Source organism: Typopeltis vanoorti, chromosome 9 (genome assembly GCF_054136105.1).
Source record: "Typopeltis vanoorti isolate ZY-2024b chromosome 9, IOZ_Tvanoo_1.0, whole genome shotgun sequence".
Taxonomy (NCBI): domain Eukaryota; kingdom Metazoa; phylum Arthropoda; class Arachnida; order Uropygi; family Thelyphonidae; genus Typopeltis; species Typopeltis vanoorti.
In genome coordinates, this window is record NC_143557.1 from 113,472,135 (window position 1) to 114,625,567 (window position 1,153,433).

At 35.9% G+C, this 1,153,433-nt stretch overlaps 4 protein-coding genes and 1 long non-coding RNA gene across 12 annotated transcripts; 2 read left to right on the top strand and 3 right to left on the bottom strand.

The window, feature by feature from the left end:
* The first annotated feature begins 91,337 nt into the window (after positions 1–91,337).
* On the top strand, positions 91,338–733,165 carry LOC150103434 (lon protease homolog 2, peroxisomal-like). Of its 3 annotated transcripts, none has more exons than XM_090397545.1 (19): positions 91,338–91,392; positions 173,211–173,304; positions 197,295–197,490; positions 206,944–207,056; positions 242,164–242,316; positions 265,235–265,386; positions 313,803–313,854; positions 353,967–354,013; positions 377,277–377,351; positions 429,902–430,087; positions 456,581–456,728; positions 555,039–555,118; positions 566,812–566,908; positions 591,776–591,911; positions 619,496–619,740; positions 645,221–645,433; positions 661,184–661,387; positions 722,424–722,534; positions 732,341–733,165. In XM_090397545.1, exons 1-19 carry the CDS (start codon positions 91,373–91,375, stop codon positions 732,452–732,454), a joined length of 2,436 nt encoding a protein of 811 aa, XP_090253671.1. In that variant the 5' UTR covers positions 91,338–91,372; the 3' UTR covers positions 732,455–733,165. The 3 variants fall into 3 exon arrangements, with proteins under 3 accessions (XP_090253671.1, XP_090253673.1, XP_090253670.1); XM_090397547.1 differs by lacking the exon at positions 91,338–91,392 and adding an exon at positions 93,590–93,798; XM_090397544.1 differs by lacking the exon at positions 91,338–91,392 and adding an exon at positions 136,167–136,345.
* Positions 733,166–750,832: 17,667 nt separating this feature from the next.
* Positions 750,833–786,050, bottom strand: LOC150103435 (uncharacterized). Of its 4 annotated transcripts, none has more exons than XM_090398275.1 (6): positions 785,910–786,042; positions 784,473–784,728; positions 783,696–783,733; positions 772,501–772,712; positions 767,100–767,290; positions 750,833–751,156 (listed from the first exon to the last, which is right to left on the bottom strand). In XM_090398275.1, exons 3-6 carry the CDS (start codon positions 783,724–783,726, stop codon positions 750,871–750,873), a joined length of 720 nt encoding a protein of 239 aa, XP_090254401.1. In that variant the 5' UTR covers positions 783,727–783,733; positions 784,473–784,728; positions 785,910–786,042; the 3' UTR covers positions 750,833–750,870. The 4 variants fall into 4 exon arrangements, with proteins under 4 accessions (XP_090254401.1, XP_090254402.1, XP_090254399.1 ...); XM_090398276.1 differs by having other exon boundaries at positions 785,917–785,981; XM_090398273.1 differs by lacking the exon at positions 784,473–784,728 and having other exon boundaries at positions 785,917–786,050.
* A 22,835-nt stretch (positions 786,051–808,885) lies between these two features.
* Positions 808,886–963,111, bottom strand: LOC150103436 (Na(+)/H(+) exchanger protein 2-like). Of its 2 annotated transcripts, none has more exons than XM_090397438.1 (12): positions 962,984–963,111; positions 835,664–836,124; positions 835,243–835,499; positions 832,892–833,109; positions 828,721–828,923; positions 824,115–824,204; positions 821,810–821,883; positions 821,385–821,597; positions 820,418–820,592; positions 819,914–820,133; positions 813,602–813,829; positions 808,886–810,796 (listed from the first exon to the last, which is right to left on the bottom strand). In XM_090397438.1, exons 2-12 carry the CDS (start codon positions 835,979–835,981, stop codon positions 810,330–810,332), a joined length of 2,463 nt encoding a protein of 820 aa, XP_090253564.1. In that variant the 5' UTR covers positions 835,982–836,124; positions 962,984–963,111; the 3' UTR covers positions 808,886–810,329. The 2 variants fall into 2 exon arrangements, with proteins under 2 accessions (XP_090253564.1, XP_090253565.1); XM_090397439.1 differs by lacking the exon at positions 962,984–963,111 and adding an exon at positions 900,307–900,331.
* Positions 963,112–1,029,991: 66,880 nt separating this feature from the next.
* Positions 1,029,992–1,097,690, top strand: LOC150103437 (uncharacterized). Its single transcript, XR_016548838.1, has 3 exons — positions 1,029,992–1,030,156; positions 1,074,441–1,074,502; positions 1,097,382–1,097,690. It is a non-coding gene; the product is annotated as an uncharacterized LOC150103437 (long non-coding RNA).
* Positions 1,065,018–1,139,017, bottom strand: LOC150103438 ((Lyso)-N-acylphosphatidylethanolamine lipase-like). Of its 2 annotated transcripts, XM_090398183.1 has the most exons (8): positions 1,138,836–1,139,017; positions 1,122,127–1,122,302; positions 1,102,706–1,102,990; positions 1,097,757–1,098,017; positions 1,086,204–1,086,318; positions 1,083,743–1,083,929; positions 1,075,309–1,075,650; positions 1,067,785–1,067,885 (listed from the first exon to the last, which is right to left on the bottom strand). In XM_090398183.1, the coding sequence occupies exons 1-7, from the start codon at positions 1,138,886–1,138,888 to the stop codon at positions 1,075,480–1,075,482; spliced, it is 1,248 nt and encodes a 415-aa protein (XP_090254309.1). In that variant the 5' UTR covers positions 1,138,889–1,139,017; the 3' UTR covers positions 1,067,785–1,067,885; positions 1,075,309–1,075,479. The 2 variants fall into 2 exon arrangements, with proteins under 2 accessions (XP_090254310.1, XP_090254309.1); XM_090398184.1 differs by lacking the exon at positions 1,075,309–1,075,650 and having other exon boundaries at positions 1,065,018–1,067,885.
* Between the last annotated feature and the right edge of the window lie 14,416 nt (positions 1,139,018–1,153,433).

Genomic DNA, 1,153,433 nt, shown 5'->3' on the forward strand with positions numbered 1-1,153,433 from the left:
CTTTGCATTCGGAACACTCCCATCCGATTTATGCAATCAGCGAGATAACGAAGTATAAATGGGCACACCAATCCTCTGTATGTAATCATTGAACGTTTCCAGTAATTGGAAAACGTGGCGACGTACTCCACGTATGGTTTTGATTGCGGGCAGATAGTTGGAGGCCTGTATTTCAGAAACAGCCACACTTGTTGGTTGCTCCAGTACCAGAATGGCTCACATTAATCAGCCACGCATGGTTGATCCTAGAGGTGAGCGTCGGGTGTCACGACTGGTATCTCAGCAACGACTTGCAACAGTCATACAGCTCATTCATCAGGGTACAAAGGTACCCATCAGGACAACTAAGCATCTCAAATAACGCCCCGCATGGCCAAGGAACACGTCGACAGATGGAAGAAGATCGTCTGGAGTGATGAGTCCTATTTCCTGCTGCACCATGCTGATGACCGGGTTCATACTTGGTGTTAACAGCATGAAGCCCTATACCCTGGTTGCACAGTTGGGATTCAACAGGCCGGTGGAAGTGGTGTTATAATCTGGGGAGCTATTTCATGGCACGCCCTACGCCAGTTGGTTATCACCCCACAAACACCGAATGGTGAACGTTACAGGGACATATTAACCAACTATCACCATCCATATCTCCAGGAGATCTACCCCGACCGCAGCACCATCTTTCAACAGGACAACGTACCTTGTCATCGGGCTTGTACAACTACTGAGTGGTTGGAGGAACAATAGCCAATTCGCCACAATGCCTTGGCTCGCAAACTTTCCTGATTATAATCCAATTGAACATATGTTGGATATGCCGGAACAGGGGTGAGAGAACTGATCGTCCCCACAGAATTAGCTTCAAATGACAGAGTTGCTGCAGCGGACATGGGTCGAGTTATGCATGGAGAGCAGTGGCGCACTCAGAATTTAATCTTGGAGGGGCCGAGCGCTCAAGATTTAACCTTGGGGGGGGGGTCCGAGTTGAGTAGACGTTTTGCGAATACACACTACACATCGCATACGACCTATAACTGAGCATCTGCAGTGATCGCTAATTCATAAGTAGCACACAACATAATAAAAAAAATGAATTTTAATTAGGAAAAGATTTTTGGAAATTTTTCTAGTGTTTTTTCCTTTTCTTTGGGGTGTGCCCGGACCCCTTGGCCTCCCTCTGGGTGCGCCACTGATGGAGAGTGTTTGACACCTTGTGGAATCTGTTCCTGTGCGTCTGCCAGCCGTCAAAGCTAACTCAATGACAGCCGTGAATTAGTCTCCTTTAAATATAAAATCACATCCTTAAGAATAATTTTCTTCTCAAAAACTCTTCAAGAATACCTGTTCAGCGTTTCTACAATCCTTCGAATAGTCGATGCCCTGCCACCATCTTCGAAATTATCTACATTTTAGTGACATGTTCAGCAAGGTGAGAAAAGCATGCAATCTCTTCCCTGTCAAATGTGTTTACAGAACCAGTTTTCAAACAGAAATGTGAGTTTTTTCACAACCTACCAACTTGTGTTCCTTAAATGAAACTGTGCAGGAATATGAATCGTAACGTAAACAAGAACATGAAGTGAAAAGCCTTACTGCTGAAAATCCTAAAAGCAAAACAATCACAGATGTACATATAAATAAAATAACCATCGTAAAAACTGCGTATATTATAATCCCTGGAACTTCTCAGGAACCAACACTCCTAATGTTTTTGAAATCTATTCTTTATCACTGCCGTCTGCTAACGTGTCAGTGCAGTAAGCCATATGTTCTCTGCATACGCTATCATGTCTTGATCCTCTTCTGAATATCTCCACATGCTACCCAACTTACGTGAAAACATATATATCCTACTCGAGTAATAGAGAGTCCAAATAGGACCAACCTAATGAAGGTTGTGAATTGGGGAAAAAAAGATCAATTTCAATAACACAGATATAATTTTGCCTATCTCATCATATTTCAAGTTTATCACTGAGTTTCAGATCTTTCTCCCTTCTCCAACATCCCAGAAATGTTTAAAAACCCGCATATCCGATATGAGTTGCACAGAGAAATTCAAGAAGATAAATATACTGGTGTCTATTCGATGTAGACCAAAAAAAAAAGTAACTTTCTCTTACAATTTGAGAGAAAGAAAGAAAAGATCAAGATACTGGTATCTATTCCAGGCAGACCAAAAAAAAAATTAACTTCGTCTTCATTTTACCATAAGTCTATATAAAATCTACAGATTTAAACTAAAAACTACATGATGAATTCTACCAGTCCCATCAGATTTATAAGCTGTAAATTTCTGATGCCTTGGTCCAGTACCTCTCAGAGATAGGCAGTGAAACTGAGATTGCGTGACGGAGTAATTCTAAAGTAAAGTCACTGTGATGCTCCTAAATCATGCATGGATGACCCGTTCTGTTGTTATATTGTCGGCGCAGTTATCCGAGTGGCTATGCGCTTCGCAACCATATGCCTGGGAAAGGAGTGTCCTGGGTTCAATTCTAGTCGCCGACGTGAGGAGCTTAAGGATCCTCCTCAGCCATAGCCAAGTTAGCCGGTCTTGGGCATGCACAACAGGGTTTTTCTCCCGCAAACAGGCAAACCATCCCCGTGAACACACACACACGGATTGCAGTCAGGAATACTTAAGTCCCAGTCATAGGCCTGATTCGTCAGTTATGCTGGTCCTAAGCCCGGATAAAATTTGGGGTGGGGGGTTTGAGATGGTTCTGTAATTTCCCGTATAAGGGGCCTCAGCCATTATATCATCATACGCAATAAATAAATAATTGTTATCTTGGAGGTTTCATGAAATAAATGGTCAACACTGGTTGTTTGCACCATTTATCCAAGCCTCTATTGGTATTGAGAAGCCTAACAATAATAGGAGAGCAGGTACTGACTGTTGCCTTCCAGTCTCTATTATCATGACTAATCCTATTTTGTAATGTTGTTATCATACACTTGTCCTTTCATTTACATGCAATAGCAAATCAGTATTCATCATTCCATGTAACATTTCTCAGGTTCCTTGATGTCCAACGGTAATGATCCTTTTGCCCACTTTAGCTCAGATGGTTATTTATTGTGGTACAATCTTAGTCATAACCCCCATTCGGCAAGTATCCGAATTATGATGCATTCCGGCAATCCAAAAGAACATAAAAATACTAGCTGGATAAAAGATGTTGAAAAATAATTGAACAACACTTGTATATCACAATACCTGGAACAATAATATCATACATATATATATATATTTTTATGTTGAACCCATACACGAGGAGGTTGGTAGATAACCTATAATACATTAGTACCGTGTATGGGTTGGGAAAGCAGGTTCACATTAGATTTGAATGACTGTAGATTGTATTCCGCATGGAACACATCAAGGGGAAGGCTGTTTCATAGTATAGCGGTTGCAGGGTTAAAGGAGGAGGAGAAGAAATTTGTTCTGTGGGTTTCAAGGTGCATTTTCTAGGGATGTTAAGCAGCAGCTGCACATGTTCCAATGAGCTTAGAACTAAATGGAGGAATTATTGATGCTATTTCGGATAAACATTTTCCATGGAAATATTTGTAGAGACACATAGTGCCGAGACCGATCGCCTGTGTGAAAGTGGGGGGGGGGATGAGTTGGTTCGGCTACGTGAGTTGGAGCGCTACTTCCTTGGCCCTAGCCGAAGTAGCGCTCGGTCCTCCCGAGCACTACTTCGTTCGCCTTGCGTTCACAGCGACCGTGATTCCCGAGAGCTATAGAAGACACGACACAACATAAATGAAAAAATTAATTTTAATTAGGAAAAGATTTTTGGAAATTTTTCTAGTGTTTTTTTTTCTTTTCCTTTTTGGGGGCCAGGGCCCTTGATTCCTCTCCCATGGGTGCGCCACTGATTCACAAAATTCACAAAGCTTGGACTGTAGAGTCGTGGTTTGAAGAGTATAAAGGTGAATGTCTTCCCTGGCCAACACAATCACCAGATTTGAACATTATTTAACCACTCTGGTCAGTTTTGGAAAGTTCAATAAGAAACAGATTCCCACCTCCAACGTTTTTAAAACCACTTTAAGATGTTCTTCAAGAAGAATCGTACAACATTCCACCAAAAACTATTCAAAACTTATTTTAGTCCATTCCAAGAAGAATTCAGGCTGTATTGAAGGCAAAAGGAGTCCAATACAATTAATAAAGAAATCATATTTGAACCCATTAAGAGACAAAGCACTCACAACTGACTCTGGCAACCCATTCCACTCATTCACAACTCTCCAAGCAAAAAAACATCTAGTCCTCACACCCCCCTATTAACCACACTTTTATTCCAACTTCCAGGGATGACCCTTGTTCTGGTCCCTTTAGCCAAGTGCTGAAACAATTTTCCTGCATCTATCCTATAAAACCCTTTAAGCAACTTAAACGTTTCTCTCATATCCCCTCTTTTTTTCCTATCAAGCAACTTTTGCAATTCATACACTTTGTCCAACCCCTGCACATAGGAACCCTGTACATAGTGCGAAGCAATATGTACGCTTCTAAAAATTGATTTACTTATGTTAGAAGGACATATTTATATTTATATTTAATATTTTTACCATTCGCGTAGTAGTAATTAGGAAATGACAGGAATTATATACGACTTTTCCTTATATGAATATTAGTTACTAATAGAAGATGACAAACAGGTTACGACAACTTGTAGAGTGTTTCAAGTAAGAGGAAATATTTTTCCCTATTTTACTCGCTTGACTTTCTCTAACAATTTTTTTCTTCCTTTCTCCTCGTTCCGAACTTGTTTTTAAAGCACCCTTTAGATTGATCTTTTTTTTTTCCCTGTTTTCTTTTTTAATTTATTTGTCCCCACTTGGAAACAGGAAGTTGTTCATAATTGAAGTCCTTTTAATACAGTTAAAACTCCCAGTTTGATAGACATTTAAGGAAAATAAATCTTACAACTTGTACCAATAAGGTGATACCTTTCGGGAGAAATGTGTATTGTTTCTTCTCAAGTTGTCCTCATTAATAGGGTTAGCAAGCGTCTGTTTTTTTAAAAATAAATAATGGGATAAAATGATGTTCGCTCGTAGAAGTGCACTCATGAGCATCAACTCGTGTCCATTCATTCTGTTAATAATAACATGCACTAAAAAAAAATCAAATAAATAAATAAATAAATAAATAAACCATACCATTAATTCATGCATATCTAATATAAATAGAATATTCACACAGATGGTATTTGAAAAAAAATTTCCTCATTTTTCTATTTTATTATTATCATATTTATTACTCTTTTTTGTTAAAAAATACGAAGCCTTTCATAAATCGATAATTACTTTCATAAAGCCCATGCCAGCAGTGGTGAGGTTTTTCCTAAATCTCCAATCAAGTGGTACATTGACTGTTGCCAAGGCAATGTTGATAGTTACTGAAAATAAATGCGCCGACATATTTTCTTAAGACCTGATACTTCTCCCACCCAGTGAACAAAGTGTCTCAGTGTTATTATCAAAATATCCTCCATTATGTTCCACTTTAGTTTCCGCTTTAATTTCTGCGGGAATTATTTCCTTCTTTCTCAGGTTACTGAACTAAGTAGAGTACTAACAAATTCTTTGTTGCTACCTCTCCACCTACAGATGCTTTTGAAAAGGCAGATTAGAAGAGTAGCTAAACAGGAACTGGACCTATTTTTCATCCTACTCATGTAAAGTTTCCGCCATAGGAAACTTATTTTATTTATTACAGTCCCTTCCTCCCAAAGCTATGCAGTCTTCTTGATAATATTCATGTTGTAAATACTAGGTCTCTGCTCTTCCATCCTATTTTGCCAATATTACCTGTTTCGTTCTTAAGGACATAATTACTCGTATTCAGTAACAACACTAAAAACTTGAAAATTATATTTATTGATGCGTTCGCTCATCACAGTGACAATATAAATTATTTTGGAAGCGCATTCGTCTTTATTTTAGTGTTAAGACTCTTAATCACTATACGCAATTTTATATTTAGTAGTATTTAGTCTTCTATTTATTATTTATATCATCACATAAAAACCAGATTGTCCTCTAAGCTAATGAGCACCAGTGTGTGACATATAGAATGCCATAATAAATCAGATGTCATCACATCTGTCATTTTATCAAAAGCAATCTGACTAGTAGGAAGGTTTGTAATAGTTTATGAACTTGTGTGTATATATATATATATATATATATATATATATATATAAGTGCCGTTTATATACTATATATATATATCTATACTATTGATGTTTTTCCTGATTCTCCAATCAAGTGGTACATGGACTGTTGCCGAGGCAATGTTTATACTTACTGTGACTAGTGACTAGAGGTGTGCTGTGACCATTGCTGTTTAATTTGTACATAAATCATATAGGAAACAACCCGAAAGGAAATATTCAGTTGTTTGCTAATGATCCGAAATTAGGTAGAGTAATAGTTAATCAAGGCGATGTGGACAGCTTGCAGGATGATTTAAATAGGCAGTCAGTATGGGCAAAAATAATGGATGTCAGATTAATGTGGAGAAATGTAAATTTATGCATTGTGGGATAAATAGATTACAAGCCGTGTATCGCATTGATGGCACTGTACTCCAGGAAATAGGTGAAGCTGGGGATTCAGCAGAGATTTAAAGTTGGTGGTAGACAGAAGATTAATGTTTAGAGGACATATTGCTGAGGTTACTAAGGTAGCCCATAAGATTACTTGGCTATTGAAGAACACACTAACAAGTAGATATAAGGAAGTCGTCATTCCTCTTTATAAGGCCTTGATATGTCCACATCTGGATTATTGTGCTGAAGTCTGCTCCCCTCGGTTTCTTACGGATAAAGAAGCGGTGGAGAGGATTCAGAGGCGAGTGACCAAGATGGTGAGTGGTCTGTGGAATGCTTCGTATGATGATAGATTGAGGGTGTGTGGATTGCAAAAGTTGATTGATAGGGAAAAAAGAGGGGATATGATAGAAACATTTAAGTTGCTTAAAGCGTTTTATAGGATTGTTGCAGGGGAAATGTTTCAGCACTTGGTTAGAAGAACCAGAACAAAAAGTCATCCCTGGAAGTTGAATAAGGTGTGGTTAGTAGGGGTGGTGTGAAGACTAGATTTTTTTTTTTTTTTTTTTTTTTTTTTTTGCTTGGAGAGTTGTGAGTGCTTTGTCTGTTAATTGGTTCAAGGAGCGGTATGGATAGATTGGCCCTCCCTCGATTAGTGTTCGGACTCCATAGAGGTGTCCGTATAATAATAATATAACTACACATTACATCATAAGCCACTTCAGGTCACAGATAATGAGGGCTGTGGTCTCACTGCTAACGAAATCGTCAACCACCTAAGATGCAATGGAATTCTTATCTATAGAGTTTGTTGGCTGGAGAGCGGGAACGCTATGCATTCATCCAACCGCTAGCATGCATTGTGTACCTATATTATGACGGCTTGCTAAGTAGTGTCCTTCCCTCTCCACCTCTAGGTATACAGGTGGAGAGGGAAGGACATGCAGTGGCTATTTATGATGACATTTCTAATTGCAAAGCTATTCAGTACCCCATTAGACCGTTTTGTAATTAGAAATTCAAAGACTATACTTTACGCATCGCTTACCCTAAAAGTCAATGCAAATACTGCGGCAAGGTCAACTTAATTCAATGCTTGCATAATAATTATTATTATTACGCGACACCTCCAAGGAGCCCAATAGCTCATCGCGGGACGCAATTCCGCTCCACATAACCACCCTACATACTTCATTATCCGTCTACAATCTACGCCACTACTACTACTACTACCTATACATTAAGTCATCTGCCATCACACCCATAGTACTTTTTTTGTCTGTCATTTGTGTGTGTTCTCTGGTCGATTTACTCCCCATTTGCATTGTGGGATATTGCTTACAGTTCGAAATTCTGTACTCAGACAGGTATTGTTATCCCGATATTTGTTTTTGAAAATATGATATCCGTAGCTATAACAATTCTAAATGTTTTTTTCCGGTCTAATTTTTTTTTAATTTCCAGTCTATTGCTTCATCTCCGTGTTAGATGGCTTTTGAATAGAAATATTGCTGGCAATGATTCCCGCATGTTTCTCTCCACATGCTATTAACTAGAGAATCACATAGTACTGGCTAGAATTCATGGGTTCTACTAGTCCGCGCGGTTAGCCTCGTGGCTGTGCGCTTCGCAACCATATGACTGGGGAAGGAGTGTCCCAGGTTCGATTCCCGTCGAAGACGTGAGGAATTTGAGGATCTTCCTCAGCGCTATAGCCAAGTTAGCCGATCTTGGGCGCGGGCAGTAGGGTTTTTTCCGTTCAGTTTATCTGGCGTTTTTCATCCCGCAAGCAGGCAAACCGGCCCCGTGAACACACACGGATCTACAGCCATAAATACCTAACCCCCCATGAGGGGGGGGGGCTCAACTCGCCCCAATAGGGACGGGGGAGAAAACGGGAGGAAACTCCATACGAAGAAATAAATAGGTTCTGCTGATTACTGGCAATCCTTCTAGCAGGCCAAGGAAAGAAAGTGACAAAGAAAACTTTATGATACTAGTTGGTACTTGTTTAAAAAAAAAATCATAAAATGGACTTCTTCAATCACATGCGTTTGCATCCTTTATCAACCTTGAAACTTTCGCCCTCCTATCTCCAGTGAAAATAATATTCGGCTGGCCATACATTTTCCAAATAGACCAGTTTCATTCAGTTAACACGCTTTCCTGGTTCATAATTTTGTTCATCAGTTACAGCCTTTAATATGCTTGTGAAGTTCAGCTTTTCTCCCCTCAGTTGTTCAATACTGAAAGCTATAAAGGTCTTTAAATTTCTGAAAAACATCCATTTTTGGGTTTCATAACTTATTACGAGGTGGGGTCGTCACCCCCACTCTCAACCATGTGTAATTGTCTGTGAAGCGTTGTGTTCTTAAGACTGGTTTGCCTACTTTGCGGGCAAACCGGGCTTAAAATCCCCAGATAAACTGGGGAGAAAAACCTTACAGTCCACACCCGAGACCGGCTAACTTGGCTATATAAAGAGATCCTAAGCTTCTCACGTCAACGACGAGAATTGAACGCAGGACACTCCTTTCCTAGGCATATGGTTGCGGAGCGCGTAACCACTCGGACTCATCCAGCATTAGGATAATCATTTAATGATATAAGTGTTTGATTTTTTTTGAATAGAAACAAGAATGCTTTCTTTATTGTGAGACGCTCGATCCATGAAACTAGAATTCTTTCAGTTTTTTTTTTTTTTTTCATAATCTCCGATCGAATAACAGAAAAACTCGAACTATGCATGGTACTTTTATATGATTATTATATTATTATTATTTGACACTTCCAGGGAGTCCAAAGACTCATCGAGGGAGGCCACCTACTCTACAAATCTCCGTCTCCACTATTCAACCTCACCCACCATCCGCATCATCTACACCAACACCATCTACTGTCCACCACCACCACTAGTATTTTCACAGTCCATCACAAACATCTATGCACCATAATTCTTTCTTTCATTTTTTTTTTTATTGCATTATGTTTGATGGTACGAAATCCGGTCACTAATTTTATATCCTTTGTTTTCTTCCCTATCGTTGTTCATAACAGCTAATTTTTCTTCTAAGGTAATAGCGTATTAGAATTCGTATTACAGGGTTCACTGAACTAGGAAAAAATCCACCAACTAGAGTGTATATATATATATATATATATATGATTAAGCATCTGCAATGATCGCTAATTCATAACTAGTATAGAAATATAAGACACGACACAACATAAATAAAAAATGAATTTTAATTAGGAAAAGATTTTTGGAAATTTTTCTAGTGTTTTGTTTTTCCCTTTTCCTTTTGGGGCCAGGGCCCATTCCCCCCCCCTCCTCTTGGATGCGCCACTGTATATATATGTCAAAAAATCAGTCATTCAAAATAACTATTTATTAATTCAAATTTCATCATTGTATTGAATTATTTGATAAGTTGATAGCATACTGGTAAATAAAAAAAATAATAATATTTAAAGTTGGATCAGCCTCTAAAACTATTAGAGCACGTTGACCTGCTTAGGAAAAACAGAACAGACCATAATTTTAAGAAAATCCTGTGTACTCAATAGAGAGAGAGAGAGAGAGAGAGAGAGAGAGAGAGAGAGAGAGAGAGAGAGAGAGAGAGAGAGAGAGAGAGGTTTTATATTTCTATCAGCAGCTATTGATATTTATTACTGGATCCATTTAAACTTTAGTTGAAAGAAATGGTTACATTTTTTTTTCCTTAAGTAAAATCTGCTGAATTAATTACTTCAGGTTATCAAGTATTTCGAAATTTGTGTGCCTGTTACTTGTTACCTAATGGAAATTCGTAATACTTCACAGCTTGACACCGCGATGATCTTTAGATGCTCACAAAAGCAAAGCAAGTCGTCCCTGGCCTCACTTTCCATGTCCTAGATCTGGAAATCAATTATAACTTTCTCTTTTTACAACACCTAAATACCAGCTGTTTTCGTAATAAGTACGTCCCGTCTTGTGGTGGAAAGAGAACGTTGTATGCTAAGGCAGTGGATTATAAATTGAGCAAATTACGAAATCACGCCATCTACTGGCCTATTTGCAGATGTTTTTTTTTTTTTTGTTTGTTTGTTTTTGTCTTTCTCTGAAGAACTTCGTTAAGGGGGAAAAATTCTCAGTTCTAATTATAGAAAATGGGCGTTTTCACAATAAGAACTCATAGTTTTCCACAGTTATGAAATATGTTTGATTAATATTATCACTGCGGATAAATAAAAAGAGCCCGAGAACGTCTTTTTCTTCTTTCATTACGTTCAGTGGTGTAGCTAGAGCTTTTGCCGCCTGGGGAGATCCCTGAATTTGCCCCCCCCCCTCTCAATACACACCAAAAATACTACAAAAAGTCAAAAAGACGTATAAGGGAAATAACTTAAAACACTATGTTTATTTTTGAAATAAAACTTTAATTTCAACATTCTAAAATGTTATTTTTCTTGCTTTTCTGTTAGCAAAATCGTCGATGACATTGGCGAAGTCTATTTCAGTAATATAGGTAATTCTTAATCAATTTTATTTAGAAAAACTCCTCTCACCACTAGCAATACTTACAGCAGTTGTGAGAAAAATTCGCAATAGTATTACAATACTTGGAACTGAGTTCTCGCGACTGTATTTTAGAATTAACTGCAAAAGTTCAAAAAGGTTCAAATTGCCGCCCGGGGAGGACCGCCTCCCTCCTAGCTACGCCTCTGATTGCATTGAGTCTGGGTAGATGTTTAGAATCTATTTATCTTCTTTGGTTAATAATTAAAAAAATATATGAAAATTCTATTAAGAAATCTTTTCTTTGGTCAAGAAAGGTCGAAAGAAATTTATGGAGGCATTTCTTTTATTTATTTATTTCATTTTTATATTTTTATTTATTTAATCGTTGCATTTATTTATTTTTGCACAAAAAAATTTAAATTAGTCTCTGAAAATATTGTCACTACTTTTTATCCATTACATGGTAATCAATTAAGCGAGGTCTACTTCCCTTTAGCGTCCGCTTTAAATGTACAATGGACTGGTTTCTTTACCTTCATCCTAATTTACCCTTTTCTTCTATTTAGCGTTAAAAAAAACAAAAAAAACTATCATACAGTAATAAAACTACCCAATACTCAGATTGGAATTCGAGAATATTAGGTATTAACCTTTTATTTATTTATTTTTTTATATAACTGGTTGGCTGTTTGGAATTACTGCTGGAGCAGCAAAGTCTATGAGGCTAATGCATTTATGTCAGTTCATAGCAGATGATTGTAATTACGACTGTATTTATGATTGTAATTACGTTTAGTCATCTTATCTGTTTGATGATAAGCCGAAGATTCTTCGAGTTTCAGACTGAATTCAAACTTCGTTCTTTCAAGCCAGTTTGTTATAAACTATGGATTATAGTACAATGTGTTGTAATCCATCATACAATATATTGTTTTTCTCTTTCAAGACAAATTAAGTTTATTCTGGTTATAGAATTTACATTCTTCACATATTTCTATGGCATGACAATAAAAATGGTCTCGTATACCCAGTAGCGCACCCAGGATCTAATCTTGGAGGGGGGGGGGGAGTTGAGTAGCGATTTGAGAATGCACACTACATTGCATACGACCTAACTGAGCACTGCAGTGATTGCCAATACATGATGCCCGTGATCTCCTCTGGCCCAGCTCGGGCAAACGAAGTAGCACCCGGTCCGCAAGAGCACTACTTCGTTCGCCTTGCATTCACAGCGGCTGGGATTCCCGAGAGCTATAGGGTATTCCCACCTTATGTGGACGCTAATTCATAAGTAGTATAGAAACAGAAGAAGACACAACATAAATTTAAAAAAATAAATTTTAATTAGGAAAAGATTTTTGAAAAATTTTCTAGTGTTTTTTCCTTTTTCTATTAGGGAGCAGGGCCCTTGGCCCCCTCCCTGGGTGCGCTGCTGCGCATACCGTAGGTTCGCCATTGCAACTAAGTAATTCCAGTGATTCCAATTACCGAGTTTGATTACTAATAATTGTGGGTGTGTTGTAGAATGACTTCTTATTCAAAATTACTTTACATATGAAGAACAAAACTTCAAAAACAAAAGAAAAGAGAAAAAAAAAGGCTGGAGCACACACACTTTAATCAGTACCAGGTTATTTCTCCTTGCTTTTTATTTCAAATTTTCTAAACAGCCGACGAAAGAGAAGATATTATTAGACAAGCTTTTACAGAAGTGATAAAACGGCTATAGTCTATATAGAATTTATATAGAATTAAAGTCAAAAAGTTAAAATTTCACTTTTACACAGGTAAAAGTGAGATTTATTATAAAAAGAATCCATGTAGAAATGTTCATATCATTCGATTTAAGAATGGTGATATTGTCTGCATAACAGACAATTATATCATGGCAAACCAGGTAAAAAATTAATTAAAAAATACAAAAAAATCACAAAAATTCAAAACAAATCTTTATTATAAAAAGTATAGTGAGTGGGACATGGATTGACTGAAAAATTAATTGAATATATTTCTAAGCTTCTGTTCATTGAAATATTGCCCCCTTCGTTTTTAAAAGAACAGTTAATAATGTCTGAAATTAATGGCAAACAACCAATCACTAAGCTATGCTTGTTGCCTATTACTTTCTTGACAACGTAAAGTATGCCGGGCTGGTTGCTGAGTGTTTAACGTACCACTCTTCAACCAGGCAGACTACAAGTGACTACAAGTTGGAATCCTGCCGTGGGCATAGATGTTCGTGATTGTCTTTAGGTGGGAGGCAGATTTCATCCCCCTTATTGGAGGATGAAGTGACGAAAAAATGTTCGTGGTTTAGTCTCTAGATCAGTTTTTTTCTGGAATATGTAAAAAGTACATAAAAGCTGCAAAAATAATGATAAACGATTCTTAGCCAGCTCATGGTACTAATGTACGAGAAAGGTCTGCAATCTTTCGTGGATGGGAGTCACGTGTTGCTGCCATGGAAACACAGAAGCATAATATGACTTCCGCCCAAGACAAGTAAAATTTTATTATGCAAGAAAAAAAAATAATACTGCGAAAAAATTTCAATATATATATACACAGTTTATACAGAAAAACGGTCTATATATATATATAGACTCTTTTTTCAACTTCCATCCCCTCCCCACCATTTTACATTATATAAGTTGAGTCGCGGGTCCAACTGGAAACCGAACCAGCAAAATAGATAATCTTTATAAAGATTAACAATATTATCAATAACAAGATTGCTTTAAAATCTATTCCCTATCCGAATCTTCTTCAAAAGAGTTTCTTCAAAAGAAATTGTCATCAAAAGAGTTTAAAGTAATCCAAATAAAATAATAAATAAAATTTATAAATAGACACATTTTTTATAAATTTTGTTATCTTAAATCGCTCTGATTGTTGTAAGAGAGTTTGAAATTACAGTAAATGACCCAAATATGTACCTAAAATTATAAGAAACCCAACGGCAGTTATTATAAATAAAACTGATAATGAAATGCACTTAATGAAGATCGAAATGTTTCAAAGATAATAAAATGAAATAAAACAATTTAAAAGAAAAAAGCTCGCAACCGGTTCACTCACTTTGTTTGGCCTAGGCAGGGTACATAAACTAAACCAGGCCCATTATGACCTGGTATCGTAGAAAAACACGTCAGTGAGATTCTTATTAAACAAGGTGCAGTATATAAGTGAACTCCAAAACTGGTAACAAATTTCGTATTCACAGTAAATATGAAAGATTACTAAAAAGTCAAAGACTGTTATATTCTTTCGATGTAGAATCACTATACCTTTATTCGGCAGTTAGCAACATCCGCCATTAGAATATGACAATATTAAGCCAAAACAAAATTAATTCTCTTCGATATCACATGTCTTGTCTTAAGCTTTTCACGAACCATTGAGGTTCTTTAGCTGTGGACTTCATAATTGCCTCGAGGATAAGGTGGTTGGCCCTATACCTCCGTGTGTGTCCTATGTTTGTAGATGTGCGTGTTCACGGGGCCGGTTTGCCCGTTCTGGGGGACGAAAAACCGTAGTTTCCTTGGAGAAAACCCTCCTACCTCCGTATGAGACCGGATCTATCGTCGAAAGAGACCAGATAAAAGTTCCTCACGTCATTGATGGGAATCGAACCCGGGTCTGGCTTCGTCTATACTGACTGAGCTAGGAAGGCTCCGTTGATATCACATACCTAACAGATCTAGTTGAAATCTAATTTCAAGAGATTTTTTTGAACTAAAATTTAACATCTAATGCATTATATAAGTGAACTCCAAACTGTTTTCTGGCCCCTGCGGAATCCCCTTTTCAGGGCTCTCTCGACCCTCAATATCACTTATATGATATATGCCAGGGGTGGCCAGAGTGCAGCCAGAGCCGTAGTTACCTACCAGAAATTGTTAAGAACCACAAATTTATCTTTTGTTAATTGTTAAGACCCACAAATTTACTTTTTGGAACATTTTTAAGGGCAACATCAAAAGCTTCTTTAATATCAACGCCACGAGTACTATCTTTTAATGCTATTAAGTCTAATTATTCTTCTCGCGTCACTCTCTCCTCAAGAACGAAACGAATAAAAATTGCTAATTGTGGTTGGTCTGTAATGTCAGTTGATTCTTTTGTATCTTTTAATGTACTATCTTTTTAAATTTTCTGGCAAGGCAATATAAATATAACTACATTGCCGAACAGCAATGTAGTTTAATTTAAAAATTAAATTAAAAACAATAGAAAATTAAGAAAAATTATAAATATTTTTTATTTGTTAGTTGAGCCGCAATAAAACAAGAGCCACATGCGGTTCGTGAGCCGCAGTTTCGTCTCCGTGGATATATGCGAAGTCCTGTGCACTGGAGACATCGATAGAATTTCTAATGGGGATGGAATTCATAACGTACCCATCTATCATTTATTAGGAAAAAAAACAGGACTTAGTTATGAACTTCCTGAACTTAATTTTAAGAAAATAAAATGGGGGTAAACGAACTAAGCCTATTTATGAAAGGTTTTTGCAAGCGAGCAAAACGACTTTGAAAATAGATATGTAATACATAATTGAAATATTCCAGTACCTTAGAAATGTTGAATGTTTACTTTTATAGAACAGTTATGTAAATCATAATTTGTTGCGAATAAATGATGCTTCATTTCATGACAATGAAAATAATAATACTCATGCATGAATTTATACTGCTGATTTTAAAGATTGGCAAGGAGATAAATAAAAATTATTGAAAATTCAGTATCTCATTGCAGATTGCTTTATGACCACATTAATATCGCTATAGACTTAGAATTCGAAACAGGGAAAAGGAATCTTTTGATATCTTTTTCAAAACTGATAGAAGTTATTGTCTTAAGAAGTTATGGCGAACTTATGGCACCCATGCCAAAAGAAGCATGTGATTACTTTGCATGCCACCGTGATAATAAGTATTGAAGAAAGTATGTTTATTCCGTATTTAGAATAAACACACGTTTTTGAGATAGATAGATAGATAGATAGATAGAGAGAGAGAGAGAGAGAGAGAGAGAGAGAGAGAGAGAGAAGAGTGTTTTACGGTGTAGTCTGTATTTTTTTTTTCACTTTTGTATATGAATCCTATTCACAAAACGTTAGTGACCTATTGCACATTTAGTATAGCTGGTGGGCTTACGTTAGATAGAGACAAAACGTAGTATTTTTTAAACCACTTGAAGCCTCCAATAAACAGGGTGGTGGTAATCTCATATCGGGCGAAGAAAATTTTCTACTACATAAAGATTTTCACAATCATCCATGCCTAGCAAGATTAGAACTATACTTTTCTAGATAATCTGTCTCTTCTATACTAAATAGAAGAAGAAAAAAGAAGAACTGATCAAGTTAAGGTATCTGCTTCACGTGACTTAGAAAGTGAAATAAATTTCGGAAAAAAAGAAAGTCCGATATGTTCAGTTAGGGTAAAAACTAATAGTGACACCACTTTTAATTCATGGCTTATCAAAAATAATATAATTTTATTTAAAATTTGTCAAATACAGTAAAACATCCAACATCATTCTACGTCTAATAAAATGCATTCTCAGATTTTGAATAGAATTTCATTTTTTTATAAACTGAATTAACAAAAAAAGTAAGTAAATAAATAAAAATAAAAATAAAATATACAAATATTGCATAAGAGTCATATTTTCACATTTACACTGAATCATTTTTTTCTTATTATCCACACTTGAAATTTACTATACCCTGCTTAAATTTCACGTATTTGATAAAATTGATTAAAAATATTTTTTAGAATAATATATGAGGCCAACTAAATTAGCATATGAGATAGCAAGAAACCTCTCTTTTTGATGTTCTTACCGGCTTTGTAAGAATGTTGATCAACTGTTTTCATTGATTTAGAGGAAAGTGCAGGAATGACAAAAACTAGTTTGGTTTTTAAAATTTATTGACAAATACGGCAAAACATTCAACATCATTCTACGTCTAATAAAATGCATTCTCAGATTCTGAATATTGGCAATCGCATGCCTATACGAAAACCGAGTATATACGAAACGTTTCTAATGCAGTGGCCGGTATGTGCATGTCTTGAGAGAACAAGGGCATCACATTTTTGAAAGAAGAGACTAATGTGATAAGTTTATGCCTGAATAGGCTAGACACGAATGCAAGTCTGAGAAATAAGAGACCTATTTTTTTCCGAGAATGTAGAAGAAAAAACAGCAGAGTATTTCTGAAGGAGGAGCTAAAGATAACAAGAGCGCATTTTGGACTCATTGAAGTTGGCAAAGTTGTTCTCACTCCCGGGAGAGACTGCTGGAGGTGAAGTTTTTTTTTTAAGGCGGTCAGAAGATCGAATATTGAAATATATGAGCAGTGCAAAATTTGTCAAATATGAAAAGAAATAGAATGTGCTGAAATTATAGGGGGCCGATTTCTCTCTTATATACGCAAAACTTTCTTTTGTTTTAAAAAGACGACTATTTTATTTTATTTTTTATTTTTTGCTTATAAGGCAGTGGATTAGTGTAATGCACAGTCGTTCTCTTGGCATGAGACTTTCCTGTGGTGCATTCCTTCAATTATTCAGTTGTTCAGTGACCGTGTAGACATGTTTACTCTGAACTTATGACTCACTATCGGGATGTATTGGGAGCATTAGCTGTTTATTTCGCTCGTTATGTTGATTGAACCACCTGAAGTTGTAAACAAGTCGCATTTTTCAGTGCCTGGTTGTTATGATTATTCTCATAAATGAATAAATAAAAATAAACTCGAGAATTCCACTAAATATTTTTAAAACAGTATTACAATGAGAACTAAGATTATATAAAGATTATATAAGATTATATTATAATAAAGAGGACTAAGATTATACATTGACTACTGTATAAAGTGCTTTCGCATGTATTCTCGAGATACTATCTATTTTGGGACAGGAATAATAACTAATCTTTAGTATATATCGCTTCCAATATTTATATCCGATGATAAGATATGAATCTTATTATTGGATAGTTTTTTTCTTTCTGTTTAAATGAACCAATAAAGATGATTCCGTTTGCGAAGTGTTACCTGTAGCGTACTCTGTAGCTTCAACACTCTTTGGTCGAAAAGTCCTAGATTAGAATATTAGGATGCAAATAGCCTTTATGAGCGCTTTTCAGTTGGGGATGCTATGGATCTGGTGAGAGAGTGTAGATTTTTTCCTCCCTCTGTGGAACTAGTCAGAGAACACATATCAAAAACACAATACGCTCCCTTGTAGCCTTAGTTGATTTTAGTGTAATCTCAACAAACAACTAACTTGTTGCTTGAGATTCGCTTTTACATTCTTCGTAAAGCAGTCTTTATGGTCCAACTTTTCGTCTCTTTTCTTTGCCTGTTGGCTGGATTCGGTTCTATTTTTATAGGGCGTAGTTAGATTTCTTAAGATGACCTACAATATCTAAAAATAATAATAATAAAAGTTTCGTAACCGTTTGCTTTTCTATCTTTCTTACCTTGAGTTTATGACACTATATCCTCTGTGTTATTGCCATTTCTGCTTTGTTCTATAACATTCCTACCAAGAAATAAATCACTTTTGTAGCCATAATGTCATGTACGCAAAGAGTTACAAATAGAAGGGTGTGTCTGGCTTTTCTTGGCTTACTTCATGCAAGTATTGATCCTCATATCCTCCCCTACTTTGTGCGCTTTTTTTAGCTAATTTTTTATAACGATAAACATGACGTTGTAAGATATAAAACTTCCGTCTGCTGTTTTTATGTTTCTTTATTGTTTACAATGTAAAATTTGATTTAAAAAAAGTAGCAGACATTGCAGTTAGTAAAATATACCTTTTTTTTACAACTTCGAAAGGCTACAAACCTATCGTATATTCGTACCACTAGTTATTTAAAGGATTAGCCCGGACGTTCTACTCTAGAGACCAAATATGGTGCTTTTCACGTTACTTCAGATTTCCACTAACTAATGTAACACTATACTTTTTCAGATGGGATGATGAAAATCATCTAATGCCTAAAGATATTTACAAACAATCATGCTACTGTGAGATTCGGTTGGCGAGCAAGCACGCTCTCAACCAGAGCGGTAACATACTTGAGAAATTCTGCAAGAAGAACTGATCTTTTGCAAAGGATTTAGACCTGGCTGTTAATATTTATGAAAACGATGACCACGCTAATTCGTGAATTCATTTCGCGAGTAGGAAATGGTCGTGTCAGATTCTTTCATTGACTAACTGTTCTACTCCGAAGGGCATCCATGATGCAGATCATTGCTGCTAAGGAATGCCGTTTCTTGGTTTTTCTGAAATTATATAAAAAACAGAGCATTGCATAATTTTATATAGAGTATCTAATAAAGCAGATTGACTCCAGTAGGCTAACATTTAAAAAACAATTTTTTTGGTCACTTTTTTACTGGAATGAGGATTGGAGCGGTGCAAGTAAAAAAAAAAAAAATTAGACAAATAAAATAGTGTTAATAATATAAAGATTATATCTTAATTTGTAAATGTCATATAAGTAATTATGATAAAGAAGTATTTAAGAATTTATAAGGAATTTAAATTTTTCATGGAAATCAATTTTCTAAACTAAATAATAGTCCAGACCTGCTCAAAACAAGAAGATAAATATATTATTGTTTCTTAGCCAAATAGCAAACCAAGTTTGCTATTTGGCTAAGAAATAAACACGGGTTTCTGTCTTCTCTCTAATGAAAACATTGTCTGGTAAGAATTCCTGTACAATAGGGCGAGATACCAATTCTAGTGAACAAAATATTTCATCACTCAATAAAAATGTATCCCAAGGTTTTGCTAATTTTGTGTACCTGTATTAGCGCACTTTTATTTTATGTTATCATTCTCCCTTATTTATTCCGTATTAAGTTAAATTGTATTGTTGTATTACATATAAATATAGTCAGAATTCGATATTATGTAGTTCCCAAAATTGTAAGACTTGAATATAAAATATTTTTCATTAACAAGTACTGTTTTTAACCGCTAGGTTAACAATTTTCTTATCTGAATTAATTTCCGTTCGATGACGTTTCTTGCCTCGTTCATCGTTTGGTTATAATTTTATGTTTAATTTTAATTTAAATATGACTTTAGAGTTTTACTTACGGCTGAAATCAGTTACTTAATTACGGTGTATTTAAAAAAAAGGTAAAATAAGTATAAATTTACTTCTCTATTATTTTTTTATTTACTGTATTTATATGCATTTTTACTTTAAATATGTTATCAGTTGACAGCATTTCACAGTTTTGTAGTATATCAATAATTTAATATATATTATTTAAAATTACATTCAGTATTGTTCCTGTATACTGTGCTCAAAATTATATCTTTCATTGATCAATAAGATTATTAATTTCTTGAGGAATTTTATGTCATAATTATATATATATATAGGGACTCATTTACAAACAAAACCAAGGCCTAGCAATGGGCAACAACCCTTTATCCCCGGTTCTAGCAAACATTTTCCTGGAATATTTTGAAAACGAAAGCCATATCATCCTTCTCACTTAAGCCGAAACTTTGGAGACGTTATGTTGACGACATTTTCATTATATGGAGTCACGGACACACATCTCTCATCGATTTTCTTCATCATCTTAACAACCAGCATTCTAGTATAAAAGTCACTGCCGAACTAGAACGAAATAACTGCCTTCCATTCCTGGATGTAATTCTTACACGATGCTCTGATAGATTTAAAATCTCTATGTACAGAAAACCCACTCATACTAACAGATATCTGCACTGTCAATCTCATCACTTTCCACCACAAAAGCTCGGAACTATTTCTACCTTAGGACACAGAGCACGCTCTCTTTTAAATGAACCAGATGAGCTCCAAAAAGAAATTAATCATTTTTCTCTTATCTTTAAACAAAATGGATATTCTAAAAAAAACAATTAAGAAATTTCTTCTGGATCCTCCTAGGCAGTAGGAAACTGTACTACGGAAACTACTGATTTTAAAGGTAGCATCTCAATACCATAGATTAGTTCAGTCTCCAATAAATTGGCTAAAGTCCTTAAAAAATACAACATCAGTACTTTTTTCACTACACTCCCTAAAGTCCGTTCTCTTATAAGCCATCCGAAGCCTATTCATCACAACCTGAAATATCCAGGTGTATACAAGTTATGGTGCAATTGTAATATTCCTTATTTTGGGCAGACTAACAAATCTATTAAACTACGTACAGAGGAGCATAAGAGAGACATCTCCTATAAAAGATCACATGCATCTGCGCTATCCAGTCATGTTCTTTTCTCAAACAATCCTCATGATGATTTACAGAGTCACTCAGTTTGCTGGGATAAATCTGAAAACATTTTTCGCTGCAGTGATGAGTTTGAAAGGAAAATCGTGGAGTTCGGGGAAATCCTCCTCAATCTTGAATATTTGTACAGCAATTTGAGTTACAACATTCCTAATAGCCATGCTGCAGTTGTTCAATACTGGCGTTCACGAGAACTTGCAAGCACGCATGCAACAAACAATAGCGAGTTAGATAGAACAACTTGAAAAATACAACGTTTTCTGTGTCAATTATGTATTGCATTTTTTGCCTGTAATTCTCAGTTTTTTGTAACTTCAATTTTTATTATTGTGTTCTACCTTTAGTGGATACCTGATGAAGACTGTAAAAGGCTGAAACTAGTTGTATCATTTTCATTAAAACTTAATATTTTATCTCGGTTTAAAGTCATTAAATATTTATTCTTTAACATATATATTTTTATTTATTTATTTATTTATTTTATTATTATTATTATTATTTTTTGATTATACGTTGTTGTTTTTGTTTTCTGCGTTACGCTTTTTTTTATTACCGATTATCTCCTTCGAGCCCATTATAAATATTTCATTATAGGCTATCGTCTCTAAGCAAGCTAGAAAAACACCTTACTATTTAAGGCGCTTATGTTAATTTTAATTTTCGACTCATCTAAAAAGATGGCTTTGTTCCAGATTTCTTTTGTTTACACTGTATGCACTGTGGTTCATTCAGGTCAAGACTTTGTCATTGCCTTTGTTATCGGATTTTTTTTTTTGGTATTTCAACATTGACAAATAATAAGCAGCCTTTTGCTTGGTTCTTTGACCTTTGTTGCTGTTTTTTATTGCTTGCTTTTTATTAACCATGTCGCAGTAGAATGCTGCAATTTTACTGCATAATAAAATTGCTTCTCTGGATTCTTTTTTTTTTTTTTTACATTAATTAATGCAATCAGTACTGCGTTCTTTTTAGGTACCATTTATTGTTATACACGAACAGGACTATTCAGACCCCGAGGTTCAAAAGGGGGTACTGAAGGTGAAAAGAGAGGACAAAAGAAGTAGTCAACTTTGTGTACTATAAATGGAGGACATGAGATGTTTATAAGATTCCTTTAGCAATAGTTTAATTAAAAAATATATTTCTTTATTCTTGTGTAAATAACTGTACAATGTCAAGACACTATATTAAAATTGATGTATAGAAATGAAAGAAAAGTACAGTAAAGATATTTTACTAAGATTATACTATTAAATTACAGATATTTCGTTTTGTGTGTCCATTCTTAATCTTCACTGTAGAAGAATAAACAATAGAAAATTCAAATATACTTAAAATTAGTTGCTATAAACGATGATTGTCTTCTCATGTGTAGTCGCCAGGATGCCCCAGTAGTAACTATTACACAGTTAGGATCCTTTTAAAAAAATAAATATGAAATACAGTTTTTAATAACAGTTAAAATTTTATGAAATACAGTTAACAATTTATGAATGCAATTACTATTAAGAGTAAAAACATTATGAAATACAGTTCCTATTAATAGTTGAAACAGTATGAAATACAGTTGCCGAATAACAGCGTCTCAAATTTTGGGCATTGATAGTCCATGACCAAATTCATTTGAAGTTAAAGTTGGGACGATGTTAAAAAAAAATAAATAATAATAATAAAAACCTAAACACTCTCTTTCAAAAGATGTCCGAATTTGTCGATGCTTCTATGTAGCAACTTTGTATCCTGTGGCCAGTGTTGTTTAAATTATGTTCTACAAGTCCAGACTTATGAACGTTTAATCAGTTGGATATGAGACTGGAGTTTTGAAATATATTTAAACACGGAATGGCCCGTTTGTCTAAAATAGGATAACTTGCAGTTATACGGACAGACGTCAGTAGTAATAGTAAAGGAATTTTTACCTTTAAGAGAAGGTAAAAGAAGGCTGATTTGGTTGAGTGATTTTTATATGACTGCAAGTTGAAATTTAATAAAGACACGAGATACATGTTCAGGAGTGTCCTTAATGTATGGGAAAGGAATCCTATGTCTCCCTTTCCCATATATTAAGTGGCTGATATATTTTTACCAATGATTTTTGGGTTGTAGGCATTGAGAGCAGAGGCTTGCTTCACAGTAGAAATTTTTGCCGAAGAGATGTTTATGAAGAACAGACGATGTGGGGCTCTCTCTTGACAGCAGCGATCTGATTATATCGTATTTTTGTAAAGGATGATGCGCTGATGTTTGACGAATATAACGAACAGAAAAAGTAGGAAGGTTTACTGCATACGGATGTGGTGTAAGAGCCGTCTTCTTCTTCTTTCCGCTTGATGTCTAGAAAGGATCATTTCCATTTAACTGTTTTCCTAGGGATTAATTTGATTGTTTTAGGATGCGTGTCATTGATATTTTTCAGGAACACGTGTAGTTTTCTTGCTGGGCGTGATTTCAAATGGCAAAGACATCATCCACATAATGGAACCAAAACCGAAGGTTTAGAAATTATGGAAATTTTTTTTCCCTTCTTCTCTAAATGACTAGTTTAAAGTTGGCTAAAGTCAAAGATAACAGTGTATCTATGGAAGTTCCTTCAACATTTTTATACAGGTTATCGTTGCAAGTAAAATAATTCATAACAAATGTGAAAAAGTTGATAATGTCAGCTGTACATTCAGAAGACAGACATTCGAGAGTGTCATTCCAAGGAACATCGCTACCGCTTATGCAATTATTTATGTAATGGTCAGCTTTGACATGAATTCACTCTTCACCATATATTGTTCTATGTTGTCCTAACTTTAACCTCAATGATGGATTATTCATGCCGAGATTTTAGAAATAATTAGCACTTTCTTTCTTTCTTTTTTCCCCATTTTATCCTAACAGTGTAATAACTTTCAGCGTGGAACCGTCGTGACCGTACATTAGAAGATAATCAACGTTCATAAGACGCAGTTTTAATTTGATGTATCTGAATTTTTTTTCCATTGTTTATTATTTTACAGAAGGTGATTTATAATATACACAAAGCGAAATATTTCTAATTTAACGGTATAATCTCAGTAAATCTTCATTGCGGTTAGTGTTCCGTTTTATTTCTATGGATTTCCCACAGTTATTTTTCCATTAAAAAAAAAAAAGTTATCTTTTTTAAGGGAAACATGTCCTCTTTTTGTCGAACGTCAGTCAACCATAAGCACGAATCACCGCTTCCGCTAGTGATCCAACATGTGTTGATCTTTCAGATTTTGATATACAGTCTGCAGTCCTGTATAATGAACATATGTTATAATGAACATAAGTAGTCATTTTGCAAACTAAATGTAAACGTAATTCATATACAGTCGCGCAAAGGTCGTAGACCTGAAATTCATCGTGGACTGGAACCTTTTCAAAACTTTCATTGCGAACAGGTAGCGTATTCATAAAAAATATTTTTTTATAAAAATATTTTTATAAACATTTTATTAAAAAAAATAAAGAATATGTTTAAAATTGCATAATATATAATATTTAGTTGCCATTAAATAATAATAATAATAATAATAATAATAATAATAACCCACAGTATAAGATATATAATGTACGTACTGTGTAAGGTCCTGATCAGATCAGATCACATATGGGCTGCTGTGATTATATACATATAAGATATAGATGGGATGAGAAACTTTGGCGAGAATACAGAGGAGGTATACTGAATATTATTTACTGGATGGTATGAGAGAGAGAGAAATAGAAAGAGAGAGAGAAAGAGAGAGAGAGATTTTTCAGGTAATAAAACAAAGGGAAGGAACAGATACCGGAACCATCCTTGGAAGAGAATGAAGAATAAGAAAGAGAAAAAAAACGTGGTTATAAATATTTCTTATGTGTAAAAGCGTATGTTCTTCTAGTAGGTTTGCCTAGTTATGGAACGAAAAAAAAAAAAAAAAACCCGTAACCCCGTATAAGGCTGGCTAACTCAATCTTCCCTTGAAAAGCCTGACAAACATGCTTTGGGTCCTAGACGGGATTCAAACCCAAGTCTTTCCATCCAAAGGTTTTTATCGTCCACACCGACTCATCAGATACGGATGTGCAATAATAATATTATTTTTTTTATTAACATTTTACATACATTTACATGCATTGCTTGGCGCTGGTGTAGATGATGACGGGGACGCAGAGATGTAGAGTATGTGCCCTCCCTCGATGAATCTCAGGACTTCCTGGAGGTGTCGTGTAATAATTAAAAATTTTTTTATTATTATGTCTTAGATAAATTACATACATAGATAAATAATAATTGTATATATATATATATATATATATTCAAAATTCATTTTTACTCGGTTGGAATATTATAAAAAAAGGTTTAATGACTATTACCGAGAGAAAAGATGACAAGATATATTTAAAAAAGATACTACTAGTTTACTAATTTCGTTACATGAACATCCTCAGTTCATGTAACGAAGTATATAAAAAATTACAGAGACTTAAAATTGTACTAACAGAACAAGTATAAAAAACAGATATTATATATATATATTATATTATATATATATATATATATATAATATATAATATTTATAATACATTACAATTGTGAATGACAGATACTTGCAAGTTAATATTTTTAAATAATAATTCTAATTATTATTATTATTATTATTATTATTGCAATTATGATTGTATATTCTGATTGCATATTTACAACACATAATATTACATATTTACAACAGGTTTTTTTTTTTTTTTTAAATATTAGAGGGCACTCCTAAACAGAAGCAGGCAAAATAGCAGTAAATATAATATTTTTATTTTTATTTTTTTCTGTATAATGTATTATATTCTTTCTTTGGAAGGCATTTCTGATTTCTTCCTCGAAGCTTAGCAGAGCTTATCTGAGGAAGATAATAGATGGCGGTGGTTTCATGGTTATGTTTCTATACTGGTCGCAAGCCAGGTGTTGATTTTACTGTTTGTTGGTACGTGCTTGGACGACTTCAACTGCTATTACAGTTTAACTTGTTTTTTTTTCAATAATAATAATAATAATAATAAATTCGTACAAATTAATTAGACCCTTTAAGGGTCCTTTGTTGTGTCCCGACTCTCTGGACTTGCCTATATAATAATAATAATAATACTTTTTTTCAATCAAACTTTATTATTTATATATAATATTTATAATACATTATATGAACACAACACAATTATCCATAACAGATACTTGCACGTACATAATATTTTTGAATAATAATAATTATTATTATTATTTACAAAATATATTATTACAATATTAACAATGATGATTATTACAGATTTTTTTTGCCATTTTATACTGTATATATACTATAGCAATATACACACACAATATAATATATGTACAATATACAATAACTATATATACACTCATGAGCAGTTGAAGTAGAGATACCTGCCTAGTAGCAGGTAGCACCCCCTTTCGCCTTGATGACGGCGGCGATACGGCGTGGACGCCACAAGGCACCAGAAGCGTTGGGGAGCCAAATTGATGACCGCTGCACAGCCTCCCACAATGCACGGAGATCGGTCGGAGCAGGGTCTAGGGCACATATATCTCTCTCGACAGCATCCCAGATGTGTTCAATAGGATTGAGGTCAGGGGACCTCGGGGGGACAGCCAAGCATCCTCATGTCCGTAGAGTGTTCATCCACCCACTCGGCCACAATTCGGGAGCGGTTGGCCGGTGTAGCTATTGTCTTGCTGTAGGTACAGGTCTCCTGTCATTGTTCCCCAGTGAGGGACAATGGTAGATATACCAGGGAACCCATTTCATTCCACGTAAACAGTCCCCATACCAGGATACCACCACCACCACCGGCCTGAACTGTACCCTGCTGGCACGAGGGATCCATCGCGTCATGTGCTTGGCGACGCACTCGTACCCTGCCATCGGCGTGTACCAATGTGTATCTCGACTCATCAGTCCAATGGCGGTGTTCCTGCGTTCATGCTAATCGTTGTACCCTGTGACTTGCGGTGAGCAGGAGTACCCTAGTCAGGCGATGGCTTCTCTACCCCATAGCGAGGAGATGGTGTGGCTGCTCACACATCGTTGTCCAGCATTGAATTGGCGAGTGATCTGCAGCACTGTGGCCCGTCTATCCGCTGTTACCATCCGAGCTAGGCGACGACGTCCCCTGTCATCGACACGTTGTTCACCACGGCAGTTTTCCCTGGCGGCTGTGGTTTTACCCGATTCCATGTACTCACGGTACACTCTTGACACAGTAGCCCGCGAAAAGCCCAGTGCTTGCACGACTTCGGAGATGGAGTGCCCCCATACGTTTGTCTCCGACTATCTAGCCGTGATCGAATTCGCTTACTCGGATGTTATGATCTTGGAACAGGACAACAATCTTGATGGACAGATTACCAACATATGGGATGGAAATCGAATCCATTTATTGAATATATAGGAGGATCTCTCTCTCTCTCTCTCTCTCGTATTTTGGCGAGGAGGATTATCCTAAGATGATATCTCTTGGACTGTATTTTTAGAGTATCTTTAAAAAACGAAGAATTTGAAGTTCTTCCTTAAGTCTGTCTTCATTATTTAAAATAGAGATCACCTTAGTTTTTAAGATTGTTTTAACGATTAATTTGTGTTTTTACATAAGTTTTTTTCCCTTCATATCTCCCAATAAAAGTCTCTGAAGAAGCCAACAGATTATTGGTGTTGCGAAATTAGTCGGTATTATTTTCTCTAGTGTAAAATTAACGACTAATAAAATTTTCCTAATATGTTTAGTCTATAAGCAACAATTTGAAAATAGTATTTGTCATTTTCAGTGCTTAAAATGGTCGATCATATATTAGAACAAATCGAATGCTCAGTTCATAATTTATATGTGATACCCTTAACAAAATCTTAACACTTATTTTATTTTTATTTATTGTACACGATGGACAGACAGACATGATCTCTCTCTCTCTCTCTCTCTCTCTCTCTCTCTCTAAGACGTTTTGCTACTGTTTTAACGATTAATTTAACATCGCTGATAAAGAATACCTAAAACACGTTCTTTCCACATTGTGCGGTTCCCTCCCAAATGATTTTCTTCCTGAAGTGGATAAGCAATGGCATTAATTTACTTAGTTATGCATAACGCCATGTGTATATTAGAATGCAGTGAAAATAGCTGATTTATTTTCTTCCAGATGCGATCTTTTCCCTCTCTCTCTCTCTCTCTCTCTCTCTCTCTCTCTCACTCACTCACTCATTGGTTTAACATAACTTAGCTTTTCTTTTCATCTCATTGGAGAGCAGACAGGAAGAAATCTCCTCCAAAGTCATAGAATGCAAATTAGCAGTCAGCCTTAGTTGATGAGCAATGTTTATACTTATTAAGGATTCGGATTGATAAAATCTTTATACTTACCGTGAAGTTTCTATCGATCAATATATTTTAATTTAACATAAAAAGGTCAGATATGTACGCATTAAAAGAAGTTCTAAATGATATGCTTAAACACCCAGAAATGAAATTTCAAAAGAGTTTAAATTAGTAAATATTTCGCTTAATTTTTTTAAAATTATTATTATCAATCTTCTTTGTTCTGTTGATTTCGTTTCCCAAGTTTTGAAAAACGTCTTTTTTTTTCTTTCCTGACACATAAACAGTTTTATAAATGCCAGGAGTGATGGTAATTGCAATTTTGCCAGCTAAGGTGCAGTTTAAACTTGTTCGGAACATGATGTGCGATGCTCTAATGACATTATTCTGACTGCTGAGTGTTCTTTCATGAACCTGAGATGAAAGGGTTGAATAACCTATTCTTTTATTTGACAGCCGCCGACAGCCCAGTGCAAATATCCTTCGAATCATTCCATCATTCCTGTTCAAACATAAACAGAACTTAAGCACTTCAAATGATTTTAAATAGAATTTGGCAAACCTTTCCAAGATTGTAAACAACTGAATTCTAGTATATTTTGCTTTATTTAGTGTTGTTTTTCTTTTGTTTTTTTCGTTTCCTTTTAGGGAAATTATCATTTAAAATTGCTTGAAAAGTAGGTAGCTTGTCTGTTGGGAATAGAACAGAAACCGATTTAGGAAATGAAATATCGTTTGGCAGAATGAGATTAAGGTAAAGAGTCATAACAATTCTTTTTATGAATAGCTCTCCAAATATGAGGAAAGTTGCATGTTGGAGGTATTTACACAAGTATTTAAGCAAGATTTTGTCATCAAAATCTTGAAAGTGAAGAACTAACTAATTACGTCTATCCTTCTTAGATCATTCACGATCTCACTAAAAAGTATTGCTTCATAATTATTCACTGTATTTCAGCACATCCATTCCATTTAGTTTTATCTCTCATTTATATTCTCTCTCTCTCTCTCTGGTACTGGCAACAAAATCACTGGTATATTTACAAAGTATCTGAACGAAATTTCTTTTAAAAAGCTAGACGTTGTTTGCTTCAGCTGTTACCTCATCATTATCTCCATCCAACCAACCGGTTTTCCTTTAATTGTTCTTTCTTTTACTCTTACGACAACGAATGATTCCCTTAAGTAAGAGTAAAAGAATTAATAGTTTGTAGGTTCGAATCCCAACAAGTAAAAGAAAGAAGAGTGTTGCAGGCTCGGATCCCATCAAGGGCATCGATGTTTACAAATGACATTAAGTAGTAGATTATTTTCATAATCCTGCTTGAGAGCACATACTTGCTTATTGGAGGACTGAAGCAGCCCTCTGCGAAGCTGGATGGTAGTCTCATAAAAAATAATTCTATGTTTGGTCTCTAGAGCAGGATTTCCAGATTATCTAATTCGTAACCAACCAACGTTACCATTGTATTGTAGGATTTCAGCATGGATGAGAATTGTCATTAAAATATCATTGAACCATTAATCCCAGTCATCTAACAATATTTTAGATATACTCAAATCATCTTGAAAACAAAATCATTTTATTTCTTTATTACTCCCCAGATTTGTACTCTCCACAAACAATTCAACATCGTCCCTTAAGATACCTTTCTTACAATGACTTTTATCTTGCTTTACAAGTTTCTTCTTTTACGATTACGGTCATATACAATACATGTTCACTTGTGCTTTTCAGTGCGCCCAGCTGTTGCTGATCTTTCTCTCTTAACCTCTACTTCATGAAATTTCAGCAATCTCCTGATTTAACAAAGTATTTTCATATGAGAACAATTTTATAGCATTGCTTTCCACAAGTATTTATTTGTTACACATCAATGTTTCCTCGCAATATTTTTTATATCTACAAAAACACGAGCATTAAATGGGGAGAAAAATTTTAGAATTGAAATTCACGTCTCTTTATCTCAATCTCTTAAATAACGAAATGCATGGAGCATTAACGTTTGAGAAACATTTCATCGATTTTCTTTAAAATTAATGAAACTCATTAACGTACTGGATATAAAAGAATGGCCCCCAATATAAAGAATAACTTTTATCTCACTGTACAGTAACACTTCAGTCGGTTCGACTCAGTTGTTTAGTTTTACTTAACGGATTTCCTGAACTTCTAAGGCAGTATTAACTTCTAAGGCGGAATCAGGAACTTGCTGTGAGTGAAAGATGTTACAGTTAGTCAAAAGCAAATACAGATTGCTATACCCACTAGCTTTTTATTAACTTATTCTGAAAATTCTTATATTATACTATAGAGTAATTTCTGTTTTAAATCTCAAGTCTTTTTGTAGTATTTATAGGACTTCTAAGAAAACTTGAATGCTACAAATAGTTTTTATAATAAATGTTTTAGTAAATTTATGATTTAACTGATAAAAATAAGATCGTAAGCGTAAGATCGTGGGACGAACAATTTAGTAATAAGAAGGTGGCAACTTACGGAATGAATGAAAAAGAAGTTACGAAGCAACCCCCCCCTCCGCCCTTCTCATTCTAAGAAAGAGTATAGAATGGACATTTTTAACTCCAGATGATCAAGGAGAAGGGTAGATAGAAGTAGATAATTCAAGTGGCATAGGAGACTAAGTCATAAAAAAAAAGAAGAAGAAGAAAGCTAGAAAAAATAAACTTGTGTTGTTTAAGTTAAGGGATATTACATCCCATATCGTTTCTTAGCCGAATAAGAAACTCAAAGAGTTTCATAAGTTCACATTATGGGTAAATATCAAGGATAGTGATCGGAGCTTGCTCCACCTGAGACATGAGTTGCCTCAGCTTGCACTACCTTTAGGGTCAGTTGCTGTGGTATCCAGGTATTTGCTTACGCTTGGAATCGCCGAACTTTATATAGTTTCTACTATATTCGGCATGAAACTCTTGGAGTTTCTTATTCGACTAAGAAACGATATGGGATGTAATATCCCTTAACTTAACAAGTGATATGTCGCCGAATTGAAGCCTTTGGTTCTTCATATATCTAATAAACTTGTGTTCATTTTTTTCTAGCTGATACCAAAGGACTAAGGACAAAGCGTGGCTCAATATGGTGTTTAACCTTCTGGGCTACATTAAAATGGAAATCTTCTATTTTACATTATTAAAATAAAATCAAAATAAACATAAAGAATTTTTTTTTTCACTTACAAAACTAAACAGGAAAGCGTATATTCATTATGTTTTAGCTTTGTTCTTCTCTTCGACTTAGCTTCTTTGCCACTCGCACTATCTTCTTCCACCTAACTACTTCTGTTATCATTTTCTGTAGTTCCCTTCCCTTTTTTTGAACACTTTCCTTAAAGGACTTCTATCACTTCTTTCTTGACCTTTCTCTGGGCGTTTTCCTGCTGCTTATCATATCAGATACTTTCCTAGTTGGCATTTCCTTATTCCTGTTCCATATATGTCTCTTGTCCCTCTAAGATGATATTTTTGCTTTCTCTGTTTTCTTTCTTACACTCATTCGAAGGCATATCCTCATTTCAGATACGATTTCTTTGTAATTCCTACTCTCTTTGTCCACTTATACATTTTCATCTCCAGCTCTTCAACTGCCGTTCTTCTTCTTGTAAGAAATGATGCCTTAGTTTTATATGACAAAGGTAAGTTTGTAGAGAGAGAGAGAGAGAGATCTCTTTATCCCATTGCATTGCTTTTCATTTTGCATTATCTGCCTTCACGCTTTCTCTTATATCATATCCTTATCTCTAATCCATTATCTTTATACCTTCATCACTTTCCCTTCCCTGCTACTTATCGTTGTCTTTGATTTTCCTACATTTTTTTCTACTCTCTCATTCGTAAATTTCTCTCAGCGCTTCTAGATGCTGAAATAGGCGCTGAGATGATTTGGATGTAATCTTACTTAATGTCAAAGTACTCTGCATTCCAGATGTCTTTATGGCTATTCTGGAATCCTCATATTATTCATTTAAATTATATTCGACTTTACTCGCCTTCATTCTCTTCTTTCTTTCTTTCTTTCTCGGTGCCCATAAAATGGCATCTCTCTCTCTTGGTATTGTGTTACCAACCTTGTATGGGTCTTCAAATGCGTGATATAACTGTATTTTTCTTCCGATAATAAATTCAGTTTGTATATTACTAATGTTTACATTCTGAAACTTTGATCCGTAATAATTCTGTCTTTAGTAAATTATTATTACCTGACATCTCTAAGGATTCATCGAGGGAGGGCCCTCTACTCTACAACTCTCCTTCTCCACCACTTCATCCACTAACTACACATAACGCCACTGCTATCATTATCTACACACAACGCCATCAACTGCTCACCACCATTACCACTAGTATTTTTTGCCTGTAAATCGCGGGTGTTGGCCGATTTGCTTGTATAAGGAATGAAAACCCGAGTTTCCGGGAAAAAACCCTAATACCTCCGCATGAGATCGGCTAACTCACCTTCAATTGAAAAAAAAAACATATAAAGATTCTTTTCGTCACGACAAGAATCGAACTTAGACCTTTTCCAATCAAAGGGCACAATGTACCGTCATTATTCCAGTTGCCTAAGGAAGTGCTTAACCGTTCCCTTAAATTTCTCCTTTTACAATAGTCACATTCTAGTATGCCTCCTTTTACTTATAAATTAATGCAACAGTGCTATTTTTTTCATATGACATTAAAAAGTGAATTTTATTATATTTAATATATTATAATATTAAATTTAATATATTTATTAGGAACATTTCATATATATTTATTAGGGGAGATAATCCTAATAAAGTGGTCACTCGGTGTATATTACTTCGATCTTTCTCAGCCAACTATTTTAGTGTAAATCCCACCTGCGAAAGGTTGTAAACTTCTCGTACATTTTAGTATTCTACTTGAGTTAAGTTTAGATAATTAGGTTTTCCCCTGTCCTAGGGACTAAATACGATGCTTTTACAAGCTACTTCAGGCCTCTAGCACTAGCAGGGTAGTGTTTTTACTCTGGGCAACTAAAATCGTCTGCTACCTAAAGACTTACCCATACATTCATGGCAAGTGAGATTCGAAAGGCTTCCACGCTATCTGTTGCATCATACTTATATATTATCTTTTCCTTTTCTTCTTGTTCAGATTATTATAAATCACTTTCTAACCTCTTCTTTTACTTTGTTAACTGCCCATTTTGATTTTTCCTTATACTTATCGTTACTTTCCTTGTCCTTCTTTTCTCCTCCAGTTCTTAACTATTTCCTTCTTCCTCTCTGCCACATCCTGTTACATTTTCCTTCCGTAGCCAAATTTCTCTGTCTATTCTCGGTCTTCCTTTCTTTGTTTCCCAAATGTAATCTTCATTTCTTTCGAGCAAGATCGCTTACATTTTATTCCGTATTTCGTTTTACTGTAAATACTAAATCTTTTAGTAAATCGCAAATTACTTTTCTGTAAACACTTCCTACTTCTCCTTTTTCAACTTTCAGATTTTTGCTATCTTCGTTTTTCCTGATTTTCCTCATTTCCGTATTTTTAATATTCAAGTCACTCACTACTAGTCTATTAAGTGGCGCTACTTAATAGACTGTTATAGACTTAATAGACTAGTTTCTTTCCCGAATATCACTTTTGGAATTTTGTACCATGTTCTTTTCCAATATTCTCATAGTATACAATTCGTCACGATTTTGTTATCACTTGCAAAACCGATCAGATGAGTTTTGCTCTTTTTAAATTGAGTATTTAATATCTACATGTTTTAGTGAGTGGTTGGCGAATCCGCTCTCCAACCAAGGCTACTGGTTCTTATCCCGCTGTCGTGTGTGTGTGTGTGTGTGTGTATGAAAGATTAAGTTGCGCAGACAGGTTGTGTGGAGTAGAAGTGCTTCCTCGTGGTTAGTCTTCGGACTGCTTGGAGGTGTCACCTAATAATACGGTTGTAAAGGTTGTTGTACATTTATTAGTATAATGGGTAGGCTAAGAATTAAACAATCCATTTTTCCTACTCTAAACGTCAAATATCGAACTCTTTCAAAGAATTTCACAAATATCACTGCTCATAGTGGGATTTGAACCCGGTTGGAAGCAGAGCGGTTACGCTGTCCATGTGGAAAGAGGCTTTCGAAATCATAACCTTAGCAGAAATGTCGCTTTAAATTAGTCCGAATCAAAATTCTTTCATTAAACGGTATTTTTCTTCAAATTTCATTTTTTTTTCAATTAGTCTCAAATCCAAACCATAGCACATATCCGAAATGATATTTATAATAAGCTTTTCTAACACTGTCTTACTTAGCTTAAATATTATTCGAACACTCCCTCTTTTTTTATCTCTACTAAGCTAATCCTTTAAAAGCCTTTCAATCCTATTCCGCTCCTCCATAAATTTGTATCATACAATTTCTTTCGCTTTACTACTATTTCCACCGAGTTTCCTCTAAGTAAGGAAAACAAGCCAGTGGCGCACCCAGAGGGGAGGGAAGGGCACCCCCACCCAAAGAAAAAGAAAAAAACACTAGAAAATTTTCCCAAAATCTTTTCCTCATGAATAAAATTCATTTTTTTTTTTTATTTATGTTGTGTCGTGTCTTCTATTTCTATACTGCTTATGAATTAGCGATCATTGTAGATGCTCAGTCATATGCGATGCGTAGCGTGTATTCTCAAATCGTCTACTCAACTCGCCCCCCCCCCCCAAGATTAAATCCTGAGTGCGCTACTGAAACAAGCTATGTACGAATGTAATGTACATTGCTATATAGAACGTACTTCTCATCCCTTCATTGCCTTCCCTAACTCCCTAATTTTTCAAGTCAAGTCAAAATTTTCAATATTCCACGTATCCTTTCTAATTTTTTTAGGTTTTCCCACGCCTTTCTTATTCCTAGTCATGAATACTCCTGAATTAACTCTCATATATTTCCTACAGTTGTTGGCAAGCCTGTTGCAAGCTCAACTTTAGTAGCCCGAATGTTTGATATTTGATAGAACATTTTACAACCGGATGTCCTTCCTGGCACTAATCACAATTTTATGTTACGAATACCTGTGATGTAATTTAATATCCTGTACTTGAACTACACTGCAATAAATAGCTACTGACTGTTGTATTAAATAGCCGAGGTTCTTGCCATTGTCACATCCCTCCATGTGAGGCACCTGTTCGTGGTGAAGGGGACCTCCCAGTGATGGTACTGGCCCTTTTCATTCTCCCTCTTTTTCTTTTTTTTAGGTTTTCACGAGCATGAATCCTTCATCCCGTATTCTTCGCTCTACTTCTCCCGAGTCTTTTTCACTATCCTTTTTTCCAGACCACCCATCACTGGTATCCAACGCCCTGCCGCAGTGTTTGTTACGACTACCAGGATCCCCCTTTCCGGATGACCCGTGGACATCCGGAAAGGGGGATCCTGGTAGTCGTGCACTAGTTAGCCCCTGCTTCAGCAAGACGGGCCGTCCTGGATGATCCAGCCAAGATCAATCGGCTAGTGGACTTGCCTGCAAGGGGAAATGGTGTTGCAGTAAGTCTCTCACCCCGGGGGTCGGGATCCTAGGCTTACTGTAGTGCAGGTATAGCGTCCGGGGTAGCTCTGGTGTTCCACTCCTGAGCGCAGTCATTTGCTTGCCAGGCAGTGGGCGTCCATGTGTGGCTCCATGGTGGGTGGGGAGCTCTGTGCAGAACCAAAACCTTCTTGAGCATGAATCCTTCATCCTCAAATGTTTCAGGGGCCCTAACAAAGTCCCAACCAAGTACTGATACCGTAGATACAACATATGGAAACAGAAGTAAGAAACAAAAGGCATATGATGCTAACATAAATGTACCAACATTTTTAATCATTCATGATACAGGTGAAAAACCAATAGAGAAAATGTCACTCTTTTCTTTATTCAAAAAGGTTTAGGACTGTCAGGACCTCCCAAAACTGTTAAGAAATTGTGTTCTGGTGATGTTCTTGTGGAAACATTGTGTCAGCAACATTCTGAGAAACTACCGAGAGCAACAATGGACGGAATAGAAATTACAGTAACACCTCATAAAACACTTAACTCCTGTTGAGGAGTGATATCAGAATGGGATCTCCTTGATGTTCCTGACGAGAAGATATGTTCAGAACTTAAACATCAAGTAGTAATAGGTGTGAGGCGCATCCTGATATGTAGGAATGATCGCCTAGTTCCAACCAAGAACATCATCCTTACTTTTCATGCACTTAAGCCTCCAATATCGATAAAAGCAGGGTATCTCAGCTGTCCTATTAGAATGTACATTCCTAACCCACTGAGATACTTTAAATGTTAGAGATATGGACATGCCCAAACTGCCTGTCGTGGTTCTACTATCTGTGCTCGATGTGGTAGTAAAGAGCATGATAACAAATCTTGCTGTACAAAAAAAGCTAAATGTGTCAATTGTCAGGGAGATCATCCAGCTTACTCTCGTGCATGTCAGAAATGGAAAGATGAAAAAGAAATACAAAGAATGAAACAAAGCAAAACATAACATACCAGGATGCAAAAAGAAAGCTAGCCACTATCACACCTGCTCTGAGATCCTCTTGTGCTGAGAAGGTAACAATTCAGAAAGTGCCAACAGCAACTCAATGTCTGTTCCACCATCTGATAATTTCACATACCTGCACCTTATGATCAAGTACTTCTCTGTTGAGCGCATCAATCATATGGCCTTACTCCAGAGACAACTCCAAAAATGATCCCACTCGATGAAAACCCATTGTCAAAAACATTATGGCAAAGATATCACTTAAATATAAACCACCAGATACTCCCACAGAAAAAAATGGATACTTCAGTACCCAGCGAAAGTAAACTAAACTTACCAACTAACTCTAACACATCAGACATATTCAATATTCTACAAGAGGAAGAGTTGAACACTGGCCGTCCATACTTCTCCAAAACAATTGATAAATATAAATATGACAAAGGTAAGCCCTCAACCTCCCGAAAATCAGACAAGTCTATAAAATCAAAACAATAGGAAAATTTGTACAATGGAACTGTCGTGGATTTCGCCAGAATATCGATGATATCAATATTTTGTTGCAGAAACACAAACCTTTCTGGAAGCAGTAGCGATTCGCTTCTCCATGGGATTTCTTATTACAGTATGTTCAATTTATTTATCACCAAGTGCTGAGTTAAATGAAATTGATCTTGATAACCTTATCTCGCAACTGCCTGAATCTGTACTTTTGATGGGTGACTTTAATGGTCACAATACTCTGTGGGATAGTGCCAACACTAATAGACAAGGTCGAATCATTGAAAGAATTCTTGATAATAATAACCTCTCCCTTTTAAATAATAAACTCAATACTTTTTTCCATATGGCTACCTGTTCATATTCTGCAATTGATCTTACAATCTGCTACCGCCTCCATTCTTCCACTGCTCACGTGAGACATTGAAGAGAACATATATTGAAGTGATCAGTTTCCTGTTCTCTGCACAATGTCTTCACAGGAACCATGTTCACCCATATGGATACCTATATGGAAAATGGACCAGGCTGACTGGAACACTTTCTCTCATCTTGCAAAATTTGATGCTGATGCCATCAGTCAAGCGCCTATCAATGAAGCGGTAAAATATATAACAGAGTGTATTGTCCAGGCAGCAACAGCCTTCATCCGAAAAACATCATCTCAGTTTCCACTTTATTCAAAGCCTTGGTGGAACCCAGAATGTCAGACAGCCAAAAAAGATCAACACAGAGTATGGGATATATTTCGTAGATATACCACCACATCAAACCTTATAGCTTTCAAGCATGCTCTAGCCAAAGCACGTTATGTGAGGCGTCAGAGTCAAAAAGAATCACGGGCCCAATTTACCACATCAATTAATCAAATGACCAGTCCAAAATTTGTATGGGATAAAATCCGGAAAATGAAAGGCAGATATAAAACAAATTGTTGCCTACCTTAGACCATAATGGAAGTTGATCCCAAAGCCATTGCAGACACTCTGGGAGAAACGTTTGCCAGAATCTCTGCAACAGCTTCATATCCACCTGAATTTTTAATTCTGAAAGAACACCAAGAGAAACAAAGCTAAATTTTTCTACCAATGTTCTTGAGTTCATACAATCAGCAATTTGTTAAGGAGGAACTAAAAAGAGCTCTTCTACTATCTCACCCTAGTGCAGTAGGCAGGGGGGTGTAGTCGGGCCAGGACCACGCCCTGGTACTTTCTTAAAACTATCAAAATTTTTAAATTCATTATCATAAATTATACGAATTATAATAATGAGACTTATAATGCATTTCCAGCTTTCGGTCACAAAATAGCAGCTTGCTGCTCTTGTCATTTTCGTTTCAGAAAACAAGGCAATGATCTGCGTCTATGTTCGGTTTCGAAGTATCAAACCCAAAGAAAACTGACAATATTGCACCCCCACCCAATGCTACATCGCAGATGGTCGTTTGTTATCATCCCTACAACCCTAACAAGTTCAGTGGACCTGAAAAGTTAAAACGCGTAGTGTGCTCTGTGAAACTGTGTCCTCGCTATAGTTTGCTATATGGTCGGAGTGGCAGTATGGTCAGAGCAACAGTGGCTTGAACGAAAGGACAAAAATAAGTGGCTCATTAAGTAGCAAAGAATGGATATTTAGGTTGTAGTGATTGTTCATCAGTAGGGTACTTCGCAAAACTCAGGGATCATCTCTCAGTAACGAATGGGTAAATTTCACAATTACATTTAACGGTACAGAAAAAAATCAGCAATTGAAATCCCTAAGAACTAAAATTTCTGCCCATCAGGCATCTATAACACACAAAAATGCGAGTCAATTTTAGCCGAGTCTAAAAAATCTCACTTAGAAAGTTTAACTTAAAAAGATTAAAAAATTATATTATATAATAATAATAATAATATATAATAATAAGTGAAGTTATATGGAAAATCGGCCCAGCAAATAGATTCTTTATTGAACACAGTTCGTATTTTCAGTCAGTACATCAAGATGGAATTTGGCTTAGATAAATACGCAATTTTATCTATTAAACGAGGAAAAATTAATGACACTAGCAGTTTTAATTTTGATCAAGAGAAATATATAAAAGCAATTTCAGCTGACGAACACTATAAATACTTAGGAATATTAGAAGTCAATGATATTCTCCACTCGAAAGTTAAACAATAGGCAGCATCAGAATACACCAAGAGAGTTACAAATATTCTGAAAACAAAACTAAGTGGATTTAACACAATTAGATCAATGAATTCTTGGGCTATACCAGTGATTCGATACACAGCTGGCATAATAGATTGGACAAAAGAAGACCTAAACAAACTGGACCGCAAAACTAGAAAACTGATGATGTAATGCATCATGCATTACATCTACGAAGTGATGTTGACCGGTTGTACCTACCGAGGAGAATAAGTGGATGGGTCTGCTGCAAGTGAGACAGACTGTGGAAGAAGAATAAAGTAGCTTAAAAAGTTACATCGACAATAGCTCTGAGCAAATGCTTCAAGCAATTAAAAAGAGGGCCTTCTAAAAGCAACAGAAAACAAATCCGATTACAAAAAGGAACAACAAAATAGCCGATATGTGCGCTGGAAAAATAAACCCTTGCGTGGCCAATTTCTTCGAGATACTGAGGACAAATTGACGTTAACAAGACGTGGTAATGGCTACAATATGGATACATTAAAAAAAGAAACAGAAGGATTTATTCTAGCAGCTCAAGAACAGGCATTACAAACTAATGCAATGAAAGCAAACATTTTGAACATCAATAATAACAGCAAAGACAGATTATGCGATCAGAAAGATGAGACTGTATAACATCTAATCAGTGCCTGCAGCAAGATAGCTCAAACTGACTATAAATACCGCCATGATCAAGTGGCCAAAATAATTCATTGGCATGTATGCAAAAAATATGCCTTTCCTACTTCTGATAACTGGTGGCAGCATAAAATAGAGACAGTATTGGAAAACGAAACAGCAAAAATTCTCTGAGACTTTAGAATACAAACTGATCGGCGTTTTTTGAACTCAATAGACCTGACATCACAATTATCGAACATCGGCAGGTTTGGATTATTGATATCGCAGTACCCAGTGATAACAACATTAACAACAAAGAACTGGAAAAAATTACTAAATATCGAGAACTGGCAATCGAAGTTGGCCGACTGTGGCTTAAACACACCAAAGTCATTCCAATAGTTATCGGTGCACTTGGTGCAACTTCAAAGAAACTATCCAACTATTTACAGCAATTAAAAATCAACGAAGTGACCCCATATGTCCTACAAATATACCCTAATGATGGATTCCATCCATCATTAGGGTATACGGATAGCTACTGGTGCCTTTCGCACATCACCCAATCAGAGTCTTTATGTTGAAGCAAATAAACCAGCTCTATCACTTCGACGGAAACAGTTGTCTCTTAATTATGCCCTAAAGATAGTCTCTCCATCATAAAGTCTCTCCCAGATCATCCTACATGGACTAGTCTTTTTTTTTCTGCACTGGGAAGCTCAATTCCACATACTTCAAACTGCCATATTAAAGAGACTATGCAAGCTCTTGGTATAAATGTTGACAACATTGCCTAAACTAAACATAACAGCATCCCTCCATGGCAGGTTTGCGCAGAATCCTGCAACCTCTCACTTTGTCAGCTACAGAAATCTCATACTCCATCAGCTGTCTACCTTCAATTGTTTAATGCACACAGAGCAGCACACTATGATTTCTTGCTCTATACTGATGGTTCAAGAACTAATACCTCTGTTGACTGTGCTGCTGTGTTTCCTGACATTATTATCTGAAATCAGATCCCCACCAGACTGTAGTAATTATACAGCAGAGTTACATGCCATTCAACTTGCACTTGTTAATATAAAAGAAAACTGCTACCGAAAGTGTATCATTTATACTTTGTATCATTAATTTTGATGTTCAGTTGTGCTGGATTCCCAGCCACATTGGAATTAAGGGAAATAAGGCTCAGATGCAACTGCTAAATTAGCTCAAACTTTCTCCACGTTCTGTTTGGCGGTACCATACACAGACTATAAACAAGTTTATACGATCAAAGCTAATTGCTCAATGGCAGTCATCATTAACAAACAAATTATATGACATTAAACCTGAAATCAAGCATTGGCATTCTAGTCAACGAATAAAGAGAAGAGAGGAAGCTGTTCTCACTAGGCTCCGCATAGGTCACAGTCATCTTAGACATTCTTATTTACTGAGAGCTAATGATCCTCCCATGTGTGAAAAGTGCAATACACATCTCGCTATTTATCATATACTGGTAGAGTGCCAGCATTTTGCACGAGAGGGGAATGAAAGTTTTGCCTAATCTGGCCAAACCATATACACTCAGTCAGATTGCATGATGGTTTTAATTTTTTTAGAAAGAATTAATTTATACAAACACATTTGACTGTAATTTTGTTTATATGTAAATACTGTATTGCTTCACTTAACCTCTGTACGTATATATTACAAAATATGTAATGTTTTGTGATGTATATGTGCAGGAGTTGAGTACTAATGTATATATTATTCATTAGGTTAATTTCTGACCAATCATCTATTTCTGTAGCCTTGTGTTACCTTGTTTTAATTTTGTTAATATGCAAATACCACACTGCTAAACTTGATTTTTATGCTTACATATTGTATAATAATTCCTCTTTAATTTTATGTATTACTAATAAGATTTGTTTTAATCTTATTGTAGTAATCTTAGATACTGCATTGCCCAGCTTAACTTTTGTGCATACATATTATTTATTATTATTTTTTGACTAATTATTTATTGCTGTAGGACACCTTGTATATTTGTGTAACCTTTTTGTAATTTTTTATATGTAGATACCACACTGCCAAATTTTATTTTTATGCATGCATGTTGTATAATACTTTCATTTTGCCTATTTATGTATGGCTGTAAAAACATCTGTTATAATTTTAACTATATGTAGATACTGCATTCCTTGGCTTGTACATGCATTTTGTTTATTTCACTTGTATTGTTGACAATTTTTGTACTACTATAACCTTTAGCCTTGTGTGTTGCTGTGCCCTCTGCTGCAATTCTATTTCTAAGATGTTGCTTTGTGGAACTTAATTTTTGTATAGGCATATCGTTTACAATTTTCTTTAACTGCTTATGTATAGTTATCACCTTAGTATGGCACAGTATGACCTTTTAAGTTTTTGTGCCGAATAAACTATAAACCAAACCAAACCAAACCAATCATTGTAACAAGCAGAGTCATTTTTGGCAATTATAGTTTTAACAGGAAACTTAGTATCACCTAATACTACTACATCGTACCATAATTGCTCTGCTATATCTTGTTAACGACTGTTTATTTTTGCTAGTTTCTAAACTTTATTCAACGCTAATCATTACATCTGGTCATAATTCACCCTATACACAACTGGAAATGCGCTTACTGGTATTTGCTCCACCTCTGAGAATATTATCAGCCAACTTCCGTTTTTTTTTTTACTTTAACTTTATAAAATTGGATTGTTTATATGAGTGTGGTATACTTAATTACTTGATTGATGCTCTATCCTTCAAAGAATAGTTCTATACATATCTGTATTTTTTTTTAAAAAAAAAGAGAGCAACCGACATCACTTATAAGGGTAAGGCTTTAAGCTAATGTTTAGTGTACCTAAACTATATCGTTGAATTAGCAATAAAATAAATAAATTAAAAATTAAAGTAGTATTTTGCCAACATTTTAGGAAAGTTAAAAATGTGTTCACCCCTCCCCGCACAATAAAACTACTATTTTTTTAATGGGAAAACGAACGGCAACAAGCGACATATGAAAATCAACCAATATTTCACGGTCACTACTATACAGCACTATTGGTTGGTTGTCGGTTGGTTCCTCTCGGTTTACTCTTATTTAGTAAGATCCCCCGCTGATATCTTAAGGTAATGTCAACTGTTCTGTTACTGTGAAAAGTTATGGGACTTTGTTTGCTTTTCTGTGAGAAGAGGAAACACTACAAAAAATAGAACTGAAATAGCCTTGGGAATCAGCAGGTAGTTCCGAATGAAAGATTAATGATGTATACAAGGCCATACTAGTTGAAACACATCTTCCATTTGTGTTGTGTTGTGTTGTGTGTGTGAGAGAGAGAGAGAGAGAGAGAGAGAGAAAGAGTGTGTGTCAATAGCAGTTATTTCTTTTGCTATGATTTTCATGAAATTTTGTAGACATATTCATACTATTGTTAGGAAGAACTGTATAATTTAGTCTAAACGCGGGAAACAGGATATAAACCAAAAATTGAATATTTTTTAATTTTTATTATTTTTATTGCCTTTAATTCAATACACTTCTTTATCAACTTCTCCAACAAAAACTATCAGATTAGAAGGATCAAAGCTCTTCATTTATTTTTATCTTCCCAAATTCTATCTTCATGAAGACTGTTCCAATTCAGGTTTTTTTTTTCCTAAAAGCTTCTCTTATCTAGTTTCTCTCTCTCTCTCTCTAACTTTTCTGTGGACTTCCTCTTGATCTCTTCTCCTCACATTTCATTTCATACATTTTCCTTGGTATTTGTTCTCAATTCATTCTCATTATATGCCCAAACCATTTCAAATGAGAGTTCACAACATATCATCAACACTTTCTACTCCCAAAACATTCCTAATATTCACATTTATTATTCTATCTTTTTTTTTATGTCAACATTGCCCTTAAAACTTTAATTTCCATTGTTTATATTCTGCTTATGTCTCTCTCTCTCTCTCTCTTTCTCTTTTTTTTTTTTTTGTTAGTTTCCCTGTGCCTGTTGCATAACACAAAATGGGTAATCACATGGGTAATCTTACACTTCTGTGGGACCTCACTGCCCCAAAGTAGACAGACTACTTACACTAATAAAATAGGTTTGGCCCAGTGAAATCCTCCTTAGTAAGAAGATAATGGCTTTACTTAGAAAATTAACGATATTAATGTTATTATATATCATTTTAATAATTAGCATATTTTTACGATTTCACTTAATGTATTCACATTAACTTGTAGCGAAGGTTATTGACCTGTTAGAAGAAAGTCGGTGAGCCAGTCATTTATTTATTTACCCGAAGTGGAGTTTAAGTCTTGATGATTGGATTTCTGAATCAAGAGTCACGGCAGTGACTCTTAGCGAATACTGTAGATTCACTGACTACTGTTATTACAGGAATCATTAGGACCAGTTGTTTCACTTTTATTCGACAGATGAATTCGCCAGCACAGCTTGCCACATGTGCAGCTTTAAATCCAATTAATAAATAAAAAAAAAAGAAAACATATTGTAAAAAAAAGTCATTTTTTTCTCTCTTTACTTTCTCCGCACACAGGTTGCATCATTCAGTTAATTTTCGACCAAGTTTGGAATATTGTGCCAGAACTTGCTTAACCCTGAGACCAAGCTAAATTAAAATAAAGGGACGGTCGCTTCATCTTCATACAGCTCTGGGCTTTCACCGAGAATTGTCCAATTAATTTCACAGATATTTGGAACACCACCTTTTCTTATGTTCGTTGGGAATTTTGGCACAATGGGATCGAAATGGAAGAGGACTGGGAGATCGAAAGTGCAATACCGCATACACCTCTACTGTCGCATCGCTGAACCGATTTCGACCAATTATTTTTGAAATAGTTTACGAAACTCTTCCAAAAATAAGTAATAGATCCACCTTCCTGTACATGGCTAAAACAAATTAGCCATGTACAGGTAGGCGACAATTTAGAAGCAGTGACTTGGCTGATGTTATTGTTTTCATTCGTAATCTACACAAGTATGATATACTAATTGCGAATTTATCATTCCTGACTTGCGTGAAAACATACAATTTATAGACAGCTTATTTTTAGTTAAAGAACAAGAAGATCCGCTTCTTGTTCTTTATCTAAAATTTCTAATTTTAATTATGTTTGAAAAAAGATTTATGAGTATGAAAACTGTCTTGTCTCCAGTCAAATAATAAAACGTTAGAAACATAGATCCTAGCTTAATTGATAATGATGATGATGATGCCCTTTCGTTGGAAAGATCTGGGCTCTAATTCTGTCTAGATGGACGAGAAGAAGAATCTTCATAAGGACTCCTTCAGATGAAGTCAGCTGTTCTCATATTGGGGGAGGGGGTTAGGATTTTTTTTAAAAAAGAATCAAAACAGAGAACACCATTAACAGTAAAAAAACATAAAATTAATGGTATCCTATTCCCTCAGCCATACGGCTGGTGTGGTGGTGGGGGGTAGCTATAAGCTACCATACTAGGGAAATGATTATGAGCAAGGTGGTTTCCCGTTGCCTTCCTTCCCGTACTATATCCTATGACTATAGCTTGTGTGTTCACGGGGCCAGTTTACCTGCTTGCGGGATGAAAGACCCAAGATAAACTGGCGGAAAGAACCCTGCTGACCACGCCCAAGACCGGCTAACTTGGCTATGGCTGAGGAAGATCCTTAAGTTCCTCACTTCGTCGACGGGAATCGAACCTAGAGCACTCCTTCCCCAGGCATATGGTTGCGAATCTCATAGCCACTGGGCTAATCGCGAGGACAATTAATGGTATATTAGATTGTAATGTAGAACAGCCGTACGAAATGGATTTGTGAAATGTGGAATAGCCTCCTGCGATGAATCCTTGGACTCTGTAGACATGTATGACGAAATAATAATAATAATAATAACGTCGAGCTGTAGAAAATTTTCAGTCCTCAATTTCCAAATTCCTCGCTTTTGGAAACCCCCCAAGATCCAAAATCTTCCATTTCGGAATCCTCGAAGAGGACCCTATGAAAGAGTCAGAATGAGAAGCTGAAGTACACATATATTTTAATATGAATCCCACTCACCACGAAAAATTACATATGTATTTTGCTGCTACTACTATTACTACTTACTGTAAGCATTGTTTGCAATTAACTAAGCAAATAACTAAACGTCAGAATAAGTTACATCTGTATTATCTTGTGTGCATTAGTAATAGCACCGTGTTTGGGTAAAGGGTTAGATTATCTGGAAATCCTCCTATAGAAACCAAACATGGAACTTATTTAAGCCACTTCAGAACCATCACTAAGCGGGATGGCAGTCTCACATCAAGCGATGAAATTGATCTATCGCTAAACATATCCATGCTAGCTACGGTGGGATTCGAGTCAGCAGCTTATTTATTGGAGAGCGGATGAGTTAACCACTCGTCCAACCAGGCCGGTATGCTTATACTCTCCTTATACATATACTGAAATTATCCCAATTCCTGTTCCAAACTTTGGCTAGCGACGGAGGAATTATTAAAATAAGCCGTGCTGCTTTTCTTACCAAGCCAAATAAAAGTGAATTCCTGCAGCCAATGAATGAAACTTCAGTACGGTTCTTGTTAAAAATATGATAAGACAAATTTAAACATGTATTTTTTCAAGACGTAAACTTTTATTCATTAAAATTCTAATGTTTTCTCTTTACACTTCCCAAGTACAAATGCACTTGGGAAGCGTAATATTTTCATGATATTTTCATGATTTTATATTTTTACTATCTAAATATTAAAACAGATTTCATTATTTTTTTTCTGAAATGAATGTATTGATACTGAATTATTAATATATTTATACCATACACCATACACTTTCGTATTTATGTGGCTTAGGGAAATTCAATCTTGAAAATCTTGAGTGCTCTATATTTTCAAATAGTGGTTTTGAAAATATACAAACGAATGCTTGTCCACCACTAAGATGCTATTAAATTCTCTGTTTGGTTTATTCCATTTATAAAAGTGGATTTATTGCCTGCTATTTTGATCGAACGTAAACCGTTGGTATCAATAACTCTCCCTAATAATAATAATAAAAGATAAATTCCGCCCCTCTCTCTTTTTTCTTCTTTTTCCCCCCTCCCTTTTTTTACTTACAATATAAGTAAATTAATATATAAATAAATTATGCATTAAACTTAGAAACGTATGAGTAGTTACATTATATTCGATCAGAAATCATGCTCAGTTTTCGAAGTTCCGGTTGTAAAATTTATATTGGTTTATATATATATATATATAATTTTCGTTTAATATGAAACCTTCCAAATTTAACAAATGGTTATCGTTACGACTTTGTACAACTAGAAGACCTATATAGTCATGCATGACTATGCAGGCCATTTGGTCATGTACTGTCATTGTGTTCCTGGTTATGCTAACCTTCCTTGATAATCTGTATAGTCAAGCATGACAAGTAAAGGTCATCCGGAATTAGCTAGCGAATGTTCACGAAATGTTTGCTATGACGTCATAAGCGATTATGCTGAATCACATGATATATTTGGCTTATTCTCGTTCATGATAACACTGCGCTTGATTATTTCTAACAGACAGTTTAGGGTTTGAGCGAACCTGCAGTTTTAGAATATATTAAAGATTGCACTTATCGAATTGAAATATAACCAGATATGGGGGTGGGGGGAAACCTACCTCGAGATTTGGAAAAAAAATGCTTTAATCATTGTTCTGTCAGAAATTTGGAAACCGCCTCAGTGGAACACACACACACACACACACACACACACACACACACACACACACACACACACACACAAAGCATGTAAACTTTGCCGGTTCTTCTTCTTTAGTGCATCAATCGGAAGATTGGTTAGTTATAGCAGCACATCATAACATCCTTTCTTGTGACCTCATTTTTATCCCTTCATAACTCTTAGCGCCGGTTAGCATCATTATGTTATTTATATATGAAATTCTTGGTCTGCCTCGTGGCCTCTTTCCTTCTACAGTCACCCCCTCCATAATTTCAGTAATAAGTCCCCCATGCCTCAGATGGTGTCCAATTAGGCTTTTTCTTCTCTTATCGATGTGGTTCATTAGTGACCGCTCTTCATGAACTATATTTAGAACCTCCATTACTTTTTGTTTCTGTCCAACTAATTTTCATCATCTTTCTCCAGCACCATAGTTCAAATGCCTCCAACTTTTTGATGTCTTATTTTGTTAGCGTCCAGGCCTCATAACAATATAATACAATGCTCCATATGTATGCTTTCGCTAGCCTCTTTATGAGCTGGATGCTCATAAAAATTTCTTTTTACCAGTAAAGTCCTTTACTGGTAAAAAGAAAGTCCTTTACTGGGTGCCGGTTCATGAATGTATAAATACGAGTTTGTAAGGCAGAAAACAGGAATAATATATCAACATTTCTTTTAATTAAAAACACAACGTTTCATCTTAATTCCATAGGATTTCTTCAGGTGTAAGAGCTAGTAGACAAAACATTAGAAATCAACAAAGGTGATGACACTCACTATGTAGTTATACGAGAATATGAAATTTTCAAAATACAGTGATACCTTGAGATACGAGTGCCCCACCATACGAGTGTTTTGAGATACGAGCCGTCACTAGGTCGATTTTTTGTCTTGAGTTACGAGCCAGAATTTGAGATACGAGTCTGCTTCGGTGACGTCACATCCACCACTCTGCTCAGATTCCCGAGTCTTGTGCGTCGTTCAGTTCACACGTTTACCTCACCGCAGAAGCATTTCTGTCGTGTTGAGTTTTAATTTTGTGTTTTTTTTTTTTTTTTTGGTATGTACAGTTATTTAGCTAATTTTGATAACCATGAGTCCAAAGAAGATGAGTGTAAAGAACAGTGGTGAGAAAAGGGAAAAGGTGATATCCATGGAATTAAAGCGTGAGATAATAGACAAACATGAGCAAGGCGTAAGAGTAATAGACTTGGCAACGCAGTACGATCGCACTACTTCTACTATATGCACTATTCTGAAGCAGAAGGACTCCATAAAGGCTATAACTCCAGCTAAGGGCGTGTCCATGAAAAGATGGAGAACCTGCTGGTTTTTTGGTTGACAGAGAAGCAGCTCGCAGGAGACACTGTGACAGAGACTATAATTTGCGAGAAATCACGAGCCATGTACGCAGATTTGCTGCAGCAAACCCCCAGATACTTCAGCACAGGAGGCTTCACAAGAGCAGTTCAAAGCCAGTCGTGGGTGGTTCGAAAATTTCTGAAAAAGGACCGGCATTCACTCCGTTGTCAAGCATGATGAGGCAGCAAGCTCTGATTCTAAGGCAGCTGAGGAATTTGTAAAAACCTTTGCTTAATTGATCGAAGCCAAAGGATACATCCCCCAACAAGTTTTCAACTGTGACGAGACAGGGCTCTTCTGGAAAAAGATGCCAAGCAAAACCTACATAACGGCAGAAGAAAATAAGATGCCAGGTCACAAGCCCATGAAGGATAGGTTGACCCTCGCACTGTGTGCAAATGCGAGTGGCGACTGCAAGATCAAGCCGCTGCTCGTATACCACTCAGAAAACCCCAGAGCCTTCAAGACACATAAGGTTTTAAAAGAAAAACTGCAGGTTATGTGGAGGACAAACCCAAAGGCGTGGGTGGGTCACTAGGTAGTTTTTTGCACAGTGGGTCAACTTGGTCTTTGGTCCTGCCGTTAAGGAATACCTCGAAGTCGATGACTTACTCCTGCAAGCTCTTCTCGTCCTTGACAATGCTTCTGCCCACCCATCAAACCTTGAGGACGACATCCTCGAGGAGTTCAGCTTTATAAAGGTTCTCTACTTTCCACCCAACACCACCACTATCCTACAGCCCATGGACCAACAGGTGATCTCCAATTTCAAGAAACGTTTTACCAAACACATGTTCCGACGCTGCTTTGAGGTTACGGAGAGCACAAACCTCACCCTTTCAGAGTTCTGGAAGGACCACTACAACATTGTCATATGCCTCAAAATTATTGATATGGCCTGGCAGGGTGTTACAAAAAGGACCCTGACCTCTGCATGGAAAAACCTGTGGCCTGAGGCTGTGGCTGAAAGGGACGTTGAAGGATTTAGACCTGAACAGGAAGTGCTGGAAGAGATTGTGTCCTCGGAAAGTTCATGGGCCTGGAGGTGGATGAGGGAGACATCGGACATCGAAGCCTTTGTCGCCGCACATTCCGAGGAACTGACGACGGAGGAGTTGACGGAACTACACACGCAGCAACATACGGCGGTTCTGCAGGAGATTGGTACAACAGCAGAGGCAGAGGAGGTTATCTCTTCAAATGAGATAAAGAAAGTGTTGGCAATGTGGGAAAAAGTTTCGGACTTTATTGAAAAGAAACACCCTGAAAAAGTTGCAACTGGTCGTGCAGCGGCGCTATTTAATGACACTTTCCTAACTCATTTCAGAAACATTCTAAAAAGGAGGAAGAAACAAAACTCCTTGGATAGGTTTCTATTAAAACGCCCTGCGGATGAAAGTGACAAAAGCGTGGCAAAAAAGAAAAAAGTAGTGAAGAAGAAAATTATGTTAAGCAAAAGTGAAGTGAAAGAAAAAATTAATACCATACGCTAATCGGATTCGCCAACATCTGTTTATTTTTTTAGATTCTCTTTTACATGCATGTATGTATTTGGTTTTATTTTGTTTGTATACAATATTTGTTCATTATAAATACATTATTATAAAAAATTGGAGTGGTTTTTTGGGGGCTGGTACGAATTAATCTCATTTTAATTAATTTCAGTGGGGAAAACTGATTTGAGATACGCGCATTTTGACTTGCGAGCTCGGTCATGGAATGAATTAAACTCGTATCTCAAGGTACTACTGTATTTCTAGTTGTGCGTCGCATTGTTGAGCACGTGTGCGTGTTACGCATTCATGTACACAAGTTTGGCTAACGATGACTAGGACGTATTCCGACAAGTTGATACATGGGTTTATATTTAGATGTTTTGGATCCATTTTTAAGAATTCCCAAATTCTTCTCTCGGTTATGCTACAACAACGGTGTAATAGTTCAGACTTATCCCATAACACGTGGTCTCATTGTTGAAGCACCTCGTGGGTCAGCTGAAGAGAGTATATGTGCAAACAAAACTGAGGCCTCACCTCTTTGGTATTCAACATCTCGGATGTGTTCTTCAATGCGTTGCTCAGTAGATTTTTCTGTTTATCCATATTAAGATGACCTGCATTCGCACCATAACTGGTAAAACCCAGGATATTTTAGTGGGCCATGTCGAGGTTTGTGTAGTGATCGTATCTTTTCTAAATATTCTTGCAAGTTTTATGGAATTAGAAGTAATATATGGGGGAGTGATAAAACCTCTGCTTTCCTTATTATTAGAAGTATCTCGAATCTCATGCCAGTTAAGTAGTCTTGATACAATGCGATCAGTGTAGCTATTTTGCAGATTTTTTTTTGTTTTGTTTAATATTGGAGCTAGTTCATGCTTGTCAGTAATGAATCGGTGGGCTCTTGCTCCTAGTATTGAAATAATGCCTAATTTTTGAGGTCTTTAATGACTGGAAGAAGCACATGTAGATATTTGTCAGTGTGTGCGCGTAGGCTTTCGAAATAAAAAAAAATGCATTTCTTCAAAATGACTAAAATGACTGCATTATCTCTAGACTACTTAACCGACACGAGATTAGAGATATTTCTAAGGACGAAGAAAACAGTGGCTTCGTCACTTTTTCATATATTAGCTCTATTTCCATAAAACTAGCAAAAATACTTAAGGAATATAAAATCAATGTAGTGTTTACCCCTTTATCAAGATGAGATCCCTACATCGAGCCACAAAATTTCGATATAGCGCACTAAAATATCCTGCTGTTTGCCAGCTATGGTGCAAGTGCAGGTCATCTTACTACACACACACACACACACACACACACACAAGAAAAATCCATTGAGCAATACATTGAAGAACACATCCAAACTATCTTTTCAAACCGAAGAGCACAATATCCCATTGTACTTTCAATTGCGCGAGACACTTAAGACTATTCCATGTTATCTGGAGTCTATTCAGTTCCATGTAATGGCAAGTTAATTTACTTCTGTCAAACAGGCCGATCCGTCACGAAACGCATTTCTGAATACAATCCTATATTGAATCTAAAAAACGCCACAAATTTGGATTTGCTAAACATGCAATTACTAATACTTGCCACAGGAGCCTCTGGGATGATGCTAAATTATTGCACGCACGCACACACACAGGTAATTACTCCCACAAGTTTGAACGTATGCGTAAAGAAAGTGCTGAGGTCCTTCACTGGTCCTACAAGCCACATCCTCAATGACGGATTGTCTATGACCAAAATTTGGGAAATTCTTATCGGTAATTGTAATTCTTAGTATTTTATCAACACACACACACAAATACATAAATAAGAAGACAATTATTTTTACTTTAAAAGTTTTAGGTTTCAGATAAATTTATTCCCATTTTTATAACTGTAGAAATGATACATAACCCTAGCAATACCCATATTAGCATATTTTGAAATAATATGCGAAACCACTGAGTGAAAATTCGAAAAGCTTTCTTGAATCATTTTAACGATTTTTAAAATTTTTTAATATGTTAAGGGGCTTAAAACTGTAACATTTAAATTTAAAGAAGTCGAAAATAATTTTGACTTCTTTCTTCGCTATGAAATCACTATTGATATACCTCCCCCCCCCGTCACAGGGTGTTGCATTTGCCTGACCTTCCTCAAAAGCGATATCAATTAAACATGATCCTAATACCACTGCAAAATGATTAAAAAGGATTAATAGGTTTATTAATTACCACAAAAATTAAATAATTTGTTTATTAATTTACTCAGAAATTAAATTTTTTATATTTTTCCTCTTCTAGTTTTATTTTAATGTACAATGAATAATAGCTTACTTGAAATTCATATGATAAATAAAGGTCTTCATAAAAGACCACGAGAAATGGAAATTCTCATAGGAAATAATAGGGAGTTTCTGTAGGCAGAAATCACATAAAAAATAATACTTCACAAGGAGAGCGTACATTTTATACTAAATGTAGCGAATTTCTAAATCCTGTAGAATTTCATAACTAAATAAGGCACTCACCTCATTGCGCGAGTTCGATCAAACTCCGTTGCGAAAACTGCTCCTTTCTGTGGGCTAGTTAACTATACCAGTTTACAACGAATTACGAAAATTAGCCTCGAACTTTATCGGGGCCATTTCTCCCCCCCCCCCCCTTTTCTTTTGCACGATTTTGAAGACTGAGAAAGGCAGTTGACTGCTGTTAATAATGTGTTCGGTTTAGTTCGTCAATGTTTACTTTCTGCGTTCCTGTTGTACAAATTTAACTTTGATTTCACTAACTAATGTGTCAATAATCAATTTAATTTCTCCATAACATTCTTCTTGTTTGCTTGATAGGACACGAACTACTGCTATTGCTTAATATCCAGAGACTAATAAAATCGCTCTCAGTGACGTTCTACTGTCAACCACGGGTTACCTTTTAATGAAGTTCGTGAGTACTTTTATTCAGTTAATTTTTTATTAACAATATATACAGTATAAAGATATAGATACAGATGTATAGATGGATAGATATTATTAATAAATTGTAAATAATTGTTAACAACTTCACGTTTTATTTGCAATTAAAATGGAATATGAATTAAAAGAGGTTTACTTTGTCAAATAAAAAACAAGAAAAGTTCGTTTGTATTTATAACAATCTTTTCGCATACTACTTCACTTTTGCTGAATTATTTAGTTTAGTGAGTTTATTTAGACTATTGAGTTTTCTGCTGAATCATTTTTTATGTTGGATGACAATATTGGATGACATCAATAAAAATGCCATTTCATTATATATTAACATGCAGGGCAGCCCCTAGGAATTTTGTCGCCCCGTGCAGTAGCCTATTTTGCCGCTCCTTCTTCCTTATTTTTCGTATAGTTTATGCCAATTTTGGCGCCCCGTGCAAATGCACGTCTTGCACTGTCGGTAGAGCCGACTCTGTTAACACGAACAGCTGAAATTATGAATACCTATGTATCGTTGTATCGTAGTATGAAGAGCGACGTCGATCCTCCCCTTCCCCACACCGTAATTAGTACCTGTTTATCACCTAATTTTTCGTGTGCTCGCACAGAATATGAAAAACTTATCTATATTACTTGATTATATATATATATATATATATATATAATGTACTGGATTTATTAAAGACTAAAGGAACAAGAGAGGCAATACTCTGTTTAAGAACAATAATAAATAGAGAGAATAGACCTTCGTAAAAATACTTCCATTTGTTTTCTTGATTTAGAGAAAGCGTTTGATAAAGTAAACCAACAAATACTCCTAAATTGCCTAACTAATATCGGCATAGACTTGAGGGATAGGAAAATAATTCATCAAATATATAAAAATCAAAACGGAAAGATTAAAATCAACGATAAGGAGGAAATAATAAATATAAGGAGTAGAGTAAGTAAGACAAGGATGTATAGTTTCACCACTTTTATTCAATTTATATATTGAAAATGCCATTCAGGAAACTAAAGATAAAATAAATAGCGGCATAAAGATTTATGCTGCTATAAACCTCGAAAAATATAAAATGAAAATCAACACAGATAAGACTAAAATCCTTGTTACAGGTAAAAGCCCCTTTCAATATAGATTATACAGACATCAGCAGGAAACAAATAAAACAAGTGAAAAGCTTTAAATACTTAGGAAGCCTAATAACAGATGATGGCAGAACAAGAGAAGACAAGATCGAGAATAAACAATGCAAAAGCCCAATTCTCTAAGATAAAAAGCATTTTAACAGGAAACCTCAATTGTAGGAATTGAAAAAAAAATTAATAAAGACATTGATATGGAGTATCGCACTGTATGGATGTGAAACATGGATTCTAGGCAGAGAAGACGTAAGAAGATTGGAGGCTTTTGAAATGTGGTGCTGGAGCCGCATGAACAAAATCAAATGGAAAAAAAAATCAAACGAACCAGTCCTGAGAGATAAGCGAAACAAGAAGTCTAATTAAATCAATCAAAATTAGATGAGATAAGTGGTATGGACATATACTCCGGCATGATGAACTTATGAAAAGAATAACTGAAAGCAAAATAGAGGGGAAAAGAAAAAGGGGCAGGCCAAGGGAAAGCTTTGTTGACCAAATCAAAGGAAGCACGGGTCTGAGGAGCTACCAGGAGATTAAGAAGAAAGCCAATGACAGAGCGGAATGGAGGAAATTGCTGCTGAGCTACCAGTCCCAGGAATGATGCAACTGATGATGATGATGATGATGATGATGATTAAAGTTATAGAAAGTTCTCATGATTTAGATATGTCGTCATTGGAAGTATGTTCACACTCATTCTTCCAATGACGACATATCAAACTTGGCATCATGACGTTCTAGCTTGTTTCCAAAAATTAGTCGTGTACTGTTTTCAACATTTGATGAAATAATAATCACTCTATCTTCCCCTTTCCCTACTAATCAGACCGAGCGGGCTGGTTGTTAATCATTTTAGCAGCGTACCGTTGTTTAGTTACACTGTGCAGCATTATATCATTAGGATATCTGATATTTTATGAATATCCTACACTAACAAAACACGCGAAACGCAAGTCAAACTATTTACGAATTACGTGAATGCCAATAAAATTTCCGCTCAGTGTTTTTTTTTCTTCTTAAATTGTTAATATCTCAAATATATCATACCTATCGTATTCATTAATACGTAACTGCATAAAAATGTGGCAATTCTTTAATTTTTATATATTACACAATTTAATATCAATATCTAGTATACTTTTTTATGTTCATGATATTTATATCATAGAATATTTTTGCATTTTAGAACATTGATAATTTTATTTCACTTATTCTGTGCATGTCGTACTTGTACCTGCTTTATTGTTAGAACAAATATAACTGGCATAGACGGGGATTTAGATTTCCATTTAAGGATGACAGAATCAGGTCGTATTCTGCGAGTAATTGTATCGACTCAGTATGACCTATTCATGTTTAAAGTAATGCTTCTTCTTCAAGAGATGTGTACTTGACCTTCACCATTTCTTATAGAGTAATTCAAAAAAAAAAAAAGTAGAAAAGGTTTTAATTAATTTTTTTCCCCATTCAGTTGAAAGAAATTGTTCGTGTTATGTTACTTCACGCTACATGTTAACAGGAATGCTGTATGGAATATTTGAATCAGCAACGGCTAATTTGTTATACGACGCCAGTTTTCAATGGAAAGAGATGGTCTTAAAAACAGTATCATAAATCGTAATAATAATAATAATAATAAATTAAAACACGATGTTTAAGTTAAGGGATATTACATCCCATATAGTTTCTTAGCCGAATAAGAAACTCAAAGAGTTTCATGCCGAATATAAAGTTCGGCGATTCCAAGCGTAAGCAAATACCTGGATACTGCAGCAACTGACCCTAAAGGTAGTGCAAGCTGAGGCAACTCGTGTCAAAGGTGGAGCAAGCTCCGATCACTATCCATGATATTTACCATAATGTGAACTTAGCTCCTAGGAGCTGTATTATTGTTCGACATTATGAGAGAAGGTCACTACCCAGACCGGTTTCAACCTTTATTGAGGTAGAATGGGAGTTCATATCTCATCATCATCATCATCATTGGCCTCTTTAGAGTCAAAAAGTTGTGCTGAGAGCCAGCTTTGATAGTAAGAGAAGAGTAGAAAAGATAGAGTTGATAGTAGTAGGTAGTTAAAAGAGGCCTCAGTCGATCTACTTGGCCACACTCAAGAGTCATCGCCAAGCAGATCTCTGACATTTCCTCCCTCCATCCGTTCTTTTCAGCTCTCGACAGCCAGTCATCTCTTCAGATGTCTGGCCGGCGAAAGGAGTGAAAAACAAATGAAAGAGGACACTTAAAAAGAAGAACTTAGAAAGGACACAAGAAGTTACATATCACTAATAGCAAAGACAGAACGAAAAAAAACAACAACAACAACAACTGGGTGACATGAAAGACCAATTTAAACTGAGGAGAGTGGAGGAAGAGCCTGGCCTGGGTGATGCAGCCCACAAGGAGCTGCACCGCCTCAGTGTAAGCCTTCGCAGCCAGGTTCTCAGGATACCCCCTCCTGTGTGGACAAAATTTAAACGAAACAAAACTTAAAGGAAAGGTTTTTTTGTTTTTTTTCCCTTCCCTGGCAGATCGATACTAGGAGTCGACTGACTTCTTGGGCGAGGTTTAAATCCTCCTTCTGTCTATTGTTGTGGGTTTTAATGATGAGATCTGCTAATTTGTCTCCACGGACGTGGTTTAGCATGTAGAGGCCCCACATCATCCTCTGCATCGATAAAATCATTGATCTCTTCAGGAGTGATTTCATCTATATTATAGACAAACACGTCGTTTCATTCTGCACTGACGACTCTTGGCCCGTTTTGTCCTGTGAGTATCAGTTGAATGTCTCCGAATGTTTCTATTGCTGTTAGTAGTATCGCCTCCTCCTCGGGGAAGTCCTTTAACACGTTCATTGCCAATCACGCGATATCGCGCGATGCGAGTTCTCACCAAACGGCCGATCACGCGTTATGGCGTAGACGTCGTTAACTAAATAAAAAAATAAAAATAATTTGGCCACCACACGAAATTCCAATTTTCAGCTTGGCAATGAAATTGTTAACAGATGCAATATAGGTGCATTGGCCTTTGCGTGAGGGAACTTTGTCGGTTCTGATATTGCCTTTGTTTCAGCTTTGCCTGGAATTCCTCTATGAGATTTTTTTCCAGGATTGTGGGATTCTCCTATGGGTCTTAGATCGTCTCTTTGTTCCTGTTCATCTGTTTCTAAATGGGTGTCTGTTTTATTTCCTTTTTTCTTCCTCCTCCTCTGAACTTGACATTTCTGCTGGGCTGTCGTAATTTGGTTTGGTTCTTTTATTTTCTTCTTCTTCTGGTGTGATAGGTCGTTTGGTGGCATTGGTGTTAGTCTCCGTTTCCATTTCATCCTCGGTTTCGATGATTTTTCTAGCATTTTATTTTTCTTTTTTCTCTGTTTTTCCTTCTGTCTTGTTGTCAGTAGGTGGTTGAATTTTGTCATTTGTTATCACCATAACTGGGATTGTAAGTGCTGGGAAAACGTCAGGATCTATAGTGGTAGTTTCTGTCACTGTCTTATCTGCAGTCAGGTAGTCATGACTTGTAGGCTCTGAACTCTTGGTTAAATATTTGCTGGAATTGGCGAAATGGCGCCTCCTATTCTCTCGGTGTGTGTCCTGCTAGGACAAACGTTGACTTTGTGGGTAGTATCCTTGCATTTCAGACAGGGTGCTTCACACTGGGCTAGCGCATGTCCTTCCCCCATGCAGTTCCTGCACTTGTTCTTGGGGCAGTCCGCGCCTAAGTGTTCCAGTGATCCGCACCGAAAGCACTGTCTTTTTACGCCCGGGTAACTGACCATTACCCTGGCTGACCCGATCATGACAAAGTTTGGGATTTCTGCCTTCATCATGATCGAGAACGAAACTTCTCCTGACTTCCACTGAGGAAAATCAGCGTCCGTGCCAATTTTTATATCCCGGACGGCTCCCCATTTCGAGAAGACTTTTACTATTACATCCCTGTCTTCTTCTAAATATTCGAGCGGGAATCGATCAATTTTAACTGTTTTGGACTTCCCACCACAAAAGGATGATAAAGTTTCCCTTTGCATCCTACTCCATTCAGCAGTTTCTCCCGTGTTGCAACGTCCGTGCAAACATCACAGTAGTTTTATGTTTTCAGTGCCGTTCTGGATAGCAGTATCCCTCTCCAATAGTGGGTTTTGAATCCCGCCACGAGCACGGACGTTTGTCATTGTCTTTAAGTAGGAGATGAATTTCAATACCTGGTGGGAAACTACTGCCTCTGCTTACTGGAGGCTTGAAAAAAGTTCCATATTTAGTTTCTAGAGCAGGGTTACCGGACTATCTAAAAAACATACAGAATATAAAATAAAATAAAAAAATGAAAATAAAATAAAAAAGCATTCAAGAAAGGTTGTAAACCTATACTACATCGGCATAATAGCTCATCCATGGTATTAATCTGCTATAGATTTGCAATCGTTCGTCGATGGGAGTCATAAAATATCATACTAAGAAATATGTAACAGTTTTATTAAGATTTAATATTTATTAATATATAAAATCAAGAAAATAAAAATACTACATACTGATGTTTAACTGTGAAATCTATATAAAATATAATTATATATTACACATAAATTGTATACCTAGAAAAAATATATCAACACCTCTTTGCAGTCTTATTAATTATATATAGTATTACTTTGCCAGAATGAGTATGTCGGTTGTTCAGTTAAATGCATACTAAAATTGGTGTATTTGTAGGACAGTTAGGTCGATTGGGATTTTTTTAAATGTTAGAGTTGGACAGATGAGGCCAGACATCGGTGTCTATAAATAGCATATATTCTTAAATTCGTTTTGTCTGTTGTCTCATTGCTGCAATCTCGAAGACGACGAAATGCGCTCTTCGGGTGGAAAGACCCGGGTTTGAATTCAGTCTACTTCACATGGATTCTTTATAAGTGGATGTCGAGGATATTGGGTTTCCTCTTTTGTTCAAGATGATGCTTTACGTCTGAACAATACAAATCACAGATACATACAACCATTGAATATTATTCTAATGTTCGGTGTGGTACCGCTAAGAGCACGGCCCTAGAATTTCTTGACTTGGTACAAAAGAGAAGACATTTAGGTTGATTAATGACCCATCACTTACAAATTTATTCCACTTTCATACAAAGTTAAGTTTCTGTTGCGTATATATTATTATTATTATTATTATTACCGGCGACTCCAAGGAGTCCTTAGACTCATCGAGGGAGGCCCTAAACATCATGTCCATCAGAACTATTCGACATTCACAGAGTATCTATCATACTTTGCCTTGAACTCATTCACTGTCATAGCACCCACAACAGACTCACGCAGCTTATTCCACTCAGTCACCACTCTAAAAGTAAAAAACCCAGCTCTAACACCCTTATTAACCACACTCTTGCCCAGCTTCCATCATGAATGTCTCCTAGTCCTCCCACCACCAGTCCTGTTTTCAAAAATATCCTCTGAATTAATCCTATAGAAACCCTTCAGCAATTTGAGTGTCTCAATCATATTTCCCCTTTTCCGCCTATCAACCAATTTCTGCAACCCACAAATCTTCAACCTGTTCTCATAGGATTCATTCCATAGACCTGCTATCATCTTGGTCACTCGCCTCTGGATCCTCTCAACCACCTCCCCATGAAGAAAAAGAAACCTAGGTGACCAGATTTGGGCAGAGTAATCAAGATGAGGGCTTATCAAGGCTCGGTACAGAGGAACAATAACTTGCTTATCTCTGCTCGTCAGTATTCTTCAGCATCCAAGTGATTTGATGAGCTGATTTAGCCACTTTTGCTATGTGCCCCGTAAACTTCAACTCTCTATCCACCAACATTCCCAAGTCCCTGGCCTCATCAATCTCCTGGAGTACAGTTCCACCAATGTGATATCCTGCTGCTAATCTTTTCACCCCAAAATGCATAATCTTACATTTTGCCACATTAAATTGACATCCGTTATCCTTAGCCCAGACCTCCAATCTATCCAAATCATCCTGCAAAATTTTGACATCTTCTTCATTCACTATTGCCCTACCCAACGTAGCATCATCAGTGAACAAATGAACCGTTCCTCTCAGATCCTTCCCTATATCGTTAATGAACAAATTAAACAGCAGTGGTCCAAGAACAGAACCCTGCGGCATACCACTAGTCACAGACCGTCTTTTGGGCTTTTCTCCTGAGTAAACTACTCTCTGGTATCTCTCCATCAACCACCCTCCTATCCATCTCACCAACCCTATATCCATTCCCATTACGGATTAGGCTTCATGTGATATCCTGTCAAAGGCCTTAGCCAGGTCCAGCAATATCACTGTAAACACATTACCGTTATCCAGTTCAGCCGTCACTGTGTTATAAAACCTGAGCAGGTTACTGTGGCATGATCTACCCTTCACAAAACCATGCTCTCCCCCATGCAATATCTCATTTTCATCAATTCATTCCTGTATTTTTCCCTTGACTACTTTCTCCAAGACCTTGACAACGACTCCTGATATGCTGATCGGTTGGTAATTTGCAACAATAGTCTTGGATCCTCCTTTATGCAATGGAACTATTTTCCCCTCTTTCCACCCCTTCCGGACTAAACCAAACCCGAAACTCAGATTAAACAATAAGGTCAAGGGCACTGACAATTCCTTAGCCGCTTCAGGTAAGACCCGTGCTGATATACCATCTAATCCCACAGATGTATTCACATTAAGGTTCTGTAATAGACTATTCACCTCCACTTCATTCACCACAATTCCCATATAAACTAATGGTTCCTTCAACGTCACCACCTGAATGATATACTCTTGCAAAGTGTTCACTCAGTAATTCCACTACATCGACTGATTCAGTGACCTCCCTACCATCGGCGTTCCTTAAAATAATTCTGCCATGTACAGTTTTTCTTTTACTAGCAGCATATTGATAGAACTGTTTGGGATTCTCTTTAGCTTGCATGGCTAATTTCCTTTCATAATCCGTTTTTGCTTTTACTCACCACACTCGTTACCCTCATATCCGATAGATATTTCCATAGTCACTCACTGTTCATCAGAATTAGCGTCCGTAATTCTCTTTCCCCCACTCTCCTCAAATTTTGTTGAAACCGTGAATCAGTTGTTCAACACCCATCCATAGTTCAACTCTGAGAGACAAATTTTTCTTCATTCATTCATTCCTTTTACTGCGGACTTTTGAAACAATCCGTCCTCTTACGTTTCCTAAAAAAAGTACAATGTGGGTGTCTTAAAATCCAATGTTAACAATTTGTTCTTTCTCCTCAATTTTATATCCATCTAGTACTAATCTGCTATAGGTTAACAACCTCTCGTGTATGGGATTAATATAAAAGTGTGTGGGGGGGTGGGGGGTGGGGGAGAGTCTTTCACAAACGTAGTTCAGAAGCTCGAAGCTCTTTATTGTTTCTGTACTTCCAACCAATCCCAATAGTCTATTTCCTCTTTCTCCGTCAAACAATTAAATTTATACAGAACGCAACATGTTTCATCGGATTGTCCGACTTCTTCAGGCGTGGAAACATAGAAAGCAAATAAACACTATAAGAAACATCGTATCTATTATAAAATTATTATAAACGACTATTATAAAATTCAATTAGTTTTGAACTGTCATATAATAGTATAATAGTCGTTTGTATAGTGATACGATGTTTCTTATAGTGTTTATTTATTTTTTATTTTTAAGCTAAACGCTAGCTCAGTCTTTTTCATTAGATTTTAGTCAACTATACCAGTGCTTTCCAAACTTATGGATGCCAAAACCCCCTTTGGAAAAATTAAAATATTTCACGGACCCCATCGAAAAAAAATCGTAATATAGACATATTTTATTATAATATTTATTGTATTTATATTCAATACAATTTATATTCAAGATTTTGCGTTTGTAATATTTTTTGTGTTTCTTATCAATCCTTTGAAATGAAACTTATATGAATAAGCATATATTTACTAATATTCATTAATCGCCGAAATACGCAGGAAGCAAAATTTGTGAACCAACATCAATGTGTGATTTTTTCCATTAAAATATGAAAAAGAACAAAAAAGATATAATAAATAATAAAATTAAATACGTTTCTTTTAAGATTAAAAAAGTCTACTTAGTCTTAAAACATTTTAAATTTGTTTTCATTATTTCACACCCCCGTCAACAAAACTTACGGCTCCCAAGGGGGCCGTGGCCCACAGTTTGGGAAGCGCTGAACTATACGACAAAACTTCATATGGAGGTGGCAGGGATTTCATCCCGGAAACTCTAGTTTTTCATCCCGCATCTAGTCAAACTAGGAATGAAAAGATGTTCATTTACGCACAAATATTTAGTCATAAGACTAATTACTTTATGCTAAAAGTATGGTTATGAAAGCCAGCTTAGGCAGGCGTGAGTTTTAAGAACAGGCGCATATTATTTATATTTATTTTATTTTATTAAACTTTAAAAAAATTATTGTTTTTAATGCTAAAAGATATTTACTTTCATCTGAAAATGTCTGAAGATAATTAGTCAAATTTTTTTTTTTTTCTTCATTCGGAACACTCCTATAGAAGCAATGTTTATTATGAAGCTAGGATGAGCAAAGAAAAAGCTTAATAAAGGATTTGATGTAAATTGCATCTGAATATGAAGAAGCAAGAATAATAATAGCAATGAAAATCAGTAGGAAATGTCATACTGCAATTGAATTAATAATCTTTCCCGTACCTGTTTATTTCCTCTTTTACTAAATTGTCTTTATCACGGAAAGAAATAGTTTGCAGTCATTGCGTATAATTGAAGTACAATGTGGTACATATGAATATCTAGTTATCCTTTAAATTGGCAATGAAAAATGCCTCTGGGAGACTACTGAATGCAAATGATATATTAATGATAGAAATTCAACTGCTTATATCTATTATGACTATGCCACGCCCATATAATAGACACGAAAAGGCCTAGGCTTACCTATTATACGCACTCACTTTGGTTAAAAAAAATTAAATAAAAAATAAGTAATTACTAAAACTACTACAGTAAAGGGAAGAAAATTATAAAATACTTACCTGGAAGTTGTAGTAGTCTAGAGACATCTCTTGAATGTGGTAGCTGACACACGTAAAGAATGGTGTGCTAAAGCGTTGTTGTAGCGCTAGTCTTTTTTTTTTTTTTTTTTAAGTATTCACATGACCTTAACCTTAATATCATCTCCAAGGCCTCTCAGGTCTTATTTGTTCTTTTTAAAATGTATTAGTATTCCATCAAATGATGTTGATATTATTTAACAGTTTTTCCTTAGCGTAGCTGGTGGCTAGGACGTCCTTTATTTGGAAAGATCTGAGTTCGATTCCGGATCGTGAAACTTTTCAATTAAATGTGAATTAGATGATCTGAAAGTGGCAGAGTTCCCTCCCCGACGTAATCTCGAAGTTTTTCCATCAAGCATAACATGCAAAAAACCGGCTGGAGAACATGCAACTTTACAGACATATTACACGTATCTGATAGCCATAGTTGGTTTGCCGTAATCTAAGCAAAAACGATAACAAGTAAATAACAAATTACCCAATCAATCCGCTAACATTAATATTTCCATTCTCACACAGTTCGATATATTTTCGAGTAAACTTTCTTTTTATTTTAACTTGCGAGCCGCCCCCCTTGGGGGGTATTGAAAAAACTATTAGCCTAACACTTTAAACCACATATATTTAAAATTTTTCTCTTCCTTTAGTTCTCTATTAGGTTGCCTGCCAAATAACGTATGTTTCCTTGGTACCCATTATAAAGTCCTATAATGGGTACCATCTGAGTTATTATAAATATTTTCATAAAATGCGAATCTCTCAAAGACTAAAAGGCTGTACATAGATGATGTTAGGTCATTAATCAAAATAGCAGCTTCTATAGACGCAGCTGTAGAGAGATAATCTTATCTGTCCAAATTTCCATAAATATCTTCCATGAAGAATCGAAAATAAAATAAAATAAAATAAATAAAGTAAAAATAAATAATAAATAAGTAGAGGAAATGAGTGATCTGGGAGTGATTGTAGACCTAACATGTACCCTAAAATTTCGGGTACATGTTGCTAAAATTGTGAGGAGAGCACAGCGAATAATGGGAATGATGCGGAGAGCACTGACTTGTAGAAGTATGTTATATTAATGTTATATAAGTATGATCCTCTGTACAAGGCTTTGATCAGGACACATATGGATTACTGTGCGCAGATTTGGTCACCTGGTTCTCAAAAAGATGTATTGGAAAAGGGTCAGAGACAACTGACTAAAGTGGTTTCTTGAATGTTGAGTATGAAAACAGATTGACAAAATGCAATTTGCAGAAATTGGTGGATAGAAGGAGGAGAGGGCATATGATTGAGACATATAAGCTGTTAAGAGGTTCTTACCAGATTAATGTCGAGAGGTTTTGCATAGAATGGGTGAAGATAGGATGAGAACAAGAGGTCATCCCCGGAAGCGTATAAGAAGAATGTGAGCAAGGGGAGTGAGAAGCAGGTTTTTGCATGGAGAATGGTGAGTGATTAGAATGCATTGCCCGAGAGTGTGGTGAGCGCAGAGACAATGAACATATTTAAGGCGCGGTATGGTAAACCGTGTGTGTGTCAAAGTGGACTTCCCGCGATGAGTCTTTGACGCCATGGAGGTTTTATAATAATAATAATAATAATAATAATAATAATAAATAAAATGAAATAATATTCATAATAAATAAAATACGATCCAACGTTTTTTTTTTATTTTTCTTAGTTTCGTGTTAAATGGCGTACGAACCTCATCAAACTATTATTGCTTCGATGAGGTTTGTAGTTGTATTATTACTCACCTTGTTTACTTTGCATTAGCAGCTTTAAACTTTATCGCTATCTCTCCAGAGGGCTAGAGTATCACACGATTTCCATTAGGCAGAAAGTCCTTCCTTATAAAATGGTCGCTTTGCGTCAAATAAGGAAGAGGAAGTAAGAAAGTTCGGGTGGAGAAAGGAAGAAAAGTATGAGCTTGTTCAGAAGACTGTTGTATCCACTAACCGCATTTGTATTCTACTACCTCGGTAGAGAGAGAGAGAGAGAGAGAGAGACTTCCTGGAACCGTATTGCATAACCTAAGGATAGGCGAAGAATTTATTTCTTCCTTCCGATGTTAGAGTCTCTAGAGTAATTCGTTGTTCTAAAAATAAAAACTTAAAGTAGACTTGACTTAGAAGCTTAGGCTTTAAAAGGTCTTAACATTTTTTTTAGTCGGGAAGTAGTTCCTTCATAAAGTTCAATATATTACCATTGCTTTTAAGTTCAGACTGTGCATATATTATGCACAAGGCTGTGTTATCACACACCCACACACATACATACATACATGTGTTTTCTTAATGATGAAATTCTAAAATAAACCAGTGAGTTTCTTACCGTCAGTTGACCTTGTTTGTTTCTGTATAGACAAGGAAAACCGAATAAAATAATTTTAAGAGGACAACAGGAAATAATATCTCTTCCTGAATGACTTGTTATCAAGATACTTGAATATATATGGATTTTATTTTTTATTGCATTTACAAATGCAAATTATGTATCTTATGGCCAGTGCGTGCTTTTTACTAGTGCGTGGATTTTGCTAGCCTGTTGAAAGCCAAAATATGCCGGAAGACAACTCTACCTATGCGGTATAATAATAGCTTATGTCGTGGTTAAATTGTATTTTATGTGAATCTCACTCAGGAGAGGTTAGTGATCAAAACATGGAACTGTTTTTCTAGCCGCTTCAAGCCTTCAGTTAACAATGTGGTGGGGGTAGTCGCACCTAATGAAAATCATCTACCACTAAAAGATATTCGCGAACATGAATGTCACAGCAGTATTCAAATCCCTATACATATATACTTACATAAAAATAATCCGCCAACCTCTTTTTGTGTATATATTTTTTTCTTTAAAATTTCTTTAAACTACAATATTGGATTTAGTCTTTTTTTAGTCTACTTTTGTCTAAACTGCATGAGTTCCACATTACCATTCATTTTGCTACCATAATTCTGAACTATTTAATTAAATAATTAGAAAAGCCTTTAACTGCCGCTTTTTTGATACTAACATTCATAACTAGATTTTCCACTTGTAAATATTTGATCTTATTAAGATTTATCGTTTTAAGTCCAGTTCCCTTGATTATAAACCTCCTTTAGTCTCCTCAATATATAGTTGATATAATCAATAATATAAATCATAAACTTATCAATGATTGATAATATCTATATTATCAATATCAACTATCAATATTCGAAATGATGACCTGATCATCAAAAATTAAAATATGAACGCACGATCCATTATATACCTGTGTTCTTCATTTAACGTTCCAATTTTTAAAACTTCTGTAATTTATATTTTAAATAATGTTGGCAATAAACAGCAGCCTTGTATTAATTCCTCTGATGTTTTAATGTATGAGCGAACTAACTTTTCAGCTTCGCACAACTTTTTAGTTATTCTACATGATTTTACAACTTCCTAATACTTATTACTCATACCTGGCAAAACACCAGAAGTTTCTTTAATTATATTGTATCATAGTTTTTTTTTTTTTTAAATCTACAAAGTGCTAGCCTAGTTGACCCAGTAGTAAATGCACCCGCTCTCCAACCAACAGGCTGTGGTTCCGAATCTCACTATGGCTGGTTGTGATCATAGGTGAGAGATGAATTTCATCGCCCATTGTTCTACTGCCCCATTTACTGGAGGCCTGAAGTGATTTTACAACTTCCTAATACTTATTACTCATATCTTTTTACTCATATATATATATATATATATATATATATATATATATATATATATATATATATATATTTACGGAAGTTATATTTCATATACACCAAATCTCAAAGTGAAATTCTTATCCTGGCATCGTCCTCAAGGTTTTCCTTGTCTCGTATATTTCCTTGTTTCCTATATTCAAATAGATTTGAACCATTTGAATACAGTTATAAAGGTGAGACGATGTCCTATATTTATCACAGTTTCGAAATTCGATTGATAACTAACTAAACATTATTCAAAACAAGCATAAAACATGCATTTCTTAATTGAAGTTATCAATTCGCTGTAGTTGAATCTAGAGATTTTTAGACGCCTTTCACAAAATGCATAAGACTGTATTAAATTCATCTTGTCCATACTCATGATATTCCTCTACTCTGGTTGGAATAATTTTACTTTAAATTCCTTATTTGAAATTATTATAAATATTTATCGAGACGTTTCGACTTTGCTTTCAATTAGACAATTTTAAAAAAGTTGGCTAGGTTGAATTGAACCTAAAGCCCCATTCAACATTTGGTTCAAAATGTGGCTTTAGGTTCAAATTAAGTTCAAAATAATCGTAGACAATTATAAAACAAAGTGAAAAGAGGTGTACTGTTGTCATAATTATGTTTTGCCTAATTTATCATTAAAATGGTCCGAGTGAAACCAAAATAGAAGTGATGCCAATTTTAACAGAGATGTGAAATCTCAAAATGAATTAAATTCCATCAATTTTAGGAAGAATTATTGTCAAAATTTCAAATAGGTAGTTTTGAAAAAAAAATGTCCAGTTATGACGAGAAAATAATCACAATCATTCATCAAACAACGATTAAAATAAACACAGCCTATGTTTGGATCATTCACTGATCCAAACATAGGCTATGTTCGAGTTCCAAAATTTTAACTTCTGAAAGTGTTCGATTTTTTATCCACAGCCGTTTAATGCGGCAGTATAGTTTTTCTTCAATCCACAAAGGGTAGCAAACTGAAAAAAAAGTTGCTTGCAAAATATTGTTTTTAAAAAAAAAGATTTACAAAAAAAATGTTTTGTAAGAAACTTTTGCAAGTTTTGCGAAAAGTTTCTTACAAAATATCGCAACTGATTGTTGCAATATTTGTGTTATTTTCAACGTCATTTTATTCTTATAAAAAATACGATATTTTCTGAAGTTTTCAAATTCATAGAAAATTATTTTATGCGCAGTAAATAAGATCAATTGCAATGTGCATTTGAAATAAGAGAAAAACTTAAGTAAATTGTGAGGAAAAAACATAATTTTACAACATCAGAAATGAAGAGATATACAAAAAATGTAATTCACGACTAGTAAATGAAATGCGGGGGGGGGGGTTGGATGAACATGTCAACAGAATGAAAATAATAATAATAAAAAAAACTTCAGACTGATTTCAAGAATAGAAAATGGAGACAGTAAAAATCGTTTAATTTTCTTGACCACAAAAGCTATGGAATGACTTCTAATGGGACTATATTGATCAAGTACAAATAAGAAACAACTATGTTATACCAACTAGTTTCACCAATTAAGGCTGTCGTCATCTTCAGGGTAGATAGCTGATGTAAGGCACTAAACAGTTAAAAACTGTTACAAAATGTAATCAACCGATTCCAATTGTATTAAACAAAGAACAGAGCGCGTACAATACATGCATAGAGCGTGCATGATCTCACTTGTTATTTAGGAACGTTCTATAGTTGGCACTGTAATTCAGTTCTGGTGAGTTATGAGATCTAATAAGGATCTTCCAGATCATGGGCAAGATTGGTCCTTGGTTCCTGTTAAGGTTTTGTATACAGCGAGATAGCCATCCTTTCTTCAAACATGCTGGAGTTTACAACTTACCCTGCTCGTGCGGCTTGAATTACTTCGGCCGGACTTCAAGGAGCATTGAAATTAGGCAAAAAGAACACGTTGGTGACGTCATTAATAACAGAGAAGAAAAATCGGGGTTAGCTTTTCATTTCTCAAGAACGAACCATGTCATAGAGTGGGATAGAAGCACAATTCTTTACATAGAGGAGGACTTCCGCTCCCGAATTATTAAAGAAGCCACAGCAGCTGCCCGCTGTATACAAAACCTTAACAGGAACCAAGGACCAATCTTGCCCGTGATCTGGAAGATCCTTATTAGATCTCTTAACTCACCAGAACTAAATTACAGTGCCAACTATAGAACGTTCCTAAACAACAAGTGAGATCATTCACGCTCTATGCATGTATTGTACGCGCTCTGTTCTTTGTTTAATATAATTGGAATCTGTTGATTACATTTTGTAACAGTTTTTACTCTTTAGTGCCTTATATCAGTTATGTACCCTGAAGATGCCAACAGCCTTAGTTGGTGAAACTAGTTGGTATAACATAGTTGTTTATTATATGCACTTGATCAATATAATCCCATTAAAAGTCATTCAATGGAGACAGTAATTCAAGACCAACGGGATAACAAGTCAAACGACGGTGAAACACATAGCAATGAACATGTCTGACGAGTCGATGACATAAGGCAAAAGAAAAGAAAAGAAGCAGCAGAAGAAGAAAAATTACTTGGATTTCCATTTGGATGGTTAGCTTTATATATAAAGGATTAAGAAATGCTTCTTATCTTGCATGCCGTGGAAATGCACGACATTTAAAGTTTTAAAATTCCAAGTTTTTAAATAAACCGACTTTAATTTTAAATGTATAAGAAACATGCCACGTCATAAGTGCAAAGTTGTGGAAATCTTTCACAGGCCTGCTGTACATTGTTTGGAAGTCATCACTAAGACTTACTGATCGCATAGATCGATTTACTTATAATAGACGTAATGGACAAGTTGTATAACTTGTAAGAGAGATCAATAATAACTCTTCTTAACTATGTTATTTTGGATACTGCTTGCGGTAATTAATCCCTCGGACTATTAAGACGACGTCCACTAAACAGATAAACAGCATTTGTTTGTTTGCTTAATTTGCTATTCTAACATGGTATTAAATGAATCTTTCCATTACATTTGCTGTGTTTAAGGTGACATTTGGATGAGGTGACTTTTTTCTTTTACAATCAAAACTAGATTATTCTTGTTGTTGTTGTTCTTTAGTCTCTTTCCATTTACTGGTGGATATAATCCTACCTCCTAACTTTACAGTTCTATCAATCTTTAGCCAATGTTCACCATCTCATATCAAACATTTATAGATCATCCCTCCATCTTGTTTTTGTGCGACTTTTCCTCTTTCCTTTTCTTGGTACTATTAGTGCTTAATTATTAACAGCTTCAGTTGTTTGTAATTAAACACTAGCAGATGTCAAGAAAAGGAAAACTAATTTCTTTCCTAGTAGTAGGAATTTCATAACACCTATGTACCGCCGCGTTTTCAATCTAAAAGTTATTTTTAAAATTTAATTCACGCCCTACTAAGTTAGGTCACCTACATCCTAGTGCTGATTTTAGATTATAAATTTCAAGTGGTGCGTCATATACGAAAAACCCACACACCCATCGAATCATTTCAAATTCGGATAATAAAAATACATTAACAAATATGGCAAATGAAATTAATAAAAGTAATTTGTTTTTAATGTAGTTTAAATACCTGTCCAACCGTATCACTGAGCATAAATACTCTCGGTCTCAGGTTACTGTCCATTAATTACATGTAAACATAAACAATGAGATACGTATATTCATTTCACGATTACCCTATTTACTCAATCCAAGGTACAGTGACCTTTTAGATACCCACAAAAAAGAATGAATCTCTTTTCTTTGGCATAACGATAAATATAGATTTACTAGGTTAATATAGTTAATTATCGTATAATCTAATCTAATACACACACACACATATATATATATATATTTCAATAGTGCCGAAAAAAATGTATTTTGAATATTATTTCCAACGGAAATAATATTCAAAAATACATTTTCTATAATTTACTATAATTATTAATTTTCTAATAATTATAATAATTATTTATTAACAAATAAGAAAAATTATTATTTATTTATGTAAATATTTATAATAATATTTATTTATTATAAACATTAATTATTTCTTATAATTAATACTTAGAAAATGTATAATTATAATTATTAGAAATAATTATAATTATACATTTTCTAATAATTTTATATAATTAAAAAATGAATCTACTGAAATGTTTTTGAACAACTACAGACCTGAGGAAAATGGTATGAGGAAGAGTGCACCATAGAAGTCTGTGAGCTAGACGCAATGAAGGAAGAGGATGAGAAGTTGATTCGGTAAATTTGAAGCCGACAGTGAACGGATGCGTCAGAGCTCTTTGTGTGTTTGCGGATTAAAGGGAAAGTGAAGGAAATTTCTTCTAAAAAATAAAAAAAGAGGAACCAGTTTATATGTTTTTTGAACAAATGTAAATTATAATACTCGAAGAAAACAATGTGAGGTGGACTGTTCCATAGAATGCAGATGGATGGAAGGAAGAAAAAGATGAGAAGTTGGTTCAATAGGTTTGAAACTACACAGCAAAGACGTTGACAAGCAATTACTCACGGGTTTATAGGTTTAAGGGAACATAGAGGAGTGGTGGTAGCCAGTTGAGGAATAACAACTTCCTTTCTGCCTTATGTCTCTTCCATAGAAAAGTTATAAGGAGGAAGAAAATACCTATGGAAGTGGAATAAGGCAATATGGAAGAATAATTAATTATTGCACTTATTATGGTAGAATAATCCTTTCTGGAAGATTTTTATTTGCTATTGCTTTACACGCACTTAAATTAATTTTAGACGTATTCACATATGACAATTTTTTATAGTTTACATCGGCAGATAATGGCATTGCAAATATCACATCCATAACCTTCCGTGCCTCCAAAAACTTGGTGTTCTTTTCCGTTCAAGACTCTACTTCTCCCCTATATAACTGCTAATACTATGTAAATGCTAAATCTATCCAACCATAGAATACTATTCTCACATTTGGAGTAGTCACCAAACACCATTCTAAACATGCTTATTGTTATTTAGAAGAGAGCAATTTAGTTTATAGATGACCTATCTCTCGCAAACAACTCCAATTTTCTCATACGCTTTTGTTTCTGCATTATGCCTTTTCTATAGGTATTTCTATAAGCATTTGCATGGGCGCTTTTGTAAAGATTTTTGTTGCTTTTTATGAATTTTTCGGTTGAATTATTAAGCATGTTATTATTTTTGGTATTTTTTGTAGTTTTTCTTATTTGTATAATTATGGGATTTATTTATGTTGGCTTTCGTCGATGGTAACGGGGAAAAAGTTAATAAAAGATATAGAAATGTGGAGTGTGGACCTCCTAGTCATCTCTGCATATCGGATCTCAAAAGTTCTTTCCTTTCATATCGCTGTGGACCTCCTAGTCATCTCTGCATATCGGATCTCAAAAGTTCTTCCCTTTCATATCGCTATACTCAAACTCCCTTCAGTCATGGTCTGGCAGGGTGTTAGCAAGATAATTCGCTATCTGGTCAGAAAGCTCCCGATGTTTTACGCGATCGGGTCAAATCCCGCATATAGCATCTATTGGCTTCCCCGCGAACCACTTTACAGCTGTGTACTTCAATGCGACTCTTCTGATTCCTTACTGTGTGTACTTGTTTTCGGCTTTCTCTTTAAATCTAAAGAGGATTTAGGATGGACAAGACTGAAGCCTGACAAACTTTTAGTATTGACTCATTAATAGAGAATTATTAAAAAACTGGAGGCAAAGTTCTTTCTACTAACTGGCATTAGGATTCCCGTTTTAGGTATATTTAAAAGGGGGGGGGGAATCAATTAATCAATTAATACAAAACACTCTAGACTTTTCGAGATAAATGGCTGCTGGAATATAATTACATTAGCTGTTCTCACTCCCATGGAGAGAATGTATTTTGTATTTAAATATATTTTACAATGAATGTTAAAAGAGTGAAAAGTGGCACACAAGTTATCGTGTTGAAGGAACTTAGATAAGGCACAGTTCAGGCAGAGTGAAGCCCAATTCTCACGATTGAGCGCAGAGTAAAGAACTCATAAGAGCGTGATGTCCTGAATATTAATATCAGTCGTATCGGTGTTTTTGACCTTAGGTACATTTTATGCCCATTTTGCCGATTAAATTAAGTACTCGTTTTAATTCTTGAACTTCATGGAAACGATAAACTCTTTTTGTAATTTTCAAATTCTTCAGTGAATAGAGAAACTATAAATATATTATGTTGGGTATTTGAGAGACTCGACTTGCCAGTAAACTTAAGGTTCCCTCCCCCGTGTGTGTGTGTGTGTGTGTGTGTGTGTGTGTGTGTGTGTGTGTGTGTGTGTGTGTGTGTGTGTGTGTGCGTGCGCGCGCGTGGTGCGTGTGTTTAGTCTGGTCAAGTTATCTTTGCTATCATCGTCAGCAATGTACCTCTCTCTATCTTTCTCTCAGCTCATAAGAGCACTCACTGATTTGTTCTTTTTATAAAAAATCACAGAAACATCCTGTCACAGCACGCTTGTGGTTTCACTAATTAAGGACCCTATCTGTCTACATTTAAATTATCGATACATATAGTTTGCTACCAGCACCGACCGATTGCATTACAGGTGACGAGCGAGAGACAGAGAACTGCTTTATTTTCCACAAAGAATTCTTTCATAAGTTACGTAATGCTACGTTTTGAATTTTCATCTCTCTTTCTTCCTTCCTCTCTCTCTCTCCTATTGCAAAGTTCGAGATCTATAGTAGTATAACTGGGTCCTGTTATTTTTTTATTATTTGTTTGCTTTGTTTTGTTTAATGATAATCACCAGTGGCGTCACATGCCCATTTCGGTTGGGCGTGCTGTTGTGGCTTATGCAACCTGCGCTACAAAATTCAAGTCTATTTGACCTTATGATTGCATTTTTATTGATGTATGAAAGTTTTAAGAGGTCATGGCACATCACTGCTCATTTTAATTGGTCCAATGCGGTTAATTGTAGGATAACTTTGAATACTTTATCAATTTAATTGTAACCAAATCTGCACAGGGTCGAGGACAACGTGTTTGTTTTAAGATACTGCATATTAGAAAATAATAATGAAGGAGAATGCTATATTTGGTTGGTATATTTGAATTACTCAAAAGTATAAAATTTGGAGAAGTACGAGACTTGCCCCCTTCGACTAAAATACTGTTTCCTATTGTAAAGATGGAATAAAAAAATGTTATAAATTTATCTAAAATTATATATTAAAAACTAGTCTATATTATATATAAAAACTTGTCTACCACGGCACTTCACACTTCACGTATCCAAAACAGATGAAACTCAGAAAATAAAAATATGCCAACGTTCAATTGGATTGGTTGACATAATAACCAAACACAATAACAAAACTCTGACGCAATAGCATCTAGGTGCTATTGTGTTAGAGCTCACCCTGCCTCCTTCTGAGCGGTTTAAAATTACTAGAACGCTAAGAATGTGACCCGCTGCGCCATCTGTACATCTTTTCAACACGGCTTTTTTACACGCTTTCGAAATAACACGGTTTAGAAAACAAAGCAATTCTATTTTTACACCGTATATTTTGATTTAACACGGTTCAAATGGTGCTTATTTTTAAAATTTCTGTTCTGTTAAAAATGGTATTTCCATTAATAAAAAATGCTGGAAATAATGCTGGATTTAATATCCACTTGATTTATATAATTTTGCGTCGCCGAACTGAAGCCTTTTGGCTCTTTATTTTTAATGAACACTTCACGCACCGACCGAGAGTTCGCTTACAAAAAATACACCTCTCCAACACTTCGAGTTCCTTAGTACTGAACGAGAGTTTTTGCTCTCTTATCGTTTCTACCTGGTCTCTGAGGAGAACCAGCCAGTTCGAAATAGCTGTCAGGCCAGTGAAACCTTATCAAAATGGCCCAACAGAAGGCGAATATATGGACGCTTGGGCAAGCGATCATATTTTCTATAAGGTCCGCGCTAATGCAACTCGTAAATGCCGGCGAGTGTATTCCTGTAAGCTCTCTGGTCAAATTTCGTACGAAACTTTCGTAGTTTCTACATTCGGCTTTGAAATAATGCTGGATTTAATACCCACTTGATTTATAGTATTTCCATTATAATTATCATTTCCTAGTACGGTACATATGTACTTGAATTTGGGGAATCCCCTCGATGTTTTAATTATCAAGGATTATTCTACGCTACAGAATGTAGACAAATGACAAGTAGAACTTATACAGCGAAATCACAAAAAAAGTGTTGGTGACTTTAAGCAACTAACTATTATTTTGAAGCAATGCTTCAGGAGATCGTATATTAAAACAATTCTCATTAATCGATCCCTAAGACCGCGGACAATGAAATGTGTGAATTTTAACACGTTACCAATGCAATGGAAGGCAAATAAAAAAAGGTTGGCTTACAAAAGAAATTTTTATGAATGGGTCCATCAATATTTTGTTCCAGAAGTTAAAAGCTATTTGATGGGGAAAAAAATCTGGACTTTATAAAGTTTTATTGATTATAGACAATGTGCTTGTCCATTCTGTTTTAGAACAATCGAATGTGGAACTTTGTTTTCTGCCACCTAATACAACATCCTTAATACAACCACTAAACCAGGGTGTGATCACCACCCTGGTGGCGATCAAAACCTACTACATAAGAAGAACATTCCAATACATTTTGGATAAACTAGATAAGAATAATTTACTGACAGTTATTGATGTGTGGAAGAAATTTTATATTTTGTATTGCATCAAACTTGATAAGTTGGCATTATCAGAATTGAAACCATCAACTTTAAATGCATGTTGGAAAGCTATGGCCAGAATGTGTGAAAAAGAAAAACCCTGTACCTCTGCATACAACTGAATATCCCAATATCATCAGATTAGCACATGCAGTTGGCGGAGAAGGATTTGATGATTTTTCGTCTGCAGATATTGATGGTTGACAAGGCCGTTAGTGATGACGAAATAATAGAAGCTGTTCTTGAGAATCTCGATGAAAAAGAAAAAGTGATGATGATGATGAAGATGATGAAGAGATTCTACTCAGTGCGGGATTAATTTAAGAAGGGCTTCAAATGGCTAGTAAAATTGCAAAGTCATTTTCTTACACATGATCCAAATACTGAACGAGCTGAACAGTTTAAACATGAACTGAAGTCATGTATGGTGCGATATGAAGAATTATACAAGAATCTAGTCAAAGATTTGAACGATTAATTACAGAGTTCTTGGTAAAAAAAAAAATCAACCTTCAGAATTATTGGTGTGTGTGTGTGTGTGTATGTTGTTTGAAAATAACTTATTGTTCGTTACGGGTTTTCACATCTGGAACCATTCTTCTATTTTTTTCATATGCATTGTATTCTTTTTACACTATTTTCATTTACACGATTTTTTCTGGAACCAATCTACCGTGTAAATCGAGAAGTATGTGTATTTTGAACCGCACATCAGGGCTATTTACTCTAATGTGATGTAATGTTTACGTATCGTAAAGTGTCCACTTCATGAAGTATTAGTATGTTGTGTTTTAGCAATAATTTTAGCAATCACTCAATGTCATGAAACAATTATGGGTGTCTTTACGGGAATAAATGCAAAAAAATAATATTGGTGATATAGCTAGTATTTTTGGGAAAATTCCCGTGTTACTCCTCTAAAATAAACTATTATTTTAATGGCTAATATAGCCTACTTTCGTTTAGGAGTGCCCCCTCTATTAAAATAGGGGGGGGACCCCCTAAACGAAAGTAGGCTATATTAGCCATTAAAATAATAATATTAGTGATATTGCTATTCCGTGGGGGTGCACCGCACACCCGGAATATTCGCCTCTGATTATCACATACATCAAAAATTTTTCATCACGTAGTATATTAATACAATTGAGGGACAGAAAGTTCAGGAAAAAGAAGAATTTCTTAACATTGGATCTGAAGAACTGTAGACTGCAGTCTTCACAAAACACATGAGTGGATTTTGTTCCAAAAGACAGCAGTAGAAGTAATGAATGAATGATTGGAGGGAAAGATTGTTTTCTATTGGTTTGATCCATGAACAGTGTCGAGCAGTTATTTCACGGATTTTAACATATTTAGAGCAAAGGGGAGAATTATCGATACCAATTATAATGAACAGTAACCATGGAAATATTTCTAGGAAGTATAAATAGGAAACTGAACGTATATCGGAAAGAAAGCAGGAGAAAAGTGGTGAGAAATGAGTCAGTAATCAACCGAGCTGCTTTCCTACCCACTGTGTCACCTCTAAAATAAATCATCTACGATTTGCTGATGGCATTGTTCTTTAAGGAAATTTTACATAACAATTTCAACAAATGATCAATGAATTGATCAAGTGAAGAAAAAATTATACGTAGACTTTCACTTGATTGGGTAGCCTTTGGAAGGTACCATGAATCGCTCAAAGGGAACATCCTAATCTGCTGAAAATAAAAATATTTGTCAGTCATGACATACGACTACAAAATCTACTACTCTGACTACAAAATTGACTAACAAGTTGAGGACTACCCAGAGAAAAATGGAAAGATCACTGTTCTGTATTACCATTCAAGATAGAAAGCGCAATATTCGGGTCAGAGCTCAGACTAAGGAGAGAGAGATATTATAACAGTCATTAAAGGATCCAAATAGCAATAGACAGACCATATTGCAAAAACTAAATCTCAAAAATGGACAAAATACATATCTGAATGGCATCCTAGATATATAAAGAGAGCTAGAGGAAGATCAAAGAGACAGTGGGAGGATGAAATTAAAGAGATGACTGGAACTCAGCTGCAGCGAAAAGCTCAAGATAGGCCTAAATGGAGGACTTTGGGAAAGGCCTTCGTTCAGCAGCGGACACAAAGTGGCTGATGATGATGATGTACTGAGTCAAGTATTTTTAGGGAGCTTTTAGAGTTTAATGGATGAATGAGTTTGTGATTTGCTAAGAATGAATAGTTGTTCCTATATAAAGCAACATCTTGGACAAAAGAGAAAGCCTGATTTCTTGGATACTAGGGAGGAAGTATTTGTAATATTTTTATACCAGAAAAGATTACTGGTTATAGTTATACCATAAAAAAAGAGAAAGCTCATCTGGTCCAGATATTTGGATATTGAATGAAACACTGAAAGAAAAGATTATTCAATGCAGATACATTCAGAATGTATCAGCATTGAAATTAAGAAAGGGATGAGTACACAGTTGAAGAATGGTGTGGAGATCAAAATTTAGGACTGTAAAAATTGATAATTTTGGTGATTTCTGTAGTGGAAGGTTTATTAAATCAAAACGATTTGAAAAAATGGATTTGCAGTCAACTAGAGAAGATCGTTGGTATACAAAAGGAAGAGAGTAGGTGAAAGAACAGTACCTTGAGTAACTCCATCGTTAGTTGCAAAGTATGAAGATAAAGATTCATATCCATATCCATCATCACACATAATGTGCTTCTTGGGGAAATCAGAAAGCAGTCCACATAATGGAATCTTACTTAATAAACCGTTGCACCAAATCCGGTCAAATACCAGATATATCAAGAGTAACTATTTGAGATTTCTCAAACTTTTCCGTTGCATTTATCCAGAGATGAATGCATCAATAAGAGGATCCTCTGTTGATTAACAGTGCCAGAATCCATGCTGGGAATAGTTTATTATTTGAGAGGATTTCCAAAATTGACTGTTAATAGCTTTCTTCACTGTATTCCAAAGAACTGAAGTGAGCTTAGTAATAACGAAGTTAATGTGGTTGTAAATATTTGTTGTTCTTCTTAGGAATGTGTTGAAAACTGGCTAATTTCCATGGTGCAGGACGGATACCAGTAGAATCGAATAGAATAAAAAAGATAACATAGGAGTTAACTCTGGATCACACACCTTTAGAACAATCATAAAATTGTTATCAGGACCATAAGACTTTTTGGTATTTATTTAAGGTCTCTAAAGCTGGTTGGGATTGAGAGAAAAGTTAACATGTTTATGTAAAATCATAAACTTAGTTTAAATTTTTCTGTATTAACATGAATTAACTTTACACTTTTATTTGACTTAGAGAAAATTAAAAAAAATATTACAATATGAAATTTAAATAATAATAATAATAATAATAATTACTTTTATGAGCAAAAATGACGCGCTCAGGTACTCAGATATAAACAACTAGGAACTATTATTTTTTCTTTCATTATTCAGATTTACGGTCTTATGAGAGCCTCCGTAGCTCAGTCGGTATAGACGAAGCCTTTGGTCGGAATGACCTGGGTTCGATTCCCATCCGTGACGTGAGGAATCTGGTCTCTTTTGACGAAAGGTGAGTTAGCCGGTCTCACGCGGAGTAGGGGGGGAAATCCCCCTACTCCTTACAGGAAAATCGGCCCCGTGAACACACGCATATACAGACATAAGTCACTCCATGAATAAGGATTAACCGACCAGTTCCGTGGGATCTCCGGTTTCGAATCGTAACAGGCCACTAGGCCTAATACGTAAAAGGAAACAGAGAAGACGTTCTTGTGATAAGTCCCTCCGGAAGGAATAATAGTTAATGTATCCGATGTTATTTATATTTTTGTAAGATTAAAATGTAGGTACAGCTAGAAATCTTGGCTTTCAGGAAAGTTGAAATGATAATGAGCGAAAGTCTATCGAATTTTAAGAAGTTTAATACCTAGACAGCTCCGATGCAATATTGTACTCATAAGCTCTGTCACGTTCGAATTTTATAGTTTCAGTTTGGGTGAAAAAAGAACAGTGGCGTCCCATACATTTTTATCACTTTTAATGATTTTTATCACTTATAATTTAATTATTTTGATCTGTAATTCATTAAAAGTCAAAATAAAATTCACACGTGAATTTATTATTAATTAATTAATTATTAATTTCGCAAGTAAATTTATTAAATATGACATTCTCTGAGAAAAATAAAGATGAACCTTATTTTTATAAAAGGAGTTTATTTCAGGAATTTATTATTGTCTTATCTTTGAATATACTTTTCTAATGTTCGTAAATCTGACTTTTGGTCTTGGTCTTACAGAAAAGGAAAACAAAAATTTCCCACTCCTGTCCTGGTAGATAGATCTCTCGTTTTTTCTTCTTGTTTCTTGAGAGGTCTGTAATCTATTTCCTTTGCCAACATTGTCTTACAATGTTGGACAAAGTGTTGTTCAGTTTTCTTCATTCTTTCCTATCTCTTGCTCAATTTGCCCACTTGTTTCCTTGCTGTCTTCTAGGTCATCGACTCATTACTTTCTCTGTCACCCCACTGCTTTCTGAAAGTGGGACAACAGAGAAAGCGTTCGTCCTTTTCTGTGTTCATCCCTCGACAATCAGCTGGCAATTTTATTTGGTCATCTGATAGCTACCAACTGTCATTTAAAACTAAACTTTCTAGCACTTCGATAATGCCAAGATTGCTTTCTGATTATCTTTTTCCTTGACTTATCTCCTTGATATTCTTATCATATTTCTCATTGCTTGCTGGAATACTTGAAAGTATTTTGTTCCTTCATATGTTAATATATAAAAATGGGCATTTTTGGAATTAATGCATCAATTATTGATAAAATCAATCACATCCATAAATTTTCGCTTAGCCATATAGGGATGTCTTATCTCATCCAATACTTCATACCTTATCAGCTTGTCTAAGTGCTGCCCACTGCTGTAAATACCTGCAGACACTGCATGACTGTTGAATTTACATACTATTTCTTAAATTTCTATATGCATTAATACAGTTAATATACTATTGCACAGTGCTCATAGGGTTGTAGTAGATTCTCTATTAATGAAGAAGAACTGTGTCGACACTCGACGGGTTTTTTTTGTCGATATTTCGAAAAGTGCGCGAAATATTTTAAGAGGAAGATCGTTTTAAATTTTAAAAGCTTAACTAATGAACAGATGTCAACAGAGATATAAATGCAAATAGTCCTACCATCCATTTTCAGACCCACATGAAAATAATAATAATAATAAAAACGCATGGAAAGGATAGTTTAACACAAAAAAATTGGCTATTCAAAATTAATCCGTATTGAAATAACAGCTCATTATTTGAGTATTTCAACTAAAATAACATCCGTACGATATAATATAATCCATAGAGGTTACTAAACCTGTAACACATGGGTGACGTGTGTGTGTAGGTTGACCAAATGGTCAAGAGGAAAGAAGAAACAACCCACTAGAATTTACAATCCTTAGGGAAAGTCGTGGGGGGGGGGATGTTTCAAAATACAGGTAGACAGAGTGAAAAATGAAAGAAGAGGACCAGAAATCAGTTCTTATGTTTGGATCTGGACAGTGAACAGATGTTGACAAGTAGCTACTCAGAGAGGGAAAATGAAGGAACAGTGTTCGGAGAATTTAGCGGAACGGTGCTATGAGAAAAGGTAAATAGTGAAGTAAGTCTATGAGAAAATGGTTGCCATTTAACAGGATAGCTTTCTTCTGGAGAGCATCGAGCATTTTGAGAGATTTTTTATGCACTACCCCATATAGGAGAAAAATATTCTAAGATGGGACTGATTAGGGATTTATACAGTGTTAGTAGTTTATACAGGTAAGAAATTGACTTCATTGGAAAATGATACTTAGTTTTTTAGATGCAGAGACAACTTTATGATGTGCATATGCTAGGAAAGACTAGAGGTGTAAGTCAGTCCAATGAGCTGTATCTTATCTGATGTGGAGATCGAACCATGATAAAAGGTGAAGAGAGAGATGAAGTGTGATCTTTCTTGCGTGAAAACCAGGATTGTGTTTTGGTGATATTGAAAGTTGACAAACTTTTTCACACCTTTACTGAAATATGGCAAGAAGATTAGTGTTTAAGGCATTGATTATGGAAGATCTTATGGCTTGGGATATACGAGCATTGCATGGATTGTCAAATGAAAATAGTATCTCGCATTCATGGGGAAATCTAAGAGAGGATGCATTCACTATGACACGCAGTGAACGACGAGAGCGGAAATTCACAATTCACTTGCAACGTGTAGATGGCAGATCATACGATGGTAATTTGGTAAGCAGGTCTTTGTTCCGAACCCAATTAAATGCCATGGAAATGTCTAAAGAGACCACCTGGGTTTCTCCACACCTTTCCATAGCTTGTGGACATAAATGAGTGATGGTAGCAAAGAGATCCTCTGTAGATCAAGAGACGGAATCCATATTGGTAATGTTGATTAACGGATGAGCTTCTAGGTGGCTAATTTGATTGTTGTATTTTTCTCCATTATTAATTATATGAAGAGCCAAAGGCTTCAATTCGGCGACGTGAAATTATTTAAGTTAAGAGATATTACATCCCATATCTTTATTTAAATTAAGGGGATATTAAATCCCACATTGTTTTAAAACAGAATAAGAAACTCAAAGATTGGAATCAGAGAGTTTCATGCCGAATATAGTAAATTATAAAAAGTATCGGCGATTACTAGCGTGAGCCAATGCAAGTAGTCCTAGTACGTAGTACAATACCGGACAACTCGTAGCAAAGGCGGTAAAGTTCTGATCGCTATTCTTAGATATTTTCCATAAAGTAAAAACACATTTCCTAGGAAATGTATGCTGTTATTACATTATGGTGGGAGGTCACTACCCAGACCGGTTTCAGCCTTTTATGAGGCTTCATCAGTGAGTAGCTAGACCAAATTAATACCTATTGTTTCATAGCCGAATAAGAAACTCAAAGAGTTTCATGCCGAATATAGAAACTATATAAAGTTCGGCGAGTCCAAGCGTAAGCAAATACCTGGATAATGCAACACATAACCCATTTGGTAGTGCAACACTGAGGCAACTCATAGCAAGGGTGGAGCAAGATCCGATCACTGTTCTTGGTATTTACTCATAATGTGAAACCCAGCTCGTAGGACCTGTATTACTGTTCTACATTATGAGAGAAGGTCACTACCCAGACCGGTTTTCAACCTTTATTGAGGTCTCATCAGTGAGTAGGTAGACCTAGTTAATACCAAGTTTGTAGCGAACAGAACTTACATACCCTACTATAAGAATTGCCAATAAGGTGTCCTAATAAATTACTAATTATATGAAGAGCCAAAGGCTTCAATTCGGCGACGTAAAATTATTTAAGTTAAGGGATATTAATAAAGATTGAATAAAAGTTGAAACCGGTCTGGATAGTGACCTTCTCTCATAATGTAGAACAGTAATACAGCTCCTACGAGCTAGGTTTCACATTATGAGTAAATACCAAGAACAGTGATCGGAGCTTGCTCCACCCTTGCTATGAGTTGCCTCAGTGTTTCTATATTCGGCATGAAACTCTTTGAGTTTCTTATTCGGCTATGAAACAATATGGGATATAATATCCCTTAACTTAAATAATTTCACGTCGCCGAATTGAAGCCTTTGGCTCGTCATATAATTAGTAATTTATTAGGATAACTTATTGGCAATTCTTATAGTAGGGTATGTAAGTTTTGTTCGCTACAAACTTGGTATTATTTACCCTCAGAAGAGTATCGCCATGCTCTTCACTAAAAACTCAATATCTCCCAAAGATGACATCTTCCTATTTAATATCAAGATTCCCTGGAAAGCAGAAGCCAAATATCTGGGTGTACTGCTGGACAGAAAACTAACCTTCAGTCCACATATAAAAGCCTCATGTACAAAAGCATCAGAAATCATTGCACAGCTTTACCCTCTTATCAATAGGAATAGCGAGCTGGATACCAAAATAAAACTGCTCCTTTATCAGTTGCTGATTCGACCCATCATTACTTATGCATCCCCAGCCTGGAGCCACACCTAAACTACAAATAACCTCAAACTACAGAGAGTGTGCAAAACAAATGTCTCCGCATAATCTTAAACACACCATGGTATATCAGAAATGTCCAACTCCACCGGGATACAAATATCCCGTACATCTACTGTTTGCCGCAGTCTTCAGCAGTAAAGTTCTTCTCAGCATCTTCTTCACATCCAAATGAATTAGTGCAACAAGCAGCAAATTATGATGAAACAGACTTCTCCAAATATGGGAGACCCAAGGCCATCCTACTTCCAAATGAAGATCTTTAAATCGCACCCACTCAGGCAGACCACTTAGCTCATAAACGTTTTCCTACACAGCAACCTTATCAGATAGCAGGGATTATAAAAGCATTTTGCTTCACCCTTATAGTCAGCAACCTTCTCTCATAATGTAGAATAGTAATACAGCTCCTACGAGCCGGGTTTCGCATTATGAGTAAATACCAAGAACAGTGATCGGAGCTTGCTCCACCCTTGCTATGAGTTGCCTCAGTGTTGCATTACCAAATGGGTTATGTGTTGCACTATCCAGGTATATTTGCTTACGCTTGGACTCACCGAACTTTATATAGTTTCTATATATTCGGCATGAAACTCTTTGAGTTTCTTATTCGGCTATGAAACAATATGGGATAACATAATTTCTTCATTATTTTTGAGAGAAATACAATAACAGGATTGTTAGATAGTTGGCTTGTATCTTCTTTCTTTAGAATGGGTTGGATGTAAACTACTTTCCATACTGTTGGATAGACCAGTGAGTATGAAAAATTGTAATATTGTAATATCGATATAGGATTGAAGTTAATTCAGGATCACCAGTTTTGAGCACAGTTGCGACCAGAATACTTGTTGGTATCCAAACAGTTTGTTTAATCTCTCTCTCTCTCTCTCTATTAATCACAACATACAACATTGATCCATAAAAAGCTTTAATGATATTTATTTTTCCAATATATAAATAAGAAGATGAACTTATTCCTAACAACTACATTCGACTGACTCTTTTTTTCTGTCTCTACGAAAATTTGCAATAGGAATCTGCAGTAAAATAGTCAGCTGCATAATATCACATAATTTGATGAACAAAAACTGGATAATTACATTGCCTATAATAACATCACATCAAGGTATCCTTATCTTGTCCCTTAAATAATATTATGTTTGCTGATAACTGTACTGATTAAATTTAACAAAGATTTTGGTACTGCTTCCAGCCTGATGCACATTGACCTGGCAAACTTTACTGTTCGACTGGGAACACCAAATGGAAAGTTAATCTGTCCTATTACTGTTACATGCTATTTAAGCATTGTTTTTATTTTGAATTACACCGAAGCAATTAATGATATACGTGTTCTTCGCGCAGGCTTGCTCTACTAAATGAATCATCTTGAGGTATTCAGGAACAAGAATATCTCAGGAGTCCTCAATAAAGTTTATATCAAGCTCTCCTAAATCTCGATCACTAGATGGAGAAAATAAAATAACTGGACATCAACTTTGATGTTGGGCTTACTTCGAAGTATCACAATTAATATGCAGCTATAAAAATATCTAAAATCCTGGGGGCTTCTGTCCTTGGCTGCATGCTACCAAGAACGGGAAACTTCTGTTACAGCCCATATACATTTTATTTTATGGTATATTTAAAAGACAATGATCATAATCTAATCTCGTGGATAAGTGCAATTTCAGATTCAAGCAATGAACTAAAACCTTAAAAGGTTTATAATATAAATAAACTAAAATATAGCCATAAATATAATATAAACTTTCTGAAAATGAACAAGTGAAGCCGAATAAACTATCAGAAAAAATGGTCAAGAATCAAGAAAAACAATACACCAAACAGTAGAGAAATATATGTTAAAATTAAGACGAGAAGCTTTAAAACCTTGGATAATAGATGCAGCGATCTAAAGTGATAAACAAGCGAAATAATAGGAAAAACAAGCATGATGAGAAGTAAAAAGAATATGTAAGATTAAGGAATCAAATTGTTTTAGAGTGTGAGAAGAGTGAAGGAAAAGTGGATGTGTGAAAAATTCGAGGAAATTGAAAATCTGATAATAGAAGAAAAAACAGATATCTCATACAAATTAATGAAGAAAATTCAATACTTTGGGAAAATAAGAAGTAACGTGATAAAAGCTCAAAATAATAAGATCCCATAGACCTCAGAGATGCAGAAAACAGATGAAGACAGGAACTATGCAATTTGGGAGAACTGTACAATTGACAGTAGTTACATATGAATATAACAGCTAAAATGGATGATTGAAGCGCAAAAGAAGGACCTGCTATTCTAAAAAATGAGTCTAAACGTGCATTTTGCTAGCTAAACAATGGTAAGTACCAGATCAAGATGGCAAATGACACGATAAAAGCTGAGTTCTTCGAACATATTAAACAACGTTAAAGAAAAAAGTAATAGTTCCAATATCAAAGAAAATATTATAATAAGAATGTCACATTTTCAGTGCCCTTAACGTGTTGTATCATTTGACTATGATTTATTATCGATCTTTAATGTTATACTACAGCACAATGATCACTGCTTAAAGTCAGATTAATAAGTTCAGAAGTGAAATGATCTTAGAATTTCTCATTCGCGTATTAGGGAATGACCAGTGCTCTCAAATTTATTCTTCGGTAATTCTTAATTTAAGTTTTTTTTATGTTTTAATTTAAAATTTCAAGGGTTATTTTAAAACATTATAATAAATTTGTCTCTCAAATCCATCATTTAAAGCAGAATTTATACCAGTCTCAGTTTAAAAGTATTATATTATCGTAAAAACCGAATGGTTATAACAGAATCCGCTGCTGACCTGTTTTCAATATCTTTGAAACTAGTACCGTTATAGTACGAGGGTGAATGAATAAATCTCTGCATACAACACTGCTGTGTTTGGAGGAAGTGTGTGTGTGTGTGTGTATGTATGTGTGTGTGTGTGTGTGTGTGTGTGTGTGTGTGTGTGTGTGTGTGTGTGTGTGTGTGTGTGTGTGTGTGTGTGTGTGTGTGTGTTAAGATCATTTAAGACACACCTCTCTTTCTACAGAGAGGTGTCTTAAATGATCTTAACCGTGCTCAATACACCTTTTAAGGAAAAGAAAGAAACACAAGCTAAATAACATAAACGCTTACAGTTAAAAGATTACCTGGTTATAAATTCACGGCTACAAATATTTCCTACAGTCAAAGACTCATAGTGTGAGGTAACTAAAAGAAGGAAGCTATAAAACAGGTACCACTCTGTCGTTCCTTACCTTAAACTAGTTCAGCGTCTGCACACCACCACCACCCTATCTGACAATTCATTCCACTTAATCACCATTCTCCATAAAAAAAAGCCTTATTTCCTTATTCACCAGTTCACCAGAACTTTGTACAAATTTTAGGGAGGTAGTCACGCCTCCCATTTCTCTCTTCATCTCTTAGAAAATGCGCATGGCCTCACCAGTTTATCTCTCAATCATATCACCTTCCCAGTTCTCTTATTTAGCAGTCTCTACAAATTACATTCCCTGAACTCGTAAGTCATCTTTATAGCCACGTGCCCACCCTCTCTCTCTCTCTCTCTCTCTCTCTCTCCACGATATTCAGATGACCAAGTCAGTGCACGATAAGTCTAATAATCCTTCACAGATTAATGTGTTTCGTGTAAAATATATCAAAGTTGATAAATGTGATAAATGGATATACGTGTTTTGGCCAAATTTTCCAGAAAAATTGTAATCATTTCTCGTATTTAAGTTCGATATGTTAATCTTCCCTTTCCTTGAATTTATGTTCTGTTTGCTCTCAAATATATTCTTTAAGGTTGAAATCTATACTCTGTGCATAATTTAACCCAGGGCTATCCAACTTTAAGATAAATCTAATACGAGGGCCGCATTAGAAAAAAAATTATCGGAGGGCTGCATCACAATGCGTATCTAGTAATTTGGTGAGCAGCAGCGACACAACCTCGAAAGCTGAACAAACGAACAACACTAATTGCGCACTAATCGCACGCTCACGTTCCCCGTGAGCGTCCGGAGCATGCGCGTTGGAGCAGAACAGCGTAAGAACGCTTCTTTGACACATCTAATATTTGAAAAACACGTGGGTATATAGTAATGTAAAAACACCAAATAAAATTACCAACATCAAGATTATCAATTAGTGATAGAATTAAAATATCTTATACGAATTTGATTCAAATTGTTATTTTATTTTTTCGCTCGTGAAAATCAAAACCCAGAGGCGGACCTCATGCAACCCGCGGGCAATGCTTTGAACAGCTCTGATTTAACCTATGCACACCTATTCACACAAACCAAACTATCACAACTCTAACCGTGTGATGCAAGCATTATCATGTTGATATTCAGACTGAGTCATTTCTGTAGCATCGTCATAGCGTGGGAAACAGAATTGTTCAGAAATCAACATAGCGATATGTATTCATCTTTTTAGATAATACGCGAAAGAGTCCTGGTCAAATCAGAACTCCTTTCCTCTCCATAGCATTACAGCACTTCGTTCAAATGATGGGTCGATACCGTTCGCCTAGTTACTGCCAAACTTAAACAAATTACTTTTATAGGATGAGTATGAACTGTGATTCATGACTTCATACGAATTTTCTAACAGGCTATTGTTGTGCAATTACAATAATTCTGAGCTATGTGAAAAACCCAGTTATTATTTCAGAGGGCGTTTGGCTATCCAAATATATGGAAGGATGACAAATTCATGACATAATACTATCTTGCACGAAATCCAAGACGGTTGAAAAACGAAAAATGCCTTTCCGTATATTTTTTCGTTATATTAGCTTCTCTTTATACGAAACTCCAAAATTATTTTTTGGAGGTTCAACTATTGTATGTCGTGTTCTTTTTACGAGGGAAAAAAACGAACTTCGATTTATCAGGATTTATAAATCATATATTGCAACATAATGGACAAAGTTCATTTCTTAGTTGAATGCATGCAGTCAAATGCATAGAAAGTTCCCTTCGCAATTTTAAGGAAAGTCAGGAGGAGTACCTGGGCAAAAATTAAGAGACCGAATTAGCTAATTAATCACATGTTTTAAACTCACCATGTTCCCGAGTTATTACGATATCGTCTAGATATTAACAGCTGAAAATTCTTTATTCTAAATCATTATCAAAACAGAAAGAAACAACCAAAAAAAAAAGAAAAGAAAAAGAAAAAAGAAACCGACATCCAGTTTCAGATAATTTATGGACTCACTCTTGTGATAAAGAACCTGCCAAAATATCTGTTCACAACCGAACTCGTTTTTAATATTCCCACCATGGCTGTCTCTTTGTTCCTGGTTCTTTATTTATCAGTCTTTTACTTCGTGATTTATTAGCATTTTTTAAAATAATTTTCTATTCTTGTTTTCGTATTTAAATTGGTTAGATTAACTGGTTATTTATAACAACCAATTGAAACACGAACTACAAACCGATCTCATTCCTATAAAACTCACTCAAGAAACATGCAGTGAGGTTTAAACTGTTTATTTATTTTTTAATGGTGCATTATCAAAATTCCTGTCGTTCCTCCTTCATGTCCGATTCTATAATGGCGAATTAAATTATAGCTCATTTTTGTGGGTGCCTCAAAGAAGAAAAAAAAAACAGCTGTACTATTTGTTTCTTTCTGTTATCAAAATCAGGCATTTTCAGTAGTGTACTAAATATCAATAACTAATATTTTAGTTCAAAAATTGCTTCAGAAAATAATAATCCCGGTTATTTTTAATGTATTGTTTTGAATATTTATCTGTAAGTAATTACCTTACTTACTCGATTTTTGCATCCTAGCAACAAGCTTTCCAAGGTATATCTTGAGGATCTTTTTTGTTTTTGTTTTGAAGAATTTTTGTTTGTTCCCTGAGAGCTTTCTTTGTGGCTCGTTACATCGTGGGTCTCCTAAATACAGAGAGGATTTTGCGGTGTAGTAGTAGTCGCACTTCTTGCGTGATTCATTTTTTGAAATGCAATTAAAGAAGCTTATTTTCCAACGATAATCGATTTTGTTGTTTGTTTTTCAACATAGTGATTGCAAATAATCCTGATTCGCAAATATTAAATAGCGAAGCATGCTAATATATTTGAAACGGCTGAAATCGATTTAAGATTGAACAGTTTCATCTCTCTCTCTCTCTCTCTCGCTCTCTCTCTCTTTGTTTTGTTTTTCCAGCCGAAGGATAAATGCTATATCCTCCGCGAACTGAATAAATGTTTTCATTGAAAAGCAGGGCTAGAGGGAAAAAAATATTAAGAAACGCTATTTTTCAGATTTAATTTTGAGATTATAAGAAATGTAATTAATTAGAAGCACCCATTGCATTCTTCAACGTTAAGAATCAGAGAAAAACTAAATGTAGTCAAGTTTCGAAAAAAAGCCTACTTTAATTATTCAAAAGATGAAAAAAAAACTGTTTAGGTAAGCAGAAACCGTCTTATTGAGAAATTTCTTACGATAGAACACCATAAGATGCAGAGAAACAATTTGATATTTTAATTATACAAGAACTGAGTTTGTACATTTTAAATTGGAATAGTGTTTATTTTTTATATAGTTGTCAACTTTCCTCTTTTGTGTGAGGCTTAGAGAGAGAGAGAGGAAACACATTGGCTATTACTTTGCAGTCGTGTTCTTTCAAGTATGTCAAGATGACTATTAGACCGGTTCCTTTGGATGGATTACAACACTGATTGTTAAAAGTAGGTTCCGGGCCTTCTCACCGTCTTAACAGTTACACCTGGTAAGATCTAAGACAACAATAACAACAAGAAAACAAAAATCTTTATGTGTGTGTGGGGGGGGGGGGGACAAGAACCGTAGCGGAAGAATGAAGTGTGTTTTATCTCTTAGGAGGGTGTCGAATTCCGTAAGTTATTCAGGCCTACTTTTGCTATCAAAACTATCCACAAAGAACAAAAGATATCTCTATAAAAATAGCCTGAAGAACAATAGATTTCTTACGTTATAGAGAAGTGGAACGTTTCCTCTATCGAACAGATCCCTTTCCTCTTCTATTTTCTTTCCGTCTTTGGAAGAACCAATTTTCCAAATTGAAAGGTGTTGTACGCAATTTGTGTTATTGTTTAGTTGCACGTGTTTCCGTGTGTAAGAAACCCTTGAAATTTCATGTTTTTTTTTATTATTTTAAATTAATAATATTCCTTAAACTTCAGTAGTTCAGCTTAATGCTAGAGATAAACCATAATACTAGCATTCGTAATTTGCATTTTATTTTACGCAAAAATAATTATGAATACATTATGAAAATATAATAAGTATCAGAACAATTAAAGAATAATGTAATCATGCGCTTCTCCAAAACATGAAACTCTGCAATTAATATTTTTTTTAATCCATTACCATAGACAATGTTCCGTAGTTCCGCTTTTACTTTAATTATTCATCTTTGGACCTTTTGAAAATATTCTCTTATCGCTTTAAAATCATGATGACTAAATCAGATCAGCTTATATCAGTAAGAATGCTGCCTGATCTAAGTGATGTAAATGGAAAACCGCATCTTTGTATCCACTTGTTAGTGCCCTTCTAACTGTATCAATCTTCTGCCTGTCTTAACAACCTTTACGATATAGGCGACTTTATTCATCTTCACTTACCCTTAAATCCGTGTTGTCTCCATAATTCAGTCGGTATCAGAGATATTCATTTGCAAAGACTCCAAATTCAAATCCCATCTAGGAGGCGAAGAATATTATTTATAAGGCGGTTAGTATCTTGGGGTTTTTGTATTTCAATGATTACAGTCTGTATTTTTATATTTCACAAGGAATATAAATGTGTGATTTTAAGTTTTACGGACACTTCTGCTGATAAACAATCGATACGACTGTTCATCAGCATCATATGTAAAAATAAATAAATAAATAAATAATAATAATAATAATAATAATAATAATAATAATAATAATAATAACTCTCAGAATTACGATGAATTAATATTCAGGGCCTCACATTCAGACAAATATGTTTTGTTAAGTGAAAAATAAGAGTCTAGATTTTAACGGGATGTAACATAAGCTAGTTCTTTTAAGTAATATTTTAAGAAAAATTGCCATTCATTCAGTGACAGCTGTTAGCATGTGTAGACTTCATTACTACAGTCAATAATCCTCAACATTAAATTCAAAGCTTCTGTTCATCGAATTTTAAATCATTACACTGAACTCCTTGTGTCGTTAAATGCTAGGAAAAGATCGTATCGTATTTAATCCTTGATTAAAACAGGTTACAAGTAAAGCTAAAACAGCAGGTGTCTAATTTTAGAAACTATGAGCAAATAAACAACCCTTCACTGTAATCATGCGAATCGTATGTTAGCAGCAGATATTTCCGATTGTGTGCGCATACTGAAATTTAGGTTAGTAAATACTGTATTTATGATATGAACAAACAAGCAGTCTGCTAGAACTCCGCCCTTGTAACTACGTGCACTTCACTTTAACATTTTGATTCATATTAAACTATTTGTTATTGTATTTGTTTCGGAAGCAGGCAATAAACAAAATTATATTATATAAAGCTGAAAATCCAGTTTTATTGGAATAAATTTTTATAGATGACATTTAACGAGGCATTTTGTCTTTCATAACACTTACTCGATCCTCGAAAGATCCTACACGAGAAATTCATAATCGCACAAACAACCTTTTGAGAACAACAGAATTCCCGAGGAACATACGTTTATCTCTTTCTCTCCATCAATTAAACCCTCGGTTATATGGATTGCCTAAAACCCATAAAGAAAACATCCCTCTATGACTGATCCAGCCTATAACCTTTCCAAATTTCTAAAATGTTTCTCCGGTAAGTCATCATCTTGTATTAATCTTTTATTAATTTTTTATTAGTTTCCTTATTTACCAATGTTCCTACAGAATAAGTTCTCTTGTTATTGAAAACTAACTTATCCAAGAAGATCATGGCCATATTAACTCACTGTGTTCATTCAGGATATTTCAAGTATGGAAGTACTATCTACAAACAAAATTCTGTTCTAGCTATGGGAAACCCATTGTCACCAGTACTTGCTAACATCTACCTCGAAGATTTTGAAGAGAAAGCTATCTCCTCCTTTCCTTTAAAACCTACAATTTGGAAAAGATACATAGATGACATTTTTTTTAGTTTGGAGCCAGGACCATGAATATCTTCAAAATTTCCTAGGCCATCTGAATAATCAACATCCAAACATCAAATTTACAGCTGAGTTAGAAGTTAATGGTTCTCTTCCTTTTTTTTTTGGATGTTAAACTGACCCATTCAGCAGAGAAATTGAAGATTTCGATTTACAGAAAACCTACCCACACAAAACCTACTCCACGCTCAGTCTCACCATTATCCCCCACAAAAGTTTGGAATCATTTCGACATTGGACTCGTTTCCTTCTTTATGACGAAGAAAAACTAAACAAAGAACTTAATTTCCTCCGGACTACTTTTCAACAGAATGGCTATTTCCAAAAAAAACTATTAACAAATTTCTGTTTAATCCACTCCCTCGCCATAATGAGGATACAACATGTTGAAGGCAACGTTTCTCTACCTTACATCAGCTCCGTCTCTCCCAAATTAGCCAAGGTTCTTCGGAAGTACAACATACGGTGCTCATCCACGAAATATCAGTATCACCGATATTATATTTTTGCATTTATTCCCGTTAAAGACTCCCCCAATTGTTTGCAGACTTCGCGCGATTACTAAAATTGAACACAATATACTAATGCCTCATTGTCCTCTTAGCGAGGTAATAAAGCGTTAGTGCTTCATGAATAGGACACTTTTCGACGCGTAAAGATTGCGTCACGTTCGCGTTGATAGCCCCGGGTGTGATTCAACATGCATACACCTTTGAGCCCTTCGAAAAGATGTAAAGAGGGCGCAGCGGGTCAATTTTTTTTTTTTTTTTTTTTTGGCTAGATGGTTGAAGCAAGAATGCTTTTCATATTCCCTGTTATCTGTAAAAGAAAATGTATGGATGGTGTAATATAGAGCTATAAGCTCTGATCATGGCAGGAGGGTAACAGCAATAGCCGAGCCTCAGTTAAAACTTCATTGGCTACAGCATTGCCATCCATTACCCTCCCTGGGTACCCATTTTAGTCGGTTCGTACGACATGCATGGGCTACAGTGGAACTATTCTTATACCGGCCACCACACAGGATGCAGGTTAAATTCTTAGCATTGTAGTATTTTTAAATCACTGAGAAGGCGAGGACAGCACCTAGCGGCTGTGATTGGTTATTGTGTCAACCAATCCAATTGAACGTTGTCACTTATCATGATTTGAGTGCTTTCTGTATCCGATGGCTGTATTACAAACAGCTGTTACACATGTTTTCTGGAACTGAAAATTTTAAAGTGGATGTTAGGAGGAAAAAGCAAATTGTTTTTTAGCATATTTTGAGGTTGCAAAGTTATTTAATGGTATATATACATTTTTATTCTAGTCTTCGGAAACAACAGACGGTAAAAAAATATCTATTCCTGAATAAAAATGAATATTCTGTGTATTATAAGACCTTGTTGATCTACAACAAAATACCAGCATATGTGAGATTGATAAGACAGAAGAACCGCTGATGCTAAAAAAAAAAAAAAAAAACCTAATGGATAATGGATGTAGTATTCCCGAAGGTGTGCATAATTCCGATAATGATCAGATGTTATGTATACTGAGTCCTAGTAAACAAAATTAAATTCTTGGAAAACAGAGCAAAATATATGCAAACTAGAGAAATACACATAACATATGCAACAAATGCAACAAATTTTACGAGATGATTTGCTCTCCATCAAACCATATTTATTCCTTCAATACTTTCTCTCTCTTCATAAGTTTTTTATTTAATTATGCCATCATAAATTCACTTATTCATGTTTAGACTTCATAGGATCGTGCTATTTGCTCTACCCAACAACTTATAGGATGCACACATATCACAAATGATAGTTATTAATAATTTGTTTACCATTAATGAAAGTGTTTCTACTCACACTTATTCTTTCCTATTCTTACATGTCCTATAAATGATGATTCACATATTTTCATCTTTGAGTGTTTCAAATATACCAACCAAATATAGCATTCTTCTTCACTATTGTTTTCTAATAAATCCTAAACCAGCAGATTGTTCCCCCACTCTATGCAGAAGTATTCAAAGTTATCCTGCAATTAATTGCATTGGACCAATTAAGATGAGTGCTGATGTGCTATGTACTCTCAAAACTTTCATACATCAATAAAAATGCAATCGCATGGTCATGGGCATCCTCAGAGGGGGGGGGGGACACTTCTCCCGGGATCGAGTAAAAACTATTCCACAAATTATAATCGTAAAAGTGATTGAGATTTGAAATCTTACACCCTCTACTCTGGGACGCTTTGTCTGTCTTAAAATTTTATTATGGGTTGGCCTATTTTGGCCCATGGTGGGATAGCCATAGAACACGTGTTTTATTGCAGCAATAAAACACGTGTTCCTGTTTTTGGTTCATCTCTTTCTGATTTGTGAAAAAAAACGTTGATTGCTGTAATGAACAGTGACAGTTCGTTTGCCCTCTGTGTCTAGTGAGTCACTGAGTGAAAGTGTGAAATGAAATTGTGAAACAAATATAGTGAAACAAATTTAAACTGAAAAATACATTCTTAAAAGGTAAGTGTATGCAATTTAATATTATTTTACTTGTTAGTTTTATGATTTTTTTGATTTTAAACTGAAATAATTTAATTTATATATATACAGGGTGTTCGGGATAAATTTGACATATTTATAATTAATTATATTTTTCCGTAAGTTACATGTATTAACACACACTTCTCTTCATTTAAAAGTTTGGACCCTTCTTCATTCATATACAAGATGTCAGAAAGGATGGATAGCTGGAACCCACCTGAATCATGGAAGAGAATAACTTGTATCATGATGATTCGTGCCCGCCATCAAAATAAGGATATTACGACTGCTGCCCAATGCTCCCTGAATACAGTAAAAACAATCAGGCATGAACTAGAGACTTGCAATGGTGACTACGAGGATGTAGCAAGAAGAAAGATCCCTGGCAGACGATCTGATTGCGTTCGTACAGCAGAATTCCTCGCAAATCTGCAGGAACAGGTGTTGAAGAACCCTGGCATTGGAATTCGGGCTTTGTTCGTGGAGTTGCTAACTGTAGTCAAGCCCTGGATAACAAGGGTAGCCAATGGTAGGCCGTATGTATGGCAGCAGGATTCGGCCCCTTGCCACACCTCTGGGAAAAGTCAAAAATGGTTGTCTGAAAATTTCTACGACTTCACCAGTCCAAATGTTTGGCCTCCAAACTCCCCAGACCTTAACCCCATGGATTATTTTGTATGGGGCGCAGTTGAAAAAGACACCAATCGCACTTCCAGTAATACAAAAGCCCAGTTAATGGATAAAATTAAAACAGTTTTTGCGGCCCTTCCCAGGGAGACTGTAGCATCAGCTTGTTCGAGGTTCCGAAGCAGAATTGAAGCTGTGATCGATGCTAATGGTGGTTATTTTGAGTAAATCTTATTGATAGTATTGTAATTAACTCTGCCTGTAATGTTTTTTTGTCAATTCATTAAATTTAATAGATACAAAGAAGATTTTCTTTTTCCTTACGAAACTGTCAAATTTATCCCGAACACCCTGTATATATGTATATGTATATATATATATGTATGTATATACATATATATATATATATATATATATATATATATACATATATATATACATATATATATATATATGTATGTATATATACATACATATATATATACATATATATATATATATATATATGTATGTATATATATACATATATATATATATATATATATATACATATATATACATATATATATATATATATATATATATATATGTGTATATATATACATATATATATATATGTATATATATGTGTATATACATACATATATATATATATATGTATATATATACATATATATATACATATATATATATATGTATATATATACATATATATATATATATATATATATATATATATATGTATATATATATATGTATATATGTATGTATATACATATGTATATATATGTATATATATATATATATATATGTTTATATATATACAGTATATGTATATACATATGTATATATGTATATATATGTATATACATACATATATATATATATATATATATACACACATATATATATACATATATATGTATATATATATATGTATGTATATATATATATATATATATATATATATATATATATATATATTTATATATATATATATATATATATATATATATATATAAATATATATATATATATATAAATATATATATATATATATATTTATATATATATATATATATATATATATATATATATATATATATATATATATATATATATATATGGGAATAAATTTTTAACTTGGGTATATTGTATATTAGGATAACCAAGCAATTTTATATGCTTGGTCATTTTAGCTCCTAATCCCAAGTATGCAAACAATTAAGTTTGCGCCTGAAACAAAGTTCAAGTCTAAAGATGGTACAACACCAGGGCAACTCATTGTAAAGGTGGTTAAAGCTTTGATCACTATTCTTAGTATTTTCCCATAATGTAAAGCACATCTCACTAGAAGATGTATACTGCAATGCATTATGGGTGGGGTCACTACCCATAATGCTACTCACTGAGGAGACCTCAAAAAAGGTCGAAACCGGTCTGGGTAGTGACCCCACCCATAATGCATTGCAGTATACATCTTCTAGTGAGATGTGCTTTACATTATGGGAAAATACTAAGAATAGTGATCAAAGCTTTAACCACCTTTACAATGAGTTGCCCTGGTGTTGTACCATCTTTAGACTTGAACTTTGTTTCAGGCGCAAACTTAATTGTTTGCATACTTGGGATTAGGAGCTAAAATGACCAAGCATATAAAATTGCTTGGTTATCCTAATATATATATATATATATATATATAAACCTATTCATGAAAACTACAGTTGCTCGCTAAATTAAGCCAGAAGAGTAAAGTGACTTTTCACCAACATATCATATGATGACTTTTCATCATTTCGTCACGTTTTGTTTTTTCTTTTGTTTTCACTTTTGTTTTCTGACTAAGCAGTTTAATATGAGTCTCAGAACAGGGAAGATTCCACAGGAATGTATGGTAATTCCATTGCACAAGGGTGATGCAATGACCGACGTATGCAACTATCGACCAGTTAGTATCTCAGGAGTGGTGGTGAAGATTTTGAAAAAATTGGTTAGGGCTTGCATTCAGAAATGGGTTGACAGTGAATCTCTACTTTGCAATGAACAGCATGGGTTTACTAATGGATGATCATGCTTTAGCTTTAGCAACTTGCTCGCAGTCTATAACAATGTCACCATTGAACTAGACAAGGGGGAATGGATACATCATGATACTTTTGGATTTTACTAAGGATTTTGACAGAATACATCATGGTAAGCTGTTGCATAAATTGGAGTATATGGGTTTGGGTTATAGAATATTAGCGTGGATAAGAGAATGACTGACTGACAGATATCAAAAAGTGGTATATGGGGGGGGGGAGTATATGACTGCAAGATTTAAGATAACCATTGGTGTATCAGAAGGATGAGCGCTTGGTCCACTGTTGTTCAATGATATTGGGAAGGAGTTGGCAGGCAACATACAGCTATTTTCTGATGGCGAAAAGATATGCAGGATAATGAAATGCTGCTGATATGCATTACTTGCAGAATGATTTGAATAGGCTGGAATTGTGAGTATGGGAAATGGATGTTAGTGTCCTTCTAACTGTATCAGTCTTCTGCTCTCAGTAAATGTAAAGTCATTCACTTTAGCCTGATTAAATATCATTGTCGTATTATATTGGTGGGATTATGCTAGAAGAAGCTGATGAGGCTAGGGATATTGGAGAGTGCTAGTAGATAGCAAGTTGAAGTTCAGGGCCATGTAGTAAAGATTGCAAATACAACTCAAAAGATAATTGCAATGCTGAAATGAACTTTAACATGTAAAGATAATGATGTCATTTTGCCTCTTTACAAGGCCTTGATAAGACCTCCCTTGCACTATTGTGCACAGGTCTGGTCGCCTGGTTTCCATTGTGATTCTGATATAGTGGAAACAATGCAAATGAGAGTGTTAAAAATGATATCAGGATTATGGAATACTGATTATGAAGACAGATTGAGAATTTGTAGACTGCAGACGCTAGCAAACAGGAAAAAGAGGGTGATATGATTGAGACTTACAAACTTCTAAAACGGTCATATAGCATTTCAATTGATGGAATTTTTCAATTTATGGAGGGTGGGGAAAGGACAAAAGGCATCCTTGGAAGATAAGAATGAATGCCGCTAAGAAGGGGGTGGGGGCAAGATTTTTCTCTTATACGGTGGTGCGTAATTGGAATGGATTTCTATTGGATGTTGTGAGTGCAAGCAGTGTGAATGAATTCAAGAATAAGTATGAGTAGTGCGTTTAGTATGTGGCCTCTCTCGATGAATTCCTTACTCCCTGGAGGTCTCTCTTATAATAATAATAATAATAATAATAATAATAATAATAATAATAATAATAATAATAATCTTGGATGTCTTGGATGAGATGAGATGTATTTTCTCAGCTTTCATCCTCGAAGCTTATTTGTGAGATTATCTGAGGATAACACCAGTTATTATTTATTGATTTATTTGCTGTATTGGGAAGCTATGAAATAGCTTCATAATAATAATAATAATAATAATAATAATAATAATAATAATAATAATAATAATAATAATAATATATAATTCCTTTGGGTAGAGGGGAAGATTATAGTCTTATAAGGTCAGGGAAACGAGGGCATCAAAATTATATTACGTAACAGAAATTTATTTCTCGTTTTTCAAATATAAAAGAAAACTTTTTCATGTTTGTTTTTCTAATGTATTTGGAGAAAATATAAATCGGTGTGAAAGTAATAACTATATAATATACGAAAGGATATATTTTCAATTCTGTTTCTTTAATTGTTCATTGACAACAACATTGATTAAAGGTTAATCTGTAATGGTTTTTAAGCCTACATTTCCAGTTCTTTATCCTGTTAACAGCTCTTGCATTAGATAATAGTCTGATGATCTTAGTCCAAAACAGTTCACTTTAATATTAAATAAACCGGAATATAAGATGAATAAATAAATAAATTTACAAATAAATAACAAAAAAAAAACACTTGTTGCATATGATATGCATTCTTGAAAATTGTTAAACATAGGGACATATTCACATTAGCGAAATAGTCACATGAAAGAATAAAATAGTGATATACTGTATTCCATATGAGATCCTATTTTATGGCTGCAAGCATCTTTGACCTTAAGACTATAGAGTAATATAATCATTTCAGTTGACTTTTTTCTTAATGTTTAATGCAGAACTTTAACTATAGGAACGTAAACTAGAAAGAGGAAGTAGTACATGAGACGGGAAGGGGAAAGAAATTTTCTTACAGCATGTAAGAGAGGGCACTTCCATATCAAGCTTTTTGAATCTGATAATAATCTTTACTTGGAGCGAGCAACCATAGAGATTCGTGACATAAGAGGTTGTCAGGCATATGAAAGTTTCGTCTAGGAAAGGATGCATATAGAAACACATACAGGAAATTATGATATGACAAGATGATAGCTTAAAGCGTTATTACATACATTTCAAGAGTAATTAAAAGAGTAAATCAAGAAGCTGGTATGGTGTATCTCGTACATGGGAAAGGATGGTGAATAGAGCAGCATTGTACAGAGCATACACTAGAAAAGACTATGGTAAGGAAAGCAAAATCAGATTATGAGGGAAACTAATTTCCTCTGAGTTTCCTGGAAGACAAATCCAAGTTTCTGGAAACCACTGCCAGGACTTGATGAAACCGAATCACTCACCTTCGGCTGAGGTCCTTATAAAGGTTCTTCGGTCCCATATGAGATTCGAGTAGCAGTGGTTGTGCGATGTCCTTTCTAAACAAAGGGTATCGCTTTTTTTTGTTTGTTTGTTTTGTTTTGTTTATCGATAAGATAGCTAGTTTTTATCTTTCGTCATCTCCTTCATCTTAAATAGTATTTATTGTATACAGTATAGATTTTATTGTATTGTTTAATGGAGAATTTGCTGAGTTGTAGGAGAAGTCAACAATCTGAGGAAAATCCGGAAGATAAAACTTCTGACGTGCACCCAAGTGCGCCTAACTCTAAAATCCGTGGGAAACAGACGCAGAAAAATTTACTAATAAGCGACGAATCGAACCCTAAGTTACGAGTATCTTTGGTTTTGGAAGTTATCACAATGCTACATAGAAACCAATATTATTACATTGTAATAGTACATGAATTTATCATTTTATTATTAAATAAAATATAATATAATCTTTATTTTATATTTATAGTCAGGATATCGAATTAACTTCAAGCGTTTTGGGGATATTTGTACTACATAAGAGAGAGATTATAAATGTAAACGCTAAAGTCTTTACGCATGGAATGACATTTATCAAGTGTAGCCCTTTGCGCTAAAGAATGTAATCTAAAATCCAGAAGCTAATTTATTTATGAATAACTCCTAAGTCTCACAGTGGTGTGATAAATGACTGGGAAAATAAATTGCATTTATTTATTTAAAAAAATAATCTTGTAATTTTCAATTTAAACTGATTTTGGGACTTGATTTAATCTCTTTTGAATTCATTTAATATGAAATGCCATAAATGTCAACCTGAACGACATTCTAAAATGCATGTATAAGCTTCCTGATCTCAATTTCAATTTATTTCCCTATTTTGTCAGTTCTTTTCAGGGTTAAAAGTAATGTTGTTGTTGTTGTTCATATCTGCGCAGAAGCAACTTTACGTTCTTTCTTCCTTTTACAGTTACAGGAAAGCAGCAAAAGGAAAAATACTTTTTTGGCCGATGGTACTTTGCTCGGTTTAATTAATGAAATGAAAAAAAGAAAAGTGTATTCTAAACCTGAAAGTATTCTAATGAAAAGGAAATAAATCATCTTAACATGCAATACTAATCTTTAACGCTTCAGCTGTGGAATAGATTTAAGAAAATGCGTTTACTATGTCGCGAGTGAGAGACTGGGCGTGAAAAAAAGTAAACGAGGAAGTACTAAAGCAAACTTACTTCTGGTCTGTGGTTTACAAGCTTGAGAAATGCGAAAAATGGGTCACTTAAAATTACTTTTGGAAGAACAGACATTAAAGAGGGAGTAAAAAAAAATAGTAATAATTTTTAATTTCGATTTTTTTCTCATTTCATTTTATTCTGGAATTTGCTTTCTTACAAACTAATTCCAGAAGTAACTTTTTGTTGATTTATAAATCAACAAAAGTTCTTATTGAATCAAAAGGTTTCATACAATAAGAAGGTCGTCAAAGAAAGTTTTCTTGTTCATCTATTATCTTCACATTACAAGTCCAAACAGAGATAAATATGATTATTAGAAATGAGTTTCAAATTCATATTTTAATTCGAAGTCTAATTGATTAGAGTTATATGCACAGATATGATTTTATTATATTTATAGATTTTATCTGTTTCTTAATTATAATATATCGTACTATTTTCCGATTGCATCAAGTTCATGTCAACATTTCACTGTATTCGAATCACTCAGTTTTCACTGTGTACATACTGTAGACTGGCAGGGATTTAAATTTCCATATCGAAACGCATCATGAAACACATCATAAATATAACGTTTATCTGTAGATAAAAGCGATAAAATTCAAGATAAAATATATAACCAGTATTAGTTCTTTTATGGTTTTAGCCAAAGAACAGCATTTCTTGTTCTGGTTGGCCAGATCACTCATTTAAATCAAAAACTATGACAGTCTCTCACGGGAAGGCTCTCTCTCTCTCTCTCTCTCTCACACACACACACACACACACACACACACACACACACACACACACACACACACACACACACACACACACACACACACACACACACACACACACACACACACACACACACACACACACACACACACACACACACACACACACACACACACACAAATTGAGAAATTAGTTTGACTGTCATTGTTATTCAGCAATCGTTTATTCAAAAATTATATACAAATTTTTATTATTATCCTTTATATATATTTATTTTGAATTTCGTATAAAGAATCCCTAGCATGAGAAGTTGCAGTTTTGGATCTGTAGTGATTAAGAAATTTCTTCAACTTAATTCCAAATAGCACTTAGTTTCAATTTTTCTTTAGATTTTAGGTTTCAGTATGCAATTATGTCTCATGACAGTCTTCATAATCATTTCACTAATTTTTATAATTATAACTGTTGGGTAATTTGTATATTTACACAGATGTTATCTGCAGTAAATGAACTATTTAATTTCCAAAGAAGGTTTATAACATTTTTGTGAGGAGACTATTTTCCTTTGTTTTAAAATTTTAGCAGAAGAAGGAAAAACACGCTCACCGCCGTACGAGACCAGCTAACTCACCTTTATTTGAAAAGGCCTATAAAAGTTCTTCCCGGGACTTGAGGCTTTCCAACCAAAGGATGCTGTTGTCATTACGATGGTACTATGGAAACTCAATTCTCTAAGTTAAGACGATTAGCATGGTTAGGACTTCCTGTAATGAGTTCTGGTTTTCCATGAAAAGTATTCACTTATAATACTAAAATATTCCGTACTGTTTTGTATGTTCAGTTCTGTATTTTCAAATCTAAATTATAAATTGTTATAAATTGGCGTAAAATATACTCGAATATTAATTATTATTATTATTATTATTATTATTATTATTAATATTAAAATTAATCTCCAAAATAGAAAGCATATCACACGTATCGGGCCAAACCGAAGTGGAAAGCTACCAGTAACCTGTGGAGTGCCACAGGGAGCTGTCTCTCCCCAACTCTATTCAACATTTACACGCACGATATTAATCAGCTACCTCTCAAAGGTAGTTCCCACACGCCTAAAAACACTAATATACAAAGCACTGTGTCAAAATATACTATGATACGCTATAACAACGATTGCTTTCGGTGCACCCTACAAACTAAATAGATTAATGTCGTTACAGTACAAAATGATAAAACTGATCTTTTGGGAACAAAGAGACAATAACGACATTATATACACTGCAATGTCAGAATACAAAATACTGACAGCAAAACATTTATGTCACTATGCAGCTTTGCTAAAACATTATTTCGATGCCAACTACAGGACAGTCAGAAACACATATCGCATAACAAGACCTCAGACAACTAACTATATCACATATAAATACAATAATCACTACGGAAAGGCCACGCGAAATTTCTACATCCCAGACATGATAAACAAATTACCTTTTGAATACAGAAACCGTACAAACTACAATAGCCTGAAAAGAGCTCTAAGGACATACTATGAACAAGAAACACGCACCCAAAATACCATACAAACTTAATGAAACACAATATAGTTCAGTGATGCATCAATACATTCCAAGTTATTGCATGTATGTGTGTGTGGGGGGGGGGGATGCGTGCGCGCGAATTTCTCAGTCATAGATTTCGTAGCTTCCCAACACAGCAAACAAACCAATAAATAATAACCAACTGGTGTCATCCTCAGATAAGCTTACATATAAGCTTCAAGGATGAAAACTGAGAAATTACTTCTCATCCAAGATAAAAAAAAAGAAAAAAGAAAAGAATGTATCATATGTAACCAAATGCATGTAATGCACTTATCACATGTAAAACCAATGTATCTAATGTAATCAAATGAATGTAATCAAATATATGTAATAACTGTAATAAATATAAGTAATGTAATAACAAATGTAAATAATGAGTTTATACTGTATGTTTGTGAGAATTAGGAAATATAATATTTTGATTGCATATGTGTAAATACTGTTAATCACACCCAACTTTGAAAAAAAAATAGTAAACTACAACATGTAATATTATACAACTTATGTAACTCTGAACAATATAATTGTAAATTATTACTGTTATTGTTATTAAAAGAAATTAGTAGTAGTAGTAGTAGTAAGAAGAGAATTCTGTAAATTAGAGTACAGTATTTAGAGTATTGTTTGGAATTTTAATGTTGAGAGACCCTGAAAACGTAAGATATTTGGAGTAATCAGAAATAATTAACAATTATATGTTATATTTCACAGAAACCTATAAAATTTTGACATGATATATGTATATATATACACTTTAAAATAATTTTATATTTTATTTATATATAATTAATTTCATTACTTTTAAAAATGCTTTCTTCATTCACTTGTTAGATGCGTTACGCAAAATATGTAAGCTTACGAATATACGCAAATTATTTCTGAAACACTCTGGATATACAGATTTTACTCCAGTTTGGTGTTTGTAATCCTTACGGTATACTTTCTCGAAGCATTCCAATTTTTGTTGCTATCAGGTCACTACAGGACACAAAAGGGATAACAGGTGTTGAAATGATTAGTGCAATAACTCCTCTTTGGCTAAAAGGAATATAATCAACTTTGGGATTTAGGATGCATACAACAAGCAGTCCATGTAATTCAGTTTTACTTTCAAACTGATGCGCATTTTATCCACAAAATAATTACAACAGATAATTCTATATTTTTTGAATGGAATTTAATGAAATGGTATTTAAGATTTATATTAAAATTTAGGGAATTTATTTCAGCTGAATCTGTATTGGCAAAATTAGGCCAAACAAAATTATATGCAAAAACGTATTATATTATTCAATACACTGCGTTATAATTTTTGATACTCTTCGGATTTTTACAAAAATACCACCAACTGATCTCGGCCTTATGAAGAAGATAAGTAATCTTGTCATAGATATCATGATGGTGATCGCAAAAAGAACGGAAATATTGATAAACCGAAATTTAAATCCGAACAGTATAATGCAGTTTTATACAAAGTTATGAGGTGTTAACTTTAACGTCAATGTGATGCAGTGGATATCCTACTCGGCAGTGGTTTCTATTGTTAAACTAGGCCTCTTGTCAAGACCACTAGGAGATTTTTTTCTTCCCCTATTATATTTCCAGACATAATAGTCTTTCTTCTTCTTTTGGTTACTATAACCAAAAAAAGAAGAAAAATTATTATTGTACCAGTTTAATTTTTTAAAAATCTGATAGAAACTCTAGATCCACTTCTAATAAATGATGTCTCCGTACAAAAATCTGAACTTCCCTTTTTTATGACTGTATATGTTTGTTTCCTTCTTGTTTTTTTTATAGTCATTAATCTTAATGGCTTGCTTTGATATTTCACCAGAAATACGTCTGTGCCAAGTGATGAACATAATTGTTCACCGTACAATTAGTAGACTGATGGAAGCCTGATGCGGCTTGAAAAAGCTCCTTTTTCAAGCCGCATGATTTCTGCATTATGTAAAAAATACAAAAATAAATAAATTCAGTAAATAAAATAAATCTCTTAGCCCATTCACCATAATAAGATTTCATATAAGGTTTACAACTTTTAGTGGTTGGTCTCGCGCCTCCCCCTCCCCTGGGAAGGAGAGTCCCTTTATAAGGCGCGCAAAATAATCGTCAATATTATTCATTTTCGAGCACAATTTTCGCATTTGATCGATATTCCATCCACTAATTTCAATATAATATAGCATTACAGACACTTGCAATGTTCGTATTATACATGCTAAGAAAACCATGGGTGAATATTGTTATATTGAAAAATGTAAGGGGCCAAGATTTTTTTTAACAAAAAAAAAAAAGGGGGCGTCTCTTTAAAAAATTTTAAAACCATCGCGCTACGTTCTCACTTTTATTTCTATTTCTAAATTTAATTTAAATAGCAAATTACTTAAATAAAATTGATTAAGGGTCGAAAGAATTTATAAATGATTTTAACTACGAAAACAAGATAAACATATTTCTGAGGATCCTTCAGCAAAAGTTTGGTTTTTCTTTGCACATAACCAACTAAATACTTCAAACTGAATTGCAAAATCTGTCAGTATCAAAACTGGCTTACATTTTGAAAGATTTAGAACTAAAATTAGTGGTCTGAAAAAAATGTATGCCTTATTACTTATATGTTATAATATACATGAATATATTATACTTGAGTATCTTTAGATCGGTAGACGAACTTTGAAGAAGTGCAACTTTTTTAAATGAATTCTTCAGAAAATTACATTCCGCTCAGAAGTTAAGCACATTCTTCTTTTCAATTATTACAAAGTGCAATTATGAAATGAAGTGGGTACATTTTTAAAGAATGTCTCTAAAAAGTATTTTTTTAAAACAATAAGGACGTTATTCTGAAAAATTAATGAATGACTAAAATGAATATATTCACGTCAAATATAAAAAAGTAATTATTTCAGTTTATTAATACTAAAAATAAAACAATAGATCCCTCTATAAATCTGATAGGAATAAATTTTGTTGTTTAAATATTTCGTGTTTGTCCACATTTTTTTTTTCTTTATGTCTACAATCGTTAAAACTAAAACCCTATTGTGATTTCTTGGTCTCTATGAAAATACCTCTCATCTATCACCTTATATTCTATTAATGTTGGCAATTAACCATTCTCAAGTTATAGCATTAGTTATAACAGACTTGTGCTCTACTTATGTACTTTAAATTACAATAAACTACACCTATCTAGCATCGACTGATCATTGTACAGTAACAAGATAAATGAAGGTCATAACGTGAGGAATGAATCTTTCCTCCCCTACCCCCACTAACTTGATGACAGCTGTTATTAAAGAGGTTATTCTTCATTCTCTCAAAGATGCATGACCGAAAGTTCTCAAAAGAGATCTTAACAATGCGAAAGTGATAGACAAGAAAAAAAAAACGAGTCTATCACAAAAGCTAAAACATATTCACACTGCCCTTCTTAACTCGCTGTGTGACAGCAGGGGAATCAGCAGGACACTAGCATTTGATTAACCTAGCTTTGTACAATAACAAGTTCAAGATCGTGCTAATTCAGAGAAAGTGTGAAGTACGCTTCACAGTCACTTAGACCTGTGACTTGGATAACTAAGGTACTGTGTATTTAGTAGTAATATTTATTTTAAAAAAAAAACAATATTGCAGATATTATACAAAATCTCTTCCTTGTCGCTGTTGCCTGAGATCGGACAATAAAAAACTAAAAGGAAAAATTATAATAAAATAAAACAAACCTAAATTGCTCATAATAATTTTAATGAACGTTTTCTGTTCACTTTACAATGTGGTTCCAGAAATATAGTAGGTTCTAAAATTAGTTAGATCATTTTAAATAATAGTCTGCTTGCTATGATTCGCACTATTATTTGTATTATGATTTCTAGGCCTCTATAAAAATACCTCTCATCTATCACCTTATATTCTATTAATGTTGGCAATTAACCAGTCTCAAACTGAGGTGTTAAGGTTTTATCTTCCGGAAACTCAATGTTTTCATCCTGCAAACAAACAGGTAAATGTACTAGAAGAACACTTGCAATTAACAGATGCAATGCACAGGCCTCTCAGACTTTAGTTACTTCGGCAATAATCCAACCAGTCCAACACTGCTTTTGATGGTGACGCAGTCGCTACCCAATACAAAGAACTACTCTCCCGACACCCTTTTTTAGTTTCCAGAGATAACCTATAATTCTTCCATCATGCTCTACGCAATATCTTCCCTATATTTATCTGATTTATTCTCTCCTCAGCTTAATCAAACCTCCGCCTCCTCTTTGCTAAATTTTGCTATTCCCCACCCTCAATATATCCTTTACTATCTTGATACAATCTTAGTTACTTGTCTCTGGGTAATTTTTGTCTTTCCTTATTGGCTAGACATTCAGGAGACCAGATATATGTGCAATAGTCTGTGTGAGGCCTAATTAATGCCTTATGCAATAGCACAATCATTTTCTTATCCCGATTTATAAACATCCTTCTTAATATGGACAGACTTTTATACTTGGCAACATCAAAACGATATTTCCACTCACTGCTTATTAAACCAGTTCAAATTATAACATCACCAGAATTCATTGTTATCCTCTGTAATTTTGCATCTACAAACAAACGCAATTAAAAGTCGACATTTATATATTGATTGTATCTTCAATATATATAAATTACACAACAGAACCCTTTGACACACCACTGGGTCACCTCACTGCTCATCGATAACGCCCCTTCATATGCAACGCACTATCTTTCAGTCAGCCATTCAATATCCAAGACGCCGATCTACTATCTATTCATGTTCCCGTCCGCTTCAGTACCAGTTTGTCATATATCACATGCCTTTGGAAAACCCAGAAAAAAAAAAAAAAAAACTTAATAAGTTGTTCAAATTGCACATGTGACGAGATTAACCGAAATAAGACTTCCCTCTAACACAATCGTACTCTCCTCAGTGGAGATTCCTATTATTATTTTATTATTTTTTTTTCACAAACTGGTCGATAGTTCAACATTATTTTTTTTTGTTTTGTTTTTTATGTTATTCTTTATGCAGCGACAATATCTTCCCTACTTAACTGCTGTAGCTTTTGCAAGACCCCATTAAACAGCCACGGCAAGAATAGTTCTAGTTCCTTCTCACATTTCGTTAATACATACAAAGATATTTAATGCACTTCAGCCCCTGTATTAACTCCGGCGTATTCAATATCTCAAACACTTCACGTTCATCAAACTGGTTATTCTATCTTCCCCCCATTGTTACCCCACTGTTCCTACTCAAATGCCACCTCATTTTCACTGCCAACATATTTATTAAACATTTCTCTATTGCCTCCACTAACGTCATTTTTCCATAATCACCGTATTTACTGACCATATATTGTACTCGTAACTAAGTCCTTCCGAGAATTGAGCTTGGCATGTTTGCTTACACCTTCTCTATTGAGCTTCTATAGTTCATTGGTGCACAGGTTAGAAAGGCGTGGGTTCGAATCTTGGCTAAGATGCGAAGAACTTTTATTAAAACTTTTCGAATGAATGTAAGTTAGAGGGTTTTATAAAGAGTTGGAAGGGTTTTCCTACTGGAAACTCGGGTTTTTCGTCCACAACTAAGCAAACCGGCCAGGAGAACACACGCAATTATTATTATTATTATTATTCACATACACATACACACACACACATACCACGACAACCCCCCCCTCTCAAAAAACTACTACTACAAGAACACAAAGAAACAAACACACCATGTCTAAATCCAACCCTATTTGCACAAAAAAAAAAAAAGTAAAACTGTAATAGCAGTCGAAGTCCTTCAAGCACGTACCAACAAACATCAACACCTGGCTTGTGACCACTATAGGAACACAACCATGAAACCACCACCCTCTGTCATCTATTATCTTCCTCAGATAAGCTCTGCTAAGCTTCGAGGAAGAAAATTACTAACTTGCAAGTATCTGTTATACACACTTGTAATGCGTTATAAATATTATATACATATAATTACTACAGCAACTATGTATGCAATTCATCTGAGACATAAAAAAAAAAAATCTGTATAATCCTTATTGTAAATACTGTAAATATTATTATTGTATGTAACTTATACTGAGACAATAAAATGTAAAAAAAAAAAAAAATTATTATTATTAAATTGTGTGTGTATGCTGCATTACTGCATTGTATCGTGAATTGTGTGCACATTGGTGCCAATCCATATTTAGCTAGTTTAAAAAAATGTATATTCATATTTATAAAATGTACTCTGCATTTTGTATATCGAAATTTCGTACTGTACAGAAAAGATAATATGTTTTTCATTGTGTGTGTGCAGATACTCTGTGTGATAGTAAACCTTATCATTTTCATTGTAAAAACAAATAAGTCGTTTATAAAAAAAAAAAAAAAAATTATTATTATTATTATTATTATTATTATTATTATTATTATTATTATATTCTAAATTCAAAAATTCTGTATAAACCTTATTGTAAATATTGTAAATATTATTATTGTATGTAATTTATACTGAGACATAATAAAATGTTTAAAAAAATTATTATTATTATTATTATTATTATTATTATTATTATTATTATTATTATTATTATTATTATTATAACTCTGTACATTAATGATATTGGGAAGGATTTGACAAGCGACATACAGCTATTTGCTGATGATGCAAAGATAGGTAAGGTAATCAGGAATGGTGCTGATATGCAGTCTTTGCAGAATGATTGGAATAGGCTGGAATTGTGGGCATGGGAAAATGGATGTCAGTTCAATGTGAGTAAAGGTAAAGTCATTCACTTCGGCATGATTAGATCATGCCGAAGTGAATGACTTATATTAGTGGGATTAGCCTAGAATAAAACAGATGAGATTAGGGATCTTGGAGTGTCAATAGATAGGAAGTTGAAGTTCAGGGGGCCATGTGGCAAAGATTGCAAATACAACTCAAAAGATAATTGCAATGCTGAAACGAAAGTTCACATGTTATTTTGCCTCTTTACAATTCCTTGATAAGACCTCACTTGGATTATTGTGCGCAGGTCTGGTCTCCTGGTTTCCGTTGTGATTCTGATATATTAGAGAGAGAGAGAGTACAAGCCTAAAAATGATATCAGGATTGCGGAATACTGAGTGTGAAGACAGATTGAGAATTTGCAGACTGCAGACACTACCAAACAGGAGAAAGAGGAGTGATATGATTGAGACGTGCAAACTTCTGAAAGGGTTATTATGGAATTTTTCAATTTATGGAGGGTGGAGTAAGGACGAGAGGGCATCCTTGGAAGCTGAGAATGAAGGCCGCCAAGAAGGGTGTCAGGGCTAGATTTTTCTCTCAGAGGGTCGTGCGTGATTGGAATGGATTGCCTTTGGATGTTGTGAGTGCAAACAGTGTGAATGAATTCAAGAATAAGCATGACAGCTGGTGTTTTTAGTACGTGGCCTCCCTCGAAGAGTCTCTGACTCCCTGGAGGTCTCTCTTAATAATAATAATAATAATAGTAATAACAACCATGTAATTTGATATGATGTTTTGGGAACCTTTGCAATATGTCCTTTAAAAACTTAAGTTCTCTATCCACAATAACTCTCAAGTCTCTTGCCTCATCAACAACGTCTTGCAGTTCAGTTCCATTAATATAATAAACAGAATGTGATCTCATCCTCCCGAAGTGCATCACCTTACATTTAGCCACGTTAAACTGACAGCCACACCGTCAGTCTATTTAAGTCATCCTGCAAGATACCTACATCATCTGAATTGACTATCGCTCTTCCTAATTTTGCATAATCAGCAAACAAGTGGATATTTCGTTTCAAATTATTTCCAATATCATTAATGTACAAATTAAACAATAGAGGACCAAGCCCTGAGCCCTGAGGTACACCACTAGTCACCTGCCTTCATCGGGACTCAGCTCCTCCATAAACCACTCTTTGATATCTATCCACCAGCCACCCTCTAATCCAAATCGTCAGCTTCGGATCCATACCCATTTGCTCCAATTTATGCAACAGAGTTCCATGTGGAATCTTGTCAGATGCCTCTGCAAAGTCCAGCAGTATCACTGAGTAAGGATTTTCTTTATTCAACTCCACTGTTACTTTATTATAGAAGGTAAGCAAGTTACTAAGGCAAGACCTACCCTTCAAAAAACCATGTTGCCCCTTATAAAGTATCATATTGCTGTCCACCCAGTCCTGAATTCTAATTTTTACCAATTTCTACAAAACCTTAACCACTACTCCAGATATACTGATTAGTCTATAATTTGCTACCTCTGTCTAGGAGCCTCCCTTATGCAGTGGAATTATTTTCTCCACTTTCTGCTCTATTGGAACTTTACCAGAACTGAGGCTTAAATTAAACAGCTTGGTTAGAGAGGTGCTAATTCTCTTACACGTTCTCGTAACATATGGGCCGATATACCATCTAACTCAATGGCAGTGTTAGCATGAAGGTTCTGTAATATACTAAGCACCTCTATTTCGTCTGTCTCTAGACTCTCATCAGCCAATGACTCATTCGGCACTGCAATATCACAACCAAGATGGTACTTTTGCAAAATGATCACTAAGTAACACAACTATTGGATTTTCTTCTGTAATGTCCCTACCATCAACACTTTTTAAAGTCATCCTTCCATGGTTATTCTTCCTTTCACTTGCCACATAGCGAAAGAACTCCTTAGGATTTCTTTTGGACTCATCAACTAGCTTTGGCTTTCCTTATCATACAGGTTTACTCTCTTTGTCTGCACCTTCTACTGCTCATGGAAACGCTCATCACCTTTTTCTTTATACTTTCACCACAGCCTTTTCTTTATCTGCAGCTCCTGCTTAATAATATTATTCATCCATCTTACTCCTACTTGATTTCTCCTTCTGACTCTGGGAATACAGTCTGATACAGCTTTCTTTAAATACTCCTTGACAAGCTCCACGACCATCAACATCTCTCCCCTTCAAATTCTCATTCCATAGTACTGCTGAAAGCTGACTTCTCCGCTTGTCATAATCACCAGCCTTGTAATTCCACATATACCCCTTCTTAACAGAATATTCAGCACATCTTGCAATCTCCCAGGTCAAGACCACATAATCGCTTTCCCCAAGTGGAGACAGTGTAACTAAATTACTTATTGATATGTTCTCCGATGCTATGACTAGATCTAACACTCTCGAATCTCTTTTCTCTTCCATTACATGCTGTCTCAGGTGGTTATCTCTTAACAACTGTATAAACTCCATTTACACACATATATATAGATTTCAGCATAAGACACAACAACCTTATCATAAAACGGTTACGAATGCCAATCTAGTAAGTCATAGTCCTTAAGCGCCTCTACTACTGCAGATTATTATTATTACAACTCCTCTATAACATTCTCATTTTCTGCAGTTCTTGTTTAATATTGTTATTCATCTGCTTCACCTAGTCTAACAAAACTACTTTCAAATAGTTTTGAACTAAATTCCCAGGGACCGGTGATCCCATAAATCCTTATTATTTTTAAATAATTTTCATATTTTCCTTATGTTTTATATTCCCAGTGATATTACAAATTTCCGCTTCATGGAACGCGAATTATCTGATTATTTGTTTTTCATTTTTTTACATAATGGTACATGATTACAATATTTATAAATCATCTTTGACATTTTCTTTAATCTCATAGAATTACTGGCGAATTTTATTTGCAACATAATGTGGTCAACAAAATATGGTCTCTATAGCAACATAATGTTTTATTTCCTATAAGCTTCACAGTTCTGCAGCTATAAGGCTTATTTTCATCTTGACGTGTTACGCTCTATGGCCTGTCACAGCCAAGTAATTTGATTCATATATATTAAGTTAATGCTAGAAGAGTCCTACCTACATTGTCTGCTCTGGCAATTGCATGTTTTGTAGTTAGGCTGTTTGTTTTAAGAGATTTTAAAAAAATAAAAAAAAAAGAAGTTTCATGGAGAAAAATCGTGCTATCCCGATATGGTAAATTCGCTTCTAGTTGGAAAGTCCTAATAAAGGTACATTGCGTCTTAGTTTCTAGACTGCGAACTCGGGTCTTTTCAGCCAAAGAACATTACCGCCGATTGAATTAAGAAAGCTGGATTGTGGCAGTGAAATGGTGGCATCAGGAAACGACGCCACAATGGTTGAGTTCTGAGTGTAAGAAAGCTCCACCGATTGTAATTTATAAGCGAATGAAAGTTCCTTATAGAGACACAAATGTCTACACATCAGTACCTCAAAACATCGGATTATTCACTGTTTGCTGCATTCAGAATTCATGCTTGAAGAATTTTTCCTGTCAGGCAGCACTTATTTTGTCTAATATAATAATGCGTGACTCTTCGGGAAAAGGATGAATGACTGAAGAAATTCACCTCCTTAATTTTACTCTCTCTTGGTCCACCTATCATATGAGAGTACAGCAAAGACCTATCTTGGTCTGTTCCCGAAACAGAAGGAACATTAGAGAGCACATCACTTCATATCAAATGATAAAGTCAAAACTGCATTACTGGAAGATGTAGTTTTCTGCACGAAGTTTTCTTATGAAGACGTTGGTAGCAAGTCCTTTATCGTGACGGAATTTTGAAACTATCTGTTGGGTGAAATTCCCTAATCTTGAACCTTAGCATGTTTATGCACTGCAGGATTTGTCAAATAAATAGGATGAACGGAGTGTACTATCATCGGCAATGTCATGGTGGGTAGGATTAGTGGTGATTGAGAGTGGATCATTTGTGTTTTGAAGAAAGAGTGTGTTGGTGATAGAGTAAGGCCCTAAGGCACTCCTGTTAAATATATTTAAATAAAATATAAAATTATTTTATATTTTATTTAAAAATATCACACTTGTTCCTAAAGAAGTGTTTTCAAATAACAGTTTTCGGCAGAGAAGTACACCCCCCCCCCCTCCGCCAGAAGCGACTCTGATTCCTTGAACCCTCACCGTGTGAGGCCAAATATATATACGCCTATAAATGTGGTTCTAGTAAAGCTAGAATTATTTGATCACCAAGTTGTTTTATTAACTGCTTTCAAACGCTCCCCTCATGGTAACTTGTTTACTGTCAACATTTTCATCCTATTCAAGGAAAATTTTTATCGTTTCTATTTTTATCTTCTTCGTGTGCTAACTACAGGAAGAAACTAAACCGAATTTTAAACCGGTTTTACTTTATTCCCGTTTTCTTCTTCTTGTTATCTCCCCTCCCCTATCGCTCTTCCGCTTAGAATCAAAATGTAATCGAGAGTGGTCAAGCAAGAACATCTATGAAGACAACAACCCATGTAGTCGTAGCTTGAGTTGTTGAACTTGAGAAATGACCCAAGGTTGATGACCTGTGTAGTGAGAGTGTTCGTTCAGATGAACTTGACTGACTGCGGAAGTACCTGTGGAGTCCTAAAACAAAGAAAAGCCGTTTCGCATGTCATAGGCGTGGTAAACATCATTCTGTCGATCTATGGTGTATCAGCATTTCTGAAATTAATCTTTCGACTTGTCTTTAGCATGTTTTCTACATTGCATATCACCAAAGTATATTTTCCCCATTATTTGTTCAAAAATGAAGAATATAAAAATAAAGTGTAATATTAAATCCCTATATAATGGACAAAAATCGCTGAAATCATGTTTATCAATGTATTCAATGTGATTGACTCATAAATGAACAAAATCTCTCTGAGGACAAATTAACGGAGAAATGTTTTAAGGAACATTTATTATGGAAAAGCAGTCATATAGTAAAGAGTACGTTCCGAAATAATCTTATTTAATGAAGAATAAACCCTTATCGTAAAAGAAAACCAGTCGTATACCCGTAATATAAAACTGCTATGAAAATTATAATAAAGATATTTTGCAGTAACATTATTTTACATTAATAGAAATTCGTTATCATAATAATTGAACTTACAGCCGTTTTTGGTTGTACATTCAATTGCTCAGAAGTAGTTCAATAAATTAGGCTTATGAAGTTAGGCTTAGTGATGCAGATGTTTATTTCTTGTCGTCTGCAACATGTAATTTTATTTCGTTTGGAATCAATTTGCCCAGTGCCACTAAAAAAAATCTCATTGATACTAAAACTGAGATGACACCACAAATTTTAGTACAAATCCAAAATACTATACTCTTTAAATTCTATCCTGCGATGTTCTTTGTATCCTTTCATTTACTGAATTTGTATCGTTTCGTTTACAAAGTTTTGCTTACTGCCAATAGCACAATTTAAACCCAAAAATGTCTTAGTTTGCAAGTATGATTCCAAACGCAAAAATTTTACTGACATTCGTTTGCTATGAAATTATTATACGAGTAAAGATGGACAGACAAAATAATCTAATTGATACTTTTGCGTTTTCTGAAACACACCTAAACAAAATCAACAATAGTCAATACCGTCTTCAAGCGTTTTGGAATCCTGAGCTCAACGTTATTTAGAGATCTCTGCTACACTGAAATGTGAAATGAAAATATTTGTTATAATAATATGATAATTTAGTAATGATGCATGTGACAAATATTCTCACTGTTTAAATTTTCGACTTAAGTCGTTGCGAAATGACAGCCAATTTAAACAGTTTAATTTAAATAAGTTACCCATTATTTTAAAGAAATTTACTTAAAAATTACGTGAATTTTAGTCCATTTCAAACTAGTATTTCTTTCCTTTAATTATTATTGCATTATTAATTATTTCTAATTCTATAATGATTTTCTTTCTGTTCTTTTCTGTTAAAATAAAAAATAATGATAAGATATTTTCTTTATAACTTTGAGTTTTCTGTTCGTATTACACAATATTAAAAAAATCATTTTTCTTACATAGCTTTAATTTTTTAAAGGATTCTCATGATATTACACAATTTTTTTATCTTCTGTATTTGCCAGAACCTTTATCATTGACTAGAATCCGGAACTTTAATAAATAATAACGAAACGAGAGTACAGAATTATACAAAGAACTATACATGCTCATTTAGAGGAGACTCTTAAATTCATCCATGCCAAAGGTGGGATTCGAATTCGCAACCTGTTAGTAGGACAATGAATATGTTGTCCACTCCACCAACCAGAACTTATGTTGTTACAAATTATGCATTGTGTGTGTAAGCAACAATAAAGTATTTTCATCGGAAATCAGTTATCGTAAAGATCTTATAACTATTAACTGAGAAATCTATATATATTGTCCAAATCATGCTGAGAATGTTCACAGTGACTTACTGATTTTGTTTATAAATTCCTCAGATTAACTTGTTCCTACAGAGTGGAACAGAATTCTGCAAAGAAAAAAAAAATCAACACTTTACAAACCTATTTACGATTCGAAACACGGAAATGGGAAGTCGTGTCATGCCTGGCTTGATTCTAATTTTACATGGGTAAAAAAGATTTGCCTGAAGCAATGATGAGGTCAAAAGAGATAGAACTAAGCTTGTTATAGAAGCCTTTTGAACTAGTTCGAAGATATATTTTTTCACTTCAATTTCCCCAATAAGAATAGAAAGAAATATTTTACTAGTGTAATATTTATAAATATTCTTTCATCTGATTTTTGAGATGAACATTAAGTGAGTTTTATCGTCCTCTGTGAGCCTATCGCCTGCTTATTCGAGGCTTGAAAAAGTTCCATGCGGGATCTTCAATCTAGATTATCCTATTCAATGGTTATCTCTTAGCCCACCCATAGGACTAATGTATACAAACATTAGTCCCATGGGACTATTGTATACAAACTTGTAACTTTTTGTGGATGTGATTCCCATTAAATTAAAAAGGTGTACTGTATGTAGACGAAACATGAAAAGGTATTAATTTAATAAATAAATTTTAAAACTGATAGAAAAAAATTTTAAACTAACTAGATTGCCAAACTTGGCTATGGACTCCAAGGATATTATGAAAATATGGAAAAACGGAGTAGTGAACAGCCCCTCAAAGCGAAAATCATTGAAAATTATTGTACTTGGAGTTAATTTAAGCTTTGCTTTTTGTACGTGTGGAGCAAAATAAAAATGAGCTGAAGGTAAACCAGTGGCTCTATCTCAACATGTATAATGTTCTGTTGAAGCGGAGTCTCTCTCTCTCTCTCTCTCTCTCTCTCTCTCTCTCTCAACAGAATATTCAAGAGAATCATTTCGAGTTAGTATAAACTCATCAGCAATCAGACTCATGCTTGTGTCTTGGTTAATGTAGGGTATAACATTCAATGTTAGTTCAAATGTTATATTTTTATGTAGTACATTTATCAACTAACAAAAACATTCTGAGATATTCGAAGGCTTTACTTTAACCAGCACCCATAATATATATTTTAAGGACTGGGTAATTTATATCATCCCTTTCTGCTTCTATGCATAGAGGGTTGCTTACATTATATATTATTATTCTGGCAGCATAACGACAAAAAGATCAATCAGTGAAATTCCTCAAGCGTTGATTCTTTTCCGGAGGATAAATTACAAATATGTTTATCAATGACCATATCGTTATTTCTTGAAAATCGTAGAGATTCTCGTACTTCTGATTCTACATTTCGTTATTTCTGAGATTAATACAATCCAGAGAGAAAACTGATTATTTAGGATAATATTCTCATTAAAGTTTTAACTAGTAGCAACCAGCTACGCTATCACTAGAACAAGAACTTTGTTCCTAAGGCAGTCGTTAGAACGCAGAGATAACATTTTCGAATCTGCGCCTACAACAATCAACCAAATTATTGTCATGAATCGGAAAAATATAATGAGAATTAGTATTTCAGTGACGTCACTATTTCATATTAAATGGGATAGAACGTTACATAATCAGCATGTTATCCAAACATCGGCAAATGCCAGTACGACCGCATATCTAACTTTTCGCAAAGGCGAAAAATTAGGCATGAAACCGGTATTTGCCAGTCTGGTTGACCGAGTGATTGTGCCATAGGCATGGATATTTGTGAGTGTCTGTAGATGGAAAATGAATTTCATCATCGCCGGCTACGTGACCACCGCCCCTCTTATTGGAGTCCTAAAAGTGGCTTGAAAAAGTTCCATATTTGGTCTCTAGAATATCTTTAGCATCCGGATTTTGCAAAATATTTTAAAAAATAAATAAAAGTAAAGAAAACTCAGCCCCTTCTTGGTGCTAATGTAATATAATGTACTATTGATTTACAATCTTTTGTAGACGGGAGTCACAGAAGAGAAAATATGTATATATATTTATATAAATATACATATATATATAATATATATATAATATGGAAATTAATTAGTGCAGTATAAATGACGATGTAAACGCAGTTGAACAACGTTAGTGTTCCACTAATTATAGCTTAGGTAGATAAACAATCTTTTATCATTTTATTAAAGGAAACGATATTAAGAAAATCCATACTTATTTAAAACCCCAATTATAATAAGAGACGAATGAATATACGGGTTCTTGGGCACAGTTTGTGTCTTTTAAGTAATACCATACTAATGCAAATCCAATGCCGACGGTTGTATTCTCGCAATCTCTCATTTCTATTTAGAAGCTATTAATTATCATCATCAAATTCCTGACATGTACCTTCAAGAGGCGTGTAAGGATACTATGATAGCACTACTTCAAAATATATATATAATGCAAAAAAATTAATCAAGAAAGAGGCAAATTTATAAATAAATAAAATCCATAAAAGACGTCGATTCGATAATAATAATAATAATAATAATAATAATAATAATAATAACTGACAATGAAGTGACCCCATATGACCTACAAAAAACAGCATTACTTGGAACAGTCCATATTTTACGACGCTACCTGACGGACTATTCTTAGATTCTTGGGTAGAATCTGAATTGTTCTGAATCACCAGTCAAATTTTTATTTATATGACATCTTGTTTTGACTGTGTATCAATTGTGTGAATACAATAATAATAATAATAACTGCTCTATTTTCTTTGGCTCTAATTACCAAAGGCATGTCAAATGGAATCCTGCATGTAAAATGAGCGCCATTGAGTTATATTTTATATGAATCCTACACAAAAAAGTAGTAAATTTATCGTTCATTCTTAGGTAGGATACAAAGAATCACTATAACTCAGTCGTATAGATGAAGCCTTTTGATCAGAAAGACCTGGGTTCTATTCCCATACAGACGTGAGGAATCTTTATCTCGTCTCTTTCGACTACAGGTGAGTTAGCTGGTCTCATACGGAGATTAAGATTTTTTTTCACCCGAAAACTGGATTTTTTCGTCCATCAGAACAGGTAAACCGCCTAGTGAATACACGCGAATCTACAGTCATAAAATACATACTTAATCCCTCATTAGGAGGGCTCAACAAGGGACAGTGGAGGAAAGGGGAAACCGTACGACTAAATAAAAAATCTTGGATACACAAGGTTTAGACACCCTGGGGACCTCGCTCTAGAGATCAAATATGAAACTTTTTCAAGCCATTTCAGAATTCCATTAAGTTCGTGATCTCGCATTATGCGTTGACATTTATTTGCCACCTAACTGCATGTGTTCCATGGCCGCTTTGACTGTTTTGTCGAGAAGCAGAGGAGGAAATCAGAGTTTCGGATTAAAAATCTTTTTGCCTTCTTATTATACCGACTAACCTGCATTCAACTGAAAATTCGATATAACGGGTTTCTCATGTTCTATTCTAAGGGATTCTAACTCAGATCTTCTGAAGGACGTCGTCGTTGTCTCTACTGACCACGCTGTGGACGCTTTCAGAAATACTGTATCTTAGACTTTATTAAACAATTCAAAGAAATGAATTCTTTGAATATATATTGATATTTATGACGGCATTGATTCCTGACCAAATAATAAATAAATAAAATAAAGAAGTGTTCTGTCATCGATTATGTCCTATAATCGTCTATTAATTCAAAATTGTCTCATTTCCATCTAGTAGATATAATTGCATGCCCTATGTACCTTTTGGAATGACATTTATAAGTCCGTTATAACGAGATTTCACAACGATTGAAAGACATCTCGTTATGATGTTAGCTCATTATAACCAACTCAACAACCAATAATTTTAATTTAATTAGCAGCGTATTCCTGTTACTCACGATTTACACTATTGTAAGAACTATCAAATATGCACTGCAAATTTTGAGGATTAACTCAGAGCAGACGTTAGTCTGTAGTGTGTGGATATATATATATATATATATATATATATATATATATATATATATATATATATATATATATATATATGATCTACGTGATCATATATATGATCTTAAAACATAAATAAATCGTTAGAAGAGAAACAATACAACACAAACTATTCGTAACCTTCTCAGATCTCCATAGGACAAAGTTCCCTTATACAGGCATCCAGGTGTACATGGAATGCCATGTTTCTGGTCAAGCCTGCATGGGTCAGACAAGCCAAAGTTTTGAAATGAACAACAACAATGAAAAACGCATATCGTGTAAGAAAACGTTTTCTCGACAGTGATTCATTCAGATGGATGCCTTATCAGAAACCAGGGGTTAATCCTAAATGATGTCTGGAAATTGCTAATCAGATCTCCACGCTCAGAATTTAATTTCTCCGACATTTACTTACAACTACAGAGTGAGAGGCGATAGGCGGCATTCGTTACTGTAATCATGTTTAATTTGTGTTGGATTGTATCTCTTCTAACGACATTTGTTTTAAGATCAACTGCTTTCTTGATTTCTCACATACCCCCCCCCCCTCTCACCGAAGAAGCTACCGGATTACAGATGTTTGCGAAACTAGTTGGCTTTATTGTTTTTTTCTGGCGTACTATTAATAGTATTTTTTTTTTCTAGTACCAATATGTTTTATTTATTTTATTTTATTTTATTTATTTATTTTTTTTTTTTAAGGATTATCATGTTTTGTTCTTTGGTAGCGTTTCGGAAACAGTTTCTCGAAATATTAAATTTTATATTTTTAATGAAACTTTATAATAAGCGTTGTAAATAAATGAAGAGGAATTAAACATCAGTCATTCTTTATCATGATCTATTTTCTCATTTAGTTGGGCCTCATCTAGAAGCAGATTTCTTGTTTCGTTTTTATTTTGCTTAATTTTTGGCTAAATGAAAGTTTAACAAACACTAGCTTAATTTTAACCGAAACATTCTGTTTTTCCAAGTCTTCTTCTGTCCAGTTTGTAGTTTCTTCATAGAAACCTCTATGAGGAGGTTTTCTAACTTTTTATCATCAGATAACGTTTCTCCAGCTATGGCATGTGTAGTCTACTATGAATAGCACCATTCTGTTCTGCCTATCTGCAGTCAGTTTAATCCAGAATGCTCTTCATTTATCCATTTTAATCTTTGTTTTACTGGAGGTCTTCATTTTTTGAGAATTTGTAGAGGTCTTTCATTGCTTAGTTTCAGTAGCCATTCTGTACATATGCACACCGGTAATTGTTTCTTGTAATTATTGGAATATATACATACCGGCCACTGAATTAAAAACATTAATTATTAAAAATAGTCACGTGCGTCACCAAGTGTCTAGACAACTATTTAGGGATGCTGTTGGTCAGTAATTGTAAATAGTATTGATCACAATGTGAAAAACAAAGGATTTTTCGGAGTTCGATAAAAGGCTTATTGTGGGTGCTCGTCTGGCTGGAGCCATGATTTTGAAACACAGCAGAGCCGACTGGTTTCTCAAAAAGTGAGATATCCCGGCTGTTTAATCAGTAGAAAAATAATCTGCATTGTTTGTCTAAGAGGCTTAACTGAGGTCCTAAGACAGTCTATTAGGAACGAGATCGCCCTCATCTGAGAAAGCTTCTGCGGACAAACACAATTTACTCTGTGCCCCAACTGACCGAAACATTTAATGAAAGCTGTTCCCGATCCATATCTCACCAAACTATATGCAGGGAAGAGAATCGGTACTGGCAGTCGCATACCTATGCGGAAACCACTGATTTCTGCAAGGTTTCTAATTCAATGGCCGGTACGTGTAATAGTTTAATTCTTTTCTGATTTCATCGTTGGTTTTCATTCCATTCCATACTGTTTTATTTCTCAAACATTTATTTTTCAAAGTTTGTTAATCCGTGTTCTTCGTTTTATTTGACAGTATCCAGGTCTCCACTATAAACAATTGGGAGAACTTTGATTGTAACATTTTAGGAGCGATGTATATTTTTGCAAAATATTTTTTTCCTATTAGATCAAGCTAGATGCTACGTAGACTCGAGTTGTCTGTGATTAATGTACCTAAATAATTAATTTTTTACCTAATATTTTTATTGCGTTCTGCTTCCAAATGAAGTGCTTTTCTGCCTCTTCCCGTTTTGTTTTAGTTTTACTAAAATTTATTTCTAATGTATAGTGTTTTTGCTGCATTTTTTTATGTAGGTTTTCTATCATAAACTTTTTAAGAGTTTTCTTTATTGTCCGTAAATAATGTTTTATCATTTTCATATTTCATAATGATATAAATTTTGCACAATTATTGGGTGGTATTATTTTTATTATTTTTATGATACTGGAGATGATTTATTTCATAATATAGTTTGACAACACTTAAACTAGTCTTCAGTTCAAGACTGCTTGATTGATATTAGGAGGCAAAGTATATGCAATCTATACTCTATTACAATTCTTAGAATTTTTATTAATTACCATATTTTACAGTTGTTGCAATTATTAACTGCATGTGTTCTTCTGGCTATTATGCTTGCTTTGCGATATGAAAAACCCCAGTGTTTGAGAGGAAGGTGACGTTGAGAGTAGGCCAGCGAAATGTTATTATTATTTTAGAAATTTCATTTTGTGTTATCTCAGTTGGAATATTTTAACCTGGTGACAAATTAACTATCAAACAACGACCATCAGACCCATTCACTGGATGAATTTATTACTCTACTTAATTAGAATTAAGGTCAACTACAGTGGTTCAGTCTTGATCATATTTATGAAATTTTATTCAGCTATACTAAATATCATTCTCTTCTCCCCAGTTCACAAGAAAAGCGAAGGGCGTCTTTTAAGTGTCGATATTTATGTGGTAACTTTCTCCCTTTCTGATGAATTTACTGATAAGTGAGTCATTTCACAGAGGGAGCCGTCATTATGCTGACTCATAACCATGACGAAGTAACAAAAATATCCCAGTTATGTTGTATATTTATTTACTTCTTTCGATTAAAATGTAGTTCAAAATGTGTTCCCATGATGAAGCAACCGTTAGAATTTTTTGTATGAAAGCTAATTTACAAATTCCAGTGATGTTAAAGTAAACTTGCGAGAAAGAAAAACAAGTTAGGAAATACAAAGAAACATTTTGTAGACGTGTTTGACATTATAGCAAAAACAACTGTTTCAGCAATTAGATCAATGCAATGTTACGTTCACTGAGCGCGATTAATATTTCAAGAGTACGATTAAAATCAGTAGTAACAAAGGGAAGTAATTTCAATGTGCCAAGTTACCTCTACAGTAAAGTTGTAGTGTAGCTTCCGCAGTGAAAATTGAATTTTGTCTTCATAAAAAAAGCCAGTTATTATTTATGTTTTTTTTTACAACTTTCCTAGAGAGATAGCATAAAGTCCCTAGTCTGCACCTATTTGCTTTTCGGAAATGATTTCATAATTCATGTTGGATCCTATGATAATCACGAGAAATATTACTTTTGGGCTACCTACTAGATTTGCAGTATTTTCTGTTTATATACTAACCCAAGCCTATATCAGCCAGTTATGATATGCTCACCGAACCTATATTTCAACAGTTTGTTAGTTAGTTATTAGCATTTGACGTCACTGGACGCCATATGGTCACTCCCGTACCTCAGAGGGTTTTGGGAGTGAAGTCTTCTGCTAAAACGAATTGGTAGGGTCTGATAGTTAGTAGAACAATCATAAACATCCATGTTCTATTCAAGTGTTTGAAATGATGAGTAATAAAAATGGACTTGAAATAATACTAACAAAGTAATATTGTAATTATAACCCACAACGACTGGTTAATTACTTACTCACATTAGCTAGATTTCATTATAAGGAGATACACGTAGTTTCTAGTTCAGTGTAAGTAGAAATGAAAGGGGGGGGGGACAAATACTCTTAAAGAATAGCTTGGGATTAAGGCAGCTCAGTATTTCTTCCTAACTAATGCACTTTTATTATTTAATATTTGAACAAGATCTTTTCTTAATTCTTTAACTTTTCTTGAAACCACTGTGAGTTTATTCATCCTCGACTGCAGCAATGATATGTATTTTTTTTTTAAATATTTTTAACAATTACAGTATTTAGTTACATTTTTCATTTCATTTCTGCAGTCTCAAATTTGATATTTTTCTATATACGCTTACACTTATTTATTGCAAATATGTAGCTGTATGTTTCCTCTAAAGAAATATTTTACACACTTGAAACACACATACACAAAATAAAAAAAATGACTTTTTTTAATTCGATAATCAATCATCTAGTCGCTATACGGTGCCTGTTTGTATCCATTTAGTTACTGAATAAACGAGAATGAACTGACAGTTTGGCATTTAAGAGGGCTGGGTTTTGCTGTTTGAAAACGCGGCTGTTAACTGCGTGTATTCTCCGACTAATGTGTCTGTTTTGCGGGACGAAAAACCTGAGTTCCCAGAATAAAGAACCCTGCTGTCTTCGTATGAGACCAGCTAACTCGCCTTCAGCTGAAAAGATAAAAGTTTTTTTCTCTTTCTCGATAGGATTTAAACATAGGTCTTTTTTCAAGCAGATAGAAATGCTCTGATACCTCTAGATCTATAATTTTGTCATTTTAATATAATTATATTGGGAGAGATCACGCATATGTAATAAGTAGAACAGCATTTGGTGCTAATATTATATTGATATTATTTATTATTGATAAATATCCTTCTCGATAATATTGATATTATTCATTATTTAACAAGATTATAAGTTGGCCAGCATATGATCAAACGGTACGAATCACCTGGGAAAATTATTTTTATTGTTTTTTATGTGGTTCCCACTCACAGATGGAGTCAAGATGTATTCCCCCTTTTTTATCACATAATCCTGATGTAGAGACCATCAAACTTTTTCAAGCTACTTCAGGTCTCAGACCAAGAGTGAAAGTCGATTATCGATCCCTTTCCTCCTTGTCATTTGATTTCGGTAATGAAATCCCATCCAGTAAGTCTTTGGGTGTCTTTTGTCTAAAGAGTTTATAAGATTTTTTTTTTGTTTGACTTACGAATTGAAAAATTTCGTAAGTCAAACAGAAGATATTCATAAAAGATATTCATTACGCAATTTTTCTTCCTATAAATGTTTAAATCAATCGTTAACAAAGAATGTTATTTTTTTTATTGGAAAAGTCACAATCGCATTCTCTGACGCTACACTCGAATCCAAAGTCCTTAATCCTCATGTACAATATATTGTTTCAAATAATTCTTTCCTCAAGTATCAAAAAAATAAAAATAAATAAATAAATAAAAATGCTGTTCCTTCCTGTTTTATCTTATGTTGATTGCTGTGTTCAATCTTGATCATGTTGAAATAAGTTGGGAGAGCACTCTATTTCACAGCAACCTAAATCGTGCATTCCTCAATAGCGAGCACTCTTTGACTGATCCTATTCCGCGCTAGTTTTTGACACTAGTCAGATATTAGTTTAATTCCTCCTTCAACATGACCACTAATCTATATCATTGTTTGATGCATTAATATGCGCCACACTTAACGTTTCATTTGTACTAAATATATTATACTTGGATTGAGATTGGAACCCTGTGCTTGTCAACCAAGTTTTTCCGCATCATTGTTCTCTAACTTTATTTAAGTAGCACCTGTAGCATGGTATAGTACACTGTAGTGTTGAGAGAAACATGGATTTATTCCGAAGAACCCATGATGTATTGTATTATTGACAGATGCTGCATATCCATTGACAATTAGCCTTCTAGATGCTATTGTAAAGGTCCATACCAGGAGAAGCAACTCCGGACCATTATATCTCAGTCGCTGAACTACACAGTCTGTATATCTGTAATAATCTTTGGACTTTTGTAAAATATGAGCAGATCAATTTTCATTTTAATGAAACGGTAGTGTTGATTTCTTAGCACGTTCCCTCAGAACTAAATCTCATTCAGTTTCCACATCCCTGTCGAGCATACTCGATATTCCATATATATATATTTCATTCACTTGCAGGCTTTCATACCATTCCTTCCCTATAAATAGAACCTATTTTTCATCGGAATGAAAATGTCATAATAAACTGATTAATAAACAGTCCTGTTATTATGTACTCTGTACCATCCGTCTTCTCCATCCAGCAAGGTCATTTTTCTCTCAACAGTCTTTCTCTTACTTATAAAATAATTCTCTTGGATTTTCCCTGGCTCGTAGTGCTTGTCTTTGCACTAAATCAATTGTGTTCATCCTTATTATACTTGTCAACTTTCGTACACCCCAAGTAGCTGCACTCAAATTTCTTTTTTAAGCTTCTGCCTTGTCGTCTTCCAGATTTGCACTTTCTGCTTTTCAATATCACTCCGATGTGTTTCTTTTCTTTCATTTTTTTTCCCTTCTTAATCTGACATCTGCTATACTCGAGATTGATGTGCTCTGTAGAGCTCGGAACAAATGCAGGATGTGTCCTAGTCATCCATTTTACTCCAAATCTGTTTATTCTTCTCACTCAGGTATGCATTTTTTCAAATATCTCTTTTCCACTAGGTTCTTTCATCGATAGTATAGCTTCTAGCTGACTCTCAAGCATATCATAATTATCTGTCTTCTAATACTACACAAGTCCATTTCTTTTTTAACCATTCCAGATTCCTCCCTTAGGTTTAGACTGTGATTTTTCCCTCCATCTGGGGATAGAAGTGATATCACAGTGACATCCTCTGATCAAATACAAATTTCTTAATTCCAATATTCTTTACACCACCTGCCAACTGAAATAATTATCTTTCAGCATTCCAAATTCTTTGATATTACCTTCCTAAAACTCATTGCAATTCTGGAAATGCATTTTCCTTGGGAGATGCCTGTTCCTCTTTCCAGTCTATGTATCTACAGGGCCGGTTTTATCATTAGGCGAACCTAGGCAATCGCCTAGGGGCGCTAAGACTTCGGGGCATCAGATTTTGCTACATAGTTCGGGAAAAATTAGAACCTTCGAAAAAAAATTAGTAAAACCTTGATTAATAATAAAAAAACTGAAATAAGTCAAGCCTTATTTCAGCGATCACCTTATTAAGGTGATCGCTGATGATCCTACATTATTTTCGCCTTTCTCTATTTCTTCCATTCCCCTGCTCTTTATATACTTATCCTCAAGAGTAAAAATTTTTCCTCCTTCTGGAAAATAAATAACATTAAAAAAAATAAATTTTTTAAATGTTCATAATGATATTATTTTTATAAATATCCACATGTGTAGGTATACGTGCGTGAGTATAACAAAATATATCAAAGTATATCAGGAATCATTGTCAAGGTCTTAGAGAAAATAGTCAAGAGGAAAATACAAGATTGGATAGAAGAAAATGGGATACTGTATCGGGGACAGCATGGTTTTGTGAAGGGTAGGTCATGCCTCAGTAACTTGCTCACGTATTATAACACAGTGACGGCTGAACTGGATAAGGTAATAGGTTTACGGTGATTCTACTGGACTTGCCAAGGCCTTTGACAGGATTCCACATGGAATTCTAATCAGTAAATTGCAGCATATGGGAATGGACATAGGGTTGGTGAGATGGATAGGAGGGTGGTTGACGGAGAGATATCAGAGAGTGGTTTACTCGGGAGTAGAGTCCACAAGACGGCCTGTGACTAGTGGTGTGCCACAAGGATCTGTTCTTGGACCACTGCTGTTTAATTTGTTCATAAATGATATAGGAAATGATCTGAGAGGAACAGTTCATTTGTTTGCGGATGACGCAATGTTGGGTAGGGCAATAGTGAATGCAGATGACGTCAAAATTTTGCAGGATGATTTGGATAGATTGGAGGTCTGGGCTAAGGAGAATGGATGTCAGTTTAATGTGGCAAAATGTAAGGTTATGCATTTTGGGGTGAAAAGATTGGCGGCAGTTTACTGCATTGGTGGAACCCTGCTCCAGGAAATTGATGAGGCACGAGATTTAGGAGTGTTGGTAGATAAGGAATTGAAATTTAGGGGACACATTGCAAAAGTGACCAAAACAGCTCATCAAATCACTTGGTTGCTGAAGAATACGTTGACAAGCAGAGACAAGCAGGTTATTGTTCCTCTGTATCGAGCCTTGATAAGACCCCATCTAGACTACTGTGCTCAGATTTGGTCACCTAGGTTTCTTCTTGATGGGGAGGAGGTGGAGAGGATCCAGAGGCGAGTGACCAAGATGATAGCAGGTCTGTGGAATGAACCGTATGAGAACAGGTTGAGGATTTGTGGGTTGCAAAAATTGGTTGATAGGCGGAGGAGGGGAGATATGATTGAGACATTCAAATTACTGAAGGGTTTCTATAAAATTAATTCAGAAGATATTTTTGAGAACAGGGCTGGTTGTGGGAGGACTAGGGGACATCCATGGAAACTGGGCAAAAGTGTGGTTAGTAAAGGTGTTAGAGCTGGGTTCTTTACTTTTAGAGTAGTGAATGAGTGGAATGCGCTCCCTGAGTCTGTGGTGGATGCTGTGACAGTGAATGAGTTTAAGGCGAGGTATGATAGATACTGTATGAATGTCAAATAGTTGTGATGAATATGATTTGGGGCCTCCCTCGATGAGTCTAATGACTCCCTGGAGTTGCCCGTAATAATAGTAATAATAGTAATATAGAGAGAGACAATGTATAGGGGCGCCTAAATTTTCTTTGCCTAGGGGCATCAGATACTCTAGGATCGGCCCTGTGTATCCACAATTCAAATCTCGCATAATAATTACTTGCATTGCACTGGCTCACCTATCATACTTTGTTTAAATATTTCATGCGATTCACCCTCCTACATTCTGTAGTCTATAGCGAATATTCTGTATTGTCAACCTCCATACATGTCATATACACTTGCAAAACCACTAGTAGAATTTCGCTATCGGCTCTCCAATCTGAGTGTACACAACTAGCTTGCTATCACAAGTAACAGAGGTATCCTCGTTGTTCCAAAATGTGCTCTATCATTCAGTTTCCTTTCCAGCCAGGACACCATTTTCTTCCAATCACGTTTCACTGTTACTAATAGCATCTGAGCAAGAATCTGTGAAGCCACACACACACACTCTTTCCTCTTATTCTTTATACTTGGCATTTGTACACATACTGACTACTGTATTAGAAACTTTTATGCAGATGTATGTAAACATCATTTATACAGCCTATATGCAAAATACTTGGTTACATGCGTCACCACGTGTTCTAGGCAATTGTTTAAGAATGCTGCTAGTAAGTAATCGCCAAAAGTGCTGATAATGGGAGAAACAAAGGATGGATTTTTCGGAGTTCGATGAAGGGCTTATTGTGGGTGCCCATCTGGCTGGAGCCTCGATTTTGAAAACAGCAGAACTGACTGGTTTTTCAAAAGATGAGATATCCTAGGTTTTTTTAATCAGTGGGAAAATAATCTATATTGCTTATCTAAGGAAGCATAACTGTGCTCCTAAGACAATTTTTCAGAAAGATTGCAGTCGTTTGGGAAGGCATCTATGGACAAACATTCTTGTGTGTAGTAATTGAATGAAACATTTAATGAAAGTTGTTCTCAATTCATATCTCACTGAACCATGCACAGGGATTTAAAGAGGATCGGTATTAGAGTCGCATGCCTATAGAAAAAACCCACTGATTTCAGTGAAGAACTGGAAACTCGTCTACAGTGGTATCAGGAACACATCGACTGGACACTGGAAAAGTCATGTTCGAAATCACGGTACACCTTGTAAACACAACTAAATGTTCTGGAGGTGGGATCATGGTATGGGACATTTCTGTTGGTACGGAACGGGTTCTCTGATTTTGTTGGAAGGTCGGATGACCACCAAGGAATATCTGAATATTGTTGCCGATCAGGTCAATCCTGTAATGCTGACTTTTTTTTATCTAGCAGGTGACGGTTGTTTCATGGACGACAACGCTGCTGTACATCGAGCAAGATATGTTCAGCAATGGTTCACGGAACATGTTAGAAAAACAGATCTGGGAGCAAAGTCCTCTTCAATCAAACCTAAGACAGATAAAGCACTGTCTGGTGAACCCCTACTATGCTGATCCAACACCTTCTGGAACCTATGCCAAACCACATATGTGCTGTAATTCGGGCTAAAGGAAGTCCAATACGATATTAATTTTAAAACAAAATTCTCATTCAGTGGCCGGTATGTTTATTAAAGAAAAACACTACATTGCCAGCATTCATATTTTGGAGCTGATTACTGTTTCGAATCCCGTATGTATTCTTTATGTCGTATCATATAAGTCCCAATTAACTAAGTCATTGTCAACAATATGAGGCAATTTTTGCTACTTCCTACACTGTACAACTGTAGTTTCTCTGGCTTCACAATTTCACTTGATCTCAGAAGAGCAATTTCTCCAAATACCAATGTCTTTCTCTCCCTGTTCAAATGCAACCCTTGCATATGACAACGCTTGTCTTTCAACTAACGGCATCGTCAATACGGATGAGCTAAGGACGTTTATGTATCGCAAGAACTACAGCATGTCTGTGCCATATGTGAACAAGAGAGTATGAAGAAAGGAGGACTCTACTGTTGATATTTTTTTTGAACACCTAAAGATAGAATTCTTTATGAAAGACAAAGTGAGGGAGGCTGGAAAAGGACGTAGATGGAAAGGAAGAGGAGGCAAAGAAGTTCGTCGATTTTCGAGCTGAACTGTGCAAGGGTATTGGTCAGTAGCAGCCCTGATCTTGTGGTTTGGAGGAAAGTAGAGGAATGACAGTGACCAATTGAGCAGAGTATTGTCCTTGAAAATATCTGTGGAACAGGCGTAAGGAGAAAACTAAACGTCTATGAGAGAGATATTGATGTGGATCTGTGAACGATGAATCATTGATTAATCGGATTGCGTTATTCTAGATAGCATCGAACAGTCTTATAGAGACTGTTCGATGCTATCCAAAATCGAACAATCTTATAGATAGTACCACCCAAAATGTACGAGCGATATTTCATCTTTGAGAGGATTTGTGTTGGTTACCAGCTGTAGAGGAACTACTATCTTGAGGGGAAAAGTACATTGAGTTTTTGGTGGCTGTAGAAGCTATGTAGAAGCTTGAAAGTGTTTGCGCCAGGAAAGGTTGGAAGTATAGGTCAGTCCAAGAAGGGAAATAATTTTCTTTTCTTGGACAATTTTGAATTAAAGTCAGTAAGGTTGCCCTTACCTCATTGAAACATAGCTGAGAGATCTGGGTTCAGAATGTTAGTCATGGTGGATCTTGTGGGTGCTAACAATTAAGCGCTACAAATTTGTCAAATTCATCAAGATATCTGCATATTATTAAACTCTTTCAGCATAATTTTATACAATGAGAGAGTTCCAGGAGAGGAGAAATTCCTCATTCAGAGAGCACGAAATTGTTGAATAAAGGATGCTATAATAAATTTATTTTCTTTGCTATATTTGTATATTTCACATCTTCATATTCCGATAAAAAAGTTGCAAATAAAGGAAATAAAAAAATATTAAAGAGCTATTATATTGTTTCAGTTTATGTCTCATTTTTAACTTTTCCAAACTTTAAAAGTTAATCAAAAGAATCAAACATTTTCCTTTCCATGTAAATCAAGTAAAATTGTTGGGTTTTTATACTTATATCTATGACTACAGTGTTTATTATTTTGTACATAATGTGAAAATGCGTTTATAAGTAGTATATAATAGCCAGTAAAGTAACGAGGGTATGATGCGCCTGTGGCAAGTGTCTGACTTGCTTCCAACTAACCCAAAAATGACAAAAATTTTGAAAAATTTAAATGTAACAAGTTAAATTTTACTAAATGCAATATGTTAAATACTTACTATTAACCCCATCAAAATGAGTTACAGTGTGTTACAGAATTTGTGTGTCTAAAGCGGCGTATTGCCGAAATTTAAAAATACAATATAAAATAGCGGACTTTTATATCTATTTGTTTATTTATATTTTTTATGTTTTTTTTTACCTTTTGCGCCCCAAACCTAGTTGCGCCCGTGGCGAGCGCCTCTTTCGCCACGCCTTCGTTACGGCACTGATAATAGCCTATATTATCATGACTATATTGTCGAATAATTGTCGGCATAATCATTTCCCAAATCTAAATAACAAGTTATTTCTTCAGCCACTACTGAAGGGGATCCAATAGACTACTTCTGGAAGGCTTCGATTTTTCTCGATTTTACATGCTCACTCTGATTCCATTCATTATTATTGTTCGGCTCTTTAATTCTCCAAATTTATATCGAATATCATACCAAATTTATACTCAGATATCTCCCATCACACACACAGGCACATTTTCTTCTATTACATAATATTTAATATTATTCTCGAATCCTTCGCTTCCCAATTTACATTTCCTCTCAGGCGACCATTACTGACATTCTGATCTATCTTCATCGGCATAGTCTCCCTTTCTCCATTCTCTCTACACACCTGTCAGTCGACTTTTTCTTCTGACATTGGTATTCCTCATTCTTTCTTCTTTCACATTCTCTCCTCTTGTTCTCTCTGTTTTCCTACCTTCCAATCTTCCTCTTATCCTACTCTTTCTCCTGTTCCTTCACGCTCTCATTTCCTTCACACTTTTATTTCCACTTCCTTGCTTCGCAACGCACACTTCCATCCTTATTTTCTCGTATTGCTTTCCCTGTTTTTTTCGCTCCCTACTTACCCATCTTCATTACTCTCTCTCTCTCAATTCTCACGAATGTTTTTTTCCACTCTCACATTACTCTGCACTCTCTGCTCAAAATCCCTAATTTTTTTAACATCCCTAATTAAGGGATGTTAAAGAAATCCCTAATTTCTTTAACATCTCTGTTATTCCACACTTCTCTTAATTGCTCACTTTTATTCTCACTAGCACTCACATTCCGCTTCGTGCTACAAATAATATAGTTTCCTCTTCATACGCAGATACATTTCTTCCTAACTTTCACACCATAAACTTCCAAAGCATTGCCGAACATGGAACAGATAGAACGTTCAGCATAATTTCCAAAATTATGTTTATATATAAAATTTGCATTTATAAAATAAAGTTCCTATGTTATGATTAAAGTATTTATGTTTAAATACCGGCATAATCATTTATGCCAATATTTAAAATAAATACTGGCTTAATGACTTGATGCCCTTTTAGTGGTATTCCTTCCTGCCTGCTACTTGATTACTCTTTACGTAGTTGACTTTCTACAGAATACTCTTCAAACTTGCAGTTGACTGCAGGCGACAGCATTCACAACGGCATGTCTGTGGACTTAGCGGAACCGGCTTAAACTACAAGGTACGCTGCTCATAGCGTAATTTCTACCTGTACGGTTATTGGTCGGGATTGTCGAAGCATTCTGTTGGATAGTGCCGGCTGGTTTCGAATATTCCCACATGTATTATCAGTTGCCTAGCAGGTTCGCGAACATGCACACCCTCGGCAAGGCCAGGGAATAATGAACAATCGCCTTACTGTAGAGGGCGTCGAAGCAGTGTTTTTAGTCGAAATGGCGACACCGAATATTAAGCTACCTCGTCGGTTGCCACTTTTGTTAATTGATGGTGTCCTTTTTCCTGGGGCGTCTATTAGGATACCTGTCACTTCATACAAAAAGTATGTATACATTCTATTTTCTTTCCCTTCTACCTTTTATCACAACACGATGGGTTTTAAAACCTCTGTACGTTATTGCCTAAAGTGAAAGCTCTGCGGTGCCCTTTGGTCACATCTTCGTTATTTCGTTTTAACAAATTGAGAATTATAGATGATGCTAACTGTCCAGTAAGCTCATCAATTGCAGAAAAAAAAAGTATAATGACATACGATGCTTTTAAACGTTTTTCTATTAATGCCGGCATGCTTGATCAAGTACAAACAGTTCATTAAGTACTGATAGTCACGTGTTTCTGTAGATTCGGAGTAGTAGAATATGATCCTGTCGTATGTGTGGAATATTACTTATATATGATGCATAGAAAACAAGCACAAAGTTGTTAATTTTAAAACATTAATTTTCTTAATGTGCAAACAATGCTTTTGATGTATAGTGACCAGTGCCGGTAATCCAGCCCATGTGTTGGGCCAAATGTAAACAACAATCATTGGTGCGGCTTTTTTATTTTAATTAGGTCGAGAATTTGATTATGGTTAAGATGTCATGGATGTAATTATAGAAATTTGAAAGTCACTTTTATGGTGATCATGATGATTTTATTTTATTCAAATCCATAATGTAGACAAATTAGGCCACATTAGATCGTTGTTTTGCTCGCGTTTTTCAGGCGTGAGTATTACTTACTCACGTCTTCAGGTATGTCATGCTATAAAATTAGTAACTTCGGTATTGCAGCTGACGCTCTGCCAAACTTACAAAATGTCCAAATGATTTCTCGCGCTCAATGTAATTAGATGATGCTAACTGTATAATATGAATAATATAAATCTGCAACATCCGAAGACCACAAATGAAGTCCAATTTTTTTGCGTAATTTTGTAACAAATATTTTCGAGATGTAGTAGTCTATATCAGTTTTCTTCTCACCATAGAAAACCAATAGTTCGAAACAGTTCTGGTGGCGAAACCTTAAAATTGTGCTAATAAAAGATTATAATGGACTCATCGGAATTTGTACCTTCTATTAGGTTGCACTTGCAATTACTTTGCATTTCTGTTATTGCAAGTACCCATTGCTGCAGTTTTGCAGAACTAATGCCATCATTTCGCTTTCACTATTGCGTTTACATAATACTTCAAATCTCCAGTAGTAATTTCACACTGGACAATAATTATTTTTAATCAAAATTTGCTTATTTGTTTTATGCTTGAATTTTTAAGCTAATGGTTTATAATTGTTACTTTCTGTGATATAGGACAATGCAGCCTTGTAACACAGTTTAAAATTTTAAATTGTTTCATTATTAAGAGGCTTATAAAGTTTGATGGATCTTAATATATGTAGAAGTATTAATAATTTCTTTTGTTTGCCATGTACCATGCCGAGTTAAATTACTCAGTTATCGGCACCTTTAGACTGTTTTTCAATTCTCCTACCTTATTTACAAGTATAATAACTGTACCTTATTTTTATTTATTTATTTTTTTGACTGAAAGGTTGTAAGCCTATAGTACATTCATATTGTGAGTGGGTTAAAGAGTTTTATAGTTATTTGAATTTTTTATAATTTTTTACTTAATTCAGAGACCTTGTTGTAGAGACCAAACATGGAGCTTTTTCAATCCAGTTCAGGTCCACTAAGTAGGGTGGTGGCTCACCCCATGCAGTGAAATTCATCTTCCACCTAAAAACAATCACAAACATCCATGTCCATAGCAGAATTTGAACATACAGCCTGTTAATTAAAGAATGCATACGTAATCACTCAGCCAACCAGGCTGGTTATTATTTATTATGTCACCTCCAAGGACTCATCATGGGAGGGCACACTACACACTCCCGTCTTCTTTATTTAATCCTCAACTAACAGTACTACTATCAACACACACACACACAGCAGCAGCATCTGCTGCCCACCACCACTATATATTGTCTGTAAATTGTGTGTTCCCATGGTCGATTTGCTTGCACACAGAATGAAAAACCTAAGTTTCCAGGAGAAAAAGCACTACTACCTCTGTATGAGATTGGCTAACTCACCTTCAGTTGAAAAAGCTCATATAAAGATTCCTCTCATCACAACAAGAATTGAACTGAGTTCTTTTCCAATCATAGGGCACAATGTACTTTCAATTGTGCTGCTGTGGAAGCACTATTACATGTAATATTTAGTAAAAAATATTATAGCACGTGCATGCACATACACACACACACACACAGTATATATAATAACAATACAAAATTAGCATGAACTTAAACTTCTTAACATAATATTAAAATTTTAAAATTCATTTTAAAATTAAAAAAAAAAATTGAACCTTCATAATTTTCTGCTGTTAGCAGCTGCTGTGTTCTGGTTGAGCAAGTGATAATGTGTCTATCTACTCAGGTTGTGGATTTTGAATCCAATTATAGTGTATTTGTGGATGTCTTTAATGTCTTTTTATGGTATGACATTCATCATGCCAAAAAGCAAAGTTACTAATATATATACAGTTATAAATTATATTATAAAGCACAGTTCTTAGGAAATGTATGTTGAATTTAGTCATTTTCCAGAATGGTTTTGATCTTCATTATGGTCTTTTTGGTGGGATTCTGGTTCTTAGAAATACTGCTGATACTCAGTGACAAAGTGTATATATATAAAAGGAAAAAAAAGAAGCAAAATGTTGTAAATATTGTTTAACTATTATATGAAATTTCTCTGAGAATTATCGTTCACAGTGTGTATTTAGAAAACTAACTACAGTAGTAATTAGTTCTCCGAAAACCATTGTTAAGTGAGCTGTCATAAATTGAATCCTGAATTCCCATAGGCCCGGTGTCACGAATTAAGGTTATGTTCTTGAGAATACACTTTAGACTATATAATATCACAATGAAGTGACACTTAAATAGCAAAATGATAATGAACATATTTAGTTAATCATGCAGAAAAGTGAAAATGTCAGGATTTACTGTTCACACTAGAAATCTTCAGAACTAAGTCTTTTTTTTTTTTTTTTTCAGTAATTTTGCTATAGTATTAAAAGACAACCAGACTGTGGTTAAGGTTTATGAGCTTTGTTTTTTTCAAAATTGGATCATCAGTTTCCAAATTTTTCTGATTTTTTAAAGCAAATACATATATTTTATGTCACAAACTATACAGTAGTTTGTGACATAAAACTTGCTTATTGGATAAAAAATAAAGCATGTTGATTCAGTTATTGGAAATCATTCATGCTAGTAAAATATTTCATTCTTGATTGTATGCTGTAGTCACAATCAATTGACAACTTGCTTAAAGGATATTCATCTCAATCGCCTCACTTTTGTGGCTCAGCATTTCATAATCATCACAGAAAATTTATCAGTCCCATACATGAAAAGTCCCAAGACCTGTGATACTATAGCGTCATGTGTGCAAGTGGCTAGAGAGAAGAAAAAAATTGATGTATTTCTTGAAGAGCTGAGAGTTGTAATCATTGGTGGAAAATAGTATGGGGAAGACTGTTCCAGAGAGCACAGGTATATGGTTGGTTTGTTGTTTATTAACACAAGAATAGCAAAGGTTAGAGATATACAGAATGAAGGAGGAGCACGAGAAGTTGATTTGATTAGTTTGGAGCCGAACTGCATATGGGTGTTGATCAGCAGCTAATGTTCGTATGCACAATTAGAGGAAAGCAATGGAATGGTAGTAGCCAGTTTATTGGAACGGTGTTCATGGAAATACTTATAGAGATGACATAATGTAGCAGCAGGGTGTCTAGGAGAAAGGCGACTGAAGGGAGTCTGTAAGAGGGGGGGGGGTCACTTTTTAAATGAATAGTTCTCTTCTGAATATGATCAAGCATTCTGAGGGAAGTTTTAGGTGCACCACTCTGTATGTGAGAGTGATATTCTAAGGTCAAGTAGATTTGAGATTTACAGTGTCAGGATTTGAGCAGAAGAGAAGTATTGGTTAGAATGAAAAAGAATAGCAAGCTGTTTTGGAGGCTGAAAAGATGGATGTGATATGGTTGCCAGGATAGGCTAAATGTGAGTGACAACCCAAGAAGAGAAACTGGTCTTGATTGGTGAGCAGAATCTTGTCAAAAGTGAGGGGTGAGTGATGCCTGAGTTTTCTTCCAGAAATTGAGACAGGATTAAGTTTTATTAGTATTAAAACTCACCAAGTTATTCTCACCCCATTTGAGAATAGCAAGGAGATTGGTCTAAGGCTGTGATTATAGAAGCTCTGGAAGGCTGAATCACCTGGGGACCAGGTGACTCAGTGACACTACAGTCCATTACAATAGTTGTAATGTATACTGATAGTTGTAATGGGCTGTTGTGTAGAGTAATCTCATCAACAAAGCTATGAAGAGGATTGGATGTGAGAGAAGATCATTGATATATATATATATATAGGGGAAGAGTGTAGGTAGGAGCACAGGCTTAGTGTACTCAGCATGATTGAAAAATCTGAAGAGACGAAACCATCCACCATGTGACCTACAATGAAGAAATTGTGAGGAAGCTGATGGCCCATTTTCATCATCTTATGGAAGGAGGAATACCATAAGATGATAGCTTGGTAATAACACCATGCCATGTCAGTCAGATGTCTTGAAAATATCAAGAGCAACTATTTGAATTTCTCCAGATATTTCCATGCTTGAGGTAGTTCAGTTTATCTAGGAGATCTGCTTTTAGATTATTTTAGAGTATTGAAGTGAGAGCAGTAGGGTGATAGTTTGATGGTTGACTTTTATCTCCCTGTTTGGGAACAGACTAGATCAAGGTTTGCTTTCAAGCTGTTAATAGATGCGAACTATGAAAACTTGTATGAAAACTTGTATGAAAACTTTCAGAACTAGCACCAAGATAGGTGCTAGTTCTGAAAGTACAAGCTTTTACTGCAACTGGAGGAATACCATCCGAGCCAGGAGACTTGTTAGTATCAAGACTATTGAGTATTTCTTCTGATGTCCTTCTGTTGAAAGATCTGAGGAGAGCATATTGTGGGTGGCTTGTGGAATAGTGGGAGGAGATTTACTTTGGTTGTCTAAACAAGAGTTGGAAGGAAAAATACTGGTGTCAAGATGTCTACCTTATCTTTAGATGTTACTATTGAATTGAACCATAAGGATGTAAGAGCAATGGGAACTTGAGGGACCAGGAAACTCAAACTGTCATTTGATTAAGAGGATAGTTTGGTGTATTTGGTCCTTTACAAAATATGTTTGGGCTGTAGTGAAAACTGAGTGAGACACTTGATTTTTTATCCTTTAGTCATTAGACCTATGCAGAATATTTGGCTTTAACACTTCTTTAGCACATTTGTTAGAGAATCAAGGCTTGTATAAGAATAGAGGATTTTGAGTGGAGTGGGGTATAAGCACACTCAGCCCATCCATCCATTTCTTCTGTCCAAGATGGAGGGGGAGGGGGTAAGTCATCTGATTAGGAGATTTAAGAAATTTAATGCAGCTAGCTTGCCATTCCTCTGCTGCATCCCTTGAAGGGTAAGTATATAGCATCTGTAGAATTGTGTGGGACTAGTTTGCCTGTTCTGAGGGAAGAAAAACCTAAGTTTCTGGGAGAAAAAACCCTCTACTCTGTATGAAACTGGTGAATTCACCATTTGATTGAAAAGACCTGCTAAAGGTTCTTCACATTGTAGATGGAATTCAAACCTGATCTTTTCAACCAGAGGACTTGTCTATACCAAGAGAACTATGGAGGCTCTCACTTGCCTAATGAGAATAATTTTTAATTTTGGTTATTAGATCAGAGCAAGTGCTAGGATTAGAACAGTGGAAGCAATAATCAGACTATGATGATGCATAAAAATCCCAAAGGTCATCCCAGTTGGCATCATTGTAGTGTCATGGGATATGAGGATGATATGTATAAAAGGAAATGGACAAAGTTGCAGTCAGATTTGTCAAGGGGAGAGCTAACATCATTGATGTATTTTGGTAGGAGAGCTAGATAAGAAAAAGTTCAAAATGTTGGAAGATGTGGATTATCTGGAATTCTGGTGAGTTAGTAAACAAGCTATGCTGAATCATTACTGACATCAAACAGTTGACCTCCTCTTTCAGCATGGTCTGCAAGAGAAAGTATATGTGGTCAACTTTCAGAGATAAATTGTCAAATAGGTCAGTAAAGTTAGGAGAGATGTAGAGGCACTGAATGCAAAAAAGTGAGGGAAGGAAATCCTGACCCAATGAATATTATATAAACATAATTCCAGGTCTGCTAACCTTTGGTCTGGGATATTAGATCTGACAAATGTATTAGTTTCATCATCCTTGTGAAATGTTTAGGTGAGATATAGTCACAGAGATTCCATTTGAGGTTCAGTGATGAAGAACATTATATTTAGATGACTGCAAGTGGTGTTGCACATAATTGATGTTAGAATTGAATTCCTGGATGTTGGTAATCAATAAAGGAGTTTTTTAAACATGGAATTTGGGTATTTGGTTGGATTTTTTGTTGTTTTATACAGTTGTTTTGCTACATTTTTGACTACAGTTGGCTTATGGAAATGGCTTTACTGCTATACCCTTAACTGTTAGAGGTGTGAACTCCCTAGTTAAATAATTATGATGTAGAGAATGCAAACAGGAAGCCATCCACCTGCACTTCATGTAAGAAGAGGAAGGCAACAGAAATACTACTCTAGAGATGAAACATTGTTACCTTAAAAGCATACAGGCAGAAGCAGATGTTTTTTGAACATTGTTTTCATCTTTTGCAACAGTGCAAACTCATACAGATCATAGATGACAAAACTGCCTATATTAAGCATAACTGCCAACATCCAACAAAACTGCCTATGAAATGTATAATCGAATTAGCCAAGCAAATAAAAAAAGGGTGATCATTATAGGCAATTTTAATTATGGAATATAGACTGGTATGGTGAGATAGCAACTGGAAGTAAAGAAAATGAGTTTCTTGAATTTTTAATGGACAGCTACCTCAGACAGAATGTAACAAAGGTCACATGAGATTGAGGATCTTGGATTTGATCATCTCGTCAGAGAGTGTAATTATAAATGAGCTGCCAAATTGCCTTCCATTTGGTGAGAGTGACCATGAAGTGATAACCTGGGTGGTTGCCAGCAGTGTGAGGACCTCTGTGAGGAAAATGTATATGTGGGACTACAAGACTGGTGGTTATGAGGAGCCCAGAGTCAGCTTGCAGGTGTAGCATGGAATGAGGAGTTAGCTGGAAAGTAGATCAATGCAGCTTGGGGAATATTCAAGAACTGTCTAGTAGAACCAATCTTTAAATGTATTCCAAGGGTCAGAAGGTTAAATAAGATGTAAAATAAATGAATAAAGAGATTAAACGTGATACAGAGGAACAAGGCATTATGGAGGCAGCATGAGAGGAGTGGTAATAATCAATTCCATGAGGATTACAAATAACAGGGAAGGAAGGTGACTTGGTAGGTATGATTAGCAAAAGTGAAGTATGAGCAGCAGTTAGCTAATGAAGCCAAAAAGAATCCTGGGGAGCTCTTTCGATATGTAGCCAGCAAAAAAAAAAAAATAAGATTATGGAAGGATGACATTAATTTGAGAAAATGGTATAAGAACAACTGCTGCATAAGATATAGTTAAGATACTTAATGAGCAGCTCATAAAGGTCTTTCATTCTTGTGAATGTAACATCATGGAGAGTTTGAAAGCAGTTGATGATGAGGAGAGACTGACACTGTAAGTGAGCGAAAGGTATATGGGGAATTGAGCGAACTTGATGTTAATAAGGCTGTGGGACTTGATAATATATCACCATGTATTTTGAAGGATTGAGATATTGGCCTTAAGATATTTTTTAATATGAGTCTTTCACTGGGTCGAGTTCCAAAGGAGATTGTCCTGCTTCATAAGGGAGGTGATAGAACTCAAACATTAAATTATATAGACCTATCTGTGTTTAACACTTCTACCACTTCTGTGTTTAACCAGTCTAACACTTAACCACAATATCTGTGTGTCAGATGTTGTGGTTAAGTGTTAGACCAGCTGGTGAGAAACCAGGATCCAGAATTGGGTTGACAACAATGGTATTATCTTTGGACAACATGGTTTTGCTAAAGGGCTGTCATGTTTTAGTAATCTACTTACAATAAGGTGATGGCTTCATTGGACAGAGTAGAGGAATACACAGTAGTATACTTAAGATTTTGCAAAGAATTTTGATAGATTACCACATGATAAGTTGATAGCCATTCTCCGATCCAATGCACTAATCTAATATCCAACCCTATCTGCTCTAGTTTGACACAATTTATCATGCAGTAATCTATCAAAAGTCTTTGCAAAATCTTAAGTATACTGTTGTTTGTGAACCTCCAAATCTTCACCAATATCATTAACATACAAGGTTAAGCAGCAATGGCCCTAAAACAGACCCCTGAGGCACACCACTAGTGACTTTCCTCTTCAGGTATCAGCAAGTTGTGTATGGGAGAGCACTATCCCAGAAGAGGAAATCACTAGTGGTGTGCCTCAGGGGTTTTTAGGGCCATTGCTGTTTAACCCTGTATATATTAATGAGATTGGCGAAGATTTGGAGGTTCAAACAATAATCTGAAAACAATATTCAATTGTTTGCAGATGATGTTGCCCCTAGAAAACAAAGTTCGGATGAACTGTGAAGTGTAGAGAAGATGTTATGGCCTTACAAGAATTAAATAGATTGAGTGAATGAGCATGGGAATATCAGTTCAATTTTTTTTTTTTTTTTTTTTTAAATAACGAAACCTGTGGTGCGTTCATAATTAGAAGAAATTATGGTTTATACGTGTGTTTCTTCTAATTATCAGTTCAATGTTGCAAAATCTAAGGTTTTAAAATTTGGGAAACAAAGATGGGATGTAGAATTTATGCTTGGTGGGGATATATTGTTGGAGGTAGTAGAGGAAATAAGAGATCTTGGGGTGATAGTGGATAAGGATCTAAATTTAGAGGACACATTGGCAACATTGTGAGGAGACAACACAATGAATTCTGGAAATGATGCAGAGGACACTGACTTGTAGAAGTAAGGAGATTCTTGTTCCATTGTATAAGGCTCTGATTAGGCCACACACATGGACTACTGTGCACAGATTTGGTCACCTGGTTTGACATTCGCAAGATCAGTAGTTTCTGATCTTGCGAATGTCAAATATGAGGAAAGGTTGAGAAGATGCAATTTACAGTCTAGTGAATAGGAGAAAGAGGGGTGATATGATAGACCTACAAGTTAGTAAGGGGGGTTGTTATAGGATCAATGTTGAAGAGGTTTTTACAGAAAACGGTGGGAGATCAGGTGAGAACCAGAGGTCATCCTTGGAAGCTGTGGTGTCTGTAGAGAATTTAACTGTGTTTAAGGTGTGATATGATGAGCTGTGTGTATGACAAAAGGACCTTTTAAACGAGTCTTTGATTCCATGAGGTCTTAGGATAATAAATATTAATAATAATTACAAAGAAAGCAATATTACTTTTCTATAATATTGCTCTGAAGAAGAAACTAAATGTTCTAGAAAGAAGTTCTGTTAAGCCTGAAGCTTTTACAGATTCTTTTGTTTCTGTAATTGAAAAGTTGAAATTTTGATGATGTATATAAGATTCTCTGTATTGTTGTTTTGGATATTTTCAGTCTGGAAGATGCATCCTAACTGATAATTTATGATATTTCTGACTGCTTGGCAAAGAGATTCAGTTCTTAGTGTTGTCCCCAGGTGTCTAGATCTCTCTCTCTCTTTGCCATACACAGATCCACTTCTTTTAAATTACAAATGTAAATTAAACACTGTTTTTTTTTTTTTTTGTATAAAATTATATATATGATGTTATATATATAAATGTCATTAAGACATTTGTTTGAAATTTATAATATTTCACTAAAACATTATTATTATCCAGGCCTCCATGGAGTCAAAAGACTCATCGTGGGAGGTCGTTTTTAGGAAACACAAAGTCTATCATACCACTCCTATCCATTGACTGTTCCTGCTCCAACCACTCTCTCAGGCAATGCATTCCAAGGTTCAACCACCCTCCATGCAAAAAAACCACTCCTCACCCTCTTGCGCACAGCCTCCTTTTGTAACTTTTAGGGATGGCCCCTTGTCATCGCTCCTTCCCGCCATTCCAAAGTGAAAGAACTCTCCAATGTCTACCCTGTAACTGCCTCTCAACAGCTTAAAAGTCTCGATCATATCACCTCCCCTTCTTCTATCCACCAAACTCTGCAGTCCACATTCCTTCAGTCGATCCTCATAACTCATATTGTACAGTCCTGAAACCATCATTGTTATCTGCCTCTGCACCCTTTCCACAGTTAATTTATCCCCTTCAAATCCTGGGGACCAAATCTGAGAACAATAGTCTAAGCGTGGTCTGATCAGGGTCTTATACAATGGAATGATAACTCTTTCATCTCTGCAGGTCAGCATCCTTTTCAGTATTGCAGCAATCCTCTTAGTTACCCTTACCACTTTTGCAATATGCTCCCTGAATTGCAAAGGTGGTGTATTCTATCAATCATCATCCCCAGATCTCGTCTCTCCTACCTCCTCCAGTACAGCTCCTCCAATCGAGTATGCATCCTCCCATCGATGGATCCCAAAACCTCAATACTTTACATTTTGCTGCATTGAACCGACAACCCCATTCATTTGCACATCTGTCTAGTTTATTCAAATCCTCTTGCAGGGCTGCCACATCTGCATTATTACTGATAACCTTTCCCAGCTTCACATCATCCACAAACAACTGAATGTCCCCTTGCAATCCATGACAATATTATTGATATAAAGGTTGAACAATACAGGTCCTAGTACTGATCCCTGTGGAACCCCACTTGTAACCTTCTGCTTCCTTGATATTGCTCCACCATATACAACTCTCTGATACCTATCAGTCAGCCAATCCTGAATCCATTTGACTAACCCGACATTTAAACTTATGTGCTGCAACTTAAATATCAGCTTATCGTGGGGCACCCTCTCAAACGGCTTTGCAAAATCTAAAAAAATGGCAGTATATGCCTTTCCCTCATCACTGCTCTTGTCACTTTATTATAAAAGGCAATCATATTACTAAAGCAAGAGAGACAACTTTCTCTTATATGCTGCACTCTACAGATTTTATTTACTCAGTCTTTTCTCAAAGCTAACATTCCATAGTCCGGATATCATTTTTGTTATCTGTATTACCAGATCTGTGAAGAATAGACTAAATGTGGCTTCTTAAGACTTGGTGCAGTGGGATCACCACATTGTTTAACTTTGCTGGTCACTGCTCTCCCCCCCCCTCTTTAAAAAACTTGCAGAAGTCTGCTGCCTTTGCAATGGTCTCTTAAACTTTAACTCCATACTGATCATCCCCAAGCTCTCTTGCCTTTTCATCTCTTCCAGTATAGTCCTGTCAGTTTTCTGTCCTTGAATCCTATTGTTTAAAACCTTACACTTAGTCACATGAAATATTCAAATCCTTCTGTTGAGCAATAACAGCACATTTCCAGTAACTTATCAACTTCATATCACTTGCGAACAATTGAATATTTCTCTTTCCTTTTGAAACCTTTAACATCGTAATCAATTTCCTGATATGTACCTTTAAGGGGAGTTCAGGCTACTATAACACCACTATATGATTAAGTTTACATTATTATTATTAATCGCCTGTCACCAGTTTTCTTCCAAATTAGTCTATTGCTTGTCAGCACTTCAATATTGTTGTATCTAGCATTTTGATCTTTCAAGGCACTTCTGACTGAATCAGTCCACCTAGACATTGGCAGGAAAAGACCAACTACCTGTTGATGTGTTTTCCAGCCATCTTGGCATCCAACACCTATTTTACTAACTTTTCTTCTCCCATTCTGTTTAAGTGACCATATTACTATTTGTCCTCGGATTAGCCTTGCTCACACGTTCTTGAATGCCAACAATGTCAAGTTCCTTCCTAATGTCTTAAATTTTTATTATGATTCTACTATTGATGCCATTTGTTCAGCCTCTAATCTTTCTCAGAACTCTCAATCTGTGGTCTTCATTTTTTGATCAAGTGCTTTATTTCTAATCCAACTCTCAGATCCATAATTTAAAACTGGTTTCAACACTGTCTTGTATGTTGCTAATTCAGTTTTTAGCTAATTTCTCTCTTATTCCATATAAATTTATTCACTTGGCTCCCCACCTCTTTTCAAGTATACTTGGTCAAATCTTATCTAGAATATTTACTATGGAAATTCCTCTGTAATTCTCACATCCAGCTTTATTCCCCCCTTTTTTTTTATTTACAGATGGGCACTATGAGAGCTCTACTCCAATCATCGGGAATCCAACTTTCTGACCAGGCTCTCTGAATTATGTAATATAGCCACTGCAAAACATTTACTTCCATAAATACACAATTCTGGTCGAATATCATCTGCTCCAGCTGCCTTTCCACATTTCAAGTTTTTGATGACTTGTTCTATCTGAAGTATTGATGTTTACTCCTGTTTGTATTCTTGAAAATTTTCTACTACTGTTCTGGCACTGCCTTTTCATTTAACAGTCTTTCAGAGTAATTACTCCAGACATCTAAGATATCTTTTTTTTTTTTTTTTTTTTGACACTTTATCATCTTTGATTTCTTTTACGTTGCTCTTTCCTCCATTTCTAAGCTTTTCAATAGCCTCTAGAATATTTTGCCACCTTCCTGATATTTACCTTTATTCTTACCGAAGTCTTCCCATGATTTAGCTGCTTTCACACATAGCTTAGCTCTCTTATATTTTACTCTATATTCTTTTAGTGCATCTGCTGACTTATTTGCTAGGAACTTTTGGTATGCTTTTCCAGAAATGCTTCAACTTCTCTTGTGCACCATGAACTTAGAAATTAAGTTATTTCTATCCTTACAGACAACTTCACCACATGCCTTTTCAGGTGAATCAATATTTTCTCAGAGTTGCCACTGAAACTCCACAGGTTTGTTCTTGTTTTCAAACTGTTTCATTCTTTCTTCGATAATGTTTGTATAGTCGAGTCGACAATTTATCTGTAAAAGCTGCTGAACTTTCCTTTTCAACTTTCTTATGTGTTTAAACTAAACTGGCAGAAACTTCAACAGAAATCAGGTGCAATCCTAAACAGTTCATGGAAAAACCTGATCCTCTCTCTAAATCCATCTGAACTACAGCTAGTCAGTAATCACATTACACGTTTACAACAAACACGCATCCATGATAATGAATAAGAACAATAAGTCCTTTCAGTCTCTGTCACATGAACATGTAACCTTAGCTACTAGTTTGTTTACAACGTTTTTATGTTCCTTTCAATTTGCATTTACTAGTTTTTTATGCCTTTCCGTAAACGCCTTGAAAAAGCTAGACAGTTAGCTGGCGAAACTGGTAGGCTATAATGTAAGATGTTTGTAAAATGGTCAGTATTAAATAAGTTTGTATTTTTTCTTACATCTTGTCCTTTTCAATGTGATATTTATTTAGACTAAGTGATGATCACTTCCAGTTTCAAATCATCTGTACACTTTTTTACACATCCTGAACCAGCATGAAGATATGCTGTTAGACGAGTGATATATGAGTGGTTAGTGTATCTGCTATCCAGCCAAATGGCTGCAAGTTAGTATCCTGCCCTGGGCATGGATGTTTGTGATTGTCTGGGAAAATACTAGTGGTGGTGGGCTGTTGGTGATTGATGATGATTGTAGTTGGGGTTCGTTGTAGTTGGTGGATTGAGTGGTTGAGACAGAGAGCTGTAGAGTAAATGCCCTCCCTTGATGAGTCTTTGGACTCCCTGGAGGTGTCACATAATAATAATAATATCATCACTATCAACAATAACATAGTTAATGAGGCTTTTTCTTATTTCTTGTCTTCTCACCAAGTGAACTTGTGCACATCTTTATGTTGGAACATGGTGTTAATAATGACTAGTCCTTCTCCTGAGCAGAAATCCAGCAGATACTTTTATTATTAGTTTTGTGTGTTTCTCCAAATTTTCCCCAAACATTTCTATATGCTCATTGGGATTCATTATCTACTCTTCTGTTTAGATCCTGAACAAGAACCACTTTTTCCATTTTCTTTGCCAGCTACCTGCTCTAGAGACATGAAAAATTCCTCCATATTTCTTCCTAAGGAGAACCTTCTGTGGCACCATAAACACAAATAAGTTTCATTGTCCATTTCCCCATTTTGAAGTTTGTCCACATAATTCTCCTTGAAACTGTCTTCCAATCAAGAAGTGTATCTTTGTTTGATGTTGAAAATGGTATCACTACCCCTTCTTTTTCTTGATTATTGCCTGAATATGACATACTATGTTATATTCAGATGCCATATATAATGGAAAACATTATGAATAGTGAAATTATTGAACTGGAATATGATGTTGAAAAAAAGGTTTGGGCCAGAGTTACAGGATGAATGTGAGGGATATGGTGTGTTCAGGAGTGACAGGGAGAATAAAATGGGGGGAAGGAATGTTATTGATGATAGCTGATGAGCTACCTCCAAGAAAAATAGAAGTGGAACTGCAGGATAGAGAAAAGAGCACATTTGAGACTATTTGGTGTGAGATTGAAACTAGCAAAACAAAATATACAGTTGGATGCTGCTATAGACCAAGTGATGGAATAGATGGTGGAGATAGTATGCATAAGCAAATAGAAGAAATGAGTGGAAGGAGGGTAATTATTATGGGAGATTTCAACTATGGTAACATTGATTGGAAGGAGGAGAGGACACATGGGAGGAAGGAATTGGATATTATGCGGTTATTAAGGGATAACTATATGCGACAGCATGTAATGGAAAATACTAGGGGTCAGAGAGTGCTTGACCTAGTAATTGCATCTGAGAATTTGGTGTAACGAATATGACCATGTTGCTACCAATTGGTGAGAGTGATCATAGGGTCTTGACTTGGGAGGTGGCTAAAGGAGTGGAATTTACAATCAAGACAGGGTACATGCGGAATTATCGGGCTGGTAAGTATAATAAGCTTAGGAGATTGATTGGTTCGGTGCCATGGCATGTACAACTGCAAGGGCTAGAAGTTGATAGTGCATGGGAGGCGGTTAAGAAGTGTTTGCATGAAGCAATGGCTGACTGTATACCTAGAGTCCGAATAATAAATCAAGTAGGGGTTAAATGGATGAAGAACACCATTAAGCTTGAGCTGCAAAAAAAGAAACAACTATGGAGGGAATTTAAGGAGAAAGGTGACCGGCAGGCACATGAACGGTATAAAGCGCAGGCCAGAAGGGTGACGAGTGTGGTAAGAAAAGCAAAAAAGGATTACAAAAGAACATTGGCCATGCAGGCTAAAGAGAATCCTAAACAGTTTTTTTGATATGTTGCAAGTAAAAGGAAAAATGTATATGGCAGAATGATTTTAAAGAATGCCGATGGTAGGGAGGTAAACGATTCAGTTGATATAGTTGAATTACTCAGCGAGCACTTTGCAAGAATATATCATCCAGGTGGTCACATTTCAGAAATGAATGAACCAATAGACTATACGGGAAATGTGATGAATGAAGTGGAGGTGAGTAGTCTATTGCAAAACCTCAATGTCAATACAACTGTGGGATTGGATGGTATACCAGCTTGTGTCGTAAGTGAAGCGGCTAAAGAATTGTCAGTACTCTTAACCATTTTGTTTAATTTGAGTCTCGGGTCTGGGTTAGTCCCGAGGGAGTGGAAAGAGGGGGAAAATAGTTCCACTGCATAAAGGAGGTTCCAAGACTGCTGTTTTAAATTACCAACCAATTAGCATATCAGGAATCACTGTCAAGGTCTTGGAGAAATTAGTCAAGAGAAGAATACAGGATTGGATAGATGAAAATATGATACTGTATGGGGGACAACATGGTTTTGTGAAGGATAGATCATGCCTCAGTAACTTGCTCACGTTTTATAACACAGTGATGGCTGAACTGGATAAGGGTAATGGGTTTACAGTGATTCTACTGGACCTTGCCAAGGCCTTTGACAGAATACCACATGGAACTCTAATCAGTAAACTGGAGCAGATGGGGATGGATATAGGGTTGGTGAGATGGATAGGAGGGTGGTTGATGGAGAGATACCAAGGAGTGGTTTATTCACGAGTGGTGTCCAAAAGACGGCTTGTGATGACTAGTGGTGTGCTGCAGGGTTCTGTTCTTGGACTACTACTTTTCAATTTGTTCATTAACAATATAGGAAAGGATCTGAGAGGAAGTGTTCACTTGTTTGCTGATGATGCAAAGTTGGGTAGAGCAATTGTGAGTGCACAGGATGTCAAAATTTTGCAGGATGATTTGGATAGTTTGGAGGACTGGGCTAGGGAAAATGGATGTCAATTTAATGTGGCAAAGTGTAAGGTTATGCATTTTGGAGTGAAAAGATTAGCAACAATATATCACATTGGTGGAACCGTACTCCAGGAGATTGATGAGGCCAGGGATTTGTGAGTGTTGGTGGATAGGGAGTTGAAGTTTAGGGGGCACATTGCAAAAGTGGCTAAATCAGCTCATCAAATCACTTGGTTGCTGAAAAATACTTTAACAAGCAGAGACAAACAAGTTATTGTTCCTCTATATCGAGCCTTGATAAGACCCCATCTAGACTACTATGCCCAGATTTGGGTGCCAAGGTTTCTTCTTGATGAAGATGAGGTGTAGAGAATCCAGAGATGAGTGACCAAGATGATAGCAGGTCTGTGGAATGAACCTTATGAGAACAGGTTGAAGATTTGTGGGTTGCAAAAATTGGTTGATAGGCAGAAAAGGGGGTGATAGATTGAGACATTCAAATTACTGAAGGTTTTCTATAAGATTAATCCAGAAGATATTTTTGAGAATAGGACTGGTGGTGGGAGGACTAGGGACCATACATGGAAGCTGGGCAAGAATGTGGTTAGCAGAGGTGTTAGAGCTAGGTTTTTTACTTGGAGAGTGGTTAATGAGTGGAATAAGCTTCTAGAGTCTGTTGTGGGTGCTATGACCGTGAATGAGTTCAAGGCGAGGTATGATAGATACTGTGTGAATGTCGAATAGTTGTTCTTGACATGATGTTTTTGCCTGCTTCGATGAATTTGTCGACTCCTTGGAGTTACCCGAAATAATTATAATAATGAAGAAATTAAAATAACAATTAATGAATTACCTAATTGGAAAACTATAGGAGCAGATAAGAATGAGATAACATCTGATTTTTTTTTTTAAATAGGAGATGCAACAATGGTAGCTGTATTGATTAAGTTAATTTTCAAGAGGGGAAAGAAGTACATGATTTTCCTCTTGATAAACCTCTTTGTCACAATGCCCAACAAAGGAAATATGCTGCAAAAGTTATATATGCTACACTAAGTTTGTCAGTCATGCTTAAAAAACTATACTGAATATGGGGAAACTTAGAATAAAATCAAAAATTCATTGTTATTTTTGTTGAAAGTTTTTTTCACTTGGTTGTACTATAAATTAAAGATGCCAAGAAATTATATTCTTGGTTTAATCCATTATTCAAGTGTAAGCAAACAAAATTTGCTTGTGAAGTAAATTCATGAGTGGGCTATTTGTATATAGAAGCTAATGACTTCACATCAATTGCTTTAGTATCCCTAAGGCAATGCACATATCCTTACGGAAATGTATAATGCTGTGCCTTGTGGGAAGGGCACCCAGACTGGTTTCGACCTTTCTTAAGGTTTCATTAGTGGGATCCTAACCCAGAAGTGATACCAAGATTGAAGTAATTCAGAAGTCACATATTTTCCTATACAGTAGTCAAAAGGTGTCACATGTTATTATTAAAATATTTTGGATTAGAGATAAATGATGGAAGTTTTTTTTTTTCACTTGGTTACATTATAAATTAAAGATGCTTAGAAATTATATTATTGGTTTCCTCCTTTATCCAAGTGTGAGCAAACAAAGCAAACCTTTATATATAAGTAGCCCGGTCATGTTACTTCACATGGAGACTTTGTTTGCTTACACCTAGGTAAAGAATCCCACTGATGAGACTTCGAACTGGTTTTGACCTCAAGGTCAAAACCAGTCTGGGTAGTGGTCCTTCCTATAATTCATAGCATTATATGTCTGTAAGGATATGTGCATTGCATTATGGGATACTAAGGTAATTGATGTGAAGTCATTAGCCTCTATATACAAGCAGCCCAGTTGTGAAGTTACTTCACACACCAACTTTGTTTGCTTACACTTGGATAAAGGATTAAACCAGGAATATAATTTCTTGGCATCTTTAATTCATTGTTATGTAGGTGATCAGTTTGGATTTCAGAATGAAAAGAGAGTTAGAGAAGCAGTATAAATGATACTTGCCCAAAGAACTGAAGTAAATAATCTACATGTTGCTTTTATAGATTTTGAAAAGACATTTAATAATGTGTTCAATGGAACAAGCGTTTAAATAAGGAAATAAATTGGAGTTAATCGAATGTATAGAAGATCAGAAATTGTATGCCAACAAAATATAGGTAAGAATTCATGAAAATGAAGCAGCTGCTGAAGTAAAAGAAAGACCTAAGACTTTACTTTTCACCTTATATGTATATATAGAGTGTGCAATGTAAGTAGTAAGGAAAGGAATGCAGGTTAACTGTAGGTAGCAGAGTACAGATACATATGATATGCTTTGCTCATGATATGACTGTATTAGTTTAGAGTGTCTTATCCTGGTTCTCTTTGAATGCTTTCTAATAATTAATTCTCTTTGTATTCTCTGTTATTAGATCCATTTTGATGTTGAATGAAATGAGATGGACTGATAATTTGAGACTTAGCCAACTAAATTGTATTCTCTATAGGCTTAAACTATGTCCAACATGAGCAAATGTTATGCCAGATAAATAATTAAACAAGAGCCTTTACTATTGAAAAGTGAAATAGGCAGCTGCTGTAAGAACTTCTGACTGAAAGGCATTGAAGCTACGTACCATTAACTCAAGCATGGAAAACAGTAGAGCGAACAGAAAAATTACAAAACTAACTACTTAACATAATTGGTTACTGAGACAATGAAGACAAAAACAGGTGATCTAAATAAGAACCAGCATCTTCTGGTTCTTATTTAGATCACCTGTCTTAATATTTGTTCTGTCTTAATATTTTGCCTCTACATCATAGAAAAACAGTAAATAATACATGCATTTTGAATGTTAAAATGTATATATGCATTTTAACATTCAATGCATGTTGTAGCATGCATGTACTACTAAGTTTTTGATGAAAGCTGAATGAGAACTATCAGAATTCAAAGGAAACATTGAACTGTTAATCAAAGGTTCATACACATCATTCAAAAAAATAAAAGAAAGAAAGAAAAAGAAAACCATAGGTTATAATTAATAGTGATTATTTTCCAGAACTTGGATATAAGCATTCAGTTTGGGAGATTAAAATTCAATAATGATGCAGATTTTTATGTATTTCCAGGAAGAGAGATGATTGAATTTAAATCAACAGTAACGAACCTTTGTAGTTTGATATCAGCATCATATCTTGGAAAGCAATGCCATCTTTATCAAATTTCAAGTATTTGATGTAATCTTGGTGTTCTTGGATTCTAATACAATATGTCCATTCAGAATGGCCAGTCTGTCATAAATAAGATAGTTGGCAAAAACAGGGTACTTACTTGATCAAACCAGTTAAGGATAGAGGATGTATTTGTCCTTGGTGGAGAAGAGAAGACAACTTCTAAGACTGAAGATAGTGCATAGATAGTGATTTATTGTCCCTGATAATGATATTAGAGGCAGTGAATCATATATTTATCATTATTCACTTTACAAATATGTCCCTCATACATCTTAAAAATGTTAATTATAAGATGTAATATTCAGACAAAATGATCAGGAACGGAAAGGAGTATTCAACACCAACCATGAAGATAAACTTCAATGCAAGTGGAATTGGCAAATGCAGGCAAGTTTCAAAGTGGAAAATTTAATAATAAAGCTTTTTGATTAGTCTCCCACAGAAGTTTTAGTATGGGAAAAGTAAAGTGTTTTAATCTTTAGAGAATGCAATTGACATTCATGTTGAATACAAAGAGCAATGTAAAAAAATCACTCTCAGACATATAGAAATGTTTTGGGAAAGTTTGGAGAATAGAGCAACGCCAGTAATAATTATTATTAGGCCAATAATTATGTCAAGTATTTGTTGTATTTCTGTTTAGGACATATGATCAGAAGCATTTGGGGCGTTCAGGCGGTCTAGGGAACGGTGGCTCTTTATAGAAGAAATTAATAATATATATTTAAAAATTAATTATTTTCGTGATTTTGCGATTAGATAATCATTTAAAATTTAAATATTGCATTTTAATTCATCTTATGCCCGTCTTACATGATCAATTTTTTTATCAATTTTCTATTTCAATTATTTAATCATTTGAAAATTTACCATATCAGATAGAAATAGATGTCAATTTTCTATGTCAATAAGAAAATAGAGCATGTATATATGTGTGTATAATAGTTTATGTTTACAGTAGCAAATATATTTGTTATATTTCATTTCAAAATATATATAAAATATATAAAACCACTTTTCTAATTGATGCAATACTATCTCTTAATTGTATTCCACATTTTCATATTTAAACCATTGTATGAAACTGTGCATAATGTTATTCGAGCATACATTTTACAATCTTTACATACGGGCTACATTTCACCAAAATCGGTATAGCAATAACTGTGTTCAAGATGAAGCACATATTGGCCACTTCTTTTTAAAAATTTAATGGCATAAGCAGTAATATATCATTAGTTGTTATTAATTTAAGTCAAAAATATCGGCTTGAACACGGAAAACTGTTATAATGGGGGGGCGTTACAAAATTTGTCTTGCAAAGTGAGCAGTGGCCCGAAAAAGTTTGTGAACCTATGGTTTAGGATTTGGACTACCATCATATTCCAACATAAAGATGTATATAGGGTTGCCACCTTTTGGTAAGTCTAAAGAGGGACACACTTATCGAATATGAAAGTCTTCCCCTCCCCCAAATGCATAAAATGAAAAAGCCAAAGTTGAATATGTAATTCTAACCTTATAAAAAATTAAAAGATTGAATACATTGGTACCAGTATTAGTGATTTAATAATATTTGTATTTTAAAGTTTAATTTGTTTGATTTTACCTTAAAAATGAACAAAATTCAATATAATATAACTTGAAACACTTTTAATGGGAAGAAAATACTGAGGAGCACAAGTCTACCTGTTCTTGAAATTCAAGATTTGAAACTGCTTCTTATTTGATTTGGCTGCTTCTAAAAGCTGTCTGTTTTGTTTCACTTTCACAAAATAGTCCTTGCATGTATCTGTAACATTTTTTTTTTGAAATTATGAGCTTATAGAGATTGGGAATGTTTTCTTAACCAATATTCTGAATAATCTCCTTCCATTTCATACCTAAGGTCTTGCCTTAGGTATGAAATGGAAGGAGACTTTAATGGTATTTATTTTGTCACAACTCAAGCAAAATTCCTCGTATAACTCATCCAGGCTAATGTCAGATTCTAGGTTAAGTGCCTTCACAGTCTCTTTGAGATGCTTGAAAGACAATTCATTTTGGAGGTTTAAGTTCTTCAGCAGACTAAAAATATTGTTTTCTGTGAAGTCAAATGATTTCTCCAAATGGCTTAAAGCTTTCTCATAGAACTTAAGAAAGTCTGACTTGCACTGATTGCTTTCTTGACAGGGATCATGGCTTCTAATTCCTCTTCAGTGGCATTTCCAAAGAACCTGTCCTCTTGTCTTTTAAGAAGTTTGTTTCGTAAAACACTGATTACTTCAAATGCCTCTGATGCTCTCAAATCTTCTTTTTCTAGGAGTTTAATACATTCTTCAAAAATGGTTGAAACATTTGAAAAAAAGAAAAAGTAGAGTTTGGCTTGCTGGATTGCCTTCTTGTCATTAAATATTTTTCTCAGAAAAGCAGGACATTCTTCAATGCTTTTAAAGTAGCTCTCTGTAGCATCCCAGTTAAGTAAAAGTCTGTCAGCTGCAGGTTTCAAGAAAAGCCATCTAGTATAAACATGCCTCAGAACCTCTTGCCATTCTAAATCAACAAACTCAAAATAACTCTGCAACTCTTCTCTTGTTTGCAGAACAAGAAAAGTGGTTGTAAACTTGGAGAACAACTGTTTCTGTATCTATATTTAGTGCATCACATGCTTGCTTACACGTTTTATGTATAATGTGGGCTGAACAATTGGCTTTTATTATTTTGTTATTTGCTTTAGATAATAACTGATACACTGAATGTTTCTTCCCAAAATTAACACTGGCATTGTCCGCGCTGTAGCTTGTGACATTGTCTAGGCTCGGGGAATGCTATTGAAGCCTACTTTTAATATTTAAAAAAAAAACTGAATCTTGAAGTCTCTTCTGGATCCTCATAAAAATCAAGGACCTTACATTTAATGCCTTTTTCAGCTGTGAAATATCTTACACACAGAGAGGCCACGGCTTTCTGTTTCTTATGTTACTTGCATCAGTAGCTACAGAAAAGTAACCTCCTTTTTTTAGATCTCTGGCAACTTCGGAGACTGATTCAGGGGTCAGACAAGTATTTCAGCCTTTGTCCTACCACATTGAACCTTTAAAGCAATTTCAGATTCATTAAATATAACAGGGCATTTTATTGGCACAATCTGTACTTGAATATGATAAATTATGCTTCATTGTGTGATAAACCAAATCTAATTCTGCGACTGTTACTGATTTTCTTTCCATTTCAGATGATACGAAAAACTTTCTAATTTCATTCCCTGTTTGCTACTGTTCTCTTTCTTTTTCATCCTTTTCTCCCCTAGGTGCAATACTGAATTCACAGAAGCAAATATTACAGAATGCTTTAAAAGAGTTTGTTCCACATGGCTTCAACCATGGATATTTTCCTTCCCAAACACTTCTGTACACACATAAATGCTTCATTTTTTTGCTTTCTTCTCTTTTTCACTATCACTTGAGGAAGTAGACGTCATGAAACTAATGTTGTGCAATACTCCAGTTCACTATCAGTGACTAATGTTGTGCAGAAAGCAATTCTGAAAAAAAAATGAAAAACAATAGTAGTATCTCACAAAACACGCTACCTCTCAATCATCAATCATAATAATAACTTACCTCTTCCTCTGAAAAAAAATGCCACAATGAAAATTTTTAACTTGAATTTACAATGAAAATACAAGTCAAACTAGACATAAAAAACAACCAACTCGTAGCATTCGTTTATTGACGTTGAGCAAAGTCATATGGCATATGTATCTAGATTCTAGAAGGCTATGATAATGTATAACATCACTGGCAGTGATTTCACTGCTGCCAACATAACATACAATAATTATGGTGATAAATCACATAAACACATTACATAGGCCATGAATGCGCTTATTTCATATTACAAGTAAAGATTATAAGTTAATCGAATCACAACAAGCATTACGATCTACAGGAATCAACGTCATCTGAGCAGAAATTGACCAATGAAACCCCAAAACACAGATTTTTTGCGTGGTACACATTATGGATACAAATTTACAAATGTTGCTAATGCTCACTAAGAATTTCTTTCGCATATTTTGTAAGTCTTTGGGATAATTTGGCGTCTCGCTATATAAGTTGTCCCCGCTTAGGTGTAATTTGTGATGCTGAAAATTTTCTTAAAACTCGGGATGTCCCTCCTAATTCGGGACAGGTGGAAACCCTAGATGTATAGTACATCATTTCAGATCTACTAACCCCACACTTATATGATTTCTAGGGGTGACCCTTTTTTTCTCCTACTTTTCTCGTGTATTGAAAAATTTAATTTGCATCATCAATCCTACAAAACTCCAGTTGTAACTTATATGTTTCTGTCCTATTCTCTGTTTTCTGCCTGTTAGCCAATTTTTCTAACCTGCATATTTTCAGTCAGTCTTCATAGAAAGCATTCCATAGACCTTTCACTATCTTATTCACTTGCTTCTATATTCTCTTCACCACTTCTTCATCCCCAAGAAATCCAGACAACAAAATATGTGCTTAGTAGTTTGGATATGGTTGTATAGTGCTTTATAAAAATTGAAAATAACCCACTATATCTATTTATCAGTATGTTCTCCAACATCCATGTAATTTTGAACTGTTTTGATCACTTTTGCAGTGCACCCACCAAACTTCAACTACCTGTTTGTCATCACCTTCCCCCCCCCCCTCTGCCACACACACACACACACACACCAATAACCTATCATTGTTGATTTTTTGCATTTGAGTTTCATCAATGCATGTGAGACATTCTGAAAGTGATAAAGTTTTTAGTGGAACCTCTGCTTTGATCTGTTTTGACATTCTCAAAACAGATATGATACTTTTGAAATGTTTCTTCAATTTAGAAAATAACTAGAAGTCCAGTGGTGCAAGTCTGAGCTATAGGGAGGATTATCTACTACTTGAAACCTGATCTCTTCGATAGCTATTGAAGGTCTTGTTTGGAATCTTTTTCTCACCTCTGCTTTAATCTGTTCATTACTTTCAAAATGGATACCTTTGAGATTTATCTTAAATTAAAGGAAACGATGAAAAAGCTGATATGCAAAGTCTGGTGTAGGGCAGATCTCTAAACCAGTTCAATAGGTGTTGAAGTATTTTTATCTCAAAGTGCATAATGCCACTCTTTGCCACTTTAAACTGATAGCCATTATCCTTTGCATGCATCCATCTGTTTAAGTCATCCTGCAGATTCTCTTCGTCTTTATTGTCCTCCCTAGTTTAATATCATTGATAAACATAAACTGTATAGTCTTACCCCTCACTCAATTTACCAAATATCATTAATGTACAAATTAAATACCAATATTTCATGTATCTGCCACTGATCATTTGTTCACTCCTTATTCCTTTGTACTTGTTCTCTGAGATCTCTTCATTATCTTTACAACCAACAACCATTATCCTGTGCTTGCACCATCATTCTATTTAAATCATCCTGCAGGATCTCTACATCACTTTTATTAATTGTTGACCTCCTCAGTTTAGCATGATCATTTTTTTTTTTTCTAAGTTGGTACATTTGTCATAAGCATCCATGTGAAATTGCAAATCATTCTATCAAGTAGTTTGTATTATATAGCTGTCTGAAGCAAAAGTGTTATCTGTATCCCCTGAAATTATAAAATTTCAGTATTGTGCAGTTATAAAATTCTTTGTAAAAGAAGGTTTAACAGCAAAAGAAATTAATTCGAAGTTCATAAAAGTTTATGGGCACTCTTCTCCTTCATTTTCGACAATTAAGAAATGAGCTGCCAAGCTTAAACATGCCCGTACCAGCCTCAAAGATGATCCATGTGAAGGACGTCCAACATCAGAAATCATTGATCAAGTGCACGATATGGTATTGGATGACTGGTGAGTCAAAGTGCATGAAATTGCTGAGACTATAGGCATTTCAAAAGAATATCTAGGCTATATTTTGCATGGAGAATTGCAAATGAAAAAGCTTCGCACAAGATGGGCCATGCTTCCTCACAGCAGATCAAAATGCACTTGCATGAAAATCTCTGAACAATGCTTGGAGCATTTTAACAAGAATAAAACTGATTTTGTGTGTTGATTTATTACCATGGATGAGACTTGGATTCACCATTACACACCAAAATCCAAACAGCAGTCAAAACTGGACAGAAGCCAGTTGTTCAGTGCCAAAGAAGACAAAGTCGATTCCATCAACAGGAAAGGTCATGGCATCAGTGTTTTGGGATGCTAAAGGCATTTTGTTTATTAATTATCTTGAAAAGGGTAAAGCAATAACCGGGGAATATTATTCCAATTTTTTAACCAGACTAGACGAAAAAATTCGTGAGAAAAGACCTGGTTTGCAGAAGAAAAAAATCATCTTTCATCAGGACAATGCACCTGTCCTCAGAGGTGTTTTGGGAATGGAAAAAATTAAATTAAAACAAGGATCTGCACTATGAATTGTTGGAACATCCACCATGTTCCCCAGATTTGGCTCCCTCTGACTTCTGTCTCTTCTCCAAACTAAAATTCTTCCTTGCTGGTCAGTGTTTTTCTTTGAATCAAGAGGTGATTCCAGCTGTAGAGGGGTATTTTGCAGATCTTACTGAGAATCACTACAGGGACGGGATAATGGCACTGGAGGATCGCTGGAATAAATGTATTAGTCTTAAGAGAGATTATGTTGAAAAATAAAAATAATTTTGAAATTATGAATTCATTTTTTCATTGCTAGGCCAAGACCATTTCAGACCTCCCTCATACAAATTAAACAGCTGCAGATTTGTGTGGCATATCACTGAACGGATTCCACTTGGTATCCTGTGAAATACGTTTGCAAAGTTAATCAATGTCATGGTATAGTGATTTTCTGTTGTCTAACTCAGCTGTCATTTTATATTAGAGGATGAGTAAAGTACTGAGGTATGGCCTGAAAGATGCAGATTTTCTAGTTTCTTGCTGATGTTTTATCAGGTGGAACTTGGAAGTTGATAGAAATTTGGCATTAGCAGGAATAGGATACAGTTTGTTAATGTGTAAAAACAGGATTGTCGAATTAAGGTTTAATGAGGAATGGAGAGTTAAATCACTCATATAGTTATGGTAGTAGATAGAGTAGCAATGAAACACATTTGAAGCTAAATATAATATGCTAAGTAGGATAGTGAGCACTGTGAAAATTGAAGAGATACAAGTATAAAATGGGTGAATGATTATTGTGAGGATCTGGAAGATACCATGAAAATGCAAAAGAAATGGTTTTAGGTGAAGCTGATATAAATGAGGAGAAGGAAGTTTGTATTATGAATAAAGAGTCAAAGGATACTCATATATCGTTGTATGCGGACTCTATCATTAGAGATGTGATGACTAATAAAGTACACCAAACATGATTTCCTGGTGGAATGATGAGAGAAATTATTATTATTATTACGTAACACCTCTAGGGAATCCAAAGACTCTACAACTCTCTGTCTCCACCACTCCACCAACCGCAACTACCTTCATCATCTACACCAGGGCTGTCCAAAGCACAGGCCGCTTGCGGCCTACTGTGCGATTTTGTACGACCTGCCTGTGGGTTTTGATTTTCACGAGCGAAAAAAAATAAAATAACAGTTTGAATTGAATGCGTATTAGATATTTTAATTCTATCACTAATCGATAATCACGATTTTGGTAATTTTATTTGGTGTTTTTGCATCACTATATACCCACGTGTTTTTCAAATATTAGATGTGTCAAAGAAGCATTCTTATGCTGTTTTGTTCCAACGTGCATTCTCTGGTCACTCATGGGGAATGTGAGTGCTCAATTAGTGTTGTTCGTTTGTTCAGCTATCGAGGTTGTGTCGCTGCTGTGCACCAAATTACTAGATACGCATTATGATGCAGCCTTCAGGTAGATCTTTTTTTTTTAAATGTGGTCCTTGGATTACCAAAGGTTGGACATCCCTGATCTACACCAATGGCGTCTGCCGCCAACCACCGCCACTAGTATTTTCACATACAATCACAAACATCCATGCCCATGGCAGGATTCAAACTCACAGCCTTTTGGCTGGAGAGTGGATATGCTAACCACTCGGCCAACCAAGCCAGCTAACCAAAGTAATCAGTATAAATATGTCTAAAGTAATTGGTATAAGTGAAATTTCTACTTTATTCCAGTCTCCTTTATTCCAATAATTTTGTGAATGAACTCAATCAATAGAGCCATTACATTTCCCTTGTTTTTGATACTTTCTAGCATTTGTGTACAAACATAATGATGCTTTGCAGAAAAGTTATGGATGGTCATCAGAATTAGTGGTAGTTGTGGGTTACAAATAGCTTGATGAAAATAAAGAAATGTTGATAGACACTATAAGTTATTGTGGGATAAAAAATAATAGTATTGTTAGAAAAGTCATTTGTGTGTTGTCCAGATATGACAATAGTGAGTTGAGGAGAGCAGAGATAATGAATAGCAAGATGACTGAGTCGTGTGAGGCAAAAAGGATTCAGTTTGTGAATTTGTGGAGTGAATTTGAATGAAAGTTGGAATGGTTTAAAGTTGATGGGTTGCATTTGAATAGGTTTGAAAGAAAGCTAGAAAGCGTTTAGAAAGGCTATTGTTTGCTGAGAAGACACAGAATCAAGAAATAAATTAACATAACTAACAATTAAAGAGTACTTGTGAAGCATGATAGCACAGCTAAGATGGTACGACAGGAGGATGATGGATACGAGTTGAAAATGTTGTTGCAGCAGGAAAAGGTGAGGAATAAGAAAGCTATGAATACCAATCTGGATCAGGGAAACAGTACTGGTCAAACTGAAGAGAGAGAGGTGCGGAATAGTGGCTAGAGTAGAGAATGTTAGTGCTAGTAGAATTGCCTCAAAGACACAGGATTATTATGTTTGTACACCAATGTAAGGAGTATTTGAAATAAGAGAGCTGAGTTTGTTGAATCGATTGAGTCAATATGACCAAAGTAATTAGTATAAGTGAAATTTCTACTTTATTCCAGTCTCCTTTATTCCAACAATTTGGTGAATGAACTCGTTCAATGCAACAATTTCTTTTCCCTTACATTTTGAAAAATTATGGAGACAACTAATAATGGTAGTTGTCAGTTTAATTTTTCAAAATGTATTCTGATCACCATGTAAGCATGAAAGAAAGGATTCTTTTCCCTTGTTTTTGATACTTCTGGCATTTGTATACAAACATAACAAGCTCATTCCTGGATCTATTGCAAGTTTTTCTGATACCACTTATTAGATGCGATTTCTCCTTACTTTTCTCAAGCTATTTCTTTTTCTCCTTACCTACCCTAAAACCTTCTTCAAATCCAAATGTTCTCCCTACATACCCTTCTTGCCCCCCCCTCCCCCCAATTTTTGAGTCGCACAAACTCAGATGCGAACATACATGCCTGAAATCACTCCTGCTTTTACCTTGATTTTGTGTGGTATCAAACAGAAAAACTGGATGTATGTATTATCTACTGATAGCTCATACAGTGCTTTATCTAACAGTGAATAATTTACTCTGAGGTTTCATAGTTCTAAGTACGGACATGCCTGAAATCGCTCCTGCTTTTACCTTGATTTTGTGTGGTATCAAACAGAAAAACTAGATGTATCTAGTATCGACTGATAGTTCATATAGTGCTCTATCTAACAGTGAGTAATTTACTCTGTAGTTTCATAGTTCTAAGTGCATATGACTGAAATTTTATTCCATCTTTTTGAACTTCAGTTCAAAAAGATGGAATAAAGGAGACTTTAGGGAATGGCACAGTTCCCTGAAGTCTCACACAAAGTTTGGTGAATCTCAGTTGTGGACTTTTCCTGCAGCACAAAAAAACTTGATAACTGCTTACACCTCTATTTCTTCAAAACTATTGACTTTTTATATATCCTGAAAGAAAAAGAACAAATTATTATAATTTGATGAAACTTGGAGGTTAAAGGGTTTTAGGATATGTTCTTTTTTGTGGTTATATCAGATGCTTTAATATTATTTTTGTTCTAGATGTTTATCAGAACTTTTCACCCCCCCCCTTCTTTTACAGCATTGATTTGCTATATGGACCTTGCGGCCTCAGGTTTGTGTGAGTGATATGATTTGGGAGGAAGAATTGCAGCAACAAATGTCTCCCTCAACTATCCTTTGCAGTACACCACAAGCAACGTTCCTCTTTTGGGATACTGCGCTTTCATACACCAACTAGGTGATGATAGCCAGTCAACTATCTACCTCACTCTTACTTGCATCCATTCCAATTTAGTTATTAACTTGTTATGCAGCAGTCTGTCAAAGGTCTTTACAAAAATCTTGCTAAGCTACTGTATATTCATATCCCTTGTCCAAGGCATTTGTCACCTTGTTGTAATACATAAGTTTTGCCACTTCACTTGATATCTCTTTAACAAACTTGTGCTGACTTCTCAGTTTTCTATTTTCAGTCCAGTTCTGTATCTTAGTTCTCAACAATCTCTTCAACACCTTCACACCACGATTCCAGATTCACAGATCAGTCTTGTCACCATCTTTGAGAAATGGAACATTTTTATACTATTTTACTTTGGGATTTGCTTGCTGCAAAACTTGTTAAACAGATATGCCAAGACTGCCCTTAACTTACTAACATTCTCTTAAGACATCAAGTTTAAGAGGATATACTAGTAACAGTTGAAAATAGACTAGTAACAGTTGCAGAGGATGATAGCGATGTATTCAGTGAGCAATGAGAAGACATCGCTATCATCCTCTGCAACTGTTACTAGTCTATTTTCATACATTGACATTATCTTTATTATAATAATTTTTTCTATTTGCCACTTATTACAAGAACTCTAGAATTTTTTTTTTGCTTGATTGGCTATTTCTGTTCCAATTGCACTCTCGTTTTCTTTACTAACCTAGTCACCTTCCTGGCCTGCACTTTGCACTTTTCATACAACTGATTATTACCAGTATTCAACTTGGGCTGTCTCTTCAGTGTCTTTTTCCAGAATGCAAATGCATGCTTCATCTCTTCATTCAGTTGGTGCTCAAGCAGCGTTTATCTCCTTTCTGTGTGACTCGTTATTCCATATCTTTATAAAATCCTAAACATTTTATAAAGATGGACCTTGTAGTGCTACACATATCCTTTTCAACCTGGCCACCACCCATTTCATCACCTCATGATTACTTGCACCAACTGGAGGTAGATGCTACATCCCATTCACAATCACGTCTGCTGATATGATTAGATCTAAGACACTCAATCCTTGTTTGCCCTCCATTATGCTATGTAAGAAAGTTGTTCTTGAAGAACTTGAGAAATTCATTATCTGTATTCCCAAATGCTGTCTCTTCGTTCTAGTCTATATTACCATAATTAAAATCATCCATAATGATCACATTTTTCTTGCTCATTAATACAGGCAGTTGCCTGTATGTTTCTTCATCACCATCCACCACATTTCCTGGCCTATAATTAACATGCAAGTAAATATCTCTTACTATGAACTTCTACCTCACACCATACTGCTTCACACTAACTGCCACTATATTCCTCCCATGCATTTCCACCTTGTGCAGTCACAGCTTCACCAACATACCATTCATGATTTTTGCTTGCTATCTCATTATTGTAATTCCACGATGCTATGTTTCGCTCTCCTCAGTAACCTCCTCATATCCATCCTCGTGTTTTTCTGTTCCAACCAAATCATTTCCCACAACTGCAACTAACTCTCCTTGTTTAGTTTTCTTTATTTACTCATTAGTTTCTCATTTACATTGCCATTCTCAATGTTTTCATTGTATTCTTTCTCACCCTTTCATTCATATTCACCAGATAATATCAAATCTTGTTATACCTCATCTCATTTCTCATCCTGATCAACTTGCTGTTCGAATTTTGCATTCCTTTCACTCCACACTTGCTGTCTTGTATTTTGGCAATCATCACTCCTGGTTTTGCATTCCCAGTCACCTACTTGACACTTATTTTCTCACTCTCCTTTATGGTGGTTTTGGTGGGGCACTTGACTTAGTGCACTTGCCCAAGGCGGCAGCTTCATGGAGTGGCAAAAACAAAACAAGCATCGGATGTGAACCAAACTAGAAATAAAATCATATGAGATGACTGTTAAATGTATTGTATTGTAAGAATATGATCTTTATGGCTATTCTTTCAGTTTAGTTGTGTGCTGTTGCCAATTATAAATTTAAATTTGGCTTCTATCATCCCAGTGTAATCTGAGTTGTTACCAAGTTTCTGCAGAGAAGCAAGACCACAAAATAAAATTTTGAAGCTACTTTTTTTTAAATATTTTTGCCAACTAGAAAATAAAATTTTATTATTTTTTACATGTGTAAGAAATATAATTTTTTTTTAAAGTTAAAATTTCAAAACTTTATTCTGTGGTGGCAAAAATTGGTTTTTGTCCTCCCTCCCCCCCTCCAGATTTTTTGCAACAACTATGCTCCTCCTGCCCTTTGGCTTTTCAATCCTCATTTCCTCCTTTCATTTACTGATGCTTCATAGTCTATCAAAAATATCAGTTTTGGCAAATCCATACTTTATCAGTTCTCTGTTTAAGGAAATAAAAAAAAAAAAAAAAAATATATATATATATATATATATATAGGTAACTCTTGTTATATGCAATTTCGTTATCCATGTTTTCATATATACACTGTTTCATTATTGCAGTACATAAGGACTGTTGCTGTATCCTATCTAAGAAAGCTTCCATGCTTCCACCCTATCTGCTCTGTTCAGTGGCTGAGTTACCATTTGTGTCCCTTATTGTTCTACATGTTGTCTGTAAATAACTTCTACACCCTTTGAGCAGGATGTCTGGCAAGAGAAAAACAAAGGAAACTAATAGCGAAAATAAGAATGTGAATATAGACCAAGTGAGGAAAAAACCCAGGAAATTCCATTCTTCAGAAGTGAAGTTGGAAGTTCTGAATTGGTTTGATAGAGGTGAATGTTAGCAGTGGCATCCAGAGGATTATTATACAGTGATTCTATGGTGATAATGGTTGATACAATTTGCAAGACCACTCAATCATCCATGAATCTCAGCATGACCAGAGGCACAAAATCTCAATGTCATGCAAGTGAGAAAATGGAAAGGATGCTGGCTACATGAAATGAGCATCAAAATCAACAGAACATATCTTTTGTCTGGGGCAGTCATATAAGAGAAAGCAAAAGATTCGTATGAAGATCTCACGAAAGGTGAAAAGCAACTGACATCTTTTATTGCAAGTCATGGGTGGTTTGACCACTATAAGAGTCATGTATTCCACAACTGGGGAGGCTGCAGATCATGTTGCCACTGAAGAATTTCATGAATTTTTCTCCAAAGCAGAGACAGCAGAAGTTGAAAAAATGCAAATCAGGTTTCAGTTAAGAGATTCTTGAAAATGTAGCTTTCAGCCTTCCATGAGTCTTCAGCATGCCACCTAAAGATGTGCTTAAGATGTCATTACAATATATTAATTGTAAAAATAAAGAACTACCTTAATAGTTCTTTGTTTGATATGTACTGAATATTTCATACATATCACCTACTCTTATGCCTTAATATGTAAGAAAAATAGGTGCATTTTTGATTAATTTAATCTTGAGGGATCGGAATCTTGCTTGCTTGGAAATGCAACCTGTATTTATCCCACATTATGAACCTTCCATTCAACTGTTTTTTGATATATGTGGCAATTCTCTAGAATGCAACCCCTATGTATAACAAGAGTTACCTGTGTGTGTGTGTATATATGCAAAATGTGTGTGTGTGTGTGTATGAAAAAATATATGTAGTAGGATATGAAGTTGATCTGGAAGAGGATGGCTGATGGACAGATATCAAAGAGTGGTTTATGGTGGAGTCCAAGAGAAGACAGGTGACTAGTGGTGTACTACGGGGTTACTGGGAAAAAAGTCTTTGGTATCAAATATATAAAATCCCTTTCAAAACTTATATCCTTCTATCATGTCATTAGTTGTCCTGTTGTTTAATTTGTACATCAGTGATAAAGAAAATGATTTCACAAGAAATACTCAATTTGCTAATTGATGCTAAACTGGAAAGAGCAATAGTAAATGAAGGTGAGAGATCCTGCAGGATGATTTAGACAAGCAGTATGGACAAAGTTAAATGACTGCCAGTTTAATGTGGGCAAGGTGTAAGATGATATACTTGGAAAGAAGATATTGCCAGCTGTGTACTATATTGGCAGAACTGAGGTCTTGAACTTGGGAGAGATGGTGGACAGGGAGTTAAAGTTTAGAAGGTATATTGCATAGGTAACCAAAATAGCACATCAGATTACATGGTTGCTGAAGAACATATGACAAACTAAGATAGGGAGGTTATTGTTCCTCTTTAAAAAAGTTGTATCTGGATTACTGCATGCAGTAATTCAGATATGACCTGGATTCTATGGGGATGAAGATGTGGTAGAGAGGATCTAGAGGGAAGTGACAAAAATTGTGGCAGGTTTATGGAAGGTTTATGAGAATGTATTTAAGGTCTGTAGGCTTCAAAAACTACCTGACAGATGAAAAAAAGAGGAGACATGATAGAAGGATATAAGTTTTGAAAGGGGTTTTATATGTTTGATACCAAATACTTTTTTTCCCAGTAAATGACAGGAAATGAGAGAACAAGAGATCACCCATAAAAATTGCGTGTGTGGTTTAACAAGGTTTTTAACAAGGATATTAGGACTAGATTTTTTGCTTGGAGGTGTAAAGGGATGGAGTGAGTTGCAAGAGTTGGTTGTGAGTGCTTCTTCAGTGAATGAAATGAGTTTAACTAGAGTTATGATAGCTATTGTGTGAATAATATCTAGTATGTGAATAATGGGTCTCCCACGGTGAGTCTTCTGACTTAATGAAGGTACTCATATTATAATAATAATAATAAACACATATTCATTTTGTTTTGTGTTTGCCAGCAACCTTCCATGCATAACATGGATATCTTCTTCCCTCAACCTAATGGTTGATTGGGGATAGTGGGCCAATAGATACATCAGTCTTTTCACCACCTTTGTGTGATGGGATTATTATGCTCTTTCCATTCCTGTGTGATCCTTCCTGAACTAAGACTCAAATTACACAAACTTGTCATGAGCCTAATTATATATTGGGTTTTATCCTTTATCCAAGTGTTACCAAACAAAGTTTGCGCCGGAAGTACTTTCAGGACTGGAGCAACACGTCATAAAGGTGGTATAAGTTCTCATCACTTGCCTTTGTATCTCCCATAATACAAAGCACATCACCTTGCATACATGTATAATGCTATGCATTAAGAGAAGGGCCACTACCCAGACTGGTTTTGACCTTTATTGAGGTCTCATCAATTGGAGCCAGACCCAGAGGTGGTGATACTAAGGTGGAAGTAATGGAGAAGGCATGTTTACCTATTGCCAAAGGGTGTCACACCCTATTATTAAAATTCTCTGGATTAGAGATAAGTTTAATCATCAATAAAGGTCGAAACCGGTCTGGGCCCTCCTCTTAATGCTTTATACATGTCTGCAAGGAGATGTGCTTTGCATTATGGGAGATACTAAGGCAAATGATGAGAACGTATACCACCTTTACCATGAGTTGCCCCAGTCCTGAAAGTACTTCAGGTGCAAACTTTGTTTGCTAACACTTGGATAAAGGATAATACCAATATATAATTACGAGCATAGCCAAGTGAAAAAACTTCCATAAACTTGTCATGAGCCTATCAATTTGGCTGAACATTCCTGTTGCACACTTGTCAATATCCTATTTGTCCCTATGGCCAAAAATTCTTATCCAAAACTCTTATCACACTTTGGGTTGTATGAAATGGACTCTCAGAGATAAATAATCATAGAGGTCAGCATAGTTATCTGAATTATTAGAGTGGTAATGGCACCAGATTAAAATTATAAAGTGGGACAAAGAAATCTTGAGCCAGTGCAGCTTGGATATAGTGGGAATTCCAGGTTTACTTTTAAAAATGTTAAAGTTGAATGGGCAATGAATATTTCTGTACCAGTAAAAATGGTTTGGGATGTAATCAGTGAAAATGTTTGGATATTGGAAACAGTTATTATTATTATTATTCGGGCCTCCATGGAGTCAAAAGACTCATCATGGGAGGTCCTTCCTAGGAAACACAAGTCCATCAAGGCTCATCGTGGGAGGTTCCTCCTAGGAAACACCAAGTCTATCATACCACTCCTTGAACTCATTGACTGTTCTCGCTCTCATCACTCTATCAGGCAATGCATTCCATGGTTCAACCACTCTCCATGCAAAGAAATCACTCTTCATCTTCTTGCTCACAGCTTCCTTTCATAACTTCCAGGGCTGGCCCCTTGCCATCCCTGGAAGTTATGTAAGTAAGTTAATAAGAACTCTGCCCCTGTAACCACCTCTCAACAGTTTAAAAGTCTCAAACACATCACCTCTCCTTCTATCTATCAAACTCTGTAGTCCACATTCCCTCAGCCGATCCTCATAACTAACATTGTACAGTCCTGAAACCATCTTTGTTATCTGCCTCTGTACCCTTTCCACAGTTAATTTATCCCCTTCAAATCCTGGGGACTAAATTTGAGAATAATAGTCTAAGTGTGGTCTGATCAGGATCTTATACAATGGAATGATAACTAATAAAACAACTGAGGAAATAAGATACAGAAATCATGAAGATTTTTCCACTTGGCATTCTTATAATTCCAGACATGGATGAAAATGGCTCTGTGAATATTGCTCCATGGGAGGGGGAAATCAACACTAGATTTAATTTGAATTTTTTAGTGGATAAATAACATTTACTCTTTACTTTAAAAAGTTATAGTGAGAGATAGATATCAATTCTGTTTGGAATATGGGTTAGGGTTGATCTAGTATTATGGTAAGCATGTGAACCCGAGAGATCTTTTGTGATAGCATTAGAAAATTTTGATCACACATTTTTATATCAAAGTTTAAAAAAATATAAAGGATAAAATATCTCTATTTTATCCTTTATATGATTTACTTAAATTGTGTAAAGCAGTTTAATAAAAGTCAGAAAAGAGCATTGACATTAAACATCAATAATTTAATTAGATCTAATTATTATTTGTCATTATTATGGTAGTACATATGGTGCTGAGACAATTATTCGTACAGATTTGTGATGTTTATTATAGACTAATTAATATTTAGACTAATAATATTTTCAGTCTGAGAAACCCTTTGGAATTTCATAACATTGGTTTTATATCACATTGATATTATTTTTTTACTTAATATTTCAGGTTTAATAATTTTTTTAATATATTTTAACATTTTATTTTTTTCAGCATGAACATGGTGAAAAATCATTTGTTAAGTCGAAGTACATTGAGCAGTGCTATAATAGGAGTAGTTCCAAGAGAACCTGGATATGCCGGAGAAGTAGGAAACTTTTTTTTTTTTGCTTTTTTAAATTTTCTTAATATAAGTAATTGTGAATTTTTTTCCACCCTTCTCTCTCAAAATATTGTAATAGATGTGAAATAAATATATAGGAGGTTTATGTCTAGTTCCATGATTTTTTAAATTAATATTCACATGCAGGGGTGGGAGGAACTTTTTTTTTTCTTTTTTTTAATCAGAATATTAATTTAGTTTATGATAGCATCCCATTCTGATTCTACAAAAAGCTTACTTTTCTGAAGAATAAGAAACTTGTCTGGAGAAAAATAACCTAAAAACATAACCAGATAGACTAAATAGCAAAATACAAAGAAGCATTGATGGACTTGGCCACAGAAGCATGAGAAGTTTTCTGTAAGGATAGAAAACAAGAATTCCTTTGTGGATCAAGAATTCCAGGAAAAGTAGAAATTGTATAGAACATTCTTGGCAAGTCAGTCTTCGTTCTATCCGTAGAGAACTTAGTGTGTATGTGAAAGCAGCTAAACAAAAGTCATGGGAAAAATATAAGATTTAAAATAGGCAGAAACATTGAAAATATCAAAACTGCATCTTGAATGGAGATCCTATAGAACAAATAAAACATTTCAGCTATTTAGGCATGAGTTTAGTGAGGACTGCAAATTAAATATGACAATAAACAATGAAAATAGCAAAGCTGGTATGGTACGAAATCAACTGAATAAATTTATATGGAAATAAAAGAGAAATTAGTCAAAATACTTACCTAGCTGTATACAAGACAGTGTTAAACCAATTTCAACTTATGTGTCTGAGAGCTGTGTAGGAAACAAAACACTTGTTCAAATGTAGTCTCTAATCTTAACCAAAAACTGGAGACCACATTTATGAGAGTTCTTAGAAAGTTTAGGGGAGTGAACAGATGACATCAGTGGCAAAATCATATTAAACAATGATATTAGGAAGAAACTTGACACTGTTAGCATTCAGGAGGGAATGCTAACAGTGTCACATTAGCAGAGGCAACAAACCTCAGGGTCACTTAAAAGAATTGAAGAGGAAAGGCTAGCAAAACAAATTTCTTTCTTTGATGGCAAGAAAGAGGCAGAGGATGTCCAATATCTAGGTGGATTGATATATTAAGAAGTACCTTTAGAAAACTTGGCAATATTGAAGTCCTAACAGACAACAGATTAATTTGGAGGAAAATTGTTCATAGGAAGTTAATAACAATATAAACTTTTCATGTACTGTCATAATATTCTGTGCATAACTGAGAATATATCAGGAACTTGATGATGATGATAAGATTGAAGAATTAAAGATAAGTATCATGAAGCTGCCAAAATGTTATGGAAGGTGCTGAAAAAAGCTTAGTAATGGAATAAAGAATACCACTAAAGAAATCAGAGTAAATGAAATAAACATTGAAGATAAGATTATTCTGGATGTATGAGTTAACTACTTGGAAAAATTATTACACAGGAGAACCAGAAATGAAATAGTGGCAGAAGGTTATGTCGACCTTGGCCAAGTGGTTTCATATCAGTTCTCCTGCAATGATAGTGCCGGTACGAATCAGGCGCCTGCCCTTGGGTGTTTATGGTCTTTTTTAGACTTTGGTTAACAAGAGAAAGAGGGGTGATATGATAGAGGTCTATAAACTTTTGAATAGGTGTTATAGGATATCAACTGATGACATTTTTTGTTATATGGAAGGTGGGGAGAGAATACGAGGGAATCCATGGAAGTTTGTTCGCAGTCAAGAAAGGGGTAAGAGCCAGGTTTTTCTCTCTGAGCAGTGAGTGAATGGAGTAGTTTGCTCTTAGGGGTAGTGAGTGCATCTAGTGTGAATGAATTTAAGGGAAGGTTTGATAGCTGTTTTGGGTGATATATAGCCTCCCTCGATGAGTACTTTACTCTATGGGGGTATCTCACATAATAATAATAATGTACACATGAAATGCATTCAATACTCTAGGTAGAGAAAGCCAGAAATGTGAAATATAGAAAGGCAGTTAGTTTATGTAAATGACATTTGACTTGAAATACTCAAATATGAGACATAAAAATTTACAATGATCACACTGCATAATAAGGCTTAGTTATTATTATTATTCAGGCCTCCATAGAGTCAAAATAATCATCGTGGGAGGTCCTTCCTAAGAAACACAGTCTATCAAGACTCATCGAGGGGAGGTCCCCCCCCCCTAAGAAACACAAAGTCTATCGCCCTCCATGCAAAGAAACCACTCCTCACCTTCTTGCTCACAGTTTCCTTTCGTAACTTCCAGGGATGGCCTCTTGTCATCACTCCTTCCTGCTGTTCAACCAAGCGGAAGAATTCACCAGTGTCAACCCTGTAACCACCTCTCAACAGTTTAAAAGTCTCAATCATATCACCTCTCCTTCTTCTATCCACCAAACTCTGCGGTCCACATTCCCTCAGCCGATTCTCATAGCTATCATTGTACAGTCCTGAAACCATCTTTGTTATCCGCCTTTGTTCCCTTTCCACAATTAATTTATCCCCTTCAAATCCTGTGGACCAAATCTGAGAACAATAGTCTAAGTGTGGTCTGATCACGGTCTTATACAAAGGAATGATAACTGTTTTATCTTTTTACAGGTTAGTGTCCTACTCATTATTGCAGCAATCCTCTGTGTTACCTTCACCACCTTTGCAATATGTCCCTTAAATTTCAGGTTTCTATCAATCATCAACCCCAGATCTCTCGTCTCCCCCTACTTCCTCCAGTATAACTCCTCCCATAGAGTGTGCAGTGTCCCATTGATGTTTCCCAAACCTCAAGACCTTACGTTATGCTGCATTTAACTGATACCCCCCATTCATTTGCCCATCTATCTAGCTTATTCAAATCCTCTTACAGGGCTGCCTTATCTGCACTATTACTAATAATCCTTCCCAGCTTTGTATCATCTGCAAACAACTGAACATCCCTCTGCAATCCACTGACAATGTCATTGATATAAAGGTTAAACAATATAGGTCCTACTACTGAGCCCTGTGGGACCCCACTTGTAACCCTCTGCGTCCTTGAAACTGCCCCACCATACACAACCAACTCTCTGATACCTATCGGACAGCCAATCCTGAATCCAGTTGACCAATCTGACATCCAGACCCATCTGATGCAACTTAAATATCAGCTTATGTGGCACCCTCACAAATGCCTTCGCTAAGTCTAAGAAAATGGCAGTATATGCCTTTCCCTCATCTAATGCTCTTGTAACTTTATCATAAAAGGCTAGCATATTGCTAAAACAAGAGTGCCCCTTCACAAATCCATGTTGACTCTCACAGATAACATTACCCTCATCTGTCCAATGCTGTATATGGTCCTTCACTACTTTCTCCAAGATCTTACTAACTACTGATGACATAAACTGGTCTATAATTAGACACTTCCAGTTTGCTGCTGCCCTTATGCAATGACACTATCTTACCTTCCTTCCATTCCATGGGCACATTTCTAGTAGCCAGACTTTCATTGAAAAGCCAGGTCAAAGGCACTGTCAGTTCCCTAGCACATTCTCTCAAAACTTGTGGTGAAATACCATCCATTCCCAGCTTTACTGACATCCAGGGTACTCAGTATTTGAAACACACTCTCCTTCCGTACCTCTAAACCTTGAACCTGCCCTATCCCTCTAGCATTAAAAGACTCCTCCAGGATGAAATACTCCAATAAAGTGGTCATTCAACAATTCTACTATGTCCTCTGCATCATTCACTCTATTCCCATTTTTATCCCACAATATCATTCTTCCACAGTCATTTCTCCTCCTATCTAAAAAATTCCCTAGGATTTTCTTTGGATCTTAGGGCTAATCTCCTCTCATATTCCTCCAGTTTCGTCTTCCTTACCATACTAGTCACTCTTCTGGCCTGTGTCTTATACTCTTCATGCATCTTCTCTTCTCCTATCTCCTTATATCTCTTCCACAGCCTCTTTTTCGCATGCAATTCCTGTTTAATAATGTTTGTCATCCACTTTACTCCAAATTATGTCCTCTTGTTCACTCGTGGTATACAACTGACCATTGCTGCTAACAAATATTCTTTCATAATTTCCCATGCACTAATGATATCTCGGCCTTCCAATTCCTCCCTCCATGAAACTTCCTCAAGTTGACGTCTTAGACTATTATAATCACCTACCTTATAATTCCACATACGTTCCCGTCTCTTTGAGACTCCTGCATGTCTATTCATTTTCCAAGTCAAAACCATATAGTCACTCTCTCCAACTGGTAGGAGAGATGTCATCTCAGTTATTATCAACTTTTCTGATGCTGTAACCAAATCCAAAACTCTTGAACCTCTTGTTCCCTCTATTACACGTTGTCTAAGACATTTGTCCCTCAAGAATTCTAGAAATTCCATTCCCTTATTGCTACATGCATCTTCCTCTTCCCAGTTTATTCTACTGTAGTTAAAATCTCCCATAACAATCATTCTTCTTGCACTTGCCAAACTTAACTGTCTAAACATTTCCTGGTCCCCACCCCTCTGTACTCCTGGGTCTGTAGCAACACCCCACTTAATATCCTGTCTTGCCCACCTTTACCTCACATAGTATGCTTTCAAAATTATTAGTGTCACTGCCTTCCAAAGTCTCCACTCTTAGAGGACATAGGTCGTCACTTATCATAAGCAGTACTCCACCATCACGCTTTCCCTTCCTATCCTGTCGAAAAATGCTGTACCCAGCGACTTCTATTCCTGTTATTATATCCTCTTCTGTCACCCACGTCTCAGTGATCCCAATAATTTTTGGCCAGGCTGATGCTATCTGCGCCACCAATTCCTCTCCCTTATTCCGGATACTCCTGGCATTAGTATATAGTATATAAATGCCGTTGTTTCTATACCCTGCATTTTCCCCTCTAGACTCCACTGGGTTCAGTGTTACCTGATGTCGTCTCCCTTCTCCCAAGTATCCATTCTCACAAGAGGCCACCCCTGCTATCATCCTCCCTGGGACACACTGACTCGTTCAGAACAGCAATCTCTCCAGATGCCTATATCCTTCCTCATTCAAATGTAAGTGGTCTCTCGCATACAATTCCTCTCTTTCCTCAAACGCACTCCAAGCATCCACATATACCAGTCCTCTCTTGTCACACATTCTAGCTATTATGTCATTCAATATTACCACTCTTCTGCTAAGTTCATCATTATCATACCTAGGCAACACACACACACACACACACACACACACACACACACACACACTATCTTTCCTCTCTGTGTCTTGTTTCGTACCACCTCAAGCAAGAATCTCATATCTCTTGCTGCCCTATTTACACCGCCACTCAAGTAATTTTTTCTCACCATCACAATCATCTCATCCACCCTTTCACCTTTCTTAACTGCCAAAGCCACTTTTTCTATCCTTCCTCCTGGTAAACACTCCTCGCGCATCCTATCTTGAACACCACAGATCATTGAGTTCCCATACATTATACTTCTTACTATTCCCTCTCTTCTAAGTTAGATCAAATCCCAGCTGTTTGGAGTAGAGGAATTTCCCTTATTGAATGTACTACACAATATTCTGTATTGTATTTGAGAAAGAAGATAAGAAGGTCTGTGAAGACACATTTTGAGAAAGAACAAGGCTGAATATTGTTAAATGGGAGTTTTCAGGGCCAGATTTTTGCTTTCAGTCATAAGTATGAAGACATATAAAGACTCAGTATGAATATGAATAAGTTGGAATACAGGTAAAAGCATACAAAACAGAAAAATTAAGCAATCTGAAGGTTAAATTGTTATTTAATATAAAGCAGCATGGTCATGTACTAAAGCGCTAACAGCAAATAATTGCAACAGGCAGTGTAGAGTACCATCTCCCACAAAAGGGATACCTATAAGCCATTAGATCTATTGAGATTGGGTTGATGTAGCAATGCTTCACAGAGTGGATATGTAAACTACTTAGCCAATCAGGCTGCCATGGTTGCAGATGATGCAAAAAGAATCCTCTCCTTTTTTCTTTGACCAGTCTCTTTTATTCCCTTCTACCCCCCCCCCCCCCCCCCCAATACTAAAATTCTTCCTCACTTGATCTTCTTAAGTCTGTCAAATACTTCTCCAAAAAACTCTATTCCTTCATTCCTATAATATACTCACAGCAATTTAGCACAAAAATCTAATGTTGCTATTGAAGTGAAATCTACATAGCCAACTGTTGTTACTATGTAAATTTCCCTTGTCATTTTTGGATAGGCTACCATGACACAAATAGTCTTACTAATGCAGAATTTCAGAATGAAATTACCAAGAGGTGTTTGACCTATTAGAAGGGGTCACAAAGTAAGCTATTTATTTTTTAAGAAATGTCTGCATGGCCAGCCTCGATGGATGGAGTGATTAGTGTAACCACTCGCCAATTAGCAGGCTATGGTTTTGAATCTTGTCATGGGCATGGAAGTTTGTGATTGTATTAGGTGGGTAGATAAATTATATTGTTTGGTGTGAAACTTCTGGCCCACTTATTGCAGGCCTAAAGTGGCTTGAAAGAGTTCCATATTTGATCATTTGAGTAGGGTTTCCAGACTAAGTAAATATGAAAAAAAAAAATACAAAAAAAATTGTGAAAATTAATAAAATAGTAAAAAAAAAGTCCTTAGCTCACCCACCCATGGTACTATAGGTGTACAGCAGGGTTTCTCAGTCTGGTTGTGGTCGTGGGCACATTTGAAATTGGGAAGAGAGTAGCAGGCACCAGTATTTTTTTCTATGAAAATTTATACTTGCTTATCACATCAAATGATAACAATTAACAAATTAACTATGAAAGTAGGATAAATACACATATAACATTTATTATACAGCTGAATTAAATCATTGCACATAAGCAAAAACATTTCTTTGGACTCTGGATAAAGCAATAGTCTTCTTCTTCCCAATTGTTGTTGAATTTATAGGTTCGTTGTTTTTTATTTGGATTACTCATTTTGTGGCAAAATTTTTAAATACGAGAGAACAATGTTTGGTCAAAGCGTGGTGACACATCCCTCACTTGAGTAGGGAAGAGAGCCTTGCTAATGCAAATGTAGTCTACTAGCAACCGTGTGCCATCTCAGCAGGCCCAGCACGAGGCAGGAGGCGGAATGGGCGAATGCCGCAGCGTAAAACTTGGAGTTTATGTTACAATTATACTGGAGGCAGAAAAAATTAAAAAAAAATATTAAATTTATATATGCATATTTATAAAGATAATTATATTTTATTCTAATTATATAAGCTTCAAATAATTATTTTTATTTTGATAATCCTTGGGACCAGTACCATCGACAGGGTGTAGTATAGAGGGAGCCTGCCTTATGGCGCTGCTTAACACTCGGGAGGTGCTCGCATCTGATCTGACGGATACATGCTAATTAGTAACATGAATATTCTTTAACCTATCTATTGTATAGGTTGGAGGTCATAAGTAGCTGCACATTGAGTATATTACGAGTGCTATTTTGCACTTTTGTTGCTGTCAGTTTGGTTTAACACATGCTATGCAAAGATTTGTGATATTTGACCCTGCGGAGGTCCCGGCAGATCTGAGATACTTGCTAATTGACATAGATATTTTATTGTATAGGTTGAAGGTCATGACTAGCTGCACGTGCGTATGTTACGAGTGATATTCCGCACTTTTTTTTTCTTTTTTTTTGCTATCAGTTTGGTTGAAGACGTTTTTTTGTAAAGGTTTGTGATATTTGATAGTAAATTACCGCGTGCTCCGATGTCAGTATACCTCATAAATATAAATACTCAGATTATTCATATGCTGAACAACAATGTGAAAATATGGCGCAGAATATTTATTAAAACTCTCCTAATGCAGTTAGTGTTAGAACAAATAAAAAGGCATTCAGAAATCTCTACAGGTGTGAATAGGCCTTTACACCTGAAACTTCATGAATTTCAGACACAATTTGAAGGAAATTCTAATGAAGACATAGATATGGTTCCCTCGACAAACAGAAAAAGAAAAAGATGTTTTATTGTGCTATGCAATAAACGAGTCGCTTATCAAAATATTTTTGCAAGCATTGTAAAAAGTATTATGCTTTCAGCATAGCAATATTGTTTGCGATGACTGTTATGACAGTTTTGTAAATCCAACTATTGAAGATTCTGATTAATTAATACTAAATGCATTTGTTTAGTTTTATTTTCTTTCATTATCGATGTTTGCATTATTTTGTAACAAAAATTTTTATTCTTTATATTTCTTTGTTCCAACGTTATTTTGTTTAAATAATTTCTAGATTGTAACTGAAAATAAATAAACCAGCATGAAATAGAGAGCCAAAGGCTTATTTATCATACATGTCTTCTAGAACAGCGCTTCCCAAACTGTGGGCCGCAGTCCCCTTGGGGGCCGCAAGTTTTGTTGAGGGAGCCGTGAAATAATGAAAACAAATTTAAAATGTTTTAAGACTAAGTAGTTCTTTTTTTTTAATCTTAAAAGAAACTCATTTAATTTTTATTATTTATTATTTCTTTTATGTTATTTTTTTATATTTTAATGTAAAAAATCACACATCGGTGTTCGTTCACAAATTTTGCTTCCTGCGTATTTCAGCACTTAATGAATATTAGTAAATATATGCTTATTCATATAAGTTTCATTTAAAAGGTATTGATAAGAACCACAAAAAAGCTTACAAATGCAAAATCTTGAATATAAACTGTATTAAATATAAATACAATAAATATTATAATAATATGTGTCTGTATTACAATTTTTTTTTTCGGTGGGGGGTCCGTAAAATATTTTAATTTTTCCAAAGGGGGCCTTTACATAAATAAGTTTGGGAAGCACTGCTCTAGAAGATGTGCTTTACATTTATGGAAAATACTAAGGAAAGTGGTCTGGGGCTTGCTCAACCTTTACTACGAGTTGCTAAGGCACTACTTATGCTAGCATCTGCTGAAACATTTAGTTTCTATATATTCGGCACTAAACTATTGTAGTTTCTATATTCGGCTATGAAATAATGTTGGATTCAATATTCACTTAATTTGTACCATCATGTATTATATTTGCAGTGTTTTTTCTTTATGGTTTTTGCATTTTAGCACATACTAGTAATGCGCTAAATCTCTCAGATATACTGTGTCGTACGCTGCAAAATTACCCCTGCAAGCTCCCAAGTGTTAATAAGGGCACTCTTTCAGCCGTATTATGGCAACAAGATATTTTACAAAAATACAGCATTTAGTTTACCAAATAAAAAAAAGGTGCTATTTCCCATTGACAGTTCAATATGTGCTTATTATATTTTATTAATAAAAAAATTATAGTCATACACAGGGCTGGCGGAAGCGGAAATGCAGAGCATGCGGGCGTGCTACGAAGGGTGGGGGGTGCCAGGGCACGGGTCATAAGTTCATTTTTAAGAAACAAAATTTTTATCATAAAAACAAAAAATTCTTAGAATGATCAATATTAAAATAAATAAGGCCGGATACACCAAATAAAAATTTTTAAAAAATTGTATATTGCTGGCTGTTTACAATTTTGCAGTGAGAGCAGGCTAAATGCTTGCCTTCAGAATCTAAAGTGAAATGGTGAACAGTTTTTATGAGCAGAAATGAATTTTCGTACAAAACATTTGTTGCTACGTAACCAGTCATATGGTACTGTAAAAACTCGATTGTAGCTTAAATATTCCAAAGCACATTACATTCGATTGTTTACTTAGGTTAAGTCCCATGTGAATATTGTAAAAATAAACTTTGTCTCTGTATAGTTTGTTTTAGATGTTATTGTAAATAACACTGGAAGTTAACTGTATATACTGCTTTAATAAGAACATGTTAGAGTGTTAAAAACAAAGGCAATGTTTATATTGCCGAAGCTGCATGTAATAGATCTACATGGCGGCATTAGAAAGATTGTTATTAAAATTTGTTTGTATGAGAAAGGCTTGCAGGCTCTAAGTGTAAACATCTGCTAAGTCAGTCAGAAAGGTTCAAACAACTTTCCGATGGCCGACAACTTACAATTAAAAGAAAGCGGAGGAGAACAAAAGGCATGCCGAACTTGAAACTTAAGATGAAAGTATCATACTGATTCTTTGGAGGTTGCCAAACTTCATGCAAGGTCTCAGAGGAGGTATAATAAAAAGGGACTGAAGCAAACAGAAGGGGCTGCACGGATCCAGAGATTGCTACAGAAGTAGAGGGGGCCCGGTTCCAGAGACGTCCACAGAGAGACAGGAGAGGCTGCCCAGTTCCAGACGCTGTCAAAGAGGAGGCAGCTCGGTTCCAGACATTGCCAAAGCTGCCCGGTCCCAGACGTTGACGAGGAGAGACAGAGCTGCCAGACATCGTCAGAGAGCATCCCAGATCCAGACGTTGGTTGAGAGAGGAGTTTTCCGCTTCCAGAAAGGAGCTTCTCGGTTCGAGACGTCGCTGGAGAGAAACGACTTCTAGGCCGCAGACAGGGCTTTCAAATTGCCGAAATGAGAAGTCCCAAATGCCATAGAAGAGAAAAGTTTCCAGTCCAGAGGTATCCTGATTGACAGTTGACAACAGTTTCATTTTTCTTGGAGGCGGCATTTTCAGTTTCTTAGAGGCGGCAATTCAACTTACTTGAGATGGCAGTCGTCCAGGCATTTTCGGCGAGCCCAAGTAGAGGAGAAAAGGCGAAGCAAATTTTCTGAAGTACCTTTGCTCGTACGTTTTTCTTTTCGCCGTGGGAGAATAACATTTTTCAAGAACTGTACGAGTCCCGCTGCATTCCCAATTGATATAGCCGAAGCCAAAATTCCAGATGAAGATCTGAGATGAAAGAATTGCCATAGAACTTTTAGTGAAAGACTTTTGACTAATTGTGAGATACAGAGCCTTTGTAAGTTCAAAACTTTTATATAATTCCTCTTATAGTTGTATTAGAAAGACTTTTAAGATATATGTTTAATGTTTAATAAGGTTAAGAAGTGTCCTTAAGAGAATCAATTGGCATGTTAGACGTTGATATCAAATTTGTAAAGATAATTTAACAGAGAGATTTAGGTAACCTCTTTGCGAATAAGCTTTGAGTTTAATAAGTATAATTTGTAAACTGAGAGTAGATAACGTTTTGTGTTAAAGAAAGTATTTTAAAGTTGAAGAAAAAAGGTTCTAAATTTTGCTAAAGAGTTTTTATGGAAGGATAGAAAAGGCAATCTCCCTAATGTTTAAATTCATGTACATTTCATAGTAACGTAAATAAATGTTATTTGACTCTTGTAAACATAGCACGTAATAATATAAACAAGAGAGATTCTAAGAGAGAGAAAGCACGCACAGCTACATTAGAATAATGGAGAATAAAGTATAAAGTAAAGAAAAAAAGACATCATAAGTAATTAATAGAAATTACAAGTATACAAAGTTAAAATAATAATAAAATTTTACAATGTTGCAGTAATGACAGGATAGCAACAGCAGATTTATAACAGTACGCATCTCAATAGGCTACTGACAGTAGCGCAGTGCGGACTATTGTTTCGTCTCTGTGTCGTATTGTGTAATAATTTCTTGTGGGTATAAAATAGAAATGGAATCAAAAATTAAAAAAAAGTTATCTGGTACACAAAATCGTAAGTGTCATGCTGCGAAAGAAGCAGATATTAAGAAGCAAACTGAGGCTCTTAATAAATTTGTTAAAATATTAAAATATTCCGATGCAGATTGTAACCAACTCGATACATCAGAAATCAGAGTTGACGAACCGTGCACATCATCCAGTTTGAATGAAAGTACTATTACAACTGTTGAACAAGATGCAGGATTTAAGTGAAAAAAAGTTAGAAGAAGATTTAGTTGTAGTTGACCACGAAACTAACACATTGTTAGTCTCTGTAAATTTAGAAGATCCAGGTGAATGGGGAAACAGTGATGTAAAATTACGAGTTGTTTTAATTGAAATGGGGCCTGTTCAAAAGAAAAATATAATATATCCCAGAGATACATATGGTCATAAATTTGGCAACACATATTATAATAGAAAAATGGAAAACAGGGAGCCCATGCCAAGAACATGGCTCATTTATTCCGAAACTTTAAATTCTGCTTAAATTCTGAAAAGTTTGCAACAAAAGCAAAAAATTTGCAGCTACTGAATCAAGTAGTCTTGTAGAAGGTTATAACGATTGGAGAAATGTAAGTACAACTTTGCATAGACATGAGACTAGTTTAGCTCACATGAAAAATTTCTTAAAACGGAAGGAACTTGATAAATATTTAAAAAACAAAACTACTATTGATTGCCAGACTCAAAGCATGTATGAATGGAAAAGAAACATTGGACAAGTGTTTTAGAACGCTTGATTGAAATTATAAAATTTCTTGGTAGCCAAAATTTAGTGTTTCGCAGATCATCTGATAAATTATATGAAAGGAATAACGGCAATTTTTTAAAATTAGTCGATCTGTTTGAGAAGTTTGATCCCGTTATGGAAAATCATGTTGAAAGGGCCCTACAAGGAAACAATAGAGTACACTATTTGAATAAAGACAGTCAAAATGAAATATTTGGAAACTTTAAGTAATGCAATCAGGGATACAATTTTATTATCAATTTGAAAATCTAAATATTATTCCATAATTTTAGACTGCACACCTGATGCAAGTAAAATGGAACAAATGACCGTTATTATTTGCTTTGTTTCCCGTGACAATGGAATTGTCAAGATCAGGGAAAATGTTTTAGGTTTTGCAGATATATCAGATTCCACAGGATGTGGTTTATGTGCAACAATAGTGGAACAACTGGAAAAATGGAATATTCCCATTGAAGACATGCGAAGTCAAGGATATGACAATGGGGCAGATATGAAAGGGAAAAAATATGGGCTGAAAAATTTGCTTTTGAACAAAAATCCTCGAGCTTTTTACGTGCCATATGCTGCTCATACTCTAAATTGAATCATTAACGATGCAGCCAAAGTGAATGCAGATACAATTAGTTTCTTTGCAATTATTCAAGAAATAGATAATTTCTTTTCATTCTCTTACAAACATTGGGCAATCCTTTTAAAGTTGTTGTAAAAAATTTAACATTGAAACAGCCATCATAAACGCATAAACGCGATGGGAAAGTAAAATTAATGCAATCCGCCCTCTACGATATCAGTTAGGAGAAATTTACGATGCACTTCTTGAAATTTTAAATAATGAAAATTTTAATAAAGAAACTCAGCATGAAGCACAAACATTATGTGCTAAAACGAAGGACTACAAATTTATTTGTTCTCTTATAATTTGGCATGATTTACTTAACAGAATAAAGCCTGTGAGTAAAATGCTTCAAGACAAAAATATGAACATTACGCTTGCTTTAGAATCTATCGAAAACTTAAAAATATTCTTACAACAGTATCGATCAGATACAAATTTTAAAGAAGTTCTAAAAACGGCAAAAGAACTGAGTGAAGAGGTGGATGGAGAACAAGAATTTAAATCTGGTACGGCAGTTCGACGATGAAAGAAGACATGACAATTTGACTACGAGCATCATGACGAAATGCCACAATCACCAGAAGATAAATTTAGAGTGAATGTGTTTTATACACTTCTAGACGTTGCAATGTGTTCGTTAATAGAACGTTTTGAACAACTAAAAACATATTATGATAATTTCAATTTCTTGTATAGATTTCTACAAATTAATAACGAAGATTTACGAAAAAATTGTGACGATTTAGAGATTCTCTTGATGGACTGCGACAATAAATACTTAAATGCAGTAGAACTATATGATGAGTTATGTGCTTTCCGGGATATTTTTCGAAAGGATAATTTAAATATTCAATACCCTTTCAATATTCTTAATTTTATTGTGTCCAATAATTTATCTTTCTCTAACTTTTCAATTGCTTTAAGAATACTATTAACCTTACCTGTTAGTGTAGCGAGCTGTGAACGTTCCTTTTCCAAGTTGAAATTGATTAAAACCTACTTAAGAACAAGTATGTCACAAAAAAGGCTTGTTAGTTTGGCGTTAATAGCTATTGAAAATGATGTATGTGCGGAATTAGACCTTAAGACCATTATTTCTAATTTGGTGAATATGAAATCAAGAACCCTAAAATTTTAATAAAAAAATTTCAAGTATATTTATGTAATTTAATTTATTTTCTGTTATTCTGTAAAAAATTTATTTTTTGAATACATCATCATCATCAAATTCCTGCCATGTACCTTCAAGGGGTGTACAGGATATGATAGTACTACATGAAAAAAATTACATCATTATTAATTTCCTATCTACAATTTTCCTCCAAATCAGCCTGTTACTTGTCAACACTCCAACATTATCAGATCTTATATTTCTATCGTCTAAAGCACTTTGTACCGTATCAATCCACCTATATCTTGGTCTTCCTCTGGGTCGTTTTGCTGCCAACCTGGCAGAGAACACTTGTTTTGCTAATCTAGACATTATTAATATAAGTATTTTTTGAATACTTATATTAATAATAATAAAATGTTCTAATTATTATTTCTGAATTCTTTTCTTATTTTCTCATCTATCTTGAGTTTCTTTTATTTTCCTAAAAGATAGTTTCACTTGTAAAAATGTTTTAATAATTTTTATAACTTCCTAAGAATTTAGTAAAATGCAAGAATTTTTTAAACTTTAGTTCAAATAAATTTTAACCTTAATTAAAATTCATTTTAATTTTGTTAGCAATTCGGGTCGGTGAGAAAGCTATAATCCCTGTATACTTATATTCAACGATTAAAGTGAAGTGGCTTTATCAAAATTTGCTTTAACTTTTGAGAATAACTTTTGAGAATTTTTTGAATATTTGGGTTTTTAATGATTATCCTGCCTAGTCAACACCCCCGGTTACATTTAGCAAACAAACGTGTGGCTGTTCTGTCAAAATTTATTTAAGAAATTTCAAATAATTGAAATTTTTATTATCATAAAAGAACCACACACGCCTGGATCATTACAGGGGCGCTTAGATAGACATTGCATGCGGGTGGCGAAGACCCTAGTGCCGGCTCTGGTCATACATACTAAAACTAAACATTTTAGAACCCACTTATTAGATACTGAAGTAAACAACCCATAAAGTATCATACGATGTGAATTCCATAAACTTTTATAGTCTATATATATATATATATATATTAAATTATATTACGCATGAATTCTCCTCGCTCCCTGCAGAACAAAATGCCCTCCACAACAGCAACTATACTGCAGAAACACGAAAAACCATTAGTTTCATCATATCGCTGAATAAGGTTCACAGACATCTGCAGACTGTGTAATATATTTCTCAACAAATAGTGTAATTACAGAAAGCTGCAAATATAAACACTAACTAATGATTTACATTTCTCCTCCAAAAGAAACTGCTATATTGACCCAAGCAAAACCACATGTTGCTGGTGCAACATAAGGTTTTGCTTGACACTACGTCATGAACGTGTTAAAACTAAGAAATATATAGTGAGTGTATTTCAGATATTATGGAAATCGGTTTAAGAGAATTAGTAATTAGTAACTTGTTTAAGTTAAGGGATATTACATCCCATATAGTTTCTTAGCCGAATAAGAAACTCAAAGAGTTTCATGCCGAATATAGTAGAAACTATATATAAAGTTCGGCGATTCCAAGTGTAAGCAAATACCTGGATACTGCAGCACTGATCCCAAAGGGTAGTGCAAGCTGGGGCAACTCGTGGTAGAAGTGGAGCGAGCTCCGATCACTATTCTTGATATTTGCCCATAATGTGAACTTAGCTCCTAGGAACTGTAATTTTTGTTCACATTATGAGAGAAGGTCACTACCCAGACCGGTTTCGACCTTTATTGAGGTCTCATCAGTGAGTAGCCAGACCAGTTAATATCAAGTTTGTAGCGAACAGAACTTGTACCCCTTCTACGAGTATTGCCGTGAGGTGCTCTAATAAATTATTAGATATGTGAAGAGCCAAAGGCTTCAATTCGGCGACATATAACTTGTTTAAGTTAAGGGATATTACATCCCATATAGTTTCTTAGCCGAATAAGAAACTCAAAGAGTTTCATGCCGAATATAGTAGAAACTATATAAAGTTCGGCGATTCCAAGCGTAAGCAAATACCTGGATACTGCAGCACTGATCCCAAAGGGTAGTGCAAGCTGGGGCAACTCGTGGTAGAAGTGGAGCGAGCTCCGATCACTATTCTTGATATTTGCCCATAATGTGAACTTAGCTCCTAGGAACTGTAATTTTTGTTCACATTATGAGAGAAGGTCACTACCCAGACCGGTTTCGACCTTTATTGAGGTAGAATGGGAGTTCATGCCTTTCATCACTGGCCTCTTTAGGTTTAAAAAAAAGTTGTGCTGAGAGTCAGCTTGATAGTGAGAGAGGAGGAGAAAAGATAGAGTGGATAGTAGTAGATAGTTAAGAGGCCTCAGTCGATCTACTTGGCCTGACTTAAATGTCAGCACCAAGCAGATCTCCGACATTATCTCCCTCCATCCGTTCTTTTCAGCTTTCCCCGGTCAGTCACCTCTTCAGGTGTCTGCCCGAGGAAAGTGGGGAAAAACAAATGAAAGAAGCACCACATGAAAAAGAGGAACTAGTAAATAACATTAAAAATTACATATAACAATTTGTAAGAAACTAGGTAAATTCTGAAATTTCAACCTGAATGACCAGTTTAATACTGAGAAGAGCGGGGGCAGAGCCTGGCCTGGGTGATGCAGCCCACAAGGAGCTGCACCGCCTCGGTGTAAGCCTTTGCAGCCCAGGTTCTCAGGATACCCCCTCCTGTGTGAAATAGACATAGACCTTTTTTACAACAAAAATTCTAATCTGAAAGAGGACAAAAAGAAGAAAAAAAAACAAACCAGAATTTTTTTTTTTTTTTTTTTTTTTTTTTTTCCCCCCGCTCTGGCAGATCCGTACTAGGAGTCGACTGACTTGTTAGGCGAGGTTTAAATCCTCCTGCTGTCTATTGTTGTGGGTTTTAATGATGAGATCTGCTAATTTGTCTCCACGGACGTGGTTTAGCATGTAGAGGCCTCTGTGCAGTGCTAGTCCCACGTCGTCCTCTGCATCGATAAGACCAATGATCTTTTCAGGAGTGATTTCATCTATATTATCGACAAACACGTCGTTCCATTCTGCACTGACGACTTTTGCCCCATTTTGTCCTGTGAGTATCAGTTGAATGTCTCCGAATGTTTCTATTGCTTTTCGTAGTCTCGCCGCCTCCTCGGGGAAATCTTTTAAGAGATGCAATATAGGTGCATTGGCCTTTGCATGAGGGAACTTTGTGGGTTCTGAAGTTGACTTTATATTTCCAACTTGTGCCGGACTTCCTTGTTTCGATTTTTTAATCTTTACTTCTTCAGGGCTGGCTGGCCTCTTTTGTGTGGTTTCTGCATTGTTGATTTCCATATCTACTGCCTCCGTGTCCTCGTCTATTGTGACTGCAGTGATAGTTCCGTTTTGTTGGTGCTGCTGGTTATTTTCGGTTGCTACGTCTGTAGTGGCGGTTTGATCGGTGGCCAGTTCCTCCTGCCCTTCATCTCTCCTGGTTGCAGGCTTCTCCACTGGTGTACTTGGCAGTGTTTCGGAGGTGGCGGCATGATTCTTTGTTGTTCCCTCATGCGCGGCCTTCAGGGTGGGGAAATCATTTGGTTCTGCGCCGATAACATTTTGGGCTGTTGTTTCCTTGTTGGACGTAATAGTGCCTCCCAATTTTTCGGCCAGATTTCTGTCCGGACAGGTGTCTATTTTATGGCTGTTAATGCCGCATTTTAGGCATGCCGATTGGCACTGTGCTAGTGTATGACCCGCTGTTATACAGTTCTTACACTTTAACTTCGGGCACTGGGCCCCGAGATGAGTAAGGGCTCCACATTTAAAACATTGCCTCTTTACTCCCGGGTAACTCACCATTACCCTGGCCGATCCGATCATTACAAAATTCGGAACTTCTGTTTTCATCGTTAACGAGAAAGTGACTTCCCCCGACATCCATTCAGGGTAGTCAACGTCTTTGCCTACTTGGATATCTCGTACGGTTCCCCATTTCGAAAAGACTTGATTAATTATGTCGTTCCCTCCTTCTAGGTATTCCAGAGGGAATCGCTCTATTCTCATCTTTTTAGAGATGCTACCAACGACAAAAGGATGGCAAAGTTTCCCTTGACACTCAACTCCTTTGAGTAGTTTCTCCCTTGTTGTTGTATTTTTACAAACTACTTGATATCTGCCACCCCCATAGGGGGTAAAGCCAGAAATATTATCTGCCCCTACGCAGTCAATTAGCGCTTTCGCAAACGTCCTCTTGTGTACACTTGCGTCGATTTCGAACCCGAGGGTTCTTACTCTCGGTAGAGCCGAAGACATACTTCAAAAAAAAAAGGGAAGAGTAGACCCTTGTACGATTCAAGTCCACAAAAGGACAGACCTGTAGAAAAGGCCAAGTTTTCCCTGTTTGCAGATAAGAAAAACCTGTTAAACTTAGGTACAGGGGGAACACAAAGAACCAAAGAAGAAAAAAAAGACAAAGGATTCTTACCAATGCAGCAGGACTGTAATAGGAGCTCTCTCTCGGGGTCTGGAAACTGGAATCCAAGGCTGGGATACTTTCACTGCAGAGCTGGAACATGGAGCTTTCTCTCGGGGTCTCGTCAGTTGAGGTCTCATCAGTGAGTAGCCAGACCAGTTAATATCAAGTTTGTAGCGAACAGAACTTGTACCCCTTCTACGAGTATTGCCGTGAGGTGCTCTAATAAATTATTAGATATGTGAAGAGCCAAAGGCTTCAATTCGGCGACATATAACTTGTTTAAGTTAAGGGATATTACATCCCATATAGTTTCTTAGCCGAATAAGAAACTCAAAGAGTTTCATGCCGAATATAGTAGAAACTATATAAAGTTCGGCGATTCCAAGCGTAAGCAAATACCTGGATACTGCAGCACTGATCCCAAAGGGTAGTGCAAGCTGGGGCAACTCGTGGTAGAAGTGGAGCGAGCTCCGATCACTATTCTTGATATTTGCCCATAATGTGAACTTAGCTCCTAGGAACTGTAATTTTTGTTCACATTATGATCGGAGCTCGCTCCACTTCTACCACGAGTTCTACCACTGGCCAAGGAAAAAAAATACCCCCTGGCACTTCTCTCCACCGACCTGGAAAAAGCGTTCGACAGTGTCAGCCACACGTACTTACAGGACATCCTAAAAAAAGTGGGCATAGGCCCGAGACTTCGACGTACAATTAAACATATGTACGCGGAGGCCTCGACACAACTGTCTATTAATGGGTTTCTGACAGAACCAATCCGTATAAAGAGAGGGGTTAGGCAAGGCTGCCCACTAAGCCCCCTTCTCTTTTCCTTAGCATTAGAACCCCTCATTAAAAGAATAGAGAACACCCCCTGCAATTAATGGTATTCCACTGCCCCAAGTTTCCAAACAGTGCAAAATAGTAGCATATGCAGATGATGTAGTGGCCACACTCAGAGACTCTGAGTCTATCTGCATCTATCTTGACATACTGCAAAACTTCAGCATAGTCAGTGGTCTCCGAGTTAATGCACAAAAAACCAAAATCAAAAATTTTGGAAATTTCCATAACACCGGACTTCCCTACGGTTTAGCGCTGCATACGCAGCCGCTAACAATACTAGGAGTTCCCTTTTCTGAGTCGCTAGCTTTACCAGTTAAAAAATTACAGGAAATAAGTACGGAAAAGATAAATCTATTCAAACCGACCTTTTTCTCCTTTTATGGCAGAGCCACAGTGATAAAAACAATCATTACCCCAATGCTGATGCACACAATCAATATCACAGGCATCACACTGCTACAAGAAAACCAATTATCCAAAAAACTGGTAGATTTCTTTTGGAATGAAAAAAAACATGAGGTTAAAAAACAATACTTGCAACTAAAACATGAAGAAGGGGGGTACGCTCTGCCTGATCTCAAAAGCTTGCTTTATGCAAATACATTCAAAACCGTACGGAAGGCCTTAAACTCAAACCATATTTCAGGCCTCCTAATTAGATATTTTATTAGACTTTTCCTCCCCCTCTTTGGAACCACGGACTACGCTGGACCCCGTGCAAGGGTTGTGCCCAAGTGGTACCGCACACTAGTAAAATCACTCACAGTACTTAGAGACAAAGGAACAGAAATCCTGACACACAAACCGAAAGCAGTATACTGGGATTTCTTCCAACTCTCCAGGCGTGATACACCAAACCTCGGACAAATAATGAAATTCTCTTTAAAAACATCAAGAATAGCTGGGGACAGCCTTTTCATTGGGATCTGGCCTGGCGAATAGCCTATGGGCGGCTCCCGGTGAAACAGGTTAAATCTAGGTACGTACCCAGTCCGTGCGATCCCTTTTGTGATGTCTGCCGGGGCGTGGAAACGGTGGAGCATTTCTTTTATTTTTGCCCACCAGCCCAACGCGTCTGGCAAAGACTGAGCACAGCACTGGGAATCCCGATGCTATCACTAGAAGAGGTCATATACCTGCAATTCCCGCCACCAGTCAACAAGACCCAAAAATTCGCCATTTTTTTAATTAACGTCTTAAAGTATCACATCTGGAAGGTACGGAAAAAATCCCAGGTACGGGACGCAAATTTAATGTACGCAGGAATAAGGAAAGGTTTCTTTTTTTACCTTCCTAAATTTCTTGCGCAAGAGAGACATCTACTAGGCGACTTTAAATTTGTGAACAAATACTGCAAACCACCGAAAATATGCTTTCTTATACAGGGACGCATCAAGCCCTGTATATTTCTTTAGTATCTCCAAAACTCCACCTAACTCTCCCTAGGAAAAGTAACAACCACTCTGTTCTTCCTCGCCACAAAGCTTTCGCTGGCACGGTTTCCTTTACTCCAAATAAGGGGGGTAGATCTGAGAACCCGGGCTGCGAAGGCTTACTGCGAGGCGGTGCTGCTCCTTGTGAGCGACAGCTCCCGGGCCAGTCTTCTACCCCATTCTAAGTCCCAGTGGTACCAGGTTTGCAAGTTCCTTATTTTGTTTCCTTTCAGTTCAACTGACCGGACCTTAAGTCCTTTGATTTTTATGTAATTTAAAAAAAAAAAATAATAAAAAATAAAAATAATAAAAAAAAAAAAATAAAATAAAAAATAAATAAAAAAAAAAAGTTCTAACTGAAATTATTGTTTACAAAACAGGTCAATGGATCTCCTTCATAGATAACTGATGAAATTATTAAGGATAAATTTATAAGTGAACTATTAGTCAAAATTTTTATGGTTAAATTTTCTTTTTTTTTAACAGATAAATTGAGAATAAGTGTCACAGACCAATTAGCCATATAAGGCTAAACAGGTTGACTGAGGCCTCTTTTACCTCCTACTGTCCTACTCTATCTTTCATTATTCTCCTCTCTCACTGTTCGCTGACCCTCAGCATGCTTTATTCTCCAAAGGCCGATGATGAGAGACATGAACTCCCATTCGACCTCAATAAAGGTCGAAACCGGTCTGGGTAGTGACCTTCTCTCATAATGTGAACAAAAATTACAGTTCCTAGGAGCTAAGTTCACATTATGGGCAAATATCAAGAATAGTGATCGGAGCTCGCTCCACTTCTACCACGAGTTGCCCCAGCTTGCACTACTCTTTGGGATCAGTGCTGCAGTATCCAGGTATTTGCTTACGCTTGGAATCGCCGAACTTTATATAGTTTCTACTATATTCGGCATGAAACTCTTTGAGTTTCTTATTCGGCTAAGAAACTATATGGGATGTAATATCTCTTAACTTAAACAAGTTATATGTCGCCGAATTGAAGCCTTTGGCTCTTCACATATCTAATAATTTATTAGAGCACCTCACGGCAATACTCGTAGAAGGGGTACAAGTTCTGTTCGCTACAAACTTGATATTAACTGGTCTGGCTACTCACTGATGAGACCTCAATAAAGGTCGAAACCGGTCTGGGTAGTGACCTTCTCTCATAATGTGAACAAAAATTACAGTTCCTAGGAGCTAAGTTCACATTATGGGCAAATATCAAGAATAGTGATCGGAGCTCGCTCCACTTCTACCACGAGTTGCCCCAGCTTGCACTACCCTTTGGGATCAGTGCTGCAGTATCCAGGTATTTGCTTACGCTTGGAATCGCCGAACTTTATATAGTTTCTACTATATTCGGCATGAAACTCTTTGAGTTTCTTATTCGGCTAAGAAACTATATAGGATGTAATATCCCTTAACTTAAACAAGTTATATGTCGCCGAATTGAAGCCTTTGGCTCTTCACATATCTAGTAATTAGTAATTTTTGCTTGATATAATGGGAAAGAAGATGTCTCTATTTGGGTATATGATGTTACACATTTGAGTAGATAATTTTGACGTTGCATACAAGGAAACCACTCTTAAGGACAGAAGAAGTGATGGAGAATAGAAGCTTCTTGGTAAGTCATACCCATTTTCAGTTTCTTTTTTCTGAAAACTTTAGTTTCTGAAAATCCCCGCGTATATATCTCGCTGGTGCGAGATATATACGCGGGGATTTATGTATGTAGTCTACTAGCAACCGGCGCTGCATCTCAGGCACACGGTTGCTAGTGGACTACATACATAAAACATATGCACAAAATTGGCAGTGGTAACACTTGCACTCAATGACAGAGGAATTACAAAATGTTCATAATATAACATAAATGTTAACATTTTTTATGATTTCAATAAATATTATTACTGGAAGAAGATTTATATATGCCAGTTTTAATTTTATTTTTTCCTTATTTAATAATTGACAGCAGGCACATGCAAAAACCTCATAGGGTTGAGAACTTCTGGTTTACAGTCTTATAAGGTTGGGAGCCAAAAAAAATTAATCCCACACTAATATATTGTTTAAATGTTTTTCACTTGGTTATGCTATAAATTAAAGATGGCAAGAAATTATATTCTTGGTTTAATCCTTTATCCAAGTGTAAGCAAACAACATGCATGAAGTATCTTCACAGCTGGGCTAGGTACTCAATTGTCTTAGTATCCCATAATGCAAAGCACACACACCATTTTGTATATGTATAATGCTATGCATTGTGGGAGAGGTCACTACTCAGACCAATAGTCACCCTTAGTAGTTGAAGTTAATGCAGAAATCATATATTTCCCATATACAAGTAGTCAAAAAGGTGTCGCACATTATTATTAAAATACTCTGGATTAGAGATAGATATTGAAAGTTTTTTCACTTGGTTATACTATAAATTCAAGATGTTGTCAAGAAATTATATTCTTGGTTTAATCCTTTATCCAAGTGTAAGCAAACAATGTTTATGAATGAAGTGTTGTCGTGACTGGGCTCCTTTTGAATTTAGAGGCTGATGACTTCATATCAATTGCCTTAATATCCCATAATGCAAAGCACATACCGTTTTGGATGTGTATAATGCTATGTATTATGAGAAGGGCCACTACCCAAACCAGTTTCTGCTTTTATTAAGGTCTCATCAGTGGGAGCCAGACTCAGAAGGATACCAAGGTTGAAGTAATGCAGAAGTCATATATTTCTCACATACAAGTGGTCAAAAGGTGTCGCACTTTATTAAAATACTCTTGATTAGAGATGTCTAAAGTTTTTTCACTTGCTTATATACTATAAATTAAAGGTGCCAAGAAATTATATTCTTGGTTTAATCCTTTATCCATATGTAAGCAAACAATGTTTACACATCAATTATCTTAGTATCCTATAATGCAATGTAAAATACTTAGGCAATTGATGTGAAGTCATTAGCCCTCTGTATAGAATTAGCCCAGTCTTCTTGATACGTCTTAATAAAGATGTATCTTCTTAAAGATACTTCTTGGCATCTTGAATTTATGCTAATATATTTGCTGCAAATTTGATCATTTTTATTTAAAAATTTTAGCTTTATTTTGTTTAAATGAAAACAATGCATTTTTTTGTATTTTACTCTGATAACTTCATTTGATATTTCAGGAAGATATAAGTAAAATGCATTCAGTAGGTACAGCAGGTATAGTAGTTCAAGTCACTGGAACCAATTGGCCCCGTCCAGCCTATACTCTTTTAGTTACTGGATTGTGTAGGTTTAAATTAGAAGGATTGGTGGAAGAAACATCTTACCTTGTTGGTAGTGTAAGACAGCTAGACAGGTTGCCTGGAGAAGATATAGGTTGGTCACTTTCTCTCTTTTTAAGTTTGTATAATATACTTAAATGGTTCATTTTTTTATTATCATTATTTATAGTCAGAAATTAATCTAAATATGTAAATTTTTTATCTGATTCATTAATTTTTTTACTTATCAGCCACTTGCATTTCTGAAGTTTTTTAAGTAGTGTTAGAATTTTTTGGTTTCTGTAACATTGCCATACTTTTACATGTAGAACATACATTCAATATTTTAGTAACTCAACTAGAAACATTACTGTGTTTTGGAATTATGGGATACACACATTTGACCTTGTTATGCCTGACCATTCCAAATCTCGGCAACAATTATCTCATGGTTAATTTTCAGTTATATCTGCTATTTTCAACATCAAGTCCTTGCCTAACATTGGAAACATGAAAATTGATCTTTCTGATCTCTGTTATATGCAGTTTTATGTATTATTCAAACAGTTCAACTTCACAGTTCTGATTATTCCCTCATCTCTGTTGAGAGGATAGTGCCAGTAGCACACACTATCCTTAGTATGTACCTTTGCATGTAAATCACTGTCCCATGAGGATAAGATTGTTCTCTTTTTTTAAATTTTGTTTGTGAAGATATTGATTAAGATATTGCAAGATTAGTGATATCAATGCAAATGAGACAAAAATTATTGTAATTCAGAATTGTGTTAATTGAAAACAAATAAGGAAGAAACTGCCCATTTTTGGACAGTATTAAGAAATTTTAGGCAGGTTTTGGTACAATCTCAAATATGAGAACAGTTTTCTAAATGGGTGAAAAGTAATATCCGAGTAGAAAAATTATGCAAGTTTTTGTAGGCTGTGGAAGCTATAGATGTAATGCATTTATGCCAGGAAAGGTCAGAGATAAATGTCAGCTCAAGAAGAGAGATCTGGTTATGTCTAATGAGTCAGCTGTTATTAGAAGGCAAATTGAGCTTTTTTGTGAAGAATGATAGGTTGTCATCATCCCATTTAAGGATGATATGGGGATCATTGTTCAGAGCACTGGTTGTAGATTTGAAGCATGTCATACTGCAAATTTTGTCAAATGAATTGGAGGAATGTCCCATTCTTTCAATAATAATGCAACACCCATTATCTTTGTTTGCTTCCTTATTCAATATTATTTTTATCTAACCATGTTATTCCCAAAATGGCTCTTTATATGTTTTCTTTTGCTGTTTTCAGTTTCTCTAGGTGTCAGGCTCCAAATTTGTTTAGCATAGATCATTGTTGGGAGTTCACAGTGGTTGTAGAATCTTTCTTTTTTAGACAGTTTTGTAAATTGCTTTAAATATATCTCTAATGGTTAAAAACTTTCCATCCTGTTATTCTAGCTGAAATTTCATATCAAGTTGATTGTTTGTAATGATTTCTCCTAAATATTCGTATGAACTCACTATTTCAATCTGTCTTTGATTTATATCAATTTATTTTCACTTCGGAGTATTTTCACTATATATCATTTTTGATTTATCCATATTTATTTGTAGGCCTATCTCCAAACTTATTTCATTTAATTCAGTAATCATGTGTTTTAGTTCTTTGTGATGTTGCTATTGGTATATCACCTCTTTTCTCTCAGTTCAGATTTTCTCTTATCATATTGGGCTATAGCAAATAATTCTTGTGAGATCGTCTCCCTGACTGATTCTTCTTTTTATTTCTATTTCTCTTTCTTTTCCATGTAAATTTATTACTACTGAACCTTATATTAGCTCGTGTGTATAAGCTAATATGTTAATATAAATATCATTTATTCCATATGTGACAATATGCAATAAAAATATAAAAGTTAAATGCAATAAGAATTAAAAAGTGCTGCGTACCTCCTAAAGACTAGATTTGTGGAAGATTACCTGGTATCCTGGTTGGCAGATGGATATGTTGCATTAGGTCGTTACTTGCAACAAATACCTTGGCTTTCCTTTTAGCTTGGTTAGTGGAATTGAAAAAAAAAAAAACAAAGATTTGAATCCAGATATTTTTTCATGAAAAGTGTTGTTGCTGAAAATTGCACTATAGGTTCTTATTACCAGAGTTTAATTATATTTGTTCTTATGTGAATGTCAGCCAGAATGGTTAGTTTGTTAATAATATTTCCTGCACTACCTGCTGAAATATTAATACAGTTTCTACTTTTTTGTCAAGTAGGGAGAGAATTAAATCAAATTCAGCCATAAGTTTTTCATATTCTTCTTTGGTAAATCTTATTTTAATATTCTTATAAACTACACTGTAGTGTTTGACCCAAGTATAAACTTGTAAACTACACTGTAGTGTTTGACCCTTAATAAGAAACACAAGGTGTTTCTTATTAAGTTCATGAGTTCCTCTGTCATCCATTTTGATTTATGTCTTGAGCATAAATAACGTTTGATTGGGATGGAGCTGTTAGTTGCTGAAAGCTTAGAAGCTTTCAGCATCTAATAGTATAACTTTCTTAACTTAAGCAGTTAAGGAAGCTAATAACTTCCTTAACCGCATTCTCTTTCTAATTAACACTTACGCCACACACACTCTCTCTCTCTCTCTCTCTCTCTTATACGGGTTAAGTAGCCATATATTTAATTCCCCGTTACATTTATATTAAGACCCTTGTAAGTTCCATTGAAGAAATCAACTCTTAATATATTTTTCATTTTGCAGTTTTCTTTATTCACATTCTAGATTGACACGTTATAACACTACCTTGGAATGGCTTCTTGATTTTAGGCATACAATGATTCACTAGTAAGTAATAGGTGTGAAATAATTGTTCTCCTTATGACATGACTTACATGTTGATGCAAAATACATAGTTCCAAAAAGTCTGTTGTGAATGATATATCAAAATCCATAATATCTACTCAGTATCAAGTTGAAATTGTTCATAATAAGGTATTTAGCTTACTTTTTTAAAGTCATCTCTTCTTGCTTATCTGTTTTCTAGCAAATATCTACCTGTATATATTTGATTTGTTAAATTTAATCTCTCTCTCTCTCTCTCCAGAAGGATTCATTAATGGATTTGAAATTAACTACTGAAAATTTCAGTATGGAATATATATGGTTACCAATCTGATGCATAATTTCACTTTGAAAGCTCAGTCAGTGGAGGGTATGTGACTGCCCTTCATATGAACTACAAAAGTGCCATAGTGAAATTTGGTATCTGGGCAAAACTGACTATCATGATCTGTTGTATAGTTTCTTACTGTTTCTGCTATTAGTAGGAACTGTAAACACTTTCTATAAATATTATACAACTTTAAACATTAGGAAAATATTGCCATTAATATTAATTTAAGGGCTCTTCCTTGAGTTCTTCATCCAAGAATTGCTAATTTTTTTTTTTATAACTTCATTTTGCACTCTTCTCCTCCTCCTCTTCAAGCTTAGTTTTCATTCTATTAATAGAGGCATTAGTAAAACTTGCTAATGTAATCTTGGTTCTTTCTTATTGAAATATAATCTGGTTGTTACAAGTCTTCCAAAAAAAAAAGTTCTCTGCTAGAAGCAGTTCCTTTCAATGTTTTATGCTGAGTTTCTTCAGCCTTACGTTGTTTAATACAATCCCACACATATTTTATAAGGTTGATATTAAGCATTCATTGGGAAAGTGAAATGGAAAAGGCTTCTGTTTCATCTACTTCTGTTCCAAAGAACAGAGTTAGATGGAATGAAAGTGGATAAAGGAAAATGGAGGAACTGGGAACCGTTTGGTGGAGCACCCATGAAATACTTATAAAAACCCAGTACAGAAGCAACATCACAAAGCAGATGGAGTTTGTAAACTATTAAGTGGAAGTGTATTGCTCTCATTTGCATGGTATTTTTAGGGTGGTTTTTAGTGCACCACACCAGAAAGTATTCTATGGTTAGGCATATTTGTGATTTTATAGTGTTAGGAATGGTGAAACAGTACTTCTCACCTGAGAAGTACTGTTTTGAATGAGAGGACACCTGAATACTGTTTTGAATGAGAGGAAGTTTTAATGGAGGCTGAGGAAGTTATGGATGAGATACAGTTGTGCTACAATATACTAATGTGAAAGTCAACCAAGAAGAGAAAAATAATCCTGATTGGAGATTGGAATGTTATCTGAAAGGGAAATGTGAATTAAGATCTTTCTTCCAAGAAATGTGATGGTAGGATCACATATTGTGATAGTAGGAACGAATGACTTGAGTGGTAATGTAAGTCGGGCAGCGAGAGATATGAGATTTTTGCTTGAGACTGTACGGAAGAAGACAGAGAGAGGAAAAATAGTGTGCGTGTTGCCTAGGTATGATAATGATGAGCTGAGCAGAAGAGCGGTGATATTGAATGGCATAATAGTGAGAATGTGTGACAAGAGAGGACTGGTATATGTGGCTGCTTGGAGTGTGTTTGAGGAAAGAGAGGAATTGTATGCGAGAGACCATTTACATTTGAATGAGGAAGGACGTAGGCATCTGGAGAGATTGCTGTTCTGAACGAGTCAGTGTGTCCCAGGGAGGATGATAGCAGGGGTGGCCTCTTGTGGGAATGGATACTTGGAAGAAGGGAGACAATGTCAGGTAACACTGAGCCCAGTGGAGTCTAGAAGGGATAATGCTGGGTATAGAAACAATGGCATTTATATGCTTTATACTAATGCCAGGAGTATCCGGAATAAGGGAGAGGAATTGGTGGCGCAGATAGCATCAGCCTGGCCAAAAATTATTGCGATCACTGAGACGTGGTTGACAGAAGGGGATATAACAACAGGAATAGAAGTCGCTGGGTATAGCATTTTTCGTCAGGATAGGAGGGGAAAACGTGGTGGTGGGGTACTGCTTATGATAAGTGATGACCTATGTCCTCTAAGAGTGGAGAATTTGGAAGGAAGTGAGACAAATGATTTTGAGAGCGTATGGTGTGAGGTAGAGGTAGGCAAGACAGGATATTTAGTGGGGTGTTGCTACAGACCTAGGAGCACAGAGGATGGGGACCAGGAGATGTTTAGACAGCTAAGTTTGGCAAGTGCAAGAAGAATGATTGTTATGGGAGATTTTAACTTCAGTAGTATAAATTGGAGAGAGGAAGATGCATGTAGCAATAGGGGAATGGAATTTCTAGAATTCTTGAGGGACAAATGTCTTAGGCAACATGTAACAGAGGGAACAAGAGGTTCAAAAGTTTTGGATTTGGTTATAGCATCAGAAGAGTTGATAATAACTGAGTTGACGTCTCTCCTACCAGTTGGAGAGAGTGACCATATGGTGTTGACTTGGAAAATGAATAGACATGCAGGAGTATCAAAGAGATGGGAACTTATGTGGAATTATAAGGCAGGTGATTATAATAGTCTTAGACGTCAACTTCGGGAAGTTTCATGGAGTGAGGAATTGGAAGGCTGGGATATCACTAGTGCGTGGGAAATTGTGAAAGAATATTTGTTATCAGCAATGGTAAGTTGTATACCACGAGTGAAGAAGAGGACGCAATTTGGAGTAAAGTGAATGACAAACAATATTAAACAGGAATTGCATGCGAAAAAGAGGCTATGGAATAGATATAAGGAGACAGGTGAAGAGATGCATGAGGAATATAAGACACAAGCCAGAAGAATGACTAGTGTGGTAAGGAAAGCAAAACTGGAATATGAGAGGAGATTGGCCCTAAGATCCAAAGAAAATCCTAGGGAATTTTTTAGCTATGGGGCCTCCTACTGGCCACATAGCTAAAAAATTCCCTAGGATTTTCTAGGAGGTTCATTGAAGAATGATGTTGTGGGATAAAAATGGGAATAGAGTGACTGATGCAGAGGACATAGTGGAATTGTTCAATGAACACTTTATTGGAGTTTTTCATCCTAGAGGAGTAAGTTTTAATGCTAGAGGGATAGGACTGGTTCGAGGTCTGGAGGTACAGGAGGAGAGTGTGTTTCAGATACTGAGTACTCTGGATGTCAGTAAAGCTGTTGGACTGGATGGTATTTCACCACGAGTTTTGAGAGAATGTGCTAGGGAATTGACAGTGCCTTTAACGTGGCTTTTCAATGAAAGTCTGGCTTTGGCAAAGGTGCCCAGGGAATGGAAGGAAGGTAAGATAGTGCCATTGCCTAAGGGTGGTAACAGACTGGAAGTGTCTAATTATAGGCCAGTCTGTGTGTCATCAGTAGTTGTTAAGATCTTGAAGAAAGTAGTGAGGGACCATATACAGCATTGGGCAGATGAGGGTAATGTTATCTGTGAGAATCAACATGGATTTGTGAAAGGGCGCTCTTGTTTTAGCAGTAGGCTAGCCTTTTATAATAAAGTTACAAGAACATTAGATGAGGGAAAGGCATATACTGCAATTTTCTTAGACTTGGCGAAGGCATTTGACAAGGTGCCACATGATAAGCTGATATTTAAGTTGCAGCACATGGGTCTGGATGTCAGATTGGTCAACTGGATTCAGGATTGGCTGTCTGATAGGTATCAGAGAGTTGTGTATGGTGGAGCAGTTTCCAGGAGGCAGAGGGTTACAAGTGGGGTCCCACAGGGCTCAGTACTAGAACCTATATTGTTTAACCTTTATATCAATTACATAGCCAATGGATTGCAGGGGGATATTCAGTTGTTTGCGGATGATGCGAAGCTGGGAAGGATTATTAGTAATAGTGCCGATGTGGTAGCCCTGCAAGAGGATCTAAATAGCTAGATAGATGGGCAAATGAATGGGGGTGTCAGTTTAATGCAGCAAAATGTAAGGTCTTGAGGTTTGGGAAACATCGATGGGATGCTGCATACTCTATGGGAGGAGTTATACTGGAGGAAGTAGGGGAGACAAGAGATCTGGGGTTGATGATTGATAGAAACCTGTAGTTTAGGGGACATATTGCAAAGGTGGTGAAGGTAACACAGAGGATTGCTACTATTATGAGAAGGACACTGACCTGCAGAGATAAGAGGGTTATCATTCTGTTGTATAAGTCTCTAATCAGACCACACTTGGACTATTGTTCTCAGATTTGGTCCCCAGGATTTGAAGGGGATAAATTAACTGTGGAAAGGATACAAAGATGGTTTCAGGACTGTACAAGGATAGTTATGAGGATCGGCTGAGAGAATGTGGACTGCAGAGTTTGGTGGATAGAAGAAGGAGAGGTGATATGATTGAGACTTTTAAACTGTTGAGAGGTGGTTACAGGGTTGACACTGGGGAGTTCTTTCGCTTGGTTGAACAGCGGGAAGGAGTGATGACAAGAGGCCATCCCTGGAAGTTACGAAAGGAAACTGTGAGCAAGAGGGTAAGGAGTGGTTTCTTTGTGTGGAGGGTGGTTGAGCCGTGAAATGCATTGCCTGATGGAGTGGTGGGAGCAAGAACGGTCAGTGAGTTTAAAGAGTGGTATGATAGACTTTGTGTTTCTCGGGGGGGGGGGACCTCCCCTCGATGAGTCTTGACAGACCTTGTGTCTTAGGAAGGACCTCCCTCGAAGAGTCTTTTGACTCCTTGGAGGCCTGAATAATAATAATAAATAAGAAAGGATGGTGCTTTGATAGCATTGAAAATCTTTATCCCACTTGAAAATGGTAAGCAGGTGAATATTTAAGACTTTCATCAAAACTTGAATTATTTCAGCACTGCAAGTACTGCCTGAATAGATTGTCCCTATAAGCATTTAGTAGATAGTCTCTAATGTGATTATTGCATTATATTTTATTTTGCATATAAAATGCTACTGATAGACTTAGTAGCATTTTATGCCACCAACTTGGCTTATAATTTTTAGTAATGAAAGGAATGTTTTTTCTGCAATCTATCAGTTATTTTTCTAGTTTTTGTCCATTTTGTTTACTTGCAGAGGGAGGGGCTCAATTTTCTGGAATTCTTGTCGAGTATAATATCCTGGGAAAGGAAATCCTGGCATCTTTGTAAGACATAAGCTAATACCTTCAGTTGATGGATAGGATTTCAAGTTGTAACTAAAGGATGTTGCTACTATTAACTGTACTACAGATATGTGATTAAATGTGATATGCAATTCTTAATTTTGATGAAAAATATTCTTTCCATATTCCTAAGAACAAGGGAAATTCAAGTAAATATTCAAGATTTGGAGAAACTTTTGCTGTCACCCTTGACATTTCCAAAACTTTTGACTGTGTGTGTTTGTGTGGCATCAAGGTCTACTAAACAAATTGCTATCCTTCAATCTCGCTTCCATTCTTTGTAATTGGGTAGCCAGATTTCTCTCTGATTGTTCTCTGCTAGTCATGGTAGATGGTTCCCTCTCTTAGAGCTTCCAATGCTAAAGTGCCTCAAGGCTCCGCCCTATCACCTACTCTCCTTCTCCTGTACATAAATGACATAATCACAATAAACACTAATCCCATACATGTGATCCTCTCTTACAGACTTACTTCAACCTCTATCTTACAGGCACTGTGTCTGTTCTACAGTTACTTTCCTGGTCAATGCTCCAGTGAATTGGAAACCATCATTCCTCCAATTTCTGTTGCACCTGTTAATACAAGAACTGTAGCTGCCCAGCACCCCTTTACTATTCAACTGCAAACACACTGAACCTGCATTTATTCATCCTCTTTTATTCTGTCCACCTCTGTCCTATGGACTAGCTTCCTCAAGAAGTATTCCCAAACAACTACAACCTGCAGCTCTTCAAAAAAAAAAAAAAATCTATCTCAGTTCTCATCTGCACCCCACACATCTCTCTATGGGATCAATATAAAAAAAATAAATAAGAAAATATCAGTTTATTTTTCTTGAACTTATTCAAATTTGAGAGTACTACTTTTCTTGACATCATTTGGTGTTATGGTATCTTAGAACCTGTGTGTCTCTGTTCCAAGAAATATTAATTTGAGGCATTCACTTCTGTCTAGCAGTGGTGCACCCACGGAGGGGCGCTGAGGGGCCCTTGCCCCCCTCCCCCCCCAAAAAAAAAGAAAAAGGAAAGAAAACAGAAATTTTTTTAAAAATCTTTTCCTAACTAAAATTCATTTTTTTATTTATGCTGTGTCGTGTTGTGTTTTCTATTTCTACTTATGAATTAGCAGTCACATAAGGTGGGAATACCCTATAGCTCTCGGGAATCACTGCCACTGTGAACGCAAGGTGAACGAAGCAGTGCTCGGGTGGACAGTGCTACTTTGTTTGTCTGAGCTGGGCCAGAGGAGATCATGGTTATCATGTATTGGCGATCACTGCAGATGCTCAGTCATAGGTCGTATGCAATGCGTAGTGTGTATTCTACTCAACTAGCCCCCCCTCCTCCCTCCCCACACACAAGATTAAATCATGAATGCTCAGTCCCCTCCAAGATTAAATCCTGAGTGCACCACTGCTGTCTAGTATTAATAAAATTGCAAATAATGTTTGTATGTATAAAAAAAATAAGCTTATTAATAGGAAGGAAGGAAGTGAAAGGATTTCAAAATTTCTCAGCATATTACTGATGCTTTGAAAATTATAGTACTTCATCTTTTTTAGAACTTGAAGAAAATAATGCAGAACTTAATGACCTAATGGAGCAATTCAGGGAACAAGCAGCAAAGCTAATTGATATGCTTGACTTATCTGTTCCTGCTGTTGTGAGACTTAAGGTTGGTACTGTTATTCCTTTATTTTTGATTAATCTATTATATGTAGCATTTCTTATATGTAAGGGTGCTAAAATATTACAGACACTGAGTCAGTCTTTTTTTTTCCTGAAGAAATGAAATTAAAATTATTTGCAATATTGTTAATATTGGTGTCTGTGCAAATAAACTTTTTTTTTTTATTTAAAAAAAAAAAAACTCTTGCTGCTTCATTTAAAGATTTGTATATCAATGGTTCCCAATTTCTGAGCTACAAACTTATGTATTTTAATATAGCCCAGAAATTGGAAACTAGCAATGCCATAGAAGTATAAGTGGAAAAGACATAAAACTGAAATGGACCATCTAGCTTCCATGCATAGGAGGTTACAGAAAATTTTGTAGACAAGAATTATGAAGGAAGAACCTATTGATTTGAGATATATGTATATTTGAAGAGCTGGAGGTTGTAGTTGGTAAGTTGGAAGGATAACAAAGATGATATCAGGACTGTACAATGTTAGTTATGAGAATAGGCTGAGGGACTGTGGAGTTTGGTAGATAGGAGATGATATGATTGAGAATTTTAATCTGTTGAGAGGTAGTTATAGGGTTGACACTAGGAAGATTTTTTCATTTGGTGGAACAGGTGGAAGGAGCGAGAACAAGGGGGTCATCCCTGGAAGCTATGACAGGAAGTTATTAGCAAGAGGGTAAGGAGTGGCTTCTTTGTGTGGAGGGTGGTTGAACTGTGGAATACATTTCCTGATAGAGTGGTTAGAGCATGAATGGTCGATGGGTTCATGGAGTTGTATGACTTTATGTTTTCTAGGGTGGGCTTCCCACGATGAGGCCTGAATCATAATAATAATATATGGAATGGTGATAGCTTTAGTGTAGTCTCTGTTATAGAGAGGGGGAGAGGATGTGTGGGTTTGGGGTTTTAATATTTTTTGGATGTGGTAGGAATTGTAGCCATTGGCTAAAAAGGTTTAGTGAAAGGTGGCTGAGTTTATTGGAGAGGGGCTCTGTTATCTGGAAACTAAATAATTTAGCTCTGTTATATAAAGTTTTAATAATTCCATACTGTTGATGGGGGGGGGGAAGGCATGATGTGACTGTTTGTGAATGTATCTACTGGGGGTGTGTTTGTGTTTTCTATAAACACAGAATGACAAGGATCTATCAAGCTGGTGTATAATTAATGTATCTAGGAAGGGGAGACTTATCATTTTCTTTTTCTCACGTGAACTGGATTCTGGGATATTGATTATTTAGGTGTGTTAAAAATATGTTGAGAGCATCCAGGCCATCCTTCATACTATTTAGGATATTAGGCCTACTCTCAGTTGATATGCTTCACACTCATTATTTAGTGTAATGCCTGCATGCATGCATCTAATTATATTTTGTTCCCTGATGATGGCAATTTGATTTTTATCGAAATATTGGAATATTATAGTTAATATTAGTCTAAGTTGTAATATCCTAAAAAATATAGTTATGAATAGCCAACATATAAGGCTGTGCTTTTAAAACAAATCTTTAAACTGATTTTAATCAGCAAGCAATCAAATTCTTTTAAGGAGGTGGTAAAAAATTAGGGGTGCTTAAGGGTCAAAGCTATATAACTGAGAGGAGACCTCCACATAGCCTTTAAAGAAATGTGGAGAACTGACCAGGGCTTCTGACCTAATGTCCAGTCCTCACCTTCTCACCTGCTAGGTATCTACCTGGATACTGCATGAACAAGGATGGGCTGGCAATTTGGGATTTAGCCGACCAAATTGTATTCTTACAAATAAAATGATGGTACAACATGACAGAATTTCATGCCAACTGGGGCGTTGCATGGCTAAATAAGGCCCTGTTGTTTTCTCTAGGGAACCAGAGCGAACAGCTAAAAGTCAGCTACTAGAACAAATCCTGAAACACACTGCCAACTGAACATCACAAGAGTTCAAGATCGGTACTATCAACATAAGAAATGAACTGAATGGCAAAGAAATGGAACTGGCTGAGGAATTGGATAAGTACCAGATCGACATAATAGGGGTGACCGAAACAAAAACTAGCAAGATCTTTCTAAGCAATAAATACAAAATGCTATTGTAAGAATAATCATAATTTACATTTATGATTCTTTTTACAATTATTTCTCTATGTTAATATATTATTAGTTTGGTTTCATAACACATACATTGGCATTTGCAATGTGCCCGTTATCGATATTATTATAATAATTTCTAATAATTATTACCAATTATTATTCTATAATTTGTAATAATTTGAGTTTTTTTTTAATTGTAATTTAAAATTGTCAAGTGTTGAAATATTTGTTGTGTTTTGTGAAGACATTTTTAAATGTTTATGCTAATTGAGACAACATGTCAGCCATCATCAAGTTTTCACTTGCCATTTACATAGAGTGTGCATGCTCGCTGAAGAGTTTGATAGGTGATTGACAGCTGACAGAGAGAGTGTTCAGTATCGGAGCAACAAGGAAAATGAGAGAGCTAACAGAAGTTTAAAAACGCAGACTGGAGAAATTTTGTACTTAGGAAGTTTTTAAGTTCTACGTGACAGTTGGGAGAATATTAATAGATTTCAAAAAGGAATCATAAAACTGTGCATCTTTAAACTGGAGGAGTTGAAACTGTCAACAAGTATTTAGTTTATAAAAGATGTTGGAGTTGATGTTCTAATTGAATGTTCGAGGAAATGCTGAATGGAAAGTTTCATCTTCTGTCTTAAGGACACCGGATTACTATGGAAAAAGCAATTGGCGAAATTTGAAACTGTAAAGTGGCTTAACATGAGGAGCTCAACTTAGATATGTAGTTTATGAGGTAGTAGAAGAAACTTCTTTCTCTGATACAAAAATTAGTAAACTGTGTGCCAAATTGAACTGCAAGAGTTGATTGGATTTTAATGGTATAGATGCAAACACAGATTGATAATAAAATAACTATTTATTAACTTAAATGCTAATATTTTGCTGGTATTATATCCAGCATCTTCTGATCACACAAACAAAGTTTGTTACAATAACGAGACAATCGCAATCTGGTGTAACAGTGGGACTAGTATGATTAATTGTATCGTGCAACACAAAGACTAAAGTCCTAATTAGGCGGCATCTAAGTTTAAAACAAAAAAAAAAACAGTGGTCCAAAGTTTTGAAAAATAGTAGTCCAAATAGTAGTCTGTGAAAGTTTTGAAAAATAGTAGTCTGTGAAAGTTTTGAAAAATAGTAGTCTGCGAAAGTTTTGAGAAAGAAAAAAAAAATTTGAGAGACAGTCATCCTAAACCAAATTAATGTTTTTTTTTTGTTTTGTTTTTTCAAAACTTTGGACCACCATTTTTTTTTTTTTTTAAATTTAGATGCCGCCTAATTAGGACTTTAGCTTTGTGTTGCATGCTACAATTACTCATACTAGTCCCACTGTTACACCGGATTGCGATTGTCTTGCTATTGTAACAAACTTTGTGTGCTCTGAAGATGCTGACTATAATACCAGCGAAATATTAGCATTTAAGTTAATAAATAATTATTTTCTTATCAATCTGAGTTCGCATCTATACCATTAAAATCCAATCAACATGTGAGCCGAACACATAAGCCTTTCCACACGGAACTGCAAGAGTATTTATACTTCAGTGAGACAGGAGGAATAATATTATATACTACATAAGGGTGATAAGAAAAGATCCTTTGGAAAAGAAGAAGAAAATGTTTATATTTTCAGAAAGGGCCTAACAAAGAAATTGACTCTGATGAACAGTTTTGTTGTTGTGAAACCAAGGGGTTTAGTCTGGTAGATGTGATTAAATATATGTCAAACATTCCACTAATAGAATGAGTCAGAGAATGAATGATTTTAATATTTTTGGATTAGAAAATCTGTAAAGTGTAGATTTATTTTAGAGGGCATTGGATTCAGTTATGTAATTTTATTTAAAGTATATATATTGTTTAGTTTCATTAAATGTATATATTTTTTTATTTGGTCTCAAGTCAATAATTTTCCAGATTCTAAAAGAAATAGTTAAGTCATTTCACCAATCGGAATTGAATCATTTTATAGTTAATAAACACTCGGAATAAAAATCTCTTTATAGAAATGAAATAAAATAAACAATCTCTGTAACACTATATTCAGGCAATAGCAATCAGGGAAAAGAAGGAGTAGCTATAGTATTCAACACTAAATATGAGGCTAATCTTCTTGAATGGCAAGCAATATCTAGTAGAGTGATGTGGACACATATCAGAATGGAAGCAATGAGACTTATTTGTGTCTATGGTCCCACAAAAAGTTCTAGTAAGGTAGAAGTGGAGGAATTTTTTGAGGCTTTAGAGAAAGCAACTGACACAATGAAAAAGGAAAAGCTGGTCCTTGTTGGGAATCTAAATAGCCAAGGAGGAAATGATTGTCAGACATACAAAAATATTTTGGAAAAATTTGTAGAAAAGAGCAAAGCTAATAATAATGGCCAATACATGTTGGATTTCTGCTCAGGACATGGACTGGTTATTACTAACACAATGATTCAACATAAAAATGTGCATAAATTCACATTGAAAGAAGAGGCAAGGAATAAGAAAAATCTCATTGACTATGTTATTGTTGAAAGCGATATTTTCCCAATGGTGCAGGACCCCAGAGTGTACAGAGGATTTGAAATAGGAAGTGATCACCATTTTGTCTTGAGTAGAAAAAAAATGAATTTCATATCGAAAAGAACAACGTGTAAGAAGGTTTCATAGTGAATAAAAATTGAGCAGCTCTCAGATATAAACTATAGACTAAAATATACAAACATTATTCAAGAAAAAATGAAACAGCTTGAAAACAGGAACAAAACCTTGGAGATTCAGTGGCAAATCCTGAAGAAAACATTGCTTGATTCAGCCACAGAGCACGTGGTGAGGTTGTCTGCAAGGATATAAAAATCAGAACTCTTGGTGAACACAGGAAGTTAAAAAGGCAGTGAAGGAAAAGAAGAAAGCATATCAAAGGTTCCTGGCAAATAAGTCAGCTTGTGCTCTTAGAGAATACAGAAACAAATGTAAGAACGCTAAACACTGTAAAACTAGCTAAACAAAAGTCATGGGAAGACTTTGATAAGAACATAGAAAAATAAATATCAGGATGGTCGCAAGATATCCTGCAGGCTGTGGAAAAAGCTCAGAAATGGAGGAAAGAGTGTTGTAAATGGAATTAGAGATGATGAAGATGACGTGGTGAAAAAGATATCCTTGATGTATGGGGTAGTTACTTCGAAAAATTGCTAAATGAAACAAGCAGTGACAGAGTGGTAAAAAAACACTGAACAGGCATATAATCAGGAATACATATCCATACTTGAAGTAGAAAAAGCCACCGAAAGGCAGCTGGAGTAGATGATATTCGACCAGAAATGCTCAAGTAATGAGGGTATAAAAGTCTTACAGTGGCTGCACTGCATAGTCCAGAAGCCCTAGACGGAGGGATGAATTCCAGATGATTGGAGTAGAGCTGTCATAGTACCCATATTCAAAAAGGGAAATAAAACTGATTGTGAGAATCACAGAAGCATTTCCCTTGAGTGTTCCTGATAAGATTTATACACGTATACTTGAGAAACAGTTGAGAAAGATTGTGAAAGGAAAGCTTGGTGAAGAACAAGCTGGATTCAGGCCAAATAGAGGTTGTCAGAATCAGATTCCCAAGAGAAATCATGGAAATATAACAAAGATCTGTGATTAAGTTTTGTAGACCTGCAAAAGGCATATGCCAAGAGAAAAGCTATTCAGAACACTGCAAAGATTAACATCTTAATATGGGGCATTATATCATGCAAAACATAGTTTTATTTGAGTTGTAAGTCAGCAGTTAGAATTGAAGGAAGTACAGGAAGATTGTTTGACGTTAAATCTGGTGTCAGACAAGGATGTACATTATCCCCCTCTGTTATTCATTATCGATATGGATCACATCATGAAAGAAAGTGGTATTAAACCTGATATCAGAATTGGAGATGTTAATCTCAGCTCTTTGCTTTATGTGGATGATGTTATACTTCTAAATAAATCCGCTACAAATCTGCAAGATTCTCTGAAAAAATTGAATAACGGTTGTTATTCAGTTTAGCAATAACAAGAGAAAGACAATGAAAATAGGCAGAAGCATTGAAAATATCAACTGCATTGTGAATGGAGAACCTATAGAACTGAGTAAAATATGAAATGAGTAAAACATTTCAGCTACTTAGGCACGATTTTTAGTGAAGATGGTAAATTAAATATGGAAATAGACAACAGAATCAACAAAGCTGGTATGGTAGGAAGTCAACTGAATACATTTATATGGAATAAGAGAGAAATTAGTCAAAACACTAAATTAGCTGTATATAAGACAGTGTTCAAACCAATTTTAGCTTATGGATCAAAGCTGGGTTAGAAGTAAAACACTTGACCAAAGACTAGAGACCGCAGATATGAGACTTCCAGAGAAAGATTAGTGGTATCATTGGCAATATCATATTAAAAACGAGGATATTAGGAAAGAACTTGACATTATCATCCAGGAATGTGTTGCAGAGCTAATCTCAGGTGGTATGGTCACTTAAACAGAATGGGGTAGGAGAGGAGAGATTAGCAAAACAAGTGTTCTCTGCCAGGGTGTCAGGAAAAAGACCCAGAGGAAGACCAAGATATAGGTGGATTGATATGGTAAAAAGTGCCTTAGAAGATAGAAATATAAGATCTGATATTGTTGGAGTGACAGGTAGCAGACTGATTTGGAAGAAAATTGTAGATAGGAAGTTAGTAATGATGTAAATTTTTCATGTAGTACTCTCATATCCTGTACATCCCCCTTGAGAATACATGTCAGGAATTTGATGATGATGAGATTAGCAAAACAAGTATTCTCTGCCAGGTTGACAGGAAAAAGACCTAGAGATACAGTAAAAAGTGCCTTAGAAGACAGAAATATAAGATCTGATAATGATGGAGTTTTGATAGATAACCGATTGATTTGGAGGAAAATTGTTGATAGGAAGTTAGTAATGATGTAGGTTCTTCATGTAGTACCATCATAATATCCTTTTCATCCCTTGAGGGTACATGTTTGGAATTTGATGATGATGATGGTAAAAAATTAAGTTTTTTTTGATTCTGTTATTAATAAGGATAACTTATATAGTTGACTCTCACTATAGCAAACCTATGGGGACTAACAGGAATATTTTGTAATAATGAATAGCAAATTTCCTTTAGACTATAATTTTTGGTTGGACTTCTTTTAGTAGTTTGTTGCAATGGTGTTTGCTACAGCGAGAAGCTACTGTACACAGCATGAAGATACCAATTCACATATCTACAAGTATGATATCAGTTTGTTTTATGCAACAGATTTCTCCATGTTTCATTTTCCACTTAGCATATCACATGTGTATTATTATTAATACAGTAACCTCCTTGGTGTCAGCAGATTCATCATAGGAGGCCCACTTACTTATCAACATATCTCATATTGAAACTTCAGATAATTTATACTTCCCACAATACATTCTGGCATTATGTTTCACTCTGCATTAAAAAATCTACTCATCACATCCTTTTTCACCACACCTTTTCACAACTTCCAGGGATGGCTCCCTCTCACCTTTCACTCCTTTTATAATCCCATCGCTATTAATCTAGTAAAATTCTCTCAATAACTTAAATATCTCTTTTAAATATATCATATAACTTTTCTCCCTCCTATCTGAAATGTCAAATCTGCATTTAATATTTCTCTCAACACCTCCATGTAACCAACATTCCTAATATACTTCCACTTCACATTTAAAATTAGGTAAACAAATTGAGCACAGTAGTCCATGTGTGGTGTGGTCAATATCTTATACAGTGGCACAACTACTTTCTTATACCCACTTGTCAGTGTATTTCTTATCATTCCATCAATACGATGTGCAGTCTTTGAAACACTTGCAGTGTGTTGAAATTTCAGCCCACTGTCAAACCATAATCCCAAGTTCTCTAATCTCATCTACTTCCTGAAGCACAATTTCACCAATATGTGCACTCCAAACTTCATCACATTACATTTATTAATATTACAACTACAACCCCATCCATTTGTTCAAACCAAAAGTCTATTCATATTTTCCAGAAAGGAATTAACATCAGCAATAACTCCTTATAATTCTCTTCAAATTTGCATCGTTGAAGTTGCAAACAGTTGAAGATCTCGTCAATTCACATGGTATTTCATGTGAATTGATAATTTAATAAAGAAGTTAAACAGTGGGGTCCCAAGAACAGAACGCTGAAGCACACCACTGGTCACTTTCCTCTTCTGAGACACTACTCTTTCATTACACATCCAGTCTTCAATCCATCTAACAAATCTCTTATTGAATCCCATCTTCTGCAGTTTATATATCAATTTATGTGGTTATCTATCAAATAACTTTGCATAGTCCAAGAATATTAGTGTATATGAATCTCCTTTATCCAACATGTTTATCATAAAATGAAAGTCGATTTTTAAAACAAGATCTACTGTTTATAAACCCATGCTCATCACAGAAAATTCTACGTCCCTTAATCTAATTCTGTATTATATTCCTATTTCTAACCAGTTTTTCCAGTATCTTGACCACAGCTGCAAATTACAGACTGGTCTATAATTAGGAACTTGTCCTAAAACTATGCTTATGAAGTGGTACTATCTTGACTTCTTCCCATTCCTTAGGCACTTTCCTACTGCAAGAACTCTTTTTGCATATTCCTTAAAAATACATAGTAATATGTCATCCATTGCCACAGCCATCATTATTAACATCTAATCCAGGCAACACTTGCAATACTCTGATTCTCTCATCTCATTTTAACAGATTCCTAGTGGAGGGAGAACCTCCCAGTGATGGTACTGGCCCTTTTCATTTTCAGACTTTTAAATGAAAGAGTTCGAACCACATGACTGGAACATGATTGTGTCATCAACTAGTTGCTGCCCTAACGGAAGTCGTTTGATACATCGAGAGATATATTTTGTTTATACTTCCTCTTATCCCCTTCCCCCAGAGGTGCAGAAGAAACAGTTTGCCTCAAATGAGGCAAACTGTTTCTTCTGCATCTCTGTCTTCATGATGCCTACTCTCTTTTGAGTGTAATTCATCTGCTGTCATCATCAGTCCTCTTCCCCCATTCTGTTCTCTCTGTCCTCCCTGAAAATACCATAAAAACTTCCACTCCCTCACATTCTGTTCTTATTGCACACTATTCTTTCTGTGAACAACCTGCACATTGACACATTTGCAATCACCACCTTCTTCCTCAACTTACTTCTATCATACTGTGGCAGCAGCCTTTACTCTCCTTTCTCTTTCATTTCTTCCTGTAACTATTTTATATCTTTTTCTTATACAGTATTTTTCACCTTTCAAGTCATTATTTCCTGCCAAAAAAATTTCTTTCACCTTATCTCTTCACTTGTTGTTATCTTCATTAATACGATTAATTTTTGCATCAGAGAAACAAAATTTAGATACTCTTTTCAATTACTCTTCATAGCATAGAATCACCCTAAAATTTTCACTTCTACTTCTCTAGGTTTGTCATACTTGCATATTTCTTACCTCACACTTCTTGTTTCTATCTCTTTTCAGCTCTACCATTCACCTGATATTTCTGCAGTTATTCAGTCTCATACTTTGTCTTGTGAATAACATCATGTTAAGTGCATTATTTCTTTCATGAGGTCCTCTTCATTCTCCTGACCTTCCATTATTGCACTTTCATCAATAGTATCACCAGTATTTGTCTGACCACCTTTTGTGAATACTCTTGACTATCAGGTGTTTTATTCTCCTAACCAACTGGCACTTGCTGTGAAAATGTTTGCTACATATTTGCTCATAATTTCACTTCTTTCCTCAAATCTTTCACCTTTTGTAACAAGTGTGTTTCATTCATTCTGCATCCAAACATAATTTTTTAAATTCAGCTCTTCCCATCCCCAATAGGAGTTGCCTTTGCTGTCATTGTTCTAATTATGCATTAGCCATACTGACAATGTCTGGTACAATAAAAAAATATAGAGATTTTTCATGAAAGCTAAGGAAATCACTCTTATCATATTTTACTATAAAACAACAACAACAACAACAAAAATTACTTAATATTATTAACTAAATTTGAAAAATAAATGCTTATCTTTTTTTTTTTGTACTGCTCTCTTCATCCCATTTGGCATAAAATATTGCCATAATGATGGCAAATAATTCATAATATTGAAAGTTTTATCACTTATACTATAAATTAAAGATACCAAGAAATTATATTCTTGGTTTAATCCTTTATCCAACCGTAAGCAAATGATGTTTGCACATGAAGTACCTTCACAACTGGGCTACTTGTATATAGAGGCTAAAGACCACACAATTGCCTTAGTATCCCAGAGTGCATAGTACAATCTTTTCAGATGTATATAATGCTATGCATTGTGGAAAGGGCCACTACCCAAACTAGTTTTGACCTTTATTCATGTATGTTCAAGGGCAGGGATACCACTCCAAAAACTCTGAGTGATCTACAAGATCACTCTAAATATCACTGAGTGATCCTGAAGAATCACTACTAATAACATCATTACAAAATGATGTTTAATGACATCACCTTTGTACAGGACTTTGAGTCTATCACACATAACTTCAGATTTCTGTCACTAGATGACTTAGTAATGAAATGGCTCCTGCCAATCATCGCTTTCCCATCAGTTTGAAAATAGGAAGGCTGCCTATTTCATTTCTAACAAGGCCTGCCAGCTTATCAAGATCATGTGACCTAACTGGACTAATCCACCAATGGTTGGTAAACCAATGAAGATATCTAGAGTGTCAGGGAAGGAAAGCAAAAACAGCTATAAGTGACCTAGTACCAATACTTTTAAATGAAAATTTCATCTGCACTGCAACAATTCAGTGTGTGAGGGAGCATCTCAGTCACTGCACGGCTGTGCACCCACACAGCTTAGAGGAAACATCATTTCCATCTCATTGGGTTCATTAATTTGTGTGATTTTTATATTTGATTTTTTTTCTGTATTATTTTTTTCTTTATGGAGAACACATCCATGAGAAGTTGGTTAACCTATACACTAACATAAATGGACATATGCAACGGAATGCATCCAATATGATTAATGCATTTCTGCTACATATGTTAGTATTTGTCTGATAACATCTGTATTGATTCTTATTTTTATTTCTTATGCTTATTCTTTCTAGATGAGGCTGTTGAAACATTCAGATATGCTACCAGCTTTTATTGCATGCTCTTGTACTTTCTTTTGTGTGATTCCATAGGTTTTAGTTCTCTTCCTAAATATTTTATCTTACTAACTTGTTCAATTATTTTCCCTTTGATTTCTAATTTATATCTAATGGGTTCTCTAGCAACTGCTATGATTTTAGTTTTTTTCAGTTGATATTTTCATATTTTACTTTTCTGCAATATTATTATTATTATTATGTCTTATTCTTATCTGACCTCTGGAGTCAGAGACTCATTGTGGGAGGTACACACTATCACACACAAAGCTCATCCAACTGTGTCTTAAACTGATTCAATGTTTCTACATTTACAACACACTTAGGCAATGCATTCCACTCACCAACCACTCTCCATGCAAAGCACCTTCTGCTCACACCCTGCTCAGTTTCCTTGGATGGCTTTTATTTTTAATCCTTCTCCCATTCTATGAAATATTTATTCCATGTTAACCTGATAACAACCCCTGACTCAGTTATGTTTCTCAATCATAATCCTCCTCCTATTTGTGAGGCTTTGCAATTTATATTCTTCCAATCTGTCTTCATACTCCATCTTCCAATGACCACTTGCCACCTTTATGAATCTTCTCAGGACCATTTATAACGTATCCTGATCACCATGAAAATCCAGTGACCAAATCTGTGCACAATAATCCATACGAGGGCTATGTTTGGAGAAGAAGGATTATTAATCGTCATTTGTTATGAGATTATCTCTATTAAGATATTTTTTTATTCCAAATGTTTATCATTACACAAGGGTTCAAATCCGATTGGTGCATCAATGACTTTTAACTGTTTCTTCTAGAATCCTGAAAATCACTGACTCAAGACCAAATAGAAAAAATATACACATTTAATAAAACTAAAACAATATATATATACTTTAAATAAAATTACTTAACTCAAAATACTGGATCCAAGGCCTTCTAAAATAAATCTATGCTTTAGAGATTTTCTTATCCAAAAATATTAAAATCACCTATTCTCTGACTCATTCTATTATTGGATTGTTTAATATATACTTAATCACTTCAATTCAATTTCACGCACAATTCACAAATTTTTTTTTACTGGAGAAAAAAAGTTTCTTCTACTATTTCGTAAACAACACATCTACATTGCGCTAATTCCATCGCCCTTTCCAGTAGAAATAACAAATATATCAGACATCCTTAAGACAGATGAAACTTTCCAATCAGCCTTTCATCGAACATTCCTTTAGAACAGGGCTGTCCAACCTTAGGTAATCTGAGGGCCACATTAAAAAAAAAGATTTATTAAAAAAAAGACAACCTTGATAGCCGAACAAACAAACAACACTAATCGCGCACTCTAGTTCCCCACGAGTGCCTGGAGCATGCTCGTTAGAACAAAACACTGTAAGAACTCTACTTTGACACATCTGATATTTGAAAAACACGTGGGTTTTTCAAATATTAGTGATGTAAAAACACCAAATAAAATTACCATCGAGATTATCAATTAGTGATAGAATTAAAATATCTAATATGCATTCGGTTCAAATTGTTATTTTATTTTTTCGCTCGTGAAAATCAAAACCCACAGGCAGGCTGCACAGAATTCCACTGCAGGCTGCCCGACAGCCTTGCTTTAGAACATCGACTACAATATCTTCTTTTATTTACTAATTGTTGACAGTTTCAACTCCTCCACTCTAAAGACTTACAGTTTTACTATTCCTTTTTTGGAATCTACTATTAATATTCTTCCGACTGGCACATAAAACTAAATAAACTTCATAAGAACAAAATTCCTCCGGTCTGCATTCTTAACTTCCATTAGCTCTCTCTTGTTTTTTCTGTTACTTCAGTACCGAATGATCTGTCTGTCAGCTGTCAATCACCCATCAAACTCCTTGGCGAGCATGCACACTCCATGTAAATTGGAAGCAAGAAGTTACGTATAATGGCTGACACATTTGTTTCTGTTAGCATAACGAGAATGTCTTTTCAAAACACAACACTTGATCATTTTTAATTACAATAAAATTCCTGAAAGTAACACAATATCCAAATCCAGTAAGTACATACATTTTTTAAATGCTTTACATTTCATTTTGACAAAATAACATCAATAACAGGAACATCGCAAGTGCCGACATAACGTGTTATGAAACCCAAACTAATAATATACTAACAATTTGTAAACATAGTCATCATTTAAATTATGATTATTTTTACAGCTGATCGAGGCCTTATACAATGGAATCATAACTTTTTTTATTTCTGTATGTCAAGGTCCTCTGCATCATTGCCACATATGCACTACAATCCCTGAACTTTAGGTCCCTGTCTCTGACACCTTCAAAATTTCCCCATCAGGTATATTCTTCGCATCCCATAGTTGCTTACCAAATTTCAGAAGTTTACACTTTACATTATTGAACTGATAATTCCACTCACTTGTTCATACAATCTATTTAAGTCCTCCCATAAGGCCACATCTACTCTACTCCTCATTGTATTGTTTTCCCCAATGAGTGTGCATCATTTGCAAGAAATTGCATATCCCCAGTTAAACCAGTATCAGTATTATTAATATACAAGTGGAACAATAATGGAATGAAACAGAACACTGCACACACCACTAGCATGTTTCCTCTTTTAGGATATTACACTCCCATATACAACTTACTGATCTGAGCCAGTCACCTATCCAATTCACTAGTTTGTTATTTAGCTACCATCTTGTTGTGTGGCAGTCTATCAAAAGCCTTTTCAGAATTTAACACGTTCGCTGCCACGCTACTCGGGCATAGTTTGTTACCGTACGCCTAGCAATTTCACTTCTTCAAGGTCAGTACGGATAATCTTGTTGCTGGCGGTAAGCGTCATACGAGTATATTCGTAGTTGGCTTGTGATGCTCATATACCAACTACGAGTATACTCGTAGTTGGCAGCGAACATGTTAAGTATGTCACTGTATATGCATCTCCCCTATCCAGTGCATTTGTCATCATATTATTGAACATAAGGAAATTTGTAAATACAAGACTTTCCTTTAACAGTTGATAATCACAGAGAATACGACTGTTATCAACCCATTTCTGTATATCCTAGCTCTCACTAACCTCTCCAATAGTTTAACCACAACTCTAGATATTCAGATTGGCCTGTAATTTGTAGCTACAGCCTGTTCACCACTTTGTGAAGTGGAACAATTTTATTTTCTTTCTGCTCCTTTGAGACCTGTGCTGTTGTAAGACTAAAACAGGTATGCTTAGGCTACTTACAATTACTTGAAACATGCCCTTAAGATACCTGATATGTCAAGTCCTCTTGCATCACAGATGTAAAGGATAGACTACAGTTATGAATTTAAGTTTCAAACATAATTTTTCACATAGGATGTTGGTAACATTGTTTGTTTTGATAAGATATATGCAAATTAAGTCTTTTCTCTCAATATCAGTGCTAAACTTGCTCATTTGTATTTAGATGAGCTTTTGCAGATGATTGAAACTTTTGTTTACACTTTAAATTTTAGTTTACATATGCTAGTAGTGTTTGACATCTTTTTAGGAATGCCAGCCTTTTGAGCTATTGGGATGGATTGTTTCTGCTTACCAAATTGTGGTGCTTTGTGTGATATCATTTGCCACAAAGTGTTTTCATTGTAGAAGACTTAATTTTGTATGTTACTGTTTCATGGTATGAACACAACACCACACATCGAACTAAATAAGGTTATCTGTTCTGCTGACATTTCACTGAATTTCGAACTATCACCTTTGGATAACACTAATACATAGAGTAAAAGCCATTTATTCCAACAAAACAGCTCTTGTCATAGAAATATGTTCAATTTTCCACACATTTTAGCAAATGGATGTAGCATTTAGAGATGAAATATGATATGATATGCTTTCTAAAGGGTGGCCATAATTAAAGAGATGTTCAGAGCCTTGTAGTGAAAAATGTATTGGATGAAATTCAACCCAACTTGGTGTAAGTATACTCTGGAACATGGTGTTTTGATTTACAGGAGGAGAAAAAAATGTACAATTGGCACTAAAATCACATGATATTTGCATAATCTCACTGTTTCTATTGACAAACTGGTGGATATAAGGAAGACTGAAATGGATTTGAGTCACTCTGGTAAGACTGAAGTGCTATGAATCTCCCCTTATTGGAATGTCCATTGCTAGTCAAACTTTACTATCAACAACGCAGTAAACTAATGCCTCGCTTCGAGAATTCTAGCATTTGATGGATAGGAGAAAAGGTCCACTGACAATAACAAATCTTAGAAAAATGATTTTACAATTTGAAAATAGTGGATCTTTAGCAGTGAGGCCAGGATGAGGTCACAAACAAATTATTCCTCAACAAGTTGACAAAGTTGCAACTGCTGTCATGGAACACAGAATGAATAATGCACAAGGGTCCAGCAGTGCTTGGGCAACATCATAGTAACTGTTCATGTGATACTCAACTGTGTGTGAAAATCTTGCACCAAATGCTGAGGTTTTTCCCCTACAAGATCTCTCATATTCAAACTTTGCTTCATGGTGATGCGAAAAATTGACTGCAGTTTGCTCTGATGTTCTTAATTCGAATGGAGGTGGATGAAGCATGGTCATGGAAGATCCTGTGGAGTGACGAGGCACATTTTTATCTGAATGGTAGTGTTAACTCACACAATTGCTGCATTTGAGGTGCAGTGCATCATTTATTATCAGTCCATACTTTTTTGAAGAACTTATAAGAATAAGCAACTTGTACCATCTCTCCTGTTAGGTATCAAGAGATGCTGTGCAACTTTGTTGTTCTGCAACTGCAGCAGAGATGCCTTGACTCTACTATATTCATGCAGCATCCAGCACTACCTCACATTGGATTAAAGGTACAGTGAATATTATGAAAACACTTCACTGAACACAGAGTGATTAGTTGTGCATTTCCCACAGCATAGCAACCTCGTTCATCTGATCTCAACCCCTGTGACTTTTGGTTGTGGGACCATCTGAAATACGTGGTGTATGAAGGACATGTTCCTGATTTAGCAACCTTAAAAGACAGAATAACGCAGCATGTGAGGCAAATCAATTGAGATGTGTTGCATTCCGCTGTAGAAAATGTCCACAGAATGCAGTTCTTAGAACATCTGAAAGGAGGACATATTGAACCACATCATGTTAGTTATACAAACATGAAAATTGATTTGTTGTGTCTCTTCTAGCCATTACTGTTTAATTAATCCCATACCATGTGCTTATAGTACCAAATGTTCCCTGTTGGCAAAATTCTGTACGATTTTTATCTTCTGTAAATGAAACCCCATATTCCAGAGCGTGCATTTTTTTGCTACAGAGCTTTGAACACCTCCTCTTTAATTATGGCCACCTTGTATTTCTCCCATCCCCATTGAAACATCAGATTAAAGCAAATGCTATTCTCTATATCTTGAGTATATCTGAGAAATTGTCAGAGTTCTCACTTAATAAATCTCCCTATCATGTTTAAACTACACCTCAAGTTTGCAGTCCTCATCCCTTTGCTTAAAGATAATCTCTGCTTCTGATACATCTCCAGGTATGCACATACGTAGTGCCTTGAAGAACATAAGAAATATATTTTCTGTCATCAATATGGCAAGTCTGGACTTGTAGTCGACACTTTGGACACTCCATCACAAAAAATTAAATGGAGAAAGTATAGTACAGCTAATTCTATTTTAACACGGCTTTTTTTTTACACAATTTCAAAATAACATGATTTAGAAAAAAAAGCAATTCTACTTTTACACTGTATATTTTGATTTAACATGGTTCAGATGGCGCTTATTTTTAAAATTTCTGTTTGAATTCATTTCTGTTAAAAAGGGTATTTCCATTATACTTATTATTTCCTAGTACAGCATATATGTACTTAAACTTGAATTTTGGGCTCGCTTACTATTTAGCATAACACTTGAAAAGGTTTTCAGAGATTCTGTCATTAATACAAAGGGAACTATTTTCTACCCCTTGATGTTTTAAATATCAAGGATTACTCTATGCATCATGTGTAGACAAATGCCAAGTAGAATTTATATAGTGAAATCACAAAAAAGTGTTAGTGGCTTTAAAGCATCTAAGGATCATGACTATTATTTTGCTGCAATGCTTCAGGAGATCATATATTAAAACCATTACTCATTACTCTTTCTTTTAAGGTTACATGGTGATCAGCATTCATATTTACGAATTTAGAGATGCAAAACACATGTGTTGAAATGATTATTTTACTTATTATTAATAAAATAACACTTGACGTTTCTATTATTGAGGTCATCATCAGAAAGATACATATATATAGGAAACTAAGCTACATGCTCTTGCACTCTATAAAGGTAAATTAAATCTACGCTGTTAATTGATCTTTTTCTTAGCCTGACCTCTAGTGATAAAAAAATAAATAAATAAAAAATAATAAATAAAATAAATAAAAAACTACAATAAACTCTGCTAAAGTCCTCCTCTACTAAGATTCTTCTGGAAGTGTATAGTTCAAGTTGCTATTGAATGTTAAGGAGGTGGGGGAAACACTTCACCAAGTCTTCTTGTATTGAGATTTTTCTTTGAAAGAAGAACTTCCAAAGAGTTCTTCCAAAGATCCTCTTCCACACCTAGCCCACCCAGGGGTTTACAAAATACAATGCACATGTAACCTATCATACATAGGGGAAACAGGGCAAACCATCCCATTTAGGAAGGACGAACATAAACAACACATTAAATATCTCCATTTTGGAAAAACCGGCCTTTCTGACCATGCACTCCAAACATAGCACAGAATTGATTGGAAAGGTACCAAGTCCCTACACCACACAAAAACCTGGTTCGAAAGGAAATTTAAAGAAGCATGTGAAATGCTCGAACATAATCCAAATCTGAACAAAAATGATGGTCTAACCATTCCAAGAATGTGGAGGACCCATTTGCAACCTTCTGGTTGCTATAAGCAACCAGAACAAGCCAAAGAAAAATCTCAATATAAGAAGACTTGGTGAAGTGTTTTTTTTCCCCTTAACATTCAATAGCAACTTGAACTGTACAAGTCCAGAGAAAATCGTAGTGTAACAATCTGAACTGTACAAATCCAGAAGAATCTTAGTACAGGAGGACTTTAGCAGTTTATTGTGGTTTTTTATTTATTTTATTTTATTTTATTTTTTAAGTTTTTTTATTATTTTTTTATCACTAGATGTCAGATTAAGAAAAAGATCTTATAAAAGGTTTCCTATACACATGTATCTTTCTGATGATGACCTCAATACAGGGATCGAAACTTCAAGTGTTATTTTATTAATAAGTAAAATAATAATTTCAACACGTGTGCTTTGTGTCCCTAAATTCGTAAATATGCATTACTCGTTAATCGATCCCTAAAACTGTGGGCAATGAAAGGTGTAGATTTTAACGTGTACTGGAAGGCAAATAAAAAAAAGTTGGGTTACAAAAGAAATTTTTAATGAATGGTTCCATCAATGTTTTGTTCCACAAGTTAAACTCTATTTGATGGGAAAAAAATCTGGACTTTATAAAGTTTTATTGATTATAGACAATGTGCCTGTCCATCCTGTTTTAGAACATTCGAAGGAATTTTGTTTTCTGCCACCTAATGCAACATCCTTAATACAGCCATTAGACCAGGGTGTGATTGCTACCTTCAAAACTTACTGCATAAGAAGAACATTCCAATACATTTTGGGTAAACTAGATAAGTATAATTTACTGACAGTTATTGATGTGAGGAAGAAATTTTATATTTCCTATTGCATTAACCTTGCTAAGTTGGTGTTATCAGAATTGAAGCCATCAACTTTAAATGCATGCTGGAAAGCTATTGGCCAGAATGTGTGAAAAAGAAAAACCCCTTATCTTTGTATACAACTGAATATCTCAATATCATCAGATTTGCACATGCAGTTGGCAGAGAAGGATTTGATGATTTTCGTTAGTAGATATTGAAGAATTGATGGTTGACAAGGCTGTTAATGATGACTAAATAATAGAAGCTGTCCTTAAGAATCTTGATGAAAAAGAAAAAAGTAATGATGAAGAGATTCTACTCACAGCAGGTTTAATTAAAGAATGGCTTCAAATGTCATGTCTAGTAAATGTTAAAGTCATTTTCTTAGATGTGATCCAAATACTAACGAGCTTGGACAGTTTAAATGTGAACTGAGGTCATGAAGAATTATATAAAAATCTAGTCAAAACAAGATCTCAATGATTAATTATAGACCTTTCTTTTAAGCTTACACGGTGATCCGAATACATTTTTGAAAATTATGGAGACAACTACCGTGTTTGAATAAAAACTTTAGTTTAATATAACTGAAATCTACATTCGACGTTTCGACCTTTATTTCAAGGTCATCTTCTGGAGCGTACACACTATACACAGAAAACAAGCTACACTACAATCAAACTGGTTTGTTAAAGTTACTGACCAACTGCTATAACAATTGTTGGTCTGACCTCTGGTGAAAAAAAAAATATATATACATCAACGCTAGAGTCTTATTATTAGTGTTATCCGTTGGTTGTAGAAATACATTGGGCGCAACAACAAGTCTATGTATCTATCTATATGCATATATTAACATTATGATTATACATGTACATTCCAGCCAATTGGTATGGAATGGTTTCTAATACTAGCTGAAGATTGGCTAGAGTCCTGACTTATGCTGAATATTATATATTAGGTAGGCTGAATGTGTGCCATCCAGATGCTTGGAATTTTCATGCCATCTTTGTTGTTGATATTTGGTTGGTTTATCAGGATTGCGCAGGCTTCCTTAAATTTCTAATTAAATAACGAAATCGGATAAGGCAATGCCACTGTCATCCTTGACAGGTCAACATACATACTTCAGAAGAATCAACTAGATAACAACACATATAAGATAGCTGATAACAACACATATAAGCTGGTAAATTATAACCCAACAAACAGGATAAAGGATAAAACAGAGAAACTACTCAAGTCCGTCACTTCTTGGCCACCGGACACGGTTAAAAAACTCAAACCCCCCCCCCAGAATATATGGGTCCCGAAAATACACAAACAAAATGCGCCGCTTCGACCAATTTTGGAAGGAATAGACAGCCCTAAGTATCACTTAGCCAAGAAATTAGCGTCAATACTCAAGGAGTTGGTAGGTCATTCCCCTTCCTACATAAAGAACACACAACACTTTATAAACAAAATTAAAAACATAACCCTCGACAAAGATGACTTATTAGTCAGTTTCATTTCTGCCCTTTTCACAAATATCCCCATCAATGACACAATTCTCCTATTACAAACAAATTTCTGCCCGACATTACGGCCCACTTTGCCCACATACTATAGTCCAGTTACTTCATGTGACAAAACAAATTCTACCTACAAAAAGAAAGTACAGCCATGGGCTCACCACTATCCCCCCCCCCCCACACACACACCCAATCGCTAACTTCTACCATGGAAACTTTTGAGCAGAGGGCTCTTGATTCCGCCACGCTAAGACCAATAGTCTGGCTAAGATACGTTGATGATGTTTTTGCTATCTGGCTGCATGGGTGATAAACACTAAGCACATTCCTTAGCTACCTGAACAAACAACACGAACGCATACAATTTACCATCGAAATCGAAAATCAAAACCCGTTGCTAGACACACTAGTCAGACGTCTTCCTTCAGGCAGTCTATCCTTCACGGTCTACTGAAAACCGACACACACAGGCCAATACATACATGCTAATTCATACCACCACCCATCACAAAAATATAGAGTCATTAACACCCTTAAAAACAGAGCTACAACAATTTGATCTAACCAACAAGCTCTGAAACAAGAACTAAAAATCATCCGCGACACATTCATAAATAATGGCTATAACAAAAATACTATTAATAAAATACTCTATAAAACAACAAAAACGAATCTATCTAACAGATAAGCTTAGGTGTTGATGGTTATTCATCACTTATATTTCACGGTATTAACAACACCACAAACACTTTTAACAACAATGATGTTTTATTAACGCTTATATTTCGCTGATTTTCAACTCAGCATCATCAGAGCACAACACACATGTAAACGCAACAGTGAGTGGGTGCAACAATATAATTGCAAAAGGCAAAAGATCTAAAGTCTTATTTTTTGGCGCCCTCTAACGAGAAAAAAAAAAACAGTTATCTTTTTCTTAGGATAACCGTCTCCCAAATTTTTGGCAAATTAATGCAACCATATTTGTTAAGGTTGGGAGAATTCTTCAAAGCCATTGCTGACTCAAAAAATAATCTTTCAGATCTATAACGACTCCTAAATAGCACATTCGTTTTCCTCCATCTAATCCTGTGTGAAAGAGTGTCCAAAGCATGCTCTGCCAGTCCCGACTTGCCATAGTAATAGTAGCGAATGTATCTTTCATGTTCTTCCAGGCAGATGTTCACTGATCTTCCTGTTTGCCCATAATAGGCCAAATCACAGTCACACGGAATTCATACACTTCTGGGTGTGCTAAAGGGTGAAGTTTATCCTTAGGCGAGCGGATCAGAGTTGCCAGCTTGACATGAGGTTTGAAAGTGTGCGAAGGCCATGTTTCAACAATACTTTGGCTATCTTTTCTGATGTATCTCTGATATAGGGAATAGAAATGGTCATGTCGTATTCTTGTGTATTAGGGGAGGGCAGAGTAATGGGCCTGTGTAATATTTTATCTATTTTGTAGAGATTGTAGCCGTTGGCGAAGAACGTATGGCGCAGGTATTGGAGTTCAGTGGTTAGAGCTGTATCGCTAGAACAAATGGCTCTGGCTCTGTGTGTAAGTGTTTTTAAAATGCCGTACTGTTGGACTGGATGATGATGTTATTGTTTATGTAGGTATCTTTTTATGTAGGGAATATTAGTTTTGTGGATTTTTGGTAATCCATAAATACGGGGTGGTTTAACATGAATTGGTTTTATTTTCCTGATGATTTCTTTGGGGCCATCAAATTATACATCGAGACCCTACGATGTCTCAAAAGAAAAAAGTCTGAAAATTACTGAAAAAAGTGACATCATGGCCCAAAGAAATCAACAGGAAAATAAAACCAATTCATGTTAAACCACCCCGTATTTATGGATTACCAAAAATCCACAAAACTAATATTCCCCTACGCCCCATAATTGATAGCATAGATAGTCCCACATATAAACTGGCCCGGCATTTAGCCAGGTCACTAGCCCACCTTACTGGCAACTCCTCTACTTTTGTAAAAAATTCAATCCATTTCAAAACACTGGTTAAAAATCTAATCCTAAAAGATTCAGACATAATGGTTAGTTTCGATGTCGCCTCCTTATTTACCAATGTACCACTTATAGACACTCTTGATTTAATCAAGTATAAATTCCTCCCAGATATTTTTGAATTATTTCAATTTACCATGAATGTAGGTTACTTTACATGGGGGAGGAACTTCTACAAACAGATTAATGGTACTGCTATGGGTTCCCCCCTCTCTCCCCCGTTAGCAAATTTTTACATGGAACACTTTGAAAACAAAGTACTTACCGCAGCTACATACAAGCCACAAGTGTGGTTACGCTATGTAGATGATGTGTTTGCCATCTGACCCCATAGACAAGACACTTTGGATACTTTTGTCACCTACCTAAACAGCCAACACCCCAAAATTCGCTTCACGGTAGAAAAAGAATCAAATAACTGTTTACCATTTCTTGACACATTAGTCACCCGCCTTTCAGATGGTTCACTATCTTTTTCTATTTACAGAAAGCCTACACACACACAGGAAGATACCTACATAAACAATCACATCATTATCCAGTCCAATAGTACGGCATTTTAAAAACACTTACACACAGAGCCAGAGCCATTTGTTCTAACGATACAGCTCTGACCACTGAACTCCAATACCTGCGCCATACGTTCTTAGCCAACGGCTACAATCTCTATAAAATAGATAAAATACTACATAAGCCCATTACTCTGCCCTCCCCTAATACACAAGAATACAACATGACCATTTCTATTCCCTATATCAGAGGTACATTGGAAAAGATAGCCAAAGTATTGTTGAAACATGGCCTTCGCACCACTTTCAAACCTCATGTCAAGCTGGCAACTCTGATCCACTTGCCTAAGGATAAACTTCATCCTTTAGCACACCCAGGAGTGTATGAATTCCGTGTGACTGATTTGGCCTATTATGGGCAAACAGAAAGATCAGTGAACATCCGCCTGGGAGAACATGAAAGATACATTCACTACTATTACTATGGCAAGTCGGGACTGGCAGAGCATGCTTTGGACGCTCTTTCACACAGGATTAGATGGAGGAAAACGAATGTGCTATTTAGGAGTCGTTATAGATCTGAAAGATTATTTTTTGAGTCTGCAATGGCTTTGAAGAATTCTCCCAACCTTAACAAATATGGTTGCATTAATTTGCCAAAAATCTGGGAGACGGTTATCCTAAGAAAAAGATAACTGCTGTTTTTTTTTTTTCTCGTTAGAGGGCGCCAAAAAATAGGACTTTAGATCTTTTGTCTTTTGCAATTATATTGTTTCACTCACTCACTGTCGCGCTTGCATGTGTGTTGTGCTCTGATGATGCTGAGTTGAAAATCAGCGAAATATAAGCGTTAATAAAACATCTTTGTTGTTAAAAGTGTTTGTGGTGTTGTTAATACCGTGAAAAATAAGTCATGAAAAACGAATCTAGATTACAATAAAACCATAGCCATCCCATACATTAAAGGGTTATCAGAAATAAATCAACAGAATCCTACAATATTATAACCTCTATGCCACCTTTAAGCCACCCACTAAACTTAAAACCATATTCAGCTCTAAGGATCTTCTCCTCCCATTGGCACATCCTGGAGTCTATTGCATCCACTGCATCTGTAACTTACCGTACATTGGTGAAACATGACGGATAATCCCTATACGTAAGAAAGAACACATAAGACACATTAAATATAACCATTATGGTGAAGCAGGCCTCTCAGATCACGTGCTCAACACCTTACACCAAATCAACTGGAAAAACACCCGCTCTTTACACCATACAAAAACCTGGTATGAAAGGAAATTTAAGGAAGCCTGCACAATCCTGAAAAACCACCCAAATATCAACAACAAAGATGGCATGAAAATTCCAAGCATCTGGATGGCACACATTCAGCCTACCTAATATATAATATCCAGCATAAGTCAGGGCTCTAGCCAATCTTCAGCTAGTATTAGAAACCATTCCAATACCAATTGGCTGGAATGTACATGTATAATCATGATGTTAATATATGTATATAGATAGATACATAGACTTGTTGTTGCACCCAATGTATTTCTACAACCAACAGATAACACTAATAATAGGACTCTAGCGATGTATAAAAAGATGTATAATTTTTTTTTTTTCCACCAGAGGTCAGGCCAACAATTGTTGTAGCAGTTGGTCAGTAACTTTAACAAACCAGTTTGATTGTAGTGTAGCTTGTTTTCTGTGTATAGTGTGTATGCTCCAGAAGATGAACTTGTCATAAAGGTTGACACATCGAATGTAGATTTTAGTTATATTAAACTAAAGTTTTTATTCAAACACGGTAGTTGTCTCCATAATTTTCAAAAATGTATTAATTATAGAGTTTGTGGTATAAAAAATCAACCTTCAGAATTATTGGAAATTAGTGTTAATTTAGTTCCTTTTACTGAAGAAATCGTTTCGGCATTGCACCATGAACAGGATGACCAAAGTGTTTCAAGTGATGGAAGTGATTTAATTCCAGTCTCACACAAAGAATGCAGCTACTCTCAAAAAGTGACGGCGAATAAAATTTAACTAATAACCATATGCGCAGGTGTATTTGGACCTTTTCAGATGCATATATATATGTGTGTGTATATATGTTTTGTTTGAAAATAACTTATTGTTCCTATCGGGTTTTCCCATATGGAACCATTCTTCTATTTTTTCATATTCACTGTACTCTTTTTTACACAGTTTTCATTTACATGATTTTTTCTGGAACCAATCTACCTTGTAAATGGAGAATTGGATGTACTGCATAGAAGTTATTATAAGCCTGAGAGACTATTTGTGGATTCAGCAGCAGTCCCCAAACCCCAACAAGTATAAATGAATTAATATTCCAGAAACTTGAGAGATATTCATTTTTAAGACAGACTCCAACTGACAGCCATATACTTCTTATCCAAAAGTATAAACTTCCAAGGCATGATGTTATTTTTATTATTATTATTATAATATGGGTAGCTCTTTGAAGTCAAAAGACTCATCATGACTGACCTGCACTAACCATTATTCACACAGTACCTATCATACCTCTACTTAAACTCATTCACTGTCAGGACACTCACTTTCACAACTTCCTGTGACAATTCATTCCACTCATTCACCAATCTCTGCAAACAAAATAACCTAGTCTGCATACCTTTACTAACCACACTCTTACACAACATCCAGGGGTGACTCCTTGTTCTCACCTTACTACTTATGTATTGAAAAATTTCTTTATATCAATCTTATAGAAACCTTAGTAGCTTATAGAATCTTAGTAACTTATGGATTTCTGTCATGTCCCCTCTCCTTCCTACTGTCAACCAAACCGTACATTCCCTACACACACTCTGTCCTCATAGGAAGCATTCTACGGACTTGTCACCAGCTGGGTCACTCATCTCTGAATCCTCTCCTCCATCACCACCACCGATCTGTAAGAAATCCAGGTGACCAAATCAGTGCAGAGTAGTGAAGATGTGGCTAAGATCATAGCCTTATAAAGAGAGATAATAACCTCTCTATCTTTACTTATCAATGTGTCCTTCAACATCCAAATAATCCCCTGAGCTATTTTGCCAACCCTTGCAGTATGTCCTCTGAACTTCAAATCTCTATCCTAGCCTTGCCAACTTCCTATAATCCAGTACCATCAATATGATACAAAGTATGCAATCTTTTCATCCTGAACTTCTCATTTCGCAAAATTAAATTGACAACCCATGCTGCCAGTTTATTTAAATCATCCTGTAGGATATCTGCATCACCTTTATCAATTTGTCCTCTCCAGTTTTGTATCACTGGCAAAACTGAATATCCCCCCCCCCCCCACTTAAATCTTTTGCTATATATTATTAATATACCAATTAAAGTAGTGGCCCTTGTACAGAGCCTTGGGGCATAACACTAGTTGTCCTTATTTGCCTTGATTCCTTTCCATTATTTGAAGTTGCCACTTCTCTCTTTAAAAGTAAATTACATCCGTGTAATTTATCTGGTTATTTCATGCACTGCTTTCATTAAAACAAAAGAATCATATGTCTATTTTGTAGTGAATAAAGAAAAATCTGTAGTGGTAATGGATAATGCTGAATGTGAGAGGAAGATAGACTGTCTTTTACAGGATACCTCCACTTATCAAGAAATTATCAAGTGAAGACTATTAAGTGACAGAGGAAAGGACCATGAGACCAAATAGAAAACACATCATCTACATATCTTAACCAGATAGAAGATTTGAGAGGGACTGAGTCAAGAACTTGTTTTTCAAAATTATCCATAAAAAAATTGGCAAGGGGCAGGTGAGAGGAGAAACCTCATAGAGGTATCCTTGTATCTGTTTGTAAATTTTGTTCTTCCTTGAGAAATAATTGGAATGGATAACGAACGAAAAGAGGTCTGTGATATCAAGAGGAAAGAAATAAGGTGTCATTTAAGGGAATGTTGGTGACCTGTGAGGTGATGTCAAAGCTCACTAGGATATCTGTATTATTAACAATTAGATTTTAAATTAGATTTTCAGTAGAACTTTTACAGTGGATAGAGTTTATGTATGATGTAGTATAACTAGTAGGGGGGGGGGCAAAAGATTTTGCTAACAGTTGGGATAATTTATAGCAGGTAGAATCAGTAGTATCTACTATTAGTCTTAAATGGGAATTGGCTTATGAATTTTAGGTAAACCATATATTTTGGGGGGAGGTGATGGCAAATGAAGGGGTTAAAGTTATTTTGTGAGGCTAGGAAAAAATTTTGAATATGTTTTTTTTTTTTTTTTTTTTAATTTATTTATTTATGATTTAGTGGGATCATAATCTAAAGGTTTGAGCTGGCAGAATGATAGATTTCTTTTAGGAGGCAAAGATTTAGAAAGGAAATTAGTGGTGTCAAGCCTTATGTTGTTAGCTATCGGCTATCTCTGGAGCTAAGATTTCTGATATCTATCTATCAACCTATTGATATAATTCTGAAGCAGCACTTTAATCCTACATGTTATTCCTATCACTAAATTTCTGATCTGTTACCATCTACAAAAGACAAATTGTCACCTCTATCTTTAGCTGGTGTTTACTACATCCCTTGTGAATGTCAAAATATATTTGACATATTTTGGGCAGACAGGCTGTTATGTTAAAAAAAAATTAATGAACATCAGTATTACATTGAATATATGAAAACTGAAAAGACTGGCCTAGCACAGCATATTATTGATACCAAACATATTATTATTATTATTTCGGGCAACTCCAAGGCATCGACAGACTCATCGAGGGAGGCCCAAACATCATGTCAAGAACAGCTATTCGACATTCACACGGTATCTATCATACCTCGCCTTGAACTCATTCACGGTCATAGCACCCACAACAGACTCTGGCAGCTTATTCCACTCATTAACCACTCTCCAAGTAAAAAACCTAACTCTAACACCCTTGCTAACCACATTCTTGCCCAGCTTCCATGTATGGCCCCTATTCCTCCCACCACCAGTCCTATTCTCAAAAATATCTTCTGGATTAAACTTATAGAGGCCCTTCAGTAATTTGAATGTCTCAATCATATCACCCCTCTTCTGCCTATCAACCAATTTTTGCAACCCACAAATCTTCAACCTGTTTTCATAAGGTTCATTCCACAGACCTGCTATCATCTTGGTCACTCGTCTCTGGATGCTCTCCACCTCATATCCCATCAAGAACCCTGGTGCCCATATCTGGGCATAGTAGTCTAGATGGGGTCTTATCAAGGCTCGATATAGAGGAACAATAACTTGTTTGTCTCTGCTTGTTAAAGTATTTTTCAGCAACCAAGTGATTTGATGAGCTGATTTAGCCACATTTGCAGTGTGCCCCCTAAACTTCAACTCCCTATCCACCAACACTCCCAAATCCCTGGCCTCATCAATCTCCTGGAGTACGGTTCCACCAATGTGATATATTGCTGCTAATCTTTTCACTCCAAAATGCATAACCTTACACTTTGCCACATTAAATTGACATCCATTTTCCCTAGCCCAGTCCTCCAAACTATCCAAATCATCCTGAAAAATTTTGACATCCTGTGCACTCACAATTGCTCTAAACAATTTTGCATCATCAGCAAACACTTCCTCTCAGATTCTTTCCTATATCGTTAATGAACAAATTGAAAAGTAGTGGTCCAAGAACAGAACCCTGCGGCACACCACTAGTCACAAGCCGTCTTTCGAACTCCACTCCTGAATAAACCACTCTCTGGTATCTCTCCATCAACCACCCTCCTATCCATCTCACCAACCCTATATCCATCCCCATCTGCTCCAGTTTACTGATTAGAGTTTCATGTGGTATCCTGTCAAAGGCCTTGGCAAGGTCCAGTAGAATCACTGTAAACCCATTTCTCATATCCAGTTCAGCCGTCATTGTGTTATAAAACATGAGCAAGTTACTGTGGCATGATCTACCCTTCACAAAACCATGTTGTCCCCCATACATTATCCCATTTTCATCTATCCAATCTTGTATTCTTCTCTTGACTAATTTCTCCAAGACCTTGACAACGATTCCTGATATGCTAATCGGTAGGTAATTTACTACAGCAGTCTTGGAACCTCCTTTATGCAGTGGAACTATTTTCCCCTCTTTCCACTCCCTCAGGACTAACCCAGACCCGAGACTCAAATTAAACAAAATGGTCAAGAGTACTGACAATTCTTTAGCCGCTTCACTTACGACACAAGCTGGTATACCATCCAATCTCACAGTTGTATTGACATTGAGGTTTTGCAATAGACTGCTCACCTCGACTTCATTCACCACAATTCCCGTATAATCTATTAGTTCATTCATTTCTGCAATGTCACCACCTGGATGATATATTCTTGCAAAGTGCTCGCTCAGTAATTCAACTATATCAACTGATTCGGTTACCTCCCTACCATCGGCATTCTTTAAAATCATTCTGCCATATACATTTTTTCTTTTACATGCAACATATCGAAAAAACTGTTTAGGATTCTCTTTAGCCTGCATGGTCAATTTTCTTTCGTAATCCTTTTTTGCTTTTCTTACCACACTTGTTACCCTTTATACCATTCATGTGCCTGTTAATCACCTTTCTCTTTAAATTCCCTCCATGGTTGTTTCTTTTTTTTGCAGCTCAAGCTTAATGGTGTTATTCATCTATATAAATCCTTTTGCCCATCGAACCAATGTTCGATGGGCGAAAGGTTATCCTGCGCGATGAAGCTCATCTTCTCCATTGAAGCAGCTTTAAATATGAGACTGCCTTTTTCAGTGCAAGTTATGAAGCCCTTTTACATCAGCCAATCCAAATTGTAACAATTGTGTCTCTCTCTCTCCCCCACCCCCCCCAAAAAAAAAAGTTTGGTGAGAGTTTCATTTTATGTAAACACCTAAAATAGTTTTAATAACTTTATTAATATTAAAATCTAGAATTCAGCAACCATTTTTATTCAGTAAACTGAATGTTGTATGTATTCCTTGTTGTTTCTATGCACTGATATTCTGTTATTTTCAGTATGAAACTTTGTTGCTTTATAGTTATGCCCACATACCTTTAAAGATTCCTTATCTTCTATTTTTGTTAGTTGAAGTTCTTCAGCTATCATTAGTGCATCTCCTTCTCTAATCCGATCCATTTATCATCTCTGAGAAGACATTATCCCTTACTTTCTATTCCTGTAACTACATCATTCTCTGTCAACCAGGTCTCACTGATGCTGATCATTTTTGGACAAGTTGAGCCAACCGATGCCAAAAACTCCTCTTGTTTATTTCTTATACTTCTGACATTTCTATACATGCATTTCAACATCCCCTTGGGCTCACAGTTACCCTTGCATAATGTCATTACCAGCTCATTCTTATTCAAAACCTGGGAAACTGCATCCAGCTGTTCATGTCAATTCTGCATTCACATCTCATTTGTCTCAGAAGTGGCCAAATATATTATTGATTTTATCCCCCCCATCCCCAATGTGTCTGGTTTTCCTGGTTTTGCATTTCCAAACTTTCACTAAACACTTTCTCCAAATATCTAACTTGAAATCATTCAAATGTAGTCCATCAGGCATGTGTAAGTCCTTTCATCCATCAAATTCACTCCATACATCTATAAACTGTGCACACCATTCATCCTACACAATTCTTCTCATTGATTCATTAGTAATCATATCCCTTCTTCTCAATTCTGTCATATCATACTGAGGCAGACTCGGTATGATGTGAGCAGACTCACAGTCTTTACTTTCTTACTCTTCACTTTTGCTTTTTTCAACCACTGTTTCATAATCTCTCTCTCTCATTGTATATTTCTTGCCTTTCAAATCATTTGTGCATGCCAAAACATTCAAGTCTTTCGCTTCTCCTTTCTGCAAACTAACAGTTTCACTAACATCTTTGATCTTAGCGCTGAGGAAACATGCTTTCTTCACTTTCTCGTTAAGTGCACCTCTTAAATCTACATACAGTACTTTCCCTTTACTTCCAGTTTCTCATACATTTATACTTTTTCTCTTTTCCTTTTTTTTCATTCTCCCTCTTGCTGTACCATGTTCCAATTGTTTCTCCAATTTCTTAAGCTCACATTTTGTCCTGTGGAGGAGTCTTTGTAAGAATGCTATTTCTCTCTGCATTGCTACCTACATTATCATTCAGGTTATTACGTTCATCCACTTCCAACAGCCTACATTTTCTGCAACACTTCCACAATCCCATCTTACATCCATATCAACTACTTCATTCTCCTGCTTTCACCATGATTGCATTTCTTGCACTCATTCACAAAACATTTCTGACATGCACTTGTTCTCTCCACTTTCACTCTCATATCACAAACCATTCAGTCTTGGCAATGAACATATTTAAAAACATATTAAATCCTGCATATTGATGTTGTATGAAGTCTTGGCTGCCATTTTTCTCATGCATGTCAGTGGCATTAATGTAAAACACTTTTGAAACAATATTGCATAATAATAGTTACAAGCATACAAACACACTTAACAACAGTGAAAAATACCACCAATAATGATTTGTAATATTGCAAATATTTACTAAAATTAAACACTTATCTCAAAAATACAAGGTGGTCTGAAACGTTCTCGGCCTCTGCCATAGATGGCAACACTGTTGGCAAGTTTTTTTTTTTTTCTAAGTTGGTACATCTGTCATGAGCATCCATGTGAAATTGCAAGTCATTCTATCAAGTAGTTTGTTTTATATAGCTGTCTGAAGGCTGTCTGTATCCCTTGAAATGGATAAAATTGAGTATCGTGCAGTTATAAAATTCTTTGTAAAAGAAGGTTTAACGCCAAAAGAAATTCATTCGAAGTTCATAAAATGGGCACTCTTCTCCTTCGTTTTCGACAATTAAGAAATGGACTGTCGAGTTTAAACGTGGCTGTACCAGCCTTGAAGATGATCCATGTGAAGGGCATCCAAAAAGTGTAACAATACCAGAAATCATTGATCAAGGGCATGATATGATATTGGATGACCGGCGAGTCAAAGTACATGAAATTGCTGAGACTATAGGCATTTCAAAAGAGCGTGTAGGATATTTTGTATGAAGAATTGCAAATGAAAAAGCTTTGTGCAAGATGGGTGCCGCGCTTGCTCACAGCAGATCAAAAATGCACTCACATGAAAATCTCTGAATATTTCTTGGAGCATTTTAACAAGCATAAAACTGATTTTGTGCATTGATTTATTACTGTGGATGAGACTTGGATTCACCATTACACACCAGAATCCAAACAGCAGTCAAAACAGTAGACAGAGGCTGGTTGTTCAGCGCCAAAGAAGACAAAGTCGTTTCCATCAGCAGGAAAGGTCAAGGTCATGGCATTGGTGTTTTGGGATGCTAAAGGCATTTTGTTTATTAATTATCTTGAAAATGGTAAATGGGGAATATTATTCCGATCTTTTAACCAGACTAGACGAACAATTTTGTGAGAAAAGACTCAATTTGCAGAAGAAACAACTCATCTTTCATCAGCCCACAAAGGTGTTTTGGCAGTGGGAAAATTAAGGGATCTGCACTATGAATTGTTGGAACATCCACCCTATTCCCCAGATTTGGCTCCCCCTGACTTCTATCTCTTCCCATAACTAAAACTGTTCCTTTGCTGGTCAGCTTTTTTTCTTCGAATCAAGAGGTGATTGCAGCTGTGGAGGGGTATTTTGCAGATCTTACTGAGAACCATTATAGGGATGGGATAATGGTGCTGGAGCATTGCTGGAATAAATGTATTAGTCTTGAGGGAGATTATGTTGAAAAATAAGAATAATTTTGAAATAATAAATTCGTTTTTTCATTGTTAGGCTGAGAACTTTTCAGACCACCCTCGTAAAGACTCATCTGTTTTGTTTTCCTAAAATTTTGAATTGCTTTCACTACTTAGTATCTTGTGTACTGCCAATACCAGAGCCTTTTCTATACGTTATCAATGAAAGCATAAATTGCTTATTTTTCACAAAAAAGTCTAGCTTTTTTTCTTATTGAAAAAAAATAAATAAAATTATTGTCCCTGCTGACTTTTCCTCTTTCATCCATCTAATTTCTCTTGAGGGTATCCTTCTTGCATTCCTCAGGATTTCTACCTCTAATTGTTTAATAAAAATATTCCTAGGCTCTCTCTCTCTCTCTCTCTCTCCTGACATACCCACAATCTCTTAAGGGTGGGATTGATATAATAAGGAAAAAACTTCAAAATCCACTATTTCAATATCACAGTCAGTATGTGCTTTCTAAAAATTATTTTAAAACATTATTAATGCAGTGGCTCACAATAATACATCTATATTATGTTTTAAGATGAATATAAGGTAGTATGATTTAGCATTCTTAAAAAATAATGTTGACCGAAACTTCTACATTGTTGCAATACCAAATTAATTTATGAAGTTGCTATAAGATAGCAGCAGTTTATTGAAATTTGGCCATTCACTTGTCTTGCTGCATCAGATGCCATGCATAATTAGTGATAGACTTGGGCCAGCTATCTCTGATTGGGAACTGCTCCCTATCTCCAAAAGTTAGGGCTAAAACAGCTTCACCAATTCCCTTTAGTAGAACAAAAGGTGTTAGCATACTTATTTATTTATATTTTTTTCTTTACTTGCCATGCAAACGAATTTTTCTTCTGCATAATAAAATCATACTTGCCCTGCTTCCAGCTGCCAAACCCTTTAAGTGAATGCATCTTATTACAAAGAGGTAAGTGCACTTCAAAGTGAACAGTTTGAAAGTAGACAGCAAAGAGGAGGGATTTTTCGATAATTCATTCATGAGAGGTTGGTCTAATAAGGAGGTGGAAGGTTCTTCCTACTACGAAGCAATAGAAACTCTAAACAGTTTCTAGTTTACCAGTCTGGTTGAGCAAGTGTTAAGTGTATCCACTCTCAACTAACTGGCTGGCATTCAAATCTTACCAAATGGCATGAATATTTGTGATTATTATCTTTAGGTGGGAGATGAATTACATTGTCCAGTATAAGAACCACTACCCTGCTTATTGGAGGTCTAACGTTGCTTGAAAATATTCCATATTTGGTCTCTAGAGCAGGGTTTCCAAACTGTAAAATAAATAAATAAAATATATATATAGAAAAAATCCTTAGCCTACCCATGGCATGAATATGCTATCAGATGTCTACCAAAAGCCTTTCTGTGTGGAAGTCATAAGAAAATGTTTGGCAGTGTTTTTAAGGTTGAATTTCTTTTTTTCTTCAGTTCAGCTTATATTTTATTTATTTTTTTAGTCTTTTATTCCATAAGAAATGTAGAACCTGCAGTGTAATTTTTACGGAATGAAGTGTCTGCCATGCTGTTAGGAGCATAAACTCCTAATATGAGATTGCAATTATTATCGTTTCCTAATAGGAGGCAATAGTAACTTTCAAAAAAAAAAAATGGGACATAATATTTTTTCTCAAACTACAAAAGATAGAGGCTGCTGACAGTGAAGATTTATTTTTTTATTATTTATCATTATTTTTAAACATTTTAACATTATTTATATTTTATTATTATTTTTTAAGCATTACATGGTTGAAAATCCCATTCTATTAAAGTGAGGAAAAAAAAAGTTGTTTTGGAAATTCATTAAAATTTTTTAGCCACTTAAACCAAGAAAATTCAAGTTTTTGGATTTTATCCTTTGATCACATACTGAAAACTTAATTTTCTGTTAATCAAAATGTTTATTCACATTGCAGTTGGGTAAACATTTTAATCTGTCAGTTAGTAAATATCTAACTTTATATAACAGATAAATGTGTACAATATTTGTGTTTGATGAAACTTAAGAAGTGTAAATATTCTGCATATTTCAATAATATAACTTTCATTTATTAAAGTTATAATTTATTTAATAAATTTAAAATATATATTAAACATAATATGCTGTATTATCTTTCTAAATAAACACTTAGAAACATTCTGTAATCCCCCTCCCATTTTATGTTGCAGAGACTTTTAAACTCATTGCCAGTGCAAAGTCTTCCTGATGTGTGTGCTGCCATAATAAGAGCCTCTCATACAGAGCGTTTACAAATTTTGGATGCTGTAGATTTAGCAGATAGATTCCGTAAAACTCTTCCTTTATTAATTCGCCAAATTGAGGTGAGTTTCTGATTACCATCTTTTCAAAAATTTGTTTTGGTTGATGTATATGATGCTAAATATAAATTCATCTACCATATAACAGTGGTAGATGCATTTATTTATTTATTTCATTGCTTTGAGCAAGACCACCACCCTTGGAGACCTGAATTAACTTGAAAAATTCCATGTTGGTTGCAAAAGTAGGTTTATCTAACTTTATTAACCATGATTGTCTATCCTTTAGCCCACTCTTTTCCCCATGGCTGAGGACCTGTAACCTGATGTAGTATTTTTCATCTGTCTTCTGTCATTTTAAGTGCATCTTCCGACCTTAATCCAGCAAGAGGCAAAAATTTGATATGGCCATCTTCTTTGGGCCTATCTCTTCTTTGAACTCCTGGTATCTTGCCTTGCATGAAGAGTTTGCAATGTTCTTACCCTTTCTTCTTGAGATGTGCCATATATCTGAGGTTTCTTCTCTCCACCATGTAGTAGAGACTCATTTCAAGATTTAATTGATCTCTGATACTTGAGTTGATTCTTTTCTCTGTCCAAGGAACTCAAAGCATCCTTTTACAGGCCCCATTCAAATGATGGGTCTCTTCTTAATTGCCTTGTTCATTGTCCAAGACTCTGAGTTATAAAGTACCAGAAAGAAGACCAAGGATCTGACAAGTCTGATATGTGTTGATAGGTATTTTTCTATTCTTTTAGATCTTGATGAACTGAGTCATTGTAGATTCTGTTGGCAGAGAACAATGATCACAGATAGATAAACTGATTAGCTTTATCTATGTTAGTAAGCAGTCTTGAATTATTTCCATTATGATTCCTTTAGGGGATTATCAGTTTTGTTTTACTGATGTCAATCAGTAAAACAAAGCTGATGATTATGTATGTTATGCCAAGGAGTCCTGTTTGTTTTCTGTTGTTAGCACTATGTTGTCAGCATATCTTAAGTTATCAGTTCTTGAACCAATTATCAATATGCCTCTATTCCATTCATCCAGAGAATTCTTGATTTCCTCACCATAGAAATCAGTGTCCAGGAGATAGTATTCATTCTTACCTTATTCCTTTTTGTAAACAGAACCAATCTGATAATGTGTTAGTAATTCACATTGCAATTTGGTTATTGTTGTAAAGTTGACTATTAAGTAGATAAGATGCTAGTGAAAGCCAGACTTGAAAATTGACATGAGAAATAATTTCTAATTTACTCAGTTGAAGACTTTGGTGTAGTCAAGTAAGCAAAGCTATTGAATTTTCTTGATTTCTCAGTAAGGTGTCTGAGAAATGCAAGATCTGGTCTCTGGTACCTTTTCCTCTAATGAATATCCAGCTTATTCTATAAGTATTATGTTTTATAAGTATTCCTAATAATTGAACTAGAGATGGACCTATCTATAAAGGAATTTCTCTCCTTGATGATTTGATCTAACTAAACTCCATTTTTTCATGTCCAAATTAACATTATGGAGGCTGTGAGAGATTGCTTGTTAACTAATTTTTGTATGTTTGCTGTTAAGTTCCGATTAGCTCAGACTGATGATTTTATGTGCAACTGCTTCTCTTCACACTTCTAGTTGGCAACTTAATGGACTTCACTCTATGAGGCAGTGCCAACACAATGGGAGAGGTCAAATTGTTGAACAGTGCTTGATGATAATGTTTCTCTCTCTTTCTCTACCATAAATAATGGAGGCATTACTTTCTTTCATATGAATACCTATATCCATCACATGTTCTGCAATAGATCTTGCAATATGCTCCTTTGTCATCCTTCTACTTTTTATCTAGGAAATTGAAGAGAACATGTATGAAAACAGTCTCATCATCATCATCAAAAATCCTGATATATATATCCTGGGGGGGGGGGGTTACGGGATAATTACAATAGTACTACATGAAATAGAGGAGGCAGTCGCTTTCCTCTGCTTTCTTTCTAAGCTTATCAGGGGAAACATTGTTTTTTTTTTCATGGATGCCACAGTAGATAAATTGACCAGTAATAGGAATAACTTTTCAGAACTTTGTAAAATTTAACCACCAAAAACATAATCTTGATTTCGGAGTATCCAAAACATGGAACCCCAAATCCAAAGTAACAATAAAAGATCAAGAGAGATTATAGGTATAATTTTATAGAATATCTCCATGCCGTAGTTTTTAACTATTTACAGGTAAAACAAATTATATGAAATATCAGAACCAAAAGAAATTTTGGATTGAATTTACATCATCTATAACTGGTATAACCATCACAAAAGTGTTATGGAATAAAATGTGGAAAATAAATTGAATCAGATGGCAGGTGGCATGTATTGGACTGACCATGTGATCGTGAGCTCACATATAAGCCATTTTTTTTTTAATGTTGACTTAAGGATATTTTGATAATTACTGATTGTAGTATCCTTATGTATGTCTGTATAGTTGAGCGTTTTATTTTTTTGATATATTTATACCATGTAATGATAGATAAATTGTGTTATTCATAGCAACAGTGCAAACAAGAACAGTGGCTGCAAAGACATCATTGTGCAGGGTATTTGACATGGAGAATTTTATAAAATGTAGTGTGTTTGGGGGGGGGGGGAGGTGCTATGTATTATTTATTGCCAAGAGAAAAAAATAGGTTGTGATATGAGAGTGACAGTGAAGAGAGTGTATCATACATGTTTTATGAACCAGAAATGCAAGACTTGTCAGAAGTGAGAAAATAAAGTAGCTAAAGTTAGTGCTGAAAACTGAAACTGAAAGTATTGGAGTGAAGAGAGCCCTAGGTTTAAACGATGATGGAAGAAATGTTAGAGTATAAATGAGGTGATTGAAAGTAGTGGTAAGATAGCGTATGCGAAAGCTAAACTGATGGATTATAGGATAACGAGCATGATAGGTAACAAGAATGAAAGTTCGATTGACTTGGTAGAGATAGCAAAGAGCATAGAGAGAGAGAGAGAGAGTAAACTCATGATATGAAAGCAGAGTTGGCAAGAGATGAGGCAATTGAAGAGTGAAATGAGGAGATTAATAGGTATGTATGGAAGAGAGGAAGGTCGGAATAAAGGAATGAAGCATGAAAGAGGCGTCCGATGATTCGAGAGATAGCGTATGCGAATAAGAACTGAATAATCCCCATACGTGGTCACGGGGATTATTCAGTTCTTAGAGATGTGGTAAATGAGAAGATGTATAAGATTTGCTTTCTAGGAGGGATAGATTGAGCAGAGGGATTGAAGCATTAGATATGAAGAAGAAGCGAGCAAGATAATTTGTGGTGGCGGTGGTAGGCACAAATGATCTGGATGGCAACAAGAAGAATGTAAGAATGGATATCAGGAGGATTCTGAGGACAGTAAAAGATAACAGTGTGGTAGGAAAGGTAGTCAGCATGTTGCCCATGCATGATAGTGTTGCAATGAGACAGTAAGCAAGGATCATGAATGGGATGCTAGCTGAGATGAGTGAAGAGAAAGTAGTTCATTTTGTGAATGTGTGGGATGAATTTTAGAGATGAATGGAGCTGTATAAAACAGATAGGCTACATTTAATGGATTTGGTGTGACAGCTGGAACATGGAACAGTAGGAGAGCTTGTGAATGCAGAGGTGAGTGGCATGAGTGAAGAGAATCAGAGAGAAGGAACACAGGACAAACAGGGAAATCGGGGATATGTCTGAGGGGAGAATTATAGAACCTGAAATAAGCTAGTATGTATGATTACAAATGCCAGAAGTCTGAAATTAAGGAAATGAAATTGTACCATTAGTAGAGTATATTCCCAAAAAATTGTTGCAAGTGAGATATGGTTAAATGAGGATGACATTCTGGCAGGAATAAAACAGTGGCAGTGGTTTTGAAGCAGTACAGTGTGAGGTGGAGGTGAACAGAATGAAATATCTAATTGGGTGTTGCTATAGACTCGATAATGTGGAGGGAGTGAGAAGGAAATATGTAGATAAATCAATCTAGCTACTAAGAAAAGGGTGAATCCATTATGGGTGATTTTAATTATGGTAATATAGACTGGAATGAAGAGACAACATTTGGGAGCAAAGAGAATGAATTTCTTGAGTTTTTGAGACAATTACCTTAGACAGTATGAGAGTGCCCATAAGATGATTACTTGAGTGGTGGCCAGTCATATGAGGACTTCTCTGAGAAAGGGGTATATGTGTGTGTGGAAATGTAAGACTGGTGGTTATGAAAAGCTGAGGAGACAGTTTCATGGAATATAAAATTGGAAAGAAAGGAGATCAATGCTGCTTGGGACCTGTTCAGGAACTGTCTGGCATCAACAATAACTGAATGCATTCCAAAAGTTAAGAGGTTGAATAAGGTGGGTATGAAATGGATGAATGAAAAGTGAAGCATAAGTTTTGAAGAAGGTGTTATGGAGGCAGCATAAGGGTAGCTAATGAGGCCAAAAGTAATCCTATGGAATTTTTCGATATGTGGCCAATAGAAGAAAGAATTATTATGGAAGGATGATACTGGTTGGAGAGAATGGTAGAATAATAACTGTTGCATTAGTAGAGATGCTAAATAAGCAGTTCATAGATATTTCATCTTGTGAAAGTAACATCATGCGGAACTTGAGAGCAACGGGAAGGAGGAGGAATTACTGATGGTGAGTGAGTAGATGGTATATGAGGATTTGAGTAAACTTGATGTCAATAAATGTGTATCTTGAGGGAATGTTCCAGAGAGTTAACAACAGTTCTAACTTGTCTGTTTAACTTGAGCCTTAGACTTACTGAAGTTCCAAAGGTGTGGAAAGAGGGCAAAATTGTTCTGCTTCATAAAGGGATGATAAGACTAAGGGTTGGAATTAGAGCCCAATCTGTTTTTCTGGAGTTGATGTAAAGGTGTTAGAGAGGCTAGTGAGAACCAGAATTCAGAATTGGGTTGATGACAACAACAATATTCTTTTTGATGGACAGCATGGGTTTGCTTAAGTAAGGTCGTGTGTTAGCAATCTACTCATTTATTGTATCAAGGTGACGAGTGGACTGGATAAAGGGGAAGTATATACTGTACGCCCACAGGTGCAAGGCCCTTTGACACTTCTGCACATGTCAGAAGAAGGAGAATCCTTTCCGATATTATGGTAATCAATGCATTTCGTGGGATGAGTGTTTATTATTATATGTCAGAAAATTAGCTTTACTTTTATGAAAATTCTAGTTCTTAAAGTGGTAACTATTTTGCTTGTACATTGCTTTGTACAACAGAATTACGTGTTTTACGTATAAAGTACGTGATTTCACTTGTTGTTGACCAGTTCATGCATCCTTTATTTCTTTCTCCCCTTCAGCATGAATTGACTATTCTTGGCACATTGCCAAGATCAGTTCTGTGAAGTGTGGGCATACAATACAGTGATATATTTGGATTTTGCTCAAGTTTTTGATAGATTTGCCACATGACAAGCTGGTAATTAAATTGGAGTGGGGTTGGACATTAGATTAGTGCATTGGATTGGAGATTGACTGTCTCATAGGTAGCAGCAAGTTGTGTATAGGAGAGCGATATCCCAGCAGAGAAAGGTTCCCAGTGGTGTTCTCCAGGGATCTGTTTTAGGTCCATTGCTATTTAATTTGCTTGTAAACGATATTAGAAGGGACCTGAATAAACTTTCTGAATAGGCAAATGAATTAAACTGCCAGTTCAAGATAGTAAAGTGTAAGGTTTTAAAGTTTGGGATGCACATATGGAATTCAGAGTATAAGATTGGTAGGGATATCTTAGAGGTGATGAGAGATCTGAGGGTGTTGGTGGATAAGGACTTGAAATTTCAGTGACATTTTGCTAAAAATTGAGGACAGCACATTATGGGAATAATGCAGAGAACACTGACATGTAGGAGTAAGAATGTTATGATTCCTTTGTATAAGGCTTTGATCAGACTGCATGGATTACTCTGCAAGGGAGCGGGTTCAGAGACAATTGACTAAGCTGGTTTCTTGTCTCTAGAATGTAGAGTATGAAGGTAGATTAAGGGAATGCAAATTGCCAAGTCTAGTGGACGGAAGGATGGTGGGACAGAGAGCATGATCAAGACTTACAAGTCTGTAATGGGTCATTATCTGATTAATGTGGATCAGATTTTTAATGGAATGGATAGATACAGGGGAAGAACAAGAGGTCATCCTTGGAAGCTGTATAAGGAGCATGTGAGCAAGGGAGTTAAAGTAGGTTTTTTTGTGTGGAGAGTTGTGGAGATGGTGAATACATTCAAGTCATGGTATGATGAGCTCTGTGTGTGATGGAGAACTTCCTGCAATGAGTCAATTACTCTGTGGAGGTTTTCTACTACTACTGCTAATAATAATAATAATAATAATAAAGCGTAAATATAATGTACACCATTCACTGATGTTGTTCCAAAGGCAGTTATAGACACCATAGGTGAAGGTTTTGCTACATCAGCTACTGCTTTATATGTCCTCCTGAATTTGCAATACCCAGATAAAGAGCAGCTTAATTACACTTCAAATGTGTAGAATCATACAAATGAGAGCTGAAAGTAGTATTACTTTCCTGTTCAAGTGCCATAAGACCTAATTAATAATATGCATTTGAGATGATAAAGCATCTCCCATCTTGTAGAGGTGCAATTTTGGAATTTGTGGCAAAAGGTGATTTTTATTTGCATTCTGAAACCTGGAAAAGGGTCAAAACTATCCTATTGCTCTTACTAGTTGTCTCTGTAAGATCTTGGAGAAAATGGGCATTTCTTCTTCTATGGTCTCTAGAAAGAAATGAAATTTTTTCCATCACTCACCCGTGACTTCCATAGAAACTATTTGATATTAGACTGCTTTGATATTAAAAACATCCACCAGAGATACATTCCTGAAACATGTACATGGAAAAAGATTATGGATCAAACAGGAGATATATTAAAAGATCTTAAATAACCGTGGTGTCTTAGGGCACTTTTATTTTTTTAAATTATAAGCTTTCTTTAGTTGAGCCTTCTATGTGAAAACCATACTTTTCAGCCATTCTGCCAAGAGAATTATGTCCAATGGAATAAGTCTTAAGTGTAGTGCTTTTTTTTTTTAACATTAACTTTATAACAGAATAACTTCATCCAATATATGCATTGCAATTTTTTTTTTTTTTTGTATCGATCATTTTGTAATTTTTTTCTCATTTCTGTAACACAAGGTTCATTGAAAGACAAACAGTTGATCATCTGAGTTCATGGCACTCAATGATGGACTTAGATTTTCAGCAGAAAAAAAAAGTGAAAATATGTGAGCTTTCACACAAAAGCTGTCTTTATCCTGACCTAGAATTAAGGATGAGACAAATGAATGTCTCATTTGTTAGCCTTGTTAACCAAGAGTTTAATGTACCTGCTTTTCAACTGACTGGCTGTAGATTTGAATCCTTTCATGGGTAGGATGTTTGGGATTTTCTTTAGATGGCAGATGAATTTTATTGCATTGTGCAAGATAACTGCCTTCCCCACTTATTTAGAGGCAAGTGGCTTGCAAAAAGTTCCATGTTTGCTCTCTAGAGCAGGGTTTCTAGATTATGTAAAAAATATTAAAAAATAATAATAATTATTATTATTATTCAGGCCTTGATGGAGTAAAAAGACTCATCGTGGGAGGTCCTTTCTAAGAAACACAAAGTCTATCAAGACTCATCGAGGGGAGGTCCCTCCCCCTAAGAAACACAAAGTCTATCATACCACTCCTTAAACTCATTGACCATTCTGGCTCTCACCACTTCATCAGGCAATGCATTCTATGGTTCAACCACCCACCATGCAAAGAAACCACTCCACACCCTCTTGCTCACAGTTTCCTTTCGTAACTTCCAGAGATGGCCTCTTGTCATCACTCCTTCCCGCTGTTCAACCAAGCGAAAGAACTCCCCAGTGTCACCCCTGTAACCACCTCTCAACAGTCTAATTAAAAAGTAATAAATAAATATCCTTATCTCTTTCCCTTGGGAATAATGTACAGTCAGGTCTCTTTTTATGCAGGGATATGTTCCATAATTTTCTAAAACCGCATAAAACTGAAGCAATGAATTAAAATAAACCTAAAATCGCATTAAAAAGTTTATAAAAATTCAGGAAAATAAGAATGCTTAAGTTTGTTTTAAAGCTTTATTCGTTTAATTTTATTGAAAAGTAACAATTTTTTTTTTACGTTTTATCATCAGAATTATCGTCGCTATTAGACAATATTCGGCAACGTTTGCGAACTGGTGCAAAATCACTTTCCTTACCAGAAGAGATAGTCAGCGCATCAGATCTGTATGGTAAAGGCAATGGTTCATCACACACAGAATTAGCTTCACCCTCGTTCTGTGCTGATTATTTTCCTCTGACAATGTAATCAGTGATTCAACTTTGCAATGATGATTTCACTAATTTTTTATACAGCTCGCAATATCCAGACATACAGTTCTTCAGCTCATGTTGGAATTTAAAGGCTCGTTCAGAATTTGTGTCATTAACAAGAAAATGATTTTCCAATTTATTGCACAATTCAAGACCTCGAATTATATTTGCAGTGAGAGGGACAGGTTTTCCTTTTGCTTCACTATCATTTTCTTGATCTTCGACAATATCTAAAGGTAATCACTATCCAATAATATCATCGTCACTTAAGGCATTATCCACAAGCAATTCATCTACATCATTCTGGCTAAATGTATCCAAACCTTCTCCACCAATTTCTTGTGCCAAAATAATGATCTCGGCTGATAACGTACAATAGATTTGAATGGTTGCATTGTTTGCAACACATCCAGGCTAGGCTGCTTTCCAGCAGGCATTTAAAGTTTGTGGTCTTATTTCGGTGATAGCAGATGCAACATGATTTAAGCAGTCCAAAATAGAAAATTTTTTCCAAACGTCAGATACTGTTAATGATTAATTTTCTAGTTTATCCAATATAAATTGAAATGTGTGCTTAACATAATATTTTTTTAAAAGTAGCAATTATACCTTGAACTAATGATTGAATAATGCTTGTTGTATTGGGTGGAAAAAAACACTACCTTCGCATTTGGATGTTCTAAATGCAGATGACTTGGTGCATTGCCAACAATTAATGAAACTTTAAAATCAAGAGTTTTTTGCTTCATATATGTTTCCACTGCTGGTAAAAAAACAATTATTGAACCATTCAGTTGTCACACAGTTGTTATCCAGGCTCTTGTATTAGCCATCCAATGTAGCGGCAGCTGTTTTAGATCTTTGCCTTTTAGAGCACGTGGTCTTAGAGATCGATTTACTAGGATGAGTTTCAACATTCAATCCCCTGATGCATTGCTACAAAGTAACAACGTTATTACTCGATCTTTGCTTGCTTTAAACCCATTTGCTTTTTTCTCAGATTTTGCGATGTAAGTTTGACTAGGCATTTTCTTCCAAAACAATCCTGTTTCGTCAGCATTAAACACTTGATCGGGACAATATCCACCATCTTCAATAATTCTGGCTAACTTCTCTTGAAAATTTTTACTGCTGCTTCAACCTTGCCTGTAATCTTCACGTTATGAAGTGCATTCCTTTTTAAAACCCCAGTTATCCATCCTTTGCTAGCCGAAAATTCTTTATCAGCCTGGGAAGCGGAAGTAGATGGCTACAGTTGCTTCATCTGTTCATATAACTGAAGAGCTTTTTGTTTAATTACCACTTATGGGAATTCTTCTTTGAGTTAATTCTTCCATCCAGATTACGAGTGGTCATTCGGATTTTTCTAATAAAGCATCTCTTGAGTACAATGATAATTTGGCACCTAGTTTTGTGCCAGAAATGACAGATTTTCTTATTGCGACTTCATTCTTTTTAATTGCTCTTATAGTAGATTCGCCTAAATTAAAAAGATTTGCCAATCGCTGTAGATCCCTCTCTTTTTGCTAAGCGATCTAGAATTGCAATTTTCATTTCCAAAGAAATTGCTTTTCTTTGGTGCTTTTTTTTTTCTCAGTTGGGTCAAATTAAATCTTTAAAATAAAAATTAGCAAAATTTAGACATACAATAATGAAAAGACAAACACTTACTCGCATTTAAAATTAAACTTCACAGACACTCACTGCTTATGCATTACTCACTTTATGCCAGAATGTGTTGCAACACACTGTTCATTATGTACAATGGTACATAAGTTTTGAAGTTATGCACTGCATAACTTCAAAACCGCATAAAAAGAGACCTGAGTGTACTAAAGGTCAGCATCCTTTTATGGGTGGAAGTGATATAAAATTCTTGGGACTGATTTTTGAAGAGGCTTACATTCCTAATATATTGTTGTAAACTACCAGAAAAGTGCAAGTGAGAAAGAAAGAAACATATTGACAGACCATGCATAATCAAAGTTGATTATGCACGGTCTGTGTGCTAAAGATCTTGTAGACTTAAGGTAGAATAACTGACTTCATTGAGATGCACACTGAGAGGCAGCATGGTGTAATAATGTGTGCAGGCAATATTGACTACTATATATCAAGAGCCTGTAAAATTAGTAGAATGTATTGCTTGCATGCAACATTGTGATTCCTATACACAATATTACTTCCACCCTGTAAAGTTTATGTTATACCATGCTGCCTCTCATTGTGCATTTAATGAAGTCAGTTATTCCAGCTGTAGCTACAGTCTACCAGCAGCTGTGTAGTACACAGAGAACTCAACACTAATTCTGCATAGTGTACACTTATGGTTCAGTATAATTATCCTAAAGAATTTTGTTTTATTCTTATAAATGATGAAAAGAAAGAGGAAACTGTTAGAAATAAACACAAAAGTGTAAAATAATTTTTTCTCCATTGCAATTTTTGGTGCAAATTTTTTGGCCTCAAACACACTGTGATGAAATGCAATTACAGAATTTGGCACATATTTTGGCTTCTAGATAAATTTTGGATAGTAGATGATTTTAATTACTAGTACAAGATTAGTAGTTAAAATAACCTATCATAATTTGAAACATAATTTCAGTTGGAGATAGAAGTTTCAAGAGAGAAAATTTTCCTTACTTTTAAGTCTTGCACATATAATGCAAATTTCAAGACAAAGTTCCTTACATATATCGGAAATGAGGATGAAACACTATTTTAAAGATACACATATAAGAAAAGTTCATCAAAAGTCTTATCTTACTTATTGGAAGCCTGAAATGACATTAAAAAAAAAAAGTGTTTATTCTCTATAGCAGGGTTGTTAGATTATCCAACTCTTAGCCCATCTGTGTATTAAATGTACTATACTGTGAAGAATCTGATTATCATAAAGTAACTTTACAGCTTACACAAAAAATTCTGTGGAATTTTATTTAAAAGCTCCAATATATTGCATCCAACATTACGTGGACTTCTTCAGGGAGACAGACTGTTAACTACATTCAAAAGATGAATCACAATAATGACTTATAATTCATGCATATATGAGCTCATGTCTCATTTGCTGCTGAAGTACAGTAATTACACTATTAGAGTTCAAAGGAACAATTTTAAAAAGTTGCATAGATTCAAGGAAAAGTTATGAACAGTTAATAGTGATTACCAAAACTTGGATATTGGCACATGTAGTCTGATCAGTTCAGGTTCAGATAATTTCATAGAGTTTCACATGGTTGTTCTAGGAAGAGACCATTGAATTTGAAGAGACCAGGCACAGAGTTCTTTGGAACCAGACTAAACTTCTTCATTCCAGTGATTTCAAATTCAATTGTCTTTTCCTGGAAACATGTGAAACTCTATAAAATGGCAGTTTATTTTTTTTAATATATATTTTTAATAATCTTTTTTTTTTTTTTTTTTTTTTTTTATATATAACTACTCAACTTTTTATTTTTGAATTCTAATAGCGTAATATAATGTACTTCAGCGGCAACTGAGACACAAGCTAATACAGGTAACCCTCATATAATGTGAATGTTAGGTTCCACAAAAATGCCGTGTTATATAAATCGCATTACGTGAGACTCATATCACATAGAAAAAGTAGGGTTAGGTTCTGAAATCGTTTTTTTTTAAATTATATAAACAACAATGACATATCCAACAAAAAAAAAATATTTTTATTTAATTCAGATAATAATTCATGTAAGTTAAGAATACATATAAACTGTGAAACAAATACATAGTATAAAATTATAAAAAATTATAAATTGTATGCAGTGGCATAGCTAAGGGGGAGCGGACCGCACAGGGCGGCACTTTGAACCTTACCCTATACGTCGTTTTGGCTTTTTATAGTATTTTTGGTTTGTATTGAGGAAGGCGGCAAACGCACGGACCGCCCGGGCGCCAAAAGCTCTAGCAATGCCACTGATTGTATATAAACTTCATTGCACATAATGCATAAATGTTTTAGGCAAAATAAAATAAAGTATATATTTTAATCGTTGTCATTGTCTTCAAAACTAACATTTCATAGATGTTCTTTATTTACAAGTGACTGGACGTCATCATCACTTGATATCTCTTGGACATCATTTGTATAATTCTCATTGCATACTTCGGATCGCTCCAATGAGGGATCATTACTTACCCATAAAATAACTTTCTTGCCAAGTCCATTCCTTCTGCTAATTTCTTTAAACTGAATTTAACAGATTCATCACAATCGGAATCTTCAGCAGAACTTTCCCCGCCATTTGGTTCGATGTCATCTATTAATTGTACCAGTTCTTCCTCATTTAAATCTATTTCCCCATCAATTAATTCACTATTGAAGAGATTGGAGCACTTATGAAGAAGTTCGCAAGGTTGCATCTGATGTGCTGATTGAAACTGAATGTATCTTCAGTCTTGTTCAATTGTTACCTTGGCAGTTTACAGTGGGTGGGTTTATCCCTATTAACAAACGCGTGTATCGCAAACGCTCTAAGTGGCCATTACTATAAAAATAAAATGTTTACATAAAAAAGCATTACATATTGTAACTCACCAAAAAATAAAGTGCTCAGCTTGAGATTAACACACACTTGTGATTTTTAATGTGCTTTCCTGGCAGAAAATGAAGACAGTTTCAATAATAAACTTTATGTGGTAAACAATTGACGTATATGCGTGCTAAATTTATAAGTAGCGAATTTATATTTCCCCTAATATAAATTTGCTACTTATAACTACATGCGCGATATGGGCAGATGCAAATTTAACGAAGATAAAATTTGATTTTTAAGTCGCGCGTTTAAAAATATATGAAAAGATAAAGGGTTACTACAGTTTGTAGACCGTCTTATATCGAAACCACATTGTATAAGTACCGCGTTATATGAGGGTTACCTGTATATACAAGAATTATGACTTATTATTGTGATTCATCTTTTGAATATAGTTAAAGGTCTGTTTCCCTCACAAAGTCCATGTGTAATACTGTGGAGGTCTGTGTTATGTATATTCTTATATCTTATCTTCTTATCTCTGCTTATATGTTTCTTTATATCATTTTATTATATATATATATATATATATATATATATATATATCTTTATTTCTTATCATATATGCTTATTATTATTCACTTTCTATTATTTCCCTTCTTTATTGTTCTACCTTAAGTATAATTTTTCTTGCCTGGGATCTCCAGATATTTATTTTGAAGACTGTGCCTCTGAAATTCCCCTATAGGCAAAAGAAAGATTTTATACCCTAGTAGATGAATTAATCACTTATATCCTATTTTAGCCAAGGTTTGCAGTCATGGCTACATTTACTCATAAATCACTACTAATCATTGGGGTTCCGCTATCAGGTCAGAGTTTATTTTTGAATCAGTGCATTGCAAAAAGATTGAATCGAACAACTTTTTTTATCAACAATAACAACAAGTTTAATTTCTGATCAAATAATTATACATATCACATGAAATCACAAGATTCATTTATGAAAGGTAATTCTTAGTCTTTCTCAATCACTCAACTTGGTTTCTATTGAATTCTCTCACGCTTACTTAGTTAGCCCTTCAACAAGCATACTTTATATTACAAATATCAGCAAGTTATGCCTATAACATGAAATCGTTAGTTGCGCTTGACATTCCTAATTTAGCATCAATCAAAATACAATATACATGTTTACAAATATATCTCTCAGAATCTCACTCCTTCATCATCATCATCATCATCAAATTCCTGCCATGTACCCTCAAGGGGTGTACAGGATATGACAGTACTACATGAAAAATTACATCATTACTAACTTCCTATCTACAATTTTCCTCCAAATCAGTCTGTTACTTGTCAAGACTCCAACATTATCAGATCTTATATTTCTATCGTCTAAGGCACTTTGTACCGTATCAATCCATCTATATCTTGGTCTTCCTCTGGGTCGTTTTCCTGCCAACCTGGCAGAGAACACTTGTTTTGCTAATCTTTCCTCTCCCATTCTATTTAAGTGACCATACCATCTGAGATTAGCTCTGCTAACGCATTCCTGGATGCTGACAATGTCAAGTTCTTTCCTAATATCCTCATTTTTAATGTGATATTGCCATTGATGCCATCTGTTCACGCCTCTAATCTTTCTCAGGACTCTCATATCTGCGGTCTCTAGTCTTTGGTCAAGTGTTTTACTTCTGACCCAGCTCTCAGATCCATAAGTTAAAATTGGTTTGAACACAGTCTTGTATACAGCTAATTTAGTGTTCCGACTAATTTCTTTCTTATTCCATATGAATTTATTCAATTGACTTCCCACCATACCAGCTTTGCTGATTCTGTTGTCTATTTCTATATTTAGTTTACCATCTTCAGCAAAAATTGTGCCTAAGTAGCTGAAATGTTTTACTTGTTCCACAGGTTCTCCATTCACAACACAGTTGACATTTTCAATGATTCTGCCTATTTTCATTGTCTTTGTCTTTTTATTGCTGACCTTCATACCATATCTATTACAACAGCTATTCAATTTAGTCAGAGAATCTTGCAGACTTGTAGCGGATTTATTTAGAAGTATAACATCATCCGCATAAAGCAAAGAGCTGACATTAACATCTCCAATTTTGAAATCAGGTTTAATACCACATTCCTTCATAATGTGATCCATATAGATAATGAATAACAGAGGGGATAATGTACATCCTTGTCTCACACCAGATTTAACATTAAACCATCTTCCTGTACTTCCTTCAATTCTAACTGCTGACTCACAACTCAAATAAAGACTAAGTATTGCTTGATATAATGCCCCATTGACACCATATAACTGCAGCGTATTGAATAGCTTCTCTCTTGGCACCTTGTCATATGCCTTTTCCAAATCGACAAAACTTAAATACAGATCTTTGTTATATTCCCATGCTTTCTCGACTATTTGTCGTAAAGTGAAGATCTGATCCTGACAGCCTCTATTTGGCCTGAATCCAGCTTGTTCTTCACCAAGCTTTTCTTCCACAATTCTTCTCAACCGTTTCTCAAGTATACTTGCATAGATCTTGCCAGGAACACTCAGTAGGGAAATACCTCTGTAATTCTCACATTCAGTTTTATTTCCCTTTTTATATATGGGTACTATGAGAGCTCTACTCCAATCATCGGGAATTCGTCCCTCTGTCCAGGCTTTCTGAACTATGCAGTGCAGCCACTGTAAGACTCTTATACCACCATACTTCAGCATTTCTGGTCGAATATCATCTACTCCTGCTGCCTTTCCACATTTCAAGCCTTTGATGGCTTTTTCTACTTCAAGTATGGATATGTATTCCTGACTGCATGCCTGGTCAGTGTTTTTTATCACTGTGCTGTCATCACTGCTTGTTTCATTTAGCAGTTTTTCAAAGTAATTACTCCATACTTCAAGGATATCTTTTTCTCCTGTTTTCATTTCACCTTTATCATCTCTAATTCCTTTTACAGCACTCTTTCCTCCATTCCTAAGCTTCTTCAACAACCTCCAGAATATTTTGCCACCTTCTTGATATTTATTTTCTATATTCTTGCCAAAGTCCTCCCATGACTTTTGTTTAGCTAGTTTTACACACTGTTTAGCTTTCTTACATTTGTCTCTGTATTCTGTAATAGTAAAAGCTGACTTATTTGCCAGGAACTTTTGATATGCTTTCTTCTTTTCCTTCACTGCCTCTTTAACTTCCTGTGTCCACCAGGGAGTTCTGATTTTTTTATCCTTGCACACAACTTCACCACATGCCTCTCTGGCAGAATCAATCAATGTTTCCTTCAGAGTTTGCCACTGAATCTCCAAGGTTTGATTCCTGTTCTCAAACTCTTTCATTTTCTTTTCAATAATATTTCTGTATTTTAGTCTACAGTTCACATCTGAGAGCTGCTCAACTTTTATTCGCTTTAAAACTTTCGTACAAGTTATTCTTTTCAATATGAAATTCAATTTTATTCTGCTCAAGACTAAATAGTGATCACTTCCAATTTCAAATCCTCTGTACACTCTGGTGTCCTGCACCAGGGAGAAAACATCACTATCAACAATAACATAGTCAATGAGACTTTTCTTATTCCTAGCCTCTTCTCTCCATGTGAATTTGTGCACATTTTTATGTTGGAACATGGTGTTAGTAATAACCAGTCCATGTCCTGAGCAGAAATCCAACAGATATTTGCCATTATTATTAGCTTTGCTCTTTTCTCCAAATTTTCCCAAAATATTTTTGTATGTCTCACAATCATTTCCTACTCTACTATTTAGATCCCCAACAAGGACCAACTTTTCCTTTTTCATTGTGTCAGTTGCTTTTTCTAAAGCCTCAAAAAATTCCTCCACTTCTACCTTAGTAGAACCTTCTGTGGGACCATAGGCACAAATAAGTCTCATTGTCCAGTTCCCCATTCTCATATTTGCCCACATTACTCTACTTGAGACTGACTGCCATTCAAGAAGATTAGCCTCGTATTTTGTGTTGAATACTATGGCTACTCACTCCTTTCAAACACTTAATCACAATCCAATTTCTCACACTTACTTAGTTAGACCTTCAACAAGCATACTCTATATTACAAATATCAGCAAGTTATACCTCTAACAGGAAATCGTTAGTTGCGCTTAACATTCCTAATTTAGTATCTATCAAAATACGACATACGTGTATACAATTATATCTCTCAGAACCTCATTCCCTTCAAATACTTAATCACAATCTAGGCAAATATATTTATACAATCCACCTCATTGAGTCTCAAACATTCCAATGGTATGATATCAAGAACATACTCTATCATAAGATTCAATCATAAGTACACATATAATCAATCAAAGAAATTTCAATAGCTCAATATTTTCTCCCAGGGAAATTAACTGCACTCATGCTTCACTCATTTGCGATTACACACGCTTACGAGAAATATTAACAATCTAAATACTCTCCCCTTAAACTGAACAATTTAACAGTGCGATAGAGAATTCTTTCTTAATTCACAAACAATAAATGAATATGTAGACTCACATGGGTCTCTTCCTATCTTGCATGTGTAATTCAATCGTAAGTACACCTATAATTCATTAAAGAAATTTCAACAGCTCAATATTTTTTTCCAGGGAAATTAACTGCGCTCAGGCCTTCATTCATTAGCAATTACCCACATTTACTCTAAATACTATCTCTTTAAACTAGACAATTTAACAGTGTGATAGGGAATTCTTTCTTAGTTCATAAACAGTAAATGAACATGTAGACTCACATGGGTCTCTTTCTATCTTGCACGTGTAATTCAATCGTAAGTACACCTATAATTCATTAAAGAAATTTCAACAGCTCAACATTTTCTCCAATGGAAATTAACTGCGCTCATGCTTCACTCATTTGCAATTATACACATTTACGAGAAATATTAACATTCTAAATACTATCTCCTTAAACTAGACAATTTAGCAGTTCGATGGGGAATTCTTTCTTAATTCACAAACAATAAATGAATGTAGACTCACATGGGTCTCTGCCTATCTTGCATGTCTTCCGTCCTTCTGGTTTCTTATTCCGGCTCTTGAGTAGGGTTTCTCTCCTCCGTTCCGTGTTTTGTAATTCTCCTCGAAGCGACATCAGGGCACCAATGAATAGTCGTAGCAGCATGCGGGATATAGGGTAGGCGTACCGGCATCTTGAACTGCGTGGCGAAGGATTTCTACATAGTCCTGGTCGCACTTATTCGACTACAGGACCTTTATCGCAAGAGTTCTCCTTAACTATCGCCTCCAGATATCTTCGGCTGTGACTGGAACGACATCGGTGGATGAGTCCCTCCCCTCCAGAACTTACACCTCTCGGATCCTCGATCTCTCGTGGATGGTTCACTCAGGATGAAGAAAAGGAAGCCCTTCACATCTCCAAACCAACCCTTTTATACACCAGCGTCCCTGCACCTTTGATTAAGTTTTTGGGACCCCTAGCATCCCCATGCGAGTCTTGCTAGTGGTTTGGAGAACCTGTATAATGTTTCTCAAAAATTCGCCGACAATCTTACTTCTCCCTTTACTGCCTTAATCTTGTCTACAGGTCTTTCTTTTTGATTCGCACCATGCCCTTTCAATATTGACCTTGAAGGTCACCTGTGACAGGTCTTGTAACAATCAATCTTTAAAAGACATGCCGAATTTTGGGCAATGCTCTTGGTTTCAATACTTCTATATCCTTTCTTAAACAATGAGCGAGTTAATTCCCTTTGGGCTTATTTTGCTCTTTATACAGATGGCTTTACATAGAGAACTAAAATATACATTTGTACAAGAAAATTCAGGTGAATTCCTACTGTAAAAAGTCGATGTTTTAGATAATTTATTTTAGCAACATCGAAATTTTACATGTATGTTGGATGAAATATATCGGAGTTTTTAAATAGAATTCTGTATAATTTTTTGCCTCATGTGTAAGCTGTAAAGTTACTTTATAATGTCAGATGCACATATCCCATTATAGGTATTAATCCGATTATCATTCAGATACATCACATATTTTGTTTCTGTAATTAACTTTAAAAAAATGAAATTAGATCAGTTTGGAAAATGAGATTTTAGAGATTACTCTTATGAATTTTATTTTCTCCTAATAAATAAAAAAATTCACTTGCCTTTGTCTTGTTTTAAAGTAATGTATGGCATTTTTATCTTATAAAAAGATTTTTAAGTTGTAATTTATTGTTATTGGAACGACTTTTGTTACTTCATGTTATCAAAGATTAGAGTTTAGAAGTGTTTTATAATGGGAACAGAAAGCCCAAATGCACAGTGTTACAGTCTTCAAATTCAAGAAATGTTTCATTCTTTTATGTTAAAAACTATGTAGCAAAATTATTTTCTTACCTCAGAGTTTATTTTACTTGTTTGTCCTAATCACAAGCTGAATCCCATTAAGCTTAACGTAAAGTTTGAAAGAAATGTGCAAAAGCATCGGCTTCCAAGAAGCAGTATAACTCATATCAATATCTGTGTGAAAAGAGTGATATTTGAATAGAATATGATTTTTTTTAAGTGAATAGTAGAAAGTTAATAAATGGAAAACAGTCTTTCAGCCAGCATAGGATCTTAAAGAAAGCCTCTCCTCAGTAGCTTTAGTAACTAGACTGCTGTTTCTGTCCATACTGAGATATTATTATTATTATTACGTGACACCTTCAGGGAGTCCAAAGACTCATCAAGGGAGGGCACCTACTCTACGACTCTCTGTCTCCACCACTCAATCCACCTACAGCTAACCACAACTACACCACTGCTAGTATTTCCACAGACAATCACAAATATCCATGCCCATGGCAGGATTCGAATCCGCAGCCCTTTTGACTGAAGAGTGGACACATTAATGTAAAATTCTGTTTCTTTTATTTAATTTCTTATTAAATCTTTGTTTGCTGCGCCTTTGTAAAAACTACAATATTATACCATTCAAAACTTATTCTTAACTTTAACTTATACTCTTTAGCTTTTTCTTAACAGTCGTATTCCGAGTATATAATCCATTGCTTGATTTAATCTCTTAGCTCACAATCCTCTCACTCAACTTTTTCACTTGTCTCAAAGCTGCAGATATTATTGTTCTTGTGTGCAAAAACTTCAAAACAAAGAAAATGCCTCTGGCTGGAGCCAATCTCTTTGTCTGAACAACTGGTGCTTTTCTAATTTGAATTTCAGAAAATTTATTTGATTTCTTGCTGCGCCACCGAAATTCGTGGATAGAAGATGGATATCCCTCCGAAGAAAAACACTCAGTTAATCATGGAACTTTCCTCTCTCACTTATGACCAAATCTAGCAACGTAAAACTTATATAGTCTAGAGTCGTGGCAAATTCAACTTTAGGACGCACAGATTCGAATTTTATGAGCAGTGCAGTTGGTAATAGGAATCAGGCAAATTATTTAAACAAGAAAACAATTTATTCATTATCAAGGAAATGTACAAAAGGTTAAAACTAAAGATTCAAGTAAATCAGGTTCTATGCTTCAATGACAATTCTCAATACAAATTACATTTACTACTCTTATGAAGACAATTCTTGTAAGACTACGTGTCTATAATATTTCCTTTGTTAACACCTTATCACATGTAGAGCAATCTCACTTGAACAAACTCAGGCATAGCTAATAGCAATAATATTAAACACGTGATATTTCACCTTAATATTTAGCTAAGTTTTCTCTCGCATATAATTTAACAAGTATCTTAACAAACAAACTTACTACAAGCCACTGTCAAAATTCTGTCTATGGCTAAAATAATAGAAAGATCTTACTTTAAAACAGTTGTCAGGTCCTCTCTGATTGATCCTTGGAATCACTTCCTTCTATTACCTTCTGACTTTAAGCAATGAGGACGGGTACCTTCTCTGGGATTTTTGAGATCTCCTCTTACTATTTGCAAGCATCAGGAACTTGGCGGCATTGAACTCTGGTATCTACTTTTTTCTAGGAACAACTTAAATTAGTTGTTTTGCACTTCTGGCATCTAATGGCTGGAATGCAGGTCCCATTGGCGATTGCTTATCATCTTTCACGATGATTAGCAAAACTTCGCCGCCGTAACGTACATTTGTATCCCGGTAACTGCTTGACCCTCACTGACCACGTCGCCTTCTGGATCTCGTAACTCATCGGAACTCTGCATGACCTCATAACTTCTCACTGACCAAAGAACAACTCGAGCCCCCCTCCCCCGGCTTGCTGTAGCAACCCCCTTATATCTGGCTCCCTTGACCTAGGGGTTCTTCTGCTATGTATTCATCCCTTGGGTATTACGTGGTTCTGCACCCGCCACCTTTTTCGGTCATTGCATTAAGGCGGGAAACACCCTTGCATAGTTGACCTTTGTGATTGCAGTTGCCCTAGGTCATATGTTAATACGATAATCAGTCTGGAAAATCTTTGTCTAAGAAGTTTCTTTAGACACAAATTAATTCAACTTTGACCTTCTTTGTTCTTTTACAAAAACTTTGGGCGGTTATATTACTTCGTAATTCACAACATTTTATTTCCATATTATAAAATACAACAATTTTGTTAATTACAAGTATTTTGAATGGAATTTTGTTTACCAGTAAAATCGGTATATAAGGTATTTTTGTATAAAAATACCTCATATACTATAATATACTATAAGTATAAATAAGTATATTTATACTTATAGTATAAGTATAAATATACTTATTTATACTTATATCTATTAAATATATTAAGTTTATACTTATATCTATATATATTAAATATATATAATATATTATATATATTAAATATACTATAAGTATACTATAAACTTATATACTATAAACTTATATACTTACTTGACCTTCCTGCTGAGGAAGGTCAAGTTTGTATTTTTCCCTTCAGTTTAACAGAAAGAGATTTCTTTTAGAGAAAGATGTGAATGTAGTGGAAAACAGAATTTGTAAACCTGGTGTAAAGAATTAATCAAAGGATTTTTTTTTTTGTCAGACTTTAAACTTACTTTTCCAGAATAAAAAAAAATTTTAAAAATGTGTGAGAATTTTTTTTTATTATTATTTCATGACACCTCCAAGGAGTCTAAAGACCCAACAAGGGAGGGCACCTACTCTACAACTCTCAGTCTCCATCATCTACACCAATGCAATCTACTGCTCACCACCACCACTAGTATTTTTTGTCTGTAAATTGTGTGTATCCTAAAGGCTGATTTGTCTGTATGCGGGATGAAAAACCCTGCTACCTCTGTATGAGATCAGCTCACCTTCAATTGAAAAATTCCATATAAAGATTCTTCCCGTCACGATGGGAATCGAACTTGGGTCTTTTCCAATCGAAGGGTGCAATGTACCATTGTTCATCCAATTGCGCTATGGATGCCATGAGAAATGAGATGAATAAGAAAGTATATCTCGTATAATTTCTTTTAGTTAAATTTGATGTAAAGAAATATACTATATATTCTTGTATTAATTAAATATTTGTTTTTGCATTACATTTGTTTCTTATTTCTGAGACTATGATAAGTGAATGTAATGAATGAATATTAATTGACTCATGGGAAGACTTTTTTTTTTGATGAATAAATATACGAGTAGATACTAGAAAGAAAAACAATATTTGCGATAATGAATTTAACTGCATCAAAGAATTTAGCTTTACTTGTTTATTATAAATAATTGGTAATTTTTATAGGAAGGTTGATTTTGAGAAACCTCTAATAAGGTAAAAGAAAGAAAGAAAAATTAAACAGTACAAGAAGGTTATTTTAAAAATTGAAAAAGATAATCCTCCATGCATTCCACCTTCCCTGGTCTTAAGTGATATATGAATCTGTTCTGGAGTTATAGTCTGGGTTTTCATTCCAGTTAATATCCTATGTAATATATAGTGTTTTTTTCTTCTTTAGTAAAATAAACTTTCCTACAAAATTCTGTTGCTGAAAACTACAGTTTGTGAAAGCATTCAGTTAGGTATAATTTCAGTAGCATATTTAAACCATTATAAAACTATATGATATTAAACTGATGCTAAAAATCCTCCATTTTGTAGGGTTTGCACATGCTTCAGAAAGCTAGGAAAGATGATGTTTCCCGTCCACTCCATATAGAAAAAATTACCTCAAGAGGACGTCAAAGACTAGATATTGATGATGATGATTTAGAAGAAGGTGATGAAATTGCATCTCTAGAAAAGAAAGTTAGGTATTAAAGTTTCTCTTATTCTGTATTAGTCTGATTAAATCCATCAGTACAAGAATAAGTGTCGGTTAAATAAACCAGACTGTGCTGTACTTTTTAGTGCGCAATTTGAGGTTTTCTGATAACAAAGTATGCCAGACTTTTGAAGTATTTTGCAGTAGAAGCATATAGAAATGAAACATGAAAGTAAAAAAAGTAGATGCAGAATATTTGTCATATATTCAACCCTCTCTCATCATATTTGTTTAACCTGTGCTGGAGCAAAATGATGAGAGTACAAGTTTTACAATATTTACAAATATGTAAATGAACAGAAAAATTTTCAATATATAAAATGTGCAGTGATAGTTAACAGACAATCAGGAAAACTATCATGGAAACATCAACGACTGTGTCATCAACATGGGTGTACAGGATACAATGATGTACTACATGAAAAGATTACATTATTACTAACTTCCTGTTGACAATTTTCCTCCAAATTAGTCAGCAGACAGAACAATCTGTCAGGACACCAATGTTGTCAGAGCTTATATTTTGGTCTTCTAAGGCACCTCTAACTGCATCAATCTACATAGATCTGGGCTTTCTTTTGTGTCTTTTTCCACTCATATTCACCTCAAACATCTATTTTGCTAGTCTTTCTTTTCCCATTCTGTTTAAGTGATCTTACCACTTTAGATTAGCTCTGCTAACGCATCGTGAATGCTAACAATGCCAAGTTCCTTCCTAATACCTTCATTTTTAATATGCTTCTGCCATTCATGGCATGTATTCACTTTTCTGATATCTCAGAACGCATATCATTTGTGATTTTTTGATGAAATCCTTGAGGACTATGTAAGGGCAGATATCAGGAGGTTACTGAGGAGAGAGTGAAAGATAACAGTATAATGGGAAAGAGTGTCAGTGTATTGCCTAGGTATAACAATGATGAGCTGAGATGGAGAGAGAAAGAGAAAATCATTAATGGTATGCTTGGCAGAGCTTTGTGAGGAGAAGGGAGTGCAGTTTGCAGACATGTGTCATGTATTTTAGGGAAGAATGGAATTACACAGGTGCAACAGATTGCATTTGAATGGCTTTGGAGAAACTGTTGCTAGATAGAAATGCAGTGTGTGATTCATGCAAGAGATCTGAAGTAAAAGGTGAAGTGAAAGATCAGGAGAGTGGAATGGAAGAGACTGAAATGCTTGGAAATAGCAGTAGTGTTAGAGATGAAGAGAGAATGGGAATGTAAGATGAACAGGGAAATGGGGGAAACCTGGGTGGACAGAGAGACGTGGCCTTGTGTGTGTGTGTGTGAGAGAGAGAGAGAGGATGTTGGAAGTAGCAGTGAATGCTACTTCCAACATTGCATTCCTGTGTTGATCATCTCCATACATGGGGATGGTCAACATAGGAATGGAATATATTGGGATGTGAGTGGGATAATTGAGACTAAGCATATATGTGTGGGATAAGTGGTGATAACCATGATTGGGCAAGGGCAGGTGTGTTGGAGAAATCAACCAATAAGCGGCTTGTGTAGGACTGGTTATAGACCTAAAAGGGAACTGCTGTGTTTATTTACAATGCCAGGAGTATCAGAAATAAGGGAGATGAAATTGTTTCACTGATTGAGTTTATTTGTCCAAAAGTTGGAATAAGTGAAACTTGGTTTAATGAAGATGGGATCCTAACAGGAATAGAAATGGAAGGGTACAGTGCTTTTTTACTAGGATAGAAAGGACAAGAAGGGAGGGGATGTGTTGCTGATGGTAGCAGGAGAATCATGTCCACATAAGGTAGACATGAAACAGGGACATAGTGGCAATGGTTTTGAGTCAGTGTAATGTGAGATGGAGGTTGACAGGAAGAGATATTTAGTTGAATGTTGCTATAGGTTGGGGAATGTAGAGGGAGGTGATAAAGAAATGTATAAGCAACTTGGGTTAATGAAGAAGGAAAGGATTATTATTATGAGTGATTTTAATTATGGCAGTATGGATTGGAATGAAGAGATAGCATTTGGGAATAAGGAAAATGCAACTTCCCTCCAGTTGCATTTTGTGTTGCATTCACTTTTTGTGTTGCATACAGGTGATCACTTCATGATCATGAAGTGATCACCTGTATTTATGGCTATGCACATGAAAACTTTTGTGAGGAAAGGATATATGTGAAAGTACAAAGCTGGTGGTTATAAGAAGCTTAGGAAACAGCTTGGAGCTATAGCATGGAATGAGGAGTCGAGCGGTAAGGAAATAAATGCTGCTTGGGAACTGACAAAGAAGTAGATAACAGCATCAATGTGTGAATGTATTCCAAAGGTCAAAAGACTGAATATGGTAGATATAAAATGGATGAATTAAAGGGATTAAGCTTGAAATCTGGATGAAGAAGGCACTTTCAAGGCAGCACAAAGAGTATAAAGAACAGGCCATGAGACTGACTCAGTAAGGACTGCAAAAGTCAAAAGTGAGAGAAAATGGTAGGAAATCAAGCCAAGAAAAACCTTTGGGAAGTTTCTTTTATATTTTTATGTGCCATGGGAGATATGGAAGATTGGTAACTGGTGTAGAGGACATATCTCATATTGTATTCAGTCAGCAGTTCATCAGGGGGGTTTCATCTTCAGTGTTAAATCAGAAGCTCAAGTGTAGAGAATGAAATGAGAGAAGATTTAATGGTCAGAGAGCAAGAGGTATATAAGGAGTTAAGCTAGATGTTGATAGGCAATAGCTTATCTTGATAATAGCTTGATAACTTACCACATGTCTTGAGGGAATGTTTCAAGGAGTTAGCATCAGCTTTGGCCTACCTATTTAACAAGAGTCTTGCAACAAGCACAAGTCCCAAAGGAGTGGAAAGCAGGTAAAACTGTTCCACTTCACAAAGTTGGTAATGATAAGGCTAAGACAACAAATTATAGGCTGTTGGATTTAACTGGTGATGCAAAACTGGGGAGAGTGATGAGGAATCAAGCAGATGTTGTTGTCTTACAGGAGAACTTAAATGGAGTGTATGAGTGGGCAACAGTATGGAACTGTAAATTCACTGTTGCAAAGTTTAAGGTTCTGAACTTTGGTAGGCAGTAATCTGATGCAATGTATATACTCAGTGGGGAAATTTTGGAGGAAGTTGAGGAGATGAGATGTTGTGTTGGTGGTGGACATCAGATCCTTGTCCACTTGTTCACAAGTTGTGAAGTCATCACATCAGATTGCAAAAGAATACAGCTTGCAAAGCCTTGTGAATAGGAGAAAGAGAGGGGATATGATTGAGACATTTAAGTTCATACAGGATTGTTACTGGATTAATGTGGAAGAAATTTTTCATAGAATGGAAGGGGGGGGTAGAACAGAGGACGTCCTCAGAAGGTGTATAAGGAGGATGTGAGCAGGATTATAAGGAACAAGGTCTTTGTATGGAGAGTGGTTGGTGAGTACAACGTGTTGCCTGACATTGTGGTGAAGGCAGATACATTGAATGGTTTAAATCACAATTTGAGGCTTTGCATATAACATTGTGTGTGTGTGTGTGTGCCACCTGCAATGTGTCTTTTGAATCCATGGAGGGCTGTTAATAATAATTATAATGAAGTGTTTATTTCTAACTCAGCTCTCAGATCCATTAGTTAAAATTGGTTTGAATGCTGTCTTGCGTAGGAAAACTTCGCTTAATGCGATTAATTAATCCATCAATTAATGAACGCTAAATGAAATTGCATTAAGTGAATATAATGAGCAATAGGAATGATGTAATGCATCCATCAGTTAGTGTAAATTAAAAAAAAATTATAAGCTATATTAGAGGATAAAATCATCAAAGTTAATAAAAAATCAATTGCTTAAATTTTTATTTAATGTCTGAACATTTGATTGAGTTACTTTTTTGAAAAAAAAAAACGAAAAAATTAAGTAAAGATGTTTGAATAGTGCTCGACTTTTTTTTCATCTTGTCATGCAATTTGCGATAGCTGCTGATCGCTTTAGCAAGATTTTGGCGGACTTTGAAGATTTGTTCCATATCAGGATCAGCATCAAACAAAATTTTCTTAGCATGCTCAGTGTGATTGAAACTAGCTCAAGTTCTTTTGCAGTTAGCTTCTTAGTCATAACATTCTCTTCTTGTTTGCACTCCTTATCATCTTCTTCTTCTTCATATGTATGCTGTTCTAGTTGAAGCATTCTTGCTTAAATGTTCTGAATGGGAATTGAGCAATTCCCATTCAGAACTTCATTATCTTCCTTATACAGTTCATTAAATTCAAGTTATTTTCTGATTGTGCTGATTTCTTCAATATTGTTATCAGCTGAGTTATTAAAGCCGAGTTATGAGCTGCTTATTCATCTTAAAAACCCTCTTCAAACCCAACTGTTTTCTCTTGATCCCAGGTCATCCTCTTCCTTTCCACACCACACATGCATTCATATCCCTCTTGGAGAATCCACCTTTCTCACAATGTGTGCTCTCCTGTCCACCTTGAGCCTCCCAGTTTCCTGGTCCATTTGGCACACCCATTCTCTCATTCTCTATACGCATGCCACTCACTTCTTCATTAATAATCACCTCTTCAATCTTTCCTGCCTTATTCTCCTTCTCTTCCACATGACTTCCCACTTGATCAGATTCATTCTCTGCACTCACTTCTCTACCTTCCAGCAGCAGCAGTCTCTCCAAAGCAACTCACACTAAAACCACTCAAATGAAGTCCATCACTCTTATACAGTTCACTTCATCCTTCAAACTCATTCCACACATTAAAAAACACACTCCTTTCTCCTCACATATTATGCTAACATATCATTCGTAATCCTTGCTCTCTGCCTCATCTCACCACTGTCATACATAGGCAACAACGCTTACTACCCTTCCCATCACACTATTCTCTTTTATCCGTCTAAGCAACCTCCTGATATCCAATCTGATGTGTTCTTTGTTCGCAGTCAAGTCATTTGTACCTATTGCAACTAATATCAATTTCATCACTGAAAATCCACAACAGCTCTTCTAACTAACATCACTTACCATTGGTCGCAAGCCATGGAAGAGTCTAAAGAAAGGATTATCAAACTACCATCTTGTGGCATGATTTCCAACCTTTGCAAGTGAGTTACTAGTTTCTCTTTGGTCATTTACATGTGCCGTTTTGGATGGCTCCTTCCTTCAGTTTTCCTTTTTCCTTATTAATGTCAAAATACCACGGGGATAAGTACTTTCATCCACATTTTTCTTCTATACAAATCAGAGGAAGGAAAAGGACACTTCATTTCGTTTTCTTATTTGGCAAATCTTGTGCAAAAAACATTACATGCTACAAAATCATCCATAAGCAATTCCTTAAAACTCAGGTATTATGCAAAATTTCGCATAATGTAAAAAATTTGCGTTAACTGATTAATCACTCACTTTAAAGTGGGAAATAGTATCATTTCACTCAATCATGCTAACTGATTATCGCGCATATCGAATTTGCGTTAAGCAAGATTTTTCCTGTATTAGCTACTTCAGAATTTCGACTAATTTCTGTTACTCCATATAATTTTTTCAGTTGACTTCATTCTGCCTAAATAGCTAAAATGTTTTGCTTGTTTTACTGTATAGTTTCTCCATTCAGGCAGTCGATATTTTCAGTGTTTCTGCCTACTTTCAGTCTTTGTCTTTTCATTGTCTATTTTCATATTAAATTTGTTACAGCAGTTATTCAGTTTAGTTACAGAATCCTGCAGACTTGTACTGAATTTATTTACTAATAACATCATCTGCCTAACATGAGGAGCTGAGATTAATTTCTGCAATTTTGCTATCAGGCATAATGCCACTTTCATAATGTGATCTGTATAGATAATGAATAAGAGTAGAGATGTGTACACTTTTGTTTCGTTCCTTTTTTTGCTGATTTTCAACTGAAATATAGACTGTATGTTGCTTGATGTAATGACCCACTTACACATCTAATTGTAGCATTTTGAACAACTCGACATCTTGTCATATGCCCTTTCCAGATCTACAAAAATTAAGTACAAATCCTTGTTATATTCCCCGTGATTTCTCAACTATTTGTCTTAAAGTTAAAATCTGATTACAACAACCTCTGTTTTGTTCTGATCCAGCTTCTTCTTCTTGAAGTTTGTCTTCTCAATTTTTTCTTAAGTATTCTTGCATAAATCTTACTTGAAATACTCAGTAGAGAAAGTTCTTAATAATTCTTACATTCAGTTGTATTTCTCTTTTTATAAATGGATGTTGAATTCTTTGCTCCAAGAACCTTCAGACCACTCCTGAATTATGCAGTGCAGCTACTGTAAAAGTTTTATTCTCCAGCATTTCTGGTCAAATATCACATGTTCCATTTGCCTTTCCACATTTCAGGCTTTTGATAACATTTCTACATCAGGTATTGATATGTATTCCTGATTGCATTCCTCCTGAATATTATTATTATTATTTTGGGGTATCTTCATTTAGTCAAAAAAACTCATCGTGGGAGACCCACACTAACTATTATATCTATTACACCTCTCCTTAAACTCTTTTACTGTTGGGGCAGTCATGACTACCTCTGGTAATCCTTTTCACTCATTCACCACTCTCCAAGTGAAAAATCTAACCCTTGCTAACCATGTGCTTAGAGCATAGCTAGCTTTGACCCTTCAGCAATCTTAAAGGCTTGAAGCTGTGGAGTGTTTTGTGCCAGGAAAAGCTCGAAGTCAGTCTAAGAAGTGAAATCTTTCTTGCAAGGTTGTCCTCATCTCTCGGGAATATATCAAGGAGATCAGCATTTAAGGAATTGCTTATGGATGATTTTGTAGCATGTAATGTTTTTTGCACAAGATTTGCCAAATAAGAAAGAGAAATGGAGTGTCCTTTTCCTTCCTCTGATTTGTATAGAAGAAAAATGTGGATGAAAGTACTTATCCCCGTGGTATTTTGACATTAATAAGGAAAAAGGAAAACTGAAGGAAGGAGCCATCCAAAACGGCACATGTAAATGACCAAAGAGAAACTAGTAACTCACTTGCAAAGGTTGGAAATCATGCCACAAGATGGTAGTTTGATAATCCTTTCTTTAGACTCTTCCATGGCTTGCGACCAATGGTAAGTGATGTTGGTTAGAAGAGCTGTTGTGGATTTTCAGTGATGAAATTGATATTAGTTGCAATAGGTACAAATGACTTGACTGCGAACAAAGAACACATCAGATTGGATATCAGGAGGTTGCTTAGACGGATAAAAGAGAATAGTGTGATGGGAAGGGTAGTAAGCGTTGTTGCCTATGTATGACAGTGGTGAGATGAGGCAGAGAGCAAGGATTACGAATGATATGTTAGCATAATATGTGAGGAGAAAGGAGTGTGTTTTTTAATGTGTGGAATGAGTTTGAAGGATGAAGTGAACTGTATAAGAGTGATGGACTTCATTTGAGTGGTTTTAGTGTGAGTTGCTTTGGAGAGACTGCTGCTGCTGGAAGGTAGAGAAGTGAGTGCAGAGAATGAATCTGATCAAGTGGGAAGTCATGTGGAAGAGAAGGAGAATAAGGCAGGAAAGATTGAAGAGGTGATTATTAATGAAGAAGTGAGTGGCATGCGTATAGAGAATGAGAGAATGGGTGTGCCAAAAATGGACCAGGAAACTGGGAGGCTCAAGGTGGACAGGAGAGCACACATTGTGAGAAAGGTGGATTCTCCAAGAGGGATATGAATACATGTGTGGTGTGGAAAGGAAGAGGATGACCTGGGATCAAGAGAAAACAGTTGGGTTTGAAGAGGGTTTTTAAGATGAATAAGGAGAAAGGAAATGGCTTGAGTTGAGCATGGAGAAATCACATCGAATGAGTGGCATCAGTGGAACGAACTAGCTATAGATCCAGGAATGAGCTGCTGTATTTGTATACAAATGCTAGAAGTGTAAGAAACAAGGCAAATGAAATGGTTGCATTAATTGAGTGTTCACCCAAAAATTGTTGGAATAAGTGAGACATGGTTGGATGAGGACGACATCCTGACAGGAATAGAGATGGAAGGGTTTGTTTCGTGAGGATAGAAGGGGTAAAAAGGGAGGGGGAGTGCTATTGATAATAGAGAAAGAGTTGTCCATACAAAGTAGAGATGCAAAAGGGAAATAGTGGCAGTGGCTTTGAGGCAGTATGGTGTGAGATAGATGTGAATAGAATGAAATACTTGGTTGGATGTTGTTATAGACTTGGTAATGTGGATAGTAGTGACTATGAAATATATAATCAAATTAGCCAAGCAAATAAGAAAATGGTGATCATTATAGGTGATTTTAATTATGGTAGTATAGACTGGGAAGATGAGATAATAACTGGAAGTAAAGAAAATGAGTTTTTGAGGGACAACAACTTCAGACAGTATGTAATGGAGGACACACAAGAATTGAGGTTCTTGAATTTGATGATCTCATCAGAGGATGTAATTATAAATGAGGTATCCAATCACCCTCTAGTTGGTGAGAGTGACCATGACTTGATTACCTGGGTGGTTGCCAGCAGTGTGTGGAACTACAAGGGTGGTGATTATAAAGAGCTCAGGAGACAGCTTGCAGGTGTAGCATGGAATGAGGAGTTAGCTGGAAAAGAGATCAATGCAGCTTGGAGAATATTCAAGAACTATCTGGTAGAAGCAATGTCTAAATGTATTCCAAGGATCAGAAGGTTAAATAAGGTAGGTGTGAAATTGATGAATGAAGGTGATACAGAGAAAATGGGCATTATGGAGTCAGCATAAGAGAATTGGTAATAACAAATTCCATGAGGATACAAAATAAATAACGGAAAAAACTCACGTAGAAAGATTATTTAATAGTATAATTTTCGCCTGTGTGTCACAGGCATCTTCAGCACATTAAGCTCAAAATTAAACACTAACTGACAATTCCAAAAAGCGCCACCTAAGTAGCTGGTGTAAGATAACTAAAAAGGTCAATAACTTTCCAAAAAAAAAAAAAAAAAAAAAAAAAAAAAAAAAAAAAAAATTAATACAATAAAAAGTTAGGAAAGATTAGCTGATTTGTAAAGTACTATCTCCCATAAAGGGGATAGACGCAAGCCGTCGGATCTGTTTAAGTTAGGACAATGAAGTAGAGTTTCACATGTTTCTTTATAAAGGCATTCCATGAGAAACTGACTTTTGTGAAGAACTCTTGTCTTTCTCCAATGAACTCTGTGTCTAGTGAAGATGGCATGTTCAGAAAGTCCAGACTTTTCAGGTTTAAAGTATTCAATTTAAGATTGGTGTTCTTCCAGCTGAATAGAGGCAGATCTTCCCGTTTGTCCGAAATAAGATAATCCACAAGAGCACGGAATCTGGTAGACACCTGGATGATTAAGATGTGGACGGTTGTCCTTAGGAAAAGTGAGAAAGGTGGAGATTTTTTTAAACGGTCGAAAGGCAACAAAAATATTCAGTGGTTTTAAAACTTTTGCTATACGTTCACTGATGCCTTGTACATAAGGGATAGTAATGCACGTTATTTCCTCTGTGTTTAAAGAGGAAGACATATTAAAACTACTCAAAGTTCTTTTAATGAAGCAATTCTTATAACCATTAGATAGAATATTTTTGTTGCCTTTCGACCGTTTAAAAAAATCTCCACCTTTCTCACTTCTCCTAAGGACAAGCTTCCACATCTTAATCATCCAGGTGTCTTCCAGATTCCGTGCTCTTGTGGATTATCTTATTCCGGACAAACGGGAAGATCTGCCTCTATTCGGCTAGAAGAACACCAATCTTACATTGAATACTTTAAACATGAAAAGTCTGGACTTTCTGAACATGCCATCTTCACTAGATACAGAGTTCATTGGAGAAAGACAAGAGTTCTTCACAAAAGTCAGTTTCTCATGGAACGCCTTTATAAAGAAACATGTGAAACTCTACTTCATTGTCCTAACTTAAACAGATCCGACGGCTTGTGTCTATCCCCTTTATGGGAGATAGTACTTTACATCAGCTAATCTTTCCTAACTTTTTATTGTATTATTATTATTATTATTTTTTTTTTTTTAGGAAAGTTATTGACCTTTTTAGTTATCTTACACCAGCTACTTAGGTGGCTCTTTTTGGAATTGTCAATTAGTGTTTAATTTTGAGCTTAATGTACTGAAGATGCCTGTGACACACAGGCGAAAATTATACTATTAAATAATCTTTCTACGTGAGTTTTTTCCGTTATTTATTTTGTATCGATATGTCTACTCACGGTATACCTCTTTTAAAACTTAAATTCCATGAGGATTACAAAGACCAAGCAAGGCAAGGCAGGTGATTTGGTTGGTAAGGGTAGTAAAAGTGAGGTATGAGCAGCAGTTAGCTAATGAAGCCAAAAAGAATCCTAGGGAGTTCTTTTGATATGTAGCCAGCAAAAAAAAAAAAAAAGAATCTTTATGATTCTTTTTTTTTTTTTTGCAAAGAGGAAATAAGAGATCTTGGGGTGAAGGATGACATTGGCTGGAGAAAATGGTTTAAGGACAACTGTTGCAGAAGATATAGTGGAGATACTTAATGAGCAGGTCATAAAGGTCTTTCATTCTTGTGAATGTGACTTCATGGAAGGATTGAGAGCAGTTGATCATGGGGAGGAGAGACTGACTGTAAGTGAGCAAGAGGTGTATGGGGAGTTGAGCAAACTTGATGTTAATAAGGCTGTGGGATTTGATAATATATCACCACAAATTCTGAAGGAATGTGCCAGGGAGTTGACATCTGCCTTGACATTTTTTTTAATGTGAGTCTTGCATTGGGTCAAGTTCCAAAGGAATGGAAGGAGGGCTAGATTGTGCCACTTCATAAGGGAGGTGATAGAACTCAAGCATCAAATTATAGGCCTGTCTGTGTATCAGGTCTTGTGGTTAAGTTGTTGGAGAAGCTCGTGAGAACTAGGATCCAGAATTGGGTTGACAACAATGGTATTATCTTTGATGGACAGCATGGATTTGCTAAAGGGAGGCCATGTTTTAGTAATCTACTTACTTATTACAATAAGGTGACGGCTTCATAGATTACCACACGATAAGTTGATAGTCAAACTAAAACGGATGGGGTTTGGTATTTGATTAGTGCATTGGATCGGAGACCGGCTGTATGAGAGGTATCGACAAGTTGTGTATGAGAGAGCAATATCCCGGAAGAGGAAAGTCACTACTGGTGTGCCTCAGGGGTCTGTTTTAGGGCCATTACTGTTTAACTTGTATGTTAATGATATTTGGCAGAGATTTGGATGGCGATATTCAGTTGTTTGCAGATGATGCAAAGTTGGGACAAAGTATGAAGAGTAGAGAAGATGTTGTGTCCCTACAAGAAAACTTGGATAAATTGAGTGAATGGGCACAGGAATGGAAATGTGACTTCAATGTTGTAAAATGTAAGGTTTTAAAATTTGGGAAACAACGATCGGATGTAGAATTTATGCTTGGTGGGGATATATTGTTGGCGGTAGAGGAAATAAGAGATCTTAGGGTGATAGTGGATAAGGATCTGAAATTTAGGGGACACATTGCCAAAATTATGAGGATAACACAAAGACGTTTGGGAATAATGTAGAGGACACTGACTTGTAGAAATAAGGAGAGTCTTGTTCCATTGTGCAAGGTATGGTCATCTGTTTTTCAAAAGGACGAAGAGATGTCAGAAAGGGCCAGAGGTGACTAAATAAGGTAGTTTCTAATCTGTGGAATGTCAAATATGAAGAAAGGTTGAAGATGCAATTTACAGAGTTTAGTGGATAGGAGGAAGAGAGGAGATATGATAGAGACCAATAAGTTAGTAAGGGGTTGTTATAGGATCAATGTTGGAGAGGTTCTATAGAAAAAAGTGGGAGATCAGAGGAGAAGCAGAGGTCATCCCTGGAAGCTGTATAAGGATGGTGTGAGCAGGGAGTGAGAAGTAGGCTTTTTCCATGCAGAGTTGTGAATCCCTTGGAATCCCTTGCCTGAGAGTGTGGGTATGTAGAGAATTTGAGTGTGTTTAATACACAGGATGCTGAGCTATGTGTATGATTAAAGGACCTCCTAGATGAGCCCTTGACTCCATGGGGTCTTTGGGTAATAATAATTAGTGGTCACTGATTAATTGGTGACCATTCGTGTAGTGAAGACATTAACTGTTGTTGATTTTTTCCATTATTTTCAAAAGAACTGAGAATTATATTTTGAAGACTTTTGGAATAGGTTGGATAGATTCTTGTTTCTATGCTGTAAAGTAGATGATGCCTGATGAATATGAAATGTCATAAAAATAGGATGAGCATAAATTCTAGAACAGAAGTCATATGCTTAAACTTGGGTAAAGGATTAAACAAGAATATAATTTCTTGGAGAGTATAACTTACTTTTTAAAGTGAAAAAACTTTCTACAACTATCTCTGATCCAGAGTTTTTTAATAATAACATTGATGCACCTTTTTGCTACTTGTATATGAGAAATATGACTTCTGCATTAATTCAACCTTGGTATCTTTCTAGGTCTACCTCCCACTGTTGAAACCACAATAAAGATCAAAATTTGTCTGAGTAGTGATCCCCCCCCCCCCCCCTTAATGCATAGCATTATGCTCTTTCGAAAGAAGTGTGCTTTGCATTATAGGATACTAAGGCATTTAATGTGAAGTTATCAGCTTCTATATATACAAGTAGCCAAGTTGTGAGCATACTTCAGGTGCAGACTTTGTTTACATTCACTTGGGTAAAGGATTAAACAAGAATATAATTTCTTGCAAGTATAAGATGGTCAGTTTGTGAGATTATTGTTGACAATAAATACTCTGCTTCTCTCCCATCTTGATTGGTGGAATTGGAGAAGAAAAGCCAGTTTAGTTGGGGACATTGACATCCCTAAGGATGATGATGACCTCGCTCTTTGGATATTTAGCCCACAGAAATATCAAGTATCACAGAGAAATGGTCCAAGACTTTGGTTATCAGAATCTGGGGAGTCATAAGGACAGCAGGTGGATGCAACTAAATGAGACAAGGAAATTTTGAACTAGAGCACATTAAAGACCACATTATAAGTTTGATATTTTCTGATACCAGATATCAAATCTGATGAATTCCTAAATTCTGCCATTGTGATGGAAGGCAACATGTGAGGTGCAGTTTAGAAAGTTGAGGTAAACAGTTCTTGTGTGCAGCTATTTACAATTCTGCAAGAAATAGGTCAAGTTTAGATGATAGCAGCAGTGCACATTTTTATGTTAAAGTGTAAGAACATGAATATTGGTGAAGCAGATGTGAAAGTGGCATCCCCCTACTGTTTTATAATGAATTTTTGTTGCTTTTTTTTATAGTTTATATGATTATATTTTTTGTTGTTATTTTGGTTGATTATCAGAATTATTTATAATGGATTGCATGGTTGAATGTTTACAGAGAACTCCTATTCCGCTATCCACTATATGGCCTTTAAAGTGCTCAATGTATATCACTATACTCGGGTTCTCTTCAGTTGTGATCTGGCTGATTTAAATGGCAGTTGATTGGAATTCTTCAGTAGGTGGTCAGGAAGTCTCCTGATGCATTATTGTCAGATTTGGTTCTTTGTACTGTAAACTAGCTCCTATGTGCTATCTAAAATTTTCACTTCCAGTCTCAAAATCATTAGAAACATTTAGATCATTGTTTTTCAAATGGCAGGTCATGACCTACTAAGTGGGTCAAGACTAGCATTCATTTAAAAAAAAAAAATGAAATAGAATAGAAAATATTAGCATGTATCTTGCAGATTTTGTAGTTTTAACATTCACACCAGATAGTCTCACATCCCATATGTTTTGTTTCAAGCTTGAATTTGCTTTTGATGTGCAGTATATGTCCAAATCTGATTTGATGAACTGTCTTAATGCTTTTCTGCATCATTAAGACAGTTCGCCAATATGAATTCAATAAATAAAATTCAATTGAAAACACTCAAACTACCATTTAATAAAGATATAAATATATACAACATGGTAGTTTGAGTGTTTTCAATTGAATTTTATTTATTGAATTCATATTGGTGAACTGTCTTAACGATACAGAAAATCTCAAGTGCAGTTCTGATTTCAGAAATATATCTTATTCGCTTTACATAAATCAGCTGATTTCTGCAACTGAAAATTTGAATTAGGTTGCCAGGACAATGTATTTAGTTAGATACTGTGTTTGGTGCTACAATAAATCTTTTTTTGGATTGTCTGTATGCAGCAGTGTCTATGGGAGGAGAGCTGTTTTTCATTCCAGTTGTCTCAAATTTGAAATTTGTAGTACATACTCTAATGGTCTCTGTACTGTATTTAGCAATACAATAAAGCTACTTGTATTTCTAGCATCTGCAGTATGGTGTCTGCTCGGTTGGGGATGTTTTTTCATTATGCAGGCATTTTTCATTCCAGTCTTCCAACAGCATGGGCTTAGTGAGCAAAAGTTGTTTATTCCTGTGAATAAAAATGAACACTTCTAGGTTTATGGCACAGACTACCTTGCATTAAATAAAATATTTTGTAATTTATATTATATATATGTATGTATATATGTATATGGGGTGGGGGTATGGAAAGTTGTGATAAACACCTAGAAAATTATTGCCATTGGTTTGAAGTTATACTATCAAACGTATGCCGAATTCAACATGAAAAATAAATGCTTCACAGCATTAGCATTCCTTTCAGTGAGCAATGTTACTGATGGATTTGTCAAATTGATGATCGGCAGCAAAAAGTTGATTATTTACACAGCATCTCTTTTAATTTGCACAATTTTTAAATGATTTCATTATGTTATGTATCACTGACATTCACCTTAATAAAAATTGGCCTTTTTAATGAATTTATAATACCTTTATCATCCATTGATTATTTACAAAAATTAATGCAAAATATCTTACGCTGAAAATGTTTTACAGTAAAAATGTTGTGCTGAATTTTCCTACACCGAAAATGTTTACGGTGAATTTTCCTTGAACCACCAAAAGAATAACAGTTGCAAAGAATGTAGTGGAATTATTGAACTAGCACTTTATCAGCATATGTCATACTAGTGTAAATGATGAGATGCAATATATATAGAAGGGAGACAAGTATTAGGAGAATTGCAAGTGAAAAAATCAGAGGTGTATCAGGTGCCGGTTGAGTTACATGTGTTAAATAGTCTGTAGGAATGGATGAGATATCACCACGTATTCTTAAGGGATGTACACCACAGTTGGCTATACCTTGGACCTGGTCATATAATGAAAGTCTTGTCAGTGGAGAAGCTTCCTTAAGAGTGGAAAGAAAGCAAAATAGTAACACTCCACAAGCATGTTTCTAAGACAGAAGCTTCCAATTATAGACTGGTTTGGAGAGATTGGTTAGGAATAAATATAGGATTGGGTTGAAGGACATAGCATTTTTTATGATGGGCAGCATGGATTTGTAAAGGGTAGGTGTCCTGTTTTTAGCAATTTACTTGCATTTTATGATAAGGTGACAAGTGGGTTAGATAAGGGAGAATCATATACAGTGATATTCTTAGACTTTGCAGAAGCATTTGATAGATTACCACATGATAAGTTGGTGTACAAGCTTCAGAGGATGGGAATAGATAGTATATTGGTTAGATGGATCAGAGATTACTATCTGAACGATATCAGCAGGTTGTGTATGATGGAGCAGTGTCTCAAAAAGGGAGGGTAATCAGTGGCATGCCCCCAAGGTTCTGTTCTTGGGCCCCCTGCTGTTTAACTTGTTTGTAAGTGATATATCATGCTGACTGACTGGGGATCTTCAGTTATTTGCTGATGATGCAAAGGTGGGAAGAATTATAAGTAGCACTTCTGATAATGAAGGGGGTAGAAATCCTTTGATGTTTATCTGCCAGTAAGCGAAACTCTAAGAACTAGGACTAAGATCTATGAGTTTCATACTGAAAACTATCGGCAAATCCAAGTGTAAGTAACCACTTGGTAGTACAACACCAAGGCAACTCGTATCAAAGGTGGAGCAAGCTCCCTCACTATCCTTGATATTTTCTCATAATGTAAAAACACAGCCCCTAGGGGATGTAATACTGTAATTACATTATGAGGAGAGGTCACTACCCAGACTGGTTTCAACCTTTTTTGAGGTCTCATCAGTGAGTAGGTAGACCTGGAAGATAACAAGGTTTAAGTGAAAAGAACTTGCATACCTTCACTATACGAATGCCATAAAGGTGTGCCTGTATATTATAACATAGAATAAAAGCCAAAAGGCTATTTTTCTGGCAACCTTAATAATAATGAAGGGGATACAAATCCTTTGATGTTTATCTGCCAGTAAGCGAAACTTTAAGAACTAGGACTAAGAACTGACCTCTCCTCATAATGTAATTACAGTATTACATCCTCTAGGGGCTGTGTTTTTACATTATGAGAAAATATCAAGGATAGTGAGGGAGCTTGCTCCACCTTTGATACGAGTTGCCTTGGTGTTGTACTACCAAGTGGTTACTTACACTTGGATTTGCCGATAGTTTTTCGGTATGAAACTCATAGATCTTAGTCCTAGTTCTTAGAGTTTTGCTTACTGGCAGATAACATCAAAGGATTTGTATCCCCTTCATTATTATTAAGGTTGCCAGAAAAATAGCCTTTTGGCTTTTATTCTAGCACTTCTGATGTTATCATCTTTCAGGAAGATTTGAATAGGACAAAGGAGTGGTGTTGTAGTTTTAATATTAGTAAGTACAAGGTGTTATATTTTGGAGTGCAGAAATATAAGACTGTGTGCTATATTGATGGTGCTGTACTTCAGAAAGTGGATTATATTAGAGATTTGGGAGTGATGGTTGACAGTAGACTGAAGTTTTGAGGGCATATTGCTAGTGTTGCAAAGGCTGCACATCGTAGTGCTGCTATGATAATAAGTACTCTAACATGTAAGGATAAGGAAGTGGTTGTGCCACTGTATAAGGCACTGGTCAGACCACACTTGGACTATTGTGCTCATATCTGGTCATCTGGTTTTCAATATCATGTGGAGACATTGGAGAGATTCCAGAGGCGAGTGACTAAGGCAGTGTCAGGACTTAGGAATGCTGGCTATGGAGAGAGATTGAAGAAATGTGGATTGCAGAGTTTGGTGGATAGGAGGAAGAGAGGTGATATGATAGAAACACTTAAGTTAGTGAGAGGATTTTATCAGATTAATCCAGAGAGGGTTATAAAAAGAGTAAAAAGTCAGAGGGAAAAAACCAGAGGTCATTCCTGGAAATTATGTAAAAGTGTGGTGAAGAGGGGTGTGAGCAGGAGATTTTTTACAATGAAAATTGTCATTGAATGGAACGTATTATGAGAATGTGTTGTTAATGCAAGGAGTGTTAAGGATTTTAAGATTCTGTATGATAAATATGGTCACTTAAACAGAATGAGCAAGGAAAGATTAGCAAAACAAGTGTTCTCTGCCAGGTTGGCAGCAAAACGACCTAGAGGAAGACCAAGATATAGGTGGATTGATACTGTACAAAGTGCTTTAGATGATAGAAATATAAGATCTGATAATGTTGGAGTGTTGACAAGTAACAGACTGATTTGGAGGAAAATTGTAGATAGGAAATTAATAATGATGTAATTTTTTCATGTAGTACTATCATATCCTGTACACCCCTTGAGAGTACATGGCAGGAATTTGATGATGATGATAAATATGTTGTCAGTTGAATGAACCTCCCACGATGAGTCTGTTGACTCAATGGAGGGTATAATAATAATAATAATAATAAACACAGATTCTGATCCCACCAGAATTCCCTTTTTGGCTACTGGTTCTCCCTGTTCATTTTTCTTATATATGATTTCTGTGAATCTGTACATAAACTATATTATATTCTGTAGTTTATTCCAAATTCTACAGTGCTCATAGATAAATCTATCAGAGTCTATAACCTTGTGTGACACTTGAGGTCTTCATTAACATATACAGATATTTCTTTAATCTTGAGTTGCTGATCCTCTTCATCACTTAATATTTCAAAAATTTCAGCCTAAGTGAATCCCATTGATGAATGGTTTTGAGATCAGAATTCAGAGTTGTATAAGTTGATATTCTGAAGATGCAGTTCAGGGTTTGTGAAGTGAGAATAACTGCAATGTAACGTCATCAGCAGAACTTTGAGTTAGAGTTGGTCGTTGAGAAGATTATATTAATATATAGAAGAGAGTAGATTAAAGAATGAATCCCTATTGAAACTCCAGCATTAGTTACAAAGAGTGTGAGGATGAAAATCCATTCACCATTACATGTAACATATGCTATGTTGCAAGAAAAAAAAAGTGCTGAATTTCAACATCCCCTTCAATAGATGTGTTATTAGATATGCTGTTCGATTGCATGCACACATTAATAGAAGAGCATGTGTGGAGTCTACGCCATTACATTTAGCTGTGTTGACATCGGAAGAAAAGAAATTTATTGTTGAGCATTTATTTTATTCATATGAAGTTGGCTGAGCAAATGGTCCAAGCCTACAACATATTTGTGAGCAGTTTGTTCATTGTTTCCGTAAGCATGCCCTAAGCAATAGTGGCATCATTACCTTAATTGAGAGGTTCCAACATACTGGGAGTGTTCTACCGCAGTGAAAAGGGTATTTGGGGAGAGAGACTACAAACTGTTAACACAAATGAGAATCATGGACTTGTGCTGGAGCAAGTGTTACAGTTTCCAAAACACAGTCAATGTCAAACAGCAGTAAAACTTGGGATACCGAGGTTGTCACTATTTCCATGACATTTTTTAAAAGGTTGGTAAAATTAGTAAGAAAATCCTTTGTTTATTTGAAAATCCTTTCTTTGTTTGTCAGCAGTGATCTAATCCATACTGATGATTGTTTATTACTTGAGAGATTTTCAAATAGTGTAGTAGTTGATTTTTCTTTATTATGCATAGAGAGCAACTGGATGTGCCTCCATCTCTGTTCTACCAGGTTTTCCTTTCCTTTCAGCTGAACTATCCTTTATTTGCCAGACCTTCCTGTCCAATAGTTAAATCTCAAAAAGATCAACAAATTGATTGTTAATCTTTTAACTTTCCTTAGGATCTGCCCCCTCTCATTTCTGTTCCAGGTGTTTATAAGGTTCTTTGTTCTTGCAACTTATCATATTGTGGTTAAACTGGGAGATCTGGCACCATCCATCTGGAAGACCACAAGAAATACATCCATTGCCATAACTCTCTCATTCAGGTCTACCGACATGCTGTAGTTAGAATCTTGCACAGAATTTTTTTTACTTTTCTTAGGATCAGGAGCAGATTTGAAAAACTAACCTAATTTTAATAACTGTGGTTATGTTAAACTTCCCACGATTTGGGAAACTAATTCTTAGGCTTCTCGCTCAGGAGCTAAGAGTTGCCAACAGCACCCATAGGACTTTGGGCTTTTAGTCTAGTTTTTTTCTACTTATTGTTTTGAGTGTTTTTGTATATGCTTTTATAATTTTAAGATTGTATCTCTGATGATATCTCTGTGACTGAGATGAAATATAGGATCCTTTACACTTGTGTTTGTTTTTCTGTGCTGTATTTATTCCATTAAACCTAATAATGACTTTAAGCTAGCACATAAGCCCAAATATTCGACTGGTAATTACTGTGAAATTGCTCTCACTTCCATTTTTTTCTCTGAAAACTATGAAGATTATGAAAAGCCACCTTCTATACCACCTGAAGGACCATCAGCTAATTAGTGACTAGCAATATGATTCCACCACTCCTGATCTTCAGCTGATCTAGCAATCACCATCTTCCTCTGAACTCAAGCCATGGAAAGGTTTGTAGAAACTCATTTGGTCATTCTTGACATTTCTAAGACATTTGATTGGGTCTGGTAGTCTGCTTGGCAAACTACCATCCTATGGGCTGCCCTCAATGTTTTGCAACTCAGTCGTCATCTTTTCTAGTCGCTTACTGCATATCATGGTAGATGGTTTCCCTCTCTTCCTGTTTTCCCATCGATGTGGAAGTACCAGGGCTCTGTACTCTCACTCTCTTCCTACTGTACATAAATAGCCTGCTCTTACTGATTTCAGATGTTATCCATAGCTGCTGATAATAGTACACTCCACTCTTCCTTTCCATTTGACAAACCTTGTAGTGCCCAATCATTAGAAGTTGTAAAATCTTGTATAGAAAGAATTTTGTACAAAATTCTTATATACTGATTTTACTTGAGAAAGAAAGTCAATACCAAATACTTGTGGTTTAATTAACAATTTTTCATAAATGTTTTATGTAATCTGGTGAAATATTAGAATGAATTGCTAAATTATGTGACCGCCAATATTGTACAAACAAAGAGATAGCCCAGACAGGATTAGAAATAGACCTGAGGCTATCGCCAGGTGCGAGGGTCAGCAAGTCACGGGGTTTTCCCACTATGAGTCAGCGATTTCGTATGAGACAAGGAACCCCTGGTACAACATCCGAGGAACTTGATCTGAAGAAGTCCCAAGGTCGTGAAGGTAGAATAAAAAGGAGACAGGATCTCTGTTCCTGATTTGTTCCGGTGTCGCTTCAAAGAGGTTCCTGGGTCCAGCCTGGGACCATTCCAAGGATTGGGGAAGGATATCCTGCTAGCAGTATTTTGACGATGATAGGAAATTTTTAACAGTGGTGTTGGCCTATTTGAGAAGTCCCATCATGAAATTCCTTAAGCCATCTCCGAGAATGCTGTATCGTCATTGCCATGGGATAGTGTCTGTTTGCAGTTCTAACGGGAAAGAAGAAAATTAATTTCGTGATCTCTAGGATCTTGAATGCTGAACTGGCTGAGACAGGTTTCAAGTAAGATTAATGTAGAACTGTTACAGATTGTGAACTTAGAGCAGGGATTGTTGATTATATAGTTGCTAGCATATTGTAAAGTTGTGAAGTTGGAAAACTGCACTTCTAAATTATTGTGAAATAGATGTCTACAGAGTGATGAGCATTTGTTAATGTTAAGAGTTAATATTGAAAGGAGAGATTGAATGTGAAGCTTAGTTAAGCATAATTCTGTTAATGATCAGAGTTAATTTATTTTGAAGTGTGTGTGAAACTTACCACATGTCTGAAGTATATGCGAACATATATATTTATCTTTGTCTTTAAGCTGAAGGCTAGAAAAGTTGTTTTAATTAATTTGAGAACCAGACATGTACATTGCATTGTTACTTAGCAGAATTGATAAAAACCAGATCAATTTGATATGTGTGAAATCCTTTTCCTTTTATTTTGTAATTACCATGTCTTAGTATGAATAAATTGTTTTGTTTGTTAATAACTCCCCTGATTTCGACTTACCAATGCACTTCTCATCAAAACATAGAACCTGTGTGTCCTTAAAGTTAACCTCGACTGACTAATAGTAAGTTTCAGACATTGCTTGATTTAGAACTGAGTGTTAGAGATAATTCCATGTTCCGCTGAGCATTTCTCTTACACATATAGGAAAGACAAACAATTCCTTTGCATGATCTTTAAATGGCGCAGTCGTTACACAAATAAATTTTTAAAGATTAGTGTAAGAGAAAGTCAACTAGATAGACAAAGGAATTGGTACCAGCCAGAGGCAATTCCTGAATCTATACTCCATACACGTGAAAGTAGCATAGTTACGACCTTGGGAGGGGGGATGAAATTGTAGACTAAAGGATTAAAGGTGATAAGACTAGCTCAAGCAATGATTACAACTCGGAGTACAACTGATAATAAGAGAAACAAAAAAAATAATATTAAGATATAATAAAGGAAGTTCAAAAGATGGTGAAGTCCCCTCCATCACATTCTGCTTCAAGTAATTATCTATCTGTAAATGTATAAATTTCATTTCCTTCTGCCATGTGATCTTTCTTTCTTTCAGTCTATTCTCTGAAGTTGAAGTCTCCCACAATCATTTGACTTGCACTCATTGTACTATGCTGTTGCATGATGATTAATATTTTGTTGTACTGGTCTCAGTCTCACACCAAATCGACTCGAAAAAGCTGCCGTCTTCCCTAATGAATCTTACTCTTGTTGGCTGCAGTTTGTCTACTATAATCAGCAGTATCCCTCCCGCCCATCCTGTCTACTCTATCCTCCTTGAAAATACTAAATCCATTACATTCTCTCCCTGTAACACTACATCATCTGCTGTCAGCCAAGTCTCACTAATGCCTATTACTTTGGTAAGGTTGCACATACCAATATAGAACCAAAAACTCTTCCCTCTTAGACCCCCAACTACTTTTACATCCTGAGTTGACTACCCCATTCTTCCCTAATGAATCTTACTCTTGTTGGCTGCAGTTTGTCTACTATAATCAGCAGTATCCCTCCCGCCCATCCTGTCTACTCTATCCTCCTTGAAAATACTAAATCCATTACATTCTCTCCCTGTAACACTACATCATCTGCTGTCAGCCAAGTCTCACTAATGCCTATTACTTTGGTAAGGTTGCATATACCAATACTTACCAATGCCAAAAACTCTTCCCTCTTAGACCCCCAACTACTTTTACATCCTGAGTTGACTACCCCATTCTATATTGTTGCCTGAGAGACTAGATTCCACATTTTTTGTTCATTCACTTCATGGGTGCCTTTACACACACTCATCTGCATCCACCCTAATTTCTTTAGTTTTCCTGACTTTGTGCTTCCGCACTCTCAGTGAACAAGTAATGTTTTATATCACTGTTCATTCCTCTGACAGATTTCTCCACAACTTTTAACAATGTTTAACAAATTCACCATCACTAAATGGTTTATTTTCAAAAGCAATCAAATATGCAACTTGATCAATTTGTTTCGTAACTGAATACTTTTATATTGATCATAAGATTTTATTCTTGGTATCAGTGTTGTTTTGAATTCTTTTAAAAACTACTGACAGTCTCCTTTCATGCCAAATCCATTGCTTTTTCATCATACTCAATGAAGAAATAGTTTTCAGTTCACCTTTGATTTAAAAACACTGCTCTGCATTTTTAAGGATGATGTTTTATTTAATACAAATTAATAATAATTCAATACAATGAATGAGTTATACCAACTATTAGAATTTCAAAATTTGAAAAGATTGATATGTACAATAACTGTATTTAGTGCACATATGACTGCACTGCACTGCACTGGGGAAAGACTTTTTTTCTCAGAGGTAATAAACATGGTTCTACCTCAATTTCTTCATGGTGATTATCACACTTTTCAGCACACCCTCTTATAATGCAGTCATAATTCTAATAAGCTTGTCAGGTATCCAATCTCTTATAATCTTCTAGAAATTTTGCCTGTCATCTGATTCAAACGTCTTTTTGAAGTCAACAAAACATGTGTCATCACCTGGATAATGCTAAATGAGCTAGAGCGACTGCTGGCAGCCAAACCTATCTTAATGATCTCCTGGCTATAGACACATGAAATTATAAGCTATTCAATCACCAAATGGTCCTTTTCAGGACCACAAGAAAAGAAAACTAGGTGCTAATTTCTGGATTTGCCCACTCAACATGGAAGGAATCAGCTTTGCTAAAAGCCAATATCTCTCAAAAATCCTTTGAGAAAATGATATAGCTGTCATTCAAGAGACGCACACACACATAATGAACATCAATTGAAATCTAGAGGAAAAATTGCAGGGTACGATATACTAGGAGCTACACATCACCAAGCTCATGGCTGTGCAACTTATGTATACAATAATATAGAGAATGCCCACTTAATATCAGCACATATTAATCAGAATATACACACTATCATAGCCAAAATTGAAGATCTCACAGTGGTTAACATCTATAAGCCTCCCCTGGTAGAATGGCCACCTGAAGTAATTCCCATATTTCTACATCCTACTATTTACATAGGAAATTTTAACAGCCATCACACACCGTGTGGAATTACAATAATAATGATGGAAACAGCAAAGCATTAACAAACTGGGCTGAGTGAAACAATCTTAGCTTAATATTTGATGCAAAGAACAAAGGAACCTTTAAGGCTGCAGCATGGAAGAGGGAATACAACCCCTTGAAGATTTTTCCACACAACCAACATTGCCCAGTGTTGGTAGAAGTAGGAATATAAATACCAATAATACGGTCTATTCCACAACCATGGAATTTTAGAAAAGTGAACTGGCATGATTTTTCACAAAAACTGGATAAAATAGTAAGATGGATACCTCCTGTGAGTGAAAACTACAACAGATTTATTGGAGCAGTCATATCAATAGCGAAGAAGTATATTCCAAGGGGTTTCCGAAAGGAATACATACCTGACTGGAATAAAGACTGTGAAGAACTATACCAAGTCTACTTAGAATCTGGCACCTGTGACATAGCTGACGAATTACTCCAGAAGCTTGATAATGAACGCAGAGATAAATGGATAAAAACTACAGAGGACTTAGACTTTAAAAAATCAAGTAGAAAAGCATGGAGCCTATTAAAGAAGTTAGGTGGAAGTAACCCAATCACTCTTAAAGATCCTTTGGTGACTCCAGATCAAATTGCCTGTCAAATAGCCTCGCTGTCTAGAGCCCCTCAAGATCATCAACACACATGGGAAGTTAAACGAACACTCAGAAACTTACGACAAAGTGCAGATGGCAGTTCCCAATTTACCACAGACGAAATAACTGAGGCCTTAAAGGAGGTGAAAACTGGCAAAGCATCAGGCTTTGATGGTGTTCACCCAGAATTCTTGGTAAACTGTGGAAAAAATGCTCGTCAATGGCTAACAAGATTCTTTTCTCACATTTTAAGGATGAAAAACCTTCCAACAGCCTTTAAGAGAACCAAAATAATAGTCATATTAAAACCCAACAAGCCTCAAGATCAAGCAGAGAACTATTGCCCAATTGTGCTCCTCGAGAGCCTCTCCCTTAACAGAATTGTGCCAAAAATATCTGAAGTTATCCCTGTTGAGCAAGCAGGCTTTAGGACTCAATGTAGTTGTACAGAAAAAAGTACTAATCCTTACTACCCATATCGAAGCAGGCTTCCAGAAATGTTTGAAAACCTCTGTTGTGTTTGTTGACCTTACTGCTGCATATGACATGGTATGGAAAGAGGGGACTCTATACAAGCTGGTACAAGTCATACCATGCCAATCCATCATAAGACTTTTGATGGATTGGCATGGTATGGCATGGTAATTTATTGGTAACATGCTTTCTGACAGGTTCTTCCATGTGGTACTGGGAAACAAAATGAGCAAACTGAGAAAGCTGAACAATGGGCTCCCACAGGGCTCAGTATTAGCACCAATCTTGTTCAACTTATTTACATCTGATCTACCGACAACTAGGTAAAAAAAATTTGCTTATGTTGATCACATAGCCCTCACCATCCAACACAAGAGCATTGAAGTAACTGAATACATTCTCACAAATGACCTTAGAACCATTGGGGAATACTTTCATAAATGGAGACTAACACCAAACCTGAATAAGACTCAGGTTAGCTCTTTTAACCTAAACACCAAATTGGCAAATAGGAAACTTCAGGTCAGCTTTAACAACACAATGCTGCCGCACCAAGATTTCCCTAAATATCTGGGTGTTACCCTGGATAGAACACTATCTTTCAAAAGACATCTGGAGAATCTCTCTTTAAAGATCAGAACCTGTAATAATCATACAAAAACTGTGTGGTTCTATATGGGGTTCTTCTGCTATTACACTGTGATACTCCACGTTGGCCTTAGACTACTCTGCGGTAGAATATTGTTCACCTGTATGGCTAAACAGTCATCATATCAAGAAAATCGACATGCAAATAAATGCAGCAATGAGGAGAATAATGGGTTGTCTGAGCCAGTGAGGTAGCCCCTCACTGGCTCAGACAATTGTGAATGTGGGACAACCCAGTCCATGGAACACCTTCTTTCTTGTCCCTTTCTTCCATCGCCTTGTGCAAAAGAGGACCTTATATGCATTCTCAGCTGATGAAAGAAGCAGATAAATGAATGATGAACGCCATCCACTGTTCGGCCAGACCTCAGTGCCCCAAAGACTAAGATCCCGACATAGCTTCCTGACAAATGTTGAACTACCTAAAAACCTCCCAGAGACAAGACTTCAACAATGGCTTGCACTATATCCTGAAAATAATACTGGTATTCCAACAGCCGAACATCTTCCACGTGGTGCCCACTTGGACTGGAATACTGGAAAAGCCTAAACAGACTCCGGACGACAGGACGCTGCAAACAAAACCTCATCAAATGGAGCTACCTCACTGGCTCAGACAATTGTGAGTGTGGGACAACCCAGTCCATGGAACACCGTCTTTCTTGTTCCTTTCTTCCATCACCTTGTGCAAAAGAGGACCTTATATCCTGCACAGAAAGAGCAGTTGATTGTGCAAGATACTGGAGGAGCATCTGACCATGTTTATTGTATATAAGTTATGTATAGTTTCCTTTTTTTCATATTTAATTATTATTTCCTGTATAATTCACCTACCAAATCTAAGCTAATCTCATTGTAATGTATCCTAATTTGTTGTAAATCATGTTGTACCACTTACTTACTACTCTACTACTTGTGTTTGGATACGAAATAAATAAATAACAGGTTATGTCAAATCCACTCCTCTCTACTGGCTTCCAACTTTGAGCAACATTGCACCACCGAACCTGCACAGACAAAATGCTCTGGTAAAAGAATACAAAAAAATAAACAGCAATCCCCTGTTGCCGATACATGAAGACCTCCCATATATAAATATGAATCGCCTTAAATTCCGACGGCCTCCACTAATGGCTGAAGAACTAGTAAATAGCAATTTCAGTGTTAATTTGAAATGGCTAGAAACTTGGAAACAAAAATCGCCACCAGACTTAAGCAAGTATATCCTTTCCAACCATAATCCGAAAGGGATTGAGCTTCCATGTCATCTATGGAAAAGCCTAAATAGGATATGCACAGGACATGGTATCTGCGCAGACAGCTTACATAAGTGGGGAAGATCACCTACATCCCAATGTGACTGTGGGGCCATAAACCAAACCATCCAGCACATTGTGGATGGCTGCAGCATAAGAGCCTACCATGGTGACCTGAGAGACTTTTTTTGAGGCAGGTCCATCAGCTCTTGATTGGCTATCTGAACTTGACTTAAAATTTTAGACTTTTTTTTAAAATATTTTTTTTACCTAATATTTGTATTTGTGCCTTACTTGTATTATTTTTATTGTCTGAACAAATATGTATTTATATATTCTGATGTCATGTGTCTTTATTATGCCATACGCTAAATAAATAAATCTGAAATTCTGAACATTTCTCAAGGATATTTGCCTCAGTGAAAATATTTGGTTGTTGCAGTTTCTTTTCCTACTGAATCTTTATCCTCTTAAGTATAATAATGCAGAGAATCTACATGGCACAGGCAGTAAGCTAATTCCCATATAATATTCCTCTGTGCAATCCCCTTTTGTAAAAATGTGCATTGATGAAGACATCATTTGTGTGTAGTGCACGAATGAAGTCTCTGGGAACTTTACCACTTCGATAGAAAATATTTGGGATTTCAGTATACTTTTCCTGTCTCCTTTTAGCATTTCTGCAGTAATCATATTGTAGTGATTTATGAAGTTTTGATTTATTTATACTTAGTCTAACCTCGGATATAATGGACTCAATCTGTTCATTTATGGACAATTGGATCATAAGACTGAATATTGTTTAAAAGATTGTTGTAAATGCTCTGCACACCTTGGTATGATGGCATCTTGCCCTTCAGTTGTGCTGTTATTTTTTATCTTTTAATGACTTCACTTCATTTTATCTCTCTCTCTCTCTTTCAGTCAGTCAGTCTCTCTCTCTCTCTCTCTCTCTTCCTACTTATTAATAACTTCATATAGTTCTGGTTCCTTTATGCTGTTAAACCAGAAACATGTAGAAAAGCTTATGTGTTCATTGTACATGTTGATTAATTTTGACGGTATATATTAGAACACAGAATGATAAGTAAATAATTATTTATTGACTTATTGCTGATATTTCGCTGGTGTGTTGTAACCAGCATCTTCAGAGCACAAAACGCAGTTTTTTACAGTACGTGAGGCTACAACAACAACATGGTTTAGCAGTGGGACTAGTTTGAAACAATTCTAGCAACAACACAAAGACGAAAATTCTAATTAGGTGCCTCTATGCTAAAAAAAAAAAAAAAAAGAGAGAGAGAAAGCAGGTACTAGTTATGTCTTAGGATGACTGTCTCCCAAATCTTAGGCAAATTTATACAGCCATATTTGTTGAGATTCGGAGTATGTTTCAAGGCTTCTGTTGCTTCTAAGAACAATCTTTCTAACTTGTTAAAGCTTCTGTGCAGTACTTTTGTTTTCTTCCAGTTGAGCCTGTGTGCAAGGGTATCCAAAGCATTGTCTGCTAGGCCCGACTTGCCATAGCGATAGTGCCGAATGTATTTTTTTATGTTCATTGATGTGGATGTTCACAGTTCTTCCTGTTTGACCATAGTAAGCTGGACACACGAGTACTTCATAGACTCCTGATAGAGGAAAAGATATCTAGAGTTCTCAATAAACATCAACTATGCACTATATTCAGACCATGTGTCAAATTAGCAACTCTCATCTGTTCATCCAAGGACAGCATCTCTCCTCTATGTCATCCAGGAGTCTACAAAGTACTTTGCTCATGTGATGAAGCTTTCCGGTCAAACAGGAAGAACTATGTACATCTGCATCAATGAACATAAAAAATTCATCTGCCACTATCGCTACGGCAGGTCAGGCCTAGCAGACCCTGCTTTGGATACCCCTGCACACAGGATCAACTGGTAACTAATAATTAAGGAACTGACAGCGTACACTAGAAATATAAATTAAATAAACTTTAATATATGCTTTCCGATATTTCGGCGAACGTCAGGTTGCCATCTTCTTGGAAACTTAATACAAAGGCAAGTACACACAAGTACTACATAACAGCAAATGAGAACCAAAGCTAGGAAGCTAACGTTTTCCTAAAGTCCTGATGGTGCCCCCTGGCGGGCTATATTGGTAGTTCTTGGCCTTTGGGCTGAAGTTCTTCTGATAAATGTTTCCCAAATTTGGGACAGTCTCATGCATCCAAATTTGTTGAGGTTTGGCATGTTCCTAAAGGCTGAGGCTGATTCCATGAATAGTCTTTCATATTTGAACTTGCTGCAGTGTATTACTGTGGCTTTCTTCCATCTTATTCCGTGGCGAGTATCCAGAGCGTGATCTGCAAGCCCAGAGTGGCTGTACTGGTGAAATCGGATGTAATCCTTGTGTTCTGAGATTCTGATATTTCTGTCCTGCCTGTTTGGCCACAGTAGGACAATTTACAGCTGCAAGGGACCTGGTAAACACCAGGTAGGTCTAGGGGAAGTGGTTGGTCTTTAGTGGAGCAGATAAGGGATGCCAATTTTCTGTGTGCTCTGTAACAAGTGGTCAAGTCATGTTTTTTTAAGATTTTGTTGATTTTTTCCGAGGTGCCTCGGATGTTGGGAATGGTGATGGATTTAGAGTAATCTTTTTTGTGAAGGGGAGGGGGGTGGTGGGTTGTGGATAACTGGGTTAAGTATTTTTTGGAGGGGGTAGCTGTTGGCTGAGAAAGTGTCACGGATGTGATTTAGTTCAGTGGTTAGGGCTTGATCATTAGAACAGATTATTTTTGCCTGTTGAATAATGTTTTAATAACTCCATATTGTTGTGAGGTGGGGTGATGGGATTGTTGGTGAATGTATCTGCCTTTATGGGTGGGTTTTCTATTAACTAAGAAAACCAAGGTTCCATCAGGTTGGCGGGTGACTAGTGTGTCTAGGAAGGGGAGGTTATTGTTTTCCTCTTTTTCCACGGTGAACTTGATTCTAGGGAATTGGTTGTTTGAGTGTGTTAAAAAGGAGAGGAGTGAATCTGGGCCATGTGGCCAAATAGTGAACACATCATCAACGTAGCGAAGCCATATGGTAGGTTTTTGTGGGGCTGAGTTTAAGGCTTTCTCTTCAAAAGTCTCCATAAAGAAGTTAGCCAAGGGTGGGGAAAGTGGTGAACCCATGGCTGTCCCCTCTATCTGTTTGTAGAATTTTTCCTGCCAAAAGAAATACCCTGAGTTCATTGTAAACTGAAATAGGGTTGAGATATCGGGAGGAAATTTAGATTGGATTAGCTCTAAGGTTTCTTTGAGGGGGACATTCGTGAATAGGGAGGAGACGTCAAAACTGACCATTATGTCATTATGTTGGAGTGTAAGGTTTTCTATACTGGCTTTGAAGTGGGCTGAGTTTTTTATGTGTGATGGTGTGTTGCCAGTATAGTGTGAGAGTGCTTTGGCTAAATGCTTGGCTAGTTTGTAAGTGGGGGAATCAATGCTATCCACTATGGGACGTAATGGCACATTTTCTTTATGTATTTTTGGTAGCCCATATATGCGGGGGGGGTCTAGAGTTATAGGGTTTCAGTCTGTTGGTAATCTCCACAGGCCAAGAAGTGACCTTCTTAAGGAGCCTATGGAGTTTTCTAATTTGAGAGTTGGTGGGATTGTATTCAGTAGGGAGGTAAGTGGATCGATCTAATAGTAAAGCCTTGAGCTTACCTGTGTAGTCATTAAGATTGAGTACCACAGTGGCATTCCCCTTATCCGCTTTGGTGATCACTATTTCTTTGTTTCTCTTCAATTCTTGTAGTGACTTGTATTCACTAATGGATATGTTGGATTTTGGACAGGCTACATCCAATCTAATATCGTTGCCAATGTGGTTTGCAAGGTGGCGAACCCCGCGTTCAATTTGGATCATTAATTTCTCGGCCAGTAATTTCTTAGGAGCAATGGCGAAGTTGTGACTACGTGACAGAGCGTGACCAGTTGTGACCACGTGACACAACTATCAGAATCTCAGAACACAAGGATTACATCTGATTTCACCAGTACAGCCACTCTGGGCTTGCAGACCATGCTCTGGATATTCGCCACAGAATAAGATGGAAGAAAGCCACAGTAATACACTGCAGCAAGTTCAAATATGAAAGACTATTCATGGAATCAGCCTCAGCCTTTAGGAACATGCCAAACCTCAACAAATTTGGATGCATGAGACTGCCCCAAATTTGGGAAACATTTATCAGAAGACCTTCAGCCCAAAGGCCAAGAACTACCAAAGTCCTGATGGTGCCCTCTGGCACCATCAGGACTTTAGGAAAACGTTAGCTTCCTAGCTTCGGTTCTCATTTGCTGTTATGTAGTACTTGCGTGCACTTGTCTTTGTATTAAGTTCCCAAGAAGATGGTAACGTGACGTTCGCCGAAATATCGGAAAGTATATATTAAAGTTTATTTAATTTATAAGTCTAGTCTACACTGTCAATTCCTTAATTATTAGTTATCATGTTTAACCAGCGTATAAGCCTCTCAACAAGAATAAGGATCAACTGGAAGAAAACAAAAGTACTGCACAGAAGCTTTTACAAGTCAAAAGATAGAAGGAACAGAAGCCTTGAAACATACTCCGAATCTCAACAAATATGGATATATAAGTTTGCCTAAGATTTGGGAGACAATCATTCTAAAACATAACAAGTACCTGCTTTCTCTCTCTCTCTCTCTCTCTTTTTTTTTTTTAAGCATAGAGGGTTCCTAATTAGGACTTTAGTCTTTGTGTTGTTGCTAGAATTGTTTCAAATTAGTTCCATTGCTACATCATGTGTTGTAGTCTCGCATACTGTAACAAACTGTTTTGTGCTCTGGAGATGCTGGTTATAACACCAGCGAAATATCAGCAATAAGTCGATAAATAATTATTTACTTATCATTCTATGTTGTAATATATATACCATCAAAATTAATAACATGTTAAACCAGAAGTTTTGATCTCTTTTCAACTGTGCTTTTAGTTAATTATTTTTCTATACCTTAGTCTGTTCTCATTATTTGGATTCTACTCCAGCCTTTTCCTGCATTCTCTTCTTTCAGCAATTAACTTCATAACCACACTGCTCAGCTAATTCTGTTTTTGTTTCTCTCTAATCCATTAAACAGACTGACTAGTTTCATACACAGCCTTCATTAAGCCATCTCGCATTCTTTCTTCATCATGATCTTGTAGGCTAACTCTTTTATAATACCTGTGCAGCTCATCCTAGCAGATTCATGTGGTATCAGGATTACTCAGTGCTTCAGTTGCAGTATGCTTTTAACAAGGTAGTGGTCAGATCTTATCACTGTGCCTCTGTATGCCTTAGTGTTTAGTGTTCTGCACATAACTTGTCCAATTATTATTAATTAGGACATAATCAAACATGTTCTCGTGGATACATTAAGTGAAACCCAGATGTAGTTGTGAATATCTTTATGTTTGAAATAGGTTGGTATTCTGAATAGGGATGCAGAGAACCATGATTTGGCTGAAAAACTAAATATCGAATACTCAGTTTGAAATTTGATTGTAGCACCAAATATTTAGCCAAAGAATACTGAATTAAATTTTATACACAGATGTTTTTTGGGAAAAAAAAAAAAAAGTCTGATGGGAATGTTCCAGGAAATTGGCATGCATGTTTAATAAGAGTCTTACAGCAGCACAGGTTCAAAGGGAGTGAAAAAAGGTAAAATTGTTCCGCTGCATAAAGGTGGTGATAAGACTTGAAATTATAGCCCAGTCTGTATATCTGGAGTTGTGGTGAATGTATTGGAGAGATTGGTGAGAAGTCTGATACAGAAATAAGTTCATAATAGCAGTATTTTCTGTGGTTATCAGCATGGGTTTGTTAAGGAGGGATCATGTTTCACTAAATTATGTACTATAAGGAGACAAATACCTTGGACTTGGGGGGGGGGGATGCTTATACAGTGGTGTATTTAGATTTTGCAAAAGCTTTTGATACACTGCCACATGACAAGCTGTTATTTTTATTTATTTATTTATTTATTTATTTTTTTCACTATATAATTTAAGGAAATTACAACGTACTAGGATATACATTAAAATAAATTTTAATATATTTCAATATTTCGGCAACGTTACGTTGCCATTTTCAAGAACTTAAGTACAAGACACGTGCATGCAGGCACAACAAAACAGTAAGTGAGGAAGAAGTAGGAAGCTATTATTTCTCCTAAAGTCCTGATGGTGCCCTCTAGCGAGCAATGTTGGTATTCTTGGGCGATTGGGCTGAAGGTCTTCTGATGTAGGTTTCTCAAATTTGAGGAAGTCTCATGCAGCGAAATTTGTTGAGTTTGGATCGTTTCGTAGGGCTGAAGCTGATTCCACGAAAAGCCTTTCATATCTGTATTTGCTACGGTGTATTATCCTGGCTTTCTTCCACCGTATTCTATGACTGGTATCCAGCGCATGGTCAGCAAGACTAGAGTGGCTGTATTGGTGAAGACGGATGTAGTCCTTGTGTTCTGAAATTCTGATATTTGCTGTCCTGCCTGTTTGGCCAAAGTAGGACAGCTTACAGCTGCAAGAGACCTGGTATACACCAGGTAGGTCTACGGGGGGGATGCCAATTTTTTTATATGGTCTGTAACATGAAGTTATGTTTTTTTAGGATTTTTGTGATTTTTTCCGAGGTGCCTTGGATATAGGGTATGGTGATGGATTTAGAGTAATCCTTGTTGTGAGGGGGGGGGGGGTTGTGGTTTACTGGTTTCAATATTTTTTGGATTTTTTTTGGGGGGGGGTAGCCATTGGCTGAGAAAGTGTTGAGAATGTGGTTTAGTTCTGTGGTTAGGGCATTGTCATTCGAGCAGATAAGTTTAGCCCTGTTGTGTAGTGTCTTAAGGGGTGGTGGGATTGTTGGTGAATGTATCTGCCTGTATGGGTGGGTTTTCTATATACTGAGAAAACCAAGGTTCCATTAGGTTGGCAGGTGACTAGTGTGTCTAAGAAAGGAATGCAGTTGTTTTTTTCCTCTCCTAAGGTGAATTTGGTTCTGGGGTGTTTGTTGTTTAAGTGTGTTAAGAAGGAGAGGAGTGCATCGGAGCCATGTGGCCAAATAGCGAATACATCATCTACATACCAAAGCCAAGCGGTTGGTTTTTGTGGGGCAGAGTTTAAGACTTTCTCTTCAAAAGTCTCCATATAAAAGTTGGCCAAGGGCGGGGAGAGTGGAGAACCCATGGCTGTCCCCTCTATTTGTTTGTAGAATTTTCCTTGCCAAACAAAATAGCCGGAGTTCACTGTAAACTGAAATAGGGCTGTGATATCGGGAGGAAATTTAGCTTGGATTAGCTCTAAGGATTCTTTGAGTGGGACATTTGTGAATAAGGAGGAGACATCAAAGCTGACCATTATGTCAGTGTGTTTGAGTGTAAGGTTTTCTATGCTGGCTTTGAAGTGCGCTGAGTTTTTTATGTATGAAGGTGTGTTGCCAGTATAGAGTGAGAGAGCTGTGGCCAAATGTTTATCTAGTTTGTATGTGGGGGAATCAATGTTATCCACTATGGGACGTAATGGCACATTTTCCTTGTGAATTTTTGGGAGTCCATAAATACGGGGGAGGGGGGTATGGAGTTATATGGTTTTAATTTGTTGGCAATTTCCACAGGCCAAGAAGTGATCTTCTTAAGGAGCCTGTGGAGTTTTCTAATTTGTGAGTTGGTGGTGGGTTGGCCCGATCTAATAATAGAGATTTCAGCTTACCTGTGTAATCTTTTTGGTTAAGCAATACTGTGGCATTCCCGTTGTCAGCTTTGGTGATTATTATTTTCTTGTTTTTCTTTAATTCTAGTAGAGATTTAATTTCTTTACTGGGCATGTTGGTTTTAGGTGTTTAGCTTTGGACAGAACACAAGCTACATGCAGTCTGATATCGTTGGCGACGTGGCTTGGAAGGTGTCGAATCCCGCTTTTAATTCGTATCATTATATCCTCAGCAGGTATTCTTCTGGGCACAATGGTGAAGTTGTGGCCATGTGCGAGGGCCTTGAGTGCTTCAGGTTTCACAATAATAGCTTCCTACTTCTTCCTCACTTACTGTTTTGTTGTGCCTGCGTGCACATCTTGTACTTAAGTTCTTGAAAATGGCAATGTGACGTTGCCAAAATATTGAAATATATTAAAATTTATTTTAATGTATATCCTAGTACATTGTAATCTCCTTAAATTATATAGTGAAAATACATAACCAACGTCTAAGCCTTTCCATGAGAATGACAAGCTGTTAAATAAATTGAAGTGGATGGGATTGGATAACAGACTTCTGAGTTGGATTGGTGACTAGCTGTCAAATAGGTTTCAGAAATTGTATATGGGAGTGCAGTATTCTGAAAGAGGAAGGTCACTAATGGTGTGCTGCAGGGGTCAATTTTGAGACCACTGTTGTTCAATTTGTATATTAATGATATTGGGATGGGTTTGATTGGTGATATGCAGCTGTTTGCAGATGATGCAAAATTGGGGAAAGTAATGGAGAGTCAAGCAGATGTTATGGTCTTACAGGATGACTTAAATATTATTATTATTATTATTATTAAAACAAGACCTCATGGAGTCAAAGAGTCATCTAGGAGGTCCTTTTATCTCACACACATCTCATCATACCGGGTCTTAAACACATTCAAACTCCTTGCAGACACCACACTCTCAGGCAAGGCATTCCAATCATTCACAACTCTGCACGAAAAAAACCTGCCTCTCACTCCCCTACTCACACCCTCTTTATACAGTTTCCAGGTATGACCTCTGGTTCTCCCCTGATCTCCCACTATTCTCTGTAGAACTTCTCCACCATTGATCCTATAACAACCCCTTACCAACTTGTAGGTCTCTATCATATCTCCCCTCTTCCTTCTCTCCACTAGACTCTGCAAATTACATCTTTTCAATCTTTCCTCATACTCGACATTCCAGAGGTCAGAAACTACCTTAGTCAGTCGCCTTTGCACCCTTTCCAACATCTCTTCATCCTTCTGAGATTGCATGAATGAGCAGGTAAGTGGAGCTTTCAGTCCAGTGGTGCAAAGTGTAAGGTTTGAAATTTGGTGAGCAATGATGAAGTGGAGAAAGTGGTGAAGCTTAGTGGGGAAACTTTAAAGGAGATAGAGGTGATGAGAGATCTGGGAGTGATTGTGGATAAGTTATGATCGAGACATATTTATCCAGGAGTTATCAGGTTTGACATGGAAAGAGATTTTTCATAGAATGGGAGAGCGGGAGTAGAGCAAGAGGCCATCTGTGGAAACTGTATAAGGAAAGTGTGAGCAGAGGAGTGAGGAGAAGGTTCTTTACATGGAAAGTGGTTGATGAGTGGAATGCATTGCCTGATTGTGTTGTGAATGTAGACACATTGAATCGGGTTAAGGCATGATTGGATTAGCTTTGTGTGCGATAGTGTGTACCTCGCATGATGGGTCTCTGACTCCATGGAGGTTGAATGTTAATAATAATAATAAACATATACTCATTAAAAATCATAAAAAAATTTTAATGGGGATATAATTTTTGTTCACAATACATTTGTTTATAAAATTTAATTCAGCATGCTTCAGCCAAATTACAGAATGAAGAAAAACTGAAAAATGTGTAATGATTCTTCTTCTTTGAGTGCCATCTCCTATTGGAGGTCGGTGACCACCTTGGCAAATTTTGAGCGATTCTCAGCCACTCTGAGCAGTCTCTCAGAGTTCATGCCAGTCCATTGTCTGATGTCTGCCAGCCAAGATTTTCTTCATCTTCCTTGTCCTCTTCTTCCATTTATCTTCCCTTTTATAATCAATTGAAGTATCTTATATTTTTCATTGCGAAGCAGGTGACCAAGATATGCAGTTTTCCTTCTTTTTATGTGTAATGATACTTCACCTAATCATGCAACCACATGAAAATAAAAAGAGCCATCATTATTTCGTAGCCATGTGTGTGTGTAAACTTGGGATATATGTACAGCAACTTGATAAGTTTTGAAAAAAGACCAGAGAGCTGATGAGAATACAACCCTCAGCATTAGAGTTGTCATAAATGGCACTACTTAAAAAAAATATGGGCATTGCAGTTATATTAGTTTGCCCTTTTTATTAGTTTGTTTTGATTAAGGTGTCATTGGCTTGACAGTTGTTTTCAACTGTTGATTCTCATCAGAGATTGGGCAGAAACCTTAAGATGTCAAAAACTCTCATTCAATGCTAAAGCAATTCTGTGTCAGAGAGTTGTATTTTTCATAACTGAATTGTGGCTGATGCATAGGAGTAATCATCAGAAGAGTCTATAAGTCTTCATTTTGGCATTGTAAAATAAACAGATCATATTCCATATGCAAACACACACACACACACGTGCGTGCTGAAAAAACTGTTGAAAACAACTTTTTCATAAGCTCTCTAATAAATTTTCAAAATGTTTAAGCTTTTTTTTTTTAAACTTTGGGCGTAAAATGTATCTGTAATATTTTTTATTACAGCTTTTTATTTATTCCAAATTAAATTTCTTTGCTGTATACTGTAATATTTGATTATGCACTTACTGAGAGTTTACTTTTTGACATATTATTACAGTGGAATATTTGACACAGGGTTATTGCTTTCTTTGTATTGTCTACAATGATATCGAACAGTTTGTAACATTTATTAGGCCAGTGAAACTTAATCACCACACTAATAAAAGGTGAATATAATGGCTTGCTCCTGTGCAGAGTTCATGTCCTTTAAATACTGTAAAATAATGCAACTCCACCTCCTTCCTGAAAAAACTCTGTCAATGTGCTAGAAAAAACTGGTGCCGAAAGAAATTTACCCAGAAATTGTACTGCAGAATAAGTTTTGAGTCCCACTATCTCATGGATATTTATGAAACTGTTTTAGGTGATAAGTGATTCTCATAGTCTAGTGTGAAGTGAAACCACCACCTAGCATTTTAGAGGTCTGGGCCTGAAGCGGCTTGGAAAAAAAAAGGCCTTTTTAGTCTCAGAGAAGGGTCTTGAATTATCTGACTTATAGTTATTATTTCAAGCAAAGATAAAAAAAAAATATTATAAAACTATTTTATAGTTTTCATGTGCTTTACTATAAATAATAAACTTACGTAATCTAATTAAGTTTCAATACTTATTGACATACATTTTATTTGCATTAAGTCACAAGATGGACAACCTATCATCCAAGCTTGATTAAATGCACTGACTTCTGTAGATTTGCTATCACTTAATTAAATTTTGTATTTAATTATAGCATTTTAGAGGCCTGGAATTGAAAATGTTTATCACAGTCTTGCAATCTTAATGCTTATTAAATTTATTATTATTATTATTACGGGTATCTCCATGGAGTCAGTAGACTCATTGCAGGAGACCCAAACTATCAAAACAATATCTACCATATCTCTTCTTGAATTCATTTACTGACGAAGAACTCGCAACTGAGTCAGCCAATGCATTCCATTCATTCACTACCCTCCAGGCGAAAAACCTCATTCTCACACCCTTGTTAACCACACTTTTCCTTAATTTTCAGGGATGACCTCTTGTTCTTCCATCACTATCATACAGCTGAAACATTTCCCCTGCATCAATCTTATAAAAACCTTTTAGTAACTTAAATGTTTCTATCATATCCCCTCTTCTCCACCTATCAACCAACCTCTGCAATCCACAAGCTCCCAATCTATCAATGTAGGGAGCATTTTTTACATCATTTACCAACTTAGTCACTCTCCTCTGAACCCTCTCCACAACTGCCTCATCTCCAAGGGATCCAGGTGACCAGACCTGACCACAGTAATCCAAATGTGGAAGTATCAATGCTTTATAAAGGGGAAAAATAACCTCTTTATCTCTGTATGTTAGTGTGTTCTCAATAACCAAGTAATCCTATGTGCAATCTTGGACACCTTAGCAATGTGTCCCCTGAACTTCATCTCCCTATCTACCAACACCCCTAAGTCTGTAGCCTCATCAATCTCTTGGAGTACTGTTCCATCAGTGTAGTACACCGTTGGTAATCTTTTAATCCCAAAATGCATAACTTTGCACATCCACATTGAATTGACATCCATTAACTTTTGCCCATTTTACCGGCTTATTTAAATCATCTTGCAAACTCTCAACATCAGCTTGACTATTTATTGCACTACCCAACTTTGCATTATCAGTAAATAACTGAATATCTCCCTTTAAGTCATTTCCTATATCATTTATGTACAAATTAAACAGCAATGGCCAAAGCACAGAGCCCTGATGCACACCACTGGTCACCTACCTCATCTTGGACTCTGCTCCTCCATACACCACCTTCTGGTATCTCTCCCTGAGCCATTCTCCTATCCATATCACCAGTTTAGTATTCATTCCCATCTGCTCCAATTTGTGCAACAGTATTCCATGGGGTATCCTGTCAAAAGCCTTAACAAAATTCAGAAGTACCACGTGTAGCTATTTCCTTTGTCCAACTCACATGTCATTCTATTATAAAAAAGTAATAAATTGCTAAGGCAGGATGGACCTTTAACAAAACCATGTTAGCCCTTATAGAGTATTATATCCTGATCCACCCATTGAATTTTGTCTTTAACTAACTTTTCCAACACTTTTACCACCACTCCTGAGATGGTAATTGGTCTGTAATTAACTACCGCAGTTTTAGAGCCACTTTTATGCAAAGAGACTACTTTGCCTTCCTTCCACTCCCTAGGGACCATATCAGAGTTTGAACTTAAGTTAAACAACCAAGTAAGAGGCATCGACAATTCCTTTGCACATTCACGCAACACCCGAGATTATATTCCATCTAAACCTACAGCAGTGTTTGCATTTAAATTTTGCAATATACTAAGTACCTCTGATTTCTTAACTTCAATTCTCATATTAGTTATTGCTACAGGTACAGAGATATCCTCACTTGGGTGATAGACTTTTGAAAAGTTATCACTCAGTAACTCTACTATTACATCCGAATTTGTCACCTCAATACCTTCAGCATCCACTAAAGTTATCCTTCCAAAGTCATTCTTCCTTTTACTTGACACATAGCAGAAGAACTCTTTGGGGTTACCCTTGATCTCCTAGGCTAAGGTCTTCTTATAATCTGATTTAGCTTTTCTTACTATGCTGGTAACCTTCCTAATTTGAGTCTTGTACTGCTCACGAGTGTACTGATTGCCCTTCTCCTTGTAAATTCTCTATAACATTTTCTTTTTTTGCAGATCAAGCTTGATACTACTATTCATCTATCTAATGCCTACCGTGTTTGTCTTCCTGACAATGAGGACACAATCTGATATTGCCTTCCTCAGATACCTAATGATTTTCTCTCATGCACTGCTAACATCTTTCCCCTGCAATATGTTCTGCCATGTGGCTGCTGTAAGCGCACGCTGAAGCTTGTTATAATTGCCTAACCTGTAGTTCCATAGTACCCCTTCTTAAGAGAGAAATCCACAAATTTTGCAACCTCCCAAGTCAATACCATGAAGATTTTAATGTTTTGTGTGTAGTGGCATTGCATGCCCATTTAGGTTGGGTGGCTGTCATGTGGCTTATGCAACCTGCACTGCAAAATTCACGTCAATTTAACCATAGGGTTGCATTTTTATTGATGTATGGAAGTTTTAGAGTGCATAGCACAGCAGCACTCACCTTAATTGGTCTGATGCAATTACTTGTAGGATAACTTTGAGTGCTTTAAGTTATCAATTTATATAATTTTAAATATGGAAAGCATAAAGGTCAAATGAACAATAGCTATGCTTAATGTGCACCATTTATGTGAAAAAACACAAATGGTTTATGCTTCGTGGTGAGTTTAGATTATTATTGGCAAATACTAGAGTGAGACATGGATAATTTGAATTTTGGTATTATTTTTTAATATAGCCATATAATATGCATAGAAATCATGAAAAGTAATCACTTGGGAAATTATTATTTTTCCAGATTGGACCAAAGAAAGGCTGAAATAACTCATTTTACTTATTTATACACAAGCTCCAACCTCCTTCAACTAATCATACAATCTGTGAAAGATCTGGCAGAAAACGGGACATTCAGTAGATTCGGTGGGCAAAAAAGTTATGAATTATTTATAGAAAATTACTTGTCTATATCAGCATACTGTATTTACTTGAATATAACTTGCCCTCACATATATCTCGCACCCCTGATTTTACTTTACAAAAAAAGAAATTAAAGTTTTGCATATAATTCGCACACGAAAAAAGTTTAAAACTTTAAGAAATAGATAGTGAATATTGTTATGACAGTGTCAGATATTTTGGAATTCAATTGAAGAGAATCAGCATTTCAACTTAACAATTATCACCTTAACAACTTAACAATATAGGTTTGCCTTTTTCGTTGAGTCGTGCGATCTTTTGTTAATACCACACCAATCATATGCATAGAGATAGATGGAACCGGTAGAGGAAATGTGGGAGTTGAGAGCATTGACTTCAACTCAATCTTGGATTGTACAGGGGTGGATTAAGAGACCATCATCAGAGCTGTTGTGTAACTGGATTTTGAGAGCTTGCGACATGATTTCACCAGAAATAATTAGTTTAATTTCAGAAACATTGTTGGTAAAAAATTCAAATATACGTGTGATGAAGGTGAGTGGCTGATCGTGTAAATGTACTGTATTTCCAGATTGGACCAAATATCATCGTGTAAATGATGTTGATAATTAAGATTTAAATCTATTCATTTCATATATATGAGCAATTATAAATTATAATGAATACTGGGGATTTAATTATAAACATAAATTTTGTTTTTTCCTGAAAACTTTAGTTTTCAAAAAATATCTCTCACCACGATTTTTTCAATTTTAATTTTTGGGAAAAAAGTGCAAGTTATGTTTGAGTAAATACAGTACATCGGTTCACACTTCAGCACACAAAATAGATGAAACTCAGAAAATAAAAATAACTCATGACAAATGATAACATTCATTTGGATTGGTTGACACAATAAACAATCACAGCCACTGATTGCTAGTGCTATTATTCTCAGCACACTCACACCCAACCTCCTTGCATTCTGGGTTGTTTAAAACCACAGGAATAATAAGAATTTGACCCTCTGCACCATCTGTATGTCTTTTCAAAGGGCTCAGAGGTTTCTATATTTGTCACTGCACACCTGAGCTTGTAACTCAAATGTGATGCACTGTTTACATGTTGAAAAGTGTCCCCTTCATGAAGCATTAGTATATTGTGTTTAATTTTAGTAATCACACAAAGCAAGGAAACAATTAGGGAATTCTTTATCAGGAATAAATACAAAAATATAATATTGATGATATTGCTATTAAATGGTGCACTGCACACCAAGCACACCCTGAAATTATATATTACTATTACTATTATTATTACTATTATCATGAGCAACTCCAGGGAGTCATTAGACTCATCGAGGGAGGCCCTAAATCATATTCATCACAACTATTTGACATTCATACAGTATCTATCATACCTCGCCTTAAACTCATTCACTGTCACAGCATCCACTACAGACTCAGGGAGCGCATTCCACTCATTCACTACTCTAAAAGTAAAGAACCCAGCTCTAACACCTTTACTAACCACACTTTTGCCCAGTTTCCATGGATGTCCCCTAGTCCTCCCACAACCAGCCCTGTTCTCAAAAATATCTTCTGAATTAATTTTATAGAAACCCTTCAGTAATTTGAATGTCTCAATCATAACTCCCCTCCTCCGCCTATCAACCAATTTTTGCAACCCACAAATCCTCAACCTGTTCTCATACGGTTCATTCCACAGACCTGCTATCATCTTGGTCACTCGCCTCTGGATCCTCTCCACCTCCTCCCCATCAAGAAGAAACCTAGGTGACCAAATCTGAGCACAGTAGTCTAGGTGGGGTCTTATCAAGGCTCGATAGAGAGGAACAATAACCTGCTTGTCTCTGCTTGTCAACGTATTCCTCAGCAACCAAGTGATTTGATGAGCTGTTTTGGTCACTTTTGCAATGTGTCCCCTAAATTTCAATTCCTTATCTACCAACACTCCTAAATCTCGTGCCTCATCAATTTCCTGGAGCAGGGTTCCACCAATGCAGTAATCTGCCGCCAATCTTTTCACCCCAAAGTGCATAACCTTACATTTTGCCACATTAAACTGACATCCATTCTCCTTAGTTCAGACCTCCAATCTATCCAAATCATCCTGCAAAATTTTGACGTCATCTGCATTCACTATTGCCCTACCCAACTTCGCATCATCCGCAAACAAATGAACTGTTCCTCTCAGATCATTTCCTATATCATTTATGAACAAATTAAACAGCAGTGGTCCAAGAACAGATCCTTGTGGCACACCACTAGACACAGGCCGTCTTGTGGACTCCACTCCCGAGTAAACCACTCTTTGATATCTCCGTCAACCACCCTCCTATCCATCTCACCAACCCCATGTCCATTCCCATATGCTGCAATTTACTGATTAGAATTCCATGTGGAATCCTGTCAAAGGCCTTGGCAAGGTCCAGCAGAATCACCGTAAACCCATTACCCTTATCCAGTTCAGCCGTCACTGTGTTATAATACGTGAGCAAGTTACTGAGGCATGACCTACCCTTCACAAAACCATGCTGTTCCCGATACAGTATCCCATTTTCTTCTATCCAATCTTGTATTTTCCTCTTGACTATTTTCTCTAAGACCTTGACAATGATTCCTGATATGCTAATCGGTCGGTAATTTACAACAGCAGTCTTGGAACCACCTTTATGCAGTGGAATTATTTTCCCCTCTTTCCACCCGCTCGGGACTAACCCAGACCCGAGACTCAAATTAAACAAAATGGTCAAGGGTACCGACAATTCTTTAGCTGCTTCTCGTACAACACGAGCTGGTATACCATCCAATCCCACAGATGTATTGACATTGAGGTTATGCAATAGACTACTCACCTCCACTTCATTAACCACAATTCCCGTATAATCTACTAGTTTATTCGTTTCTGCAATGTCACCGCCTGGATGATATACTTTTGCAAAGTGCTCACTCAGTAACTCAACTATCTCAACTGATTCAGTTACCTCCCTACCATCGGCATTCTTTAAAATCAATCTGCCATGTACATTTTTCCTTTTACTTGCTACATATCTAAAAAACTGTTTAGGATTCTCTTTAGCCTGCATGGCCAATGTTCTTTCGTAATCCTTTTTTGCTTTTCTTACCACACTCGTCACCCTTCTGGCCTGCGCTTTATACCATTCATGTGCCTGACGGTCACCCTTCTCCTTAAATTCCCTCCATAGTTGTTTCTTTTTTTGCAACTCAAGCTTAATGGTGTTATTCATCCATTTAACCCCTACTTGATTTATTATTCGGACTCTAGATATACAGTCAGCCATTGCTTCATGCAAGCACTTCTTATCTACCTCCCATGCACTATCAACTTCTAGTCCTTGCAGTTGTACATGCCATGGCACTGAACCAATCAAACTCCTAAGCTTGTCATACTTTCCCGCCCGATAATTCCACATGTACCCTATCTTAATTGAAAATTCTACACCTTTAGCCACCTCCCAAGTTAAGACCCTATGATCACTCTCACCGATTGGTGGCAATGTGGTCATATTTGTTACAGCCAAATCCTCAGATGTAATTACTAGGTCAAGCACTCTCTGACCCCTAGTATTTTCCATTACATGCTGTCGCAGATAGTTATCCCTTAATAACCGCATAAAATCCAGTTCCTTCCTCCCGTGTGTCCTCTCCTCACTCCAATCGATTCGACCATAGTTGAAATCTCCCATAATAATCACCCTCCTTCCACCCATTTCTTCTATTTGCTTGTGCATACTGTCACCACCATCTTTTCCATCACCTGGTCTATAGCAGCACCCAATTGTATATTTAGTTCTGCTAGCCACAATCTCACACCAAATGGCCTCAAATGTGCTCTTTTCTCTATCCTGCAATTCAACTTCTATTCTCCTTGGCTGTAGCTCATCAGCTATCATCAACAATACTCCTCCCCCCATTTTATTCTCTCTGTCATTCCTGAACACACTATACCCATCACATTCAATCCCACTAGTTATATCATCTACAGTCAGCCATGTTTCACTAATACCTATAACCTGTGGTCTGAAAGTGCCAACCATGGCCAAAAACTCTTCCTTCTTGTTCCTAATACTCCTAGTATTAGTGTACATGATTTTAAGACCCCCATTAGCCCCAACCCTACCTTGATGCCTTATATTAACTATCCCACTCTGATTTGTTGTCCTTATTTGCTCTGGCATATTATATTCATTCTTACATTCAACTGCCTCCATAAGGACTGTATCTCTACCCCCCCTAACAAATCTAGTTTCCCTGAATTTGCACATCCACTACATTCAGCAACACTTTCTCAAGTCTTCTTACACCGTAACCATTCAAATGCAAGCCATCCATCTTATATAGATCCTTTCGCCCATCAAACTCACTCCACACATCCACAAATTCCACACCACTCGTCATACATAACCCACGCATAGTCATTTGCAATTATAGCCCTCCTTTTAAACATTTCACTGTCATACCATGGCAAAAGACTAATCATTCTAACTCTCTCACTCTTTTCTTTTGCTACCTCAAACAATTCATTCAGGTCTTCTATCATTTCCATTTTATCTCCTTTCAAATCATTCGTACCTGCCACAACAATCATTTCTTTCACCCTTTCCTTTTGCTCTCTAATAGACGCAGTTACGTCCTTTATGGTCGCACCAGGTTGGTACGATTTTGTCAAATCCTCTACTAACACACCTCGTACTAACGAGTCTTCATACAGCACTCTATCCTTCATTTTGTTCATGTTCACATTCATACGTCTATTTTTCCTGTCATACCTTTTATTATTGGTTGGTTCATTCAGTCTACTTTTGTTCATGCACTCTAGCTGCTGTTTTGCTCTTTCTATCGCACTATTCAACAACGCGATCTCACTCAATGCATCTATCTCATCTTTTTTGTTCTCTGAGAAACCATTTATACTATCATTCACACTTTCTACATTCACACTCTCACAATTTTCATGTACAACCTTGCCGTTTCTTGTCATATCCCTATTTCCTTCATTCTGAAGGTTGACAAAAATATCACACTCACGATCCGAAATACACTTCAATTCCGCATTCTCCCTACATTTTCTACACACATTCAATCCTTTATCATCATCCAACCACACTCCGACCGCACTCCACAAAGCGTACATTTCACAGCTAGTACACTGACTCATTTCTTTTATGCTATCGTTCTTTGATAACGATGGCGAACCTTCATTACTGGCCGCCATTTTCCTACGCACAGGTGCCATATTTATCTGTGACGTGTTTTGTCAAATTAAACGTTATAACACACCAAAAATAGACGCACTAAAATACGCAAGTCAAACAAAACAAAACTACACAATATTAAGTAATTTGTATCGATAACTGAAAATGATACTTATCTTATCTGGAGCTTGCACGAACACTACTCATTACGAATTCATCTAGCGGCGACTTCCCGACATAGATTATGTTATAAAACACTTTAGTACACTAACCACGTTAATAAAGCTCTAATAATATACCAAAATTAAACACTTAAGTCCATTAAATTGAATCCAAAACACCAATAAATCAACAAAAAACACAAATCTGTCAGGAGCTCTCCGATAGCACGTCCGTTCACCAGCTAGCTTCGACACCGATTTGAAAATATATGAAAGAATGATCATTAACTCGGTTAACATACATATTTTTATAAAGAATTGAATGACTAGAACCAAGATTTAAGTAAAAAGGTTTTAATATAAAAACACAACTAGTTTCGGCTTGTAACAGCCTTCATTAGGTGACATTATAAAAGAAAGAAAAAAGAAAAAATCTTTTCTCGGCTAATCCTAATGATGAAAACCAAAGTCACAAGGTCTGCTGGAAAAATCTACTAACATCTTCCGTTGCAATAATGAACTAGAGAGAAAAAATCGTGGAATCTAGAGAAATCATCTTCAATCCTTATCTAAATAATAACTTGAGCTACAACCTCCCAGATTGTCATTCAGCTGTAATCATGTACTGGTGTTCATGAGATGCTACTAGCACACACTTTCCCAACAATACAACTAATGAAAGAACAGCTTTAAATACAACCACAGCGATTTAGTGTCAATTATACATAAAGACTCTCTATGATGTTCATAGTTTAGTTACGCTTCAGTGTTTTAGTGTTTTTTTCTTTTTTCTTTCTTTTATAATGTCACCTGATGAAGGCTGTTACAAGCCGAAACTAGTCATGTTTTTATATTAAAACCTTTTTACTTAAATCTCGGTACTAGTCATTCAATTCTTTATATATATATATATATATATATATATATATATTTTATTAAAAATAGATTAAATGACTATAAGCCAAGAGATAAAAATAGAAACACTATTTTAATTAAGTAGACTGCACGACTATTTTCATCTTCATAGAAGACTTCTTTGGGTGCATAACAAGAGGGAACTACCAACAAACATTATGAAAGACAAAAAATATATACATTAAAGCATTATTTCTATGCTAGGCAAACGTGCCTCCTCTGTGAAGAAGAAGATATTAACAAAGAACTTCAATTTCTTCTTACACCATTCAGCAAAATGGTTATTCAAAACAAACAGTTAATAAGCTACTATTTAATCCACCTCCTCACCATGCTGAAAATAGAATAATGAAAAAATGGCCACACATCCCTAACATATATCAGTTCCATTTTTTGCCAAAATTAGTCAAAGTTCTTAAAAAATATAACATCCAGACTTCTTTCACTCCTCTTCTGAAACTCTGTTCCTTGCTCAGTATGTCCATAAAAAAAAATAAATAAAAAAATAAAAAACCCTGAAATATCTCAGTATTTGCCTTATTTGGTGCAACTGCAACATGTCTTAATTTGACCAAATGGAAAAAATCCATCGAATTACGTCTAGAGGAACATAAGAGATGTCATATATGACAGAACCAGAGCTAGTGCTCTGTCAAACAATGTCCTGAATTCTGCTGATGCTAATGAGGAAAACTCTGTCATTCATCCAGTCTTATGGGACAAATCGGAAAATATCTTTCAATGCTATGATGAACTGGAAAGAAGAATTGTAGAATCTAAAGAAATCGTCCTCAATCCAATACATCTCAACACTAACCTTAGCTATAATCTCTCAGACTGTCATTGCACTGCTATTCAACTTTGGCATTCATGAAACCTTGAACGCATGCACACACCCAACAATGAAGAGATACACAGAACAGCTTCAAATTAATACGTCCCTCTTGTTATGCACCCTATGAAGTCTTCTATGAAGACAAAACTAGTCGTGCAGTCTACTTAATTAAAATAGTGTTTCTCTTTTTATCTCTCAGCTTATAGTCATTTAATCTAGTTTTAAAAAATATCTCTCAATCAAGTAAATCAGTTCTATCATATATCTATATATATATTTTTTTTTTCTTTTGCATTTTTAAATGTCTTTATTATTTTTATTATATATTTTAAACTTTTTTAGGGATGCTGATATGCCTGACCATGCTAGAAAGGTTGCCACCAAGGAATTACAGGTGAATAGCCTTTTTAAACATTTACCAAATAGATCAGCTTCATGCTGCTATGAGTTATTCAAGTTATGATTCTCATAATATTTTCAATTAATAATTTATTTGATTTTAGCTGGCTTTTACATTTCTAAAGTAGGTTTTGCATATTATATGGTGTTAGATAGTAGATTAGTAAGCTGAAAGAAGAGATTGACTGTGTAAGAGGTATTAACAAGTTGTGCAGTAAATCAGTATCTCAGATCACTAGCAGTTACCAATAGGGCTTTAAGCCCGTAATTATTAAGTAAGAAATTGAAGATTATGGAATTGGTTTAAATGGGAATATGCAGTTCACAGATGGGGGGGGGGGAGGAAGTAAAGCTGTGAGAGGTAATGCAGAAGTTATAGTGTTACAGAAGGATTTCAGTTGATTGCCTGTTTTTTTTTTATTATTTTTTTTATATTATTATGTATTCATTTTCTTTATAATCTGACCCACAGTGCCTTGTGTGGGCAATAGTGTAAGAAGAAAGGGGGAATCTGTTGACATTTTTTTATCCAACAGCTGAAGGTTGTATTGCTTGTGGAAGGTAAAGTGAGAGAGGCTCTTCCAAAGAATGAAGAATAGATTGAAAGAGGAGGTAGAGAAGTTGGGTTGGCAAGTTCCAAACTGTATTGTAAATGGGTGTTGATTAATAGCAGCTCTTGTTTTAATAATTTTGGCATAAAGTAGAGGAATGATTAGTGGCCAATTCAACCTGTTCTACAGGTACTTTCACCGTCTGTCAAGTATCTGTAGAATAGGCATAATGTGGAAATTAGACCAATATACCATGAGAGGGATTGAAGTGGATTTGTGAGCAAGAGAGGGATCATTAATTAATCAGATTGCTCTCTTCTGGATAGTATTGACAGTTTATATAGTTAACAGCTGCAGAGGTGTGAAGTAGTGACTTCTTGAGTGGAAAAGTACATAGTGTTTTGGCAGCGGCAGAAGCTATGGCTGAGATGTGTTTGTGCCTAGATGGGTGTATATCAGTCCAAGAAGGGAAATCTGATCATGTTTGGATATCAGATATTACTAAAAGTAAGGGAAAGGGATGGGAGATCTTTCTTGTGAAAGATCAGATACGACTGTTTTGGTGATATTGAAGTTTACAAGGCTATCCTTACCCCATTGTGGACTTTACAACCATGTGATAAATAATTATTTTAATTTTCAGACTTTTCGACCTTCATATTAAGGTCATCATCTGGAATATACACGTGTGTATATATATATACAGAGACAAGCTAAATTAAATTTCACATAGTATGCTGAAGAGACAATGATTTGATCAGTGGTTGTTCTACTGGCCTGACCTCTAGTGAAAATAAAATAAAATTACAGTAAAGTGAAATAAAATAAATTAACTACATCAAAGCTAGATTCTATTTAAGACAACATCAGAGAAGCATTCTTTAATATAGATAGGTTTTTACAGTGAAAATGGTGTCCTAATTTAACATGACAATTGTTATACAGAGGATGATCGGTTAACGAACATAATCCGTTGAAAGATGATATTCGTTAACCGATCATCGATTTACCATAGATTTTTATGGGAATTTGATTAATTCATTCTGGAGACCCAAAAAAAAAAAGTATATGATTTCTTATTATTGTTATTATAAATAAACATAGTAAGAAATTATATAATTTTTTATTTTTTTTTTGGTACACAGTCTTGCATTTTCATCAGTCATGTTTTTTTTCCCCCGTTTGTGGGGCGTTAAAGAATCTGTCCAATGTCAATTGCTTTTCTCTCTTATGCTCAGGAATATTTTTCTCATCTTTCGTGATGTAGGTACAGTTCGGCATGCACTTCCAAAATAAACCAGTTTCATCACAATTGAAAATTTGTTGTGGACAATATCCTTCTTTTTTAATGAATTCTTGAAATTTGAGACAGAACTTCTCAGCTTCTTCTTTATCTGCACTAGCAGACTCACCGTGCATTACCACATGTTTAATGCCAGATCTCCTTCTGATCTTTGCAAACCATCCAGTGGTAGCCTTGAATTCTATCTCCTCATGTGACGAATGTGGAGTTTGTTTCTTCAGTTCTTCAAAAATTTCTCTGGCCTTCTCTTGAATGATAGTCATACTAATTACATCTCTTTTCATTTCCCTTTCTTTTATCCAAACTAAAAGCAATCTCTCCATTTTTTCATGGATGGAACATCTTTGTTTCTCATATGTGATTTTCATTACCCCCTTAGCTGCTTGAGTCTTCTTGATTATATCTTTCTTAGCTAAGATTGTGCGTACTGTAGACTTGTTCAAGCCATACTGCCTAGCAACATCAGACATCTTCTGCCCACTCTCTACCTTGGCTATTATTGGTTTCTATGGTGAGCACAGTTCTTGACACTCCACTCTTTTTAGGCTCCATAATATTATCAGTTTTTTTTTTTTTTTTTTTTTTTAATAAAGAGTTCAGAAAAGCACTTACAAAAATTCAGAGAACAGAAATCAACTAGCACACAAAACGGTTATGTATACAACTGTCAAAGTCTCGTTCCAGAAACCATTCATAGATGGCACCAAAATACAGTTCTACAAATTTTACACATAGCGTCGCTTTTTCTTGTTTGTTTTGTGAGGTGTTCATTATCCGAACATGCGTTAGTTGTCCGAACATAAAAATCTTTCCTGAAAGTGTTCGTTGTCCGATTTGTTCGAGGTCCGAACTGTTCGTTAACCGATCACCCACTGTATTAGATTTAGGACCCTGGATTACCTATTGTTCTATTTAGAATTAACTCTTAGGGAGAAAGTTTAAGTGGGTAGAATATGTGTCTTCCATTTGTTTGGGATTTTTGTTAAGATTAGGGTGATAAGAATCTTCCAGGCCTCCTTAAATTTACTTTCATACCATGTTTCGGTGTGATGTAAACAACAGGTGCTTTTCCAGTCAATTCTATGTAAAGTGTTCAGGGCATGATCAGAAAGACCAGCTTGACCAAGTTATTATATTTAATGTGTCATTTATGTTCATTTATTCCGATAGGAATTATACATCCTGTTTCCCCTATATAGGGCAAATTACAGGTGCAATGAATACGGTATACTCCCAGGGTTGGCCAGTGTAGGAAGTGGATCCTTGGATGTGTTGAGTAAGTTCTTTAATTTTGCAGGAGGTTTTAAGGTTGTAATTTTGTAGTCTGTTTATTTTGTCTGAGATCCCTTTAATGTATGGAATAGTTAGTTTTATTATAGTCTTGTTTATTTTTGTTTTTAAGTGAGGTCTTGTACAGAATTTTGTTGATAGTATTTTGTCTGTAACCATTTTATCTATATGAAAGAAGAAAGAATGTTTCTCTGATGTTGTCTTAAATAGAATATAGCTTTGATGTAGTTAATTTATTTTATTTTATTTCACTTTATTGTAATTTTATTTTAACTAGAGGTCAGGCCAGTAGAACAATCGTCAATCAAATCATTGTCTCTTCAGCATACTATGTGAAATGTAATTTAGCTTGTCTCCAGATGGACCTTAATATGAAGGTCGAAACATCAGAAAATTAAAATAATTATTTATAACATGGTTGTTGAGTCCATAATTTGTGTAAAATGAATGCTGATCACTGTGTAATGCTAAATGAAAGGAAAAAGGAGGAATAGAGTACACTATTATTTGCAAACCTAGGATAGGATTTGAAGTTTGTAATAGGATTATTTATATACAGGAGAAAGAGAGTTGGTGAATGTACAGAACCCTAAGGTACTACTGCATTGCAAGGAAATCCGAGGAGAGGGAATCATCTACCATGCTTGTAGTGAGCGACCAGTGAGAAAGTTGGCAATTCTGTTGCAGAGAGTTGAAGGTGCTCCATAGAGCCAAACCTGATCAGGTTTGAAATATTAAGAGTGACCACCTGAGTTCCCTCAGATTTTTAAATGACTTAAACACAGGTTTGTGTGAAGGCTAGAAGATTGGCTATGGATTGAGTGTGGCAGAATCCATAATGCTGGTCACTTGCTAGTGGTAGGTCTCCAGATGGTTGGATGTTGGTGATCTTCTCCATAGTTTTTGAGAGAGCAGAAGTGAGAGCAGTTGGATGGTAGTTTGTTGGCTGACTTTTATCATCTTTTTTTGGATGGGTGTTAGGTTTGGGGCACAAGTTTATAACACAGTGGGTGGAACACCATCAGGGCCAGATGCCTTGTTTGTGTTCAGGTTATTGAGGAGTCTTCAAATTGCGTTTAGAGCAGTGGTTCTTAACCTGGGGTGTGTGCACCCCTGGGGGTGCGAGAAAGCATTTCTAGGGGTGCGATAGAAGTTTCTAAATTTTGACCCAGATTCGATGGACGACAGCTATTAATAAAAGATGATCTTATTGAAATATGAGCCAATGCATATTCAAATGGAATTTGAAAAACTGGACTTAGAACAATTCTGGTGTACAACAACAGTTAGAACCTTATCCCAACTGGCAAAAGCAGCATTGCAGACACATTTGCCACCTACCTGTGTGAAATGGGATTTTCATCACTTTTGCACATAGAAACAAAAGCCAGAAATTGCTTAAATGTAAGTGATGACTTATGCGTGGCTCTTTCAAAAAAAGAGCCTTGCTTCAAAAGTATTATTATGAATAAAAAACAACAACATAGCCATTAAAAATTGAGATATTGTTTTGTATTTATGTTTATTTTTCAATAAATAAATTATCTTGCAATAGATGTCATTTCTTAAATAAAGAAATAGAAACACATTTTTCAAGGGGATGCGAGAACTTATTTTTAGATTCAAGGGGGTGTGCCGATCACTAAAAAGGTTAAGACCCACTATTCTAGAGGAAGACTATGGATGGCATGGATTGAGCAGTTCTTGGTAAAGTGGAGACAACTTTTCCCTGCTCATCAATGCTGGAATTGGAAAAGTAAAGCCAGTTGTTGACCTTGTCTTCAGTGAAGTGACTATGGTACTATCTGGATGTGAGAGTTGTGGAGACATGGATGGAAAAAAGTTGCACCCAGTGGTCTTGGCAAGGGACCAAAAGGCAAGTTTGCAATGTTTGGTCCTTTCAAAATCTGGATTTGTTGTTTGTTCTTTTACATCTGTTGTGAGTTGTGATATAGGTAAAATGAGCAACTGGAGTTTTGGTCTTGATCTGATTATAGTATGCTGAGGTTTTTTTTTTATTTTTTATTGTACTGTGTTAGTACACTTTTTTGAAAAATCAGGCTTAGCTGGTGAATTTGGATTTAGGGTGAAATGAGGAATTAAGACCTTCATTCCTGTGAGGATGATTTCTGTCATTCGGACTGAGCATGTGTTTGCATCAGAAGAACTGAAGCAATAGTCAGACAGTGGAAGGGAAGAGTAGGTCACTGAGGTCGACCATCCCATTTGGCACCCTTGTAGTGCAAAAGGACACATGACCGAGAACTGTTGGGCTATTCCATGCAAACGAGATGTGCATAAGATTGTAGTTTGAGTTACCAGGTGAACTGCCACCTACAGTATATGTAGAAGGAATGCTTGTTAAGAAAAGATCAAGTGTGTTGGAAGATTAAGGGGGGGATTAGGTATTCAGGTAGAGAAATTGATAATCTGTGTTAAATAATTGTTAATAGCATACTTCATCAACCCTTTTACTTGATTGGCAAAACTGGAGAACAGAAGCCAATTTGAGTTATGGACATTGAAGTCCCCAAGAAGGATGAATGATCTCACTGTTCATATCTTTTGACTATAAATAATTGAGCTTTAGAGAGAGAGAGAGGTAGTTAAAAAGATCAGAATGATTATTGGAGTTGAGATAGAAATAGCAAAGTGAAGCGACAATTTGGTTTGGGGAAAGAAATTTTGAGCCAAAGCAGATTAAACAGGGTTATCTGAAGTTTTGCAATCTCTGCATGGGATATCATTTCTGATGATTTGCATAAGTGCCAACTTTGTTGCAGAAGGAATTGTCTAATGTGTAGTTTGGCATTTGAGATTGCCAGTTTGTTTAGATGACTGTAAGCGATAGTGGTAGTGCACATTGTAATGTTGCTGTTTAGTCCACACATGTCGCAGTAAATATGGAAACTGTTTTTGTTGTAAGAATTATTGTTGGTGTTTTATTGTGAGAGAATTTTTAAAATTATGCTTTATTGAGTATTCCATTATATGTAGAGAGCAAGGAGATATAAGGAATAGGGGTCTGCAATGATAGGCAGCAGACTCACAGACATGCTACCCACATAGAGGGAACCCAGTTTCCTGTCTCTATGTGGCTTTGACAGTTCCCTCCTGCTAACCACCATACTTAGTGTCATGAACTGGCAAAGTGGCAGCATGATTTAGCAGTGGCTGATTAGGAGGTCTATGGATACCTGACCCTTTTCTTTCACGTTTCTTAATTTTCCCTTTCTTTACATTTACTCTACAACTGTACATTTCAAATGCTTCAATTTTTTTCTAGTCTTCTGCTGTAAAAGTCCAAACATGTTGAAAGGCTTAGATGTTGGTGATTCCTCTGTATACTTCACAGTAAAAACAGTACTGAAGGAACAAAATTATTTCTTAAGTTGCTAATATTTCACTGGATTTCAAAATCTTCAGAACACCACTACATACATATATATATATGTAAGTGCATCTGTAGCACAAATGGAAAAACTACAGTGCAATGTGCCCTTCAATTGGAAAAGGCCTCAGTTCAATTTTTGTTGTGATGAGAGGAATCTTTATATGGGCTTTTTCAGTTGAAGGTGGGTTAGCCTATCTCATACAGAGGTAGTAGGGTTTTTTTCTCCTGTAAACTTGTGTTTGTCATCCCATATACAGACAAATCAACCTTGAAAACACACACAATTTACAGACATAAGAAAACTAGTGGTGGCAGTAGTAGATGGCATTGGTGTAGATGTTCGGTATGGTTGGCAGACTTAGTGGTGGATATGGAGAGTTGTAGGAGTAGGCGCCCTCCGCTCGATGAGTCTTTGGACTCCTTGAAAGTGTCATGTAATAATAATAATATATTTGTTATTGAGCTGGAAAAAAAAAGAGAGGAATTAATGTCCTATATTGACACCCTCTAGTGGTGAATAAAAGGAAGTTTACTTAGATGTTAAGTTACAGGTAGTCTTAAAGTGACTGTGTCCCAAATCTTTCATAAATGAATGCAGTCATACTTACTGAGGTTAGGGAAATGATTCATAGCTGATGCTGATTCTAGAAATAATCTCTCAGATGTTTGCAGTACAGTGATCTTGCACAATCTTGTATGCTAGTCTAGAGTACATCAATTGTCCAGAGCACGATTGACCACTTTGGCTTGTCTTGATAGTAAATGTAAAATTTTTTTTTCAGATGTACCTTTGATACAAGTAACTGAGCTATCTGTTGATAGCTAATGAGTCACTTTCATTCCATTAACATTTGTTGTCTTCTGTGAATAATGTATAATGAGTGCTGTGATAAAAAAAAAAAAAATCCTGCCAATTGCGAGGCTCATGGTGTGATATGGATTTCTTGGCGGAAAACAATAGTTCTGCAAAAATTCATTGACGACTGTGTACGGTTTATAGGCCTAACGTGATTATTATTATTATTATTATTATTATACGGGCACCTCCATGGAGTCTGAAGACTCATCGCAGGAGACCCAGTCTATCAAACAAAGCACTCACAACTGGCTCTGGTAACCCATTCCACTCATTCACAACTCTCCAAGCAAAAAATCTATTCCTCACACCCCTACTAACCAGACCTTTTATATAACTTCCAGGGATGACCTCTTGTTCTGATCCCTCTAGCCAAGTGCTGAAACATTTCCCCTGCATCTATCCTATAAAACCCTTTAAGCAACTTAAATGTTTCTATCATATCCTCTGTTTTTCTGCTATCAGTCAAATTCTGTTATCCATGCACCTCCAATCTATCCTTATAGGGAACATTCCACAGGCCACCCACCATCTTGGTCACTTGCCTCTGAAAATCATCTCCACTGCTTCCTCATCTCTAAGAAACCCAGTGGACCAGACTTAGCACAGTAATCCAGATGTGGGCGTATCAAGATCTTATAAAGAGGAATAACAAGTTCCTTATCTCTACTTGTTAATGTGTTCTTCAATCGCCAAGTAATCCTATGGGCAACTTTAGCAATATATCCTCTAAACTTTAATGCTCTGTCTACCACTGCCAATAACAAGTTCCTTATCTCTACTTGTTAATGTGTTCTTCAATCGCCAAGTAATCCTATGGGCAACTTTAGCAATATATCCTCTAAACTTTAATGCTCTGTCTACCACTGCCACCCCTAAATCTCTAGCTTCATCTATTTCCTATAGTACAGTACCATCAATATGATACACAGCTTGTAATCTATTTATCCAAAAATGCATAACTTTACATTTTTCAACATTAAACTGACACCCTTTAACTTTTGCCCATACTGACATCCTATTTAAATTGCTGGCCTAGTTGGCCGAGTGGTTAGCTTATCCGCTCTCCAGCCATAAGGCTGCGGGTTTGAATCCCGCCAAGGGCATGGATGTTTGTTATTGTCTGTGAAAATATTAGTGGTGGTGGGTGGTAGATGGCATTAATGTAGATGATGATGATGGCAGTTGCGATTCATTGTAGTTAGTGGACTGAGGGTGGAGATAGAGCTGTAGAGTAGGTGCCCTCCCTCGATGAGTCACTGGACTCCCTGGAGGTGTCATGTAACAATAATAATAACAATGAAATCCTTCTGCAAGCTCTCCACATCTCTGTGATTAACTTTTACTCTACCTAATTTTGCACATCAGCAAACAACTGAATATTTCTTTTCAGGTTATTTCCTATATCATTTATGTACAAATTAAACAGCAATGGTCCCAGCACTGAACCTTGTGGCACACCCACTAGTCACCTGTTTTCACCTTGATTCTACCCCCTCCATATACCACTTTCTGATATCTGTCCAGCAGCCACCCTCTTATCCACTTAACCAGTGTCATGCTCATCCCCATTTGTTCTAATTTGTGTAACAGTGTTCCATGTAGTATTCTGTCAAATGCCTTTAAAAATTCCATCAAAATCATCATGTAGTCATTTCCTTTATCCAACTCAGCTTTTACTCTATTATAAAAAGTTAGTAAATTACTAAGGCAAGAACTGACCCTTCACAAAGCCATCTTGACCCTGATACAGTATCATATTTTATCTACCCATTCTTGAATTCTCTTTTTTAACAATTTTTCTAGTACTTTTTCCACCACACCTGAGATACCATTTGGTCTATAATTTGCTTCTGCAGTCTTAGAGCCTCCCTTATGTAAAGGAATTATTTTGCCCTCTTTCCACTCCCTTGGAACTCTACAGAGCTGAGAAGAGCCTAGCCAAAGGTATTACCAGTTCCCTTGCACATTATCACAAAATCCTAGCTGATATCCTATCTAATCCCACAGCTGTATTTACATTGAGATTCTGCAATATCCTAAGAACCTCCAATTCATCCACCTCTGTTCCCAGATTAGTGTCTGTGACGTAGATTAAAGCAGTAACCACACTACACTAGGATGATATATCCTTGCAAAGTGGTCACTCAGTAACTCAACTATTTTATCTGCTTCTGTCTCCTCTCGACCATCATCACTCATTAAGATTAATCTTCCATAGTCATTCTTCTTACTTGCCACATAACAAAAGAACTCTTTTGAGATTTCTTTGGCCTGCTCGGCTGGATTCTTCTTATAATCTGATTTTGCCATGCTGGTCATCTCTCTCTTGCCTGAGCCTTGTACTGTTCATTAGTTTGCTTGTCACCTTTCTCTTTATATAGCTTCCACAGCATTTTATTCTTCTTCAGCTCATGCTTAATGATATTATTCATCCATCTAACTCCTACCCCTATTAACTTTCCTTACTCTAGGTATACAATTTAATACCGCTTTCTCTAGATGACCCTAAACTATATTCCATGCACTACTAACATCTTTACTCTCCGGTGTTTATATTTTATATATTAATAAATAATTAATATTTAAGATAATTGGTTTTTTTTAATGATTACATAAAATAAAAGTCTCCCAGATCTTCAAGAGAGAGAGAGAGAGACAGTCATTTCAATTTAAATTCGGTCAGTGTAAAATAGCTTCACAACTTTCTTTAAAGAGGCGTTCATATTGAACCTGCATTTATGAAGGAGAATAGCTTTATCCCACTGGATATTATGGGTAGTGTTAATACTATGTTGTGCTAGAGCAGACTTCTGAGGTTTGTTGTAATCAATATAATATTGATGTTCTTTAATTTTTTTCCCCCACAGAACGGCCAGTTTGTCCAAAATAAGAAACATCGCATTCACATGGTATTTGGTAAATGCCAGCCAAAGATAGAGATGACAGTTTATCTTTTGTAGAAGGCAATAAGGAAGAAATTTTGTTGATAGGAATATACGTGGGAATCAATTGGTACTTTTTTAAAATTCGATCTATAGGTTCTGAGATTCCTGGAATGTAGGGGATTGGAACTCTGTGGACTGTTGAAGAAACCTTAGGTATTGGAACATAAGATTCAATTATCTGTTGAATTTGATTAGGGTGGTAATTATTAGATTCCATTAACTTTTTAATGATGGAAAGTTCTTGTTGTAAGATTTCTGGAGAAGAGCAAACTTTATGTGCTCTATTAATTAGAGATTTAAGAATGCCAAATTTTTGAGATGTGTGGTGAGCAGACTTTTTATGAATATATCTGCCAGTAAATGTGGACTTTCAAAAGATGTTTGTAGATAAGGTACCAGAAGAAATTCGAGTAAGCAGGATGTCCAAAAATCATAAAGTACCAGAATTTTCCTTTTCATGGTGAATTGGATATGAGGGTGAAGGCTATTTATCTGTTGTAGAAAGGTGGAAAGCTCATCTTCAGTGACCAAATGGCAAAAACATCATCGACATAACGATACCAATGAGATGGTTGACGGTGAATAGATGAAAACATAGTCTCTTAGAATTGTTTCAAAAAATAGTTAGCAAAAGGTGGAGACTACCCAATGGCAGTACCCTCACCTTGTTTGTAGAACTTGTTTTTCCAACTAAAATAACTTGAATAGATATCAATTTCGAAAAATTCATAGATGCAGTTTCAAATATGTACGCCTCTTTAAAGAAAGTTGTGAAGCTATTTTACACCGACCGAATTTAAGTCGAAATGACTGTCTCTCTCTCTCTTGAAGATCTGGGAGACTTTTATTTTATGTAATCATTAAAAAAACCAATTATCTTAAATATTAATTATTTATTAATTTCTTTCATTTCCTAGCTCATGACAACAATGTATTTTAATAGGTGATCCACCGAACATTCGTTACTTGTATTCCATTCCTATCTGTTTGTAACACTGAAGATGTACTATTAGTTTTAGTATGAAATAGCTGTACCTTATTTATGAAATAAAAGTTATTACTGTGGACCTGCGTGTTCTTTAATAATTAAACTAAATTTATTATAGTCTAACCAAGTGGGAAAAATCTTCCAACATCGCTCCTGTTTATTTGCACCAGTCAGCATTTTTGGGACATATCTAGCACAATTTCTTATGTCTTGGCTTTTCTGTCAGTTTCATGAATGATGAAGCATGAAACTTCCAGGAATTCAAAAGAAAGTTTTATAATTGTGAAACGATGATCTCGTAAATTATCATGTTTACTCTTTCCACGAAATCATCTGTCAATACTTGGGTGTGACTTGATCATGAACATTGTTGTACCCTTCTTTAAACAAATGACACCATTGCCTAACTTTACTGTATCTCATTACTCATCTCATTTGCTGATGACCGCATCTAAATGGTTTTGATGTTAAGTGAGAGCTTTGTTCACCGAGCATGCTGAAGTGCAAATTCAGGGAAACTTAAGCAATGAGGTTGGAAGAAAGTGAGTTTGTGTGAAGGCACCCATGAAGCAAGTGAGCACGAGAATGACCAAGTGAGGAATATAGTCTCTCAAGCAAATATATTGAATTGGGTAGTAAATTCAGAAAGGAAAAGTGGGCGGGGGACTAAAGGGATGCTGCAGTTTCTATATACTAATGCCAGAAGTATCAGGAACAAGAGGAAGGAATTTTTGGCATTGGTTAGTGCAACCTTGCTCAGTGCAAGTTATAGACATTAGTGAGACTTGGTTAACAGCAGATGATTTAGTTCAAGGGATTCAGTGTGAAGGGTTTAGTAATTTCAGGAAAGACTGAAAAGATAGGATGGGGGGGGGGGTACTGCTGATGATAACGGATGAATTGCAGCCAAAAAGAATAGGAGATGGTGGGAGGGTGGCTGTTCATTTGATGCAATCTGGTGTGACATTAAGGCCGGTAAGACAAAATATACCGTTGGTTGTTGCTATAGGCCAGGGAGTTCCACAAATGATCTGGAAGGCATGCATCATCAAATTAGTACAGTGAATACAGATCGAGTGATTATTATGGGGGACTTCAACTATGGAGATATAGACTGGAGGGAAGAAAGATCACATGGCAGGAAGGAAATATAATTTATACACCTCCTGAGGGATAATTACTTAAGGCAGCATGTGATGGAAGGGACTAGGGGTGGGAGAGTATTGAACCTGGTCACAGGATCTGAAAAAGCTATCCATAATCAAAGTGACAATGTTGCCTCCAATTGGTGAAAGTGACCATGCAGTCTTGACTTTGAAGATTGTAAAACATGAAGCATATTCTATCAAGAAGGGGTATTTGTAGAACCACAAGGCTGGTAGTCAAATTCTAGCTTCTTAGAAAGAAGCTAAATATGTACCATGGTACATATATGTAGAAATTAATATATAAGACATTATGCTGTTACCCCTCATATGACCCACAGTGTCATCCGAGGGGTAACAACAACAGCCGTGCCTCAGTTAACTTCATGGACTACAGCATTGTTATTACCCCCCCCCCCCCCGGATGACATACGAGGTGATATCAAAATGTTTCGAGAGTAGGTTGGTAACACGCCAACAGATGGCAGCACAAGGCTGTACACACAGTCACAGGGAGCACCTACCTACATAAGTCAGTGTGCCAAAAGACATCGTCCTGTGTACATTGGGAGCTGTGCAATGGATGCTATTCTGACCACTTGCATTACCACATCTGTGATTTCATCATGGATAGCAAGTTAGAACAAAGAGCAAACGTGAAATTCTGCATGAAACTGGGCAAATCTGCCACAGAGACGTTTGACATGATTCAGCAAGTTTACGGCGATGCTGTTATAGATTTTATTGTGTGTTCTTCTGCTTATATCTTTTTTATCATTTATCTTATTTTATCTTTTTCACAGTTGTATCTATCCACACAATTTGGCCGATTCTTAGAATGATTACGTATGTTAACTAAATTGACAAAGGATTGACTTCTGAATAGAGTCTGATCCTCAGCAATAACGGTCTGGAGTTACCTCTTAATCGGGTTCTGGCAATATTTATTTGTTCAAGCTGCACCAGCCAGATCCCTAGGTTAGAAATTCCTTTTAACCAAGAAGTAACCCTCAGAAAATATACAAAATAAATCAATCCATTAATTACTCCTTATATCAATTTTATCTATCTCTCTTAAAACACTTTTAGATTGCAGTCGTGGTCTCTGTCATATATTTCTCTCCCGCTCAGATTCAAATATTAGCAAGCGGTGCATTTGATTCAAATCAAGGCACAAAACAGGTTAATATAATCAAGATACATTTATTAGATTCAAAAGGTTACACATTACGATAAAAACACTCAATAGGAATAGAGTTATCCCAAGTTATAAGGTTAGACATATCAACTGTAATTCACATATCACATCTAAGAATGGGCTCATTTCACTACACAAAATTCTAGCTAGCATCCCTTTAAACATCTTTACTATCTTACACATATTCTTAAAACATTCACATCGATAATTCTATAGATCATTCCTTATGGCTAATTAGCTACTATTCATTCAGACAAATATTAAAGAAACAGCTATTTGGTTCTAAACATTGGTATCTAAGATATCACTGTAGTCCTTCATACAAGTTTAGAGTTATATAACCTAACATCTAGTTTCTTCTATAACACATTATTCTGTTCTTTGTTAACAAAGGAATTATAAAGGGTTTTACATTACCACATTCCTGTAACGTATTCCACCTATCCTTTCTTTATAATTTCCCTCCGAATGTTCGATCTCGTCCTTGGTGATTATAACTCACGGCTAGGTATGGCCTTCTTTGTTCTGTCCTTTCATCGCTTTCTCGACTGGAAACAGCATTGATTGAATTGATCCACATGGATATATGTCGCGGCCTGTTTCTTCAGGCTTACTCAGAAAAGTACCTAATATTTCTTTGTCTATTCCTTCTGCCCGACATTGCAAAACAACAGCAGAGAATAGCTTCCCGCTATCGACTAGACCTCGAACTGGAACTCTTCCCGACTCCACCGGAACTTCTCCAGCAACTCCAGATGAAAAATCCTCAAAAAAAGCCCGGAATGGGGGGGGGGGGGCAAACTGTTTTATACCTCATATCTCTAGCTCCCTCTTTCACTCAAAACTTTCTGCCCGACTCCTGTTTCATTCCTATCTTCCTGGAATCTTCCGTACGATTGCCACGTCTTCCCGGAAAAAAAAAACACTGTGCACGTGCCATTCGCACGTAAGCAAATTGCCATGGGCTACAATTTATCCGAAGTTGTCGTTAATGGACTTTGATCCTTCCTTATTATACTCTAACATATATCTTTATAGAGAAACTTCTTACATTATAATCTTTTTACAGAAAAATTACATCTTTCACCTTTAATTAAGATTACAATGTTTGTATTAGTACAATTCTTTAAACAGAATTGGTATCTTCACTTATTTACAAGCATTCCCCTTTTAGTTTTTTCTTTTTCTTGTTAAATTCTGAATGAGATATTTCTTAGAAAAAATATTTTCATTCAAATGCTGCAATGAGTCGTTCAAGGTGTTTTGAGTGGCACGCGTGCTTCAAGAGCGGAAGAACATCACTGGAAGACGATGAGAGATCAGGAAGACCTTCAACGAGCTTAACCCCCCAAAATGTGAAAACCATTCGGCAACTTGTGCTTGAGGATCATTGGAGAACACTCCACAACATTGCTGCCATTGTCGGTGTGTTCATACGGAACAATCCAGGCAATCCTCACGTGTGATATGAACATGCAGCGTGTTACTGCTGAGTTCATCCCCAGGCTGCTGACCCAGATGCAGAAGGAACACCACGTCAAAGTCTGCCAAGAACTCCGTCAGTGTGCCATGGATCATGTTGAGGATCATTACCGGTGACGAAACTTGGGTGTATGGGTACAACCTTCAGACGAAGCAACAGTCTTCACAGTGGAAGAGCCCATCCTCTCCATGACCAAAAAAAGCAAGGCAGGTCCACAGCTCGACCAAGGGCATGCTCGTGTTTTTCGACATTCGGCATTGTGCATCGAGAATTCGTCTTCAGGGGCCAAATGGTCAATGCCGAGTTCTACTTCCAAGTTTTGAGGTGTCTAAAGGAGGACATTCGGTGAAAGTGACCAGATCTGTGGCACTTGAAAAACTGGATGCTCCATGATGACAATGCACCCTGTCACCGAGCTCTCCTCACACATGAGTTTCTCACCAGAAACAACATGATTTCACTTCCGCACCCACCCTACTCGCCAGATTTGGCTCCTGCAGACTTTGCCCTCTTCCTGAAGATGAAGATTCAGTTCAAAGGTCACTGTTTTGACACCATTACAGAGATCCACCTCGAATTGCAGAAGGTGCATGACATGCTACGAAAAGAAGACTTCCAGGACACATTCCAGAAGTGGCAAGAATGCTGGGAGTGTTGTATTGATATGCAAGGGGACTATTTTGAAGGTGATAGTGTGTAAACGTAGATAAATAAAGTAATTTCTTGTAAACAGAACTAATCTCGAAACTTTTTGATACCACCTCGTATGAGGAAATAAGCAAACGAGTGGCTCTGCTTAGTGGTGGGGTGAGTCTGCCACGGGGGTAGAGCCAACGCTGAGAGTTCTTCTCAGTGGCAGGGTGAGTCTGTTACTGAGGGGAATGATGCTGAGTTTTTGGAGTTTGACCTGTACTTGAACATTTAATAAAGGTTGAAACCGGTCTGGGTTGTGGCCCTTCCTTAATGCATAGTATTATACATGTCTGCAAGGAGATGTGCTTTGCATTATGGGAGATACTAAGACAAGAAGTGATGAGTGCTTGGTCCATCTTTACCACGAGTTGCCTCAGTCCTGAAGATACTTCAGGCACAAACTTTGTTTGCTTACACTTGGATAAAGGATTAAATTAAATTTATTATAAACAGGAGCAAGTGGAATAAGTTTAAAAATGTTTGGAGTGTTAAAAAAATGGAGATAAACTTTTTTTTTTCTTCATATCATGGCCGGTAGCAAAACACGGATTTCATACACCAATGTTGAGTCAAAACAATAATTAATGCAGTGTTGCCATTAACTCCCCCCCCCCAAGTCACCATTGGTCAAAAAAATGATAATGATGACCACTGTCCTCTGAGACAAAAAAGGGATCGATCTTCCTCATTGATTTTCTTCGGCAAGGAACCACAATTAATTTTCATGTTCTCTCTTTCTACCAAATCATCTGTTGCCACACTTTGCTGGCCACTGCACTCTCCATTCTGAACATAGTTGTGCCTTTTTTTGAACAAATGATACTATTGCTGAACTTTACTGTCACTCATTACCTGTAAACCTTATACTGTTGGTGAATTTCTGCAGCACTATTGTTTTGTGCCAACAAAATCTGTATCGTGCCACGAACCTTGCAACTAGCAGGATTTTTTATCACAGCACTCACTATAAAATATTTGTCCCCCCCCCCTCCCATCTTGGTGATGAATTCTGAACACACCTTACTTTCTGGATGCACCTAGAATAACTGACGAGCAATAGTTTTGTTGCGATCACATATGTTGAATGAAGGAGTAGATATAGGAACATGCAGTTTTTTGTCTGTTTTATAGCAGTTATAGATATTGGCTTAAAATGTGTGACAGAGACAACTGAGTTCTGTGGCAACAGCTGTATTCTTAGAACATAACCATGGTTCTATGTGTAAATGTTTTGAGGGATAGCATACTGTTGGGCTAGATGATGGTGTGACTGCCCATGTAAGCACCTTCTGGTGTGTTTGTAGATTTTCTGTAAAGTGAAAAAGATAATGAATCATTTGGAAGATGTGTAACTAGGATTTCTATGAAGAGTATACCATTGGCTTTTTTTTTTTTTTTTTTTTTTAATTTGCGTGAGTGTATTTTTGAATACTGGCTACTTCAACGTTCTGAAATATATTTAAATGTATGTTGGTGCAGGTACCACATAGCAAGTACATCATGTATTTGACATAGCCAGACTTCATTTGAATTTAGTAGTGTTGAATGCTTTCCTCTGTAAATGTTCTGTGTAGAAAGTTAAATGGTAAGAGGGGGAATGACCATTGCAGTCAAATACATGCATTTTTTTTTCTTTCTTTCCAAGTAAAATAACATTAATGTACGGTGAATTTGAATAATTTGGTATAATTCATAAACAAGTTTTAATTTAAATGATTTAAAGTTTTCTGTCAGTGGTACAGTAGTAAATAGATGATGCTATCATCATCATTATGGCAAGTCAGGACTGGTCAACCATACTCTGGTTACCCTGTTACAGAGAATTAAATAGAAGAAGACAGCCATGCAGATAGGAGTTGCTTCAAGTCTGAGAGACTCTTTCTAGAATGAGCATTGACTAAGAAGCACTCCCCTAATCTCCGAGTATGACTGCATTCATTTACCAAAGATTAGGGAGACAGTCAATTTAAAACAACCTGTAACCTAGACATTTCTGAATCAACTTCTTTTTATTTTGTCTTAGAGGATGTCATGATAGGTCTTTAGTTGCTTTTTCAGTACAGTTTGAATTGCTTCCAGAATTTTTAGATGTTTGGAGTAAATTTGTTGGATAAAAGGTCTATATTATTATTATTATCCAGGCCTCTATGGAGTCAAAAGACTCATCGTTGGAGATCGTTTTTAGGAAATACAAAGTCTATCATACCACTCCTTGAAACCATTAACTGTCCCCACTCCAACCACTCTCTCAGGCAATGCATTCCAAGGTTCGACCACCCTCCATGCAAAGAAACCACTCCTCACCTCTTGCACACAGCCTCCTTTTGTAACTTCCAGGGATGGCCCCTTATCATCATTCCTTCCCACTGTTCCACCAAGTGAAAGAACCCTCCAATGTCTACCATGTAACTGCCTCTCAACAGTTTAAAAGTCTCAATCATATCATATCACTTCTCTTTCTTCTATCCACCAAACTCTGCAGTCCACATTCCCTCAGTCAATCCTCATAACTCACATTATACAGTCCTGAAACCATCTTTGTTATCTACCTCTGTACCCTTTCCACTATTGTTCTCAGATTTGGTCCCCAATCCTGGGGACCAAATCTGAGAACCTTGTCTCCCCTACCTCATCCAGTACAGCTCCTTCAATCAAGTACACATCCTCCCATCGATGGATCCCAAACATCAAGACTTTACATTTTGCTGCATTGAACCAATAACCTCATTTATTTGCCCATCTGTCTAGTTTATTCAAATCCTCTTGTAGGGCTGCCACATTCTGCACTATTACTGATAACCCTTCCCAACTTCACATCATTAGCAAACAATTGAATGTCCTCTTGCAATCCATTGACAATATCATTGATATAAAGATTGAACAATACAGGTCCCAGTACTGAGCCCTGTGGAACCCCGCTTGTAACCATCTGCTTCCTTGATATTGTCCCATCATACACAACTCTCTGATACCTATCAGTCAGCGAATCCTGAATCCATGTGACTAACCCAACATTTAAACCCATGTGCTGCAACTTAAATATCAGCTTATCATGTTGCACCCTGTCAAACGCCTTTGCAAAATCCAAAAAAAAGGCAGTATATGCCTTTCCCTCATCAACTGCTCTTGTCTTTATTATAAAAGACAATCATATTACTAAAGCAAGAGTGCTCCTTAACAAATCCATGTTGATTCTCACATATAACATTACCCTCATCTACCCAATGCTGTATATAGTCCCTCACTAATTTCTCCAAGAACTTAACAACTACTGATGACACAAACAGGTCTATAATTAGACACTTCCAGTCTGCTACCATCCTAATGCAGCGGCACTATCTTACCTTCCTTCCATTCCCTGGGTACCTTTCCTTCAGGCAGACTTTTATTGAAAAGCCAGGTCAACGAAGCTGTCAGTTCTTTAGCACATTCTCTCAAAACCCGTGGTGAAATACCATCCAGTCCAACAGCTTTATTGGTATCCAGAGTACTCAGTATTTGGAACACACTCTCCTCTTGCACCTCTAGCAGCAACAAAAAGACTGGAGTCCTGATTTTTGGCGCCCTCTATCTGAAAAAAAAAAAAAGATACTAGTTTTTTCTTAAGATGACTGTCTCCCAGATCTTAGGCAAGTTAATACAGCCATATTTGTTGAGATTTGGAGTGTGTTTCAGGGCTTCTGTCGCCTCTAAGAACGATCTCTCTGACTTGTAAGAGCTCGGTGTAGTACTTTTGTGTTTTTCCAGTTGATCCTGTGTGCAAGGGTATCCAGAGCATGGTCTGCTAGGTCCAAATTGCCATAGTTCTGGCATATATAAAAGATAATTCTGGACGTATCTTTTGTGTTTGCTGATGCGGATGTTCACGACCTGCCTCCAACAATAGCCAACAACATACGTTTAGATGTGGCCAACATCCTAATCAAGTCCAAGCCTCCCAAAAATAATATCCCATATAAGATAATCATTGCTATAAAAGAGCTACAGAACAACAGCCAGATTATCATAACAAAAGCAGACAAAGGAAATGCTACCGTGATGATGGACACAACAGCATATTGTTGTGTCCCAATTTACTGATTTTTATTCTAACTTGTAATTTCCTCTCATCTATGTTCTACTATTATCTATGCTCGAGATATCACCAAAACATTTACTAATACTTAAGTTATTTCTCCCCTTAGTATCCCTAATATTTGTATTATACTGCACCTTTTGGGATATTTAGTTTGAGATATTATATACAAAAACAAGGAGAAAGAACTAAAATATGTCAGAAAGTGTAACTATATTGCAGTCGTGACACTTTATCTCGTTTCTTCACACATTAATTTCCCGCGTGATTAGGTTCGTATTTTTCAAGTGGTGCATTGGACAGCAATTTCAGACAACCTTTTTATTATTGAACAAAGGTTTATTAAAATCTTTAACATGGTAGAATTCAAATTGTAGTTATTACTCAATTCAATGCTATACTAAATATTTACAAACTGACATTAGCTTATCATAAATAATTAAGCTGTGATCCTATAATGGGTATTGCGATCATGCCGCCATACACATTCAACACATAAGTTCATATGATATGGACATATAAGATTAATTCACACTATTTAACTATCCAAACTTAAGTAGCTTAACTAAGCCATTTACTGCACTAACACATAACTATGACATTTAAACTTTCTTATATAATATAATAGACATGCAAAATTCTCAGGACACTTAATTACTCATATAACATTAACACTAGCCAGCTTACTTTCAATATATTCTGTCATATACTAACGTCCTAGTATTGTTTTCTTGGTCACTTCAACAGTTCAGTATTAGAATAATGATAACTAATACAGACGAAGCTTAGTTAACATGAGATATAATTTACAGTACCTTTCTTTCCTGAGTTTTCCATATGGGCCTCTATCTTTTTCTGATTGAAGTATCCTGGTATAACCTCTCCAATAATCTGTTTCTCCTATGTTCCCTTTTGAATTGAACTATGCCTACGCGGTCTTTACCTTTCGTTATTCAGGACACACTTTGAATCGTCTAAATAACGGCTGTACAACTCGCAACGTGGATATCGATTTCTTTACAGCTTTCCCTTCTTCGTAGTTGTCACTGAAGTTGAAACACAACGAATATGCTTTCTTTTCTTTGACTATATGGCATTCTTCGCTTCTTACATAGGAAATACGGAACTGAAATTCCGCTCACTTTTGTTTCCGTGTTGTGACGACAGAGATATAACTCCAATCTCGCCACTCAGGAAAACACCGTGAAACCCATACGAAGGAGCTCGTGAAGAACTCTCCTGGAACAAAACCAAAAGCCAAAAAGCTCTTAAAAGCCTAAAAAAAGTCCTGTTGGGGGGGGGGGGGGGTTCCAACCCTTTTATACTGGCTCTCCTAACGGCACCCTCTTTAACTTCTTTTCTCCGCCCCTACTTGATTTTACTTCACCGACCAATTAGGGTGGCGTTTTTTTGCCAAACGTCCTTTGGTCGGCAAGCCCGTAATGATGTCTCAATCCGGGAATCAGCCCTGAGCGATAGTCTGTTGTTTTTCTTTTGCTAGCCTCTAACTTAATCCCCTTTCCAAAATTTCTCTATGAATTTACTTAATATTTTAATCTCTAGCCTCTCACATACCATCTCTTATGACTAATCCTTTTCTGTCTTATTTAGTTAAATTTTCTCTCTTATATCATATTACAACATTAATATATTCCTTCTTTTTTTTTGTTAGTTAGTTCAACAAACACCTTTATATTTTATATATTTTATTGGATGCAAGAATATTTCTACACAGAAGTACTACACAGAAGCTCTTACAAGTCAGAGAGATTGTTCTTAGAAGCGACAGAAGCCCTGAAACACACTCCAAATCAACAAATATGTGGCTGTATTAACTTGCCTAAGATCTGGGAGACAGTCATCTTAAGAAAAAACTAGTACTTTTTTTTTTTTTTTTTTTTTTTTTTTTTTTTCAGATAGAGGGTGCTAAAAATCAGGACTCTAGTCTTTGTGTTGCTGCTACAATTTTGTTTAACTATTCCGTTGATTACACCATGTTGTTATAGTCTCACGTATTGTGACAAACTGTGTTTTTTGTGCTCTGAAGATGCTGGTTATAACACCAGCAAAATATCAGCAATAAGTTAATAAATTAATTATTTACTTAATTTCTGTGTTCTAATATATACCATTAAAAAATAAACAACATCCTCCAGGATGAAGTACTCCAATAAAGTGCTCATAGAACAACTCCACTCTGTCCTCTGCATCAGTCACTCTATTCCCATTTTTATCCCACAGTATCATTCTTCCACAATCGTTTCTCTGCCTACTGGCCACATAGTTAAAAAATTCCCTAGGATTTTCTATGGAGCTTAGTGCCAATCTCTTCTCATATTCCAGTTTTGCCTTCCTCACTATTCTGGTCACTCTTCTGGCCTGAGTCTTATATTCTTCGTGTATCTGTCCTCCACTCCTCTCCTTGTATATCTTACATAATCTCTTTTTCAACTGCAGTTCCTGTTTGATATCATTTGTCATCCACTTTACATCAAATTGTGTCTGCTTCTTCACCCGTGGAATACCGCTTACTATTGCTGCTAACAAATATTCTTTCACAATTTCCCAAGCACTAATGATATCCTGGCCTTCCAATTCTGCCCTCCATGGAACTGCCCCCTAGTTGATACCTAAGACTACTATAATCACCCACCTTATAATTCCACATACATTCCCTTTTCTTTGATACACCTGCATGTCTGTTCATTTTCCAAGTCAAAACCACATGGTCACTCTCTCCAACTGGTGGGAATGATGTTATCTCACTTATTATCAGCTCTTCTGATGCTGTGACCAAATCCCAAACTCTTGAACCTCTTGTTCCCTCCATCACATGCCGCTGAAGACATATGTCCTTCAAGAATTCCAGAAATTCTATCCCCTTCTTACTACTTGCATTTTCCTCTTCCCAGCTTATACTGCAGTAGTTAAAATCTCCCATAACAATCATTCTTCTTGCACTTGCCAAGCTCAACTGCCTAAACATCTCCTGGTCCCCACTCCTCTGTGCTCCTTGGTTTATAGCAACACCCCAATAAATATCCTATCTTGGCCACTTCTACCTCACACCATATGCTTTCAAAACCATTTGTGTCACTTCCATTCAAAGCCTCTACTCTAAGAGGACATAAGTCATCACTTATCATAAGCGGTACTCCACCACCACGTTTTCCTTTCCTATCCTTCCGAAAAATGCTGTACCCTGCAACTTCAATTCCAGTTATTATATCATCCTCCATCAACCACATCTCAAAGATCCCAATAATTTTTGTCCAGGTTGATGCTATCAGCGCCACCAATTCCTTTGTTTCGGATATCCTGGCATTATTATAGAGCATAAAAATATCACTGCTTCTATACCTATCATTGCCCCCTCTCGACCCCCGCCCCCTGGGCTCAATGTTTCCTGACATCGTCCCCCAAGCACCCATTCCCACAAGTGGCCATCCCTGCTACCATCCACTCTGGGAATTCTAGTTTCCCTGCATTGACACACTGACTCATTCAGAAAACAACAATCTTTCCTGATGCCTTTGTCCTTCCTCATTCAAATGCAAGCAGTCTCTAGCATACAGTTCCCTTCTGTCTTCAACCCCCCCCCCCCAAGCATCCATGTATTCCAACCCTCTCTTCTCACACATTCTGGCTATTATGTGATTCAGTATTGCTGAGCTCGTCACTATCATACCTGGGCAACACACTCAATCTTCCCTCTCTGCACTTTCTTTTGCACAACTTCAAGCAAGAATCTCAGATCTCTCACCGCTTAATTTACACTGCCTCTCAAGTCATTCGTACCCACCATCACAATCATCTCATCCATCCTTTCACCCCTCTTAATTGCCATAGCCACATTTTCTGTTGTTCCTCTAGGCAAACACTCCTCAGGCATCCTATCTTGCACACCACAGATCATTGAGTCACCATACATTACACCTCTCCCCATTCCCTCGCTCCTACTGTTTCCATTCTCTCCTCCTCCATCACTCCCATAACTCTCTATCATTTCCTCTCTTCCACTTATCCTATTCTCTCCTCTTGTGGAGAGAATAGGATAAGTACACCTCTCTCTCTTTCTCTCCTACTGTTTCCATTCTCTCCTCTTCTAGCATTCCCATACCTCTCTCTCATTCCCTCTCTCCTCTTCTATCATTCCCAAAATGCTCTCCTCTCCTATCCTTCCCAAAACTCTACCTCTCTCCTACTCTGATTCACCTTGCATTTATCTCTTCCATTCTCCTCATCTCATCTTTCATACTTCTCATCTCATTCACAAGACATTCCACCTCCTCTTTCAGCCCATCTATCTCCCTCTGCAAGTCAGTCATTCTAAATAGAAATTTAGAATTGAAATTCACTCTCCCAAACAAAACCATCTCCGAAACTTTCACAGTCACTCACGCCTTCCACACTATCGACTATTATTTTCTCATTCATATTTTTTTCTTCATTTTCTCCTATCACACTACTTGTCTTTCGATATTCATTTCCTGTTCCTGGAGCAACTACGTCAGTTATTGATATGTCTATTTCATTTATATCCTCCCATCGCCTGCATTTTGCACACACTCACCCCCCCCCCCTCTCACCAGCCACATATCCAACTCCCGAGACGCATACATGCCACAAAGTCCCTTATTATATTACTTATAATGGAGTTCCTAAATGGCAGAGGACTTGGCGATACGCCATTTGCGACTGCAGCTGAATCTGCCATCATTCCTTACTTCCGAGGAGCTACTAAAGTAATTATATATAAAGGCTAAATAAACACTGTATTATATATATATATAAACTCTAAATGTATATATAAATGCTATATTCATCTATACCAAATAGCGAATAACTTATCTTTGCTTCTGCTGCCAATACTTCCAACTGTGACCACGCATTCTCAATAACTCAAAAATAACATGATATGTAACACGAAACTCTAAAGCAGAACTTCTAAACAACGCTTGTGTTATTGAGAAAAAAAATGGAGCACAATTCACTATACACCTTTTAAAAAAACACTTTTTTTTAACAACAGCTCAAATCCACCGCCATGTCCTGATGGATTGCATTTACATGAATTTGGAGTTAGGTGTCTTGAGAAAGTTTGTTTGGTGGGAGAACAAACATGAAAAATCAGGAAAATTAAAACTATTAGAGAGGATGCAGGTGAATATTTGTGCAGGCTCTGTTGAGGTGAATGAGTGTGAGATTGAGAAAAGCGTAGAATGCCGAATGCAGTTTATCAGTTCTCAGTTCTAATGAAATCTCAATGAGATGTGAAGTTTTTGATATTCATTAGTTTGAATTGGCAACAATTATTGGCAACAATTATATAGTGAGACTTGATTAACAGAAAGAGATAGTGTCACAGAGTTAGAAAGTAAGGGATATTGTATGCTCGAGGATAAAGAGAACAGGATTGAGGATGGGAGGAGTATTAATGAAGAAGAAGAATTGCAACCAGTATGGAGATAAAATTGAGAAGGGTAGTACATTTGAAGCTATTTGGTATGAGATAAAAGTCAATAGGATAAAATATATAGTTGGGTAATGCTATTGGCCAGAGAAAGAGAGAGAGAGACCAAAAGGGGATATAGATGATATTTATTGCCAAATGAGAGAAAAAAGTGGAGTAAATTCCACTCGATAGGGGCATAAATACACTTATTGAGAGATAATTAGCTGAAACAGTATATGATGGGATGGGGGCAGGTTTGTCTGTCTGATGATAGTATCAGAATTTGTACATAACCAAAGGAACCACTTTGCACCCACTAAAAAGAGATTGGTCATAATTAGGGAGTGATCCCATTCTTGACTTGAGAGGTGACTAAACATGTAGAATTGCCTTTTAAGAAGGGTTATATGTAGAACTACAAAGCTGGTGATTATGACAAACTTAGAAAGTGGCTTTTAACAGTGACGTGGCTCAAGAAACAGCAAGAATATTAGTAACGAATGGGAAATAGTCAAGGGGTGTTTGAAGAAAGTAGTGTTCTGACAAATTTTATACTTAGTGTTAGGGAGATAAATTAGGTGGGAGTTAAAATGGATGAGTGGTCATTGAACAGAAGCAGCAAAATAAGAAAATGTTATGATGTAAGGAGAAAGGTAATCAGTACAAAGCACAGTAAGGACAGCTAGCATATTGAGGAAGACATAATGATAGTGTGAGTGAAAATTACGAGCTGAGAAAACTAAAGAAAATTCCATCGAATTCTTTCACTATGTGACAAGAAAAGGAAGAATTACAGAAGAACTTTAATGAACACTAATGTTATGGAGGTGACAGAAGTGGAAGAAATATCACAGGTAATGAGTGATTACTTTTCAAGTTTGGAGATAATGTAGTGATGACCAATGTGACAGGGATGGATGGAGGTGAGAATAGAGGTAGAATTTGAGTTGTTCAGAATATTAAGAAATTTCAGTGTGAATTGAATGCAGCCTTGATCCTGGCTGCATTCAGTTGATGAAATATCAGTCAATGCAGTGGTGAGCTATGGAAATTTTAACAAAGGGCTCGCATCGTCGAGAGAAAAAAAAAAAAAGAGCTGTATTTCACATAAAAACTTTTATTAATACTGCTTGTGTACAAATTCCAATCAAAAAGTATGAGAAGACAATCAACCTCTAAAGGCTATCATTTTTAAACAAATATTTCATGATCTAAACATAAAATATTTGCACATAATCAACTGTGTTAATTTATCTTACATAAGAAAAACATTTTTTAACTATCAAAATATAATAAGAATGAAATCTTTTATATTCTTTCATAAAACATTTGATTGGCTACTGGTTTTACCATACGATTGGCTACCAGAAGGTAGAAGGGTAAAGATCATGCGCTTATTTTATTTTCAAACTTGGGTGCATTCGTTATAGACGAGTTGAAACAATAATTCCAAATAATCTATACACTGCCAAATAGACTAATGTTTGTTAAGTTACCATATGAGTTTGTTGCTTAATATATTTCACTTTCTTTTTTTTTTTGAAAAAAATAAATGTTTTGAGAAAAAATTAACAAAGGGCTTGCTCGAGCCCCTTATAGCTCACCACTAAGTCAATGTGTTATGGTAAAGTGCAAGAGAAATGGCATGCCCCTAACTAGACTATTTAAATCTTAGCATTATGTAGAATGCTATGTAGAATGCAAGGGAGAAGACAGAATACTTCCATTACACAAATGTTTCAAGTTATAGACCAGTTAATATCTCAAGAATGGTTTTTGTTCAAGTATTAGCAAAGTCAGTTAAAGGAATGAATTCAGTAAATGGATGAATAGAAATATAATTTCTCTTGTGGGTGGGTGTGTGTGTGGGGGGGGGTACGGCATGGCTTTAAGAAGGGGAGGTCTTGTCTTAGTAATTCACTTTCTATAATAAAATGACAGCTGACTTGGATAAGGGAAATGGTTTTGCATGATATTGCTGGACTTTGAAAAAGCATTTGACATGACTGGATTGAGCACTAGTACAGGGCTATGTACTAGGGCTGGTCATTTTATACATCAGTGATACTGAGATTGATTTCGGGGGGAGGGGGATATTCAGCTATGCTAAACTGGGGATAGCATCTTGGCAACTAGGTTAATAAAGGCAATGTAGAGGTCCTGCAGGATGACCTAAATAGATTGGTAGTTTGCACAGGATAATGGTTGTCAATTCGTTGTGCTGAGGGGTAAAGTAAAGTTATGTACTTAGGGATGAAGAAATTAGAGGCTGTGTGTTGCATAGATGGAACAGCATGCAAGAAATTGATTAGGCAAGGTTAAGGTAATGGTGGACAGAGAGCTGAAGTTCAGAGGATATATTGCAAACGTGGTCAAAATATTACGAAAAATCACTTGGATCTTACAAAACACACCTTACCAGGAATAAAGAACTCATTCGTCTTTAATGAGGCTTCGATACAACTACATCTGGATCATTTGCATGCAGATCTGGGTTTCTTGGGGATGTGAAAGTGGTGAGAGCATTTAAAGATGAGGGAGCAAAATGGTGACTGGTTCGTGATGTACGCTCATGAAGACAGACTGAAGGTTTGTAAGTTACAAAGTTTATACACTGTAAGTTACTGAAGGCAGTTTTAGAGAAGGTTCTAAAGAAAATTTTCAATATACATGAGAGAAAGCAAGGAGGTCATCTCTGAAAGTTGTGTAAGACTGTGGGTGTAAAGGCTAGATGTTTTCCTAGAGAGTAGTTAATGAGTGGAATAGATTGCCAGAGGTTGTGAGTGCTTTATTGGCAAACAGCTTTAAGGGAAGAGGGAGGGAGGGGGGGAGAGAGAGAGATATTATTTATCATGTCAATAATGATTTGTGTGGGCCACCTGCATTTAGTCATTGGACTCTATGGAGATGCCCATTTAATAATTATAATTATTATTATTATCAGATCTTCAGGGAATCAAGGACTCATTGAGGGGAGGCCGTAGATCCCCCACACCAGATGCCATACTTTTTCTTAAACTCATTCACACTGGAAGCACTCACTATTTCAATAGGCAGATTGCTCCACCCACCCACTCACTTATTGCTCTGTGAGAGAAAAATCTAGATTTTGCCCCTTTCTTAACTGCACTCCAAGTTAACTTGCATGGATGCCTCTGGTCCCCTCTCCTACCATCCTTATAATGAAAAATTTTATGAGATGATAACCTATAATACTGTTTTCAGAAGTTTTATACACCTATCCTCTTTCTCCAGTTTACCAGTGTCTACAGTCCATATAGTCTCAATCTGCCCTCATAATATACATTCCATAATCCCAATATCATCTCTGTTACTTTTCTTTTCACAGCTGCTTTATCTTCTTTGTACTAGGAGACCAAATCTCTGCACAGTAGTCTATGTTCAACTTTTTTTTCCTTCTTAATTTAACACATTTTTATAGTTTATTTCACATTTTGCAGTTACAGTTAAGTAGTCATCTTCTGTTTGCTCCAGGGTAGCTATAACATATCTTTAACTGGTTTCTATATTCTTTTAGATGATTAGTAATAATCAGTTTTGTATTGTTTAAGGTATCATAACATTTCCATAACACTGATACTTTGGCAAATATTTTAGTACCTCAAATTATGTTATCAATTATAAAACCATGCTGTTTACAAAGTCTAACAGTCTTTTGAGTATTTAAATGCATCAGAAAAAATAGTGAGAACTCTAAAGAAAATAAACCTCATTTGAAACTGGCTATCCTTATCTGCTCTCCTAAAGACCCCCCCCCCCCCATACTTCTCTGTTCCAGGTGTTTACAAGGTTCTGTGTTCTTATAGCTTATCTTATTATGGGCAAACTGAGAGATCTGCCAACATCTGTCTTGATGAACACACGAAATACATCTGCCACCATGACTATGACCAGTTAGGCATTGCTGACCATGCTTCGGATGCCTTGCACTAAATCACATGAGGAAAAAACTACTATGCTTCACCACAGCAAATACAAACTTGAAAGAATTTTTTTTAGAATCAGCAGCAGATTTAAAAAACCAGTCTAATCTAAATAAATATGGTTGTGTTAAAACTGCCCAACCACTAAGGCTAGCCAACTTCACTTATAGAGCATGCCCCTCATAGGACTTTAGTCTTCTAGTCCAACTTCTACTTATTGTGTTGTATTTTTTTTATTATTATTATTATTATTTGACACCTCCAGGGAGTCCAAAGACTCATCGAGGGAGAGTGTGCCAACAGCATCGAACGATTGTCCCCCTTCCAACTACTAACCGCGCTCAAACTTACTTAACTGAGCCATTAGTAGCCATTTTACACTTTTAATATTGTATCCGTGATGATGTCTCTGTGATAGAGATAAAATATAGGAATGATTAAACTTGTGTTTAATTATTTTTCTGTGCTGTATTCATTTCATTAAACCTAACTATGAGTTCTCTTTTATTCTTCTTACTTACCTCACCAGCCACTGCATTAATGAGTCGATTACAATTAAATTATCTCTAAACGATATCTTTCATTGTAACATTTTTTAATGATTCTTCCAACATCCACTCTTTTCACTCAATGTCTCCCTGTCCATCTTGACCTTCCCTGTTTGTCCTGTGTTCATTCTCTTCACTCATGCCACTCACCTCTGCATTCACAAGCTCTCCTACTCAACTTACCTTCTGTTCCGTGTCACCTCTTATTTCCTCAGGTCTTCCATTCACTTCAGTCATCACTCTTCTCTCTCTTGCAGCCATAATTTCTCCAGTGACCCAGCAAATCATCCAAATGCAGCCCATCTCTTTTATACAGCTCCATCTTTCACCCAAATTCATCCCACACATTCACAAAATGAATTCCTTTCTCTCCACACATCTCAGCTATCATCCTGTTCATGATCCTTGTTCATCTCATCACTATCATACCTGAGCAACACACTGTTATATTTTACAAACCTCAGCACTCTCCTGATATCCATCCTTACATTCTCCTTGTTGCCATCCAGTTGATTTGTGCCTACTATCATTACCACTACCAACTCTCTTGCTTGCTTCTTCCTCATATCTAGTACTTCAATCACTCTGCTCAATTTACCACCTGGAAAGCAAACTTTATGCACCTTTTCATTTACCACACCTCTAATAATCAAATCCCCCATACATGGTTACTCCAATGCTTACTCATTGGATATCTCTTTTACACTGCTATTCCATCCTTTCTCTCCCTTCCATACCCTGTTAATCTCCTCATTTCACTCCACAATCTCCTTATCTCTTCTCTCCTCTTTGCCAACTCCACATCCATCGACTCAATTTTTAGTACCCATGTTTAGAATTTCTTAAAACTCCTGCTCTTGCAAATAGCATTTAATTATTATGCTCAACAGTGCCATCAATTTTATTAGTGTTTACCATTATACATGTTGTCAGACTGTAATTTCTGTTAATAGTTTTTAGCATTTTAGAAATGTCATCAAGGAAATATTTCAAGCACCAATAACTTTAACCAAAAGCAATATTTTGAATATCTTTGCCATTTAATGCAACTGTGTTATGTGGGTGTAGAAGAAAGGGCGAATTTACGTGTGAAATGTTTAAATATATATATATAGTTTAGGTGTATAACATTTACTTGAAATGAAAAAATAAATTTAAAAAAAAAAAAAAAGTGAAATAGTTAAAATAAAACATATACAAGTACACTGCCGATTTTCAGGCATCCTTAGTTCCAGATCTCCCTGGATTTAGCTGCTTTGCTTTACCACTGAGGGCATGCAATAATAATTATCATCATCATCAATACAGCAGTGATCCACTAATTCTACCTCTCCCATGTCTTTAAAGCACTGTGGACCACTAGAAACTTAAATATTAAATGTAAATATGAATTTAAATAATTTAATGAAATGCATACTTTAGTACAGATAGAAAAGATAAGAGTTTATCAGTACAGTATAAATGAAAACAGGTTTATTAATTACTGTACTTAAAAATAATATTACAATAGCAATGCTTCTATAGAGTAAAATTTAGAATTTTATTGGGATTATAAAACTAATAACCCAAAAGCCTGGAAGTTGAGAGCTGCTTGGATTACTATGTTTCATAGCTGATTCATTGTGGATCTTTGATATTGAATGGGGAACAAAACATATTGAAGTGCAGTTATTTAATGTGATTTGATCTTTCCCTGTGTAGTATTTCATCCATCCATCAAAGGTATGTTGCTCTACCCCTCTGATTAATTCAACCATCAACTCAATTAGCCAGCCAATTGTAACTTTTCATATACATTTCTTTTGTTTTCATCTTCATGACTTTTATTATTTTTATCTGGATACAGAACATTTACAATTCAGTTTCAAAGTTAGCATTGTTAATGAACAACAAGTGTTTCTTCATCAAATTTTCATCCACTCAACCATATTTTCTTCATTAAGCCTCCTTACTCTACCCTTGGCAGCAGGATAAATATATTTTTGCTTACTTAAACAACTCATGAACAACTTCTTTCTGCTTTGCTACATTAAATTCTATAAAGCCATTGCCAACATTTTTATCAGGAAAGTTATCAAACTTCAAGATAGGCCACAACTTATGCCTATTTCTTCAGTGTTGAGGCTTATACCTTCTCCCAGGTATACTAGTGATGAACCATAGCACTTCCTTCATGTTAAATTCTTTAATAAACATCTCTATAGGCTTGCCAGCATTTCATGAAAGCGAGCAATACTTTGCCTCCACAGAGCATAATATTCCTTGGTCTTGCAACTGCATAAACCTTTTTTTTACACAGGAGATCAGCTTCAGGGTGGGCTGAAAAGTTGTTGAGAATGAGAAGAATTTTGCAATCTTCTGGTAAGCTGGAATCTTGTAATCTTCTGGATGTGCATTCTGCTCAGGCACAGAAGAACTTTTCAAACCATTCTGATATAATCTTGGTGATAATCCAGCCATTCTATTTTAATGCCTTTCATCTGTGCCTTTCTACCTATTTGGGCCCTAGGACAGTACTCTGTCATCTGTCACTAAACTAGTAACTCTTCAGCTTCTAGTTTAGCAAATTCATCCACATACCCTATAGTTTTTTCATGGTTTCTGGACCATTTTTTGCCACACACATTTCATGGATAGAAATTCTATGGTGCTTCTTAAATCTTTGACGCTGTCCTTCACCATATTCACACTCACTTTCTAATATAAGCTCTTTATGGAATAACTTAGCCTGTTCCATTAACATGCTGACAAGCTACCCCATAACTCCAATATTGTTGAAACCATTCCATCATCATATGATCATGCTCAGTACTCTCCATTTTTCATAATTTTTCTAACATTCCTTTGCTTCTTGGAATCACTATGTCCGCAAAAAACTTTCAGTATTTGCTTCTTAATATCATAAATCTGAAGGTAAAGAACATTTACCTTCAGAGTTTAAAAGATCAAAAATAATAGCTATTTTGAAGCCAGGTAAACCAAATGAACAGGTAGAGAGTTATCGACCAATCACTTTAAGCATGTGTCTTAAATTATTGGAGAAACTTTTACTGAACAGAATAGGCCCAAAAATAATGGAACATATATCTATTGAACAGGCAGGATTCAGACCAAATAGAAGCACTATAGACAAGGTCCTATCTTTGACTACATATATAGAAGTAGGATTTCAGCAGCACCTTAAAACTTCAGTTGCTTTTATAGATTTCACTGCCTCCTGTGATACAGTTTGGAGGCAGGGCCTCATTTATAAACTACTTAAGGTTACATGATGCAAAACAACAACTGCGCTTATCAATAATATGCTCAGTAATAGGTTATTCCAGTTGTTATGGGAACCAACACAAGTGGAAGCAAATGTCTGAATAATTGGCTTCCCCTGGGCTCTGTCCTTTCTCCGATGTTATTTAGCTTATATATTGCTGACATGCCAGATACCATATCCAGAAAATTTGGATATGCAGATGATTGGGCTCTAGTAACAAGTAGTGGCTCAATAGAAACTACAGATCCAACCCTGACAACTGACCTGGACTCTCTCTTGGTAGATATTTCAGGAATTGGTGTCTTCAACTGAATACCAACAAGTCTGAGACCTGCTGGTTCCACCTTAATAACAAACTTGCCAATAGAGAACTTCAGGTTTACCTTAATGGACAACTTCTTCAACACAACAGTACCCCAAAGTATTTGGGAATAACCCTTGATAGGTCTCTGACATTTAAAAAACACCTCTTGAACACATCGGCTAAAATCAAGACTCGCAACAATATAATTCAGAAACTGACTGGAACATCTTGGAGAGCTTCTGTGATGACGCTTAGATGCTCAGCTCTTGGCCTTGTATTTTCCACCACTGAATATGGAGCTCCAGTGTGGATTAACAGTGCACACACCTATTTGGTTGACAAACAGCTCAATAATACTATGCATCTTATTTCAGGGACATCAAGAGTACTCCTATAGAATGGCTCCCTATTTTAAGCCATATTCCTCCCCCACCGTTAAAAAGGAGCCAATGCCTTATGTAGTGAGTATAGGAAAATCCAGGAAAACCCCCATCTTCCAGTGCATAGAGATGCTTCAAATTTAATAAATAGATTGAAATCGAGATATCTTCCTGTTAGTACTGCTATAAGACTGCTAGAGGACAATTTTTAAATCACTCAAGAATGGAGATGCCAGTGGGAGGTGTTTGCAGAACCTTCCCTGCATTGAAGAACAACCACCTGGATATGACCTCCCACATAAAACTTGGATTACTCTAAATGGACTAAGGACTAACCACAGTTGATGTGCAGACTTTTTTTATAACTGCCAGAAAATTCGTTCCCCACAATGTGACTGTAGAAGTGAGAAGCAGAAACTTGGTGAATATGACCATTTGCCATATTCGCCAAGAATACCCACTGAGAGCATACGAAGGAGACAAGATTTCCTGGTTCCAACACTTGCGACTATTGACTGAATGAATGACTTACGTATTATTATTATTATTACTCCAAGACCTCACGGAGTCAAAGACTCATCTGGGAGGTCCTGTTATCACACACATAGCTCATACCGTGCCTTGAACATATTCAAACTCCTTGCAGACACCACACTCTCAGGCAAGGCATTCCAATCATTTACAACTCTGCACGAATAAAACCTGCCTCTCACTCGCCTACTCACACCCTCTTTATACAGTTTCCAGGGATGACCTCTGGTTCTCCCCTGATCTCCCACTATTTTCTGTAGAACTTCTCTAGCATTGATCCTATAACAACCCCTTACCAACTTGTAGGTCTCTATCATATCTCCCCTCTTCCTCCTGTCCACCAGACTCTTCAAATTACATCTTCTCAATCTTTCCTCATACTTGACACTCCAGAGATCAGAAACTACCTTAGTCAATCGCCTTTGGACCCTTTTCAACATCTCTTCCTCTTTCTGAAAACCAGGTGACCAAATCTGGGAACAACAGTCCATGTGTGGCCTAATCAAAGCCTTATACAACGGAACAAGATTTTCCCTACTTCTACACGTCAGTGTTCCCCGGATCATTCCCAGAAGCCTTTGTGTTGTCTTCACAATTTTGGCAATGTGTCCCCTAAATTTCAGATCCTTATCCACTATCACCCCCAGATCTCTTATTTCTTGTACCTCCAACAATATATCCTCACCAAGCATAAATTCTGCATCCCATTTTTGTTTTCCAAATTTTAAAACCTTACATTTTGCAACATTGAACTCACATCCCCAGATATTACAAGATATAAACCTGTAATATCTGACTGTTAGAAGAATATAATTTTCATATTTTACTTTCGTAATTTCTGCTGGAGTTGTTGGTATATTTAATGTGTTTGTGCTATATACATATATTTAGAGATGCCGAGTTTAGATTTTATATATGTGTTAGGGCGGCTCCGCCCCTCTGACGCCTATGGCGCCCAACCCCCCGAGTTCCGGACTGGTAGGCCGGTTCTCCTTGAATTCTGATGACTTGAATTTTGAAGACTCGACACTCAGGGTAGCCCTGAGTTTCAAATAACTTGACAAAAAACGTTACAAAAAAGGCTTATCATTTTTTGCCTGTGATACCTGAAGAAGTTGAATCATTCAACGAAACTAGTATATCTTAATATTAAACCTTGTTGTTTTTTCGTTCTCGGTATATAGTCATACAAACTAATATATATATATATATATGTATATGTCTATTTAAGTGTTATTTCCAAGAAATATGGTGAACTCGGCAAATTTAGTTTCCACAACTGGCAAAAACGGGGTCTATCGGCAAACGATGGATGTTATGCCTGGCATAAGAAGAAATGAGGCTTCTCAGGTCATTAACTTATGAAATCCTGAAATGGACAATGAGGATGGGATCCCAAGTATTCAGGAAAATGGTAAGAAAATAAGTCATCCAAGAGAGAATGAGATAGAAACTATACATGTTGCAACTTGGAATGTAAGAACAATGTTTAGAGCTGGTAAATTAGAGAACTTGAAGAAAGAAATGGAGAGGAATAAATTGGATGTGGTTGGTCTAAGTGAAGTCAGGTGGGAAGATATAGGAGATTTTGAAAGTGATGGTTATAGAATTATATATTCCTGTAGAACACGGGGGGGGGGGATGGAGTATCATTTGTTTTGAATGAAAAGGTTAAAAATTCAGTAGAAAAAATAATATATAAAAGTGACAGAGTGATTATGATTAAACTGAAAGCAAAGCCTGTGGACATAATGATTATACAGATATATATGCCCACAAGTGACCATGATAAAAATGAAGTAGAAGAGATATATAATCAAATAGAAGAGATAATGGAGGAAGACAGAACTAAAAGGTGTACCATCTGGATGGGAGACTGGAATGTGGTGGTAGGTGAAAAAGTAGAGAAGGGAATAACAAGAAGATATGGCCTTGGGAAAAAGAATGAGAGAGGTGAAAGACTTACAGAGTTTTGTAAAAGACACAAACTAATCATTGGTAATACTTGGTTTAAACTTCCAAAGAGAAGAAGATATACATGGAAAATGCCAGGTGATATCGCAAGATACCAGATTGATTATATGTTAATACAAAACAGGTACAGAAACAGTGTAAAAAGGATATCAACATATCCAGGAGCTGATATTGACTCAGACCATAATTTGCTTGTTATGGAATTAAGAATACAATATAAGAAAATAAACAAAGGTAAAAGCATGAAAAGGTGGAACCTAGAAAAACTCAAAGGAGATGCAGGTAGGAAATTCAGAGAAGAACTGGAAAATAAAATAAGGAACAAAGAGAATATAACTGAAGAAACTATGGATGTTAATGCAAAATGGAATCAACTGAAAAACTTGATATATGAAACAGCTGCTGAAAACATAGGTTTTGTGGAAGGGAAAAGAATTAAAAAGCCATGGATTACAAATGAAACGATAAGAAAAATGGAAGAAAGAAGAAGATGGAAAAATGTAAACACTGAAGAGGGAAGAAGAAAATACAAAGTATTAAATAATGAACTGAGAAGAGAAACTGATAAAGCTAGAGAGGAATGGTTAAAAACAGAATGTAAAGAAATTGAAGAAATGGAAAAAAGGGACGATATGATAAAATGTTTGAAAAAGCAAAAGAAATTACAAATATTAAAAAAAGCATAAGAAATCTGCCATTAGAAGATAAGCAAGAAAAACTGATTTATGATATTGAAATACAGGGTGAAAGATGGAAGGAATACATCGAAGAACTTTATGCAAAAAATGAAAGACCAACAAAAATTGAATTGGAAGAGCAAAATGAAATCTCAACAGAAGAAAGAGCTCCTGAAATACTAAAGAGAAAAGTAGAAACAACAATTAAGGAATTAAAAAGTGGAAAGATGGAAGGAGTGGATGGAATACCTAGTGAAATCCTAAAACAACTGGAGAACAAAGGTATAACAGAAACATGGAAACTCTGAAACCTCATTTACAAAACAGGAGCATGGCCTGAAGATTTCACAGAGAGTATTCTTATACCAATTGAAAAGAAAAGCAATCCTGCTAAGTGCAGTGACTACAGAACTATAAGCATACTCTCACATGCCTCCAAAGTACTGCTAAGAATATTAAATCAAAGATTGTATAGAGTGGAGTATTTTCTGGGGGATGATCAATTTGGATTTAGAAAAGACAGAGGAACCAGAGATGCAATTGGAATAATGAGGACCATATGCAAAGGGAATATAGAAGTAAATAAAGAAGTTTATATTTGTTTCATCGACCTTGAAAAAGCATTTGACATGGTGAAATGGGAAAATCTGATGGAAATATTATGCAAAATAGGTTTAGATTGGGGAGACCGAAGGTTAATGGCTGAATTATATATGAACCAGACAGCCATAATAAAGACAAAAGTAGGAAAAACTAAAAAATGTGTAATTGGCAGAGGTGTAAGACAGGGATGCTGCCTGTCACCGACGCTCTTCAATATATTTGCAGAAGAAATGATAAAAGAAGCATTTTATGAAGAGGAAAGAGGAATCACTATTGGAGGAAGAACAATACAAAATATTAGATTTGCAGTTGATCAAGCAATATTAGCTAATACCGAAGATGAACTACAGCACCTAATGCAAAAATTTGAAAATATATGCAAGAAATATGGTATGAAAATTAACACAAAGAAAACAAAAGTGATGAGAGTCTCCAGGAAACCAGGAAGTATCAAGGTGATGATGCATGGAGAAAGTGTAGAGCAGGTGAGACAATACAAATACCTTGGTAGTATAATACAAGAAAATGGAAAATGTAACATGGAAATAAAAGAAAGAATTAACAAAAGAAAATGCCTTTTATAGCAAGAAAAATTTGTTTATTAATAAAATGAATAGAAATCTAAAGAAAAGGCTTATTAAGTGCTATATTTGGAGTATGACCTTATATGGGTCAGAAACATGGACAATTAAGAAGAAAGAAGCTAAAATGTTGGAGGCATTTGAAATGTGGTTATGGAGAAGAATGGAGAAAATAAAGCAGAGTGAAAACATCACCAATGAAGAAGTATTACAAAGAGTTGAAGAAGAAAGGAATTTACTAAAGACCATAAGAAGAAGAAAGCATAACTGGATAGGACATGTATTAAGAGGAGACAGCCTACTGAAAAGAATGGTAGAAGGGAAAATTGAAGGAAAGCGACCGAGAGGAAGAAGACGACTAACGATGCTTGATGATATAATGGGAACAAGAAGATATCAGGAAATGAAGGAGGAAGCAAGAGACAGAGGAAATTGGGGAAAGTGAATCTGCTGAGTTATACCATTGGACCTGTCAAGAGACAGAACACTAATGATGATGATGATGATGTCTATTTATATTTTCCCTCCAATATTATATACACACTGTTATAATTGTCACTGACACTGTATATGTTTCTTTTTCTTGCGATGTAATAGCCATACTATAAATAAATAATATCATAAACAGTTGTGATGAGCCAGTATCATATAGTTTCTGCAAACATCATGAACAGGGTACTTCTATCTACAGGTAATAGACAAAAAAAAAAAAAGGAAAGAGTGACATGTTTTGATTAACATGACATTGGTCTGCTGTGGGCATTTAGTACACCTGTATTCTTTGAGGAAGGGACTCTCTCGGTGCTTGGAACTCAACAGGAGGAATTTTGGAAGTGGGAAACATTGCCCTGAGAACTCGCTCCAAAATGTCCTATAAATGTTCTATAGGATTTAAGTCTGGCAATTGGGATGGCCATGGCAAACAGCACACCTCACTGTCATGTTCCACAAACCACTGGGTGACCACAGGATAATGGGAGCATTATGTTGTTGAAATGGGACTGACTGCATAGAAGAAAAGTGTGTCAACTTGGGATGATGATCACTTATGATTGAAAGACAACATGCAGCATCCACTTTGTCTTCCAGTATAAGTGGACCCAAACCATGCCATGAGAATGTGCCCCAGACCATTACAGGTATTAATTAAAGTTTTTTTATCATTAATATTCTAGTATACGTTGTCATTTTCTGAAAAAATTAAAAGCTATGTAATCATTCTGAACTTTATATGCACACTACTATGTTAGCACTGTTTTCCACTGAACAACAACAAAAAACAACAACTATAATCTATGTTTTTGTAGTTATGCGATGATCAGCATTCATTTGGTAAAGTATGAAGAATCTACCCAAACCTTTCACAATTGGAAACAAGCTCTGGCTGGTAAGCTTCCTTCAACTGATGCCACGTACATATTTGTCCATTTGCAGCAAAAATTGTGAACATCGATTCATCAGACCATATTGCATCCCTCCACTGTTGTGTAGTCCACTGCCTGTGTAATCCAATGGTGCAAAGAATGCAACGACATGCGTTGATGGTGGTGGTGGGAGTCAAAGGCTTGTGTATGGCCACCCGACCGTGATATTCAACTCTGTGTAGTTCCCAGCACAGTTTATCAAAATATTTTGAAAAATACTCGTCAATGAAATAAGGATGGATTTATAATATCTTGTGTTATTGTGTTGTGATTTATAATAAAGCAAATTTTGTTCAAATTTGCTTTAATGTTAATCAGCCATATAAACAAAAAATGATTTATATACATAAGTATGTTCGCATGCACACATCCCTACTATATATATAATTAGCACACCTTGTATTGTTGAAGATTGTTTTGTTTTATCTTGCCTTTCTTCATATAAACAAACTATTTTCCTTTCTTTTGATGCTAACACATTAATGTTTTCCTTTCAGAGGCTGAAGAAAATGCCACCACATATGCCAGAACATGCAATGACAAGGTAATTTAAATTATTATATTATTTTTTAAATCAAGATAATCTTTATATATTCTTTATCTCTACTTGGTCATTTAAATGAAAAGAATTATTAACCATCGAAATTTAGTCACATTTTTTCAAATACTACATGTTTTTACATATATTACTCGAATCACATAGAGTAACTATTTTGCAATTTTCACTGGGAGGGAAAACAAGATTGAAGGAATATTAAAAGTAATATTAGCTGCTAATTTATTAATAATTTAATAATATTATTATTATATCAGTTATTGAGTTTATTAAACAAGGTTATAACATGCCAAAACACTGAAGAATGGAAGGTTTTAGAAAAGGAAGATCCTGCATAAATCCTATATTCAGCCTCAAACTACTAATGGAGAAAAGAAGAGAATTCAACTTACCAACATACCTGGCATTCATAGATTTTATATATATAAATTGAGACGATAGACAGATATGAACTCTTTTGATATATTAAAAAACCACTTGCCTATAAATTTATTAAAACCACTCTATAGTCTATATGAGAAAACAGTAATAAGCATAAAGCCCTTCAAAGCAGTGATTATTCCAAATCTATCACCATTCCATATATCTGGGGCACATCTTAAAAAAATCCTAAGGGAATATGACCTTACAACCAGTTACAGACCACATAAGAAATTGGCATCTCTTATCTGCTCCACCAAAGACCAGCCACATCCGCCTAGACCTACCAGGAGTATTACAAGGTCCCTTACAGTTGGAAACTGCCTTACTGTGGCCAAACAAGCAGTACAGCCAATATCGGAATATCCAAACACATGGACTACATCAGGTTCCACCAATAAAAACTTTCCAAACCTCAACAAATTTGGGAAGCATACATTTTAAGATCAGCCCAATGGCCCAAACAACTCAATTTAGCTGCCCACTATGAAGCACTGTTTAGGACTCCAGGCCTGACTTCTGTTGCCTTTATTAGGCCTTGCTTGCCAAGGGTTAGTGCCTGCATGCACATATCATTGTTTTTTGTGATCCCAAAATATTGGAAGGTATTAATTCAAGTTTTTTTATCATTAATATTCTAGTATACGTTGTCATTTTCTGAAAAAATTAAAAGCTATGTAATCATTCTGAACTATATGCACACTACTATGTTAGCACTATTTTCCACTGAACAAAAAAACAACAACTATAATCTATGTTTTTGCAGTTATGCGATGATCAGCATTCATTTGGTAAAGTATGAAGAATCTACCATATTTAAGTAGTAAGTTTAATACACATACTGGCCACTGAATTAGAAACTTTTATTTAACACCATGTTGGACCTCCTTTAGCCTGAATTACAGCACATATGTGGTTTGACATAGATTTCACAAGGTGTTGGATTGCATCTTTGTCTACAACATACCAGGGATTCACCAGAACAGGTCCTTTAACTGGCTTAGATTTGATGGAAGAGGCCTATTCTCCCAGGTCTGGTTTTCTAATATGTCCCATACATTCTCAATGGAGTTCAGATCTGGGCTTTGTGGTGACCATGGAAGAGGTGGAAATTGCTGTCATGCTCACTGAACTGCTGCTGAACAATTCTTTGTAATGGATAGTAGCATTGCCATTGATAAAGCAACTGTCACCTGCCAGATAAAAATTCGACATTGCAGGATGGATTTGATTTGCAACAATGTTCAGATATTCCTTGAAGAATACCTGACCTTCTAGCAATATCAGTGGAACTGTTGGTTGATTCCATAAAAGCTACAAGGTCAACAATGTGGCAAGAACAATCTCCAGAGGCTCTGAACTTAAACGAATCTCTTCCTTCCAGCTTACATCTTGACTGGCAAAGATGAAAGACATTGAATAGACTTCATTCCAGAATGGGAAGATCAAAGCAGAATATGGCCAGATGGGGCTACACAGACAATGACAGCTGCTCATGTGGTGAAATACAAACCATGGATCATCTTCTGCAATGTTGCTTAATAGACATTAATAATATATCCCGAGAAGATTTAATGCAGTGTAATGAAACAGTTTTAAAGTATATTAGTCATTGGATGAGTGAAATTTGACATTTTGTTTTTTTTGCTTAATATTTCATGCAAGTGTGACATTTTTATCTTTTAATGTATGCTTTTAATCCCTATTCTTTTAACACTTTCATTGCCAAGCTGAAAATTGGAATTTCATGTGGTGGCCACATTTTTTTTATATTTTTATTTAGTTAGCAACGCCCATGCGATAACACATGATCGGCCGTCTGGTGAGAACTCGCAGCACATTCATTGCCAATCACGCGATATCGCGTGATTGGCAATGAACGTGCTGATGTCTATTTTTTTAAATGTATGCGTTAAATCATTTATATGTATGCGCTTACGTTTTCTGTAATTCGCACACGAAATAAATAAGCCCATTCTGTACCAACAAAGATGGTGTCGTGATGTGGGGGCACATCACGACACCTTCTTTGAAAAGCAAGTTTAAAAACAAGCGTGTTTAAAAAGCAAGCTGGGTTCATTTCTTCATGGGGCTCCTGCCAAACTCTCCACCTGCCGTCAGTACAGAACAAAGTTGACCATGACTTGTCGGACCACATGAATTTTTTCCCATGTCCAGTCAAGGTGTTCCTGACACCACTCTAGATGAACTTTCCAGTTCTTCACAGAAATCAGTGGTTTTTTCTATAGACATGCGACTGCCAATACTGATTCCTTTAAATCTCTGCACATAGTCTGATGAGATATGGATTGGGAACAACTTTCGTTAAAGGCTTCAGTCAATTGCTACACACAAGAAGTTTGTAGCAATTGACTGAAGCTTGTCCATACAAGCCTTTTCAGACAATGCTGATCTCATTCCTGAAAACTGTCTTTGGACCACAGTTAAGTCTCTTAGACAAGCAATGTGGGTTCTTTTTCTTTTCATTAAATTCCCCGGATATCTCACCTTTTTGAGAAACCAGTTGGTTCTTCTGTTTTCAAAAATTGTGGCTCCAGCTAGATGGGCACCCACAATCAGCCCTTTGAAAGATCCTTTGTTTTCCTTATTGGGATCAACACTATTAACAATTACCATCAGCATTCTTAAATGGTTGCCTAGAACATGTGGTGATGCATGTTACCAAGTTTTATATATATGCTGCGTAAGGGACATTTGTATACATCTGCATAAAGGTTTCTAATTCAGTGGCAGATATGTTTATGTATAAATGAAGATTATTACTTGACCTTTTGACCTTCATATTAATGTCATCATCTTAATATGAAGTATATTAATACTTTTCATTTAGGTCCCATTAAGATGCACACACACACACACACACACACACACACACACACATGCTACATTACAGTCCACACAATATGCCAAAGTATTACTAGTTTGGTCAACTGTCAACACTACTGGCTTGACCTCTAGTGGAAAAAAAACCTAGAATTCTGTTATTTATAATGCTAGAGATTGATATCGGCTAATTAAATAAAAAAAACAACAGCATTAGTGGTAGCCAATTTAATATATGAAATAAGAGCTTAAATTCTTGAAATTATCAATATTTGAAATTATTTCTTGTAGTCAGTTGGGGATTGTTGAAATTGAAATGGATAGAATATGTGCCATCCATATTCTTGAAATTTTTAGGCCATCACATTGCAATTATAGGGACTGGTTAGAATTTTCAGGCCCCTTAAATTTACATTCATACCAAGTATTGACACGATGTAAGGAACATGCTTTTAATGGAAGCTTTCAAATAACTTGGTCTAATACCTCCACTTTAAAACCCAGTTTGACTCAGAAATTTAACAGATAAGCTTAGGTGTTGATGGTTATTCATGACTTATTTTTCACGGTATTAACAACACCACAAACACTTTTAACAACAAAGATGTTTTATTAACGCTTATATTTCGCTGATTTTCAACTCAACATCATCAGAGCACAACACACATCTCACTCACTCACTGTCTCGTTTACATGTGTGTTGTGCTCTGATGATGCTGAGTTGAAAATCAGTGAAATATAAGCGTTAATAAAACATCTTTGTTGTTAAAAGTGTTTGTGGTGTTGTTAATACCGTGAAAAATAAGTCATGAATGACTCAGAAATTGAAAACCAGAAACACACTTCCATTTCTAGATACACATCACCTATCTTCTATCATGCAATCTACCCTTCACTATCTACATAATCCTACACTTACTGGCCATTGCATACGTGTCAACTCTTATGACTACCCAGCACAAAAAGTTTGGGTCATTGATACATTCAAAAAACAGAACAGAGCAATAATAATTATCAGCAATACTTTTATAAGTAATGGTTATAGCAAAATACTATCAATAAAATTGTTCCCAATTCTATCTAAAAATAAAATTAAAAAAAAAAAATAATATAGATTACAATAAAATCATAGCCACTCTGTACATTAAAGGGAAGGGATATCTGAGAAGAAAGACAGAATGCTACACAGATACAATCTTAATGTCACCTTTAGCCACCTTGACGTCAATATGGATAAAATACATCACTCCTCATACACTTCGTATCCATCATATATTTCAATGTGATATCAATGGTATTACAATTTTAATATGCACTTCACATCCATGGTAACCTTGATGTATACATGTCTTGGCTAATTGGATGGTTAAACGTCTATAAAATTAAAGGACTTATTTAATCACTGCAGGAGTCTTACAAGTCTGGTCTCTCACCCAACCTATTCCTGCTGTATATAAATGCCTTACTCCAGCAAACTATTAACCCAGTACATAGTTTTGCTGACAACAGCATATTGCATTCCTGCCGTTCGTTTTAAAACCCAGCAGTGCACAAACTACCACAATCTCCAGAGCCTTAACTATTACAAATCTCCAAAACATTCATCAATGGGGTTTGGATAATCTTGTCAATTTCAATGCAAGCAAAACACACAACTGCCTTATTACACACACACACACACACACACACACACACACACACACACACACACACACACACACACACACACACACACACACACACACAAAAAGAACCTTTCTCTTCCAGCCTTATTTTTGACAGCATTCTCATGCATGAAGAGACTTATCTTCTTGAGATAACATGAACCTCATATCTCTCTTGGCACAAACATATTACAAATATTGCTGCCTCTGCCTCCAAAAAATTAGGTTTTTTATCACTCGAGGCATTACGTTAACTCCAAACAACTTCTAACTGTATACAAATCGCAAATCAGTCATCTAACCATTGAATATTGTTCCCATATGTGGGGTGGTGACCCCCTCTCCCCCCTAAGAGCCTTCTAAAAGATACTGGACTCTGTACAGAAAAGGGCAATCAGGCACTATTTCACTCACTTTTACACAGATACTCAGTTTCTGCTGCTTGCATCTTCTACAAATACTTCTACGATCGCTGTTCATCAGAATTAGCATTCAGTAATACACCCACTCTCTGTCAAATCAGTTCAAATGCATGCAGCAATCGATCAACACTCCCTTACAGTGCATCTCCAAACTCATAGAACACATTTCTCTTCCTCCTTTTCATTTATCCTTTCCAATTCTGCCCTTGGAACAGTTTGCTATCTTATGTGTTTCCCAAGGAATACAATCCACAGCTGTTCAAGATAAATGTGAACAAGTTCCTTCTTGCCCATCCGTTATAGTAGTATACTATAGGTTGACCAACCTCTCCTCCAAGGATTCCCCCTCCCATATGTTCTGAATCCATTTCATCTGTAACTTGCCATATATAGATTAAACAGAGCACATAATTTTATTCCAGGAAAAAAAAATGATATAAAATTTAATAATTATGGAAAATCTGACATTTCTAATCATGTCCTGATATAAGAAATAGGTAGTACACCTATTTCTTACTGTAAGAAATAGATGTACTAAAAGAAGGTGCCACTATAAGAAGGCGGCCCCTTCTTATGATGCCGTCTTCTATCAGAGGTCAGCAACCATCTTGGCAAGTGAACTATGTTCTTGCATTGATCTGAGCAGTTGTATGCTGCTCTTTCCTGTCCATGTCTTGATGTTGTCAAACCAAGATATTCTTTTTCTTCCTCTAGCTCCTTTGCCATCAATTCTTCCTATCAAAATGGTTTGTAGAACCTGAGCAGTAACTTGGGATATTAATAATTTCAAGAATTTCAGCTCTCATTTCAGATATTGATTTTGCTGACACTAATGCTGTTTTTGATTTAATTAACTGATGTGGTGATCCCAGCAATATAAATAACATGACTTAACTTTGATGTAGTATTTTTGGGTGTTAATGGTTGACCAAATTAGTGATATTTGGCAGTACTGTGTGCATTGTAATGTAGCTTGTCTCTTTGTACAGACATGGGTAATCCAGATGATAACTTTAATATGAAGGTCAAAAAATATTGACTAATTATCTTGGTTTATATTAATTATTCCCACTAATTGGCACCTTAATTTACCATAATGAAAAAGCCTATAACTTACATAGTATAATTCATTACCTCCAGATACTTGGAATTGAATAAATAATTTGCATTAAAAAAAAAAAAAAAAAGATCAGGATTGCAAAGGGAAGAACAAATCTGAAAGCCATGGATAACATCTGGAAAAGTAAACTGATCAGCCTGCAAACGAAACTAAGAGTACTGGAAATATGTATCTTCAGCCATGTACAATATGAATCTGAAATGTGAGTAATAAATAAGGAATCAAGAAAAATAATTTTGGAATTTGAAAGAACTTGTTACAGGAAGATTCTAAGAATAGGATGGGTGCAGAAAATCACAAATGAAGAGCTTTATCAGAAGATACAAAAGAGAATCTAATGCAGAAGATTATACAACGGAAGCTGCAATTATTTGGACACATCTGCAGAATGAGTGAGGACCAGAAGATAAAGACATTCATGTTTGTGGTATTATGGAATTGTGTAAACAGAAGAGGTAGACCATATAGAGCAGTAGTTGCCAAAGTGGTCGATATAACATTGCTAGGGGCCAATAGCAAAATATAAGACTTCATTGTATGGGTAATATTTAATTCGGTTAACCTCCATCCTGAATGACAACGCAATTAAGAGTGAATCGTGGGAACAGAGACAAGAATAGGACCTGTAAGATGGAGCAATGTCATGAAAATAGTTATGGAGGCCAATCAAGTAGGCCAAAATGATATACGAGGTGGTATCAAAAAGTTTCGAGACTAGCTCTGTTTACAAGAAATTACTTTATTTATCTACGTTTACACACTATCACCTTCAAAATAGTCCCCTTGCATATCAATACAGTGCTTCCAGCATTCTTGCCACTTCTGGAATGTGTCCTGGAAGTCTTCTTTTCGAAGCATGTCAAGCACCTTCTGTGATTCGCGCTGGATCTCTGCAATGGTGCCAAAATGGTGACCTTTGAGCTGGATCTTCATCTTCGGGAAGAGGGCGAAGTCTGCAGGGGCCAAATCTGGCAAGTAGGGTGGGTGGGTGCGGAAGTCGGATCATGTTGTTTCTGGCGAGAAACTCGCGTGTGAGGAGAGCTCGGTGACAGGGTGCATTGTCATCGAGTTTCCAGTTTTTCGCATGCCACAGATCTGGTCGCTTTCACCGAATGTCCTCCCTTAGATGCCTTAAAACCTGGCAGTAGAACACGCTATTGACCATTTGGCCCCTGAGAATGAATTCTTGATGCACAGTGCCGCAAATGTCGAAAAACGAGCATGCACTTGGTCAAGCTGCGGACCTGCCTCACCTTTTTCGGTCGTGGAGATAATGGGCTCTTCCACTGGGAAGACTGTTGCTTCATCTCAGGGAATATTTAAATAAATATGATATTCCATTTACTAATATAACAGCAGTAGCCACAGATGGTGCACCTGCAATGGTGGGCCATTATCGAGGTTTCGCTGCCTTTCTGAAAAAAAAAGTTCAAAGTGTATGTACTATTCATTGTGTGTTGCACCAAAACCATTTGGTGGCATAAACTCTCAGTGACGAACTGCATGATACTCTAAGAGTGTGTATTAAATCTGTTAATCAAATTAGAGCTCATCCTCTTAAATTGCAATTGTTTGCCAAACTTTGTAAAAAAAAAATGAAGTATCAAACCAATTACTCTTGCATACTGAAGTAAGATGGTTGTCTAGAGGTGCAAGTCTACAAAGATATGTTGAGTTGTTCGACTCAACCCTAGAGTTGCTTACAGATATTAATTTTTTTTGAGTGATGAACTGAAGAGAAATAAGAATCATATTTTCTACTTACCAGACTTATTTTCAAAATCTAATGACATAGTCTACAAGGTAAAGATGTCATTATTCAAGCTCAGATGATTCTTTTAGGCTTCCAAGCTAAATTAGCCTTATTTAAATCATCATTGTTACAAAAAGATTTTCAGTATTTTTCAAATCTACGGCAATTGGAAGTAAAAGATGAAGACTTAGAAATATACACGAAACATCTTCAAAATTTGAGCGATGATTTTAAATTGCGCTTTGCAGATTTTGAAAACATGCACATTCCAGATTGGGTTATCACATCATTTTCTGCAGATATTGAAAATATCGAATGTAACTTACAAGATGAACTTATTGAATTGTCAGTTGATCTTGAAGCTAAGATGCTTTTTAAAAATAGGTCTTTAAGTTACTTTTGGACGAATATAAATGTTGTAAAAAAATATCCAAAACTTTCTGAAGTGGTACTCCCCTTTTTGCTTGCATTTCCAAGCTCGTACATGGTTTCATCAATGTTAATTCCATTTTAACAAAACAAAGAAATAAGCTAGATATAGAAATCCGTGGCAATTTAAGGCTGAAACTTACTAATTTTGAACCAAACATTGCTAATCTTGTCAATCATCACGAAGCACACCTTTCACATTGACAACATTAGTAAATTTATACTAAGTTAATAAAAGTTTTATTTTCATGTACATAAGGAAGATTGTATTATTGTTATTTTGTTATCTAAATTAAATTTGATATTTTATATATTATTTATCTCTCCTATCAAATATGTAATGTTAAGAAGGAAATCAAAAACAAAAACATATCCCTTTGACGTTAAGTCAATGTAATAATATATACTATATTATACATACAATAAACACTGTAACTATAAAATAAACAACCTAAAAACTCGTATAAGTGTCTTTTTTGCTTGTCCTATTATAATTACGTAATAGTAAAATAGAGGGGGGTCGATAAAAATTCAAGAAACTCTTGAAGGGGTCGACGGTCAAAGAAGTTTGGCGACCCCTGATATAGAAAATAGATAGATGACATCAAGGACTAGTGTGGAATGGGTTTACAGAAATTGCAACCCTATACACACTGGACAAAAAAAAGGTGGAAGAAAATATTCACATCAGACACCAATGGGCAGTGAGCCCATGGTTCGTAATGATGATGAATGAATAACATATTAGTTTGGATTGCTGTATGTGGTGATGGTGCTTGTTATTGATGCCAAGTTTTATTCAGCAGAATGATCAAATTAATCTGGAAATGTTTTTTTTTATATATATATATGGAGTTTTGTTGCATTTTTGGGATGTATTTATCTATTTATTTATTTATTTTGCAATTTTTATACTGTCTTTTGTGGTAGTGACTGGAATATTTATAGAATCATGAAGCAAAGGGGAAGTCTGGGAATTCCATCTTGTCCAGACTTGCAGGCCACACTAGGCTTGACAGCATGCTCTGCAAGCTGCTATACTCAAACTCCCTTCACTCTCATCCTGACAAAGTTAAATGGCAGTAGGATTATTCACCAGTTGATTGTAAAGTCTTTTAAAGTGTTACCAAAAAGTTCGGTCCCATGTACATTCTAGCAGCCATCCTGTTCTCTCAAATGAAGATGCTGGTTTCCTATTTAAATAATTACAAATGTGAAGAGTGTAAACAGGACCACCACTTCTGCACGTGTAGGAAGAAGGGAGGGAAGGAACTGACTCTAAACCCTACTCAAGAGATGAAAAATGACAATGGCTATTTCATATCTCTAACGAGCATTGGAGGGGGGGGGGGGGTCTCGAGGCAATGGTTAAATATATTTATTCTACTGGCTTCTCATCTTAAACAACTTTGCAAATTCTGTCGTCTGTTTTGATACCTAGTTTTCTCTCTTCACTTAGAAAATTGTACCTGAAATGATTATATGTTACATATTCAACAGGTTCTCTAATCATAATTGGTGGATTGGTGGATAGGGAGATGAAGTTTAGGGGGCACATTGCAAAAGTAGCTAAATCAGCTCATCAACTCACTTGGTTGTTGAAAAATACCTTGATGAGCAGAGACAAGCAAGTTATTGTACCTCTGTACCGAGCCTTGATAAAACCTCATCTCGACTACTGTGCCCAGATTTGGTCACCTCGGTTCCTTCTTGATGGAGAGGAGGTAGAGAGGATCCAGAGGCGAGTGACTAAGATGATAGCAGGTCTATGGAATGAACCATATGAGAACAGGTTGAAGATTTGTGGGTTGCAGAAACTAGTTGATAAGCGGAAAAGGGGAGATATGATTGTAACTAAAGGGTATATAGGATTAATTCACAGGATATTTTTGAGATCAGGACTGGTGGTGGGAGAACTAGGGGACACCTATGGAAGCTGGGCAAGAGTGTGGTTAGCAGGAGTGTTAGAGCTGGGTTCTTTACTTTTAGAGTGGTAAATGAGTGGAATAAGCTGCCAGAGTCTGTTGTGGGTGCTATGACGGTGAGTAAGTTCAAGGCAAAGTATGATAGATACTGTGAGAATGTCGTATAGTTGTGTGGACATGATGTTTAGGGCCTCTCTCGATGAGTCTAAGGACTCCCTGGAGTCGCCCGTAATAATAATAATGCAATTTCTGTTATTATCTTGTTTACTTTCATAATTTTCATCTTTTCTGTTGTTTATTTTCATACTAAATTTATTATATTAGTTATTTAATTTGGTTCAATTTTCTTGAAGATTTCCAATGAGTTTACTTAACATCATAGATAAACTTAACGTTACCTTTTTTTTTTTGACATCAGATTTAATATTTCTTTCCTTTAATAAGAAAGTAATATTAAATTTGATGTATTATTTTGATATAGGAAGCTTCCATAATTACATGGAATTCTCCAGTAAGCTTCTATGCTAGGATGGATTCAAATTCACAGACATTTGGTTGAAGCTGCAATTCTACTTGTAGAATTGCAGTTTTTCTTTCATTATTGTATTGGAAGAGCTAAATTCACAATGGTCCAAGCAAGACTGCTAGAGTACTTTAAATTAAACATACCAAGAAATTATATGGGGGGGGGGGTTCACACTTGGATAAAGGATTAAATGTGGTTTAATCCTTTATCCAAGTGTATATATTAAACTACGTTTAATCCTTTATGCAAGTGCAAGCAAACAAAGTTTGCACCTGAAGTATTTTCAGGACCGGGGCAACTTGTATAAAGAAGCTAAGACTTCACAGCCTTAGTATCCCATAATACAAAGCACATATCCTAATGGGAAAGGTCACTACCCAGACTAGTTTTGATCCTTATTGAGGTCTCTTCAGCGAGAGCCAAACCCTGAGGTGATACTAAGGTTGAAGTAATGCAGAAGTCATATTTTCATATATGAGTTGCCAAAAGGTGTCACACTTTTGCATTATGGGATACTAAGGCAAGTGATGTGAAGTCTTAGCTTCTTTAAATGAGTTGCCCTGGTCCTGAAAATACTTCAGGTGCAAACTTTGTTTGCTTACACTTGGATAAAGGATTAAACCAAGTATATAATTTCTTGGTATCTTTAATTTATAGTATAATCAAGTGAAAAAACTTCCAATAATCTACAGTACTTTCTTTTATCTGCATCTTACTCACTAAAGTTGTAAACCTGTTATACATTAGTACTGTGAATGGAGTAAAGCATTAAATAAATAATCCAGAAACCCTGTTCTAGAGACCATAAATGGAACTTTTTTGAGTTTTAGGCCTCCAGTAAACAGAGTGAAGGACTTCCACCAGGTGATAAACTTCATTTTCTACCTAAGGCATTTACACTATTGTGCCACGCTGGGATTCAAACCCGCAACCTGTTGACTGGATAGGAGGTGCATTATCCACTTGATCAGCAACTAGACAGTAACTTCTGCTAGTTGCTTTCAGCTTGATATTCATGGTTTAAAATCAGAAGTGATATGTGTGGCCTTTGGTTGGAAAGAGGTTTGAATCTTGCTGGAAATGCAAGTAACATATTTTAGACCACTTCATGATCATCATCAAATACCCGATGTGTGTGTGTGTGTGTGTGTGTGTGTGCGTGCGCGCATACACATACATAGACACATACTAAAGGGAGGAACAGGAGTAAAGAAAAGTGCCAAATTCAGACTAGAAAGTAGGTGAAGGTTTACCAAAAACACAACTTATTGAAATATCTATACATTAAGAACAGTTCATGGATAGCTATGTATTTAGTATAAGTGCAGTGATTTTTTAAAAATAGAAATTTATTATTATTATTATATGTCATGCATAGTATGGCGCAAAAAAAACAGTACTGAACTTCGACATCCCCCCCCCCTTAAATACACATACTATGAGATATGCTTTGACTGCATGCACATTAATAGAAGAGCTTTGTTTTTTCTCTACCAACTCTGTATGAGTTGGTAGAGCAAATGTAATGCTGAACAATAAACATCAACATTATTGCTGCAGCTAAATATGACGGCACAGACTCTACACATGCTCTTCTATTAATGTGCATGCAGTCAAAGCATATCTCATAATGTGTGTATTTAAGGTGGGGGATGTCGAAGTTCAATACTGTTTTTTTTGTGCCATACTATGCATGCCATATAATAATAATAAATTTCTATTTTTAAAAAATCACTGTCCATGCCTACAACATGTTTGTGAGCAGTTTGTTCTTTGATTCTGTAAGCATGCCCCCAAGCGATAGTGTCATAATTATCTTAATAATTATCTTAATCAAGAGGTTCCGACATACTGGGAGTGTTCTGTTGCAACGCAAAGGACATTGGGAAGACCACGAACTGTTAACACAAATGAGAATCACAGGCATGTCCTTGAGCAAGTTTTACAGTCTCTGATTCTCATCTGTGTTAACACACAAATGAGACACAGTCACACATAGACACACACAAATGAGACACAGTCACACATAGACACACACAAATGAGACAATACACAGTCAATACCAAACAGCAATAGAACTGGGATACATACTGAGGTGGTTACTACAGAGAATCCTTATGGAGCTGGGTGTTTTTTGTATGTCATTCAGGTGGGTTATTGTTTAACAGCAATGCATTATGCTGCATGGCGGTAAAACTGTGCATGTGCAGTGGCCAATTTCTATGAAGAATCCATCCTTCCTACATGATGTCTGGTTCTTGGATGAGGTACATTCCATCTAAGTGATCATTTAAACAGTTGAACCTACAAGTTTCTTGGTTTCTCAAGACCTGAATTTGTCCAAGAGAAATTTCACTCCACAGAGAGAAGGTCATTGCATGATGTGCGGTTTCCGACCATGGAATAATTGGACCCTACTTCGTTGAAGAGGTTGGTGTAACTGTAACCTTCAATAGTGAACGCTACATCAAAAATGTGTTGGTTCCATTCACTCAGGATTTGCAGAATGTGTCATTCAAAAAGCATTCCATTTTGTACACAGGCATTCCAACAGCAACCTGTCACATATCACACGATTCTAGAGCCTATTTATCAGAACACTTCCCTAGGAGGCTCATTTTGAGGTTCATTGAATTTCTGAACCCTTTGCGTTTTCCTGGTCTCACATCACTTAATGCCTTCTTTTGGCTTATTTTGAAGGAATGGTATACCACCATGATCCCTTTTCAAACTTTGGTGGACTAAGGGATAAAATTACACTATATGTCCAACAGAAGTCCCAACTCTTGTTCTCCAAGATGACATAGAACCTTCACATGTGCTATGAAACCTGTCTTGAAAGACAAGGTGCTCATTTTGAGCACATTGAATAAAGCATTAACAATCTACCATTGTTAATGCTTTATTCCACCAGGATTAGACCAATAGTTGTGGATATACATATCATCATGTGCAAACATATATTTCTTTGTTAATAAACCTGTTTACTCCATAACATATATTGTAGTTATTCAGTAATGTTTTTTTGTGCATACTGTATTATACACACAAAACCTCTCATACCTCTCCTTAATCTCATCCACTGTCAGGGAACTCATAACTAATTCTGGCAAACCGTTCCACTCATTCACCTCTCCATGCAAAAATCTTTACTAACCACACTCTTACACAGCTTTCGTGGATGGCACATATTCTCTGACTACTTGTCATATATTGAAAAAATTTTTGTGCATCAATTTCATAAATCCCCTTTAATATCTTAATATCATGTCTCCTTTTTTCTGCCTATCAACTAAACTTTGTAACCCACAAACCTTCAACCTATCCTCATAAGGGAACATTCAACAACTTGTCACCAGCATAGTCACTCATCTCTGAATCTTCTTTACCATCTTGACCACTATGCACAAATTTGGTCACCTTTGTTCCCCAAGAAACCCAGGTGAACAAATCTATGTACTGTGGTCAAGAGATGTGGCTGAATTATTGCCTTATAAAGAAGGATAATAACTTTCCTATCTTTAATTGTTAGGATGTTTTTAAACATGCAAATAATCTTTGGGCTCTTTTACCAATTTTTGCGACACGCCCTCTGAACTTTAACTTTCTGTCCACCATTATTCCCAAGTCACTAACCTCATCAATTTCTTGCAATCCAGTACAATCAATATGATATCCCTTTTCAACCCAAAGTGCATAACCTTAAATTTTGCAACGTTAAATTGATAATTATTAGCCTTTGCCCACAATGACAATTTATTTAAATCATCCTACAGGATATATGCATCACCTTCATCTACTATTGTTCTCCCTAGTTTTGCATCATCATCAGCAAACAACTGAATATCCTCCCCTTTAATCTTTCCCTTGTAAAGAACCCTCATTTACTAGTACGGAACCCGTTAGTCGCCCTCATTCTCCTAGTTTCCACTTCACTCCAACTTTGTAATAGTTTTCTACGAGGGTAGTCTTCTGAAAAGTTCTCGGCTTCTGCCATAGATGGCAACACTATCGGCAAGATTTTTTTTTCTAAGTTGGTACATCTGTCATAAGCATCCATGTGAAATTGCAAGTCATCCTGTCAAGTAGTTTGTTTTATACAGCTGTCTGAAGCAAAAATGTTGGCTGTATCCCATGAAATGGATAAAAATAAGTATCATGCGGTTATAAAATTCTTTGTAAAAGAAGGTTTAATGCCAAAAGAAATTCATTCAAAGTTCATAAATGTGTATGGGCACTCTTCTCCGTTTTTGACAATTAAGAATGGGCTGCCACGTTTAAACATGGCCGTACCAGCCTTGAAGATGATCCACATGAAGGATGTCCAAAAAGTGTAACAACACCAGAAATTCATTGATCAAGTGCATGATATGGTATTGTATGACCGGTGAGTCAGTGTGCATGAAATTTCTGAGACTATAGGCATTTCAAAAGAACATGTAGGATATATTTTGCATGAAGAATTGCAAATGAAAAAGCTTTATGCAAGATGATACCATGCTTGCTCACAGCAGATCAAAAACGCACTCGCATGAAAATCTCTGAACAGTTCTTGGAGCATTTTAACAAGAATAAAACTGATTTTGTGCATTGATTTATTACTGTGGATGAGACTTATATTCACCATTACACACTAGAATTTAAACAGCAGTAAAAACAGTGGACAGAAGCCTGTTGTTCAGCACCAAAGAAGACAAAGTCGGTTCCATCAGCAGGAAAGGTCATGGCATCATTGTTTTGGGATGCTAAAGGCATTTTGTTTATTAATTATCTTGAAAAGGGTAAAACAATAAGACTAGACGAAAAAATTCATGAGAAGAGACCTGGTTTACAGAAGAAAAAAAATCATCTTTCATCAGGACAATGCACCTGCCCACAAAATTGTTTTGGCAATGGGAAAATTAAGGGATCTGCACTATGAATTGTTGGAACATCCACTCTATTCCCCAGATTTGCCTCCCCCCCTCCCCTCCCCTGACTTCTATTTCTTCCCAAAACTAAAACTCTTCCTTGCTGGTCAGCATTTTTCTTCGAATCAAGAGGTAATTGCAGCTTTAGAGGGCTATTTTGCAGATCTTACTGATGAGAACCACTATAGGGATGGGATAATGACGGTGGAGCATCGCTGAAATAAATGTATTAATCTTAAGGGAGATTATGTTGAAAAATAAAAATAATTTTGAAATTATAAATTTGTTTTTTCATTGTTAGGCTGAGAACTTTTCAGACTACCCTCATATGTGATATTCTGTCAAACATCTTTGCTAAGTCCATCAGTATCATGGTGTAGCTAATTCCTTGATCCATTTCTGCTGTTAGTTTATTTTAAAATGTGAGTACATTACTAAGACAGGAACTACCTTTTACAAAGCCATGCTGCCCACTATAGAGTATTGCATCCATATCTACCTAATGTTGGATTTTACCTTGAACCAACTTTTCCAATACTTTAACAACTACTACTAATATATTAATTGGTCTGTAGTTTGCTACTTATGTCTTGGAGCCACCTTTATTCAGTGGAACTATCGTACCCTCTTTCCACTCTGAAGCTCTGCAGAGCTGAGACTTAGATTGAACAACTTTATCAGAGGCTATGTCATTTCTCTTGTACATTCATACAGTGTGCATGACGACATGCCATCCACTGCTATGGTCACATTCATATTTTTTACATCTGATATACATCTCTATCACGTCAGGTACTGCAAAGTCTCCACCTGGGTTATACACAGTGCCGGCGCTAGGGTCTTTGCCGCCCGCATGCAATTTCTATCTAAGCTTCCCTGTAACAATCCGGGTGTGTGTGGTTCTTCTACGATAATAAAAATTTAAATTATTTGAAATTTCTTAAATAACTTTTGACAAAACAGCCACACATTGGTTTGCTAAATGTAACAAACCAGGGGTGTTGACTAGGCAGGATAATCGTTAAAAACCCGAATATTCAAAAAATTCTCAAAAGTTAAAGCAAATTTTGATAAAGCCACTTCATTTTAATCATTGAATATCATGATACAGGGATTATAGCCTTCTCACCGACATGAATCGCTAGCAAAATTAAAATGAATTTTAATTAAAGTTAAAATTTATTTGAACTAAAGTTTAAAAAATTCTTATATTTTATAAATTCTTAGTAACTTGTAAAAAATTGTTAATAATTTTTATAGGAAATTTTAATAATCTTTTAGGAAAATATATAAAAGAAACTCAAGATCGATGAGAAAATAAGAAAATAATTCAGAAATAATTAGAACATTTGATATAAGTATTCGAAAAATAAAATGTTTACAGAATAACAGAAAATAAATTAATTTACATAAATACACTTGAAATTTTTTTATTAAAATTTTAGGGTTCTTGATTTCATATTCACAAAATTAGAAATAATGGTCTTAACGTATAATTCCACACATATATCATTTTCAATAGCTATTAACGCCAAACTAACAAGCCTTTTTTGTGACATACTTGTTCTTAAGTAGGTTTTAATCAATTTCAACTTGGAAAAGGAACGTTTACCGCTCACTACACTGACAGGTAAGGATAATAGTATTCTTAAAGCAATTGAAAAGTTGGAGAAAGATAAATTATTGGACACAATAAAATTAAGAATATCAAAAGGGTTTTGAATATTTAAATTAACCTTCCAAAAAATATCCCGGAAAGCACATAACTCATCATATAGTTCTACTGCATTTAAGTATTTATTGTCGCAGTCCATCAAGAGAATCTCTAAATCGTCACAATTTTTTCGTAAATCTTTATTAATTTGTAGTAATCTATACAATAAATTTAAATTATCATAATATGTTTTTAGTTATTCAAAACGTTCTATTAACGATCACATTGCAACATCTAGAGGTGTATAAAACGCATTCACTCTAAATTTTTCTTCTGGCGATTGTGTTTCGTCATGGTGCTCGTAGTCCAATTGTCGCATCTTCTTTCGTCATCGAACTTCCGTACCAGTTTTAAATTCTTGTTCTCCATGCAGCACGATTTAAACGACACTTACTCTTTATTGCATGGTTTTATTATGAGTAAACAGCATAAGACAAGTTTTAAGAGAGCAAATAAATTTGTAATCCTTTATTTTAGCACATAATGTTTGTGCTTCATGTTGAGTTTTTTATTAAAATTTTCATTATTTAAAATTTCAGAAGTGCATCATAGATTTCTCCTAATTGATATCGTAGAGGGCGGATTGCATTAATTTTACTCTCCCATCGCGTTTATGATGGTTGTTTCAATGTTTACTTTTTTACGAACATTAAAAGGATTGCCCAATGTTTGTAAGAGAATGAAAAGAAATTGTATATTTCTTGAATAATTGCAAAGAAACTAATTGTGTCTGCATTAACTTTGGCTGCATCGTTAATGATTAAATTTAGAGTATGAGCAGCACATGGCACATAAAAAGCTCGAGGATTTTTGTTCAAAAGCAAATTTTGGATTCCATATTTTTTCCCTTTCATATTTGTCCCATTGTCATACCTTCCATGTCTTCAATGGGAATGTTCCATTTTTCTAGTTGTTCCATTATTGTTGTACATAAACCACGTCCTGTGGAATCTGATACATCTGCAAAACCTAAAACGTTTTTGCTGATCTTGACAATTCCATTGTACAGGAAACAAAGAGAATAATAATGGTCATTTGTTCTGTTTTACTTGCATCAGGTGTGCAGTCTAAAATTATGGAATAATATTTAGATTTTTGAATTGATAATAAAATTGTATCCCTGATTGCGTTACTTAAAGTTTCCAATATTTCATTTTAACTGTCTTTACTCAAATAGTGTAAACTCTATTGTTTTCTTGTAGGGCCCTTTCAACATGATTTTCCATAACGGGATCAAACTTTGCAAACAGTTTGAGTAATTTTAAAAAATTGTCGTTATTCCTTTTATATAATTTATCAGGTGATCCGCAAAAAGCTAAATTTTGCTACCAAGGAATTTGATAATTTCAATCAAGCATTCTAAAACACTCGTCCAATGTTTCTTTTCCATTTCATTCATGCTTTGAGTCTGGCAATCAATAGTAGTTTTGTTTTTTAAATTTTTATCAAGTTCCTTCCATTTTAAGAAATTGTTCATGTGAGTTAAACTAGTCTCATGTCTATGCCAAGTTGTACTTACATTTTTCCAATCGTTATAACCTTCTACAAGACTACTTGATTCAGTAGGTGCGAAAAGTTTGCAACAAAAGCAAAAAATAGAATTTAAAGTTTCAGAATAAATGAGCCATGTTCTTGGCACAAGCTCCCTGTTTTCCATTTTTCTATTATAATACGTGTTGCCAAATTTACGACCATATATATCTCTGGGATATAGAAATACAATTTTATTAATACAGACCAGTTTACAATAAAACTTATAGTAAAACCTACCAGTTTCGCCAGCAAACTATCTGGCTTTTTCAAGGCGTTTACGGAGATATGAAAACTAGTAAATGCAAATTGAAAGGAACATAAAAAACGTTGTAAACCAACTAGTAGCTAAGGTTAAACGTTTGCTTAACAGAGAGGACTTATTGTTCTTATTCATTATCACGCATGCGTGTTTGTTGTAAATCGAATTGATAATTTTACAACAAACACGCATGCGTGATAATGAATAAGAACAATAAGTGCTCTCTGTCACGCGAACATGTAACCTTAGCTACTAGTTGGTTTACAACGTTTTTTATGTTCCTTCAATTTGCATTTACTAGTTTTCATATCTCCGTAAACGCCTTGAAAAAGCCAGACGATTTGCTGGAGAAACTAGGTTTTAATATAAGTTTTATTGTAAACTGGTCTGTATTAATAAAATTGTATTTCTATTATAAAAGGACCAAATATGTATAATTTAAATCTCTGGGATATATTATATTTTTCTTTTGAACAGGCCCCATTTCAATTAAAACAACTCGTTATTTTTCATCAATATTTCCCCATTCACCTGTATCTTCTAAATTTACTGAGACTAACAATGTGTTAGTTTCATGGTCATATAAAACTAAATCTTCTCCTAACTGTTTTTCACTTAAATCCTGCATCTTGTTATCTTGTTCAATAGTTGCAATAGTACTTTCATGCAAACTGGATGAAGTATCAACTCTGATTTCTGATCAATCTAGTTGGTTACAATCTGCATCAGAATATTTTAATATTTTAACAAATTTATTAAGAGCCCCAGTTGGTTTTTTAATATCTGCTTCTTTCGCAGCATGACGCTTACAATTTTATGCACCGGATAACTTTTAAATTTTTGATTCCATTTCTATTTTATACCCACAAGAATATTACACGACACAGAGAAGAAACAATAGTCCGCACTGCGCTACTGTCAGTAGCCTTCTGAGATGCATACTGTTATAAATCTACTGTTGCTATCCTGTCATTACTGCGACATTCTAAACTTTTATTATTATTTAACTTTGTATACTTGTAATTTCTATTAATTACTTGTGATGTCTTTTTTCTTTACTTTATACTTTATTCTCTGTTATTCTAATGTAGCTGTGCACGCTTTCTCTCTCTTAGAATCTCTGTTGTTTATATTATTATGTGCTATGTTTACGAGAAAGTCAAATAACATTTATTTACATTACTATGAAATGTACACGAATTTAAACATTAGGGAGATTGCTTTCTCTATCCTTCTATAAAAACTCTTTAGCAAAATTTAGAACTTTTTTCTTCAACTTTAAATACTTTCTTTAACACAAAAAGTTATCTACTCTCAGTTTACAAATTTTACTTATTAAACTCCAAGCTTACTCGCAAAGAGGTTATCTAAATCGCTCTGTTAAATTATCTTTACAAATTTGATATCAACTTCTAACATGCCAATTGATTCTCTTAAGGACACTTCTTGACCTTATTAAATATTAAACATATATCTTAAAAGTCTTTCTAATACAACTATAAGAGGAATTATATAAATGTTTTGAACTTACAAAGGCTCAGTATCTCACAATCAGTCAAAAGTCTTTCACTAAAAGTTTTATGGCAATTCTTTCATCTAAAATCTTCATCTGGAATTTTGGCTTCGGTTATATCTCATCGGGAGCGTAGCAGGACTCGTACAGATCCAGAAAAATGTTATTCTCCCATGGCAAAAAAGAAAAACTTTCAATTGAAGGTACTTCGGGAAATTTGCCTCGACTTTTCTCCTCTACTTGGGCTCACCGAAAATGCCTGGACGACTGCCTTCTCAAGTAGTTTGAATTGACGCCTCTAAGAAACTGAAAATGCGGCCTCCAAGAAAAAATGAAACTGCCGTCACCTGTCAATCAGTCAGCATCCCTCTCTGGACTGGAAACGTTTCTCTTCTACGGCGTTTGGGACTTCTCCTTTTGGCAATTTGAAAGCCCTGTCTATGGGCCTAGAAGTCGTTTCTCTCTAGCGACGTCTCGAACTGAGAAGCTCCTTTCTGGAAGCGGAAAACTCCTCTCTCAGCCAACGTCTGGATCTGGGATGCTCTCTGACGATATCTGGAACTGAGCAGCTCTGTCTCTTTTCGGGAACGTCTGGGACCAGGCATCTTTAGCAATGTCTGGAACCGGGTAGCCTCCTCTCCTGTCTCTCTGTGGACGTCTCTGGAACTGGGCCCCCTCTACTTCTGCAGCATTCGCTGGATCCGGGTAACCCCCCTTCTGTTTGCTTCAGTTCCTTTTTATTATGCCTCCTCTGAGAGCTCGCATGAAGTTTGGCAATCCCCAAAGAATCGTATGATTCTTTCATCTTAAGTTTCAGGTTCGGCACGTCTTTTGTTCTCCTCTGCTTTCTTTTAATTGTAAGTTGCCGGCCATCGGAAAGTTATTTAAACCTTTCTGACTGACTTAGCAGATGTTTACACTTAGAGCCTGCAAGCCTTTCTCATACAAACAAATTTTAATAACACTCTTTCTAACGCCGCCATGTAGATCTATTATGTGCAGCTTCGCCGATAAAAACATTGCCTTTGTTTTTAACACTCCAACATATTCTTATTGAAGCAGTATATACAGTTAACTTCCAGAGTGTTATTTATAATAACATCTAAAACAAACTATACAGAGACAAACAACATTTATATTTACAATATTCACATGGGACTTAACCTAAGTAAACATTCAAATGTAATGTGCTTTGGAATATTTAAGCTACAATTGAGTTTTTACAGTACCATATGACTGGTTACATAGCAACAAATGTTTTGTACAAAAATTTGTTTCTGCACGTAAAAACCGTTCACCGTTTCACTTTAGATTCTGCAGGCAAGCATTTAGCCTGCTCTCGCTGCAAAATTGTAAACAGCCAGCAATATACAATTTTTTAAAAATTTTTATTCGGTGTATCCAGCCTTATTTATTTTAATATTGATCATTCTAAGAATTTTTTGTTTTTATGATAAAAATTTGTTTCTTAAAAATTAACTTATGAACTGTGCGTTTTGTCTGTTAATGGATTCAAGGAGTGGTATGATAGATCGTTTGAGTGGTTTGGAACTCCATGAAGGTTCCCATTCAATTATAATATTAATAATTATAATATTAATCACTTTTCTCAAAAGAGAAACATATCTGTTTGTTTTTGTAAGTAATGTTTTATTTGAAGTATGAGTCTTTTTTGTCTTAGCTCTACTTGATATTGTTGCAATTAAACAACGCTTAATTATAGCAGTGCTTGTGGAAAAAAGTTTGGTATAATGTTTTATAATGATACATTTCATCCAGCCTCTGCTATCATGAACTCTTCTACTAATATTATAAATATCTCTTTGATTTTCCTCTCTTTCTTTCTATCTTCAGTCCATTCTGAATAATCTGTGTGCATGTGCATGGGTGTATATATTGTTTTTCATTATTAAGATTTCATCTTATTCTAGTGAGTCATTGAAGATTGAAATGTGTAAAATTTTAACGTTTATAACATGAGAAAAAAGGTGCATTTCAAACCTTTTCTTTCTTTTGAATAATCTCTGATTGTTGGGCATTAGATATATTAGGCGTGGCTTCATCTGGAAGAGGCACAGAAGACTGTTCGATGTGCAGCTGTTATTTATTGAGTATTTATTTATTAGTGTTTTATATATACCAGTATTTGTTAGTGTTTTATATATATATCAGTACTTATTTGTGTTAATTGTATACTAATAATATTGTATTATTGATAGAAACTACATAGAATTGATGACAGATTTACCATGGGCTAAGCAGTCTTCTGAAAATGTGGACATCAACAAATCCAGGTAATTGTTATGTTAAAAGTTAAGATATATATTCCAAATTTCTTTAGCTTGGGGATTCTTAAGGGTCAAAGCTGTATAACTGAGAAGAGACCTCCACATAGCCTTTAAAGGAATGCAGAGAACCGACCAGGTCTTCTGACCTGATGTCCAATCCTCACTTTCTCGTGGTGCACCCTGTTAGGTATCTATCTGGATACTGAACAAATGAGGATGGGCAGCAATTTGGGATTTAGCCAACCAAATTGTATTCTTTATTGGTTTAAACCACAGTTAAAAATTATTGTACAACCAGAGCAAACAGCAAAAAGTCAGCTACTGAAACAAATCCTGAAACATCACCAGAGTTCAAGATCGGTGCTATCAACACAAGAAGCCTGAATGGCAAAGAAATAGAGCTAGCTGAGGAATTGGATAAGAACCGGATCGACATAATAGGGGTGACATACAAAAAAGACAAAAACTGGTGAGATCTTTTTTGAGCAATAAATATAAAATGCTATATTCAGACAATAACAATCAGAGAAAAGAAGTAGTAGTAGCTATAGTATTCAACAATAAATATGAGGCTAATCTTCTTGAATGGCAAGCAATATCAAGTAGAGTGATATGGGCAAATATCAGAATGGAAAAGGGAACTGGACAATGAGACTTATTTGTGCCTATGTTCCCACAGAAGGTTGTATTAAGGTAGAAGTGGAGGAATTTTTTAGGGGTTTGGAGAAAGACTGAAACAATCAAAAAGGAAAAGTTGGTCCTTGTTGGGGATCTGAATAGTAGAGCAGGAAAGGATTGTCAAACATACAAAAATATTTTGGGAAAATTGGGAGATAAGAGCAAAGATTTCTGTTAGATTTCTGCTCAGGATATGGACTGGTTATTACTAACACAATGTTCCAACATAAAAATGTACACATGTTTACATTGAGAGAAGAGGTAAGGAATAAGAAAAGTCTCATTGACTATATTATTGCTGATAGTGATATTTTCTCACTGGTGCGGAATAGAGTGTACAGAGGATTTGAAATTGGAAGTGATCACTATTTAGTCTTGAGCAGGAAAAAATTGAATTTCATATTGAAAAGTAGAACAGGTAAGAAGGTTTTATAGCAAATAAAAGTTGAGCAGTTCTCAGATGTGAACTGTAGACTAAAATACACAAATATTATTCAAGAAAAAATGAAAGGGTTTGAGAACAGGAACCAAACCTTGGAGATTCACTGCAAATTCCAGAAGAAAACATTGATTGATTCAGCCTCAGAGGCATGTGGTGAGGTTGTCTGCAAAGATAGAAAAATCAGAACTCCATGGTGGACACAGGAAGTTAAAGAGACAGTGAAGGAAAAGAAGAAAGCATATCAAAGGTTCATAGTGAATAAATCAGCTTGTGCTCTTTGAGAATACAGAGCTATTTTACACAGCTAAATATCAGGATGGTGGCAAGATATTCTGCAGGTTGTGGAAAAAGCTCAAATGTGGAGGAAAGAGTGTTGTAAATGGAATTAGAGATGAAAAAAATGACATGAAAATGGCAAAAAAGATATCTTTGATGTATGGGTAGTTACTTCGAAAAATTGCTCAATGAAACAAGCAGTGACAGAGTGGTAAAAAAACACTGAACAGACATGTAATCAGGAATACATATCCATACTTGAAGCCATCAAAAGCCTGAGATGCAGAAAGGCAGCAGGAGTAGATCATATTTGACCTGAAATGCTCAAGTATGGGGTATAAAAGTAACAGTGGCTGCAGTGCATAGTTCAGAAGGCCTAGATAGATGATCACTCTCACCAATAGGTGGCAACATGGTCATATTCATTACAGTCAAATTCTCAGATGCTATTACCAGGTCAAGCACTCTCAAACCCTTAGTATTTTCCATTACATGCTGTCTCAGATAGTTATCCATCAGTAATTGGATGAAATCCAGTTCCTTCCTCACAAATGTCCTCTCCTCCTTCCAATCAATGTTACCATAGTTGAAATCCCCCATAATAATTACCCTCCTTCCACTCATTTCATCAATTTGTTTATGCATACTATCTCCACCATCTATTCCATCACCTCGTCTATAGCAGCACCCAACTATATATTATTTTGTTCTGCCAGTCTCAATCTCACACCAAATAGCCTCAAATGAGCTCTTTTCACTATCCTGCAATACAACTTCAATTCTCCTTGGCTGCAGTTCATCAGCTATCATCAATAACACTCCTTCCCGTCATTTGATTCTCTCTGTCCCTCCTAAACACACTATAACCTACACATTCTATCCCACTAACTATATCATTTTCTGTCAGCCATGTTTCACTAATACCAATAACCTGTGGCCAGGAAGAGCCGACCAAGGCCAAAAATTTCATGTATATTAATGCCAGGAGTATTAGGAACAAGAAGGAATACTCCTGGCATTAATATACATGAAATGCAGAGGTTCCTTTGTCCCACCCCTATCTTGATGCGTTATTCTAACTATCCCATTCCGATTACTTGTCCTTAGTACTGGCTCGGGTACATTATATACATTCTCACACTCAACTGTTTCACTGATGTTTGCATATCCACTTCCTCCCCTCCTTGGTAGTTCTAGTTTCCCTGGTTCTGCACATCCATTTTCACTTCATTCAGCAACACTTTTTCCAGTCTCTGCACACCAAATCCATTCCAATGCAGGCCATCCATCTTGTATAATTCCTTTTGCCCCATCAAACTCATTCCACACATCCACAAATTCCACACCACACCGCCTGCATAACCTGCGCATAGTCATTAGCAATTATGGCCCTCCTTCTGAACTCCTCTCTGTCGTACCACGGCAAGAAACTCACCATCCTAACTCTGTCACTCGTTTCTTTCGCTACCTTTAACAATTCTTTCAAGTCCTCTCTCATAAAAAATTTATCTCCTTTCAATAATTCAATTTATTTTATTTATTTCAATTTATTTCCTTTCAAATAGTTGAGAAATCACAAAGATCTGTGTTTAAGTTTTGTAGACCTGCAAAAGGCATATGACAAGGTGCCAGGAGAAAAGCTGTTAAACATACTGCAGTTATATGGTGTCAGTTGGGCATTATATCATGCAATACTTAGTCTTTATTTGAGTTGTAATTCAGGAGTTAGAATTTAAGGCAGTACAGGAAGATGGTTTGACATTAAATTTGGTGTCAGATAAGGATGTACATTATCCTTCTGTTATTCATTATCTATATGGATCACATTATGAAGAAAAGCGGTATTAAACCTGATATCAAAATTGAAGATGTTAACTCAGCTCTTTACTTTATGCAGATGATGTTATACTTTTAAATAAATTCGGTACAAGTCTGCAAGATTCTCTAACTAAATTGAATAACTGTTATAAATTTGGTGTGAAAATCAATAATAACAAGACAAGGCATTAACCATTAAGCAAAATAAGCATGTGCTTAGGGCATCATGGAAAGGGGGGCACCACAGAATTTCTGCTTTAGTTAGATGACAAATTTAATTTAAATTAACTTTTAATTAGTTTTTCATTTTTTTAAACTTTTCTTACTGTTACCTACTTTGTTTCAATAAATAATGACGTGTAGAAGGCATAATAAAACTCTAACCACGTGCATGACGATTCGTTTACACTGTATTATCGCTCACAATGCTTTCTGGCACTACCATTGCATCAAATGAGGTAATTTTTTATAATTAACGTAACCATTTTATTTTTTATTTTCCTGTCTGTTTTAGGTCTTGTTTTAATAAATTATGTCTTATAAAAGACTCCAGAAGCAAATATAAAACAAATCACGTGGTTGTCTCAGAAACGCGCCTCCGGTAAAAGGCCTAGCTGTCGCAGAAGTGCAACTCCGGTAAAATAAGAGTTAATTAAAGCACAAAAGCACAAGATTCAGCTGTAAGCCGAAAATTAACTTGTTCGTATGATTTTGTCTGTGTTATGTGCACCTAATATTCAACAAAATAATCTTTTTATTTCTGTATTTAACAGATTCCAAAGAACCAAGATGAAACGTGTTCAGTTAAGTGGTGCACAAAAGCGAAAACTATCAAAAAAGAAACAAGAGGAGAATTTGGAATTAGATTCCAAGACTGCAAAGCTGACTGATTTCTTCATACAAGTTCACAACATTATATACCAATTCCTGATCAGAGCCAATCTCCGTCATCAGAAGTGGACACAAATACCACTTTGATCACTTCAAAATCAAAATATGATGATGTTGACTCATCAAGGTGTCACAAGCAGGTTCATCTAGCACATGTCTCACTACTGACCTCTCTCTCTCTATGTTCACTGGGCATCTACAGATACCGTATGGTCACACCGATGCTCGATGATGTTCCACACCAGGCCTCACTATGTAGTCCTGTTATTTGCTTTTCTGGCAGCCTCAACTCTCTGAAGATCAGTCACTCCACACACGTCATCCATCCATCTCATTGATGGTCTACCCCTGCCTCTTTTTCCAGGAACTTTACCTTCTATTACCGTTCTGAGAAGTCCTCCTTCCGTCCTTTCTATGTGTCCAAAATATTTTAACTTTCTTCTGTCAATATCCTTAAGGAGCCTTAAAGTTCTACTAATCTTTTCTAGCACCCATTCATTTGTACGCCTTTCAGTATATGATATCCTCAACAGCCTTCTGTAACACCACATCTCAAAAGCAGATATCCGTTTCTTATCTGACTTCTTTAGGTTCCAAGTCTCGCATCCATAAGTCGCTTTTGGAAAAACAACTGCATCTAAAATCCTCAACTTTGTTGCCATGGAGATAGATCCATCTTTCCAGATTTTAGACAGGTCTCTGACTGTTGTTTTAGCCATTCCTAACCTTTTTCTGACATCTTCTGAACAGCGATCCTTCACATTAATAATGGATCCCAGGTACTCAAACTTGCTGACTTCCTCAATTCTTTCTCCATTAAGATACACTTGTTTCTCAAGAGCTTCTCTGTTTGTTTTTCCTTTGAGAACCATTATCTTTGTCTTGCTAGAATTGAGTTGAAGTCCTCTGTTATTACTGATCTTATTAACTTTGTCAAGAATTAGCCCTAGTTCTTCTATGTCATTACAAAGAAGTACTGTATCATCAGCGTACCTCAGATTACTGATCAATCTACCTCCTGTCGTAATTCCTGTCCTGAGCTCATGCAATGCTTCACGCATGATGTCCTCTGCATATATACTAAACAAGTGAGGAGAAAGTAAACATCTACTGACCTCACTCTCTGTAAATTCTCTTGATATCTCTACTGCAAATGTTGATGCAAGTTGCTTTATAAAACATTCTGAGGTTGAAATAATTGCTGAAAATGAAAGTTTAGTGGGCCATGGTGATGGTAGTGAAATGATTCAGTCTGCAAAAGATGAAGTAAATATCGCAAAAGATCCAGGGTTGTGGCTTGATTTCTCTACTGAAATGTCGGTAAGACTTGTCAAATGGTCCATTGTGGTGTTGACAGTAACTGGGTCCACCAGCAGTCCAATAAGCCACGTCATCAGCAGAGAAATCAAATTCGCAGAAACTTTTTGTTGGGACAAAAGCTAATGGTGAGGAATGCAAGAGAGACTGACCCATTAATGTATTCACCATCAATGGGATCAGTTTATTGTTTTGTTTGTAAACTGTTTGTTCCTAAAAATTTCTCGCATTTTGTTACAAGAGAAGGGTTCAGTGACTGGCGAAATACTATTGTAATTGATCAACATGAAAAAAACACTTCTCACCGAGACACTGTTCTAACATACTTAACTCGCAGACAAGGTGTAGGGTTGGGACAACAGTTGGAAAAACAAATTCAGGAAGAGGGTGATTACTGGGAGTATGTCCTGAGGCGTGTCATAGCTGTTATTTGTATGTTAGCTGAATGTGGCTTGGCTTTTCGAGGAACAGAAGAAAGAGTTGGATCATTGCAAAATGGGAACTTTTTAGGGCTGCTTGAGCTCATAAGTCAGTTTGATCCATTTTTGTGGCAATGGAAATCCTTCTTATCTGTCCAAAGCCACCTGTGAGGAACTCATTCAACTGATGGCTCAAAAGATCCATGTGCTTATTGTTGATGAAGTAAAATCTTCTGGTTATTTTAGTTTGTCAGTTGATTCAATACCAGATCTGTCACATATTGACCAGTTAAGTGTTGTACTTAGGTACTTAAAAGATGGACAGCCTATTGAACGCTTTTTATCCTTTCTGGAAATGAAAAGCAATATCGGTGAGGAAATGGCAAATCAGGTGTTGCAGTACTTACGTAAAGTTTGTCAGCTAAACTTTTCAAAATGTAGGGGTCAGTCTTATGACAATGCTGCTAACATGTCTGGGTGTTATAAGGGGGGATGCAGCAAAAAATTTTAGAAACAAACAAGTTTGCTATATATGTGCCCTGTGCAGCTCATTCACTAAATTTGGTAGGCCGAAGTGCTGTTGACTGCTGTCAAGAGGCGGTTAATTTTTTCTCTACAGTGCGGTTGCTCTATACCTATTTTTTCAGCCTCAACCAGCCGGTGGACAATTCTTAAAGGTTGTATTGGAAATGAAAATGTCTTAAAATCCCTCTCTGATACCAGATGGGAGGCACATGCTATGCAACAGCAGCAATTTTGAAATCTTTCCTTCAAATTTTAGAAGCGTTAGACAATATAGCCGAAGACCAGTCACAAAAGGGAGAAACTAGAAGAGAAGCAGATAATATTGCAAATAAGATGCAAGAGCTAGAATTCGTTTTTATGTTGAATTTTTGGGATGAGATTTTGCAAAATTTTCATAGAGTAAGCCAAGTTCTACAGAACGAGGATGTCAACTTAAAAACATGTGCAGATCTGTATGGATCATTAGCTGACCAGTTGTGCACTTCACGAAATGAATTTGAAAGATATGAAGCAGCTACAAAGGAAGTGCTACCAGATGTTGATTACAAGGCAGCTCAAACTTGCAAACGTATCAGAAATACCAATGACGGAGATGCTCCAGAAGTATATCTGAATGCCAGAGATAAATTTCGTATCACCACCTTTTACACAATTGTTGACAAACTTGAAACTGAGATGAGAAGAGATATACAAAGAAATATCAGAGAGATTTTCTTTTCTAAGTGATGTGCCACATAATGCTACTTCAGTGACTTCATCATCTACTGAAATTGAAAGGTATTCTCAGTGTTGTCAAAAGCTGATTGATGCTTACCCAGAGGACTTGAACACTAATTTCTCAGCTGAGCGTCAGCAGTTTCATTCATATGTGCGTCATTAAGTTCAGTGCAACAAAAAATGTAAAAACAAGATTCAATCATGCTGAACTTTATAAAATAATTGTAGAAGATAGTATTGAGTGTGCCTTTCCAAATGTAGACATTACCTTTCGTATATTTTTAACATTAATGGTCACAAATTGCTCAGCTGAGCATTCATTTTCTCAGTTGAAGTATATTAAAAATCCCATCAGAACAACTATGCAACAAGGAAGGTTGAATGCTTTATCTCTACTAAGTATAGAAGCAGATGTGTTATGTAAGATTAATTTTGAGGATCTGATCAAAGACTTTGCAATTAAAAAAAGTAGGAGAAAACTTTTCAAATCTAAATAAAGTTGAAGTATACAAAAATAAACATTATTTTCCATCTTACTATAAGTTTTGTTTCATTTTGAAAAATAAAAATTCATTTTATGGCTTATTATTGTTTATATTTTGAATTACATATATATGGGGCACCAAAATCTTTTAAGTGCTTTGGGCCTCTATGGGTCTTAATTCGGCCCTGAGACAAGGACAATGAAAATAGGCAGAAATTAAAAAAAAAAAAACTGCATTGTGAATGGAGAACTTATAGAACAAGTAAAACATTTCATCTACCTAGGCACATTTTGAAGATGGTAAATTAAATACCAAAATCAACAACAGAATCAACAAATCTGGTTTGGTAGGAAGTCAACTGAAGAAATTTATAGGAATAAGAGCGAAATAAGAAAGTTAAATAAGAATAAAGTTGAAAAATGAATTTGAAATTGGATGAATAAGAATGATAAGAATAAGCAAGTTGATTGAGACATTCAAACCAGTTTTAACTTATGGATCTGAGAACTGGGTTAGAAATAAAACACTTGACAAAAGACTAGAGACCACAGATATGATAGTTTTGACAACGATTAGGGGTGTGAACAGATGGCATCAGTGATGACAATATCATATTAAAAATGAGGATATTAGGAAAGAACTTAACATTGTTAGCAGAGCTAATCTCAGGTGGTATGGTTACTTAAACAGAATGGGAGAGGAAAGATTAGCAAAACAAGTATTCTCTGCCAGGTTGGCAGGAAAAAGACCCAGAGGAAGACAAGATATAGATGGATTGATACAGTAAAATGTGCCTTAAAAGACAGAAATATATGTTCTAATAATGTTGGAGTTTTGACAGGTAACAGATTGATTTGGAGGAAAATTTTAGTTTGAAAGTTAGTAATGATGCAAGTTTTTCATGTAGTACTATCATATGTACACCCCCTTGAGGGTACATGGCAGGAATTTGATGATGATTTCCTTAGCCCTCCCCCTTTCTATTGTGTTTATCTTTCCTAAAAATACCATATCTTTTATACTTGATACCAGTTAGTATAATCTGCTTCTGAGAGCTTGGTCTCACTAATGCCAATTCATCTGAGGCCACAATGTGTTAACCAAGGTAACAAACTCAGCATCTTTGTGTTCGATACTCTTGGCATTTCTATATTGTTATACTTAGTTACCTCCATGTTTTTTTTTTTTTTTTTTTTGTATATTCACTCTCTAATCTTCATGACCCAGTTGGGAAACTTTCAGATACCTGTTTGTATCTTAGTGTTTGGTTGATAAAAGGTGAAGCAGTGATATGATTGAGATGTTTAAGTTCTTGAGAAGTATTTACTGGATGGATATGAGAGAGATTTTTCAGATAATGGAAAATAAGGAAGGGACATGAACTGGAAGCCATCCCTGTAAATTGCACAAGGAATTGGTGAATAAGAGGGTGATAAATTTTTTTTATATGGAGAGTGGTGGGTGAGTAGAATGCATTGCCTGTGTATGTTGTAAATCCTAAGGGTGTGAATGAATTTAAGCTTCGGTATGATATGTTATGGGTAGGAGAGATTTTCCATCTGTGGACTTTTGTAATATATGTATACTTACAAACTTATTTATTAATTACTGACCATTTACGAAAAACAAAGCTACATTAGAGCCTACCAGTTTCGCCAACAAACTGTCTGTCTTTTTCAAGGCTTTTACGGAGACATAAAAACCAGTAAATGCAAATTGAAAGGAACATAAAAATAGAAAGCCCACAGATACTGGAAGATATCTTCATTATACTTCAAACCATCACAAGACACACAAACTGAGCATTATCCTCATGTTGAAATATAGGGCCAGAAAGTTTATATCAGAAGAGGAGGATACACAGACTGAACTATCACTAATAGCCAACACATTATCACAAAATGGATATCCTCAAAACATCATCAAAAAATATCTATATAGTGACAACCCCAGACAAGAATAATCACGCTCCCAGCACATTTCTACTGTAGTGATCTCATTCATCAAGTCAATTTCTTATCAAATAGCCAGAATACTAAGAGCCTACAACATCAGAGTGGTCTTCAAACCAACCACCAGCATCAGACAAGTTTTAGGATCCCCAAAAGATAAATAGATAAATAAACGGCCTTTCTACAAATATCCAGGAATATATTACATTCCTTGCTCCTGTGGTCTTGCCTACATCGGACAAACTTCACGGAGTTTAGAAATCAGACAAAAAAGAACACGTTGGTGATGTAAACCACAACAGAAGTATCTCGTCCGGCTTAGCACAATTTCTATACATCTAACGACATGATAGAGTGGCAAAACAGCTCCATGCCATATCTGTATGACGACTACAGACATCGTTTATTCAAGGAAGCTACAATAGTGTTAATAACCGGTGGAAACCTCAACAGAAATCAGGGTGCAATCCTAAACAGTTCGTGGAAAAACCTGATTCTCTCTCTAAATCAATCTGAACTACAGCTAGCCAGTAATCACATTACATGTTTACAACAAACACGCATGTGTGATAATGAATAAGAACAATAAGTCTTCTATGTCACACGAACATGTAGCCTTAGCTACTAGTTGGTTTACAACATTTTTTATGTTCCTTTCAATTTGCATTTACTAGTTTTTATGTCTCTGTAAACGCCTTGAAAAAGCCGGACAGTTTGCTGGCGAAACTGGTAGGCTCTAATGTGGTTTTGTTTTTCGTAAATGGTCAGTAATTAATAAATAAGTTTGTATTTGAATTATATAAACGACCAAATATGTTTAGTTTAAACAGTTTATATGTATACTATTTTTTTTTGGGTGCTTAAGGGTCAAAGCTGTATAATTGAGAGGAGACCTCCACATAGCCTTTAAAGGAATGCGGAGAACTGACCAGAGCTTCTGACCTAATGTCCAATGCTCACCTTCTCGTGGTGCACCCTGTTGGGTATCTAACTGGATACTGAACGAACGAGGATGGGCTGGCAATTTGGGATTTAGCTGACCAAATTGTATTCCTATTGGCTTAAACCAATATAGAAAATGATGGCACAGTATGACAAAATTTCATACCGGCTGGGAGGTCGCTGGTTAAACAAGGCCCCCGTTGTTTTCACCAGGGAACCAGGGCGAACAGCGAAAAGTCAGCTACTGGAATAAATCTGAAAGCACACCCAAACTCAACATCACCAGAGTTAAAGATCGGTATTATCAATATAAGAAGCCTGAATTGCAAAGAAATGGAGCTAGCTGAGGAATTAGATAAGTACCAGATCAACATAATAGAGGTGACTGAAACAAAAATGACAAAAATTGGTGAGATCTTTCTGAGCAATAAATACAAAATGTTATAGTCAGGCAATGACGATCAAAGAAAAGAAGGAGTAGCCATAGTATTTAACATTAAATATGAGGCTAATCTTCTTGAATGGGAGGCAGTCTCAAGTAGAGTGATGTGGGCAAATATCAGAATGGGAAACTGGACAATGAGACTTATTGTCTATGGTCCCACAGAAGGTTCTACTAAGGTAGAAGTGGAGGAATTTTTTGAGGCTCTAGAAAAAGCTAGTGACAAAATGAAAAAGGTCCTAGTTGGGGATCTAAATAGCAGAGTAGGAAGTGATTGTCAGACATACAAAAATGTTTTGGGAAAATTTGGAGAAAAGTGCAGAGCTAATAATAATGGCATATATCTGTTGGATTTCCTCAGGACATGTACTGGTTATTACTAACACCATGTTCCAACATAAAAATGTGCACAAATTCACATGGAGAGAAGAGGCAAGGAATAAGAAAAGTCTCATTGACTATGTTATTGTTGATAGTGATGTTTTCTCCCTGGTGCAGGACACCAGAGTGTACAGAGGATTTGAAATTGGAAGTGATCAGTATTTAGTCTTGAGCAGGATAAAATTGAATTTCATATTGAAAAGAATGACATGTAAGAAAGTTTTAAAGCGAATAAAAGTTGAGCAGCTCTCATATGTGAACTGTAGACTAAAATACACAAAGATTATTGAAGAAAAATGAAAGAGTTTGAGAACAAGAAACAAACCTTGAAGATTCAGTGGCAAACCTTAAAGAAAACCCTGATCAATTCAGCCAGAGAGGCATGTGGTGAGGTTTTCTGCAAGGATATAGAAAAATTATAACTCCATAGTGGACACAGGAAGTTAAAGAGGCAGTGAAGGAAAAGAAGAAAGCATATCAAAAGTTCCTGGCAAATAAGTCAGCTTCTGCTCTTGGAGAATACAGATACAAATGTAAGAAAGCTAAACAGTGTGTAAAACTAGCTAAACAAAAGTCATGGGAGGACTTTGGGAAGAACATAGAAAATAAATATCAAGAAGGTGGCAAGATATTCTGGAGGTTGTTGAAGAAGCTTAGAAATGGAGGAAAGAGTGCTGTAAAAGGAATTAGAGATGATCAAGGTGACATGAAAACTCGAGAAAAAGATATCCTTGAAGTATGGAGTAATTACTTCGAAAAATTGCTAAATGAAACAAGCACAGTGGTAAAAAACACTCAACAGGCATACAGTCAGGAATACATATCCATACTTGAAGTAGAAAAGCCATCAAAGGCTTGAAATGTGGAAAGGCAGGAGGAGTAGATGATATTTGACCAGAAATGTTGAAGTATGGTGATATAAAAGTCTTACAGTGGCTGCACTGTATAGTTCAGAAGGCCTGGACAGAGGGACAAATTCCTGATGATTGGAGCAGAGCTCTAATAGTACCCATATATAAGAAGGGAAATAAAACTGAATGTGAGAATTACAGAGGTATATCCCTACTGAGTGTTCCTGGCAAGATCTATGCAAGTATACTTGAGAAACAGTTGAGAAGAATTGTGAAAGAAAAGCTTCGTGAAGAACATGCTGGATTCAGGCCAAATAGAGGCTGTCAGGATCAGATCTTCACTTTACGACAAATAGTGAAGAAATCATGGGAATATAACAAAGATCTGTATTTAAGTTTTGTCGATCTGTTAAAGGCATATGACAATTTGCCAAGAGAGAAACTATTCAATACGCTACAATTATATGGTGTCAATGGGAGCATTATATCAAGCAATACTGTGTCTTTATTTGAGTTGCAAGTCAGCAGTTAGAATTGAAGGAAGTACAGGAAGATGGTTTAATGTTAAATCTGGTGTGAGACAAGGATGTACATTATTCCCTCTGTTATTCATTATCTTATGGATCAAATTATGAAGGAAAGTGGTATTAAACATGATATAAGAAATGGAGGTGTTAATGTCAGCTCTTTGCTTTATGCAGAGACGATGTTATACTTCTAAATAAATCCACTACAAGTTTGCAAGATTCTCTCACTAAATTGAATAACTGTTTTAATAGATATGGTATGAAGGTCAGCAATAAAAAGACAAAGACAATGAAAATAGGTAGAATCGTTGAAAATGTCAACTGTGTTTTGAACGCAGAACCTGTGGAACAAGTAAAACATTTCAGCTACTTAGGCACGATTTTTAGTGAAGATGGTAAATTAAATATGGAAATAGACAACAGAATCAATAAAGCTGGTATGGTACGAAGTCAATTGAATAAATTCATGTGGAATGGAATAAGAGAGAAATTAGTTGGAACACTAAATTAGCTATATACAAGACACTGTTCAAACCAGTTTTGACTTATGGATCTGAGAGCTGGGTCAGAAGTAAAACACTTGATCAAAGACTAGAGACCGCAGATATGAGAGCCCTGAGAAAGATTAGAGGCATGAACAGATGGCATCAATGGCAATACCATATTAAAAATGAGGATATTAGGAAAGAACTTGACATTGTCAGCATCCATGAATGTGTTAGCAAAGCTAATCTCAGGTGGTATGGGCACTTGAACAGAATGGGCGAGGAAAGATTAGCAAAACAAGTGTTCTCTGCCAGGTTGGTAGGAAAACGACCCAGAGGAAGACCAAGGTATAGGTGGATTGATACAGTACGAAGTGCCTTAGACGATAGAAATATAAGATCTGATAATATTGGAGTCTTGACAAGTAACAGACTGATTTGGAGGAAAATTGTAGATAGGAAGTTAGTAATGATGTAAATTTTTCATGTAGTACTATCATATCCTGTACACCCCTTGAGGGCATATGTCAGGAATTTGATGATGATGATGATGTATGCTTATTTACATTTTAATTTAATATTATGCATACTTCATATATAATGTATGTAATTTTTTAATGGTATAGACCTCTCTCTCTCTCTCTCTCTTCCTCTCTCAATGAGTCTTTGACTCCAAGAGAGAGTTGTAATAATAATAATAATTATCTTATTATTATTACACCCTCCATGGTGTCAGCAGACACATCATGTGAGGTTCATTCAACCAGCAACATATTTATCTTATAGAATCTTAAATTCCTTAACACTCCTTTCATTAACAACACATTCTGGTAACGTGTTCCATCCAATGAGATGATAATACTTAAGTCTGAACCAGACTAACATACAATCATCTTTGTGTTGTCTAATCATCTCCATGATCATGCATTTTCATATCATTTTAAAAAAAATCATGAGGTGTTTCAGTGAATGATCAGCATTTATTTACATAAATCCCTATTTTATGGTGTTTTATGTTGGAAACAGTGTTTCATACTTAATTATTATGTCAACTGGAATGTTGCAGCATTAAAAATGCCTGTTATGTTAATTATCATGATTTTGTCAGCATGGAATACAGCCCATAAGAGGATAGTATATGCATGCGTCATTTTATCTTCAGAGAAAGCACTCAGGCACATCTTGGCACAGCATGAATGACAAGGTAACTGAAAATAGATGCCAGTGGACTGTGATGCCTCATTTTGGAATTAGTGAGGAATATGCAGAATTTGAACCAATTATAATGTTATTAAAACTTGGAATGTTCAGAAAGAAGCATTACAGATTTATTTTTATTTTATTTTTGTTTCAAAGATATCTTCTTTTTCCCTTCAGATATTAGGCCTAGTGGCTTGTTACGGAGCTATCTTTAGCCCTTCTAATCTGTGCCTGTCCTGAGAATAAGGTGGCTAGCCCTATTCCTCCCCAGTGTGTCCTATGTCTAGCTGCATGTGTTCACAGGGCTGGTTTGCCTGCTTGTGGGAGGAAAACCCCCAGATAAACTAGGGGAAAAAACCCTGCAGTTCATGCCCAAGACTGGCTAATTTGGCTATGTCTGAGAAATTTCCTTTTGTATTTTTACATTACTTCTGAAAATGTAACCTGTTTTTTCATTTTCTCAGTTGCTGCACATCATATGACAGCATTGGCTTTGTTCACCCATTAACATGTTCATGAAGTGCAAGTACAGCATGTGATGATTTGCCAATTATTTTTCATTACTTCGCCATGGAGTTCACACATGATAAATTGTGGTAGGTGTGCTTTTGTATATTATTACTATTTAGAGAGATCTCCATGGAGTCAGGGACTCATTGAGTCTCTGACGCCATGGAGGGAGATCACATACTACACACACCAGCTATCATACTTATTCTTGAATTCATTCATACTGCTTAATCCATTGGAATTGATTTTAATGATTGCATGATTGGAATGGATTGCCATTGACAATCCATTCCAATCATGCACTGCCCTATGAGAGAGAAATCTAACTCTCACCCCTTCTTAGCATTCATTCTCAACTTCCAAGGATGCCCTTTTGTCCGTTCCCCATCCTCTATAAAATGAAAAATTCCATCAACTGAAATCCTGTATGACTCTTTTAGAACAATACTGCCAATTTAGCTTTTTTAGAGCTAGATCTAGCTCCTTCAGAACTTGTTTCAGCTCATTTTAGTTGTTTTATGATCTACTCTTAAAGAAATTGTTTTAAAAGTTTTCCAGATGTTCGCATTTGATAAAGTGTGAGTATCATATACGTTTCAAACGTGCGATGACGTCAGTCAGTCACTTGCCCCAACAGTGCCATTTTGTCACATTGAAGTTGATAGCGCTGCTACAAGTTAGTCTGTTTCACAGTGTTCTGGTTGATAGTTATGATAGCGAGTATGACATTTTCAGAGACTGATCTTAATTCGTTGTTGCAGTAAAGAGTTGCAGAACCTTCTTCAAAAATGAGCAAAGAGACCAATAAAGCTTACAAGCAAAAATTTAGGAGGGAGTGGTTGCAAATGGAAATGTTTAGTAAATGGCTGTGTGAAGTTCCTGGTGATGCTACAAAAGGCCACTGTAAGTTTTGCAGATGTGATTTTAGCTGCTAAATATTGTCAGCTTGTAAAGCATAGTGAAACTAAGAAACATCTTGCTTCAGTTCCATATATGGCTATTCTTATTACAAATATGCTTGTGAAGAAGTCTGATAAGACAGCAACCTTTGAAGGCAGCGTTGCATTATTTCTTTGTTGTGACTCAATGAACAGTTGCAATCATCTAATAAATCTTTGCAAAAATATCATCGCAGACAGTCAAATTATGCTAAAGGTAAAAATGCGCTGAACCAAGTGCTCTGCAATTGTAAAGAATAAAGTGAGCATTTTGAAGAAGATCTAATTGCAGATATTGGAGATGGATATTTCCTCTTGCTACTAGATGAATCGAATGATATCACAGTGAATAAGATTTTAGGAATATATGCTATAATAAATGATGGCAAGAAATTCAACAAAATGATGCATACATTTCTGAGCATGGGTTCTAGAAAAGTGTGATGCTAGTGATAATGTGGCTGTACCGAAAAAAGAGCTCTTGATCAAGAAACTGGACGTTAAAAATCTCATTGCAGTTGGTACAGACAACACCATTACTCTTATGTTATGGTTGGTGTCAATAATGGTGCTTATGAACAACTGAAGGCATATATTCCCTTCTTAATCTTAATTAGATGTGTATGACATTCATTACAACTGGCAATGTCTCACACTTGTGCAGAATCTCTCCCAAGAAATTAGAATTTTTAGTTGCCGAAATGTATTAGTGGTTTTCACATTCTTCTTCAAGACAAGCAGCGTACAAAGAGCTATATCAAACTATCAACAAAATTGATGCTCCTCTGAAAATTGTAAGCAACTGTGCCATGACGTGGCTCTTCATTAAATTTAATTCCAGCGGCTGGAATTAAAAACTCTCTTCGAAGTCATGAGTGTGACTGAGAGCTGTTACAAAGCTCAAATTTTGTGGGAGATGTACAAAGTGAAAGGAATCTGTTGTACCTTTTATTATTGCATCCTGTTCTAGTTCAAGTTCAGGAAGTAAATAAAATTTTTGAATCTAACAGTGCGGATAAGACGATTATTTGAAGACCTTTCTCATTTGATTCACTCTATTGCTAATATGTTAGTGCTACCATCATCCAAAGTCGACCTTCTAGAGTGAGAGATTGATGACTATTTGGGTCCCAAAACAAATCTTGGTTACAGATTTGAAAGAAAAATGATGAAAACAATCATAGAAATAGTGGGACAGTTTCTTCTTGGTCTTTTCAAACAGGTTAAGCAAAGGTTGCCTGAAAACTTGAATTGTTTTTCTGTTGACAATACCCTAAAACATATAAAAGAACCGGTTATTCCCATCTTTGAAATAATGCTGAAAACAAAAAGATGTTGCTGCTGCTGAATACCAGTAAAATACTATCCACATAAGTAAATTGACAAATACAGAAAACACTGAGATATTCTGGAATTGAAGTACGAGAATACAAAGATGATTTAGGAATGATTTCATTTAAAGAAATTGCTTAACGTGCAATAAATTTATTAATACTGCCAAATTCTAATGCAGAAATTGAACAGATTTTTAGTTCCATGAATGTAGTTAAAACTAAATTAAGAAACAAGATGCTGACAGCTATGTTGTCAATCAAGTATGGCCTCAGGTGTAACAAGTGCTGTAAAGACTATCATTTACCAGCATCTACACTGAGTAATATTGGAACGATGGCCACATATAATAAATCTGAAAATCTAAGTGAAAATGTGGGTGAATTAAGCACAGAAGACTATTTGGCAGATGACTTAAATGCAAGTACCACTTCATCTTGAGTAAAGTAAGTAGCTGAAAAGTATCTGCTACTACTTCTGAAATTTTAGCTTCAAATTTTTATTTTCAACTCCTTTTTAGTTAGGTCTTTTCTAGCTTTTTTTTTTTTAAGATTTAGTTGATTTTGGTAATTTTCCTTTGGCAACACTTTTTCAGAAGTTTGTATGTCTCAACCACATTGCCTCTCTTTCTCCTATTTGCTAGTGTCTGCAGTCTACTAATTCTCACTCTGTCTTCATAATCAGTATTCCACAATCCTGATATCATTTTTAACATTCTCCTTTTCACTCTCTCCACTGCATCAGAATAACAATAGAAACGAGGAGACTAGACCTGCACACAATAGTCCAAGTGAGGTCTTATCAAGGCTTTGTAAAGAGGTAAAATGACATCCTTATCTTTACTTGTGAAAGTTCTTTCAGCATTGCAATTATCTTTTGAGTTGTATTTGCAATCTTTGCTACATGGCCCCTGAATTTCAACTTGCCATCTACTAACACTCCAAGATTCCTAGCCTGATCAGTTTCTTCTAACATAATCCCACCCACATAATGCGAAATTGAATATCTGTGCACGCTTTGCATTTACTGACATCCATTTTTTTCCTGTGCCTACAATTCCAGCCATTTCAAATCATTCTGCAAGTACTGCAAATCAGCAGGATTCCTGATTACCCTACCTATTTTTGCATCATCAGCAAATAACTATATGTCACCTGTCAAATCCTTCCCAGTGTAACTAATGTACAGATTAAATAATAGTGGACCAAGGACTGATCCTTGTGATACACCACTAGTTATTAAATCTTGCAGACTCATATCTCCTGTATACCACTTTTTGATATCTGTCAGTCAGCTATCCTCTTATCTATGCTAATATTTTTTCCTCTTATCCATGTTAATGTTTTATAGTGAGAAGAGAATACAGAAAATACATTTTGGGTTACAACTCTGTGTCTGATAGAATAATTCTAATCAGAATAAAGGCATTCCCAGTGAATGTTGCATTCATACAGGTGTATGCACCAACTATGGATTGAAGTGAAGATGAGGTAGAAGAATTTAACAGCAGCTTGCAACAAGTGGTATACAATACTGATAAAACCGATTTTCTTTTGATATTAGGTGATTGGACTATGTTGTATGCAGATGACATCGTGCTGTGTGTGGAATCAAGAGAAGAAGTGGCAGCTAAACTGGAAAGTTGGAGGAAAGTACTGGAAGAGAGGTATGAGACTGAGCAGAAGTAAGACGGAGTATATGTGTTGCAAAGCAGATGGCAGCCAGGAGACAGATCTGGAGCTGAAAGGAAATGTCATCAGGAAGGTCAGTGACTTTAGATACTTAGGTTCGACAATGAAAGAGGATGGTGAGGCTGAGAAGGAAGTGGGAAGCAGGATGGAGGAACTGGAGAGAGAAAGATGGCTGGAGTGCTATGCGATAAGAGGGTGCCGATCAATCTAAAAGGCAAAATCTACAGGACAGTAGTGAGATCAGCTATGATGTATGCTATGAAAACTGTGGCCCTGAGGAAAAATAACATCAGCAGGATGGAGGTAGCGGAGATGAGAATGCTTAGGTGAATGTGCGGTGTGACCAGAAAGAATCGGCTGAGAAATGACTATGTAAGGGGAACAGTGAAAGTTACATACTTAGGAGCAAAGATACAGGAGGCAAGGTTGAGATGGTTTGGTCATGTGATGAGGACAGAGGAAGAGTATGTGGGAAGAAAGGTCATGCAGATGGATGTGCACGGGAGGAAGAGGAGTAGGAAGCATGGGCCAAAGAAGAGATGGAGGGAGATGGTGGAGGCGGACTTGAGGATGAAGAACTTGGATGTGGCTACAGCCCAAGACAGGAGGTTGTGGAGGAGACTCACTACAAACAGTGACCCTACTTAAGTGGGAAAAGCTGCAGAAGAAGAAGAAGAAGAATTAGGTGATTGGAATGCAAAAGTAGGTGAAAAAGAAGAATGAGGTATCACTGGAAAATTTGGTTTAGGACTAAGGAATTAAGCAGGAGAAAGGATGTTGGAGTTATATGTGTTGAAAACAGTTGCTTTATTGCAAAGAATTGCTTCCAACAACATAAAAGAAGATTGTATACATGGACTTCACCTAATGGAGAATACAGAAATCAGGTAGATTATATCAGTGGTTCTTAACCTTTTCGAAGTCACGGAACACTTTTGATTATAAGAAAAATTTCGGGAACACCAAAAGCATTAGGTTCATAAAACTAACAATTAAAATATGCATGGACTTGCCTTTTATAAAAATTGAACTTATTTTAATGCGATACTTGAGCTTGTCGACTTTTGCAGATTTCAGCAATATCAGGTCTAATAGCTACCCTCATCTCTTTGTCTATATTAGTAAGGCTTTCACGCTTTTTAGTTTTTATATTGGTTAATATTGAGAACCAAGCTCACACAAATATGATGTTGAAAACTGTCACAAAATTTTCAGTGCCCTTGTGGAGAGAGCTAGGTATTCGGCTTGGACAAAAATCCAAAATTTCTCAAGAATTTCATTTTTAGAGTACGATCCATTGACGAGGTAACTAATTGTTCTTCTTGTAACGAAAATTCACAACTTGATGTATTAACTGTGCCAAATGGATTTCGTATCCAGTCATAACTGTGTGTATTTAAGGAAAGAAAGTAACTTGAAATCTTTTCTTCCAATAGTTAAAAATGTTCTGTTATAACAGAAATAATTCCCTTGACATTTTTTTACGGAGTGAAGGAAACATGTCTACTGTATTTTTTTCTAATATGCGTTTTTTCCAACGAGATACTCTTTTCTGAAAAGCTGACGTTTTGACAGGGGATGTCAAAATATTTTCATTTTCCCCTTGGATACTTGTATTAATGCTATTTAAGTAATTAAAAATATCAGCTAAATATGCCATTTTAGCACACCAAATATCATTTTGAAGACATTTTACAAAAGCTTCTGTATCATCATTTTGAAAAAAAGCAAATAATTCATTCTTAAGTTCTAAAATTTGGAATAGCACTTTACCCCTGGATAAACATCTTATTCCAGTGTGAGAAAAAAAAAAAAAAAAATTACAATGTTTTTTTTAAAAGGGTATGCTTTTAAAGTTCTCGACTTGATGTAATTTACCATATTTACAACTTGGTCTAGTACTTGTCTTAATATTAATGGTAATGTTTTTGAAATTAGGGATTCTCTGTGCAAAAAACAGTGTGTAGTTATAATATATCCTGCAAACTCATGTTGGAGGTTTATTGGAATATTATCAGCACTGAGAAAGGATTAAAACAAATTTTAATGCTTCCAATATTTGATCTCAGTCACAGAGACATCTTCAGGGATTACAAAATACTTTTTGTAACAACACACACAAATACAATACAACAGTGAGTGAAACTAAAGTCCTATCTAGGTGGTGCAGCCTCTATGGGCATTTGCAGGTGGCCTAGGATGTAAAGAGAGATCTCTGATAATTAATGTTTTCCAAATTTTGGGAAGTTTTATGCAACCATATTTGTTTAAATTAGGTTGATTCCTGAGTGTAGATGCAGATTCAAAGAACAGTCTTTCTTTTTTGAATTTACTATGGTGGAGCATGGTGGTTTTTTCACCAGGAGATCCTGTGGGTTGTATCCAAAACATGGTCTGCAAGGCCAGATTGACCATAATCGTGATTGCAGATGCATGACTTGTGTTCTTCTAATATGGTCCATCTGGTCTTGCAGACCATGTTTTGGATACAACCCACAGGATCTCCTGGGGAAAAAAAACCACCATGCTCCACCATATTAAATTCAAAAAAGAAAGACTGTTCTTAGAATCTGCATCTGCACTCAGGAATCAACCTAATTTAAACAAATACAGTTGCATAAAACTTCCATGTTGTATTGTATTGTATTTGTGTGTATTGTTACAAAAAGTATTTTGTAATCCCTGAAGATGTCTCTGTGACTGAGACGAAATATTGGAAGCACTAAAATTTGTTTTAATCCTTTCTCAGTGCTGATAATATTCCATTAAACTTCCAACATGAATCACAGCACTTAAGCCTCAGCACACGGATATCCTGCAAACACATGACCTATAAACAATATTCTATTGGTTTAGAAGTCAATGCGCATAACAGTCTTCAGCTGTTAGATTCAGAGAAGCCAGTTACACTCGGAACTGTGTCATTTGACATCTTTCACCTGCAGAACACTTGTAACTGGTTTGCTGAACACAAGTGTTCCAGGGAATACCTGTTCCACTGGATTATATTATTGCCAGCAGAAAATAGAGGAGTACTATCCAAGCAGCAAAAACAATCTGGTGCAGACTGTGGGACTGATCATGAATTATTGATAGCTGAAGTTAAATTGAAATTAAGGGCTAAGAAGAAACAAAAGGACAGTATCAGATTTGATTTAAATTCTATAAATGAAGCATTTAAAGTAGAATTCAGAAAGAAATTAAAAAATTTGGAGAAGACAGAAAGAGGATTAGAAGAACTGTGGGAAGAAACAAAATGTATATTTATAGAAGACTCATAATAAAGCAACAAGAAAGAAAGATTGTGAGATGTAAATGGTAGTGAGAAGAAGCTATTCAAATAGCAGAGGAAAGAAGAAAAATGAAACTTCAGAGAAACAAAGAAAGGTTTAGATTTCCAGCTGAGTGCAGACTTCCAAAGACAGGTTAGGAAAGATAAGGAAAAACATCTAAACAAGAAGTACAAGGAAATTGAAGAAAGCAGTATTATGGGTAGAATAAAAGATCTTTTTAGAAAAATAAATGCTACAGGGAAGTTTATCCCAAATTAGGAGTTTTAAAAAGTAATTCAGGTAAATGTCTGATGGATAAATGATGGATAAAAAAAAAGATGGAAAGAGTATGTAGAAGATTTGTACAAGAAAGATAATAATACTGAAGGAGAATTTTAAAGGAGAGAATTTGTTGATGAACCTATGATAATGAAAAGCGGAGTGATATCACCACCAAAATGAAAAGCTCCTGGAACTGAGGGCATGTCAGTAGAATTATTGAGAGCAGCTGGGGATGAAGTAGGGAATATATTGACTGAAATTTGTCAACAGGTGGAAAAAAATATACTGGCCTAGAGATTGGAAAACATCAGTATTCATCCCAATCCTAAAAAAAATCAAATGCCAGACATAATGGAAGAATTATAGAACCAAAAGAACCAATTAAAGATTGCTTTAATTTCATGTGCAAGTAAAGTTATGCTGAAAGTGATACAACAAAGGTTGGAGCCATATGTGAATAGAGAAATGCCACAAGAACAGGCAGACTTTAGGAGAGTTAGAGGAACTAGAGACCAAATAGCAAACATGAAATGGATTATGGAAAGAATAAGAGAATTTCAGAAAGGAGTATTCATGTGTTTTGTTGATTATAAGAAAGCTTTTGATTACGTGGATCACAACAGACTGTGGATTGTAATAAGATCAATAGGAATACCTGAACATATAATTCTCTTGATAAGAAAGCTGTATGACAACTAAGAAGCTTCAGTGAAAACAGTCTTTGGACAAACAGACACTGTTTGAGTGGGTAAAGTGGTGCATCAGGGTTGTATACTGTCACCCTACCTTTTTTAACATTTATAGTGAATATGTTATGACAATGGCTGATTTAGACAAAGATCCAGCTGGAATTAAGATTGGTGGCAGAAAAATATAAGATATGCAGATGATACAACCCTCATAGCAGAAAATAAGGAAGATCTGGAGCAGTTGATTCTATTGGTTAAGATGGAAAGTAACAAAGCTAGGTTTAATTTAAACATTAGCAAAACAAAAGTGACAGCTTCTGTAAATTTAAATGAATTTATAATAGAGGGAGTTAAAATAGAAATTGTTGAAAGTTATGATTTACTGAAGTCCAGAATCAAAAACGGTGGTAAATGTGAAGATGGAATTAAAAGGAGGATAGTCATGGGGAAAAAAATAATGTTAAACCTGATTTCAAATAATTATCAAAAATTATTACGAAAATTGTGAAAGGCTATGAAAGTTAAATTGTCAAAGCAATGGTATTTCCAGTAGTGATGTATGGATGTGAAAGTTGGATTATTAAAAAGAAATATAGAAAGTGAATTGATTCATTTGAATTATGGATGTGGAGGAGACTATTAAGTTTTAGAGAATATAAAGACAATGCTCCTTAGAGACTATGATCACTAAAGAGAAGTCAATGTACTTTTGACATATTATGCAGCTGATAAATCATTGGAAAAGGCAGTTATGTTGGGGAAGATTGAGGGAAGGAAAAGAAAAGTAAGACCACAAAAGAGTTGGATGGACAACATAAAAGAACTTACCAATTTGAACTTACAATTACTGAAAGAAACCAAGGACAAGAAACCAAGTGGGATGGAGAATATTTGTTTGTAGAATCACCAAGAGTTGAAAAAAAAAAAAAACGAGATGGCATATAACTTCCACTGTATGCTGTCAAAAGCCTTAGCAAAATCCAAAAGTATCATGATGTATCCATTCCCCTTGTTTAGTTCAATGGTTATTATATTATTATTATACTTAATTATACTTAATCTATACTTATTATGTTTATAATATACTTAATAATAATAATTATAAAATGTGAGCAAGTTGTTAAACATGACGTTACCTTAGTAAACTCATGTTGTTCATTGCAAAGAAGTAGAGATTCACTGTCAACCTATTTCTGAATGCGAGCTCTAACCAAGTTTTCAAAAATCTTCACCACCACTCCCGAGATACTGATTGGTTGATAGTTGGATACTTTGATCTTTGCACCACCTTTGTGCAATGGGATTACCATACCATAATATGCCATAATGTAAGTCATGTGCAAAAGTTTCAATAGACTTGGAAACAGTTATTGTTTTGCAAGATATACAAGTAAGCAATTTAAAGATAATTTCTAGAAGTATTCATTTTCTTGAAAAAGTGCATTTTCTTCATTTTTCTTGAAGATCATTTTTATGTACTTTGAAATGAATTTTGCTCACTTCAGTGTCTGCATATTTAGAAGACTGGAATGAAACTGACACTCCTCCAATACTGCACAGATGTAAACAAAATGAAGTAGACATTTTTTGAAGCTATAAATATAGTACAGTTACCTAAATAATCTATTTAAAACTAGCTAGCTTGGTTGGCAAAGTGATTTGCATAACCTCTCCAACTAGTACTGTAGGTTTGAATTCCGGCATAAATATGGGTGATTGTCTTTAGCTGGGAGATTAATTCCATCCAAATGTAAGACTAAATGTACAAATGAAACAGTGCAACACAGAACCTTGAGTTACATATAGCAGGAAGAGGGAGAATGTGGTTTTAAATCATAGAGGAAATATATGTCTGTTAATGGTGTTTGATTCAGTGAGCAAGTTTTGAAAACTTCAAATATCTGCAAAGTATACTTTCTAGTTATGGAAGTTTAGACCAGGAGATAATGAGAAGGATTTCACTGGCTCAAACCTTTTTTTTAATAATGTAAGCAGTCTACTTTGGAACACTGAGGTGCTACTGAAGTGCAAGCTTTGATTAACAGGTGCTACTTTTTTTGCCATTTTTACTTATGCAGCAGAGACATGGAGACTAACAAAAAGAGACATAAGTAAAATAAACTTGATGGAAGTGAAAGTTTTAAGAACAGTGTTGGCAAAAACAAGGAAAGATAGAATAAGAAATTATTATTATTATTACCACCCAAAGACCTCATGGAGTCAAAGACTCATCTGGGAAATCTTTTTATCACACACACAGCTCATCATACCGTGTTTTAAACACATTCAAACTCACCACATTCTCAGGCAAGGCATTCCAATCATTCACAACTCTGCACGAAAAAAACCTGCCTCTCACTCCCCTACTCACACCCTCTTTATACAGTTTCCAGGGATGACACCTCTGGTTTTCTCCACTGGTCTCCCAATATTCTCTGTAAAACTTCTCCAATATTGATCCTATAACAACCCCTTACCAACTTGTAGGTCTCTATCATACTCCCCTCTTCCTCCTGTCCACCAGACTCTGCAAATTACATCTTCTCAATCTTTCCTCATACTCGACATTATAGAAGCCAGACACTACCTTAGTCAGTCTCCTTTGGACCCTTTCCAACATCTCTTCATCCGTCTGAAAACCCGGTGACCAAATCTGGGCACAGTAGTCCATGTGTAGCCTAATCAAAGCCTTATACAACAGAACAAGAATCTCCATACTTCTACATGTCAGTGTCCTCCGCATCATTCCCAGAAGCCTTTGTGTTATTGTTCTGGGCAACTCCAAGGAGTCGACAGACTCATCGAGGGAGGCCCTAACATCATGTCAAGAACAATTATTCGACATTGACATAGTATCTATCATACCTTGCCTTGAACTCATTCACGGTTGTAGCACCCACAACAGACTCAGGAAGCTTATTCCACTCATTCACCACTCTCCAAGTAAAAAACCTAGCTCTAACACCCTTGTCAATCATGCTCTTGCCCAGCTTCCATGCATGGCCCCTAGTCCTCCTACCACCAGTCATATTTTCAAAAATATCTTCTGGATCAATCTTATAGAAACCCTTCAGTAATTTGAATGCCTCAATCATATCATCCCTCCTTCGCCTATCGTCCAATCTCTGCAACCCACAAATCTTCAACCTATTCTCATAAGGTTCATTCCACAGACCTGCTATCACCTTGGTCACTCGTCTCTGGATCCTCACCACTTCCTCCCCATCACGAAGAAACCCTGGTGCCCATATCTGCGCACAGTAGTCCAGATGGGGTCTTATCAAGGCTCGATACAGAGGAACAACAACTTGTTTGTCTCTGCATGTTAAAGTATTTTTCAGCAACCAAGTGATTTGATGAGCTGATTTAGTCACTTTTGCAATGTGCCCCCTAAACTTCAATTCCCTATCCACCAACACTCCCAAATCCCTGGCCTCATCAATCTCCTGGAGTACGGTTCCACCAATGCGATATACTGCTGCTATTCTTTTCACCCCAAAGTGCATAACCTTACACTTTGCCACATTACATTGACATCCATTTTTCCTAGCCCAGTCCTCCAAACTATCCAAATCATCCTCTAAAATTTTGACATCCTGTGCACTCACAATTGCTTTACCCAACTTTGCATCATCAGCAAACAAGTGAACACTTCCTCTCAGATCCTTTCCTATTTCATTGATGAACAAATTGAAAAGCAGTGGTCCAAGAACAGAGCCCTGTGGCACACCACTAGTCACAAGCCGTCTTTTAGACTCCACTCCTGCATAAACCACTCTCTGGTATCTCTCCATCAACCACCCTCCTATCCTTTTTTTTTTTGAAAGTTTATTTTTCACTTGGTTAGAGTATAACAAATTTAGTTTAATCCTTTATCCAAGTGTGAGCAAACAAAGTTTGCGCCTGAAAGTATCTTCAAGAATGGGGTAAGGTGGTACAACACCAGGGCACTCCTTGCAAAGGTGGAGCAAGATACCAACACTCCTATCTCAGTATCTCCCATAATGCAAAACACATCTCCTTGCGGATATGTCTAATGTTATGCATTAAGGGAAGGACCACAACTCCCACTGAAGAGACCTCAATAAAGGTAGAAACTAGTCTGGGTTGTGGCCCTTCCCTTAATGCATAACATTAGACATATCCGCAAGGAGATGTGTTTTGCATTATTTAGATACTGAGATAGGACTGTTGGTAGCTTGCTCCACCTTTGCAAGTAGTGTCCTAGTGTTGTACCACCTTATCCCAGTCCTGAAGATACTTTCAGGCAAAAACTTTGTTTGTTCACACTTGGATAAAGGATTACACTAAATTTATTACACCCTCCTATCCATCTCACCAACCCTATATCTATCCCCATCTGCTCCAGTTTACTGATTAGGGTTCCATGTGGTATCCTGTCAAAGGCCTTGGCAAGGTCCAGTAGAATCACTGTAAACCCATTACCCCTATCCAGTTCAACTGCCACTGTGTTATAAAACGTGAGCAAGTTACTGAGGCATGATCTACCCTTCACAAAACCATGTTGTCCCCCATACAATATCCCATTTTCATCTATCCAATCCTGTATTCTTTTCTTGACTAATTTCTCTAAGACCTTGACAATGATTCCCGATATGCTAATCGGTCAGTAATTTACAACAGCAGTCTTGGAACCACCTTTATGTAGTGGAATTATTTTCCCCTCTTTCCACCCCCTCGGGATTAACCCTGACCCGAGACTCAAATTAAACAAAATGGTCAAGGGTACTGACAATTCTTTAGCTTCTTCTCGTACGACACGAGCTGGTATACCATCCAATCCCACGGATGTATTGACATTGAGGTTATGCAATAGACTACTCACCTCCACTTCATTCACCACAATTCCCATATAATCTACTGGTTTATTCATTTCTGCAATGTCACCACCTGGATGATATATACTTGCAAAGTGCTCACTCAGTAACTCAACTATATCAACTGATTCAGTTACCTCCCTACCATCAGCATTCTTTAAAATCATTCTCTATGTACATTTTTCCTTTTACTTGCTACATATTTAAAAAAACTGTTTAGGATTCTCTTTAGTCTGCATGGCCAATGTTCTTTCGTAATCCTTTTTTGCTTTTCTTACCACACTCGTTACCCTTCTGGCCTGCGCTTTATACCATTCATGTGCCTGCCGGTCACCTTTCTCCTTAAATTCCCTCCATAGTTGTTTCTTTTTTTGCAGCTCAAGCTTAATAGTGTTATTCATCCATTTAACCCCTACTTGATTTATTATTTGGACTCTAGGCATACAGTCAGCCATTGCTTCATGCAAATACTTCTTAACTGCCTCCCATGCACTATCAACTTCTAGTCCTTGCAGTTGTACATGCCATGGCACTGAACCAATCAAACTCCTAAGCTTGTCATACTTTCCACCCCGATAATTCCACATGTACCCCTGTCTTAATTGAAAATTCCACACCTTTAGCCACCTCCCAAGTCAAGACCCTATGATCACTCTCACCAATTGGTGGCAATGTGGTCATATTTGTTAAGCCAAATCCTCAGATGTAATTACTAGGTCAAGCACTCTCTGACCCCTAGTATTTTCAATTACATGCTGTCGCAGATAGTTATCCCTTAATAACCGCATAAAATCCAATTCCTTCCTCCCGTGTGTCCTCTCCTCACTCCAATCAATGCGACCATAGTCGAAATCTCCCATAATAATTTCCCTCCTTCCACTCATTTCTTCTATTTGCTTGTGCATACTGTCACCACCATCTTTTCCATCACCTGGTCTATTGCAGCACCCAATTGTATATTTAGTTCTGCTAGCCACATTCTCACACCAAATGGCCTCAAATGTGCTCTTTTCTCTATCCTGCAATTCAACTTCTATTCTCCTTGGCTGTAGCTCATCAGCTATCATCAACAATACTCATCCCCCCATTTTATTCTCCCTGTCATTCCTGAACACACTATACCTATCACATTCAGTCCCACTAGCTATATCATCTACAGTCAGCCATGCGTCACTAATACCAATAACCTGTGGTCTGGAAGTGCCAACCACGGCCAAAAACTCTTCCTTTTTGTTCCTAATACTCCTAACATTAGTGTACATGAATCTAAGACCCCCATTAGCCCCAACTCTACCTTGATGCCTTATATTAACTATCCCACTCTGATTTGTTGTCCTTATTCGCTCGGGCATATATATATTCATTAGGCAGTTGAATGTCTCCCTAAGGACTGTATATCCCCCCCCCCCTTAATAAATCTAGTTTCCTTCACAATGTTTTTGTGTTGTCTTTACAATTTTGGCGATGTGTCCCCTAAATTTCAGATCCTTATATACTATCACCCCCAGATCTCTTATTTCCTCTACCTCCAACAATATATTCTCACCAAGCATAAATTCTGCATCTCATCTTTGTTTTCCAAATTTTAAAACCATACATTTTGCAACATTGAACTCGCATCCCCATTTCCATGCCTAATCACTCAATCTATTCAAGTCTTCCGGTAAAGCCACAACATCTTTACTACACTTCATGGGTCGTCCCAACTTTGCATCATCTGCAAACAACTGAATATCTCCAGCCAAATCTTCACCTATATCATTAATATACAAGTCAAACAGCAGTGGACCTAAAACAGACCCCTGAGGCACTCCGCTAGTGACTTTCCTTTTCCTGGATATCGCTCCCCCATACACAACTTGTTGATACCTATCAGATAGCCAGTCTCCAATCCAATGTACCAATCTGATATCCAATCCCATCTGCTCTAGTTTGACTGTCAACCTATCATGAGGTATTCTATCAAAAGCCTTTGTGAAATCCAAGTATATTACTGTGTATCCTTTTCCTCTGTCCAAGAACGCAGTCACTTTATTGTAATAAGTAAGTAGATTACTAAAACATGACCTTCCTTTAGCAAATCTATGCTGTCCATCAAAGATAATACTATTGTTATCAACCCAACTCTGGATCCTAGTTCTCACAAGCTTCTCCAACAACTTCACCAGAACACCTGACACACAGATAGGCCTATAGTTTGATGCTTGAGTTCGATCACCTCCTTTATGAAGTGGCACAATCTTGCCCTCCTTAGGAACTTGACCGAGTGCAAGACTCGTATTAAAAAAATATATCAAGGCAGGTGTCAACTCCCTGCCACATTCTTTCAAAATACGTGGTGATATATTATCAATTCCCATAGCCTTATTAACATCTAGTTTACTCAACTCTCCATACACCCTCTTGCTCACATACAGTCAGTCTCTCCTCCCCATCATGAACTGCTCTCAATCCCTCCATGAAGTCACATTCACAAGATTGAAAGATCTTTATGACCTGCCCATTAAGTATCTCGACCACACATTCTGCATCAGCGGTCTTTATACCATTTTCTCCGGTCATTGTCATCCTTCCATAATTATTCTTTCTTTTGCTGACTACATATCGAAAGAACTCCTTAGGATTCTTTTTGGCTTCATTAGCCAACTGCTGTTCATACCTCTCTTTAGCTACCCTCACCAACCAAGTCACCCTCCTTGCTTGGTCTTTGTAGACCTCATGAAATTGGTTACTTCCACTTCTCTTATGCTGCCTCCACAATGCCCTTTTTCTCTGTATCGCATGCTTAATCTCTTTATTCATCCATCTCACACCCACCTTATTAACTTTCTCAGCCTTGGAATACATTTAGACATTGCATCTACTGAACAGTTTTTGAAAATTCCCCAAGCTGCATTCATCTCTTTTGTAGCTAACTCATCATTCCATGCTACACCCACAAGCTGTCTGCTGAGCTCTTCATAATCACCCCCCCCCCTTGTAGTTCCACGTATACCCTTTTCTCACAGAGGTCCTCGCACTGCTGCAACCGCCCAGGTCATCACCTCATGGTCACTCTCACCAATTGGTGGATGATTTGTCACCTCATTTATAATTACATCCTCTGATGAGATGACCAAATCCAAGACCCTCAATCCTCGTGTGCCCTCTGTTACATACTGTCTGAGGTATTTATCCCTCACTGAAGAAACTCATTTTCTTTACTTCCAGTTGCTATCTCATCATTTCAGTCTGTATATCTATAATTAAAATCAACCATAATGATCACCCTTTTCTTATTTACTTGGCTAATTTGATTGTACATTTCATTATTACCACCATCCACATTACCTGGTCTATAACAACATCCCACCAAGTATTTGATTCCATTCACCTCTATCTCACACCATACCGCCTCAAAACCACTGGCACTATTTCCCTCTTGCATCTCTACTTTATATGGACATAACTCTTTCTCTATCATCAATAGCACTCCCCCTCCCTTTTTACCCCTTCTATCCTCACGAAACACATCATACCCTTCCATCTCTATTCCTGTCAGGATGTCATCCTCTTCCAACCATGTCTCACTTATTCTGACAATCTTTGGGTGAACAGATGCAATTAGTTCTACCATTTCATCTGCCTTGTTTCTTATACTTCTAGTATTTGTATACAAACACAACAGCTCATTTCTGGATCTACAGCTAGTTCCACTGATACCACTCACTCGATGTGATCTCTCCATGCTCGACTGGGGACATTTCCCTTTCTGCTTCTTCATTTTAAAACCTTTTTCAATTCCAACTGTTTCCTCTTGATCCCTGGTCATCCCATTCCTTTCCTGCCTACACATGCTCACCTCCTCTTGGAGCATCCACCTTTCTCATGCTGTGTACCCCTGTCCACCCTGAGATTCTCCGTTTCCCTGCTCCTCTTGCACACCCATTCTCTCATTTTCTATACTCATACCACTCACTTCCCCATTCATAACCACCTGTTCAATCTCTCCTGTCTTACTGTCCCACTCTTCCACATCACTTCCCACTCGATCTGATTCATTCTCTCTATTCACTTCTCTACCTTCCAGCAGCAGTCTCTCCAAGCGACTTACACCATAACCACACAGATGCAGTCCATCGCTCCCATACAGCTCACTTCGTCCCTCAAACTCATTCCACACATTTACAAACTGTACTCCCGTCTCCTCTCACATTTCAGCCAGCATATCATTTATAATCCTTGCTCTCCGCCTCATTTCACCACAGTTGTACCTAGGCAACATGCTAACTACCCTTCCTGTCACACTATTCTCTTTTATCCTTCTAAGCAGCCTCCTGATATCTATTCTGACACACTCTTTGTCCTCTCTCAAATCATTCGTACCTATTAATACTATTAACTCTTTTGCTCGCTCCTGCCTCACATCCAATGCCTCAATCACTCTGCTCATTTTAGCGCCTGGAAAACGTACCTTGTGCATTCTATCCTCCAGCACACCTTTAATAATGGAGTCACCATACAATGCCACTCGCTCATCTTTCGTTAACTCTTTCATGCCATCATTATTTGTTTTAATAGTTTTTACCCAAATTTTCTTAATTTCATTCAACATCCATTTCATTTCTTGCCTCATCCAATTCAATTTAACTTCTGAATCTCACGACACATTTTCTCTCTATCATTCAATCTTTCTAACTCTCAACCCCCCCCCCCCCTCTCACTTTCACTGTCATTTATCCTTCTTTGTTTCCGTACTTTCAGTTCAATCTGCGTCCAACTTTCACTATCATTCTTCCCATTTTCACACTCATTCATCTTTCTTTGTTTCTGTGCTGGACATTATGAATGGTTTAGGAGTAGAAAGTGTTGAAGAAATTGTGAACTCTCACTTAAGCAGTTTGGGCATGTAATGAAAATGAATTTAGAAAGAATATCAAGAATAATGTATGAAATGAAATTTAAGGGGAATAGGCCAAAAAGAAGACCACAGAAGTGATGGAGACTAGATAAGAGAAGCTGTAAAAAGAGTGTGGTATCACTACCACTTATTGGAGGCTTGAAAAAATGTTCCATGTTTCAGGCGATAAGAACATAGAAAGATATTAAAAGACACGAAATTAACATTCACACACCCTAAAGCTATACAATTATAAAGCCATAATATTCAACTGTAAATTACAGTTATTATGAGCTTGAACTACAGTCCGAGTTAAAGTTCTATTGTTGTACGCCTGTGCGTGTGTGGAATCACGCGATCTGCAGTATCTAATAGTAGAGTTGAAAGAGTCAGGCAAATTATAGCTAAGATTGTTATTCATGTGAAAAGGGTCCAAGGTGATTTCTTTTGACTCGACAATGCGGCGCTCTACTTCATCGTGGCAGATGTGTAGGTTTGAAGTTGATGTCCAGTTTATGACGCCGCATTGTCGAGTCAAAAGAAATCACCTTGGACCCTTTTCACACGAATAACAATCTTAGCTACAATTTGCCTGACTCTTTCAACTCTACTATTAGATACTAGAGATCACGTGATTCCACACACGCACAGGTGTACAACAATAGAACTTTAACTCAGACTGTAGTTCAAGCTCATAATAACTGTAATTTTCAGTCAAATATTATGGCTTTATAATTGTATAGCTTCAGAGTGTGTCAATGTTAATTTCGTGTCTTTTAATATCTTTCTATGTTCTTATCGCCTGATGAAGTCATTCTTGACGAAACATGTTGCGTTTTTTCAAATAAATGTCATTGTGTTATAATTCTCGGGTTTTAAGTCAGTTAATTTAGAAAAATGAACATATCCCAACCCCAAGTTAATAGTACTAATCATCATTTCCCTTCTGACGAAGGTAATTGTGCACTTACGAAAGCATATCAGAAGACACTAAAGAGCATTGGAATTAATATCAACAGACTTATCTTCTTGAAGAAATGTAAGTTTTCCTCAATTATTCCAAAGTTCCTACAATTTAAAGAAATCATTACTACAGAAAAAGCGCACCATATTTACACTAGAGCTAAACTTGAACTTTTAACAGAGAGAATTTGCAATACAAAATGCAATTTATCTTTGCTTTTCACAGAAAAAACATCTTTAGAAAACCAATTAGCAGCCTGCTTAGACCTGGATTCTTGGAATCACATTAGAGATTTAAGTACACACCGTGCATTACAATATCAAAACTTAAACAAACAGAAGCTAATCAGGAAATTCAACTTTCTCAAGTCAAAACAAGAAAGATCTACCTTAAATAATTGTCATAGCAGACTTAAAAATTTGGTGATTAACAAATCGTCATACGTGCTAAGTCCCGATGAAGAGAAAATTCTCGAAAAAGGCCTAAATTTTGTGTTGGCACCAAAATGCATCCCTAAAGAACTACTTTTAACTAAGATGGAGAAGGCAGCTTCGCTACTTCCTACCGCAGACGCGAGTTTACTTCGCATCGAAGCAATTCTTGCAATCAACAACGCAAAACCTCCTTCTGATAATATATCCCCTAGTGAGAGACTTGCAATTAAAAATCTAAGGATTAACAAGGACATTGTCATCTTAAAGGCTGATAAGGGGAATGCAACTGTAGTTCTAGATAAAATAGACTACCGAGAAAAAATCTTAGCACTGTTAGATTCAGATAGTTATTCGGAAATTGAGAGAGATCCAACAAGAGAAATACACAATAGAACCAATAATCTCCTACAAAAGACCACAGAAATTCCACGGAATACACAGCTCTCCATCCGCTCTTTACACCCCCTCATTCCAAGGTTATATGGTCTCCCAAAGGTACACAAAGAAAACTATCCACTGAGACCTATAGTAGACAGCATTGACTCACCCACATACAGGTTATCCAAATATTTGGCGTCATCGTTAAAAGCTTATGCGGGAAAATCTTCGTCTTATATTAAAAACTCAACAGATTTTGTCTCTAAAATAAAGGACCTAAAACTAAAATCTTCTGACATCATGGTGAGCTTTGACGTGGTAGCACTCTTTACCAACGTTCCGACAAAGGACGTTCTCCATATTTTAAAAAACAAGATTTCAATTAAAATGTTCTCTCTGTTATCTCACTGTGTAAACTCTGGCTATTTTGAATTCGAAGGTAAACTATACAAACAGGTCAAAGGATTAGCTATGGGAAGCCCCCTCTCTCCTGTGTTAGCCAACATTTTTTTCGAGGAATTTGAACAAAAAGCAATCTCCTCTTTTACTTTAAAACTGAAAATTTGGCTTAGATATGTGGATGATATATTCCTCATATGGGAGCATGGTACCGAGAATCTTCACAAGTTTCTCGACCACTTAAACAACCGCCATCAAGATATAAAATTGACTATGGAGATTGAAGAAAATAGTTCCATCTGTTTCCTAGATGTTAAACTCACCAAGACGCCTGAATCAATTAAAGTCTCTATATTTAGAAAGCCAACTCATACAGACAGATATTTGCATGCGTCATCCCATCACCATCCAGCGCAAAAGTTGGGTATTATATCAACTCTAGCGAATCGTGCAAGATCTGTACTGTCAGATGAAGAAGAACTGAAAAAGGAACTACAACATCTTAAATGGACCTTTAAAAACAATGGCTACTCTCTAAAAAATATTAACAACCAATTATCCCACCATCAACGTAGCAACGTAGAGACACAGGACGACTCCAAAGGTCATATCGTCTTGCCATATATCAGCACACTATCCAAAAAGCTGAGTAGAATTCTAAAGAAGTTTAACATAAAAACGTGCTTCTCGACTATGCCAAAAATAAGATCACGCTTCAACAACTATAAACAACCTCACAACCTTCTACAATTCCCAGGTGTATACAAGGTCACTTGTGAATGCGGAAAGCCTTACTATGGGCAGACAGAGAAATCTATCTTACTACGTCTCGAAGAGCACTAGCGAGACATAGCTTATAAAAGAACCAGAGCAACTGCTCTGTCAAGCCTTGTCCTGTTTTCAATAAACACAAACAACGAAAGCCACCAACATGAAATAAACTGGACATCAACTTCAAACCTACGCATCTGCCATGAATAAGTAGAGCGCCGCATTGTCGAGTCAAAAGAAATCACCTTGGACCCTTTTCACATGAATAACAATCTTAGCTATAATTTGGCTGACTCTTTCAACTCTACTATTAGATACTGGAGATCGCGTGATTCCACACACGCACAGGTGTACAACAATAGAACTTTAACTCGGACTGTAGTTCAAGCTCATAATAACTGTAATTTACAGTCGAATATTATGGCTTTATAATTGTATAGCTTTAGAGTGTGTCAATGTTAATTTCATGTCTTTTAATATCTTTCTATGTTCTTATCGCCTGATGAAGTCATTCTTGACGAAACATGTTGTGTTTTTTCAAATAAATGTCATTGTGTTATAATTCTCGGGTTTGAAGTCAGTTAATTTAGAAAAATGAACATATCCCAACCCCGAGTTAATAGTACTAATCATATATATATATATATATATATATATATATATATATATATATATATATATATATATATATATATATATATATATATATATATATATATGTGATAACTTATATATCATCATAATCCTAGATTAAAGCATTTCCAAGATTACTCCAAAGCTGTTTGCCAGTGGCTCTTCTTTCCCATGTCACTCCTACAAATTTGATATCATCAGCATCAGTCCACCATAATTTGGGTCAACATTGTGACCATTTTTCCTCTTGTGGTATTGAATCCGGTACACTTCCTTTGTCCATTGTTGATCTTTTACTTTTGAAGACAAGATCAATGATGGTCAGTCAACTTATATATATATATATGTAAAAATGGGAAAAATAATAATCCTTATTCCACCAACTGTATTAATATGCTATAAGTTTACAACCTTTTGTGGGTTGGGAGCAGGGGCGTGTGCTGGTAAATTTTTAACAACTGGCCTGGCTCAGTATAAAAAAAAAAATGCAGCTGGTTCTCCTTTTGTGAGAATTACAGCCCCCCCCCCAAAAAAAAAAAAGTATAAACAAATTCCATTATCAGCGAACATCTCACTTTTACCTTGGCTGCTTCTTAGTGTAATGACATTGTTTAGTTCATTTCATGACAATTCTAAAATCCCAAAATCTTTGATGGCAGGCATGGGAATGTTATTTTCTCAAAAAGTGGCACAGGCAAAAACAAGCAGATGTTTGTTGAAAAATAATATACTTGTAAAATTGCTAGAGGAGGTAATCCTTATGCAGGCTGCTGTATAGGGAAGAGGATAAAGGGTGAAAAAAAAGCACAAACAATGCCAAAATAAGCATTGCTCCTGCTGGATTTTCCCTGTCACCATATATATGAGGGTGGTCTGAAAAGTCTTGGCCTCAACCATAGATGGCAACACTATTGGCAAAATTTTTTTTTTCTAAATTGGTACATCTGTTATAAGTATTGTTGGAAGTTTTTTCACTTGGTTATACTATAAATTAAAGATATCAAAAAATTGTATACTTGGTTTAATCCTCCAAGTGTAAGTAAACAAAGTTTGTGCCATACTTCAGGTGCAAACTTTGTTTGCTTACATTTGGATAAAGGATTAAACCAAGTATATAATTTCTTGGTATCTTTAATTTATGTCATAAGCATCCATGTGAAATTACAAGTCATTCTATCAAGTAATTTGCTTTATACAGCTGTCTGAAGCAAAAGTGTTGTCTGTATCCCTTGAAATGGATAAAATTTAGTATAGTATGGTTATAAGTTAAATCTTCTTTTACAAAATTCTTTGTAAAAGAAGGTTTAATGGCAAAAGAAATTCATTCAAAGTTCTTAAAAGTTTATGGGCACTCTTCTCCTTCGTTTTCGACAATTAAGAATGGGCTGCCAAGTTTAAACATTGCTACCAGCCTTGAAGATGATCCACGTGAAGAATGTCCAAAATGTGTAACAACACCAGAAATCACTGATCAAATGCACGATATGGTATTGGATGACCGGCAAGTCAAAGAGCGTGAAATTGCTGAGACTATATAGGCATTTCAAAAGAATGTGTAGGATATATTTTGCATGAAGAATTGCAAATGAAAAAGCTTTATGCAAGATGAGTACATAGATCAAAAAGCACTCGCACGAAAATCTCTGAACAGTGGTTGGAGCATTTTAACAAGAATAAAATCAATTTTATGCATCCATTTATTACCATGGATGAGACTTGAATTCACCATTACACACCAGAATCCAAAAAGCAGTCAAAACTGCGGACAGAAGCCAGTTGTTCAGCACCAAAGAAGACGGAAGTCGGTTCCATCAATAGGAAAGGTCATGGCATTGGTGTTTTGGGATGCTAAAGGCATTTTGTTTATTAATTATCTTGAAAAGGGTAAAACAATAACCGGAGAATATTATTCCGATCTTTTAACCAGACTAGATGAAAAAATTCATGAGAAAAGACCTGGTTTGCAGAAGGAAAAAATCATCTTTTGTTAGGACAATGTTAGGACACCTACCCACAAAATTGTTTTGGCAATGGGAAAATTAAGGGATCTGCACTATGATTTGTTGGAACGTCCACCCTATTCCCCAGATTTGGCTCCTCCCGACTTCTGTCTCTTCCCAAAACTAAAACTCTTCCTCGCTGGTCAGCATTTTTCTTCGAATCAAGAGGTGATTGCAACTTTAGAGGGTTATTTTGCAGATTTTACTGAGAACTACTACAGGGACGGGATAATGGCGCCAGAGCATCGCTGGAATAAATGTATTAATCTTAAGGGAGATTAAGTTTGAAAACTAAATAATTTTGAAATTATAAATTTTTTTTTTTTTCATTTTAAGACCGAGAACTTTTCAGACCACCCTCATATAAGCTTATTTCTAAATTCTGCTAGCCATCGTGGATTGAAAGTACGGCTCTACAGTTTATTGCCATTGTCAGTTTAACAACTGGCTTGCAGAATTCTTGAAAATTTAACAATCAGCTCATGCTAGCCAAGTAGAATAATTCTTTAGTTATTAGAAAAGTTATTAGTTATTTTTGTATGACTCCTAACCAGAGCTTGAACTGACTCCATCAGACCACCGGTTGGGGGGGGAGGTCACATAAAAATAAACTAATAAGAGAAAATTATTCTACTAATTTTTTTTTATTTATTTATCATCCTATCTCATATCCTCTCTTTTTGAAATTGAAATACAGTTTTTGGAATTAAAAAGTGTTTGATTATTTTATAAAAATAATGACAGTTTTGTTCCATTTTTGTATATAATGCTTGATTTAATTTTGTTTGCTGTAGAGCAGTGTTTCTCAAACTTCAGATATCCGTGTATCCCTTCTTAAATTTTCATTATTACCAAGTACCCCTTATCAAAATAATGATAATAATAAATAAATAAAATAAAGTATATTTCATTGTAATTGTCTATTTTATTTGAATTTAGATGTATATGTAAACAAAAAAGATGATTTATTTTTAATAGATCCAAATTTATAAAGATACTATAAATTTTTACTTAATTTAAATAATTTATCGTCAATGAGAGGAGTGAAATTGCTTATGGTGGTATAAAATTTTAACAAAATTTGGCTCTATAGTTGTTAATTTCAATCTCAGATGCAGTTCGACATCTATAATGCGGTTCCTCTTCGTCTTAATATCTACAAGGGCCAAAAATCCAACTTTGCATAGATATGAACTTGGAAAAATGAACCTTAGAGTTTTATCTGTTAATTCAGGAAATTCATTTTGTATTTGTAGCCAAAATGATGGTAATGTATTCTCTCTGTATTTATTTTTTAGTAACCCATCAGAAGCTAGTTCTAAAAGTTCTTCTTCTTCTATTGGTGACAGAACCTTTGGCATAGATTTGTTGATATTGAAAGGGTATCTTATCTACTCAATATTAATGTCCAATTCAAGGAAATAAAGTGTTGGCAAAATAAAAGGTCGTCATGAAGCTTTTGATTTTTTTCGTACTTAACGAACACTAGAGGATTTGAAAAATTTGTAATGTCACTGGATTCATTGACTGCAATGCATAACAATGACTCTGACATATATCAGATAACAATGTTTGTTTTATATTTTCAGCCATTTCAGTGATTCTTCATTAAACAGTACTATTTGAAAGGCAAATCCAATTAAAATACCTTTTTGCATTATCTCTGATCATAATTTCTGCTATTATTTTTGCTGCAGGCTTGACCAAAGTTTAACCAATTGTTTCCCCTGCACCACTTTTTGCTGTTAATAGCGACACACGATATGAAGCTTCTAAAGCCTTCACATTTTTACCTTTAAAATTTTTTTGAGATTCTTTTAAATTTTTTAGTTTATTTTGAAAAAATACTACAGGTTTGTCCTTGTATTCGTTATGTTTCGATTCAAAATGGCGATTTAAATTAGATGGTTTCATGCTTTCATTTTTTAAAGTTTCACCACAAATGACACATAATGGAATAGGTTCCTCTTCATATCCCGTCCCTGAAAGTCCACATTTCAAGTAATTCATATTGTACTTACGAAGTGTTTTCATCTTCTGTGTAGTTGGTTCTTTAGAGATGTTAGACAACACACCTTATCAATTTCATTTGATCCAGATACAATATTAACATTTTCTTGTTGCTTACAGCTACTTGTATCTGCTATATTGCTCTCTTTTGTGCGTTTTATAAATCCAGTCTTTAACCAGTGATCCATACTTAAGAATTTGAAAGCTAAAAAAGTTATAATATATACTGTAGGTATTATAACTTCCATACATTATTAAAGCAATTATATGACTGTAAAAGTAGTCCAAACCTGTTAATCGTTATTTTATCTAACAACAAATTTGTAATATGATCAACTAATGAAGCACATTGATTAATATCTGCTTAAGATTTAATTACATCTAGTAATGATTCATATAATTACTTTTTTATCAGTCGCTATTGTACGCTCTTCACGTTGTTGCAGGCTCACAGTGTGCGTTCATAGACGAAGCTGAACGAAGATTCACGAGTGATTGCCCACAAATTTGCAAACTATTCAAATGAAGCAGTTATCACAATTTGAGTAGGAGAATTCATACATAATATATAATTTATTGAGAAATATATACATTTAAAATATTTTTTTTTCTTAATAATGATTCCATGCATTAATGATGCATACTGAAAATTGCCACATATTCCCTGAAGACCTTTCACATACCCCTGGGGGTATGCATACCACACTTTGAGAAACACTGTTGTAGAGGAAGGAAATTAAGAAAAGAAAAAGCTGTTGTTCCATTCAGCACTAGCTGAATGGAACAACAATATAAAATCATTAATTCAGTGAATTGATTGTGTAATTTGAACACATATGCAAATGTTTCATGCCAGGAAGTAAACTAAATGTTTAGAATACATTCCATTGGTTTGAAATGCTGTGCAGAGCGTGGATACAACACTATGTGAGATTCCAAACTCTGTGGCAATATCTATGGTGGCCTTCTTCAAGATTTCCAATAATTCTTCCCTCTGTGAAATCATGTAGTGATGTCTTTGAGACATTACAACAATCCAAGTTTGCAACTTTATTCCTTCACAAAAAAACGCTTCCTTCAAACACACTTTGCTTACTTTGCTTACCTCAGCTTTTCCCTTTTATCCTGTTGAGTGCTACCATGTGACTGCTTTGTGTGTGATTCAGAAATCTGAATGTATCCACTTTCTAATCGAAATCGTCAGTTATACAAATTGCCACAAGCTGATTCGTCTGAATTTGCAGTTGTAATCTTCAGAAATAGTGATCATCCTTAGGTTTTGAACAGCAGTGTAGTATGCATATTCAAGAATATAAATATCATGCTTCTTGTATCTAAGAGGAAATTAACAATACATTTAAGTACTTGGGGACTTGTTTGTGTGAAGCAACGCACGCACACACAGCCCCTGTAGCAATAAGAAGTCCAGTCCATATGCTTGGGTCAGAAGAACTGAAAACAATAATCCAACCAAGAGAATAAGGTTTAGAAATGGCAAAAATCATCCCATTTGGTGGCATTCTTATAATGCCATAAAACACATTGATGAGAGTGGCTATGTGCATGTTGCTCCATGAGAGAAGAGATCAGCATTAGATGTGGTCTTCAATACTTAGAGGACAACATGCATTCATAGAAAGATCACTAGTAAGTAAGAATTCTCTGGTGTTTGGAGAGCGGTTAGCGTTATGTGGTATTTTGGTAGGCATGCAAATGTTTTGTGTAAGAACATTGGTGATAGAAAATTTCTCGGCATATTTGCCTGCTTGATGCACAGTTGGAAGTGTTGTGAATATTTTCTCTAAGGAAAATGACACATTGCCAAAATTGCGATGACAACTCAAAGAATTCTGGTAATCTTGCGGAAGACACTGACTTGTAGAACTAAGGAGGTTCTGGTTCAATTGTATAAGGCTCTGATTAGGCCACATATGGACTACTGTGCCCAAATTTGGTCACCTGGTTTTCAAAAGGATGAAGAGATGTTGGAAAAAGTCCAGAGGCAACTTATTAAGGTAGTTTCTGATCTCTGAAATGTTGAATATGAAAGGTTGAGAAGATGCAATTTACAGAGCTTAGTGGAGAGGAGGAAGAGGGGTGATATGATAGAGACCTACAGGTTAGTAAGGGGTTGTTATAGGATCAATGTTGGAGAGGTTTTACAGCAAATGGTGGGAGATCAGGGAGAGAACCAGAGGTCATCCCTGGAAGCTATATAAGGAGGGTGTGAGCAGGGGAGTGAGAAGCAGGTTTTTTCATGTAGAGTTGTGAATGATTGTGAATTCCTTGCCTGAGAGCATGGTGTCTGCAGAGAATTTGAATGCATTTAAGGCATGGTATGATGAGCTGTGTGTATGACAAAAGGACCTCCTAGATGAGTCTTTGACTCCATGGGGTCTTGGTATAATAATAATAATTATACAAAAAGTGTAATGTGTAATTGGGAAAACCAAGATGAATGGTGTTTGAAGATATTGTCATTTGAGTCTCTGTTCAGAAAAAGTAGAGAGTTTATAGACTGTAGATGTAATAAACATAATTATGGTTGTAAGAACACATATTTATAATTGGTTTTGGAATGTTCTCCGAATGAAGTTTGCCATTGACTATATGGCTAAACACATTCCCTGTGTGGTGTTTGAAAATGAAGTGCTATTAATACACCCTAGTGGCTATTAGTAGCACTTTATTTTTACACCAGCATTAATTTTTTATAGTAAGTGGTCCATATTTACAATTTTGATATTTTTCTTCCAAGCACGAATGTTCATTTAACTTTTCTGTTTTTCATCAGAAAAACAGATGAAAAGCAGATGAAAAACAGAAAATTAAATGAACATTCATTACTGCTGCTAGCTTTTTTGGAGTCAGTTACATTTTTGGCAAGCATGCTAATGTCATCCTTTAGCATTCTATCTGTTTTTAGTGGAAGCTTAAATCTCTAAAAGGATCTCTGAAAAGCTGTTAAACCTAAAATTTACTTGGTAGAGAGGGACCTATTAAAAGTTATAGTTTAGCCATACAGTCAATGTTATAAAGGATAAATTATAATATAAAGGATAAATAGCAAAGGTCCGAGTACTGAGTTCTTTGGAATCCCACTTGTGGCCTACATTTTCCTTGATATTGCCCCACTTTTGTACAAAACTTTCTGATCTCTGTGATCCAGTTTTCAATTCAGTTCACTAACCTTATATCTAGACTTGTCTATAGCAACTTAAATGTCAACTTATCATGTGGCATCCTGTCAAATGGCTCTGCAAAATCAATAAAAAAATAGCATTTATTTTTTAAAATGGAAAAAAAATGCTTTTCCCTCATCAGCTTGTTTATTATGAAAGGCAGGCATATGACTGAAAGAAAATCATTCCTTAACAAATCTATGCTGATTCTCATAGATATTACCCTCATCTGCCTTCTGCCTAATTTTGTGTATATATGTGTGTGTGTGTAGATATATATATATATATATATGATTTCTTACTAATTTCTCCAGGATCTTAACAACTACAGAAGAAATACAAACTGGTCTGTAGTATGATGCCTCCATTCTACTTTCACCCTTTTGCAATAGCACTACTTGTTCCTCCTTCTGCTCCTTGGCCACTTTCCCTTTGAACAGTCCGGTCAATGGAGTAGTCAATTCCTGCATTTTCTTAAAACATGTAGTGAAATCTCATCCAGTCACATTGCCATATAGATTTCTGTAGTACTTAGTAATTTAAATACAGTCTCCACATGTACTTCAAAATCTTCAATCCTCCTTATGTTAAGGCTTAAGTGCTGAGAGAAACTCATGTTATGGGCAGTATACAAGAAGCCCACCCACACAGACAGATACATTCACAAACTTTCCCATCACTTCCACCTCTCAGCAGTATGGTATTATTAAAACACTAACAAGGAAAGGAAGGGGTAGTGATACCATTCAACACCAAACATAAAGATGAACTTCTTGATTGGAAGACAGTTCCAAGTAGAGTGATGTGGGCACACTTTGAAATGGGGAAATGGACAATGAAATTTATTTGTGCCTATAGTCCCACAGTAGGTTCTTCTAAGGAAGAAGTTGAAGAATTTTTCATTATTGTCATTAGAACAGGCAGCTAACATTAAAAAAAAAAAAAAAAAAAAAAAAAGGAAAAAAGTAGTTCTTGTTGGAGATCAGAACAGCAGAGTAGGAAATGAATCCCACCAGACATAATAGGAATGTTTTGGGAAAATTTGGAGAAAAGGACCAAGCTAATGATAATGGTAAGTATTTGCTGGATTTTCAGCTCAGGACATGGATTGATCATTACTAATACCAGGTTTCAACGTAGAGATGTGCACAAATTCATGAGAGAAAACGCAATAAATAAGAAAAACCTTGTTGATTACATCATTGTTGATAGTGATATCTTCGTGCTGGTTTGAGCAACAAGAGCACACAGAGGATTTGAAATTGGAAGTGACCATTATTTAGTGCTAAGTAGGAAAAAATGGATATTACATTGAAAAGAACAGTATGTAAGAAAGTTTTAAAAAGAATTAAAGTTGAGCAGATTTTACAGGTAAACTGTAGACTTGACTCCTTGAGTGTTACATGGTGATCAGCATTCATTTTACACAAATTATGGACTCTACGACCGTGTTATAAATAATTATTTTAATTTCCCGAATTTTGGGAAATTAAAAAAAAATTCCCTCCCAATATCAAAGAGCTCTATGATATCGGGAGGGAATTTGTCCTGTAATAGAAGGATTTTGTCATTGATTGGGGCATTTGTGAAGAGGGCAGAGATGTCAAAACTGACTAATAAATCATCTTTTTCCAGTGTGATGTCTTTGAATTTGTTTACAAAGTGTTGTGTGTTTTTAATATAAGAGGGAGGTTGACCTAAAAATTCCTTGAGTGTTGATGCTAGTTTCTTGGCTAGGTGATAATTAGGGCTGTCTATACCTTTGACTATCAGCTGGACTGATGTGTTCTGTTTTGAATCTTTGGTCGTGCTTTATTTTTAACCTTATGCTCAGATCTATAACTTAAAACTGGTTTGAACACTGTCTTTTATACTGCTAGTTTGGTGATTTGGCTAATTTCTCTCTTATTTCAAGAGACATGTTTATATAAACTTGAAATGGTTCTGTGAAGTGTCTATTGCAACTTATCCCAAGTTAAGGTGACAAAATGTCTAAAATGTCAAAATGTAATAATAATTAAGGCCAGAGAGGAGTTGATTTGCAATGAGAACAAGCAAAAGAAGAAGACATCCACTCATTATCAGTAAAAAGTCTGTTTTTGGTACTTCCAAAGAAACGTTCTTAGTAGCATTTTCTAGAAGATTTGAACCCTTCAATCTAAAAAATAAAGATTCAGATTCAGTTCAATATTTTTTATAAATAGAGACCAAAGACAAGACTGTTCTAGTCTGCTTGAGATATTAAATGAGAATCTGTCAACAATCAAGGTTATATACAAAAACAGTTATTATTTTATTTCCCCTGTTAAGCTTCGTCACTGTTTAACACATTTTCATCATTTAAATCAGTGTTTTTCAAACTTTCCTAACTGCAACCTATATTAAGAACATTTTACATCATGACCCAATGCATGCGTGCATGCACGTGCACACACACACAGATTTTACGAAGGGGCGGGATCTGAAAGTTTGGATAAACACCTAGATCAAAAATGATATTGAAGCAACTGATATAACCACAAGAAAGAATATACAAGGATATAAGAATATAAGAACATAATTTACCTTCATAAGTCTGCTAGTAGTATGTTCTTTCTTGTGGTTATATCAGTTGCTTTAATATCATTTTGTTCTAGGTGTTTATCACAACTTTCCAGACCCTCCCCCTTGTATACATACATACATACATATATATATATATATATATATATATGTATGAAGATGGATTTACTTAGTTGTTGTACTTCGTTAGGTGCACATTAAAAAAGAAGAAATAATCAGTAAAAACACATGGAGGAAATAACTGTAAACAAGACGGAAAATTAGTATATATATATTTTAACGTTAAAACGTTGAAGTCTGCGCATTCAAAATTGTTCCCTCGTTGGCTTCATACACGCATACACCCAACAATGAAGCCAACGAGGGAACAATTTTGAATGCGCAGACTTCAATGTTTCAATGTTGAAATATATATGCACTAATTTTCTGCATTGTTTACAGTTATTTCCTCCATGTGTTTTTATTGGTTATTTCTTCTTTTTTAATGTACACCTGACGAAGGCTGATACAAGCTGAAACTAGTTGTGTCGTACTAATAAACTTTGTTTTCATTTCTCTCGGTTCTAGTCATTCAATCTTTTTCTAAATATATATATGTGTGTGTGTGTGTGTGTGTGTGTGTGTGTGTGTGTGTGTGTGTGTGTGTGTGTGTGTGTGTAGAAAGTATTTTATCTTGGGTAAAATGTTAAAAATACCAAGCTATTTTAAACCTGGTTTTACTCCATTTCCCAAGTAAGCAAACAGACAAACAAGTCAAGTTTGCCTGCATGTATTGGAAGTCTAGCTGACCCTCAAAGTAGTGCAAGACCAAGGCAACTCTTGGTAAAAGTAGAATAAGCTCTGATCACTAATCTTAATATTTACCTTTAATGCAAAGCACATCTCCTGGAGGAGATGTATGATGTTTTGTATTAAAGGCAAGGGGCCACTACCCAGACCGGTTTCGACCTTTATTGAGGTCTCATCAGTGGGAGCCAGGCTAGAAATACCATGATTTTAGTAATACAGAGCTTATAAGTATTTTACCAGAACAAGTTACCATAAGGTGTTTTAACCTTATTAAATAAAAATCTCAGGATGAGATATAAATGTAGAAAGTATCTACATTTATATCTCCTCCTGAGATTTTTATAAAATATCTTTTATAAAATATTTTAAAAAATAAAAATCTCAGGAGGAGATATAAATGTAGAAAGTATCTACATTTATATCTCCTCCTGAGATTTTTATTTAATAAGGTTAAAACACCTTATGGTAACTTGTTCTGGTAAAATACTTATAAGCTCTGTATTACTAAAATCTTGGTATTTCTAGTCTGGCTCCCACTGATGAGACCTCAATAAAGGTCGAAACCGGTCTGGGTAGTGGCCCCTTGCCTTTAATACAAAACATCATACATCTCCTCCAGGAGATGTGCTTTGCATTAAAGGTAAATATTAAGATTAGTGATCAGAGCTTATTCTACTTTTACCAAGAGTTGCCTTGGTCTTGCACTACTTTGAGGGTCAGCTAGACTTCCAATATGTGCAGGCGCAAACTTGACTTGTTTACTTACTTGAGAAATGGAGTAAAACCAGGTTTAAAATAGCTTGGTATTTTTAACATATATTACAAAATATTTTATTTAATGCAAAGGGAGTCTGTGCCATAAACCTAGAAGCATCCATTTTTGTTCAAAGGAATAAACAACTTTTGCTCACTAAGCATATGCTTTTGGAAGACTGGAATGAAAAATGTCTTCATAATGAAAAACATCCCCAACCCAGCAGGCACCCACACTGCAGATGCTAGACATTTAGCAATACAATAAGTAGCTTTATTGTATTGCTAAATACCGTACAGAGACCATTAGATATGTACTATAAATTTCAAATTTGAGAACTGGAATGAAAAACAGCTCCCCTCCCATAGACACCGCTGCATACAGACAGTCCAAAAAAAAGATTTATTATAGCAACAAACACAGTATCTAAATACATTGTCGTGGCAACTTAATTCAAATTTTCAGTTGCAGAAATCAGTGATTTATGTAAAGCAAATAAAATATATATATATATATCAGCTATATTGACTCGGTATGTAGATATGTTCATATTATTCACTGACTGAATTCCGAGAATTTAGAAAAATGAATTAATTTAATCTAACACAATATGTTGTCGGAATACTAGCCAACATTTTTTTCGAGGATTTCTAAGAAAAGGCCATCTCTACTGCTACACTTAAACCTAAAATCTGGCTCCGTTACGTGGATGACATATTCCTTATTTGGGAATATGGTATAGATAATTTTCACATCTTTTTAAATCACTTAAACAACTTCCATACAGACATCAAGTTTACCATTAAAATTGAAGAAAATGGATCCCTGACATTTCTAGACATCAAACTTACTAAGATGACTGTCTCCTTAGAAGTTTCAATCTCAGAAAATCAATGCATATGGACCTGCATGCATCCTCATATCACTATCCAGCACAGAAGTTTGGCATCATCTCCACTCTGGCTCATCATGCCAGGTATGTATTGTCAGATGAGGAGGAGTTGAAAAATGAACTACAACATCTCAAAAGAACCTCCACATATAATGGCTACTCTTTAAAAACCATCAATAAACAACTATACCGTCGTCCTCAAAACAACATAGAGACACAGACAATGCTAAGGGTTATATCTCTTTACCTTAGATCAGCGCGCTCTCCCGGAAACCAAGAAGAATTTTGAAAAAAATTAATATAAAAATGTGCTTTTCCACTCTTCCTAAACTCAAGTCAATTCTAAGCCAACCAAAACAGCCTCACAACCATCTTCAGTTTCCAGGTGTATATAAAATCATATGTGTCTGTCGGAAGCCATATTGCCAAACTGAGAAGTCCATCCTCCTGTGTCTCGAAGAACATCAGAGAGACATTGCTTATAGTAGAACCAGAGCAAGCACCCTCTCAAGCCAAGTCCTGTTCTCAGTGAACATGAATAATGAAGGCCACCAACACGAAATAAACTGGAATACAACATCAAACATTCATATATGCCATGATGAAGTAGAACGCTACATAGTTGAATCGAAAGAAATTATCCTCGACTCTTCTCACATAAACAGTAACCTTATAGTTTGTCAGACTCGCATAGCTTTGCCATCAGATACTGGCCCACTCATGAAGTCACACGGTTGCCTATGCCTAACAATAGAACTTTAGCCCTGACTGTAGCTTCAATTTAAACTTATTTTCAGTTCATAGTCTGTTATTGTAGTGTACAATGTTTCTTTACGGTGTTTGCTTTTAATGTTCTCACACCTGAAGAAGTCACATTCCGATGAAACTTGAACTATATATATAGTTATTAACTGACTTAAACACCGAGAAAAAATATATGAGATTTAATAAGGTTTCACTACTAGTTTCATCGGATATGTCAACTTCATCAGGTGAATACTATACCATGGAGTAAACACATCTTAAAAATATATTGTATTTTAACAGGTTAACAGGCACAGAGTTTGAACAAGTAGTAGTTGTGTTTGAAATGGAGTCTGAGCTTTAGTCCTGGCGTGAACTAACCTCGGAGTTACCTAGGAGTATCTGCCTATCGCTCCACTCTTTTCATCCACTTATTCCCCATTTATATGCCTTCCGAAGATCCATAAAGAAAACACTCCTTTCAGACCAATAGCCGAAGGCATCGACTCCCCTACATATAATCTCTCAAAATATCTTGCTTCCCCCTCGAAACATCTCACAGGAAAATCCTTTTCATATATCAAGAACTCAGCTGATTTTGTCTTGAAGATCAAGAACATCCAACTTAATGAAGCTGACAGAATAGTCAGCTTCAACATAGTCTCACTGTTCACCAACGTTCCAACGTCTTTTAAAAAACAAGTTATCTAAGAAGATTTTCGCCTTACTTGTTCATTGTGTGGATTCAGGCTACTTATTTGAAGACATGATCTACAAACAGAACAGCGGTTTGGCTGTGGGTAGTCCATTGTCTCTGCTGCTAGCCAATTTCTTGAAGATTTTGAGGAAAAAGCCATTTCCTCAGGTACACTGATCTGGTTTTCAATCAAGTACAACTAAATTGTTATCTCCTTCAATGTACTCCCCGCCTCTGTCTACTATACACCATTGCATATGAATTTTCCATTGTTGGAAGCAGTGCTGCAAGTCATCAGGTGTTATCTGCTTCAGATAACACCTTTTTTCTCTTTTACCTCATCCACTGACTGAAAATGGGTGCCTGTCAATGTGGATTTCAACTTTGGAAAAAGGTAAAAGTCGCATGGAGTCTGCCGAGTAGGGCGGATGGTCCAACACTGGTATCTTCTTATCAGCCAGATACGGCTTTACAGACAGTGCACTGTGGACTGGAGCGTTGTCCTGATGGAGAATCCAAGCGTTGTTCTTCAACAGATGAGGTCTCTTCTTCCTCACTTGTTCTCTCAGCTTGACCAGAACCTCAAGGTAATAATGTTGGTTAACTGTCTGACCCTCTGGTACCCGTTCATCCATTACCACACTATTGATTAAAAAAAAAAAAAAACCGATCAGCATTGCTTTCAGTTTTGACTTGCTCATTCTTGCTTTTTTCATTCTCGGTGACGTGCGAGTTTTCCAGTGCATCAATTGTTTCTTTGTTTCCGGATCATACTGAAAAATCCACATCTCATCACACGTGATGATCTTCTCCTGGATGTCCAGCTCCACTGTTTTCAATTTTCAGTCAGTGGATGAGGTAAAGGAGAAAATGGCAGTGCTACTAAAGCAGATAACACCTGATGACTTGCATCACTGCTTCCAACAATGGAAAATTCGTATGCAATGGTGTATAGATAGGGGATCACTTAATTCTCCAATAAAGTGATCATTAAACACTTCACTGTGTCATTTATATAGGTCACTCAACTGCAATTTCCATTTAACAGGGTCATTCATCCACAATCATTTCTGCTCCTACTGACTACATACTGAAAGAATTTCTATCATATCTAGGTAATATATTGCGATTTTCACTTTCTCACTCCTCACTCTATCTTCTTTCACCAAGCTTTTCATATCCTCTCTCATACCGAATTTATCACTAGTTAATTCATTCATGCATACTAGAATTGCAGTCTCTTTTGCTTTGCTTTTCTGTCTTTCAATTGCATGTCCTATATTTTTAATTTTGGCTGTAGGAAATCTTGAAGTTATAACCCACTCATCAATGCCATGTTTTATGACAGTCACCATACCAAATAACATCCTCCTTTTTACGATCAACTTTACTTATCTGATTTGAGTTATGCACTAACTCACTTGATTCCATGCTTTTTATTTTCCATTTTACTGTTTGTAATTCTTGTATCCTCTGTCTAATAATGTGCTTTAACCCTGTGATTTCAGAGGTTAAATTATTTTCAATGTCTTCTTCAATATTGTCTTTATCTGGGGAAAGCCTTCTTGTTCTCTACTTTGCTGTTCTTGTTAGTGTTCTATTTCTTGTGCATACTAAAAAAAAATGAAAATCTACTCTGATATAGAACTATAGAACACTCATTTTCTATGGAAAAAACAATAAAACAGATAAAAATCACTAATTTTACATGAGCACTAAATATATCAACCCCTCATAATGTAGCCTTGAACCAGAATTCTCCCTCAAGAATTCCAGAAATTCTGTTCCCTTAGTGCTGTATGTTGTTTTCTTTGTTCATTTTATACTGTTTTATAGTTAAACTCCCCATATTGATTACTCTCTTTGCACTTACAAAATTTATCTTTTTAAACATTTCCTGCTTATCATCCTCTGTGTTTCCTGGCCTATGGCAACGTTCCACAAAACATTTATCCTGTCCTGCCTGACTCCCTGTGATTCTTCTCCAGTATTTGAACATAATAGATGTGCTTCAGTGCTAGAGAAGAGCTCATCAAACCATCATTTGCAGTAAATAAAAGCAGTGAAAGAGAGAAAAAAGAAATTAACAGATGTGTGAGGTGTTTAATATGATTACTTCCCAGAAACTAGAAAAGTTTAAGACAGATATTTTTCTTCATATTCAGTTTATATAATATACTTCACAGCTTTCTTCGAACAGTCTTATAATAGAAACTGAATATGCATTTTTATAATTTTATACTTTTTGCTTTACTCTAACTTGCATATCCTCATGTATGTCATACCTAGACACCTCACTGTTGAATAATGACATTATTGAGTCTGTCACTATTGAACTTAAAATTATATTCTTATATATAGATTTTATTTAAGTAGTGAATACCTTTTTTGAAACTTATGTGATTTAATAATTTTCACATTAAATTCTTATATATAGTTAATCACATTATAGTTAATCACATCTAGTTTATATATTCTTATATATAAACTAGATGTGATCTAACTTTAAATGAAAAAGATAGATTTGTGTATTTATTTTGAAACAAAAAGAAATCATTCTAATTGCAGACAAGATTTGGATGTAGATCATTATGGTATGCAAAAATTAAAGAAGCGGGTTTTAGAATATTTAGCAGTCCACCAATTAAAACACACATTAAAAGGCCCTATTCTTTGTTTTGTTGGGCCTCCTGGTGTAGGAAAGACCAGTGTAGGAAGGTCAATTGCCAAGTCTCTAGGAAGGGAATTCCATAGGTGAGAATTTTTAATTTTCTTGACAGGCAAATTGAAATTTTGTCTGTCAAGATATGATTATTATTATTATTTTATTTTTTTGCTGCACAGTTATTTTAGAATAATAAAAATCAATAATTTGCTTTTTTTTTTTTTCCTGGAGATGTAATAAAACTTTACTGAATCATTATCGTCTATATCACCGTGACTGGTTTGCATAGCTTACACTCTACATAACTTTTCCATGAAGATTATGTAACTGTCCTATTATTTTGTTATATAGACAAAATTAACAAATTTTGCATGACATTAAGTTTATAATTATTAGTAAAATAATGAATCACTGATCTAGACTGTGGAAGTAGCATGTGCATCCATAGTGATAGGCCTCCTGAAGAAAGCCATTCTCAGTTTGAATCTAGTTGCTGACGAGAGGAACTTTTTCTATCTCTTTTTTTAACTGAGTTTAGAGTTCGTCAATTTTGGGCACAAGCAAGCAGATCTTTTCTCCTGGGAAACCTAGGTTTTTAGTAAAAAAACATATGTAGAATACACACACACACTATTTTGGACAAATAATATACTGTGTTAGGATTAGTGATCATGAGATGGTGACACTTATCTGTTCACTGGATGCTGTGTATAATTAGTCATAGTCTTGAGCCAGCTGTCTGGTGGAAATTGAATTGCTCCTCTGCAACCAAAATTTTAGGCTAAAATGGCCCCACCTACTCTCTATAGAGAATAAAAAGTTGTTAGTAGATGTAATTTAATTATTTCTTTATTTTATTTTATTTTATTTTTTGATCCCAGATACATGCTGAATGTCACAAGATCTGTAGTGCAACAGTGCCATATATGGACAAGTGGTTAAGGAGAAAGGAAGAAATTTGTTAACAATATTATTTTTACGGCTATTTTGCCTGCTTTCGTTTAGGAGTGCCCCTGATGTATTTTAGAGACAAATATATGCAGAGTAATAGAGGAAGAAAATTCGCACATACCTTGTTTTGGATGTTGTTGGCTGTCTTCTTTCTGCTATGTGTATACTTCTGCTGTTAAGGTGTTAAAAGGGAAGGGGGTTTTGGAAAAAGTGGGGGGGGGTTTGAGGCAATGTGGGAGAATTAATTTGAAAAAACTCAGAGGTTTTTTATATAATATATACTTACATTATTATTTTTAAGGGTGCTTTTTTGGGGGAGATGAAAGAGGGGCCTGAAAATATAATTTTTTTTTTGAGGAAGGGGAAGGGTTTATGGGAAAAGGGGGACCGGGTTCCCAGAAATAATACCTATATTGTTAACAATATCTTGAAAAGCTGGAGGTTATGTTTATTGGGAAAAACAGTATGGAGAAGGTTACCAAAGAACAGAGCTACATGGAATGTTAACTAGTGGCTCTTCATGCTTTTACATGATTAGAGGAAAGTGTAGAAATAGTAGTACTCATTCAGTTGCACAGTGCCATTAAAGTGGGCATAAAAATAACACCTATTAGAAAGAGATGCTCATTTGTTAGGTGGATTGTCCCCTCTTCTGTATACAATTGAGAATTCTTAAGGAGATTTTTGGTACACCCCAGATGTGACAAAAATATTCTAAGGTTGCTGGAATTTGGGATTTAAGAAGTTAGGAGTTGGGCAGGAGATAAATAGTTTTTGAACTAAAAAGAATACCAAGTTTTCTGGTGGCTGAGGAAACTATGGCTATGATATGTTTATGCCAAGATATGTTAGATGTGAACACTTATCTCTGGAAATCCAAACATTATCAGAAATATAGGGATAGAAGTACAATCCTTCTTATATATACAAGATAATACAAGAGTGTGTTTTGATAGCATTGATTACTAGATTATCTTTATCCTACTTGAATGAAGAGGAATAGAGTGTACTGTCACCATCATCAGCAAAATTATGACAGAATTTGAAGCTAGAGAGAGAGAGAGAGTCAGGTCATTGATGTACAAGAAACAGTGCATGGATGAGGGTACAGAACCTCAGGAGTCCTCCTACATTGATTAAAAAAAAAAAAAAAAATCTGATGAGAGGAAGCTGGAAATCCAATCACAGAAGGTAGGAAGGCAATCACAAAATAGTAGCTTGTTGAGAAGGTCTCTATGCCAGACATGATCAAATGCTTTGGAAATAGTAAACGGCCATATCATTTCGCCAAATCATTCTGTGACCTGTGTCAGAATGTAGGTATGGCTAGCGAGGAAGTCTTCTGCAGAACAGGAATGGTAGAATCCATATTGGTGAACACTAATTAATCTATGGGTTTCCAGGCAATGAAGAAGCTAGTTATTGATCCATTTCTCTCTCACATGGTTGAGAGTACTGATATGAGAACATTAAGGTAACATTTTGTTGGCTGGCTTATCTTCTTTTAAGGTACAGTCTGGAAAAAGGTTGCTTCCATGCTGTTGGGTAGATTATTATTATTGTTATTAACATCTAACCTCGATGGAGTCGGCGACTCATCATGGGAGGTACACACTATTGTATACAATGCTCATCTAACCTTGCTTTAAACTGATTTAATGTGTCTACACCTACAACACCCTCAGGCAATGCATTCCACCACTCACCAGCCACTTTCCATGCAAAGAACCTATTCCTCTGCTCACACCCTCTTTATACAATTTCCAGCGATGGACTCTTGTTCTATGCCCTCCTCTCATTCTATGAAAAATCTCTTCCATGTTGACCTGATAACAACTCCTGACTAGTTTATATGTCTCAATCATATGCCCCTCTTCCTCCTATTCACAAGGCAACTTACATTCTCTCAATCTGTTCTTGTATTCTATATTCCAAAGACCACTGACCACTTTTGTGCATTATCACTGGACCCTTTCAAACATATCCTCATCACCATGCAAACCCGATGGCCAAATCTGAGGCCTGATCAAAGCATTATACAATGGCATCATAACCTCTCTATTTCTTCATGTCAGGGTCTTCTGCATCATTGCCATTATCCGATGTGACGTCTTCACAACTTGTGCAATGTGGCCCCTGAATTCCAGGTCCTTGTCCACCATCACTCCTAGATCTCATTTCCTCTACTACCTTTAAAGTTTCCCCACCAAGTGTATACTTTGCATCCCATCGTTGTTTACCAAATCTCAAAACCTTACACTTTGCAACATTGAACTGACAGTTCCACTTACCTGCCTATCTATGCAATCTATTCAAATCTTCTTGTAAGGCCATAACATCTGCTTGACTCTGCATTGCTCTCCCCAGTTTTGTATCATCTGCAAACAACTGCATACCACTAGTTAAACCCATCCCATCCCAACATACAAATTGAAACAATGGCCCCAAAACTGACCTCTGTGGCACACCACTAGTGACCTGTCTCTTTTGGGATACTGCAACCCCATATACAACTTTTTGATACCTATCTGACAGCCAGTCACATCCAACTCAAAAGTCTGTTATCCAATCCCATCTGTTTCAATTTGTTTAAGAGCTTGTCATGTGGCAGTCTATCAAAAGCCTTTGCAAAATCTAAGTACACCACTGTATATGCATCCCTTGCATCCCTCCCCTCGTCCAAGGTATTTGTCTCCTTATAGTACATAAGTTAGTGAAACATGATCTCCCCTTAACAAACCCATGCTGATAGCCACAGAAAATACTGCTGTTATGAACCTATTTCTGTATTCTTCTCAATCTCTCCAGTACCTTGAACCTACTCCAGATATATAGACTGGCCTATAATTTGAAGCTGGTCTTATCACCACCTTTATGCAGTGGAATAATTTTACCCTCCTTCCACTCTCTTGGAACCTGTGCTGCTGCAAGACAGACTTATTAAACAGGCATGCCAATGCTACTGCTAATTCTCTGGAAAATTCCCTTATTTATTTCTTCAAATACTTCCTGCTCATTCACAATTAAGCCATCCTCTCCTATGTCCTTTACACTTTAGTTTCTCATGATTCCTCTCTGATCAGGATGAAACACCCTTATTGATCACTGAATACCTCAACAATGTCTTCTGCAGCAGTTACCATTCTATCACTTTCATCTATTAACTTCATCTTACCATGATCATTCTTCCTTCTACTTGCCACATATCTACAAAACTCTCTCTAGGGTTTTTCTTTGCCTGATTTTCCAATTTCTGCTCATGCTCCACTTTTGTTTTCCCTTACTAGCTGAGTCACTCTCCTGGCTTGTTCTTTATACTCTTCATGTGACTGATTATTACCATTATTCAATTTGTACTTCCTCCAAAGTACTTTCTTTTTCCAGATTTCATGCTTAAGCTCCACATTCATCCATTTTATATGTACCTTAATCCTTTTGGCATTTGGAATACATTCTCACAATAATGCTGTTATGTATTTCTTTGTCAGTTCCCATGCAGCATTTATTTCCTTACTGCTCTACTCCTCATTCCATGTTATAGCTCCAAACTGTCTCCTAAGCTTGTCATAATCACCAGCCTTATAATTCCACATATATCCTTTCCTCACAAAAGTCTGCATATGACTAGCCACAACCCAGGTGACTACTTCATGATCACTTTCACTAAACTGGAGGAAAGTGTGAAACTCCTCACAATTACATTCTCTGATGAAATGATCAGATCTAGAACTCTCGATTCTCAAATGCCCTCCTTTACGTGCTGCCTGAGATAGTTATCTCTCAAGAACCCAAGAAATTTAATTTTTTTATTCCCAAATGCTATCTCTTCATTCCAATCTGTACTGTCATAATTAAAAGCAGCCATAATAATTATCTTTCCTTTGTTCACTAATCCAAGTTGTTTATACATTTCTTCATCACCACCTTCCACATTCCTAGGCTTATAGCAACATCCAACTAAATATGTTTTCCTCTCAACCTGGACTTTATTCCTCTGCCATCATCAGCAGCACTTCCCCCTCCCTTCCTGTCCTTTCCATCCTCGCAAAAAATACTGTATTCCTCCATTTCTATTCCCGTTATGATATCATCTTCATTCAACCACATTTCACATGTTCCAATGACTTTGGGTTGAATAAACTCAATCACTGAAACTATTTCATCCCCCTTATTTCTGACACTTCTGGCTTTTGTAAATAAACACAGCAGTTCATTTTAAGTCTATAGCCAGTCCTATTCAAGCCATGGGTTGGTGTGATTTCTCCACCACACCTGCCCAATCACCTTTATCACCACTTACCACATACATCTGCTCAGTCTCAACTTCCCCGCTCACATTGCAACATACTCCATTGTCATACACACATTCACTACCACTTTCAACATCCACTCTCCCTATGCCATGTCTCCCTTTCCCCCTAAGCCCACTCCATTTCCCCCTTCCTCTTGCATTCTTGTTCTCTCTTCATCTCTCACACTACTACTGTTTCCACTGTCTCTTCAGTACTACTCTCCTGATTTGAAATTAATTACTAAAGGCCTTCTGTTGGCTGGAAGCCTTATCAATATCATAAACAGTCGATTAACACATATTTTATATGTATTATATACTGTATTCTCATAATAAAGTAAGCCAGAGAAAAGAAAATGTTATTAAGAAAATCATAAGGAAGAGAAAATACATTTACAGTACTGTATTTATCAATATCGTAAGTTTACGTCATCTGTTTACAATATGATCATCTGTCTGTCTATCGGTGCCTACATCACTATTGTGTTATATGATACAAAACACTTTAGTGTTATATGCATTACTGACACTATACATCAAAAATGAAAAGTTAATGTGAAAAAGAAATTCATATTTATTTACAGGTATAACAATTTATGCATTGATAACGAAGAAACAACAGTATGATTGCTTCATGTTAGTCGAGCCTATGTAGTAATGAATGAATCATTATAAAGTTTTTATTTTATGCTAATTAATTAAATTTAACTAATTAATAATTAATTTTATGCATTTATGATTTTATACTGCATTGTTGCATTTGTTTATATTTTTCTCGAGTGCAATAAGTGTTTGTGGTCTGTAGTTTGTGTGCATAATAATGTTGATAAATTTTAACTTTATATAATAGATTTGTGTATATTTTATGATAGTAAATGATAAAATAGACTAATATCTACATATGTTTTATGCATTCATAACATACCTAACTTTTTCTTAATTTTTTCGTTATAAGTGGACCCACACAATTGAAACCCGTGTTGTTCAAGGGTCAACTGTGAAATATGACTTCCACATTGATTTAATCTTGGTATCTTTCTTGATCTGGCTTCCACTGATGAGACCTCATTAAAGGTTGAAACTGGTGTGAGTAGTGATCCTGAGCAGTTCATATGAAGTCAACAGTCTCTCTGTACAAATGGACTATTCATGAGGCTACTTCACTTGCAGACTTTGTCTGCGTGTGCTTAGGTAAAGGATTAAAAAAATATATAATCTCTTGTGAAGTATGCTACACTTTATAACCCAGTGGTAAAATGTTCTCGAGGTTCGCTGCTGTGGTGACCACTTCTTTTGGTAATACAAATCGTAATCCTCATACAAGTTTTATCGCTAGTGGAACCAATTCCACTCATCTATTCATAATGCCATATTCTTTGACAATAATGCCAAGTGGGAAGATCTGAAACTTTTATCTCTTTTTTTCCATGGCCAGAATACTGTATCCATTTTCCAGTTCGAATTGCACCAGGAGAGTAAAAAAAAAAAAAAAAAAAAAAAAAAAAAAAGCAAGCAAGCTTATATTTACTCATCATGTTGTACCCATCATATGCATTTGTGGTTTAAGCCAATAGAAAATACAGTTTGGTTGGCTAAGTCCCAAATTCACATTCCATCCTCATTTGTTCAGTACTCGGTAGGTACCTACTAATAGAATGCACTGCACAAAGGTGAGGATTGGACATAAGGCATCAGAAGCCCAGTTGGTTCTTCACATTCCTTAAAGGCAATGCTAGGTCTCAACCCAGTTATTTGGCTTTAACCCTTAAGCAACCCTAAGTAATAGACTATTTAGGGTTGCTAATGTACAAATGGACTATTCATGAAGCTACTTCACTTGCAGACTTTGTCTGCATATGCTTAGGTAAAGGATTAAAAAAAATATATAATCTCTTGTGAAGTATGCTACGCAATTTGGAGGTTGAGTGGTTAGCTTATCTGCTCTCCAGCCAAAAGGCTACAGGTTCGAATCCCGCTGTGGGCATGGATGTTTGTAATTGTCAGTGGAAAAACGAGTGGTGGTGGTCGACGGTAGATGGAATTGATGTAGTTGTGGTCAGTTGGTGGATTGAGTGGTGGAGAGAGCTATAGAGCAGGTGCCCTCCCTCGACGAGTCTTTGGACTCCCTGGTGGTGTCAAATAATAATAACGATAATAAAATTGTTGATAGGAGATTAATAATAATGTAAACTTAATCATGTAGTGCTGTCATAGTAGCCTGAACATAAGAGTTTCATGCTTTTATAGTTTTCTATATTCGGCATTATGCGAGTCCAAGCATAAACCAACACCTGGTACATGCTAGGGCAACTTGTAGTAAAGATGGAGTAAGCTCCGATCACTGTCCTTAGTATTTTCCCATAATGTAAAACACTACTCCTGGGAGATGTGTTTTACATTATGGGCTCGCTTACGCTTGGGCTCGCCGAACTTTTATAGTTTTCTATATTCGGCATGAAACTCTTAGATTTTCTATCTTTGAGTTTCTTATTCGGCTAATGTTGGATTCAATATCCACTTAATAATTTGAATAAATATAATTTAGTTTTTTCTTACATGTAGATATATGTATGCATCTTCACATCATCATCATCTTTCACAACAAAAAAAAAAAAGCATTATCAAAAGCCTTGTACATCAAGCACGCACAATTTGTTCTTCTGAGTCTCTTCTATTAGAAGAATTAAATTAAAACTTACTCTGTTACTTAACGGATACAGCAAGACTTTTGACAGAAAATATTTGATAATTATCATCCCTCTTCCAGACTGCAATCTATTGTTAAAAGAATCAGCATACCCTTCATTAAAGGAACATCTGAATAAATAGCAAGGACCCTTTGCAGATATAATTTTTACCTTCAATCCAGCCTGGAAGTTGTCATCTTTCTTACTACCTATCAAAGATACATTTATCACCTTTATCCTTGCCTGGTGTTTATCAGATACCCTGTTCTTCTCATCTTGGTTACTTTATGCAGACTGGCTGTTCTGATACTATTAGAATCGAACAACATCAAGATTATATAAGATTTTTTGGATTCTGAAAGTTCAGGCCTTGATTCTCATGCCATCGACACTAGACACAGAGTTCACTGGAACCATACCATGATGCTACACTACAGTAAATTCAAGTTTCATTGTCTATTTTTTGAATTGTGCAGAGTCCTACGATACTGTCCCAATCTTAATTGGATAGATTGTATGTCCACTTCTCTGAAATCTAATAGTGTTTCCTCCTACTGCATAGCTGCGACAAAGACGTAATATTATATGCATGCTGTATGACTCGTGCTTGTATTCTGAATTTAAATGTTGTTACTGTTTTTCTGTCTTCTCCCTGAAAGAAGCTCATGACATATTGAGCAAAATATTACTTGACACCTCCAGGGAGTCCAAGATTCATCGAGAGAGGGCACTTGCTCTACAACTCTCCATCTCCATCACTCAATCCTCTAATTACATCGAACCACATCATCTACACCAATGTCATCTACTGTCCACCAATGCCATCTACTGTCCACCACGACCACTAGTCTTCATAGACAATCGCAAACATCCGTGCCCACGGTGGGATTTGAAGCCACAGCCTTTTGGCTGGAGAGCAGATACGCTAACCACTCGGCCAACCAGGCCAGATATATATAGGAGTAATATTTGAGGAGCAATGAAACTTGATTTACTGTAGTGTAGCATCGTGGATGGTTCCGGTGAACTCTGTGTCTAGTGTCGATGGCATGAGAATCAAAGCCTGAACTTTCAGAATCCAAAAAATCTTATATAATCTTGATGTTGTTCGATTCTAATAGTATCAGAATAGCCAGTCTGCACAAAGGAGAAATATATAGGAGTAATAAATTATATTTAGTTTTCTCTTACATGTGCATGATGGTGTTATACCACTAAATCTCAAAACATGCAAGGTTTTCACCATTTGTCAGACAAAGAGAGATAAACATAATATATACTCTTCAGATCAGATAAACATATGTAGGTATGGTGGCAGCCATGAAAATGTTACTTACCATACTGTATTGTTTTATATGTTAAAATGCCCAGAAAAATGAACAATAAACATTATTTTAACATTTTCCAAAGTTACTTTTGCATATATTGCGATAGTGTCTATTTAAAAAAAATCCAGTTGGGTATTTGTGTGATAATGCGCCAGGTAATACTGTATCACTCTGAGACACAAGTTTGAGGCAGTGGAAGTGCAAAGATTAGACTTACCAGCAGAGCATCCTGATTTCATTGCTGTAGAATATATCTTTGAAATATCACAGTGTATTTGAAGGATCATATCAACACATTCACTAGTGCCATTTTTCTGGAGGAATAGGGAAAAAAATACTTATATTTATTTGTTTATTTCTCAGGATTTAGTGGAAAATTCATTTGGCTCCATGTAGCTAGCTTGGTTTGAAAGATGATTATTTTGCATAACAGTAAAATGCAAGATAATATATACAGGGTATCCGAATAAGAACTCTGAGGTTTTCAATGAAATTTATTTTATGACATTTTGAAGCAGAAATGTATGTAGCATATATTATCGAAGTACAATGTCACAAGTTTGATTACCTGTTAGTGTAACTCAATGTGTGCACCATTTACAGCCCTACAGACATCAAAACAGAATTCCACATCGGACCACACTCAGGTAAGCATATCCATAGGAATTACTTCTATGGTTAGTGTTATATATATATATAGGACAAACTCTGAGAATGAATAGAAGCAGAATACCTAAACAAATTCTAAATTACCACCCAAAAGGTACTCAATGCAGAGGAAGACCCTTAAAAAGATGAAATTGAGTCCGAAACAGGCCACTTGGCCTATAAGCCTGGAAAGGAAGAAAGTTAGTGTTATTCTATGGTGCAGGTGAGCAAGGGACTGGATTTTTTCTTGATACACAACGTCTTTTATGTAGTCACAAAAGAAGAAATTCATTGGAGTCAAATCGGGACTGTGCAGTGGCCAAGCAATGGGACCTCTTCTACTTATCCATTTTCCTGGGAATCAGTTGTTGAGCACAGTCTGCATAATTGCTGCATAATGTGGTGGAGCCCCATCCTGTTGGAAAAATGGGATTCTCCAAATTCTTAGTCTGGGGAAACACAAAGTTCTGTAGCATATTCAGGTATACCACATTCAATTGGCTCCACATGGAAAAAAATGGCCCAACAATCCAATCATGCAAGATGCTGCACCAGACATTGACTTTCAGACTGTTATGGACAAACTCCACCAGTTCTTCCACCCAACAATCATGGCAATTCACAACTCCATGCACATGAAACATTGCCTCATCAGAAAATAAAATGCTCTGGAAGTAGTTGTCATGTTCAGCAATAAGGTCTAACGTGTTTGTCACGAACTGAACTCTTTGTGGCCTATCAGTAGGCTGGATGTGATAACAAGCTGCAGTTTATAAGCATAAAGTTTCAGTCTCTTGTGAACAATGCCATGCACTGTGCTTTTAATAATTTTTAATTAATGACTCGCACTATGAACTGAACGTTTTGGGCTATGCTGGAAAGACAGTTGAATTCGTTCCATGTTTTCTGCATCGTAGGCATACAACCTTTTAAAACACTTCCTGTTTCCAAGAACTGTTGATGCTACATATGGATGCTTTTGTCACTCAGAACATTCTTGCCATACTCCTGCCTGAAATTCCTTTGTACATTTGTCACTGACTTTGTTTCTGTGAACCATAACACACACACACATTCTGTGCTTTCTCTTGTATCAACTCCATTACAGCAGCATGCCACTTCAGCACTGCTGTCTGGTGGATAACACTTAAACTACAATTTGAATATTATCACTTCATGAATATGCTCAAAACACCATCATATGGTGGTCCAAATAGAAAGTACTTGTGTTAGAAACCCCAGAGTTCTTTTTCAGACATCTTGTACACACACACACTATGTTGACACAAGTATTTGGACAACTTATGTGCCATGCAAATTTCAGATCTTACCACATACAGATATTCAGGGAGTATCTGTGTAAGTCTGATAATAAAAGGTGGGATGTGCTGTATGTTTTGCACTGTACTCAATATCGAGATGCCACATTCAACTGAATTGACAGATTTCCAACATGGAATGGTAGTTGAGTGTCAGTGGCTAAAAGTCACTCTTTTAGAACTTTCGCAAAAAGAGTGGGAGCACCGGTACAGCCGATTAGAGCACCACATATATCAGAAAGGCATAATGAAGAGTTGCCGGATCTTCAGTATAGTAAAGACAGCACTTTTAAACAAACTACACTTGGTAAAATCACAAGTGCAAGACCAATAATGAACCTAATATAACAACCAAACAGGTAGTACAAAACGATATGCAAAAACATGCAACTGTTTTCTAAAAAGAGAAACTGGAGAAGAAACAGAAAAGCAAGTAAGACGACTGAAAGAACTTAATATGCAGACAAGATCATCAAAAAGGAAAGATGAATTCATACAAAAAATTGAAGATAAACAAAAAAAAAATTAAAAAAAGGAACTACATCTAAAAGAAAAAGAAGTAATAAAAAATGTAAAAATGGAGAAAGCTGTGGATCATCAAATGAAAACTCTTCAGGCTCAGAAGTATTTATGGATTATGAAGAACCAACTCATGTTAATAAAGAGAAAGCAAGAGATACAATTAAAGAAAATTAATAAAGTTTACTGGTTCAAAGTTTTCTCAGTACAATTATCACCTACATGAAAAGAAAATAACTAGCTTCCAAATCAAGAAACTATAGAATTGAAATTGAAATAATATAAAGCAACAACTTTAAAACACTGGAAAACTTTTTTAGAATTTTACAGTAAAAACCTGCTTCTTGTAAAAAAACGGTTTACAAGAAGCAGGTTACACAATTGCTCCTTCACAGATTGAAGACCTCATCAAGTTCATCCAAAATTTAGAAGTTAAAGACTTACCAGTGACACTTCATTAATCATAGCATCTCCTTTCTACATTGGCTCATTAAATGTACAGGGATTCCACAGGAAAATTAAACAAGAAAGTTATGGAAACTTCTGCTGCGCCATAATATCAGGTTTTTGTTTCTCCAAGAAACCTATTTCTGCAGATATAAAGATATAAAAAGTTTAACAGATTGATATCCACTTCTTATTGGAGCTTTGGAAGATTTAACAGGACTGGAGTAGGAGTTCTTATTCCCCCCCCCCCCTTGGGTCATTTTGTAATATCCAAAGTGATGCAGAAGGGAGAATCTTGACAATAGATTGGAAATACTGTGGATGTGTAATAAGGTTTATAAATGTTTATACTCCATCCAGTGGAACAGTTAGACGAAAATTCTTCCAGGAATTGGAGCCACATTTATATGGTGCCCACTACATCATAGCAGCTGGAGACTGGAATTGTATTGAAAACCCCACATTAGACAAAATAGGAGATCACCCCAGGAATAGAAAAGTGGAATATCACAGTTAAAAACATGTCTCAGCACTGCTCAACTAGTAGACATATGGAGGATTCTCAATCCTAATCTCCAGGTACATGAATCAAGGCATTGGTACTCGTATTGATCGAATTTATATCTCTTCTTCCCTTATAAATAGGATAATTCAGATAAAACATCTTGACATGGGTATGAAGTCAACAGTTCTACTTAAGTTCCACTGATGGAAAAAGTAGAGATCTCTTCTGGACCATGGAGACTTCCACCAAATTTTCTGTTGATCTTTTCATCTAAATTCCAGACCCTCTGTTCAAATTTGAATAATGTTACCTGTAATTGGGATATGTGGTTAAAATTCAAAGAAGCAGTAAAGCAGAATATGATGGAATGGGGAAAGGAACAGACTTTCCTCAAAAGAAAAAAGTTGAAAGACCTGTATAAAGAGAGAAGCTGGTTCATAACAAATGAATGCAATGGTTATAGAATGTAGTAACATCATATAGAATGTAGCAACATAGAGATAGAACTGGAAAGGCAGAAACAAGTAGAAGAAAGAAATTTTAAGATAAGAATACAGCAGCACTTAGCAGATAGTCCCTCAGCTGCATTCTTCAATAGACAATTCACAAAATTTTGCAAAGAAAGAACTATCACTCAAATCTGTGTTGACAAAGAAGACATATCCACCACTCAAGACATCCTTGACTCCTTTCAAAAACACTACAAAAATCTGTTTGAAGACAATAGTACTGTTGGAAATTATAACTCTTGGAACATTAATGGCTTTCCTGTTCATATCCAAGATGGGCTTGACAGATCCATTACAGCATCTGAAGTTACCACAGCCTATAAAGAATGCCAAACAAGAAAATCCCCAGGACCAGATGGTTTAGGGATAGAACTTTATTGCGAGGCCTGGGATTTTATTTTTCCCATTCTAGTTACACTATTTAATTCCTTTCTCTCATCAGGATACATACCAAGTGAATTTGTAGCAAGCCATACTATCTTCATTCCTAAACCTAATAGAGATCACTTAATCAGCAGCTGGAGACCTATTTCTCTATTTAATACTGACTACAAGATATTTTTCCACATTATCAATAACAGGCTCAAAGTGGAAATGAGATACATAATTAAAAGCACACAGGTGTATGGAGTACCAGGTCAAACAGTAGAATTTAATGTATTTCTGCTACATGATCTAATCTGCTTAGTTAACATGAAAAAGCAGTCGATGGCAGTGCTATTAGTAGACCTTACTCAAGCATTTGATAATTTATTAATAGCCTTTTCTATTCCACATCCTCCAGCAAATTGGTGTAGGGGAAAAAACAGTTATCTGTTATCAAAGGAGCCTATGCCAATTCACCCCAGGTTGAATTGGCATAGGCTTCCTTCTAGTTAATGGGTTCCTGTCAGATCCGGTAAAAATTTGCAAAGGAGTCAAGCAAAGTTGCCCTCTCAGTCTACTGCTCTTTGCATTGGTTCTTGAACCTTTTTTACAGGAAGTCAACAATATACATGCTGTGCGAGGACTAATAATTCCTTCGACTATAAAGGAAAATAAGGTATTAGCATATGCCGATGATGTAGTGGGAAAATAATGATTCTTTTTTTTTTTTTTTTTTTTTGATATTTTGAAAAAATTCAGCAAAAGCAGTAGATTAATTGTTAATTGCAGACTAGACAAAATTAAAAAGTTTATGGAAGGTGGGCTCTTGGAGGCATTCCTTTTGGACTAACCCCTAAGAGAGAACCCTTCATTATACTTGGAATTTCCTTCTCCACTTGCCCAATATTACCAGTCCAAGAACTTGGAAATGTTAAAAGACTGGAAAATAGGGCCACTCTCCTTTTCTTCTAAAGCCATAGTACTCAAAACCATAATCTTTCCCGCTCAGTTGTATATAATAAATATTACAGACATTGCAGAAGCCGACGAAAAGCAATTATATAGTAAACCTCTGCAATTTTTTTTGGTCCAGCCAATACCAAGCAGTTAAAAAAAGGAATTTCTTCAACTATCAAAGAAGCATGGAGGATTTGGATTTCCAGTCTTAAAATTCTGCTATTTAAGCAATACAGCTTCTAAAATCCATAAAATATTGTAGACTGATCACACGTGTGCAGACCTTCTCCGGTACTACTTGGGTTTTCATCTTACCCTTTGGAGTTAATGATTGTACAGGTCCTAAAGCTGAGATTGTTCCTGAATACTACAATACTCTGTGCTTAATCCAAGACTGCTAAAACACTCATTCTTTTCATTAAAAATTGACATTCTTTTCATTAAAAAAAGTAAAATTTAGTATAAAGAAATTTTTAATTTCTTTCGCTGTGAAGTTCCACAGTTAGGTACGGACAACAATATTTTGTTTCATAACTTGAAGTTACAAGGGTACCCTAACAGGAGGGATCTTGCTTGGAGAATTGCATATGGCTGCATTCCAGTCAGTACCATCAAATGGAGGTACTTTAACATCAGAGATCCAATATATGACATCTCTTACCAATTGGAAACAGTAGAACATGCATTCTACAGCTGCCCTGCATATTCGGAACAGATTATGCAATATGTTGGGCATTCCATTACTTACAACAGAACAGGTTTATTTTTTTGCAGTACCCGCCACCTGTCAGCAATGGGAAGAGAATTTTGATTTTTATAATTAATGAATTAAAATATCATTTATGGAAGGTTAAAAAGAAACATGGATTTGAAAACCAGCAATATGACATCCAAATGCTTTATAATATTGTAGAAATTTTGTTGTTCAGTCAATTTTTGTATTTAGAAAGGAGCATTGTAGGAGATATGAAATTTATCACTAAATGGTATAGACCACCCACATTGTGCAATATTCACCAGGGGGGAGATAAAATTCTGTCTGTTCTTGCTTTTTTAAATAGTTTCACCCTCTAAATTCAATGTGGTCTTATAGTCAATTGCAGGGATGACTAGAGAGCAATCCCAGGTAGAGAAGGCCAACTCAAGGCAGTTAACACACATTGGGGCAAACCACTTGGATATCAGTCATCTTTGCGCTTTAGTTTCAATTGGTCTTTTGGTTGTTCATCTATGAGATTGATGAAAAAGGAAAACTGATAGCCTTTGACTATATGATGATATAAAAGAGCTGAGGCCTTTTCTCTATCTCTCATGCTATCTATCTGTCTTTCTTTCTCCTAATACTGTCAGGCTCTCTTGCACCCATATACTAACTACTCTAGGCCTATGATGAGCAACCTTTACTTTTTCACCTCAATAAAGGTCAAAACCTATGGTCTGGGTAGTGACCCTTCCCATAGTGCATAGCATTATACATATCCACAAGGATATGTGCTTTGCATTGTAGGATACTAAGGCAAGTGATGTGAGGTCATTAGCTCCTATATACGAGTTGCCCCAGTCCTGATTATATTTCAGGTGCAAACTTTGTTTCCTTACACTTAGATAAAGGATGAAACCAAGTATATAATTTTTAGGTATTTTTAATTTATAGTATAACCATAAATGAAGTGGAAAAACTTCCAACATACTTAACTTTGTTACGTTGATTTTTTAGGTTTGGAATGTGAAAGAAGTTGACTGTTTGAGAAGTTCTGCAAGCCTTTTCTGATAATGCTATGAGTATTAGATCATTGGTAGATGTATAGTATTAAGAGTGGTTGTGCCAGTTGAGTAGCCAATATGGGTTCTAATATGAAGAAACTCTTCCTGGAATATATTCCTGAGTGCTTGGATGGATGCAGATCTGGAGTCCAGGGTAATTGTTGGGGAATTTACAGAGTAAATCTCTGAAACATAAGTGAAAAAACTTTCTGGACGTCCTGCAGATAGACAGGGCTTGAAGTATAGTTTGAAGGGAGGCTCTGTCAAAGGTTTTCCACAAGTCCAGGGATGCCATAAAGTGAGGCCAAAGGTGGTGTTGAGATTCAGAGAGAAGAGAGGGAAAAAAAAAGATTTTCTCAGCACAGCCATTTGCATGGATGAAGATTCTCTGCCTAAAATAATGCTAGATGTACAATGAAGATATTTAGCTAACACTTTATGAAAAATATGTTAGAGAATAGGAGCAATAATTGGATGGTAGCTTGGGGGTGCAGATATGATGATATATATTTGGTAAACAGAAATAGATCAATTAGATCTTGCAGGATAGATGGATGAAGCTACCTAAGCTTGGCAGCAATAAATCCATCTGGTCTCACAACTGCTGAAGTTGCTGGAAGTGAAGACTTTATTTCATCAAAAGAAGATGGATGGAAGAGTTTTGTTTCTGGAATGAACTGTGAGCTAGAAGGAAGAGTTAAATCAGGTAGCTGTGTGGTGGTGGAGTGGAAAATACATCCCTTCCAAATCAGACAAACTGCTTGTTCATCTCACTTGTGTAGGAGATGGAGATACTCCATCTGGTATTGTTTCTAGTACAAACACTTCTATTCTTATATAATGCCTGCCTGCACTTGAGCATCAAGAGACTTTTTCTCTTTCCACTTAAATTGAACAGATGATGATATTCTATTAATCAGGAAGGAGGATGATGCCTGCTAAATTCTGTCTACAAATAACGATTTAGCTTACTTTTTTAATAAATACTTCCTTGAGTGACATTCTAATAATTTTCTTTGAAATCCCATGACTTATTGAAAGATTCTAATCCTGAGAAGTTTGTGATATTCTTGAAGAGTGAATGGAGTTGTATTGGCCATACTCTTCTATTGAGATGGTAACTGGGAAAATAATAACCATATAGCAGAAAGTATGGAGGTATTACCTGCTCTTGTAGGATCTTCTGATATAGATGTCTTCAGTTACATCACTTGTTCTCTGTAGAATGGGAATTTATGATGGAATCTGCCGCTGTGGTCACCTAGGTCGAAACTCTACCAGACTTAATTGATATGGGCTATATCTTCTGTAGTTAATAAGGCCTCACAGAAGCAAGATGCTCTACTTTAATAGTCCATTGTACTTTTGCACAATACAGATTTCAGCACTAAGAGCACTGTAGGTGTCATGTAATAATAATAATAATAATAAAAAGAGCAATGGGATTTTTTTTTTTTTTTTTTTTTTTTTTTTTTCTTCTCACAGCAGTTAACACCAAGACCAATAAAGGTGGTAAAGGCTTGCACTCTGGTATTCTGGATGGAATCTGTCTTTTTTGTCACACAATCAGGAATATCATCTCAGAGAAAGTATCTCTGAGATGATATTCCTGATTGCACCAAGATATTTTGATAATTGGATATACAACTTTTCAAACTTCAGTGTTTGATTTAGTAGCAGGGTTCCCTACTCATCTCATCTTCCTTTTCCCTCTTTTACCTTGCAGTGTCAAGGGTTTATTAATCATTGGACCTCAAACCATTCACAGGATAAGGCTGACACAGGATTTGTTGTGTCAGCTGCCTTCTCTAATGCCTCAAAAAATTCCTGTGTTTTTTCCTTAGTAGAACATTCTTGGGGGGGGACCATAGGCATAGATAAATCTCATTGTCCATTTCCCCCATTCTTATATTTGCCCACATCACTATACTTGATATTGCTTGCCATTGAAGATTATCCTCATATTTAGTGTGAATACTATAACTACTCCATCTTTTCTTTATTGTTGTTTCCTGAGCATAATCTTGCATTTGTTGCTTAGAAAGAACTTGCTTTCCCCATCCCCCCCCATTTTGCTTCAGTATCACTTATTATATTATGCTGTTCTGGTACTTATCTAGTTCTGCTAGTTCTATTTCTTTTCCACTGATGCTTATTATAATTTTTTGTTGTTGCTCTGATTCACTGACAAAAAAAACAATGGGAGGGAGGTCCTTATTTAATCAGGTGATGCTCCAGCCAGCATGAAATTTATGGGTTTAAGTCAATAAGAATACAGTTTGTTTGGCTAAATCCCAAATTGCCAGCCCATCCATATTTGTACCTGCCCAACAGGGTGTACCATGAGAAGGTGAAGATTGGACTTTAGGTCAGAAGCCCTGCTAGGTTTCTCAGCATTGTTCTGAAATTAATTCTCACTTCACATTTTCACTATGGAAATATTGGAATGTAGTCTTTCCCTGTTAGTGGATATGGTATGGTTTTATTATATTTTCCTTTTATCCTTAAAACAGCAGCCAAGAAGGTGTGATCTTATAACTGTGTATTATGAAAGTTGCCTGGAGACACAATATAAACAGAGAATCAGCAGAGAGATGCAATTGAAGATATGGTTAATATGGTGATGCTTCGATAAGTAATCATTTCTACTAAAATAAAGAGCTTAAACGACTTCATTCTGGCAAAAGTAAATCATTCATATAAAGGATACTATATATTCATTATTATTATAGCCAGATCCAAAATTTTCCTGAAAGCTGATGAGAATTTAACTTATGGCATCAAAGTTGACTGGGTTTGTACTATTTAAAAGATATGAACTCAGCCCATACATTCATTCATCTTTTATTAGTGTGTTTAGGGTTCACTGGCCTGACCAACTGCTTCAAACAGTTGGTTTTCTTCAAAGACTGGGTAGAAACCTTAAGAGGACAAAAAGCAACCTAGTAATCCCATGTCAGAAAGTTATATTTTTCCTAAGTGAATATAAAATACAAAATTAAAGTCATTCATGTAATGTATATTCAGAATTTTCCAGCAAGCTTATGAGAATATAAATTCAAAATTTGAATCTGTCTATAATAATAATAAAATGTAATACCCGTTATATGGATAATTATTTTTAAGAAATAACTATTAAATATGTGGAATTGTGATTTTGTTTTACTTTTTCAGCATGGTTTTCTAGATTTTTCCAATACTTTTACCACCACTCCCAAGATGGTGATTGGTCTGTAATTAACTACCGCAGTTTTAGAGCCACCTTTATGCAAAGGAACTACTTTGCCTTCCTTCCACTCCCTAGGGACCATACCAGAGTTCAAACTTAAGTTAAATAATCAAGTAAGAAGTGTTGACAATTTCTTTGCACATTCACGTAACACCCGAGCTGATATTCCATCTAAACCTACAGCAGTGTTCACATTTACATTTTGCAATATACTAAGTACCTCTGATTTCTTAACTTCAATTCTCACGTTAGTTATTTCTACAGGTACAGAGATATTCTCACTTGGGTGATAGACTTTTGAAAAGTGATCACTCAGTAAATCTACTATTACATTTGAATTGGTCACCTCGATACCATCAGCACCCACTAAGGTTATCCTTCCGAAGTCATTCTTCCTTTTACTTGCCACATAGTGGAAGAACTCTTTGGGATTACTCTTGATCTCCTTGGCTAAGGTCTTTTCTCATAATCTGATTTAGCTTTTCTTACTGTTCTGGTAACCTTCCTAGCTTGAGCCTTGTACTGCTCATGGATGTACTGATCGCCTTTCTCCTTGTAAATTCTCTATAACATTTTCTTTTTTTGCAGATCAAGCTTGATACTACTACTCATCTATCTAACGCCTACCTTGTTTGTCTTCCTGACCATGGGGACACAATCTGATACAGCATTCCTCAGATACCCACTGATTTTATCCCATGCACTGCTAACATCTTTCTGCTGCAATATGTTCTGCCATGGGACTGCTGCAAGCTCACTCCGAAGCTTGTTATAATTGCCTAACCTGTAGTTCTGTATATATCCCTTCTTAAGAGAGAAATCCACAAATTTTGCAACCTCCCAAGTTAATACCACACGATCGTTCTCACCAATTGGAGGTAACCAGGACACCTTACTTATTGCATATATCCTCTGAACCAATGACCAGGTCCAACACTCTCACACCACATGTCCCTTCAGTTATGTGCTGTTTCAAGTGATTATCTTGTAGAAGATGTATGAATTCCATTTCCTCTTTGCCATGTGATATTTCCTCCTTCCAATTGATATCACAATAATTAAAATCCCCCATAATAATCACTAACCCTGCACTCATTGCACTAATTTGCTGATGCATGAATTCAATATCACCCCTATACTCCCCCCCTGGCCTAAAGCAGCAACCAACTGTATATTTGGCTGCGTTGGTCACTATTTCACACCAGACCCCCTCAAATGTACTATCATTCACATGTCTATCATCTTGATATACTACTTTCTTTGGCTGCAACTCATCAGCTATCATCAACAGTACTCCTTCCCCTGTTCTATCTTCTCTATCCTCCCTGAAAATACTGTACCCGTTACATTCAATTCCAGTGACCACATCTTCTGCTGGCAGCCAAGTTTCACTAATGCCTACAACTTGTGGTGAGATTGCACTGACTAATGCCAAAAATTCCTCCCTCTTATTTTGAATGCTTCTTGCATTTGTATACAAAAATTGCAGATTCCCTTTAGTTCTTGTACCAGCTTTAGAACTGATATACATGTCACTAATTTCAGTAGTCCCTTGCCGATTTTTATCCCCTCTATTCTGCAATTTATTCCGCGAATAAGGATCAACAATTCACTGTTTTTTCAGTTTTAGTTTTACTGCCCAATTACTTCAACTTGTTCAGAAAACAGTAACTTCTTTAATTGCTTATGACCTTTCATGTTCAGATGCAACTCATCTATTGCATACAGCTGTCTTTTGCCTTCACTCCAGACATCAACAAATTCCAGATCTCTTTTTTTGCACATTCTTGCAGTCATATCATTCATTATCATCGCTTGTCTACTTAACTCATAATTGTCAAAACGAGGCAGCACACACACACACACACAATCCTCCCATTGACATTTTTCTTCTTCACGATATCTAACAATGTTCTTAAATCTTTTGCTATCCGATTTATACTACCACTCAGGTCATTTGTACTCACCATAACTATCATCTTTTCTGCATCATGTCCTCTATTTGCTAAAGATACTCTCTCTATTGTACCACCAGCCAAGCGCTCCTCAGGCATACTACTCTCCATACCCTTAATCATAGAATCACCATATATTTTACCACTCATAACTTCATTCAAGTCCAAACAAGAGTCATTCACAGCCTCATTTTCTATGCTATTCAGAATGACTCTCCCAGTTTCATTACTCAACACTCTTTTACTTACTCCTTCACTCTCATGACATCTCGTTTCTTCTAGACCACTTGTGCTTTCATTCTGTTGACTCCCAATCACTCCCATGCTATTTATTTCTTCATCAATCGCCAAAGACTCTCCTATACTTATTCCTGTTCTAGTTGCTTCAGCTAGAGTAATCTCCATAGTCCTAATTTCTCTATTTAATCCAATTAACTTGGATTTAATTTCCAGAATCCCCTTACTGAGCACTTCCAATTCCTCTTGCAAAACATGAAGGTCACTCTCATTTTCCCAATCATCTGCAGGAGTTCATAGCTGATGAACTCCTGCCAAAGTTCATGCGCTATGGTCTCGACGTCTGCTTCCATGCCTAATTACTCCAGCCTATCCCGACACTTCTCACATACGTTGACATTGTCATTCTTCTCATTTAGCCAAACAGTCCAGTCCACAGATCCTTCACATTCCTCGGCGCATATGTATTTTTCGCAATGCATCCACTGCAGAAAATTCAACACAGAGCCAGACTTTCGTAGAGAAGTTCTGCGAGCCACTGACGTATGTTTCTTGTTGGATGCCATCTTTAGTCGCTGAAGTAGTGAAACAAACAGCAGTGAAAACACAATATATACAACAGAATTCCAAACATTGACACCACTGAAGGACACTTGTATGCAACCGAAGCACAACCGCAGCACAATTTGAGACAAAAAGGCACAATTTACTTTAATTTAAAAACACGTTTTCCAGCACAATTCAACACTGCTGCTACGTTCACTAACGACACTAGTGCCAAAGTTGGTTAAAGACAAAATTCAAGAATGGGTGGATCAGGATATCATACTCTATAGGGACCAACAGGGTTTTGTTAAAGGTTGATCCTGCCTTAGCAATTTATTAGCTTTTTATAATAGAATGACATCTGTTGTTGGACAAAGGAAATGGCTTCTTTATTATGGGAGATTTTAATTGGAACAGATGTGGATGGATACTAAACTGGTGATACGGATAGGATAATGGGAATAATAACCTCTTTATCTCTGGTATCTCTCAGTGAGAGATACCAGAAGGTGGTGTATGGAGGAGCAGAGTCCAGAATGAGGCAGGTGACCAGTGGTGTGCCTCAGGGCTCTGTGCTTGAGCCATTGTTGTTTATTTTGTACATAAATGATATAGGAAATGGCTTAAAGGGAGATATTTAGTTGTTTGCTGATGATGCAAAGTTGGGTAGCGCAATAAAAAATCATGCTTATGTTGAGAGTTTGCAGGATGATTAAATAAGCTGGTAAAATGAGCAAAAGGAAATGGATGTCAGTTCATTGTGGAAAAGTGTAAAGTTATGCATTTTGGGATTAAAAGATTACCAGCTGTGTACTACATTGATGGAACTGTACTCCAAGAGATTGATGAGGCTAGGGACTTAGGGGTGTTGGTAGATAGGGAGATGAAGTTCAGGGGACACATTGCTAAGGTGTCCAAGATTGCATATAGGATTACTTGGTTATTAAGGAACACACTAACATCCAGAGATAAAGATGTTATTATTCCTCTTTATAAAGCATCGATACTTCCACATTTGGATTACTGTGGTCAGGTCTGGTCACTTGGATTCCTTGGAGATGAGGAGGCTGTGGAAAGGGTTCAGAGGAGAATGACTAAGTTGGTGAGTGATGTAAAAAATGCTCCCTACATTGATAGATTGATAGCTTGTGGATTGCAGAGGTTGGTTGATAGGCGGAGAAGAGGGGATATGATAGAAACATTTAAATTACTAAAAGGTTTTTATAAGATTGATGCAGGGGTAATGTTTCAGCTGTGTGATAGTGATGGAAGAACAACAGGTCATCCCTGGAAATTAAGGAAAAGTGTAGTTAACAAGGGTGTGAGAATGAGGTTTTTTGCCTGGAGGATGGTGAATAAGTGGAATGCACTGCCTGACTCAGTTGTGAGTTCTTTGTGATGAGTCTACTAACTCCATGGAGATACCTGTAGTAATAATAATAATAAATAATTTTCAGTACTTATATGAAAGTCAACCCAAGAAGAGAAACTGATCTTGACTAGTGATCAGAGTATTATCAAAAGTCGGGAATTGTAGCATGATCTTTCAAAAAATAAGGCAGGATTCAGTTTTGGTAGCATTGAAATTTACTGCATTATCATCATTCCACTGGAGAATGGTAAGGAGATCAGGCTTTTAGGTTATGGAAGATCTTGAAGTGAGTCATTTGAGCACCATAAAGTTTGAAGCATACTATCATCAACAAGACTATGGATAAGATTTCAGGTTAGTGAGAAAATGGCATTCTAGGAAGAAGACTGTGGGCCAAAAAGAACAGAACCTTGTAGCACTCCAACATTAAAGGAATCTGATGAAATCTAAAGAAATGTGCTTCGTTATTCATTTCAGTAATCGTTTACTAATTTTAAGTAGGCTTTATTAATATGTATCAAATCACAAACATTTGATTACCCTAAACACTACATTAAGCTTTGATGACATTTCTTTGCAGATCATCACTTATACCTATGCAATGTCATGTGTTTATGATGTATACAGCTTTTGCAATCCACCGTTGTTGAATAGTTTGATTAATTTACCTTATGCATTATATCAGGGCTTGACAAATATGTTTGCCAGCGATGAGAAGATTTTGCCTAGTGGCAAGCAGCTTCAGACTCAACAAAATGAAATGTTTTTTATTTAATAAAAAGTAACTTTCTAAACATTTTTTTTTTTTTTTACTTTAAATAAACACAAAAGAATATGCATAATATACAGGACAATTCTAGTAACTTAAATTAGTGTAACATGATATTTTTGCCTTTGTGAGATGGTTCTCACACAAAGGAAATATTCTCCAACCATTGATACTACACTAGTTATTTTATGGAACTCCTGTTGACTTATTGGAATATATCATTAAAAATGGGGGGAGGAGACTTGAGCAAGGACATTTTTTTGTTCTGTGCTGGATTTTGTATAATTTGTGCATATTGTGCTAAAATTCAGTGATGAATGGATTTCAGTTTTATGACTTTCATCTACAAAAATGTCAGTGCTGCATGTTGTTCTTGTTGTAAACTGATAATGGTGTATCATACTAAGGAAATATCTTTCAGTCCATGGACTGCTCATCAGACAACTGATCTTCCTAAGAAGTTTAAGATTTACATCATACTGTGACAGTTAAATAATATTTAATGATGAAGTAAAGTAAATAAAATAAAAGGAAGGTTTTCATTTAAAAGAAATGGTGTAAAAAACGGGAGAAGAAAAAATATTCATTAGATTTTGAATCCAGTTAATATATGAAATTTAAACTAGCAATTAATGAAAACAAGTAAGATTTTTAGTTTGACTTCCTCCTGTGATTATTTATTTAATCATTATTTTATTTTTTTTTAAAGGAGATACAAAACAGTTATTTTGTCAGTTAACTGATCTGTTGTTGAACTGCTCTTGAACATTTATCATATATCTTGTTCAACAGTAATCATATATGAATCGAATCATTCCAGTTTTGTGACCACATTTTTATTAAAAAAGACTGTTTTTTAAAAAATAGATCTGATATTCAGTTTTATAACAAACTTTTTTGATGTTCATAATCCCAATAAATGAACTTGTTTTTCGTAATTTCTTAGTTTGTGCTTTAAACTTTAGTTATCTTTACCCCTGAAGATGTTAAGTCTGACGACTAACGAAACTTGTTGGGTTTGTTTTTTAGTACTTGTTTAGTTTTAAAAAACAGTCTTTTTTAATAAAAATGTCGTCACAAAACTTCTTAACCACACAAGCTTCTGCATGATTAGTAATCATGTATGCTTGCTGATAAATATAGAGAAATCATGGTAGTAATTGACCTCTTGTATTAACTTCTGCAGCAAACATTATTATTATTATTATTACAGGTATCTCCATGGAGTCAGTGGACTCATTGTGGGAGACCCAAACTAGCAAAACAATATCTGTCATATCTCTTCTTGAATTCATTTACAGACGAAGAGCTCACAACTAAGTCAAGCAATGAATTTCACTCATTCACCACCCTCCAGGCAAAAACCTTGTTCTCACACCCTTATTAACCACACACTCTTCTTTAATTTCCAGGGATGACCTCTTGTTCTTCCATCACTATCACACAGCTGAAACATTTCCCCTGCATCAATCCTATAAAAACCTTTCAGTAATTTAAATGTTTCTATCATATCCTCTCTTCTCCGCCTATCAACCAACCACTGCAATCCACAATCTATCAATGTAGGGAGCATTTTTTACATCACTCACCAACTTAGTCACTCTTCTCTGAACCCTCTCCACAGCCTCCTCATCTCCAAGGAATCCAGGTGACCAGACCTGAGCACAGTAATCCAAATGTGGAAGTATCAACGCTTTATAAAGGGGAATAATAACCTCTTTATCTCTGGATATCAGTGTGTTCCTCAACAACCAGGTAATCCTATGTGCAATCTTGGACACCTTAGCAATGTGCCCCCTGAACTTTATCTCCCTATCTACCCCTAAGTCCCTAGCCTCATCAATCTCTTGGTTTCCATAATTATCAATCCAACTTACTGGACATGTGAACTTAAGGATATTACAAATTCTTCCCTTCTAAAATGTATTATCATCTAATCAGTGAATGTTCATTTGTAAATTTGAAATTGATAAATCTCAGGTTTTTTTGGGGATGGGGGGAGTAATTGGACAGCATTATATACTTTAATAACAACAAAAAATGTATAAAAATGTGTTTCAAGAACCGGGAATGTGGCAGCTATCATTTAAATTATTAGTTATGAAATAATGATTACATACTACAATTCCAGAGAAAGTGATACATATCAATGTGTTATGTTTGTGGACTTATTTATTCTACAGGATTTCTTTGGGTGGTGTATGTGATCAAGCTGATATAAGGGGCCACAGACGTACATATATTGGTTCTATGCCTGGTCGAATTATTCAAGGATTAAGAACAGTAGGTGTAAAGAATCCAGTGTTTCTTCTTGATGAGATTGATAAAATGGTAAGTAATCTTACAAGGAAGTGCATGGTTTCATTTTAACTTTTTTTTATGGATCTTCTAACCAATATTTAAAGAAGCTTGAATCATATTAACTGTCATTTTCTGAAATACTCACTCCCCTTCACAAATAGTAAATTTCATATCTCTTTTCTGGTTATGTGAAACTTAATTGGGACAAGTACATTTATCACTTCCACCAACTGGTTGGCCAAGTGGCTAGTATACCTGCTCTCCAACCAACAGGATGCAAGTTCAAATCCTGCTGTGGGCATGGATGTTTGTGATTGTCTTCATTGCCTGGTGTGAGACCACCATCCCACTTATTGGAAGCCAGAAGTAGCTTAAAAAAGTTCTGTGTTTGTTCTCTAGAGTAGGATTGCCAGACTATATGAAAAATAAATAAATAAAAGAAAATATATAAAAATTAATAAAAAAAAAATAGGAAAAAATACTCATGGTATGAAGGTACTATAGGTTTTAAAACCTTTTGTGGTTGGAGCCACATTAAGAAAAAAATGTGAAATACACTTGGTTTCACAATTAACAGAGGCATAGTGATTACGCTATGCATCTATCAACTAACTCTTTTAAAAGTAGCCTTGTTAACTGCTAAATAACTTAAACAATTAGTATACTAGGATTTAACTATTTATTGAAAAAAGTTCATACAGCGTTAGTAATAACATCATCTCATTGCTCTCACCTCAGTAGTCTTGAAAGTGATGGTTATCAACAATCAGCTTCTTTGCTGTCTGGAGACTGATCAATTAATTAGTAATCACTAATATAAATTCTGCATTCTCATTTGATAGCAGACAACTTGCTAACCTTACCTACCTTTAGATACAGGCCATGGAAAAGAGTGATCATGTGGAGAAACTGTTGTGATTACTCTTGATCGTGTCTGGCATTGAGGTTTCTAAACAAGCTGCCATCGTATGGTCTCCTCCTGCCCTTTGTGATTAGATTGCCAGCTCTCTCTCTCTCTCTCTCTCTCTCTCTCTGCTGGACTGCCCAGGTTTCTTTTCTCTCATCTATGGTCTTCCTCCTTTATATCAATGACCTTGTCTCTTTGACTTAATCCTATTTATAGTTTGGCTGATGACATCACTCTTCATTTGAGAAACTATGAGGTATTCAAATGATTTAAGTATCAAGATCTTCCATAATCAATAACTGAAATACTGATCTACTCACCATTCTCATGTGGAGTGAAGGTAACTTAGTGAATTTCAATGCTATTAAAGGTCAGTTCTGTATAATTACAGAACTGACTTACTTTTGATAATACTCTGATATTCTTTCAAGGTCAGTTTCCCCTTCTTGGGGTTACTTAACATTACATCCAGCCTATCCTGGCACAAACAGATTACATCAATAGCCTGCCCAACCTCTAAAAAGCAAACTCGATGTTCTTTTCATTCAAAACATTACTTTGATCCTGCTCAACGCCTAACATTTTGCTGAAGAGATAGCCCTGCAATATGATATCCTATCACAATGCCTCTTTCAAACTCTGTCAGTTATGTCTCAGATTCGGCCAACCTTGGAATATTGTTCTCTCACATTTGGGTGTACCCAAAATCTCCCTAAAAATTCTTTTGTATATCACAGAAGAGGGAAATTTGCTTAATAGGTAACCTCTCTCTCTGACAGATTCCCTTTAGTCACTTTCCCATAGGTGTTCTATTTCTGCATTACGGGCATTGCTCCACTGAACTGATCATTCCTCTACTTTCTTCTGATTATTTAAGAACCAGAGCAGCCAATGGTCAAAATCCATACATTGTCCAACCACAAACATACTTGAAAAAGCTCCTTATCATCTTGCTTCATTCCATACTGTTTTTCCCAATGAGTGCAATTTCCAGCTTTTTAAGACACATATAAGATTACTATTTTCTCCACCTTGCACTTTTGTGTTATATATCTTTGCGAACTTTCATATATGGGTCATTATTAAAAAATAAAAATAATAACAATAGAAATGCCAGTTTGGATAGAACAAGTTCATTGTAATCTCTGTGGGTGTTTTAGCATACTTGATGATTTATTTTTACATAACTTCATGGAAAAAATTCTAAGGATGTGAGGTCATTACTAAGAAGGTGCCAGGAAACTGACTCTTTTCTTCGATGACATTCTGTTGATACAACAGCCATATAACTAATCTAAAGAAACTGATAATGTGGACCACAACGCTAATTTCTTTAAATTTATTAGATTATATATCACTTCAGGATAGATTTATCATCAAACAGATTATTCTTAACTATATAAGGATAGTAAATATGGCTGAATTCTCATTGCAAGTAGATCACTATTTTTATTGCCTGATTAGAATGCAATGGAACGAAATGCACATAAAACTCTCTAGCTGAAAAGTCGCTTAGGTTAGGTAATTATCAGTAGTTTGATTTTTGAAAAATATTTGCATATTTTTACATTACTGGCATTCTTTTGCCAGTATTACACACATGAGCATACACATATGTGTATAAAACATATACAATGCTAGTACTGTATGCAATGCTATGGTGACATTCAGTAATATGATATGAGGGGATTATTTTACATCTAGATTATTATTTTCATCTTGCTTTGAAGTAGCATCGTGTATGTAATAATTTTAGCTTTCTTATTAGTGATAGTTTGTGTAAATCCATTAGAATTTTTTTAATGTATTATTTTTTTTTTTTTTTCAATTGTCTTTTGCAGTTATTTAATTTTGATTTATTGGCACTTTTAACTTTTATTGTGTTCAAAATAAATAATTAATTAATAGAATCAGGAAATAATTCAATTATTAACCAGAGGGAATGCAATCAGAGGATAAGTTCCAAGTAAAGTAATAATATAGGTGATGAGATGAAAGTGTAAAGGAAAATAGCACACTTACATGGACTTCTTCACAGGGCAAAACATGAGTTTGAGCAATATTAGTGAAACTGTTTGTTTGCAGAAAAAACAAATGAAAGACTTAATTGTTTTGGCAGACACAAATGCTTTGAAAGGTTTGTTCGATTTGTTGAAAGAAGCAAAAATGAAAATTCATTAAGTAAAGATTGTAAGCATATTGCCTTGATATGATAGGACAGAAGTGAGAAGAAGAGCCATGATTGCAAAATGAGTCAATAATAAAATTGTGAAGGAGCAATAGTGTGCAGTTTAGAGATGTATTGAGTGAATTTGATGGCCATTTGAATAATTTTTAGAGTTAGTTGTTTGGAGAAAGTGTGTTCAGTGAGGGTTAAGGTGCAAAATCAGCAAAACCAGAGAAATTAAGGGATGTCTAGCCAACTCTAGGACAAATGTGTGTGTGTGAATGGAGAAATGACTGTCAATAGCAAGATGCAGTTTCCCAAGTTTCTAAATTGAATAGGTTGGTAATGACATTGTGCACAAGCAACTGTGGGTCCAAGAGGATGTTGAAATGCATCTACATGAATGCCCGAATATCAGAAATAAGAGGAGTTTTTGGTCAGCTCGACTTGACCAAAAATTTTCAGCATCAGTGAGAACTGGTTGGCAGAAAATGATGTACTTACAGGGATAGAAAGTAAGCAATATCAGAGAGAATAGAGGGAATAAGGAAGGGTATTATTAATGGTAGCTGAAGAGCTTCAACCAACAAAAGTAGAAGTTAAGGAGGATTGTAGATCTGAGTAACATGGTTCATTTGAGTCTGTCTGTTGTGAGATAGGATGCATACTCTCACCATTACTATTCAACCTTTACAGCAAAACTATAATGAAAAGATCTCTAGAAAAGTGGAACGTAGGCATTAAATTAGGGCCGAACAATCACTAACCTACAATATGCAGATGACACAGTGATAATAGCAACAAGCAAACAGGTTAGCTAAGAAAGCGATCACTGATATATCCATTCAAGATCTGGAAAGACAAGCACATCTCCAAAAGGACGAAAATTAAGCTTGTAGAAACCTTAGTTTTTTTCGATCTTTCTCTATGCTTCTGAGTCTTGGACTATGATAAAAGATGACAGAAGAAGAATTGAGGCATTCGAGCTCTGGTGCTGGAGAAGATTGTTAAGAGTGTCTTGGACAGAAAAGCGAACAAATAAAATTATCCTAGAAGAACTGAATATCCACACAAGACTGATAAACATAATTGAAAAGAGAATATTGCAATATTTTGGACACATATGTAGAAGGGAAGGCAACTGCCTGGAAAAAGTAATCATCCAGGGTAAACTGTGTGGAGAAAAAAAAAAGAGGAAAACCCCCAACAGGTGGATTGACCAAATCTCATTAATCACTGGACTTAAACTAGAACAAGCAATAAGAGAAGCACAGGAGAAAAAGAAATGGCGAATCATCATCAGGAAGGTCTCACGAGTCCTCAGACATGAGGAGATCCGAGAGAGAGTTGTGAGATAGAGACTAGTAGGACAAAATATATTGTTTGTTGCTGCTGTAGATCTAGAGATTCAAAGGAAGATGTGGATGCGATGCATTGCCAGATTTGGACAATGAAGGTTGAGCAGTTATCATGGTAGACTTCAACTATATGGATATATACATTGGAAGGAGGAAAGGACTTATGGCAAGATGTAAATGAAACTTATATGGTTATTAAGGTATAATTACCTGAAATAGCATGTGATTGAGGGGATCATGGGTTTGAGAGTGTTGGATCTGGGAATAGCATCAGGAGATCTATCTATATCAACTCTATCAACTATCAACTCTCCTTCTGATCAGGGAAATTGACCATGCAATCTTGTTCTGGGAATTCTCAGTCAAGAAAGAGTTTACTACAAAGCTGGCAATTATGACAAACAGGTGGAGGCTTGAAACAGTGTCATGGTTTAAGAAGCTACATGGAATGAATGCCAGTAGTGAAATGGTACAACAATGTATTTTGTCCTGTTGGCCTCTATTTTATATAAGAACATCTCAAATGAACCATCTCCCTCAGATCTACAGTCCTCCATAACTTCTACTTTGGTTGATTAAAGTTCTTCAGCTACCATTAATAATAGCCCTCCTCCTCCTGCCCTGTTCCCTCTATCATCTCTAAAAATACACTGTCCCTTACTTTTTATCCCTGGAATGTGGTCAGGGATTGTTTCAGACTGTTACCCAGGGTCAGGGAAGATAAACTGAGTAGGGATTAAGTGGATGATTAGCAATATAAAAAAGGAGCTGAAAGAAAAAAAAGCATCGTGGAAGAAATATAAACAACAAAAAGGGATAGCATGCTCGTGAGCAGTACAGAGCACAGGGAAGAAGGGTAACCAGTATGGTGGTCTTCTTCTCTTCAAGGGTGAGGCATTTGCCTGTTCCACCTTCACTGTTTTTTCCATTTTGTAGCTGGTCTTCTCTCTCTTTGTGGTGTGTGTCCCTCCGTCCGTCCCTTGGCAACCAGTATGGCAGGAAAGCTAAATCAGATTATGAGAGAAAATTAGATAAACTGGCCAAAGTGAATCCAAAAATAGTTTTTTGCTATGTAGCAAGTAAGAGAAAGAGTGATTATGGAAGGGTGACTGTACTCAGTGCTGATGGTAGTACAATGACAACAGCGCTAAGTGATCACTTCGCAAGGGTGTATTATCCAGATGGAGACTTTGTGGCTACTGATGTGACAGAGGGTGATGTGAGAATTAAGGCTAGATAAAATGGAGGTACTCATCGTATTGTAAATATCAATGAATACAGCAGTGTAACTGAGCAGTATGTCAGCCTTTATGCTATGAGAATATGCAAGAGAACTGGCAGTGCCTCTGACGAAGTTGTTTAATCTAAGTCTCAGCTCTGTTGAAGTAGTAAGGGAATGAAAAGAAAGTAAGATAGTTCCATTTCATAAAGGTTGCTCTAAGAAAGAAGTAGCAAATTATAGACCAATTAGTATCTCTGGAGTGGTGATTACTTGGTTAAAAGTAAAATTCAGGAATGGGTGGATAGGAATATGATACTGTATATTGGGACACACAGCTTTCTAAAAAGTAGGTCCTGCCTACCATCATATTGCTGGACTTTGCAAAGGCAGTGGACAGAATACTGCATGCAAAACATTTACATAAGTTGAAGCAAATGGATGTGAAGCTAGTGGCATGGATCAGGAAGTGACTTACAGATATCAGAGGGTGGAGTATGGTGGGTGGAATTAAGGCAGATGAAGGTGACTAGTGGAGTTTCCAAGGACGCTATACTAGGATGACTACTTTTTAATGTGTATGTTAATGATATAGTGGAAGATTTAGAGGGGGGGAATATTCAGTTTATTTTATTTTTCTTTTTTTTATACTACTCCCACATACAAAAGGCAGAAGAGCCTATAGCAAATAAGTGCTGGGGGGGGGGGGGGGGCAGGAGTCAGAATGGAGTAATCTGTTGATATTCTTCTTGAACTATCGGAGGTTATAGTCCTTTGAAAATGCTTCATGGGGCAAACTGTTCAATGCAATTGAGGTGGATGGGGATGGAATGGTAGATGGCCTGGAGTAGTATTGGCGAGTATGCAGTTTGACTCTAAAGGGATTTTGAGCAGCTGTTGCTCAAATTCATGTAAGACATAATGGATACTAGTTCTTCTGAACAATGGCCATGGAAATATCTGCTGAAGAGACACAATTCAGAAACTGATCTTCTATGGGAGAGTGGCTGAAAAGAGTCTGTAAGATGTCATTAATAAACTGAACTGCCCATTTCTGAACAGCATCAAGAATTTTTAGGAAGATCATAGGTGCACCATCCCAAACATGAGAGCAGTATTCCAAGATTGGTTGGATTTGGGATTTATATTGAATAAGTATCTGTTCAGCAGAGAAGGAAGGTTTGGAGTGAGAGTTAGTTCAAGAAGAGAGATTTGATCTTGACTGTTAAACTGAGCATTATCAAAATTAAGTAATTTTAAGTAATTAGATCTGAGGTTTTTTGTAGAAAACAAGCAAAACTATGTTTTGGAAGCACCCCAATCAAGGAGACTGTGGTGATTGGTGTTCAGGGCACTTACTACAGACAAGCTGTGCAGTACTCAAAAATCTCAACTTGAAGAGTTGAGATTTTTGAGTACTGCACAGCTTGTCATATAAGTAAGATGAGTGGATGGATATGAGTCTGGTTATTTGGATTAGAGCATGGCTGGTGGACAGATATCAAACAGTGATTTGTGGTAGAGTTGAATCCACGAGAAGGCAGGTGACCAGTAGTGTACCACAGGTTCTCTGTTGTTTAATTTGTACATCAGTGATATAGGAAATGATTTCATAGGAAATATTCAGTTGTTTGCTGATGATGCTAAACTAGGAAGAGCGATGATAAATGAAGGTGATGCAGAGATCCTGCAGAAAGACTTCAATTGAATACCAGTGTGGACAAAGGTAAACAGCTGCCAATTTAATGTGGCCAAGTGCATGGTGATACACTTTGTGAAGAAGAGATCACAAGCTGCATACCATTTGGTTGGAACTGAACTGCAAGAAACTGATGAAGCCAGGGACTTGGAGGTGATTGTGGACAGGAGTCAAAGTTTAGAGGGCATATTGCAAAGGTAGCCTAAACAGCACATCAAATTATGTGGTTGTTGAATATGATATAACAAGCAGGGATACAGAAGTTATTGTTTCCCTATATAAAACTCTATAATCAGGCTACATTTCTTACTTTAATATATTCTTACTTTTATACCTTTACAGTAAATGTAACCACTATTAAATTTGTTCACATTAGTTTGAACATCAGTCATTATGGACTTATTAAAGTAGTTTTCACTTCTTGCAGTTTTATATTCTTGACTTTTAGTGTAGAAGATCAAGACAAATCATGCATTGCTGTTATTAAAAGAAAAGTTTTGTTCCCAAAAATCTTTTCTGCCTGAGCTTAAAGAATATTTTAGCAAAAAAATCCACTTCACAAGAACTCCATTTCCCTGTTACATATTTTAGCAGGGAATGGAGTTCTTTTGTAATTCTGGTGGAATTTTAACACTGGATGTATTGCCAATATAATAAACAGGAAGAAAAAAAAATCTTATGCCAGGGATTACAAAAAAATTGAGTAAAGTTGATAAAATAAAACTGAGATTACTTTGACCGAAAGCGTGCTAATGTTTAAAAGATGAATCATGATCATAATTCAAATAAATAGAATAAATTACTAATAATAGCAATGCATGATTTGTCTTGATCTTCTACATTAAAATTCAAGAAACTGCATCACAAGCTGCATACTATATTGATACTCCATTCTCTAAATGCTTTATCAACTATTGACTGCTTGTCATATAACATAGTCCTAATGCTAATAGGTTTATCAGGTATTCCATAAGCTCTTACAATCTTTCATTAATTTTGTCTATCACCTGAATCAAAAGTCAACAAAACACATGATCACAGGTTTCTGAAATTCTAAGCATTTCTCAAGGATTTGCCTCAATGAAAATTTTTGGTCTCTGCGACTTCTTTCCTTTCTGAATCTACCTTTGCTTATAAGTTACTTGTCAGCTAAGTCCTTTAGCTTGTTGGGCATGATAATGCAGATAACCTTACCAAGAATAGACAATAAGGTGATTCCCTATGATTCTTGTGCACTGTGCAATCTTCTTTCTTAAAAATGGGCACTATTATACTTCTAGTGAATTCTCTGAGAACTTCATCACTTTGATAGAAAACATTCAGGATCTCAGTCGCTGTACTCTCTGTACCTCCTTTTAGCATTTTTACAGTAATTTCATCATATCCTGGTGATTTATGAAGTTTTAATTTACTTATAACCAATCTCACTTCCGATGGTGTAATGGGATGGATATCAAATTGGGGGTTGGAACTAGTCTGTTCACCAAGGATAATTGGCTCACAAGACTGAATATTGTTTAAAAGTTCATCATAATGCTCTGTGATGCCCTTCAGTTCTGTTCTTATCTTTATCGTTTAATGACTTCACTACATTCTCCCTCTTCCTACATATCATATTAATAACTTATATAGTCTTTTGTGATTATTCTCTCTAGCTATGCTTTCTCTGCCATATTGTTAAACCAGTAATTTTTATTTATTTTCAACTGTGTTGTTCTTTTACTTATTATTAATTCCTATATATCTTAGTCTGTTCTCATTATTTGAATGCTACTGTAGCTTCTTCCTACATTCTCTTGTTTTAGCAATTAACTGCATATGTCTCACTGCTCAAATAATTCTGCTTTTGCTAATCTCTAACCCCGAAATCAGATTGACTACTTTCATGCACAGCCTTCTCAAAGTCATCCCACACACACTTTCTACATTTGTAGGCTAGCCCTTTCATAACATCCGAGTAATTCATCCTGCTGAATTCTAGCAATATCAACATGCCCGGTGTTTCAGTGTTAAAAGAGGATGGTCAACCGTGGTGTACATTTTAGAAGCTTCAGTTGCAATGTGCTCTTAACAAGGTAGTTGTCAGATTCTTTCTCTGCACCTCTGTATGTCCTAATGTTCTGTACATTGCTGTTGATTAGAACATAATCATATTCTTTTGGATATTATCAAGTGAGACCCAAGTGCACTTATAAACATCCATATGCTTGAAATAATCGTTGGTTATTCTCATTCCATTTAACTAACATAACTGGAGGAGTCTCACCGTTATTTGAAACCTGCCCAGTATAAGAATCAGTGCTAACCTTGGCATTTAAATTTCCTAAAATTACTGTTATATCACATTTCTTAAAATTACCTGGTATATCTTGTAGCTAGTTAAAGAAACACTCTTTCTCTCCATCTTCTGAATCCTCAGTAGGATCATAGCAACTAACCACATTCAGAGTTTTAAATTTATCAGAGCCTTCCATTAATACAGTGATATCCAAGAAGAGCATTACTTGCATTCTATTAAGTAACAGACTTACACTTGCAGATGTTTACTATCTCATGTCCTGTGTATATGAATTGAGTACTCCTCTTCCTATCTATCTTACTTCTTGTAGAGAGAATTTTTCTTATAGTTGTACATTTGTATCTTCCTGCTATTCTTCAGTGAGGACGTCAAGTAAAGTCTTAACTCTTTAACTGCTACGATCGAGTTAACTCTAGCGCAGAAAAAAATGGCGCCCTTGCTAAGATCGAGTTAACTCGATCGATGAAAAATCGATTTAACTCGATTTTTCATCCCGCATGCAGACAAATCGGCCCTACAGAACACACGCAATTTACAGACAAAAAATACTAGTTGTTGTGGCGGAGGGTGGTAGATGGCGTTAATGTGGATGACTGGTAGTAGAGGTTCGGGTGGAGACTGAGAGTTGTACAGTAAGTGTCCTCCCACAATGAGTCTCTGGACCCCTTGGAGGTGTCACGAATAATAATAATATGCAGCATGATGCATAAACCATGTGACTGTGGGGATTTCCTTGATGTCACAATATGCCGTCTTCCAGTAAATATCCACGTTATCTTACTGATGATCAAATTGATGAATTGTTAACAACAAATGAATCGGGAGAAGAATTGTCCGAGTTAAGTGAATTGTGTACTTCAGATGAAGAAGATCCTGGTGATTCTACATAAATTAATGTGTGTAATTTTCTTAATCAAGTGGACACCCCTTGATTATGCAAATTTTATAAAACACTATTATTGCCATTTTTTGAGAGAACAAGTGTATATCAAGAATGTATGATGCTGTCCGGACTTCTTACTTAAGAATTTTAACTGATTTTATTTATAAATTTTTTGCAAAATTAATTCAGCACATGGGACAATGTCAGTAAAATATAAATTCAGCAGTTAAAGGGTTAATTCAGTGTCCTTATTTATGTTCCAGGTTCCTATGATTTGTTGTTTGTTTCAGCCAAATTAGCCCCCATATTGCAGGCATGGGGCAGTTAGTTATCTCTCAACTCCATTCAGATTAAGCCACACAAACCAGTTGTCAACAACACAGAGTACATAAATGTCATTTTTATACTTCATATTAGACACATGTTATATTTCATATAATTATTATGACTAGGCATCTCCATAGAATCCAGTGAACCACCAAGGAGAATTGGACTAAACATTATTCACACAATACTTAACATACCTTACCTTAACCTGTTCATTGACAAAGACTTATAGCCACTTTTGCAACCAATTCCACTCATCCTCCACTCACAGAGAAGAAGAAAAAGAAAACTAATCCTCATGCTCTTGCTAGCACAATTTTCAGAGATGATCTTCTTCCCCCCCCTCTTCTCTTGTCATGTAAGAGAAATTTCTTCTGTATGTATCCTATAAAAGCTCCTTGGTAACTTATGTTTGTCATATTTCCTCTTATTCCTGTCTGATAAATCTGTATACATTAGCCATATCAGACATAGTTATATCAAAGCCTTATGAAGAGGGATAATAACACTGCTATTAAGACTCTCCCACCTGTCTTGCCAGTCAAGTATTACCCTGGTAGAGGTAATGCATCAACCAATATGATGGGAACCAATGTAGGAATAGATACTAATTAGAACTAAAAATGTTTAGGAGGTTAAGAAATTTCACTGTTAAAGCAACCATGGATTAAATATTGGTCCTGTTTAAGAAAGCAAATAAGATGTCAGTGTTTTTAACCAGGCTGTTTAAAGTCTCACTTCTAGCAGAGACCCAAGTGTGTAGAAAGATGACAAGATAATTCCATTGCTTAAAGAAAGCTCCAAATCAATTTAATAAATTATGGAGACAGCTACCATGCTAAAGTAATAACTTCAGTTTAATATAAATAAAAATGAACATCCAACATTTCAACCTTCATATCAGGGTTATCATCTGGAGTATACACGTATATACAAAGAAACAAGCTACATTACGATACACATAATATGCTTGTCACACGAATTTACCAACTGTTAACATTACAGTACTGACCTGAACTCTGGTGAGGAAAAAAATAAACAAACTTCCTTTATCAAAACTGTAGTCCTGTTATCTGTTGGCTAGAAATTAGAAGAAAAGCTGTATTGATGGTTGCTTAGAGTCCTAAAGTCAAGGTTTGCTGAAAAACTCGAAATACCTTCCTCAGCAACATAGTACATGGTCAGAGAGCTGTAATAATAATATTATTATTATTATTACACCCTCCATGGAGTCGACAGACTCATCGTGGGAGGTTCATTCAACTGACAACATAGTTATCATATAGAATCTTAAAGTCCTTAACACTCATTGCATTTAACACTTCCTCAACTGAGGAAGGTATTTAAAGTTTAGCAGCCATGTGGCCAGATAACAAAAACATTGCCATCATATCTAAGCCAAACTGTAGGTTTTAAAGAACTTTACTCAAAAGCTTCCATATAAAAGTTAGCAAATGTGTATGTGTGGGAAGGGGAGAAATGGTTGTGAGCCCATGGCTCTTCTTTTTGTAGGTAAAAATAATTTTTGCCACAAGAAGTAACTAGAACATAATACATGGTCAAAGAGAGCTGTAATAATAATATTATTATTATTATTACACCCTCCATGGTGGATGTAATAATAATAATATTACATTCTCATCATGGGAGGTTCATTCAACTGACAACATAGTTATCATATAGAATCTTAAAGTCCTTAACACTCCTTGCATTAACAACACATTCTGGTAATGCATTCGATTCACTGACAATTCTCCATGTAAAAAATCTACTCCTCACACCCTTCTTCACCAAACTTTTACATAACTTCCAGGAATGACCTCTGGTTCTTCCCCTTTCACCTTCTACTCTTTTTATAATCCCCTCTACTCTTTTTATAATCCCCTTTATATATATATATATATATATATATATATATATACATACACGTCCAGCTAAATCTGGATACGATTCAATACACCTGTTGAAAGAACATGGATAAGAAGTGTAATTTGGCTGTTCTGTCCTTTAGAAGGTGCGATAATCCTTCATGCGGTAGAGAACACTTAAACAGATTATCTTGCAAAGCTGAATCTCAGTTCTCTATAACAAGGAACCCCAGTTCCTTGTTTTATACTGGGCAACTGGACTCTTAGTTATATTAGAGAGACTAAAAATATAGAAATTATTTTTATTTTCTCTTTTTATTGTACAGTTTATAATTCCAAGACAAAATATAAATCCTTGCATACTTTCTTCACTTAAATATTGCATTATCTTGGAGAACCAATGTTTAATGTTTTTGTGCTAATTTTCTTTGAAACAAAGAACTTTTTTTTTTTGTTTCCGAAAAAATAAATTCACAATAATTATTTGAAATATTATTTTAAAAAAAACCCCGGCTGCTGACGTTCTTGATTATGTTATCTTTGTTCAAAATTATTCTTTGAAATACAATTTTGATTTATTCTTCGACGACTTTGCTTTATAGAGAATAATATGCAGTTCTTTAATCATATCACTAAGTTTTTTCAAAATATCGTTATCTACTGTTCTTTGGACTTTCACCTTGTTGGTTTCCCTGCATAATCAGTCTTTACAAAATGAAATAAACGGTTATTATTTAAATGTATGTATATATTTTCTGCTAGTTTATATACAGTCATACCCCAAAGTTACGCGGTAGGTGGGACCAACAAAGAGTGCGTAAGTCTAATTTGCATAACTCGGGTATAATTTTGCATACAAACATACAAAATATTAGTTAATTGGGATCAAAGGTTTACAAAAACACCTATATTTTTTAAGAAATATAATCATAATTGTAGTTTTTCATACATAAAAAAAAAAAGAAAGTTATTTCGATGTCAGTGGTTTCATAAAATCTAATAGATTCGTCTGATGGCATAATGTCTTTTTCTTGTCACGCAAAAGTTCTTCATAGCAAGCTAATGATTTTTTTTATTCCTTACCTTGTGGCTACAATTCGTTCCTCGTTAGAATTTATGTCCTCCAAAATCTGTAAACCTTTCTTTTATGATTGTTCTTGCTGTGGATTCCTGTAGATCAAACTTCTTTGCTAGCTCACAAATTTTCATTCCACCTTCAAAATCCTTAATAATGTTGAGTTTTGTTTCCAAAGTCAATGTTTTTCTTTTCTTGCTAGCTGTAGGAGAATCGGACTTGCTTCCTTTGGACGACATTATTATTTTTTATGTAATAAAATTTTTATCAAGAACATAACATTAAACAATCGCAAGGTTTGTAGACTATAAAAATCGTGTATGAATGGAGACCGCGCGAAACACGTCAGTGCTTGTTCACAACATGTGCGACACTGGTGAATGCGGCCAGTGCCGGAAAGATACGACTAGTGGCGAGGCATGAAGCGGCATGGGAATACATACATATATGAAACCGCATAACTCCGGATTCGCGTAAGTCGGGGTATGACTGTATTTTTCTTCAATTTTAAAGTAAGCGATACTTTTGCGTATATTCTCTGATACAAAATATGTATATGTGCATGCATCAAATGTGAAATATCAGATTTTCACAATAGAATTGAACTTTATTTCGACTTTGATAGTTTTACACCCCTCCCGCTGCAACACTACCACACATCCAAAAACTGTTATGAAACATAGGTACAGTTTTTATTTAATCCATTATTTTTCCATAGTAATTGTTCCACATAATGTTTAATTTTTCGACACAGAAACTAAGTTTTGATTATTATAAATTAGCAAATTATAAATAAGAAAATATACATATTATTTCCTCATTATTATAAATCAGGAAGTTATGTGATATTGGGTAATAGGGGAAATTAATATTTATAAACACTGTCATCCTACAAATGCAATATCAGAATAATATGTTTCGAATGTCTTCTAATCAATCAGAAAGATGGAAAAACAAAACAAGGAATTTCTGCCTGTAAAATATTCAGTTATTGCACGAGGCACTTTAGTGTGCTGCCTACTGGGCATATTCTTTTGATCTGGTTGCCAGTGGGGGGGGGGGGGGGGGATTAGTAATCTTCATTAGCTTACAGCTGATTACTGGTCAGAAAGGAATATTAGAAAGTATATTCAATACACAATTCATTTGTGAGATGGCAAGCAAGAGCAGTAGCAGTAACATTTAGGATAAGAAAAGAAAAGTTTGTGAGATCTGCCTGTAGTTTAGATGTGTCTTCGTGCAGAAAATGGGTGATTGCCACTGAATGTACACCAGCTTGTCCACAGTTTCCATTCATAGGGAAGCCAGGAATTACTGAAGACTTTGACTCCAGCAATATTTAGGCTCTTTCCATCTATTTATAGATGATGATATTCTTTCCTTCATAGTGGAACAGACTAACCTTTATGCTTGCCAACAACATCAGCAAGTTGAATACAGTCCACATTCTCAAAGTAAACTTTGGAGCCCAATAGACAATATGCTCCTTACTTTTATAGCACTCTTGATTGTGCAAGGCATCATGAAAAAGCCCACTCTCGAAATGTTTACAGACTGGATTCTGAACACGCCACTGTTTCGTGATGTTATGACTGAAAAATAATTCAGTCTCATCATGAAGTATTTGCATTTTCAGAATAATGAGGAATATGATCAGCAACACATCCTTGCCCAGTCCTCAACAAAATTTATGAATTTCTGATGAAAATCCGTCAGAAATGTTGATCACTCTACATTCCTGAGAGAGACTTGAGTATCGATGAAAGTCATGCCATTCAAAGGTAGACTGAAATGTAAGCAGTATATTCCCCAAAAGAAAGCAAAGTATGGGGTAAAATTTTTTATGCTTTGTGAATCCGAAAGTGGATATCTTTGGGATTTCAAACCTTATACGGGAAAGCAGACTGTAATCGAGCATGATAAATATTCGGATCTCCCCTTGTTGATGCATGCAGTAATGCAGTTACTAGACCCGTTACTGGGTAAAGGTTATTGCATTACAATAATAATTATTACGTGTCCTGAACTCACTGATTTGCTTTTACAGCATCGTACAGATAGTTATGGTACTGTAAATGCAAAAAGGCGAGATATGCCTCCAGATCTGGCATCAGGAAAACTATCGAAGGGGGAAATCCGAGCTTATCAGCGAGGAAAAGTCTTTGTGCTAAGTTGGAAAGACAAAAAGGATGTTTTTCTGCTGTCTCCCCTGCACAATCCATCAATGGAATCCGTGGAAAATCATGGTTTCACAAAAGAAAAACCCATTGCTGTGTGCATACAACAACACTATGGATGGAGTCGATAGGAGCAATCAGCAGCTATCATTCTACTCTGTAATGAGGAAACAGCATAAAAAATATTACAAAAAAGTGTTAGGACATATGTTGGATTTTGTTATTTGGAACAGTTTCCTCCTGCACAAAAAGAAATTTTTGTCTACCATAACATATCTAGATTACAGAATAGAAATTGCAAAAGCATTGTTACATGCATATGCTCCTTTTTCATCAAGCAGGAATGCGAGCAATCCTTCGAGACTTCTGAGGTTGAATGCTGCTGACTCCAACCATTATCCTGAGAATCTACTAGTCACGGCTAATAAAAAAAAACCTCAATGCAAATGAAAATGCTATGTATGCAAAAAAAATATATATCAGAAGGGAGACAACAATCTGCTGCCCTGAATGTAAAACTGCTTTGTGTGTTTACCCTTGCTTTAGGGTATTCCATACTGTTCAAGATTTTTAAATTCTGAACAGTACGAAAACAAAAATGTCTGTTTTCAGGGCCATCAAAACAGTCCTTTTCAGGACTACAAATATTGACAGAGAGATGCCTGATTGTACTGTTTCCATTTCATCTTGAAGGCGAATTTTTTAAGTTATTTTTCTAACACAATGATATATTGTTCTTTCAAAATGTCTAATAGTATATTTTCGAAGGAATAAAATATCAATAAAAAAATAGGTGCCCTTCACCCTTGTTTTAGAGTGTTCCATACTGTTCACCATATATAAATTTTGACCACTAAAATCAAAAATGTTTCTTTTCAGGGCCATCAGAACAGTCCTTTTCAGGACTACAAATATTGATAGAGAGATGCCTGACTGTACTGTTTCCATTTCATCTTTCAAGTAAATTATTTCACCAAAAAAATGAAAAATATAAATAATAAAATAAAATAAATAATTAAAATCTATAAATAATAACATTAACATTTTCCCTTTGCCAACACACTACTACACACAGCATTGATGTGATATAAGTTCCAAATTTCTTGTGTGGGAGATTTTTATATATATATATATATATATATATATATATATATATATAATACCTTAATTATATTCCAATCAATTCTGAATAGAGGGTAAATCATTCTCAGAGATGTTTTAGTTCTTAATTTTCGCCTAACGCAACTGTTTTTCGAATATGCCTATTATAAGATTGTTTTTTTGTAAATAAGAATACAGTTTGCCGAAACTTTGTCTATTAAATTTTCATAGCAGTGTGTGCCACAGATTACAAATTTTCAAAGTAGCAACAATATTTTTTTTTATTACAAAACAGCAAAGTTTTTATTATTATTATTATTATCCAGGCCTCCATGGAGTCAAAAGACTCATTATGGGAGGTCCTTCCTAAAAAACACAAAGTCTATCAAGACTCATCGAGGGGAGGTCCCCCTTAAGAAACAAAGTCTATCATACCACTCCTTAAACTCATTGACTGTTCTCACTCTCACCACTCCATCAGGCAATGCATTCCATGGTTCAACCACTCTCCATGCAAAGAAACCACTCCTCACCCTCTTGCTCACAGTTTCCTTTCATAACTTCCAGGGATGGCCTCTTGTCATCACTCCTTCCCGCTGATCAACCAAGCGAAAGAACTCCCCAGTGTCAACCCTGTAACCACCTTTCAACAGTTTAAAAGTCTCAATCATATCACCTCTCCTTCTATCTACCAAACTCTGCAGTCCACATTCCCTCAGTCAATCCTCATAACTAACATTGTACAGTCCTGAAACCATCTGTTATATCTCTTTCTTCTTTCTTTGTTTGTTTGTCTTTGTGTGGTGTCGTTTTCTTGTTAATTTTCTATCTTAAATCCTTGTTGTACCAACTAAGCCTGAAATCTCTAACCTATCTCTCTGGGGCTGCTTCTCTATTCGGAACTCTGACAAAATTTATTTATTTTAGCTGCACCATCCAGAGTCCTAGTACAGAAGAGTTCTTGTACAAAGAAACCTTCCCAGAGTTTAAGTACTACCTAATCTTATTAAAGCATTAAGTGCCTATAGAAACTTCAGCAATGCAGTCATGGCCTAAACTTTCTTTAATTTCCCCTTATTCACAGGTTCGAACTTTAGCGAGTGGTAATTTCAATCTTATGCTCAGACAAACTCAGACTTACATAGAAAAAACATGTTTATTAATTATGAGAATTTCATATAATAAACTTTTACATATCAAGGTATGTCATATCAGAATTCTAATTCATTAGTTGAGCTATAAGGAACACATTAATTATCAACACACTCTAATTTTATATCTCTAGATTAAGTAAGCACATATTTATCATGAAACAGTAATTCAGAATTCTAAGTAAAACTTGCTAACAAAGGTCAATTCACACTCAACTAAGTGTTGCATACTCTCGGGCTTTCAGACTACTAATCCAGTATGATTAGATTAATGCGTTACTGAGCACTAAAGTCACTTAAAAGTTCTCTTTCTTCTTAATTAGAAATCCATTCGTCTCTCTTTGTCCTACTACTCTTGTACAATAAAGTTACAAGAGCATTTAGATGAGGGAAAGGCATATACTGCCATTTTCTTAGATTTAGTGAAGGCATTTGACAGGGTGCCACATGATAAGCTGATATTTAAGTTGCAGCACATGGGTCTGGATGTCAGGATGGTAACGATTGTATACTAATCGTTACAAGAAATAAAGAATTTACTGTACATTACCAGTGTCCTGAGAGGATATCGCGTTTCTTTTCGTCCGTCCTTTGTAGTCAGATGTTTTCTGCTTTATCGAGTCGCGACCACGTGGAGGTTATGCTGATCGATGCAAATCGCCATTCCTTGCACTTTGCCGTATAAACGCTCGTCTACTGAATTGATATCGTCATCTTGGTCGTCCTTTTTGGGGAACTTATTCCGCTGGTTCACATCGGTAAACTTTTACCGATGGCCCTAGTTGGTGTGTGCCGTCAGCTCACGTATAGCATGCCTGACTCCTTCAGCTAGCAACCGGGAAGGAGATTACTTCCGGTGCCGTCGATCGGTCAGCACTCTGCTTGTCCACACGAGAAAACAGGAACAGAAAAACGGGGGTTGGGTTCAAACCCGAGTAAACTTGCTTTTTATTCTTCTTTTTGCCGCCCTCTTTTCGTAATGGAGGATCTCTCACTGTGCTCTCCTATTCGCCCCTATGCGATTGCATCCCACTTTTGCTCCTTGAAGAGCGCTCATTTCACCAAACACGAGTTCAGCTCGCCTTCCACGAACGCTTTTGTTGCGCCGTTACGTCATCGTAGGCAGCTAGCTAGCGACTTTTGAACCTTTGTTTGCACTTAGATTTACATTCTTACACAGTATAATTTAGACATCAATAATTTTAACAATATAATTCTATTTAGACAGACAATTTTCTCCTCAACTTTACTTCTTTCTAAAGTAATTGTAACAGGTTTTCTTTTATATTTTTCTTACTTAACTAATAGTGCAAGCATTTCTAGCTCAGAATTGTGTTCCTTGTTAAATCTTGAATGAATGACTTTTTTTTGTTGAAAGAGTCCCCATTCAAGATGTAACACATCTTTGTTATCTGCCTTTGTACCCTTTTTACAGTTAATTTACCCCTTCAAATCCTGGGGACCAAATCTGAGAACGATAGTCTTAAGGGTGGTCTGATCAGAGTCTTATACAACAGAATGATAACCCTTTTATCTCTGCAGGTCAGTGTCCTTCTCATTATTGCAACAATCCTCTGTGTTACCTTCACCACCTTTGCAATATGTCCCCTAAATTTCAGGTTTCTATCAATCATCAACCCCAGATCTCTTGTCTCCCCTACTTCCTCCAGTATAACTCCTCCCATAGAGCATGCAGCATCCCATCAATGTTTTCCAAACCTCAAGGCCTTACATTTTGCTGCATTAAACCGTAACCCCCATTCATTTGCCCATCTATCTAGCTTATTCAAATCCTCTTGCAGGGCTACCACATCTGCACTATTACTAATAATCCTTCCCAGCTTCGCATCATCCGCAAACAACTGAATATCCCCTAGCAATCCACTGGCCATGTCACTGATATAAAGGTTAAACGATATAGATCCCAGTACTGAGCCCTGTGGGATCCCACTTGTAACCCTCTGCCTCCTTGAAACTGCCCCACCATACACAACTCTCTAATACCTATCGGACAGCCAATCCTGAATCCAGTTGACCAATCTGACATCCAGACCCATGTGCTGCAACTTAAATATCAGCTTATCATGTGGCACCCTGTCAAATGCCTTCGCTAAATCTAAGAAAATGGCAGTATATGTCTTTCCCTCATCTAAATGCTCTTGTAACTTTATTATAAAAGGCTAGCATATTGCTAAAACAAGAGTGCTCCTTCACAAATCCATGTTGACTCTCACAGATAACATTACCCTCATCTGCCCAATGTTGTATACGGTCACTCACTACCTTCTCCAAGATCTTAACAAGTACTGATGACACACAAACTGGCCTATAATTAGACACTTCCGGTCTGTACCGCCCTTATCCAATGGCACTATCATACCTTCCTTCCATTCCATGGGCACCTTTTCCAGCAGCCAGACTTTCATTTAAAAGCCAGGTTAAAGACACTGTCAGTTCCCTAGTACATTCTCTCAAAACTTGTGGTGAAATACCATCCACTCCCAAAGCTTTACTGACATCCGGAGTACTCAGTATCTGAAACACGTTCTCCTCCTGTACCTCTAAACCTTGAACCAGCCCTATCCCTCTAGCATTAAAACTGACTCCTCTAGGATGAAATACTCCAATAAAGTGTTCATTGAACAATTCCACTATGTCCTCTGCATCAGCCAGTCACTCTATTCCCATTTTTATCCCACAATATCATTCTTCCACAGTCATTTCTCCTCCTACTGGCCACATAGCTAAAAAATTCCCTAGGGTTAAGTTTGATGATAAATATTTGCGCTACAATATAGCTCGACAGATTGAACAATATTATTGCATTATTTCTTTTCTCCTGTAGGAGAAAAATGGTAAAATGTCACTCGTATAATTATAGCAGATTTTCTATTAGCAAAAATGGACATTATTGAAGTAGTTAAACTTTTGTTACTATTTGACACTAAATTTCATGAGCATGTTCCTGAAGCAATTTATGTTTGTAACAGTTGCCTGCAGATTGAATAGCTCTAAAACTCCCCTCCCACCTCAACCGAAAAAATAAATGATTATGTAACGGATATGCAACTTTTCTCTTAAAACATTCAAATGCTTTTTTCAAGATAATTGTATCAAATAATTTAGAATTTTTCGATAATAAAACTGAAACTGATCATTATAAATAAAGAAATCATTTTGGGCATAAATACTGCATCAGCCTGTGAAAGAAATGTCCGTTTTTCTGTGCTAGGATGTCTGAACAACTGAAAACGAAACAAAACATTCTTGCTTGAGGCAATTTAGTATGACTTCTGGGAAACTTTCTCCCTTTTGTTTCTCAAAAGCAGTAGCTTTTCCTCCAGCTAAGAGGATTATTGTCCAGCATTTCTAAGACGTATTTCAGAAATAGCAACCAGCAGCAGTAGAAGTAGTAATATTTAAATTTTTTTTTTTAAAAAAGAAAGAAACAAAAATAACATAACTGAACTTTCTTTTGTGTGGTATGCATAAACAGTTTTACATATTGAAAATATAGCATAGTATTTCTAAATTTTAGAATAATTTCAGCAGACTGCTGAACAGCTGATTTCAGATGCAAAGAAAGAGTACAGAATTAGAAGCTTCGAATATGCAACAATATTATTGCTTTATTTCTTTTGTCAAAATAGTAAACTGAAATAAGAGATTTTGAATACTGCCTGAAAGCTTTCAAACCAGTAGAAATGTAAAATAGTTATGTAACTGAGTTCCAGGAGAGGGAGAGGAGGAGTTGCAGTAAAAAATCTTAAAAATGAGCATAAATTTTGAATCATTCCATACAGGATATCCTTCGTGTTATATTTTCAACATATCTACAGTGGTTAAGCACTGGATATTATAATAATATACATCTTATAAAAAAAAAAAAAAAAAAAAAAAATTGTTCTAATTTTAAGCAAGATATAATTTTTGATACTAAAAAAGACACAATCGGAAACCGAGTAACAGTTTATAATCATTTGTTGTCCATAAAAAAAAAAAAAAAAAAATGTTCCTAAAATTGAAATGTGACAATCTATATAAAGATACTTTGCAAAGAAAGGAAGCAAAATGTCATATTTATTTCACTAAACGTTATTTAAAAATATAAATATTTGACAAAATATGTTAAATGCAAACAAAGATTTGAAAATTCACCAAAAAAAATCTATATTGTCAGTAAAGTGAAGTGAAGGAAATTTACTATTACTAAAATATATTCATTGCAAAGGCTGATCTGTGGTCATTTCAGGATTGATTATTTATTTTAGCAGATGTGAAACTCATTTTTATTTTTGGAAAGAGACACAATAAATAAATTGTGCAGCAATTTATTTATTGTGTCTCTAACTAATACAGTAAAGGAAATTCCAAGTAACACAATACATGCAAAGTGAAGTGAAGTGTTCCACAAAAGTCGTTCCACAACAGTTAATCCGCTAATGGCTCTAAAATTGCCGGTAAGGGATTAACAATGGCGGAGGGTAAATACTTGATAAAAGGTAGATTGCCGATGAAGTTTTGATCCATGAAAAATGCTGGAGGTGGTCTGACTATTTCATCCACCTCGGCCTGTAGGAGGGTTAAAACCAGGTGACCAGATCTGAGCACAATAGACCAAGTGTGGTCTGACCAGTGCCTTATACAGTGGCACAACCACTTCTTTATCCTTGCATATTAGAGTACTTCTTATCATAGCAGCACTACGATGTGCAGCCTTTGCAACCTTAGTAATATACCCTCTAAAGTTCAGTCCTGTCAACCATCACTCCCAAATCTCTAATCTCATCCACTTCCTGCAGTACGGCACCATCAGTATAGTTCATAGCCTTATATTTCTGCACCCCAAAATTCGAAACCTTGCACTTATTGATATTAAAACTACAACCCGACTCTTTTGTCCAAGTAAAACTATTTAAATCTTCCTGAAGAAATTCAGCATCAGCAGTGCTACTTATAATTCTTTCCAACTTTGCATCATCAGCAAATAACTGAAGATCCCCAGTCAGTCCATATGATATATTGTTTACAAACAAATTAAACAACAGGGGACCCAAGAACAGGACCCTGGGGCATGCCATTGGTTACCCTTCTTTTTTGAGACACTGCTCCATCATATACAATCTGCTGGTATTGTTCAGAGAGCCAATCTCTGATCCATCTAACCAATATACTGTCCACACCCTCTGCAGCTTGTACACCAACTTATCATGTGGTAATCTATCAAATGCTTTTGCAAAGTCTAAGAATATCACTGTATACGATTCTCCCTTATCTAACATAATCGTCACCTTATCATAAAATGCAAGTAAATTACTGAAACAAGACCTACCCTTTACAAATCCATGCTGACCTTCATAAAGAATGCCATGTCCATCAACCCAATTCTGTATTCTATTCCTTATCAATCTCTCCAACATCTTGACCACAGCTGTAGTTGTTCATGGTTATAAGACAGAAGTCTCCAACTACAGGCCTGTAGTTGGAGACTTCTGTCTTATAACCATGCTTGTGGAGTGGTACCATTTTGCCTTCATTCCACTCCTTTGGAACCCTACCAACTGCAATACTTTCATTAAATAATCAGGTCAAGGGCATAACCAACTGTGGTGCACATTCCTTTAGCATACATGGTGATATGTCATCCATTCCTACAGCCTTATTCACATCTAACCCAACCAACATCTGATACACCTCTATTTCTTTTTCACTTCCAGTTCTCCTAATACTTGCTTCTCTTCTATATATTGTACTGGATAATTTATGCCAGTATGATATATGCTGATAAAGTGCTCATTCAATAATTCCACTACATCCTTTGCAGCTGTTAGTCTGCTGCCATGACTATCCACCAATGTTAGTCTTCCATAATTATTCTTCCTCTTGCTTGCCATGTAGTGAAAAAATTCCCTCTAGTTAACTTTGGCTTGACCAGCCAATCTCTTCTTATACTGCACCTTTTCCTTCTTTACCATGCTCGTCACCTTTCTAACCTGCACCTTATACTCTTCATGAATCTGATCACCACCAACTGTCTTGTACCTCCTCCATAACATTTTCTTTTCCAGCACAGCTTGCTTGATTTTGCTGTTCATCCATTTCACTCCCACTCTATTTACTCACTTAACCCTCGGCATGCAATCATACATGGAAATTTGTTCTGTAAGAAAAGAATTGTGCCACTGATTGGGATATTTGTGAAAAGGGAAGAAACATCAAAACTGACTAATAAATCATCATTGCTGAGTGTTAAGTTATTAATTTTGTTTATGGAGTATTGTGTGTTCTTTATATAGGAGGGGAATGACCTATCAACTCTTGAGTGTTGATGCTAATTTCTTGGCTAGGTAATAATTAGAGCTATCTAGACATATTCTGGAAACTAATAAAGAAACGCATAAGCTAAATTTCATAGAGTAAAACATTGGTGAGATTTGAACATCCATCACACAGATATAATCACATTATGTGGATATCTCTTGTTCAGTGAAAAACTCTAGGATCAGCCATCCATCTGCAAGTAAGTACCATGTGATCATTCTGTTAAGCCCTAAATAATGGTGAACTTTTGCTACTTAACAAAGGCATAAACTTTGCAATAGCACCTAGAACTGTTAATAAACTGGATGTTATATACCATATTGAGAGGAGCATTAAATTTGTTCCAATAATATAGCTGATAAAATTCATTTAGAAACCCTTAACATTTCTAATGATACCAGAGCAACATGTAGCAATCTCACAAAACAGAACTAGCAGCTGTCAAGTCATTAAAAGCTAATAAGGATATCTTGATAACAAAGGCTGACAAAAGCAATGTTTTGGTTCTCTTAAAACAGATCAGCTTACCCTCAACAAATGAATCTCTGTCCTGGATAGTAACACAACTTGTAAACTGTAATCCAAGTTATAGAATTAAAAACGAAACTGTTAAATTATTTAAGTCTGTCACTTCTTGGGCAACAGACACTGTTAAAAAAATTATTACCACATTACACACACTCTTCCAGAATTTACAATGTTCCTTAAGTACACATACATAATATTCCACTTTGACCAATAGTTGAAGGTATAGACAGACCTAATTATTACCTAGCCAAGAAATTAATGTTAACCTGAAGCAGTTGGTTAGTCATTCATCCTCCTTTATGTGGCCGCACAGGTTGATCTCATGGTGGTTGGTAGCTTGCTCCTCATCTGACATGTTTGTGATTGGCTGTTCCTACAATTATTCATTGAGTAAAGATATATAACCTAAGTGGTTATATTTGTATGATGATCATTCAGATCTCACCATTATTTTAGTCTATGCAATTTAGCTTTTCAAACCTTAATTATAAAGAAAAGCATAAGCAATTTAGCTTATGCTTTTCTTTATTGGTTTCCAGAATGTTTAGGCAGCTCTAATTATTAATTAGTCAAGAAATTAGCATGAACACTCAGGGAGTTGGTAGATCATTTTCCCCTGCTATATAAAGAACACAATATTTCATAAACAAAATAAAAAATCTTAACACTCAGCAAAGATGATTTATTAGTCAGTTCTGATTTTTTCCCCTTTTCACAAATATCCCAATCAATGACACGATTCTTCTCTTACAGATGAAATTTCCACCTGTTATTATGGTCTCTTTGCCCAAGAACTATGTTCTGGTTAGTTTGTGTGGCTTGTCATCATCATGGCTGTAGATCCATGAATACTTACAACTTTTTCACCTGAGTGTCTGGGGTGAAAAAACTCTCTACCTCTGTATGAGACCAGCTAACTTACCTCTTGTCAAAAGAGACCAGATAAATTTTCCTCATATCACGGACAGGAATCAAACCCTGGTCTTTCTGACCAAAGGGCTTTGTCTATACTTCGTCTATACTGACTAAGCTAAGCTATGGAGACTCTTTTTGTGTGGTTACTCATTGAGATTTAGAGTGATCTTGCAGATCACTCAGTTTTTGCGAGAGGTATCCCTCCCACCCTAAGTGTACCTTAGTAAAGGTCAAAACTGGTTAGGGTCGTGGCCTTTCCATAATGCATAACATTACCACCCCCCAAAGGATGTGTACTTTGCATTATAGGATACCAATGTGATTATTATTATTTATATGAGCACTCCATGGAGTCAAAAAAACTCATCGTGGGAGATCACTTTGTCCATTAACACAATACCTATCATATATCTTCTTAAACCTCTTCACTGTTGGATTGCTCACGACTACTTCTGGCAATCCATTCCACTCATTCACCACCCTCTCCAAGTAATGCACGTAGTGCGCACACCCTTACTAATCACACTCTTAGACAACTTCCAAGTGTGATTCCTTGTTTTCTCTTTACTCCCCATGTATTGAAAAAATTTCTTCTGTGTCAGTCTTATAGAATCCCTTTAGTAACTTATAAGTTTCTGTCATATCCCCCGCTCTCCTCTGCCTGTTAGCCAAACTCTGCAATCTACATATCTTCAATCCATTCTCATAGGGAACATTCCACGGAACTGTCACCAGCTTGATTGCTCATATCTGAATCCTCCACTGCCTCCTGACTCTCAAGAATCACAGCAGACCAAATCTGTGCACAGTAGTTACACATGGCTGAGTAGTGGGCTTATAAAGAAGGATAATAACCTCCCTATCTTTACTTGTTAATGTGTTCTTCAGTATCCAGGTAATCCTTCTCCTCTGAGCTATTTTGCCAACTCTTGCAATATCTCCTCTGAATTTGAAATCTCTATTCACATCACCAAAGAACCCTAGCCTCATCAATTTCCTGTAAACTAGTACCATCAGTATGATATGAAGTGTGTAATCTTTTCATCCAAAAGTTTATTCATTACCTTACATTTTACGACATTAAATTGACAACCATTGTCCTTTGCCTACACTTCCAATTTATTTAAATCATCCTATATGATATCTATATCACCTTTATTAACTATTGGCCTCTCTAGTTTTACATTATCAGCGAAGAACTGAATACCTCCCTCCACCTTCTGCAAATCTTCTGTTATATCATTAATGTAAAAGATTATAGAAGCAGTCCTAGTACAGAGCCCTGGGCACTCCACTAGTCACCCTCATTTGCCTTGATTTCACTCCACCATACACCACCCTTCGATGTCTGTCCATCAGCCACCCCTATATTCATGCTACCAGCCTCATATCCATTCCCATTTCCTCCAATTATGTAATAGTTTTTCATGCAGTATTCTGTCAAATGTTTTTGCAAAGTCCAGCAGTGTCATGGTGTAACCAATTTCTTTATTTCTGCTGTCACGTTATTATAAAATGTGAATAAATTACCGAGGCAGGATCTACCTTTTAGAAAGCCATACTGTCGCTTATAGAGTATCATATTCCTATCCCCCCATTCATGAATTTTACTTTTATCCAACTTTTCCGATATTTTAACCACCACTTCAGAGATACCAATTGGTCTATAATTTGGTCTTTCCACTCCTTGGAACTCTGCCAGAGCTGAGACCAAGATTAAAGAGTTTCAGATACCAAGCTATTTTAAATATAAACCTGGTTATTTACTCCATTTCCCAAGTAAGCAAACAGACAAGTCAGTCAAGTTTGTGCCTGCAAGTGTTGCAAGTCTAGCTGACCCCTGCACATAATGCAAGTCAAGGCAATTCGTTGTAAAGGTAGAATAAGCTCTGATCACTATTCTTAATATTTACCCTTAATGCAAAGCACATCTCCTGGAGGAGATGTATGATGCTATGTATTAAAGGCAAGGGGCCACTACCCAGACCGGTTTCGACCTTTATTGAGGTATTATGGGAGTTCATATCTTTCATCACCGGCCTGTGGAGTCTAAAAGTTATGCTGAGGGTCAGCAGATAGTGAAAGAGGAAGAGAAAAAGGTAGAGAGGATAGTAGTAGGTATTAAAGAGGCCTCAGTCGACCTGCTTGGCCACACATAACCTATTAACAGGTCTGTGGCCAAGCAGATCTCCGACATCATCTCCCTACATCTGTTCTCACAGCTCTCGTCGGCCAGCCATCTTCAGATGTCTGACCGACTAAAGAGGCAAAACCAAACACAAAGAGAACACACAAATGAACAAAGAACAGAACTTGGATATAGCACGAGAAATTAAACAAACAAAAAAAGAACGAGTGAATTGCAAAATTTGGACATGAAAGAGTGGGGGAAGAGCCTGGCCTGAGTGATGCAGCCCACAAGGAGCTGCACTGCCTCGCAGTATGCCTTCGCTGCTCGGGATCTCAGGTCTACCCCTCCTATGTGGATTAATCATCAAACCTGTTGAAACAAACTGAGAACTCCCCCCCCCCCAAGCTAAAACAATTTTCCAACGGCTGTTATAAAAATTCTGTCTTGATTTTAAGAAAGAACGATATTATCTTCCGGTAAAATTCTTCTAGCAAATTCCCTTGTGATCCATGGATATCTCTTTTCCATATCTGACTGTTCTATAGTCATTATAATTCCTCTTCTATAGTCATTTTACTGAACAGTTTTCCTGCCGTTTTGAGGGGGGTCCTTTAAAGTTCTTTAGAATGACGGAACCGTTTTGGGTACTACGTCAAAAAAGTCCGTTCTGTGGTCATCTGTTTCTTCCATAGGTTTTTTGTTGTCTTTTTGCTCATTTTCTTCTGATGGGATTGCTTCTTCAGTTTTTGTTCTAGTCTCGCTTTCCTCCTCCTCCTCAGAACCCAAAGCTTCTGCTGGGCTTCTGTTGTCTGGTTTAGTTCTTTTTATTTCTCCTTCTTCTGGCATGATGGGTTGTTTGGTTGTACTATTACTGATTTCCATTTCTTCTGCTTCTGGACTTTTATTGTTGTTCTCTTTCGATGTTATGGGATTTCTTTGCGTTATGTTTCTTTGTTTTCCCTTCTGCATTGTTCCTAGTGGTTGGCCGATTTCCTTTTGTAACTGTCACGATAGCTGGGGGTTGGTGGACTGGAAAATCTCTAGCTCTGTTGTTTGAGGCTCTTCTGCTGTTTTACCCGTAGCAGGAAAGTCCTGTTTTGTGGGTTCAGAACTATTTACTGGAGTGGTTACTCTGGTGGGCGATATGGCTCCTCCTATTCTTTCTGCCTGTGTCCTGTTAGGACAAATGTCTGTGAAGTTGTGTTTCCACATTTCAGGCAAGGTGCTTCACACTGAGCTAGGGCATGTCCTGCCGCCATGCAGTTCCTGCACTTGTTCTTGGGGCAGTCTGCGCCTAGGTGCTCGAGTGATCCACACCGAAAACATTGCTTCCTAACCCCAGGGTAGTTCACTACTACCTTGGCAGAGCCTAAAAACACAAAGTTGGGCTATCCATCCGGAAAGTTACTTCTCTGGTCTTCCAATTAGGGAAATCAGTGTCATTGGCGATTTGGATATCGCGTACATCTCCCCATGTCCCAAATACTTTCTTTATTACTTCAGTTTCCCCCCTCAAGATATTCTAGAGGGAACCTCTCTATCTTTAGTGTTTTAAGGGTACTGCCTACTAAAAAGGGGTAGATAAATTTCCCCTGGCACTCAATGCCTTCTAGTAGTTTTTCCATTCTTTCTACATTTTTTGCTACAACTTGATATCGGCCGCCTCCATAAGGTGTAAGACCAAAGATATTGTCTGTGCCTACAATGTCCACTAGAGCTTTCTCTAACGTCCTCTTTGGTATCTTGGTGTCTATTTCGACGCCGAGCGTCCTCACTCGCGGAAAAAACGTGGTCATAATTTTGAACGAAAAAGACTAAGTTCACAAACGGACAGATCTTAAGATAAGGACTGCATGGACAAGCACAATGGCAGAAATAAGGACCAAAAAACTATAAAGGTTCTTACCAAAGGGACACTTCTTTGCAGCAGGAATGGAAAAATGCAGATTTCTATCAGGGTCGCTGGAACTTCTGGAAACCAATGGACACTTCTTTGCAGCAGGAATGGAAAAATGCGGCTTTCTATCAGGGTCGCTGGAACTTCTGGAAACCAAGGGACACTTCTTGCAGCAGGACTGGCAAACATGGAGCTCTCCCTCAGGGTTGCTGGAACTGGAACTTCTCACCAACTCGATCATGAACAGGTACTGCAATCTCGATTAGCATCTCAACAGTGGGAGCCAGGCTAGAAAGGTCTCGTATTCCACTCATTTACCACTCTAAAAGTAAAGAACCCAGCTCTAACACCCTTTCTAACCACACTCTTGCCCAGCTTCCATGGATGTCCCCTAGTCCTCCTGCAAATCCTCAACCTGTTCTCATAAGGTTCATTCCACAGACCTGCTGTCATCTTGGTCACTCGCCTCTAGGTGACTAGGTGAAGAAACCTTGGTGACCAAATCTGGGCACAGTAGTCGAATTAGGGTCTTATCAAGGCTCGATACAGAGGAACAATAACCTGCTTGTCTATCATCTGCATTCGTTATTGCCCTACCCAACTTTGTATCATTCACAAACAAATGAACTGTTCCTCTCAGATCCTTTCCTATATCATTAATGAACAAATTAAACGGCAGTGGGCCAAGAACAGATCCTTGTGGCACACCACTAGTCACAGGCCGTCTTGTGGACTGGACTCTACTCCTGAATAAACCACTCTCTGATATCTCTCCGTCAACCACCCTCCTATCCATCTCACCAACCCTATATCCATCCCCCATATGCTGCATTTTACTGATTAGAATTCCATGTGGTATCCTGTCAAAGGCCTTAGCAAGGTCCAGTAGAATCACTGTAAACCCATTACTCTTATCCAGTTCAGCCGTCAATGTGTTATAGTACGTGAGCAAGTTACTGAGGCATGACCTACCCTTCACAAAACTATGCTGTCCCCGATACAGTATCCCATTTTCATCTATCCAATCTTGTATTTTCCTCTTGACTATTTTCTCCAAGACCTTGATAACGATTCCTATTATGCTGATTGGCCGGTAATTTTCAACAGCATCCTTGGAACCACCTTTATGCAGCGGAACTATTTTTCCCTCTTTCTACCCCCTTGAGACTGACCCAGACCTGAGGCTCAAATTAAACAATGGTCAAGGGCACTGACAATTTTTTAGCCGCTTCACGTACGACATGAGCTGGTATACCATTAAAATCCCACAGATGTATTGACATTGAGGTTCTGTAATAGACTATTTAACTCTACTTCATTCATCACAATTCCAGTATAAGCTGTTGGTTCTTCCATTCCTGTAATGTCACCACCTGGATGATATAGTCTTGCAAAGTACTCGCTCAGTAATTCCACTATATCGACTGATTCGGTTACCTCCCTACCCTCAGCATTTTTTAAAATCATTCTGCATTGAACATTTTTCCTTTTACTTGCAACATATTGATAAAACTGTTTGGGATTCTCTTTAGCCTGCATGGCCAATATTCTTTCATAATCCGCTTTTACTTTTCTTACCACCCGTGTTACCTTTCTGGCCTGAGCTTCATACTGCTCCTGCAGGTCACTTTTCTCCTTAAATTCCCTCCACAATTGTTTCTTTTTTTGCAACTCACACTTAATGGTGTTATTCATCCATTTAACCTCTACTTGATTTATTATTCAGACTCTTGGTATACAGTCAACCATTGCCTCCTGCAAACACTTCTTAACCACCTTCCATGCACTATCATCATCCAGCCCTTGCAGTTGTACATACCATGGCACTGACACAAGCACACTCCTAAGCTTGCCATGCTTACCAGCCCAGTAATTCCACATGTACCCTGTCTTAATTGTAAATTCCACTCCTTTAGCCACCTCCCAAGTCATGACCTTATGATCACGCTCACCAATTGGTGGCAACATGGTCATGTTCGTTACAGCCACATTCTCAGATACGATTACTAGGTCAAGCACTCTCTGCCCCCTAGTATTTTCCATTACATGCTGTCGCAGATAGTTGTCCCTTAATAACTGCATGTAATCTAATTCCTTCCTCCCATGTGCCCTCTCCTCCTTCCAGTCAATGTTACCATCATTGAAATCCCCCATAATAATTACCCTCCTTCCACTCATTTCTTCTATTTGCCTATGCATACTATCCCCACAATCTATTCCATCACCTGATCTATAGCAGCACCCAATTGTATATTTTCTTCTGCTAGCCTCTATCTCACACCAAATAGCCTCAAATGTGCTCTTTTCTCTATCCTGCAGTTCAACTTCTATACTCCTTGGCTGCAACTCATCAGCTATCATCAATAACACTCTTACCCCCCCCCTTTTTTTATTCTCCCTGTCACTCCTGAACACGCTATACCCGTCACATTCAATCCCACTAGCTTTATCATCTTCTGTCAGCCATGTTTCACTAATACCAACAACCTGTTGCCTGGAAGTGCCAACCAAGGCCAAAAACTCCTCCTCCTTGTTCCTAATACTCTTGGCAGTAGTGTACATGAATTGCAGAAGCCCATTAGTCCCATCCCTACTTTGATGCCTTATACTAACTATCCCATTCTGATTTGTTGTCCTTCGTACTCGCTTGGGCATATTATACTCATTCATACACTGAACTGCCTCCCTAAAGTCTGCATATCTACCCACCCCCTTAATAAATCTAGTTTCCCTGAGTCTGTATATCCACTTCCACTTCATTCATCAACACTTTTTCAAGCCTCCATACACCAAATCCATTCAAATGTAAACCATCCATCTTATTTAAGTCCTTTCACCCATCGAACTCACTCCACACATCCACAAATTTCACACCACTCTCTATGCATAACCTGCGCATAAAGTCATTGGCAATTATGGCCCTCCTTCTAAACACTTCACTGTCATGCCGCGGCAAAATACTCACCATCCTAACTCTCTCACTCTTCTCTTTTGCTACCTCAAGTAATTCCCTCACATCCTCTATCATTTCCATTTTGTCTTTCAAATCATTTGTTTCTGCCATGACTATCATTTCTTTCACCCTCTGTTTTTGCACTCTAATAGACTTGCTGATGTCCTTAATGTTCGCACACAGTTGGTACGATTTCGTCAAACTCTCAACTATCACACCTCTTGATAACGAATCTCCGTACAGCACTTTCCCCTTCATTTTATTTACGTTTATGAACATGCTCTTATTTTTCGTATCAGACTTTCACCGTTTATTAGTTGGTATGTTCGGTACACATTTTTGCATATGCTCCAGCTGCCGCTTTGCTCTATGTATTGCTCCACTCAACCGTGCGATCTTACTACTTGCATCTATCTCACCATTTTCGTTATCATTTAAATCATCCATTCGTTCTGTTTTTTTACCTTCAATTACACTTTCAATGTCGCTCTCACACCTATCTGGTACTACCTCGCAATTTCTTATCACATCACTATTTTCTATAAATCTGACTTTCTTTAACGATATCACTCTCGCCACCCGAAACACGCTTTAGATCCTCATTCTCCGTACACTTTCTACACATATTCACTCCACTATCACCATCTAACCAGACTCCAACCGCTCTCTGCAAAGCATACATCTCACTGACAGCGCATTGCATAAACTCTTATATCCAAATTCTTAATACAGAGTTTATAAATATTTTACCAAAACAAGTTACCATAAGGTGCTTTGACTTTATTAAATAAAAATCTCAGGATGAGAGATAGATGTAGAAAGTTTTTTACCTTAGGTATAATATATGTTAAAGATACCAAGCTATTTTAAATATAAACTGGTTATTTACTCCATTCCCCAAGTAAGCAAACAGGCAAGTCAGTCAAGTTTGCAGCTGCAAGTGTTGCAAGTCTAGCTTGCAACACTTCCTCAAATGAATCACAGCCTCAAATGAATCATTTCCATTAGATCTACAATCTTCCTTCTATTTTTGTTAGTTGAAGTCCTTCGGTTATCATTAATAGCTCAGTCAGCATAGACAAAGCTATTTGGTCGGAAAGACCTGGGAATTGAACCCAGGTCTTTCCAACCAAATAGCTTCGTCTATGCTGACTGAGCTATGGAGGCTCCTGTCGTGAAGATACTTCATACATAAACTTTGTTTGCTTATACTTGGATAAAAGATTAAATAAGAATATAATTTAAACCAGAAATAAGAATATAATTTAAACCAGAAGAAAGGCTTATGTGTTGACAGTTCATATCAGTTTCTTTAACAGTATTGATTCACAACACAAGAATAACAAGAAAATAATATTTATTTAACTTATTTGCTGATATTTTCCTGCTATTATATCCAGCATCTTCAAAGCACAAAAATAGTTTGTCATAGTACATGAACAGCAATAATTCAGTTAACTATGGGAACAGTTTAAAAATTTTTAACGAACAACACTAGGAACCTGAGTCCTAATTGCCACTTGAGTCCTATTTGTTGGATAAAAAGAAAGAGAGAGAGAGGAGGAGGAAGGAAACAAGTATTAATTTGATCTTAAAATGACTTTCTCCCAGATTTTTGCTAAATTGATACAGCCATATTTCTTGAGGTTTGTGGAATGTTTTAAAACTGTTGCTGATTCAAGAAACAATATCTCTTACTTGTAATGACTTCTGCATAGTACTTTTGTTTTCTTCCATTTGATCCTGTGTAGCAGGGTAATGGTCTGCTAGTCCTGACCTGTCATGAGTGCCAAATGTATTTTTTTGTTCTCCCAGGCAGATGTCATCAGTTCTTCCTTGTCTGTCCATAGTAAGCATGGTCAAAAGTACAGGGCACTTCATACACTCCTAGATGTGATAAAGGAGAGAGTTTGTCCTTAGGTGAAAGTATGAGGTTTGCCAATTTGACATGTGATTTAAATATGGTGAGGAGCTTATATTTATTAAACACTCTAGATATCTTTCAGATGTGCCTTGAATGAATGAGATCATTGGCAGGTAACAATTTTGTTGTAGTCTTGTGTATTTGGCAATGAAGTGGATTTTCTGGGAGCATTTAGTATTTTGTCTATTCTTTGGGGATTATAGCCACTGGCTAAAAAAGTGATGCAAGTGAGTTCAGTGGTAAGAACATTATCATCAGAACAGATGGCTCTGTTTGTATATCCCTGCATGTGTAGGTTTTCTATAAACAGAAAAAGATAATGAACCATCAGGAAGGTATGAGACTAATGTAGCTAGGAAGGACAGACAGTCATTAGCTTCCTGTTCCATTGTGAAGTGGATTTTAGGGTGTTGGCTATTTAAATGCACTAAAAATGTATCTGGACCATATGGCCAAATAGCAAATACATCATCAACATAGTGCAGCCAGCCCCCTGGTTTGAGAGCGACTGTATTCATTGCAAATTAGCAGCAAATTAGTTAAAGAAATATTAATTATTTTCTTATTACTCTTGTGCTGTGACTCAACACCATTTAAACAAATTAATAAACAAGAACATAATTTAATGGCATCTTTAATTTAAAATTCTTCATAAAACTACATCTAAAAATGCATTATATAGATTACAGTAAAACCATAGCTATTCTATATATTAAAGGGTTATCAGATAAAACAAAATGAATGCTATCATTACAACAACCTTAATGCTACTTTTAAACCACCTATAAAATTAAAATCATATGCAACTCCTTTCAAGCCCCCCCCCCCAGTATACCAAATCCATTGTACCCATAACTTGCCTTATATTGGTGAAACTGGATGCACAATTTTAATCTAAGGCCAAAATTGTTAAAAAATAACTCTTTAACAAAATTGTTAAAAATGAATACCAGTGGCATAAATTTTAACAATTTTGGTAAATTGAGCCTCTTTGATCATGCTCTTAACACCCTACACCAAATTGATTGCAAAGGTACATCCAACAAAAAAAAAACCTGAGATGAATGCAGATTTAATGAAGCCTGTGAAATTTTGATCTTCCTTCCTAATCTAAACAATAATGGTGGCCTAAAAATCCCAAGAATATGGATATTACACATATTATTATTATTACCTCAAGATCCCATGGAGTCAAAGACTCATCTGAGCCTACATAACTTTTTAACTTTTCCAGCAAACCCTCACTTTAGGACTCAAAGCAATCATTTCAGTTCTTATTTTATATATTTGGCCATCATCAATACTGTTTTTGTTCTAATTTCACTGTGAGTAATTTCTAACCAAGAGATATCAAGCCTCTAGCTTTGATGTAGTAAGTGTCTTTTTTTTTTTTTTCATCAGAAGGTAGTACAGTAGTGTTAAAGATTGATCAATTTAGTGTGACTTTAGCAAACTATGTGTATTGTAATGTAGCTTGTTTCTTTGTATATATGTGTGTGTGTACTCCAGATGATGACCTAGATATGAAGGTCAAAACATGGGTGATTATTTTAGCTTATATTAAACTGCAGTTATTGCTATATTATTATTATTACCCAAGACCTCATGGGAGGATAAAAGGACCTCCCAGATGAGTCTTTGACTCGTGTGAGTTCCTTTTATCACACACACAGCTCATCATACCGTGCTTTGAACACATTCAAACTCCCTGCAGACACCACACTCTCAGGCAAGGCATTCCAATCATTTACAACTCTGCACGAAAAAAACCTGCCTCTCATTCCCCTACTCACACTTTATATAGTTTCCAGGGATGACCTCTGGTTCTCCCACTATTTTCTGTAGAACTTCTCCAGTATTGATCCTATAACAACCCCTTACCAACTTGTAGGTCTCTATCATATCTCCCCTCTTCCTCCTGTCCACCAGACTCTGCAAATTGCATCTCCTCAATCTTTCCAGAGGTGTCAGAAACTACCTTAGTCAGTCGCCTTTGGACCCTTTCCAACATCTCTTCATCCTTCTGAAACCAGGCGACCAAATCTGGGCACAATAGTCCATGTGTGGCCTAATCAAAGCCTTATACAACAGAACAAGAATCTTTCTACTTCTACACGTCAGTGTTCTCCGCATCATTCCCAGAAGACTTTGTGTTGTCTTCACAATTTTGGCTATGTGTCTCCTAAATTTCAGATCCTTATCCACTATCACCCCCAGATCTCTTATTTCTTCCACCTCCAACAATGTATCCTCCACAAGCATAAATTCTGCATCCCATCTTTGTTTTCCAAATTTTAAAACCTTACATTTTGCAACATTAAACTCACATCCCCATTTCCGTGCCCAATCACCTCATTTTATTCAAGTGTTACTGCAAGGTCACAACATCCTCACTACTCTTCATGGTTCATCCCAACTTTGCATAATCTGCAAACAACTGAATATCTCCATCCAAATCTTCACTTATATCCTTAACATACAAGTTAAACAGTAATGGCCCTAAAACAGATCTCTGAGGCACTCCGCTAGTGACTTTCCTCGACATTGCTCCCCCATACACAACTTGTTGATACCTATCAGACAGCCAGTCTCCAATCCAATGCACCAATCTAATATCCAACCCCATCCGCTCCAGTTTGACTATCAATTTATCATGAGGTACTTTATCAAAGGCCTTTGCGAAATCCAAGTATATCACTGTGTATCCTTCTCCTCTGTCCAAGGAAGCAGTCACTTTATTGTAATAAGTAAGTAGATTACTAAAACATGACCTCCCTTTAGCAAATCCATGCTGTCCATCAAAGATGATACCATTGTTGTCAACCCAACATTGGATCCTACTACTCACAAACTTCTCCAACAACTTAACCACAACACCTCACACAGATAGGGCTATAGTTTAATGCTTGAGTTCTATCACCTCCTTTATGAAGTGGCACAATCTTGCCCTCCTTCCACTCCTTAGGGACTTGACTGAGTGCAAGACTCGTATTAAAAAAAATGTCAAGACAGGTGTCAACTTCCTGCCACATTCCTTCAGAATACGTGGCGATATATTATCAAGTCCCACAGCCTTATTGATATCTAGTTTACTCAACTCCCCCATACACCTCTTGCTCAACTACAGTCAGTCTCTCCATGAAGTCACATTTACAAGATTGAAAGACCTATATAAACTGCTCATTAAGTATCTCCACCACACATTCCGCAACAGCTGTCTTTATACCATTTTCTCCAATCAATGTCATCCTTCCATAATCATTCTTTCTTTTGCTGGCTACATATCGAAAGAACTCCTTAGAATTTTTTTTGGCTTCATTAGCTAACTGCTGTTCATACCTCTATTTAGCTACTCTCACCAACAAATCACCCTCCTTGCCTGGTCTTTGTAGTCCTCATGGAATTGGTTATTTCCACTTCACTTATGCTGTCTCCACAATGCCCTCTTTCTCTGTATCGCATGCTTAATCTCTTTATTCATCCATCTCACACCTACTTTATTTAACCTTCTCACCCTTGGAATATATTTAGACATTGCATCTACTAGATAATTTTTGAAAATCCCCCAAGCTGCATTGATCTCTTTTCCAGCTAACTTCTCATTCCATGTTACACCCACAAGCTGTTTCCTGAGTTCTTCATGATCACCCCCATTGTAAATCCACATATACCCTTTTCTCACATAGGTCCTCACACTGCTGGCAACCACCCAGGTAATCACCTCATGGTCACTCTCGCCAATTGGTGGACGATTTGACACCTCATTTATAATTACATCTTCTGATGAGATGACCAAATCCAAGACCCTCAATCCTCGTGTGCCCTCTGTTACATACTGTCTGAGGTGTTTATCCCTCACTCAAGAAACTCATTTTCTTTACTTCCAGTTGCTATTTCATCATTCCAATCTATATTGCCATAATTAAAATCACCCATAATGATCACCCTTTTCTTATTTGTTTGGCTAATTTGATTATAAATTTCATTATCACCACCACTGCCACCCACATTTCCTGGTCTATAACAACATCCAACCAAGTATTTGATTCCATTCACCTCTCTCTCTCACACCATACTGCCTCAAAACCACTGGCACTATTTCCCTCTTGCATCTCTATTTTGTATGGACATAACTCTTTCTCTATCATCAATAGCACTCCCCCTCCTTTTTACCCTTTCTATCCTCACGAAACACATCATACCCTTCCATCTCTATTCCTGTCAGGATGTCGTCTGCTTCCAACCATGTCTCACTTATTCTGACAATCTTTGGGTGAACAGACACAATTAATGCAACCATTTCATCTGCCTTGTTTCTTATACTTCTAGCATTTGTATACAAACACATCAGCTCATTTCTGGATCTACAGATAGTTCCACTGATACCACCCACTCGATGTGATCTCTCAATGCTCGACTGGGGCCATTTCCCTTTCTACTTCTTCATTTTTAAACCCTTTTCAATTCCAACTGTTTCCCCTTGATCCCAGGTCATCCCATTCCTTTCTACACCTCCTCTCGGAGCATCCACCTTTCTCACTGTGTACCCCTGTCCACTCTGAACAGGTGATTGTATATATTGATTATTACAGTGTATCACATATTACGGTGATTGTCTGCATAATTTATTAAAATATGATTGCTGATCACATGTAACTATGGGGAAAAAAAGCTCCAAATCGGTCGAAGCAAATTACTGACTGATTAGTATCTTAGGATATGAGAAAAGTTGGTTAAAGACAGAATTCAGGAATGGGCTAATAAAACTATGATTCTGTATGGTGGATAGGCTTTTTTTTGAGGAGAAAGTCTACCTTAATAATTTACTCACTTTCTCCACTTGAGTTATGGTGTTACAATCAAAATATTGGCCTCTATTAATGAAGACATAATGAGGCACTACTAAACCTTTTTCATAGACACAACCTTTTTTATGTTTTAAGAAATAAGAGAATTGAATGGTTTGGCCATGTTTGAAGGGTATCTGACTAGTTGATGAACAAGTGCTTATCAATAAAATTGAGAAGAAAAACACCTGCAGTAAGACCTGAAGCATGATGTGTGGGTATAGTAATGAAATACCATAGACAACTCGATGAACACTCTGTTTGCAGTATACGATTGAGATAGATGGAGAAACTTGGTTAGAGCAGAATTCAAGATTTAGGTCTTTATCTAAATTTATATCTTGAATCATTTCACTTATTTGTTTTAGGGTATATATTGAATCAAGTGTTGTCTTTCTCCTTTAAAGCTAACTTGCTCCTCTCATCTCCTGGCAGGTGCTCATAAGTGTTTCACTATCTGTTAGTATTACTGTTGTTAGGGGGATGGAGGATTAGCTGTGTTCTCCTGCCAGGATCTTGGTTAACTAGCCATCAGTCATGCTTGTAGCATATTGAGCACAGTTAAGCCTGCGATGGATTTCCATAGTAGGCTGGCAACCTACAACACGGTCAAAATCCCTGATGGAACTGATATAGATGGCAATGCCAATATTTCGGTGAAGTCCTGCAGGCCATACCCTGGAAGTCTTACCCAGGACATTATGTGGCCAGTGTGGGAGATTAGGCCACAACCCCCTCCACTACAATGCCAAGAAGAAGAAGAAGAAAGAAAGGCTGTAAAGCCCATGGCCAGAATGAGCAAACATTGGATGTGACTAAATTTCCCCAACTATATGACTACTCTGATTGAAACCATTTATGGAGACCAGAACATGATGCATTGGGGAAACTTTCCCAAATAATTAGCAATACTGGAATAGTCCAGAGAATTTATAAATATAACAGTAATCAATACAATCCTCTTTTACTCTATATAGAAACATTTAATTGTCAAACACTTAAAGAGGAGGAAGGTCTTACCAACTTACAGCAAGAACTAAAACATATTAAATGAGACATCATAGGTTTAAGTGAAATTCACAGGTAGGATGAACATTTATTAAAACTGAAAAATGGAGACCACTTATATTATTATGGGAAAACTAAAGGACAATATGGAGTTGGATTTCTAATTAGGAAAACAATTACACACCCCTTATGGAAGAATTTAATTATACAGATGAAAGAATAATAGAAATTACACTTAAAATCAGGATCATCCAAATATATGCTCCTACCTCATCCCACACTGATGAAGAGATAGAAGCATTTTGACTCACTGCAGTACACTCTAGACCAAAAAAGAAATAGCAATAAAAACTTTACTAGTAATGGATGATTTTAACGTAGGTCATCTCATTCACCAAATAGACACAATAGGACCATATATATATTTAGTACAAGCAGCAACTCTGGAATAGCTCTTACAGAATTCTCTATTAGTAACAAGTTTTATATTATGAATACATTTTTGTAAGAAAGCCCTCAAAAGAAAATGGACATGGAGAAGCCCAAATGGAGAAATAAAAAATGAAATAGATTATATACTGTGTAATAATAAAGAAATAGTTCAAGATACCTCAGTACTAAATCAAGTAAAAATAGGAAGTGACCACCGACTGGTGAGAGCCATAATTAAAATAAACCCCAAATTGGAAAGAATAAAATGGCTAAACAACAAAAAATCAAGAAGTTTTGACTTAAACCCTATCGAAAACAAGAAGAAAGATTACAAAGAAAAACTCGATCAAAACTAGACTTAATAAAATAAATATATTTGAAGAAGAAGACATAAGCAAAAACCTAACGGAAGTAATAATCTCAGCAGCCAGTGAATTCAAAAGCAGCAAACAACAAAAAGATCATAAACTTTCAGAGGAAACCTTACAACTACTAAAAAAAAAGAGAGATGAAATATGAAACAAGACAAAAAACTTAATTTCTAAAATAGAATATGCAGAACTATGCAAAACAATAAGGAAAAAGATGAGAAATGAAATAAGATCTTATAACACTAAAAAAATAAAAGAAACAATTGAAAACAATAAAAATATGAAAATACTAAGATAACATTTATCAGTTGGCAAAAGTCAAATAACTGCAATACAAGATAAGAATGGAACTACAATAAGAAACCAAGAACAAATATTAAGCAGGCTAGAAAAATTTTATAAAGAACTCTATAGTGATCCTTCAATAGATAAATCAAATATAAATAACCCTTTATTCAAATTAAGTGGATAGTGAATCCAACATTATTTCTTAGCCAAATAAGAAACTCAAATATAGAAAACCTATCTAAAAGTTTCATGCCAAATATAGAAAATCTATCTAAAAGTTTCATGCCAAATATAGAAAACTATAAAAGTTCAGTGAGTCCAAGCAAAAGCCAACAGGTGGTACATGCAGGGGCAACTCGTAGTAAAGGTGGAGTAAGCTCCAGTCACTGTCCTTAGTATTTTCCCATAATGTAAAACACAACCCCTAGGAGATATAAGCTGTTATACATTATGGGAGAAGGTCACTACCCAGACTGGTTTCGACCTTTTTTAAGGTCATCGTCAGACCTAGATGGAAATATTGAGGTTGCAGTAATACAAAGCTGATTTCTTTACTGTACGAGTCACCAAAAGGTGTACTAATAAATTACTGAGATAAAGAGCCAGTAGGCTTCATTTCAGCAAAGTAAATTTATTCAAATTAAGTGGATATTGAATCCAACATTATTTCTTAGCTGAATAAGAAACTCAAAGATAGAAAATCTATCTAGGAGTTTCATGCCGAATATAGAAAACTATAAAAGTTCTTAGTATAAAAATACTAAGGACAGTGATCGGAGCTTACTCCATCTTTACTATGAGTTGCCCCAGCATGTACCACCTATTGGCTTGCGCTTGGACTCGCCAAACTTTTATAGTTTTCTATATTCGGCATGAAACTCTTAGATAACTTTTCTATCTTTGAGTTTCTTATTCGGCTAAGAAATAATGTTGAATTCAATATCCACTTAATTTGAATAAATTTACTTCGCTGATGTGAAGCCTATTGGCTCTTTATCTCAGTAATAATCCTTCTCCATTGCATATAGAATTCATCTTCCCATTCACTTCAGATGAAATAAAACAATCATTAAAACAAATGGAAAATGTCCTGGTGAAGACATAATTCACATAGAATTAATTAAATGGGGAGGAAACAGTATAATTCACCATGTCACAAACATATTAAATCTATGCCTAGAAGAGGGGAAGATACCAGAAAACTGGAAAAATGCTACTCTACCATTGGAGTGGAAAGAGGACAAAATAGTCCCACTGAATAAAAGAGGTTTCAAGAGAGAGAGAGAGAGAGAAGGGGTAAGTAGCAAATAATAAGCCAATCAGCATCTCAGGAGTGGTAGTTAAAGTGTTGGAGAAATTGGTGAAAGACAGAATTCAGGACTGGGTGGATAGGAATGTCATACTCTATAAGGGACAACATGGATTTCTGAAGGGTATGTCTTGCTTAGTGATTTGCCTATTTTTATAATAAAGTGACAATGGACTTGGATAAGAAAAATGGCTACTCAGTGATATTGATAGACTTTGCAAAGGCATTTGACAAGATTCCACATAGAACTCTATTGCATAAATGGTAGCAAATGGGGATCAACATGAATCTGGTGATTTGGATTAAAGGGTGGCTGATAGACAGATATCAAAGAGACTGGAGGAGGTGAGTCCAGGAGAAGGTAAGTGAATACTGGTGTACTATGGGACTCAGTACTTGTTCCACTGTTGTTTAATTTGCATATCAATGATATATGAAATGATTTGTCAGAAAATATTCAGTTATTTGTTGAGGATGTAAAACTGGAAAGAGTAATGGTAAACAAAAGTGGTGCAGAGATCCTCAGGATCTCTGCACTGCTATATGTACTGTAATGTCTTTGTGCCAAGATGATAGGAAGAGGTGCAGGGGTTGATGGTTGTGGTTTCACTACAGCGGGAAAAGTAGGCATCAGAGAAAATTACAGTACATATTATTCATATCAACTTTTCACTAGATACAATGTCTGCGTGGTTAGCCTAGTGGTTATGTGCTTCGCAACCATATCCTGGGAAAGGAGTGTCCTGGGTTCGATTCTCGTCACCGACGCGAAGAGCTTAAGGATCTTTCTCAGACATAATCAAGTTAGCCGGTCTTGGGCATGGACAGCAGGGTGTTCACGGGGCCAGTTTGCCCGCAAGCAGGCAAACTGGTCCCGTGAACACACAGATTACAGTCAGGAATACTTAAGACTCACTCATAGGTCTTATTCGTCAGCTATGCCGGTCCTGAGCCCGGATAAAAAAAAAAGGGGGGGGATTGAGATGGTGCCGTACTTTCCCATAAAAGGGACCTCACAGCTGTTTACAAATAAATAAATAAATGTGTTCTTCAACAACCACATAATCTGATGTGCTGTTTTTGCTATCTTCACAATATGCCCTCTAAACAGTCCTCTGCCCACAATCACTTCCAAGTCCCTGGCCTCATCAGTGTCCTGCAGTTCATTTCCATCAATACAGTACACAGTTTGTGATCACTTCTTCCCAAAGTGTATGACCTTACACTTGGCTACATTAAACTGGCAGCCATTTACCTGTGATTATACTGAGTCTATTTAAGTCAGCCTGCAGGATCTCTGCACCACTTTTGTTTACCATCACTCTTTCCAGTTTTGCATCCTCAACAAACAACTGAATATTTTCTGTCAAATCATTTCATATATCATCGATATGCAAATTAAACAACAGTGGAACAAGTACTGAGTCCCATAGTACACCAGTAATCACTTACCTTCTCCTGGACTCAACTCCTTCAGTTTCTTTGATATCTGTCTATCAGCCATCCTTTAATCCAAATCACCAGATTCATGTTGATCCCCATTTGCTACCATTTATGCAATAGAGACAGCAACAAGCATGGATAGAGAGTTTATTGTTCCCCTATACTGTAGTCCCCTGCTTTTCTCTGTTCCACTATTTTGCACCTTTCAATTATAACCATGATCCTTATACTCACTACATGGTTCGCTCTTTCATCGTGTTTTACAACCTTCCACGTGCTTCTTCTTTCAATCGAATCGCAGGAATCAAAATATTTAAAGGTAAGCTTTTGTTCATTTTACTATACTTTTGTATACATCCTAGTGTGTTATTAGCTTTTGCATGCATTCACAAGTGATATATATAGTGCATTATTCATGTTTTTTGATGGCCAAAATGCATTTGCAAACTAAATAAAGATTATAACTATAGAATAACAAATATATCACAGTAAATAACTTTATTATGTAAATTTTTCTTCTTATGTATTATAAGACATCATCAGTACAATTATCAAAAAATAGTAGCATGCATGCTTAAATTTGAATCCCTCTATGTATACAGCTATGTGTTCATGGATTAAAACTAATGAGCTGAAATTAAAACTGATTAAATTAAAATATAACAGATAAATTTTTTAAAACAACTGAGGATAACAATTTCCCAAACTTTTGGAATAACGAGACAGTCATTCTGATTAAGATTGGGTCAAGGATATAATGCTTCAGCACTTCTTAATAGTTTGGTGTTTTGCTATTGAATCCTGTGATTAATGTTTTCAGTTCCAATGTTGAGCAGATTTGTGAGGTTTAATAAGATGGATATGGTCTTGATGTTCAGAGATACATTTATTTCTAGATCTTCATGTTTGTCCATAGTAAAACACGTTACATGAACCTGGTACTTCGTATGTGCCAGGTAGCATCATTGGTGAGAGTTTGTCTTTTGAAAAAGTAAGTTGTGAATTCGGTTGATAGGTTTATAGGCAGCACTGAGTTGATATTTTTTCATAATTTTTGCCACACACATTCAGAGATACGTTTAATGTATGGTATAGGAGTCCTGTGTGCTTCTTGTATGAGTTGATTTATAGGAGAGTGGGTGATTATTTTTTTGGGTTATTATTGGATTATATCCATTTAGTAAGGCTGTTTCTTTGACAATTTTTAATTCTTTGTTTAGAGATTCTTCAGAAGAACAAATCTTGTATGCTCTGGCATCATACGGATTTTATGATGCCACATTTTTGGGATGGTTAGTGAGCTGATATATTATGGATGTAACGGCCTGAAAAAAGTTGGTTTTTAGTGGACAGAAGTGGAAATGGATCCATCTTGCTTTTGCTGGATATGTACATCAAGAAAGAAAATACGTTTTGATGATTCTTTTTCTAGTGTGAACTTGATACAAGGATGTAGGGTGTTGATGTTTTATAGAAATCTGTGGAGTTCTGGTTCTCTGTGACTCCAAGCTGCAAAGACATCACCAACGTACCATAGCCAAATTATTGGTTTTGAGTGAAGGGAGAAAATTCTTTCTTCTACCGAAATCAACTTTTTCAGGTCTTTATCTTTATATCTACAATACATCAGCTCATTATCCATCACAAAATCTTTAGTATCCAGAGCACACAAGACTTTTTCTTCTGAATAATCTCTAAAAAAAGAATTGGAAATTGTATATTATATATTAAAGTAAAAATATCAACTCATTGCTACCTATCAATCCATCACCTGAATTCACAACTCACTACCTTCTCCAAAAGACACTCTCACCAATGATCTTACCTGGTGTATATGAAGTACCATGTTTGTGTAACTTATCTTACTATGGACAAACAGAAAGATCTATAAATAAACTTATCTTTGAACATCAAGACCACATCCATTTTATCAAGCCTCACAAATCTGGCCTTGCACAACATGGAATTGAAAATACCAACCATAGGATCCAGTGGCAATACACTAAGTTGCTACATGGATCCATATATAAACATGAACGTTTATGTATAGAAAGTGTCGAAGCCTTACTTCATAAACCTAATCTTAATCAGAACAACTGTCTCACTATTCCAAAGGTTTGGGAAATTGTTATCCTCAATTGTATTCAATATATAAATGCATATGTTATATTTTAATTTAATTTAATTGGTTTTAATTTCAACCCATTAGTTTTAATCCATAAACTCACAACTGTATGCATAGAGGGATTCCAATTTAAGCATGCATTCTACTATTTATTTCAGTTTCTATTGTTGTTCGATAATTGTACTGATGATGTCTCATGATACATAAGACAAAATATAAATATTTACATACTAAAAAGTTATTTACTGTGGCATAGGGATTATTCTATAATTATGGATACTACAAAAGTTTCACTATATAAGAAATAAATAATGGCTAGTTCCACTTTTTTTTTGTTGATTTCTGAGTTTTGTCAGTTATGGTCCATTGTCTTGTCAGATGTCATCTCCTTCCAGGAGGTTGACTACCATGAGCTTCCACCATGTATGGTTTTGTGCTTCTCTTTTGCATTCTTCATAGGACATAAAGGTCCAGTCCTTAATATTTCCCATCCAATCTGCTCTTTGTCTTCCTCTTCTTCTTTATTCCTTGTATCATTCCTTCTAAAAGTGTTTTTTGTAGGGATTCATGCCTTAGTATGTTACCAAGGTGCGCACACTAATTGTCTAAGAGTGTGGTTAGCAAGGGTGTTAGGACTAGATTTTTTGCTTGGAGGATGGTGAATGGGTGAAATTAGTTGCTAGAGGTGGTGGTAAGTGCTTCATTTGCTGGTGAATCAGAGGAAGTGGGAGAATATCTTTCTTGTGCCTTTTATATAAGTGCTTTCACACTGCACATAATATGGGTCCTAAACTTAAAATAAATATCTACCATCATCACCTAGTTTGTAGCTTCATTGACCAATTGAAATAAATTACCATTAATATATTACTCTGCCTGCTATGTGTTTAGCCTGAAATGCATAACCTTATGCTTAGTAACATTGAGCTGAATTATTTTTATTTTCTCATGGAACCAGTTTGTTTAGATTGGCAAGCACAAATTTTGTATTGGTATGTTCCTTATCAATACAAAATTTGTGCATGAAATTTCCCTTTCTAACTTGGTATCATCAGCAAATGATGAATATTAATGATTAATCCCTGCATCGTTAATTTATAAGTTAAACATCGGTGATCCAAGTATAGAATCACATGATATTTCACTGGTCACTCTCCTTCTCTTCAACCTGGCACATCCATATATTACTGTCAAATAACCTACCATTCAGCCGACCACTCTCCTATTTGTGTCACCATCAGTTTAAAATTATGTCAAATGCCTTGGCAAAGCAAAAACATTGTGGTATATCCATTTCCTATATCCAACTCTGCATTCACTCAGTGGTAAGCTGATTGCTAAAACAAGACCTATCCTAATTAGCCTCTCCAACACTTTAATGACTACCCAAGAGATAGAGTGATTGGTATTCTGTCCTAGCTCCACACTTGTATAATGGATAGTGTTTAAGAAGAAACATGGATAAGAAGTCCTAGCCATCAGTTATTTTCATAAAGAGGGGGGGGGGGATAATCCTTCACACTAACGAGAACACTTAACCAGGTCATGCTTCCATAGCTGCATCTTAGAGATGGTATTGGTATATCTGTAATTTTAAATATGGATGTTAGAATAAACATATAGAATATATTTTTATATTTCTAGTTCTTTTATTATATAATTATAGTTTGTTCTTAATGGCTGGACATAATAGGCAGCCATTGACAGATACAGAAGACTGTTGCAATTATTTACAGCACTTAAATCTTGTATTGGCCTAGAAAAGCAAATGCCAAAATCTTTTCTGTTGTTAATTTTGCCTAATTACATTAAATGACGGTATTTTTTCTTTTCTTTTCTTTTTGTTCTCAAAGAACTTTATTGAAGATAATTTTTTTCGTGATAAAATTATAAAAATTATTTATGAAATAATCGTTATGTATGGCTGGTGGGGAAAGGTTAAAAAGACGTTATTAAGACTTGTTTATTGTTTTTTCAAAATTTGAGTTAGAAATTACTTCACAGAACTTACAATTTCCACAATGGTATCGTTTTCATTTACAGTAAACAAAAATCTTTTCACATACCATGACATTTATCTTAATATTATTTGCAAACTTTGAGCTGCATTTCTCCTTCCCCACTTTCAAGAATCACACATTATAAATTGAAATAATGAGTGATGAAACAAATTATAAGCTAAGTTCTCTATGTAACAACTAAAGTAGTATCAATATGAATGTCACTCTTATAATTATTTTCAATGTTCAGTTACAAAAATAGTTAGAAAATAATCTTGTACACTTTATTTTGTTAAGCAAAATGAAGATCATTGTGAATAAAATTTGGTTCTGAAAAGTTGATGTTCACTGAAGAAGAGAATACTGCCCTTAAAAAAGAAATACAGCTACCTTGCATAATCTGGGTAATCGGTTCCACCGATATCCCGGACTGTTTCAAACTGGACTAATCGAGGAACTAAATACATACAGAAAATGATAATTGGCTCCAAAAAAAATATTCTTCCTTTTTTTCAATGAATAAAACGAGATTAATAAATTCAAATGTCTTTATCAAAAATTAAACAAAAAATACATGTTTTTCGTAATTCATTTTTTATTCTCTAAAAATTGCAATATTGATGTCTGCACATGTTTCTTCTTTGGTTTTTTCTCTTCGTACATTTTTTTGTAGTAACGAATTGCATTATTTATCATTCAGTAAATTGTAAGATACGTTCAATATTGGGATCAACTTCCATAATATGCTCTGACAAAGTTTCAACCATCCCAATAATTTTTGGTAGTTGTTTAGCTGTTAATTCTCGTGCAGGCACTTCAACACAGTCGTCGTTGTCTAAGTTGTCCTCCCGCTCTTCATAAGCTTGTTGTTCATCCATGTTAATAAGTGTTTCATTATCCAGTTCATTAGTGTTTGATTCAATGCACTCAATTACGTTGACGGAATCTAACTCTTTGAAACCAAGTTGCTGTCCAATTTCCACTATGTTATTAGTGACTTCGTTAAAATGAGTTTCAAACCCAATGAAATCATTTGCACAATGTGGTATCATATGTTTCCATACTGCTCTCATATTTCTTGCAGTTAATTCATGCCATGCTTCACCTATATTTTTGACGTTTCTGATGTTGTAGCTCTTCCAAAATTTCGTTAAAGTAGGCGCATTTTCTCCTGTTGTAGCTTTTATGGCTTGCGAAAAAGTGCGGTGCAAATAATAGGCCTTAAATGTCGCAATGACACCCTGATCCATTGGTTGGATCACCGACGTCATATTTGGTGGAAGAAAAGTTATTTGTACATTTTCATTTAAATCACAAAGACCAGTCGGATGACCGGGGGCATTATCTAAGATCAATAAAATCTTGAAATCTAATCCTTTTTCTCTGCAATAACATTCTGTTGTAGAGCAGAAATAGTTGGTGAACCAATCTTCAAATAAAACTCTCGTGACCCATGCTTTCTTATTTGAATGGCACAACACTTGGAGATTATTTTTTGATACATTTTTAAGAGCTCTAGGATTTTCTGCACGGTACACAAGCATCGGTTTTAATTTGAAATCCCTGCTGCATTTCCACCCAATGCCGCATTTATACTTTTGGAGGCCCAAGGCACAACATTATTATGAGGCCCTCAAAAATAAGCATTTTTTAAGTTTATTGAAAATAAAAGTCAACATTTCCATAATAACTAATTTTAATAACACAATACAACATTGGTATACATATATTTGCATTTTAAAAAAGTATAAAAATAAATCATTTCAAATTTAAATAAAAAATTAATAACTAAAAGTATTTTTCCTGGCTTTGGTTTTAGCAAATGTACTATAACATCATCATAATTGATCGAGTCCATTACATCTGATTCAATGCATAATAACGACAGGTCACTTGTTTTATTTTGGTGCAAGTTGCTTCTTAAATAATTTTTTATTTGTTTCAACACTGAAAATGAGCTTTAGTTTAATCCTTTATCCAAGTGTGAGCAAACAAAGTTTGTGCCTGAAAGTATCTTCAGGACTGGGGTAAGGTGGTACAACTTGCAAAGGTGCAGCAAGCTACCAACACTCCTGTCTCAGTATCTCCCATAATGCAAAACACATCTCCTTGCGGATATGTCTAATGTTATGCATTAAGGGAAGGGCCACAACCCAGACTAGTTTCGACCTTTATTGAGGTCTCTTCAGTGGGAGCCAGGCCCAAGTGGAGATACCAGGAGATGTGTTTTGCATTATGGGAGATGCTGAGATAGGAGTGTTGGTAGCTTGCTCCACCCTTTGCAAGGAGTGTCCTGGTGTTGTACCACCTTACCCCAGTTCTGAAGATACTTTCAGGTGCAAACTTTGTTTGCTCACACTTGGATAAAGGATTAAACTAAATTTATTATACTCTAACCAAGTGAAAATAAACTTTCAACTGAAAATGAGCATTCAGCAGTTGCATTTGAAATAGCCATCATCAAAAATATTTTTAAAATTGTTTCTACGTTTGGAAAAGTAGACCTTAACCCATCATTTATAAATTTGTACATATTTTTAATTGAAGAATTTTCTTTCTTTATCATTATTAAAAATTGCTTAATTTCATCAGTAAATTTTTATGGATCAATATCAGTCCCATAAGTTTGTAAAATTTTATCAATACTGGTCTTGTACTTGTCTTGATCTATATCTTCCTTCAAAAAAATGTCAAACATATCTAATATGTCGAAATAGCTTTTTGTTCTTTCATTAATTTCCAAAATTAGTTTATCGCAAATGACATTAAAAGTGTTCACGGCGAAATCTTTCCCATGTAATATTATCTCATTGTTAGATTGTGAAACTTCGTCACTTATTTTTTTTTCGTTTTTTGACTCTTTCCTTTTCATCTTTAAATTTTGTCTCATCTGTTAATAAATTTGCTTCTTCATTTACAGGAACCAAACTGTTTCTTATATCTAAAATAAAACTAACTAAAGAGTGTAACAAATTATCTAAAAACAAATCCATATCGGGATCTTGTAGAGATTTACTAGTAGCATTTATTCACTGTAAAATTTTGTCCCACATAACTATTAAAATTGCTGTTTCTGGTTAGTCAAAATGTTCAGCCAATGATGAGCTCTCTAATTTAGAAATAGGTTTTTCATGAGGAGAAATGGATAGTTCAAGTAATGTGTCTTTAATTTGTTTATATCCATGTTTCAAAGCCAATATAGCGTCAGCTCTTGTGGACGACCTCGTTTCACTTAGTCTTTTAACTGTTAAAGATTTTTTTTCTAAATGTTTAAGGAGTATACCCCCATCTTCTTGTTGAAGATGAAAAGTAATTATATACATTTTGAATTAAACAAAAATATTGCACTGCTTCCGGACAAGATTCCGCTGCATAGTTGCCAATTAAATTTAAGGAATGACTAGAGCACGGTGTATAATGTGCAGAGGGTCTACATTTTTTCAGCCTAGCTTGTAAACCTGTACTGATACCTTTCATATTGGCAGTGTTATCATAGCTTTGCCCTCTGCACATCTTTATATCCAAAGATAATTCTAATTTTTTTAATACAACCTCTTCTAAATATAAGGAATTGTGTTGTGTAATTCTAATGAACCCGATAAATGTTTCTCTAATGTCAGAATTTGCGGCAACATACCAAATATCATTATGGGCAATGTCTGGCGTTGAATCGAGTATTATTGCAAAACAAGCAGCTTCCTTAATTTCTGATATTAATATTTCTCTTGTTTTTTTTAGCTATTAACTATGAATTCATCACGAATATGGTAAGAAAGATAATTTGATCTGCCAGAACCACAGCGTACATTTTCATGTGATGTTTTAAAAAATCATCAAATTCACTTAAATAACGTAAACACGATAAATAATTTCTACAAGAATCGGGAAAAAATATTTGTATTTCCTCTAAATGCTAGCCATAGTTTACTCGGTAACTTAATGGTGGCTATTATTCTTTTTAAAACCTCTCTCCAGTAATTTTCTTCAGATTGTATTTGTTTGATCAATTCAGAATCAATTTGACTATTTACAGAACTTGATTTTCTTTTGCAATATGTGCACATTGCTCGTATATGCTCAGTAGAATGCTCGTGATCACATAAGGTTCGTGTTATATTTCCCCAGTCATTAAAACCCTTCATTAAGCTATTATTTGACTTAGAAAACAATTAACAGTTTCTGAAAAAAATTAGCCACTCTCCTTTCTCCTTTGTTCCATTCGTCTTTTTACAGTAAAAATGTGATATATTTACATTTCTGACATATATTCTATTGTGTTCTGTGTATTCTTTTTTTAATTTTCGATTTTACCAACATCCTGGGGCATATTTATTAAAATATGCTCGATAAACTGTTCATTAATAGTAAGTAGCCACACTGCTATATCGGTAGGATAAGAGATAGCTTGCTTGCTGGTAAGTACAGACTCCGATTGAAAATTCTCTTCGGAATCCTCTTGAGTTGTTTCATTTACTTCTTTCTCTCCTATGTTTTCCACATCATTTTGATGATCTTCATTTTCACTATCTCCTCCTGATAATGATACCAATGTTTTGTTTTCATTCCGAGAACTGCGAAGTACAACTTCAGTTCTACGAAATTCTTCATTTTCAGAACGCAAGAAAGACAAAATTGCCCCCTTTTGACTATTTAGCTGTTTTTCATTTTCTCTAAGTTGTTTTCTTTTACTTGCTCCGGATTCAAATTTTCTTGACATCATTATGTGTATTAATGTATCAAAAGCGAAATAAATATTTATTAAATCCAAAATAAATATATAAATAAAATAAACAATTACTTTAAAAGCTTAAAAAAATACAAAAATAGAAACAGTAGTATCTTGGTTTTGTTAAAATAAACGAGTAACAGTAAAATAATAATTAATTGAATAATATATTCTTACCGACTGCGACAACTACTTTAACCATATAATTAGGTATATACACTTACATACAGTATACTGCTTTACCAGTACTAGCCAAATAACGGTAACTAAACTATCAGTTTAATTACCATATTTTGGAATTTCCTTTACTGTTCTATGATATTTGACCCTTTTTGGTGCACAATTTATTTATTGTCTCTCTTCCCAAAAATATAAACGAATTTCACATGTATACAATAAATATTAATTTTAAAATTAATATTTATTGTATACACTATTACTAATAATCCTGGGAAGGATTATTAGTAATAGTGCAGATGTGGTAGCCCTGCAAGAGGATTTGAATAAGCTAGATAGATGGGCAAATGAATGGGGATGTCAGTTTAATGCAGCAAAATGTAAGGTCTTGAGGTTTGGGAAACATCGATGGGATGCTGCATACTCTATGGGAGGAGTTATACTGGAGGAAGTTGGGGAGACAAGAGATCTGGGGTTGATGATTGATAGAAACCTGAAGTTTAGGGGACATATTGCAAAGGTGGTGAAGATAACACAGAGGATTGCTGCAATTATGAGAAAGACACTGACCTGCAGAGATAAATGGGTTATCATTCCGTTGTATAAGTCTCTGATCAGACCACACTTGGACTATTGTTCTCAGATTTGGTCCCCAGGATTTGAAGGGGATAAATTAACTGTGGAAAGGATACAAAGACGGATGACAAAGATGGTTTCAGGACTGTACAAGGATAGTTATGAGGATCGACTGAGAGAATGTGGACTGCAGAGTTTGGTGGATAGAAGAAGGAGAGGTGATATGATTGAGACTTTTAAACTGTTGAGAGGTGGTTACAGGGTTGACACTGGGGAGTTCTTTCGCTTGGTTGAACAGCGGGAAGGAATGATGACAAGAAGCCATCCCTGGAAGTTACGAAAGGAAACTGTGAGGAGTGTAAGGAGTGGTTTCTTTGTGTGGAGGGTGGTTGAGCCGTGGAATGCATTGCCTGATGGAGTGGCGGGAGCGAGAACGGTCAGTGAGTTTAAAGAGTGGTATGATAGACTTTGTGTTTCTCAGGGGGGGGGGGGACCTCCCCTCGATGAGTCTTGACAGACTTTATGTCTTAGGAAGGACCTCCCTCGATGAGTCTTTTGACTCCTTGGAGGCCTGAATAATAATAATAATAATAATAAAATCTTGGTAAGATTAAACTAGCAACCTTGTAAGTCATTTTATATAAATAAATGACTAACTTATATCGATGGATTATAAATAATTATGCAACTTCTACGATACTTTATATTTAATATTAAATTTTCTAAATAGTTTAAAATCTTTTAATGTAATTCTAAATATATGTATATTATTTACACTTTTAAATATTTCATGTAATTGAATCATAATTGATTTAAAGAAAGATGTAATTAAAATCTTTCTGTGAAAAATTTCAATTGCAGTGTTGATTATTGATTTTGAGAATGTTGATTTTGTTTGACAAGCTTCATTGACAAGCATCATAGTTGCTACAAAAATTCTGAATACCGAAAAAATATTAAAAGGTATGGTAATACGGTAATTTAGTATAAGGATAAATGTTTTTTTTTTTTAAAAAAAAAGAATTTAAATGCAGTCAAATTAAGCTAGCTAATCAAGGTAAAAATTGGAACTTCATGAACTGTACAGTTCAGATATTCTCATTACAAATAAAAATTTTGAATTTACGGTAATAAAAATTATAGCAAAAATCATCATATTTATGGAATTACAACATTTATTTATTAAAAGATTTATTCAACTCCAGCCTTGATTTTTTTAAGTTGCAGTAATAAGCATAATAATTCCGGCTTTAGTTAAAACGTAGAGGCAATAAATAGTAACGATAATTTGCTATGCTCGCTAACATCCACTTTTTTACTCGATATTTTACCCTAAAATGACTATAATCTTGATGTGCAAAAAATGAACTGAAAAATCAATTTACTTTATAAATAATAAACTTGAAATTCAAATGCTCTATTTATGTGATATAGAAACTGCTCTTACCCAACTAATTAATACAAATAACAGCAGCACACAAAAAAACCTCTGTTGTCTCTGGAACGTGTTTCAAAATTATCGCAAAAACTTTATTTAACTCAAAAACGTATTTACTCTGTTTACAATTTCCACTTATTAAACTTCTAGTATACTTGCAAAGAGATTAACTAACTCTCTATTAAGTTACTTTTATAAACTGTATATTGACTTCAAATATGCCAATAGATTCTCTTAATGACACTTCTTGTCACTGTTAATTTAAATCTTAATTGTCCAACTAAAACACATTATAAGAGGAATTGTACGAAGGTATATAACTTACAAAAGCTCTGTATCGCACATTCAGTCAAAGGTCTTGCACAAAAAGTTCTAAGGCAATTCTCATCTCAGATCTTGAGCTTCCTTCAGGAAATCTGGCTTCAGAAATATCTCATCGGGAAAATAGCAGACTGTGAACTGCGCCCTACGGTACTCATATACAGCTCCGGCAAAAAGTTATTCTCCCACAATGAAAAGAAAAACTTCCGAGCGATGGTGCTTCGGGTAATTTGTCTCACCTTTTCTCCTCTGCTTGGGCTTGCCGAAAATAACTGGACGACTGCCTCCTTTTTCTGCTGCCTCCACTAACTCGAATTGCCACCAACTGTCAACCGGGATTCCTCTCTGGCCTGGCAACTTTCCTTTGGTGATTGGAACATCTCCTTCTGGCAACTAGAAGCCTTCTCTTAAGACTTGAACTGGGAAGCTCCTCTCTGGCAACGTCTGGAAACATTTCAATTTTAGCAATGTTTTTTTTATTTTTTTATGAACAACAAATGGTGTTAAACTGCATTACTCGGGGGTTTCAGATTGTGAGTCTTTTTACTTTATATCCAATGGTATTTTATCAGAGATTCTACACCTTTGTCTTTTGCTTAAAACTGCAACAGTACAATTACTTTGGAAAAATAACGAATTCAAACAAAAAGAAAGTGCACACATGTTATCTAGCAGTATTTGTGTGTGTGTATGTGTGGTGATAATTTTGGGAAGGGGGAGTTAGCCATTAGAAGGCGAATTAATTCTGTTATGAAAATTTTGGAAATAAAATTTCATTTTGATGCATGCACCTACACGTTTCAAAAGATAAATTGATTCTAAGGAAAGAACAATATATTTCAAATGGAAGCTGGAAGTCTCACAAATTTTTCAGCAGCCTCTAGTTTTTATATTATGAATTTAATATTTAAAAATAAGTATTTTATTTTGCAACTATAACTATGCTGTTTTTTTATTGTTCTTTGTGAGGAGTAAGGTTTTAAAATGGGTTCCCCCTTGAGAGAGATGCCCCATCTTGCGCTTAATGGTAAATGCGGCCCTGTTTCCACCTAATAACAGTGTGAGACGGTCTTTTGAAATTTTATATCTAGGGCATGACTTTTCATTAGCTGCTATAAAACTGCGTGACGACAACTTTTTCCAGAATAATCCCGTTTCCTCGACGTTAAATATTTCTTCATCTTTGTAGCCACCTTTTGGTATGATTTCACTCAATTCCTTCGGATATCTTAAAGCAGCCTCTTTGTCTGCACTGGCAGATTCGCCAACAATACAAACATTGTGAATACCAGTTCGTTGCTTAAAATGAAAAAACCACTCACGACTTGCCCATAAAATTTTCACTAGTTCCCTCACCTTCGTTTTCTATATCATCAATAGTTTTCAAGTCATTGTAAAGACTTCATGCTTGGGCTTGAATTTCCATTTGACTAAGCAGAACTCGCTTTTGAGTTGTCTTCGATCCATATGGATAATAGCCGCTCCATATTTACCATTCGAGTGCTTCTGGTTTTAGTCACTATTTTTGATAAATAAGAAGCCGTAGCCATACCTTGTGATTTGTATTGATTTTTTTTTTTTTTTTGATAAGGTTTAGAACTGATGACTCATCCATTCCTTTTTTCACGTCCTATTTTAGCAAAGGATGCACCTTCTTCTTGCAAATTGATTATATCGAGCTTTTGTTCTAAAGTGAACCATTTACGTTTCTTGGTGACAGAATCACTTTCACATTTTCTTTTTGCACTCATTATGTAGTTTTTTAAATGGGATTAAAATTTAATTATCATAAATTCAACATTAAAATTCACAAACATCCACTGCATACTCTTACTATACATAGCTTACATATTAAGACATTGAACATAATGCCGCATTTACATTCTCACCGAGTCTAGATACATACATATACAATGGTGAACCCCCCAAAAAATTGAAATATCGTATCGCATAACTTTAAAGCCGCATAAAAATAAATCGAACAAAAAGAGACTTGACTGTATAAAGGAAAAAAACCCAACATTTATGTATAAAAAAATAATTTTGTGTACTAATTTTTTAGGATTTAAAACCGGACTAGAAGCCGAACTATGCGAGGTATTGCTAGTTTTAATGTGGAGAATTTTTGAAGTACCTATACTTTTACTGTTTTATGCTTAAAATGTGTGGCTACATGTACCAAAGGCAGAGGCATAGCTAGAGGGGGGGGGGGGCGATGGTCTGCCCCGGGTGGCAATTTGAACATTTTTGAACTTTTGCAGTTAATTTTAAAATACAGTCTCGAGAACTTATTTCTAAATATTATAATACTACTGCGAAATTTCCTCACAATTGCTGTAAGTATTGCTAGTTGTGAGAATTTTTTCTAAATAAAATTGATTAAGAATTACCTACATTACTATGAAATAGACTTTGACAATGTCATCGATGATTTTGCTAACAGAAAAGCAAGAAAAACAACATTTTAGAATGTTGAAATTAAAGTTTTACTTCAAAAATAAACATAGTGTTTTCATTTATTTCCCTATACGTCGTTTTGACTTTTTGTAGTATTTTTGGTATGTATTGAGAGGTGCGGCAAAGGCTCTAGCAACACCACTGACCCAAGGTGAAATACGTTTTTAATTCTCTGGTGAAACTTAAATATAATCTAAAATATTGTAGTTTGAATAGATGGTTCCTCCCCTCATTCCTTGGCAAAAAAACAAGGTTCTTTCTTTCGAAAATAATCATCAGATAATTTGTAATTTTTAATGATAAAAGTGTAGTGAAGCCATATTATTATAAAGATTATTAAAAATTAAGACATTGTGATCTTAGGGAGTGATTAGGTGAAATTAGTTGTGACAAAAAGAATGCTGATATTTCTTTTCATGGTCTATGCCTTGAAAAGAAATATCAGCATTTCTGTTTAGAATGTCTTCTAATCAATCAAATGGATGAAAACAAAACCAGAAATTTCTCATATGTGTTATGCTGCTTGTGGCTCTTTAGTGTGATTTCTAAGATATATCCTTTCTTTCTTTCTCAACAATAGTGAGTAATCTAAGCTTTCTGACTTGCTGGAGCAGAGAGGACTATTGGCGACTATAATTTCTAAGATGCTGCTTATTTCAAAAATGAGCAGCAATAGCAGTTGCAACATTTGAGACTTTTTATGAGTGCGTGTGTGTGTGAGAGAGAACTAACACTCAAAACTAAACTTGCCTTTTTTATGGCATAAATATAAATGATTTTTATATAGCAAAAATATAATATGAAATATATTTGTGAAACATAGAATAATTTCAGTAAACATCTGAAGAAATGGAAAAGAAAGTGAATAGTCAAATTGCAAAGAAATAGTTTAGTTTTTAAAAGCACCTATTTTTAAAATTGTCAATACAGTGCTGTATGTATTATCAATAAAAGAAAAAAATTGTGATTCATTCACTGATATGAAAGATAAAATACAGTTAAATTGCCATTAGTGAATAAATTAGTTACTAAGTCTGATGTCTTGTCACCTTTCAAAATAGATAATTTATTTAATCTTATTTTCACGTGTAAAATTCATGTTTATCTGTTATGAACAAACAAACAAATCAATAAATTGTAAAGCAAAAAGTTAAAATATTACAGGATAATTTCTTATTCTTGTAGATAACTTATGCATTGGTTAGACATACTTCTAATATTTAGGAAATGAAAACAAACTGAATTATTTATTAATTATTTCAGCAATGTTACATTGCCTTCAGGGATCAATAAACAATGATATTTGCACGCAGGCACTCACACTAAGCAAATGATGGCTGAAGAAAGGCGACTGAAGTTGGCCCTAGAGTCCTAAAAGGTGTCCCCTAACAGGTTGAATTGAGTTGTTTTCGCTGTTGGGCTGACAATCTTAGATTGTATGCTTCCCAAATTTGGGGCAGTCTCATGCACCCAAATTTGTTGAGATTTGGGAAAGTTTTCAGATCTGAGGCTCATTCAAGGAATAATCTTTCGTACTTGTACTTGCTGCGGTATAATAAACTGGGCTTCTTCCAGCGTATTCTGTGGTGGGTGTTCCAATGCATGGTCTGCAAGTCCTGAGTGGGTGTATTAGTGGAACTGGATGTAATACTTGTGCTTGGATATCCTGATGTTGGCTAAGGGAAAGTGGCTGGTCTTTGGTGGAGCAGATAAGAGATACCAATTTCTTATGTGATTTGTAACTAGTTGTGAGGTCACAGCTCCTGAACTTAAGTAAATGAATTGAAAACCTCATACAGCACATCTATGAATGAAACTTTTTCCTCCAAAATACGAGTGCTGGAAATTAAGCTTGAACTAACTGATAATCAGCGCTGCAACCCAAGTTCACCCTTGCCTGCGAATGAACTCCATGACCTAATCGCATCAGTGGTGCATGACTCAGTGGAGGCCAAAAAATTTAACACTGTTATTTTAAACTTTCCAAAGGAAACTGGAAAAGCACTAAAAGAAGACATCAGCAAATTAGCAGAAGAATGCAACATTGATTCTAAAATTATCGTTAGGTGCCATAATTTTGGACCCATAAATAAAAGAAAGAATGGAACGAACTTTCCATGCCTCGTAAAAGGGACTTGCGATACACCCACAAACACATCAAAATTAATATCAGTGATCAACAACAAGTTCAAAGACACTTGCTCCAGTCATGTATACATGCTTGACTGGACCTAACATTTCCCCAGAGGTCAGAAGGACACCGGCTTTGAAGACAACTTGAAGAAAAACATCAAAATGGAGACAACAGTTGGATCATCGACTATAGACCAGTTAAATTGGTGCAAAAATCAAGTGATACCACTAGCAGCCACCATGGAGATCAGTATCACTGCATAGGAAATGTGCAAGACCCTTATGGTCAAACATATGCCTCACAGAACCCTACATATCCACTTCACCAACATCCATTCCCTAAACTCCAACCTTAATAGTGTCCACTATCATCTTCAGTCTACTAAATTCCACCTACTCTTTCTGGCAGAAACTCTCTCCTCCCCAGCACAATTCTTCTCAACCTTCTAAACAACACACTCTTTAACTCCTTTCGACCCATGGGTGGCATCTGTGCATACATCATACGTCCAGAGAGAGCAACCAACCTAGAATCGCCCAACTCTGACCTTTGGTGGAAAACATCTATTCCCCACCCAGTTAAATTCATTTGCTGTGTCTATCACTCCCCCTAATGCAACCAACCACTCTTTAATTTCCTCTCCTTAAAAATTGATTTTCTCCAGTTTCACTTTTCCAACAGCAAAATCATCCTCATAGGAGATTTTAATGTCCACAACACCAACTGGCTTTCCTCCTCCAACTGTACAGATCTTGCAGGCAGAGGTGTTGAAACGTTTGCCATCACTAATGACTTTTCATAACTTATTCAGATGCCAACCAGAATATCTGATAATCCTAACCACTCCTCAAACACTCTAGATCTCTTCCTTACCAACAACCCTTCCAAATCGACAGTGAATGCAGTGCTTCCCCCCCTCACCCCGAGGTAATTCTGACCACAATTTAGTGCTCATCTCCTCTCCCATGCAACAATACTTACACAGCCACTCCAATACAAGAGTAGTTTGGCATTATAACAGCACCAAGTGGGACAACCTTGGCAACTTGTATGCCTCATTCCCATGGTTGGATTATTACTTCAAGCCTTCCAACCCAAACATATGCACCGAACTTATAACCAAAGTAATCCGCACCAGGATGGGAACATACATTCCCCACAGTACTCTGACTTGCCATTCCCTTACTAAACCCTAGTTTTCCAAAAGATGTGCCAAGGCTGTACAAATGAAAAAACCAAACATACCATAACTGGCTCAATCAAGAACTCCATCCTCCTTTAGCAATTATACTCAAGCCTGAAATAGATGCAAAAAAAACAATCAATGCTTCCAAAACAGAGTTCAAAAGAGTAAAAAGCAGTAAATTAGCAGCCTATCCAGACGGCAACCAAGCCTTTTGGTCTCTCGCCAAAGCAATCGGTCTTAACTTCTGCCCAACACTATTCCCACCCCTATCATACCCAAATGGCTCTATTGCATCCACATAAAGAAAAAGGCAATCTGCTGACCTCACACTTTACTTCCAATGTATGCATAATTGACAATGGTAAATGTCCCTAAACCATTCCAGATACCTAACATACAATACCCACTATATCCTTTTGCCAGAAAGATACTGTTCAGAAAAATACTGTCCAAATTACACACACAAAAAAAAAGTCTCCTGGCCCTAATGGCATTCCTCCAGTTGTCCTGAAAGCTTGTGCACCAGAACTGATTCCTAACCTCTGTCACCTGTATATACTATATCACCTGTCTTACGCTACTCATATCTATCCCACAGCCTGGAAATTGGCCATATTCAACCCATTGCAAAGAAGGGTGACAAGTCACTAAAATCCAACTACAGCCCTATCTCGCTCACCTCAGTCCTGTCTAAAGTAATGGAAAAAATCATTAATTCCTAACTCCTACACTACCTTGAAAGTACCCAACGAATAAATAACAGCCAGTATGGATTCCTTTGCTGCTGATCAACAGGAGATCAGCTCACATATGTCACCCATCTCTGGACAAATGCCATGGAGAAGTTTGGTGAATCTCAAGTGGTTGCACTTGATATCTCCAAGGCGTTTGACCAGGTCTTGCACAAGTACCTACTAAGCAAGCTGCCATTGTTTGGTCTGTCTCTGGACTTCTGTAGTTGGATTGCCAGCTTTCTGCCTGGATGCACACTATGTGTGGTGGAGGTTTTTCCACTTGGTTATACAATAAATTAAAGATTCCAAGGAATTATATTCTTGGTTTAATCCTTTATCCAAGTGTAAGGAAACAAAGTTTGTGCCTGAAGTATTTTCAGGACAGGACAACTCATATATAGAGGCTAATGACTTCACATCACCTGCCTTAGTATTCAATAATGCAAAGCACATATACTTATGGACATGTATAATATTATTATTATTATTATTATTATTACCATCCCAAGAACTCATGGAGTCAAAGACTCATCTGGGAGGTCCTTTTATCACACACACAGCTCATCATACCATGTTTTAAACACATTCAAACTCTTTGCAGACACCACATTCTCAAGCAAGGCATTCCAATCATTCACAACTCTGCCTGGATAAGTGACCAGCCTGGGTCACTACCCAGGCTGGTTTCGAACTTTATTGAGGTCTCTCAGTAGGAACCAGATCCGAAAACCAGTCTGGGTAGTGACCCTTGCCATAATGCATAGCATGATACATTTGCATAAGGTATCCTATAATGCTTTGCATTATTGTTATTATTATTATTCAGATCTCTATGGAGTCAAAAGACTCATCGTGGGAGGTCCTTCCTAAGAACATAAAGTCTGTCAAGACTCATCGAAGGGAAGTCCCCCCCCCTAAGAAACACAAAGTCTATCATACCACTCCTTAAACTCATTGACCATTCTCACTCTCACCACTCCATCAGGCAATGCATTCCACGGTTCAACCACCCTCCACGCAAAGAAACCACTCCTCACCCTCTTGCTCACAGTTTCCTTTTGTAACTTCCAAGGATGGCCTCTTGTCATCACTCCTTCCCACTGTTCAATCAAGCGAAAGAACTCCCCAGTGTCAACCTTGTAGCCACCTCTCAACAGTTTAAAAGTCTCAATCATATCACCTCTCCTTCTATCCACCAAACTCTGCAGTCCACATTCCCTCAGCCAATCTTCATAACTATCCTTGTACAGTCCTGAAACCATCTTTGTCATCCATCTCTGTACCCTTTCCACAATTAATTTATCCCCTTCAAATCCTGGGGACCAAATCTGAGAACAATAGTCCAAGTGTGGTGTGATCAGAGACTTATACAACGGAATGATAACCCATTTATCTCTGCAGGTCAGTGTCCTTCTCATAATTGCAGCAATCCTCTGTGTTATCTTCACCACCTTTGCAATATGTCCCCTAAACTTCAGGTTTCTATCAATCATCAACCCCAGATCTCCTGTCTCCCCTACTTCCTCCATTATAACTCCTCCCATAGAGTATGCAGCATCCCATCGATGTTTCCCAAACCTCAAGACCTTACATTTTGCTGCATTAAACTGACATCCCCATTCATTTGCCCATCTATCTAGCTTATTCAAATCCTCTTGCAGGGCTACCACATCTGCACAATTTACTAATAATCCTTCCCAGCTTTGCATCATCTGCAAACAACTGAACATCCCCTTGCAATCCACTGGCAATGTCATTGATATAAAGGTTAAACAATATAGGTCCTAGTACTGAGCCCTGTGGGACCCCACTTGTAACCCTCTGCCTCCTTGAAACTGCTCCACCATACATAACTCTCTGATACCTATCAGACAGCCAATCCTGAATCCAGTTTACCAATCTGACATCCAGACCCATGTGCTGCAACTTAAATATCAGTTTATCATGTGTCACCCTGTCAAATGCCTTTGCTAAGTCTAAGAAAATGGCAGTGTATGCCTTTCCCTCATCTAATGTTCTTGTAACTTTATTATAAAAAGCTAGCATATTGCTAAAACAAGAGCGCCTTTCACAAATCCATGTTGACTCTCACAGATAACATTACCCTCATCTGCCCAATGCTGTATACGGTCCCTTACTACTTTCTGCAAGATCTTAACAACTACTGATGACACACAGACTGGCCTATAATTAGACACTTACAGTCTGTTACCACCCTTATGCAATTGCACTATCTTACCTTCCTTCCATTCCCTGGGCACCTTTGCCGAAGCCAGACTTTCATTGAAAAGCCAGGTTAAACGCACTGTCAGTTCCCTAGCACATATAGGATACTAAGGATACTAAGGCAAGTGATGTGAAGCCATTAGCCTCTATATACGAGTTGCCTTGTATTTTCTGGACTTCAGGTGAAAACTTTGTTTGCTTACATTTGGATAAAGGATTAAACCAAGAATATAATATCCTGGCATCTTTAATTTATATGTGTGGTGGTGGATGGTTCCTACGCTGTGAATTCCCAGTGGCGTAGCTAGAGGTTTTGCTGCCCTGGGTGGTCCCTGAGTTCGCCGCCCTTTTCAGCACACACCAAAAATACTAAAAAAAAAAATCAAAAAGACATGGCATTTTTTACAATCTGAGGCTTAGTCACCGCTGGTAAGACTGGCTGGCGTTTTTGCTACAGCTCCCTGATCGCCATAAACTTCCAAACGCCCAGCAGTATGATAGATTTGTTTAAATCTAGACTCTAGACCAGGAGTGGGCAACTTGTGCATGCCAAAATCGCGAAATCTTTGATACAAAATTTTCTCATGCGCCAACTGAAATTTTGGGGAACATATTATTATTTTGTGTCTTTTAAGTATTGGGAAGACCTTTTCAAATAATCAAAAATCACACTAGAATGGTAAAATCAAAGAATATTCTAAGAGTGATTATTGTAAAGATTGAATGAATATAAAAATTAGTGATGGAATTTTTACTGAAAAGTCCTTCTACCCTGTTGATAGCGTGAATATCTTTTATTTGCATTTAAGTGTAATTCTAGCTGCCATATAAAACCACACAAGATGCCATTTTTAACATCAGCAAAAGAGTAAACATTAATAATGATTTTTTTTTTTTTTTATAAAGATCAATCAGACATAAGTTTATTCAAAATTTCCCAATATATTGCAGTGCACAATCTCATAATCGTTTTACTTGACTAAAGCACAATAATTCATGTAGAGAGGCTTATACGCTTGTTAAACATGACAACTAGTAATTAAGGAATTGACAGCGTACACTAGAAATATAAATTAAATAAACTTTAATATATACTTTCCGATATTTCGGCAAACGTCACGTTGTGTAAATTGTCCAAAGTAGGACAATTTACAGCAGCAGCTGTAAATTGTCCTACTTTGGCCAAACAGGCAGGACAGCAAATATCAGAATCTCAGAACACAAGGATTACATCCGATTTCACCAGTGCAGCCACTCTGGGCTTGCAGACCACGCTCTGGATACTTTCTTCCATCAGAATAAGATGGAAGAAAGCCACAGTAATACACCGCAGCAAGTTCAAATATGAAAGACTATTCATGGAATCAGCCTCAGCTCTTAGGAACATGCCAAACCTCAACAAATTTGGATGCATGAGACTGCCCCAAATTTGGGAAACTTTTATCAGAAGAACTTCAGCCCAAAGGCCAAGAACTACCAATATAGCCCGCCAGGGGGCACCATCAGGACTTTAGGAAAACGTTAGCTTCCTAGCTTCGGTTCTCATTTGCTGTTATGTAGTACTTGTGTGCACGTGTCTTTATATTAAGTTCCCAAGAAGATGGCAACATGACGTTTGCCGAAATATCGGAAAGTATATATTAAAGTTTATTTAATTTATATTTCTAGTGTACGCTGTCAATTCCTTAATTACTAGTTATAAAGCACAAGAAAAGAAAAGAAAATTAAAGATATAATTGTATTACTTCTTAATCCCTTACAAGTAATACATAAAAATTACAAACAAAATAAATTGTTATTTTACCTACATAATATATTAAACAGAAGTTAATCTTTACCATTTTGAGCAATAAACATAAAATCAAAACTAAAGAAAAATAGTGGACATTTTATTTATTTAGCATCAATGAGAATTTTGCTGCTGCTGCAGCATCATTAATGACAATTAATTTATATCAGGTTTATATTTTGTAACCTTTAGAGATATGCATGCGCTACTAGTTTCATCTGTAAGGCTACTCCTGTTACGAGACTTAACAAAGTTCATCACTGAGAACAATGATTCACAAGAATATGTAGATGCAAAAATGGATAATAATGCTCTTGTGCAAGGGTTTTTAAACATACAAAAGTTTCGGCAATAGCATTCCAAGTTCTTAGTACCTCTTTTTTCCGTACTTCTCTCTGTTACTCCCGTCTCTAATCACTCCTTTTCAATATTTTCCAATCAACTCTGAGGTTAACAATGTTCTGAATCCAAATTGAGATACTTTGAAAATCAATGAACTGCATTTAAAATCATTCATATTTATCCATGAAAACATCTGTTTATTTCAGGATGTTTTTGTGTCCTGTAGTTTGAGGTTCAAGTCATTTAAATATTCGCAAAAATCTGTAATAAACATGAGTTTACAAACCCACACGATGTCATACATTTATAAGACATTTGTTGAATAGTCAAAAAGAGATTTATCTCATCCAGGCATTCAACAAATCATTTCTGAACAAGACCTCGACTAAGCCAACAAACATTGTTGTACATTATTAGTCCTTTGTACATCGAATCCACTTCATTCAATAGATTCTGAAATTGTATTTTATTCAAAGCAAGTGCAGAAATATAATTAACAACCTTGGTTACTGTTTGCATCACTTCTGGAAGTTCCTTTAGGCCAGCGTTTGCACATAAATTCTCCTCGTGTAAGATGCAAGGAAAAATATTAGTGGATGGCCAACATGTTTTGAAACAGATTTATAAATTCTGCTTCCTTACCAATCATGCTGGGTGCACCATCTGTTCTGATGGATACCACTTTTGAAATATCGATTTGCCAAATAGATAATTCGTTCCTAACTGCTTTACATATTTTATGACCACATTGCCACCAATTGGTGAGAGTGATCATAGGGTCTTGACTTGGAAGGTGGCTAAAGGTGTGGAATTTACAATTAAGACAGGGTACATGTGGAATTATCGGGCTGGAAACTATGACAAGCTTAGGAGTTTGATTGGTTCAGTGCCATGGCACGTACAACTGCATGGACTAAAAGTTGATAGTGCATGAGAGGCGGTTAAGAAGTGTTTGCATGAAGCAATGGTTGACAGTATACCTAGAGTCCGAATAATAAATCAAGTAGGGTTAAATGGATGAATAACACCATTAAGCTGGAGCTGTAAAAAAAGAAACAAATAGGGGTTAAATGGATGAATAACACCATTAAGCTGGAGCTGTAAAAAAAGAAACAACTATGGAGGGAATTTAAAGAGAAAGGTCACCGGCAGGCACGTGAACGGTATAAAGCGCAGGCCAGAAGGGTAACGAGTGTGGTAAGAAAAGCAAAAAAGGATTACGAAAGAACATTGGCCATGAGCTAAAGAGGATCCTAAATAGTTTTTTCGATATGTTGCAAGTAAAAGAAAAAATGTATATGGCAGAATGATTATAAAGAATGCCGATGGTAGGGAGGTAACTGAATCAGTTGATATAGTACAGTTACTGAGTGAGCACTTTGCAAGTATATATCATCCAGGTGGTGACATTGCAGAAATGAATGAACCAGTAGATTATACGGGAATTGTGGTGAATGAAGTGGAGGTGAGTAGTCCATTGCATAACCTCAATGTCAATACATCTGTGGGATTGGATGGTATACCAGCTTGTGTCGTAAGTGAAGCGGCTAAAGAATTGTCAGTACTCTTGACCATTTTGTTTAATTTGTGTCTCGGGTCTGGGTTAGTCCTGAGGGGGTGGAAAGAGAGGAAAATAGTTCCACTGCATAAAGGTGATTCCAAGACTGCTGTTGTAAATTACCGACCGATTAGCATATCAGGAATCATTGTCAAGGTCTTAGAGTACTGACTACAAATAGAGTACAAGGTCTTAGAGAACTGCGCTCAAACTTACTTAACTGAGCCATTAGTAGCAGAGGCTCTACTATTGGTCGATTGGTAGAGCCTCTGCTACTAATGGCTCAGTTAAGTAAGTTTGAGCGCAGTTAGTATTTGGAAGGGAACCAATTGTTCGATGCTGTAGGCACACTCTGCCTCGATGAGTATTTGGACTCCCTGGAGGTGTCAAAATAATAATAATAATAATTAAGAATACAGGATTGGATAGATGAAAATGGGATATTGTATGGGGGAACAACATGGTTTTGTGAAGGGTAGATCATGCCTCAGTAACTTGCTCACGTTTTATAACACATTGACGGCTGAACTGGATAAGGGTAATGGGTTTACAGTGATTCTACTGGACCTTGCCAAGGCCTATGACAGGATACCACATGGAACCCTAATCAGTAAACTGAAGCAGATGGTAATGGATATAGGGTTGGTGAGATGGATAGGAGGGTGGTTGATGGAGAGAGAGAGAGATACCAGAGAGTGGTTTATTCAGGAGTTGAGTCTAAAAGATGGCTTGTGACTAGTGGTGTGCTGCAGGGCTCTGTTCTTGGACCACTGCTTTTCAATTTGTTCATCAGTGATATAGGAAAGGATCTGAGAGAAAGTGTTCACTTGTTTGCTGATGATGCAAAGTTGGGTAGAGCAATTGTGAGCGCACAGGATGATTTGGATAGTTTGGAGGACTGGGCTAGGAAAAAATGGATGTCAATTTAATGTGGCAAAGTGTAAGGTTATGCACTTTGGGGTGAAAAGAATAGCAGCAGTATATCACATTGGTGGAACCGTACTCCAGGAGATTGATGAGGCCAGGGATTTGGGAGTGTTGGTGGATAGGGAATTGAAGTTTAGGGGGCACATGGCAAACATGACTAAATCAGCTCATCAAATCACTTGGCTTCTGAAAAATACTTTAACATGCAGAGACAAACAAGTTGTTGTTCCTCTGTATCGAGCCTTGATAAGACCCCCATCTGGACTACTGTGGAGAGGATTCAGAGACGAGTGACCAAGATGATAGCAGGCTTGTGGAATGAACATTATGAGAATAGGTTGAAGATTTGTGGGTTGCAGAAATTAGTCGATATAGCGGAAAAGGGGTGATATAATTAAGACATTCAAATTACTGAAGGGTTTCTATAAGATTAATCCAGAAGATATTTTTGAAAATAGGACTGGTGGTGGAAGGACTAGGGGCCATGCATGGAAGCTGGGCAAGTATGTGGTTGACAAGGGTGTTAGAGCTAGTTTTTTTACTTGGAGAGTGGTGAATAAGTGAAATAAGCTGCCAGAGTCTGTTGTGGGTGCTACGACCGCAAATGAGTTCAAGGCAAAGTATGATAGATACTGTGTGAATGTCGAATAGTTGTTCTTGACATGATGTTAGGGCCTCCCTCGATGAGTCTGTCGACTCCTTGGAATTGCCCGGAATAATAATAATAATATTTCAACCCCACGTACGCTTAGGTAGTGTTACAAGGTTAATCATCTCTTTGCATACTTCGTCATCCCTACAAAATCGAGCAAAGATTGCCAGCCTAGCTGATGATGTAATGTCTGTACTCTCATTAACACAAATAGAAAAGAACTTACATGAAGCTAAATCTGTTGTTAATTACTCTGCTGTATTCCTTTCCAACTTAAGTATTCTATTAATTGTTTTTCTACTCAGACAATTCCTTAATGCGCTGAATAATTTTTACCTTTTCTGAAAGATTGTCAAAAAGGAACGGAGCACATTCTAGCCATGCTTCCCTAATATATACTCCCCATCACTGAGTGGATTTCCATGGTGGGTAATAACTTTTGAAACCTCAACCTAGCAGCAAATGAGTTGGAACTAGGCCTACTTGAAATAAATTTTCAAAGCATCGGACTGTTTTTTTCTGTCTTGCTCATTTCACGAGAAATTAATTCTCTTTGTCCTTGCTCACTTTTGTCACTTAATTTCTTCTGAACAGTTTCAAAATGTCTCTTTACAGAAGAAGTCTTACAACCAACTGATTTGGAACATAAAATGCATAATGCTTTATTATCTTTCTTAATCATGCCGCATTTTTCAATCTAGTATTCTTTAAATTGTCTAATATCCTTTTCATTTGAATGTCTATGTTTCTTTGCTGGTGGTGACATTCTGCTCAATTTGTAAAGAGCAGGAAGCAAATAAATAAATATATATATATATATATATAAGAAAGCAATTAAATAATTGCTTTATTCATACAGCTCTTAACTTTAATGAAAATCAGATTATGGGGTGTAAAAATCGACAGAGACATATAAACACAGAAAAAAATTATAATTTGGACTCGATCTCATCGTAATCACTCTCTGCATATACCAACCAAGTTTAAGCAAACCAAAAATTTGTACAATTATAAGCTGACCTACATACGCAAATGAAAGACAAGGGTACGCATGCCATCTAATCACGTGCAGATAACACTTCATAATCCTGAATATTGATAATAGATTTCACATAGCTTTAAAAATAACTTACCGTCTTTTCTGGAATATAACTTGCCTTCGCTTATAACTCTCACCACTGAATATTACTTTGTGAAAAAAGAAATTGAAAAATTTTGTGTATACCTTGTACAGGAAAAAAAAAGTTTAATCACGTTCACATCAGGCGATAGTGACTCGCTTCCCGTGGCAAACCACGCTCCCTCCCCAGTAGCCAATATTGTCTGCAGACACAAGTAAAATGAAGTTGTTTTATTGTATCACTGAATAAGCTACAGACATTTGCAGTCTGTGTATTATATTTCTCAACAAATAGTGCAATTAGAGACATCTGGGATAAAAATGGCACTAACTAATGAATCACATGTCCCCTTCCCACAGAAAATATGCTATTTAGACTCAAACAAAACCATATGCTGCACCAGCAAACACTAAAAACTAGATGTGTGGGAGTCTCCCCCTAGCTCAAATCCAAAGCAACAATAAAAATCAATGGAACGTGTTAAAATTCATAAACGTGTTAAAACTAAGAAATATATAGTGAATATGGTACTTTCAGATATTGAATTTGGTTGATGAGAATTAGCATTACAATTCAAAAATTGTCTGCTGGCTTTTATCTTTGACACGCACGATCTTTTGTTAATACCGCACCAGTCATATGCACATATTCATAGCCACTATATCTTTACTGGCCTAGTACCATAGCTGTCTGTTCATTAGTCATTCATGAAGGATTGTTCATTAAGTATCTCAAGTCTTGTAAATTACTGGTAATTTTTGCTTGAAATAATGGGAAGGAAGATGGTGCTATTTGGGTAGGATGCACACAAGGAAACTGCTCTCTAGGTAGGAAATAGTAATTGCAATCGTGGTGCGAGATATATGCATGGATTTAACTAAAAAAACTGAAAACTTTAGTTTCCGAAAATTCCCACATATATCGCACAACGATTTATTATTATTATTATTATTATTATTACCACCACCACCCCAAGACCTCATGAAGTCAAAGACTCATCTGGGAGATCCTTTTATCACACACACACACAGCTCATCATACCATGTTTTAAACACATTCAAACTCTTTGCAGACACCACATTCTCAGGCAAGGCATTCCAATCATTCACAACTCTGCATGAAAAAAACCTGCCTCTCACTCCCCTACTCGCACCCTCTTTATACAGTTTCCAGGGATGACCTCTGGTTTTCTCCCCTGATCTCCCAATATTCTCTGTAAAACTTCTCCAACATTGATCCTACAACAACTCCTTACCAACTTGTAGGTTTCTATCATATCTCCCCCTCTTCCTCCTGTCCACCAGACTCTGCAAATTACATCTTCTCAATCTTTCCTCATACTCGACATTCCAGAGGTTAGAAACTACCTTAGTCAGTCTCTCCTTTGAACCCTTTCTAACATCTCTTCATCCTTCTGAAAACCCGGTGACCAAATCTGGGCGCAATAGTCCATGTGTGGCCTAATCAAAGCCTTATACAATGGAACAAGAATCTCCCTACTTCTACAAGTCAGTGTCCTCTGCATCATTCCCAGAAGACTTTAGTGTTGTCTTCACAATTTTGGCGATGTGTCCCCCAAAATTTTAGATCCTTATCCACTATCACCCCCAGATCTCTTATTTCCTCTACCTCCAACAGTATATTCTCACCAAGCATAAATTCTGCATCCCATCTTTGTTTTCCAAATTTTAAAATCTTACATTTTGCAACATTGAACTCACATCCCCATTTCCATACCCAGTCACTCAATCTATTCAAGCCTTCCTGTAAGGCCACAACATCTTCACTACACTTCATGGTTCTTCCCAACTTTGCATCATCTGCAAACAACTGAATATCTCTATCCAAATCTTCACCTATATCATTAGTATACAAGTTAAACAGCAATGGACCTAAAACTGACCCCTGAGGCACTCCACTAGTGAGTTTCCTTTTCCTGGATATCGCTCTCCCCCACACAACTTGTTGATAACTATCAGATAGCCAGTCTCCAATCCAATGCACCAATCTAATATCTGACCCCATCTGCTCTAGTTTGACTGTCAACCTATCATGAGGTACACTATCAAAAGCCTTTGCGAAATCCAAGTATATCACTGTGTATCCTTTTCCTCTGTCCAAGGAAGCAGTCACTTTATTGTAATAAGTAGATTACTAAAATATGACCTCCCTTTAACAAATCCATGCTGTCCATTGTTAATATCATTGTTATACCATTAAGATATACTTGGAAATAGGATGTTTGTTTCTAATTTTCTTATTACTTATTATTACTCGAACATTTGGTAGGGTTTGCTTATTTATTGCATTTTTATTTGGTATCACTGCTTAATAAATTGTATTATATTAATTTAAAATATACAAGTCAGCGAAGATGTTTGAAATGTATTTTTTTATTTAATTATTTTTTAAGATGAGCCCTGGGTTATGTGCCAGAAAAGTCGTTGGTATGCCAGGATTTGTCCCCCTCGATCTAGACTAACCATACATAAAGAATGTAATAAATATTTTTTCAACAGTTGCAATAATGAGCCAAATAATATAAATGTGTAACAGATTAAAAAAATGAATGATGAATCAGGCATTTTAGCATTTTTAGGGTAAAAATGGAATCATGCGTTTATACACTGCATAAACGCATCAAAAGGGGTTAAGCAAAAACTCTAATATAATAGGGAACCACTGGGCCCTAAAATCGATGGCCTTAGTTATACACAAAATTAGAAGAATTAAAAAAAAACAATATGTTTTCACAAATGTGTACTGACTGTGACTGTGTGGTGCCAGCTGCTGAGAAGCAGCCGCCACAGAATAAGCAATAAACCAATAAGCCTTGCCATGTGTTTTATTGTTTTTATTTTTAAGAATTTGGATTATAGTATGATAGGGATATGTAATGGTTTTGTTATATTATTATTTTATTTATTTTAGTTTCAAGTATAATTGTTAAAAACTAATTATTAATTAAGTAATAAAAATTACTAAGTTAACATAAATAAAAGAATCGTCAACAAATAAAATTGTGTCTCATGTGATACCCCCAAAAATGTGCTGCCCAGGGCAGACCGACTTCTCTGATCCCCCTCCTTGCTACGCCACTGCCTTATCCTCTCACTGTTCTACTAATGCCAGGGTTCCACAAGGTTCTGTTCTCTCACCCATCCTCTTTCTGTTATATATCATTGACCTACTTCAGCTGACCTCCAACCCAATAACCTTACTCTACGCAACTCCCTCAACCTACAGAACATTAACCACCACTGCTCGCAATTCTGATCTCCAAGCCATCCTCCAGTGGGGTGCAGATAACCTTGTCACTTTCGCTAATAAAACCCTCATAAAAAAGAACCGTTTTCTCCCAGTATTATTTTTGACAACACTCCAATTTACAGACAGTTTGAGATTTCTCTTCTTGGAGTTACCCTGACATCAAGCATCTCCTGGCATAAACACGACACAACAATTGCATCCTCATCTAAAAAACTAGGATTTCTCGTTTGCTCAAGATGTTAACCTTATACAAATCACAAATCTGCCAATCTATTGAATACTGCTCTCACACATGGGATGGGGCTCCTAAAAGCTTCCTCAAAATGCTAGACTCAATACAGAGGAAAGCAATTAGACTTATTAATGACCCATCTCTTACTAACTCACTCCCCCATTTTCGCACAGACGATTGGTTTCTGCAATATGTGTATGCTACAAATATTTCCATGCGAAATGTTCATCTGAAATATCATCGATAATTCCCCCACTTAGTACTAAGCTCATTGGAACACATGCATTGGAACATATCCTGTTTCCTACCTTCATACATCATGTAGTATTCTATGATATTCAAATCAGTAGATGTACAGTGGACTATGGTCATCAAACTTTGTGCATTGTATATTGGCATGCAAGACCAAGATTAAATTATTATTATTCAGGACTCCATGGAGTCAAAAGACTCATCGTGAGAGGTCCTTCCTAAGAACATAAAGTCTGTCAAGACTCATCGAGGGGAGGTCCCCCCCCCTAAGAAACACAAAGTCTATCATACCACTCCTTAAACTCGTTGACTGTTCTCGCTCTAACCACTCCATCAAGCAATGCATTCCACGGTTCAACCACCTTCCATGCAAAGAAACCACTCCTCACCCTCTTGCTCACAGTTTCCTTTCGCAACTTCCAGAGATGGCATCTTGTCATCACTCCCTCCTGCTGTTCAACCAAGCGAAAGAACTAGTGTTCTTTTGCTTGGTTGAACAGCATCAACCCGGTAACCACCTCTCACCAGTTTAAAAGTCTCAATTATATCACCTCTCCTTCTTCTATCCACTAAACTCTGCAGTCCACATTCCCCTCAGCCGATCCTCATAACCAAAATTGTACAGTCCTGAAACCATCTTTGTCATCCATCTCTGTACCCTTTCCACAATTAATTTATCCCCTTCAAATCCTGGGGACCAAATCTGAGAACAGTAGTCCAAGTGTGGTGTGATCAGAGACTTATACAACGGAATGATAACCCATTTATCTCTGCAGGTCAGTGTCCTTCTCATAATTGCAGCAATCCTCTGTGTTATCTTCACCACCTTTGCAATATGTCACCTAAATTTCATGTTTCTATCAATCATCAACCCCAGATCTCTTGTCTCCCCTACTACCTCCAGTATAACATCTCCCATAGAGTATGTAGCATCCCATCGATGTTTCCCAAACCTCAAGACCTTACATTTTGCTGCATTAAACTGACATCCCCATTCATTTGCCCATCTATCTAGCTTACTCAAATCCTCTTGCAGTGCTACCACATCTGCACTATTACTAATAATCCTTCCCAGTTTTGCATAATCTGCAAACAACTGAATATCCCCTTGCAATCCACTGGCAATGTCATTGATATAAAGGTTAAACAATATAGGTCCTAGTACTGAGCCCTGTGGGACCCCACTTGTAACCCTCTGCCTCCTTAAAACTGTTCCACCATACACAACTCTCTGATACCTATCAGACAGCCAATCCTGAATCCAGTTGACCAATCTGACATCCAGACCCATGTGCTGCAACTTATATATCAGCTTATCATGTGGTATCCTGTTAAATGCCTTCGCTAAGTCTAAGGAAATTGCAGTATATGCCTTTCCCTCATCTAATGTTCTTGTAACTTTATTATAAAAGGCTAGCATATTGCTAAAACAAGAGTGCCCCTTCACAAATCCATGTTGACTCTCACAGATAACATTACCTTCATCTGCCCAATGCTGTATACGGTCCCTCACTACTTTCTCCAAGATCTGAACAACTACTAATGACACACAAACTGGCCTATAATTAGACACTTCCAGTCTGTTACTACCCTTATCTGGCTGTGGGAAAGGCACTACCTTTCCCACAGCCAGACTTTCATTGAAAAGCCAGGTTAAAGGCACTGTCAGTTCCCTAGCACATTCTCTCAAAACTCGTGGTGAAATACCATCCAGTCCCAAAGCTTTACTGACATCCAGAGTAATCTGAAACACACTCTTCTCCTGTACCTCTAAACCTCGAACCTGCCCTATCCCTCTAGCATTAAAACTGACTCCTCTAGGATGAAATACTCCAGTAAAGTGTTCATTGAACAATTCCACTATGTCCTCTTCATCAGTCACTCTATTCCCATTTTTATCTCACAATATCATACTTCCACAGTCATTTCTCCTCTTACTAGCCACATAGCTAAAAAATTCCCTAGGATTTTCTTTGGATCTTAGGGCCAATCTCCTCTCATATTCCAGTTTCGCTTTCCTTACCAAACTAATCACTCTTCTGGCCTGTGTATTATATTCTTCATGCATCTTCTCTTCACCTGTCTCCTTATATCTCTTCCATAGTCTCTTTTTCACATGCAATTCCTGTTTAATATTGTTTGTCATCCACTTTACTCCAAATTGTGTCCTCTTCCTCACTCATGGTATACAACTTAACATTGCTGCTAACAAATATTCTTTCACAATTTCTCATGCACTAATGATATCCTGGCCTTCCAATTCCTCCCTCCATGAAACTTCCTGAAGTTGACGTCTAAGACTATTATAATCACCTGCTTTATAATTCCACATAAGTTCCTGTTGCTTTGATACTCCTGCATGTCTATTCAAATGCTCCTTGACCTGTCGGTATTGTGTGTGTGCATGTGTAAATAAGTATGTAAATAAAAAATTAACGAGAAAGCTATATATGCACCTCCATAATGCATTTGGAATAATGGGACAATGTACCTTTATTCTGGAAAAGACTTGTTCAGTTCTCATCATGATGAGAGGGATCAATATATTGTAATGAATGGTGAATTAGTAAATCACATGCGGAGATAGCATTCCTCCTCCTCCAGGAAACTTGGGTTTTCCCACATATAATCAGCCAGAGAACACATGTCGTTAACGGACAAAAATACTCTTAGTGCACAGTAGATGGCCTGGAAATCATTGGCAACTATAGTAAGTTTTTCAAATGGTAAGAGGTGGTATATAATAAAGACTACTTTCTTTCGCTGATGCTTTTTAACTCTTAATAACCTTAGATTTGCTGATGACATTGACCTTGATAGCAGAGAATGAACATCAGTTACAAGAATTAACAGACAGAGTTTCTAAGGCACTTAGTGATTATGGATTAAATATCAGCATTCACAAATCAAAAACAATGTCTTCAGGCAAAAAAAGCTTATAAAATTTCAAGTAATGGTGAAAAATCGGAAGACATGGAAAGACTCGCTTACTTGGGAAGTGTACAACAGAAATGGCCAGTCTAAACATGATATTAAAGCATGCATTACTAAAGCAAATGTTGCCCATCAGAGGTTATAGACACTTTGGAAGAACAATAAAATATAGCTAACTACAAGCCTCTACCTCATCGACACCCTTCTTAACTCTATCTTACTATATGAATGTGAGAATTAGACATTGCTAATGGAAGATGAAAAAGAGGTGGATTAAGTAGCATAGGCAGTGAGTTGTATGGTGTACCACACAACTCACTGCCAATGCTACTTAATCAGTTTGACTGCAGTGATGGTTATCCAGTATTATGTGACCCGTCTCCGTTTAGGTGGTCTTGGACTGCTGCTGTTGAAATGTTGATTTTCCCAGAATAAATAATAAATTTGTACAAAGAAGTTAACCTGGTGCTGGTGAGATGGGAAAATGTAACAAAAGTGGTAAGGTGGGGTCCCACAGACCCACCCAAATAATGCAGTGTATTATAGAAATCCATATCTTGTTAATCACTATTAGTAAGAATCAGAGAAGAGGAATTAAAATATTCCAAACCTTAACAAGTATGGCTGTATAAATCTACCAAAGATTTGGGAGACAGTCATCCTAAGACCAAATTAATATTTATTACTTTTATTTTTTAATTTATATTTTTTCAAACTTTCTAAGACTATCATTTGGACTACTATTTCAAAACTTGAATTTTTTTTTTTTTAAACCTAGATGGCGCCATATTAGGACTTTAGTCTTGTGTTGCACGCTGCAATCACTTATACTAGCCCCACTGTTACACCGGATTGTGGTTGTCTTGCATTTGTAACAAACTTTGTGTTGTGTGCTCTGAAGATGCTGGATATAATACAGCGAAATATTAGCTTAAGTTAATAAATAGTTATTTTCTTAACCATCTGTGTTCTTATCATACCGTGAAACCTGCTACAACATGAATATTATTATTATTATTAAACAAGACCTCATGGAGTCAAAGACTCATCTAGGAGGTCCTTTTATCTCACACACATCTCATCATACCGGATCTTAAACACATTCAAACTCCTTGCAGACACCACACTCTCAGGCAAGGCATTCCAATCATTCACAACTCTGCACGAAAAAAACCTGCCTCTCACTCCCCTACTCACACCCTCTTTATACAGTTTCCAGGTATGACCTCTGGTTCTCCCCTGATCTCCCACTATTCTCTGTAGAACTTCTCCACCATTGATCCTATAACAACCCCTTACCAACTTGTAGGTCTCTATCATATCTCCCCTCTTCCTTCTCTCCACTAGACTCTGCAAATTACATCTTTTCAATCTTTCCTCATACTCGACATTCCAGAGGTCAGAAACTACCTTAGTCAGTCGCCTTTGGACCCTTTCCAACATCTCTTCATCCTTCTGAAAACCAGGTGACCAAATTTGGGCACAATAGTCCATGTGTGGCCTAATCAAAGCCTTATACAATGGAACAAGAATCTCCCTACTTCTACACGTCAGTGTCCTCCTCATCATTCCCTGAAGTCTTTGTGTTGTCTTCACAATTTTGGCGATGTGTCCCCTAAATTTTAGATCCTTATCCACTATCACTCCCAGATCTCTTATTTCCTCTACTTCCAACAATATATTCTCACCAAGCATAAATTCTGCATCCCATCTTTGTTTTCCAAATTTTAAAACCTTACATTTTGCAACATTGAACTCACATCCCCATTTGCTTGCCCAATCACTCAATTTATTCAAGTCTTCTTGCAAGGCCACAACATCTTCACTACTCTTTATGGTTCGTCCCAACTTTGCATCATCTGCAAACAACTGAATATCTCCATCCAAATCTTCGCCAATATCATTAATATACAAGTTAAATAGTAATGGCCCTAAAACAGATCCCGGAGGCACTCCACTAGTGACTTTCCTTTACCTGGATATTGCACCCCCATACACAACTTGTTGATACCTATCAGATAGCCAGTCTCCAATCCAATGCACTAATCTAATATCCAACCCCATCTGCTCTAGTTGTACTATATGTTGTAGAATATGGTGTTGTACTATATACTGTATACTATATATTGTACTATATATGATGTTGTACCAACTTCTTAACTGAATATGGTGTTGTACTACCTTACGCCAGTAAGGTAGCACAACACCATATTCGGTCCTGTAGATATTTTCAGGCGCAAACTTTGTTTGCTCACACTTGGATAAAGGATTAAACTAAATTTATTATAGTCTAACCAAGTGAAAAATAAACTTTCAACATTAGTTGCTAATAGTTTGTGTTTTATACCCACAGCATCTTCAGAACACAAATAGTTTATTGCAGTAGGAAAGCATTAACAGTTGGGTATTAATGGAAACAATTTCAAAATTGTAATGGACAAACACAGGAATGAAAGTCTTACTTTGGTATATCATTTGTTGTTGGATAGAAGTTTAAAAGCATTAAGTTTATCTTAAAATTACCATCTTTTTTAGAAAATTAGATAAAATACAGCTCTACTTGATAAGATTTGGAAAAATCTTTCCAATCTGCTGCTAATTCCAAAAATATCCTGTCTAACTAATGACTTCCATGTAGGAGTTTAGTTTTCTTCCATCTAATTATTGTGTGAAGTGATACCCAAAGCATAAAGAACTTTTTTTTTTCCTTTTGTATATTAAAGGATCTGGATCTATAATTTGGTATGTAGAATGATCTTGTAGAAGATTATGCTTTTGTATTCTGTTTAATTTCTTATAACAGTAATATTACTTTTATTCACTTTGGTTATAACAGTGTTATTGTATAGCTCTTATAAGACTTATTTCGAGGAGTTTATTCAAAGGCTGTTTATTGTTTATGTAAGGGCAAACGCCATCCTTTATCGTATATCCAGGATTAACAGACCATGCTGGACATGAACTGGCTCATTATGAACAGACAGGAATATCTGTTGACCTGCCGCAAAGTACATAGGAAATACCATTCGCTACCATTATTATGGCAAGTTGAAAGTGATAACATCCCTAGGGAATTTTTTAGCTATGTGGCCAGTAGGAGGAGAAATGACTGTGGAAGAATGATATTGCAGAATAAAAATGGGAATAGATTGACTGATGTAGAGGACATAGAGTAATTGTTCAATGAACACTTTATTGGAGTATTTCATCCTGGAGGAGTCAGTTTTAATACTAGAAGGATAGGGCAGGTTCGAGGTTTAGAGGTACAGGAGGAGAGTGTGTTTCAAATACTGTGTACTCTGGATGTCAGTAAATCTGTGGGACTGGATGGTATTTCACCACGAGTTTTGAGAGAATGTGCTAGGGAACTGACAGTGCCTTTGACCTGGCTTTTCAATGAAAGTCTGGCTGCGGTAAAGGTGCCCATGGAATGAAAGGAAGGTAAGATAGTTCCATTCCATAAGAGTTGAAGCAGACTGGACGTGTCTAATTATAGGCCAGTTTGAGTGTCATCAGTAGTTGTTAAGATCAGTACCCATAATGAATGGATAGTGGGGGACTGTATACAGCTTTGGGAAGATGAGGGTGGTGTTATACGTGAGAGTCGATGTGGATTTGTGAAGGGGCGCTCTTGTTTTAGCAATAAGCTAGCCTTTTATAATAAAGTTACAAGAGCATTAGATGAGGGAAAGGCATACACTGCCATTTTCTTAGACTTAGCAAAAGCATTTGACAGGGTGCCACATGATAAGCTGATATTTAAGTTGCAGCACATGGGTCTGATGTCAGATTGGTCAACTGGATTCAGGATTGGCTATCCGATAGGTGTCAGAGAGTTCTGTATGGTGAGATAGTTTCAAGGAGGCAGAGGATTACAAGTGTGGTCCCACAGGGCACAGTACTGGGACCTATATTGTTTAACCTTTATATCAATGACAATTTCAGTGGATTGAATGGGATATTCAGTTGTTTGTGGAGCTGGAAAGGATTATTACTAATAGTGCAGGTGTAGTAGCCCTGCAGGAGGATTTGAATATGCTAGACAGATGGGTAAATGAATGGGGGTGTCGGTTTAATGCAGCAAAATGTAAGGCCTTGAGGTTTGGAAAACATTGATGGGATGCTGCATGCTCTATGGGAGGAGTTATACTGGAGGAAGTAGGGGAGATGAGATCTGTGGTTAATGATTGATAGAAACCTGAAATTTAGGCAACATATTGCAAAGGTGTTGAAGGTAACACAGAGGATTATTGCAATAATGAGGACACTGACCTGCAGAGATAAAAGGGTTATCATTCCATTGTATAAGTCTCTGAACACACCACACTTAGATTTTGTCCCCAGGATTTGAAGGGGATAAATTAACTGTGGAAAGGGTACAAAGGCAGATAACAAAGATGGTTTCAGAACTGTACCATGTTAGTTATGAGGGAATGTGGACTGCAGAGTTTGGTGGATAGAAGAAGGAGAGGTGATATGTTTGAGACTTTTAAACTGTTGAGAGGTGGTTACAGGGTTGACACTGGGGAGTTCTTTCGCTTGGTTGAACAGCGGGTAGGAGTGATGACAAGAGGCCTTCTCTGGAAGTTGCGAAAGGAAACTGTGAGCAAGAGGGTGAGGAGTGGTTTTTTTGCATGAAGGTTGGTTGAACCATGAGTCTTGATAGACTTTGTGTTTCTTAGGAAGGACCTCCCACGATGAGTCTTTTGACTCCATGGAGTCCTGGATAATAGTAATAATAATAATAATAATAATGCTTTATGACATCCCTTCACAAGAATTAGATGGAACAAAACCACAGTGCTCTACAGAAGTCATTACATGACTGAGAGACTGTTTTTGGAATCAGCACAGCTTTAAAACATTTCAGAAATCTCAACAAATATATCCTTAATAATTTACCAAAAATAGGAGACAATCCTTGTAAGATTCACTTACAAGGACTGTCCATTACATTACCTTTGCAATATAATGGACAAACACAAAGTGCTTTCATTCATTCATTCATTGTGTTTGTCTATTGCAATTTTGAAAATGTTCCCACCAATAACTGATTGTGAGGTGCTTGCATACTTTATACTGTTACAAACCATTTGTATTCTAAAAATACTGGGTATAAAACCATTGAAACATTAGAAGCTAAATACATTATTTATTTTTTTCTTTTGATGAGAATTAAACTGCAAAATTACAGATGAATAACTGGCAGGAAAAACACAGACAGCTTTAAGTGAGACTGGTAAACTTAGCTTCATTTGAAAAACTCTTATAAAAGTGTACTTCACATTTGATTGAATGTGAACTCAGGTTGTATTTTTCACTTCTGATTGGATTTGAAGTCAAGTCTTACCATCCAAATGATATTGTTATTACCATCTGAGCTATGGGGAGGCTGTCGATTATGAGAATATTCTCAAGTTGTACAGATTTGGGATTTGTATAGAGAGAGATTGCAGCTAAGGTGATATGTTGAGCCGAAAAAGGATACCAACATTTTTGGAGTCAGAGAAAGCTATGGATATGATATGCATTGTCATCCCCCACCTCATCCCCTCCCAAAAAGAGAGAGAGAAAAATTGAAATATGTTTGGAGATCTGTGTATTATCACGGATAAGGTAAAAATTGAGGTGAGATCTTTCTTATAAAAAAAAGCAGGACTATCTTTTGGTAATACTGAAATTGAAAAGGTTATCATCTAACTAAAACATGACAGATGATCACTGTTAAGGCTTTTTTTTTTTTACTCATATTGCCCATTCTACCCATACTACCAAATTAAGAACATTTACTGGCCTGGTTGGCCAAGTTGTTAGCGTATCCGCTCTCCAGCTAAAAGGCTGCATGTTCGAATCCCGCCGTGGGCATGGATGCTTATGATTGTCTGTGAAAGTACTAGTGGTGGTAGGCAGTGGTAGATGCATTGGTGTTAGATGATAAAGGTTGGTGGAGTAGTGAGATGAAGAGTTGTAGAGTAGATGCCCTCCCTCGATGAGTCTTTGGACTCCCTGGAGGTGTGATGTAATAATAATATTTTTTTTTTAAATTTTAATTTTAATTTTTTTTTTTTTTTTTTTTTGGAATCATGCAAGATTTTGAGTGACCACCTACAGGAAAAAGAGAAATGAAGTCTAGTGTCATCAGAAAAGCTATGGATAGGATTTGAAGTTAGAGGAAATCATTTATGTATTGGTGGGAAGAATACCAAACCATATCATGTTAAGGAAATTAACAATGTAGACTAGATAAAAACTAAAAATATTTAATTACTATATATTTAATTAATCCCCAAAGTTTTGGCTGGTAATAAAAAGTGCACACATGCACACTTCAGTAGCATAGATGGAACAGGAGAGATTATAGGATGGCCTAAAGTCCTATAATTACACCATTAGTTGAGTGTTCTTGGCTGTTGGGCTAACTGTCTGCCAATGAAGGTTTCCCATATGAGAGGAGTTTGATACAACCATATTTCTTTTGGTGGAAAAGTTGGTAAGAGCTTCAGCAGATTTGAGGAAAAGCCTTTTGAATTTAAATTTGCTTTGGTTGAGTAAGTTGGCTTTTTTCCAATGGATCCTGTGCCAGGTATCCGGCACACGGTCTGCTAATCCTTAGCAGCTGTAGTGGTGGAAATGGATGTATACCTGGTGCTCTGATGACAGTTGGCTATCCTACCTATTTCTCAATATTAAGAACATTTGCAGCTGCAGGGCACCTGGTACACTCTGGCTAAATCTAGAAGTTGTAGATAAGCGTTGCTAGCTTTCTGTGCAGTTTATAAGTGGTCACAAGATTGTACAGATCTTGGCCACTTTTTCGTCTTATTTGGTGAGAGGTGTAGCTTTTGGCCAAAAAGGTATCTTTTATGTGGTGAGGTCTGTGTTGAGTGCAATGTTATCTGAGCAAATTAATTTTGCCCGGTGGACTAAAGTTTTTATAGTTCCAAATTTGTTGGGGGTGGGGGATGTGACTGCTGATGTATTGGATGTATTTACTTGTGTGTGTGTGGGGGGGGGGGTCTGCAGACTGTGAAGGTCAGAGACCATTTGGTTGTTTTATAATTAGAGTGTCTAGGAGGAGCAGATTGTTGTTACTTTCTATTTCTGTTGTGAATTGGATACTTTGATGTTGGCTGTACAAATGAAATAGGAAAGTGTGTAAGGTGTCCTACCCATACTGCCAAATTATGAACTCATCGTCTATATAGGTAGACAAATAGTGGGTTTAAGAGAGGAAGAATTTAGGACATTCTCTTCAAATGTCTCCATGCAAAAAGTTAGCCAAGTGGGGAGAAAGAGGAGAGCCCATGGCATCTTCTATTTGTTTGTAGAATTTTACTTGCCAAACAAAATAAGCCTGAGTTCATAGTGAACTGAAACAGGACTGAGATATCAGGAGGAAATTCTGCTTGGATAAGAGCCAAGGTGTCCTTAAGTGGAACATTTGGGAATGTGGGGGGGGTCTGGAATTGTAGGGGGGGTTAGAATTCCAGAACCCCCTCCCATATTTTATTAACTTCCAAAAACCTATAAAGAAGATGTACGGCTACACCCAATTGTAGATGGCATAGACTCACCTGCCTACAAACAAGCTTAAACATTTAGTCAGGATGTTTTCTTGTACTACTGGCAATACTTTAACATATCAAAATTTCAGCCCATTTCCAGTATACAAGACCTCTCATCCTCATTCACAAATGTTCCACTTAAGGATACCTTTGCTCTTATCCAAGCAGAATTTCCTCCTGATATCTCAGCCCTATTTCCTTTTGCCTACTCAGCTAACTTCTTATCATAATCTGATTTTGCCTTCCTTACCATGCTAGTCACCTTTCTCCTTATATACTCTCCACAACATTTTTTTTTTTTTGCAGCTCTTGCTTAATGATATTGCTCATCCATCCAACTCCTACCTGATTGACCCTCCTGACCTTTGGTATACAGAGTGATAATGCTTTCTCCAGAAACCCCTTGACTCTCCTCCAATACTTAAATAAGAGTTAACTCCCATTCTCTGTCATCTTTTTACACTCTCTTTTCTCACTGGTACTACCCTCATTATGGAAATTAGTTCATATTAACCAATCCTTAAAAAGGGAGACAAATCTATCCCCTCAAATTACCATCCAATTTCTCTTACTCCAGTTCCTTCCAGAGTAATGGAAAGAGCTATCAGTTCTCTACTGCTACACTATCTGGAAGACGCTCAGCTAATAAATAATTGCCAGTATGGTTTCCATCACTGTTGGTCAACAGGTGATCCAAATCAGTACAAGTACCATTGAAAAGTCAGGCAAGTCCCAAGTGGTCACCCTTGATATCTCCAAGGCTTTTGAACTGGGTCTGGCACAAAGACCTGTTCTAAAATCGTGTATTCAAGGAACTTTATTCAAAAATCTCTTGTATACCGATTTTAGTAGTAAGCAAAATTCACTAAAAATACTTGTGGGTAAAATAGAGAAATTTTCATATTTTTAATTTGGAAATAATATTTTTTGTATATTACTGAATATTTTCACCTCAAAGGGTTTTGTAAAAGAACAGAAAAATAAGTGTAAGATTAATTGTGTCTAAAGAAACCTCTTAGTCACCGGTAATTCCAGACGGATTAAGATATTAACAAATGACCTGGGTCAACAGTGTGTGTGGGGTTTCCTGTCTGAACACGATGACTGAGAAGGGTGGCGGGTGCAGACCCCCCCCGAAGTACTAAGGGGCGATGATGTAAGCGTACCCCAAGGTCATTGGAGCCAGATAAATAGCGGGTTGCGATAGCGAGAAAGGGAGTGGTTGTTGCTGTTGTCGCTGTTGCAAGAGATTCTGCTTTTGGCTTTTGATGTGAACGGACATATTATTTTAGACTGAGCTTGATTAGATCACATACAAGGTTTCTCAGAAATCTCACCATTGCACCGGCGGTGACACAGTTTGATTCTTACTGTCTCCCCCCCCCTTTGCATGAAACATGCAAGAGGTCAAATGGCCGGCAGGTTCCACCTGCAATGTGGACCAGTGGTGGATTTAAGGTTTTATAGGGAAGTAGGTTTCGAATCTGTGACCAAGTGAGATACTGATACTCCTTTCCCCATTCAGTAAATGCTACAAGACTAAATACTGCTAGTAGACCAACTCAGTCTACAGGACTTTCTGCTGGCAGGCCCCTAGCCCTGCGGGATTGCATATACTGCTGTCAAACAATTTCTGCCAGCAGGTGATCGCTGCTCGGATATGGAAAACATCAAGGAGCAGATCCAGATCCTTAATAAGGAGCAGTCCCTAGAGGTACTGAAACTTATAATAGGCAAGCTTGAATCTGATTGGCCTGGTTTTATAAAGCAGTACATTCAAACTAATGATCAGGATGGAGAGGAGGAGGAGGAGGATGAGATATCACAAGAAGAACTCATTACTGCTCTGTCACCAAAATCTCCCTGCCAAAACAACTCACAGGGGGAGCATTCTAACAAAAGACAAAGAACTACAGAGGACCGAATGGATGAAGACTCACATACACCAGATGTCCCGAGGAACACTGAAAAGGTTCCACCTGTTATACTAAGGGACAAGGACAAATGGACCACTGCCATCTCTTAGGGAACATCAAATCTCATATTCCTGGGCTCAAAATCAAGATGGAGTCAAAATCCAGCCAGCCTCAGTCACTGACTACAGACAAATGACAAAACTAATGGATAACAAAAGTCTTCCTTATCACACTTTTGCTTTACCCAGTGAAAGGAATCTCAAGGTAGTACTTCGTGGGGTAACTGAAGGTGTCACCTCTGAAGAAATCACTGCTGACCTTATGAGTCGCGGCCTGACCCCAGTCAAAGTTAGTAGGATGCTCAGATCAGATAAACAGCCAATGCCACTAGTGCTGATAGAGATTGACAAGATGCAGAAAAACATATATGAACTGACCGCCATCTGTGGCCTCAGAATCTCCACAGAGCTGCTAAGGAAAAAGTTGTCAGCTGGGCAGTGCCATAGATGCCAAAGGTTTGGCCATGCCCGAAAACTTTGCAAGGCCAATTTCAGGTGTTTAAAATGCGGCGAGGGCCACCAGACCATCATTTGCACCAAGCCAAGATCCACGCCAGCTAAATGCGCCAACTGTGGAGGACCTCACCTTGCCAACTACAAGGGGCGCATTGCACACCCAGATAACTGCGGGTCAACAAAAGCTGTCCCTACCACACCTTACAGAGATGCTCAAGGCAGCCACACAGGTCGGCCACTGGTCCAAACAATCTCCAGTCCGACAACTCAGGAAAGAAATTTAGCTGCAGCAATGACCAAAACTTATGCTGAGACAGCGCAAACAAAGGCTATCCCATCCCATGAACAAACAAGCTCTAATCTAACTTCTGTGTTAACTGCTTCACTAGCTGCCATGCTACAAGAATTTAGCATGACAAATTCTTCACCATCCTCCACAAAAAGATTTCTATAAGGTACCCACTCAATTTTGACAGCCCTCAACAATGAATAAAAGAAAGTATCAGCCTAACTCGCTCATGATTACTGCATGGAATGCAAACGGACTGAGCAACAAAATTCTGGAATTGCAAGAGTTCACTCAGAGACACAATCCTGACATAGTATTAGTTAATGAAACACATTTCAGGCTGGCTAATAACCCTAAATTATGGAACTACATTTTGCACAAAACAGATAGACTCACCAGCAGTGGAAGAGGGACGGCCATTTACATTAAAAACTACCTAAGCCACAACGTCCTGGCCAATCCACAAACCAAAAATCTAGAGATAACAGGCATTGAAGTTCATACTAAAAATGCTGACAATATCAAAATCTATGGTGTATACAATCCACCCAGCATCCCATTACTGGTAGCTGACTTGGACTCCATTCTTGGTTCCACAGACTCCATCATCATGGCTGGTGATTTTAATGCCAAGCATACAGCTTGGTATAGCTCCACAATCAACAACAAAGGGCATACCCTTAACCATTACTCAACGAAAAATTCTATTGTCATAGCAGGACCCACAGCCCCCACCCATCACAGATGTACTTGACATTGTCATCCTCAGAAATTGGATACCAATATCAATTGGAAACATCAAACATACTCTCTTCCGACCACAACCCCATTCTGCTTAAACTCTGTACACGAGCAATTCTCTCCTCCGCACACTTTCATATCTTGGAACAAGCTCTCCAGAATTCTCCCAGAGCACATTGGCCCAGTCCCTATTATTTGCAATAAAGAGGAGATAGACCTTGCTGTAAACAACCTAACCAGTCAAATCAAAAAAGCAATAACATCGGTCATGAAAACCATAGTCTCTCACCCTAGCGGTCAGATCCCTGAAGAAATCATGGACCTAATCAGGTTAAAAAACAAAGCCAAAAAGAAGTACTATAATACAAGAGCTCCTCAAGGCAAAACAACTCTGAATAATTTAAACAAGTTCGTGAAGCCCTGCAAAAACATCAAGCCATGATTGGGAAACTAAGCTGTCGAACTTAAACCCAGAGAACAGATCCATCTGGAAATTCTTGAAAACCCTCCGCACCAAAATGCAAATTATACCTCCAATTTAGACTAATGAGGGAGTAGCCCACACTGATAGTGAAAAAGCAGAAGCTCTAGCTGACAACCTGGAAATCCAATGTAATCCCTCTTACGAAAACCTGAATATCAATCTTATCTACAAGGTTCACCGCCGAGTCAAGCAGGTGTTACAACAACAAAAGGATAACTCAGAACTCATCACACCCACCTCTCCAGCAGAAGTTATAAACATCATAACCCATCTGAACAACAACAACAAGGCCCCAGGCCCAGATGGCATCTCGAACAGAATAATCAAACTACTCCCCAGAAGAGCCATTGTCCAGCTAGTCAACATAATCAATGCCATCATCAGACTCAAGCATTTTCCTATAAGTTGGAAAATGGGAGACATCATGCCAATCAAAAAGATTGGAAAAAACTCTCAACTCCCCGAAAGCTAAAGCTACAGACCTATCAGTCTTCTACCCAGCCTTGGAAAGGTGGAAGAAAAAGTCATACTTACAAGGCTTCAAACAGCAACTGATAAGCTAGGAATTATTCCGGACGAGCAGTTCGGTTTCAGAAAAAATCACAGTACTACTTAACAAATACACCGACTGTTGGAACACATTACAAAAGATTTCATCTGGAACTTCTACACAGCTGCAGTCTTTATAGATGCTGCAAAGGCGTTCAACAAGGTATCTTCATCAGGGTCTTCTCTATAAACTCATCAAATTCAATGTGCCAATTAACCTTGTAAAAATAATTAACTCTTATCTGACAGACAGATTCATACAAGTCAAAATAAATGAAACTCTTTCAAATAGACACAAGATCTTGCCAGGAGTGCCACAGGGCTCACTTCTGCCCCCCCCCCCCCCTGCTATTTTCTCTCTACATAGCTGATATCCCTAAAAACCCTGATTCAACAATCACTGCGTTGTATGCTGAGATACTGCTTTATTAGCAAGATCTTGCAGCCCCAAACTAGCTATCAGTAGACTTCAAAACAATATCCATATATTGGAGAAATGGCTGATCCAAGCAAACCCACTGAAGAGTTCAGCCATACTGTTCTCTAGGAAGAAACTTCAGACCAATGAAGACATACACCTGCTAGGAATCAAGATTTCATGGCAGAGCGAAGTAAAATATCTTGGTGTGATGCTGGACAAAAAAACTTCAGTTCACCAATCACATAAAACACTTGAGTTCCAAGACATTGAAAGTAATCACACAACTCTACCCCATGATCAACAGAAGAAGCAAACTGGATACCCTGAACAAACTACTCATATACAAGATGGTAATATGCCCAGTCATCACTTATGCATCTCCTGCATGGAGCCACACCTCGCATGCAAATATCCTAAAACTGCAGAGGATACAGAACAAATGCCTGAGAATGATCCTGGACGTCCCATGGTTAATTAGAAACTCTCAGATTCACAGAGAAGTCAACAATCCCTACATCACATCCTTCCTTCATGACCTAGCAGAAAAGTTCTTCGCCAAGACAAGCAATCATCCAAACCCCCTGATCAGGCAAGCTTCAGATTACAATGAAGCAGAATTCTGCAAATACAAAAGACCCAAGTTAATTCTATGCTCAGCTGAATATGGCTAATCTCACTGCCCATCCAGGGTGAGCTTAAAGCTCAATAACTCTCCAATCAAAAAACTTCCCTCTCAGACAAAGGAGAATATGAAAAGCATATATGCTTCACCCATCAAACCGGAGCTTTTTGCATTCTGCGAGAAAGGGAGTTCAGTGCAGCGATTCAGCTTGGTTCCTGGCAGAGCAGTTCGTGGAGTTCGAGTTCGACTAGTCCCATTCCCTGGTCAGCGGGAAGTTTCGAGGTCACGTGGGGTTCCGACCAGAAGTTGACGAGGTCCTGGAGTCAAGAAGTACGATGATACAACATACGTTGCATCATCGTACTTCTGAATGATTTCTAATCGCCATCGGAGACCTGTGTTCCAGATAGTAAATGCCGAGAAAGTGACGTGACTAAGATAAACGTTTGTAGAAGAAATTAAATGTTGAGTTTTCATGCCGCCAAGATCCAAATGTTTGCCGATATTAAGAGGAGATCTCATGAAATCCCGGAAATGATATCCAAGTGCAGTACTAAAGTCGGATGGTAATAGAAGGAAGTGATTTCAGGGATCATTCAGAAAAGACCAGACATCTGTTCAAAGTAAGATCTTTCCTTTGTTAGCTAGAAATAAGAAGATTGTGATGGTGATTTAATTAAGGGACTTGTTTTATAGTGATACTTGAGGACTTTAGGCCTTATGCTGATATTTGAAGTATTTTGTTATATGTGAGAGAAGGTCTGGCTAAAATTTAAGGTGAAGCATCGTGTATTTAATGTTATAGCTATTGCCTAAACCTGCAGAATGTTATGTAAGAATTGATCTGAGTATTACCAAGTTTAATGAGAGAAAATTATAGTCACGTGATCTTACTAGAATTGATTATGATAAGGAACTAAATTGTAAACGTAGTCATTAGTTGTCATTTGAAGCTAATTTACTTAGTACTTAAAATTGACCCATTGTACATCTTATTGATGTTAAATAAATTGTTTTCTTGTTTAAATAACTTGCCTGATTTCTATTTCCAATGCACTACTCATTAATTTGAATCTGTGAGCCTTAAGGTAGATATTGTCACGACTGCATAACAGAAAATTTAAGTCGCTAGATATAATTAGAATTAAGAGAGAAAAGTTTTGTGTAGTTTACTGTGTGTTATTTTTTGGAGAGAGATTCAACTCCCACCCATAAATTTGGTGGTGCAGCTAGAAACTGAATAAATTTTCCAAATTCAGTTGAGAATAAGCACCAGTAGGTCAGACAAAGAGATTGGCTCCAGCCATAGGTGATTTCTTTGTTCTGTAAGTTTTTGCACACACGAGATTTATTATTTGCAGTCAGAAGTATAATAAGGGTCAAGAAGATAAGCTTTAAACGAGATAACCATAGTTGTTTACAAAGGCGCAGAAGACAAGATATAATTGAAGATTTGATAACATATTTTAATAAGATTAATAATAAAATTAATAGATTTTAACACTGTTAAATAAATTCCCATCATTTGGTCTGCTCCTGACTTCTGCAGTTGGACTGACTACTTTCTGACTGGACATGCACTTCAGGTGATGGTTACTTATCTTCTAAGTGTACAATGTTGGAGCCCCACAAGGTTCTGTTCTGTAACTCACCCTATTCCTTCTACACATATCGGCCACTGAATTAGAGACCTTTATGCAGATATACGTAAGTTTACGTATATCTGCATATACGTGCAGTGTATATTCAAAATACCTGAACAGGTGTGTCACCATGGGTTCTAGGCAACTATTTGAGAATGCTGCCAATCAGTAATTGTGAATAGGGTTGATACAATGGGGAAAATAAAGGATCTTTTAGAGTTCAATAAAAGTCTGTTTGTGTGTGCCCATCTGGAGGCAGCCATGATTTTGAAAACAGCAGAGCCAACGAGTTTCTCAAAAGGTAAGATATGCTGGGTGTTCAATCAGTGGAAAAATAATTCACATTATTGGCATTGTCTAAAAAGGCTTGTATGGACAAACAGAACTTCCTGTGTGCAGCAATTGATTTTGCTAAGCATTTAATGATGGCTGTTCCCAACCCATATCTCGATGAACTAAGTGCAGGGATTTAAAGAGGATTGGTATTGCCAATCACATGCCTATACTTAAAATAAAAGAATATGGTATACTTCAGCATACTACCAGCCCAGTACATAGTTTTGCTGACAACAGCACATTGCATTTCTCCCTTTCATATGACTAACTCAACAATGCACAAATCCCCACTTTCTCTAGAGCCTTTACCACTACCACTTTAAATACAGATCCCCAAAACATTCCTCAATAGGCTGTTACGTCACCACGTCATGGCTTTGTTTTAATTTATACTTGTTTTTCCTTATTTAGATCTAATTTGCCTTTACCCTAATTACTCTCAAGATCTAAACCTAAATTTTGCCTTCAGTACACGATATAGAAAGACTATCTGTATATCTGGCCGATTTCTAGATTAATCACGTGTATCAATTACTCGGACAAAGGATTTACCTATTGTTAGGGACAAATCCTTTGTGATTACTGTCTGAGATTGTCTCCCGATCCTTCTTCTTTGAATTTGGGGTCAGAACATCTCCACTTGGCCTTTATCCAAGTGGTTACTCATAGAGGTCATCCTACTCGGCTTTACGGAATGTCTGGCAATGTGCCCACATTGGTCTGGTTCTGATGCCACATATTCTCGTCAGAGCTGCCAGTTCAGGAATTCCGTCCCGAAGAGATAGCTAGTCAGGGCGCTGGAACTGCGGGTGCCGACATCTAACATCTCAGGGTGATCCGGAATCCATCAGAAGGCAAGAGAGAGGCCCAACATCCAACCACGTAAAACGCCCGGAAAGGGTCAGGATAACAAGATAAAAAGCCTCGAGTGAGGGGAGCAAACCCCTTCTATTCTGCATCCTTGGCGCCCTCTTTACTGCCATGTTCTTCTGTTGTTTTCTTCTGCATGCCACTCGTCTCCTTTGCCCGCGAGATGATCTGGTACACCACGTTGCCTTGTGTAGTACCTTCCGGGAAAATGAACTAGCGCCACTTTCCGTGTAAATGCTTATGCCTCAAGCCAAACACTCACCCACGAACTTTGGACTTTTGTTTACATCTTGATAAATAAACATTTTATTTCACACAGAATACCCTTTTATAGTTACATTTTAAAAACTGGAAATCTTTACTTAGATTTCCAGTTTTGCATTATACACATATTTAAATATCTTGAAGATAATTATAAATAAGTTTTCTTTTATAATTTTACATTTAAAGGTGTTTATAGCCCTATATACAATCCTTTTGATAGCTTAAGTACAAGTTTCTCCTTGTTGATATGTTAGACTTGTTAAACCTTGAATGAATTAATTTTTTTATAAATTCTCCCATTCAAGATCTAACAGGGCCAACACCAAGAAGGAAAAAAAAAATATTAAACTCACTAATATTTTGCTGGGTTTTTTACCCAGCATCATCAGAGCACAATAATAACTGTGATAGGCACACAGCACTAAAGTAAGTAATTATGTAAACAATTTAAATTGTAACTGACAATGTTTTCACATGTGTGCCTGTCATTGTGCTTTGATGATTCTGGTTAGCAAAACCAGTGAAATATCAGTTTAATAAATATATCTTTTTTCTTGGTGTTGGTTATACCATTAAGCATTGTTATGAATAACGAACAACACTTTCTTTACATATTCATCAGTGGGGTTTATATCATCTTTTCCATTTCAATACAAGTAAAACACAGCTGTCTTTTTTCACACAAAAAAGAACCTTTCTCATCCAAATATCTTTTGGCTCAAACATATTACAAATATTGTATCCTCTGCCTCCAAAAAACCCTCCTTGGGTTTTCTTTTTTTTCTTGAGGCATTACTTTAACTTCAAACAACTTTTCTAACTTGATACAAATCACAAATCCATCCAACCATTGAATATTGCTCTCGTGTGTGCTCTTAAGAGCTCCCTAAAGATACTGGACTTTTGTACTAAAAAAAGGTCAGATTGAGCTATAATCCTTCACTCACTAATACAGGTGCTCAGTTTCCACTGCTTGCATCTTCTACAGTATTTCTAAGGCTGACCATATAATACTTCTAACTAATACACCCTCACAGTGCATCTCAAAACTTGCAGAATAAATTTTTCCTCCATTTCTTCATTTGTTCATTTCTTCCACTGCTGCCCTCTGGAACAGTCCTCTATCTTATGTGTCTTCACATGAACATTCATTTAAGGAACTTATTCATTTAAACATGAACAAGTTCCTTCTTGACCATACACACTACTAGTGTACTATAGGTTGACCAACCACTCATAAAAAAGTTAATTTATGTATTTGTTTTTTATTAGTTTGCCTTTTTTTTGGCTGTAGAACTGTTTAAAGTGTAATAAAATAAGTGAGCAAACATATAGGTTCTCAAAAACACTTGTAAGTTTTGAAGCCTTCTCGCACATTGTGAATATCTATATCTATATTGTGAATATCTATTGTGAATATCTATCTATAAACATATAGGTTCTCAAAAACACTTGTAAGTTTTGAAGCCTTCTCGCACATTGTGAATATTCATAAAGGAGGTGATCGAACTCAAGCATCAAACTATAGGCCTATCTGTGTGTCGGGTGTTGTGGTTAAGTTGTTGGAGAAGCTTGTGAGAGCTAGAATCCAGAGTTGGGTTGACAACAATGGTATAATCTTTGATGGACAGCATGGATTTGCTAAAGGGAGGTCGTGTTTTAGTAATCTACTTACTTATTACAATAAAGTGACTGCTTCCTTGGACAGAGGAGAAGGATACACAGTAATATACTTGGATTTCGCAAAAGCTTTTGATAGAGTGCCTCATGATAAGTTGACAGTCAAACTAGAGCAGATGGGGTTGGATATTAGATTAGTGCATTGGATTGGAGACTGGCTATCTGATAGGTATCAACAAGTTGTGTATGGGGGTGCAATATCCAGGAAAAGGAAAGTCACTAGTGGAGTGCCTCAGGGATCTGTTTTAGGGCCATTACTATTTAACTTGTATATTAATGATATTGGCAAAGATTTGGATGGAGATATTCAGTTGTTTGCAGATGATGCAAAGTTGGGAAGAACCATAAAGAGTAGTGAAGATGTTGTGGCCTTGCAAGAAGACTTGAATAAATTGAGTGATTGGGCAAGCAAATGGGGGTGTGAGTTCAATGTTGCAAAATGTAAGGTTTTAAAATTTGGAAAACAAAGATGGGATGCAGAATTTATGCTTGGTAAGAATATATTGTTGGAAGTAGAGGAAATAAGAGATCTGGGAGTGATAGTGGATAAGGATCTGAAATTTAGGGGTCACATCGCCAAAATTGTGAAGACAACACAAAGACTTCTGGGAATGATGAGGAGGACACTGACGTGTAGAAGTAGGGAGATTCTTGTTCCATTGTATAAGGCTTTGATTAGGCCACACATGGACTATTGTGCCCAGATTTGGTCACCTGGTTTTCAGAAGGATGAGGAGATGTTGGAAAGGGTCCAAAGGCGACTGACTAAGGTAGTTTCTGACCTCTGGAATGTCGAGTATGAGGAAAGATTGAAAAGATGTAATTTGCAGAGACTAGTGGAGAGAAGGAAGAGGGGAGATATGATAGAGACCTACAAGTTGGTAAGGGGTTGCTATAGGATCAATGGTGGAGAAGTTCTACAGCGAATAGTGGGAGATCAGGGGAGAACCAGAGGTCATCCCTGGAAACTGTATAAAGAGGGTGTGAGTAGGGGAGTGAGAGGCAGGTTTTTTTCGTGCAGAGTTGTGAATGATTGGAATGCCTTGCCTGAGAGTGTGGTGTCTGCAAGGAGTTTGAATGTGTTTAAGACCCGGTATGATGAGATGTGTGTGAGATAAAAGGACCTCCTAGATGAGTCTTTGACTCCATGAGGTCTTGTTTAATAATAATAATAATAATAATAATAATAATATCTGTTTACAGTACTGAGATTTTTTTAAATTTTAAATTGTTTGATTTGCATTATACACATATTTAAATATTTTGAAGATAATTGAATGTTGACTGTTATAATTCCAGGATGTTTTAAATTGAAAAATGTAAATATATATATATATATATATATATTTTTTTTTTTTTTTTATTATTTACATTTTCAATTGTAAAATTCATGTTTTAAATTGAAAATGTAAAATATATATATATTTTTTTTACATTTGCAATTTAAAACATGCTGGAATTATAACAGTTTAGTGCAATTATATATAATATTTATATATTTATATTTATATTTTATAAATTAAATTAAAATAAATTAAAAAATATATATATATATTTATTTATAAATATATATGATAATCTGTTGTATTTACTCGATATGAAAATATATTCATATTTTTTACTGACCGAAATCTGAGAAATAGACAAACAATTAATTTATTTAACCCACAACATGTTTTGTCGGAAGGCCGACTTCTTCAGGCGTGAGAACATTGAAAGCAAAATAAAAAAACGCCACAGAGAAACATTGTAGAACTACAAAAACGACTATAAACTTCAGTTAAGTTTCAACTGTAGCTACAGTCTGGGCTAAAGTTCTATTGTTAGGCATCTGTGAGCGTTTGACTTCACAAGTGCGCCAGTATCTGATAGCAGAGCTAAATGAGTCCGGTAAATTGTAACTAAGGTTACTGTTTATGTGATGAGAGTCCAGGACAATTTCTTTAGACTTGACTATGCGGCGTTCTACTTTGTCATGGCATATATGAAGGTTTGAAATTGTTGTCCAGTTTATCTCATGTTGACAGCTTTAACTATTTGTGTTCACTGAGAACAGGACATGGCTTGAGAGGGCACTTGCTCTGGTTCTGTTGTAAGCAATGTCTCTGATGTTCCTCGAGACATAGAAGGATGGACTTCTCAGTTTGGCCATAATATGGTTTCCCACAGTCACATGTGATTTTATACACCCCTGGAAACTGAAGATTGTTATGAGCCTGTTTGGGTTTGCTTAGAATTGATCTGAGTTTAGGAAGAGTAGAAAAGCACGTTTTTATGTTGATTTTTTTTCAAAATTCTTCTTAGTTTCTGGGAAAGCGAGCTGATGTACGGTAAAGAGATATAATCTTTGTGGTTGTCCTGTGTTTCTACGTTGTTTTGATGACAACGGTATAGTTGTTTATTAATAGTTTTTGAAGAGTAGCCATTATTTGCGAAGGTTCTTTCTAGATGTTGTAGTTAATTTTTTAGCTCTTCCTCATCTGACAATACAGACCTGGCACGATGCACTAGAGTGGAGATGATACTTCTGTGCTGGATAGTGATGTGAGGACATAAAAATGTGCTTTTACACCACTATCATGTGACTATCACTTTTACACACACATGCATATGCATGCACATGTGTGTGTGTGTGTATATATATGTATATATGTGACATTTATGTTGCAGAGCACTGGCATTCATGGAGATCCAGCAGCAGCTCTTTTGGAAGTTTTGGATCCTGAACAAAACTGTGCCTTTATAGATCAGTATCCTTTAGGATTTCTTTATATATTGATATACAGTGATTTATGAATTTGAATAGTTTGTGAAATGATGGCTGCAGATAGTTTAATTTTTTCATGACACAAATGTTCCCTCCTCCCTGTGTCACTTGAGCCATATGCTAATATTATGCCATAATTTTTACATTAGTTACCACAATATTTCACTAAAAACAATGAGCGTTCTCAATCATGTCTGTCTGACTCATGAATTTCATTAAATTCATTAATTTATGTATTTTTTTAATATTGATTTGCCTTTTTTTGTTTCTTTTTTTTGCCTGCATTTTGAAGTGTAATAAAATAAGGGAGCAAACATATGATAAACAAAAATCATGAATTTGGAGCAAAAATATATAGTCATATAATTGTATATTTTTGTATGACTGTATATAGATTAGCTGCACATATGCTGGTCATCAATTAAATAAATTTTTATTTAATTAATTTATTTAATTTTGAGAAACTGACTAAATTAATGAATCAGCATAATGTAAACTGTGTTGTATATTAATTGCATAAATTAGTTAATATTAACACATTTATGACCTCTGCTATTTGTGCACTTTGAATTGGTTGGTGGAGAGATCCTTCCTACTTCATAGTGCATTTGCTGTTACTTCTTAGTTAAGTACCTGATCACAGTATTTCAAATAAACAAAACGAGAAGAGAAGATTTCCAATATTGTTTGACTATTTGTATCAAATAGTAATTGATATTTATAATTCTTCCTTGATATATGGCTCTAATACCAATTTGAAGACTTTTAGAATCTTCTTCCCCCCCCTTTTAATTCAGAAAAAAATGTGTTTTATACTTTAATGTTAATTATAAGCACATCTTCCTTAGTTGGAGGAAATGCTAACTAGACCTCTAAATTGATTTGATATTAATATTTCTCTGATTCCATTACCAAGTGAAACATAACTGCCCTGTTTATTGGAGTGTGTGAAGTGGCTACTTCATTGTTTCATTTCCCCCCTCCCCTCAACTGGTTTCTATTCACCCCTTTCTTTTGTAGATAACAGCCTTGCTGGGCATGCTCAACACATTTTATTAATAAAGTGTGTTGAGGGTACAGCAGCAAAGTAGTATTCTGCAGGCCAGCCTCTACTTAGTATACTGAACTGAATCTGATTATAATGGCACATCTGAGAGGCTTCCCAGTCAGCTGGCAAATAATCCTGCTACTGGTTACCATGCTAGTTTGTGCTTGGGTTGAGGAGGAATCCAAGTGTAACACATGCAAGTGGTACTGTTGAGTCAACATTTGGATTGGAATCTGGCCACTTCCTTTGTATGAGTTATGTCTTTGCTCTTGTAAGTTTCCTGCACTCACCCACAAAAAGTAACTAAACAAATACTAGTGTCACTGTGTGTATAAATTTAACTTCTCCCACAAAAAGTTACAAAAAAATATGAAAATTACAAAAATATAAAACCAAAACAATTGTTTTTTAAATGTATTAGCTCCCCCCCCCTCCCCCAATGCCAAATAACACTAAAATTTCATCTAATAAAAAGCATTTCACATCCATTTAACCATCTGGGTCATCAGCACAAACATTACTAATGTATGTCACCACTTATAGACATCAAAACCTGATCTATTTCTAACTGAACCAGCTATAGTCCACCTCAGATATCCCAGCTATATCTTGCATGATGCCAGCTTTGCACACAGTGTTTTCCTTCCTTGGACTGATTTGGCATATAGTTTATCCAGGCATAAACATGTTACGTACATGCCTTCCTCAGCCTCCAAAATAATTGGTATGCATTTTTGTTCTAAACACTGCTTTCCTGTTGCTCAGCTTTTAGCACTTTATAAATCTCAAATCCAACCAACATTAGAATATTGCACTCACATTTGGTGATCATCTGAAGCTTCCTAGGAATTACAAAAGAATGCACAATTACCAACAAACACTCTTGGGGAAATTTTTACAAATACATCAGCAACATAATCTTATCCTTTTGAGTTCCTTGCTCAAAAGTGCAAAGCAGAAAAACAATGCATTCTGTTCTCTTCGATAGTATGGAAGAATATAACAGGCCATTCATAGAACAAGAAATGAAAGCTACTCTACTTAAATGCCAAATTCTGTTGAATCAGATTACATCCAGTATGAAATAATCATCTGTCACCAACTGCCAAGGATCAGTTACTGCACCTTTTCAGCAAAATTTTCTGTTTGGGATATCTGACTAAAGAGGATTATCATAGCCTTTCCAAAGCCAGGGAAAGATCCAAAATTCCTAGTAAACTATCAGCCAATTGCTCTGACCAGCTGCTTGTGTAAGATTCTGTAAAAAATTGCTAATGCTCAGTTTTTATGGTTTCTGGATAGAAATAACCATTTTCCAGAATACAATCTCGCTTCTATAAATATCATTCAACAACCAAACCATCTAATCTGACTAGAAGCATTCATTCAAGATACCTTCCAAAAATGCGAGCACTTATTATTGTTACTATATTTACGGCTATTTGCCTGCTTCTGTTTAGGAGTGCCCCAGTTTAAATGCCATTGGCTCTTTTCTCACGGATTCTTAGGGCATTGTAGATGTATATTTATCAATAAATATATGTTGCATGGAGGACAAGAAATTTGCACATACCTTTTTCTGGGTGTTGTGGCTCTTCTTCTTTCGTGTTGTCCAAACTACTGTGTGTGTGTGTGTGTGTGTGTGTGTGTGTGTGTGTGTGTGTGTGTGTGTGTGTGTGTGTGTGTGTGTGTGTGTGTGTTGTAAGGGGGGGGGAGATTTTGGCAAGTGGGAGAATTAAAATACAAATGGAAAAAACCCAGGTTTTTTTGAATAACATATATATTATAAGGGATGGGCGGAGCGTTTTTTATATTTATACGAGGTGGGAAAGGGTGAAAGGGGTTGAAAACAACAACTGATTTTCAGAGGGGGGGAAGGGAGTTGACGGGGGGTCCGTTTCGACTATTCTTGGTCATCGTCTGAACACATGGAGGAAGTGGATGCTATGTCAGGTCGGGCAGGTGCTTCTGCTTTTGAAGCGTGTGTTATCGCCTATTGGTCGGGGTTGTGAAGCTTCTAAACCTCGGAGATTATGTAGGGCCTGTGTACGTTGATAGAGTTTGCGTCACACTTTATTGCTATTGTTTCCGATATTCTAAGCATTGTTTCATTGTCTTGTCTGTCTTAGTATTGTTTTCTTTGATGTGGAAAAAGCATACACCACTGCTTAGAGATTGGAAATATTGAAAGACCTCCAGAACTTTGGTCTCAGAGGAAATCTTTCTTTCTTCATCGAGAACTTTTTGTCCAGCAAAATTTTCCAAGTCTGAGTGGGAACCACTCTCTCCCAGCTGTATACCCAAGAGGAGGGAATCCCACAAGGTTAAATTTTCAGTGTCTTACTTTTTTGCAATCAAGGTTAACTCAGTAACTGAACAACTTCCTCCAACTGTGAGTAATGCCCTCTATGTGGATGACTTTGCCATCTTCTGTTATTCATGTATTAAAAAGAGCTGCAGCAGGTCATTGACCATTTTTTAAAATGAGCACTTACAAATGGATTCCGATTTTCATAGCAGAAGACTGTGTGTGCATGCATTTTTGTCCAGACATGGTCTTCATCTCAACCCAGAACTCAGCCTAGGACAAACTTTAATCCCATTTGCACCAGAAGCCAAGTTTTTGGGTGAAACCGGCTTCTGTGAAAAAGTGGTATAATGCAACGAGCATCATTTGTATCCTGTCTTCCACCTATTGGAGTGCTAACAGATTCTCTATACTATTCTGTTTGATTGTACCAGGCACTAGTTAGATAAAAAACAACTTAATTATTGGTCCTACATCTCTGCCTCTGTCAGGGACAGTATCCTGTGATGGTTGGATCTTACCCACCATCAAGTCACAGGACCTGCTACAGGAGCATTTCAAACTTTTTTGCAGATTCCTGGTCTGTACATTGAAGCAAATGAATCACCTTTATCTCTTCGATGTCAAGAGCTGGCTCTATTATACACTACAAAAATGAAATCTCTGCCAGACCATTCCATGTGGTCTGGCAGAGATTTCATTTTTTGTACACAGTGGGAGAATCTTCATATCATCCATCAGACTACCATATGAACCTTTGGTTTGAGTATAAAAGTATTCTTGCAAGAACAAGATATTGGAATAGACAACATAACACAGAGGCCACTAAATATGCTACTGCTGTGGCATTCATACCACCATGCAGCTGCTAATTTGCAGACTACCCAAATTTTCCACCTCTCTTGTCTACAAACAGCTCTTTCAAGAGCATAGAATTTAATAGTCTGATTTTGCACCTGTCTACACAAATGGTTCAAAATCAGAGGCATTAGCAAAGTCCGCTCTTTTCCCAGACATCATTATACAGGGTGATCCAAAAGTTATGCACATCAAAGCTTAAGCTGAGCTGCTTTGAAGTGTTTAAATTCTAATTATTCATTTCGCTTATAGATAGCACCGTAGGCCTATTGGCCACTATTGTGTAATCTATCCACTGCATGTCAAGTATTGAGTGTCCATCGCATAATTTTATTTATGAGGAAAGAGAAATGGTACTTTCCCAGGACCAACAAGTTATAATAATAATAATTTAATATTAATTTGATAATAATAATTATTATTATTAAAAATAATTTTGAAATCCACTTAAATGGCACAAATCAAATCAACTTCTTCATCTTTAACCCAGATTTCTGTTAATATCAGGATATTTATGCATCATCATCATCAAATGCCTGCTGTGTACAGGATATGGTAGTACTACATGAAAAATTTATATCATTACTAAGTTCCTATCTACAATTTTCCTCCAAATCATTCTGTTACCTGTCAACACTCCAACATTATCAGATCTTATATTTCTGTCTTCTAAGGCGCTTTTTACTGTATTAATCCACCTATATCTTGGTCTCCCTAGGGGTCTTTTTCCTGCCAACCTGGCAGAGAACACTTGTTTTTCCAATCTTTCTTCTCCCATTCTGTTTAAGTGATCATACCACTTGAGATTAGCTCTGCTAATGCATTCCTGGATGCTGGAATGTTAAATTCGTTCCTAATATCCTCATTTTTAATATGATATTGCTATTGATGCCATCTGTTCATGGCCCTAATCTTTCTCAGGACTCTCATATCTACAGTCTCTAGTCTTTGGTTAAGTGCTTTACTTCTGCCTCAGCTCTCAGATTCATAAGTTAAAATGTTTGAACACTGTCTTGTATACAACTAATTTAGTGTTTTGACTAATTTCTCTTTTATTTCATATAAATTTATTCATTTGACTTCCTTCCATACCAGCTTTGTTGATTCTGTTGTCTATTTCCATGTTTAATTTACCATCTTCACTAAAAATTGTGCCTAGGCAGCTGAAATTTTATTTGTTCTAGGTTCTCCATTTACAATGCAGTTGATATTTTCAATGCATCTGCCTACTTTCATTGTCTTTGTGGAAAATGTGGAAAGGCAGCTATGCCTTTCCACATTTCAGTCTTTTGATGTCTGGTCACTGTTTTTTTATCATTGTGCCATTGCTGATTGTTTCATTTAGCAATTTTTCAAAGTAATTACTCTATACATTGAGGATATCTTTTCTTCCAGTTTTCATGTCACTTTTATCATCTATAATTCCATATACAGCACTCTTTCCTCCATTTCTGAGCTTCTTCAACAACCTTCAGAATATCGTGCCACCTTCTTGATATTTATTTTCTATGTTCTTACCAAAGTCTTCCCATGACTTTTGTTAGCTAGTTTTACACAGTTTTTAGCTTTTTTACATTTGTCTCTGTATTCTCTAAGAACACAAGCTGACTTATTTGCCAGGAACGTTTGATATGCTTTCTTCTTTTCCTTTGCTGCCTCTTTAACTTCTTGTGTCCACCATGGTGTTCTAATTTTTCTATCCTTGCAGACAACCTCACTGCATGCTCTCTGACTGAATCAGTCTGTGTTTTCTTTAGGGCTTTCCACTGAATCTCCAAAGTTTGGTTCCTGTTCTCAAATTCTTTCATTTTTTTCTTGAATAATGTTTGTGTATTTTAGTGTACAGTTCACATCTGAGAGCTGCTCAACTTTTATTCGTTTTAAAACTTTCTTACGTGTTCTTCTTTTCAATATGAAATTCAGTTTTATCCTGCTCAAAACTAAATGGTCATCACTTCCAATTTCAAATCCTCTGTACACTCTAGTGTCCTGCAACAGGGAGAAAACATCACTATAAACAATAATATAGTCAATGAGACTTTTCTTATTCCTTGTCTCTTCTCTCCATGTGAATTTGTGCACATTTTTATGTTGGAACATGGTGTTAGTAATAACCAGTCCATGTCTTGAGCAGAAATCCAACAGGTATTTGCCATTATTAGCTTTGCTCTTTTCTCCAAATTTTCCCAAAATATTTTTGTATGTCTGACAATCATTTCCTACTCTGCTATTTAGATCGCTAACAAGAACCAACTTTTCCTTTTTCATGGTCGATTGGTAGAGCCTCTGCTATTAATGGCAAACTCAAAAAGTTAAACAAGTTTGAGCATGGTTAGTAGTTGGAATGAGATCAATCGTGCGATGCTGTTGCCACACTCTACCTCAATAAGTCTTTGGACTTCCTGGAGGTGTCACATAATAATAATAATAATAATTATGTAAGTTGCTTTCTCTAAAGCCCCAAAAAATTCCTCCACTTCTATCTTAGTAGAACCTTCTCTGGGACCATAGCCACAAATTAGATTAGTCTCATTGTCCAGTTCTCCATTCTGATATTTTCCCACATCACTCTACTTGAGACTGCCTGCCATTCAAGGACATTTATGGTTTAAGTCTAAAAGTAATTTTGTGTGTTCTAATTTATCTCGAATACTTCTTATATATATATGTTAAAAATACCAAGCAATTTTAAACCTGGTTTTACTCCATTTCCCAAGTAAGCAAACAGACAAATAAGTCAAGTTTGCGCCTGCAAGTGATGCAAGTCTAGCTGATCCTACAGGTAGTGCAAGACCAAGGCAACTCGTGGTAAAGGTGGCATAAGCTCTGATCACTAATCTTAATATTTACCCTTAATGCCAAAACATCTCCAAGAAGGGGATGCATGATGTTTTGTATTAAAGGCAAGGGGCCACTACCCAGACCGGTTTCAACCTTTATTGAGGTCTCGTCAGTGGGGGCTAGGCTAGAAATACCAAGATTTAGTAATACAGAGCTTATAAGTATTTTACCAGAACAAGTTGCCATAAGGTGTTTTAACCTTATTAAATAAAAATCTCTGGAGGAGATATAAATGTAGAAGGTATTTTTATTATTATTATTATTATTATTTGACACCTCCAGGGAGTCCAAAGACTCATCGAGGGAGAGTGTGCCAACAGCATCGAACGATTGGCCCCCTTCCAACTACTAACCGCGCTCAAACTTACTTAACTGAGCCATTAGTAGCAGAGGCTCTACCAATCGACCAACCTTTGCCGGCGAGGCAACAAATGAAATGGATGCGGAATGAAATTAAGAGAATTCAGGTCAAAACTATTAAAATAAATCATGATGGCATGAAAGAGATAACAAAAGATGAGCGAGTGGCATTGTATGGTGACTCCGTTATTAAAGGTGTGCTAGAGGATAAAATGCACAAGGTATGTTTTCCAGGCGGTAAAATGAGTAGAATGATTGAGGCATTGAATATGAGGCGGGAACGAGCAAAAGAGTTAATTGTATTAATTGGTACGAATGATTTGAGAGAGAACAAAGAGCATGTCAAAATGAATGTCAGAAGACTGCTTGGAAAGATAAAGGAGAATAGTGTGACAGGAAGGGTGGTCAGTGTGTTGCCTAGGTATGATTGTGGTGAAATGAGGCGGAGAGCAAGGATTATGAATGATATTCTGGCTGAAATGGGAGTACAGTTTGTTAATGTGTGGAATGAGTTTGAGGGACGAAGTGAGCTGTATGGGAGCGATGGACTGCATTTGAGTGGTTATGGTGTGAGTCGCTTGGAGAGACTGCTGCTGGAAGGTAGAGAAGTGAATAGAGAGAATGAATCAGATCGAGAGGGGAGTGATGTGGAAGAGCAGGAGAGTAAGACAGGAGAGATTGAAGGAGTGGAAATGAATGTGGAAGTGAGTGTATGAGTATAGAAAATGAGAGAATGGGTGTGCAAGAGGAGCAGGGAAACGGGGAGGCTCAGGGTGGACAGGGATACACAGCGTGAGAAAGGTGGGTGCTCCAAGAGGAGGTGAGAGAATGTGTAGGCAGGAAAGTAATGGGATGATCAGGGATCAAAAGGAAACAGATGGAATTGCAAAGGGTTCTAAAATGAAGAAGCAGAAAGGGAAATGGCCCCATTCCAGCATGGAGAGATCACATCGAGTGAGTGGTATCAGTGGAACTAGCTGTAGATCCAGAAATGAGTTGTTGTGTTTGTATACCAATGCTAGAAGTATAAGAAACAAGGCGGATGAAATGGTTGCACTAATTGCGTCTGTGCACCCAGAGATTGTCAGAATAAGTGAGACATGGTTAGATGAGGATGACATCCTGACAGGAATAGAGATGGAAAGGTATGATGTGTTTCGTGAGGATAGAAGGGGTAAAAAGGGAGGGGGAGTGCTATTGATGATAGAGAAAGAGTTATGTCCATACAAGGTAGAGATGCAAGAGGGAAATGGGGCCAGTGGTTTTGAGGCAGTATGGTGTGAGATAGAGGTGAATAGAATCAAATACTTGGTGGGTTGTTGTTATAGACCTGGTAATGTGGATGGTGGTGATAGTGAAATGTATAGTCAAATAAGCCAAGCAAATAAGAAAAGGGTGATCATTATGGGTGATTTTAATTATGGCAATATAGACTGGAATGAAGAGATAGCAACTGGAAGTAAAAAAAATGAGTTTCTTGAGTTTTTGAGGGATAACTACCTCAGACAGTATGTAACAGAGGGCACAAGAGGATTAAGGGTCTTGGATTTGATCATCTCATCGGAGGATGTAATTATCAATGAGGTATCAAATCATCCACCAATTGGTGAAAGTGACCATGAGGTGATTACTTGGGTGGTTGCCAGCAGTGCAAGGACCCCTGTGATAAAAAAAAGGGTATATGTGTTGAACTACAAGGGGGGTGATTATGAAGAGCTCAGGAGACAGCTTGCAGGTGTAGCATGGAATGAGGAGTTAGCTGGAAAAGAGATCAGTGCAGCTTGGGGGATTTTCAAAAAATATTTAGTGGATGCAATGTCTAAATGTATACCACGGGTGAGAAGGTTAAATAAGTTAGGTGTGAGATGGATGAATAAAGAGATTAAGCATGCAATACAGAGAAAAAGGGCATTGTGGAGGCAGCATAAGAGAAGTGGAAGTAACCAATTTCATGAGTTCTACAAAGACCAGGCAAGGAGAGTGACTTGGTTGGTGAGAGTAGCTAAAGAGAGGTATGAACAGCAGTTAGCTAATGAAGCTAAAAAGAATCCTAGGGAGTTCTTTCGATATGTAGCCAGCAAAAGAAAGAATGATTATGGAAGGATGACATTGATTGGAGGAAATGGTATAAAGACAGCTGTTGCAGAATGTGTGGTGGAGATACTTAATGAGCAGTTCATAAAGATCTTTCAATCTTGTGAATGTGACTTCATGGAGAGATTAAGAGCAGTTGATGATGGGGAGGAGAGACTGACTGTAAGTGAGCAAGAGGTGTTTGGGGAGTTGAGTAAACTAGATGTAAATAAGGCTGTGGGACTTGATAATATATCACCTCGTATTCTGAAGGAATGTGCCAGAGAGTTGACACCTGTCTTGATATATTTTTTTAATACGAGTCTTGCACTTGGTCAAGTCCCTAAAGAGTGGAAGGAGGGCAAGATTGTGCCACTTCATAAAGGAGGTGATCGAACTCAAGCATCAAACTATAGGCCTATCTGTGTGTCAGGTGTTGTGGTTAAGTTGTTGGAGAAGCTTGTGAGAACTAGGATCCAGAGTTGGGTTGACAACAATGGTATAATCTTTGATGGACAGCATGGATTTGCTAAAGGGAGGTCGTGTTTTAGTAATCTACTTACTTATTACAATAAAGTGACTGCTTCCTTGGACAGAGGAGAAGGATACACAGTAATATACTTGGATTTTGCAAAAGCTTTTGATAGAGTACCTCATGATAAGTTGACAGTCAAACTAGAGCAGATGGGGTTGGATATTAGATTAGTGCATTGGATTGGAGACTGGCTATCTGATAGGTATCAACAAGTTGTGTATGGGGGGTGCAATATCCAGGAAAAGGAAAGTCACTAGTGGAGTGCCTCAGGGATCTGTTTTAGGGCCATTACTATTTAACTTGTATATTAATGATATTGGCGAAGATTTGGATGGAGATATTCAGTTGTTTGCAGATGATGCAAAGTTGGGACGAACCATAAAGAGTAGTGAAGATGTTGTGGCCTTGCAAGAAGACTTGAATAAATTGAGTGATTGGGCAAGCAAATGGGGATGCGAGTTCAATGTTGCAAAATGTAAGGTTTTAAAATTTGGAAAACAAAGATGGGATGCAGAATTTATGCTTGGTGAGAATATATTGTTGGAAGTAGAGGAAATAAGAGATCTGGGAGTGATAGTGGATAAGGATCTAAAATTTAGGGGACACATCTCCAAAATTGTGAAGACAACACAAAGACTTCTGGGAACGATGAGGAAGACACTGACGTGTAGAAGTAGGGAGATTCTTGTTCCATTGTATAAGGCTTTGATTAGGCCACACATGGACTATTGTGCCCAGATTTGGTCACCTGGTTTTCAGAAGGATGAAGAGATGTTGGAAAGGGTGCAAAGGCGACTGACTAAGGTAGTTTCTGACCTCTGGAATGTCGAGTATGAGGAAAGATTGAAAAGATGTAATTTGCAGAGTCTAGTGGAGAGAAGGAAGAGGGGAGATATGATAGAGACCTACAAGTTGGTAAGGGGTTGTTATAGGATCAATGGTGGAGAAGTTCTACAGAGAATAGTGGGAGATCAGGGGAGAACCAGAGGTCATGCCTGGAAACTGTATAAAGAGGGTGTGAGTAGGGGAGTGAGAGGCAGGTTTTTTTCGTGCAGAGTTGTGAATGATTGGAATGCCTTGCCTGAGAGTGTGGTGTCTGCAAGGAGTTTGAATGTGTTTAAGACCCGGTATGATGAGATGTGTGTGGGATAAAAGGACCTCCTAGATGAATCTTTGACTCCATGAGGTCTTGTTTTAATAATAATAATAATAATAATAATAATAATAAATACAATTTTGCTGGTTTTAATATTTCTTAGATCAGTAAAAGGTTGTGTATGTATGTGCAGCAACAAGATTTTAATACCAGATAAATTCATTGTGCTTCCGTAAAAACCCTTTATGTCTTCACATATAATTAATGTTGATGATATTTGTATTTTGTTTTTGTTTCAGTGGGCTACAGATAATAACTCTAATTCACTAGGCTTGCTTGATGAGAATCAATAAATCATTTTTCTTCCTGTGAAATAATTATTGGCTTTTTTCTAATATCTTATAAAAATGACATGTTCAACATTTTTTGCGATTTTTTCCCATTGTATTTTATTTTCTTTACTTGCTTTTCTTTCAGATAATGTTTTGATGTTTTCATAAAAAAATAATAATAATAATAATAATAAAAATACTTGAATTTTACTTAACAGTGTTTAGCTATTTGAATGTCCCATTTGATCTCTCACAAGTGTTGTTTATTGCCACGGCCAATACAATTAGTACAGTCCCTCCAGCTCTGTTGGATAGAATGGAGGTAAAAACAAATATACATATAATCAACTTTTGCTGTTGTTTATTTTTATAACTTATATATATGTATATGAATGAATGATCATTAACTCGGTTAACATACATATTTTTTAAAAGAATTGAATGACTAGAACCGAGATTTAAGTAAAAAGGTTTTAATATTAAAACACTACTAGTTTCGGCTTGTAACAGCCTTCATCAGGTGACATTATAAAAGAAATAAAAAAGAAAAAACACTGAATCTTAAATAAACTAGGAACATCATAGAGAGAGAGAGAGTCTCTATACATAATTGACATTAAAACGTTGTGGTTGTATTTAAAGCTGTTCTTTCATTTGTTGTATTGTTGGGAAAGTATGTGCTAGTAGCATCTCGTGAATGCCAGTACATGATTACTGAATGACTATCTGGGAGGTTGTAGCTCAAGTTATTATTTAGATGAATCTAAATAATTCATCTAAATAATAACTTGAGCTACAACCTCCCAGATAGTTATTTAGCTGTAATCATGTACTGGCGTTCATGAGATGCTACTAGCACGTACTTTCCCAACAATACTTTTATAATGTCACCTGATGAAGGCTGTTACAAGCCAAAACTAGTAGTGTTTTAATATTAAAATCTTTTTACTTAAATTTCAGTTCTAGTCATTCAATTCTTTTAAAAAAAAATATATATATATATAAAGAAACATTTTTTTAAAAAAATATGCATTCAGTATTTTATTTAATTAATAAAATACGATGCAGTACTAAGTAATATAATAAATGAGAAAAATATGAGGAAGGAAAGGAATAATTTCACTTTTTTTTTTTTTATATTAATGCATATAATATTCTTGCATATAATATTCTTGCATATAATATTCTTGCATATAGTTTTTTTATGCAATAATTATTTTTATGCAAAAATAATTATGCAATTAGTTTTTAATATTTTTAATACTCTGCTGTTTTCACCTCTTGGTCACAGGGAAGTAGAATTAAATTGATTATATTAATAAAAATCCTGTAAAATTCAGACTTCTAACTGAATATGATATGGTCCAAAATATCTCAAGTGAATTTATTACATGTGTATCAATAATTACAAGCACTTGGTGGTAAGATGTTGCCACACTCCTTCAGAAGTTATGTGGTATCTGATTTTTTTCTGAAAAAAAAAAATGCAAAAATACAATTTGACAGTGTTAAAATATTCTTCAGTGCAGTGCTTTCATTTATGACTAATATGCTTACTTCAAAAATGGATGAACTTTGATTATATATAGTCCAAGTTTTAGGTAGTCCATGTTTCACGTTATGGATAAAACAGAGTTTATTTTGCGATTTTATTTTATTTATCAGTATTTTATTTAATTAATAAAATATGATGCAGTACTAAGTAATATAATAAATGAGAAAAATGAGGAAGGAAAGGAATAATTTCACTTTTTTTTAATATTAATGCATATAATATTATTCTTGCAAATAGTTTTTTTTATGCAATAATTATTTTTATGCAAAAATAATTATGCAATTAGTTTTTAATATTTTTAATACTCTGCTGTTTTTACCTCTTGGTCACAGAGAAGTTGAATTAAATTGATTATATTAATAAAAATCCCGTAAAATTCAGACTTCTAACTGAATATGATATGTCCAAAATATCCTCAGCAACCCAATTTTCTGTCCCTTATGCTTCCCTGCCATTAAACAACTCTTAAACCTTGGCATGTACATGGATAACCTGGAACAGTGTCTTATCATTGCATTGTTCATATTACAGTGTTCAGCAAGCCAGCATTTGCTGGCTTGCTGAACAATGTAATTTCGATCCCAAGAAAACCATCAGGTGTCACTGTTTTGGACCCACGATTTCACGGAGAGATGGTACATTCAGCAAGCTAATAAAACTGACCTGTGATACCCTGACAATCCAATCAGTGTTCATATTGGCTGTGAATAGCAAGTCAGAAGGCACCAGCCCACCCAGATCTGACCTATGCACATCATGAAAAAAAAGGCAACAATTAAGAAAAGAACCAGAAGAGAAATGTCAAAAGCGGCGAAGAAACATGGACACTCGAAAAAGAAGGTATACTAGTGAGAAAATCAAGCTCTGTAAACTACCAGTGTGACAACTTATCCCAAACACTGTATGGAAAATTTGTTGGACACATGTGCTCAAAAGCAAATTTCATGGAACCTTCCAGATCCATTTCACAAATATAATCAGCCTCAGTTCTAACTTGAATAATGATCACTCCCACCTTCAGTCTGCAAAACCTCACCTACTCTTCCTGAGAGAAACTGAAATCTCACCTTTCTCAAACACTACCCATCTCTGCTTTACAACCAAGCACACACTCTTTAACACCTTTCACCTCGGAAGCAGAGTCTGTGCATATGTTCACTCTGATAGACCATGCCAGAGAGGATCCAACCTGGAATCTCTCAGTTTTGACTTCCTTTGGCTAAAAATCACCCTGCCCCATTCTACCAAATTCATATGATGTCTTTACTGCTCTCCTAATACCAACAACCACCCTGAACTCTTCAATCACCTTAACATAAATGTTGATTTTTCTCTACTTCATCTCTCCAAACAGTGAAGTCATCTTCCTTAGGGACTTCAGCCACTGAAATCCCTGAGGAACATCTACTGTTTCTCGCTAGCTGGCTGCCTGCTTCCAACTGTACAGATCAAGGAGGTAGATAGGATGAGACTTTTGACAAATGATACTATACAAATTGTCCACATGTCCACAAGAATACCAGACAATCCTAACCACTCCCCAAATACTTTGGACCTCTTTTTTTACCAGTATACTCTGTAAGTATGTAAGATTGCCATGTAGTGTAGAGCTCTTCCTCCATGGAGCACTAGATACACAAACACTTGCATCTATGTGTCGTATGGCATTACAAGAAAGCCAGGTGGGATGACTGTTGCAACTTTTACTTCTTGTTTGTTTGATCAGATTACTGTTTCTGGTCACCTGAACCAAACCTCTTTGCTGAAAGAATCACCGAAATAATACTCATTGGCTTGGAAACATTTATTCCCCACTCCACTCAAGAAAATTAGCTAGAGTTCTGGACTCTAGCTGAAGCTAATGTGTAGCTCAACACTACTCCCACCACTATTACACCCAGATGGTACTATTGTATCATCACATATAGAAAAAGCAACATCTTGGCTTCCTACCTCTCCTTCAACTCTTGCATAGCTGATCATGGTAAATGTCTCCTAACCATTCCAAATGCTCAATGATGCATTTGATCTTTCACCAAAAAGAGGCCAGAAAGATTTTGCTCAAACTGAAATACCAAAAAAATCTCCTAGCCCTGATGGCATCCCTCCAGTTGTTCTAAAGGTCTGTTCCCCAGAGTTGATTCCCACTTTATGCTGCCTATTTACACTTTCTTTCAGTCTCAAAACTAGTCCATATACACCTATTCTTAAGAAGGGTGACAAATCCTTAGACTACCGTCCAATTTCTCTTGTCTCAATTCTTTCTGAAAAGAACTATCAATGGCCAACTCCAACTCTTACACTACCTTGAACACTCTCATCTAATAAATAACTAATAGTATGGATTCTGTCACTGTCAATCAACAGGGTGATCTACTAACCTATATCACCCATCTCTGGACAAACACCTTGGAAAAGTTTGGTGAATTTCAAGCCTTTTGACCATTTGACACAAAGGCCTATTAGGAATACTCCCACCATTTGGTTTGTCCCCTCACTTCTGTAATTGAGTAGCCAGCTTTCTGGCTGGACACTCACTTTGAGTGATGGTGGATGGATCTTATTTTCTATCTATACAACTAATGCTGGGGTCCCATAAGGCTCTGTTCTCTCACTCTCTTCCTTCATAAACAATCTACTCCAGCTGACTGCCAATCCAGTACACAGTTTGGAGGGGTGTAATGTGCTGTCATCAGCACATTACACCCCTCCTTTTCGTTTGATAAACACTGCAAAGCACAAATCATCACAGCTTCGAGAAATCTAATCTCTAATACCTTAAATTACAGTCTCCAAAGCATTCATCAGTGGGATTTGGATAACACTATCAACTTTAATGCCAACAAAACATAGCTGTGCATTATTTCCCACAAAGAAAGAACCCTGTTCTTCCAGTCTTATCCTTGACAATCCTTAAATCTCTATTCAAGATGAGATTCACCTTCTCAGAATAGCTCTAATTTCTAATCTCTTGCTCTCTCTTTGCACAAACACATCACAACTATTGCCTCTTCTGCATCCAAAAAAATTAGGCTTTCTCTTTCTCTCAAGACATTACTTTAACTTTATGGCTTACATTTGAATGGATTTGGTGTGCGAAGACTGCAAAAAGTGTTGCTGAGTGAAGTGAGAGTAGTTGTGCAAAATCAGGGAAACTAGAACTATTAAGGAAGGGAGGAAGTGGATTTGCAGACATCAATGAGGCAGTTGAGTGTAAGAATGTTTATAATGTGACTGAGCCAGTACGAAGGACAAGAAATTAAACTGTCTGAAAACACTTAGGGAAGTGTTTTCAGAGAGCTCCCAAAAGCTAAGTATAATTTTGAGTGAAAATTAGAATATAGGTTTAAATCATAACGTAACATTGTCTAATTTTGGTAGCTTGTTGTGTCTGTGTGATTTTGGTGTGAATTCCGTTATTTAATTTAGTATTTAACAATACGTTTAATAGATTTGAATATGGTGCCAATGTGACATAAGATAATGGCATCCAAAAATACAAGGCCATTGTTCAAAAACTGTAATGTGAGAGAGTTTGTCCAATATGATGTGTGTAGGATGTATGCGTTTCCAAATGAGGCTGGAGTTTGGATTGAAAGTGATAGTGGTGGGAGAATGTGCAGAAAGTGTAAGCAAAGTGAGGAGTTGAAGTATGTGTCAGGTTATGAGACAGTTATGGTTGAAGAAAGCCAGAATGTGAGTGAAAATAGTAGATTGATAGAGAATTGCGATGTACAAGATGGCAATGAGAGCGGTGATCAAAGAAAGAGTGAAAGCAACTATACAGAGAGAGAAAATGGTTTAAATGATAAAAAAATGGGGAATTATTTGTAGGAAGTGAGATCGCTAGGTTGCGTGCAGTGATACAAAATGCGCAGCGACAATTAGAGCACCTGCAAAACTCTTTCCAGAGCGATTCAGCTAACGTAAATAAACAAGTGTTTGAAAGGAAAAATAAGCATAAGAGTGGGAGAGTTTCTGAAATGAAGGAAACAGTATTGTGTGGTGACTCGTTATTAAGAGGAGTGATAGATGGGAGTTTAACTAAATCGTACTTACCGGGTGCGAAATTTAAGGATGTAAGTGAGAGTATTAGAGCGCAAAAACAGAGGGCAACGGAATTGATAGTTGTGGCAGGTATGAATGAAATGAAAGGAGATAAATTTTTTATGAGAGAGGACTTGAAAATATTGTTAAAGGTAGCCAAAGAAAAGAGTGACAGAGTTAGAATGGTGAGTCTGTTGCCGCGGTATAACAGAGAGGAGTTTAGAATGAGGGCCATAATCGCAAACGACATTATGCGCAGGTTATGCAGACGGTGTGGTGTGGAATTCGTCGACGTGTGGAATGCGTTTGTGGGCAAAAGGATTTATAGAAGATGGATGGCCAGCATTTAAATGGAAAACGTGTTGCTGAATGAAGTGAAAATGGATGTGCAGAACCAGGGAAACTAGAACTACCAAGGAGGGGAGGGGAGTGGATATGCGAACATCAGTGAGACAGTTGAATATAAAAATGTATATAATGTACCCGAGCCTGTACTGTGGACAAAAAATGGGAATGGAATATTTAGAATAACGCATCAAGATAGGGGTGGGACAAAGGGATCACTGCACTTCGTGTATACTAATGCCAGGAGTATTAGGAACAAGAAGGAAGAATTTTTGTCCTTGATTGGCTCTTCCTGGCCACAGGTTATTGGCATTAGTGAAACATGGCTGACGGAAGATGATATATTTAGTGGGATAGAATATGTAGGTTATAGTGTCTTTAGAGGGACAGAGAGCTTAAAACAGGGGAAGGGGTGTTTTTGATGATAGCTGATGAACTGCAACCAAGGAGAACAGAAGCTGTATTGCAGGATAGTGAAAAGAGCTCATTTGAGGCTATTTGGTGTGAGATTGAGACTAGCAGAATAAAATATATAGTTGGGTGCTGCTATAGACCAGGTGATGGAATAGATGGTGGAGATAGAATGCATAAACAAATTGATGAAATGAGTAGAAGGAGGGTAATTATTATGGGGGATTTCAACTATGGTAACATTGATTGGAAGGAGGATAGGACACGTGTGAGGAGGGAAATGGATTTTATTCAATTATTAAGGAATAACTATCTGAGCCAGCATGTAATTGAAAATACTAGGGGTGTGAGAGTGCTTGACCTGGTAATAACATCTGAGAATTTGACTGCAATGAATATGACCATGTTACCACCAATTGGTGAGAGTGATCATAAGGTGACCTGGGAGGTGGCTAAAGGTGTGGAATTTTCGATTAAGACAGGGTATATGTGGAATTACCGTGCTGGCAAGTATGATAAGCTTAGGAGATTGCTTGGATCACTGCCATGGCATGTACAACTGCAAGTGCTGGATGTCGATAGGGCATGGGAAGTGGTCAGGGAAGGATGTTATGGCTGACTGTATACCTAGAGTCTGAATAATAAATCAAGTAGGGGTTAAATGGATGAATAACACCATTAAACTTGAGTTGCAGAAAAAGAAACAACTGTGGAAGGAATTTAAGGGGAAAGGTGACCTGCAGGCACATAAACAGTACAAAGTGCAGGAGAGAAGGGTAGCAAGTGTGGTGGAAAAAAGCAAAAACAGATTATGAAAGGAAATTAGCCATGCAAGCTAAAGAGAATCCTAAACAGTTCTTTCAATATGCTGCTAGTAAAAGAAAACTGTACACGGTAGAGTGATTTTAAGGAATGCCGATGGTAGGGAGGTCACTGAATCAGTCGATATAGTGGAATGACAGAGTGAGCACTTTGCAAGAGTATATCGTCCAGGTGGTGACGTTGAAGGAAAACCATTAGTTTATATGGGAATTGTGGTGAATGAAGTGGAGGTGAATAGTCTATTACTGAACCTTAATGTGAATACATCTGTGGGATTGGATGGTATATCAGCGCGGATCTTACGTGAAGTGGCTAAAGAATTGTCAGTGCCCTTGACCATTTTGTTTAATTTGAGTGTCAGAGTCTGGTTTTGTCCCAAAGGGGTGGAAAGAGGGGAAAATAGTTCCACTGCATAAAGGAAGGTCCAAGACTATGGTTGCAAATTACTGACCAATCAGCATATCAGGGGTCGTTGTCAAGTTCTTAGAGAAAGTAGTCAAGAGAAAAATACAGGAATGGATTGATGAAAATGAGATATCGTACAGCGGACAGCATGGTTTTGTGAATGGTAGATCATGCCTCAGTAACTTGCTCAAGTTTTATAACAAGGTGACGGCTGAATTAGATAAGGGAAATGGGTTTACAGTGATACTACTGAAACTGGCAAAGGCGTTTGACAGGATAACACATGGAATTCTAATCCATAAACTACAACATATGGGAATGGATATAGGGTTTGTGAGATGGATAGGTGGGTGGTTGATGGAGAGATATCAAAGAGTAGTTTATTCAGGAGTAGAGTCCAGTCCACAAGACGGCCTGTGACTAGTGGTGTGCCACAGGGTTCTGTTCTTGGACCGCTGCTGTTTAATTTTTTCATTAATGATATAAAGAAGGATCTAAGAGGAATAGTTCATTTGTTCGCTGATGATGCTAAGTTGGGTAGGGCAATAGTGAATGCAGAAGATGTCAAAATTTAGCATGATGATTTGGATAGATTGCAGGTCTGGGCTAAGGAGAATGGATGTCAATTTAATGTGGCAAAATGTAAGGTTATGCATTTTGGGGTGAAAAGATTAGCAGCAGTATATCACTTTGGTGGAACTGCACTCCAGGAGATTGATGAGGGCAGGGACTTGGGAGTGTTGGTGGATAGGGAGTTGAAGTTTAGGGGACACATCGCAAAAGTGGCTAAATCAGCTCATCAAATCACTTGGATGCTGAAGAATACTTTGACGAGCAGAGATAAGCAAGTTATTGTTCCTCTGTATCGAGCCTTCATAAGATCCCATCTTATTACTGTGCCCAGATATGGGCACCAGGGTTTTTTTTTTATGGGGAGGAGGTTGAGAGGATCCAGAGACGAGTGACCAAGATGATAACAGGTCTAAGGAATGAACCTTTTGAAAACAGGTTGAAGATTTGTGGGTTGCAGAAATTGGTTGATAGGCAGAAAAGGGGATATATGATTGAGACATTCAAATTGCTGAAGGGTTTCTATAGGATTAATTCAGAAGATATTTTTGAGAACAGGACTGGTTTTGGGAGTACTAGGGGACATCTATGGAAGTTGGGAAAGAGTGTGGTTAGTTGGGTGTTAGAGTGGTGAATGAGTGGAATAAGCTGCCTGAGGCTGTTGTGGGTGCTATGACAGTGAATGAGTTCAAGGCAAAGTATGATAGATACAGTGTGAATTGTCAAATAGTTGTGACGGACATGATGTTTAGGGTGGTCTCCCTCGATGAGTCTAAGGGCTCCTTGTAGTTGCCTGTATTAATAATAATAAAACTCTGCTCTTAACCCTATACAAATTATAAATTCTTACAACCCTTGAATACTGCTCTCATATCTGGGATAGCATCCCTAAGGGCATCATGAAAATACTGGATTCTATACAGAAAAGAGCAGTTTGATTGACAACCTGTCTATAATACACTCCACTCACTTTTGCACAGGCACTCAGTCTCTGCAGCCTGCATCTGCTATCAATACTTCTATGGCATCAATAATTCCCCCACCCTTGGGGAAAGGAAGATGCATGTAGCAATAAAGGAATGGAATTTCTAGAATTCTTGAGGGACAAATGTCTTAGGCAACATGTAACTGAGGTAACAAGAGGTTCAAGAGTTTTGGATTTGGTTATAGCATCAGAAGAGCTGATAATAACTGAGATGACATCTCTCCCACCAGTTGGAGAGAGTGACCTTATAGTTTTGACTTGGAAAATGAATAGATATGCAGGAGTATCAAAGAGATGGGAACGTATCTGGAATTATAAAGCAGGTGAATATAATAGTCTTAGACTTCAACTTGGGGAAGTTTCGTGGAGGGAGGAATTGGAAGGCTGGGATATCATTAGTGCTTGGGAAATTGTGAAGGAATATTTGTTAGCAGCATTGGTAAGCTGTATTCCACAAGTGAAGAAGAGGACACAATTTGAGCAGAGTGGATGACAAACAATATTAAACAGGAGCTACATGTGAAAAAGAGGCTATGGAAGAGATATAAGGAGACAGGTGAAGAGAAGCTGCATGAAGAATATAAGACACAGGCCAGAAGAGTGACTAGTATGGTAAGGAAGGCGAAACTGGAATATCCGAAAAGATTGGCCCTTAGATCCAAGGAAAATCCTAGGGAATTTTTTAGCTATTGGCCAGTACGAGGAGAAATGACTATGGAAGAATGACATTGTGGGATAAAAATTGGAATAGAGTGACTGATGCAGAGGACATAGTGGAATTGTTCAATAAACACTTTATTAGAGTATTTCATCCTGGATGAGTCAATTTGAATACTAGAGGGATAGAGCAGGTTCGAGGTTTAGAGGTACAGGAGGAGTGTGTGTGTGTTCCAAATTCTGAGTACTCTGGATGTTAGTAAAGCTGTGTAACTGGATGGTATTTCACCACGAGATTTGAGAGAATGTGCTGAGGAAACTGACAGTGCCCTTGACCTGGCTTTTCAATGAAAGTCTGGCTGTGGGAAAGGTGCCCATGGAATGGAAGGCGGGTAAGATAGTGCCATTGCATAAGGGCGGCAGCAGACTGGAAGTGTCTAATTATAGGCCAGTTTGTGTGTCATCAGTAGTTAGTAAGATCTTGGAGAAAGTAGTGAGGGACCATATACAGCATTGGGCAGATGAAGATAATGATATCAGTGAGCGTCAACATGGATTTGTGAAGGGTGCTCTTGTTTTAGAAATATGCTAGCCTTTTATGATAATGTTACAAAGCATTAGATGAGGGACAGGCATATACTGCCATTTTCTATTGGGGAGAGTATATATTACCATATACTTCCCCCCACCTCTTCCTCCTATTGATGAGATTTTGCAATTTACATTCGCTCAATCTGTCATCATACTCCAAAGACCACTGACCACTTTGTGGATCTTCTCTGGATCCATTCCAGTATACCCTCTTCACTGCAAAAACCTGGCAACCAAATCTGTGTGCAATAATCCATATGAGGCCTGATCAAAACCTTCACAACTTGTGCAATGTGGCCCCTGAATTTCAGTTCCTTGTTCACCACTTCAAGATGTCTCTCATCTCCTCTACTTTCTTTAAAATTTCTGCACTAAGTTTATACTTTGCATCCCATCGTTGCTTACCAAATCTCAGACTCTTACACCGTGCAACATTGAACTGATAGTTCCTCTTATCTGTCCATTCATGCAATCTATTGAAGTCCACCTGTAAGATCATAACATCTGCCTTGAACCTGCATTTCTCTCCCCAATTTTGCATCATCTGCAAATAGCTGCATATCACTAGTTAAGCCCATCCCAATATCATTAACATACAAATTGAACAACAATGGTCCCAAAACTGATCCCTGCACCACTATTGATACCAATGTCTACTGATACTTTGCGTGACAGCCAGTTACTGATTCAAGTAAGAAGTCTGTTATTCATTCCCATCTGTTTCAATGTATTGAACATCTTGCCATGTGGCAGTCTATCAGAAGCTTTTGCAAAATCCATGTACACCTATATAAGCATCTCCCCTGTCCAAGGTATTTGTCACCTTGTTATAGTACATAAGTAAGTTAGTAAAACATGATGTACCTTTAACAGATCCATGCTGATAACCACAGAGCATAATGGTGTTATCAACCCATTTCTGTATCCTGCTTCTCTCCAGTACCTTCACCACTCCAGATATACAGATCGGCCTATAATTTGAAGCTACAGCCTTTATGCAACCTTTATCCAGTGGAATAATTTTACCTTCGTTTCATTCCTTTGGAACATGTGCTTTTGTAAGAATCTTATTAAAGAGGCATGCCAATTCACTGGAACATATCCTTATGACATGTGATGATATATCATCAAATCCTATTGCCTTGTTGACATCAGGGTTTTTTATTTCCTCAAATACCTCCTGCTCACTCACAATTAAGCCATCCTTTCCTATCTCCTCTACACTTAAGTTCCCCATAATTTCATTCTGATTAGGATGAAACACCTTTATAAATTGATCACTGAATACCTCAACAATGTCTTCTGCAGCAGTTACCATTCTATAATTTTTCATCCTTTAACACCATCTTGCCATGATCATGCTTCTTTCTACTTGCCACCTATCTAAAAAAAACTGTAAGGTTTTCCTTTGCATGATTTGCCAATTTCTGCTCATACTGCACTTTTATTTTCCTTGGTGAGTCACCCTCCTGGCTTGTTCTTTATGCTCTTACACATGTAACTGATTATTACCATTTTTCATCCTGTTCCATCTCCAAAGTACCTCCTTCTTCTTCCAGATTTCATTCTTAAGCTCTTCATTCATCCACTTTACACCTACCTTATTCAGCCTTTTGGCCGTCGGAATACATTCACACATTGATGCTGTTATGTATTTCTTCGCAGGAACAAGATTCAAAGAAAGACTCTTATTATTTTTAAATAAAATTTACTCAACTGGTATCCCCCCAATAGAATGGAAAAAAGCAATTGTGTGATTCCTATCTTTCAGAAAGGTAATAGAGATGACCCTAAAAACTATAGAGGTATCAGTATACTAAATTCCTGTTGCAAAATATATAACAGAATCTTAAAAACAAACTAATGAAATATTCCGAAAACTTTATTCTAGAGGTATAGAATGGATTTAGAAAAGGACTATCATGTATAGACCCAGCCTTTTGCCTAAAATTAATATAATTTAGAAACACATATTGCATTTATTGACTTTGAAAAAGCATTTGACAAAGTTAAAAGAAACATATTATTTAACATATTAAAAGAAAGACAAATACCAAATAATATCCTAAAAGCTATCACAAGTATATATGAAAATAATCAAATACAAATAAGATTAAATCACGAGCTATCATATACAAGAGAGATAAACCAAGGGGTCCAACAGGGATGTCCCCTCTCAGCAACTCTTTTTAATATCTACTTAAATGAAATAATAATAAAATGGAGTAAAAATTTACGTCAAGGAATTTAACTTTCACCTACAGTTAACTTAAACCCTCTCCTCTTTGCAGACGACCAAATAATAATTACAAATTCTGAAGATAACTTACAGAAAGCTATTTTAAATCTAAATGAGATATCCAAAGATTATGGTATGATAATATCAATGGAAAAATCAAAAACTATGGCCTTTAAAAGACAAAATCCAGCAAGAACTAAAATAGTAATAGATAACAAGATCTTAGAACAGGTGAATTCATTTAACTACCTAGGATGTATGATCACATATGAAAATGAAAAAAATATAAACGTAAAAATTGCAAAATATTTAAAAATAACAGGTGTAATTAACTCTATATTTAAACCAAACCTAGTTCAAAAACAAACCAGGCTAAAAGTATACAATACATTAGCCTTACCGGTCTTGATGTATGGAAACGAAATCTGGACAATAAAACAAAAGGACAAACAAAGATTAACAATAGCAGAAATGAAGTTTATGAGAAAAACTGCAAAGTATACCCCATTTGATCACAAAAGAAACAAAGATATTATGAAAGAATTAAACCAAGAACCAGTAATAGAAAAAATTAAAAAATATAGACATAAATGAATGGAACACGTTCAAAGAATGAAAACAGAAAGATTACCAAAACAAGCCTTAAAGTACAAGCCATTAGGAAAAAGAAAACCAGGACGTCCTCTTAAACGATTCAATGATGACCTCTAAGGCCGGAACAGGCCATGCTAGGCCTAAATCCTTGATACGTATGATGATGATGTATTTCTTTGTCAGTTCCCAAGCAGCATTTATTTCTTTACCATTGAACTTTTTATTCAATGATATGGCTCCAAGGAATAATGTGGAGTTTGTGAATGTGTGGAGTGAGTTTGATTTGCAAAAAGACTTATACAAGAAGGATGGTTTGCATTTGAATGGATTTGGTGTTCAGAATCTGGAAAAGTGTTGTTGAGTGAAGTGAAAGTGGATGTGCACAATCAGGGAAACTAGATCTTTTGGGTGGGGGAGCTGTTGAGTGGATATGCAGACATCATTGAGACAGTTGAGTGTAAATATGTGCATAAAATGCCAAGGTTAGTACCACTGGTAACAAACCAGGATGAGATAGTTAGTATAAAGCCTCAGGATAGTGCTGGGCCTAAGGGGCTTCTACACTTTATGTACACTAATGCCAGGAGCAGTGGGAACAAGGGGAAGCACATTTTGCCATTGGTTATTTCATCCTGGCCAAAGGTTATTGGCATTAGTAAGACATAGCTGACAGCAGATGATATAGTTAGTGGGATATAATGTATTCAGGGAGGATAGAGAGAAAAGAATAGGGGGAAGAGTGTTATTGATGTTGATGAACTGCAATCAAAAACAATAGAGGTGAAAATAGCACACTTGAGTCTATCTGGTGTGAGATATGAGGGTGTGCTGAAAAGTTGTGATAATCGCCATGAAGGAATTGAGGTAGCGCTATGTAACTTACATGTTATTATTATTACTAATACTACTACCCAAGACCTCATGGAGTCAAAGACTCATCTGGGAGGTCCTTTTATTCTACGTATTCTACATATTCCCCACGAAGTGTTATACACTTGTTACAATACTACTGCATCATTTGCAATCCTCTGAGAAAAAATTTTCCCTTGTTGCACAAGCCAGTCCTCTGCTGCATATATTACTTCATCTTCATTATCTGTGGTAAATTTTGTTCCTTTGAAGTGTTTCTTGAAAGGAAATAGTCAGATGGGATCAGGATGGGACCAATTTGTGCATTGTCTGTTGGGTTTCATGAGCAGTGTGAGCAAGTGCATTATCCTGCAAAAGCAACATACCTCTGCTCAGTTTTCTGTGGTGTTTTTCCTTCATTATCTCCAATTCCTTCAGAGCTGTTGAATAAACTGCAGCTGTAACAGTTTCACCTTTTTTGAAATACTTCATAAGGATTACACTGTTATTATTTATCATTTTTCATGTCTGTAAAGAGATTATTTTACACCAAGTGTTAAGTAACACACAAGAGTTCATTCCCATTGGTGCAGTGACTCAAGACCAGATAAAAAATTATATGCATTTAATGAAACAAAAACATATGCATTTTAAATAAAATTACACAAATAACTACAAAACCAATTGGATCCAAGGCCTTCCATAATAAGTGTATACTTTAGAGATTTTCTTATCAAAAAAAAAGTAAATAAAATCATTCATTCTCTGACTAATTTTATTACTGGTTTGTTTACTCATGCCTACCAGACTAAACACACCTTGTTTTCACAAGAAATTTTTACAACAACAAAATGTTCATCAGAGTCAGTTTCTTGGTTAGGCCCTTTCCAAAAATACAAAATTTATTTCTTCTTTTTCATGGGATCTTCTTTTATCTCCCCGTTTAGCATACATTTTCTCAAATCATCCTCTCTGCCTCCCTGGAGTACAAAAATTCTTACCTCTCACAATTCAATATGACACAAAACCCCATGCTCTTTACTAGAGAAAAAAAAGTTTCTGATTTCACTCATTCTGTTGCTTTTTTCCAATAGAATAATAAATAGATCCTGTGTCCTTAAGACAGAAGATGAAACTTTCCATTCAGTGTTTCTTCAAACACTTATTAGAACAGCTATTCAGATATCTTCTTTTATTTACTTAACACTTGTTAACAGTCTCAACTCTTCCAGTTTAAAGATTCACAGTGCTGTGATTCCTTTTCGGAATCTTCCATTAATATTTTCCTGACTATCATGCTTTCTTAAAAGCTTCCTAAGATCAAAATTCTCTGATTGCCTTTCTCAAATTTCCATTCTCTCTCTCTACTCATCTTCCTCGTTACCCCAATACCGACTACTCTCTCTGTCAGCTGTCAATTACCCATCAATCTCCTTGGTGAGCATATACACTTCATGTAAATTGCAAGTGAGAAGTTAGGTATTAATGGCTGACACATTGTCTTTATTAGCATAAAAGAGAATATCTTTACAGAACAAAACAAATACCTCAACAGTTAACAATTATGAAATACAGTAACGAAAACTGAAATTATTATAAACTATCAGAATCTAGTAAGTACATCAAATCTTAATTGGTTTACATTTTATTTTAATGTTAATAATATCAATAACGGGCACATCTCAAGTGTCGATCATACATGTTATTAAATCAAAACTAATAATATACTAATGTAGAGGAACGATTGTAAAAGGGATTCATAATTTTAAATTATGATTATTTTTACAACACCATCCATATCCCAAAAGACAATAGCAAGAACCTTCCCTGCTGACTTTTGGGTATGGAACTTCTTTAGCTGTGGAGAATCTTTGTGTCTCCACTCCATTGACTGTTGTTTAGTCTCTGAGTCATAGTGATGAAGCCATGTTTCATCAGTAGTCACATTACAAGCCATATATTTGCACCCGATTTCTCAAAATGACCCAAAATTCCTTGAGTCATGTGACAGCACACATTCTCTCTTTTGGTCAGCATTCAAACATTTGTTAAAGATACCAAGCAATTTTAAACCTGGTTTTACTCCATTTCCCAAGTAAGCAAACAGACAAAATGTCAAGTTTGCGCCTGCAAATGATGCAAGTCTAGCTGATCCTACAGGTAGTGCAAGACCAAGGCAACTCGTGGTAAAGGTGGAACAAGCTCCGATCACTAATCTTAATATTTACCCTTAATGCCAAAACACATCTCCAATAAGGGGATGTATGATGTTTTGTATTAAAGGCAAGGGGCCACTACCCAAACCAGTTTCGACCTTTATTGAGGTCTCATCAATGGGAGCCAGGCTAGAAATACCAAGATTTAATAATGCAGAGCGTGTAAGTATTTTACCAAAACAAGTTACCATAAGGTGTTTTAACCTTATTAAATAAAAATCTCAGGAGGAGATATAAAAATACTTTCTACATTCAAACATTTGGGGATCCATTTTGCTGAGAGCTTCTGCTGTCCAGACATTGGTGGATAAAGACTACAACTCATTTGCTGGATATCCCCAGAGCCATTGCAATGTTTTTACTGGTATTCATCTATCATCAAGGATCATCGCATGCACTGCATCGATGTTTTCAGGTATGATCGCTGTGAAAGGTCTTCCTAACCTGGAGACATCTGTTGTCCAGGATATCCAGTTTAAAACTTGGCTATCCATCTGGCAACTGTTTGATATGATGGGGCACAGTCCCCTGAAGTCTCACACAAAGTTTGGTAACTCTCAATTGCGGGTTTTTTTTTAGCCTGAAAAACTTAATGTCCCGTATCTCTTCTGTCTTCAAATTTCTTCAAAACCTCTGATGTGTTTTCTTATATATCCTAAAAGAAAAAGAACAAATGATTACAATTTGATGAAACATGGGGGTTAAAGGGTTTTAAGATATGTTCTTTCTTGTGTTTATATCATTTTTGTTTTAGGTGTTTATCACAACTTTTCAGCCACCGCTCATAGAACCAGCAGAACAAAATATGTAGTTGGATGCTTCTATAGACCAGTGGATGGAAAAGATGGGGAGAGTATATCATCCAGGTGGTGACATTGCAGGAAGAATGGAAGAACCAACAGCTTATATTGGAATTGTGATGAATGAAGTAGAGGTAAATAGTCTATTACAGAACTTCAATGTCAATACATCTGTGGGATTGGATGGTATACCAGCTCGTGTCGTACGTAAGGTGGCTAAAGAATTGTCAGTGCCCTTGACCATTTTGTTTAATTTGAGCCTCGGGTCTGGGTCAGTCCCAAGGGGGTGGAAAAAGAGGAAAATAGTTCTGCTGCATAAAGGTGGTTCCAAGGCTGCTGTTGAAAATTACTGTCCAATCAGCATAACAGGAATCATTATCAAGGTCTTGGAGAAAATAGTCAAGAGGAAAATACAAGACTGGATAGATGAAAATGGGATACTGTATCGGGGACAGCATGGTTTTGTGAAGGGTAGGTCATGCCTCAGTAACTTGCTCACATATTATAACACATTGACGACTGAACTGGATAAGGGTAATGGGTTTACAGTGATTCTGGACCTTGCTAAGGCCTTTGACAGGATACCACATGGAATTCTAATCAGTAAAATGCAGCATATGGGGGATGGATATAGAGTTGGTGAGATGGATAGGAGGGTGGTTGACAGAGAGATATCAGAGAGTGGTTTATTCAGGAGTAGAGTCCAGTCCACAAGACGGCCTGTGACTAGTGGTGTGCCACAAGGATCTATTCTTGGACCACTGCTGTTTAATTTGTTCATTAATGATATAGGAAAGGATCTGAGAGGAACAGTTCATTTGTTTGTGGATGATGCAAAGTTGGGTAGGACAATAGTGAATGCAGATGATGTCAAAATTTTGCAGGATGATTTGGATAGATTGGAGGTCTGGGCTAAGGAGAATGGATGTCAATTTAATGTGGCAAAATATAAGGTTATACATTTTGGGGTGAAAAGATTAGCAGCAGTTTACTACATTGGTGGAACTGTACTCCAGGAAATTGATGAGGCACGAGATTTAGGAGTGTTGGTGGATAAAGAGTTGAAGTTTAGGGGCCACATTGCAAAAGTGGCCAAATCAGCTCATCAAATCACTTGGTTGCTGAAGAATACGTTGACAAGCAGAGACAAGCAGGTTATTGTTCCTCTGTATTGAGCCTTGATAAGACCCCATCTTGACTATTGTGCCCAGATTTGGTCACCTAGGTTTCTTCTTGATGGGGAGGAGGTTGAGAGGATCCAGAGGCAAGTGACCAAGATGATAGCAGGTCTGTGGAATGAACCTTATTAGATCAGGTTGAGGATTTGTGGGTTGCAAAAATTGGTTGATAGGCAGAGGAGGGGAGATATAATTGAGACATTCAAATTACTGAAGGGTTTCTATAAAATTAATTCAGAAGATATTTTTGAAAACAGGGCTGGTTGTGGGAGGACTAGGGAACATCCATGGAAGCTTTGCAAAAGTGTGGTTAGTAAGGGTGTTAGAGCTGGGTTCTTTACTTTTAGAGTGGTGAATGAGTGGAATGGGCTGCCAGAGTCTGTGGTGGATGCTGTGACAGTGAAAGTTTAAGGCGAGGTATGATAGATACTGTATGAATGTTGAATAGTTGTGATGAACATGATTTGGGGCCTCCGTCGATGAGTCTAAGGACTCCCTGGAGTTTCCCGTAATAATAATAATAGTATGCATCAGCAAATAAACTCAATGAGTGGAGGGCAGATAACTGTTATGGGGGATTTCAACTATGTGAATGTAGATTGGAAGAAGAGGACACATGGGAGGAAGGAAATGGAATTTATGCAGTTACTAAGGGATAATTATCTGAGACCAGTGGCACACCCAGAGGGGGACTAGAGGACCCTGGCACCCTCCAAAGAAAAAAGGAAAAAACACTGGAAAATTTTCCAAAAATCTTTTCCTAATTAAAATTCATTTTTTAAATTAATGTTGTATCGTGTCTTCTATGTCTATACTGCTTATGAATTAGCGATCATTGCAGATGCTCAGTCATAGGTTGTATGCGATGCGTAGTGTGTATTCTCAAAACGTCTACTCAACTCGGGCACCCCCCCCCCCCCGAGATTAAATCCTGAGTGCGCTACTGCCTGAGATAGCATGTGATGGAATATACTAGGGGTTTGAGACTGCTCTATCTAGTAATTGCATCTGAGAATTTGTTTATAACGAATATGTTCGCATTGACCAATTAGTAAGAATGATCATATTTCTTCACCTGAGAGATGTGATAAATGTGTGGAATGTTCAGTTAAGAAGGGGGTATATGTTGAATTACAGGGCTAGTATGACAATCTTAGGACATTGCTTAGATCAGTGCCATGGCATGTGAAACTGCATGGACTGGATATTGATAGTGCACAGGAAGTGGTAAAGTTATGTTTTAGGGAAGTAATGCATACTGCATACCTAGATTGAGGAAAGTAAATCTTGTGGGATTTAAATGGATGAATATCATCATTAAGCTGCAAAAAAAAAGAAAAAAAAAAGAATGTGAAGGGAACTCAAGGAGAAAGGTGACTAGCAGGCAAATGAGCAGTACAAAGCACAGACCAGAAGGGTAACCAGTGTGGTAAGAAAGGCAGAAGCAGAGTATGAAAGGAAATTAGCAGTGCAAGCCAAAGATAATCCCAAACAGTTCTTTCAATAAGTTGCAAATTAAAGAATGAATATTTATGGCAGAATGATTTTAATGACTGCCAATGATAGGGATGTAACTGAATCAGCTGAAATAGTAGAATTACTAAGTGGACACTTTGCATGAGTATTTCATCCAGGTAGAGACAGTGCAGTAACAAGAGAGGTCAAGGCACTTATATGGAAACTGCTGGATTATTCATGTCTTATGCGATGCATAACATAATACAGAACCTTGATGTGAATACAGCTATGGGATTAGATGGTACAGCTCAAGTTGTATGTAAAGGTGCTATGGAATTGTGAATGCCTCTGACCACATTGTTTAATCTAAGTCTGAGCTCTAGGTTAGTCCCAAGGGGATGGAAAGAGGGGAAAATAGTTCCATTGCATAAAGGAAGCTCCAAGACTGATGTAGCATATTACCAACCAATCATCATATCAGGAGTTGTTGTCAAGCTACTGGAGAAGTTGGTCAAGAACAAAATATAGGAATGGATAGACGGAAATAGGATACTATATGGGGGGGGGGGGGGAACAACATGGTTTTGTAATGGTTGGGTCATGCCTCGGTAACTTGCTCACATTTTATAATACAGTGATGGCTGAGATGGATAAAGGTAATGGGTTTATTGTGATACTGCTGGACTTTGCAAAAGCCTTTGACAGAATACCACATGGAATTCTATACCCTCTGTCCAAAACGAATCCGAACTTTTGATAGAAAATAAAATACAGGCCAATTATAATTATTCAGATCATTTATTTCAATCAATATACTCTTCCTCAGCATCGCTGCAGTGTTTCGCACATTCAATTAATTCCGTAAATGAGTTTTTTATATCGGTTTTTGGGATACTGTTGAGGGTCGTGGTTACTGCCGCTTGAACATTTTCAAAATGTCGTATTGCTTTCCTTTCATCGGCAAATGAAGTCGGGGGAGGAGAAGTCACAGGGTGCTAATCAGGTGAATACAGTGAGTAATCCAACACACAAACTTAGTTTTTGCTCAAAAACTGTCTCACAATGTTTGAATGATGAGATGGTGCATTATCATGCAAAAGTGACCAGCTGCCTGCATCACGATATTCATGTCTTACGCGACGAATTCTCACTATCAATCGCTTCAAAACTTCGAGATAAAACTCACCATTGACCGTTTGGCCAGATGGAATGAGTTCTTTGTGGATAATGCCCTTGGAATCTATAATAAATTTAGTTTAATCCTTTATCCAAGTGTGAGCAAACAAAGTTTGCGCCTGAAAATATCTTCAAGACTGGGGTAAGGTAGTACAACACCAGGAAACTCGTAGCAAAGGTGGACCAAGCTAACATCACTCCTAACTCAGTATCTCCCATAATGCAAAACACATCTCCTTGCAGATATGTATAATGTTATGCATTAAGGGAACATTATGTATAACATTATACATATCCGTATAACATTATACAAAATTTGGGAAACATTAATTATAATTAATGTTTCCCAAATTTTGGGAAGTTTAATGCAACCATATTTGTTTAAATTTGGTTGATTCCTGAGTGCAGATGCAGGTTCAAAGAATAGTCTTTCTTTTTGAATTTACTATGGTGGAGCATAGTGGTTTTTTTTTTAGGAGATCCTGTGGGTTGTATCCAAGTTCTTCTAACCGGATGGTTGCTGATCTGCCTGTCTGTCCAAAGTAAGCCAGTTTACTGGCACAAGGTACTTTATATACTCCAGTCACTGAGAGAGGAGGGAGCTGGTCTTTGGTGGAACAGATAAGGGTAGCAAGTTTACAGTAGGGCTTAGAAGCTGTATGGAGGTTGTACTTTTTTAATGATCTGGCCATTTTTTCTGATGTACCACAGATGTAAGGTATGGTGATCTCATTTCTGAAGTCCTTCTGAAGAGATGGTCGGGTAATGGGGAAGGACTTGATTATTTTTTAATTCTGTAATCACTGTAGCCATTGGAAAGGAAGGTGTTGTGTATGTATTTGAGATCAGTTGAAAGGGCAGTTTCACTGGAACAAAGATTGTGGGGTCTATTGGTAAGAGTTTTAATAATGCCATATTGCTGAGGGAGTGGTGGTGGGAGAGTTTGTGAATGTATCTGCCTATACGAGTAGGTTTTCTATATACAGAGAAAGAAAGGTTACCATTAGGAAGGCGAAAATTGCCTTCCTAATGGTAACCCTTATTCGAGAGTTTTAGATCTGATCATTCCATGAGAGGATGTAATTGTGAGTGGAGTTTCATACTTTCCTCCAGTTGGTGAGAGTGATCCTGAAGTGATCACCTAGGTTGTGGCTAGCCATATGCAGACTTCTATAAGGAAAGAAAATATAAGGCTGGTGATTATGACAAGCTTAGAAAACAGCTTGGAGCTATTGCATGAATGAGACGTTGAACAGTAAGCAAATAAATGCTGCTTGGGAACTGACACAGAAGTACATAACAGCATCAATGTGTGAATGTATTCCAAAGGTCAAAAGGCTGAATAAGGTAAGTGTAAAATGGATGAATGAGGGACTTAAGCATGAAATCTGGAAGAAGAAGGTACTTTGGAGATGGAACAGGATGAAAAATGGTAACAATCAGTTACATGTGTAAGAGTATAAAGAACAAGTCAGGAGAGTGACTCAATAAGGAAAACAAAAGTGCAGTATGAGCAGAAATTGCGAAATCATGCAAAGAAAAAGCTTACAGAGTTTTTTTAGATAGGTGGCAAGTAGAAAGAAGAATGGTCATGGCAAGATGATGTTAAAGGAATGAAAATGATAGAATGGTGAACTGCTGCAGAAGACATTGTTGAAGTATTCAGTGATCAATTTATAAGGGTGTTTATTAGAGGGCATAGAAGAGGATGGCTTAATTGTGAGTGAGCAGGAGGTATTTGAGGAAATAAATAACCCTGATGTGAATAAGGCAATAGGATTTGATATATCACCACACGATGTAAGGAAATGTTCCAGTGAATTGGCAGTAGCATTGGCATGCCTCTTTAATAAGTCTTACAACAGCACATATTCCAAAGGAATGAAAATAAGGTAAAATTGTTCCACTGCATAAAGGTGTTGATAAGGCTGTACCTTCAAATTATAGGACATTGTGTATCTGTAGTTATGGTTGAAGGTGGTACTAGAGAGAGAGATTGGCGAGAAGTAGGATACAGAAATGGGTTGATAACACCAGTATTCTCTATGGTTATCAGCATGGATTTATTAAAGGTACATCACGTTTTACTGACTTGCTTATGTACTATAACCAGGTAACAAATGCCTTGGAGAAGGGAGATGCATATACAGTGGTATATTTAGAATTTACAAAATCTCTTGATAAACTGCCGTCACGACAAGCTATTAAATAAGTGAAACAGATGGGATTGGATAACAGACTGAGTTCAATAGGCTGTCAGGTAGGTATCAGAAAGTTGTATATGTTGGTGCAGTATCTTGAAAGAGGAAGGTCAGTAGTGGTGTGCTCTGTTGTGTTAGCTGGTGATATGCAACTGTTTGCAGATGATACAAAATTTGGAAGATCAATTCAGAGTTAAGCAGATGTTATGACCTTACTTTAGGACTTGAATAGATTGCATGAATACAGGTAAGTGGAACTGTCAGTTCAGTGTTACAAAGTGTAAGGTTTGAAATTTGGTAAGCAATGATGGGATGCAAAGTATACACTTACTGGAGGAACTTCAAAGGAGGTAGAAGAGATGAGAGATCTGGAATTGTGGTGGACTTGAAATTTAGGGGCCACATTGCACAAGTTGTGATGACATCACATTCAGTAATGGCAGTGATGCAGAGGACCTTGACATCAGAAATTAAGAGGTTATGATGCCATTGTATAAGGCCCCGATCAGGCTTTATCTGGATTATTGTGCACAGATTTGGTTGTCAGGTTTTCATGGTGATGAGAATTTGTTGAAAGGATGCAAAGAAGATTTATAAAGGTGGTCAATGATCTTTGGAATGTGTAGTATAGGACAAATTTTTTCCATGGAATGGGAGACATTGAATGAGCTTTGTGTGTGTGATAGTGTGTCCCTCCCATTCCATGAAAAAAATTTGTCCTGTACTATATGATAATAGTAATAATTAGTTAATTATTATTAATTAGATGTGATAACTTTATTGTGTTGATACTTCATGCTGTTAAGTTCAAATCATGATAAAAACCTGTGGTCATGTAATTAATTAAAAAAAATATATATATAAAACATAATACTCCCTTTGGGTATAAAAGGCCACAGTAGATTTATTTATTTTTAACTTCTCAGAATGCAAGTTTCATACCCAGCCTTCAATAAATTCATTAAGAGATTCTTTCTTTCTTTCTCCCTAACCACTTGAACACACGTGTGGCAATGCTGTGTCATTGGTTTTTTTGTCCTCCACTGTGTAGGATTGATATCATCACCATGAAATTCCTGATATGTACATAGAGTATGCAGAATACCATGATAGCATCTGTACATCCTTGTGGGAGTACATATCAATGAGGTGTACAGGATACATGTGATAGTACTACACAGAAGGCTTGCATTATTATCTCCTTTTGAATCCTCCTCCAAACGAGTCTGTTTTTTGCCAGGAATCCATTATTGTTTCCTCCCCTTCTCCCAGAAACTGATGGTCTATAAGATTTACTCTTGGTTATTTGCAATGTTGGTCAAACAGAATGTACTGGAGAAGCCATCATCACAGTGTATTTTAAATATGCCATAAAAGAAAAGGAAACATAAATCTGACTGAACTTTTCATAAAGACTCTTCATACTGGATGACAAAAAATTGAAATGTCTTAAATCAAACATAACTGTTTTCATCTGGAAAAAAAAAAACAGTAATGTTTGAAAATTTAAGGAAAGTTATGAAATACTGTGCACTCCTACTCAGTTCACTAAGAACCTGGGCATTATCCTGCACCAAGCTTGGTCTTCATTCAATCAAAAATCTGACATTTCCACACCTTGGCTATGACATACTCTACATTGTAGAACTTGACAATACTAGCAATGTAAACCAACTTTCATGTATTTGTTGTTTATTTTAATTTTCATCTGTTGTATTCTTTCATTGCTATGATACATTTTAACTCGTTTTAATATAAGCACAGACTTCAGATGTAGTGTACCTGTCAGCACACACAAACTAGTGAAGATGTTTAGTTTAATAAAGTCGTTTAGATTACTTCATGTCATGTGGTTATTATACTGTTAATTTGATCAACACCTTCACAACCACCAAAATGTTAAAATATATATATATAATAAAAAAATAAATAAAAACTTCAATTATGCACTATATATGATATGCCTTTTTCATATTTCAAGTTTAGAGCTGCCAGAAATTTTTCAGTTATAATATTTATAATATGATAGCAGGTATTTTTGAATTATGGAGCAAATGTTTTAAATATGTTTTTTATTACATTATTTTTAGCTCATTGCTGTTCCTGGTTATACACATGATGAGAAGGAACACATTGCTAGAAATCATCTGATTCCAAAGCAGTTGAAGGAACATGGACTTACACCAGAAATGGTTCAGTTTACAGATGAAGCTATTAGAAGTCTTAGTAGGTTATATATTACTTTGATTTAATGTTAAATGTAATAACTTTTTATTTAAATTCATGTATGAAGTAATTGTCTTGATTCTGCATAAATCTGATCATTTATGACAGTTCTTAATTTCATATTTCTGCAGAATAAAATTAATAATTTATAATTAATAATTGATGCTCAGATGAGAATATGCCTTTGAAGCCTTATAGAAACACTAGATCATCAGAATGACTATTATAGGTTCAGTTCTAATCACTGTGTCTCAAACTTTGAGTGCCCACGTATCCCTTTTAAAATTTTAGCAACACCAACATACTCCTCTCAGGCAAATATGAATAATTATAAATGTATTTTTTTTTTTTTTAATTTACTTTGACATTAACATTATTCAAACATTTTACATTAACATAATTCAAAAAGGGTTTTACATATTTGTAATTTATTATAACAATAAATTACAAATATGCGAAAAATAATCATAATTTAAAATTCTGAATATTTTTACGAATTTTTTATGTTAGTATGTTTATTAGTTTTCGTTTCATAACACGCGTTGTTGGCACTTGCGATGTGCCCGTTATTGAAATTGTTTTGTCAAAAATGATATGTAAAGCAGTTAAAAATTTATGTACTTACTGGATTTGATATTTGTATTACTTGCAGGGGCTCTCAGGGGATCCTGTAACCCCTAGAGAGTGCATCCACAGGGTGGTGGATAGGGGAGCCCACCGTGTGTGTGTGTGTGTGTGTGTGTGTGTGTGTGTGTATGGTAGGGTGGTCCAAATATACTGAATAAGGACTCGTGGACCAACAGGGCCATAAGGGGCAATCATCTTGATTGTAAGGGAAGTGGCACTCCCATGGACCTCTAGCTGGATCTATCCTCTTCTTTTTCTACTTTGAGGAAGATCCACTTACTTTAATCTTTCCTATAAGGCCTTATCAGCCAACTCTTCTTATTTTATGACCATTATGATATTAGAGTACTCGAGGGCCATGGAGTGTTTTCATTTCTGGCCTTACAACTATGCCCTCTCTATAACCTTACTATAATTCTTCTATAATCTACTCTTTCTCCCTTCAATATACCCTATTCCTCCTATGGGTTTAAATTTGGAAGAAGGCTAGTTCAGAAGCATTAAGGTAGCAGCCCTACCACTAAACTATTCCATCGTCAGGCTAGTCCCCTGACATGGAGAACATAATTCTACTAGTAAGCTGACAGAAGAAGATAATTGGATTGAATCTATGGGAAATGACCCTGGAATGGAAAAGATAAAACAAAAATGGAAACAACAAAATATAATACACATAGCAAACTGGAATGTAAGAGGAATAGCATATAAAGAAATAGAATTAGACCAATTATTAAATGAAAGAAATTTTAAAATAACAGTAATCACGGAAACAAAAAAGAAATTAAAAGGAACCATGAGAACTGAAAACTTTAATGAGATATACAGTGGAGTCGACAGAGACCAAAGAGCACAAGCAGAAGTTATGATTTGGATTTATAACTCTCTTTCAAAACAGTTTAAAACATTATAAATGATGGAATGAAAGAATAATAGAAGCCAGAATAAAAATAGATAGAGGCTATTTAACAATAATTGGTTTATATGCCCCAGAAGAAGGAAGAGTACAGGATAATATTGATTTTTATAATCAGCTACAAAACATATATAATAAAATAAATAAAAATGATTACGTAATTTTAGCAAGAGACTTAAATGCAAGAATTGGAAACACGAAAGTTAATAATAATATAGGAATACATGGAGAACATACTCTAAACAAGAATGGTAAAAAATTGATTGACTTTGTAGTTTATAATAACTTAAAAATAATGAATTCCTTCTATAAACATAAAGACATACATAAATATACTTGGGCAGCAAGAGGATGGAAATCAATATTAGATTACTTTATATTAAATGAAAAGACATCAAAATTTTTACTAGATGTTAGAGTTCACAGAGGATATGAAATAAGCAGTGACGACTTCCTTGTTAAAATACAGTTAAGATTACCACCTAAATGGCTACAAGTAACAAGAACAGAAAGAAAAATTGAAACATTTGTTTATAAAACTAGACTATTGAATGACACAAATGTACAATGGCTATATGAACAAAGAAGTAACCAATATCTAGACAAAATAAAACAGAATGAAGAAATAGAAATAGAATGGCTTAATATAAAAACGATACTAAATGCAGCAGCAAATGAAAGCTTAGGAAAGACCAAAAAATTCAATAAAAGGAAAAAACTGAAGATCTGGGATGATACAATGAAAGAAATAATCAAAAAGAAAAAAGAAGCCTATCACAAATGGTTAAGCAGTAAAATATTAGAAGATGAAATAGAATATAAAAGAATAAGAGCCATAGCTAAAAGAGAAGTTAGAAAAAGACAGAGAATCATGGAACAAAGTTATTTCTAATTTAGAACATGATTTATATAAAATAAGACCAAATGTATATAAAATTTTGAAACACTTAAATGCAGATACCAAAGAAAACATAAAATTAAACACTGAATTGAAATTAGAAGAATTTCTAAATTACTGCACAGAATTGTGGACAGACAAATATTTTAAAAAAGACAACTGGCAAACAATTAATGAAAATGAAATAACTAAAGAAGAATTAGAAATCAGCCTGAAAGAAACAAGAAACGTAAAATCACCTGGAGAAGATAAGCTTGGTTCAGAACTATATAAATACGCATGAACAAGATTCAAAGAAAGACTCTTATTATTTTTAAATAAAATTTATTCAACTGGTATCCCCTCCAATAGAATGGAAAAAAATTGTGATTCCTATCTTTAAAAAAGGTAATAGAGATGACCCTAAAAACTATAGAGGTATCAGTGTACTAAATTCCTGTTACAAAATATATAGCAGAATCTTAAATAGCAAACTAATGAAATATTCCGAAAACTTTATTTTAGAATTACAGAATGGATTTAGAAAAGGACGATCATGTATAGAGCCAGCCCTTTGCCTAAAATTAATAATAGAAAAAAAAGAGAATACAATTTAGAAATACATATTGCATTTATTGACTTTGAAAAAGCATTTGACAAAGTTAAAAGAAACATATTATTTAACATATTAAAAGAAAGACAAATACCAAATAATATCCTAAAAGCTATCCCAAGTATATATGAAAATAATCAAATACAAATAAGATTAAATCACGAGCTATCATATATGAGAGAGATAAACCAAGGGGTCCGACAGGGATATCCCCTCTCAGCAACTCTTTTTAATATCTACTTAAATGAAATAATAATAAAATGGAATAAAAATTTACATCAAGGAATTAAACTTTCTCCTACAGTAAACTTAAACACTCTCCTCTTTGCCGATGACCAAATAATAATTACAAATTCTGAAGATAAACTACAGAAAGCTATTTTAGATCTAAATGAGATATCCAAAGATTATGGTATGATAATATCAACAGAAAAATCAAAAACTATGGCCTTTAAAGGACAAGATCCCACAAGAACTAAAATAGTAATAGATAACAAGATCTTAGAACAGGTGAATTCATTTAACTACCTAGGATGTATGATCACATATGAAAATGAAAAAGATATAAACGTGAAAATTGCAAAATATTTAAAAATAACAGGTGTAATTAACTCTATATTTAAACTAAACCTAGTTCAAAAACAAACCAGACTAAAAGTATACAATACATTAGCCCTACCAGTCTTAATGTATGGAAGCAAAATCTGGACAATAAAACAAAAAGACAAACAAAGATTAACAACAGCAGAAATGAAGTTTATGAGAAAAACTGCAAAGTGTACCCTATTTGATCACAAAAGAAATGAAGAAATTATGAAAGAATTAAACCAAGAACCAGTAATAGAAAAAATTAAAAAATATAAACATAAATGATGGAACACGTTCAAAGAATGAAAACAGAAAGATTACCAAAACAAGCCTTAAAGTACAAGCCATTAGCAAAAAGAAAACCAGGACGTCCTCTTAAACGATTCAACGATGACTTCTAAGGCCGGAACAGGCCATGCTAGGCCTAAATCCATGATACGCATGATGATGATTACTTACAGGAATTTTTAAATTTTTAAAATTACAATAAAATTCCTGTAAGTAATACAAATATCAAATCCCGTAAGTACAATAATTTTATTGTAATTTAAAATTATCAAAAGTTGTGTTTTATGAAGACATTCTCTTGTCGCTAACGGAGACAACATGCCAGCTATTATATTTAGTTTCTTGCTTGCCATTTTCATTAAGTGCGTATGCTCATTGAGAAGGTTGATGTGTGATTGACAGCTGACAAGAACAGCGTTTGGTATCGTATTAACGAAGAGATAAACAAGATAGCGTTCGGAAAGAAATTAGAACACAGGCTGGCAGACATTTAGATTCGGAGGAAATTTATTTTTTTTGTGTGACAGTCAGAGGAAAATTAATAGTATATTCTGAATAAGGAATCGTGGAACTATGAAGTTGAATAAGTATTGATAAATAAAAGGGAAATATTGCTATAGGCATTTTAAAAGAAATATTGGAGGAAACGCTAATTGGAAGATTTATAGTAGATTCCGAAAAGGGAATCGTAGAATTGTAAATTCTTTTAAAGTGGAAGAGTTAAGACTGTCAATAAACATTAGTGAATAAAAGAAGAAATTGCTATTTACGTTCTAAAGGAATGTTCGAGAAAACTCTGATTAGGAAGTTTCATCTGTATTAAGGACGCCGTATCTAACTATTATTTCTACTAAAAAGAGACAGAATTGAGTTAGGAAGAATTAATGTGTGCTACATGAGTGAAAAAAAAGGATCCTGTGAAAATGAAGAATAAAGTCATATATCTTTGGAAGAGGGCCTTAACAGAGAAAGAAACTGGCTATGAACATTTTGTCATTGTGCAAACAAAGTGTTTAGTCTAGTTGTAAGTGTAAATTTATTTTTAAAAGGCCTTGGATCCAATTAATTTGTAGATAGTTATGTAATATTTGTTTGAAGTGTATATATATATATATATATATATATATTGTTTTTGTTATATTAAATGTATTTATTTTGTATTTTGGTCTTGAGTCAGTGATTTTTTCGATTCTGTAAGAAAGAGTAAAAATAAGTTTATTGCACCAATTGGAGTGAACCATTGTGCAATAAATAAATATAATAAAAGCATTCGGAAATAAAAAAAATATAATTGTTGAACAGAGATAATTTCTATATACAGGATTAAATTAATAAATATCTTATATTTAAATAATGGCGCAGCCGGTAGGATTAATATTATGATAATATCCTCTATATAAAAATCACTAATATTAACAAAACCCTTTTTTATTATTATTAAATACATTTTTAGCTATGCAAATCGATATACATACAGTAGAAATAAAAATTATTATTATTACACCCTTCTTGGAGTTGCACACCATTGGGCAAGGTTCATTCAACTGACAACATATCTATCATACTGAATCTTAAAATCCTTAGCACTACCATCATTAACAACATATTCCATTAATGTACTCCATTCATTCACAATTCTCTATTTAAAAAAATATACTTTTCACCACACTCTTGCATATAACTTCCAGGGATGGCCTCTGGTTCTTCTCCTCTAGCCTTTGACTCCTTTTATAATCCTCTTGGATTAATCTGGTAAAATTCCCTCAATAACTTAAACAGCTCTATCATGTTACCTCTTTTCCTCCTATCCACCAAACTCTACAATTCCTCATGTTTTCAACCTTTCTCCATAGCCAGCAGTCCAAAGTCCTAATATTGTCTTACTCACTCACCTCTGGACCATCTCAATGTCTCTACATCCTTATCCCTACATGTTAAAGTACTTCTTATCATGGCCGCATTATGATGTGTAGCCGTTTCAACACTAGCAATATGCCTTCATTCAGTCTACTATCAACCATCACTTCCAAATCTCTAATCTCATCCACTTCCTGCAGTACAGCACCGTCGATATAATACACAGCCTTATATTTCTGCACTCCAAAATGTAACATCTTGCACTTACTAATATTAAAACTGCAACCTCGTTCCATCTTCCTGAAGGGAATTAACATCAACAGTGCTACTTATAATTCTCCCCAACTTTGTGTTATTATCAAACAAATGAAGATCCCCAGTCAATCCATATGATATATCATTTATGAGGAAGTTAAACAAATAAGGAACCCCAGAACAGAATCCTGAGTCATGCCACTGGTTAAAAAAGCCTTATGCTTGTTTTCTGTTGTAACTGGATGTGTGTTTGCTAACAAAGATCGAAGAATTGGCATGTAGGCTTCTGCCAAACTACTCAACCAGCCTTTTTCTGTGTGTTCTTTCAGTTAAACAACTCCTTAACCTCAGAAAGCATGGTCTAGAAACAGCATCTTAATGAAATTATCTTAATGAAACTATCATGCAGAATCAAATCAATAGAAAGCAAGGTTGAAATGATTTGCAATCATTGCCTTGTTAATAAGCATCTCACATTGAAAGCAACAACCTTTGTAACTTCATTATATTGACATTTATAATACTGAGCTCAGCTGAAGCCAAAGACGAAACAAAAAGTGTAATGATATCATCCTTGACTTCCAAGAAACACTTCCACAGATGCTAAAGGATGACACCATTACTAGCTGATAAATATATCTTTGCCCCGTAAAAAACAAGTGCCACTGTTTTGGCCTAGCAAACAAACTGAGATGCAATGAACTACCAACACCTGGTAAAAGTGACTTATGATTCACCAACAAACAGGTGGGAATTAATAGCATTTGAGAATAACATGTATAACATGTACCAAGGGCACTCCTTTTCCATCATAAGCATGAGTCCAGCCAGATCTTACTGTTGTTTACTAGGAAGAAGCTTGTCAACTGAATCCACAACTGGGAGGAATATGATGTAAATTGGAATATTGACCATAAAAATTAATGCTAGTACAACAATCAAGTCAAGAGACCACATTAAGCCACATACCCCCCCCCCCCCAATCCCCTGACAATTGAATTATTCAGATTCATCATGTATTCTGGTTATTTCTTATGGAAAGGAAAAATATAGAAACAGTTGGATGGAACTGCAATGGATCCTCCCTCTCCCCTAAGATAACTTCTGTATGGAACATTTTGAAAACCAGGCATTCAACACAGCCACACTTAAACTAATAGTTTGGCTACACTATGTTGATGATGTGTTTATTTGTTCTCATAGTCCAGACACATTGGATACATAAATTTTACCACAAGGAAAAAAAAAAAAGTGACAATTTGTCTCCCCCTTTCTAGATACATCTTCCTAATGATACATCTTTCTAGTGATACAACTTCCTAATGGTTCATTATCCTTTTTCACTTGAAGAAAACCCATTCATATAGGAAGGTATTTATATAAGTAATCACACCCATCCTTCCAAACAGTATGGCATCCTCAAAATACTCACTGAGCCATGGCTATTTATTCCAGTGACACAGGCATCAAAACTCAAGGTCCTTCACAACATCTATTTAACCAGTGGCTACAGACCATATAAAATAGATAAAATACTGCATGCACTCTCCATCCCTCCTGCATCCAACACACAGGATCACAGCAGCTGTTGCCAACCCGTCTTTTTCTGTTCTCCTAAAGATCAACTTCAATCTCATACATCCTGGAGTGTGTAAAGTTCCTTGTGCCTGAAGTTTAGCCTGCTTGGGAAAAACTGGTAGATCAGGTTATATCTGCCTTGAAGAACACAAAAATTATTATTATTATTATTATTATTATTATTATTATTATTATTATTTGGTAACCTTCTTGAAGTCAACAGACTCATTGTGGGAGACCCACTCAACCAGCAACATGTCTATCATAAAGCCTCATAATGTAAATATTGAGCATTATTTACACTACTGCACTTACAATGTTTCAGGCAATGGATTCCACTCACTAACAACTCTCCGTATGAAAAATCTACTCCTCACACTCTTCTTCACAACATCTTTATACAACTTCCAGGGATGGCCTCTTGTTCCTCCCATCTTAGCATCTACTCTTTTTATAGTTCCTTCTGAATCAGATAGAATCCCATAACTAACTTTAAGGTCTATCATATCTCCTCTTTTCTTCCTATCCACTAACTTCTGTAATCCACATTCTCTCAAATGCTCTTCATAACCAATTCTCCAGAATCCTGATATCACTTTGGTTATTCATTTTTGGACCCTCTCTAGTGTTTCCACATCACAATGAAAATTAAGTGACGAAATCTGAGCACAATAGTCCATATGTGGTCTGACCAATGCCTTATATGGAGGAACCACCACCACCACCAGCTTATCCCTATATGTTAGTGTACTTTTTCTCATAGCAGCAATACAATGCGCAGTCTTTGCAACACTTGCGATGTGTCCTCAGAACTTCAGTCCACTGTCTACCATCACTCCGAGGTCCCAAATCTCATCCACTTCCTGAAATACAGCTTTACCAATACAGTATGTAGTCTTATATCTCTTGTATCCCAAAATGTAACACTTTGCATTTATTAATATTAAAACTGTAACCCCACTCATTTGTCCAAGCTAAAAGTCTATTCAAATCTAGAGAATTAACATCGCCACTACTCCTGATAATTCTACCTAACTTTGCATCATCGGCAAACATTTGATGATCCCCAGTCAATCCACATGAAATATCATTAATAAACAAATTAACAAACAGTAGTGGCCCAAGAACAGAACCCTGAGAGACAATCACCAATTCCTTTAACCAGTATACTATATATTCCTATCCTCTGCATCTTGTACCAACTTGTATGATAATCTATCAAATGCTTATTGCTAAAACAAGACCTGCCCTTCACAGACCCATGCTGACCATAATAGAGAATCTTATGTTCATCAACCCAATCCTGTATTCTATTTCAAACCAATTTTTTGGACACTTGGATTATATAACTGTAGATATGCAGACCGGTCTATAATCGGAAGGAAATATCTGTTCTCGAACCATGCTTGTGGCAAGATATTATTTTGCCTTCTTTCCACTCCTTATGAACCTTCTCCATTGCAAGACTTTCATTAAATAACCATGGATAACTCTTTTGCACATTCTTTAAAAATATGTAGTGATATACCATCCATTTCCACAGCTTTAGTAACATCTAGTCTGAGCAACACTTGATACACCTCTGATTCATTCACCTTTAATTCTCTTTATTCTTGCCTTCCTTCTACATGTTTTATAACATCATTCACACACTATGATATACACTAATGAAGTGTTCATAAATAATTTCCCTATGTAATTTGCTTTGGTTACTCTGCTACCATAATTATCTACTAGCATCTGCCTGCCATGATTATTTTTCCTCTTGTTTGGCACATAGCAGAAAAATTTCCTTGGATTAGCTTTGACCTGATTGGCCAATTTCTTCTCATATTTTACTTTTCTTTTTTAACCATGCTTTTCACTTTTCTAGCTTGCAGTTTATATTCTTCATGCATCTGTTCACTGCAAACTATCTTTTACTTCATTCATAACAACTTCTTTTGTAACACTGCTTGTTTAATTTCACTGTGCATCCATCTCACTCCAACTCTGTTTATTCACTTAACTGTTGGTATGTAGTTATGCATTGCTTGTGTTAGATCCTGCTTATCATTTCAACATCTTTTCTACACAATTCATCACCCCAACGTATTGATGCTAGTTGATTACGGAGCTTCTGATAATCACACACCTTTCCTGTTTTTTTCCTGTTTGACTACCTTACAAACCAATACATCATGATCACTTTCACCAACAAGCAGCAGTATTGATACCTCATTTACAACCACATCCTGTGAGGATATCACCTAATCTAACACCAATAAACCTTGTGTTGCTTCCATCACATGCAACTTTAGATAGTTATCCTGCAGAAACTCAACAAATTCACTCTTCTTGTTACTATAAACTATCTCTTCTTTCCAGTCACATTCCTATAATTAAAATCTCCCATTAGGATCATTTTCCTTTTACTTGCCCAACTAATTTGTCTAAACATTTTACCAATACTCTCCACTTTCCCTGGCCTATAACAGCATCTTATTAGATATACTACTCTATTGATCTCAACTTCCCACCAAACAGCAGCTTCAAAATCTTCACACGTACTATTATTTTCCACTTCCTCTGCTACCATTAACGATACTCCCCCTCCTCTCTTCATCTTCCTATCCTTGTAGAAAATTCTATATCCTACCATTTCATGTCCTAACAGTATATCATCCTCAGTCAACCAAGTTTCACTTCTGCCAATTATTTTTGGGCATACTGATTCAATCAGTGCTACTAACTGAACCATTTTATTTCTTATGCTCCATATATTAGCATACAAACATAACAATTCTCCACTCTTAGAGGCCATCCCATCAACACAATCACTTTTTACTCTCTCCGCAATAGTGTACTTCTCTCTTTTCTTCCTGACCATCCCCATTTCCCTGATCTTGACGTTACATCCACAATTATCTGTATGGCAAGTCGAGATTGGCATACAGATGTTTTTGATACTCCTTTGTATATGATTAGATGGAGGAAGACATCATTGTTACTTAAAAGTCAATATAGGTCTGAGAAACTATCACTCTCCCAACCTCAAGAAGTATGGTTGCATTAATTTGCTAAAGATCTGGAAGAGAATCATTTCTGAGACCTGATAACCTGACTTCTCTAAATTAAGTTTGATTATCCATTCCACAGAGGGCATCATGTATAATATTAGTTCTGTTTTAGTTACAGTTTGAATAGTTTTCTACACTTATTTAGTTCACTACTATGTGCTTGTTACAGTTATAATTTGTGTCCTGTAAGTTAGTAAGATCAATAATTTTTTTTTTTTTTTTTCCTTCTTGGGGTGGTCATATACTGTGAAGCACTATTATAAACACACAAACTTTGTCTGCTTATGCATGAATGGAGGGTTAAAATAGTAATTTAATTTTTTGCCTGTTATAATTTATTTGTAATCAAGCAGAAAAACTTTCTACAACAAAATTAAATAGTCCTACTCTTTTTGTTCAATTCTAATTCACTAGAGTTTCATTAAAAGATCCTGAAGAGTAGGGCTCATCTCAACTCTTACAGCGCTTTTAGTTTTTAAAATAAAGAAAGTTTTATTACTAATGATGTTATGCAAATAGAAAATCAAATATGAATATTATGACTGGAAGAAAAATAAATAAATAAGAAAACCATCTTCAATTTGTCCCCCTGACCCAGGATCAATAATTTACATGGAGCAATTTTTCAGCCCCTTCCCATTAATATTTAGCAGTTTTTCTATTTTTGAAATCATTTGTAACATTTTTAAAATGTATTGTGGTTGAAAGCGTCTGATTTAATAAAAAAAAACTTGATTTTTTTTTTTCTGAGAAAAGATTTGCCTTCTTTAGATATGGTTCTAGGAAGGAAAAAAAAGGTGTAACATTATTTCAAGGACAATGGGTCATTCTTTAACCACTGTACTGGTCATGAAGTGTTGACACATTAGTAAATACTGATATGGAAGTGAAGTGTGTCGAATCAAATTGAAATAACATGGGTAATATGAAGCATTAATTATTTGATATATTTTATCTGTTTTGCTGTTTGGGTAGTTAAAAGATGTTTAAATGGTCCATTTAAAGAAAAAATATTTAAAATTCTTTAAATACCCCTCTCTCTCTCTCTCTCTCTCTCTCTCTCTCTCACACACACACACACACAAAATATGATACTGAAATCTGTTGCATTGAAGATCTTTCTCCATCATGAATAGTGAATTTGAATTTCTTTTCAAATAAAAGTTTCCTTTATAAATCTGTCTTTAAGTTTATCTCTCTTGAAACTTGTATGCATTAGTTTTTCTCTTTAAATCCGCATGACCATGTTCCATGTTTTTTGTTGTTGTTTTTTCTTTTAGAATATATTAAAAAAAAGCTCAGTCAAATTTGCTTAACTGTGAATTTTTTCAGTTTAACATCCCAATGACCAGGATATATATATACGTCCAGATAAATCTGGATATGATTATGTAACACCTATTGAATAACATGGATAAGAAGTGCAACTTGGTCTCACTATTTCATCCACCTCGGCCATTAGAAAGGTTACATGAAATTTGATACTGCCTCTCAGCAACAAGTATTTACTCCACAGTAAAGCACTGAACCCACAAGAGGTCACACCACAGAATACCATATTACATGGAATGTGCACTCAGTGTATTTTGTGAAGCTTACAAATTTTTGACCAAACTTTTACATATTAATGAATTAGATTACTTTTTAAATTAAATTACATTTGACAAGAAATGATATTCTTGTTTATATAGTTGTGTTTATATATGTTTTATAGCCTTACTCACTTCCTCCTCCAAGATGTCAATTTCAAAGATCTCTGCTGGTGGAGAGATCTTTTAGTTCTTTGATTACTTCTGTTGCAGTATTATTTAGTTGATTTTCATATAATTCGCTGCAATATCTTGTCCATCTGTGTATCATTTCGGTCTGGTCCATCAGTACTTTATCATCTTCATCTTTGACTGCTATTGATCTTGTTTGCCACTTCCTATTGACATTTCTTATAAGTTTATAGACCTCTCTAGTTTTATGTTCTCCATGGTACTGTTCAATGTCTTTGCATTGGTCCTCCAGCCATTTGGTTTTATCAGATCTTGCTGCTTTCTGTACTTAATTGCATTTTCAACGGTATAACTCATCTGCTGCCTCTGATTATCTCTTAAGTTTCAGTTCTCTTTTCTCTTGTACCAATTTCAGGGTTTTCTGAGTTATCCATTTCTTGTTGATCATCTCTCTCTCAGGAATTACTTTCTCTATCACATTTTTTAGTACTGTAGTCAGTCATTCTGCTCTTTTTGGAACTTTCCTTTGTACTTCTCTTTCAGTTTTAGTCTTATATTCTCAATCACTAAGCTGTGGTCCAAATTAATATCAGCTCCTTGGAATGATCTGTACTGCTGATCTCATGTTCTTCATTTCTGATCTATTAATATCAGGTCGATCATGTTCCTATGCCTGCCATCGAAGGAGCGCCATGTCCGTTTATGACAATCTTTTTGTTGGAATTTGGTATTGCGAATCATCAGGTCGTTATCAGTGGCAAATTCCAGAAGCATCCATCTCTCCATGTTAATTTCTTTCTCCATAACTTTTTCTCATCTTGTGTTATTTCTGCCAATCTTTGCATTCCAGTCTAATCCAATAATGAGTATATCCTGCTTTGGCACCTCATCAATTTCTAGTCGTAGATTTCTGCATTGAATCTTGCAACCATTATCCTTTCACTAACTGGTTTGTATCCTATCATTGCTTGACAGGCCTTGTTACTTAGCAAGAAATCTATGCCTGCTTCATGCTTACTTTCATTTCCTGACCAGAGAACTCTTCCACCATTTGTTTCTCCTGACAGTGTCCATCTCATTTCTGAAATAGCCAAGATGTTGCATCTGTATTTCTTCTTGAAGCAACTGCAATTTTTCAGTTGCCCATAGTGTGTGAAAACTCCACACACTCTGGGACGCTATTATTTTGCAGCGATGCAAAATAATAGAGTCACATGATCCTTAGCCGCTTAAAAGCTGTCAACACATCGACACTTACCTGACAAACCCTCAATCTTTCTTGAAGAGTTTGGGAGAAATGTAAAAAGGAGCATATAGGTTATGTTTAGGCTTAGGATGGCCTAAGCTCGTTTTGACTTCTGTGGCATTTTATAGAGTTACTGGAGTTGTCCATTAACCCACCATGTCCAGTTAGTATTACCGCTTCTTGTCTAGGACTACTTATTGGCTATTCACGGCTGCCTACCATCTCTGGTGGCTGTTCCCCAATCCACAACGTGGGGACCTGTCCAGTGGCATACATTTTTACCTTTGGGGAAAGACCCCCAGACTGGACAGTATTCACTATAGTGAGTACTGTTGTGCTAGGTGCTTAAAACCAGTTCATTTTTTTAAAAAATAAAAAAGCAGTTTTACAAAATTCTCCCATGAAGCATTCCATTGGACTTGTACTTCTTGAGTCATTTGTTTATTTAAATACACCCAATTCTCCATTTACATGGTAGATTGGTTCCAGCAAAAATCATGTAAATGAAAATCATGTAAAAACTTAGCTTGTTGTGCTTACTTCCACAGTGCATAATTATCACTTCAATTGTAAACTTGTGTCACCTACCACCCATTATTTTGTTAAAAATGGCAGAGCAACATGATATTCCAGAATCCATGGCTTGGAAAGCCATTGGTCTATTAGAAGCTGGACAAACACATCAAGTTGTTGTTGCTCAAGCGTGTCGTGTATTGTGTATCTCAAAGCATAATTTTGCAACATCGGAATCACTTTCTGGAGACAGGAAAATGTTTGCCGAAGACAAGGTCATCCATCATCAACAACTCCAAGAGATTATCAGTATTTGTCATTATTTGCCAGAAGAACATGCCAATCCAATCAAACATGCCTGGGATGCTTTAGGTAGGCATGTTTCTGTTCGATTGGTGCTACCACAATTGCTTCAAGTGCTCAAAATTGCTCTCACACAAGAGTGGGGAAATATCCCACAAGAACTGTTTGATCATCTTATCCGGTCCGTGCAATCAAGATGTATGGCTGTTTTGGCTGTTAATGGAGACCATACGCCCTATTAAAAATTAACAGAAGCGTTTTGGGCAATTCTTGTTAAAATTATTTCATGCTAAAATGTTACTTTGTTAATTTTGTAAAAAATATTTATTCATATATAAAGTACCCAATAGTTATAATTATTTGCAGAAATGTATAATTATCCTATAGAAACTAAAATATCCCCTAATTGTTTTGAGCAGTGTATCTGTATCTCTTAAAGAAAATAGTGTGTCATTAATAAAACAGAAATTCGAAAAGGTCCAAATACACCTGCGCATATGGTTATTAGTTAAATTTTATTCACCGTCACTTTCTGACAGTAGCCGCATTCTTTTGTGTGAGACTGGAATTAAATCACTTCCATCACTTGAAAAACTTTGGCCGTCCTGTTCATACTGCAATGGTGAAATGTTTTCTTCAGTAGAAGGGACTAAATTAGCACTAATTTTCAATAATTTTGAAGGTAGATTTTTTTTTTTACCACGAACTCTGTAATTAATTGTTGAAGACATGTTTTGACTAGATCTTCATGTAATTCTTCATATCGCACCATACATGACTTCGGTTCACACTTAAACTGTTTAGCTCGTTAAGAATTTGCGTCGTGTGTAAGAAAACGACTTTGCAATTTTACTAGCCATTTGAAGCCCTTCTTTAATTAATCCTGCAGTGAGTAAAATCTCTTCATTATCAATTTTTTTTTTTTTATTGAGATTCTCAAGGACAGCTTCTATTATTTCATCATCACTAACAGCCTTGTCGACCGTCAGTTCTTCAATATCCGCAGACGAAAATCATCAAATCCTTCTCTGCCAACTGCATGTGCTAATCTGATGGTATTGAGATATTCAGTTGTATGCAAAGATAAAGGGTTTTTCTTTTTCACATATTCTTACCAAGTAGCTTTCCAGCATGCAAAAGTTGATGTTTCAATTCTGATAATGCCAACTTAGCAAGTTTGATGCAATACAAATTGTAAAATTTCTTCCTCACATCAATAACTGTCAGTAAATTATACATATCTAGTTTATCCAAAATGTATTGGAATGTTCTTCTTATGTAGTAAGTTTTGAAGGTAGAAATCACACCCTGGTCTAGTGGTTGTAATAAGGATGTTGTAAAATTCCACATTCGGGTGCTCTAAAACAGGATGTACAGGCACATTGTCTATAATCAATAAAACTTTCAAGTCCAGATTTTTTCCCATCAAATAGCATTTAACTAGATCTTCATGCAACAAAATATTGATGTAACCATTCATTAAAAATTTCGTTTGTAACCCGACTTTTTTTTTATTTGCTTTCCAGTGCACTGGAAGACAAAAAAAAAAAAAAAAAAAAAAAAGTGGTAACTTGTTAAAATCCACACCTTTCATTGCCCACGGTTTTAGGGATCGATTAATGAGTAATGGTTTTAATATACAATCTCCTGAAGATCGCTGCAAAATAATAGAGTCACACGATCCTTAGCTGCTTAAAAGCCGCCAACACTTTTTTGTGATATCGCTGTATAAGTTCTACTTAGCATTTGTGTACATTCTGTAGCGTAGAGTAATTCCTGATATTTAAAACATCGATGGGTGGGGGGGGGTCCCCATAATTCAAGTTTAAGTACATATGTACCATACTAGGAAACGATAATTATAATGAAAATACCCTTTTTAGCAGAACTGAATTCAAACAGAAATTTTAAAAATAAGCACCATTTCAACCATGTTAAATCAAAATATACAGTGTAAAAATAGAATTGCTTTTGTTTTCCAAACTGTGTTATTTCAAAATCGTATAAAAACAGCCATGTAAAAAAATAAATTAGCTGTACTTTATTTGAGGGGTGGATAAAAAATAACCATTACTTGATGCGCAGACAATGTTTATGCATTGATACTTTAATAGTATTAGAAATGATTGAGAGCCTTATGAAATTACAAATCTTTAATCAAAAGTACTAATATAAAGCAATTATGAATTATTTATTTCATAAAAAGGTTGGTCGATTGGTAGGGCCTCTGCTACTAATGGCTCACTCAAAAAGTTAAGTAAGTTTGAGCGCAGTTAGTAGTTGGAAGGGGATAATCGTTTGATGCTGTTGGTACACTCTCCCTCGATGAGTCTTTGGACTCCCTGGAGGTGTCACATAATAATAATAATAATAAAAATTCATAATTTTATTTTATCAAATTAAAAAATATATATATAGAGAGAGAGAGAGAGAGTAAATGGTCAAAAACAGGGAAACGGGATTTGCTAGGGAGGCAAGTGATAGAGTCAGCTGTAAATAGTACTAAGGTCATTAATTGCTGTGAATTTGGGATTAATTGTTTGCAGAAAATGAACAGTATAGAGAGTGGGCTAATTCACACACAGGGAGATTATGGGAGGAAGGGAGTATTGCAGTTTATGTATACTAATGCTCGAAGTATTTGGAATAAGTGCGAAGAATTTTTGTCATTACTTAGTACAACTTGGCCAAAAATTATAGGAATTAGTGAGACGTGGTTAACTACGCATGATATAGGGATTGAATGTAAGGGGTACAGTATTTTCAGCAGGACAGAGATAACAGAATGGGGGGAGAGGTTTTACTAATGATAGACAAAGAGTTAAAGCCAAAGAAAGTAGAAGTGCCTCAAGGTGACAGGTATGTAGAGGGCAGTTCATTTGAGGCTGTTTGGTATGAGATAGAGATTAACAAGGCAAAATATGTAATCGGTTGTTGCTATAATCCAAGGGGTATTAGGGAGACTGTCGATAGTATATATTGACAAATTAGCACGATGCGTGAAGGTCGAATAATTATTATGGGGATTTTAACTTTGGGGACATAGATTGGGAGAAGGAATGGTCTCAAGGAACAAAGGAAATGGAGTTTATACAGCTGTTAAGAGATAACTACCTGAGACAGCATGTAATGGAAGGGACAAGAGATTCTAGAGTGTTAGATCTGGTCATAACATCAGAGAACATTATCAATAAATAATTTAATTACACTGTCTCCACTTGGGGAAAAGCAATCATGTGGTCTTGACCTGGGAGATTGGAAGATGTGCTGAATATTCTGTTAAGAAGGGGTATATGTGGAATTACAAGGCTGGTGATTATGACAAGCTGAGAAGTCAGCTTTCAGCAGTGCTATGGCATGAGAATTTGAAAGGGAGAGATGTTGATGGTGCATAGGAGATTGTCAAGGAGTATTTAAAGAAAGCTGTATCAGACTGTATTCCCAGAGTCAGAAGGAGAAATCAAGTAGGAGTAAGATGGATGAATAATATTCTTAGGCAGGAGTTGCAGATAAAGAAAAGGTTGTGGAGGAAGTATAAAGAAAAATGTGATGAGCAGTACAAGGTACAGGCAAAGAGAGTAACCTGTATGGTAAGGAAAGCCAAAGCTAATTATGAGAGGAAGCTAGCTGATGAATCCAAAAGAAACCCTAAGGAGTTCTTTCACTATGTGGCAAGTAAAAGGAAGAATAACTATGGAAAGATTTCTTTAAAAAGTGTTGATGGTAAGGAAATTACAGAAGCAAATCAAATAGTTGAGTTGCTTAGTGATCATTTTGCAAAAGTGTACCATCCTGGTTGTGATAGTGCAGTGTCAAATGTGTCATTGACTGAAGAGTCTAGAGATAGACGAAATAGAGGTGCATAATATATTACAGAACCTTAATGCTAATACTGCCATTGGGTTAGATGGCATATCGGCCCATGTGTTACGAGAATGTGCAAGAGAATTAGCACCTCCTCTAACCAGGCTGTTTAATTTAAGCCTCAGTTCTGGTAAAGTACCAATAGAGTGGAAAGAGGGGAAAATAATTCCACTGCACAAGGGAGGCTCCAAGACTGAGGTTGCAAATTATAAACTAATCAATATATTTAGAGTGGTGGTTGAGGTTTTGTAGAAATTGGTAAAAATTAGAATTCAGGACTGGGTGGACAGCAATATCATACTTTATAAGGGGCAACGTGGTTTAGTGAAATTCCACATGGAACTCTGTTGCATAAATTAGAGCAAATGGGTATGTATCTGAAGCTGGTGATTTGGATTACAGGATGGCTGGTGGATAGATATCAAAGAGTGGTTTATGGAGGAGCTGATTCCACTAGTGGTGTACCTCAAGGCTCAATGCTTGGTCCTCTATTGTTTAATTTGTACATCAATGATATTGGGAATACTTTGAAAGGAAATATCCACTTGTTTGCTGATGATGCAAAATTAGGAACAGCGATAGTCAATTCAGATGATGTAGATATCTTGCAAGATGATTTAAATAGGCTGACGCTATGGACTAAGGTAAATGGCAGTCAGTTTAATGTGGCTAAGTGTAAGGTGATGCACTTCGGGAGGATGAGATCACATGCTGTTTACTATATTAACGGAACTGAACTGCAAGAAGTTGATGAGGCAAGGGACTTGGGAGTTATTGTGGACAGAGAACTTAAGTTTAAAGGGCTTATTGTAAAGATTGCCCAAACATCACATCAAATTACATGGTTGTTGAAGAACACACTAATGAGCAGGGATAAGGAAGTTATTGTTCTACTTTATAAGGCATTAACTACCTTACCGGCCATTAAAGATCAAATACGCATCCTCAAAAGCTTCGTATCCATCATAAATTTCAATATAATATCAATGGTATTACAATTTTAATATGCACTTTGCATCCATGGTAATGTGGACGTATATATACGTCCTGGCCGTTAGTGTGGTTAATAAGACCGCATTTGGACTATTGTGCACAGATCTGGTCACCTGGATTTCTTGTTGATGAAGAAATGGTGGAGAGGAGAGTTACAAAGATTGTTGCAAGTCTGTGGGATGTTCCCTACGAGGATAGATTAAAGATCTGTGGGCTCCAAAAACTAGCTGATAGATGTAGGAGAGGAGATATGATAGAAGCATATAAATTATTAAAGGGATTTTACAGGATTGATACTGATGGCATTTTGAAGACCAGTGCAGGAAGGGAGAGAACGAGGGGCCATCCCTGGAGATTATGTAAGAGTGTGGTTAACAAGGGTGTTAGGACTAGATTTTTTACTGGAAGGTTATGAAGGGGATGGAATGTGTTGCCAGAGGTGGTTGTGAATGCTTCATCTGTGAATGAATTTAAGGAGAAGTATGATAGATATTGTGTAAATAATGGTTAGTGTGTCAATGTGGGGGTCTTCCGCAATGAGTCTTTTGACTCCATGGAAACACCACGATGATAATAATAATATATATGTGTGTGTTATTTTTGTTTTAAAAAATATATAGTTTTTTTTTTTTAATGTAGGATGTAAACTTTTTTGAAGTTTACATCCTGTGTTAAAGTTTATATCTTACTATTTAAAAGATATAGGTAAATAAAAGAAATTTTATTTACCTATTTAATATCATTCCTTTAATCATGCTGCTACCGACCATGTTGTGTTTAGCGATCATGCAGTACATATGTATTGCATGATCACTGGCCTGGTTGGCCGAGTGGTAAGCATATCCGCTCTCCAACGAAATGGCTGCTGGTTTGAATCCCTTGTGGGCATGGATGTTTGTGATTGTCTGTGAAAAATACTAGTGGTGGTAGTGATGGATAGTAGATGCTGCTGGTGTAGATGGTGTGGTTCTCTGTAGTTGGTGAATTGATGGTGGAAACGGAGAGTTGGTGCCCTCCTTCGATGAGTCTTTGACTCCCTGGAAGTGTTCTAATAATAAGAATAATATACTAATAATTATTATTATTTATACAAGTACTAAATGAAGTCAAAAGACTCAACGTGGGAGACCCACACTATCCATTAAAAAATATCTATCACATATCTTACTTACTTAATCCTCGTCTATCTTTTAAGGTGTCAAGGTTATTCTTGGACCTTGTAAATGCAACCATAACTTGAGGATAAGGTGGTTAGCCCTATGTCTATAGATGCATGTGTTCACGGGGCCAGTTTTCATTCTGGGGGATGAAAAAGCCGAGTTTCTGGGTGAAAAAACCACCTACCTCCATATGAGACTGACTAACTCCCTTTTCATCGAAAAAGACCAGATAAAGGTTCATCGCATCGCTGATGGTAATCGAACCCAGGTCTTTCCGACCAAAAGACTTTGTCTATAACGACTGAGCTATGGAGACGGTATCATTTATCTCCTTAAACTTATTCACTGTTGTTTTGCTTACAACCACCTCTGGCAATCCATTCCACTCATTTACCACTTCCCAAGTAAAGAACCTAATATGCACACCCTTACTAACCACACTTCTTATACAACTTTATCTTATACAACTTCCTAGTATTCTCAATCTTATAGAATCCCTTTAGTAAGTTAATAATATTAATAAGTTTCTATCATATCCCCTCTCTTCTTTCTGCATGCACTGAACTGTGCAACCCACACACACCTTCAGTCTATCCTCATATGAAAGACCTGTCACCAGCTTGGTCGCTCATATCTGAATCTTCTCCACCACCTCCTGATCCCTTAGAAATGCAGGTGACCTAATCTGTGCACAGTAATCAACATGTGGCTGACTCATGGCCTTCTAAAGAGGGATAATAACCTTCCTATCTTTACTTGTCAGTGTGTTGTTCGACATTCAAGTAATCCTCTGAGCTATTTTGCCAACTCTTGCAATATATCCTCTGAATTTCAAATCTCTATCCACCATCACCACGAGATCATTAGCTTCATCAATTTTCTGTAATCTAATACCATATGATTTAAAGTTAATCCTTTCATCCCAAAGTGTATTACTTTACATTTTGCAACATTAAATTCACAAGGATTGTCCTTTGCCCACACTGCCAATCTATTTAAGTCATCCTGCAAGATATCTATATCACCTTTATCAACTGTTGCCTTCTCCAGTTTTGCATCATCAGCAAACAGCTGAATATCCCCCCCCTCTCAAATCTTCCACTATAATATTAACATACAAATTAAAGTATAGTAGTCCTAGTACAAAGCCCGGAACTAATGGAGTGACCCAGGGCTCTGTACTAGAACTACTAATACAGAGCCCTGGGACACTCCATTAGTTCATTCACTTTGATTCCACTCCACCATACACCACTCTCTGATGTCTATCAGCCCCCCTTCCCATACATGCTACCAACCTCATATCCATTCCCAGTTGCTCCAACTTATATAACTTATAATTTTCCATGTGGTATTCTGTCAAATGCCTTTGCAAAGTCTAGCAGTATCGTAGTGTATCCATTTTCTTTATCCAATTCTGTTGTCACCTTATTATAAAATGTGAATAAATTACTGAGGCAGGACTTACCTTTTCAACGCCATGCTGCCTCCTATAGAGTATGATATTCCTATCCACCCATTTCGGAATTTTACTTTTGATCACCTTTTCCAATACATTAACCACCACTCCAGAGATACTAATTGGTCTGTAATTTGCGACTTCTGTCTTGGAGCCACTTTTATGTAATGGCACAATCTCACTCTCTTTCCATTCCCTTGAAACCTTGCCAGAGCTGAGGCTTAGATTAAACAGTTTCGTAAGAGGCACTGCAAGTTCATTTGCACATTCTTGTTGCACACAAGCCAACATGCGGTCCAGGCCCGCTGCTCTATTCCCATTGATATTTTTCAATATACAGGTAACCCTCGTATAACGTGGTACTTATACAACACAGTTTCGACATAACACGGTATGTAGTTATAAGTAGCAAATTTATATTAGGGGAAATATCCTTTAGCACACATGTACATCAATTGTTTATCGTATAAAGTGTTTATTGTTGAAAATTGGTTTCATTTTCTGCAAGGAAAGTGCATTAAAAATCATAAGTGTGTTAATCTCCAGCTGAGCACTTTATTTTTTGGTGAGTTACATATAATATGTAATGCTTTTTTTTATGTAAAAAATTTATTTTTATAGTAATGGCCACTTAGAGTGCTTTTGCGATATGGTTGAAAATGAAATTAGTGAATTAATTGATGGGGAAGTAGATTTAAATGAGGAGAAACTGGTACAATTAATAGATGATGTCGAACCAAATAGTGGGGAAAGTGCTGCCGAAGATTCTGATTGTGATGAATCTGTTAAAGAATTCAGTTTAAAGAAATTAGCAGAAGGATTGAACTTGGCAAGAAAGTTATTTTATGGATAATGATCTCTCAATGGAGTGATCCGGAAAATTCACATGACAATTCGATATTTGTTTAGCTCCGTATTATGAACTTAATAAAAAATTGCGGCATAGTGATAAGCAAGGTCTTATATATAGTTAACTTCTTGATAACTAAATCAGCTTAAGTATGCAGTGAGAATTATACAAATAGTGTCTAAGAGATTTCAAGTGATGATAACATCTGGCCACTCGTAAATAAAGAGCATCTATGAAATTTTAGTTTTGAAGAAAGTGATGACAATTAAAATATGCACTTTATTTTATTTTTCCTAAAATATTTATGCATTATATGCAATGAAGTTTATGTACAATTTATCTATAATTTTATACTGTGTATTTGTTTCATAATTTATGTTTTCTTAACTTACATGAATTACCTGAATTAAATAAAAATATTTTTTTGTTGGATATGTCATTGTTTATATAATCTTTAAAAAAAAAACGCTTTTGGAATCTAACCCTACTTTTTCTATGTGATCTGAGTCTCTCATAATGCGATTTATATAACATGGCATTTCTATGGAACCTAACATCTGCGTTATACGAGGGTTACCTGTACTGAGTTCCTCCAATTCATCTACCTCAATTCTCACATAAGTAACTTCAAAGTTACAACATGGATGATATACCCTTGCAAAGTGATCACTTAGCAATAAACCACAGATTAAACTCTTGGAAAGGCTTATGTGTTTGCAGTACATGTTAATTTATTTTCATGGGTATTGATCACAACACAGAATAATAAGAAAGAAAATAACTAATATTTATTAACTTATTTGCTGATATTTTGCTGATATTATATCCAGCATCTTCAGAGCACAAAAACAGTTTGTCACATCCCCATCTATGTTGGAAAAAGATAGAAAACAAGTATTAATTAGGAAAGTTTTTTTTTTTTTTACCTTGGGTATAATATATGTTAAAAAAAAACAGGTTTATATTTAAAATAACTTGGTATCTTTAACATAAAAAAAAAGTATTAATTAGATCTTAAAATCTCCCAGATTTTTGGTAAATTTATGGAGCCATACTTGTGGTTTGGAGTTTGGAGTATGTTTTAAAGCTTCTGTTGATAAACAAAAAAAAAATCTCTCTGACTTATGACTTCTGTGTAACACTTTTGTTTTCTTACGATTGATCCTGTGTGAAGGGATATCCAAGGCATGGTCTGCTAGACCTGACTTGCCATAACGAGTGCCAGATGTATTTTTTATGTTCACTAAAACAGTTTTTCCTGTTTATCAACAATAAGCCCAGTCACAAGAACAGGGCACTTCATAAACTCCTGGATGTGATAAAGAAGAGATTTGTCCTTGGGTGAACGGATGAGAGTTGCCAATTTGACATAACGTTTAAATATGGTGCATAGCTGATGTTTATTAAGCACTCTACTTATCCTTTCAGATGTGCCTTGAATGTATAAGTTGGTAACAGTCTTTCTGTAGTCCTGTGTCGTAGGCAATGGGGGTAGATTTCTGGGGAGCATTTAGCATTTTTCTATCCTATGGGTATTATAACCATTGGCTAAGAAAATGTTATGTGAGTGAGTTCAGCTTTAAGAGCATTGTCATTGGAACAAATAGCTCTAGTTCTGTGAATTAGTGTTTTTAGGATGCCATACTTGAGCTGGATGATGATGGGACTGTTTATGCAAATATCTCCCTGTATGTGTGGGTTTTCCATAAACCGAAAAAGATAGGGAAGTCTGGAGGACGTGATTAATGTATCCAGGGAGTTAGTTTAGAAATGGGTTTTAGGGTGTTGGCTATTTAAATGCACTAAATACGTATCTAATGTGTTGGGACCATGTCGCCAAATAAACACATCATCAACATAACGTAGCCAAACCACTGGTTTGGAAGTGGCTGTATTTATAGCTAGCTTTTCCAAGTGTTCTATGTAGAAATTTGGTAAAGGAGGAGAAAGTGGGAGCCCATTATTGTCCCAGCTAGTTTTATGTATATCTTCCCTTCCCATGTTATTTTAACCTGCATGTACTGTAAATAATTCAGATATATCTGGGGGATGGGGGGGATGTGACCTAAGTAATTCAAGGGTTTCAGTTAAGTCTATATTTGTAAATAGTGAAGTAAAATCAAAACTAATCATTATGTCTGAACGTTTTACGATATGGCTTTCCAAAATACATTTTAGGCAAAAAGAATTTTTAACAAAGGAGGGAAATTATTTGTGAGGGTGGCTAGTAATTAACTAAATGTTTAGCAAGTCTGTATGTGGGAACTCTTTATACTGTCCACAATAGGGTGTAGGGGTGTACCTTGTTTGTGAATTTTAAGTGCTCCATATATTCTGGCTGTTTTAACATGAAATGTTTGAGTTTGTTAACTGTTTCTTTTGGCCAGGAAGTGACCTTTTTTCAATAATTTGCAAACTTTATTCTTTTGAGAGTTAGTGGAATCATGATCTATAATTTTATGTAGGACTGGTCTTGTAAAAGTATGTGCATTTTGCTTTCTTATTCAGCTAAATTCATCATTACAACTGCATTCTCTTTGTCTACTTTATTATTATTATTATTATTCAGGCCTTCATGGAGTCAAAAGACTCATCGTGGGAAGTCCTTCCTAAGAACATAAAGTCTGTCAAGACTCATCGAGGGGAGGTCCCCCCTAAGAAACACAGTCTATCATACCACTCTTTAAACTCATTGACCGTTCTCCCTCCCACCACTCCATCAGGCAATGCATTCCACGGTTCAACCACCCTCCACACAAAGAAACCACTCCTTACCCTCTTGCTCACAGTTTCCTTGTGCTAGCCTGGTTGGCTGAGTGGTTAGCATATCTGCTCTTTAGCCAAAAGGTTGCGGGCTTGACTCCTGTCGTGGTCATGGATTTTTGTGATTATCTGCAAAAATACTAGTGGTGTTGGTGTAGTTGTGATTCATTACAGTGGTGGATTGAGTGGTGGAGACAGAGTTGTAGAGTAAGTACTCTTCCCTCGATGAGTCTTTGGACTCCTTGGAGGTGTCACGTAATAATAATAATGTGGATTCCTGTATAGCTTTTTTAAAACACTGATTTCCTTTTGTGGGATTTTTTTTTCTTTTTCCTCAAAATCTGATAAAACCTTCCTTACCATACTTGTTACTCTTTTTGCTTGTACATTATACTGCTCATGGGCATTAAGAAGATATGCTTAAAATATTACTGATATTGAATAGATTTTAATGTAATTTTGTATCTAAAAATGTATGCCTATATGTCTGAAACAGTGAAACAAGGAGTCATCTTATACTCTGAATATAAAATCTGAACATTTTTATTTGACAATGGAAAAAATCATCTAATACAGATGATAAAATGTTGTGGGAGAATGAAAAGGAAGTCAAAGACACGATTTGAGATTCACAGTGAAGGTTTTATTCATAGTGTCTTAAATGAAGAACGTTTTATTAAAATATACTGTTAAAAAAATATTGCAGACTTTTTACCGTAATCAGTAGTTTGTTTTTATATTATGTTAATAATATACTAATATATTAGTATACAGTGGCGGCTCATGGCTTGAAATCGTGGGGGTGCTGCAACTTTCGAAATATACATACACACTGTAAGTATGGTGTATATGTGTTTGGATAAAATATCAACATTATGGTAAAAATTTTTTAAAAAATTAAACATTAAAAAATATTGTTTATTATAGATAAAATTATACAGTTTGGTATAATTCAAAATTACTTAAAAATAAAATATATTCTTCTTGTTTTGTTTCATGAAAAAATATTGTTCATTATCGATAAAATTATAATAGTATAGTATAATTCAAAATTATTTAAAAATAAAATCCATTATCATAACCCCAATAATGTTCTAAAATAAAAATTATAACAAATGTTATGTCTTTAATTGTAATGTCCAAATATTTAAAGAGACGGAGTAAACACGATAAGCATCACGAACACTCTACTACTGGCGCAAACTGCATATAAACAACAGTGGAACCGAGTGATGGACAGTGCCGCATTACGCTAATAGCTCGCATCTCACTATGACGCATATGCTTGCGCGCATAGCAAATACTAACAATATGACACTGTACTGCTAGTGTCCTTTGCCCTCCTAAGTGCTACAAGATGGATTTTCATTATTTTTTATACAAAATAAGAGAATCATATAGGATTGCTGATGATAAAATTAAATATTACAAGCAAATATAAATAAATAAATAAATATATTAATATATCGAGAAAAATTGGGGGTGCTGCAGTTCCACAGTGCCTATGCACAAGCTGCCCCTGTTAGTATATTAACATACTGTAATTGGTATATAAATATTTGTATTTAATAAATGTATCATAAATTACAGTAAAAAAATAAATACCTCCTCTGATTTTTGTTTTATATTTACATGTTCCTTTTACTTTAAGAATCTATCAGCAGCAAGTGTAAAATATGTGTTCATCTTATATAGCAAAATAAACATTTTGAAAATAAATTTTTGGGGTCACCTTATAGGGCTAATTGACTTGTATGCTGGCATATATAGTAATTATATGTTTTAATTACTATATAATATTAATTATAGTATTTGTATATAGCATATCATCTCTGATCGAAATATGAAATGCTCTTTGATAACAGTGTAAGTATGTAATCACAGTCTGATTTGTATTTCCTTATGATCATAGTATCTAACAGATTTAAATAAGTTGCTGATTGGATTATTTCATAAATGAATGAAAGAAAGCATATGTAATATATAAATAATACTATAGAAAACTTTTAATGATATTTCTTTTAAATGGTTTATTTCCTTTTTTTTTTCTGCTATAGTTTTAAAGTATACACGTGAAGCTGGAGTAAGAAGTCTTGAGAGAAAAATAGGTGCTGTTTGTAGAGCAGTTGCTGTTCGTGTTGTAGAGAAACAGATTCCCATTACAAGAATAGAAGTTCCTGATATTCCAACTGATTTAACTTCAAAGATGGAAACCAAAGGATCTATGCTAGAGGAGACATTGGTGCATCCTCCAGAATTACCCATTGTTTTAGATGAAGCTGCAGTAGAAGACATCTTGGGAGTGAGTATAATTTAGATACACGTTTTTAATAACATATTAGATCCAAGTTATCAGTTAAAAATATGATGCAAATTTTTTTTTTTGTATAAGACTCACACTACTGTTGGATGAGTGATTGTTTTATTAATTTAATGGCGAATGTTAATTGTATTAACATTCAATAATTGTTGATCAAATTGTCAAGCATCTACTTCAGTGAACTTAACTTGACTTCTTGATGTGTAATATATGTATGTATTAATGGATTTGATTCTCTAAATGCATTGTTATTATTATTATGGACAACTCCATGGAGTCTGTAGACTCATCAGAGGATCCTTAAACATGCCACTAGCCAGTATTTACCTAATATCTATCATATTTTGCTTTGAATTCATTCACAATCATGGCATCTACAAGAGACTTTTACTCAATTTCCAAAGATGGATTCTAGTTCTCCCACCACCAAACCTGTTGTTACAAATTTCTTCTGTATTAATCCTGGAAAAAACCTCTAAGTAATTTGTATGTCTCAATCATATCACTCCTTTTCTGCCTATGAACCAATTTGTGTACCCTACATATCTTCAACCTATCCTCATAAGGTTCATAAGGGATGCATTCCATACTCCTGTCACCATCTTGGTCACTTGCTTCTGAATCCTCTCTGCCTCCTCCTCCTCCTCTTAATTCCCAAAAAATCCAGGTAACCAGATCTGGCACAGTAGTCAAGGCCCTATAAAAAGGGCCTTGACTACCTGCTTATCTCTGCTCATCAGGGTGTTCTTCAGTAATCAAGTAATCCAATGACCTGTTTCAGCCACTTTTGCAACATGCCCTCTGAACTGGAACTCCCTCCCTATTCACAAATATCCCTACATCCCTGGCTTCATCAATGCCTGTGACTAATGGCATGCCATAGGACTCTGTACTTAGACAACTACTATTTAAATTTAATTTGTGAAAAAAATAACCATCACTGTGGTTATTAATATAATTAACGGCTATTTTAGCCTGTTTTTGTTTAGGAGTGTCCCTTATATTTAATACATTGGCTAACATAACTCAAAAGGGGTATATATGTATTTTAGGGCATTATGGGCGAGTATAGAAGGCAATTATGGCAGAATAAAAAATGTGGAAAGATTATATACATACCTTGATTTTGGTTTAAAGATGCCTTCTAAATCCAAGCTCTTGTTGAAGGGGGGGGGGAAGAGAGGGAAGGATACCCTTCCCTTTCTTCTCCCCCCCTCCCCACAACAAAATAATATATATATATATTTATATATGTATTATTAATAGTAACCCGGGTTCCCGAACTTATTTTCCTGTGTCTCAAGTACATCCCCATGTTCTTTCCCTCTCTTCCCCCCCCCCTTCAACAAGAGCTTGGATTTAGAAGGCATCTTTAAACCAAAATCAAGGTATGTATATAATCTTTCCACATTTTTTATTCTGCCATAATTGCCTTCTATACTCACCCATAATGCCCTAATATATATATATATATATATATATATATATATATATATATATATATATATATATATATATACCCCTTTTGAGTTAGCCAATGTATTAAATATAAGGGACACTCCTAAACAAAAACAGGCTAAAATAGCCGTTAATTATATTAATAATGTTTAAGAGGAGTAGCATGGGAATTTCCCAGAAATTATACTTAATCACTGTGGTTATTTTTTTCGCCCCAAAATGCATAACTTTGCACTTTACCACATTAAACTGACATCTATTCTCCTACTGCCAGTAATTGAAATCATCCTGCAGAAATTGAACATCATCATTGACTATTGCACTACCCAATTTTTCATCATTGGCAAACAACTGAATATTTCCTCTCATATCATTTCCTATATATTATTAATGTTCAAATTAAATTTAAATAGTAGTTGTCTAAGTATAGAGTCCTATGGCATGCCATTAGTCATGGGCATTCTACTGGACTCTACTTCTGAATAAATGACTATCTGGTATCTCTCCATCAACTACCCTCTTATCCATCTCCATATGCAGCAGTTTATTTATCAGAATTCCATTTGGTAAAAATGGAGCCTTTGCAAAGTCCAGCAGTATATACTCATTACCTTTAAGCTTCTGCTTAAAATTATTATTATTATTCAGGCCTCCATGGAGTCAAAAGATTCATCATGGGCGGTCCTTCCTAAGAACATAAAGTTTGTCAAGACTCATCGAGGGGAGGTCCCCTCCTAAGAAACACAAAGTCTATCATACAACTCCTTAAACTCATTGACCGTTCTCGCTCTCACCACTCCATCAGGCAATGCATTCTACGGTTCAACCACCCTCCATGCAAAGAAACCACTCCTCACCCTCTTGCTCACAGTTTCCTTTCGTAACTTCCAGTGATGGCCTCTCATCATCATTCCTTCCAGCTGTTCAATCAAGCGAAAGAACTCCCCAGTGTCAACCCTGTAACCACCTCTCAACAGTTTAAAAGTCTCAATTAATTATCATCTCTCCTCCTTCTATCCACCAAACTCAGCAGTCCACATTCCCTCAGCCGATCCTCATAACTATCATTGTACAGTCCTGAAATCATCTTTGTCATCCGTCTTTGTACCCTTTCCATAGTTAATCTATCCTGAAAGAACCTGTAGGAGGTTCTTTCAGGATGATATTATTATTATCTTAAGACCCCATGGAGTGAGGCTCATCGAGGAAGTCCCTTTTGTCATACAGAGCTTATCATACCATGCTTTAAACACATCCAAATTCTCTGCAGGCACAATGCTCTCAGGCAACGCATTCCTATCATTCCCAACTCTCCATGCAAAAAACCTACTTCTCACTCTCCTGCTCATACCCTCCTTATACAGCTTCCAGGGATGACTTCTTGTTCTCCCCCAAACTCCTACCATTTTATGAAAAACCTCTTCAACTTTAATTCTATAACAATCCCTTACAACTTGTAGATCTTTATCATATCATCCCTTTTCTTGCTATCCACTAGATTCTGCAAATTGCATCATCTCAACTTTTCTTCATATTCAACATTCCTGAGATCAGAAACAATTTTGGTGAATCTTCTCTGGACCATCTCCAACTGCTCTTCATCCTTTTGAAAACCAGTTGACCAAATCGATGCACAGTAGTCCGCTTGTGGAATAATCAGAGAATGAAACCAGAATTTCCTTTTGTCTACAAGTCAGTGTCCTCCACATCATTGCCAAAATGCATTGTGTTATCCTCACAATTATGGCAATATGTCCTCTAAATTTTAGATCCTTATCCACCATTACCCCAAGATCTCTTATTTTCTCCACCTTCACCAGTATATCCCAACCAAAAGTAAATTCTACATCCCATTTTTGTTGTTTTCCAAAGCTAAAACCTTACATTTTGCAACATTAGACTGGCATCCCCACTCCCATGCCCATTTCACTCAGTCTATTAAGTCTTTTTGCAAGGCCACATTAAATAACTGCTGCTCATACTGCTCTCATGGACGCTGTGCTTCCCTGTCCATCTGGCTTCTCCCCATTTCCCTGTTTGTCTTGCACACTTGTTCTCTCATTCTCTACACTCATGTTACCCACTTCTTCAGGCATAAGCACCTCTCCAATCTCCTTCCTTATTCTCCTACTCTTTCATATTGCTTCTTACTTGCTCAGATTCATTCTCTGCACTCATTACTCATTCTCTACACCAGGCATGGGCAACCTTTCCTAGTTCGGGGGCCAAATTATCATTCTGTCTCCGAGTCAAGGGCCAGACCAAATTACTAAATAAAATAAATTAATATTAAATGAATTAAAACAAGTTGCTACTTCATATTTCATTTATTTTTAATATAATGCTTTGCTGTAAAGCTCTACATAAATTTTATAATATAATGAACGACATAATTTAATGTGAAGGTTGGTCTTGTACTTCAACTACGAGGCTATCAATATTGACGTTAATATTACTTAAGGATAATCACATAGAATTTTCGAAGTTTTCGTCTGTTATTCTTGTCCGAATTTTTGATTTATTGTATTTCATCCTCAAAAAAAACTGTTCACATATATGTGCTGCCGAAAAGACAAATGATTTTTCTTGAAAAGGCGTGTAAATTTGTATATTTTTCTTCTACCAAATAAAATTTATAAAAATCCATCAAAGCAATATTGTTAAATTGTGATTTTAGCACTAAATCTGCCTTAAGCTCAATAAGTTCCATCTGTAAGTTTTCTGGCACATTATTTACATCAGCATCCATCGGATGAGCAAATATAGTGAATGTGGAGTCTTTGTTTTTGAAGTTGGCAAACCTTGTATCAAATTGTTCTATTAGTGCCTTCAGTTCATCTCTATAACAATTATAAGGGATATTTTTATGAGTTGCTAGAGTAGGAAAATGATAGCAATTTTTAGCTCTTGACTTATGATTTGTAATAAACTAAGATTGTTGACTTTCCAACAATCTTAGTTTATTACAAAAAGCTTTGACATGTCCATGCAATTCATGAACCAATTGTCCTTGTTTTTGCAATTTAAAATTCAGTTCGTTTAGGTATCCAGTGACATCTACAAGGAATGCTAAATCACACACCCACTCATAATTTTTTATGTCCATAAAATCTGCAATGTGTTGTCTCAGATCATAAAATCGTTTTAACATTTTACCTTTACTCAACCACCTTACTTCACAATAATAAGATACATCTTCATAATCCAAAAATAGGTCTGCCAAATACTCCTTAAATTGGTGGTGATTAAGTGCATGTGACTTAATAAAGTTAATACTGGCTACTACAACTTCCATAACATTTGTGAATTTAATTGATTTTGCACACAGATTTTGTTGGTGGACAATGCAGTGAAAATTTGTTAAATTTTCCAGATGGATCCGTAGTTCTATCGCTCTTTCATGAACTATTCCAATAAATCCCTTCTGCACCAACCATTGCAGGGGCTCCATCAGTGCACATGCCAGATAGTGAACTCCATTTAAGCCCATATCTATCGAAGACCGTGTTGACTGTTTCAAATATATCTTCACCGGTAGTTGTTCCTTTTAACGGCCGAAGCGCCAATAATTCTTCTGTGATATTGAAATCCGCATCAACTCCTTGAATAAATATTGCTAGTTGTGCTGTATCGGAGGCATCGGTGCTGTCATCCAAAGTAATTGAAAATGCTTCCAATCTAGCAATCTTCTCTTTTAAACTTTTTTTGATATCATCAGCCATAATTTCTATCCCTCAGACAACAATACATCTCGACAAACGAGATGTATTGTTGTCCGACGGATAGAAATATTGTTTATTCACCAATTCTTGAAGTCTTTTTTCTTTTCAGGACATATTATACTTGCAACATCCAGCAGACATTCTTTGATAAATTCTCCTTCACCAAATGACTTAGAATGCTTAGCGATTTTTTTCGCTTACCACAAAGCTGGCTTTGACAATGCTGTGGTGCTGCATTCTTTGCTTGTTGAACATTTGCTGCTGGGTGTCCAAGTTCTTCTTCAACTTCTGTATTTCATCTTTTCGTAGTTGTCCATCAATTTTTGGGTGATCCGCATGTCTCGAAGCAAAGTGTCTCTTCAAATTGTATTCTTTGTTGGCGGATACGGATTCATTGCACAGCAAACACACACAGGCAAACCTTTATTCAGAATAAAATAATAATCCTCCAGTTGTCTTGAAATTGATGATTCTCTGCATTTACTTTTCTTTTTTTTTGCAATAACCCCTGACACTGTCCCAAATTTATAAGCGATATTCAGAAATGTCAAACAAAACTGTCTTCTACACCACAGGCACTGAACAGAACACAACATCAATGCAGGCACCGAACAGAATATAACATCAATGCAGGCACTGAACAGAGCACAACACCAACACAAGTACTGAAACCTTGTGCATCTGTTCTCTTTACCACCCTTCTAGTAATCAAATCGCCATACAACCTGTCTTTTGCGTACTGAGATAATTTACTTTTGTCTACTCAAATTCTCTTCATTTCATTCCACATCTGCCTCACTTTCACCAACTCTGCTTTTAAATCTTGTGTCTTTTTTTTTATCATCATTCAATCTTGTTATTTTTTCGCCAGTCACACACACACTTGATTGCTATCAGCCCCACTCTCCACCTTACTGTTAATTGCACTCTGTTTTTTGACATTGTTTAATTTCATTTCATGGTTTTTCAATGCCCACATTATCGTTAATTTTACTCAATTTTTCAATGTCATGATGACCTGCTTTATATTCTATCAAACTTTTTTCTCGCTATCATTTTTTATTATTATTATTATTTCGGGAAACTCCAAGGAGTCGACAGACTCATCGAGGGAGGCCCTAACATCATGTCAAGAACAACTATTCAACATTCACACAGTATCTATCATACCTTGCCTTGAACTCATTCATGGTCATAGCACCTACAACAGACTCTGGCAGCTTATTCCACTCATTCACCACTCTCCAAGTAAAAAACCTAGCTCTAACACCCCTGCTAATCACATTCTTGCCCAGCTTCCATGTATGGCCCCTAGTCCTCCCACCACCAGTCCTATTCTCAAAAATATCTTCTAGATTAATCTTATAGAAACCCTTAAGTAATTTAAATGTCTCAATCATATCACCCCTTTTCCACCTATCAACCAATTTTTGCAACCCACAAATCTTCAACCTGTTCTCATAAGGTTCATTCCGCATACTTGCTATCATCTTGGTCACTCGTCTCTGGATCCTCTCCACCTCCTCCCCATCAAGAAGAAACCCTAGTGCCCATATCTGGGCACAGTAGTCTAGATGGGGTCTTATCAAGGCTCGATACAGAGGAACAATAACTTGTTTGTCTCTGCTTATTAAAGTATTTTTCAGCAACCAAGTGATTTGATGAGCTGATTTAGCCACTTTGGAATGTGCACACTAGACTTCAACTCCCTATCCACGAACACTCCCAAATCCCTGATCTCATCAATCTCCTGGAGTATGGTTCCACCAATGTGATATACTGCTGCTAATCTTTTCACTCCAAAATGCATAACCTTACACTTTGCCACATTAAATTGACATCCATTTTCACTATCCCAGTCCTCCAAACTATCCAAATCATCCTGCAAAATATTGACATCCTGTGCGCTCACATTTGCTCTACCCAACTTTGCATCATCAGCAAACAAGCGAACACTTCCTCTCAGATCATTCCCTATATCGTTAATGAACAAATTAAACAGCAGCGGTCCAAGAACAGAACCCTGCAGCACACCACTAGTGACAGACTGTCTTTTGAACTCTACTCCCGAGTAAACTACTCTCTGGTATCTCTCCATCAACCTTCCTATCCATCTCACCAACCCTATATCCATCTCCATTTGCTCCAGTTTACTGATTAGAGTTCCATGTGGTATCCTGTCAAAGGCCATGGCAAGGTCCAGTAGAATCACTAATCACCCTAATCCATTACCCTAATCCAGTTCAGCCATCACTGTGTTATAGAATGTGAGCAAGTTACTGCGGCATGATCTACCCTTCACAAAATCATGTTGTCCCCATACAGTATTGATTTTCATCTATCCAATCCTGTATTCCTCTCTTGACTAATTTCTCCAAGACCTTGACAATGATTCCTGATATGCTGATCAGTCGGTAATTTGCAACAACAGTCTTGGAACCTCCTTTATGCAGTGGAACTATTTTACCCTCTTTCCACCCACTCGGGACTAACCCAGACCCGAGACTCAAATTAAACAAAATGGTCAAGGGCACTGACAATTCTTTAGCCGTTTCACGTACAGCACAAGCTGGTATACCATCCAATCCCACAGATGTATTGACATTGAGGTTTTGCAATAGACTACTCACCTCCACTTCATTCATCACAATTCCCATATAATCTATTGGTTCATTCATTTCTGAAATGTCACCACCTGGAAGATATATTTTTGCAAAGTGCTTGCTCAGTAATTCAACTATATCAACTGATTCGGTTACCTCCCTGCCATCAGTAATCTTTAAAATCATTCTGCCATATACATTTTTTCTTTTACTTGCAACATATCAAAAAAATTGTTTAGGATTCTCTTTAGCCCGCATGGCCAATGTTCTTTCGTAATCCTTTTATTCTTTTCGTACCACACTCGTTACCCTTCTTTCCTCGCTTTACACCGTTCATGTTCGTGCTGGTCACTTTTCTCCTTAAATTCCATTTATAGTTGTTTCTTTTTTTACAGCTCAAGCTTAATGGTGTTATTCATCCATTTAACCCCTACTTGATTTATTATTCGGACTCTAAGTTTACTGTCAGCCATTGCTTCATGCAAACACTTCTTAACCACCTCCCATGCACTATCAACTTCTAGCCCTTGCGCTTGTACAGGCCATGGCACTGAACCAATCAATCTCCTAAGCTTGTTATACTGACTAGCCCAATAATTCCACATGTACCCTGTCTTAATTGTAAATTCCACACTTTTAGCCACCTGCCAAGTCAAGACCCTATGATCACTCTCACCAATTGGTGGCAACATGGTCATATTCATTACAGCCAAATTCTCAGATGCAATTACTAGGTCAAGCACTCTCTGACCCCTAGTATTTTCCATTACATGCTGTCGCAGATAGTTATCCCTTAATAACCGCATAAAATCCAGTTCCTTCCTCCCATGTGTCCTGTCCTCCTTCCAATCACTGTTACCACACTTCCACACACATTCTCTGAATGTTATCACAATCTTCAATTGCCATATCAGTAAAATGCCATGTTCCATCAGAATATTGCATTTCCTACATGCCACACATTTTCTTTTCTCTTATTCAGTCTCTCTATATAAATATCTGTGACATCTTCCCATGCATTCACGGCACCTTTCCATTTTTGAGAAATCCACACTGTTTATTGTATCTTCCAATCACACCTACAGAATGATTTGCCTTTGACAACCTTATTATATCAGTGTGCTAACAAAAGCAATGCATTCATGATAATATCATTTAAAACATTTATCCAAACACTGTGTTCCACTCTCAAATATGTAATCTAGTAATATTTAATCTAGAATTTAGACAATATCAGCACACATTTAATATAAAATTTACTTTTTTGATTATAATTATTTTTATAATAATTTGATTGAATTTCTTAAATTTCATGTTTTTTATTATTAATTTTTTATATTTATCTTACCAGATTATGTGTATTTATCACATTAGCCAGTAATGATTGGAAGTTATGCATAATCACTGGCAATTTTGATAAGTAGTAAGCTTTTTGTTTTTATTAATCACATTCTCCAAAATATTAGGTGATTAGTCAATAATCCCCAGCAGTTATGCATAAATAGAAATAATTATTTATGGTATTTAAACCACATAAAAGGTGATTTATGTGGTTTAAATACTATTTTTAATAGAAACTATGTTTTAATTTGACTAGTTTCATGAAAAACTTTGTTTCACTTCATCAGGAAATAGCATGAATAAATTAAAAAACTACAAGCAAAGTAATAACAATTAACATTTATACATTTCAAATATTAACATATTTGAAAATGTATAAACAATGGAAAGCATGCATTTGCTGTTATGCTGGCTGCTGGTTTATGGGTTGCTATATACTATTGGTAGATGCAAGTGTGTCATGATGGATTAAGGAAGACCAGATTTAATGTAAAATCACAGCTTGGTTTTTTTTATTATTATTATTATTATTATTCAGGCCTCCATGGAGTCAAAAGACTCATCGTGGGAAGTCCTTCCTAAGAACATAGAACATAAAGTCTGTCAAGACTCATCAATTGGAGGCCCCCCCCCCCTAAGAAACACTAAGTCTATCATACCACTCCTAAAACTCATTGACCATTCTCGCTCTCACCACTCCATCAGGCAATGTATTCCACGGTTCAACCACCCTCCATGCAAAGAAACCACTCCTGACTCTCTTGCTCACAGTTTCCTTTCGTAACTTCCAAGGATGGCCTCTTGTCATCACTCCTTCCCGCTGTTCAACCAGGCGAAAGAACTCCCCAGTGTCAACCCTATAACCACCTCTCAACAGTTTAAAAGTCTCAATCATATCACCTCTCCTTCTTCTATCCACCAAACTCTGCAGTCCACATTCCCTCAGCCGATCCTCAAAACCAAAATTGTACAGTCCTGAAACCATCTTTGTACCCTTTCCACAATTAATTTATCCCCTTCAAATCCTGGGGACCAAATCTGAGAACAATAGTGTAAGTGTGGTCTGATCAGAGACTTATACAACAGAATGATAACCCTTTTATCTCTGCAGGTCAGTGTCCTTCTCATAATTGCAGCAATCCTCTGTGTTACCTTCACCACCTTTGCAATATGTCCCCTAAATTTCAGGTTTCTATCAATCATCAACCCCAGATCTCTTGTCTCCCCTACTTCCTCCAGTATAACTCCTCCCATAGAGTGTGCAGTATCCCATCGATGTTTTCCGAACCTCGAGGCCTTACATTTTGCTGCATTAAACCGATACCCACATTCATTTGCCAATCTATCTAGCTTATTCAAATCCTCTTGCAGGGCTACCACATCTGCACTATTACTAATAATCCTTCTCAGCTTTGCATCATCCGCAAACAACTGAATATCCCCTTGCAATCCACTGGCATTGTCATTGATATTTTTTGTTACACTGTAGAGGATTTTTGTACCAGGTGTAGACACCTAATTTTTTAAGTGGCGGCGGATGTGGAGGTTTCCATTGATTGAAGATTTTGTTGTTTGGGTAAAAAGGAACCGTTAGGCTTTTTTGGGGGGAAGCAATCTCGCTATTTTATCAATGATAGATATTGTGTATATTGGAGAATCACTGCTCTTTTATATTATTATATATTTTACATTTATTTGGAGGTTTAGATAGAATTTTTTTCACTAATGTTCTATTGTGGTCATTTTTAGGAAGGATAGAATTAAGATATTGTAGCTCTTGGTTTCTTTTATCTAAGTTGGTAGAAATTCAGTAGCCTGTCTCGCATAAGGAACAGTTGATGCCCATTTTTTGTGTTGGTTGGCAGTGACGAGCTGTGTGTAGATAACATCCTATGTTATTTGGTTTCCTGTAGGCTGAAAAGTTGATAAAATGCATAGCTTTACACTTACTTAACATTAAACTGACAACCATTTTAATTTGCCTAAATTTCAAACCTGTTCAAAGTATTCTGTAAGTGCTGGATATCAGTAGCTTCCCTGATTCCCAGCCTATCTTGGCATCATCAGCAAACAGTTGCACATCTCCTGTTAGACCCTTCCTAATGTCATTAATGTGTAGATTGAACAACAGTAGCCCAAGGACTGAACCCTTGGGTACACCACTGGTCATTTTTTTTATTAATCTTTGTACTGGTTATGGGCAGTACTACCCTTACATCATGGAAATATGCAGTAGTGGTGTCAGATGGCAGTCGGAGCCATGATCTCATGGCTGAACGGATAGCCCTGTCCATTCGGGACAGTACCGAAATGTATGTCCTACCAAGCACCAAATTGGTGGTAAAAGCGAGGTAGGAGATAGTGGGAAAGGAGAAACAGTCTTTGCTGGGCTTGAGAGGAGCTTTCCTCAAAGAAATGATCCCAACTTCTAGGATAGAAGACCTTCCCTTTGGGGTGAACATGATACCGAGGTATCTCCACTCCTTCAGGATGGTCAAAGCATGCAACGGCCTCCCCTGCAGAGGAAACTCTATTGTCTCGACCTTAAGCTTCTTATCACGACCAGAGGGGATAAGAGCTAAAGAGTAGGACTTCTCTACATTAATAGAAGGGCCTCTAATAGAGAAAAAGTCCACTGCCCAGTCAAGGAGTTCCTACAAGCCTATCTTAGTAGAGGCTACGAGAATAAGATCATCCGCAAAGGCCATAGCATTAAAGGAAGCAGCGTGTAGAGAGTAGCCTATATGGCTAGGAAGAGAGAAGAAACTCATCTATTATAAAGTTAAAGAAAAGGGGAGATAGAGGATCACCCTCTATCTCACCTAATTTGGCAAATTCACATCCACCATATATACCATTTTTTGATATCTCTCTGTCAACCATCCAGTTATCCACATCAAGAGTTTATATTCCAAACCCATATTCTCCAGTTTATGCAACAGCCTTCCATGTGGTATCTCATCAGATGGCTAAGCAAAAACCAACGGTATCATATCGTATCCATTCTCTTTATCCAACTCAGCCATAACATTTTATGAAATAATATAAGCAGATTGCTAAAACATAACCATGAGCATTAAGTGATTGAGTAGAGATATAAAGCAAGAACTGCATAAAAAAATTAAAAAAAAAGACTGTGGAGGGAATATAAAGAAAAAAGTGATCAGTATATTTATGAGATACAAACTACAAGCAAAAAGGATGACTAGATTAAAAAAAAAAAAAAAAAAAAAGGCAAAATCAGATTATGAGAGAAAATTAGCTAAACAGGCTAAAGTAAATCCAAAAGAGTTTTTTGTTATGTAGCAAGTAAGAAGAAAAATGACTATGGTAGGATGACTTTAAACAATACTTGATGGTAGGAAGGTGACAGAGGCAAAAGCAATAGTTGAATTGCTGAGTGATAATTTTGCAGCTATACCTGCAAAATCTTGGTATACCTCTCCAAAAACTCTGAGTGATCTACAAGATCACTCCAAATTCGCTGTGTGATCCTAATGGATCACTACTAAGCTTATTACTGCTTACCTGAATCACTCTAGGACAGAACACTCAGTAGGGTTCCACCCATTGACAAGCAAAAACCTTCCACCAAGTAGAACTACTCTACTCCCCAAGAAGTAAGCAAACCCGACGATGAGCATTAATCTCATCATTGGGTTTGTATATGTTGAAATTTTTTTTTTCATTTAGTTATATTATAAATTAAAGATGTCAAGAAATTATGTTCTTGGTTTAATTCTTTATCCAAGTGTAGCAAACAATGTTTTCATATGAATTCCTTTGCCTTAGTATCCCATAATGCAAAGCACAGATCTTTACCAATGCACAATGCTATGCATTATGGAAAAGGCCACTACCCAGACCAGTTTCAACCTTAATTGAGGTCTCATCGATGGGGCTAGACTCAGAAGAGATACCAAGGTTGAAGTAATGTAGAAGTCATATTTCCACATACAATAGCCAAAAGGTGTCACATGTATTACTAATTCTTGTAGAAAGGCTTATATGCTGGTTAAACATGATAATTAAATACTTAAGGAATTGACAGCATACACTAGAAATATAAATTAAATAAACTTTAATATATACTTTCCAATATTTCGGCAATGTCACGTTACCATCTTCTTGGGAACTTAAGATAAAGACACGTGCATGCAAGTACTACATAACAGCAAATGAGAAACGAAGCGAGGAAGCTACCGTTTTTTCTAAAGTCCTGATGGTGCCCCCTGGCAGACTATATTAGGTGTTTGTGGCCTTTGGGCTGAAGTTCTTCTGATAAAAGTTTCCCAAATTTGGGGCAGTCTCATGCATCCAAATTTGTTGAGGTTTGGCATGTTCCTAAGGGCTGAGGCTGATTCCATGAATAATCTTTCATATTTGAACTTGCTACTGTGTATTACTGGCTTTCTTCCACCTTATTCTGTGGCGAGCATCCAGAGCATGGTCTGCAAGCCCAGAGGGCTGTACTGGTGAAATCAGATGTAGTCCTTGTGTTCTGAGATTCTGATATTTGCTGTCCTGCCTGTTTGGCCCAAGTAGGACAATTTACAGCTGCAAGGGACCTGGTATACACCAGGTAGGTCTAGGGGAAGTGGTTGGTCTTTAGTGGAACAGATAAGGGATGCCAATTTTCTATATGGTCTGTAACAAGAGGTCGTCATGTTTTTTTAGGATTTTTGTAATTTTTTCCGAGGTGCCTCGGATGTAAGGAATGGTGATGGATTTGGAGTAATCTTTTTTGTGAAGGGGGGAAGGTGGGTTATGGATAACTGGTTTTAGTATTTTTTGGGGAGATAGCCATTGGCTGAGAAAGTGTCAAGGATGTGATTTAGTTCAGTGGTTAGGGCTTAGTCATTTGAACAGATTAGTTTAGCCCTGTTGAATAGTGTCTTAATAACTTCATATTTTTGTTGGGGGGGGGGAGGGATTGTTGGTGAATGTATCTGCCTATATGGGTGGGTTTTCTATAAACTGAGAAAACCAAGGTTCCATCAGATTGGCAGGTGACTAGTGTGTCTAGGAAGGGGAAGCTATTGTTTTCCTCTTTTTCCAGGGTGAACTTGATTCTAGGGTGTTGGTTGTTTAAGTGTGTTAAGAAGGAGAGGAGTGTATCCGGGACATGTGACCAAATAGCGGACACATCATCAACGTAGCGAAGCCGTATGGTAGGTTTTTGTGGGACAGAGTTTAAGACTTTCTCTTCAAAAGTCTCCATAAAGAAGTTGGCCAAGGGTAGGGAAAGTGGTGAACCCATGGCTGTCCCCTCTATCTGTTTGTAGAATTTTTTCTGCCAAACGAAATAGCCTGAATTCATTGTGAACTGAAATAGGGCTGAGATATCGGGAGGAAATTTAGCTTGGATTAGCTCTAGGGTTTCTTTGAGGGGGACATTTGTGAATAAGGAGGAGACATCAAAACTGACCATTATGTCATTATGTTGGAGTGTAAAGTTTTCTATACTGGCTTTGAAGTGGGCTCAGTTTTTTATGTGTGATGGTGTGTTGCCAGTATAGTGTGAGAGTGCTTTTGCTAAATGTTTAGCTAGTTTGTAAGTGGGGGAATCAATGCCATCCACTATGGGATGTAATGGCACATTTTCTTTATGTATTTTTGGGAGCCCATATATACAGGGGGGTCTAGAGTTGTATGGTTTTAGTCTGTTAGTAATCTCCACAGGCCAAGAAGTGACCTACTTAAGGGGCCTATGGAGTTTTCTAATTTGTGAGTTGGTGGAATTGTATTCAATGGGGAGGTAAGTAGCTCAATGTAATAGTAAAGCCTTAAGCTTACCTGTGTAATCAGTATTGATTGAGTACCACAGTGGCGTTCCCCTTATCCGCTTTGGTGATAACTATTTCTTTGTTTTTCTTCATTTCCTGTAGAGACTTTTATTCACTAATGGATATGTTGGTTTTTGGTGGTTTTGCATTTGAGAACACAAGCTACATCCAATCTAATATCGTTGCCGATGTGGTTTGGAAGGTGGCGAATTCCACGTTCAATCTGGATCATTAATTCCTCGGCCGGTAATTTCCTATGAGCAATGGCGAAGTTGTGACCATGTGACAGAGCGTTGAGTGCTTCAAGCTTCAAGATAACTGAATAAAGGTTAACTACAGTGTTGGTTTGTCATATATATACCCTTTATACTTGTTCTCAGTACACTATTCAACAGGGCTAAACTAATCTGTTCAAATGACCAAACCCTAACCACTGAACTAAATCATATCCTTAACACTTTCTCAGCTAATGGCTACCCCCCTTCACAAAAAAATTACTCTAAATCCATCATTATTCCCTACATCCGAGGCACCTCGGAAAAAATCAACAAAATCCTAAAAAAAACATGACTTGATCTCTTGTTACAGACCATATAGAAAATTGGCATCCCTTATCCACTCCACTAAAGACCAACCACTTCCCCTAGACCTACCTGGTGTATACCAGGTCCCTTGCAGCTGTAAATTGTCCTACTTGGGCCAAACAGGCAGGATAGCAAATATCAGAATCTCAGAACACAAGGACTACATCCGATTTCACTAGTACAGCCACTCTTCTGGATACTTGCCCCAAAATAAGGTGGAAGAAAGCCACAGTAATACACCGCAGCAAGTTCAAATATGAAAGATTATTCATGGAATCAGCCTCAGCCCTTAGGAACATGCCAAACCTCAACAAATTTGGATGCATGAGACTGCCCCAAATTTGGGAAACTTTTATCAGAAGAACTTCAGCCCAAAGGCCAAGAACACCTAATATAGCCCGCCAGGGTGCACCATCAGGACTTTAGGAAAATGATAGCTTCCTCGCTTCGTTTCTCATTTGCTATTATTTAGTACTTGCATGCACATGTCTTTATCTTAGGTTCCTATGAAGATGGCAACATGACGTTGCCGAAATATTGGAAAGTATATATTAGAGTTTATTTAATTTATATTTCTAGTGTATGCTGTCAATTCCTTCAGTATTTAATTATAATGTGTTACTAAAATACTCTGGATTAGAGATAGATGATGAAAGTTTTTCCACTTGGTTATACTAGAAATTAAAGATGCCAAGAAATTACATTCTTGATTTAATTCTTTATCCTTGTTTAAGCAAACAAAGTTTGCACGTGAAGTAAACATTAACTATATGTGAAAAAGACTTAACATCTGTCTCTAATCCAGAAATGTTAATAATGTGTCACACCTTTTGACTACTTGTATATGTGAAATATATGACCTTTGCAATATTTAAACCTTGATATCCCTTCTGAGTCTGGCTCTCACTGATGAGACCTCAATAAAAGTTTAAACCAGTGTAGTTAGTGGCTCTTCCCATAATGCATAGCATTGTGTACTTTGGTAATTATTTTTGTTACTTTTTTATTTTTTATTATTTTTGTTAATTAATTTGGTAATACTAAGGTAATTTAAGATGTCATTAGCCTCTATATACAAGTAGTCCAGTCACGAAGATACTTCACATGCAAACATTGTTTGCATGTGAAGTATCTTCATGACTTGGATAAAGGATTAAACTAAGAATATAAAAGGTTGGTCAATTTGTAGAGCCTCTGCTACTAATGGCTCACACAAAAAGTTAAGCAAGTTTGAGCGCGGTTGGAAGGGGTCATTCGTTCGATGCTGTTGGCACACTTTCCCTCGATGAGTCTTTGGACTTCCTGGAGGTGTCACATAATAATAATAATTTCTTGACATCTTTAATTTATGATTCCATTGAATTGGAAAGAGGGTAAGATAGTTCCATTGCATAAAGGTGACTGCAAGACAGAGGTATCAAACTACAGACTAATTAATATATCAGGAGTGGTAACCATCTTGTTACATTTTGCAGAAGTTGGTTAAAGGTAAAATTCAACAGTTGGCAGATAGGAATGTGATACTCAATAGTGGGAAGCACGGTTTTGTAAAGAGTAGGTCCTGTCTCAATAACTTATTCACATTTTATAATAAAGTGACAGTGGAATTGGATATAGGAAATGCCTACACCATGATACTACTGTACTTTGCAAAGGCATTTGACAGAATACCGTATGGAAAACTATTACAAAAGTTGGAGAGCAAATGGGGATGGATATGAAGCTAGTAGCATGAATGGGGATGGGTGACTGACAGACGCACCTGGGAGTAGTCTATGGTGGAGTGAAATCTAGGAGAATGAGGGTGACTAGTGGAATACATAGAGTTCTGTACTAGGGCTGTGACTTTAATTTGTATATTATATCAGTGATATAATAGATTTGAAGGGGGGACATTCAGTTGTTTCCCGATGGCACAAAAGTAAGGAGGGCAATAGTTGATAAAGATGCTGTAGATATCCTGCAGATTTAAATAAATTGGCATTGTGGACAAATTATATGATTGTCAATTTAATGTTACAAAATGTGAGGTGATACACTTTGGGTTAAAAAGATTACATGCTGTGAAAAAAACATGCTGAGAAGTAAAGATAAGGAAGTTATTATTCCTCTTTATAGGCTATGATTTGGCATCATCTTGACTGTTGTGAACAAATTTGGTCATCTGAGTTTCTTGGGGATTAGGAGGTGGTAGAGAGGATTCAGAGATGAATGAGTGAGCTGATGACAGGTCTGTGGAAGGTGGAAGTTACAAAGTTTTGATAGGCAGAAAAGAGTGGGCATGATAGAAACTTGTAAGATATTAAAGGGGTTTTTTAAAATTGATGCAAAGGAAATTTTAATATATGTCAAATAGTCAGAGAACTGGGGATCATCCATGGAAATTGTGTAAGAATTTGGTTAGTGTGTGTGGGGGAGGTGGACTACACCCCTACTAATGAAACAGTGATGAGTTTAAGAAGAGTTATGGTAGGTTTTGTTTGTAAATTATTTAGTCTGGGTCTCCCATGATAAGTCTTCAGACTCCATTGAAATACCATATAATAATAATTAAAGTCACCCATAATCATCATTCAATTATTACCCATTAGAGTAAATTGGTGATGCATTTCATTGTTCCCTGCAGCTGAACCACCAGGTCTGTAGCAATACCCCTACCATATATTTCATCCTGTTAGCTTCCAGTTCACACTGAATAGCTTCAAACTCACTGCTGCATGCTACATTACTTCTGTCATTCCTAAAAATATATATAACCCTTTATACTCATTCTCAGTTACATTATCTGATTCTGATAGCCAGGTTTTGATAATGCCAACAATCTTAAACTATAATGTATTCAATAAAGCTACAAACTCAACCCCTTTGTTTCTGATGCTCCTGACATTTGTGTATAAACCAAAAAATTTCTACCTGGCATCTTGTTTTAATTAGATATGTGATCTCTTGACCTTGTAGAACTTTTTCTCTTCCATGCATACTCAAAAGGTCTGAACCTAAAACATACATTTCCACCCCTTCACCAGATGCATAATCATGTACATTATATAGTGAAACCTGTGGAGTATTCATAACTAAAAAATTCACACATGTCCCACAGTAATTAAATTTTAATAATATGTAGACATTTCGTCTTAAGCTTGTAAAACAGCAAAAAAAAAAAAAAAAAAAAAAAAAAAGCTAACACCTTTTTGTTCCCAAATATAGGGAGTAGGTGAGGCCGTTTAGTCTTGGGCCAGCTATCTCTGATTGGCTACCTGTGGAGATTGAACTGCCCACTCAGTCTCTTGTTTTAATTAGATATGCGATCTCTTGACCTTGTTGTAGAACTTTTTCTCTCCCATACATACTCAAAAGGTCTGAACCTAAAACATACATTTCCACCCCTTCACCAGATGCATAATCATGTTCAAAGCATAATCATGTACATTATATAGTGAAACCTGTGGTTTCACTATATAATTAGTATTCATAACTAAAAAATTCACACATGTACCACAGTAATTAAGTTTTAATAATATGTAGACATTTCGTCTTAAGCGTGTTTGAGGACTAAAATATTTGGCTGCAAATTAAAATTAAATTAAAATATATCTGTAAATTTATTTTATACAATTGAGAATAATAATTTCCTTTCTGGGATAGTGAGACAGTCATTACGGTTACGATTGAGTCTGTGATATAAGGCTTCAGCACTTTCTTTATGTAAACGCTCATGTTTATATAAGGATCTGTGTAGCAGCTTGGTGATTTTCCATCGGATCCTATGGTTAGGGTTTTCAACTCCATGTACTATGGACAAACAGGAAGATCTATAACTAAACACATCTCTGAACAGCAAGACCACATCCATCTGATCAGACCTCACAAATCTGGCCTCGTGGAGTTGAAAAACCCTAATCATAGGATCCAATGTAAAAACACCAAGCTGCTACATAGATCCTTATATAAACATGAGCTTAAGATACTTAAGACGAAATGTCTACATATTATTAAAATTTAATTAATGTGGTACACATGTGAATTTTTTTTGTTAAAGCCATTCATATCTTTATCATGCCTGTATACCATAGCTGAACTTCACACATATTTTCCCCATTCATCCCATCATCATCTAGTTTCCCTGACTCTATATCCCAATAAATTTTTCCAAGCTCCTGATGCCATATCCATTCGAGTACACATTCTGTAAATTCATTTGCCATCATTCCCTCCTTACTTCAGTGCTGTCGTATGTAGGTGGCAAACCTACAATTTTTACTCTGTCACATTTCTTTCTCTCTTCATATTAAATATACTATATATTATATTAAGATTCATATTCATAAGATACTATTAATGGCATCCCAAACATGCAGCAGAGATCCAGAACCTCCCCCATCTTTGTGGGTACAGTAATAAAGCAGTTTCACAGGTTCACCAGTTAGTGTGCCAGAGTGCATAATCTTGCTACCGTCTACGCTGACAGATCATGACTGGAGGGAGGCTGTGTGATAGTATGGGGGTGAAGCACTTTCGAGGCCATGTTATGGTTTGGAGACTGGATGTTCTTAGTATGGGCAACTTCCTGAACATCTAACCCTGGTATTCTCTTCTTGAACTGAACTCCAAATCTTCTACATCAATAACAGTCCATCTTAACTATCAAAATTACATCCTATATGGTTCCTTCTGCCACACAGAAGGTGCTTATATCTTTTCATGATCTGATATTCCTTGCCAAAGGATGAATAATCTACAATCTCACTTTTTTTTGACCTTCCGTGGCTTAGGATTTCTTTGCTACATTTTGTGCCACTTATCTGCTGTCTCTACCATTCTTCCAAGTCTGAAAATCATTCTGACCTCTTTGACTTTTTTTCTTTGAAGCTCAGATTCATTCAGTCCAAATTCCCAAACAGTGAAGTCATTTTTTTTTGGTGAATTTAATGTCCACAACTGCAATTGGTTCCCTTTCTTGAATTTCACTGACCAAGCTGGAATTGAGAGAGAGAGAGATTTTTTTTGCTGTAAGCAATGATCTAAAACAGATCATTCATAAATTCACCATACCAGAATTCCAGACAATCCTCTTTCTTTATGCAACTGTCTGGATCTCTTCTTAACAAGTTTTCCTTCCAAGTTATCTGTTCAGATGACTACTTCTCTTGGTAATTCAGACCACACTCTTATCCAAGTTTCATCTCCATTGGAACGACTTTCACTTGACAACTCACAATCTCATATACTCTAGCATTGCAACAATGCCAAGTGAGAGAACTTACATGACTTTTACTTCTCCTTCTCATGGTCAGACTACTGTTTGCATTCTTCATATCCTGATACTTGTGATCTTGTTGCAAAAATATCTGTAGTGAAATGGAAGTCCTCATTTTGTTCAAAATTCTCGCCCTTTATCTTTGATTTTCCAAGAAGTGTGTGAAGGTAGTCCATGAAAAGCAAACAGCCTGTCAAAATTAGCTGCTTGAGACCAGAACCCCCTATACAATTGCCTGCAGCATTTGTAAAAATACCATTGAAAGAGCAAAATATGAATTCAATAAGGATAATAGAAAACTTGCTGCTTGTGCCGCTAGCAGTCATGCCTTCTTTTCCCTGTACAAAACTGTTGGGAATAACTTTTGTTCATCTGTGTTATCTCCTCTTTTTCACCTTGATGGTAGCATTGCATCATCACCTAAAGACAAGGTTGTTGTCCTGGCTTCATTCTTCTCTTCTAACGTCTGCGTAAATTACCTCCTTCTTTGCTGAGAACATTTCATCGCATAGCTCCTGTGTCTTTCTGCTAGAATGACATCAGAAGAATCTCAAAAAATCTGGATACCAGAAATGCTGCTGGTTCTGTTGGAATCCCACCCATTGTGTTCAAGAGATGTGCTCCTGAACTAACACCTGTTCTTTATCATCTATTCACTGAACTGTACTCAGCTGACATCCATCCTACAGCATGGAAGCAAGCTCATTCAGCCAATTCCCTTCCCTCCCCCCCCCAAAAAAAGTGATAAATGTCTACCATCAGGCTATCAATAGTTAACTTCAACACTTGGAGAATTGTCAACTAATTCATAACCACCAGTATTAGTTTTACAAATCAAAATCCACAAGAGATCCCCATCTCTAAGCTTTCCTCACTTACCTCTGGACTCATGTGATGGAACAATTTGGAGAAAGTGCCATTGCACTTGACATCTCCAAGGCTTTTGATAGGATCTGGCATTGAGGGGCTTCTCAACAAAGTACCATCATATGGGCTGCTTTCCTTCCTTCCTTTGTAATTGATGAATTACACATAGAGAAGAGTAATGAGGTGAATGGTGTTCTGTCTTCAGATTTTCCTGTTAATGCAGGTGTCTATCAGGATATTTTGCCTACCTTCTTCCTGATTTATGTAAGTGAAATGCTGTCATTGACTCCAAACCCTTTTGCTATATGACAAGCCGTGCAATGCAAAAACATCTCAAGCTTCAAGTTCATCTGAATAAAGTACCCTGAACACAGATCTTTGCAGTATCCTTGATTGGGTATCCTAGTCACTTTCAAAGCTTCCAAAGCACAGTTGTGTTTGTTCCCCCCCCCCCCCCAAAAAAAAAGAAAAGAAAAAGCTTCAGATCTTCTCTGCTTACTTTTGATAATACTCACTTCAGTAGTCAAGACCAAATATCGCTCTTCTTGAGCTAACTCTTACTCCAAACCTTTTCTAGCATAACCATATCACTTCTTCAGTGTCCTCAGCTTCAAAAAAACCTTAGCATCCTTTTTTGCTCAAGACAGCACTTCTCTTCTGACCAGTCTTTATAAATCCTAAATCTAGTCAGCCTGGAATACTACTGACCTTTTAGCTACTGTCTCATAGAAGATCAGTTCTTCAATATGCCCTTTTTACAGAATACTTCCATAGCACTGTTCAGCAGAACTAGCATCCATTATATGCCCCATTTTTCTCAGATCTAAAGGAGCCCGAGCAACAGCTGCTTAACATCCCTTTACAGTCAATCTGCATACTGACTGAACCTGCTATTCCCAGTCATCTTTCATTCTATTCACTTCAATTCTGTGGAACACCTTTCCCCATGAATTATTTCCAAAAGACTGCCACTTCTAACTGTTTAAGAACATGAACAGCTTACTCTGCTCCTGACCTCTGTCCACACATTTGCTATAGGTTTTATTGCCTCTTGTCTCTGGGAGTAATATATAAATTGGCTGATTTCTGTAATTTTTTTTAAATGATTTGAAATATGATAGCATTACTTTCTGCAATTTTTCAAATTAGTGAGACAGTTGCCAATTTTGGTTAAGACAAAAATTCTGTCAGAGATCGAGGTGTAGGGGGATTCATACCATTCCATAAATATTCACAAACTTAAAAATGCACCTGCTCACTTCTGAAGAAAGGGATATACAAGTCAAGTGAGTTCCTGTCTGATTTGCAACCCATGCAATATATGGTGCATCTCAACATATTAATGTGTGGGTAGATGTATGCAAAGATTTTATTTTATTCAGATTTTTTATGATGCTTTGGAATATTTTTACTCTCAACATCTGCTTATAATGATACAGAAGAAATTGTTTTACTTCTTTTCTCTTAAATGTGATTCAAAACATAAGTGTTGGAATTGAAAAAGTGTATAAAAATTGTGTAATATAAGCTAGCTCTAGGGCTTCTGGATCATATTCATCTAAGTGATTCCAGAGTTTCAGAGATAATTACAAGCAATGCACCAAAGAGTGGAAAAAGGAAATTTCTTTTAAAGTAGCAAAAGGAATTTTGATGGCTTCAATATTGAAAGTGGTGTAGCAGCTGTTCACTTTGTTCACAATTCAAAGCTTTGTGTGAAAATTCATTTCATGTGTAGTTGTGGGCTTCAAAAAATCCTTTCAGATGTGAAAGTTCCACAATTTATTTAGTCCACATATTAGATACATGGAAGCATTAAATGCTCTGGAACATTCAGAACTCTTTTCCTTTGTTTTCAACAATTAAGAAATGGGCTGTCGAGTGTAACAACAAATGACTGGCGAGTCAAAGTGCGTGAAATTGCTGAGACTATAGTATAGGATATATTTTGCACTAAGAATTGCATATGAAAAAAGCTTTGTGCAAGATGGGTGCTGTGTTTGCTCACAGCAGATCAAAAACGCACTCTCATGAATATCTCTGAACAATGCTTGGAGCGTTTTAACAAGAATAAAACTATTCAAATTAAGTGAATATTGAATCCAACATTATTTCAAAGCCGAATAGAGAAACTACAAGAGTTTCATGGCGAATATAGAAAGTTTTGACAGATCCAAGCATAAGTAAACCTTTCATGGCAGGGGCAACTTGTAGTAAAGGTGGAGCAAGATCCCATCACTATCTCTTTCTTACATCACTTTCTCTTCTTTCAGTAAGAATAAAACTGATTTTTTGTGTCGATTTATTACTATGGATGAAACTTGGATTCACCCTTACACACCAGAATCTAAGCAGCAGTCAAAACAGTGGACAGAAGCCGGTTGTGTTCAGTGCCAAAGAAGAAAGTCGGTTCCATCAGCAGCAAAGGTCATGGCATCGGTGTTTTGGGATGCTAAAGTCATTTTGTTTATTAATTATCTTGAAAAGGGTAAAACAATAACAGGGAAATATTATTCCAATCTTTTAATCAGACTAGACAAAAAAAAATTCGTGAGAAAAGACCCAGTTTGCGTTAGAAAAAAATGATCTTTCATCAGGATAATGCACCTGCCCACAAAGGTGTTTTGGCAATGGGAAAATTAAGGGATCTGCACTATGAATTGTTGGAACATCCACCCTATTCCTCAGATTTGGCTCCCTCAGACTTCTATCTCTTCCCAAAACTAAAACTCTTCCTCGCTGGTCAGTGTTTTTCTATGAATCAGAAGGTGATTGAGCTGTAGAAGGGTATTTTGCAGATCTTACTGAGAACTACTACAGGGACAGGATAATGGCACTGGAGCATCACTGGAATAAATGTATTAGTCTTAAGGGAGAGTATGTTGAAAAATAAAAATAATTTTGAAATTATAGATTTGTTTTTCATTGTTAGGCTGAGAACTTTTCAGACCACACTCATATACCAAAATGCATAATTTTACACTTTTGAATATTAAATTCACATCTGTTATGTTTTGCCCATACTGTCAGCCTATTCAAATCATCCTGCAAGCTCTCCACATCACCTTAATTAACTATTACACTCAGTGGTGCACTCAGGATTTAATCTTGGAAGGGGCCGAGTACTCAAGATTTAATCTTGGGGGGGGGGGGGGGGGAGGAAGTTGAGTAGACGATTTGGGAATACATTGCATGCAACCTATGACTGAGCATCTGCAATGATCACCTATACATGATATCCATGATCTCTGTCCCGGCTCGGGCAAACAAAGTATCTCCCAAGCTCTACTTCATTCGCCTTGCATTCACAACGGCCGTGATTCCCGAGAGCCAAAGGGTATTCCCACCTTATGTGACCGCTAATTCATAAGTAGGATAGAAATAGAAGACACGACACAACATAAATATAAAAAATAAAAAAAAAAGAATTTTAATTAGGAAAAGATTTTTGGAAATTTTTCTAGTCTTTTTCCCTTTTTCTTTTGGGGGAGCCAGATCCCCTTGCCCCCCCCTCTTCCCTGGGTGCACCAATGATTACACTACTCAACTATAAGAATGTAAGATGTGTGTGTGTGTGTGTGTGTGTGTGTGTGTGTGTGTGTGTGTGTGTGTGTGTGTGTGTGTGTGTGTATGAATGCATCTAAACAGAAGCAAATTTCTCAACAAAAAAAAGTAGCTTCCATAATAAATTGCTGAATTCCAGTAAACAGAAATGAAATAGTGTAATTATAATTTTGAAACATTTGTTTTTATAACTATATGTTAACAGTGAATAAATCCTACACATCACATACATATATACAAAATATGGATATTTATAGTATTTATTTTAATTTTTTTTGCTTAGCCTCCTGTGTATGATAATGAGTTCACAGCACGTCTGAGACAACCAGGTGTAGCTCTTGGACTAGCTTGGACTATTGCTGGGGGTGAGATAATGTTTGTTGAAGCTACTAAGATTGATGGTGATGGACAACTTATTCTGACTGGGCAGTTAGGTGATGTAATGAAGGAGTCAGCCAAACTGGCCCTTAACTGGGTGAGAAGTCACGCAGAGGAGGTAACCCACTATTCCTGTTTTTACTTTCACATTTATACTGATAAATATGTTTTTATACTTTCAGTGAGAATTTGAACATACTAGACTAGGTCAGAAGCATGGATTATGAGCTTTATATTACTTGTTATTAATAATACCTATAAAAAAAAAGAATTCAACAGGAAAATAAATTCCTATTACTTTCATTCATATTCCACCAATGACAATTTAATTTTAGCACCTCTTTTCTACCCAGATCTTTATATCTAAAGGGGGGGGGATGTAAATTCTGATTTCTCAGAGTGAATGCATTTACATAACAGCAAAAATATAGTAAAGTAAAGTAATACCCAACAAGCAGAGTGTTTGCACAGTTGCTCTACCCAGCCAATAAGTCCTATGAACAAAACACTGCTTTACCAAGCAGTATTAACATCAACCTCAATTGTGACCTCAGCAAATGACTGTAAAATGACCTAAAGATCATTATAACTGGAGAAAAAGATAACAATAAAATACATCAGAAGATGAGCTTGGAGAATTTCAAATTGATACGTTGTGTATTTATATCCAGTTTGGCTGGACTTAAGCTGTTCAGCATCAAGAAACTGTCTAACAATAAGAACTTAAAATGCAATAGTATTATTATTTGTAAATGCATTGCTGACTTGAAAAAAACGTTTTGATTAAAGAAAAGATCTTTCTCAGTTGGCAGGAAGTTCTAGGCATTCCTGAAATTCATTCATTAGATGTAAAATTTATTAATGGAATTTTTTTCAAATAAATTTTCGTAATATACTCCTGCTAATCTTATTTAGTTAATTTGTATCGAAATAGCTATTTAATTTTGTTGTAAGCAGTTTTATTCTCTCAAACTACTAGTGGTGATCTCAAACTGGTGTTTGAGATCACCACTCCTGCTGATTACAGGTTTGAAGTGGCTTGAAAAGTGCTGTTTTTGAAAATTGATAGAGCAAGGTTTCTGGAAGGGAAGACTTCACAGTGGTATGGTCTCATCAGAAGCATGTCAGATCCCATTCCCAATCAAGGGCCATCCCCAATGGAGGTTGGCTACCATGATTTGACTTATGGTTAACTACGGGTGCTATGACATGTGATAAGGACCCTGTTGCTTCCACATATTATAAGCATTCATGGCTATAAATCTGCATGTGTTCACAGAACTAGTTTTTCTGTTCTGGGGGGGGGTGAAAAAACCTTCATAGGAGACCAGCTATAACTCACCTTTAATCAGAAGAGACCAGATAAAGGTTCCTCATGTCATGGACAGGAATTAAACCCAGGTCTTTCCAACTAAAGGGCCGCTTCAGTATTGATTGAGCTATGGAGGCTGTATGTCAGATAAGAGATGGCAAAAAAATATTTCATTCGTCTCCTTCAAATAAAAGAAAATGTGGAAAACCTCAAGTAACTTACAGAGGAGGAATAAAGCCACAAGGAGAAAGCAATTTAGATGACATCCTGTGAGTGGACAGGAAGGTTTGGCACCAGGCAATAAAAGGCAACTACTAACAAGTGAAAAAGCCTGTAATAGTGAGTAACATTATGAGTGAATTTAAGGGAGATGGTAAATCCCGTATTATTCTACAGCCGGGTACGAAACTCGGATCGAAATCCTAGAGTTTCATGCCGAAAAAACTTATGTCGTCGGTAAAATAGCTTTTTGGCTTGTTATTGTAGTAATAACAATATATATAAGTACACCAGTTTAGCAATTCGTTAGTAGAGGTATATATAAGTTCGGTTCACTTAAAACCTTGATATTCCAGGTCTACCTACTCACTGATGAGACCTCAAAAAGGGTTGAAACCGGTCTGGGTAGTGACCTTTTCTCATAATGTAAAACAGTAATACATCTCCTAGGAGCTGCGTTTTACATTATGAGAGAATATTAGGGATAGTGACAGAGCTTGCTCCACCTTTGCTCCGAGTTGCCCTGGTGCTGTACTACCCAAGTGATTACTTACACTTGGGCTCGCCGATAGTTTTTTCGGCATGAAACTCTAGGATTTCAATCCGAGTTTCATACCCGGCTGTAGAATAATACGGGATTTATCATCTCCATTAAACTTAACTTATGTTGCCGGTAAAATAGCCTTTTGGCTTGTTATCGTAGTAATTATAAGTGAATCACAACAAAAGGTAAGTCTTGTTTATCAACTTTAATTACTGATACTAATGAAGTAGATGCAGAAAATATTTTGATTTTAGTAAGGGTTTTTCAGTACTACACAGTTGTTTTATTTACAAATTGGGGTAATACAGCATTAAGGATAAGGCACTGAACATGGAAGGCATAAAGTAGTATCGAAATAGTTATTCTTCTGATTGGGTTCCTATAAGGTTAATGTCTAAATTTACAGATTAAAATGCATTCCTTTTCTTCATGCTTATATGGTGATCGGAATACATTATGCAAATTATGGAAACAACTACTGTGTTAGAGTAAAACTTTAGTTTAATATAAACCAAAATAAACTCGATGTTTCGACCTTCACATTAAGGTCATCATCTGGAGTATACACATATATATACAAAGAAACAAGCTGCATTACAATCTACATGGCATGCTAAAGCTGACTAACCATTACAACTATTGGCCTAACAACTATTACAACTATCAACCTATCTAGCCACACCTTAAATAATGATCAACTTGCACTACTTGATAAAGGCCTAAACTTCACACTAGCACCTAGAACTGTTAATAAACTGGATGTTATATATCACATAGAAAGAGACATTGTCTCTTTCAAATACACCTGATAAAATTCATTTAGAAATGAGCAATGTTTTGAATAAAAAGAAAACCATATGTAGCAATATTACAAAAACAGAACTAGCAGCAATCAAATCATTAAAAGCTAATCAAGATATAATTATAACAAAATCGGACAAAGGTAATACAGTGGTCATCTTTGACAGATTAACTTGCATCCATCAGATGAATCAACTAGTCTCCAATAACAGCACCTATCAGCTTGTGAACTATAATCCGATGAACAGGATAAAGAAAAATACTATGAAATTACTTAAGTCTGTCATTTCTTGGTCATCAAAAACTGTTAAAAAACTTATACCCTATTATGTTATTTATGAAATAGCAAAATATTTTTTTTTTTTTTCTCTAGTAAAGAATTGGTGAATTGTCATCATATTGAATTGCATAAGGTAAGAATATTTGTGCTCCAGTGAGGCAAAAAGAATGATTGGAGCAAGTGTATGCTGAATGGGGAGATAAAAAAAAAGGATCCAATGGAAAAGAAGTAAATTTTATATTTTTGGAAAGGGCCTAACAAAGAACCTGACTGATGAACATTTTGTTGCAAAAATTTGATGTGAAAATAAGGTGTTTAGTCCAGTAGATGTGATTAAGCATATGTTAAACAATGCAGTAATAGAATGAGGAAGAGAATGAATGATTTTTATACTTCTAAGATAAGAAAATCTCTAAATTGTAGACTTATTTTAGAAGGTCTTTTGGCTATGTTATTTTTGTAGTTATGTAATTTTATTTAAAATGTAAATGTTTTATTTTCATTAAATGTATATATATATATATTTTTTTTTTATTTGGTATACTTGAATTAATAATTTTCTGGATTCTGAAAAAAATAGAGTTAAAAGTTATTGCACCAATCAGAATTGAGCTCTTGTGAAATTACTTAACACTTAGTGTAAAACAATCTCTTTACATGATGAAAAATGATAACCAATGAACTACACTTCATAATCAGGCATTTTGAGTGTGTCTAGGGAGGGAAAAGAGAAAGTTGCCCAACTGGACTAAGGGGACTGTAGATTTAAGTATAAGAAAAAGCAAAGCATATAAACCAAAAAGACACCGATCAAAAGGTCTACACAAGATGGTGATATCACCATCTTGTGTAGATGGTGATATCACCATCAGACCTTTTCATGAAAAAACTTGAAAAAGAAATTCTCTCTGCAATCTCTCCGAGACCATCTGCATGGTGGAGATATGTGGATGATATATTCATCATATGGCAAGACAGCTTAGACAACCTTAAATCGTTTGTGGATAAAATCAACTCAATACATAGCAAGATAAAATTCACTCTGGAAGTAGAAAAACAACCAACTGCATTTTTTAGATATTTTGATAAAAAAACAACCTAACAGTGTCAAATTATCCATTTACAGAAAGCCCACAGATACTGGAAGATATCTTCACTATACTTCAAACCATCACAAGTCACACAAACTGAGTATTATCCACATGTTGAAACATAGAGCCAAAAAGTTTATATCAGAAGAGGAGGATACACAAACTGAACTATCACTAATAGCCAACACATTATCACAAAATGGATATCCTCAAAACATCATCAAAAAATATCTATACAATGACAACCCCAGACAAGAAGAATCCCACCATCAGCACGTTTCTACTGTAGTGATACCTTTCATCAAGTCAATTTCTTATCAAATAGCAAGAATACTAAGAGCCCACAACATCAGAGTGGTCTTCAAACCAACCACCAACATCAGACAAGTTTTAGGATCTCCAAAAGATAAAGTTCCTTTCTACAAATATCCAGGAGTATATTACATTCCCTGCTCCTGTGGTCTTGCCTACATCGGACAAATTTCACGAAGTTTAGAAATTAGACAAAAAGAACATGTTGGTGATGTAAACCACAACAGAAGCATCTCTTCCGGCTTAGCACATCATTTCTGCACGTCTAACCACACGATAGATTGGCAAAACAGCTCCATGCCATATCTAGATGACGACTACAGGCATCGTGTATTTAAGGAAGCCACAATAGTACTAATAACCGGCGGAAACCTCAACAGAAATCAGGGTATAATTCTAAACAGTTCGTGGAAAAACTTGATCCTCTCTCTCAATCAATCTGAACTACAGCTAGCCAGTAATCACATTACAAGTCTACAACAAACACGCATGCGTGATAATGAATAAGAACAATAAGCCATCTCTGTCACGCGAAACGTGTAACCATAGATACTAGTTTGGTTTACAACGTTTTTTATGTTCCTTTTAATTTGCATTTACTTTCATATCTCCGTAATGCCTTGAAAAAGCCAGACAGTTTGCTGGCGAAACTGGTAGGTTTTAATAAATGTTTATTGTAAAATACTGGTCTGTATTAATAAAATTGTATTTCTATTATAAAAACGACCAAAAATGTATACTTCAAAAGGGACTTCATAAAGTGACATTTACCATGAAATGGTTGCTGTTTATGGCAAAAAGGTGATGTGAAAGAAGCAGGTGTGTTTTTAGTGCAGTGAATTTAAATTGGGCTGTGGTAACATTGAAGATTGACATTGGGCAGGAAGGCCTTCATCAAGCAAGACAGAAGACAACATTTTGCACTTGAAGATTGGCAATTGAAACTGTGAATTTGACTAAGTCTGCTGTTTACGAAATTGTTCACGATGTCCTTGGCTTTTGAAAGGTGTGCTCCCACTGAGTGCCCCGACAATTGTCATGGGAGCACAAGGCAAAATGCATGGGGATGTGGCAGGAGAATCTGTTGTGATACAGTGACAAATGCAAGGATTTTCTCACTCACCTGGTCACAAGAGAGGAAATGTGGGTTCATCACTTTACCCCAGTGAGTAAACAAGACTCCATGACCTGGAAACATCCACAATCTTCTGTGCACAAAAAATTCAAAACTATTCTCACCATCCGAAAAGTCATGGCCACAGTTCTATTGGTTGACTTCTTGCCGAATGGAGGAACAATCAATGCAGAGCTTTACTGTGCAATGTTGGACTATTTCTTGGTGTATAATTTATATATAATTATATTTATATTACAGAAAAAGATAATCGGATTGAATCTATGGGAAACGACCCTGGAATGGAAAAGGTAAAACAAAAATGGAAACGACAAAATATAATACACATAGCAAACTGGAATGTAAGAGGAATAGCATATAAAGAAATAGAATTAGTCCAGTTATTAAATGAAAGAAATTTTAAAATAGCAGTAATCACTGAAACAAAAAAGAAATTAAAAGGAACTATGAGAACTGAAAATTTTAATGTGCTATACAGTGGAGTCGACAGAGACCAAAGAGCACAAGCAGGAGATGATTTGGATTCATAACTCCCTTTCAAAACAGTTAAAACATTATAAATTATGGAATGAAAGAATAATAGAAGCTAGAATAAAAATAGATAGAGGCTATTTAACAATATAAGAAAATTAATAATAATATAGGAATACATGGGGAACACACTCTAAACAGAAATGGTAAAAAATTGTGATTGACTTTGTAGTTTATAATAACCTAAAAATAATGAATTCCTTCTATAAACATAAAGACATACATAAATATACTTGGGCAGCAAGAGGATGGAAATCAATATTAGATTACTTCATATTAAATGAAAAGACATCAAAATTTTTACTAGATGTTAGAGTTCACAGAGGATATGAAATAAGCAGTGACCACTTCCTTGTTAAAATACAATTAAGATTACCACCTAAATGGCTACAAGTAACAAGAACAGAAAGAAAAATTGAAACATTTGTTTATAAAACTAGACTATTGAATGACACAAATGTACAATGGCTATATGAACAAAGAATTAACCAATATCTAGATAAAATAAAACAAAATGAAGAAATAGAAACAGAATGGCTTAATATAAAAACGAAACTAAATGCAGCAGCAAATGAAAGCGTAGGAAAGACCAAAAAATTCAATAAAAGGAAAAAACTGAAGATCTGGGATGATACAATGAAAGAAATAATCAAAAAGAAAAAAGAAGCCTATCACAAATGGTTAAGAAGCGAAAGTAAGTGAATAAGAGCCATAGCTAAAAGAGAAGTCAGAAAAAGACATAGAGAATCATGGAATAAATTGTTTCTAATTTAGAACATGATTTATATAAAATAAGACTCAATGTATATAAGATTTTGAAACACTTAAATGCAGATACCAAAGAAAACATAGAATTAAACACTGTATTCAAATTAGAAGAATTTCTAAATTACTACACAGAACTATGGACAGACAAATATTTTAAAAAAGACAACTGGCAAACAATTAATGAAAATGAAAAGGAAATAACTAAAGAAGAATTAGAAATCAGCCTGAAAGAAACAAGAAACGTAAAATCACCTGGAGAAGATAAGCTAGGTTCAGAAAACTATATAAATACGCAGAAACAAGATTCAAAGAAAGACTCTTATTATTTTTAAATAAAATTTACTCAACTGGTAACACCCCCCCCCCCCCAATAGAATGGAAAAAAGCAATTGTGATTCCTATCTTTAAAAAAGGTAATAGAGATGACCCTAAAAACTATAGCGGTATCAGTATACTAAATTCCTGTTACAAAATATATAGCAGAATCTTAAATAGCAAACTAATGAAATATTCCAAAAACTTTATTCTAGAAGTACAGAATGGATTTAGAAAAGGACGATCATGTATAGACCCAGCCTTTTGCCTAAAATTAATAATAGAGAAAAGAAGAGAATATAATTTAGAAACACATATTGCATTTATTGACATTGAAAAAGCATTTGACAAAGTTAAAAGAAACATATTATTTAACATATTAAAAGAAAGACAAATACCAAATAATATCCTAAAAGCTATCCCAAGTATATATGAAAATAATCAAATACAAATAAGATTAAATCGCGAGCTATCATATACGAGAGAGATAAACCAAGGGGTCCAACAGGGATATCCCCTCTCAGCAACTCTTTTTAATATCTACTTAAATGAAATAATAATAAAATGGAATAAAAATTTACATCAAGGAATTGAACTTTCTCCTACAGTTAACTTAAACACTCTCCTCTTTGCCGACGACAAAATAATAATTACAAATTCTGAAGATAACTTACAGAAAGCTGTTTTAGATCTAAATGAGCTATCCAAAGATTATGGTATGATAATATCAAGAAAAATCAAAAACTATGGCCTTTAAAGGACAAGATCCAGCAAAAACTAAAATAGTAATAGAACAGGTGAGTTCATTTAACTACCTAGGATGTATGATCACATATGAAAATGAAAAAGATATAAACGTAAAAATTGCAAAATATTTAAAAATAACAGGTGTAATTAACTCTATGTTTAAACCAAACCTAGTTCAAAAACAAACCAGACTAAAAGTATACAATACATTAGCCCTACCAGTCTTAATGTATGGAAGCGAAATCTGGACAATAAAACAAAAAGACAAACAAAGATTAACAACAGCAGAAATGAAGTTTATGAGAAAAACTGCAAAGTATACCCTATTTGATCACAAAAGAAACAAAGATATTATGATAGAATTAAACCAAGAACAAGTAATAGAAAAAATTAAAAAATATAAACATAAATGGATGGAACACGTTCAAAGAATGAAAACAGAAAGATTACCAAAACAAGCCTTAAAGTACAAACCATTAGGAAAAAAAATCAGGACGTCCTCTTAAACGATTCAACGATGACTTCTAAAGCCAGAACAGGCCATGCTAGGCCTAAATCCTTGATAATATGCATGATGATGATAATTTATATTTAATTTATATTATATCCATATAATAATAATAATAATTTCAACTTCCTCTTATTAAACATTCTTGTTAAAAAAAAAAAAAAAAAAGACATGTTACCTTACTTTTCAAGAAGGCCCTCGTATTATGGGTGACTTAAATTATCTGAATATTGATTAGATAGCAAAGAACCATGATAAGAACAAAGGAGAATTTAGGAGACTGTAAGGCAATTTTCTCAAGAAACATGTGAAAGAAGCAACTTGAAGACAAATAGCATTAGATTTGATCATAGTTTTAGAAAGTGTCAGCTAAGGATGTAACTGTTTAGCCTTTAATTGGTGACAGTGATCATGCCGTACTGACCTGGGAAGTAGTCAACCATATGGATGTTCCATCAGCGGCGTAGCTAATGAGGGGAGAAGGGGGCGGTCCGCCCCAGACAGCACTTTGAACCTTTTTGAACTTTTGTATTTTGAAATTCTAAAATACAGTCTCGAGAACTCATTCCCAAATATTGTAATACTACTGCGAATTTTCCTCACAATTACTGTAAGTGTTGCTAGTTGTGAGAGGAGTTTTTCTAAATAAAATTGATTAAGAATTACCTACATTACAATGAAATATACTTCGGCAATATAATCGATGATTTTGCTAACAGAAAAGTAAGAAAAATAACATTTCAGAATGTTGAAATTAAAGTTTTACTTCAAAAATAAACATAGTGTTTTAATTTATTTTCCTATACGTTGTTTTGACTTTTTGTAGTATTTTTGGTGTTATTGAGAGGTGCGGCAAACTCGGGGACCACCCTAGGTGGCAAAAGCTCTAGCTACACCGCTGTGTTCCATTCAGGACAGGATGTATCATCATCATCACGGACCATGGGCTCACTGCCCATTGGTGTCTGATGCCTCCTTCACCATCTTATTCCACCTTTCTTTGTCCAGTGTTACAGTTTCTGTAAACCCATTCCACACCAGTCCATTATGTCATCTATCCATTCTCTGTATGTCTTCTGTTTACACCATCCATAATACCAAACATGAATATCTTCCAGTACTCACTGATTCTGCAGATGTGTCCAAATAATTTCAGCTTCTGTTGTATAATCTTCTGCATTAGATTCTCCTTTGGTTGTATCTTCCAATATATCTCTTCATTTGTGATATCCATCCTATTCTTAGAATCTTCCTGTAATAAGTTTTCTTTCAAATGCTAAAATTCTTTTTCTTGATTCCTTATTTATTACCCATGTTTTAGATCCAAACAGTGCATCGTGATTAATTTTAACAGTATAGATGAGAACACAGACTGATTAGAAAATAGTAATTTATTAACTTATTGCTGATATTTTGCTGGTATTTTATCCAACATCTTCAGAGCACCAAAAACAGTTTGTCACAGTACTCAAGAAAACAACAATCCAGGTATAACAATGGGACCACTATGAACAATTGTAACGTACAACACAAAGACTAAAGTCCTAATTAGACACCGATTATATTTGGGGGGGGGACAGAGAGAGAGAGAAAGAAAGCAGGTATTAATTAGGTCTTAGGATGACTGTCTCCCAAATCTTTGGCAAATTTATACAGCCATACTTGTTGAGGTTTGGAGTATGTTTCAAGGCTTCTGTTAATTCTAAAAACAATCTTTCTGACTTCATAGACTTATAAAAGCTTCTGTGCAGCACTTTTGTTTTTTTCCAATTCATCCTGTGTTCAGGGGTATCCAAAACATAGTCTGCTAGACCCGACTTGCCGTAGTGATAATGCCAGATGTATTTTTTATGTTCACTGAGGCAGATGTCCAAAGTTCTTCCTGTCTGTTCATAGTAAGCCCAATCACATGAACAGGGCACTTCATAGATCCCTGGATGTGATAAAGAAGAGATTCTGTCCTTGGGTGAACAGATGAGAGTTGCCAATTTGACATAAGGTTTAAATACGGTACGTAGTTGATGTTATTAAGCACTCTAGATATTATCTTTTCAGATGTGCCTTTAATGTGTAATATATTCCGTTTCTATTCTATCTTATCTACTTCCTTACTTAGTATTACTTCTTGCCCCCCCCCTTTTTCTTCTGCTGCTAGACAGACCTCGTTTTTAAGATCTATCTGGCGTGGAAATCGCTGAGCAATCGTACACAAATCAATTAAGAAATTTATTTAATTTCCGACTGCGCCACTTAATTGATCTAATTTATGTTAACAGTCAGGGCAAGAAGAAAAAACTTTAATGATGTGTTATTCTAATCAAACTTTTTCATATTTTTGATAATGATAGGCAATCGTTCCGATTCAGTTTAGGGTGGTGAAGAATGGCTTCAGCACTCTCCTTAAATTTGTATTGATCTATGTAGAAGCTGTGTTTCAGACCAAAGAATGCTGTGGTCTGTCTCTATTCCATGTTGAGCTAATCCAGTTTTATCAGATTTTTTGTGGAAAATACATGATCGATGTTCTTTTTTCTATCAAAAGTCCAGTTTGTCTAAAGTAGGAAAGATAAGTCACATGGAATTTGGTATATGAGTTATGGCTATTAATTAAATAACGAGACTGATTGCAAAAGTGTGGTTTATTATTACAATTTTACTACTAAATTGTTAACCCCCATTAGCATACTCCCCCTCCTCTATCTATACACTGTTGCATATGAATTTTCCATTGTTGGAAGCAGTGCTTCAAGTCATCAGGTGTTATCTGCTTTAGTAGTGCTGCCGTTTTCTCCTTTATCTCATCCACTGACTGAAAATGGGTGCCCTTCAATGCGGATTTCAACTTTGGAAAAAGGTAAAAGTTGCATGGAGCTAAGTCTGGCAAGTAAGGTGGATGGTCCAACACTGGATCTTCTTATCAGTCAGATACTGCTTTACAGACAGTAAAGCAGTGTGTGTGGGCTGGAGCATTGTCCTGATGGAGAATCCAAGCATTGTTCTTCCACAGATTGGGTCTCTTCTTCCTCACTCGTTCTCTCAGCTTGGCCAGAACCTCAAGGTAATAATGTTGGTTAACTGTCTGATCCTCTGGTACCCATTCAACCATTACCATTCCATTGATATATATATATATATATATATATATATATATATATAAAAAAAACAATCAGCATTGCCTTCAGTTTTGATTTCTCATTCTTGCTTTTTTCATTCTCAGTGATGTGTGAGTTTTCCAGTGCATCGATTGTCTCTTTGTTTCTGGATCGTACTGCAAAATTTACATCTCATCACATGTGATTTCAACTTTTTCCAAAGTTGAAATCTGCATTGAAGGGCACCCATTTTCAGTCAGTGGATGAGGTAAAGGAGAAAACGGCAATGTTACTGAAGCAGATAACACCTGATGATTTGCAGCATTGCTTCCAACAATGGAAAATTTGTGTGCGACAGTGTATAGATAGAGGAGGGGAGTATGATGAAGGGGATAACAATTAAATTGTACAATTGTAATAATAAACCACATTTTTGCAATCAGTCTTGTTATTTAATAGCTACACCTTGTACACCGGGAAGAGACATAGGAGAGCGTATATCTTTAGAAGAGGGGAAATACATTGAGAGCTTATTAATAGGAACAAAAGTTGCTACTAAATCATATTTCTTCACAATTCTTGAAATAGGTTCTTAAATGCCAGAGATGTATGGCATTGGAACTCGACATATTGATTCCTTGTTGTTTGGTTAGGTTTGTAGGAGTCAAACAAATGTTATGTGGTCCTTTCTGAGGAGCCATTTAATTTCATATATTGTTTGATATTTGAGAGTTCTTCTTGTAAATGAGGGGAGTTGAACAATTAGTCTTAGCTCATCGAATTAAACACTTTATGATTCCTGTCTTTTGAGAAGGATGATGTGCAGATTGTTGAAGAATGTAACATCCAGTGAAAGTGGGTTTTTTATAAACTGATGTTAAATTACCTGATGGTGAGTGGATGAGAAGAATATCTAGAAATGATCATTTGTTGTCTCTTTCCCTCTGTTACCTTTACGGTGTCGAAGATTTCTATTCCTCATAACCTCAACTGTTATACAAGGATAAGGTGGTTGGCCCTATGCCTCCTGGTGTATCCTATGTCTGTAGAGGCATTATGTTCTCAAGGCTGGTTTGCAGGAGGATAAACCCCAGATAAATTGGGAAGAAAAACCTGCAGTCCCTGTCCAAGACTGGCTAACTTGGCTATGTCTGAGAAAGATTCTAAGCTCCTCACATTGGCAACTGGAATCGAACCTAGGACACTCCTTTCCCAGGCATATGGTTGCGAAGCCATAGCCACTCGCTAACTGCACAGATTGTGAATTTAAAACAAGGATGTAAAGTATTTATAGTAGCTAAAAACATTGGTGAGGTATTTGTATTGTGACATCTTTTTATTAAATTACTCTTTCTCTAAATCCAGAGTAATTTAACAAAAAGGTGGCACACCTTTTGGCAACTCCTATAGGTAAAGATGACCTCACCATTGCTTCTGCCTGGTATTTCCACTTTTGGGCCTGGCTCCCACTTAAAGAGACCTCAATAAAGGTCGAAACTAGTCTGGGTAGTGGCCCTTCTCATAATGCATAATATTATACATATCTGCAAGGAGATGTGTTTTGCATTGTGGGAGATACTGAGATAGGAGTGAATTTAGTCCACCTTTGCTACAAGTTGCCCGGTGTTGTACTACCTTACCCCAGTCCTGAAGATATTTTCAGGCGCAAACTTTGTTTGCTCACACTTGGATAAAGGATTAAACTCTAAATTTATTATAGTGTACAGATGAATTCATGATGCATTCTGGATATTTCATTCGCCAAAAGAAATTCTAGAACCAAGTAGAAGGAACTGTCATAGGAATCCCACTCTCCTCTGCTTTAGCCTTTTTTTTTTTTATTTTATTTAGAGCATTTAGAAGACATGCTTTCTTTTCAGCTATACACCCTCACCTTTCATTTTGGGTTAGATATATGGATGATATTTAATAAATAATACTTTTACCTTGTGTTTTCATGTATATATTATATAGAACCAGGGGGATAGTTCTTCATGCTATTTATGCCAAACGTGAACCCTGCCATCAGCAATCAGCATGGTGCAGCAGGAAATGGGCCTCATCACTCCAAACAACCTTCTTCCATTGCTGATGTTCCTTGGCCAATAAAAGGAGTTGTTTGAGATACCTGGCCATCGTTGTGGGTACCCTTGTTGGTCTCTGGCTGTGGAATCCCAGGTGAAACAAGGTATGGCACATGGTGTATGTGCACTGTTGCATGAGCTGTGGGACTGTTGTACATTGTTGCTGAGATAACAGCAACCTGACACTTGATGCTCACCTCTAGAATCAGCCACACATGGCGGACCAATGCGAGCCCTTCTGCTGGATGTCTGTTCCATGGTTAATCCAGTTCTGTACAGCCTTGATACAGTAGTACATGGGCCCCAACTATCTGTCCATGATCAAAATTGGCTTATGCTGCCATGTTTTCCCATTACTGTCAAACATTTATGATTACATACAGAGGATAGGCGTACCCATTTATAGTGGCTACACATGATGTATCATGTGGTACTTCATTATCGCACTGAATATGTAAATTTGGGGTGGGGGGATATTCCTAATGCAAAGCTAACTCAGTGTATAGTGTTCCTCTTATACTGATTAAATATAGTTTTTGGTCAGCAACATGTCATGTTTAAGTGTATCAGTAGTTTTGGTAAAGTCAAAATGTATATAAGGACAGCATACTTATTTTTATCGAGAGCTTTGTTTATGATGTCAGAAATATCGTCTAATAACACTGCGGTGCTCTTTGTTTTCAGGAAGCATATTGATATTGTGAGATGATTTGTACTTCTCTAACTAGTTCTGTGGTCTAGTGTATGTAATTTCTTCAAGAATTTTGGAGAAGACCTTTAGCTATACATCCATAGTTCTGTATGTCATTTCTTTTGCCGTTTGTAAATCAGTGTAATTATCACAGTTTTTTATTGGCATGGATTAACAGCAGTATCGAACATCGTGTTCAAAAGTCTCGAAGTTTGGGAGATATTTGTTTAAGGTATTTCAAAAGGTCTCTGTGAGTCTTATTTTGTCTATTTGATATTATGAAGTGGTCTTTGATTTTAGCTGTGAAAGACCACTCCTTCAGTTCCAGTTTGGTTATGGATGGAAAATACATGGTTTGCTGTTGACTTTGCATTGGTAATTTTATGTTATTGATTGTTGGAAGATTTTCTTTTTGTTGTGTGTAATATTGTTTGTGAAGGCATAGTTGAATGAGTCTGCTAGTTCCTCTTGGTTCATTTCCTGACTGAAGCTTTTTGTGATAAATCTTGTGGTGAAGTGTGTGGTTTATATTTACTTCATATTGGCTTTATATATTCTATGAATTTTGAAAGTAGTAATCTTTCCTCCCCACAATTTTTGGTTTTTAGTTTGTTTCTTGTGTTTTTGTATAATGTTTGTAGATGAGTGTTGTTGGGTGACTTTTTTTTTTTAGTCTTTTCCATAGATTTTTTTTTTTTTATAGTAATACTGTTTAGAATATCATTGTTTATTCATGTGCTACTGTTTCTTTTGTGATGGCTTTGTTGATTTTTTATGTTTCTGTGAATAGGTGTAGAAAGTTTTTGTATAAAGTTACTGGGTCTTATGCCTACTTCTTATGCCTACTTATTTTAAGTAGGCATTTCCGGTTTATGTTTAGTATAAGGTTGTCAGCAATGCTTTTTGATAGCAGAGTTGGAATCATCTGGTAGAGTTTTGCAGTGTGAAAGGGAAGAGAAGAAAGCATAGTGGAATGAATTTGAGATAAAATAGTGATCAGCAATTTTTGTGTGAATTACTGGTATACATTTTATGGATGGGAACCCATATGTTGATATGATCAATGTGTGATTGTTTTCTTTTCATGATGGAGAGTTGATGGTTGGGTTTATGTTGTACTAACTTAGTATATCAAGATATGTTAGTGATTGAAGAGGCCCAGTCAAGAGGTATCTGTTGTACAGTTGTTGATGCTGTTTAGCAGTCTTTCTAATCCATGAAGGAAGCTTATGAGGATTTTATCTAGGGATTGGTATATATGTATATTGTGTATTTGAAGGTGTTTTTCATCAGTTGTGATTTCCAAAATTAGTGTTTCTGCATATTCGAAATGTGTTTTTCTGTCGCTGTACTTTTTCTTATAATGTATATGTAATGTAATGTTGTGTACAATAATAATGTTATACCGATATATGTATATATTTATTTTTTTTTCTAGTATGACATATCAGTGGAAAAAGGTTTTGACTTAATAGAAAATAAAGATGTACATATTCACTTCCCAGCAGGGGCTGTTGGGAAAGATGGCCCTTCTGCCGGAGTTACTATTGTGACTGTTCTAGTATCGCTCTTTACTGGACGTCTGGTATGTTCAGATGTAGCAATGACTGGTGAAATTACTCTAAGAGGATTGGTTCTCCCAGTAAGTACAATTAGACATTTAAGTTGTTACAGTCTTTATTTGATGTTGACATTTTCATAATTTCATCTGTACATTACATACCGTACACCTGCGAATTCCATAATCAATTTAATTCATATAGATATTATTTTTGGAAAATTTTTCCTGTTACTCCTCTAAATTAATATTAATTTTTATGACTATTCTGCCTATTTTTCTTTAGTACCCTTTTTATGATGTTATTGGCTTTTTACTCAATTTTTAGGGCATTATTGATATTTTAAAGACATAGATACATGAAGGAAGGAATAATTTTGAACATAACCTTTGTAGGATGTTCTTGGTTGGCTTCTTTTGGATCAGCATCAGGCATATAGCAATAATCATTTATATACCACTGCTTGAAGTATGACAGAAAGGAGAGTGGTGGTGGAAATGTTGGGATAGAAAGATGTGGAAGAATTGCAGATAAAACAGAGGTATGCGAATTTAAAACATGGGTTTTACAGGTGAGCTGTAACTTTGGGAAGAAGGTGAAAGACAGAATATTTTTAGGGAAAGGAGAAGGCTAGAATATGATGAATCAAGATTAGAGGTGGGAGTAATGGGGGTGTGAGCTATTTTGACTGTGTGTCGTATTTGGAGCTCGTGGGAAAAGTTGAGACCTACCAAAAAATCGGTCATTCTAGCACAATTTATTAATGCATACAAGTTTTTGACAACACATAATTATCACAACACATAATTACCTCAACATAGAAATAAAGAAATTAATATGGATTTTTAGAAACCAAAATTACCCAACCCAGCTAATAACATATGCCAACCAAACAGTGAAAACCTGTCGAAACAATCCAATAACCAAAGCAAACTTCCCAATACCAAAAAAAAAATTATTAAACTGCCATACATCCAGAACACCTACAAAACCTAGAAATACATTTTTAAATACACTGACTAAAATTTGGGTACACCACAAACCAGAAATTGGCAACACTCCTAAAACCTACAAAATCTCACACATACAAAGAAATACTGGAACACCACAAGATAGTATACAAATTTCCTTGCCAACACAACTGTGTCATCACTTACACAGTTTCCACAATCAGATCTTTATGGAAAGACTACAGGAACACTTCTGTGACTGCAACATATCAATCCCAGAACATTTATGCAATAAGAAAAGTAGTAACCAAAGGAGAAACAAAATATAACATACAAGGAAAACGAAAATAGAAGTTTTTCATCATTTCCTTGGCATTAGCCAAAAAGGAAAACATTTATTTATAAACATTGAAATTGCTGGAAAAGTTATGAAGTGTGTGTGTGTGTGTGTGTGTGTGTGTGTGCACACGTGTGTGCGTGCGCACACACTCATGTTCATAGAAACTGCATCACCTGCGGTAACCATGTTTATCTGGTAATTAAATTTGAATGCCTACTTGAAAAGGGATAACACAATAATTGTCACAAATAATGAAGAGGATAATATAACTTTTTTATTTTTGATTAATATTTGGCTCTTTTTATACAAATATGACATAATTAGGAAATGACAACAAATTTGCATATATTTCAAAATGGAGTGGACAGTGATATTTTCACTGGAAAAACAAATACTGGTATCAAAATTTAGTTCATCTACACAGTTTTACTAACACTTAAAGCTGAAAATTCATTTTTTTGCTGTTTAATACTTTGTAGGTTCTCCTTGCCTTTATTACAGTTTGACATCAGTGAAGCATTGACAAATTCATTTTCCTGATGGATGCAAACTGTATTCATGGTTTTGTACCCTTATAATGGCTTCTTGGAGCTCCCAAAGTGTTTTTGGCTACTTGTGTGTTTCAGTCTCTATTTAGCACCACATATTCTCAATGGGATTGAGATCTGGGTTATTTCCTAGCCATGGTAGTCACTGACTTCAGTATTCATTGAGCCACTTATTAACCTGTAACAAAAATGAAAACTTTTTTAACTACTAAACTCAATTTGTATGGTAAATTTTTGGGTTATAATAGCATTACTTACATTTTTTGATCTATGACAAAGAACAGAATCATCCTGAAAGATGCAGTTCATCATTATGGTCGTCTCTGACAGTAGGCAGCATTTCTTCTTCAAAACTTTTCTGGTACACTTGTGCATTCACTGAACCTTTTGTGAAATGCAAACAAACCAACACCATGATATGATATGCAGCCCCAGATCATTTCACTATTGACACCATACAGTCAGGGTTGAATTTTTACCCTGATTATCTTAGAACTGTCTGTCTGCCATCGGCATGCTCTTTGCACATTTAGCCAAGCCAGTCTCATTTTTTGATTAATAAGGGCTTCTTGCTAGAGTGCCTGGCTATCAGTCTCTGTTGAGTGAGTCTTCTTCTGACAGTTACAGAGCTTGCCGCCAACTCCCATTTCAGTTCTCTGGATGATGCAGAATAATTTTTGAAGCAGAGCTGCTTTAGAACTCAATCTTGGCAGGATGTAGACAGTGGTACGGCTTGTACCACTGTCTAATGATGTAGACTTGAAAGTGTGGTACGGCTTCACTTTCAACAGCAGCTGTACCACAGTAAATTGACTACAGGACGCCCTTTTAGCTATTTCACAAGATGAATAGCCTTCTCTATTCAAAGCTTGAATCACACTTTTTCTGTGAGATGTTAACTTCACATAACTAGCTATAACAATCTCAGCATTTTCATGCTGAGATTGTTATAGAAAACTAGCTCTTTCTGTATATTTATAATGTAAAAAAAAATCTGATGCAATAGCAGCAACTGTTACATTATACAGAAACCCATGGGAATGATAGGCAGTGCAATACAATGAAATATCTAATGATAAACTAATGAAAATGCCTAAGCTTCAAATTTTCTAATTAATATAGCTTTGTTGGTGTTCTGAACATTAGATGCTTGTGAGTTGATCATATCTTGAATATATTGTGAAGTATTTGTATCTAAAGCTTGTTCAATAGCAGAAGATAAAGAAGCTTTAAGGAAGTACAAATGTGCTAAAATACATTTAGTATAAAAAATTATTTCATTTAAAAGCTCTTTAATTGCTATAATATATTATTTTAGGCTTTTTAATTGTTATAATATATTATTTTAGGCTTTTTTACTTTTGATGGTTTCTTTTAAGGAAATGAAATCTGCACTTCTTTTACTCCTCTTTTCAAACTCCATTCTTTACTCAATACACCTAAACTGAAACATGACAGCCTAAAGAATTCAGGAGTTTATCATCTTTGATATAACTGCAGTGTGCCCTGTCTTGGTCAGACAGAAATCCACCGAGTTGCATATTGCAGAACTAGAGTCAGCACACTATCTAATTATGTTCTTAATTCTGCTCACCCTAACGAAGAAGGTTCTATCATTCATCCAGTGATCTGGAACGAATCAGAAAACATTTTTAGATGTTACGATGAACTGGAGAGAAGAACTAGATAATCAACAGAAATTGTCCTCTATCTGGTTCATCTTAATAAGTAGCAACATATCTGATTTGTCACTCCTCTTCAGCTATTCAGCTTTGGCATTCACAAGATCATGTCCATGTGAATGTGCCCAACAATATTACGGCATCCAGAACCCCTTCAAATGTCAGCATTACCTTTGCAGTTAATTTATAGTTGTTGTTTCTCTTGTAATGTGTATTCTTGTATTTCTCTTTTCACATTATGCACTCGGTGAAGTCTTCTAAGAAGACAAAACTTAGTTGTGCATTTAAATAATAAATGGTGTTTTCTATTTTGGTATCTCTCAGCTTCCAGTTTTTAATTATATGTCATCATCATCATCAAATTCCTACCATGTACCATCAAGGGTTGTACAGGATATGATAACACTACATGAAAAATTTACATCGTTGCTAACTTCCTATCTACAATTTTCCTCCAAATCAGTCTGTTACTTGCCAAGACTCCAACATTATCAGATCTTATATTTTTATCATTTTATAATTTATAATTTTTATAATTTCTATCGATCTTATATTTCTAAGATTAAAGATTAAATCATGAGCTATCATATACAAGAGAGATAAACCAAGGGGTCCGACAGGGATGTCCCCTCTCAGCAACTCTTTATAATATCTACTTAAATGAAATAATAATAAAATGGAGTAAAAATTTACATCAAGGAATTAAACTTTCACCTACAGTTAACTTAAACACGCTCCTCTTTGCAGACGACCAAATAATAATTACAAATTCTGAAGATAACTTACAGAAAGCTATTTTAAATCTAAATGAGATATCCAAAGATTATGGTATGATAATATCAACAAGAACTAAAATAGTATTAGATAACAAGATCTTAGAACAGGTGAATTCATTTAACTACCTAGGATGTATGATCACATATGAAAATGAAAAAGATATAAACATAAAAATTGCAAAATATTTAAAAATAACAGGAGTAATTAACTCTATATTTAAACCAAACCTAGTTCAAAAACAAACCAGGCTAAAAGTATACAATACATTAGCCCTACCGGTCTTAATGTATGGAAGCAAAATCTGGACAATAAAACAAAAAGACAAACAAAGATTAACAACAGCAGAAATGAAGTTTATGAGAAAAACTGCAAAGTATACCCTATTTGATCACAAAAGAAACAAAGATATTATGAAAGAATTAAACCAAGAACCAGTAATTGAAAAAATTAAAAAATATAAACATAGATGGATGGAACACGTTCAAAGAATAAAAACAGAAAGATTACCAAAACAAGCCTTAAAGTACAAGCCATTAGGGAAAAGAAAAACAGGATGTCCTCTTAAACGATTCAACGATGACTTCTAAGGCCGGAACAGGCCATACTAGGCCTAAATCCTTGATACGTATGATGATGATATTTCTATCGTCTAAGGCACTTTGTACCGTATCAATCCACCTATATCTTGGTCTTCCTCTGGGTTGTTTTCCTGCCAACCTGAGATTAGCTCTGCTAATGTATTCCTGGATGTTGACAATGTCAAGTTCTTGACTAATATCCTCATTTTTAATATGATATTGCCATTGATGCCATCTGTTCACGCCTCTAATCTTTCTCAGGACTCTCATATCTGCAGTCTCTAGTCTTTGGTCAAGTGTTTTACTTCTGACCCAGCTCTCAGATCCATAAGTTAAAACTGGTTTGAACACTGACTTGTATACAGCTAATTTAGTGTTCTAATTAAGATATTGCATTGATGCCATCTGTTCACGCCTCTAATCTTTCTCAGGACTCTCATATCTGCAGTCTCTAGTCTTTGGTCAAGTGTTTTACTTCTGATCCAGCTCTCAGATCCATAAGTTAAAACTGGTTTGAACACTGACTTGTATACAGCTAATTTAGTGTTTCGACTAATTTCTCTCTTATTCCATATGAATTTATTCAATTGACTTCCTACCATACCAGCTTTATTGATTTTCTTGTCTACTTCCATATTTAATTTACGATCTTCACTAAAAATTGTGCCTAAGTAGTTGAAATGTTTTACTTGTTCCACAAGTTCTCCATTCACAGCGCAGTTGACATTTTCAACAATTCTGCATATTTTCATTGTCTTTGTCTTTTTATTGCTGACCTTCATACCATATCTATAACAACAGTTATTCAATTTAGTCAAGGAATCTTGCAGACTTGTAGCAGATTTATTTAGAAGTATAACATCGGGTGCATAAAGCAAAGAGCTGACATTAACATCTCCAATTTGATATCATGTTTGATACCACTTTCCTTCATAATGTGATCCATATAGATAACATATGAATAACAGCGGTAATAATGTACATCCTTGTCTCACACCAGATTTAACATTAAATCATTTTCCTGTACTTCCTTCAATTCTAACTGGTGACTTACAACTCAAATAAAGACTAAGTATTGCTTGATATAATGCCCCATTGACACCATATAACTGCAGCATATTGAATAGCTTTTCTCTTGGCACCTTGTCATATGCCTTTTCCAGATCAACAAAACTTAAATACAGATCTTTGTTATCTCTTCTTCTTCTTCTTCTACGCGTTATTCCCGCTTCCTATGCAAGGTCCGCGTGTTACTTGAGATGCGACTTCTTGTTAGTACTACTCCCAACCGACCCGTCGCCTAGTCTGTCGCTGGGGAGGGGGTATTTTATTGACTGTAGAGGCATATGTTCACGGGACCGGTTTGCCTGTTTGCGGGATGAAAAACGCCAGATAAACTGGCGGAAAAAACCCTACTGACCGCGCCCAAGACCGGCTAACTTGGCTATACCTGAGGAAGATCCTCAAATTCCTCACGTCTACAACGGGAATCGAACCTGGGACACTCCTTCCCCAGGCATATGGTTACGATGTGCAAAGCCACTAGGCTAACCGCGCGGTCAAATACAGATCTTTGTTATATTCCCATGATTTCTCAACTATTTGTCATAAAGTGAAAATTTGATCCTGACAGCCTCTATTTGGCCTGAATCCAGCTTGTTCTTCACCAAGCTTTTTTTCCACAATTCTTCTCAACCATTTCTCAATTATACTTGCATAAATCTTTCCAGGAACACTCAGTAGGGAAATACCTCTATAATTCTTACATTCAGTTTTATGTCCCTTTTTATATATGGATACTATGAGAGCTCTACTCCAATCATCTGGAATTCGTCCCTCTGTCCAGGCCTTCTGAACTATGCAGTGCAGCCACTGTAAGACTTTTATTCCACCATACTTCAGCATTTCTGGTCAAATTTCATTTACTTCTACTACCTTTCCACATTTCAAGCCTTTGGTGGATTTTCTACTTCAAGTATGGATATGTATTCCTGACTGTAATCCTGTTAAGTGGTTTTTACCACTGCTATCACTGCTTGTTTCATTTAGCAATTTTTCGAAGTAATTACTCTATACTTTAAGGATATCTTTTTCTCCCATTTTCATGTCACCTTTATCATCTGTAATTCCTTTTACAGCGCTCTTTCCTCCATTTCTAAGCTTCTTCAACAACCTCCAGAATATTTTGCCATGTTCTTGATATTTATTTTCCATGTTCTTGCCAAAGTCTTCCCATGACTTTTGTTAGCTAGTTTTACACAGTGTTTAGCTTTTTTACATTTGTTTCTGTATTCTCTAACAGCACAGGCTGACTTATTTGCCAGGAACTTTTTATATGCTTTCTTCTTTTCCTTCACTGCTTCTTTAACTTCCTGTGTCCACCATGGAGTTCTGATTTTTCTATCCTTTCAGACAACCTCACTGCTTGCTCTCTGGCTGAATCAGTCTGTGTTTTCTTTAGGGCTTTCCACTGAATCTCCAAGGTTTGGTTCCTGTTCTCAAACTCTTTTATTTTTTCTTCAATAATCTTTGTGTGTTTTAGTCTACAGTTCACATCTGAGAGCTGCTCAACTTTTATTCGCTTTAAAACTTTCTTACATGTTATTCTTTTCAATATGAAATTCAATTTTATTCTGCTCAAGACTAAATAGTGGTCGCTTCCAATTTCAAATCCTCTCTACACTCTAGTGTCCTGCAACAGGGAGAAAACATCACTATCAACAATAACATATCAATGAAACTTTTCTTATTCCTTGCCTCTTCTCTCCATGTGAATTGGTGCACATTTTTATGTTGGAAGATGGTGTTAGTAATAACCAGTCCATGTCCTGAGCAGAAATCCAACAGATATTTGCCATTGTTATTAGCTTTGCTCTTTTCTCCAAATTTTCCCAAAATATTTTTGTATGTTTGACAATCATTTCCTACTCTGCTATTTAGATCCCCAACAAGGACTAACTTTTCCTTTTTCATTGTGTCAGTTTCTTTCTCTAAAGCCTCAAAAATTCTTCCACTTCTGCCTTAGTAGAATCTTCTGTCAGACAATAGGCACAAATAAGTCTCATTGTCCAGTTTCCCATTCTGATAATTGCCCACATCACTCTACTTGAGATTGCCTGCCATTCAAGAAGATTAGCCTCATATTTAGTGTTGAATACTATGGCTACTCCTTTTCCTTGATTGTCATTGCCTGAATATAACATTTTGTATTTATTGCTCAGAAAGATCCCACCAGTTTTTGTCTTTTTTGTTTCAGTCACCCCTATTATGTCAATCTGGTACTTATCTAATTACTCAGCTATCTCCATTTCTTTGCCATTCAGGCTTCTTATGTTGAATTGCCAGCTCATCCTCGTTTGTTCAGTATCCAGATACCCAACAGGGCGCACCACGAGAAGGCGAGGATTGGACATTAGGTTAGAAGCCCTGGTTGGTTCTCCACATTCCTTTGAAGGCTATGTGTAGGTCTCCTCTCAGTTATAGAGCTTTGACCCTTATGTACCCCTTAATTATATGTATATGTGTGTATTTTATAAAAGCTATTTTGTTACTTTTGATCTTCATGGCATCTAATATTAGGCAGACTGTTCAAATAGAGTAGTTGTTCCAGTTACTTTACTTCTACTATGTGCCTTTGTTTTACTCCTTATTATATTATAAAGTATCCAGAAGGAAATCATAAAATGGTCACCTGAGTCATTCCTTATGTTTGCTTCCATAGTGCAGTTGGAGGAACAACAGATCATTGCGTGCTTTGACTGAAAAATACCTGAGTTCAATTCTTGTTGCAATGAGAGGAATCTTTATTCGAGCTTCTTTCAGTTGAATATTAGTTAGCTAATCTCATATGAAGGTATGAGATCAGGTTTTTCCCTTCCAGTAACATGGGTTGTTAATTCTACATACAGGCATGTCAGTACAATTTATAGATTAAGTGCTGTTCATGGACAGTAAATGGGTTAACATGGAGATGGTGATAGTAGCATTATGTATAAACAGTATTATGAAGTGTTGATGGTGGTTGTGTGTAATAGTGACCTCCTTCAATGAGCCCTTGGATTCTTTGGAAGTATTACATAATTAATAATAATAAATAATTAATAATATAATATTCTTGTATACAGCTATAGACTAATTCATACTTTCTGTGGTAATTTTCAAATAATGGCCTTTCTCATGTTTTGTTGAAAATAGTGATGTTCATATATTCTACATATGACTAGCCTAGGTTGGAAGACTAGAATAACTGATGTTGAGGGATGGGGGAAGGAAGACATTTAAACTGCATGCAGTACTATACATTTTACTTGGGTAGTAATTGCAGGAAAATTAACAGCAGTGAAAGATATTCATTATTTTGTTATAATTACTATATTTGAAAAAGATATAATGGTATATTTTTTGTGTTGTTATAGTAACACAGCATTTTTGATGATATTGTTATACTTTTTTAATAAATGCTGTTTACCATGTGTGTCATGTCTCTTTATAAAAATAATAAATTACTTGCATATTAAATGTAATAATTTCATAATTTATTTGATAATTCTTGGTTACCCACCAAGAGTTACCAATAATTGTCATTTGTTTATAATATTTTATTATTATTATTAAGAGAGACCTCCAGGGAGTCAGAGACGCATTGAGGGAGGCCACATACAACACACACACACACACACACACACACACTAGCTATCATACTTATTCTTGAATTTATTCACACTGCTTGCACTCACAACATCCAATGGCAATCCATTCCAATCACACACACACTATGAGAGAAAAATCTAGTCCTCACCCTCTTCTTAGCAGCCTTCATTCTCAGCTTCCAAGGATGCCTTCTCGTCCTTCCCCTTCCTTTTTACCTCTTCTATCCTCACGAAACATATCATACCCTTCCATCTCTGTTCCTGTCAGGATGTCGTCCTCATCTAACCATGTCTCACTTATTCCGACAATCTTTGGGTGAACAGACGCAATTAGTGCATTCATTTCATCCGCCTTGTTTTGTTATACCTCTAGCATTGGTATACAAACATGACAGCTCATTTCTGGATCTACAGCTAGTTCCACTGATACCACTCACTCGATGTGATCTCTCCATGCTGAACTGGGGCCATTTCCCTTTCTGCTTCTTCATTTTAGAACCCTTTTCAATTTCAGCGGTTTCCTCTTGATCCCTGGTCATCCCTTTTCTTTCCTGCCTACACATGCTCTCACCTCCTCTTGAAGCATCCACCTTTCTCACACTGTGTACCCCTGTCCACCCTGAGCCTCCCCATTTCCCTACTCCTCTTGCACACCCATTCTCTCATTTTCTATATTCATACCACTCACTTCCCCATTCATTTCCACTTCTTCAATCTCTCCTGTCTTACTCTTCTGCTCTTCCACATCACTCCCCGCTCGATCTGATTTTTTCTCTCTATTCACTTCTCTACCTTCCAGCAGCAGTCTCTCCAAGCGACTCACATCATAACCACTCAAATGCAGTCCATCACCCCCATACAGCTCACTTCGTCCCTCAAACTCATTCCACACATTAACAAACTGTACTCCCATCTCCTCACACATTTCAGCCAGAATATCATTCATAATCCATGCTCTCTGCCTCATTTCACCATAATCGTACCTAGGCAACACACTGACTACCCTTTCTGTCACACTGTTCTCTTTTTTTAACTTTCCAAGCAGCCTCCTGACATTCATTCTGACATGCTCTTTGTTCTCTCTCAAATCATTTGTACCAATTAATACAATTAACTCTTTTGCTCGCTCCCGCCTCATATCCAATGCCTCAATCACTCTACTCATTTTACCGCCTGGAAAACATATCTTGTGCATTTTATCCTCTAGCACACCTTTAATAATGGAGTCGCCATACAACGCCACTCGCTCATCTTTCGTTAACTCTTTCATGCCATCATGAATTATTTTAATAGTTTTGACCTGAATTCTCTTAATTTCATTCCGCATCCATTTCATTTGTTGCCTCATCCAATCCAATTCACTTTCCGAATCTCGCGACAGATTCTCACTATCATTAAATCTTTCTAACTCTCGATCCCCTTCTTCTCACTTTCCCTCTCATTCATCCTTCTTTGTTTCCGTACTTTCGGTCCAACATACGTCCAACTTTCACTATCATTCTTCTCTCTTTCACTCTCATTTATCTATCTTTGTTTCCGTACTTTCGGACTAACATGCGTCCAACTTTCGCTATCATTCTTCTCACTTTTACTCTCATTCATCTTTCTTTGTTTCGGTACTTTCAGTCCAACATGCATCCAACTTTCGCCATCATTCATTCTCTTTTCGCTATCATTTATTCTTTCGATTTTTTTCACTTGCGATTTCTGCGTCACGCCATTTCTACTTTCATTCGTTCTCTCAATTTTGTTTCTTTCCGCCACTCTCGCCTCACTTTCGTCAATTTTAACATTCGTTACGGTTTTCAAATCGCTCTTTTTATTTTTTCCTGATTTTTTTACATTTTTTCGCCTCTCTTCTCATCATCCTTCTCTTTCAAACGTGCACTCACGACACAATCGTTACTAACACTTTCTGTCATCAATTTCATCATAGCCCTTCTTCTTAATTTATTCATATCATATTTATGTAATATACTTACAATTTTAACTGTCTCACTCTTAACTCTTGCTTCTTCCACCTACCTTTTCATATCCTCTTTCATAATAAACTTATCATTAGTTTAGTTGTTCATACCTACTAGAATTAATGATTTTTGCTTTGATTTTCTGTCAGTAGCATGTACTATATTTTTAATTTTTGCTAAGGGAAAACTCGAAGCTATAGCCTTCTCATCAATGGCATGTTTTATAATAAGTTGCCATACCAAATAATATTCTTCTTTTTACAATTATCTTTACTTACCTAATTTTCATTACACACTAACTTACCTCTTTCTGTGCTTCGTTGTTTTCTATTCCCACATCATCTGTTCTAATAATCTGCTTTAACCTTGTGATTCTAGAAGTTAAATTATTTTCAGTATTGTCTTTAGTGGGAAGTCTTCTTGTTCTCTACTTTTGTTTTTCTTAGCATTCCATTTCTTGTGTGTTTTTGGCACCATTTCACAGATGTATTTAATATCACAATACCACAATAAAAATGTTATAAAAACACTTATGAATGCTCTAAAAACGATGAAAATCTTCTACTCTAGTATACTAAAAACAGTAATTTTCTAAGGGAAAAAAACACGATAAAACAGATAAAAATTACCAATTTTTCTAGTGCTAAATACACTGACCACTCACAATGCAGCCTTGAACCCAAAAATCAATTTCCTATTACTATTATTATTACATGACACCTCCAAGGAATGTAAGGACTAATTGCAGTTGGACAGAATCAGATTCCACAAATAGAAAAAAATAACTATTCTTCACTTTAAAAAAATGAAATAAAATTAAGAATGTCAGAAGTCATAGAAATAAAAATGCATTACAACACTGTAAATTTTCATTGCCCCTACATTGTATTCTACAATTTGGCAGCTCCCTAATGAAAAATCTTCCACCACTCAAATGCTTTTGGATCGTTGACATAACACTGACCTGCAGAGATAAAAGGGTTATCATTCCATTGTATAAGTCTGATCAGACTACACTTAGACTATTGTTCTCAGATTTGGTCCCTAGGATTTGAAAGGGATAAATTAACTGTGGAAAGGATACAAAGACGGATGACAAAAATGGTTTCAGGACTGTACAAGGATAGTTATGAGGATCGGCTGAGGGAATGTGGACTGCAGAGTTTGGTGGATAGAAGAAGGAGAGGTGATATGATTGAGACTTTTAAACTGTTGAGAGGTGGTGACAGGGTTGACACTGGGGAGTTCTTTCACTTGGTTGAACAGCGGGAAGGAATGATGACAAAAGGCCATCCCTAGAAGTTACGAAAGGAAACTGTGGGCAAGAGGGTGAGGAGTGGTTTCTTTGCGTGGAGGGTGGTTGAACCATGGAATGCATTGCCTGATGGAGTGGTGAGAGTGAGAACGGTCAATGAGTTTAAGGAGTGGTATGATAGACTTTGTGTTTCTTAAGGGGGACCTCCCCTCGATGAATCTTGACAGACTTTATGTTCTTAGGAAGGACCTCCCACGATGAGTCTTTTGACTCCATGGAGGATTGAATAATAATAATAATAATAATATTACATAACATGCACTACAACATTTTATTTCTTTGTTTTGATGATGGCTATCCCAAAACAGCTTTACTTCATCCGGTAAATGAATTTCATCTTCAATCATATTTTTATATTTTCAGTCCTGAGGGTTTTAGATTAGTCCTTTTTTCCTACTTCACTGTTTTTAAATTTCAGATTTTAGGCTTTTAATGTATTTTGACTTTAAATCTTTTCAGGTTATATGTTGCTGTTTATTACATCATTCATTACTGAATTTATGTTCATATTGTATCTTTTAATCATATTTTTATGCTTTTAGATTCTCTTACTTATATTTCAGGTTTTCAGATTTTTTTTAAGCTCCAATGGAATTCTGTCTCACTTTTAAACTTATCATTGAATATACAAGGGGTGTTCAAAAAAAGACTGAACTTTTTAAATAGCATGCCAACCGCACAGAGTGCACCTAGTGGCAGGTTTTGACTCGTTCTGCTATGGACATTAGTTGTCAAGTTACATCTGCTGAAGTGAGTACGTGCATAAGATGTTCATCGGATTAGTGACAAAGTGACAATGAAGAACAACGTGTGTGTATGAAATTTTGTTGCAAACTTGGTAAAAATTTTACAGAGACATTTCAGTTGCTTAACCAAGCACACAGGGAGGACTTTATGAGCTGAACGCAGTGCTATGAGTGGTTTAAGCATCATTCGATGAGTCAGTCAAAGATCAAGATGATGTTGGTTGTGTTTTTTGATTGGAAAGGCATTGTCCATTATGAATTTGTACCATGTAGTAAACAAAGAGTTGTACCAGGAAGTTTTAGCATGTTTGAGGGGATGCTGTGCACAGGAAGAGGCCTGAATTGTGGGAAAAACTAGACTTGGATGTTGCACTAGGACAATGTGCCGGCTCATGCGTTGCTCCTCATCCGCAGTTATATGACAAAACATCAGATATCTTGTGCCCCCATCCACTCTATTCTCTGGACTTAGCTCCAGCAGACTTTTTCCTGTTTCCCAAACTTAAAACCACTTTGAAAGGACTCCATTTCCAAACCATAGAGGAGATTCAGGAAAATGCAATAAGAGAACTTTGCACCATCACAGAAGGTGTGTTTCAGGAAGCATTCCAGCAATAGAAGAAACGTTGGGAATGGTGTATCGCCAGTAGAGGGGGACTACTTTGTAGGGGACAGTGCTTAAAATGTTGCAAAACGAGCAATAAAGTCTTTATAGCAAAAGTTCGGTCTTTTTTTGAACACTCCTTGTATTCATTCATCACATCCACGTTTACAATTTTGACTTCAACTTCTAAAGATAGTAATTGCTAAATACAGCAAAGGTAGGCAATAATACTGATACATGATCACTTCATTAATATATTTTAGTACTTTCCTAATTAAATAGAGTTGCAGACAGAAAACATGCTCTTATCCAAGGGTGATCTGTAAAAATAAAACATTGCATATCTCTTTATAACTAAGCCATGGAATATCAAGAAAATCCAAGTAAAGATGATAGAGAAGAAAGACGATCACTTTTTTCTATGATAATGTGGACCTGAAAAAAGTTATATTTTAAGTTATATTAATTTTGCTTCATAGAAAAAACAAATCACAGGTTCTTAAACTTTTTTTTATCTGCAATTACTTTTCATAAGACAAAATTATTAGTGGCCCCTTGCAGTACTGGTTAAGTTAGGTTTTTTAATACTCTAATATCACTTTTTTTGAGCAGTAAAATTTTAAACAAAATGCAAAATAGAAATTATGAACATATTGCAAAAAAACTTTATATTTTTTCTATTATTCATATTACAGTACAGTTTTTGCCCACCCTTTTCAACCCATGGAAGCTTAGTTTATCTTAGTTAATTATACAAATGATTATTGAAATTGTGTTTATGGAATCTTGCTTGACAGTGTTTATTTCTGCAATAAACTAAACAAATATGGGATGAAAGATTGCAGTGTATAATAATTACAATAATTCTAAATAATTTGCATTTATCAATGCGTGTTGCAGCCCGCTGTTTAAGCACTGGTGATCTAAATAATGTATTTCTTAATATTTCTTTGGAAAATGATATTTTCTAATATTATAGCCTTAAATTGAACCAAATAAAAATATTACTATCTTATTAATATCTAATAACAAGAAATATGAACATTTCTTGTAATATCTGTAGTGAAATCTGTTGTGAAACTATAAACATACACAGTAATGCAACTTTTTGGCTAGCACAGAGTGATTATCCTGTCATAGTTCTGGATTTTAGCAATTTTAGAAAACGAAATAACCTTATCTTATCCTGTTATATTTCTGGTCCAGGGTTTAATTAGTGAATGTTCTTCTTCTTCTCTTCCATCTAAGACGAGTTGAGTCTTCTCTTGAGCAGGATCTTCCAGTCTTCTCTATTCCTTGCTGTTCAAAAAAGTTCCTTATATGTTCTGCATCCCAAGATGTTCTTTATTAATTTCAGCCAGGTAATTTTGGTCTTCTGAGTCTTCTTTTTTCAGTTGGAAAAGTATTGATTAGGACGTTAGGAAGTCTGTCTGCGTCCATGCATACAGTGTGGCCAAACCATTTCAGTTGTTGTTTTCTAATTTTTTCTATTATTGTCTTTTTATACAATAATTCTTGTCTGACTCTGCTGTTTTGTTTTCTTTTCTATCCAACTTGTTCTATTTATTTTTCTTAAGCATTTCATTTCATTTCAAATGCCTGCAGTTTTTTCTTCTCTCTTTTCTTAACTGTCCACGCTTCTGCTCCATAGATGACTGTTGGTATAATTATTGATTTATATAATTTGATTTTAGCTTGCTTAGATATCTTGTTTGTTTTCCAGATTTTCTGTAGTTTTCCCATGGTGGCCCATCCTATCACTATTCTGTGTTTGATTGTTTTGAGTTCATCTATTGTTTCTGTTAGTTTTGATCCAAGATATGAAGTTGTCTACTTGTTCTATTTGTTCTCCATTAGGGGAACTGAGATGGTAGTTCTGTTCCTCCCTATTTTCATAACTTTTGTCTTTTGTATATTTATTGTTTTGTTATATATATTACAAGTTCATTTAGCTTGTTTATCAACCTTTGTAGTTCATTTGGGGTTCTTGCAATAAGGATGAGATCATCTGCATCTTTGATATTATTTATGTTTAAACCATTGACATTGATTCCAGGCTCATTGCCTATTGCCTGGAATCTTTACAACTTCATCTAGATATATGTTGAATTGTCATGGGAATAATGGGCATCCTTGCATTACTCCTTTTTGGATCTCTATGGGTTCTGTTGTGAGTGTGTCCTTTTTAATTATTACATTTGTCTTAGAGTAATATTTTATCCGAAACTGTATTATAGTAAGTATAATTTCTGGGAAATTCCCATGCTACTCCTCTAAAACACTATTAATATAATTAACGGCTATTTTAGCCTGTTTTTGTTTAGGAGTGTCCCTTGTATTTAATACATTGGCTAACATAACTCAAAAGGGGTATGTATATATTTTAGGGCATTACGGGCGAGTGTAAAAGGCAATTATGGCAGAATAAAAAATGTGGAAAAATTATGTACATACGTTGACTTTGGTTTAAAGATGCCTTCTAAATCCAAGCTCTTGTTGAAAGGGGGGGGGGAAGAGAGGGAAAGAACATGGGGATGTACTTGAGACACGGGAAATAAGTTTGGGAACCCGGGTTACTATTAATGATATATATATAAATATATATATATACAGGGTGTTCGGGATAAATTTGACAGTTTCGTAAGGAAAAAGAAAATCTTCTTTGTATCTATTAAATTTAATGAATTGACAAAAAAACATTACAGGCAGAGTTAATTACAATACTATCAACAAGATTTACTCAAAATAACCACCATTAGCATCGATCACAGCTTCAATTCTGCTTCGGAACCTCGAACAAGCTGATGCTACAGTCTCCCTGGGAAGGGCCCCAAAAACTGTTTTAATTTTATCCATTAACTGGGCTTTTGTATTACTGGAAGTGCGATTGGTGTCTTTTTCAACTGCGCCCCATACAAAATAATCCATGGGGTTAAGGTCTGGGGAGTTTGGAGGCCAAACATTTGGACTGGTGAAGTCGTAGAAATTTTCAGACAACCATTTTTGACTTTTCCCAGAGGTGTGGCAAGGGACCGAATCCTGCTGCCATACATACGGCCTACCATTGGCTACCCTTGTTATCCAGGGCTTGACTACAGTTAGCAACTCCACGAACAAAGCCCGAATTCCAATGCCAGGGTTCTTCAACACCTGTTCCTGCAGATTTGCGAGGAATTCTGCTGTACGAACGCAATCAGATCGTCTGCTAGGGATCTTTCTTCTTGCTACATCCTCGTAGTCACCATTGCAAGTCTCTAGTTCATGCCTGATTGTTTTTACTGTATTCAGGGAGCATTGGGCAGCAGTCGTAATATCCTTATTTTGATGGCGGGCACGAATCATCATGATACAAGTTATTCTCTTCCATGATTCAGGTGGGTTCCAGCTATCCATCCTTTCTGACATCTTGTATATGAATGATGAAGGGTCCAAACTTTTAAATGAAGAGAAGTGTGTGTTAATACATGTAACTTACGGAAAAATATAATTAATTATAAATATGTCAAATTTATCCCGAACACCCTGTATATTATTTTGTTGTGGGGAGAGGGGGGGGAAAGAAAGGGAAGGGTATCCTTATGTGGAAACTGGGGCAAGGGTTTACGGGGTGTGGACCATTTCGGTCATCGTCGGAATTTTGTGGGAATGACTGTAGGGCTATGTCAAGGCTGTAAGATGTATCTGCCAAATTTGGGCATTTGTTGTCGCAAAATGGCCAGAGGCATGGCTTAATTTGTAAGTTTTGGAACGTCCAACATTCGGAAATTAGGTAGGGGCGGTGGACGTTGATAGAATTACCATCGCATTTTATGGCAATAGTTTCGGATATTCTAAGCATCGTTTCATTTTCTTGTTTGTCAATGATTATGGCTTTGTCAATTTGGGGAATGTGTTTTAGTTCAAGGGCGTGAGCTGCAATTTCAGTCTTCCCTGTATTCTGTGGTTTGTTTTTCTTTTTGATGTTGCGATGTTTCTTCATGTTCAGATATTCTGGAATGGGAATATTGCAATCCCTGAAGTGCTCTTGTAGTCTGGTCCATAATGACCTAATTGTAGAACCCGTGTAGGTGACGTCACAGTCTTTTTGACAGGGAAATTTGTAGACTACGTTGTGGTGTTCGAATAATTCTTTATGAGTGAGAGATTTAGTAGGTTTTAGGAGAGTTCCTAATTTATGGTTTGTGGTGAATACTAGCTTATAGTCCGTGTTTTTGAAAATGTATTTGTAAGCCTTGTATGTGTTTTGGATGTATGGCAATTTGATGACCATACATGTCGGGAAGTCTGCTTTTGTTGTATTATTGTTAAGACGGCATTTTGCTGTAAAGTTCGCGTAATTTATTAGATGCGTGGGGTAGTTGCGATTTTTGAAAACCTGTGTTAAATATTTGAGTTCAGTGTTGAGAAAATTGCTGTTGGTGGAGAATTTGTAAGCATTGATAAATTGTGATAGGATGACAGATTTTTTAACGGAATAAGGGTGGTATGAATTGAAATGGAGGTATTTTCCGACATGTGTGGGCTTGTGAAATATCTTCGTGGCAATTCTGTTATGGCTTCTGATTAATGTAAGATTTAAGAAATTGATGGATTTGTTCTGTTCTGTTTCCATGGTGAATTGTAGTCTGTTGCTAAAATCGTTGAGGGATGTTTGTAAGGCGGAGATGCGTGAGGGTTTGCCAATGCATAGAAACTTTAGACATCGTACACACACTACTCTCCGAGGACCACACCCTACACACACGCACAAAATTAACACCAAATGACATCATTAGTTTGATTAAACTCACAATATCCGCCAACTTCTTTAAATTCAACAACTCCTTATATGTTCAAATTTTCGGTCTCCCAATGGGCCAAAACATCAGTGGACAATTAGCGGAGTTATTCCTGGCGCACATTGAATCACTTCTACTCCACCCTCCCCCCCCGCATCACCTTCTATGGCAGATACGTAGACGATATTCTATGCATTGGCAAACCCTCACACATCTCCGCCTTACAAACATCCCTCAACGATTTTAGCAACAGACTACAATTCACCATGGAAACAGAACAGAACAAATCCATCAATTTCTTAAATCTTACATTAATCAGAAGCCATTACAGAATTGCCACGAAGATATTTCACAAGCCCACACGTGTCGGAAACTACCTCCATTTCAATTCATACCAATATTCCGTTAAAAAATCTGTCATCCTATCACAATTTATCAATGCTTACAAATTCTCCACCAACAGCAATTTTCTCAACACTGAACTCAAATATTTAACACAGGTTTTCAAAAATTGCAACTATCCCATGCATCTAATAAATTACGCGAACTTTACGGCAAAATGCCGTCTTAACAATAATACAACAAAAGCAGACTTCCCGACACGTATGGTCATCAAATTGCCATACATCCAAAACACATACAAGGCTTACAAATACATTTTCAAAAACACGGACTATAAGCTAGTATTCACCACAAACCATAAATTAGGAACTCTCCTAAAACCTATTAAATCTCTCACTCATAAAGAATTATTCGAACACCACAACGTAGTCTACAAATTTCCCTGTCAAAAAGACTGTGACGTCACCTACACGGGCTCTACAATTAGGTCGTCATGGACTAGACTACAAGAGCACTTCAGGGATTGCAATATTCCCATTCCAGAATATCTGAACATGAAGAAACATCGCAACATCAAAAAGAAAAACAAACCACAGAATACAGGGAAGACTGAAATTGCAGCTCATGCCCTTGAACTAAAACACATTCTCCAAATTGACAAAGCCATAATCATTGACAAACAAGAAAACGAAACGATGCTTAGAATATCCGAAACTATTGCCATAAAATGCGATGGTAATTCTATCAACGTCCACCGCCCCTACCTAATTTCCGAATGTTGGACGTTCCAAAACTTACAAATTAAGCCACGCCTCCGGCCATTTTGCGACAACAAATGCCCAAATTTGGCAGATACATCTTACAGCCTTGACATAGCCCTACAGTCATTCCCACAAAGTTCCGACGATGGTCAGACGATGACCGAAACGGTCCACACCCCGTAAACCCTTGCCCCAGTTTCCACATAAGGATACCCTTCCCTTTCTTTCCTCCCCCCCTCTCCCCACAACAAAATAATATATATATATATTTATATATATATTATTAATAGTAACCCGGGTTCCCAAACTTATTTCCCGTGTCTCAAGTACATCCCCATGTTCTTTCCCTCTCTTCCCCCCCCCCTTTCAACAAGAGCTTGGATTTAAAAGGCATCTTTAAACCAAAGTCAAGGTATGTACATAATTTTTCCACATTTTTTATTCTGCATAATTGCCTTTTACACTCGCCCGTAATGCCCTAAAATATATACATACCCCTTTTGAGTTATGTTAGCCAATGTATTAAATACAAGGGACACTCCTAAACAAAAACAGGCTAAAATAGCCGTTAATTATATTAAAACTGTATTATATATTTGTCTGTTGCTTTTTCTAGTAGAACTTTAAGAAGAATTTCTCTGTTGATACTATCGAAAGCTTGTTTAAAGTCCACAAAACAATAATATAGTTCTTTATGGTCTTCCCAGCTGAGCTCTGCTAGTTGGTGCAATGTGAAAATCTGGTCTATTGTTGAATAGTTTCTTCAGAAACCAGCTTGTTTTATGCCTATCATTTCTTCATAGATGTTTTTTAATCTATTTTGTATAATTCTTACGAATATTTTATAGGTGTGGGAGAGTAAATTGATTGGGCTGTAATTTCTGCAGTCTCTTTTCTCTTCTTTCTTGTATATTGAGATGATCTTTCCAGTTCTCCAGTCATCTGGGATCTCTCCTGTTTGTAGTATTTTATTGAATATCTATCCCAATGGCTTTAACAGGCCTTTAAGGCCCACAACCTTCCAAGCATGCTTGGATTTCGTAACCGAAATACGAGGATAGAATGGTCACTCCTATGCCTCAAGGTATTCTTGGCTGTATCCCTGTGTGTTCACGGGGCCAGTTTGCCTGCTTGTGGGATGAAAAACACCAGATAAACTGGCAGAAAAAACCCTACTGCCCGCACCCAAGACTGGCTAACTTGGCTTTGACTGAGGAAGATCCTTCAGCTCCTCACATCTCCGATGGGAATCGAACCTAGGACACTCCTTCCCCAGGCATATGGTTGCGAAATGCAAAGCTACTAGGCTAACTGCGCTGACATTTTATTGAATAGGGTTGTTAAATATTCTATTGATGTGCTGCCTCCATATGACTACAGTTCAGGATAGTATCAATGCCTGGTGCTTTATTGTTTTTCATCTGTTTTATTGTGTATCTAACTTCTTCTTGTAAAATTTTTGGGTGGTCGTTATTTTCTTCTATTGTTGGCATTGTAGTTTCTTTCACCAAGAAAGTAGACTTTCTTGGTGAAAGTCAGTCTTAAAATGGTTTGATCAGATTTTTCTTATATCTTCAATATTCCCGGTTTCAGTCATCTGCTTGTTTATCATTGTTACTGCTTGAGCTGAGAACTGTAATTTCTCTTATAGTATCATGGAAGACTTTTAGGTTGTTTTGTTGGTATGTTTCTTGGCATTTCTTAGCTTTTTCTTCTAACCATTTTTCTTTGGCTTTTATGCAGAGGTTATCAACTTTATTTTTTAGTGCTCTGTATTTTTCTCTATTCTCTTCATTGTTTTGTTGGTTTACAAGTATCTTGGCCTCTCTTTTCTCTTCTATTGTAGCTACGATTTCTTGGGTTATCCACTGTTTGTTTATTTTGGGTTTGGTACCTAGAGTGTCTTTGGCAATTGATAACACTGTTTCTTTCTAAATATTTTAACTGAGTTGAAACTATCTTCTTCTTCTTCTCCTTCTCATGTAGCTTCCTCAGTGAGAGGGTGCAGCACCATGTCCTTCCAGTTCTCTCTCTGTTGGTAGCTTTCCTTTTTGTTTCTGCATAGCCACGTGATCCTGTCCATGATCTTATATCTTCAAGCCATATCTTTCGTTTTTTACCTCTTGATCCTTTTCCCATAATTTTTCCTTCTAAACTGTTAGTATCCTCTGTCCTGCTGAACCTCTCAGTACATGTCCTGCCAATCTCATCTTTTTCTGGATCATTTCCTGTAATAAAGATCTCTGTGTTCTCATTCTCTATAGGACATCTGTATTTGTCACGTGTTCTGTCCATGGAATTTTCAGAGCTCTCCTATAGCACCACATTATCTGTTGCCTTACTCTCTTCTTGAATATCCTGGTCTCACTTTCATATGTGAAAATTGGCCACACTAATGTTCTTATCATTCTTTTCTTTGTTTCGATACCTGCAGAACTTCTGAGCAGATCTTTATTTTTCCAGAACGCATCTTTAGCTGTGATGGCTGTTCTTATTTTTATTTCTTTATCTTGCTTTCCATCTGCAGTAAAGTAGGTTCCTAAATATTTGTATTCTGTTGTATGTTCAATTTTCATATTGTTTATGAATATTTCTGGCTCGGATCTGCTTTCTTTTGAGATTTTCATAAATTCGTTCTTTTTTGCATTTATATCTAATCCAAATTCTTTACCTTCTTCAATTAGTAGCTACAGTAATTTGATTCATTTGTTTCTGTTTTCTGCTATTAGAATGGTATCATCATTCTAATAGCAGAAAGGTATCGCAATAGCAGAATATCATCATTCTAATAGCATATCTAAGATTATTGTATTTTATACCATTGATACTAATTCCTATTTTTTGTTTTTCAATCTTTTTCATCACTGTCTCACTATAGATATTAAATAGATTTGGTGAAAGGATACAACCTTGTCTAACTCCTCTTTTTATTTTCACTACGGAAGTCTCATCGTTAAACAGCTGCATTTTCTGTTTGGTGTAAATAATTTTTTATAATCTTAAGTACATGATCTTCTATGTCTAATTTATCTAATATATATTGATAAATTAGACATAGAAGAAATTAGACCGGTCAAAAGCCTTCTGAAAGTCTATGAAGCATATGTAAATGTTCCTATTTCTTTCAAGTGATCTTTCTATTAGTATTTTTAGTTCCAGGATAGCATTAATGGTTCCCATTCCTCTTCTGAAGCCTTTCTGTTGTTCACTCAATTCACTGCTTATGGCTCTTTCAATTTGTTTGTTAACAGTTAACAATGATTAAAATAATTTTAGATGCATGGGATATTAGGCTCACAGTTCTGTAATCCTCGCAATTTTGTGCATTATGTTTCTATGGAATTGGTATGCAGATAGATGTTGTAAAAACTTCAGGTAATTGTATTGTTTTATAGATGTCCTGAATGGCTTCCACTAAATAGTTATTATTGCCAGTCAAAGCTTTCAGCAGCTCAGCCGGAATAATCTTTGTCCTTAATGTTATTAGACTGTGGCATGTTTTGCTTTTCCATTAAGTTCTTTAACTTTCAGGAATGCTTCTCTGGTTCCTATTTTGTAATTCTTCTATCTCAGTGCACTGCCTATTTATCCAGTTTTCTTTCAATCTTTTACATAACTGTTTGATTCTTTTATCCAAAGTTTTATGTCTTAACCTTTCTTCTTCATTTGCTCCTCTTTTCCATGTTCTTCTTTCATCAATAATTTTGATTACCTCTTGAGTTATCCATGGTTTTTTTCTGTCTTTCTTTCTTCTTGTTTATTGATGTGGTTTTTAGCAGATGTTATGGTAGCTGTTTGTATTCTATTCCACTGAGAGGGTTCATTTTTGTTTTGCAATGGTGCAGACTACAGTTCTGAAATATTTTCATTAAATTTTGATTTTATTATCAGATTTTGTACCATTTGCAGATCCCATTTTATGGGTTGACTTCTTTTAAATTTTATTGTTTTCAGACGAATATTCATCATCATTAAGACCAGTTTATGATCAGATCCGCAGTCAGCACTTGGCATCACCTTTGAGTTCCATATTCCATTGAAGTAATGTTTACTGACTACAATATAGTCTAATTGATTTTTGTATCTTCCATCTGGACTTGCCCATGTGAATCGTACTGTGGTTTTTGCTCAAAATAAGTATTAGTTATGATGAGGCTGTGCTTGTTACAGAAATCAATCAGCTTTTGTCCTCTCTCTCTCTCTCATTCCGAATTCCAAGTCCAAATGGACCCACGTGTGTAGATGTTCTCTCTGATCCAACTTTTGCGTTCCAGTCCCTCATAGCACAAATAACTCAATTCTTTCTTGCCTCCAACTTCCTTTATACACCATTCTATTTCATCATACATGATATCTATTTCTGCTTCCTCATTCTGTTCTGTAGGAGCATATATTTGAATGATCAGCATATCTCTAGGTTTAGATATCACTAGAATTGCCATTATTACTCTATTTGATTTTTTGATTATATGGATAATATTTTTATTAGTTTTCTTCTCTACAATAAACACTACACCTCTTCTTGATATTTCATCACCTGACATATATATTTTATATATCATGCCATTTGGAAGTTTCGACTCGAAATCTAATGATCCTTTCCAAAAAGTTTCACTTATTCCTAGTATACTCTCTCTCATCACATTAGCCAATTTCTATGTCGAGTTTCTTTATTCTAAAATTATATTGCTGATAATTCAGCACCTATTAATGCTGCTATTTGAACAGTATTTCTGTTGTGCAAAAGAAAAAATTGCTGCACCTACAGCAATTTATTTATCGAAATTTATTTTGATAAATTAATGTAAGCCTTGTGTTAAGAATAATTACTTTAATTTCCTAACATTTCAACCTTCATATTAGGGCATCTGGAATACACACACACACACAGAAAGAGAGAGAGACATGCTCCATTATAATTCAAACAGCGTATGCCAAAGTGCCACTGATTTGATCAACTGTTATTCTACTGGCCTGACCTCTAGTTGGAAAAATAACCTACATCAAAGCTGTATCTTATTTTTTATAACATAGCCAGAGAAAACTTTGCGATATCTTTTAATACAGCAATAGTGGTGGCCTAAACAATAATTTAATATAAATGTTTGCTATATTAAGGCTAAGATCCTAATTATAATTTATAATGAACTCTTAGAACAAAATGTTGTGCGAGTTGCTTATGTGATATCCATATTCTTGGAATTTTTAAACCATTAATATCCCCTGTTTCTTCTTCTGCAGCTTGTTCCACTTAAGCAGGGTCGCTGTTTTTGGTGAGTCTCCTCCTGTCTTGGTCTGTAACAACATCCAAGTTCTTCATCCTCAAGTCCTCTTCCTCGATCTTTTCTTTGGCCACCTGCGCTCCTCCTCCCCTGCACATCCATCTGCATGACCATTCTTCCCACATATTCATCCTTCCTCCTCATCACATGACCAAACCATCCCAACCTTGCCTCCTGTATCTTCGCTCCTAAGTTCATAACGTTCACCATTATCCCTCACATAGTCATTTCTCAAATGATCCTTTCTTGTCACACTGCACACCCACCTAAGCATCTCAGCTACCTCCATCCTGCTGATGTTATTTTTACTCAGGGCCACAGTTTCCATAGCATACATCATAGCTGGTCTCACTACTGTCCTGTAGATTTTGCCTTTCAGATTGATCAGCACCCTCTTATCGCATAGCACTCCAGCCATCTCTCTCCAGTTCCTCCATCCTGCATCCCACTTCCTTCTCTGCCTCTCCATCCTCTTCCACTGTTGAACTAAGTATCTAAAGTCCCTCACCTTCCTGATGACATTTCCTTCCAACTCCAGATCTGTCTCCTGGCCACCATCTACTTCTGCTCAGTCTCATACTTTTCTCTTCCAGTACTTTCCTGCATCTGTCCAGTTTAGTTGCCACTTCCTCTCTTGAATCTTGAATCACACAACAAGATGTCATCTGCATACAACATTGCCCAAGGCACGTCTTCTCTTACATCCTCTTCTATCACAATATTAAACAGGAACAGACTTAATACTGACCCTTGATGCAAGCCAACTGTCACTTGAAAACTTTCTGTCTGTCCCAGGCAGGTCTGAACTCTTGTCTTCACATTTCTGTACATCTCCTGCACCAACCTGACATATTTCTCCAGTGCCTTCTCCCTCAGACACTTCCAGACTTCTTGCCTTGGCACTCTATCGTATGCTTTCTCCAGATCAATAAACACCAGATGTAGCTCCCATTGTTTCTCTCGATCATCTTTTCCATCATCTGCCATATCTGTCATTGATCGACCAGGCATGAAGCCAAATTGCTCCTTTGCAATCTCCACCTACTTTCTCAATCTTCCATCAAGAACCCTTTCTAAGATTTTTATTGTGTGGGACATCAACTTTATTCCTCTGTAATTCTTACAGTCTTGTGCATTCCCTTTACCCTGTAGATGGGGGACAAGAGTACTTTCCCTCCATTCCTTGGATATATTTTCCTGTTGGCAAACTTTCATGAACAGGTCCCACAGCAGATCAATTCCCTCTTCCCCCAGTGCTTTCCATACCTCCACTGGGATCCTGTCAGGGCCCACCGATTTTCCATTCTTCATCCTCTTAATGGCCTCCTTAACTTTCACTCTACTGATGTTCTGCACCATCCCCTCAGAAGGCTGCCTATCTTCTCTGTGAGTCCTCTCAATTTCCTCATTCAAAAATCTTTCAAAGTATATTCTCCATCTGTTTCTTATATCCACATCTCTCCATAATACTCTTCCTCCAGAGTCTTTGATCTGCCTCACATGTAAGATGTCCTTTGATGCCTTATTTCTACATTTTGCTAGCCGGTAAATTTTTCTCTGTCCTTTCTTTGTTTCTAATTGATCATAAAGATCTTGATATGCCATGGCCTTCGCCACAATTCTCTTGGATTCTTGTTTTCTCTCTCTGTACGCCTCTCTGTCCTCTTCCACTCTTGATTCATCCCACTTCTGCTTTGCCTTCCTCTTAGCCGTCACTGCTTCTTGTACATTATTATTCCACACCAACCCTACTTCTGCTCTCTAATCTTTCCGATGTCTCACCAAGCACCTCGATTGCACAACTCAGAATTGCTTTTGAATTATGTTTCCACTAATCTTGTGCACTTTCTAGTCCATCCAAAATCCTCTCTAATACCCTTTCCCTAAAACGATTCTTCACACTCTCTTCTTTTAAGCAAAAGCACTTAATTGTCTTCATCCCATTGCTTCCAAAGGTTCTTATCTTCGATCTTATTTTAAAGTCTGCACACAGCAGCCGGTGTTGCTGTGCTACTTGATTTGTAGGGATTACCTTACAATTTGTCACTTCCATAAGATGTTTTCCCCTAGTCAAAATGTAGTCAATTTGTGAACTGTTGTTGCCTTCTAAATGTTATCAAACGTTCTTCCCTCTTGTAGAAAAACGAGTTCACAATTGCCAGATCAAACGCTACTGCAAAATCCATAATCCTCTCTCCTTCCTGGTTCATCATTCCCACTCTATAGCTGCCATGTACCCTTTCACAATCCCTATTCTGTCTCCCTATGTGTCCGTTCAAGTTTGCTCCAACAATCACCATCTCAATTTTTTCCAGTTCCCTCATTTCTTCATCTAGCAAGTTCCAGAACTCGTCTTTCTCCTCTGCTGTACAGCCAACTTGCGGGGCGTATGCACATAAGATGACCACTTGCTCTTCTCCAAGCCCCAGTTTCATTCACATGATCCTGTCATTCCTCCTACCCACTTCCAGTACTTCACCCTTCATTCTGCCACACACACACCACAATTCTGACACCATTTCTTCTCTCTTTATTCGCTAAAGAGTAGAACAATTTATGCCCATCTCCCAGTTCCTTCGCCTTTTCCCCCCCTTCCACCTTTTCTCCTGCACACATAAAATGTCCAACTTCCTCCTCCTCATCATGTCTGTGTTAAATTGTGAATGAAACTATGTTGTGTAATTTATTTTTTTCATTCACATTTAACATTGCTTATTATATATTAATCATGATTTGTATAAAAATTATTTATTCTAAACTTAACCTACTATTAATTTATTAAACAATAATATGTGTAGAATTTATGATAACTAAAATATATATATGATGTAACAAAAAGTATTATTATAATTAATTGTATACGTAATGAAAAAGCTGATTAAGTAGCTCAAATATTCTGTTTATTCTTATTTGTGAAAATTTAACGTTATGTAATCACTCATGTAGTAGTAGAGTATTGTATTACATTAGCGAAATGTTTGCGTTCATTTGTTGTCATGGAGACGCATGAAATAAACAAGCACGAGTCGAAGAGAGCGTGACCTTCGGACTGAAAGGGGAGAGAAAAAGCAATAAGATTTTTAATTAGAGAGAGAGGAGAGGGAGTTTTGCGGAGCGGGAAGGAAGGTAGGATACAAGCAAAAGAAGTGAAAGAAGATTATAAGTTCTCTAGGGCAGAAATTCATGATATAGTGTTTAGAAGTGAGCCAAAACGTAGTGAATCATATACTTAGCTGCAAGTGAAGTCAGCTGTTGTTGTAGAGGAAAATTAATGCCGTAATCGGATAAATAAAGACTGGACATTCAATGGAAAATTCTGATTAGTTCCAGTTAGTCTAGGATTATGTCTTAATTCTATGTTGCCCTGAGAAGAATTATATTGAATTTAACTAGTTGGAGAAAAGTAAACAAGGAAAGATATCAGTACCTTATTGCTGTTGTTTAGATTAGTGAAGCGCGATTAATAGTAGTTCAGTTAAAACATTGGAGGATTTTTATTAATGTGCTCCGCTAGCGTAAAATAGTTAATTCATAAGTGTGCTCACAATAAATTGATGTATTGAGTATTGTATCTGGTAAGAGTAGTCATACATGTTTGTTTATTCTAACATTAGCTATAACGTATCTTCGAAGTTCAAAGTCCGAAATAAGATTGCTTGGAATATTGTCTACCTTGATTAGTGCCTGCTGTGAATTTAAACATTAAGTACAGCTGATAGATATGTGGAGACTGATCAAATGAGAAGTTTTGTTTTATTAACTTGAGTTAAGAAGGCGTGTGATTTTAAAGCTGTGAATTGTATGTGAAAGTTTAGAACATTGAATTGGCATGAGTGACTTAGCAAGATGTATTAAGTTGATTGTATTGTTTCATTTAAAAGCAGAATTCTTGTATTTGTTATATATCATATATTAAATGTTTTATTTTGTTAATCTAAATATTGTGTTTGCCTGAATTCCTTTTTATTGCACCGTTCATAAAAAATTCGAATCTCGCGGATGCCCCAAGTAGAATAGTAAATAATTCGGCCTAAATAAATGAATGGACTGCTAGCTAATTTAAGAATTGATCCTACTATTTTATATAGACTAATCTAAAAATAGGGTGGCGCAGTATAATTATAAATTTCCCTTCTTTTGGATCGGTGATCAATTTGCAATTAGTTGTTTTATTAATAAGAGTGACTTGAAACAAGATGGCGTATTAGAACACAACATGAAAATAGAACGTCACACCACAATTCTGACACCATTTCTTCTCTCTTTATTCACTAAAGAGTAGAACAATTTATGCCCATCTCCCAGTTCCTTCGCCTTTTCCCCCCCTTCCACCTTGTCTCCTGCACACATAAAATGTCCAACTTCCTCCTCCTCATCATGTCTGCCACCTCTCTTACCCTTCCAGTCATGCTTACAGCATTCAATGTTCCCACTTGCAACATTCTCTCCACCTGCTAGGCTCACTTCTTTAACCACACCCGCCCTTGATGCGGTAGCCCTCATCCCCTTCTCGCAGCTGTAGGGCAGTGTTGCTGCACATTATTTAAGGGGTATGCCCTAGCCCTTGTATCACTTTCTTTTTGACTTATTATATCATAGCTAGAGCTGGCAGTGAAGTTTTACGACTGGATTCCTGACTTCAACCCTCGCCATTTATCTGGGCTTGGGACAGGCACCTATTGAGGCTAGCTTGCCCCCTTCAGTGGCTGCATAAGATGAAATGACATAGCAAGATAAGAAATATTCACCCCTAGCCCTCGAATACTCTAATAGCATTGGGGGGAAGGAGCAACAAGAAGAGAAGAAAGAAGGGGAGGGACCAGTCTATAGATAATATAACAGATGTATATTACATGAAGTAAGGCATGGTCCAGCATCAGGTACCTCTGTTTGCCATGCCCATACTCACTAAAGTGAGCCCTTGAGGAGAACTCCTCCCGTTTCATCCTTGAATATACCATAGTCAGTGCATCTGTAACTTGCTTTATATAAGTTAAACTGGACATACAATTCATGTCTGGAAAAAGGAACATAATGCCACATTAAATTTAATAAGTATGGTAAATCTACCTTTCTGATCATGCCCTGAATACTCCACATAGAGTTGACTGGAAAGGCACCTGTTCATTAGATCACACCAAATGTGATACAAGTGCAAATTTAAGAAGCCCTGTGAAATTCTAATCAATTACCCTTATCTTAACAATAATGATGGTCTAAAAATCCCAAGAATATGAATAGCACATATTCTACCCACATACTCTTTTATTCTAAGAGTTCATTATAAATTATAATTAGTACTTATAGATATTAGCCTTAATATAACAAACACTTATATTAAATTATTGGGCAACTCTTTTAATACTGTAATTAAATTATTAAAAGAAGATAATATGATCTTTGTTCTCTGGTAGTGTTATAAAAAAATAGGATATAGCTTTAAAGTAGTTTTTCTTTTTGTTTTGTTTCGTTTCTTTTCTTTTTTTTTCCTTCTTTTTTTTTTCACCAGAGGTCAAGCGGTTAAAATAACAGTTGATCAAATCAGTTTCACTTTTGCATACTGTTCGAATTGTAATGTAGCTTGTCTCTGTATATACACTGCTCGGAAAGAAGTCAATGGACACCAAAGTGTGAGAAACAAACATCCATGGCATCTACCTTAATAAGATGTAGGAGCATCTTTTGCTGTGATGACCACAGCAATCTCATGGGGCATACTTTCAACAGGGTGCACAATAGTGATCAATGGGAATTTTGGAACATTCTTTCTGTAGGCATGTAATGAGGTCATGGACTGTTGTAGGCAGACATCCCTTGACCTCACCCAATGCTCCAGTTCATCCCACAGATGTTCAGTAGGATTGAGGTCAGGGCTCTGTGGAGGCCATTTAAATATGGTGACGTTGCTGTCCATAAACTATGTAGTTATAGCAGAAGCCTTATGACATAGTGCATTGTCTTGCTAAAAGAGACAATGGTCAGTTCCATAGAAATGTGGTACAAGTGCAAATTTAAGAAGCCCTGTGAAATTCTAATCAACTACCCTTATCTTAACAATAATGATGGTCTAAAAATCCCAAGAATATGAATAGCACATATTCTACCCACATACTCTTTTATTCTAAGAGTTCATTATATAATGGTCAGTTCCATAGGAAGCATTGCATTGTCCAGAATGTTCAGATACTGCTTGGAGTTCAATGTTCATGGCACCACAAACAGAACAGAAATCTGAGGCCAAGCCAAACCAGGAAAAACAGCACCATACTATCACACTGCCACCTCTGAATTTCATAGTTGGAGTTACTCACTCTAATAAGAGATGTTCACTGGACATCTGCTACACCCCACCCATCCATCTGTTCGGTAGAGGATGGAGCATAACATAGCTTTCCAAGCTTCCATGCCCTGCTGTACACATCTGTAAACCACTGAAGATGATGTTTCGTGTGGATTTTGGTAATGTGGATGGATCTTACATATTGCAGCCCTACCGTGGAAACTCATGTTGTGAGCCTTGGTTCTGAATTTTTTTGTGCAGATTCATGTTCCGGAACTTAAGAAAATTTAGAATTTTATTTGATCTATAATTTGTTACTGCAGTCTTGGAACCTTCCTTATTCAAAGGAATTATTTTGCCCTATTTCCAATCCCTTCGAATGCTACCAGAAATGAGACTTAAAGAGCCTAGCCAGAGGCATTGCCAGTTCCCTTGCACATTCTCACAAAACCCTAGCTTGATATCTCATGTAATCCGACAGCTGTATTTACATTGAGATTCTGCAATATCCTAAGAACTTCCAATTCATCGATTTCTGTTTCCTCATTTAGTGTCTGTCACATATGTCACAACATTAACCTCACTTGGATGATATACCCTTGCAAAGTGGACAATCAGTAACTTAACTATTTTATCAACTTCTGTCACCTCATTAAGGTTATTCTTCCTCTTACTTGCGATGTAACAAAAGAATGCTTTTGGGATTTCATTTGGCCTGCTCAGCTAGTTTCTTCTCATAATCTAATTTTGCCTTCCTTACCATGCTAGCCCCTTTCTTGCTTGACCCTTGTTACTAATCATGAGCTTGCTGTCACCTTTCTCCTTATATTTCCTCCACAACAATTTCTTCTTTTCTTCAGCTTATGCTTAATGATACTACTTATCCATCCAGTGCAGTTCTCCTTACCCTAGGTGGACAATTTAGTATTACTTCTTCTAGATGCCCCTTAACCATCTGCCATGCATGACTAACATCCTTCTCTTACAGAGCTTTATGCCATGCCACAGCTTCCTCCTAAGCTTATCATAATCACCTGCCTTGTAGTTTTACATGTACTCCTTCTTGACAGAATATTCCTCATGTTTTGCAATCTCCCAAGTTGTGAAGGTTACGGATATCCCAAGGTTATGGATAGCAGTGCTATCCATAACTTTTTTATGGAATAGCACTTCTGATCCTATAACCAGGTCTAATACTCTCATACCCCAAGTCCCCTCCATCACATTGCCTTAAGTAATATCTCTTAGTAGGTGTATAAATTCCATTTCCTTCCTGCAATGTGTCTTTCTTCCTTCCAATCTATATCTCCATAGGTGAAGTCCCTCACAATAATCACTTGACCTGCACTCATTTGCTGATGCATGTCTTCCAGATCATTCCTGGAATCCTGACCTACAGCAGCAACCAACCTTATATTTTGTCTTATTGGCCTTGATCTCATGCCAGACTGTTTCAAATGAACAGCCACCCTCCCACCTATCTCCTATTATTTTTGGCTGTAATTCATCTGCTGTCATCAGCAGTACTCCTCCTCTCCATATCTTCTCTATCCTCGCTGAAAATACCAAACCCTTCACATCCTATCCCTATAACTACATCATCTGTTGTTAGTCAAGTCTCACTTGGCTAACAGCAGATGATGATAACTTTTGGTGAGGTTACACTAACCAATGCCAAAAACTCCTCACTCTTGTTCTTGATACTTCTGGCATTAGTATACAGAAAGTGCAGCATCTCTTCAGGTTCCCAAACACCTTTACTTCCTGAATTGTCTACCTTTTCAATATTTTTGCTTGAGAAATTGGATTCTGCACTTGTCGATCATCCTCACACTCACTTGCCTCATAGCTGATTTCACGTACACTCAACTGCATCCACTCCTAATTGCTTAAGTTTTCCTGTATTTGCACTTCAGCAAGCTTGGTGAACATATACATTATGTAATTTCCCCACCTTCTTTTATATATATTAATTCCCACATCATTGAGAGATTGAAGAACTTATAGCACAGGAGAAAGCAAATCGGCCATCACTCTTTGTAGACAAAAGATAATACTAGTGATGGCCATCTTATAAATGCACTCTGAAAGAGTGCTCTTGTTTCATTCACATGGCTAGAACTGGATGTAGGATTATAAGATTTCAGAAACTGAAGTGTGAGACATTACAAGTGAAGAAGGTGGGGAAAGGGAGTTTAAAATATTAATGTTTTAAAAAATATAATATACATTTTTTTAATGTAAGGAAAATTATTTTTTTGCACAGTTATTGTGTAGACAAAATATGTACTATGATGGCCACTTTATAATATGCTCAAAGACTGCTTTTGTTTCGTTCACTTGGCTCGAAGTACCCTGTCACTTCAATTCCTGTTATTATATCATCCTCCATCAACCACGTCTCAGAGATCCCAGTAATCTTTGGCCAGGCTGACGCTATCAGCGCCACCAATTCATTTCCTTTATTTTGGATACTCCTGGCATTAGTATAGAGCATAAAAATGTCAATGCTTCTATACCTATCATTATATGAGCTTGTTTAACTGAAGGTGAGTTAGCCAATCTTATACAGAGATAGCAGGGTTTTTTCTCCTAGAAAATCAGGTTTTCATATTGCATACAAGCAAATCGGCCATCAGAACACGTGCAATTTACGGACAAAAAATACTGTTGGTGGTGGTGATGGTTGTAAAAGAGTTAAGCAGTAGGGTCAATGGTGATATGAGTCCTTGGACTCATATCACCATTATGAGTCCAAGTTCAAGGTGCAATGAGTCCTAGGACTAGAGGTGTCACATTATGATGATAATAACTTCAGTCTTGCTGGATACATACTATTGAATTTGTAATTTGAAATCATTACAAAAGTGCACCTAAATTTCTGTTTCAATTATGGAACCATTTGTAGGAACAAAATATTTTGAAATGGATGGAATTTATAAAATTTGGTATTTAGGATCTACACTACAATATATCTATGCAGTTCAATTTTGATTTCAATTAGCACATTTTTATTGCCAACATTTGCTAAAATTACTATTATTACCCCAAGACCTTATGGAGTCAAAGACTCATCTGGGAGGTCCTTTTATCACACATAGTTCATCATACCATGCCTTCAACACATTCAAACTCCTTGCAGACACTCACTCTCTTAAACACCACACTCTCAGGCAAGGCATTCCAATCATTTACAACTCTGCACGAATAAAACCTGCCTCTCACCTACTCACACCCTCTTTATACAGTTTCCAGAGATGACCTCTGTGGGAGATCAGGGGAGAACTCCCACTATTTTCTGTAGAACTTTGCTAGCATTGATCCTATAACAACCCCCTTACCAACTTGTAGGTCTCTATCATATCTCCCCTCTTCCTCCTGTCCACCAGACCCTGCAAACTACATCTTCTCAATCTTTACTCATACTCGACACTCCAGAGGTCAGAAACTTCCTTAGTTAATTGCCTTTGGACCCTTTCAACATCTCTTCACCCTTCTGAAAACCGGCTGACCAAATCTGGGCACAATAGTCCATGTGTGGCCTTATACAATGGAACAAGAATCTCCCTACTTCTACACGTCAGTGTCCTCCGCATCATTCTCAGAAGCCTTTGTGTTGTCTTCGCAATTTTGGCGATGTGGCCCCCTAAATTTTAAATCCTTATCCACTGTCACCCCCAGATCTCTTATTTCCTCTACCTCCAACAATATATTCTCACCAAGCATAAATTCTGCATCCCATCTCTGTTTTTCCAAATTTTAAAACCTTACATTTTGCAACATTGAACTCACATCCCCATTTCCGTGCACAATCACTCAGTTTATTCAAGTCTTCTTGTAAGGCCACCACATCTTCACTACCCTTCATGGTTCGTCCCAACTTTGCATCATCTGCAAACAACTGAATATCTCCAGCCAAATCTTTACCTATATCGTTAATATACAAGTTAAACAGGAATGGCCCCAAAATAGACCCCTGAGGCACTCCACTAGTGACTTTCCTTTTCCTAGATATCGCTCCAATCCAATGCACTAATCTAATAGAGTACCTCATGATAAATTGATAGTCAAACTAGAGCAGATTGGGTACTCTATCAAAAGCCTTTGCAAAATCTAAGAATATTACTGCTTATACTTCTCCTCTGTCCAAGGAAGCAGTCACTTTTTTGTAATAAGTAAGTAGATTACTAAAACATGACCTTTCTTTAGCAAATCCATGCTGTCCATCAAAGATAATACCATTGTTGTCAACCCAACTCTGGATCCTAGTTCTCACAAGGTTCTCCAACAACTTAACCACAACACCTGACACACACACACACAGATAGGCCTATAGTTTGATGCTTGAGTTCAATCACCTCCTTTATGAAGTGGCACAACCTTGCCCTCCTTCCACTCCTTAGGGACTTGACCAAGTGCAAGACTTGTATTAAAAAAATATGTCAAGACAGGTGTCAACTCCCTGGCACATTCCTTCAGAATACATGGTGATATATTATCAAGTCCCACAGCCTTATTAACATCTAGTTTACTCAACTCTCCAAACACCTCTTGCTCACTTACAGTCAGTCTCTCCTCCCCATCATGTACTGCTCTCAATCTCTCCATGAAGTCACATTCACAAGATTGAAATACCTTTATGAATTGCTCATTAAGTATCTCCACCACACATTCTGCATCAGCGGTCTTTATACCATTTTCTCCGGTCACTGTTATCCTTCCATAATTATTCTTTCTTTTGCTGACTACATATCGAAAGAACTCCTTAGGATTCTTTTTGGCTTCATTAGCCAACTGCTGTTCATACCTCTCTTTAGCTACCCTCACCAACCAAGTCACCCTCCTTGTCTGGTCTTTGTAGACCTCATGAAATTGGTTACTTCCACTTCTCTTATGCTGCCTCCACAATGCCTTCTTTCTCTGTATTGCATGCTTAATCTCTTTATTTATCCATCTCACACCTACCTTATTTAACCTTCTCACCCTTGGAATACATTTAGACATTGCATCTACTAGATAGTTTTTGAAAATCCCCCTAGCTGCATTGATCTCTTTTCCAGCTAACTCTTCATTCCATGCTACACCTGCAAACTGTCTCCTGAGCTCTTCATAATCACCCCCCCCCCTTGTGGTTCCACATATACCCTTTTCTCACAGAGGTCCTCGCACTGCTGGCAACCACCCAGGTAATCACCTCATGGTCACTCTCACCAATTGGTTGATGATTTGACACCTCATTTATAATTACATTCTGTGATGAGTTGACCAAATCCAAGACCCTCAATCCTCGCATGCCCTCTGTTACATACTGTCCAAGGTAGTTATCTCTCAAAAACTCAAGAAACTCATTTTCTTTAATTCCAGTTGCTATCTCATCATTCCAGTCTATATTGCCATAATTAAAATCGCCCATAATGATCACCCTTTTCTTGTTTGCTTGACTAATTTGATTATATATTTCATTATCACCATCCACATTACCTGGTCTATAACAACATCCAACCAAGTACGAGTATCCCTTGCTTAATGTGGTTTTGCTTAATGCGGATTTGATTATCGTGGTGAAATTAATTGCAGCAATCCCTTGATATATGCGGCAAAAGTTTTGCTTAACGCATCTTTAACCCTGAGGAGCTCCCAGCTGATCTGACAGATACAAGCAAAATGTTTAATATAAATATTCTAACACAATTCATTGTATAGCTTGGAGGGCATGAGTAGCTGTGCATTCAAATGTTATGAGTGATATTCTGAACTGTTTTTTTGCTGTCAGTTATGTAACATAACTGACAGCAAAAACATATATACAAACTGTATATAAAAACTGTAACATATATACAAACCTTTACATAACACATGTTATGTAAAGGTTTGTAATATTTGACAGTAAACTGTATATGAGAGATACCGCGACCTCTGATGTCAGTATAGTATGGTTTAGTTTTTGTTTTTTTTATTCTTTGTTCAATAATTTTTAGATTGTAACTAAAAATAAATAAACCATCATGTATTACAATTGAGAGCCAACTTATACATATCCTCTAGAAGATGTGCTTTACATTTATGGAAAATACTAAGGAAAGTGATCTGGAGCTAACTCCACCTTTACTACAAGTTGCCCATAAGGTTATTTATGCTTGCATCTGTCGAAATTCTTTTTCTATATATTCGGCACAAAATTCTAGTAGTTTCTCTATTTGGCTTTGAAATAATGTTGGATTCAATATCCACTTCATTTGTACCATAATGTATTATATTTGCAGTGTTTTTTCTTTATGTTTTATTGCTTGTTTGCCGAAGTATGGAGAGTCATTTTGCTTGTTATCGTAGAATTTATACCGATAAGAAAAAAAACTAAAACTGCTCAAACGACTCTTGATAACTTCTTTTGATAAAAAAATTGCAGTAAATAATGTAGGTACAAGCATTTATTAAACCTTTACTTTGCATTCATTTTTTATCTTTCCTAAAAGAGTACCATATAAAACGAATTATTAATACAGTAATCGATCATGGACGAATTGTAATTTTTACCATTGATTATTAGATTTGATTAATGTGATTTTGATATACGCAGTAACATTGAGTGATTAATTAACCGTGTTAATTGAGGGATACCTGTATTTGATTCCATTCACCTTTATCTCACACCATACTGCCTCAAAACCACTGGCACTATTTCCCTCTTGCATCTCCACTTTATATGAACATAACACTTTCTCTATCATCAATAGCACTCCCCCTCCCTTTTTACCCCCTCTGTCTTCACGAAACACATCATACCCTTCCATCTCTATTCCTGCCAGGATATCATCCTCTTCCAACCATGTCTCACTTATTCCGACAATCTTTGCGTGAACAGATGCAATTAGTGCAAACATTTCATCTGCCTTGTTTCTTATACTTCTAACATTTGTATACAAACACGACAGCTCATTTCTGGATCTACAGCTAGTTCCACTGTTATCACTCACTCAATGTGATCTCTCCATGCTCGACTGGGGGCCATGTCCCTTTTTTAAAACCCTTTTCAATTCCATCTGTTTCCTCTTGATCCCGGATCATCCCATTTTTTCCTGTCTACACATGCTCTCACCTCCTCTCGGAGCATCCACCTTTCTCATGCTGTGTACCCCTGTCCACCCTGAGCCTTTCTGTTTCCCTGCTCCTCTTGTACACCCATTTCTCATTTTCTATACTCATACCACTCACTTCCTTATTCATAACCACCTCTTCAATCTCTCCTGTCAGAGAGATGGAAGAGGTGGTTATGTAACCTTACCTTCCAGCAGCAGTCTCTTCAAGCGACTCGCACCATAAACATTCAAATGCAGTCCATCGCTCCCATACAGTGGTACTCTCCTAAGCTCAGTGACATGTATAAGAAGAGCTCCTGATTGGGATAGTTTTTCTAGGAATAATTAAATATATATGCATAATTTTTCGAGTAAGAGAGGCTGTAAATGTTGTGCGCTACCGGTTTTATTAGTGTTGGGGATTTTTTATGCAAAATTAATTATGAAATCGTTATTATTAGACTTAGTGACCTGAAAAAAATGACAGCAGCATTGTCATTTCATGACGTTAATTTAGATTTCAGTTGTTTCGTTAAGTGTGAAGTCTGTTATATGTATTCTTTTGATTACATAAATGATTTGTGGATATTTGGTGAGGATGGAAGGAGGGTGTGTGCGAAGTGTGACCTGAATGAGGAATTGATGAATGCAAATATGAAATTCATGACAGAAAGTGTTAGTAGCGAGATTGTCATGGGGAAAATGGGTGCACGTTTGAAAGAGAAGGATGGTGAGAAAGAGAGGCAAAGCGAAAGTTCAACGCATGTTGGATCGAAAGAACAGAAACAAAGAAAGATGAATGAGTGTGAAAATGGGAAGAATGATAGCGAAAGTTGGACGCATGTTGGATCGAAAGAACAGACACAAAGAAAGATGAATGCATGTGAAAATGGGAAGAATGATAGCGAAAGTTGGACGCATGTTGGACCGAAAGTATGGAAACAAAGAAGGATGAATGAGAGTGAAAGTGAGAAGAGGGGGTTGAGAGTTAGAAAGATTGAATGATAGAGAGAATATGTCGCTAGATTCGGAAGTTGAATTGGATTGGATGAGGCAACAAATGAAATGGATGCAGAATGAAATTAAGAAAATTCAGGTAAAAACTATTAAAATAAATAATGATGGCATCAAAGAGTTAACAAAAGATGATCGAGTGGCGTTCTATGGCGACTCCATTATTAAAGGTGTGCTGGAGGATAGAATGTACAAGGTATGTTTTCCAGGTGCTAAAATGAGTAGAGTGATTGAGGCATTGGATATGAGGCAGGAGCGAGCAAAATAGTTAATAGTATTAATAGGTACGAATGATTTGAGAGAGGACAAAGAGTGTGTCAGAATGGATATCAGGAGGCTGCTTAGAATAATAAAAGAGAATAGTGTGACAGGAAGGGTAGTTAGTGTGTTGCCTAGGTATGGCAGTGGTGAAATGAGGCGGAGAGCAAGGATTATGAATGATATGCTGGCTGAAATGTGTGAGGAGACGGGAGTACAGTTTGCTAATGTGTGGAATGAGTTTGAGGGACAAAGTGAGCTTTATGGGAGTGATGGACTGCATTTGAGTGGTTATGGTGTGAGTCTCTTGGAGAGACTGCTGCTGGAAGGTAGAGAAGTGAATAGAGAGAATGAATCAGATCGAGTGGGAAGTGATGTGGAAGAGCAGGAGAGTAAGACAGGAGAGATTGAAGAGGTGGTTATGAATAGGAAAGTGAGTGGTATGAGTATAGAAAATGAGAGAATGAGTGTGCAAGAGGAGCAGGGAAACGGGGAGGTGGTGAGTGTGAGAAAGGTGGATGCTCCAAGAGGAGGTGAGCATGTGTAGGCAGGAAAGGAATGGGATGACCAGGGATTGAGAGGAAACAGTTGGAATTGAAAAGGGTTTTAAAATGAAGAAGCAGAAAGGGAAATGGCCCCAGTCGAGCATGGAGAGATCACATCGAGTGAGCAGTATCAGTGGAACTAGCTGTAGATCCAGAAATGAGCTGTTGTGTTTGTATACAAATGCTGGAAGTATAAGAAACAAGGCAGATGAAATGGTTGCACTAATTGTGTCTGTTCACCCAAAGATTGTCAGAATAAGTGAGACATGGTTGAAAGAGGATAACATCCTGGCAGGAATAGAGATGGAAGGGTATAATGTGTTTCGTGAGGACAGAGGGGGTAAAAAGGGAGGGGGAGTGCTATTGATGATAGAGAAAGTGTTATGTCCATATAAAGTGGAGATGCAAGAGGGAAATAGTGCCAGTGGTTTTGAGGCAGTATTCTGTGAGATAGAGGTGAATGGAATCAAATACTTGGTGGGATGTTGTTATAGACCAGGTAATGTGGATGGTGGTGATAATGAAATGTACAATCAAATTAGCCAAGTAAATAAGAAAAGGGTGATCATTATGGGTGATTTTAATTATGGCAATATAGACTGGAATGAAGAGATAGCAACTGGAAGTAAAGAAAATGAGTTTCTAGAGTTTTTGAGGGATAACTACCTCAGAGAGTATGTAACAGAGGGCACATGAGGATTGAGGGTCTTGGATTTGGTCATCTCATCACAGGATGTAATTGTAAATGAGGTGTCAAATCATCCACCAATTGGTGAGAATGACCATGAGGTGATTACCTGGGTGGTTGCCAGCAGAGCGAGGACCTCTGTGAGAAAAGGATATATGTGGAACCACAAGGGGGGGGGTGATTATGAAGAGCTCAGGAGACAGTTTGCGGGTGTAGCATGGAATGAGGAGTTAGCTGGAAAAGAGATCAGTGCAGCTTGGGGGAGATTTTCATAAACTGTTTAGTAGATGCAATGTCTAAATGTATTCCAAGGGTGAGAAGGTTAAACAAGGTGGGTGTGAGATGGATGAATAAAGAGATTAAGCACACGATACAGAGAAAAAGGACATTGCAGAGGCAGTATAAGAGAAGTGGAAATAACCAATTCCATGAGGTCTACAAAGACCAAGCAAGGAGGGTGACTTGGTTGATGAGGGTAGCTAAAGAGAGGTATGAACAGCAGTTGGTTAATGAAGCCAAAAAGAATTCTAAGGAGTTCTTTCAATATGTAGCCAGTAAATGAAAGACTAATTATGGAAGGATGACATTGATTGGAGAAAATGGTATAAATACAGCTGATGCAGAATGTGTGGTAGAGATACTTAATGAGCAGTTCATAAAGATCTTTCAATCTTGTCAATGTGACTTCATGTAGGGATTGAGAGCAGTTGATGATGGGGAGGAGAGACTGACTGTAGGTGAGCAAGATTTGTATGGGGAGTTGCGTAAACTAGATGTTAATAAGCCTGTGGGACTGGATAATATAACACCACGTATTCTGAAACAATTTGCCATGGAGTTGACATCTGCCTTGACATATTTTTTTAATACGAGTCTTGCACTTGGTCAAGTTCCTAAAGAGTGGAAGGAGGGCAAGATTGTGCCACTTCATAAAGGAGGTGATTGAATTCAAGCATCAAACTATAGGCCTATTTGTGTGTCAGGTGTTGTGGTTAAGTTGTTGGAGAAGCTTGTGAGAACTAGGATCCAGAGTTGGGTTGACAACGATGGTATTATCTTTGATGGACAGCATGGATTTGCTAAAGAAAGGTCATGTTTTAGTAATCTACTTACTTATTACAATAAAGTGACTGCTTCCTTGGACAGAGGAAAAGGATACACAGTAATATACTTGGATTTCGCAAAGGCTTTTGATAGAGTACCTCATGATAGGTTGACAGTCAAACAAGAGCAGATGGGGTTGGATATTGGATTGGAGACTGGCTATCTGATAGGTATCAACAAGTTGTGTATGGGGAGCGATATTCAGGAAAAGGAAAGTCACTAGTGGAGTGCCTCAGCAGTCCAATTTCTGGGTCATTCCTGTTTAACTTGTATATTAACGATATAGGTGAAGATTTGGCTGGAGATATTCAGTTGTTTGCAGATGATGCAAAGTTGGGACGAACCATGAAGGGTAGTGAAGATGTGGTGGCATTACAAGAAGACTTGAATAAACTGAGTGATTGAGCACGGAAATGGGGATGTGAGTTCAATGTTGGAAAATGTAAGGTTTTAAAATTTGGAAAACAGAGATGGGATGCAGAATTTATGCTTGGTGAGAATATATTGTTGGAGGTAGAGGAAATAGGAGGTCTGGGGGTGATAGTGGATAAGGATCTAAAATTTAGGGAGCCACATTGCCAAAATTGCGAAGACAACACAAAGGCTTCTGGGAATAATGCAGAGGACACTGACGTGTAGAAGTAGGGAGATTCTTGTTCCGTTGTATAAGGCTTTGATTAGGCCACACATGCCCAGATTTGGTCACCGGGTTTTTCAGAAGGATGAAGAGATGTTGGAAATGTCCAAAGGCAATTGACTAAGATAGTTTCTGACTTCCAGAATGTTGAGTATGAGGAAAGATTGAGAAGATGTAATTTGCGGATGCTGGTGGACAGTAGGAAGAGGGGAGATCTGATAGAGACCTCCAAGTTGGTAAGGGGTTGTTATAGGATCAATGTTGGAGAAGTTTTACAGAGAATAGTGGGAGATCAGGCGAGAACCAGAGATTATCCCTGGAAACTGTATAAAGAGAGTGTGAGTAGGGGAGTGAGAGCCAGGTTTTTTCGTGCAGAGTTGTGAATGATTGGAATGCCTTGCCTGAGAATGTGGTGTCTGCAAAGAATTTGAATGTGTTTAAAACACGGTATGATGAGCTGTGTGTATGTTATAAAAGGATCTCCCAGATGAGTCTTTGACTCCATAAGGTCTTGGGGTGGTAATAATAATAATCATATACCACTCACTTCCTCATTCATAACCACCTCTTCAATCTCTCCTGTCTTACTCTCCTGCTCTTCCTCATCACTTCCCGCTTGATCTGATTCATTCTCTCTCACTCTACTCACTTCTCTACCTTCCAGCAGCAGTCTCTCCAAGCGACTCACACCATAACCATTCAAATGCAGTCCATCACTCCCATACAGTTCACTTCGTCCTTCAAACTCATTCCACACATTAACAAACTGTACCCCGCATCTGCTCATAGATTTCAGCCAGCATATCATTCATAATCCATGCTCTCTGCCTCATCTCACCACAGTCATCTCACCTCATCTCACCACCTAGGCAACATGCTGACTACCCTTCCTGTCACACTATTCTCTTTTATCCTTCTAAGCAGCCTCCTGATATCCATTCTGACTTGCCCTTTGTCCTTTGTCAAATCATTCGTGCCAATTAAAACCATCAACGCCTTTGCTCGCTCCCTCCTCATATCCAATGACTAAATCACTCTCTACTCATTTTACTGCCTGGAAAATATACCTTGTGCATCCTATCATCCAGCACATCTTTAATAATGGAGTTCACCATATAATGCCACTTGCTCAACTTTTGTGCCATCATGATTAGTTTTAATAGTTTTTACCCGAATTTTCTTAATTTCATTCCGCATCCATTTCATCTCTTTCCTTATCCAATCAACTTCCGACTCTCGCATCACATTCTCTCTATCATTTATCCTTCTGTGCTTCCGTACTTTCAATCCAACATGCGTCCAACTTTCGCTATCATTCATTCTTTCGATTTTTTCCACTTTCGTTTCCTTCCGCCACTCTCACCTCCCTTCCTCCCTTTCATCCTTTTTAACATCCGTTACGGTTTTTAAATCACTCGTTTTCTTTTTTACTGATTTTTTAACATTCTTTCAACTCTCTTTCACACCATCCTTCCCTTTCGAACATGCGCTCATTTTCCCCACGACATTCTCGCTACTATCACTTTCTATCGTCAATTTCATATTTGCATTCGTCAATTCCTTGTTCAAGTCACACTTCGCACACACCTCCTTTCATCCGCCATAAACATCCACAAATCATTTATGTAATCGAAAGAATACATATAACACACCTCACACTTAACGAAACGACTGAAGTCTAAATTAAATTCAGGGAATGACAAAGCCTCCGTCATGTTATTTCCTCTGCTGGTTAGAACTCTAAGATCTAATAATAACTAATTCGTAATTAAGTTTAGGCAAATGAAAATCCCCCCCACACACACTAATAGTACTGGTAGCACACAACTTTTACAGCAGCTCTTACTCAAACAAATACTCATATATACTTAATTATTCCAAGAGTACTTATCTCAATCTGGAGCTCTTCCTACGCACGTCCGCCACCTTGACTCACGAGCACCCTCGTTTTTTTATTATCATATTCCTGATATATCCTCAAGTGGATATATATCAAAAATATGATATATATTTTATGATACTACTGCATGATTAAGTTTAAATTTTACTAGCTTTCTGTCAACATTTTTCTTGTTAATTAATTATTATTTTTTTCAGAATTCTAATATTGTCGTATCTTATATTTTGGTCTTTCTTCTAAGCCACTACTGACTGCATCAGTCCACATAGATCTTGATCTTTCTCTGAGTTTATTTTCCTGTTATTCTGACACCAAACACCTGTTTTGCTAATTTTTCTTCTCACATTCTGTTTACGTTACCATATCAGCTTAGATTAGCTTAGCTCACAATTTCTGAATGTCATGTTAAGTTTCTTTCTGGTATCATTTAAGCTAAAAATGATTCAAAGTGATATTAATAATTTCACACAAAAAAGAGAAAATTTTAATGGAATTTGGTGTTTAGATTTATTAATAGTCATGTAATTTCATTTTGGTTTCAGCTAGGACATTTAAAAAGAGAGAGAGAGTGGTTTGCAGAACATAATCCAGAAATTGGTCAATATTTTATAAACTGTACTCTCATTATTGACTCATCAGATTTCATAAAAGAACTATCATTCAGTCAAGCTCTCTGAATACTATAAATCAATGTCACAAACATCATGATTATTCTTGTAAAAATGAAAATAATGACATCTGAAAATTCTGCTCTGAGTACTTTCAAATTGTATTTTACATAAAACAATAATAGTTTGCTAATGCAATGCAACTGTTGTAGTATAGCAGTTTTGAGTCTTAGTTTCAAGACTGATTGTGAAATGTTTTTCCTTATAATTGAACCATTTTATTTGCAAAATTATATGAAATACTAATAATCGCTCTTTGTATTGATGGACATTGAAATTTGGGATTCATAATTTTTGTTAGAATTTTGAGTCATTTTAATTTTAATATCAGTTAAGTCGTTTTTATTGTAAAATTTGATACAATAACAAAGTTACATCTTTGTTATGCTGTTATGTTTAGTGTAGGCAGTGTTGTCAATATTCATACCAACAGCTTACACAGTCTCTTTAACATATATACCAAAAAGACGTACGGCAGTCTGAAGTGTGTGTGATATTGAGTTTCCCAGCACAGAGAAGAGACTAGTCCATGTAGGATGATCTGGGAGAGACTTTATCTTTAGGGCATAATTAAGAGACAAATGTTTATGTCTAAGTGAGAGAGCCAATTCATTAGTTTCAACATAAAGACTTTAAGTGAGTGATGTGCGAAAGGCACCAGTAGCTATCCATATATTCTGATGATGGATGGACTCCAACCATCGTAGGTCACTCTGTCTTGCAGAACCATAGACTTGAGATCCATAATCCAGCTTTGAAGGTATAAGTGCACGATAAAGACAGAGCAATGAAGATCGATCATCACGCCACTCAGTACAGGATAGAGTGCAAAGGAGGTTCAACGTTCTCTTGCAGTTTTCTCTTAGTTGACGAATGTGTGCTAGAAATGTAAATTTTCTGTCAAAGATGAGTCCCAAAAATTTTGCTTCTGTATTTTCTGAAATGACAATTCATTCCATTCTTAATTTGGATCTGGGTGAAGAGTGTGTTTTCGACAGAAGTGTACACAGACAATTTTTTTTTTGTTGAAAACCTGAACCATTACTAAGAATCCACAGAGAAACATGATCAATTGCTTCTTAAGTTGTCTTTCAATTACCCTCATGTTACAAGAGTGACAGTAAATTTTGAAGTCATTAACATATAGAGCATTGTCTACAGTGGGAGGAAGCTGTTCAGTGATTAACTTTAATAGGAAAAAAAGTGTCACACTTAAGACAGAGCCTTGGGGACCACCCTGTTCTTGATGATATGATATCGAGATAGCATACTTCCCACTCTGATTTGGAAAGTTTGCCTGGACAGAAAGTTTTTAATAAATACAAAAAGGTGTCCTTTGAGACCCAAGTTATAGAGGTTTTTGAATATGCCATATCTCCAGGCTGTGTCATAAACTTTTTTTTTTCCATGTCAAATAAAACTGAAACAAGATGTTCCTGCTTCAGAAATGTGTCTCCTATACAAGTTTCTAAACAAACCAAATGATCTAAAGTTGAATGATATCTACGGAACCCACATTGTGTATTGGAGCGACGATCGTGGTTTTCTAAATACCAGAGAAGTCTGGCATTAACCATTTTCTCTAGTATCTTACAAAGACAGCTGGTCAGAGCAATTGGTCAATAATTATTTGCTTGTGTTAGATTCTTTCCTGGTTTTGGGATAGCAATGACAACTGTCTACTGCCAAGAATCTGAAAACTCTTCCTCTGCAAGTATTCTGTTGTATATTAAGTGAAGGAGATGCATAGATGATGATGATGGTAGATGTTTCATCATTTCATAATGGATTTCATCAAGCACTACTGCACTAGGGTGATACAGTAGAAGAGCTCTTTTTAGTTACTTCTTAACAAATGGTTGATTGTATAACTGAAGCCCATTGGTAGAAAAATTTATCCTTGCTGCTCTTTCAGTATTAAAAATTCAGGAGGATATGAAGCTCTTGCTGAGATTCTGGCAAATTTTCTCCCAACGTGTCTGCAATAGTTTTGTGATCAGCAATAACACTTCCATTATGGTCTAAGGTTAGGGATCCCAGATACATTGGAAAAAAATATGAGACACTTATGACTGCGGGTGAAAGTTTAGTATGCGCATCTATCACATATGCCAGTCTTACAAAATGATTAACTATCCAAGCGTGTGCGTGGTGAGGGTTAATATGCACACACTTTACTAAGTATAAGTAATCAAATTATTAGGCTGCATATTTTCATTAAGCCACTTTAAGTTGCCTTCAAATGTTTTTTACTTACTATTATAGATACAAAATAGATTGTTAATACAGTAATGCCTTCTCACCTGACAATATTGTTATTAATCAATCAGTCTTGCTCACTCTTGCAATACTTTTCTGAAGAATGAATTTCACTTAACAACTGTTTTGAAGAATCATGTCATGAAAAGCTACACAATCCTCACTGAAGAATGATTTTACAATAAGCATTGATTTTACATTTTACGTTGATTTAACAAAATCGATGATGTTATTCAGTCTTGAACTCTAAAATACAGGACAAAAAAACTGTCCTGATGAGTTTTCTCGGGACAACGGGGCTCGTTAGCCAAAAATGGGACGATCCCGTATTTTATGGGACGTCTGGGATCCCTATCTAAGGTAGACAAATGGTGTGTTCAATATCAATCTTTCATTTTCTGGGTTTTATCCAATACAATTTTTGGACTGGTCATTTGATTAATTGATGTGATAAATTTGATCCATGATTGTTTTGCACTCTGACATCTCACATAACGTGCTTTGGCCTTAGCATGCTTGAAAGCTATAAAGTTTGATGTGGTGGGGTATCTACAAAATGTACCCCATGTTCTGTGTTTATCTTTTTTTGGCTGTCTGACATTCTGGATTCCACCAAGGCTTTAGACAGAGCGGAAATTGAGATGATGTTTTTGGAATGGAGGCTGTTGCTGCCTGGACAATGCACTCTGTTATATACTTTACTACTTTATTGATAGGTATTTGACTGACAGTATCAGCATTAAATTTTGCAAGATGAGAAAAAAGTGTTTCAGTCAGCCTGGTCCATTTTCCACATGGGCATCTGTGTGGATAAACATGGTTCCTGTGAAGACATTGTGCAAAGAACAGGAAAGTTATCACTTCCATATATGTTTTCTTCAACGTCCCACAGCAACGGAAGAATAGAAGGGAAGCAGTGGGACTGTAAGTTCAGTTGCAGAATATGAGTAGATAGGCATGTGGAAGAAAGTATTGAGTCTATTATTCAAAAGGGGGAGATCATTATTATCAAGAATTCTTTCAATGATTCAACCTTATCTATTAGTGTTGGTGCTATCCCACAGAGTATCGTGACCATTAAAGCCACCCATCAAAAGTGTGGGTTCAAGCTGTTGCACGATAAGGTTATCAAGATCAATTTCAGTTAACTCAGCACTCAGTAGTAAATAAATTGAATATACTATAATATGAAATATCATGGAGAGGGGAATCGCTACTGCTTTCACAGCAGTATTAAGTTGGACATGATGGAAAGGAATATGACCACCCGATAGGATAGTTACTCTTCCACGAGCAGGACCACCTCCAGTTCTTTCCTTGCATACATCAATGAAATTCCTGAAGGTAAGGTCCTCATTGGATCTTCAGTACATTTCCTGTAGACAGAAACAGAAAGGTTTATGTTTCTGCAAAAAAATCTTGATATCATCGATATTCTGGCAAACCCCATGATGGTTCCATTGTAAAAATCTTCCTGTTGTTTTTCTTTCTTTTAAGGTTACACAGTGGTCAGCTTTCATAGTTAAGAAATTATGGAGTAATTAAGTAAAATAATTAAAGTAATTATTTTAACACATGTGTTATGTCTCCATAATTTCTTAACTATGAATGCTGACCACTGTGTAACCTTAAAAGAAAGAATTGTCATAATCCATGGCGATTTGACCCACAAGTAATGCAGCCACTATGGTAAAATGAAAATACATGTTTTTATGTTAATTAATTGACTAGCCTTTCTAAAACAATTTAGAGACAGCAACTTAAGATCTCCATATTTATGCCCATTTGGAAAAAGCTTTGTTAAGAGAATAGATCCATGAGGCCTGCAAAAACTTAGCAGTTCCCAAGCCAGTGTATTACAACAAAAATTAGAGCTATCCAGCCAAATTAATCCCGATGTTTGGAATATTCTAGACAAGATTACAGACGACTCAACTCAGCCAAGTACATATTACTTAAGAACAAAGAAAAACTAATAGCAAAGTTCCAAGCATTAAAATAGCAGGAAAGCAACAGACTATCGGGACACCATATCAGGAGGACAGCCAATTACAAACCAATGATACAAGGAGCAGCCAGTCACCCACAAGCAAAGTCAGAAGCAACCAACCACAGACCACGGCCAAGTTATTAACAAATTGAGCTACAACCTTAACCAAGGAGAACTCTCTCTGCTAGAAAAAGGTTTGAATTACGGCATTGCACCAAGGTCAGTTAACAAATTAGATTTCATTTATCATATTGAAAGAGATCTAAGATCCCTCCCGTCCAATTTAGCTGACAAAATACAAATGAAAACATCATCCATATTAAACTCAAATAAAAAACTAACTTGCAACTTAACCAAAGCAGAAAATTTGGCCATCAAATCCTTAAAAAATAACAAAGACACATAATCATAAAATCAGATAAAGGTAATGCTACCATTGTCCTCGATCGGACAGCATACCTAGAAAAAATGAACCATTTGGTATCCGACCACAACATGTACCAAATGGTGAACTACATCCCCACAAAGTGCATCAAAAAGAAAACAGAATTAATCAAATCCATGATAATGTGGCCAGAAGAAACAACCAAAAACTAATACTGCATTATGCCCGCGCTCCCAGAATTTATGGCCTGCCAAAAATACACAAAACAAACACACCTCTACATCCAACAGTTGAAGGAATCGACAGGCCTAATTACCACTTAGCCAAGAAATTAGCAGCCACCCTCAAGGAGTTGGTAGGTTATTCCCCCTCCTACATAAAAAATACACAACATTTTATAAACAAAATTGAGAGTTCTTATGACTCCTAGTTTTTGTGTTGGGTGGTGGTATGAATTTTTTTGTGTATGTATTGGCCCATGTGTGTAGGTTTGTGGTGGACGGAGAAGAAAAAATCACACTTGACGATGTTTTATTAGTCAGCTTTGACATAACTGCCCTTTTCACCAATATCCCTATCAATGATACTATTATTCTCCTACAGAACATATTTCCGCCCACCATCAAGGTCCTCTTTGCCCACGTACTCCGCTCTGGGTATTTCATGTGGCAAAACAATTTTTACCTACAAAAAGAAGGTAAGGCCATGGGCTTACCACCCCCCCCAAAAAAAAAAAACGCTAACCTTTACATGACTAACCTTTACAAGACTTCGAGCAACGAGCTCTAGATTCGGCCAGCCTAAAGCCCATTCTGGCTCAGGTATGTATATTGTTGCCATTAGGCCCCACTGCCATGAAACATTAAATACATTCCTTAGCCACCTGAACAAACAACACAAACATATCCAATTCACCATTGAAATCGAAAACAACAACTTTCTTCCTTTTCTAGACACACATCTTCCCTCAGGCTGTCTCTCCTTTTCTGTCCACCACAAACCTACACACATGGGCCAATACATACACAAAAAATTCATACCACCACCCAACATAAAAACTAGGAGTCATAAGCACCCTCAAACACAGAGCATTAACAATTTGCTTGAATGAACAAGCTCTAAAACAAGAATTCAAAATCATTAACCATACATTTTATAAAAAAATGGCTACAATAAAAAAAACAGTTCACATGATCCTCCATAAAAATACCACTAAAAACAAAAAAAGATTACAAGAATGCCATATTAGAGGCATTTCAGGAAAAGAAAAAAAAAACACTTCATAAATACAACATCAAGACTACTTTCAAGCCCCGGACAAAATTAAAAAATTTACCCATTTCTTCCAAAGATCCTCTTCTATACCGGGGCCACCCAGCGGCTTACACAATCCAATGTACATGTAACCTACCCTACATAGTGGAAACAGGATGCAAAATCCTAATCAGAAAAGATGACACATTAAATACCTCCATTATGGTAAAACAGACCTATCAGACCACTCACTCCAAACATAGCATAGAATTGACTGGAAAGGCACCAAGTCCTTTCTTTCAAACCAAAATCTGGTTTGAGAGAAAATGCAAAGAAGCCTGTGAAATGCTAAAACACTATCCAAACCTGAACAAAAATGACGGATTAATCATTCCAAGAATGTGGAGGACCTATAACGGGTTGCAGATGGGTCCTCCAAGAATGTGGAGGACCCATCTGCAACCCGTTATAGCAACCAGAACAAGCCCAGAAGAAAATCTCAATGTGAGAGGACTTTAGAAATGTTTAATGTAGTTCTGTTTTTAATTTATTTATTGTTTAAAAATATTGTATGTGTTTAATTTTTATTTATTTTAATTTATTTTTATACTTATCTGGTTTTGAAATTTAATTTTTTAATCTATTTATAATTTTTTTAAAAATTTAATATTATTAATTTAGTTTTTACACATGAGGTCAGGCTAGGTAAAAGATTAATAAACAGTTAGATTCATTTTACCTTTGTAAAGTGCAGTAGCATGTAGCTTGGATCTTATACATGTGTATTTTCCTAATAATATTAAGTAAAGTAATTATTTTAACAAGTGTGTTGAGTCTCCATAATTTCTTAACTATGAATTCCTGTTCTTTTGGCTTTATAGACTTGTCAGGTTTATATTTATCAGTTGTTTTTAGGAAGTATGGATGGCCAGTGTGCATCTCTTCCTCTGGTAAAATATTCAATGCATCTGATGGCTTAAGGTTAGTTGGTAAGTTTAATTTACTTTCGGTGAATACCGAAGCATCCATTTTTTCTGTGGGGATGTCTGCTGGTTTATTATCTTTAAGTTATATCTTTGCCATAATTTTTTTGTAGATAAGCTTATATGTTGGTAACATGTGACTATTAAATTATTTAAGGAATTTATATTGTATACTGGAATAATAATTAAAAGAAACTTTAATAAATACCTCCTATATTTTGGCAATGTTACATTGCCATCTTCATGAGAACATACAGCTGTGACATGTGAATGCACTATAAAAAGCAAATGAGGCAGAAGAGAGAAAAACTACTGTTGTTCCTAGAGTCCTAAAGGTGTCCCCCCCCCCCACCTTAGCAGGCTATATTGGGTTGTCTTGGCTGTTGGGCTGAAGTTCTCAAGATGCAAGCTTCCAAAATTTGGGGCAGTCTCATGCACCCAAATTTGTTGAGGTTTGGAAAGTTTTTAGAGCTGAGACTGATTCTATGAGCATGCTCTGCAAGCCCAGAGTGGCTGTATTGGCGAAACTGGATGTAGCCTTTGTTTTCCAAAATCCTGACATTTGCTGTCCTGCCTGTTTGGCCAAAGTAGGACAGTTTACAGCTACAAGGGACCTGGTATACCCCAGGTGGGTCTAGGCAGGGATGTGCTGCCAATATGTACAATGTGTGCCACCCACACATGTGCCAGGATAGCAAAGGCACCAAAGATTTCAGGCGAGGAGGAAATACTTTTAAAAAAATATTATTCATTAATTATATCAAAATAAATTACATTTTTGTTTAAATTTTAATTATATTTTATAGATGTGTCTTAAACAAATTATTTATAATCACTTATTTGTTATTATTCCTTAAGATCTTATTTTATTCTGATCCTAATTCTAAAAAGTAGTTTAGCGTAAACAAGTAAAAACTTGAACTTGTGTGAGTTTACTGTTTACAGGATGGCGCACATTTGAATTTGTTTAATCTTGTTCACACTCACATTTGTTCTAAACATATATAAGAAAATCTGCTGCAGTTTTTAACTTTATTCTATATTCTGGTGTTATCAGTAGAATATAGGCAACATTTGCAATGTACCTGAATTGTCATGAGAAAAATTTAAATCATTTGAACAATTACAAAAAATGGACAGAATTAATTACATCCTTAAAAAATAAAACTTGTATTGATCATTTGCAACAAACAGTTTTAGATAATAAAAGGAAACATTGGTATGAAGTTATAAAAAGAATAATTTTTGTAGTACAGTTTTTAGGCAAACAAAATCTAGCTCTTTGTGGTAAAAGTAATAAACTTTACGTTCGCAACAATGGCAATTTTTTAAAATGCATTGAGATGTTAGAAAAGTTTGATCCTTTTATATCGGAACACACACAATGTGTAGCTAATGATCCTCACTTTAAAAATATGCCCTCCTATTTAGGAGATAAAATTCAAAATGAAATACTCACTTCATTGGCATCAAATATTAAAAATAACGTTTTTATAAAGTGTTTTTTATTGGGGGAGGGGGTATAGGGGCGCCGATTAAAGTTTTGCACACAGGTGCCGGACACTACTGGTGCACCCCTGGTCTAAGGGAAGTGGCTGGTCTTTGGTGGAGCGGATAAGGGATGCCAAATTTCTTATATGGTTTGTAACGTGGAAGAAAGCCACGTTAATACACTGCAGCAAATTTAAATATGAAAGATTGTTCATGGAATCAGCCTCAGCTCTAAGAAACTTTCCAAACCTCAACAAATGTGGGTGTATGACACTGTCCCAAATTTTGGAAGCTTGCATCTTGAGAACTTCAGCTCAACAACCAAGATAACCCAATATAGTTTGCTAGGGGGGCCCCTTTAGGACTCTAGGAACAACAGTTTTCTCTCTTCTGCCTCATTTGCTTTTTGTAGTGCCTGTGTGTACGTGTCATAGTTGTATGTTTCCATGAAGATGGCAATGTGACATTGCCGAAATATAGGAGAAATTTATTAGTTTCTTTTAATTAATATTCCAGTATATGTTGTAAATTCCTTAAATAATTTAATAGTCATAATTTTTTTGACAAGTGGGTTCTCATCGAATGGGACCATTTTTGGAGTTGTCTTGATGTGCTCAACAGAGAACTACTTGTGATCATAAAGTTCAGGTATGGTGAAATTATCAGATGGTAGAATAGGCTAGAAGTTTGAGTTGATTTTGGCATTTTATTGATTGTTTCCTTCTCACTATACAAGGATAGCAGGTGTGATGGTGGCTAGCTTTCTTTTTGCATCCTGATATATGTTTTGTTCTGTTTTAATTTTTTTTTTTTTTTTCATCTTTCCACTTCTGACATGCATGAGTATAAGCTGGATGATCTCCCTGACAGTTGACTCATTTAGCTTTTTATGCAGAGCAAGTTTTGTTATCATGCTCTTTACTACCACATCTGGCACAGGTAGTAGAACCACAACAGGCAATTTGGGCATGCCCGTATTTCTGACATTTATATCATCTTAGAGGACCCTGCATTTACAGATGTTGGAGGATTAGGTATATCAAAAGTAAGGATGATGTTGAAACCAGGCAACCATCCCCTACGTATCAGGATGCACCTCACACCCATCACCCTGTGATCTTTAACCTCTGAACATATCTCCTCATCAGGAACATCAAGGAGATCCCATTCTGATATCACTATGCTACAGTAATGGAGTGTTTTATGAGGTGTTACTGTGACTGGTATTCCACCCACTGTCATTGCTCTCAGTAGTTTCTCAGAATATTGCTGACACAATGTTTCCACAAGGATATCTCTGGAATGTAATTTCTTAACAGTTTTTGGAGGTCCTGCCAGTTCTGAACCCTTTTGAATAAAGAAGGGTGACATTTTCTCTATTGGCTTTTCTCCTATTGCATGAATGATCAAACACTGGTACATTTATACTAGTATCATATCTAAATTCTGTAACCATATGCTGTATCTACAGTATATGGTATCTACAGTATTAGGGCCCCTGAAACATTTGAGGATGAAGAATTCATGCTCAAGGGATTTTTGGTTTGGCAGCAGAGCTCCTCACCCACCATGGAGCCACACACACATAGACGCCCACTCCCCAGCAAGCAATGACTGCTCTTAGGAGTGGAATGCCAGGGCTCCCTTGGACTCTATACCAGCACTACAGCAAACCTATGATCCCGACCCTGGACCATGGGGGCGGTGAGAGACTTACTGCAACCCTTGCAGGAAGCCCACTAGCTGATTGATCCTGGCTGAGCCATTCAGTACTGCCCGTTTTGCTGAAGCTGAGACTATCAGGATCCCCTTTACTGGATGTCCACATGTTGCACTGCATGGCAAATACGGTGGCAAGGCGTTGAATCCCAGTGATGGTAGTCTGGAAAAAAGAAGAGTGAAAAAGACTCAGGAGAAGCAGAGCAAAGAATAAGGGAAGAAAAGTAAAGAAAAAGAGGAAGAATGAAAAGGGTCAGTAACATGACTGGGAGAATCAGCTATAAAAAGACAGTCTTTGAAAATAGGCAGGAACATTGAATTACATCCTGAATGCAGAACTTATAGAACCTAAAACAGTTCTGCTCTTTAGGCACAATTTTTAGTTTAAGATGACAAATTAAATATGAAAATAAACAGAATAAGCAAAGCATGTGGTATGGAGCCAACTGAATCAGTTTATCCTTTCTTTCATAGTTAAACTGTGATCAGAATTCATTGCAAAAATTATGGAAACAACTACTGTGTTAGAGAAAAACTTCAGTTTAATATAAATCAAAATAATCACTCGACATTTAAACCCTCACATTAAGGCCAGTCATTGTTCAGCAGGTGTGTGTGTGATAGTTTGCAGAAAAATTAAAGTCCAATTTGTTGAAAGATCTAATAAGTGACTTCCAGATGTCACATAAAATCATTCCTTGATTTCTGTTGAGAGTGCCTTGTGAGTGGATTACTATCATTGCCTCTTTTATGTTGTGGGTGCTGAAGTTGTCTTCTATGAAAGGCATGAAGGCTCTTGTCCCATTCAATATTGTGGTGAGTGTGGGAGAAATGGAGCCAGGCCTCAGCCTGTCTTCTCTGTTGTTATTGATGTCTCCAATATGCACCTCCTTTTGCCTTATTTCTAAACTTCTAGATGTTTGCCCTATGTAAATCCACAAGAACATGGAATATTGTAAACTCCAGGATGTTTGTTAAAAGGGTTGTGGTCCTTAGGCGAGTGTAATAGAGTTTGTACAGTCAGAATGAGTTTGAGGACCATTCTTATTTCTTGAGATTTCAGGAGATTTGTGATTTTTAAAAAGAAAGTTTGCTAATATAAGGGATGGAAACCGAGGTTCTGTAGTGAATGTCATGGATCTGTTGTGAAATAGGGAGTAAAGAATAGTATTCTTTGTATCATTTTTTTAGAATATCCATTGCTGACCAATAGTTGGAGAAGAGAATGTAAATTCTTCTTTTAGTGTTCCTTCAAGTTTCAGAAACAAGCACTTTCAAATTTAAAGAAGAACAAAGATATTATAGTACTCAAGGCTGATAAAGGAAATTCAACTGTCATCTTGAATACAACTGATTATATATCCAAAATTTTAATTCTACTTTCTGACACCTCTACTTACACTCTATTAGATTATGACCTTAATTGGACAAACCAATGCAACATGACTGCATGGCTTACAGATCTTAGAAAGAGATCGAAATCTATTCACCCCTTAATTCCACGATTATATGGAATGCCACACAAGACTAATATTCCTCTTTGGTCTATCGTAAATGGTATTAGCTTGCCTACTCATTTCTTATCTAAACATCTGGCCAATCTTCTAAAGGAGAATTAGACATATGTATGCCTACATAAAAAAATTTGCAACACTTTGTAGAAAAACTAGGAGAAATTTCTGTTTCACCAACAGACATTCTAGCTAGTCTGGATATTATATCGTTCTTCACAAATGTTCCTGTGGACAAAGTTATGGCACTTACAGTTAATCTGTTCCCTCAAGACATCTTTCAACTTTTAGACACTGTCTGAACTCAAATTTTTTCCATTGAAATGGGAAAATATACAAACAACTATCTGGTCTTACAATGGGAAGTCCTCTGTCTCCTCCATGGAAAATGGAGGAGACAGAGGACTCTCTATTCATGGAAAACTTTGAAAAATATGCCTTGTTATCTACAAATCCCAAACCATCACTTTGGTGGAGATACATAGATGCTATATTTATGGCAACACAGTGTGGCTGAGTTATATGATTTTCTTTCATTTATTAACTCCTTCTGCCATAAAATTGAAATTCACTTTAGAACTTGAAAATGAAGGAAAATTAACTTTCCTAGATGTTCTAATTTCGAAAAAAACAGAAGGTAGCATCTCTCTTCGTGTATACTGCGTAATCCTACTCGTACAGGTTGTTGTCTACATTTCTCTTCATTGCACCATATATCACAAAAATTAGGTATTTTACATATGCTGAGAAAGAGGGCAATCTCTATTATAAGAGATGAAGAAATACTAAAAGAAGAATTACATTCTCTACTCCCTCCCCAAAATAGATCCATGACATTCACTACAGAGCCTCAGTTTCCATCCCTTATATTGGCAAACTCTCTTTTTCAAAATCACAAATCTCCTGAAATCTCAAGAAATAAGAGTGGTCCTCAAACTCATTCTGACTGTACAAACTCTATTACATTCGCCTAAGGACCACAACCCTTTTAACAAACATCCTGGAGTTTACAATATTCCATGTTCTTGTGGACTTACATAGGGCAAACATCTAGAAGTTTAGAAATAAGGCAAAAGGAGGTGCATATTGGAGACATCAGTAACAACAAAGAAGACAGGCTGAGGCCTGGCATTCTATTTCTCCCACACTCACCACAATATTGAATGGGACAAGAGCCTCCATGCCTTTCATAGAAGACAACTTCGGCGCCCATAACATAAAAGAGGCAATGATGGTAATCCATTCACAAGGCACTCTCAACAGAAACCAAGGAATGATTTTATGTGACATTTGGAAGTCACTTATTAGATCTTTCAACACATCGGACTTTAATTTTTCTGCAAACTATCATGCACACTTGCTGGACAATGACTGATCCATGCCAGCTTCCATGCTCTACGTGTTTCTATTTATACTTTTATTTTTGTTTAACGGCTTCTACACATTCGTTTTTTTTGTTATGTAATGATTCGTATTTACCCCTTATTGCAGTGGCGCACTCAGGATTTAACCTTTGGGGGGGGGGGGTGAGTTGAGTAGACGTTTTGCGAATACACACTACACATCGCATATGACCTATAACTGAGCATCTGCAGTGATCGCTAATTCATAAGTAGCACACAACATAAATAAAAAAAATTAATTTTAATTAGGAAAAGATTTTTGGAAATTTTTCTAGTGTTTTTTTCCTTTTCTTTGGGGGGTGCCCGGCCCCCTTGGCCCCCCCCTCTGGGTGTGCCACTGCCTTATTGTATATTTGTTTGTTCTTCCTAACCCAGATGAAGCCAATAGCATATATAGCGAAACTAGTAGGTTTAACTAAATAACTATTACAACCTATAAACCCACTGTTAGTTATTTTTGTTTCATTCGTTTTTTTGGTCAAAAAAATCAACATACTCTTCGTATAGCAGAAGTAATTCAACAGTTAATCAGGGTATGTATTTCATCATGAGAAGCTGGAGTATAGAAGGTATGGTGTGTAGAGGTATATAAGGAATTAAGTGAACTTGATGTCAATAAGGCAGTAGGACTTGACAACACAAGAATTTGAAGGAATATTTCAGGGAATTAATAGCATCCTTTGTCCACTTGTTTAACATGTCTTGCAACAGGGCAAGTCCCAAAGGAGTCTTGTCTTGTCAGGTGTTCTCTCCCTCTGGGAGATTGACTACCATGTGTCTCCACCATGTCCTGTGCTGTGCCTCTCTGCTGCATTTCTTGTATGAGAGATAAGTCCATTCATCTATATTTTTCATCCACCCCAGTCTTTGCTTTCCTCTCCTCTTTTCCCTCAACAGTTCCTTCATGAGGTGTCCTTCGTAGGCATTTGTGTCTAAGAATATGTGTAAAATAGCTGACTTTTTAATTTATTTTGTCATGCTTCTGTTTTCACCTACCATTTCTTGTACCTCTTCATTTGTCTTTTTATGATATCCTCAGAATTCTTCACAGCATCCACATTTCATTAGGAGTAGAAATGAGAAAAATTGTTCTTCTTCACAAGGGGAGGGAGGAATAGGACTTGATTTTTCAAGGTGTTAGAGGTAGGTTGGTAAACTATGATTCAGAATTAGATTGATAATAGTGGTATTCTCTATGATTCATCATGGGCTTGTTAAAGGGAGGTCTTGTTTTAGCAATATCCTTATGTACTACAACAAAGTGACAAATTCACTAAATGAAAGCGATTCATGTACAGTGGTATACTTGAACTTTTCACAGGCCTTTGATATACTGCCACATGACAAGTTAGTTTAATATTAATAACATTTTGCAGATTTGTAAAACCATACATGGGTTGAATCTTTTCTTATTTTATACTTCTGACTGCTGATTTCATTCATCCCTTTAGAATGGGTAGAGTCCCCTAATGAGGGGTTTGCGATGAATTTTTAATGCGTCTGTTCATCACTCTTTACTACATTCCCTAAGGGCAGTTTTCATGACTGTAATCCATGTGTATTCACAGGGCTGGTTTGCTTGTTCTGGGGCATGAAAAACCCACATTTCAAGGTCAAAAAAAAAACCCTACCTCTGTATGAGACTATGTAACTCACCTTTTGTTGAAAGAGACCAGATAAAGAGGTTCCTCACATCACTGATGGGAATTGAACCCAGGTCTTTCTGACCAAAGGGCTTTGTCTATACTGACTGAGCTATGCAGGATCGTTTTATATTTCTCCACATTTCTCACAATTTTCTTTGTAAAAAAAAAAAGCTAATTTTATACTTCTGCTGTAGATTAATGGTTCATATTCCATTGTGATAGGAAAACATTGGAGAGGATCCAGAGTTGAGCGACTAAGACAATATTAGGATTCTGGAATGTTTAGTATAGAGAGAGAGAGGTTGAAGGAATGTGGATTCCAGAGTTTGGTGGATAGGAGGAAAAGAGGTGATATGATAGATGTTTAAGTTAGTGAGGGGATTATAAAAAGAGTAGAAGGCGAGAGGTGAAGAACCAGAGGCCATCCCTGGAAGTTATGCAAGAGTGGTGAAGAAGGGTGTGAGGAGTAAATTTGAATGCATTACTAAAATATGTTGTTAATGATGTAGGGGATGTTAAGATTCAGTATGATAAGGATGTTGTCAGTTGAATGAACCTCCCACAATGAGTCTGCCAACTCCATGGAGGGAGTTGGCAGACTCATTGTGGGAGGTAATAATAATATTTAGTAAATATATAATAATAATTGGTAAATATATGCCACCAATTAGGTTTTTTCTGTTGGTGAAACAGACATGCCAGGTTAAAAGCACTGGCATGTCTGTTTCATTTTTATTAAGGTTATATTTGCTTTTTAAGTTCTTCAAAATTTACTTAATTTTGGAAGATTATGTTTGAGATTTATTATTAAAAGTACTGTGTTATGTATTTCACGAATGCTTGATATTTCTATCTTCATTATGTTAAAAATGCTGTCTTCATACACAAATTTAATCCTCCAGATGAAAATTAATATTAATTAAACATTGTTTTGTAGTACAAAATAACGGTTCAAAAGAAGTGTATATACTTAATGGTATTCTTTGTAGGTTGGTGGCATTAAAGAAAAAGTTATGGCAGCACATCGAGCAGGGATGAGATGTGTTATATTACCAAAGCGTAATGAAAAAGATATTCAAGATATTCCACAAACTGTTAAGGTAAGGAATGTTTGTATTACAATGCCTAATATTCATCATTCATCCCACTGCTCCACTTTTAAAATGAACTTCACTTTTGAAATGAACATTTCATTTCACTTCATAAATGCAGTGATACTTCAATATTGATAAAGTGATGTGGGGGAAAGGCTGCTATTTGTAATGCCTTAACTCCTTTTGCTGTTTAAATTAAAGATACCAAGAAATTATGCTCTTGGTTTCATCCATTATAAAAGTGTAAGCAAAGTTGGCATGTGAAGTAACTTCACAACTAGGCTACTTGTATATAGAGGCTAATGACTTCACATCAATTGCCTTAGTATCCCATAATTGTATACCTTATGAAATTAGCGATTTTTATCTGTTTTATTGTGATTTTTCATCAGAAAATTAGAGTATTATAGTGTGTTAGTGTAACTTTTTGTGTTTTTAGAGTATTAATTTATTTATAACATTTTTATTGTGATTGGAAGCAGGGGTGCGCCGGCCATATGTGCAATGTGTGCGATGCACACAGGCACCAAAGCAGAGGAAATATTTTTAAAAAAATGTTTTTTAAAGTGATTTTTTTATGGGGGGGGCACCAACTAAAGTTTTACACACAGGCACCGGACACTACTGGGACGCCCCTGATTGGAAGGAGGAGAGGACACATGGGAGGAAGGAATTGGATTTTATGCGATTATTTAGGGATAACTATCTGCGACAGCATGTAATGGAAAATACTAGGGATCAGAGAGTGCTTGACCTAGTAATGGCATCTGAGAATTTGGCTGTAATCAATATGACCACGTTGCCACCAATTGGAGAGAGTGATCATAGGGTCTTGACTTGGCAGGTGGCTAAAGGTGTGGAATTTACAATTAAGACAAGGTACATGCTTATCGGGCTGGTAAGTATGACAAGCTTAGGAGTTTGATTGGTTCAGTGCCATGGCATGTAAAACTGCAAGGGTTGATAGTGCATGGAAGGTGGTTAAGAAGTGTTTGCAGGAGGCAATGGCTGACTGTATACCTAGAATCTGAATAATAAATCAAGTAGGGGTTAAATGGATGAATAACACCATTAAGCTTGAGCTGCAAAAAAAGAAACAACTGTGGAGGGAATTTAAGGAGAAAGGTGACTGGCAGGCACATGAACGGTATAAAGCGCAGGCCAGAAGGGTAACGAGTGTGGTAAGAAAAGCAAAAGCGGATTATGAAAAAACATTAGCCATGCAGGCTAAAGAGAATCCCAAACAGCTTTTTCGATATGTTGCAAGTAAAAGAAAAAATGTGTATGGCAGAATGATTTTAAAGAATGCCGAATAATAGGGAGGTAACCGAATCAATTGATATAGTGGAATTACTGAGCGAGCACTTTGCAAGAGTATATCATCCAGGTGGTGACATTTCAGAAATGAAAAAACCAACAACTTATATGGGAATTGTGGTGAATGAAGTGGAGGTGAATAATCTATTACAAAACCTCAATCATACATCTGTGGGATTGGATGGTATACCAGCTTGTGTCGTACATGAAGCGGCTAAAGAATTGTCAATGCCCTTGACCATTTTGTTTAATTTGAGTCTTGGGTCTAGGTTAGTCCCAAGGGAGTGGAAAGAGGGGAAAATAGTTCCACTGCATAAAGGAGGTTCCAAGACTGCTGTTGTAAATTACCGATTGATCAGCATATCAGGAATCTTTGTCAAGGTCTTGGAGAAAATAGTCAAGAGGAAAATACAGGATTGGATAGATGAAAATGGGATACTGTATGGTGTGTGTGTGGGGGGGGGGGGACAGCATGGTTTTGTGAAGGGTAGATCATGCCTCAGTAACTTGCTCACGTTTTATAACACAGTGACGGCTGAATTGGATAAGAGTAATGGGTTTACAGTGATTCTACTGGACCTTGCTAAAGCCTTTGACAGAATACCACATGGAATTCTAATCAGTAAACTGCAGCATATCGGGATGGATATAGGGTTGGTGAGATGGATAGGAGGGTGGTTGATGGAGAGATATCAGAGAGTGGTTTATTCAGGAGTAGAGTCCAAAAGACGGCCTGTGACTAGTGGTGTGCCGCAGGGTTCTGTTCTTGGACCACTACTGTTCAATTTATTCATTAACGATATAGGAAAGGATCTGAGAGGAACTGTTCATTTGTTTGCGGATGATGCAAAGTTGGGTAGAGCAATAATGAGTGCACAGGATGTCAAAATTTTGCAGGATGATTTGGATAGTTTGGAGGACTGGGCTAAGGAGAATGGATGTCAATTTAATGTGGCAAAATGTAAGGTTATGCATTTTGGGTTGAAAAGATTAGTACCAGTATATCACATTGGTGGAACCATACTCCAGGAGATTGACGAGGCCAGGGATTTGGGAGTGTTGGTGGATAGGAAGTTGAAGTTTAGGGGCACATCGCAAATGTGGCTAAATCAGCTCATCAAATCACTTGGTTGCTGAAAAATACTTTAACAAGCAGAGACAAACAGGTTATTGTTCCTTTGTATCAAGCCTTGATAAGACGCCATCTAGACTACTGTGCCCAGATATGGGTGCCAGGGTTTCTTCTGGATGGGGAGGAGGTGGAGAGCATCCAGAGACGAGTTACCAAGATGATAGCAGGTCTATGGACTGAACCTTATGAGAACAGGTTGAAGATTTGTGGGTTGTAGAAATTGGTTGATTAGGCAGAAAAGGGGTGATATGATTGAGACATTCAAATTACTGAAGGGTTTCTATAAGATTAATTCAGAAGATATTTTTGAGAATAGGACTGGTGGTGGGGAGGACTAGGGACCATAAATGGAAGTTGGGCAATAGTGTGGTTAGCAAGGATGTTAGAGCTAGGTTTTTTACTTGGAGAGTGGTGAATGAGTGGAGTAAGCTGCCAGTCTGTTGTGGGTGTCGTGACTGTGAATGAGTTCAAGGCGAAGTATGATAGATACTGTGTGAATCTTGAATAGTTGTTCTTGACATGATGTTAGGGACTCCCTCGATGAATCTAAGGACGCTTTGGAGTTGCCCATAATAATAATATTAAACCTGATATTGCTGAAATCTGCAAAAGCTGACAAACTCAAGTATCGCATTAAAATAAGTTCAATTTTTATAAAAGGCAAGGCCATGTATATACTTATTGTTAGTTTTATGACATGTAATGCCTTTGTTGTTCCTCAATTTTTTCTTATAATCAAAAGTGTTCTGTGAATTGGAAAAGGTTAAGAACCACTGCCATAATGCATAGTATTATACATGTCCATTAGGATGCATTGCATTATGGGATACTAAGGCAGTTGAATCTAATTTTTTGGTATCTTTAATTTATAGTAACCAAGTGAAAAAAACTTCCTTGCTTTTGCTGTTTTTGTCACTATGAATTCATATATATGTATATACAGTCGGGTCTCTTTTTATGCGGTAGATACGTTCCACAGAAAACCTCATATAAAAAATCACACTAAAAAAGACCTAACTTATGTTGAAAAATTAGGAATACATTCCATAATTTTCTAAAACCACATAAAACCGAAGCAACGAATTAAAATAAACCTAAAATCGCATAAAAAGTTTATAAAAATTCAGGAAAATAAGAATGCCTGAAAGCTTTATTCATTTAATTTTATTGAAAAGAAACTTTTTTTTTTACATTTTATCATCAGAATTATCGTCACTATTAGACAATATTCGACAACATTTGCGAACTGGTGCGAAATGTCAGCGCATCAGATCTGTTTGGTAAAGGCATCAGATTTGTAGATTAGAGAAATTTGTTGATAGATGGAAAAGGAGAGAATATGACAGACATATGTTATAAAGCAATTATATAGGAATGACGTAGGAAAAAGTTTTTAGTACATGATTGGAGAGAGAGAAAAGAAGTTTTTACCAGAAATTAAATAGAGTATGGTTAGCGAGGAAAAAAATTTTTGCTTGGAGATCATTGAATCACTGAATGGGTTGACAAAGTCATGAGTGCTTTGTCAATGAGTTAAACGAGAACTGTGATAGGCATCATGCAAATAATGGTTAACTTGGTGAAATCTTTATTTGAGATTACCATGTAATAATATGGGAATCTGCTTCCATACAAGATTAGCTAACTCACCTTTGATTGAAAAGGTAATAAAAGCTCCTTGCATTATAGAAAGGATTCAAATCCAAGTCTTTCCAAACAGAGGGCTCCGTTGAAAGCAACTGAACTATAGAAATTCAAGAAGTATCAACCATAAGTACAAGTTTATCTTAATTTCAGCCCATGAAAATGGATCAGTAAGCTTTCACTTATAGTGTACACTTCTTGAGTTTCTATAACTGAATTGCTTTCAATGGAGCCATTTTGTTGGGGGGGGGGGGGGGTGCCTAGATTTGAATTCTTTCTGTAATGCAAGGAATCTTTATTTATTTATTTTTTTTTAACCAAAGGGCTCTGTTGAAAGCAACTGAGCAACAGAAACTCAAGAAGAAGTGTACACTATAAGTGCAAGTTTATTCATCCATTTTCATGGGTTGAAATCAAGATAAACTTGTACTTATGATTTACACTTCTTCTTGAGTTTCTATTGTTGTTGAAAGTTGAAAGCTCAGTTACTTTCAACAGAGCCCTCTGGTTAGAAAGACTTGGATTTGAATCCTTTCTGTAACACAAGGAGCTTTTATTTTTTCTTTCTTTTTTTACCCTTCAGAACACAGATATCTACAGACATAGAACTGTTGGATAGGGAAGCAATGTTCTGTAATAATTTCCTAGTAAAGTAGCATTACTATCCCACCCACCAATGAGTTGATTAAAAACACACTTCTTTTCTACTTTGAATTTCTCTGGTTCATTCCAGGATTCCCATCTCAGCTAAGTTTTATCCTCTTAGTGTTGCCATGGTCTTCCTAGAGGTGGTCACTTTCCATCTGGCCTTATCTTGAACACTTGCTGAGCGATTTCTTTCAACTCATCATTGTATTTTTAGCAAGGGTGAAGAAAGAGAAATTTTACCTTAGCATTGTCTCTAACTAGGCAAATATAATCTGTATATCCTATTATTATATTCTACTTGTATTATCTTTTACAGTTTCTCTAAACATTTTCTAAAGCTAAATTAAATAGGATGGGTGAAATGATATATCCTTGTTCCAATCCTGTTATAATAACAAAACATTTGGATCTAATTATGTTAGCAACTGTCATCATACATTGGCTATCAGTGGTTCAAATTTTGATTAAATTGATCATCTTATGAGGTATTCCAAGTTCATTTACTACTCCCAAAAGCTTTCTTTATGAATTATCATCATGCTTTTCTGTAAATAAAATGTAGGCAGTCTGATTACATTTCATTTTTGTATTTAAAATTTGTACACCAAAATTTGGTCAGCTGTAGATGTTTCTTAAGAATTCTGCTTAATATTAACCTGTTTTCTTCAGCATATGCTAAGATTCTTTTTTTAGTATAATATTGTGCTAAAATAAAATTCTAGCCTATTGACAAAATGGAATATCTCTCTATAATTTTCACATTCATTTATTATATGCAATTAGTAATTATATCAATTTTGAGGATATCCCTTTCAATTTTGCATAGCAAATTTGTTAATTTATGTATTTCTGTAGCTAATTCATGACCACTATTTGATGACTTCAGCTATCATTCCGCTAATTAGTACCAAGTGCTTTTGGTTGCTTTATATTTTGAGATATGATATCTAGGTGACAGATATGATCGATTTTCTGTTCAAAAGTCCAAGTAGGTTCATTACAGTTTAGGAGTTGGTTAAAAGTACTTTAACGAACTTTTAAGGGAAGGCCTATTATCCAGCAGTGGCTGGAAAGAGGCTGAAGAAGCAGAAATGGCTAATGTGTATCTATTGCTGCTATTGTTTTCATGTGTGTTTTGGTTTCTAATTTCACAGAAGCATTTTCTATGGCTTGCTGCTCTTTCTTTGTATATCTCTGAGTAGCATGGATGTCAGATGGATTACAAAAATAAAACTTTGATGTTGCCATCTTAAAGTCCAGTGAAATTTTGTGGTTTTTCCATTAACTGATTTTATTCTGATAGAGCAAGTAATCCTATGTACATATACTCTTCTACATCTGTTTTCCAACTGGTTTATCATTTAATTGTTAATATGAAATTATAGACATAATTAAATGACTACACACATAAATTACATAAGGAATTTAATATAAACTACTAATATTTTGTTCATCACATCATCAGAGTAAATGTAAAATACACTCTTAAGGACTCTATGCATCACTCTTTTGTGGACAGACTAGAATTACAATCCATTTCTACACGTGTAGAAAGGCTTATATGTTAACCTAATAAATACTCTTCTTCTTCTTCCTCTTTATAGCATATTTTATTCCGCTTGGTGCAGGGTCTGCTGCGATTATGTGAATGTGGGAAATCCCAACCAGCTTGTCACAGAGTCTGGCATTGGGGGGGGGGGGGGGGAGTATGACTATAGATGTGTGTGTGTTCACTGGATTGGTTTGCCTGTTCTGGGGAACAAAAAACCCAAGTTTATGGGTGGGGGAAAAAAAAAAAAAGAAAGAAAAAAAAGCCTACTGTATGAGACCGGCTAACTCATCTTTAGTCAAAAGAGAACCAGATAAAGGTTACTTACTTCTTGAACAGGAATCGAAGCCAGGTCTTTTCAACCAAAGGGCGTTGTCTATACTGACTAAACTACGGAGGCTTTATATGTTGTCTATTCATAACTATAATAATTTTTGAGTAAATTACAATGTATACTGAATATTAATTATAAAACTTTAATTAATGCTTACATTATTTCAGAAAAGTCAAATTGCCATCATCGGGAAACACAGAGCAAGGATAGTATGCAAGCACTAACACTGGGTAAATGAGATTGAAGAAAGACAACCGAAGTTGGGCCTAGAGTCCTAAATTGCACCACTCCCCTTAGGGCTTAAATTGGATGGTTCTGGCTATCGGATTGAAGATCTGAGGATGAGCATTTCCCAAATTCAGGGCAGTTTCATGCACCCAAATTTGTTGAGGTTTTTCGAAAGTTTCTTAGGGCTGAGGCAGATTTGAGGAATAGCCTCCCATGTTGTATTTGCTGCAGTGGAATATAGTGATCTTCTCCCAGTTTATCCTGTGGTAGGTTTCAAAACCATGGTCAAAGTCTGGAGTCACTGTAATGGTAGAACTGGATGTAGTCCAGCATTCAGGTTCAGAAATTCTGATATTAGCTGTCCTGCCTGTTTGGTCATAGTAGGACAGCTTGTAATTGCAAGGAACCTAATAAATACCTGGCAGGTCTAGGGAATTGACTGGTCTTTGGTGGACCAGATAAGGGTGCCAATTGTTTATATGGTCTGTAATGGTTGTACAGTTGTATTTCTTTAAGATTTTTGTTCAATTTTTGGATGTGACCCAAATATATAGAATGGTAATAGATTTTGTGTAATCTCTGTTCTGGAAAGAGAGGTTGCAGTTATGGGGGTTTAATATTTATTGGTTTTAGTGGGGTTTGTAGCCATTGGCTAAGAAAGTGTTGAGAATGTAGTAAAGTTCAGTAGTTAGGGTACTGTTATCAGAACTGATCCTTCCCCCCTGAAGCCAGAAGCAATTAGTGCACTCATTCATAGCCACAACTATGCACTTGCACCTTAAAAAAAAAATCCCTTATTATGATTTTAGTAGAATGAAGTATCCACAGCTTTCCGATTCATGTTGCCAACAACATCAGACTGGATGTAGCTAGTGTACTCACACTTGCAAAACCACCAAAAATCAACCTCTCAAGGAAAGAATATGAGGTGCTATTGGAAATAAAAAATATATATATAATTGCAAAAGCTGATGGGATTGCGACTGGTGTTTTAAACCAGAAAGATTACACAGGTAAGCTTGCTTAGAGACTACTCTACCTACCTGCCTTTAGACTATAATTCCACGAGTACACAGATCAGAACACTTCACAAACTCCTTAAAAAGATCACCTCTTGGCCTGTGGGAGTCGCCAGTAAACTAAGGATGAGAAAACCTTTTGATTTTGAATATAATATCTTGCACTGTCCAACAACGTATGTGCTGCAAAGTGTATAAATGCTGTTTGAAAGAAGTTGCTGAAAAATTCATGTCCATACATTCACAGGATTCAACGACAACAACAAAAAAAGTTTGTACATGAAGTCCTTTATAGGCTACTTGTATAAAAAGCATAAGTAGCCTAGTCATGAAGATACTTCACATGCAAACTTTGTTTATGGTTCATAAACCTGGATAAAGGATTAAACAGAATTTCTTGGCCTATTTAATTTAATTTATAACCAAGCAAAAAACTTTCAATAATCTCTAATCCAGATTATTTTAATAAGTGTTACACCTTTCCACTACTTGTATATGTGAAATATATAACATTTTGAAGTAATGGAGATATCATATATTTCCCATATATCACATTACTTCAACCTTGGTATGTCTTCTGGGTCTGGCTCCCACTGACATTTAATAATTTTCATCTTTGGGCTTGCTTACTCCCTAGGAAGTATAGTGACTCTGCTAAGTGGCAGATTTTTACCTGTCACTGAGTGGAGCCACCAGTGAGTTTAAAATCCTGAGGTGATTCAGGTCTTAGGAGTGATGAGTTTAGTAGTGATCCTTTAGGGCAGTGTTTCTCAAACTTTTTTTGACTACGGAACACTTCACAAATCCTGAAATTTTCATGGAACACCTTGGTTATTTTTGAATGTATAAATTAATAATTAATGGATAATTTAGCTGATTTTTTATTATTAATCAATAATTAATAATTAATTAAACCATCTTTAAATTAATTTGTGCTGACAAATTCTAGAACTTCTCGTGGAACACCTATTCACCTTCTGCGGAACACTAGTGTTCCGGGGAACACCGGTTAAGAACCACACCTTTAGGGTCACTCGGTTTTTGGAGAGAGATACCCACTGCACTTTAAAAATACCTCAATAAAGGTTGAAACTGGTCTGGGTAGTGGTCCTTCTCATAATGCATAGCATTATACACCATGAAAGGATGTGTGCTTTGCATTATGGGATACTAAGGCAATTAATGAAGTTATTAGCCTCTGTATACAAGTAGCCTACTTATCAAGATACTTTTACATGAAAACTTTGCTTACACTTGGATAAAGAATTAAACAATTACACTTTCACATCTTGTAGTGATTTTTACATGTTTTAAAGAAGCCTACTCTTGCTGTCATCACACCAATGAAGATGAGAATAAACCTTTTGGAAGTTATACATATGGTGAACTGTCATCAATCACTTTGTTGCAATTCCTGAATTTGCTGTTGATGACCATGTTCTCAGTTCCCACAGGTTCATAATAGTGTCACAATGCCTGGCTGAAAAGTAGCAGAACAGATGCACTTTGTTCATTCCTTTCTTGCTTCATGTAGCAGTCTGTTCTCTTTGCATGTATTCACTCTGATAATACAGTGAAATACTCATCACCCAATATTAGTGGTTTAGCATTTTCAAAGGAGGGGGAGGACCCAAGTTTCTGGGAGGGGATAAAATCATGAGACCATGTAACACACCTTCTGTTGAAAATAACTTAGTCCTCTGCTTGCTTGACAGTCTTTTTTTCAGCCAAAAGCATCATAATTACCAACTATGCTACAGGGATGCTTTTAATTCCCACAATTAATATTTCAAAATACAGTATTTTAAATTGCCGACTACTATTAGAAGGTGCTTATGTATAATTCATGTCTGTTTAGCATTAGTACCAATACAGCACATTTTAATTCATTATTAATCATGAATTAAAATAAGTTATTGTTATAATTTATTTGTCTTATAGGATGATCTGCAGTTTCATTTTGTAACCCATGTTGATGAAGTTTTATCTGTTGCTTTTGAGGGAGGATTTCCTTTTACATCTAGAAAGGTTGACCAGGTGCCAAGTAAATTATGAACAACTAAAATTTAAAGAACAAATCTTGAAATTCTTCATAAAACTGTATAGTAGTGTATATCGCTGTTTAGTATGTGACAGATATTTTCTAGAGTCATTCCTGATCATTTATGTTCCTTAGTTGTAATGAAACAACTGTAATCACTATGAAGTAATCATATTGGATTTCATGAATTATAAAAATGCCATTGTGAATTTAGAGCATAGCATATCATATGTTAGCATATGATATTTACAGTATTGGTTACTGGCTGTGGAAAACAATTTTATCATCTTTTACCTGTGAGCAGATATCATTATTATAGACAGATAGTCTGAATTAAATAGAAAATATATATATATGTAAGAGGACACTGTGATCAGCATTTTATATGCTCCTGTAGTCATTATAATCATCAAGAATATATATACTGTATATATATATTTGTAATGCTGTGATATTAGGATACTTTGCTTTGCTTATGTTAAAATGTATTGACTAATCATTGTGAAAAATTACTTAAAAATGTATAGATCTTTATAAAATACATTCAGCTTTTAAGAAATTAGTAAAAAAGAAAAAAAAAACTTGCAGGTAATGAATGTTTCATATTTTATATAACAAATGATTCAACTGGTCAATTTCCATGTATAGATCTGCTGAATATGTGAATAATATTTGTTACTGTTTTGTATATCTGTATAATAATCCTGTAATAAGTATATATGTTATGTGCTGAGTTATTAAATTCTCTTGATATATATATATATATATATATATATATATATATATATATATATATATATATATATGAGATGTAACTGTTATTATCATTATTTCCTTTTGGATTGTATGATGGAAAATAAATTATTTAGTAGCATCTTATATTTTGAATTAGAGTTGCAATGATGTAACTATTTTTATTTAAGAAAAATGTTTTCAAGATAATAGAATGTAATATGCTACCATTGCTATTAATAGTATGTGAATATTCTTTCTTTTCTGTATGTATTATTATTTTATCACATTTCTATGTATATATGACTTAAGATTACTCATTAAAAACTGCTAATTATAGGTTAACTAGTTATGCTCATTTATCGTGTAAAATATATGTCGATTGCACTTGTAAAATATATTCTCTCTTTTTATTTATACTTTCTCTCTTAAATTTGATTTATTTCTTTGTCTACTAAAATTTCCCTTATGTTCTATTCATTTCTCATATACATGCACATTTAATACTTTACTCAACTTAACAATAATCTGCTTATCTTAGGCCCGGCAATTAATCCTTTCTAATCTTATGTATGTTCACTCTGTTAGTGTAAGACCCTTGGTTTTAGTCTGTCCACTATAACAGATTACCAACTCCCACACTGTGTAATTTAGAGAAATTTATTTGTTTTTCGACTGTGCCACTCTAAATTATATATACAGCATGAGAATTTAAGTTTTAACATATATAAGATCTGAATCTTAATTTACTTAATTCTTAAAAGCTAGCCGTGGCAAATCTTACTTTAATCAGGCAAGAGATTTATACAAACAAAACATGTTTATGTTAAGCTAAGTCATTTGTACAATGCATTTATACACATATCAAACAAAAGCTCTTTAAGGCCTATCACTTACTCAGCATGCAACATTTATATTTAGACATAACATATACTGTTATAAATGTTGGTACCTTATATTATTTATTATTGGCTTATGATGGCATTATTTAGGTAGGGGGCATTACTCTCTGGTAATTCTGTGGCCATCACTTAGATTGCTCACGTGTGCGAATTCGATAAACAAAGAAACTGCCCCTGGATAGAGCCAATTCCTTTATTGAAAATCTGGAGTTGTCTCCTCATTGAGTTCTGGAAAATTTGTTTGTTAATGCTGCAACATCCAGAACCCTTAGATCAGAAAAAAGCTTCTTGATCAAGGAGTGGAACTCTCAGAGTGACACACAGTTATACAATTTATATAATAACAGTTTCCAAGTTAGCTAAATCCCTTATTTTAAACTCTCATTGCAGTCGTGTTCTTCCCCAATTAATTAGTTCTGCTCAGGTTCTACTTAATGGGTGGTGCATTGGATTCATTCATCAGGCAATTTGTCAGGTAAAAGAAAAAGGGTTTATTCATCCAACTATCACAATACAAATTTACAAGACCTATCATATGATTAAAATAAATCTTTCTCCTAAGTTAACAGACTTAACTATACAATACATCAGTATTCCTAGTTGAATTCTACCACAAGACAATATTAATTCTGATTCAATTCATTGATTTTTAACAATCGGATCTACAATTTCTTTCAATGTTTAACTAATCAAACTTCAAGCATTACTAAACTATAACATACTATATACAAATTATCACTACACCATATCAGAATTCACTCTCAGGGATAAAACATTCTGGTATCAGACTAAGCCCTAAAGTCCTGTTTCATATCTTATATAGGTCCCACTAATATTTGCACATTAACACAAAGGACGCTAAAAGATTCGTACGTTACCAGGACCTTCAGACTTCGTTGGGTCTATCTCTCGATCCTTACAATTCTTTTCAGAGCTCATTCCTTCTTGCTCACAGTTGTCTTTTCCGATGGGCCAGCCTGGAACTCACAATCATGAATTATCCTCTCCGATGTAGATCTCTGCTTAAGTTGGCCCATGTGGTCTAGCATGACGGTCAGCTTGCATTGATTTTTTCCGCTTTACTGTCGAAATGCCTGCACTTGGCTCGCTACTTGGCTGCGTAACTGTGTCTAGACATCATTCTGTTGACCGCTCTCACGTATTCATCTCAGGGAATAACTCGAGCTGGGCCCCTCGAGTGACCTGCGGCAAAGTTGAGAGAGAAGCAACCAAATGAAGAGCGCTGAGAGTAAGAGCAAGCTAGCGGTGTCGAGCTTTTTATATCGTATCTTGAGCAGCGCTCCTACAGCGTCGTACCTTTCTGCTCGGCACTACACCTTTGCACGCGGTTCCAGTCCTTCTCCTCACGTCTCCCGGGAAACTCCTGCGCGCAACTTACTCCATTCATACATGACTGCCGTGGGGCATGTTACTAATCCGAATGTCTCGTTTGTGAACTTTGAACTCACTTTTACATACTAGCATAATTCTCAACAATTTTTCGTCCATTGTTAAATTTACAAGAACAGGTAATATTATCTTACAAAGAAGTCCAATATTAAAAGCATTTATTTAAAAAAATTTCAAGCAATTAACATCTTTACTTATTATACAAGTATTTCTCTCAGTGTCTTGATGCTTGTAAAATCCTGAATGGGATATTTCACAACAAAATTTCTTCATTCAAGATTTAACAATACAATACTTAACCAACTGGTTTACAACACTTTGCTATCTTGAGCTGCCTCTTATGTTATACTTAGGTAAACATCCTATTTAGGCATACATAAGTTAACATTTAGCTTCTCTCTCGATTCCTGTAACTTAATAATTAACTAATCACAATTTTTACCTCAGCTAGTATACATACAATCTCAAGTACAACTACTGTAACATTAACAGATCAGAGCCTACTCACATTTTCGTTTCACACATAGTCCTAACAACTTGGACGACACTTCCGTAAGTTCTGCTAGACTTTGCCTTTCTTCCTGGGTGCTGGCTATAATTTGGACGGCCCTTGGCAGTCTTCCGGGACAATGTAGATTGAATCTCCATTGGTAAACTCAAACGACTGTTGACGCCTTGAATTCCACTCATTCAGTAGCTACTTGAAATACATCGGACAGTAACGGCCTCACTTGGATCCCCCCCCCCACACACACACACCTGAGGTCATGCCTCGACATTAACAAACTTGAGAGAGAGAGTGAGCATAGAGCCCTTTTGTAGCTGTTATTCTTTGTTCTTTAGCTGTAACTTCACAGATCTTCTGCGTATATGATGACATCACTTGGGCTACCTTCGGTTTTGGCAGCAAATTTCCACATACACATATGTATGACCTTTCAAACTTTTGTTCATACTGGGTCAAACATAATTCAAGCTAATCCCTTATTTTCCGTTACACATACACTTACAATATACTTTTTTTTTTCTTCAGCTTAATAGAATTATTATGTATATAACTATATATTCTAATATATAGAATATATTAGAAATAGTTTTAAAACATTACAATTTTTGATTTTTACATGATTTAGAACCTATGTAAAAGCGATCGTGGGAATTTGTGTAACAGTTTCCCGTCAGAGATTTTACAATCATACATCTTTTTGCTAGTCTTTCCTCTCTTATTCTGTTTAAGGATAGGAGAAAAAGACTTAGGTTAGTTCTGCTTGCACATTCTTGAGTTTTAACAATGTCAAGTTCCTTACTGTCTTCATTTTCGTATGATTCTATCATTGACTAGCTATTGCTGCCTTAATTTTTCTCAGAACTCTCATATCTGTGGTCTCTAGTGATCAGTGATCAACTGTTTTATTTCTAACCCACTCAGATTATAAGTTACAACTGGTTTGAACACTGTCTTATATACTGCTAGTTTAGTGTTTTAGCTAATTTCTCTTTTATTACATAAATGAAAGCTGTTAACAAAACATTATCACTTGCCCTAAGGAACAGTAACAACAAAGAAATTCAATAAATTGTTATATTGGGGGGGGAGACATTTACGCTGCTAGTTTTTTGGAGTTTTTTTTTGTGCTAATTTCATTCTTCCTCTATGTACATTTATTCAGCTAGCTTCCTGCCATATCAGCTTTGCTTATTTCTGTTATCTATTTAAAAAAAAATAATTTCCCCATCTTCACTAAAAATTGTGCCTAAATAGTTGAAATGTTATATTTTCACTCCATTAGAGAATATATTATACTCAACAAGAAATCATATTGTCTTCATTCTTATGTTATCCTAGTTTAGTATATATGCAAACAAAAGTTTGCACGTAAAATATCTCCACCACTAAAGCTATTGTATATACGAGAGATGATCTGAAAAGTTCTAATATATTTTTGTTCTAAACACCTAGAACAAAAATGATATTAAAGCTACTCTTATTATATATCCTAAAAGAAAAAAGAACAAAATATGAAAAAGAAACGCATGAGGATTAAAGGGTTTTAAGATATGTTCTTTCTTGTGGCAGTCGCTTTAATGTCAATTTTGTTCTAGGTGTTCATCAGAACTTTTCAGCCCCTCCCCATATATAAATATGAGAGCGAGCAGCTGACTTCACATCAAGTTTCTCTTTTTATCCAACACAGTACAACCTCTTCTCAGGAATGTATTCTGGTGAGAGACACTACATATATGTTTTTAATCTTTCCTGAGCTTGAGGTGGGATCTTGCTCCCACTGATGAAAGCTATTTCAATGGCAGAAGTCATTTCTTACAAGTGGCTTCTGTACATGATGTTTTTAATGTAGATCCTACCCATGAAAGATTGTAAATTTATAACACATTAGTACCAACTGAAAAGTTAAAGGGAAGGCCTATATCCAGCAGTAGGTGAAAAGAGGTGCTAAAGAAGAATTAGCATATCACGTGCAAGCTAAGTTATAGATAATCTAGAAATCCTGATCTGGAAAATCAAACATGGAACTTTCTTTCAGGTTTCCAATAAGCAGAGTGATGGTCTTTCACCCAAGAAACAAAAGTCATCTCCCATCTTGGCAAACATCCATGCTGATAGCAGGATATGAACCAAGAGCCTGTTGTTTGAAGAGCAGGGAAGTCATCTACTATTTCAACATTTTATATACATACATACATTGCTTGAAAAGAAGTCAACAGACATCATAGTGTGGGGAACAAACAACCATGATACCCACCTTAATAAGATGTAGGACCTCCTTTCGTTGTGATGGCTGCATCAATCCTATGGTGCATACTTTCCACAAGCATATGATAACAATCAATGGGAATTTTTGGACCATCCTGTAGGCATGTAATGAGGTCGTGGACTGTTGTGGGGCAGGTGTCCCTTGGTCTCACCTGACGCTCCAGTTCATTCCACAGATATTCAGTAGGATTGAGATCAGGATTCTGTGGAGGTCAGTCAAGGGGGGTGATGTTTGTGTCCACAAACCAAGCAGTTAAAGCAGCAGCCTTATGACGGTGTATTGTCCATAATGTTCAGATATTCTCATAGTTCAGTATTTGTGGCAGCACCACAAACAGAGCTCCAAGGTCAACCCAGGATCACACTGTCACCTTCAAATTTCATTGTTGTGGTTATGCACTCTGATAAGATGTTCACCCAGCATCTGCCACACTCATCCATATGCTCGGTAGAAGGTGTAGTGCGATTTGTCACTCCATAACACAATTTCTGCATCCACCTTACATGCTGGGACTTGCATATTGCAGTCCTATCAGAGAAACCCATCTTGTGAGCCTCAGTTTTGAATATTTTTGTGCAGATTTGTGTTCCAGCCAATGTCCAGAGCTCTACATTCAACATGTCGGCCAACGAATGGTGGTTTTTACATATTATCCTACATAGCACTGTATGATCATGTTCAATGAGTGTGGTGGGTCGTCTACTGCAGGTAGCACATGCATTTGACTCTCTGCGCTTCCATCTCAGTATGGTATCACTGATTGTTGATCTGGGATGGCCAATTTATCAACAATTTGCCAAACAGATAGGCCTGCAACATGACATCCTATCACAATGCCTCTTTCAAGCTCGTTCATTTCCCTTCTCGCAGCCATTTCATCCAGACACAGTTGCACTAATTTGGGACGTATTCCTCCAATATATATATATATAGTGGCTATAAACACAACTCGTTACATGGCAGCATGATGCATCTTGCCCGTGGGGATGTTCATTGACTTCTTTCCAAGCAGTGTATGTATATTGATTACATACATATTCAGTCCCTCTTTTTTAATACACATGCACACACATATTCCCTCAATTCATTTGCCATATCATACATTTCTATTCAATGTATGCACATGAAGATGGAGTATATTGCAATATGGGTGGAGAAGTTGGGACTGAGCGAATATATGTGGTGACTGGTGATAAAGATTGGGCAGGTGTGGTGGAGAAATCACAACCAACAAGTGGCTTGGATAAGACTGGTTAGACCTAAAAAATGAATTACTGAATGTTACTAAATTACAGAAGAAATTACTAAAAATTTGCCGGCCTAGTTGGCCGAGTGGTTATTGTATTCCCTCTCCAGCCAAAAAGACTGTGGGCTCGAATCCTGCCATGGGCATGGATGTTTGCGATTGTCTGTGAAAATACTAGTGGTGGGCAGTAGATGGCATTGGTGTAGATGATGATGGTAGTTGCAGTTTGTTGTAGTTGGTGGAGACGGAGAGTTGTGGAGTAGGTGACCTCCCTCGATGAGTCTTTGGACTCCCTGGAGGTGTCAAGTAATAATAATAAATATGAATTAATGAATTATTTGTGTTTGTTTACAAATGCCAGAAGTATCAGAAATAAGGGCAATGAAATGGTTTCACTGATCGAGTTTATTTGCCCCAAAATCATTGGAATAAGTGAAACATGGTTGAATGAAGACGATATTCTAACAGGAATAGAAATGGAAGGACACAGTATCTTTAGCAAGGATAGAAAGGACAGGAAGGGTGGGGGAGTGTTGCTGATGATAGCAGGGGAATTATGTCCACATAAGGTAAACATGAAAGAGGGAAATAGTGGCAATCATTATGAGGCAGTGTGGTGTAATGTGGAGGTTGAGAGGAAGGCATATTTAGTTGGATTGCTATAGGCCTGGGAATGTGGAGAGTGGTGATGAAGAAATATATAAACAACTTAGATTAATGAACAAAGGAAGGATAATTATTATGGGTGATTTTAATTATGGCAGTATAGATTGGAATAAAGAGATAGCATTTGGGAATAAGAAAATTGAATTTCTCGAGTTCTTGAGAGAACTATCTCAGGCAGCACATAAAGGAGGGAATGTGAGAATCGAGAGTTTTAGATCTGATCATTTCATCAGAGGATGTAATTATGAGTGGGGGATTTCACACTTTCCTCCAGTTAGTGAGAATATGATCACCTGAGTTGTGTCTAGCTATATGCAGACTTTTGTGAGGAAAGGATATATGTGGAATTATAAAGATGGTGATTATGACAAGCTTAGGAGACAGCTCAGAGCAATAGCATGGAATGAGGAGTTGAATGAGGAGTAAGAAAATAAATGCAGCTTAGGAACTGACAAGGAAATACATAACAGCATCAATGTATAAATGTATTCCAAAGGCCAAAAGGCTGAATAATGTAGGTGTAAAATGTATGAATGAGGAACTTAAACATGAAATCTGTAAGAAGGTACCTTGGAAGCAGTTTTTTGATTATGCCATCCAGTCGTTTTCGACTCCTGGTGATCTTATGAACAGAGGCTTTTCATTCCACTTGGCCTCTTGTCCTTTCTTTCAGTAATTGTAAGTTCGAGTCAGTAAGTTCTTTTATGTTGTCCATTCAACTCTTTTGTGGTCTTCCTCTTCTCATTCTCTCAATTTTCCCCAACAGAACTACTGCCTTTTCCAATGATTCATCAGCTCACATAATATGTCCAAAGTACATCAACTTCTGTTTAGCAATCATTGCCTCCAAGGAGCATTCTGTCTTTATATTCTCTAAAACCTTCTTATTGGTCATTCTTCAGTCCATGAGATTCTTAATAGTCTCCTCCACACCCATAATTCAAATGAATCGATTTTCTTTCTATCTTCTTAATAATCCAGCTTTCATATCCATACATCACTACTGGAAATACCATTGCTTTGACAATTCTAACTTTCGTTAGAATTGTCAAAGCAATAACTATCCTTCTTTTAATTTCATCTTCACATTTATCAATTCTGATTCTGGAACCCAGTAAATCATAACTTTCAACAATTTCTATTTTATCTCTCTGTATTATAAATTTATTTAAATTGCAAGAAGTCATCTCTTGTTTTGCTGATGTTTAAATTAAGCCCAGCTTTGTTACTTTCTGTCTTAACCAATAGAATCAATCACTCCAGATCTTCCTTAGTTTCTGCTATGAGGGTTGTATCACTAGCATATCTTAAATTATTTATTTTTCTGCCACCAAGCTTAATTCCAGCTGGACTTTGTTTAAATCAGTCATTCTCATAACATATTCACTGTAAATATTAAAAAAAGGTAGGGTGACAGTATACAACCCTGATGCACTCCTTTTTCCACTTGAATACTGTTTCTCCAAAGATTGTTTTTACTGAAGCTTCTTGGTTGTCATACAGCTCTCTTATCAAGAGAATTAAATGTTCAGGTATTCCCTCTGATCTGATTACAATCCATAGTCTATGATCCACACAAAATCAACAGTCAAAAGCTTTCTTATAATCAATAAAACAGATGAATACTTCTTTCTGAAATTTTCTTGTTCTTTCCATAATCCACCTCATGTTTGCTATTTGGTCTCTAGTTCCTCTACCTCTCTTAAAGCCTGCCTGTTCTTGTAGTATTTCTCTATTCACATCTGGCTCCAACCTTTGTTGGATCACTTTCAGCATAACTTTACTTGCATGTGAAATTAAAACGATGGTTCTATATTCTCACAATCTCTGGCATTGATTTTTTGGGGGATTGGGATGAATACTGATGTTTTCCAATCTCTAGGCCAGTATATTTTCTTCCAAACCTGTTGACAAATTTCAGTCAATATATTCACTACTTCATCCCCAGCTACTCTCATTAATTCCACTGACACACATCAACTCCAGGAGCTTTTTCTCTTGGCAGCTGTTCCATTGCTAGTATCACTTCACTTTTCATTATCATGGGTTCCTCAACAAATTCTCCTTCAATATTATTATCTTTTTTGTACAAATCCTCTACATATGCTTTCCATCTTTTTTTTTTTCACTGCTTCTTCCATCAGACATATACCTGAATTACTTTTTACAACTCTTAATCTACAGATAAACCTCTCTGTAACAATTTATTTTCCTAAACAGATCTCTTGTTCTAACCATAATACTGCTTTCTTCAATTTCCTTGCACCTTTTTGTTTAGATGTTTTTCCTTATCTTTCCTAGCCTGTCTTTGGAAATCTGCACTCAGTTGTCTAACTCTTTCTTTGTTTCTCTGAAGTTTCATTTTTCTTCTTTCCTCTATTATTTGAATAGCTTCTTCTGACAACCATTGACAATCTTTCTTTCTTGTTGCTTTATTAAGAGTCTTCTTTGCTGCTTCTATGATTGTACATTTTGTCTCTTCCCACAGTTCTTCTAATTCTCTTTCCGTCTTCTCCAAACTTTTTAATTTCTTTCAGACTTCTACTTTAAATGCTTCATTTATAGAATCTAAATCAAATCTGATACTGTCCTTTTCTTCTTAACCCTTAATTTCAATTTAACTTCAGCTATCAACATTCATGATCTGTCCCACAGTCTGCACCAGGTAGTTTTTGCTGCTTGGATAGCACTCTTCCACTGGCAACAAACAACCAAATGGAGAATACAGAAATCTATCTGATTTCTGTATTCTCCATTAGGTAAAGTCCATGTGTACAATCTTCTTTTATGTTGTTGGAAGGAACAAGAAAGAAGAATAGGGACCAGTCTACAGTTAATATAACATATGCATGAAATAAGGCATGGTCCAGCATCAGGTACCTTGAGTTCACCACTCCCATACTCACTAAAGTGAGCTCTTGAGGAATTGGATGCAGTACAAGATGAATAACGGTAATAATCAGTTACATGAAGAGTATAAGGAACAAGCCAGGAGAGTGACTCAGTAAGGAAAACAAAAGTGCAGTATGAACAAAAATTGGCAAATCAGATGAAGAAAAAACCCCAGGGTTTTTTTTTAGATATTTGGCAAGTAAAAGGAAGAATGATCGTGGTAAGATGATCTTAATGGTGGAATGGTAACTACTGCAGAAGACATTAAGATCAGTTTATAAGGTTGCTTCATTCTAATTAGGGTGGAATCATGAGAAACTTAAGTGTAGAGGACATATGAGAGGATGGCTTAATTGTAAGTGAGCAGGAGGTATTTGAGGAAATAACCTTAATGTCAGTAAGGCGATAGGATTTAATGACATATCACATCTTAAGGGAATGTTCCGGGGAATTGGCATGCTTGTTTAATAAGGGTCTAACAATAGCACAGGTTCTAAGGGAGTGAAGTAAAATTGTTCCACTGCATAAAGATGGTGATAAGGCTGTAGCTTCAAATTATAGGCCAATCTGTTTATCTGGAGTTGTGAAGGTACTGGAGAGACTGATGAGAAGTAGGATACCAAAATGGATTGTTTGATAACAGCAGTATTCTTGTGGTTATCAGTATGGGTTTGTTAATGGGAGATCATGTTTTACTAACTTATGAACTATAATAAGGTGACAAATACCTTGGACAAGGGGAGATGCATATACAGTGGTGTACTTGGATTTTGCAAAAGCTTTTGCCACACAACAAATTGTTAAATAAATTGAAACAGATGGGATTGGATAACAGACTTCTGAGATGGATCAGTGACTGGCTGTCAGATAGGTATCAGAAAGTATATGAGGGTGCAGTATCTCAAAAAAGGAAGGTCACTAGTGGTGTACCACTAGTGATCTTCCTCTATTGACCACTAGTAGTCAAGTTTGGGACCATTGTTGTTGAATTTGTATGAGGGTGGTCTGAAAAGTACTCAGCCTCGACCATAGATGGCAACACTATTGACGAGATTTTTTTTCTAATTTGGTATACATGTGAAATTGCAAGTCATTCTCTCAAGTAGTTTGTTTTATACAGCTGTCTGAAACAAAAGTGTTGTCTATATCCCTTGAAAATGGATAAAATTGAGTATCGTGCAGTTATAAAATTCTTTGTAAAAGAAGGTATAACACTAAAAGAAATTCATTCGAAGTTCATAAAAGTTTATGGGTACTCTTCTTTGTTTTCGACAATTAAGAAATCGGCTGCTGAGTTTAAACGTGGCCATACCAGCCTTGAAGATGATCCACGTGAAGGACATCCACAAAGTGTAACAAAAACCAGAAATCATCGATCAAGTGGTATTGGATATGGTGTTGGATGACGGCGAGTCAAAGTGCATGAAATTGCTGAGACTATAGGCATTTCAAAAGAATGTGTAGGATATATTTTGCATGAAGAATTGCAAATGAAAAAGCTTTGCGCAAGATGGGTTCTGCACTTGCTCACAGCAGATCAAAAACACACTTGCATGAAAATCTCTGAACAGTGTTTGGAGCATTTTAACAAGAATAAAACTGAGTTTGTGTGTCGATTTATTACTATGGATGAGACTTGAATTCACCATTACACACCAGAATCCACAGCAGTGGACAGAAGCCGGTTGTTCAACGCCAAAGAAAACAAAGTCGGTTCCATCAGCAAGAAAGCTCATGGCAAAAAATTCCTATTTCTCTGCACCAAAATAAACTATTTGGTAACAAAGGGGGAGGGGGAGCTCAGAAAAAACCTTCCACTAGATCAAATTATAAATGGTATTATATTTGCCAATCAAACACCATGAAAGGGTCACAAGGGGCATAGGTACCTAAAAAATCACTTGCCAGATGTATGCAGTATTCTCAGGGGTCTTCCTCCTTAGTACCTGATCTCAGGTTTGGTGATCAAATGAGAAACAAAACTGGTATTTTTAAAAGCAATCTGACCTGCTTTTTTATGCAAACCTGAGACCTAGTACGCTGTCTAAGATTTGCTTTAACTTCAGTTGATCGAATGAGAAACAAAACTGGTACTTTTTAAAGTAATAAATGTTGTAAATGAAGTGTACAACACTTACAAATATATAAACCAGGCTTGTTACTTTTCAAAGAACCCCAACAGTTACTATCCAAAACTACATTACACTTTATCCATCCTTCTGCCACAAAGGCAATATATGTACATTTGTCAGATTTGACATTCCCTGATTCCCTGTCAGAATGCCAAACCTAAACTCTCATTCTGGTGCAAAATTTCTTTAAGGTATTTTGTCGTGTTAATTTACTGTTTCAATTAATCTCCAAATTCTGACCACCACTCTCATTTCTTTGATTATTTATATGTACAGATTCATTTTCTGCAGTAATTACCCAAATAGCGGCATCATCTTTGGGGACCTCAGTGTTCACAATTCAAACTGGCTTTCCCTTCTCTAACTTTGATCAGGATGAAAGTTATCATTTAGAATTGCAGTGAAGGTTATAAGGCAAATGTATTATATCTTTTAATTGCATGTATCTGTCTATGGGATGAAAAACCTGAGTTTCTTGGAAAAGAAACACTGCAACCTTCACATGAGATCATCTAACTCCATTTGAAATGCCCTTATAAGGGTTCTTTGTTCTTGATGGATTTGGAGCGAGCAAGGCCAAGCTGGAAAGATGCCAAAATATATGTTGTTAGTAATCTAACAATGTAATCCAGGCATCAGGTAATCCACACCATTCTCCCAACACCCTGGACTTCTTTTCAACCAGTTCCTCTACACAATATCCCAAATATCACCTCTCCTCCAAGTAATTCAGGCCATAATCTTATTCATTCTCTTCTTGTTAGCCCTCTAATGGCATCCTTTTGCCTCTACAAATATTCTCAAACCATTAACATTTTGATGAATCTCTGATTAAATGAGAACTACAAAAAAGCACTTTTTATAGTTCCATTCAAAAGCATGTTCACTTGCTAACATGACTGCTCATTTCTGTGAATATATGTTTTATATTTGATTGCATTATTCAATTATTTATTTTACTTTTATTTTGATTAATAACATGTATGCATGGATGATCAATGCAGATTATATATTAAAATTCAGATTATTCAAAGCAAGGAAAAATACCAACAGCAAGTAAACATGAACAGATATCAAACAGAATATATTAAATGATTTTTTGTGACAAAAATGCTAAAAGCAGTGATAAGGTTTTGATTTTGTTTTACCTAGTGTTACAGAGAGCCTCTGTAGCTCAGTTAATATTAATAATGTCCTTCGGTTTGAAAGATTGATGAGAAGTAGGATACCAATATAGTAGAATTGCTAATTTGGTATCCTATGCCAAAGAAGTAGGATTGCTATGCTAAGTAATCATAGACAGACTGATTGCTTAGTCTGTATGCTAAGTATGCATATTCTATGGTCGATTTGTCTTGCACAGCAGAATTAACTGCCCATCATAATTAGATTCTATAAAGCCAAGTAACTTGCCTATAACAGGGCCATTGATGCTTAAACATAAGAGAAAGATGTTTTAGGTGTATTTTGCAAGTTCTGTTTAGAATTTGCTTTTATTGTGTATACACTTACCATCATATTTAGTCTGTTCAGCAGGTTTCTGGATTATCTAACCACCCATAGCACACTTACAGTGCCAATCTATGACAGGTTTACAACTTTGGATGGAATTACATTAAAAAAAAAGTTATTGACTGAACAGATGTTGCAAAAATTTAGAAGCTGTTAAGTCAAACTGTTTTTAATCAGAATTAATCAATATGGTATGAATAGTATGCTGTGATATTGTCCTGCAGAAATCCCATAGTACATTTAGTTGTTGATCTGGCACATATTAGGTGGTTGGGAACCCTGTTTTCTATCCATTCACTGATTGGACATCATCAGATGCCATATGGTCACTCATTTCCTTGGTGATGTTCCACACCAGGTGCTTCTGTCTTATGCTTTTCTGGGGCTTCAACTCTCTGAAGACTAATCATTCCACACACACTATTCATCCATCTCACTGAAGGTCTACCCTTCCTCTTTTTCTAGGAACTTTACCTTCTATTACTGCTTTGAGAAGTCCTCCTTCCATCCTTTCAATATGTCCAAAGTATTTCAGCTTTCTTCTGTCAGTATCTTTAAGGAGTCTTAAATTTCTGTTGATCTTTTCTAACACCCATCCATTTGAAAGCCTTTCAGTATCTCGAATAGCAACTATCCTTTTCCTATCAGACTTTTTTAGGTTCCAAGTCTCACATCTGTAACTCGCTATTGTAAAAATGGCTGCATCCACAAAAAATTTTGTCTTTGTGGAGATAGATCTATCCTTCAAGATTTTAGTCAAGTCTCTGACTTGTTTTAGCCATTTCTAATCTTCTGAACAGCAGTTCTTCACGTTAATAACAGAGTCCAGGTATTCAAACTTGCTGACTTCCTCAATTCTATCTCCATTAAGGTACACGTTTCTCAGGAGCTTCCCTGTCCATAATCTTTGTCTTTCTAGAATTGAGTTCAAGTCCTTTGTTCTTACTGATCTGATTAATTTTGTTAAGGATCCATTCTAGTTCTTCCTTGTGATTTCAAAGGAATACTGTATCATCAGCGTTCCTTAGATTACTGATCAATCTACCACCTATCCTAATTAAGCTCATCCAATACTTCACGCACGTCCTCAACATAGATACTAAACAAGTGAAGGGGAGAGTAGGCATCCTTGCCTAACTCTCTTGATGACCTGAAGTCAATCAGTTAATCCAACACTTGTTCTTAACGTGGCTTCTTGCTCACTGTACAATCTACCTATCAACCTGATAATGTATTGAGGAAAACCCATTCATTTCATTACATCCCACAATTTCATGTGCTGAACACAGTTTGGAGTATTCTATGAAACAATACCATATTCATTCTAAATTCTTTATACTTTTCGATGATCTGTCTAAGGCAAAGGACCTAATCTCTGGTACCTCTTCCTTTCCTAAAACCTGCTTGTTCATCAGGCATTTTTGCCTCAACTTTGGTCTCAGTTCTATTTTAATCAATTTAGGAAACATTCTTATCCCACTGTCCCCTGTGGCCTTAATTAACTCTGCTGGGATTAAATCCACACCCAATCTTATTGTTGTTAAGCTGTTTAATTGATCCTTCAACCTCATGCTAAAGTACAGAAGGTTCCAAATTGAAATTATCTTGGTGAGAGGACTCAGATACAGTTCCTCACAGTACTCTTTCCATCTGTTTTTGATTCCCAATTCTTCTGTTAGTACTGCTCCATTCCTGTTTTTTGATGACATTCAATTAGTGCTTAAACTTATGCTTTAGGTCACAAACTAAATGAAACATCCTTTTATAATTGTGCCTCTTCATCTGGAAAAATTTTCCTTGTCCTGTCTGATGGCTTTTCTGACTTCTCTATGTAATCTAAGTACTTGTGCCTCCTTTTGATCAAATCCCATGTTGAATCTGATATTCACTGGTCTCTGGGTATTCTAATTGGGCCTAGATACTTCTTAGCTGTATTCTCTATTATAACCTTGACCCCCCCCCCCAGCATTTCAGGTGAGTTCTCCTCACTAGTCTCAAAAAGCTCATCCAACCATGTTGATTTTTCTTCTGTGAACCCATTAGGGATTCACATCACTGATGGTCAGTACTACAGTCTGCTCATGGACAAGTATGTACATCAAGGATGCTTGTCATCCACCACTGGAGAGCCAGGATGTAATCAATCTGGTGCCTGGACCTATCAATATTAGATGTCCGTCATGGACAGAATAAGCAGATATTGGTAATGACTAATCTGTTAACATGGGCAAATTCCAATAATCTTTCACCACTGATGTTACATTCACCCAGGCCAAACATACCACACTCTCATACTCTTTCTCACTTTTGCATTCAAGTCCCATAAGATGAAAAGTACATTCTTTGTTGGCAGGCAGTCCAACAAAATCTGTAGGTTTTCATAGAACTCCTCACTCTCTTCATTAGGCCTATCTATGTGGAGCGCATAAACTATGAAAATTGACATATTGGTAGGATGAGCTTTAAATCCAATACAAAGTATCCTGTCATTAACGGGGTTATAACCAAGAAGAGCGCTTGCCTGAATTTTCTTTAAGCAAGAGCTTTATTTCTATATTCCCTGTTTTAGAGGTGTTTTTTTTTTTCTAGGCCTGAAATAAGTACACCTGTTTTCAAGTACCTAAACAGAAATAGATGGAATGAAAGATGAGAAGTGCTTAGGTGCTTTCCAGATTTGCTGAGTCAGCAATTTAAATGAATGTAAGCTAGCTCTTTGTTATTGTATGTTTAGCAGAAATGGAAGACATGATGGATGCACCAATGAAAATATCTATAGAAAAGAAAGTGTAAACTGACAATCTGTGAGACAACAGCTGGAGAGAAAGGGAGAGTTATCAATTAGCTGAAATGTCTTCTTTCAAAGAGTGCCAAGAATTTTTTGAAAGGTTTTAGGTACACCCTCCAAATATGAGAGCAGTATTCAAAAGTTGAGAAAATTTTGTGGCTTTGCACAGAGTTAGTATCAGGACAGATGAAAAGTAATGTCTTGTGAGAAAAAAAAAAACGTTCTTTGGAAGCTGAAGATGTTATAGAAATTATATGTTTGTGGCAGGAAAGGTTAGCGATGTGTCAATAATTAAGATCATTTTTTTTTCTATGTTACTGACTCATTTGAATTACCATATTGAAGGATATGTGCACCTCAACTAGCTATAAGTCTAGAAATACTGCTGCAACACATTAATGCAATGTCCTGCATGAAATTCATCAACTATAAGTTTATATATATCAGGAAAATTACGTAAGTCTTTCTCTTTAGCAAGCATGTTCCTCTATTTCAGGCTGGTAAGAGTTCTTGTTTCATGCTCTTTGGTTAACAGCATGCCTAAGATTCTTCGCATTGTAGAAGTTTATCTTGATCTCAAGATAAACATAATACATTTTGATAGGCATATTATATATATATCAAATACCCATGATGTACACATTTATAATAAATTCTATAGTGTTTTTCTACTCCCCCCCCACAGAACTATCACAGATACAATCGAGCATGTATGGACTCTCTTGATGACAATGTGTAACTGAAAATTGAATGCACAAAATAAAACAATGTGCACAAGTATAAAATAGTATTTAGGCTGACTACACATCCTACTAATGTTCAACTACTTATATACCCAGATTATCTATTGTTTTTGTTTCTAGTTAAATCTCATGTTTTTCCTTTATCAGCATATTTGAATTACTAAATAATAAATCAAACCTTGTCAGATGCTACAGACTGTGTGGGACTTTTATAATTACTATGACATTCAAAATGGCCAAATAAATCTCAGAAACTTGAATTTTATAGTGCATGCCATTTGCAATTAGTAATAGATTACACAGATTTGAAGATAAAATTCGATCTCCCTTTGACATTAGCAAGTTTCTAATGTCATAAATTATGGTCACCTTCCCAGACTGGTTTCAACATTTACTGAGGTAGCCCTGTGGAGCTACCTCACTGAGAGCTACTTCAATAACAGTAGTCATATTTCCTGTGTATTACTGTGCATTATTCCAAAACATTAGACTAATTACAAAAATCCAAAGAAACAGTTAATTTTTTTTTTACTCAAGCCAAGTTTGAATCTGAAAATGTTTCTATATCACTAAAGCTTACTCAGTGAAAACAGAAATATAAAAATAAAATTTTAATTAAAAGCTGTTTTAAAACGATTACAATGAGGACAGAAATGATAACAAGTTACTATCTTTCTTTCTTTTATCATCATCAGCCAGTATTTGATTAAGCAAAGAATGTTGCTTTTTCTTCTTAGCACCTAATGGTGAATGCTCAAATTCTTTTCCTCCTGAACGTGTATATGGACTGACAATATTACTAGCATCAAGTACAGAAGCAACTGTTACTTTCGATTCTGACTTTGTGCACCATTTTCTTGAAGTTGATGAAATTGTTTGTGGTGTCTTTTTAGGAACTGGAATATTCATAGGCACAGGATCACTGAAATTGAATGGTTAAAACATATTTCAATAATACAGTATACAGTGACATTTCATTAGCTATGGTCTATTGCATATGGAATACCATTATGCAATTTATATAATTAAAAAGAGGACATCTAATAAATTGAGCAGACCTGCCAGTTCAGGTGCAAACTAAAATTATTATACTTTATTAAAAAATATATTGTTAACATTAAAAAATACACTTGACAAAAGCACTCATTTGGCAAAGTGGATGAAAGAAATATCAAATTTAAATATTATCTAATATTGTCAATATTAGATTATTTTATCTTAAATTAAAAGACATCAAAGTTTTCGTAGGATGTTAGAGTTCACAGAGAATATGAAATAAGTAGTGACCACTTCCTCATTAAAATAAAATTAAGATTACCACCTAAATAGCTACAAGTAAAAAGAACAGAAAGAACATTTAAAACGTTTGTTTATAAAACTAGACTATTAAATAACACAAATATACAATGGCTATATGAACAAAGAATTAATCAATATCTAGATAAAATAAAACAAAATGAAGAAATAGAAATAGAATGGCTTAATATAAAAATGGTACTAAATGCAGCAGCAAATGGTGAAATTCAATAAAAGGAAAAAACTGAAGATATGGGATGATACAACCAAAGAAATAATCAAAATGAAAAAAGAAGCCTATCATAAATGGCAAAAAGTAAAAGATTAGAAGATGAAATAGAATATAAAAGAATAAGAGCCATAGCTAAAAGAGAAGTCAGAAAAAGACAGAGAATCATGGAACAAATTTGTTTCTAATTTAGAACATGACTTATATAAAATAAGACTCAATGTATATAAGATTTTGAAACACCTAAATGCAGATACTAAAGAAAACATAAAATTAAATACCAAATTGAAATTAGAAGAATTTCTAAATTTCTACACATGGCATTTATTGACTTGGAAAAAGCATTTGACAAAGTTAAAAGAAGCATTTTATTTAACATATTAAAAGAAAGACAAATACCAAATAATATCCTAAAAGCATATATGAAAATAGTCAAATACAAATAAGATTAAATCATGAGCTATGATATACGAGAGAGATAAACCAAGGGGTCCACAACAGGGAATAAAAACTATTCTCCTACTGTGAACTTAAATACTCTCCTTTTTGCTGACGACCAAATAATAATTACAAATTCTGAAGATAACTTACAGAAAGCTATTCTAGATCTAAATAAGATAGCCAAAGATTATGATATGATAATTTCAACGGAAAAATCAAAAACTATGGCCTTTAAAGGACAAGATCCAGTAAGGACTAAAATAGTAATAGATAACAAGATCTTAGAACAGGTGAATTCATTTAACTACCTAGGATGTATGATCACATATGAAAAGGAAAAAGATATAAACCTAAAAATTGCAAAATATTTAAAAATAAGTGTAATTAACTCTATATTTAAACCAAACCTAGTTCAAAAACAAACCAGACTAAAAGTATACAATACATTAGCCCTACCAGTCTTATTGTATGGAAGTGAAATCTGGACAATAAAACAAAAAGACAAATGAAGATTAATAACAGCAGAAATGAAGTTTGTGAGAAAAACTGCAAAGTATACTCTATTTGATCACAAAAGAAATGAAGAAATTATGAAAGAATTAAACCAAGAATCAGTAATATATAAAAAATATAAACATAAATGGATTTTGTATTTTAAGTCAATAAGAATACAATTTGGTCGGCTAAATCCCAAATTGCCAGTCCATCCTCGTCCGTTCAGTATCCAGATAGATACCCAACAGGGTGCACCACGAGAAGGTGAGGATTGGACATTAGGTCAGAAGCCCTGGTCGGTTCTCTGCATTCCTGTAAAGGCTATGTGGAGGTCTCCTCTCAGTTATACAGCTTTGACACTTAAGCAATTTTTCATGTAGTACTGTCATATCCTGTACACCCCTTGAGGGTACATGGCAGGAATTTCATGATGATGATGAACATAAATAGATGGAACACATTCAAAGAATGAAAATAGAAAGATTACCATAACAAGCCTTAAAGTACAAGCCATTAGGAAAAAAGAAAACTAGAACGTCCTCTTAAAAGATTCAATGATGACTTCTAAGGCCGGAACAGGCCACATTAGGCCTAAATCCTTGATATGCATGATGATGATGACAGCTTAAATTAATGCCATGTTAGAGGCTTAATGGAGTAAAACAACAATAATAAAGGATAAAAAATATCAATTCTTCCAATGTTTCATTGAGTCACTGAGACATCATCAGGAAGTGCAATACGAGACTTGCAACACAAAACTAAGTGAAACACGAAGAAGAGTCCTAACTAGATGGGGCACCTGTTGGCAGCATAGGATGTAAACTAAGATCTCGAAGTACAATATCAGTGTTTCCCATATTTTGGGAAGTTTAATGCAACCATATTTATTTAGCTGATGTCTAAAAGCAGCTGCAAATTTCCAAAAATAACCTTTCTCTTCTAAATTTACTGCGATGGAGCATGGTAGTCTTAAGCCTCTATTATGAGTTTCTCCCAGCACATAAGCCTTAGCACACAGATTAAATTAATGTCGCTTTCCTGAAATCTTCATAACAAACTAAGTATGTGTAGTCTGTACCATTAAAATCAAAAATAACCTGAAAACTTCAGTAGTCAATCAACTTAGCCAACTCCACTTATTACAAAGAAAGGGAACAAGGAGGAAGTAATAGGGAGAAAATAATAGACACAGCTGGTGTGAATATCAGCTTCCTGATTGGACAAAGATCCAATTATGTACAGCTAACATGAGGGTAGTCAAAAGTTCTCGACCATAGATATCGGCAAGATTTTTTTTTTTTTTTTAAGTTGGTACATCTGTCATAAGCATCCATGTGAAATTGCAAGTAATTCTATCAAGTAGTTTGCTTTATGCAGCTGTCTGAAGCAAAAGCGTTGTCTGTATCCCATGAAATGGGTAAAATTGGTATTATGCAGTTATAAAATTCTTTGCAAAAGAAGGCTTAATGCCAAAAGAAATCCATTCGAAGTTCATAAAAGTTTATGGGCACTCTTCTCCTTCATTTTCAACAATTAAGAAATGGGCTGCCACGTTTAAACGTGGCCATACCAGCCTTGAAGGTGATCCACATGAAGGACATCCAAAAAATGTAACCGCCGGAAATCATTGATCAAGTGCACTATATGGTATTGGATGACTGGCGAGTCAAAGTGCGTGAAATTGCTGAGACTATAGGCATTTCGAAAGAACGTGTAGGATATATTTTGCATGAAGAATTGCAAATGAAAAAGCTTTGCACAAGATGGGTGCTGTGCTTGATCACAACAGATCAAAAACGCACTCGCATGAAAATCTCTGAACAGTGCATGGAGCATTTTAACAAGAATAAAACTGATTTTGTCATCATCAAATTCCTGAAATATATACCGTCAAGGGGTGTACAGGATATGATAGTACTTGATGAAATATTTACACCATTACTAACTTTCTATCTACAATTTTTGGCCAAATCAGTCTCTTACCTGTAAAGACTCCAATATTATCAGGTCTTCTAAGGCACTTTTTACTGTATCTATCCACCTATATCTTGGTCTTTCTCCTGCCAACCTGGCAGAAAACACTTGTTTGGCTAATCTTTCCTCTCCCATTCTGTTTAAGTGACCATACTACCTGAGATTAGTTCTGCTAATGCATTCCTGGATGCTGACAATATCCAGTTCTTTCCTAATATCCTTGTTTTTAATATGATATTGCCATTGATGCCACTTTAATATGATATTGTCATCTGTCATGCCCCTAATCTTTCTCAGGACTCTCATATCTGCGGCTCTAGTGTTTGGTCAAGTGTTTTAGTTCTAACCCAGCTCTCTGATCCATAAGTTAAAACTGGTTTGAACACTGTCTTGTATACAGCTAATTTCTCTCTTATTCCAACTGATTTTGTGCATCTATTTATTACTATGGATGAGACTTGGATTCAGCATGACACACCAGAATCCAAAGTTGGTTCCATCAGCAGGAAAATCAGTGATTAGGGATACTAAAGCATTTTTTTATTAATTATCTTGAAAAGGGTATAACAATAACCAGGGAATATTATTCCGATCTTTTAACCAGACTAGACAAAAAAATTCGTAAGAAAAGATCAGGTTTGCAGAAGAAAAAAATCATCTTTCATCAGGACAATGGCACCTGCCCACAAAGGTGTTTTGGCAATAGGAAAATTAAGGGATCTGCACTATGAATTGTTGGAACATCCACCCTATTCCCCAGATTTGGCTCCCTCTGACTTCTATCTCTTCCCAAAACTAAAACTCTTCCTTGCTGTTCAGCATTTTTCTTTGAATCAAGAGATGATTGCAGCTGTAGAGGGGTCTTTTGCAGATCTTACTGAGAACCACTACAGAGGATGGGATAATGGTGCTGGAGTATCGCTGGAATAAATGTATTAGTCTTAAGGGAGATTATGTCGAAAAATAAAAATAATTTTGAAATTATAAATTCGTTTTTTCATTATTAGGTTGAGAACTTTTCAGACCACCCTTGCAAATTGATACTGTTCTAGAACTGTAAATTAAAGAAATATTGCAGTGGTGTCCAAAACCTAAGAACAAATGCTGTCTGAACATTAAAACTGTAAATTCAGACGAATCAGCTTGTGGCAATTTGTATAATTAATAATTTCAAGTAGAAAATGGGTACACATTCAAATCACATACAAAGGGATCACGTGGTAACACTCAACAGGATAAAATGCAAAAGGCTGCACTAAGTGCACTGTGTTTGAAGGAAGCTCTTGTAAAGTTGCAAACTTGAATGCATTGTAATGTCTCAAAAATGTCATCTGGATGATTTCATGCTGAGAAGAATTATTAGAAAGTTTGAAGAAGACCATAGAATTACTGATGTTGTGAGAGAGTTTGGAATCTCACATAGCACTGTATCCAGGTTCTGGGCAGTGTTTCAAACCAATGGAACATGTTCCAGATGTTTGATAAGAGGTCACCCTTGCTCTACCACAGATCATGAAGACAGATTTTTGGTTATAATAGCAAAACGTAATCAACTCCATTCAAGCACAGGTATGAGGATCCCTAAACAAACTGTGGAAAGACATCTGCAACAAACAGGCCTATATGCCTGTAGTCTGTGTCCTTTTATGCACAGCTCATCACAGAGTATGTTTTTAGTGGTGTTGTATCCCATAAAAATTGGACTAGACTAATGTACTCTTTACAGATGAGAGTCATAATCAAATCAAGCGGCCAGCATGCTCCCCAGATCTCAATCCCATAGAACATGTTTGGGATGTAATGGGGGGAGGGTGCATTGCTATTAAAAATTCCCATAAAGGAAATAAGGCCTTATCATTACTCTGAAGGAGGAGTGCGCCAGTTTGCCTCAAGAATCACTTGGTGCTAAGCATGGCAAGAAGTTGTGAGAGCTGCACAACTTCTTGCCACTTGTGGTGGACATATTCCATACTGAAATGTCTCTCTGCATAGTTTTCTGTAAGCAGTATATTAATTCCTTAACTACGTCCTTGGAAAATTTGTAACTTTTGCCAAAAACATATCACAATTTAATTTATATTGAATTTTTTTTACACATCTTTGGTATAATATAATTTATTAGTATTAGTATGCTGCAATAAATTTATGTCAAAATTTGGCTGTAGTCATGAAAATTTTCATATACAGGTAAAAATGTAGTTCATACTTAGCTTTTGGATACCAGCATATTTCTTTGACTCTAAGTTTAAGGTATGAAATTTTTTTTAGATAGTAGCTCATTTTGTGTTTGATAGACTTTTTATCTACCTATACATATATATAAATCTAAATTTGTAATTTAGAATTTCTGACCTAAAATTTCAATTTTCATGGTCTTCTTCTTCCTAATATGGATATTAGGCCAGGTGGCCTGTTCCTGACTCACGACATCTGATTCTTCTTTTTCCACTTATTTTATATCTGCGTAATATTTTCAGTAGTCTGCTGTTATTCATTTGATTTAAATGTGCTATCCATTTTGTTTATACCGTCTTATGTGGTAATTAATTGGTTTTATACTTGGGGATTGTAAGATTTCTTCATTTGTTTTATGGTCCCATTTGGTATATCCAGATGTTTTTCTGAGAAATGAAATTTTTGAATTGTTTGAATTAGTTTTCAATCTTTCCTTTTTATGGTCCACATTTTGCTTCCATATAGTAGAGTTGGTTTTGACAAGACATTATATAGTCTGATTCTAGGTTGTTTTTTTTTAAACTAGGGTTGGCTTAAATAGATTATTTATTATGCCATTTACTTTGACAAAGTTTGATATTTTAGTGTTTGTCTTTTTCTTCTTCATATGATAAATCACATCCAAGTATTTGAAAGTATTTACTTGTTATAATATTTTATTATCAATCAGTATTTTACTTCTTATTGGGTTTTCTCCTTTGAATGCCATTATTTTTGTTTTTTCTTTAGATATTGTCATATTATATTGTTTTGAGATATCATTTAATGATCTTTTTAATAATGTTCTGATGTAGCTAATGCTATTTGATCATCTGCATATCTATCTTCATTTGTGGGATTATTTGTATATCAAACGGGTTATACTGTTTTCAGATTGTTACAATTTTATATATATATATATATATATATATTTTTAATTAAAAGATTTAATGACTAAAACCGAGAATAATAGTAAGGCTTTATTGAAATAAAAACACAACTAGTTTTGGCTTTTGACAGCCTTCTTCAGGTGTCTTCTAAGAATAGGAAACAGAAATAAAAACACTGAAGTTTAAATCAGAGAAGCACAGGAAAATTGCAGTACATAATTGACATGAAAAAACGTTTGTATTTACATTTAAGTTGTTCTTACAAACGTGGCATTGCTTGTTGAGTGCGTGCTTGCAGACTCTCGCAAACGCCAGTACCAAACAACAGCAGAGTGACTATCAGGGATGTTGTAGCTCAAATTGTTATTTAAATGTTCACAATTAAGGATGATTTCTCTGGACTCCACAATTTTTCTCTCAAACTCATCATGGCAACAAAAGATGTTTTCGGATCTATCCCAGCAGACTGAATGACCCTGATGTTCATCATCAGGATTGTTCCAGAAAAGAACATGACTAGACAAGGCACTGGCATGTGTTCTTTTGTAAGAGATGTCTCTCTTGTGTTCCACCATACGTAATTCAATAGATTTATTTGTTTGACCAAAATAAGGGATATTACAATCACACCATATCTTATATATGCCAGGATACTTCAGATTATGATGATAAGGCTTTGGATGGCTTACTAGCAAGCGGATTTTTGGAAGTGTAGTGAATAAGGTCCTGATGTTATACTTTTTAAGAACTTTAGCTAATTTTTTGGAAACTGAACTGATGAATGGGATGGAGATGTTACCCTTAAAGTTAGTTATTTCTTCAGTGCTGTGGCTAGGAGAATTTAGAAGAAATTTTTTAATGGTTTTATCAGAATATCCATTTTGTCTAAAGACATGAGAGAGGTAATTAATTTCTTTTTAAAGTTCATCTGGGTCATTCAGAAGAGAGCATGCTCTATGTCCCAAGGTAGAAATAGTTCCAAGTTTTTGTGGAGGAAAATGATGGGACTGACTGTGAAGATATCTATTATTTTGCGTAGGTTTTCTATACATGGAGATTCTAAATTTTCCAGAGCAACGTGAAAGTTTTATATCCAGGAATGGTAGGGAATTATCATATTCAAGTTCGACTGTGAATTTTATATTAGGATGCTGATTATTGAGATGATTAAGAAAATCCATGAGAGAGTTATGGCCGTGACTCCAAATAATAAAAATGTCATCTACATAGCATTTCCAAAGTTTTGGTTTAAACGAGAAGGATGATATAGCTTTAGTTCCAAAATCCTCCAAGTAAATGTTAGCAAGAATAGGAGATAAAGGGTTGCCCATCACTAGACCTTGGTTCTGTTTGTAGATGGTGTCTTGATATCAGAAGTAACCAGACTTAACACAATGGGTTAGTAAAGCAAACCTTTTTGGATAATTTGTTCTTTAGTAATATTAGCACTTCTTCTGTAGGGACATTTGTAAATAAGGAAACTATGTCAAAACTTGCTATTATGTCATTCTCGTTGATAGTTATATCTTTAATTTTTGATATAAAGTCCAAGGTATTGTTAACGAAGGATGAAGACTTATTAGAAAAACACTTGAGGTATTTAGCAAGATATTTGGAAAGCTTGTAAGTAGGCAAATCAATACCTTCCACGATTGGACGAAGAGGGAAGTTTTCCTTGTGGATTTTTGGAACTCCATAAATACATGGGATGAGTGGATGCAGAGAGCATAGAGAAAGCTGAATGTTGCGAGATAGTTCAGTTGTAGTCTTCAATAAATGTTTGTGTGGTTTTGAAGTTCCCGTGTTGGATCTTCTTGTAGTATTTAATATGTATTATTTTTAAGTAATTGAAGCATCTTATTATGGTATTCTTCAGAATCGAGGACTACGGTAGCACTGCCTTTATCTGCCGGTAATATTATTATATTTCAGTTGTTTTTAAGTTTTTTTAAGGCCTGAGGAAATGTTATCTGTAGGAGGTTTCGCATTGTTAATAATAAAAATGGATTCCATATGTAGAAGGTTAGCCATTTGAGTAGGTAGGAGTGAAGTAGCTTTTTCTATTTTAGTAAGGAGAGATTCCTTAGGAATAAATCTTGGTGAAGGAATGAAATTAAGTGCTTTGAAGAGAATGCTTTTTTTGGCTGCTGTAAGAACGTGAGAGGACTTGTTTACTACAACTTTGTCAGGATTAATGTGGTCTTTATTAAAATCAAGTGGATTCTGCATTCTCTTAAGATTCTCAAATTTTCTAATAAGGTTAATCTTGTTATTATATTGTATCTGTGATGCCTGAGCTTCACTATTCATAAAAAAACCATGCAAACTACCATTATCCAGAACTTTTTCAAGCTTTTGAACTAAAGATCTTTTATCGTTGAATAAAAAAGCTAGAGTACGTTTCGTATCAAAAATTCTTTTGCTGAGTAGATCTAACTTTGCCTTCCGATAGATTTTTTTGACACGTACAGTTGTTATATTCTCCTTAAAACAGATGAAATTGGGAAAGACTGCATGAAATTTGCAAATTTTTTTAAGAACACTAACCTGTTGACATTTCGTACTAATCTTCTTCGGTGTTTTTTTAAAGCTTCTTTTTATATCATTTAGAGATGCCTCGTCGTGTAGGCTATTAATGCTTTCAGGAACATTGACTCGGTTGTTATGATACATTTTAATTAAAAGATTTAATGACTAAAACCGAGAATAATAGTAAGGCTTTATTGAAATAAAAACACAACTAGTTTTGGCTTTTGACAGCCTTCTTCAGGTGTCTTCTAAGAATAGGAAACAGTAATAAAAACACTGAAGTTTAAAACAGAGAAGCACAGGAAAATTGCAGAACATAATTGACATGAAAAAACGTTTTGTATTTACATTTAAGTTGTTCTTACAAACGTGGCATTGCTTGTTGAGTGCATGCTTGCAGACTCTCGCGACCGCCAGTACCGAACAACAGCAGAGTGACTATCAGGGATGTTGTAGCTCAAATTGTTATTTAAATGTTCACAATTAAGGATGATTTCTCTGGACTCCACAATTTTTCTCTTAAACTCATCATGGCAACAAAAGATGTTTTCGGATCTATCCCAGCAGACTGAATGACCCTGATGTTCATCATCAGGATTGTTCCAGAAAAGAACATGACTAGACAAGGCACTGGCATGTGTTCTTTTGTAAGATGTGCCTCTCTTGTGTTCCTCCATACGTAATTCAATAGATTTATTTGTTTGACCAAAATAAGGGATATTACAATCGCACCATATCTTATATATGCCAGGATACTTCAGATTATGATGACGAGGCTTTGGATGAGAAGAGAGCACGCTCTCTTCTGAATGACCCAGATGAACTTCAAAAAGAAATTAATTACCTCTCTCATGTCTATAGACAAAATGGATTTTAAGGGTAACATCTCCATCCCATACATCAGTTCAGTTTCCAAAAAATTAGCTAAAGTTCTTAAAAACTATAACATCAGGACCTTATTCACTACACTTCCAAAAATCCGCTCGCTAGTAAGCCATCCAAAGCCTCGTCATCATAATCTGAAGTATCCTGGCGTATAGAAGATATGGTGTGATTGTAATATCCCTTATTTTGATCAAACAAATAAATCTATTGAATTACGTATGGAGGAACACAAGAGAGGCATCTCTTACAAAAGAACACATGCCAGTGTCTTGTCTAGTCATGTTCTTTTCTGGAACAATCCTGATGATGAACACCAGGGTCATTCAGTCTGCTGGGATAGATCCGAAAACATCTTTCATTGCCATGATGAGTTTGAGAGAAAAATTGTGGAGTCCAGAGAAATCATCCTTAATTATGAACATTTAAATAACAATTTGAGCTACAACATCCCTGATAGTCACTCTGCTGTTGTTCAGTACTGGCGTTTGAGAGACTGCAAGCATGCACTCAACAAACAAGGCCACGTTTGTAAGAACAACTTAAATGTAAATACAAACGTTTTTTCATGTAAATTATGTACTGCAATTTTCCCGTGCTTCGCAGTTTTAAACTTCAGTGTTTTTATTACTGTTTCCTATTCTTAGAAGACACCTGAAGAAGGCTGTCAAAAGCCGAAACTAGTTGTGTTTTTATTTCAATAAAGCCTTATTATTATTATTCTTGGTTTTAGTCATTAAATCTTTTAATTAAAATGCATCATAACAACCGAGGCAATGTTCCTGAAAGCATATATATATATATATATATATATATATATATATATATATATATATATATATATATATATTGAAGAGCAGAGATGAGAGGGTACATCCTTGTACTCCTCTTGATATATATATCTTTCCAAATGGTAAAATCCTAAAATTTTAGAGTCTGAACATATTTACAGTAGTTTATTAAGATTTTAGGTAAGTGACATTAGTTTAAGCTAATGTAAATTTTTTTGCAACTTGAATATTAATTCTGGATTTTTAAAATTTCATGCTCTTCTATTTCTTTCTTATATCTCCTATTATTGTGTGGTCATTTTGTGTGCTTTGTAGATGATTCCAGCAAATTCTTCATGTTCTGTCCTCAATCTACTATTTCCTCTGTTGACCATGATTTTGTTGTTGTTGTATTCCCTTGATTTCCTTTGTCTCCTGATTGTGATATTATTTACCAGGAAATTCAGTTTGCCAGAGTGAAAGTATCCAGCTTTTCACTGTTTGTAATAGTGAGCTTAAAATAGCATTTGTTCTATGAGACTTAAGCTGGAACTTTTCCATAGTTATTATGGCTCTCAAGATACTAATTGGTTTATTGTTTTCTAACTCAGCTTTGGATCTGGATCAATCTTACCCACTTCAGGATTTTCCATTAGTTTGCTTGACTATTTTCCTCTCAAATTTTGAGTCTACCTTTTCCACCATACTCATTGTCCTTGTTGTTTGTGCTTTGTACTTCTCATTTGTATTTATCAATTTGTCATCTTAACACCATTAGTGGTGTTTGCTATAGTGCATGCCTAATGTATACAGCTAGTTTAGTGTTTTCACCAACTTTTCTCTTATTACACACACACACACACACACATATATATTTATTCAGTTGACTCCATCATACCAGCTCTGCTTATTCTGCTGTCCATTTTTCATAAATTTGTTCTAGTCTCTGATTAACTGTTCCTTTTTACAAACTAGGCTCTCAATTTAGGATTCTGAACAGTTTCTTCCTTCAAAAGAAAGATTCCGGTATTGCGACCACAGATAAATAAAAATAAACAAACCTGACAAGTTTCGTATGTCGTTTAACTTACATCTTCAGGGTTAAAAGGTAGCTAAAAGTTTAAACACGAGAAATTAGAAATTACTCAAAATAGTCCATTCTATGATGTTATAGATGTCTAACTCTTCATTAAATTAAAAAATCCGAATTCAGAATCTGTGCATGCTGTTTGAATAATGCTGGATGTTGTCACGTTCTGTTGTTCACGTTCACACTGTCCGAGCTATGACTTAGGTATATTTTTTATCAATGATAACATACGTGGTGTAGAATTAGGCCCTGGTTTTTGTTGCATTGAAATTCTAAGCATATTAGCAGCTTCTTTAAATTTCCTTGTGAAACAGTTTTTTCAATATAAGACTTGTTCGTTTTATGCCAGAGTACATTACCGGTGGAAGTTGTGTGGGATGCTAGGCCTGATTTTTCTCCCCTTTTTTGCGCATCTTTTTGGTGTTCGTTCATAAGAATCCCCTGATCTTCCCGTCTGGCCTACGTACCAGATGCCACAGGAACAATGAATTTTATATACACCCGGTTTTTTTAAAGGGTGATATTGAGGTTTGCGAGGATATAGAAATCGTGATATTTTTTCTAGCAGAAGAAAAGCAATTTTAATGTTATGTTTGCTTAGTAATTTGGCCAATTTGTCTGCAACATTCTTGATGTATGGTAGTGTGATTGCGTTCTTGAAATCTTGCTTTTGTGAGATGTGTTGAGGCTTTTCTTGATTATCTTAGGTTCGAAACCATTTTTTCTGAGGATCTGTGTCAAATAATGTAATTCTTCATTTCTCTTTTTTTTTTATGTGCTGGAAATATTGTAAGCTCTATCCCTCAAGGTTTTTATTAAACTTATTTTTTGCCTGGGGTGGTATTGTGAGGCTGCATTAAGAAATCTTCCTGTGTTGGTGGGTTTCTATAAATGGAGAAAGATAATCTATTATCTTTTTCATTGATTTCTATTAGGATATCAAGAAAAGAAATTTGAGTAAAAAAAATAAATTTAATAAAAACCTTGAGGGATAGAGCTTACGATATATGTACATAAAAAAAGAGAAATGAAGAATTATATTATTTAACACAGGTCCTCAGAAAAAAATGGTTTCAAACCTAAGATAATCAAGAAAATCCTCAACACATCTCCTATAAGCATCTCACAAAAGCAAGATTTCAAGAACACAATCATGCTACCATACATCAAGAATGTTACAGACAAATGTGCCAAATTACTAAGCAAACATAATATTAAAGTTGCTTTTCTTCTGCTAGGAAAAAAATCAAGATTTCTACATCTCCCCAAACCTCCACCACATCACCCTTTAAAAAAACCAGGTGTATATAAAATTCATTGTTCTTGTGGCATCTGCTACGTAGGCCAGATGGGAAGATCAGGGAAAATTCATATGAACAAAACACCAAAATGACGTGCAAAAAAGGAGAGAACACAACTCAGGCATAGTATACCATACAACTTCCACCTGCCATAATGTACCCTGGCATAAAATGAACATGCCTTATATTGAAAAAAAACTGTTTCACAAGGAAATTTAAAGAAGCTACTAATATGCTTAGAATTCCAATGCAATGCAACAAAAACCAGGGCTTAATTCTACACCAAGTCTGGTCAGCATTGATAAAAAATATACCTAAGTCAGATCTCAGATGTGAACATGAACAACAGAATGTAATAACATCCAGCATTGTTCAAACTTAGCATGCACAGATTCTGAATTCGGATTTTTTAATTTAATGAACAGTTAGACAGCCATAACATCATAGAATGGACTATTTTGAGTAATTTCTCATTTCTTGTGTTTAAACTTTTAGTTACCTTTAACCCCTGAAGATGTAAGTCAAACAACATACAAAACTTGTCGGGTTTGTTTATTTTTATTTACCTTAATAAACATGTGGTCGCAATACCGAAATCTTTCTTTTGAACTGCTAAACCACAGACACCTATGCCTACAGTTTCTTCCTTATTCCATATAAATTTATTTAATCAGTTCTGAACTATACCAGCTTTGCATATTCTACTGTCTATTTCCATATTTAATTTGCCATCTTCACTAAAAGAAAAAAATTGTGCCTCATTATACTTGTTCTATAGGATTTCTACTGAGATGCAGTTGATGTTTTCCATGTTCATGTGTATTTTCTAGTTTTTATCTTTTTTTCTGGTAATTTTCATGTCCAGTCTATTAGCAATCTTATACTATAGCTAACGGTATAATGTAGCTAAAGAATCCTGAGGCCTTGTACTAGATTTAAGAGTATGGAATCACCTGCATAAAGTAAAGAACTGAGATGAACATCTCCAAATTTGATATAAGGCCTAATGCCACTTTCTTTCATAATGTTCTATACAGATGATGAATAAGAGTAGGGTTAGTGTGTGTGTGTGTGTGTGTGTGTACCCCTGTCTCACACCAGATTTTACATCAAACCATCTTCCTGTCCTCCTTCAATTGCAAACACTTACTCACAAATCTAATACAGACTTTTTATCATTCGATATAATGTCCTGTTTATACCACATAACCATAGCATTTTGAATAATTTTTCTTGGCACATTGTCTCTTTTCAGATCTAAAAAACTATGATTACTGAACTATCCATCTTAAAGTGAAAATTTGATCTTGACAACCCTTATTTGGCCTCAATCTGACTTGTTCTCCAAGTTTATCTTCTCAATTTTTCTTAGCCTCTCAAGTATGGTTGTACAAAACTTATCTAGATCACTCAGTAAAGTATTTCTGTAATTCTTATACTTTTTTAATCTCCCTATTAAAAGATAGGCATTATGAGAGCTGTACTCCAGTCATGTAGAATTCGATCCTCTGAATTATAATTCAGAGGGTAGAACTCAAGAATTCAAATATCAAAGCACAAAACTTTGATACTCTGTATCTGCCAAACAACATCTGCTCCAGCTGTATTTCTGCATTTCAGGTTTCTGATATCTGACCTCAATATTAATATGAACTACTGATTGCATTCCTCCTGAATATTTTTTACCCCTGTTTTGTCACTCTCATTTAATAATCTTTCAAAGTAATTACTACTAGTGTCCTCCAAAATATGTTACATTTTGCCACTTTTGTAATATTTATCTTCATCATTCTTACTGTAGTCTTCCCAAGACTAGTCTTTCTTCTCTGTAATTTCTTACTAAAGTCAAAGATGTGAAAACTGAATGCCTGTCTCTGTGGAATGCTTAAGATTATTTGTGGATTGATTAATTACAGCATCAAAGTATACCTGCACCAGAAATTTACATTCTCAGCATTTCCCCTCCAAATACTTATAGGTTATATTGGCAAAATTTTGCACAGAAATACTACTGAGCATGTTCTAGAACTGAGCAAAATATGAGAGAAGATTTTCACATGAAAAAAATGAAAGTTCCTCTTATTAGAGTGGTTTTATTTCACTTGATCTGTACCATTACATAAACATCCTAAAGAAACTGGCTGGATGTTTAGATAGTGAAATATCAAGAGGGTTAGGTTATGTAAGTTTTAAAAACTTTATTGAATAAATTTTACTGATTAAAAACTCAGAAATAGATAATTGTACATTATGTTCCAATATTCGGTGATTTAATGTTAAAAAAAAAAATAGTTAAAATAGAAAATAATGAATGTCACCATGAAGAATTCCATAAAGGTAGGTAGGTAGGTAGGTAGGTGTGTGTGTGTATGTGTGTGTGTGTGTGTGTGTGTGTGTGTGTGTGTGTGTGTGTGTAAAACTATAGAATAATCAGATGCAAGGATAATAAGTTAACATATATATAACTTCAAATAATAAACATCAAACTGTATGCAACAGATTTTGGGAATTTTCCAACTTAGGTGGGGATTCACTGTTTAGATAGTATAAAACTGCAAATTGATGGACATTGAAACAATCAGTTTACACGTCATGCAACCCAGTGTATTTTTCCATCTAAACATTCTCGTAAAGAAGAATAAATAAAATCAATTAGCTATGAAATTCACTGACTCCCATTAATAAGTAGGTCTTTGGAGAATTTTAAACTCAATACTTTAGCACATATTTTAACTTTAACTAAAATCTTACCTGTCATGAGCTACTTTACTCATTCCAGAAAGATTGAGACCTGCATTTACTTCTTTTTGTTTTCTTTTAATTTTTTTAATGTTCTCTGCATTAAAGGCTAATCTAGAAGTGTGGAGTAAGAACTGTGGTATTTTAGGTTTTCTTGAACCTTGATGGGTTGTTGTTTTCTTACATACAAGGCATCGGTATACCTGAGAAGTAACAATAAAAATTTAAGAGAGACAGGATATAACTAAGATGAAAAGCCAAATGGCTATTTTTTTCTGGCGAAGAAATGCTTAGATCGTAGTTTTCGATCTTAGAGTTTTGCATACTGGCTGAAAAACAATAAGGGATTTTTATCCCCTTAATTTTAAGAGACAGGATATATCAAACAATATGGCTACCAATATAAAATTGCACACTTATTTTTTTAGGAGTACTGTCTCAGTTAAATTATCAGGTTTATAAAGAAAGCAGAAATATGAAACATTGCAGTTCCACTCTTAATATAATTTCAAGGTGTTTTCAAAATGTATTACTTGTTAAAGTATTGCAATTTTCAAAATAGTTTTAATCACTAAACCACAAGTCTAAGCCAAGAAGTTCAAAACTTAGGGATGCTTCTAAACAAAATAAGCATGCTATGTTCTACTGATTTGAAAATAGAAGTTTCAAAAAAAAAAACTTCTTCAGTAATAATAATAATTGTCTAATATAGTTATATTAAAGTTAAAAGAACAAAAAGAAACTAACAAGCATGATTGTACCTACTATACAGTTAAAAGAACTTTACGTAAATCTATAGTTTTATTACCATCATACTTCTAAACATATTGAAGTAAATCAATGAAAATTAGCAGTTCTAAAGTTCTTTAAAAGTAGAAGAAATTACCAAAATTGCATCCAAAGCATTAAGTAAGCTTAGAGCTCAAGAAGCAAAATTCACATTTCAAGGCAGTTACTTTTAAATATCATCTTTATATAAGATGATAGAATATCATCTTTAGCAGTGATACTCGAGGTCAATATTTTTGGGATCAATACACATGGAACAACTGGTCAGATATTGATAAATTTTAGAAACAAAATAATGCCAGGCCAACATTAAGAAAGATATCCCAAAGAGCATTAAATTATGAACACCAAAAAATTGTACTGATGTGAATTTATGCATTATGTGAGTGCTAACCAAATTACTACAAGTGCAATGCTATTTTCAAAGAAATTTGCCAGTCAACTGTGATGAATTTCTAATAATGGAATTGGCATCATTCATTATCAAGAAACGCATATTGATTATGTAGCCACTTAAAAGCAGCAAGTTGATTGAGGCTCCCACTGACGAGACCTCAATAAAGGTCGAAACCGGTCTAGGTAGTGGCCCTTGCCTTTAATGCATAGCATCATACATCTCCGCAAGGGGATGTGCTTTGCATTAGGGGAAATACTAAGGAAAGTGATCAGATCTTAATCCACCTTTACTACGAGTTGCCTCAGACCTGAACTATGTTCAGGTGCAAACTTGACTTACTTGTGTGTTTGCTTACTTGGGGAAAAGGATTAAAACTAGCTTATAAAATTGCTTGGTATCTTTAACATAGTATATACCCAAGGTAAAAAACTTCCTACAAAGGAGTAAGCAAGTAAAGAAGTTGGTAGTAGGGAAAAATGACTTGGCTGGGAACAAGGAAAATGCAAGATTGGATATTAGGACATTGTTGAGAAAGATAAAAGATAATGCGAGAGGAAAGGTAATCAGTGTGTTGCCCAAGTATGACAGTGATGAGGTGGAGAACAAGAATTATGAATGACATGTTAGTAGAAATGTATGAAGAGAAAAGAATGCAGTTTCTTAATGAGTTTAAAAGAAGAATTAAACTCTATAAGAGTGATGGACTACATCTGAATGGTTTTGGTGTGAGTCATTTGGAATGACTGCTGCTGAAAGAGAGAGTAATGAGTGCAGAGAATGAATCTGAGCAAGTAAAAAGCAATGTGAAAGAGAGTCAGGAAGGAGAGATTGAAGTGGGTAGCATGAGTGTAGAGAATGAGAGAACAAGAGTGCAAGACAAACAGGGAAATGGGAAGACTCAACATGGACAGGGAACAGAGTGTGAGAAAGGTTGATGCTCCAAGAGGATGTGAATGTGTGTGTATAGACAAAAAAGGGAGGGAGATGACCTGGGATGTAGGGAAAACAGTTGGATTTGAAGAAGGTTCTGGGATCAGAAGATGTTATTATAAATGAGGTGTCAAATCTCCCTTCAGTTGGTGAACGTGCCCATGAAGTGATTACCTGGCTGGTTGACAACCATGTCAGGATTTCTGTGAGAAAATGGTATATGTGGAACTACAATGCTGGTGATTATGAAAGTTAAGGAGACAGCTTGAAACTGTAGCATGGAATGAGGAGTTGGGTGGAAAGGAGGTCAACGTTTCTTGGATGGTATTCAAGAACTATGTCTAAATGTATTCCAAAGGTCAGAAGATTAAATAAGGTAGGTGAAATGCATGAATGAAGAGATTAAGCATGCAATACAGAGGGAAAAAAAGGCATTATGGCAGCACCATAAGAGGAGTAATAATCAATTCCATGAGGAATACAAAGAACAGGCAAAGAGAGTGACTCAGTTGGTCATCATCATCAAATTCCTGATATATACTCTCAAGGGGGTGTACAGGAGACTCAGTATTGGAAAGGCCGGTGAGAATCAGTATCCAGAATTGGGTTGACAACAATGGCATTATCTTTGATGCACAGCATGGATTTGCTAAAGGGAGGTCATGTTTTAGTAATCTACTTACTTATTACAATAAGGTGGCAGCGGCATGGGAGATGGATACACAATAGTATACTTAGACTTAGACTCAAACTAGAGCAGATGGGGTTGGATATTAGACTAGTGCACTGAATTGAAGACTGACTGACTGTCTGTTAGGTATCAACAAGTTGTGTATGGGGGTGGGGATCAATATCTCAGAAGAGGAAAGTCACTAGTGGTGTACCTCAATGGTGTTTTAGTGTCATTGTTGTTTAACCTGTACGTTCATGATATTGGAGAAGATTTGAATGGGGATATTCAGTTGTTTGCAGATGATGCAAAGTTGAAATGAACTACAAGGAGTAGAGCAAATGTTATGGCTTTACAAGGGGATGCCAGTTGAATTTTGCAAAATGCAAGGTTGTAAAATTTGGAAAACAAAGATGTGATGTGATTGGTAGGGATATATTGTTGGAGGTAGAGGAAATAAGAGATCTTGGAAGTGATGGTGGATAAGGATCAAAAATTTAGAGAACACATACATTGTGAGGACAACACAATGAATTCTGGTAATGATGTGGAGGACACTGACTTGCAAAATTAAGGAGATTCTGGTTCAATTGTATAAGGCTCTGATTAGGCCATATATGGACTATAGTGCACAGATTTGGTCACCTGGTTTTCTAAAGGATGAAGAGTTGTTGGAGAGGTCCAGAGCTCCTAAACACTGCCTCTTCCCTCCTCCAATCCATTACTTTCAGCCCCTTAAAAATCCTTCTCATTCTTTGTTTCGACTCCAAAGTGTCTGCGATCACCCTCCAGCGCAATGATGTCACTTGGGTTCTCTCTTGCCAAAGGTTTTGTTTTAGAAGCCTAATTGTTTGCAAGTTGTTGCGAACCTTTCCTTTCCAATGTGCTTATCTTATTTCTTCCTTAATCTGACCAGCTTAATATCCTCTTTTATATTTTTTGCTGACTCGCTATACTAATAAGGCATAATCCCTTTCCTCTATCATCTAGAAAAATTAAAAATCTTCTAGATTTTTAATTTTTTAATTCTAACAAAACAACTTTACCACATGTTCCATGGCTGAATCACTCAATGTTTTCTTCAGCTTCAGATTTTACTGTGGTTTTTTTTTGCTCCAACTTTTTCACTCTTTCCACCACTTTCAATATCTGTACATGTGAGAGGCGAGTCTACAGTTCACATCTGAAAACCTTTTGATTTAAAAAAAAAAAAAATGTGTACAACACATTTTCTTTTTGGTGTGACACTTATTTTTTATTGCGTTCAAAACTACATGTTCATGACTACTTCCTATTTCTAATCCTCTGTATACTCTTTATCCTCCAGTAGTCTGAAAATATTGATTGAATTATTGCATAGTGATAACTTTTCTTATGCATATCTTTATGTTGGAACAGTATTATTAATAAAGTGTTCAAATCCTGAGCAGGAATCCAACAGGTACTTACTATTAGCCTTGCTATTTTCTCCAAAGTTTACCATAACTTATGTACATTCTATAGGTTTGCAATTCATTTTCTACTCTGCTGTCTAGTTTTCTAAAAAGAACCAGCTTTTCCTTCATGTCAGTTGCCTTGGATACATCATGTATTGTGGTGTCTAATGGCTCAAAAAATTTCACTTTCACTGAATGAAAATACAATGCATTTTCAAATTTCTCAATTTGACTTGCCAGATTACTTTACTTGAAATTAAAGAAGGTCATCTTCAAGTTTAGCAGTGATCACTATAGCCTATTTCAGTGTATCTTTATTCTACTATTTTTTTTTATATGATACAAATTTCAATTGCCCCTCATACTGGTTCTAAATTTCTTATGATCTAAATTCTGCATGTATTGTGATGTCATTAAAATATTATTTCTTCTACTGATTTTTTGTATTATTATTTTTATTAAATGTAAACATAATTTGCAATTTGTTAGCCAAACATTTAATATTTAAACCTCCAGCTGTTTTACTGGTCAAGTTTGATCATGATCTCAATCCATTCAAAAACTTGATTAAAATAATGACCTACGCAGATACAATAAATAAATAATATAATATATATATAAATGGTTTCCTGTAGTGTGTTGTAGTGGACTCCAATATATATATATATATTGGAGTCCACTACAACACACTACAGGAAACCATTTCACAAGCCTACATTAAATCAACATCCTTTATTTGCTCTTTAAATAGTTAGTACTTTGTTATATTTGCTCCTCACTGTTGCTAAATGGAGGATTAAAAGTTGTCACTTAAAACAGTACCTAGCCAACTTCTAGTCATTGTGGCAATTCTAGATGGCTGTCTAGAATGATGGCAATAACTCCATATCAATAATGCATTGTAATTAACTTAATCACAGTGAATGGAATCCTTACACTGGCTAGTATGGCTTCATCTTGCTAGAAATTCCATGGTTTCAAATTTATATTGTCAGTATTTATTTACTTAATAAAGAAATGCTGCTGCTGCATATCTGTATGAAAAATTTTGAAGTACAAGATAAATGTACATCATATCAGGTTCCTATAGAGCAGACAGTATTATACTGGGACTCCAGTGCACTTATTTTTACTGAAGTCAACATCATAATTTAATTCAAATAAATATATATAAAAATATTTTTTACTTACTGTTTTATTGTGTGAAGTCTTAAAGGCAGCCAAGGATTTTAAATGCCTTTTAGTCAGGTTCCATGGCTGGTCACATTGCTTTTTAAGTAATTTTTTAATGTGCTTCTTCATTACTGGTCTTGGATGAATATGCACTTTATAGTTGTCAAATTTCCATAAGGTGCCACAATATGGGCAAAAGTTTTTACCTGCAACTGCAGGCTTACTCAATGCTATATGCATAAAAAAAAAAACAATAATAATAATAAATAAACAAATAAATAAAATCCTCTATTTTTTGCAGACAAAGAACTGAGGCAAAGAAGTAGAAGTTTTAATGAAAACACAATCATAAATTACTAAATTTGTATTTTGTTTTCATAGGGTGTACATGTCTCATTGAAACATGACAGAAGCTGCTTACTGATAATTTTCTCCAGCATTTCCAAATTAAGCCACCTATACAAAGCTATTAGTTTACATGTAAATAAATATAGATGGCTGGTATACACTTACCTAATTTTATTTTTTTATGTCGAGCCCCTACATGAGAGGTTGTTCATATAGTACATTAATACCGTATATTAATGTACTATATTAACCATTAATTTAAATGATGCTTTTTATATATTTTTATGGCTAGGTGAGGAGAAAAATTAAGCATATTGTGTCTGAGCTAATGAAAGTATAAGAAATTAGATTAATCAACCTAATTTCTCTCCATGATTTTTAGTGAGATCTTAGGGAATCACAAATCTGTGAGCAGTATTCAATGAGTGGACAGAGGTAACAACTGTTCAGAGGTTAGGTACTACCTTAAATGAAAGAGAAAACTTGCTTTCAATGATACTGGGGTGATATTTATAATATGTTTATGCCATTGTAATATGATCAGATTACAGTTATCTCAAGATGAAAAATCTTGTCTTGTAAAGAGATTTGCATAAAAAAAAATATGCATGATTGTTGTCATAAAGGAAGCTTTTTTATTTTTATTTTATTTATTTATTTTTGCGGATGGGTGGGTGGGGGGGGGTAGAACTGAATTTTTCTAGCACACTGAAATTAACAATATTATCAAAACTTCATTGAAAAACGGTTTGGAAATCAGAATTCAGATTTGTAGAAGTTGATATTCTGGAAGTTTTGTTGATTTGTGTAGTGAAAGCTTCTCAAATGAAAAAAAAAAAATGTACACTTCACTTAAAAAAGCGAAGTGTACAGTTATCAACAAAACTGTGGACTGAATTTGTTTATTGAGAGATAACTATGTTATTCATTCTGTATAAGTAATACATAGGCACAACTGAAAAATGTTTAATTAAGTTAGATTACAGATAATTAATTACAGATAATTTGATTCATGTATCATGGATCGTCAGTGTGGTATAGTTAGAAATCAAAAATTGAAACAATGAAGGTATATGGATCCTTATATGCAGTCGCAAGACAACCGGGTAAAAAGCAATACCACTAAGATCAATTGCCTTGCAGAAGTCCAAACCCCACATCCAAGGCAGAAGTGGCAAGAAGTAGAGGTTTGTTCTGTAGAGTAAGGCACAGGAAAAGTTTTCTTTTGTCTAATCCTGTTTCCACCTTTTCACTTGGATTGTTACATCAAACCTTGCAGAGAATCCTAAAAATTGCTGGTTAAAAGGACTCTGGCACACCCAATTCCACGAAGCGTGTCTGTTCTGATCAGAAATATACTACTGCGTCTGGGGTAGCCAACATGTAGAGAACTCAGTTTGGGGGATCTCAATGAGAAATATGCTATGAGGACACATGCTACTGCATCTGGGGCAGCCGACGCATCAAGAGCTGCAGTCTGGGATCTCGATGAGAAATATGCTATGAGGAGTCTCAACATAATTCAGCTTATCATCAATAGCACTCAAAAAAAAAAAAAAAAAGATGGAAGAGCATAAAAACAGTTTATACAAAAATAACATCCATGTTGTATGTTTACAAGAAACAAAACTAAATGAAAATCTGAAGCTTCAAATCAAAGGCTATTCAACACTAAGAAAAGACAGACAGGATCATTCTGGTGGACCAAACACATCAAATATAAAGAAATCGTGTCAACTACAGACAGCAATATAAATAGTAACACAGAGACTCAAGCAGTCAAGATATTTCTACCAAAACACATTATTATAATAGTCAATGCATATCACCCAGATATAAACACAGGGGTCAACAACAACAAGCAAAATATATATCTGTCAAAAACAACAGGTACAGAATCAGCATTAGACATCATAGCAATAGATCATGAAACTGCAAATTTTACCCAGTGGAAAATACTAAAGAATCCATCAGTGATCATAGACCTATTATCATAACTGTTCATTTGCAGACCAAAAACCACAGACAAAAAGATCTTGGAACTTCGAAAAAGCAAATTGGCCTAAATACACGCAACTATTAGAAACATATTGCAGTGGCACACCCATCTATTAAAGAACTTCATCAACAACAATAGTGCTTCCCAAACTTCTGGATGTCAGGGCCCCCTTTGCAAAAATTAAAATATTTCATGGCCCCCCCCTCGAAAAAAAATCGTAATAGAGAGATATATTATAATATTTATTGTATTTATATTCAATACAAAACATACACAGCGAATATTGCAAAAATCAAATGCATATATTACATTTTTTGCCTCTTACCTTACTGAAGATGATGCAGGCTGTTCTGGTAAAATATGAAATACTGTCCTTTTTTTTTTTTTGAGTCTGTTTCTGCTTCTGATTGTTCATGGAATTTATTTTTATTTTTTATCAGCCACTTATCCATCTCAGGGTTAAATTTTTTAACGTAGAATAGATCAAATAATATCACCACTTCCCGATACTGGCACACCACAGATCGATAACATGAAATTAGTGAATATTACCTGAATAAGGGAATCCCAGGACCAGGAACATTTTTCTCTTTTGTGACTTTTCTCTGTTTACGGTAATTAAGCCTAACGCGAAACAGACAGCAAAGGCAGGTTATTAAAACGTGCATATGATTGCTGCCTTAGGAAATCGAACTCACACACATCTAATTAATAACAATAGTTTTTAGTTAGATAGTGTGTTTGCCCATGCAACATATGGTTTTGTTTCAGTCTATACAGCATAGTTTCTGTATGAGGGGACATGTGATGCATTAATTAGTGTGTTTTTATCCCAGTTGTCTCTAATTGCACTATTTGTTGAGAAATATATTACACAGACTCCTCATACCTTATTCACTGGCATAATAAAAGTACTTGTTTTTATTGCCTCTGCAGTATAGTGGCTGTTAGGGAGGGCGTGTTGTTTACCACTGCAAGTGAGTTACTATCTCCCCATATGAACTTGTTTAAGCTTTTTTCATGTGTGAAGTATATGCGAAACTTTTATTGCTAACAGAAAACTAGCTCGGATGACAGTGATAATATAAAACGAGTTTTGATATGTATATGAAGTCAATATCAACAGTCCCTGATTACGAACGCGTGATGAAAGGGACAGGAAGATTTGGAGCTTCCCTGGAGAGCATTCGAAGTAAATACAATTAACCACTGCTTTGAAATAAAACATATGAATAAGCAATATTTACTAATATTCATTAAGCGCCAAAATACGCAGGAAGCAAAGTTTGTGAACCAACACCAATGTGTGAATTTTTCCATTAAAATATAAAAAATCACAAAAAAGAAATAATAATAGTTAAATACCTTTCTTTTAAAATAAAAAAATCTACTTAGTCTTAAAACATTTAAAATTTGTTTTCATTATTTCACGGCCCCCTCCCTCAACAAAACCTACGGCCCCCAAGGGGGCCGCAGCCCACAGTTTGGGAAGCGCTGAACAACAACTACTACAATTAACTAACAACATACAGAGAGCTGCAAAAAATTAAATTCCCAGAGAACTCCAGAAAAACAATTGGGTTCTATTTTGGAAAGATCATAATATCAATGCTATGATCACTGAAAGAGATATTATCAATGGACAGTTAAAACAAAATAATACAGAAAACAGAAAGAAGTCAATAGAATTAACTCAAAAAATTGAAGATGAAATTTCAAACTGTAAACAAAAATAGTGGGAAGAATTCTGCAACAGATTCGATCCAAGAAAAGACTCACAACAATGGAATATCATCGGATTATTAAATAACACAACACTTCTGGATACTGATCACTCTTCAAACACAATCTCCTCAGGAATTAATACAGCAGCAACAACAAACAAACAGATGGCAAATATACTAGCCAAACATTACTCTAAAAGTAAGAAAAATAATAAGGCAAACTGCAATAAACAAAGAAGACAAAAAGATGCAGGAAAATTGCAAAACATCTGCTAATACAATCCAGAACCTATCCGTCTGAAGATATCTTTACTCAGGACCTCAACAATGACAGAATTAGAAACAGCAATTAATCAAATTGACCTTGACAAATCACCCGGAACTGATCTTATCTTTGGACATATGATTAAAAACATGGGAGAAACAGCCAAAAACTGCCTTCTGAAGATATTTAACACTTCCTGGAATACAGGTAAACTGCCAAAAATCTGGAAAACATCAGTCATAATGACTGATGCTTTCCTAATAGCTTTGACTAGTACTCTCTGTAAACTAAACAAAAGAATAACATATACTAGACTTATGAATTGGCTCTTAGAAAAATAACAAGATCAACTTCTAACAAACTGTATACAGATCTCACAGTATAGAAGATCAATTATTTTATCTTTGCCAATCAATCATAGATGGCTTTCAAGAAAAACCACCAAAGAAGACAACAGCAATCTCTTGGATCTTCTTACAGCTGCCTTCAATCGCATTTGGAGACAAAAATTAATAAAAAACGCATATGATACCGGAACAAGGGGGAACATAGTAATTTGGATTTCAGATTTCATGAAAGGAAGAAAAATGAAAGTAAAAGTTAATGGAATTTATTAATGCTTAGTACTGGAAAAATCTATAAAAAATCAAAAATTCTCATGGTGTAACAATTGACGTTGCCAAACTCAACTGCAACATTGCTATATAATGCGAGAAAATTCCTCAAACACGACCTTCCCTTAGTAAACTCAGCCCGTTCATCGCAAAACAGAAAATCTCTGTCAACTTGTTTCTGTATATGCTTTCACCAACTTTTTCAAAATCTTCACCACCGCTAGAGATCCTAATATGTCATTTATTAGACACATTCATTAGAAAAAGTGAGCTTATGTTTTAAGCTCACTCCTATTTCTCATCTATACGAACAATATTTATCTTCACATAATAAAAGATGCAAAAATAGCATGTTATGCAGATGATATCTGGCACACAAGCAGTAATCCTCAACAATCTGAAAAAAATCCTAAATAATTCAATAAAAGGCTTAGAAAGATTGGCAAAGGAACTTAAATTACAGATAAACCCAGAAAAAACAAAACTGAGTATTTTCTCCACTGATAGAAAAAATAGACACAATTTCAACCCCAAAATCAAAATATATAATACCAAAATAGAAAAAAAAGTTTCCAAAATACTTAGGCCTAATCCTAGATAATGAACTAAGATTTGCAACTCATATTACAAATATATCTAATAAAGCTCTTGAAAAGCTTAATATCATTAAAAGGCTTTGTGGAACAAAGTAGGGTGCAAAACCAAAGACACCAAAACTACATATACAGCAGCAGCATCATACAACCCACTATGGAATATGCCCATCAATCTGGGCTCCAGCTTCTACTAGCTCAAAATAAAAACTTGACAGAGTACAATCAAGAGCAGTAAAAATTATTATAGGTGCAGTCTCATCCACAAATAATTTAAAAGCTCAACGAGAGCGTGGGCTTCACATACTAGAAGACAGAAGAAAACTCCACAGTTAAATTCACTAACAGAATCAGGAGCCAACAACAGGATCACATCTCACTCAGGACTTTCAGTGCTTGGACAAGAAAATCTAGACTAAAGAGATCATCTACTTTACAATATGATCATAAAATGAGAAAACAGATTGACTTAGAGCACCTGTCCATTGAAATAAGCAAAGGGCCATTCTTTTCCACTACTACTAATCGATGATACATGGCTGTGAGTCCCCTTTTACAGGGAGGTACGGCACCACTACCAAAACACAATGATTAACTTAAATCTCCTAGAACCATGTTCAAAAAAAGGATTCACAGCATAAAAGAAAAGGACTTGACACTATACATTACTTAAACAATCTAAACCATGTCATTGCCTCTACTGATGGATCATCTGATGAAGCACTCAACCAAGGAGGATCAGGGGTTTTTCTAACTCTACCTGGAGGCAAGGAAACACAAATCAAAACCACAGGTGGCAAAATAGCTTCAAACTTCACTTGTGAATTAACAGCCATACAAGCAGCTCTCAAGTTCTATCTCTCTCTCTCTAATCCACTAATAAACATTACAGAAGGAATAACCATCTTACCTCAAAATCTGCACTTGAGAGATTAAAAAATGGAAAAACAAAACCCACACAGGAATTTCAAGAATTAAAAACTGTAAATTTGAAAAATAAGAACTGTTCACTGCAATGGATACCAGTCCACGTAAACATTGAAGGTAATGAGAGAGCAGACAGACTAGCCAAAGAAGCAAGACACTTACCTCACCCACTATTACTAACTAATGCTAACTCTGTAGCAAAAATAAGATTGGCAAAACAAACGATCAAGAAAAAGAATGAAATCAGCAAAATTAATGGAAATAGAGAAATAACCATAATATCACCAGACTAAGGAACATTTTAAAGGCATGAAAATTCATCTGGACGGTACTAGAAGCGATGAAATATGCAAGAACTGTCCAGGAGTCGAACTAACACCTGCCCATATCTATTCCAGTCCAGCAATTGCTGCTGCTCTACAGAAAATTGACAATAACCCTATAGAAAAGTCTACTCCATCAAAATTCAACAGATTGCCAAAGCAGTTCTACAGGCCCATGGTCATATCTAGAGGCTCTTCAGTGGACTTGACAACAACAACAACAACAACTAAGATCAATTGACGTGTGCGTGCAGTTATAGAAATAAATGAAATGTACATGTTACATATTTTACATGTAAAATATGTAATATGCACATGCTTCAATTCCCCCCCCCCACACACACACACATCAACTGATCTTAGTAATATCAATTTTTATCTCGCTGTCTTTTGACTGTATTAATCTGTAATTAATCCATCTTAATTAAATATTTTTCAACTGTTTCTACGTCTTACTCAATACAGAGTGTAGACTGGATTTTCGGACAAGTGGAGAAAGTCGTTAAAATACAGAAAGAAAAAAATTAATGAACACAACCTTCTGAACCCCAGTTTGAGGTTAATCATCCACCATCACACGTAATGTGCAATGAGAAAGACAGAAGTGACCCAGTTGAAGATGTATATCAAAAGAGAGACACCATATGATAGGTGCTCATTTAGATGCCATTTTTATCAAACATAATGTTAAAGAGATATCCAGAGCAATGAGCTGAACATCTTCAATTTTTTTTTCCATGGCATCTTTCAAAAAAAGATGGGTGATATAAGTATTATCTCTTGTTAAATAACAGGAGTGGAAGTCATTCTGGAATCATTCATTATTTGAAAAGGTTCCAGGTAATGCAGTAGTTGGGTGTTAATGGTTTTCTCCATTACTTTAGAAATACCTGAAGCAAGAGAATTTGGATAATAATTTGATGAAGCCTTATCATCCTTTTTAGGAATACGTTGCATATGAGTTAAATTCTCCCAACTACAGGGTAAATATCAGTGGAATGACAAAGAACAAAAAAGCAACATAGCACTGGAGTCAACTCTGGAGTAAAACTTTTAGAACAACTGGAGAATGACATCAGAATCACTAGATGTCATTTCTTTTGATCTCTTTCTGGTAAAAAATTAACATGTATTTTGGGGGAAGGGGGGCAAAAACATTGCATGTCTGAAATGGTACGAGTATATTACATTTACCAAGATTGTAAATGTAGGAATCAAAAGAAAATTAGGAAGCTAGGGTTTTATTTTTTACTTCCTCCTCTGAGGATAATGATGCAATAGGATCATCCAAGTGAAAAAGATAAACATAAATTGGACAAAAGTTATGGCCCATAGCTTCTACAAGGGATTAAAATGCATGACTGTCATTGATAAAAGTTTTCTGTTTCTTTCAAAATCAGTTTCAGATGTGATGGCAATTTCCTCAATGCAACTTTGAACTTTAGTATAAATGGAAAAGGAAGATGGAGATTTTAATGAGATGTACAGCTTTAGTGCATTTCTTGGAGAACCAAAGCTTAGAAGGAAGGAAGGAGAATTTAAAAGTGAAATGAGAAATTAATGTTTCTGTACCCATAAGAAGCTTCCAGTCCCAATATTTTGGTCAAAAACACTGATAACAATAATTCAATACAATATTAGATATAGAAATCATAAAGATCATCCCCATTTGGCATTCTTATGACAGACAACACTTGAATAATCTAAAAATGAAATTGACATATTTTTCATCATCATCAAATTCCTGACATGTACCCTCAAGGGGGTGTACAGATTATGATAGTACTACATGAAAAATTTACATCATTACTAACTTCCTATCTACAATTTTCTTCCAAATCAGTCTGGTACTTGTCAAGACTCCAACATTATCAGATCTTATATTTCTATCATCTAAGCACTTTGTACAGTCCACAATCCACCTATATCTTGGTCTTCCTTTGGGTCGTAGTTTCTCTGCCAATCTAGCAGAGAAACTTGTTTTGCTAATCTTTCCTCGCCCATTCTGTTTAAGTGACCATACCACCTGAGATTAGCTCTGCTAACACATTCCTAGATGCTGACAATGTAAAGTTCTTTCCTAATATCCTTGTTTTTAATATGATATTGCCATTGATGCCATCTGTTCAAGCCTCTAATCTTTCTCAGGACTCTCATATCTATGGTCTCTAGTCTTTGGTCAAGTGTTTTACTTCTGACCCAGCTCTCAGATCCATAAGTTAAAACTGGTTTGAACACTGTCTTGTATACAGCTAATTTAGTGTTCCAACTAATTTCTCTCTTATTCCATATGAATTTATTCAATTGACTTCCTACCATACCAGCTTTGTTGATTCTGTTGTCAATTTCCACATTTAAGTCACCATCCTCAGTAAAAATCATGCCTAAGTAGCTGAAATGTTTTGCTTGTTCCACAGGTTCTCCGTTTACAACACACTTGACATTTTCAATGATTCTACCTATTTTCATTGTCTTTGTCTTTTTAATGCTGACCTTCATACCATATAACTAATTAATAACTATTACAACAGTTATTCAATTTAGTCAGGAAATCTTGCAAACTTGTAGTGGATTTATTTAGAAGTATAACATTGTCCGCATAAAGCAAAGAACTGACATTAACATCTCCAATTCTGATATCATGTTAAATACCACTTTCCTTCATAATGTGATCCATATAGATAACGAATAACAGAGGGAATAACGAACATCCTTGTCTCACACCAGATTTAACATTAAACCATCTCCCGGTACTTCCTTCAATTCTAACTGCTGACTTACAACTCAAATAAAGACTAAGTATCACTTGATATCCCATTGACACCATATAACTGTAGAGTATTGAATAGCTTCTCTCTTGGCACCTTGTCATATGCCTTTTCCAGATTGACAAAACTTAAATAGAGATCTTTGTTATATTTCCATGCTTTTTCAACTATCTGTCGTGAAGTGAAGATCTCATCCTGACTTCCTCTATTTGGCCTGAATCCAGCTTGTTCTTCACCAAGCTTTTCTTCCACAATTCTTCTCAACCGTTTCTCAAGTATACTTGCATAGATCTTGCCAGGAACACTCATTAGGGAAATACTTCTGTAATTCTCACATTCAGTTTTATTTCCCTTTTTATATATGGGTACTATTAGAGCTCTACTCCAATCATCAGGAATTCATCCCTATGTCCAGGCTTTCTGAACTATGCAGTGCAGCCACTGTAAGACTTTTATACCACCATACTTCAGCATTTCTGGTCGAATATCATCTACTCCTGCTGCCTTTCCACATTTCAAGCCTTTGATGGCTTTTTCTACTTCAAGTATGGATATGTATTCCTGACTGTATGCCTGTTCAGTGTTTTTTACCACTGTGCTATCACTGCTTGTTTCATTTAGCAATTTTTCGAAGTACCCCATACTTCAAGGATATCTTTTTCTCCCATTTTCATGTCACCTTGATCATCTCTAACTCCTTTTACAGCACTCTTTCCTCCATTTCTAAGCTTGTTCAACAACGTCCAGAATATCTTACCACCTTCTTGATATTTATTTTCCATGTTCTTGCCAAAGTCCTCCCATGACTTTTGTTTAGCTAGTTTTACACAGTGTTTCACTTTCTTACATTTGTCTGTGTATTTTCTAAGGGCACAAGCTGACTTATTTGCTAGGAACTTTTGATATGCTTTCTTCTTTTCCTTCACTGCCTCTAACTTCCTGTGTCCCATGGAGTTCTGATTTTTCTATCATTGCAGACAACTGCACCACATACCTCTCTGGCTGAAAATCAATCAGGATTTTCTTCAAGGCTTGCCACCGAATCTCCAAGGTTTGGTTAATGTTCTCAAACTCTTTCATTTTTTTCTTCAATAATCTTTGTGTATTTTGGTCTACAGTTCACATCTGAGAGCTGCTCAACTTTTACTTGCTTTAAAACTTTACATTTTTTCCTCCTTCAATTATGAATAAAAGAACCTCATAATGAAGGGGGAAAAAAGAGTAAAGAATAAATTAATATTTCTTTACTCTTTGAGACTTTCTGAAATAACTTTCAGAATGCTATAGACATGAGGATTGTAAATGTGCAATGCATAAAGCAGTTATGAGTATGGTGTATCTGGTGGGCAATTACAATTAGACACTAATGACTATCTGTATTTCAATCAATTGCTATCTTTAGATATATGGCCATTTACTTATAGCAGATATTTTTTTTTTTGAGTCTTTGTTTCAAGGATGTTAAATATCCATCAATCTTTCATAGCCAAATAACATTTCAAACTGAAGAAAGAGTTTATAAGAACACATGCTTAACAGTTGTGGATACGTTTCCAGGGATTAAGGCACACAAAGTGGTCACTGTGTGTGAGTTCTTGAGTTTTATTACTGACTATTTTCAAAACAAAATAATTCAAACATAAAATACTCACAAACTTTTGTAGCATTCTGGATTTCTTGCATACGATACCTAGATGTGAGAGAAAAAAAATATCCTGTTAGGTTATTTAGACATTACAAAATATTTTCTGAAGTGAAAAAAAGAAATATTTATATAACCAACCCAATTTCCATGTGATATAAAGTAATCCAGTAATATAAAGTAATCCAGTAATACAAACATCAGACTAGCTTAAGAAGGAACAATAACTATAGCATTATTAAAATTAAGGGGATATTAAATCCCACATTGTTTTAAAACCGAATAAGAAACTCAAAGATTGGAATCAAAGAGTTTCATGCCAAATATAGTAAACTATAAAAGTATCGGCGATTACTAGCATGAGCTAATGCAAGTAGTCCTAGTACGTAGTACAATCTCGGGCAACTTGCAGCAAAGGTGGTAAAGTTCTGATCACTATTCTTGGTATTTTCCATAAATACCAAGAATAGCGATCAGAACTTTACCACCTTTGCTGCAAGTTGCCCAAGATTGTACTACATACTAGGACTACTTGCATTAGCTCATGCTAGTAATCGCCGATACTTTTATAGTTTACTATATTTGGCATGAAACTCTTTGATTCCAATCTTTGAGTTTCTTATTCGGTTTTAAAACAATGTAGGATTTAATATCCCCTTAATTTAAATAATGTTTATATCACCGAAACAAAGCCTGTTGGCTCTTTATATTTAAGTAATAACTATAGCTTTTTTAACTTTTTTTTTTTTACTATGAAATTTAAAATTTTTATTTAGGTCTCACTTACAACTGTCAAATGTCAAACATGGAATTATCGATGCTGGCCTGGTTTGCTGAGTGGTTAGTCTATCTGCTCTCCAGCCAAAAGGCTGGCTGCAGGTTCGAATCCCACTGTGGGCATGGATGTTTATGATTGTCTGTGAAAATACCAGTGGTAGTAATGGTTGGCAGTATATGACGCTGGTGTGGTTGATGTTTGTTGTAGTTGGTGGAGACAGAGAGTTGTAGAGTAGGTGCCCTCCCTTGATGAATCTTTGGACTCCCTGTAATAATAATAATAAATCATTTATTTGTTAGTTTATTATCTGAGAAACACATCTTTCTTCCTTGTAATATGTAATTATTATACCGATTAATATCATAAGTCTAGTATCTAAATGACTTTCATTGCCCAATGCAAGTCCCCCACCCTACTTAGTGAAGGCCTGAAGTGGTTTTAAAAAAAAATAAATAAATTAAAAAAAAGGTACCATATTTAGCATCTAGATAGAACTAAATTTCCTTAGAGAAGGCATGCTGACAATGAGTTTCAGCTTCTCATGGGTGTAACTGTTATTTTCAATGAAAATTTTCTGTTCATTTAGGTTTCACTTATTTCAACTTACAAATATTAAACATGGAATGATCAAAATTTTGATAACTTTAAGTGATCAGAGGATACCAAGAATAATCCAAGAAAGCAGAGTGCCTCCCTCCCCACTTTTCTCTGCAGCCTAGCCTTTTTCAGAAAAAAAAAAATGCCATACATGTGAAAATTTCTCAGTACTTAATTCATTCCTCACTACACTATACCAGAAAATATTAGAATCCAAAGGAGTCTGAAAGTTCATGTTACCAATGCAAAAACTTAGGGGAGGGAGTAAGAACTTGTTTGGAGGAAGAAGGAGAAATTGGTAGTTGTGGCTGATATCACTCCAAAGGTCAGATCCGTGTGTTCTAGGCGGAGAGGGGGATTTGAGGGGGGGGGAATCGTGCATCTTCGTATGACAACACTTAATTTATTTGAAACGGCTTAAAAGTTTTATGCGTGCGTCCAAGACGGGACTGGAACCCATATCTTTCTAATCAAAGACCTAATGTTTTCCATATTCGTAAATGTAGATCTAGATATAGAAGATCTAATATAGATCGGTATGATAGAGGAATTGTACCTATACGTAAAGTACAAAACCTGTAAGAAGCGCCGATTTTAGTGAGTTGCGCTATTACTACTAAAAGGTAAGAAATTGCATGATATGCTAATTTTGAAATTTCCAGGGGAATTAAAAATCGCCACGGTTCGTCTATAGATCTTCTTTTCTTCCTTCTGGTCCGAGATATTTAAATAATTTCGCTCACCTAAAAGCAAATAACTAAAAAGGCATGACCAATACTATATTATATCGCAATTATAAATATTTTAACTCATATACCATATCAACAAAATTAGTAATAAATCACATACCACTTACGTGTAAAGTCTAGACGCTTTGCTATTCACATCGCAAAGCTTCAAGCCAATATTCCATAGATGTTCTAAAGTCCTTTTAACAAAATGATCGTGTTCCGCTTCCAAGTCCATAATAGGTTTCGTTTGACCACACGATCTACAATACTTCAAGTACACACACGCGAACGAAACACGTGCACTAAAACTATTAACATTCGTAAACAACTCAAGCGCCATCTTTTCTCCTCCTATACTTATATAAATATTAAATGTGCGCTTAGTTTTCAAAGTGTGGGGTGCAGCTTCCTGGGATAATCAAATCTTTTTTTCATTTATTTAGATATTTTAAAAAAAATTAAATATCTAGAAGGTATGAAAAAATTGCTGCAAAAGGCCACAGGAAAAAACAAGAAGGTGAAAAAAATCGTTATCTATTAAGGATTGCGATTGAAAACTGCTCGATGAGTAAGCTACATAGAAGGAAGAATGATTGGAAGTTTTCGATGTGCGGAGTGCGTTTCAGGGATGGATTTATATAAGAAGGATAGACCACTTCAATGCTTTTGGTATTAGAAGCCTAGTGAAATTGTTTATTGGTATAATACCTAACACAGAGAGCCAGAGAAACTAGATTGGTTGAAGGAACGGTGAGAATCTATAAGAGTATGTAGAATCTATATGCGAATCTATAAGTGTTTGTTTCTCGAACTTTTTTTTGTTTTGGCAGCAGCCCACATGAGCAAAGTATATAACTCAGAAGTCTACTTAAACAAATATATAACTCTGCAGCCCACTTAAACAAATATATAACTTTGCAGCCCACTAAACCCCATACGCCGACAGGTCGGATACCTATAGGTCGTATTTTACCACCAAAGTTGTCCTCTAAGTGCAAAATTACGGAGTGGTTGACATAACATACATTACCTTAATATTTTTCAGTGGAAAATTAAGTTGGAGGAAATTTAGAATAGGAGTGGGATACATTGTTAATTATATCAAAAAGTGAGGCATTCGTGATTAAAGTATCATCATCAACACATGACACCTTTTGTTCCCTTATAGGGAATAGACGAGGCCGTTTTAGCTCTATCTAACTTTTACAGACTGAGTGAACAGTTCAATCTGTATGGGTAGCCAATCAGAGAGAGCTGGTCCAAATCTATGATGAATTATAAGTGCCAACCGATGAAGAGACTGGCAAACAAGTGCTGCGATCTCGTGATCCCCTAACGCTAGCAGAATATGGTATGATCTGAAATAGCGTAGGTACTACGGTCGATTTTCTTGAGTTTCCAAGAGAAAAAAACAGCTTGCCCGTGCCAGACAACTACTAAATTGGGAACCAGCCACTACACTTGAACTTAAGTCTATCTTTGGGTGGCCTAGTACAGAGAATGCAAACGTCACTTCCACTGAGCTATACTAGCCTTCCTAATTAAAGTATTTAATTGTTATTCAAGTTAAAGCATTCAAGGTATTAAGTTTGTATAAAGTATACAAAATATATTAATATGAAGAATGGCATTGATTTCTTTTTCTTTTCCTTTTAGAGACTATGTAGCTCAGTGGAAGTGGAATTGGTATTCTACTGCACTTGGCCTTCTGAAGAAAGACCTAGGTTCAGTTCTAGTCGCCCACTAGCAGGACATTTTCTAAGCTTTTCTTCGACCGATTCCCGATTAATCGATCTCTGGCAAGTAAACGGGCTTTTTCTGACGGAAACTCAGGTTTTTTGCCCGTAAAATCAAGAAAATCGATCTAAGAACTCATACTATCTCAGAAAATAAATAGTCTTGTGTCAGCTATCTCTTATTGGCTAAAAGTAAACACTGAATCCCCCCTCAGTCTCCAAAAGTTAGATAGAACTAAATGACCTCGCCTACACCCCCATAAGGCAACTGAAGGCTTTAGCGGATTCTTTTATTTATTAAACACAAGTAAACATATCTCGGGAACTTGATAATGCATTTTGAAATAAACAGTGTTTCATTAATAGGACTTAAAACTTCCTATTCTAAACTCTTTCTGAAAATTTACAAATAGGATGAAAATACTTATTTAGTAATAAAATTCTATCGCGGCCCACTAGTTGGCCGCAGACCACACTTCGAAAAAGACAACATAAGAGTTACTAAGTTATGGCACTGTGTTAATAATACGTATGTTCTTATTCATGGAGGTGATTTCATGAAAGGAAGACTGCATGCTCGTCTTGTTCGGACTTATGAAGTATGTGCAAATTTGTCTACATAAGCTAAGTATTAGACATCACGAGGCCTGTAAGTTGTCCGACTACGTCATGCAGCTACAAAGGTGAGTATACAAAATTTCTTGGAGGTAACTTATTACATCCATACACAAATGTAATGAAGCAATGAACACAACTTGCCTTGTAAACACAACTCGTAATTCTGTAGGAAGGGTGATGGTGTGGGGCATGCTATATTGGTACGAAATGGATCCTCTGATACTGCAAAAAGGTCGGATTCCAATGTCCTCCAAGGAATATCAGAACATTGTTGCCTATCAGGTTTATCCTGCAAGCTGCCATTTTATCCAGCAGGTGGCAATTGTTTATGGACGACAGTGCTACTGTCTATCGCGGAAGAATTTTTTAGCTAACGAGCATGACAGCAACTTCTACCATCTTCAGTAGCCATCACAACGTTCGGATCTGATCCTCAATGAGAATCTCTGAGACATGTTAGTAAAATAAATCCTGGCACAAAATCCTCTTCCGTCAAATCCGAGCTAGTTAAAGGACTATCTGGTAAACACCTAGCATGCTGTAGACATAGATGTAATCCACTACCTTGTGGAATCTATGAAGAATCGCATTTATGCTGTAATTTGGGCTAAAGGAAGTCCAAAACGGTATTAAATAAATGGTTCTAATTCAGTAGCCGGTATATGTACGAGGGTGGTTCGAAAGGTTCTCAGCCTCGACCATAGATGGCAACACTATCGGCAAGATTTTCTTTCATGCTAGTACATCTGTCATAATCATCCATGTGAAATTGTAATTCTAGCAAGTAGTTTGTTTTATACGCTGTCTGAAGCAAACGTGTTGTCTGTATCCCTTGAAATGGATAAAATTGAGTATCGTGGAGTTATAAAATTCTTTGTAAAAGAAGGTTTAACGCCAAAAGAAATTCATTTGAAGTTCATAAACGTTAATGGGCAATCGTCTCCTTCGTTTTCGACAATTACGAAATGGGCTGCCTAGTTTAAATGTGGCCGTACCAGCCTTGAAGTTGATCCACGTGAAGGAAATCTAAAAAGTGTAACAACACCAGAAATCATTGATCAGCTGCAGGATATGGTATTGTCCAACTGCGTGAAAGTGATGAGACTATAGGCACTTCAAAAGAACATGTAGGATATAATTTACATGAAGAATTGCAAACAAAAAAGCTTTTCGCAAGATGGATGCCGCACTCGCTCACAGCAGATCAAAAACGCACTCGCATGAAAATTTCTGAATAGTGCTTGGAGCGTTTTAACAAGAATAAAACTGATTTTGTGCGTCGATTTATTACTATGGATGAGACTTTGATAACATTACACACCAGAATCCAGACAGCAATGAAAACAGTGGACAGAAGCCGGTTGTTCAGAGCAAGAAGACAAAGTCGGTTCCATCAGCAGGAAAGGTCATGGCATCGGTGTTTTGTGATGCTCAATTCATTTAATTTAGTAATTATCTTGAAAAGGGTAAAACTATAACCGGGGAATATTATTCCGATTCTTTAACCAGACTAAACGGAAAGATTCGTGAGAAACGACTCGGTTTGCAAAAGAAAACAATCATCTTTCATCAGGACAATGCACCTGCCCACAAAGGTGTTTTAACAATGTGAAAATTAAGGGATCTGCACTATGAATTGTTGGAACATCCACCATATTCCCCAGATTTGGCTCCCTCTGACTTCTATCCCTTCGCAATACTAAAACTCTTCCTCGCTGGTCAGCGCTTTTTCTTCGAATCAAGGGATGGTTGCAGCTGAAGAGGAGTGTTTTGCAGATCTTACTGAAACCGCTACAGGGACGGGATAATGGATCTGGAGCATCGCTGGAATAAAAGTATTAATCTTAAGGGAGATTATATTGAAAATTAAAAATAATTTTGAAATTATAAATTCGTTTTTTTCATTGTTAACCCGAGAACTTTTCAGACTACCCTTGTATAAGGCCTGAGCCTTGTCATTTCATTTTCAAGTATCAAATTATAAGTACAAGCCAGTTACAAGTATTATACCGAAAGCTAACTCTGAGTATGAAAAGAAAGTCTGTAAGCAAAAGACAACCAAAAAGAATTATATCGTTATGCTAAGTAAAAGAAAGAAGGAAATAACTAGTGAATGGAATTTTATGCTAATGGCAAAACTCAGAAGAGATTCTACAGCTAATGATTATTCCGTTTTGCCAATAGTTATCAACCTAGAAGTTGCAACATGGAGCTCATTGTTACCTCTACACAAATGAAGATACACAGGTGAATGAGATGGTGGTACCAGAGTTGTTGCAGAAAGTAACTAAGTATTCGGCAATGGGAATGGTGAGATATCATTACGGATGCTTAAATCGTTTTCAGCTGAAGTAATTCTGCCTTTGACTTCGATGTATAATTTGAGCTTCAGCATGAGGAACATTCCGCATGAGTAGAAAGAATTTATAATGATACCTTTGCAAGTGTTGTGCAGAGGCCAATGTGTCTAACTGTCGGCCTATCAATGTTGCTGTAGTGATGGTAGTAATGTGATAATAAGAGACTGCATACCGAAGTGGTTTATAAAGAATCTGTTCTTTGCTATGAATAGTATGAGTTTACTAAGGAAAGGTCGAGTATGATGAGTAACTCCATTTTATAATAATGTTACGGATGAGTTAGAGAGGGCGAGAAAGGTGACACCATGACGCTTATTAACTTTGCTGAGGCATTTGACAGGATACAGCATGGAAGGATGTTGCAAAAGTTGGAGTATATGGGATTGGATTATAAACTATTAGTTTGAATAAAAGGATGGTTCACTGACATCAAAAAGTGGCACATGGGGATCTGCAAGATTTAACATGACCAATCCATTATTATTCAATCATTACATCAATACATTAATTAGGGATTGACAGGGAACATGCAGCTGCTTGGTAATGAGGCAGAGTAATCAGGAATTATTTTTATATTTGTCCCATACAAGAAAGGTAAACCATATAGCATATTATTGCTACATGTAGAGTATGGGTATGGATTGAGAAAAAAGAAATTTATTGCTTTTTTTACTTGAAGAGTCGCAGGCAGGGTGTAGTTGCTGGGAAACATTTTTTAAGCAAGACTGTTTGTTCTAGAGGACAGTGGTAGATGGAAATAAATGTGGAGAAAAAAAGCAGGTTCGATGTGTTTGCATTTGTACAATGTGCATTTGTACAGATGTTGGAGAGCAGCTCATTTGGATGTGAAGGCGATTGTTGCCATTCCATTGTGATGACCATGGAGGTATCTGTAGAAGAGACTGAAACAGACAGAGCTGAAATAGCGTCTATGAGATGGACGTTGAAGGGAATCTATGAGAGTAAAATCCTCTTTGAGCAGAATTACTCTATTCTAGACAGCATTGAGAATTTTAGGGAGGATTTAGGTCAGGGATCTTCAACTCATGGCGCGCGGAGCTCTGTGCCGTGGCCTGCCGACCATTTTGAAAAAATAACTAGTTAACATTAAAAGCGATTAAATAAAAAATAATTTCAATGAAGCCCACGAGCTACTAAGCTATACTGCGGATTTAGAATTGTAAGATGCTTTCCAGATTCCCAAGGAACGCTATGCGTTTGATACTTTACATAAAATCCTATAAAAATAAATATTAAATAGATATGCTTCTTCAGCCATCAACCAGTGCCAAACGGTGCTTAAGTACTAGTACTAACGTCGCAGGTAGATGACTGAACTGAAGCAGTAGTTAGTTAGAGTACCCTGTCTAGTGCTTTCTAGATAATACATCTCCAAGGTTCTCGATACTTCGTTATTTTCATATAAATAAAACAGGATCTCATCCACAGTCTGTCATTACTGTGAGACATTCAGTGGATAATAACCGTTACACGGCCATTTTGGATCATTTTTTTTTTTTTTTTTTTTGGATTCACCTTCCATCACTATGGCGTCTATGAGTAAAAAGTGTAAATCAAGTGATCCTTGTTGGGTTTTTAATGAAAAGTGGACCAATTTGTACTTTTTTCTGCCGTTCGACGATAAGCCAGTGTGTTTAATTTGTCGGGAGTCAGTATCAGAATCGAAAAAATGCAATATAAAACACACTATGAGACAAAGCATGCATCCAATTTCGATCACCTTCAAGGGCGGCTTCGTGTGGACAAAGTGGACCGTCTTCGAATTGATTTAAAATGCCTGCATGGTGTTAAAAGGCAGAGGGAAGAGAGCGAAGCAGTGGCGGCTAGTACATAAGCACTGCAACACCCCCAAGGAAAAACTGAAAAATTTAAATTTTGTCTGTGTTTATAAATAATAACAATGCTTAAACATTATATAGATGCAATGCAACATGTTAAAGTTTACAGCTTATGTTTTGACACTGCTTGAATAGTTGATAATTGGAATTGTTCGATTAATGCTTTAGATTTCGAAACAAATGCACTGCGATCTAACGCCAATATTCGTTTGCGCTTGTCATTGCACGTCACGTCATTAGATACACCGCCGTTTGGGCAGTGTATCATGCTTGGTGCGTTATTTCTGAGATATGAAACGTTTATTATTGGTGCATGTTCGTGGTGAACTATTTTTTTTTATCTGATTTTCTTTGTTAAAATAACATATAATTATTTATTTATTATAGATACAAGACTGAATTATGATGAGCGTCACTGTTGAAAATATGAAAATAATTATATATTTTCAATTATCGTGCACACCACGGCGCTTGGTCGCACGAAGGAAGACTTGATTTCGAGTCTAATCGGCGACTAGAAAATTTTTCTAAGCCTTTTTTCGACCGGTTCCTGAGTTAGTCGATCTCTGACATGGGTAAGCGGGTTTTTTCTCCCGGAAACTCGGGTTTTTCGTCCGTAAACTCAAGGAAATCGACCATAGAACCCACATTATTTCAGACATTAAATACGAGTGTTAGGGTTAGGGACCACGAGATGGCGGCACTTGTTGAGCCATCATTTGTCACTGTGTGCCGCTTAATTGGTGATAGCTCTGGACCAGCTATGTCATTGCACGTTACGTTACAGGTTTTTTCTCCCGGAAACTCGGGTTTTTCGTCCATAAACTCAAGGAAATCGACCATAGAACCCACATTATTTCAGACATTAAATACGAGTGTTAGGGTTAGGGACCACGAGATGGCGGCACTTGTTGAGCCATCATTTTTCACTGTGTGCCGCTTAATTGGTGATAGCCCTGGACCAGCTATCTCTGATTGGCTACCAGTGGAGATTGAACTGCCCACTCAGTCTCCAAAAATTAGTTAGGGCTAAAAAACGGCCTCAACTACTCCCTATATATACGGGAATAAAAAGGCGTTAGCTGATTTTTTTTTTTTTCAATAATCGTTACACGAAACAAATGTACTGCGATTTAACGCCGATATTCGTTTGCGCTTGTTATTACTATTGATACGAAACTTCTATTGTTGGTGTTTGTTCGTGGTGAGGATGAAATATTTTTAATAAAGCAATTTTTTTAATATGTAAATTTATTTATTAATAAATTCCTTACTGATTAAGAAAAAACAATTTTTTTTTTTTTTTTGGTATATGGAGCACTTAAAATTTTCACCTGCCGCCACTTAATTAAGCGTGCGTCAAAGTCAGTTATGTAAACGCTGAAAAAAATCAAAATCTTTCTTTACGGCGAGTTTGTGAAATGAGTGTCTCATTGCTGCTGGGGATATTCTGTGCCCAAATAATAAGGAAGGGTTTAAAAACCGAGTTTGTCTGGGTAACTGTAGCACGACGTGTCGAAGAACTTGCAATGACATTGAAGGAACTTTTTTTTTTTTTAAAAAAAAAACGGTCTTCCGAATTTACGTCATATTCACTTGCTTTAGATGAGAATACAGATGTGAAGGATACAGTACAACTGGCTATCTTCGTCCGTGGCACTGATCAACAATTCACTTTGACAGAATAACTGCTAGCGCTCGTACCTATGAAAGGAATGACCAAAGGCACTGATATTCTTGAAGCCGCCAAGAAAACGCTCCAGCGTTTCGACCTCAGCTTAACCCACCTCGAGGGTGTGGTAACTGATGGTGCCCCTGCTATGGTGGGAAAGAACGAAGGGTTTGTTGCGCTGCTACGGGAAGAACTGGAACTAGAAGGAAAAGATTTCGTCCATTACCACTATTTAATCCACGAGGAGAATTTGTGCGCGAAAGCTATTGGATTTGCGAATGTCATGAAAGTTATTGTGACTGCCGTGACCATTATTAGGGCAAAAGGATTGAATCATCGTCAATTCCAAGAGTTTTTGACCCAAGCGTGCGAAACGGATCACGGCGATGTGGTTTATTATAGTGATGTGCGTTGGTTGAGCAGAGGGAAAGTTCTTAAAAGAGTCTTTGACTTAAGGAGCGAAATACAGCAGTTCATACAAACCAAGGGGAATCCGATTGCAGAATTCAACTATCCGAAGTGGATAACAGACTTTTGCCTTTGTGACCGACATCTCGTTGCATATGAATGACCTAAATACGTGGGTACAATCCAAAGATCAACTGGTGCACACTGTGTTTAATCACATCAAAGCACTTGTGGCCAAGCTCAAACTTTGGGAGGCATAACTCGCAAAAAAAAAGAGACTTAACTTATTTTCAGCTTCTCGCTGAGTCCAACTTTTCGTCTCTTCATGAATACGCTACAAAATTAGCCGTGTTGCGAAGTGAGTTCGAAGAGAGATTTAGTGATTTTCGTAACCAACAGTCTTCTTTAGATTTATTTTCAATGTCATTCAGTGTCAATGCTGCCGAAATGCCAGGCTCAGGCATTGTCGCCAGGGTGCAGTGCACCTGGGCGGCATTTAATGTAGCTAATATCTAATTTGGATTATACAATGCAGTATTAGAGGCAGCCAACAAAAGTTTGCACCCTAGCGGCAAATACCCTTGGCTTGCCGTGTCCCTAATCTTCGCTGGCATGCTTTGAAGATGTGTGCTTTGTTAGGAAGCACATACTTATGTGAATAGTTCTTCTCCAGAATGAAGCATGTGAAGTCCAAGACAAGAACTCAGATTACGGACCAATATCTCGAGAATACTCTGCGCACAGCGACTTCCAACATTGATGCCAACATCCACAAGTTGGTCAAGGAAAAGCATCGCCAAGTTTCCCACATTGTAAAAATTGAATGATAAATTATATTCGGTAAATTATCTTTTTTTCAAGTATTGATTGTAGTTACTTATCATGAACCCGACTCGTACCTACTCTCTTAAAGCTGAGTTTGTTTATTTCTATAGGATTTTATGTAAAGTATCAAATGCATATCATTCCTTGTGAATCTGGAAAACATCTTACTATTCTGAATACAACAGTATAGCTTAGTGGTCCGTGGGCTTCATTGAAATTTTTAATGTGGCCTACACTGTCTGAAAGGTTGAAGACCCCTGAATAAGGTGTTCTAACTTTCATCATTAGAATACACATGAACAGTATTTTAATGATGAAAGGCTTTGGAATTTGTGTCGAGCAGCTGGGTAGTTAAATATAGCATCTTGAGCAAAGAAAAACTTAGTTATTTAGAGGCTGAGAAAGTTATTTTTACTGTATGCATATGCCACAAAAAACTGATATTCACTGAATGTTAATATCAGTCCAAGTTGTCCCGTTATTTGCATATTGTTGAGGCTGAGGGAGGGAGAGCTGTATTTTCTGTGAGAGAAAGAGAGGAGTTTGTATTGATAGCACTTAAGGGTGAAAAAGATAAAAGTATCTTGTTTAACTATCAACCGATAGCCTTCACCTTAGTCGCCTCCAAAATATGGTGATAGTCATCATTGAATTAACCGGAGAACTATAGGCAGATTAACTGGAGGGTCTCTGGCATTTAATCCCTTAACAATCGACCACTAGAATGGTTTCTGTCAATCTAGACCTAAGGCTGACCTCTTAACCTTAATCATCCCTCACTGAACACATTCCATCGAAAGGTTTGAAGAAACAAAGGTTTAGGTAGGATTAGTGGTGCTCCAGAGTAGATCGTTTGTATATATGAGAACGAACTTAGGCAATAAAAGAGAAAGTCTGTGGCATCACTCCTGCATTGATGATCAAGCTCAAAGCGAGAGGATAATACCAACAATCTTATCACAACCAGTGAGTAAGCTAGCGACCACATTACACACGGTATCAAATAGACAATTCGGCAAGATGGCAATTTGCATAGCAGGCAGCGATCCCAAACATGATCAAAAGCCCTAGAAGTGTGAAGGGCAACATCATCCGTTTCTCCAAATTGTTTTTCCATGGAATGCGTGCAGTGAAGGATGATGAAGATTAGGAGGTCAGCCTTGGGTATAGATTGACAGAATCCATTCTGGTGAGGGACTAGAATGCTGGAACCCCTCCAGTTAATCTGCCTCTAGTTCTCCAGTTAATTCAACTGCTTCACTACATAGAAGGTAGTGGAGACGTTGATTGATGACTATCTCCATATTTTGGAGATGAGTAAGGTGAAGGCAAACGGTTGATAGTTGGAAAATAGTCTTTTACCTGTTTTTTGTATACATTAGATATATGCTTGATTTTATTTCAGATAAGAGCCACCTGGGTAGAAAATATTCTAGCGAAAATAAAGAACAGATGTTAGTTGTGGAGCACAATGCTTAAGTTCAATTTGGAAGGGGGGGGGGGAAGCCATCGGGACTGAAATGCTTTTTAGTGTTCAATTTGCTTAGTATTCTTCTAATATCTTCCAGGAAAAAAATAACAGGAGACATAAGTAATGAATATCTGGTATTTAAAACATTTGCCTTCTTCATCTATGCACGAGTTGGAGGGAAAAACTGATGTCAAATGATCAGCTATAGATATAGATAGTAGGAGTGTAGTCTGGATGAGAGAGAGAGAGAGAAAAGGAGGAAAGGTAGGTTAGTAGAAATTGTGTCCAATGAGATGATCTTTGCTAGAAATGAAAGACATAGCTTCCGTTTGCACAGGAAGAAAGTTTTTTCTGCTATTGGCCTTTATGAAGTCGTATTTAGGTTTCTTATTGGTTGGTTTGAATTTATTGCTTAATTTATGCTTAAGCACAAATCTGTGATTAGGTTATTGTTGCAAGCCACAAATCTTGTGGCAAGCTTTTCTTTGTCCTTGTATTGATTTGGTACATCTTTTGATGAACCCGGGATTGGAAAGTGGACTCGAACTTTGGGCAGAATAGGACTGATGGTCTTCATACTAATGAAGTAATTTCTGTGATTTGCTCAGAGCCAGTAATTAGGTGAAGGGCAGAAACAATAATGAAACCATGAAAGAAAAGAATGAGATGTTCCAAATGTTCCCTGCTTAGCACTTTTTAGTGCCGAAAGCATGATGATTTCTACCAATAGAAGAGATGATCGCTAGGATGTATTTGGAAGGAGAATCGTTCAAAAAAGATCGAGGGGAATTTGGGAGAGTAGAGAGGTGTGTCTGGAATTCGGGTAGGTAGATATATGATTTAACTTAGGTCATTGCTTATAGCATAAACGTTTGCATCACGTCCTTGCTCAGTGATTTTGGAAGTCGGAAACTAGTTGAGATGAGGACATTAAGAGATCCTAAAAATAATATCGCTATTTCGAAAGCTGAAATGAAGAAACTCGAGGATCGTTGTTCAGAAGGCGGAGGTCAGAGTAGATTTTGGAATTTGGAGAGCGCTAAATATATCAAAACTATGTTTCTGAATAGATCAAGGAATCCTTTGCTTGAGGATGCCTAAAGCTGGGAATTTTAAATTAGCCATTCTGTGGCAAGCAATCTTAGATCTAAAAAAAGCATGTTACAGTTTTGGTGAAATGAATCATGAAGTTAGAATACAGTTAATGTAGCTGCAATTTGGATTTTTGTCAAAAAGTAGGAAGTCTGGTTTGGATATCTGTAATTGATGGACATCATCTACGAGTATGTTGGACTTTATGCTCTGAATGTTGATGTGTGTCAATTTTTTGGATTAGTTTATTTATTTGAATTAGTTATTGACAGAGATTTATCCTGATCGCACTGCTGTTATCATTGTTTACATATTTCATTTTGGTTCTTGGTTAGATAAAAGGAGAGAGTGGAGCATGCAAATACATTAATCGCTTGAAGACTGATGATAATAATACTTCCACATTAAGGAATGCCAATGACAATATTCATTGTACGTTCATTGTAGTGAGCGATTTCCCAGTGAGGTACATTTTTTATATTGGAACTGTGATGTCCATCTTCAAAAAAAAAAACTAAAAGCTAACGTCTGTTATTCCCGTATATGTCGGAAATAATGTGGGTTCCATGATATGGGACGAAAAATCCTGCATGCCCGTGCCAGAGGGCTTAGAAAAAAGTTCCTCTAGTTGACGACTAGACTTGAGTCTATCTTTGGACAGTTTAGTGCTGAGGAGTGCAAACTCCACTTCCATTGAACTACACAGGATTTCCATCTTATAAAGCATTTTTCCTTTCCCTCCGAAAATCAGCTAACATCTTTTAATCTGACAGGGAATAGTTTTAGCTGTAACGTTTTAGAGAATGATCAGGGAAGTTCAATCTCCACCAGTAGTCAATCAGAATTAGCTGGCCCAATCACTAATTTCAAATTATATCCAGTGAATAGACAGCTGACAAGCGTCACCACCTCATAGTCCATAACCCTCACCCAATATATTATTGTTTGAAATAGTGTGGGCTCTATGGTCGATTTTCTTTAGTTTACTGGACGAAAATCCCGAGTTTCTAGGAGAAATATCTTGTTTATCTCTGCATATGATCGACTAACCCAGGAACCAGTTGAAGAAAGATAAGAAAAGTTCCTATAGTAAGTGACTAGAATCGGCCTTAGAACGGCTTTCATCTGGCAACCTAGTTCTATGGATGCAAATCCACTCCCAAAGAGCTGCAATTTGCTATATTTCTTTCTTTATTTTTTAGATGGCTTTCACTCAGAAATGTTTCTGTAAACCTATACATTCATACCACAGGAAGGTTAAGATTTTTTTTCTTTGTATTTTTATTTATTTTTACATTGTTCATAAAACCTGCTCCAGACACTAGACATGAAACTCTTTTAAGCCACTCCAGACAGCAGGAAAGTGATATCACCAGGGAATGAAATTCATCCTCCACCTAAAGATAATGATGAATATCCATGCCCACTGTGGCACTCGAAATCCGAGCCTCTTAGTTGGAGATTAGATGCACTAACCACTCGGCCTATGAGGACGACAATTAGCTTCTGATAAAACCTTAAATATATTTTTATTCTTCTTATAACGCAATTGTTAAGCTACAACAAGGTCAACTTATATAATTCCAGGGCTGTGTAAGTGAAGTCTATATACTTAAATATCACTGCGAATTTTCAGTTATATTGCTCATTTTATAGTTATTCTGTAGGACTATTGCATGGATATCATTCCTAAAAGAAATGAGAAAAGATACTTCTTATTCAATTGTTGCTACTGTTATTGCTTAAGCTTGTGTCTATTAAGAAATGTTAGTTCACTGTGAAAATAAATATTTTCTGACTAACAGAAAGAGTTTTTTCTTTAATTCTCTTACCCCTTTCGTTTTCCAAAGCAAATTGCTTGAACTGCTTTGCTCCAACTAGCCTTTTTGACATCAGTCAGGTGGTCTTTCTCTTTCCTACTGACGATTCTGAAACTTAGAAGGAGAAGAGAGAGAGAGAGAGAGAGCATGGCAGGCTACTATGATCTAATCGTATTCCTAAACCTTGAGCAGTTTGTTATTGTTTGAAACAGTGTACGTTATATGGTGGAATTTCTAAGTTGAGAAGGAAATTATTAAAATGCCAAGTTTCTCTGAGAAAAAATAATCCGATTTGCTTGTTTCAAGCATTCATGAACTCACGAATCAACTGGGGAAAAAAGGGAAAAAAAACAGCTGTTAACTAAATTGGAGTAAATGAGGATGACTATTGAGTGGATAATATGGATAAGAGGCTGGGGAAAACTGACATACAGACATCAAGGAGTATTTTTTAATGTAGAATCAAAGAGAATGAGCTGGTCCACCGATTAGTTTGTATAGTAATTGTATATTGGAGATGAAAGGAAGAATAATACCTGGCAGTTTGCTGATGATGCAAAATTAGGGAAGGCAGTAGTAAATAAGAGTGAAGTACTGATATTTTAGGATGTCTTGAATAAAATGATATTTTATGATATAAGGATAGATCGAAGTTTTGTTGGTTATGAAATATAAATTGATGCAATGAGGATAGGAGAATAAATTGCTAAAGGGATTTTACAAATTGATGCAGATGAAATTTTTCAATTCATGACAGGAGGTGGAAAAGAAAAATAGGTCCCCATTTGTGGTTTGCGGGAATGCCAGGATTCGTGTGGCGAAAGATTGGAAGGCGATGCCAAAGGCCGTTGTGAATTCTTTAACAATGGCTGAGTTTAAGGAAAACTATACTAGATATTGTAGAATATGGGTTAGTATGAGCTTGCCACAATGACACTTAATACTATATGGTGATGCTTGGTCGTTAATAATAATAATAATAATAATAATAATAATAATAATAATAATAATAATAATAATGAAATAGCATAGTCAAAGTTTCCCTGGTTAGTGACTAGTTTTGATTCAGGATGGTCTTTCTTCTGGGTGTTCTAACATTACCACTGGACTGTATAGGCATTCACTATTTTATTTAATATTTACGTATTTCATTTATTCACTTGATTCATCTTTAAAAATAAGATATCAAGAGGACCTATGAGAATTTTTTTGAGCGATTATTCTATTCGAATCCCATTTTTAAGATTTCATTCTCATATAGTAATTCACGTGCTAGTGTATCTCAGTGGAAGTGGCGTGTGCCATTCACGGCCCTAGACCGCCAGAAGAAAGAGCATGGTAAGTTTCTATTCTAATCGCGAACTAGAGATTTTTACTAAGCTTTTTTGCGATCTGTTCCCGAGTTAGTCGATCTCTGGCACAGGCAAGAGTGTTTTCTCCCGGAAAGTTTTTTTTTTTTTTTTGTCCCGTAAATGAAGAAAATCGACCATACAACCCACACTATTTTCAGACAGTAAAAACAGTGTTAAGATTACGGACCATGAGATGAAGGTACTCCTCCACCGCCTCTCGGAAGCCATGTATAATTATTGATAGCCTTGGACCAGCTATCTCTGATTCGCTACTGGTGGCTACCAGATTGACTCCCCGCCATATGAGAATAAAAGGCGTTAGCTAATTTTTTTTTTTTTTTTGATATAATACACCAATTCTTATAACAGATAATTTTTGACTAATAATAATAATGATAAATTTTAATAATAATAATAAAGAATGCAATATTTTTCTCATTTGATGCATAATGGAAGTTACCATTTTGTTAATATTTAAAGTTTTGAGGGACTTTTTTTACGAAGATTTTTTGATAGGTAGTAAGAAATTTATCCACCATATTGTTATTTTTGTTTCTCAGAGAGAACCGATGGCAATCTTTAGACATTATTATTATTATTATGTGACACATCCAAGGAGTCCAAAGAATCACCGAGGAAGAATGTGCCAACAGCATCGAACGATTGATTCCCTTCTAACTACTAACCCCCCGCTCAAACTTGCTTAAACTTTTTTCGTGAACCATTAGTAGCAGACGCTCTACCAATTGACCAACCTTTTCTGGCAACAATGATTTGGTAATCTTCAGAAAGTCAGGCTCCATCCTTTGTACTGACCACGATTTCAACTCATGTTGAGGTAGACGAGAAGGTGGTTACAATGCAGCATGTAAATGCGGCCAATTTTTGTTCTTAAGCCTACTTAGTATTCTTGTCGTAGTTCGAAGGTCAACTTTCCTGGGTTGCAAGGTTACAACCCGAGTTCCTTCAAAATGAAACGTATATTTACCTTTGCAACAGATTGACTGACTTAGGAATTGGCTGAAAAGGCCTATATAAGTTTCTTTAATCAGCGACTAGAGTTGAATCTATAATCTATTATTCTGTTTATCTAAGGTTATAGCTATGCAGCTATTTCCTTGTTGCAGGACTGCAGATAATTATAAACTAAGTATGGGAAATCATTGAAAGTTTCAGACACTTAGATAGTTGAATGATACTTTATTCAGTCAAGAACATACGTGCAACATTACAAGTGGTAACCGGTGTAAAAATGGCAATTAGTGCATGCCCACAACGGGCAGATAAACTCTTTAGTATAAAACTATAAACTTGAACATTATCTACATGGATGAAGGCAAGAGGTAGCATTATGTACAGCAGTATTCTATATACAGGTAAATTTGGAAGAACACAACTGTCGCAGCAGGACAGCAAGTTAAGCCTTCTATGAGTGCCGATATAACGCACAACCACTCACCCCAAATGCTAACTTTCTATTGGTTTTATTGCAAAAATTACGGGGAACAATTCATCATTAATACTATTGAAGTATCTAATTTTCGCATTAAATTTCCTTTAATTGTTAACAGAAAACAGTCTTTGGTAAAGAACTAACTGCACACACATTATTAACTGCGCAACTCTAGTAGACCAGCTGGATTTTTTATTTTTTATATTTTTTATGTGCATCAGATGTTTATGCAGGATTCCTACACGGCCTGCAGGTACACTGAATAATTTAGCACTGCTTACATTTTTATGGGCAAAGTTAAATGAAATAAACTAAAACGATATGCGTCTGGTCAGGTTTAAGAGTCTGCTTTGAGTTCGAAGACTGCGCTACCGGCTTCTATTACCTAGTTAATGATGTACGAGTATGCGCGTAGAACTAGAAGAGATCAACTGCACCGATTAAGTAGTCAGCTTTTGTTTGTGCAGACTTTCCTGCAGTTAGAGATTCGTCTAGTCGGCATATTTTGATCTCTCTTCTGCTATTTGCCGTTTTCGCACTTGAATACATAGGTAACAGAAACCAGTGTTGCAATCTTTGGAACACCGAGAAAATCGGGGGGGGAAACAGTTCTTTAACAATTTTTTGTTATTATTATTTTCTGTTAATAATTAATTAAATTAAAGAAAATTTAATGTAAAATTAAATTCATTATTACGAATTACAAATTAATATTTACGAATTGATTAATAAATTATGTGTATATTTATTTTGCTACAAAAATGAAAGTTTGGGATGAGGCGCTGTATGTAATATCGGTATTTGTGAACAGTATTAAGCTCTTCATTTCATTTAGTATTTTATTTTAACAAAACACAGATTTCTTTGCTATGCAATAGATTGATTGTTTTAAAGGAATTTATTTTGTACTTGAGTTACAAATTAAGTACTGGTGAGTTAATAATGTTGATTATTACTAATATTTCGGCAATAACTTACGCTAAGAGGTAGTTCATGTATCATAATAATGGGAATGGAATATTAGTGCATTTGAAAAGTGTTAAGCTGGGAGACTTTTTTTTTGACTTGTGAGACGTGTTTTCAAGTTTATATCAAAAGTTAAGAGGTGACATTCTTAGGCAAAGCAAAAATACATTGATAAATGAGCATGCAATTTAAAATAAACAGATAAACAACAGAAAATGAAATTTTCAAAAGATGATTAAGAAATAATAGCGTTAACGCAGTGCAACGAAAAATGTTCAGTAATAAATACCTTTTAAATTATATGCTTATTTTATGTATGTAAGTGCATAGTATTTATATATATATATATATATAAATATTTATATATATATAAATACTTATATATTTTACAAACATATAGCCATCATGGGTCAAGGTGACCTGGTACATATGCTCAATACGTAATTTCGTAAAAATAGGCCTTCTTGATTAATTTGTATGAATTTTAATGTTTTTATCATTATATTATTAATCAATTTAATATAATTAATAAGTGTTTAACTCACATTAATGTTTATGTGGGTTCACAAACATTAATTAGCATTAAATCGATTAAGAAAAATAAAACTTAAATACTTATACAATGTTAATTGTAATTTTCATAAGCAAGTTGATAAATGTAAGGAGAAATTAATTTTATTTAATTACAAAAAAGTAAAACATAACTCTATGCTACAGAAGATTTATTAATCAATAAAAACATAATTTTTGATATTTTAGTGATATTTGTAATTCATAATTCATAAGAAAAATAGTATTTTATTGTAGTGTTTTATATATGTATATAAAAACTACAGCGGGTGGGAGGATAGATCGATTATAATGCAAGTTCCTTTCTTTTCTCCCTCACATATACATAAAATTTGGATTTACAGGTATGAGTATGTTCATGCGACTGCATGATAGTATCACTCACACACACACATACACAGAGAGAGTGAGAGATTTTATTTTTTTCGTGGAGTAAATGTAATAACTATTACAGCTATTGTATATCAGTATTAAAACAGGTGGTGCTCGGGTGTGTAAATTAGATCCGAATGTAGCTAACACGTTTTTACTCATTTTTGTAATGGGATGAGACGTCTATCCAAAGAAATCTTATTCATGCTTAAACTTTGTATAATTTTTGAATTTTAATACCACTGAGAAATGAAGTGTAATGATAACGGATAAATTTAGTGGGAATAAAATTATTAAAAAAGAAAGGAACAAAAAAGCGAACAAAATTTATATATCGCAGGCCGCATATCTTTTCCTTGAGATTTTTACATGTATTTTCCTAATTAATAACTTGCGTGAGAAAGAGTTTTAAATTTAAGATCTTTTCTGCTTAAGCTTAAAAATATTACTTGCGGTACGCAAAGCAATAAGAATTCAACGAACAGAAATGAGACCTCCTGTCCGCTACTTACAGTCACGAAAAATGTAAAGTGTCATTAGGTAAATTGCAGTGTGTGTGCATGCACGCTATAATTCTGTTTTATTATTAAATTAATTAATTACCTTCATGAAGACGATCTTTCGGTTGCGTTTGACATTTTCATGGAATTATTATTATTATTTATTTGTTTGCTCTAAGACTAATGTATATTAAATTGAATTGTTTTCTAATAATTCAAATAAACACCCTTGTTTGGTAATTGTTAATTCTTAGCAATCGCAGGAAGATTTACTGATACAATAGTTTTATTTAAATAACTTAGGGAACTTAAATTCTTTAGTGTTCGTTCATATGAATACGAGTTAGTAATCATTTTATACGTTGACTGATTTTTAATTAACCAGTACAGAAGGAAGCAGATCAATTTATTATTATAATCTAACAAATATTTTCGCGTATATGGCTTGTGATTATGTGCACAAATCATCATGCATAAAATACTTGTTTAAACTAATAGTTACATGTGCAAATAAGTAAATTATGACTTCTTTGGCACTGAAATAAAATAACGAAATCTCAATAGCTTTTGTTGGCATTTCATTAATGAAAACACTGGAAAGAAATGCAGTTCACTTCTGAAAAGAAAAAAGAAAGAAAAGGAAAATTAAGCAGAAATTACTCCTTTTAGGAAAACCTTTTGTTTATCAAATGCTGTGATTTTGAATAGTGTTCCTTATAGCATGACAATAGAACTTTCCTCATGAGTAGACAGTGACAGATTGCGGAGGATTCACCCCTGCACCACGTATCCACAAGGTAGTGTTTTAAGTGCTACAACTTCTCCTTCTTAAAGAACTAAAAATATATGACCATTATAGAAATTTCATGCTCTAAAATACCAGCATTCATAACAGTTCTTCATTCCACAATCTCTTAACAAATTTTCACCGCTTCATGCCCCCATTTCTTCTTTTTAAACTCTCAAATAAATTTTGCATATGTTTGAAGAGGTGTGGGTCAACTGATAAATGTTTCCCGGTGATAAAGTCAACTTTTGAATTCTGCATTGTAGTATCTTTACTCGCCGACTCCACCAGCAGATTAGATGCATTTCTTAACATGCATGATATAAATATAAGGCATGTTTTTCAGTTTTATAGTAGTAAGTGGTAACAAAACCACTTTTATATTATTGATCAAACCTTTCGTAAAAAGATTCTTAAATAAACACCTTCTTTTAAGAAATTATATTAAAATATAATCACACCCATATATTGTCTGATATATTTCATTTTTCTATCTATAATGCTCCCAAAAGTTTTTGAGTATTATCTAAATACATCAGGTTTTAATAATAAAAATGCGCACCATTAGTTTTATTTGATTTAAAAATAGCTTTATTGTCATCAGCAATTCTCAAGTTAAAATTGAATAAACAAAATGGTAAACACGCATTATGAATTAAAGTTGCTCTAGGGAATAATTGTATGTGTTTCAAAATTTAGTAAAATATTTTCTGAAAAACAAAACCCAATTAAAACTGATGCACATTTTTCTGCACGAATGCTAATTTCATAAGAAATATGCGTCGTTTCATTAAAAAAAAAAAATAGGTTGATTTTATGAATAGTAGCATAGAGTCAAAGAAACCTGGCTTTGACTAGAAAAGATAATGGAGTGGCAAGGCAGTGCAGTTTAAATCGAGACAATAGTAGCATAGACAATGCAAGAAGCTTGTTACATTTTTTTTTTTTTACAGATATTTTACGCTGGTGAAAAATAATTATCTGCAGCTAAGGTATTCATTCCATCACAGTAATAATTTTTATCACATGAAGTAAACATTTAGAAGAATGATGTAAAGATCAACGAGGTCTCTTTTATTTAAACTATCTTTAATGCTACTGTAACCCAGTTTTCATCTCTCGCATGGTTGAACTACTATCCTAATAACACAATAATTGGTTTGTGTTTTAGTAATGATAAAGTGAAAAACTACTGAAACTATCATGATTACATCCAGGATTTGAAATTTTCCCATTCTGACAATTCATCTGCGCATGATACCAAAAAAAGCCAATATGTTAATTTCTGATTGCAAATATTGCAAGCGTTAACTTCGTATGATATTAAATTATAAAATTAATATAATACATTATTTGTTAGTTAAAATACCAGTGTTTCATCCGTATTCTATAGTTAACGTATATCATATCAAATGCATGATTTCATAATAAACCTCCCATAGACTATATTGAAAGGGAAAGATCGTATAGCAATAGTTTCTAGCTTTCGGCATCGCTGCAAGAAATACACTCATGACGTTGTTTGCTTAAAGAAATACAAATTCATTATGTAGAAAAAGAAATTTCATTATCGCAAGAGGACAGTAGTATAAAGAAAATGAGTAAATCTTACAACGCTCTCCTCTTTCTTAAATTTTTTTTTTTTATATACATTCATTACATAAAATTTATATTTAGTTATATTAATATTAAGTAATATTAATATAATTAAATAATACTATTAAGTAATAGTATTTTTTAATAATGTTTCATTTAACTTCTGCGTGTTGCAAAAGAATTTTGAGTTATAAATTGGTATTTCTTTTCCAATATAAATAGTTATATTAAGCATTATATGCTTAATATATTGTTTGGTAAAATACGCTGGTTGCTTATGTTACCAAACATAGATTGTTCCTATAGTTTACAAAATTATAAGAACAGCACTTTCATACGATATCCTAATAGCGCCAGTGACGATTTACTGATTGGTATGCTAGGCGATGATAATAACAAACAAACATTTTTTATAAGTGATATGTTTATGAAACGCGCGAGGGTACTTGTGTATAACATCAGCTCAAATTCAGAGGGGAGGATGGTTAAATACCTTTGTACCCTACCCTCCCCCACAAAAAATTCTAGGTGCAGCAGAATTCCCCTTCCCCCTTGTCACAGTATAAAGAATCATTTAGAAACTTCAGTTTGAAAAATTCACAAATACGATTATTTCTTTAAAGAAACTACATGAACTTCAGGGGGGAAGAATATGATTTATTCCATTTCATATATAAAGAACTTTATTTCTGTTCTTTCTGTCTTTTTTATTTTTATTTTTTTAAATATGTATTTGGAGACAATAACTAACCCTACAAACTAACTACTATTTACATTTACATCAATGTCCAGTACAGAAATATATTCTTGGAAGGCTGTGTACACAAATTAGAGAATAATTTTGATTTTAGTGAGGAGTTCCACAGAATCTGAAGTTAGCAAAGAACGAGATAGAAGACGTAGAAAAATACCGGTCGCAAATTGAATCAGGAAATACTGACCTAAATATTCATTTTCCATCTCTACTCGATTCCAATAAAAACGTATTTAATTATGTTGGAAAAATTACACCTATTTTGGTGGAAATATTACGAAGAGAAGCTCTGAAATGTTTTTGATTTGATTTAAAATAGGCACTTGAAGTTTATTGCGTAGTCCAAATAATAAGCAGAAACGTTTTTTTCCCCTTCACTTTGTTGATATAAAAAATATATTTTTTCTTTTCAAAGGTCATTATATTTCATTATAAGTGGTAACAAATGCAAAAGGCAATCAGCCTTGCCTAAGCTAAAGTCAAAGTCTCGGCCATTTTATTATCTATTAAAAAAAGATAATAATAATAATAAAGGCATCTATCAGAACCACTTTAATAAGTTTGAATGTTGGAACGTGAAATATACGCTTTTACAGACAGTTATCTAGTACTACCCGTATTTTCGAAATAACTTTTTATAGGAAAGTTGTTGATTAGTAATTTGCTGACACGATTTGACAGTTTATATTTATAATAATATAATACTTTTATAGATCTGAATTACGAATACAAAATTTTACTCGTTGAAAAATATTACGGACAAAACATGAGCAGCAGTTGTGTCACCAAGAGATTTTTGTTGGAAGTATAGCGTGAAATAAAAAAATAAATAAAAATAAATAAATATTTGCTATGCAGAATTTTGCACCTTTTATGTGTTAACAGCACCAGTCTTATTCCGGAAAGTGTAATTCACCGTCATTGTAATTAACTGTCCTGTATACAGAATTACACAAGTGAAACAATGAAAAGTCGAATATAGTCTTCAGAATATTCTGATTCCACAAAAGCAACCGAAAGTTCTGCAGTCTCTTTCACTTTTTCTCCCCAGCATTTTATTGCTATATTTTGCTCAGATCTTTGGAATGATACATAGGAACAAAGAGTTCAACGTGCATGCTCATTTCGTTTGTGTGTGCGCGCGCGAATTTAAAAAAAAAAAAAAAAGCGAATGTCGGATAGCATATGGATATTATACCCAGCATTGCTTTGCTTTTCCCTTCTTGTTTTAATAAGATTCCTTGCGGTTGCTTCATCATATGACTTAAGGATCAAATTAGACGTCGTCCTGCAAAAGATCAGGATTTTTCAGCTGCACAAGGACATGGCTGTCAATTAAATCATCGCAAGCGATATCTGCATGGCACAAAACGTGTTGTATATCACATTTAGACTACTTCATAGAACTGAATGTGGACTTAACCAAAGCAGTATCTATGAAGGACCATAAAAGGAGGTAAAAGGTAAAATCAATATTGTTTCTTGAAAGAAACTTACAGATATTTGTACATACAGTAAGAAATGATTATGAAAAACTCAAATCTGGACAAATTGTGCTTTTGTTATTTTTTTTTAAGTGGGCCAGACGGCATGATTCTAGTGTATTGGCAGATGATCAATGAAGTGCACAGCGATAATTAAAACTTGGGAATTTTGATGACCACTTGGTACCCACAATTTTCCATCACCTCAAAAAAAAAAAAGAAAAAAAAAAAAAGCCAAATATTAAATGACTGAATTTTGCACAGAACGATAATCACTGGTATCAATGGACGTAGCAATTTTCTATGGATTTAGGTTATGGATTTGAGTTATGTTGTTCAAATAACCTAAATCCATAGTCTACTTAACGCTCTTATTTACCGCACATTTTATTTGTGAGAACATAACAAATCTGTGGTCTTTCGATGAATCTCACGGTAATTAAATTGTGGTTATGACGAGGAAAGATTTTTTTTTTTTTTTTGTTCCCTTCAGTAAATGACCTATTTTACACACTTAACTAATGAAAGATGAGATAGATTTTAACGCAAATGATGGTGATGACAGCTATATTTACATCAACTCTCAGGACACAGACCAAGTCCCGACGGAATGTTTCGGTGTTTTTAATATTTAGGTCTGTTTCTTATCCCATTGCTCATGATACACCGGTAGTATTTGGGATTTCAAAAGGTAAAAATGTGCTGCGATAAACACGCACCACATTTTATACCATTTCCAGTGTCTTTTGGTCACCAGTGACTAAAATTAACTATACATTTTTTTTTACACTGCATTGGTTCTTCTGGCTTAGACCCGCATATTATTCAAACGACAAGGATACTTTATAGTCTGGTTTCCTGTCCCGTTTCCTCATCGTCATCATCTCTCAAATTGATCACAACATCTTTGGTATCTTTCGAGCTTTGGAGATCTTCACGTTTTGATTCAATACTGATATTGTCATCTTCAAAGGCCCTGTTAATTCTGCTTCCATCCTTAAATTGATCCGAGTCCGTTCTCTGCACGATCAACTCTTCAGTGCTTTTTGGTTTGTCGAGCTCAAAGATATCGAAGATGGCCGGCAGTTTTTCGTTCTCTGTTATTCCCAATCTCTTTAAGAAAGTGTGAGACGGAGAACCGTATGACGTGTAATCTTTGTTTTCGATCCAGGCAGGGAATTCTTTTTGACGACGTACACATTTATTATCAGATGTGTCTTCCTCTCGTTTCCACGGCAATGTGGTTTCTGCTACTGTTCTGGAAACAGATTTTGGAGAAGATGGCGGGGAATCTTCTTTTGTCGCGGAAGCTGAAAGAAGAAAAAGAAAAAAAAAAGAGAACATATTTATTGCTTATGCATAATAATTTAACGAATATATATATAGATATAAAATAAAAATAAATAATATTAACTTCACATGCGACGAGAAGTTGCAAAACCTAATACGGAAGTTGCCATCCTGATTAGCCAACTGGATTATGCACCTGCTGTCCTTCCAATAGGCTGCGGGTTCGAATCCTGCCATGGGCACGAATTTTTGTCATTGTTAGGTGGGAAATAAATTTCATCCCTGATGTGAGACACCGTTTCGCTTATTTGGAAGTCTTAAGCGGCTTGTAAAAGATCAGTTTTGGTCTATAGAGGAAAGATTTTGTAATTCAATTTCTTGATACGTACTCTCAAGAGATGTTCAAGCTACTATGACAACACTACATGATTAAGCTTACATGATTAATAATCCTCTCTCAACAATTTTCCTCCAAATTAGTCTATTACTTGTGAGCACTCCAGTATTGTCATACTCGTACATTTCGTTCTTCTAAGGCACTTTTGATTGAATCAATCCACTTAGACTTTGGTCCTCCTCTGGGTCTCTTTCTTTCCATCTTGCCATTAAACACCTTTCCTCATCCATTATATTTAAGTGGTCATACCACCTTAGATTAGTTCTGCTCACACATTTTTGAATGCTAACAATTCCAAGTTCATTTCTAACTCCTTCATTTTCAATATGATATTGCCGCTGATGCCATCTGTTCAGGGCCTCTGTTTTTTCTCAGAACTCTCATATCTGTGGTCTCTAATCTTTGAGCAAGTGCTTTCTGAATCCAACTCCCATATCCGTAAGTTAAAATTGGTTTGAACACCGTCTTGTACTATTAATTTAGTGTTTGGCTAAGTTCTCTCGTATTCCATATAAATTTATTCAACTGACTCCCTACCATACCAGTTTTGCTTATTCTGTTGTGTCTATTTCAAAATTTACTTTGCCATCTTCACTAAAAACTGTGCCTAAATAGCTGAAATATTTTACTTGTTCTATAAGTTCTTCATTGAAAATACAAGGAAGTTTTCTATGTTCCTGCCTATTTTTCATAGTTTTGGTGTTTTGTTGATTTTCATGACAAATTTGCTACAGCTGTTATTTAGTTTAGTTGGAAAATCCCGTAGACTTACGCTGATGTGTTTAGGAATACAGCATTATCTGCATAAAGGAAAGAGCTAATTTGACATCTACGATTATAATATCAGGTTCAATGCCACTTTCTTTCACAAAGTGAGCTATATAGATGATGCATAAGTGTGAAGATTATGTACATCCCTGTCTTACACCTGATTTGACATCATCATCATCTTCCTATATTTCCTTCAATTCTAACAGTTGACTTACAACTCAGACTACGTATTGTGTTCCATTTATCGCATATAACTGCAATGTTTTGAACAGCTTTTCTCTCGGCACTTTGTCGTATGCCTTGTCTAGATCTACAAAACTTAAGTATGGATCCTTAAGTTTATAATATAATATAAGGATCCTTATATTACCATGATTTTTCAACTATTTGTCGTAAAATGAAAATCTAAGCTTGACAACTTTATTTGTCCTTAAGATGGTAAATATAAGAGCTTTACTGTAATCATCTGGAATTCGAACTTCTGACCAGGCCTTCTGAATTATGCACTGTAGCCACTTTTATGTTTCCATATTTGAGCCTTTCTGCTCGAAGCATGTTTTTATACGCTAGTGGTAAGGTGAATTAATAATGGCGTCGAGTTCAGCAGAACATTAAAGAGGGAGATTATCCAGATGCTTGCCATCTTTTGAAAATGAACATGAGGGTTTTTATTGTTTTAGCTACATATTTCGTGCCTATATATAAAATCTACATGCGATAGAATGTTGTTGTTACCAATAAAATGCACACTGTAAACATCCGTATAATAATAACATTGCTCTTCGCACTGTAATGAAAAAAAATAACGATGCAAGGGCAGGGAGGTGGTGGATTAGGACAGCTAAATATCTCCAGCCGGCCTGATTGGATCAGTGGTTAGCGTTTCTGCTCTCCAACCTAGAGGCTGTGGGTTCGAATCCCGCCATGAGCATGGATGTTTGTGATTGTCCTACTGACTCTGTATGGAAAGGGCATCTGCGACTCCACCACTTCTAGCAGAAGGATCCACTCCGAAAACCTTATGAGGCATGGGAGTGACAGACGTAAGTATCAGTGTGCGATCTTAATTGTGATGCAAGAATAAACGCACCCCCCCATCAAAAAATAAAAAATAAAAATAAAATAGAGGAATGCTACCTTTAATAACAAACGCTGACAAGAAGTAGGACCAAAAACGATTGAGAAAACTGTAATCCAGAGTCTTCGTCAAGGACAGATATTTATCATGGAATTCAGTTAAGCAATTTCATTCAACTTCATTACTGCATAGTAGCTGTACCAGAAAATTTTTTAAAATATTTGCTGCTTATTGTCCACGTCTCAAATTTGTAATGATGGCTGTATGACATAATTGACTAATGAAGACTGTAAGAGGATCTAAATGCCTTAAACGAACTTCGTTGTTTCAGGCTATTGTTAGAGGGGGGGGGATGATTTTGATCTTGTTTTGACATATTCTTTATACATAGTCGAAACAGGAGCAAAGTCAAAAACAATATTGTCCTTATATTGCTGCACTATCACTGGAAAAGAACGATTTACGATGGGGGGGGGCAGTGAAAACAAAATTGATTGGATTTTACTTCATTCAGTTCAAAGCAGTACTGAAAACAAAATTGAAAGCACTTTTTAATTTGTCGAATTAAAAACAGCTTACCGTTTAACTTACTGAAGAATTCTGTCGACGGTGAATGGTGTTTAGAGGCCACAAATACGATGCCTTCGTCGTCCAGTCCTGGCGATGATGACTGATCATCCACTGTTATATAAGGCGAGAATGTTTCATTCAATCCACCATTTTTCTGGATATGCTTAGGCGGAGAAAACATTTCTTCCGCGGGATCGTCTGGTAGATCGAAACGAAGTGTGGGATAATTATGTTTTGCTAGAAAAAGATTTTTTTTAAATAATCGTTGAATTTCTTAGTTTTTTTTTTTTTTTTTGCCATTTCATTATTGTACATTTGTTAATAAGCTTTTAACCAAGTACTTGGTTATTTCTGATTAAACAGTTAGAATCTAAGTTGACAGAATAATTAAACGTCGACTATTCTCATAAAAATGGTTCCCTTTATTATTATTATTATTATTATTATTATTATTATTATTATTATTATTATTATTATTATTATTATTATTAAGTATTATTATAATTAAGTAATAATTATTATTAAGTACATCAGTGAACTCCGTTCTTCAAGACGAACATATAGATGTAAAAACTGTAAGTATCTGTTAAGTAATAAGTAAAATATAAGTATTCAAAGTTCGAAGTATACGTTGGTCAACTACGCGAGAAGAGAACAAAGGAGGACGCCATATTAGAAAATACAGCAAGATCGTCAAACAAGAAATATGAAGTGCTACAAATGCTAAGAAGACCTAAAGGGGGAAGAAAACCACGTAACATGTAGGAACTGCCAAAGAAACATGCATTTTTTATGTTCAGGATTGTCCGAGACTACTTGGCAGTGAAAATCAAACAAGAATCGTGACGAGTGGAAGTGTCCCCATTGCAGAGATAACAAAGGAACGTCGCCTTCGACCGCAGGCGGTAAACAGCTATCAACAACAGAGGGAGTTAAAAACAAAGAAAACAACAACGGAAACCCAGGGGAGCCATCTTTAAATGCATTACTTGAAAATAGATTACAAAACCTAAAAGACTGTTTAATCGATTTTGTTGGAGAACTATTTAAACAACATACCGCACAAATTACAGAAAAATTTAACCAATACGAGGCATTTATTAAATTTAATAATGACTCGATAGAAGATATGTTACAGACCGTTAGAGAAATTAAAAACTGCGTCAAAGAGCTAACTGAAAGACAGCATAATTTAATTAAAGAGACAACGGACCTACGGCAAGAACTAAACTCTCTAAAGCAACAGTACGAGCTCTCAAACCAACAGCAGGACAAAAATGACCTCCTCATAAATGGTCTCCCAGAAATAGCTACGGAACCTCTAAGAGACACTGTAATACAACTAAGCCAAAAAATCGGCTCCCCCATTGCACCAAGAGACATCCAGTCAGTGCATCGGTTACCACAAAAAAGGAAAAGAGAAAATAATACCCGTCCTTCTCCCGTCGTAGTGCGACTCACCAACAGCCTAACAAAAACTACACTTATAAAAGCTAGTAGGATTAAAAATCCAGTAGTAAAGGATCTGAAAGGAGACCACGAAAACACCCCAATATACTTGTCTGAATACCTTACTCCACACTATCAGAAAATATTCTACCAAGCAAGGAAAGTAAAAACAGAAAACAATTACCAGTTTATATGGATAAGAGACAGCAAAATATTCCATAGAAAGACACAAGACTCAAAACCAATCAAAATAAAATCCGTAGATGACCTCAACAGGCTGTCACATTGAAAGGAATATTGAAAACTTGTAAAGAAGGACCAGCACCCCAACCAACATGAATGCACACCATCAAGCAGACGTAATCACCCCGGAACATGATAATTGCCACATTCTGAAATCAATATCAGAATGGAAACAACTGACAATCCCCAAAAAAGGACTATCTATTCTCCACATCAACATCAGAAGCATTCAAAAATACTGGCTGACACTGCAAGCTTATCTGAAGGAAGACATAGACGAAATAGACATTTTAATACTGACTGAAGTATCTACGACAAACGAAGAGGCATCCTCCTACCAAATGCCACACTTCCAACAACACAAACACTGCAGACAAACAAAACGAGGCGGTGGTATAATAATATTTACCAAACAAAAACTAGAAGTAACAGAAATAAACTATAAATTAGAATACGCAGAAAACATATGCATCGAAATTAAAAACATCAAACAAGAAAACTCCCTGATATTAAACGCAATATACAGACCACCCAACTTAAGCACCACAAAATTCCTAGAAGAACTAAACAGATGGCTTTCAGCCACGAAAGTAGGCACCTCAAAATACTTGATAATAATAGGAGACATTAATATAAACATTAGAAACATAAATAACAACACAGAACAATACCTAGACCTATTATCGGCATATAACATAACCCCATCCATACAGTCGTATACACGAGAAGAGATAGTCGGAAACACAACAACCTCAACCTGCATTGATCATATAAATATAAGAGCCCCTCCAAACAGCCACACAGCAGCCGTCATAACATGCAAACTAGCAGACCATTATTTCACAGCATTGCAGTTACACACTGAACCAGAACCCATAAAAATCACTGAGACTACAAAACAGTATCATAGCATTGTAAACGAAGCAATAGTGAACGATGAAATCAGAAAAACAGACTGGATGCAGATAGCATCTTTAGACTCTGCTGAAGCTGTATATAATAATCTTAAACTTGCATTTAACAAAATATACAACAAAGCATTAACAAAAATAAAAATACGCCACCAAACGAAACAAAATCCATGGATAACAGACAACATACTAACAGACATACAAAGAAAAGATGCCCTATGGAAACAACTTAAGAAGTCACCGAACAATATCGCTTTAAAAGCTGAATACAAAAGAAAATGGAATCTCCTAACAACCCAGATTCGAACGGCAAAAAGAAACTATTACAGCAACAAATTAACAACAGCACAGAATGACATAAAGGAAACCTGGCACCTGATTAATGAAATGCTGGACAATATACACAGAACCACTGCCACAGAAATAATAAAACACAGCTTTGCCTGCGACCCCAAATCCCTCAAACAGTTGGCAAACAACTTTAATCAGCACTTCGTGAACTCTGTCCAAAAGCTACAAGAAACAACCTTTCCTCACACATACGAACATTCTCCACTAGGTCCACGAGCAACCCAGTCGATGTGGTTCCCCACAGTAACAAAAGAAGAACTATCACTGGCAATTCAACAAATTAATCCTAACAAAGGACCGGGGATAGACGGAATCAGACCAAAAGACATCAAGAAACACTCAACCGACCTACTTCCAGTTATACAAAAACTGTTAAATAAAATCTTCGAAACGGGACACATACCTGAAACACTGAAGACTGCATTAATCACACCCATACACAAACAGGGAAAAAGAAACATAATAAGTAATTACAGACCTATCGCCACGCTGCCTGTAATCAACCAAATCATGGAGCGCATTGTACATCAGAAACTCTCCACATATTGAAAAATTTCAAATCATACCCAAAACACAGTATGGCTTTCAAAAAAATAAAGGAACAGCAACACTCCTGGAAGATTTCACAGATCTAATAAACGCTGCATTGGATAAAAACAGAATAACATTAGTGGTATTCATTGACCTAACAAAAGCATTTGACACACTAACACATAAAACCTTGTTAACAAAACTTACCCATATCGGAATTGGAGGTCGTCTACTCCAGTGGTTTAAAGCATACACGAAAAACAGAAAGCACATCACACGTATAGGATCAGCACACAGCAAAGAGGTACATGTAACCTGTGGAGTACCGCAAGGAGCTGTCCTATCTCCCATTCTATTTAACATATACACACACGACATAAGCCAACTCCCCCTAAAAAGTAAAATCTTCCAGTATGCAGACGACACTGCCATAGTATCCATTCACAACACTGCAAAAATCGCTTACAAAAATATGCAACACGACATCAATCAAATCACTAACTGGTTAACCGAAAACGGCATATATATAAACCCTGGAAAAACAAAGCTAAGATATTCAAAAACCCCCAAACCCTGCCCATAGAAACTAAATATCTCACTATCAAACATTCATATACACAAAGTGCAGAACCTAAAATCACAACCATCACACAGGTGAAAACAACACGCTACCTTGGACTTCACTTCGATGCAGATCAAAGTTGGAATAGCCATACAAACTACCTACATACCAAGCTTAGGATAATAGCAAGCAAACTATACAGATTAAAAGACATTGCCCCAACCCACATAAAAATACTAATCTATAAAGCATTATGTGAAAACATTTTAAGATATGCAATCACATCATACGCATTCTCCTCAGACTACAGACTTAACAGGCTACAATGGTTGCAAGATAAAATGATAAAACTGATATTCTGGGAACAACCCACTCTTATGCAGGAAGCATGGACAAAACACAAAATATTTAAGGTGAAACACTTACGCCACTACACAGTCATGTTAAAACACTACTACAGCCCAACATATAGAGTAACCAGAACAACATATCAAATAACAAGACCACAGTCAACAAACTACATAACATATAAGTACAAATCACTACAGCAAAGCCACCCGAAACTTCTACGTACCTGACATGATAAACAAACTGCCGTTCGACAACAGAAACCTAGGAACATACAGAGAGCTGAAACAGGCACTATATAAATATTATAGCGAGAATGAAAATTAGAGCAATTCCTGTTTCTCTCTCCCCCACCACACATACACACACACACACACAAACCTACGACAACCCCCCCCTCTCAAAAAACTATCACTACAAGAACACAAAGAAACAAACACACCATGTCTAAATCCAACCCTATTTGCACAAAAAAAAAGTTAAACTGTAATAGCAGTCAAAGTCTTTCAAACACGTACCAACAAACAGTAAAATCAACACCTGGCTTGTGACCACTATAGGAACACAACCATGAAACCACCACCCTCTGTCATCTATTATCTTCCTCAGATAAGCTCTGCTAAGCTTCGAGGAAGAAAATTACTAACTTGCAAGTATCTGTAATACACACTTGTAATGCGTTATAAATATTATATACATATAATTACTACAGCAACTATGTATGCAATTCATCTGAGACATAAAAAAAAAAATATTATTATTATTATTATTGAATTGTGTGTGTATGTTGCATTTCTGCATTGTATCGTGAATTGTGTGCACATTGGTGTCAATCCATATTTAGCTAGTTTAAAAAAATGTATATTCATATTTATAAAATGTACTCTGCATTTTGTATATCGAATTTTCGTACTGTACAGAAAAGATAATATGTTTTTCATTGTGTGTGTGTGCAGATACTCTGTGTGATAGTAAACCTTATCATTTTCATTGTAAAAATAAATAAGTCGTTTATAAAAAAAAAAAAAAATATTATTATTATTATTATTATTATTATTATTATATTCTAAATTCAAAAATTCTGTATAAACCTTATTGTAAATATTGTAAATATTATTATTGTATGTAATTTATACTGAGACATAATAAAATGTTTAAAAAAATATTATTATTATTATTATTATTATTATTATTATTATTAAGTACGGCGATAGATTGATAACAGGTGGGTGAGATTCTCATTAAAAATGATGTATATGGAATACCACTGTTGCTTTCATCTGTAAGTCAACTGCGATTGTAAGTAGATTGCGATTGCTAGATAGTGTTTTGCTAAAGAAAATGAATCAATAACAGAGGTCAAAGCTTTTCTAGTGAACATTATTTGTTCTCAAATGGTCAATTGCAATCTACTTAAGGGAACAAGAACTAAAGTATTACCAGGTCAACGCCTTCTGCAATAGTTTTTGTTAGATATGTGAATGAAATAGGGAAACTTACTTGAAGATTTTTCCTCATACATAATAAATATGACCTTGAAAAACCTAGAAAATCTGCAGGCCTTGATGATGTCTGAAATGAACAGATTAAACATTTTGGAAACAGAACTCAAGAGTGGTTATTAAACCTATACAATACTTGCCTCAGAACCCTGAGGATACCAACTATCTGGAGACATGCCAAAGTGATGGCCTTTCTGAAACCAGGGAAAACTCCAACAGAAGCAAATTACAGACCTATATCACTAGTCAGCAACCTCTTTAAACTCTATGAGCGATTAATTTTGAATAGGCTACAACCCCTAATCGAACACCATCTTATTGCTGAGCAGTAATTTGGTGTAAATCGTGTTGTACCACTTACTTACTACTGTACCACTTGTGTTTGGATACGAAATAAAAATAAAATATAACATTTTCTACTTACTTTGTGTATTTGATGAGTATTCGGTCTCACTTCCATTAGCGGTGGTATCGTTAGTTTCAGAATTCCTGGCAGAACGCTGAGAATGACGTAAGTGAACTCTACTTCTTTTGCGATATTGCCCGTGTTCGCTTTTTAAATGGCGTATCTGCATGCGAGTTTGGTGATGGCATGGTGGAATGGGATTGCTCTCACAAATATGATCTTTACTATAATGATGAAGCTGCAAGGAAAAATCCATATGGAAGAATTAGGAAAACCTGAGCAAGGAAAATTTAATGAAATCAAAAATGCATCAAGATCACTTAGCATTAAATGAACAATCCTAATTTTATTTACAACTAGAATTAAGTTGGAATATATCAGGTGTAATATTTAAAATAATATATTTTATGGCGTAATATTATATAAATTAAAACCACATAAGATCGAAATTATTAAACAGTATTAAAATTATTATATATTAGACTTATTACATAAAACTTACACAAAAATTATATTGCATACCCTTTTAGGTGGTTTAAACATGGCATCTGAGAGAATATGATGAAGTTCAGCATCGACTATATCCTTGCAGCTTGGTGAGTATTCCAATTCCCCCATATCGACATTTAAGTGGTTAGAATCTTTTTTAGAAGTATGTGGAAAAGATGGAGAAGAATCTTTACCACATATATCCACTCTGAAAAAAAAAAAACAGTCAGTGAATTAAAGGAAAAATAAATCAATTTTAACCTTTTCATTAATGGAACTTCTAGTATAGCGGACGGAATTTTATTTAAAAAATCCAGAAGATTCATTTTTTCTAAAGCTTAGTTTTAAAAAAATAATTAAAATATATATTAATAACATTGATGGAAAGAAAGAGTAATGAAAAAAAAAAATAAAAGAAAATGGGTTCGATTCTCGTCGTGACGAGAAGGATCTTTGTATAGGATTTTTATAGATCTTATATAGATCTTTATATAGGACTTTTCAGTTGAAGATGAGTTAACCGATTTCATACGGAGGTAGCAGGGTTTTTTCCTCCCCAAAACTCGGGCTTTTCCAACTGCTGATACCAGTCACCCACTCGCTCTGTCAACTGCTTTACAGACCCTTCTGTTTATTTCGCAAGAGAAAAAAGAAGTTCTTTGCGAATCAAACTTTTATCACTGAGGATAAAAACTTTTCTCTGCCTAAGAATGACTAACTCAGAGGCTGATGTGAATCCATAAACAGCTATGGCCAGAAAGTGTTCATCTCCTGACCCAATCATTAAATTGTTTATTTACTATTAAATAAATAGTATTATCAGTTTGAAATACGTTCAAATAATGAACAAATAAGCTGAATACCGAAACACTAACTTTTCTTCTCCTACGAGAAAGAAATATAAAATGAAGTGTGCAATTATTTTCAGTGCATGTTAAATATTATAGTCAGATGACTTCTCGAATACACAGTATAAGTCACTGATAATAAATATACTTACTGCTTAACCAAGTTTGACTCAGTGTACATTCGGTAAAGATATGCAAGTGACGCATTTGTGTCAACCTCTGGCAATGGCACACTGCATTGTCTCACTAGAGTCATGGCATCTGCGAGATTCAATTTTGAGTATGTTTCAAAGATCTTTGGTTCTGTTATCTTGTGATTTCGAGTAAGGAAAGGCCTTAAATATTTGTTGTTGTAGTATTTGAATCTGAAAAGAAAGATTTCATTAGTAATTAAAAAAAAAGTATTTTCTGAAAATAATTTAAAAAAAGCTGATTCGAAAAGGAGTTCAAATAGTACGAATAGTACGAATTTTTTTTAATCCTTCGCTTAAGGTAACAGTGAGGAAGAAATGAATTGTTTAACTTACTAACTTTTATATAATATCGTTCTCTTTACGCGAATCAAAACACGACTTACTTGTCTCGGAGATGGTAGTTGCCCATCATTTGTCCAGCGATATCTTCAATGCCCGCCATGAGGTGATCCATTAACTGAAAAAGAGAAAAACATATGAAAGTTAGAGGAATACTTCAAGTTATAAGGTAAAATCAATGACTCACCTCCTACTGATCCTCCTTTAATATCGCTTCTCGGTCTCATCATCATCTTCCGTTCCCTCTTTTACCTTGCGGTGTCGAGGATTTATTAATCATCGGAAATCAAACCGTTCACAGAATAAGGTGGTTAGCCCTACGCCCTGGTGTATTCTATGTCCGTAGTGTTGAGTTCTCAAGGCCGGTTTGCCTGCTTTGCGGGATGAAAAACCCCAGGATAAACTGGGGGAAAACCCTACCGTCCACGCCCAGCTAACTTGGCTATGGCTGAAGAAGATCCTTGAGCTCCTCACGTCACCGACGGGAATCGAACCTACGACACTCCTTCCCAGGCATATGATTGCGAAGCGCACAGCCACTTAGCTAACCGCGAGGACTCGCTTCTCGGTCTCTATTAGTAAAATAGTTATGTCGTTAGCCATTGAACAGTGACTGACGACACGGAGAACGTGCTCTTCTTTCATATGATTTTTTTTAAAATTATAACCTACAGCTTATATCGATGAGATAGATTCTTTATCAATCTTAAACTATTCATTTTCAATACTGGTACACCACAATCCATTCTTCTTAACCCATTTTCTATTTTTATGCATTTTAAATGATAATACTGTTTAACATAAAAAGATAACTGCAGGAAAATCGCAAGGATTAATATCCTCCAAAAACTCATCGCGAAGCGCTTGATGGATTTTGCGTCGTGAATTTCAATCTTCTCTATGTTGCAACCACGTGATAAATTTCAGCGTATAAGAGCCAGGTTTAAGCGTGAATTTTATAGAAAGTGAACAGTTATTGTTCAGGAAGCGATGGATTTGGGCCTGCTTGACAGGCTAAGAGTGTCATCAAGGGCATTGAGAAAGAACCAATTTGGGCGGTAGAACAGAAATGGTTCTGGTTCCCGCACGAAGTATTTCATAATATTCAAATAGAATATAAAAACGAGACTATTTTTATATCATTTTATATAATGTTTTTAGGATTTTTTTATTTTAAAAAAGTTCTCATAGAGAACTATAATACGAATATCCATGCTTCTGGTGTCTGTCTGGACTCTAAAGACCTTGATCCCTGGGAAGGTGACTGCTTTCGCTTTCTTCGCGACCTCTGAATGTCACTGATCAAATTCCTTCTGGTAGGTATTAAATTAAAACCGGCACTAAATTTTGTTCACGGTATAAAAAATTGTCAATCTTCAAGATTTATGACTCGGTTTTCTAGTTTTTTTTCCTAGCTGATTGCGACAGTCATGTATGAATATTCATAAATATCACAAGGAGACAGTACTGAGTAGTTGCAGTGAGTGGGTGGTTCTATTAATTGAAAGATTTCTAAGTTCATGAGATGTCCGTGTGTCACAGATCGGTTAAATTAAATATCCTAGCAATTATTCCTTTCTTTCTTGATGGAGTTTAAACGCCAGGTACATATCAGAAATTCCAGAAACAAAATGATTATAGGCCTTTTTATGAAGGTGCGTATGTTCTAAATAGGTGGTATGCCACTAAAGTACTTTCCTAACTCCAAGCAAGCAACTTAACATAGGGAAAATAGAAACAATTCAAATTCAAGGCTCATACAGAGATAATCCTTTTAGTAGAAGAAATCAAAAGGATATCTGTGATCACTGTATAATAATAGTGACATTCAGAGAAAGAAAGAGAGAGAGCGAGAGAGAGAGAGAGAGAAATAAAGGGGAAATGAGTAACAAAGAAATGTTTCTTCAAGTTGAAATGTGTGAAGGAATATTTATTTATTTATTTATTTAATCAGTTTATGCTACCAACCAATCTGAAGAGCACAAACAATTTGCTTTTAATATGAAAATCGGGAAAGGAAAAAAAAAAAAAACGAAATAAAATAAATAAAATGATTTGGTCGATTTTTGAGACGTATATTGAATGCCTGAAAAAAAGAAGACAGCTTCAAAGTTCTTAAATAATGTTATTCGTTAAGATAATCTGGAAGGAGGATTAAAATGAATTGCTCATCACAAAGGTTGAGAGGTTTTATATTTAAAATTGTTTTTGACATGTGGAACCATATTATTATTTTCAAAAGAATTTGCAAATTCTAAATTCGCAGTTTACAATTTCAAATTTTCTTACTTCGTTCTTAAGACTTTTCAAAGAAATATTGAATGGAAAAATCTTATAATTCAACTTTACCCTTGTGTGTATCCTTTCGTTCATCGATGGCTTCACCTTGTTGCTTGTTGGCACATTCAGAATCCTTACCAGCGGTCCTATGGTCATCCCCTTAATGAAAGAAAGTGTTTTTAGTGTTTTATATCTTTCCACTTTCATAAATTTAACTTTTATTAGGTTATGTCTAATGAGTCAATGGCAATCGCGACTGTTTTTTAGGAATAATTTTACATTGTTGGAAAACATAACTTCTTTTAAGTTCATATAAATGAAAAATCGTCATCTACGTTCATTGTTATCAATTAAATATCAAATAATTTTGCATATAAATTTTCGAAGTTGACAAATAAATTCATTGTGGGTTAGATGCGGTTTTCAAACGATGTTACACTAAACCTTTGATTTCTTGTAAAGTAGAAAACTAAAGTGGAAAGCTTCTCAGCAAATTGACATGATTCTCTCGGGTCGTTCACTGCGTATTATGGTGGAGGGTGTTCTCTGTTCATATTTTTCTATTAATGGTGGTGGTCCTGAGGACTTATCTCGCCCACCTTCTTCCTGATATGCATAAATGATTTTCTCTCACTGACCTCAAATCCTGTCAGCTGTTTCGCTGATGATAGAACTCTCCATATCTCCTACTCACACGATAAATCTTTCCGTGCTCAAGCATCTAAAGGTTCAAGATCATTCGTATTTACTGATTTAGACCATTCTTCGGAGAAATAGCAACTTAATTACTTTTAATGCTTGATTCTTCTTATTCAGATCGCGCACTCTGCGATATTTTGGAATTACTTAAGTAATTCGAAAATATCAGCGTTTCTTTTCAAAAGGATCAGAACTCAGTACATTTGTAGCTGAATATAGCATTAAAACTTGCGTAGAATTACAAGGGGTTTTCGAAAAGTAGGGTAACACATTTTTTTTTCTTCTTAGGTATGGTGAAAGGAATGAGATGAATAGATGGACAGATAAACCGTTAATAACGTTCAAAAAGACCGACACTGCAGTGTGGCGCTACCGTCACCCCCACAGCTAATTCCAGTTGCAAAATGGCGGAGTGTGGTCCAAAATAAATGTACGTCAAGTCATTCGTTTTTTTGCAAGCAAAAGGATTCACCAAGTGACATTCTCCGTGAACTGGTTACTGTGTATGGCGAAAAGGTGATGTCTAAGAAGCAGGTGTGTTTTGGGTGCAATGAATTTAAAGCGGGCTGTGGTGACATTGAAGATCGACATCGAGCGAGCAGACCTTCATCGAGCAAGACAGAAGACAATATTTCGCGCATTAAGGGCATCGTTCTTGAAGACTGGCGAGTGAAACTGCGTGAAATTGCACAAGTAGTAAACTTGAGTAAGTCTACTGTTTACGAAATTGTTCATGATATCCTCTTTCGAAAGGTGTGCTTCCGCTAGGTGCCCAGACAGCTGTTAGAAAAGCACAAGGAAGCACACTTGGGGATGTGCCTGGAAAATCTGTTGCGATCCAGCGACAAACGTGAGGATTTTCTAGGATTTTCACCTAGTCACAGGAGACGAATCATGGGTTCATCAACCCCAGAGAGCAAACAAAACTCCGTGACCTAGAAACATCCACAGTCTCCTGTGCGCAAACCACTGGTGAGTTGTGCTGCAATCGTTGGGACCTGCCACATTCCCCCCACATCCCAGACTTAGCGCCTTGGGACTTCCATTTATTCGGCCCTCTAAACAAACACTTTTCATGAAGGCATTTCACTACGAAAGAGGAAGTTCCTCAGGCAGTGCGATGTTGGTTACTGGGTATGGGCACGGACTTCTTCAGTACTGGTACCGATAAACTGATCTATCATTGGGACAAGTGCACCAATAAATTTTGAAACTTTGTGGAGAAGTAGTGCATGTTCACTTATTTCTTGGTGTTTAATTTCAACTTCCTATTATTAAACATTATCTAGAAAAAAATGTGTTACTTTACTTTTCGGAAACCCCCCTCATAGAAAGGTGGCAATTCTATAAGGCACGCTGTACTTGAAGTGCATTGAAAAGAAAAATAAATCGTAACTCTTTATTATTATTATTATTATTATTATTATTATTATTATTATTATTATTATTATTATTATTATTATTATTATTATTGTGTAATCAAATGCATGTAATAACTGTAACAAAAGTATGCAATATAGAGTGATTATATCTATTGATATTGTATATATAGAGTGTAAAATTGCAAAGAAACATCTGTAATAATCATCATTATGAATATTATAATAATATACGTTGTAAACAGTTATTGTTATTATTATTATTTAAAAAAACTTTATGTACCAGAAAGTATTTGTTATGCATAATTGTGTTCCTATAATGTATGTAATTTATCTGAGAAATAATAAAAATGTTAAAAAAAAAAATATATATATATATATATATATATATATATTATTATTATTATTTTATTAGTTTGTTTGCTGTGTTGGGAACACTAATAAATAAATAATAACTAACTGGTGTCATCCTCAGATAAGCTTACAAATAAGCTTCGAGGTTGAAAGCTGAGAAATCATCTCACCCAAGATAAAAAAAAAAATGAATAAATAAATAAATAAAAAATCCAAACCCATATATCACATTTCAGTGCTGTAGTTACAGCACTTAAATATACTAAAAAAATCTAAAATGTAAATATATGTATAACTCATTGTTAAATGAATAAATGCTGTATTATTATTATTATTATTAATACATTATACAGGAGAAAAAAAAAGAAGAAAAAAAAACCTGTACAAATTTCATTGTTAAAAAAAACAGAATTGAACCTATTGTCAATATGTAATCACAATATTAATCATAATTTTAATTTAAAAAAAAAGATTGAATTTTTTTAAAAGAAAATATGTAATCAAGTATGTATCATATGTAATCAAATGCATATAATGTATGTATCATATGTAAACGAATGTATGTAATGTATGTATCATAAAAAATTATCATTTAATAATATGTAACAAAATTTGCACTAGTCGTGTAATTTGTTTGAAAAATAATAAACTGTTGTTTAAAAAAAGTATTATTAATTATTATTATTATTATTATTATTATTATTATTATTATTATTATTATTATAAAAACCTCCATGGAGTCAAAGACTCATCATGGGAGGTCCAATGTTATATACACAGCTTGTCATACCGTGCCTTAAATATATTTACTGTCTCTGTGCTCACCACACTCTCGGGCAATGCATTCAAATCACTCACCACTCTCCATGCAAAAAACCTGCTCCTCACCCCCTTGCTCACATTCTTCTTATACAGCTTCCAGGGATGACCTATTGTTCTCTTCCCATGCAAAACCTCCCCGACATTAATCTCCCCGACATTATTATTATTATTATTATTATTATTATTATTATTATTATTATTATTATTATTATTATTATTATTATTATTATTATTATTATTATTATTATTGTGTAATCAAATGTATGTAATAACTGTAACAAAAGTATGCAATATAGAATGATTATATCCATTGATATTATATATATAGAGTGTAAAATGGCAAAGAAACATCTGTAATAATCATCATTATGAATATTATAATAATATACGTTGTAAACAGTTATTGTTATTATTATTATTATTATTTAAAAAAACTTTATGTACGAGAAAGTATTTGTTATGCATATAACAGCTTATATGTCTCGATCATATCCCCTCTCCTTCTTCTATTCACCAATTTCTACAAATTTCACTTTGTCAATCTCTCTTCATACTCAACATTCCAGTGACCAGAAACCACCTTATTCAATCATCTCTGAACTTTTTCCAACACATCTTCATCTTTTGGAAAACCAAGTGACCAAATCTCTGCACAGTAATCCATATGTGGCCTGATCAAAGCCTTATACAAAGTAACCATAACATCTTTACTTCCACAAGTCAGTGCCCTCCGCATCATTCCCATTATCTGCTGTATTGTCCGCTGTGTTATAACTTCTATTAAATCTATACTAGTACTGTTCTACACTAGTTAATTCTATACAACTCAAGGATTGTATAGAATTAACAGAGATGTAACTATGGCTATTAGGCAAGTGTAGGAAGTTTGTTTAGTGCATGTTTTTACTACCTGATTTGCCTGTTTTACAAGAAAAAACTAAATAAATTTCCTATATTTATAGAAGTACTGCCAATTTTTCTAATCTTGAATTTAATCTTAGTCTCATTTATTTTTTTTTGACAATACTCTATGAAATGGATTACAGCCATAGACCATAATTGTCACTTCATAAATTCCTGATTATATATCCTCAATGGGTACACAGAATACTAAATAGTTACGTTTACATTTGTGGTTTGTACATTAATCCCTCTTTGAATGAAATTCCGAAAAAACATTGGCATTGATATTTATGATCAGGATTGATCCCTTTGAAACAAATTTTGAACATGATTGTAGCGGAGTGGTACGTACCCAGAGATGGACTACTTATAGTTTATTTCTTACTCACAAAGTTTAGAATATTAATTATGGGTTTTTATGGATTACATAAATTACAATATCCTCAAACTTAACAAGCATGGAGTTGTCATTCAATATAACAATAAAGCGCCCCAAGAAGCTCTTATAATACACATACCTGTATGAAAACGGTGAAGTAGACAAGAGAGATTATCGTAGTGACCATCATGTTTTTTGTTGGTATCACTTTGTCTGAAACTATTAGAACGAGGGCAAATGCCACTGCGCCTCGTAATCCACCATAAGCCATTATGAACTGTTCGACCCTGTTGATTTGATGTAGACGGAATCGGTTGGCTATTCCAGTTAATATAACTACCACTGAAATATAGAATATTTCAAAACTATTAGAGAAAAAAGAAGTCAGTGAAAACTTATACATTTATTCGAGAAACTGAATGAATTAGTAAATAAAAAAAATCAGTGGATAGTAGTATAAATTGTACGGATATCATTGTAATCTCAAATAGGTGGCAGAAGATTATTCTTGATCAGGCAAGGGCTTGAAGAAGAAAAAAAATGAGGTCTTATCTTCGTCCATAGGTAAAAATCATCAGTACATTAGTGTTTGACAAAATGGTTTCATTAATGGACACAAAACACGAATGTCATTTGGTTATAATATATTCTTCTTACTTATAGTCTTTCGAAAACCGACTTTGGGGAGGTTGCAATAATTTTTTGGCAACTTCAATGCAAATAAATCACTTCAGTTTTAGTGGATGAGGAAGTATGATCTCTTTTACACGACAGACTGTCGAATTCGAATCCTGATGTAAGCTAAACGTTTATAAAAAAAAACCTACAAACATATAGCATTAATTAGATTCCTTGAAAATAAGTTACTTAGTTCTGTACATAACTTTTATTGCCTAGCGTACATGCTAAGGGGAAACTTGAAATGTCATAAAAAGCAACTTTTTCCTGAGAGACACTTTTTGCCGGGGTCCATGTTTCTCTAATCCTTTGTACCTAAATGGTACTAATTTATTATAGGTTTTGAATCTTTCATGGATGGATCACCATAAAATATAACAGTAATAAACTATTATTAGCTATAATTACCTAAAATTTGTAATCAGGGGAATAGACCTGTCTGTTCCCCTTCCCCCAATTGGACGGATGGTCACTCAAAACGTATAAACAGACGATAATTGGAAATTTCAATAAAATTCATTATATTATGCTCATTCTTCTTACTTCTTACTAAAAATTAAAAAATATAAACATAAATGAATGGAACATCCATTTATGTTTATATTTTTTAATTTTTTCTATTACTGGTTCTTATATTATCTGTTGATTTCCACTAATGGTTAGAATACAACCATGATTAGCGCAATTGTAAAGCGCAAGCTGAATCCTATTGAGATTCTCATATGCTTATTGATGAAACCTCAAAAGACTGAAAGGAGTGCTAGCTGTGAGACTGCCAATGATACTGATGAAGGCAGTATATCTCTGCATGTTCCTTAATAGGAGTATTTTTCTGTTCTGACATACGGTGCTTAATAAAAATAAATAAATAAAACATAGTAATAAACCTCCAGTTTGGGTAAAACGTGCTTGGAACAAATGCATGTCAGAACTAATGACTTTCATTCTACTAATGCTTTGTATGAAATATTTGCCTTCAAGAAGTCGATGGCTATTTAAAGAGTCATCATCATCATGCGTATCAAGGATTTAGGCCTAGCATGGCCTGTTCCGGCCTTAGAAGTCATCGTTGAATCGTTTAAGAGGACGTTCTGGTTTTCTTTTTCCTAATGGCTTGTACTTTAAGGCTTGTTTTGGTAATCGTTCCGTTTTCATTCTTTGAACGTGTTCCATCCGTTTATGTTTATATTTTTAATTTTTTCTATTACTGGTTCTTGGTTTAACTTGCCATTTAAAGAGTGAAACAGCGAAGTCAGCAGTTACAACTTTTCAAAGTCTCTTGTAAATAAAACTTAATGTTAGCTTTATAAGATGAATTGTTTCGACAATGCCCTTTGGTTGGAAAGACTTGGGTTCGAATCCTTTCGCCCAGGAGGCGAAAAACCTTCATCGGGGTTTTTCAACTGAAGGTGAGTTAGCCGATTGCATACAGGATTGATAGGGTTTTGCCTTGGTGGTGCAAAGTGAAACTAGGGTTTTTTATCCCGCAGAGCAGGGAAACCGGCCATTAGAACACAGCCAATTAACCAACATGATACACGAGTGTCATAGCCCGAGTTGATTCGGCTGTAAGTGCAAATAAACCAAACCAAACACACACACACACACACACACATTATTAATAGTTACTTGACTTATTGTGTTCCGTTACTCAGAGTTTTGTGCGCATGCGCGTCCATTCCATCCTAATCAGTACATATCAACATGGCAACAGTTCAACAACTACAAAAAAAAAAAAAAAAAAAAAAACTCAGCATATTTTTTGCTGCGCAGAATTTGTCAGTGATTTGACAGTAATTTATGTGCAAAGAAAATTCATAAGGCACTTTAAATTTAAAATCCACCTAATGATACAATAAATCTAACCACAGTATTTAAAGAAACTTAGTAAATGCTGAGAAGTCTACCGAATTGCTAAGAATTTTAGATGTCCATTTCTCTCGATAGTTAGGTCCAAAAGGATTCATTATAAAGGAAGTGTGGAGTTACATAAAAGAATTCTTTTTATGCGAAGAAAGGAGCTATAGAACTGAGTGGCTTGTTGGATGTTACAAAAAAAAAAAAAAAGTCATTACCCCATCACTAATATTTCTCAATGTTTCACAGTATTTCTTAACGCTGTATTACAATTTTTGCTTAATGTCAAATACTTGCGCTTGTAATAACTACTCTCATACAGTCATTGTTTTTTGTGAAAATACTGCATTCTCATTATTTACTCATATCACATGATCATGATTTTACAATTTTTCTAGTACCCTAAAAAAATAAACTTAATTTTAATGGACATTTTTGGCAGCAGTCGAGTAATATGAACTACTTTTCTACTCCTAGTTCGCTATCAAAACGAAATTCACAGTTGTTGTTTTTTTGTCAAAACATTTTTAAGCTATTTTTTTTCCATACAATAAAACTGGAGTATATTCTTTAGTAAAGATGGTGCAATCTCCACGTTCTTAAGTGAGTCTCTTCTTCAACCAGAATTAGAGCTTTAACAGTGATCACTTTTCGTATGCAAGCAATATAATATTCTTTATTTACATTTCTTGGTATACTTGCAAAATAACTGGAGGCGAAATCTGCAATTTGAAAGATCAATGCTTGTGGGTTTGGCGCAAAGTTAATATTTTCACATAAACTATGTGGTATTCATTGTAGGTGGAGCTATTATCTTCTTAAGCGCCATGAAACTTCAGAGATTAAATTGCTTTTGCATCAGGCTTACATACAGAAACATCACCAATTCCAGATGTTTCTGTATGTAAGTATGAATCATAAAGCCACTGTATGTTGCTTTATGATTCAATGAACCCGTGTCGCGCACATTAAGGCCACAGTTCAACAGATTTTATTCTGTGTCTGGTAGAATACAACTGGAATCGTTCATTGCTAGCTTGTATTCTTTGGCCAAACGATCCCAGCGACTTGGTACAACCACGCACATACACACACAAACACAATCATGTTGTGCACTCCGGAAATAACCTGCACTGTCAAACAGTCTTAAATGGGAAATTCTATCTTACTCGCCCATATTATTTCAAACATGTCACCATCTGTTATCGCTAAACACTCATACGTACAACCGACAATTTTGAATTTAAAAAACATAAGAAATGAAATAGGATTTTTTTTAAAAACTCAGTATAAACGTGTATCTCACCAAGAAAAGAATGTTGGTTGTGAAGGTGCTTATTTTGTTTTTGTTCATTTTTATGAGTGTTTTAATTTTATCTTAAAAACAAACCAAAAAAAAACGCCTTCACTTCAAATTCAAAGTCACTACATTCTGATTAAATTTGTAATATCTGTAACAATCCTGGATATTATATGAATGATAATGAAATTATAATTAATATAATTGTAGATAAATCACATAGTCTCCTTAAATTTTTTTTTTTTCGGTTGAATAGCAATGATTCTCAAACTCAAATGAATAGCAATTATTCGACTAAAAACATGGATTTGATTTGGCAGTAATGGAAGAGGATATATTATCCTAGTTATGTAAAAAGTTTGCAAAGTATAAATTCTATTTCAATGGCATCGTCTGGTCTTAAAATCGAGATGTAACATAACTAATAGCAATATATGAATACGATCATTAACAGAACAAAGGCGAATCTACTTACCAATAGCTCGATATACTGTGCAGAATGTAAGTGTCATGATAACAAACCACGAATTCCATTCATGGTTGTCATTGACGGTTGATACTCCAAGGAATAAAAATATAATAGTTTCTGAGGAACTTGCGAGCATTTTCATGGTATATTTGACTGTAATGTGAGATTTATAGGATACGTTTTCTTCTACGTAATTCTTCATAGTAATTCCACAAAAAGTAAGACTGAAAAAGAAGGAAGAGGAAATTAGAAAGAAAGAAAGAAAAAAATAATTATTATTATGTTTGTTTGTCTTAATTGATTTCTTCTTTGGCAAAATGGTCATGCTAAGTTACAAAAATATACGTTTTTTTTTTTATATTTAAATTAATAAATATTTAGTTGTAGTTCAAGTATTGCTACAACAGCAATAGTAGCAATTATGGATATCCCATTTTGCTCGAATATCGCGTACCACGATGCCACGTAAAAGCGAAGTATTGAAGATACAGGAGTGCATGCTAAATAACTGATCTTGTGCACAATACTAGAAATGAGGAGGGTAGTTTAAAGTTAACCAAATACTAGTAAGATGGTATCATAGTAGATGCTACATTAGTAATCACTTAGTTCATGCAATTACAGCACTGTTAGCGTATATGTTTTAAATTGTGGGTGACATCACTACCGCAGTATGAGCATATTCAATGGTTGGTCTGACTGACTATTTTCAACTAATTTAGCAAGTTTCCGTCTTAGATTAACTAAAAATAGTCAGGCAGACCAATCATGGAATATGCTCACATATTTGGGGTTGTGCACCAAAATTCCCACCCCTAAAATGCTCGACTCTATTTAAAAGAGTATGCAATCCGAATAATTAATGATCTTATGTCTTTTCTATGAGTATATTCGTGGACAAATGTTTTGATGAACTGATCACGATCATCCTTCCACTTTCTTCCAAGACTAATCAATATGCATTTGCTCTTCAGCTTCAAAGTTTCCGAACTAGTTTCTTTTCTTTCTCTTTCATTCCATCTACTTCACTTCTTCGAAACAACCTCCTTGACTCCATCTTCACCAAAGACCACAGCCTTCAACTGTTCAAGAAATATGTCAACATATTTCTTCTTCCCCTGTTTCTTGCACACACAGCACTGATACGTATAGGTTTTTCGATCTTTCTTGTGTAGGTCAGATATAAAAAAGATCCAATAAAACTAAACCGATAAAAATTGAACGTTAGAATGTCCACAGTTGTAGAGATTTGTTTATACTGTAATATCACCCCAAACGATGCTTGGATTTGACCAGACCGGTGGTGATTGTATACAGCAAAAAAAAAAAAATATACTGCTATTATTCACGAATTATACACAAAGTGACTGTAAAGCAAAGTAAATGCCTCTTTCGATTATTGAAAGAGGCACTTATATGTGTGTTTCGATTGATGGTGAGGTGGCTGGTCTTATTCAGAGGCAGGAGAATGTTTCCTTTCGGATTTTTCTTCTGTAAAACAGAAAATCGGCCGGAGAACAGACATACACATAAGAAGTCAATATTTGTTCGTTAAAGATAATTAGTCTAATAATTTCTAATAATTTAATCGAATGCAAATATTTAAACATTGCCTGGAAATAAAAAAATATTTACTGAAATAATGAAATGTTTAAGGAAAAAAATTACATCTATTGAAAGACAATTATAGGTGGAACGGTGTAAAATTTTCATACCTGAGATGTGCTTTATTCACTAAAATCATAAAAATGTTTCCATCCGTTCAAATACATCATTTACTTTATGCAGAAATCTATCATCTAGCATCATTTCGCGTTTCTTATCAACACCGATAGAGGTACTAAATTTCCTAGTATGGCATCATTAACAAATGACAAATTAGATGAGTGTTTCAGGAGCTTCTTCATCATCTTATGTCAGAAAAACCTTGAAGTAACCTATCGATTCGCTGAGGCATCCTGTAGACTTCATGCTGGTTCCACAGGTGGTCTACTATTGTACACCCACATGTGCAACGACAGCTATTTATTTTCCCTCTTTCACATTTTCTATTTATAAATAATAAACGGACGTATCATCCTATGAAAGTATGATTGCTTTGGATAACTCCTCAGTGAAAGTCGGTGTCATTAACAGCTGTAGATAGTTCTAAATTATCTTGGAGTTTCAGTAGGGCGTTTATCATTAGAATATTTTAATTCAATTCTCTAAAAAGTGTATAAAAGCATTATATTGTTTTTATAATTAGATACCAAATTATTAAAAAAATAATATATATATAAAGTTAAACAGGAATAAATAATTTACGAATATACAAATATAATGTGAATTTGGTTCCAGTTACTGTGGCTACTTACGCTAAAATGCCAGACAGATGAAACAGCTCCGCACTGATGTACGACAGATAAGCCATGACGAACACGAACAGTGGTTCTATGACTCGGACGTGATGAGTGAACCTGGAGATGAAGGCCGCCAAAAATCCCCAGATGATGCCTATTAGAGTTCCTCCTAAAGCTACTACGAAGAATGATGCCACTCCAGCTACATAATCTACAGGTTCAACATTTTCTACACCCATTTCTCCGTAACCTTCGAACATATGGTAGAGGACCTGATTGGAGAAATGGAGCTGACTGTAAAAAGGTATTTTTGCAATATATTAAGCTGGCATTGGACAAAGACAACTTAATTTATTACACTTTTCTCTAACAGTTTATTAAAATCGGGCAAAGGTAAAAATAGTGTGCAGTATTTTCTATAGATGGCAGCACTTACCACGGTGACGGCATCGTTGAGTAGTGACTCTCCGAAAACTAGAATGTAGAGCACCTCATTAACGTGTATCTCTTCGAACACAGCTAGGACGGCAACAGGATCAACAGCGGACGCAATAGAACTGAATAATAAAGTATCAAGCAAAGGCATTTCGACACCGTAAAGTCCAGTAAGACCCACAGCCCACAAAGAAACGCCTATTGTGACGGCATTTATGACTGTTCCGAAGACAGCGAAGGTTAAGATAGTGACGAGGTTGTCGAAGAAAAGGCGATTTGGCATAAAATATCCTGCATCCAGGACAATGGGCGGAAGCATATAGAGAAAGAAGACGTCGGGAGTTAACGGGCCCACTTGGGTAAGGCCCGTATAGAAAAGGAGTAGTCCGATGATGACACCGACTACAATTAAAAGGCAACTCTCCGGACATATCAAAGATATTTTAGGAGTGAGGTGGAACCCTGGAAAGAAACGGAAATGAAATTAGTACACAAGGAAATAGCAAACACAATAATTACTTTAATAAAATAACATTTAAAACGTTTTTGTGTGTGTGTGTGTGTGTGTGTGTGTGTGTGTGTGTGTGCGTGCGTGCGTGCGTGCGTGCGTGCGTGGTTGCAATCGTAAATATGAAAAGTTGTTGGATTTCCAGAATTATAACTGAGAGTGAGATAAGTTTAGATGGGACCGAATAAACTTATGGGAATGAGATTCATAGAGTTTTTATATATACGAATAAGAATCTAATAGTTATTTATGCATTTTGTGAAATGCATCTAAAAATGCGAAAGATTACACCTTCTTGTATTAAGGATTAGTCGTGGAGTATGGAGATCTACAGGACACGCGCCAAAGCAACTAAGGCTTGTGTATTGTATCTGTTAATTGCGCTTGTTTTTCTAACCGGTTTGTTCATCTTGCAGGATGAAAAACCTGAGTTTCCCGGAAGGAGAATCTTTCCACCTCAGCCTGAGAACGAGTAACTTACCTTTAGTCAAAAGTCCTTATAAAGGTTCTTTGCATCCTACATGAGATTAGAACTTAGGTGTTTTTAACCAAAGAGGCATTGTCGTTACGTAGTGAACTACGGAGGTTCGGATGGATCCAGGCCACTTTTGGCATATGCACCACCATGCAATGGATGTCGTCATTATATAAAAATGCTATTGAAAAACGCATTTTTTTTAATTGTCAGTCATCGTTTCCAGACAAACGAAAATTTCCATTACAAATTTTTGTTTTTTTATTTTCTAATTTTTTTAAAATTACTATTTTTTTAAATTAATTTCTAAATTGTGCAATATGAATTCTTAGCTTCGTATTTCTGATATTTTTTACATGTAAATCAAACTTTCTTTAAAATCTAAATATTTCAATTTATACCCGTCAACCCTGGTCTCTTTGTGCACAAGCACAACAATACTAAGTAGATGTTATTCCAATGAGAATGCAATTTTACAGTCCCAACCAACTCTTCGATGTGCTGTCTTTTCAGGAAAACTATTACGTTCCGGAATCTTCATAAAATACAGGATAATTCGCCTTTCAATTTAAAAGCCCTTTCAAATATTCCTCGAGTCCTAGACAGAATCAAATTCATTTTTTTCCAATCCAAAGACATCTTTCTTCAGACTTTTCTACGTTCCCTCAGATGAATTGCACAAAAACCAAATATTTCATATCTAATATGATATGCAGGAATATTTCCCCGTATATCCGGTATTTTTACTTTTGCATTAAAAAATAATGTAAATTAAACTTAGATTTCCGATTCAACATGGGCCTCAGGAAGGAAAAACAAACCGAACAAGATTTAATCTTGAAATGCGTGCACGCCCGCTACTATTCTGACAATCTAAATAATTTAACAGCTTCTCGAGACCAACACCCAATGAATAAAACATCTGAAATGATATGAGTGGGTGAGAAGAAGGAAACGGGTTCAGAAAATGAAGGAAGTGATAGCGATTTACTCTATTATTCTTTCTTAAGTCTTGTAATATCGACCTTGAATTAACATTATAAACAATTCTTGCCATGCAACGTATACAGCAGTGGAAAACAAAAATTGTATCCTGTAGGATTGGCTGTCATGGAAAGTAGTTGAGTTGTCTGAACAATGGACATTAAATCCATCGTTTTGAAATAGATTATTCCTAGTAACTGGAACAAATTTTCCACAAATTAATTATTAAACTTTATCATGAAATGCGTTTCAAGAATTTAGGCTTATTATGGCCTTTTCCCTGCAGCTATCTGCAAGTTAGCGAACGATTTAGTCTTGTTTTCCTGGTAGTCTCTCCAGTTACATTCTTTAATATGCTTCATTCAAATGTATTTATATTTCTCTGATATTGGTTCCTAGTTTAATTATTTCTTAATTTCTTTTATGATCAATTTTAATTTTATTTCCAGCCTAATATATTTGCCAGCCAAATGTATAATCACCGTTAACCTTCAAGAACCTTCAGATGGGAAAATTGTCTTTGTGTTAATTCTTTAACTACAGAGACAATTTCCCCATCTGAAGGTTCTTGATGGTTGACGATAATATCGATGAACCTTTACCACTTTCGCACTATGAAAAAACCACACCTACACATCCATCATTCCTTCATCATCAAGCTTTACAGTTGGATCAATCCACCAGATCCGTGTTCTCCCATCTGAGGAAAATAGACTGTATTTCCAGTCATCCAGAGTCCAGTTTCTGCGGTTTAAGCACCACTGCAACCGTAAATAAGAATTAACTCTTGTTCTAGCGTTTGACTTAGTTTAGCTCTTCTCCACTTGCTATCATTTAGTTCACACTGAATGGGATGTTTACTGATGTCTCCCTTATATAATACTTCTCTTCATAGAACGTCGTCAACATTATTTTTCTTGCGTCTGTCTGTATGTTCATTTGCATCATGCGCACTTGTGCTAGATTCCAGATGATGACCAGCCTGTAGAATCCCCATTACTGGGTGATAGCCCCTCTATAAGCAAAAGGGTCTGGTTTACTTCTCCCATCATAACCTATCCCTTTTGGAAAAGTGTATGTATGCATGTATGAATTAATAAGACAATCATAAACATCCTTGTCGTGGCTGGATTCGAACCCGCAGCCTATTAGCTGGAGAGCGGATGCGATAACCACTCGGCCAACCAAGCCGGAATATTTAATGGTACTCTGCAAAAAAATAGGTATAACCTTGAACGTTATGATCTAAATATAGATTTTTAAAACCGTAGTGTGGTAGAAGCGGAATGACGCTACCTGTTTTGTTTTCCCTTTTGTGAAAGTTCTGGCTTTGAATCCTAACTATTCCTAGCTTGACAAACTAGAAACATTTATAGGAGCTTTCCAAATGAATATGAATCAGGCGGATGGCAGGATTTTTTTTCCTTCTAGAGATTCGAGATTTTTCTCCCCTGTAGCACAAAAGCAAGTCCGGGAACACACCCATTTACAGACAGACACGGAGACAAAAATACATTGGATGGATAGAGGAACTTTAAGCAACTAGTCTTTGGATTCCACGGTAGTACAATAATGTATGGAACCCAATAATGATTATTTAATCAAAAATTCCATATACAGTTTATACCTATGGATTTAGCAGGACCTTTTTATCAGAACACCTCAGAGAAATTAATAAGTATTTCAAAAAAAAAGGATAAAATATCTATTCCTTACCAAGTAGGCAAAGTGGAGTTTAAAATCCGACCTTTCTGAAGGCTAATGTTAGAACATCAGGCATTATGATAGTATGAAATACATTACATGTCTATTTTTTTTATCAGACTGTTGTATATAATGTACTTCAATAAAATTATTTTTGTGTGCCATAATTAACTCTGCTATTCTGTTGTCATCGTGTCACGTGCGAGTATAATTTTCGAATACTTTTAAATAAAATTCTCCAGAACACAGCTAGATGAATTGCTCATCAAAAGATAATTTTAGGAATAACCGTAACTTTGTAAGGTTTCTCGTACCTAAAGCCATACCTCCAAAATAAACACCGTGCACTGCAATAGGTTTCGTCGTAATCACCAACTAGAGAAACTTTTATATGCTCGTTTTCAGCTGTTTTCCGAATTAGTTGATTATTTGCACGAGCCATACGGTTTTTCCTCCAGGAAAACTAGGTTATTAATCTTTCATCTCAGAAAAATCAACTGCAGAGGTCACAGGAACAAGAGATGATGTGTTAGGCTTAAGAACATGAAACGGCGGCAGATGTCTGCTTACTCACTCACTCTCTCTCTCTTTCTCATACTTCTAAAATAATCGATAGCCATGGTCTCACTCTCTCAGTGATAGCTAAATGCTGAGACTAACTCTCCCTTTTAGTTAGGACTAAAAGAGCTTCATCTTTTTTTATTTTATTTTTGGAGTTTATGGATTTTGGAGGAATGATTGATAAGAAGGCGTTAGAGGATTTATTTTTATTTTAATACTGCCTTGGAGATTCAATGATTATGAAGCCAAATTACTTGGCTTCATAAAAACGTAATTAACACAATTATTATAGGGTGGTTACGCTTATCTAAAAAAATCAACGGTGAAGCTAGAAGAATATACGCATTAACCGATTTGTCTGTCTTCAGAGATGAAAAAAAAAATGAGTATCGAGAGAAAAAAAATCTCTTCCACTGCGTATGGGACAGTCTGACTGACCTCTGGTCGAAATATTGTTATATACTCGCGTCATAGACGGTGAACCAAGGTAGGCCTTTCTAACTACGTTACGATATTTGCACTAACTTCTGCAATTTGCGACGCACCGTATGCATCGTTCTATTTAATCTGCATATTAAAAGGAAATGTTTTTGTTTTTAAATGCAGCTATTTCATTCTCTTAGTACTATGCAATCTAGCTCCAAAAGCTTTCAGAAGAAAGTCTGATTTCAGAGATTTGTATAAAAATATCTGACTTACAAAATTTTCGAACGAGAGATTTATAGTGAAAAAAATTCACTGTAAATAGTAGATGCTGGCTGGTCCACGAACCTCTCTGTTTTCCAACGTCTTCCCACCATGTTCCACTATCTGTAAATGCCACTGCAGTTTACATACATCTCCAAGTTTGCGTCGCACATCTGAGTTGGAAAGACTTAAGTTCGAGTCTCGTGTAAGGATACAAAGAATCTTTATAAGAGCTTTTCAACTAAAAGTGAATTAGCAGGTCTTCTACGATAACAGAAGGATTTCCCCTCCTGGAAACTTGTGTTTTCGCTTCCCCCCCCCCCCAAAAAAAACAGACACATCCCGGATAACGTATACAGACATAATACTCGCACACTGGCCTCAACCTTACTTTCCCAATTTAAAACAATCCAACCCAACCCAAAATGTTTTCATACTCAGTTAATAATAACATAAGTTTTAAACTAAAAAAAAAAAAAAAGATTATTGTAGTATCTAAACATGTCCTCCCCAGTGAAGCTTCATAATATTCTAAATAAATCCATAAAGTCACTCAGAATGCATTTTCTATTACTAACGAAAATATCCAGCAGCAAAAGAATTTACTTGAGCACTTATAGATTTCGCAATGTTAAAATATTTTCTTTTTTCTCTAGTCGGTTTAGTTAAGCAATGTTAACGAGGCACAACCAGAGATAAACAGTCGTGAATAAATAAGAGGTATATTTTAGTATGTAGCACTGCCAACGGGAAACGCCTATTGATTTTTTTAAATCTTTTAATTCCTTCACGTTGTCAGCTATTGCAATTATCCTTATGTAATGCTCTGTAGCAACATCTACTCCAAATGCTAAGACGTAGCAAAAATAAAACTTGACTCTTCAACTTTTTTTTTTTTGAAGCGTTTCAGTATTAAGTTCTCCTTACGAATAAAAATTCTAAGGAAACAATTTGTTTCTTCCTCTTTCCATCTTTCGACCCATCGTTTGAACTATACCTATCTATTCCACAATTTACGTCTGTGTGGTTTGTTTTAAAAGAATCGAAAAACAGCTTTATAATAGCGTGTTTTTATGCGAATATGAATTCCTAGGTTAGAAGAAAGTTGATGGATAGACATATCTTTTCAGTGTCATTTGTTTTTGTAATGATATTTTGAATATATTAATTTAATTACGTGAACAAATTGTGCAATTTAGTGTCTCCTAATAAACCTTACGGAGTAGAGAGTAGGAAGTTATTGCAATTATCATAAAAACCTTTACTTTCGCAACAGCATTCTTGTGTAGTGACATAATTCATTAACACAGTTTTATGTAGGCGTGATTTTGTTTGTCTAATTCTGTCATGTCCGATCGAAACGCTAACTTTCAATCCTAACTAGCATTCACTAAATCCTAACAAGGCAAGAAGAGATTATTATTATAATTTCAAACCGTTTTATCATTAAAAAAATGGAAATATAAGAGAGGGGAGAAAATTCAAAAAATGATTTTTTTAGACACATTTACGTGATAAATGAATGCCTGCGAGGTTTAGCTTTCAAGAAAAAGAAGAACAAATTTTATTACAATATCAGTTAAACCACAGAAAAATGTGCACTTTACAAGACATTAAAATCATGAAGGAAAATCAAAATAATTCATGAAATAATTTTATAAACTTGAAATAATTTTCCGCATTTACAAACAAGTGAAAGCAACTTCGTTCTCGCTATTCAAGTCAGTTTTTCTGTCTATATTTGAAACCACAGCTGTTTGATAATTTTTCACATAAATTAGCATTCATCGACTCACAGATTTAAAACCAGTTCTCAACACTTTCTGTTAATTCTGAGATAACGATCGAAGATATGTAATATCGATTTTTGCTATTCTCTACAAAACAGTCAGCACAACAAAAATCCTACAAAACCCGCTGATTCATTTTCCAGTTATTCTTAAAAAATCTTAGAACTTTTTTCAGTTTTTTTTTTTTTTTTTTTTTCGAACACGTTTTAAACACTTACGAAATTTTAAGACTCTGGAAGATATAGAAGTGCTCTAATTTGTTCAAAAGAGCATTTTAAAATCACTCTGTATTTTTTTCGCACCAAGGTTTTGAGGGGAGGGGGGAGATCTTTGACTTGCTTTTATAGAACCTTTAATAATTAAAGCAAGGAGAGATTTCTCTTTTCTTTCGCGTATTCATTTATAGCTTGTAGTTGGGAGTGGGAAAAATGAACCTATCATAAAGGCTCTCAACACAGCAATTCGGATTTAATTTGTATCTTACAAAAAAAAAAAAAAAAAAAAAAAAGCTACAGACATCTTAGTAAATCAATGATTTCTGTTGATATCAGAATTGCCCCTCCTCTATAAGCACACTAATCCTCCCTAGTTTTTGTTAACGACTTAATAGCCACAAGGGAGTGCTTGCGAAAAGAGAGATTACATTGATTGATAATTACGAGATTACGAGCTCATGCATTAATTGAATGTTGACTGCAATAAGATAGTTAATAAAGAATAAGTATGTTGTTGGGCGGTTCGTTTAGATTTTTTTTCCATTTATTACTGTTCTTTTAATCATCTAGCTGCTTTGATAGCAACTTAGGAAACAACAGTTGTTCACAGGTGAACATAAACTGTTTGACTGTTTCTTTTAAAAAGTTGCTGTTTGAATTTTTTTTTTATTATTATTTCGAAGGTAAAAGATTCATTTTTTGGTTATTTTGAATGCTAAATTGAATTTGAATTTTTTCCCGTTTTAGTTGCTTAGATTTTTGATTGTTTCGAATGTAATTGTTTTAATTTTCTGATAGGATAATTTCCATAATTCTTCTTCCTCTCTACAAAAAATCTGGTGATGACCGAAACTTGTCGAATGACGATACTTTATAAAATACAGGGTTGTGTTCTAACGAAGAATCTCTATTAAGAATCAGTAACAAGTTATCAGAAGCCAACCCTAGATCCTTTTACTGAATGAGAAAAATGAAAGTGTCCCATTAATAAAGAACGCGGAAGTAAAACCGAAGTTTAAGATGTTTACAATTAACTACTACAAGATTTTTAAGGTCATAACGCAAGTGTAATTATGCCTATTAATTGTGTGCCGGTTTTTCTCTTTGCATATGATCTTACAAACGGCGATCTCTCTTGAATATTTATTCCAACTGTAGTGCACAATATGCAACCAAGCAGAAATACTTTACTCGAGTGGGTTAATAAACGAAAAAAACGGTAACAGTGTTTTTACTAGAGATACAAATATTTGCGCTGAGATACAAATTCAAATGAGAGCTCTATATCATAAAATGAACCATTGTATTGCCTGCAACGAAATTCAATTTAGTCAATAGATTTATGAATCTCCGTCACACATTTCTTCAATATCCTTTACAAGAAGTAAGACAAAAATGTGATCGGAAATTAATTCGTTAATATGATCGGACATAACGATCGGGTTGATTCATGCAAAAACTGAATTTTTTATTACAAAGGAATGAAATAGATTGGCATAGTAATTCGTGAAAGAAATAATATTACAAATTATATTAAATTTTACTCCAAACAAAATGATAAATAATTTATTTTTCAAAGTCTTAAATTTGCAAAATAGCTATGTTTTATCGTCCTTTTCACTAGCATCCACATAGTGCGATAATAATATTGCACTATTCATAAAAACAATAAATAAATAAAAATAAAATAAGCAGCATAAGCTATTTTTCAATTGCAAACATAGAAGTCTTTTTTAAAAACATAAAAAAAAAAGTATACCAACTATCCACTGAATCATAACTGTCCATTATCTTAATACGTTTGATTTTATTTTGTTAAACTGTTCTCAGTATAATTTCATCCTAACTTGAATGGCGAATTGAATAATTACGAATCTTTAAAATACTCGTTTATAAATTTGGGCAGTCTTGTAGAAAGGAACTGTGTAAAAATCCTAGTATGGATCTGCTGAATAACCGTTGTCTCTCTGTCTCCTCCGCTAGACACTTACGGACCAAGTAGTTCATTGTAAGTTGCGTCATAGTTTCCTCGATGTCGTGGTCGAAACAAAAATGATAAGGACAGAACCGGTTAGGCAACTGTCACTATTGGAAACATAGAAAGATAAATTATTTGATAGTTTGGAGCTGACTGCAGTTGAACAACTAGAGATCTGTGGTGTCCAAATGTCGATAGTGACATCCTTTCGACATTTGAAAACTGAAAACTTGATGCGAAATTATAGAGGCTGTCATAGCACTTTAAGTGAAATTTTTGCATGTTTTATGTTCTAACTTCAGAAGTAATTGACATATCCGGACGCAAAATACTTAGTTTTTTCTGTATGGATTATTTATTTAAAATTGACCGAACTGTTATTTCTGTAATTGTCTAAAAGTGTCTTTTAATTTTCCCGATATGAATCAGTAACAATTCATATTAATCATTTACGATTTATTTGCAATTTGCAAGCCGACACGCACAAATCTCGAAACTGGAACAGCTACTTCTTATGAAGGAGCTTAAAAGAGGGGGGGGGGGGGGGGAAACACAACCTCAACTTCAATGAATACAAGATGTAGTCGTGTTCTACTTCTAGGAAAGAAAAAATTGCTCTATTCATTTCCCCTTATTTGTGCTCTAAAACGAAACAAAATTACAAGCTAACGTATGAAATACCAGTTGTGAATTTATGTTTTTTAAGGTACAGCTTCTCAAAATAAAATAAATAAATAACATTAAAACATTTATGTAATCTTCACAAAATTACAAAAATTGATGCAATACATGTAATTGATGCAATCCTACTTCTCCGCAGAGCCTCTTCTTTTCACTTCCGTGTTTCTTCTTCATTTCACCGACTTTGTTCTAGTTCTTACTTATCGAACAATAAGCGCGATACTTTTTTAATAGGGTAGTACTCGCAACAAATTCACAAGAACGTTTGCAGCTGCATTGTTCATGCTCTTAAACGATGTAGTTAAGTTTGTAAATGATATTTTCGAATGGATTATGCAGTCAACTGCTGTTGTTCTTTCATCACATCATTTCCTTTCTTTCATTTTTTTTTTACAGATTTATTTCCAGTAAAAGAAAAATGTTCACTTTTTTTCTAAATGCTGCAGTTTTTCCTTTTTTTTTAAAATTCGAACTAACATTTTCTTATAGCCTTCCCCGAACACACACACACACACACACACACACACACACACACACACACACACACACACACACACACACACACACACACACACAGAACCCGTCTAGATATTCTCGATTCTATCAAGAAAAATATTTCGGGGATAACTCTCTCTAGTATGTGTGTATCTCTCTTCCTACCTGACATACTCTATACTCTGACCTTATGACTTTCTTTCAGGTTCTTCTTTAGACACTGTTCAACTGAACTGGATCCATTTCAGCCGAACTAAAAACATAACCAGTTAATGTGTATATAAGGTCTGACTTCAAACCCATCAAACTGGCTTTTCTTTTTACATTTTTGTTCTATTTTTTATTTTTATTTTGAAACTTTCTTTATACCCACCCTCGAGCTGTTTGAGAATAATATCACTAACTTCCTTCTTGTTCCTAACTAACCCTTGCCACACACACACACACACACAATAGAGTTTTTGTTTTTGAATTACAACCGAGCTAATTAAGGAATCTGCTACTAATTAAGGAATCTATACATATAATAATACTAAGTATGGTGGTTTATCCCTTTCAGTCGTTTCCGACTCTAGGTGACTTTGTGGGCAAGCTTACAAAGTGTTCTTGGTCAGATTTTTACAGAGTAGTTCACCATTGCTTTCCCCAACCCGAGTTTCCTGTTGAAAAAACCCTACCCTCCGTATGAAACCGGCTAACTCACCTTTCGTCGAAAGAGACCACATAAAGGTTCCTCACGTCATTGACGGGAATCGAACCCATGTCTTTCTGACCAAAGGGCTTCGTCTGTACTGACTGAGCTCAAGAGGCTAACACCGAGTAGTAGTAATCATCATCTTCATTGTCACTACGTTTTCTTCGACCTTTGTATAATAAACTGTTTGTTTGCATATTAACTTCACTTCTGAGCTTCTGAAATAATTTCTTTTATATGTTGATCTTGACATCTCATCCTCAAATGCATTTTTTTAAAAAATTATACGCCTTTCTTTGGTGACTCACGATAAATACACCGATCTTTTAAGGTCTTTTGACTGGAAAGGTAAGAGACGCCAAAAAAGCAAGCTTTACGTTCGAGAAGGAAAGCCTACAAGCTCTGACAACCTGATAATCTTCGTATGTTTCAAAATGTGTTAAGGCAAGTATTCCATCCCTATGCAATTCATCATAGATATGCTAATGGCAATCAAAGAATTACATCGATGTACGGATTTGGATGAGCAAATCTATCTTCTAATTCTAACCTATTGAGTACTAACAGAAAATAATGACGAAGTATGAAACGGCTTCATAGAAACAAACTTAGTGAAACGGTTATTGCTACATCATGAAAAAGAAGTTAAGTTAATGACCTCCGGGAGCGTTATGCTACAGTGAACTTAAGGACAACAACAACAACAAAAGGCGGAGATTTCCCTAATCATTTTTCAACAAGGAAAAAGTTGCCTCAATTGAATTTCAAATGCAATTGTTATGAATGATTTAAAAAAAAATTCTGACATTTTGCGCAACTAAAACTTTTTTTCCCCACTATTCTATAGTGTTTATTATTATATTATTTGTGATTTATGAAATGTATTTTTGGAAACTACATCAAAACGTCTTTCAGAAAAGACAAATTATGATTGCGATATTACAGTTGCTTGCTGAAATTTCAGCAGGAAACAAATGAAGAAAGAAGGGTGAAAACTTTTTTTTATATAAAATGTACAGAAATGCAGAGAAAAATTGAATATACCATTATGAAGGGGAAACTATCACACACACACACACACACACACACACACACACACACACACACACACACACACACACACACACACACACACACACACACACACACACACACACACACACACACACAGAGAGAGAGAGAGAGAGAGAGAGAGAGAGAGGTACAAATCTAAAAATAACAATGACCATCTTGGTTTATTTGTCCTCAATTTATCACTCTCTGTATTTCTACCGTTTCGAAACTTGAGTGAAACAACTACCCGCATTCTACAATACCACCTACGATCTATCTAAACAGGACGAATAGCCTTAGGTAGCGACACTACAAGTAAAATGTGTCAGTGGTAGTTCATATATACACTATCCTACCAAAAGTTATTGGTAGGGTGCCAAAGAAGAAATGGAATGAAGGAAAATTCTCCAGTAATGACGAAACCAAAAGACGACCAAGTAAGCCTAAAATGCAAACCCACAAGCGCCGGCACTTGTTGAAAGCTGATTATCTCATCTCCATCAAACCATAGAGAATTACGTTTGCAGATACGAACTTCCATTAAATATCCTAAAAGACTTGTGTAATCTAACTCTTCATGGAAGAGCTGGATTCCGTGGAATTTCGAATGTTTGAATTTCGAATGTTTGAAAATGTTTATTATTATTATTATTATTATTATTATTATTATTATTATTATTATTATTATTATTATTATTATTATTATTATTTAGTCTGTGGTATCCTAACAATAAAAGTTGGAGATAAAAGTATAGTGATGTGGGGGTTACCTCTCGTCGTATGGATTAGGGGTCTACTGGATGTAGTACATGGAATAGTAAATGCTAGGTTTTGCATCGGCGTCCTTACGTACATTTTGGAAATTTTATGGTACTGGGCCATAAATGTTTTGGCACAATAAAGCTCTGTGTCACATGCAGTAATTGAGCTATTTTCAATTACGACTGAAGCAACTAGGATTTTCAGGCTAACTCATTTTAAAATGAAAAAAAAACAAGAAATTCTTGTGATCCTAGGTAAGATTAAAACCCAAGTCTTTCCTACCAAAATTCGTAGCTTTTTTGTGACTAAGCTACCGAGGCTTCCAAACAGTTATTGTAAACGCGGGGTTGGTAGAGAATCATATCAGAACAGTACACTGGTCAGCACCCGAATATTCTAGCAGAAATTAGTATAAAATACTTCAACAGACATTGAAATAGTTATTACACTTAACAATGGATATTATTTTTATTAATTTATGTTAACATTTTTTGTTTATATCTACAGTCCCGTAACTTTTGATAGGACGATGTATAAGTGAATAGACCCACTGACAGACAAGCAATTAGCTACCCATATAGACAGAAAAGTACCGAAAAGTTACTGAGTTCCGCTACCATCTCATTACGATGAAGTGTCTCATCTTGTTTCTGGTAGAGCCCTTACCATAAATTCTCACTTAACAGCAAAACAAAGAAAGAAAAGTAAATTCCATTGGCTCAAGGTATTTTCCAAGAACACATCCATTATCTACGCAATAGCGTTAACACTGACAAGATGAGAAAATGTCAGGTGACAAGAAACTGAACTTCGCTAACGTCATAACACACTCCAATTGTCGTCAACAAGGTTGGCCTTATCGTATCGATCGACAACTATTTTTTATGTCATCTTTAAGCAAGTATTGATTCACCTATTGATTCCATCTTTGCACAGGAGAACTTTTAGACTTAAGGGTGTGCACTTTCTGTGAATGTCACGTTCACCTACTCGAATGGTTGCAGAAGGATTTCAAAGAAATTTTACTATTTACTTGCCTGCTGTAGTTTATTCGATATCTGGAATATAAAACACATAGGAAGCTTGATATGCGTAAAGATTTATGGTAAAGACTTATTAATATTCATTTGATCTAAAATAATATAGTTTTCTTACAACAGTCTTTAACTTTTTCTCTATCCTGTTTTCTTTTCTTTTCTTTTATTTTTCGATTTCAGGTTAATTCTACTCCTTAATGTCCAGTGTTTATGGGAGGGGAGGACATATTGCGTATTAAATAATTCAGAACTTCTAATATTGGGGAGTATTAACTGTCATGTTTAATAATCTTCCTAGAGATAACAGAACGCAAACGTTTATTTTTGTGGCTTTCGCAATCTTGAGAGAACAGCCAAACCAGTTTTGCAACCATCGCAGTTTGAAATCCGATGACGTTGTCATGGGTGGAGAGGAATAGATCGTTGAAATTTTAAATTGAGAAAAAAAAACAAACCCTAGCGTCTCCACTGCTTTATCTCATCTCTCGTTTCTCATTATTATATTTTTCTATCGTTATCTTTCTTCATTAGATTTAAAATGTGGTTTTTTGTGGGTCGAGATTTTCTTAACGGAAAGATCTTGGTCTGTTTCTCTCCTGTTTGACAATGATTCAATAAAGTTTCAGAATTCTAAATCTCGGATCTCAATTTGCTTTTATTTTTCCACAGCATTTTAAGCCGTTCTTGAAAGGCCAATAACACACATCTATTTTTGCTCCGACTGTTCAACTATTCTGGCTATATTATGCTTAAATACACGCGTCACGTTTCTATGAAATGCGGCATTACCTTTTCCCAAGGCCGACGCATATACTGTGTTGAAATAAGTGTTGTGACACCTGCTATTTTAGGATGAAGCACACTCATATTCTAGTCAACAGGTGGCCTATAATGCTATAGGGTTAGTAGATATATCCCTACAGCCAACTACATATCCGTATACTGTAAATGGCATGCGGAAAAGAAATCGACTTCGAAAGAGGTGAGATCGGTAATATAGCTTCTCTTTGTGACACTGATAAAAGACTGAATTATCTGAAATCATCTGTAAGCAACATTTTTCGGATGATGGAAAAGAGAAGATGCCATCTCAGCCAAGAAACATCACGCACAGATAGACCTAGAAAGTTAACACAAAACAGGTAAGGTAAGGGAATCTCAGCAGTCCTCGTGAAAACAAACAACTATAATTTTAAACAGCGTACATGGATTCAGTTTAGTAGCAAGGTGAAGAGTTGCACATAAGCCAAACTTGAAACATGGTCATCAACAACACAGCCTATATCGGTGTGTAAAATACATCTTGACTGATCAGCAGCGCGTTGGTAGTCGGTGACAGAACATTGATTAGCTCGTGTCATGTGAAGGTGACAGGGTTTTTCCTCCAGGAAACTAGGGTTTTACATCTCTCGCTGAAAGCAGGCATACTAGCCAAACATAACGTGTAGTTAACAGACACAATACATTGACCTCAATAGCCTTAGATTCGGCCGCAATTTCATTACTGATTTCTCCAGTTGTTTTCTTTAAGAATGAAATAAAGAATGAAATTAAAACGGATAGGATATGAGGTCACATTTCCATGGAAACAGTTGATTTTGTTTCGGTTGTCGTCCAAAAGATATAGTTTTCTTAACCGAAAGATTGTGGTTAGTTTCTCTCCTTTTTGACTTGACTCAATAAGGTTTCTCAGCTTGCAACTGGAAGTTTTCTTCAAGTAAATTAAGTAATCGGGTTCGCGAGTAACGGAGTTTGAAATAGCCCGTCTCATCTTTCGGTGCAGGAATCGCCTGTCGCCTTTTCTTCTAGTTTAACATCAAACTAATCTTTAAGCAGATTTCGACATCTGCACATTACGCCAACACCAAAAAATACAGTTATGAAAAGGTAGTAATAAAAGCATAAAATAGTATTTTGTGATCACTTGGTTTATTATTGTTATTTATTAAAATCTGTTTAGATTTCAAAGTGATCAGTCAGTGTATATAGCGGACACTATGGCGAGTTGAAAGGTCATATAAGACACGTATCGAGTCAAGAGTGTTTATGCACGAATAAGTCGTGCTCAGTTTACGCCTTAATCATTTGGTAATTCTGAGTGCTAATCTTATAACAAGGAAAGAAATGATGACCTTTTCAAACGAACTGTTTATATCGCTACAAAACACCTTGACAGCGTGTTTATTTTATTTATTTATTATTTATTTTTTGTGGCCTTCATGCTACTTAGGTACCTTGTGCTGTTTTAATCTTAACTTGTATTTTATGGATGATTATGGGATATACGACTTTTTTTCCCCGCGCACGTAGTTTAAGACAGAAATCGTTGAACCCGTATTACCAACAAGGCCAAGAATAGATTACAAGAACTAATGATTTTTTCTGCATAGACAGCATGATGGTTGAAGGCCTTTTCTTGTCGAATGTATCAAGCAATATGAGGTTTTCTAAATGATATTTTGGATGTTTCTAAAGGTTATTCTGCGTTTTATTCTTAATGATTCAATTACGAATTCCCCATTTATTTATTATTCCTATCCGATGCACTGAATGCAAGACAGAACCATTTAACGTAAGTCTTTTGATTAATGATTGAGTTCTGTTGGTGCATTTGTGATAGGAATAAGAATACTGCAGTGGCCATGGCACCAACGGCGCACAAAGTGCTAAGCATTTAATGATGTCACAAGTGTCCTTGTCATTCTGGGTTTGGCCGTGGGCATCTTGCCATAGAAAGAAACCACAGATGGATAAACGAACGAAAGGAGTGGGGAAAATAATTAGGAATACCAAACATTTCTGAAGCCAGGGCGTATACACAACATTTTTGACATGCCACTCACCTTTAGTACTTTAAAGAAGAATTAAAAGAAGTCTTCCTTCTTTTGAACACGATAGTTTCCTATATGCATATGTTGTCTTGAGGTAATAAATGCAAATCGAAATGTAACATTATAGATGTACAGTATGATAGGTTTACTAGCTTCTGTAGTCGATTACATATTTTATTGCGCCACACCCATGAACACGTGGATAGGATAAAGATTAGATAACGTAAAAACCTCACTGTACAGTTCAAACAGGGAACTTAATTTATGTGCACACACACACACACACACACACACACACACACACACACACACACACACACACACACACACACACACACACACTCTCTCTCTCTCTCTCTCTCTCTCTGAAAGTTTTTTTTTTTTTTTTTGCTTGCTTAAATTGCATGTGTCAGTCTTCCATAATCTCACATCCGGCTTACTGGATGTGTCTATAATTTGGTAATTTGTACTACCAGGGCCGGCGGAAGCGGGCATGCGGGCGTTGCTACGAAGGGGGCGCCGCCGCCGAGGCACCTTTCATAAGTTCATTTTTAAGAAAAAAATTTTTATCATAAAAACAAAAATTCTTAGAATGATCAATAATAAAATAAATAAGGCCGGATACAGTGAATAAAAATTAAGAAAAATTGTATATTGCCGCCTCTTTGATCAGCCGGCTGTTTACAATTTTGCAGCGAGAGCAGGCTAAATGCTTGCGTAGAGAATGTTGTGTCTACTGCAGTCTATCTAAAGTGAAATGGTGAACGGTTTTTATGTGCAGAAACGAATTTTCGTACAAAACATTTGTTGCTAGTTAACCAGTCATATGGTACGCATCTCAGTAGGCTACTGACCGTAGCGCAGTGCGGACTAATATTTCGTCTCTGTGTCGTGTTGTGTAATAATTTCTTGTGGGTATAAAATAGAAATGGAATCAAAAATTAAAAAAAAAAACTTAGCCGGTGCACAAAATAAAATCGTAAGCGACATGCTGCGAAAGAAGCAGATGTTAAGAAACAAACTGGAGCTCTTAATAAATTTGTTAAAATATCAAAATATTCTGATGCAGATTGTAACCAACTCGATACATCAGAAATCAGAGTTCAAGAACCGTGCACATCATTCAGTTTGCATCAAAGTACTATTGCAACTATGAACAAGATAACAAAACGCATGATTTAAGTGAAAAACAGTTAGGAGAAGATTTAGTTGTAGTTGACCACGAAATTAACACATTGTTAGTCTCTGTAAATTTAGAAGATCCAGGTGAATGGTGAAATACTGATGAAAAGTTACGAGTTGTTTTAATTGAAATGGGGCCTGTTCAAAAGAAAAATATAATATATCCCAGAGATACACATGGTCGTAAATTTGGCGACACATATTATAATAGAAAAATGGAAAACGGGGAGCTCGTGCCAAGAACATGGCTCATTTATTCCGTAACTTTAAATTCTGTTTTTTTGCTTTTGTTGCAAAATTTTTGCACCTACTGAATCAAGTAGTTTTGTAAAAGGTTATAACGATTGGAGAAATGTAAGTACAACTTTGCATACACATGAGACTAGTTTAACTCACATGAAAAATTTCTTAAAATGGAAGGAACTTGATAAAAATTAAAAAAAAAAAAAAACTTCTATTGATTTCCAGACTCAAAGCATGTATGAAATGGAAAAGAAACATTGGACGAGTGTTTTAGAACGGTTGATTGAAATTATAAAATTCCTTGGTAGCCAATTTAGCTTTTCGCGGATCATCTGATAAATTATATGAAAGGAATAACGGCAATTTTTTAAAATTAGTCGAACTGTTTGTGAAGTTTGATCCCGTTACGGAAAAATCATGTTGAAAGGGCCCTACATCGAAATAATAGAGCACACTATTTGAGTAAAGACAGTCAAAATGAAATATTGGAAATTTTAAGAAACGCAATCAGGGATACAATTTTATTATCAATTCGAAAATCTAAATATTATTCTATAATTTTAGACTGCACACCTGATGCAAGTAAAACCGAACAAATGACCATTATTATTCGCTTTGTTTCCTGTGATGGAATTGTCAAGATCAGCGAAAACGTTTTAGGTTTTGCAGATATATCAGATTCCACAGGACGTGGTTTATGTGCAACAATAATGGAACAACTGAAAAAATGGTCAAGGGTATGACAATGCAGCAAATATGAAAGGGAAAAAAAATATTGGCTCCAAAATTTCCTTTTGAACAAAAATCCTCGAGCTTTTTACGTGCTGCTCATACTCTAAATTTAATCATTAACGATACAGCCAAAGTATATGCAGATACAATTAGTTTCTTTGCAATTATTCAAGAAATACACAATTTCTTTTCATTCTCTTACAAACATTGGGCAATCCTTTTAAAATTCGTAAAAATTTTAACATTGAAACAGCCATCAAAAACGCGATTTGAAAGTAAAATGAATGCAATCCGCCCTCTACGATATCAGTTAGGAGAAATTTACGATGCACTTTTTGAAATTTTGAATAATGAAAATTTTAATAAAGAAACTCAGCATGAAGCACAAACATTATGTGCTAAAATAAAGGACTACAAATTTATTTGCTCTCTTATAACTGGGCATGATTTACTTAACAGAATAAACCCTGTGAGTAAAATGCTTCAAGACAAAAATATGAACATTACACTCGCTTTAGAATTTTTCGAAAACTTAAAAATATTCTTACAAGAGTATCGATCAGGTACAAATTTTAAAGAAGTTTTAAAACGGCAAAGAACTGAGTGAAGAGGTGGATGGAGAAAAAGAATTTAAAACTGGTACGGAAGTCCGATAACGAAAGAAGACACGACAATTTGACTACGAGTATCATGACGAAACGCCACAATCGCCAGAAGATAAATTTAGAGTGAATGTGTTTTATACACTTCTAGACGTTGCAATGTGTTCGTTAATAGAACGACTAAAAACATATTATGATAATTTCAATTTCTTGTATAGATTACTACAAATTAATAACGAAGATTTACTAAAAAATTGTGACGATTTAGAGATTCTCTTGAAGGACGGCGACAATAAAGACGTAAATGCAATAGAACTATATGACGAGCTATGTGTCTTCCGGGATATTTTTTGGAAGGATAATTTAAATATTCAAAACCCTTTCGATATTCTTAATTGTATTGTATCCAATAATTTATCCTTCCCTAACTTTTCAATTGCTTTAAGAATACTATTCACCTTACCTGTTAGTGTAGCGAGCGGTGAACGTTGCTTTTCCAAGTTGAAATCGATTAAAACCTACTTAAGAACAAGTATGTCACAAAAAAAGGCTTGTTAGTTTGGCGTTAATAGCTATTGAAAATGACATATGTGCGGAATTAGACGTTAAGACCATTATTTCTAATTTTATGAATATGAAATCAAAAACCCTAAAATTTTAATTTAAAAAAATTTTCAAGTATATTTATGTAATTTAATTTATTTTCTGTTATTCTGTAAAGATGTTATTTTTTGAATACTTATATTAAATGTTCTAATTATTTCTAAATTCTTTTCTTATTTTCTCATCTATCTTGAGTTTCTTTTATTTTCCTAAAAGATAGTTCCACTTATAAAAATTATTAAACAATTTTTACAAGTTTCTAAGAATATAGTAACTTGTAAAATGCTAGAATTTTTTAAACTTTAGTTCAAATAAATTTTAACTTTAATTAAAATTCATTTTAATTTTGTTAACGATTCGGTTTGGTGAGAAGGCTAAATTCCCTGTATCATTATATATTCAACGATTAAAGTGAAGTGGCTTTATCAAATTTTTGCTTTAACTTTTGAGAATTTTTTGAATATACGGGTTTTTAACGATTATCCAGCCTAGTCAACACCCTCGTTACATTTAGAACCAACGTGTGGCTGTTCTGTCAAAATTTATTTAAGAAATTTCATATAATTTAAATTTTTATTATCGTAAAAGAACCACACACGCCCGGATCGTTATAGGGGCGCTTAGATAGACATTGCATGCGGGCGACAAAGACCCTAGCGTCGGCTCTGTGTACTACATTCAGCAAGCGATGAAACAAACAAATAATGAAACTAAATAATTAAATTGCTTAAAAGAGTAAAAAAAAAAAATAGTGGTTCGCTGTTGTCTACAGCGAACACAGCTGTACCATCTGGGAAGACATTCACCATGAAGGTACCTTGTACTATTCATAGTACGGTCTACAATAATCATGGAAATTTCCAAGAGATTTACAGTAAAACATCTCTCATACCGTTGCGTTGCTGCTTCCCACATGTTTCTCCTAGAACATGATATAGGGATGGTTCCTTTATTCAGGTTTATGTCTAATCCTCAGTCTACTGTCCACACTGCCCAGCTGGAACCGTGATTCATCCAAAATGATTTTTTTTTCCAAGTTTTAATGGTCCAATAACGTTTCTTTATTCAAACTGTAGATAGAGTAGTCGATGATGAGTCATACGCATGGATATCTTGACTGAGACTGGACTATATAGAGTAGAGTACATTGGATCATGCTTTTGGAAACTCTGCCATTCATCTCCTGATTAAATCCATGGTGAGCTCGGCCATTACATAGTTTATTTTATTTTTTTTCTGACTTGCGCATGGAGGGATATTCTGAGTTCACTACGAGAATCAATGAAGCGTGAGAGCCTACCATTGGCCCGATACTGCTGTTCTGTCCACTGTCTTTCTAGAATGATGTCACTCTCAGAATACATTAACTATAGCACTCCGCGAACAGCTTATGATATTGGCATCTTCCAGGATATTGCTGCCCTTCGAATGGTCCTCTACTATCCTGCTCTTAAGTCTGTCAGATCATATTCTTGGCCATGCCAATCAGCAATTTGGAATGAACGGTGTATTGCACACACTTCCATGATTATACTGACTTTCACTGATACGACTCCCTCCATCCTGGTGGGTCAAATGGCCGATTTTGAAATAACAGAGGTGATCATGATACTTTGATTGGGCTATGTATATTACTCACATTTACTATATATGTGTAATATACACATATATCGTTCTCACTTTAAACGAAACATAATCATTTTCAAAGAAATTATATTCGAAAAAAAGGAATATAATAATAATAAAAGCTTAAAATTCAGGATAAGTCTTGATTATCTGTTTGTAAAACATATAATCAAATCAATTAGAGGATCTTTGATTAAAAGAGAGAATTTCCAAAGCGAATGAAGAAACATTTTAATTCTGTAGGCAATATTTTTGAATTCATCACGGTCTCTAGTTATTTTTAAAATCAGGAATTATCCTTGAATCTGAGAACTGAATACTTTTATTTCAGATATCTATTTAAAAAATCTTTCATGTGCGTTTGTGTTTATGCTTAGGTACGTTTCTGTAGCGCAATCATGATGAATTAATATTAAAAATAGAAAAATATAACAGAGGTTAAAAGCAGAATACAAAAAAAAGTTATTTACACATTTTAACAATAACAATGTAAAAATCAGAAAAGTTGTTTTTTTTTCCCTTGCAATTCGTAGATTAGATATTTCTGTATCACAGTTTACTAAGATAGCCAAAATCTCATCTGTCAAGAAAACTACCAGTAAGGCGAGTTTCTTCAATGCACTTTGATCCCAAAAAACATGCAAAAACGAATGTTATGCCGGCTTTACGGTCTGATTAAACCTAATGATTATGATAAGATTTAAATTACAAACGTGCTGCCAAATAGCGTCAGCAAATGAATGCAAAAGTCGTTGAAATTTTTTCAGATCTTCTACGTTATCATGTAGTCGATCTTCATTAAAGAAACCAGAATATAAAGGAAGGCATTGGTATGTTTAGAGTTCAAACGCTATCAGTTTAAACTGTGTATCATATGTGAAATGAGTTTTATTCGAGAGATAAAAGATACCTCCGTCTAAGAATGGATAACTCAACTTCTGTTAAAAAAAATATTAAAATATTCCACATCGGAATGTGAATATTCCTGAGTGGGATTTGAATCTTTTTTTTTTTTTTTTTTTGAAAACCAAAGGGAACAAGTTGGTCTTTTAATACATACAAGAAATATTAGGGGAAGGAAATGTGGTGTCAAGAGTTATGTTTAACTGCACACATTGAAGAACTAAAATTTGAAGGAAACCACAAGAATCAGTATAGGTTGCTAATTGCCAAAAAGGAGAAAATAATGATTTATTATTATTATTACGTGAAGCAACGCTAATTTCTCTCTTTCTTTCTTGATATAATAAAAGAGGTCCATTTGTTTGTCAGACTAAGGCACGTGTGACGTCATGCTCCCAAGGGAAAACCCTGGGAGCATGCCGATTATTCCACTTAGCAGAATAATCGGCATGTTTGTATTTGCTCTTCACACGATGTCTGGATTTTATTTTTGTTGTTGTTTTTAGCTACAATTAGTGTTTAAGGCAGTTCCTTTCACTAGTTCCTCCTCTAGTTTTTGGAATTAACGTTAAAAATACATTTTGAGTACAGAGTATTTTTCATCCCGCCATCTTCTGAACCAGTAATGTGGTCGTTTTGAATTATCACATGATTAACTGATTACAACTGATTCAAATATTTTGAATCAGAATCAGTTGTAGCCATGTCAGAGAAGAAAATAACTCTATATGGCGAAAATCATACCTCCACAACATGAACGTTTAGATGAAATATAAAGAAAGTGTTGAAATGATGTCTTTTTGTTCTGATCTCAAGCAGAAATGGCCGATTCGATCGTCATGGAATTTTGAGATATGTTACCTAGTCTTGAATATGTCTTAGGCTACTTTGGTTTTTCTCGGGGATATATTTAGGGAGGCCTTGGACCAATCTGTGCGACATACCATTCCGTAAATTTTACATTTTTTTTTCTATATTCCATTTTTCTTATGTATTCTTCACCTAAAGACAATGGCAAACTATGCCAGCAGCCTGTCAGTTGGAGAGCGAAATGTTGGTTTTAACCGTACCATCAGTCAGTATATGGATGAGACTATGACGTCAGAATTATCAATCTTTTTTTTATTGTCTTCACATATTTTGGGTATAATCAGGGGTGGCTCGTGCATAGGCGCTGCGGGACTGCAGCACCCCCCCCCCTCAACCAATTTTTCTCGATATATAAATATATTTATTAATTTATTTATATTTGCTTGTAATATTTAATTTTATCATTAACAATCCTATACAATTCTCTTATTTTGTATAAAAAATAATAATAATCCATCCTATAGCACTTAGAAGGGCGAAGGACGCTAGCAGCACTGTGTTTACCACAGTGTCATATTGCTACGCGCGCAAAGCATATGCACGTCATAGTGAAATGCGAGCTATTAGCGTAATGCGGCACTGTCCGTCGCGCAGTTCCACTGTTGTTTATATGCAGTTTGCGCCAGTAGTAGAGCGTTCGTAGTGCTTATCGTGTTTACTCCGTGTCTTTAAATATTTGGACATTACAATTAAAGACATAACATTTGGTATAGTTTTTATTTTAGAACATTATGATAATGGATTTTATTTTTAAGTAATTTTGAATTATACTAAACTGCATAATTTTATCGATAATAAATAATATTTTTTCATGTTTAATTTTTTTTGTAATGTTTATAATTTTGATATTTTATCCAAACACGTATAAAACACGTACAAAACACGTATATTTCGAAAGTTGCAGCATCCCCCACTATTTCAAGCCACGAGTCGCCACTGACCGTATAATAAATTGGCTGGTTGGTGTACATGATATCAAATCAAATAAGAAGTGATTATGAGAAATGTAATAGCATCATAAAACGTTTTAAGGTTTAAAAAGGCAAAATGTGTAAATTTTAATATTTTTTCAACAATCCAGACACTGTCTAAGAAAATGTATTCTTGGTAAGCGATTGTATGTTTGTGTCATAAACAAATTAATCACTCACCAATCTTTGACAGCCCTGCAATTATTATCCACAACGATATGATGAAAGGAGTTGACACAGGGGCAAAATCTACGTTGGCTACTTTAAACCGACCTGGAACCTCTTTGTTGCTTCTGTTTACTTTTGCAGTCGTTCTTTTGGACGTTTCGGTACTAAAAACCAGAGGTGCATCCCTTTTTCCATCGTTAACGACATCTTCCTGATACCCACGTGCTATTACACGATCCTCCACTGAGCGCGCCTCATTTCCTGCAGCCAACGCTAAACAACTTGATGTTATCACAACCGTAGACCAGATCCAGTACGCAGCTACCATCTTTATGAATGGCGTTACGACCGTATCGATAATTTCTTTCTTAGTCATCACGTGCTTCTCAAAGAGATGCTGTCTCATTGGTTCCTTTCGACATTTTTTTTTTTTTTTTACGTTTACCTAAGGGCGGATTTTACCTCCTGATCACACACGAGACAGATGATCGTTTTCTTACCACTAGTTGGCCTTACGTGAGAGCCCTCAGGGATTTAAAAAAAAGCAGTAGGTTTGGAGGACGTAATGTTTGTTGTGCTCCGCGATAGGTTGAGTACAGGTGCGTCACTAAGTCAAGGAAACCTGCGCTTTCGACACGCTAACCAGAAACAGATGTTAAAGAATATTTCGCCATTTTTCCTGCCACTTTCTTATTCCAAGGTTTCAACTCGCTAAATGCGAAGAGCTGTGTGTTTATTTCTCTTCCGCCTTCCAATCAATTGTGTGACAGCTAGTGGAGACAACATTACGTGATGTTTTTAAGAAGAAGGTGTTAAATGAATTCTCGGCGTCAATTCTTTATACACTAATTAGTCAGTTTAATAGGATTTAATCCAGTTATGTAAACGTTTCGTTTTGATTACATATGTACAAACAATTACATGGTTTGGATATCAGGAAGGAAGTCAAATATAAATTAAGGGGATAGAAAGAAGAGTATGGCAATAGAATGTGTGGTGTAATCGTCGTCAAACCACAAAATGTTTTTTTTTAATTTTTTTACAATAGTTCCACACATGGAAAGGTCACTAGACCTATAACGCAAAAATGCCCTGTGTGTACAGATGAATAAGAAGGAACTAATCTATTTATATATTTCTTAAATAGTTAAAGGCTGTACTCAGTGGGGAAAAAAGTATGGGAGATATTGTTCCTAATAACATAGGTGAACGGAATTAAGGAAGATGATAAGAAGTTTGGATATTAACAGCGTATGGGTAATGGCCAGTTGCTGCTCTAGTTCTCCTGATTAGAAAAAAAGTGGAAGAATGGTAGTGGCCAGTTCCATGGAGCACTGCTCATGAAAGTACCCTAAAGAAAAGTCATAGTCCAGAAAGAGAATGCCTATGGGAAAGTGACTGAAAAGTCTGTGAGAAAGGTGCCACCTTCTGCATCAAAGATTCTTAGATAGGTTTTGGATGCATCATCCCAAATGTTCGAACAATATTCAACGTTTGGTCGGATCTTAGACTTATAAAGTGTTAGAGGTTGAGCAGCTGAGAAGTAATGTTTTGAACGATAAAGAACACCATTTTTTTACATTATGAGGAGGCTATGGGCGTAATATGTTTATGTTAGGATAAGCTGGATGTCACAATCTAAGAAGAGAAAGGTGGTCTGGAAAGAATATTGGCACATCATCATCAAAACTAACGGGTTCACGTGATGTAGGATCTTTCTTGCATGTAATACGACAGGCCTGGGTTTTTATAACATTGAAGTTCACCAAGTCATCTTCATCCCATTTGAGAATGTTGAGTAGATCAGTATTCAGGTTACTGGTTATTGAAGATCTTGAAACTTCAATCGTTTGGGTACTACGTGGTTTCTGGAATAAGGAAGAGGAATAGAGAGTACTGTCACAAAGTATGAATAGGGTTTAAAGTCAGAGAGAGAGAGAGAGAGAGAGAGAGAGAGCAGGTCACTAATGTAAAGGAAAAACAGCGTGAATGAGAGTACAGAATCCTCGGATACTCTCCCACTAATAAAGAAATCCGAGCTGGCAATCCGATCACCAGTGCAGGAGGGAGACCATAAGATGGTAGCCTCAATACTAGACACTATCAAATGCCTTTGAAATATCGAGAGCAACCATATGGGTTTCTCCAAATCTTTCCATGGCCTGTGTCCAAAGTTGGGTAAGGTTAGCGAGAAGGTCTGCTGTAGAACAGGAATGGCAGAATCCATATTGGTGATCGCTAATTAATTGATGGGTCCTCAGTTAGTGAAGAATTTGATTGCTGATGACCTTCTCAATCAATTTTGAGTGAGTGTAAGTGGATAAAGGTTTTCTTACATGCAGTTTGGCAAATGATAGATGGACATGATAGCTTATATAGTGTAGGTGATACAGAATGAGTACTAATTCTGGGACACAAAATTTGAGCACACCTGGAGGAATATCATCTGGACCAGGAGCCTTATTAATGTCATGATTAATTAGAATTGTCCTGATGTTTTAACGAAAGATCAGGAGAGGTATTCAGTTAGCAGTATGTGTTAGAGGAAAATGGTTTGCGTTGGTCGCTAAACAAAAGTTCGAAGAAAATGCTAATTCCAGGATCTGCTATATCATTCGTTAAGGTTGCCATGGTACCATCAGGATGTGAGAGAGGTGGGAACAAAGAAGTGCTGAAGTTACTCCCAACAGCCTTAGCAAGGGAACAGAAAGATCAGTTGCCAGTTGAGAAGGAGGCACATTTATTGCAATTCATTTTGATGAAGTCTGCTCTGGAATCTGACCGCAGTGTAAGCTGAATGAGGGTAACTGGAGTTTTTGATTTGAACCACTGAACATAAGTTGCATTTTTATTATGGACCGTAGAGGTACATTTTTTAGAGAACCGGCATGGATAATAGTCGAGGATTTACATTGGATTGGGGAATTAAGACTCTCATTCCAGTGAGGATTATTTCAGTTATTAATTCAGTACAAATGTCTGGATCGGGAGAGAAAGCAGTAATCTGACCATGGAAAAGAGGTGTAAAAATTCTGGAGGTTATCCACTTGGCAAAATTATAGTGCCATAAGGTACGTGGCTGAGATTGGCTGGGAGGAGGATGAACTGTAGAGAAGGGGCTTTGATAATATTGTGGTCAAAGTTGCCAAGAGGAGAGCAGATGCCTACATTGTATTTAGAGATAGAGATAGTTAAGAAAAGGGCCAGAGTTTTGGAAGAATGGTGACTATTGTCTGGTAATCTGGTTGGTAGGTTAACTATTTGTGATAGATCATGACTGATGGGAAATGATTCAGCTTCCTTTCCAGCTTGATCTGTGAAGTTGGCAAGTTTGTATTATTGACGTTAAAGTTTTCTAAGAAGACAGTTTCACAGTTTGGAAAATTAGTTTGTATGCAATCGACTCGTCAAAAAAGAGCAGCATGATTATCATAGTTAGGGAAGTGGTAAAGCTAACAAATGAAGAGCTGGAATTCCAGGTTGGATAGCCTTTGGCAAATAAGGGATATCAGATTTGAGATCTAATGGTGTGTGTGTGTGTGGGGGGGGGAAATTCCATTGAAATTTCACACACCCTTTTAGCTTCTGCTAAAAGTAAATTCTTCAATAAATTTTTCGGCCGTATTCTTCAATTCAAATGTAAATAATGAATTATGGAAATCGAAGGAGGTTGGCACCTGAACCACAAATCTTAGATACTGTCAGATAAGAAAGTTTGTTGCAGCGTTGTCTGGAATGTAAAGTAATACGAATGAAGGAGGGCTATGCAGTTCGGTGAAGTGTTCCTCTCAGTGGATGTAAAGTATTTAAATTTTGAGAAATTTTAATTCAGGAAAACAAAGGTAAAAATGGAATTTGATCAAAACGAAAGAGAAAGCAAATGCGATTGATATTGGACGTAGATGGACACCAGTTTATCAGGATTCGTCCTGTAATGGCAATGTTACTTCCAGAATAACAAAGTTAATGCACCTCATCCAAAAATATAAGCTTATCGCTGGATTAAGAACGACTGATATTTATTAGCCTTGCGAGATTTCTGATCTCACTTCAGTTGAACATCAGCAAAATAAAAATAACAAAAAAAAATACATCATTATTCGTTTTTCTCTTTAGTTTTTCCTTCCGTAAAACAGTCAAATCCCACCAGTGAACACATGCAACTTCTAAATGTATTTGCATCATAGCCTTGTGTACACACCTAGTACCGTTGAGGGATGGGGGGGGGGGGGGGGGGGTTAAGGGTTAAATAATCCGAAAACCATGCTATAAAAACCAAACACAGGACTTTTTCAAAATCACTTCAGGACTTGAAACTCCACTAATCAGTCCATAATAAAAATCATCCACTACCAAAAGATATTCATAACATGTATTTCATATTCGGATTTGAATTCAAAGCCTGTTTGTTGCAAAGTAGGGACGTTATCCATTCTTTCAAGTAGTCCAGACATATTCAGTTATTCGAGAATCACCTTACCATTGTAAAAGTCACAGCATTCACACTTAGTTATTGTGTGAATACACGCCGATTTCAGTTTTAGGTTGAATATTATTAATCCACCAATTTCATTGGAGAGCAGAATTAATAGGACACAATTTAGCGTATTTGAATCCTTTAATAAAGTTAATGAGATCTAGATTATTTTGAAAATAACAGCTAACAAAAGCGTTGTTTATCTTACTCGGTTCTCCTGCACAGGCACCTCTCCAGGTGATTACGTCGATATTATTCAGTTGACAGAGGTGACCTTTTCCGCTGATATGTGTATCGGATGAGCAATGCAACCTTTACAGGCCGTATTCTTCAATCGATTTCAAAAATTTGAAATATAGTTGTCGTTAACGTTGTTTAATGTTTTTACTGATAATTTCGACACAATCATACTAAAATGGATGGAGGTGTGAGGAAAAATGCTGCCAGTACTTCTCCTTCGTTTTTCCGATTTCAAGAAGTTATTCATGAACCCATTATGCATACTTTAAAAATAAAAATAAATAAAGGTGCAAATTTGAAGTGGCTACTTGGTTGACATTGCTGTTTTAATTGTTCAAATTATTCCACGGGAATTCGAACAATACCACTAATAAAAATCGACATTAGCTCACGTTTTAAGTACACGATTTTTCAAAGAAGATATTTTTTCCGAGAATATTCTCAGAACACAGCACCTTAGTAACATGACCTAAAAGTAAAGATGAAGATAATCAAATAATAATGATCTTGTAACAGTATAAAATATTTTAAAAACTCGTTGCTATTTCCGAAATTTAATTACTAAAGATACCATTTTGTCGTTAAATTTTGCTTTCATGTTTATTATAATATAGCATAATGAACGTTAAAAACATAACGCTGCTATATATTGTATCATTGTCTCTACTTGGTACTGAATTTGCAAATAACAGCCGCATTTTAAAAATGATACGCGCCGATAGAATTTTGAATGCATAGTGTTGTTCAGCTCTTAAACATGTTTATACCCCCTTTTTTTTTTTTTTTTTTGAGGTTCGCCGTAGCTATTCCTGGAATGCTTAAGCTATCACTGGGAAAAGGTGAACAGGAAAGATGATGTTCTTCCTTTCGGAGCTATTATAGGCCGTAGCCGATGTTGTTCAAGGATTTTCCGTAGTGAAGAGTGGGATTTTCCCAGGACAATAACCTTTTATTAAGATCCGTCTTGGGATAGCTTTCACAGCGAGAGAAAGAGAGAGAGAGGGGGGGGGGAGAAACGCATGTGTAATTAGCAGGCATCGGTATAAACGGTAAAATTTTCATACAAATAAAATTTTGTTTATTTCTAAATTTCTTTCTTCTTGGACCTTGTGCATGTGCAAAACAATGTTAATTTTTTTCGTGTGTGTGTGTGTGTGTGTGTGTGTGTGTGTGTGTGTGTGTGTGTGTGTGTGTGTGTGTGTGTGTGTGTGTGTGTGTGTGTGTGTGTGTGTGTGTGTGTGTGTGAAATGTTGGAAAATCTTAGATAATCTTTCCTGTGCAGGTTTAGACTCGGCGAAATTGGAAAAATCCTCAGAAGCAAATCAAATCGCATGCAATTTGGGATCAAGTGGCAAACGACAAGGAAAATTTTTAATAATTTTATTTAAAAATTAAAAGCGACTATTTAATAGTTATCACTATATTGATGTATAAATACAGAGCATGCTATCCAAACATATTATTATTATTAGTGCTTTATTATTATTGCTTCTCATCTAGCACAAACAGCCTGTGTAGCTCAGTGGATGTGGCGATTGCATACCACGGCGCTTGGCCGCACGAAGGAAGACTTGATTTCGAGTCTAATTTTTCTAAGCCTTTTTTTGACCGGTTCCCGAGTTAGTCGATCTCTGGCACGGGCAAGCGGGTTTTTTCTTCCGGAAAGTCGGGTTTTTTGTCCCGTAAACTCAAGAAAATCGACCGTAGAACCCACATTATTTCAGACATTAAATACAAGTGTTAGGGTTAGGGACCACGAGATGGCAGCACTTGTTGAGCCGTCTCTCTTCACTGCGTGCCGCTTAATTAGTGATAGCCCTGGGCCAGCTATCTGTGATTGGCTACCAGTGGAAATTGAACTGCCCACTCAGTCTCCAAAAGTTAGATAGGGCTAAAAAACGGCCTCGCCTACTCCTTATATATACGGGAATAAAAAGGCGTTAGCTGATTTTTTTTTTTTTTTTTTTTTTTCTCATCTAGTACGTCGGTGGAATGATGCACTCAACCTCAGCGATGGTAAAAGGAGAATACCTGCTGCCTACTCATTTTCAAAAAAAGAGTTATTATCCAGAACAATTTAGGGTTTTCTCATATAAATAAGAATTCGTATCAGTAGGAAAATGCATAACAGTAATTCGTTGTCTGATACCATTCATAGTTTTATTTTTTCACTCAGAGCGATTTAACCTTTTTTTTTTAAAATATAAAATATATACATACAAAAATCGTAGATGGCGCAGTGCTTTTGTCCAGAGGTGGTTTGTTTGTTTATTATAGAGGAGTCATTATTCCCTCACCCCCCCCCCCCTCTGTTCTCACAGAGGTGCTTATCTAATAAGGAGCTAGTTTTTCTGACATTCTGTTTACTTTCTAGTCGGTGAGATCGATTTTTTTCCCCTTCTATACGTAACAATGGGCACATTTTAATGCATTTTACCAGAAGAGACAGAACACTTCTTTTGAATGGATACAAACGTATTCAAATGTCGAAACAAAACCGGAATTAAAATTGTTAATAAATTTTCTTCTTGAAGATTCTTACTATTCTTATTCAGAACTTCACTGTGAAATTACACGAACGCCATTCACAGATAACTTACGATTTACTCAATAATTACCTGGAATAGGAGACCAATACCCTCTCATCTATAACGATCTCGTGCAGCCAAATAAGTCTAAATACCTTCATTGTTGCTTTTACTAGTTTCAGAGCACTATGAAAAATTAAGTTATTACGCATTATGTTATTGTAAATCTTAATTTTCTGCTGAATTTATGCCCTTGTTGATCTATCAAACCTAATTCAGACTGGATCGTGTGCTTTTATTTGTTCTAGTCCTGAAGCCAAACCGTACTAACCAGCATGGTAACTTTTATAGGTCAAGTGCATACTTCACTTCCTCAAAGCATTTTTGACAAGAATTAACAGACCAGAGCGAGATACATTTTATTCGTAAGTGGGAAAACTTACATCTAATTAAACCTTATGTACATGATTAGGCAGTATATAAAGGAAAGTTGGAATACACTGTATTCTATGAGCTGTTCCACGAAGTGCCGAAATAGCAAGTCATCAGAAGAATTTAAAAAAAAAAAAAAAAACTGAATGTAGCAGTTTTAATACAGTAATATTACATATGTTGTCCTCAGTTAAGTATTTTGCTCTTGATTGACACAGTTAATGTCATACAATTAATGTCGAAATCTCGGAAGATTTTTGACTGGAAAGTGATTAAATAAAGATGATAATTATTGTACAAAGTTGCCTTGTAATCCTGCCTGTTACAGGTGGTACCAAGAACTTTTCTCTTCCTGTGATTCTAGTTAAAGAAATGAATTGGTGAAACATTAATGCTTTCAAATAATATGAAATGCGTCACATTATCTACCAGAATGGTCAAACAAATCCACAAGGAAAATCTTTTTCTAATTACAGATTTTAGCTTATCAAAATATTATGTTTTATGGACAATAACGCATAATAAAGGTGTCTGCGGAGAAATGAATGTAATTCATCCTTTAATTTAGTTCGAAGTGAGCTAAAATGCATTCACATTCATTAAGCATAAACAGTATAAAGAACAACTATGTTCCACATTTGGTCGAAATCAGTTGCATTATGAGACTTGTGACTGCATGGGAAAGAGAAGGATTTGGGGGAAATTTTTCACTATTTTAAGAGTTTACATTATTTTTTAATTACATTTGGCCTTTGAAATTTGGCAGGCTCTGTCCTATAAATTATCTCTATTAAACAAGAAAAAGAAATAAAAGCGAAGGTCGATAATATTCAACTTCGAACTGGAGGTCGAATTTTTTCGGCTAATAATTATTCCTGTAATAAAAGTACTAAGTGTATGGCTACAGTGCTTGGTTTAAAAGTCATTAAAAATTATTGAATGGAATTTATAACCAATGAAAAAATGGCCAACGATATGCTAAAGGAGAACGATAGAAGCTATATAGATTGAAAAACAACTTCTCTTTCGAAAATCCAGCATTAGTGGAGAGGTTTCGGGATTTTAAAAAAATGCATTTAGAAAAAAAGAAGAAAACTGAAATAATACATTGAGGAATTTAATTTGGTAAATAATGAAAAATGTAATAATTTGCGTCAGAAACTGCAATGTGAGTTCTCTGTAGAATATATTACAGATGTTAGCTCAGTTCAATAAGCACTAGTAACATGAGCAGGTGAATTACTTCTCAAGGATTTGGTTGACTACTACATAACCCCAAGACATGCGCACATATTGCACCAGATAGTTTCCAATTCTCCTTTTTTTTTCATACAATGACGTGACAGTGTGTCTAACGAGTTAGTTGAAGAAATGTCGTAAAATGAGAAAACAATACTTATTTTTAGATAACTGAATGATCCTTTTTCTAGCTCGAATCCGCAGCAAAAAAATATAAAATAAACATAATGCACTATTTATAATTTTTTTCGTTAATGTGAAAAGTATGGTTTTATATATAACACTGTACCTAAAGGTTTGATACTCTTAGCTGAAGAAGGAAAAAGCAACTGTTTGAATTATTGCGAAAGAAGGCTTGTTTCATCAGTTATATATTTCCAAAGAAGTCAGAATCAGCAAGTCATATCATTTTGGATGATTAATAGTGGAAACATGCTCAACTGAGATGACACCATCTTTCTTATAAAAACGGAACTGTTTGCTACGAAAGGGGGGGGGAAGGGTAGTTATTCCTGTTTGACGGCGTGTGATATGCGAGAACTATTCGAAGAATCAAATAAAGGAAATAACTGATTAATGGCTATATTTAATTATTTTAAGCAAATCGCTTTAAAGACACCGATTTGAAGAATATTTCGCAATTTTATACATCTCATATATGTACTGGATATCTCGAGCACTTTACCGTGTCACTAGTTTAGCAAGTGCTACTAATTAAAAAGTTGTAATATGTAAGATGTTATGACTTTGCAGTGATATTTTGGAGGGAATTATAATTTAAATTTTAAAAATTATAACATCTGAATATTTAAAATAAAATCATTGTTTAATATTCTTTTATTTATACACTATAAAATGTGATAATAAAGGCACATAGCAAATAACAAGATTCAGAAATATGACTAAAAAATACAAGTCGCTTCAGTTTTTAGAAATGACTTCTTACTTGAAATTCAAGAGACTTTTTTTTTTTATTTTAGCAGACGAAAACAAAACAAGTCTCGTAGTAGCTAAGATAGCAAAATATGGACACTCTTTCTTCTCCTCAAGATACTAATTTTATTTCTTATTTTCAATTTTTAAACAGAAAATATTCAAAAATTGCTGTTCAAATAATAAACTCTGCCTTTTTTTTTTTGTAGCGATTATTATTTTTTTTTAAAAAATAAGACCGAAAGCAGACCATATCGTTATACCATAAAAGCATTATCTCTATACTATAAAAATACTACGAGATAACCATGCCCGTATATGCTTAAAGTATTTATAAACAAAAAATAAAATAAAATAAATAAATGAGTTTACAATGTGATTCCGAGCAGACTGAACGTAGCTAAGAGGGAAAGCAAGCATCACTGTGTTTTCACTGCATTACACAATAGGGTTCTAATGACTTTTGCTGCTTTCATTTTTCCCGTATATTTCCATTAATAAGATGTCACTACTGGAATCAATATTCATTGGTTTCAGTAGTGACTGGTCTAATTGAATCAATATTCATTGGACCAGTAGCTTCTTTTTTCCAGTTATCAACTGTCAAGTTGATGTGTCTTTTTTTTTCCCCCATTTGCAGCCACTTTTTTCACTTCTTTTTAGTTCAATGTACCTCCCGGAGAGTCTTCTAGCTCGGTTTCGACTATGTCCTTTAGCTGGAGATATAAGGGTTCGAATCCCGTTTCGACCATATCATCACACACATCAAAGTAGTGTGAGTGCCACTTTTATAGCTCATCTACTGAATATTGTTAATATTATAGGCATTATAATTTTCTGATATTGCACACGTAATAAAAATATATCTACAGTAATTTATTATTATTTTTTAAGATTGGAGAAGGTAACTATGAACTATATTAGTTTTATAAGGCACTTTATTTACATAATTTCATTGTATCAATAAAAATTTATTTTTTAAATTTTTTTTAATAAAAATTCCAATTTTAGTTTTTAATTAAAAAAACTTCGATTTAGTCGTTATAATTAAGTCAGTAAAACCAGTGCGTTCATTGCAGAAAATTAATGATTTTTTTTTCTATTATGATTTCAAGTCTTCTTAAGTTTAATAATGTTAAAAATTGCAACTTCACAAAACTGCTTGTGTAGTTGAGTTTACGTTGTCTAAGAGCCAATATCTGAAATGATATTTTCAAATGTAAAAACTTATGTCATCTTTCGTTATTTCAATGAAGATATTCATCCTACTTTAAATGAAATATAATTTGTATGAGACGATAGATGGCGCCACAATACGAGTTGGCGACTCACCACTAGCATCGACAAGGGCATGACCTCCATTGACTTGTTCTGAATTAACATCGTTGAACTTGAGATATGTTCAGTTATTTTAGTTGGTTCAAACAAAAGGACATTTCATCACAATGAATAACGTTCTGGTTGGTTTCTTTCACCGATGCATTTTGAGTGGTATAATGTATTCATGATTAGAGGATGTTGGATTGTTTAGATTACTGTAATTCAAAGGTAGCCAGCACCATGAAGCGAGATTGAAAGATAGTAATTTTCTTCTTATTATAACTACAATGCTTAGATATATTAAATAAAGGCAAACAATGTAAACACGGAATAATAAAGGCAAACCATATAAACACAGAAGATTAATCAAATCATACAATGTAAACACAGAGGAAAACGACGTTCATTTCAAAGAATTTATCAAAACTATACTTTCAAATGACTTATAAGCAACTTTATTGACACGAATGAAGTGAATGATTTGCGAATCCATTTTCTGCTTCATTTAGGGTAGCAATTCCAACAGATACCGAATGAATTAATCGTCGATTAGATCATTCAGTTAATTAAGTGTGTTCTCTGGCCGATTTTCCTGTATGCGAGTTGGCAAACACAAGATTCTGGGAGCAAATCCTGTTATCCCAGTATGAAATAGGTTAACTCCTCTTCTGGTTCATATAGCTCTCGTCATGACGAGAATCGAACTGAAGTCATTTCCAATCCTCTTCCATCTGCAATTAAATCCAGTAGTGTCGTTTGCTCACTTTCTCAAGAAAATATCTCTCAGATTTCTGCTATCAACAACAAAAAATTAACTTTTTTAAATAAAAATATTTATTTTACGAAGAAATGCGTTAGATAGTTTTGTTAGATAGCTGAACTATATTTCGATCTTCAAAAATGTCCTAACTCTGTCCGAGTAGCTAAAACTTTGCCAGGTATATTATCGTTTCCAGTTACCCAGCATTTAATAAAACTACATACAGATACAACTTCAAAGAATTTTCATTGAATCAAGTCTGTCAGCAAATATGACCTTTCGTCACAGATGCAACAAATCTGGCATATTTGTCCGTTTTAAATCAATCTTTTATTTTTATTAATTATTAGTGATATATTTTATATTTTTTTTCCTCTCTGAAAGATAGAAAATGAAACTTATTTTTAAGCTTTATTAAAATTGGAAGTTTTTTTCTGAATAGACTAAACTGCGATCAAAAAAGCGGCCTTTATTCACCTTTATTTTTGAATTAAATAGAGGAAGGACTTTCTTCACATCACTATCGTTTTATCTCTCTCTCTCTCTCCCTCTCTCTGTCACACACACACACACACACACACACACACACACACACACACACACACACACACACACACACACACACACACACACACACACACACACACACACACTCGAGCGGCCAATTTCTGCGCAAATTCTTCCTTTGACTATTGCAGCCACAGCGATTGATTCTGAAAGAGAGAGTTTTGATTACTGGCGATAAGCACCCCCCACCATCCTCTTTATGCGTAGTGTCAATCATTCTTTTTCTATGCTGATGAGCCCGAGGCGGAAACGCATCCGCTCCTTTCTCCAAACTCGTCGATTTCCCTGACCCAGATAGATTATCAGATGGGTAAACATTATCTCATTGCGAAGGCTGACTTTAAATATGTCCTAGACATCTTTATGGAGTGAAGACAGACCGAGAGAGAGAGAGAGAGAAATGGCCTTCGGAACGCCCAACCTTGCAACAAAAGGAGGAATATACCGGACAGGTACGTATGTGGGGAAAAAAATCCATCATTGATAAACAATTGGAGCGAATAGCTCACAGTTCCATTAAACTCAAAGCACGAACAAAAATAATTACAGACAGTTGCAGGCGATAGTTTTGTCATTTAACTTAATTTATTCGTGAAGTAAATGAGCAATGCGTAAATCGATGATAAACGAGTCTTAATTTTATCTTCAGCGTAACCTAAAGAATCTTAGTGCGTCAGTTTCGTCACCTGCCAAAACGTTTTCCTAACACTCATTTAGTAATATCTAAAACAGCTGGGTTCACTGTGTGGAGGCATCGGGATGCATGCTGTTCTCACGTGTTATAGAACAACCTCCGGTAGGACGACCGGATAACAGAGAAAGTGAGCATAAATAAATAAAACAGAGAACATAATTAATATTAAAGTATTCTAAAATGTATAACCAGGACGTAAATGATATTTTGGTTCTGATTATAATGATGTTTATGGTGGTTTCACAGCTCCTAAAACCAGGTGCCCACATTTTGTTCTCCTAGATTAGGTCCGGAAGATTTTATCAGCCACCACATCCGGATTCTGTCTTGGACTACCTTAGAATAAAACGAGTACCTTGCATTCGAGCCGCTTATAGATCCATTGCACATTCAGATGTGTTTCGATGCCTTTACTTTGTGTGTGTGTGTGTGTGTGTGTGTGTGTGTGTGTGTGTGTGTGTGTGTGTGTGTGTGTGGAACCGACATATACCGATTCATTATGATATCAGATTTTTTTAACAGGCTTGAGGTGATTTAATAAATTGAGATTACTAGGATAAACTAGTTTGTAGTCTGTATATTTGAATACATGTTTTGAAACTTTGCAAAAGTTGTGTATATATCGGATATTTTATTAGAGAATATACTTATTCTCTTTAGCTAGAGTGTTAACGTAATTGATTGTTGCAGGTATGACGATTTTTTATGTGGTTTCGACCCACGAAAATTATTAGCAAATCTATAGCACAAATCCTTATCGTGGGATAAGGATTTTCCCCCCTTTTTATCGATTTTATATATTTTTGTAATTTTTTATTTATTTTTAAACAGTTTGGGAACTATGTTTTAGAGATTAAGCATGGGACTTTTTCAAGCCACTTCAGGCCTCCGATAAGCAGGGCGGTGGTCTCACACCGGACAATGAAATTCATCTCCCACCTAAAGCGACCTGTTAGTTAAAATTTATATAAATGTATATATATAATTTTTATTGTTATTTTTTAAATGTTACATAATTTTTCACTGAATGAAATCCGAAACATAATTTAAAATCTACCTAATATAAATGTTCATAATACGATGGACATTAGTTAGTACTATATCAAGTATGACATCACAATCATCAATGACTTGTCATTTAGATGAGAGGCAACAATTGTTGCGTGACATGAATTCATTGCGTCATTGGATGACTGTTACACAGCATCATCGTCTGGATTTCCACTGTTTATCTCCAGATTGTGTAATTCATCGTGTATCTACGAGAACAGGACCAAAAGGGATGCTAAAGAAGTTTGAACTTTGCACTTTCCTCCTACGAGGTTCACACCTAAGAACAGTTGAAACTTCTATATCAACAATGACTGGGAGAAACTGACTTTAACTTTCCTAGTCGTGTTGGGTTCTTGCCAGTAACAGTTTTCTAGAACTATTTACACATGTTAATGAGATCCGAGAATTTATTACAACAGTGGGTATACTTCTTGAAGCTGAAAGAACAGATATATCCGATGACAGTCGACTTCTATCGGTTTATCCATCCAGTATTTATCTCCTGAAGCGTGAAAGTTAAATGTACATTATTAAATGTTGGAATTCGTTCAACCATTCAGCCTCAGAGCTCTAAATATTTGCTACTTATCCAGAACACGAAAACATTAATTCAAAACAGCGAGATGTTCTACTCTATTTGCTCGCGTCCTTGAACCATTCGCAATCATAGTGTTAGCATTCCTGTATCTGTGTTTTGAAAGCTATACTTTTACTGCCAAGGTGAAACAACCTTCAGTGGCAAACGAACAACACGTTACAAAGAATTCCATTCTACACTGACCGGCCACTTTATTAGGAACATATCTATGAAGGTTTTACGCATGCTCAGTTTTTATTTATTTCTGCTGTTTTGGCGTAAGTGTTATCGTTATTCACGATTTTATGGCATCATCATGGAGTCGTTACGTACTAGAAGTACATTATAAGGCTCCTCATAGCAGTCTAGTACTTAAGAATGAGCTCATCAATGCACGAATCAGTTGTTCGCGAATTGTCTTATCATTAGTGACGTCATTAAAGTGATCAAACACTGTTTTTCTCGTAGAAAGAACTCGGCCCCCATTCAAGGAATAGTGCAGCAATAATGTCTATCGTTAGATGCTTTAGCAAAGAGTATTGTGTTGAAATATCTAGTGATAAACAGCTGCCTCTACACGCTGTGTAAGCTCATTTATCGAGCTTCCCCAAACTTGTGTAATTAATCTAAGGTATTTACCTAACTACATATGTTTCTTTATAACATATCGTATAGACCGATAAATTCAGACTAGGCGAAATTTGTTTTTATAATAAAACCAACGTTATTTTTTCTCTAAAAATTTGATTTTATTTTCTATTATCCATCACATCTATTTGCCGAACTGGACACAAGCTCTAAAACCAGGTAAAACTATACTTTTTTTTTTTTTAATAGAACAACTATTTTAATAGGGTGACTTTTTTTTTGACCATAAGAGGAACTGGGTCACCTTCCTGTAACTGGCTGACACTCGAGGCTACTTCACTGGCTATAGTAATTAGAAATCACACGAAATCCCTTTTTTTTTATTTGCAGGTCGATAACCTTCACAAATAAGCTGGTATACTAATACCGGAGTTAAGCAACGTTCGAAATAGTGTTCGTGGAATATATGCTAGTAACCAAAGGGACCAGACTTTATGGTCACGCCTTTTGGGTGTATTGACTTTTCCTTGGCCTATTTCCGACATCTGCACCTGAAAAGTGAAGTCTTTTGCATTACTTACTTCGTCTAGGGTTGGTCAGGTAGAAGACCTGACGAATGGGAAGAGCTATTAAGTCAGGCGAACCTTGCAACTCTGATTTTTCGTTAAATCAAGTTCAGTGCGATATATTTTTGTGAAATTACCTTAAACTAGAACATTAAACAAACGAGTTTTTCCTGTTATGGTGATATCATACGCGCTACTAGACAACTATTGTAAGTCATGCTGACCAACAGTTAACAAATGAAGTGAAGGCTTTCTGCATTAGTAGATTCTTAATATCGTCTTTTCGATACAGCTGACTGATGAACGTGATCATTTTACAATACCCACTGGATTAGCGCTAAAGTATGAATAGTTCGAAGTGTATATAACAAAGAGATTAAAAGAATGAATAAAATTACGGATCAGTATAATAAGGATTGGCTTTACATGCTGACTAGAGTAGAAATAAAAATAAATAATTAATCTACCATTTAAAGAGAAATATAGTGCTCATGGCAGGATGTGAATTCTCAACCTGTTGGTTGAAAAGCAAGCCATGCTAACCACTCGACCAACCAGGTCTGCGATATCTCTGAATATTAAAGCTGTAGTGATCCTGATAATTCTAAGAATCCGCAGGCAATTTTTCGGTGAATATTAAAACATGATTAAACAAAAGTATACTTTTTTTTCGTAATTTGTAATGGGCTCTCGACAGTAAGCTGAAAGGTATCAAGACCTCGCAGAAATCGTATGGTAGTATCACTCTTCTAGAATAGAATCATGTAGAGAACAGTTATTAATAAAACCGGCAGTAAAATACGAATAGGTGTGTGAATTTCATTTCAGAGGGTAAGAAGATCCGGTAGTTTTGAGCATTGTCTGTAAGAAAAGTGTTTGGAGGATCACTGGAACCAGAATGTACTTTTACTCACAGTCCACGTTTCAATGATTTTCTCCTTTCTTATATTTCGTCTTGGGCACGATTACACCTAACTTATGGCTAATGATTGCTTTGTTTGGTCTTCAATATATTTCAAGATCTATCAAGGATTAGAGCCTCCATAGCTAAATCGGTATAGACGAATCCCTTTGGTCGGGAAGACCTGGGTTCGATTCCCGTCCATGGCTTGAGGAACTTTTATCTGGTCTCTTTCTACTAAAAGCGAGTTAGTCGGTGTCATACGGAGGTAGAGGGTTTTTTCACCCGGAAACTCGGGTTTTTCGTCCCTCAGAAGAGCCAAACGGGCCCCTTAAACACACACACACACACACGGATCTACAGTCAAAAATATACAATGATCTTTTCCCCGCACTTGGTTCTTGGACAGATTATGGACAGATTAATAATTGCGAACCTGATGATGATCAGGTGGATAAACAAAATTTGGAGAATAAGGTATCAACATAGATGACCATAATTATATAATCATATAGTAATAATTGCCTTTTTTCATTATATGTACATATGTAAATGGAACTCTTTTAACCCTAATAAACTTTTGGAAATCCGAGAAAGGAGAATCAGTCTCCACCCTTCGCTATTACCGATTGCTGAGTTCATGGTTACCTTTGATTTTGAAGATATTAGAGAGAGAGAGAGAGAGAGAGAGAGAGAGAGAGAGAGAGAGCACGAGATAACTTCCGACATGTCGTGATCCTAAGTCCTAACTAACACTGTTTGTTTCAAATGGTGTGATCATTTCAAAATATTGGATAGTGATTTTGATGTTTGGCTTCTGAGATTTCTCTGGAAGCATCTCAGAAGCCAAACATTCCATGGATAAAACATGAATTTAAAAAAAAAAGCTTTGGGGCATATTAGCAATTGAGTATTAAAATAAAAAAAAAATGTAATCAGCTGACAAAATTTTACTGATACTGGCTTGTAAATTCGCTCATTTTGTAAGTTCAATTACAACATACAGTAACGGTCGATGCAGCAAATAGTGAAATCAATGTTTAAATAATATTTATTCCATTAACTGATTGTCTTCAAACTGTTTAAAATACATATGGTTGAAGAAATTTCCGATCTTTTAATTGCGGTATTAATATAAAAGCTAGAAGCGATGGTGTTGATTTGGAGTGACGCGCATACTGCTGCAACGTATGGAGACACTTCCCAAATCGCTTCTTTCAGTACCTGCACATTTTCGCCATCTTATGTATTTCCACTCTTTCAGTTTCATGGTATGTAGTCAAGGACACTGCGCATGCTTAAAAAGTTACTATCTGCAACTCCCCGAGTTTCGTATTAGATTTAACTTCCAAAACCAGAACGTTTGTGTAACCTTTTTCAAAGGTACTTGAAACATGTAAAAACAGTTAAAATCATTTCTGTATGACTCGAGAGTGTCCTCCCTTTTTTACGGATTAAAAAAAAAAAAAAAGTTATACATGTTACCTTTCCCCAACATTTGTTCATATCATACAATTAATGACTTGAAAGGTAATCACAACAAATGACTTGATTTCCATTTTATATTGCAGTCTCTTTGTTCCCGAACGACAGACTTTATTTTTCTGCATATTTTATTGGTACATTTTAAATATATTCTGACGGGAACACCGTGACTATTACTATAAATAGCAGAAAAGTGGACAAACAGGTGGAAACATTTCACTTTTTTTCTTCTTCTCGTGTATGTGTGTTTCGCAAGATGCACAAAGGGAGTGACTTTAAAATTATTGATATTTTAACGACTGTCGCTTTGCGTGATTTATAGCCACACAAAAGAAATCGCAATGACCTTCGAAGAGTAAACAGTGTCGTTGTAAACGTCACCGCCCATGTGTAACATTCCAAAGATTAGTGGGAGAAAAAAGATTACCAGACATGATTATTCTGTTTGGTTTTTTTTCTTTTCATTTTTTATCTCCATTTAACTGGTGATTTTCTTGAATTGTGTAGTGTCTGAGAGTTAATTACAAACAGATTGTGAAGTAACAAAAGGTTGAAATTGAATAAGACTTAGGACGCATTTAGTGGAACTGAGAATAGTAATATAGCTCATGTGACATTGCTATTGGCATAGAATTTTTTTTTTTTTTTTTTGCTGAAATATAGGAAAAAGAGGGAAAGGGACATTACGCCTTTCGATCAAAAAAGATCTCATTTCGATTCTCGTTGTGACGAGAGTATATGAGTTTTTGAACTGAAGGTGTATAAGCCGATCTCATACGGAGATCGAACAGTTTTTTTTATCCAAATAACTCAGATTTTACACCCCTCATACAGACTGATCGGCCAGAGATCACACGCAGTTAAGTGGCAAAATATTATTCGTAGACCGTAGATGAATTCAGTAATAGATGGTGGATTGTATGGAATGAAGTGCCCTTACACCATGAGTCCTTGGATTCCTTGGCTGTATCACGTAATAATAATGATGTTAATCATAGCATGCATTGACCATTATGCAAAGAATTACAATGAAGCACTCAGAAGTGAATGCAAAAGAAGGATGTGAGAACCGACATCAAATTTTTATCCACTGTGTAAAATATACATAATGCTTTGTATCCTAAATGGGACAGGAAGTAGGTTTTTCCACAAAGTACACACGTGGTGCTTCGAGTTTTTTTTTTCTCCCTGAAGCTTTTATTTTTCTTCCAAAATAGGTAAACCTGCCGGAGAATACAGCAAATGGCTGAAACTGTATGTTATGTCATCATTTCAGATAGCACAAAGTTTGCTGGAATTCGAATGACTATATATTCCCTCGTTTTCAAAACAAAACAAAAAAAAAAGAGAGAGAGAAGACAGAAAGAAACTATTGTATTGATTTCCACATAATTAATATCTAATTAATATAAACACCAACCATTAAATGATATTTTTTACTATAAGTGTTTCCTTCTGCTTTATAATTTTCTTACTGCAAACTATTTTTCCATTATTAATTGCAATAAAGCTGGATGGAAGCACGAAAACTTATTTGTCTCTACATTATACAGATATTTCATTACGTCCCGAATCAGACGATACGTTTTGACCTTCGCTTTAATGCGAACTTCTTCCCATGCCATAATTGCTACTTTTGTTTCTCCTTCTTCGTTACAGGATTTCGCCATAAACCTACATATTTTAATCGTAGAAATATGATTATATATTTCAATCCATAATAAGAGAAAATCGGTTTCTAAATTTCATACAAAATATTATGTATGTTTTATTAATTACGGGAGAAAATTCCTCCAACTATCAATAAATAATTCTTGACATAATTATGAAAATTCTTGACTTAATCATGAGTAAATCATTATTAAAGACTTCGTACCCTAATGATAAAAAAAAAAAAACCTACCTTCTAAATTTTCACCAAATTTTAATGTACGCTTTATTAGTCATCCGATGAAATTCCACTATCAATAAATAAATAATTCCTACAATAAAGCAGACGCATATTGATATGAATGGTGACATTATTTTCCCTTTAAAATAAAAAAAAAGGAAATAATTTGGTGAAGTAAATAATTTTTAATACGACTTACATATTTTAAAAGCCATTACTTAGCATAATATTAATTGCAGAAATTGCAGTTATGTTCTTTTGTTATCCTAAGTGAATTAACGTTTTATCGTCTGCTTTTTTAACAAATTCAGTTTCGTATTTAAGAAATACGATCGCCGAGAAGTATATTTTAATTAATACAATAAATATTTCTATAGAAGTCGTCATTCATTTTATTACAAACATATCGAACACTATATATATATATATATATATATTTTTTTTTTTTTTTCATTCTAAATTGTTATAGTATGTAAACATTAATGGCTATGTATGTGTGTGCATAATAGTTAAACATTTAATACTGTGACCGGCATGTATATTCAATCTCACGTGTCAGAACTGGCCACAAGCCAAAGTCTGTTCACAGTGAAATTCAATAGTGAGAAATCTGGGAGAAATTGAAAATGAATTCCCATAGAAAAATACCAGCAGAATTTCTGGAATGCTTTGCGTAATGATAGTTGAAAGGCAGTAGCAAAATAATTTTTAATAAAACTAACAACACGTTCAGAAAATAATGACATATTAAAACCAATTTACCTTCGCCTGCATTCCATGAGTATTACCTTACTATTCGGGAAGCTGTTATTAGTAGGTGAAGTTGCTGCTGCGAGAAATCGGATATTTCAGGTAAAATCAGCATATGGTTGCACTCGATCGGTCTTTATATTTAAATTCTGTGCCATTTATAAGGCAGTACAGATTGACAATAATAATACGTAACCTCCATTCAATGTAGTGTAGTAAACAGTATTATTAAAATATCTTTAAAATAATGTATTTATTTTTATAAAAGGATATTATTCTTGCTTACTGTAGCAGCGAGCAAGAGACCGGGGATGAATGAAAATATAATTTAATTTTGTTATTATTTTTGTTATTTGTAATATTCTAAAAATGTTGCAAATATTTGTAACCTTTTTAATAAATTTATTTCGAACGCAAAAACCAATTTTTTTTCTACCGATCTAAGAAATCGATTCACCTAAATAAATTGATCGTCAAACAAGATAAAATAAAATTTAAATTAAATACAATTATCCAATTAAATAATTCCAAATATCATAACGCTCAGCTAAAAGAATTTAACATTGAACATCGAGAATCATTTTTTTTTTTTTAAGTTTCCTGTTATTTTCTTGTATTTCAGACATTGGAGAGACAGAGGGAATTATTTATTTTTACCGGGGGAAAAAAAAAATAGAGTTGTCAAGGCCACGCGGTCATAGTTAGTGTCGAAACACGCGGAAGTTAAAATTGCCGACATCTCATTGATGTCTTAAGACAGCTCGGCGCGTGGACAAGGAGTTATTTAGCAGTTAATTTTATGGACCATTTTGGCTTTGTTTTAGAAATTACAATTATTAAGGAGATTGCTTAATACAGGAATATACAGAAAAAAATGTGATTGGAATAGTCATATACACACACAATTTGTTTTCATATTTTAACTCCGATCTCGTCCTCTACATGCCACAAAATGGTTGCATCCTAAAATTGAATGCTAAATCGATAAGCTTAGCTACGAAGTTGATTTAAAATTCATATAAAGATTTCAAATGTCAGACGTGCAACATTACAATTAACCGTGCATGTAGAGTAGCTTATTAGGCATGTTGAATTATCATATGAATTTTAAATCGCACGCGTAGTCTAAATTATCACTTCTTCCTACGAAAGAATTCTCGTTTCGGGAAGGATGGGGGGGGGGCTCAGAGTTATGATCGTTTTGTTATGTCAGGAAACTTTCGAGAACTTGCAATATAGCGAGAATATTTGTAGCATTTTTACAATAAATTTATTTCGTATTCAACCCGAAAATTTTCTCCCAAGCTAAGAAATCGATTTACCTAAATAAAATGATCGTAAAATAAGATAAAAATAAAATTCAGAAAACCATACTAGTATTGAAAAAAATTGATTTTTTATTACTTATTACAGGGATGGCTAAGTTTTCTAGGCCACATAAGACGTTTTCCAGTTGTTCGCGAGCCGCAAGATATTTTTCTAAAAAAAATAATTATTAAAAACACATACAAATACATATAATTATATATTATTAGGCTATTTAATTACATATAAAATATTATATGTAATGTATTTTATGTATATTTTTATATTTATTGATATGTCTGTGAAAAATATGAATCATGAATTTTTGTCTTTTATAATAAGCACAAAATTGCTCTGAGAGCCGCATGCTGCTCCTGAGCCATGATTTAATTAATAAATTTAATTAAATCTCCTGCGAGAATGTTCCCTTTAAAATCGTATTTTTTCTATAATGAAATCTTTTAAAAAATAACATCTATCAATGATTTGGACACCACTGACATAATATATAAGTAGCATTTTGGTACAGTGCCATCTGTCAGTAGGAAAAGCATATAAACACGAAATAAATTTAATTAAATCCCCTGAGAGAATGTTTCCTTTAAAATCGTAATTTTTCTATAATGAAATCTTTTAAAAAATAACATTTATTAATGATTTGGACATCGCTGACATAATATATAAGTAGCATTTTGGTACAGTGCCATCTGTTAGTAGGAAAAGCATATAAACACGAAATAAATTTAAATAAATCTCCTACGAGAATGTTTCCTTTAAAATCGTATTTTTTCTATAATAAAATCTTTTAAAAAATAACATTTATCAATGTTTATTTCATCTGCAATTTTTTTTTCCAATTTTGTTTTGCGAATCCGTCAATAGATTTTATAACATCCAATTCTATTTCAAAATTAATTTTAAAAATGTCCTTTCAGACATTTCTGTTTATATTTTTCATCTTTAGCTTATATATCTTTATACAGCGTATCATCGATGATGTTAAAATAATAATGATGCCGTAACTGTTGCAAATAATCAAAAAATAAGAAGACAGTCAAAAAATTTCGCAGACTGGCCGACGTATGTCTCTGCAATCATGCATGTTTATTAAGCAGTCTGGAAAAAACAGTAATTGTGAAATTGCAACAGTACATTTCAGAACTTTGAAGTGGCAGTAGAGACATTTGCTTGCCATGTTGTCTAGGCAACACGACAAAAGTCGTAAATAGATAACAAAGAATGAATTATATGCATAATAGTAGTTAAATACGGCACTGTAATCAGCACTGTATGAGGCTGGATAATTCATCTTTTTTTTTTTTTTTTTTTTTTTTTCCAGTAGAGGATGAGAGAAAAAGTTCTATTTTTGTCGTAAAAAAATTTACGACAAAAATAGGTATCCTAAAGATGCACAGAAAAACTGCAGTTGTTGCAGAGGGACAGTATTTCGAAAATTTTAAAATTAACACAAAAAAATTTTTAAATTTAAAAAATTTTTAAATGAGCACAAAATTAACATTTCATGCTTTCATGTGACCAGTGTGGGAGAGGTATATATAGGCCATATTGTTCTCCAGTGTTTTCTCCCGGAACAGGCTACTTCATAAAGTTCAAGTGAACTATGAAATTGCTCTGTACGTGAGACACGTTTCATGAGAATGGGTCACACAGACTTCCTGTCTTGTCAAACGTGAAGTTATAGTAATGTGACCTCCCTCTCTTTCCATTGAAGACTTTACTTCGGGCGAACTGGTTAATCCAAATACATGATTTAAACCAGTTTCCAAGGAGATTCACTAGTGACTTATGATCTCTAAAAGGAAAAGTTCAAGAGCTTGCAAAGGAAAGTTCAAGAGTATTTACTCCAAACATTTTTTTTGACCAGTTTGGGGATTCATATTGACATCAGTCGTGAGCTTTCCGAAAGAAGGTTTCTTTGTATATGTTAGAGCCCTTATAAATAATGCAAAGGAAGGTTAATAATGTAGAAATCGAAAAGCGAATACTGTTTCTTGTCTAGTTTAGTTCTTTTTTTTTTTTTTTTTTTTTTTTTTTTGTATATAGCTCCAAACCTCTCGCGTTTGATGAGAACATGTGCATCATGTTATAACCTATTGCGTTAAATAACCGGTCGAAAATATCTGATTGAAAAGCCAAGAATCAAAGCTATAAGTCCGCTTTCATATTTATTCCAACGTCGTTCCAGTATTGTTGTACAAGGCCATGATCTCCAGAGCCACCTAGAGTTGAAATCACCAGCGAAAGATGACATGAATCTCGTAAGCGTTCATCTAGTTGTTTTCCGTTGATCTCATTGGCTACTACAGTGATGATCTTATTTAAATTTATTATTTTGTTGTCAAAATCTGAATTTCTCGTATGGGTTACTTCCAAAAAAAAAAAAAAAAAAAAAAGTTTTTTCTTGATTTTAAAGAAAAAAATTTTAAAGCTTATTCATTGTACAACCTTCGAGGTAGGAAAATATTTCTTGCTTATCAGCGACCATAACTAAGACGTTGTTGGGAAACAAAATAAGATTAGTCTTAGAAATTTTACCAAGACTGAAAGGTTGTTTTAGATGTGCAAAGGATTGTTTGGCTTTAACTTGTGCAAAATATGTGGAATTTTATACAAGCATAGGTATAATTCTTTACGTGGACTTTTTTTTTTCTTTCCAAATAACGAGACATACACAGTGTCGGAAATTCTTCTAACCTAATAACACATAATGGGTTTTCCCTTGTAATTTTTTTTTCATTCGCCCTTGAAAAATATATTACTTTCCTTAGTTCAGGAAGAACTAAGGAAAGTAGATCTATCTCATTAGCATTAAAAATGCTTAGCAAAACAAGGAACAGAAGTCAATTTTTTATACCAATCAGGGCATATTAATTTGCATTTAGTGATTTAAATTGTCGCCAGTTGAGAATTTTACAAAAGTCTGTCTTAGAATTATTAAGATTTTTATTTGAAATCTAACTTCAACTACCTTAAAAAGTAATAAATACTAGAGACTAATTATTATTTATTTCGATGAAATGAAAACAAAGCACATCAAAAGCCATTACCTGTTAGCTGGCGATTGGTTGATGATCCGTGTGACGTCATGTCACTACATTTGTATTGCGTGCATTGCAAATTATAATGTAATGAGATGAAGCCAGTACATATACGTTATTTCCAATGACTAAACTAAACTGCATCAATGATGTCTGACTCATTTCATGTCAATAACAAATGGCATATTGAAAATACGTTTAATGGATACACGGAAGTCTGTGTTCATTTGTTCTTCCTATGACCGTTTTTCAAAAGAATTTTTTTAAACTTTGATCGCATTTTTACATCTCTAAACAATATCTTTTTAGACATCTCCCTATTATGTAGCCTTCTTTACCTTACACGTGACGCACACGTAGTTAACAATGGATCATGTTAGGTATGTAGGATCATGTTGAGGCAACTAAGGCTGTGAGTTGTAGGTTGTAGTGTTGTGCGATGATCTACCCAAAGTTGAATAAGAGGAAAGGCTCTAACGTTTGAAACAAACGAACTACTTAACTGGACAGCATACGTATATATTGCAATGAACAGAAAGATTAAATAAAGAGAAGGAAATAGGTTCAAGATGGACTCTAGTTTAACCTGTATTGGTTGGAATTACAATCGGAATAACTAAGGCTATGCGATCAGTGTATTATGTCTGTTAACTGCGTATGTTCTACATGGATAATATATTTATTTCAAAAACAAATAATAGAAAAATCAACAGAATATAATAAACCATCTTTATATACTTTATTGATTTAGAAAAGGCTTGATAAGTCCAGTTAGTTACGAGATGTTTTTAAAATGTTGGAGTCAACTGAATGTGTTTTTCTGACCGGTTTGCCTATTTTGCCGGATGAAAAGTCCAGCATTCCCTTTAATTTTCCTCATGAATTATTTCTTTGAACTACTTTCTGCCATTGAGTTTCGGACGGTGGTTCGTTCTTGACCTTGTAGAAAAGCAGCCTATTGGGAAATTCAGTAACACGCAATTCGTGTCGACCAATGGAAATCACTTTCAGAGTATTAGGCTTAAGCTTTTTAGAATCAGCCGTCGACGCTTATAGTTGGGTAATACGAGTATTTGTTACATGTTTTGGAAGAAAAAAAAAAAATAACGCAACCTGATTATCAATTTAGATTTATACGTCTCATCGCCTCTTTAATTTTAAACAGTTATTTATTTTTTTAAGTGTTCCTTGCGCTTTTTTTTTTTTTTTTCGTGTTGTTACTGTACTCATAGACAAAGAATCGTGCTGTCAGATATGACTTGAAACAACGGTTAAAATCCTTTTGTTCAAATGTAGTCGTATTGAATTTAAGTGGGTATTTTATTCAAGCACAAATAAAATAGGCATAACAGTACTGATAGGATCACGTATTGCGATATTTCTGTCAGTACTCGTACCTTGTTTGCGATCGTTATCATCTCCGCATGCTCAATAAGGAAGATCAAAATCTCTCCCTAATCGTGGTCATTTGTGGTTATTTCGACAGATCGAACAGCGTTCTTGGGCAAAAGATTATAATAAAACCTTTATGTCTCTTTCTGACATCGATTGTACACGTACAAAACGTGACGTCATTAAGTAGAATATCACGTGATGACTTAAATCTATTATTGGTCGCATGGCGTGCTTAAATTTCATGACACCTAAACAAACAATTGGAAAAGATCATTTATTTAACTAATCAGGGAAATATTAGAGAAACGTATACTCCGGAAGTGGAATACAGGACTTTATTTGTAATGTTATTCAGGTTTGATCTATTTTTACGGATTTATTAATCTAATGAATCTCATCTCAGAAGTGTAATATACTTCACAATATTGCATCACAATAAAAGTCCTTTATCATTAATAAGAAAAGACTATATTATATTAGATCCTTGGTAGTTTAATTGGTAGTCTTTGAATGGAAAGACTTGGTTTCGAATCCTGTCTAGGACTCAAAGAATTTTTATTAGGACTTTTCAAGTGAAAGTGAGTTAGCTACACTTTAATACGGAAATGGAAGAGTTCCCGCCTTCCAGGAAACTCAGTATTTTCATCCCGCTAAATAAACGGCCATTATTAACACTGGACTTATAGCCTTACTCTCCTCGTAAAAAAAAAAAGTAAAAAATAAATAAAATAAAATAAAAGCGTAATACAATCAGAGACGAAAATTCTTTGCATATGTATATATTCCTTTTATTTTGTTTGAAGATTTTGAAGAGGAAATAGTCTAAAGGAAATGTCCTTTTGCAATTTCCGTTAGCCCTTGAGTAATTCTGTTGTCCGCTATTCTATTCACCAGCACCCAATGGCTTAGGGTTATTTAACAAGAGATTATTATAATCGGTGTCTTTGCTGGACCATGCGTGTGGCCTTCAGAAATATGATTACAGGGGCATAATTAGAGTCAGAATTTATTCCTTATCGAGAAAGGAAAATTATCAAACATAATTGAGGATAAAATCGCATGTAAATTCAACGAAGGGGAAAATTCCACAGTAAATATTTCGATAAACAGTTGAGTCAATACATGAAAATATAATGCATGACTATGTCTAAAAAAATACGATTACGGAGTAAATTCTGTTGATGTTGATCTATTTATTAATATTGTGATCTGCAATGAGTCCAACACTGGTAACGCATAATACTGTAAGCTGTAGGGGATTTATTGCTATATTAGATATGAGAATTAACAGAAATAGGAAGGCAAATGAAACAACACAACTGTAATCAGTATCGTCTGCGAGACACCTTCAAAATAAACTGATAAACTTTTATAGCCTCATAATAAAGTAAAAACACTTGTATTCAACATCAGAACGTTCACTTATTGAATATTCCCCAATATGTCTGATATTGTAATAAAGCAAAAATAATAATTATTATATAAATATATTGTACTCCTTATATTATGCATTGATATAAGCAAATGCTATCTTTTTTGAAATATTTTCATTTATAAATACTTCAAATATATCATACACCTCCAAATAATAGTATATAAACTGTATAAGTTTATATATAGGAAGTAGTAATTATATTAGTATTAGGGTTAGTGGATTAAATAGATTGAATTGGTATTGGATTGACAAGATGGCGTTAGTTAGCGTTTACGTGTATTTAGTATTAGTCTCGCGTTTTTGATTAGTATGATATTGTTGGGACTTCCGAATGATATATTTAGAGGTAAGCTTTCTTCGTTTTGACTATTTTTGTGATTACACATTGCTTAGCTGGTAGACTCTTGCGTGAGTCTGAGGGATTTGTGAATAGACCCTCCTAAGTCGTCAGAAATAAGACATCGGAATATTCCTTCATTGCACCCAAGGATGGAGAATGTAAAAGATATTAATTTAAACAAAGATATGTCACTTGACATTCTCAAATTCATTCTAAAGAAATTTGAAACGGAATATCCTGGTTGCTTGAATCTCTTCACTCAAGTAAATGACACCGAAGACGATGATGTGGACATCGAAGGGGACTTTACACCTGTTCCACCCCGACAGTTCGATTGTTCACAGGAGGAACAATCTAATAAAAGACGCAGAACATCGGAAGATGGAATGGAAGAGGATGTAACAACTCACGAAAATCAAGTCACCCAAGATAGAAAAGAAAAGATCCCTCTAGTTATCCTTCGAGATAAAAATAAATGGACCTCAGTCTCAATATCCCTAGGGGAACAAAATATCAATTTCTCCTGGGCAAGAAATACTGACGAGTATGTAAAGATTCATCCTACCACTGTCACAGATTATCTCATGATGACGGAAATGCTGGACAACTCTAAATTGTCCTTCCACACCTTTGCGCTAACAAGCGAGAAGAACCTAAAAGTGGCTCTAAGAGGGGTGGCTGAGGGCATCACAACTGATGAGATCACAACTGACCTCATCAGTCAAGGATTGACCCCAATCAAAGTCAGTAGGATGCTGAGGTCATATTAAAGACCAATGACATTGGTGTTGGTCGAAATTTCCAATACACAAAAAAGAATCTATGAAGTTACTGACATTTGTAAGCTTCAAATTACAACTGAACCTCTAAGGAAGAAGGCATCGGCAGGGCAGTGCCACAGATGCCTAAGGTTCGGACACGCCCAAAAACTGTGCAGAGTTGCCTACAGATGCCTAAAATGCGGTGAGGGTCACCAAACCAACTCCTGCACCAAGCCCAGATCCACACCTGCCTGTGCCAACTGTAGAGGACCACATCCCGCTAATTACAAGGGATGCCTTTTCCATCCAAAAAACCGTCGATCAACAAGAACGAACCACGCTCCAAGCAATGACACAAACAACCAAGTAGGTCGCCCTCCAGATCATAATACCTCACATTTGGCAGCACAGGAAGGCACTCGACCTTCATCCATGTCCAAATCATATGCGGAAGCGGTAAGAACTCAGACTCCTTCATCGCAAGAGCAAACAAGCTCCAAACTCACATCAGCTTTAACCTCTTCACTTGCAACAATGCTATACGAATTCAGCAAAGCAAGCACCTCACCATCTTCCAGAAAGAGATTTTATCTAGAAACTCAATCCATATTAACAGCTCTCTATAATGTTTAAAAATATTAAATCGAATTCTCTCATGATAACAGCATGGAATGCCAATGACTTAACAAATAAAATTCTCGGGCTGCAAGAATTCGCAAAGAGATACAATCCAGACATAATCCTGATCAGTGAATCCCACCTCAGACCATCAAACAACCCAAGACTAAGAAGTTATATTTTATATAGGACAGACAGACTTAACTCCATTGGAGGCGGCACAACTATTTTTACTAAAAATTATTTGAGCCACAACTCGTTGACCGGCCCCCAAACTCTAAACCTTGAAGTGACAGGTGTGGAGGTGCACACTAATAACGCAGGCAAACTCAAAATCTATGCAGCTACAATCCTCCCAGCATTCCACTATTGACAGTAGCCTTAGACTCCATCCTTGGCTCCACGGATTCCATACGTATAGCAGGAGACCGAAACTCCAAACATACGGCTTGGTTCAGTTCGTCAATCAACTCCAAAGGCTGTACTTTGATTGACAAATTGAAAACTCCAAAGTACGGCCACCAACATTGAACTCATCAATAATAGCTGGACCCACTGAGCCTACCCACTACAGCCCATCAAGAAGTTCTGATGTATTAGACATAGTTATCCTCAGAAACATCAAATATCAATACCAGCTGGAGACATTAGAAGAGTTTAACTCAGATCATAATCCCATCCTGCTCAGGCTAGGACTTCAAGATCAGCTCTCTCCCCCATCATTCTTTCTTACCATGGGACAAGCTATCTAAGGTTCTCCCAGTTCACATCGGTCCGCCCCCCCCCGTCATTCGTAAAAAAGAAGACATAGACCAAGCTGTAAGCAATTTAACTAGGAACATCAACAAAGCAATAGCATTAGTCACTCAAACCACTATCTTCCACGCTTCCAACTGGATCCCAGAAGATATAATGGACCCGATTAGGGCAAAAAATAAAGCCAGAAAGCGATATCAAAACACTAGAGCCCCGCAGGACAAACAACCTGAACAGAGAGGTTTGAGAAGCCCTCCAGATACACAGGAATTCCAAATGGGAATCCAAACTCATGGAAATCAACCCAGAAAATAACTCCATGTTGAAATTTGTAAAATCTCTTCGTACCAAAAGACAACCCCTTCGCCCTTTGAAGACCAATCTTGGAATTGCACACTCAGATGAAGAAAAGGTAGAAGCTCTAATTGACAATCTGGAAAATCAGTGCGGCCCATCTTACGTAAACTTAAATATCAATCTCATTTACAAAGTTCGTCATAAAATTAGAAAAGCATTAAGACAGCCTAAGAATGATTCAGAAACCATCATTCCCACATCTCGAACAGAAATAATAAATATTAAATAATAAATATTATTTCCCATCTGAAGAACAAAAACGCTCCCGGCCCCGAAGGCATTACCAATAGAATAATGAAGTTACTCCCACGGAAAACCATAATTCATCTAGTTAATATTACCAATTCCATTTTAAGATTCCAGTACTTTCCCACAGATAGGAAAATCGCTGACATTATACCTCTGAAAAAGCCTGGTAATAACTCACAACTTCCCCAAAGCTACATGCCCATCAGTCTTCTTTCCTGTCTTGGCAAAGTAACAGAAAAGGTCATCCTATCAAGACTATAATCAGCAGTGGACAAACAGAAAATAATCCCAAATGAGCAATTTGGGTTTCGCAAAGCTCACAACACAGTACAACAAATTCACCGACTAACAGAACATATAACCCATGGTTTTAACTGGCACCTTCACATTGCTGCTGTATTTTTAGATGTTGCCAAGGCCTTTGATCAAGGCCTTATCTTCAAACTAATTGAAAACAATATCCCAATTAAACTAATGAAACTCATATACTCATATATTAGTGAAAGATACATGCAAGTAAAACTCAACGGAATTGTGTCATCAAGGCGCAAAATTCTGGCGGGAGTAGCTGAGGGTTCTCTTTTGGCCCCAATACTTTTCACAACTTACATAGCAGATATTCCTCTCAATTCAAGAACAACCACTACGGCCCTTTATGCCGACGATACCGCTATTCTAGCAAAATCGCTCAGCCCTCGCCTAGCAATCACCAGACTCCAAGGAAGTATCAATGAGCTAGCAAACTGGTTCACCAACTGGAGGATTCAAGTGAACCCCCTCAAAAGCTCAGCCATGATGTTTTCTAGGAGAAAGGTCTGCAATAAAGAAGACATCCTGCTCTTTGGTCATAAGATCCCATGGCAATCAGAGACCAAATATCTTGGGGTATTAATGGATAAGAAACTCCTTTTTAACAAGCACATCAATCTCATTTGCTCCAAATCTTCCAAAATAATAGCACAGCTCTACCCATTGATCAACCGCAAGAGCAAATTGAACCTACATAATAAATTGCTTCTTTACCGGATGGTAATACGTCCAGTCATTACCTACGCCTCACCAGCATGGAGTCACACTTCAAGATCAAGCATTTCAAAATTGCAGAGAATTCAAAATAAATGCCTTAGGATGATCCTGGATGCACCGTGGTTCATCAGAAATTCACAGATTCACCGAGAAACGTCACTCTATACATCTCCTCCCTTCTTCGTGATCTTACAGAAAAATTCTTTCAAACCCACTGATCGTACAAGCTGCCAATTACAATGAAACTCATTACTACAAACACAAAAGAAGGCTATTCTTATCTCAACTGATCATAGCTAACACAACTGCCTCCAGAGGGCGAGCTTAATTGCTCACAAATCTCCCATTCCCAAACAACTGTCATCACAGATAAAGGGGAATATGAAAAGCACTAGTGCTTCACCCATCCTGTCAGTAACGTTAATGGTTAATGGGTAGTAATTATATTACTCTCTGTGTAATGACATCAAAAGCCATTGCTCAACTCTATCCTCTAATCAACAGGAACAGTAAGCTAATTATTATAACAGAACCTAATAACTATAACAGAACCAGAATCAAATTATTTATCTACAAATTGATGGTTCGTAATATACTCATTTACGCTTCTCCGGCTTGGAGCCATACTGTTGATATTCTCAAGTTACAATGTGTGCAAAATAAATGTCTACGAATGATTCTAAACGCTCCACGGTTCGTAAGAAATGTGCAACTCCATCGGGACCCAGATGTCCCCTATATTTACACTTTCCTGCAAACTATAGCAACAAAGTTCTTTTCAAAAGCATCAGTACACTTCAAAAATTGGTTCAACTAGCTGCAAATTACGAAGCAACACATTACTTCCAACATAAAAGCCCCAAAGCCATCTTAAACTCCAATTCTGATGTTTAATCTTCAAGCCTGCTCAGGGCGAGCAATTGGCTCATACATTTTTCCACTCATTGTTTCCCTATCAGATAGCGGGGAGTATGAAAAGCATTTTGCTTCACCCTTTATGTCAGAAATGTTAATCGTTAGCAATTACATTATATTATAACCCCGTGTGGTGGTCGGGATACGAATAGCGCCACTTTAGCCCATGCATGGCGTAAGAGGCGACTAAAATGGGTACCCAGGGAGGGCAATGCTGTAGCCAATGAAGTTTGAACTGAGGCTCGGCTATTGCTGTTACCTTACTGCCATGATCAGAGCTTGTAGCGCTATATTACTCCATCCATACATTTTCTTCTACAGATAACGGGAAAATGAAAAGCATTCTTGCTTCACCCATCTAGCCAAATAAAAAAGTAATTATAGGAAGCAGTAATTATAAAATTAAGTATGTTAATTAATTTTTAATTTATAAAAATTTGATTTCCTTAAATATTAATTATAAAATTAATTACTCTTTAATTAATAAAAACTGAAGTTGTTTAAATTTATAATTGTAAATTTAAAGTGACATTATTTGGTTATTTCTTCGTTCTGTTTCCGTCTTGTTCACAGGCTTCTTAGTTTCTCATCCTGTCTCTTTCTCTCTCCTTTGGCATTCTTACTTTCTTCTCGGGTATCAGCTTGCTTCAGTTTACTTTTGCCTATCGTTGTCTACTACCTGTCTAACATTAAATTTCGACTGCGTTACTTCTTTGATATTTTCTCTGTTATCTGACTTTCTTCTTCGCTGTTATCAATTTGTTTCCTGTAACAATAAGTTCTTTGCCACATTTCTGATTCTTAGTTATCTTCTGATCATCATATAATTCATAATGTTCGTTTTCTAACTTTAAAACTGATATTTAAAATACTGTATTTTAACGATTGGAATACAAACTTATTTCTTTAAATATTTAATTCAGATACTAGAAACTTAATTTAATGACTTAATGGACTTGTTTTACTCTCAATCATGATTTTTTTAAGCGTCTTTCCTTTCCTTGGTTATTTATTACTGAAAGAAATCAACTGCCTACAAATTCTTCCCTAAATAATGAACTACTGTATAAACAAATGTGTTTTTGATAGTTTTCATAATAAGAATCAAGTATGTTTTGAATGTAGTTAAGAGAATAATAAATTATTGTTTTCAGTGCATAAAATATACAATAGTTTAACATCTGTTGGTTCTCCTACTTCTCTACAATCCGTTTGCGTTTGTGATACCTCCTGATGATGAAGCGGAAGCAGTGTCGAAATTGTGTAATTCTCTCTCTTTTTTTCTTTTTTTTTTTTTTTTCACGAGATCATGGTACTAGACACCGAGAGCCATCCAGAGAATTATGTAATTACCCGGTACATGTTTTTTAATCAGATATTTAATAACATTTATCAGCACGTTCGTCAAAATAATTTTAATTCTATGTTAAGTAACTACGATATAATATGTATTAAACTGAGTTTTCAAGGAATTAGATACGTTGCCAAAATGGGTTAGGATAATTTGCCAAGCTGGGTTCGGGTAATTGTCAGGTACCCGATACATCATTCAAGGGAAAAAATAAATCAGAGGTCTCGTGACACTATTTGTGCCGTGGGTGGGCTAAGGTTAGATTGTCGAAAACGCTGCCTATAGAGACCGAACTTGAACTCTTTCTAGCCACTTCAAACCTTCAATAATCACGGAGGCAGTGGTGATGGTCCAACACCAGATAATAATATTCATCTACCCATTAAAATTATTCATCTTAAGATTTCAAAAAATCATTACGGTAATAAAGGATTCAGCACTTAAGAAAGAAAGGGTTGAGTACATACATCATTTTTGAAAATCATTTCGCACATTAACCAGAGTGGCAAAAGCACTGTGTGTGTGTGTGTGTGTGTGTGTGTGTGTGTGTGTGTGTGTGTGTGTGTGTGTGTGTGTGTGTGTGTGTGTGTGTGTGTGTGTGTGTGTGTGTGTGTGTGTGTGTGTGTGTGTGTGTGTGTGTGTGTCAGCATAACTGATATTAACAGCACTTTGAACAAGGTCCAGGTAATTACTCATTCAATACTTCGCAGTTTTGCACGATCGTACTTCATTGCGTTTCTTTATGTATCCTATTACACGCAAGAGAATTACTGTAAAAATGGGTAAATGGTTTTAATATCAAGGATAAGTTTTAAAGGATATGATTTCACTGCAAATAGCTCTTCGAGTTTTCGTATTGATTTATTTCAGCACTTTTGTCTTCAGATTTCTCTGATTTTATTCACCCTACTAGATTTTTAATAAAACGAATTGACCTAGAAAAATTTTGGATTCAGTTAAAACAACAAAAGCATTAAAATGGGCAAATTGTTTGTATGCATGATGTGCTTATCGGAGATTGCGTGATGTTCATTTTTCAGGCATCGTTACTCACTTAAATTTGTTTTTCAAATGTGCACTTACATTTTGAATACAAATATAAGTGCACACGATGATATTGACGAAATAAAAAAAATAAACCATAGTAAATCTTTAATTACATTCTCACACATGCAGATTCATCGCGTGCGACTTTGGCTAACAAACGACAAGTTCACCGTTGTGGATTAATTTTGGGAACGAAATAATTTTTTTTATAAATTTGACAAACTACAAAAATATAGTTTTCAAAGCTGTAGCATGGCAATTTTATGCTCCTCAATCTAAAAGATGACTTTGATATATTTGATCTATCAGCAGAATCTTCTACTAAACTTAGGAAAGACATCGGATTTTTTTTTTTTTTTTTTTGGCTACATGGGTGAAGCAAGAATGCTTTTCATGTTCCTCGTTATCTGTAGAAAAAAAATGTATAGATGGGGTACCCGATGGAGTGTCATGGCAGAAGGGTAACAGCAATAGCCGAGCCTCAGTTAGAACTTCAATGGCTACAGCATTGCCATCTATTACCCTCCCTGGGTACCCATTTTAGTCGCCTCGTACGACATGGATGGGCTAAAGTGGGGCGATTTTAAAGTAAAGCCCTCTCTAAAAATTAAGACGATTCCCGGATCACTCCCAACGAGTGGCCGAAAGATCGTCCAACTCAGCGTTGGCCCACTCATTGGCAGGCTCACCCTATCACCGAGCAGAGTCACTCATATTCCAGGGAAAGGCATCCACCGACAAGGCCCACACCGGAAAACACCCTCCCCAGAGACGCAAATTTCTCCCTCAGGGCAAACCCCTAGAAATCTAAGCGGCTCTCACCGGGACCAAAATTTCGGAAAAAAACCTAAGAGAGTGAAATTCTGCATCCCAGTTTAGTCGCTCTTATCCCGGCCACCACACGGTGGAAAAGACATCGAAATTGACTATTGACATTAATGTTATTAATGTTAATGTCTTTAGGGGTGAAGCAAGGTGCTTTTCATATTCCCCGCTATCTGCTAGAGACTTATTATTTACTACAACAGGTGTATTATAAGCATCTTCTGTTTAGCTTAATTTTTCCAGGAAAAATTAAACTAAAATCAGAAATTACATAATAAAATTAGAGATCCTACAGTATTTATTATTAATATGTCAAACGTTTGCCAATTATAGCCCCAAAATATGTAAATAAAGGTTTACATGTAGACAGATCGATGAATGTATAGAATACCCGTTATGGATGATCAGGTACACTTCTTCATTGTGACTGTCTTCCCAGAAGGCACAGGTTTATTCCAGCAGGATATTGTAGGTCTGCCACATCGTGGTACATTGAAGAATGTTTCTTCTATCAGGACAACAACTTCTAGCATTACCATGGCCGCCGAAGTTGGACTCCTTTGAACATTTCTGGGATTATGTAGATAAAAAAGATCTGGTATTTGAATCCTCCATTCTGAACATTCCTCTATGGAGAGCAATCCTAACGATGGTACAGCATACCTCCGACAATTTTCAACGGTCTTATAGAGTCTATGCCTCCCCGACATTGCGGCATTTCTGGCAACCTATGAACTACTGGGACGGTGATTATAATATTTTGACTGAACTATGTATATTTTCGACGCATTTTGCTGCTTTGGGATTCTATAAGTGGTTCGATTTAAATAAAAATTGAGGTTGTTCAATTAATCTGCGTCAGGGTTCCAAATGATCATTTCAATAAAATTCTTTTGCACAGAATTTTGGAATAATTTAGCACGGTCGAATAGCTACTCAGTCATGTTGCGAAATGTAGACGTAAGTTATATCGTTACGTAATCTAATAAGAAAGATCATCATAAATAAATGAATTTAGGTCACAAGTGATATTTTGCTATTAACTAGAGATAGTCACATTACGCCTATGGGTCACTTGCTGTCTCTGGTTTTCCGTTTTCATTAGGAAATCAAGAGAAGATAAAGTCACGTACAAAACTGTGTTTTTTTTAATTATTATTAAAGTAATTTTAAAAATCAGTAAATATTTTTATTGTAATTAGCATCCGATCATCAAAGAAATTGGTCATCCGGTTTATTTTTCAATTAAGTTTTTCGTCGGGTCATTTATCCTGAGATCCTTCGGCCAGATATTTGACCCTTAAAAAATTACATAATCATGAATTAAACCATAAAGGTGTTGGGTGATCGACGAGCCTTAACCCACCCATAATAATGATATTCTTAAAGTTCTTAAAAGAACTGGGCAATGGACTGAGTCCTTGACTCTTTATCCCGTCATCTGAATGAAGTAAATCTGTGTGGATGGAGTGTTATTGAGCTAAAAAGCTTTAGTCATGGCCGGGTAACGGCAATAGCCGAGCCCTTCCACAGGTTTATAACTTTTCATGTATGGGAATCTTTTTCTTCCTGTGGTACATAATTTGATCTGGCTATGGGTTGGAGCCTTACGGTCTATCGGTGAAATTAGCACATCAAAGAGATGTGAACTGATTTAATTCCAAAACATTTTCAAACTTTGACCTGAGGATTGTATACTCGGATTTGAGATGCTCTTTAAGATCTGTATGCAGAAGGGGGGGGGGGAGAGCCAATTATAATTCTTCGCACTTTTTTTTTATACTTTCAGATATGATTGTAAGCGAATAACAATTGTGTGCAAAGCAAGCCTAATGAATTTCCCTGCTTAAATTCGCTTAAAAACATCGACAACCAGTGATCTAGCCTAATTAGCATCCAACTGATAAAAATCTAAGAAATTCTTTGAATCTCAGTCAGATTCCTGAACTAAACCTCAGATTTTCCCTCCTCCCCTGAGCAGCATCACAACATCGTTGTGAATTGCATGCCTGAATTATTTGTTAAACTGAATTGTCTTATACGGATTTCAGAGATTTTAATTCAGAAAGCGGTTACTATGGAGCAAAGTCGCATTATTCGAAATAATTGATCACTTTTTTCTTTAATGAAAGAAGAAACTCGACAACCTGAATAAAGCAATACTTTTATAGCACAAACTCGTATGTTTTTAAGTATTTATAAATATAATAATCGGATTATTACCTTTTGAAAGGTCTCATTAAAATCTTTTAAAAGTATTTTATTAATATCCTAGTACAGAAAGGTTACATCTTCGTGCATTCTTTCGATTATCTCTCTTTCTTTTCATGCAAAACTTCCTCAGTGTTGCATAACATCTTTCTCTTTCTATCTCTCTCTCTTTTACTCTCATGCACACACAAAAGTAAACTAATCTACTGTGATGGTACGTCAGATAACCGACTCGGTTAAGCTAAATAAGTTTAAGGGGAAATAAAAAGGGAAAAAAAAAGATATTAAATTGAGCCAAGCAATTCGTTATCTCCATAATCTCTGGTATTCTCTGCGATTAATACACGCGTCGAATTTCGCAAAGGTCAAGAGGACTTAAGATGACGTCATGGAATCCCGTAAATCTTCGGTCGGTTTGGGCGGACTGGGGAAAAAAGAGCTTTTTGTTCTTTTTAACGAAACTATTTGGAAATTATTATCAACAATGGCAGGAGAAAAAAAAGTGGACAATTGAAGTTTTGTTGAGCGGATATGTTTGTCAAGGTTTTGTTCTGAATGAGATAATAGTTGGATTATTTAGTAGGTGATTTCTTTCTTTAAAGATATCACGCACATGTTATTTCAAAGCTCAATGGAAAATGTTTCGATTTAATCGGACTTTCTAGGATTGTCATTTAGAAAATGATTTTTTTATTAAAAAAGTTATAACATACACATTTACAGATTTGTAGTACTTATTGTAGGACAAGGAAGGCAATGGGGAACCACCTTGTTCCATAATCATTATTTCATAGAAAACTATTGCTATTCCAATAACCATAAGGTTGAGTCTAGTAGAAGAACAATTAATATATATTTTAATACGCAAAGTTTTATTTGTAATGGAATTCTCACATTGTTTGTTTTTAATCAAAGTAAAAATTTGTTTTAATTTTATTTATTTCAATACACCCTTTATTTTTATACATTATAAGAATATATATAAATAAACGGCATAATCGACCGTGAGATGCGGTGATTAATACCCTTGGAGGGTAATGAATGGCAATGCTGTAGCCAATGAACTCCTAACTGATGCTCGGCTATATTGCTGTTACCCTCCTGCCATGATCAGAGCTTTAATAGCTCAATAACACCTTATCCCTACACTGTCCTCTACAGATAACGGGGAAGATGAAAAGCATTCTTGCTTCGCCCCTTTAAGCCAGTCCTTATAAGGATAAGGACTTTACTCGTGTAAGGTATAAAGCTTACGTTTATATATTGCACTGAACGTTTTATCATCAACAATGAAGACAGTACCGTGGTACAGTACAAGAACATTTACTTATGTACTTGGTTATTAGCATAGAATTTTACCTCAGTTTCAACTGCATCATCAGTTCAAAATAACTTGAACAGAAACCGAATGATTCAACAATGAAAATGCGTCACGTACATAATGTAGAGTGAAATGGCTCAATACATTAAGGCCCTAACACAAGAGGTCATTGATTAATTATAAAAATAATTAAATACTTCCCGAAATTGTGAAGAGGTACTATTTCCCATAAAAAAAAGAGATAATTTTCATCCATCACTGTTTACATTGGAAGATGTAGCAACTTTCTTTATATTAGCGTTGCATAAGATAACTACCTTTATGAAGAACCTTAATCTTCTTCCAAAGGATTCGATGCCTGTTGGAGAAAGCATGTTCTATAAGTCATGACTATTCATGTTCATGGAATTTAATGTTGTCTAGATGTTCACAACGATTCACGGCCCTCTATCTACCGGTTTGGCCAAAATATGAGAACCCACACTGGCAAGGAATTTAATAGACTCCATAGTGGGTCAAAGGTGATAGTTTATTTTCTGCAGAGCCCAGAAAAGTAGAAATCTTGTTAATAGGACGAAAAGACACTTGTAGAGCCAACATATCTATGTAGTTCGGCTATATCTTCAACGACACCCTTATCATAAGGAATGGTAACACAGTGGACCGCCTCTGTATCATCAATATGATGAGAAGCAGATGATAAGGAAACTTTGTAACTATGGTACTTTGTAGTACTCTGTGATAAGAAATTCTGTAGCTATGAATGATTTTATTGACATAAGATTCAGTAAAGCTATTAACAGGGAAGTGGAGCAAAAAAAGAGGGTGCTCGATATACCAGAGTCTTAATGGTGCCAGACGTTTGTCAACGATGATAAATTGAAAGAGAATCAATATAAAATCCGGTGTGGGTTTTCTTTCTAAAAACGGAGAAAGAAAGACTACCGGCTTGTTGACGAAGTAAAAGGAGATCTAAAAGGCAATTATGATATTGAAGACAGTTCAGGTGAGAACCCTTCTTGGATATAATCCCATTAATGATAGGATTTGTATTAGACTTAAGGCTCATCCTACCATGGTATAAATCGTGGTAGTTTATGCATCCCCACAGAAATAGGCCTGATGAAGAGAGTGAGGAATTACATGAAAACTTATAGACTGTTTTGGACGGCCTACCAATGAAATATATACTTTACATCTTAGGGACTTTAATGCAAAAGTATGAAAGAAAAGAGTTAGGCATGAGTGCTGCATGTTCGACCTGGGTGAACGTAACACCCGTGGTGAAAGACAGTTGGAATTTGCCCAAGCTAACAGATTCATTATTACCAATGTGTTTCAACGTGGGTGTGTCTGCTTCCAGAAACACCCACGATGAATATATACTTGGACATCTAACATTGATAGGTTAAGGCATCAGATCAATTACATCCTGGTGGAAGACAAGCATTTCTGATGTGCATTCTTGTCATTGAAGCAGACTGTCGTATAGTTCATCAGCTAGTAAGAGCCAAAGTAAGGCTAAGACTCCGAAACCTTCCAACTCAGGCACATCCCACTACATCGAATGTTAGAGTAATTCCTAGTGGGTTCACAGAAGAAACAACTCGGTTGGATGATTTTTTTTTTTTTTTTTTTTTTTGCAGACTAGTGAGGTGAACTCACCAAAAATGCTTTGGAAAGGAGCCAAGGTCTTATAGCTTAACAGCAATAAGACCCCAGGTGCAGATGAAATCCTAGAAGAGTTAATTAAGGCCGCAGAAGATGGAGGGAGAAGAGTGTTCATGAGAGACAGGATCGTGGCCTAGAAACTGGAGGAAGTCGATTTTCATACCACTACATAAGAAGGGAGATATCAAGGATTGTAAGAACTATTAGTTTAATATCGCACGCGAGCAATATCTTGTTGAAGATCATTCTAAATAGGACTGAGGCAAAAATGCCCGAGGAACAAGTAGGTTTTAGGAACGTTAAGGATACTTGAGATCAGATCCTTTGCATTAGACAGATCATAGAAAAGTATAAAGAATTCAGACTCTCTATGGTAATGTGTTTCATAGACTACTCAAAAGCTTTTGACTGTGTTCAACACGTGAAACTGTGGGAAGTAATGAAAAGAATGGTTTTCTTCAACACACTATCAGTTTGATAGCCAACTTGTACAGGAAGCAAGAAGACGCGGTAAGAACCGTATTGGATTGACTGATTGGCTTCAGGTTAGACAAGGAGTTAGACAGGGATGTCTACTTTCTCCTCACTTGTTTAGTATATATGCAGAGGACATCATGCGTGAAGCATTGCATGAGCTCAGGACAGGAATTAGGATAGGAGGTAGACTGATCAGTAATCTGAGGTATGCTGATGATACAGTACTCCTTTGTAATGACATGGCAGCAATAAGACTATTTCTTTACAAAGTTAATAATATCAGTAATAACAGAGGACTTCAACTCAATTAGGAAGACAAATATTATGGTTCTCAAAGGAAATACAGACAGAGAAGCTCTTGAGAAACAAGTGTACTTTAATAGAGAAAGGATTGAGGAAGTCAGCAAGTTTGAGTACCTGAGATCCATTATTAATGTGAAGAATTGCTGTTCAGAAGATTAGGAATGGCTAAACCAACTCTCAGAGACTTGTCTAAAATCTAGAACAATGGATTATCTCTAGGGGAACAAAGCTGGGGATTTTGGATGCATCTGCTTTTCCAACAGCAACTTATGGATGTCAGACTTGGAATCTAAAGAAGTCAGACAGGAAAAGGATAGCTGCTTTTGATATGTGTTGTTACAGAAGGCTGTTGCGGATGACGTGTACTGAAAGGTAGACAAATGGATGGGTGTTAGAAAGGATCAGTAGAACCTTAAGACTCCTTAAGGATACTGACAGAAGAAAGTTAAAATACTTTGGACATATTGGAAAGAGGACTTCTCAGAACAGTAATAGAAGGTAAAATTCCTGGAAAAAGAGGAAGGGGGTAGACCGTCAGTGAGATGGATGGATGGGTGGTGTGTCTACAGTGATTGATATTCAGACAGTTGAAGCCTCCAGAAAAGCATGCAACAGGCCTACCTGGCGAGGACTGGCTTGCCACATCGCTGAGCATCTGAGTGACCATACGGGATCCGAGGATGTCCAATGCACTGATGGAGATGGACCTTAAGAATGAACTGGATATGATGGTGAACACTGTTGATCTGTAAGAGAACTACAGCAAATCGCGAGGATGTCATGTCTGTCAGATAGACAGACATCTATATGTCTGCCACCACGCTGGCTAGTCGAATTAACTTTACAAGAAATATAGCAATCGTGAGGCGCCCTGTTTCACATCCAAAGCAATAAAAAATATGGAGTGTTTGTCATGCGGATGATGTATCGCTGCCTTGTACTTCTTGAACCAACCACAAACGTATTGAATAGATATCTTAATCGAATAGATATTTAGATGTAAATTGAAAGGGATCTTAATCAAATAGATATATAAATAATGGTAGCCAATTTCATATGGAGGTGGCCGAGATTTTCATCTTGCCAACCAGCCATATTAGCTAGAGAACACATATACATTTATCAAACATATTATACTGGCGCGGTTAACCTAGTGGCTATGCGCTTCGCAACCATATGCCTGGGGAAGGAGTGTCCTAGGTTCGATTCCCGTCGGTGACGTGAGGAGCTGAAGGATCTTCCTCAGCCATAGCCAAGTTAGCCAGTCTTGCGCGTGGACAGCAGGGTTTTTTTTTTCCAGTTTATTCTGGGGTTTTTCATCCCGCAATGCAGTCAAACTGGCCTTGAGAACTCAACACTACAGGCCATAGGATACACCGGGGCATAAGGCTGACCACCTTATCCTGTAAACGGAGTGAGGTCCGATGATCAATGGACCCTCGACACCGCAAGGTAAAAGAGGGTATAAGGAAGATGATGATGAAGATGATTATACTGGCTTCGTAGCTTCAATTGCTTCTGGTTGTAAACTTTCAAGCTAAATGAAACCAATTCATTGTAATCCAATCCACAATTCTTCCTTCATATCTTTTTAACCAAGTAATGGGTTTTTTAGGGGGGGGGATATCCGTTCCAAATTTTTCTTGAAGGAAAAATCTGAAAAAGTCAATTCCATGTAGGTAATTTTATTGTTACCATGGTAACGATACAGGAAAAGACATTACCAATAACGATCATTTGATCACAGTAATTTTCCTATTTACTTCAGTAATCACAGTGCACTGCAGATTTCAAACATTTCGTCTCTTTAGGCTTTTTCAACATCCTTAAAACTAGATGAAGGAAATTTGTTTTCAGGCTTTCCTCATTCATTATATCTTGAAGCGAGGATATGTTATTTAAACAGCTGATTGGTATTCGGTTCACCATTATAATTCTTACAAGTAATGTTCGTCCCTAAAAGATGAATCAAGTTTATGACGTCACAGATTCATCTATCTCTTACGTCATCAATAATTTTCTCCATTTATTACATTACTTATATTAGATAATGATGTAGTCTGCAGCCATTCTTTGGTTGCATATGTTCATAATTGTATGCATTTAGGGAAACTATCAGTGTATTAAATACTTTTGTTTCGATCTTATTGGTCGTCAGGAAGACATTCGACTAAAGAACAGACGAAATTTTCAGTAGAGACAAAAGAATGTTTCTGATTGTCACTGAGCCAAAAATGAATTGTTTTTGAAAGAAATGTAGGTGTGTTTTCACTTTTTTGTAGAATAACGAGACTGATGCGAATTATTAAACATGTGCTTATCCAAGTGGATCATTTCGGAGAAGTCTGCAACGTGAAAAGAATTTAGACGCTGAAAAGAAAGGGAAAAAGCCAATACTGGTTGGACACTGTCTGGTCTGTACTCATTAAATTTTCAGTGGTATTTTGAACTTTGGTAGTCCGTTTCCTGGAATAAGTAGACCGTAAATGGACAGAAGATTATAAATCGTATAGCAGGTTCTGACTATAATATATCACGTCTTTGTGTACGCGCAATTGTAATCCAGCGTCTATTCCCCCCCCCCCCCGCCTAACTGTCAGTTGGTAAAACGTGTTTGTAAGTAAGTAAATTGGACATCCTATTACTCAGTGATTTTCCGATTCACGTGTGGTTCGGAAGCTATAAATTGAAAGTTCCAATTAAAGATTTTTAAACTTACCAATCTTCATGAATCCACCTATAATAATCCACAGCAGAATCGTCAACGGGGTGGCTAAATTACGAAGATTTACCAACGGAGCAACTCGAAATTTATGAAGCGGATTCCAGCGGGATTTGTGATGTTTTTCTGTCGACACGCGAGTGACCTCTTTCGATACATCAGGATCGTCCGAATAGTGATTAACGGAATCAGGTGGTACAACTTCCTCCCGATCGTGGGATACATTGTCAACTATAACGGCGCTAGCTTCGTCGGCCGCTGTCCGTTGCAAAAAGAACAGTGAAAACGCATACACGACTGCAAAGTATATGTACATTCGCATCGCAACAACAGCAATTGAATGCGTACGGGAGTAATAAAACATTTATGTCCTCACACCGGGAGCTTTACAAAAATATCGTGTGCTCTGGCGTAGAAATACAAAGGGAATACGAGTCTGTACACCTGTTTCCTCCTACATTGTCAGTTCTATCAACAGGAGTTCGCTCATGTGGTTTACAGGTATCACTAACACGTCATCATATGCTTCTATGACGATTGGCTAGGTGTACTTGAAACCAGCAAAGTTTATCCTCTTTGAGGATGTTTACGTAGTTGCAGTTCATCATTCATTTTCAGAGGAAAGAAAGAGCGAAGCTGTAAGACATTGTGTACAGAAAATACAATACAAAAAGATTAACGAAAAACGTCTACATACTACTAACAAGGTGGATTTTTTTTACTTACTTATATTCAACCCTCCTATCAAATAAAAACGTTCTGGCTTTTAACAGTAGGGATCGAACTCACTACGTTCATATTTATTCCCCCCCCCCATTATGAGAGGCTGTTTTCAGGATAAAAGTTTAATAACATAATATCTATAATATGAAATATTATACATATTATAATACGGGTGTAATCATAAAACATTTATCTTTTATTACACCTACGCCACCCGTATTACTCCACCTCAATCTCCCCTATTTTTATCCACAGTTAAATATGATGTGTATATATATATATATACACATCGTAAGGTAGAGTTTTTTTGTTTGTTTTTTTCAAGAAACTGTACCTTAGAACTCACACTATTTTAGACAACATGAGTTTTAGGATTTAAGTTCAAAGCAGCAGTTGCCTTCCTTACTCTGTTTCCAATGTCTGAAAATGATCAAATACCGTGAATACGGTGCTTTCCATCGATTTCCAAAAGTTAGGGCAAGAACTCCACCTCTTGCCCCATGTAAAAATAAAATAATAATAAAAAAACAAACATTAAACGATTTATTTATATTTTCATATTTTAGTGTTGTCAAAAATTTGTGTATTTTCTGTTAGTGAAAAGAGGTAGCGTGGGAGATGTTACAAATAGAAACACACACACACACACACACACACACACACACACACACACACACACACACACACAGAACTTTTGTAGTTAGAGCTGCTGAGTTCTTGTCGAAACGTACACGTCCTATTTTACAATTTTATACCATTTTGTATAAAACAGACCAAAACAAGATTTCTTTTATCTGAAGACGATAAAGTCAAAACCGAAATTCTTTTTTCGAAGTTGGGGGGTGGGTGGGTGGAGAAGATTGACTACAAGTCATCTTATAGATTCTGATATCCAGCATATCACTATATAGTACTATATACACTGCTTCATTCATTCATTTCGTATGGTGATTCAACGGCCGTGAGCCCTTTTTACGGAGAGGTACGGCACCACCTCAATACCCCCCTATTTTTTTCCGGACTCGGAAACGGCATAGCTGACAATTCAGACCTATGGCTGGAGGGATTGTCTTAAGTATACCTGACTGTATCCGTGTGTGTTCACAGGGCTGGTTTGCCTGCTTGTGACATGAAAAACCCCAGATAAACTGGGGGAAAAACCCTGCTCTCCACGCCCAAAACCATCTAACTTGGCTATGGAAGATCCTTAAGCTCCTTACATCGTCGACGGGAATCGAACCTAGGATCTTCTTCTCCAGGCATATGATTGCCAAGCGTACACCCACTAGGCTAACCGCGTGGACATATACTGATTATAGCATATGATCAGTATATAGTACTATATACAAGTCATAGCAGTATGTAGTACTTGCTTCTAGCTGTTACAAACTCAGTAATAAAGCACAACTTGAATAAAACACCCTATGGTCACGTTCGGTGAGTGTGGTGGGTCGTCCACTGTGGGTGGCATTTGCAATTGACTCCCTTCGCTTTCATGTCAGCGTGATATCCCTGATTGTTTACTTCATGGTCCAATGTGTGAACAATTTGCCGAACAGATAGGCTTGTAACAGGGCATCTTATCACAACGCCTGTTTCAAAGTCCGTCAGTTCCCTTTTAGGGAACTGCAGCCATTTCACCCGGGACACAATTGTATTGACTTGGGAGCATCGTATTGTTCCAATTTATGCCGACTACAAACACGTGACTCGTTACATGGCACGATCCACCTTGCTCATGGGGAGCGTGTGTGTTGACGTCTTTCCAAGCATTGAACTTAAAGCAAAACATAGGACTGTCAGAGTTGGTGAAGTTGTATGCAGTAAAAAATTGAATAATAAGAGAGCATATTGTTTAGTGCAGATTGAAATTATGAAATCGGCAGATACCACTTGAATTCAAAGCATTCTTAATAAAATACCCAACATAAGTAAAACTTTATGTTACAGCAATTAAATGAAACAGTTTACTGTAGCTAAACGAGTTCAAATCCCGTCTATGACATGAAGAACCATTATCAGGTCTTTTCAATGAGTTAGTCGATCTCATAGGGACTTAGATGGGTTTTTTTCTTCTTTTTCTCCGAATCAGCGCTTCCACTGATCATCTAAAATGACCAACTTCGAGTTGGTCATTTCACATGAACAAGTTGAAAAGAGTCAAAATCGCAAAAGAGATAACTTCTCAACAATGCAAGTTGCAACTTTGAAATAAAGAACAAATAATCTACGAGCAGATTTTACTCTATCTCCACCTAGTGGAGGAACTTTATATTACTTACAGTAATGTCACCAGAAATTTTATGACCAACACTACTCAGGGTTGTTCTCGTAGAACAGGCTATGCATATATGCAAACGAGAGAAATAATAGGCTGGCCATATAGCTTTGGTACTCTAATTCGTAACAACGTAGATCGACCCAACTATCTCAACTCAACAAAGAAAAAGAAACTGCGATAGATTGTTTCCCCATCTCAAGTACAAGTCGGAAGGTATAGTCACTATTAACAAAACACACACGCAAACAAAGTAATAGTTCCAGATTCATCTAACCTCAAGTTTTTAATCAAAGATACTATTTACTCCTACCTGCAGAAGGAGACGAGGGGCTTTTCCCCCTTTGGATGGTTTTCCTTTTCGACCGTAGGTGACTTTGTAGGCATTGTTCACAAAGTATTCCTGGTGAGATTTAGGGTAGTTCACCATTGCTTTTCCCAACTCCCCAATTTTATTGGGACCGGCGTATGGCTGGGACGTATTCATGACTGTAATCCAATGTGTGTTCACGGAGTCGGTTTGCTTGTTCCGGAAGACGAAAAACCCGAGTTTCCGGGTGAAAAAAAAAAGCTTACTTCCGTATGAGACCGACTAACTCACCTTTAGTCGAAAGAGATCACCTAATGGTTCCTCACGTCACTGATGGGAATCGAACCCAGGTCTTTCCGACCACGTCTATACCGACTGAGCTACGAAAGTTCCTTTTTCCCTCTTTCGGAAAATTAATTTTTACTTCCGTAAAGTGGACCAACCGAATTCATGCGTCATTGAATACTTGCGTTAGTTGCTTCGACATGATCCTAAACCAACCGCATTCTTACCCTAAAAGTCTCCGTTAAAGTACCGTAATTATATAATTTCGAATGTTTTATATAAGTTAAGCCTTAAAAATAGTGCGATTTAAACAAAAATTCAAATTCCACGATACATTTTATTAAATAATCCGAAGTGCTAAATTTAATTTTAAATAAACCGGATAAACAAATCTCTCGTAAAGGACTTAGATACACATAACGTAGTCGCCACCTAAAATGCTAATATCTGATAGAAAACCCACTGACTGTAGCTTTTATAGTCCTTAAGCTATTATTCCATCTTCTGTCAGCTTTTCGAAACAGTTTTTGAATGTAACTATGGTTCTCTACAGTCTAAATGATATGTTGGTAGGATTTAGATTTTTAGATAAGTCAGTATGCTTTCGTACATGACATATCACATAGTTACCGAATATACGTGTTCAGCGTTTTAAGGAATTGGCAATATGTTTTTTTTTTCTTTTTGTTTTTCCAAGAACACTCAAACATTAATTTCAAGTGACAGTTGTTTTCAACATTTGATGTTAAATCCGACACTGTTTTCACAGAATTTTATAATTTTAGGATTAGTAGAACTCATGGTTTATCCTAGTCCTCTCTCATAATTTGTAAAACAGTGTGTAAGTAGTTGATCCCAATATGAAAAACCATTGCTTTTCCAAGTCTAAATAGATTTTTTCTTTGGTCTCCGGTTTCGCAATCTTGCTTTGGTAATTCAAAAAAAAAACTATGAGAAGAATGTACAGTGGGTGGTTATTAAGATGTTACGGAAAACAAAAGAGTTACGAAAACAAAACATTTTACAGACATATTGTTCTTGAGTCAAGGGGAAGTGTGGGGGGAAATACAAAATCCGGATAGCGATGAGTAATTATATAATTTGTCTTACGGGTTTTCCCGGAAAAGAATCCAAGATGCGTAACTTTTGGATACTGCTACACCCTTGGAAGGTGAAAGGACAGTGAAGATAAATAAAGATTAGTGTCTGGATGTAATTGTGATCGCAATTAATAACACAATGGTACGAGACTGCGTTATCAAATACAATAGAACATAGCTGGTAATTGTTTTACTTTTTTACAAGAGTATATGAGAAATGGCACTGGTTTATTTTAACAATGGCTGTAAAACACACTGCTATTCACGTGCGGTAATTGTTAGAATAAATGGACAGTTATTTTAATTATGCACATCATTTTAAGTATGTTGTTTTATCATACTTAAAATTACAAAAGTTGCATAATTAATTTTTGTCCTCTTTGTTGTTCGCCAATGTTTCGTATTGATCACATCAAGTTTTTCTCCATCCAATTTATTGTATCAGTAGTAGTTATTGTAATATATAATTTTAAAATTATATCTAAATTAATATCTTCTTTTTCTCTCTATTCTGTCAATTTCTTGGAGCTAATCAAACATAATTTATACAGATTTAAGATAACCAGTGGTGTTCCTCAGGGTTCAGTCCTTGGGCCATTATTGTTCAATCTATACATTAATGACATCAGGCAGGATCTAACAGGATGTGTGCAATTGTTTTCCGATGATGCGAAGATAGGCAGGGCAATCAGGGATGCTACTGATATCCAGCGATTACAAAATGATTTGAATAGACTGGAAATCTGAGCAAATGAAAATGGCTGTCAGTTTAATGTTAGTAAGTGTAAAGTTATGCACTTTGGTGTGATTAGAGTTCCAGCGGCATATTATATTAGCAGGGTTATGCTACAACAAACTGAAGAAGTAGGGGCTCTTGACGTTTTGGTGGATAGGAATTTAAAGTTCAAGGGTCATAATGCAAAAGTTTCAAATACAACTCAGAGGATAATTGCGATGTTGCAGCGAAACTTCACATGTAAAGATAAGGAAGTCAGTTTGCCTCTTTATAAGGCTTTGATAAGACCTGGATTACGGTGCGCAGATTTGGTCTCCCGGGTTACAAGGGGATAAAGAAGCTGTGGAAAGGGTGCAAAGAAGAGTTACAAAGATTATATCCGGATTATGGGATTTGCATTATGAAGACAGATTGTGAGTATGTGGATGAAAGACTCTGGTTAAGAGGAGAAAGAGGGGTGATATGATAGGGGTCTATACACTTTTGAATGGGTGTTATAGGATATTAACAGATGAAATTTTTCGTTATATAGAAGGTGAGGAGAGAACACGGGGGCATCCATGTAAGTCAAATTTGTTTGCAGTCAAGAAAGGAGTAAGAGCCAGGTTTTTCTCCCAGAGAGCAGTGAGTGAGTGGAATAATTTGCCCTTACGGGTAGTGAGTGCATCTAGTTTAAATGAATGTAAGGGAAGGTATGATAGCTGGTTTGGGTGATTTATAGCCTCCCTCAATGAGTCCTTGACTCCCTGGAGGTCTCAGATAATAATAATAATAATTTAACTTGGAGTTAAGACTCTTTTTATTCTCTCGTCTTGACATTTAGTTTTTTTTTAATATAATACATATCAACAGTTGGTTTCTTACAAGATTTAATATTAATCAGAATCTGGAAAAATAATCCAGGAACTCTGTTCTTGAGACCAAACATCCTTTTTTTAGATAGCATTGGCTGATATGTAAAACAGAAGTTTGAATATTGGACAACTTCCTCTTATTATCTAAGTTGAACTAATACAAAGATTTTATTTCTACTGAGTAATGAAGATAATTCATTTCGAAGAGGTTTATTTTTTCTATTGTCAAGCAAAAGGAGGTAAAAACTTCTTAATATCAGATCAACTTAGCGGTTCGACTTGAGGCGCCATGAAACCCACGTATTGTGACAAAGTTAACAGTTTTAAAATCACCATTTCAGACGTCTTTGTTTACTCTTTCAGCTTATATAAAAATGCAAACAATTTTTACTCAGCCAAACGATAATGCTTTAAAACAATGCATTTGAAAAGCAACTCAATTTCTCTACATGATGTGTTTTTCCCCCTAAGTTAAACAACATGATCATCAGTATTTTTTCCTGGGAATTCTTTCACTTGCTTTTCGTCCTTTATAGGCAATCATCTTCGCTTGAATAACTACAGAAAACAACTGACTCATCAGCATACAAAAGTTTTTTTTTTAAATCTTCATAATAGTGAAGTAAAATATATCAACACTGGTCACTTGATATAAACACTAGTTTTTTATCAACAAAATAACTCTCTTTTGTCACAGTTCAAAACAAAATGCCCTACCAGATCTCGATTCTTCTAGCTATACATTGGAAGAGTAAACACTAAACATTTTTTAGTGTTTGGAAGTTATTTTGCTACAAATGACCAATGTTTTTTTCTTTTATTTAATCGTAAATTCAACATTAAAATCATCTTTTTCTTCTTCATAATGCATAGCAGATCTCCTTGCGGACAACAGGTATCATCAGCGTGAGCCAGACCAAGAGGTGATACTAAGTCCTTATAAGGACTGGCTTAAAGGGGCGAAGCAAGAATGCTTTTCATATTTCCCGTTATCTGTAGAGAACAGTGTAGGGATTAGGTGTTATGGAGCTATTAAAGCTCTGATCATGGCAGGAGAGTAACAGCAATAGCCGAGCCTCAGTTAGAACTTCATTGGCTACAGCATTGCCATCAATTACCCTCCAAGGGCATTGGATTGAATTAATCAATCCCTTCGAGGTGATACTAAGATTAACGATTAATATTTCTGGCTCTAAGGGTGAAGCAAAGCGCTTTTCATGTTCCCTGCTATCTGGCATGGAAACAGTGAGTGGAAATGTTTTTGAGCTAATTGCTCGCCCTGGGCTGGCTTGGAGGTTAAATATCAGAGGCGAAGGGGAATAGTATGGCTTTGGGTCTTTTGTATTTGAAGCAGTCTGTGGCATCGTAATTCGTAGCTAGTTGAACCAGTTCATTGGAGTGTGTCGATGCATTTTTGAAGAACTTTGTTGCTGTAGTTTGCAGAAAAGTGTATATGTAGGGGACATATGTGTCTCGATGGAGCTGCACAGTTCTAATGAACCATGGGGCGCTTAGGATCATATGAAGGCATTTATTCTGTACTCGTTGTAATTTGAGAATGTTAGTATCAGCGGTATGACTCCAGGCTGGAGAAGCATAAGTGAGTATAGGGCGGATCATCAGTTTGTAGATAAGCAGTTTGATTCTGGGGTTTAGTTTACTGGTCCTGTTGATCAGGGGATAGAGTTGAGCAATGGCTTTTGATGCCTTTGCACAGAGAGCCTTGATATGAGAATTGAAAGTTAGCCTTTTGTCTAGTATTACGCCAAGGTATTTGACTTCTGTTTTCCAGGGGATTTTTGTGTTGAAAAGGAGGATGTCCTCTTTGGAAAGCATCGGTCTTCTGGTGAATAGTATGGCTATGCTCTTCTGGGGGTTTACTTGTATTCTCCATTTAGAGAACCACTTTTCAATCTGTATTATGTTTTCTTGTAGTTTATTGATGGTTGTGTGTGTGGTTTTAGAGATCTGGTTAATACCGCTGTATCATCTGCATACTAAGTTCTTAAAAGAACTGGGCGATGGACTGAGTCCTTGACTCTTTATCCCGTCATCTGAATGAAGAAAATCTGTGTGGATGGGGTGTTATTGAGCTAAAAGCTCTAGTCATGGCTGGGTAACAGCAATAGCTGAGCCTCAGTTAAAACTTCATTGGCTACAGCATTGCTATTTGTTACCCTGGAAGTCCTGATTAGTAAGTAAAGGGTAAAATCTCAAAAAATCGGACGATCTCTAGGCCACTCCATAGTGGGCGAAAGACCGTCCATGTCTCAGCGTTGGTTCCACTTAGTGACGGCCGCCCCGTCCTAGCACCCCGACGGGCTCCCCGTTTAAGCAGAACCGCTCAGCGTTGGTTCCACTCAGTGTCGGCCGCCCCGTCCTAGCACCCCGACTACTGAGTAGAACCGCTCAAATTCCGAGGAAAATAATTCACCGACAAGAACCCCTCAGCGGGCCGTGCCGGAGAACACCTTCCCCGGAGACTCAATGTGCTCCCTTAAGGCAAAAACCCTAAGGGAGCGAACTCAAAAACTCACACCCAGGATAACAGCAACAGCCGAACCTCAGTTTACTTCCTCGGTTCAGCATTGCTATTTGTTACCCTGGAAATCCTAAAAAGGACCTTCTCCTTTCATATAAATCCAAGACCCTGCATACTAAGGAATATAGTTATATTTATATCCCTATGAAGTAAGTCCTTATAAGGACTGGCTTAAAGGGGCGAAGCAAGAATGCTTTTCATATTCCCCGTTATCTGTAGAGGCAAGTGTAGGGATAAGGTGTTATTGAGCTATTAATTAAAGCTCTGATCATGGCAGGAGGGTAATAGCAATAGCCGAGCCTCAGTTAGAACTTCATTGGCTACAGCATTGCTATCCATTACCCTCCAAGGGTATTGGATTGAAAATCCATCTCTCGAGATTTTCCCTATCTGCAAACTAAGTCCTTATAAGGACTGGCTTAAAGGGGCGAAGCAAGAATGCTTTTCATCTTCCCCGTTATCTGTAGAGGACAGTGTAGGGATAAGGTGTTATTGAGCTATTAAAGCTCTGATCATGGCAGGAGGGTAACAGCAATAGCCGAGCCTCAGTTAGAACTTCATTGGCTACAGCATTGCCTCCGTTACCCTCCAAGGGTATTGGATTGAATGAATCAATCACCGCATCTCACGGTCGATTGATCCTTCTCAAAAGGTTGAAGTAATGCAGAAGTCATATTTTCTTATATGAGTAGCCAAAAGGTGTCATACCTTATTATTAAAATACTCTGAATTTGAGAAAGTTGTTGGAAATTTTTCCACTTGGTTATATTATAAATTAAAGATGCCAAGAAATTATATGCTTTGTTTAATCCTTTATCCAAGTATATAATTTCTTGGTATCTTTAATTTATAATATAACCAAGTGGAAAAACTTCCAACAATCTTCTTACTTTTAACGTATTAGGCCTAGTGGCTTGTTACGAGCTGTCCTTCACCTTTCCAAACCGTACCCGTCCCGAGGATAAAGTGGTTGACCCTATGCCTCCCAGTGTGTTGTATGTCTGTAGATGCATGTGTTCACGGGGCCGGTTTGCCTGTTCTGTGGGAAGAAAAACCCGACTTTCCGTGTGAAAAAAAATCCCCTACCTCCGTATGAGACCGGCTAACTCATCTTTAGTCGAAAGAGACCAGTTAAAGGTTCCTCACGTCACTGACGGTCATCGAACCTAGGTCTTTCCGACCAAAGGGCTTCGACTATATTCGACTGAGCTACGGAGGCTCCGTTAAAATTATATAAGTTATATATCACCTCAGTTTTGTACCTTATTGTATTAGTGCTTTTATGATTACACATAGCTTATTTCTTTTTTTCTTTCTTTCTTTTTTTTTAATTTCTTTTGAAGTCGTTCTATTAAAATTGGGCATAAACACAATTGCTGTTAACTAATAATTGAACGTACTTCTTGGAAAAATATTAATATAATCATGTGGCTCTCTACTTTAATTAGGCATATTAATTCTTTTATCTTCTTTCCATAGTCTAATTCACCTGCAGTTGAAAAGTCTATATAAAGTTCTCGTTATCCTTGAACAGGATTCAAACCTAGGTCTATAATACTAAAGTATTCCAAAGATGGTAAAAGGACTGAGATAGGGACGGTCTTTCGCCCACTATGGAGTGGCCTAGAGATCGTCCGATTTTTTGAGATATCACCTTTACTTAAACAGTCGGTGATTGATTAATACCCTTGGAGGATAATGGATGGCAATGCCGTACCAATGAAGTTTAACTGAGGTTCGGCTGTTGCTGTTACCCCCCTTGGGCGATGAGATTCGAGAGTTTTTGAGTTCGCTCTCTTAAGGTTTTTGCCTTAAGGGAGCAATTTGAGTCTCCGGGGAAAGTGTTCTCCGGCACGGCCCGCTGATGGGCTTTGTCGATGAATTATTTTCTTCGGAATTTGAGCGGTTCTGTTCGGTGGTGGGAGAGCCCGTCACTGAGTGGAACCAACGCTGAGATATGGACGGTCTTTCGCCCACTATGGAGTGGCCTAGAGATCGTCCGATTTTTTGAGATTTCACCTTTACTTAAATAGTCGGTAATTGATTAATACCCTTGGAGGGTAATGGATGGCAATGCCAATGAAGTTTAACTGAGGTTCGGCTGTTGCTGTTATCCCCCTTGGGCGATGAGATTCGAGAGTTTTGAGTTCGCTCTCTTAAGGTTTTTGCCTTAAGGGAGCAATTTGAGTCTCCGGGGAAAGTGTTCTCCGGCACGGCCCGCTGATGGGCTTTGTCGATGAATTATTTTCTTCGGAATTTGAGCGGTTCTGTTCGGTGGTGGGAGAGCCCGTCACTGAGTGGAACCAACGCTAAGATATGGACGGTCTTTCGCCCACTATGGAGTGGCCTAGAGATCGTCCGATTTTTTGAGATTTCACCTTTACTTAAATAGTCGGTAATTGATTAATACCCTTGGAGGGTAATGGATGGCAATGCCAATGAAGTTTAACTGAGGTTCGGCTGTTGCTGTTATCCCCCTTGGGCGATGAGATTCGAGAGTTTTGAGTTCGCTCTCTTAAGGTTTTTGCCTTAAGGGAGCAATTTGAGTCTCCGGGGAAAGTGTTCTCCGGCACGGCCCGCTGAGGGGCTTTGTCGGTGAATGATTTTCTTCGGAATTTGAGCGGTTCTGCTCGGTGGTGGGGGAGCCCGTCACTGAGTGGAACCAACGCTGAGATATGGACGGTCTTTCGGCCACTATGGAGTGGTCTAGGGATCGTCCGAATTTTTAGAGTTCACCTTTACTTAAACATCGGTGATTAATACCCTTGGAGGGTAATGGATGTCAATGCTGTAGCCAATGACGTTCTATCTGAGGCTCGGCTATTGCTTGCCATGATCAGAGCTTTAATAATAATAAATGTTTTTACTTTCTGAACGTTAGCTTGAGATGTTTTTTTTTTCTTTCGTTCAAAATTTCTGAGAGTTTTTTGCAGGATTTCTTATTCATTCTTTTTTTCCAACAAGATTTTTTTTTCTATTTTCTTTGCGTTAATTGTCTTCTCTGATGACACAAATTTCTCTACTTCTTTAAAACACACAGACATAAATAAGTCGCATTTAATCTTTCTTTTTTTTATTTTGAAACTCATTGCCTTTTATAGATTTATTAGAGACAGAAAACTGTGTTTACGCTGATCACTTAATCAGAACGGAAGGCTAAATCCACCTTCAAGGAAAACGAACCTTCTCTACAATGTTTACTTATATTCGATCAGGGAAAATGTAAACACGTTTTTCTTGCATTCATTTTCAAAATTAATCCGATTTTCCAACTGACACCTGTTATGTATAACTTTTTCCCCTTCTTAACATTGTGTGTGACAACCTTGTCATAAGCATTTTCTTATTATAATTTTTCTTCGAGTCTTTGTGCCATGTTCTTCAAAATAGCATGACTGTAATGATCCGTGAAAATTAGGTTGTCAAAGCCTTAAGTTAAAATTGTCATAATTCTTTTATTTTTCTATAAACACAATAGTGGTCTTGCGCTATGATCTCGTGAGGTTCTTAATTCTCCTTCCACTTGATGAATAGATTGATAAGTGTCCAAATTTTATTTTCTTTCTAGATGTTCCCTACTCGGTGAACACACATCACACACATCTAAAGACATAAACGTATCGTCCATAGGAGATGCAACAAAGGAATGGTAAACCTGTATAAATAATAACTATATGATTCAAATATTGAGTATAACAGATTCATTGTCGAGTGGAAGAGATCAGGAAAGAATACAAGTTGTTTGTGAATTTTTGGTGCTTCATATATCCTAGGTGTTTTAACATGGAAAGGCTTGAGTTTGTTTACTGTTTCTGTGGGCCAGGAAGTTAACAAACTCAAGCCCTTCCATGTTAAAACACCTAGGATATATGGAGCACCAAAAATTCACAAACAAGGTACGCCCTATTGTGGATAGGGCGTACCTTCTATAGATACAAACTAGCAGCACATTTAGCCAAGCTACTAGCTACTCTAACAAACAATTCTCCCTCCTTTGTCAAAATTTCTGCCCACCTAAAAAGCATTTTAGAACACCATACTTTAAAAAGCTCAGATTTAATGGTGAGCTTTGATATCTCCTCACTATTCACAAATGTACCACTAATTGAAACCCACTAACTGAAACCCTTAACTACTAAAGTCACACTTTCCCGGTGATATATTTGAATTATTTAAATTCACAATACACGCAGAATATTTCACATGGAAAGGGAAAATATACAAACAATTAGATGGGACAGCTATGGGCTCCCCCCCCCCTTCCCCAACTTCTACATAGAACACCTGAAAAAACTAGCTATCAATACAGCCACTCTCAAACCAACACTTTGGCTACACTATGTTGACGATGTGCTTGCTATTTGGCCACATGGCCCAGGGACATTGGAAACATTCTTAGCGTGCCAACATCCTAAAATCCACTTTACAATGGAACTGAAAGCTAATAACTGTCGGCCCTTCCTGGATACACTGATCACATGTCTTGCAGATGGTTCCTTATCATTTTCAGTTTTTAGAAAACCCACACATACACGGAGATATTTACACAAACAATCACACCATCACCCTTCTCAACAGTATGGTATTTTAAAAACGCTAACCCACAGAGCAAGAGCAAGCTATTCCAATGACAATGCTCTTACTGCTGAACTGGCTCAGCAGTAAGAGCATTGGCCCTCTTGGTCAATGGCTATAATCCCCATAAGATAAACAAAATACTAAATGCTCCTAAGAAACCAATCCCACTATCCACCACGGTGAACTACAACAAAACAATCACCATCCCATACATTAAAGGCACATCATAAAAGATATCTAGAATTCTTAATAAACATGAACTACGCACAGTATTCAAACCATGTGTCAAATTAGGAACTCTCATCCGTTCACCCAAGGACAGCATCCTTCCTTTATCACATCCAGGATTCTACGATGTACCCTGCTCGTGTGATCAAGCTTACTACGGTCAAACAGGAAGAACTGTGAACATCCGCATCAGTGAACATAAAAGATACATCCGGCACTGTCGTTATGGCAAGTCAAACCTTTGGATACCCCTGCACACAGAATCAACTGGAAGAAAACAAAAGTACTACACATAAACTCTTACAAGTCGGAGAGATTGTTCTTAGTTCGAAACATACTCCAAATCTCAGCAAATATGACTGTATAAATTTGCCTAAGATCTGGGAGACAGTCATCTTAAGACATAACTAGTACCTGCTTTTTGTCTCTGTATTTTAGGACTTTAGTCTTTGTGTAGTAACTGGAATTTTTTTTCAGATAGAGGGCGCCTAATTAGGAGACTTTAGTCTTTGTGTTGCTGCTACAATTTTGTTAAACTAGTCCGTTTATTACACCATGTTGTTGTAGTCTGGTGTATTGTGACAAACTGTGTTTTTGTGCTCTTAAGATGCTGGTTATAACACCAGCAAAATATCAGCAATAAGTCAATAAATTATTATTTACTTATAATTTTGTGTTCTGATATATACCATCAAAAATAAAACAACATGTACGATGAACACATAAGCATTTCTACAAGTGTATTAAAATCATAACACAAATTCTATGAACCGTTTAATTAATGTTTACCACAAGTTTACGCATTCTTAGAATATGTGTGTATAAAGTCTCAGATAATTTCCTCTTATAAACCACTGACTGGCCTGACAATTCTTGAAAGTGATGAATCATGTAGATTAAAAAATGTAATTGGTACGTTTACGACATAATTGATACATAAAACAAACTTATAAACACAATTCTTATCATACAAAATGCCATGCGGATTGCTTAACAAGGAAGTAGTACAACTGAATCCAAGAAATTGTGGACAAACTATTAAATGTTTATATAAATTCCGTCAGGAATTTAATTCAATTAAAATTACTCGGTGATATCTACTTAAATTTAATTCTCATATTAATATATGTTTTGGGTAATTTACAACTTGTCTGATAATATTTTTTCTACAAACATCTTTTACGATACTATTTTAAGTATTCAAAATTTGAATTACAAATTAAGCAAAATGATTTCTTGTTTGGAGTAAAGAATTAAAACAGATGATATGCCTAATTTTTTTCTTTTTTATATTTAACGAATAAACAGTTTGAGCTAATGACATTGCCTATGTCATTGGTCCAAACAAATATTGAAAATAGCTGGCATCGTTAATTAAACAGGGAATAAAAACAGCACCATCCGTTGAGAATTGGACTAACTGACTTTCACGACTTGGGCTAATATCTTAGTCCAACAATTATAAGTTAAGCTTCATGTCATTCTTATAAGATGAATCCCTTCTTCATATGGTGCAGTTTTTCATTGGTGATCGGTGCCAATTACGAGATCAGTGCTAATGCTGGTCTCCTGAGACTTCAAACAGTGAATCAGCCTGCCTTATTACACTATCGCTAAGTATATTAATGTATTGTAAGGGAACAATTCAAGAAATATATTCTGTAAAATTCTATATGCTTTTGAAGCAACACAAGAACTCGGATACATATCATTATGGAGTTATAATAGAGCATAATGTAAGCGCGTTTTTAAGATGTAAGTGTATTTGAATGAGGAAGAGAAACGGTGATATTTTTGCACCATTATTAACAACATAATAACAATCTGAAAGTAGTCTTGGTTGACTCACTTCCTTGTGGTATCGTAAATTACACAAACACCCACAAAAACCAAGGTTTCCAGGAAAGGGGGGGGGGTGACTTAAAATTATCCTTCTTCTCAACTAACAATGTGTCGCGTAATAACCTCATTATCATCTACCCTACTATTCTAGTGTCATATGTGTTCTTTCCATGAGTTCGAGGGCCAGCGATCCATGCAATAAGAGCAAAAAAAAGGCCTGAGAAACCACATGAATATGACACCCACAATGAGTATAACGTCGGTCACACGCCAATATTATCAACTATACTCTTTACAGAGCTGTTTGTGGTAACGAATCATCATATGCCAGTAGATAAATGCAGTATATACCAATGATAAATCACCATATATTAACAGACTAGTAAGGTTTTTTTTTTTGCATGACATAAATGCATTATTATTCTTCTAAACAAACTATTAACTCTGTGCATTTCCAAATCTCCCATAATATGCTATATCGCTGTTATCTTTCTGTTTTTTTTTAATTTTTTTTTTAAAGATTGGCATCCTTAATTTGTTCCCCTAAATATTTTTTCTTCACTTTGTACCATAGAACACCTAAGTAGTCTACTGGTAACTTACATGACTGTAGAAAAAAAAGATCTCTATTTATCCTGAGAAATGAATAAACTACAGATCTATTTTGCACTTAGATCCTATCCCTGGCATGCAGGCTTTCGAAAACGATATCCGACTGAATACTGTGATTAATTCTTATTCCCCTGGTCTCCTATATCTGTATATTGCATGTGTTCTTCTGCCCAGTTTGGGGGATTAAAAAAAACTTGTCATTCTCGTATGAGATCGGCTAACTCTTCTTCAAATGAAGAACCTTGATAAAGGTTCTTCGCGTTCTAGACGGGATTGGAACCCACGTCTTTCCAACCAAAGAGCATCGTCAAAACCAACTGAGCTACAGGGGCTCAACCTACAGATATAAGAGTGAAATGCTTACTTTTTTTTTCTTTTTTCCTCAACCTTCAATCCATTCGTTAGTCTTCTTCCTTTTTACGTATTAGGCCTAGTGGCCTGTTACGGAGCTGTCCTTAGCCCTTCCAAACCATACCCATCCTGAGGATAAGGTGGTTGGCCCGCCTCCCTGTGTTCCTATGTCTGTAGATGCGTGTGTTCATGGGCCGGTTTGCCTGTTCTGGAGGACGAAAAACCTGCGTTTCCGAGTGGAAAAAAAACACATACCTCCGTATGAGAACTTACTAACTCACCTTTAATCGCAGGAGACCAAATAAAGGTTCCTCATGTCACTGACGGGAATCGAACCCAGGTCATTCCGACCGAAGGGCGCTTCATCTATACCGACTGAGCTACGAAGGCTCAACCTACAGATATAAAAGTGAAATGCTTGCAGTTTTTTTTTTTTTTTTCTCAGCCTTCAATCCATCCGTTAGTACGAATGAAAAACGTATTCCATAAGTTTTGGGATTACTCTCAATATCGCTGGTCAAGTAAATTTCAAATGATCTTCTTTCTTAACATCAGTAATGTGTTTGTGACATAATGCGAACATAATTTAGCACCAAATCGCGTTACAAATTTTCTGTGTCTCGTATGAACATAAATAAGAAATGACCTTGCACATTCATCTCTTCCGTGTTCATTTTTATTTATTTATTTTTAAGCGGTTGTTTTCAGGGCGATATTGCCAAATACTTCCACGTAATTTTGAAATACTGCCAACAGTCCATGTCTGTAATAATGTGAAGTTAAACTGCCCTTTGCCCCTTAACTACTTTTTTTTATTACGAGTGTTCTAGAATAAAAACACTAGATTACGATAATGAGACACTGAAACTGTCACTCTTCTTAGAATTTTCATTCGATGCGCTGTCTAGTATTGTCAACAGCTAAAGGCAAAATTACAAATAGTATTCACAGTGTTATAACTGAGAATGTCACACACACACACACACACACACACACACACACACACACACACACACACACACACACACACACACACACACACACACACACACACACACACACACACACACACACACAAATTAGCACGAGCTAGTGAGAGAGAGAGAAAGAGAGTGCAACAGAAAACAGAGTTTCTGGTGTGTTACGAAATTTTACAAAAAGTTAATTTGGGATAATTTGATTTCACCACCTTGAAAGAAACAAATGAGTCATCACTTGAATATTGCAAACTCGTATTCGTTTGCTCTTCATAATATCTCAGTTTGGAGAACAAATGACATAAATGGTTAGCAAGAGGATCATATTTAACTAAGGTATATCGCTAGTCAAATCTCAAGTTAATCTAATGGCTGTAGATGTAAATGAACATATCGGAATCACGTAGTCTTTTTATTACTATTATTTTGACAATATAAATTAGTTTTCATTACTGGACACATCACTTTATTATATATCTATCAACACATAGTGTGCTCATCCTGATTTGTCTATTTTTCGAATTGCTTTGCGAAAGAAAAAAACTTTCTACCATTCATGTTAAATGCATTTTCATCCAATATAGGAACGATATCTCGAAACATTTCTTTTTGAGGGGGGAAGGGGGGGGGGAGGCTCACGTTTTGTCAATGCTTCCAGTGATAGCTGTTGCAGCAACCTTAACCTTTTATGCTGATGAGAATTGTTTCTTGAATTAAGGTCCCATATTTGGAAGAATTCACATAAATCCTATAGAAACAACCCATTTCATAGGTATGAAAGGAGCTGACAAACTTATCAACTGACAGTACATTTCCACTGTTTGTGTATCTTGCTTTATTGTCGTTAGGATTTTTGGCACTAAGTTTATTGTTATTGCTTAATTTTTCCAACTAGGGCGTAAATGCGACCTTTGTTACTGTTCTTGGTGATGTTCGGAATGCATGTGTCTTGTGAATGTCAATAATATATTTAATTAAACGTCAGGAACTAGATATTTTTAATTAATGTATTAAATGATAAATGTAATACAGTTTTATTGATTTCTAATAGTAGATATTACTTGTTGGATTGTACAAGTCTGGAGAAGTAACATGAAACCCAGAATCACAGAAGTACACACTGGAATAATCACAGGAGTTTTCATTGAAACTTCCCAAATATATGAGAACAATAATATGTCACGTGGTCTTCAAATTCAATAGAATTAATCCTTTAAAAATATGCGAATCTGCACTTTGAATAAAATGTTAGTCTGTCCTCACTTAGATGAAAAGGTCACACACACACACACACACACACACACACACACACACACACACACACACACACACACACACACACACACACACACACACACACACACACACGCACAAAATCCAGTCAAAATATTATGCCAACACACAAATTATTACACAGGATATTAGACGTGCATGGCGTACTGTTTATTCGATGTTGTTGAGGACATGGATATTGGAGAGTGATCTGATGGAGACTTCGAAATAAATATGATTGTAGGGTACCCTTTTGAAGGGAGTAGTACACAGAAATATGCTAATATTGTAAACTCTTTTCAAATGCAATGCTAGGCGGTTACTCCTCATCAATGCTTGTGAACGCAGGTTTTCCAATGGAAAACCTGCGTGCAAGTGGAATAGTTGACCATAGAATTTAACCAGGGGACGAATGGCTGTGATTCCATACCCTCTTTTGTATATACCTCCGACGTAGCCACCCATGCTTACACCTAATCATCAACAACTATGTCTACAATAGTTTTTCTGAGAGATACGAATGGACCATTGAAGACTAAAAAAAAAACAGTGGTCTTTTTAAAATAAATCTAGTGTTTAGCAATGATGCGTGAATGATTAGCCGAAAATTTACGGAGAGAAATCACAACAGTATCCTGATCTAGCAAAAACAGTAGCGTTACATTATGGGAGATGTTGTTCTGGGAAACTCATGGAGCACCGATACTCGTAAACCATGTATAAATGCTACAACGTATCTATCCAGTGTGGCTAACCACGTCCACCTCTTCGTGGTGACTGCCTTTCCAGATGGCGCACATGTGTTCCAGCAGATAATCCGGCATGTCACGTTTACTAGTATCACTTGCAAGTGGTTCTCCACACTCGACAGACACTTTCAGGTATTACCATGGCTACCAAATCTGAATCACACACTGTAGGATTACGTGACTGAGACAGATCCGTCGTTTCAATCCTCCAACCAATATTCTCAGATCTGCGGGAAGCAATCCTAACGCAACGTTCAAAGATGTATGCGAGCTCTCCTCTTGCAAAGTTCAAAGGTGATATAGAGTTCATACCGCTGCGCAGCGAAAATTCTAGTAGGTGGAGAGGCTTACGAACTATTAGGGCATTGATCATTATATGTTGGCTGAACTCTGTAATAATAATAATAATAATAATAATAATAGTGTTCACGGGGCCGGTTTGCCTGCTTGCGAGATGAAAACCACAAGATAAACTAGGGGAAATCCCTGCTGTCCACGCCCAAGACTTGGCTATGGCAGATCCTTAAGCTCCTCACGTTGTCGACGGGAATCGAACCCCGGACACTCCTTCCCCAGGCGTATGGTTGCGAAGCGCCGCGCGGACATAATAATAATACGTTATGTTTTAACGAAATAAAATTCATCTGAAACAAAATCGTTTTACAGTTCTCTTTTTTATCCCCCCCTTTTCCGTTTTGCAGCTTAAATGCAGTCTTGTCTGAAATATGTGAACTATTTTAATCTTGTTGGAACAGGTGAGCAGCATTGCACTCATTCCAACGCCAAGAGAAAACCAGCTGAAATTACAATCTCTGTCGTGACTCATAGCATTTCGAGTCAGTTCAAGGTGAGGTGTCACGTTTTCTACAGCTGAAATAATACAGCGGGGCAACCCCTTTTGCCGCAACCTTCACAAAAAAAAAAAAAAAAGTTAAGGAAACAGGTCATGGGGGGGGGGGTAAGAAACTGCATAGACATTCTCTATTTATCTATTCGGCATGTCGTCTATCAGTTTTCTTAAGATTTTTCTCCAGTGTTCATTTTTTTTCTAATTTTTCTCTTTCCTTTAGTGTTTCTTTGAAACTGAATATCTTATGGATACAGTTTCGGTTTCAAAGAAACTGAAACTGAATGTCTTATGGATACGCAATCTGTTCATGCTGTTCATCTCTGTTTGATGATGATAGCTTGATAATGTCTGGTATATCTGAACTATTAAATACTATCCACATTTTCAGTCTGGTACAGTCTACAACAATTTTCTTTATCGCACCTCAAGCTCCATTGTATAACGGCTCATGTATATATAAAAAATGCAATTTATATTTTATAAATGGAATATATAGAACTTTCTGGCTATGTGTTTACTGAACGTTAAACTTTTATTAACTTACCATTTGATAAACTGTTCAATGATTTTGTGATAATCATTAATTTCAGAAATAATTATTGGCATTCATATAACTTCTAATATATAATCTACATGAATTGTGAAATCCATACGCAAAATATTCAGCTTTAATCAGAAGAAAAAATTCACTCACAGCTGATAATGAAACGTTAGACTGTATAATGTATTTAAAGTATTATCAGATAGGTAAAAGCATATAATAATAGGCTGGTTCATAGAATCGACACTATATAAATTTTTTGAATGGTTAAAAGAGATAGCGCTTAAATAGCAATTCTCGATTGTTAGTGTAGCTGTTAAAAACACACTAATGTTGTTATGGTAGCAAGCGCCCTCTGATGGATTTTATGAGATTTTTTTTTAAAATCATTGTCTGTTTTATTATATATATTGTAAGCTCTTTTTTGTGAATAAAATTCCAAATTTTTACGTTATATTACTATAATTCCAAACAACGCAATTAAATTAATTTTATTTTACTTTATTATTATTTTTCGGGGGGATTAACGGAAAGTTTAAAATATGATTTTTCTCCAGCTGAAGAAACTAATGAGCAGGTATCGTCTGCTTTTATTATATATTATTGTGTATTCGACTTAATAATAATGTAGCTACAATTCAGCGTGATGATATGCACTGAAAATTCTATTTTGCGTGTTTACTAATTAAAACAGTGTAAAATGTATTAATTTTAACTTCGTAACTTTAATAATCTAACGGGTTTCCTATAAAATGTTGGAGTAAAAAAAAAAACATACTTTCTAAAACATCAGAAAAGTATTTCCACCTTATTTAAATTTGTTGCTTTTGTCTATATTAAGAACTAAAAAAAAGCACGTCTATTTTCGAAAAGTGAATCAAACTTTGGGTCGCTTTTGAACTGTTTCTGTATTATAGTGACGAGCATGAATTTTAAAATAACGGAAAATTTTTTTTACTAAACTCTAAACTCATGACATATTTGAAAGCACTGTATTATCTGTAAAAAAAAATGTTTAAAAAAAACGCATGTTTGAAAAGGAAAGATTACAAAAAACATATCCAGTAAGAGGGAGGTGGAAACAAGAAAAAAAACTTTTGCGGGAAGTGTTGGTTCCCAAATTCGAATTGCGTCATGCATCGGGCATTATTTCAGCCACTTAAATGGCATCCAGTGAAAGAAAATACTAAAAATAAAACTACCCATTCATTCCCTAATTACAGAGTTCCTATAAGTTTCTGTTGTCTCTGAAAATTCTGTTAGCGGTTAAAGGCCTTTCGGTGAACTCAAGCAATTGACACCTCACCTTGAATGGCATTCACGGAACAACAAAAGCCTTGAGGGACAATCGATTAAGGGCGTTTAATATTAGAAGGTCAAAGGGCGTATGGCACAAAAGTGATCGTCTTATTTAGATTCTCTGTGTAAGGAGAATGCCAACGATTAAGCCTTGTTCATAACCCTACTTCATTATGTACAGTTTAGGAAGATGTTATGCACAAGATGGAGGGGAAAATCCCTTTTCTTCTTATATATACAAGATTTTTAGTAATATAAGGAAGTTAATCAAATCTTAGTTGAGACTTTCATGTAGGTTGTTTACGTCAAAGTCCGACGGCTGATGAAAATTATTATAATTCTCTTCACAATCAGACTTCATCTAAGTACCTATTGTCTCATCTGCTTATGGCTGAATCACACTTCTTTGTATGGTACTATTTAGACACTTGCTGCCTTAAGAATGAAGGCTGTAACTCATTCCTTTTTCTAATCTTCCCATAGTAATAAGCTAGTCGACGCCACGGACTTTAAATAATGAATACTGGAAATATTTAGTAGTATATAAGCTGCGTTCTTTCAGGTATCTTGAAGGGCAGACACAGTCTAGACTGTCTTTCACTTTAAACTATAATAATAAAAAAAAAGAAAGACGCGCGTAAACCTTTAAAGAAAACATCTAGTAATCAAGCACTTTTTTTTTACTTTTTTCTTGTATTTTGACTCGAGGAGGCTACGATCTCAGATTACTAATCAGATCGACGTACTAATTTGTCTTGCTAATTTTAGTACGGAGATGTGGAGATCCAAATATGGAACTATACGCAAATAATGCCAGATACAAATACGTATATCTGAATAGTAAAAAGGTGTTGTTGAGACAACAATTCTAGTTTGACAAACTGTCTGTTCCGTATACAAATTATTATCACCATCAAATATATTCATAAACAAGGGATTATTTCTTTTCTGTTTCGATGGGTCGGTTTAATTGGCTGCTATAGAGGTTATCCTCAATAGCGCATTGTTTATTCGGTACTTTTGGCCCCACTTCTTCCTCCACTCCTGACAAAATATTAGCTTCAACCGTACCACCTTCCCTCGTCCTCCATATCACTTAAAATTTTCCAGATAAATTTATTTCATTTTCTCTCTGTAATATACCCACTTGGGTATATTATACAACCAATTGTTTTTGTTTCAACAGTTTCTGAGATCTTTTTTTAGTAATTTTGTTTTTAAAAACCTGAATTCTATTCTGAAAATTTCAAAATTTGTTCTAAGAAACTGCTTCAAAATTTTCCACGTGATATTCTATTATTTAGTTCCTCCCCCCCTGGCATCCACGTTCGAAAATTCTTTATTACCTCTCCAATTCCTCTCTCAATAAGACGTATCAATAAACGTTGATCCCCCCTCCATAACTTGTATTAAAATATTAACATAACGAATAATGATAATAATAATATATTTAATGACATATTAACAATATGTATTTTCTTCTTCATTAACCATTCACAGTTATTAACGATAGCGTAATAAAAATTTTCGCTTAAATAGCATTTTTTGTTTTATAATATTTCTAGTTTTATCAATTGCATTATTGTTTTATATACTTAAGTAATCTGAATACTATAAAACAAACATTTCACAATTATGTCGTTGTTCTATAATAGTCTCGTAGCCCTAGCGCCATCTACTGTCTAGAATAGTTTTTATTATGGGAATTATGGAAAGTCTAACGAACGTCTTTTTCAAAATACGTTTATTTTGTGAATACACTCCGTAGCTTGTAGTTTATAATCTAAGCGCTGACCAGGTCTGTAAAACACCATGATGGTATTATCGTCTTCATTGTTAAAGTATGTTTCCAAGACTTGTCATGATATTTTTATTTATTTACTGTTTCTTTTTCTTTTCTTTCTTTTTTTTTTAAGAAAATTCGCTTTAAAAGAGAAAATTCGCTATGGATTTATATATGTATGAAAAAAGATGTCTGTAAGGTGCATAAGTGAGAGTTGACTTACTTTGTAAATCATATGCATTTCCGTAGCGTAGTCGGTAGCAACGACGTACTTTTACGAAACTTTTCGTACATATGATTAAACATCCTATTGTGTTTCTATACGATAAGAAAAGGCGAATACGACTATATAATCGCAATTCACTTTGAATAAGATCAGAAATTAAGAATCATTATAAAAAAATATAATAATACACGTGACAGAAGAAAGTCTTGTATCAGGAACTTCCTTGTTTTGAGAATATGAAGTGGCGATTGTAGTACTTTAAACTGCGGAACGCTTTAAGTTCAATATTTGCAAATTCCACAGGATTAGCCGGGGAGGGGGTTCTGTTCTGTAATGTTTTCAAATATCAAGAACGTACATTGTCCTCAGAGATGCAGAGAAAAATCTAGGTCACTTCTTTTCTCGTATCCTAGGGTATAACAAGAAAAAAGATATTCTGTGTTTGTTCATTTGTCAAGGTTGAATGCATTCCCACGGCGTGCTGAATAATAGGCAATATTTCATCATCAATATTTATTTGTATTAGTCGTGTGTATTCTACGGTCGATCTCGCAGAGTGGCAGGATCGACCGTATTTAAAACCAGCGTTCCGCCTTCCGTTCGCTAGTTAGAATACTACCAAATGTGTTCCACATTAGATTTCAGTTTATGAGTGAAAACCACACTCTTGGAGGCGGGGGGGGGGGGAATCCACAACCGAGATACTGACTAACTCAGTGCTTAATAAATAAATAAATAAAAATCTGAACATGTGACAAAGTAATATCAGATTTCATCTCATCAGAAGTTGGCTTGGGTATATCTACTTTCGTAGCACTTCTTATCCTCCATTTTTTATTTTTTGTCATATTTTTATTTTAAAGTTTTTTAAAAAATATTTTATTTTATATACACATTTATACAGTGCAATGCACACAATAACACCGGCATTAGATATTCCTTAGCTACATATTCATGCACAAGTTTTTAATTACCTTTTCTCAATCCACTGCAACTATAACTCTTTCTTAAAGCAATCTAAATTCGCTGCTTTTATAGCATTCATTCAAGTTTCTTTTCCATCTCTGATAGCCAAATTCAACAAATTACATATAACTAACTGATTCTCAGACGTGCCATGATACAATCTTTTTTACGTATTTGAATTAGCCGAGAATCAGTGGCGGCTCGTCCATAAGGGCTGTATTGAACTCAACGCAGTTCAATGCATTCAATGCACAGTTCAATACTCAGCTGAATTGAGTATACTCAACGCTGGAGCTGCATTCAATGTAGTCCTACAGCCCTTATGGACCAGCCGCCACTGATGTGAATCATTCGATTCTCTTCGCACCCATTTAAAATCCGAGTAAATAAATTTGAGAGTAATGATCCAGTATTGACCTGATCAGAGATTTATCAAAAATCATTGTAATGACTCTTATGCCAAACGGTGTCTTGAGTTACCGATTAATTAAAGCTAAAATTCGACCTGCTGTAACTCTGGTTCTAAAGTTGAATCTGCTAATTTGCCACTTTTATTCTACAGAGATATTCAACAAAAAACACAGCCGGAAAAATTAGAAACTTTAAATCCAATTCATGATAACAATAAAAACTAGCCCACTTTGAAAAATTGATCCCCCCCCCCAAAAAAAGTTTTTTTTTCTTTGTCTTTTTTTTTGCAAACATCTTTACTGAACCCATTGTTTAAACAATTTCAACCAGCCTTTGATGGTATGATTCTGTTTCTTACACTGCTTAGGGTCATTTGACAATTTTTGCAAGAATGAACCAAAATAGAAGGCTTGGTGGTAAAGGACTGCTTTACCTGCTTCACCATAAAAAATCAGTGAGGTCTCATCAAAATATCTCCGTATGTAAAAAATATTGAGCAAAGTACTTCTCTGAAATTCAAACAATATAATAACAATATAAACGATACAATTAATGTGTTAAAATATTATCAATAAAATATTAATAATATTTTATTGAAATAATTTAACACATAAATTATTTTATTTATTTATTATTTTATTTTTATATTTATTAAGAAATGAATATAAAGACAAAAAATTATTACAATTATTAAAAATAATGCTATTAAAATGTCAGTAAAATATCTATTTTTAAAGAATCCAACCTTCTACTTCGTTACTTAGCTCATTTTATAGAAAGGGGGATGGTAAATCCCTTTATGTTTTTATAGCCGGGTACGAAACTCGGATCGAAATCCGTAGAGTTTCATGCCGAAAAAACTATCGGCGAGTACAAGTGTAAATGATCACTTGCGTAGTACAACACCAGGGCAACTCCATGCAAAGGTGGAGCAAGCCATATTTAAAGAATATTAAAGTTAGTGACGGATCTTGCTCCACCTTTGCATGGAGTTGCCCTGGTGTTGTACTACGCAAGTGATCATTTACACTTGGACTCGCCGATAGTTTTTTCGGCATGAAACTCTATGGATTTCGATCCGAGTTTCGTACCCGGCTATAAAAACATAAAGGGATTTACCATCCCCCTTTCTATTAACATATTCGCCGGTAAAATAGCCTTTCGGCTTATTAAATTAGTAGCTCATTTTATATTTATTTATTTTATTTATTTTATTTTTTTAGCATTTTTATATTTCATTTATATTTTTATTATTACCTAATCCGATACCTGGATTTCTTTCAGTAACTTCCCTCCAAAGTTTGAAAGACTTCCAGACCTGCACCCATTTATTATCAAAATTTATGAAATAGTTGATAAAATTGTAACTGTTTCAATAGATGGCGTCAGTACAGACTTAAAAAAAAAAAAAAGTACTTTGCTAGCTCTGCGAATGAAACCAATTCTCCCTAAAGATTTGCATCCCTAAAGTAGGGATGAACAGATCACGGGCCGCATGCGGCCCTCCGTTGATTTGCTGGCGGCCCGCCTCACCGTGTATTATTTTAACTTTAACAAGTTACATTATAGGTAATTTTAAAAATGGTACATGCGCAAAGCAAAGTAGCTGTGACGTCACGATTGCCTGTCTACTTACGATGATCGGTTAGTAATAATGTTAACAAATTTTATAATTCGTCTATTTGTCATATGAGTATTTTGTTTTCGTAGGTGCGTTTGCTACAATTAATTATCATCCCTAGGAAACGGTAAAAAATAAATTCTACAATGGATAAAGCAGGGCCAAGAGTAGGAAACGGAAACTACAGGATGAAAAACGGCAGTTTCAGGATAGCTGGACGGAAAAATATGGTTTTGTGCAGTCGTTTAATAATATCGTGTGCTTGATTTGCAGAAGTGCTGTAGTGATACCAAAAGAATACAATATAAGGAGACACTATGAAAGTCTGCATTCTACATTTTCAAATCTACCCGAAGAACTACGTAAACAAAAAATTTCATTTTTGAAACGAGAATTGACAGGTCAGCAAGTGATGTCTACAAAACCTATTCAAGATTCGGAAATCGCAACAGAAATAAGTTTTGAAATATCTAGCCTTATAGCAAAAAAGGTGCCGACGATTTACAGACGGAGATTTCGTTAAAGATTGCCTTGAGATAGCTGCTAAAAAAATTTGTCCTGAATCAGCCAAAAATGTTGATAAAATTCAGTTAAACAGGATGACTGTGCAAAGAAGAATTACTGCAATGTCGGAAAATGTAAAGGACCAATTAAAATCTTAATCAAAGAAATTTTCCTATTTTTCATTAGCTATTGATGAATCAACTGACATTACTCCTACAGCCCAGTTAATATTTTCACGTGGAATAATGCAAGAGTTTGAGGTAAGTGAGGAACTGATTGGAATGAGTTCATTGTCAGATCAAACGAAAGGTTAATGACATGTTCACTGGGCTTTTGGAACAGTGTTCCAAAATTGATTTAGATCTGACAAAATTATCAGGTATCCCGATTGACGGAGCTCCTTCCATGATAAGAGCTAATTCTGGATTGGTAACATTATTGAAACAGCATTTGGGACGGCACGACGATGAGTTGATACAATTCCACTGTATTATCCACCAGGAAAACTTGTGCCCTAAGAAACTTGGATTTGAACATGTCATGAAAGTTGTGGTTTCAACGATTAATTTTATAAAATCCCGTGGCCTTAATCACCGACAATTTAAAAAGTTTCTTGAAGACATTGAAAGCGAATATGGTGACTTAATTTTTTACACAGAAGTGAGGTGGCTAAGTCGTGGACAAACATTGGAGCGGTTCCTAAATTTAATTGATGAAATTGAAATCTTCATGACTGAAAAAAACAAAAACGTCCCTGACATAAAAAATCCGGATTGGTTATGTGACTTCTGGTTGACATTACTAATCATTTAAATACGTTAAATACGCGACTTCCGGGCAAAGATCAAATTGGTTACTCAACTTTACGGCCACATTTTGTCTTTTCAGTGCAAGTTAAATCTATTTCAAATACAACTGAAGTCAGGGAATTACATCCATTTTCCTAATTATAAGAAAGTTTCTGAAAAGTTCAATATCAACTTCAAAACTGTGTATGTTGAAAAGATTGATAACTTGATATCAGCCTTCAAGGATCGGTTTTCGGATTTTAAAAAAGTGAAACCGTTGCTAGATTTATTTAGCAATCCTTTTGTCATTTTGCCCGAAAATGCACCCAAATCAGCACAGCTTGAACTCATCGACATTCAAAACGATGAGAGCCTGCGAAATAAATTTAACGAAGGCAATTTATTAAAATTCTATCGTTGTGTCGATAAAAACAATTATAAATGGTTGCTAGATAATGCATTAAAATGTGCAAGCCTCTTTGGCTCAACATATATTTGTGAACAAACTTTTTCAATCATGAATATTAACAAATCGAAAAATAGGAACCGCTTGACTGATGAAAATTTAGAATCAATTTTGCGGTTGACTACTACAAAACTCGAACCAGATATCAAAACAATTGTCAAATCAATGCAATGTCACGCATCAAATTAAATTCACTTTTTATTACCTTTTTTTGTAACAATTATGATAGATATCAATAAAATAAACAATACATGGTAGATAACGTTCAAGTTCTTTTTGGCAGCCCTCCCATAAGTAACAGTGGACCATGGAACCATTTGATTTAAATTATAATGTTTAAAAAAGTAGAAGACATTTCTATTTATAGCGGTATTTGGTTAAAAAAATATAATATTCTTCAATAAAATAGATATTTACTTTATAAATCAAACATTACTGCTTACTTTGTACATTAATACACCATAATATTTTAGTTATAAATCTTTTATAAAAAAAAATGTTTTACGGAAAAATTGCAATTGTCTTTCATTACAAAGTGGTGTTAATTATATAATATATAATATAATATAATATAATATAATATAATATAATATAATATAATATAATATAATATAATATATGGAATTTTGTGAAATTTATATTTATATATAATAATATATAATATAAGATATAAGATAAGATGGAATTTTGTGAAATTTATATATATATTATATATATATAAATATATAAATTTCATACATATATATATATATATATATATGAAATATATATATATATTTCATATATATATTTATGAATATGAATTCATATATATATATATTTATTTATTTATATATAAGATAAGATGGAATTTTGTGAAATTTATATTTATATATTTATATTGGAGATTATTAAAAACACAACCATGTAAAAGAAACGTATTTAATCTAGCTATTGCAAAATAAGAATTATTATAGGATCACAAGAAATCCATTAGACTGCGTACAAGTTAGCGTAGGCAAATGGATAAAAGATGATACTGACGCTCACTTTACTTACAGGTGAAGATTTAATTAGCATAAGTGGTCTTCCGCTCTTGATACTAATAATTTACGAGTGCCGTATGCATGTACTATGAATGTAAATATTTGAGAATTGAAATGGTAAAACATAGATTAAATTTTAGAATTCAGACGCAAAAAAAAAAAAAGTTTTTCGAAAATTAATAGAGCGCTTCTCAACTTTCAACGGTACTGTTCATAAAAGTAGAATACATTTTTGTTTACAGCAGCATTTCATAAATAATACTGCACGCTTTAAAGAAAAAAAAATTATTAACTTTAAATATCAAACATTATTACTTAGTTTATATATTATATTAGCACACCATAATGTTTTACTTATAACACTTATAGAAAAGATAATTTTATATGGAAAAAACATTCATTCGTAAAATATTTTTTATAAAAGATTTATAACTAAAATATTATGGTGTATTAATGTACAAAGTAAACAGTAATGTTTGATTTATAAAGTAAATATCTATTTTATTGAAGAATATTATATTTTTTTAACCAAATACCGCTATAAATAGAAATGTCTTCTACTTTTTTAAACATTATAATTTAAATCAAATGGTTCCATGGTCCACGGTTACTTATGGGATGGCCGCCAAAAAGAACTTGAACGTTATCTACCATGTATTGTTTATTTTATTGATATCTATCATAATTGTTACAAAAAAAAAGGTAATAAAAAGTGAATTTAATTTGATGCGTGATATTGCATTGATTTGACAATTGTTTTGATATCTGGTTCGAGTTTTGTAGTAGCCATATAAAATTTCACAAAATGGAATATAATTTTACCTGTTCATATTAGAAATGAATTCTGTAGATAGAGAGTTAATCGACCGTGAGATGCGGTGATTAATACCCTTGGAGGGTAATGGATGGCAATGCTGTAGCCAAGGAAGTTTTAACTGAGGCTCGGCTATTCCTGTTACCCTCTTGCCATGATCAAAGCATTAATAGCTCAATAACACCTTATCCACACACTGTCCTCTACGGATAACGGGGAAGATGAAAAACATTCTTGCTTCGCCCCTTTAAGCCAGTCCTTATAAGGATAAGGACATATTAGAAATTGTTAATTCTTGACCACAAAGATTAATGAAAATTAACTATTATTTAGATATTGGTCAAGTGTAGGTGAATAACTAATTTAATTACCAACCAGTTTCGCCGGCTTGTGCTGTCGGCTTCTTCAGGGTACAATCATGAAAGCAAAACAAGCTATACGCTAACTGACAATTCTATTTCAATAACAAAATTTTGTTACTGAAATAGAATTGTCAGTTAGCGTATAGCTTGTAATTTTCGTTTCTTTGCTTTCCTGATTGTACCCTGAAGAAGCCGACAGCACAAGCAGGCGAAACTAGTTGGTAATTAAATTAGTTATTCGCCTACACTTGACCAATATCTAAATAATAGTTAATTTTCATATAATTTTACCGTTGAATTTTGAAAACGTTTTTCGTTTTAAATTCAAGGCAATTATAAAATGGAATGCATAGCAAAAGCAAATATTCTTCACCATCTGCGTTAGAAAATTTTGTAACAGTGAACTAAGTCTAAGTATAAAAAACTCAAAAGTAAATAGGTAGCAATTCAATGAAATATTTTACATGTAATAAATGGATTCCTTTAAGTAATTCTTGCATGAAAAGTGTGAATGATAGCCAAGCATTTTTCCCACAAGATAATAGGAACACATGAATAACACAGATATATGATTATACTTGATTATAATGTATTGAAGCTAATATATAGTTAAATAAGAACTTGCTTTCTTTTTTAATATTTACGTATGTTTTTAACTACCCGTAAGAAATATAAATAATTACCAATTTACACACTGCATACGCTAAAAAAACAATTAACGTGTAACAAACTTCTATTTTATAATAGTTTCAAAGATTTATAAATATTGTGGCATTCTTATAGCTTGAAATAGATAATTATCAGATAATATGCTAAATAATAATATGATACGTCTAACACCATTTTAAATTTTCAATAAACAAACTAGTGGTCTCACAGCATGCGAACCGATCTGATGGTAAGGAGATCGACCGTGAGATGCGGTGATTAATATCGTTGTAGGGATGAAGTTTAACTGAGGTTCGGATGTTGCTGTTATTACCCCCCTGAGGCGTTGAGATTCGAGAGTTTTGAGTTTGCTATCTTAAGGTTTTTTGCCTTAAGGGAACAATTTGAGTCTCCGGGAAAAGTGTTCTCCGGCATGGCCCGCTCAGGGGCTTTGTCGGTGATTTATTTTCTTCGGAATTTCAGCGGTTCTGCTCGGTGGTGGCGTGTGGGTGGAAGGCCATCACTGAATGGAGCCAACGCTGAGATGGGCGGTCTTTCGCCACTCAATCACGATTGAGTGGCCTAGGGATCTGTTACCATCCCGCCATGATCAGAGCTTTAATGGCTCAGTAACACCTTATTACTCCAATCTCATTGACAATACAATTTGAACTAATCATATTTTAGTTAGAATTGTGAATATTGACACATTGACTGAATAGTACTTACGGAAATCTGTTTTTAATATTTGCAATTAAAGTGATCGAATCTTTTTCAATTTTTGGTTTAAATCGGACTATTTTTAGTGCCAGAAAACAAATTCACATGTGTAGTATATAAGTCAAATCAGATCAACTATAAATAAGTTTTGATACACTCGTCAGAGTTTATTTATTTATTATTATTATTATTATTTTTTTTTTTACTTAACTTGTCGCAGAGTGATGGATAACTTTTGAGAAAGCTTTGGATAAAAAATGGATAGCTTTTTTTTAGAATATCGACAACCAAAACTGAACTCAAGCCAATTTCAAAAGTGTTATTTTTCGTTTTATTGGCTCAACGATTTTAAATGATAATATGGCAGAAATCATAATATATTATATGGCAAAACTTACTGAAATCACAATAAAGCTTATTCATTAGTTTTATGAAATTTAATGCTGGTTTTTTTAGGTCCGCCAAAAAAAAAAAAAAAAAATTCACTTGTCTGATGAATAATGTCACTAGAGAGAGAGAGAGAGAGAGAGAGAGAGAGAGAGAGAGAGAGAGAGAGAGAGTGAACTCCCACCATCTCGTGGTCCTAAACCTAATTTATATTATTGTCTGTAATAGTATGAGTTCTACGTTCGATATTTGAGATGCGTGGTTAAAAATAACTCTAGTTTCCCGGATGAAAACATCTACTTGTCCGTGCCTGAGATCAGCTAACCTAGGAACCGGCCAAAGAAACTCTGAAAAGTTCCACTAGTCAGTGCTTAAATCGAACTTATAACGGAGTTTCTTTGGGTGGCCTAGGCCATGTGATAGCTTCCATACTAAATTTAAAAATTTCACAAAAATAATAATAATAATAATTGAACAGCCAATGAAACTGTAAAGAAACTTGTAAATATATATATATATATATATAGACATAGGTATAGTATAGACACCATAATCACAGTAGTACATTTTTCATTTTCATAAAACCCTTTTATGATTTGATTTTATTATTATAATATATCACAAATGTTAAAAAAATAACTTTATAATTATTTGTGTTTGAATGAAATATTATTATAACTTCTCCCAAATTGCCTTTGTCTGAGATGGGATACGTACTAAATTTTTAAAAAGAGTACGTGGGTACCGAAAGTTAGAGAAACCCTGGCCTAGAAGATAGCATACCAGTTCTCCCGCCAACAGGCTACAAATCGAAAACCGGTGTCAGCATGTATGCTTGTGAATGGTAGATGAATTTTATCTCCCTGACTAAGACAACTGCTCCCTTTACTAGAGGCCTCAAGTGGTTTGAAAGAATTCTACGTTTAGCCTCTAGAGACTATTTTCTGGTTATGTAAAAAAAAAATAGCCCACCCACTCCTAATGTTGCTATAGATTTATAAATAAGTCAATAATATGCTTGACTCTGACGTAAAATTCAAATAAAAAGTGTTAAATAAAACATAAATGTATGCAAGGTATGTAGGCATATACTTTTGGGAATATATATATATATATATTATTCTGTCTTTTTTTATTATTATTATTATTTCGGGCGACTCCAGGAGTCCTTAGACTCATCGAGGGAGGCCTTAAACATCATGTCCACACAACTATGCGATTACATTCACAGAGTATATATCATACCTCGCCTTGAACTCGTTCACCGTAATAGCATCCACAACAGACTCTCGCAGCTTATTCCACTCATTTACCACTCTAAAAGTAAAGAACCCAGCTCTAATACCCCTGCTAACCACACTCTTGCCCAGCTTCCATAGGTGTCCCCTAGTTTTCCCACCACCAGTCCTGATCTCAAAAATATCCTCTGAATTAATCCTATAGAATCCCTTTAGCAATTTGAATGTCTCAATCATATCTCCCCTCCTCCGCCTATCAACTAGTTTCTGCAACCCACAAATCTTCAACCTGTTCTCATATGGTTCATTCCATAGACCTGTTATCATCTTAGTCACTCGCCTCTGGATCCTCTCCACCTCCTCCCCATCAAGAAGGAACCGAGGTGACCAAATCTGAGCACAGTAGTCGAGATGAGGGCTTATCAAGGCTCGGTACAGAGGTACAATAACTTGCTTGTCTCTGCTCGTCAAGGTATTTTTCAACAACCAAGTGAGTTGATGAGCTGATTTAGCTACTTTTGCAATGTGCCCCCTAAACTTCATCTCCCTATCCACCAACACTCCCAAGTCCCTGGCCTCATCAATCTCTTGGAGTACAGTTCCACCAATGTGGTATACTGCTGCTAATATTTTCACCCCAAAATGCATAACCTTACATTTTGTCACATTAAATCAACATCCATTCTCCTTAGCCCAGAACTCCAATCTATCTAAGTCATCCTACAAGACTTTGACATCTTCTGCATTCACTATTGCCCTACCCAACTTGGCATCATCAGCGAACAAATGAATTGTTCCACTTAGATCCTTCCCTATATCGTTAATGAACAGATTAAACAGCAGCGGTCCAAGAACAGAACCCTGCGGCACACCACTAGTCACAGGCCGTCTTTTGGACTCTACTCCTGAATAAACTACTCTTTGATATCTCTCCATCAACCAACCACCTATCCTTCTCACCAACCCTATATCCATTCCCATATGTTGTAGTTTACGGATTAGTATTCCATGTGGTATCCTGTCAAACGCCTTGGCCATGTCCAGCAGTATCACTGTAAACCCATTTCCCTTATCCAGTTCAGCCGTCACCTTGTTATAAAACTTGAGCAAGTTACTGGAGCATGATCTACCCTTCACAAAGTCATGCTGTCCCCTGTACAGTATGATGTTATGATGGTGTGTTAATTTGTATTTTTAAACAAATAATAATAAATTATTCATTATAAGTTTAAAATACTTAAATAAAATATTTTAAATAAAGTATAACTAAAAAAAGAATTTTTACATTTAATAATAATTATTTTGCTTAATGATTTTGACTAAAGTTACGGATAATTTTTTTAACAACACGAAAACAGAATAAACATAACTATTATTGAATTAGAGTTATTTAGGCTGAGTAGGAAAATCGGAATGAATATGGAGATGGAAGAAAGTCCTTTTTAGGACTTCCAGGGTAACAAATGGCAATGCTGTAGCCAATGAAGTTTTAACTGAGGCTCGGCTATTGCCGTTACCCAGCCATGACTAGAGCTTTTTAGCTCAATAACACCCCATCCACACAGATTTTCTTCATTCAGGTGACGGGATAAAGAGTCAAGGATTCAGTCCATCGCCCAGTTCTTTTAAGAACTTTAAGTAGGAAAATCGACCGTGAGATGCGGTGATCAATACCCTTGGAGGGTAATGGAAGGCAATGCTGTAGCCAATGAAGTTTTAACTTAGGCTCTGCCATTGCTGTTACCCTCTTGCCATGATCAGGGCTTTAATTTAATAGCTCAATAACACCTTATCCTTACACTGTCCACTACAGATAACGGGGAAGATGAAAAGCATTCTTGCTTCGCCCCTTTAAGCCAGTCCTTAAAGGACTATAAGGAGTAGGATCGAATATATAATACCGTGAGAATACCCTTGCAGGGTAATGGATTGGAATGCTGTCGCCAATGAAGTTCTAACTGAGGCTCGGCTATTGCTGTTACCCTCCTGTCATGATCAGAGCTTTAATAGCTCAATAACACCTTATCCCTACATTGTCCTCTACAGATAACGGGGAAAATGAAAAGCATTCTTGCTTCGCCCCTTTAAGCCAGTCCTTATAAGGATATGCATTCTGATCCAATGGTTTATTTATTGCACTGACTTTTCCTTTGTAATCGTCTGGCTATTTTCTTTTACATTTTTACCATTCGAGAGTTTGGAGACAATTTATTTCGCTTAAACGAGTATTAACGTTCGAAATTCTGTAAAATTTCAAATTTTATTTCTATATTTGATTATAAATACAACACATTTCTTCATTGTTATGATTACAGACTTAAGACGTAACTAGGGAATATGCATTTTCTATATAAAGTCAGTAGATTTGTAATAATAAAGAAATAATTCTGCTAGAAGTCAAAGAATGCATGCCATGTCTCGGATAATGAATTTCTGAATACAAACTTAATGTGCTATGGGACGGTGGGGGGGGATAACACTCCAGTGGACGTTTGATCACGTGATGGCGACATCATTTTTGTCATTCTAAAGTAAGCTTCGTGTAAACATTTCAAGGGGATCTATATTATTGCCGTCATCAAAGACTGCATTGTCTCTCCCTGTTTGCAATGGTTTGCTCCAGTTCCTTATATGCATCTACCTGTACATGAAGTATGCTAATAGTCAGATCTGCACCGTGGCTACTCCACCCATGTCGCAAATGAGCCAGATAAAGAGAGCTACATGTTTTTCTTAGCTAAATTACCTGACTTATGAAGCAGGTGGCAAGTCCAATAACTTGCTGTCCTTGCTTACCACTTCCGATCGTTCGTCCCTTTTTTTTTTCTTTTTTTTTTGTCAGACAGGTTCTGCTTTTCATTGTAGTGAATATCTCCTGTCAATGGACGTGTCGTGCACTGTGAGGGTCACGCGCCAATACGGGTCTGCATCACTGTTTAAGCGATGGAATTTTTGGTGAGCATTTAATTTCGTAATTAATGACAGTTAAATTGACGTCATTTGTTAGAGGTCGCTAGTATCAAATCATCACCGTTCTAATACATCTCTTGCATGTCTATCAGTACTTATCGCTATTGTTAAAACAGCAAACATCGCAAACGTTGAGTGGTAATATTTCATAAAAAAAAATAGGAAAGGCGAGTAAAATGTCTGAGACAAAGTAGAGTGCTAATATCACTTAATCTGCTTTCTGGGAAAAACTTCAAGAAATATCTTAAAAGATGCTGAGGTCATTGAACTGCTCTCTCTAAAGATATCTAATCCTTGAATCTAGGGAGAGGTTTGCGCATGTCTAGTGAAGACTTCGCATACTGAAAAAGAAAAGAAAAGAAAAAAAAGAGACTATGTCAAAAAAAGACACGGAACATTTGACGTAGGAATTCATTTATTCGAATAGCTAATCGAATCAGACGCTTTTTTTTTGTTTTATTATTATAAAATTATGATATTAAGAATAAAAATTTCATAGGTGCAATACCAAGCGTTTTTTATAATTAAATACTATTATATGTTCATAAAATATGTTTACATATCTAAAGCATAACGAAAGATCAATTTTGTAATTTTGATACAAATCCCAAGTGTAATAAAATTAGTAAAATCATAATAAAAACATTACAACATCAGAAATTTTATATAGAATATTAATGGAAGTTATAAAATATACGCTATTTGAAATTGTATTTTTAAAATAAACAAGTGTATATAGATTTCTCCTAGCTTTACAAATATACCTTTTGATTATTAATAAAAATTAATAACAAAAGACCAGAAAATATTTTTTGGAAAATTTCTGATAATAGATGCGGTGATTGATTCGTTCAATCCAATACCCTTGGAGGGTAATGGATGGCAATGCTGTAGCCAGTGAAGTTCTAACTGAGGCTCGGCTATTGCTGTTACCCTCCTGCCATGATCAGAGCTTTAATAGCTCAATAACACCTTATCCCTACACTGTCCTCTACAGATAACGGGGAAGATGAAAAGCATTCTTGCTTCGCCCCTTTAAGCCAGTCCTTAAAGGACTATAAGGAAAATTTCTGATCCTCTCACGACTCCAAACCTCAGTAGATGACCTAAACATCCTCCCTAAAGAACAGTTTGGTTTTCGGCAATACTATAGTACTATCCGGCGAAAATTCTGTGGTGATGTATGATGTATTCCACAGATAAAAAAATGGTTCATCTAATCCATTCATATCTTCAGAATAGATCAATACAACTCAAAATCAACGGTTCTACCTCATCCCGTCCCCATATCTTTGCTGGAATGCCGCAGGGATCTCTACTGGCTCCATTGCTGTTTTCTGTATACATGTCAGACATCCCGCACAATCCGATGTGTTCCATCTTGGCCCTGTATGTGGACGATACAGCAATACTAACCAGATCTCTCCGACCCCAATTCATTACCAGAAAGCTTCAAGAAAACCTTCTAAAGCTGTAGGGTTGGTTCTCCAAATGGAGATTGGAAGTCAACCCCCCCCCAAAAGCTCAGCCATTCTTTTCTCGAAAAGGTCAATATCTCCTGCAGGAGATGTATTACTATTCAATACTAAAATTCCCTGGCAGACAGAAACAAAATATCTGGGTGGAATTCTCGACAAAAAGCTATCTTTCAACCAACAGATCAAGTCTACGTGCGCAAAGGCATCTAAAGCCATCGCACAAATCTATCCGCTAATTAATAGAAATAGCAAGCTCAGAAACAGAATCAAATTGCAGCTATACTAGATGACGATTCGTGCTATAATCACCTATGCCTGGAGCCACGCCTCTAATACTAATATTATCAAAACACAACGAGTGCAGAACAAGTGCTTGAGAATGATTCTGAACGCCCCATGGTATGTTAGAAACAATCAACTTCATAGAGATACAAATATTCCCTATATTTTCTCTTTCCTACAATCCTTAGCATCTAAGTTCTTCCTAAAGATGTCCATACACCCCAACGATTTGGTTCAGCAAGCTGCAACATACGAGGCAACGGACATATTCAAACATATAAGACCGAAAGCTATATTAACCTCCTATAGCGATACATAATCTCCATGTCCAATCAGGGAGAGCAAACTGCTCATAAATTTTACCCTCACTGTAACCACAACAGATAGCGGGGAATATGAAAAGCATCTTGCTTCACCCCTAAAGACATAAATGTCAATTGTCAAAATTTTTTTAATATTTCCATCGATCATCTACAGTCTTTACGTGAATAGTTAATTGTAACGATTTTTTTAGCATTGGACAACTCCATTATTTATTTTTATATCCTCTAATGTACTTATAAATTATAAAAGAAGCCGCCTATAGTAGAAATAAACAAATATACCTTTTAAACAGTTATAACGCAACAGTTACTCAGAAAGTCATCGTCTCTCACTCTATATGTTCTCGAAGTAGTATCAAAGGTTTTAAGGAAATTCCAGTTCATTACCATCTTCGGACCAATCAACTGAGTTCGTCAAATACTTCCTTGTTCTAAAGATAAATTCTCCTTTACGTCTAGCTGGTGTTTATCAATTTTCATGTCATGGAGCTTATCGTGTTTTGGTCAAAGTGGGAGATCAGTTGTTGAAAACTGGGGTTCAGGATCAGAATCGTATTCAGTTTATTAAATCAAATAAATTTGGTTTGGCTCTGCATGGAATTGACACTAGTCATGGCATTCTGGAATAATACTAAATTATTACATAATCGTATTTATAAATAATCAATGTTTAATTAAAGAAAGCACTTCTACATCGGCCCAACTTAAATCGTAATGACTACCTTTTGATTCTGAAAATTTGGGAAATTGCCATTCTTAGCTGCTTGAAATGCAGTATTTCGTTTTTCCAATGCTTCTCAATATTGTTTTTATCCTATTTTATGAATGAACTGCCAAAATGATTACTATTGTTATTGCATGCCTTTTACTGCATAAACGTATTTAAATTTCTGTTATTGTTTTTAACGGCAACTAAAGGTGTTTTTCGTTACATAATACGAAATATTTCTTAACGTGTTATTTTTTTAAAAAAAATTTGTTATTTTCAATGTAGTTTATGTGTTTATAAATTACTTTTTATCCTTATGTTAAAATTACATTTTTCTGATGCGCAGAATGTGGTAGAATACTTTTCACAAAAAATTCATTTGCGATTAGACGATCTCGCATGCGATATCCAATCTTTATTTTTTTATCCGACTAATAAATAAATAAATAAAATATTGAAAAGTTAAATATATAACCTGACAATAAATGGCTGAAAATATGGTTGTCTGTGGGAGACGTAATTTGGAAGAAGGAAATGACGTATGGTAGCCAGGTTTTTGAGCAGTTATGACTTTAGTTTAAGATGTGTAGGTTTGTAAGAAGGTGAAGGTGTTGACGAATTTACGGTGGAAGAAAGATCGATAGACAGACAGCAGAGAGAGAGAGAGAGAGAGAGAGAGAGAGAGAGAGAGAGAGAGATTCAGATAAGTAGAAAATTGAGAAAGGAACGAGAAAAAAAAGGTGAAATACCTACAGGAGAGTGTGTGAGTGCGTGTAGCGTATATACACTATGTTTCAAAAATAACTAAACTCCCACTTTTCTCAAATACTGGTGTACAGTATACAGGTATAAAGTAGAGCGTACATATTAATAACTATAACTGTATAAATTTGGTGTCGAGGCTAGCTGGTGAACGGACGTGCTATCGGAGAGCTCCTGAGAGATTTGTGTTTTTTGTTGATTTATTGGTGTTTTGGATTCAATTTAATGGACTTAAGTGTTTAATTTTGGTATATTATTAGAGCTTTATTAACGTGGTTAGTGTACTAAAGTGTTTTATAACATAATCTATGTCGGGAAGTCGCCGCTAGATGAATTCGTAATGAGTAGTGTTCGTGCAAGCTCCAGATAAGATAAGTATCATTTTCAGTTATCGATACAAATTACTTAATATTGTGTAGTTTTGTTTTGTTTGCCTTGCGTATTTTAGTGCGTCTATTTTTGGTGTGTTATAACGTTTAATTTGACAAAACACGTTACAGATAAATATGGCACCTGTGCGTAGGAAAATGGCGGCCAGTAATGAAGGTTCGCCATCGTTATCAAAGAACGGTGGCATAAAAGAAATGAGTCAGTGTACTAGCTGTGAAATGTACGCTTTGCGGAGTGCGGTCGGAGTGTGGTTAGATGATGATAAAGGATTGAATGTGTGTAGAAAATGTAGGGAGAATGCGGAATTGAAGTGTATTTCGAATCGTGAGTGTGATATTTTTGTCAACCTTCAGAATGAAGGAAATAGGGATATGACAAGAAACGGCAAGGTTGTACATGAAAATTGTGAGAGTGTGAATGTAGAAAGTGTGAATGATAGTATAAATGGTTTCTCAGAGAACAAAAAAGATGAGATAGATGCATTGAGTGAGATCGCGTTGTTGAATAGTGCGATAGAAAGAGCAAAACAGCAGCTAGAGTGCATGAACAAAAGTAGACTGAATGAACCAACCAATAATAAAAGGTATGACAGGAAAAATAGACGTATGAATGTGAACATGAACAAAATGAAGGATAGAGTGCTGTATGGAGACTCGTTAGTACGAGGTGTGTTAGTAGAGGATTTGACAAAATCGTACCAACCTGGTGCGACCATAAAGGACGTAACTGCGTCTATTAGAGAGCAAAAGGAAAGGGTGAAAGAAATGATTGTTGTGGCAGGTACGAATGATTTGAAAGGAGATAAAATGGAAATGATAGCAGACCTGAATGAATTGTTTGAGGTAGCAAAAGAAAAGAGTGAGAGAGTTAGAAAGATTAGTCTTTTGCCACGGTATGACAGTTAAATGTTTAAAAGGAGGGCTATAATTGCAAATGACTTTATGCGTGGGTTATGTATGACGAGTGGTGTGGAATTTGTGGATGTGTGGAGTGAGTTTGATGTGCGAAAGGATCTATATAAGATGGATGGCTTGCATTTGAATGGTTACGGTGTAAGAAGACTTGACAAAGTGTTGCTGAATGTAGTGGATGTGCAAATTCAGGGAAACTAGATTTGTTAGGGGGGGGGTAGAGATACAGTCCTTATGGAGGCAGTTGAATGTAAGAATGAATATAATATGCCAGAGCAAATAAGGACAACAAATCAGAGTGGGATAGTTAATATAAGGCATCAAGGTAGGGTTGGGGCTAATGGGGGTCTTAAATTCATGTACACTAATACTAGGAGTATTAGGAACAAGAAGGAAGAGTTTTTGGCCATGGTTGGCACTTCCAGACCACAGGTTATAGGTATTAGTGAAACATGGCTGACTGTAGATGATATAACTAGTGGGATTGAATGTGATGGGTATAGTGTGTTCAGGAATGACAGAGAGAATAAAATGGGGGAGGAGTATTGTTGATGATAGCTGATGAGCTTCAGCCAAGGAGAATAGAAGTTGAATTGCAGGATAGAGAAAAGAGCACATTTGAGGCCATTTGGTGTGAGATTGTGGCTAGCAGAACTAAATATACAATTGGGTGCTGCTATAGACCAGGTGATGGAAAAGATGGTGGTGACAGTATGCACAAGCAAATAGAAGAAATGGGTGGAAGGAGGGTGATTATTATGGGAGATTTCAACTATGGTCGCATTGATTGGAGTGAGGAGAGGACACACGGGAGGAAGGAACTGGATTTTATTAAGGGATAACTATCTGCGACAGCATGTAATGGAAAATACTAGGGGTCAGAGAGTGCTTGACCTAGTAATTACATCTGAGGATTTGGCTGTTACAAATATGACCACATTGCCACCAATCGGTGAGAGTCATCATAGGGGCTTAACTTGGGAGGTGGCTAAAGGTGTAGAATTTTCAATTAAGACAGGATACATGTGGAATTATCGGGCGGGAAAGTATGACAAGCTTAAGAGTTTGATTGGTTCAGTGCCATGGCATGTACAACTGCAAGGACTAGAAGTTGATAGTGCATGGGAGGTAGTTAAGAAGTGCTTGCATGAAGCAATGGCTGACTGTATACCTAGAGTCCGAATAATAAATCAAGTAGGGGTTAAATGGATGAATAACACCATTAAGCTTGAGCTGCAAAAAAAGAAACAACTATGGAGGGAATTTAAGGAGAAGGGTGACCGGCAGGCACATGAACGGTATAAAGCGCAGGCCAGAAGGGTGACGAGTGTGGTAAGAAAAGCAAAAAAGGATTACGAAAGAACATTGGCCATGCAGGCTAAAGAGAATCCTAAACAGTTTTTTAGATATGTAGCAAGTAAAAGGAAAAATGTACATGGCAGATTGATTTTAAAGAATGCCGATGGTAGGGAGGTAACTGAATCAGTTGAGATAGTTGAGTTACTGAGTGAGCACTTTGCAAAAGTATATCATCCAGGTGGTGACATTGCAGAAACGAATAAACCAGTAGATTATACGGGAATTGTGGTTAATGAAGTGGAGGTGAGTAGTCTATTGCATAACCTCAATGTCAATACATCTGTGGGATTGGATGGTATATAGCAGCTCGTGTTGTACGAGAAGCAGCTAAAGAATTGTCAGTACCCTTGACCATTTTGTTTAATTTGAGTCTCGGGTCTGGTTAGTCCCGAGCTGGTGGAAAGAGGGGAAAATAGTTCCACTGCATAAAGGTGGTTCCAAGACTGCTGTTGTAAATTAACGACCAATTAGCATATCAGGAATCATTGTCAAGGTCTTAGAGAAAATAGTCAAGAGGAAAATACAAGATTGGATAGAAGAAAATGGGATACTGTATCGGGGACAGCATGGTTTTGTGAAGGGTAGGTCATGCCTCAGTAACTTGCTCACGTATTATAACACAGTGACGGCTGAACTGGATAAGGGTAATGGGTTTACGGTGATTCTACTGGACCTTGCCAAGGCCTTTGACAGGATTCCACATGGAATTCTAATCAGTAAATTGCAGCATATGGGAATGGACATAGGGTTGGTGAGATGGATAGGAGGGTGGTTGACGGAGAGATATCAGAGAGTGGTTTACTCGGGAGTAGAGTCCACAAGACGGCCTGTGACTAGTGGTGTGCCACAAGGATCTGTTCTTGGACCACTGCTGTTTAATTTGTTCATAAATGATATAGGAAATGATCTGAGAGGAACAGTTCATTTATTTGCGGATGATGCGAAGTTGGGTAGGGCAATAGTGAATGCAGATGACGTCAAAATTTTGCAGGATGATTTGGATAGATTGGAGGTCTGGGCTAAGGAGAATGGATGTCAATTTAATGTGGCAAAATGTAAGGTTATGCATTTTGGGGTGAAAAGATTGGCGGCAGTTTACTGCATTGGTGGAACCCTGCTCCAGGAAATTGATGAGGCACGAGATTTAGGAGTGTTGGTAGATAAGGAATTGAAATTTAGGGGACACATTGCAAAAGTGACCAAAACAGCTCATCAAATCACTTGGTTGCTGAAGAATACGTTGACAAGCAGAGAGAAGCAGGTTATTGTTCCTCTCTATCGAGCCTTGATAAGACCCTATCTAGACTACTGTGCTCAGATTTGGTCACCTAGGTTTCTTCTTGATGGGGAGGAGGTGGAGAGGATCCAGAGGCGAGTGACCAGGATGATAGCAGGTCTGTGGAATGAACCGTATGAGAACAGGTTGAGGATTTGTGGGTTGCAAAAATTGGTTGATAGGCGGAGGAGGGGAGATATGATTGAGACATTCAAATTACTGAAGGGTTTCTATAAAATTAATTCAGAAGATATTTTTGAGAACAGGGCTGGTTGTGGGAGGACTAGGGGACATCCATGGAAACTGGGCAAAAGTGTGGTTAGTAAAGGTGTTAGAGCTGGGTTCTTTACTTTTAGAGTAGTGAATGAGTGGAATGCGCTCCCTGAGTCTGTAGTGGATGCTGTGACAGTGAATGAGTTTAAGGTGAGGTATGATAGATACTGTATGAATGTCAAATAGTTGTGATGAATATGATTTGGGGCCTCCCTCGATGAGTCTAATGACTCCCTGGAGTTGCCCGTAATAATAGTAATAGTAATAATAAAGTATACTGTGCACGATTTGTGCAAATGAACAGTTAGTTTGTTCAAAATAAACTGTAGCTGATATCATTTAAAGATAGAAACGTGATATTGAAACGAAGCCGAAGAAACGGCCAAGTATATCACGAATGTATGAACTTTGTAAAATGGATAGGATAATAACGAGATTGGGTCGTTTTTTCTTCTTTCGTGTTTATGTGGATTTTGTTTTTAAATTATTAGTTCAGAGTTTTCACATTTCTAGACAATTTATGCTGGAACACTAAATGTTGAACCTACCCCTTCCGTTTCAAGGAAAAATGAAGAGCTTTGCGTCCCAGCATAGCTTTATCCTAATCAATGTTCAAGTTCCATGACCGCTGTACAAAACGTAGACGAAGGCTTTTGAACACATACTCCGTGTAATGTTTGCGATAAACCAATAAATAAATAAATAAAGCATGAAAATTGGCGTTATTTGCTTGGTAAAAAATCTTCACACTGTCGGGTGTAATTTCCCCGGTTGTAAGATATTAAAGATATCGAAAACTTGTCGATTAGTCAGATATTGGTGATGAAAAATATAGAGTGATTATCTTTAAACAAATCAATCTCAAATCGTACTAACAAAAAACACTTTTTTATTAATTTCTACTTTGTGAAACGGTTTTCATGACTCTAGCAAGCCCTAATATAGTCGTTCTTCCATTGCTAATCATTACTAATATCAAAGAAAACAGGGACAGCCAGCAAGGGATAACCGCACACGTCAGAAAGATTATTAATGTCTCTCACTTGGGACTTCGACTCCACAAGACTCGATGGTGGTCAGATACGGAACAGATATTAATTATTTGACAGTGTTTTTAATAGAAAATTTCTTAATGACACACACTCTTTTATGAGGACTTCTTCAGCGTGACCTCTATTGTCTCTGACTTTTAACCCATGAGTTTTTTTTTTTTTTTTTTTTTACCTCTCTTCGCATTACTTCAAGGTCTTCGCAGCTGTGCTTTCTTCGGCAGAACTCTAAACGAAAGAAAGCTTCGAATGAACGGGAGTTCGTTTGCAGCTTTCCACAAACCCCGAGGCTGTGTTACGAAAGAGCTGCATCCGGCTTGGTTCGTGAATGTACAGAGAAAGAAAACCCTACATCCAACGTATCCTGTAACAGCCTGAAAGACAATTTCTACACATTAATTTGTTCACACCAGAGGATTTCGTACTGACAATTCATATGAAAAGCTATTTTAGCAATTGATATCTTTTTAACAAATACATCTTTATTGCTATGCCATTTTCAACATTTATAATTAATGCTCATTTCTGTCACAAAATCTCTGATTGATATGACCAAAAATTATCAAAACTAAACTTTGTTAACGTGATATAGTCCTTATATAAGGACTGGCTTAAAGGGAGAAGCAAGAGTGCTTTTCATCTTCACCGTTATCTGTAGAAGACAGTGTAGGGATAAGGTGTTATTGAGCTATTAAAACTCTGATCATGGCAGGAGGGTAACAGCAATAGCCGAGCCTCAGTTAGAACCTCACTGGCTACAGCATTGCCATCCATTATCCTCCAAGGGTATTAATCGCCTCATCTCACGGTCGATTCATAATATGGTTATCAATCAATCCACATCTCGTAACGTGATAACGTGATATAAATTTCCCGATTTATTTCTTATATTCATTAAATTTAGTTTACCAAAAGGTGTGTTTCGCAACTTTTCGTTAGAAATCCTTCTGAATCAGTTTATAGCTACATTCACCTCTCCTCTTTTTTTAATCTACTAATGCTCTTAAAGTTTTAAGATAGTCTCCAACGGAGAGGATTTCATAGTTTCAAAAGTCACATTATCGTCATGTGAGGTATTTCCATGATTTCCAAACGATACTTGAATCGTTTGGTATCAAACGACGCTGAATGTTGAATTCTTTAGTGTGCGGACGATTATTTTTAACTAATTTTTCTTTATCCGATGTATTTAATTTTATTATTTTACTTATTTTTTAAGTTTATTTAATTAATCGATTTGTCGAGTTCATTGATTTATCATGTTAATTTTGTTTATCTTTATTTAGATCTCGTTTATTAGATCTGTTAATCTAATTCCAATTTTAGTTTTTTTTTTTTTTCGTTATTTTATTTCAGTTTATAGTATTTTTAAAATTTGTGTGACTTGCTTCTTGCACACTACACAATTATTACTACGGCAAAAGGACTAAACTAAAGGCTTTCAAAGAGCAAAAACCATCGGAAGTCCTTGACACAGTTAATTTCAACATTCCCTACCCCCAACTGCCCTAGAAAATAGGGTGCGGATATCAAAATCCGAAATTATATATCGGGTGAGATTTGTTCTTTGTGTCTTTCAGTCGTTCTTCCGCCATCAGTCAATTACAATATAACTCCAGATGATAAAAATAAAAATAAAAAAACACTCCAAGACAGAAATGATTTTAACAGTCAACAAAAGAATAAATAAGAATTTGTACTTTATACCAATTCTTTTATACTTCCGTTGCGGGAAAAAAAATGTATGCTTGTGTTGTCAATGCTTCGGCCGATGTTTTATAAGGAAGACCTTAGACTGTAGATGATTTTCACCGTCTAATGTGACATAACACGATTGTTTATTGTAATACTTTTTTATGGTATTAAAAGGAACGTCTGTGAGGGTGTGTGTGTGTGTGTGTGTGTGTGGTCTCTAGTACACGATTATCTACCCTCTTAATCTCTGCATGGTAGGAATCCTCTAGGTTTGGTCTTCTGGTCTAAATTAGCTCCATCTATCGGAACAATTTCAATATAACTATCTTGTTCATAGTTGGTTTATTTATTTATTCGTGTGGGTTTCCTTCCGTTCATTTACCGTCCCTTAGGACTGGTTGAGCCCTCCTAGTGAGGGATTAATTTATGACTGTAGATCCGTGTGTGTGTTCACGGGGAGGTTTGCCTGTTTTGAGGGACGAAAAACCCAGTTTCCGGGAAAAAATTCTGTACCACCGTATGAGACCGACTAACTCACATTTAGTCAAAAGAGACCAAACAAAGGTTCCTCACGTAATGGACAGGAATCGAACCCAGGTCTTTACGAGGGCTTCGTCTACACCAAATGAGCTACGTAGGCTCTACATAGTTGATAATAAATGAATACCAACTAATTTTTACAAATTTAAAAAATTAGCATATTTTCATTCCATCAATTGTCTCACAAACTATTATTATTATTATTATTTGTTTTAATAAAAAGTAGTTTATAAGGCTATTTATGGAGTAAAGGTAGTTTGTCGACATAAATAATTTTGGGCACTGCTGCTCTAGGAGAGTGATGAGCAACTTGCGTCCTTTGATCTTCTAATAGTCTACAAGCTAATTTGACGAATAAAAATGATCTTTATAAGCGGTTCAGATTAGTCTAATTTCAAATCCACATTTATAAATATCAATCCTTATATTATCGTTTCATCAAAACGTTGTAAACTCAATAATAGAGCCCAAATAGCTCGACTAATTTTAAATTTCCATAATAAATATAATTCCCGTTTGATGATGATGTTATTTATGGATAACATAGGGTGCTCATCTTTACCAGATGTATCGTACTATCGAGTGACACTGTATATAACTAAATGTATGTAGAGGCCTCTTGAAATTTAACTGAAATCCGACTGAGCATAGATAAGGATTAGAGGTAGGGTATAAGAGTTTCTACAACCTATCCCTAGTTTTAACGCACTAAATTGATTTTATAACCCCGTGCAGTTGCGCCCAAGGGAGTGGTCAATGAATAAGCTTTTATATCTGGAGGTGTGATACTGTTCTAGAAAATTATTACGCCTAATGTTTCCCAAAGACTAAGTATATCATTATTTTATTTTTGTTTAGAGCTAGGTCAGTTATTTCAAAATAACTGACTTAACTTTTGAACATTTGCAGCATTCTTTGTTTCAAGAGCCTTTCAGTTTTATCACAACAGCAGAACGACCTATCAAGATAACGTGAAATGGATTCCCATCACATCCTTTTTCATTCACTTTGAATTCGATAATGGGTTAGAAATTTTGAACATAGTATTTTACACAAAAGAATAAAACTATCAAATTGTCTCGTTTTTAGTTCAGTGGTTGTGAGAATCTATTCAGAAATCGTCAAAATGGACGCATTGCATGCAGAATTGGATTTAACAAGGTGGAAAGAGAACAATGACATTGCAGATTATTTTCTGCTATGATTCAACCAGTCGTGAGCTTTTCCAAAAGGTAGGATTGTTCTCCATCTTTAATGAGGCATATAACCCCCTTTTACAGCATTTATTGGAATAGGGGTCAATTATTCTACATAACTACTGCTTTATTGGAAATATTTTCTCACTCTGTGGAAGTATATGATCTGATTTGTTCAATATATAAAGTAATTTGGCATTGTGACAAAATATTACAGTTTTCATGAGTAAAGCTTATCAGACAGTCGATTTAGTATTTTGTGCTTACTGACTCAAAACTATTACGTGTCTTTATATGATTTTTGGATTAAGTAATTTTCTTATATAATTTTCTTATTTTTTTAAAAAAAATGTAAGTTCAGTATTCGAACAGACAATAGAATTAGCAAGGTCTGCGGGAGTTCACGGATATAAATTTATAATGGCATAATGACGCAGTGCGCCCTCTCTCTTCTCTTCGATGCCTACCAGTACGTTGTAATATATAAAGCGATGCAGATAAGAACATCTAATAATGGAAGTAAATGTCACCAAAGTTCACTTTTCATCCCTGAAATAATAGCTTGAATTGCGCATGAGTACAAACTCGACAGCATAAATCGCAAAAAAAAAAAAAAGAAAAGAAAAAAAGGAAAAAAAGGAATCCTCCCAAACATACGTCATTACAGCTGGTTTTTTTTTTTTTTTTTTTTTTTTTTTTTTTTTTTTTTTTTTTTCACTTTCAACACATGCAAAAGAGAAGCAATTTAGTTTTGATTTTCTGAGTGGTGTTTTATATGTCTGGAATAAACAGAATAAATTAGCACAAAAACATCGATGATAATAGTGTTACTAGAATACGAGAAGAGATATTTGAATTTAATGTAAGGGGAATAAAAGTAAGTGCCAATTTTATCATCTCTCGCAAGTTTAGAATTGTGGGGACAAAAATTTTATAATTTGTTGGAAAAAATAGGCTTAAGTAAGCCACTTGACTAGACGACTGATGATATCCAAACTCACTTCTAATAAAGGCGAAATTATCATGGCGAAATTAAACAATAACGTAAGGCAAAAATGAATGCTATTAACTAGCTGATTAGATTAGGTTAGGTTAGTCATTACGTTGTCTTTGGTTTAGTTAGGTTAGTGATTACTTTGGCTTAGTTATTACTTTGGCTTAGTTAGTCTCCAGATGTGAATGCGTCTAAAGTTGGTTTATCTCCAGGTATTCATATTTTCTTCTCACAAATACAAAAAGACATCGAACATATGCGATCATACCTCTAAGTTAAAAAAAATTAGAGATTTTATTTTAAAAAAAATACGAGACCTGATTTTTTTTAAAAAAAAGTAAAGATTTATCTACGAAACACAGAATGTACCCAGTTAATAATTAATCGCCTTCAGATTAGAATCTCTTCCTGCATATTCACTGTTGTTGCTGCTGCCACAGCTTGAAACCATCTTTCAAACACAGTTTTCAGTATTTCTTAAAACTTTCTGGTCACATTTTGTTTAACTTTTTCAACATAATAAAATCGGTCTTTTGAAAATCCGAGATTCTCTTAAGTTAATTGGGAATAGAAAAAAAAAAGAAAAAAAAAACGGCTATATGCAAACGTGTCCGGTAAGAATGGAAGGTAAAGCACATTTATTTGGTCAAAAGTGGCAGCAAAATTTAGACAGACAGGATACGAAAAAAAAGTAGTCTGTTAGTCTGTTTTTATTGAATGTTGACGCCCGAGCGATGTCTAGTGGTTTGCGTACAGAGACGTTTCTCAACCTCCAGATACAAACTAAGTAAAAAATGTTTGTATTGAAGCCATACTGGTTCTTCATTTCTAGGAGTTCTTGGGCGTCGATACCACTCGTAATTTTCGATCAGGAAGCGTCCGTCGAATTTTTTCTTCCCTTAAAAGAAAGTTCTCCCACTTCTAAAAACTACGGAACTACCCGAAAAACCTCTTGAAAATATGTTTTCGGGTAGTTCCGTAGAGAACTTGATGATGACGAAAGCTCATTTCGTCATCATCAAGTTCTCTCGTCATATTTATGCATTCATATTGGTTGCTATCTTACCTATTTTTACACTAAACAGCCCAATTTCTCCTCCTCACACATCACGACATGCATATGCATTAACAATACATCCACTTTCAACGCTAATCACGCATGAATAAAACAACACAATGATACGTGACCTTGTCTACAGAAGCAACAACGTGTTTAGTCTCTGTTTGCACTCGACCACTTGACAATGTGGTTCACGAGAAACAAAGCCGAAAAAGAAATTTTTGGTCTAATAATACAGTCTTATTCACACTGTGCTGAAAATGGATTGGAACAGCACTATATTTTAGAGAACTTAAATCTCATACTTCTCACTGTTCTAAAAAGAGAAGAGTATGATTTCTTTCTTTCTTCAATATGACTACCACTTCTTGTATCGTTGTAGGCGCGCTTAGTCTGGCCCGGATTCGATGTTCCGGTTTATCTTGTGTTCTGTCTGGTTTACATTGTAACTACAGAAAAGTTTTTCAATCAAAGTATGTCGTAAAACCAGTGAATGCTATAGAATGGCAGTATATTGTCTGCCATTCTATAGCTGAAATGGGTCTATTTTGTAAAATTACCGCAACTTACGAAACATTGTGTTATCCAGAAGTGTTACATATCCGTTGATATTCTTCTTTTGACCAGAAGACAATGCGAGACCATTATGTAACCATAGGTCAAGCTTCGCATTTGGTGGACACTCTCGGGTTGGTTGGGTGGCTTGAATTACAGAAGAATCCACTAATACTATAGGGGGGGGAAGTGTATTATGTCTATTAATGGGCTGGGGATCTTCTATCTGGTTTGCCTACTTTGATGGATGAAAAATGTTCTTTGCATCCTAGGTGCTTTCAAACACAAGCAGTTCCCCATAACCGGATATCCTATCGGAAAATGATACAGTTTAACTTGGCGCCCCGTATCAAGGTCATCTAATGCTCTGTTATGTGCTACTACCTTTTCGTAGTAACTGAAATTGAGCAACTCTTTATGTAGTGTCCTACAACTACCTGAATCCCTGTTCCTGTAGATTAATTAGATTTCAGTCGACCGTTTCTGCATCAAATTGCTAAGATTTTCCTATTATCCTTTGGTCTGTTAGTGTAAAAATACCCAGCTTTGTATTCTTGTGCATTTCTTAGCTGAAATGGTATCCTTACGAATTCTGTCTATTGGAGATTCCTTCTTTCAATGTTAGGAACGAATAGACCAATAATATGAATCCTATGATAACATCAGTTTTGAAATCCGTATTCCTTGGTCACGTACCAGTTACGGTATGTAAATATACACTCAACTTTAATGATATATTTGATCGTGTCATATAGTAGTATAGGCTACATCATGATCATATTATACACATCAGTGTATTCCAACACGTAATACCCACATAACGTGATGATTATCGGAATATCATATACATTCCTTGAGGTATATATCTAAGGAAATCAAAATATCTTTTACTTTTTAATTTAGCATGAAAATTATATTTTTCAAATTATAATCATTTATATTCAACACAATTCTCCAATATTTATAAAGCAGTCCTTAAAAAGAATATATCAGTACGTAATACAAAATACAAACTAGTAATTGCTAAGATGGAAATTTTAAAATATTAAACCAATATTAAATTTGTACCACTTAAAATATCATTAAATAACCTTCCTTTGTCTGTCTTTCTCGTGCCATTGCTATCTTCTTCCCATGAGACTAAACCAATTTCATTTGCGCCTAACTCTGACCTGCTTTCTCGTTTGAAAACAACGTCCCCGATTAATAATTCTAAGCACGTGCGCTCGATACGTTTCACTAATTTAATTGAGAAGATAAAGCCTCTTTTTTAGCTCAACATTTTCGGGAGATTCGATTGTCCAATATCATTTGTAGACAATGGCATTTTATAAAAGATGATTTATTTCAATTAAAAAAAGCAACTCAAAATATGCACACGTTTCTAGAACAAATGCAGTAAAGTATTTTCATTCCTTTAATTAATTTAAATGAGGGCTTTTACCTTAATGCATTACAATCACATGAGAAGAATAATTAGATGGACGGAAACCCCATTAAAAAGAAATACAACAAAAGTTTAATATCAGAGATTCAAATCATTGATAATGGAAAATTTCAAACAGTTTGAATTGGGACTTCATATTCGGTTACCATAGTTACAGACGTGGAAAAAATGGGGCAACTTTACTGGTCATAAATGCTCCTAAATGTCAGACTACGTACAAATGGTTCGTTCGCTAATCTCTTCTCTGCTTGAGTAATAACAGCATTATTTTACAGGAAAGTTTTCCATGATGAAATTATAAAAGGAATTTATAAATAACATTTGTCGAATGGTTTTATAATGATTAAAATGCGGTGCAATTATTCAATCAGATATTTCTGGAAATTCTGTTAAAAGCTACGGTTTTATATTTGATTACATCGTATTGTTATCAATCATTTCAATTTGAAATGATTTTCATAAATGTCACTCTTTTAGGATAATTATTAAATGTTATGACATATACCTCACAATTTTGAAGATCTGATTTTCTATGCAATTTGTAGTATTGCAAAGTTACAATATTTTAGGAAGAATCCGTTGTCCTGTAAACGTATAATTATTAATATCATAAGTGGGCTAAGAGGTAGAAGATCCTGTTCTGTTTGCTCTACAGATCAAGTATGGAACTTTTTTCAAGATACTTTATGCCTCCAATTTGCTTTGGCTGCGATAAAAAACATTCTTTTTAAAGAATCAAAATGTCAGTAAGGATTTAGGAAAATTCTTAACATTAAAGCCAATCTTGAACCCATTTGGTAACAATTTTTATAGGTAATGTAAAATATACAAAAGTAGGAGTTTGTGTCATTTGTGAAGTTCATGTCATGGCCACTCTACATAATGAATACTAAAGTCTTCTAGTGCAAATCCAGTATTAAAATTATAATATTACAGTAGTAATCTCGTAACTTATGAAGCTAAGTTTTTTGAATAACTAAATATAGATGTAAAAAATAATTAAAAGAAATACAAAATATTTATGTATAAATCAATGAAAAGATAGAGAGAGAGAGAGAGAGAGAGAGAGAAATCCTTAGCCCACCCACGGTACTAACTACTACAGTTGTTTAGTAATAACTACGCAGTAGCTGGAAGTGGAATTATTATATACGATATCAAAAGCCGTGCATCTTTTTTATTAATACTAAACACATAATAATGACAACAATTTTAAAAAATAATGATAAACTTCTTAAGGAGTTTTTCTTATTGGGTGTTACTTCCCTGCACGACATCTGACGTTTACAGTGAAGTACCGTATTCCAGACATCATTAGAAGCTAGTGACATTTCGTTTTTATTTTATTTCTACATGCTCGAAACATTTAAAAGTAAAAGAATCATATTTCCCGATATCGTACAACGAGCAAATATTCAATAAAATCTATTTATAAGTCTCATTCGTGATGACTTTTGATACTAGCCGTAAAGGTCAGGTTGGGCAAGAAGAGCCCATTAGGTTAACGTAAGTTATTACGTACATCGCCACACTAGAAAATGATAGAGAGCTCTGCACAAATGGTATTTTATCCGGTGAAAGCAGATTACAGTGTACTTACACACACACACACATACACACAAAAAAAGATAGTAATACTATCTTTTGCAGACAATACGGCGCTAGATGGATTGTGGAGAATAATGTAGAATTTTATATTATAAGACCTTTTGAAAGAAATATATTATAATAGGCAACCAAGTAGTTAGTGGTAAAGAACATAAAGATGTATTCAGCTGGAAGAACAACGAGACACTCAGCTATTCTGCTGGGAAAGACCTGAGTTCGAGTCTTGTTATTCGATGAATCTTTATATGAGATTTCTCAGTTGAAGGTCAATTAGCCAATTTCATACGGAAGTAGCAAGGATTTTCATCCAGCATACAGATAAATCGACCAGAAAATATACGCAGTTAGGAAAAACACTATAAGTGGAAGTAGATGGTGAATAGTGGAGTAGTATGTAGATGGGGAGGATTTAGTAACGGATATGGTGTAATATTTATTAGTAATTTATTGGTTATTATATTGTTTATGACGTTACTATTTTTACTCTATGTGTTTCCCCTCTTACTTCATTATTTTGTACAGAACTTAACTTTAATTTCTAACTCACGTATAATACTATTATTTAACTTTAATCCTTTAATCTACTTAGCTTTACTCCCTCCCCCTTTCAATGCCGTTAAGTATATTCTCACTCTTGCTAGTACCGTAGACTTAGCAAGAGTGAGAGTATACTTAGCAAGCCTCTGTCTGGGACCAAATCCATTTGAATAATTAATACATTTGAATTATAGCAACGTAGATTAAGGATCTACGTTGCTATAATTCAAATGTATTAATCCTTAAAAATTTATTTTTGTTATACTGTGCCATTAAGGATCGTGTAAACGAATTTCTATCTTTCCTTTACTTACAAGAGTATAATTTAGCTAAGCACTTATAATAACCCTTAGATCAATTTTATCTCAAGCAACTCCGAATTACTCAGTCGTGACTGTTACTTTACTTAAGTCACACAGGTTCGGTTCTTTTTTATGAGACAATGCATTGGCTAACAAAGATCAGGCAAGCTGTTAACAAAATCAAGCGTGTTTATTCTAACTAAGACAATTTATATACAAAGGAAATAGGACATATCACGTGCCTGATTCTCCATTAAAATACTTCACTTAAAGCATTAGACAAAGAAATTATTTGCACTCAACTTATTAGACAGGTGGATGGATCTTTGCATACTTACCCCTACTCTCTATCTTACTAAATAAGGCACAATTATACTCAACCCGTCCTAAGCATTAGATAACACAAGCAGCATTCAAGATCACAATATTCTGTTATACACATTCAAACTGACTTTCGGCTTTCTGACCTCTTCAACATATTATGCCATTACTGAAATATTTTTCACTTGCGGTGAAAAATATTTCTATTTGTCCTACGCGATGGACCCGTAAACTCCTTACAAATATCTCGTAATAATAATAAAGATAGTTCTAAAGATAATGATTGCAAATATGGAATCAAAAGGTTCATTCATGATCAAAAATATAGAGGTGTGATATAGAAAATATTTGTGGTTTACCTATGAATATGACATTGCTTAGCAGGTCTCCTATCATTCCTCAACCAATTTATGGCAACAAAATATTGGGATAAAAAGAAACATTATAGATACAAATATGAAACTTAAGATAAAAGTATGTGACTAAATAGCCGAAGTTGAGCAAAACGGAAAGGCCAAATGCTTCAACCAGTTCGTTCATCTCTGAGAGTGATAAATAACAAACAGAAACAACTCTTTATTATCCTAGCAATAGAAGCAATTTGTTGTCGACGCAAAGGCGCGAGACGTTGCATGTGGCACCGACGCGAGAAGTGAGTGCCGCATGCCATTCTTTGTTTTCACTTGCTAGATGGGTAGGAATAAAGATGACGGATTTCAACTTCATTGACTATTGTCCATAATGAATCTGCATGTGGCTATTATGCTATACAGTGGGAAAAATATTTGCTCTTTTAAAATAACCAAAGCTTATGTATGCTCTGACATTTTAGTAATTTCATTTAAAGGTTATCTAAAGGTAACGAATTATTTATTTAATGAGAATGGCTATCTATTGATAAATAGATAGCCATTCTCTCTCTTATAGCTGGAAGTTTTTAGTGCTATTTCATTGAGCAGTTATAAGGTTATACAACAGATAGATAGGTTCCATTGATCCAGTAATTAACTAATTAGTTATAAGCCTGGATTATAATAGATCTACTATAGGCTAAATGTATCCGGTTTATCGGATGTTTGAAATTTATTTTCAGGAACACAAGAACACAGTTACATCTACCCACGTAGGTATTCAATGGAGAAAATAATTATTTGGGCTATTTCTTTTAGATTGTTAATTTTCAGATACAAATAGGTTAATGATCACTGTAGAAACAATTAGCCTAAAATTATCACTACGGAATCAGTTAACTTAAAATGATCGCAAAGGAATCGATTAGCCTCAAACGATCACTAAAGAATCGATTAGCCTAAAATGATCACTAAGGAATCGGTTAGCCTAAAATGATCACTAAGGAATCGATTAGCCTAAAATGATCACTAAGGAATCGATTAGTCTAAAACTGCTGACAAGTTAATAAATTACATTTTATAGAAGATTGCAAATTCACCTATAAGTAGCCGAAATGACCAAATACGAAGATTCTGCGTCATTCATATTAGATAAAGTTATTCATACATTACTATTCTATTAAGTTGTTTGTAAAAAAAGTCAGGTATTCATTATTTGATTAAACTGAAGATTTCTTTGAATTAGTAATAAAGAAAATATCAGTACACGACACATAAAAGTTTGTTTTACTTCAAATTTCTGGCATTTTGTTGGAAACTTAATGCTATGAAATCCTAAACAACTCACCTATCTTCGCTACGCCGGCAATAACAATCCATAGCGATATCAGAAACGGTGACGACACCTTTCGAAAGTCGACTGCCGCTACCTTGAAGCGTCGGATTTCCTTGTGAAAGTTGTCCTGAGATTGGAGATGATCGACCGTCGGTCCGGCTTCCGACTGAATCACGGGCAGCAGCACGGGTCCGAGCTCGATTGCGTTGCCCGCGATAGACGGAACCGCTTCTTGGTGTTCGAGGTGGACGGAAGAAGAATCCGATAATTCGTCCCCCGCGAGCACGTCGACAGTCGTCAACAAAGCAACAACCTGCCACAACAGGAGAATCTGACGTGTCATAGCGAGCACGTAACCAAATGGCGGAACTAGTTCACGTACTTTTTGTAAGGTGACATTGTGTGAATGTGTGTGTGTGTAGCGTAGTGTACCTGAGGGTGGACAAAGAGCCTCTACACCCGCTCATCGTCATCGGCTATTTCTGGCGGTCGCTGACAGGACCGAAGCATATCCTTTGGAGAGATAAAACGCAACCGACCATTGATCTGCGCGTGCGAATATAGCGGTGAGGGAGGCTCACGCAACGAAGACGTCACTTGGTGCAGTACTATGATTGGGTGACAAATTAAGAGTTGGCATTTTGGGAACTCATCGTAGAATGAGATTTAGGGAAAAAAATTTCTTACCCTTTTCAGATAAAAATCAACGATAATTATTTTATTTCACTGGCGATTACAAATATTATGTGATCACTAAATGACTTAAAATGATTTTCAAATTATTTTGTGGGGGAGGAGAAAAGTTTGATATCAAAAATCAGGGCAAGCACATACCAAATAGTCTGTCACTATTTACTGGAAACATAGTGAGTAGAAATATAAGTATGCGCGCTACTTGCAAACATAAAAAAAAAATGTCTTTACTAACAAGAATTAATATCGTGCTTTAGTTTAAAATATCTTTAAAATATTTTAAAAGACATTGAAGCAGTCACTGTCTTTTAAAACGTATTAAATTTTATTAACGAAAAAAGGCCGTATTGCTGTGCTCTTAAGTAGGCAGTAGTTCATCCTACAGATATTCAGATCAGGACTCTGTTTTGCCGTTTCCAAACCACGTGTTTGGGAAATGGTCACATGAATGATTATCATGATTCCACGTGAAACTATTCCATCAAGAAGAAATCTCGCATTACTTCTGTAAATATTTATTACATGCAGCTGTAAGTGCCATGGAAACATGCATTCAGTTGTAGCTAATCTTTTCGCGAACTTAATTGTTCGGCATGCAAGATTGAAATGACATCACGATGCGCGATGAACTGCTGATGTGTTATGTCTATCAATGGCGTGCGTCTGGTTTTTCTATGTTGCTGGAGGAAACATTTGAGTCTTCAGGATGAGTAGAACTCCCATATATTTCTAAGACCAGCTGAAGTATATTTTTCTGACAAAAAAAGACCTAGGAATTCTTCCTGTAACATTGTTTAATTTAGACCTCTTTCCAAGAACTACAAAGTAAAGAAACCAGTCAATTACAGCGGTGTAATTTTATCAGGAGATGGGGGGGGGTTCTGCTTTAGACAATCATAAATTCATGAGTTCATGGTCAGATTAATTAATGAAAATGTATGCATATGCTATGGAGCTTTTTGTTTTTCGATCTCTATGTATTTGATCATTCTGAAATGAATTAGAACGAATAGATTATTTACGTCTTCGATTATTATGACAATAATTGATAACCATCACGATGACAGAATGTGTAAATGTCTCCTCAGACACTCTATCCCTGCTTTGTTAACGACTATATCTCGTCGTATCACAGTTATAAATAGGGTCAAAGACTGGCCAACATGTGTACATACATAGTCCTAACACAATGGCCAGTATGCGTAGCATAATAACATCAATAGATACAATAACAATAAAAATAAAACTCTCAATTAATTAGTACGTAATTATTATTAAAGTTGATGAGGTATAGATTACAATTCTTGAACATAATTTCCTCAGATAATAAACTACAGGCCGTGCACTTTCCGTTTAGGTTAAAAATATGGGTCACAATGTTGCTTTCACAATGAGCGATCTAATTGCTGTTAAGGTGGCACACAATTTATTCATTTTAACATCACTAAACAGGCCAATTAAAAAAAAAAACTGAGTATATTGAACCCTAAACAAAAACATTGTTTCTAAGAAGTAGTTCGTATAATTGTTAAGCGTCCATCTTCATTATATTGTGCAGAATGGATTGAGATATAATCGCTGAAAGGCCATTTATTTCCTCCTAAAAGGAGTGTCAAAGAATAGCGGAATAACGAGGTAATTATTCCAATGTATTACTTGAATGCACTTCTTTGTCATGTAGAAAAAAAAAAATATGGATGAGTCGGTAGTGCAGTGAACCGGAAATGAGGCGTATGAAATCAGGAAACGATGGAATAATAGTTGTTAAATGGCTGACCAAGTTGAGTCCACAAATAAATCTTTAGGTAAACAATTACTCTCTGCAGCAGTCCTAACTGTGCACTTTCCATGCTACTCATAAACCATTGACGGACTTGCTCAGTTGTGTTATATTTCCAAATATCTGATTATAATGGCTTATTGAACTGGTAACGGTAAGTTTACAATTGTCAGCCATTATAAAATGTCAGAATTTATCGAATGCTAAATTTCAACTTCCCGGATAATACAAGAGTGCTCGACCCCTAACACGTTTCCAGTAAAACATCCACGAGGCAAATCTCAACTGTCTTTATTTCAACGTTTATATGGAATATAAAAATCATTTTTAATATGGTTAGAAAGAAGCGAGAAGACAGGGTCATTGCAAAAGATCTGCAAACTACTCTTGGTGATAAACCAAGTATTTATTTGACAAAATATATTTACAGACTACAATATTCACTGTAACACTTGCTGCTATCCGAAATTTGTGTACAAAAACTCGAAGATCCTTTGTATCGTAGACTGCATTCGAACCAACGGGCGTTGTCGATAACGACTGAGCTACGGGAAATCCTCAACTCCTACTAAGGCTATTCCTAGGGAATGTTTCTTTTAACTTAGGGAATAAGACTGAAGTCCAAAGGGACTTAATGCTAAGAATATAATGGATGTGACGAAACACTTGCTTATTCGTAGGATCAAGTATGTCAGCTGATAATTGCATGATATTAGCGTGATCCCGATTATTCCACCATTTTGAAATCTTATTTCTTGGAAACAAGAGTTGGGCTGGGCTATTTTGAATTACAGCTGAAGCGACTAAGTGCATGAGGTCAGTCAGGCCGGTTTGCCTGTTTCGGGAACGAAAACTTGTCGCTATCGTATGAGACAGGCTAAATCATATAAAGGTTCTTTAACGTTTGGACTTCTTTCAAACAGGACCATCAAAAACAGAAAAGGAGCATAAAAAGTTCTTAGAATGTAGCTTATAAATGACGTGAAGGTGGAAACTATTACATCATGCGACTAGCGATATATGCGATAAATTGCAGTAAAGTAATGCTTGCGTTTTAAAATTCACCTCACGGAAGCAGTGTTTCCTTTAAAAGTTGTGCAGTTGTCGTAGCCATTGACATTAACAGCATAAGGCCATTATATTATCGTGTCTCTCGAAACCTTCTCAGTGAAACTTACTAACTCGAAAAGATTTCTAATAATTTCTTCTATTTCTATTCCAGATCTGACTAATCAGTGGTAACGATTTGTCCTACTACAATAATAATGGTTAAGATCATAAATAAAAATGTCAACTTACAGACGTTCCGTAGTTAAAAGATTATTATTTTTTTTTATTATCATTTCGAATTTGAGAATAAAATGGCTTACATAATATTGAAACGGGAACGTTATTAAAACCTCTGAGAATATGCAAGAAACCTCAATCTGAATCCGCAGAGTATTAAATGGAAATTAAAACTTTAGACAGAAAAATGCAAATAAACTTCGGTGTCTGGCTGATTTCCAAATCGGTTGATCTTCGGCACATGCGAGTAGCGTTTTTTTTTTCTGGACGCTTGGGTTTTTAAATTCACCGTTCAAAAACCGTCGAACTCATGTTATTCAGATATAATATATATATATATCTGCTAGGATTTATGGCAACGAAATGGTGTAACTTTTCTGCCGTTATATCTTCCCTGAAAGTCCTGATTCACTGATAGCTTTGAGTTCACTATCAGTGATGGATGAACCGTGAAGACCAGCTAGTCACTAATTTTCAGAAAGTTAGGAAGGAGCTTCACTTTCCACCTACTCCCTTTGGGAATAAAAAGGGGGTATTAGAAGATTCATTTTTATTAAATATCAAAAAACATGAAAAAAAAGAGAGAAATATAACTTCAGCATAATACACTGAAAATGAAATGTTAGAAAGGGTTTTCGCTAACTTTCTCTCAAAATAATAATAAAAAAACGAACCTGTGTTAGATTATAGATGTGTGTGTGTGTATGTGTATGTGTGTGTGTGTGTGTGTGTGTGTGTGTACACACACACATAAGGTGACGTCCCAAAAGTCATACCTGCATTGTGATAGCTCCACATCCAGAAGAGATATTTCAGTGAAATAAAAAATTTGAAGTCTATAAAATCATACATAATTTCTCAACCTAATCTCCATCACTTTCAATAGATTTTCTACACCGAGTAAAAAGTTTTTCAAAGCTGTTGTAGTCTAAAACTCTTCAGGTTGTTTTCGGAACCATTTCCTTATCTTTGCTTTGACTTGTTGGGCATTTGCAAAAATGGCTGCCATTGCTGCCGTTTTCAATTTAGGAAATAATTAATTCAGATAGAAATAGATCAGGACTGTAATGGAGGATGTTCCACAACATGAAATCGGGCATAATTTCAATTTTCTCAACGGCTTGTCATAATTTTGCGAATTGTTGTCTCTGTCACCATACAGTCCTGGTGAATGATACCTTTGATATCCCAAAAGACAATCAGCATATAATTAACAGTGGAAGGGGGGGGTTTGAATTTTATTTGGTCCTGTAATCAGTGATGAATTTCAATATCATTTACAGTTTGGTATGTCAAAATGGCGATCGTTGAAGAACCTGTTTTACAAACGTGCTTCAACAAACGTGTAACAGCTCGCGCTGTGTACGGATAATTCGAGAAATACCGTGGCAATCGTACATCCCGTATACTAAACCGAAGAACATAACAAAATAAGCCCATTATAGGATTCGAACCCACAAGTTGTTCGGTTGAAGAGTGAAAACGCTTATCCACTCGGCCAACCAGGCTAGCAAATATACGAGTTGTTGAAGTCGGATGTCACACAATGCTTCCAGTTACCATGGGAACAATTACATCATTCTTAGCTCCCGTTAAGATGGTTACCACTACTTTCGTTTTGCATTGGAATCCAGCTTTCGTTTCAAATATATCCATAAATAATTAGGAAGGGACAGAAAATGTGAAAATTTGGATGTGGGAATGCATAAAACGTTGCAGAAAGGGAGGGGGGGGGGGTAGCTGGGTGGAACATATTTCGAGAGGTATCCGGTCAGAAAATAATGATATCAAAGTGAAATACAACACAGTGACAAGAATGAACTGGTCGGAGGTATTGGAAAATGTGAAAAATTAGAAGGGATATAAGAAAGTGTTTATTGCGTAAAAGCCACAGCATAATCCTAGCGTAAACTGTGAAAATTACTCAGAAAATGTACTATTTTATTTTTCTAGAATCTTATTTTATAAAATAATTTTTAAAGTTCGACTTTTACAATTATTGCTAATAATAATTCCTATTATTTTAACTAATTCTTTAATACGATCAATTTAATGTTTATATCATATCAATCTAAATTAACTAATCAAGAAGATAATTCAAAATTGAGTCATTTTGAAGAAACAAAATCATGAAAAAAAAACACATCCTAAGCTTAATTAGGACGAGAATCCATTGATGTTTTAAAAGGTAAAATATGTTCTAGTCTGTGTCTGACGATGTACAAGACGTTACTTTCATGCATTGGTATACAAGTATCAGATTTTATTTGAGTATGTTGCCTTACGAGCTACTCAACCTATGTGATATGACCTTGGGAGTTACAACCTACTTAAAAGAAGGGCGCCCTATGTGAACTTAGTAGCGAGGACATAAAAAATGTTCGGAAAGACTAATAGGTTTATAAACTAACCTACAGCTGAAGACACAAATTTCTTGCTGTAAACAAAGGCGTTCATTCCAAATGACCTAGAGACCGTAATTCTATATTGAGGACCCCTTTATTAGGACCAACGGCTAATGATCTGTAGGACCGCCTCGTCCGAATTACAACTCTGACATCGTTTGATGGATTTTTGAATTTCCTCCATTGGTTTTGGATGTTTATTATTTATTGTAATCGGATTCCACTAAGAGATTCAAGTCCATCAAGAGTGGCAATGGCGTCAACTCCAAGAATTATGCAAATTCTTCTTTATTCTTAGCTTATGGAAATTCAACGCAATTATCAAATGGTTCTAAGTCTGTTTTATGTTTATGAAGTGTAAAACCGGGGCACTCAGAGAGAAAACAACTTTAGAGCTATGGTCTGAGACTGATTTACTCAGTACTAAAAAACAAAAACAAAAAAAGGGACAAAGAAAAACAGCAGGTGAATCAGATTCTGAGTAATCATTGTTTTTGAACCGATGTGTAACACAAGAAAAAAAAAATCAAGATATTTGGACTAAAACATCAGCTATAAACCCTTATTTTGAGTAACAGGTTATTGCAACTGTCATCAATATTAGCAGCAATGTTAACTGTTGCTTTTCACCCTTTTCCCTTTAGCTAACGTGAATGTTATGGATGTTTTATTGCATTTTCTCGGTGGCATCACAAATAATAATAATATAAATGCAATAGGTACTAATAAAGTAGTTATGTATCTGTAAGTTTGATGATGTAATGCTAAAAATGAGTCAGTCTAAATGAACATTTAGTAGTCGAGATGAACTGCCCGAGGTGTCAAATAGCTCATGTCGACTACTAAATGTTTAAACCTATTCATATTTAGCATGACGTACTAAAAATGAGTCAGTATGGTGAAATAGATGCATTTTCAGTGACTAACTTTCTCTCTCTCTCTCACACACACACACACGCGCGCGCGCGCAGATTATTTCCTTATGACTATCGGAAAATAAGTAAACGAAGTATTTTTAAATTCACGAATCACATAATTATTTAACAAAATGCATAAATTATAAATTATGTATATTTTTAAAGACGTATTTTCCAAAGTAATCACGCTAATTTAGGATGTACTTGATATTCTGCATGTATCTAAAATCAGTATTATATTATGCGTTAAATTTAAACACATTATTCCATTACTGATTGCTTAAAAACTCCAGTTGTAGATTGTTAATATTTAGTTTGTATTACACAATACTGTTAGCATTCACGGGTTTTTGTACTAAAAATAACTTCAGAGAGGTCGACATGCCACCTACTGGGAATGCTGATAGTTATGTGTTTGTCCAACCGGAAAATGTATGTGGGGAGATACGCGCTTGCTCCTTGAAGTGAAAAGACCTTTGAAAAGGATAGTGAAAAAGATGTGTTTAGAAATATGCTTCGATGGAATTTAGCCTTTATATTCTTTGTGAAGCTTTCCTCCACTCAAAGTAGGATTTGTTGTTTGTTTGAGCGTTTAAATTAATTCTTAATACACGTAATATCTTATAAATTTTATAAGTTTATAAATTAATGTATGATTTACTGATATTTATTAGGCCTTTTCAGGTAGGGTTAAGTTGATTGAACAGAGAAGTCGTTTTTTTTTTGTATTATATTAAATTATATTTAAAGAATTAAACAAAACACAATTTTGCTATACATGTAAACCTCGCTTGACGCAAATTCGATATGCGCGATAATCAGTTAGCGCGATTGAGTGAAATGATACTACTTCCCGCTTTAAGCAATAATTAATCAGTTTTTTAAAAAACGCGATTTTTTATGTTACGCGAAATTTTTTGTCGCCAATCTGCAGCGACAAGAAAAGCTGGAAGTCATTAAGAGACATGAAAGTGGCGCTAGTAATAAAATGATGGTGCGAGTCTACCAGTTTGGACTATATTAAATAAGAGCAAAGAATACAAAGAACAAGGAAAAGTTGCTACTGCTTCTTTAAGCAATGCAGATCACCCGAAATAGAAGCCATTTAATGATCGAGATGGAGCGTCTTTTATCACTCTGGATTGAGGATTATAACCAAAAAAAAGAATACCACTTAGTACAGGGAATGTTCAGGCTAAAGTTCTCAATATTTTTACCTCATTGAAAGAGACCAAATTTCAAGAGGAATGTGAAAGCTTTACTGCAAGTTTAGGATGGTTTGACCATTTTAAAAATCGAGCTGGATTGCATAACATAAGAATAACTGGGAATCTGCTAGTGTTGATAATGATTCTGCGGCCAAGTTTCCTGAAGAATTGCAAAGGATAATTCAGGAGGGTGATTATGACGATCGGCAAATATTCAAAGTCGACGAAACTGGTCTCTTTTGGAAGCGTATGCCAATAAAAACTTTCCTAGCTAAAACTGAAGCATCTCAACCAGGATACAAAGTATCTAAAGATCGTCTTACGCTTTTATTAGGAAGCAATGCAGAAGGCGACTTTAAACTGAAGCCTATGTTAGTTTATCGTGCGCAAATCCAAGATCTAATATCATTGAAGAAATAAGCACAATTGGGAAAAAAATTTGGATTTAATGAACTGGATAATGAAGATGTGAGAAGCTTGCTCGATTCTCATTCAGAACTGTTAACCGAGAATGCTCTCTTTCAATTAGAAGAACAGCGTGCATATGAAGAAGAAGAAGAAGAAGAAGAAGATAAGGAGCGCGAACAAGAAGAAAATTTGAGAACTTGAGCTAGTTTTCGAATCACATTGAGCATGCTAAGGAAATTTTGTTTGATGATCCTGATATGGAACCAAGCTTCGAAGTCCAGCGAAATCTTGATAAAATGATCGCCAGCTATCGCAAATTGCATGACAAGATGAAAAAGTCGAACACGATTCAAATATCTTTACTTAATTTTATTGTAAAAAAGTAGCTCAATCAAATGTTTAGACATTAAATAAAAATTGAAGCGATTGATTTTTATAAACTTTGATGAGTTTATCCTCTAATATAGCTATACTGTATTGTTTTTCCAAATTTACACTAACTGATGTATGAATTATAATTATTCTTATTGTTTATTGTATTCGCTTAACGCGATTTCACTTACGCCATTATTGATGGATTAATTAATCGCGTTAAGCGAGATTTGCCTATTATGAATCTTGAAGCCGACATTTAGTTATAGTTCACTGTATTATTCGATAATAATCCAGTCAGAGATTCTTAAATAATTAAAAATTATTAATAAATCTAAAGGAAAGAGAGGCCCTATATTATAAATAAATTAAAACTTACAACTTAACCTAGATATAAAGCCAATAAACATTTTAAGGTCAATAAAGTATTCAAACCAATTTCTTTTTTTAAATTGAAAGATATATTAATAATTTCTATTTTTCAAACAGCTGTGGTACTGTTTTTATATCTTCCTGTTTCTCTTGCCCATTCTATACCTATACCTATGCTTAGTCATCACTTGACATCTCCAGTTTGATGGTAATAGAAGCCCATGACCTGTTTGTTCTAAGTGTGGTAAAGATTAGCGTGTGACATCAGATATGTTGATGCAGTTTATATAGTGGTTGAGTCGCATTTCGTGTACAATTGTGAAAGCGTGAAATTGTTCACACATGATTTCACATTGAAAACGAAGCCACGTATTTGATCTTTGTCCCGTGAAGCATTTGAAAATAAAATAACAAAAAAGGCTTTTATCTATTATATATCTTTCAGGGAAAAATTACATGAAAAGTGTATGAGTTGACTGAAAATCACCGTATGCTTAACATTAACATATTTATTAATAAACACGCTATCTATTAAATATCTTATTTCAGAAGTAAAATTAATTTATACAGGGGCAGTGTGTCACTAAGTAGAAACAAACTGACATTGTTAATGCCATTCACTCATTTGAAAGTTAATTATAACGTTATCAGGCATCATATACAAATAAATAATATCATTATTAAGTAATATGTCATTAATCAAATGTCATTAATCGAAGAAAAAGCACAATGAGTGAAAAAGTTTCGAACCACACTAGGTGGCATAACCGAACTAGTGTAAGTGTTCATACTTGCTCCTGATTTTTCAAGGGCTCATCTAAGCAAGACAGGTTTTCAAGCTTCTGTAGATTGATTCTTCGGAGGAGTATATGAATGATGGGTTATACAAGTCCATGCACCTGTTCATCCACGCTCGGTTACGTCATCTGGTTGTACTTTTCGGTTCATATCTTGACTGTATTCATGACGCACTGTGAGTTCTCATGACCTTACGGAGCCAGCCTGTGGACTTAAAAAAAATCAGGTTAATCCGGACTCGTTGTTTCATCCACGGTCATCCAGATAACGAAGACAAAAGTCCCAACTTCGCAAACGGACGTGCATAACTTTGAGGTCATTACTCTTCCCTGCCAGAGGCGGAACCGGAACACAAATAGCAACCTTTTAGGAAGATGCAACACACGCGGGCTTCTAAACCTTAGCACGATAGCAGCAAGCGCACTTGAAGAGAAGGGTGGTTCCGTCAAACTTGGAGATCACGTGTAGTTTCCACTCTCATTTATTGGGCTGAAGAAAAATATTCCTTAGGTTATTTAACATATGAACAAATACCGACGAGACATAACGACTATGTTATACGCTAAGTGCGACTGACCAATATTCTATAATTCATTCAAATTGAGTCTTTTATTCAAAGCTTTACGTTCCTCTTAAGAGCGATGTAGGTTCAGCTAAGTCTCTTCCCTTCTTTGAACTATTCACTTAATAAACATGTGACGAATAACCTCATTCTAAATGTGCTTGTGTTATGATTGTTTGTTATTCAAAAATAACTTTCGTCAAATCTGCCATAATCGATTTTGTTCTTCATGACATAGAAGAACAAAATAGAAGTTCGTGTTTTAGTTGACAATAGTTACACAGTCTCCAACTTCCCAGAGACTTTTTATTAAAACAGATAAACGGAAGAGGCTGACAAACAAATGCAAATGAAAACCTTAACACATCGCTTTATAGTCCTCCTCCTGTTCATCAGTGGTTCCAACAAGCAAATTTAAACTGCATGTGTTCTTCGGATCGCTTTGCCTAATTGTAGGATGTAAAATCAGAACTTCCGGGGGAAAAACCCTACCATCTCTGTTTGAAACATTCTAATTCACCTTGAACTAAAACAAACTGTTCTCTTTGTCCTACATGTGATTCGAATCTAGGCCCTTCCAAAAGAAGGACATTATCGAACCAGTTGAATTACAGAGTCTTCCCTGGAAAAGTGAAGTCCATTTCCATGCGATAATTCAGTTCTTTCTCTGTGTTCTTATGTGTAATGAAATATATATATATATATACATATACCCGCACGCACCCCCCCCACACACGTTCCATCCTGTGGAACGTGTGTGTGTGGGGGGGTGCGTGCGGGTATTGATCAGTACTAACTAGTGCTAAACATGCTGTTCCCTATTTATTTATTCATTTATATTGGTGTGTCGTAACTAAAAATTAAAAGTCATCAACCTTATTAGATTGTCTGTTGACAAATTAACTGTATATATGTCATTGTCAATGCATCCCTTCGTACAAATAATACTGCAGGCTAACAGTGAATTAAAAATTCTTGGTTCTTTGATTTAATTGCAATGCAAACCGAAATAGCGTTTTAATTCAGCATTACTTTCTATCCAGTATAACAGACAGTTCTACATTTTCCCCTTGATAGAAACAGTCCTTTCAGGGTAATTATGTTGTTTTTTTATTATATGCCAAAATTAGGGCATTTCCCGATCATTCTCCAATTGTTTCCATTGCTCAATCTCTTTACATTTTCAAATTAATGCTGATTCAGGTAAGGTCACGAGGTGAATGTATTGTTAATTGTGTGTATGTGTTGGTCGATGTGCCTATTTTGAGGGAAGGAAAAGCTAGTACTTTTGGATTTAAAAAAAATTAAAAATTAGATCCAGTCAAAGTAGAAAAGGCTAGGAAAATATGCTGCGCCATTTTGATAGGATTTGTTTTTCAGATTATTATAAATAAAGACAATTTGTCGTTTTTCGATCTGTGCCACTGAAGTGGAGCTAAGTCGGCATCAACATTTCTGAAATAAATTGACTAAAATATGCCTGCAGGATTTCAAAACTTTTATACATTTAAACATCACATAGCAACCAAGACTTATTTTATCGGAAAGGTTCGCGTCTAGAGCAACTATTAAATGATGGAGCGATTGGAAGAAGAACGTGCAGGTCGGTAAGAAATATATGAAATGGATTGAAATCCATATAGGACGCAAGGAACGTTTAAAAGGGTTAGTTAACCAGGCTCATGCGGTGACTTAGGATTTTTCATCCGAAAACAGACAATCATCAAGAAATTAGCTGACATAATATGCTCAACCTGCGTTGTTAGTTGTGTCTATTGATCCTAAACAACATCAGTTTTCTTATTGTAATTAGGAGACAATAATGGCTCAATTGAATGACATAAAAAAGTTGAGGATATAAAAATTCACCTGATAAATTTTAACGGCTGTCATAATCTTTCGCTCTATTAGATGAAAGCTGCATGAACATACGGGCACCTGTTGCAACTAGGGGAATGTCTCTTGCTCGCATTTACTTAATAAAAATAGAAAAACTTTCATACAAATTAGGACGACATTCTGTCATGCACCATAGGACTCTATGCCACCAACAGAGACAGTCATATATATGATGTTATTCAGTACATTAAAGTCTCACTTTTGACCATGACATCTTTACCCGAGGCAACAACTTACCTCCAAGGACAAAATTTAATGACCCTTTACTATGACGCTGCATTTCTGTCATGATCGCTTACGTTCATTTACAGCACTAATATATTACTGCATTCAAAACTGGCAAATTATCAACCACCGATTTTTATAATTTCGTAAGAAACAACGGGAGTGATTGCAATTGCAATGTTATCTTGTGTGTGTGTGTGTGTGTGTGTGTGTGTGTGTGTGTGTGTGTGTGTGTGTGTCTTTCCCCATGAAAAGTTTATTTGTAAAATTATAGTATATTGATACTATATGAGTAGGCTACGGATTGTTTCTAATTTTATTGATTTTATATATTTTTTCTATAAGACACCATTTTCAAGAAATTATAAACTTATAATAACATAAAAATAAACAACATAAAATAAAAATATAAAATAATAATATAAAATAAAATAACATAAAGGATTAAACTAAATTTATTATATAATAACATAAGTAGTGCTTGGTTCAAGTTTAAATGAAAAAACAAAACTAAATTAGGGTACTGCAACGAAGCCACAACCAAATGGAGATCTTCCTATTCCTGTTCTCATAGGAAACAACCAAACCTAACTGAACTTAATGATGTCAAAGAAAAAAAAAACTGGAAAAACAAGATATCAGGATAAAATTTTCTAAGTAAATATACTAAGATATCTATATTAGAAAGAAGTGAAAAACTGTTGACATTATATGGCATGCAAGATTCACTTTGTTTGTATCTAGACAACACAGAAAAATCTGGATTTGAACACAAACCTGAAGAATGAAGATCATTTATTATTTGGCTTGAAAACGCAATTTTTTTACCTTTAGATGCATAGGCGGACTGCCATGATATATGTTTTCGGGGGAAAAGATCTCATTTCACTGCTCCGAACTTTTAAGAAGCATCCAGATTGCCCATGATCAGAATTCCTTTTCTTGTTTGGCTAACATACTCCAGCCTTTCTTAGAAAAAACACATCACACAGAATCCTCATGGTGGGGAAAAAAAAAAAAAGTGTTCTTTTATGCTCAACATAATATTTTCCTTCTGTTCAGCTTAACTATAAATAAATCCTAAATCTGTCCACTTCTATATAACACTTCTCCTATGTGAACACACACTAACAAAGCCTCCTAAAATTCTTGACAAAGTGTCATTTTATCAGTTGTCTGTCCTGTATATGACTATCTCTGCTTCATCCCTTTCCTGTAGATATTTCTATATTTCTATATACGCTTGCCAACATTTGAAACTCACAAATTCTATTTTTAGATTTTAAAAAAAATCGAGAAAATAGTAATGATGGAAGATTATATATAATCTGCTAATTAAAAATAATTTCATATTTTTAATATTAAAAATATGAAAGAATAACGGTTTTATTTTTTTAAAAAATCTCTTCCTCTTACTTCCGCTATATAATGTACGTGTTTCCGGTTGACTATCGATAAGCATCATTCGATTTTAGATATTAACTTACTTTTAACAAGCCATTTTTTTTTTATACGACCACTTACTCATTCAGTTACTTCCGTTTTTGATACATACATTATGGTTTTCTCTCTCTCCAGCGAGTTACCTACTTCCGTTTCTTAAGATAGCGGCTATGGTTCAGCTTGCCAATATATCGCTTCGGTCAATTTTAGGTCTCAGTAGTAAAAAAAAAAAAAAAAAAATGGGTCGTTCCGCTGTGAAATGTGACGATCATTATCTGTCTTTGATCTATTTGGCCCTTTTAATTTCATACTAGTGGATATCTTGTTGTATTTTAAATAACCGGTTTCATTAGGAACAGTTAGAATCCATGTAGTTCTAAACTAGGATAAAGAGCGATCTATTAAAAGAACAAGGCAAGGGGAGAAATAACGCGAAGATATTAGCAGACGTCGCGTTTACGAAATATGTGAATTTTAAGTAAACAGATGGATGTAACAAACAAAACCTAAGTTGAATTTTAAAAGGAAAGACAGCAGGCTTTACTATCTTGATAATTCTAATTTGTAACCATAGCAACCTCAGACATTTGCGAATAACATGAACATTAATTGCATCTTTATTTGTTTGTTTTTTCTCTATTATTAAAAGCCATGACTTTAATCTTTCGACATTAAGAAACGTTGAAGAAATGACATTCTCTGAATTAATAAAATTCACTTCCGTGTTATGTTATAACAAGGAGGAAAAAGGGACTTTTACTAATTAAACTCCGAAAACACATTTTACTTAGAGAACGCTTCTTTAATGCTGTCTCCATTTGACTTTTAAATACTTAGAACTATTTACCTGTAAAAATAAACCTCAGAAGAATCCATTAAGTCTGTATGTTCACTCCTTCGCTTTACCCAATAAAACAATTATCTTGATTAAGTTCGTGCAGACGACATTGATAATTTAATTGTATAGCAGCGCCGCAGTGTGGAATATTATGAGTAAATGAAAACAAATTAATAATTGTTAGCAATAATAATATAGCACTTGTTTTGCCGATATTTCACAAACCAAAATAAACTAGATTTCCACATATTTTGACGTCATTCAAAATATATTCTATATATTTTTGAGCCTCTGAAAGAAAATATTCGGGAACAGTTTTAATCCTTTAAAAGCATTGATAAGATACTTAAGTTAACGGAAACATTTTGACAGTCGTTCTTGTATAAAGTAAAACCAGCATTACGCCACTAGAATAGATTCTAAAGATATACACATACACAAGCTTAAACCTGTTTATTTTACATTCTGTAATTTGCCATACGCTTTCTATCTTGAACACTTAATGAGATGACCACAAATTAGAAGAATAGCGTGTTTTACGTGGGTATATAGCTTGTCCAATACTGTGAACTATGGGAGATTAACTTGATAGCAAACCGGAAGTCAGTCAATCTTACGTGAAACTTAGTGGAACAAATAAAAGTTGTCCCTAGCAAGTTCGCATTTCCTAAATAAAATACAAGAAAAAAAAATGCCTGACCTAGCAAAGAAATGGCGCCTAATTCATAGGACAAAGCTTGGCAATTATGTAAAGAAAAAAAAAATTAAATGTTCATTTAAGAACATTTAATTTTTTAAGTGGGATACAAAAATCCCATTCGTTTAAGTGGGATACAAAAATTGTCTGTTGTTATCAAAGAGCTTTTATTCGGAACAAGTAGTTGATATTTATCTGTCCCTCAGACCAATAATATAACCTCAGTTTTTAAACTAACCATGGGAAATGGTTTCGTCTATTTTGTTCTGGTCTCAAAATTGTTATAACTATGATTACGCTACAGTTGCATTATTCTTTTCCCAATTGCCTTTTGTTCAACTTTAAAACCTAATATCCATATTATCCAATCAAGAAGGTATGCCAAAATTTCTGAAAGTCACTGACCTAATCACTGACTTGAATCCAACCTATAATGGTTTTCTTCTGGAGTTCTAGCGCCATGAAAGTTATCAAATTTATAAAGGCCTGTATATAATAAACCACTTGAAAATATTATCTCGCAATCTATTTTCTATTCCTGTTTTTATATATGTTTTGCCAACAGCCTTGAAATGAAGCACAAAGATAAATCCAAAATAAAAATAAACGTCTGATAAAAAGAATGAAATTATTTTAAATATCCTACTTGCCTTGTTTGACTGTACGTGACTCGCAGATCAACTCATTCTCTCCAAGGTCATGATTTACAAGCACTTTTTTTTATTATTTGTATATTAAAAGAGTAACAAATTACGCTTTGCTAAAGTTCCATTTTTTCCTATCATATCATATCATTGTGAGTAAAATTCAGTACCTTTGAGTTCAGAAAAACAACTTAACGCTTTTCTTGGGCGGCGAGGGGGGGGGGGGGGGCTATTGCGAAAGATTGTCAGTGGCGTACTTGAGTTAATGGAATAATTCTAAAGGACATGTGTGATGTGAGGAGTGCCTTGTGGTCATTATTGGGTGGAGTCAAAAGGTGTATCCTAACTAGTCAGTACACCGAGAATGATTTAAAAGTGTGTCGCCAAAAAACAATAATCCTTCCCATTTTAAAAAGCGAGGTTCCAACGAGTTCAAAAGAAAAAAAAAGTAAAACAAACATAGTAATTTGTCAATTAGACCTAACACTGTGTCCCAAAAAAAATGTATTTTTTTTTGGGACACACTGTTATTATTATTTGACACCTCCAGGGAGTCTGAAGACTCATCGAGGGAAGGCACCCGCTGTACAACTCTGTCTCCACTACTCAATTCACCAACTGACCACAACATCACCAACGCCATCTACCGCCGACCATCACCACCACTAGTATTTCCACAGATAATCACAAACATCCATGCCCACGGCGGGATTCGAACCCACAGGCAATAACCACTCAGGCAGTCAGGCTGGCTGAGTGGTTAGCGTTCCAGGTTTATGCTGCAAGGATAAATAAACATGGGTAGCATAGTCGAGGCAGCTTCTCAAAACACACAGTAAAGTATACTAGCATGTGTGTGTCCTTCTATCGCCTTCATCGAAGTGAGTCGTCCTCGTACAAATGATGACATCGATGCAGTAACCCCGATGCTTGGTGAAGTAGCTGAAATTCTTCCGGTAAAAAAAAAAAAAGAAAAGAAACGTACCAAACTTGTTATTGAGGGATTAATGGCTCATGGTAATGTCGGTGTCATCTTACCTGTGTGCATTGTGTGTGCGTGCGTGCCTAGAAATATCCATAATATCTTGAGTGCAAGAATGGTGTTACCATCGTTTTTTCTTTATTTCAATACAATGTTCTTTTTTTGTGTATTATACTTATTTATGCATAACACACAATGCATAAAATACCAGGTTTAAGTACATTGTGTTTCATTATCAAGCATCGTGGACTGCAAAGTAGTATAATGCAAACATAAGTCTCTGCAGTTCCAGATATACTGCCGACGAGTTCTTACAAGCGTCTCATTCCACCACATCCCAAGAGATGCTAAACGGGAATTAGATTTGATAAATCGGAGCACGAGGAATCCATTGAAGAAAACCCAATCATTTTTGGATGATCCGTGTCTTGTGATATGGTGCATTTTCCTTTGAGAAATGCCTATCATATGCAGGATGAATGATTAACATGACTTGATTGACAATGATATTCAGGCAGGGCCGTACGATTCATCCAAGGTAGCATAAACGAGACCATCAATCAATCGTCTCACACTATCATGACCAAGGGACATTGAGGGACAATGTCTTCTTTTTTTTTTCACAATAGCTGTTCTTTCATCAGCGTAAAATAAACTATTATTTCGTGCACCCGTTGTCTAGTTCTCTGGTGTTCACTGCTGAGGTATCATCCTCAATGGTTGCTGCTTTTATACGACATTCAATATAGAGTCCAACATTGGTGCATTCAAATAGACTCCTACTCCTTCATTCGCATGCTGTCCTTATACCATATGACTATTCGATCTGTTGTAACACGTCTATTGAATTTTAAGGCTATTTCGATCTTTCATCTGCCTCTTACATCAAATAAACTGTTGTTGGTTTCATGACCGATGGTTTGCTGTTTTCTTCTGTTTATTTTTATTTTATTTGAGACACGATTCCTAGTGGCCATTCAGCAGAGCAATGGTTCCCAGAAACTCTTAACAATTCGTCAATTCACCATTATTCCACTTAGTTATTCAAAGTGGAATATCACAATCATTGTCCACTTCAACAAAGATAGTATTTCCAGGAGCTAATTTTACTGCCTGTTCATAATAGCATATTTGTGAGGTGTCGTTAGTCACATGCTAATTTGCCTACTGAATGTATTATGACATCGTATAATACAGTACAATTAAGTTAGCATTCATTTGTATTTCACTCACATTACACTAATCGCTAACATGGTTGCTTCTTTTATCTTACTGATGTGTAACTTTACAAAATAAATAAAATAAAATAGACCGTTGCGAGATAAAAATACCTGGAGTATTTTTATCTCGCAACAGTTTACTTAATAATGAAAATTAAATTTAAAAAATATTATTATTTTTTAAATTTAATACTATGTGAACATGAACGGCTTTATTCACTTTGATGATATTATTATTTGCACTTAAGCTTGTAGTGGGATCATAGATCTTTGCCATTACACACACACACACAAAGACTTTCCTTTGTTTTAAGTCAGGTCTTCTCGACTCGGCGTTTGCTTTAAATTTTTTCCCCTCTTTTACGCGGATGTTGTTTGTCTACATGAACCTCATTTGAGATGCTCACTACATACAAGGTAATCGCAAATCGTCCGAACATCCTGTTCTAATGTCGTCTTTGTCCTAACGGTCAGTATAACATTCCAAGACAATAGCAACTTTTACCGAGAGAAACTAGTAATCATAATCATAGAATTACTCGGTCGACATTAGGTGCCAGCGCATGACTGACTTGTGTCTGAGACACTGCTAGTTAAAAGCAAAAAAGATCGTCTGTGAACATGTCATTTGTCTACATACGGTTTCAGACAGTAGGGTCAAGATTCAGTAGACGGGATAAAAAAAAAAAAACAAAACAAAGAAACAAAATGCCGACAAACAATTGACATTAGTTGAGAAAGAAGCGGTCATGATTTTGTTAACGATCCTTATACCCCCTTCCCCAAATGCGTCCTCTCTCTCTCACACACACACACATTGCTATCATGGAGATTCCATTCACAAACTTGATTTATAATATCTAAAAATAGACTGCCCCAGTGAGTCAGATAGCCCTAGTGACTTCTTGCGTGTCTTTCAGTATGTGGGCACTGATAATCTACAAATCAAACTCCCTATTCTTTTTTATAGATAAAGAAGCACACACGGAAGTAATACGATGCATAGTTTCCGAGTAAACCACTACTGCGTTCAGTTAGTCACATGATTCGGTATACCTTCACCGCAAAGGCGTTGATTGAATTCTCCGTGTCCGGTAGATCTCAATCTATAAGTAAAAATGGGTGAGGAACATACCCAATTTGGGGACCATATAATTTTTTTTACTCTTTACGTTAGCGGTTTGAAAATTCGAATTTCTGGTGAGAAAAGCATTGGAATAGAAAGATTTGATCCATCCGAATAGTAAAATAACTACGAAACTGCAAATATAAAAAAAAAGGAAGTATATCACTTCTATTACGCAATACACATTTAATTCGTATGCTTTACAAGAGCATTTCCTAATGCTTGACGTATTCATTTTAACAACTGTGATAAGTATGACGCGAGAGTAGGCGTTTTGTGATCCACCTGTTTCCTTCAATTGCTTACAAGAGTCACTGTTAATGTTAATACGAGAAGGAGATCTGATTAGATCACAAAACTTCAATGCAGTTAAATTTTTTAAGTATAATCAAAGCAATCTGATCACTAAATAAATATTTTTGAACTTGAACTTGAACTTAATTGGTTGATGGACTGAGTCCTTGACTCTTTATCCCTTCATCTGGATTTTAGATTGTGGGTGATGAGATTATTGTGGGTAATTTACCCGCTCATTGTGAGCATTGAGGCTGTATCAGCTTTCTCTTGCGATGGAGGATTTCGGTTTTTTATGTTTGAAACGATCTGAGGGCTTGTAGTCCGCTGCCTGTCGAACTAACTGATTTGGGTGATTATCCGTGATTGTGAAGAATTTCTCTGCAATGCTTGTCATGTAGGTCTTAATATCTGGAAGATTGGCTTCTTGATGTAATTGGGTGTTTCTGATGAACCATGGGGCATTAAATGCCATTCTTAGGCATTTATTCTGTATTATCTGAAGTCTGTTGATGTTGCTTTTAGTCGTGTGACCCCAGGTTGGAGAGGCATAAGTTAGTTGCGGTCTGATTACCGATTTGAAAAGTAAGATTTTGTTGCTTATGCTTAGGAAGCTGTTCCTGTTCAAAAGTGGATATAGCTGTGCTATAGTCTGACTTGCCTTAGTGGTAACACTATCCATATGTGACTTGAAGTTTAGACGTCTATCAAGATGAATTCCCAGATATTTGGTAGAATTGCGCCAAGGGATGATTTTACCAAACATTTGTATGCTTGTATTCGGTTCTGCCTTACGTCTGGTGAAAAGTACTGCAGAGCTTTTGTTTGGATTAATTGCGATACGCCACTTGGTGTACCAATCCTCCAATTCATTGACTGCTCTCTGCAGCTTGATTGTGGCCAGGTGTGGACGGAGGGATCTGGCTATAATGATTGTATCGTCGGCATACAGAGCGGTGATAGCTGGAGACAGTTTGGGGAGATCTGCCATGTATATGGAGAAGAGCAGGGGAGATAGTAGAGAGCCTTGAGGTACTCCGGCCGTGATTCTCCTCTCCGTGGATCTGATACCGTTGAGTTTTATTTTAAATTTTCTGTTGTGTAGATATGATTTGATAAGTAGCACTAGTGGCAATGGAATACCAACTTCGTGTAGTTTAAAAATTAGTCCATGATGCCATACTCTATCAAATGCCTGGGTGATGTCTAGAAAAACTGCGCCAGTGTGTTGGTGCCATTCATACCCTTGGGTTATATGTTCGATAACTCTGTAAATTTGTAGCGTTGTGGAGTGATATTTCCTAAAGCCGAATTGTTCATCTTGAATTATATGGTTCATATCTGTTGCCTCTTGAAGCCGTGTGAGAATAGCACGTTCGGCTATCTTACCTATGCATGAAAGAAGGCTGATTGGTCTGTAATTTACAGGAAACTGTGTATTTTTCCCAGGTTTGGGAATTAGGAAAACGTCGGCAATTTTCCATCGTTGTGGGAAATAATTTAGCCGGAAGATGGCATTAATGATGGCTACTAGATGCATAACCCCTTTGCGAGGAAGTAACTTGAGTACCTTATTTGTTATTCCATCTGGACCTGGAGCCTTTTTGTTATTTAGTTTTCTTAAAATCTCATATACTTCTGTTGGTGATACGGATTTGTTATTGGATTGGAATGAGGCATTTTGAGTTATTTTACGCACTTGGGTGTGAATTTTACTTATGAAATTTATATCTGTATTGATATAATTGGGGCTGCATTGTTTTTCTAAACTATCAGCAAATGCTTCAGCTTTTTCCTCGTCGTTGTAGACAACATTAGATTCACCTTGGATTGGAGGAAATGTAAAACGCTTTGAACGGAGTGATTTCATCATTTTCCATATTGATTGATCCTCTGTGTTTAATTGGAGAATTTTGTTATTCCAGAGTTGGTTACGGTGGTCCTTTAGGGCATATCGAACTTGGTTTGTTGCTCTATTGACTGCTTGTTTATCCGCTGGGTCCATTGTTCTCTGATATTGTCTTCTTAATCTGTTTTTCTCTTGGATAAGACGTTTTATATCCTGTGGAAGTTTATTTGATGGTGTACATTTGGTTATATTTGTTACCTGCGTTATAGCTGTCAGCAGTTGTTTTTCAAGAGTCTTCACTGCTTTTTCTACATCTTCAGCAGATGTTATATGCGGTATTGGACCAAGGTTTTCCTGGAAGGCTGAGGGAAGTTGTTTCCAATTTATAAATGCGGTGGTGTTTTCTGTTATATCTTGTATGGTGCCTAGTTGTAATATGATGGGGTTATGATCAGAACTTAAGTCGTTGATTGCTTGTATCTGATAGCTGTGCGCTATGTTTTTTAATATAGCTATATCTAGTACATCAGGACGACCGGTAGCTCCATAATGTGTGGGTTCAGTGGGTCCTATTACTGTTATATTTCTTGAAGTGGTGTAAGAGTTGAGTATTCTTCCATTAATATTTGAGTTTCTGCTATTCCAGACTGAGTGTTTGGCATTAAGATCTCCGGCTATAATCACTGCTCTGCCTGTATTTAGTATCACCTCTAAGTCAGATTCAAGGAGTTTTTTATTTGGGGGATTGTAGGCTGCATATATCGTAATGCTGCTTGTATTTTCCATATGTATTTCTATTCCTGTAGTTTCCATGTGTTCTGTTTGGGGTTCTGCTATTGAATTATGTTTTATGTTACTTTTCACAAAGATGGCAGTGCCTCCACCTCTAGCAAAGCATCTGTCTGTTCGGTAAGTGCTATAACTATTGATTCTGATTTTGTCACTTGGACGAAGATGTGTTTCATTTATGAGGATGATGTCTGCTTGAGTTTCTGCTGCAAACTCCTGCAGCTCCTGTAATTTGATAGATAAACCATTTGCATTCCATGAAACAATTTGTAATGATTTCGGTTTTCTTTTAGATTTATCCATTAAGAATTTCCATAAAGAGTGATTGTGTATGCCTTAAGATGATATCTTTGGCTTCTTGAGTTGGGTTGGTTTGTTGGAGTTCAGCAAGCATTTCACCTAAGTGACTTGTTATGTTCAGTAGGATAGGCTTGTTGGTTTGCTGTGACTGCTTTGGTTTTGGGTCTTTTTGGAAGGTTGATCTTGTAACTTCAGCATACGATCTTCCATCCGTTGTGGAGACTATGGTTTGATGGGAAGACGCTTGTTCTTGAAGAGGTTTACTGGTTTTGAGTTGTAATTTTTGGTTTTGAGGAAATGCTATACAGCCCCTATAGTTTGCAGGGTGTGGTCCTCCGCAGTTTGCACATTTTGCTGGAAGTGTACGAGGTTTATGGCATTCATTTGATGCATGTTTGCCACCACATTTAACGCAACGAAATTCGGCCTTGCAGCATCGTTGGGCATGCCCAATCTTCTGGCATCTATGGCACTGGGTTGTAGTTGATTTATGTTTCAATGCCTCAACTTTTATGACTAGATCACAGATGGTTTGGAGATTGTATATATGATTTTGGTCTTTGCTTATTTCTACTAGAATTAGGGGATAGGGTGTTTTATCAGCTCTCCGCATTCGGCTGACTTTAACTGGGCTAAATCCCTTAAGTTGGAGGTCTGCAGTGAGGTCTTCTATTTGTAATGTTTCAGTTACTCCCCTTAACACTACTTTTAAATTTTTTTCACTGTTGAGTGCAAAAGTGTGATATGGCAAGTTGTTGTTGTCTAGAAGTTTGGTCATTTTTCTGTAATCTGATGATGTTTTAGGTTGTATGCGAATCCCTTCTTCTGTGTTTGTGGCTTTAATGAAGGTGATATCTGAAGATTTCATTGTGGATGCAACGGACGTCCAGTGCTCCTTGGCCCTTAGGACGACTGGGGGTACCCTTTCTTTAATTACATTATCTGGTTCTATCTCCACTGTTTTGGGTGTATCTGCAGTAGAGGAGATTTTCCTTTTCTTTTTGACTGTTTGAAATTCTGTGTTGGTTTCCACAAACTGCGGAGTATTATCCTGAGATGCAGCATTCTCTGTATTCGTGGAGTGACTTGATTCTGGTTCAGTCAACATACTTCCTTCATTAGAATCATCCATCCTATCTTCTGTGACTGCTGTAGGGGGGAATGTATCTAAGAGCTTTACTTTTCCTGGCCAGTTGTCGCTCAAAAGTTTTCCTAATCTTAGGAATTCTTTGTAAACTTCTTCAAATATGCCTTCATTGAGAGGTTTTGTCATGATTAACAGAAGGCAACAACTCTATTAAAATAAAGTTTGAGAAGTGGGACCTAGAGCCCAATGTAAATATCCCGTAGATCAAGTCGATCTACCAGCAAAGGTAGTAAATGTTTCACAGAATGAAGAACACTTACCTCTATATATAAATATCCCGTAGATCAAATCGATCTACCAGCATCAGTAGCAAATATTTTACAAAATAAATAAACTTTTCTTCAGAAAATCATAACGACTATTTAAATCACTGATCACATATATAAACACTTGGCAACCGCCATTACGCCCCGCCGTTTTATAAATATTTTTTAATATTCAAATTTATTATAAATATAATGACTAAATTTATAATAAAGGTGTATTTATTTTTCTTTGATTATTTTCATTTTTTCTCATTAATATAATAAATGATAATTTTAAAATAGAGTGTATTATAGATTCATTTATATTCTATATTTATATATAAAATAAAAAGTATAAAAATTTCATTATCCTACTTATGCCAAATTGAATCCTTTGGCTCTATACTTAAGAATTTAGGTAGAAGTTTTCTATCTAAATTTACAAACTTATCTATGCATATCACGTGCCCTACTAATGCTTCAGATCGAATAATATTTTTTTTTTTTTTTTGGTTTATCAGAAAATATCAAATATCACTGAATACGTGCTAACCAATTTAGTCAGTTAACCCTAATTCCAAGAACTGTGTATGCAGTTTTATCATTCTAAATGTTTTATTTAAATGCTAAATATACATTTAATTCATTACTATAATACACCAATTAAATATTTCTCTTTAGTCACATTTTTTAATTTAAATATTAATATTATTAGTAGTAATTTTATTATTATTTTTTCAAGATAAATTTTTGTAGTGAATACTTTTTTTTTTTTTTTTTTGAAATGTGGTCCTTCGATATATATTTACAATCGTGCAATGGAATTTTTTTTTTATTACATGATAATAGTATCCTGCATTTCGGGTTTAATAAATATACATACAACCTCTAGGCATAGTCTAGACTTTTGCTATCATTTAAATTTTAAATCAGTTTTTTCTTTTCTGGATCATTTATATCTGTGCACATTTTAAGTGGCCTTCCCAAATCGTTTCACCGAATGTGTAATTTTATTCAGTGTGTGTTAGGGTTACCAACTCTACCCTTGAACTGATGCGAACTTTGACCATTACAGACATTTCTATTATGATAATAGCAAATTTCTCCACTTTGGGGATTCCCTGTGTTCTGTCCATATGACGATCCTACATTCCTGTTGAAAGAAAAATCTTAAAGGGCGTCCAAGGATCAAGGATTTTACTCCCCTTTTTGTTCATTTTGTTTCCTGTTTGAACGTTACTGTGTACCCTGCAATGGCCCCTGATTCTGGTATTCGCGCGAAGGTTTCTGTCGGTTAATCCACCTGTTCCAACAGGCTTTTAACAAATCAATTTAATCAGCAGTTTCAACAGGACTCTCTCTCTCTCTCATTTGGCATACATCAGTGCCGGAACCCAGTTCCTATTGACCTACATAACACAATCTCTAAAAGCAGGCCGTATTCAAGCTGTTGGTGCGTCACCACAAAAGAATTTGAACGTAAATTTACCTTTTGGATACTGGCAGTCAAATAAATGTCAGACAGGAAAGATAAAAGTTAAATACCTTTTAACTCTCTCTCTCTCTCTCTCTCTCTCTCTCTCTCTCTCTCTCTCTCTCTCTCTCTCTCTCTCTCTCTCTTTCATGCCTTTAAGTAAACTGTCTACTGTTTTAGACAGCTGTCAGCAAGACCATCTTCGAAATATGATTAATTTTTTTAAAAAAACTTAATAACTCAGTATAAAAGATCATTGACAGTATAGTTAAAATGTTTGGTTATTACACATCCCTGCATTTTTGAACTCATTAAAAAATACTATAAAAACTGCATTAAAAACTATAAGTAGTTTTTTTTTTATTTCAATCTATGCTTTCATCATCCACTTTGTAAAACAGTAAAACAAAAATGGTATTTAGGTTAAGTAGTGCTAGACAAACAACTTACAGTACATGGAAGCAACTTCCTACTTGAAATTCATCTTCCTTTATTCTCTTGATAGTCTGACAAACTGAATGGGGAAATATCTTTCGCATTATAAAACAATCGACGTTTATCTCAAGTAATTTTTAACATGGAATGTACACGTAAGAAACAAAGAGGAATATTGAGATTGGTAGAACAAATGTAAAGTCTCCGCATCCGACAAGTATGGATGGTAGTATCCTTCTTTTAAAATGAAAACCTTGTAGTCCTACTTAGTAAATTCCCCTGTTTTTTTATAATAAAAGCCTACTTGTTCATAAATATCTTTTTAAAGCATACTCAGTAATTTATGTAATTAGCTATTTGTCCCGTGTTGTATTTTGTTTAATTGTTTTAGTTATTCGTTGCTGTTTGATATTTTGAAATACTGGCATACAGAAGTCCGCCCGGTTAACCTAGTGGCTGTGCGCTTCGCAACCATATGCCGGGGGAAGGAGTGTCCTAGGTTCAATTCCCGTGGGAGACATGAGGAGCTTAAGGATCTTCCTCAGCCATAGCCAAGTTAGCCGGTCTTGGGCGTGGACAGCAGGGTTTTTTCCCCAGTTTATCCTGGGATTTTTCATCCCGCAAACCGGACCCCTGAACATACAGGATACAGTCATAGGACATATAGACGAAGACAGAAGAGGAGATGGGCGCCATCTGTCTTAATTCATCGCCCATTAGACATTCATGGCTTAGCCACGAGTGACCCTACGGTCCATTAAGGACTATGGGGGAGGATTGGACAGGATAGGACATACAGAAAGCCAAAACCATGATACGTTAGTGTATTAGGCCTTGAAAGGAAAAAAAAAAAAAAAACTCCTGTTACAAACAACACCGAACCCGTCATCACTTTTCCAGAAAAGTGATACAAATAATGAATATTAGTAATTTGTTATTAGTTATGAAGGTTTACCCAGTCAATTCTTTCTTTTTCTTTTTTTTTTTTTTTTTGGCATAGAACCGAAATAACTAATTCGGATACTTAAATGCACGTTACTCATTACCTGTTATTTGTCATTACATGTCATAAAGTGAGGTTTTTTCCTCCATTTTCCCCCCTTCAACTGCGAATTATTATGAAGGCTATAGAAAATTTGTATAGCCTTCATATTAATAACCAAAAAATGAAATATAAATGACTATTTTTGTTGGTATTTTCTCACATATTGTTTATATGTAATAAATATTAGCAAACATGTCTATTAAATATAATTTAGTATTATTTTTACGTGTGGATAATTTTCAAAAAATACCGTAAGCATGTCTAATAACCAACAGACAAATTTCAATTCAATGCATGTCCTTGCAATTAATTCAATGAATCATACTTGAAACGAAAACTGTTATAAATTGAGAACAGCGTGCTTCAGAAATATTAATTTAAGAAAATTATATTAATTAGAAATAACAAGCGGAGCTAACATTGATTTGAGGGTTTTTTTTTTTTTGTAAAGTATTATTTCTCATTAATGATGGCTAAAGAGAAAAATAAGTAAAGAAATAAAAACAATAAAACATACTAAATGTTTTGCATTCGTAAAGTGATTAATATTCCCTTATAATATTCAAGGCATCTGTCAAATATACAGCTTTATTCTCAGGAGGCGAAAGAGTAAAAGTAATTACTAAGAATATGCATGCACATATCGAATTCTTAAGCGGATAGCAGTGGGTAGTTTAGTTTCCCTCTAAAAAGAGAACTTAGTTTTCTTACTTTCAGAACTTAAAATAAATAAATAAAGTTTAAAATTGATGTTTTATGTTATGATAATACTATATTTTATTGACTTTTACTATAAAAATTTCCAAATGATATAAAAATGTCATTTAAAAAAGTTATATAATAAAATTACAAACATTTTATAAATAATATAAAATTTCCAGATCGAAAAATAATGTTGAGTGTTTAAACTCCCTGAGGAGGAAATATGAAAAAAAAATTAAACAAATAAACATATTAAATAAATAAGAATAAATTGGTATACTCTCTAATAATTTCCTCAAAATATTGTATACTTAAATTTTGTATTTGTGTGTTATTTTTATTTATATTATTAATTATTTTATATGAATATTCTTTTTTATATAAATATAAATAAAAAAATAATGTTTATGTTATTGATTCATTGTAAATAAATATTCTTTTTTATTTATATTTTTTTAAATTAATTAAAACTGCTTTTCTGTTAAAATTGGTTACTTTTTCTATTAAAATTGGTTAAAATACTATTACTTGCCTATAATATTTAGAGACCTAGATGGAGCTTCAGTTCCAAATGGCGTGTTAATTCAAGTCAGTATAACAGAAACTTGTTTTTTAATTGCATATAGGACAGCGGCAATTGAAATAGGTTAACGAAGTAGCATTCACTACACAATTGGCCTGTGTATTTCCACTTGTTTACTCTATTGATAAAGCACAACTTCGAAAGCTTAACTTGAAATAAATTTTTATATCTTATTAAGATTTACTGCTAAAGAAATATTCTTTTCAGTGCCACGAATGTTTGTAAAAAGACGAAATAAAATACAAACGCGTCACTAACTCTGTAGGTAACAAAAAAAATGCAATTAAGTATTATGTGAAATCTTTCCCTATCTTCCCGCTCTTTCTGGAAAAACTAGCCGTATTAACCTAGATGTGCTATTAAAGTAACCAGTTTTTGAAAGAACACATTAACAAATCCACGTTTCGAACATCATATTCGATTGCTTATATGACACAGCTTGTATTGTGAGTCAATTGTGATTTCACTTCCTGAGATGGCGTGCAAGTGTTTTCCCTTTGACAACAAACAAATTTGAATAAGCAGTAATTCGCGTTATTTAAAATAAACACGAAGTTGTGGAAACGAAATAATATTTATTCAATTTATCAATACAGAAGATACTTGAATGAAACTAATATGAATTGAATTTAAATGAAGTATCTTTTGTATTTATAGATCGCATAAATATTATTTCATTTAATTTTCTGTGCATTAAAGAAAATAGGATTATTATTGTAAAGAAAAAAAAAACAATCTTACGATTTTTTAAATTTATGTTGGATTTATATTCAGAGAGGGCGTGCGTGACATCCAATGAAATGAAATGTTTACATTTCACAATAAATAATTAATATAATATTTATATTTGATTTTTATCCAGAGAGGGCGTGCGTGAAATATTTATTCAGTATAGACATTATGATAAATAACTTATGTATTATGTAAATAAATTAATAACGAATAATACTTACACATGCTACTAATAAATGAATAATACATAATAAATATATTATATATTTTGTAAATAAATGAATAAAAATAAATTATGTATTTGTAGATAAATGAATAATAACTAAACAAATACTTCGTAACTGGTTCTGTGCTCATTATATTATTTGACTTACCTATTTTGGTAAGGCCGGCTATTACAATCCAGAGAGTGATTACAAATGGTGCCGATACATAATTAATGTCCATCTTTGCAATCTGATATCTATGTGAAGTTGCTTCATTGTAATTATTATTAGCGATATTGTTCCTCACTACGTTACCATCATAGTGTAATATCGGAGATACAATTGGACCCTCATCATCATAATCACTGTGAATTTCAGGGTCAGGAGGAATGGCTTCCTGATGTCCCCTAGACACGCTGTCTACGACGACAGAACGAGCCTCATCGCTTACGGCTGCTGTCCATAGGGAAGCGGTAATGAAAACAAACAACCACATGAGTGGTGTTCGGGGATATGAAGCGATGAGGGCTGGAGGAAGTTGCTGATTTGAATGCGTTGGTGAATGCACAATCAGAATAGCAGAACTCATGTTCGGCTGGTTTTTGACACGCTACAATCGACACCCAGGTAACCTACATTTGCGTTCTTATAGCACTTATTTCCCCCTTGTCTAACGGTACACTGAAACGCCTCAACAGGTACACGTGAGTTTTTCTCGGCGACTGACCTTACATCTGGCGCTCAGTGTTGACGTAAGTCGAAAGACAGGTTTCCATTGGAGCGATCAGCAACATGAGAGATTCTTTAGAGTATTTTAATCGGTTGCTTCTCTCTCTCTCTCTCTCTCTCTCTCGAGAGAGAGAGAGAGAGAGAGAGAGAGAGACTTCTGAGACTATATGTGACTATCAGCGAAACATTTTTATTCATATATGGAGATTTAAAGATTTATTTAATTACAATAAAAATGTGTCTCACTGTATTCTCTCTCTCTCTCTCTCTCTCTCTCTCTCTCAGATTAATACTTGATTTATAGAGAAAGGAAGGGAAAAAAGTGAAGTACGTACTGTGTCATACAGGTGGGCTACCTTGAAAGATATGAAGTAGTCATTGAATCTTTAGGAGTACCTAAAGCGATGACGTTCTATTGGATGAAGGTTAAATGGTTTCTTTTCTATGAGATTAACTGAAGGCTGATTGAAAGGGTGAATAATAAGTGATCTAAAATAGTTCTTTTCTGTAGATATTGTGATTCACAAGGTTTTTTCCCTTCTTAAGTAAATTGTTCACGGCCACAACAACAGTGGTTTTTCGGTGTAGAACGAGTTGTGCAATAAGCATTGGGAAAAAAGGGATATTTTGTTACTATTACTTAGAATGGATCATCCATAATCTAATAACTAGATCTACAATTCGTGGATTGAAGCTTTCATTACGCCAATTATAGGCGATTGCATTTTCAGTTGTGGTGATTTCGTAATAAATTATCAACCTTATTTCGCCCACGAATTGTAGCCTATTTAGAAACAAGAGATACTGTTCTCTTATTTGTGCTAGGGATTAATACTTAGAGAGCTTGCGTAGCTCGGACGGTAACAACGATGTTCTTTAGTTGGATAGATCTTTCAGCTGGGTTTGAATTCGGTCTACGACGTATAGAAACCTTTATAAGGGCTCAGATGAAGATGAGTAAGCAGGTCAGATTCAGAGGTAGAAGGTTTTCAACTCGCAAAACAGGCAAACTGGCCAGAAGAACACACGCAATTTACAGACATAATCCACTGGCCTCATAGTTTTAAGTTGCTTCTGCCACATTTCAAAATAACCACACTCAAATGTTAAGTGGCTTAATATGGATGGTTCCGAATACTTTTCGTTCAATATGACGTTAGTGGGAATTCATCTTTCATTGCCAACGAACAAAGTGTCTTTAAAAAGCCAGTCTTTTGTTTGATGTGGATAACTCGCTTGCTTTTGTAAACTGGCAACTAGCTCAGTCGACTGCATGACCGCAGCGAAGAAAGTTGGCTTGATTGGAAGTGGACAGCTTTTCTTTTTACACCCAACAGGCTGTGGATTCGAATCTCATCGCAGACATCTATGTTTGTGAATATCTTTAGATGGTAGATGAATTTCATTACCAGTGTAAGACTAACACTCTGCTTACTGAAAGCCTAAAGTGGTTTGAAAACGTTGCATATAAAGTAACGTTTCAGGATTACCTAATTCTTAACCCACCCATAGTACCGGGTGTCCACATTGGACTTCCCTAGTTTCAAAGAACGATAAAAAAAATCGAAATGCAGAAATATGGAAGGTTTGGGTTGTTCAAACGTTCCAGAGACTATAAGTTTCATCCTGATTTTTTTTTTTTTACAAAAACTTGGTGACTGTTCCTTTTCATTTGTATAATTTCGACACCACGGTCCATAGTAATGTATTGAAATTTGGGAAGTCCAATGTGGAGGGAGGTCCCTGTATAATACAATGTTATATAAGCTAACAGCCTTTCCTGCATGGAATTCACAAAAGACGTAGAAAAAATGGGTTAACATTTAAGTTTTTCACGTTGCATTTACCTCATAAAAAGGTTAATTCATTCCATCAATTAACAAAATCATAGTCACTGTTCCATGAAAAAATTAAAGTAAATCTATGCTCATATTACAATTAATGTAATACATCTGGTATATGACAGTTTTTAACAGCAATAATAATCATTTAAGTATGAAGGGAATGAACCTGGGAAACATTAAAACTTTGTACGAGCATGAGTTGTGTTCAATGCTAGATATGTATAACAGTAATATATGACATACTAGAAGAGGAAATTATTAAGTCGAATGTGAGTGTATGTAGACCTGAATAAAGAATAGAAATATGAGAGTGGAGTAGTTCTGACCTTCAGAAATTATAGACGTTGAGGAATGCATTGCAGAGAGCGCAGAGTGAAGTTGAGATATTGGAAGAGAGAGATTCGTTGGCACTGGGAGAGAAAGGGAAAGAGCGACAGTAGTGGAGTTGGTCATAAGGGGAAGAAAACTGGAGGAGAGGAGAAAAAAGGAGAAAAAACAGATTAACGTGTTCAAAAAAATAAAAAAAATTTGGCCACCACACGAATTCCAATTTTCAGCTTGGCAATGAACGATACGCGTGATGCGAGTTCTCACCAAACGGCCGATCACGCGTTATCGCGTGGACGTCGCTAACTAAATAAAAAATGTAAAAAAATTTGGTCACCACACGAAATTCCAATTTTCAGCTTGGCAATGAAAGTGTTAAAAGGCCCAGATCAAAGGAAGTCGAAGTTGAGAACAAGGTGAAAAAAAGAAAGAATTTCGTATTTCAAGATGTAGAAGAGTTGCACAAATGCTTCACTTATGAAACAATAAATAATAGTGATGGGCGTTACACATAACGTGAGAAAAAGTGTAAATCTGGTAGCGAGTAATTTAGAAATATTATTAGATTGCGTGGCATAAGAACGAGTGCAGTGAATATATCACTTCAGTATGATACTGCAGAGTTGAAGAACGAACATTATATCGTATAGTAAGAATGTGCAGGAAGAGTTTTGAAATACGAGTGTGGTCTGAAAAGCTCTCGACCTCGACAATAGATGGCAACACTATCGGCAAGAGATTTTTTCCTAAGTTGGTACATCTATAAGCATCCATGTGAAATTGCAAGTCATTCTATCAAGTAATTTGTTTTATACAGCTGTCTGAATCAAAAGTGTTGTCTGTATCCCTTGAAATGGATAAAATTGAGGATGTATAAAATTGGCTATAAAAGTCTTTGTAAAAGAAGGTTTAGCTCAAAAGAAATTCATTCGTAGTTCATAAAAGATTATGGGTACTCTTCTCCTTCGTTTTTCGACAATTAAGAAATGGGCTGCCGAGTATAAACGTGGACGTACCAGCCTTGAAGATGATCCACGTGAAGGATGTCCAAAAAAGTGGAAATCATTGATCAAATGCATCATATGATATTGGATGACCGGCGAGTCAAAGGGCGTGAAATTGCTGAGACTATAGGCATTTCAAAAGAACGTGTAGGATATATTTTGCATGAAGAATTGCATATGAAAAAGCTTTGCGCAAGATGGATGCCGCTCTTGCTCACAGCAAATCAAAAACGCACTCGCATGAAAATCTCTGAACAGTGCTTGCAGCGTTTTAACAAGAATAAAACTGATTGATTTTGTGCGTCGATTTATTACTATGGATGAGACTTGGATTCACTGTTACACATCAGAATTCAAACAGCAGTCAAAACAGTGTACCGAAGCCGGTTGTTCAGCGCCAAAGAAGATAAAGTCGGTTCCATCAGCAGGGAAGGTCATGGCATCGGTGATTTGGGATGCTAAAGATTTTGTTTATTATCTTGAAAAGGGTAAAACAATAACCGGGGAATATTATTCCGATCTTTTAACCAGACTAGACGAAAAAATTCGTGAGAAAAGACCCAGTTTTCAGAAGAAAAAACCTATCTTTTTTGGCAAAAAATCAAGTGTTTTGGCAATGGTGAAATTAAGGGAGGATAGGGTGGATGTTTCAGCTGCGAATTGTTGGAACATCCCCCCTTTTCCCCAGATTTGGCTTCCTCTGACTTCTATCTGTTCCCAAAACTAAAATTCTGGTCAGCACTTTATTTCGAATCAAGAGGTGATTGCGGCTGTAGAGGGGTATTTTGCAGATCTTACTGAGAGCCACTACATGGACGGGATAATGGTGCTGGAGCATCGCTGAAATAAATGTATTAGTCTTATGGGAGATTATGTTGAAAAATAAAAATAATTTCGAAATTATAAATTCGTTTTTCCATTGTTAGGCCTGGAATTTTTCAGACCACCCTCGTATATGTAATTGTCTGGAATGCATTTGATGATAGAAGAAAGGTGTGTGTAAGAGCAAGTTGCGTTCGAGTTTTAAAAAGTTATTCTTCTTTTCCGACAAATGAGAGAAACTAGAGTTACTATGACAGAAATAACATCAATGGGTACGCGTAGTAATGTGGCTTTGGTGATGGGGAGTTGTATGAATGATATGAGACGGAGAAAACTGGAGAGAAAGAAATCATAGATATCGACTTATGGGAATATTGGCAATGCATTTGGTTTTTCTGTGTATAAAGTCCTGTAGTATGTGAAATACGGGAGATGGGTTTTTTGACGTTTATAGATTCATAAGTTGGTAGAGGATAATGTTCTGATAGTAATAGAAATCGCAAAGGAGAGCATATTTCTGTAAAAGCAAGAAGAAAAATCTAGTTAGGATAGCATTACTTTTATAAGTAAAATAAATTATCTAAAGCGTTTTTATTTTTCAAAAAATGGATGCAGATGCAACATTTATCCTTAACTTTGGAAATCGATATGTAGCCAGCCTCCAGTCACAGCCGCCACCGATAGCTGAGCTCATGACTACCGATGATTTAAAAGTTATGCCGTGAAAATTAGTCTAGTAGGCAAATGCCATCATCTCGTAATCCTAAAGGATTACGAGATGATGGCAGGACCCTCTTTTAGACCTTCTTTCAGGAACTAACTGAAAGAAGGTCTAAAAAAGTTCTAGTGGCTTGGACAGTAGATTCGAACTTGTGATCTTTTATTGTAGAATCAGAAAAGATGCCATAACAAAAGAGAGGTTGCAGAATCTATTGTAGAGTCTTCGTACCTTCGCGGGTGTTGGCGATGTCCTTTGGTCGGAAACACCTAGGTTCGAATTCTGTTCTAGGACACGAAGAAACTTTATAAAGGTTTTTCATCTGAAGGGGATTTTACTAGTCTCATATGGAGGTGGCATGGTTTATGATCTCCAAACTGACGAGAAGAACACTCGTTTGACAGATAATAATGCACTGGTGTCGTGACCTTAGCTGCTTCGGCATTAATTTCATACAATCACAACTGCAGAATCTATTGTACATTAATGCCATGCGAGAACTTATAACAGCAGAGTTTCCTATACTAGAAGCACTGATTGGTTTTGAAGCTAAGTAGGGAGAATATTTAGTGGAAATGCCACACGGCGGAAAATGTCGAGCAACAGGAAATGTTTAGACAAAGGAGTTTAGCAAGTGTGTGTGAAGTAGGTGGTCATAACGGAAGGGAGTTTCGACTATCTTCGCTTAGAAAGAGTTCCTGTAGTCGGCAACTAGCATGGAACTTTGTGCTCCAAAGATAAATTAATTCTAAAAATGGCCGGAAAAAAAAATCCGGAAGGTTTTCTAGTTGGCGACTAGAGTCGAAGTTACAGCGATTTTTCTTCTATAGGCCTAACATTATAAAACTATACACAGGCATCCCCCGGAAAAATAAATAAAATAAAAAATTCGTCTTTATTTTGACGTCACTCACCTTATGTTTTGTTGTTCTGGTAATCGATAATCTAATCGGCTTCAAGAAAGTCTTAGAATCGCTAATTAGTTGACTCGCTGACTTTTGATCGCTTGAAACGTGAAAGAATTTTTGAAGTTGGCATATGAGTGCTTGCGGTTCCAAATAAAGCGCAATACAACCAAAGGAACTGGTAATAGCACGTGCAGGTTTCGAAACAGCCATCGGTTTCTTCAATCAGATGTGCGGTGTTGTGCTTAGCATATCAAAGCGACTTACTGCATTACTTGAGTTGGTGAAATCAGCATTTCACTGATATAAAAAGAACACGAGGCGGGTGTTGTGGGTTTGTTGTTCGTTTACTCATTTCTGCGAAATCAAATAATGAGTTTCATTTTCTTTTCTTTTTTTTTTTTGATAATGTTCCAAATTGTATTCGCATTATGCGAAATTAGTATGCAAGTGGTTTTAGTTTTATTCCAGTCTTTTGGCCATTTATCAAATAGATCCGGGTGCTGTCTACATGCTGGAAATTATTAGGAAGTTTTACATTAGCAGATGCAGATGATAGAATGGTCAGCATTTCTTTTTCAAATGTTTTTCGCCATATGTATAAACATCTATTGGATCTTGAACTCTGGAGAGGACAAAAATTCGGTACTTGGTATCGTTATTATAATTTTTTCAGCAATTCCAATTTTTGTATCCGTCCGACTATTTATACAACGACGCAAAACGTGCTGAATTAAGTAACTACGTTCCAAATGGGTAGAAGTTAATGGGTTTCAATGAGTCATTTAATGAAGACTGTTTATCGATTTTGGTTTCATGCGGACCATTTTATTCACTCATATGGCGAAAAACACTACGTATTATGTCTAGTACTTATGCAAAGCGAATCTAGATTAAATTATTATGATGTCACTATTCATACATCCCATTCTCTTCGGTCCAAGACCGGTTGAGTTCCAAAATTAGGACTTAAGGTAATTAATACAGCCCGCTTGCGATACCTTTGCGTACATCCCATAAGGCCAACTTATGCCAGTAGATCTGCGTGTTCGTGGCTTTGGTTCGGAATTTATTTTCGAAAGATTTTTTCATGGTTCTTCAAGTCATTCTTAATTTTAAATGTGAAAGATATCCTACTTTGGCAGAATTATTAAATTTCGAGAGTTTTACTCTGTTTTTGAATTCGGCTAGTGATCAAAACTATTGAATTGACAACATTCATCTCATCTTGCGATACAATTATGAGACAACCATGATTAGCTTCTTTTGGTAGCGTAGTGCTTCTTCAGTAGGCTGCTCTGATTTCTTTTAAAAAGCAGTCGTTGTGGTGAGACTAAAAAAAAAAATACACTAAACTATCATGACACATGAGGATTTTAGAATCAAATCATAATTATAATCAGGGGAGACTCGTGCATAGGCGCTACGGAACTGCAGCACCCCCAATTTTTCTCGATATATAAATATATTTATTAATTTATTTATATTTGCTTGTAATATTTAATTTTATCGTCAACAATCCTATACAGTCTCTTATTTTGTATAAAAAATAATAAAAATCCATCTTGTGGCATTTAAGGGGGGGGGAGGACGCTAGCGACACTGTGTTTATCACAGTGCCATATTGCTACGCGCGCAAGCATGTGCACGTCATAGTGAAATGCGAGCTATTAGCGTAATGCGGCACTGTCCGTCGCGCATTTCCACTGTTATTTATATGCAGTTTGCGCTAGTAGTAGTGTTCGTAGTAGTAGTAGTGCTTATCGTATTTACTCCGTCTCTTTAAATATTTTGTTTAAATTATGACCTCAGAAATGCAACCTCAAGAAATAAGTTCTGTGATAGTAGTGACTGTAAGCGAACTACAATAACTTAAAAGCTGAAATTCAGTCAACATCAAATGCAGATCAAACTATTTCAGAAGCCACAGGAATTTTACACTATGTAAATAATGAAAAATTCATGTTCTGGTTGGAACTTTTTCATGAGATGTCTCATGTTGAAGTAATTTACAATCAAATTCAATCTCTTGAAATTGATATATTCAAAGTACATGAATATAGCAAATTTTAAAGCTGCTATTTTAGCAATACGAACTTCAACGTACTGTGAGAATCCTTCAAAGACGCTCACTACTGAATCAAAGGAAATATGTGATTGCATATGTGTTGATATGGAGGAAAGGTATTCTTTCATTAAACATTTAGTAGCTGCTAAATGATTTAACAAGGATAAAATAGCTAATGTTAAGAATAAATTGCCTACAGAAGAAATAAAATTGACCACTGAAGCATATCCCATGATCAACAAAGAAAAACTTGAAACTGAACTTCGAGTGTTCTACAGTAGACCCGACATGCATGATTATTGTTAATTAATTGACTTGTTAAAATATATAGCAGAAAATAATTTAGATTTTGTTCTTAGTGAAATTACTGTATTGATAAAAATTCTCTTGACAATTCCTATGACTACATCAGAGCCTGAACGTTGTTTTTCAACAGTAAAGAGAAGAAAAACATTGCTGAGGAGCACTATGATTCAGGATAGGTTAAAAGCACTTGCGATGATTTCAACGGAGATAAAATTCTTTAACAGTCACACAAATATCAAGGAAAAAGTTATTGATCTTTTCGCTCGAAACAAAACAAGAAGAATGGATTTTATTTTTAAGTAATTTTGAATTATACCAAACTGTATAATTTTATCGATAATAAACAATATTTTTTCATGTTTAATTTTTTTTTTTAAATTTTACCATCATTTTGATATTTTATCCAAACACGTATACACTGTACTTACAGTGTGTATGTGTATTTCGAAAGTGCAGCACCCCTACGATTTCAAGCCACGAGCCGCCACTGGTTATAATTAACACTGTCTTATGACTCTGATGCTAACGAAGACCGATGATTTCTGGGAAATATTAAAAATCATGAATAATGACAGAAACTCAACTTCCAGGAATGAAGACGTTCGCAACAGAACCAGCATATTTATTATTCAGACGCATCAAGTGTACAGTTTTTATGTCATTGTGACAAGGAAATTTGTATCTAGAAATAGAATGGTTCCTTCGTTTATATGAAGTAAAGGTATCAAAAAAAGATTACATCGAACAACAAACGATTTTTTTTAAATTTATCTTGAAGCGAAAGTAGGAGAATGATTATTTTCCACTGAATTCGAATATGAAATTTAGAAATTTAAATTGCCGTATTACTCTCTAGTTATTCAGATATCAAATTTATGCGTTTTGACATAATTGGTTCATATGAACGTATATTACACGTATATGAGAATTTGCTTTTGGTTTTGAATGTCTCCCTTGAGAGATTTCGCTTATAGCAGCAGTGGTTTCGTTAATTAAGAACAAAAAAACTGAACACGCATACTGGAAAAGTTGTTTAGAATCACGGCCGAAGTATCAAAGGATATGAAGCCACGGTAAGTCTGTAATTTGTGTGTATCCTTCAAGCTGGTTTGCGGGATGAAAAACACGATTTTCCGGATGGATAACCCTGCATTTCATGAGTTTTATATGGAGCTTCATCTTTGGATGAAGAAAGCTTATAAAGGTTATTTTCTGCAGTTCAGCCAGCATCGTCCACTTGACGATGTGTTCAAGAAATGTTCTGATGGAATTGTTCATCAAGTTCTTCACTGACAGCACCCAAGTTAGGAAGAAAGAAATCTAAACATGAATGTGGAAAGTAGATCGTTGATGGTCGTATCCCATTCCTCTGTATACCTTCAGCATCTTTTAGATCTCTTAATTGTCACTTTTCATCATTAGAAAGAGTAAAGGACCTTCAATACCTTGGATCGTACATCAGCAATACAGAAAATGATATCAGAAAACGTAAACAGCTGGCTCTAGTCTTCCATAATAAACTCCACCCCATCTGGAAATCATCATTAGTATCATTAAAGATAAACGTAAGACTATACCACGTAACCAGTAGATCCATCTTCTTGTATGGTTCTCAAACCTCGACAATAAGCACACCAAAAAACTACATATCTGATTAACTCCTTTGAAACTACATATCTCAGACTGATCCTTGGATAAACCTGGATGAACCGCGTCACTAACTCTGCTGTACTAAATCTGGCTAAGCAAGAACCACTTGTCAGTATAGTCAAAAAACTACAACTCAGATGGCTTGATCATCAACTCAGACATCCTGAAGTCTCGCCCTTTTTGGAATCCCTCATCCTGTACAAACCATAAGATGGCAATCGCAGTTGAAGAAGACCATGCCAACAATTTTGGCAATACATATGTGAAACCATCAATAGGCTGAACTGCAAAAACTCCATCTGACATTTACCAGTTAGCTCAAGATAGAGAGACTTTTGGAAGACCATAATTTGCAACATTTAAATTTTAATATAAATCTATTTTCCCTTTTCACACATTGTATCATATTGTGAATAAACTATGTATGTATGTATGTATGTAATTGTCACTTATATTTAAAAATCAGCTTTGGAAGTTTCCACGCATTTTTTCCAGATATCTGTCAGAATGTCATCAAAACAACTGTCTTTATGGGCCAATAAAAATGCCTTCTTTAATTTTTGCATCGGGGACTTATTCTTGAGTGATTGTCGTTTTTAATTCCGTAAACCATGTTGATTTTTATTTTAAATCCTTTCTGAAAATTTTCACGAAACTCATTGAATATGAAGTTATAACAAGAGAATTACGAAACATCACAGAAGAGGATGCGAAACACCCCCCCCCCTTTCGGCACTGACCTTTGTTGAAGTGGTCATCTCTTAACTTTATAATGGGGTTCTTTAGTTCGACTATCCCACTCTCATAAAAAAAAACAATAATATATCACGAAATATCCATTAAATTTACTATTCCTTTGAAGTCACCCAAATGTTTTATTTGTACTCATTAGTAAGGCAGTAAATAATATTTTTGAAAAAGTCATACTCTCATTGGATAGGATTTCCAACGTGTGTGGAAACATGGCCTTTAAAACAAACGTAGCATTTATTAGCTTTTTATTTCTATTTTCCATTAATTCGTTAGTTAATAGTGCGAAACACTAAGTCACCACTCAGTGAGTTAATCTTCGTGTTTTATCCAAGAAGGTTCCAATCTTGCTGAGTAAACCTCACATTTCAGCTAATTTTAGTAACTTCAAAATTTTCACCAAATCATTCAATTCTGCTTGGATAATCAAAAGAAAGGGTCTACATAAACTATTGACTATTAAAAATCACCCAATGTTCCCTTGGTTTTTTTAATTACGGTCTAATCACTAAGGCTCTGAGACCAGGGGATTATATCTGTTAATTGCGTATGTTCTTCTGGAGGGCTTTCATGTTTTGTGGAATAAAAAACCTGAGTTTCTGAGGAAGGGAGGATCTTTTTCCTCCTGCTTCGTATGAGACCCACTAACTGATCATAAGTCAAAAGATCTTATAAAGGTTCTTTGCATTCTACATAAGATTCTTATCCAAATATTTCAAAGCAAAGGGTATCTTTAATATATACAGATTGAGCTATGACGGCTCTGCCCTTTGTACGACAACAAATATGCATTAAAATGTGCCCCTTGAAATCGAGGGGGAAAACACTAGACGTGGCGCACAGAAATGAGAGCCATGCCTGCCTACTCTTGCTCCTCCTGGCAGTACGATCACGGCATTTGAATGAAATTATCTCATTGGACAATGATAACCAGGTTCACTTGCCATCGTGTGATGATGCTGAATTCTGTCTAAACAAGTTTTTTTTTTCAAAATTTTAACAAAATAGGGTTATTTAGTGATTAATTACATATAATTACTTTTGTCAAAATCATCTACTGTTGTTTAAAGGCAAATTTCAACGTTGCACAATGTTATCATCAGGAGTGTTTCAATATTTAAGTCAGCTTTTTCATTTAGGAAAGTGAGGATAATGAGATCATGATAATGTTGGATATCTCAAAACTCAATTGAAGCCTTTGGTTCTTCATATAATTAGTAACTCTTTTAGAGCTTTTTTTTTAATTCATTAATTAGTTATTCTGATGGTACATTCTTAGAATAGGAATTTCTTTTTCTTGCACAGAGAGAAACCAGCGCAGACATATGGAATCTTCTACATGCCATTGCCGTCTTTGGATAATTAAAGCAGTTAAACAGCGCTAACGGAATCAGTCACTTTTAAAATTGAACGTTATCGACTTTTAGGACATCAAAAAGATTGATGGATGGGAAATATTCGATATTAATTTAACTTCGCCATCGGTCATTTGGCTTTCGGCCAGGATAATCACAAGCATCCACGGAATGCTTATGATTATCCTGTTAACTATGTGTAGAAAGGACATCTACAACCCTACCACTTCTTCTAGCAGAAGGCGTCATTCGTAACAACCTAAGGGAGCGACCATACGGCGTTCAGTGACGTCAAGTGGGAATACCTAACTACAAGTGTTATTGGTGTTGACAATATGCTATAGCATTCAAGAAATTTATGGATTTTTAAGAAAGGAAAAAAAAGAATAATATGGACATGAAAAGGGCCAGAACTAAAATTGTAGATCCCTTACTTCGCTACCAATTACTTGTGGAGAAAGGTTTCCGCGTTATTGACGGAATTTAGAAGCTAGGTATTTTCAACGAAAGGATATTGTCGTTGATAAGTTACAGAGGGTGCGGATCTGAGCTCTTGTCCCATCCTCACGATACTTCTTTGCAATAAATTTCCAACCTTTCATGGGTGAATTTAAAACAATACTTTCAAAGCTCGAAACTTATGTGAAAAATATAGGTTAACATAGGCCAGTTGTATAGCTGTGTTTACTCAAAATCATAAAACGAAATTTCCGTCCGTTACTTTTGAAGTTTTCTAAATGATTAGAGAAGTCTGCGAATAGGCAAGGTGAGTTGGGTTAATTTAAATAATTACTTGGAAGTTGAAACATCCCTGGATAACTAGTCATAAGAGGAGTATATTGTGTTTATTAATTTCGTTTTGTATCCTATTCCAGTTCGTGTATTTCGCAAAAAGAGAAACGCTGTCATATCTGGACAGCGACCAACTAACTCTCTTTTAACTGAAATGCTCTTATAAGTGTTTCCACGCTTTTCTGGATAAAATTCAAACACACGTATCTTTCTCTCCAACAACCAAAAGTCTCACAAATCGAAATCAGGCTCTCACTACTACATTATTAAAGACTATATCTTCTCATCCATTATTGTACTCATTTAAAAAATAAGCTGTGAATTAAGTACTTACAGATGATAATAAGAAACCCTACCTGGTGTTTCCTCAACTTTGTCATTAGTTGGTGAGAATCGTGAGCTATACTGGGCCAAGGCAAATTTCTCGTATAATCAGATTCGAATTAGTTATTTCTTGTTTCTTTATCCGACCGTGTCTATACTTATTACACACACCTTAGTATAATCCAGTTTCTACAGACTATTTCTTTATATGACCTACATTTCTGGGATCTTAAACTCACGGCTGGCATCTCTCCAAAACGTTTCTGTTTAGTAGAAATTATATCCTTGCTTTTAAAGATTGAGGACACATCATGCATTGTATGATCGTGACCAGCAACAGAATGATCCCCAAAGGAAGATATTTGATGACACACGATTTTAAAAAAAAAAGTAAGCTCATTTATCGAGCTTTGATTTTTTATGAATGAAGAATGTGGAAGGAGTCAAAAAAGTTCTCATGATACGTCTGACCATTATAATGGTCAAACATACTTTCATGTGACCTACTCTAATCAATCAAAATCGACTTTATCGTTTTTTTTTTTTTACTTTCATCGATATTTGAATTCCAGTTCGCTTCTTTTCATTGAGATTAAACCGCAAACAGTTAAAAGTTAATTAAGATGTTAAGAATGTAATCGGTATGTAAAAATTCCAGTCGAATATTTTGCAATATTTATCGTATTTTAAAAGTTCGTTACGTAAAACTGAGATTTGTGACATTAAATATACTAATTTGGCAAAATTTATAGTTTATTTAAAAAATATATGGTATTGCTCTTAGAAATAACTATGTAACTGATATTTTAATTAAAATGTTAAATTTGAAATTTTGAATAGCAGAAAATTTCTTCCAAAATTTTTAAAAGAGAAAGTACACCTTTAAATATTTTATTTCATAATGTTACAATATGAAAATTCTTAGGTTAATTTTTATATCTGAGATATTTCTGTGATCTGATATTTCTGTGATTTATTTCAGAAATCGGTGGAGATAGAGAATCGACCATAAGGTATAAGGACTAATTTTTATCTGAATTGCCTCCTTTTCAAACAGGGCGTTGGTGACACCGAAGAATCTAGTTAAAAATATACTTTCAAAATATGTATTTGAAGTCATTTTTAAGAGTCATGCTTATTCCGTGGGACTTAGCATTAGGTAATCTGAAAAGGGAAAAATAATAGATAGATAAAGAGATAATAATAAATTATTTTTCATTTCAAACAAAGTACAGCACTTTTAATTTGCAAACATGCATTTAAACAAAACATTGAGGATAAACCAAATATACTTGTATATATTGAAAAATAAAATAAATTCGTTAGCACCATCTTTTGACTAGGAATTGAAAACTAATCAACTACCAAAAATTGTTATTGATTAAAAGAATAAGCATGTTTTCGTTAATAGCTTCTACGAAATATGACGAGAGAGAGAGAGAATCTTAGTCCTAGATAGGTTTGAAAAGCATGTCCCCTCCCATGTATAAAGTATTCAATTTTACCTCTGAGTCAATACAATCTGAGGAAGCATGATTTGGGAGATAGTTTGCGAGCTATTTCCATTCAACACTAGTATTTTATCATTTTGTTCTTCATTATTAATGCTTTGCACTCAAGTTGTGATATTCCTGATGTGATTTTAACGATTCAATTTACTCGTATCCAATAGAAAACACCTAAATTATAATACTAATTTTAAAAAAGAATGCTACTGTAGTATTGATATCCACAACACGCGCTGACTATTCTGCCAGCTGATAGACCCAAGTCGAATCTATTGCTGTCATGGAAACATAATTGTTTATTACATAAAAAGATTAGAATATCGTCAGCATTCGTTAAAACAAACAAAGAATAATTTAAAAGAATATATTTTATATTTTCTCAACGTATGTATCTATATTACGATTGGTAAACTTCAATCCACAAACAGACTTCATTTCTGGTAAGAAGTAGCATTCATCTTGTAATCGGCACATGAGGGATGTTGCAGTGTCTACCAATGACAGTTGGATGCAGTGAATTAGTTGATGGCATATGCTGGAGCAGTTTCAACACTCACTAGTCATTAACTGCGCTTCACAATTGGTGCCTGCGATCCTATAAAATTTCTCAAATGCCCTTATTTTACCATTCCCCAATCACTGTAGTTCCTTTCTGAAAAAAATAATAATAAAGAAAAAATATGCATACTAATCAATGCCCACTTAACCACATTTCTTGGTCTTGATCAGAATGCTTCAGCCATTTGAAAATAATCTGGCTCTCATTTCAACATCCAATTAATGTAATTATTGATATTGTGTAAATTCAAGTCTCTCATCATTGGTCTTTTGAGATAAAAGTGGCGCTGAGATTCAACAGCGCCATATTTATGAGATTCAACAGCCAAAGAGGAGAGAAAGAGGTCTCAGTTGACCAGTTTTAGCTGCAACGAGTACTTCTATAACTGTCGTTTGACTGAGACCTCTTTCTCTTCTCTTTGGCTATTTCACTCCATCTTAAAGGAAAAGTCCCAAAATTTAAAAAAAAATACACTACGAATACCTAGCAAGAGTAAACACAAAAGCAATATTAAAAATTCTATAAAAACCGGTATACGAAATATAAAAGCCTGTATAACCTAATAAACGGATAAAACAAAAACCTGTGAACAAATTGGAGAGACCTTGTGCGGGAGATCCCGCCCTAAAAGGGCTCGGACTTCCTAGATGTTGGCCTTCGCAGCCCGGGTTTGTTTAGGCCAACTCCCTACATTGACAAAAAATAAAATTAGAGTTAAATGACAAAACTAATAAAATCCGTCTTTAAAAAGGTCATAAGAACAATGATGTCACAGTTTAATTCTCCTCTGTGCAATCTGACATATCGTTCGTAGTCTACACCATCACCTTAAGAACCGTTCTTCGCCCAAGAGGTATCTTTCCTGCTCCAGAAATCAACGCGAGCAGCAGTGTTTTCCTCAGTGAGGAGACTTTTACGTATTTCCCATATGTGATATTTTATAACATTGATGAGAAAAATTAGGTATTTTTTGTTTATTTTTCCATACGAACCATACGAAAAGTCCGAGCTGATATTCGTAAAGAGCACCTCTTCGTTCATACCCAGATCAAGCATTTCAAAACCAAAGAAATCGAAACGTTTCCAGTACAGTTGCTTTGGACTAAGCTGAAGTCCAAAGTTTTAGTCTTTTACATATAGTATAGTATAGTAGCACTCTGGCACCATTTCCGCACATGGTTCAGAGTGGCTAGTGGTCCAAGAACAAGGTAGGAAATATAATAAAGTATTTAAATAGATTGCCAAATCGGTGATTTAATGTCAATGCTTTTCGTATGGTTCGAACGGTGTTAGGGAAATATGAATATTTCAAGATCGGCAGGGCAAACCCTCCTTGCGTTGGGGAAGGGGTAAGAGATGAAGAAAAGTCCTACGTACCTCGTGTTTCCTGTGGCTCCAGAAGAAGTGGATGAGCTGTCTGTAAATAACTCCATCATGTGTGTCTGCGATGTTTGTTAAGTTGATTGTGTATCGTAGCATTGGTATTACGATGGTTTTGATGACGGTTGCTTTACCGTTGAAAAATAGATAATTTGGTTTAAAAGGAGTGAGTTTATCACGACAGAAATTGAGCATATTTGTGTTGGCTCTCAAGGAAGGGAAGGAAATGCCTAATATTGTTAATGGTCCGGTTAATGGTGTCAAACCAAACGGAAAATTGGTGGGGCCAAATTTTCCAAAGGTTTTGATTTTCGTTTTTTCTGGGTTTGCGAAAAGACCACTGAGCACGCTAAACTGTTGCAGTATGCCGAAGAAAATGTAAACAAAATCGGAATCCCGAAGGGTTCCAACGATATCATTAGCATGCACGAGTCTTTCCCTATTTGGAGCCGATGGGGCAGCGGTGTTCCTCTCACTGCGTGAGAGTCGCGTCACTTTTCTTCAAAAAAAGATTCTAGTACCGGAGAGAAAAGAAGGGGGCTCAAGGGTTCAGCCTTGCCGAACCCCTCTGCGTACGGGAATGGGTTCAGAAAGGAACCCATTAATGACGATAGGTGTTCAATTGTAGATGCTTTTTGATTATCTCCCTTACGCAAGAAGCCACACTTAATTTTTCTAGGATATAATGCGGGAAGTTGTGTTTTGTACTATCGAAAGCTTTTTCCAAATCCGCTGACACGAGTGCGAGTTCCTTGCTCGTCAGATCTCTCATCAGAAATAGGTTGAGTCCCATCGACTTACTCAGAACTTCGTTGAGTGTTGGTAAGCACATTTCCTAAGCCTGATTTCAGACGATTGCAAACTACTTTTGTGAATAGCTTGTAATCCGTATTGATCAAGAAAATGGGTCTCCAGCTACTCCACACTATTCAGGTCTCTCTCCCCTTATTTGGGGATAAAAATCGTATACCCACTAAGAAAATCAGTATTCACGTGTCCGGTAGATAAACACGTATTAAAAATCGAGATCAAAATAGGCAAGATGAAATTCCAGACATACCGATAAAATTCAATACTTAATCCATCTAAATCGAGGGTTTTTCCTGAGTTTTAGTTTTCTTTGTAAGCCTAATAACCACTTCTGATGTTATCGAAGTGCTTCTCTCGAAGCGAAGTCTACCTTGAAGTGCACATATGTGTTCAGGCAAATGGACTAATGGAAAGGCTTCTTTCCATTTCTCCAGATGTGCCCCGGAATTGTTCCTCCCCCTTTGATTGCACTTGGAACTGGAGAGGTGTTTTTCTCTTTTGCTGTATTAGAGGAATTTGACAGGTTTTGTAAATTATCATATTTTCTACAGCAGATGGTGTAATTGTGGCGTGCTCTTCCTGTAGACAGCTCTTCCTTGAGGATAGAGCTGTCTTGGTTGGTTGGTTGTCGTTTTGATTTGATATTTTTCTTCTGCTTGATCTGTTTATCGTTTAGTTGTTATTTCCATTTTCCTATATCGCGCGCGCACCCCCTCTTTGGTAGATGTTGTCGGTTCTTCAACTGCTATGTCGGTTTTTGTGGAGGAAGTCGCGGATTCTATTTTACAGTCTTGTTTTTTCTTCTTCAAGCGACGTCTTCATAAATTCTACCAGTTTCACCTCCTCAGAATCAGGCTGCCGTTGTTGGTAGCGATGGAAATTCAGGCGCCCTGTTTTTGTGCTCTGACGTGTCAGTGCTATCTGAATTAGCCGATAGGGAAGTTGAGTACTTCGATAGCGCCCCCCCCCCAACCGCTGTTCGATACGGACATGTGTTGATCTTGAGGTCTTGTTGATGGCATTTTCTGCGAGGGCTGTTGTAGTGCTCTAGGGTGTGTGTGTCCAGATTCGTTGCGATTACGACATTTGGTTCATATGCATTCCACCCACAGATAATCATAAGAAACACACCTAAAACACTGCCTCCTGACATCCGGGTAATTAACCATAGCCCTTACAGAACCAATTAGTACGAAATTTGGAATCGGGCTCTTCATTTCCGTAGTAAAGCTAATCTCCCCAGATTTCCACTCTGGTTTATTGTTGTCAGTACCTTTCATGATGTCTTTGACAGTTCCCCACTTCGAGAAGATGTTATGAATGACTTTGCCTCTGTTCTCAACGTATTTTAAAGGAAATCTGTCAATTTTGATTGTTCTAAGCAGGCTTCTAATCATGGCAGGAGTTACTATGGTCCCGGCTCATTTAAAACCTTGCAGCAACTTGTCTCTCGTTTCTACATTCTTGACAACTATCTGAAATCTTCACCAATGAAGCCATAAATATAAATATTGCTTGATCCTGCTGCCTCACAAAAAAACTTGGCATATCTTAGCATCTATTTCAAAGCCTTACCGTAAGCGAGATCAGAGCCATAATAGTGATTAAAACCATTACATTTACTTTCCTTATAGTCTTTATAAGGACTGGCTTAAAGGGGTGAAGCAAGAATGCTTTTCATCTTCCCCGTTATCTGTAGAGGACAGTGTAGGAATAAGGTGTTATTGGGCTATTAAAGCTCTGATCATGGCAGGAGGGTAACAGCAATAACTGAGCCTCAGTTAGAACTTCATTGGCTTCTGTATAAGTAAAGCCATCTCTAAAAATAAGGACGATCCCTAGACCACTCGATAGTGGCCGAAAGACCGTCCAACTCAGTGTTGGCTCCACTCAGTGACAGGCTTCCCCACCGAGCAGAGAACCGCTCATATTCCAAGGGAAAAACATCCACCGACACAGCCGCTCACCGGGCCATGCCGGAGAATACCCTCCCTGGAGACTCAAAATGCTCTCTCAAGCAAACCTCTCCCCTCACTGGGAGCAAACCTAAGAGAGCGAAACTCAGCGTCCCAGGGGATAACAGCAACAGCCGAGCCTCAGTTAGAACTTCATTGGCGATATTTAAGTAAAGCCAACTCTAAAAATTTAAGACGAACCCTAGACCACTCCATAGTGGCCGAAAGACCGTCCATCTCAGCGACGGGTTCCCCCACCACCGCTCATATTCCGAATAAAAGCATTCACCGAAAAGGCCCCTCACCGGAAAACACTTTCCCTGGAGACTCAAATTGCTCCCTTAAGGCAAAAATCTTAAGAGAGCGAACTCAAACTTTCGAATCTCTGCGTCCCAGGGGGTAACAGCAACAGCCGAGCCTCGGTTGGCTACAGCATTATATTGGCTACAGATAAGGTGTTATTGAGCAATTAAAGCTATGATCATGACATGAGGGTAACAGCAATGGCCAAGCCTCAGTTAGAACTTCATTGGCTACAGCAATGCCATCCATTACCCTCCAAGGGTATTGAATTGAATGAATCAATCACCGTATGTGTAAGTAAAGGTGATATCTCAAAAATATCGGACGATCTCTAGGCCACTCATTCGTGGGCGAAAGACCGTCCAAATCTCAGCGTTGGTTCTACTCAGTGAAACTCGAGTACCGAGCAGAACCGCTCACATTCCGAAGAAAATAATTCACCGGCAAGTACCCCTCAGCGGGCCGTGCCGGAGAACACTTTCCCCGGTAACTCAATTGCTCCCTTAGGGCAAAACCTAAGAGAGCGAACTCCTTTACCGAGGATAACAGCAACAGCCGAACCTCAGTTAAACTTCACTGGTTCAGCATTGCCATTCGTTACCCTATATGGGCATCTCATATAAAATCAATCACCGTATGTGTAAGTAAAGGTGATATCTCAAAAATATCGGACGATCTCTAGGCCACTCATTCGTGGGCGAAAGACCGTCCAAATCTCAGCGTTGGTTCTACTCAGTGAAACTCGAGTACCGAGCAGAACCGCTCATTCCGAAGAAAATAATTCACCGGCAAGTACCCCTCAGCGGGCCGTGCCCGAGAACACTTTCCCCGGAGACTCAAAGTGCTCCCTTAGGGCAAAACCTAAGAGAGCGAACTCATTTACCCAGGATAACAGCAACAGCCGAACCTCAGTTAAACTTCATTGGTTCAGCATTGCCATCCGTTACCCTATATGGGCATCTCATAATAAAATCAATCACCGTATGTGTAAGTAAAGGTGATATCTCAAAAATATCGGTCGATCTCTAGGCCACTCCATAGTGGGCGAAAGACCGTCCAAATCTCAGCGTTGGTTCTACTCAGTGAAACTCGAGTACCGAGCAGAACCGCTCACATTCCGAGGAAAATAATTCACCGGCAAGTAGCCCTCAGCGGGCCGTGCCAGGAGAACACTTTCCCCGGAGACTCAAAGTGCTCCCTCAGGGCAAAACCTAAGAGAGCGAACTCATTTACCCAGGATAACAGCAACAGCCGAACCTCAGTTAAACTTCATTGGTTCAGCATTGCCATCCGTTACCCTATATGGGCATCTCATAATAAAATCAATCACCGTATGTGTAAGTAAAGGTGATATCTCAAAAATATCGGTCGATCTCTAGGCCACTCCATAGTGGGCGAAAGACCGTCCAAATCTCAGCGTTGGTTCTACTCAGTGAAACTCGAGTACCGAGCAGAACCGCTCACATTCCGAGGAAAATAATTCACCGGCAAGTACCCCTCAGCGGGCCGTGCCAGGAGAACACTTTCCCCGGAGACTCAAAGTGCTCCGTCAGGGCAAAACCTAAGAGAGCGAACTCATTTACCCAGGATAACAGCAACAGCCGAACCTCAGTTAAACTTCATTGGTTCAGCATTGCCATCCGTTACCCTATATGGGCATCTCATAATAAAATCAATCACCGTATGTGTAAGTAAAGGTGATATCTCAAAAATATCGGACGATCTCTAGGCCACTCATTCGTGGGCGAAAGACCGTCCAAATCTCAGCGTTGGTTCTACTCAGTGAAACTCGATTACCGAGTAGATCCGCTCATTCCGAAGAAAATAATTCACCGGCACGCACCCCTCAGCGGGCCGTGCCGGAGAACACTTTCCCCGGTAACTCAAAGTGCTCCCTTAGGGCAAAACCTAAGAGAGCGAACTCATTTACCCAGGATAACAGCAACAGCCGAACCTCAGTTAAACTTCATTGGTTCAGCATTGCCATCCGTTACCCTATATGGGCATCTCATAATAAAATCAATCACTGTATGTGTAAGTAAAGGTGATATCTCAAAAATTTCGGACGATCTCTAGGCCACTCATTCGTGGGCGAAAGACCGTCCAAATCTCAGCGTTGGTTCTACTCAGTGAAACTCGAGTACCGAGCAGAACCGCTCATTCCGAAGAAAATAATTCACCGGCACGTACCCCTCAGCGGGCCGCGACGGAGAACACTTTCCCCGGTAACTCAAAGTGCTCCCTTAGGTCAAAACCTAAGAGAGCGAACTCATTTACCCAGGATAACAGCAACAGCCGAACCTCAGTTTAACTTCATTGGTTCAGCATTGCCATCCGTTACCCTATATGGGCATCTCATATAAAATCAATCACCATATGTGTAAGTAAAGGTGATATCTCAAAAATATCGGACGATCTCTAGGCCACTCATTCGTGGGCGAAAGACCGTCCAAATCTCAGCGTTAGTTCTACTCAGTGAAACTCGATTACCGAGCAGAACCGCTCACATTCCGAGGAAAATAATTCACCGACAAGTACCCCTCAGCGGGCCGTGCCGGAGAACACTTACCCCGGAGACTCAAAGTGCTCCCTTAGGTCAAAACCTAAGAGAGCGAACTCATTTACCCAGGATAACAGCAACAGCCGAACCTCAGTTAAACTTCACTGGTTCAGCATTGCCATCCGTTACCCTATATGGGCATCTCATTAAAATCAATCACCGTATGTGTAAGTAAAGGTGATATCTCAAAAATATCGGACGATCTCTAGGCCACTCATTCGTGGGCGAAAGACCGTCCAAAGCTCAGCGTTGGTTCTACTCAGTGAAACTCGAGTACCGAGCAGAACCGCTCACATTCCGAGGAAAATAATTCACCGGCAAGTACCCCTCAGCGGGCCGTGCCGTAGAACACTTTCCCCGGAGACTCAAAGTGCTCCCTTAGGGCAAACCCTAAGAGAGCGAACTCATTTACCCAGGATAACAGCAACAGCCGAACCTCAGTTAAACTTCATTGGTTCAGCATTGCCATCCGTTACCCTATATGGGCATCTCATTAAAATCAATCACCGTATGTGTAAGTAAAGGTGATATCTCAAAAATATCGGACGATCTCTAGGCCACTCATTCGTGGGTGAAAGACCGTCCAAATCTCAGCGTTGGTTCTACTCAGTGAAACTCGAATACCGAGCAGAACCGCTCACATTCCGAGGAAAATAATTCACCGGCAAGTACCCCTCAGCGGGCCGTGCCGGAGAACACTTTCCCCGGAGACTCAAAGTGCTCCCTTAGGGCAAAACCTAAGAGAGCGAACTCATTTACCCAGGATAACAGCAACAGCCGAACCTCAGTTAAACTTCATTGGTTCAGCATTGCCATCCGTTACCCTATATGGGCATCTCATATAAAATCAATCACCGTATGTGTAAGTAAAGGTGATATCTCAAAAATATCGGACGATCTCTAGACCACTCATTCGTGGGCGAAAGACCGTCCAAATCTCAGCGTTGGTTCTACTCAGTGAAACTCGAGTACCGAGCAGAACCGCTTATTCCGAAGAAAATAATTCAACGGCAAGTACCCCTCAGCGGGCCGTGCCGGAGAACACTTTCCCCGGAGACTCAAAGTGCTCCCTTAGGGCAAAACCTAAGAGAGCGAACTCATTTACCCAGGATAACAGCAACAGCCGAACCTCAGTTAAACTTCATTGGTTCAGCATTGCCATCCGTTACCCTATATGGGCATCTCATAATAAAATCAATCACCGTATGTGTAAGTAAAGGTGATATCTCAAAAATATCGGACGATCTCTAGGCCACTCCATAGTGGGCGAAAGACCGTCCAAATCTCAGCGTTGGTTCTACTCAGTGAAACTCGATTACCGAGCAGAACCGCTCACATTCCGAGGAAAATAATTCACCGACAAGTACCCCTCAGCGGGCCGTGCCGGAGAACACTTTCCCCGGAGACTCAAAGTGCTCCCTTAGGTCAAAACCTAAGAGAGCGAACTCATTTACCCAGGATAACAGCAACAGCAGAACCTCAGTTAAACTTCATTGGTTCAGCATTGCCATCCCTTACCCTATATGGGCATCTCATAATAAAATCAATAACCGTATGTGTAAGTAAAGGTGATATCTCAAAAATATCGGACGATCTCTAGGCCACTCATTCGTGGGCGAAAGACCGTCCAAATCTCAGCGTTGGTTCTACTCAGTGAAACTCGAGTACCGAGCAGAACCGCTCATTCCGAAGAAAATAATTCACCGGCAAGTACCCCTCAGCGGGCCGTGCCGGAGAACACTTTCCTCGGAGACTCAAAGTGCTCCCTTAGGCAAAACCTAAGAGAGCGAACTCATTTACCCAGGATAACAGCAACAGCCGAACCTCAGTTAAACTTCATTGGTTCAGCATTGCCATCCGTTACCCTATATGGGCATCTCATAATAAAATCAATCACCGTATGTGTAAGTAAAGGTGATATCTCAAAAATATCGGACGATCTCTAGGCCACTCCATAGTGGGCGAAAGACCGTCCAAATCTCAGCGTTGGTTCTACTCAGTGAAACTCGATTACCGAGTAGATCCGCTCATTCCGAAGAAAATAATTCACCGGGACGCACCCCTCAGCGGGCCGTGCCGGAGAACACTTTCCCCGGTAACTCAAAGTGCTCCCTTAGGGCAAAACCTAAGAGAGCGAACTCATTTACCCAGGATAACAGCAACAGCCGAACCTCAGTTAAACTTCATTGGTTCAGCATTGCCATCCGTTACCCTATATGGGCATCTCATATAAAATCAATCACCGTATGTGTAAGTAAAGGTGATATCTCAAAAATATCGGACGATCTCTAGGCCACTCATTCGTGGGCGAAAGACCGTCCAAATCTCAGCGTTGGTTCTACTCAGTGAAACTCGATTACCGAGCAGAACCGCTCACATTCCGAGGAAAATAATTCACCGACAAGTACCCCTCAGTGGGCCGTGCCGGAGAACACTATCCCCGGAGACTCAAAGTGCTCCCTTAGGTCAAAACCTAAGAGAGCGAACTCATTTACCCAGGATAACAGCAACAGCCGAACCTCAGTTAAACTTCACTGGTTCAGCATTGCCATCCGTTACCCTATATGGGCATCTCATTAAAATCAATCACCGTATGTGTAAGTAAAGGTGATATCTCAAAAATATCGGACGATCTCTAGGCCACTCATTCGTGGGCGAAAGACCGTCCAAAGCTCAGCGTTGGTTCTACTCAGTGAAACTCGAGTACCCAGCAGAACCGCTCATATTCCGAGGAAAATAATTCACCGGCAAGTACCCCTCAGCGGGCCGTGCCAGAGAACACTTTCCCCGGAGACTCAAAGTGCTCCCCTAGGGCAAAACCTAAGAGAGCGAACTCATTTACCCAGGATAACAGCAACAGCCGAACCTCAGTTAAACTTCATTGGTTCAGCATTGCCATCCGTTACCCTATATGGGCATCTCATTAAAATCAATCACCGTATGTGTAAGTAAAGGTGATATCTCAAAAATATCGGACGATCTCTAGGCCACTCATTCGTGGGTGAAAGACCGTCCAAATCTCAGCGTTGGTTCTACTCAGTGAAAGTCGAGTACCGAGCAGAATCGCTCTCATTCCGAGGAAAATAATTCACCGGCAAGTACCCCTCAGCGGGCCGTGCCGGAGAACACTTTCCCCGGAGACTCAAAGTGCTCCCTTAGGGCAAAACCTAAGAGAGCGAACTCATTTACCCAGGATAACAGCAACAGCCGAACCTCAGTTAAACTTCATTGGTTCAGCATTGCCATCCGTTACCCTATATGGGCATCTCATTAAAATCAATCACCGTATGTGTAAGTAAAGGTGATATCTCAAAAATATCGGACGATCTCTAGGCCACTCCATAGTGGGCGAAAGACCGTCCAAATCTCAGCGTTGGTTCTACTCAGTGAAACTCGAGTACCGAGCAGAACCGCTCACATTCCGAGGAAAATAATTCACCGGCAAGTACCCCTCAGCGGGCCGTGCCAGGAGAACACTTTCCCCGAGACTCAAAGTGCTCCCTTAGGGCAAAACCTAAGAGAGCGAACTCATTTACCCAGGATAACAGCAACAGCCGAACCTCAGTTGAACTTCATTGGTTCAGCATTGCCATCCGTTACCCTATATGGGCATCTCATATAAAATCAATCTACCGCATCTCATGATCGATTGATTATTCTTCACCTACCACTTACCTTCTTTGCAAGTTTAGAATATATAATCTAAAATAATAAAATCAGAAAGGTGTTGACTGATTATCTTTATTATTTCTCCTTTATGCTTTCTAAATTTTAGTTAAACTAATTTTATTTTTAAAAATAATTTTCTTTACACCTTTTTATATACATAATCTATTCGTATTATCAGTTGTTTTTTTTTTTTTCATTTTAAGAACATCAGTGATTATAATAAACTTATAACATAAACACACCTGGTGTCCATTTTGGTCATATAATACGACTGAGAAAGATGACAATTGTCATGAAGTGATGACTCTTTTGCGACCTTTAGTACACCGAAATCAATTGTCCAAGAACGATTGACCTACATTTCTCACCAACTGTAAAGTTTCACTCTCTCAACTATCAACAGTTTAAGATAATAATGGACACAAAATGTAGCAAAGGAGGACAAGAAGGTTTAGATGGTGCCACAGACTCTTGTTTAAACGCACTGTCAGTCATCAGATTCTGCACGTTATATTCGGCATGACCACAGTGATTTCTAAATCGGGTGGAGTATATGCTATCGCTAGCGAAGCAAATACGGACATACTACTTGAGATCTCTATGACCAATTCGACTCTTTTTCTTGCTTATCACCTTTCTTTCTTATAATAGGAAGTAAGATACGTTACTTTTCCTCTTAAGTATATCAAAATAGGCTTTTGTTTCTCTTTTAGTACCGTTATTTACAGTAAAGAAATGTCGAACAAAATGCATGCCTTTGAAAGGTTTTTTTTCCTCTCCACGCTATTCTACCCGAGATCTGTTTCTACAATACAAGAATTGGTTCGAAATAATAAGTCACTTTGTCGAAACATTTTTCTGCTACAAGATGGTGAAATAACTTTCAGCTCTCTTTATTATTTGTGTCGAGCGTACATACCCGCTCATATTTGAAATCTTCGTAGTTGCGATATTTTTTTTTTATCGAGGACAAACAGATAGAAGCGACCTCTTGAGGACAACAATAGAAATGCGGAAAAAAATGGAAATTACATAAACTGTCATGAAATACACTATTTTGTTTGTTGATTTTTAGGTAATTTTCAAAAGTAAAACACCAAGCTACTTCCAGTTACTAAAATCAAGTTGTTTAGTGTGATTATTTTGTTATCAAATTCCGATCTTCTTTGTAACTTAATTCCTAGCCCAAATAATTAATGAGAATTTTTCCTTTGAATGCAATGCCACAGTTTTAGTTTGTTTTCCCCTTGAGAGAGATTGGCATATTATATTGTTTTATCATTAATTGCAGTTTATATATAGCTTTTTGTGGCGTGCACATTGTTCTAAATATTATACTTAGTTGTCTGCAAAAAGTATCTAAGATAAAATTACTTCTATTTGAATTTCTTCTTTGGTGGTTAACCTTCATTCTTTGCTTATTTCATTCATATATATTCCAAATAATATTAGAAATAGAGGACAGCTTTGTCTAAGACTTCCTGTTACTTCAAATGTTTTGTTCTCGCCTCTATGCTTATTATTGTTTTCTTATGTAGCCTGTAGAGGGCGGTGAATAAATTTATAGACAAATGGTTTTTAGTATATCAAAGAATTGTTAACATCTGTCTATCTTGTCCAAAGTTTTTTTTATAATCTATAAATACTAGCTGCGTTTCTAAGTTGAATTTGCTTCTTTTCTCAATTAGTAGTTTGAGGTTGAATATTTTAAGGCAGTTTTATTGAGGTAATACATTTAGTATGTGCCTATAATATCATGATCCTGATTGTTAGTTGTGAGTTCAGTATCTGCCAAATGTCATTTAAATCAGTAATTTTGCATTATTTTGTATTCTAAAGTATGAAAATGTATGTTGTTTATAAAAGCAATCAGTAATTCATTTTATATTTAGATATTTAAAAGTTTAACTATTAGAAATTGTTCTCTATGCAAAGACACCTTTTATTAATTTGTATTGCAAGCTTGAAATAATTTTCATTTTTTACAACAATTAATTCAGGGTGAATCAATCGACCGTGAGATGCGGTGATTGATTCATTAATGCCCTTGGGGGTGATGGATAGCAACGCAAAGCTGTACCAATGAAGTTTAACTGAGGTTCGGCTGTTGCTCTTACCCACTTGGGCGATGAGTTTTTGAGTTCGCTCTCTTAAGGTTTTTGCCTTAAGGGAGCACTTTGAGTTTCCGGGGAAGGTGTTCTCCGGCACGGCCCGCTGAGGGGCTTTGTCGGTGAATTATTTTCCTCGGAATTTGAGCGGTTCTGCTCAGTGGTCGGGGAGCCCGTCACTGAGTGGAACCAACGCTGAGATTAGGACGGTCTTTCGCCCACTATGGAGTGGCCTAGAGATCGTCCGTATTTTTGAGATTTCACCTTTACTTACATAGTCGGTGATTGATTCATTCAATCCAATACCCTTGGAGGGTAATGGATGGCAATGCTGTAGCCAATGAAGTTCTAACTGAGGCTCGGCTATTGCTGTTACCCTCCTGCCATGATCAGAGCTTTAATAGCTCAATAACACCTTATTCCTACACTGTCCTCTACAGATAACGGGGAATATGAAAAGCATTCTTGCTTCGCCCCTTTAAGCCAGTCCTTATAAGGACTTATATAACAATTAATTCAAAATAAGATCCAGGGAGTTGAAGAATATAGTCCTTTTTAGGACTTCCAGGGTAACAAATAGCAATGCTGAACCGAGGAAGTAAACTGAGGTTCGGCTGTTGCTGTTATCCTGGGTGTGAGTTTTTGAGTTCGCTCCCTTAGGGTTTTTGCCTTAAGGGAGCACTTTGAGTCTCCGGGGAAGGTGTTCTCCTGCAAGGCCCGCTGAGGGGTTCTTGCCGGTGAATTATTTTCCTCGGAATTTGAGCGGTTCTGCTCAGTGGTCGGGGAGCCCGTCACTGAGTGGAACCAACGCTGAGATATGGACGGTCTTTCGCCCACTAAGAAGTGGCCTAGAGATCGTCCGTTTTTTTGAGATTTTACCCTTTACTTACTAACCAGGGTAACAAATAGCAATGCTGAGCCGAGGAAGTAAACTGAGGTTCGGCTGTTGCTGTTATCCTGGGTGATGAGTTTTTGAGTTCGCTCCCTTACGGTTTTTGCCCTAAGGGAGCACTTTGAGTCTCCTGGGAAGGTGTTCTCCGGCACGGCCCGCTGAGGGGTTCTTGTCGGTGAATTATTTTCCTCGGAATTTGAGCGGTTCTGCTCAGGAGTCGGGGAGCCCATCGGGGTGCTAGGATGGGGCGGCCGACACTGAGTGGAACCAACGCTGAGCGGTTCTGCTTAAACGGGGAGCCCGTCGGGGTGCTTGGACGGGGCGGCCGTCAATGAGTGGAACCAACGCTGAGACAAGGACGGTCTTTCGCCCACTATGGAGTGGCCTAGAGATCGTCCGATTTTTTGAGATTTTACCCTTTACTTACTAATCAGGGTAACAATTAGCAATGCTGAACCAAGGAAGTAAACTGAGGTTCGGCTGTTGCTGTTATCCTGGGTGTGAGTTTTTGAGTTCGCTCCCTTAGGGTTTTTGCCTTAAGGGGGCACCTTGAGTCTCTGGGGAAGGTGTTCTCCGGCAGGGCCCGCTGAGGGGTTCTTGTCGGTGAATTATTTTCCTCGGAATTTGAGCGGTTCTGCTCAGGAGTCGGGGAGCCCATCGGGGTGCTAGGATGGGGCGGCCGACACTGAGTGGAACCAACGCTGAGCGGTTCTGCTTAAACGGAGAGCCCGTCGGGGTGCTTGGACGGGGCGGCCGTCAATGAGTGGAACCAACGCTGAGACATGGACGGTCTTTCGCCCACTATGGAGTGGCCTGGAGATCGTCCGATTTTTTGAGATTTTACCCTTTACTTACTAATCAGGACTTCCAGGGTAACAATTAGCAATGCTGAACCGAGGAAGTAAACTGAGGTTCGGCTGTTGCTGTTATCCTGGGTGTGAGTTTTTGAGTTCGCTCCCTTAGGGTTTTTGCCTTAAGGGAGCACCTTGAGTCTCCGGGGAAGGTGTTCTCCGGCACGGCCCGCTGAGGGGTTCTTGTCGGTGAATTATTTTCCTCGGATTTTGAGCGGTTCTGCTCAGTGGTCGGGGAGCCCAACGCTGAGATATGGACGGTCTTTCGCCCACTAAGAAGTGGCCTAGAGATCGTCCGATTTTTTGAGATTTTACCCTTTACTTACTAATCAGGATTTCCAGGGTAACGAATGGCAATGCTGTAGCTAATGAAGTTTTAACTGAGGCTTGGCTATTGCCGTTACCCAGCCATGACTAGAGCTTTTTAGCTCAATAACACCCCATCCACACAGATTCTCTTCATTCAGATGACGGGATAAAGAGTCAAGGACTCAGTCCATCGCCCAGTTCTTTTAAGAACTTTAAGAACCAATTAATTCGATGGAGGTGGAGTATTGAGATTGTTTCATTCATTCAATCCAATACCCCAATACCCTTGGAGGGTAATGGATGGCAATGCTGTAGCCAATGAAGTTCTAACTGAGGCTCGGCTTTTGCTGTTACCCTCCTGCCATGATCAGAGCTTTAATAGCTCAATAACACCTTATCCCTACACTGTCCTCTACAGATAACGGGGAAGATGAAAAGCATTCCTGCTTCGCCCCTTTAAGCCAGTCCTTATAAAGGCCAATTAATTCATTTCAATTTCAGATGCAAATTGATTTTTTCTTTTTTTTTAGTTTCTAATTTTAGTTTCATTAGATGCAACTTGTAATATTAGTGAAAATATAAATCCAAATTTGTTGGTGGTTTGTTTAAATAAAAATACTAAATATTAGTGAAAAAATAAATCCAAATTTGTTGGTGGTTTGTTTAAATAAAAATACTAAATAATTCATTAATTCTAGTGTTCGGGATTGAATATAGTGCGCCTAAGCAATAACAGTATGAAGCAATATTTAAATGAACAATCTTCTAACAAGTAAAAGATAAACATATCGTTAACGAAGGCCAAAATCTTTTGTTCCAGCAGTAAGATAATACATTATGTTTTTCTTATATATATATGAAAAAAAAAAAAGATATTCAAAGGGTCAAAATTCTCTTTGAATGTACAATTAGCTTTGGCCTATCTGGCAGTATGCCAATGCCAACAAATTGCAAACTATATTAATTTGGAGGTAAATTATTAAATCAGTTTTACCATCTGATAGAAATGACGATGTTTCGTTTAACTTGTAGCTTTACTTTTACATTGAAAAAAAAAATTGTATGTCGACGTATTAGAAAGATGCTCACAGTAAATACAATAAATTGTCTTTAATATTAAATATCTCGGTAGCGTGCAAGTTCACACTCCTTCTGAATGTAAATTAAATGATAAAGCAAATTATTTGTATGAATAAATACTTGCCTATAGCCTCTAATGATTGTTCTAAATTATGTAATGGGATTTTAAATAACAGCTTATTATAACAATCTATAATTTACACAACCGCTATTTTAACCTACTAAAATGAACAATGACGTGAACCACTAAGTAATAATAATTTGAAAATAATCGTGGCATCCAACTCTTAATGAATGGTATTAGAATTCTACATGTATTTATCATTAGTTCTCACACAGAGTAAAATGGTACACATTCCCTTTCTTGGTTATCCATTCTTGAGCCTTTAGACTATATTGGTACCTTACTCGTGACAAGCACGTGTTAAGCAGGGCATGAAACTTGTTAAACAAATAACATCATTCAGGCACGTTTTTATCACAGAATGCAACATGCATGCCACGTGATAAGTTCTGCATGAATTAGCGTTTCATTAACACGTGACATAGTTTAAGTGAAATGAACATGTCATTAACATTCAAGTCATTCTATTGATTTTAAAGGGAAAGAAGATCATAATAACCGGAAATAGCAGATTACCTCCTCTTTTTTTTTTTTTTTTATTTCGCATATTTATGATAATCTAAATCCATACGAAATTTACTTAGCAAATTTTGTACTACGTTATGGATTTGTGTTGTTTTGCACAAACTAATACTATTCATCTTTCGCACGCTCTTAACCTCAACTTTTAACTTTTAATTCGTATTCTACTTCAGAGTTAAATAGACCGTTAAGTTATGGGTACTTGGTCACGCTAAAGGTATCGTTTGTTCTTTAAATGGAATATTCCCACTGTGGATCACATTGTTTGGGAAACTAAATCTATCACGACTCGCACGCACCCATTACGCACATAGATAAATAATTAGCAGGTGAAAGAAGTGCAAAACGCTTTCTCCTTTTATTTATTTATTTTAGTAATATGAATGAATCGATCATAACAAAAATAAAATTTTGGTTCCAGGCAATTAAAAATGATCATTATCAGAAAAATCTGCACAGCAAAAACCGATACAAAAATAAAATAAAATTAAATTAATAATTGAATCTTCATTGTTAACCAATCTCATACTTTCGAAATATCACAGAAAAAAAGAAAAAGCTACACAGTCATGTTGAAGGTGATTCGCCCCCTCCCCATGAATTTATTTATCAAAACCGGCTGCCCATTTGAGCAGAGGTGCCTTTTTAACGAGAGAATCTGTATCTTTATACAGGGCCAGCTCTACCGACTGTGTAACACGTGAATTTGCATGGGGCAACAAGTTTTTGCGATGTGTTACGATGTGTCAATAGCAGAACACCTAACTTGCATTTATTTCCAATTCCATTGTTGGCCGTGAGTTGACCTTGACCTGAGCATAAATCTCATTTGACCAATGAATACAAACGATCATAATGAGATAATGGGTTAAGAGTAACCCGATTAAAGAAATGGAATCAAAATTTTATTTATATTTGCTTGTAATATTTAATTTTATCACCAACAATCCTATACAATTCTCTTATTTTGTATAAAAAATAATAAAAATCCATCTTGTAGCACTTAGGAGGGCGAAGGACGCTAGCAGTGTCATATTGCTACGCGCGCAAAGCATATGCACGTCATAGTGAGATGCGAGCTATTAGCGTAATGCGGCACTGTCCGTCGCGCAGTTCCACTGTTGTTTATATGCAGTTTGCGCCAGTAGTGCTTCGTAGTGTTTATTGTGTTTACTCCGTCTCTTTAACTATTTGGCCATTACAATTAAATCCTTTTGTAATGTCCAAAAATTGCAAATCCATTCCTTTAATTACAATTAAAGGAATGGATTTTATTTTTAAGTAATTTTGAATTATACTAAACTGTATAATTTTATCGATAATAGACGATGTTTTTTCATGTCTATTTTTTTTTTAATTTTTATCATAATTTTGATATTTTATTTAAACACGCATACACTGTACTTACAGTGTGTATGTATATTTCGAAACTTGAAGCACTCCCCCTACGATTTCAAGCCACGAACCGCTACTGGTTGCTAGTAAATTATTGCAAAGCATAAAAATGGAATTGTCATATCTACTTCCAGAATTGTTCTCCAAAGCCTTGAGAACATTCAGATTTTTTTTTTTGTAAATGCTACAACATTAGCTGGAAAAGTTGAAGCTGAGTCTAATCTGAAAACAACGAACGATTTTTGGGAAAACCACAGTTCGCATTTTTCGTTTTTATATAATTGAAATCTGAGGCGACAAATGACTTTTAAATAAATGTAAAAAAATCTAGAAAGTATTCTAACGCATCAAGAAAACAGAGACATGGATGCCATTGAGCTGTGTGATAAATTGGGGATAGTTTCCCACTTAGTACCAGAAAATACGCCGCCAATTGAAGTGCTACGTTATATAGTTGAAAATAACTTTGCCCCGAATGTTGCAGTAGCCTTAAGAATATTACTATCATTGCAAGCGGCGAGAGTAGTCTTACAAAACTAAAACTTATTTACGTTCAACAATGGCCGAAATTGGATTGGAAGGGCTTGCCATGATTTCAATTGAACATGAAATCGGTCAGAAATTAGACTACACTGACCTTATTTGTGATTTTGCCAATATAAAAGCAAGAAAAGTTTCGTTTTCAACAGTAGGTTTACATTTTAACAGTGAAAATGTAAATTAACTTATGTTCTCTAACTCGTCTTCGCTTGATTTTAATTATCCACAGATGCACATTTTCAGAACAAAATTCCACCGTTAAAGGGTTAATTGTCTCTCTGTTTCCTTAAAAAAATATAATCTATGATCATTTTTCATTAACTTATGAATTTTCATTAGCTAATGCTACTATTTAGAATTTATGATCACATATTGTTGAAGCCTAGCTTAACATCGTGGCTTTTAAGACGTCATTAAAAGTTTTTTTAGGGGGGAAGGGGCGACTAAATATACTATTGCATTGGAAAGATTATGAGAACCGTGTAGCTGTAATAGTACTTCACAAGGTCGGAATGCAGCCACCGCTTATTTTCAACATGCTAAAAACACTCAGGATCAGTAGGATGTTTGTGTATCGGACTAGCAACCGTTATAACAATAGAGAAGACGTATCTGACCTCCAAAGAACAGGTCGACCACACTACGTTAGGACGCAACAGCTTGTGAGGGCTGTGGAGGCACGCCTCCGCGATAATCCTGTGAGAACGCAGAAAGCGATGTCGTTCAGAAATGGACGTTTCGCAGATAACGATGTCACGTGTACTAACCGATGACTTGGGGGTGAAAGCCCATTCGTTCTACGGGACACTTCCTAACATCACAACTCATGCTGCAAATGGTGATAAAATCAAAGGCATTTCTCCTATGGCACGCGAACAACAGACACTGAGATTCTCTTCACAGATGAGACGATTTTCACAATTGAAAAGTCGTTTAACCACCAAAATGATCGATGTATGCCCGTGGATGGTCGCACAGCGCATGCCATAGCGCCCAGGATTCAAAGCGGTCATCACGTCGCATCAGTGATGGTTTGTGATGTGATGTGATGGTTTGGGGTGTGATGTATCAAGGGTATCAAAGTAGCATTTCGTTTTATTTTATTTTGGCAGCATGCTGGAACTTGTGATACGGCCCCCCCTGAATAACACCTTGTATCACGGTAGGCAGTGGACCTTCCAGCAGGATTCAGTCCTTCCACACAAGGCGAGGACCACACAATAATGGTTGGAGGCGAATGTGCCCGACCACATATCACCATCTGATTGACCGTCTGGAAGTCTGATCTGAATCCGTTGGACTTTAAATTGTGGTCGGAGATTGAGAATAGGCTGCAAGAAACGACAGCCTGAATGGGGATTTGAATGCGTGCTGCCATCGATATGTGGCCTCACAGACTTTAGGCATACGTGAGGGCAAAAGGGACACATTTCAAACATTGAGTACTGTTATATGCGCCTTATACATGCGCTTTGTATGTGCTGAAAGCTGTAAATGATTTACTGATAGATTGAAGGTTTATGTCTGTTCTAATTGTAACAGCATTTATGGCTAGACTAGGTACATAAATTAAAGAGGTACAATGTATATACTTTACGATGCAATCCTAAATTAATGAGAAAACTGGCCAAAGAACATACACTCAGAAAACCTAATAATGCACTTCAGTCTTAGTTGTTTTGGCATAATTTAACCAACTACATCTGCTCGGTAGTATGATTTTGGTCATGATGCATGTCTAAATCCTCGTATAGAATGATCCGGCAGTAATTTCATCGCCCGGTGTGAGATCACCTCTTTGCTTATTGGAGGCCTGAAGTGGCTGAAAACAAGTTTGGTCTCTAATCCAAGGTTACCGACTATGAGAAAAATAAACTGAAGAGTAAAGCACAAACAATTTTACGTTCTACCTTCCTTATAGTCCTTATAAGGACTGGCTTAAAGGGGCGAAGCAAGAATGCTTTTCATCTTCCCCGTTATCCGTAGAGGACAGTGTAGGGATAAGGTGTTATTGAGCAATCAAAGCTCTGATCATGGCAGGAGGGTAACAGCAATAGCCGAGCCTCAGTTAGAACTTCATTAGCTAAGCATTGCCATCCATTAACCGCCAAGGGTTGAATGAATCAATCACCCTCTTATAAGAACTGGGCGATGGACTGAGTCCTTGACTCTTTATCCCGTCATCTGATTGAAGAAAATCTGTGTGGATGGAGTGTTATTGAGCTAAAAAGCTCTAATCATGGCTGGGTAACGGCAATAGCCGAGCCTCAGTTAAAACTTCATTGGCTACAGCATTGCCATTTGTTACCCTGGAAGTCCTAAAAAGGACTTTTTTCCTCTTTCCCGCCTCTCCCAATCACCCTCTTAGAAGAAAGAATATTATTTATTCTTAAACATCTTATTAATAAACTGGTGTCTAAGAATATACCATTTTTATAAAAGATCTTTGTTCTGAATAAAGGAATGATTTAAAAACTTTAAATTTTTCATATATATTTAAAATATTATATTAATGCTCTTTGCTACAAATTTTGTACATATATATATATATATATATATATATATATATATATATATATATATATATATATATATATATATATATAAAGTTAATACACAAGTATAATACAAAATGGTATTTTAAAAATTGTCATTTTTCTATTAGATCGCGGGAGGATTGCAACTATTAAATAGCAAAGAATTTTTTTTGTTAAAAAAAATGATAAGATTCTCACAAAACCGATGTTGATAATAGCAAAAAACACGTTAACGCAGCCTGCAAAACAACAGTGCAACTTTTAATGACTAACGCTGTAAGTGATCCAAAAACAATAACGTCTGACGTCATTTGCACGTAACAAGAATCACTATAGTTACAAAGTAAACATCAAGATATTTATTTTATAACCTTAGTAAATAATCTGTGATTTTAAATAACTGACATAGAGTTATCCAGATAATTATACCGACTACTTTCGCCACATATGCTAGTGGCTTCTTCTGGGTTAGGAAGAACAAAAAAAAAAAAAAAAAAAAAAAAAATGCAATAAACAAAATAGTTCAGATAAACATGAACCATTATATAACGAAAAAATGGAACATGTATGAACCGTTACACAGAAGTAAAAAAACATAAAACACGTGGAACGTGCAAGTTGGCATTGGTCAGTCATTGTTCAGTAAGTGTGCGCGATAGTTGGTAGAAAAGTTGAAGTTTGCCTTGTGGAAAGATCTAATGCTCAACTTCCAGATACCACATAGAATCATCCCTTGGTTCCTGTAGAGTGTGCTTTGTCAGTGGATAACCATTGGAGATTCTTTGATCTTGCAAGTATTCATAAAAAAAAATGTAATAATATTTTATTTTAATAATAAATAAATGTATTATTAATTTATTATTGTAAATTATAGAGCACAATAATATCATTCGCTTTCAACTGAATTTTGTTATACTTTTTCGTGTTTTCCTATTGACAATGGCTATGAAACTTAGCCGAAAATTTTACAAATAAAGACATTTAAATTAGACCTAAGTGATTCTGGTAATAATATTTTATGATGAATTCTTCCTCTCATGTTTCGATTTGAAAAAAAAAAAAAAAAATTAAGTCAAATAAGTATACAGTACTTGAGTTTGTAATAAAAAACGTTCATTCTAAACAGATTATAATCTGTTTAGAAACATTAATAATAATAATAATAATAATAATTATTATTATTATTATTATTATTATTATTATTATTATTATTATTATTATTATTATTATTACCTTTGAATTAAAAACTTTGAGCTGCATTAGATTCATAATATTACTTTTTTTTTTATTGAATTGTCAGCGAGAATAAAAGCGTAAATTTAATCTATTGACAAAAAAATTAGGAAGCTGATGTTAAATTCAATTTTTTTATATAGGCTTTATAATACTATAATATTATTTATAATTAGCCCATTTTTAGGGTTTCTTTTCAGAAATTCAGAAAAAAAAAATGAAAAATTATTATGCTGCTTATATTAATTTATGCTTTTTTTTTTCCATCTTTGAAATTGTTGGTTCTGTATGTGAAGTTTTGTTTGTTGTTCTGATGGAAAATGGAATACAACTGTTTTAAAAAAAGAAAGTGACTCTTGGACTGTTACTTATTGTAGGCACAGTGGCGCCGCCTAGCATACAAATGTTATACTAAGCATCAGAAAATTTATTATCAGCAATAAATATTTGAATATTTTTCTGTTAAATGTGCAATAGCATGCGTGGTTTGTTTCGCCGCCCTAAAACTATATATATATATATATAGATTTAATAGAATCTGTTCGAATTTAGGCATGCAAGTAATCTTTCTTATTCCCTTTTTTAGTTTATACTCTTTGAGTACATTCATTGGTCATCCTTTTTACATTGTTGATCATATACTTTTTCCGGTTAATCATTTATTATAATAAAAAAGGGGGAAGAGAAATTATTGGGTGCATTAACTAAATTAAGTTGATACAAAAAATAAAGAAAGAAAGAAAGAAAATAAATGAAAAATAAAATATAAATGAAATAACCGAAAAATAAAATATACATAAAATCTAAGTAAACAAATAATAATAAAATAAAATACTGAAAAGAAAGAGTAGAGTTTCGATTGTTTCTGATAAATGTTGAACATTCTTTTTTAAAACTCAAAAGTAAAGCAGAAAACATGAGCAGGCATTTAATTATTATGCCAGAATAAAAGTATGCAAAAAAAGAGATGCTTGAATGATCTTCGTTTGATATGGTTTCCAAAGTTAGCAGAGATGTACAGACTGTGTGTGTGTGTGTGTGTGTGTGTGTGTGTGTGTGTGTGTGTGTGTGTGTGTGTGTGTGTGTGTGTGTGTGTGTGTGTGTGTGTGTGTGTGTGTGTGTGTTGTATCCATGATAGGATAACTCGAATAGAGGACCAAGCACGCTTCAGTGACTCAGTTTGCTCCACTTTCCGCGTCTAAACCAGGGCCCATTACCGGAATAAATGGCCCGCTTCCTTGTTTCTGTTAATGTACACAAGTTAGAGCAAGTCCAGTGACCTCGGTTGGCAAGGTGTACTTTGATCCCTTCAATAACCTTTTTCTGCTGGTCCATCGACCGTCCTCCACCTCAACAACTAAGGTCATCCTGTGTTACCCACTTCCTTTTAGTTCGCATGTTTGCCGTCACATTTATCATTTAAGACCTTAGAAGTGAAAAAGTATTTTCTTGTTTTTTTTTTCTTTTGCATTAACAAAGTATTGGGCATTGGGCATTTTTCAAATGTAAACGTGAACTGAAATTTTTTGTTCATCGTTTTTTTTTTAACATTCAAACTTAAATATCTTTATATAAACAAGATTTTAATCAATATGAAATAGTAATAATTTTTACCTAACAATGGAAATTTTATCCATCAACAGAACAACGTGGTTACCGTCAGTATGTACAGAAGATAAAAAAAAATTTAGTATTATCTTTAGGATTTCAGGAAAATCTTAAAATTTGGATTAATGTATCCATATTTTTTATACTTCATCCTTTTTACATTTTTGTAAAACGTGATAGCTGAAGAAATGAAAGAGAAGTTCCTGAGGGACTTATATACAATGAACACGTTTGAACATGTTCCGATTTGCAACTGAAATAAGTTTGTGTTGATTGGATTAGTTTGCTGTTAAGTAATCTTAATAATTCGTGTAAGAAGAAACACTAAAAACTCATGTTCTTGGACTTTGAATGAGGATAAAAGTCAAGTTCACAAGGCATTGTCCATAAGGATGAGCGATAGCTAACTTGTTATCCATCTGTTTCTTTAATCTTAGTTTAAATTACTTTCTTGGCAATTTCCCAAACCGAGGCGTCTTGAAAGGATAGAAATCCGATAGGGCTGACGTCGTGAAAGTGATGATGACTTTAATTATTATTACGTGGCACCTCCAAGAAGCCAAACACTCATCGAGGGAGGGCACCTACTCTTCAACTCTGTCTCCACCACTCAATCCATCAACTACAGCGAACCGCAACTAATCCGACCACATAAGCGAGAGCTGTCGTTGGAAGACTGCCAAGAAGAATCAATTCACGCTGAAGGGGAAAACAAAATAAGGCGCTGAAAACGAAATAAGGCGTTGGTGACCAACACGCTAAATCACGTGCTTTATACGTAAAAATTTCCAACTGTTATACAAGCAAAATAGTTACCACTTTAAAAACTACAATGATCATAAAAGAGAAGTTAATTTCCGACCTGTAATAATAAACACTCATCCCACAATACGGATTGATTACTCTATTATCGGAATGGATTCTCCTTCTTTTGACATACGCAGAAGTGTCAAAGGGTCTCGCATCTGTGGGCGTACTATACCATACTATACACCAACGCCATCTACTATCCACCACCACCCGTACACAAACATCCATACGCACGGTGGGATTCGAACCCGCAGCCTTTTGACTAGAGAGCGGATACGCTAACCACTCGGCCAACCAAGCCGGAATTAACTACTACAAAACCAGGATAACGCCTCAGTAGTTCAATTGACGTCAACCACGTTTTTAGGCTGGGAAAGATATTTGAAATCCCATCTAGGATGTAAAAAAACATTATAAGAACTTCCCTATAGGCAAGTTAACTCTTAGATATAGACAACATTGCTGTCTAGTTCAAACTCGGGATTACTGATACTAAAATGCACATACTTCGCAATACAGTAGAAACAGCCTATTTAAAATTTATTTGTTGTTATTAACGTATTGGTGGCGGTTTAAGTAATACAGTCTTAATTCTCTATTTATTGTTTGCTTTTTGGCGATCAACATCTGTATATTAATCAGCAAAAACTAATCGCCAATATTAAAGTATTTTTAGTTAAAAAAAGTGACTAAACAAACAAAAGCTCGTATTTAACTGAGAAACAGGAATATGCCTTCGTATAACTAGCTTTCAGTTACTGAAATTCGTTAAGGAAAAAAATGTGGCGCATTTTAAGCCTGATCTTAAATACTAATTAAAAAAAAATCCATACATACAGATCATAATTATTACTTTTTGTCACATAATGTACGACTGAACAAAATTGAGTTGAATCAAATAAGATCAATAAAAATACCACCAACAAATTTCATTAAAATCATCCAGGATCCTAAATGAAGCAAAAAAATCCCCTATTGGTTGTTGGTGTGACTTGCATGATTGAGTATATTGTATTCGCTTAGTATTGAATTTGATCAGACAAATTTGCGGAAATTTATATGCATATTGGATAATTTTCATGCTTGTTAATTTTAGTGCCTTTTTTGTGTCTTATTTTTATTTGTTATTAATTTAATTCATTTTATTTATTTTGTGGTGAGGTAAACAGCCATGTTTCAACAAACGCACTTCCCTCTCAATGCGGAACACGTTACAACATTTCAATAAAAACCAGATCACTCCCATATAAAGCTACTTGCGTTTATAGAAGTTTCACCATCCAAATTTTATTCTGATGCGGCGAATCTTTCCATGAATAAATTAAAACTAATTGAGATAAATAAATAGTCCTTATAATTGATTTTCATTCCAAAAGGTTTATGTGGCACTCTCTTAGACCTAACTTTTTTTTTTTGGAATAAGCTTCCCTGTTTAACTCGAACCTTTCATAATTGCCTCGATCCTGTTCGTTTTTCTATGATGTGCCAATCAATTGCTTTAGCCTTTATGGAAGTTTCCATGAGGCTACGTAGATACATGGATATTTATTAAACATCAAAATAAAAATATAAATAAATAAAACAGCATAAGCTAATTTTAATTCATTAATCACGTTTATGATCCTCGGCAAACTAAACAAATCCATGAAGTCAGTATATGATTTATTTAGTGGGGAAAGTCACAGCCTATTCCATAAACATCTCTAGAATATCTTCCTAGCCAGACAAAATACTATTTTAATATGTGCAAAAATGACTACAAACTATTAAACGTTCTCCTGTGTTAAACTGGTCCACAGTTTATCCAGGAATATTTTTGAATCTTCGTAATGTTTTGCTTTCGAATTTTTAATGTTAATAATAGCATAATGTATAGCAACAAAAGAAATTACTTCATCTATATCTCATTTGATTTCCTTTAGGTTTTTTTTTTGGGGGGGGGGGGAACGCTTTTAAATAATTTCTGTAATTTTATTATGTTTATTATTATTATTATTATTATTTTTAATCTAAACGTTATTTACCTGCAAAAGTTTAAATTAAGATATCAAAATAATGGTGATTTTTTTAAATTATTTCCTTCAAACTACAGAAGTTATTCTACACATTGCAAGAAACGTACAAAACAATTCTCATTTCGCAATCAGGTTTTAAAAGACATAATAATAAATAATACGCTTTTCGTAAGCCGACTGTTCAATGACGTAATGGTGTCGCTCTCTTGTACAATAAAGGGGGGGGGGAGTTGAGACCTCGATTTATTTCACAATGTTGAAAATCAGTTTTTATTAAACGTTTGTTTGACTTCTGGTGACTTCAGTGTTCATTTTTAATAGCAAAATATTCAGTGACAAATTCGAAGCTAAAGATTCCGATTAGACAGGTAAGCAATATCCATAGCAGACGATAGAACAGACTAGAATCAGTAGTAGACAACCTGCCATCTTGTGTTCGTAATCGTAGCTATTGTTATTGTGTCTGTATTCTACGGCTTTTTTTTTTTTTTAAATTTACATTTACAGAGTTACAAACTCTGAGGATTTAGAATAGAATCCATAAGTATATTTTGGCAAGTCTGGCATTGCAGAAATTATCATAAGCTTACGCAATCATCCAAATTCCGATTTTTTTTTTTTTTTTTTGTATCGTTATTGGTAGTTTAAATATTTTTCCATGTTTATATATTTATATATATATATATAAATATATAAACATATATATTTATATAAATATATATATATATATATACAAATTACTTCATATACAAATTATAACACGCATTCAAGGAGAACTATTTCTCATTTAAAAATATATATAAATGTAGCCCATCAAACCTTTTAAGATAAGGACGATGAAATGATGTCTCACAGTTCTCCTTATATGTCTTTCACAAGAAATCAACTCTCGTACAATACTTTAGTTTTCTTCCAATAGACTTTGGGTTTAGAGAAGGTGGCCTATTCTTCAAAATCCAACTGTTCGGGTTCACGAATACATGACGAGATCCACTAGGATAAGGCTTACAGTTGATTGCATTAGGGTAAACAAAATGTCTTCGCAATTGTTTAACTTGCCATTTACATTCATAGGTAAGTTTGCTTCTCACGTTAAGTACACTAAAGATTTTAAAAACAAGATCAGTGAAGATTTATCTTGTTCTCTTCTGAGCATAATGATGAGCTTATTTAGAGTTTTCCTAGTTAGTAATATACGTTTAGAGAATTTTACAAAAACAACATTTTTCCTTCGACATCATCAACTTCTTTGATCGCGTTATTCTTTCCGACTATTTTGATTCTTTTTCTTTCTTTTTTTTTTTAAGATTTCCCGATTCTTCATTCACCAGTCTCCATCAGATGATTTCGGCAGAGTACACTGCATAAAAAGAAGTCAGCGGCCACCTCCACGGGCAAGTTGTTATTATTATTATTATTGGATGTAACAAGTCACGTGTATAAACTGGACGAATAGGATGCTCCCCGCAACTGTGTCCGGGTGAAATAGCTGCGAGAAGGAAAGTGGCAGAGTTTGAAAGAGCCGTTGCGCGAGGATGCCATGTTGCAGGACTATCTGTTCGGCAAATTGTTGACAAATTGGGTCATCCCGGGTCGAATAATCAGTGATACCTTACTGAGATGGAAACGCAGGGAGTTAACTGCAAGTGCTGCCTGCAGTGGACGACCCACTACTCTCACAGAACATGGCCGTAGGATGCTACGAAGGATAATAGGTAAAAACACCCATTCGTCGGTCGATATGTTGAATGCAAAGTTCCGAGCATCGACTGGAACCCGAATCTGCACAAAAACATTCAGAACCGAGACTCTCTCTCTCTCTCTCACATACACACACAGTGCATGGATATTCATGGTATAACTGAAATATGCAAATCCTGCATTACCCGAACACCAACATGCAGCTCCGCCGTCTTCAGTGGTGCAAAGATCGTGTACAGTGAAACGTGGAAGCATGGAAAGCTGTGTCATTGGGCAAAAAATCACGCTAAACCCTCTACCGAGTAAATGGACAGATTTGGGTGTGGCGGGTACCCGGTGAACTTGTCTTACCAGAGTGCATAATCCGAACTAAATTCGGAGGTAAAGGTATGATGATGATGTGGTCTTTTTTTTTTTTTTTTTTTCTGGTTTCCTACTTTGTGGTTTCTACAGAACTGAACATAGTCTCTTTCAGCATCGTATCATAAAGCTGCTATAACTGCATGGCTTGTGGACACGAACGTCACTACTATTGACTGGCCTCCACAAAGCTCTGATCTCAACCCTATTGAATATTTATGGGATGAACTGGAGAGTTCAGGTGAGGTTAAGGGGCGTCCGTCCCACAACAGTCCAGGACCTCATTACATGCCTATAGGAAAAATGGTCCAAAATGCTCATTAATCGCTATCGTACGCTTGTGCAAAGTATACCGCCTAAGATTGCTGCAGTCATCGCAGCAAAAGGAATTTCTACATCTTATTAAGGTGGGCACCATAGCTGTTTGTTCTTCACATTGTGGTGTCCGTTGACTTCCAAGCTATGAACATAAAGAGCTTTTATCATGGCTTCTGTCATGGCGTTTTCAGATTCAGACATTTAAACAAAAGAATGGAGTTTAAAACTAATAATAATAATAATTATTATTATTATTATCGTAATAATGATAATAATAATAATAATAAATTAACATTGGATATCATATCCATTCACTGATAATAATAATAAAAAGCTGCCTATTTCTATACAATTGAACATTTGAACACCTGTATGGATATTTGGAATCACTCCACACTTAAACATAATTCTGAATAATTAATCATAGTTGACTTCCGGGAAATAACACGTGTGCATTCTCAAAAGAAATTAGTAATGCACATCGCTTTCAACAAAAGACACGGATATTAGTAGCAGTACAGTATTATCGAAATACCATGTTTGCTTCTCTAGAAAAGAAATAAATAAAGGGACAGTTATGTGTATGCGTGCGTACGTGTGGCGCACGCACACACACACACACACACACACACACACACACACATAATCGATGAATCGCATGATTGATGAATACACATAACAATAAGCTTACTGTAAAAATGGTCTATGAAAAATAGCAAATGAATGCAATTTCGCATGAAATGTGTTCATTGAGGGATGAATAAAAACAAATCGAAGAAATTCCGAAGAAATTAAGAAGGTTGTGAGGAGAGGGAGTGCAAAGTGAAGCTGGAAGATGGAAAAGTCTTCCAAATTGGAAGGGAAGATGTGAAAGATAGGAAAGTGCAATAGTGAATGAGGGGAGGGAGAGAGAGAGAGAGAGAGAGAGAGGAGTAGAAGTGATAGCAATGCCAGAGAATTTGGAGGCAGGAGTAGGAAGTGTCATTATGAGAGGAATGAGTGAGGAGTGTAATGTATAGAGAATTATAGCGTGCAGAACAAGGATGAGTGCTGGTCAGGAAGAACAACAGAAACGGTGAGTATGGTGATGGCAATTTAAAGGTCTGAGTGGAGTGTTAGAGGATAGGTAGAAAAACAGTGTGTGTGTGTATATAGGGAGCGGATGGTGAGTGAGTTGTCTCGATATGCTAATAGAGGATTTCAGATAATGAGATGTATAAATGAATGAAACGATATTAGAAAGGAGGTTTGAAAGTATTGAAGTGAAGAGCATCTGAGAAGGAAGAAACAAGAATTTGGAGAGGATGTTCTTTGAGCAAGCTGTGTTGCCAGGCTTGGTTGACTGAGGAGATAACGTTGCCTCTTTCCGATCAATATGTTATGGATTCGAATCACAAAGTTGACATGTTTTGAAAGTCTTTAGGTGGTAGATGATTTTCGTCCTAAAGACTTAAGAAAGTGTCCATCTCTATCGGGGGGGGGGGTCCGATTTATTTAATCCTTAGCTCACCCATGCAGTACTAATGTAATATAAAAAAGCAAGTGCATTGAGAAGGTGAAACTAGAGTTGCCAAGGTGAAAGCTACCCATTATGGCCGCGTAGGGACTATGGCTTAAGTCAGTGGTTCCCAAACCTTTTCGGGCTCCTCGACTCAGTGGTTCCCAAACCCTCGACTCCATAAACTCATCGTCAGTGCCACTCTTTCTTACTTGACCCCACCGTACATTCAGAAAAGCGATTCCCACAACCCAAGGAACGGTAATAACATTTTTAAAACAAATTATTAATTTACAATTTACATTTATTTTAAATCCAAAAAAACATTTAACTTTAATAGCAACTTTACATTAAAATACAATGTAATAAAACATTGTATTATAATGCTGTTCAATAGCAGCTATTGACTTGAATGTTCGGAAAATCCATAATGTGATGGATGGGCTTCATGGAGTGATACCAGTTTTCCTATGTCTGGTTTAATATCACTTAGCAGGAGCCTTAAATCTCCACTTTGAGTTATATGGAGTCTATTTCTTGGTTTCGAAAGAAGTTGCATGGCCACATTAAAACCACGTTCCACCAAATATGATGTTGGAAATGCAACGAGGAGTTTTTTAACGACTCCCCACAGTGAAGGATAGCGAGCAGAGATCTCTTTCTGCAACTAAAACTCTTCGTAAGAGTTTTGGTTGCAGAAAGAGATCTCAGCTCAAAGTCATTTTGTAACTCAATCAGTTCTTCCCATTATCTCAGTATCGGAAAATGGATTTATTACCCAATCTGGAACTTCCAGCGAAAGCAGATCCTTAAATCGCTCAGTAGCATCTTCAAATGGTCACCGTAAACTAGCAGATCATCAGTTTGCACTCTACGTTTTCCATTCAACTTGGACAGCTGGGAAATTGATGGAGCTCATGACGGCCTATGTTTCGCTTCAACAGATTTAACTTTGAAATAAATGTCGAGATAGAAGATTTGGCCTTGATTAGATTGATATCATTGCCTAGCAGCTGCAAATTAATTTCATTAAATTTTGCAAATATATCTGATAAATAAGCAACATCATGCCTGATAGGTTCGAGTTCATCACTGAGCAAAGCCTTTTTGTCTTCAAAAAACTCTACAACGGTATCAAAAAGATCATAAAACTGTCTCAAACAGTTGCCTCCTGACAGCCAACGAACTTCAGTATGGAGCAGCAAACGTTCAAAACGTTTATCATTTTCATCACAGACAGTCTATCACTGAGAGCATGGGCTTTAATATTATTCACTGCAGTAATGGCAGTGTGTAGTGAGTTGTGCAAGCGATCGCTGAGGTTTTTTGCAACCAGATGTTGGCGATGAATGACACAGTGAATGGCAAATATATTTGGTACTGCTTTTTTTCAAGTAGGCGACAAACCCATTATAGCGATCTGTCATTGATGGTGCTCCATCACTTGCACAAGAAAGTAAGCGGGATTTCCTTATCTATGAAGAACTGCTCAACAACACAAATATTGACTCCCCTTTAGTGTATATATCTAGTAGCTTTGCTAATAACAACTCTTGAACCAAACTTTCTTCCTTTACAAAGCGCACATAAGCTAAAAGCAAAGATTCATTGCCTGGTCAAGTTGACTCGTCCAGTTGTAATGCAAGTTTGTTGTCCTTAATATGCAGCATAATGTTTCTTCAACATTAGCAGCCATTTCATCTACTCATCTTTGCACAGAATTGTTGCTGAGAGGAATCATCTTAATTATGTCGTTGGTGACTTGTAAAACAGCTCAGAACCTCACTAACAGCTGGCAGGATGAGTTCCTCACCAATCGCATGTGGTTTTCCAGACTTTTGCGATCAACAATGAAATGTTGTACGATGCACGCAAACCATCGGTGTTTTGTTGTGAAGCATTGCAAAACATGCTTGAAACTGTTGGTCGCTTTTGAAATTTGTCTCGGAGAGATTGAAAGAAAGTTAAATTCTTATTTACCTTGTCAGGATGTACCTTCTTCAAATGTTCAATTATTCTGGAAGACTTCATCGCTTCATTAGAGAAGACCCTTTCACATAATAGGCATATTGGCAGCTGTTGGTTTGTTGGTATGCATCCATATTTTAGGTATTCAATGCCATACTGCCTACATTTCTAAGTATATATTTTTACTGTAGATCCATGTGTGTTCAGGGGCCGGTTTGCCTGTTCTGAGGGACGAAAAACCCGAGTTTTTCTCCCAGACCTCCGTATGAGCCCGGCCAACTCATCTTCAGTCGAAAGAGACCAGATAAAGGTTCCTCAGGTCATAGACGGGAATCGAACCCAGGTCTTTCCGACCAATGGATTTCGTCTATACCGACTGAGCCTACGGAGGCTGTAGATGAAATCGTATTAGAATTGTAATGATTTCAAGATTGGTATAAAGGGAGTAGTAAAAGCACAGTTTAATAACATAAAGGTTCAAGTGACCAGTATAATAATGAAGGAAAAATTAGAATATGAAAAGAGACCTAGCACTGTGATGCCAAGAAAATCCTAAGGATTTTTCTTTCTTTATGTGTCTAGTAAGAGAAGAAATATTTCCGTAGAAATCTTTCTGAATGGAAAAGGCAGTCATGTGACTGGTGCAGATGACACACCCGAGCTGTTTAATGATCATTTTATCAGGGTATGTCATTCTAGAGAAACAGGTTTTACTGGGGAAGTGAGATTCAGGGATTGGAAATTAATGTAATGGACGTATTTCGAATACTAAATGCTAGATATCAACAAGAATGTGGAACTGGACGAGATTTCACCACATGTTTTAATGGAAGGTGCTAAGGAACTGACTGTGCCATTGACCTGATTGTTCATTCATTGAATTGCAGCTGGAAAAGTCCGTACAGGAGTGGAAAGGTAGCAGCGTTGCGTTGCATAAAGATGATGGTAAATGGACTTATCAAATACAGATCATCTTGTATTTCTTCATTGTGGTTAATAGTTTTTAAATAAATTAGCAAAACTCGCGAACAAAATTGGACATAGGAGAGTTTGTTTATAAACGTCTGTATGGATCTGTCCGAATCTTGTTTTAGTAATGGGTAGATTTTATAATCAAGTAACAAGAGTAGCAAATGAGGAAATGCGTATAATGCAATCTTTCTAGACTTTGAAAATACATTTTACAGGTTTTGGCATGATAAATTGATATTTTAGTTGTAGCAAATATTAGTTTAGATCAGATTAGTAATTCGGATTGGAAATTCCGTATATGAGAGATATCACAAGTTATTTATGGGGGAAAGCAGTTGGTATCAGTAGATAGAAGATTCCAAATTAACTTTACGGTATTGGTACCATTATCATTCAGGGATGAGGATCGAGCAATGTCCCTTGAAGGTGAATACAAGCGAAGAAAGGTATCTTGCACAGTGATGGAGGTATGAAAATGCAACTCCTCGGGGAGTATTGCAAAGCAGCTGGTGAATGAATTTAAGGAATAACTCATTATTAGGTTTTCAAAGCTATTTGGAAACCTAATAATGAGTCATGTAGATTATTAAAAGCAGGTTTGGTAACACAGTAAGACAAGTTAAAACTTACTATTATACTGAGAGTAAATCAACATAACCTAATAATAGTCAGAATAGAAATAAAAATGAAATTCAGTTCGACAAATATTAACACAAAAAATTAGACTCAAGTGGAATGATTAACAGATTTCAGGTCAATCTGCAAAACAGATAATTTAAAATGTTACTTTGTTGTGATCACAGCGAACTGGAAAATCAAGGCTTGTATGATTTCTAGAAAATAATGCCCAAAAGGAGTAAAAAAAAAGGAAAAAAAAGGAATCTGTGACGTTTTTAAGCAAATCGCACCAGAAAGGGTTGTAAGCGTATTATACATTAGCAGCATGAGTATTTTGAAGTCCATAAATCATGTTCTCAGAGACCAATTATGCCAGCTTTTCAAAGCCACTTCACGCCTCCAGTAAGCAGGTAATATTCTGTACAAAACTCTTTTACAAACATTCACAAACGATTCGAATCCATGACTTACTGTTTGTAGAATGAATTGGTATCCACTCAGCCAGTCAGGCTGGCAAATGACTGATGAAATTATGGAATTATTTAAAAAAAAAAAAAAAGGAAACATAAACTTTTAATTTAATGCGTAATGACGGTATCTTGCCAAAAACAACGGATAATTCGAGGATGCAAATCTCCTCTCTTTTGTTTTGCCCACTTTACGTTGAAATTCATCGGGAACTTTTTAGCAGTGTAATACAATCTGTTCAGTGATGCAGCCTTCTCATGGTTGGGTTTCGCTCAATTCCAAAATAACCTTAAGCAATGTAAGGAACAACTGTAGCTATGGCCACATCGGTCTCCAAAATATGATGTACCAAAGAACAAACGAAAACTGATTCACTCTATCCAGAAGACGGAAATGTGATTAATATTTGACTTCCCCAATCTCTCTCTCTCTCTCTCTCTCTCTCTCTCTCTCTCTCTCTCTCTCTCTCTCTCTCTCTCTCTCTATGTATCGGAATTTTCTTTAACTAGATTTGATTCTCCGAGTCGAGTTTTCGAACTATATCTTGTGGAATCTGTTTTGGCTGCAAGTCAATAATAGTGTTCTTTGAACTAGAGTTACCGTTTGCCACTGTGACTTGTAACAAGAGCGAGGTATTTGACTACACTACTTGAGTTGAATCACAACCAGGGCTTAATTTTCATTTACTTTTAGTTATTTCAATTTTGAGTTAATCTTTAAGAGTTCCCAGTTTTAGATGTTAAGTAATTATCAGGATTCAGTTACATTTATAGTTATTTATTATACAGACGTATAGAAGCCTCCTTGTGATAATGACATGTATTAAACTTCATTTTTTCTTTGAAATATTTCACATAGAATTTCAGAATAATCCGTAAACATCGAGGCTTTAAATATGGTGCCAACTTCACTCTAACATGTTAAAGGCAATCCAAGTAACTTGGCTTCCTATAAATGTAATTAATGCTATGATGAAAAGATGAGCAGGACAGTTAATTATATCTGCTATGTCTGTGCTGGTTTGTCTGTTTTGCGAGTAATGAAAACCGGACTATCCTAGAGGAATACTTTGTCACCTCCTTATGAAACCATATAATAACTGACGTTTAGTTAAAATGCTCTTGTAATGGCGTCTGGCATCCTAGATAGGATTCAAATCCGTTTTCTTAACTAAAAGGCACCGTCGTTACAGACTGAGCTGTGGTTCTTGATAGCTTCGCTTATGTTTAAAAGTACTCGATGACTGCTTTTATGATGGAGTTCACAGTAAAAGGGGAAAAAAAAAGTTCTCTCTCTCTCTCTCTCTCTCTCTCATCTCCAGTTTCATTTTTGTAATGCGATGATAAAAGCGAAAGCATTTCGATTTAGGACTAAACTAACACAGCTTTTCATTCCACTGAACCATCAAAGAAAAATCCTATGTTTAAATATGTTGATGTTCTAAGAATATCGAGTTTGTATGCAAATAATAATGTAGGCCTCTTCGATTCAAACTCGCAAATAAATGCAAGCATTTATTTGCGAGTTTAAACACTTCGAGAACGATGTGTTTGATTACGTAGAAAGAAATCTTAATCCACTGAGACTGTGTATACAGTATTAAAACAAACTGTCAACAATCCCAGACGAAGTGTGTATAGCCCGATAACGGGTTCGACAAGCCAACAACAACAACAAAAAAGCCTTTCTATATACGTACGTCGTGAAGAAGTTTAGTTTCTTTTAATAAAAACTGCTTCGCTCACTAGAAAGGATTGTAGAAGGAATATTTTAATGGACCTCCTGCTGGAAAAACAACGACACACATTGCGGTCCCCCCCCCCCCGAACAGTAAAGAGAATGTCCTCGATAGCAAGCACCTTTTCTAAAGCTGGTCACGTGACCTAAATCTATAGGCGATGGAAAAATAAAATCACACGAAATATAAACACCCGACATCAATATGAATATGTTATACGGTGGAGCCCTGGGATGAGACTCTGATGTTATGTGAATATACAAAGCAGTCTCCAAGCACGACTTAATAGTAATGAAATTTTGCAATGGATTCCAACCTTTATTGCTATTAACAAATCATTCCATTCCTCTTAGATGAAATTCTGTTATATCGTGTTCCCTAAGCTTACATTTTTCTACTGAATATTCTTTCAAGTTGTTTTCTTCTGAATCAAGGATTTTAACGTCATTTAGGATACGCTACATCGAAATATGGAAACGGTATTCTAAGATGATGGAGTTTGGAATAAGTTTCAAATAATGTTAGCTTTATTTCAAGAGAAAGTCGAGCTTTCTGCAACTGAGGCAGCTGTAGATGTGATGTGTTTATGCCACATGCAATGCTCCAAGAAGAAACACCTTATTTGAGAAAATGAGTTACCATAATCTGTGAGAAATTTTGAGTCTTTTTTTAATCTTTTTATTTATTTTATCATTAACATGGAGATCAGCATGTAAGGCGACGGCTGTAGATCTTCTTGCGACTTTTGACAATTGAAAATTTGATATAAAGTCCTTAAATCAATACCCGAACAATAATGGTCATGAAATGACCAATCGTAAGAGACTCAGCTTTTCCATGGGTATTCTGTATGGTGATTAAGACCTCTTGACCGACAGTGGTGAAGGTCATATTGGAAACTGTTGATGAAATACGAAACTTCCAAGTGGTAACGAAGTTTTAAATATTTAAATCATTTCCGATCGATAACAAGAATCAAAACTGATCCATTATTTTTGTCACGCGATTTCTACATAGGAATACGTATTAATTTTCCAGCCTTTGATGGATGGAATTCACAATTAAAAAAAATTGATTTTAATCCATGATGTTGGACACAATCAAAGACCAATAATTGTGTCAGCTAAGATCTCAATAGATCGTTGCTATAATTGAAGAAACGAATTAGTGACACCTACAAGGTTGTATAAATTTACATGATATTCAGTACTGAATATGAATGACAGAACCACGATAGCAGTTTTAAATTTTTGTTAATGTCTACTACAATTAGATGAATTTTTAATAGAAAATCTCGTAGTCATTTTCAAGGGCTACAAACAAGGACAGTTATGATGAGAAAATTGCTTGGATGCAATAATAGGGAAAGGGGGGGGGGGTTGACATAAAGTGATGTTTCTCACACCTAAAAAAAAATATTTCATTGTCAAGGTCTATAAGTGGGCAGTTTTCTTATCTCTCTTTTATAAAACTAGAAATGTCAGACGACAAGGAGTTATTACGATAGTTCATGTCAGGAGAAAAGACCTTGAACCAATGCACAATGTCACCATATCAAATTGCGCGTTGATTGTTTTATAAGAAAATATAAAAAAGGAAAGTGTGAATGTGTTTATAAAGAAATATACGGTTCCGGCTTTAGTTTATCAGTCACTTTCGTCATGAGGAAATCCTGACTAAATTATTACTGTCGTGAGTATTATGCATACTTAGTTGGCTAAGTTCCATCTTTTACACTCCACGTGTTATTAAAAGCTGTGGTGGACACCACTTGAGGAACATGAATAACTATTCTTAGTTTGTACACTTCCTAAAATTACACACGAGTCAACTGTAAATCACTTCTCGGATTTTGATTCTCAATTTCACCATTTCTATTGCACAAGTACGAACTGTGTTTGCGTAGTAGCGATCATGGCTTCAATATTAAATACATTGATTTCGTTTCAAGTGTCAGTTATTTGAACTAATGGTTGACATGGAAATCCCCTGGCCACACACACACACACACACACACACACACACACACACACAGAGAGAGAGAGAGAGAGAGAGAGAGAGAGAGAGAGAGCTAATAATACAGAATGCTATTTACATAGATTTATGACTTGCTTAATAATATTCGACTGGTAGATCTTCTTATAGATCTTCTTCCAAAGTCCCTCATGGTGCAGTAAACGGAAGATTACACTCTGAAGTATTTCTAATACTTCACAGTTGTAATAAAAAAAGGCCGGGCGGTTAGCCTAGTGGCTGTACGCTTCGCAACCATATGCCTGGGGAAGAAGTGTCCTAAGTTCGATTCCCGTCGGCCATGAAGAGCTGAAGGATCTTCCTCAGCCATAGCCAAGTTAGCCGGTCTTGGGCGTGGACAGAACTCAACGCTACGTACATAGGATACACCGGGGAGTAGGTCCGACCACCTTATCCTGTGAACGGTTTGAGGTCCGATGATTAATAAACCCTCGACACCGCAAGGTAAAAAGAGGGTAAAAGGAAGATGAGATGAGAGTATTTCTAATAAATATAGCAAAGTAGTATCGGAGAAAAATGGTTCGATGAGTTGGAATTCATACCTATTCAACAATCCATTTTTTCAGTGCCTAAATGTAGAAAGACAAACCGGACATAGTGGCGGCCGTTCTGAGATCGAAGCATGGATGTTTAAGAATGTCTTCAGGTGAGAGGTGATTTTCATCACTCTGTTTATCGGAGGCCTGAAGACTTCTATTATTAAAAAAAAAAAAAAAAAAGAGGCTTTATATTTGGTTTCTAGAGCAGCGATTTTCAACCGGTGGGCCGCGAGAGATCTTCAGGTGTGTCTCGAGATTTGTGAAAACAAATTAATTGAATGAAATGATGTGGTAATTTGCGCATTTATTTATTAGTGTCTGGTCTTCCATCCGCACCTCAAGCTCCCTTATTTATATTTTACGAAACTTACAGTTGGTGAATAGGTTTAGAATTGCGTGTTAATTAGCTTTAATCTTTTGATAAGCGTGTTCACAAATAACTTCATTTAATTCTCTTATTTTTAAGGTAATTGGTAAGAGTTCTTTTTATTGTTTTTTTTTTTTTTCATTCAGTTAATTTTATTCAATAGTATTTCTTTAACATGGATATTATATATTCATTTGAAAAATTCAATAAACATTTTTTAAATAATTTTGAGTATTGTTTTTCTTACTCAAAATATCAAAAATATAGTTTAATTTTTTGGGGGGCAAAAAGGGTAAATAATTACTAGTATTAATATTTTGTGTGTGTAAATCAATCAAAAGTATGCTTATTTTTTGCCAGATCGTCAAAAAAATTAAAAAGAATATATTTTTAGTATGCCGCAGAACTTTAATAATTAGTCTAGGTGTGCCATATTATGAAAAAGGTTGAAAATCACTGCTCTAGAACAATGTTTATGGAGCATGTGATCTTTAAGCCATACAGTTCCGCAAGATCGATTAGAAACCCCTGGTAAGAGAAAAATAGATGAAAAAACTTCCTCTTTATCGATAAAATGGAGTCCCACCTAATTTCACTCGGAGAGCGAAGTAGATTGCATATGATTTATGTACATGAAAGACTATCCATTCACGTTATATTCACCTAATCTGCCTTCTTGTGAAATCGCATATACTTGTATTTATTCACATTAAATTTTTAACTCATTTTTCTGTCTGCTCTTCCAATCTCTTTAATATCATTCTTCAAAGAACTTAATCATCCAAAAGTGACTACTCTATCCGGCTATCGGGCATCAGCAAAAAAAAAAAAAAAAAAAAGAGAATTTCTTGTACTCTTGATATTTCAACCGAAATCATTTATGAATATATTAAACAAGGACTTGAAACACCCTACCGTGGGATAGTCTGCTTCTGGTCATTTGTCTCATTAAATTCCTCTTTGAGCTTTACAGCTTCTTGTCTATCAATTAAATATTTTCCCCTCATCTCACTGAGGTGTGGGAAATAAATCGCATCTTTGTGGTTTCTTCACAAAAAAAAAAGGAAGCAGGTTTGTCATAATCTATTTCCTCTTAGCGCATGCTTATTAAAGTAAATCTGACAAGCAGTTATGTGTCCCATTGTCGCTATCTTCAAATGTACAAATCGCAGGAAAGATGAACTCAGCTACCTATGATAACTATGGACTGGCTGTTTGCCAATGGACAATGAAAAACGTTGAAGGATCTATTTCCTTTATTATAACATTTTATACTGGGATAAATAATGTATACAGCAGCATGATCGGTGTAAATACAAACTTCTCGGCAAAATGATATCATTCGCTGATGACACGGCATTGGTATATACTGAAACGACCCGTGAGGATTTAGAAAAATGGAGTGACCATGATATATATTGAAACTAATATATATCATAATGGTCTTGAAATTAATACTGATAAAACTAAATGCATATATTTCACCTTAAAAGATAAGGTAGATCACAATATGACTTAAAATGGCCTGAAATGAATTGTATTGGTACTCAAAATACTAGTTCATAATTGTGGTTTAGTCAAATAAATAAAATATTTGGGTCTCCATATCGAAAGCTACCTGAAATGGAACTCCAATATTTTCATTGTTAACAAACAAGCTGAAATTCATAGCATATTCTAATATGACTTTAGTTTTAAACGCATATTATTGGAAATTACTTTAAATGTTATATATTATGCCTCAATTATATACTGTATGTATACGTGTGCATAGATACGTGTATAGATAGTAATTTAATTTATTAGTGACTGTATTGCCTACATTTGTAATTTTATAGTAACCAGTTTAGCTACGGCCCTTGGTTGCATACATTATCTATTTCCATTTTCTGTTCTTTATTCCAAATCTTTTCTTTAACTACCAATCTCTATATTACTGCTTATACAGACATTAATACACATATTCACAAAGGGCTGTTGTAAGTTATTAAAAAAAAAAAGACCTAAATATTACTTTAAAAAAAGCTGCAGGTCGAGAAACTGGTTGGGGCTATCTATATATGATCTTCCGAGGTCAACAGACCGGAAATTGAGGTCAGCTGTATTGTTTTCGTCTTAAATCCACATCGTCGATGACGATATAACCTTAAAGTATTGAAAGACCGTGAAAGATCCTTCCCACCGTATCATCCAGAATCATTTCTAAGAAATAATTAGATGTCCATGTTCCGGCATCTTAAAGGGACGAGGTCAACCAGTGACCAGTTTCTACTATTTTCAGACATTATTTATGATAACTACATGTGATATTTACTTGGACTATGAAGGAAGGACACCAGCACATCCGTACGAGAGAGACAGCTCAATTTGTTTATAACATGAACACAAACTCGAAATTTTTACTTTGGGAACAAGTTTTTTTTTCAGAGTTTGTCACGCGTATCATAACTGTCAGTGCCATCTAGCGTAAGAAAAATACCTACCGATATTTCAAGTACCTTTCTTTGGAAAAGGTATACAGCGCCTTCTCTTCGATTGTAAATTTTTGGGTTGTTCAATCAGTGTAAAAAAATTAAGATAAATAAAATCAAATTACCAAAAAAAAAAAAAAAATCGTTTCTGTAGCTAAGCAGTTTCGCTACAAGTCACATGCTTGGGAATGATGTTTACATTCGAATAATGTGTCTGATAAATTTGGTATTCTTTTCAGGCAAGTTTCTGGCCTAGTTAAACTTACACAGATATGATAGGTTGCTTTTGCCTGCAGCTGGTGGTTTGCCTTTGATACTGCTTGAAGTGAAGGTTACTTAATGCTATGAGACGAGTTTATTATGTCTGTAAACTGAGTACGTGTTATTCTACAGCTGCTTTGCTTTGTAGGAGAAGAAGACGCTTTCACGTGAGTATGAAGCCAACTAAACTTGTCTTCAACTATAAAGATGTGTGTGTGTGTGCGCGCGCGTAGAAATACATATATTTATGACCACTTACCTTAGCGTGTTGAGTCTCCTTTAGTCGAGATAACTGCTTGAGCCCATCTTGGCACTCACTTCAGTAGATGAAAGATGTCAGAGGTATTCTGGTCCAACTAGACAGAATAACATCCTGGAGGTCACTGACCAAGAGAGGCACTGGCATCGACCGACTGATGCTGCTTAACATATGATCCCACAAATTCAAATCAGAATCCCATTGAACATTTGTGGTATCATGTAGAACACGGCCAGGAGAGCACCGGAAATGTTTGGATATATGCTTTCGAAATTTGTGCAATGCGAACCATGTGACATGGAAAGTTATATTGCTGGAAGAGTACAGATCGGACTGTTTTCGACCAACCATGCAATCTGGTTGGCCGGAAACAGACTGGGTGGTTATAATCATGAGTGCATTAGGTTCCTTGCATCGTCAACGTATTTCTAACATCTTCCAACCAGAGGGTACCATTCTTTTAAATGATATTTTTGAGGTGTATCTTCAGGTATAATATACTAATTCCCCCCACATTACCTGAAAAAACAATTAAAACTCCCTCCCTCCCAAATGCCCAATCTCTCAATTCAATCTACGCAATTTATTAAATTGGTGAAATTAGTTATTTGGGCAATGTTTGTTTATACACGAGCAGAGTGTTTTTTTTTTAATTTTTGATTCTGAAAAGCTCAGTAGTATTTCTATTGACCATTGTTTTTCGAATATTAAAGAAAAAAAAACGAAAGAAAATAAAAAATTGTGCAGAGGATTTATACATTTCTACAACATCCCCAACCGATTTTCTTTACTATCGCTTATTTTTTATTTTATTTTTTTTTTACCATGTAGAACACTTATTGCTAATCTCTTTATACTCTACCTGATCAGAAATATCTGGATAGCCTTTCGTAGTAATGGATATGGCTATATTACAACTATGGCCAACACAGGTATAAAAAAGAACCACACAGTCTTGCAATCTTCATAGATAAACATTAATAGCAAAAAGGGTCCGTATTGAGAGCTCAGTGACTTTCGACGTGGCTCTATCATAGGATGCCATCTTTGCAGTAACTCAGTTTGCGAAATTTCTACCCTTCCTCGATCAATTTATCGCGAAATAGGAACTCCTAGAAGCAACAGCGGCACACTCACGACCTGATAGGTTAAATAAAATCAAACTGGTACAGTCGGATGCTGAAGTGCTTGGCGCGAAAAAATTACCTATCCTCGGTTAAAACATTCGCTACTGACTTCCTAAATACCTCTACAAGCAACGCTACCGACACACAACTGCTTGTTGTGAGTTGAAAAACACGAGCTTCCATGGCCACACACAAGCCTAACATTAACAAGGGCAACGCCAAGCGTCGGATGGTATGGTGTAATGCTCGCCACCAATGGAGCAGTGAAAATGCATTCTCTGGAGTGATGAATCACTCTTCAGCCATTTGGTAGTCATAATCGATTTCCGAGTAAGTGGAAGAGTCCAACAACACAATTTTGGTGTCGATTATGATACCAAAATTATGTTGTTGGACTTCGTCCATTATTGAGAGCTCTCAATTGTCAACTTTAAGGATGATGATATCGTGATTATCACGCCAACTTCTTAAAGCGTTCCATTCCTTTCCAACTCAAAAGTTTAATAAAACGGAAGCACTAAGTAATCCGGTGGTTCAAGCCTCTTCATGAGATAAAAATTGTGTGGCTTTTTCAAAACATGAACGTCTTTAACTTGTGTATGTACCATTCAAGAGCTCTGTTACGTCAGTAATTAATCACCTATAAGTTTTAAACAATAGACGATGTGCCTAATGGGTGACGCACTGACTGTTTACGATTTTCCAATTTGTAAAATAACGACTGTTTGAAAGCATTTCAATCTTTTTGTACATTCTTCGTAAACTCCATGAAGAGCCCCCCCCCCCCTCTCATGTACACATACGGCCACTGAAGTAGAAACTTTATACAGATATATGTAAACGCCACTTCTGTAGCATACATGTAAAAACTTAGTCACGTGCATCAACATGTGTTCTAGGCAACTATTTAAGAATGTTGCTGGTCACTGATCATCAATAGTGTTGACCATAATGGAAAAAACAAAGGATTCTTCGGTGTTCGATAAAGGGTTTATTGTTAGTGACCGTCTTAGCTGGAGCGACGATTTTGAAAACAGCAGAGCCTACTAGTTTCTTAAAAGGCGAGAGATCCCAGGTATTTAATCATTACGGAAAAATAATCCCTACTATTATTTAGTCTAAGAGGTGTAACTGTGGTCCTAAGACAGTGTCAGGAAAGAAACCACCGTCTTCTGAGAAGGCTTGTATGGACAACAGACCTTCCTGTGTGCAGCAATTGACCGAAGCGTTTAAGAAAAGTTGTTCCCGACCATATGTCCCCGAAGTATGTGCAGAGAATTGAACAGGATTAGTATTAGCAGTGGAAAACATCCAAGCCCACTGTGACCGGACACTGGAAAAAGTCGTGTGGTCCGACGTGTAATGGTACACCTTGTTCTGTACTGGCGGCAGGCAGAGTTTTGTGGAGCCCCATGAAATATGAACTCAGCTCGGTGAAAACACAATTCCAGTTTCTGGAGGTGATGTCATGGTGTAGGGCATGTTGTTTCATGAACGACAATGCTACTGTCCATTGCGCAAGAATGGTTCAGAGAGCATGACAGCGACTTCAAATATATTCCCTGGCCACTACAAAGCCCCTATCTGAACCCCATTGAGAATGCATGGGACATGTTTGAAAAAACAGATCCTTGAGCAAAGTCCTCCTTTGGCTAATTCAGAATGCGGTAACCCTGTCTATACTATTTAAGCTGGTCAAGAAAAGTACATTATAAGACGGTGGAAAGTCCTTTCCATGTCCTATGGAAAGAACTCTTGGAGAGACCCTAAAAGATTTTGAAATTTCTGAACTAGTTTATAAACAATTTTGATGCCTAGTAGGAGAAGCTTGTTTTGGAGATCACATTAAAGTGTGATAGAGAAATAATCCATTTATGACTATGCTCAGTTTTGGGCAGTTAAAAGGTGAATATGAATGTTTTTTTTAGCATGGTAATAACTTTTACCAAACCAAAAAAAGAAACACACCACTTATTAGATCTTTATACGTATAATCTTCCTCTTGCCTCTGAAATGTAAAGTTAAATAATAATAATTAAAGTTTAATACGCTCTAAACTCGTGTTCTGTTTAAAATTAAACAGAATAAGTGAGGACACGATACACTGGCTTTCCTAATGAAAATAATAATAATAATAATAATATTTTAGCAATTTAGTGCCTACCTTTTTTTTTTTTTCTGTCTCGGATTAATCTTTTTTTTTTTAACTATTAATCCAAGATAACGAGGATTCAAAGTTGTATAATAACAGTGCTCAGTGTAAAGAAGTGGTTAGGAAGAAAAAAAGAACATGCGGTTTTCTTGAACAATTTAAAGCTGTAGTCTTTAATGAACTGAGTTAGAATTAATGAAAGAGCCCCTCACACCTTCAGAATGTGTGCCATTATAAAACAAAGAATTCGTCACAGTTGAAAAAAAATACCCATGGAATACAGATGAAAAAAAAAAAGTCCTTTGAGTACCAAGTATTTCAAAGTACTTAAACATCCTGCTTCCATCTCTTAAGTTCAGCACTGAATTTAAAGCCACTGTCCAAAAAAGAAACCGAACTTTTCGAAAATAGAATCTAGTGGCGCCATTTGTTGTATCTTTTTGTTGTCGAAAGCGGCAACCTTCATTAGTGTTGTGTCAACTGTTTATGACAATTTTTTTCATTAGAAGGCGATTATAGTGCCAAGAGTGACAGTGTGTTTTGACAAACAATCGGAAAATGAGTTTCAAACAGAGAGCTGCGATTGACTTTTGTGTTAAACTTGGTAAACGTTTACCAAAACGCATCAAATGCTTCAAAAAGCATACGGTGATGAATGATTATCTCTTACTGAAGTTTACGATTAGTTTAAGCGATTTCAAAGTGGTCGTGAGACGCTTGAGGACGACGAAAAGCCGGGCCGTCCAAAAACAGAACTGAGCGAAGTTAACTTCCAAAAAAGTGCGTGATCTCATCAAAGAAAACCCCGAAATCATCCGTGAGATTGATTGAAGATGAATTGGGGATTCCAAAGTCAACTGTGTACAACATTTTGACCGAGAGTTTGGGCCTTCGTAAATTGAATTCGCGACTTGTTCCTCACAAGTTGACCGACGACCAAAAAGATGTATCGAATCGAACACTGCAAGGAACTCATTAAAAGTAAGGACAATGCTGATTTGTTTCTGCGATCCCAAGAACATTATCCGCAAAGAATTCGTTCCGCCTGGCCAAACGGTCAATGGTGAGGTTTATCTCGAAATTATAAAGCGATTGATAGCGAGAATTCGTCGCGTACGGCATGAATATCGTGACGATCGACCGCTCGTCAAAACACACTGTCACTCTTGGCACTATAACTCGGCTTCTAATGAAACAAAAGTCATAAATTGACAGAACAGTAATGAAGGCTGCGGCTTTCGACAACAATAAGATACAACAGGTGGCGCCACTAGTTTCTTCTATTTTCGAAAAGTTCAGTTTCTTTTTGGACAGAGGGTGTGTGTGTGTGTGTATATATATATATATATTTTTTTTTTTTCCATGCAAAGTACAGACTTTCAAAAATACATACTTGGTACTTTATTTTGTGCAATTGTAATAAAATTGATAACTGACCAAAAATTCTAAGATAAATAATTATTTATCTTAGAATAAGATAAGGGTTGTACAGGGTATTATGAACGTACTACTACGTGATTAAGTCATTGATCTATCAACCATTTTCCTATGCTTTACTCTATTACTTGTAATCACTAATATTGCTGTGTAATTTTTTTTTTCTCCAGAAAACTCGGGTTTCTAATCCCCGCAACTCAGAAAAATTGACCACATAACTGACCTTTTCAGAAAAGATGAGTGTTAGGGTTTAAGCTCACATGACAGCATTCCAACCACTGTAGCTGAGCTTATGGCTACTGACGATTTTGAAGGCATCAGGGAAGAGAGTATGATAGATAAATGCTATCATGTAGGACCTTTTTCTGTGAAGACTGCAACAATCCTACAGGACATACTTTCCGGAAGTATACGATAGCGATCAATAGGAATTTTGGACCATTCTTCCTACAGGCATGTAATGAGGTCCTAGACTTTTTAGGGGAAACTGTCCCTTGACCTTATCTGATGCTCCAATTCATCCCAGAGATGTTTAACAGGGTTGAGATCAGGGCTCTGTGAAGGCATCAAATGTGGTGATGTCCATAAACAATGTAGTTACATCAGCAGCCTTATGACACTGTGCACTGTCTGGCTGAAAGAGACAATGGTAATTTCTGCAGGACTGTCACAAAGTAGGAAGTATTGCATTGTCAGAATGTTCAGATACTTCTTGGAGTTCAATTTTGTGGTACCACAGAGGTCCAAGGCCAAATTAGGACCATACCATTGCACAGCCACCTGCAAATTTTAGTTGGACTTAGTTCTGATGTTTTTATGGATTCATATTCCAGTTGTGCCTGGCACTCTGCATTGAACATGCTGGCTGACAAATTATGGTTTGTACATATTATCATTCATAGGACCCTACTGTCACATTTGGTGAATGTGGTGGGTTGTTCTCTGTGAGTAGCACTTCTTGTAATTGATTCCCTTCACTTCCATCTCAGTATGGTTGACTGATTGTTGACCTGGGATGGCCCAGTTTTTCCAACAATTGGTTGATCAGATAGGACTGCAATATGGAATCTTATCACAATGCCTCTTTCAAACTCCGTCAGTTCCATTCTCACAGCCAGTTCACCTATACACAGTTGCAATGACTTGGGAACATATTTCTCCAATTAATATGGCTACAAACATGTGACTTTGTCCATCGGGAGGGGTGTTGACTTCTTTCCAAGCAGTATATTATACTTCTGGCAGATTTTGCTTTGCATTTCTTCTCTTGACAGCTAAGGGTGGAGACTGGCTGCCCACTAATTTACAAAATTAACAACTAAAGGAGCTATGCCTACTTACTTTGAGAAATAAAAAGGCATTAGAGGATTTATTTATTTAGCGTACTCAACGAAGTATGCAGTTTTAATGTAAAACTATTATACACAGTCTTGCAACCAACCAAGGTATTACCAATTAAATTAAAATTTCTGCCTTGGTTGCTAAGTAGACCAGCAGAGCTGGTGCTTAATCTGGAATTAGTAGTTTCATGAAGTACTGTAAATAGAACCTACACATATTTGTTAATAATCCCTTTCGTCAGGGGATCCATTTATGTTTGCATTCTACCACTTGTCAGCTTCCTACTCATAACAGAGGTACTTATTTCAAATACCTGGCCCTTTTCTACTCAAAGAAACCTATTTTTTACTCAATCGTTCCCTTCTTCCAAAAGATACATTTCACCGTTCAGTGTTCAATATCATGTTTTAAGCAGATTTTCTCATTTTAAATAAACAGAGGCCTTGTAATTTCTGCCTGCTCTACCTGTGCAAAATAGTGGATTATTTGATATGAAAACAAATTCTATACTCTTCCTAATGAGATTACCATTGCTATCCAATTTGACACTATTTCTAAATGGGTGATGCCATTGCCAACTAAGAAGTAGGGTCAAATGGATAGTGCCAATATTTAAATGACTTTACATCCTTTCATATCCAATCCAATCTGCCTATTCCATCCTTAATTCGAGTCCTGTCCAGACCATCATCTTCGCATAAAATATTTTCCAGTTTTTGTTATCTGCTATAAACCATCTGTATTCACTAAATAACTGCTTCCCCCATATAAACTGCTTTGTAGCATTTCTGCTTCTGTTATTTTAGTCTCCATGTGACTATTTAAAATAACAGATGTTCTGTATCTTGCTTTGCTCTTTTTTGTTTGCCATCATGCTGTAAAGCAGTGGTTCTTAACCTTCTTAGTGGCCTGCACCCCAGTGAACTTCAATTTACATTCTTGCACCCCCTTTTAAATTTTTTATTTGTTAGAAAAGAAAATTTATTGCAAAACAATTTATTGAAAAATACATGTTTTACCTTGATGGACCTGTGTTTCACTCAGGATTTCTCCATGAGTGCAGGTCGCAAAGATGCCTCCAACGATCTCGGGCCTCTCTTCCATGTTATAACCATAGATTTCATTAGTGGATCTTTCCATCTTGTAGGTGGTCTTCCTGGTTTTCTCTTTATTCTTGGTTGCCAGTTGAGTATTCTATATGTCCATCAGTTATCCCTGAGTCTGGCTGTGTGACCTGCCCATCTCATCTTGCTTTCATATATATATATATATATACTGCCTGATCTTGTTCTTAGTTCCGTGTTTCTAACATGTTCCATTTTGCTAATGTTACAAATCCTACATTCTATTGCATGCTGAGTTATTCTGAGAGTTTTTTTGTCATGTTCCATGTTTCTGATTTATTTGTGAGTGATAGAAGAATGTCACTATTAAAGAGTTTTGCCTTCGGAGAGATGTCAAGATTTGGATCATTGTTCCTTTCAGTCTGTTAAATGATATGATAGTCATACAGCTTTATTTTATTTTTTTTGCTAGTTCTTCAGATAAATCGTTATTCATTTCTATAATTTGTCCTAAGTAATTATAGGAGTCAACTTGTTCTATAGGGATGTTATTGATACATAGGTCACTTGTGTAGATGTTTTTAATCCATTTTATCATTTTTAGATTCATTTCTAAGTCTTTTGGGTTGTGGGATATTAGTACTAGATCATCGGCAAACACAAGGATTTGCAGTTTTTCACCATCAATGCTTATTCCTCCGTTTAGGTCTATTTTTTTTTCAGAATGTATTCTAAAGTGCTAGTAAATAGATTTGGGAAAATCATATCGCCTTGGCAGACTCCTCTCTTTATATATATCTATAGGTTGATCAAAAAGGGTTATTTGTGTGGTCTGATTTTTGTTAATTTCTTTTATCATGTGGATGTAAGCAGGGTCCACATTTGTTTCCAGTAAGGCACTGATGACTACATTGTGTTCTATGGTATCAAATGCTTTTTTTTTTTTTAAATCAATAAAGAGGAAACAGAGGGATTCGGTATTCTCTGCATTTTTGTATTAGTTGTGAAATGACCGGATATGATCTATTGTGGAGAAGTCTTTTCTGAATCCTGCCTGCTCTCTGCTGGAATTGTCTTCGAGGGTGTTTTGGATTCTGTTCGGTATTACTATTCGTGATTTTAAATGAGTAGACAGATTGAACGATAGTCCAACGATACATATATGTATCAACATAAACTCAAAATAACATATCAATTTTTAATGACTAATTTGTTGCTTTTTCATAAGAGAGAGGTTCCTTTTTCGAAAGGCTACGTGCATACTTGCATTTAAGAGGTTTGGGGTTTTTGTTTTTATGTGCAAAAGTGATGAAAATCCCATTTAGCAAAGACAGGTGGTAGCAAACGGTAGAATTTTCTGCAATGCTGCTTTCGCTAGTTGTGGAAATGGTACTGAGTACACCAGAATTGTTGTAAATCCAATTTTTCAAATTCCATTTGAATATGTGCACTAGCTTGCATTTCAATACAATAAGATTGTCTTTTATTCAATTATCGTCGTTTATAGAATTAAGATCAAAAAGAAATGGATCCACTATCCACCTCTGCTCTTTGCCAATATCTCCGGTGGAAAAATATCTACGAAAAGAATCAATCAATGTAAGAGTTGTGTTCTGACTACAACCATCAGAAAATTTTTAAGATCACCTAAAGACAGCGTTCCATTTTTTAAATATGCAGGTGTTTATAGAATACCATGCACTTGTGGACTTTCCTACATAGGCCAAACTTCAAGAAGCCTGGAAATTAGAAAGAACACGCTGGGGATGTTAATTACAACAGAGCGGACACCTCAGGCTTAACACATCACTTCTCTACTTTTAACCACGTGATGGATTGGGAAAACAGCTCAATGCCATATATAGAGAATGATTACAGATGCAGAATATTCAAAGTAGCAGTGGTCCTACGAACAGAAAATAACCTCAACCGAAATCAAGGAGCAGTATTGAAAGATACATGGAAAAATCTATCAATTCATGAAGTACAGCAGAACTACAGTACGCTAAAAACTATGCAACGCTTGTCCACAATAATAACTGAAGCATCTCGCTACATGCGCACATTGTCATGCGAGCTGGTAAATTTGGTGTACTGACTGTTAAACGGTTCTGTATTAGTTCGTTTTTTGCATTTATTTTTTCACTCTTGACAAAGCTAGACAGCAGGCTAGCGAAAACTAGTAGGCGTTCTTGTACATAGTTCTATTAAACCGATGGTCTTATATAAGAATAAGTTGTGTTTATTAAATATACAAAGACCAAATATGAATAATCTTAATGTTGCAAATGTATTACAATTTCAGGTAAAATTGCGATTTTTTTTTTTTTTGGCCATAATCATAGACAAACAAGACAACGAAACAATGCTTAGAATATCCGAAACTACTGCCATAAAATGCGATGAAAATTCAATCAATGTCCACTGCCCCTACCTAATTTCCGAATGTTGGGCGATCCAGAACTTACAAATTAAGCCACGCCTCAGGCCATTTAGCGACAATAAATGCCCTTATTTGGCAGATTCAACTTCCAGTGTTGACATAGCCCTACACTCATTCCGAAAATGTTCCAATGATGGTCATTCGACCAAAATGGTCTGCACCCAGTTAACGCCCCCCCCTTCACCATAAGTAAACTCTTCCCCTTCTCTCCCCCCCCCCCCCAATATGCGCCCCTAAACACAATATATATATATAACACAAAACCCGGGTTTCGAAAATTATTTTTCCAACATCAACCCCCCCCCCCCGCCATTATAAACAACCTTCAGCAAGATCATGAAATTGGAAGACATCCTAGTATTCAAACAAGGTATGTACAAAATTTTTCCACTTCTTTTATTCTGCTATAATTGCCTTCTATACTCACCCATAATGCCCTAAAATATATATACCCCTTTTTTGAGTAATAATAGCCAATGTATTTAAAATAAGGGACACTCCTAAACAAAAAACAGGCTATAATAGCCGTAATTATTATAATAGCGTTTAAGAGGAGTAGCATGGGAATTTTCCCAGAAACTATACCTAATTTTTTTTTTTTGTTTTCCAGAATAATTTCATCAAGGGAAAGTTTGCAAAATTACCATTTTCAACTCGACATATCCAAATTTTTAGTTTTTCAATAAAAGCAAATAATTTTTCACTTGCAATGATATATTTAATTCATTTAGACGAGCGAAAAAATCTGCTATGTAGGCCAATCGAATTACTGCATCTCTTCTTTCAAAGTCTTACACTAAATTACAATTCTGGTTAGTAAGAAACTGAATGATTTCCTTGTGTATTTCAAAAACTCTGCTAAGCATACATCGGTGCAACATGCAATATGTTATTGTAACTTGCAGTACGTCTTTTTTGATATAGGGGGAAAAAAAAAAAAAAAAAAAAAAAAACGGAATTATTGTCTAACATTGCAGGTGCACCATCAGTACATATTGAGCTAATCACATCCATTGTTATTTGATGTTTCAAGAAAAAGTTTTTAATGTGATTAAAACATCAATTCCTTTTGCCATCAGTTCCAATTGATCACAAAATAAAAATTCTTCCAAAATTTTCTCCTTTATATATCGCACAAATACTAATAACTCACTGCAGTTATCAATGTCAGTTGACTTATCCAATTGAATACACACTCAGAGGACTGGTTTTAATATTTTGTACCACTTGCAGTAAAATATCCTGACTAATGTCTTGAATGCATGATCAAATCACGTCGTTTGATAATGGAATCTGCTGAATTTTCTTATGTGGTTCAGAAATTAATACAATTTTCACAATTTCCAATGCACATGGTTTCACCAATTCTTCAGCTGTTGTATAATATGAGGCTTTTTTTTTTTCTTTACACACATATGCAACCTGATAAGAAGCTTCTAGCAAAGGCTTCTGGACTACCGCAGAGTCAAATTTTGTATTGGTGCTGCTGCTATCGAATTGTGCCTTTTTTTAGACTTCAAGATATTAAGTGTATGTCCTGCAGCTTTACCACCATGCTGATTGTTGAAATGTTCTAACAACTTTAACGGTTTAAGATTGAAGTTTGAAAATATTTTGCAACATAAAATGCATTGGGGTCTTTGAGCAGTCTTTCTCCGTTGCACAAGTAAATCCATAAGCAACATAATAGTCTTTCCATTTGGCCATGGTTCCTTAAGAAAATTATAAAATAACGTGTAAAAAAAAATTAATTTTAGTTCTTACTAAACTTTTCAAAATTCGAGAGAAAAAATTTAATCAATTGGTCTTTCCTTACTGATTACTGCCGGTAAAACAAAAAATAGCATTCATTTGTCACTTGATCCACTTTGTTGACGTTTGTACACAACGAAACGTTTCTCATGACAATGGAGAGTGTATGCGCAGCAAGTATCAGTGTGTTCAGCTTGGGCACATGCATGAGCGGCAGTACATTCGGAGATATTTTTTGAATCTAGTGGTTTTTAATTTCTTAAAATGTAACAAATAAAAAATAAGTATAACTTATATTTAATGGTTCTTGGTGAAATAGAATAATTCTGTATAGGTCGAAAGATTATATATCTTAAATATAATTTAGTTTGCATAATTTTTTTCCTCTTATGGAAAAAGCAAATGTGATTTAAATAATTAGTCAATATATGCTGGAATATTTTCAGCTCGGGTACGGGGGATTCAAAATTGGAAGTAATCATTACTTAGTACTAAGTAGGATAAAAATGGATATGACGTTGAAAACAACACTACATAAGGTTGTAAAAAGAATTAAAGTTGAGTAGCTTTTTCAGGTAAATGTAGACTCAATTATGCAAACATTGTTGAAAAAAAATTGAAAGTCTGGAAACAAGAACCAAACCTTGGAGTCTCATAGGTAAACTCTGAAGAAGACACTGATTGATTCAGCTAAGGAGGTATGTGGTGAAGTTGTCTGCAAGGATAGAAAAATAAGAACACCACGGTAGACACAAGAAGTTAAAGAAGCAGTCCTGGGAAAGAAAACAGTATACCAAAAGTTACTAGGAAATAAGTCAGCAGATGCCCAAAAAGAATACAGAGAAAAATGTAAACAAGCTAAGCTATGTGTAAAAGTAGCTAAACAAAAGTCATGGAAAGACTTTGTAAGAATACAGAAAATAAATATCAGAAAGGTGGCAAAATGTTCTGGAGGCTATTGAAGAAACTTAGAAATGGAGGAAAGAGTACTGTAAAAAGAATCAAAGATGATAAAGGTGACATGAAAACTGAAGATAAGGATATCCTAGATGTCTGGAGTAATTACTTGTTAAATGAACTAAGCAGTAACAGAACCATATTAGAAATGTTCAAGAGGAATACATGATATTTAACCAGAAATGCTTAAGTATGGAGGTATAAAAGTTTAGCAGTGGCTACACTGCATAATTGAGAAGGCTTGGACAGAAGTTCAAATTCTCAATGAATGGAGTGGAGCTCTCATAGTACCCATCTATAAAAAAAGGGAATAAAGCTGAATGTGAGAATTACAGAGGAATTTTTTTTTACTAAGTGTTCCAGATAAGGTTTATGCAATCATACTTGAAAAGAGGTTGAGAAAGATTGTGGAAGAGAAACCTGGAAAAGTACAAGCTGGGTTCAGGGCAAACAGAGGTTGTCAAAATCACATTTTTAATTTAAGACAAATAGTTGAGAAATCATGGGAATATGACAAGGATTTATACTAAGTTTTGTAGATCTGGAAAAGGCATATGACAAGGTGCTCAGAGAAAAGCTTTTCAATACACTACAATTGTATGGGAAAATTGGAACAATATATATAGAGCAATGCACATATATTTAAGCTGTCAGTCAGCAGTTAGAACTGAAGTAAATAAAGGAAGATGGTTTGATTTAAAATCAGGGGTAAGACAAGGATGCACGTTAGCTCCATTCTTATTCATCATTTATATGGATCACATTTCTTTCATCATATATGAAAGAAATGTGATCCATATAAATGATGAAATGATAAATGATTTTGACAACTAAATTGAATAACCAATTTGGCACGAAAATCAGCAATAAAAATGACCCAAACTATAAAAACAGGCAGGAAATTCAGCTGTATTCTGAATGGAGATTCTATAGAATAAGTAAAATATTTCAGCTATTTAGGCACAGTTTTAGTGAAGATGGATGATTAAATCTAGAATTAGACAACAAAATAAGCAAAGCTGGTATGGTGGGTAGCCAGATGAATAAGTTTACATGGAATAAGTGAGAAATTAGCCAAAACAACAAAACAGCAGTATATAAGACAGTATTCAAACCAGTTTTAACTTATGCATCTGAGAGTTGGGTTAGAAATAAAGCACTTGATCAAAGACTAGAGACCACAGATATGAGGGTTCTGAGAAAAATTAAGGGAGTGAACTGATGGTATCAATGGCAGAATCATATTAAAAATGAAGACTATAGAAAGGAACATGACACTATCAGTATTCAGGAATGACACTATCAGTATTCAGGAATATGTAAGCAGAGCTAATCTAAGGTGATATTGGCCACTTAAATAGAATGGGTGAGGAGAGGTAAGCAAAGCAGGTGTTTGATGCCAAGATTGCGGGAAAGAGACTCAGAGGAAGACCAAGGTCTAGGTGGATTTATTCAGTCAGAACCACCTTAAAAGAACGAAATGTTAGATATGACAACTGGAGTGCTTACAAGGCAATAGACTAATTTGGAGGAAAATTGTTGATAGGAGATTAATAATAATGTAAACTTAATCATGCAGTGCTGTCACAGTAACCTGAACACCCCTTGGCAATATTATTATTACATGACACCTGCAAAGAGTCCAAAGACTCATCAAGGGAGGGCCCCACTCTATAACTCAATCCAACTACAGCAAACTGCAACTACTATCATCATCTACACCATCTACTACCCACCACCACCACCACCACTAGTGTTTTCACAGACAATCACAAACATCCATGTCCATGGCAGGATTCAAACCTGCAGCCTTTTGAAGAGTGGATAAGCTAACCACTCGGCCAACAAGGCCAGAATATATCAGCAAATTGATGATATATATATATATATATATAAGAAAAATTAAATGTGTAAACTGTGCTGCTGACACTAAACACATCAACTGATCATAAACAATAAGAGTTTGAACATTTGGAGATACTAAGAATGTTTCATATAAACCATAAAGTTAGAGACACCATAAACAAAAATTACATTCAGCAGTCTAGTGCTAAACTAATTTAATATGAAAATGAATAAATAATTTATAAGTCTACATCTTTTGCTATAGAAGAAAGGATTTGTAGTGTCATGAGTGTATAAAAGAACATGAGGCAAACACATTAAATGTTTCACGAAATTTATTTAATATTTTATATAAAATTGCTATTCTCATATTAATGACTGATATAAAAATAGTCTATTTTTTCCTCATCGGAATATAAAAATAAATTCCTACATATATAAGAAATGTGAATTTTCAGTATTAATTTGGGAAATTTTTTACAATTAGCTATTCTTACACATCACTGCTCAGAATGTTGCAATTATCACAGTGCCTATGACAGTATAGAAAATGCTGGAAACTGCACTTTAAAAATATTATTTACAACATATAAACAATTACTTTAAATAAACTGCACCTGAGTCTTGTCATCTTAAATTAAAAAAAAACATGTAGCAGAAGAATATCACAACCGTACTTAATACTACATATATAACCACAAATAGAGCTCTGGCTAATCAAAAAGAACATTAGCAATCAATGCACTAATTTCAATAGAAAATATTTGTGCATGCATATTTAAAGAATGCAGATCAATTCATTAATAATGATACATTTCTCACACTTGATTTTCTCTGTCCATGTTTCTGGCTTGTAATCCCATGATTCTCCATGCTAGGACTGAGCAGCAAAAACAAAAGTAAAAATACTCTTTAAAGATAGTTGAAGATGTCTATGTAACTAGTAAACTACTGAAGTATTTGTTTGTTATAATACAATATTTTTAAAGACAAAAGTATATGTAATATACACATCTGAAAACAAATGAAGTAAATTTATACTTTTAGCCACTAAACTAAGTCATTCAAGAAGATCTTTTTTTGAAGTATATAAATATAAAATCATGTGGTACTGCTAGTACCACATGATTTGTACTTTATAAATTCTGTACTTACTGCTATATTTTATAACATTAAATCTTTAGCAATTTAAAATGAACTTGTTTGGATAAGTCGCTTAATTCCATATTCTTCACATATTCAACTACATTATGTCAATATTAATCATCAAACAATTATTTCCTTTGCTGCTCAAAATCCAAGTATAAATGTAAAAACTAACATAACTTACAATAAATGCAGATATTGTTAAATTTAAAAATATTGTAATAATAGTTAGAACATGCATGAAATCACTAAATGTTTCTAGTCACAAGAAAAACATTAGAACAGTAAGTTGGAATTCTGACAGTCTTGCTTCAAAAGATATTATACTGAACAAACTCACTGTATGATGTGATGTGAGAGCTACTGATGATTACAGATCATTTCATTATCTAATTTTTTTTTTTTTTTGTAAGAATGAGCAGTATTAAAGGAATGAAAATGTAATAAGAAAAAAGGAACATGAAACAGGAACTACAGTATGAGACCTGTCAAAGCTATAAACATATCAGCAAGATCATCTCAGAAGTGCATGAGGAAGAATTGAGGCAGATGATACTATTTGTGATGTGCCTGAAATTAAAGAACAAGGTCCTAGCTAGTAATCAAACTAAAATTAAGCTAAATCATCATCTGCTGACTAGGATTACTGATGTATGATTTAGTTCTTTAGAGTATTTAGCTATGTCCTATGATAACTCATAACAGTGTTTACATATATACTTCAGTTTATGATCTGAATGAGTTTCAGAATAACTACAGTGGTGATATATTAACCATGGCAAATACACAATATTGTCATAAATAATGTTACAACTTCTGCACACACTATTGCTGCTCACAGAATTGCATAAGCCTGGTTCCATTAGTGGCGCTGGGTGCAGCCAATATTTGCATGTTTATCAATAGAGATAGAGACTAGTCTAGCTGTATGGGTTAACATGCAGTGGGGAAATTCTGAAAACTGTAGCTGTAATAGCATTTCAGACAGTTGGAATGCCACCTGTTATTTTCATCATGCTAAAAATACTTGGGATCAGTAGGATGTCTTTGTATTGGACTATTAATTGTCATAATGATACAGAAGATATCTGACCAAAGAACAAGTCGACCACACTGTGTTAAGATACAACAGCTGGTGAGGGCTGTGAAGGCACGCATCTGCTGTAATCCTGTGAGAACACAGAAAGTGATGTTGTGACAAATGAAAATTTCGCAGAGAACGATGTTACATGTATTAACTTATAATCTGGGGTTGAGAGCCTATCGTTCTATTGGATACTTCCTAACACAACTTATGCAGCAGAGGGTGATAAAATCAGAAGCACTTCTCCAGCAGTATGTGAACAACAAACACAGAAATATCCTCTTCACAATTAGAAGATTTTCACCATTGAAGAGTCGTTTACTGCCAAAACAATTGAGTATATGCCCTGGATGGTTGCACAGCAAGTGCCATAGCACCCAGAATTCAGGTCACCCCCCCACGTCAGTGATGGTTTGGTGTGGGATGACGTATCGAGGTATCCAAGTTGAATTTCTGCGAGAAAGGGGTCAAAAACTTCACCAAAGTGTATCAAGACACTGTGCTATAACCCATGATACAGCTCCTGAACAACACCAACACCATATGTGGCCTCACAGACTTCAGGTGTACATGAAGACAAAGGGGGACATTTTGAGTATTCAGTGCTGCTATATGCACATTATACATATGGTTTGTATGTGCAGAAAGCTGTAAATGATTCGCTGACTGATTCAAGGTTTATGCACTATTTAAGTTGTAACAGTATTTATGGCTAGAGACTATGTATTTAACAAGTGTATAGATTATAAAAGCAGGAATAGTCAAGTTAAATATTTTAAATTATAATTCTTTAAGTTTGAGTAATCTGTTATAACATATAAATAAGTTTTATTATACATGGAGCAATTCTAGCTTAGTAGGCAGTGATGATGATGTCCTTTGGTTGGAAAGAGCTTTGGTTTGAATCTGGTCTGGGACATGAACCTTCATAAAGGCAGTAGCAGGGATTTTCATCCTGCAAACAGTGGTCAAAGAATACATGCAACTGAGTGATATGGTAGACTGTATATACAAAGAATTCTATTAACATTAATCAATTTTTTATGAATTCACTTAACCACCAACAGTCATTGAATCTAACATAAGGGAAAGATGAGATTATACCTTGAAAGGGTGAAGGAAAGTAATTCTATATTATTTGTTTATGTTTCTAGGGAATGACCAGGGTTATTCCCTAGTCGTTTAGAAGATTTACATGAAAGGTTTAATGACATGCAATTAAGTACATTCCATCAAAATTTTGTATGGTTTTTGGACAGAATAATAAAACTAAAAGAAAAAAAAAGAAGTTTCCAATGCAGGCTATTAAAAGTCAGTACACATGTATAATCTTAATGGATAAGTATCGACTACTACCAATGCTAAGAAACCTATCTATCTGCAATACTGACTGATATAGACCACATAAAAAAAAAATTATCCATCAACTAAGAAATTATAACACTATTTATGTCGTCATGTTTTCAATTAATCACCTTAGCTCTTTTCTGGAAGTGTTTGATGTATAACTATTTTTTTAAAGTTTATATACATTGCATTATCTATTTGATTTTAATTTCTTTCAAAATTTTTGAAAACTGACATTTTCAAAAACTCAAGTTCTTCACAAAAAGATGTTTCAAAAGTTAAAACAACACATCTGAAAGCAGTCATCCATTCAATTCAAGGTACTGAGAGGCAATGTGCAACATCATTTGTTATTAATCACTTCAGAGTTAGTCAACTCTCACTGTACAAAACTAAAGAAGTTGGAGCTATGGCATAATCATCAAAGAAATTTCATTATTGCAAATTATTCCTATGGTTTCTTATGATTTTTTTTTTAGTAAAAATTTTATTAATCAACACATGATCTAACTTTGAAAAACTGCCTTAGATTCTTCCCTTTACACAATCATGAAGAATCTCAACACTTTTTTTTTACTCTACAAAACACTCTCTCTCTCTATATATATATATAGAACTTCAGTCACTTAGAATTATAGCAGCAACTGAGACTAACGTATTAGTCTCAACTGCTTGTGCTCTTCTAGTCAGTTTACTTGCTTTGCAAAAGTCTCCCCTGCCCATACACCTCCATCTCATAACAGCTATATATGATTACAAAAGTGTATAGTAATGTATTAAGTATTTATGTGCTGTCAGTAATCATTTATTACTGAAAAGTAAATTAAAGCCTCCTTAACTCAGTAGTGAGACTGTCCTGTGGGTTCAAAGGTCTCTGGGTTTAAATCTTGTCGAAGATGCAAAAAATCATAACTGAAAGTGAGTTAGCCAGATTCATATAGTGGAAGTAAGCCTATTTATTCAGAAGTAAGGGATTCCTTCTGAATAAACAGGCAAAGCCAGAGAATACATGCAACTGACAGCTAGCAGACTATACATAGGATTAACTGCTCTATAGTAACATTATTAAGTTTATACAAAACTGTGACAGGACATTGAATATAACATGTTACATAAAATTATGATAACAGAATTAACTCACAAAAAAATATTATTTATTAGTAGAATTTTCGCCTGAGTATCACAGGATATAATTTTGCCACTGCTTCGAATAAGTTACCCCTGATGGATGTTTTTCATAGCATAGACAGAGGTATTCGATCCTTATCCCCCCCAAAAAAAACAGCTAACAGGACGTTTTGAATGTGCAAAAATTATTTTTTGCACATTAATTATTACGAAAGCTGACAAAGGAAAGGCTGTAGTTATTCAAGATAGAAGAGAATATGAAAGAAAAATGTCTCTACTGCTCTGCAACTATTCAACTTATAGGCCCCTCACATCGGATCTTACTAGTAGTCAATTAAAAATACTTAATTCTGACCGGTCCATGTACAAAATATTAATTAAAGATCCAACCATGAATAACCATAATGAAACCAATCTTCTGATTCGCAATATGAATGGTTGGCCTCATGAGTTAAAAAGAAAACTTAAATCTTTGCATCCCATAACACCTTGCCTTTACAGTGCACCCAAAGTACATAAAGCCAATGTTCCACTTCGTCCTATAGTAGATGGCAGATTCCCCCCCACATATCTACTAGCCAAACACCTCGCCAACCTATTACAAGGAAAATTCAGACAATCAGCGTCTTACATAAGGAATTCTCTACACTTTGTGGGAAACTTAAGAACGTTAAGCTATCCAAGACAGACATAACGGCAAGTCTTGATGTTGTATTCTTGTTTACAAACATACCAGTTGAGGAAGTCATAGACATTATAAAAGATCTCTTTCCTAATGATATCACACAACTTTTCAATCACTGTCTTAAGTCTAATTTCTTCAATGTCAACAACATTATATATCAATAATTAGAAGGCCTAGCAATGGGCAGTCCACTGTCACCACCATGTGCATACTTTTTATGGAGAAATTATAAAATGATATTCTAGCTAACATTACTCCAAAATCAACAGTCTGGTGGAGATATGTTGATGATGTGTTTATTATCTGGAGAGAAAAAGTAGAAAGCTTACATGAGTTCTTAGAAAAAATCAAGTCTTTTCATGACAAAATAAAATTTACTTTAGAGTTAAAAAGCAATCATCGATTACCTTTTTTTGGATATACTTGTCAAAAGACTAGAGTATGAAGATATTAAACTTACTATATATAAGAAACCTACTGACACTGGACGGTATCTCCATTATTCTTCAAATCATCATCATACACAAAAATGCACCATCATCCATATGCTACGAAACAGAGCCTACAACATAGTCACAGACAAAGAAGACTTATGTACAGAACATCTCCAAATCTCTTTCTCAAAATGGGTATCCTCTAAACTTAATCAATAAAATGCTCCATAAAAACAACCCTCCAGCAACAACGTATAGCAACTCAGTACGTATCAACAATTGTCATACCCTATGTTGGTTTAGTCTCCAATAAAATAGCTAGAATTTTATACATGGATGGAGATTACAGATGTTGAATATTTAAAGAAGTTGCAGTGGTCCTACGAACAGGAAACAACCTTAATAGAAACCAAGGAGTAATATTAAAGGATATATGGAAAAATCTTATTAACTCATTAAGTTTAGCAGAACTACAATATGCCAAAAACTATGTAACGCATATTTATAATAATGACTGAAGTATATCGCTTCATGCATACCATGTCACGCGGTGCCTTCCAATTTTGTTGTCTAACCGTTACTGCATTTCTTCGTTTTTTTGCATTTATTAGTCTTGACAAAGCTAGTCAGTTTTACTAGCAAAACTAGTCGACGAATTTGTACATATATGTATTATTAAGCCTATGGTCTTATAATCCAAATATCTGTTGTGTTAATTAGACTTAATTCTCTTATAGATAACATATCAATATGGAATGAAGATCAAAAGAAAAAAACTTAAAACCTCTTTTAGTCGTCCGTTAAGACCAGTATAGGTTGTCCCACTTATAAAATTTCAAAATTTTTATCAAATTTACTCACTTCTTCAACTAGAAGAACAGCTATTTATATAAAAAATTTTTTGAATTTCAAAAATAAAATTTTAGATCTTCATTTGCACGCTTCAGATATGATTAGTTTAGATGTTGCTTCATTATTTATCAATGTTCCTTTATCTGACACAATTGAATTACTGCAACAAGAATTTCCTTCAGACATTGTTAAAATATTTGATTTTGTAATGCATTCTGGTTATTTTCCTTTAAAAACAAGTTATATCAACAAATCAAAGTAACAGCAATAGGCAATCCATTTCTCCTGCTATTGCCAACTTCTATATGGAGCACTTTGAACAAATATATTTTTGACAACATTTCATCTAGATCTACTCATTGGTTCAGATATGTAGATGACATTTTTGCTATCTGGAATGCCTCTTCTGATGAATTAAAACAGTTTCTCTCTAAATTAAATGCACTTCATCCAAGGATCCAGTTCACCCTAAAAATAGAAGTAAATAAGCAGTTAGCCTTTTTAGATCTTTTAATTCTTCGCCAACCAGATGGTAACCTACATTTCTCAGTGTATAGGAAGGAGACTCATATAGGCCATTATATCCATGCTGAATCTAGGTGCCATCCCACTTAAAAGCCAGGAACTATTAAAGCACTGGTCTGGTTCACTGGGCCCATTCTTTTTGTTCTTCAGAGGAACTATTACAGAAAGAACTATTTCCTCTTTTCTATCTAAAGGATATAAAAATTCTTTCATCAAAAGAGCTTTAAGTAGTTTTGATATATCTTCCTCATCAAATACAGAAGAAATAACATGTATTCCCATCCCTTGCAAGGCATTAGTGAACACATAGCAAAAGTTTTAAAACCACTAAATATTGTTGTTGCCTTTCGACCCATCAGAAAAATTGCCACCTTTCTCACTTCTTCAAAAGAACAAACTTCCACATCTCAGTCATCCAGGTGTCTACCAGATTACTTGCTCTTGTGGATTATCTTATTTCGGACAAACAGGAAGATCTGCTTTTATTCAGATAGAAGACACAAGTCGTATATTCAATATCTTGAACCTGAACAGTCTGGACTTGCAGAGTATGCCATCAACAATAGACAGAGTTCATTGAAACAAGAGTCCTTCACAAAAGTTGGTTCCTCATGGAACAGCTTTATAAAAAACATGTGAAATGTTACTTCACTCTCTCAACTTAAACAGATCCGATGGTCTACGTCTATTCCCTTTGTTGGAGATAGTACTTTTTAAATTAGTTAATCTTTCTTAACTTTTTAATTGTGTACACACACGGTCACAGTTAACGTTACCTCTGGCAACAAAGCCTCAATATAATGGAGTCTGCAATTTCAAGCCCCATCTTATGTAAAAATATTAAAATTTTAAGGTCAACACCTGGAAATCATCCTATTGGCAAACGACAGCGATTCATCATGTACTCCCAAGCTGTGGGTGTGTCTGTTTTAACAGTTTTGCGTGTCACATAACGTAGTCTTTGCTTACACTTTGTAGGGTGTGTTTCAGTGTGGTGCATTGCAATAAATGACCTATGTTCTCTGATAGCATCATTGTAGATTTTGTAAATATTAATATTTAGTTAAAATGTCAGAATCAAGGAAAAGAAAAGCAATTTCTTTAGAAAGTAAATTAAATATTGTACAATGTATTGAAAGGGGTGAAAAAAAAAAAAATCCGAGGTAGCACATTCTTTAGGATTAGCACAGTCAACTTTAACAATCATACTTAGTCAATCAGAAAAAATAAGTCTGCTCAGAATTGTACAGATGTTACAGCAGCAAAATTAACTCACATAAAAAGTCCAATTTTAGAAAAAACTGAGAAAATGTTAAGTTTGTGGATAGATGATATGTCACAACATCATAATGCCTTTAACTCAAATGGTGATTCAAGAAAAAGCATTATATTTGTTTAATCACCTGAAATTCAAATAAACTGAAAAAATTGTGGAAAATTTTGCAGTTCTCGTGGTTCTCGTTGATTTGAGAAATTGAAAAAACGAGCTAGATTTCATAGTATAAAATTATCAGAAGCTGCGAATAAGTTTCCAGAAAAACTAAAGGAAATAATTTAACGTGAAAAATTTTCACCAAATTTGGTGAACATTGACGAAAGCAGTTTGTTCTGGAAATGGCTATCATCAAAAAGCTTCATTTCTATTAGAGAAAAATCAGCAGCTGGGTTCAAAGCAGCCAAAGACCATTTAATGTTACTCTTTGGATCAAATGCCTCTGGCAATTTTTTAATTAAAATTGTTATTAGTTTACCATTCAGAAAATCCGAAGGCATTAAAAGGTAACATAAAAACAAATTTACCTGTAATATGGAAAGCTAACAGAAACGCATGGATTACTAAGGAATTATTTACTGATTGGCTTGTTAACAATTTTTGTCCAGAAGTGGAACATATTGCCAAAGAAATAATTTTGAAGAAAAAGCTCTTTGTTGTTGGACAACCCTCCAGGACATCCTACTGATCTTAACAGTATATTAGACATGTGCATTCCTGACAAAGTTGTCTTTCTTCCAGCAAACACAACTTCCCTGATTCATCGATCGAATCAGGGAGTAATAGCAACATTTAAAGCTTATCTGCATGGTACATTAAGCAATTCAATTGAACTAGAAGATAAAGAGCAAATGTCAATTAAAACTTTCTGGAAAAACTTAACCATTAAAAACACAAATGAAAACATTAATAGCTCTTGTTAGCAACAAAGCCAAAGAAAACGAAATTAAAGAAGTTCCTACCAAAAAAGCGTTAGCAACCAAAGGTTTAAAAAGGTGCTTGAACGACGTTGAAAACATTTTTTCAGTGACAATGATCCTGACTTAGCAAAAAGTGTTATTGTTAAGCAATCAGTGCTAAATGCAAAAAATTTGTATAGGCAATTGTTAAATGAAAGAGAAAAAAAGCATAAACAATCAACTTTAGATTCGTATTTTAAAATGTCATGATTTTATCTTTGTTAGGTATGTAATATTGACGTTTTATTTAATATTTATTTTTAATTTAATTAATAAATTTTATTAATTTTTTATTTATTTTATAAAGCTTTTCCTTTTTCAAAAAAAAAGGTCTTTCAAAAGTGGAATGCATCCTCTTCGTTAATCAAGGTATGACTGTATATATGTATCTTTAAATATTTTAGGAAACAATGACCATTTTTAGTTATCTTACATGAGCTACTTAGGTGGCACCCCTTTGTAATAGTCAATTACTGTTTAGCATTTTTACATGTACTAAAGATGGATGCCTGTAATAATCAGGTGAAAATTCTACTAATAAATAATATATTATGTGAGTTAATGCCATTATTATAATTTTAAGTAATATGTCTACTCACGGTATTTCCTTACTGAAACAGAGCATAACATGTTTACAAACTGAGTTCAATCCACATGCAGGTTTAGATATTGCACAAGTTGTATTGCACTCTTCTTGACATGAGCTTGAAGGAATGTTATTGTGGAAACAAGAAATTGTTTTAGTTGTATTTGAGAACATGTGATATGAATTATTACTAGATAAATATCAAGTAATTCACCATAAAAAATAACACCTCCTAATGAGTAGCCTTAAAACAGAACATTACTCATGTTCTGTTTTAAGACATTGTACTACCATAATAATTCTGTTATGGTAGTACAATATTATGACCTTCTGAATACATTTTTTTATCTGCATAAATCATTCACAATTTCAGTTATCTATAACACATGAAAGATGCTTGAATGTGGGGGGGGGGTCTAATTTCTAGAGTAAACAGAGAATTTGAAATTATTTGAATTATTTTTTTTAAATAGTTCTTATAAAGAAAATACTCAGGTAACAAACTTAGTACTATGTATAAATATGTACAGAAATTATCTATATTACAAGCAATTTATGATCAACATATATAGTATTAAATTAATCTAACCTCTTTCTTCATATATTATCATTAATTTTTTGGCACTACAGGAATACAAAGAATTTTTCCTTCATTTTTGATACTATAAGAGACATTTTCCAACTTTTCTTATCTTTCAAAGTTTGTAGCAGTTTCCATAAACGTTAGTGCAGTTACAGTTTTATTATTTAAAGAGTAATTTCAACTATTAATTAGAACTTCTACACTGGATTTTTCTTGTTTACTACATTTTCTTTTTCTTGCTTGCCTTTTTAATTCTTCATTCTTCACCCAGGCACATATTTCTAGTACTAAAGAATTAAACTGTTCTGCTTTATCTGCATAGACATGGTGCCCAGCTCCTGGAATTACCTGCGACCAAAAATACTTAAATATTCAAACACACACATAACTGAAATAGATCTGTTACAAAATCAAATTTACAATATTTCATAATCACTAAAGAAGTGAATGTGTAGATTAAAGTCTGACAAAATAATGAGGCGAATTACAATAAATCATCATGAATTTGGGATTTACAATCACACACTAACAGTTTCACATCCAAACCTTCTTTCACTAATGCATCGAACCTAATGACCAGTCACAGAGTAATCTGGCTTATTCATAAATTCTATTTATGCTATGATAGACCAATTAATTCCATTACCATAATCTGTAATGTCTGTAAATGGATGTATTGCTTGGCAGGTCTATCTATCTGACATGAGAAGTAAGAACAAATCTTGTTATTTCTACATGAGATCAGCTAATAGTCCTTAAGAAGATCATGTTTCAGATGGAAATCAAACACATGTCTATAACAGATCAACAGATGCACTCTAGTTTTCAAAAACAGTTTTTTAAAGTCAAGGCTAGGTGGTATGTGTTTTTTATATTTTTTAATATATAACTACCCCTTGCAAAAGGTTTGTAAAGCATAATACATTAGCGCTGTAGGTGATAATTAGCACACTTAGCACTATAATTTTTTTTTTTTTTAAATTCATTTCGTTACCTGGTTTGGTAACAATGTTCTAGAGCAGTGGTCGATATAACATTGTTAGGGGTCAACAGAAATATATCAAGACATCATTGTACGGTAATATTTAATTCAGTTAACTTGAATTACCTCCATCCTGAATGACAACGCAATTAAGAGTGAATTGTGGGAACAACGACATGAATAGGACCTGTAAGATGGAGCAAGGTCATGAAAATAGTTACGGAGGCCAATCAAGTAGGCCAAAATGACGTATTTACCAACAAGCGCCTTTTTTGCTTATCCTATTATAATTACGTAATAGTAAAATAGAGGGGTCGATAAAAAGTCAAGAAACTCTTGAAGGGGTTGATGGTCAAAGAAGTTTGGCGACCCCTGCTCTAGAGAAAGATTTGTCAAAAAAAAATTTTAGGTTTGTAAACCATAGTACATTAGCACTATAAAAATAAAAATATTTTTTATTTTATTTTTTTTTTTTAAATTCATTTTGTTACCTGGTCTGGTAACTGTGGAGAACAAATATGGAACAAATGTTCTAGAGAACAAATATGGAATAAATACCTATAAGTGGGATGGTGGTCTCACATTGGACAATAAAATAATTCATCCACCACAATGCTCTAGAGAACAAATATGGAGCTTTTTCAAGCCACTTCAGGCCTCCAATAATTGGGATGGTGGTCTCACATTGGACAATAAAATAATTCATCCACCACTTAGGACAATTGGAACCAACCATGCCTGTGGCAGGATTCGAATCGACAGCCTGTTGGCTGGAAAATGGATACACTAGCCACTCGGCCAATCAGGCCAGATGGTTACATGAGAGCTCTGCTTCAATCATCTGAAATTTGACCTTCCGAATAATGCAGTGCTACCACTAAAACTTTTATACCTCCATATTTGAGCATTTTGGTCAAATATCTACTCCAGCTGCCTTTATGAATTATTTACCTCAAGTACTGATATATACTTGATCCTGATCGCATTTCTCTTGAATAATTTCTACCACTGTTTCTGCAACTGTGTTCTCGTTTAAGTCTTTAAAAGTAATCATCAAATTCCTGACATGTACCCTCAAGGGGTACAGGATATGATAGTACTACATGAAAAATTTACATCATTACTAACTTCCTATCTACAATTTTCCTCCAAATCAGTCTGTTACTTGTCAAGACTCCAACATTACCAGATCTTATATTTCTATCATCTAAAGCTTTGTACCGTATCAATCCACCTATATCTTGGTCTTCCTCTGGGTCATTTTCCTGCCAACTTGAGAGAGAGAGAACACTTGTTTTGCTAATCTTTCCTCGCCCATTCTGTTTAAGTGACCATAACACCTGAGATTAGCTCTGCTAACACATTCCTGGATGATGACAATGTCAAGTTCTTTCCTAACATCCTCATTTTTAATATGATATTGCCATTCATGCCATCTGTTCACGCCTCTAATTTTTCTCAGGACTCTCATATCTGCAGTCTCTAGTCTTTGGTCAAGTGTTTTACTTCTGACCCACCTCTCAGATCCATAAGTTAAAACTGGTTTGAACACTGTCGATTTGTATACAGCTAATTTAGTGTACCAACTAATTTCCTTCTTATTCCATATGAATTTATTCAATTGGCTTACTACCAGACCAGCTTTGTTGATTCTGTTGTCTATGTCCACATTTAATTTACCATTTTCAGTAAAAATCATGACTAAGTAGCTGAAATGTTTTATTGTTCCACAGGTTCCCCGTTCACAACACAGTTGACATTTCAACGATTGTACCTATTTTCATTGTCTTTGTCTTTTTAATGCTGACCTTCATAACAAATCTATTACAACAGTTATTCAATTTAGTCAGGGAATCTTGCAAATTTGTAGCGAATTTATTTAGAAGTATAACATTGTCCGCATAAAGCAAAGAGCTGACATTAACATCTTCAATTCTGATATCATGTTTAATACCACTTTCCTTCATAATGTGATCCATACTGATAATGAATAACAGAGGGGATAATGTATATCCTTGTCTCACACCAGATGTAACATTAAACTATCTTCCTGTACTTCCTTCAATTCTAACTGCTGACTTACAACTCAAATACAGACTAAGTATTGCTTGATATAATGTCCCATTGACACCATATAACTGTAAAGTATTGAATAGCTTCTCTCTTGGCACCTTGTCATATGCCTTTTCCAGATCGACAAAACTTACTACAGATCTTTGTTATATTCCCATGCTTTCTCAACTATTTGTCGTAAAGTGAAGATCTGATCCTCACGGCCTCTATTTGACCTGAATCCAGCTTGTTCTTCACCAAGCTTTTCTTCCAAAATTCTTCTCGATCGTTTCTCAAGTATACTTGCATAGATCTTACCAGGAACACTCTGTAGGGAAATACCTCTCTGTAATTCTCACATTCAGTTTTATTTCCCATTTTATATATGGGTACTATTTGAGCACTACTCCAATCATCAGGAATTCGTCACTCTGTCCAGGCTTTCTGAATGATGCAGTGCAGTCACTGAAACACTTTTATACCACCACATTTCAGCATTTCTGGTCGAATATCATCTACTCCTGCTGCATTTCCACATTTCAAGTCTTTGATGGCTTTTTCTACTTCAAGTATGGATATGTATTCCTGACTGTATGCCTGCTGAATGTTTTTTACCACTGTGTTATCACTACTTGTTTCATTTAGCAATTTTTCGAAGTAATTACTCCATACTTCAAGGATATCTTTTTCTCCCATTTTCATGTCACTTTTATCATCTCTAACTCCTTTTACAGCACTCTTTTCTCCATTTCTATGCTTCTTCAACAACCTCCAGAATATCTTACCACCTTCTTGATATTTATTTTCTATGTTCTTGCCAAATTCCTCCCATGACTTTTGTTTAGCTAGTTTTACACAGTGTTTCGCTTTCTTATATTTGTCTCTGTATTCTCAAAGAGCAAAAGCTGACTTATTTGCTGGGAACTTTTGATATCCTTTCTTCTTTTCCTTCATTACCTCTTTAACTTCCTGTGTCCACCATGGAGTTCTGATTTTTCTATCCTTGCGGACAACCTCACTACATGCCTCTCTGGCTGAATCAATCAGGGTTTTCTTCAAGGCTTGCCACTGAATCTCCAAGGTTTGGTTCCTGTTCTCAAACACTTTCATTTTTTTCCCAATAATCTTTGTGTATTTTAGTCTACAGTTCACGCCTGAGAGCTGCTCAACTTTTATTCACTTTAAAACTTTCTTACATGTTATTCTTTTCAATATGAAATTCAATTTTATCCTGCTCAAGAGTAAATAATGATCACTTCCAATTTCAAATCCTCTGTACACTCTGGTGTCCTGCACCAGGGAGAAAACATCACTATCAACAATAACATAGTCAATGAGACTTTTCTTATTCCTTGCCTCTTCTCCCCATGTGAATTTGTGCACATTTTTATGTTGGAACATGGTGTTAGTAATAACCAGTCTATGTCCTGAACAGGTATTTGCTATTATTATTAGCTTTGCTCTTTTCTCCAAATTTTCCCAAAATATTTTTTTACGTCTGACAATCATTTCCTTTTTCATTGTGTCAGTTGCTTAGTCTAAAGCATCAAAAAATTCCTCCACTTCTATCTTAGTAGAACCTTCTGTGGGACCATAGGCAAAACAAGTCTCATTGTCCAATTCCCCATTTTGATATTTGCCCACATCACTCTACTTAAGACTGCCTGCCATTCAAGAAGATTAGCCTCATATTTTGTGTTGAATACTATGGCTACGCGGTTAGCCTAGTGGCTATGCGCTTCGCAACCATATGCCTGGGGAAGGAGTGTCCTAGGTTCAATTCCCGTCAGTGACGTGAGGAGCTGAAGGATCTTCCTACTCAGCCATAGCCAAGTTAGCCAGTCTTGGGCGTGGACAGCAGGGTTTTTTCCTCAGTTTATTCTGGGGTTTTTCATCCCGCAAAACAGGCAAACTGGCCTTGAGAACTTAACACTACAGGCCATAGGATATACCGGAGCATAGGGCTGACCACCTTATCCTGTAAACGGATTGAGGTCCGATGATCAATGGACCCTCGACACCGCAAGGTAAAAGAGGGTATAAAGAAGATGATGATGATGATACTATGGCTACTCCTTCTTTTCCTTGATTGTCATTGCCTGAATATAACATTTTGTATTTATTGCTCAGAAAGATATCACCAGTTTATGCCTTTTTTGTTTCAGTCACGCCTATTATGTTGATCTGGTACTTATTTAATTCCTCAGCTAGTTCCATTTCTTTGCCATTCAGGCTTCCTATGTTGATAGTACCGATCTTTAACTCTGGTGATGTTGAGTTGGGGTATGCTTTTAGATTTGTTCCAGTAGCTGACTTTTTGCTGTTCACCCTGGTTCCCTGGCAAAAACAATGGGGGGCCTTATTTAACAGGGCGATGCCCCAGCCAGCATGAAATTTTGTCATGTAGTACCATCAACTTGTATATTGGTTTAAGCCAATAAGAATACAATTTCATCGGCTAAATCCCAAATTGCCAGCCCATCCTCGTTCGTTCAGTATCCAGGTAGATATCCAACAGCGTGCACCACGAGAAGGTGAGGATTGGACATTAGGTCAGAAGTACTGGTCGGTTCTCTGCATTCCTCTAAAGGCTATGTGGAAGTCTCCTCTCAGTTATACAGTTTTGACCCTTAAGCACCCTGGATTACAGATTCAAATATACAAATATTATTCAAGAAAAAGTGAAAGAATTTAAAGACAAGACTCATTAGCAAACTCTGAAAACATTAAGTGATTGAGCCTAGGGAAGCATGAGGTGAAGTTGTCTGCAAGGATAGAAAAATTGGAATTCCATAGTGGACTCAGAAAATTAAAGATGCAGTCCTGGAAAAGAAAAAAGCATACTGAAAGTTCCTAGGAAGTAAAACGTAAATCAGTATATGTGCTGAGAGAATACAGAGGAAAATATAAAAGAGCTAAGCTATGTCTATGTGTAAAAGTAGTTAAAAGTCATAGGAAGACTTGATAAGAATATAGAAAATATTCTTACCAATCAGGAAGGTGGCAAAATGTTCTGGAGGCTATTGAAAAGATCAGAAATGGAGGATAAAGTACTGTGAAAGGAATCAAAGATAATAAAAGTAACATGCAAACTGAAGATAAGGATATCTGGAGTATTACTTTGACAGATTACTGAATGAAACAAGAAGTGAGAGAACAGTGGTAGAAAATATTCCAGAAGAATATTTTCAAAAATACATATAATACTTGAAGTAGAAAAACCCATCAAAAACCTGAAATATGGAAAGGCAGCTCAAGCAATATGTAGATAATATTTGAACAGAAATGCTTAAATATAAAGGTATAAAATTTTAGATAGGCTATACTGCATAATTCAGATGGTCTAGCCACAATGTCAAATTCCAGATGATTGGGCTAGAGTTCTCCAAGAGCTTCCATAGCTTAGTTGGTACAGACGAAGCCCTTTGGTTTGAAAGACCTGGGTTCAATTCCCATTCGTGATGTGACGAGGGCACATGGCAGGGTGCCAAGAGCACCTTGCCATATGCCTTTTCCAGATTTATAGAACTTAAATACAGATACTTGTTATATTCCCATGATTCCTTAGTAGTTTGTCTTCAAGTGAAAATCTGATCCTGACAAATTTTTGCTCGAATCCAGCTTGTTCTTCTCCAAGTTTCCCTTCCACAGTTTTTCTTAGCCTTTTCTCAAGTATGCATGAATAAACTTTACCTGTAATACTCAGGAAATTCGTCAGGAATTGTCACATTTGGTTTTATTAAGCTTTTTATTTATTTATTTTGAATGGGTTTCCCCTTTCCTCCCCATCTCTTAGGACAGGTTGTGTCCTAATGAGAGATTAAGTATGTATTTTATGACTGTAAATTCATGTGTTCAGAGAGCCAGTTTCCTGTTCTAAGGGATGAAAAACTAGAGTTTTCTGGTGAAAACACCCTCTTCCTCCATATGCGACCAGCTATCTCACCTTTCGAAAGAGACCACATCATGGATTGGAATTGAACCCAGGTCTTTCTGACCCTTCGTCTATACCGACTGAACTAAGGAAGCTCTTTGAGAACTCTAGTCCAATCAGCTGGAATTTGACATTGTGACTAGACCATCTGAATTATGCAGTATAGCCTATCTAAAACTTTTATATCTTTATATTTGAGCATTTCTAGTCAAATATTATTTGAACAGAAAATATGCCTTAGTAGTTTGAAGACAAACTACTAAGGAATCATAGGAATATAACAGGTATCTGTATTTAAGTTCTCTAAATCTGGAAAGTCATATGGCAAGGTGCTCTTGGCACCTTGCCATACATCTTTTCCAGATTTAGAGAACTTAAATATAGATACTTGTTATATTCCCATTTGTGCCAAGAGCACCTTGCCATATGCCTTAAAATGATATGCTTATATTGAATAAATGAAACATTATACAAGGCAATACATAGCCAAGTTGTAGTAAGTCAGCAGTTAGAATTAAAGTACAAAAAGATAGTTTAATTTAAATCAATCGTGAGACAAGGGTGCATATTATTTCTACTATTATTCATCATCTATATGGATCATGTTATGAAAAAGAGTGGCCTTAGGCCCAATATCAAAATTGGAGATATTCAACTCGGCTCCCTACTTTATGTAGATGTACACCTAAACAAATCTAGTGGAGATCTGCAGAATTCCACTAACTAAACGGAATAACAGCTGTGATAAATTTGGCATGAAAATCAGCAATAAAAAGACAAACTATGAAAACAGGCAGTAATACTGTAAATATTAACTGCATCCTAAATGGAGAACCTATAAAACAAGTAAAACATTTTACCTATTCAAGGCACAATTTTTAGTGAAAATGGCCAATAAAACTAAATATGGAAATAGAAGAAAGAATTAGCAAACCTAATCAAAATACTAAACCAGTTATACAGAAGATACTGTTCAATTCGATTTTAACTTATGAATCTGAGAACTGGGTTGAAAATAAGTCGAAAAAAAATGAAGAGAATGAACAGATGTCATCAACAGCAGAATTATATTAAAATCAAAGCTATCAGGGAGGAAACATATTGTTAGCATTCGGGAATGTGTGAGTAGAGCTATGCTAAGGTAGTATAGTCATTTTAACAGAATGGGAAAGAAAAGTTATATCAAAACAACTGTTTTGCTAAGCTTTGACAATACTGGAGTCCTGACAGATAGATGGCAAATTAATTTTGAGAAAAATTGCCGATAAAATTGGTAATGATGGAAACTTTTCATGTGTACTATTATAATATCATGCACATTCCATGATGGTACACATCAAGAATTTGATGATCAATACAGTGAATGCAAGAATATAAAAAAAAATCATATGACAAATGAAATATGGAAAGTAAAGCAAAAAAAAAAAAAAGATTAAAGGTATAATTTTAAGTATTTATTCAAAATTACTTACTTGGATATCAACAAAGGAATTTAATCTCATATACTTAATTTGAATACCAGGCTGCCGGTTTAACCATGATCTGGATCCATATATAAATGTTATAGAAACATCAGACCTAAGATCTCCTATTCGGTTAACCATTGGATTTGCTGCCCATCCATATTTACCAGTCATTGCTTTAAATGCTGTCTCTCCACTGAAAAATAAAATAAGTATGGTTTGAAAGTGTCTGATTAACATATGCCAAAGGAATCAAAGAATACATATATCCTTTACATTTCAATGTATTCAATAATCACAATAATATAAGTTGCACAGAAAGTTTTTTTTTTTTTTAAACTCAGAAAGCACACACTCTGTAGTGACAAAGCAAGGAACTTTTTTTTTTCAACTGCTTCTCATAAGTATAGTGGTGGTGAGACACCAAATACCTGATGCACTGATATTATAAACATCAACTGGATATATTAAGAATAATAATAACAAATTTCTAAATTTGTATTAGTGCAAAGAATGAAGTAAATTTCATCAAGGTAAAACATATGCAACTTTTTTTTATCAACAATTTGGTATATTATTTTTTTTTCTGGCAGTCTCTACACCACTAAATCCTATAAAAATCTATACGGCATTAGTGCTATGGGTAGGTTAAGGGACTACGGTGTTTTTCTTTTTGTTTTTTTTTTCTTAAAAAACAAAAGTCCTTGATATTAAGAGTAGCTATAGTATTAAATCTCAATTGCTTTAAAAAATGTGATATACCTGTTGGCTGCATCCATTTGTGAAAAATTTTTAGTGATCTGCAATTATGAACAAAATAACTTATTCATAACATGAAAAACAGACTGAAATAATTTTGAAACATATACAAACCAAACTGGTGTTACATGCTACTATTGCCATCTACAGGCATACATGTAAACAAACGATGACCAATTTCTGCTTTTTTTTTGTTTTAACAAGAAGAAACCAGGATACCTTTGGGAAAGAAGTGAACAATCAATTTTTTATTTATTTTTATTTTTAGTAGTGTGTCAAAATTGCAAGCAGCAACCTGTACACTGCTTCATTTGTTGTCTCTAGACAAACGGAAAAAACAAAACAGCCTTTCTCGGAAAAAGAGTTAGAAACTATATGCCATTGAAATGCTTTTTGTTATAAAAAAAAAATTAAATAGTTTCACTCATCTCTCAATGGACAATAAGTCAGCACATTGCAGAGATCAAAGAGTATTGACATATTTGATATTAGCCTACCATTTATCCTTATTAGGATACTTCATGAAAATTTCAATTTTTGTGAAGAGTTTTGAAAATTACCATAAATACATAGTACAATTATAGGTAAGAACATTTATAAAGAATGATGGAAGCTTTTTTACTTAGCTATGCTACCAATTATATATTTGGTTTAATCCTTTATCCAAGTGTAAGCAAACAAAGTTTGTGCTTGAAGTAGTTTCAGGACTGGGACAACACGTGGCAAAGGTGGTATAAGTTTTCATCACTTGCCTTAGTATCCCATAATACAAAGCACATATCCTTGGGGACATGTATAATGCTATGCATTAAGGGGGGAGGGGTCACTATCCAGACTGGTTTCGACCATTACTTCCACCTTAGTATCACCACTTCTGGTTCTGCTACCACTGATGAGACCTCAATAAAGGTTGAAAGTGGTCTGGATAGTGACCTTCCTTTAATGTATAGCATTATACATGTCTGCAAGGATATGTGCTTTGCATTATGGGATACTAAGGCAAGTGATGAGAACTGATACCTTTGCCATGAGTTGCCAGTCCTGAAAATACTTCAGGTAAAAACTTTGTTTGCTTACACTTGGATAAAGGATTAAACCAAATATATAATTTATAAAGAATGGAAATATGCAATAATGAAATATGGTTGTTGTGACCATAACTGTCAAATTTATGAATAGTGAAAATATTGGACTCTCGGGATTGCTTAAGACCAAATCTAATGTGCTATACTGAACTTAGGACTAAGTAGTATAAAGGATAAAAGTCAAAATCAACCAAGTTACAGGCAGAAACTGCACTCTTATGCATAAAAAAGTAACTCAGATTTTTTTTAGACAAGCTCAATGCTATGTTGACCTTACACAAGAATTTTCTGGCCAAGTTCCAACAAAATAAGCTAGTAACTTTAAAGAAATTGTCTAGTAACTGTTAAAAAGTTTTTAATCTTCTTTCTGAACATTTCAGTGTGGCCAACACATTGTTGTTAGTGAAACGAGAATGTCTTTATGACACACAACTGTATTAATGTACACTTAACAAATTACATAAATTAAATAATTATAACAATCAAAAATTACACAATCAGGCCTCTGGCAAGTACAAATTAATCCAAAAACTTAATTTTTGTAAATATTTATTAATCTCTAATCAGGAAAGTGCCAAAACTGTAAAAAAGATTTGTAATTGTAAATCATAATTTTTTTACATTACCTTGGAATTTGGGCATTGCAGTGATATATATATTTTGCAACAGCGGAGTTATCATCTACGCGAGATTGAAATTTTCTTCTTAGATCACTGCGGAATTTAAGTACAAGAATTGGACCTATTAACATAAAATTCGGAAATATATTTAAAATTAAAAAATAAATATGAAGCATTTTAATTAATTATATGCATATTATTTCCAAGTTTTGCATTCTATGCACAATAAGAATATTATTCAAATTATAAGAGACTGAAAACGTACATAAAAAAAAAAAAAAAAACAGCTGATGAGGACAAGAAAAAATGTGATATAAAAATGCCCCTTTACTAACTTTTGAGCTATTATACAGGAATACAGCTAAGAAGCAAAAATATCAGTTATATTAGTGACTTTAAACTGTGAAAAATAAGGATATATAGTCAGAAGTGGATAAGTAGACATCGACTATACAAGCATTGTGCATGCTTATCTAATTTTTTTAAACATAGCAATTTTAATTCGTTAAATAATGAAATTTTCTATTAAAAATCATTTATTATTATATTTCCCCTCTTAATGTTATATTTTTGAGCAAAAAAAAGTAATATTTCGCAGGGATTTTTTTTTTTTTTTTTTTTTTTTTTTTTGCAAATACCTTTAGGTGGCAGATGAATTTTATTGCCTATTGAGAGATCAGAGCCTATTCATTTGAGAAATTCCTGAAAAAGTACTGGGTTTCACATTATCCAACCTCCAATCCACCATAGCACATTTAATTATACAAGATGCTTACAATCTTTTATGAATAGGTTTATCATAAAATACCATGATGATGGAATTCAGGGTAACTTAAGGCTACACCCTGATAGTAATTTTGAACAAGTTATGTCAAATGCTGACTCTCTCTGCTGATGAATTTCTTCCAAATTCAAGGAGAATTGCCCACATGTAAACATTAATTTGGTTTTGGTAAGTTTTGCAAACTTTCATGTGGATTGATATTTAAAAAGTTTCATGAAAACAACAAACTTTAAAAAGATAGCCAATTGAAGGATGTGTCAAGAAGAAACTCATATTTCCACATTCTTCAGGATTTCTTGTTGAAATTCTTCAAAAAGAATATATGTTGTGAGCTCTTATTAGAATGGCTTTGATAACTCCACATTTTTGGAAAGAATAATAATAATATTATTATTATTCGTGACACCTCCAAGGAGTCCGAAGACTCATCGTATTGCGGGAGGACACCTACAACTGTCTCAACCACTACACCGAACCTCTACTACGAATCATCTCCATCAACGGCATCTACCGCCCACCTCCACCACTACCACAAGTAGTATTTTTTGTATGTAAATTGCGTGTGTTCTGAAGGGCCGATTTGTCTGTATGTGGGATGAAAAACCTGAGTTTCCGGGAGAAAAACCCTGCTACCACCGTATGAGATCAGCTAACTCACCTTCGATTGAAATCGTCCAGATAAAGATTCCTTCCGTCGCGACGAGAATCGAACTTAGGCCTATTCCAATCGAAGGGGCAATGTACCGTTGTTCTTCCAATTGCGCTATGGAAGCGCTTAATATGCAGTAATATGCAAAGGACTGATGTAAATACTGCCATAAAAACACAGAAGAATAGAGAAGTATCAACATTGCAAATGGGAAATGTGCAAAGAAAGAATAATGCAAATAGCACTATCAATTCTTGATGTTTATATGCAATGTAAAATAGATGGTTTGCCATCTACTACCATTTACCACAGACTCAACTCCATGACACACACACAGCTATCATCTACAAATCATTTTTCCAAAAACACGGAGTAATCCAGACTACCAACAGATCTCACAACATCTATTCTTCTGAAGCATTTCTTCAACAAGAAGCATTCTTTAAAGAGCTCATTTTTAACTATTAAAAATGAATGCTCTTTATACTATACTATATTCAGATGCCATATTTTGTAATAAAATGAACGTGCAATAATCCAGCACTTTCAGATGTGAGCAGCTGACTAAATATGAAAATATTATTGGGGGAAAAAAGTGAAAGAGTTTGGAAACAAGAACCTGACCTTCAAGATAATCTGAAGTATTTATTCTGGAAACACAATAGTGTTAGGAAAAGTGCATTCATGTTGAGATCCAGCTTTATGTCTAAAAATAAGAAGAAGAAGAGGAAAGTATAGTCTAGAAAAACACATTACGTTTACTGATTTTGAAGAAAGCATTCATAAAAAGAAACATTTTATTTAACATATTGCAGGACAAAAGCAAACAGCATTTGAAGATCTATTTTATATATATATATATGAGAATAACTCTGAACTATCATCTTAGAGAGAGGGATGTTCCTTTATCAGCAACTTTAACATACTTAACCCTGCTGAGTTTGCGGTCAAAAAAATTGCAGCTCAGGCCGTATGTATCCAAGAGATACATTCACTACTAGTATGTGCTGAAATGTGATAAAAAACACTGTAAATATAATGCATGATGGTTTATTTATTTTCAGTTACAATCTAGAAATTATGGAAGAAAGAAATATAAATAAAAATTTAGTCGACTGTTGCGATGTAAACCAGCTAGATATAAGAGGCCTAAAAATGCTTTCAATTCCGTTTTGCCTATTCAATTAGCATCTTCTCTTGAATACCGATTTGATATAGAATCTATGTATTTATTTGTATATAATAAGATTAGATCTAAAATATCATCTGTGATAAAGCAATTCCAAGTTTCAAGCTCTGTCTTGGCATTTTTTGAGTTTGGCTGAATTAACAGAAATTGACATAAAATATTCTGCAACTGTCTTCTAATTTGTCTTCTTATTGGATTTTTCCTCCATTTTGATTCTTTAACCTTTCCAAGAAAATACTCTCCATTCATGTCTAATTCAGCTTCACTTTCTTCACTAGAAATATCTTTTTCAGTATCCGAATCTTCTGAATAAACTTTCACATAATTATCATCTTCTAAATCACTTTCATCTTCGCATTCGACTATCATTCTCATCATTGGACCCGAGTAACATTCGCTGAATCTCTTCAATATCTGATGGATTATCCAATTGATATATTTTTCCAGCCATTTTCAACGGTAAATAAATAAATAAAAAAAAAACTAAACCAATACTATACTGCCATCGGAGTTTGCAGTATCTCTCACATACAATTTACTATAAAATATCACACACTTTTACATAACACGTGTTAAACCAAACTGATGGCATAAACAGTGCGGAATATCACTTATAATATACGTATGCACAGCTAGTCATGACCTCCAAGCTATACACTGGATATGTGTAAGAGTATTTATATTAAACAATTTGTATCTGTCAGATCAGTCGCGACATCCGCAGGGTTAAATAATAAAACGGAAAAGAAAAAAATCTTTAAGATATAAAATTATCCTGCAATGTGAATTTAAACATGCTTCTTTTTGTCAATAACCAGGATAATTACATAAACTAAAAACAATGTTCAAAAAACTATTCTAAACCAAAAAAAAAACAGTCAAAGATTTCGGAATGATTATTTCAACATAAATAATGAAAACTATGCTTTTAGAGGTCAAGACCGACTAGACATGCGAGTAATAATTAACAAAATTTCAGAACAAGTTTCTTCATTAGGGTGTATGATTTCATATGAAGATGAAAAGGACATAAACATGAAAATTACGAAATACTTAAAAATAAAGGACATAATAAAATCTATGCTTAAACCTAACTTGGTACAAAGACAGACTAGATTTAAAGTTTATATTAATCATTGCTATATCAACACTACTATATGGAAGTGAAATTTGGGCAATAAAACAAAATTAATAGCAGCTGAAATAAAATTTGAGACATACAGCAATAATGAAACAAAAAGATAAACGCAGCTGGATGGAATATGTTAAAAAGAATACAAACAGATTGCTTGAACAAGTAGTATTTCTATATAAATCATTCAGAAAAAGAAGACAGGTTTAGTAAACAGAGCTGCTGATGACTTCTTCAGGCTAGAATAGAACAGGTCAAAAATCCTTGAAATGTATGGTGATGGTGGTGATGATCTGTGCTAAAAGAAAAAAGAAAATTCACTATAGCAAATGACAAACTATTCCTATATCCCCATGAGTTTACTATAGTGAGAGCAAAGATGTAATTAAGTTGAAAATCAACGACTAGAACAAGAAATTGTCTGTTATAAAAATCAGTTGTAAATCAAGGGTATGCACATTATTTTCAATATTATTCATCACCTGCTTGGTGATGAATAACATTGAAATCACAAACCAGAACAGTTCTGTTTTGTGATACTCCAAAACAGAACTATTCTTCAGGAATCTTAAAAACTAGAGTTACAAATTTGATATGAAAATTGCAATTTTTTAGTAAAAATGACAAATTAAATATGGATACAGAGAACAGAATAAGCAAAGATATATGGAGGGAAATCTTAGCTGAATAAAGTTATATGGGATAAAAGAGAAATTAGCCAACACACAAAACTACCAGTACACAAAAGTGCTAAGACTAATTTTAACTTAGCAATTTGAAAGTTGGTTAGGAAAAAGGATAGCTAACTGAAGACAAGAGATCACAGATGGTATTAACAGCAGAAGCATATTTGAAATGTCAATATCAGAAAGAAACTAAACGTTAATATTCAAGAATGTAGAAGAGGTAATCTAAAACAGTATGATTAGTTAAATAAAATGGAACTAAGGCTAGCAAACTAGATGTTTGATGTTAATGCTAAGATGTCTGGAGATAAAAACTAGAACAGGCAAAGGTCTAGGTTGAAATTGATGCAGTATAGTTCGCCCACCGATTTGAGGTCCCTCGACACTTCTGCGCATCTCAGAAAAAGAAGAATCCATTCCGATAATAGGGTAATCAGTCCGTATAGTGGGATGAGTTGTTTATTATTACCGGTCGGAAAATTAACTTCTCTTTTATGATTATTGTAGTTAACTATGTTGCTTGTATAACAGTTGGAAAATTTTACCTATAAAGCACGTGATTTCGCGTGTTGGCGACCAATTCGGACGTCCTTCATTTTTTTCTCCCCTTCAGCATGAATCGACTATTCTTGGAAAGACGCGAAGCAGGGACCTGGAAACGGTGGGCGAACTATAGCACTGACTTCAAAGAACAAAATTTAAGATTTGACAATATTGGAGAGATGATAAATGTGAAATTTGGAAAATCTCACATTTATTATTAAAATATGATCTATTTGTGATCTTGTTTTATTTGAATGTTCTCAGATCCATTTTCTTCTAGGTCTGAGTAGAAATTTCAGTTAAATACATTGCTCAGAATAATTAGGGGATATTTTAGTTTCTGTCAGATAATTATAAATTTCTGCAAATAATTATAACTATTTCTTACTTATGGATAGGGTGTAATTGACGAGATATTGTTTAAATAATTGACATTTATTACAAATTTAACAAATTATACATTTTAGCGTGAAATAATTTTAAAGAATAGTCAAAAACGCTTTTGTTAATTTTTAATATGGCATATTAAAAACGGACATAGGGTTGGTGAGATGGATAGGAGGGTGGTTGACGGAGAGATATCAGAGAGTGGTTTACTCGGGAGTAGAGTCCACAAGACGGCCTGTGACTAGTGGTGTGCCACAAGGATCTGTTCTTGGACCACTGCTGTTTAATTTGTTCATAAATGATATAAGAAATGATCTGAGAGGAACAGTTCATTTGTTTGCGGATGATGCGAAGTTGGGTAGGGCAATAGTGAATGCAGATGACGTCAAAATTTTGCAGGATGATTTGGATAGATTGGAGGTCTGGGCTAAGGAGAATGGATGTCAGTTTAATGTGGCAAAATGTAAGGTTATGCATATTGGGGTGAAAAGATTGGCGGCAGTTTACTGCATTGGTGGAACTCTGCTCCAGGAAATTGATGAGGCACGAGATTTAGGAGTGTTGGTGGATAAGGAATTGAAATTTAGGGGACACATTGCAAAAGTGACCAAAACAGCTCATCAAATCACTTGGTTGCTGAAAAATACGTTGACAAGCAGAGATAAGCAGGTTATTGTTCTTCTCTATCGAGCCTTGATAAGACCCCATCTAGACTACTGTGCTCAGATTTGGTCACCTAGGTTTCTTCTTGATGGGGAGGAGGTGGAGAGGATCCAGAGGCGAGTGACCAAGATGATAGCAGGTCTGTGGAATGAACCGTATGAGAACAGGTTGAGGATTTGTGGGTTGCAAAAATTGGTTGATAGGCGGAGGAGGGGAGATATGATTGAGACATTCAAATTACTGAAGGGTTTCTATAAAATTAATTCAGAAGATATTTTTGAGAAAAAGGCTGGTTGTGGGAGGACTAGGGGACATCCATGGAAACTGGGCAAAAGTGTGGTTAGTAAAGGTGTTAGAGCTGGGTTCTTTACTTTTAGAGTAGTGAATGAGTGGAATGCGCTCCCTGAGTCTGTAGTGGATGCTGTGACAGTGAATGAGTTTAAGGCGAGGTATGATAGATACTGTATGAATGTCAGATAGTTGTGATGAATATGATTGGGGCCTCCCTCGATGAGTCTAATGACTCCCTGGAGTTGCCCGTAATAATAGTAATAATAGTAATATGGTCTACATTAACAGCCATTACATCTTGATTGCATTGATTGGATAAGATGATCAAACAGCTCTTGTGGAATATTTTCCCACTCTTCTGTGAGAGCAGTTTGAACTTTTGAGGCGATCGTGGTGGCAACAGGTGAGCAGAAATGCGCCTACCTAAGCATATTAGGTATGTCTGATTAGATTACCATATGGCGAACAGACAGGCCAGCCCATTCGTTCGATACCTTCTTCTTCAAACCACTCTTGTACCAAATTTGCATGGTGTGGCTAGCATTGTCATCCATAAAAATGAATTCTTGGCTAATTGCAGCAACATTCGGTGACCATACTGATAAAATAGAGATCAGTACGGCCACCTATACTTATTCCAGCCCATACCATCAAACTCCCACCTTGATGTTGGGGTCTTTCACGAACAAAATGTGGATTATTTTTTGTTCCACTTTCATGCCATATCAAGGTTTATCTGGATGCAGACTGAACTCTTCACTAAAAAGTACACGAGCCCAATCCTCATTTGTCTAACTGCGGTGTTCCTGTGCCCAAATTCTTCAGGCTCTTTTGTGATTTGCAGTAAATGGAATGCAAACCATTGGTCTTCGAGCATATAAACCTACGACATGAAGACGATTTCAAACATTTTCAGTCTCCAGAAAGCGATTCCAAAGTCGCAAAATTACGCTTTGAGATACACGGCACACTTGAATGACAACTTGCTACGTTTGTCCAGCTTCTAATCGACCAATGGCTCTCCAAGCCATAGATTCTGGGATATCATGTTGCTCTGCCATTTTTAACAAAATAATGGGTGGTATGTGACACAAGTTTATAATTGAAGTAATAATTATGCACTGCAGAAGTGAGAGCAACAGGCCACGCTTTTATACTCCCCCACATGCTAATATGGCTAAGACACGTTTCGACAAGTCTTAACATGATTTTGTACACAGTTGCATGTTCTACACTGTTGTATATTAAGGGTATTTTATTTTAAAATAAATGTGTTACATTTGTAAATTATTTTTATAACTTTATAATTTACAAGAAAACCAAAATATCCCCTAATTCTTTTGAGCAGTATAGTTCGGTTAAATGTCCATTTTCATTTGTAGTATTGTGATATGTGAAAGATCCTCTTTTTTTGTAATTGCCGAAACATTTTTCCGATCATCATCATCAAATTCCTGACATGTACCCTCAAGGGGTTTACAGGATATGATAGTACTACATGAAAAATTTACATCATTACTAACTTTCTATCTACAATTTTCCTCCAAATCAGTCTGTTACTTGTCAAGACTCCAACATTATTAGATCATATATTTCTATAGTCTAAGGCACTTTGTACCATATCAATCCACCTATATCTTGGTCTTCATTTGGGTCGTTTGCCTGCAACCTAGCAGAGAACACTTGTTTTGCTAATCTTTCCTCTCCCATTCTGTTTAAGTGACCATACCACCTGAGATTAGCTCTGCTAACGCATTCCTGGATGTCGACAATGTCAACTTCTTTTCTAATATCCTCATTTTTAATATGATATTGCCATTCATGCCATCTGTTCACGCCTCTAATCTTTCTCAGGACTCTCATATCTGCAGTCTCTAGTCTTTTGTCAAGTGTTTTACTTCTGACCCAACTCTCAGATCCATAAGTTAAAACTGGTTTGAACACTGTCCATTTGTATACAGCTAATTTAGTGTTCCAACTAATTTCTCTCTTATTCCATATGAATTTACTCAATTGACTTCCTACCAGACCAGCTTTGTTGATTCTGTTGTCTATTTCCATATTTAATTTACCATTTTCAGTAAAAATCGTGACTAAGTAGCTGAAATGTTTTACTTGTTCCACAGGTTCCCTGTTCACAACACAGTTGACATTTTCATCGATTCTACCTATTTTCATTGTCTTTGTATTTTTAATGCTGACCTTCATACCAAATCTATTACAACAGTTATTCAATTTAGTCAGGGAATCTTGCAAATTTGTAGCGGATTTATTTAGAAGTATAACATCATCCGCATAAAGCAAAGAGCTGACATTAACATCTACAATTCTGATATCATCATATTTAATACCACTTTCCTTCATAATGTGATCCATATAGATAATGAATAACAGAGGGGATAATGTACATCCTTGTCTCACACCAGATTTAAAATTATACCATCTTCCTGTACTTCCTTTAATTCTAACTGCTGACTTACAACTCAAACAAAGACTAAGTATTGCTTGATATAATGTCCGACTGATACCATATTGAATAGCTTTGCTCTTGGCACCTTGTCATATGCCTTTTCCAGATTGACAAAACTTAACTACAGATCTTTGTTATATTCCCATGCTTTCTCAACTATTTGTTGTAAAGTGAAGATCTGATCCTCACAGCCTCTATTTGCCTGAATTCAGCTTGTTCTTCACCGAGCTTTTCTTCCACAATTCTTCTCAACCGTTTCTCAAGTATACTTGCATAGATCTTGCCAGGAACACTCAGTAGGGAAATACCTCTGTAATTCTCACATTCAGTTTTATTTCCCTTTTCATATATGTGTACTATTAGAGCTCTATTCCAATCATCGGGAATTCGTCCCTCTGTCCAGGCTTTCTGAACAATGCAGTGCAGCCACTGTAAGACTTTTATACCACCATACTTCAGCATTTCTGTTCGAATATCATCTACTCCTGCTGCCTTTCCACATTTCAAGTCTTTGATGGCTTTTTCTACTTCGAGTATGGATATGTATTCTGGACTGTATGCCTGTTGAGTGTTTTTTTACCAATGTGCTATCATTGCTAGTTTCATTTAGCAATTTTTCGAAGTAATTACTCCATACTTCAAGGATATCTTTTTCGCCCATTTTCATGTCACCTTTATCATCTCTAACTCCTTTTACAGCACTCTTTCCTCCATTTCTAAGCTTCTTCAACAACCTCCAGAATATCTTACCACCTTGTTGATATTCATTTTCTATGTTCTTGCCAAAGTCCTCCCATGACTTTTGTTTAGCTAGTTTTACACAGTGTTTTGCTTTCTTACATTTGTCTCTGTATTCTCTAAGAGCAAAAGCTGACTTATTTGCCAGGAACTTTTGATATGCTTTCTTCTTTTCCTTCACTGCCTATTTAACTTCCTGTGTCCACCATGGAGTTCTGATTTTTCTATCCTTGCAGACAACCTTACCACATGCCTCTGTGGCTGAATCAATCAGGGTTTTCTTCAAGGCTTGCCACTGAATCTCCAAGGTTTGGTTCGTTTCATTTCAAACTGTTTCATTTTTTCTTCAATAATCTTTATGTATTTTAATCTACAGTTCACACCTGAGAGCTGCTCAACTTTTATTCTCTTTAAAACTTTCTTACATGTTATTCTTTTCAATATGAAATTCAATTTTATCCTGCTCAAGAGTAAATAATGATCACTTCCAATTTCAAATCCTCTGTACACTCTGGTGTCCTGCACCAGGGAGAAAATATCACTATCAACAATAACATAGTCAATGAGACTTTTCTTATTCCTTGCTTCTTCTCTCCATGTGAATTTGTGCATTTTTTTGTTGGAACATGGTGTTAGTAATAACCAGTCCATGTCCTGAGCAGATATCCAACAGGTATTTGCTCTTTTCTCCAAATTTTCCCAATATATTTTTTTTTATGTCTGACAATCATTTCCTTCTCTGCTATTTAGATTCCCAACAAGGATCAACTTTTCCTTTTTCATTGTGTCCGTTGCTTTTTCTAAAGCATCAAAAAATTCCTCCACTTCTACCTTAGTAGAACCTTCTGTGGGACCATAGGCACAAACAAGTCTCATTGTCCAATTCCATTCTGATATTAGCCTCACTCTACTTGAGACTGCCTGCCATTTAAGAAGATTAGCCTCGTATTTTGTGCTGAATACTATGGCTACTCCTTTTCCTTGATTGTCATTTCCTTAATATAACATTTTGTGTTTATTGCTCAGAAAGATCTCACCAGTTTTTGTCTTTTTTGTTTCAGTCACCCCTATTATGTCGATCTGGTACTTATCTAATTCCTCAGCTAGCTCCATTTCTTTGCTTCAGGCTTCTTATGTTGATAGTACCGATCTTTACCTCTGGCGATGTTGAGTTGGGGTGTGCTTTCAGATTTGCATGTTCTACACTGTTGTATATTAAGAGTATTTTATTTTAAAGTAAATGTGTTACATTTGTAAATTATTTTTATAACTTTATAATTTACAAGAAAACCAAAATATCTCCTAATTGTTTTGAGCAGTATAGTTCGGTTAAATGTCCATTTTCATTTGTAGAATTGTGATATGTGTTTCCGATTTTTCCGATTTGTGTATTAAAATCACCGCCTATGATGTGGAGATTGTGCGTGTGTTTTACGAGTGCAGTGGGAGTTTGAGAGCTGATTGTAAGAAGCATATGTGGAGTTTTTGCCTAAAATTTGTTGATGTGTATGTACAAGTTATAGTTAATATTCAAGTTATTGAATATTAACTATAACATTCCTTTTAAGTTTGAGTTTAAAGTTCTGGTCATTATTCTATCAGAAACTTTGCCGATAGACAAGATGTAACTATAGATCCTTTTTGTTAACTAGGACCTGAATCCTGTACTACCAAATATGTTGGCTGATATACAGATGGAAGTCAATTGCAGTTTGATGTGGCTTCATTCCATTCTATGCCAGTTCTTCTTGTGTTCCTGGAGGCAGACTGCATCAAGATTTGCTGACTTTGCTCCAGTGCAAAGTTTGTGAAATTTAACATATTAAAAGCACTCAAAACTCCAGAGCTGGTGTTTTGAGTGTTTTACCAGTTAGGTTGGCATACATACTGAGAGTATATTCAGTAAAATTTCTTTGTTATAACAAAAAACCAGCATTATTGCTATATGGTTTGTACCAGGATTTTTCAGTAATTTGTTACAGTGAGGGTTCAATCTAAGTAAACATACATCACAAAATATAACTTACCAATTGGTCCAGCAAATCTCACAGCTGCTAGAGGATTTAATGACTGTGTTAGTAGTGTTATTATTTTCACCCATAATGGAAAATCATACTGGTGAGAAGAAGAAATGGGTCTTTCAAGAAAACCCCATGGATCTACAAGGATGAGGTGAGCAACCTGGTCAGGATATTGAAGAGCATATGCAGAAGCTAAAAATCCTCCCATGCTGTGACCAAGAAGAATGAACCTCTGCAAGCCAATTTCCTGTCTCCATTTTTCTATACCTACAAGAGAATTTATTACTTGTAAAAGAATGAAAATGAGAAAAAAATGCAATAAAAATATGAAAAGCAGTAATTAGTAAAAAAAAAAAAGTATGGTAGTAAATTTATTAAAAATAATGCATAAGGGTTCAAAAACATTTCATTAAGTCATCTAAACTGTATCCAAAATCTTCATTTATTCCATATAGCAAATATGAAATAGTATTTGGCAACCCAGTTACTCCATAACACTTCGTATCTGATTTGGCTTAGTTCTGTGAAATATCATAGTTGTCTTTGTTCTATTTTAATGGCTGGTAAAACACTGATAATAACACCTATTCACTTTCTAACATGATTAGAGTACAAATGAAAAATTGTATCAAAATTATTAAAAACAATAACTGACTTTACTAATTCTACAACACGCTACTGCATGCATAGAGGGATTCCACTGTAAGCATGCGCCCTAACTGTATGTAATTCCTGGTATTGTTTGAATTAACTGTACTGAAGATGTCCTATGATACTTAGGATGAAATATTTACTTATTAAAAATCTTACTACGTGGTTACATGTTTAGTCATGACTTAACTTTAACTAGCAGGAGATGAGCTATTTATAAAAGTTACTATAATAAAAAAATTAAACATTGCACCAATAAAATGATAATGCTAATCAAGTAATTTTTGTGATATTATCACAAACTGTAATATAAAATACACCACGAAATTTGGTCTATTTTATACGACATCTCATGCACTGCAGTGGAAAAAGAATTTAAATAAGCACAAGATCGACACATCAAAAAATTTGAAAATTTAAAAAAGAACTCGATCTCGAAACCACAACTTCCTACCAAAATGGTAGTCAACCTTTCGTCATTTAGTGTGAAACCTGAAGCAGTCGACACCCACGCACTTGGCCACAACTTCGCCATTGTGCCCAGAAGAATACCTGCTGAAGATATTATGATATGAATTGAACGCGGGATACGACACCTTCCAAACCATGTCGCCAACGATATTAGACTGGATGTGGCTTGTGTTCTGACCAAAGCTAAACCACCAAAAGCCAACATGCCCAGTGAGGAAATCAAATTTCTACTAGAATTAAAGAAAAATAAGGAAATAATAATCACCAAAGCGCATAAAGGGAACACCACAGTATTGCTTAACCAAAAGGATTACACAGGCAAGCTGAAAGCTCTATTGTTAGATTGGGCTACTTACCTCCCTATCAAGTACAATCCCACCAACCCACAAATTAGAAAACTCCACAGGCTCCTTAAGAAGGTCACTTTCTTGGCCTGTGGAAATCACTAACAAATTAAAACCATTTAACTTCATACCCCCCCCTTATTTATGGACTCCCAAAAATACACAAGGAAATGTGCATTTACATCCTTTAGTGGATGGCATTGATTCCCCCCCCCCACACACACACACATACAAACTAGCTAAACATTTGGCCAAAGCTATCTCACACTATACTGGCAACACACCTTCACACATAAAAAACTCAGCCCACTTCAAAGCAAGCATAGAAAACCTTACACTCAAACACAGACGTAATGGTCAGTTTTGATGTCTCCTCCTTATTCACAAATGTCCCACTCAAAGAATCCTTAGAGCTAATCCAAGCTAAATTTCCTCCCGATATCACAGCCCTATTTCAGTTCACAATGAACTCAGGATATTTTGTTTGGCAAGGAAAATTCTACAAACAAATAGAGGGGACAGCCACAGGTTCTCCACTCTCCCCACCCTTGGCCAACTTTTATATGGAGACTTTTGAAGAGAAAGCCTTAAACTCTGCCCCACAAAAACCAACCATTTGGCGTCGCTATATTGATGATGCGTTCGCTATTTGGCCACATGGCTCCGATGCACTCCTCTCCTTCCTAACACACTTAAACAACCAACACTCCAGAATCAAATTCACCCTGGAAGAGGAAAAAAACAACTGCCTTCCTTTCTTACACACACTAGTTCCCCCGCCAGCCTGATGGAACCTTGGTTTTCTCAGTCTATAGAAAACCCACCCATACAGGCAGATACATTCACCAACAATCCCACCACTCCTCCTTGCAACAATATGGAGTCATTAAGACACTACACAACAGGGCTAAACTTATCTGTTCAAATGACAATGCCCTAACCACAGAACTAAACCATATTCTCAGCACTTTCTTAGCCAATAGCTATCCCCCCCCCCAAAAAAATCCAAAAAATATTGAAACCAGTAAACCACAACCCCCCTCCACCCCCTCACATCAAGGTTTACTCTAAATCTATCACCATACCCTATATCTGAGGCACCTTGAAAAAAATTACAAAAATCTTAACTTCTTGTTACAGACCATATAAAAAATTGGCATCCCTTATCCGCTCTACTAAACACCAACCTCCCCCCCTAGACCTACCTGGTGTATACCAGGTCCCTTACAGCTGTAAGCTGTCCTACTTTGGCCAAACAGGCATGACAGCAAATATCAGAATTTCAAAACACAAGGACTGCATCCGGTTTCACCAATACAGCCACCCTGGTATTGCTGACCATGCGCTGGATACCTGCCATAGAATACGGTGGAAGAAAACCACGATAATACACCGTAGTAAATACAAATATGAAAGGCTTTTCATGAAATCAGCTTCAGCCCTAAGAAACAATCCTAACCTCAACAAATTTGGTTGCATGAGACTGCTTCAAATTTGGGAAACCTACATCAGAAGACCTTCAGCCCAATCGCCCAAGAATACCAACATTGCCCGCTAGGGGGCACCATCAGGACTTTAGGAGAAATAATAGCTTCCTGCTTCTTGCTCACTTACTGTTTGTTGTGCATGCATGCACGTGTCTAGTTCTTAAGTTCCTTGAAAATGGCAACGTGACGTTGCCGAAAAACTGAAGTATATTAAAATTTATTTTAATGTATATCCTAGTTTACGTTGTAATTTCCTTAAATTATTTAGTAATAATGAAAATACTGTTTTTGACAGACATCATAAAGTCAATCAAGTGTGTAGCATAATGTCCTTCAAACAGAAACAACAGTTATCTCAGAAAACTGCCATTTGTTTGCGATTGAAACACTGATACTCAATGTTTTTCTTCTTTGTTGCAGAAACAGACAGTGCATCTAATTTCTCTTTGGACATTCCAACTGCGATGAAGAAACAAACATTCACATGTAAAGTTAAAGATGTAATTTTGCCTCTTTACAAGGCCTTGATAAGACCTCACTTAGACTATTGTGTGCAGGTCTGGTCTCCTAGTTTTTATCGTGATTTTGGTATATCAGAGAGAGAGAGAGTGCAAAGGAGAATGTTAAAAACGATACTGATTATGAAGACAGATGGAGAATTTGTAGACTGCAGACACTAGCAAACAGGAGAAAGAGGAATGATATAATTGAGACTTACAAACTTCTGAAAGGGTCATACAGGATTTCAATTGATGGAGAGGTGGGAAAAGGACAAGAAGGTATCCTTGGAAGCTGAGAATGAATGCTGCCAAGAGGGTGAGGGATATATTTTTCTCTCATAAGGGTGTGTGTGATTGGAATGAATTGCCATTGGATGTTGTGAGTGCAAGCAGTGTGAATGAATTCAAGAATAAGTATGACAGCTGGTGCGTGTAGTATGTGCCCCCTCCATGGGTCCCTGACTCCCTGGAGGTCTCTGTTAATAATAATAATTAATATTGCATACTGTACTGTATCAATAGTTAAAATTTCATAATGTGACAGGTAGTGAATCTTTCCTAGTGGATTCCAACTGACTACCGAAGGAAAACTGCTTTATCTCACTCTTTCATAAAGCATTCAGTCTATGTGAACTATGGTTTGAAGAATTTTAAACAAAGAATTTCTAACTTAAAAATACATATAAAGAACAAATTGTTTAAACTAAACATATTTGGTCGTTTTATTTAATGCTGACCATAAAAACAAACTTATATTATAGCCTACCAGTTTCGCCAGCAGACTGTCTGGCTTTTTCAAGGCATTTATGAAAAGACATAAAAACTAGTAAATGCAAATTGAAAGGAACATACAGAATGTTGTAAACCAACTAGTAGCTAAGGTTACACGTTCACATGACAGAGAGGACTTATTGTTCTTATTCATTATCATGCATGCGTGTTTGTTGTAAACGTGTAATGTGATTACTGGCTAGCTGTAGTTCAGCTTGATTAAGAGAGAGGATAAGGTTTTTCCACGAACTGTTTAGAATTACACCCTGATTTCTGTTGAGGTTTCTGCCGGTTATTGACACTATTGTGGCTTTTGAATAAACAATGTCTGTAGTCGTCATCCTCAACAGAAATCAGGGTGTAATTCTAAACAGTTCATGTAAAAACCTTATCTTCTCTCTTAATCAAGCTGAACTACAGCCAGTCAGTAATCACATTACACGTTTACAACAAACACGCATGCGTGATAATGAATAAGAACAATAAGTCCTCTCTGTCACGCGAACGTGTAACCTTAGCTACTAGTTGGTTTACAACATTCTGTATGTTCCTTTCAATTTGCATTTACTAGTTTTTATGTCTTTTCATAACCGCCTTGAAAAAGCCAGACAGTCTGCTGGCGAAACTGGTAGGCTATAATATAAGTTTGTTTTTATGGTCAGCATTAAATAAAATTGTATTTTAACAAATTGTTTAATAAACTAAAATAAGATATCAATAAGAATACATACTTTTTACTAGTTGTACTTCAGCTTCTGATGCTTCAATACTAAATACTGGTCGGGAACTACGTCCAAATCCTAATATATCTAAAGCATACACTGGTCGATTTGTTGCTAGACAATCTAAGTTCATGATCCAGAGACTTAACCCAGAACCAAAACCATGCAATAAAACAATAGGCAATTCTTCAGTTTCTTCTGTGTTCATACTCAAAGTCCAAATATTATTTCTTTCAGATGAATTCCAATTCTCACCAATATCAACAAATTTTGTGTTATAAGGTGTTTTTAAATCTGTAAGAATATTGAATAATATATATTGTAATTATTGTATTATAAAAATGTAATACTGGGAACTATTAAATACTGAATATCTGAAAAAAAATAAAAACTTATCTCATTGTCTCTTAACATAATAAACTTAACAGTTGTAAACAAGTAAATTGATATAAATCAATTAAAGCTATTAGCCATATATGAGGGTGGTTCCATAAGTTTCCTGCCTGACTAACTTTTAGAGGTGATAGAAAGAAAACAACTCACTTTTTAACATAATCTCCCTTACTTCAACATACTTTTTCACATCTTTCAATTAACATTTCTATGCCCTTGAAAAAAAGTCTGTACATTTGTCTGCAAATTGGCCTAAAACTGCATCTTTCACCTCATTGTCATCTGCAAATTTTCTTCCTCAAAGGTCTTTCTTCTGTTTCGTGAAGAGGTAGTAGTCACTGGTTGCTAGATCTGGGCTGGAGAGTGGGTGTTCAATTTCCTGGAAGCCACAGTCCTTCACTGCAACCTTTGCAACAATAACCATATGGACTGGAGCATTGTTGTGAAGCAGGTGAACACCATGACTCAGCATTCCTTGCCTCTTCCTTTATGGCATCGCAGTTTGTGCAGGAGTGAAGAATCACATTCTGCATTCCTGGTAGTATTCCTTTCCTTTAGGTCAATCAAGAGAATTTCCTGGCAATCCCAAAAGATCCATGCCATGTTGCCATGATCTTCTTGGTAGACTGAGTGACCTTTTTTCGGTAATGCTTCGCTTGGTTTGCACCACTCCATGGATTCCCTTTTTGAAAGAGTATCATAATAAAGGACCATGGTTTCATCCCTGGTGACAATGGATTCCAGCACTTCTCTCTGATTCCCTTGACAAAGCTCTAAAAACTTGCAGGAAGGTCACACGATGCCCCTTCTGAATTGAAGAGAGAGGTCAGGACACCCATCTAACACTGAACATCATGTGAAGCTTCTTGTGAATGATGCAAAAGACAGTTGTTATAGAAAACCCCAACTTTTCTGAAATTTCTTTGAGCTTCAGCCATCTGTCATTGAGTAGCTTCTCCTCAATAAGAGACAATTTCCTCAGCCATCACTTCCACAGGCCGACTATCACATGGATCATCTTCGATGCTCTCTCTTCCTAGGTGAAACTGTTCAGCCCATTCTTTCACAGTGGAATATGAAGGAGAAGCTTCCCCATAAATACCATCCAATCACTGTTTGATAATAGCGCTTGGAGAAAGCCCTTCTTCGATGAAAAACTTTATCAGAGTGTGGTACTCAAATTTTTAACATTACAGCCACTTAGTGTGCTGCTACATGTTAGTCAAACGAGTGCCTCCAACTGAACGATGCAAGTTGAAACTGATACACTAAGCTTCCCATAGATGGTGCTATCTGTCATGATGGTGTTTTAAAATTAGTGTGAATTTTGTATGTCAGGCTGGAAACGTTTGGAACCTACCTCATATACTATCTGCTGCCTCAACTGTATACTCTGCTCATTTTACAAGATGAAGTTTCCTGGAAAAACTTCCCCATCACCTCTACATGAGATAAATTACCATCAAGTGAACTATTTCAAAGGTCCCTTGCATCTGAAATGTAATTTGAATCTAGGTCTTTTCAACAAGACAGAATCCCTTCTAAATCAGCTAAACAGGCTCAATTTCTTGTTTCTGGATATATATATATTTTTTTTTTTTTTTTAAATAATGAATGCCATAAATATGCTTGTTCAGGATATAACTATGTACAAGGATTTGAAACTGCAAGTGACCTTCACTTGGTTTTAAGACAAAAATGAATATCATACTGAAAAGAGAAGTATTGTTTGTAAAGTTGAGCAGCTTTTACAAGTAAACTGTTCAACTATACAAACAATACTGGGACTCAGTGGCAAAAAAAACATTGATTGATTCAGCCAGGGAGACATATGGTGAAGTTGTGTGCAAGGATAGAAAATTTGGAACATCATGGTGGATACAAGAGGTTAAAGAAGCAGTCCAGGAAAAGAAGAAAGCATACCAAAAGTTCCTAGCAAATAAGTCAGCAGTTACTCCTAAAAGAATGCTGAGAAAAATGTAAGAGAACTAAATGTGTAAAAGTGGCTAAACAAAAGTCATAGAAAGACAGAAGATATATATATATCCGGAAGTTGGCAAAATGTTCTGGAGGCTATCGAAAAAGCTTAGCAATGGAGGAAAGAAAAAGTACTTCGAAAAGGAATCAGATATGATAAAGGTGATATCAAAACTAAAGATAAGGATGTCTTAGGTGTCTGGAGTAATTACTTTGGAAGACTTAAATGAAGCAGGCCATGATAGAATAGTAACAGATGTTTAAGAGGAATGCAAGAGTATATATATCAATACTTGAGGTAAAATAAGCCATCAAAAGCCTTGAAATGTGGAAAGGTAGCTAGAATAGATGATATTTGATCAGAAATGCTCAAATATGGAGGCATAAAATTTTATAGTGGCTACACTGGATTATTATTCAGAGGACCTGGTCAGAAGGTCAAATTTCAGATGATTGAAGCAGAGCTCTCATAGTTTCCATCATATATATATATATATACAGTAAAACCCCTTTTTTACACTTTCCAGGGGACTGATGGGGGGAAAATGTAAATAGCAGGAAAGTGTAAACAGCAGGAAATGTAAAAAACATTAAAAAAAGCTAAAAGATGACTTACTGCTAGTATGTGAGTCTACATACTAAATTACAAAATTTGACAACTGAAAATAAATGAATTTACAATTACTTACATTTATCTATTTAAAAAAAAAAAATCTTTAATTGTTGATTGTTTTTGCTTTTTCTTCACTCTTATAAATTCCACCTGCCTCTCCACAGTGTATAAGGCATTAAATGCCCCATCATCTCCTGATGCACTTACAATATACCGCCTCAAAACAGTGTCCATTGCTTCTCTACTAGTAGGGACGGTAGGTTCTTGATCACAGTCTTCTCTAACCACTTCTTCCTCTTCTTCTTCACCAAGATGGTTGGGAAGGATGTCTTCTACACTTAGTACCATTGATGTGATCACACCAGCATCAACATAGTCTTGAAATGAGGAAGACTCATCCATCACATACCAGTTGTTGAGCTCTGACGTATCTTCTTCTTCCTCCTGTAGTTGTTCCTCCTCTTCCACAAACGTAACTCCTGCCTTCCAGAAACAGTTGGATATGGTTTCAGGAGTAACATACAACCATGCTTTGGCCACATAATGCATGGCATTAAGGATTGATGGTCATTTGTTTTGGATCCATGCCTTTATCATGCATAAACAAAGCTTTTTCAACAAGCATTTTTCTATATTTCCATTTAAATGCATGGATGATGCCCAGATCTACTGGCTGAAGCTCACTTGTATAATTAGGGAGAAAGAACACTAATCTAGTGTTTCTAAGATGTAGATCTTCAGGGTGTGCAGGACATTTGTCTAGAAGCAGTAGTAGTATTTTTTGGTGATTTGCTCCCATTTTAGCATCAGAGAATGCATGGTGGATGTGAAGATGCTGCTGGTCATCCATGCTGTGCTGCTGGCATCATATTTAGTAGGCAGATTTTTCACGTTCTTGAAACACCTTGGCAAAATGTAAGAATGTTATAAAAGAGCCCAGTTTCATCAACATTGAAAATATTTTTCGGTTCGTAGTCCTGAATAATAGTCTTTAGTTCATGTTTCCACTGGTTTACAGTTTCCCTTGCAACACTGTTACTTTCTCCAAACACTTGATTATACACAATATTGTGACGAGTCTTGAAACGATCAATCCATCCATTTGACGCAGTTAACCCATTAATCCCCAACCTCGCAGCATATTCAAGGACTTTCGCTCGGAGTATAGTACCATTTGAGCGAATACCCGACGCTCTTGTAGAAACAAACCACTCCGCCACAAGTTTATCCAATTCATCGTATGTCGATGTCCGGATATATTTTCGTTTTTTTGACATAGCGCCACATTGCTTTGCATTGAGTTCATGATTGACCTGTTTTTTACTATCGTGTTCAAAGTGGACACGGATAGTCCAAGATCTTTTGCTAAATGCACACGTGTTCCTGCATGCCAATCTACAAGTCGCAGAATTGCCATCTTTTCTTCTACCAAAATACATTTTCTGTCTTTTTTCGCCATGTTACTAACATGGATCATCCACCACTGCAACTTGAAAGCAACTATCACACGCTAAATTACGTAGCAGAAATTCTGCAATATCAATTTGTACTGTGATTGAAAAATCATGGTATCGCTCATCCCTGCTGCAAGCGTGCAAGTCACTGTGATGGCGGAAATGAAACTACAGCAGAAAGCAACGCCATCTGGAAACAGAAATGTGCATATTTCTGTGGAAATCGAATTTGAATGAGAGGAAATCGATTCGAAAATCAGCACTGCCGCCTGAGGAAAAAACGCAAATCACGAGACATAACGTCCACATCAATTTGTTAATGGCGGGAAAACAACATATCGTGAGAATAGGCCTTAAGATGGGACCAACGGAAAATGACGTAAATAGCAGGAAAACATAAATTGCGGGAACGTAAAAACAGGGTTTTACTGTGTATATATAAACATATATATATCCTGTCCTGTCAGGTGTCTTCTCCCTCCAGGAGATTGACTACCATGTGTCTCCACCATGTCCTATTCTGCACCTCTCTACTGCATTTCTCATATGAGAGATAGGTCCAGTCTTCTATATTTTTCATCCACTCCAGTCTTTGTCTTCCTCTTTCCCTCAACAGTTCCTTCGAGAAGTGTTCTTTGTAGGCAGCTATGTCTCAGAATATGTCCAAAATATCTGACTTTTCTCTTTTTAATTTCTTTCATCACACTCCTGTTGACACCTGCCATCTCTAGTACCTCTTCATTTGTCTTTTTTTCTTTCCATGATATTCTCATAATTTTTTGCAGCATCCACATTTCAAAGGCCTCCAGTTTTTTCACACTTAGATTGGAGAGTGTCCATGTCTCTACTCCATATAATAACGTAGACCATATGTAGCATTTGGAGATTCTTAGTCTTGTTTTCAGATTTAATTCTCTAGATGTTAGTAGATTTTTCATACTGTTGAAAGTTGACCTTGCGATTTCAATCCTTTTTCTAATTTCATCTTCTCCTGCCATTCTCTGTGATCAAGTGTCCGAGGTATATGTATTTTTGCACCTTTCTAATTTATTTCCTTTTATATCGATGCATATTTTTGGTATTTTCTTTTCTCTTGAAATTATCATGATTTTTGTCTTTTTAAAGTTGAAACTGAGTCCATACTGTTCACTATACTTGAGGGTTTCATCTATAAGAGTTTTGAGGTCATATTTGTTTTCAGCTAGAAGAACTGTGTCATCTGCATATCTTAGGTTATTAATATTTCTGCCCCCTACAGTGATTCCTTTGAGGTTACTAATTTTATTAAATATTTCTTCTGTGTATAGGTTAAAGAGAATCAGAGAAAAGACACAGCCTTGTCTCACATCTTTCTGAACTGGGAATTCTTCTGAGGTCTCTCTATTTATTCTCAAAAGATGCAGTCTATTCCCAGTAAAGATTGGTTAATAGCCTAACGTCTTTTCCATCCATGCCTATTTTTGAAAGGATTTCAATTAACTGTTCATGTTGGATATTGTCGAATGCCTTTTTGTAATCTATGAAGCATAGGTACACATCTTTTTGTTTTTCTAGATATCTTTCTATGATGGTTCTGACATTGAAAATACCTTCTCTTGTACCTACATTTTCCTTGAAGCCACTTTGTGTATCATTTATTTCTATGTTTATTTTTCTTTTATTTCTTTCAAGAATAACATATAGGAGGACTTTTGATACTTGACTGATGAGGCTGATTGTCCTGAACTCTTGGGGAATTGGAACGAAACCAAATCGACCAAATCTGGAATATCGTTTTTCCTTACATTGATGTTCCTTTGAAGATTTCAGTCCAATGCATGGCGAGGGAGAGTAAGGGGGGGGGGGGAGTCTCTTTCTCAGACATCTTTACATGGCACATATCTACTTCTGAAACGGTGGTTGCATAAGGTCCTCTAAAACATTTAGTCAAATCGGTCTTAAGTGAAGGAAATCCTTTTTTTATATATATAAATGGAATGAAGCTGAATGTGAAAATTACAGAGGAATTTATCTACAGTATACTTGAGAAGAGGCTGAGATTGTGGAAGAGAAACTTGGACAATAACAAGCTGGGATTAGGTCAAACAGATGTTGTTCACATCAGATTTCTCACTTTACAAAAAAAAAATTCAGAAATCATGGGAAAATAACAAGGATCTGTACTTAGGCTCTGTAGATCTGGAAAAGGCATGTCAAGGTGCCCTGAGAAAAATTTTTCAAAACAACTATAATTATATAGGGTAAATGGAATATTATACAGAGCTATACATAGTCTATATTTAAGTTTTAAGCCATTAATTAGAATTGAAAGAAATGCAGGAAGAAGATGATTTGATGTAAAATCATGGGTAAGACAAGGATGCACATTATTTCCACTCTTATTCCTCAATCTACATGATTGCATTATGAAGATGGTGTACTCCAAAACACATCGAGTGCAAGTCTTCAAGATTCTCTTAACTGAATAACAACTGTAACAAATTGATATGAAAATCAGTAATAAAAAACCAAAACTATGAAAACTGAAAATAGGCAGGCAGAATTTTCTTTTCTTAGAATAATTCTAACATGTTCAGAGATCTTGGTTTTTGTCAACTGAAAGTTTTTTTTCCGCAAGGGACAAGGTGGCGAGTTCTGAAAGCAACGAAGCAAAAACATCAGAATGTTAGAATCCAGTAGAAATATTTAGCATTATAGAGGTAGATATCCTAAGGAGTTTGGATGATGTGTGCATCATGCAAATTCAGAGGAAACTTCGGCTGCATTTCTGAATGGAGAACCTATAGAATAAGCAAAATATTTCAGCTATTTAATTACAGTTTTTAGTAAAGATGGCAAATTAAATTTGGAAATAGACAACAGAACATGAAGTTGGTATGGTTTGGAGTCAACTGAATGAATTTATATAGAAAAAGAGAGAAATTATCCAAACCACCAAACTAATAGTACACAAGACAGTAATTTTTTTTAACCCAAATCTTAAGTTATGGATCTGAGAGCTGGTTTAAAAATAATGCATTTTAATCAAAGATTGGAGACCACAGATATGAGAATTCTGAGAAAAACTGGGAGTCTGAAAAAATGGTATCAATGGCAATGGCAGAATCATATTAAAAAGAAATATATTAGGAAGGAACTTGACATTTTTAGCAATCAAGAATGTGAACAGAACTAATCTAAGGTGGTATGGTCACTTAAACAGAATGTTAACAAGAAGATATATATAAGCAAAACAGCTGTTGATTGCCAAGATGGCAAGGAAAAGACTCAAAGGAAGACCAATATCTAGGTGGATTGATAGAAAATGTGCCTTAGAAGACTGAAATATTACATTCAAATATACTGGAGTGCTAACAGAGTGCTTCAGGCCTCCAATAAGCTGAGGCTTACTGGTGGCAGCCTGAAGTAGCTTGAAAAAGTTTCATGTTTGGTCTGATGAGCAGAGTTTCTGGTCTATGTATGAAATAAATTTAAAATACAAAAAATATATAAAATTAATAAAAAAAAATAAAATAATCTTTAGCCCACCAGTGGTACAAAATGTACTATAGATTTGCAAATAACCTTTTATGCATGAGAGCAACATAACAAAAAGACTAATTTGAAGGAAAAAGGAAAATTGTTAATAGGAGATTAATAATAATGTAAACTTAATCATGTAGAGATGCCATGGCAACCTGTGTACCTCTTGAGGTTAAAAATCAGGAAACTGATGATTATAATGAATGACATGTAAGACAAGGATCTCATTTAAATTTTGCAAATACTGAAAAGGCATATGATAAAGTATCAAGTTAAGAGTTGTCCAAACCAGTGGTACATCTGGGGGGGGGGGGGGGGGCAAAGGGCCCTGCTCCCCACCAAGGGGGAAAAAAAAAAAAAAAAAAAAAAAAAAAAAAAAACGCTAGAAAATTTTCCAAAAATCTTTTCTTAATTAAAATTCATTTTTTTATTGATGTAGTGTCGTGTCTTCCATTTCTATGCTACTTATGAATTAGTGGTCACATAAGGTGGGAATACCATATAGCTCTCGGGAATCACGGCCGCTGTGAACGCAAGGCGAAAGAAGTAGTGCTTGGGCAGACCGAGTGCTACTTCGTTTGCCCGAGCCGGACCAGAGGAGATCACAGGTATCATGTATTGGTGATCACTGCAGATGCTCAGTCATAGGTTGTATACAGTGTGTAGTGTGTATTCTCAAATTGTCTACTCAACTTGGCCCCTGCCCCCAAGATTAAATCTTGAGTGTGTCTCCCCCCCACCCTTCGAGATTAAATCCTGAGTGCACCACTGGTCCAAACACTAAATATAATGTCAATGGATATAATATTTAGTGTTTATTTATATTTATGATAAGCCTATATGTGAGAATGCATAGATGTATAGAAAGTATTTAGTGTTTGGATCAGTGGTGCACTCATGATATTTATTGCTTATTTATATTTATGATAAGATTAGATATAAGAATGCATAGATGTATAGAAAGCCAAGCAGAAAGAAACTTGTTAACAAAGAATTTGAAAACCTACGTGAGAGAAATATGAGAGGCAAACCCATCCCAAAATATAGCAGGAGAAGGAATGAACAAAGGAAGAAAAATCTGTTCTCTGAATAAGGAGATGAACTGTGAAGGGAGATATTGAGTAGTTTGTGAATGTTAAATTGATTCAGAGTAGTTGGGAAACTACAGATTCCAACTATGATGAACAGTGACTGGAAATACCCAGAGAAAATAAAAGGAGCATCTGAAGATTGTGAACACATGCAGTAAAATTGTGAGAGATCAACCCAGCTGCTGTCTCTCTCTCTCTCTTCAGTACAAGAATTTTTAGGAAGTGTGCTTAAAGACATCACTCCAAAACACTCATGATCTATATAGAACATGTGTTTCTTCCTTGGACAAAAGGAAGAAACCTAATTTCTGGGATGCCACAGAAGTTTATGCCAAGAAAAATTAGATGTTAGAATTATTTCAACAATAGATTTAAGAATTTTCTTTTCTTAGAATAATTCTAACGTGTTCAGAGATATGGGAGCTTACTCAAAAGTCCTTTGTGACAAACCTGTGACTTAGGGATATCAAGAGCAACACTTGAGTTTCTCTGAAGTTTTTCATAGTATTTATCTAAACATGGATGACATGAGCAATTCTCTGGCAAAAATAGTAGCGAATTCATACCAGCAATCTTTTCATTAGCTGAAAGGTTTCCAATTTCTTCATTACTTTAGAAGAAAATGAAGTGTGAGCAATTGGATGCAATCTGATGATAAAGATTTGTTGGCCAGCTAGGAAAAGTTGAATATAGACTAATTTCCAAGTTACAGGATAAATAGAAGTTGAATAAGAGTATAAAAAAAAAGTACACATATAGTAAAACACAGCTTACACTTAAATTTCAAGTCAACTCTATGGGGAAAAAAAAAAAAAAAAAAAAGAAGATGGTCTGACAGACATGAAATACATCAATGTGCAAAGTAGGGTTGCACATTATTTCTACTGTTATTTATAATCTTCAAGGACCACATAATTAAGTGAAATTACACATGATAGCTCTCAGGGGAGCTTGAACCCCTAGAGGGCATGTCCCTGGGTGGATGGCTGATAGGAGAACTCATCTCAGATGACTAGTAGGATGGAAATGAAATACTTCCCATGGGTCAACAGGTAACAGCAGTGTCTTCCACAGTGAGCAGTTGCAAACAGCATCTATTCCCAATGTCAAGGATGGCTGAAAGAACCATTAAGGCTGGTCAGACAAGTGTCAATGTGTTGACTGTATAAACATGGTTGAAATCTAGTGCAATATGGAAACGCAAAGGAAAGGTACAACATGCTGGCTCAGACATTGCCCAAATAAACAAGGTTCATGTACTCAACTGAGCGACAGGAGTTGGATCAACAAGTCAGCTACCGAAAGAAGCAGAATAAGATTAAAACCAGCAGAGACATGCTATCAGTAGGAGGAACAAGGCATTCTTCCTTGGATTAGCAGATGTGCTGGACAGAGTTGGGGAAATGAAATGTGGAAGAATCATCTCATCTAGCAATAGTATAAAACATGCAGGAGATGGATTTCTTCTCAGAAAAAGCGGAAAAGATAATACAAACCAGTAAATGAAAGAATAATAATAGCAAGACTATTTAACATCATAGTGGTCCAGGTTTATTCACCCACTTCAGAAAGTACCAAAAAAGAAATAGGTTATTCTACGAGGGGGCGCTGAGTAGTGTTATACACTTATTACAACACTGCTGCATCATTTGCAATCCTCAGAGAAAAAGTCTTCCCCCTAGTTGCACAAACCAGTCCTAAACTATAGATATGACTTCTTCATCTGTGGTAAATTTTATTCAAACGTTTCTTTAAATTTGGGAATAGGGAACCAGAAATAGATGGGGCCAGGTCTGGCAAATAGGGTGGGTGAGGCAGACAATGAAAGCCCAAGTTGTATATTGTGTGTTGGGTTTCATGAACAGAGTGAGCAGGCACAATGTCCTACAAAAGCAATATGCCTCTGCTCAGTTTTCCATGGCATTTTTCCTTCGGTATCTCCTACAGAGCTGTTGAATAAACTGCTACTGTAACAGTTTCACCTTTTTTGAGGTAATTGGCAAGGATTACACCATCCATATCCCAAAAGACAGAGGCAAGAATCTTCCTTGCTCACTTTTGGGTTTGGAACTTCTTTGTCCATGGAGAACTGTTGTTTGGTCTCTAGGTCATAGTCATGAAGCTATGTTTCATCAAGTCACAATATAAGCCAAAAAATTTGCACCTGATTTCTCAAAATGATCCAAAATCCTTTGCGATGGCAGCACACATTGTCTCTTTTGGTTGGAATTCAAACATTTGGGAATCATTTTGCTGAGAGCTATTGCATGCCCAGATGTTGGTGGATAATTACCCCAACTTGTTCCTTGGATATCCCTAGAGCTTTTGCAATGTTTTTGGCTAGTATTCGTCTGTCATCAAGGATTATGGCATGCACTGCATCCAGGTTTTCAGGTGTGATTGCTGTAAAAGGTCTTCCTGACCTTGGGGGCATCTGTTGTTTCAGGAGGATGTCCAGTTGTAAACTTGGCTGCCCATCTGGCAACTATTGGCGGTAGAGTCCCCTAAAATCTCAGTTGCAGGCTTTTCTTGCAGCACAAAAAATTAGATGACCACACCTCTGTCTCTTTGAATTTCTTCAAAATCTCTGACATGTCTTCTTATATTATCCTAAACGAAAAAGAACAAATTATTACAATTTGATGAAACATGGGAGTTTTAAGATATGTTTTTTCTTGTGATTATATCAGTTGCTTTAATGTTTTGTTCCAGGTCTTTAGCAGAACTTTTAAGCCCCCTTGTATAACAACTTGGAAATAATCGTGAAATCAACAACAAAAATATATATATACTAATCACTGGAGGAGATTGGAATGGAAAGATCAGAAAGAACACTGAAAGATGGGGAAGAATAATAGACAAACATGGAAATGGAGATAGGAATGGAAAAAAGGAAAAACAACACTTGAATTTGCCTTGATGCACGAGATGGTAATTTGAACACACACATACACAGAAAAAAAACAACATAGGAAGTGGATATAGTAGTCACCCGATGGAAGAATGAACATGCTAGACATGATACTCACAAAAAGAGATGGACCATATCAATTCAGCAGTGTAAATGCTGAATTGATATGGTCCATTAATTATTGATATGGACCATATCAATAACAGGGATAAATTATAGGAAAGTACTGAGAGAATAACTAAAAACCATTACAGAAAAGGAATTGGAGAACAGAAACAAATATCTATAATCAAGAGAGCAGTGAAACAAAGAGTCTGAGAGAGAGAAAAGCCAAGTAAGAATTAGCTTCTCTGTCTCTTGGACTGTTTGTCTTTCTCTCAGACTCGCACAATAATTTGTCTTCTGTGGATCTCACATGAGACAAAGATAAGATGAAAAAAAAGAGCATTAAAGATTACAAGAGAGATCTGTGTGGAAATGGAACACAAAGCAAAATGCAATGAAATGAAGAAGAGAGAAATCAAAATGTCTAAAGAAACAGTTAAAGAAACTTCACTTCTAGCTTTCCTTAGACCCCTCATATTTGTGGTCTGCAGTCTAGGTCAACAAAGAAAACATCTTAAGGCAGTAACAAATTGTAAAGTAATCCCAACAGATCAAGTGGCATAGCAACACCGGCTGCTGTGTGCAGACTTTGAAATAAAGTTGAAGATAAGAACCTTTGGAAGCCATGGGAGGAAGAAAATTAAGAGTGGTTTCACTTAAAAGAAGAGAGTGTGAGGAACCGTTTTAGAGAGGATTTCGGATGGACTAGAAAGTGTACAAGACTAGTGGAGACATAATTCAAAAGTAATTCTAAGCTGTGCAATTGAGGTGCTTGGTGAAACATCCAGAAAGATTACAGAGCAGAAGGAGGGTTGGTGGTGGAATAATGATGTACAAGAAGCAGTGACGGCTAAGAGGAAAGCAAAGCAGAAGTGGGATGAGTCAAGAGTGGAAGAGGACAGAGAAGAATACAGAGAAAAAGCGAAAAGCCAAGGGAGTTGTTGCACAGGTGAAAGCCATGGCATATCAAGACCTTTATGATCAATTAGAAACAAAGGAAGAACAAAAAAAAAATTTGCAAAATGTAGAAATAAGGCTTCAAAGGACATCGTACATGTAAGGCAGATCAAAGACGCTGAAGGAAGAATATTATGGCAGGATGTGGACATAAGAAACAGATTGAGAATATACTTTGAGGGACTTTTGAATGAGGAAAATGCGAGGACTCACAGAGAAGATGGGCAGCCTTCTGAGGGGATGGTGCAGAACATCAGAACATCAGCAGAACATCAGTGGAAGTGAAGGAGGCCATGAAGAGGATGAAGAATGGAAAATCGGTGGGTCCAGACAGGATTTCAGTGGAGGTATGGAAGACTCTGGGGGAAGAGGGAATTGGCCTGCTGTGGGACCTGTTGATGAACGTTTGCCAACAGGAAAATATACCCGAGGAATGGAGGAAAAGTATTCTTGTCCCCATCTACAAGGATAAAGGGGATGGCACAAGACTGTAAGAATTACAGAGGAATAAAGTTGATGTCCCACACAATGAAAATCCTAGAAAAGGTTCTTGATGGAAGACTGAGGAAGGAGGTGGAGATTGCAAAGGAGCAATCTGGCTTCATGCCTGGTCGATCGGCCACAGATGCTATCTTTGGGGTACGACAGATGATGAAAAAGTTTCGAGAGAAGCAACGGGAGCTATATTTGGTATTTATTGATCTGGAGAAAGCGTATGATAGAGTGCCAAGGCAAGAAGTCTGGGGGTGTCTGAGGGAGAAGGTACCGGAGAAATATGTCAGGTTGGTGCAGGAGATGTACAGAAATGTAAAGACAAGTGTTTGAACCTGCCTGGGAGTGAGAGAAAATTTTCCAGTGACAGGTGGCTTGCATTCAAGGGTCTGCATTAAGTCCGTTCCTGTTTAATATTGTGATGGAGGTGGTGATGGAGGAAGTGAGAGAAGACGTGCCTTGGACTATGTTGTATGCAGATGACATTGTGCTGTGTGCAGAATCAAGAGAAGAAGTGGCAGCCAAACTAGAAAGTTGGAGGAAAGTACTGGAAGAGAGGTATGAGACTGAGCAGAAGTAAGACCAAGTATATGTGTTGCAAAGCGGATGGCAGCCAGGAGACAGATCTGGAGCTGGAAGGAAATGTCATCAGGAAGGTCAGTGACTTTAGATACTTAGATTCAACAATGAAAGAGGATGGTGAGGCTGAAAAGGAAGTGGGATGCACGATACAAGCAGGATGGAGGAACTGGAGAGAGATGGCTGGAATGCTATGTGATAAGAGGGTGCCGATCAACCTAAAAGGCAAAATTTACAGGACAGTAGTGAAACCAACTATGACATATGCTTTGGAAACTGTGGATCTGAGGAAAACTAACATCAGCAGGATGGAGGTAGTGGAGATGAGAATGCTTAGATAGACATGCAGTGTGACCAAAAAGGATCACCTGAGAAATGACTATGTAAGGGGAATGGTGAAAGTTACGAACTTAGAAGCAAAGATACAGGAGGCAAAGTTGAGATGGTTTGGCCATGTGATGAGAGAGAGAAAGAGTATGTGGGAAGAAAGGTCATGTAGATGGATGTGCAGGGGAAGAGGAAGCACGGACGGCCAAAGAAGAGATGGAGGGAGATGGTAGAGGAGGACTTGAGGATGAAGAACTTGGATGTGGCTACAGCCCAAGACAAGAAGTTGTGGAGGAGACTCACCACAAAGCAACCCTACTTAAGTGAGAAAAGCTGCAGAAGTCTAGGTCAACAAAACTTAGATCCATATTATACTTTCATGATTTCTCTACTATTATGGTAAAGTAAAAAAAATCCAGTCTTAACTCATATTTGTCCAAAACTCAGCTTATTCTTCACCAATTTTCTATTAATTTATTTTAACATTTTTTCATGTACATTTTCATAACTCTTTCCTAGAACACTTGATTTCTCATGCTGTTGCCTTCCAGTATTGCCTGATCTTATATTTTGGTCTTCTAAGATACTTCTAACTATATCACTCAAGCTAGATTTTAGTCCTGTTTTGTGTCTTTTTCCTGCTATTCCAATATCAAATACCTGTTTTGCTAGCTTTTCCTCTTTGATTCAGTTTAAGTGCCTACCACTTCAGAGTAACTCTGTTCACGTTCTTTGGTACCAATATCAAGTTCCTTCCTAATATCTTTATTTATTTTTATTTTTTAAATATGATACTACTTTCTATTCACTCCTATTTTTTTTTTAAACTCATCTATGGTATCTAGTCTTTGATTATCTGTTTTATTTCTAATTCATCTGAGTTAGAAATAAAACAGATAGAAATCCACAAGTTACAAATGTTTTATGAGATGAAATAATTAGAGTTTCTGGAAGAAGAACTTAAACTCCCATATAAGGTCAACTAATTCATCTTCAATCAAAAATACTTTATAAAGGCTCTTCCAATCCTAGATGGGATTCTAACCAAGGTTCCTCAGCTAAAGGGCATCTCATCATTACCAGCTGAGTCATAGGCTCAAGTTTTTAATTAACTTGTCATCAAGGCATATATTATGTTAGGTAAATTCAACAAATTGCAGTTATGTGACAAATGATTTTCATGACCTATTGTGCAACCACTGAACTGCTTGTTGGAAACTTAAATCTTGAAAAGTACGTTTAGTACTTTAGAGTAGGGTTCCCAGTTTATATTAGTCCAATGGTATTAATGTACTATAGATTGCAACCTTTCTTGGGTGGGAGCGCAAAAGAAACCTATAAATGGCTTCCTATAGAGTTAAAACTCATAACTCTGTAGTTGTGTAATGTTAGTGAGGTGTGTGGAATAGCTTTTTTGCATGGAGAATGCTGAATAAATGGAGTTGATTGCCTCAAGTAATTCTTGTAGAAAGCCAGAAAATGTGTCATTAAGTTCTATTGTGGATGGCATTGATTCAGTCACTTTCAAATTAATCAAACATTTCGCCAAAGTGCTCTCATAATATATTGACACCATTCCTTCACACAAACTCAGCCCACTTTAAAACCAGTATAGAACACCTCACACTTCAAACACTAACATAATGGTTAGTTTTGATGTCTCCTCTCTGTTTGCTAGCCTCACTGAAAGACAGCCTCCTATCTATTTCCTGCTACCTCGACCCTGTTTCAGTTCACCATGAACTCTGGTTACTTTGTTTGGCAAGGGAAATTCTACAAACAGTTAGAGAAGACAGCCATGTGTTCCCTGTCTTCTCCAGCCTTGACCAACTACTTCATGGGGGTGAATGCCTTGGACAGCACTTTGAACCTTTTTGTATTTTAGAATTAACTGCAAAAGTTCAGTCTCGAGAACTCATTTCAAAATATTGTAATACTACTGCGAATTTTCCTCACAACTGCTGTAAATGTTGCTAGTTGTGAGAGGAGTTTTTCTAAATAAAATTGATTAAGAATTACCTACATTACTATGAATTAGACTTCACCAATGTCATCACGATTTTGCTAACAGAAAAGTAAGAAAAATAACGTTTTAGAATGTTGAAATTAAAGTTTTACTTCAAAAATAAACATAGTGTTTTAATTTATTTCCCTATATGTCGTTTTAGCTTTTTGTAATATTTTTGGTGTGTATTGAGAGGGGTGGCAAACTTAGGGACCGCCCCAGGCAACAAAAGCTCTAGCTACAAAACTGGGGGAGGGGGGGGCTTTCGAAGAGAAAGCCTTAAACTCTGCACTCTTAACATTTTCTCTTAATCCTGGATACTCTTAATATAATCAACATCCCAGAATCCAATTCACCTTAGAAAAGGAAAACAATAACAACAGCCTCCCCTTCCTACTGCTCACATGCCAGCCTCAGAGATCCCTGGCTTTCTCCGTTTACAGAAAACCCACACTGTATATGCATTCACCAATAGTCACACCACCCCTCCCAACAATACGGGACTATAAAAATCCTATATAACAAGGCAAAGTTGACAGTTCTGATAACAGTACTAACTACTGAATTTGACCACATTCTCAACACTTTCTTAGCCAATGGTTACAATCCCCACCAAATCCAAAAAATATTAAAACCCGATGATTGCAAACCACCCCCCCAATTCCAGAACAGAAACTACACAAAATCTATCACCATTCCATCATATATCTGGGACACATCTGAAAACTTCAAAATATCCTAAAGAAATACCACCTTGCAACCACTTACAGACCAGATTAAAAATTAGCATTTATTATTTACTCCACCAGCCACATTTCCTAAACCTGCAAGGTGTTTATCAGGTTGATTTATCAGTTTTTTATATGAAACTAACTGTAGGTGAAATTATATTCCTTTAATACTGGAGAATGGAATGCAGATCAACATGACAAAATAAAACAAAGGTTTAATAGTCCCAATATCCTAAAATATCCTAAAGAAATACCACCTTGCAACCACTTACAGACCAGATTAAAAATTAGCATTTATTATTTACTCCACCAGCCACATTTCCTAAACCTGCAAGGTGTTTATCAGGTTGATTTATCAGTTTTTTATATGAAACTAACTGTAGGTGAAATTATATTCCTTTAATACTGGAGAATGGAATGCAGATCAACATGACAAAATAAAACAAAGGTTTAATAGTCCCAATATTTTGTCTGTTGCTGAAATGAAATACACTGTATATTTTATATTGATTATATAAAAACTGATGTGTATTTTTGTGTGTTATTACAAGTGGAAGATAGACTACAAGTCCAAAGTCCTAAAAGGGATATCCTCTATGGGTGCTGGTAGCCTTTGTTGTTGGAGAGGAAGTTTAAGAATTACTGTTTCCCAAATCTTGTTTGAGAAATAGTAATTCTTATATGTTCAAACCATTTAAAAGCAGTGCGTGCATACATTACATTTCTTGTAAGTTTATTTTATTTTTTGAGGTGCTCCAGATATGAGGTTTCACACAACCATATTTATTAAGGTTTAGTTAGATTTTTAAACCTACTGCAGATTCTAAAAAACTTTCAAGTTTGTTTTTGCTGTAGTGAAGCCTAACATTTTTTTTTAAACTGATCCTCTTCAAGGTGTCATCACAATGGCCTGGTAAACTAGGTCTGACTGACCATATTCATCGTGGCAGATCTTTCAGTCTGACTATAACATGACAAGTTGCAAGAAGAACAAGAAAGCGTGTACATACATGGAAAAGATAGAAGGGAGCTGATCCTTAGAACAGATAAGGACAGCCAGCTTCATATGAGATTAAAAGCAATTCATACATACATTATATTTCTTGCAAGTTTTTTTTTTCTTTTAAAAGACGTGCTCCAGATATAGGGAACAGAATAGCATTATTGTAACATGTATGCTGAGAGGGATGTGTAGAAGAAAAAAATTCTTTTTGTTTGGCATTATGGCAAGTGGATAGCTAAGTGCAATGATTAAGGAGAGTTCAGCTGTGAGGTAAGCCTGACTGAACAGAGATTGGTAGCTCTGTTAACTATGGTTGTCATGATATCATATCGTTACACATGTGACCAAAGTGTCTAGAAAAGACAGATTATTCCAAAAAACGTTTTTTTTTTTGAATCAGCAGATTTTCAAAAAAAACTAACCTAATCTTAATAAATATTACGATTAGGTTATTTGACACCTCTAGGGAGTCCACGACTCATCGAGGGAGGACACCTACTCTACAGATCTCCGTTTCCACCACTCAACTTCATCCATTCGTCATCCACCAACTGTATCATCTACACCAATGCCATCTACTGTCCACCACCACCACTACAATTTTCACAGATAATCACAAACATCCATTCCCAGGGCAAGATTCGAGCCACAATCTTTTGGCTGGAGAGCAGATACACTAACCACTCAACCAACCAGGCTGGCTGTGTAAAACTTCCAAGTAATTCTTGATTAATCCTTAATCAATAGCCAACGCTGGCTCTCTTAAGACTTCAGGCCCAACATCTTTCATGTACTATTTCTGTGTGTATGTGTTATTACAATTTTTACAATATATCCACAAAGTCTCTGTGATAGAGACAAAATATTGGAACCAATAAAATTGGGTTTAGTTATTTCACTGTGATGTTTTCATTCCATTAAACCTGAAGATGAGCTTAAACCAGCACCTAAACACACACCTGTTTTTTTCTCTCTCTCTCTCTCTCTCTCACACACACACACACACACACACCAGTACTTCAAGGAGTGTACTAATATGTTCTTGCAATCTTACTACTTGGTACATCACAAGGTTTCAGGGATAAGGAAGAAATCATAAAAAATAAGTTTAAATGAGCAAAAACTAAATTTAGTTTGTTTACAGTGAATGAATGAATGACAATGGTAAAAATTATGGCCAATAGAAGAAATATTACCTCCTCCCAAAATTTTTTAATTTAATTTCAGCATATAAATGATTTATAAAATAAAATTTAGAGGAGATGCATACATGATAAAAGTTTGTTGCCTGATTTTTCCAAGTCCTTAAGTGACGTTGGACACCACCTAACATAATGAGTCACCCACTTAGGAAGCAGAACTACTGTCCAAGTAGAAAAGAAGCTGACTAGCCACATCACTATATGTAGTAATGTTGAAAATGAAGACACCTCTTGTTCTGGTGACCTGAATGTGGAGAAAAATTGTGTATTAAAATCGTGTAATTTAATCCTTAAAAGTGAGTTGTTTTAAGTGTTGAAAATAAGTATAAACTTCAAACAAAATATACTTTATTAACATACTAGAGCAAACTGAAAAATTGACTGAGAAAATATCACTGAGAAAAAAAAAATTTTCTCAAGTGATAAAAATGATCAATTATGAGATTATTTCAATTTCTCTAAATTATTAATCTGAAATAACAATATTAAATATACACTATTATTTTCTCAAATGATAATTTATCCTCCATGAAAAGATACCTCGCTTTCTTTATAAAATCAGTATAATCAAAAAAGATGTGAATTACAAAAACTGGATGAAAATTTTGATGGTCTTCAAAACTAGTCATTTAAATTATTCATCAAATAAAGTTTAACAAATCTAAAATATATAAAATAATTTCATCATCATATTAGACACAATATATTTTACATTTGTTAAACTTTGATGAATAATTTGAAAATGATCTGTAAATGAATGAATTAATACCGTGTAGTAGTTTAAGGCTTGTGTTTCTATGGTGCTGGGTAGAAATGCCATCAGTTCTTGTAAAACAAAAAACCCTATAATCATCTTGGACTCCATACCAATCAGAACATTATCTGTAAGAGACTGTCTATTGCAGTGCACCAACATTAAAATAATGTTGTGTGCACAAGCACCTTTCAAACAGAGACTACTATCTAACAGCCACCTCTGAGTTCCATAGTAGATCAATTTGGAAGACTGTCACTTCCTCAAATTAACTGCAGGTGACGATTATAACTTAATAACTAAGTAGAAATAGCCAGATTCCATTTACACAATTCAATTAACTGATTTTTTTTTTACACCATAGATTCCCTTTTGCTGCATGATGACCATTTGTAATTAAGGGAAAAAAAAAAAAATTGACATTTATAACTAGGGCTCAACAAATTATGCAAAATCCTACTCGCCACGAAGAAAATGTACTCACTCATTACCCCCCCTCCCCAACACACTTTTTTTTTTTTTTTTTTAATGATATGCAGTGGTATATTATCGTTGTTTGGAGAACCTTTCCTCTGTGTGAAACCATTCCAATAAGGATAAGTCAATAATAAGAATAGCAAAAACAGTAACAACATTCATTTTCCTTAAAAGATTTGTTACATTATTTGTTGGAAGTTTTTTTCAATTGGCTGGACTATAAATATATTTAGTTTAATCCTTTATCCAAGTGTAAGCAAACAAAGTTTGTGCCTGAAGTATCTTCAGGACCAGGACAACTAGTGGCAAAGGCAGACTGAGTTCACATCACTTTCCTTAGTATCCCATAATGAAAGCACATCACCTTGGGAACATGTATGATGCTATGCATTGGTATGCAATTATTGCTATGTAACTATGGGTAGTAACCCTACACATAATGCATAGCATTATACAATCTCCACAAGTAGATATGCTTTGCATTATGGGATACTAAGGAAAGTGATGTGAACTCAGTCCACCTTTGCCATGAGTTACCCCAGTCCTGAAGATACTTCACGCGCAAACTTTGTCTGTTTACACTTGGATAAAGGATTCAACTAAATATATAATTTATTTGTTACTTTAATTTTTGTTACTAGAATGGCCCTTTATATTATTACGCATATTTTTTGTGCTTTTGTTAAAGTTTTAAAAAAAAAGCTTCTGTGAGAAAGTTACTTTTAATGAATAAAAATATATTGCATTTTGTCCAGTCTGCAGTTACTTACTAGATTGAAAAATTTATTTGCCACAGATGAGCAGGCAAGCATATTTGTCGAGCCCTGCTTATAACAGTATCATTTTCTTAATATTTTTACATTTAACATCTGAAGTTTCTAGATCTTTCTTCTTTAATTTCTTTATTAAAAATATTAAGCACTTAAGGAAAGAGAAATCAGAGTGGGATTGTTATAGGCTTAATCAGACATCTTAGCTTAGACTATAAAGGATGCTTATGTCTAGTAATTATGTTTGCTCATATGCCAGTTTTCAAAAAAAAAAAAAGTTCATCAGAAGAAGAGAAATTCAAGATTGGACTGATACAATCTCCAAGCAAAACAATGCAAGTGCTTTTTTTATTGAAAAGGGATGTATCCACAGAAAATTTCTGTATAAGTTACAGTTAATGGACAATACATGCATGGCACTGATTCCACATGCCTTGTAGCCTCTTATGTGTGGAATTACACACACACATTTTGTGATCTAAAAGAGGAAGGTGATTGATACGCTGATGTCAACTACAATAGAAACAGCTGAGCATTCACCCAAACACAACAAAAGATGCAAATATACAAAGATGTATTCAAGTGAATTCAAGGAAATATGCTAAAGGGCTATTTTTAATAATTTTTCCCCCCAAATATTTAAAGAAATAATAAACATATTAGTTTACAGCCAAACAAGCAAGCATTACATTTGACACTTTTTTTTTTCAAAATTTGTTAGGTTTGTTTGTTTTTTGCTGTTTCATCTATTAATGTTTATTATTATGCTGCTTTTAAATAAATGATTTCTAAATATGGTTCTCTCTATATGGCTATCTCGAGTTATGCATGCTCAACTTACACAATTATTTTTTTTTCTTCTTCATAGAAATTTCTGATTTGGCTAGCATGTGCAGGTTCTGTGTAAATGAAAGTTTGTTATTTTAATTTCAACCTTATCAGAGATGATTCTCTGCTGCTTATCTTCAAATTTTAATATGCCTTTCTAGTAGTTGGCTTCCCCAATTCACAGAACTTGAATAAAAATTCAAATAAATTTTCAAAAAAAAAATAATAATAAATAAATAACTAAAAATAGGCAGTTGCCTTTGAAAAAAAAAAGTTTATTGTGAGAGAAGAGATGACAGCAGAGGAGGAAGAAAAAAGGATACAAAATTAGTGAGTGAACTAGTAAATTAAAACTTTCTACTGTTAGAGACAATGCTGAAATTAATGAATCATGTAAAAAATTTCCACACCATTCAACAAGAAACTAGTGAAAAATTGGAAAGGATTCCAGCTTCATGAATTCAAAATAAGCATTGCCATTTCTACTCAAGTGATTGAAGTTGGACATATCTGACTTTAAAAAGTGATTGTTCTGAGACTAAAACATTTAACATTAGTGCCAGATAATTACAGAAATTCAAAGATTACCACAGCTTTGACAATGTAAAGAGAGAAGGTGCTGAAATTTACAAGCGTGCTGAAGACCATAAATCATGACCAAAATTATGAATTGATGCCTTGACAAATACATTTTGCCAGCAGGCAAGTAGCTGCAGACATGACAAAATACAACATTTTTTAATTAATAAAAAATAACTTTAAAAATAAATAACAGAAATGGCAACGACAACGGCACCAGACTATGGCTTTAGGCAACTGGAACATCTCTCTGACGGGGAAGGAGTTGGAACTGGTCGAGGAAGCCAAGCACTACCAGCTAGACTTGGTCGGGCTTTCTTCGAACAAGAGCTCTGGAACTGTCGACCTGAATAAGGGGTGGAAACTCTACTACTCTGGTGTGAGCCCGACAATGTCTGGCCAGGCGGGTGTGGGGATATTCACAAGCCCCCAACTGTCAGACTGTGTTGCTGAGTGGATCCCATTGGGGGGGGGGTTAAGGCTTCAGATGAAAAATCATGATTTGGCTGTGGTGCAAGCCTATGCACCTAATCTGCCTTCCTAGAGGAAGTGGATGCTGCTTTTGACAGGGTGGCAGACATGGAATCAGTCCTGCTAATGGGTGACTTCAATGCACATATTGGAATAGATGACCAGACATGGAGGGGTGTGGTTGGGAGGAACAGCACCCCCGACCTTAATGTGAATGGGTTGAAATTATTGGACTTCTGCTGTACTAACAGCTTGTCCATAATTAATACCTTCTTCCAGCAGCAAGAAGTCCATAAGTATACCTAATACAGGGATACACTAGAACAAAGGTCTCTGACTTCTTTATAGTCTCAGACCTATTTTCCCGCAGTATTGGATGTTCGTGTGAGAAGAGGGGCAGAACTGTCAACTGACCACCACCTTGTGTGCACTCTACGGCTTCAGAAACCAGATGCTACCATCAATGCTGGTAGGCCTAAGCAGCTATACTGTGTGAAATGGGAAACACTGGAAAATGAGGCTGTGAGGAAGAATTTTGCAGATGACATTTCCTCCAGGTTCAAAGAGATTCCCAAGCATACTACAGATGTTGAGGAGGAGTGGAAGCTGTTCAGAACAACTGTCACTGCCTCTGCACTCTCATGCTGTGGCAGAAAGTGGCTTGGCGTGGCAACAGGCAGTGAGAAAAGGACACCATGGTGGAACCAAGAAGTACAAAAAACTGTCCGGGCAAAAAAGGAGTCCTACCTAACATGGCTTAGGTTTGTGGCATGCTGAGGCACGAAAAGCTGCTGCTGAGGCAGTAAAGACAGCAAAGCAGAAAGCTTGGGAATCCTTTGGAGAAAGATTAGGCTCATCCTATGCAAATGCAAACAAAGTATTCTGGCAGACCATCTGCTGCCTTTGAGGGAGGAAATCGTTCAACTGAGAAGGATATCCTCCACAGATGGAGGGAATACTTTGAGAGCCTTCTTAACCCGGGTGGCCCAGCAGTTGTGGACATCCAAGAGGTGCAGATTGGGGCAATGACTAGTCTCACAGCAAGAGAGGTCCATTTAGCAATAAAATCGCTAAAATCGGTCAAGGCTGCTGGCAGCGATGAAATTCAGCCCGAAATGATAAAAGCCTTAAATCGAGATGGTGTTCTCTGGCTGACTCGAGTGTGTCAGGCTGCTTGAATATCTGGGCGAGCACCAAAGCAATGGCAGACAGGCATAATAATACCAGTTTTTAAGGAGGGAGACCAGAAGGATTGCAGTAACTATCATGGCATCTCTCTGCTCAGCCTGCCTGGGAAAGTGTATGCTAAGTGCTTGGAAAGACAGTGCAGGAGCATAGTTAAATCAAAGTTCCAGGAAGAACAATGTGGCTTTCGTCCTGGTAGAAGCGCAACTGACCAAATCTTCACTTTAAGGCAAGTCTTTGAGAAATCTTGGGAATATGCCAAGAATGTCTACACATTTTGTGGACTTGGAGAAGGCATATGACCGGGTTCCTCGGGATAAGCTTTGGCAAGTAGTACAGGAGTATGGAGTGTATGGCCAACTATTAGCTGCCATGAAGTTCCTGTATGAATGCCCAGAGTTTTCTGTCAGGGTAAACAGCACAAAGTCTGAACCATTCACAGTCTCCGTTGGCCTCTGCCAAGGGTGTGTTCTGTCACCCCTCCTTTTCATAATATTTATGGACTGGATTTATAGGCACAGCCGAGGCAGTGAGTGTGTCAGAATTGAAAGATGTAGCATTGGACGTCTGCTTTTTGCAGATGACCTAGTTCTGCTTAGCTCTTCCACAGATGACCTCCAGCGGACCCTGGAAAGGTTTGTTGCTGTTGGTGCAGACAGAATGAAGATCAATGTGGCCAAAACTGAAACATTTGTGGTCTCAAGACAACCATCCCAGTGCACTCTACATGTAAGTGGAGTCTCAATGAGGCAGGTGGAGAAGTTTAAATACCTTGGGTCCATAATCACGAATGATGGAAAATGGGACGTACAGCTAGATACTCGAATTGGCTTAGCAAGCTCAATATTGCTGGAGCTTGGCCGTTCGGTAGTATTGAAGCGGGAGTTAAGTCAGAAGGCAAAACTGGCTGTCTTCAATACAGTCTGTGTCCCCATCCTCACCTATGGTCATGAGAGTTGGGTAATGATCGAAAGAATGTGGACACGAATCCAAGCAGCTGAAATGAGGTTCCTTCGAGGGGGTTGCGGGGCTGATAACTCAACAGAGTCAGAAGCTCTGCAATTCGGGAAACCCTCAATACTCAACTGCTGCTTCTCTGTGTTGAGAGATCACAGTTATGTTGGTACGGGCACCTGGTCAGAATGCAACAAGAGAGGCTCCCTCAGCAGGCCCTCTTTGCCAAGCCAGAGGGTGGGAGGCCAAGGACTCGCTGGATAGATTATATCCAAAACCTTGGGTGGACACGTTTGGGAATCCCACCAGAACACCTGAGCTTGGTGGCAGAGGATCGTGACCATTGGAAGTTCCTCTTGCAGCTGTTGCCCTTATAACCCAATTAGGAAAGGTGGGCCTTGAAGATGTATGTATGTATGTAAAAAATAACTTCTAACCAGTTATTTTTTATTAATTTTTTTTACTAATTCTAACCAACAGAGAAAGATACTGGTTATTTATTAATTAATGAAAAATAACTAGTATTTTCTTGATTTTTTGGAGAATTCAATGCACTTAATTGGCTTTTTGGAGAAGTCAATACAGGAAGATACTGGGACATATAATTAAAAATGGGGGGGGGGGGGGATCTTGGGAGAGAGTACTTTTTTTTTTTTTTTGGTGAATATTTTGCATAATTTGTCAAGCCCTGCTGATGCAAGTATTTAATTTAGATATGGAGATAGCAGGGTTTTTCCCCTCCTGGAAACTCAGGTTTTTCATCCTGCGTACAAACAAATTGGCCTTCAAAACGCATGCACTTTACAGACAAAAAACACTGTTGTTGGTGATGATGGGCAGTAGATGGTAGCAGTGTTGTAGTGAGAGAATTAAGTAATAATGGAGAGGGTGAGACGTGCGAGTGTGTACTGGAGTAGAGAGCCCTCCTGTGATGAGACCTTGGCCTTCTTGGTGTCACATAATAATAATTTTGGAAATGCATGTCCAACGAACATTGTTTCCATTGAAGAAAGGAGTGCAAACCTTTCTAGGTTGATAAAGATACAAAGACATATTAGAAAGAATTCATGGAGAGAATAATGCTACATGCAACAGATGTCAGACACCGGCATTAAATAAGAATGTTTCAAAGTCTATATGTGAAACATGTAGCAAAGATGAATCACTGAGTTTGGTGAAGCTAAACAGTGAACTTTTTCAATCCAGTTCAGGTCCCCAAAACAAAAGGTGGAAGTCTCACACTGGATGATAAAACATAATCTAGAACTCTGACATACACAGATAACTATGTCTATAATGGAATTTGAAGCCACAACCTGTTATCTACAAAACAAGAGTGATATCCATTTGACCAATCAGTGTGACAAGCTTCACCTAGTAGGGTGAAAAAATCTATATATTTTTCCTCATGTGACGATCACCAAGCGTAGTCGAAACAGACCACACCCCATCAACCCCCCCTTTCCCACAATTCCCCCTTCAAAAAATCAGTTGCTTTTTCAACCCCTTTCACCCTTTCCTACCCTATAAAAAATCACTCTGCCCACCCCTAATAATAATAATATATATGTATATACATATTATACAAAAAAAACTGGGTTTTTCTATTTTAATTCCCCCACATTACCTAAGACCCCCCATTTCCTTCCAAAACACCATAACTGCAGTTTGCACACCGCAGAAAGAAGACAAGCCACAACACCCAAGATAAAAGGTATGTGTAAATTTTCTTCCTTTATGCTACATATATTTGTTGGTAAATATACATCTACAATGCCTTAAGAATTAGTGAGTAAAAAGACATTAAAACATGGGCATTCCTAAATAGAAGCAGGTAAAATAGCCGTAAATATAATAATTATTACAAATTTTAATTAATTAAAACTGCTTAGCAATTTTCCCATAAACTTTTAATTATTAAACTTCAGAATTGGTTCAAGATAGGAGAGACAAAAGTAATCAGTGTTACCTGCTTGCAAACATGCCTAAAATCTGAAGAACATTTATTTGGAGGTTTACATAATTATTAAGCAATACTTTCGTAGATTCAAAGGACTCATCATAGATGGGCACTATCCATCACACAACACAACAAGTTAGTCCTGGCAAAGGTGGAAAAAGTGAAAAGTTAGTCCACCTTTGCCACTAGTTGTCCCAGTCCTGAAGATACTTCAGGCACAAACTTTGTTTGCTTACACTTGGATAAAGGATTAAACTAAATATATAATTTAGTTTAATCTAACCAAGTGAAAAAACTTCCAACTTCTTTCTCTAATCCAGAGTAATTTAATAAGGTGTGACACCTTTTGGCAACTTGTACAGGGAAATATGACTTCTGCATTGCTTCAACCTTGGAATCACCTCTGGGTCTGGCTCCCACAGAAGAGACTTCAATAAAGGTCGAAACCAGTCTGGGTAGTGACCCTTCCCATAATGCACAGCATTATACATGTCCGCTAGGATATGTGCTTTGCATTATGGGATACTAAGGCAAGTGATGTGAAGTTAGTCCTCCTTTGCCACAAGTTGCCCCAGCAAACAAAGTAGTGTAACTTTGTTTGCTTACACTTGGATAAAGGATTAAACTAAATATATAACTTAAAGTTTGATTTAAACTGTCTGAGACAAGAGAATCCTGACTGAAGGCCACAGGCTCTTTCTTCATGACTGATTTTTAAAAAAGGAATTAATGGTAGTTTGCTTTTCCATACTCCACACAGCTTTTCACATCACTGGCATACCAAGAACACATGCAAAGCTTATCACTTACTCTTCACTTCTATCCAGAGTTAGTAGTATTACATGCCTAATGCACTTTTCATGCATAGGAACTATTCATAAATTCATTGTAAATCCAAATGAAACTGATGTGGTTTTCAACTTAAAAAACAGTACAGACAGGGGGGAAGGTGCATTGGGGGTATAAGGGGGAAAGGATTTGGCAAGCATTTTCATGGGAAAATTTCTAAATACAGGAACTTTTTTGTGCATGTCTTCAATTTCTGGGCTAAAGAAGTGTGAAGACTTAGTTAAGGAATCCACCTGTACTCTGCTTGACCAAACATGAACTTTTTTTCTCATGTTAACAGTAATACAGGATAAAACATGTAATACATGCCGATTAAAACAGACTACATGCTGAACTACAAAGCTGGAAATTATGATCAACTTAGAAAAATACTATCTTTGGTGGTCCCATGGTATCAGTTACTGAATGGAAAAAATGTCAGCAATGCATGGGAATCTTTGAAAACGTGCTTGAATGGGGCGGTATCTGAATGTATCCCTAGTGTTCAAAGAGTAAATAGGTTGGATGTGAAATGGATGTGCAGCCTTATTAAGCTAGAAATCCACAAGAAGAAGATGATGTGGAAAGAGTATCGTGAGAATAAGAGTGAGAGGAGTTATGAAATATATAAAGCTCAGGCCAGAAAAGTAACGAGTATTGTGAGAAAAGCTAAAACAGAGTATGAAAAGAAATTGGCCATGCAGGCAATCCAAAAGAATTTTATCATTATGCCACAAGCAAAAGAAAGAATGAATGTGGAAGAATAACTTTATTGAATGCAGATGGTGGTACATGAGTGTCGGAAGCTAAGGAGATTGTTCAGTTAATGAGTGCTCACTTTGCTAAGATATATCAACCAGGTGTATGTAGTATGGTCCACAGTGCTACTGCTACATTGGATGAAGAGTTAGAGGTTCATGAAAATTAGGTTGAAGAGCTTTTGCATAACCTGGATAAGAATTTGTCAATAGGAACAGATGAAATATTTGCCCGTTTGTTAAAGGAATGTTCAGTTGAATTGGCTAGGCCTTTCACACATTTGTATAACTTGAGTCTCAGGAATGATACCACAGGAATGGAAGGAATGTATGATAGTTCCATTGCACAAGGGTGGTGCAAAAACTGATGTGTCTAACTACTGATCCATTAGCATTCTGATGGTAGTGAAGATTTTAGAGAAGTTAGTAAGAACACGCATACAGAAATGGGTAGACAATCATTCTATACTCTGCAGGGAACAGCATGGGTTTACTAAAGGAAGGTCACGTTTTAGCAATTTGCTCATATTTTATAACAATGTTACGGCCGAGTTGGATAAAGAAAATGGATACACTATGATACTGTTGGATTTTTCCAAGGCATTTGATAGGATACCACATGATAGGCTGTTGCGTAAACTGGAGAATATGGGATTAGAACATAATCTATTGACTTGGATCAGGGGATGGTTAACAGACAGTTATCAAAAAGTGGTATACAGTGGGTGTGAATCTGCCAGATTTAAGGTAACCAGTGGTATACCTCAGGGTTCAGTCCTTGGGACATTATTGTTCAATCTATACATTAATGACATTAAGCAGGGTCTATCATCAGATTTGTAATTGTTTGCTGATGATGCGAAGATAGGCAGGCAATCAGGGATGCTACTGATATTCAAATTAATTAATTAACTTACTGATTACAAATTAATTTGAATAGACTGGAAATCTGGGCAAATGAAAATGGCTGTCAGTTTAATGTTAGGAAGTGTAAAGTTATGCACTTTGGCATGATTACAGATCCAGCGGCATATTATATTTGTGGGATTATGCTACAAGAAACTGAAGAGGCAAGGGATCTTGGTGTATTGGTGGATAAGAATTTAAAGTTCAAAGGTCACATAGCAAAAGTTGCAAATACAACTCAGAGGATAATTTCTATGCTGAAGCGAACCTTGACACATAAGGATAAGGAAGTAATTTTGCCTCTTTATAAGGCTTTGATAAGACCACACTTGGATTACTGTGCTCCGATTTGGTCTCCCAGGTTCCAATGGGATAAAGAAGATGTGGAAAGGGTGCAAAGAAGAGTTACAAAGAATATATCTGGATTATGGGATTTAGATTATGAGGACAGATGCGAGTATTACAGACTCTGGTTAACAGGAGAAAGAGGGGGGGGGTGATATGATAGAGGTATATAAACTTTTGAATGAGTGTTATAGCATTTCAAATGATGAAATTTTTCGTTATATGGAAGGCGGGGAGAGAACATGGGAGCATCCACGGAAGTTAAGGTTGTTCTCAGTCAAGAAAGGGATAAGAGCTAGTTTTTTTTTCTCAGAGAGCAGTGAGTGAGTGGAATAATTTGCCCTTTGGGGTAGTGAGTGCATCTAGTGTAAATGAATTTAAGGGAAGGTATGATAGCTGAGTTGGGTAATTTACAGCATCCCTTTATGAGTCCTTGACTCCCTGGAGGTCTCAGATAATAATATTCGAATCCATGGCCTGTTAGTGAAGAACAGAGATCAAATGTGTAGATTACCTTATGAATATGTACTTATTCATCTTTGATTTATCAGTATTATAAGAACAAAATAATAACAAGATATTTATTTAGCAGCAAATATTTGACTGAATTTCAAACCAGCATTTTCAGAACACAATTTGTGAATAGTAATACAGCAACAACAATCAAGTAGTGGAAAAAATTCAAAATTGCAACAGACAAGAAATATTAACTAATGTTATATTTTGGTGTTTTCTAATGATGGCGAGAAAGAAATTTACAGCAAGTTACTTTCTGCAAGTTACTGGCTTAATTAATGCAGCCATATGTGTTAAGGTTTACAAAGATCATTGATTTACAAATTTATTTACAAAGATCATTGAAATCATTAAATGATATCTCAAAACAATATAATATGACAATATCTAAAGAAAAAACAAAATGGCATTCAAAGGACAAAATCCAATAACAAGTAAAATAGTGATAGATAATAAAATATTAGAACAAGTCAATACTTTCAGATTACTTGGGATGTGATTTATTATATGAAGAAAAAGACAGACATCAAAATGTCAAACTTTGTCAAAGAAAATGGCATAATAAATAATATATTTAAGCCATCCTAGTATAAAAACACACTAAAATCAGACTAGTCTGATTTTGAATCAAATGTTTTTCAAACAGCAAAAATGAAGTTTCTCAGTAAAATAGCTGGATATAAAAGTGGGACCATAAAACAAATAAAGAAATCTTACAATCCCTGAAAATAAAACCAATTAATAACTACATAAGACAGTATAAACAAAAATGGCTAGAACATTTAAAATGAATGGACAACAGAAGACTACCAAATATATTATCTACCCCATAGATATAAAATGATAAGCATTTTTATGTAAAGTTTTTTGTCCGGCTTCTTAATATAATATAATATCTATTTAATAGTAATTTAGTAATTAAATAATAATAATAATGTTGGTGTGGGTAGTGTAATTATTTTTATATAAAAAATTTGAAGAAAATAATGCATTTTTTTTTAAATAGAAAAATATTAAACGTTGCACTATTTTTATAGATATATAAAACAAAGCTAATATTCAACAAAAATGGCTGTTTTCAAGTCTTAGCAAGTAGTGCAAGAAGGGGCAACTCGCTGCAAAGGTGGAGCAAGTCCTGAGCATCTGATCCAAAAATAACCAGCTTAAAAACCCAGAACTGGGGGTGTTGGGCGCCGTAGGGGGGACTGAACCCCCCTTTCAAATCTTCAAAATTCGAATCATCAGAATTCAAGGAGAACTGGTCAACCAGTCCAGAACTTTGGGGGGGGGGACACTGCAGGCATCAGGGGGATAGAGCCCCCGTTTCGAGTCTTCAAAATTCAAGTCATCAGAATTCAAGGAGAACCGGCCTACCAGTCCGAACGCAGAGGGTTGGGTGCCATAGGTGCCAGGGGAGTATAGCCCCCCCTGTACAGATATAAAATAAATGGAAAAAGAAGAATCGGAAGACCAAGAAAGAGATAGCATGAGACTGGAACAGGCCACTTGGCCTAAAATCCATGTTAGGAAGAAGATATGTGTTAAGGTTTACCAGTGCTTCACTGCTGCTGCTGCTAACCTGTAGTTTTCCCCTTCATCTAATCCTTGTTTAAAGTATCCAAAGAATGATCTGTGAATACTGATTTACAAAAATTATAATAACAAATGCATTTATTATTATTTTTACGGCTATTTTGCCTGCTTTTGCTTAGGAGTGCCCCTTTTTTTGATGTCATTGGTTTTTCATTCAAGAATTCTTAGAGCATTGCAGATGTATTTTAGAAACATATATGTAACATAATAGAAGAAAATTCACACATACCTTTTCTTGGATGTTGTTGCCTGTCTTCTTCCTGTGGTGTGCATACTTCTGCTGTTATGGTTTTGAAAGGGAAGTGGAGGGAGGCTCAGGCAATGTGGGAGAATTAATTTGAAAAAACCTGTTTTTTTTATATAATATATACATATATTATTTTTGTGAGCAGAGCGCTATTTTTTTGTAGGGTGGGAAAAAGATGAAAAAGGGGGCTGAAAATAGAAACTGTTTTTTAGGGGAAGGGTTTATGAGAAAGCAGGGCTGGGGTGCAAGCCGTTTCGACCATGTGGGTCATCGTCTGAACTCATGGAGGAAGTGGATGCTATGTCGTGTCAGCTTGGTGTTTCTGCCTTTGAAATGTTTGTGTTATCGCCTATTGGTCGGAGTTGTGAACTAATTTTTATGTTGTGGAGCTTCCAACACTCTTCCAGCATTTCTTATGTTCTCTGAAACAAATATTAAGAGATCTTCAGAGTAAGCAGATTATAGGGACAAGGTGTATTATACTGCCTAAATGTGACAGAGGATGGACTTTAGGTGAATGAATGAAACCATCTTTTCTAATGTGTTCTATATTAAAGGGTTAGAAATAGATTTACTTGAACTTGACTTGAACCCACAACCTACAGGTCAGTGGCTACACTATCCATTTAGCAAATGGCTTTCTACAGCTATATTATCCTAGAAAAGAAAAGAAGCAGGAAATAATTTGAGAAAATAATCAAAAGAACCATTTTGAACTCTGAGATGATTTTTGGTGCTGAATATGTAAATATAAGAGTTTCAAATTTCACTAATGGTAAGGCTAGGAGATTCCGTTCCTATTTATCATGATCTCACCGACGTGTAGAATCATAAAATTTCATTTTAGATTATCTGCTGTAGCCATAACAAACTGTCAAACTTCCTATTAATATCATTCATCACAAACACTGAAAATAAAAGGAATAATAAAGGAAATTGCTACAAGATGATTCTGTTGGATTATGCAAAGGCATCTGACCAAATACAACTCTGTTACACAAATTAGAAATCAGAAAGTGATATAGGGAAGAGCAAAATCCAGGCAAAAGTTAGTAACTAATGGTGTGCTGCAAAGTTCAGTGCTAGGACCGCTACTGTTTAATTTGTACATAAGATATAGACAATAACCCGAAAGTAAATATTCACCTGTTTGCTGATGATGAAAAATTAGGTAAAGCAATAGAATCAAGGCAAAGTGGAGAGCGTGCAGGATGATTTAAATAGGCTGTCAGTATAGGCAAAGGATAATGGGTATCATATTGGAAGTTGTTTTTTTTTTTTCAACTTGGTTAGACTATAATAAATTTAGTTTAATCCTTAAGCAAACAAAGTTTGCACCTGAAGTATCTTCAGGACTGAGGCAACTCATGGTAAAGGTGGACCAAGCTCTCATCAAGTCCTGAAGATACTTCAGATGCAACTTTGTTTGCTTATACTTGGATCAAGGATTAAACTAAATTTATTATAATGGGTATCAGTTTAACATGGAGTAATGTAAAGTTATGCATTTTGGGATAAATAGATTACAAGCTGGCTGTGTACCACATTGATGGAACTGTACTCCAGAAAATAGATGAAGCTAGGGATTTAGGTGGGGGGGGGGGGGGAGTAGACAGAGAGTTGGGATTTAGAGGACATGTTGTTAAGGTAGCTCATAAGATTACTTAGCTATTGAAGAACACACTAATAAGTAGAGATAAAGGAGTTATTGCTCTTTATAAGGCCTCGATACATCCACATCTGCATTACTATGCTGAGGTCTGGTCTCCTGGGCTTCTTGGAGATGAAGTTGTGAAAAGGATTCAGAAGCGAGCAACCAAGATGGTGAGTGGTCTGTGGAACATTCCCTATGAGGAAGGAACCGAGGGTGTGGACTGCAGAAGTTGGTTGATAGGGTGAAAAAAGAAAGGATATGATAGAAGTATTAAAGTTACTTAAGGGTTTTATAGGATTAATACAGGAGAAATGTTTCAACACTTAGCTAGAGGGACAGAACAAGAGGACATCCCTGGAAGTTGAATAAAAGTAGGATTAGTAAGGGCATGAGGACCAGATTTTTCACTTGAATCAATGGAATAGGTTGCAGAATCAGTTGTTTGTGCTTTATCTGTTAATAGGTTCAAGGATAGGTAAGAAATTGTGTAGATAGTTTGAGTCTACTGTGAGGAGTCTTCAGACTCCATGGAGGTGTTTGTACAATAATAAAATATATTCCACTCGCCATGCAAAATTTCACATATGTGTTTTGATAATTTTAGGTGAAGCACGTGAAGCATGCAAAGATATAGACTTAATTTCAAAGAGAATGACAGACATGTGCCCCCCCCCCCAAAAAAAATCATAGATACATTTATTAAGTTTTGTAAAATTCGTATTAATACAATTTTCTTCCAATGTACACAAATAATATTTATAACAAAAAGGCTAATTTGTATTATAACTCAAAATATTAAAAAAATAATGAAATAAAAAATAAAATAGTTTCATTAATAAGATTTTGCAGATTTTTTTCCCCTACTTTCTTTAGATCACTCCTATCCAACTTTGCCTCTGATACAAAGTTGAGTGACATACTGTGCTACATCACTAATTCAGAAGTGTAAATATTTGCTTAGCATCTCTAAGTATATATTGATACATATATATGAAGTAAACTTCAGAATTCAATGAATGATTTAAAAACAATTTAACTTTTTATTAAGTACAAAGTTCATATGCAGCATAAATATTTCAGTGAAAAAATAATAGCAAATATCAAAATCTCTCAACAAACATTGAAAAAAAAAAAAAGAAAGCTTCCTTTGCCTGTTTTAGGGAATGAAAAATGTTCTTTTTCAACTGAAAGCAACAAATCCAAGGATAAAGTTCGAATTTCTATTAGTTTTTCCCTGATAGGAATATTACAGGAGATAAGAATGTTTATAAAATTACTCATAGATACTCTGGTTATCTTTCAAAACAAAATATCAAAATCAAAATTTTGAAAAAGAGAAAATAGATAAATACTAATGCATTTTAGACAAGCCTAATTCAGGAAAGTCACATCCAGATTTCATTGTGTAGAGGAGGGAAGTGTGAAATACTCCCTTAAAAAAAAAAGTGCCCCCAGCCTTGTTTTTCCCTTTTTTTTTTGCAATACCAGAATTTTTATTTGAATTTTTCTCTCTCATCGAAAAAAAAAATTTGAAGGGATGGGGGGGAGGAGATGAAGCCATAATGCATTCTTGAATTTTCCCCCTCCCCTTAAGAAGGGGATATGCTGGACATAAATCTGTTGAAATTTTCGAGTTTTATTGCTTTCATTTATATTTTAAGGGTAACGAGCAGTACTTAAATATGTTCTTGGGTGAAAGAACCCGAAAAGCTATCTTACTGGAATCATATATTTCCGCAAGACGCTAATCACAGTGTCTTTAAAAAAGAATGTTCATTTGTGTCCACGTTTCTTACATTTCTTAAAGGTAATTTAAGAAATTACCTGCGAGTTGCAAACCCATATGAAATCATACTTAAGAGAAGTCTGATATTTTAAGCTGAATTTCCAATAAAAATTTATGATCAGTATGAGAATACAAAGCCATTTAAGAGCAAAACAATGAAATTTACCTTCTGATGACCGTAGAACAACGAGGCGATCTAGGCTGATGAGCAGTTGCCATCGCAAGACGAACACTACGAAAATATTTTGTCCAGCAAAAGTGTTGCTTTTACACTTCAAATATCATTGTTATTATTATTTAAACCCATTCCCTCCGGTCAGAAATTGCTTGACATGCATACATTATAAATGTTTATCAACATGAAATGTATAAACATAAAATTGAAAAATTTGTCATGGGCATGCACAGAATACTACTTACTGCAAGTACATCATTTTTGATTAAAAAATGAAAACACACTTATCGACTATCAATCCCTACGTGACGATGGAGACATATGAAAATATTTAACTTATAGCTCCCCCTATACGAACAATTGTTATTTTTTTTTTTAGTACAAATATCTTCGACAGTCAAGGACTCATTGAGAAATTATAGAAAATTATAGACGAACTGGGGGGGGGGGGCTCTCCCACACCTGTAAAATATTCGTAAGAATTAAAATAGATTAAAAAACACCTATGAAGAACTGATAGGCATAGAAGAAGCTAGTTTCCGACGAAACTATTCACAATAGACCAGATTTTCACATTGCACCAACTAGCAGAGCTCAGCTGGGAAGACCATAAAGAACTATACTGTTGTTTTGTGGACTTTAAACAAGCTATCTATAGCATCAACAGAGAAATCCTTCTTAAAGTTCTACTAGAAAAAGCAACAGACAAATATATAATACAGTTTCTGATAAAAATATTACTCTAAGGCAAATTCAGTAATTGAAAAGGACACACTCACAACAGAACCCATGTCCAAAAAGGAGTAATGCAGGGATCCCATTATCCCCATGCCTATTCAACATATATCTAGACGAAGTTGTAAAGAAGGCAATAGACAATGAGCCTGGAATCAATGTCAATGGTTTAGACATAAATAATATCAAATATGCGGATGATCTCGTCCTTATTGCAAGAACCCCAAATAAACTATAAAAGTTGATAAACAAGCTAAACGAAACCTGTAAAAGATACGACATGAAAATAAATATACAAAAGACAAAAGTGATGAAAATAGGGAGGAACAGAACTACCATCTCAGCCACCCTAAATGGAGAACAAATAGAACAACTCAACAGCTTCATATATCTTGGATCAAAAGGAACACAAACAATAGATGAACTCAAAACAATCAAACACAGAATAGCAATAGGATGGACCACCATGGGAAAATTACAGAAAATCTGGAAGACAAACAAGATATCTAAGCAAGTCAAAATGAAATTACATGAATCAATAATTATACCAACAATCATCTATGGAGCAGAAGCGTGGACAGTTAAGAAAAGAGAGGAGAAAAAAACTGCTGGCATTTGAAATTATGCTTAAGAAAAATAAACAAAACAAGTTGGATAGAAAAGAAAACAAACAGCACAGTCAGACAAGAATTATTGTATAAAAATAATAGAAAAAATTAGAAAACAACAACTGAGATGGTTTGGCCACACTACACGAAGGGACGCAGACAGACTTCCTAACGTCCTAATCAACTTTTCCAACTGAAAAAAGAAGACCCGAAAGACAAAGAATTACCTGTCTGAAATTAATAAAGAATATCGCGGGATGTTCTTTATCGATGTGTGTGTTTCAGAGGCATAATGTTATGGAACTGTGTTAATCAGGGGAATGAGCATTGTCATGGAAATTATTATTATATGCAGAGAATGTGTTCGTGCGGTTGGACTTAGCATATGCAAGGATGTCTGTGTAAGATACTAGATAATGACAGGGTTCTCCAAGTTGTCCCACTGTGTCTACAGAATAAGAAGAGGAGTATACTAAAAAGCATGCAGGTAGCTTATTTATTTTATTTTTTTATCTGATCCACACACGAAAGAGCACAAAACCCGTAGCACATTAGTGTCATGTGTGGGCGAGAGGAATAGAAGAAAAGAGGATGTATTCACATTGTGCTTGAACAGCTGAAGATTGTAATCTTCGGGGAAGACAGTTCCAAAGGACAGAAGTAGACTGGATGAAGAAGGCAGTCAACTTGATTCGTTAAATGTCAAGATGAACAGTAACAAGGTGTTGATTAGCAGTGGCGCTTGTTTTCATGATTTTGGAGGAGAGTGGAGGAATAATAATGGCCAATTGAGCAGCACACTCTCCATGAAGGTATCTGTAAAAGAGACAACGCAAAGCAGAAACTGAACGTCTGTGAGAGAGGGATGATTAATTAGCCGGATTCCCCTCATCTGGATCGAATCGAGAGAATTTTGAGAGAATTTTGGTGCTCTATCCCAAATATGGGAGCAATATTCTATGGCTGGGCGGATTTGGGCTTTGTATAGTTAGCAGCTGTGAAGATGTGGAGTAGTGTCTTGTGCGAAAAAGTACACCAAGGTTTTTGGTGGCTGCAGAAGCTATAGTTGAAATGTTGTGCCATGAAAGATCGGAGGTACGGGTCAGTCCGAGCATTGCAATCTGATCACGTTTGAATGTCTCAGTATTACTGAACGTAAAAGGGAGGGATGTGAGCGCTTTCTAGCAAGAGATTCAAAAGAACTGAGTTTTGGTGGCACTGAAGATTGCAAAGTTATCATTGTCGCACTGGGATATAGCTATATCTTAGTTCTGGTCATTGATCATGGTAGATCTTGAGTATTATGACACTTGAGCACAAGGTTTGTCGAATGAAAAGGAGGAATGGGATAAAAAGGAGGAACTCTGCTCACATTTCCCGACCAACACAGGTGGGGAAATGTCAGGAGAGTAGACCATCCACCGTGACACGTAACGAGTGACCATCGAAAAGGTTGGCGATAAAGTTGCAGAGTCAGGAAGGCAGACTGTGGGATGGTAGTTTGTTAAGTAGACCGCCTGTGTCAAACCCAATCAAATGCCTTTGAAATGTCGAGGGTAGCCGCGTGAGTTTCTCCAAATTTCTCCATGGCTTGAGTCCAGAGGTAGATGGTGAAGTAAAGTTCACCTGTAGATCGCGAGCGGCAGAATCCATACTGCTGGTACTGATTAATTAGTATGGCTCTATGTGGTTCAAGTGTTGGTTGTTGTTGATGGCGTTCATAATTTTAGAGAGAACAGAAGTGATAGTAATTGGATGGTAGTTCGTTGGTTGACTTTTATCACCTTTCCTTGGGATGGGCTGGATGTGGACCCAAGGAAAAGCTGGGCACAATTATTAACACAACAGTGGAATATCATCAGGACCAGATGCCTTGTTTTTGTTCAGCTTGTTGAGGAATCTTAAAATTTCTTTAAGCGAGAACACTGTGGGGGGGGGACATGAAGGAGCCGTTCATTGTGGAGTGGATGGAACTTTTCCCAGGTCATCAATGCAAAAATTTGAAGAGAAAAGTGATGCATAAGTTGGCCTTGTCCTTAAGTGTCCTTTCTACAGCTATCCAACCATTTGGTTGTGATAGCGGTAGAAACCTGGGGGAGGGGGGAACTTAAGTTGCACCCGATGGCCTTGGCAAAGGACCAAAAGGAGTTACTGCCATTTGGTCAGGAGGCGAGTTTGCAACACTTGGCCCTTTCAAAAGTCCGACTTGGAGGTTATTTTATTACAATGGTTTGAGAGCTTCAACTATTGTAAAAGAAGCTCCAGTGTAGGCAGAGTGAGCAGCTGGAGTTTTCGTCTTGAGCCATTCATGCCATGCAGAGGATTTTTCTTTTACAGCATTGCTACACTTTTTTTTGTAATCAAGGCTTGGGTCGTGGCTAAGAATTTGGAGTGGAATAAGGGATGAAAGTCTTCATTCCTGTGAGGATAATTTTTGCTCTGCGGTCTGAGCATGTATTTAGAGCAGAACTGAAGGAGTAGTCGGACCATAGGAAGGAGGAATAGATGTCATGGAGTTCCAGTTGGCACACCTTTAGTGCTAAAGGACACAGAGCTGTGAACTGGTGGGTGAAGGTTGTTCTTTAAGAAGAGAGACTTGTATAAGGTTGTTGTCCGAGTTAACAAGAGGAGAATCTACAACCATAGCATGGAAGGGGAGCTTGTTAGGAAGAGATTAAGTGTGTTGGCAAATTGGAGGGGGGGGATTTCAGGTATTCTGGTAGGAAATTGATTATCTGACATCGGTCATTGCTTATGGTGAACACCTCAGCATCCCTGCCTGCTCAATCGGTGGTGAAATTGGAGAAGGGAAGCCAACGTGAATTGTAGACATTGAAGTCCCTAAGAAAGATGACCTCACTATTGTTGTATTTTGATTGCAGAAAGGGGAGCTTTAGAGAGAGAGAGAGAGAGATAGCTGAAGAGGTTGGAGTGATTGACGGAGTTTGAAGAGCGATAGAGAGCTTATGAAAAGGACAAGTTAATTTGGTAAGGAAATTTTCAGCAAAGCAGGTCGAACACTAAGGATTACAGAAAGTGCAGTCTATGACATGTTTTTCAGTTCTGATGAATGCACAAGTGCCGCCCTTGTGACGGAAAGAGCTGTACAGTGTGTAGTTTGGGCAGTTGAGGCGGACAGCGTATGTCTGTACACGAATGATAGAAGTATAAGAAACTAATAGAGCAAAGTTTGTTACTTGGTTAACTGTAGGTTAACCAAGTAACAAACTTCTCAAAATTGGGAATCACAGGAACAATTACTAATTGGTATTGAGTGTAATGGGTACAGTATTTTTAAAAAGGAGAGCAGAGAAAAGTGTGCTGCTAATAATATCGGTTGACTTTAATCCAGTTAGTTGAGAACTATGACTGTGTTACTTAATAGGTTTCCATGAGGTAGTGAGTTGAAGCAATCTGGTGTGAAGTGAACTCTGACACTCTCAAATACATAGATTAGGTTTCCAGTTGTGAAGAAATGCATTATCACATTTGGGTAGGACTGAAATATCATGAGAAACAGCGAATTGAATTTATTCAGCTGTTGAAAGACAACTTCCTCAGGTAGCATGTCACAGAAAGAACTTGCTCTTAAAAACAGTTTACATCAGACTATATTGTCAGAGGAGGTTTTAATCAAGAAATTATGACCAATTGAGGAGTATGTTGGATTTTGCACCATGATATTGGTTGTTAAGTGGAAAGGATATTGACAGTTCATGGGAAACTTTTAAAAATACCAAATGATGCAAGTGTTCCTAGAGTTTGAAGAATAAATAGGACAGGAAGGAAATGAATGTGTAATCTTATTAAACCCAAAAGAATTCCATCGTCATGCTGCAAGTAAAAGAAAGAACGACTATCAAAGAATAACAACTGAATGCAGATGGTGAGTGGGTGACAGATGCAGAACAGACTGTTCAAGTAATGAGCTCCCGCTTTGCAAAAAGATATGATCCTAGTGTATATAATACTGTGGTCACTGCTACTTATTCAATGGATGAAGAAACTCATGTGTAAGAGGAGGAGGTTCTAGAACTGTTAAACAAACTCGACATATCCCCTTTTAGAATAGGATATCAGCACAGATGGTAAAAGCATATTTCACATAACTGGCTATTCCTTTGACCAAGCTATATATCAATTTGAGGCTGAACTAAGATTTCAGAGGATTGGAAAGAATGTATGCAACTATAGACCTTTTAGTATCTCTGGGGTGATGGTGAAGATTTTGGGAACGTTGGTTATGGCACGCAAACAAAAATGGGTTGACAGAGAATCTATACTTCGCAATGAACAGCACTGGTTTATTTAGGATAGGTCAAGTTTGAACAACTTACTCACACTCCACAATAGTTAGACAAAGGGAACGGATACACCATGGTAAGTTTGGACTTTCCTAAGGCTTTTGACATGATATACAGTGGAAGATTATTGGATAAATCAGAGAATATGGGATTGAATTATAAAATATTAGCATGGGTAACAGGATGGGTGATATATATCAAATGTGGTATATGGAGGATGTGAATTTGCAAGATTTAATAAGCATTAGTGTAGCACAAAGATTAATCCTTGATCCACTGTTATTTAGCCTATATATTAATGACATTGGAAAGGATTTCACAAGAAACATAGCTATTTTCTAATGATGTAAAGATAGGTAGGGTAATTAGGAATGTGGCTAATATGCAGTATTTGCAGAATTAGGCTGAAACTGTGGAAATGTGAAAATGGTTATCGGTTCAATGTTAGTAAATGTAAATTCATGCACTTTGGAGTGATCAGATATCCAATGTTGTATGATACTGGTGTGATTATGTTAGAAGAAACTGATCAGATTAGCAATCTTGGAGTTTTAGTAAATACAGAAATTGAAGTGTGAGAGCCACATACACATACCCACTGAATTACAAACTTTTATTTAATATAACGTATTTGAGCTCCTTTAGCCCGAATTACAGCACATATGCGGTTTGGCATAGATTCCAGAAGGTGTTGGATTACCAAGGAGGCAGAGAACTTGGTTCGTTGAATTTCAAGATGGACAGTAACAGGGTGTTGATTAGCACTGGCTCTCGTTTTAATGATTATATGGAGGAGAATAGAGTGATAATGGCCAATTCCAAATCCAAATGACCAAAGTCATTTAACTGGCAAAGATTTGACGAATGTAGACTTTGCTCCCAGATCTTTTTCTAATATGTCCCATACATTCTTAATAGGGCTCAGATCCCGTTTTAGAGTAACCATGGAAGATGGTGGAAGTTGCTGAACCAATGTTGAACAATTCTCACTCGATGGATAGTAGTACTGTCATCCATGAAACCGCCAGCTGCTAGATAAAATCAACATGCAGGATGGACATGATCAGAAACAATGCTCAGATATTCTTTGAACACACGCGCAATATCAGGTAACCTGAGTTGTGCCAACAGAACACGTCCCACACCATGACACCACCTCCAGTCCAAATAAAAGTTTGTAATTAAATAGGTATCTGTATGTGGCTCGTCTTCTTCACAAGGCAAGCTGGGTTCATTGCCTCAAGCCCCCCCCCAAAACTCTCTGCTTATCGTCGGTACAGAACAAGATGAACCATGAGTCGTCAGACCACGACTCATGGTTCATCTGGTGTCCAGTCATGGTGTTCCTGGCATCACTGCAGACGAATTATCCGGATCTTCGCATTTACCAGAAATCAGTGGTGTCTGTATAGGCATACAACCTGCCAAGACTGATGCTTTTTAATTCCCTGCACATTGTTCAGTGAGATATGAGATATGGGATAGGAACAGCCTTCCTTAACTGCATTAGTCAATTTCAGCACACAGGAAGTTCTTTATCTGTACAAGCCTCCTCAGACGGCGATCTCGTTCCTGACAGTCTTATGACCACAGTTATGCCTCATAGACAAGTAATGTGGGTTAATTTTCTACTGATTAAACACCTGAGATATCTCACCTTTTGAGAAACTAGTCAGCTCTGCTGTTTTCAAAATCGTGGCTCCAGCTAGACGGGCACCCACAATAAGCCTTTAATCAAACCCCGAAAGATCCTGACCCACCCCCCACTGTGATCAGCACTATTGCCTATCACTGACCAGCAGCATTCTTATAGTTGCCTAGAACACGTGGTGACGCACGTGACCAAGTATATATACGCTGCATAAAGTTTCTAAATCAGTGTCTGGTATGTGTAGCATTACCTGTATATTGAACTACAATATCACTTTATACCTTCAATAACCCTTGCATAATATAATGATTGTCGCTTACATATATGAGAACTGAGCATTTTTTTGTTTATTCCTATTCTCACTCACCGACCAGGATACCTGTAGTCTCTCTGTCGTACACGCATCCTCCAATAGCAGCTGCACATTGCCCAAATTTTGCAATTTTTTGAAGTTTAGCTAAAAAATTTCACAAACGCGTAACCCTGTATACATTCAAATAAGTCGACTAGTTTGATATCCTTTTCGTCAATCGAATTTGTTCTATATACCTCCTGCGCATCGACTGGTTTAACGGCAACTTGCAAGCGAGTGGATGCATACGTTGTCCAGACTAATTCATGCTAAAAAAGATGTATCTGATGAACGTAACGAAGAGAGTAAAACAAGTGCATCTATTTCAGAATGAATTAGTGTATGGACAACGTATCTCTGTCTTTGTTATATTTTTCTTCTCTCCGTTTGACCGAATTAGTGTCTGGACAACGTATCTCTGTCTTTGTTATATTTTTCTTCTCTCCGTTTGACCTCATCTTCTGTCATATGAAAGACCCAGTATACACTATCTCTCTCATACTACATTACGAGGGTGGTATGAAACGTTCTCGGCCTCGAGAACCATTCAGACCACCCTGTCTGACCAACACTATCTGCAAGATTTTTTTTACAAGTTGGTATATGTCATTACCGTCCATGTGAAATTGCAAGTCACTCTATCAAGGTTTTTTTTTAATTATACAGCTGTCTGAAGCAAAGGTTTGTCTGTATTTCTTGAAATGGATAAAATTGACTATCATGCGGTTATAAAATTCTTTGTAAGAGAAGTTTTAACACCAAAAGAAATTCATTCGAAGTTCATAAAAGTTTATGTCCCTCTCCTCCGTTTTCGACAATTTAGAAATGGGCTGCCGAGTTTAAACGTGGCCGTACCAGCCTTGAAGATGATCTACGTGAAGGACGACCAAAAAGTGTAACAACACCAGAAATCATTGATCAAGTGCACGATATGGTATTGGATTACAGGCGAGTCAAATTGCTGGAATTTCAAAAGAACGTGTAGGATATATTTTGTATGAATTGCAAATGAAAAAGCTTTGCGCGTGCCGCACTTGCTCACTGCAGATCAAAAATGCATTCGCAAGAATGCGTTTTTGATCAGCTGTGATCTCTCTGAACAGTGCTTGGAGCGTTTGAACAAGAATAAAACTGATTTTGTGGGTCGACTTATTACTATGGATGACACTTCGATTCACCATTATACACCAGAACCCAAACAGTGGACAGAAGCTGGATGTTCAGCGCCAAAGACAAAGTCGGGTCCATCATCGGTGTTTTGGGATGCTAAAGGCATTTTGTTTATTAATTATCTTGAAAAGGGTAAAACAATAACCGGGGAATATTATTCTGATCTCATAACCAGACTAGAAGAAAAAATTCGTGAGAAAAGACCCGGTTTGCAGAAAAAAAAATCATCTTTCATCAGGACAATGCACCTGCCCACAAAAATGTTTTGGCAATGGGAAAATTAAGGGATATGCACTATGAATTGTTGGAATATCCACCCTATTCCCGAGATTTGGCTCCATCTGACTTCTATTTCTTCCCAAAACTAAAACTCCTCCACGCTGATTGCAGCTGTAGAAGGGTATTTTGCAGATCTTACTGAGATCCACTATAGGGATGGAATAATGGCGCTAGAACATCGCTGGAATAGTATGTCTTAAGAAAGATTATGTTGAAAAATTAAAATAATTTTGAAATTATAAATCCGTTTTTTCATTGTTAGGCCGAGAACTTTTCAGACCACCCTCATATTTTCCAGATCTTCGATGCTATAATTTTTGCTTTGATCAGTTTTATTAACTTTCCTATTCACGCCCTATACAACACAGACATTACGGCCTATTATCCGTAACCAATAGCGTGGTTCTCTCGTTTTTGACATAACCGCACTTCTGACATACTTTCACGGTTTCTCTCGGATTCAAACCAAAAACCTTCGTAACGAACACATTTCATAAACTTCATGTTGAACTTATTAAACAAAGACGTCTCGTGCTTCACAGTTTTGGTATCATTAGAGCCATGTGCAGGTAATAAGAAGAGTATATAATAATCTATATGTAACAATCTGACAAAAATCATAAAACCAATATTGCTAGCCTTTAACGAAATACAGGTAACCCTCGTATAACACGGATATTAGGTTCCATATAATAATGTCGCTTTATATAAATCGCGTTATGTGAGACTTAGGTCACATAGAAAAAGTAGGGTTATGTTCCGAAATCGTTTTTTTTAAAATTATATAAATAACAATGATATATCCAACAAAATCGGTATTTTTATTTATTTCAGGTAATTCATGTAAGTTAAAAAAACATAAACTATGAGACCAATACATAGTATAAAATTACAAAAAATTACAAATTGTACATAATGCATAAATGTTTTATACACAATAAAATAAAACGCATATTTTAATAGTCATTACTGTCTTCAGAAATAACATTTCGTAGATATTCTTTAAGTGGTCGGACGTCGTCAACACTTGAAATCTCTTGGACATCATTTGTATAATTCTCATTGCATACTTCGGCTAGTTTAGTTATCAAGAAGTCAGTAATAAGGCCTTGCTTGCCAATAAGCTGCATTTTTTTTTATTAAGTTCATAATATTGATTAAGTTAAACAAATATCCAATTGTCTTGTGAATTTTCCCGAGTGCTCCATTGAGGGATCGTTATCCGTAAAATAACTTCCTAACTTTCTTGCCAAGTCCAATCCTTCTGCTAATTTCTTTAAACTGAATTCTTTAACGGATTCATCACAATCAGAATCTTAGGCAGAACTTTCCCCATTTGGTAAGACGTCATCTATTAATTGTACCAGTTCCTTCTCATTTAAACCTGTTTCCCAATCAATTAATTCACTAATTTCGTTTTCAATCATATCGCAAAAGCCCTCTCAACCAAAAATGTGTGCGGCGTTCATTATACGACTTAGCTCGGCATCCACTGGAGGTACGAAATTTTGTTCCAGAACGGCTTCAGGCCATATTTTTTTTTTAGCAAGCATTCAGCATAGTGTTGTAATTCCTTGATGGACAGAGGAATAATTTTCACGCAATTCAATATTGAAAACTCTTTCCACACTGAGGCAGTGTTATGTTTAGATTAGATTCCATTTTTTCCAAAATTAATTGGCATGTTCGACGAATATAACATGACTTAAATGTTGATATTATTCCTTGGTCGAGTGGTTGAATAAGTGAAGTAGTATTAGGTGGCAAAAAAAGTTATTTTAATATTCGGATGGCTTAAATTTTTTGGGTGGCCTGGTGCGTTATCTAAAATTAGAATTTTGAAGTCGATATTCTTTTTCTATCTGTAACTTTCTACATTGGATACAAAACACTTGAAAAACCAATTTTCAAACATGCTAGCTGTAACTCATGCCTCCTTGTTGGCCTGCTAACAAACAGGTAGGGTGAACTTGTCGAGCCCTTTCATCACACGAGGATTTGCGGATCGGTTAATAAACATTGGTTTTTCATGTAATCACCTGATTCATTACTACAAAACAGTAGAGTAATTCTATCTTTGGAAACTTTGAATCCAGGAGCTGATCTTTTATTTTCCGAAATATAGGTGCGTTTTGGCATTTTTTCCAATATAATCCAGATTCATCCGCATTGAACACCTGGTCTGCACTATAACCACCTTCTTCAATGATTTTTAAAAGCTATGCTGGGTATTTCCGGGCAGCTTCAACATCTGCTGATACTGATTTTCCATGGATTTTAAGATTATGCAAAGAAATCCGCTTTTTAAAGTTTTCGAACCAGCACTTACTGGCACAAAATCCATGCTGAGAGATTTCTTCTGAAGAATCTTGATCAAGTTCTTTCAAATGTTCATAGACTTTGAGAGCTTTTTGCTTAATAAGATGTCCATCCAAAGGAATTTTCTTTTGAGTGCAATCTTCTATCCAAATCATTAGAAATTTCTCCATTTTTTCTATTAGAATATCGCGTACACGAGCAACGTGCTTTGCAGTTACCATTGACCCAGCAATAACACTTTCTCGGATTTTATATTCATTTTGTTTGATTGTTCGAATAGTTGATTCATTTAAATTCAGAGTTCTTCCAACACAACTCCTGGTTTTTTTCCAATTTTCAACCGATGCAACATTTTAATTTTTTTTTCGAGAGAAATGAATTTCCTCTTCAATGTTGATTTTTTTCGTTGCAGTTTTAGTGGAAATTACAATAAAAATAAACTTTTACATAAAAAAAAAGCATTATACATGTAACTCACCGGAAAATAAACTGCTCAGTTGAGAATAACACAGATGATTTTTAATGCGCTTTCCTTGCAGAAAACGAAGACAATTTCCAACAATACTTTACAGACCCTAGATGGCAAACCTATGACACTCGTGCCAGAGGTGGCACTTCAACGATTTACAGGCAATATCCTTTTATATGCTTATAAATTATTCAACTTTTTTTTAAAAATTATTACAATACATACAAGTTGAATTTTGTTTTACACCAGAGAGCAGCTATGAAGACGTGCATATGATTGGCCGGTATTAACAAAACGCTGCGTGACCAAAGACAAATGTAACCGACAATTGTTGAGTTGAAATGTTAATTATCTTCAACCAATTCCATAACATCTGAAACGGTCATAACAACATTCACTATATATTTCTTAGTTTTAAGACATTCACTACAGGGTGTGGTTTATCGAACTTCTCATTACCAGCGGGTTCAACTCACAAAACGTTTCAACCCGTGGATGAATTTTATGGCTGGTTGTTCGCGTTTGAGCTGGCAGGAGATCTCACACACTTATTATATGACATGTTTCAATTCTTGGTAGAATTTTATTTGAAGTTAGCCTTTGTGATCTGTATTAATGCCATCGAGAATTTTAAATACAATAAAACAAACACTTCATGATAATAAAACGGTAATTTTTGACCACGAGAACTATAGGAGAAAATGACTACTATTTGGTCAAATATATTTTATACTGTTATATACTTTGAGAGGGCTGCACGGTCTGTAGTGTTTTCAGAGAGCTTGCGAAAGCTAAGTGTAATTTTGAGGGAAAATTAGAATATAGGTTTAAATCATAACGTAATATTGTATAATTTTGGTAGCTTGTTGTGTCTGTGATTTTGGTGTGAATTCCGTTTTATTTAATTTAGTATTTAACGATACGTTTCATAGATGAGCATATGGCGCCAATGCGATGTAAGATAATGGCGTCCAAAAATACCACGCCTTTGTTCAAAAACTATAATGTGAGAGAGTTTGTCCAATATGATGTGTGTGGGAAGTATGCATTCCTGAAGGAGGCTGGAGTTTGGATGGAAAGTGATAGTCGTGGGAGAATTTGCAGAAAGTGTAAGCAAAGTGAGGAATTGAAGTATGTGTCAGGTTGTGAGACGGTTATGGTTGAAGAAAGCCAGAATGTGAGTGAAAATAGTGGCTTGATAAGGAATTGCGATCTACAAGATGACAATGAGAGCAGTGATCAAAGAAAGAGTGAAAGCAACTATACAGAGAGAGATAATGGTTTAAATAATTAAAAAAAAAATGAGGAATTATTTGTAGGAAGTGAGATCGCTAGGTTGCGCAGTGGCAATTAGAGTACCTGCAAAACTCTCTCCAGTGATTCGGCTAACGTAAATAAACATTGAAAGGAAAAATAAGCGTAAGAATGGAAGTTTCTGAAATGAAGGAGAGAGTGTTGTATGGTGACTCGTTATTAAGAGGAGTGATAGATGGGAGTTTAACTAAATCGTACCTACTGGGTGCGAAATTTAAGGATGTGAGAGTATTAGAGCGCAAAAACAGAGGGTGAAAGAATTGATAGTTGTGGCGGGTACGAATGAATTGAAAGGAGATAATTTTTTTATGAGAGAGGACTTGAAAGTATTGTTAAAGGTAGTAAAAGAAAAGAGTGACAGAGTTAGACTGGTGAGTCTGTTTCTGCGGTATGACAGAGAGGAGTTTAGAAGGAGGGCCATAATCGCAAATGACATTATGCGCAGGTTATGCAGATGGTGATGTGGAATTCGTGGACGTGTGGAATGAATTTGATGGGCGAAAGAATTTATACAAGATGGATGGCCTGTATTTGAATGGATTTAGCATGCGGAGACTGGAAAAAGTGTTGCTGAATGAAGTGAAAATGTATGTGCAGAACCAGGGAAATTAGAACTACCAAGGAGGGGGGAGTGGATTTGCGAACATCAGTGTGACAGTTGAGTGTAAGAATGTATATGATGTACCCGAGCCAGTACTAAGAACAAAAAACCAGAATAGAATAGTTAGAATAACGCACCAAGATAGGGGTGGGACAAAGGGATCACTGCATTTCATGTATACTAATGCCAGGAGTATTAGGAACAAGAAGGAAGAATTTTTGGCCTTGATTGGCTCTTCCTGGCCACAGGTTATTGGCCTTAGTGAAACATGGCTGACGGAAGATGATATAGTTAGTGGGATAGAATGTGTAGGTTATAGTGTGTTTAGGAGGGACAGAGAGAATAAAATGAGGGGAGGGGTGTTATATTAATAACATATAAACATGATGTTTAGGGCCTCGATGAGTCTAAGGACTCCCTGGAGTGGCCCGTAATAATAATAATAACTTAGTTTAAAATAAATATATTTGACCAAAAAAAAACCCAAATAGCAGTCATTCTCTCCTATAAAACAAACACTTATTTTATAATTGAAAAATTGGACAATAGTTTTTAGTTAGATACTGTGTTTCAGTGCAACATATGGTTTTGTTTGAGTCTATACAGAGTAGTTTCTGTGAGAGGGGACATGTGATTCATTAGTGTTAGAGCCGTTTTTATTCAAGCTGTCTCTAATTCATGGGTGAATTCTCCATGCTTGCTGTGCAAGCTCATTAACTGAGAAAGAAGTAATATTTATTTAATAAATGCATGCATTTATAAGCATTCCATTTAAGCTTTTATTTTT

Excerpts from the sequence above, each read along its gene's own strand:
- LOC150103434 (XM_090397544.1), top strand. The coding sequence starts at position 136,188 with ATGAACAATCGCCTTACTGTAGAGGGCGTCGAAGCAGTGTTTTTAGTC. Across the intron at positions 313,855-353,966 it reads TTGCCACCAAGGAATTACAG|AGGCTGAAGAAAATGCCACC; the intron begins GTGAATAGCCTT and ends TTTTCCTTTCAG. Across the intron at positions 619,741-645,220 it reads CAGTAGAAGACATCTTGGGA|CCTCCTGTGTATGATAATGA; the intron begins GTGAGTATAATT and ends TTTTTTGCTTAG.
- LOC150103435 (XM_090398273.1), bottom strand. The coding sequence starts at position 786,026 with ATGGACTTGGAAGCGGAACACGATCATTTTGTTAAAAGGACTTTAGAA. Across the intron at positions 772,713-783,695 it reads CCAGAATGCTACAAAAGTTT|CATTGAGTAAGCCTGCAGTT; the intron begins GTGAGTATTTTA and ends TTATGCATATAG. Across the intron at positions 767,291-772,500 it reads AGACTTCACACAATAAAACA|GTATACCGATGCCTTGTATG; the intron begins GTAAGTAAAAAA and ends GTTACTTCTCAG.
- LOC150103436 (XM_090397438.1), bottom strand. The coding sequence starts at position 835,981 with ATGCTTCCGCCCATTGTCCTGGATGCAGGATATTTTATGCCAAATCGC. Across the intron at positions 835,500-835,663 it reads TCAACGATGCCGTCACCGTG|GTCCTCTACCATATGTTCGA; the intron begins GTAAGTGCTGCC and ends TTCTCCAATCAG. Across the intron at positions 820,593-821,384 it reads GAGTCAAACTTGGTTAAGCA|AGTGGATATATGTGGTAAAG; the intron begins GTAAGTATATTT and ends TTTTTTTTTCAG.
- LOC150103438 (XM_090398183.1), bottom strand. The coding sequence starts at position 1,138,888 with ATGGCAACTGCTCATCAGCCTAGATCGCCTCGTTGTTCTACGGTCATC. Across the intron at positions 1,102,991-1,122,126 it reads AGGCAACAAACTTTTATCAT|ATTTAAAAACACCTTATAAC; the intron begins GTATGCATCTCC and ends ATATTCTTACAG. Across the intron at positions 1,083,930-1,086,203 it reads TGCAATGCCCAAATTCCAAG|TGGAGAGACAGCATTTAAAG; the intron begins GTAATGTAAAAA and ends TTTATTTTTCAG.